The 1,153,433-nt window shown below is 40.1% G+C and overlaps 16 protein-coding genes, 2 long non-coding RNA genes, 4 other non-coding genes and 1 pseudogene across 48 annotated transcripts; 8 read left to right on the top strand and 15 right to left on the bottom strand.

Annotated features, from left to right (window-relative positions):
* Positions 1-13,423: 13,423 nt before the first annotated feature.
* Positions 13,424-166,121, bottom strand: nfasca (neurofascin homolog (chicken) a). Of its 15 annotated transcripts, XM_038696472.1 has the most exons (36): positions 108,382-108,450; positions 84,141-84,191; positions 74,834-74,998; positions 68,534-68,551; positions 66,638-66,743; positions 62,948-63,144; positions 62,483-62,605; positions 60,518-60,688; positions 60,101-60,148; positions 54,950-55,061; positions 53,946-54,130; positions 53,713-53,844; positions 52,834-52,977; positions 52,119-52,230; positions 51,763-51,929; positions 50,182-50,329; positions 49,350-49,474; positions 47,841-47,885; positions 47,037-47,138; positions 46,391-46,588; positions 45,531-45,601; positions 44,916-45,138; positions 44,574-44,689; positions 44,238-44,448; positions 43,830-43,952; positions 43,321-43,494; positions 41,412-41,438; positions 38,050-38,304; positions 37,252-37,374; positions 32,156-32,305; positions 30,087-30,215; positions 28,876-28,911; positions 27,324-27,393; positions 25,354-25,395; positions 14,674-18,622; positions 13,424-14,642 (listed from the first exon to the last, which is right to left on the bottom strand). In XM_038696472.1, exons 3-35 carry the CDS (start codon positions 74,922-74,924, stop codon positions 18,394-18,396), a joined length of 4,203 nt encoding a protein of 1,400 aa, XP_038552400.1. In that variant the 5' UTR covers positions 74,925-74,998; positions 84,141-84,191; positions 108,382-108,450; the 3' UTR covers positions 13,424-14,642; positions 14,674-18,393. The 15 variants fall into 15 exon arrangements, with proteins under 15 accessions (XP_038552400.1, XP_038552386.1, XP_038552387.1 ...); XM_038696458.1 differs by lacking the exons at positions 25,354-25,395; positions 108,382-108,450 and adding an exon at positions 165,943-166,121; XM_038696459.1 differs by lacking the exon at positions 25,354-25,395 and having other exon boundaries at positions 108,382-108,675.
* Positions 63,396-71,657, top strand: LOC119886020. Its single transcript, XR_005441414.1, has 2 exons — positions 63,396-63,709; positions 71,359-71,657. It is a non-coding gene; the product is annotated as an uncharacterized LOC119886020 (long non-coding RNA).
* Positions 166,122-171,632: 5,511 nt separating the features above from the next.
* On the bottom strand, positions 171,633-174,572 carry LOC119886017 (zinc finger protein 235-like). The gene is made up of 2 exons (XM_038696457.1): positions 174,332-174,572; positions 171,633-172,583 (listed from the first exon to the last, which is right to left on the bottom strand). Exons 1-2 carry the CDS (start codon positions 174,516-174,518, stop codon positions 171,778-171,780), a joined length of 993 nt encoding a protein of 330 aa, XP_038552385.1. The 5' UTR covers positions 174,519-174,572; the 3' UTR covers positions 171,633-171,777.
* A 2,385-nt stretch (positions 174,573-176,957) lies between these two features.
* zc3h11a (zinc finger CCCH-type containing 11A) lies at positions 176,958-187,291 on the bottom strand. Of its 3 annotated transcripts, XM_038696453.1 has the most exons (17): positions 187,172-187,291; positions 185,483-185,554; positions 185,099-185,246; positions 184,292-184,411; positions 183,611-183,734; positions 183,318-183,500; positions 183,154-183,219; positions 182,048-182,221; positions 181,726-181,803; positions 181,539-181,637; positions 181,270-181,332; positions 180,646-181,182; positions 180,422-180,489; positions 179,782-180,328; positions 179,312-179,487; positions 178,586-178,782; positions 176,958-178,280 (listed from the first exon to the last, which is right to left on the bottom strand). In XM_038696453.1, exons 3-17 carry the CDS (start codon positions 185,150-185,152, stop codon positions 178,058-178,060), a joined length of 2,709 nt encoding a protein of 902 aa, XP_038552381.1. In that variant the 5' UTR covers positions 185,153-185,246; positions 185,483-185,554; positions 187,172-187,291; the 3' UTR covers positions 176,958-178,057. The 3 variants fall into 3 exon arrangements, with proteins under 3 accessions (XP_038552381.1, XP_038552382.1, XP_038552383.1); XM_038696454.1 differs by having other exon boundaries at positions 180,422-180,486; positions 185,483-187,265; XM_038696455.1 differs by having other exon boundaries at positions 180,646-181,179; positions 185,483-187,265.
* Positions 187,292-188,493: 1,202 nt separating this feature from the next.
* sypl2a (synaptophysin-like 2a) lies at positions 188,494-205,935 on the top strand. Its single transcript, XM_038696456.1, has 6 exons — positions 188,494-188,678; positions 188,916-188,990; positions 199,486-199,607; positions 199,930-200,128; positions 201,805-201,978; positions 203,715-205,935. The coding sequence occupies exons 1-6, from the start codon at positions 188,664-188,666 to the stop codon at positions 203,838-203,840; spliced, it is 711 nt and encodes a 236-aa protein (XP_038552384.1). The 5' UTR covers positions 188,494-188,663; the 3' UTR covers positions 203,841-205,935.
* Positions 205,936-211,514: 5,579 nt separating this feature from the next.
* Positions 211,515-235,677, top strand: atxn7l2a (ataxin 7-like 2a). The gene is made up of 10 exons (XM_038695772.1): positions 211,515-211,671; positions 212,716-212,784; positions 214,183-214,522; positions 215,375-215,631; positions 220,047-220,129; positions 224,649-224,860; positions 226,720-226,900; positions 230,970-231,091; positions 232,872-233,832; positions 235,299-235,677. The coding sequence occupies exons 1-10, from the start codon at positions 211,542-211,544 to the stop codon at positions 235,314-235,316; spliced, it is 2,373 nt and encodes a 790-aa protein (XP_038551700.1). The 5' UTR covers positions 211,515-211,541; the 3' UTR covers positions 235,317-235,677.
* An 861-nt stretch (positions 235,678-236,538) lies between these two features.
* On the top strand, positions 236,539-243,388 carry LOC119885647 (cytochrome b561 domain-containing protein 1). Its single transcript, XM_038695773.1, has 3 exons — positions 236,539-237,500; positions 237,867-237,904; positions 240,461-243,388. Exons 1-3 carry the CDS (start codon positions 237,344-237,346, stop codon positions 240,965-240,967), a joined length of 702 nt encoding a protein of 233 aa, XP_038551701.1. The 5' UTR covers positions 236,539-237,343; the 3' UTR covers positions 240,968-243,388.
* Positions 243,389-243,815: 427 nt separating this feature from the next.
* zbtb40 (zinc finger and BTB domain containing 40) lies at positions 243,816-255,499 on the bottom strand. 2 transcript variants are annotated; one of them, XM_038695770.1, is made up of 12 exons: positions 255,381-255,499; positions 254,457-254,648; positions 253,437-253,870; positions 253,068-253,279; positions 251,774-251,987; positions 251,014-251,415; positions 248,885-249,091; positions 248,341-248,505; positions 247,186-247,400; positions 246,942-247,098; positions 245,498-245,736; positions 243,816-245,282 (listed from the first exon to the last, which is right to left on the bottom strand). In XM_038695770.1, exons 2-12 carry the CDS (start codon positions 254,606-254,608, stop codon positions 245,067-245,069), a joined length of 2,613 nt encoding a protein of 870 aa, XP_038551698.1. In that variant the 5' UTR covers positions 254,609-254,648; positions 255,381-255,499; the 3' UTR covers positions 243,816-245,066. The 2 variants fall into 2 exon arrangements, with proteins under 2 accessions (XP_038551698.1, XP_038551699.1); XM_038695771.1 differs by having other exon boundaries at positions 253,068-253,252.
* A 418-nt stretch (positions 255,500-255,917) lies between these two features.
* On the bottom strand, positions 255,918-275,076 carry usp48 (ubiquitin specific peptidase 48). Of its 3 annotated transcripts, none has more exons than XM_038696477.1 (28): positions 274,926-275,076; positions 274,304-274,441; positions 273,641-273,761; positions 273,343-273,484; positions 272,715-272,842; positions 272,180-272,304; positions 270,533-270,641; positions 268,777-268,910; positions 268,441-268,526; positions 267,906-268,085; positions 267,586-267,723; positions 267,219-267,368; positions 266,284-266,484; positions 265,513-265,624; positions 263,944-264,086; positions 263,473-263,547; positions 263,187-263,311; positions 262,004-262,126; positions 260,516-260,577; positions 260,089-260,199; positions 259,614-259,744; positions 259,415-259,521; positions 259,174-259,281; positions 258,435-258,617; positions 258,063-258,188; positions 257,196-257,244; positions 257,064-257,090; positions 255,918-256,671 (listed from the first exon to the last, which is right to left on the bottom strand). In XM_038696477.1, the coding sequence occupies exons 2-28, from the start codon at positions 274,435-274,437 to the stop codon at positions 256,649-256,651; spliced, it is 3,153 nt and encodes a 1,050-aa protein (XP_038552405.1). In that variant the 5' UTR covers positions 274,438-274,441; positions 274,926-275,076; the 3' UTR covers positions 255,918-256,648. The 3 variants fall into 3 exon arrangements, 2 of the variants coding, with proteins under 2 accessions (XP_038552405.1, XP_038552406.1); XM_038696478.1 differs by having other exon boundaries at positions 275,011-275,055; XR_005441415.1 differs by lacking the exons at positions 255,918-256,671; positions 257,064-257,090; positions 257,196-257,244; ... (1 more) ...; positions 258,435-258,617; positions 259,174-259,281 and having other exon boundaries at positions 259,614-259,739.
* A 4,048-nt stretch (positions 275,077-279,124) lies between these two features.
* On the top strand, positions 279,125-300,892 carry LOC119886713 (calcium/calmodulin-dependent protein kinase type 1D-like). Its single transcript, XM_038697624.1, has 12 exons — positions 279,125-279,235; positions 285,411-285,536; positions 287,118-287,192; positions 287,651-287,789; positions 288,223-288,346; positions 291,306-291,381; positions 291,651-291,763; positions 293,547-293,625; positions 293,734-293,821; positions 298,476-298,819; positions 299,854-299,949; positions 300,048-300,892. Exons 1-11 carry the CDS (start codon positions 279,150-279,152, stop codon positions 299,915-299,917), a joined length of 1,314 nt encoding a protein of 437 aa, XP_038553552.1. The 5' UTR covers positions 279,125-279,149; the 3' UTR covers positions 299,918-299,949; positions 300,048-300,892.
* A 194-nt stretch (positions 300,893-301,086) lies between these two features.
* LOC119886712 lies at positions 301,087-316,779 on the bottom strand (annotated as a pseudogene).
* A 13,422-nt stretch (positions 316,780-330,201) lies between these two features.
* On the top strand, positions 330,202-331,845 carry g0s2 (G0/G1 switch 2). Its single transcript, XM_038697064.1, has 2 exons — positions 330,202-330,359; positions 330,783-331,845. Exon 2 carries the CDS (start codon positions 330,840-330,842, stop codon positions 331,197-331,199), a length of 360 nt encoding a protein of 119 aa, XP_038552992.1. The 5' UTR covers positions 330,202-330,359; positions 330,783-330,839; the 3' UTR covers positions 331,200-331,845.
* A 5,111-nt stretch (positions 331,846-336,956) lies between these two features.
* ldlrad2 (low density lipoprotein receptor class A domain containing 2) lies at positions 336,957-349,767 on the bottom strand. 2 transcript variants are annotated; one of them, XM_038695550.1, is made up of 5 exons: positions 349,438-349,767; positions 345,856-346,341; positions 342,034-342,183; positions 341,703-341,840; positions 336,957-338,422 (listed from the first exon to the last, which is right to left on the bottom strand). In XM_038695550.1, exons 1-5 carry the CDS (start codon positions 349,526-349,528, stop codon positions 338,136-338,138), a joined length of 1,152 nt encoding a protein of 383 aa, XP_038551478.1. In that variant the 5' UTR covers positions 349,529-349,767; the 3' UTR covers positions 336,957-338,135. The 2 variants fall into 2 exon arrangements, with proteins under 2 accessions (XP_038551478.1, XP_038551477.1); XM_038695549.1 differs by having other exon boundaries at positions 341,703-341,843; positions 349,438-349,765.
* A 1,176-nt stretch (positions 349,768-350,943) lies between these two features.
* nampt2 (nicotinamide phosphoribosyltransferase 2) lies at positions 350,944-372,151 on the bottom strand. The gene is made up of 11 exons (XM_038696857.1): positions 371,883-372,151; positions 365,522-365,657; positions 365,070-365,173; positions 364,014-364,142; positions 362,473-362,631; positions 360,208-360,338; positions 359,741-359,966; positions 358,819-358,938; positions 358,026-358,166; positions 357,190-357,315; positions 350,944-355,150 (listed from the first exon to the last, which is right to left on the bottom strand). The coding sequence occupies exons 1-11, from the start codon at positions 371,928-371,930 to the stop codon at positions 354,989-354,991; spliced, it is 1,482 nt and encodes a 493-aa protein (XP_038552785.1). The 5' UTR covers positions 371,931-372,151; the 3' UTR covers positions 350,944-354,988.
* A 6,700-nt stretch (positions 372,152-378,851) lies between these two features.
* On the top strand, positions 378,852-581,292 carry cadpsa (Ca2+-dependent activator protein for secretion a). 5 transcript variants are annotated; one of them, XM_038697485.1, is made up of 30 exons: positions 378,852-379,691; positions 420,909-421,022; positions 429,158-429,490; positions 456,591-456,671; positions 457,048-457,284; positions 463,069-463,190; positions 468,616-468,727; positions 468,815-468,954; positions 473,947-474,013; positions 481,926-482,034; positions 482,603-482,815; positions 500,341-500,477; positions 501,193-501,380; positions 508,455-508,556; positions 508,629-508,692; positions 508,920-509,043; positions 513,833-513,901; positions 517,344-517,450; positions 524,589-524,597; positions 527,003-527,159; positions 530,888-531,029; positions 531,602-531,736; positions 534,680-534,835; positions 536,441-536,588; positions 540,046-540,120; positions 540,511-540,594; positions 541,405-541,437; positions 544,934-545,041; positions 576,022-576,126; positions 578,954-581,292. In XM_038697485.1, the coding sequence occupies exons 1-30, from the start codon at positions 379,347-379,349 to the stop codon at positions 579,122-579,124; spliced, it is 3,987 nt and encodes a 1,328-aa protein (XP_038553413.1). In that variant the 5' UTR covers positions 378,852-379,346; the 3' UTR covers positions 579,125-581,292. The 5 variants fall into 5 exon arrangements, with proteins under 5 accessions (XP_038553413.1, XP_038553409.1, XP_038553411.1 ...); XM_038697481.1 differs by lacking the exon at positions 531,602-531,736; XM_038697483.1 differs by lacking the exons at positions 513,833-513,901; positions 531,602-531,736.
* A 23,125-nt stretch (positions 581,293-604,417) lies between these two features.
* fezf2 (FEZ family zinc finger 2) lies at positions 604,418-609,084 on the top strand. Its single transcript, XM_038695533.1, has 4 exons — positions 604,418-605,528; positions 605,847-605,981; positions 606,105-606,237; positions 608,348-609,084. The coding sequence occupies exons 1-4, from the start codon at positions 604,764-604,766 to the stop codon at positions 608,596-608,598; spliced, it is 1,284 nt and encodes a 427-aa protein (XP_038551461.1). The 5' UTR covers positions 604,418-604,763; the 3' UTR covers positions 608,599-609,084.
* A 10,708-nt stretch (positions 609,085-619,792) lies between these two features.
* On the bottom strand, positions 619,793-626,440 carry cunh3orf14 (chromosome unknown C3orf14 homolog). Of its 2 annotated transcripts, none has more exons than XM_038697646.1 (4): positions 626,311-626,440; positions 625,658-625,781; positions 623,768-623,836; positions 619,793-621,765 (listed from the first exon to the last, which is right to left on the bottom strand). In XM_038697646.1, exons 1-4 carry the CDS (start codon positions 626,373-626,375, stop codon positions 621,589-621,591), a joined length of 435 nt encoding a protein of 144 aa, XP_038553574.1. In that variant the 5' UTR covers positions 626,376-626,440; the 3' UTR covers positions 619,793-621,588. The 2 variants fall into 2 exon arrangements, with proteins under 2 accessions (XP_038553574.1, XP_038553575.1); XM_038697647.1 differs by having other exon boundaries at positions 625,658-625,776; positions 626,311-626,414.
* An 8,828-nt stretch (positions 626,441-635,268) lies between these two features.
* Positions 635,269-1,102,265, bottom strand: ptprga (protein tyrosine phosphatase receptor type Ga). 2 transcript variants are annotated; one of them, XM_038695935.1, is made up of 31 exons: positions 1,102,193-1,102,261; positions 1,099,578-1,100,120; positions 988,289-988,405; positions 811,636-811,818; positions 799,101-799,249; positions 766,617-766,712; positions 745,739-745,805; positions 734,297-734,454; positions 717,036-717,228; positions 698,438-698,622; positions 686,631-686,739; positions 686,132-686,181; positions 683,532-684,294; positions 678,067-678,220; positions 674,336-674,374; positions 672,706-672,797; positions 662,416-662,507; positions 658,124-658,220; positions 657,168-657,250; positions 656,602-656,736; positions 655,267-655,401; positions 653,979-654,154; positions 651,632-651,767; positions 649,968-650,114; positions 648,486-648,579; positions 648,100-648,176; positions 646,951-647,079; positions 643,756-643,902; positions 642,806-642,948; positions 640,477-640,612; positions 635,269-636,657 (listed from the first exon to the last, which is right to left on the bottom strand). In XM_038695935.1, the coding sequence occupies exons 2-31, from the start codon at positions 1,099,669-1,099,671 to the stop codon at positions 636,508-636,510; spliced, it is 4,326 nt and encodes a 1,441-aa protein (XP_038551863.1). In that variant the 5' UTR covers positions 1,099,672-1,100,120; positions 1,102,193-1,102,261; the 3' UTR covers positions 635,269-636,507. The 2 variants fall into 2 exon arrangements, with proteins under 2 accessions (XP_038551863.1, XP_038551861.1); XM_038695933.1 differs by lacking the exons at positions 656,602-656,736; positions 674,336-674,374 and having other exon boundaries at positions 648,100-648,179; positions 1,102,193-1,102,265.
* LOC119885731 lies at positions 990,342-991,760 on the bottom strand. The gene is made up of 2 exons (XR_005441382.1): positions 991,513-991,760; positions 990,342-990,599 (listed from the first exon to the last, which is right to left on the bottom strand). It is a non-coding gene; the product is annotated as an uncharacterized LOC119885731 (long non-coding RNA).
* A 43,725-nt stretch (positions 1,102,266-1,145,990) lies between the features above and the next one.
* On the bottom strand, positions 1,145,991-1,146,062 carry trnaa-ugc. The gene has a single exon. It is a non-coding gene; the product is annotated as a tRNA-Ala (tRNA).
* Positions 1,146,063-1,146,695: 633 nt separating this feature from the next.
* On the bottom strand, positions 1,146,696-1,146,767 carry trnag-ucc. The gene has a single exon. It is a non-coding gene; the product is annotated as a tRNA-Gly (tRNA).
* A 4,853-nt stretch (positions 1,146,768-1,151,620) lies between these two features.
* On the bottom strand, positions 1,151,621-1,151,692 carry trnaa-ugc. Its single transcript has one exon. It is a non-coding gene; the product is annotated as a tRNA-Ala (tRNA).
* Positions 1,151,693-1,152,323: 631 nt separating this feature from the next.
* On the bottom strand, positions 1,152,324-1,152,395 carry trnag-ucc. The gene has a single exon. It is a non-coding gene; the product is annotated as a tRNA-Gly (tRNA).
* Between the last annotated feature and the right edge of the window lie 1,038 nt (positions 1,152,396-1,153,433).

Below are 1,153,433 nucleotides of genomic sequence, written 5' to 3'. Positions count from 1 at the left end.
GAACCACATGTTCAGTCAAGCCCAACAGTTCACTAACTGCTATTGTGGCACACCTAAGGTAGTGTGACCACATTTATGTGAAAACAAATTAACAATTATCAGGTTAATCATTATGGGTTATTGTATATATTTGTGTTTTAATTTAAGGAGGAAAATAATTGGTGTTGGACTAACATAGTGAGGTATACAGTTCCTTCTGTAGAGCAGTGAGGCGGAACGTTTGCGTTCACGCTAGTTGCTGTTGGATTGGTAAGCTAGCGGAACGAAACACAGGCGCATCGTATCTTCATTGCTCCTGTTTCACCTGCTTTCATACATGTTACATATCTGCTATTGAGGTACCTATCCCTGGGACCCGTAATACTATTTAAACTGTTGAATGTCAAATCAAATCTTTCTAAAACTCCTCCAGCTCAGTGTTCAAGAATCTACAGTAGTTAGGGCTCTCGGTCTGTGCTGCATGCCTGTTAATGACTCATACAGATCCTACTGTGAGACACACAAATGAACACACACATTCAGATGCACCTCATTACAGCCCAGCAGAATCCAGGTCTCTCAGTCTGTTGTCCCCCCATCAGTCTGCTTAGATTCACTGCAGATACTGTGAGCACTATTTCACATTAAAAACGAGCTCTCACCAGCTGAGACAAAAGCTGCTTTTTATGCTTCAACCCTTCATGCTGTTTTCAAAGTCATGAATAGCTCCAGTCTCGTGTAATAATTATTTTTGCATGAGACAAATGTGTGTTCTTATAAAGCATGAGATACAAACAAAACCAGGACCTCCTCATCAAAACAGTGGTCATTTGCAACCCTATAACATAATTCCACCTTTAACATTATTTACACTCATCATCCCCTGACTGTATCTGAGCAGTGTTTTCAGTGTGCAAAGACTCCCAGTGTTTTGGTTTTTTTCTCTCTGCATGTTACAAAAGAGTCACCAACAGACCTATAGGTCACTGTGGCACATGGTTGATTCTCCCTTGTCCTCACCTTATAGAATTTTGTTTTGAAAACACGTTGTGTAATTTTATATATATTGATTTTAGTGAAATGTGTATATATGTATTATCCAAACACCATGTCATGGAACTCTGTGTGGACTGGACTCAGCAATTGCACTTGTAGCAGAGAGAGTTAGGAGAGTGTCAGAGTGGGCCTTTTGCTTTTGTGGTTTGAGCAGGAGGAGATAAATTAGGCACCTTTAAGCTGGGGGAAGGGGAAGACAAACATTTCATGCATGGAAGAGAACAGAGGAGTGAGAAGAGACGCAGAAGTGTTGGAGAAGCAGTGGAACCAAGAACTGTCCAGACTTTGTGAACTTAAAAGAGCAACAAAGGACTCTGGGAAACTGTGCTGAACCCTGGAGTAGGTGTGGACAACCATGTTAACGTGCTCTTCAACTTGCTTGCTTGCAGCTTGGAGCTTCCTTGTCACGGTGGACCGGCAAAGCCTCTCCAGGCTGCTCTATCCTCCTGCCCAGCTATAGGCAGGACCTTACCTTCCGCCCCCCATTGAACTGAACTACACACACACACCTTCACACCCTTATTCCCCCTTCCATGGAACTCAATTGAACTGGACTACACCCACACACACACCTCCACTCATCCCTCTCACACCAGAACCCAAAGGAGCTAAACTGAACTGTTACATTTTGAGTTCAATGGACTTAACTGCCTGATTCCCCCTGAACACACACACCCTCCTCCTCAAGTTGGAGGACTAGTCTGTTTCTTTATCATAATTCTTTAATTTTGTATATGAAATATTTTAAAAGGTTCTTTATTGTTTAAATGAAAATGTAAGAGTTTGTGTTCTATGTGGATTATTGTTTGACTTTGAGTACAATCAACTTTATTTGTACTGATTGAATTAGTGTTTGGTGGTTTTCTTTTATCGGTGTATGTTTGCAGCGAAGGTAGCTAGTGATCGGGGTGATCTAATATCCTACTAATTGACCGTTTTAAGTGACAGGTTAGGATTAAGTTTATTCTCCTGTCTGGTACCCAACCTATTTTGGATATTTTGATAATCCTCCACTACAGAAATGGTATCACAGGTGACATATAAACAATTATGTCATCTAGATAGACTAAACAGATGTCAACCCTCAGGCCATCCAGAACTTTCTCCATTAGTCTTTGGAAGGTGGCTGGAGCGTTCTTGAGACCAAAAGACATGACATTGAAATGATGCAATCCGATGTGAGTGACGAAGGCAGTTTTTGCTTTTCTGTTCGGATCCACGGGCACTTGCCAGTATCCACTATTTAAGTCAACTGTGGAGAACAAGGCAGCACCAGAAAGGGATTCAAGAATTTCCTTGATGTTTGGGAGAAGATATGCATACGTTTCAGTGACGGCATTGACTTTCCGAAAATCTCCACAAAATCTGTGGCCTCCATCTTCAAGACAATGGCTTGTTTACCAGCTGACATACGATAAGGCCTTTGTTTGATGAGCACACAGTAAGTAGTGTAGATGCAACTTTAGTTTGTGACACACATGTAATCAGTTATTACCTCTTGTTGCCATATTTGCTTTGGTCAAAGGAGGCGCTCTTAGAGAAAATCAAAATTCTACTTCTAAAAAAAAATTTTCTTATGCAGAATTGCTGCATATAAATGTCATTAAGGCTGGTTTCACAACACTGATATGAGAATTTATTTAAGTTGCAGTGGACTTGACGGGTGATCTGCTCATACAACATATCTATGACATATATATTCTATGCATTGCCTGGTAGCACCTCCGAATAAATCAAGTGTCTCTGCAGGATTCGTACATGTCATTTGTCTTTGTAGAGACTGTCTGGCTGAAGGAAGTTGTTTGGCTTCCAGACAATGGCCTAAACATGATTTTCATCTCTCCACATAAAGTCCATTCAATCTAATGAAAATGGACAGTGTGGGATGCAAATGTTTGCCCAGCGGATGCATTTGCAAAATTTGCAGGTTGGGGCATAAATAATAGTTTGACAGGGAGATAAAGCATAGGATGAGATTTTTGTCAATGACCTCACCTCCTAACCCAATGACTCAAATGAGATTCTGTCTGAAAGGAAATTGGGGAGTCAACCTAAGCACTTCACCAGATTAAAGAGGTCCAACTGGCTGTGTATGCAAGTGTGTGCATGGTGCATGACAGGTAGCTGATTTGATTGGGTAACTGGCTTGAGGCTTGCATTGACTACAGAGCCTGGTTGATGGTTCTGCTAATGTTTGCCGGTGGCGATGCCAAAGCATCTGTGCTCAAACTCCGTGTTATATTACAAAACACCAGAAGTCCATTCATTCCTACGATGGACATCATTTTTGTGATTTCTCACCTTTACTGGATTACTATAAAGACAGAGATGGAAAAGATACAGATTGTGGGCTTCTGTCATACATGGCAAATCTCATTAGTATAAGGCTGGTGTACAATTCCAATGGAAAAAAAACAAACAACTATCCTATTAACAAGTATTGTGTCTATCCATAGCTTGATATATTTGTGCCATAGAGCTCCATTGTTGTCCAAAAACTTCATTACCATGAACACACACAGTGTAGTTTATTTTGACTCAGAAGTTGAAATAACCAGTTTAAGTATGGAGTTTCATTTATCTTCTGATGAAGAGAGACCCAAGTCCTCGCATGCTGCTTTGACCATGAGGGCAAGCCTTAGGTCTGATACAATGCCGTAGAGGGCTGAGATAATGGATCTGTTGATACAGGAGGGCTGAACAATTGAGAAAGCACAAAATGCCTTATAGATACCTGAGAAATGCATTAAGAAAAGGCACACTCTTACTGGGAGTGGCTCAGTTCAAACAAGTCCCAACAAAACAAGTAATCCATAGAATCCAAAAATGTGAAAATCCACATCAGGCAGGGCAGGCCTGCCATTAGGAATTATGGACAAGGGGACAACATTTTTCAAACTGGGCCCCTCATTGACACCCACTCCAGCACCAACTCCACACCCACCCACCCTGAGTGCTAATACAAACACAGGCAATTTCAAAGAAGCTCTTGGCCATTAGCTTTAGAGTGACACAGATGGAGTCCCTAACAACCATTTCCAAATTCAGTGTTGTATCACCCAGGCCATGCTCACATATATTCAATTAGTATGATTACAAAGCACAGAAGGTCACTACAGTTTTTTTTTTTTTTTTTTTTTAATCTCTCAAATTAGACTGTGACAGTTATGTTCCTCCTTTTAACTTAAAACAAGACGAGGAGAGAAAAAAATTCCCTTCAATGATTGAATGATTAGAGAAAAGTAAAATCAAACATCGAAGAAATTACTGCAAAGCATTAAATCATAAAATCGAATGAAAGTGAACAAATAAACATCCTATCAATTTCAATCTTGAGGACTTCATTAAAAGTAGCCTATTGGTCGAATTATGTGCAGAACTGAAATTCTGTATAGAGAATATGTCTTTGTCAGCTGAAATGATAATAATAATATAAACAGAGGCTTTGTATAGCTGTGTATAGCTTATTGTATAGGGAACTATATTTGCAGCTGTATCCTATGACCAGTGACGTGCTGCTGACTCGTGTTTACTGTAGGTCAATTTTCTTGAGGTTGCTACAGGGGAACTGGTGGGTGTTATTAATCTTTATTAATATAAAGGGAAACACAAAATTCAGGTGGCAGGTGAGGATTCAAAGCATAATAGAATATAATGCAGTAAAGCTCTCAGGCATTCTGTGTTGCTTTCAGATATGTTTTTCCTGTAGATAAACCTTTTACAAGGTAGTAGTTTATTTGTAATTTTACAACACAGGTTGTAGAACGAAACAAGGGTTTATATTCCCCTCATGCTAAACACACAGAACTTACAAGATTAAAATATTAATATTAGAATACACATTAAATAAAATAAAAATATTTTCTCATGTATAATCATCTCTGCTCAGTCAGCACATGTATGATTTAGTCTTCCTCTTTTGTCTTTGCACTTGTTTGGGGAAGTTACCTCTTTAAAAGACTGTGGCACCTTTTCTCTAAATGATAAATTAATTCTGCTCATGTTCAAAACTTCCTGCACATTCAGAATCTCTCCAACATATCTGTGTTCTCTAACATAAAAAAAGTCATATTACAATAATAATCGTCATCATTTAATGAGAATTCATAATATTTTTTAAAAGTCTACCTGCCCTACAATCTGCTGTTCATAAGCCAGAGTTGATGCTCTGCTGATTTGGCCCCCTTCAGACCGTCTGCAGACACAGAACCGTTTGGGACTGTACTACTGAGGGAGGAGGTGGATAAACGAAACGTACTCAAAACACATCAGGCAGAAATCTCACCACAAATGTTCACTCCATCATCTCAGATAAAGTGCAGCTCACAGTCCGAAACAGAGGAAATCTGCGCCACAGATTTTTATTTTGCAAAACACTTTCAGCGACACCGGTGTCGCTGGGTGGAGTTACTCATCCCGACCTGTTATCAGTTATACATTTGTTTTTCACTGCGTGATGAAAATTGATGTGGAGCGTGTGAAAATTGTCAATTGCTTGAGTCTGACGCGCAACGCCTGTTGGCAGGTCTGGTGTTACATTACTTAAAGGTTAAGCAAGCTAAAGCTTTGCTAGTCTGACTAACTGCTCCTCACCTCCTGTCATACATAGGCTACATAGTGCTTTTTAACACATTTTTCTTCTAGAAATTTGGCCATTGCATCCCTATCATTTAATTTCATCTGTACTCTTTGACCCCCCCTGACGGCGGGCTTGAGGTAGGGAACATTCAAGGAACAGGCAGGGAACAATCACACACAACAGAGCACTACACACTACAATGACCCAGCAGAGACTGAACAGAAACACAGACTAACAAGCAGGGAGGGAACACACAGCTGAGACAAATGAGGAGTAATCAAGACAGAACTAATCTAATGAACAGACAAAACACTCAACTACACAGAGGCCAACTAAAATGGAACAGATCAGAATAATGAATATATCAATAATCATAAACACAAGCAGACACACATGTAATCAAAAATACAATAAAGCAGGCAGAAGTAACGAACAATCGCCAGACAAGACTAAAGTAACCTAGACGGAACAGAGAACAAGAAACAGGCAGACTAAACACAAGACAAGAAACAAACAGGATTGAAACCCGAAACATAGAGCAGACAAGGCAAAACCAATTACAAGCACAGAACAACTCAGGCCAGGATTGTGACATTTTTGTCATCTAACTATGAGTTTTGTGATCCAGTGACTTTGTCTCTTGTGCCATTTGTGATTGAGAGTGAAATAACTATTGGTTTCACATGAAAATGCTAAATCTAAGGTCCCCTTAAGATGAATCATAATGACTTGACCCTCCTCTTGGTGAATTGGCGCAAACATTTGTGGTTCCCAGATTATGTATTTTAATGATTCTCGTGATCTTGTGACCTTTCCAGTGACCATTTTGTTGTGAAATATCTCTACTATTAAATCAATTGCACTAGGTTGTTCAGGGAAATACTGTGAGAGAGAAGTTCAAACACTGGCTACTGGCTCACCTCCACATTAGCTGGCCAGTAACAGCATGATGTGGGTGTGAGTGTTGTGGGTTTTGGAAAGTTACTGATACAGCTGGACATAGGCCCCCCAATTCTGACATTGGAGAGGGGGTTTCCAAAGCTATTTGACCATCCAACAGGCACTTCTGAAGAAGCATACTGGCCCTTGTCTTGTTTAATTAATGTTGGTCTGATGCATTTCTTCACCTTGTGTAAATGCCTTTGAATTGCGTCTGTGTTTGAAAGTTGTTACACAAATAAGGTTGCTCTGCCTTGCATTGATATAAGGACAATATATAAAATAGTTCCACTCTAAGGACAGATTTGTAACACTGTTTCTTTACAATCATAGCTGAGTGTGTTATGACAATGACATCTCTAATTTGGTATCTTTGTCAAATCTTCACGCAGCAGCAGATGCAGAGGATGGAAATGCGAGATGCTGAGTAATATTCTGGCCATTGAGGAGGTGATAACAAAATTCATATTTAACTCTGACATTTACTCTGAATTTGATTAAAGGAATGAGTATTGGCCATCTTAGTATTAAACCTGGAAATCAGAAGCGCACACAAACACACCCTTGTATGTATAGACACACAGACAACCCTGCTCCCCATTGTCAACTTTTAATTTATTTTTTCAATCCTTGGCTCCGTTGCTGCAGAAACTGAAACCGAAGAAGATGTAATAATTACCCAACACTTCCTCTGAGACGCTGGGTCACGGCTGCTTCAGTTTCCTATGCCAGTCCACATATTGGGTTGCTAATGGCTTTTACCCGCTGATGTACGAGACAGTGGGAACGGTCTTCTATGGAGGGCTGAGACATTAATATTTACCAGCCTTGAGGGGCCAAGCCGAAATGGATCAGGCCATCTTCAATAAAACATGTCACCACCAAAGTGACCGCTCCCTCATGCTCTGTCATACCCACATCTAGATTTACAGTCAGAGTGCATTTTATTAATCTTTGAGCTGGTTTTGTGCATGTCATCTGTGTAAAACAAGCTCAGCGGTCATGGCAGTTTAATAAGAATAGTGTAATACACTTTATCCCAGTGTAAAGGGGATAAATAAATGGGCCATAAAATTCAGGACTGGTTACTTTGTGGGCTGAAACATGACTGTAAAAAGTGATTGGTGTAGTGTCTAGGGGTGTAAAAGCTTTTAGTAAGAATACCTGTGCAAGATATCAAAGTTTTATAATGCAAGCTTTTAGTCATAACGAGGAAGGGTTACAAAGCAGTGAGCTCCTCAATTTGTAATACTTGGCACTAGACCAAATGTAATGTGCAGGTACTTCTGGTAGAGCAGATCATGGAGGTATTATCATTGATTTCTACTGGAGAAGATGTGGGCAGATTAGGCTAGTGAGAGCCAGACCCACAAAGCAGATAAAGAAGCATGCAGCAGGGGAGAGTTGGGACGACTGAAACACTTTTCAGATATAGGTCATTTTAAAAGATAATGTTACAGACAGAAATAATTTGTTTTTGTGATCAACAACTCACATGTGCGTTCTGTCAATACCAGCCAGGTGCTATCTTGTAAAAATGTGGAATGACTTCAGTATAATTTGACTTTGAACAAAAGGTGCGCATTGTTTCATTTGTCCCTAATGTACGGGACAGATAAAACAAAGGGGTTGGATGGAAGAAACACAACCTACTCTGTAATTACTACTGTAATTGCAAACATATCATGTTATTTTTCTTAATAAAAAATATAATAAATAACTTTTAGAACATCAAACAGCTAATGAGCATTTCGATTAGATCTCGGCTGCCCTTTTCATGTACTTCTGCAACCTGTTTTCCTGGTCCACTGTGAAGACCCTATTGTAAGAGTTAATGTAAGAGAAGTTAAGTTAATTCATATTTTTGAGGTAATTTACTAAAAATATCCTTTAACTCAGACAGACTATGATTCAGTGAAGGAGAGGCTTAGAGACGTTTTTGGGCCTCAATACTCCCTGCCATTCTTCCAGACACATGTGGATGCTCGCCCTCGTAAACCAGGTGAAATTTTGGATGTGTACAGTGCAGACATCACTTGCCTTGTGCTAGAAGCTTTTCCCAACTATGACCACAACGCTCTAGAAGGGGAGAAATGTTGCTGTTTTGTCGCAGGCTTAGATCTAACTTTACAGTCAAAAATCCATGAGATGGGTGCAGAGGACCTTGGGGACGCCGTGCGCATTGCCAGCCGCTGTGAGAGAGCACGTGCAGCACTACATCTGACCGCTGCGGGATCCACCCACACACAACCTTCAGAAAAGGTAGCCATGATTTGTCCTAAACCTACTGATGAAAAACATCTTCAAGCAGTTGAGCAGCTGACTCTTACTGTAAACAGTTTGAAATATGAAGTAGAGCAGTTACCTTGCTCAGCGTGTTGACTCCAGGACTGAAACAAACCTGTCACCTTCCCAAGTCCAGTCTCTGAAGTCGCTGCTTCAGAAACACTCAGAAGACAGAGGTCGCACAGGGATAATCAAGCATTGTATACGCACTGGTGATGCCACACCAATTAAACAGAGAGCCTACAGACTGACACCAGAACAGAGAGCTGAAATACAAACTCAAGTGGAAAACCTGTTGAAAGCAGATGTCATTGAAGAAAACTATAGTCCCTGGGCTGCACCTGTGGTTTTGGTGCGTAAGAAAAATGGCACATGGCGTTTTTGCCTAGACTATAGAAAACTGAATGTAGTGATAATCAAAGACTCCCACCCACTTCCAAGAGTCGATGACGCACTGGATGCTTTGTCTGGCTCTGCCTGGTTCTCCACCATGGACCTGCAACATGGCTATTGGCAAGTCAAGCTGGAAGAGGAAGACCGTGAAAAGACAGCATTTACAACAGGCAGTGGATTTTATCAGTTTAAAGTTATGCCAATGGGACTCACCAACGCTCCAGCCACATGCCAGCGCCAGATGGAAATGGTACTTCATGGCCTTCCATGGAAAACGTGCCTCGTGTATTTGGATAATGTCCTCATTTACAGCCACTCTTTCAGTGAGCATCTCCAGCACCTTGAAGAAATCCTCTTCAGATTCCAGTCAAGTGGCCTGAAGCTAAATCCATCAAAATGCTGTTTTGCCAGAGATCAGGTACAATTTCTGGGCCATGTTGTATCCAGAAACGGCATTCGGCCAGACCCACGCAATGTGGAAAGTGTTCAAGACTGGCCTACTCCATGGACAGTAACAGAAGTAAGAGCATTCCTTGGACTCTGTTCATATTATCACAAGTTCATCAGAAACTTTGCACATCACAGCGTCCCGCTACATGTACTCTCTGCAAAGAATGCTGCTTTCCAATGGACTTCTCAGTGTCAGGATGCATTCACTTACCTGAAGAATGCACTCACAAACCCTACTGTGGTTGCATTTCCTGACTTCACATCACCATTCTCCCTCTACACAGATGCGGCATGTTCTGCTATAGGTGCTGTACTGGCTCAGACACAGGGACATCAGGAAAAAGTGGTTGCATACGCTAGCCATGTTCTCACAAAAGCAGAAAGGAAGTGGTCAACTTAGGATAGAGAACTCTGGGCTATCGTCTGGGCGGTACAACATTTTCACCACTATCTATACAAGCAGCCCTTTTGTTATTATCACAGACCACAAACCTCTCCTGGGTGTCAGGAAAATACCCATTGACAATGACAGAACTGGTCGTCGTGCATGATGCGCTCTTGAACTTGATCCTTTTGAGTGGACTGTAATTCACATAGATGGCCACCGCCACCTCAATGCAGATGCTATGTCACGTCACCCGGCTGACACCAGACCAACAGAGCACCTCCTGTATGACTCCTGCCAGTTCACACCCTAATGAAAGACATTCAAGCCCTTTAAGTCCATCTTGTCTTGTCAGTTCTGTATATCATCACAGCCCCGGTGGTACTAATCCAAAACCAGTTTACTCTAACCAGACCACTCCACAGCGTCCAGGTCCAGACTTAAAGTGTGCACCCCAGTCGGTCTCCTACACATTTGTGCTTCAACTAACCTGAAGAGGACCTTAAAAAGGCAGAACAGCAAGATGCAACACTGTCCGAGGTTATCAATTGGAAAGCTAAAAGTCAGAAGCCTCCATACTGGTGCATGAAAAAATGCACACCTGGTGAAAAAGCACTTTGGCAAGAGTGTCACAGACTTATCTTTCATAATGGGTTTCTCTGTCGTAAAGTGTTTGATCCACACACTAAGTCAGCACTTTATCAGGTTGTTGTTCCTCATGCTCTTAAAGATACTGTCCTACAGCTGTTGCATGGAAATCCAGTAACTGGTCATCTGTCGGCAGACAAAGTCCTGAGACGGGCTCAACAACTGTGTTACTAGCCATTCATGTCACGTGATATTAAGATGTGGTGCAAGCAGTGTACCCCATGTGAGTCCCACACCTCATCAGAGAGCTCCAATGCAAACTATTGTTGCTACTGAGCCATTCCAAAAGGTTGCAGGAGACATACTTGAGCTCCCCATCACAAGCCGTGGCAACAGGTATGTGCCTGTATTACAGATATGTGCCTGTATCTTCAACCAAGTCCAGTTGCCCTTGATTTTAACCTTCGTTGGATAGGTATGTGCTTGTTGTTTAAGATTATTTTTCCAAGTATGTCAACCTCTATGCCATTTCAGACCAGCGCTCCACAACAGTTCAAATGTCTGTTTGAAAACTACATCTGTGAGCATGGGATTCCAGAAATGCCGCACACAGATGAAGGAAGGCAGTTTGACGCTGACGTAGTGTAGAAACTGTGTCAACTATTGGGTATGCAGAAAACATGAACCAGCCAATATCATCCTCAGTGTGACGGCATGGTTGAAAGGTTCAATAGGACACTTATTGATCAGTTAACCAAGTTACTTCTTCAACAGTCAGGTGAATTGGATGACTGTCTCAATCAAGTTGCTTTGGCCTACAATACCAGCCCTCTACTACAGGATTCATTCCGTTCTTCATCACACATGGGCATGAAGCTAGGATGCCTGCCTACGTACTGTTGCCTAACAACACACCGTCTTCATCTACTCCAGGTTCTCATTCTGTTGCACAGTTAACCCAGAAACTTCAGTCTGCCTTCAGTGCTGCTTTGCGGAACAGAGACTGTACCCACAATCACCAGAAACGCCAGTATGACAACAGTATCAAACATACTCCCTATGTGCCCGGAGATCTCGTGTGGTTAAATGACCCCACTACAGCAAAACAAAAACTTGCTCCACACTGGAGAAGGCCCCTTTTAAGTATTGGAGTGCCTTGGATCTGATGTGGATTCTCCGGGAGTGACATACAGGATTCATTACCTCCTGGATCAGTCTGGCAAGTCCCAGATAGTCCATTACAACCGCCTCAGACCTTACAATGCACCTGTGCCAGATCGTGGCCAGAGGACACCTGTTTGTGAGTCATTTTTTTCAACCTCAACTCCCTTTCTTGACTGCATTGTCGGGTGCTTTGCCCTTTACATTTTCAAGGTTTGCACCATCCAAGGGCATCAGCAGTCCGAGCTTCCTCCCTGACCCCTCAGATCCGCCAGCCACAGACCCACTCCCACTCTCCCTTGTCCCCTACTCCTGGGACTGTTCCCTCCTCAGGCAAGTTGCTGGTATGCTTGTATGACACGGTCCCCTCTGCCATTCCTGGGCAAGGCTTGGGTTCTTCAGTGCGCCCAAGACGATGTCAAGTTAGACCTCACAGCTACCTTATGGACTATGTTCTAAAGTAAGACTGTTGCCTTGTTCTTCTAATAGCAGTTGCTTGCTTCTCCGTATGTAATGTGAAACGGGGACATTTCTTTTCGGGGAGGTGGAAGAAATGTAAGAGTTAATGTAAGAGAAGTTAAGTTAATTCATATTTTTGAGGTAATTTACTAAAAATATATTTACAGTGTTTACTGTGGAGAGTAAAGTGCTGTGTAATAAAGTTATCCGGCTCCATCCTGTTGTTTCTTCTCAAAGAGTGTTCCACCCACCACACATCGAACCCCCCATGTTACACTATTATTTGGCTGTGAGTACCCTGGTGGTTTAGCCTGGAGCCTGCAGTATCTGAATAGGGTAGCAGAGCTATGTGACTCCTGACTTAAACTTCACTAGCTTCTAAACTGTAAAACTTTGACATTTAAAACTTAAAGATGTATTAAAGTAGTAACTAACCTGTCATGTGATCCTGACCATGGCACTTGAAACAATAAAAACACAACTTGTCATCTAAAAAAAGACCGCTTGAGTGAATTTTCTTTCAATGATTGAAAACAGCTTCTTATGTATAACTTGGTGAAAGTGTGAGACATCTACCTGATTTTTCACGGTTCTGGAAAGTGAGAAGTTTCAGAGTTTCATTTGTCCCGCATTTCAATCATCCCTCTCTGTCCCTCCCACCATAAGCAACTACAGATAGTGGATGGATGCTATTACTTCAAGGCAATTTAGCATTGGCTTCAGCAATTGGAAATAACAGTGGTTGCTTGGTGCAGTGTTGCAGACAGTGATGGTTGCACAATTAACTAAAGCTGATGTCTGAAGAACAGTCAGATGTATCTGTGATGAAATGTTCAGCTCCCCAAAACAGCACAAATTACACATCTGATGAATTCTGTTGAGAAGGAAGCTGTACACTAAGAAACATAATCAGCTGTTCACAGATGTTGCTAACCAACAGCTGATGACCTCCAAAGTAACTGCTAAAGGCTTAATTACATTACCTGAGGGACCTCTACTAAGTCTGCAGCTGTTCAGCTACACACAAGGTCAGAGAGAACACAAGGTTTGTTTGTCTTTGAAAGTATGACATGAAAACATTGCATCTGCTTTGAAAACATGGCAAAAGCTCAGAGATAAACAGAGAGACCAGCCGTCAGGAGGTAGAGAAAAGGAGATAGCTTTACTATAAAGAAGGCGTCGCTAGCAGAAGTTGCAACATCTCATCATACACGCATACATGGTGAATATATTTATGCCATTTTCTGTTGAGTATGTACCTTACAAAAGCTGTTTTGCGTGTCGAAGCAAGACTTTGACTGCTCTGATACACATGTTAAAAGAAGATGCTAAAATGAGAATTCATAAAAAAGCCGAACAGCATGTGATCTATCATTTAAAAATCCAGTTGCAAATCTCGTATGTGCACCAGTAAAATACTAGACTTTGCAGCATTTTGAAATGAAGAAAAACACAAAGCTGTAAAACTTCACATTGGCATTTTCTTTTCCCCAATGAAAGGTGAGCTGAGATAATGCAGACAGTAAAGAGAGACACTCGGCTCCGTGCACACCTCAAATCAACAAAAAAAGCACTGTATCAGCAAATATGCACAATACTTGTTTCTTTGTTATGTAGCCAGTTTACAACATTTCCCCACTGTGATCCGCTCGGGGCAGAAGAGACAGGTCAATGGGAAGGAGGTGTGTGTGTTTGGGTTCGTGCAGGTTTCCAGGCCAGATCATAAAAAAAAATGCTTCTGAGTCCAGGGAGAGAGATCTGACTTCCGTTCCAAACCAATCTCTCTGTGCTTTTTCTTCCTGTTTCCTTCTATTTCAGCATGTCTCCTGTTTTTGTCAAGATAAAACAAAGGGATCACAAAAAAAAACCAACTGAGCGGCCATTGCTTTGAGTTTCTGCAGAAAAACATACGGGAACAAGAGTTTTTGGAAGAGGAAATTACAGTAACAGAGATTTTTAGAGAATCCAACAGGGATGAGAAATACCAGGCCAGAACTGTTTTCAAAATGGCCGCCTGTCACCGGAACACATGTTCCACTTTAGGGGCCTCTTTCAAAAGTCTGCTGATTGAAAATGTCATAATGTATCAACAAGGTATATCCTAATACAAAGGCTCCTCTAAATTAGCCAAGAAGTGCAGCCTTCTATTGCCTACATTTGGTCCGCTGTTTGCAGGCTTCATCAAATGGTCATTTTTAATTGTGCATTTAGCCAATCCATGTTATATGTAATTAATATCAAATAAAGTTGACAACTGTAAAGCCACTGCAGGATATACATAGTGACTGCTGGGAATAAACTAAAATGCAAATGTAAAATAAAAGGGACAGATCAGAGATAGTTATATGCAGATATTTGCCTTTTTACCTGCCACACTGTTTGTTATTTGCCTTTTTACCTGCCACACTGTTTGTTAGTTGTCCGCCAGTAATCTTACCAGTATTTACCACTGGTATTTACCAAAGAATTAAAATGTAACGTGACATGTAGCTATCCGCCTTCTGTTCTGTTTTTGTTGCCGTTGTTCTGATACTAAATGGTGGTGCTGCTCAGGCCCACCATCCTGCAGTGAAAAAGAGCTCCATTATTTCATTTGACGGTAACTACTTAGTGGTTCAAGTTGACACAGAGGGTCTCAATGCAGAATTAAGGATCTGAATAGCCCACAATGGACATGCATGGACATTGGATAATTGGTTTACATGACATTGCCGTCTGCATTGTTGGACACAAACACACGTGTGAAGTTGGCGTATATGTTCCGAATAAATTTTAGGCTGCATGCAGACTCCTGTGGCCATGGGCTGATTTGTTTTTAAAAAATTTACGTTATGTGGATGATCACGGTGACAGAAACGGAAAGAATAGTCCGAGCTTTAGTTTTGGTCTGTTTGAGGCTTGACAGGAGTAGCAGACTCAACCTTCAGTCCTCTGAGGTGACCCCTGAAATGGGACTAGCTAAGCAACAATAGGCATGTTAGGTGGAAGGCATTATGGGAAGGAGTCAATGCAGTCTCAGAAAGATGACAAATGTGTAACAGTTTAAAGGAGGGGAGTTCCAATACCTTAGTGAGTGCATGTTTTTTAGGCTTACTAGCAGCTTGTGTGCTGCAATGCTACAAACGGTATATTGCCGGAGCACTTACATCTTATTTACATCATCAATGTTTTCCTCTTTCACAATATAGAATCCAAGCCATCATCAAACAAGTGACTGATAGACTTAGCCACAGTCAGTACCACATATCACAATGTCAAAGCAAATGGCAACAAAAAGTGGAGGATGATTCTTGTTACTTTTTCAGAGTGCAAATGTTAGTCAAAGCTACATTACAAAGGTGCATGACAGACTAAAGATGCACCTGTCGCATTTGCTTGGTGGATACAGATTTGTGACTTTGTTTCCTTTTCGGATAAAGCATTTTTCCGGGGAAATCAACTTTAAATATTTACAAGGATAAAGTATTTTTTCAGGACCTACATGTACAGAAAATACGTCAAATAAATAATAAGCAACAATATTGATTTTCTGCGTGGTGAAAAAGTTATGTTACATAAATCTGAATAACAACACAGAGTAACGGTAATACAACATGAGTAAGAGAAGAGCAGCACAATGGACAGATAAACATGACCTTTTTCATTTACTATGACATGTATTCTTTTGTTTTGTTTTGTTTACAGCAGAAAAGCCAGCTGCTATAAAAAATATCCTGAACATACTGTTGTGTTTGAAGCCTCTCAGGATGAACAATAACAAATTCAGGAGATATCTTTATTTTGGCTATTTTTGATGTGAAACAACAAAATAAGTTGGTCAAATATAACAATGATTAAATTAAGGACTAATATATTAATACTATCCACATAATGTAATAAATAGAAATATGAAATAAATATTTGAAATACAATGTGAACTCCAGTTGCTAACTGCAGTTAAGATCAATTTGATTTAGCATTGGAGGCTTTAATAGTGCTGTTAGTAGCAGGTAACTACTGTACAAAAATTGAGTGCCAAAATTATGTGGTGAAACCATTGAGCACTCATTTAGTGTAAAATAAAGAAACCAAAGCAATCTGACTGTCAGTCCATCAGTCTGCTAACAGACTACATGACAAACATGGTTGTAGGACAAGTGAAATACTGGTGCGTATATACTTATTCTGTATGGGGGAAAACATCTTTTTTCTTTCTTCCTCTGCAAGAACTAAAAAGTAAGCTGATACGTTTTATTTCAAAGGTGGCTGTGAATTTAATGTATATATTTTCATGCTGTAAATTGGTAATTTATTTCAAGTATTCTATGCATCCCTAACAAATTGAATGAGTTTATAAAATCTAGAGTGAAGGAAAGGTGTGACTAAACACGAAGAGAATTTTAGAGACAGTGTGATTGCATATAAAGTCGATGCAAAGACATGAGAGGATATTATATGCTATTCTGAGTCCTCATGACTCCAATTTATGAATATACAGAGACAAGAAACAAAGAAAAGAGGTCTGGACGAAAGTGATAGAAATAAGTGGAGGTTGGTGCATATGTTGCTAGCTAGCCAACAGCTAATGTCTGTAAATTGGTTGTTTGAGGCGCATAAACACAGACGGCTAAAACAATCCAGCGAAGAATTTTGTGGGAATAAAGCAAGACCAAAATTTAGTCTGATCACACCTTAAGGGTCCCAGCCTCTCATGCTGCATTTATGTCAACGCAGACATTTGCTTCAAACTTGAAAATACTATACGTCTCAGCTTACAGGTGCTAAAACCTTATTGGGAACTTTGGGGTTGAGACCCCAAACTTCGAGAATTCTGGTGTCACAATTGAGAATATAAGAAAACCAATTTTCACATCACAATAAGTCTTTTTGTGATCACCACGTTGGATTGACGTTGCAATGTTTGGTTTGGTATCAAAAGTAGGCTACTGCTCACTTATTCATGTTTGACAAATAAGGAACCAAAGTCAACATGAAAAATAGACTCATGGAAGCTGTACAGATCCAAAGAACAACAATTGTCAACATTTCACATGACAGCTGTTCCCATTTGACATGAATGTAGCATTAGCCTGCATGCTAATTAACTGGGTTGTTGTCTAATGGTGTTTCTCAAGCAAAACTAACTTTCCTCTCAGTTGCCTTCCCATTTGTCTTACACTAAGTTACTACCATGCTCCAAAATAATGTTGATCATCTTTTTTAAAAATGGGATTCATTAACAGCATACTGTAGCAGAAACAGCTTTTTTTTGTGGTGGCCATTTTGAACATCTGCACTACGACATTGGATTAGAGATAAGAAAAACATGTCTACCACATCGTTCCAAGGCAAAGTGAATAGAAGCGTATGATTTCGCCTGCAAGTGGTAAAAAAAGAAACCCAAAATGTGTACTTTTACTAACCAGATAAAACCCAAAATGGTATGAATGAGGTGACAGTGCATAGTTTTGCAGGGCACTAAAATGTGTGCCAGGATTATATACAGCACTCATTAAGATTCAATGACTTGTCTACCAGCTGTGGAAAAACTAAAATCTTTCATTGCGTAAATATCAATATGATAAACATATCTGCCGGCATCCTGTTGAGTTTGATGGTTAGAAGCTGATATGTTACAGGATGGGTCCAGAGGGTATGTAAAGGACCTCTTGTGTGTACTTTAATGGGATGCTACACAGAGGTATGACGGACATATCAGGAAGGAAAGCACTGACATTTTTTCGGAGCAGAAACAAAGAATAAATTCGAAAGAACGCTTGTTGATGCCTCCAAGTGCTGAAAGCTGCCCTGAAGGCACACTTCAAGTCTGTGTGGGTAAAGGGCAGGCAGAGCGTAGAGGAAAACGAGCACAGTCCACTTTGTCCAAACTTCACCTCCAAGGGGCCAATTTCTTAGAGCTGGAAACAAAACAAAGGCTTGTGGTCTAATTCCACTCCCGTGTTCCCCTGTTATTTTATCTGCAGAGGAAAGCCTACATAGTTTTCCAGACTGAAATGTGTTTCATATATTAATATATTTGTGTGTGTGTGTGTGTGTGTGTTTGTGTGTGGTGTTGTGGTTTGCTGTAAGGCCCTCAAATCAGAGGGTGCAACTGAGTCCCCAGTGTGCTACTGTGGCGCTATGCCAGTGAGTAGATGGCGTTTACAGGCGAGGTGGCCTCAGAGCTCTCGTTGCCCTCCGTCTCGTCCTTGTCCTTCTTCACAGTGTACTGGCCGATGAAAGAGCCATCCTCGTTGAACTGGCCATCACCGCCCTCGCCGTAGTCCACCAGGCTGTCATCGCTTTCCTTCACATTGCCATCCAGGGATGTCTGGCTGCCCTGCAGAGGCTTGTTGTCTTCATCGCTGCTGCAGAGGTAATTGAGAGGAGAGTTAAAGATTAAAATGGGAGCAGGATGGTGTTATACAGTGTCAGCAGGAGTTCGGGACCCTATTGTCCCCATCAGCACGGGTTAAGAGGGGAAAGTGAAAGATTATGAGGATTGCAGGTAAAGAAATTATGTTTTTACATATATTCAGCTTTTCTATTAACTTTTGGTGAAGTGACTTAATGTTTAGGTCACTCAGGCCTTGTCTAAACTAATTTTTTATTTTTTTTTTAGGATTAATTTCTTTTCCATATTTTCCTTAAAGGATAGGTTTGAATTTTATGTTAATACAGCACTCACATGTTATATGTCATATGTTAGTCAAGCTTTGATGGAATTGCATCATGACCAGCAGAGAGAAGAAAATATTACAACTCTCTATACATATGGCATGTGAATATTGTATCAAGGTAGATTTGAGAAAAGCCAAACCTATCATTTAAAAACATACCTGTAGTTGCATTTGCATTTTACACCAGATAAAAGTTGATTTTGCAGAGCACCATACAGAAATCACCTCTATGTTTTAAAAGAAACCCTGTCTCCTGAAAATAATGTTCATATAGAATTAATCTGCCCTAAATGTTTTCTAGGAAATACAATTATCCCCAGATTAAGAATTTAAGCACAACAATTTATGATAGTGAAAATATTCCAAACAGCAATTACATTCCCTCCAAAATGTATTTGGCAAAGCAAATAAGTAAACGTATGGTATTTTGTAGGAGACAGGGGTTATTAAAAGAGATACTGTCCTCAAAAATAAGACATTTGCATACACATGCTAAATGGTGGTCAGATTATGACATGAGATCTAAGCATGAAAACTCCATTGCACCTCATTTATGGAGCTGTGCTTGATCTCAATTCAGAGCATGACTGCATGTCTCTTTACTCTGATTTTAGGGGGAAGAAAGTGTCATGCACAGGGAAAAAGAGCTACAGACTAGCATTAGCTTTCTTGTTTCAGATCAGGCCAGTAGCATAACAGCAGGAAATGCATTTGAAGGATGCAAAAGTGACGTATTAACTGTGGGATTTATCTTCTCTGCTCATGTCTGTGCACTGCATTTCAAACATCATGGATTCAGAATCCCTAGAAGAGTAGTGAATCTACACTAAAACGTCTCAGAATCATCATGCTCCATGCTGAAAGGCTTTGGAAACCACACACATCACTTGATAGATTTTACAATTTTACCATACATGAACTATGTACAAAAAAGGGAAATTGAGACACCGTTCATCTAAAGTAAATGCTATATGGATCTAAAAAAATGGACTATGAAAATAAAGTTTTTCACGAGGAGTAAACCTAGTTGGAAAAGGTCAGCCATTCCTTTTAGTTTGTCCAATACTAGCTTCCTTTGGTATGAATGTAATAAAAGTACGGTGTACCCCGCCTTTCGACCGATGTCACCTGGGATTGGCTCCAGCCCCCCGCGACTATGTACGCAAGATAAGCGGTTGACAATGGATGGATGGATGGATGGATATTTTTGGTGGAGGGAGGGGTCATGTATTTCCCCCATTCGCTCAGGGAGACCCAAGGAAAAATATTTGTAGCTCCGGGGACCGGCAAGATTTTTAAAAAAGCGTTATCGATTCAGGTGTGGATGTCCTCATGACTCATCGGTACATCAGATACAGTGTGCAGTAAGGTGAGCAGCACATCAGCTGGCAGATAGAAAGTGGATCTGTGGTTTGATGCCTTTTGAGTGTGCCAGGAGTAAATCAGAAGGACATCTCTCTATACAACAGAGGCTCTGAAATGCTTCAAGATTACATCTCTAACAGCTAATGAAATAAATCTGGCCAAGAGGCAGAGTCCATTTTAAATGGCCTGCCCTGGTCGCATTTGCCAAGCTTGTTTTCATCTGTTGTCCGTACTGCACCAGCAACTTCTGTGAGCTGGTTGGCTTTAAGAGAGCATTTTATTTCAGTGACTTCAAAATGTCTTCAGAATGAAAGAGGGCAGAGTCGGGAACGATTCAATTATCTGATTAGGTGATTTTTTGATTAGAAGAGCAAAGTTGGGGGTAGAGGCTTAGGACTTGGGAGCAAGTTTTAGATAACTTTCCCGGCAAAACAAAACATAAACTTGCCCTCATCGGCAACATTCACAAAATCTCATGAAAATTACAACAATTAAGATGCCTTAATAGTCAGGAAGTCAACTCTTAACTCAACAGATTTGTATTGGGAACATTGCAAACCCCGACCGGATTTCAAACGGTGAGACGTCATGTTGGGAGGAAAGTGATAATCTCACAGACTGGAGCGCCTACTGCTGAACATCTGCAAAGCCAAGGAGCTGATCAATGATTATAGGAAAAACAACCTAAAGACACACACTTCGGTCTAGGTCAGCGGAGCTGAGGTGGAGCAGGTGAACAGTTTCAGGTTCCTGGGAATCTCAGAGAACCTGACATGGTCGTCTCACATCTCCACGCTGGAGAAGAAAGATTTAAAAATATGCCTGTATTTCTTAAGGAGGCTTTAGAAGACCACATTCCCGTGCCAAGTTCTTGTCAGCTTTTACAGAGGAGCAACAGAAAGTATCCTGACTGGAAACATCACTAACATGGGATGTGCACGGCCCAGGACCAGAGGGCTCTGCAGCGGGTGATTCAAACTGCTCAGAAGATCATTGGCACCATCTCCTGAGCATCAGTGATATCGGTGAGGTGCCTGCAGAGCCCAAAGGATACTAAAGGACAGTACCCACCCAGCCACAGCCTGGTCACCCTGCTGTCTTCTGGGAAGAGATATAGAAGTTTCTGCTGCCGCACCACCAGACTGCAGAGCAGCTTTTTCCCCCAAGCTATCAGACTTCAACTCAAATTCATCCTCAGCACTGCACCGTGTAATATAGTTTATTATTTCTATAACTATACTAGTGTATATAATTTTTTTGTATATAATGTTTGCTTTTGTGAATAGCATAAAGGACACTACAATTCAATCTCATTATACAACTGTGTATTGTAAAATGGTAAATAAATCTACATTGTACCTTCTATGTTTATTATTATCCAACATTGGATTAACACTGCTCTGAAATGCTTGTTTGATGGATAAAATTCATTAGGATGTGAATAAATTGGAATCGTTCTAACAGACTAATCAATTAAAATGCACTGCAAAGAATCAGAAAATTATGATTTTCTTAGAGCAGGATTAAGAGGTTGTGGAACAGGAGATTCTTCTCCTTTCATACCTTTCAACAGACCTTTGGAACAATGAGGAAAACAGCAAAAAGTGGGATAGGTAGAACAGAAAGACAGTCATGAGACAGATGGATAACCAGACATGTTAAATAGACAGATCCTGAAAAGGAGGTCTAACTATGACGGTGTAAAAAGATGAGGAACATTTACATATCTTTGCTGAGAGTGAATACATTTAAATCATCATAATCCTAATGACACAAAACAAATAAAGTCAAATATTTGTTATTTTTCCTTATTGATATGAGAAAAGGGCAGCATAGCATGTGTCAGGGCTTCTTACAACTTGGGTCTTGTTTTGTAGTTTTATCCATCACTTTTATTAGTAATAATGACTCTAGAGTTACCAATTGCTGAGATATGTGAACACAGGGACTTCACCACTTAGTTTTTACAGGGCAAGAAACACAGGCAGTCAGACAATCAGACAGATTGTAACAGCTAATTACTACACATTAGACAATTCCACGCCTCATGATTTACATCATACAATATCAACGTTCATGTCTGGTAGTAGATGAGCCGAACCGTTTATCCAGATTATTCTATATGGAGGTCCAACTGAATGTGAGCTCATCTGAAATGTCACTTATAATCCCTTCATTGCACAGGAAAACTGTGTGCACGGCTACTTTAAGTACAGCAGGTAGCTGTTGAAGCAGGAACTGGGTCTGTAAACTGTGATGGATATTTACAGTGGATATTTTGAGTAACATTTTTACTCTTCACCTTTTGTTTTCTCTTCTAAATAAATTTGGCTGACCCATAGGTTTGTTTACAGCCTGTATGATGGCTGTGACCCATCTGACTTAAGTGATGTTGCCGTGTTCCCAGATCTGAGCAATTAACTCGTACGTATTAACTAGTTTGTACAATGCTGATGACCAACTATGAAGATAGAAAATAAAAACCCATGTTGTAATAGATTGGATTTTATTAACTACATTATAAAATCCCATGCGTTTTTCATGTGGGATTAAAAGTATAGCTGTTTTTATTACGAGTTGTTTAATTCTTCCCTCTAAAACTCGACAGAATGCAAAACAAGATGGAGTAAACGGGAGAGGCTTTGCATCAAGGAAATTCCTGATGTTTTTACTATGAAGAATTTTTCTACCTTTGAGATTCATGGATCAAAGGTCATAGCTTTTTTTTGGGTGGATCTTTGAAGCGTTTGTTCAGTCTTTTGTCCTCCAAATGCTCTCCAGTTGTTTGTTGCCTAAATCAGTTACTTAAGGGTGTCAAATTGTGCCAAACATAGATCGTCCTGCCCCTCTGCCCTCACTACAAACCCAACTGATTTCCCTCATCTCTCGCCCCATGCACCTGGTGGCGGATGCTTTGTCAGCCCGCAGAGAAAAAACAATGCAATTAACCTCTAGAAGGGTGAAAAACATCTTAGTGCCTTAGCTGGGACAAAAAAAGAGCTCCCATATAGTTCACATGAACTGCTTTCTGGGATCACTACGTCTCCTTGTGGAACAGCTGATCCGTCGAGAGACTGATGTGGGTGACAGATGCTTCTTTGTCAGTTGATTACGCCAGCTCCACATCTGGCTACATAACTCCTTTTATGACAGTTTTGCTGCTTTTTTATATTGGGCTCTGTTTTAGACTAGATTGTTTCCACCCTTCACAGGTAGGCTCACACCTTTCATCGACCAACACTGTATTGACGTTGCACTACTTTAAGGCCCCCTGACCTGTAGTGATCCAACCCTGACTGTAACTCCTAGAGTTTATACAGTATTCCTGTTCAGATTATGCCTTGATTTAATACCCACTACCCTGTGCATTCTGTGTTTTCAACTGTGAGGTCAGGTAATTAGGTTACAGTCTGCTGTAGTTGTTCCAGCTGTTCCAACTCCCTTATTCCAGTTGTCTTTGCTCTTTTAAAGTTGTAGTCTATGTCAAATAAATGTTTCATTCTTAATGATCTAAATACATTCCATAACCTTAATTTCTTATTCCTTATTGAGACATGGCTTATGCCTGGGGAGTTTCTCACCTCTAGTGGAGTTCTGCCAGCCCAGTTATATTATATGGGGGTATTGCAGCTTTCAGTTTTGGTTCTTTTAACATTTTTGAAATCATAACTAATAATCAACTTTTCTCTCTACACGGCCCTCAGTCAAGCTGATCTAAATCTTTATAGTTGGTTTAAGCAGCCAGTTTACTGAAGTAGCCGGTGGTCCCACATTACCCCTGTTCTTGCATAGGTCCACTGGCTTCCTGTAAAATTCTGAATCTTCAAGACCCTGTTGTTGTTGTACATATAAAGCACTGGATGGCGTTGCATTTCCGTTGCAGATACATCAGTTAAGTTACATAAGTAAGTTAAGTTACATAATTTCTTACATAAGTTACACTTACGTATGTAAGTTAAAATAAATCGACGTTGATGACATTTTTTTCTCTGACATTCCTGTGTAAAATGACACAGCATCTCTGCAAAATATAAGTAAGTAGATATAAAAAAAAGAGTGCACAGTTTTCTGTGTACCAAGTATGCAAAAACAGAACATTTATCTCCAGGATATTTTGGGATTAATCTGTATGTATCAGTTTTGAGTCTAAAATATTAAAAGCCTGTTTGAAGATTTCCCCAGGACTGGCAACTAGCATAGTTACAATACACTTATTTGCCTTCTTTAAACTAGTGAGATGAGAAGATTGATATGGACCTCATGAAGTGCTTAGACTTGCTCAGCATAAATACTGGAGGCAGGAAGAAACAGATAAATCTAACAAATAAAGCTGAATGCTGACATTCCTGTACATAAACAGAAATTTTAAATTATCAATATGTGGTTTATCAAAACTTTTGCTAACCAACCGTATCTGGAAACCCTTGCTATAGCTTAAGACACAAAAGTACTTGAATGGATAAACTGTTGTTATAACAATAAATAGTTTCAATATGTTACTACCTAGCTTGCGATTTTTCTCTGGATTTTGTTTTGTAGCCACATACGTATTTGAATAAAATGTCTTTTGGAGGATTAGTTGCAAAAAACATATATACTAACAAATGCATGGCCCCATCCTTTACTGTATATCTGTGTGTGTCACTTGGATGTCATGTTACCATTATAGTACCAGAACGCTCCGGAGCCAGGGAGCCCCAGGTCTGCACATTGGTTGATTGGATTGACAGTTTGACACCCATAAAGGAACAGAAGTCTGGCACTGCATTCTGTCCATCTCTCTGCTAATCATATTTAACACCATGGTGTCAGCTACTTTCTGCGATGTCTCCTCTGTCAATCACTTTGTTCAAAAAGTGTTCCAATCGAACGCAGGTCAGAATGAAAACTCTACACCCTTTGCAGACTGACCAAAAATCAGGCAGATTGCCTTGTTTTCATCTCCCTCAAATAAGCTACACCTTCTACAACCTTGTTCTCCCAAGCTCAGGGGAGACATCTGTTCCCCCTGACATGCACAGGTCAAGAGGGATGCCGTGCCAAAACCAAAGTACCTGTTCTCATTTTCGTTCCTGTCAGGGACAGATGACCCATTTCAGCGTGGGGGAGAGAGAGGCACGAGAAGTGAGGAAAAAGAGGAAGGAAGTGTAGGGAAAGAAAGAAGAGGGAACGACAAGCTCCACATGATACATGCATGTAAATCCTTGCATACACGTCAACACAAACACACACACACACACACACACACACACACAGAGCTGAGTGGACACCAGGGATGGAGTCTGGGACAGAATAAGAGTAAAGCAATGACCTTGACTGTGAGAAAGGGGTTGGATATTAATGTTAGACAAAAAAATAAAATCAGGACCTCACACACTGGATCTGGATTAATCACACACGACAGCACAGCACCACTCAGGTGATAATAAATGCTGGTCTCACCTCTATTGCACATTCATATAGAGCAATCTCATGAATTTTAATGACATCAGATGTACTGCTGTGTCAGACTGCAATTTCACACTTTTAAAAGCATTTGACACTAAAGCAGAGCTACATAATGATGATACAGTATCTGTGTATGTAAATTCCATAGTGCTTTACATATGTGTAACGTAGATAGTCTGAATTCTAGAAAAGACAGGATCCTTGCTGTTCTGTGTTTTGATATGTAGATATGAATACTGTTGTCTTTTTATCAGTTGGATCCAAAGTCAGTAAAAACATTCAGAGGCTTTTTCTCCGAATACAGTTTCTACAATTACAGGTAAAAGTTTTAGCGCCACTCTCACGCAGCTGAGTTAGAACATGTAGATTTAGGATTTAAAAAGCAGGTTAAATTCCACATGTTTTAGTCAAAGTGGACAGATAGAGAAAAAGACAGACTCATTCTTCATAAAGAAGAATGCAGCCACAATCAGTGGGACCTGGAAGGAGCAAAAGACACATCATTTAACAAGACATACTGAACAGACACATTTTACATTATATACGATACATCCTCACATTACATTTCCAGTTATTCTGATAAAAGTCCAATGCAAAGTATGTGCCTACTTTACATGACAAAGATGGTGTTTGGATGGCAGTTTGAACACTGGATAGCAGAATGGCATTGTGCCTTCGTTGCTTGGTTGCCAATTCCACAATACAGGTGTTATAATAATATTTTTGTTTCTGTTTTCACACAACCCCACTGTTATAAAATAGTAAGCTGACTGCAGGTCATTAATGCTAACTAAGTAACAATGGTTCCTGGGCAGCTTTATGACATTAAGTCATTTGAGGTAGAAAACAATATCTTTAAGAGAAATATGTTTTCAAATATATCTATGTTAGTGTTGTAAATCTCTCTACAATTGTAAGCACACCTGTTGGACTAATCCATCGAGGCTGGCACCACTGTGCCTTAAAACACCTTTATAAGAAGTGTTTCAAAGATGAAAACCCTCCTCTGTGCTTGCATGACTTGCTTGTGACAATGCTGCATCTGGTACCAGTAATAGAGGGCTTTCTAAACATTGAGCGTTGAGAAACATTTGAGCAACCCGTGCCAGCGTGCAAAAGATCTTCTATCTGCTACAATAACCTGAAGGAAATGGTACCATCCCAGTTAGTCAACGGGGGCTCTAAGCTTTCCTAGACTGTCAATAAATAGCAGGTTGTTGTGATTTGGTTGTTGAAGGATATAATGTTTTACTGAATTGTTTCCTGTTTAGTCCCATAGTGAATATTTGCTTGTATGTTAAAGTAAGCCACATTATGTAACCTTTAGCGTGTCATTTTTTATTAAACCCCTTACATTACTATACTATATACATAACTGATTGAAATGTATTTTTATTTGCCACACACAGACTGCAGCTGTATCTCACAGCCTCTGCTACAGTAGCTAATACCATAGTCTTTATACAGTATTGACATGAGACGTGTTACAATATTCAATTTACCACTAATTCCTTCAACCACTAAAAACTTCATATTTACTTCAAATCATTTCAAGGGCCTGTTTGATTATACTTACTGGTAATCAAAGGATCCCTCCTGGTCTTTCTGATCTACTGGGTCCAAGGGAAGATCTTTTTTGTCACGGACTGAGGAGAGAAGCACAAAAGGAAAATTTTCAGCATCTTGCTGAGAACTCAACTGATGTCATGGTTAGATTTGATACACAAAACCATTCACACGTTGAGGTGTCCTTGGAGTTAGTTTTAACACGAAATCCTTCTGTTAGTCCTCATCTGTAAATTTAGTACCATTTATTTGTCTTCAGCCTTAATTTATTAAAATGTTAACTAACACTGTGTCCCAAGTCCATACTTATCCCTTAATACTATGTGCATAAACTGATACTATAAAGCAAAGAAATTGAAATATAACATGGCTAATTACAGAAATATTTGGAGTTCATTAACAGTCAAAACCTCTAAGACATATTTGAATGCAATGATATTTTCTTCTCTTCATTACTGCATGTCATGATAGTCTCAGGCAAACGACGACTGTCTTAAAACCTATTAGTTAATTCATAAACAAGGAAATCACAACAGTATCATCATAGTGATATACTTGTTAAATGTTATAACGGTAAGCCTTGACAACTGAATTTTGTAGTCAGATGTCTGTTAGTGCATAAGATAATCCATAATGCTGCTCCTCCACCGATTTTTATTCAGCTCCTCTCTGAGCAAATGAGCAGAGCCTCAAGGTCTGCTTCAAGGGGAGATTGTAGCATCTCTAAATGAGGCTGCGCCTTTGCACAATCTGCTTTAAAAAAGCTACATCTAGTCAACTCTTTGAGACGAATCTATTTTGTATGTTGATGTAAATACATTTAAAAAACTAAACAAGTAGTTGTCAACGGTTCCTGAGGAGGTTTCAGGGGGTCCCCAATAAAAAGGGAATAATTCATTTTCACTATAATTCCATCCATAAGCAACATGACAGAATGAGCGACTATTTTGGTAATAAAACATCTAACAGCAAATATCCTATCAGATAGGGGACTCTGAGACAAAATCAAATGGGGGCCCATGTTTTATTTGTGTCAGCTTAGAGGTCCTCGACGTGAAAAAGTTTGAAAACCACTGAACTAAACAAATGTGGACAGTGCACTACTTTAGCAGTTTGTGAAAGAAATGAATGTAGGATCTACAGATGTATCATTTGCACCAACAAGGATGCAGTACAAGATGCTTGCAGAAAGACATAAATTAAATATATGAACACTTAAAAATTTGAAAAATGTCTTTAATTTTAGACTTTCTTTTATGTTTTCTGAGTTGCTCCCCCAGTGATTCAAATATAATATAGTATGCATTTGGAACACAGTGCACTTTTTACTTACAAGACTTACAAGTTTTAGTTGCAGCTGTAACATTGGGTTGGGTTTGTAAGGTGTCAGTGCTTCAGTCAGTCCTGAAAACAAGTTTTACTGCCAGTTTATGTGTAAGAACTCCTCTCATTATTCTTTTTCTGTCTGTCACTGTTCTGTTTTCATCCTTTTCTGACAGGATTTTGAGTTCATCACTGGGTGTTAGTTCTTAACTTTCACAGCATCACAGTTCAGCACCTACCTAGATATTTTTCGAAACCAGTCATGCAACCACCACCTAGACATTACAGAAACTGCAAAACATTAACATAACACTAATTTCTTTTGTACCAAACCATTAAATTATCACATACTATAGATTAGCATCAATGACGCATGAAAAGTGTTTTCATTTTTGTCTGAACAAGACAAGATTTTTTTTAAATGCATAGGCCTAATTATTTAGGAGTAATAAATAAATTGACTGTGTAATTAGATAGCTTCCACAGTTAAAATAAGAACACTACCGACATTAAAATAATCCTAACTAATTGACCTAGAAGTTCATGAATTTTAACAACTTCTATCAGCAACCAAAGACCTGCAACAGCTTTCTGGAGCAGCTTACAGTGGCTTGTAATAGAGCAAAGTATGAAACAAACTGTACATCTAAAACCTAGATATCACACTAAATGTAACTGATCATATTTCTAAATTAGTACCATAACCACTTAGATACACCTGTGTACATGAGTTCAGGAGAGAAGACAGCTAAGAATCCCAGGCTGTGTCTGAATCCCTGCCTTTTTGCTGGCTTGCTACCACAATGCTGAAGTTTCAAATGTCTGGCATCTCAGTTTAGTAATCACAAACTACTGAGCTCGGAAACAGACATCTAATCAGAGAACTTCAACTTCTGTTGCAGTTTTGGTAACAGAGACTGTTAGAGTTAGAGTTTTGTTGATACTTTTTAACGAAATTCTGTAAATTTCAATCAATTCACTTTTGATTTTGAACAATTTTTTAAGTTTTGTTCCTGATTACAGTGATAAAGTGTTCTGACAATGCAAGCATTTTGAGGCATTTGACATACCAAACTGCCAAAAAAAGTAAATTTGAAATGCAGTATTTATATCCTGTGGCCCTAACATAAGCCATTAATCAACCAATCAATCAAGTTTTATTCTAAGTGCAAAATCACCAAATGGCATGGTCCCAATACACTTTACAAATGCACCAGAATAAAATACACTTAATTTTGTTGAATTATCCAGGATTATCCAGTTCTATCTTAAAAAACATTGAGTTTATTGTTAAAAGAAAGCTTTTAAATGTACAGTGGGAACATACAGTAGCTCCGTCCACTTTTGCTATTAAAGTTCCAATCCAAGCAAAGGCTGGTTAACCTTTGACAGACTGCTCTGTGGGGCTCGGTCCTCTAATGGTTATCAAAGCTGCAGTTTTAGGCCTTACCTGGGTATTTGCCCCCGCGACTCCTCTTGATGAAGCAGACGATGAGGAGGATCAGTATGATGAGGGCGATGGCACACATCAAGCCAATGAACCAGCCTTGAGTGGCTATGTCTACCTGGTCTATGTAGGCTGGTTACATATACAGAACAGACAGAGAGGGACAGGAGAAGAGAGAGAAGAGTGGAGTGTGAGTGTTGAGTGTTGATTTGGACCAAGATGAGTCAGAGCTTATACATTAGACAATCTGTTCTCAGCCCACAACACTCAGCAGAAATCAGCAACTTAGAACCAATATCTCATCGTTTGCTCCCAAGCTCATATCCAGGATGATGTTACATCCCTAACAATAAGATGTTTGTCTTCTATTTGTTTACACAGTGTGTAAATCTTAATCAGAAAAGTGTGGGATACAGAGGTTTGTGGTGTGAACATAAATGTTACTTTCAATACACCAGGATATATTTCAGTAGACCCTGAAAGAATACTAATTCTTTGACAAGTGCCAGAAATTTTAACTTTATAAATTTTACCACTTAATTTGAATAAATGATGACATCAACATTTCCAGTATTTAATTAAAGAGGTGGTATTATGCTTTTTAGAACAGTGTTATTCCTGCGTGTTAGGAATCAAATTTTAATCTCATTGTCCTAAAAGCCGGTTAACCAAAACACGGTTTTATCTCATGTCCATAGCTATCGAACAATACTACATATTGATACCTACTTGATTTGACTTTCAACATTGTTAATACAATGGGGGTTAATTGTGTAGTTCGGATCCATCTCAGTGTTTCCCACAGAATGATAGCATAACTGTGACGCGCGCAGGGAGGGGGGAGGTGGTAATGCAGTCGACATTGACTACCTGACTACCAGCTATATACAGCGCGCTAACCTTGACAACCCAGCTGTAATATTAACATAGCAATCATTATTAGCTAGACTCCTTACACGCTTGCTAGTAACTTTTTTAAGGTGGGTCTCCGACATTGACTGAGTTGTGTTGGGCTGATTTGTGAGGGGCAGCGAATTTACGGGCTAGGTGCAGCTCTGCAAACAAATACAATTTTGTTGTTAAAATTGAAAATCAATATGTGGCTCTCAGCGTTGATATTGTGACACCCTAAATTAATTACTATAAAATTTTAGGTTCTGGGGAATATTTTGGCTTACATGCTTCAACAGAAGACATGAAAATTGCTGTTAGAGTCATTATACTTATTCAATTAAAGTCTCTTACACCATAAATAGAGCTCTGTTTTGTGCTCAGTCAGTGTTTTGCCATTGTTGAACTTCCACAGCTAGCAAACTAGCCATGTCTGGTCAGATAATTAGCAGCACTTGTTGCTGCTTGTTAACACATCATATCTAACAATAGGTTGTGGGGAGCTAGTGTTTGCTTGCCACCTATTACCAAGGTAACAAAGGCTAACTGAAATAGAACCAGACAAGGTGTCAGTACAGTAAACTCACATTTACCATTATATACTGTAAGTGCTAGCAGGCACTGTAATGTTATGCTTTTTATAAAACTGAGTTTAGCAGGTCAAGTTACAATTATAGTTCACACTGGCCAAGTTGGCGGTGCAATAAGCAGTCTGTCACAAACACCAGAGTATACTGTGTGTCTCAAGATTATAAAGATCTTTAGCTGCACTACAGTATATAGCTTTTGGTTATTATTATATTCATTATGTCAATGCAAAGTAATCAAAGAATACCCTAGATGTACATTTTCTTGTCATGTGAACTACCTAAGAGTATTTACTTGTCAGTAAAGAACAAGTTATGTTGAAAGTCACAGGGAGTATGAATATTCACAAATTTCCATCTTCCCACCATAAATTAGATACTGCTCATAAAGCAAGTTGAAGTTTTATGACATCCAAATATAGTGGTGTGTCATATCCCGACTTACTTGAGTTTACCTTAGAAAGAATGCCCATATTGTTAAAGAACAAACCATAATAACTCACTCAGCTGTAGGTTCTGCTACTGACAGACTTGCACCCAGAGTATCCCACCTGGCTGGAACCTCTGGTTCCACCTGGCCAGGTGGGGTCTCACCTGCTTTGGTCTTAAAGGTGACAGATTTGCTGCTGACGCTGTTGAGCTCATGGGAGTAAACCCTCAGATGGTACTTGGTGCCTGCGATCAGATCCGCCACTGTAATTGGGGGCTGTTGTTTCACCGGTACAACTTTCACCGTCTTGTCACCTTGGAGACACAAGAAAGTGGCCAATCACACTCCAGGGGGTGTGGCCTTCGTTCCACAGTAACGGCTGTGCTTACTAGCAAAGGTCACGGCATCATGATACTTTGCAGGGAGAATGCTTTCTCTGAGTGATAGCAGGGTTACTGAAGTGAATTGAGACTGATAACAATGCAGTGCCCATCCCCATCATAAATATTCATTCACCTCTTTACAGTATAGAAGCATATGCACAATGCAATTTAATATTTCTAGCAATTATACCTAATATATGAGGTGCAACTCTTTGAAGCTCACTTCAGCTGACATTCTGGCTCATTTTCCTCTTTTATGGCTCTGAGACTACATTGGCATACAGAAAACTCATCTACAAATGGGGAGTGAGGAAGGAGGAGAGGGGCACAAGAAGTAGGTGTTTCTTCAGGTAACACCACGATACCGTAGACATCAAAGTCTCAAACAACTAAACTACCCCATGAATTGGCCACTGTGCATTATGTTTCCATCGGGTAGGACTGAAATTGACCATTGCAGAACTTTTTTAGTTCTTTGGTAACATTAGGGTCTTGGGTAACAAAGCATTGTTTGTCTCAATTATTCACAGGCCCACACTCATCTCCATGAGGTCAAAACAACAACAGTGACAACGACCTGCGCCTTTCTAGCTGAAAGACATGTCTGTCATGACATGGCCGAGCTATGAGCATGACTCTGAGGTTGCAGTGAGAGGCAGCAGAAGGTGGTGACATCATGCACCATGCTATCAGCTAGTGCACAAGGTTGATGTCATTAACAGAACTCATTCCAAAGCCATGCTTTTAATACCAGTCCTTAAACCAGCCGAACAAACGTAATGCAGAAACAAGAGACAACATGCCGGTCTTTCTTACATACTCAGCCACGGCTGATGTTCCTGCTCGACACCCTCTACTGCAACGACTATTGTTGCTAGTCCTATTGTTATTATTGTTGTTATAATCATTAACATTACGATGGTTACCATTAACACTATTATACATATCTGTACCATTTTTCATTTAGTTTATAGCAACATTACCTTCACTGTCTGTACCTCTGTGTGTATATTGTGTAGGCTGCCCCCCCCCCCTCTCTCTCTCTCACCCCAACCGGTCGAGGCAGATGGCCGCCCACCCTGAGCCATGGTTCTGCTCGAGGTTTCTGCCTCTTAAAAGGAAGTTTTTCCTTGCCTCTGTCGCCTAGTGCTTTGCTCTTGGTGGGAACTGTTGGGCTTCTGTAAATAACATCACAGAGTACGGTCTAGACCTGCTCTTTTATGAAAAGCGCTGTGAGATAACTGTTGTTGTGATTTGGCGCTATATAAATAAAATTGAATTGAATTGAATTGAATATGTTTTACTGTAGATCAAGCTATTGATATATAAATTGATGGGTGGTGGAAATGATAAAACAATGACATTTTAAATTCCATTTCAACATCCAGTTTACATAATTTGTAAAAAGACGATAGTGGTGGTTTAACAAGAAAGAAGCATTTAGCTAAAAAGCTAAACTTTAACTAATTTGACAGTCCACCTCCTTATGTTCCACTGCACTCCTTCATGTTTCAAGAAATCTAATGTCTCACCATTTTCTGGTGAGCAAATGGAGTTCTCAAAGAAGAACAGGGTAAATTCTTAAATAAAAGCTGGCATTCAAATAATAACAGAGGGCTGGAATTACCTGTACTCCAGTAGTCACATGATACATTCAGCATAATGTACATTCCCACAGCACTAATTCCAAATACTGTTCATTCAGTAATTAAGTTCACTTGCCTCTACACTGTTTTGATTTGTGTTAAGCCACTTTCCTACAAAGTGTTCATGCCATTTTTATGTGTATATCATGTGAAAAGACCGGCTCACTTTTACTGCATAATAAGTCTTGTGAGTAATTTTATTCTTATAAATATATAGCTGTGTGACCATGTAGAAATTGTAGTATTTATGGCCACATCCTAAAAATTACTACCATTTCCTTTACTTTTGCTGGGGGGCAGGAAGCAGGCGAAGGGAGGATGATGGGAGGTGGGGGAGTGTCAGGGGCTCCCTGCCACTTAGAGTCAAAGCTTTCAGATTTCACCTTGGAGAATGGGGGATGGGTGGAGACCATTAGATCAACATCATTCCCCCTCTCCTCCCTCCCCTTCTCTTTCTGTTCATATTCAGACATCATTAAGAATTAAAGCCACTGCCCAAATAGGCCACATGAAAAATACATCCTCCCTTCTTTTCATCCTTGATCAAAGATCACAGACTGTTGAATAGGTAGGAAGCAATAACAGAGAAAGTAGTGCTGAACTATACCATGTCAACCACCTCTGTGACTGGAAAAGTAGGGATGATGTGATTTATTAAAGCAGGCTTCAAGAGTGCAAAACACATAATCCAAAGCAAAAACAAGCGATTATGGAAGCGTGGATGGCCCAAAAAGTGACACATTCAAACAGCCATTCATAAAAAGCAAGCGAAACAGCCCATTCACAGTACTGGTCCAACACGAGCCATTTCAAGCCAGGCAGCGTGTTGAAAAGAAACCATTGTGATGGTTAGTATTGACATGATGATGATGATCAACATTTTCCAACAACAAGACCATAGAGAGATAGAAAGAGTCAGACAGACAGCGGTATGTTGTACCTTCTGCTTTTTTAACAAAGTTCAAATGAAAACATCCGCCATTAGGTACAAATATTACATCCTAACATAAAAAGGGTGATAAAAAAACAACAACAGAGCAGAAGCTGCTGCTGCAGTTGAAGTTATGTCTGGTGAATTTATTACACGCACACGCACACGCACACACACACACACACACCCATATACCTAAAAGAAGATATAATTTTTTACCTATGTCCTTGTGTTTCCTCTCCCTCTTATTTTTGTCCTGCCAGCCTTAGAGCTCTCCTTTAAGGTTGTTTTGAAAATCAATGAGGCCACAATTTACCAAAACCCTTGAGTAAGGAATGGTGGGTCTACAAAAACCTGCCATTGAGCTGTAAATGGTGATTATTTCTAGTATTTCCATTATGGAGGGCTTGTAATTGAAATGCATCTAATTAAGATGCAGGGGGGAAACCATGGAGATTTCTGTAAATAAAGACGAACCGAACAGTTATCACACACTGCAATTTAAGATAGTGGGCTAGAGTGCTGTTTTTAGATCAAGTTGTCTTTCACATTCAATCATTTCTCTAATCTTGATCTTTGTCAAACTTAGGAAAAGTTGCTTAATGTGGAAATATACACTCACCTAAAGGATTATTAGGAACACCATACTAATACTGTGTTTGACCCCCTTTCGCCTTCAGAACTGCCTTAATTCTCTACGTGGCATTGATTCAACAAGGTGCTGAAAGCATTCTTTAGAAATGTTGGCCCATATTGATGGATAGCATCTTGCAGTTGATGGAGATTTGTGGGATGCACATCCAGGGCACGAAGCTCCCGTTCCACCACATCCCAAAGATGCTCTATTGGGTTGAGATCTGGTGACTGTGGGGGCCATTTTAGTACAGTGAACTCATTGTCATGTTCAAGAAACCAATTTGAAATGATTGGAGCTTTGTGACATGGTGCATTATCCTGCTGGAAGTAGCCATCAGAGGATGGGTACATGGTGGCCATAAAGGGATGGACATGGTCAGAAACAATGCTCAGGTAGGCCGTGGCATTTAAACCATGCCCAATTGGCACTAAGGGGCCTAAAGTGTGCCAAGAAAACATCCCCCACACCATTACACCACCACCACCAGCCTGCACAGTGGTAACAAGGCATGATGGATCCATGTTCTCATTCTGTTTACGCCAAATTCTGACTCTACCATCTGAATGTCTCAACAGAAATCGAGACTCATCAGACCAGGCAACATTTTTCCAGTCTTCAACTGTCCAATTTTGGTGAGCTCTTGCAAATTGTAGCCTCTTTTTCCTATTTGTAGTGGAGATGAGTGGTACCCGGTGGGGTCTTCTGCTGTTGTAGCCCATCCGCCTCAAGGTTGTGCGTGTTGTGGCTTCACAAATGCTTTGCTGCATACCTCGGTTGTAACGAGTGGTTATTTCAGTCAAAGTTGCTCTTCTATCAGCTTGAATCAGTCGGCCCATTCTCCTCTGACCTCTAGCATCAACAAGGCATTTTCGCCCACAGGACTGCCGCATACTGGATGTTTTTCCCTTTTCACACCATTCTTTGTAAACCCTAGAAATGGTTTTGCGTGAAAATCCCAGTAACTGAGCAGATTGTGAAATACTCAGACCGGCCCGTCTGGCACCAACAACCATGCCACGCTCAAATTTGCTTAAATCACCTTTCTTTCCCATTCTGACATTCAGTTTGGAGTTCAGGAGATTGTCTTGACCAGGACCACACCCCTAAATGCATTGAAGCAACTGCCATGTGATTGGTTGATTAGATAATTGCATTAATAAGATCCTTCAGGTGAGTGTATATATCAGCTCCTTTAAAACTACCTGAGTCAGGGTGGCTTTTTTGCCACAAGGGGGCATGAACTCCACAACAAGCTAGAAATAACATACATTTGGCAAATTGTGGCCTTATAAAGTTGATAGGGCTAACACTGTGAGCTGAAAGATGCAGAAACGCTCCACAGCTGATGGGAACTACAGAGTTGGTGACGACTCTCTCTCTCGCCACAAACAATAAAACTACATCATACCTAGTTATTTGACCCATTGTTCTTATAAAAGATACTGATCAGGTACTGGTCAAGCCAAAATTGTAGAGTGAACTGGATTCTCATTCAACGTCCCAACAATTGAATCCATGTTAGATGTGTTTTGGCTGCTCTCTGAAATAATGCCCTACTCTTTGTACGTAGCATCATCTTCTGACCGTCTTACATTATTTTAATTAAGTCCAGATCTAGCTTTAGGTTTCAATAGCTCAACGTGGGCTTGGTCTGGTTTCTTACTGTCCAGTGTGAACTCTAGCACAAACTCGCTGCTGCCGGCCGGGAAGTTGTGTCTCCAGCTGACGTTAGCGTAGTTACTGTTAGGCTCCACCGTCAGATTCCAGATCTCCCGCCCAGGGGCCACTACACAAGGGTGGAGGGGTCAGGGGTAAAGGGTTAAAGGTCAGGGGCAAGGGGCAGAGAGGGCACAGTTACAACAACCAGACACAGGGCTCCATTTAGACCAATGCATGGTGCTAGCACTAAGGCGCTAAGGGAGTCTTCCAAAAAAAAAAATTGTTATCCTGATCACGGCCCGCTCAAAACCAGAAGTAAATTTAACATGTTCATGTACAGAAAATTCACCCATAAGAAAATCTGAGGATTTTTCGATTCATGAAACGCTTGGTTGTAGTGCTTACTTCTGGTTTAGAGTGGACTCCAATACGAACTGAACCTAAAAAACAACTCTGAAAATCCTCATTACCTGAAACAGGCGACCCTCAACACTCACAAACTGTTGATGGGTACTCTCTTCAAGAGCTTTACATTCTTGACATCCATTTATTTTTTTTTAAAAGTTTGGATTCTCACTTCCTGACCAGGAGGATAGTTGCTGGCTACATGCCAATATGCTGAAATAATTTCCCACTTTTTGTACAGCAGGTACAGCACAGCTTATCAGAATGCAGCCCGGATGTAGTTTCCTGTTTCGTCAGGTGGGAGAAAGCAATCGTCTTTTTATATCCATGAAGTGCCATTCATGGTCAACTAAAACACTAGAAAGACAGTAAAAACCACAATGGGAGCAACATGTACCAAACACGTTCTGATCTCTACGCTTGGTGGTGACCGGCACAGGAGGTGTGGTGGTAGTGGTCGCCTCAGTTGTAGTGGTTGTAGAAGGAGTAGTAGTAGTAATAGTAGTAGTAGGAGTAGTAGAGGTTGTAGTTGTAGGGGTGGTAGAAGTTGAGGTACTAATGGTTGTAGGAGTGATGGTAGTAGGAGGAAGAGGAGCAAGAGGAGGAGCAGTAGGAGTGAAAGCTGAACCCACAGAGGCATCGGTTAGCTCGACTACAAGGAGGTAGGAGAGAGCAAAGGGTTAAAGACAAGGCAGCAGGAACATCAAACAGGTAGAAAGTCAATGAGGCCCGGCGCTAAAACACAAGGAATTCCCCACAAGAAGCTCTCATCCTGAGTCAATAAATGATCCCAGTGTTCATCACACCTCATCTCTGTTGGGATCCTCACACTTCCCTGCATAGACTTAGATTCCAATGCCACCAAGAGGACAAATGCTGATATTACAACGTGACTGTTACATTGTGCTTCTTTGAAAAAGGATGGTAAATAATGTTTGTTATTTTAATTTCATCATGTTTTTTGGCTGCATTTAAAGAGACACTCCACTGGCTTTACAAATAAAGGTATTAGTGTCTAATACAGTGTTTTTTGAATTGACATGACTTTCTAAAGTTGTTGAAAACCCCCCAATGAGATCAGCATCATTACTGTGCTATAAGTTGCATTTTGGGAAAGTGCAGTATTTTCCCCCATACTGCGAACTAAAAAGCATGATATCTCAACCTCTGCTGCTTCCAAGTTTTTTTTTACTTTATGGAAGTTCAATACTACATTTCTGGAGTGCCCCATAAAGTAGTTTTCCTCTCTGGTATTGAGCTAAAAGTTAGGTTTTATTTCTTGAAGGACCTATTTACAGAGTCCTTCACACATTTACAGACACCTCTTTCACACACACCAGTGAGGGGAAAATGCAACACATTTTATGCACATTTCATTCAGCGTCTGTCATTTTAGTCAAAACTGCAATGACAGTCCTTGTATCTGCCTACTTTTCATTTTCTTTTTGACAAATACAGTCATCTGTTCTTCTTGAAGCCTAATCATCACTTGTGAGCCAAGCTTTAAATATGGGCTATTTAGAGGACTTGGCAGAAAAATCAGAGCAGTTGGTGTGGCATCAACCAACCAAAATGTGTCAGTAATGTATCACAAACAGTATCTAGTATCAAAGACTATCAAAACAAAGTCCTGTATGGTCGCATTAAATTCTTTTTCAGGTCATGTTTACCTGATTGACCGATTAGATAGTAAATGATTTAACTTACTTTTACACATTTTAGCCTGTTTTAGACCCAAAAATGGCTGTTTGAATTTAGACAACTGTAAACAATGATTTAAGAAATTTTGCTTCTTTTGTTAATGTTTATATTCCTCAAAGCAGGTGTCAAGAAAATGTTGGTATCTGTAGCAAATCTTAGGAATTAAACTGGCACTGGTATTGAAAAACTGCACCCAGCCCTGGTCTTTACTATTTCTACTTTTGTGACACTATGGTGCCCCCGTGTGGGGGTCAGGCCTCCCTCAGATTGGGAGCCAGCACATTCTTTTCCACTGATGTCCACTTGTTCACTCTTACTGTACCTTGAGCGTGAGGTAATCTCCAGCCAGTGAAGGGTCCCACTGCTGATGCACTCACCCCAGACATTTCCCTCATAAAACAACCCAAAACCCCAGCCAGCATGCTTGTATCACCAGGCTGAATGCCAAGCATACTCTCAACCCACCGTGCGAGGGAAAAAGAAAGAAGGATGGGATGATAGAAACATCAGCAGGTTCAGAAGCCATTACAGCCCAATGAGGTGCCTACCTCAGTTCAGCCCACAGCTTCAAGCCACCTTACCTGTAATCCCCAGTAGATTATGTGTAGCTGACCAGATGAACAGAAGCAATGGATAAAGATGGCAGAGTGACATGACTTTTGAATAAGCTCAGAAGCACGATGACCAAGCCAGTGAGTGAGTGTGCAAGCCAAATGCTGATGGAGTTTTTTATTTGTGATTTCCAGAAAACTCATCAAGTCACATCCTTCATCAAAATGTTTCCCCGTATTGACATTCTGATGCAAGGACAAGCATCTCCTCACGTTATCATGACATTGCATCCAGTGAAAATGACAAAAACGTTTTAGAAACAAGTTACAAGCTACACAATGCTGACTTGTGTCTCATGGCAGACGGGAGGAGGCAGTGATCCTGTGAGATTGTTTTGTAAAGGTGCGCCATCAGGGACTAGCTCAGAAATCAGAGTTTTAAGGTCAATATTAATACAAACGGCTTGAAGGAGGATACAACAGAAGCTGTCAGGGTGTGAGCCCGGATCATGAAGACCATCTGGTAGAAATGTAAACTGCGTGAAATATGTTAGTACGTGATATGTTACATTTTCATATAACTGGGCTGTATATTCCATTCACTAAATGTGTGAATCATAAAAGATACAAGTGTATTCAAAGCCAATGATGACCTGAGCATGTTGAGAGGGCCTCGTCAATCCCTGACAGCACACAACAGCAGACAAACTGCAGCTTTACACACAGGGAAGATGGAGAGATAAGGAGAGGCAGACGAGAGATGAGAAAAAAAAAGAAAAACAAACATAAACAGCAGTTCAGTCCAACAGCAAAAGACATAGACTGATGTGTTTTCATCTCATCATCATTACGAATGTGATGATTTGGGGATGTTTACAGTTGCTAAGACAGAGTAAGAAAAGCTTTCCTTATTGGCTGGGCACCTTGTAAAGGGCTTTGATGATTATTTATGACATTTTGAGATGAATCTACTGTCTGCTGTTAAATTAACTAACACAAATAAAAATTGGATCTTAATCCTCATCAGTCATTTTTTTCCCAGTAAACTATTAAAGCACTCTATTTGTTCATAACTTGCTCATTCTTTTACAAGCACAAAAGTTCATTCTTAAAGTGAAAATTAAAAAACCACCTCGAGGTCCAGCATTCCTCTGAGTTTCCAGCTGTATCACGCAGTCTTGTAATGGAAATGGATCCGACATGCAAGCCAAGCCATGACATAATATAATAATATATAGCATCACTGCTGATCTTGCATGTCAACAGACCCATCTGAGGAAATTTGTGCTAATCCAAATGGGGTTAAAACTAGTTTAGCAACTCCATCTCTGGCCTGCCAGTGTGAGCTGCATGGGGTGGTAGAACTGCGCTTTAGTGAACATAACAATGAAGGAGGACTGCACTGCTGCTTAGTGATAAGATGAACAGATAAAGAGAGAGAAAACATGGAGGATTGGGGTGGGGAAAGGCGACAGGCAGACACACTGTGCTTCTCATTCCCCATTACCTAGACCTGTAGCGTCAGTAAAGTTTTCTGCCAACAAAAGGAAAAAAAGAGAAGGGGAGTCAGGAGAGAGGGGAGAGGTGTAAGAAAGAGAAGGACAACAAGTACGAGAGTGGCTGGAAGGTCGGATATTCTCACTTACCACTAATGGTATCTAACAATGCGATCTGTCCAGGTTTTGAGATCTCTGCCTGTCAAACTATCCAATGGAAAATAGTCCAGATGTAAAGTGTTTACAGAGACGAATGTGGATTACCCAGTACACGGACACACACTGTTTGTGGAAAGAGATTTCACTGTTCAATTTTTCAAATACAATTTTGGTTGCGTGAGCAGCACAAACAAAATTCCATTCACCATTGTATTGTGGTGGACTCAGAAACTTGGACATAAAAAAATTAAACTGCATTGCTAGATACCACCAGAAGTTTTTCCAAATATTGGTGAAGCAACCCTTTAAAATAACCAGGTATACTTTCATTCTTTCATTTCTGACAGTAAAATATCAGCACATTGCTGTACCTTGAATTTATGCAAAAGTTGATAACATGAGTGGCTAGTGGTGGATTCTGATCTTCTGATCTGCTGTGTGTCAGTGTGTTTGTTTGTGTGTGTCACAATGTTGCTGCATTGATAATATCATCCATCAGAGAAAGACCAGTTCTTTCTCCATCTGATACCCTAACAAAGAGATCTGTGTTCGCAAAGGGCTACAACCTCTCTTACTTTCTATTTCTATGTCTCTCTGTCTCTCAGAAACACAGGTTCCAGTAATTCACAATGTAGACACACTATCGAACCAATCTAGTTCCCATCCAGAGACAAAAAGGCTGGAAAGGGTGTAATACATAGACACAAAACAGCAGAGTGAGGGTTCAGAGTCTTGTGTTAGGAAACAAAATGCTAGACACACTGTGTGTAAGGAAATTTTCCAGTAACTCTAATGACAAACTAGGACAGAAACAAATTTGTTGATGCTCTAAAAACTCTTTGAATATTTGTTTCAGGCAAGTTTCAAGTCTGCAAGTTGATTTGTGTTGTGAAATGTCTTAAAAGGATAAAACTAGTGTTACTCTGTATTATTCTTATCGTCCCTCAGTACTTTCCAACGTTCCTATTCTGTGGCAACCCCAAGCCAACTTGTTCCCATTGAAGATGTAAATCTTTAAAAACAGCTCACAAAAATGTAGTGCCATTTCTAAAAAAGGAACAAGATTAAATATTTATGTCAATAATATTTATGCCAATGGCATAAAAGGCACTGAATTCAACAAAGGAGCTTTACGACACAGATGAAGAAGATACAGTATATCAGGCTTTGGATACGCACATAATAAATGTAAATGCTCTGTATAGGACATTTCTAGTCTTTGCAACCACTACATCGCATTCACCATTCACACACTGAGCCTAAGTGCTCAAACAGAAACTAACATTCACTCATACACTGGCGGAACAGCCACCAGGGGCAATTCAGAGTTCAGTATCTTGCCCAAGGACACTTCGACATGCAGCCTGGAGGAGCCGGGGATTGAAGCGCAGACCTTCCGTTAAACCGGAAACCCGCTCTACCTCCTGAGCCACAGCCGTCCTTACTTCTCAAAAGTTTAAATTTATTGTTAGTTTGGGTCTTTTCATGGGATTTATTGACAATATATATAAAGACAAAAGTTATGGTTTGATTCTTTTTTTGGCTCTTTTGAACAAAAAACTAGTCAACTATTTCATTTCTTTCTTTTTTTAACTGAAGTGAAGTGGTTGCATTGAAAACCTTGGTTTCAATGGAGAGTTTTATTGTTTCAGATGCATCTTCAACAACAAGAGGGGCAAGCCTTAACAAGAATACTATTTCTTTGGAGGCACTGAAATTGAGTTTTTTGGCAAACAAATGGTCAAATGTAGAAACGCTCACCTTCATTGGCGAAGTGTGGGGACTCCTCAGCAAAGACCTCCCCTGCTCCCACCTGGGTGAGCGCTGACAGGTAGAATTTGTAGCGGGTAGATCGGTCAGGCAGGCGGAAGGTGAACTCTGTCACATTAGGAAGGAAAGTTTCCACCTGGAGACGACCAACCCTGGAGCCATTGACTACACACAAGCACATTCACAGAAGAATGACAGAGGACAGATGGGTTGGCTTGCTATCAGATTATTCACATATCACATGAAATGGAAATAGTGCTAGCCTTTTAACTATGAGCTTCCTCCTCACAGTTATTCCTTCTGACCAACAACATTTTACTAAACTTCTAGCTATTACCCAAACTTGAAATGATGAAACAAAGCTAATGTCTAAAGGCTCACCCACACTTATACAGCTCATACTGATGAAGCAAGTTAAAGAAAGCTTTCTGTCTGAAGGTTTGAAAGTTTGCATGTATGTGTGGGAATTATTAAGTTTTGGACAAATCAGAAAAGCTCACCTGTTTGGTACCTGAGCTGGTATCCAATCAGAATGCCATTGGGCTCAAGAGGTTTGTCCCATTCCAAGTGGATTGTGTCAAAATTTCTCCGGTTAATCCTGAAGAACCTTGGCGCATCCGGCACTGCCAACACACACACACACACAAAATCCCACAAACAGTAAGTAAAGTAAAGAGAAGAGAAGAGGATAAGGACAGAGGGGAAATCTCTACTTCCATAGTGCCAAAATATCTCTCAAAATGCAAAGTCAATGCTTTTTCCTGACAAGACATTATGGTCTCAAAAGCAAATTTTACTTTTAAAGTGCAATAATATGCTACCTTTGGCTCAGAACACTTTTGTGAAACTACATGCGATGTCAGCCTCTCTTGGATGTAATGTTTTAGATGTGAGGGCTGCGTCCTCACCTCCCTCCTTGGTGGTGAATTCCACCGTGTTGCTGGGTGGACTTTCAAAGCGGTTGTTGGCCACAACCATGAACATCTTGTATTTAGAGTAGGGCACCAGGTCACTGAGAATGCCAGACGGCTCGGCCATGGTGCTGTAGAAACCTGTGGTCTTCTTCTTTTTACTGACCACCAGACCCGGAACCAGACTGGACTCACGCCAGTAGTACAGCTGCGAGGTAGAAGGGGAAAGGAGAGGTAAAAAAAAGGGCGGAGGAGGGTGAGAAATTGAGAATTAGTCTATTTTTAGACCAACTCTTTAATCAGTTCTCATTAGAGAAATACAGCCAGGCTCACTCTGTACTCCTTGAACTCTCCCTGCAAAGAGTTTAGGTCCACAGGCTTCCAGTGGATGTTAGCCTTGGTGTTGTCAACCTTTGACACCCGCAGGTCAGTGGGAGCATCGGTGGGCTCTGAACACACAAAAAGGGGCACAGTATGTGTGAATAGTCGAAATACTTTGTTTTTGTTTATGCAGGAATTCCCTCAGAGATGCCCTTTTTGCTTTGCAGAAATTGCGCTAGTGACTTCAAAAAGTTTTTATCAGCCTGAAAAGCATCAACACAAAAGATCAACCTGCTTTAGTCCAAAAATCTATGGTGTCTTTGACAAGCTGATATCTAGTGTGTATCTACTTACTGTCCTCTCCAGAGTATCCAATGACCACGTTGGACTCAGGTCCTGGTCCAAACTCATTCCTGGCCTGGATTTTGATCTCATAAGGCACGTAGGTTTCTGTGTTGTGGATAACATGTTTAGACCCCACCGTGGTCATATTACTCCACTCCTCTCCCAAATCCTTCCGTCTCCACCACACGTTGTAGTGCAGGTTTGGGCCATTTCTTTCTAGATCAAGCAAAGGCTGGAAAAAACAAAAGTAAAGTATGTAAGATTCTTTTTATATATTTCATTTTGCCTGTTCAAATTTTTTTTGTGTATATGTAAGATGTGAAAACATATGAGAAGAAAACTCATATCATACCCAATTAGCCAAGGCCAAATTATTTGGCAAAAATTTAAGTAATAGTTTTTTTTCTCTGAAAAAACCTTTTTTATCTTACTCACATACTATACTACTGCTACTGTTACTACTGTCTTTAGGCTACTGGATTTTATTTTCACAGTTCCATTCATGATCATGATAAAGAGTACACACACTCTTTGTGTTATTGTCAGTCTTTATAATTGCATAACAGACAATAAATTCCACAGGAGTCTTACAAATTGTAATTTCCTGCTTCATACATGTCTTACCTCCCAGGTGATCTCCATATTGTCCTTCTTGGAGCCCCATCCTCGTAGACCTCTGGGAATGGCATCTGGGGCTTGTTTTAACATAACAAAATTCACTCAGATTGGGCAACATCAACTCCAACATACACCATGTCTGCAGCTTAAAACCGGAACCTGAGTCTGTACTAATTTTAAGTAAGGAACTACAAACTACACAGCCAACCCATGTGACTATTTCATAGGGGCTCCCCAAGTGTTTAGAGTAAGTGTGTAGTGTAAGTTTTTTTCAGTAGCCCGCGATTAAAATGTTTCATTTATTTATTTTTATATCCCCCCCAAGTGTTTATTTTAGAGTAACCAATTAATTTCCTAGCAAGGATGTATTATTAGAGCACAATAATTGTTACTTTATTTTACATCTACCATGGAGATTTTTTCCCCTGCATCCACGAGCAAGTGGCCCCAGCTGGGAGACAACAACCTGGTGTGAAGGAATATTCCTTCTTCAGCAGTAATGTCACACAGGATTTCCCCAAGGTCACATTAGGGGCATTTGCTGAGCAAGCCAAATGTGACAGCCTGTGGCTCTCCAAAACAACTCAATCTGTCTCTCCTCTCTGTCTGTTCTGTCCATCTCCTGGGTAACCCATGGTCAAGATTATCTTTATCAGACAGAAAGACATTCTGACACTTGCCCTACTTCAAAAAGGTCCAAACTGTTCCAAAAAAATGTAGGTAAGTAGTCGAAGCCCTTAGTCAGCTAAATCATAATTTTCATGTAAAGTACATGAAATGTTCCTAATTTGAAGGCAGGAAAAGTCACGCGTCTTCAAACACACAAAACCATATTATTTTGGACGAGCGTGTGTGGTGATTCTCACCAGCTCCACTGGTCTTGTATCGTGGCGAGGGGGCACTGGGCTGACTCTGACCCACTGCGTTAATGGCGATGACCCTGAACTGGTAGTTGACGAATGGGGCGAGCTGTAGAATGACTGAGTTGAGGTCTCCGGGGTAAGTGGACAGGTCCTGCCACCTGCCTGGCTCCCAGCGGTCCTCCTCAAACTGGACCAAGAATTCTGCAGAGACATATAACTGGCTTGAGAAAAAGGACGTCCACTTAGTGAAATGTGAAGGGGTTCAGTGGGTTTTCTAGGTTTTCTAGGTCTTCAGTAATTCCTGTATAATGTCATTTTAGCTCCTCATCTCCACTTTAGTTTGTTTAATGACCATATTGCATTAATTTTACAAACCTTCCTATAAATACAGATTATAAGATTAATAATTAGATTTTATGAGTAATAGGCACCCAAATCATATTTCTCTGATGGATTATAATTATTACTGAAGCAATTAGGTACATTTTAATGACTCTTTCTATTTCAGCATCCCTTCATTATCAGTTCTTTCCTGTGCTTGGCGACCCGAGACAAACTCTAACCCTTCACCTTTTAGCCTTTACTTTTCCAGGATATGTCCTGGAGAGGTGGGAGAATACAACCATGTGAAGAGTGCATCTATACTGACGTGTGATTGTGCTCCTGTGGTCGTTTCCGGGGATCCAGGTGAGGCGAACGCTGCGGGCTGCTGGGTCAGATAGGTCCAGATCCATGGGAGGGTCTGGACGGTCTGCAGAGAAACAGGGAATAACCTGACCTCAGATGTGGCAAACACACACTGTACTGGACATACAAGAATAGGCATGCTGAAACACACCTGTCACATATACTGTACAATGCCATTTATTGTCATAATCAGTCCTTCAAGCTTATGGTTAAAATATACTTTTTTTGTTATAACACCCCGCATCACCTCTACATCCCCTCCCAGTTCACTGCTGGTGCTTTGAAACAGTTCACAGTTGAATGTAAAAATCAACAGTTTCTCATGTTTCAGGAAATTGTAAATATATGGAGAAGAAAATGAGGAAAAATGAGAAAAACTACTCTACTAATTACAAAAACAAACAACTTGATGATGATGAGTAGCAAATATTGCAACAAACTGGACATTATGAATGATCTGGACAAACATTTTCAGACTTAGTATGAGATTAAATTACTTGACAGCATGAATTGTGGTGCATGCATATAAAAATCCATTCTGAATTTTAAAAGGTCTTTCCTCTCAAAAAGAATCTTTGTAATATAATAAAATAATATTCATTATAAAAGTATAATATAAATCTTATATTATAAAACAGGCACACGTTGATATAGAGGTAGAGAACAAGTAAAAAAGTAAAACAATAAAAAGACAAAATAAACAGGGAAGAAAACTATGACAGGAAAGAAAAGAAAAACAAAGATTTCCATCCGAGCCGTGTGTTACCTGGAGGCAAGGCACTAGAGACTGAGGGGTTGAGGGAGGCTTCCTCTGTGGGGCAGGGTCAAGGAGCAGGAAGTAGGTATAAAGGTTAGAGTTTGCAGGTTAGTCTACCAGCCAGTCGACAGCAAGCGAGAACAACTGTTAATTTGTCACTTTCTATTAACATCAAGTCAGCTTCACTAAGCTCCAGTTTGAGCCGCTCATGCAAGCATTGTTTTACAGATGAGACTTTGGCATTGATAAATGAGTCACAGATATTGAGCCAGTTTTCCTCAAAAAGTAAACTTTGGAGAACCCAGCAACTCAATTGAGAGTAATATTTTCTGAAGACATGTCAGCGACATGTCTGTTTTATGATGTTCACATTTTTTTTTTTTTTTTTACCAAACTTCCTTTGACTCACTGTCATTAATGCTAAAGTATCACATGTCAAAACAATGGTCACATAGGATGTCCAAACTGAGTGTACAGCTTCGCTACAGCACTTTCTTCACAGCACTACAGTGTCTCAATATGCTACATGCAAATAGCTGAATCAATGGGAGCAGAGTTACTGTAAAGTTAGCCAGCTAAGTATTTTAGTAAACTACAGTAAAACATGCGAGGTTTCCATTTGAAGGCATAGAGCTGAAAAATAGTACAGTGTCAAGACATTTGAAAAAGAAATCACCACCAACAAAAATAGTTTAAAATTAATAGTGAGTGTGGGCTTGTTTTACTATATTCGTGGAGTACAAAAAACAGGATTCCACTATACTTGTGGGGTCCGACAGCTTTGTGGGAACCAAAATGCTGGAGTTTCAAGGCTTTTTGAGGGTCAAGATTTGGTTTTAGGGTTCAGATTAGAATTAGGTTAAGGTCAGGGAAGTAGTTGTCATGGTTAAGGTTAGAGTAAGGGGCTAGGGAATGCATTATGTCAATGATGGGTCCCCATGAAGAGGTGCCACAAGGCTATATGTGTGTGTGTATGTGTTTAGTCTTAAGAAAAGAAGCTCTTGCAAACTGCTCTTGCTCAGCATTACAATTTATTTATCATATTAACGTTTCAGTCCCTTCATTAAGGCTGGTGTTTTAAACACAATAGGCTGGTGTTTTCATTCATCAGATTAGCAATTTAAGTAAATATTCTTGTAGATAGACTTTATTATGTCATATTGTCTCACATGTTCCTGTTTTTCTTTAAATTTTCTTATATGTTGAAAACAATGATTGTACATTGTGCATATGTCGCTGTCAATTACTGAGAGACACTCCAACAGGATAGCTCCTGCACCTGAGATAGTTGGTTGTGTGAATTTCTCCTTTGAAAAAAAGTCACAACATTTAACTGGCAGCTGTAGTTAATAGCTAAAGGTTTTACATACACAAATTGATACTGTGTGATAGATTAGTTAAAATTACAAAAAGATACAGTGACATATTAGGGTTTGGAGAACTTTTTATGCACAACTCTTTTGTATATTCAGTTTAAATATGTAATTTGTTCCAGCACTGTTCTGTATGCGAGGGTACCTAACACAGTGAGGCGGGCTGAGGCTGAGTCCTGGTCTATCTCAGATTTAACAGTGCAGGTGTACGTTCCCTCATCGCCCTCATTCACATTGGGAATGGTCAGCGAGTCCTCGTCTTTCCTCAGCCTGGGTGACAAACAGAAAGAAAGGATTGGTTGTTATACATTGAGCTACTGTATGTTCCTGTTGGATGCATTAACTCTTGGAGTTGACTTGTGATTACGTTGGTATTTCAATATTAATTTCCTTATTTCCAAATCAATATACCCCACCATGTATACAACATGAAATACTGGTATGTAAGGCAATCTTCCTTACAGTTGACTTTAAATATACTAATGTCTCACAAAAGGATGTGTTTATATGCCATCACTGGACTTGTGTTACCCATATTACCCTGCCATTCAGTATAGCCCACCATGTAACTGTACAACAAAAATTACATTTATTAATGCTATAGCTGTCTGAATTACAGCAGTAAATGAAAATGACTAAAAGGCAACTATAATTGTCAATGTAATTAAAAATAAAAAATCAACTTCACAGCTGTTTAGGTGTTTCTCTAGAAAACCCCATTTTTGGGTGGGGCAACTGTGACATGAGCCACGTTATAGAGGTAGTGTGGTGAGAAGGTTAAGTGAAAAAATAAAATCTCAATATTTCACTTAATCACAGACAAACCAGAGACTAATGCTCCATGAATATGCATTTTCTTAAATAAAGGGGTATGCAGTAAACAAACATTTACTCACGTTAAAATGATACCTTTGCTTAGAAGAGATTTTTTCTCTATTAAAACACTGATGTTTTAGGGTCAGTGTAGGTGCTGTTACCTCCATCCCAGGTAGAGAGGCTTGTCATCCTTTGTCCAGGCCACAGTAATGGGTAGGCTGGGATCTGACTTCACCTTACAGTCAAAGCGAGCCGTGGAGCCCCTGATGGCTGTCTGGTGCTCTGGGGCGCGGACTATTCCAGTTGGCTCTGAGTTGGAGTGAGGTGGAAGAGGAACCCATACACACACGCACATGCTACATGAACTTGCAAATTTAGATGAAAATCAGTGAAAGGTGAACATGTGTCTGATGACTGACACCGTAGAGTTGGATGTTACGCAATCATTTCCAAAAAGCTCTCTCACACCAATATACTATTTACTTACTTTATTTGCAATCATAGCTCCTAAAACTCTTTCTTTTATTGTTTAAGCAAGTGAACAAAATCTGCCCTGGGCAATCTCCTAAAAATAAATCCATACAGAATATATTTGTGCATTTACAAGTGCATTTTATATAAAATGGAATGGTACCAGTGTTAAAGTTTAGTCCTTTGTCCACTCCAACACCCCATCCTCCTCTGTACACCTTTAGTGCAGCATAAGAACAATTGGGGGGAGGGGCTAAAGATGATCATCTCTTTTTGCTATTTATCTTAAAATTAGCCATACCAATATAAACCGCGCTACTGCTGAATGACTGAAGCTAAGCATTTTTGGGCTTAGCCAGTAGCTGGATGGGAGACCTCCTGGGGAAACTAAGTTGTTGCAGGAAGAGGTGTTGGGGGGGCATTCTAGCCTCTGGTCCTAATAATAAAATCCCAGTGCAGTGATGGGGACACTGTGCTGTAGGAGCTGCCGTCCTTCAGCTGAGACGTTAAACTGAGGTCCTGACTCATTGTGGTCATTAAAGATCCCATGGCACTTGTCGCAAAGAGTAGGGGGTTACCCGGTGTCATGGCAAAATTCCCTACCTGTCTTTCACCATCTGGCCATCTAATCATCCCCTGTGGTAATTGGCTCAATGTTTCTCTCCCTCTCTGCCTCAAGCTGATGTGTGGTGAGCGTTCTGGCGCTAAATGGCTGCCGTGCATCACCCAGGTGGGTGCCACACATTGGTGGTGGTTGAGGTGAGCCACCCCCACTTCACTGTGAAGCGCTTTGAGTTTCCATGATAAAGCGCTATATAAATGTAATGCATCATAATTATTATTATTATTATTAAATGAAAAGTTACATCATCACCTTGGACCAGATTAGTTCACCTGTTTTAATTTTTTTCAGTTCAGTTCCACACTGAATGCTAGGATTGATCTTTTTGTAGTGCAATGTATTAAACAGAAGATAAGGCACTTTAATTAAAGGCACAAGAGATTTGAATATAATGTAACAGCACAATCTATTTGGCACAAGGAAAGAAAATCATATCATTTTTCACATATTTCATCTGACATGAAATGGGAATATAAACCCATGAACCCTGTTGGAAGTGGTTTTTGTACATGTAGACTGCACATCATACCTTGTGACTCCATATTAACACGTCACTGTGTGGTTGCAAGATGATTACTTAGTTTTTACATTTGTTGTGAGTTTGGATGCTGAGTAATAACAGGAGTGCAGCAGTGATGTAATGTCTGACCTTTGACCTCCAGGCGGACCTGGTTCTCTGCTGTGCCCAGGATGCTGTTGGCCACACAGGTGTAGGTGCCCTCGTCTTCTACTCTGGCCCGTTTGATCTCTAGAGTGCCGTTGATGTAAACACGGTACTGACCGCCGTCCAGCCCACTGCCCTGTCCATTCTTAAACCTGTACACATAGAAAAAACATATAGGCATGGCTAAAAAAAACTGAAACTATTAACTAGTAAATTCAACAACAGTATAGGTTTATGAAATCAGCTTCTTGCTCAATGACACATGGATGTAAGATTTCAGAGGATAATGCCCAAACCAGTATTTTTAAAATTAAGTAAATAAAGAAACATTAGATGCTCACCAGCGTAACTCTGGTAGGGGGGAACCAAAGAAAGGACAATCCAGGAAGGTGCGGTTGTTCTCGATGACTTTAATTAGCTGGTTTTTAGGGCCAAGCATCCTCGGAGGCATATCTGCAAAGACAGGGTGGATCACACCTTTGCCGCTTCTTCACTTATAACAACTGCACGTCAGGGAGTATTTTACATTTGTAAAGTGATGCAAAATCTAAGAGCGCAAGGCAAGTTTGACTTCACATTTCTACAGTATCTCACAAAAGTGAGTACACCCCTCACACTTTTGTAAATATTTATATCTTTTCACGTGACAACACTGAAGAAATGACACTGCTACAATGTAAAGTAGTGAGTGTACAGCTTGTATAACGGTGTAAATTTGCTGTCTCCTCAAAATAACACATCACACAGACATGAATGTCTTAACCTGCTGGCAAGAAAAGTGAGTACACCCCTAAGTGAACATGTCCAAATTGGGCCCAATTATCATGAAATCACTTTTTTTGAGATACTGTATGTAGAGAAAATGTCATTTGTACTTATTTCACACTGCAATCAAAACCTGAACAAACCAATTTTAGATTGTTACAATGAAAATTCAGGGCACCACCAGCTGGGGAAGAGCGAAGTTAAGGTATACAGAGAGATGTAACACTCCCAGCCAATGTTAGTTACTGCTCTTTTACATTTCAAAATCGACCTCTGCCCCCTCAGTCTCACCAAGGACGCTGACGAAGGCGTTGGCCAGCAGATAGCCATGCTGGTTGGAGGCGTTGCACTGGTAGACGGCGCTGCTTCCCATCTGCACCGAGCGAAAGATGATTGTGTCACCCAGCACTTGTCTGCTCAGGCTGGGGGGAGAGCCTTGCGGGGTGGGTTAGAAGAGAGACAGTGATGAAAATAAGACAAAAGAATAATAAAACTTAAATCATCAGTGATTAATTTTAGACTTTTAACTCGGTAAGTCTTGACAGATCACATTCACAGGCCCAACAATAGCTGTTTTTGTCAATGTTTATGGATCTACAGAATAAATTACTATTATAGATGTATAGTAAAGACATAATCCAAATTTGATTTGATTTAATTTATTTTGATGAGTTACATTTGCCTGTGCATAATAATCCACACTTTTGAATGAATTGCATATGCGGTATCCTATTTGAAAGACCCTGGGCCTTATGCAAGAACATTATTGTATTCTTTTAATAAAAATCCATCAACTGGAGGACGTAGTTCACACAGTCTGAGGAAAGTTGGACACCACCTGACGACATCTTCTCCTGGCTGAAAGCTGCAGTCATATGTGACTGAAGGTGTGAGCATCTAGATGTGTCTAGAGAACAAAATCTGCCAATAACATCACAAAATCTGAAAAACCTCTCAGTAAATTGGCAGACCATGAGTATGATGGCATGGCGTTATTTTGTAATGAATTATGGTCATATTTAAAAGTTGCATGATAAATGGCCATTACTGCCCTTAATGTTACCTATAACATCAAATAACTTATAATAGTTTTGAGTTTAACCCAAATGTGTTACTTTGTGTTACTTAGCAAACAAGAAAGAAAAGTTTAAAATGATTTGCTATACATACTGTCTATAGGTTGTCCATTGATCAGCCATTGGATGTTTGGTTTAGGGTTGCCATTGGCCCGACACACCAGGCGCCCATTCTCATCCGGGGCTAGTACCAGGTTTGTAGGCTTGTCCAGCCAATAAGGTGCCGCTGTGGAACACGGAGAGTCAGGTTAGCATGATGGGGCTCACTCACAAACACAAGCCAATTTATATATTTATATAAACACATAGACACTGTAACCTACTCACCTTTGACCTGAACGAAGATGGAGTGGCGTATGCTGCCTAAATGACTGTTGGCCATGCATACATATTCCCCAGCATCCTCCTCTGACACGTTGATAATCTTCAGGGTCTTGTTGTAGTTCTCAAACTTCACTTTCCTTCCGGGCAGGTCCCCACCCTTCTTAAACCACTTGATAGTAGGCGTTGGACTGTAGAGGAATGACATGAGACATCAACTCCACTCTTGTATGACTCAACAGCCTCATGGTAGTTTTGGAATTTATTTGCATTTAGATGCAAGATAAGCCGATTAAGCCACAATTAATTCATCATTAAAGAATTAAACATCTTTTACAAAGTTGTTTGTAAATGGGGAGGCCACCACATTAGAACCCATTTTTGACCTGTACTTTCCACCAGTCACAAATGTTGTATGGTTTTCTGTAGACCAGTCCCATATATATGTATATATTGTGTTTTTACATTTTCTCCTCTCGCACCGTGCGTACGCAGGGTTGGAGGCAGGTCCTATGGTTATGGAGATACTCTGTATATCTGTTGAGCTGAAACTTCGCAACAACACAGGAGGAGAACAAGGTAGAATGGTAGATAAGCAGCAGACTTTGTAGTAGTAATGAGATAGTTTGTTTGTCCCCCATCCGAGACATTGTTTTTATTGTCCCCACGACAGTGACATTAAATATCCGCCCTTGAGCAAATCCTTCCTATTTATTTGACTCTGTCAGCTTGTGCGTCATAATGGCTAGCAGAGCGGTCGTATGATTACTGATTTTTAAGAACACAGGTGAGGGAGGTGTGGTTGAGGGGAAGAATCCTCTACAGTTACTCTGTGATTCTCCAGAGACTCCGTGATTACTAGTCATGTCCACTTTTGAGCAAATAAATGCCCTGGCTGATTTGATCAAATCCTCATTTTCATTTTCCGTTTCACAGCTGTATCCCAGCTCTACTTACTAGAATTTATAGTTTGTGTGTGTTTAAGTGTGTGTGTGTGTGTGTGAGCTCACAGTCCTGCAGCGATACACTCCAGCAGCAGTTGCTCGTCTCGTAGCACCATTTTAGAGCTCTCACTCCCTGAAGGTGAGAGGAACGTCGGCGTGGTCTCAGCTACTTTACGGCCTGCAGAAAGGGAATGAGGAGGGGTTAATCCACACACCAACTCATTCAGAATCTCTTTCAGTAGCACTACAGTTTATCTTTGTTCCGTGACTCACTTCCTACAAGGAGCTAAACATCCTCTTTGTAGGCACTGCCACATGAATCTAACACTATTATTCTGATCATTTCCTTGTGGCTGTGTTCCATCTCCGCCAGGCTTTGGCTCTCTCTGCAGTCTGTTGTGAGGCCAAAGCAGCCTGTAAATGGGTTTAACACCCTCTGGCTTCTCTCACAGGAAGACATTAAGAAATGCAGAAACAACAACAGGGTCATTGATCTTGCTTTATGTTTGCCAAGGGAAAAGAGATGGCAAAGATTGCCATTAAAAGCTTAAATAAAGCAGCTGATAAAACCCAGTTTTTCTGCTGTGATGAGATTAGTTTAACATCAAACAAAGTATATTTAAGGTCATGTAATTGATGGCATTAGTTTTCAACCCCATGTTTTAACCTTCCCGTGGGGCTTGGCTAAAGCAATAACCCGCAGTAGCATTGTAACTGGTTGGCTTGCCAAAACTAGAGACTTTAGAACAGAACCCTGGTGGTCTTTGGAGTTGGCTTTAAGTTGTAAAGCCTTTTAGAATCCACACAGAGTACACTGACTGGGAGGGAGGAGGGATGATAAAGATCTATTTTAAACCCATACTAAATGTACTGGGGATTTTATACAATAAATGGGTAATAGTTCAGCATCTGCATTGCAGTTGGTTGGAATAAACGTTTGAACACAAATTGTGAATAAAACATTTGAGCATAAATCAGTCAGTTCAGTTTAGCAATCTGGGATGTGAGCAAACTGCCAAGTCTGCCTTTGTTTACATATTACAATACCCAAAAATATGTGACATAGTTGGGGGGCATAGTTGAGTGTAGACTCACTTGCCCTGTTTTATGCACAATAAAGAGTCAAACTTTCTTTCATTTCCTTTTCTTACTTACATATAAACTACAATAAGAGTAACTGACTAAGAGTGTCAAATATTATGATACTCATCTTATAATTGTTATACTTTTCAGGCTTTCCATGAAAGATATCCTTTTTAAAACTGATAGTATTGTTCAGGTTTAATCAAGTTAACTTAATTTAAATGCTAAAATCTTTTGCTTTTTAAATAAAATTTCAACTGCTTTCAATGACCGTCATTTTAACTATTGTCATGGCTTAAACACAACTGTCATTTCCACTGCTTTTACCTCCTTCTCTTCACAGAAACTACTTTAACTGTTCACATACATAGGTCAGGGCTTCAACTGGAAACTAATATTTCAACTGTACACTTTCAAGTGCTTCAACTTAAACTGCATCACGACATGCATCAGTTTAAGATATTTTCAGTCATTTTAAGCTGTAGACATTAATCGTGTTTGCCATTAAAAAGAAGAAGAGGTCAGATGTTGCAATGACTATATCATTGTCTGAATGCTCATGTTTCTTCTCGTATCAGACTTCATTTAGGCAATGCAATTTGAAATTTTATCAATTAGTTTGGAGAAAACAATGTTGTCATAACCAACAGAAGAAGCGATGGCCATAAAACAGAATAATCCTTTAAATCGTATTCTGGAATTCTACTTTAAATGACAATAGTTTGGAGTTAAGCTTTGATTTGGAGTTGTGAGGAGTGTGGGTTGACACTGACAAGTGTTCCAAAAAGACTCGTGCTGACCTTGTACTACATCCCATTGTATGCAACATTGTAAATGATAATTGACTGATCATTTCTAATTATTTGCAACTACACCTGAACCAATTCCAAAAAATATATGCTTTATAATTTTTTTATTATACAGAATAATTTGTCTGACAATTTGACCATTACTTAGAGTTTTAGACTGCACATTTCCACTGTGGACATCAGAGAGTTACAGCCTGCTGAGAAGTGTGTGGGATTAAATTAGCATTAGTGTCCTTTGTGATGCAGATCTGTATGGGATTAAAGCATCTGTTAGCGGTTAGCTTCTCCAGAAGCCAGCAAACTGACAGGAGGGGGAGAGGAGGCTCTGTTATTGTTAGTGACACAGGGAGGAGTAGAAGAATGACAAGAAACATACAGAAGAAGGTTAGTGGTAACAAATGCCAAAGTGCATATGTATGCAATCACTATAGCGGGAGCAGGCAGATACAGTGAGCCCATCCTGTAAACAGGGTTTACCAGGATGCACTGCAGCTTTAGACCCCTCCCACCCACCCACAAAAGAGACATAGTTGTGGTTTTTGCTTCTATGTGCGTTCATAAGTGATTAGTGCTAAAGTAGCTAGCATGAGAGTGTGTGTGTGTGTGTTTTTGAGTGGTCGCATGTAAGCATTTCGACAGCCTTTACAGTCCCCATCAATCCCCCACACTCACATAGAAATATGTTTGAGAGCAGAAGAGAACCTTATTTTCATACATATATGCCCATTAATGATTAGCCTACTGCATGAATACAGACTGAATATTCATCATGTGACCTAATCCTCCTTTTAGCCGGAGCCTCGTCTGTGTATTCAGTCCCACTGGGCCTCAGAGTCGGCAGCCCGGTGTGTCACTAGGAGCATCTTCTCCCTTAGGGACACACGCCATCTACCCCTAGGCTTCACTGTCCCCCTAGCTCAGCCCATTGCACATATGCTGCCACAGATTCAATTCTCTATGTGCAATATTCTTGAATTAAGGGTAATTTATGTGTTAATTGCTATATGTTTATTCATTACCTGTGATCATTTAACACTGATTGAAAGGTGGAATAAACTGATTATGGATTAAATGAGATGGATGCTTGTTTCTGTTGTGTCAGTGTATATTAAGGTCAGAGAGATGTCACATCTGGTCCAGTCTGTCATTCTCCTCTCATACATTGGAAATGATCTCATTTGATTTACTACACTGACTGATTAGGAGAAATTGTTTCTATTGTTGTCAGATATACTAGGACTTTCAGTGGAGAGTTGTCATGAGCCAAGATGCTCAAGATGGATATACATATTTTATTCTGATGCAAAGAGCAAAGAAACACATGCTCTGTGAGGTCAGACAATACCGGTATTCATTACAAATTTAAATCTAAAAACATCAACTACTGCAAGGTTCAATAAAACCAAGGGGAATGTTAAATGATGAAATGACTCAACAACTCTTGAAAGTCCTGGAACTCAATTCTTCAGACTAGAACTTCAGTACATAATGTAGTTCAAATTCAGCAATGTTTGCAGAGCAGCCACTATGTCTTTTTAGTTTGAAAATGGGATGGAAAAACCAACCAAAGTCCAATAACTGATACATTGGCTACATTAGGTGCCAGTTCATATCTAAGTGAACGATAAAACAGAAAATAATCTGTTATAGAGCCTACTTACAATAATGTTGTCATGACGTTAAAACAGATGTTTGTTAAGACCTTATTTCACTCAAAATACAAGCTAACCTTTCAGTTGTGAAATTCAAATGGAGAAAAACAAGTACTTTAAGCACGTTCTAATTTTGTAGCTCAAAAGTATATTGTCTTGTCTAGGTAATACACTCACCTAAAGGATTATTAGGAACACCATACTAATACTGTGTTTGACCCCCTTTTGCCTTTAGAACTGCCTTAATTCTACGTGGCATTGATTCAACAAGGTGCTGAAAGCATTCTTTAGAAATGTTGGCCCATATTGATGGACAGCATCTTGCAGTTGATGGAGATTTGTGGGATGCACATCCAGGGCACGAAGCTCCCGTTCCACCACATCCCAAAGATGCTCTATTGGGTTGAGATCTGGTGACTGTGGGGGCCATTTTAGTACAGTGAACTCATTGTCATGTTCAAGAAACCAATTTGAAATGATTGGAGCTTTGTGACATGGTGCATTATCCTGCTGGAAGTAGCCATCAGAGGATGGGTACATGGTGGCCATAAAGGGATGGACATGGTCAGAAACAATGCTCAGGTAGGCCGTGGCATTTAAACCATGCCCAATTGGCACTAAGGGGCCTAAAGTGTGCCAAGAAAACATCCCCCACACCATTACACCACCACCACCAGCCTGCACAGTGGTAACAAGGCATGATGGATCCATGTTCTCATTCTGTTTACGCCAAATTCTGACTCGACCATCTGAATGTCTCAACAGAAATCGAGACTCATCAGACCAGGCAACATTTTTCCAGTCTTCAACTGTCCAATTTTGGTGAGCTCTTGCAAATTGTAGCCTCTTTTTCCTATTTGTAGTGGAGATGAGTGGTACCCGGTGGGGTCTTCTGCTGTTGTAGCCCATCCGCCTCAAGGTTGTGCGTGATGTGGCTTTACAAATGCTTTGCTGCATACCTCGGTTGTAACGAGTGGTTATTTCAGTCAAAGTTGCTCTTCTATCAGCTTGAATCAGTCGGCCCATTCTCCTCTGACCTCTAGCATCAACGAGGCATTTTCGCCCACAGGACTGCCGCATACTGGATGTTTTTCCCTTTTCACACCATTCTTTGTAAACCCTAGAAATGGTTGTGCATGAAAATCCCAGTAACTGAGCAGATTGTGAAATACTCAGACCGGCCCGTCTGGCACCAACAACCATGCCACGCTCAAAATTGCTTAAATCACCTTTCTTTCCCATTCTGACATTCAGTTTGGAGTTCAGGAGTTGATTAGATAATTGCATTAATGAGAAACTGAACAGGTGTTCCTAATAATCCTTTAGGTGAGTGTATGTCGTTTTTTGAATGGTGGAATATGATTTCTGCCCAGACAACAGCTCCTATACTGAATAGGGATGTAGAATTTGGGATTTTTCTCTCCTAAAAAGGGTCCAATTTAACAATATTTAATATTGACAGCAAAGGTATTCTTTAAAGGAAACACAACACCCCATACTCACCTTCCCACATGAAACACAGTGAATTCTACACCTGTAAAGAGCAGTTAGGAGGTTCAGTTTGACTCTAAGGTCGGTCTGAGGTCAGTGGATTACTTGAGCTTCACTGAGCTAGCAGGTTAGTGTGCAAAGTCATGTCACTGTAGGACATGACTAAGGAGGCGGACACTCACCACCGTAGGGGTCAGTGGCATTGTAAGATGTGTCATTATACGGCTCCGCTGAAAACACAGGCAGACACAGTGGCTCATCAGTCCACACACAAACACACTCACAGAAACCTGTCAGCACACAGTTGTGTTGAGCAATAAACAAAGCTGAAAGAGAAACGTTCAGGTTATAAAATAATCCAGCATGTCAATGTCTTCTTTATTTTGCAGCAACCTGAGGAAACATCAATAAAGGTTATGATTTCATGCTTCTCATGTCATGTCATGATATCACCTCTAGATGGGGATATGTCATGGTGTGTGATCGAAACCCACGCAGCAGACATGGAGAGAGAACAAGACCACAGAGTTCATACACAGTTAGCGCAGTGGCTCCTGTTGAATAAATGACGGGTATCCGCAAGTGTGTGTGTCACTCACTGGTCAGAACTTTGAGGGTGAAGGGGTTCTTCTGCTGGATGGTGTGTGTGAAGAGGAAGCGAGCGTTGCAGCTGTAGTCAGTGTGAGCGTCTTTGGCCAAAACGTTGGAGAAGTACAGGTCCCCGTTCAGACCCATGGACACTCTCTTATCCTGAGGGATCGGATTCATCGCTGGAAGACAGAAGACAGAAGGAACAAATATTATTATTGTTGGACAAATAATAATTATGAGTCTGAAGTCACGTTAACATTTTAAATCAGGGGTCTGTGATTCCCTAATTGCTTCCTTGGAAGTTTCCTGGAGAGAACTGTGTATTAGCTGATGCCAATTAATGTAACAACTGAATGGTGTTAGTTGTATTCAGGTCTACGTTCTGAACAAGGACAGATTTACTCAGGGGTGGGTCTTTAACAGGCAAGCAGGGTCTAATGACAACATCGGTTGCAAATGTAGCACCCATTCTTTCTGGAGACTGAGCGATACTAGAGACTTAAAGACTGGATATCTTGGCCTCTACTGCTTTGATAGTCTATTGCAAGTCTCTCTCTATATATATAGTTCAATACCAAATTGAGGATCCCTTAAGGGTAACCCTTAAGTATGCTAATATCAACTAAGTCTTGTATTTAAGATATAGATATCTATGAAAGAGATAGTGTATCTTGATTTTAGCTGGCTGCCCTGCTTTGTCTGAAACAAACACATTTTTTTGTCAAGAAATCACCAACTGATCTCTGACATCTTGTATCAAAAAATAGATTGATTGTGGATTGTTTGATGCGTATATTTTTACGAATAACTCAGTTCAGCATCTGTTTAAGTTTGCTCTGGTAACCCTTCTGATGTGTTGCTACAAGCAAACATTATCTCGCATGACACCCACACAGACGTCAAGACAGACTGCCATCCACCCTCTGTAACTGCGCCAACTGATGTGAGCCGTATGGTGAGACAGTGCCCCAGGACCAATCGACAGCCAGGCCAGCAGTCCTAATCATGTTATGGTGAGTTACAGTGCTGGGCTACATGACACGCTGATATGATGCACAACGGTCGATCTGAGTGTGTGTTTAGTGTGTGTGCCATTTAGACTTTTCACTGAGTGGGTAGAGTTCACATAAGGTGAAAGGACCTCTATGTTTTTAACTGGTAAAGATATTTTCTGTAACGGAAATAGTTGAAATGTTCTTTACGAAGAGGTCCTTAATCCAGAATATTCAAATAAATGACTTGTTTTAATCAATGGTATGGTTGTTTAACAAAGATGTAAATTGGCTTCTAGCTGGACAAGATCTCTACATACGCGCAATGCAAAGGGTGCCAGAGTGGTTTGAGACAGAAAATTCTCACAGCTGAGAGAGAAACTGAAAGAGAAAAGAGCATGCGGGATAAAATACTAAATTAAAGCATTACACTCAGAGGTCACTGGAGACAAACTGCTATGAAAAGAGGGACATAGCCTGTCTCTAGCTAGCCTATCACAATGTAAAGGGACAAAAAATAAATAAAATGCATATCTCAGCACCTAGATTCTTTGGGCATGCTGATTGACATGATTTGAGGTGGTTGTATTCAAAACACAGCAACAGTGACAATGTCATCCCCGAGGATGATGCAGTCAGCCTCCGTGCTAATCAGGTGCTCAGGTTTAAGAGGCAAAATTGTAAGGACAATTGTAAAATTGAGGAATGTGAAAGCCAAACCGGTCATTATTCACCTCTATCCCCACCCTTCCTGTGAAAGCCAATAAACGTGCAGCTGCAGCCCACAGCTGCACCATCATAAAAATATTACTTATATGTCTCAGTCCACCTTAAGATGGTAAAACTGCACCTGATAATGGGTGAGAGTGTCACTTTTACTGGCTAATGCATTGACATCAGTGGGACATAGATAAAACACACTAGAGAAAGAGAAATAAATTCAGTGTACTGTGTGTATATTTGTGTGTAATTGCTGCTCACCGCTGTTCATCCAGAAGGTGAACGGAGGAGGCAGGCCTGGTGGGGGGTTGCAGGGTAGAATCAGCGGGGAGCCTTCAGTCACCACCACTGGCTCCAGCACCTCTTTAGGCCACAAAGGAGCCTCTGAAAGATGGGGGAGGGGAGGAAAAGATAAGGAGAAGAAGGAAAGGGATATATGACAAGAATTTCAGTCAGACGAGGGTGAGGGGACTGTTACTGCAATTTATAGATGACTGATTTTATTCGCAGCATGTGAAAAAATGTGGGGCATTTATTGGTGGTTACAATTGTGGTTTGCAACAAGCACACAAGAAAACTTATAATATAATAATCATATATTGCTGCGTTTTTTTCATCTTTTCTAATATAAGACGTGATGCTTCAGTTGAAATTATGATGATATTTCAAAGTGTGCATTATGTCCGAAGTTTGCGTAATAACGTGTGCTCTCATGTGTTTTCTTACTGGAGACCCGGAGCAGGATTTTGTTGGACAGAGCCACTCCAAAGTCATTGCTGGCAAAACACTGGTACTCTCCTTCATAGTCCTCTGGTCGTCCTCCACTACGGAAACCAATCTCCAGAGTTCCTGAGCGTTTTCGCATCGTCACCCTGGGATCTTTGGCGATGTTGAAAAACTTCCCGTTCCTTCGCCATGAGAACCTGAGCCAGAAGACAACAAATCAAAGATTTAGCATTTTAACATTGTTGATCATTGGAATAGAAAAGTTGCTCTACTATTGTCAGGGTTTGGTCTGTGTCTCTTTCCGTTTCCTGTTTTATTTTGAAGTTGTGGGTGTCGGGTGTTTGTGTCTGGCTTTGTCTCCTGCTTAGTTCTGATTTTCCCTAATGCGTTGCACCTGTTTGTCCTCCCTGCCTGCTCGTGTGTATCTGTTACTAGTTACTTATTACTCCTTAAAAAAGTAATAATATTACTTTACTTAACGAGTTACGTTACCCGTTACATTACTTGTTACGTTACTATAGTACTTTCACAACTGCCGCTGACCTGCAACACAGCTGGCCATTCACATCGAATACAAAAAAACGGCGTTCCAGTAACACAGTAACCAGTAATGGATTAGTAACTATAATAATATTACTGTTTTGGAAATAGTAAGCCGTTAAACTACTAGTTGCTAAAAGTAATAATATTACAGTAATGTGTTACTGCCCAACCCAACACTGGTTTGGACTGCCTCATGTTGAGTGCCTGGATTTACATTCTGTAAGTGACTCTTTATGTCTTTAAATGTTGTTGACTGTTGACTTACTGATGTAATTAAGCAGCAATACAACATGTATGTAGTTTTATGTGTATGGGCTTATATGTAAAGTAAACACTAGCACGTCCGTTAAAGAGGAGACAATTAAGGCAGGGAAAGCTTTGCAAAACTTATCTTGGCAGGAGCTATGCCCTCTGGGCTATCACCTTGTCAACATGGACTGTTTCAATATCTGGAAAATTTGAAAGTCCTTTGCTTGTCATGTGGTTGCCGTTTTACATTACTGACCTGGTACATGACAGTAGCACGAAAATCTACCACACCACACGCTCTCTGTGTGCATGTATCAGCACTGTAGCTTAATCCTGTTGTATGTGGTGTTTCCACAGTGCACCCTGATTAGTGAGGAACTCTGAATATGCTTACATAACCCGCCTCTATTTTTAGATGTGATGAGCGGATTTCTACAAGATGCTTCCTGTCATTTTTACAGCGTTTACAGCAAGTTACAGTTTAGATGCGCCTGTCTGAGGTGCAGCATAGCGCTGAGCCTGAACAATGGACCACTGTTGAAGCACTGGAGACCAGAGCTGTGTGTGCTGTGGTGTGTGTTGCGTAGTGAGAGACTGATGAGTGAATAAGTGAACGATCCCTTTCGCTGAATGTTTCATGAGCATGAATAGTCAACTGAGTGCATTATTGGAGCACAATGCCTGTCCTGGGAAGGGGAGAGCCAGTATGTGTGCATGGGAGAGTGGCCGTGAGTGCCTTATTGTGAGGTTGTGTAAGGATGTGTGTACACAAGAATCTGGGTGAATGTGCACACGTTTGTGTGTGTGGGTCTTACGTAAAGCCAATCTGTCTCCAAATAAACAATGCACCACTGTCATGAGCTGGTCATACCCCCAGTGATGTAACCACTGGAGACCCAGTGTGTGATTGTGCTGTCAACCTGACTTGTGTGTGAATAGATTTTTGTGTGAGTGTAGAAGAAGAAAAAAGGAGGAAATCTGGGGGGAAAAAATCTGTGAATGAGAACGATGAGAGCAAGAGAGGGAGAGAGATGAATCCAAAAGAAGACTATTGACTAATCCACCATCTGATGTATGCTCTAGCAATGAAGTCATTACTGCTGTGGCAATAAAAGCGAAAACAGTTTTACTGACTGTGAAAATATAGAGGGATTGATCAAAGTTTTCAATCACCCTTTCCTTCAATTGGCTTTGCGAGAAAAGAAGAAGAAGAAAAAAAAACACACCACGTTGACCTGACCTCTAAATGATAGACTCATAATTCAGAATTAGCTAGTTTGATTATAAAGTAATGCATGATATCATGCTTGTAATCAGATGACAAACGCCATTTAATAACACAACTATGAATTAACTACAGTTTTGGATGGATCATTTCACAGTGATACACTTGTCAAAATCTGAGCAGTTCTGACATCAAGTCGAAGATCAGCCCCAAGGAATACAGCTGTGCTGTGAAGCAATTGTGGCGTAGCGGCCGCACAGGGTATTGCAACTTCTATGTTCATCATGTGACACACACTGGCCCAAAAATCATTTTTACCCACACACAATCATTGGAAAAGCAGTGGAGTAAATGGATTATTCTGTGTTTTGGGGGAGTGTCACAACCCCCCCAAAATCTCCTTTCTTAGCAAAAGCTGTCTTTTGTAAAGCTTTTGCTAAGATATATGTACAGGAAAAAGTCGAATCCTTTCCACATGCTTTACTATAGTTTTCTTGTTTTGGTCTATAGCAGTACCAGTAGTGTACTGCTGATTAGTATGTACTATAGCAAAGGGGGCAGGGAGTTTATGGGCACATTGTTTTTCTAGAAAACAACCACAAATAAATAGAACACATCCCAAAACGAAATTATGGGAAGTCAGGGAGAGTTGAATGGGTTTATGTCAGCTGGAGCAGACAGCCAGACAGAGTGATGGAGGAAATGGAAGGTGATGTGGGTAGCAGAGAGAGAGAGAGAGAGCGAGAGAGCAGCAAAAAGCACAGCAGACCACTTGTCAGGTTAAGGCTGTGGGTGGCAGGCAGACAGGCGTCACACTGAGTTTACGGGGTTGTTAGAGGACAGGAAACAAGCTTTAGGGCAAATCACCATTCATTTGAAGGGGAAGGGGGTCACTGAAAAAGGAGGGGCCAGCAAAGGTGAAAGTGTGTTATTGTGTATGTGAGATAGAGAGAGACAGACAGATGGGGGGGGGACATCGGAGTGACATTGTCACTACTCATAACTTTCACTGCCAAAGAGAGACAGGGGCGAATGGAGAGAGGACATGGACATGGAGACATCAAGGACAGACAGATTAGGGGGACAAAATGAACGACAGGCAGTAAAGGAAAAGAGGAGGGAAAAAATTTTTAAGGGTTGATTAAAGGATTAAAGGGTTGATTTCCCCAAATTAAACAACAATAATAATTTCTTATCTTTTCTTAATGACCCCTGGTGGTACCCAGTCATGCAGAAAGATTTGGTTTTAATTACGGAGGTCCGCTTTACTCTGCATAATCCAGCACACACCCTGTCAACAGTTTATGTGGAAATTGAATGAAAACTGTCCGCCGTGATGTCTGTTTATTAACTGGGAACTGTTTTGGGATTTAATTCTACAAATTATTCTTCATTCACCACAAATGTTTTTGGGTGAGGGTGAGAAAAACCCTTCATGTTAAATATGAAATAAAAAGGCAGTTTTTATGCTCAGATTTTGCAGCCTTGCTAGAAAGAGAAAAAAAACTATTGTGGGCTGAACATTTGCTGGCTGGAGCTTTATTGTATAGCCCGTTAAACATATCATCTGTTTGTGTCTCTGCAATGGGATCCATTCCTTTAAACAGAGAGCAATGAGCAGAGGGCAGATCCGTGAGTGTGTTGTGAGGTGTGTTGTGTTCTGTTCCGCTTACGTTGGCCCTGGGTTGCCCTTGGCCTCACACTCGATGATGATGTTATCTCTAGGGTCCACAATGTAGTCCTTCACTGACTGTACGACTATAGTGGGGGGTTGCTTCACTGTGAGAAGAGGGGAGAGACAAAGACAAAGTTACACGAAGACGGTTGTGTACATTTAATGCATACACACATTCACACGCACACGAGTCCTGCATTGCATTCAAGATCAGTGCACTCTAGACAAGGTTTTCAATAGCTCAATATACTGATTTATTGTGTTACAATAATAAATCTCAATGGAGAGACAGTAGAAGGGAGGAAAAGAGGAAGGTGGTCCTCACATTAAGTGTTGCAGTGGATGTTTCCTAGGTTTAACTGGTTGTCAACAATTAGAATACATTTGGTCAACAATGCATTTGCTAAATTTAATTTGTTGTTATAAAGACCATCGTCAAACTCACAGATAACATCATTTTGAGCTGCCAAGCTGTGTTCAAAGAGTGAGCCTGAATTTCTAGTTTCCAATTCTACCAAATATGTAGGAGCCATAAAAACAGTTTGGGCTCAAATACATCTGACTGCTGAACTTGTCAACATTACAATTTTACCTAAAAAGCTACCTAATAGTCCCCCAGAATTCCTTACAAGGATGGAAAAGGTTCTGAAACTTTAAAGGATGAAGCTGGAGTTATTCTATATTTTCACGGTCAATAAATCATATAAAAATTTTAAAAAACGCTTAATGTGGTCCTCTAGTAAGTATTTGGGACAGCAGGACAGTGGATGTGGGATTGAGTCAAAATAAACTACAGTGTGTGTGTTCACCATGTCACCCTATGTTAGAGTGTGGATCATTAAAGTGTTCTTAATGGACAGCAAAGGAGGGGCACAGAGGAAGAACATACCGTATATCAGGCTTTGGATACATAAACAATGCTCTTTCTTTTCATGTGATTTGTTGATTATAGTACAATATAGAATATTGATTTACCTTTAAACCATTTCCAATGATTTGTCCTATTTTGGTCATTTTTGTTTTTTATTTTACCATAAGGCCATTATCAGCATCATTCATGAGTCAAAACCTGCTTTACATTCTAATAAAATGATTAAAATGATCATAGTTTCCACCTCCCCAGCTGTGGTGCGTCTCCTATACATATTTAATGACTCGCTTAAGCCAAACCCTTCAACAGTACAGACAAGCCACACAGCCAGCATCTTACTGCCCTTTTGCATTTCTAGCTCACTGAGCCCTGCAGGGCTTTGAATTTAACACTGTACACAAGTACACACACACACACACACACACATACTGTACACACAACACAAGATAACAAGCACTTCAGAGGGCCAGCCGCCTGCTAGATTAAAGGAGAAGCTTGATGCTCTAAAAGAGAGCTCTGTGATTGGACAATATGAATTAATTCCTGTCTAACAGTTTCCGTGTTGAAGCTATACCAGCTAATCTCCTCCACAACTGTAAAAGGACGGTATTATGCATATCCCTCAAGTTGCTATGGCAACCGTAAAAGTATTTTTATAGTATCCTTGGTTGTGATAAAAGCCAAGCTATATGAGATCATTGGTATGGAAATGACTCACATGACTTATCACATTATGTTAACAGGCTCTGAGTACTGTATTTCACATGCACATTAATTAGTTTCTTACAACCAATTATATGTTGGAATATACCAATCTATCATTCACTGTTGTTCGTTAAAGTGTGTGTCCCCTAAATCAGAAGGGGTTCTCCAAAGCACATAAATACCAGTGTGTAATGTCCTCTCTTTTTCACAGTCATATTAGTAAATGCTACTGCAACATTTCAAGCTCTGACCTATTAAGATACAAAATCAGTTGGGACAGAAACATTAGCAGTGACATGTTAAAAAAGAAGCACTTACAGTCTTGTTGGATCTTTGCTGTTAGTCCAGTATAATGCCAAAGAGAGACAGAGAAAAGGACAAACAAGTTGCAATGGGACTGTTTTTAATATTAGGGATGCGTTACGTTATAGTGGTTCCCAACTGGTGAGGTACATTTTCAGTGGATGTCGCAAATAGGACAGAATACAGAATATATAAATTTTTTGGTTTTGTATTCTTTGTTTTACTACACACAAACACAAAAAGAATGCAGTGAAGTACTGGTCTGGGATGAAATTTATCATTCTTACCACTGTGGTTGTATTGCCCTGTTTCTTTTCTCTGACCTATTCAATTTATACTGCAAAAATAGTTTTAGTAGTCTGAACAAGCCTGAATTAGTTATAACTGCTATGTTCCTCTAAATGTTGTTTTAAGCCTTGATTTTACTCTCTTGCCGTAGTCCTTCCCATATCATTGTGGTTTAAGCTCCAGTTGTAGTTGTTATTTTAGTTTTCATTTTGTGAAATCCAATTAAATAAGCAGCACAATGGTTAGCATTTTATCCTCACAGAAACAAGGTTTGTATCCAATGACAGGCGGAATGGATTGATGTTAGGTTGGTCTACAGTATGTGTAGACTGTGACCTGATGTTTGAAGGAAAATTTGAACCCTGAGGCTGGACCAGTTGAGAACCACTGTTATATCTTACGGTTATGTTGCATGGTGTTTAAGCAATATAAATACTGAATTAGTTGTTTGAGTGAACTGTGATCTAGAAAGTGAAACAGAAAAAGATGATTGAGGACTCACCTGTAAGGAGTTCCCGTATCAGGAAAAGATGAGCAGTAAGTGAGAGAAAGACAAGACAAGTTTTGCTTCAGATTGTACATCAAAGACTGTAACACAGTGTCATACTGTTTATTCCAATTGCAGAAAAATGATTAGTGATAGAAGGGCAGCCCGATCACATGCTTCACTGTATTTGGGAGGCCACCACATGAAGCTTTAAAAGGCCTGCATACTGTGCGTAGCTTTTAACCACAGTTTTTTTTATTGTTGTGAAAGGATTGGCTGGCATATTGGGAACTACAATAAAACAAAAGAATTATACCCTGAACTTAAGGCAGCACACTCATGTTCTCTAGTATGGTCAATCCATGAAATCCCTCACAAAATAAAATCTAGAGTGCGGGACTTTTATATGAATCAACATCTATTATATTAAGACTGTAGCGGAATTAAGTGAGAAGTATGCACTGAGGTGATATCTGTGGTGTCATTTTGTCCCATTTGGTATATAGGGCCTACAGGTGTGTTTTCCTGCATGTATTGTATATTTGATCCAGTTAATAATGATGACTCTGTTCTGTCAGCTACAGAAAAACTCCACCGACCGCTCTTTAGATATTATTATGTAGAGTGTTGAGTGTGTGTGTGTATGTGTGTGTGTGTGTGTGTGTGTGTGTCCTGTAGGGATGTGTGGAAGGCACTCATCAATAAAGGTCAAGAGGGCAGTATGCTGTGAAGCTGATGAGCAGACATAAGGAAAAGAGGGGGATGGGGCTTCTCATTGCATCTACTGAATTAAATCATCAAAATATTGAAGAGGATGTGGTGCCTTAGTTGGCTCTGACCAAAAGCTACAAGGGAAGAGTTATTTAGTATAATTGTACAATACAAAAACATCAGGACAGAACTAAATCTGATCAGAACACCTACCAAAAGGGCAATGGTGGTATTATTAATATAAATCTTGTGTCTAATGGTGCAAATGAAATAAACCTATTAAAAGTGTTCTTACAAGTACCATTGAGAGCTACTGGAATGCCTTGTACACGTAAACTTGGCCTATTTCAGATTCTGCTGCTTGTAAATGTTGACCAGAAATTTTGTTTTGGAAAATGTTAGTAAAACCGACTAAAGCCTTGTGTATAGGGGTTCTTAGCACATCAGCTGTTGGAACTTAAGACAGGACAAAGAGATGACATCTGGAGCACAAGGTTGGAAATATAGCTTGTTATAAGGTACAATAGTTAACACTTGTAAAAACAACACATTATTTAGCATAGAAGGGCCCTTGTAGATTTTTTTTTTTGTAGATTATTCTTCTTAAAAAACTCAACTTACGAGAAAAAAACTCTCACAGATGCTGGGCTCAAGCAAACTTTTTGGGTTCAATCCAAAGCCCTCTGGGTCAAACTAGCCATTATAATTTGTAGGCTATCCCCATTGGCCATATGGTGATTTCACCTTCCCCCAGGGCTTTTGCTGTGGCACTGTGGATTTTTGATGCCCTCTTTGACTTTTTCTCTCCCACTGACCTGCCGGAACATCAGCCTCTGTGTGTTCCAGGGTCTCCTGATTTACAAATTAAGCACTACCCTAATGTTGAACATGAGCTCCCCTTTCCTTTCTATAATCTAACCACAACAATTTACCCTCTGACCTAGCTTGTTAAATGGCTGGGCGTAATGTCAGAAAGAGTTTTTTTTTTGGGAAATTTAAACTTTAATCTCAGAAATTAAAAATGTCTTCTATAGTAACCCCGTACCCCAGCTCTGTATAAAATAATGTTTTACTTAGAATGGCCCTAATATGTCGTCGTGTGTTTTGCTTGGTGTCTGTCTCTCTGTGTTCTGCTCTCTTCCTCATGCTCTGGATGGCGCTGGTGGGCATGGTTCCCAGTACTACTACTCAGCACACCTGTTCAGCATCCTGCCATCACCACTCTCCATTTAAACCAGATCAAACTTCTGGTCCTCGCAGGATCATTGCACCATTCTGTATAATTACACGCCAGTCAGTGAGTATTTGCCTGCTTGTTCATTGCTAACTTATACCATCTCTCCGTCTACCCCAGACCCCCTGCTTAAAGCCCTGGACTCTCTGTTCTACCTGCCAGCCCCGGAGATTACCCGGAACCCAGAACCCACTTGCCTGCAAATCAGAACCATTCACTGCCCCTGGACAACAGATCACTGCCCCACTCGCCTGTCATCCCTTTGCCTATGTCTTGTGCTGTGTGTCTGAATTCTGGTCACCAGCCCTGACAGTTGCTATGTAAACATACCTCAAAGCTCATTGCGCACCGTTGTAAACCATTTTGAGGAAACCTGGAGGAAGTTTCCATTTTTATTGTTTATTAAAAAATATATACTGACAAATTTTATGATGCTGTTTTGATGATACTCATAGTCATAAAAAGTACATTATCTGTACAGGATAACCGTTTCAACCAAGAAATCGTTCAACCCTTAAATATTCAATTTCTGTGGTTTGTATTTATTTAAATTCTTGCATGCAATCTCACACATCAAATCATGCAGCAAACATGAACCCTTTGCCGTGTATCATACTCAACCATGAGCTGAATCTATCTAGAAGTGACCAATTGATAATATTTTTTTCAGAAATACATAAAGTCACTGCCTTTCAGTTCATTACATGTGGCAAATACATTAAGGTGAGGTCACTGGGTTATATGCGTATATTCAAATGGTCTCTGTTTAGCAGGGTGTGTGTGTGTGTGTGCTTCAGATCAATAGAGCATCATAAGCCCAGGGTTGAAAGGTCAGGCTTATAAAAAAAAGGGAGAGAGATGGCTCTAGGGGAACAAAGAAATAGAAGACAGAGCAGCTGACAGCTGACGGCTGCGTGTCTGTGTGAGTGTGTATGGAACATATAGGCCAGGTGTCCTTGGGGCTATCTCTGTATCAACTCATTTGTCATTGTACAATTGTGAAACATTCATCTTTTGCGTGAAAAAGGATTTTAACAGCAGGATCCAGTCACACTTTTATACTGGACAGAAATGAGAATAAGTGTGACTGTGTGTGGAAGTATATCTGTATAATATATTAATACGTGCATGTTGGAGTCAATGAAGACCTATTATCTTGAATTTGCAGTGAGGGATTCACTATTACCCAGGGACAGGAAGCAGTCTGTTCTCATGATAATCAAATGTTAATGTCATCACTGCAACAGCTCCAGCAACCTACGTACGGTTTCATATTTGAAAAATGAATTCTGCAATGCTTTGGAACCTGCATTAACGTCGCTGTTGAATTTCATCTTTTTCCCTCCGAACTCATGTCAATTAATTTTGTCTTTACTTTAAATTGAAAGGAAAAAATATTACTCTTTGAAAGAGGCCTTGCTTAGAGCAAATAGTTAATGCTATTTTAAAAAAAAGAATCATCAAAATAAATGCAGCTGAGAGCTAGATATTTTAACTTTAATCCCTAGTACAGGTCAAGCTCCAAAAACACTGGATCCTTTGATTCCCTAATGCAACTTGACAATATCTTTCCATGCCTGTAAAATGCACATGTCTTTGAAACTCAACAACCCCCAGTTTTGTAATCCAGGTTTTATGTTGTAAATGTGAAGTTACCAATGGCAAGCTCAGATGTTGATGAATGATGATGACGAGTTAGCTAACCTTCATGTGTAAAATCAGTGGAGTGCCCCCTTTAAAGGCTTAAAGCATCAGTGGAAAAAAGCCCATAAAGGGACAGTAAAAAAAATTTAAGTCAATACACTTTTTGTTAAATTCAACAAATATTTCCTCATTTTCCTACACAGCCCTGGCTCTGTAAATGGAAAACAAAGAAACTGGTGTGGATGTTCCCCACAATTATGCTCCAGTCAATCAGCAGAGGGAGCACTGAAGAAAGGGTTGTCTTTGTTTGGCAGTTCAAATCTCAACAATCTTTCTGCAGAATCGCTTACTATCCCTTTAACTGAAATTCGTCACCTCCTCCACTCCCACAAATCACAGCCAGAACCTGTGGTTTTTATGCTCACACTGTACAGATCAACTGAGTGACCACGACATGAAGCTCACACTGAACGTAAACAGAGAAATCCCGGCCGATTATAAGGCAACCATGTCCTCAACAAAAGACAGAAAGGCAGCATTATTTTGTGCAATTCTACTATGAATGAAAAGTTAGAGGAAATGCCGTATGGCGCTACAGATGTCTGGAAGATGCAGACAATATGATGTCTGTTCCGCAGTGATGTTCATTTCATATCACAGCACGCACAAGACTATAGTTTTAGTCACAAAATGTAAAATCTACTCTGATAATATCAAAGTACCCATGAGATAAATCAGACAGTGAAACTGATCAGAACTGCAAGACTGAAATCAAAACTGATCATCCAAAATACAGATTGTTGATCTTTCAGGTGATTAATCAGGCATCTTGATCCCATCTTGATATGGCAGAAATTTGTCCTGATCCTAAAATGGTGTTGGATTCATCAAACCATTCACCACTTGGCCTTGTCAGAATAAAGGTCAGAAAAAGTATTTGCAGGAATTGTCAAAAGTAGTGTCTGGGCATTCTAGCGGTCTAGTGGTGTATACCTTACACACACATTGTCCCCTGTTCAGGTCTGGCCTGTACCTTCACTGTAAGCTCACAATTCCAACACAAACTTTGTCTAATGGACTTGAAAAACACATCTCATGTAATACGTTCTAAAATTATCTGCCCTTTACTAAAAGGCTAGAAGCAACGGCTTTTAATTTGACGAGGCAAAGTGGAACAGTTTCCTTGTTCTCTATCAACTTGTGTCAGCAGTTTACAGTTTAAAGAATTTGTATAAAAAAAATATGAGCTAAAAACAGAAAAAAAAACCCAGAACCTGACATCAAATATATCTAATAACTACCCAAGTACTACCATTGTTGAAGGAAATTGGATTATTTGAATAACTAATGCATAACCTACACGTGTTTATCTTAACTTAAGAAAACATTTTACTTGCGTAACCTATGTGAAAAATATGAGTAGTTATAATCAGAAAGTCAGTACAGTCGAGCACACACATTGAAAAGAAAGGTCATTCTGCCCTGAAAATGCCAGATGACTTACATAGCCAGAGTTGTTTTTGTAAAACATCCCATAAGGAGGAGCTTCATATGAATTGATGTCAGAAGAAGTTTTAGATATTCTGCATTCTGAATCCAGACCCTTCCTATTCCAGATTTGTATTGTACTTTCCATAGAATAAATTACTTTGTACTGAAGAAGTTTCATTCTTCTGTATCTCGGTGATTGGTTCCTACAACCTGAAAGTGTTTATTTATTTAAAGTTATCAAAAACTGACCAAGAAGAAGAAAATCATCCGTAAACCCATCTTTGTTTGTCTAAAGTGCTGTTTTCCAGACAGTAAGTCAATGTGCCCTTGTGGAACACCAATTACAAACCTATCTGAGCCATCTATAACCAGATTAATTGTCATAGTTTTTGGTATGGCATTCACTATTTTCTGTAACATATTGTATTAAAGTGGATCTGATGAGTGCAGAGTGACTTACGGTCTTGTGGGACTTCAATGGGTGCTGCTTTGTGCCACAGCAGTAGCAATGACACGAGAGCCAGGGCCACATGCCCGCCCTGCCCCAACATTTCTTCCCCACCAATTGGACGGCGTCGCCCCACACCTCTCCTGATTGGTTGGATAGTTCTCCTGAGCCAAGGACCTGTGAATACAGACAAGAGACAGAGATAGAAGATTAGGATGAAGACAGCATAGTATACCATAAAGTATATCTACAGTATAAACTGTTTGTGAGTGTGGGTGAGTGTGTAGCTGTGTATGTATTCTGAGTGTGTGTGTGTCGACTCTGGCCTACATTTACAGCTGAGTCCCTGTGTGGCTCCCCAGAGAGAGCGGCCTAGAAACAAAGCCAAGGAGAAACTCTATGGCACTGATTCATAAATCTCCAATCACAAGCTGCTTCCCAGAAAATTTTGTAATGCATTAAATCATCTGCCCTGAAATTATGATGGAGAATTATTAGGAACACTTATTTCAGCATTCCATTATCTTTGCTACAATGTAGTGTATATTTTAATAATCTTTCAACTTGGGAGGTTTGCAGGCATTTATAGACTTTAGTGGATACTTCTATTATTACCACTTCTCATCTCACAATAGTGAAAAAATTATTTGTCACATCTCTACAAAAATTAACACATTTAATTTACTTATCTTACATTTTTAATTCTTGGAGTATCAATTTTATTGAAAAATACAAAAGGCAAATCTATTTCTACAAAAACAAATATAACCATTTGTGAAAATATAATAAACATGAATGTGTTTCCATCATTTGATGTTAAATATAGTCACCTGCATAAACAAGCTGTGTCACCCACTCTACTTGGTCATTGAACCTTACCAAAAAGCTCTCCTGCTTGTGTTTTTAAAGGTTTTTAAGGGTGTGCAAATTATTAAACTTTTGAGAAGCCCTGATATCTGTTTTCCAAGCATTGTCCCACCACAAGACAGTCCATATGAATCCAGGTCAGATTATAAAGTCAATTTCTCTGAATAAAGAAGAGGAGATATGTTTGTCAGTTGGCTGCTTAATGGACTAGTCACATTTAAATGCTGTCAGTGGTACATTCATATCCAGAAAGTTATTGTGGCTTGCAGCTGTACTATTAACTTATTGACTGAGCTTGTCAAATGACTATTATTATGTCAAACTAGAGGCCAAAGATTGTATCTAAAAAAATAAGGGGAAACGTTGTACCTGTAAACATTTTTTCAAATGCTACGTTGACTTCTTGCTGTTTGTGTCCTTATTTCAACCTCAAAAATGCTCAGTTAATGGTCATGGTAGCTTCTTGTTTGTGTTACCTCAACTCCACCCATACCAAGCTGCCTTTCCTTTTGTCCAAATTAGGACTTTCAGGTCTCAGAAACTGGCAAAGTGAGTGATAAACCAACACAAAATCTTTAGATTGACCCTGCAGGAACGTGTAGTCTGGTGACAACACTACAGCACTACTGTACATCAATGTTTTTCTACACTCATTGGTCTAAATTCTTCTTGCCACACTGTTCCATTATTCATCAGCCAGTCCACAAGCCAAAGATTTCTAATTTACTCCCCACCACCTCCACATGACAGCCAGGTCTGTGTACTGGCAACCATGCCAGGACCACCTGCCCACTGTTAATCCCTGTCCCCCATGCTGCTATCCCCCACCAGGATCAATCCTTCACTCTGCTTCAAATCACACTAGAGCTCAAAGCTATGACAACAGGATGATATTTTTAAAAACTATCAGGTGGGAGTGATTGCCATTTCAAATCCCAAGGAAAATGTAAAAAAGTGTAAAAGGTGCTGACAAAGACTTTGAATGCACTGGGCTCACTCAGTCAACTGTTATTGAGTCAACTGTATGTATACATTTAAAGGGGCTATATGTAGTTTTTTTTTTTTATGAAATTAATTAATTTTATTGCTTGTGTGTGAGGAGGTTGTAACCTCACATAAAAATGATCCACTTGCCGGGTTTTTCTGTTACCTCTGACAGCCAGTATGCCTAACCCTTTGTAAAGGTTGGATTTTCCCAGGAAATCCATTGGATGTGACTGTACGCGCACTCCCGAGCCTCTTGCCTATTGATTCTGTACTGTACATGCAGCAACAACATTGTAGCCAGCAACTAGCTACTTAAGCACTCTGCCGCAGTTTGCTTTTTACATTAACTTTAGATTGATTGTCGTTTAAGATACTCAGGTACAGAGCTTCTTCACTTCATTGCTGTAACTTACGTGACCCACGTAATATAGAATAATGCAACATAATGGTGCAGAACAACACCACAGCGGAAGACGCATTCACTACAGTATTTATTTAATTTTTTATTTTGCCTTTGTTTTACAGGGTAAGCAGATTGATAACAGATTCTCATTTACAATGGCAACCTTGTCAGGATGAAGAAAAGTCATGCAGTACAATATGTAATTTCACATAAAATACAAAAATTACAAATACGGTATACGGCTCCTGTAACAAAGTGGATTGCACTATGATATGCCACATCTAATTTCTTCAATAGAGAGTTAGAGGCATTTCTATATACCACATCACTGAAATCGAGAATCGTAAAATGGTCATTTTCACTACAGCATGTTTAGCAGTGCGGGTAAAGGAAGCCCTGTGACAGAATAGGAAGCCTATCCTGGATTTGATCTTAGACTGTAGATGTTTTTTGTGAGACTGGAAGGAAAGTGAGCTATCTATCCAGGCAACTAAATATTTGTAGGTGTCCACATTTTCCAGTTCAAATCCTTCCAGAGTGATAATGTTAGATAAATGTACAGGTGTCGGCAGCAATTGGTTTAGTTTTATCAGAGTTTAGTAAGAATTTTATGTCATGGAAGGAGCGCTGTATGGTGTTAAAGCTTTTCTGCAGGTTTGTTAATACAGTACTAACGAGGGGCTAGATGTATAAATAATGGTGTCGTCTGCGTTAAGGTGAATAAAAGAGTTACGAGCAGCTAGAGCAGAATCATGTTATAAAGTGTAGCAACAATCTCATTTGTAATATTCAGTCTTTCATTATCCAATACATTTAGCTGTGCTGACATTACTAAACCTCCGGTGAGAGATAAACAAACAGTTATTGAAAAGGGGCAGGGGAGCTAATGCAGATGTATCACGTCAGCTAAATGCAGACAGTGTAACATTATCATCATTATCAACTGCACCGGTAGTGGCCGCTGAAAAGTACATGTAGCCCCTTTAAAGAAATGTATTACAATTAAATAAATAAAGTAATATTCTTTGTTGTGAGAACTGGACTCTGATTCCTAATTTAAAATGTTAAATATAGTTACCACAGCTGTTATGATTCCATTAAGTACAATTCCAAAAATAATACATACATATTAGAAACTTTTGAAAGAAGAAACAATACATTATTTCTTTTACAAATAAAAAGTTTCATTCATAAGCAATAAAACATACCTTTTCTCAATTCAATACATTCAGGACGTTGTGCTGCTAGAGCCTTACTTGGTCCGGTATGACCAGTAGCTTATGGTGGCTAATGTTAGCTAATGTTAGCAAAAATCATCAGATTTTTCTATACTTGTGCCACTATTTTAGGGCCGTCTTTCTAACATCTGGCCAGCAGGTTGAAAATTTGCTTTCTAAGCTAACTCATTACTTAGTTTCTGTTTTCTGTTGATTAAGTTGTTCAGCAAAGGTTACAAAGGCTCCCTTAAAAAAACAAGGATGTCAGCACTGTTGATTTCCATTAGGATAAGTCTTATAATACTGTTTCCTATTAATTGTACAAACTGTTTTGGTTAAACGTGTATCCAAATGGTCAAAAAATTCTGCATCAACCTTTATCTCTATGAAAACTATGAGCTGTAAAATAACACACAGATTTCACAACAGAGGGGACACAACAGCTTTTTGGCCTGAGGGCAGTAATCAGATTTCACCCAAAACATGCAAACACCTACCACACACGTACACATACACACACACACACATTCATAAACCATCTGGTGGTATGTCAATCCAACACTATTCAACTAAATAGCTAATCTGCCCCTGGGGAGCTAATACCCCAGCAATGGCTGGCATAACGTACCAATCACACACACATGAACACGCAACATGCATGGATACAGACACATAGGGAGGTACACACCCAGACACACCCTCATTCCTTATATACATGCACAAACACACACATACATACATAAGTGCACATATATCTCTGCAGCCCAGCTGTTGTGAAACTTGACCCATCTCTGTTAATTACTGAACTCTTTTCAGCACACACAGGCACTTACACAGACACCAGAGAGGAAGAATGGTAGAGGGAAAGGATTAGGAAAAGACCAAGCCACACAGTCTAATATGATCTGCTTTGAATTGCAGATCTGTTCCCAGCAGAGAAGCCATGGAGAGAGAGAAATCAAGATAAAAAGGAAAGAAAAGGAGAGTGACATCATGGACAGAGAAAGGAGACACTGGCAGTGAAAGCACTGAAATAGGTCAGTGTTTCTTTCATGTGTGGAACCCTCTAAACACACGGCAGTGCATTATAAATGATAGCACACAGTGATACACTGAGACACGAGAAAAAGGGTCAGAGAACATCACATACTACAAACTCCACATTACCACACATGGTAGTGGAAAATAGCAGGTATACTGCAAGCTGCAGAAAGCTGGGGTCCATTTTTACAATAAAAATCAACTATTCAACTACGTTTACAGTCTGATCACAAATATTGGCAGACTCATGTTTCAAATGTTTATCACATGAAATTGCAAATACATTTTCAAGCCCTTGAGTTGTCCTTGAGAATGTAACCAAAGCATCCCACATTTTATAAATGTTGTCAAACTAGGTGATAAAAGCCAAATTCTTGCATCCTAGCCTTTCCACTGGGGTCTCAAAAGTCCTAGACTCAAAATCAGTTGTCTTCTACCATGCATATTTTCATTTCATATTAGCCATGTTTGACAAATCAGGCAATTATTGGGCTGATATCTTCCAGGTGTTAGACCTCCCAGCAGGCGCATGGTGAAAGTGGTTGATGGCTCTAAGTGTATTGGAGGAGACACATGGTTGTCTACACTCTGTTCAGGCCAAGAGCCATATACCACAGTGCCAAATCAGGGAGAATTTAGGTTAACTTGTTTGAAATCTAGCACAAGCTGCCATTGTTTCAGGGGCCCAGTCATAGGGCAGCAACAGAAGAACATAATTTTTACCTTGCTTGATGTCAGTCCAGAGGAGCTGGTGCACACCCGGTCATAGCAGTGGTTTTGAGAGTGCGTGGCTGGGTTTTACGGGTTTACAGGGTAGTCTGGGGGTCATGCACATGTCCTGCACCATGCTGGCAGGTTTGGTTGGGCAAGACTGCTCTGAAAGTGTGATAGTGTGCTCAACTCTAACTTGTTTCACATTTTGACCTAAGAGACTAACCAAAACACAACCAGGTCACAATTACCTTCGTTTAGCCCGAGGTCCACGACCTCAAGCATACATTATCATTGCACACACACAAATCTGAGCACTTCTCCCAACATTACATTAACAGGTACATCGTAGAAGCCATTAGGCAAATGGATGTGAGTTTTTCTGGCCCCCTCCCTTTTGCATCTCGTGCTACAGGCTCTAACACAAACAGACTGGACTGTTGCAGGCTATTTCTAAAATGAACATGTTAATTTGCATTATGTACATACTGTGTATTGTGTATTGTGAAACTACTTAGTGACCTTCCATTAGTTTTGCGTGCTCAGAGTGGAAAGATAAAAGAAACGAGGGAATTAGGATACATTTGCTAAATGAGAAGAAAATATATCTTTAAATATTATATGATTTCTTCCATTATTTAAGATGAGAGTGATTCTATAAGTCATTAATATACACTTAGACTATAGATATTTTTATCATAAATGCTCTGGTACCATAAAGTCTATTGAAGTTGCATTTCCCAGTGTTGTCAGTCCAAATGTAGAATGAATCAATTCCTCTTAAAACTTAATTTCTTATCGTAGCCCTCACAGGTTTTAGATTTCTTAATAGAGGCCACTTAAAATGCAAGAGCTAACCATCAAATGAACTGTGAAGGCAAGCACGATTAGCATAATTGAGGTTTGATTATTGAAGCTGCAAACACATGGCTGAATCAGGTCTTGAAGGTTTTAGAGATTTTTCAGGGAATTATCCAGTTATAACAACTGGTTTTACAATTAGATTTGGCCAAAAGGGATCTGCTCTTTAAAAGAGGATATAGTGCAGACACTACAGTACGTAATAAAATGTAAATTTCTTCAAACATAGATAGCTGTATATTCAGTTAGTCCCATCCCCAACCCAGTACCCACAAACACTCACACCTGCCACTATTCCATTGTTTCCAGCACTGGGAGATTTTAAAAGAGTCATTTTGGATGATGATGAGTGCTAATGGTGCTCTTCAGGGACAAATACAATGGAGGCAGGGCTAAGGAGATGAAATGACCGTGAGTTTGTCATGTAGATTTTGTGAGTAGTATTTTGTGTGGTTATGTGTGTGTGTGTGTGTGTGTAAACATGTCCCAAAACTGGAAAATCCCTCATTTCACACTTGAATGCCATTTAATGATTGTGTGCGTAATTATACATGTGGGGTGCATATGACAAACAAAGCAGGTCTGTATCTGTGTGTGTGCTTGTTGTATGAAATAAATACAAAGCAGAACAAGCACGCAACTAAATGCAGCTTTCTACTTTCCCTGAATTAAACACCTTGATTAAGTCACTTATTACAGTAAAAGCATTGCACCGAGTCAATTTCAAATTCCCATTTGTAACCTTACTAACTCAATGTGGGTAATTTAGTTATTGCATAAGGCAGTATAAATCAACTATGGTCACTATTATCACCAATGGGCAGATTTCAGTCCGTGAAAAATCTAATTCTTACTGTCTTGCTGAAAAAGATCATTCTAAATACAAACCCGTATATTTCTCTAGACAAATATTTTCTTTTTTTATCTATCTGGGACAGTGGCTAAGCTGGAAGCATTAACACATTAACTGCCCCCTCAATCATTTCTCTGACCTCCATACATACCCCGAACACAGCATAACCAATTGTGTTCTACAAACACCCCAAAAATAGCCCTCCATCCATCACACACAATTATCCTCAGCACCACAGTGCTCTCATGGCTACTGAGAGTACTGCGTGCACACACACATAAATAAATAAATACTGTAGCTACAGTAGTAGTAAGGTACAAGCAAGCAAGCAGTCAAAGTAAATTGCAAACTGGTAAATAAGCAACAGCAGGAATGGAATACACACCCACAATGACACCAGTGTTTTATGATGTTTCCTGTTAGTTGGTGGCCATTCCCTGCTGAAATTACAAGCACTTACACTAAAAATATGGATAAAGAAATGTGATTGGTCAGACTTCCACACTTTACAGTAATCGATCAAAGCAGCATGTTGAACAGTCAGAGGAAAACAACAGAAAACCAGGTTTCTCCTGTCAGGAAGTGTTGAAGGCAAAAGGCAGTCATCAACTAGACATGTCAACAACTTGTGAGGTTACTTTTAAGTTTAATATTCACCAGCTGGATGTTTTTAACCTGCAATTTTCGGGAAACAGGTGACTGATATTTTTGACTCCTATTATTTATTAGTCAAACTAATTATACTGATAGAAACTGATTTAAATACACAAAACCCTTCCTAAATGAAACATTGGGCTACTTTTCTGGGGCATGTTCTTAAAGGAGACCTATTATGCCATATTTTATGACTTATCTATAATATTAAACTGTTGGATGTTCATGTTAAACATGGCGAAAAAGAGACAGGGGCATCTACAGCTTGTTTCAGACAGAGGCTGAAATGAAGGCCTACATGAAGGGCCAGTTTAATGCCGCATTCAGACCAACTGCGAATTTTCGCCTCGCGACGCTTTCCTCGCGTGAGTACATTTGCTGCAAGTGTTCACACAACGCGAGAAGGCGATTTTAACGCAATAACGTGAATAAACACAACTCGCCTTTACTACAACTGTATGAACCCAAAGTAAACATTTTGCTGTGATTAAATAGCAATAAACAGATTAAACTGATGCTGAAATAACTACAATATGATGCAGATTTGTTAAACATATGAATTCATACTTTGTCAGGTCTGTCAGCAAGACAGCAGGACAACAACTTCTAAAATGTTTGTTTTCTGAATGGAGTTTGGATCAATCAGGGCTATGCTATTGCTATACTTGGTCACAGTAAAGTACAACAATAGCTGGAATAAAGTTACAGACACGTGTTTTCTGAACTCACCAGGTAGTTCACCCTCCTCGCTTTCTTTTCTCCCATCAATGTCCTGTTTTGTCCATTTTTTATATAAATATGAAGTCACAGTCCGACAAAGCTAACAATGCTAACAACAACACTGGAACCGGATGTGCATGGAATCTAGCTGCTGAGAAGCTCCAGCGAAGATAAATCAACGTTGAAATCCCAAAAACTAAAGTAAAAAGCTAATTTTATAAAAGCAGTTAACTCCGAGCTCCTCCCGCAAGTAAACGGCGTAGTTGTCAGAGCAGAATCCGACCAACTACGGGGGTTTATTTGTCCAATGGTTGCAGCGCTGCTCCCTACTCCTCTCCCCCACGTTTAGCAGCTCTCACCCGGACAGCAGATTTTCAATCCCCGCTCTGCCTGGCCCTCTCCACACATTGCTCTGAAGCCTCGGTGACGTACGGACAATCTCAACACTGGTAGACTATTGCGACTCAGCGTCATGCGACTTCTTCACTTGAGTTGAAAATATTCAACTCACGCGAATTCCTTCGCGTTGCCTTCGCGTCGCCGGCCCCGACAGGAAATTGCGGCTCTACATTGCATTGACTTTGTATGTAAACTCACCGCCCCGCTTGCTCGTTTCGCTTTTGGTTTGAAAGCACCATAAGATAGAAAATGATTTTGCTGCTATAAAGGAGTCACCGAACTATAGAATATAGGATGGAAATGCAGGATAACAGGTGTCCTTTAACTATAATTGGGCTACTTTTTCAGTCCAACACAAAAATTACAGACAGATTTTTTGTCCAGTTTGTAAGACTACAAATGATACAAAGCAACATTTACGTCATTCACATAAGGACATATGAAGAAGTATTTTGCCTCTTACATGAGCTTAAAGAACATGTAAAGAATCAGGGTTGCAGATGAGATCACTGTGAATGTACATTACTAACATAGTAGTCTACTAGTGGTCTACGCAGTCTATTCAGTCTAACGTGCAGTACTGATTTAACAGAAACACTGACTTACGTTCACTGATGTGGACAGTTATCGTCTGTCTGTCGTGACCACTTGGCAGACCTGATGAGACACAAAGAGAACGAATGTACAATATTACAACCTTTTGAGTCTTCACACCAAAGTTCAACAGATGGAACCAGATGCTATTTGAAACAAGAAATATCTGCGCTCATTGTGGGTCTCTCTGACTGGACCCCTTGACACATGGCGAATCACTGAAAAAGAAGTGAAGACTCCTGCCATATGATGCTCATTAGTCTTTGTTAGTCTGAGCGCAGAAGGAAGCAGAGGATACAGTAGAGCAGACACACACGCACACACGCCTCAAGACTGTCTGCAGCAGTGTTGTTTCTTCAACTATGTGTTTGAGCTTTCAAAGAGCACGTCTGCATGCCAGCCGCTGCCCTCAGGATCACAGGATGCTCTTTCCCTCTTTCTTTTTGTCCGTCTTGTCTGTGTTGCTGCTGATGCACACACTCACACATACGCAGAAACACACACTAACACAGTCTGCCCGGAGGAAAAGAAGAAAGCCTCTATGGGAATCTAAAACACACACAAAAACACACTACATCTCCAATACAGTGTTATGCTACAGTGACAAAACTGTTTCAGTCAACACAATAAAACCACACACCCACACACTCAGATGCAACAAAATGGTGCTTTCATACAAGTCCATTTCCAGCATGTACATTCTCTATTTTCTGCTGTTGTGTGTTAGGTGTTGTGGTGGGCTGCTTGTTAAATCTTCTGATGTAATTTTTATTGTATGTGTAGCCGGCTTGCTGGCTTTCATCATACATGCATTCTTCCTTGTCAAAACCTGGTGTCTGCATTACCCACAATGCAACTCAACCACCGACCGTTCAGTCCAAGGTTCGGATGTGTTATGCTAGGGCTACAGAGATCTGGTAGGCCTAATTTTCTTTCAAACTGCATACATATCCATACAAGATGTGTTTTTTTGGTGCAATGATTGATAATTGCAGTTGTTGACACTGAATCCACTACATTTTCTCAGGAGCAAACTTTGCATTCATTATTTTTTATGCATTTTCTATATATTTCAGCTAATTAGCTATTTGGGCCTATGCATTGTGGAATATTTTGGTTGTAATTTGTTTTCCATTGTAATCCCCTAACACGCCTTTCTTTGCTTTAAGTCATGAAAGCAAAACCTAAGCTGCTGTGAAAATGAACAGAGCACATTTCAGTCCGCGACACTGCACATCCACCAAATATGAGAAGACACAGAAATTCTTCTTACTGTTTGAATGAATTAAATCTATCTATTTATTCAGACGCCTTATAAAACTTTAATTGTGTTTAAACTTTCCAAATGTCACTATTGATAAGCTATTACATCATCCTTAACTCGATCTGTTTACGGAAGAGTTCATCCAATATGCGTTTACGCAGTACTCCTCTCTCTGACTACAGTATGGCACATATGGAACATCTGGGGGAGAAATGTTTAACTGGGTTAAGTGCATTACCAAAGGGCACACTAGATGTATGCCCTACTTAAGGAGAATGTGTATGTTAAATGAGGCTGTGCTGTTGTTTAATACTACTGATACACACATCAGAGACTGTCCTCGTCATCTTGTTTAGCAGCAGCACTGTCTTAGCTGTGCTTGGGAAAACGCCTGAACCTGACCCAATTTCACCCCAATAACATCCTCCAGCTATCAAATTATCTTGCAGTCGTACAGATTGTCTTACAATACTACAGTATACATTATTTGCAAGTATTGACATCCTGGACTGTCTATTTTACACTATTTAGTAATCTCAATTTAAAGACAACCAAAAGTCTTATTAGCAAATTAGAGAATTTTGACAGAGGTGAAGTTGATCGATCTTTCTAAATTAACAGTATAAACATGTGTCCAGCTGTAAACTAGGTGCGTTTCCACACAGACGGTACATATTTAAGACTGTACTGAATGTGCGAAGTGAATAAAGAAACGACTGATGTTGTCAATTCTCTCCATCAAACACGCCCTCTCTCTGACCTGTTTTCATCAGCCACATGGGACAGTAAGGAGTGCGTGCATGCGTGTGTGCGTGTGTGCGTGTGTGTGTGTGTGTGTGTGTGTGTGTTAATGTGTGCACTTTGATGTCCAGTCTATCACCTGCTATTCCCTGTTGATCCAAAACAGGTCTAGCACTCACCAATTCACTAATGAATGTCCCAGAGGTGTGTGTGTGTGTCTGTGTGTGTGTAGCCGTGTGTGTGTTATGTACACCTCGATACATGCATATTACCTCCCACCCCGCCATACATTCCCAACCTGCCCCTTCAGCAATGGCCTTTGAACCTAGTCCATTACTGTGCTCACACACACACACACACACACACACAGACTGAGAGGTCATGGCAATAAATAGCTCATCCACACACTAGAAGGTCACGGGTCACATGCTAAAGAGGGTGTGGGGGAAATGACACTGACATCATTTCCTTGGGATAGGATCTTTAAAGGGATTGCCATCACAGCCACTCATGAGCTGATGAGGTAATTGAGAAAAGAGTGGGAGGTGTTCGGTTTATGTTTGTGTGTAGCATCATAATATAAGTAGTATTTGTGAATCCAGATTTAATATTCTATAAAGCACAGAAATTATGTGATTATGATGTTTCTAAACTGGTTAACTATTATTTGCTTCGTTCTAGTTTGTCATCCTAAGAAGTATTTTAGCTTTGGGTTCCATCACCAGATAATTGTTCTCTTTTTTTTTCTGTTTTATTGCTACAAAAAAGATATTCTCTTCTTTATTATCCACATTTTCTAAAGCATACATCAGTGCTGTAGATTGTAGATGTTTCTCCTACCTAATGTAAACCATCAAGTTCAGTTAATTTCTGAAAATCAACATGCAAAACTTGCTTATGCTGGGTAATCCATCACAGCAAATATATGTGGTGATAACATCTGTGACCACATTATCTTTGTGTGATAATGCAGTTGCAAGCGTGAACCCTGACTTGTGATGCATTTATGTGCTGGTGAGATGCTCTGAAATTTAAGATGTGAGAGCTGGCTACTTAACAGCTCTGTGTTTATGAGTAGTAATGTAATCTAGAAGACCGACAATTCAGCTTTTTACGATCGCTTTGACAATCCTTTCAATACTTAAAACAATTTTCCTAAACTCTTAACACAGTTTGCACAACATCCCTCTGTGTAGGCTATACAATTAACACATTTCTTGTTGCTTTGATACAAAATGCATACAGTGACACAATTTTAAAATGATTGGAATTCTTTTACACACAAGCTCAACCAAGAACAAAACTGCCAAATTTACAAATGCTTTCACACTGTATGTCAGAACAGATAACATCATGTTCTAAACCGAACTTATAGGCTAAATTCAACGTGAACAGCTTTTCATATTGTGACTTGAAACACAAATATTTATTTTTAGGGCTCCTCCTGCCGGAAAGTGTAAATAATTTTGCCATGTATTCTAAAGAAACTGCAGTGCAAAGCATAATCTGTGATCAATACAATATACTGTCTACTGTATAAGGGCAGGCCTGACATATAAAATAATGCAGTTTCTGTAATTCCACCTGAAATTAGTGTTTTTATGACATTGTACTATGACTGACTAAATGTTCCTGTTGGAAGAGAACGTGTGTTAGTGTTTTGGAAGAATTATTTGATTTTAGGACATGTTTTCAGTGTTTTGGTAGATATAGTGTATTGAGTAAATGTATTATTGTATTTTGAAAATTAGTGTTGGAGTTTAGTTTACAATGTTTACAATGTGTGACTTTGAGTGTGAAGTTAACTGTTTTGCCAGTGGTGTGATTGATAAAAGTATTGTCATAAAGTGTTGTCATAGCAATAGTAAAAAACTGTAAGCAAACCATTAAAATGCTGCAGTTTGCTGTTCAACATGCCAACCCCAATTTTATGAGAATATAAAAGACAAAAAGAAGTGTCGGACTCACCAAACACTGAATTTGTAGTATGAAATATGCAGTATGTACTACAAATCTGCACTGAATGTGCATACTGTTCATCACAGTAGCGGGTGGTGATGGCGCATCCATAAAATGCTTGCCTTTGGTGTGGGAGACCTGGGTTTGATTCCACTGTGAGACATCTACCATTGTGTCCCTGAGCAAGACACTTAAGCCCTAGATGCTCCAGAGGTGTTATTTCCTCCTTGTACACCACTGATGAAGGGATGCTGCAGTTCTAGAGCATTGTGGTCCGATGCATACTGGAGTGTTTATTCCAAATCAGCACAACATCCGGGTGTTTTTGCCATTCTGCAGACTCTGCTTTTTGTTTGCATAGTTGTAGAAACAGTAATAGTAATTCATACTAGTATCATGGCATAAGTAGAATGAAAAGTCGTCACTGTCCCATAAGTATAAATGCTTGCCAAAAAGGTTAACTTGCTATCTTTTTCTGGAGCTCTCAACCGCATCTAACGATCATCATTTGAAAGCCATCCATTTAGGTAGACCTTGAGAACCAGCTGAAAGCTCAGGAAACTGCTGGTAAGTGGACCTTGGGACTTTTTTTGTATGTTTGTTTCCATGGTCTAAAATGAACATTCATGAGCAGTCTAAATGCTGTCGCTGAAGCTTTTCCTGAAGGTGAATTTAGCACAAAACATCAATGTAAGGCAATCAATTAATTAGTTAATTAATTAATTAAGATAATTAATGTAACCCTAATTTCACACATTGGTTCTCATTAGAACATTTAGTTAATATTCAGCATTGACTGTTACTAACCCCTCCACTGAACATCTACAGACATTATGTATGTTTTAGTGAAATTAACCCTACTTTCCACAACAAAGCTATGCTCAATTAACCCTCAGCCCCTCTATGGCAGCAGAACAGGGACAAAACAAAGCCGCCTCAGATTGCAAACCCAGCCCTGTGTACTCAGCACAACCTCCAGGGAAGGTAAGATGGCTGAAATGAGGATGGGGGATGGAGGAAGTGCAGGGTGAACATGTAGTTGCCAGGCGATACGTGTGTATATGTGGATGTCATGCTTGGTTGGCAGGAGCTGTAGCTCAATGTTGCAGAATGACCTACTTTTAATCGAAAGGGAAAGAAAGAGTGAATGGAAAGGGAGGGTGGATTAGAGCGGGAGAGGAGAGAAGATAAACTGGGGATACTGTAGGAAGATGAGCAGGTTTCTTGGTTTTATTTTATAGAAAGACCGAAAAGTAAAGAGCAGGAGGGAAAGACAGGGATGGACAGAGAGGAAGAAAGGTGATAAAAAAAATGTCTCAGAGAGTCAAGCAGGAAGGAAGAGATGAAAAGGAAGATGCTGAGAAAGGGGAAGTTGTAAAAACAAGAGAAGAGAGGATGCAAAGTTGATTATCTAGTCAAGTGTGTGTGTGTGTGTGTGTGTGTGTGTGTGTGTGTGTGTGTGTGTGTGTGTGTGTGTGTGTCTGTGTCTGTGTCTGTGTCTGTGTATGTTTTTCCAACCCTGAGGAGAAGCACCCTGCAGCTCCATCCAAGATAAATCAATCCCTGAGTGAAGCACTTCCTGTACACAGCCTTTTTATGAGACTTCTTAATAAATGATGACTGCCACCTGCAGCATTGGGAATACCTGTAAGACATGTTATCAGCACGACTTGACAGACATGAGGATGGAAGCCCGATCCATTTGGACTGAAGCTGATATTTTGTGCTTATAATCAAAACATCTTGATAGCAAAATAATACATAACAAATATTCTGTGTTTCCTACAGATATTTATTTCTGTTGGGGTGGAAAATGTGGAAAAACACTTAAACTGAAATTATGAAACCCAACAATGTTACTACTTCTACTGCTGTAGCACTACAACTAAAGTATCCAGGAATTCAAATGTTGAAATGGCCTGCATAGGGGCATCAAACAGAAATCTAAGCTTTCACGTAGCAGCTTTCTGATTGAACTAGACTTTTATTCCTTTCCAGCAACTTAATAACCCGTAACCCGGGACTTCCCCTAAACTGCACTAAGAACCATGCGTGGCTTTGGTGTAAGGATGTTGTTGTGTTTCCACTTTATGCAGAAGTAATATGGCAACTCTGTCTCCTAGACATTATGTTATATACAAAAAGATTTCAATAGCAAAAGTAATTATGCCCAGATGCGGATGTTTTGCATAACATAATGAGGAAATGTTGTTAATTGAAGGTATCAGCAGAACGTGGCAGCCCATTTTGGAGGACTTGTTGTAATTCAACCACTGGTTACATCTACTAGCTACTACTATTACTACTATTACCAGTGTTATTGAGTGTTATTACTAAAACATCTATTGTAACTACTATTGCTACACTAATTTCCTTTAGCCCTTAATTTATCCTGTCTTAATACAGGCTACATTTATAAATAATAAATATAAATATATATATTATAATATTATAATATAAATAAATATAAAATATATATATATATATGTTTATATATTTTCTGACATGCATACTATAATGACTACTACAACTACCATGCAGAGAAGGACAATCTTATTTCCCCTTGTCCGATTTCCATATTGAACTATGTATCAGTCCCTAATCAACAAAATTAATTTCCAGTGATGGTAACTGGGTGACCATATCCACAATAGCACTGTTGGTTTAGTAGTAGAGTATATTCACACAATAACACCTCACACAAGAAAAAACAAACAGAGCAGACAACAAGTGCACGTCAAGCCATCCAAAGCTTCTGCAGCTCTTCCAGAACTGTGAACCAAAGTCAGCTCATACTGTGTGAACAGGGAAAACAAGAGGCGGGGGGACCCCAATCAGTTCGTTACCCCTTGTCAGTTTCTACCCATCACATCTACAAAGACAGGATGGAGGCAGGCAGACAGAGAGGGAGGATGGTGGAAGACAGACAAGAGGGAAATAGGTTAAAGATGTAGACTGAAAAAGATCAGTACTCTGGTTGGTTATTCTGCTATTCTGTAGGAATTTAAATAACAGAATATCTTGAGTAAAGACCAAATTGGCTTCCTTCCAAAGCATGGCACTACCAACCACATTTTTACCCTGCACACCCTCAGTGAAAAAAATGTACATCAAACAAAAAATGGAAAAATATTTCCCTGTTTTGTTGACTTTAAAAAAGCATTTGATTCAATTTGGCATGATAGACTCTAATATAGAATCCTCTAAATTGGTATGGCAGGAAAGGTCTACAGCACGATCAAATCCATGTACATGAATTAAAATGACAAACACTCAGAGGAGAGGCGTTCGCTAAGGCTGTAATCTGAGTCCCACACTGTTTAACATCTACATAAAATAAGTAGCAGTGCAATTGGAGTCAAGTCTCTGTTTTATGCAGATGATCTGGTGCTTCTGTCACCTTCAAGAGGGACTACAGCAGCAGCTAGACCTCCTGGAACAATACTGCCAGAATTGGGCCCTGGCAGTAAACCCCCAAAAAACTCAAATCATCACTATAACAGACATCATTTCTCTCTAGGTAACACCACCCCAGATCATACAATAAACTACACCTACCTGGGCCTTCAAATCACAGCATCAGGGAACTTCTGTACGGCAGTGAAAGCACTAAAAGAAAAGGCTTGTTAATAGAACTTCTATAATTTAAGTATGCCAATTAAATGCCTTTGACAGTGTTATTAAGCAGATTGCGCTCTATGGAAGTGAAGTTTGGGGTCCACTCAGTAATCAGAACTACACCAGATGGGAGAAGAAACATCCTGAAAGTCTCCTACAAATGCGTGTGGGGCGGAATTAGTTTCCACTGATAATAGATACGCAAAAAAGAGCACTAAACTATCTGATGTACCTCTGATCAAGTCCCCAAGACTCCCTCCAATTCAAGGCTCTTAACTACACTAACAAATCCTGCAACATGTCACACACACCTTTCTCTAACCCTGCAAGGACTGCTGCAAGGGGGATCAAATGGTACAGATGACCCAGGCCCAACGCCCAGGGGGGGCCCATTGAAAAAATGGTGGACCCTTTAATGGGATCAAGTACAACACTTTAATTACTGTCTTATATCACTACCAAAACAATTCATACATGTATTTTCATGTATTGTTATCATTAAAACATATTTCATACTTGTCATCTGATAACCCACCCCCCGCTGTTATTGTAAAAATGGTATGGTCGAAACACTGAAGATGTGCATGACCCGCTAATGTATGCCATTCACTTTAAGCAACACTGCAGCCTGTCTGGGGCCCAGAAAAGAAAGCCAAATTACACAGAGAAAACTAAAATCATAGGGAGGCAATGGCCAAATTTCTGGCCAAAAGTGTTAAGAGGCATCACATATGTCTGACAGGCGAAGGCGAGGAGCTGACAGTTAGTCAGACTAGCAAATAAAGCTTTAGCTAGCTTAACCTATAAGTAATGATAACACCATAGCTCTCAGGCACTGAGCGTGGGACTCACGCAACTGACAGTTTTCACACGCTCTCACACTATACATCAATTTTCTCCCGCAGTGAAAAATAAATAAATAACTGATACACATTTAATGTGTATTCAAATATTAATATATTAATCTGTTACATTCTGTGTGTGTAGCATGAAGGGACTACAAACATTTATTTTGTTTTACAATCTTGTGCTGTATAATGACAAATAAAGATCAGGAGAAAACATATCTCAAAAAGCAACACAGAATGCCCGAGAGCTTTACTGCATTTTATTCTATTGTACTTTGAATCCTCAGCTGTCACCTGAATTTTGTGTTTCCTTTTATATTAATAAAGATTAATAACACCCACCAGTTCCCCTGCAGCAACCTCAAGAAAATGGACCTACAGTAAACACTAGTCAGCAGCACGACACTGGTCATAGGATACAGCTGCAAATATAGTTACTATACAATAAGCTATACATAACAAAGGCTCTGTTTATGTTATTATTATCATTTCAGCTGACACAGTCATATACTCTATACAGTATTTCAGTGTTGCATATAATTTGACCAATACTTTCATTAATCTAGCCCTCAAGATTGAAGTTGATAGATGAAGTATGCCTACATTTATTTTTTTACTCACAATTTCAATTTCTTTAATGTGCGATTTTACTTTTCTTTAATACTCAGTTTTTTTCCTTTAAGTTAAAAGTAGAAATATAACTGTCACAGTTTAATTTGAAAGATTTCAAAATAAATAAAACTCGACCTTTTGTCCTTTATTATCATATTGAGTAACTGAATATAAATGCGAGCATGGCCTGGATGAGTCTACACTGAATTTGGAAATGGTCGTTAGCGACTCCATCTGTGTCACTTCAAGGCTAATGGCCAAGAGCTTCTTTGAAATTGCCAGTATTTGTATTAGAACTAAAGGAGGGTGGGTGATGGTGGTATCGGAGTAGGTGTCGATGAGGGGCCCAATTTGGAAAATGTTGTCTCCCTGCCCATAATCCCTAATCACTGGCCTGAAACCTGCTTTACAAACACCAATTAGAGTAAACCAAATTATCACTCAAAGCAAATATATTTATTTGGAACATGGAAGGAAGAGACAAAAAACAACACAAACTAGAATGTTATCTGGACCTAAACAGAGATTATAAAATGGCTGGATATCTCGAGATATCAAGCAGAGGCAGCGTCTTACCAAGTACAGACTCAGTGACCACACCCTTGCAACTGAACAAGGGAGACAAAAAGTCCTGGTTACCTAAAGAACATAGAGTATGTGAGCACTGTACAACAGGTGAGGTGGAGACAGAGACACATTTGCTCCTGAAAGTGATAAATATAGAAGCATAAGAGAGCACTTTTTTAACAAATTCCATCTATTAATACCAGATTTTAAAGAACTTGGAAATAAGAATAAATTAAGAATAATCCTAGTAAAGTAAAGCAGTGAGTTGTGTTTAAAGTTTTGCAAAAAGTGTGTTGTAAAATTACAAACTGAATGTAAAGCAGAGAAAAAACTGTAACTGTTAGCAGTGATTTTCTACCTGAAAACCCCTTATTTGAACACAGGACATTCTGGCACGTGTTTGATGTCAGTGTCACTGCCTCTAACCACATTTTTATGTTAAAGAAAATGCATATTTGATAGAACGTAAACAAGGTTGTTTTGTGTGTCAGAGATTCTGTTTATCGACAGCTCAAAGGCATAAAAATCACTGGGACCCCGTTTGCAGCAAGGCTTCCTAACAGCTTTCTTATTTGGTGTATTTCTAAAGCAATTACCAAAGAACCCTCCTTCATACTTCATCTGAAATATTGAAGACCTCCTGCTGACATCCAAATCACACTAAAGACGTCCCCTCTCACCTTTGTCACAACATCACGTATTCATGACATACAAAGAGGCCATTTAGTCATCCCTCCAGGCACACTGTTCGCAGTCAAAAACCACACCCACCCACTGGGAGCTGGCAGCCACCCAAATATATTTACCAAAAGCTTTCCAATATAGTATAAAATAAGAACAAAAGGACCATGTTACAGTTTGTTTTTTTTTCAATTGCTAACCTGCATTAGTCAAAACTTGAAGTCCCATTGTCAAAACTGGACCAACCTTTGAATCAATTTTCATTGCTTTCACACAAAATGCATTTACCACTTTCTCCAAACCCCATGAACTCTTTTCTCATTACTACTTCACCACCTGCAAAATACTATGTCTGCAGCGCATTTTGTTCAAATGCTAACACCCTGTGTGCAAACTGTTAAAAACACATTCAAAACAGAATTATGCCAAATGTCCTGCATTTCTGCAGAAACCCGACAGAAATATATAGATATATCTATGTGCGTAGAGTTTAGTGTTTTGAATGTGGTTGTACTGTAAAACTGCAGTCTGGGTGTAAAGCAGGAAATGTGCTTGTATTTTCGCAGAATCAGTTCAGGGGGCTGGTACATGAATTACAGGTTGTGTGTCACAGGACCAGTGTTACTGTGGAAACAAGTGAAAAACTGTATTGCAGCACCACAATTTCAAGAATTATTTTTTGTTTCAACATTTCATATTTCAAGTCAATGATATGCAATAATATAGAAAAATACTGAAAAAATATTGAAGCAAATTTCTGCATTTCAGATTCAATCTTGTTACATATACTTTAGTACAGTCAATAAAGTTGTAAAGTACCAAATTGAATTTCCCCAGGTCTAATTCTACCCCTCTACGGCCTTTTTCTCCTTTTTTCTCTTACACAGACAATCTGTAAAATCACATTAAGTCCATTATGTCCGTGTGTGTGCTGGTAACGCAGACTGTGTGAAGAGTTTTGAAAAAGTGGCTTCAGTTTTGACCAATTCTTGTTAGCAATTGAAAAAAACGTCTACCACTCCATACTCATTTATACATGATTTAACCATTTGTTTCTATGATGTTGTAGTAACTCTTATTTCTGTGTTATTTTAAAATGAGCATGACCATATTTTTTTCCTATGCGATAATGCTCTTCACATTGTAAAGTATTTATCTTTCAACCCACAAGTCCAGGCGATCCGACTGTACTCGTAGTGAATCAGTGAGCATGCAGTGAAGCAGATGAGAGGGCTGCAGCCAGCTGGAGGTTAAATAAATGTTAGGCCAGCTCTGAGGGCTCAGCCAGAGGCTTATGACAGGACTACTGCAGCTCTGCTCAACTGGAAATGGCTTATTAAGGCAGAATCTTCACAGAAGCCTGCCTACCTGTGTGTGTGTGTGGGGGGGGGGTTGTTTGTTTGTCTCCATCCAGAGGTAATGTTCCTTTGTGCCAGCCAAAATAAATGAAAGGGTACAGTCTGCCCCCCACACACACACACTCACACTCCCCATCATGTTTTAAATTACCTCTCCCTTGCTCTTCCTTTATTCTCCTTCATCTCTGTCAATCTTTTGTTCTCTTTGCCAACATGATCTCATCATATTTGATTTTTTGTCTCCATCTAATGCAAAGTCGCTCATTTCTATCGCTCCTGCTCCATCTCCTTTCTACTAGGCTTATCTGTATCACCCCTTCCCCTCTTTCACTTATTCCTCTCTTCTCCACACTTTTTTCACCACCTCCCCCCCCCTCCATATTCTTCCTCCCCTCCCCCTCCATTCTGCCTTGTCCAATGAGAAAACTCCCCGGTCACCAGGGCTCCTTGGCAACAGTCCCACAAGGCGAAGGAGGGATGGAGGTGGGAGGAGGAAGGAGTAGTGAGATATAAGGGGGGGGGGGGGGGGGGTCTGGAGGCTAGAGGTGTGTTTGCCATTATCAAAGCTTTGCATCTGAGGAGAGTGTGTGTGTGTGTGTGTGTGTGTGTGTGTGTGTGTGTGTGTGTAGAGGAGAGAGAGAGGAAGAAAATACAGGCCTGAAAGGGATAGAGCCAAAATTCTAAACACTGTGTTTTATCTGTGTGTGTGTGTGTGTGTGTGTGTGTGTGTGTGTGTGCTTTAATGGAACAAAAGCTGAATCCACAGAACAAAAAGCCATACTGTAAATATAATCCAGAGGGCAACATTTCAAAGTGTGGCCACCAGCTGGATGGTGTGTGTGTGTGTGTGTGTTTTTGCATGCATCCTAGACCTGACTCAGGAACAAGGTGCACCCAGCAATAATAATGCCCCAAGGTCCTATTTCATTGCCTGACTAACCCTTACAGACTTCATCTCTCTGTACACACAAAAACAAATCCTTCTCAACTTCTCTACTTTATATTCTAATTAATAAAAATTTTAAAAACAACAGCCTAATAAAAAAAGTCAAAGATGGGTATGGAAATCAAGCAGTCTGCCTTGTAAGCTCCCAAGTGACTTATTGAAAGAGTGAATGAATAAACATGAATTAGATATTCTTCGAGAGCATGTGGTATAAATTTGTCATTTTATGCCTGAACATCAATTATCAACCTTAGCCTTTCGCTTAGATTGCAAAAATCTTCTTGGAAGACTCCTTAAAGTAATGTAAAGTCACTTACAGCTCAATAGTTCACATGTGAGGCATTCCACAAATCAGAATCTTTGATGGTCTGACTGTTCTTTTGGACCAAAGATAATTATATACTATCACGCTGTTGATAGTCAATGATTTGTTTTTGATGGTAACCAGCTATTATGGTATACAGCTGAAGTATCATCAGCTTCAGTTTGGACAACCATTTCCCTAAATTCTACACACAAATCCCTTCATTTGTCATTGCCTGCACCATGCGGTCATTAAGAAAGCACTAACATTCAATATTGTTTTAGCTCAATTAGCGCACAACTACCCAGGTGGAAACATAAAGAGTCATAATTAATAACACAACAATCAGAACCTTCAATAGGCAGATAAAAGGGCCGGAGTCAGTTCATTCAGCTTTGGAACAAGGAATCCAGAGAAATCTGAAGGAAGACATAGAGAAGAGAAGAACCACAAGCAACATTACTAACAACCAGTTTTTGTAGTATTTTTTTTGAATTTATCTCAACACCTGTACAAGAATTTGTTGTAGTGTGTGTTTCTGAGGGCTTGTGTGTGATGTCTGAGGGCAAAGTTTGGTTTTCAGCAAGATTGAATGGTTTTGAGTGGAGAGCTTCAGTCTGACCTGAAAATAGAGTGTTTGGGGAATAGGGTGAGAAGCTGTGGATTTGTGTTTAGTGTGTCACGAAGAAGAGGAATAATTTCAAGAAATGTGTTTAAGCAATCGAGAAAAACTGTAAAGCTTACCATAATGTAGCTTTGTAAAAACTGTGAGTAATGGGTTAGCTCGATTTTTCAGAGATCCTTTTATGTAGCGGAGTATCTTGGCACTCAAAATCTATTGACTGTGTTCTTCTATTGATTGGTGCCTAATTGTTTTGTGTTGACCATACTAAGATGAGGCTTCATCCTGCACCTTTTCAGTCTTTGGAATTTTGTATTGCTTCATTTGATATTTTGCTTTTGCTAATTTGACAGTGAACTCCCCACTATGCAGTGTATTCTGACATTGGTTATCAGGACATAAAGATTTACTTTTGTCTAATGTCAGTGGGGTTGTTTTGTGGCCTGTGTGTCTGAGCGTGTGCCGGTAAGCCTGGCTACAAGGCCTAATTTGCCAGCATGGGCCCATCTGCCTTGAGGTTACCACGGTGATTTAAGTCATTCTGCCATTGGCTAGTCTGTCCTGCAGCCTCTTGCTCACACACACACACACAAGCAGTTGTCCTTTCCAGTTTCTCCGGTATAATTATACTATTACCAAATTGAATTTCCCCAGGTCTCTTTCTACCCCTCTATGGCCTTTTTCTCCTTCTTTCTCTTGCACAGACAAACTGTAAAATGACATTAAGTCCATTATCGGATGTGTGTCCACCTTTAGGGACACAGTGAACAGAAACCTCCCTGTCCTCCATCTCCTTCTCTATTCATTCATTATGTAGGATGATATTACATCTATCTCTCCCATCTCTCCATCATCTCTTTCTATGGAAAACACAGCTGGTCTGAGTTCAGTCTCATATATTTTCATGCCATCTAGAATTCTGAACAGATTGATTTTCTGCCCTTTTCCTTTCTCATTTCTTGTCATGTTATTATGTCCTGTTTTTAGATAATGTTTGGTGCATAATATATAGATAATATACAGAATATCTCAACTTTACTGTAGTGAAGAACCCCGTGCCTTCTTTGTTTCAGCCGCTTTCAGCTCCTCATGTCTTTGTCTGGCTTTTTCTTGACACCACAGCTCAGTGTGTGTGTGTTGATGTGCTTGTGTATTTGTGAGATGAAGTGCATGCACGTTTGAGGAAAGGCTTCATTCATTCAAATTCAAATTCATCATGTGAAAAAAGACTGGCATGTCAGTGTGCAAGTGTGTGTGGTGATTACTGCTCTGGTGGAGTGGTTAAAAGGTGTGATAAAAAAGTGTGTCTTTGTGTGTATGTCTGTGAATGTGTGTGTATATGGACATGTGTTTAAAGGGATTAGGCTTGATGATGGTGTGTGTGTGTGTGTGTGTGTGTGTGTGTGTGTGTGTGTGTGTGCACGCACGCTTTTGTAGGGGTGGGTGGTTTTATTTTGTGTGTGTGGGTGCTTGTAAAGGGCTGGTGTGAGGGCTGGTTGAGTGTTTGGAGCTGCTGACAAATCTAATTAACACTTTGGAGATATCTATCAGGTACAAAATACACACACACACACACACACACACACACACACATACACATCCCTCCTTTGGAGGAGACAGTGGGCTGTTTTACAGAAATCATTTTATACACAAAGCGCTTAGTATTAAATACAGAATGAATTAAATAAATGACTACAGTTATAGTAACAATGAGCTCTAGGAACAGCTTGCTTCTCAGATTTTGAGAAAAGCTGTTTTAAAGTCAAAAAGCAACAACACATTTTAAGCCAGTCCGAAAGGTAACAAGTAGTCAGTGAAAAGAGGCTAAGACCATGTCCATACCCACTAGGCTTGGGCGGTATCAAGGTATTACAGAATACCAGGGTATTTAGAAATCCCAATGGTAAGACTTTCAGTACCATCAAAAATACAGACGCTCCTCTTTCTGTTATACAGAGATGGCGTATTGAGATGATGTGTTGCAGTGTGTGTCCTCAAAGTAAGCGGCCCGAGCTGCATGACATCATCGACAACGCCACAGCACAATAACCACCTTCACTTGTAATGCAGATGGTAAACCACACACACAGGAGCTTTAGCTGCAGCCTTTTATTCGCTGATAGTCTGTAACCTACACTGTACTTTTACTGCTAAACTTCTTTGCTCACCTTTTCCTCTGCTCCGCTGCACTCAGCTGCTTCTCTCTCACTCAGCCAAAACTGAGAAATGGAGATCAAGAAATTAAAACAAATCACTTAGGATGGGTGGATAGAGTAATGATGAGGCATATCTATCCATATATCAAATCTTGGTAACTGGCTAAATTCAGATTAGAGACACAGGCTATCCCAACAGCAGCATTGGCCACAAATTAAAGGAACCATTTCACGGCTGAGTGGAGCAATGGCCAATGGCAGGCTGAGCCCTGAAACCTAAGAGAGTCATTAAGTGGAATCATACATGGGAACAAGTCACCCCCAAATTGCATTTTTAGATTGAGGGCAGCCATCACCTCATTTACTATGACACAGTCAAAATAGGTCCATACATCTGTGCTGGTGGAGCTGATTTATGGTTTGATTACTGTTAGTAGTAATCTTCAAAGTCAGTATCAGTATGCCCTGATGCAGTGGTTCTCAGCCTTTTTTTGGGCCAATGCCCCCCTTATCCAGGTCCCTTACTATCCCCCATTAAATAATTAATGAATATTGTTGATTATAATAATTATTATTATTATTATTATTATTATTATTATTATTATTATTGTGTTTGTTGTTAATATTATTATACAACAGATTTATTACTATCCCAGGGAACAAAAAAAGCCATGTGAATAGAATGTTTCTCCCAGAAACTGTGTGTGAACCCAGAGACTGTTTTCTTGTATCCTATTAAATGTATCAATACTGGGGCCCTTTATAAGTGGGGGTCTGGAGGTCCTCCATCAGAATATTTTGAGCATTAAAGACTTAATTTCCTGCATTCTGGTGAATGTTTCTACTCAAATTTCTGCAACACTTTATGGTGGACATGTTTTAATTTATATAAAGGGAAACACAAAATTCAGGTGGCTGGTGACAATTCAAAATATAAAAATAGAATAGAATGTAGTGATGCTCTCATGCATTCTTTACTGCTTTTAAATATGTTTCTCCTGTAGATCAACTTTGCTCATGTAATATCATCTCTGCTGAGTCAACACACATGATTTAGTTTAATGAGAATTCATAATATTTTTTTTTGGTCTATCTGTTCTATACTCTGCATTGCGTTATTGCTCTGCTGGTAGTATCCCCTTCAGACCGTTTGACAGACACCAGAGATGCTCAGAAGTCTCTGAGCTAGAGTCCAAGTCAAGTCTCAAGTCTCTTGTTGTTATAATGGATGTTTTATCACCTGCTGAGTTCAATCCAGGCTGCTTATAAAACAACCATGTAATGTGCAATGCAATTAAGACAGCTTAAACTCCTGTAAGTCAACACATTCCCCAGACTCTCAAACCTAGGGTAACGTGAATTAAATAAAACTGTAACGTTGCATTATCAACAATAAACCTGTAACCTATTTGCAGCCGACGTTAATAATTAACATGATTTCAGCCAGCGGGATGTAAATGATTACGTTAACCACCACAAGTTTGGCAAGTAAACAAACGCTCATTCATCTTTTCATAACGAACGACAGTTGTAGTTACCCTTCGTAGGTCGTAGCTAACACAAGAAGCAAGCTAACGTTAGATGGCCAATGCTGAGCTAAACATGTTTACTCACCACAGGTTACTAACCTATTTGCGTTCAGCGCGTCTTTTTTTGTTTCTTGTTGTATGAAGTTTTAAAGCCAAAGTTTATGATGAATGGCTCAGCAACTGCCGGTGTATGTTGTCCTCTCTCACGTGCGGCCGCGCTCAGCTGATACTACATGTTATATAGGCAGGTTATAGGTTACGCAAGGAGGGAATAACAGCAAGCTCATTAGTTTCCTAAAAATAAACATTGTTCACGAGTCCCGCACCTTTAGTCCGAGTCAAGTCTGAAGTCTTTTGAGGACGAGTCTCAAGTCGAGTCTGAAGTCACTGTGTGTGCGACTTAAGTCGGACTCGAGTCCGAGTCTCTAACTCGATTCCCCATCTCTGACAGACACAGAACTGGATGAGACGAGGAGGTACTCAGGCGAAAAACTAATCTAACTGACAACACCTGTATTCAGGCAGAAATCACACCACAAATCCACACACATTAACTTCAGCACCTCCGAGAAAGTGCAGCTCACAGTCTCAAACAGAGCAAGGCTGCGCCTCAGTCAACATATTTTTATATTGCAAAACTCCACCAGTTACGTTACTGCTTGTTCACAAATTGGCTGCAACTCACAGCCCGAGGTGGGTCCACTTGATTACTCTCATGGCACTAGCTGGTGTCACACAAGGTGCTGGATGCTGGACGCTAAGTTGCTTTCAGGGGAGCATATTAATTGTGCACGTCAATAAATTAAATCCTAAGCAGTGTCACTCGTCTACCATTTGGAGCGATGTGTGTTTGCAGAATTTGATTGTAGCAAATAAAGCAAGACATGAGAGGCAAATAATGGAGACAGGAATAAAAACAGTGGACTGCAATGTTACTATGAGACAGGGTATGCGGTGTTGTCAGGGGGCACATTTACATACAGCAGCACAGCCCTGAACTGACAGGACTTACTCTTAAAAACACTCAGCACCATGGCGGTTTAAGAGCACTTGTGTTTTAGTGTTAATAACTGATAGTGTGTCAGTGTGACAGACAGACCTGTCCATGGGCGTTATATCATGCACATACACACACACACACACACACACACACAGATGGATGCCTGTGTGGTAATGTAGGTTAAGTGCCTGGCTCATGGGCACAACATCTGTATTCCCACCTGGAATCAGGCAAGTCTGGGTTTGACCTTCTTTAACATTTCCCTCCTCCTTCCACCTCTCACTCATCCAATTTATCGAATCATCTAACCCCTATTTTCTTCTCTTTTATAAGCGTTGAGATTTTTCTTCTGGGGGAATGCAGGTTTGTTAAAATCACCTTTTATAAGAGAGCCAGTGTAACACATGAAACGTGTCAGGAACATTACCATCCTGATCATCAAATCACACAAATCCTGTTCTCAAATGTTTCACTTTTTTTAACTCGGTGGTGCAACACATTGATAGTGATAACCTACTAGGTATAGATCTGTAATCCAAAGTGTTTACCATTTTGATCATATGAGATGGACCATCGGCGCGAATGATGATGTTCAGCTCTTTGGTTCCTGCTAAACTGCAAATATTTCATGACAGAAACCTGCATGCATGCAATGTTTTTTTTAATTTGAATATTCTGCTGATGAGGGCTTATCTGGCGCTATCTGGCTACACACTTTCGTGTGTGCGCGACACACAAACAAACACACACACACACACACACACACAAAGACACACTTTGAGCCAACAGATTAACTGGACATGGTAGAAGAGGAGTCATCTACATCTAAATCTCTACAGTTAAGAAAATATAACAATCCAAGAAGCAGCAATGGTGAAGAAATACAGAGGGAAAGCAGACTAATGAAAAAATATGTCTGTAATCCTGCTTTGTTTTTATTCTGTTTCCATACCTTACTGATTTAGTGCTTATGCTGATAAAAATGGGGGAAAAACTACTTGTGTCCCACTTGTCTTAGCTGTCTTCTGTCACTATTTTATGCTTTACTTAGACTTTAAAGAGTGCATATAATTTCATTTTAAAATAAGTAAAAAAGACCTAAATGAGTAAAAAAGAGTATAAATCATGTTCAATATTTGTGTGACAAACAGACTTTAAAATGCAACTGCGCATAGGTTAATGCAACATCTAATCAAATTGCTGAGATCACTTTAGGTGGCCTTAAATCACTTAATGATGGATACAATGAAGTCATAATGTAAATAACCATATAAAGCAAATAGCTCATGACAGACAAAGATTTACTGGCAGTAGACATAGTTGAAATGCAGTTATTTTTGTAACAACTTCATCACATTTATCAAATTTGGTTTGCACTTGAATTTTAATTTTACATTTGCTAATGTCTTTCAGGAACTTTTTGCAAATTTTTTCTTTGTGCAGATATAGCCTTATAATTCTAAGATAACACCATGTCAAACAAACAAACAACTGCCACATATATATTAATTAAACTCTCTCTGAGCCAGGCTGTAAAATTTATTTCAGCTCTAGCCCAACGACAAGGTTATAACTGCTATAACTTGCTAGTCACCAATATTAGCTTAAGAAATTAGCCTAACGGCTAGTAGAATTTTCCTTTACTCATAGCTTAACAATTTACATATTATTTATGCTTGTTTTACCTGGTCTGTGCTTGTAAAATATTCACCGTGCCCGTTAATAATAATTTGATTACTATTTCTTATTTCATTGCCTCTTTGGGATTTTTGGATAATGTATAATCATTTTTTAAATTTCAATAAATGCATGATGTTTCCTAAGTCAGTCAGTAATCAAGCGTCATCTCAATTATGATCAAAATAATTGTGATTATGATTTTTGACATACTTGAGCAGCCCTAGACAGCTACACTGCCGCTGTACTACTGTATAGCTGTATTCCGTGGAGAGTAATCCACTGTTACTAAGCATCTCTTTCGTTGTCAACTTCCGTTGTGGTTCACTTCTGTTGTGGCCTTTTGTATTTGTGTTGTGGCTTTTTGTATTTGTGTTGTGGCCTTTTGTATTTGTGTTGTGGCATTTGTATTTGTGTTGTGGCATTTGTATTTGTGTTGTGGTTTTGTAATTGTGTTGTGGCATTTGTATTTGTTTGTATTTGTATTAGGCCTGAAACCTACAGGCCACCGTAGAGGTCACTCCAGGACTTTTTTGGTTTTAGCGGACTCCATTTGGTTAGCTGTGGTATTGTCGCTGCGTGTAAAGTTTAGAATCAGTAGGCAAGAGGCTCAGGAGTGCGCATGCAGAAAATCAGACCCGATTTTCTTCACATAGGGCACAGCATAGTGGCTGTTCCAAGGGACTGAGAAAGCAGGCATTCATTTTTCATTGGATCATTTTTATGTGAGGTTACAACCCTTCACAAATAGGCAATAAAAAAGTGATTAATTTGTAAGTTATTTCATAAAAAAACTACATACACCCTTTAATGGATAATTGTGGTATTCTTAAACCAGGGCCCCATTTTTTATAAAATTTTGGTGTCAAAATGACTAGTAGCTAGGGCTGTACGCTAACCTATTTCCCAAGCATCACAAATAAAGTACCAGTGAAAAATATAGTAACTCAGAGTTTATTGATGAACAATTTATTATATGCATATTTATACTACATTTGTGTGCTTCTTCTCCCGTGTGCAATGTGTATGATGTGAAGACCAGTAGAGGACTATGGAAGTCAAGATCCTAGTATCTGGATACTCAGCATTGGACCTTAAATATCTCATATATTTTAATTTGACACATTGTAACCAGCTTTTAACACTGATCACCAATCACAAACACTAATCACAGAAAACTCTACTGTGCATTGTGGCTTGTGGCACACAGGACTTTTTTAAACAGGACGGATACCCACGCCACACTTAATGAGCTTTATGCAAAAAAAAAAAAACCCTCTTAGGGTAACATTCGGTTGAAAGGCTGTACGGCTTGTGGAGGCTGCACATCTGAAAATGTAATGCTTCTAAATCACTTGTAAAGGTTTTCTGACGTCAAAATGATCCACACGACAACTTTAAATCAAATTCACATCAGTTTCTCTGCTTCCCATCAACAACATGACTGGATGATACATGGCCTTGAGCATTGTTCTTTCTAGAAAAAAAGCCATGTAATGTGGATAAATAACAGAGTGACAATTTGCTCTAATCATTTTCCCTTTGGCCATGGGGGATGGTAACTATGAGACCTCTCGACCAAATATTTGCAGTGAAAGGCCTGTCGTTGTCCATTAGGGTCTCTCTCTCTCTCTCTTTTCCTTTCTGTTTTCTGGGTGCATTAACCTCCTCTTCCAAACGCCCAGGAACAAAGGAAGGACTGTACTTGTGTATGAGCAAGTGTGGGCATTCAGTGCTCCGGCACTCCCACTACTGTCCACTACCTGCATCCCTCAACAAACACTTATCCACATCACAACACAAACACACACCTGCAAATAAAAACACTTGAAATGTTTTAAAGCAATAATCCTCCCACTTGCATACAGCACACACAAAAAACACACGTATACACACATCTGTGAGAGCGCTGTCTGACAAATGTGTAATGTGCTCAGTGTTAAAAACCTCCTACGTAACAAACAAACAGCATGTTCAGACAGCCCTGTGTCACTACAGCCACTTAGGCCCCCCTCCCCTCACAAACACACACAACACACACACTGTTACACACAGTGCATACAGTATGGTTATACTCAAGTTATACTGGAGCAGAACATCCCTTTTTACAGTGGCCCTCATGGTGCCACTGTTGGCAAAGAGCAAGGTAAAGAGTCTCATTCTATCTGCAGCCAACCACTGATATCAAGATGCAGACATTCATACAGTAAAGTGATAAAGCTTACACCATACACTGATCATTAATGAATGATGTGTGACTTTTTAATGCCATTTTCTAAATATAGGCACAGAATTCATACTAAATTGTGCTGATATGCAACCCAAATCTTCACAGCTGCAGAATTGACGATTCTATGTTCTGTACTTGATCATCCTACTAGTTTTCACTGGATGTGACGAAGAGGGAATTATTATTATTGAATTATGTTTTCATAACTCCAGAACAACATGACAAACTACTTAAACTAGGGGTGAGTTCAATCTCAAAACGGTTTGCAACGTTTCCGGATTGAACGACATGTTTCCTTGCAATGTTATGCAACGTTCTGTAATGGGTTTCGAGGTACGTTTTCTTCTGTTTGGTGGGCGTGTCACAGGTGTGACCCAATCAGCCGCGACAAGTTGTAAACATAACGGTGTTAAAAAGGCAGGGTAATGCAGTGCGCTTGCTTACACAACAGGGTGTTCGAGGCACCGCTGTTTCCGCTGAATAAAATGTTTTGCTACGTTTTGTCGGCGCTGAACTCGCCAAGCAACAGTTCAGGAGAGGTTCGGCTGCCATGTTTTCCCAGTCCAGAAATTTGAAAATTACAGCCCAGTGTGTTCAAGCAATCAGGTATGGGAGGAGCACATTATTCATGTCTGAATAAAAGAGATTTGTTATCAATCTATTGTACAAAAGGCGAGAAAAGTGTCAGTCCTACGCTAATTTATTCATGACATGTCTATTAAGCCTTGCCAGATCAGTCAAATAGAAACTGTAGCCATTCATTCAGTAGTGGTACAGTGAATTAAACGTGAAAGATCTTGATCTGAAGTTGAAGTTTGAGAAGCAGTTAGTTGGGTCAAAATGAGCTAGCTAACTTGTCAGGCTAATTCAGCAAATAAACTTTATGTTAGACATGTTAGCTGTTGTCAGAAGACACTGGACACATTGTTGGGCATACAATTTCCTTAGTTTGGTACACCCTGTGACCCAAACAATTGCTGTCAAAATGGTCGATTTTTGATGACTACTCTCACAAGCGGAACAGAAATTCTACAGCACAATCTTTGCCCAAAGAGGTATGGTAGTGCGCTAGTTGCTGTCTATCAGCTGTAGCATGCTAGTCAGCTTAGCCAGGGTAGTTAAGCTCATGTAGAGTTGCTGCCTGTGAAATGGCAAACACAAATGGGAAACCAGAGTCCTTATATATTGTGTAAGATGTTTTTTATGCCGGAACTGAAGCTAACTCTGCTGTTGATCTAATTGTAGGTGTGAGAATGAGCTAGAAATCTAAACACATGTACATTTCAAATTGGGGAAATAAAAAAATTACAAAAAGAGCCAGAAATGAGTCACTTAAAGGCAGCTTAAAGAGTATATGTGGCCAATGAGGTAACATGCACACAAGACATAATCGATATTTTTCCAATCGACTGTGGCAGACAGACTAATCTGTGTGTGTTCATGTGTGTGCGTTTAATAGCCTGAACAATCACTGAAACAGCCGACATGGAGACATTTAAAAACAAAAAGGTGAAAATAATCCAGTTAACAGTAGATTAAATATTGGACATCATTGGACATTTCCAATCAATCATTTAAAATGATGAATCTGTCAAATAATGGAGCTACAGTATACAAACTCTACAATCCACAACATCAATAAGTCATCAACATTAACTACTAAAACACATGCCATGCTGAGTAATTCAAGAATTAATTAAAGCTATACAACTGCATTCACTCACACACAGAGAGCAGTATCAGCCTGAATTACATTTTCTAATAGATTTTGTGGTGGTTTCTGTTTTCAGGCTGTGAGCTCTGAAGACTTCTAGCCCACACTAAAGTAGAATACATTTAATTTTGTTTGATCCACATGGACAGTGCACTGCTGTCTTTGAAAATTAATTAGAGTGCTCCACAAAAAACATCTTTGTAAAGCTTTAAAGAACACAATCAGTTGTATCTGTTGTAATTTCACACGGTTGTTTTGGCTACTTTTTCTCAATGGTATGTAAAAATGGTGTTTACTGTGAATTTGACATTATAGTATTTAAAAAAGGGGGCTCTACTTCTGTACAGAAAACAAAAGTGGTAAACTGAAAGGAGGATGGTTTATTCTCTCCTTCATAAACACACACATTACACTAAGTGTACAGTACCTGTCAGTGCAGCTCTTGTGTCCAGGTGTACAGCAGTGCTAGGTGAGTGTGCTGTATCGCCATCCTCATCAATCCTTCCACAATCAAGAAACCAAAGAGAAACCAGCTAACACAAGACTGAGCGCCTGCCAGTCAAATCCACCACAGAGACACAAAGACAACGGATTTAACAACTGTACAAATGGAGGGCAACACTACACTCTATCCATCTCTTTCATTCAATCTATTTTCTTCTTCCTCACTCTCTATCCCTTTCTCTCTCTGTCTTTGCGCTGGCTGTGTCTCAGTCTGTACACTCTCTCTCCCTCTCACACACTGATTCTCCATCTGTCACCGCCCCCTCTCTTTCACCCCTCCCACCTCATAAATTATTAATGAGCCACAGACACACATGCTCCACTGCTGTCAAACACACTCACACGCACACACATTGCAAGCAATCCACAATTGTCACACACACACACAAATTAAATACTGTGGACAACCATTACATAGCCCACCGTGTCTGTATAAGATCACAGAGGCATGTTTCATCTTGATTTCAGGAGGAATATGTAGTTATTTGTTGGACAGGATGTCAACTAAACAAAACCATGACTAATAGTCCCTGCAGTTACCATAATCAAAACAACTTACAACCACAAATTGTTGAAAATGGTTTACAGACCGAAATCAATTTCACTGTCAATTTCAGTTACATCTGGAGAGATTTTATAGTAAAGATAAAGGAGGTGTGTTCGACAAGATCTGACTTTTTTAAAGGAAAACTACTTTAACTTTTCATTTATTTTAATTATGACAGTGGACATTGGTCAGAGAATAAACTATTTATTTTTTGACATTCTAAAGACTTTGAGCCCTTTTTTGTACCTAAAAAGTGATTGAATGGTTTGAAAATTCCTTTTAATATACCTTAACAAGTGGAGCTTTCCTCCCTTGTGGACAGGTCTTAGATTTTTAGTATTAAAGACTCAGACACACCAAAGACACTGATCTCAGCGGGTCTGTCTGATGACACACTCTCCCCACACATACATGTAACCCATAAAAGAACACACACGTCAGCCATGCATAAACACATTCACACGCAAAACACATGCAGGTCACGGAGAAGACAGGGCCGATCATGCATGAATGCAGAGCATGCATGCACACACACTAAAATCTCACACACACAAACACACGAAGATGTCCATGCAAGCATTCCAGGCGAGGAAGCCCCCCCCCCCCCCCCCCAGCTGGAGGCTATCTGAGTTTTCTCATGGATGAGACATGGCTGGAAGGCAGGTCAGTCAGAAAAAAATGTGTGTGTGGATGCAAATCTCAGACAGAAAATACAGGACAGATCCAGTAAACACTACCCTTTAAATACTGCTATCACACTATGTAAAGGAGCAGTCCAATATGTTGGCGAATACCCTTATTTGCTGTCTTGCCAAAGAAGATTTATATCTAGATATCAAACTGTTTGCCAATCCATTTAACAGTGAGTTGGGTTTTGTCTAGATTAAGGACAGAGTGCAAACCTGGTAACCCCACTATGAGGATAGGACCTTTAAGATCTTGTGTGCAGTCACTGCATGCAGCAGGTGATCAAGAAAATGCTCTAATAGCAATGCCATGAAGGCCTAGAGGCTTTGAATCTGGCAGTGGACCTTTGTTGTATGGGATTGAATACACAAAGATCTGCTGTGTATCTCTACATATACATACAGATGCACTGTGATATGTATGATGTATCTATATTTTTTCCTTTTACTTCGAGGCTTCGTGCAAAGCAAGGCTATTGATATTAATATTGTCTAACTCTTGATAAAACAGCAAAGTCCCTTTAAAGTAACAGCTATTTCAATTGTGGAACTTTCACAATAATAAAATAATTAAAGATACAAGTAGTTATACAACATCATTCTGTACAGGTGACCAAGAAATGTATCATCTTAATGTGGCTTGAATATAGTTTTCGATTTAGGTAGGTAGGTAGATTTTATTTTGTCACAATATAACAGGTTATAGAGTGAAACTGAGTTTAGAACCCCTTTCTGCAGACAATATACATTGAAAATGGTAAACAGAAATAAACTGCATTCAATGGAGCAGTGCTGAGGATGAATTTGAATTTAATTTAATTTAATTTAATTCTGGTGGTGCTGCAGCAGAAACTTCTATATCTCTCCCCAGAAGGCAGCAGGGTGACAGGCTGTGGCTGGGTGGGTACTGTCCTTTAGTATCCTTTGGGCTCTGCAGGCACCTCACTGATATCACTGATGCTCAGGAGATGGGTACCAATGATCTTCTGAACAGTTTTAATCACCCGCTGCAGAGCCCTCTGGTCCTGGGCCGTGCACATCCCATGTTAGTGATGTTTCCAGTCAGGATGCTTTCTGTTGCTCCTCTGTAAAAGCTGACAAGAACTTGGCACGGGAATTTGGACTTCTCCTCAAGAAATACAGGCGTTTCTGAGCTTTCTTCACCAGTGTGGAGATGTGAGACGACCATGTCAGGTTCTCTGAGATTCCCAGGAACCTGAAACTGTTGACCTGCTCCACCTCAGCTCCACTGATGTAGACAGGAGTGTGTGTCTTTATCTCCTTTTTTCCTGAAATCCACAGTCAGATCCTTAGTTTTTCTGACGTTGAGCAGGAGGTTGTTCTCTGAGCACCACTCAGGCAAGATTATGAATTTCCTCCCGGTATGAAGTCTCATCGTTGTTTGAAATCCGGCCGACCATGGTGGTGTCATCCACAAACTTCAACAGAGTTCTCTCCATGTCGGGGGATGCAGTCGTGGGTTGTAAAGGAGGGGGCTGAGCACACAGCCCTGGGGGTGTTGACCACTAGTGTGGAGGAGGTGAGTACACCAATCCAAACTGACTGGGGTCTGTTTGTGAGGAGGTCCAGTATCCAGTTGCAGAGTGTTGTATTTAAACCCAGAGTGCTGAGTTTGATGATCAGTTTCATGGGGAGATTGTGTTGAATGCTGAGCTGAAATCCACAAACAGCTTTCTGATGTAGGTGTTGTTTATAAATTTATTAACTGTAACTTAACTATGACGTGATGTGGCATTGGACGTCTGCTCAGAGTGGGTGGAGCCATACTTGGAATCATGTGAGGTCACCAAATGCCGTGCATAATAAGGATGATAGAGGTGTAAGCTTGGCTGCACAAACAGGTACAACAAAAAAAGCAGGTGAACACAGGAGATGTCAATCAAGCACAAGTCTGTTTATCAATATGCCAACATTTACACCTCAGTCAGTCATAATACTTCAGGAATAAAAACTTGTGATATTTTCATTAGGTTTTTTAATTAGCAAATACAAAATGTGGGATTGTACCTAATGGGAGAGAAGACGCAGAAAGATCAAGACATCTAGAAAGAAATCTAGAGAGGGAGAGAGAGAAGGTCAGTGGGAGGGGGGTTGGGTGGAGGATGTTGGATGCCCCCACCCACTCGCAGAGTTTAAACTGACCTGAGGCCTGTTTTCAGTTTTATGTATGTATTTGAAGGCTTGATCTCCTGACCTCAGCCAGCATTTTCAGCTCCCTTCTGTCTCCAAACCCCAAAACAATCAATAGCCCCCGCACCCGCCGCCGCTAGCTGTGACATGCAAATGACCCTCGCATATCATTAAAACAAATGCCCTGACAACAATAGGACACCTCAACCCCCCTCTGCTTTTCCTTAAGACGTCCACCAAGACATTCACACACACAAACACACACACACACACACTCAGAGTGCATAAACAAAAGCAAAGACAACATCAACTCGTGCCCAGATGGACTGTAGTCAGTTGACCTCTGTCTGTTTGCTTGTCTGCTGCAGATCTGACCAAACAGACATCGGGACAAGTGCACTTGAGCCTCACCATATCTCAAATCACACACCTCATCAATCATCCTCAAAACTGAAGCTTCCAACTTGGAGTTATGCCGAATCCAGTAACTTCCACTTGTTTAATGCAACATACTTAACACAGAATTTCAATTATACAGACTGAGGTTGGCATAGAAGGAAAAATCCATTAAATATGTGTTCACTGTCTTACGGCCCGGTCCGTGAAAGCTCTGTAGTGTGTGCAGAGTAAAATAGTATGCAACACGTTTGTCATGGTCGGTCATGAGTGATGTCAATCATATATTGGCTCTCAATATATATTGAGTTCTCATATATGACCATTAATGAATGATGATATATATTGGCCAGTATGAATCAAAAAAAGACAAACATATAATAATAAAACATGAGAATTATTATTTTTTATGATCAGTGGTCTTACTATTAGAAGATAACAGAGCTGTAGACCTGAGACTGAGACTTGAGTTATGTCAGAAGTGATTTACTTGAGACCTGACTCCCTAAAGATCGAACTTGACCTGAGACATATTCCATGTACCAGTATCTCAAATTTAACTACATCAAAGATTAGCGTTGAGGACTCTCCATCTTCCCCCTTATATACTATCATCATATAAATCATATAAATCATATAAATCATCAAACAACAAAAACAAAGACTGCAAAGGGCAAGCCTTGCAGTTGACTCACTGTATGTACGTGTTTGTAATTTACTGAACTGGCTTGCATATGTGTGTGTCAAATGAAAAAAAAAAGTTTATATTCAGCAAGATAAGGTATTTCTTTGGTATCTTAATGGAACTCGCACTAAAAAATTATTCCACAATCATGAGTGGTGAGTCAAGAATTAAGGGAAGGGGAAAGGAAGTAAAGGAGATAAGATATAAGGATATAAGAAATGAGGACAACTTCATAGCTAGACAATAACTGGAATTATTACAGTGTAAGCCACAGGGGGCTATGCGTTAATTAACTCTGTTGTTGACCCCTACACACACACACACACACACCCCTCCATGTCCTGTTGTTATTGAACCGGGTGTAGGGGGCAGATTTCACCCTAGGCACTGGGAGAGTTTGGTTTTCTAATCAAATGACAAGAAAATAGAGCAGACATACACACACACAATAACTAACCGTAGAACACACTGATGTATGACTCAGACAGACCAGTGTGGTTGGAGGGTCATACAAGTCATGTAGATGGAAAAACACTCATTAGTCACTAGACTATGTAAAATTTGTATCAGAGGGAGCTTCTGGTTGCATGAGTGTGTCTGTCCTCTACCTGCATACATCATGTTGAGAACAACACTATCTGTCACAATCTGAAATGTCACCCATCTCCACTTGTGACACTCTTAAATGTCAATTTCTTTTCCTTCAAATACAGAAAATTCCAGTACTTCCCATTCTCATGTCAGGATGTGTGTGTGTAAGTCCAGAGCTAATCCATGGTAAGCAGATACAGTACGTGGGCTACTATCAATAACGCTCTGTCCAGTGGACGGAGGATTGCAGATTGAGCCAAACAATATGGAGGAGGAACAGACTGCAACTGTTGTACACACAGGGACCTCCTCCTTTGCCTCTCAAATAACACACAGCAAAAACACACAGAAGCACTGGACCCACAAGGAACCCTCCTATGCATCACATCAATGCCCACAGACAAGGATTTCAGAGAGAAAAATGTGGTTGCAACAGACAGCTGTATTCACTCAGTTATTAACTCCTTTTTTACAAGCATATAGCATAATCTCCACATGTCTTGGCTAGTGGCATGTTGCATTTTGTTATTTACTAAGAAATGGCATAAATTGGCATATAAGCATTATTAAACAATAGGTGGTGTTGTTGAAAACCTTCTTTGTGAAAAGTTTTTAATGTATGTATGGCCACAGGTTTTCAACATACCACAAAAATGAATGGAACTTGAATGGTTGAAGGGGAGTGCCATTGCCAACGACATAAGAACCATGTTGATCAGATATTCTGAGCCATGTTCTGTCAGTAAATGTTCTGATAGTTAAAACAGTAAAAAAGTGGATTGGATTTTGTATCTGTTATTGTTCTTGTTTTTCCTATCAATGAATATGAAGCAAGATCGATGGCTTATCACACAATATAACAAGATACAGCACACCAATTTATCATGTTATAAGACAAAAGTGTCTTGCTTTAATTTTAAAGTAATAACAAGAAAGGTTTGTCAAGAAAAGTTTCTTGTTAATGTGGAATATGTATGAGAAAAATATGTAAAATGTTTGTTATAACATGAAAAGGATCTCATTAAAACATTTTCTCATTATAAGACAGCTTTTTTGTCATGGCTGCAATATGTTGCTGTAAAAATGTGTTGTTAGACAATGGATTTTTACTAGTTGTACGGTCATTTCTCCGCAATAAACCTTAATAAACACACACACACACACACGCTATCATGCACACACACACCTCGAGAGTCAGACATGAACAGTATCAGGTAACCCACTAATTGAGCTGTTTAAAAATTTACAGTGACAGAGACATAAAGGGAGAAAGGGCGGGAGAAGGAGGAGTATAGGAGCATTATATTAAAAATACTTGCGCGATTGAGTTTACTTTCTATTGTCATAGAATAGAAGGATCAGGGTCCAGCCTGGACAGCTCGTCCAGGTGAGATCTCTCTCTCTCTCTCTCTCTCTCTTGCCCATTGCCATGAATTTTAGGTTGCAATGTTGCCAGAGCACAAATTCACATGTATAAACAATATAAAATATATATAATTACTTAATAATGTGATAATAAAATTACTTTATAACAAACAACAATGGTTCTCCGTTTGTTGCATGAGGAAATACATTTAGCTGCAATGAGTAGGAGAGTTTGTGTGTGTCTGATTTAGCTCTCTCTCTCACACACACTGTTTGGAGCAGGATTTTAGTCTTTCTTCTATTGCTACTGTGGAATGAAGTTAGTTCAATATAAACTAGGCCAATGCTGTGTGTGTGTGTGTGTGTATATATATATATACACACACACATATATACAAAAATTAAAAGTAGCTTTGATGTAACTAAGCTACTTTGCTGTAGCTTCGCTTGCTACATTTCATTGAGGGGTAACTTCTGTGTAGTGAAGCTTCATTTAATGTAGAGTAGCTAGTAGCTTAGCTCACAACATTTTCCAAGTAGCTTGCCAAACACTGGCTGTTAGTATAAGAAAAGAACCATTCCACTATTTATCTCTATCTTATTACAAAAAACTCCAGCCCAATTATTAAAAAGCCATACTCAATGTCATTCAGTTGTCTCCCCTTGCACCACTGGTGGATATTACAGGGGAGAGAGGGGTCCGGAGCCCAACATATCATTGAAAAATAACTACATAACTGAGCTTTTTTTTGTCATGGCAGCAATAAGTTGTCATATAGTGGATTTTTATTTTATTTCTAACTAGTTGTATGGTCATTTATCCACAATAAACCTCAAAGTTACCAGGAGTTTGTGTATGATGTCTGTGTGTTTCTATTTGAGTTATGACTCAGGGGTGTGTGAATTTGTATGCCTATCATCTCAATCAGGTGAAAGGCATACAAACTGGACTTCATGGCTTTGGAAAAAGATTAAAGCAAAGTGATACAAATGCAGCATCAAAAGCCAACACACACAAACACACATAGCTGAAGCATTTTTGCCAGCGTATGTTCAGCATCAGCCCCTGGGACCCTTGACCTCAGGCAACCAAGGGTTTTGGTCAAGAGGCTAAGGCCAGGAGCTCCCTGTGTGTGGCAGTCAGAGTAGACATCTGGCCTCTCTGTTGGAGGTTGCATGGATGAAGCAGTCCATCACACTGAGCACTGGGAGAGCCAGCCAAAGGACACTTGAGTCACACACACACACACACTGGGAGGACAATCCCTTAAGGTAAGGTGACCCTTTACAAAGCAAAGGAAAGTCCTAAATTGTCTTTATCATTAAAAGTTTGAATAACTCGATTCAAGGTTTACTTGTCGGTAAGCTGAGAAAAGGAAGATTGAGAAATCAAATTCAGCAGTTTAATAGTTAATATTTTAAAGGTCTGTTTGTCCCCCTCATATCAACAACATCATGTTCTTCAACAAAATCTGCTAGATTGCGCATGTGTGTGTGTGTGTGTGTGTGTGTTTGTGAGAGAGAAAGAGAGAGATGGTCAACACACTTCTGACCAAGACCTGTCCCTGTCTGACAACAGAGAGTGCTCCCTAACAAAAACAAGACATTTGGAAAAGGACAGAATTGTAATTGAAAATTGTAAAGTACAAGTGAGCCAGCCAGGACGGAGTAGTCAACATGATCCATGTTTTGAACCTATAGAGGAACTGTGCTTATAAATTTGACTCTCTGGATTTGCCCTGGGAGTGAAGCTTCACCCTGGTAAAGCCTGTTTCCACCACAGGAACGTTTCCAAAAGCCCAGGAAGTACCTGTGTTTTGACCAGAGGAACCAAGGTCTTTAGCCATAATTCCTAATGCCAAAAAGTCCCTGCTTCATGATTGGTAATTTACGATGGCCCAAGAATTATTGGGGTGGGGTTTGTTGTGTTGAATATTGCTGATTGGTCTAATGCACAACTTGCTCCAAACTAGACAGTCTCCTTTTAATGATTTCCACTCATACATCAGAGTTGTGCCACAGTACATGCAAAGAACAGCATGACATTTTTCTATGGACTTTCGGAGTAAGAGTAGTTTTATACCACAAACAAATTTTGCTAGGAAAGTGAGATTATTTGTGTTGATTCATAACACTATAGGCGCCTGTGAACGTTAGCTTCTGTTTCAGCACTTAGGCTCAGTGTGTGAATGTGTGTGACTGGTGAATGCAGATGTAGTGTAAAAGCGCTTTGAGTGGTCGCAAAGACTAGAAAGGCGCTATACAAATACGGAGCATTTACATTTATACTAGGTAGCCTAACATTACCGGAGACGTTACCTTACTCTGCTCAGCTGTTTTAGAGTAACGGGGAAAATTATATATATTTATATCATTCTAATCTATATTCCACTTCAGCAAGCCTTTTTGCACTTTACACATAAACGAAAGTCACGTAGAAATAAAATATGAAATATGGTCCTTTCACTTTGAAAAAAGCTTGACTCCAACAGCCAGATATGGGTGTGTCCCATCCCATAAACCAATTTAGCCAAAAATATTTTTTGAGCAATTGGCTGGAGAAAAAAAATTGACTTACAGACTGATTAAAGCATGAATATTTTCTTGTGTCAGATACATAATTAGGACATCAAGACAGACATACAAAGAGAGAAACAGATAAAAATAGTGAGAAAAGGCAGACAGTGAAAGGGGGGAGAGTGAGAGACAGAGAGGAGAGGGCAGCTGTTGCAGACAGTGAGGAAGAGAGAGAGGCTTGATGTCTGGAGGTAAACAAGACACACACCGGTAATTGAGCAACTGTTGCCATGGCTACATTGATGCTGAATATCCGCCCACACCCAACCCAAACACAAAACTACAATACAACAACCCAGTGGCAGCAGCATTGGCACTGACAACAGCCTTCAAATTGATGAAGAGTTTATATCGGATGGACTATTTAAAATAGCCGCACCAGCTGGGGGGTCACCGCCTTGTCGTGGTGGTGCAGTTTGTGTTCCAATGACCCCTAGAGCTATGTCGGCTGGAGCTTTTAGGCTCCTGGTAGACGATGAGAATGGTTTTGAATTCACAGACATCACTGAAGAGATTGCGACTAACAAAATGTTATGGAATGTAAGAACTCTAGAGGAGTAACACTACTTTCCTTTGTAGGAAAAATACTTGGCAGGATAAATATCAAAACATAAGTTAAGAGCAGCAAGCAACAATGTATCTAGGCTTTAGAGAGAAAGCTTTTGATTCGATCCATCATGACAGTCTGTGGATACATATGACAAAATACAGTATGACGGCTTCGAGTGTGTTGTCATCGATCAAGGAGACACATGGGAGTTCTTCGACATCAAGACGGGAGATAAGCAGGGATGCAACATGTCAGGATTCTTGTTTTTGATTGCAATGGACCGGGTGATTAGAAGAACGGTTGTCAGCGGGGCAAATGGCATAAGGGTGGAAATTCACATCTAAACTTGATGATTTAGACTTTGCAGATGATATTGTGCTGCTGTCCTCCACTAAACAACAGACATGGGACAAGATGAATAAGCTGAATGAAAAAGCCAAAGGAATGGGACTGAGGCTCAACATAGAGAAGATGATGAACTCCAGGAACCAAGACAAAACAACCACTGAGGGACATCATATAGATGAGGTTGAAGAATACACTAACCTGGGAGCTCTAGTCTGTAAAGAAGGAGGTGGAGGCGGGTGATTGCAGCAGACAAGAAGAGATGGAGAGACTCTGTGGAGGCCTTATGTGCCACGAGGCACGGAGGAGACAGATGATTTAAAACAGTCAAGTGATCTTGCTGCAAAATTGTTGAATGTGAAAGCCATCATATCCATTACATTTATAGAAGTTCTACTGTAGCTGTATTTCATTACTCCTTGTAAGGTTATTTGAATATTGCAACACACTTTGATATTGGTGAATAATTCAAAAGGTTTTAATGAATGCTAATTAATGCTAATAAACAGAAAGGGACTGCTTTCCATACCTGGTGCCTTGAGTCTTCTTAGAAGCAATTTAGCTGGATCATTTAAATGGTAATGATGCTTTTCAGTATTTTGTATTTAATATATATTCTGTATATGTACCAGTATTGTTTGTCTGTATGAATTTACCAAAACACGGGTACTGCAATAAAGTGAGTACAAGTGTGAAGGATTTTTTTTAAAGCATGCAATGACCTAAAATCAATGACAATGATGACTGTTGATTTGGATTTGTTTGTTAGTTAGCAGGATATCTCAAAAAACAAATTTCAATAAAAGGCGGTAGAAAGTTAGCTTGTGATATGAATCCAGGTATTCACCTTGGCTTTATTTTTATAGCTCCGGCACAGCATATGAGAAGTTTTGAGAACTTTGTACTCAGCTAAGTAGTTGCCGAGTTACTGGAACAAGGACATCACTACAAATTGTATCAACGGGGAAACAAACACAGTCATTGAGATGATAAGACAGGTTGTAAATAGTTTGTGGAGATTATCTAAAGAACATTATTTGGAGGTCAAAAAGTAAGTGCACCTAAAATGTAGCTGATAATTCCTCATTGCACGCACAGGAGCGTGCACACAACTACAGTAAGTACAGGAGGTCAAAGATGATCCAGGTCTGCAAACAGTTGGTCTGCAGACTGTGATGGATGTTCATAATGGACAGTTTTGGTTTTCTCTTCCTTTTTAAAAAAGCAACTGATCATCTGACTTCTCGTGTTACTTGCTCTGTCTGCCTTTCTTGTAAGGATGTTGCCACATTCCAAGATTTCATTAGATACAGCCGATAGAAATGATGGCCACAACCACAAAAATAAAACCTCATCCTTAATAAAGCCTTTCCATTGACTGTGTATCACAATGTGTCCCAATGGAGATGTATATTACACATTTCAAAATATTTTCTATAATTAAAACAAAACCAGAAAAAACCTACTTTTGTACAGAGCCTGCAGGCTGCAGGGTGTCTTCTTTCTTGAATAAGCTAAAATAAATCATGTCTGTATCTCGTGCTGTGTGTATCTCGTGTCAAAGTGTTGGCGCTGGAATCCAGACAACATAGAAAGTAATGAAAAGGTTTGAAAAGTAAAACGACGAGGGGGCAGGGGACGACTGAGCCCACAGCAGACACTGCAACAGCAGGACATGGCAGCAGTGGTGTGAGTGTCACCAGGAGGCCTGAAAGACTCCTTCCTTGATTGTTAAGTCAAATAAATGTTGTCGCGCGCCAAGCCTATTGTCCATACACTGACCCCCACCACCCAAAAAACACTCCTGCCTAACCACCACGCTTCACCCCCCAAACACACACACACACACACACACAGACTTCCATCCCCCATGTTTTTGTCTCCAGCAACAGGAGGTGTGGTCGTTTTTCTACAGTTAATGAGTTGGTGGGGCCATGAGGGCCAAGCGGTGGCACGGGTCATTCATTCACTTAGCCCTTTAAGCCTCTGTAGCCCACTTCCCCCATACACACACACTCAGATTATAGGCGTCATAGCACAGTGATAAACTAATATTGCTACTGGTGAGGTGAAATCACAGATTTTACTCACACAAAAAAAACGCATCGCAACTTTATGAAAACAACACGCACACTCCAGCCGAAACTCTTTCTTAATCTTACACATCTATACACACTCACACACATACACACACACACACACACACACACTGCTATAGTCCTGGCGTCTGGTGGCACAATAGCTTCTGGTAGCAGCTGGTCAGCAGTAGCTACCGGAGTCACATACATACACACTCACACTTACACACACACACACACACACACTCACACTAACACACACACACACGCAATCATGCAACATGTACAAGGCCCTGCATGTCTAATGACGTGCCAAGACGACATAAGAACAAGAGAAGATGACTTGACTGGCCATCTGTGGCAGGGAGGCCATGTGGAACATCTGCGCCAATCAATAACACACTCACTCTTACACACACTTACACACATAGGCATGCATGAGTAAACACAAAAACCCATGCAGGCATGTATGTTGACGAAGGCACATACATCTGCTGTATGTGTATTCAAAACTAGGATTAATACACAATGGCATTTTTCAATTTGTTACATCTTTTTTCCAGTTTAATTTCACCTTGTGAATGAGGTTGAATTAAATAAAAAAAATTATAATTTCACCATCCTACAAACTCTTTAAATAACATGCGTTGTTCTTAGGCTGAAACATGGTCCACTCAAGTACGCAAACACGGATGATATTGCCTGGCCCAGCTGGCACACACACACGCGACCCTGGTGAACACACTCAATGTGTGCTCTTATGCACCAATGGCGGTAACGAGCCTTTTCACGGTTGCACTATTTGCGTTTTCAATTGCATTCCTGTCTGAATGAAGAAGAGACAAAGTATCATAAATATGCCTCCGCATTCAGATTGTCTTAATAAATTTATTATACAAAAATGTTGAGCTTCAAAATATAAAACAAAATGTTATTAATGTTAAACTTATTTCATAATAAAGTGAGTCATGATAAGAATGCATAGAGATTTCTTTCTGTTTTGACTTCTGATGCTATTCATATTTTTTCTGGTAGATCGTTGCATTGGGAGCCAAGGTGGAACCAGGACTTAATATATTCAATCAGCAATCACACACTTCCTAACATTTGGACAAGGTACCTGGAAATGTGCTGCTGCTTATAAAGACATCAGGATTTGGTGAAGAGGAATTGGAGAGCGCATATACACACACACTGGATAGGTACACAAGTGCGCACACACACACCCCCCCCCCTTCTAGGAAACACCTGCAGCCATGCTTGTTATTCTGGGAAAGAGAACACAGTTCACACATCCCTTAAGCAATTACACTAAAGACCACTCACACCCACCCACACACCCACACCCACACACCCACACACACACACACACACACACACACACACACACACACACACACCTCCTCTAAAACTGCTTATCTGCTTTAACAAAACAACATGCATCTAAACCTTAAGTCTCAAATCTCACTTTGCTCATTAGGACTTAATTAACAGATCGACCAGAGTCAGCTGAGAGACAGAGACGGTTAAGCTATAATGCAACTGGTTTAACTGGAAAATACTTCTACTGACACTTTAAGTGCATTGTAATGTGATTTATGATTATAATCCTGACATTAATCATAAAAGGGTTATCATTATCCATATGCTCTTAAAGTGAACATTTTAGATTCAATGTGTAAGCTGTAGTAAAATAACATTAGAGAAACTTCTATCTCAACCAGGCTTAAAGTTGAAAGACTCTGATCCCTATAGACGGCAGTTTTCAGTATCCCAACAATAAGAAATTATGGACAGAGACCTCTGATATTTAACCTGGAATCTGCTGTAGCCACTCTCCCAGTTTGGGGGTCACAGCCCCCAGTGCTCCGATTACCACAGGCACCACTGTTGCTCTTACTTTCCACATGTTTTCTAGCTCCTCTTTCAGCCCTTGGTATTTCTTCTTCTTGATATTGCTGTTGCTTGGGATTGCCACATCTATCACTGCAGCCTTCTTCTGCTGTTTGTCGATCAACACGATGTCTGGTTGGTTAGCCATCACCAGTTTGTCAGTCTGGATCTTGAAGTCCCACAGGATCTTAGCTCGGTCATTCTCAACTACCTTAGGAGGTGTCTTCCATTTTGACCTTGGGACTTCCAGCCCATACTCATAGCAGATGTTCCTGTACACTATGCCAGCTACCTGGTTATGGTGTTCCATGTACGCTGTTCCTGCCTGCATCTTGCACCATGCGACCACACTTTATTCTTTACACTTGTTAAAGCACTTTGTAACTTGTTTTTGAAAAGTGCTCTACAAATAAGGATTATTATTATTATTACTTGTCCAGTCCGAACAACATTCCAATTTCATTGCTGTAGATCCTGGAGTGTGGATCAGTGAGTCGATGTCTCGCTAATTACATGTCATCCATGTAGAGGAGGAGATTGATGGTTGTTCCACTTTGGAACTGGTATCTGTAGCCAGTCTTTGTGATCATCTGAATGAGAGGTACAGACCTATGCAGAACAGTAGCAGATATAGTGCATCACCATGGTATATGCTAATTTAAGGTTGACTTGTGCAGTTGGCTTTGTGTTGGCTTCCAGACTTGTTTTCCACAGCCCCATTGAGTTCTTGATGAAGGCTATTAGTGTCCTGTTGATCTTGTGCATTTCCAAGCATTCCAGTATCCATGTATGTGGCATTGAGTCATAGGCTTTCTTGTTGTCAATCCAGGCAGTGCACAGATTGGTCTGCCTGGTATTGCAGTCTTGAGTGAATCAACCAGTAGCTGGTGCTTGGCTCCCCTGGTATTACTGCACATTCCCTTCTGGGCCCTGTCCATGTATTGAGCCATGTGCCTATTTATCTTAGCCGCTATGATGCCTGACAGGAGCTTTCATGTTGTGCAGAGGAAGGTTATTGGCCAGTAGTTGGATGGGATTTTTCCCTTTTGGGCATCCTTCATGATCAGGACTGTCCGTCCTTGGGTTAACCATTCTGGGTGGGTCCCATCCATCAGCAGTTGATTCATTTGTGCTGCCAGGCAATCATGGAGTGCAGTTAATTTCTTCAGCCAGTAGGTGTGGATCATGTCAGGGCCTGGTGCAGTCCACCTCATCATACCTGCCACTCTTTTTTGGATGTCTGCCGTTGTAATGGTTACTGGATCTTGTTCTGGGAGATTGCTGTGATCTGTTCTTAGATCCACTAGCCACTCAGCATTGGTGTTGTGGGATGCCGCTTTCTCCCATATGTTCTTCCAGTACTGTTCAGTCTCAGCCCTGGGTGGATCTGATCTTGTGTTACCCTGCCACTGAGAGTACACTTTGGATGGTTCGGTGGAGAACATCCAGTTTATTCTCCTGGCTTCTGCTTCTCCCTTGTATCTCTTTAGGCGGGTAGCCAGAGTGGTAATTCTTTGTATGGCAGTCTCCAGAGCCTCAGGTATCCACAGCTTGTTGTATTTATTAGGTAGCCCTTGAACCTTTCTGTAGCTCTGACAGCTGACTAACCTCTCTTCGTGTTGCCTTGATCTAGCCTTCTCCTCCATGGGGGGTAATGCTCTTGTGGCTTGTGGTGTTCAACTTATAGCCAAGCATCTCTAGGATCACTGTTGCTGTGGCGTACATCAGCTCATTGTGCTCGGTTATGGCTTTAGTAAGGATAGTATGTAGTGCTGCATTCACATCTTCTAGCAGACTTTCAGAGGGTACTTTGTCACTTAGCCTTGGCAATCTTGGTCATTGTACTTGGGGGTCAAGCTTGGTTAAGATCTTCAATCGTAGGTCAGTCGCCCTTATGTTGAGTGATTCTGTACCGTAAGGGCTTGTTATTGGGGCTTGGGACCCAGTGAGTGTGGGGAGGATGATGATAACATCTCCCATATATATATATATATATATATATATATATATATAATTTTTTTATTTTTTTTTTCTCTACCAGGGGCAGAAGGTTAAACTTTTTTGCAACGGGCCCCACCGGGCCAGTGGGTTTGAAACTTACTTGCCCTCCTTCCAAGTTATTTATCAGGGTTACAACAAAACCAAAAACTTATATGTTATACTGTTAACATGTTTAATCAATTATTAAATACATCCTGGTTAAAATTTTACACAGAGCAGCGGATACAAGTCCCTCTATCCTGATTGACAGGTCGCCATCGGGTCACAGTTTTTGCCGAGCCCTGACTACAGATGTCACTTACAGGTAAGTGGTGAGGCTGACGAGGGTTGGAGATACACTGGAGATACAGGAGTGAAACATTAAACTTGAAACGATGAACAAGCAACAAACAAAAGGAAGACAACTGCAATACCCTCACCGGCCACTTTATTAGGTACACCTGTTCAATTGCTTGTTAACACAAATAGCTAATCAGCCAATCACATGGCAGCAACTCAATGCATTTAGGCATGTAGACGAGGTCAAGACAACTTGCTGAAGTTCAAAGCGAGCATCAGAATGGGGAAGAAAGGGGATTTAAGTGACTTTGAACGTGACATGGTTGTTGGTGCCAGACGGGCTGCTCTGAGTATTTCAGAAACTGCTGATCTACTGGGATTTTCACGCACAACCCTCTCTAGGGTTTACAGAGAATGGTCCGAAAAAGAGAAAATATCCGGTGAGCGGCAGTTGTGTGGACGAAAAGGTGATGTCAGAGTTCAGAGGAGAATGGGCAGACAGGTTCCAGATGACTGAAAGGCAACAGTAACTCAAATAACCACTCGTTACAACCAAGGTATGCAGAATACCATCTCTGAACGCATCAAACCTTGAAGCAGATGGGCTACAGCAGCAAAAGACCACACCAGGTGCCACTCCTGCCAGCTAAGAACAGGAAACTGAGGCTACACTTCACACACCAAAATTCACAGAAACGGGACAAAAGAAGACTGGAAAAACGTTGCCTAGTCTGATGAGGGTCAGAATTTTGATCGTGAACAACATGAATAATGGGAATAACAGGAAAGCGGATGGAACCAGGGACACAGGAGGCTAAAGCAACCCCGGGTCGAGGGTCTGCTGCAGCTCAGGGGGTTGCAGTTCAGGAAGTCGGCCGGGCTGCCGACTGGACCGCTGGGGCCATTCTTGGTTTAGTTCATTCTGTCTGGTTCCGGCTGAATATGGTAACAGTGGTCTCAGGTAGGACTGAACGATTTTGGAAAATAATCTAATTGCGATTTGTTTTTACCAATGTCATGATTGCGATTCACTATGCGATTCTTTTTTAATAACTGATGTGCTGTTCCTCTTTGACACTGAAATTTTTTTGTCTGTCACTTTGAAATTTTATCTGCCACTTTTGAAATGTATGCGCTAAATGAAGGGAAAACATTGAGCTTTCATTTAATATTAATAACGTAATTCAATTTTCAATATCTTTACACATAAACATATGCATGTTTACATGCAAAGAAGGACCTATGTCTTTCAAAACAAGACAATCAATCCACCTTACTTAACAACCAGGTATTTTATTTGAAGATGCATGATCAATCCATTATTATTACTGTAGATGTCAGCCATGATAAGAAGGAAGGAGGTTAGAAAGGGACTATAAAATGGGTGGCTTTATGAGCAATGATGGAGAAGAAGTAACAAATTATAATAATTTCAGAGAAAGATAGTTTGAGAGTCAAGTCATGGCATTAAATAATATCATATAATATCATCAGACAGACAACAAGAAAAACAAATTTCACCACAGTACTCAGTACCCAGACTGAGGTTCAATACAAAAGTTGGCCAATAAAAATAAAACCAAGTTGCACCTCTAGCGTCTAATAGACAAGCTAAGTAACACCCCCCCCACCCGTAGCCGACCAATGCAGCATACAGGCTGTAACTCAGGACAGACAGGACCTCTTTCCGACTGGTGAGTTTTGTTTTAATTTCATTCCCTGTTTCACGCTAAAGTTTCCTCAGTGTCAGGTTCTGTCGATCCTGAGGCCATTGTACAACAAGTCACAGTGAAACGTGCCAAGTTGATATTTCCTCTGCAGGCTGCTTTACTCTTTAAGAGAAGGCAGAAAGAGGAATAGAGATAGAAAAACATGGATACTACAACTGTGTGCAGGTGGTTGGTGACCTATATGTGTCAGTGCAGTGTGCAGGAGACCCCTGGGCTTAGGTTATATTTGGTCATCGCATGTTGACTCAACCAGCAAGGACACACTCACACACACCAGGGGTCAGCGGCATGATTTTTGCCATCATCTAAGAGCTCTGGTTTGTTGAGCTTGAATCCATCTGATGAAGTTAATCCTCGGCTAGTCCACTGCAGATCAGTCCAATAACAAGTGTTAGTGCTCTATCGACTGAGACTTTACTGTCACTTCAGGTGAGAATGGTCAATAATTTATTTTAATAAGTCTTTCAATGTGACATCAGATATCAGGTTTCCCTTAACTATTCACCAAATTCGATCTCTGAAGCAATTTGAGACAAGAACTAAGCCATTTACCGAAGTGCGCTTCATTTGATTATCTGTAATACCTAAATTAAATAGTTTTTAGTGGTCACCATGATGTATCCCACCCCGATAGTTCAGTGAAGGGCCAACTTGCATTTTGCAATTTATACAAGAATGCGCTATACAGATTTGACCCAAAAAAACCATACAGATTTAGTTAGTTAACTACAATAACTAAGTAATTATGCACAACAAGGTGTCCTAATTTAAGGGCCCCTTCACATCTAACTTGTTAATATATGTCATAATTTTTATTATTATAATTATCATTAGAGCGGGAAAGAGGAAAATAACCACACAAAACAAAATGAGCCATGGTAGCACAAGTAGAGAGAAGGAGACCGATTTTTTAATTATAATGATTATTAAAGTGGCACCGAAAAGAATATGTTAATTTTTCTCCATTCATTCAAACTCTTATGGCCTACGCCTGCATCAATCTACATCTACAAACGAATTAACTGCAAGTATAGGGAGATGCTGCCCACGAAGGTAATGATGACAGGACATAGTTATGCCTTTAGTGCACTTGCATAATTGCAATGTGAAACCAAAACTAACCAGATCAAATGTACAGTATAAAATGTAACACAAATGCAAACTTTGGTTTCAGACTGGTGTGAAAAGGCCCTGAGAAAAGAACTGACTTACCAAAGGAACAAAGAAAAGCTATTTAAACTATAATCCTTTTTTAAGTTAGTTTGTAGAAATGATTAACTGGTACAGTAGTGTAAAGCATCAGACTTCACCTAATTCAGAATGGTGGTTAAACTAGTTGTCCCTGCCGGCCACAGCATGTGTTATAGGACGATTACATATTAGATATTTCTTTCATGAAGGTTGCATGCAGGCTACTGTATTGTATTATCAGACATATTCCTTCTACACACTTGACTTCACCAGAAGTAAGCACATTTAATTTGACTGAGTGCTGCTCAACACAGAATTTCATTGCATTTGTTTCTCTGATGGCATTAGGTGAAGGATCAGTCTATTAGGGCTGACCTCCATCACTCACACGCTGTTAACCTGTCAACACAGGGCCATGGCTGTTTATGTGTGTGTGTTGAAGGTCACAAGCTGAACTGATTGTGTTTTCATTTAATGTCCTTGACTTCTCTCTAATCCCTACCTTGGCATTCGATTCTGACCTGCCATGCTCCATTGACCTCAGATTACTGCACAAACAGGCCCACAGCACTGTAAGCACACACATGCAATGAAGTTTGAAACAGATTAGCCTTGTCGGTACATTAGAGGTGTAGTCAAGCATGTACTATCTGCATGTATCTGTGGATGCAGTGTGCGTATATAGTAAAAAGAAACAATGTCAATGTACTCAGAGACATAGGACACAATTTGTTCAGTAATTTTTATTGGAGAATTTCTTAAAAGCTCAGATTGGTTCGTTTCCAGCAGTTACCACAGTTGTTCTGGCCTCTTAACCTTTCTCAGAAACTGTGTAGCCTGCTCCATCATTTACAGGAAAATCAACTACATCAACTGTAGTCATTAATTACTTCCATTCACTGGCTTCGCTACAAGCTTCACAGATTTGTATTGCAATTGCGTACGAAAATATCAAACTTCTCTGTCTTCTCTTCCTTTCTTTTTCTTTCTTTTTTCAAGATTCATATGTAAATGTGCCAATTGGTAAATCGTAAAATAGGTTCCATTACAGTTTTTCTCGACTGCTTAAACACTATAACCAGTCATTTAAAATAAAATTTCAAAACCATAACGCCATATATCAAAAAGCACACCCATTTCCCTAAACTATAAACATTATTCCCTGTTTTGACACATGATTCAGACTTGTTAAACTGCCACTGCAAAATTCTACACACAGATCCCTTCATTTCTCACCGCCTACACCATGTGGTCATTCAGAAAGCACTAACAATATTGTTCACTCAAGTCAGAACAGCTTGAGCTCAATTAGCACACAGCTACCCAGGTGGAAACACAAAGAGTCATAATTGATCACACACCAATCAGAAGATTCAATAGATAGATAAAAGGAGCAGAGTCAGTTCATTCAGGTTTGGAACAATGGATCTAGAGAGATGTGAAGGAAGAGGGAGAGGACACCAGAGAGGAGGAGGAGGTAGAAAGAGATTCTCTGGCCTGTCCCAGACCAAAGACGGGATGCCGGGGAAGAAGGATTTTTTGTTGTTGTTTGCTGTGTTGTACTGTACAGTACATTCAGGGATAAAAAAAAAATGGACACATTTGTTGTTTCTTTTGTTGTGTTCATCAAGTGAAAAGGTTTTTCAGGGAGAGAACCACAAGCAACATTACTTATAATCATTTTTTGTAGTATTGTTTTGAATTTATCTCACCTGTTTCTCAGACTGTGTTGGAGTGTGTGTGTTTTTAAGGTCTTGTGTGTCATGTCCAGTGTACAGTAACGCATTACTCAGTGACGTGTTACTGTAATAATGTTATTTTTCCCAGTAACTAGTCGTGTAACAGATTACTGTTTCCAAAACACTAATATTGTTACAGTTACTAATCCAAGTAACGCTGCGTTGCTGCGTTACTGAACACACCATCCTTGACGTGAATGCATGACAGCAGCACTGGATCATATGTTTCTGAAGTAGTGAAAGCAATTTAGTAACATAACAAGTAATTAGTTACTTTTATCACCCAGTAATAAGTAAAGTAATATTACTACTTTTTTACGAAGTAATAAGTAACTAGTAACTTATTATAATTTCTGAGTAACTTGTCCAACAATGGTTATGTCTGTGGGCAGGATTGAATGGTTTTGAGTGGAGAGCTTTATTTTGACCTGGAAATGGGAAGTTTGGGGAATTGGGTGAGAAGACGTGGATTTGTATTTAGAGTTTTGAGAAAAGGAGGTCTAATTTCAAGAAATGTGTTAAAGCAATCGAGAAAAACTGCTGTAGCGCTTTACAGTTTGCCTCTCATGCAACCATTCACTGTCACACACCAACACCAGTAACACCCTGGGAGCAATCATTAATCACTATAGGGATTCTATATCAATCTATGACTGAAAAGTACTGCACTGTAGTGTATATACAAACTGGTGATTAAATGTTTTTTATTTCGACAACATGGCAACGTTTATCTTTAATCCAGAGCTGCTGACCTTCATTATTATGGCCATGAACTTTAGAAAGGTTTACCACAATACAACTGTCAACCACGTGCTTATAAACAGCTACAATCACATATCAATCAGTGCGTTTGTGTCTTCATGCATGCTTTCACTCCAGCTCATCTTGTATCCATTACATCCATCTATGTTTAACATAAAAAGGGTACCCATTTTCCTCAGGAGTACGACCTTTGAGGTGATTGGCTGTCCACCCTGACTAGAGCCAGGGCCCTGTCCAATCAAATTAGTGGATGGCCCTGGCTGGCCTAATTAAGGGCACTGAGATAACAAGGTCCAGGGGATAATTGGAGATGAAAACTCATCTGCTTTCATCTCTCCTCTCTTCCTACATTCTTCTTTGTCTGTCTCTCTCTTCTTCCCTCTCTCCATCAGTTTATTCTGCCATTCATTTGTCACATTACATTTTTCAGCCTGTCTCCGTATATTGACAAAGCAAAAATAATTAAAGGGATAGTTTAGGATTTTGGAAGCAGGGCTGTATGCGCCTTTTTTTCTCCATAGTCAGTGTATTACCTGCAGTAGATGGTCAGTGTGTCCCCAGTTTGGAGAAGCAGAGAGTAGTACCGGCACCGAAGCAAAGCAATGTACTTCTGTGGACAAGGGTTGGCTTGTCAGTATAAGTAAGAAATCCAATAGTTTTAAATCTCCTGTTCTTCGTTTGTTACTGTTGTACTGCAATAGAGACTGTGTCTAACAAAGAGCGTCACATCCAGAAAAGTATACTAATACAGCACACCAAAACATTGTTTAATGCATAAATTGGTGACAAAATATATGTAAATAACACAAAGCAACAAGCTTTAAGCAGTAATGGAGAATAAAAAATTAAATCCAGAAGAACATGAGGATTACAAGCATGTTACCCAGAGTGCATTCACACAGACTGCCATGACCGCTCATTGCCCGAGGCCTTACTGAACGTCTGTCACTCACAGCACCGATACACTCCCTGTGCACATAATGAATACATAATGGAGCCTACATTACTGGGCAGGCGCTCCTCTACTCTGGGACACAGGGAACAAAGGAACTGATTATGTAATGCAAAACTAAATGTATGCCAATTGATATGTGTGATATGTTTAGTAAAAACTAAAGGAAAAGTATGAAGCTGGGATTTAATATGCTGATTTGGATGTAATATAACCTGAACATCACAGGATCTGTTTGCACATATCCACCAATCTGGAAAAGATACAGATATGTTGTTTGGACTCTTTTCATGAGGAATGTGAATGCACATATATGTGTCCCACCCATCCTTTCACCCTCCTATAGGAGATAATATGTATTGTAGTTATGTATTCTTATTCATGGCATATGCATATATATACAGTATAAATAGATATACTACATAAATATGAGTGGATTCACTTTATGTATTATCTCACTTGTCTTAATGGCAGACGTTGTGCATAATTATAACTCATCAACATTGATGGTTTCCCAGTCAGTCTATCATCAAAAGTAAAAAGCCTCAGTGTAACCCTGGACAACAACCTGTCCTTAAAATCCCACATAAAAACCATTACCCGGACAGCTTTTTTCCCCCACCTCTGCAATATCTCTGAGCCCCTCACACTCCAGCACGGAAACTCTCCTCATGCCTACTGCAACACTCTTCCGACCGGTCTCCCCACCAAACTCATCAACCAAACTCCAACTGGATAAGAATTCTGCAGCAACAATCCCCTGCTTGCACTTTACAGCCAAACTGCTCTTAACTATATGTGTAAATACATATGAATGCTATAGTTATGTTTTTGCTACATATAGTATATATAGAGTTTTTTTCTACGTGTACCTGAGCCTTATCAAAGTCAAATTTCCATTGCTTTCCGACAGACAATAAACTTTTTCTGATTCTGAAAACAACTAAGAGGACTTGGGCGCACAACCACATTGCAGTCCCTTGTGACTGACAACACAGCACCACTGACAGACCAGGCTAACAGATTAGTCATCAGATTAGATGTTGAATGAATGAATCAACCCCACTCCAAATTAGCTCAGTGGCCTCTTTCCATAATTGTGATCAAGGCCTAAAAGGGGATTAAGACCTTAATTAATAATAAAATCATTGTCTGGCCTCCATGTAGAACTTGGTGATTATGGCTATCTGGGGAACATTGTTGTTCTTGTGTTCAGTAGCAGTAATCCAAAAAAGAGCCTGGCTTGACTAGGCAGAGACTGAGATTAGTCCAGCCACAGTAATTAAAACTAATGAGAAATGCTTACATTAGAGCTCGTCTTATGCATAGCATTGGCTGATTCAATTCTTTAATAACCAAATCTGGGGAATCTTTATCATAATCCTTTGTTTATATTATGTGTTTATGTTTTAAAAATGTATGGGCTGATTTTTTGTGTTCATGCCGTTGAGGATTTTTTTTTTTTACTCATCACATCTCGTTTAGATATTCTAGTGTTGTGCTCAGTGATGGCTGTTTCACCCAGCTGGAGAAACAATCCACCAATCAGATCTACAGTATGTAGGCAGAGTTAAGAATGCGGATGTCATCTTCTTTTGCCAGAGCTGGAAAAACAGCTCTGGCCATTCTCACATATTTCTTAACTGTTAGCAACTGCACTACAAAAGCTTCCATGCCAACTGAAAATGACACTGGCAAGATGCTTTGATTGGTTCCAGAAGTAAATGTCTAATTTATTTTTCACATAGACAAAGTAATCTGATTCACCCACCATGATTGAAAGATTATGCTGTTGAGAAAACTGATTTTATAATCTGCAGCTTAAATCAGTTGACTTGGTTGATTTTGGGGTTAACATTGAGGATATTGTTGAAGGAAAAAATATGAAATGGGAATACAGAATGGAGAAAAACACCAGCTCTTCCTACTTCGCTACTCTGTCGAAAATGCTTAACATCAATGTGATGTCAAGCTAGGGCTGGACAATAAAACAATAACAATAATTATCACGTTATAATTTTTTTCAATAACAATATAACAAATGTTCAATAAATATTCAAAAAATGTTTGATTTTATTAACTTGAGTCAAACACGAATTAGGACTTTTTTTTAAAAAGATGTTTATTTTGTTGAGAGAAGGACTGAAAAAAGCTTTTACTTAATTTTTCTTGTGTATATTTGTTGACAAAGATTTTATCATAATTGTTTTGAATGTTCTACCTCAGATTTGTGAAGTGATCCACTGTTTGGTCTCAAGTGATGACCATAAAGAAAAGTTTAAACCACAATTAACCATCAGCTTTCACTCAGGAGCAGAAATCAGCCTTTAAATTTAAAAATTACGATTTGATACTTATCGTGATAATTATCGAATTATCTATTATCGAAAGACATTTTGACATTTTTGGCCATATCGTCCAGCCCTATGTCAATGAGAAAATAAAAAATATTTATAGGTTTACATGAATGATAAGTCGTATTTTTTACAAAAACTCCAACACAGGGTGTATTTTTGCTGACAGTGAGCAGCTTATAACACTTCCCTATCATTTTCACTGCTGTAGAACTAACTGGCACCTGTTTTAAAAGATAGCATAGAACGATTCTCCACAACTGAACAAAAACTAATCGGATGGGCATTCAAGCTTTCTTTCTGAAAAGCAACCTTGAAATTAGTTGCTAAACAGCTGCAAAGCAGGCTGACAAAATGCAGACAAATCAGTGATGCCATTTTCTGACCAGAAATGACATTGACTCCAATAATGGATAATTTATTCTTCAAATCAAAGCAGAGAAACGAGTCATTTGGTTTGGTTAAGTGCTCTATTATACAGCCATGGGATACACACACACACACACACACACACACACACACACACACTCAGCATATTCACACTGGTGCTAGAGTTCAATGAAAGGGAAATCAGGCAAACAAATCAGGTTGTAGTGAAAAGACATTCGGCCTAAAAAATACATCGAGAGCTAATGAGGATTGCGGATATGTGTGTCTGTGGTGAGTGCATACATGCGTTTGTTGACAGAAAACCATGAAGTGTGAGCAGCAGCAGGAAGCCAGGACTTACACTATCAGGCAGACAACTCTTATGTATCCCTAAAATGTCTAAATGCGGAAATCGGAACTATGAACTTCATATTCGTGTGTGTGTAACAGTTGCTCACCAGATGGAGCTTTGTTGAATTGGACAGGGTTTGTTTCCTTTAAAATGGGGATGAACTGCATCTGGGGATGACTGAACTCTTTTCTAGCATCTGTGGCCTGGACTAAGCCTGACAGGGGGGCAGTCTTAGGGAGTGACCTCATTTAGGATCCTGGTGGCCTAAGGGTAGAAGCTCTTCCTGAGCCTCTCAGTGATGGCCTGGTGTATCCAGTACCTCCTTCCTGACCGCAGCACCTTCATGTTTCTCCCAGCCATTATTGCTGTACAAAATAGGTATGATAAAGTTGTTTTTCGGTATCTGTCTTCCTTTTCACATTTGAGAAGTGGAAAAGGTAGCTTGTTTAGGCAGTGTTGTTCTCCATTCTGTATTTACATATAAATGTTTCCATTAAACAATATTCTAAATGTTGCTTAACATAGAAAGACAGTTAACACAGGCAGTTGTTAACAAGCGGCACGCCATAGATGAGAGCAGCACATACAGTCCCCTCCAAAAGTACTGGAACGGTAAGGCTTTGTTTTTGTTGTTGACTGAAGACATTTGGGTTTAAGATCAAAAGATGAGAAAAGAGTTCAGAATTTCAGCTTTCATTTCCTGGTATTCACATCTAGATTTGTTAAACAACTCAGGACATATCACGTTTGTATTAGACCACAGCATTCTTAGGTGAGCAAAAGTAATGGAACAACTAATCTTAAATAACATTTAATATTTGGTGGCATAACCCTTGCTTGCAATGACTGCCTCAAGCCTGCGACCCATCGACATCACCAAACTGTTGCATTCTTCATTTGTGATGCTATTCCAGGCTTTTACCGCAGCTTCTTTCAGTGCTTGTTTGTTTCGGGATGTTTCTCCCTTCAGTCTCCTCTTAAGGAGCTGAAATGCATGCTGGGTTAAGGTCAGGTGATTGACTTGGTCAGTCTGAAACCTTCCACTTTTCCCCCCCCTGATGAAGTCCTTTGTTTTGTTGGCAGTGTGCTTTGGCTCATTGTCCTGCTGCATGATAAACTTCCTCCCCATTAGTTTCAATGCATTTCTCTGTAAACTGGCAGACAAAATGTTTCTGTCCACTTCTGAAATCATTCTGCTGCGACCATCATCAGTTCCATCATCAATAAATATTAATGAGCCTGATCCAGAAGCAGCCATGCACGCCCAAGCCATGACATCACCTCCATGCTTCACAGATGAGCTTGGATGCTTCGGATCATCAGCAGTTCCTTTCTTTCTCCACACTTTGGCCTTTCCATCACTTTGCCAGAGATTAATCTTGGTCTCATCAGTCCATAAGATTGTGTTCCAGAAATTTTAATCTCTGTACTTCTATGCAAATTTCAATCTGGCCTTCCGATTCTTCCTGCTGATGAGTGGTTTGCATCTTGTGGTGTGGCCTCTATATTTCTGCTCTCTGAGTCTTCTTCCAACAGTGGATTGTGATACCTTCACCCTGCACTGTGGAGGTCGTTGCTGATGTCACTTACTGATGTTTTGGGGGTTTTCTTCACAGCTCTCACCATATTTCTGTCATCAACTGCTGTTGTTTTCCTTGGCCGACCTGTTGGGCGTCTGTTGCTCAGTACACCAGTAGTTTCTTTCTTTTTCAGGACATTCCAAATTGTTGTGCTTGCTATGCCCAATGTTTGTCCAATGGCTCTGCTCGATTTTCCTTCTTTTCTCAGCTTGACAATGGCTTGCTTTTCTCCCATAGACAGCTCTCTGGTCTTCATGTTGGTTTATCCTCTTTAACAGGAAATGCAGTCTTTATAGGTTTGAACCAAGGATGAAAACTTCGACTAGTCATGCAGAGCTATTTAATGTTTGGACAATCAACCTAAAAGGCAACACCTGGGCAACAACAAACATCTGTCAGTCACATGTTCCAATAGCTTTGCTCACTTGAAAAATGGGTGGGTTCAAACAAACGTTGATATGTCCTGAGTTGTTTAACACATCTAGATGTGAATACCAGGAAATAAAAGCTGAAATTCTGAACTCTTGTCTCATACTCATGTTTTGATCTTAAACCCAAACGTCATCAGCAAACAACAAAAACAAAGGAATTTTATAATACTTTTGGAGGGGACTGTACAGGTATTTTGCCTCTGTGACTGGCCTTAAATGCAAATTCCAAGGTCCAATTTAATAGCGTTAAATCAGAAAACCATATTGCTTTCATCATTCAGGTATACACTTACATTATGTTGTTGCCAATCAACAATGTATTTCTGACATTTCTCACTTTTTCTGTCATTAAAGGGGCATTAAGGAATTTTCAACAGCCACTAAGTGCAGTTCTAACATTGCAACCAGGAGTGTGCTCGTACGCGTGCTCGCCTGAACTTATGAGCCAGCATAATCCGTAACACAACCGCTTTCATACAGAGATCCCCCAATAAACGCGGCAACTGACATGTTCAGGCTCTGTTACGTCAACGTTCCCAGCTCAGAGGCAGATAAACACCTGCTCCGTACCCTTCATACAGCACAGCAAGTAATATTTTCATCAGCTTGAGATTGAACCAATCCAAGCATTTAGCCGTGACGTGCTACATCGGCATTAGCTCGTCTGTCCGCTACCTGTGTGTCTTTCACCAAAGGCTCAGCAATGTGAGCACAGCTACTGGATGATAAAGAAATGGTTAGTGAGCTAGACTGAATATTATAATAACATTGGTGCTATACTTTAAGACAGTTAGACCGCAGTATGTAAATTTACTGTAGTGTTAGTGGATGGCTCTGCCTCTGTGTTGTTGTCGCCGTTTTGTTGCAATATTGTATATTACGTGGGTCACGTTAGTTACAGCGACTGAGAGGTGGAGAAGCTGTGTACCTGAGTATCAGTAAAACCACATCTAAATTGAACATTACGAAGCAAACAGCGGCAGGTCTGAGCTAATTAGTATTAGCTGGCTGCCCTGCCTTGCATTGCAATAGGCTAGTAAACAAATCGCTCCTTTCTTGCAGGCTAAAATCAACTCTTTGACATAATACCGGTGGTACACAGGATAGCAACATGGGTCGCGTTAGCTGGCGGAGTAATGTGAAAAGTGATACAACTATGCACCGGATAACATTTTGCAACTGCTCTGCATTAGCTCACGTGACTCTCTCCGTGACTTTCTGATGTGACTATTTTCAACGACATCATTCGAATCTCCTTTAGTCTGACAGGCCTCATCACATAAACCTTTATTGTTGTTTCACACACTTACCCACCGCACGATCACCAAAAAAAGACTCAACCTTTTTGTTATTTAACACAACATCAAAATCAACTCTTAAAATGTTAATTCATGTTGAATAGGCCTACTCCTAATATTATCTGTTGGTATTGTTGGACCATTAAGGTTGTGCGAATTATATATTGTTCCATTTCAGTTAAGCCTCTTGAAATCCTGCTAAAATCACTAATATCCTTTTGTCAGAACATTACATACATTGCACAAGCACAAAAAATGTTAAAGCTTAAGATGGTAATGATAAAGCCAGCCATCAGGACCAGCCAGCCAACTTTACTATCACATTTTAATTTCCATAACAGGCTTTCCATGAGCTGTAAACTGTAATCATCCAGATTAATACAAAAAAGGCTTGAAATATTTCACTTTATGTGGTATGAATCTAGAAATATATTAGTCTCACTTCTTGAGTGAAATGACAAAGAAAATGTAGTTTTCCATGATTTCCAAATTTTCTGAGATGCACCTATATGTAAAGAGGTATTTAAAATGGCCAACACAGAACCATCCTCCTGATGTGTTAGCTAATGACTGATTTGTAGAGACATCACGTGCCGCTTTTCTACTTAACACCAGCTCCCTCCGTCGTTCCATTAGCTTCCCTCGGGTATCTCATCTCTCCCCCAATCTGTTTCTTTTTTACAAATCAGCCCCCCTCCCCTCCCCTCCCCCATCATCTCCCTGACTTGTATTCTTAAAATCAGACACCTCCTCCCCACCATCTTGATTTGGTCATTTTTCCTCTCTCTCATCAGTTTTTCTCTGTGTCTCTCGATCACTGCCCCCATCTTTCTCTGTCCTCGGCCCCTTCTGTCCGCTGCTGCTGTCTTTCGTAACCCACTTTCAAGGCGAAAACAATAGAAACAATGGGAGAGAGCCCCTGAGGCTGTGGGAGGGGATGTAGATCGCAGGGCCTGTACAAGTATCAAAAGACAGCTCCCCACCGAGAGAGAGACACAGAGAGAGCGAACACTACTGCCCATCTGCTAAGGTGCTGAAAGGAAAGAAGGGGGTTACAGACGATGGTGACAGACTACAGAGGCAGAGTGAGGAGATTGTGGGTGAATGTGTGTGTGTGTGTGTGTGTGTGTGTGTGTGTGTGTGTCACTCTGCAGAGTGATGCATCAGTGTGCATCTGCAGAGTGATGCAATAGAGTTGGGAAATGAGCAGAACAGCTGGTTCCAGAAGAACTTATTACTGCTATGCTGTGACACGTCCTCACACCTAAACAACAGAATAGGTCGTTGCCATGAGGTAGAAGAAGTGAAGCAGAAACGTGTATCAGAGCTAGAGGCCCAGAATAACTCTTTCAACCTTACAGCTCTGTTGCTGTTAGTTAACTTTGGTTTGCGGGTTGGATTTATACACATCAACCATATCACTATTTTATGCTTGTGCAGCTATCTAAAAAGGAAAAAAAAAACATCTCAATGGCAACACTTGTATTATGTGATCTGCTGTACTGAACTTGTAGAAGAAATAACAGCACTACCCTACCCCCCTGAGAACAAGCAGAGTGCCCAGCTATTTAGTCCAGTCCAGATGATGGTAATTATGTTTTATTTTTTTCTATTTTCCAAAAAATAATCAAAGGAAGGAAATGAGACAAAAAAGAAGAGATTCAAGATTTTCCTATATATATATATATATATATATATATATATATATTTATTTATTTCCTAATAAAGCCAAAGCTTTAAAAAAGACTGAGATGAAAATGAAGTGCTGACAAAGCTCTAATATGTAAACAACATTTTGGAATTTACCGCTCTAGTGTGGACGTGGTCTGCGTTTCTCTTTCACTTCCATGCCATTGTTAGTGACATATCACGCCAGTCTCTGTCAGCTGGACACACACATACAATGCATTCATTGCTCACTTTTCTCTACATTATGTGGTTCTTTCAAATCGCTGCATTCAACAGAAAGAAAGGACCACAGTACGTCTTCACGGTTCGGATGGATTGTGGGTATTATACTGTGAGTATATTTGCATCGTGTGTGTGTGTGTGTGTATTGAGAGTGTACTGTATGCATACTATAGCCTGTCAACACTGGATGTTAGTATGAATTTGTTTCATTCCATAATATTGCTTTAGGGTTAATGCCAATAAATAACACATCTAGGACACTCTACGTGGACAACAAATAATGGGTACAAATTAATGTCATATTACAAATAACATGCAATCAAAAACACTGATATGCAATATGTGAAATACTAAAAACCATTTACTTTCAACCGCCATGTTTCTGTGTAATATGACATCAACTCGGCAAGTCACTTACCAAAAGTCGCTGACTTTCCGAGTTGTTCTTTCGACTTGAGGGGCCACTGAAGTGGATTTTCCCAGTTAGGAACTTATTTTCAGATTATTCCAACACCACATGAGTGGTGGTATATTCAGGCTGTGCCCTATTGGGGGAGATCCTGCTGTATCATAATTAATGTGAAGTCCTTTTGGTGACATTCATATATGATAATAATAATAATTGTATTAATATTTTGATCTTTACAGAGCCTTTTAAGCAATAAAAAAAAGTATACAAAGAAACACATTTCAATAACACAAGGTACCAATAAAAACAGCACAATGAACCAAACTGGAAAGTTTGTCAGGTTTCCCTAGGTTATTAATGTCACAGCAAAATAGATGATACATACAGGAAATAAGAAAGCAGATAAATTTACATGTTAATCTCAAAAGAAAAAGGTGTAGAATATCTTTATAGCCTCTACACAGAGGTCTTGAATATGTATCTCCAAAAAAATCTCAATAGAAAACACTGTACATGGTATCTCTGCTACAGAATACCACATTTGAATTGTGCTTGGGCACATTTATGCTCAATTAAAACATATTCAACTAACAGTAATACCTGTTGCCTCTTCAAAAGGCGGCTACTGTTGGTAGGCTGATGGCAAAAGTGTTATTGTTCTCCTCGATTGTCTGCTTTATTTGTGATAGCCATGTATCATTCCTGTCCCTCACCATTTCCACCACTACAAACTCCTGCTGGTGGGTCAGCACACGGCCACCACTATGTGGTTTTCTGTTCATTCTAAGCATAGAAAGGAATATACTGTTGATAGATCATACTGTAAGACTATTGTAACAAGTTTGATGAATTTAAATTCATTACAATTTACAGTACTGTAAATCTAATGGTAAAGCCATAGAAGCCAAGGCCTCAGTTCACCACATGATCAACCATGATAGCCCGGACTTCATTAGAGAGAACAGTTCTGACCAAGGGGGTAAGCCACAGTTTAAACAGCGAAGCCGGCTAAAACCTGCATCAAAAACTTGTGACATCCCGTCGCACATGAGAGATGGAACCGTACTGCTTAGATTATAAACTCTCTGTGAATCTAAAAAACTATTCGGCCATTTGGCAGCTGAGCCTCATCGGCGGGCTGATTAATCAGTGACAATCTGAGTCAGACAAACACTTTTTGTTGGTGCAGCTATGCAGCTACCAGAATTATGGCGTTTCTGCCGTTGCTCGAACGTCATTAAACCACGGTTACGCAGCGCGGTCATGCTCAGTAGAGCAGTAGTAGTAGTATTATTGGTCCAAAACTGGCTTCACTGCTCTCCATTTAAATCAGTGGGGTGGCTTCGTCCAGTAATATACTGTCTATGGTTCTGCCTCCCTCCCTCTGACAACCAACCATTCGACGGGCCCTATCCCCACCTCTCTGTTGTTGCCCATGCCCACCTCTTCCTTGCTGTCTATATTGCTCCATGTTGAAAGAAATTGCCTGTGTTTTACACACTGCCTTTTATTGGGTGACAAAAAAAAGTTAATTCCAGGTAAAATAAAGCAGCAATAACGAGGATTCATGTGTTCGGTTAGGCTGCATGTAATTCAGATCTTCATACAAACACACATTTTTTGGCTGACGAAGCAATTTAAAATCAAGATGTTTACCAAACGCTTCAGTGATTAACAATTAAGAGCAGCTGGGTTAAGTGTTGGTCAGATGTATTTATGCAAATCAGAAGAGAAGCATATCTGAAGTATTGTGAGCATTGCATTGTGAAAGACATTTACTTCATATGCAAGGTATTTCTTTACTGTAATGACACATTGATTAGGCGTGGTAAAAAAAAAAGCTATTGTGTTATTTTGTGTACTCACTAATTCAACATGTGACATATCCGTAAGGTTTTAGCACAGTTTTGTTTTGCTGCAGCACCATAATTAAACGGAAGTATCTGCTACACAACACCTGCCAATTGGGTGTGTATGTATGTGTGTGTGTGTGTGTGTGTGTGACTTCTAGTTAGATTAATCACATGGTTTAACTATTAATGATGGCCTGCCTCTCTTTAGGAAAAGAGGTTTTACAGACACACACAAACACACACACCTGCTCCACGCTAACACGTGGCTCCCTAATAGAGAAGCAGATAACCTCTGACCTTATTCCATCAGTAGCCATTAACACTGCCTGCTAATGGCCTCATGCTACATGTACTACATGTAGTATGTAGCCCAACAGAACAAAGTAAACACACAAACACACATGTATTTTTAACCAATTCAGCCATGTGATTGTAGTGATGTAAAACAAGCTTTATAATCCAGCATCTTTTTATGCTATATGTCCTTTTATTCCCACTGTAATGCACTGAATTCTTAGTTGTGGAGTTGTAGTTCCTCCTTCTTACTGCATGTTGAGTAATGCAAATGTTTTTCTTCATTCGAACAAATCCCATGAAAAGACCAAAACCAAAAATGAACTGATAAAACTACATTATTAACTAATACCTATGTATTGTGTGTGTACCATCAGTATGCTGTATCTCATTGTTCTGTGCCATAGAGCTCCATTGTTAGCTCTAAAACTCTAAAACACATCAGTGAGCCACACTGCACTGAATGATTAATTTCCTCATTACACCATCCTGCTGCCAGAAATACTAATTGGACCACCAAATGTGCATTACTCCGCTGCTGAAAATAGTTCCTAAGAAATGCACTGTTTACTTCTGTTTGATTAGTGTTTGCTAAAAACTACAGTGATCAGCTGTTATTAGGAAATGACTGTGCTTTTTTAAACAAGACTAGATTGAAACTGAGTATATGGTCAATGTACTAAACGGTGGCCAAATTGTTACATCAGTCAGGGGTAGTGTCTATAAAGTGAAATCCTGGATATTTTATGTTTTTTCTGCAATTCTGTGGTGGTCTGTCTAGTGGCTGATGAGTTTAGGAGCAGTAATTTAAAAGAAAAATGAAGAGAAACCAAAAAGAAAAGCTGGCTAGAGATTTACAAAGATGCAAACATAAAAATCAGACTGTTATCTACCATTGCTATTATAATGGTGGATTGAATAGAACATTATTTAAAACATCAACTGATCGAATGAATGGCAGACTCACAGCAGAGAGGGGGGATAAGGACAGAAGTGTGGACATGATATAGAAACCATCTCTGATCATGATGTTATTCTACGGCTCTGTGGTTTATCAGTTAACAGACAGCTGTCACATTTATGAAACGTCCAGATCCCCACTGCACTGCGTTATTATAAACTATGATCAACCGGTCATTTGTCCTCTCTTACAGTGGTTTCTTTATTTTTTATTTTATTGCTGTTTAAGTGTGTTCTAACGATTTTTTCATTTTTAGAAAGGCAGTCATTTTTAAAACGTTTCTACTGTATGGGCGCAGTAAATTCATAGCAAATATTGTGGGGCATTTAAGCATCCATCACAATCATCACAAGGTCACAGTCATTGAGATTCTGCATTCTGCGTGTGTGTGTGTGTGTGTGTGTGTGCGTGTGTGTGTGTGTGTGTGTGTGTGTGTGACAAATCCCATCCTTTCACTGCAGCTCTAAGGTGTCAAAGCCAATCGTATCAGGTGGCACACTGGCAACAGTGTTATTGATCCAGCGATGGGTTAATCGTGATCAATATCGCTGTGACAGCTATTCAGAGAGCAGTGAGACAGCCCTGCAGGGTTACTGCAGCGAGCAGCTTGTTAACAAGTTTAGGTTGTTCAGCTTCATAATGAAGAAAGCCTTTTGTTTGGAGACAGTCCTCACCTGCCTGCCAGATGCAGTCAATCAGCTCTAGGAAGACACTCCTAGAGTGCAGTGACAGATGGGATATATGGTGGGAACAGCCCTTCAGGCATCCAGCTTTAGTTACACTCAGACAGGTTGGATCAGAGCTGGCTGTGTCAAGACGGACTGTTGCCTCAAACACTGCTTGTATAAATGACCAGCTATTAGTTCTATAAAAAAAAAACAGAAAATCTATAATTTAATGATAAAGAAGCCAATAAGTAACAGAACACAAGGATATGCAAGTAATATGAATATGAATGTAAACCTAGTACAAAAAATATACAATAGGCAATTAAAGACAAATACATCAACCCCACAAAACAGAAGTGGATAGATAAAGTTTGACAGTAGAGGAAAGACATTGTCATTAAATCAAAATGGTCCATCCATTGGGGAACATTTGCTTAGTGCATTGCATTTCTCTTGATCATGAACAAAATAAAATATATATATATATATATATATATATTAAGACATGCATTCGTTCCTGTAGGCTATAAGGTATGCAAACTAGTTAGACCGTGAATCATGACCCCCTGCAACAGGAATCACTGCACCTGTGGGCTTCCTGCAATGTCAAAATTTGTAGTTGCCGTGTACAGTCACGAAGTGAGCAAAAGAGAACAGAAATGGATTGATTAGCATGCAGTGGAAACGATTTACACTCAACTAAAGGTGATGCTTCGACTGAGTTAATGATTAACCATGCAGGCTTTTTAATGGGGCTCATTTCCTCTGCACAATGCCAACATCTGCTTCCTCTTTATATCCATAGCAGTCTACAAGGCCATACTGACAGTTCTTTTCTGCATCTCGCATATTAATGGACAATTAAGTTTTTTTGTAACCTCTGTCTTATTCTGGTAGTTTTGCCCATAGCAACCTGAAACAAATGTAAGGCACAATTCTTAGTTATAAAAGTATAAACGTTATTATTTATTGTTATTTTTCTCCGACTGGTGATTCTGAGTTTGGGTTGTACAGTGATATCAGTTACAGAGCTGATCCCTCTACCAAGGGCGCCAAGCAAAAGTATTTCTTATCTGATTACTCGATGAATCGATGTAATAATCTGTAGAGTACTCGATTAATAAAAATTAAATTAAAATAATTGATAGCTGCAGCCCTACTTCAGTAGCACTTACAGACACCAAACTTTCCAGTCTTCCTGACTATTTGCTGAAGCTTTTTACAGAGAGGTTTGTTCATATATCATCCATAGCCTGAACATTTTATTCCCAAAACATGGCGAAAATTTATTTTTTATTTTTTCTGATTCATGAAGTAATTAAAGACATTCCCTCTGTAAAAACATTTTAATGTAATACGTCACCAAAATAAATCATAAGTCATTTTGAACCAGACTTAATCCAGAGTTCAGATTTCAGTTCTTGAAATAGAGGCAAACTAACACATATTTTCATTTGATACTGCCTCATTTGCATATTTAAACATAACATTTCAGAAAACCTGTAATACACAGAAATATTGTCTTTATGTAAATTATAAACTATGAACGTTTCATGGTGATATCTAGTTAAATTCTTTACCCTATTCACCTGCTGTGTCTCACCTTAAAACATTTGGCCTAATAAATCCTTTTTACACAACAATCTAAAACATTTTAATCATAACCTGGATGATTAAATGATGAATTTCTAAGTAGAATATAAATAAATGCTGCAGAGCATTTAGTGTCTGAGCAGTGAATTACATTTACACAATCTGAGCACAGTATAAATAGACCTCCAGAATGTGGGATTTTCCCTTGTAGCCAAGTTCCTGAACTGTGACATGCCAGTTTGATTCCTGAGGTTAGGGACTGCTGCAATTCGGACAGAACATTCTAAGAGTATACAAGCAAGAAGTGTACAGTTTTACTAGCTTATTTAAACCAGTTCTTCAGAAGTGAAAACAAAGACGAATATCTATAAAGGACAAAGGAGCAACAAAACAAACGCCGTAGTAAAAAGCCAATTAATTCAGAGGACTCCTGTTCTGCATGCACGTCAAGTCATGTGGAAACTTATCAGAGGAGAGTTTCTCCAAGTTTTTGTCCTTATCACAGCTGAAAAGGCCATGTGTCACTTCTGCCCTTGATGCATATGCATGGCCTAATGTTGTAATGCTGCACACACACGCACAAAAATAAAGTGCCACATAACTGACAGAATTATACATAAACTTAACCATCATTCGCCAACTGCACATCCATTCGGCCTCTGGTTACAGCACAATCAACAGGAGTAGGAAGAGAGCAAAGGGAAGAAAAGTGATTGAAAATATGACAACCTATGTATTCATACCAGAAGAAGAAGATACTTTATTGTCAAATACATGTTGCAAAATTCATTTGCATTTAACAAGGGAGCAGCGGGCAGCTGCTGTACAACTCCAGATGTTTATCAGTGTCTGGTCAATAGCGCTGACTGGAGAATCTAACATGTTGTTTGATGATGGGGGAAACCAGACTACGCAGAGGAAACCCACACAGACAACACGCAAACTCCAGACAGAAAGGCCAGAACGACCAGGGTTTGAACCCACAACCTTCTTGCTGTGAGGCCACAGTGCTATCCACTGATCCAAAAGCCTGGTCCTCTCCAAGCAACACCCTTAAGCCGCCGGACAACATCTGGACAATCTTAACGCTGATAGGCTATCACAACACAGCGTCATCCAACTTTCTCGCTCTACTTTTAACAAGTTTTCAACTCGCGCGAGTCCCTTGGCGTTGTCGGTTTAGGTACCAGATCTGCTCTGGGTCCTGCGCCTGCCTATAACGTCACACTATGGCAACGACACTCGGACAAATTACATTGTGCCCATTTACAGATGTAGGTATGGATAAATATTTTTGCTTTTATTTTACATTTGCTTTGGTAATATGGCTACAACGTACACACAAACTTGATCAGTAGCTAACATTAGCGTCACCAAATCGTGGCTTTCTGCTCTCCAGGCTTTTACAGCTGATGGTCAGGCTGTGATAAGAACCATTTAATAAGTAGAGCTGTATTTCATTGTATAATTCTCCCAGAGCCTTTAAATCCGATTATTTAGCACATCTGGGACGAATTCAATCTCAAAACGTTTTGGAACGGTTTGCAACGTTTTCGGATTGAACAACATGTTTCCTTGCAATGTTGTGCAACGTCCCCAACAAGTTTGAGGTAAATTTTCTTCTGTTTGGTCAGATGATCAGCTGTGATAATTTTGTAAACACAACAGTGTTAAAAAAGCAGGAAAATGCAGTGCGCTTGCGTACACAACAGGGTGTTAGGGCACTACCATTTCCGTTGAAAAAAACATTTTGCTACGTTTTGTCGGCGCTGAACACCCCTGGTACCTACACCAGCAGCGGGTCGTCCGCACCACCCGACAGGATATCGTGTCTCTCTGTGTCTTTGCATTGACTATGTATGTAATCACGCCACCCCAACCCTGGTTTCGCATTCGGTCTGAATGCACAGTAACCCTACCTTTGAAGCACCAACCACATTTCAAGACACCTTATATACAGTGCCTGCACATGAAATCTATGAGTAGCCTGAGAGAGAAACCTAATATTTTAGAAAATAATAGCAATATGAGAGAAAGTGAGTGTATGCAATAAAGACAAGTGGAGAGAGGAGACAAACGAAGCAGGCCTAAACTTTAATTATCCTAACATCTGTCTAAATACCAGCTTTTACCCAATCAGACGGTTTGTCTCAGAGGATCAGATCTGCTGACTTTTTTTTAGTCTTATCATGGAACAGCTTCATTTGGAATGTAGCCTGTGGCAAAGCTGGACAAATATCAGTGTGCATCAACTGAGCAGAGTTATGACTTTTGTCTTCCATCAGGTTTTCCTCACCACGCCTGCCTCCGTCTCCTCCTGTGTTAAACTGAAATATGGGGCCAATACTGGAGTTTTTTAAAAGGCCGGATCTGGGGCCTCATTTATAAACGGTGCGTACATACAAAACAGGGCTGGAAACGTGCGTACGCCACTTCCCAAGCAAAGGTTGTGATCTATAAGAAACAAACTTGACGGGAGAATGTGCGGTCCTCCACGCAAACTCTGAACCATGCATACCCACATAAACTGGAGAAATGAGAAACGGCGACTCACATGGCAGAAGGATGAAACGTTTGAAATGGATACTGTTGTGTAAAATAAATCAAAATATAATTTAATATTAAGTGTTCATTTTCAAAACAGATGAAAGCCAGAGTCCCCCTTTCCATTATCCAGGGCCCTTACCGCCCCCCATCAAAAAAGATGATGGCTGTTTTCCCTGAATATTGTTGATTATTAGTATTGTGTTGTTACCATTGTTATTAAAAACATGAAAAAAGCACCTAAGTGAATAAAAAACAACAATTATTGTAATAATTTTAATTAATAAGTGAATGTTCCTCAGAAACTTTTTGTAAACACAGAGACCGTTTTCTTGGATGGTGAACTTAATAAGTTAGGGGTCTGGGAGTCCTCCTACAGAAGATTTTGAGCATTTAGGACTTAATTTCCTGCATTCTGGTTGGAAAAAATTGCACCAATTTATGGTGGAAATGTTTTTATTTATGTAAAGGGAAACACAAAATTCAGGTGGAAGGTGACAATTTAAAATATAAAAATATATCAGAATATAATGCAGTAGCTCTGAGGTATTCTTTATAGCTTTAATATGTTTCTCCTGTAGATCAACTTACTTAATATCATCCCTGCTCAGTCAGCACACATGATTTAGTCTTCCCTCCTCTTTCACCTTAATGATAAATTAATTCATTTTAATTCAGTTATTAACTCGTGGACTTTAATTGACTAGCTCCACTGTTTTAACATGTAAAACGGGATAACTGCGGGATAGAACGGTAAACGGTAGACAGGTAGCCCAAGCAACATTGTGATCAGGTAGAGATCTCACCACAAATCCACAAATGTTAACTTCGCAGCTCGGATAAAGCACAGCTCACAGTCCCAAACAGGGCAAGATGGCGTCTCAGTTTTTAACATTATATTTTTTAAACTTGAAACTCTATATGTCATGTTATCGCTTGGGCACAAACTCAATGCGATTCACAGCGTGAGGTGGGTCCGCTTGATTAATGTCACGGCACTCGCTGGTGTCGCATCAGGTGCTGGATACTAAGCTGCTTTCAGGGGAAGTCCGACAGCGGGAAAAAAAACCCTTGTGAATGTGTGAAGATGGCGATAGGAAGACGTTCACGGTGTATTCCTCAGAGAAATTAACACTTTTAAGAAAGACATTTTTCCATGGTAATATCAAGAAAGAGAGTGTCCATTTTACAGATGATGATACTACTAATTCCTGTTCCCAAGAAGGCAGCACGGAGCTGCGCACAAGAAGTTGAAGAAACACTGAAGAGAAGAGTAGTTAGGATTCACACCGTGTCATCCAGTCGCAGTGGAGTAAACAGGCATGTTTTAACGTTGCAGACCACAGTTTTTTGCAAGTAGTTTCAACTCGTTGTTGTGAATCTTTGGTGTAAACTCGCCTTAAAACTTTCACCTCAACAAACGCCTCGCAAAAGCAGCTCAGTGCCCCCTTTCCAAAATATTGCTTCCAGTGCCCCCCCATCAACTTCTGAACGCCCCCGTTGAGAAACACTAATATAGGATAATAAACACAGAGATATCTGCTTTTGCAAATGAACGCCTCAAATATGTTGTACAGTTTAATCAGGAAACATCTTAATTAACACATGATCATTTAATATTAACTTAACTTAATATTAATGACTTAATGCAGTGCCATTTATTCTCATAAATAAGGTGAACAGGAGGACAAACTACATTTAAATTGACGCCGTTTTCGATGCCTCAGTCGAGCAGATAGAGTGCATAGTTTCATGTATTTTTATCTCATTTTCGTTGCCTTACTATAGTATGAGCCAAATGCTGTGCGCCAGCGTGTGGACGCTTGTAAAAATCCGGTATGAAAAATATATAACAATATTTATTAGGTAGTTCTTTCAGTGTACCACTTACGTCACTAAAAACAAGTCCTATTTTTTTAAACTCATCGGCAGCCTCGTTAAGTGAGTGGACCGTTTGTGTAGCTTTTGGTTTACTCTCTTTTCAAAAAAGGGAATCCAAATTAGTACCTGGGTCATCCCCTCCACCACCGACACTACTCAGGAGGGGTGCACCCTCCTGCAGCTCGCTTATTAAGAGGGTTGAGCTCCAGTGCCCCCTTTCCTCCGGTGCACATACAGTGGGTACAGAAAGTATTCAGACCCCTTTAAATTTTTCACTCTTTGTTTCATTGCAGCCATTTTCCAAAAATCAAAAAAGTTCATTTTATTTCTCAGTAATGTACACTCAGCACCCCATCTTGACAGAAAAAAACAGAAATGTAGAAATTTTTGCAAATTTATTAAAAAAGAAAAACTAAAATATCACATGGTCATAAGTATTCAGACCCTTTGCTCAGTATTTAGTAGAAGCACCCTTTTGATCTAATACAGCCATGAGTCGTTTTGGGAAAGATGCAACAAGTTTTTCACATCTGGATTTGGGTATCCTCTGCCATTCCTCCTTGCAGATCCTCTCCAGTTCTGTCAGGTTGGATGGTAAACGTTGGTGGACAGCCATTTTCAGGTCTCTCCAGAGATGCTCAATTGGGTTTAAGTCAGGGCTCTGGCTGGGCCATTCAAGAACAGCCACGGAGTTGTTGTGAAGCCACTCCTTCGTTATTTTAGCGGTGTGCTTAGGGTCATTGTCTTGTTGGAAGGTAAACCTTCGGCCCAGTCTGAGGTCCAGAGCACTCTGGAAAAGGTTTTCGTCCAGGATATCCCTGTACTTGGCCGCATTCATCTTTCCCTCGATTGCAACCAGTCGTCCTGTCCCTGCAGCTGAAAAACACCCCCACAGCATGATGCTGCCACCACCATGCTTCACTGTTGAGACTGTATTGGACAGGTGATGAGCAGTGCCTGGTTTTCTCCACACATACAGCTTAGAATTAAGGCCAAAAAGTTCTATCTTGGTCTCATCAGACCAGAGGATCTTATTTATCACCATCTTGGAGTCCTTCAGGTGTTTTTTAGCAAACTCCATGCGGGCTTTCATGTGTCTTGCACTGAGGAGAGGCTTCCGTCGGGCCACTCTGCCATAAAGCCCCGACTGGTGGATTGCTGCAGTGATGGTTGACTTACTACAACTTTCTCCCATCTCCCGACTGCATCTCTGGAGCTCAGCCACAGTGACCTTTGGGTTCTTCTTTACCTCTCTCACCAAGGCTCTTCTCCCCCGATAGCTCAGTTTGGCCGGACGGCCAGCTCTAGGAAGGGTTCTTGTCGTCCCAAACGTCTTCCATTTGAGGATTATGGAGGCCACTGTGCTCTTAGGAACCTTAAGTGCAGCAGAAATTTTTTTGTAACCTTGGCCAGATCTGTGCCTTGCCACAATTCTGTCTCTGAGCTCTTCAGGCAGTTCCTTTGACCTCATGATTCTCATTTGCTCTGACATGCACTGTGAGCTGTAAGGTCTTATATAGACAGGTGTGTGGCTTTCCTAATCAAGTCCAATCAGTATAATCAAACACAGCTGGACTCAAATGAAGGTGTAGAACCATCTCAAGGATGATCAGAAGAAATAGACAGCACCTGAGTTAAATATGAGTGTCACGGCAAAGGGTCTGAATACTTATGACCATGTGATATTTCAGTTTTTCTTTTTTAATAAATTTGCAAAAATTTCTACATTTCTGTTTTTTTCTGTCAAGATGGGGTGCTGAGTGTACATTACTGAGAAATAAAATGAACTTTTTTGATTTTTGGAAAATGGCTGCAATGAAACAAAGAGTGAAAAATTTAAAGGGGTCTGAATACTTTCCGTACCCACTGTATATGTACTCGTTTTCCCCACCAAACAACATGCTTCAGCTTCACCAAAAAGAACACAAGTGTCACACTGAGTAAAATTTATTTTGTGGCTTTTCTGACAGAATTTGCCTCCTTTTCTTCATGCAGTCAGTACATATTAATATTAATGAGGGGCGTTTCACTGAGCATTTATAGGCAACTATGGGTGTTTAAAGGGTCGGGCAAGGAGCTCAAGCTTTTGTTATAGGACTCTTTTCATTTGGACTCTGTTCTCTGTGCCTGCAAGTAAGCCTGTGTTCCTCAGGTTGTTCTTGTGTTAAATAAATATCACTTACGGCATCTGCCTGCTCCTGTGTCCTGCATTTGGGTCCTCACCCGTTCCACACTTGACAGTAACCTGTCGAGCTTCAAACTGTTTAACACAGTTCAGTTGGCCAGTCAGAGTGAGACACAATCTAAACATTCACCAATCACAGCCAAAAACTTCTAAGGCTACATCCACACTAGCACCTCCCCTCCGGAGAAGTTTAAAACGCTACTGACACCCATTGTCTGCTCTACGAGGTCGGTGGTTAGTACAATGTGTGTACAGTGGTTTATTACTGATGTTTTTTTAATCTTATGGTATGTTGCTGATTGTGTTTAAAGAGGTCATATTATGCTTTTTGGCTTTTTCCCTCTCCAAACACTAGCTACCCTCCAGGCAGTCAGTGGACATAAAGTTGTTACTGTGATGTAGAGACAGAGCTCAGTTAAAACTTTATGGATGAAAGAGACTTTTGTTACAGATTAATAACTCACCACTCTGAAACTCTTGCTCCAGTCTATGTTGCCAAGCTGGTCGGCAACATGTACAGCTGAACCGAAGCTGTTTACCGGCTTCTCGCTGACCCGCCCTTCTCTGCTTCCGATTGGCTAGTAGTCCTTAAATAGGAACTGCACATGTGCAACTCCCAACAAAGATCATTTAAAGACAAGATGTATCACTTTGTAGCTAAAACGAAGCCTTCAACACAGGGTGAAAAGAGGAGCAGCAGCAATGTGCAGTATGACAAAAATATGGTGTTTTTTGAAAATTAAACCATGTAAACCTGTTCTGGTACAACCCCTAAATAGGATTATGAACCTGAAAATGAGCATAATACCACCTCTTTAATAAAAATTTTAAGCAGCATTAATCCAAAATATCAACACTGGAATCATATCGGTCAGACACACTCTGCTCCCTGTTCCATTTTCTATTTGCGGTCTCTCAGTGGAGACTGAGGCCTGGAGCAGAACCAGACTCCAGGATGCTTCCTTCCCTCCCTCACCCCTTAGTTCTCTCCATCCTCTATTTATCCTCTCCACCTGGCAGCCCGCCAGACAGCGCAGTGCCATCGGCCTTCACTGCAGACACTCACAATCCGTGTATTTCTATTTCTGTATCCTTTTCCCTCTCTTACTCCTTTCTTTCCCAAACATCTTCTTATCTCTCTCTTTCTCTCTCTGTCACTCCTCTCATCCCTCCCTGCCCTCTGGGGAAACTGCAGCTTCTTCTGTGAGGCATTTAAAAATAGAAGCTGCTGATGTGCAAAAAGTGATGGACACACAGCTCAGGTAACCTGAGAGGAACTGCAGACAGATGGGGATAGGGGAAAAAAGGTTTTCCATTAAAGGACGGCTGTAGGGTGGATGATGAACTGCATGCATAAGGGACGAGCCATAGCCACAGAGCTAAAGATACACCAGTCCTACTGTCAAGAGGGTCAATTTTTTTAATTTGAGAAATTAGAAAGCTTAAACTGTAAATTTCTATCATCTGCATCAGTTTTCTGTGCATAAAAGAAAGCCTCCTAGATGGTATTCACTAATTCTGAGGTTTCATTAGGGAAGACAAGTCAATTCGGAAGAAATGCACTTGAAACTTATAAGTTGTATTAATTTGCACTGTTTGGTTCAGGTTACAGGCGTGGTTACAGTGTAAAAACCAGTTACTGGGTGCAAAGGTGTTCTAACAGCACTTCAGCACAACAGTGCCAGAAATATGGCATTACAAAAAACAGATACACGTCAGTACACCTACAGAGTGTTAGATAATAAATGCTAAGATTTCCAGAGCTATCACACACTAACACACGTGAAGATAGTGCTGGAATCAGAAAATATAGTAAATGTTAACTAGCTAATGCAAAAATTGCATTTGTAGATGCATCACTTCCCTGCTTTGGAAATTGTAGAAGGTCCTACAGGAGTGTGAAGGTTCAGCACTGTATATCTATTCTTCAAATAAATGAATGTAATAAATGTATGCATCAGGTGTAATTTAACTTGGGAATAAAAGTTGATACCAGATACATACAGTAATACTAAAACTGTGTATGCACAAAGACAGAAATATGCATAATTATGCATTCTTTTTATAAAGCCACACATCCTCCTGGTTCTGCTTTATATAAAAAAAATAAATAGTGGAACTGGACACACATGCACAAGCCCAATTTCCACTTCCAGTTAAATGGAGAAGGTAGAAACTTCCTTAATCACACATTTGTATATCAATACTTGTGCCCATCGCACCACTCATTGGACCTGACGGCAAAGAGGAAGCACAATTTAAATTTTCAGTTCGCATTGGTGAGGTTCTCCAACAGCACCAGAACAGCAGTCATTACGCCATCCTCATGGTGATATCTAAATCATTATTATTCAGAAAGATGATCAGTGCTTAATTTATAGTGCTATATTGAAACATACTCAAACATACAAAGTGTTTACCAACTCGGGATAAAGTTAAAAGATCAATAACGCAGAGAATTGATGGCTCAGACATAATGTAAAAAGAATGTTAAAAATCTCCACTTATAAATAATTTGAAATTATTAATTTTATAAATGAGCCTTGAATTTGACATTAAACAGATCTCTGGGTAGACTGCAAAAATAAAAATAAAATCAGTGAAATTGACAAACTTTATACTTAAAATTTTAGATTTAATCTGCACCTTATTACCCAGTTATCTATAGCAAATGCGTGTATGTCTGGTCGGAAGTATGTATGAGGTGTGCATATTCTCACCACACATTCTTCATTTAAGAATACCAGATTATGTGAGTGAAATGGTGTATGCGTGTTATTTGTGCACTCGTTTTGTTTATACATCTGGTCCCTGAGGTCAAGATCAACAACAGTTTTTTAAAAGCAACTCCCATTCAATTTGTGAATGATATGTCATTCTAACTGTTTCTCCCATATCCGTGATCCATTATCATCATTATCCTTTATATCCACCGACACTTTTCTTTTGAAAAATGGCATTATGTTATGTTGTGGGGCTAGAATTTTAGTAATTTCTGTGATTACAAACGTCATTAAAGTTCTTTTGGAAAAAGAACCTGGAAGTTCCAGTTTCACTCAAAGCCCTGGATATACTTGCTTTTAATTACGTGTTCACGTACGCAAGATGGCTGCCACGCGTATCCTGCGTTCCTCTGGAGCGTAGTTTGAGCACGTCTCCAGAAATTAACGCTATGCGTCCGCGAGATGCAATTCAGCACATGAACGTGGGGGCAGTATGTCGATCTGTTCTACTACCAAGGTGGTGGCGGTATGCGGTTGGTTTGACAACTGCCATTAAACGTAAAAGAAGAAGGTCAGCAGCAGACTTTAAAAAAGGAGATTTATGGTGGGATGTTTACAATAAAACTCCTGGAGCTAGAGCGCAATTACCGAGATCGTTTTGATGTCTTGAACCTCCTTGAGTGTCGCTATGTTTGATTTGTTTTACAATGCAAATTCGGAGGTTGTCAAGGAAGATCATCCAGTGTCGGCGAGGGATGACCCGGCCCTGATCTGCATCCTCCAGGTACACACTAAGTACACAAGTATGTGAACGCCTGTCTACGCCTACACATTGTTAAAAAGCAAATATGTCGGGGGCTTAAAGATGCCTGATTTAAGAATCTCTCCTCAGATGGAAGCCCAGCTAGTGGGAGCAACACAAAGAGGAACTGAGAGAAGTCCACCTGGTTACACATGTAACATACAAAGTCTTTCAGCAACTGTGGATTCCATGAAAAGCCATCCAGATACTGTTGTCCCTCTGGCAGAGTCAGACTGGATGCTGGCCTGCAGTTCAGACTACATTTGATGCCAGGTGAAGTATTAAAACCCCACCATTGAACCCAGGAGGGCGGTTGTTTTAAATCCCATGCCAAGTGAGCAATACACACACATATCTAGACAGACACACCATGCCAGGTGATCCTAGTGATGCCAGCGGGCTTCCCTAATGCAGAATTAATTTACCCATCACTAGGCACCGCCCCATCTTACCCACAATCCACCTGGCCTGGCTAAGTCCCATCTGCACTGGCTGCTCCATTTAACTGAATGGGAGCCAGGAGAGGGGATCACAGGGAAAGCAGCCATACAACCTGCTGCTGCTGCTGCTGTGTACTATGTACTATGTTCTGATTACAGTTTTTTACAACTGCTTACACACAAAATCTTTTCATGTCACACGATTATTGAAACCACTCACTGAAAGAGCAAAACTACACACCAAACCTCCAAAACCATCATCTCTTTCTCAGCCTTTCACTGTCTTCAACTGCATAAAACACTACACGCAATTCTCTACCTAAGACAGTAAAATCTAACAGGAAGTGACATGCTTTCCTTTTCCAAACACAACCAATCAAAGTGCTACGCTTATTGCCCTGGTCACACACCCACTCCTCACATGTGCAAACACTAATTGCTCACTTTACAGTGGCGTCCATAATTGAACCTTCAGAAATGAGAACAGTTTTCAACTATCTAATGAATTATTTCAGCAGAACAGTATTGTACTGTCAAATGCGTATTACTGCATAGTATTGCATAAACATTTGTAGCTCTCTCAAATTTACTATTATGAAAAAAGTGCTTCATTTTGAGATGTGTTCATGCCATTTTGAATGCAGTGTTTAATTTTGAAAGAGATATAAGGCATTTGGCATTTTGTGAGTGCAGTTTTGGGAATTGTGTGTAGAGTTTTGGAAAAAAGGAGAAATAGTTTTATAAAGGTGTGTAAGCAGAAAAAAACTGTAATAAAGGTTTTTAAAGAAATTTGTTTTTGAGCCAACAGAATGTGTTTCTTGTGTTGATGTATTCAGTGTTTGTTCTTTCCTGGGTGCTGGCAGTAATATCAGTGTGACACTTCAGCATGTGGACAGAATCAAACTGCCAACCCTGTGATCAATGGAGGACCCACTCTTCTGCCCCATAGCATAACACTTGACACAAAATCTGAAGTAATACTTAGGATAATAATAATCATATTTTTACATGCATGATTGTGTGGAATCCGGCAACATATCCATATATCCACTTCAATGACCCTTAACTGGTTTTAGATGGGGAACTCTGTTATGTATTGTTCTTCATGTATTAGCAGCCCACAGAAAACATACTTTCCAGTCAAGAGGAATGAGCTTTCCTATTCCTCTTCCTTTTGGAAACATTTTATAGTGATGAACAATGCTATAAATATGAAATGACGTTATTCAAAAAGCACCAAATCATCTCCATGTAACAGAGTAAATGTTCCATCTGTGTGTATGCACACATGCTGCCATGTTTAAGGGAGAGCCATACACAGCAAAACACTTGAACAACCAAAGCAGCTTCACTATCCAGTTTTATGTGCATGGATGCCAAGTGTGCATCTGCGAGCATATGGAAGAAACATGTATTGTGTGTTAAACACTGCCATCTGCCGGCCAAAAACCTGAACTGCTGCATTGTTAAATTAAACCCCTTTTAGCAGGAGCTGAGGGTTTTCAGATAGAAACTTTAGGGGAAATTCTTACAGGATTATGGCTGCTTAGATATTTCACATCCACATGAACTCTTTCCTTTACTATGTTCTTTATCAAAGGATCCCAAACATTGTCATGTAAAAGACCATTAAATGGATATGTCTAGAGATGTATAGAAAGTGTACACATGTGAACCTGTAGCTGGGATGTGAATCTGAGCCACGGAAGGCTTCAGGCAGCTCAAAACGAAGTGCTTGTCTGATCACTTGTCAGAGGCTATGACAGCCTTTTGGAACAGTGTGGCTGTTCAGAACTAGGCATGGGCCCGTATGATATATTTTGAAAATATCACAGTATCATGGTATTGCAATTACAGATCTAAAAAATGTTATTGTTTTTAAATATCTTTGTAGAAATTTTTAAGCAACAACACATAGTCCTGCTGCTAAGAATAATATCAAATAAAACTATAAAGTCAATTATTGTTATTTCAGAGCTGATGCGTGTATATATAAGGAGAGAGACAGAGAGAGAGTGTGTGTCTCACACAGTCTCTCTCCGTACAACAGTGGAAAATGTCATGATTTTTAGATGTACACATTGGTTGAAGACTTGAACAAAAGTACAGACATGATACCGCTCTGTAAAGTAAGGTGAGGGGTGAAACCAGCTGATGTTAGCGAGTTAATCAGCCAGGTTATCTGCTGCGGTAGCAAGTATTTATTTCACCAGTGCTAAACACGCTAACTCTCTTCACTTCAAGATAGTGTTACCTTGAAGATAGCAAAGAGTGACGGGTGGTGCTCCCGCAGATGGGATATCAGATATATCATAAGGCAGACTTTGGCGAGACATAAATAACAGCTCATGTTGCGGCCACGGTATAACAAAACATTTATCATACCTTGAAACTGGTAACCGGCCCATGCCTATTCAAAACAAGAATAAACACTTTTGCCTTTAGACATATTCGGACAACACATCGTAGAACAAAGTTCTTCAGAAGCATACTCAAGCTTTAAGTGTCTGGCATAAGGTCATTTAGAAAGCCTGATATATTTGCTAGAGGGTATCCACAGAGTTCACACACCTCTCTGCTTTCTCTCCTGTCATTCATCTGAGGAAGTCAGTCTAACTGCTGACACCTGAGACCCCAGGGTCAGATTTCTCGGTTAAGGTACATAAAGCTACATCTGGATATGGGTTTGGCGCATTTTTAAGCGTGTTGTCTTACCAGTACCATCGTAACCAGCTACATCGCTTTCAGTACAGAATCCCACTGACCATGACACCACAGCTGACAGATAGCGCAAGCCCACTGGAGCCCACCAAACAAAGCTTGGTTCCAGGTCACAGTAACATGGAAGATGTTCTGACTGCCCTGACATCTTTAATTCATGGTGGAAAAAACATATTCCATTTAAAAGCAGGGCATGGTCTGGTAGCTAGAGCTGCAGCTACCAGGCCGCTGTGACCCAAATTCAGTATGGAAGCAGATAGCAGACAGTCAGGACGAAAAGGGGATTCATCTGACAATTTTAACACACTATATTTACAGTATGTCTACAGTATATAACAGCGTGTCATTTAGATATGAGGTGGTCATTTTTTTGTTTGGTTTTTCTTGACGATGTGTTGGTACATCTTCCTTGCCTGAATCTTCCCAGACTTTTTTATAAGTGGTTTTAAGTGTAGTTCAGTGATTTAATAAGGAACGGTGTGATGTAATAATAACATGCATCAACAAATCGCCTTCATCGCCAACCGGTTATCCTGCGTACAGGGTCACGGGGGGCTGGAGCCAATCCCTGGACAGGTCGCCAGTCCATCGCAGGGCCACACATAGACAAACAACCACTCACGCTCACACCTAAGGACAATTTTAGAGACACCAATTAACCCGTTTAATCCCACCGGTCACATTTGTGACCGTGTCTTTTATGTTATTTCTGAAGCTCTAAAAGTTGTATTGTTGGCTTTGGGCAAGAAATTCAACTTTTAAATGAAAATATTGATGAATATCATGTAACTAGTGTGAAAGGTCACATGACCAGAATAGTTTACTTCCTGCTATCACACCTGGAAGAAGATGTCTTCCTCAGACTACTACAAAAAGTAGTAAGTAAAACACCTTAATTAACAGATAGAATAGTCATATTTTGTACATATATTCGTAAGTGTCTACTACTGATATGTTTTGAAAATTATACTCCTGCATATATATTTTGCTCGTAAGAGGTTTAAATTTGTTAACAGTCACAACTGTGACCGGTAGTATAACACAGTGCTTCAATTGAAAACACAGGTTTTGGCTGTGATCCTAGTTGTCATTTGTTTATTTTCACACATTTTGAAACTATCAGATGTGTTGGACCTCCTAGACATACGAGACCCCCCAAGTGCTGTGTGCAGCATCATGGTCATTCCTACATTTGAAAAGTAAGAATTGAAAGTGACAGTGATGGCTCAGATAGGTAGACTACTGAATGGCAATATCTGGAGGAGGAGGCAGATGTTCATGAGAACCAATTGCTTTGAGATGTCAATAGAGGGGTGGCGACGGAGCAGTGGCTAAGGCACATGCCTTTGGTGTGAGATATTTACGCTATGATACATCCACCAATGTGTCGCTGAGCAAGACACTTAACCAGTGTCTAGTTGCTCCAGAGGCGTGTGACCTCTGACATATATGGCAATTGAAAATAGTTTTGGTTAGAAGTATCAGCTAATTAAATAAATATTATTAATTATGTCAAATACCTATATAGTGCAAACCAATCTGAACATGGATGAGTTGCTGAGCTTCTATAGGGTTCTTCTCACATCACTTGTCTTGGTCATGTGACTGTGATGTCTACAATGAAGCAAGGCCTACAGGTCTTTGAGGGGTGAAAGACTGATTGGTGTGTTTGATTGGTTTAGATTGGTAGATGTTTTATTACAGAAAGTGTATGAAACCATGACCCAAATAGTAATTATGTTACTTATGGATGGAATTATAGTGAAAAAAAACACTGTTACCCTTTTTGCTGAGGAACCCCTGGACCCACTTTGAGAACCACTGTTCTAAGGCACAGTTTATGTCTGCCTGCTCTGACATGCTTGTTTTTTATTGCTTTAACTTGCTTGGTCTAATTGAAGAACTTGTGTGAATTTTGACTATGCCGTTTCCCACCGGTCAGTATTGTGACCGAGTATAAAACCTAATATTTCACTAACTTAACCAACATAAAATCAAAAAGGGCATAACGTTTGTGTGTTAGGGAGGTCTAAGGAGTAAAATGCATGTACTCAAATTGCTAGGAAAAATTTGGGATTAAACGATTAACCTAACCAGCATGATTTTGGATGGTAGGAGGAAGCTGGAGCACCTGGAGAGAACCCACATGGAGACAGGGAGAACATGCAAACTCCACACAAAAAAGGTTATTCTACTTAACTTTAAAGATACAATGTGTTAAAATTGAGACTACCCTCCACCTATCAAATTCATACTCCAAAAAAATATGACATTTGATGACAGGGAATACAGTACTGAGGTGATTTACAGCGGCTCCGACCAGGACTCAGACTCAAGGGCCGACAAAAACACGGTGTATAAGGTGATAGACAGGAAAGGCGTCAAGTTGGAGAGGAGGGACAGAGAGGTCAGGTATCAGAGAGGCAGCGACAGCCTGTTTCTGTTGAGTCTGTGAAAGGGAGAAACTTGAATTCATAGGTGTAAGAATATTTCCTTTCTTGACATTTTGAGAGTTTATTTTCTTTATTTATTAGACTCAAAAAAGCTAAGAGAGATTGTGTAATGTAGCGAACTCAGTGCTCGCCCACATCTCCTAGCTAAAACTAGGGGGGGGAGCCCAGCTATGCTACAAGTAAATTGCCTCTTTAGGTACAAAGTGGTATTAGGAGATAGGACGGGCCGGGGCTAGCTGATTAGCATGCTAACTTCAGCATATATCTCTATAACGCAGGACATCTTTGACATAACTTTACATTACTTTTTACATTCTGTTGATAATTATTTCATTTAAAAAAATATTTTTAACAAGAATTATGGCCATATCTTACACATTGTAGGCTACATTTTATCAATCAAAAACATATTGTGTAAAATGTACATCTGTAACAGGAAGCCAGAATACACAATTTAAGCAATTTAGCTGACACCACAAGAATGACTTTAAGTCTAATCCTAACAGTAAAATATGCTTTAAAGTTGCATTATGTAGTTTTCAGCGGCCACTAGCGGAGTGGTTCTAAGATTGCAACCAGGCGTGTGCTCGTACGCGTGCTCGCTTGAACTCATGACCGAGCATAACCCGAAACACAACCACTTTCATACAGATCCCCAATAAACGCAGAAACACCAGCATGCAAGGCTGTAACTTTTCTCCAGACATGTTCTGGTTCTGTTTCTTCAATGTTCCCAGCTCAGAGGCAGATCAACACCGGCTCCGTACCTTTCAGAAGCAATGTGGAAAGCGATAAAACTTCGCATAGGATAACGTTAGCAATTGCTCGGCATTAGCCGGCAAGCGAACATGGCTCTGTCTGTTACTTTCTAGTCTGACTGTTTTTACCCAACATCATCTGAATCTCGTTTGGTCTGACAGGCTTCATCACATAAACCTTTACTGTTGTTTTTATCCTTACATGGCGTTTATGTTGGAGTCAATGTTTAATGGTGTTAGTGGACTGCATGTTGTTGCGGTGTTGTTGCTGTAGTCAGAGAGGCTCGGGAGCGCGCACAGGGCTGAATCTGACCCCGTGTCCTCACATTTATAGCAGAATAGTTGCTGATGCAAGCAACAGAGAAACAGGCGTGCTTCATTTCTAAGACATTTTGAGCCCATTGACAATAAGGCAATGAAAATTGTATTTATTAATAAGTAATTTCATTGAAAAACTTACATATAACCACTTTAATTCAAAGCAACTAAAGGCAACGTCATAATTGGAATCAGGGACCAGACGGGGAATCTCGGTGATGTAGTTTCTGCTGCTGCATTACAATTCATCAACACATTCATCAAGTAACAAACCCCAATCACACCTAGGAAAAATCAAACGATTAGTTAAATTCAAATGAATGCAAGACAACTAGTGAATGTCTGCTGCAGTTGATTTCACTGATCCGTATCAGTTCAGCAGAAAATATCAGACTTCCCTCCTCAGAAACGCACACATGTTTGTGACTTGCCCTGTTATGTGAATAATGTTGACCTGCCAATTCAACCTTTTCAGTCCTCTACAGCAGCAACCCCTGCTCTAGCTCACTGCCAAACTACTGCTCACATTAGCTCAAAAGCACCCTGACTACTCTACATAGCAACTTGGTTTGTGGTTAAGGCTCACTGCTTGACCAATTTCCACAAGAAAATAAGTCACTGAGTCAAAACTTGTGAAAATACTACTGGAAATTAAACGTAAACACAAATAAGGCAAATCTGCAAATTAGCTTCAGATTTGGACAGTGATAGTGGACAGCAGTGTTTAAACTATAGTGTGTTGCATTATACCTGGTACAGACTAGACAGTACAAGTGATTTTTAAAATCAAGTTTCACCCTATTGGGTGATAATCTTTTTATTAAAAAAAACATTTAGAGATATAGCGGCAAGCAGCAGTGATCGGTGTCCAAGCAGATTGTGAGAATTTGGCTGCTTGTGTGTTGTTATTTAATTGACAAGAACAAAACTTTTGATGTTCTTTAAGATAATTCATTGTGGTCATCACTATATGCTCTGTTGAGCAGAAACTTTTGATGTAGCTTGTGACCGTGTTTCACATTTACTTTAGAGGATGGTTACTCCATTTGTTGCTATTTTGATCAAAACTGATTGGCTTATATAATTGAAACATACTGGAAAACCAAATTTTGACCCAGTGGTTCCTGACGAGTTGCCGAAAATAGGATTTTGAGAAGAAGAAAGAATTATTTATGAAAAAATTGCACTAAAACATGATTGTTACAGCACCACCTTGAGGTCAATGAGTGTTATTATGTGTGCATGAGCTGTGTTACACACTTTTAGCAGTTAATCTCACAACAACAAAAAAAGCTTTAAATAAGGTCAAGTCATTATTTAAAACCCTTCTGATTAGTATTAGTGTTATGTTCTTACTAACAAAGAAACTAAAAACTGCTGTCACTGAGGCCAAGCTATAATTTCTCGAAAGCTTTGTGTGGTTATGAGTGTGTGGTCAATATTTTCATCCCTGTTTGAATTTTCATCTTTCCCTTTTTCCTTTTTCATAATATTAAATAAACCAAAAATTACTGTATCCTTGAAAAAATAATAACATGTAATATAGTTGCTTCTGTCGCCTGATGAACATCTGGCCTCTCTCTTTAAGTCCTGTGCACATGTGTGAGCTTGTGTGGGTCCAGATGCTACGCTATCCTGTCCTACTCTTATGTAAGACCATTAGACTGTTGGCCAAGGCTCAGGTCACACACACACACACACACACACACACACACAGATGTTCACATGCTGATACACAAGAATTGGCCGATATATGAAAATCAACACAACACAACTCAGATATACAGCTATATTGATAAATTATTAATTAATAAAATCACACATTCAAACAAGGTCAAGCTTCCTAATATATAAATTGCTTGGAGAGAATATTGCTTTTTTTTGCTACTGCCAGTCAAAACTCTAGTTGAAAGTGGAGGAGATGAGAGTTGACATGATTAAATCAATGTGACTGGGAAAAATACAACAAGAAATTTCAATAAATCTTAATAAAATAATGTTAATGTAAATTTTGTTGTCAGCCTTTTCTCCTTTTGCTGTCCTGTAGGCTTTATGTTCTAAACTCTTTGTTATTCAGCTAAGACACACACACACACACACACACACAAACAGACATATACTTTCCATGGGTGGGTACATGCAGCAGGCTCTCATTACACAAGTCAATAAGAAAACCTTTCTATACAGTTACACAGTCACAGCAAAACACATACAGCCCCAGTACCTATACAAGAACACTATAGGAATATCAAAGTCATATAACAACAGATTAAGAAACAAGTATAATAGGTCATTGAAACGCTTATTATCTTATCAAGCCATTCAAGGCCAAGCACTAAATTCAGTCTGATGACAAAAAAATTGTCCCAGAATTTATTATCATTCAGTGTACATGATGAAACTTCACAAATCAGTCAAATAGAAGAATCACCTTTTTGCTAAGTTTGCACAGCATCAGTGGTAGAAAGTAAATCTTCACTACTGTGTTTAATTACATTGTACTTTGGGTACTTATACTTTACGTTGTACTTTACCAAAATATTTTAGTGCTATCACCAACTCTAACTCTCTTCCACTTCATTATATTTTAGAGGGAATCATTTATTTGACAGCCACTTGTCATTAGCAGATTAGGATTTTATATACAAAGCATACAACATGGTGAGTTAATAAATCATAATGCATTGTAATAGCTTAAACTACCCACAAGTAGATAAAGTAGCTAAACTTAGCTCCAACACAACTAGCAAGAGCTTACATGTTAATGAATCAGTAATAATAATACAATAATATGAATAATAATAAAACACTCATTCTGCAAAATGATTAGCACTTTTGATACTTTGAGTACATTTTGCTGATTATACTTCTGTAGCCTGCTACGTAGTAAGTAAAATTGTGAATAAAGAACTTTTACCTGTAGTCTGTCATTGGTACCTAAAGGATATGAATACTTTTACTGTGATCCTTTTTGATAAGAAAAGCAATAAAAGTCCATTTAAAACTTAATTTGTAAAATTGAAGGGTTTGCAGACAAAGCACTGGCCAGTGCATGACACAGTAGCACACACACCACTGAATAATACACACTCAAAAGTACAACAGCAACTGAAATATTATTAAAGCAGTCAATAAAAATATTGGGCTACAAGAGAAGAAACACCACAAAGTAACATTCTTGAGGTCACTAAATGCTCACTATTGATGATAATCCCCTGTGGGAACATTCAGGGCTGCTGTTGACACACAATATGACCAATCCATATTAAGTGATTTAATAATGAAGGCTAAACTCGCCATTGAATGCAGTTGGACTGCAGGAATAGGCTAATACATAAATTCAAACATCACACAAGGAAGGCTAAAATAGGCCTACCATGAAGTACAACAAGGTCACCATGTAGCCTACTAGGCCTACTAGCACAGAAACGTATATAAGTCAGGAACAATATTTTTGTGACAAGTGTGTGTTGTTTGGAGGTGTGTGGTCCATTTGGTGACATGATGTAGGCCTAATCGACTATAAATGCTCGTCCCTTCTTTGAGTCGCCTCCCCCACATTCAGAGGTGCTCTGATTCCCTTCCAGCGCTGAGGGACAGACCTGACTCACCCTGTGTGCAGCAGCTCCGGGGCCTAACCCAACACCAAACTTGACAGCCCTTTAAATGTCTCGTCCTCTGCAGTGACACTTGTCCTCACACATCATCCTGTCTCTGTATGCAGACGGCGAAGCCGGGCCCGGTCATTTCCCCGGACTTCGGTGTACCTTTATTTGCGATTTGCGCAGAGCAGCAAAAATCCCATGAAACCGCAGCATCATCCAGAAGATGCGCAGAAAGAGGCGGGGGCCCGTGTGCACCGGTTGTCCGGAAAACACTGCAGATTGACGGGGCAATAGCACAAGACGGGAGCTGCAGCATTCCGTCCTACTGTCATTTTTCACATCCTCGGTTCTCATTATCACTCCGGTCCAACTCCGCCAGAACCGGGACACCACCCGATGCGTTAGTACGAGGGGAGCTAAAAGTACAGAGCATCATAGTATAAAGTAGAACGTGTCCGCTTACCTGTGTTGGTCCGCCGCTCCGCTGTCACCGTCAACTCCGCAGCGGCATCTGAAAACTATCCACCTATCTCCTGTGTGCTGTCGGCCTTACCGGAGCTCTGACTCCGTGTTCCCCGTCAATGCGGTGCAGATCGCGCTCTCTCTCTCTCTCTCTCTCTCTCTCTCTCTCGTGGACTCTGCACTCTTCCCCTCCTTCCGCTGTTCTCTCTTTGGTCCGCAAGCGCGCATCCCCGGTTGTGTCGCCGTCGCGCGCACGCTCCACACATAACCAGGGGTTTGCGGGCAGGTGGTGGAGGGAAGGATTCCTGTAGCCAAAATAGACTTTGTCAGTGGAGAGATATGACATCACATCGCATGTAAATATAAAGGAATAGCTCCGTACAAACCTTTTCAATACCAAATCCACTCTTTGTTGACTTGATAAAATGGCTCTGATAAATGTGTAACTCACCTTACTCTTTAATAGCAGTGATGACAGGTTGGATTCATGCTGTTAGGTTGTTAGAGGCCCGACATCACAAATTACGATTTGCCTCGGGGCTTCCATCATGGATCCCCTACTGGGATGAGGAAAAACTCCCCAAAAAATGGTAATGGGAGAAACGTCAGCTGCAGAGGAGGGATTTCCCAGGACAGATGGACATGCAAAGGGCCTACAGAATGGACCCTACAAAAGCGACCTGGTTTCATGGTGAAAAAGTATGAAAGCATCCATAGAAACATATCTCCATTCTCTCTATCCATTCAGATGCTCAGAATATTTCCAGTAGTCTTTTGTCTCCCCAAAATATGGCTGAATACATGGACTTTCTTTGTCAGCACTGCTGTTAACATCCTCTGCAAGCAAGCAACAGCATATAGGTTATAGAATATAATTTTGTGTTAGCATACACCTGTCATCACACAATGCGGGGTCTTGGGCTCCTGGGCAGGAGCTACAAGGAAAGTTAATGTAACAAACTAGCTAGCATTAGCCACCCTGATATTTGGCCATGGCACAGGTATGGTGGATCAGTGTGGGATCATGTCACATTTAAAAATGTAATAATTTCAGACACTGTTGGCATTTACATTTATTAAGTTATTGTTTTCCTGGGATGTTCATGTAGGGGGAATTAATGCTGACTGGGACAGTTTTAGAATTTTTTTAAGTTTTCTTGCAAGGCTGTAATTATAATATAGGCCTATATTTGGGGGTACACAAAAAAGGTGCTATACTACGATCAGGTAACCTCACACCACCATCTGCAGTCATGACGAAAACTAAAGTTAATCAATTGCCATTGTTATTATTAGCTACCGGTTCTAGTATTACTATATTATATATATACTATATTATTGTTGCCGTAACCCGGCAGAAGCTGTTGCTGACAGCTGTGGGTAGGTATAATAATGTCAAGGTTGGCACCTTTCCAATATATCAAAAAATGGGAAACTAGATTTTAATATGAGTGTTTCAAGGTACAAGGTATAAGGTACCAGATTTATCTGACATATTAGAACAGGTTGTAATGTGAAATTGAGTTTGCAACTCCCTTCTGCTACGCAGCAGACACTATACAGTGATATAAAAACAATAGTAAAAATGTTAAGTTAGTGTTTCCAGTCAGGATGCTTTCTATTGCTCCTCTGTAAAAGCTGACAAGAACTTGGGGTGGGAATTTTCCTTTCTTAAGCTTCCTTAATAAATACAAGTCATTTTTGAGCTTTCTTAAAAAGCACTTCATCAGTGTGGGCGTGAAAGGGCGGGAGTCGTTCAGAGTGAACACAGCAGGTACAGGGACGATGGTGGCTGTCTTGAAGCAGGTGGGAAGCCTCTCCTGAGACAGTCAGATGTTGATCTTTTCATCATTCATTCAGCAGCTGAGAACGAGTCAACTTAAGAAAAAGATTCATGCATGGAATTTTGACGAATATAAGGAAGCCAGAAAAAAATGCTTCTCAAAGCTGGGGAAGGCAATTTCTTTCATAAGATTTTATTTGTCATGGAATTCTTGTTGCATCCCAACTGCAATCAATAAATCAAATGCTCTGATGCAAAAGAAGAACAAAGTCAGTCCTAATTAAATGATTGGGCGGCCTACTTCCCTAACTATCTTCCTTCCAGTCTGTGGACATAATAACTGTACTAAGCACAACAAAGCACGGTCACCTTAAGTTTTTAACCTGGATCTGTGGACATCGAGGAGCATCTGACTGGATGACCTCAGTATTTTGACCGGAGTGTGTACAACCCATTTAAAATTTTAAAAACATGCAATAAAATCTTAAAATCAATCCTAAAGCGGACCGGAAGCAAGTGGAGCGAGGCTAAAACAGGGGTAATGTGCTCATGTTGCGCTTGTTAGTTCCTGTTCGTTGGGCTGCTGCATTCTGGACTAACTGTAACCGATGGAGAGACGACTGATCAGCTCCAAAATACAAAGAATTACAGTAGTCTAGACGAAACGTTATAAATGCACGTATTACTCTTTCAAAGTCTTTGAGTGGCAGGTAGGGATTGACTTTGGTCAACATTCTCAGCTGAAAGAAACTGGATTTTACTACAGAACTAATCTGTTTTTCAAACTTAAAAGCACTGTCGAAGATGACACCTAGATACTTGGTAAATGGATGACTATATGTTCCTAAAGTACCAAGAACATCTACACAAGCACTTAAATCCCCAGGTCGACTGAACACAACAACCTCACTCTTAATTTCATTCAGTTCTGATTCAACCATATTTTAAGATCTCTCAGGCAGTTGAGCAAGGACTGAGTTGCAGCTTTGTCATTAGATTTTACAGGTATATTATATAAACTTTATCAAATAAATGCACATCATCAATGAAGATGTTACTTTCACTGTATACAACTATTAGTGTGTCCTGTCATCTTGTGTCCCCCAAAATAAATAAAAAAATTATTAGGTACAATAATCAAAACGTTATACTGACTCAGTACCTCTCCAGATGTCACATGTGGAGGATTTCACTTGTGGAGTATTTGTTTGATGGTAGATGAGTTCCTATACTGCACATGTCTTAAGAGAGACAGTTAATTTATTTTCGTTTTCTAAGGCTGTTCTCTTTATTATATTCCTTATTTTCTAATTGGTAGTACCAGTAAATCTCCAGTACATGGCAGTGTTGCTACATGGATGACATGCATTGATCAAGAGTTTCAATGCTATTATCACACTTTTCAGGTGACTTATTCAATTTATGTATAGGTATTATAGTTATACCAGAGCCTAGGAGCTTGAACACCTAATTGTAAGATAGCCATTACTCATATTAAAACTGGGCTAGGCAACATTAGAGAAACTTGCAGGATACAGCTAGATTTTGAGAGTATCTTACTGAAAAGAAATCCCACCACCTTCCTTCAGAGACACCCAAAACACATTTTCATGTGCACAGGCAGAGCTTGCACAGGTAGGCATGTCCAAATGAAATAATTGGCCGTGCCTTTTCCAGTCCTGCTGCAGCCACAGATACTGGATTATTTTTTTGTGTGTGTGTCAGAGCATTTGATTTATTGATTGCTGTTGGTATATAAAGCGAATGAAAAACGTTGTGATTTTTAACAAAATACTGCTTCTGAAGTAAATGACCTACTCCACATTTAATGTAAGTAGTTACAGTTTTTGAGGTTATCTACACACCTTTGATCCCCCCACACAGGTGTTTTCACTTATTTTGCTATTTAGTCTCAAAACTGCATGAGATTGAGTGAGTACTGACTAGGCTTAATTGACATCTCCCTGATTGTAGGCTATTGGCCTCTTACTTTTGCACCTGTTTACACCTACACTATATTGCTAAAGGTTTTAGGCCACCCCTCCGAATCATTGAGTTCAGGTGTTCCAATCACTTTCATGGCCACAGGTGTATAAAATCAAGCACCTAGGCATGCAGACTGCTTCTACAAACATTTGTGAAAGAATGGGTCTCAGGAGCTCAGTGAATTCAATTACCTTGTGAAATAAGTCCATTTGTTAAATTTCCTCTATACTAAATATTCCACGTTCAACTGTAAGTGGTATTATAACAAAGTGGAAGTGATTGGGAACAACAGAACCTCAGCCACAAAGTGGTAGGCCACATAAAGCCACAGAGCGGGGTCAGCGCATGCTGAGGCGCACAGTGCGCAAAAGCCGTCAACTTTCTGCATAGTCAATAGCTACAGACCTCCAAATGTCATGTGGCCTTCAGATAAGCTCAAAAACGTGCGTAGAGAGCTTCATGGAATGGGTTTCCATGGCCAAGCAGCTGCTTCCAACCCTTACATAACCAAGTGCAATGCAAGACATGTTCTCTGGCGTTCTCTGTCTGGCAATCTGATGGACGAGTCTGGGTTTGGCAGTTGCCCTGAGGGCGGTACTTGCCTGACTGCACTGTGCCAAGTGTAAAGTTTGGTGGAGGGGGGGGTATGTTGTGGGGTTGTTTTTCAGGGGTTGGGTTTGGCCCCTTAGTTCCAGTGAAAGGAACTGTTAATGCTTTAGCATACCAGGACATTTAGGACAATTTCATGCTCCTAACTTTGCGGAAACAAAGGGGATGGCCCCTTCCTGTTCCGACAACTTCCTCAAAGCAAGGTCCATACAGAAATGGATGAGCGACTTTGGTGTGGAGAACTTGACTGGCCTGCACAGAGTCCTGACCCCCAAGCCGATAGAACACCTTGGGGATGAATTAAAGCGGAGACTGTGAGCCAGGCCTTCTCGTCCAACATCTGTGCCTGACCTCACAAATGCGCTTCTAGAAGAAGGGTCAAAAATTCCCATGAACACACTCCTAAACCTTGTGGACAGCCTTCCCAGAAGAGTTGAAGCTGTTATAGCTGCAAAGGGTGGGGCAACTCCATATTAAACCCTACGGATTAGGAATGTGATGTCATTAACCTTCAGGTGCATGTAAAGGCAGGCCACCCAAAGCTTTTGGCAAAACAGTGCATATGTATTCTTAATAGTTCAGTGCGATCATGTAATTACCGTCACAACCCCACCCAACGTCATCAGAGGTCTGATCAACCAGAATGAAAACACCTATGTTTACAGGGCCACCATCCCCCTCCTAATGATGGTTTCATTTATCACGCCTTTAATTTGAACCCAACTCAGTTCTAAAACTGCACACTGTACAGTAGAAAATATCTGCCCATACAGGACGTATCTCATTTTTACTTTTATTATATTTCCAGGATGGTGGTCGCCTACTAGAATTCCTGATAGCAGTGGCTCTGGCTTGGTCGTGCAAATGAACACAATAAACATTTCTCTCAGCACAGCAGACACATTGACTTGTATAACTAATACAAATATAATGGCTGTTTTCCATTTCGCTCAGCCATTTCCAGCTCTGGTACCGTGCATGCCGGCTCACTGTCATTACCCACTGGTACACCTTAATGCAAAAGAGCCATCTCTGTTGTCTGTGTCTGTGGGTGGGAAGCGAATGACGGCTCTCGTCCTTGTCGGACAGGGCACATGCGGTTTAGCAGTGCAGTGGACAAATTAAACAGTAATAGACATTTCAGGTGCGTTTGCTTTCATTTCCATTTCCAAATGACCAACAACCTGCGGAACGGCCTCTGGCAACGGCATGTCTGCACATCTTAGACGTGACACTGGTAGGTAAAATGTTGCACAAAATTGGCCTTTTAATTCCTTTGAGTGTGTTCAACAACACAATCAGTAGATCAGAAATCTTCATGTGACATACTTTATTGCACAACAGACAAGACACACACAGTCAAACATCATTATTGTACACTTTGAACCTGTAATTTGGCAAGTTAAAGTATTTCAAAGTTACAGATAGTCAGGTTAGTTCCCTGTTGTGAGTCTTTGTTCACTTGGAGTGTGGCGCTCTGCTCCAGCTGGCCCTCTCTCTGGTGTGGAGCCTGAAGTGGGTGTTGAGGTGCGCTGACTGGTTGAAGCACTTCCCACAGACATGGCAGCGGAAGGGCTTTTCCCCTGTGTGGATGCGGTGGTGTCTCTTCAGCATGCTGACCGTGGTGAAGCTCTTTCGGCACACTGCACAGCTGTACGGCTTCTCCTTGGTGTGCCAGCGCATGTGGACCTCCAGCTGGCAGGCAAAGCTGAAGCCCTTCCCGCACTCTTTACAGCTGTGCCACCTCTGAATGCTCTGGTTTGGGTGAGAGGAGCGAGGCGGAGGCAGCTTCAGGGCTCTCGCATTCTTCTGCAGTATGTGCGCGCTCTGTTTCCCATTTGAGCGGAGTAACCCTTTCACCTGCGGGTCTGTTTTGTGATTCCTGTGACTCTTTGCGGTGCTGGCACCAGAATCGCTCTGAGCCGCTCTGCAGTTTGAATGAACAGCCACGCAGGATGGTAAGATGTTGGCTGGCTGCTGTTTCCTGCTGTCCTCTCTGTCACTCTCTACCTTAATCTCCTGGGACGTTAGCGGAGGTGGGGAGACACTTTGTCTGCTACACACAGTCAGGGCTGGTGGAGGATGTGACCTTTGTAGTGGTTCGATATGACTACAGTTTCCTTCCTCAGAGTCTCTTGCTTCTTGCGAACAATCAGGTTGACCGTTTCCAAGTTTTGGTTCCTCTTTAATTTGGAGCTCCACGCTGCTTGTCCACTCAGACTCACATGGCTGACCGTCTTCTTGGGGCTGGACATTGTGAGGGTCTGGAAGGTTACAAACATCACAGTCATGCTGGGACCTTTGCATAAACATACTGTATCCCAAAAAAGATCAACAAAAAGTATTTTTATCTTTTAGAATGACATGCACAAAACTCCAATTTCACCTACAGCTGAAAATCTGCAGTTATATCCTTGCAGATAAGATACTATACAGACCGCCATTAGACTGTATGAAACTATTTCAGTGCTAAGTTTAACTGATAGCTTGTGCTGCAAAAATTAGCGATTTAGACTGTACTGCCAAATTTATTGTTGCCATCTATGTTCTGATAGTGGATTTCAAGAAACCCTGCATAACAGACACACTGCTGCACTGGGTGACATGTTCCTCCATTACAATAAACACACACACTGTAGTTTATTTTGACTTAATCCCACAAACACCATCCAGCTGTCCAAACACTACAGTGACCAGCTGTTTTAAGGAAATTATGGAACCTTTTTTAAAAAAAGAATTATATATTTTGAGCCGTTTTAAAAAATGTACATCTTCAGTAAGAACTAACTGACTTGAGGCTGAGTGCTTTCCTTTAGTTAATAAGAAGGAAGCAAAGGACCACCATCTCTTCACCATGCCCCACATTAACAGACCTAAAGTCAAAAATTAGCCAAGCTGGCTACACTGGCACATTTACAGAAATGTCTATTAATGAACCTGTAACTTTCAACTGTATAAAAAAAGGATTGTTCATTTCCTGCATTCTGGAGACATTTTCTGCTCCAATGCAGGGTGGAAATGTCTTCATTTATTAAAAGAGGAACAAAAACTTCAGCTGGCAGGTGATTCATTCAACAGAATATAATGCAGTAATCAGCAGCCTGTTACTTTTTTGGTCAGTGCACATTTGTTTCTTCTACGTTTAAATTGCTTTGCCTGTTTTCTTATTGTGCAAATAAACCTTTCTCAAAGCATTTTCATTTATTAATTAACATTTCTTAGTGCAAGCTATTTTTCAGAACATTTTAATAAATGCTTTCAAAAAGTCATGGGGAGAAAATATGGCATTTTAAAATGTGGTGGGGACATGTCCCCAGCGTCCACAGTGTAAATGACACCTCTGGGTGTTCTGCACTTTGACAGCTGCATAAGAAGCAACTGAATTATCAGTTATGGGGCAATAATAATAACAAAATCACTGTCACAATAAGTATCAGAGAATTATCAGAACATTGGTATTTGACATGATGTGCTACAATATTTAAGTATTAAGTCATCCTATAGGCTAATTGTCAAAAATCCACTCCAATGTTGGAACTTTTTACTGTTTGTCATTTATATACCGCATTTCCTTGTTTGAGATTCTCGCAACAGCTTTACATGGAGGGACTCACTGCTCAGCCCTCAACATTTTCATTTCCTAACATTTGTTTGAATTATTATTACAATAGTCTGTAAACAAACCCAGATTATTGGCTGTTTTCTTCCACTGATGCTTCATGGTCTCTGTTTAATTTAACTACTACTGGCGGTGTTGCTTTTATGCTCAGTTTCTGACACTGTACTGCCTGCTTTCATTCAGTAAAGGAAATGATGAAGATATGGCTAAATGTGACGCGGGCTGAGCGCCCTGCTGTAGTTGGCCACACAATGAGCGAGGCTCCATTCGAAAGTGACATATTTTGAATGAGATTTGGCGAGACATTAAGTACGTCGGCGAACAGAGCATATATATATAAATGTCACGCCTCACAGCAGCACCCACATCCTGTCACCAGTTGCTGGTCCTCACCTGGGTGCAGCAGCAGCCGCTGGACGGCTACATTGAGGAGCCGTTTGAGCCGCTCGTTCTCCTCTTTGGAGCGCAGGAGTTCGCTCTGATACTCCAGCACCGTGTTTTTAACGGCGCGAAAAATCTCTTCTGCGGCCGCCGTCAGCCTGTCGTTCAGAAACACGTTCAACAGCTCCAGCTTGGTCATGTTTTCCACTGCTATCTCCGGAGGCGGAACGTCCTTCTGTTTACATCCTCTAACCCGGAAGAAGAAGTCTACCGGCTGCGATTTTTTCCCCCTAGGGCGGCGAAGGCATGACCCGCCCTTCTCTGCCGCTGATTGGCTCACTGTGCCTCTGATTGGCTTATCGCCCTTATCCTGATGTTCTTAACCTCACCATCTGACTCATCTTTCCTAAACCTAAGCAAACACACCAACGAAGGCAATGAGCCAAAAAGGAGCAGAGTACCTACACACCCAGTGCTAGAGGCTATTCCTTCAGGGGCTGTAATATTGCTTTTCATGAATACAGTTAATGTTTCCACAGGTGCTGGTCATATAATTAGAATATCATCAAAAAGTTGATTTATTTCAGTCATTCCATTCAAAAAGTGAAACTTGTATAATGTATACATTCATTCCACACAGACTGATATATTTCAAGTGTTCATTCCTTTTAATTTTGATGATTATAACTGACAACTAATGAAAACCCCAAAATCAGTATCTCAGAAAATCAGAATATTGTGAAAAGGTTCAATATTGAAGACACCTGGTGCCTTTAAATGGTCTCTCAGTCTAGTTCTGTAGGCTACACAATCATGGGGAAACTGCTGACTTGACAGCTGTCCAAAAGACGACCATTGACACCTTGCACAAGGAGGGCAAGACACAAAAGGTCATTGCTAAAGAGGCTGGCTGTTCACAGAGCTCTGTGTCCAAGCACATTAATAGAGAGGCGAAGGGAAGGAAAAGATGTGGTAGGAAAAAGTGTACAAGCAATAGGGATAACCGCACCCTGGAGAGGATTGTGAAACAAGAGATTCACAAAGAGTGGACTGCAGCTGGAGTCAGTGCTTCAAGAACCACCACGCACAGACGTATGCAAGACATGGGTTTCAGCTGTCGCATTCCTTGTGTCAAGTCACTCTTGAACAAGACACAGCGTCAGAAGCGTCTCGCCTGGGCTAAAGACAAAAAGGACTGGACTGCTGCTGAGTGGTCCAAAGTTATGTTCTCTGATGAAAGTAAATTTTGCATTTCCTTTGGAAATCAAGGTCCCAGAGTCTGGAGGAAGAGAGGAGAGGCACAGAATCCATGTTGCTTGAAGTCCAGTGTAAAGTTTCCACAGTCAGTGATGGTTTGGGGTGCCATGTCATCTGCTGGTGTTGGTCCACTGTGTTTTCTGAGGTCCAAGGTCAACACAGCGTCTACCAGGAAGTTTTAGAGCACTTCATGCTTCCTGCTGCTGACCAACTTTATGGAGATGCAGGTTTCATTTTCCAACAGGACTTGGCACCTGCACACAGTGCCAAAGCTACCAGTACCTGGTTTAAGGACCATGGTATCCCTGTTCTTAATTGGCCAGCAAACTGGCCTGACCTTAACCCTATAGAAAATCTATGGGGTATTGTGAAGAGGAAGATGCGATACGCCAGACCCAACAATGCAGAAGAGCTGAAGGCCACTATCAGAGCAACCTGGGCTCTCATAACACCTGAGCAGTGCCACAGACTGATCGACTCCATGCCACGCCGCATTGCTGCAGTAATTCAGGCAAAAGGAGCCCCAAAGTATTGAGTGCTGTACATGCTCATACTTTTCATGTTCATACTTTTTAGTTGGCCAACATTTCTAAAAATCCTTTTTTGTTTTGGTCTTAAGTAATATTCTAATTTTCAGAGATATTGAATTTGGGATTTTCATTAGTTGTCAGTTTTAATCATCACAATTAAATGAAATAAAAATTTGAAATATATCAGTCTGTGTGTAATGAATGAATATAATATGCAAGTTTCACTTTTTGAATGGAATTACTGAAATAAATTTTTGATGATATTCTAATTATATGACCAGCACCTGTATATATGATTTTCCCTGGCTGGAACCACCATCACAAACAGGCAAAATATGTTTCATATACTGTAGGTGCAAGTGTTGTGTGCACTATTCCAACAGGAAACAATGTCTGTTTGTTGTGTTATTTTAACTGGAAAAAAAAATCTGGAAAAGGGTAGTTATTCCCCCACAAACCCACACTTAGTTGTCAGTTTAGTAGGAGCACCTAGCTAAAACTCATGCAGATGAGCCCTGCATTAAATGCTTTCTTCATGATTGTGACAATGTTCAGTTTTTGATCAATGTGTTGATAAACCTTGGTCATTTTGGAAGATGTGGTTTGTGCTCTTGACCTGTACTGCATTATGCATTAGTATTTTGTCCACTGCAGTTATATCATAGTTGCCTGCTTGTCATCTCATTCTAATTTACGTATCTTTAGCTGATTGTATATTTTGTGTGGAATGAAACAGATAAACAGTTTGAAAAATGAGATACAGATTGTACATTTCTTTTTTTGAAACATGACGCTGGTCTCCACCCTGGCATAAACTATTGCCTGAGTCACCAGTCAATTATTGATCCAGCTTGTCATTAAAAGCATTTTTTATTTACATAGTAATTGTACAAGTCACTTTGAAAAGCAGGTTTGTGGGAAAGGGCAGAGCAAACACATTAAGACCAAATAAGTTGATCTTTTCTCAGACAACACTGATGACCAATGCTAACGGATAAGAGAAAAACTAAAGACAGCATTGTTGAGTTGAAACACAGTGTTTGTCAATCATAGAAACATCAGAAACAGTCCCTGAGGTGTTCATCAACAAAGACAAGAGAGCACTTAACCCAGACTAGTTGTTTCAAAGTATGTCCACTAAATAAAAGAACTGGTTAAAAAATGCGCACAGTTCAGTCCAACATTATAAAAAACACTAAGGGACGAGCACAGGTTGAAGGTGCACTCCACAAGATCTGTGTGGAAAATCTATAAACCACATATACCTGACGGATAAAACGATCAGTACTACCAGTAACAACTGATGGAATTTAGAAATGTAATTGTAACTTTCTCTCAGGCTGTTGACAAGGTCATCTTTTAAGTATAACTGATAGATTTCACTGTCATAATCTGGGAAATAGCTGGACAACAACAGTTTAGTCTGCTCAGATATAAAATAAAACAAGTAGTTGGGGGCAGGCTACTGTAAGTGCAGCAGTATTCATTATTTCTATATTCAGCTTGCTCTTCCCTTCGCATACACAGTATACAGATATGATTTCTCTCTAAAATGACACGTTTGTCATTCACAACATTTATCTTCTAGGAATTCCTGACATACTAAGATGTTCTTCACACCACCTCCCTGCACCAGAGCTTTTTTCATTTTCTCTTTTCAGGACCAGGAAGGTTTTACAATGATCATGAACAGACATGACAAAAAAAAGTAAGCCCTGCAGAATTAAACTTGGGCCATCAGATGATCATATGGCAGGAAATGAAAAAGGAGAGAAGATGTCTAAGATGTAAAGAACAACAAATATGAACACGGAGCTTAATATATGTTGAACTTTGAAGAAAACAAAATGTTTTAAAACACTCCATAGTAGATAGTGGGTGATGGTCTTCACTTCTTTTAAATACAGTCACAAAACAAAGTCGTGGGTGGCGATTGTGCTCGATGGGGCCCTCAGCTGTCAATCATCTCTGAAAGTTCCTGCAACAGGTCCTCCTCTCCAATGCCAGGGTCCACGTCTTCTTCCAGATGGTCTTCGGTGAACTCATTGATCAACTCCTCAAAGTCGTCATCATCAGCAGAGGTGGAGGCAGCAGTGCTGGATGCGGAGGCAATGCGGGACGCAGCTACGCTCAGTCTCCGTGACTTGGGCTGAGTGGGAGTCTTGACGACTGGGCTGAAATGTAGAGAGGGTTGTATGTATTTAGTATCTGACAATGCTGCAAAAACATCAGTACAACAACCCTCAAGTTTCACTGAGATCGTCTCATTTTTCTACAAACACTAAAAATGGGCAAGGAGTTCACATTCTAGAGTCAACCAAACAATGCACATTTTTTCTTTGTGATCACAGATTATATATGCAGTTAAAAAAAAAAATAAACTACCTATACCTGCTTACAGGTATTTCCTTGGTAAAGTTTGACATCACCAAGAAGTTAATGTTCATTAAAACATTTAAGGCTCTCAGTGGACCTTTACCTTTGGGGGACCGTGCAGGCCTCTCTGGCAGCAGCAACACTGACAGTGGGCTTGGTTTCTTGGCTGAGACTCTGCTTGAAGACAGGGACTGTCTGGAGCTCCTCTCTCAGTGGGCTGGAGCAGGAGTCCAAGAGAGTGGTGGGACTGTGGGGAACAGCAGCGCTCAGCTGAGCATCTGCACTGGAAGACGGGAAAACCTGACAATGGAATAAAAGTCACTGGAGGTCAGTAAAAGCGCTAGATTGCTTAAAATCACCATTGTGAAGGACATTTTGGGGGTACTATGACACAGGTTTTCCCAGGTCACGATAGGGTCATTTGCTAAAGTGAAGTAAGCCAACTGTGACTCTCCAAATCAGTAGATCAGACTCTGTGTCTCTCCTTAGTCGACTGACTGACGCAACTGTCTCGATAAGGACGCACTGCTATCCATCTCCTAGGTAACCCAAGGTCAAGATTATCTTTATTTAATTTCATTACAGACAGACTGACTGGCTCTATGTAGAAAGTGTTGCATGTGGCTTAAATGCCAAACACCTTCACTTTTCAGTGCCTTGTTTTGAACCAATATCCAAAAGAATCTTCACACGTGTTGGGGGGCAAACGACGAGCTAATTGAATCTCTGTAGTTCTAGGAAGAATAAATATCCCCATAGAGATATGAAATGTGCTACATCAAATAAATTTAAGATACATTTGAAAAGGTCTTTCCACGTGCCAACCTACCTCCTGTCTTTCCCTGCATGTTGTCTCCTGCTGTGGCTCCTCCAGCACTGCGGAGGCGCTGTTCAGAGGTTTTACAGCAGCAACAGCAGATCGCTCTGCTCCCCTCCTCTTCTGGGCTGGCTTCACCTGCACTGCAGGCTTCATGACGGACGGCTTCACATTCAGTTTGGGCCTCACTGAAAAGGAGGCAAAGTTTTAGTGATTGATATGTAATGAAAGTGCTTCTCTCGTTTTGACCCGTTTCATTACACACGTGTATTTTTGTCCAATCAGGTTTCTCTAAATCCTTTACCCCAACTAATTAAAACTGGTTTCTAGTTTGTGTGGCGTTGAAGAAATCAGGACTCTGTAGAAACCAACAACAAGGTCACTTAAGTTCCCTGTCTATTCAAGTCTAAGGTGGGCTGCCTTATGCTCAAACAGAAACATGGGTTGCAAACTGCAGTATGTACGAGTTAAAGTTGCCGTACCTTTGGCATCTTTAGTGTGTTCTGGGGATTTCTTCTGATTATTGTTCAGTGTTTTAGCAGCCAGAGCAGTAGCCTGAGGAGCTGCTCTGGCCTGCTTGGCTGGTGAGAGTGTGGTGGCGTTCCTTGTGTCCTTGTCTGGGACCTCCCTGGAGCTGCTGGGGCTCTGTGAGCAGGGCTCAGCCTCCAGTGGAGAAGAGTTCTGCTTCACAGGGACTGAGGGGACGGCAGCACCTCTTGTACCAGCAGTAGCAGTGCTGTTCAGAGGTGCGGCAGCCTTAGATCTGAGGGGGATCATTTTACGAACAGGGAGCTTTTGGGTGGAGAGGGTAGTTTCAGGGGTCGTAGTGATTGAGGAAGGTGATGAAGAGCCTGGAGATGCAAGACTGATTTTAGCAGGAGCCTTCCTCTTCACAGTTCCTTCTGCGGTCGGTTTCTGAGAAGGCTCTGCTTCAGCCTGCTCTTCCATTTCCTGCTTGCGAAGGCGTTTCTCTCGCATGATCTCCTCGAAGGTCTTGACCTTGACATTGTTACCGTTGGCTGCACTGGCCTAGAAAGACACAGGAATATTAACATCACCTTGTGTACACAGAATAACAAGCAACCACAGCGAATACTTCAGTATCTTATTATCCAATTGTACCTCAGAAACAGCAGGATGAGTCATCAGTGGCGTCACTTTAGCACTCTTCTCCGTTGTGATGCTGTCTGCTGAATTCAACACAACATTCATGTTAGAAATTCACAAATATGTTATGTAGGATGAGCAAATTGAAGATGTAATTAATCTAATAGACATTTACAAATGTAGAATTAACAAGATTCTGCAAACATTCCAGAAAAAAGGCAAAACAAACGCTGTCTTACTTTGGGCAGCCAGTTTCTTGATGCACAGTAGGCGAGGCTTCTTTGCACTGTTCTCCTCAGTATCACAGGTCTTCCTGTTTTCTGCCTCCAGGGCCTGTTGAGCCTGAATCCTGGCTGCCTTCTCCCTGCGGATCTCCTCCAGGGTCTTTACTTTAACCCCCCCCACATTTGCAGCCTCAGGCCGAGGCTCAGCTGCGTCAGACTCCCCCTGGCTCTTGCCTGGAGCTTTCTCTTCAGTCTTCTTAGGGCTGGGGTTCTGCTTCTGCTTCTGCTCCTCCTCCTGCCTTTTCTTCTTGGCGCGAAGAATCTCAGAGAACGTTTTCACGTGGCTAATGGAGTCATCTTTGATGGTGATAGCTCGCTTGACCCCCTTGGTGGTTTCAGTAGTAATGGTTTTGGTTACGTTGCATTCTGGAGCCACGACTGAAGGCCCATTTGTCCGTCTCTGAGACTTTGCTAACTTCTCCTGTCTGATTTCCTCCAGAGTTTTGATACGGATCTCTTCAGGAGCTTTCTTTGACTCCGTGTTTGTCTCTGCTGTTGGGAAAACAATGTTTTCATCAAAGTGCATCATTAACATGTTTCCAGACAAAACAATGAAGTCACATTTTTCAGACTTCTCACCTGGCTGAGCGGATGCAACAGACCCAGCAGGCAATCCAAGTCTTTCCTTGATAGGCTTCAGAGCTGGAGAAGCAGAAGAAAGAATATTTAAATAGACATTCATTCCAGATTCCCATCAAAACAACAACCTGTATATCCACATTTCACACAATATTGCTCATTCCACCTAAGGATGCATCATCAATCATCCGTGTGATATGGAATAAAAGGCTCCAGGTGATGTTCAGTGAATATCAATTAGCTAGTTATTGTTGTGTCCTGATACTCACCTTTCTGAGTGGGCATTATTGGCTCTTCCTCATCCACAACTCTGCCCAGGCGCTCAGCCAGACTCCTTTTAAGTGTGATACCTTTCCCACCATTTCCATCTACAGCAAGGACAAGTCATTAGCTTCTAATCTGCACTATTAAAATTATTATTATTGGCACGAAATCTGTAAGGTAAAACAAACTTACCGGTGTTGGGCATCTTTCTTCCAAGCCTTTCAGTCACACTGCCTCTTGATCTCCCAGTTTTTTCAAAGGCAAGTGGGCCTAGTGTAAAAGAGGGACCATGTGCTTGAGAACAGGGTAATAAGGATTATACTTCTCTTTAGGACTAAAAGTAACAGTGACTATGCTATCTATTCATTCGATTTTTTCAAGTAAAATGGGGCTTTAAAGCTACCATGACCAGTATATTTCAATGGATTAGGCCTGAAACAGTGTGTGAAATCTGAAGAATGATGCAGAGCTGGATATCCATCTCCCTGAAATTCTGACAATCTCAAAGTTTTACCATCTCTCGTCTCGTAGAGGTCTGGTCGAAAAAATGACGTGGTGTAATCTTTCTCTCCGTTGGCCAAGGTATCAGCACTCTGGATGGGATAACCGGCTCTCTTCATGCTGGCCTTCAGGGCCTTCCTCAGCCGGATCTCCTCCAGGGTGCTCACTCCAAAGTTCAGTGAGTCATCTGACAAAACACAACATTAACCAATTATTAATTAACCAATAAAAATCTTCCACTACGCTTGACCCCTTGTTTGTCAGTTAGTCAATATACTCTTGTGCAATCAAATACTTATTGGTTGGACAATCGCTAGTGTTACTTTCATAAGAGAGAAAAGCACTTCTTGATCACGTATTTTAGGGGTGGAAGGGACATGTGGAGACCTGATGTATTTAATTTTTGAGTGACAGGCTATACTCTTTGTTAGAAAAAACACTGATTATAAATAAAATAGTATTCAAATACAGAGTCTTTTTCTTGAGACAAGACATGCACTAAAACATTGCCACTTGACTGAGTGAAGTTGCAGATGGGCACATTATTATTGTTTTCCATCTTGGATTAATTAAAGTAGTGTAACTTGCATACACGATCGCCCAATCATCACTGAACCACAACAGTCATGTGACACGCAGCTGGAAGACAATAAAATAAGTTTGTAATATTTACAAAATATAGGCCTACAGCTTACGCTAACTTTAACTACAGTTTGTTCTAAACACAGAGAGAAGTTATCTGGTATTACGTTACAAGACACATACACGGTGGAGATTTTACATTACGGAGCGACAGTCAACGCACCACTGCAGATGTCACTCAGTACTGAAAAATTTCAAGTTGCGCGATGGCGAGTTGCCCGCAATTTATCACAAGGATGCACACTTCGCAGCGCCCGGCAGGAAATCGGGTCCCTTCACGACTTTGAATGTAATTGCGCCGCCCCCAGCACTGGCATCATGTTGTGTGCGAAACCAGCAGAAGAGTAGGTGGAATTTCCATTGGCCAAGATTTCCATTGGTTGACTTCAGCCCTACATTGCACAACAGTCACAGGATCTGGGAGTACAAATATAATGAATTATGTTTTCAAAGTTTAGTCTCGGACTGCAGTCTTACCTGATTTGGGTAGTTTTCTAGGTGAAGGGCCAACCTTTCCATCCTCTCCCTCCTCTGAGAACTGGTCTGGAAACATACAGACACATGAGTAGTAAAGACCACAAGGAATATCTTCCTCTCTAGAAGAGATAAAAGAAGTAATTCTGAGATTAAATCCAGCTCACCATCTTCATCCTCGTCATCATCTGCTGGATTAATCACCACTGGTGGGTGGGTGGGGCTCGGTACTGCCTCCTGAGTTTCTGTCTTGATGACGCCTCTGAGCTGGGGATTGGTTGCAGTGGGGAGAGGGGCAGCTGGCGGGGCAGCTGGTTCCTCATGAGGCTGTTCCTCGTTCTTGCTTAGACCTGGGAGAATTACACTGATTGTCATTATCGTTATCCTTTCATCGGATGTAAAATAGTCTTAAACTCTCTACATTTCAGTTCTTAGCGTCTTTGCTTAAACGTCCACTCACTTTTATCAGGTGGGACAAACATGCCATCAATGTAGCGGGGCCTTTCATGGAAGAAGGCACAGTGAGACTTCTGGCAACCGGCTGGCTGGTTCTCCCAATAACAAGGAATCTCCTTTCGGTTTTTCTGTTTTGATTGAAGACATAAAACATGAAACAGCATCCACGGAGGATATGGGCTGATCACATCTCTCTATGTCCACAAAACATTCTGACATTTTCACCTCTGTACACTGATCATGTTATTGTTTCTCCAAGCAAAATGTCATGACACGTGGTACAGTCATGATTTTTGCACTGCAATGGTGGAGCCCATTACCTCTGATATTATGGAGGAGAGCCCATGTAACAATTAAATAAAAAAAATGTAGCTGGACGTGATCATACTGTAAATCACAGAGGAAGCTAACAATCTACAGAGATTTCTATTATTATTATTATTTGTATATTATTATTAATTGTTCATGTAAGTTATTATTTATACAAGTGTTTTAATGTAACGTAGAAACTGGAAAGCTTGTTCCTCCCAATAAGTCCAGAGGCAGGAATGGAACTCCTGGCCAAGGTTTACAGGGAGCCTTTTTCTACCCTTCGGTGATGGCCAATCAAGACACATACAGCCTCGAGTGGGCAAAGCTGAAGGAGACATTTCGGCACGTTCTTCAGTTTAAAACTAATTCTTACTGTGATCTCCATGTGGCGAAACTTGCAGACGGTACGGAAGCAGCGTCCCTCCTGCCAGAGGTTGCAGACGGTCTCGTTGCCCATAGCGGCCTCACAGTGTCTGAATGGGCAGCTGTCTCCCTGCACGATAAATGAAACACAATAAGACCCGACTCTTCCTTCGGTCATCAGTCACTTTCCAACTTGGTACACTACGTGTGTATATATGGACTATTGAAATACACTTTATATAGGCGTGAACCAAACTTCTCTTTCACGCCTACAGCTAGTCCAAAATGCTGCCGCTCGTTTATTAACAGGAACTCGGGAACATGAACACATTACTCCCATTTTGGCATCGCTTCACTTCCTATACATTTTAAATTTTTGATGCTTGTTTTTAAATCATTAAATGGACTAGCACCTCAGTACATTACTGAGCTTTTGCACATTTACACCTCGTCAAGGTTACTGAGGTCTGCGGATCATATGCGGCTAAATGTGCCAATAACTAGGAGGAAAACTAGGGGGCATCGTTCCTTTTCAGCTATTGCCCCCAAACTGTGGAATGATTTACCTACGCGTATTAAACTGGCACCCACCCTTCTTACTTTTAAATCTCACCTAAAAACACATTTGTACTCCTGGGATTTTAGTGTACCATAAAGAGTGGTTGTGGTCCTTGTTGTTGATAGTTTTGTTGAAGTCATGTTTGTATACTTTTATGCTGTGTTTTGTATTATACTGTAAAGCACTTTGGTAACCTTGCTGTTTTTTTTAAATAAAGTGGATTGGATATGTGAGCTTTATGCACAAAACATTGCTGACCTTAGTGCAGGTGGAGTAGTAAAAGAAGTAGCAGTCATCTCCATGGTTGGTCATAGTAATGCTGGTATGCGTCTTGAGTGACGGAGGTGATGAGGTTACGACCTTTAAACCCAGCAGCTGGTTGTCTTCAGGGCCAACAGGACTCTCCCTGACCACAGAGAGCAGAGTAACACATCAGAAACAAAAAACCTTCTCTATGACATCAAACTATGAGTTGACTAAAACATCTGCACATGTAAAGCCAACACCAAGAAGCGTACCCGTTTTATTCATACAAAATAAAATGACTTGTTTCAACTTGGAAATCTAACTGGAACTAAGTACAATATCATTTTTACTAAAAAGTCAATATTGATATTGTTTTTAGCATTGTGCCACCTGTACCTGAGGTGGCTGACAAGTTGTCCCCCTCTTGAGTGCACTGCTGGTAGGTTGTCTCCGTGGTGGGTTGGAGTCCTGAAGGAACACTTGATCCGTGAGATAAGAGGAAAGGGGGGATGGGTCGCCCAGAGACACTTGTCTTCCTACGACATCCCTTTTCTGAGACTCTCTGAGACATCTTTATCTCCGCCAGACAGCTAAACATTACTGATGCTGGATGCAATAGAGTCCTTTGGGGATTTTTTTTTTTTTTTTTTTATTAATTGGTGAAACCAATGAAATAGGGGTACATAAACGGCCAGAAAAAAAATTGATCCAAAAACGCTTAAATTGATGAGGGGAAAAAGGGGACAAACGTGTGATGATGGGTGTGGAAAAAAAATCCTCAGCTTCTTCTTGGGCTTGGAGGCATTTTGCACACATGGTGACATTTGGGTGATGGCAGTAGGGAAAAAATGGGCAGGATATTCAAGCTTCTACAGATTTTCAGCTGTTGATTACCAATGCTGAAGAGAGAAAAAAATCTTCTGCCAATGTATTCTCAGGGGGGGGCAAAAGCTATCCATATCCAGCGACTCCCACAAAAGGGCCAAGAGGATGGTTTTAAACCTACAAATCAATCAAAAACACTGCCCCGGGAACTGAAAAGGTGTTATTAAGAGACAGACATTTGTGCACAAATACAAAGGAGACAGTTTGACATTTCCACACAGAGGTACAGCATCATGAGACAAATACGCTCACAATAATGACTCAAGAGCAAACTGGAATTTGGAAATGTGAGTGGACAAACTGCACTACATGTTGATATAATTCAAGTATCTAAACTAGAATAACAAACTAGTACATTAGCAATTTTCGGGAGTATAAACGTTACTCTGGACATGGAGGCCTTAGTACCACACCGGTGATGAGCCTGAATAACAACTCCGGCTTCCATCTTAAGGAACAGGAAAAAATGCACTCTGAAGTCACAAAATAGTTAATTTGTTCATCACTATTTTTATCCCGTTATTTCAAAGTAAGTGCTCTCATTACAAGTAAAACAAATGCTTATCCTGAGGCCACAACGACATTATTCGTCAACGGGCAAAATATCAGACAGAAAGCACGCTTCTTGGCAAATATAACATGCGTTACAGGTCACCTTCATTGTTGGTTCGAGATATCCATGGCCAAAGCTTAATACTTCAAACTAACACAGTCAAGAAAACAATAACATGACGTTGGCTATTGTTGAATAATAGAAAACAGCCTAATGCTAGCTGGAAGGAACTACGAGCGATTCCCAGCAGTGATGGAAAACCCCTAACGTTACTGTAACGTTCCTGAGATCGGCAAGCATCGGAATAATGTTAGGTTACTTAAACAATAGAGACTTTCAGTTACACTGGCTTAGTACGGACTAACGTTTAACATACGGCAGCCTTATGTTAGCTGTAACGTTAATGTTATATTCTCAACGCTTGACTAATTGTATTCGTGTAGTTATGGGTTAGTTTATCGTATGCTACATGACAGAGGCCTACCTAAATCCCAAATTCCTCTCGACCTTATTATTAGCGTTAGCTAAATGTTAAGACCGCTGTTTATTTTTTATTACGTGGTACTCATGGTAATCACTTTCATATTTTAACACTACGATGTAACAGCCAAATATATTATGTAAACAAAGTATACAATGTTAATTACCAGTTTCAGACTTAAAAAGATTAAAAACTTTGTGTAGTGGAGGTACCCCGTCCCGGTTCGACGTCTGCCGCAGCCACACTAAGTAGACTAAAGCAAAATGGCGGCCACAAATACGAGGTGGGTCCATAGGGTGGGCCACGAATCCTTCTGAGGCGAAGGCATGACCCGCCCTACACTGCCTCTGATTGGCTTAGCCTCGCAATGACGTCTGTCACGTAGTCCTCCCTTAACTACAGTAAGTTGTTGCGGTTCTACTGTTTTCGGCAAAGTAACGGTAGCTCGATTAGTTGAGCCGTGATGATTTCTTTTAAATGCAGTCTCTTTGTTCACTCTGTTAGGTAGTAACCCAGTTGCGCAGGGTGAGAACAGAAACGTTAACGTTACGTTTTTTATTAGCTCAAGATTGTTAACCTAACAAGATGCCACTGAGATGCGGCAGTCAATTCAATGCAATTCAATTCAAATTAGCTTTATTGGCAGTCACTGGTAGATGAAAGAAATGTGAGGGCAGCTAGCAATCCAATCGCAGTGTAACCCTTGGTAACAATGAAATTGTAGTAAGTCATGACTCAACATAACAATAAGATCCTCTTTCAATAATCAATGGGTAGACTGTTTATAATGCATCTTTCATTACCGGTTTTGTTGTATTGTCAGAGTTTGCTGCTTCATTTAAGTAAACTAATTATGACCTATTATGAGCTAAACCGTTGCTAAAACCATTTACTGTGCAATAACTAATATTCCCACAAGGGAGCAGTGTAAGCTCGTTTTCATATGGCTGATGTGATGTGACGTGGAGTGCTTGCACCGGCAGCACATATAATACACTGGAATCGATTTAGAGAAGATTATCATGGCCCATGTTGTAGTTTACTTGTATGTAGAAGCCTTGTTGATGTCTAGAAAATAATTGTAAAATTTAAAATAAAAAATGATGGAGTCAAGTTTGGTTGGGCCAATTTGTTGTCCACTGAAAAATAGGATGCGAAAATGTTTAAATATTTGAATATAAATAAGAAGTAGTGTGGAATAGTGGATATTAGGTCAAATTATCTTTCTGGTTGCCATAAACAGATTTCACCGTAAAAAATCCGAATATTACAAAGGCAGTGCTTCCAACATTTTATAAATCACAATTCCCCGAAAATAAATGTATTTTGTAATTTGTAATTTATGTGTATGTAGTTGAATAATACTTATAGTGTGATGAAATGAATGTTCGCCTCGTGTTTATTATTTAAGTAACAACCGGAAGTGGTGTATATTTTATTTTGGTCAGATTGACAAAGGGTTTGTAATCACAGGACAGCAGGCTTATCAGTTGCTTTACTGGCTGCTACTCCGCCGCCTGCTGACAGTTAGTAGCGGTTGTATCGCCACCGTTTGAACCGAACTCATACGGACTAACTTTAAGTTAGCTTTAACTTACACCTAACCCGACATCTTTAGTAGTGAAAAACAAGCTGCTTTGTAGTTGTTGCACGCCTCCATGGACACTGTTCAGGTAAGTTAGGTGAATAAGCTGAATAACGTTGTCGTTAAGTTACCCAGGTTGACATCAGGTTGACATGGGTTAGCATTAGCATGTCGTTAGCAGGGGTTGGCTAACAAGGGCAGGGCCAGTAGCCGTAGAGTGACTAATAGGTTGTGTGGGTGCTAGTGTTTAGGTTTATTCGTTTACACCTGGTTAACTACATGTTTGTGTACCCGTGTTCGTCATTTTACACACCTTTATCTCCAGAAATTAGTGTCCGGATTTTCTCTGGACCTGGGACCACTGAAAGAACCTCTTGGATTTATTCGAGTCCTGGAATGGGTAAGTAAAGTCAAAAGTACTTAAACTGTCTCTAAATGAGATACTAAACCACTTTACGTTACAAGTTTACAAGTCATCGTTATTTGTTTTCAGCCACCATATATAGCGTTACGTTACTCAATATTACTCTCATTTGATCCTCGTGATGTTATAGTAGTCCATTCCACTGATTCCATGCAAGTTACCAGGCACCGTGCAAGAGTCTGCAGTTTGTTTGCAAGATATTTTAGTACACAGACTTAAGTGTAAAGGCTGAAAACACTTTAAAAAACTGTTGCACAGTCCTATAACCTTGGAGCCATAGCTTGTGGATTTACAATGCATTTAGCTACTGATTTCCCTAGTGAAATATTAACCTAAATGGGGACGTCAACCCTTGCTCTTTCCATATTAAACTTGATTATGTATAGCAGTGGACCACACTGGAAGCTGAAACAATTACCACAAAATTCCCAGATGTTGTGACTCCAGTTTGAAATGGTCTAGCTAAGATAATGGCTGTTGCGTTCTCAGGCACTTAAACATTGCTACACAGAACAGCAGTGTTGTTGTCATGTGGTGTTATCCATTCAAAGTAAGGCAGATGATTATGTAAGGTTGGCAAAATTGAAAGCAGAGCTATGAGTTGGTGCTCCTGATCAGATCATGGCTGTTGTAAGGAAGGCCAGCTGTTGAGAATTACATAGTTTACATAGGTGCTGGGGCTCAGTGGAACATGCTCTAAATATGACTGCACTGTGTGTCAAGGACTTCATCATGAGTAATCTAAATGGACTGTATACTTAAAAAAGAAAACAGTTCAGGAATGCCCCCTCATATGTGACTGCTAATGCTAGTGGTTGATGCAGACTACTGTGCTAACTGCTCCGCTCCAGCAGAAAGTGCTTTGTGTCTTTAAGGTGTGGGCTGGTGGAGGAGCCATGTCCTGTTGATAATTAACATATACACACAGGAAGTATTCTCTGCTACCCTACTGTTGAGCTTCACTCCATGAAAGACAAAAAGCCCAGGTTTTCTGTAGCACCACACTTTTTCCCTTGAGGCTGTATGTTAGGGCTGCACGACGACAAAAAAGTCATATTGCGATTCACATATAATGGAACAAATGGTGCAATGAGTCTACTTGCTTGATTATCAAGGTACATGCACAAAAACTAACATTTTGAAATTTGTATGTCTCAACTTGAACAAAGTTAAACAATATTTATAACAACAACTAGTAAAACAGATGTAAAACAACAAGGGGAGTGTGTTGGTCTACGTAGGAGGCTGTTAGAAGGAGCAATTATTGGCACACCAGCATCCTGGCTCTGGCTCAATCTACATCTGTTAACTAAAGAGACACTATCTAACTGCCCCGCGACTAGGGTTGGGAATCATTAGAGGCCCCACGATACGATATTATCATGATATTAATGTTGCGATTCGATTTTATTGCGATTTTAAATATATTGAGATATATTGCAATTTATTACCTTTTTCCAACTTCCAGTTAGGTCCCTAAAGTCAAACTTTGTCAACATCTGTTTATCTAAAAAGATACATTTCTCTGTTTGTTCATATCACTTTTTCAGTCCTCTATATGGTCCTGTCAAGTTTTCTAGTGGACTAAAAAAGCAATAGATTTTGTTATTCTAGTACCAAAAAGTTAAATCTCCCATCTGCAATTTAAATAATAAAATATTGATACTTGGCGTCCATGTATCGATACAGTATTGCCATGGCAAATATCACGATACTATGCTGTATCGATTTTTCTTCCCCACCCCTACCCGCTACAGTAGGCAGTGTTTGTGTCTGGAGGAGGAACTAGTATACATGAGTGTATTATTATAACATTAAATAAAGAGTATAATGTTCTGTTTATAGTATACTGTTAGTTTAATGTAGTATACTATTTTACCACTAGTTGAATCTTAAATCCAGTTACAGCTGTTTTATTTCTGTGGATTGTTTTTATTTATTTAATCGTTAATTAATTAATTAATTAATTAATTTAAAAGAGAGGCTCAACATTGGTCTCAAAATTGTTAATAATACTACCCACAAACTTGTCAGTAACTATATTGTTTAATGTCCCACCCCATCCAAGCTATGATTGGTTGACGAGAAGTGACTGACTGCACATCGGCTTTATGAAAAGTTGAACATGTTGAACGACAGCTACAGCTAACGTTAAATATCTAGTTCGCTAAACCCAAACCTTCTTTATCTTCTCCCTGTTTTCTTCTGTCTTACCGCTTCAGCTGTCGACTACGTCTCTCTGTGTCTGTCACAGAGCAACCGGAACACCGGCACCGGAACACCGGCATTTCTCCCGGTGCTCCGGTGGCAACAATTCCCAAAATACCGGTAAAAACAATTGTATTAACGGGTAACGAGATGAAGAATGCATATACAGTATGAAGATGTTTTAAAAATGCAGTAGCTAATTTAATTTACTTTTGTTTTCTACTGTCTTAATGTGTTAGCTGGTTATTTTTGCTGTTGGTACTTTCCCCATTCCCAAACACAAAAAAAATATGAAAAAAATAAACACGGTGGTGTCCATTTTGTTGTTAGTTGCCTAGTAACGGTGTTCCTATAACATAAAACACGTTCTAGCGTGAAAGCCAATATTATTAGGAATGTTCCCACACAAACTAACTGGCTTTTGCTACAGCTTTATGGGAACTACAGATGTGGCAAATGTGCACATTGTTCAAACACATTTGACACAAAAACATTTAATCATCCGCATTCAGGAAAGAAATATAAAAGAATTCATTCATTTTCTGTCTACCCATGTCTTCTATGTTATGTCCATGTGGCGTATGTGGATCAAACTAAACTGAATATCAAATTGAGAGTGGCTGAGCATACGGCTGCCGTTAGAAATGGGAACATGGATTACGCCATTGCTCGACATTATAAAGAGGAAAACCATGGGTCAGCTACTTCTCTTAAATGTATTAGTATTGAGCTGTGTTTTTCTCTGCTGTTGTTGCTGCAGCGGTGTGTGTGACGGTGGGAGCAGAGGGCTCTGTGAGTGGGCGGCTTGCCGGCCTCGCAAGCTCTACCCGCGGGTTGCTGCAGGTTTCCCCCGCCGCCACTTGCGGAGCTCCTCAACTCCAACAACTTTCAAGCACATTTTTGTTCCACCATCACTTCTCGTAAAACTGTTAATATTCGAAATCTACACAGCTGATTTCTCACCTCAAAACTTCTCCGAAGTAGATTTAGGGATGAAATAAGGCATGAAAATTGTAAAATATAAAACTTTCTGTTGCTGGCCTCTGTCTGGCACACGCAATGATGATGCAGTGAATAGTGACGATTCTCTCTGAGCAGTCAGCAGTCTGTCGTGTTTTCAAGTCACATTTTGGTGTTGCCTCAGCTCGCTTGGAACCTCGACGGAGGTGATACGAAAAAAAGCACCTGGAAGCAGGTACAGGTACAACTTTTCCACAATGGAAAACCAAAAAAAGATGAGTAGAGGCGAGTCGAGCTGGTACCATGCAGTGGAAAAGGGGCTATAGAGGGGGTGACCTGATTAACAAACTTTTAAGAAGCAAAGCTTTTTGGATTTGTGAATTGAACATGATTGAGTCTCATGGAATTAATGAAACACAGGATGATGATTAGACAGCTTTATCTGAGGTGTTTTTCACAGTTTTCGCAGTTGATTTTTTACAACTGCCATTAAACAAGAAGAGGGGGTCAGCAGCAGACTTTAAAAAAGGAGATTCATGGCGGGATGTGTACAAGAAAACTCCTGGAGCTAGTCCGCAGTTACCAAGATCGTTATGTCATTAAAATCACAACCTGCTCGAGTGTCGCTATGTTTGGTTTGTTTAAAATGTGCGAATTCGGAGGTTGTCAAGGAAGATAATCTGGTGTCGGTTAGGGATGATCCGGTCCTGGTCGGAACGCTAGTGGATTCAGGTTTAATCCTCCAGGTACGCAGGCAAGTATGTGGAAAAAAAACCATTTGCGTTGCCGATGCCAGTCTACGCCTACACATTGTTAAAAAGCAAGTATATCCAGGGCTTTGCTCGTTTTCTATTTCTTACTGTCGTTTTTCTTTTGGAGGTTTGCGACTCACCACTAAAGGAAAAAGCACTTCCGGATATCTTTCAGTTCTTCAAGATTTATTGATCAAAAGTTAACAAAATAATTCTACGCTGTTCACTTTCAACAGACTTATCAAAAATTTTACTTAAATTCGTTTTCCACAACTCACAGTGGTGACTATGCTATTTCACTCCTCCTCTCTTATGCAAATACAACGGAAAAAAACCTCCCAAGCTGTTGTCCTTCCTCTAATGATACCCAGAGGATGACCTGATTAGGATGAGGAACAATCTGACACTGTTTCCAATTTTATATACAAGTAAATAGATCACCTTGACCAAAACAACAATAAAAATAATACCAATCAACTACTATGGCTTAAACTACTGTTTTTGGTAGGTCTACTGCGATCGTAAACTTTTAAACAGTAGTTTAAAATAGTTCTAGTCGCATTTTGTGTAACATGTTGGTTTTTATAAAAAGGAAAAAATACTAATAGAAAAAATGGAGATGAGATTCCTGGTCATGTGACCTACACAGTGCCTATTTAGCACACCTGTGAGTGTTTTTTTTTGCAATTTCACTGTATTATCCCGAAGAAGCCACAGGCAAAACGAAAGTAATTTCAATATGTGGTAGTTTGTTTTTGATTATTATAGATGTGTTCTACTGATGGAAATATGACTTATCAATATAAGGGAAGTAATGGCATTATTAAAATAAAAAACTTACTTGAGGTCCTTGATGTTGGCGCCCTGCACCCTCATGGTGCTATACGGCTACTATTATACAGTATGTAGCTATTACAGTAAAAAGTATGGGCACACTGGTTTGTTTAATACCGTGCTTTTATTCCAAAAGTTGGAAATAAAGCAAGGGAAGTATACAATAAAACCATGGAGGGTAGAAGTGGATGAATCCGGTTAAAGAGTAGGGAATAGGGACCTATTAGAAGTAAAGTCGTAAAACTGTGGAAGTGAAGGAATACTGTACGTATGAAAATACATAATTACAAAGACCACAAACCCCAAAGGTGCGTATGTGACATCACTTTTTCTAAAGCTAACATCAAAAACTAGATGATTTGATGAAAGGACCAGGAGTTGTTTTATTAAACACATCAGGTGAGATACATTTGTACATGAAACATTGCTAAGTTACCTAGCCAGTAGCAACCAACCAACCAACATTAGCTAGCCTTACAGAGATAACATGTTGGTGGTGTATATTGTGCAAGAAGAGAGATGTAGTTCATTAAACAGTTTTCACAATATTTTATGATAAACTGCGGCGTTCTTGAAATACAAAATTATTTATTATATTTTTAAATTGACAAACTTCATATGTGTAATTCAGGGCACAATTGAAACGAGATCAAAATATTGGTTTTCTCTCACCATTGACTTCCATACATATTTTTTTCTGAAATAAGGTTCCATGGGGCGGAAGCGGAAGTGAGAGCGTGCAAGGAGAAGGGCTGGAGCGCAGGAAATCTGTGCAGCAACAATATATCTGAGTGCAGGCGTACAGTTTGAGCAGAAGCAGAGCAAGCAAGCAGGGGCTGTTTAAGTGCACAGAAGGTGTTCCACTGCAAATATTTGAATTTTAAAAAAGTACTTTGTGACAAATAAAAAAACCTGACAATGTGAAGCAATGGAGTTGTATATATTGTTCAAACAAATGACAACGTCTAGAAATGAGGCCCCTTTTCCTGTGAAATCTGCTTTTCTGACTACCCTGCTTTTACACCTACCTGCTGTCAATCTCACCTGTTGCTTCTGCCTTAGGTGGCTCTCTCACTGCAGCTTGTTGGCTGCTGTCCTCCTGCTCATCATACCTATCACTGAGCGAGCCAATGAGCTGCGCTGCTCTACATGAAATAAGATTTTACCCATTTTAGTAAAAAAGAAAATAGAATATCAATATGTGGCAAGCATTATTAACTGATTAAATAATTTTGTGGGAAACACTAGCTTAAAAAACTGAATTCTGAGCAACGGATGTGACAAGATCACAAGTCAATCAGGGCAGAAAAATCCATCCAGCGCAATCAAGTCACGGATATTATCACTGGAGTAGGTTAATGTACTGACTGAGTGAATCTAATTAACATTCTTAGTTTTCTAGTGCTGGGAGAAACTGTTTTCCTCCCTCCTCTACTGTAATGTGCTTTGAAGATGTTTATAATTGATATTACTGAATGTAAAAATGGTCTTTATGCCCAGTCTGTAAACAGTATCGACATTAACCGGTAACGGCAGTTTCTCACAGTATCAAGTCCCGACCCTGGGATGGTCGTTGCTTAGGGAGGCAGTGATCTGGTTATTTTTGTAATCATGACCTGCTGGGACTGTTTTTGGTTTACTTTTGCCTTATGTCCACATGATTATGCTATACACAAATAAAGGTTTTTGCTAATGCTAAATTGCTATCGGCAGAACCTTGTGACTGGTTGCTATTGTGTCTTATCTATCCTGCCGCTCCCTGATCAGGAGAGGGAGTGAGGAATGCTTCAGTTAGTCTGTGGGAGGCAGGGCCGGACACTGGACTCTGGATAGGGAACCCCGCCCTGTCTGGAGGGTTTATTTGGGGTGCTGTCAGATTGGCCTGGGTGGGTCAAACAGGGCTGAGATGAAAGCTGAGAAATGTTGACACCTGAAAGATGAAACCCATTCCTGAAAATCCTCGGTCGGGCTGAAGCTTGCTAAATACTGCGCTGCATTTCTCTGTGTGTGTCTCTGTTGTTTATCTAAGCTGTCTTTACACTATTGCACCCTGCAGGCTGTTGACCTCAGTGCTTGGCCCTGTGCTTTAGCCCATACGTACAACTGTTATGTAGCTGAAAAGTACCCTGATGATTTGGGAATGTGCTTTATTAGACGTGATTGTAAGTGAACAAAGGACATTATTCTTGAGGAAAATGCACGGAAGTAAGAATCACATGCCCTAATCAGAAGCTTTTTATTGGTGGAAGGATGTCCTGAGAGGCGGAAAGTGTTTGGAGGCGGGTGTTTCTAGGTACTAGAAGAATCAGAAGGAGCTTTAATGCCAAGGAGTGTTTTACACATACGAGGAATTTGCTGTGGTGATAAGGTGCTACACGTAGACAAACATACAGTCAACATAAATAAATGTAGAAATATATAAATATGGAATAGAAGAACAACGTTGCAGATATATACATGTGCATTATTCTGGGTCTGTGCCGTGCAGAAGTAACGCAACGGAAGAGAATATTTTGTACATATAAATATATAAACTGACAACATAAAAATATACATCAACAATCAACAACAAATATGTGCGACGTGCCAGGCCTGTGCCGAAGTGGTTATACATACAAACAGTTACTGCAGCACCCCTAGAGTTGGTCAAAATCTTCTATGTCGTTTTATATCATGGTAACAGAATCACGATACTGTAATGTTCTGTAAATTAAATAAAGAAATGGTTTAAAATAACCATACAAAAAGGCCCCAAAGGCACACAGCAAGAATATTTTTGAGGAGTACCACTGTTTCCCATACGTTGATTTATTTGTGGCGGCCCGCCACAATATCAATGCTGACAGCCACATATTGATTTTTGATATTTTTATCTAGGCTTATTTAAAATCGTATTTGATTGCAGTGCGCTGTAGCACATTCGCACAGCACATCTTCTCGCTCGTCCCCTCTCTCTCTCTGTCCCTCATGAACGCTGTCAATGTCGGAGACCCAGCTTAAAAAAAAGGTATTAGCAAGCATGTAAGGAGCCTAGCTAATAAGGAGTGCTAAGTTAATGTTAGAAAACACCTGGATTTTCGAGGCTAGCTCATAGTCAATATTGGCTTTCTCTTCTTCATACAGTATTTCCCATCAGTTTTGTGTGAAATTGTGTCCCAAATATAGGCAAGTTGAGTTAATTGATGGAAGCAAATAAAAGCCTGGGCTATTAATTTATGGTTAATTGTAAATAAAGATATAAGCCTACATTAAATGTATGTCTGTTTTGCATTCCTGTCACATTAAATAACTTAAAAATAAATAAGCAATTAGGTATAAAAAATAATAATATAGTAGGCTGCTGCAGCGTAATTGACCCTGTGGCGACCCCGTGGTGTATTTGCAGTTTTTCTGTCAGTTCATATTAAAGGTTAGAGGAAATGGTCTGGGTTAGCCTCTGCTTTCCATTCCTCCTGCTGTCAGCATAGAAGAAGATATCAGCTTGTTTTTTTCCCTTCAACTTTTTGCTGACATTCATTCTTATGAAATCTAAAAAACTACTTTGGCAGAGGAAAATATTCATTCATTGTAGTCGCAGTTAACTTGTCATTCCAGACATACAGGACAAAGGAAAGTTCCTGCTTTTTGGAGTGTGTTGGTTTTTTGTTTTTTTCCAACTTTTAAGTTCCTTTTTATAGGCAAGTTTATTTGTATTGCTCCTTGTGGCAATTCCAAGTACTATACATAAGGCAAAGGAATGCTTTAGAATAACATGGAAAAACTGAGTTAATAGAAATGTATGTGTATGCATAAATGTTATATTGCCAAAGGTTTTGGGTGGCCTGCCTTTACATACACATGAAGGTTAATGACATCCCATTCCTAATCTGTAGGGTTTAATATGGAGTTGCCCCACCCTTTGCAGCTATAACAGCTTCAACTCTTCTGGGAAGGCTGTCCACAAGGTTTAGGAGTGTGTTCATGGGAATTTTTGACCCTTCTTCTAGAAGCGCATTTGTGAGGTCAGGCACAGATGTTGGACGAGAAGGCCTGGCTCACAGTCTCCGCTTTAATTCATCCCCAAGGTGTTCATCGGGTTGGGGGTCAGGACAGTCAAGTTTTCACCAAACTTGCTCATTCATATCCATGGACCTTGCTTTGTGCACTGGTGCGCAGTCATGTTGGAAGAGGGAGGGGCCATCCCCAAACTGTTTCCACCAAAGGTTGGGAGCATGAAATTGTCCAAAATGTCTTGGTGTGCTGAAACATTAACAGTTTCTTTCACTGGAACTAAGGGGCCAAGCCCAACCTCTGAAAAACAACCCCACACCATACCCCCCCTCCACCAAACTTTACACTTGGCACAGTGCAGTCAGGCAAGTACCGCCCTCCGGGCAACTGCCAAACCCGGACTTGTCCGTCGGATTGCGAGACAGAGAGGCGTGATTGGTCACTCCAGAGAACACGTCTCCACTGCTCTAGTGTCCAGTGGCGGCGTGCTTTACACTACTGCATCAGACGCTTTGCATTGCACTTGGTTATGTAAGGCTTGGAAGCAGCTGCTTGGGCATGGAAACCCATGAATGGACTTATTACACAAGGTCGCAACCCTTTACAGTGCCACGCTTGAATTCACTGAGCTCCTGAGACCCATTCTTTCACAAATGTTTGTAGAAGCAGTCTGCATGCCTAGGTGCTTGATTTTATACACCTGAACTCAATGATTCGGAGGGGTGTCCCAATACCTTTGGTAATATAGTGTATTTATTGGAATATCTGACCCGATTTCTTCATATAAGAAGCAGCATAGAGGGGGAGTTACAGACAGTTGAGAAAGCCTGACCCCCCTGGACTCACACAGGCTGCGTGTGCCGCGGCTGCCAGAGCAAATCGCTGCCATTGTAGTCAATGCTTGTGATCACACCTGAAGCGTCACAGCGCGTCCCAGAAACGTCTCTCTGCTCTGCGAAGAATAGTCAGCCGGTCTATTTTGGATGGAAGAAGCGTCAAGCAGCACCGAGCAGATGAGCCGGGCAGGAAGTCAGACACAGAAAGAGCAAAGAGAATCCGGTCGATTTTCAAAAATAAAATACCTTGGAACCCCGATCGTTTATCAACAATAAACACCGTTAAAACAGATCAACAATTTAACTATGTCGCCTTCTTAACCACGGTGGAAGCACAAAACTCAAGGACAACTTACCAAATCTACTAAATCTAAACAATTCAGCAAAATCAGGCTGGCAAAATGGTTTTTTTCTGAAATGCTCCATGTGGGAATTTCGGCCCTGCAGGGAACTGGGGGGGGGGGGGGTTCACAGAGCGTTGTGATCAGTTGTAGAAGCACACAAAATGGCAAATAAAGTTTCCTGTGTGGAAAAGGATGTAACAACTGTAGAGAGAATAGTGATAGTGAAGTTAGTTCAGAGGTGAAAAACGTCACATCTGTTTCTTACTAGAACATAAAAGGCCTCATGGAATGTATTTTATATTGACTACCTGAAATGTGGAAGCTTACCACCGATCTTATAAGGCAGTAGACTTTGAATTTGTCTTAATTAAATTTTTATAAAAGGACAATTCATATTTTATTTGATTTATTGATTCATTCAGAATTACAGCAGCAGAATCGGGTTGGAATTCCTTTAAAACCAAAAGCGTGATTGCATGAGACACCTGGTCAGTCAAACAAACTTGCCTCTGTTTTAAAACCGCTAACCCTTTCTCTGCCTTTGCAGGTCTTCACCATTTTTGCCTTCGCCACCACTGGAGGTTACTCTGGGACATCCCACTTCACAGTCAAATGCCCAGGATCCCAGGACACGCACAATGTGAAGACTGAGTTTTTCTACCCATTCAGGTACTTAGGTCATAATGGCCTTTTTTTTTCAGATTGTTTTCTTAAAAGAAAATGTAAAATCCCAACCCCTGTAAAATTTCATTACCATGGAGCTAATCTGCGACCTTGCAGATGAGTAGAAGGTTCCGTTTAATTTGTGCACACAGTCTTTATAAAATCTAAAGTCTGGCTTAATCCTTACATATATTCTCTTCTTGCGTTCCTTGGATAGAAGCATGACCCAGGTGAGGACTTGTTTTCTTTTGAAATCACACAAGAGAGTAAAAGTCATCAAAAGAGCGACTGTTGAAAGTGCCTTCTCTGTCTCTCCACCTTCCATCAGGTTGCCAGCGAAACCATATGAGCTCCCGATATGTAACGGGACTCAATTCAATGTGACCTACCTGCAGGGCGACTTCTCCTCCTCGGCAGAGTTTTTTGTGTCTGTTGGTGTGTTTGGGTTCCTTTATTGCACCGCCACACTGATCCTCTATCTGGGCTACCAGAATGTCTACCGCCAGACCACCCGGGGTCCCATCATAGTGAGTACACATCCTCTGCTCAGAGATTCTTCAGACTTACTAACCCCCTTGTTCAACTTTTTTGCTGGAAAATACTGCGTTTTTTGGCCCCCTGCATTGGCAACCCTACTGTACTGTGTTTTTTGATGCGGAGCTAAAGTCTGTTCGAATGCAGCCTAACTACATCACAGTTCTCTAGGAGAAGACCGAGAATACTTCCACACTAAGATAATGTTTACATTAAGATATCTAAATGTTAAAACACTATTTTCATGTGAAAACTACAGAAAAGGGCCAAATTTCCCCTCCCTTTATTGTGAATGGAAATTCCAAATAGCAGTCTGGCGCTTGATCCAAGTATCTCCCGGCATCGTGATGTGGAGAAGATGAGATTTAATTTTACTTTACAACCTGTAGACAACCAATCAAAACGAAATATATTCATCAAAGACCGTTTTCCCTGACGAAAAAGACGAGACGGCGATAATGTCCTTAGATGCTATCTGTGGCGATATTAACTGTTGACTAAAAATGACGAGACTAAAATGTAATTCATAAAATAAACGTTAATAAAATCTCTTTCTTTTTGTCAGTATAATGAGGAGACAAAATATTACAGGCCATATTTTCACTTGAAACGTGTGTGTTCATTCAGCAGAATTTTTTTTCTTCCTGTGCTTTGAATGCTGGCCGATCGGAGCGACACCAGGTGCGCGAGGAAAATGTTACTGTGGAGGATGTGAACTCTGGTGACGAACACAACATGCTAAGGAGAAAGAGGTGTAAAAGCATGGTTTGTGATATTTCTGGGGTCTCAAAAATATTGACAGCGTGCTTTATTGCCATCAATCTCTATGGATCATGCGCAGCGTCCGACTTCATTCAGCCAGAGGGAACAATCACCTGACCGTACGCAGCGGTCCTGTCCGTGGTCCGCCCCACTCCGGTAACGGGTTGTGTCGCTAGTACGACCGATACGCTGTGAACGGATCGTATGTAGGCCTACTACTGCAGCTGGGGGCTCCCCCAGCGCCACACAACTTTCTAAATTCTTCCCTCTCATGGAGAAAAGAAAGGCCAGGTCTCAAACATAGCCGCAACTGTTGTGTGAAGCGTAATTGTAGTAAAAATGGCTACATATGATAATAAAAATTATTAGTATTAATAAGACAAACATGCCTGATACTTTCACAGCCCCAGGCTTACATGCTTGCAGCTATTAATGATTCAGCAGTAAGAATCACAGTCGAAAGCTATGTATAGTTCACACACTGATGTGGTTATAATATTTTTGGAAAAAACACTACGAACTGAAAGCGCAATATCAAGGCTAACCACCTGGGAATTGAGATCAGTTAATGTCTCCTTTCTATGGTAAAATAGCCAAAAACAGCACACCACATAAACATAAGCCAATACAGTTTGATTGTGAAATGATTAAAATATATTCATTATGAATTATTATTGGAGCCTTCACATGTGATGAAGGCTGTAGCCAAATCACAATCCGTGCATGTTTGAAATGGATTCTGGATTTTTGTTCTTGTATACTCATCTTTATGTAGTAGATAAGGATTTTATGCAACAGCGACTAAGAGCCTTCTGAATACTCATGTGATAAAATACTCATGTGTAATATGATAATGTGTATGCAATCATGTAAACATGCTCCGTATTTACTGTGTACTCCTTGCCAGGACCTGGTGGTGACTGCTGCCTTTGCCTTCCTGTGGCTTGTGTCCTCCTCAGCCTGGGGCAAAGGCCTGACTGATGTCAAATGGGCCACTAACCCCGAACACCTAGTGGACCAATGCAAGGACATCTGTGCACCAGGAGAGTTTCCTTCCATGGGCCGCCTCAATGCCTCTGTAGTAAGTCATGGTGAAGTAGTGCTGCTGCTGCTTTTTAACTCCCTAATAAGAGACCCAACATTCTCGGACTGGCCATATTGGTCCTATAAAGTAATTTACTTTTATTGTCTTAGAACAGCTGATCCTATCTGCTCCAGGATTTAGGAGAGCTGCAGAGTGCAGAGATGTCTTAAAGCTGGTGGGGAAAAAACAGGACCCCAGTGCTTGCACTTTCTAGTAGAACTGTTGATTGTAAATAAGAAGATCTCACAAATATACTGATCAGTTTCAAACATCATGGGACCAACTTTGTCCTAGATATTGTCACTCCATCCACTAAACTGTTGAAGGAAACAGCTGCAGAGTTTTAATTTACTTCCCTTAGAAATGTGTTGCTGATGGTGTGTGTTAGATGCTTCATAAATAACTGTGCCTCACCCATGCCCAAGATAGCATACACTCCGTCTGTTCATTAACTTGTAAATGTATTACAATTAGCATTTTGTAACAGATTAGCATCACTACCAACTTTTCCCTTACTGCTGCAGTATGACATAGTATTATTGTTGTTAATGAGCACTAGTGGCACAGTACATCCAGCGCCATCTGGTGTTCAAAATGAAAACATTCTCTTCCATTGCTGAGATGGCTTCACTATTTGCTGCTGCAGTGTAGAGTTAACTATGTGTAATACAATTTTGAATGCACTTTGTAAATTGAGTCTAAATAAATGCGTCAGTTGTTTATATTTAATTTCCTTGTATCTACATTTATTGACATCAGTGTAAGTGTTGATGTACTGTAAGGATGAGCATCGCTACTTGATACCTTTTTATGGTATCAACCAAAACAGCCCAGTATCGAGTAGAATCGAAACTTCACCAGTCAAACCAGTACTTCAGTCGATACTTTTTGTAACCAGATCGAGGCAAAAAATGACTATGATTTTGCTTGCAGCCAAACACACAAGCAACACACAAAAAGAAAGAAAAGAGCACGCCTTTTTTTTATAACGCGCCGAGTCCATGCGTGATTTTAACAGCCGCTCACCTTCGGCTGTGGTCTCAGGCATGTTCGTTGCTGTTGCAAGTTTATCACCACAAGCTTGGCTTTGGTTGGTTTCATCATCTGGTATCATTGAACACTTATCTGTACATTTTTATTTGCTGTTCACATCACTTGTCACTGATCGTTCACTGCGTTCCATCACAGCAATTAAACGCTTTTGTGGCGCAGCAGCGATCAGCTGATTTTACTCACAGAGCAATACTTTTATATAAATGTTATTTGAAGCAAGAAAAAATAAAATGGATAACCTTGCTTGTCCATAACAACAATAAAAATAAAAATAGGCTACCAACTACTATGGCTTCAACAGGTGGCATTTTAAAGATATCAAATGAAGTACTCTATTGGTATCGGTATAACTTTAAGGGTACTGATTTTGGTACTGGTATCTTAAAATTTTAAATGATACCCATCCCTAATGTACAGGTAAATCTTACTTTACAGTCACCAATATTCAAATTCCATTTTTTTTACTTGAAAACACTATAGTGTGTTTTATAGTTTTACCATGAGTGTTGGTGTTGAGCAGTGTATGAATCCCCAACAAACTGACCTCACAAATGACCAGTTAAATCTGCACCACTTAAACATGTTGTCAACAGAAACTGAACACTATACGCATCAAACATACATAGCAAACATTATTTGTTGTCACTAATCATCTTATCTGTTTTCTGGTCTTCCTGCAGATTTTTGGTTTTCTGAACTTGATCCTGTGGGCAGGTAACGTCTGGTTCATTTACAAGGAGACCCCTTTCCACAAGGATCCTAACCAACCGACCACCATGGAGGAAGGAGGGGCCCCTGGGCCCTAGCCACATCACTGAGGCCCTGTACCCACAACAGAAATGCTATGTGCTTAACACTGGTTTTGATGTTCACCTGCAGAAATGGAGACAAAAGGAAGGCAATTGTCCTAAAAATCCCACTATACCTCCTAATACTGTTTTTCAGTTACGGGTCTTTAAGTTTACCCAGTCCCCAATGACTGAGCAACACAAAGTACTTTGTTTTTACTTTATTTTTTTTAAATTCAATCATTAAATCCCAATTCCTATGTGCCTTGAAAACACTAAGTGCAAATATAAACACTAATTACACACTAATTACACTACAATAGAAGCTACTGTGAATGGAGCCTGAGTTTGGTCTTCAGAACTGCCGACCTGCAGTGCATTAGTTTCCACATTAGCACACGATCTCTGCCCTTCATGGAGCCACATAGTGATGAAATGGTGACGTAAAAACCCAGAATCTCTACAAGTCCTCAGCCAGGGAAAAAGCAAAGAATTAACAGAAGTTGAAATCAAACCCCCCTCATATTCAATTAAAAACAAGTTGCCATTAGAAACAACACCCAGAAACAAACTATTTAGGTGGGAGAAAATCCACACCTGGGGTTCTCTCTTGAGCAGGAGTCCAGTAAGGGTTTGCTCTTCTTCCATGGTGTAATCTGTAAGAGGACGTGCTACAGCACCGATTCCAAGTATTGTAATTCTAAACATGTCAGTCACTTCAGTTTCAGTAGATGAGTCATAGCCTGAAGGTCAGAAGATGTTGAATGCTCTTTTTTCCCCCCCAGTTAAAGCAACAGCTGATACCAAAGCCCTGTTATGTTATCAGACTAAAACATGTGTTTAGAGAATGCTGTCTTTTTTTTTTCTGAGCTCTGCCTCTAAGGCACCAGTCCATCTAACAACTAAATTAACAGCCATGCCAGTCCCCCACCAATGTTCTAATCTACTGCCACATACACTCAGATATACTCCATAATCACATGGATGTCAACACACTAATTTTCTTGATGGCAAAAGGATACACACTATGTAAAAAGAAAGACCATGCCCCAGTCTTCTGCACTTCTCTGTACTTCAAGTGGGTCAGCTGAGACTTTTATTTTGAAAGTGTCATTTTGAGTGAACATTCAGGTTGTGGGAGCGTTTGCCACACTCATGTTTATTTTCAGCCTGTATTCAGAACAAGGCTCTCTACATGTTTACTCCACTAGCTGTTGGACAAAGACCCCTGGCCTAACTGTTTAGTTCCTGTTTGATCCAAATGTTACATTTACACTACTCAATAACATTAAGAATCATCATTGTTTGACCTATCCTTTGTAAAAGGTGACTTAAAGCGACTTTATTTATATACAGTTCATATGTATTTTTATCTACATTAATTGGTTCATTGCATACTTCTTTTAAAACCAATGTTTTTTCTGTTTGTATCTCCCAGTGAAAAAGCATCCGTGTGCAGCTTCTCTTTGATTTTGTTTTTGTAACGTCAGATTTGCTGTTAAATTTGTTGTACCACAGAGTAGCCCTTATGCTTTAAGTTGTGATGGTAACTAGTTCAAGTAACAAAAGTGGATAAATGTTGCCAGATGTATGTAATCCTGCTGTATTTCTTTATGACTCCTGCCCATAGTTCTGCTCTACATGTAACCTGACAGCCAGCGCCATACATTAGAAGGTTTTGTATTGAAAGCCTGCAATTGCACTAAGGGATCTAATGATCTCTGTGAAGTAACTGTTTTGATTTGAGTAATTGGGCCATCTGTGCAGCTGTTGTATTTTATCATCATACCCTCTGTAGGGAATAAATCAGGGGCTGTAAGTAAAGTAATATATTTTTCACATTATATTGAAATTAGACATCAATTTTATCAAAAGTAAATCTTAGTTAATTAGAGCACAGTGAAGTGTAATTAATTATTAACACTGTTATTTTATGCCTTGTTTATGCAAAAGGAAACAATGGTTTATCTGTAATGACATGTAAAACAGAGCTGCAACTGTTGGATTCTGTCTCCTTTCTTAACTTTTCAAAATGAGTTTTTAAGTCTGTACTAGTTCTCCCACCTCAAGGTTTACAGACATTTAAAGCCACTATGTGCAGAATTTGAATGCATCTGTCATAGTCTGATAGCATGTTTTTTTGTTAAAGAAATGACACTGTCTGCTTAAAATGGATGCGTCTACATTATGTGAAGCTTCTAGCCCATTCATTCATAGTCTCGAGTCAGGCAGTACTGTCTGCCAAAGTCTCTTTATCATACTAACACTGGATGGTGCCAAATTGTAATTCTAAAATTCCATACCTAGCCTAGTGACTTAGATTTCCTGGATTGTGAATCAGTAAACGGTACTACTCAGCTAAATGTGTGAAGAGGTAAATGAAATCATCCAGCTGTTTGTTGTGTCGCTGGTTGGCATAAATGACAGTGTCAGTATCATCCTTCCATGCCGCATTCATCCCAGAGCATTGGCACTTCTCTTTTCCTCCCCTGCTACACCACCACTTCTCTCCAGCAAGAAACATGGAGGCCATGAGGGAAGGACAGTTAAGAATGGGATGCAACCGTAATAAACATGCTACAAATTAGCTAGTGTCCCCTTAAAATGAGACAAAGCCAACCATTATGAGCAGTTCGACCCGTGACTGATTTTTTCCTTCTCAGATTGGGCCTTTAAAAGGGACTCAGTATCCAGTATTTCACAAGCAAAAAGCCAAAAATAATAGAAAAGCCTGTATCCCTTACATGGTCTGGTGACACCTTTGGGACCACTTCTGCGGGGGAGTGGAATGGAATGGAATGGGAATAGTACATTTTAAGTGTTAGACTATCACATAGGCCATGGTTAACTACACTGTATGTGAAATGTGGTGGCAACAATCTAAATAATACTTTGCAGTGGTGGCAGAAGTACCTTTACAATACCTACTTAAGTAAAAGTACATAAGTATTATCAGCCAAATGTACTTGCAAATTACAAATGTAGTAAACGTAGTGGTTCTGCAGTAAAATGTCCCATGTGACTGATAATATTGTGACATTATTCGATTGTTAATGCATCGAAATGTAAGCTGCACTTCCCGCTGTCGTTGTTGGGGTTGAGGGTTCTTTAAACTACTTTAGAGTTTGTCCAGTGGTTCCCAACGTAGGGGTTGGGCCCCTCCAAGAGGTCACCAGATTAATCTGACACGACATGCTATGAGGAAAGAAGAAACGTTCTGATACAAATTGGTTAACATGTATGTTTAATCTAATATTAGTTTATTTTACCCGCATGGGACTCAAACAGTTGTATAAATGAAAGCTCCTTAGAAATTTAGAGAGGAAGTGTCTTTTTGGTGGTATTGCTAACAACTCATAGACATCTCAAATATGACAAAAGGCCCCAAAGAGACAATGTCTTTTGCAAGGTCCCCAAGCCAAATGGTTGGGAACCACTTCTGTAAAGCTTATAAAATACCGTTGTATTTTATAATTATAATATACTTATATAATATATATAATGTATATAATATATATACTAATTATATACTTTCTGTAAAATCTTAATCTGCAAAGTAACAAGTAAGCATATCTGTCAAATAAATGTAAAAAGTACCATTTAGTAAGTATAGAGTTACATAAAACGGATACACTCAAGTAAGTACCTCAAAATTTACCTTAAGTGCAGTAATTGAGAAATCTACTACCTTTGATACTTTGGCCAGTGCATGGCTCTGTCAGAAGTTAGTCAGCAGCCTCTTGTACCATGTGTTACTATCCCTTCACCACAGCTCAGCGAAGAACCACTGTGTAGGAAAACAGAAAGAGGGATTTAGCTGTTACTTTAAAGTTTCACATAAACTAAAGATTAACTTCACAGTGCATTTCTTTTTATACAGATCTGTGGGTCATGTACCCCTTCTTTTACTCTGGAATGACATTAGGAGGGCATATCATCTCCTCACAGTTGTGTGGTGGTTGAGACCAACATGGACAATTTTACTTTTAACCGTTGTGATGGAAAGGCAAGACCAGTCACCCCACCCGGATTCAAACCCAGGTCTACAGGGTACCAAACATGCAACTTGACCACAACACCAAAGAGCCAGGCTCGTTGGTAGGGCAGTCACAGCGCACACTCAACCGTGAACTGCTTCTTTAGCACTTCAAAAATAATCAGTTGAATATTATTTCACCAAGCTTTAAGTAGTGGACTTGCCATAAATACAGTATATGGAGAATAGAGACACCACTCCATTACCATATTCAAGAAGGGTCCACTTGGATTCATTTCCAATGACAGTGTATAACTATTTTGTATCCAATGCCATCTGTGTGTTAATATCAGCTAGATGATGCATTTCTGTATACATTGTATTAATGTGACTCAAGCACAATATCCAATCATCAGTACATATGTCCATCCTCTAGCCTCTTGGCCACTGAGCGTGTTTGTACAATTGTTCCTGTCTACTGTAAGTGATAGATACAGTTGGGCCGCCTGTTAAGACAGTATCCTACAGTGATTACGTGGCAAATTGCATTTTTAGCTAAAGCTCAGACATTGCTTAGAGTGACTGTCAAATAAATCTAAAAATACTGAATGCAATCTATTTCCAGATAGTGTAATTAGAAAAAAAATATTGTTCATCAACATTTTTAGGATGCACATCACAGACTCATCTTTTCCTGAGTCTGATGATTATATGATTTATGTACTGGCATGTGTACATATATATATATATAGACCCCAGACACATGCACAGTGTAGATATGTTATACAGTTCTATCATGTCTTCATTGTGTTCATGACTCTGACTAGCTGTGTGAAGCTTAAGCACTTACAGGGATTAATGAAGGGGAAGGTGTGTTCACATGTGTGACCCTGTGACATCTGAACACTTAACAACAATGCTCTCCCAGTGAACAGTAGTGTGTTTGTTCGGTGGAGAAAGTATACAGTGGGTACGGAAAGTATTCAGACCCCTTTAAATTTTTCACTCTTTTTTCCATTGCAGCCATTTTCCAAAAATCAAAAAAGTTCATTTTATTTCTCAGTAATGTACACTCAGCACCCCATCTTGACAGAAAAAAACAGAAATGTAGAAATTTTTGCAAATTTATTAAAAAAGAAAAACTGAAATATCACATGTTCATAAGTATTCAGACCCTTTGCCGTGACACTCATATTTAACTCAGGTGCTGTCTATTTCTTCTGATCATCCTTGAGATGGTCACCTTCATTTGAGTCCAGCTGTGTTTGATTATACTGATTGGACTTGATTAGGAAAGCCACACACCTGTCTATATAAGACCTTACAGCTCACAGTGCATGTCAGAGCAAATGAGAATCATGAGGTCAAAGGAACTGCCTGAAGAGCTCAGAGACAGAATCGTGGCAAGGCACAGATCTGGCCAAGGTTACAAAAAAATTTCTGCTGCACTTAAGGTTCCTAAGAGCACAGTGGCCTCCATAATCCTCAAATGGAAGACGTTTGGGACGACCAGAACCCTTCCTAGAGCTGGCCGTCCGGCCAAACTGAGCTATCGGGGGAGAAGAGCCTTGGTGAGAGAGGTAGAGATGCAGTCGGGAGATGGGAGAAAGTTGTAGTAAGTCAACCATCACTGCAGCAATCCACCAGTCGGGGCTTTATGGCAGAGTGGCCCGACGGAAGCCTCTCCTCAGTGCAAGACACATGAAAGCCCGCATGGAGTTTGCTAAAAAACACCTGAAGGACTCCAAGATGGTGATAAATAAGATCCTCTGGTCTGATGAGACCAAGATAGAACTTTTTGGCCTTAATTCTAAGCGGTATGTGTGGAGAAAACCAGGCACTGCTCATCACCTGTCCAATACAGTCTCAACAGTGAAGCATGGTGGTGGCAGCATCATGCTGTGGGGGTGTTTTTCAGCTGCAGGGACAGGACGACTGGTTGCAATCGAGGGAAAGATGAATGCGGCCGAGTACAGGGATATCCTGGACGAAAACCTTTTCCAGAGTGCTCTGGACCTCAGACTGGGCCGAAGGTTTACCTTCCAACAAGACAATGACCCTAAGCACACCGCTAAAATAACGAAGGAGTGGCTTCAAACAACTCCATGGCTGTTCTTGAATGGCCCAGCCAGAGCCCTGACTTAAACCCAATTGAGCATCTCTGGAGAGACCTGAAAATGGCTGTCCACCAACGTTTACCATCCAACCTGACAGAACTGGAGAGGATCTGCAAGGAGGAATGGCAGAGGATACCCAAATCCAGATGTGAAAAACTTGTTGCATCTTTCCCAAAACGACTCATGTCTGTATTAGATCAAAAGGGTGCTTCTACTAAATACTGAGCAAAGGGTCTGAATACTTATGACCATGTGATATTTCAGTTTGTCTTTTTTAATAAATTTGCAAAAATTTCTACATTTCTGTTTTTTTCTGTCAAGATGGGGTGCTGAGTGTACATTACTGAGAAATAAAATGAACTTTTTGGATTTTTGGAAAATGGCTGCAATGAAACAAAGAGTGAAAAATTTAAAGGGGTCTGAATACTTTCCGTACCCACTGTATGTACGAACTTACAAATATAGGCTGAACCACAGATAATGTGCCACCCCTCGGTAATATCACTGATGGTTGATGACATGAGTCACGCACAGATAAATATCAGTCCAGTGACTCACATCTGCTGTGTGCAGGAATGAACAGTAAGAAAGAGTCTGTCTGAACCAGGAAAGAAGTAAACATAGGAATGGATGGACCAAATAGTTCACGTACACTGTTGCTGTTGGCCTCTGGGGAGGAAGCCGATATGCTTCTATATACATGTATGGTTTACGATGGTTGCAGTTAGCGGAAATCTGTATTCACATAACAGAACTTTTATGTATAAGTGAACTTTATGGTCATTTTTGAGTCTGCAGTTGGTGGTAGTGTTAGCCTCAACATCACTTATAAAGACTGGATTATCAAGGGATGGGGATGTGAGTAACTTCCCTGTTTTATGTAAGGACCTAAACTGTTTTATTTTATATTATGCTTACATGGTTCAGACACCTAAATAAAGTTGTGTTTAATGAAATTGAAAAACTATGACCAGGTAGGATTCCAGGACAAGAATGCATGCTGTTTGCTGTGTCTCCGGGCACATCCTAAATCCACAATGTTTAGTCTGTGGAGTGCGTTGTGAGTACTGGGAACAAATATATACAGTATAGATGGAGGGGGTCCTCTAACACTGGTCATAAAAGGTGGAAAAGCTCTGTTAATTGAAAGGGACCCTGACGTCCATTTAGGATTATGTGTTTCTTCTGTCTCTGTTTCGGACTTCACCTTGCTTGTATTTGCTCACTCGCTATTAAAATTTTTCCTGTTTTGTTGTGTGCTCGATTGTCGCTCTACTGCACGTTGAATTGCCTCTGTGTTTGAAAGGTGCCTTACAAATGTACTTGTCTTGCGTTATAGGCTATTCATGTGTTGTCTGTCTCTGCCACACAGTTTGCATTTTGAATTGCTCCTCTCTGTTTTTCAAATATGTCAATAATAAAATTGGCTTCTCCTTGCATTTATTCTTCGCATTCTTGTTTTTCAGACTCAGCAGCAACAAAGTACTAACGTTTCAAAGTGGTTAGAAAATAAAAAATAAATACATAATTTAGATACTTTCTATAGGTGTCCCAAGAACGCGCACGCAGGAAGTTCCTATCCTGTCGAGAGCGCGAAATATGACGTAAGTTGCTTGCCGCGCAGTGATGATGGCGGTGCGTGAACGCGCAGTAAAAGTAATGGCTGCTCTGGATCGGCGGGTGCCTAGCCTCGATGATTTCGTGGGTCAAAGCTGGACTGCCTGGGCCGAGTGGACCGGTGTGACAGCGGCGGATGGTAAGGAAGCACATTGACGCAAACACTGGCAGCTACGAAGCAATTTAACCAAAGCGCGGGGGTTTATTTTCGTGGAAACGGAGGACAGAGCTAACCATGTTACCCAAACAAAGACCCTGCCGGGTCCTAGTGCTGGGTGGGTAACATGTTGCTCTCTCCCAGGTCCCACTGCATACGCTGTTTTCAAGAAAAAATAAGTGATAGTTTTCAAGATATAGCCATTATAGTTTGTGTTTTACGGCTGTAGCCATGAAACAGCCTGCCAGCTATTAATGGATGCGTTTCATTTGAGTGAAACCGGCTCGGCAGCGCTGGCATCAGAGCGGAAGGAGGCTAGTGTGGATGGCTGGGCGAGCAACTTCTTGCCGTGGAAAGCTAAGCTAGCTAGCAAGCGAGCCAGACTAGCCGTTGACGACGAGGCAGTTAGCGTTAGCATGCTAATGCTAGCAGCAGGAGGATTGAGTGTAGACACCGGGGACGGAGGAGGAGTCTGATGCTGTTGCCACCATGTAATGCTGGCCCAGCCTTTGATACAGGCTAACGTTACTCTGTGTTCTTTTCGCCTAACGTTCATTTTAGTGTCCCCCCTTTTATTGCCAGCGTCGCTGCCTCCATTTAAGAGATGTTAACATGTCTGTATGCGACAGAAAATCTCACATGTAACGTTATGACTTCTGCCCAAAAGTGCTCTTGCCCTTCCCAGCTTTAAGTATGTGCGCTTACTTATTGTCTGGCATCCCTCCAAGTGCTACTTTGTCCATAACTATCAAATAGAGTCGTTCTCCATCGCACAATACCTTTAGCTACTTAATGTTGTTAGCTGTGATACAAAAGACTAGAAAAAAAAATTGGCCAGCTGCAGTCAGTGGAGAAGCAGTTGACCTGCAAAACAGCCCTTTATATAACACAGCTTAAGGGCCTGTTTATGTGCAGAATTTGTGGAGTTAGGTTTTGCCTTTCTGATGAGTTTGACATATCACCTTTGGAAAACATATGACCTCCTAAGGGGCTTAGTGAACATGTATGTAATGTGTGGTCTTTCAGGGCCTGATGTAGACGACTGCAGCAAGAATGGCAAAAAGGCTGCAGAGGCCATGTCACTCAGTAAGGAGGGTAAGTTTGCACAATATCATTTATACATTTGCATTTATTCATTTAGTGGACACTTTTATCCAAAGCGACTTACAGTTGCTATATTTGTCAGAGGTCGCACGCCTCTGGAGCAACTAGGTGTTAAGTGGCTTGCTCACGGACACATTGGTGAATCTGTCACAGAAGGGGGATCGAAACCCGGGTCTTTCACACCAAAGGCATGTGTCTTTGATGCGCCATCGCCACCCCGTTTACATGACAAGTCTGTTGTTGTTATTTGGAACATCTGAAAACAAGAAAGCCTAAACTGATAATCTTACTTGTGTGTGCTGTCTGTGTATATTAACACTTAAAGTGTAAAGCCTAATGAACTGTGCCTCAGCATTCCTTTGGTCTCCAGCCTTGCCCAGAGACAGTGAGGAAAATGGAGGTTCTGGTTCAGGGACCAGGGCAAGTATTAAAGCTGGGTAACGTTGTGCTAAGGCACACATCCTGATAAATTATATGATAATATTGAAATGATTGATAGTATGTCTGTGTAAATATGTTCACCATAGAGAACTCTGTTGTGAAGTTTGCGGACGACACCACCACCGTCGGCTAGATTTCAAACAATGATGAGACTTCATATCAGGAAGAAATTATCTTGTAGAGTGGTGCTCAGAGAACAACCTACTGCTCAACATCAGCAAAACTAAGGAGCTGATTGTTAATTTCAGGAAAAAGGGGATAAAGACGCACACTCCTGTCTACATTAGTGGAGCAGGTGAACAGTTTCAGGTTCACAGAGATCCTGACATGGTCGTCTTGCATCTCCACGCTAGTGAAGAAAACTCAAACGACTGGATTTCTTGAGGAAGTTTAAGAAGACCAAATTCCCGTGCCAAGTTCTTGTCAGCTTTTACAGAGGAGCAATAGAAAACATCACTGACTGGAAACATCACTAACATGGGATGTGCACGGCCCAAGACCGGAGGGCTCTGCAGCGGGTGATTAAAACTGCTCAGAAGATCATTGGTACCCATCTCCTGAGCATCGGTGAGGTGAGGTACACAGAGCCCAAAGGATACTAAAGGACAGTAACCACCCTGCTGCCTTCTGGGAAGAGAGATAGAAGTTTCTGCTGCCGCACCACCAGACTGCAGAGAAGCTTTTTCGCCCCAAGCTATCAGACTTTTAAACTCAAATTCTTCCTCAGCACTGCTCCATTGAATATAGTTTATTTCTGTTTTCCATTATTTCATTTGCTTTTGTGTATATCGTCTGCTCTGTAGCAGAAGGGAGTTGCAAACTCAATTTCACTCTATAACCTGTTATATTGTGTCAAAATAAATCTACCTGCCTACCTCTTCTGCAGCCTGATATGTGTTCATAGTATTTTCTCTCCTCATAACTCCTCTTCCTCCCTTTTCCTCACAGATATGTCCATCTTTGGCCTCTACCCTGGCCATGATGACTTCTACCTGGTGGTGTGCAGCCATTGTGGCCAAGTAGTGAAGCCACAGGCATTTGAAAAGCACTGCGAGAGGAGACACGGCCCCCTGGCCAAGCTGTACGCCCGACTGCGCTCTCCCACCCCTGCACCCCAGCCCCAGCAGAGGCCCCACCACGGCCACTCTCCTTCCCATGGGACCAACGCTGCTTCTGCTTCATCCTGGGAGGGTCGTGGACAGGGGGTTGGGCAGCTAAGGGCAGCCCCACCTTCGCCTTCCACCCCACCGCAGTATAGACACTCCAAGAACTCCAAGGATGGACTACGGTAAGATAAGATTGGCTTAAGTTGGAGAGAAAGTTCGAACCAGAGCTCAGGGATCACAGAATATAACTTATCAAGAAAGTAGACAAAAGCTTTAAAGAATGGACTGTAGTCCTGTGTTTGTTTTGATGCCCTAATGAAATACTTGTGTTGAAGTGTAAAACGTGAAGAACAAAGGGCTAAACTTGGTTGGATTAAAGTAACAGTTAAACAATTTGGGAAAGATGCCTATTTATTTTCTTGCCTAAAGTTAGAGTAGATGAGAAAATCAATACTGCTCTCCGTGTCTGTTTGGTAAATATAAAGTTTCAGCCTTATTAGCCATTTAGCTTAGCTTAGCATAAATACTACAAACTGCACACCTGCCTCTTTCCAAATGTAACAAAGTCGGCATACCAGCATCTCTAAAGCTCAATGGTTACCAGAGACAACCACTAGGAACCTCAGAAACTTACAATCAAAAATTTTTTTTTTTATCCTAGCCAATTAAGCACCAGACATACATTACATTGTATGTCATGTTTTTTTGTTTTTTTTGGTTCATAATCCCCATTTCATGATTACAATATCAAAATGGTGATATAAAGCAGCTAAATTTAGGTGGCAGATTTTACTGCTTCTTATTTCAGTCGTCAAATCAAATCCAAACGATAACTCTAAACAGGCAAGTGACTTTTGCAGCTTTGGATAAAACTCTGTATGTACGGTATGTGATTATAATAATAATAATAATAATAATAAGAAAACTGGGATAACTTTGGTTTTAAAAAGTTTATTTAATTTTTTTTGCCAGTGTTTAAAAGTTAAGCCAAAAACAATCAACTTTGGTATCTCCTTTCTTCTTCTATCCCTTAGACATTCCCCGCTGGAGAAGTCCTTCCACAGCAGCCACACAGAGTCATCCGTATTCAAGCAGCCGCCGCCTCTGGAGCCTCCAATGAGCTCTCCAACTCCATCACTCAGAGATCCGCCCTGGCCACATGGAGGCACCCCGCCTGGTAGGCCTTTACCCAGTGACAGGCCCCCCACCCAGAGCCAGAGGAAGGACTCCCCTTTGGCCTCTGCAGTGCCAGGCCACCGGATCCCCAGACCCTACAACAAAGTGGCCTCCAGTGAGTACAGTTTGGATAATATGAACAGAGTGAGCGGTTGAAGGATGGATATTTATCATTAGGGCTGCACAATTAATCAAATATTGATCGCGATTACGATTTTAGCTTCCCACAATTAAATGAACATGATCAATGGCGATGTTGCCGTTTAAAAAGAGTGCGCCGCTGCATATCAAATCAAGTGCTTTCTAAACTTACAGCCAAGGGGGCGATTTGGCCTGCTGCTACATTCCAGAGTAGACAGCAAAGTCCACGAGTCCACATGTGTCTGCCGCGCCGCGGCTTCTGGAGCTGGTTGGGGCCTTCTAGTCAATGCTTGGGAGTCCATCAGGCGCTGCATGTCCCTGATGCAGCTCTTAGGTCGTCTCCGCGAAGAATACACAAGTCTATTTTTGACGGAAGCTGCGTAAAGCTGCAAAGAGCAGATCGAACGGGGCAGGAAGTTAGACACAGAACGGCATAGACTACTCTTTTTTTTTATTAATTTGTACCTTCGGCAATATTGTTTTTACTTTCATGCCAATAAAGCTAGACTCAGTTGAAATGCAGCCGTGAAGACAACCGAACAAAACCAGGTCGCAGATTGCCGTTGCTGGTAAGCAGAGTAGAAGCCCAAAAAGGGAACAACAACAAGGGAACAATGTGCTCAGCTCCTGAAATGCATCTGAGATGCTTCCAGTGTAAGATAGCGCTGTGAAGAGGACGGAACAAAACCATGGCGCAGCAGTACTTTCTGGACAAACTTGTATATATTTTGCTTCTAGGAGATCATCTTGCCTGCAAAGTAATCATGGTCATATTTCTTAGATCCGTGCTGGAAGTCTTTAAGAGGACGTTGCGCTGAGGAACTGTCCTCACCAGTGTTCTAAAATATACCTGGAAGTCTACTGGTTTAAACTGTTTCAGCTCAGAGTCAGCCACATAAAGTTTGTTTACTTTAATTATGTGTAGGGCTGCACAACTAATCTAATCACTAGTCGCGATGTCGTCATGTGAAATTACATAACCGCAGAAAGGGTGTGATTTAATAAAACAGAAAAAAAGTGTGACACCCTCTTCTGTGTGCGCTGCAGTCTGCTCATTATTAGCACACACCGGGCTCTCTTATGTGCCTCTAAAAACGGATAAGCCTAGTCCGATCAGTTTGTGCAAGTAAATTTATAGACAACAACCTACCGTAACCCCCCTCCCCGCCCGCTGCTAATCGTTCAAAACATTGTGGGACTGGCCACAGGAGCACCGGGAGACCGGCCGCTCTGCCAGAGACAGAGATGAGTCATCGACAGCTGAAGCAGTTAGACAGAAGAAAACAGGGAAAAGATAAGGAAGGTTTGTATTTGGCTAACTAGCCATCTAACGTTAGCTGTATCGGTGCCTTTTGTTATTCAACATGTTGAACTTTTCAAAAAGACAATGTGCTGGTCAGTGGCACTTTTTGTCAATTGACCAATCACAGCCTGGATGGGGCGGGACGTTAAAAAAAGTTTGACGTACTACAGTAAACTTGATGAACAATATGATTATTGACAAGTTAGTACTTGGTGTACCAATGTAGAGCATTTTGTTTGCACACACATTGAATAAATAAAAGATAATAAAACAGCTGTAACTGGATTTAATATTCAACTAGTGGTAGAATAGTATACTGTTTATATGAAATTATAATGACTATATTAAATATATTAACATTATACTAACAGTATACTTAAAACTGAACATTATACTTTTTATTTAATGTTATAATAATACGCTCATGTATATTAGTTCCTCCTCCAGGTTGTGGACTGTGCCTCTGCAGTAGACAGATGTAGATTTAGCCAGAGCCATGATGCTATTATGCTAATATGTGCTGCTTTTAGCTGCCTCCTCCGTAGAGCAACACGCTCCCAAATATGCTAAACCACTGCTAGGGTTGGGTATGATTTGAATTTTATAGATTCTGTTTCTGCTTATTAAGCCCGGGTCTATCGATTCCTAGTTTCAATTCCAATATGGTAAAAAAAACAACACATTTACAATACAAACATGTGATCTACATTCTATATTTTCTTGTAGATGCTGGAGTAATTGACACTCTTCAGTTTTCTCTTTGGTCATCTTTCCCTTTGTTTCCAAAGATACAAGTGTCTCACAGCTTGGTGTCCATGGCTCTAGTGCGAGTACTAGTGCTGGCTGATTACACACTCGGGCTAGGAAACCCAAAGACAACACTGAACGATTAATAGTGCCACTAAGAGGCCGATTGACACCAAATTTCATACAGCCCCTCGAGAAGGCGCACCACATAAGCTCCCCAAGTTTGGTGTACATCGGACATTCCTAACCTAAGATAAGACATTACTTCCTGTTTAGAGCGTTAGGTGTAAACATTTGTTAATTTATAAAATTTGAAGTGTTTCGCATATCAATCGGGGGACTAACTTTTATCAGCTTGGTCCAGAGATGGTCCGTGCCAAGTTTGGTGCCGGTTGGACTTGCAGTTTTGCAGGAGTTCATTTAAAATAGGTTTTTCAGGGTTTTTTTGCGACTTTACGAAATGAAAACATCATCGCACAAGGGCGTGTCCTAAACCATAGTATTTGGCATCATGCCCCAAACACGCAGCTATAAGGTTTATGAATGTGCGATGTACTGTCGCGTAGTTATGAGGCAAAATGTCCTTTGGTTGAAAATAAATAGGTTTTCTGACGGTATTTAAGCTTCGATATTAGTGCACCCTATAAGCCAAATTTCATCAAATGTTTCAGGTGTCAACAGGGGCCAATGGGGAACAACTGACCCAAATTTGGTGTCAATTGGAGTTGTGGTAATGGAGATATTTCTTTTTTTACATCTAACAGCGCCACCTATGGGCATATTAGGGTCAACTTTGGTCCCTGGAGTCAGGGGACCATCCTCAACAATTTGGCTCAAGTTTCAAGTCAATGTGACTTGTGACTATAGAGCAGGACTCGACCGGGGGCCAGTGAAAAGTATCATCGGGACAGTTGAACTAGCAACTCATTGGCCCGATTAGGCCAGTACAAAACCATTAGTATTAAAAAAATAAATAAATTGGAAACTCAACATCCTGCAGTTGCTTTGCAGCTCATGGCGCACACCGTCCAGAGATTTTCCGTGCCAAGTTTGGTGCCGATCAGACAGGTTTCAGAGGAGTTAATTAAAATAGTTTAGTTTGTTTTTTTGTGAAAAAAAAATTATAGATGGAAATGGGCATGGCCTATACCACGAGATTCACCTCGATGCCCCGAATGCGTGGATAAAAGGTTTTTGATATACACCTTCATATGCAGGAGTTAAAAGGCCGAACGCAATTATTAAAGCACCCCCTAGAGGTAGAAGTGTGTGAATTTTTGCACGTGACGTCATTGCGGTGACCTTGAGTTTCGCGTCGGTAGCACTTACCATCTAGGCCACAGTATCCGTTTTCTCTACGGAAGCAAAATAATAAAAATCTTTACGATTTCTATAGGGTTCCCAGCTCCGCTGGTACTGGGAACCAAGATGCCTTACATTTGCGTGTTCCCAGCCCCACTCGAGCTTGGAGCCCTAAAAATTCCCCACTGTCTCGACAATTGCAAAGTAAACAGTTGAATTACACTGTTTACATTTAATGGTTAATCTACCAGGAATGGGCATGCTCATGTAATTTATTGGCACAGAAGTTTAGTCGTGTTCAACTGACCTCACCCTGTAGTGTTTTTCACAGTCTGCTGGAGCCCTCTGCAGCATTAGTGTTATAAAGATTGTTTAGACGTCTGTTGATAAGCGGGGCTGTCATTTTATGAGCTACAGCTATGTATTTTGATAGATAGAAGCAGAACAGCAGAAGAAGGATAAATACCCAAGAAGTCCTGTCAATGACATGAGTGAGGGAAAATCTGATGGGGGAGAGATGAGTGCATGAGTGTGTAGGTCACTGTCTGTGTGTGCGTGTGTTAGAGAGAGAGAGAGCGCTCCATTTCTTTATTCTCATAGCGTAGGCTAACTAAAACAGCAAGTCAATATTACCAAAACTTTGTTTTTAGCTTTGTTACAGCTAGGCTGGTAGACCAAAGTGCAGGACTAAGAGACTGAGTTGGAAATCAAATGTGTACCCAACATTTGAATATCCGTGTCCAGCCATAGTGTTAAGTGCGATCTATGTACATGCAGCCTATGTAGCTAGCTGTACTGATTAAAATAGATGCGTGTTTTCGCCGAAAAACTACAGAAAGTCGAGGCTGCCTCCTGTGTGCACAGAGTGTCAGGTGGTCAAAAACACCTGGGTAGAACACATTCCAGTGAAAATGTAAAACATTTGTAAATGTTTGTTTTTTTAACTGACTTTTTAGCAGTATAGAGATGTTCAGATTTTTATTATTTTTTTTATTATTATTATTTTTTGTTGACTGAGATGCTTTCTGTGTCCTCAGAGAGGGAATGTGACTTGGACAAACACTGCGGCGTCCTTGACCCTGACAGGAAGAAAGTCTGCACTCGCCTCCTGACATGCAATGTAAGCTCCAAACACACTCGGCTTCACCAGACCAATGCCCTGCTTCTTGTGACTCAGACCATCTTGTCTTTGCAATTCTTTTTTCTCTTTTCTCTCTGTTTATTGTTTTCATTTCTTTTCTATTTTCTCTGTGTGGTTCAGTAAACGGTTCAGAGGCTTAATTTCACATCCAGTCCCCTTTGCTTTTGACCAGATCAGAGCAGGAAAGTAGGTTGTGAGTTTGTGGTGTCTTTGTGACGCTGCCAACAGCCATCAAGTCAGATAATGTTTGGCATTGTGCTTTTATCAGATAGTAGACAGCAAACAGAAATATGTCACTGGCAGAGAAGGGATAATGTGCGGTACATGCACTACACAATAAAGTGACACCGATAAAGCTTTTTTTAATACTACAAGTATTTATTCTAGGGACACACTGATTTTGTTTAATGAATATTTTCTCAAAGCAGCCAACAGTGGTGTTTGTTTTTGTAATAGTTTAGTATAAATCAGGATGTTTTGTTTTTTTAGTTTCTTACCAATTTCATAGTTGTATGAGGTGATGTACAAATTACAACACTGTGTGTTGTTGTACGACCATCTTCACTGCTCCTTTGAATTAGTGAGTGGAACTCTACTGGGGCGATGAACTGCAAAGTAATCCCCTCATTTGGGGTTTTGACGATGGTGGTGGAGAGTGCTGTTTAACACGCTGCACCAAAATCTCCCATAGGTGTCTGTATCATAATTTTCCTACTCATCAAACCACTGTCCAGTGAGACCTGGTGTCTTATATGGAAGCATCTGCGTTCATTATTTCTTTCTCTTTAAGTTTCCTTAATTTGTCATCCACCTGTATCTATAGACAGAAATTTATATCAAAATGTAATTTCAACAACTGATATTAACTTTTTTAAGCTCTAATTGATGATACCAGTAGTATGACAGTACTGTGTGTAGATCAATCCAAGCCAAATATTTGCATTTACTTACAATATTTACTTCCGCTCTTGGTCTAGCAACATAGATTAATAAATTTTGGGGCTGAAAAATATATAAAATAGACCTTTTTCAGTAATGTGGTGATGGAACAAGTTTAGTTTTGTTTTTATTTCTCTGTATGGTCACGCAATACTTATTTCACTATGTGAATTATTGTGAAGTGGAAGTGTATTGTTGAAGAACTGGATAACAATATAGTACTCCACCATAGATGCTTGTATTGTTTAGAGGTGTTTGCAGTTGGAGATATATACTTTTATTTATTTATTGAAGATGGAAGTCTTACGATGTACAATTAAAACAACATTTTCCTTCCATTTTCTTTTCTTCAACAAACATCCCTCCCCACCCTTCCCCTCCAGCCCTTGCCTTGGAGGTCTCTAAGGTACAAGTTCAACACAAAATGACATTGGTTCCACATGAAAAAATGAAGCAGCGTAGAAAATCTTGCCTTTTAATAAATAACCTTAAGTTTTCACCACCTTGTGTCTGTTCTCAAGAATGGATGGATAAAAGTCAAATAATAATTGTAATAAAATAGGAAATAAGGACAGAGGTGATAATAGAAAATACAACAAATGGGTAGAAATAATAGTTTTAAAAATATCTAAATAATAAAGACAACAGCATGTGGGAAGATAGAAAAGTTGACAGCCAACATAATGTACAATATGTTTCAATAGACATTAGATTGAATAATAAAATCTTCGTAGCTGTTGATTTAACAAACGGGTTGCCATGTTTTCAGGAAGATATTATCTCTGTTAGTAAGCTTATAGCTTATAGTCTCTCCAAATGAAGCACAGATCCCAGAGCCACTGCTGGAATAGAGAACTAACTAACCTGCCACTGTTGGAGGGTAAGGCGTTTGGCCAACAGTGTAAGAAGGGAAATGGCTTGCCCCTTACATTTATTAATGTCAGGATTAACTGATGCAAAGATAACAAGAGGATCTGGTGCGATAGTTTTATTAAAGCCCTCAGATATATAGTGATAAATCAACCCCCAACATTACAATGTTGAAAAAGGAGGTTCGTCATATAATTTCACAAATGTTGTTTGTACAGATTTTTACACCCACCATTGGGATCGCTAATTGTAAAGGAGTAGATGAAAAGAAAATTGCCACCCCCCTCACTGTAGTACTAAAATTTGCAGCCTGTTTATCGCCAATATCAAAGCTGCTAGAGTGTCTGTGTACTGGTCCCTAACGAGCCATCAGGGATGACAAGTTGATGTTGCACATTCTGGGTGGCCGTGGTGAGGACCTGGATGACACTAGCTCGCCCGTTGCTAGTGTAGAGTGTCTGGACAAGTTAGATCTATTACACGTGTTTCAAAAGTTCAGTGAAAGTTGTTATACCAGATTAGATGACCTGATAGTGGGTTACGGCTCAGTGAATCACAGGATCCTTGTGTTTTGCACATAAAGCTGTGTGATCCCATTGTTAGATAATCTTTAAACAATAAATAACATTGGAGAAAATAAAATTTTAAGTGCTAAATGGAAGAAAGAGTGATAACAATGTAGAGTAGGTGTTGTCAAATGGATGAAACTGCAGTCACTGCTCCTAGTTACTGATCAGCACTGATACTGAGATGTAAAAATGGCTCCCAGCACAGGAAGAGTCCATGTATGGTGGTGGTTGTGTGTGTGTGTGTGTGTGTGTGTGTGAAGGAGGAAGTGAGTGTGAGAGGCCACATCCAGCCGAGTAGAGACAGGATGACCTGATTACCAGGAAATGACAGGAGTGACAGGAAAGACACTTATACCTGCTCTATAGGTGAATAGATTCAGGATCTTCCACCTGCTGCTAGGAAGGAAATGTGTCATTTTAACTATTAACTTTCATAACTTGGAATGATTGAAATTAGATGTGTGATTTATAGGTAACACTGATGCATAAGTTTAATGAATATAGCAATAGTGCTACTTGATCAAGCCTCTTAACTGTGCTATTTAATACAAGAATGTACGTTGTAAGACACTTGAGGCTTTATGCCAAAACAATTGAATATCAATACATTGGCTTGCTCCAGCTTCTCCAGTGTTCTACTACTTTGGTCTGTTTGATTTAATTGCACATAAAATGTCTTCAGGTTTTTGGAAAATAGGCAACTTCAACACTTGTCACTAATTAATTAATGAGTTATTTTAAAAATAATTGATAAGTTAATTAATAATCAGGGATTTTACAAGCCAGTTTAGATCAGGCATAAGGGACAGCTAAAATGGCGAGACATCTCCTAACCTACAGAGCTGTAACCTGCAAGTGAACTATGGAGCTGACTCAATAAACAGCAGCCATCAGTTTTAATTAATCTAATGATATGATTTGCTTTTAAGCCACAGCAGAAATCCTAAATTAAAGCACATTAGATTCTTTTTAATGATTCGGATGGCCCAGCATCATTTTCCATTCTTTGGGAAGGCCCTGTACCTTGTGTGTGGTAAACTGGAAAGTTAAAAGTTTATTATTAAAAAATACAGATTCAATGACATCGTTTCTCCAGGACCAGGTTATAAAAACTAACAGAATGTAAAACAAAACAGAAGTGTCACTACATCGAAATGGGACCAGTTTACCCCTTTACCTTTTAGCAGTCAGCATATGCCCTAGAATAAGTGTCAAACTGGGGGCACAATTCACTAAAGCCAGCACCATAAGGGGCTTGTTGCACTGCCACAAATGAAAAGCCATAAAAGTTTCCTGAGATTATACTACTTCAGAAGTAAAGATATGTTGGGGGTGAAAAATCAAACTGGTCAGTTCTCTATTATCCCCACCATCCCACTGCTGCTGCCTGGAAACACTGGATTTAAACGGTTGGTAGGTCTTGGTGTCTTGCTACCTAGGTTCTTCTCATGCGCACCCACCACAATTACCTTTACCGTAGCCTTAACACTGAAACTTGACCCAACCCTCTCTAATCGGAAACTCAACATGTCCCATTTTGGCTTAAAGGTGCTTTTAGACATCCAGCGGTTCATTGTCCATTGTTTCCGACAAGGAGAGAGAGATCGGCTGCAGCTCTCTTCACCGCACACAACTGTTCGGTGCTGCTGTCGGAGTTGGTGATGGTTAGATTTTTTTCAACTTGCCATCACAGCCTGCAGTGTGACTATGGCAACCACAAAAAACCCACACTGAAGAAAATGATAAAATAGCGAATTTTAGTGCTCCAAGATCCTTGACTTGCACACCTGCAGATACATGAAGGGTTTTTGGAGAAACGTCAACCCCAAAGTTTGATTATATGGTTTAGGCCAATAAACATGTTTATGATATTAGTTAGCAAAACTTTGGAGATTAATATTTCTGTCCATTTCTCCTCTTTAACCTACAACCCACTATAGTTGGCTGTGTGATGAGATTTGAGTTGAATCTGTAGCCTGTGGTGCAGGTTGATAGTAGGATCTGAGGTAGCCGTGGGGGAGTTGCACCCTGCTGTAACCTGTTCTCAACATTTACTTGAAAGGAAGTCAGTCATAATGAAACCGTGACTAACTGTCGTTATCCTGTGTCCTGGTCCTCAGATCCACTCCATCCATCAGCGGAGGAAGGTGGTGGGCCGCAGCAAGAACTTTGACCAGCTAGTGGCTGAACTCAAGACCAAGGTTCGTGAGAAAGGGGCCCTATCTCTGGAGGGAGGCTCCTCCACTGGACGGTCACCCAGCCCAGAGGCCCCCAGGGAGCAGGCAGGGGCTCCACACTGCAGGAGACCTCTGGCCAGCCTCCCTGCTTTCAGGTTAGTGATATTTACTAAAGCTCGCTAGTGACGCCTTCACGAGTGTGCATGGTGGCAGCTAGGGCATTTTTATACTTTCATCTAAAAATGATTTAGATGTTGTTTTTTTAAGACAAAATATTTTGCTCTGTTGTGAGTAAAACATTAGCTTTTCTTCCGTTTTTCAAACAGCCACACTTTTTACTGCTTACTCACAGAGTGTGTAAACTTGGTTGATCAAACAAATAAATTAAATAGCCTGACACTTCTGACAAACATGGAGCTGTTTAAACAATATAAACTCCACAGTGGCTGCAGCCACAAACACACACTGCAAAGCAGAGACTGCACAGTTTTACACACTAGGGGTGTCAAATGATAGATTTTTAGATACATCGTGACGCGGACTTGGACGATTATAAATCGATTGACTCTATACTAATAACAGCAGCATCAGAAATAAAAATGGCAGTAGTAGAGGTCACTAATAATGCTGTAATAAGGTTATGCAGTGTTAGCTATATTTATATGAAGTAACATTAAATATCTGCGTTTCATTACTACCTACTTTGTTGGATTAGTGCAAATACTTTGCTTTAAAAGTACCAAGTAGTCACACAGTGAGAAAAAAAATACATCTTTATCCTTTTTGTTTTACAATCGCATCGTAATAATCATAATACTGATAATCTTAATGAGGATGCCTAAAAATTTCCACCCTTGAGATGATGCACCGAGATATCGAATCGTTGACCTGATAATCGTAATCAAATCATGAGACTAGGGAAGATGAACATCCCTAGCTCTATGTTGATGGGCAGCACGGTGGTTGCTGACGATCTCATCTGGAAAGTGAGTTACAGTTATCAGTGAGTTTATCGTTCTACTCACCTGTCTGAACGGCATTCTTTGAGCCTCGTGCACTGCGAAGTCCTCCACACTTTGCTGTAAGTTCAACTTCTCTGCTTGTTCATTCTCAAAAAATAATAAAACAAGTCTGCACAAGCCTTTCAAAAGGTTTTGAGCAGAATGAGCACAGTGTAGTCACATCAGGGATTATTCTCAAAAAGAGAGAGATCTCCTCTTGATGTGAAATTTAGCTAGTCTTGAACTGTATCAAAGTACTTAAGTGAAAGTAAAATGACAAAGTATACTCAAAGTACAAGTACATGAAAAACGGTAACCAGCCATGTCACCCCCCCCCCCCCCCCCCCCCCCCCCCATGTTCAGCTTGTCTGTCTAGGTTAAACTGTAACTGCCAGCATTCATAGGCTCCAGCCTGCAGTTCCCGTCACAGAAGTACATTAGAATTACATTACATAATGACCAAGTGTAGCTACTTTCACTTCTATGTGGTTCTCGCACACTCATTCATATCATCCTGTTCTCTGTATTTCTGTTGCATGTTTTTATTAATTTGTCCACCCCATGTTATATTAATGAGTAGGCTAAATAATACTTCTCTGTGCAATGCAAAGCAGTAAAACAGCGCTCAAACCGCAGCCTTAGACATTTTAAGCCACACTAAACATTTTCAGTAAAAACATGAAACCTTAATGAAGGTAGGGTTTATTGCAGTACATTTGGATTAGATTGCATTCGTTTTAGCTAGCAACTAAGTGTATGTCCTAATTAATATGCATGAAGTCAAACTGACGATGAGAAGCAACAAAAAACTCATTCTCAATTATATCTCAATTGCTTAGCCCTAATCTAGATCATGTTCCTGGATGCATGTGACGTAGCATCGCACATCCAATAATTGTGAGACAATGAGGGTTAGAGGCAGTGAGCATCAGTATATTACTGTATAATATAACTATATTCAATATATTTGAAAATCAGCTGGTTGAATTTGTTTTTTGTTGTTTTTTTTACAGTCGGTCTACGGCTGTGTCAGAGAGCACCCCAGAGGAGGAGAAGCAGCGGCAGGATGAGGGAAGTCTCAGAGTCCCCTCACCTCTCGTTCATGGACGAATCTCCAGTGATGAAAGTGAGGCCGAAGGACCCGAAGAGCCTGTTGAGTTCCCATCTTCTGCTGCACCTCCCAGACCCCTAGCGGTGAGCAGTTTGTTCTTGGATTTAACAGTGGGGAAAGAGAATGAGGGGATTCCTACCAAACGTATTTGATGTTTTTCTTGTACAGACACTATGTTTGAAAGCTGGGCCGAATCTTTATGACATTTCTCTTGCTCACTCTCATGGTTCCAAGCTTGGTTTAGCTCTTATCACAGCTCTCTTCCTGGGGCCACCGCACTGCTTGCTGTGGTGTTTGTTCCAGCAAGTTTGGCTAGGTGGTTGGAAGATGGAGTGGGCAGTGATTGTCTCAAGGTCCGTTGCACTTGCTCCAATCCCTGTGCTTCCCTTTCCTACGCTGATGAGTGTAAGGATGCCGTAGGCTGCGGATAGCACGCTGTGGGCGTATGTGCCGGGTGCCCCTGTGTATAACCAACGATTACTTCCTACTTAGCCAAGAGTGATGCAAGTCAGGGTGGCCAACTAGCTAACTGTGACATATGCTAAGCTGGGGTTGGTCCCACTGGCTGTGGCTTGGCTGCATAGTGTGGGTCTGGCGTTGGTTGATTCATGGCGTTGGTTGATTCATGGCGTTGGTTGATTCATGGCGTTGGTTGATTCATGGCGTTGGTTGATTCATGGCGTTGGTTGATTCATGGCGTTAGCTGATTGGGTTATCAGGGTTGCCATGCGTACTGGAAAACCTGGAACAGTTGACTGATTTTCCAGTCATGGAAACCACCTAGAAGAGAGGAAAAAGTTAAATGTCCTGGAAAATCTTGCGTTGTCTTGGAAAATTATTTTAACATTGTATTGCGGTTGCTCTGTTCTTACGGCAGCGTTACATGTAGCACATGGATGACATTAATTCAAGTGACTGAAACTCGTTTTTAAATGGTTGAATAATGATAAATTGGTTAACTTGTTTGGTTCAGTTACCCAGGTTGAAGTGCTTGCTAGTTCGATTTGCCTGCAAAGGTTTGTGTTTCAACTCTGGCTAGGAGAAAAGGTTTCATATGTGTTGGGTATTGTTGAAAAAGAATGAACAGGAAGCCGGTCAAAACAATGAAGGGGAGGCCAGATGTGCATCAAACACCCACTAAATACTGGCTAACAGCATTTTTTTCTTTTTTTCCCCCTTTTTTTTCCTTTGCTAGCATTTTCTCTTCAAACGCAATGCTACATTACGTACATACTGATTTATACCATGGCTTGTTTTAATTTGCTATTGTGACACGTTCTTTAGAAAAACAATTAACTTCTGATATTTGCACACCTATGAAGAAGTACCAGTTTTTGAAGGTATTACACTTGCATATCAATTCAGCAAGGTCATTGTGAAGTGTGGCGTGACAGTGGTCCGATGGACGTACATTTGGGCTAAGTCAGGCTAGAAAGCTAAGGTTCAACAGAATGCAGGGATTAGGTTGTAGGCAAAGTTGTAGTCTGTTATTTGTGTTGAGGCTGTTCAGTTATTGATGATCCAGCAGCAGTGGTTAAACTATAATTTATAAGAAAAGCACTTGTCAAGCATAGAACACAAAGGGCTTTCCAATAGAAACAAAAAAAGTACAATAGCAATATTATAAAAATAATGGCATTAAAACAAGGCACAATCAATTTGTCATAATTTCTACACATGTAATAAATGATTTCATAGAAATGTTATAGCTATAGACTGCACATCTTTAAAATCGGACTTCTGCAGAGAGGAACATATTTAGTGAATGACATGATCCCTGTCATACCAACTTGGTCATCAGTGGAAATGTCTTGTAAAAGTCCTGGAAAATGATCTCTAGAAAAGATTGGGAACCCTGGGTTATGTGTCAACAGCAAGCTAGTCAACATCATGACCAATATAGGAAAATTACATATGATAACGTCAGCGTTCAGTCTGGTATAGGTTAGGGCTGGGCGACATGGCCAAAAGGCATATCCCGGTACTGTTAGGCAGAATTCTGGTATAAAATATATATCGTATTTTCTGCTAAGCGGGCTGGGGAGGGGGGGCGGTTTTAGCAGACATGTTTTTACTCATTTTAGTAACTTAGCTTGTTTCTTATTTCACCGTCTTAATAATACTTCATTCTACATCTTGAGTATCACTCACTTATTAAATTCCCTCCTTCAGATCTCTTCCCACTCAACAGACCTCACGTCTCCGCTGCAAACACGTCAGCGTTCCCCGCTTCATATGCCGTTTTTCCATTACCAGCTCAACTCAACTCGGTTTGGCCGTGCTCCGTTTTCCATCGCAGATAGTAGCCCTCAATGTAGCTGGTCGTCATAGCGACGCCACACACAACTGCCGCGACGTAATATTCAATGCGACACACACACCAGGGACGCACAAACAGCTCTCTCTTGTTAGTTAAAACGTTTCAACATTACTCAGAATGTAAAGACGGATAAAACGGAGGTGATACGAAAAAAGTACCTGGTAGCAGGTACAAGTACAACTTTCACACAATGGAAAACCAAAAGAAGACGAGTAGAGCAGGTACCGTGCAGTGGAAAATGTGCTTTACCGTCTCTCTCTTCCTGTATGTCCGCTCCGGTGACTTTCTCCATCAGTAGGAGGCTAGGCTGTATAAAGTCTCAGTCAAAATTTGCCTCCCGTGACTCCGTTCACAGCAGCAGCTGAGCTGCATGTTGAGGAGGCGTGTTGACGACGTAGCCTATCAAAACAAAACCAACGTGGCTAATGAATAACATCTGACTGGTGTGTTCACTGTGGCTTTCCCTGGTCCGCTCTTGTTAAATATCCACAGTGTCGCGACTTCTAAAGTAATCACCATGTGTCTCTGATAAATGCTACAGTGTGTCGCCCAACCTGAGCGACCCGCCAAAGTAAAGTGTATGTGTGGGAAACACTGACTGAACCGTGCTTTTCTTTTTACAAGCCAGGTCTTCAACAGTGTCGACCAGCACTGTCTCCCTCCATCTTGTTGAGAGTTTGAGTAGACGGCTGCGTGCAGACGCAGAGGGGGGGGCGGGGCTGCACGGTGAGGGAGAGAGAGGAGAAAACGCTGGCAGGACTTTACGGAAACACATTAATTAACGCAACATCAAACTATATATATATATATATAAACGGTATTGTCTAATTTCATATCTCTTTTGAAGTTATATCGGTATACATTTTATAGCGATATACCGCCCAGCCCTAGTGTATGTCACGTCAGTGTTGTGACAATGCCCAAGATGATGATCGCTCACGTCTGCGGAGTGCACGCGCGAGCAACGGGATGCTGACTGCACTTCAATAAGTGGCCACAGGTGTCATTCATAACAAGAGTTTTATGAATGTTACACATAAAACCTTTAATTTAACACAACAAGCATACTAGGCTTTTCTCCAAAAGCAGTTTTGTGTCATCAGACTGCAGCAGTTTTGTTCCATAATAGCTTCTGGTTTATGAGTTTTATGTTGCATACAGAAGATATTGTCTCTTGTGATATCACAGGTAGCTTTTCCGTGTGAGGACTGATCATGGGAAGTCATGTTTGTGCTAGCAATGCTTATCAATGAACTGTCGCACCACTATTCCAGTTCCAGCTAAACCTGCCTTCAGGCCTTCAGCAGTAAAAAGGGGAAGTTAGCTTTCCACACCTGACGACTACTACTGACAGCTATAATAGGAATGGATCTTGGTCTTCCTGATTTTAGTACTTCTTCATTACTCTCGTATCATAATGAAGGTTTGGACAGTGAAAATTTCAAACTGGTTGACAGGTCGATCTGTTTACCTTTTTACAGCAGACCCGTCCTCAGTAGCTGTTTGTTTTCAGAGGTTCAGTCAGAGGATAAAAGTGTCAAATAATTGTGGCTTAACTAGAAGAATTTTACACACCACATGTATTGTTTTATAAAGTTGTAATTCAAGGGTAATTGTGCATTTCACTTTACAGAACTGTTTCATTTTCAAGTTGTTCCCTGCAGAGGTTGTGGTTTTGATCCTGTTTTACCCAGATATCCATGAAAACACAGAACCAAGACACCAATGAAATGTGTTTTATCTATTGGAGCTGTTTCTAAGCCACCACAGATACTGATTAGCACGAGGAGACCCTTTCCTGAAAAGACTTACAACAAGTCTTCTTTCTCTAGGTATGTTCGTTTGGCAGCCATGCGCTGGGTCACGGCATCTACACGTTTGACAGGAGACTTCATCACCTGAGGTCGGCTCTCAGCAGCATGCTGGAGCAGCACATCAGCGCCCATCTTTGGAAGTAAGAAACCTGAGCTCACATTCCTGCTTGGCCTTTTTCACTTGTTTTGCAAGGAAAAATAACTGGTTACTTTTTCTCACTGGCATTTATATAGCAAAAACTGATTCTATTTTCCTCTGCATGTCACTGAAAATAAGGCTGGGTGTTTTCAGATGGCTTTGATGGTGGTACCAATACAATACTGAGTGTCTGTACTCTTACCAAAACAGGGCATTTTCCAACTTTTCTTTGCTAAATAACAGAATATGTTCCTAAACAAACCTATTTATATATCGAACAAAATATGCCCAGAGTAATGGTAAAAGGTTACCAAAGTTTTTCACTGGGGTAGAATTGGTTCTGCCTCCTGTCCATCATATTGAACTGGTTCTAATCTCTGATAAAAATGAGCTGTCGGTGCCAGATGGGTGACATGCCCACACAACAAATATTCATCCCACTGATGCAAATTGGCTGCTACTTTCATGTTATAAGCTCTACCCACCATCCTGATCGCACAGTTGAAATTTGCCAATCCCTAGTGACGTGTATAAAAGTCTTTGTGCTGAATGATAATTGCTGAACTGTACCAGATCAAGTGTACCACTCTCTTTCTGGTAGTTTCTCGACCACTGTAAATGGATGAGGGCTAGTTGCATCAGATCCTGTGTATTGGTAACACTAGACAAACCTGAGTGTAACCCACTGCTTAGTCACTAGCAAATGAAGCAGATGGTGTTTTCTGCTGCCCAGAATAGCGTTGATGAAGAGTCTGTGAAGTTGGCAGTAAAGATGGAGACTGATCTCCCAGAAAATCAGCTGATATTGACTTCATTTACATTGTACATAAGAAAAAAAGCTCATTGGAAGAAAATGGGTTCTATTGCAGATGTAAACAGTCATACAAGAACTTGCTGTAAGCAATAACGCACAACAAGGTGTGATATATAAAAATAATGGACGATGCAAAGATAAAGTTTGTGATTCAGCTTTGTATCAGTGCATCCTATACTTCAGCTGAGTACTAAAAATTAGGGCTATAACGGTTCTGAAACCAAAACCAGTTCTGAGGGACAGAGCCGCTACACACACCGTTATTCTAGGTCATTTTCCACCTTATTTTAGTGTTTATTCCTTAACGTTTCTAGAATCTACTCCCTTTCTCTTCTCCCCACACTCGCACAGCCCTACACTTCTCTTTCACTGGCTTGCCCCACTTCTTCCTGTCTCTCTGTATGAGGCTCTGCTCACCTCATCTATCAGCAGCGATTCTGTTGTCATGTGGTACTGAGAAATTGGGTTTAATGTGTCCTATTTATACAATTTCAATGTACTCTTGTTAACCAATTTGGAAATGACATTTTACATAATGGATTTTAAACAGAAACATATTCTAATACTTATGATATAATAACTATTCAACTTTAAGGCATGATGAAAGACGGTATCTGATCAAAGACTGCGCCCTCCGTTCTGTACTTGCTGCTATGGACACACTTCAGTTGGTAGTCCAAAAGCATTGGCATGCCATGCTCAACTCTAAATAAGTAAATAGAAACTCTTGTAATCCTTTTTATATCAGTGTTGGCTTGAGATTTGTCAGATTTAAAGCATATCTGCTAAATATCATTATAAAATATTGGATTTCAGACGATGCAATTTAGATAATATAATACATATTTTGTTATAATAAAACATGTTATAATAATTATAAGAATTTAATAATAAAATGGTACTTTTTTATTCTGATCTAAAGTCTATTTAATTTATTGATTTATGGATTTCTTTTCTCCAAATCCAGGAAAATACCTCAAGCCACAGACCTTCAATCTTCCTCTCCCTCAGCCAAGACCATCAGGTCCTTGTCTCCCTCTTCCATAGCTGCCTCTTCCTCCTCTTCATTACATTCAAAGGTCCGCACAGGAAGTCATATCAGCTCCTCTCTCAAAACTGCACCCTCCTCCTCCTCTTCATCCAGTCATGGTCCAGGGAGACCCCCAACAGCCATACAATCAGAGAACTCCGGGGGCAGTGGCAGCAGCCTTGGTGGTGGCCATCTGGTGTCTCCGTGTAAGCCTGTGACGATGCGTCAGGCGGGTCCCGGACGAACCAAGAACCCTGTGGGACGTCCCAGCAAGCAGATGCTAAAGCTGCGAGAAGAGGCCGCTGCAGCCGCTGCCCTACGCAAACGCAAAGCCCCGTCACAGGAAGGGGAGCACTCAGGCCCAGACAGGAACTGCATAACGCTCCAAGACCGCGGCCGCCCCCCTTCTGCTGCCGCCGCCTCCTCATCTTCCTCTTGTAAACCCCCCACTCCACTGCCTCTCCCACATGGACAGACCAATGGCACGCTTTCCCCCAGCAGCAAACCTCGCCCCCACCCCTCCCCCTCAGAGTCCCACTCGCCAGCCGCCAAGGCAGTCTGGACCTACAGACGGACACACACTCCTCTGGGCCATTCATCATCCCCAGACCCCTCCTCTGCCACCAACAACTCCCACAGCTGGGGCAGTGTGGGGGACTCAGGACTGCACGGGCAGGGCAGCGGGAGAGGCTTTGAGCACCAGGGCCTGGTGAAGAAACGCAAGGGTGGCAGCATGGAGGAGCACTCACCCTCCTCCAAACCCTCAGCGCACCGCCTGCCCTCCTCCTCTTCCAGCTCTGCCACCTCCTCCTCTTCACGCTCTAACTTCTATCCCTGGAAGGACAGTAAAGGTGGGGGGCTGGCTGGGGGAGTAGAGAAGAAACTGGGCACACAGAAGGTGAGTTTGGAGGAGAGAAAAGCAAGGGACCGAGCAGCACAAAGGGTGACCGGGAAAATGATTTGGTAGTTAAATATGTAGCTTTACTCCTTTGAGGCAGGAGTGTATTGTTGGTGTCCTTGTTCCTAAGCGGTAAAATGTTCCCAGCAAAACACAGACGAGCTAACATTCACCTTTTTATACTGAAGGTAAACAAATTATGTCCAAATTATTCCATTATTTAGTTTTTAGAGATGAGTCCATAGACACGCCCCACTAGTACAGAAACTCCTTTCACATTAGCCACGAAGGGGAGGATGAGCGAGAAGGAAGTGGATGAAGAACGGGTTAGAATCAGAACAGAGATTCGATAAGAACCTGATTCGATAAGTAGAATCAGAATCGATAAAATTGAAACGATATCCAACCCCAGTGCACACTGCCAATCTGACAAAGAATACACTGACCTGATTGTTTATCCGTTTCATGACCTGTGGCTGCTTCCTTTTAAGAGCCTTATTAAAGAAACGACCAGCTAACTGCTTTCCATGCCCACATGATGCACCTTTTTATGATCCCAAAAGCCGATCAGATTCCAGGCAAACCAGGTGTGAACCAACACGGATCATGTAGAGGATGTTGGCCTGTCAATTTAAAGGATGAGCCACACAAGAGTCTTGTTTTGAGTACTCTCACTCAAGAACTCGCATTTTTGATGTGACGCTCGGTCGCCATTATAATTTGAATCCAAGCTCACTACAGCTGCTGTCCTTTGCAAAAAAGCAAGCTACACAATTACTGTATTTTATATATGTGAGAGAATAAACTCTGTTGTAACCAATTTACATGTCTAAAAATCAGAATCGCATAAAGTCAGTGCATCAAATTATGTCAACATGTGGTTAGTGCTCTGTGGTGTGGTTTTCTTTACTTAGTAAAATTGTGTTTATAGTTGAGCTAGAATTAGTTCTGCTCTCTAACTAATCTGGCACAGGTCAGCTGCAGAACTGTGTTTCCATGGCAACAACCAGTGACACCTGGTGGACCTGATAAGACGGAGGCTACAATAACCCCGTCTTGAGATATTTTTATCTTCTGATTTAAAAAAAGGCCTTGGAACTGTTCTTCCACAAGGCACAGTTAACTCTGTGGAAGTTTACCGAGGTAAGCAGCTTGTAGCTGAAGCCTAATCAGCACTGTATTTTAAACTGAAAGTGACCCTGAATACAGGGTGCCCTGATATTAGTACAGGCCCAGTAGCGCCACCAAATCCCCTAAATTGAAACGAGTCAGGTTTTAAACATCAGCTACACATAAATGAAGTGTCTTCTCCAGCTATCTGGTTCTTGTTCTCTTTTCTGATTCTGACTTTTCTGACACTGTGTATGTCTGTTTGTTTTATTCTACCCCATTATGAACAGTTCTGAAGGGAATATCAGTTGTCAAAATGAAAGTAACAATTTCAAATGTTTTCTTTTGTCCCACAGCCAAAACTGCACCATTAAGTGTGCCTGCCTTACAAGCCACTATGAGGGAGCCAGCTCTGCTCAGTCCAAGACTGAGGCAACAGGACCCGTGTGTGTGTGTGTGTGTGTGTGTGTGTCTGGCTGGCTGGCTTTCTGGCTTTTGTCTATTGAGCAAATGCTCAAGTATGAGTGCGTCAGGTTGTTTGTATGTGCAGAGTTAGTTCAGTATGGATGTGTTGGTGTGTGAATCTGTTGTCTGGATGAATGTCTGAGGGAGGAGTGGGAGGATGGAATGAAATTCAGAGTATGGATATAGAAATACCTCAAGACCATCCGGTTATGCTGCTAAATTAAATATCTTGGTTTATAAAAATGGATTAAAAATGTCCTTTACACTTGGTTTCTGTGACTTACTTTTTTAAAAGCTGTATGTGTTATATCTTTCTCTTCCCTTTCAGTAAACTCTCCACAGCGTCCCAGTAATGTTCTGTATGTGCTTGTTCCAACACTTCATTTAATCTATATGATGCTGGCAGTGAGTGAAATGTCTTGGGACATCATTGTATTCCAAATTTCCCCAAAATATTTGGTATCTTTTGGATCCTCAGCAGAACAAACAAATAAACAAATGTCCACTTAAGGTTTGGACTACCTGGGTGCACAGCATGATCATCGAATAATGGAGCCACTTTGGTTGATTTATTCCCAAAGATGTTAAGATAATTAAATTATCAGTACTGTTGTGGTGTTACAGCTAATTTTAGAGATTTTCAATTTGTAAATTAACTTGATTCTGCTGAAGTGTCCCACTTTTTGGCAGCATGGTGAACATCAGGATATGGTGTTTCTTAAACGAGACAATTAACTAATAACACAGGATATTTATTACAGAAATAATAACTGATCAATAAATCAATTCATCCTATATACGGTAACAATGTACCATAGATTGATGGGAATGTTTACTGTAGAGAGTGAAAGTGGCATCGACGGTTTTTTAATGATGCCCTTTAACGTATTAGAACAATGCAGACCTAACCGGCCTACGTTTTTATGTGCGTCAAACATGTTCTTAAATACAGAATTAAAAATGTGGCCAGATAAATCCACCTCTGGTTGATACGATTGCCTAGTTTGTGTCTCCCCTAATGTCAATACATGAAGATAGAATATGGACGGTACATTAAAACGCCGGGACGACCCTGAGCAGCAGGAAACGGAAGGGAGTCCTCTCGCCTGTCGCGCACTCTTCGGTGTCGACTTTAAAACGAGGAAGTGAAACCAAAATATGAGCCGCCAGCAGAGGAGGTGTGAGGTTTGCAGTCGGCCAGTTTGTTACCTGTCTGCGTGCATGGCAGCCGAGAAGAGACTGCACGGTTTCCCCTCCTGATTCAGTACGTACCAACAGTTGCTTCTGTCCACAGTCGGCCGCGGCTGCCTCGGAGGGAGAAACGTTACAGCGGCGGATTTATTTCTGATGTGGTCAAGCCAGAGAAAACTATCCACGACTACGACTGGCTTGTTAATTGGTTTTTCAACAACTGTCTTAAGACGCGTTGCACAATATCTGGGACATCTGGACGTTAAGATGTTTCGCGCAGAATAGAGGACTTTGGGAGACGAACGTCGCCACTGGACAGTGACAGGACCTCAGAAAGCACACCGCGAGGGATATACTGCAGTTAGTAGAGTAAAATAAAACAAACAATTGCGCAGTTGCACACAAACTCATGTTTAATAATAATGGTAATTATTTAATAATTTATTAAATTAGACCGATGTGTTCACACCAGTGAAAAAGAGAAAGAAACCACAAGTTGCTTTACTTGAACGCAATCTCAAAGAAACTACACACCGGAAGTACTAGGTGTTGTGGTGTCTAGCTTCACTAAGGTCATGTTCATCGGATTGTCTGTGTGTGCCGGAGCTGTGCGGATCTTCATCTTCTTAACTAAATAATAATGGAGCTCGTGCAACGTCCCTGCAGCACACGCGCCGCGTCTCTCCGTGTTAGCCCACCTTTTGCATCCGGCAGGTAGCCACCGGGCGGGTGGTGGCTCAGCGGCATGCGGTCTGATGTGGAGTACAGCCCGGTGGGAGAGGGGCCGAGTCCGCGGGACTTCTGGCTGTACGTGTGGCTGCGGAGGGCGGCGGTGATAGCGGCTCATGTCACCGGCCTGGGCCTGACCCTCATCATCTCCGTGCTGTCCAGACCCGGAACCAGTAAGTGCATATATGTCTGGATATACAACCATTCAGTAGATTTTATGACAGGGCTTTTACTCCTTTTATTATTACTCTGAAGACATGTAATTGTACTGCTATATGTGTGTTCTGTTTATCTCTATTAGTAGAAAATAATTATTACTAATAAATCTATGGCTTTTTCAAATGGAATAATCATTGGATAATCATTTTGGTCATCAGAAATTGGATAGAATCAAGGGTTACAGTGAGCCCTATAGAAGCCCTACTGCTTTTAAACCTGGAAACATGATTTGTTTTCTGATCACTCAACAGTTTTTCAGTAATGACCATGACTCTTCTTTTGGATTGTAAGAGGCTTACTGGTGTTTATTTGTTTTCCAGGTCTGTTTTCTTGGCATCCAATGTGCATGTCGGTTGCAGTAAGTTTTAAGTTCATGGCTTCTCCCTCTCTCTCTTACATGCTCACACACAGTAAAAAGTCTCTGAGTCATGATTTCAGTCTCTCTACACTTGTTGTGGGTTGTGTACTTATTTCTTTTCTTCACAAGTATTTAATATAATAAGTGTGCAGTTATACAAGATAAAATAATTAAGCATGTAAGTCTATTTCTTATTAGTTTGATTAGTTTTCTTTTTCATGATATATCCTTGCTGTACTTCGTAAACATTTAAGTACCAAACTGTACATACTACAGCCAGTGGATTATATTCACCAAAAATGTGGATATTTTCCTTTTAGGTGACTCAAAATGTATTTCAAAATCTAGTTTTAATCGGCTGATATTATGCTTACATTGTGCATATTCCAAAAATAGATATGTGTGTTATGTAATCACATCATCATCGACTATACTACTTGGGAAGGGGTTTAGGGGAATACGGCAGCCCTAGTGAGTTTATGTGGCCCCGCTCCTAATTATAATAAAATAACAAAATCTTTACTCTAATCATAATGTAATGATCTAGAAATTGCAAAAATCGTATCACATTCTATACAAACCCATAGTTTTCATCCCATACTTTTCAGATCTGGCTTAAATTTCCTCCTTACTTTGACGCTGTAGCACATCTCAGTGTCCTGTGTTTTCATTGTAGATGCATTGTCATTGTGAATGCTACAGCAGTGTTGTTAATCCATTAATGATTAACATTCTACAGACAGATCTTTCAGTAAGGATGCGTACAAAACACAGGGAAAAATGAGGTCGGAAAGTAATCAAGTGATATCTGGTTGTTCTGAGAAAACAAATCAAATGTAACGTAATAAAATACTGAGGTATATGACTTCACCACTATTTCTCTTTAGTTGAATAATAACTCCTGCAAGCACTTAACCTTCACGCCCTCTAGCCTTTGGGTCTCCATCTTCTTTCCACTGTGAATAATAGATAGGAGGGGTTGGGAGGAGGGAGTGTTAACACTAAAGACTGTGTTGCACCACTGCGTCAGCTCATTGTGTTACAAACTGACCTAGAATGTTAGAACAGGTTTGGATACTGAAATGGCCTGCAGGTTGATGTTGAGGTTTTCTCTTGTCATGGTTCATGGCAGTAGAGTAATTAATCGGTCGATATGCGTCATCACAGTACGTCAGCCACGACAACTTACTGCACAAACATCATGCCTCTCCTGTCAGAAACATATCTTCCCTTTGATTTAGGAGTCCATTTTGCCGTATTCACCGCATACACTCACACACACTGATCTCAGACTATCAGGGTAAAGTCTAGTCCGCAGCGTTCATTAAAATTTTTTTATTCAATAGCTTCCCTTTTTCATATCAAAATGCTTTTTGATTGCCATTCAAAGACTCACTCGCACACCGTCAACTGCGTATCCAGTGTACAGGGTTGTGGGGCATGGAGTTATGCAACAGCCAAATCTAAAACAGTGAAACCAGTTAAACAGACCTACTGTAAATGAAAGTAGTCATCACAGCTCAATGGAATGGTGCCTTGACAGTCTTATAGTGACATAGTGGTTACGGCCCCAACACCAAAAGAGGACATGTTGGAACAGAATATATTCAGACAGATCAAAATTGTTGATTTCTGATTGGCTGGCAGGTGTCTGATAAATGATGTATGTGGACACCTCATACTTGCAAATTCACACTGGCAAATTACCTAAGCACAATAAAATGTCCTAAACTAAGACAAACATTGACTATAAATATATATATATATATACTTTTAATATTTTTACAGAATATTTATATTTTTTATTATTATTGTATTTTTTATTAACGCACACAAACACAAATTGTACTGTTTTATTTACTTATTTAATGAAATGTATGGGGTTGATTGTTGTTGTTTGACAATATTGTTGTTATACATTCATGCCAATAAAGCTGATTTGAATTTGAATACTTGCTGCGGTTTAACCACTGTTCTAAATTACTGATCAAGCGTTGCTGTGCCGTTTCTGTGCGGAGGAAATGACCATATATGGAACACCGGCTCCGTCTGGCTCTGTATGTCATAGAGCGGAGCCGTTTGTAGAAAAAGCAGTTCAAACAGAGCGTTCAGAACAGGAGGAAATCTTGAGGATTTTGCTCACAGGGAATTCTTTTAAATACTTTAACCTCCTTATTTGAAGCTTTGGCCATGGTTAACATGAACATCCTACATTGTAACGTTGTAGATAAGTCATAAAATGTGGAAAAGCGTAATTAGGTCTCTTTTAAGTCGCAACATGGGAAAAATATAGAAAATCACCATTCTTCAATTTTCGTGCTGCATTACAATTAAAGGATAATTCTGACTTATTACAAACATTTTTCATAATATTGGCAAAGATTTCTATCAGAAATATTCTGCACATAAAAAAATAATGTACTTTGCCTCCAACTAATCCTTTATTTTCTTATATCAGAACACCTTGTTTTGTGTTCTCCTTACTCTTTGTGTTTTGCTAAAAATACTGAATGCACCTTTTATTAAGACATTTCTTTCTTTTCCCTCCATCTGCAGTACTGCCTGTGTATGACTGAAGGCATCCTTCTCTTCTCGGCTGAAGGATCTCCTTTCTGCTTCAAATCTCGGCAGGGTAAAGTTCGTCTCCACTGGTTCTGTCAGGCTCTGGTCCTGATAGCTGCGGCCACTGGGCTCGGCTTCATGGTGGCCAGCAAGAATGTGTCCGAGCTCCCCCACCTCGTCACCTGGCACAGTTTGCTTGGCGTTTGCACCCTGGCTGCCACCGTGCTTCAAGCGGCTTGCGGTATCTGTGCGGTCTTCCCTAAGCTACTGCGTCCCTCCTCCTCCCCACCGAGGCTGAAGCTGTACCACGCCACCTGCGGTCTGGTGGTCTACCTGTTGGCCACAGTGACCGTGGTGTCTGCCATGTTTTCCGATTGGTTTCAGGCTACGGTGAAAGGGTTGGCGTGGTGGGCCTTCCTCCTGCTGCCCATCTTCCCTGCCCTGGTGGTGATGAACCAGATCACTAATGCCTACCTGACTCGGAAGAAGGTCACCAGCTAGGAAGCATATAGCATAAGGCAGACTCGCTTTATCAACTCAGTGGCCATATTGGATTTATTTTGTTCTCACAGGCCCAGAGAATCCGGTGGAAGCAAGAGTCTTCCGCTAAAGCAGCATTTGAAGATAAAAGGGAGAGAGACCGACACAATATCTACACAGAAAAGCAAAGTTTAAAGCCTGGAATTTAGTTTTACTGCTTTCCAAGATCTCTGTCAGTTACAGGAGCCAGAAAATTCCAAAGGGGCAGAGCCCAGGTGAAGACGAGATTAGATATGCAATTTGCATTTGCGCTCACTAATGATCCTTTTCTACCCTCAAATTATTTATTTGTGCTCTCCACTTTCTCCACTTAAATGTGTGAAGTCATTGTGGCAGAAGGAACTGAAGCTACAGTTTGTTGTATCTAGTGCAAAAATGTTAGCGGCAGGCTAGCAGCTTTATTTTAGTGTGGGGGAGTTATCTGATTTATTCTGCCTAGAGTAATGAAAGAAGTAATAATACACATGTTGGGCATACGTTATTAATTGTATTGTGTGCACATATTTTAAAAAAATGTTACCCCTGATAGCTCCTGCACACTTCAATACAGAACTGCAGCTTAAAGTAACATAGGAGAAACCAAGAGACGGCTAGATTTTTAAAGTATCCAACTGGAAAAATCCAAACCCCCTCCCATCAGGACTCCCTCCAAAACCACTCCCACAAAACACATTTTAATTCTCAATGTATACACGCAGAGTGTGTGCAGGTAGACGGACAGGTAAGCAGGCCAATCATTTCATTCGAACGAAATGATTGGATGTGCTACTGTGTATATATGTTTCTTTTTTTTTAAAAAACATTTGACCATGTGATGAGAATTTCAACAGATATAACAACAAATGCTTTTTAAGTAAATTGCTGACTCCAGCTTTAAAGCACTCTGACATCTGTGGCTCCTAACATAAAGGAATTTTCAACAACACTATATGGTTTGGCTTGCCAAATGTAAACACACATGAAAGACAGGACAGCAGGGTACGGCTATCCTGACAAACCACTAGAGAGAATCCCATCATGCACTCTGTGCCTCTCTCGAGGAATATTTCTGTTACAAATGCAGCGAAAGTGCATGTACACTGGTTTCTGCAGGGATATGAAGCAGCTACTACTTGTCGTGTGATGACACAGCTTCAGCAATGGAAGTGTTGCGGATGACGACATACCCGCCCGTAAATTCTATTTATTTATCCATTTGTGATGTTTGTGTTGTGTTTCACAAAGCTTTACGAAGCTTCTTTTAGCTTGTTGTTTGGTTGTCTGGTACATCTACTCTTTAGTCTCACACCTATAATCAACCCAAGCAGAAAATCTCTGATAAACCCACTGTACACCACACGCGCTGCACCAAACAGCAGCCAGACATTTTGCTCAGCGCTCGGTGGACACCAGAGCTTAAAGGAGTAATGTTGGACTACTACTTGTCAGGTGAACACTACTCCTAAATGAATGCTAACGTGAAAGCATTGTCACTGCTGTCAGGGACTGGTTAGGTTACAAGAATGACAGCATTGAAGAGTGACACATGTAACCTGATTTATGAGCTACTGTTCACTTTTGTCACGGGGCTCCTTTCTGTCTTCTAAGCACTTCCTTGCTAGTCATGCTCTTTGTGCTCTATTTGCTTTTACAATCACAAGGGAAAAAGAACACGCACCAAAGGCACAAGCTTCCTCCCAGCAAAGATGCCATGGTCAGTCCCAACAGAAGAAGGCAAATGAAACCGCTCCAATCATGCTTGAGCTTTACGTTCTGTCCAGTCCACTCAAGACCTCTGCAAAACAGTCAGTTCAGCAATGCTATTACGAGCCAAGGTAAAAAAAACAACAAAAAAAAACAAATCAATACCATGTCTCAATAAACCAGCTTCCTTATAAAGGAATATCAAGGGCTTTGGTTCTTCTGGAGTTGTCTTCCTAGGCAGACAGGATGACAGTCTGCAGTATATTGCCCCAAACAAGTACCACCAATTCAAATCTCATCAAACTATGTAATTTTTACCTACGTATCTTCAGCCATTTTAGACCATCAGAGTAATTGTGTGATACTGTGCACAAAGCTTGTTGGGAAGGCTACACCGCATAGGAGCAAATACTGCCCGACAGGCTGAATTTAGGGCAAATAAAAGTCTGTCGGAGCTGGCGCAAACAGGTTGCTTTGTAGTTTTCCAGAAAAGCAGCAGGTTCTGTTTTTTTCAGGCCACAATAATCAGGCCGACGGCTCCCTGAGACCTGCGCGATGGATGAATGTGGAGTATTTTTAAATGGTGTGAGAGAACCTGATGCACAAAGACCTACTGGATGTACATGTACTGATCCTCCAGCACCTTGCCTCAATCTCTTTGTCTTATTCGCTACTAGGAGGCTTATGCAAATACAACATCAGCAATTTAGCTGTCCTTTAAAATCAGGGGTTCTACTTGAAGACGATCTTTTCTGAACTGTTTACAATCTGGTATCACTCCAGCCTGGATGAAAAGCACGTAATGCACCTGTACAAAAGTGGAAAATGTCATTGATGAAATAATGGATCTCAAAATTCCAGATTCAGTGTGTGAATTTTGAAACGTCTCTCTTACTTTTTTTAGAGACCCCCCTCGTTAAATGCTATTAATATCCAACTACATCCCTATAGAGGAAATCGAGCTCACACACATTTTCTTTGTTGAACTTTCTCCTCAGGACTTTGTCGTATGAGCCTGTTCAGTGTTTTTGATCAGAATGTAGGTTGTAGGTTTGTATTTGTCTGATTCTTGTCAGCAGGTTGCTGCCTGTGAACCGTCTGTAATAAACAAAGAAATACATTAGAATTTGTTTTATTTGATTTTATTCCTTCAACGTCACATTTCTACTGGTGATAAACTATTTCTGCACTTGTGTATATGTTTCGATGTTAATGTTCCTGGTAAACTGCACAAACAGATGTAGACAGCTACACATGGAGAGATGTGTCACAGGCCGCAGAGAGCTGTAGGTGTAAGAGGAGAAATAAGTTCACCGAGCTGTGATTTTCACTGATATTCAACAATCACACAAGTGATACCGGTTTCTATACCTACACTAGAAGAGAATAACCCAGAATGCAATGCGGCCACAGGTAACCTTTGTGTCTGGTCTAGCGTCGTCATTTTAAAGGTTAAGGTTCCCAATATTCTAGTTTTTTTCTTATTGTCAGCAAAATCCTATAGGTATCTTTTTTTTTGACCAGTTTTTCTGAAGTCTTAATCAACTTCCAGCTGACTCAGGTTGGTGGAAAACTGAGGCCTGTCTAGTGCAGACTACCACAGTTGGTACTGTGAGAATAATTATAAAGATCAGTGTCACATTAATCATTTATATGATCAAATCAGCTGCGCCCCACCCCACCCCGTAACTGCAGAAGTAGCCCTGGTAGGGAATCACTTATTTCATTAATAGCCCGGGTGTTGCAAATTAGCAACTGCTAAAAACACTATGGTACACACATTGGGGATTGCTGTTTTCTGTTTTTCTATGTTAAAATGTATCAGTCCCTAATAAAAAATAAACCATAAATAAATACTAAAGCACCAAATGTGGATGAATCCACAGCTATTAAATATCCTGTTGCAGTAACATTTTCCCAAAAATGTTTCCAAGGTCAGGAACTTCCACACTCGGCTGATGGCCTGACCTCCAGCTTTAACAAATAGTCCACATTCTGTCTCTAACGGGTTGTTTTCTGGGAAATGTAGTAACTGAAGTAGGAACAGACAAGGCTGCCTGAGGAAGGTCATGTTTGTGTTTAGTTTGTGTTTATGCTTTTGTGTTTGGTTTTGACTTTCCGTGCTCTTCTGGGGCGACTCTCATAAGCTGGGTTCCTGTACATAAACTAAAGTGAACCACACATTCACCACAGTTATTAGAACTGCAGAACTCTACCAGAGAGAATACTGTGGTGGACTAAACATGAGTCACAAACACAAAGAGTCCATGGCTTGTGAATTATGTCTGAATTAGCCCGTGTTGTCGGATTAATGATCAGAGGAGACAATAACCATAAAACTGTCCAGAGTGATCCGCCGAGGGTCAAAGTTAACCCTTTAGGAGTCAGGATGTGGCGGTTTGTCCTCACAGATGAAGGTGACTGAGCTGTTCAGCAGTTCAAACATGTTGACCTCCACCACCTCCGCTGATGATCCGCCCTCTCTTTCACCTGCCAGAGCCACAAACACCTGCTGGGCTGCTGCCAGCTGTGCCTGCTCCTCAGACATGATTGACTCCGCCCCTTCACTGCCTGTTGGATCTGCTGAAATCACCTGATTGGACAGAGAAGTTGTTTGTTAAATATGTAAATTTTATTAAAAAGTTATTAAAATAATTAGAATTTAGAAAAGAAAAGCAGGGGGTAAAAATAAGAAGCACATAAAGGAGTGTATATAGTATTTAACAGATGAAGGCTGAGTTGACATGCAGAACTCTTGCGTGTCCGATATTTCCCATCTGACTTTAGTGCGGCAGCAGAGCTCCTTACTGTGCGCGAGGTGGAGGCCTGCCCCTCTCCGGCCCCCTGCTCCTCCTGTGCCTCCATGTGGCAGGAGAGCAGGTGCTCCTGCAGCTCCAGCTGGGAAGAGCAGACCAGGGAGCAGAGGGAGCAGCTGCATGCTTCGCTGCTCTGGCTGATGTGCTGGCTGCTGATGTGCTCTTGCATCTCCTCCTCCCCGCCCAACACAGCCGGGCAGTAGGGACAATGCAACGTTGATGATGCCGAGCCTGGAGGACACACAGCATCAGTAAAGACAGCAGATGAAGCGCTGCTGTTATTTCTTTATTTTCCTTAAAGCTGGGAGTGGTAACACTGGAGAAACTAGCAAGAGACAGCTAGATCTGGAAAGTATCCAAGCGCATAAAATCCCACCCCCTCGCTCCAAAGCCACACCCCCAAAACACATTTTCATGCACAATGATTGCACGAGCAGAGTGCACGTGGGGTGGCAGGTAGGCAGGCCCGCTATCATTTCATTCGGACTGTGTGACTGCATTTGATTTACTGATTGCTGTCGGGATGTGAAGAAAATGCAACAATGAAGGCAAACCTTTGCAAATTATGTTAAAGGACAAAAATCATCCAATTCTCACATTTATTTAATTTGGATTAAAAGTGTCAGCATCACAACTGATTGATCATACTAATGTTTCGGTCGCTCTGGTGTACTTTTTAAAGTGATTCAAAGTATTAAAAATCTGGACTGCCTTGTTTGTAATCTTTCCGATAATCTGAAAACCATACGTTTCGTGTTACGTTTCTCTTTGTCTTTAGGTAGGTTGGGGGTCCACTATGGGTCAACTTTGGCCCTTCTTTCCTGAATGGTTGGTCATTCTGGTTACTGTGTAGGGGAAAAAAAGTGTTCAAATCGAAAGGGCTGAGGTCAGAAGTGATATCTGCTATACGTTCTGATTCATTTGAAAAGCCTGCACTGCGTGATGGCTCTGCAACAGTGACGTAACAAATGTAACAAAAATCACAGCAGACACACACACACGATTGGCCCCTGTGACGGATTACTGCATCCATATAATCTGTCTGCGATCTCCCTCTCTAATCTCTTTTGGACACACAGGGATTAAACGTGTGCTTGGATTAAAGAGATAGTGGTAAAGAGGTATTGTTTAATCACATTCTTGGTTTTATTGTTCCTCTGTTCTTTATCTCTTGTCAGATATTGTTTCAGCACCAGGAGAAGACAGTGAACAGTCGCTCACAGTGAAGAACAAGGCACTGGATTATTTTGTTCTTTCCACGGGTCTCTGATTATTACAAGTTAAACTGATACAGTAGATTTCTGAAACATACCTAGAGTTGAGATGTAGCAAAAGAATTCTCATATTTTCTCTGACAAATCATTTTCCTGGAGGCCCGTGTTTGCCGTTATGCCACCACTACCTTGTGACGTGAACCCGTATCGTGTCGTCCTCACCTTGGTGCTCAGCTGCCTGGTGTTTGGCCACACTGGCGGCGCTGGGAAAGAACTTGAAGCAGACGTCACACTGGACCAGGGTCTTGAGCTGCCGGGTGTGGCTAGCAAACACGTCAGGGTGGTTGGTCCTGTTATGATACCACAGGCCTGACAGTTGCTGTGGCAACAGAGAAAGACATGCATAAAATACGCTTAAAGACCGGCCATGGACTCAGAGCTGTGGAGGTGAACACCCTCGTCCTACCTGGTAAGACTTGTTGCAGAGGTCACAGCTGAAGGGCTTGGTTCCAGTGTGTGTGCCCTTGTGTTTGTCCAGCAGGACGGCGCTGGTGAACACCTTGTTGCAGGTGGGACACTTGTGGAACTCTTTTGGGTGGAACTCCTGGATGTGCTGGCGATGCTCCTCCAACGAGGAGAAGCTGAGACAACACTTCTGACAGTCGTGAGGCTCCGACAAATCTGCCATTAGGTTTTCGCATACAAGGAAAAGAAAAAGAAACGTCCTGCAAGTTGCAGTTACATTTGTGATATCAGGCCATTTAAAATAAAAATGATTTCACAAATTATTTCCCAGCTTGCAGTTGTGTATCATCTTTTGTGTGCATGTGAAAAAACTAGATATGTGCATGCAATTTTTTTTCACATACACACAAAAGGTGATTTAGCAGACTACAGACAGGGAAATTATTATTATAATATCATTTCAAAAGCTCAAAAAATCTATGACCCATATCTGCTTCCATATAGTCCAGTTGTTTAACCTCTCAACACCTTGCTAAACTTGTATTTTGCCTCTTTAAATCTTATCCAGTCCACACCAGCGTTTTAGCTGCGTTTCAGGGTTGATGCCGGTTGCCGGTGTAAATGTGAAGCAGGCTGACAATGAGGAGGAACTGTTACTGAAAGTAACACGGGAACACAAAGCCACTGTGGCGGCGGAAAACAGACAGAGTCGTCTAAACGCCACAGCCTTTGTGTACTAATACAGGATGTTGATGGCAAACTAAGGACAATAACTAGGAAACCCGGGTTTGTCCCCTCCACACACAGCGTAGAATTCAGGGAGGAGCATGGGCAGGATTCCCTCTCCTCCCGTTCTTCACTACATGGACAAAGGTGAGGGCAACTTTGACCAGAATTTCCAGTAATTGCATGGATGAGACGAGGAGAAAATCTAGTGGAGTTACTTCTCTTATGTTCGTAATCTCTTCTCTGGTCAGCACTGAATTTGGACACATAACACGACAAAACTGAGCGCACACAACATGTTGAGGCAGCCATGCAACTGTATAATGTCTAACTATCGAAGAAAACCATCTTTTCTATTTGATGCACCTGTAAATGACGCACACATAAACACTGCAGAAAGACCTGAATGTATGTGTGTGTTTGCTCTTACTGTGGAAGTTGTGCAGGTGGACGGTGAGCCCGCTGGCCTGGCTGTAGCCTTTGCCACATTCTCGACACACATAAGGCCGATCGCCGGTGTGTGTTCGCACGTGACGCGTCAGTTCAATGGACTGGGCAAAGATGGCCTTACAATACTGACACACATACATCTTCCCTAAAGACACACAAAAAAGACAAAAGTGAATGTGCACAGATTGGACTGACTGGACACGCAAATCATGAGGCTCAAGGCAAGGCTTATCGAAAGGGTTGAGCATTCAGACAAACTTTTCAGGCTGCCTCATCTCACAATACATGATAGGCCCAATTCCAGATTCATTTTATTAATCAGGATGGTGGATTGCAAGTCAGAAAATAAGAATTATTCAATATTATAATATACTTTTAGTGAAATAATGGTTTGAACAAAAAATCTAGCTAAGCTAACTAACTAAAATGACAGTCAGGGGCGGACTTCAACTTTCAAACTTCCAACAGACCTGTTAACAACAAGCTACTACCCCAGTGTATGTGCGACGTTGTGTGTGTGTTACCCTCAGAGTGTTTCTTCTTGGTGTGGTATGCGAGTGCAGCCGCCACACTGAAGCTCATGTCACAGTGTTTGCAACGGTACGGTTTCTCTCCCGTGTGCAGCCTCATGTGATTCTTCAGAGACGAGTTGGCGCCAAACTTGGCGCCGCAGTCCTCACACGCAAACGGTTTCTCTTCAAAGTGCTCGGTACGCTTATGGTAAATCATGCCTGAAGTGTGACAAGAGAAAGCAGACCGACGACACCGTTTAATCCCTTGAAGCATGCAAGAAGAAGAAGAATTTACTACACAAAGAATTCTTACAGAGAAGAACAATAGAAGCAGAACAAAAATATAAGTTAGATAAAAATAAATTAAGATGCAGTAAAGTTGATTATTACAGCAATTTACTTTTAATTTTACTAGTAGTGACGGAGTAGAAAGTAAGAAGTTATTTGTTGAAGAAACAATATTTATAAGAGGGACTGATGAAAAAGAACACTGATATTGTAAAAAATGACGAGTAAGAAGTCCACCGACTGCCATGATATTGATACTTATGTGCACAGTCAAAAACATTATTGAATCCATAGCAAGACCTCTAACCCATATTTGCAATCAGTCCCTACAAACTGGTGTCTTCCCAGATAAAATGAAAATAGCTAAAGTAATACCAATATATAAAACTGGAGACAAACATATACTCCACAAGTACAGACTCATCTCATTGCTTCCACAGTTCTAAGTGATGCAAACAATTTAAGTAGTTAAAATATATCACTGAAGTGGGGGTAGGACAAGAAAAGTTATTCGAACTTCTTCCTACCCCCTTTGAACATGACTTAGATCATCTGCTGATGGTCTTTTTTTGTTGATTGTTTGTTTTTATTTAGTTTTGGTTGTTGTATTTTAACATGTTCAATAAAGAGTTTAAAAAAAAAAATATAAAAATAAAAAAGCTTGTCCGACTCGCAAAAATCACGGGACTGTAGAACATTTGCAATTAAATTACAGAAGACCTGCAACGAACATGTTAATTTTGTAAAAAAAACAAAAAAAAACCCCAACTATAATATGATAGTAAAATAATTTTGGGACAGGATGATATTTAATTGCTACAATTGTAAAACAGGTGCATGTTTAACAAATTCACAAAATTTGAAATAAATTTCTCACATAAAACAGGTTTTTTTCCCCTGGAAACTACATATGAAAAGAGGAGGCTGTATTATATTCAAGAACTACACATTTACGCTTTAACTATAGCAGATATTCTCTTTGAATGGAGCGAGAATGATTCATATACCATTTGAATGTTACATCCACATAACAGAGTGTTGCATAATGGGCTGTTTGTGACCTTAAATTTGCTAGGCTAGTGAGTTTCTTCCAGTCTGCTCGCAGAACGTGTTTTAAAGGAAATACATTTCCAACAAGTATAAATAAGTCCAAAGCATCTCTTTACTGCTGAAATTAGGTGAGCAATGGATCACAAAACCCGTGTCTCTGATAATACCGTGGTTCTGATTCACAGAACGAATCATTTGTCGGTCCAGCAAAAAAGTTAGGCTTAAATAAATTTTAAAATGCGCTATTTTGTTGATGTAGCTGCCTCTCTGTGTCAGTAGTCCCCACTCTGTAATCTCCCTCAGTGTCCTGCCCACAGCAATATCTGATTTAACGTCAGAAGTAATAGCCTATCAACAAATCGGCCGCTCTCCCCTAACCCAGTCATCGCTCTTCAGAGTTCAACACTGCACGCATCTGTCTTTTCACTGCAGCTCTGCACTGCAATTTAAATAAGGTTTACTTTAAAAAGTTATTGTCTGATCAGAGTGTGTTAAAGAATAAGCTCAACATGACATTTGCTGTGCGTTTCTGAATATCTGACAGACGTCAGGTGTGACTAGTTACTGCGCTGATTTTCCCCAAACTGTCCACGAGACAATTCATTTATTTGAACTCTGCACTCCCTGCTTGTCTCTTTCCACCAGCTTTCCCATCGTGCTCCTCGTGAGGGATTCTCATACTAAATTAATGGGAGCTCGCAACTCACTGTGTGTCTTTGGCTCAAATCAGGTTCTAAAGGCCAGTCTGTACACCTGTATATGAATATGACATATTGATATTACTAGCCAGCTGGGATTCTCACCTGATGGGTGGGCGAAGGTCCGGCCACACAGGTCACAGGCCACCTTCTTCTTCACTCGTGTGGTGTTGCGGTGAGCCTCCGCCCGATGCCGCTGCAGGGCCCGCTGGTTGGCCAGCTTCTCGGGGCACTGTGGGCACTGCTGCTCACACTCCTGGGACATGGGGCAGCGCTTCGCGTGGGCCGACATCCGACACTTGAAGGAAAAGCCCTTCTTACACCAGCGACACGAGTAGGGCTTGGAGGGGGAGGAAGGGGAGGAGGAGGGAGGAGGAGGGGAGGAAGAGTCTGTGCATACAGTATTGTTAATGACTTTCTCGTCCTCTTCTGTCTCCTCCTTAATGTTTTCTTCCTCTCCCTCTTGCTGTTCTTCACTTCTGGTGCCGTTCTGTTTTCCTGAGTCAACTGTAAGAGATGGAATTAAGGTTAAAACCTGATGTGAATGATTAATATTAGGGCTGTAATGGTTCTGAAACCAAGACCTTAACCAGGACACTAAAGTCCAGGTCTCGTGAGGGACATGGGACATGTTGTACATATTACACCACAAACCTATTGTATTGTTTTCAACAAAACATGACTATTTTGGTTCAGTCACAACTGAGTGATCATGCCTGCAAGGTAGACTACTTTAAATAACCCAAGATGGAAAATAATAATAATATTGATGATAACAATAATAATGTAAATTAATAAAAAAAACATTTGGAGATTTTAAATGGACAGATATCCACTCACACAGGCATAAAGTGATCTTCTTTACCTCCAGTTTGGTTTCCTTCCGGCTCCTGTGTGTTCCCCTCCGTCTCCTCCACCAGAGACAGCAGTGGTGTCGGGAAGGAGGAAGGAGCTTTCTGTTGAACAGTCCGGAGAAGCCTGAGGAGCCCTCCCTCACTGAGCTGCCCCTCCTTCACCCTGCTCATCAGTTTCTCCAGCGCCGAGCTGGGATCTGCCTCCTCACAGCACTGACACACAACCTGGCAGGAGCACAAATGCACCTTCAGTGACCTCACCTCCAGAGATGAAATGCTTATATTAGAGCCCGGCTTTTATAGCAAATTGCACCCATTTAATAAGAATATTTCATCATACTTTGTACAGTTTGTTTCTGACCTGCTCTGTTTTAATTAGCCGCACTTCATTCATTTTTGTCGTCTTCATCTACAAATTCAGTATAGTGTGCATTACCACAGCATTCAGTACGACAGAGGCTCATGCCATACTCACCACTCTGCTGTTTCTCTTCTCTAACAGAAATACAGCTTAGATTAAAAGAAAAAAATTCAGTGGCTTTTAGGTTTCAGTTTCTTTAGTTCAGCGTTACGAAATTAAATGGCCAACTTCCTGAACAGATTTTTATAATTAGGCTTCGAGTAGCTTAAAAACTGTACAACCTTTTCCTGGTCAGAATTTTAATCTGAAACATCTGCAGAAGGTGGAAGCATATAGTACTGAATTCATTACGTACAGGTAATTCCAACCTGCTTTTATGGCCTTTACTCGTTAGATTGAATGCTGATTCAGCACTTTATTATTTTTCCGTATTGCGTATATGCCACACCGGAGCAGCGAACATTTTTGAGATCACTCACCAGAGCAGGATTTCTTTTGAATATAGGGCCACGCAGGATTTTGTATTCATTTTTGTCATGTACCCGTCATGTTTTTGTATCCACGACCCTTTTTCCACATTAATGTTATTTGTTTCCCTGCTTTCCTTACAACATTTATGCATTGCAACCATTATCTTTAGTTTTTCCTTTGATTCATATTTTGGTGCATTACACTTTATACCTAGTACTAACATATGCCACAATACATCTACTTACTGAATCTGCCATTGCCTAATAAACATGATTATTGTTTAAAGTAATTAGTGGACCTAAAGGATAGTAGGCAGCTGCAGGGAAATGCATAAATAGTTTAAAGTGTAAAAATGAATCTGAAGGAAACTAGAAAACGTAAAAAGGAAAAACATATTTGCAAAAAAACTATTAGTTGTTGAAGATATTCTAAGATTTAAGGCATTCAAGGTTCCACAGGGAGACCTGTTCTACCTGTCTCTCCTGTTCATCCAGGCTGCTCTGTGCTGCCTGGCTCAGCAGCTCCAGGACCGATGACATGTTGGAGAGGAGCTCCACAAGCTGAGAGGAATGCAGACCAATGGCAGGCCCATTGGATACCTTAGCTGCAGTCTTGTTTCCTTCCACTACGCTTTCTGCGGTTGTGGCTTCTTCAGGCTCTGTGACAGATGGGGTGCAGTCAGAACCTGTTCATACAGTAACACACTGTTGCTGTGTTGTTGTATTGGATTGCATTAGGTTGTACAACTGTGCCTAATAAACTGGTAACTCTGTATAATACCTTGAACCCATGTTGCAAAACCCCAAAACAGGCCTTTGACATGGTAAGCAGCTGAAACTGACCTGAGGACTCCGAGAGCTCCACGCAGGCTCTTTTACATGCTGGTTCCTCTGTGTCTTCACCTGCGCCCAGACAGTCTTGCTTCTTCAGCTCAGCCTGTAGCTCTGTCTTGTGTGAAATCGAGTCACCCTTGTTGGGTGAAGCTGAACCTCCAGGGTTCACAGCCTGAGCTTTGTTGATCACGGCGAGGCTTGCGGTCTGTGTAGAAAGGACTGGGACCGGGGGTTGCTGGTTTACAAGACTGGTGAGGACATTTTTGAAGCCGACAGCGACGTCGAACATCTGCAGGCTGTCTGCAGCGGCGGCAATGCGGCTGACGTTGTGTTTGCCTAGAGGCAGCTTGCCAGTGTAGACCATGTCCAGCAGACAGCCAAACTCCTGTGAGGAAACCAGGGCTGTATCGATGGAGATAGTGTCGGAGCCATCCAGGAGAGACCTGACAGAGATTAATATTCATTATCATTTTTATTCAAGTTCCCAAGTGACCATCCCATTATGAGTCATCTTTCCCTTTCTTAGTCATGTCTTTACAGCGCTGAATGATTATTATTAATCTGTTAAATGACCAAAAAAACACCATTGGATATATGGGGCGACTGCCTTCTGACAGGCATGTGCGTTCTGCCCACATACTGCCAGATATCAGGTAAATAACACTAGATGAGATACATGACAGACTGTGCCTTTTATTTTTTTCCCCGTCTGAAGCTGAATAAAGTTGTGATTCAAGTTCATCAATATAGGGACAATGTGGATGTCTACAACTCCAGATGAAAAGACTTGTTTAAAGAACACTGATATGAGACTTCACTTATCATCAAAGAGTTGAAACTGAGACTTTATACGTGCATTAATACATTTTAAGTTGACCAAGTCTTTCCCCAAAACACCTCTACCACAGAGAGCATGGAGATGGATTTGAAGTCTTGACTTTATAGCTGAAGTACAGATGCTAAACGCTTCATAAATCACTTGCAAACCGGTCTCTGCAGACCAGCTTTCAAATCCTATGCTCATGCTACCTGAAAAGCATGCTGGAGGCAGCCAGCACCAGTTTATGTGCACGGTGAGGGCTGTCTCCAACCAGGATGGTGCAGTCACAGAAGTGGCCCTCCTTCCTCAAGGCCCACAGCTGCTGCATCAGCTGGCTGCTGTAGTTGGGTAGCTCCATCATTTTCTTTGACGGTCTGGAGGTGCAGGATGTTTTGCTCTCTCTTGTATGGAGAGAACAAGTCATTTCAAACTCATTTCACAAAATTGGCAGTTTAAAAGAAATCACTCTCAGCAACCAGCAAACATATAAATTACAGCATTGAAAGTGGCCAGAATACTATAGTAACGTTACATCACTTTTATCTCCGGGTGGAAGAGCACGCACTTAACGCAGAGAAGGACGTACTGAATTTATTAGAAAGTTTTGTTTGAATTTGTTTACCATCCATATGAGTTGTTACCATTTTATCTGAATATTGGAACAGGAAGGACACGAGTGCATTAGTTGGAACTCTAATGTTGCTTATGTAATGTTATTGTGCACGTGCATTATGCATGCCAAATCAGCAAATGGATCATATTCTTAGGAAGTCTGAAGTAGCTAACGTAACGTCGCATTTACTTTCTATTTGAATGGAAGCTAACGTTACTGTGCCTTCGCAACATTACAAAGCAAATGCACATTTTATTAGCAGCCGGCTGGTTTAACGTTATTTAGGTTACAGGTTAAGGCTGCTAATGTTCACATGGTCTTCACTCAATATTTTCAAAACAGCCGAGCTAGCCGGTTCTAGCAAGTTGTCCGTCATTAGCTTTAGCCAGGGAAGCTAATGTAATCTAGAAAAGGTTTCTTATTAGGTCAGTGGACCTCATTGGGATTCAGGAGCACTTAAACTCTGAATAAACCACTGACGACCGTCCCACATGCAGCTTCCAGTCAATGGATGTTTTACCTTGAATGATTCAAACGATCCGTCTCTTTATTTAAACTTCTTTGCTGAACAACTCTGATGTGCGCAATAAAGCTTAGCCGTTTTGAAAATGGCGACAGGCGGTACGGCAACGAAATGGGGACAGTTCCGGTGTCCTGTCTGTTTAGGAAAAGCCCACCGTCAGATCAAGGACTTCACCTCTCAAGCAGCCTTAATATAAACCTGTCCGGGGAATTTTTTATTTTTTTTTAACATGAATGGGTTCAACCAACAACGAAGCTCCAGGTCAGGGAGCACGTAGCGATCAGATCAGATCAATATAATTGATCTCATCTTCCATGCAAATTCCCTTCAACAATTAAAAAAATAGCTGTAGGCAGTGACTTTTCGTGACTACACTAATCATTTTCAGTCACTGATATTGCATAAGGTGTTGGCTTTCACAGGACTGAAATTATCCCAAACCACTGATTTTCTCTAATAAGCATTGTGCCACAAATGACCCATTATATTTGGCAATTTCTTGAAACTCATAATTAAGAGTATGTGAGGACAGGGTGCTTTGAAAATAACTTTATTGCCCATAAGAAATAACAGTGAAAAGAACAGGACATATCACTGATGCATTCTGTTTCTCACTTCCAACTCTTGAGGTTTGCACTGCTGAAACCTGCAGGAATCAGCCTCTATACATACCGTGTAGCTATGTATCTCTAAACGCCACATGGAGTATATAGATATAGATTTGCTGTAGAGGTAATAAATGTTCTAACATTTAAGAGCAGTTATATGTATAATATTTAATACATAAGTATCTCGTGCATTCCTTTAACAAACCTGGAAACTGCAGTGAGAACACAAGCTTCCACATAATGAAAAGAAAGAACATTGTCTTGAATTTTTATTCTGCCATAATTTAAAAGAGTCAAAAACAAAGCTCATTTTCTTGAGTAACAGTAGAACTTAAGTGAAGCCAAGCCTCAGAATACACTGATCCCCTTAGCGTTCCCTCAACCTGTGTGTATTAGTCAGGCAGAAGCACTACCACAGTCCGAAGTCCTTCAGAATGATTAGGAAGTTTAAAGATCAAAGGCCAGCTAACCTTATATAGAGAAAAACAGCGGCTTTGCAACATAGTCACAGTTTTATTAAAGAAAGCCTACTCGAAACATAAAAAAAACAAATTAAAGCACTTATTTATATATGGACACTTGACAAATTCAAGCTTTTTTTTAAAAAAATCCATCGGTCATTGATCCAATTCAAGCATAGCTACAGCACAGCTTTCCTCAGTGCCCGAGAAGCCCAGTGCCTGCAGAGAGGGACAGAAATGATTACATCAAATCAGAACAAACACACACTTCCCACCAAAAAGACCCTAAATCAAACTGAAGAGTTGGCCACCCAATCCGAGATAAAATTAACACAACCCAAACTATTATTAGGCTTCAATACCAAGCCCTAAAATCCTTCACTAGAACAAAACGTTTGACTTGGAAATTCTATAACAAGTCAAGATCCATCTAAAAATCACTGCCCACATCTCACATGTTTTACAGCAATCCAAAAAGAATAATGAAGTGAATTCAGTCTGATTATCAGGGCATTCCCCTCCCATTAGTGTAGATAATAGAGATGTTAACTTCCTACTGGATGACGATAAGTAAATCCTTTTGAAATCCAATAATGAAGCAGCATGCTCACCTTTAAACCCCTCTTCAGGCATTCTCACTGTGAAAAAAGGAGATGACCACATATAAGAAAACAGTCTTCATAATTTAGCTTTTTTTTTTAATAAATCAAGCTAATCTATTTCCAACAGATGAAACCACTTACCCTGATAGACATCATCCATTGCTGCATAGTCTGCTATTGGCTCATCAGCCTGTGGGAAAACAATAAAGCATAAAGTCTGTAATCACCATCAAGATCATCAAGGGAATCAAGATTAAGGCTACATCCCCACTACTACGTTTTCATTTTAAAACAGACCTTTTGATATGTTTGCACCTCCCATCCAGACTAAAACGGCAAATCCAAAGACCCAAAACGGAGAAGTTTGAAAACACTGCCGACCCCCGTTTGTTTCGAAACTCTGGGATAGCGTTTTAATGCGGACAGGTGAAAACAGAGGACTTTAAAAACAGCTTTTTTGTGTGGGAGTATATAACAGTCTCAGTTTGTTACAAATTTAATAAAAAACTGGTTAAAGCCATCAAGTTCATAAACTAAATCCAGCAGAGAGAGAAAAAAAAATGCTGCACGCTGGCTGCTATTTCCGAGCGATACATTTAATGCCGATGTTTGATCTCAGGCCGACATCGGCGAGACTAGAGTGCTGACTATTGGGTTTGCAAACAAGGGTAGAAAAGAGAGGAGCAGTAGTAGAAAAACAGCCGACATGCTTGATTTAAAGCCAGTAGCCTCTAGTCGACCATTCAGAAATGACTACAAGGCAAGCCCCACCCCCCCACAGTACTGGTACTTTCGGAAAGTACTACCCCCGAGCAGGGACTTTTTGGGGGGTAACATAAAGACCCTAGAGCTACATTTAGACCCTGGTTCCTGCAGTGGAAACGCAGTGAGTTCCTCCACAGGTTCCTAGTTCCAGGGTTTAGTTCCTTTGTTGAAAACACGGCAATAATAGTGTGGATGATGCCTTAAGCAGCAGTCATTAAGATTTTTATGTAAAATTCACAGTACCTTTAGACAGATGATGCTTTCAGGGATGACGCCCAGACTGCCCAGCGTGGCTGAGTCGTCTGTCAGACTTTTCCCATCAATGGAGAGGTTCTGGTCGAACGGAGCCACGGAGAAGGCGTGCATAATCTACAGGATCCAAAGCACAGCAATGTTAGTTTTGTGAATACTCACTACTCACCTTTAGAGTACAGTAATCACAATACTCACAATACTGATATTACAATATCGTGTTACAGCATCAGCTCTGGTTAAGGGCTTCCAAATACATGTGTAGGATTACTGATTCTGTAACAACCAGTTTATGTGAACAAACTTTATTCTATCCATCCTCAAGATCTCTCATTTACCACTTTATGGTAATTTAAGCCTCACCTGTATTTTGAGCTCTTTAAGTGTCTGATTAGCTGAAACGATGAGCGCTTTCTCTCCTCGGAGTTTCCTGTGCCGGGTGCTTCTCCTTATTCCACCTAGTTTGGTCATGTTGGTCACAGGAACAGCAGCTGCTGATGCTGCGCCGCCGTCACTCATCTTTAGCCGCTTTGCGCCATCTTGTGACTGAAAGAAAGTAATGTGATTATTAGCTATCAGGGCTGGCAATAGAAGGTGCCTTTATTCCTCGTCTTTCCTAACAACAAAAAAGTAACTGTCAAGAGATTTCCTCAAACAGAAGTTGATCTGTGTGTACTGTTAATGGACTCCTGATACTCCTCATTCTACTCCCGGTTTAGCCCTCTGCTAACTTGAATGGGGGTAAAATTATAATCGTGCGGCTCTTGTAGACTTTCAAATGTTATCGACCGAACTGATCACACTATTGTGACAACCGCTGGATTGGCCGCTAGTAAAACTGACTTCCAAGCACGGAGCACTTCCTGTGGGCTTGGAGGACATGCGATGCTACCAAGCTGACCAATTACAGTTCTCGCTGTCCTCTTCGCCGCATCGAGTGGTTTTTTTTTCGGGGAGGTGCGCGTCAGGTACAGGGCTAGGGTGTAGATTCGACACAGAAGTATGAATCGGGCTCTATGTGTAGCTAGTTGCAGTGCTCTATTGCTGGTAGCAGTCAGCTGATACTATGTGTGCAATGTGGCAGAATCCTTCCTATAGTTACCTGGCTGAAGTCAGGATCTCTCTCTCCATCCACCTTTGGATGTTCTTCCTTCTCCTCCTCGGCCTCGGAGCTGCTGGCATTCAGTTCTGGAGCCGCCTCCTTTATCATCTATGCAGACGACAATGTGAAAACACAAAGTTAAAGACTCTGCATCAACAACGGAAAACCTTTTAAATCTCATTTTAGATATTGTGTGACAAAATCATGGTTTGGATGTCCTAAAATGCCCCCCTTTTCATACCCTCTTATCTTCAATGACTTTGCGGATATAGATGGTTGCTTGGGTATACTCTCTGAGGTCCCTCTGCTGCTGGAAAAGGAAGCTCTCTCTGCACTCCCAACACAGTTCTGAACAAAGAGACACACAATATCAAATGAACCAAGGATGCTGAACATTTTAATAATTGAGCTGTGAATGTGATGTGATTTTGCACTCTTACCGGGCTGAGTGGTGTACTGAATGGTGAGACCACTTGGTGTGGTCTGTTTGAAGCAGTGGATGGAGATCGGCTGGTCCACGATGAAGAGTCTGTTGATCACTTCCCACTCACTGGGCCAGAGCAGAGCTATACTGTGCAGGAGAAACAGCACGACATGAGACCACAGTAGTTCAGCACAGGGTTCTTCATATATTTTATTTGATCATTGTATTTTGTGAAGAATAAGGAACATTTGTTCATCAACAACAGCTGTGTTAACCTGGTTGTTCAGATCTGTGCAAGTCTTGTTCAAGAAATTAAATTAATTGACTGAGTTCATGCATGAAGTGTCAGGACCACCGCTGCCTCACTGGGTTCAGGGTTTAGCATTAGTATGAGTTATTATAGACAGTTTAATTCACAATGTATCTCTATGTTCTGTGGATTGTTTTGTGGAGAAAAGCAACTATTGGTCAGTTAAATAAGCAGAACTCACTGTTGTGCATCTCCGTTGATCAGGGACTCGTAGGTGAACATGAAGCCTCCGTGGGGACAGAGCAGCAGAGTGTTGCCAACATTAGAAACTGGAGAGGATTTAGTGGGCCTCCTATAAAATGCACACACAGATCAACAATTATCATTTAAAAAGGCTGATCTACAATTTTACTGCCAGTCATATTCAACATCATCAGGGACCTGCCAACTCAGAAATGAAAGGGTTAAGTTAAATGCAAACTGAATCAATTATAATTGGGTTTAGTCATCACTTGTGACACATCTGATAGTCATGCCAAACTATTCTTTTTACTAACTCATTTTATGGAAGGGTGGCCCTGTTCTTCAGTTCTTCAAGCATTAGTTTGACAATGTGACAACAAACAGTTTAATCAGTTTTGTTAATTTCAATGTTGAAACAAACATACCTGATGAATTTTCTCCACTCATCAACAAAAAACAGAGGGACTATGTATAGAACATCGGTGTCCTGGAGAGACAAACAGGAGAGGGTGTACTGTATTCAGCTGAGTCATACTTTATCAGCGACCATGATATTTGTACCATTTCAATGAATGTTGATCTTAAAACATTAATTTCAATACAACTAAACCACTTTAATCTTAAATGATTTCTGACAAAAACTACTAGATTCATGTTGCACTGTATATACACTTATCGGCCACTTTATTAGGTACAACTGATCAATTGCTTGTTATCCACAAATAGCTAATCAGCCAATCACATGGCAGCAACTCAATGCATTTAGGCATGTAGACGAGGTCAAGGCAACTTGCTGAAGTTGAAAGCGAGCATCAGAATGGGGAAGAAAGGGGATTTAAGGTTGTTGGTGCCAGACAATTTGCTCTGAGTATTTCAGAAACTGCTGATCCACTGGGATTTTCACGCACAACCATCTCTAGGGTTTACAGAGAAAAAGGTCCGGAAAAGAGAAAATATCCAGTGAGCGGCAGTTGTGTGGACGAAAATGTCTTGTTGATGTCAGAGGTTAGAGGAGAATGGGCAGACTGGTTTAAGATGACAGAAAAGCAACAGTGACTCAAATTACATTACATCACATTTATTCATTTAGCTCACGCTTTTATCCAAAGCGACTTAACAATGGCTATTTATGTGAGGGGTCGCACGCCTCTGGAGCAAGTGTCTTGCTCAGGGACACATTGGTGTCTCACAGTGGATTTGAACCCAGTCTTTACACATAGATATCCTTACAGTTAAATTATTTTTCAGTTTTCAGATAAGTCTGAAAAACTGGTAAATAAAGTACAGTGGTTACCATGGAGGAGTTGAGGTTAGTAAAGCAAGCTAGTTGCATTTTAAGCTAAGGAGAAACAGAATGCTAAGTACTTATACAAAAGAGAGGCGGTTCTCGTGTTGCCTTTTTTATTAGAATTTCTAGAGATAAATGTCAAAAGCTGTAAAATGAAGACACAAAAGCCAAACATGAACAATCATATCTATAATAACTGTTGTCATATTACCAGGATTTTTCAGCAGTTATAAGGTGGTGATTTCCAAAACTCTGCTCGGGTGCTGTGCCATGAATGTAAAAACATTGTGGAGGTTATCAAAACTAACTAACGTACTTTCCCCAGATAATGGTTATAGTTCCTTCCCAGTAGACGTCTTTAGCAGGTTTAGTCCTTAAGCTTTTTGGGTGTTTATTTAGTATCTGCTCTAGCTTTTCCAACTATTTGTTCTCAGAAAACCTCTGCATATTTGTCATTGGAAAATTTTACATTCTATGGACACTGCAATGTACTTTATGTCATTTCCACTTTGCAGCTGCAGAGTAGAAATTTTCATACAGGCATCATTCTCATTTTACCTCTTTTTCTACATAATTGTGTGAAGAGGTAACAGACTGACAATTTTGTGCTTTGCGTTGTGTCTACCTGAGGCCACTTGGTGAGTGTTGGCCGGTTTTTCTCGTGGAAGAGGTTGAGCAGTTGGTTCTTCTGGTCCAGGGCCATCATCTTACTGACCGCCTCATTGTCCTTTTCTTCTTGCTCTAGTGTCTGGACACACAAGAAGGAAATGTTTTTTTACGACTCACACAATAGTTCACTCTATTATTGGGGTGGAAAAAAAATAAAAAATAAAAAATCGATACAGCATAGTATCGTGATATTTGCCATGGCAAGTATCGTGATATTTGCCATGGCAATACTGTATCGATACACGGACGCCGAAGTATCAATATTTTATTATATAAATTGCAGATGGGAGTTTTAACTTTTTGGTACTAGAATAATAAAATCTATTGCTTTTTTAGTCCATTAGAAAACTTAACAGGACCATATAGAGGACTGAAAAAGTGATATGAACAGAGAAATGTATCTTCTTAGATAAACCGATGTTGACAAAGTTTGACTTTAGGGACCTAACTGGAAGTTGGAAAAAGGTAATAAATTGCAATATATCTCAATATATTTAAAATCGAAATAAAATCGAATCACAACATTAATATCGTGATAATATCGTATCGTGGGGCCTCTGGTGATTCCCACCCCTACTCTATTATGACACATCAGCCAGCTGTGCAGGACATGAATCATTCCTCTATGTGCCTGCTGTCTGACTATAGCTTTCTTCAATCTGGCTGATTTATAGTTTCACGATATGGCTGCAGTGTGTCAACAGAGGCTAAGCACATGCTGCTGTAGCTAACATACACCTCCTGAGAAATGTAACTACATATTAGGTGATAGATATAACACAAGAACTGTGATTGATCTGCTTGTTTCCTCCTACTATAAGTTTCTGATGCTGGTGGAGAAGCAAGTTGAAAACATCTCAGTGATCTTCTCCTTGTCAGTGTCACACACCTAGCAAAGCTTTCTCCACTGCAAACCTTCTGCTCACTGTGATCGCAGTGAATCAACTACACCAGAGGCACCTCCAGCAGGGCAGCTGTACACTGTACATAGGTCTACCTTTTAGACATCCAATTTGAATGCAGGCTTAGAGAAAATAATGCAGATGTAGAGGTATAAACAAAAAAAAAAGAAAGAATGAAAGCTGACAGTGAGTGATCATTGTGGTGCAACATTGGATGGTTTATTAATGTCTACCTACCAGGCACTGCTGACAGGACTCTTGGTTTTGAGGGAATTCTGGGGCTTTGGGGAAGTATGCCCTCAGCTTGGTCCAAACTTCAGAAGATACCAGCTTCCGTTCAGTCTCCAGAATACTCAGACCTCCTACAGCAGAAACAAAGATACACATTTAAGAGCAAACATATTAAAGATAGCAATAATAGCAATGAAAAAAGTATTTTATTTAAAAATTGTACAATGACATTGTTTAAAGTATTTTCTAAGATTATTCTAGATGCTAGTGATGGGACATCACCGTTCATTACCATGAGTGCAGACAATGTCTTCATTGAAAGTCTTCATCTCATCCTCGTTCCCCTCTGAGAGCTCTGGGCAGAACTCTACAATCAAACGATTCAACAAGATGTTGGTTGAATTTAATACTAAAATAAAAAGGAAGCCAGATAAATAAAGGACAGGCATAGATTAGCTATGCTATGCTAGCAGTGTGAGTTGTTGTTTCTTTTACCAATCCTTTCGTTTAGGACCAAATATGAAAACAAAACTAATGACGTTACCATCAGCCTCAGCTGTACTTGTATTTGGTGCCAAATGGCAAACGCACTAAAAAGATCATAGCACCACTGTACCAAAGTACATCCCCATATATCCGCTAGCATGCCTAACATGGCTGTTTATTTTACAGTTAGCATTGTGTATTGTGATGATTGTGATCATACCATGAAAATCAGTAAAGCTCTTGTGCACAATTTGGATATTATATCCACTCCTCCCACCTTTGCTGTTGTTGATGTGTGGTCCCTGTCCATTGGTCTGGTCGTTGCTGTGTTTGGTTTCATTTTCATCTTCCTCCAGCTGTTCCAAAGCCAACTGCCTCCAGCTACGCAGAGATGCTTTGCCCACCCAGTAGCCCTCACCACTGAGTGAGTGAGTGAGTGAGACAGACAGACAGACAGACAGACAGACACACACACACACACACACACACACACGATTACATTAAATAGCAATTGTGTTTCACCCACTTGAGGACTGGTTTTCTTTTATGGAGGAACCTGCAATTCATTAATTTTATCTCTACATTGCCGCCTTCATCTATCTGTTAAAGTAATGGCTTTTTTTCCCCCCATTCAGACAGAGGTGACTTTTACGTTAATGTTCCTTAATGCTTCATTCAGACATAACATCACATGTACAGAATGAGCTGCAAGGTTGCCTGATACCTGGTATGACAGGGAGACAGAGGCCACATTGAAGGACCACCTACTCACGTCAGGAAGGCTGAAAAACGACCACCACTGAATAAGATTCACAAGTTGAAGAGTCAAAATTGCACCAAAAAGATATACCAGAAGACAGATTTTCAAAAGTTATAAGGACAGATGAAATGAGATTGACTCTTGATTGACCACATGGATGGGATCGTGGCTGGATCACTGATGGATGCAGCACCACTTTTACTCAGTCACCTGCAAGGTGGTGGAGGGGTACTGTTATGGGCTGCTATCATTAAGGATGACATAGTTGGACCTTTTCGGGTTGAAGATGGCTTGAAACTCAACTCCCAAACCTACTGCCAGTTTCTGGAAGATACTTTCTTCAAGCAGTGATACAAAAACAAGTCCTCGCCATTCAAGGCTATGATCTTTATGCAGGACAATGCTCAATCACATGCCTTCAAGTACTCCACTGCTTGGCTAGCCAGCAAGGGCCTCAAAGATGCCCGAGTAATGACCCGGCCCCCATCCTCACCTGACTTGAATTCTATTGAGAACTATTATTTATATATTATTTTGGTAATTTAGCTGCCAAATAATTCTGTACACTTATATATTCTGCTGAGCAAGACAAAACTCACGTTTCCGTAGTTTAAACATTCAGGTTTGAGTTTCAGTTATATTTCGAGAGCATTGTTTGTTTAACGATAAAATTAATCCCGAGGTTTAAGTTGCCTAATAATTGTGCATGCGGTGTACAGTGGGAAAGGGTCCACTTCCACGGAGCCCGCCATGATGAACCAACATGTTTATACAGTAGCCCAGAATAGACAAACCAAACACCGTCTCTATATAAGGCCTTTTGTGAGGTATGTAGCCACCATAATTTCTCCTTCACACTTGCAATCTGTAAATTCACTGCTAGAAGCCACTAAATTCTACGCACTGCTCTTTTAAAAGTACAAAGGGGGCTTATTCAGACATGAGACCGGAATATTAAATTGTTGCCAGATTAACGAAAAGGGGTGCTTGACCGAAAGAGGCTACTGAAATATATATTGATATAAACTTAACTAGATGCACAACACTACAATCCGTTGAACTAATCCTTTTGCTGAGTGTGTTCACCTGAGCGTGCGTTTGACCAGGTTGGAGACTTCCTTGTAGTCTTCATTGAGCTGGTTCTTCAGCCGCAGCACTCTGCATCGCTGGCTAACACACTCTCTACACAGAGAGGAGCCTGAACAAACACACAAAAGTTGGATATGTAAAAATGTAGACGACTAACATTGTGGGTTTAGGAGCGACCAGGATATGTTTTTTTCCGAGTGAAATGACAGAACGACAAATTGCTTTTGTGATATTCCAGTCAACCATTGATGCTAATGATTTGTCAGAGGATTAATCGCAATTATTAATCTAATTGCTCAGTTTGCTGTGGCTGCTGCTTCTTTAACCATTCCTCCCTCTCAGTGTTATTCTTTGCACAACTTTGTTATACTGAACAGTCTGCAGTCCCTGACCACATAGATGCTCATATTATTACAACCCTGTAGGACTTCACCGCTGTCAGAAGATAGAGCATATTTCGTTTGTGATAACGGAATTTGGTGGGATTTATATTCCCTAAAGAAAAGCCTGCAAGTTCAAGCACAGTGTTTTATTATTTCAAAACAAACAAAGTGCTATAATACAGACTCACTCTTTAAGTCGCAAACATACCTCATACAACTATCAGGATGCTTAAAGCCACACACAGTGGAAAAGAGACATATCTGTTTTTTTTGTTTTGGAACGATACCTACTTCTGTGTAACTTTCGAAATGGAATTACTAAAATCTTTTCAATTTAGCAGAAGCTCATGATTTGAGAAAAGACTACGCCCTCTGTTTGACTGACCGTCCAGTCTCGGTCCTCCACCGTAGCGCTCATAGAGAAGCTGAGCAGCTTGCAGGGAAACCCTCTTGGAATCTCCCACTTTGTCTGGGTGCAGTTTGCCATGAGAACACAAGAAGAGGGAGTTTTCGATTTCTTTTGTGGCAGTGGAGTCCTCCAGCCACTTCTTCAACCAGTCAAGGGGGATGAACTCATACGGCTCGCCTGAGGAGGGAAAGTTGAGAAACACATCACACATAAAGAGACCTCTTATATGATTCCATAAATCCATGTGTATTTTGTGATAACAGCTGCCTTCATTACACTGTCTGTACTTATAGCAGTGTTTCCCACACAATTACAGACTCGGGCGGCGGCCAGGGTTATATTTTCCACCGTATTTTAGCATTTACTCACTAACTGAATGTGCTCTCTTTCCCTTCAGTTCTCGTCCCCCCACACTCACACACCTCTGCTGCAAACACTCAGCTTGCCCCGCCTCTTACTGTGTCTGTCTCCCTGTAGCCTATGTGTCCGCTCTATTCTTTTTCTCCATCAGCAGTAGGCGTATGTTTTATAAAGTCACCAAAAAGACACAGAACTCGTCTTCTGGATTTTTCCACCCACAGTTACGTTTTCAGCAACAGGTGCCGACACATGTAGGGGAGGCTTGTTAACAAGGTAACAAGTAACACATTACATCTGCACTGGTGTGTTCACTGTCGCTCTACGTAGTCCTTGCTTGTAAAATATCCACTGTGTCCGCGTCTTGTAACCTCATAGATTAATGATCTACAGTATCTGTGTTTCAGTGGGTCACCTAATATACCTGGGTGGCCCACCCAAGTAAAGTCTATGTGTGGAAAACACTGTACAGCGTGTAAGTCACAACAAACATACACTTGCTTTGGTGTTTCTGTTAAGTGGACTGTGGGTCATTAGGGAATGTTTTTACCGACCGTCTCTTGCGGGTAAAAGCTCGTAGAGCTCCTTCACCTCCTCATGCTTGGCTTTGCCCTTATCCACGCTCTGTTTTCTCATGTCGGCCATCTCACAGCACCACTCCTCAAATTTATGGTTGTCTTGGTCCACCAACCTCTGGAGGAAGGCTGGGAGCCAGGGCAGGAATAGGAAAACTATTAGTAAAGCGACATGGACCAGGCTGAAGGCTGTCAAACTACTTAACTCCTTTATGCAAACATAGATACAAACCACAAATTAGAGCTGCTTTCTTGTCTGGCTGCCATCTTTGTTTGTTTCAAGTCATAGTGACACATCACACACAAAAACAAGCAATGTGAAATTGGTTACAATTCTACTACTTACCTGGCACCTCGACATTGGTCCTGGACGGATCAGAGCACTCCTCTTCCTGGACTTTATACACCAGCATGTAGGCATTTCTGGAGCAGTGGTAGCCTTTACTGCACTTTGGCTTTCGTGCCTGGGACTTCACTGTCTCAGCTGGGGACCAAGAAGAAAGAGCAACATTGACAAACGCATCCATTTACAGACATGAAATTTAAACATTTCAGCAGGCTTGCAATATGATATGTTTTTTGTTTTTTTTAAACAAGTAAAGAACTTGATTCCACATTACAAAATAATACTGTGAAACTATACCGTGTCCATTTAGTACTACTCACCAATCTCCTCCTCTGTGCCAAGCTGCAGCTTCTTGCCTTCCATCTTCTCAATTTCCTCGTCATTGAATTTGTACCAGTCGCCCGTACGAGCGTCCTTCACGTGGGCAATGTAGTGGCCCGAGTAGGCACTGATTCCCCGATGGATCAACACAGCACTCAGTTCATAAACACACTTCTGGTCTGGAGAAACAGTGAGGACAAACACGCAAAAATGTCAACGTGCTTACCTTTCAATGAGCGATAAGCAAAAGATGACTGCTGTTGCTAGATGATAAAATGTAGCATAGTCGAGCAAGCAATGTATTGACTAGAAAATACTAGTACAGCTTTAGCAAGCAGTGAACTTGTGACAAAAATACATAACCCATATAATTGAAGACTATTGAAAATTGATCTTCAGTCCATTAAATTAAGAGAGAAAAAGTGCAGTATGTATTTGGTTTCTTCTGTATAGTTGACACATGTCAGTTTGCAATGACTGTGATGCGAAAGTGCAGAATCTGTGTGGTGTATCAGAGATTTATACAAGAAATACCTTCTTTTCCTTCCAAGAAAGGCCCCATGTCCAGCTGCTCTGGAAAACTGATAAAGGTGTTGAGCTTCTTCTTGTGGCCTGTTTGTCTGGAAAGACCATTACACTTATATTTACTTATCTGGCAGACACTCAGACCACATGGTTTAGTTTTTCTTTGTTCGCATACCAGTGGATAGTAAACACTAATAGCGTCAGTAGTTATTCCAGTAACTGAAGTAAAATCAGCAAAATAAAAATAAAATGAGAGAATGAATTGTCTTGCCCAAGTCATATAATCACTATGTATGTTTTATATGCTATGCCTTTTCACACAGTGCAGTACAAAGTGAGGCAGACCTATCAAAGACAAAGCGCATGAGCTGAAGGTTGAGGGTTGGAGGAATGCTGTGCAGTCTGATCCTTCGGGTGGCGCTCTGTTTAGTTTGACAGTTCTCACAGAAGTAGCGGTTCTCTCCATCCAGCTTCTCCTCCTGCAAGGTGGACGGCGAGGTGTAACCATTGTGAAAACAGCACACACAAATATATACACATCAAGACATTTTCAGACGCAGTCATTTGACTTTGGGACACACACAAAATCTAATTCTAAATCAAACTGGACAGATGAATTGAATTAATGGTATTGTGTTTTACTTTTTGTGAAGCACATTTTTAACATGCTGACCCATAGGGCTAAACAATTTACACAGGCAGCACACATGCCAAGCTAAATTTATCTTTTCTCCTCCACAAAATATATTTTTAGACGCTGTATTTTCCCATATATATTTCCACATTATATGCAAGTTTGCAATTATCTCTTTAAGTATATCATGTGCTAAGTACATAAAATATGATGGATCTAAAGTCAGAGGTTTAGTTGCGGACACAAAAGAAAGAAATAGCGTGTTGTGTCCTCTTGAGAACACCTTTGAATTTTTTTTCTTGTGCGTGTCCAGTTAAGATGGAAGACTGCTTTCATCATGTTGGCAAATAATTATTATATCATAATTATTAGCAAATATTTTTTTCTGCCTCCCAACTCCAGCAGGTAAATGCCTGCTTCAGTCGTTTCACAGTCTTTAAGCTCTGACTGCCTGTGATAAAGTCATTACTGATAAAAAACAAAACAAAAAAAAGGAACTGTTAGGGTCATCTATTCCACAGTTGAGTTTGATCATAAATCTGCTGTGGCCTCAAAATAGTATGTTTTTTGCATTTCTGCCTAGACAGCTGCTTGACATTTAACAAATGTTTATAACATCAGAGCAGGTAGCACAACATGATAAACAGTTGTGGGAGGGCACGGAGTGTCATTTGATTAGCAAAGTCTTAAGCCATATTTACATTTACTCATTTGGTCACTTACATTTGAGGAACAACATACAAGCCATATCTTTGGCTCTGGCCCTTTTTGTGACATTTCATGTGGTTTTAAAACATTTCCAGTGTAACTTTTGCTTGCAAGGTAACCTAGATGCTTTTGACGGTCATCGTCTTTGAATCCAGTTCCACACAGCAGACTGCGCAATTCTTTCATGGGGATGTACAAATGTATTTAGTCTTCCTCACCATCGCTGTGTTTCAGTAAATCTGACACATTATTAGTGTTCCTAAAAAGATTTTGCTTTCACAGCATTTTACTCCACTGTACTGCCCCCCTTTTCCTGTCACGTGGACTAACATACATAGAATAGCATAGGGAGGAAAAAGCGGTGCATCTGTTTTGATTTCTAATTAATACAAATACGGGAGAATTTTCGTCACATAAGCATGAGATTGCAGAAAACCCTGGATTGAAATTGTACTTCCATTAATCGTGCAGCTCTATGGATAACTTAGTGAAATAAGTTTTTAGCAAAAATCTCATTCTTTTCATATCAATGTTTTCCATCTATCCTAAACCCATTTTACTGTGGCATGCCTTCTACACAGACACTGACAAGTTCTAAATGTGTGTGTGGGCAATGTTTTATTTATCCTACGCTGCCATCTTCCCCTTTGTTGTGCTATTAATTGTTGATACACTCAAAATTACACAATACACTCATGCCAAATACGATTTATGGGAGTAGATGTTAAGACTGTCAGTGCGTCAGGGAATGAAAGCTACCTTCAGAAACTCTGTGACACACTCGGTGAGGTTCTTGTGGCCCTGGATGTTCAGCTCCAGCTCGTAGAATCGGGACGGCAGTGCAGATGATCGTCCACACTGGTTACAGCTGGAGAACAGCCAAGATAACAGATAACACAGCAGAAAACTGCTTCCCTGGCATAACACTTAATAATAATTTCTCTACTAATTTCACTTCTCATAAAAATCAAGTCAACCAGAAAATAGCTGCATGCGCCTCTGCAGGACTCTGGTCCCAATTCACATGATTACTTTCACTAAACCAAGCTTTACAGAAAGCGCAATGTTAAACTTAATCTCACCTCTGACTGGCACCACCTCTGATTAAAAAAAGTGTTATACAACAGATGTATGACTTCTGAGTAAGAAGAAAACTTCTCCTCAGCGAAACACTCCCTGTTCCCATGCTTAATATTATAGAATTCTCTCACATGACAAGTCAAATATATGACACAGTTAAAAAGGAACTTGTAACATATCCTAAAGTAAATGTTCTTTATCCAAAGAAATATTTTGACATAAAGCCAGCACATTTTATGCATCTGCAGCATATGTTGAGACCCACGTGTAAAGTTACAGACATTACATCACAAGAAAACAGAGGGTGATGGCAGAATGCTCAGAAACATCCTTCTGGAGTGGTGTGAGGTTCATGACAGATGATTCTTTCACCTGCCTGACAAGCCACTATTATGCTATCTCCTATGTAGTACAAATGTAAAATACTGGCCACCTTTTCATTTCCTTTCTACCTTGCAACTAAGCAAAATTTCCTCATATGCCAAAATTAGGGCTGCACTGAATAGTTTAAAGCTTCATTCATTGACGTTTGAATCAACATTCAAATGCTGCACAGATTTATTTATGTCTTTTCATTCTGTTTATACCCAGTATTTTTCACACATTTGCAGAAAAGATTAGGTTAAACTAATATTATTAGTATTATACTATTTATAAAATTAGATTCCAATGATGGCTGCATAACATTGTTTCCAACTCGTGTGATCCAAAATGCAATAACTGTAGAGCGTCCAGAAGTCAAAATTTGTTGCCCAAAACTAAAAACATATTTATATCTAACGAAATATTCTGCTTCAATCCATATTTGTTGGCATTTAGCCTTTCAAAAAGCATTTTCACTGCGGTCGCACAGAAAGGGAAGCAGGCAACTGTATTAACAAGGCAGTTTTGCAGCAGTCTAACAATTGCACTAAACTTCTGCACTGGACTGTTCAGATTTTGGAATTAGCCTGTTGCCTTCATGTATTTATGTTGACGAAACTGACTTAGTTACAGAGTTATCAAAGAGTTTAAAAAAGACAAACTCGTATAATCACTTTTTTCGGGGGTGATAACGACAGCCATTCAAAGCTTCATTCGAAAACCTCAAAAGAAACTTTAAAAAAGGATTACACTTGGTACAGCCCTAGACAAAACATAACAGTCTTTGTGACTTGGTCATAAATTATAAAATTCTGCTCATTTTGGCCTCTGGTTGCAATTGCACACAGTTAATGAAATTCAAATAGTGACATTTTCAGGAGGTTCTGATGTCCGACTTTGACATGTGACACTGTCTCATGTAAGTACAAGCTTGTGTCAGCTTTGAGTACTGAGTGGTCTTACACAGTAACGTAGGAGAACTGTCCACAGAACTGCCGCTGGATGACATTCTGCAGGTTGGGGTTCTTCTGCGTTGACAGCGTGTCCTCCAATAAAGACAAGAAAAGTTTGGAAAACTCCTGGGCATCCTGAAAATGAAAGGTTGGAATTCAATTCACAGTAAATAAGACAAGTTTAACCACTGATAAACATGCTGGCAGTGTTAATTCTGCTGTGTAATACTGAAACTAAGAGTTTCCAGTTATCAACAAAACGTTTTATAAATAATCAACTTTTGACAGTAAATTTTAATCACTTTGGGCTCTGGTCTTCTTCTCCTAGACATCATGTTATGGGTGATATTTTTGAGCATTTATGTACTGAGGCGGTATAATGCGCAGACAAGTGAGAAAAATCTGAACACAATTATCACAACGATGAAATAACAACAAAAATGGAGCCCTTGTGAAATAAACATCCACACTCATCTTCTAAACTGTGAAACCAGCCCTGTATTTTTAAGTTTTATTCATTTGCCAGAGTATATGTAGTGATTTACCTGCTGCTGTCCTGTGTCCAGGCCTAGTGCTTTGACCAGCCCTGAAGGGTCAATGTACTTTCTGTTGCTGTTCTGCAGTAGCGCAAACAGATACTGCAGATGCTCACAGATGGACTGAGGATCATAATCTGAAAAAGACAGATATGTCTGTCTGAGAGAATGACATGCCTTCATTCATTCAAAAGCTAAAAACCTAAAAAGCAATCAAAGCACGAGTTTGCAGTGTCATACTAGCCTCAGTAACGTACTAGGCAATATGTAAGTGGGCCTTCACCTGTCAAATTATTTTAAACAGTCATGTGAAATTATTTGACAAAAATGAGAAAGATTGCTAAAGAATGCCAATTCCCATGTGCAAACAAATCAGCAACATGGTAATAGTGATTTTGAGTTTCCTTATTACTTCTAACAACACAGTGGTTATAGCTCCGTTAAGTTCGGTCAGCAAATTTAATCAAGAATGGTACTGGTGGTGACAGTGAAACCCCAGGAAAATACTGGAAGCTGGTGGTAGATGCACTATTTGAAGTGTATACACAAGGCAGAGGAAATAGTTCACAAAATCTGGCTCAAACATTAAATGAATAAACATAAAGCAGCACCCCCAGTATTTAGTTTTCAATTATACCAGACTCAATATTGTGTTCCTGCGCTCGGGAATTGTGGCACTGATAGAGACTCCTACGCAGCTCCAGGTTGTGGAACCACACTTGCAGGAATGTGTTGACGTAACATGTTGCACCCAGGTTGGTCAGGCCAACAAATGTGTTCTGGAAGGGGGCAGAAACAGAGAGAGATCAACCGTGTCTTCATATATTCCTCTGGCCTTACAATAACTTCCCAAGACTTACAACACGTGTGATTTGAGGGGAAAAAACACAGGTGAGTAAGCAATTTGAGGTATGTCCAGCCTATTCAAGAATTACCTTGTCTCGACGCTCTGAATTTGGGTCATCAATATTGTGGAAAGCATTTTCATCAATCTCCCCAAGCCACGACTGCTCACCAATACCCACAAGACAGTTGGGATTCCCTTTGCAGTTCCTCCTGCAAAAGCATGACATGGTCATCAACCTTATTGGTCCAACACCTACTTTAGTAGTAAACATCTATCTGCATCTCTCTTTTATGTAAAGACAAAAGTCATCCACAAACCTGACAGTTTTGTGATGTTGCACATACAAAGCTACACACCCTTTCAAATGAACATTTTATATGCAGTTAGTCACAGAGCAAGATAAACTTCAGTAACATTTCAACTGTAGGAATTGGTGCTCGCTGTGATGCCCAGTGCCTACCAACCTGTATATTAGAGCTATTTTGATGTATACTGAATTGAAAAGTGTAGTGGATCTACATGACCTTACATATAAAGTCCACAGAGCTGCCCTGCATGCTATGAAGCTTGTCCACAAGCAAGTAACGTTAAACAAATCAGGCTTTTGATGCACATTAGCAACTTTCAGCGGAGCTGGCCATTAAGGCCTCATCTTTCAAATGAAATTTTACATCTGCAGTGTTAGTGCCATTTAGTTTTACTGGCACATACAAGCACAACAGAGACATGCTCAGAAATGTTAGTATTGTACCTGCAGGTTCCCCTCTTGCAGGCCGAGAGATTGACGCGATATGCTAGCTCGATGTGCTCCTGTCTGATTTCTTCTGGTTTCACCGTGTCCACCCAACGCCAAGCCGCTTTCTCCAGCTGTAAGCGGGGCGCCATAATCCTACGATGTAACGTTAACCACTCGGTCAGATATATAAGTCAAATAAAGCAACAATGCAGTGGCCTAAGTTTAGCCAAATAGTTAACATAGCCGGCTAACAGGAGCCAAGTAGGTTCTTGCAGGTCATTGCTCATCTCCCGCAGCAGCTCACTGTTAGCTATGTTGTGCTACTTAACCTAGCCAGGTAACGTTAGCATTCGCTTAGGATTTTTCTCAATACCCTGCTGAACTTAAAAGTGACCATACCACACTACACATCGCAATAATACACAGAGCATGAAAATACACAAAATTACGACAAACAGTATTTGAAGAGTTACGCCAGGGGTAAGGACTACCCTCGTGCTAATGTTAGCTAGCTATCTAGCTAACATTTAGCTAGCGCGACCGGCAGTGTTAGCAAGTCATTTTCCCTGCATTTTCCATTTAACGCTACCGTACGCTAACGTAACGTGTATTGTGTTAAGGTTAAATATTATCGAACCTTTCATGCGTGCGGCTGCTTCACCAAAATATTTTATGTATTTTCACATTTTATTCACGGTTTATTTTAGATTTAGCGCCCTTACGTCAGTTTATAAATAAATTATTTCTCCGCTCAAAATCAACACGACGTCACCATGTGACGTAGGCGACGTCTCTTTGTTGTGACTGGAGGGACGAACGGAAACATAGCGAGCCTTCAGGGGGCTCGTTCTTACGGTGCGTTCTGGCCCCAATAGTAACAGAAATGGCACTTTTATTCTGTGTGGATCAAATGCATAACTGTGTCACATGTGTTATACAATACATTTATTTCTTTTCATATACTTAAATTATGGAAAGTGTGTTTTCATTTTCTTAATGTCTTGTGATGTTAATAGCCTACCATCTATGATTGATACTTGACTGATTAGGGATTCAAAATAAATACAACATTTACATTTTTTTTTAAAAGTCTACGTTTGTATAGTTCAAAACAAAACTAGATAAGTCAAAGAACTTGATGCTCCTTTTAAGTTAGTGACTAAATATGTAGTGAATGACTCACGGTGTAACACAGATCTAGCCTGAGGGCTGCACATGAGCACATTAAAATGTGGCATTTCTTGGTTCTTTATTTTACTTAAAGTGTTTGTTTGATTGTTACATTTGTTATTTATTTAAACCACTTCTTAATAACAGAGAAGAAGGCTTTATAAATCCTTTTGCCTGCCCTCTTAACACACACCTTCTTCATATGATATATCCCAACATTGTCTATGTTGGAAGAAAAGCAATCTCGTGTCTTTGATGTTTGCATTCAGAAAATGTTTTGTTTAAGCCCTGGTCTTCTCTCACATGTTGTCTGTATAAATATTACTCTAATTATGACAACTAATGATACAGTTATATGGCCTGGGTATCTCCTTGTATTAGCTGTTGATATATATAGTCAGCTTAGTCAGTGAGGGACATGTCTCGTGCTGCGGCATTGCATATTTTCAGGCTGTAAAGACTGCTGAAGTGATGCATGACCCACTGTTGAAACAGTTTAAAAAGGTTTTAGGGGTAGGACAAACTGTTTGTGCAAAAGTGTAACTGCTTGCATATTTTAAGCTTGTGAGTTGACTGCAGACAAGACAGCATATGTGCAAAGATAGTAAACAACTGAACACTGGTGACAACTGCAGAAACCAAAGAACGTACTCATGCAAATAGTTTATTATTACACAACTCTATTTTAAGATTGGAGAGCTAATGGCCATAGGTGATGTAATCATTATAGCAGGTCTGCTGACTGTATACGTATGAGATAATCAAACGCAATGTAAATGTGCTGTGGCTGCTGCTGTTCACAGGTATTCAGCATGTGTGTTCTTGTGTAGCGTAAATTTGAATTGTGCTGACTACAGAGAAACAGAGCATTGATTTTAGGAAAAAGAAGGCAAAGACACACACCCCTCTACATCAGCAGAGCCGAGGTGGAGCAGGCGAACAGTTTCAGGTTCCTGGGAATTAGCATCACAGAGAACTCACACAGCTCCACCTAGGTTAGAAAATAAAAATCTCAGAAATGCTGGATTCTTTAGGCAAAATTACTGCCATGTGCTTGTTAACTTTAACAGAGGAGCAGCAGAAGGCATCCTCACTGGAAACATCACAAACTGGCGTCGGATGTGCACATGTACATACTGTCTGGATGCAATTGTGTATAGTTATAGTATAAATATGTAACTGTATATTTGATTTTATTTAATTCCTATTTATTCTAATTTAAATAATTGTATGTTTCGTGTGTGTGTGTGTGTGTGTGTGTGTGTGTGTGTGTGTGTGTAACATTAAGGGGCTACAGTTTACATTTCATTGTGCATTGTTCATGACAAATTTATAAAGCCTGAGAATTCATTATAGGAAATAGGTAAACAACAGGCCAAGTTATGATGGATAGTTTGAAGAGAAGTACAACACAATATATGCAATGTACGTGGAGTGAGACGCACAGTATGACCTGTTTCCAATTCATGGGGAAATAGTCCAAACAAGATGAAAATCATTGTGAATAAAGATGCCTTCACACTTCATGACCAGACGGATAGAAAAAGCTATTCCCTGACATATGTAGGCCTATTAATTTGCTGAATCAACAACCACTAAAGCAGCATCGATTCCAATGTAGTGAAGTATCTGACATGTAGCAGTCTCCAAGAGTCTTTGAATGTAGCACGTTGTCTGACTGCTGAGACTGAGATGAGAGGACGAGGCTCCGCCCACCCCCACCCCTCACCCCGAGCTCGTGAAGAGCGGCAGCGCACGCGAAACCGTCAGGTACTTTCACGGATACCTCAACTCAACCAGCACTACGCTGCTCCTCAGGTAAAAACCATCTATTACACTTTTACAACTAAAGAATTTCATTTTCTTACCATGTATAAGCTGTATGGATACTATTAGGTTGTTCAGAAATATTGCTCTCATAATGAGTTGTAGGCAATAGGCCTACTAATTAAAAAAATGTAGGCTATTTTCAGAGAACAGTATAGCTAATTCCACACAAATAAACCGAAAATAAACACTATTATAGCTAGCTGTCTTTATGCCAAACTCCATGTAAAAATGTATGGAAATTTAATTTAATATAAGGATATATTCATACATAAAACACACTAACATTAATCCGTTGGTTGTCAGTTTGCTACAGTGAAGTTTTTAGCCTGCGTTTGTTTTTACAAAATCAGAAAATAATCTCGAACTTCCTTATTTGGCATGTAGCTACATTTTAGGAGGTTCTACCTAATAATGGTGCATCTCGGGAAATAGTTCTGGAAGGTCAGAGTTCATTGGCCTTTCAAGGCCAGGATTATAAAACGACCCATTTTTTGTCCTGTCAGGGAATCAGCCTCTAATCTGTTCCCACAGCAGGCACAAGTAAGGTGTACAGGATTAATCAACCACTGCTATTTACCTCTAATCCTCTGCCTTTTTGAATCTTGTGTAACTGATCGGTACAAATGGGCTTTACCCAAGGAGGACTGACCTCAGCCATGCTATTTATGTAACAAGAATACAAAGGGAAGGTGGGGTGACAGGGAAGGGTTAGGGTCAGGGTAGGGACCCCCGCCATTCAATTGTATTTGATCATTTTCTGTACATTTCATGAGCTAAATAAATACATAAAAATAGTATAGTACTGACCCATAAATACTATATATATATGACTATGGTATATATATGCAGTGGTCAATCCAATATTCAATTACAGTGATATTAACCGAGAGATTTAGCAAATCCTAATATTTGAGAAGCTAAAAGAAGAATATTTTTGGTATTTTTACTGAACATTATAAAGGGATTATTAAACTATTAACAGTTAATTTCATAATTTGCTCACCTTCTAAGAAGTTTATTATTTCACAACAGATTTCTAAGTCATCATGTCTAAATAAAAAAGAGGTCACTGTCAGGTGAGTGTCTTCTGATTTGCCAACCCAATTGATGTGAAGCACCCTGCAATCTGGTTCAAAGGTGTTTAAGTCATAGAACCAATACTGCAGACAAAATAATAAATAAATAAATAAATACATTCTTTACATTCTCTACAAAGAGATGCAGCTCACAGTGTTTTATATTAATAAAGTGAAAAAAGCAGTTAAAATTAGACTGACAGGCAAGTTTATTGGGGCACATACTAACCACAGCACATGGATCATGTGTCTCAGAGGCTGAGAGCATCACAAAACAGGATTTAAACAAAAGAAACAAAATTGTTGCACTTGAACATGTACACTGAGGCTATCTTTCCTGAAAATGGCCACTGCGCTTAATGATTGTAAAAGTAAAAATGCTCTAATGATGATAAAATAAATTTCTGTTTGATTTATTGTGATACTTACAAAATGTATAAATATGGTTTATAAAAGATACGAAATTTATTCAGTTATAAGCCTTACAGCTAAATACTACACTTCACAGAATGAGAATAACTGAGGGCCAAATGTCATGTGGGGGGCAGAGGTGTGTTAAAGTGGGCGCACAGTACTCAGCACAGTACAATTAATGCTGTCAAAAAGAGACACATCATGTGATGCTGATCATATTAAAGTATTCCAGATTTCTAAAGAAACACTGGTGACTTTCCACTCATAACTTGATGCATGGTGTTGTCTCTCTTTTTTTTTTAACCCACAAGAAATGTAAATCATGTATGTTATCTGTGCTTCAGGAGTCTACGGTTAACGTCAGAGCCAAGATGGGGCGGAAGGAAATCATCTGCAGCTGGAAAAAAAGTACCAATAACATCAAGGATGTGTTTGCCTTCGAGGGGAAAATGGGATCGTAAGTACCTTTGTTGAAAATAGAAGGTAGACAAGAGAAAGAAATGGCAATTGCTATGTGTGTACTTCAAGAAGAGAGAGACTAGTTTCGTACACAAGTATCAACGTTCATTGACAGTTAACTGCACATGGCAAGTTATTTAGACAATCTAAGAACTTTGCAAATTGCAAAAAGTTACTCTTGAAGAGTATCAATTCACTAATAATGGGCATACAGAACAAATTAACAAAGAATGTCATTTGGAGAATCAGAGAAAAGTGGCTACCTCCATTTGCAAGCATGGCGGTGGGGCCAATGAGATGCACAGCAGATCCCCCCCCCCACCCCCGCCTAAGTCTGTGATATGCACCGGTACTCGTTTCGATGTCATGTCACGGTTTGGGTGGGATAGTCATCAGTCTAACCATTAAAGGCAATCACGACTCAAATACCATTTGGTGATGACTGCACAATGTCTTGTGGGAATGAATGGTTGTGTCAGGAAATCCTGCAGATGCAGGCTGCCGTAGCAGAAGCGGTGGGTGTGGTCAAAAGCAGGGTCAAAACAGTCCTGAACACAATGTGGACAGAACTGAAAACGGCAGCATCCTTTGGTCAGCGTTAACTGTTGACTCAGCGCTTCTTGAAAGTGGAGACAGAGAAATATTCGACTCTTATGTGTATAATGTGTAAATACTGTCAACCATCATCAGAGATGGGACATAAGTCTTTGTTGCAGCAGCTAACCTGATTTCAGCTACCATTTAGCCTAACTTCAGGGGGCTGTTAGTAGACTAGGTGGATGGAGAAGTCAAACTGCTGTCCATCTCCTTGTTACCAGGCTCAGATTGGCCTACAGGATGAGGATAATCCCTTTTATTACCTCCCCGAGTGCTTGTTTAATCAATGGAGCCTCTTACTTCGCCTCTTACACAGCTGACCCTGAAAGTCAGTCTGCTGCATTAATTCTGACCATTCTTTTTTGAATCTGTCCCGCAACTTTATGGAGGTGCAATGCTGAATCAATGGATTGTCCCTTTAACAAAAAAAGCCTTCAGATTCATTGATGTTGATGTCTTTGCAGCAAATTTAAATGAATTAAATACAGTAAAATAGTGATTTAAATCAGAAAATATGTAATCAAGAATATGAATCATCATGAACAATCATTTGGTGCAACCTAACTTTGAGGTTCCACACTCAGCCTTCTATATGATTAAGGATCCTAAAACTCGCAAAGGCACTATATGGTCCTTTGAATAGGTTTAGTTAGTGTTCAAGAAACAAAATGTATTTCTTTCCTGTCGTGCACAGAAAAAGTTTTTGCTTTATCTGCCTCATTTCCAGAAATTTAGCAAGACCGGGTTTGCTTCATCTCACTGACAATGACAATACAATGACCTGTTACAAGTGGTGAAGTTAACTGTAGGTATTGCTTCCTCAGAGCTGTCCTGCTGTCTCAAAGCAGCTTAAAGCGTTCCATCCTCGACTGGCTGTGAATGAGTGAGGCCTCTGTGTGTGTGTGTGTGTGTCTGAGGTTCCTAAGCAGTGACGTCAGAACAGCAGTATAGGAACATCCTAGCACCATTTCATTATAGGATTAAGAGTCTGACTGACTATACTGGTGTATGGGTGTACTGAATGTATGTTAATGGAGATGGTATAAGCACGTGCAGGTGTGTCTGTGCAAACATGAGACTGAAACGTGTCAACACATCTGTTTCTTTGCAAAGCCTTTTAGAGATGGACTAGATGCATTCACTTTTGTATGAAAGTTATGAACAAGATGATTTATTTTGCCATTTTAATATATTTATGGATTCTATTTCAAGTGAAAGGTTGTTTTTCTTTTAGAAATATGTTCTTGTTTTAAAGTAGAAAACACAGTGTAATCAGCATGTTCACAGGAAAGTCAAATTATGAAAGTTGCACTTAAATGTAGGATCAAATATGCTCCATTATGAAATTTTTGATCAGAAAGGGATAATTTCCTGCTATATAAAGTTGGAAAATAAAGGTTCAGATGTACCTTTTAATAAATGGCAAGTATCAGTATATGAGTCTAACCTTAATTCAGAACACAGTGCATGAAAAAATTAATAATAGAATAATATAATGGTTAATATCTGGAGTGGGTATTTGAGTCTCCCTTTTTGGGTCTGAGCTGCAATGTCACCTGTGCAGATGCTCGACTCATTGGCCACAAAGTAGGATTACACCCTGGCTGCCATCTGACTCTAAGCCTAAATAAAGAAGTGCCATGCTGATACGCAGCCTTTCTTGGTTACATGGGGTTGTCATGTCATCTGATGTCAAGGCAGCCTGGTCAGACATGTGTATTACAGGAAGAAAATATGATTGGATTTTGACCTAATAATACTAATAAATTGTTTATTTTGTATTATTGTTATTATATGTTGTTAAATAGGTGCACAATATGAGGGTGTAATATAAAAGGATTAAAAAGCCAGGACAGTGAATAAAATTGGCATTAAAAAAAAAACGGAACTGAAAAGGGAACAGCTGGCACTGAAGAGAGATATAGTTCATTAAACTGTTACTAAATAATATTAATACTTTATAGTATAATAATAATACTTTACTTAATGTTACTTTTCAGTTTTGCAACAATCTGCAACTTTATTAACGGACAAAATTATCTTTTAAATTGATAAACATCATATGTGTAATTCAGGGCACAATTCAAAGGGGATAAGAAAAATAAGTTGCCTCTCGCAGTTGACTACCGTACATGTTTTTTCCAAAATAAGGTCCCATTGGGTGGAAGAGGAAGCGAGGTACTTAGGTACTCTATAGCAGCTTATATGTTCATCCACAGTGACACTTCAACAAACCAGATCAATAATGTGTTATTACATTAAAGTGACGCCAGTGTACATTACGCTTAGTTAGTATGCTTATTGTTTGACTTTATAGGAATTTATTACTCCTGGCCTGTATTTGGGACTGGCCTTTATTTGTTTGTGCCAACCATACCCCTGGCCATTATTATTATTGACTGCTTATTTGAGATAATTTGGTATAGATATGGTTGCTAAGATACAAGTGTTTCTTTGTCGTTTTCGGACATTTCAAGCTCTGGTACCATAACTGCATCAACAGATGTACATCGAAATCCAAATGGCAACTGGCTTGACCGCTGTAATCCCAATGAGTTCACCTGTAACTCTCAAACCATAATTAAGTCTGTTTCTCGCTGCTGTTTTTTGTTCATTTAAGCTTAACATTAACTTGTTGTCACTATTAACTAACAGTAGCACTTGTTCCAGCAGACCTTAAAAGTTAACTTTTACCCAGTCTAGTTTTATGTGATAAAACAACAGCAGAGTGAAACAGACTGACTTGCTGTTTGAGAGTTACAGGTGAACTCGTGGAAGCCACTGCTGTCGGTTTGCGGTGATGCCAGAGGCTTTGGAGCGGATGAGATGGATGCTTAAGGAAGCGTGACGTTCTCTCATTATCCAACGAACGTTAAAATCAAGGGCAACTGGACTTGGTTGATACTGGAAGACGTTTCGTCCCTCATCCAAAGGACTTCTTCAGTTCTGACTGACCGGCAGGGAAACTCAGCTGTTTAACCTCAGTGGGGTCGTTTGCCAGGATCATCGATACCGCTGGTTCATTAGTGTTCCTGGTTGCTGTAACAACAGTCATTACGGTCGTTAGGACTACAGGTGGCCAAGACTGAACGACCATCATTGGTATCTTCACCTGAGGCCAATAGGTTACGTTTGTTGAGTTTCCTGGGAAGTGATGAAAGGACAGCATTGTAGGTGGGGGATAAGTGGTGGCGTAGACCCCCTCCCCTGTTCAATGACGGCTTCTCCACCCTGGTGTAGATGGCTTCCTTGACACCTCTTTCAAACCATCCATCTTCTCTGTCTAAAATGTGCACCTTTTTCAGTTCCGGTGTTGTTTCCAATGCAAAATTTTATTTTCGATGTTAAATTTTAACGTTACTCTCCTGGCTCCATAGGTATTAACATCAGACCTATACTTTTCTATATAAATGGCACACTCAAGCTCAATTATCAAAATCACTTAGTTAGGTAATTACATGTACATAGCACTAATTGTGATTACTGAGATTTTTTCATTTACTAAATATGAAAAGCATTGATAAATAATTGTAAATGACATGTGATTTCTGATGAATAGAAAATAATTGCTGAGGCTCCAGAATAATTATTCACATAGTTTAACCTCACAAAATCAGATAGATAAAAGAGATTACAGATGATATTAATCAAATGATGCCAAAAAATTATCAGATTAACAAGCAAGGTAATAAAACAACCCAAGCTTATTTAAACTGATGGTGATTGGAGTGAACATTTGCACCCATGGAAACTTTCAAAACTGAACCATCTTGTTCCTAACTCAGTCGGTGCTGCCACAAAAGTCTTGTTGGTGTTTTGTGTCTTCTATACATGTCATTTGAATAATTTTGAATAATCATGCTTCATCAGATGTTTCTCAATCATGAAAGTACCAGGGGCATATATTCACACTATATACTGGCACTGAAAAATCAAGTAGAGAATTTAATTATCATTTAATTATAGACTTTTTTGCACTCTGTAGGCATGGCCTGTAGGCTGTATCATCACTAGTCATATTTACAACAATGAGCAATTACTGTAGCACCACATATGGACAAATAATAACAACCACCACAGGAAATAATGTGTAGCACTAAATACTGGATAAATACAGTGTAATTAGTTAGCACCACATATGGAGACAAATTAGCTAAAGCAAAAACACCGCAGGAATGAACACTCAGCACTGAAGAAGGAGGCAAAATATAGTGAGGGAACACAAGCACTGTTCACAGTTCAGCAGTACTCAAAAATGTTCAAGTATTTCTGGGCAAACATAACTTGGAGAAGACAATGTAGGTGGCCTGTTAAAGATTAGCTTGCGTATATGGTGATTTTGTTTGTTAATGAAGCAGGAAGAAGTTCAAAAATACTGGAAAATTGTTTTTTATTTCTATATTTGATGTATACATTTAGGAGGAAGTATGAGTTAGACACATAATAACATAACATAATTCACTGCAATCAAACACTATTAGAATGTGTCACTTGGTTTAATTGAGCTAACATAAGTTAATTTTTTATAATATTTCCTTTTCACCAAACACTACAAGAAAAATATTTTGTGTAGATGTGTGGCTTTATTTTTATAAAGTTACCTTAATTTTGATTGAATTTGAATTTGAATTGAATTGAATTTCCACTCACTTGCAGGAGAGGTGGGAGCAGACACACACGAAGGCACATCTGCACCCTGAGAGTCATTGTGTCAGGCAGAGTGGCCGTTCAACTTACATTTTTTCTTATTGCAAGCTTTGATCAATTTCCTGGTTAGACATGTACACTTTACCTGCTTTAATTTATCTGTTTACATAATCTACTCACAAAGTCTAAATTAATTTCAATTCAGTAAAATTACACACACAGTATCTCATAAAGGTGAGTACACCCTCACATTTTTGTAAATGTTTGATTATATCTTTTCATGTGACAACACTGAAGAAATGACACTTGCTACAAAGTAATGAGTGTACAGCTTGTGTAACCTTCTAAATTTGCTGTCCCCTCAAAATAACACATCACACAGCCATTAATGTCTAAAAAGTTAGTACACCCCTAAGTATATATATATAAACTTTTGACTTTGAAACGGCTTTGACAACATTGTTTAAATTAAATATTCATGCAAATATAGCACACTGAACTGAACTGAACTGAACTAGCACCAATTTACAACAACAGTTATCTCATTGTGCTCTTCATATAGAGCAGGGCTAGATCGTACTCTTTGTGATATCATTTACAGAGACAATAATTCCCAAGAAGTCAGGTAGGTACTTTGCACGAATCCTGATCTGTGAAAGCAGGTCATATTATAACCCTGCCTTAGGTTCACCTTCAATTGGCTCTCAACATTCCTCTGCTCATCCTTGTGTGTCCTGCAATAGTGTGACTTGGGAAAGGAATATTAAACCAGAACAAAACTAGTGCTTTGAACCTTTATGATAATGAAGAAACAACTAACAAGGTTGTGTAATTTATAGTTTGTTATTTCCATAGACTAGATAGATAGAGTTCTCTCCATTAACACCCACTTCAATATTTGTGTCTCTGTCTTTACTGTTTTTGTGCAGGGGGTCTTTTTCAGAGGTTTTTATGGTGAGAGAGAAGAAAACAGGAAAACTGTATGCCCTGAAATGTCTGAAGAAAAAACACCTAGCTCATAGCAACCTGGAAAATGAAATCAATGTACTGAGAAGGTAAAACACACACATGCACAATCTATCTATCTATCTATCTATCTATCTATCTGTCTATTTATCTGTCTATCTGTCTATCTATCTATCTATCTGTTTATCTGTCTGTCTATCTGTCTATCTATCTATCTATCTGTCTATCTATCTATCTATCTATCTATCTGTTTATCTGTCTGTCTATCTGTCTATCTATCTATCTATCTGTCTATCTATCTATCTATCTATCTATCTATCTATCTGTCTATCTGTCTATCTGTCTATCTATCTGTCTATCTGTCTATCTGTCTATCTATCTATCTATCTGTTTATCTGTCTGTCTATCTGTCTATCTATCTATCTATCTATCTATCTATCTATCTGTCTGTCTATCTATCTATCTATCTATCTGTTTATCTGTCTGTCTATCTGTCTATCTATCTATCTGTCTATCTATCTATCTATCTATCTATCTGTCTATCTATCTGTCTATCTATCTATCTGTCTATCTATCTGTCTGTCTATCTATCTATCTATCTATCTGTTTATCTGTCTGTCTATCTGTCTATCTATCTATCTGTCTATCTATCTATCTATCTATCTATCTATCTGTCTATCTATCTGTCTATCTATCTATCTGTCTATCTGTCTATCTGTCTTTCTATCTATCTATCTATCTGTCTATCTATCTATCTATCTATCTATCTATCTATCTGTCTATCTATCTATCTTTCTGTCTATCTATCTATCTATCTATCTATCTGTCTGTCTATCTATCTATCTATCTATCTATCTATCTGTCTATCTATCTATCTATCTATCTATCTGTCTATCTATCTATCTATCTGTCTATCTATCTATCTATCTATCTATCTGTCTATTTATCTGTCTATCTGTCTATCTATCTGTCTATCTGTCTATCTATCTATCTGTCTATCTGTCTATCTGTCTATCTATCTGTCTATCTGTCTATCTATCTATCTATCTATCTGTCTATCTATCTATCTATCTATCTATCTGTCTATCTATCTATCTATCTGTCTATCTATCTGTCTATCTATCTATCTATCTGTCTATCTATCTATCTATCTGTCTATCTATCTGTCTATCTATCTGTCTATCTATCTATCTATCTATCTATCTGTCTGTCTATCTATCTATCTATCTATCTATCTATCTATCTGTCTATCTATCTATCTGTCTGTCTGTCTATCTATCTATCTATCTATCTGTCTATCTATCTATCTGTCTATCTATCTATCTATCTATCTGTCTATCTATCTGTCTATCTATCTATCTATCTATCTATCTGTCTATCTATCTATCTGTCTATCTATCTATCTATCTATCTATCTGTCTATCTATCTATCTGTCTATCTATCTATCTGTCTATCTATCTGTAACACATTTACATGATCAACATTTTTTCAGTTTCATTGCACAGTTATTTAAGATAACTTCATCCAGAAGTAACTAGTTACCTTAAACCTGTTCGAAGAACCAAATTAGCTGGATGAGAATAATAGCTGAAGTAGTTAAGTAGGTAAACATGTAGCATTTGCCACTGAGGGCAGCAGTAATGCCTCAACATCTTTCTTACGATTTCAGGATAAAGCACGAGAACGTGGTGGGACTGGAGGATTTCTATGAGAGTCGAACACACTATTACCTTGTCATGCAACTGTAAGTGGACTCCTTTTTATCACATTTTTCACAAACGATTACCTTGGTAGAAACAAATATTGACAATAACAACAATAGGTGGTAAGTATGCCTTTCACACAACTGAATCATACAGCTGTGTGTTGTGTGTCTGCTTATTCGATAATTCCATTATATCCCCTAACATGCAATTTTCCCTTTTCATTTTCCATATAGCTTCAAGGCTGGAAAAATGACCTTATTCCACTCTGTCTGACAGTGCAATAATTCTTGAGATTGTTGTTGTGTGGATCATTTTACACACATCTTCCCAAGATTCAACTTAACATGTTTGGCAACTGTGGGATCTTTGCTAAAGTTAAAAAAAGTTTTGACGATCAGAACTTTTTGTTGTACTGGCATGTCAACAGGGTTGAAGGGAGCAACAAGATCCCTAGAAAGATAGAAACATTCATGATTTCCTTTGTGGATGTGTACAGGGTGTCAGGTGGGGAGCTGTTTGATCGCATCTTAGACAAGGGGGTTTACACTGAGAGGGATGCCAGCACAGTCATCAAACAGGTGCTGCAGGCCGTCAGCTATCTGCATGAAAACAGCATTGTACACAGGGACCTTAAGGTAAACACACACACACAATAATTTCACCCAGAAGGAAAATGAAAAGCTAGTAATTACAATGACCAAAACACATTTCTACACATATTTAACCAATAAAACAAGTTTTAAACAGATATGTTTGGCAAATATTTTTAAGTATTTGAAATATTGTATGCTTTCATTACATTTTAGGTTTAAATCATCTTGAGATGACATATATAATGAGACTCTTTGCCAAAATAATCTTATTATAACACGTTAGATCGACACATACCTACTTAAACCAGGGTACATGTTAAATCAAGATGAGTTGTCATGGAAAATAAAATTAATTATGGATATTGTCTACACACCCACACCCACGCACAAACACATACACACACTTTGCTAACTTTATTTCTTTCCTTCTTTTTTACTTTTTACCTTTCTATCTCTCTCTATATGTCCTGAACAGCCTGAGAACCTGCTATACTATAACACAGATGAGAATGCTAAGATCATGGTCAGTGACTTTGGTCTGTCTAAGACGTTGGAGCATGGTGTGATGTCCACAGCCTGTGGAACACCAGGATATGTTGGTGAGTTATTGGGCATATTCATACATTTTGCAATGTTCCCTTGCTATCTATACCTGATATAAAATTTGTGGTGATGACACAAAGAAAATGAATTGTGAAAGAAATCAAGTAATGTTATACAGTGTGCATGCTAATGCAAAAGAGTAGTCAATCAGTTATCATAAAAGGACCCTGTTCCTCCTGGGTGGATAACCGAGTTATCCAGATCTGAATGTTGACTATTTGACACGAGTCTGGATGTTTTGGTTCTTCGAAGTTGGTTTGAAGTTCATCAGGATCGGTCATCAGAGTCCTTAAAGCAAAACCGGCAAAAGAGCAGGCTTATCGACAGTTAGCTGGATGCCATACATGAAATCATTTTGAAATACAAATGGCTCGCTTTCTGACATGATTTATTATTTTAGAAGAGAACGTGCAGGTCTTTGTAAAATCCCTGTTGGTATAATTAGTTTCTTGCATGTCCACTGGCACCCCTCATCAATTATGTCACAGTCTGACCATATTTACCGTTGATATCTGATCTTTAACAGTGATGAAGGTGTGGAAACAGTGGAGACATTGTAGAGCACAATGCAGAGCAAAATTACTGCCGTAACAATGTATAAACTTAAATAAAATGAGCTTAACTTTTTCTCAGTCGCTTTGGTGCATTTCTCGAATCATCCTTAACATTTGCAAAACAGTATTTGCATTTCTCAAAACAGGTAGTACAAACAGCACAACACAGTGGATTACCTGCAAAAGCCCATAACTTGCTCAAAATCCTTAGTCTATCTCTCAAGAGAAAATCTTTATGTCATTGAACTTGCCAGTGCCATCAGAACAACAAGTCCTTGTGTCTTGTTTATGAACAAGCAAGTCAAAATGTTTAGCCATCTGGTCAATATAACAGTGTGCTCTGTAAGTATTTTCTGATGTACACTTTGGCTAAGATTTTGATGACAATGATTGAAAATGCACAAGGCTGCACTTTTTTTGTCTGGCATATATCACTTTCACCAGTACAAAGTTATACATTGCAGGAGAGAGGACAGGAATCACAGCTTTTACTGTTGGTACCGTAATTTGTAGACAGAGCATGTCATTGTAAAACAGAAAAGAAAGAGACAGGACTGTTGCCTGTTGTATCACAGATTCTCTTCCATATCACAACAGATATCTTCATCAATTCAGGACACATTTACAAAAAAATTCTAATAAAAAACATTTTTACATTTTCTTGTGATTTTGAGATAACCATAATGGTAATTACAGTGAGGTTTGTTGTGTTGTTGGTTAGCTCACTTGGTAGAGCATAGGACTTTTAGGTTTAAGGTTGTGTGCTCAATTCTCACTGAAGACTAAATTGTTTTATTTATGTTTTATATTTTCATAATCCTCTTCAACAAAGTTCTTATGAAAAGACTGTTTCACATGCTCACATTACTGTAAAGCACGTGCTGGACTGTGCGTTCTTGGTCCACATCCATCAACCTATGGACTTTTCATTTCCCCATCATTCCCAGGCAGAGGAAATTCCTTCTCATTCAGGGGAATCCATGTAATGTTACACATTTCCTGACGGCTTTCGGAACCTTTGAAATAGCCGTAATGAAATGTGTAATTGGATTCCCCTCAATCTCTTCATAACAATTTTGCTGAAGAGGATAATACACACATAAGAAGAGAAAGACAGTCAACATGAACAGGAATCAAACTAATCAAACTGAGCCCTGTGCTCTACCAACTGAACTAACCAGTGACACTGGTAATTGCTTTGAAATTATCCTAAAGAAACGCTATGGTTTGTTATCTCGTGATCACGAGAAAATTAATTATCCCGTTGTCAGGTGAAAACAACATTCGTAATATTCATAATATTACTTCTCACTGTGTATTGTTACTGTTTACTGGTATTGAGTATTGGTCTGAGTGTTGCTATTTTGATGTTGTTGTTTTATATTCTTACTTTGTTTATGGTCCTTAAGAAACAACATTTCGTTTAGCTACAGTATATACTTGTAGGCAAAGGATAGTATAGAAAGTATTTTAACTTTGATTTTTGATAACGTGTTCAACCATTTTGCATGTAGTGACTAATGCAATGAACTTATGCCTAGATGTTTTGGGGGTAAGATTATTCAACAGAGACTGGTATAATTCATTGTGATCAGCAGGACATAAGCAATTGATAATGTAGGAAACAGCAGACAATTGGACATAACCATGTCCAAAGTCCAAAATGTAATATAGATCATTAATCTATTGCCCGAGCGCATGTTGGGAAGGTACCGAACACACCTATCTCATTTACCTGCAAGCCCATGATCAGGATCATAGAAATGATGAATTTGGTTTTAACACTCTACTTTTTTGCCATTATTTGAAAATAATAGACCCCAGTTGTTCAAATCAAATCAATCCTCAAACTGTTTTCAAAAAAAGACATTAACTTGATGAGAATAAAAGGATTATTTTAGCTTGATAACAGCATTAATCAAGCCCTATTCGAAGTACACGGCCAAGGCGTCCAGAGCCCATGTCTGTATAATCAGAGGGAATAGATCATACTAAATGTTCAAATGTATGAAATACTAAAATGTATTAGCAGCTAAAAAGTACACATTGTCATAATGACACATTGATGGTTTTGTCAGTCATATTTAAACGCTATTGGAACTGCAGTACTATAGGCGTTGTTTAGGTTGAAATGATTAGTAATATCATTTAGGATATTGAACATTTCCATGTGAAGAGATTAAATATTTAAGACTAAATCATCTAGTAGTTTACAGAAAATGTCAAACTTTATGGGATAATAGTGGCTTTGCAGCAGGCGGTCATAAATAGAGGTGATTATAGTGACATTTTAAATCCCAACAATGTAGAAAAGGATAGCCATGGTAAAAGTAATCCATTTCGAACAGCACTTCTTCTCGCTCTGATACCTGCATGATACCCACTGTGTGTCATTCTACAGCCCCTGAGGTTTTGGCTCAGAAACCCTACAGCAAAGCAGTGGACTGCTGGTCCATTGGAGTTATCACTTACATCCTGTGAGTACATTTCTGTTCTCTAATTTAATTTTGGCTTGTGGAATGTAACTATATACTACAGTGCCCATGAGCCTCAGCCAGTGTTAATGGACTGAGGCTCTAGATCTGTTATAGCATATTTAGTTAACACTCAGTTGCTGTAACCATGAACAAAACACTGCCCCATAGATGGTGTCATCTAAAATTGATCCAGAATTTAGATGTAAGGGATTTACAAAAGGTGGATGTCGAGGGATTAACTGAGTTAGCCTGTTGTTTCTGTGTTGCAGGCTCTGTGGCTACCCTCCCTTCTTTGAAGAGAACGATACTCGTCTGTTTTCAAAGATCATGAGAGCTGATTATGCCTTTCATTCACCCTTCTGGGATAACATCTCTGAGTCAGGTATGGAAACAGCACAAAACATTCCACATCTCAATCTTCAAAAATGCTTAGACATCTAAGACCCCTGCACTTCGTGTTCAATGGGTCAGCATTTTTTATTCCTTTTCAATCATTGACTTAAAGCAAACTTAAAACAAAATAATGTCTTCGGATTTGAATTAAAACTTGACTTGACTTGAAGTGTCTTGACTTACATAAGACTTGACAGCCATTATACTCGGCTTGAAGTGAGACATGAGGGCTTGAGAGAGGAGCTTTAAAAGTTTGCACATGTTACTGCCTTAAAGACTCCTTTTTCAAAATTCTGAGCACCTGCAGTTGTCTATGTAACACCTATGAGGTTAAAGTAGTTAGTAGCAGTGAAAATGCATTTCACTGTTACGATTATTAAAAGGAAGTGATGTAAGCAAGAAGTGTCATGTTATCGTACACGACAAGATCTTATATTGAAATATTCTTCTAACGTGTTAAGACTTGTTTTGTAATGGGCCTCAAAAGAGTTAAATCTAGCGCTGGTTGTTTCGTAAAATGTGACAAAGATAGTGCCATTACTCTGTGTTAGCTAAAGTACAGATCAGGATTTGTTTATATATCCCTAGCGCTTAACCTAATATAGACCAGCATACCTCCTGAGGACAGCTATGGTGGTTAGTATCGGTTTCGGATTAGGTAATATATGATTACTGTGGATGCTAAATGGGCAAGGACAGTTCTCTCCTGCCTGAGGGATTAAATTAGTTGGCATTAGGAGACATGCCAAACAGTCTCCCAACCTAAAGATATGACATAGAATTGAATTCTGTGAAGGACAGGCAGAACAAAAAATGCTAATGCTTAGATAGTGAAAAACGTGCTGATTTTGAAAAGTGCTGAAGAGATGTTAAAAGGCTGATGAAAATAAATCTTTTGAAAAAAACCTTACCAAAACATAAAAAGTAAAAGTAAATGCCATGCTAGCTGTGAAGAGGCAATTAAATGGAGTTGTGTTTCAAAGAGGGGACAATAAAAAGGTTATGTTTGTCTTGCCTTAGCATGATGGTCAGTGATTTATTGTATGAATTGAATTGTTCTTTTGTATTTTACTTGAAGCTTTGGCAATACTGTTACATTGACATTCATGCTAATAAACCGAATTTGAATTTGAATTTGACGGAGCATTGTGGTAGATGAATTGGTTTTGTAAGAACTTTAAACAGAAGAACGTATTACTGAATACAGAAGGTTATGTCATTTGCATGAAGGTCAAGGATAAGACACTTGTTTAACATTATGCTACTTTATACCAGCTGTTATCCAATGATCAACATCCCTTAAACACACAAGCATGAGATTTTCTGTTATTCTGCACAGCACTTTAGACTTTACATCAATGGTTCTCAAACTCTTTCACGTCTAGGACCCCAAAACTGGCAAAATTAGACCAAGGACCCCAATTTGATAAGCTTTTGTCCCAGGATTGCTGATCTAATAGGATTTTGCCTTTTTATTTTTACAGAAAGTGTATGAATCCCATGACCAAAATAGTCATACATTCTGTCAATGTGTTAGTTATGAATGAAATTATGGTGAAAAAATAATCATTCCCCTTTTTGCCACGTCGACGGGGCTGTATCTGTCTTCTGCTCTTATTTAAGCTCCTTTTAACTCAGTTGATAGATGAGTTATTGATTTATTAGCCTTTTATTTTGTTTGCTTAGGTGCAATTAAGTTTAAAGTTTGGTTAAAAAGTGTGTTATTGTAAGCTTGCAGTAGGTCAACAGCTGTCTCTGACATGTTTCAACAGCCAAAGACTTCATCAGGAATATGATGGAGAAAAATCCCTCAAAACGCTTCCTCACCGAACAGGCACTCCAACACCCCTGGTTAGTCGTTTTTCTTTGTCACAAACACACATACCCACATCCACAAACACACATAGCCACCGTGTTTTTTGTTTTCCAAATTAACTAAAGTCATCAACTTGATTGCAGGATAGCAGAAAACACAGCGAAAGACCTCGACATTTATGAGTCTGTCTGTGAACAGATGGAGAAAAACTTTGCCAAATCCAAATGGAAGGTAAGAGACACTTTTGGCTCATGAACTACTTTATATTACAGCTTCATTTGCTTTTGTTGGTTATAGGCAACCAACATAAGCTGAGCCACCCAGGAAAAATACAAAAAAAACTGTGTAAGTAGGTATTTTAGCAAAAATGAGGAACATAGTCAGCATGCTGACAAACAGTGGTGAAGCGGATTATGCTGCCAGAGTGGTTTATGTTATGACAGCTTTTATAACCATGATAATTTCACAGTGACCACAGCTGCTGTACTCGATAAAGAAAATAAAACTCCATTGTAAAATGCTCTCAACACTGTTATTGCATTTCACACTTACACATAATTATATCATTCCAAAGTTTCTTGAGGTTAAGTAAATTATTCATTATACAGCCAGAGAAAGAGGGGTAATTACAATCATGGGTTGTAACAACAACAACAACAACACCACGGTGTCCTTACCAATCGTTGACAAATGTGTCACGTGTCTGTGTCGTGTGATTTTTTTCCGGATTAATCAGGATTCAGGATTTTCTAACCTTCAAATGAGACTCACATGAATCATGCAGATCTGTGAAAAATATATTGTTATTTGGGAGGCACTGCTAAGTGTTTTTGGGGGAGTGGGAGGGACAAAACTGCTCACTTTTAATTATCTCAAGGATACTTTAATGGAAGCATGTCTTCTCAAGTGCGAAGTTGAATACATGGTTAAAAGAGATAGAAAATGATCAAGATGAACTATTAACATAAGAAAAAAATTGACTAGATAAGATGTAAGTTGTCCTTTTAATATAATAATAATCCTTATTTGTAGAGCACTTTTCAAAAACAAGTTACAAAGTGCTTTAACAAGTGTAAAGAATAATACAAAAAAAGATAAGAGCATGAAAATTTAATATAAAATTAGTAAAATACAATAAAATAAAAGGGATCAAATAAAGTCAAATAAGATCGGGAAAAGCTCTCCTATAAAAGTATGTTTTAAGAAGGGACTTAAAAGAGTTCACTGACTCAGCCGACCTGATTTCCTCGGGCAGGCTGTTCCAGAGCCTCGGGGCCCTGACAGCAAACGCTCTGTCCCCTTTAGTTTTCAGTCGAGACTCTGGAACAGACAACAGACCTCTGCCCGAGGATCTCAAGGTACGTGCTGGTGCGTATGGGACTAAAAGGTCAGAAATATAACAAGGCGAGAGGCCATGAAGAGTAATGTGGTCATATTTCTTTGTTCTGGTTAAAAGCCTGGCAGCTGAGTTCTGGACAGTCTGGAGTCGATCAATAGATTTTTGGGTTAAACAGGTGAAAAGGCTGTTGCAATAATCCAGGCGTGATGAGATGAAGGCGTGTAAAATGGTCTCGGTGTCCTTAAAAGTTAACATAGATCGAATTTTAGCTATATTTCTAAGTTGATAAAAACATGATTGAACAAGCTTTGTGGTGTGCTGCTCGAAATTTAAATTACTATCAAACCAAACACCAAGGTTCTTTGCCACAGGCTTAATGTGATTTACTAGGGAACCAGCAGATGGCAGTATTTGATTTGCCATCTGCTGAGACCCGATGACCAGGATTTCTTTTTTGTCTGAGTTCAGCTGGAGGAAATTATTTGACATCCATTTTTTAACTTCACAAAGGCAGTTGTTAAGTGAACTCAGCATTCCAGGGTCTGTGGATCTGACGGGCAAGTATATTTGTGTGTCATCAGCATAAATATGAAAAGAAATGCCATGTTTATGGATAATATGTCCAAGGGGAAGCAGATACAAGGAAAACAAAATGGGTCCTAAGACCGACCCCTGAGGCACACCATATTTAACTGGACAGAATGAAGAGACATAGTTGTTTACAGACACGCAAAACTTCCTATTTGACAGGTAGGATGAAAACCATTCTAGGGCAGTACCAGAGATCCCCACCCAGTGCCTCAGTCTGTCTAACATGATGTTGTGATCAATGGTGTCAAACGCAGCGCTAAGGTCCAGGAGTACAAGGACTGAGCACATACCTTCATCAGCAGACATTAAAAGGTCATTGGTGACTTTAAGCAGGGCAGTCTCAGTGCTGTGGTACTTCCTAAAACCAGACTGAAACTTTTCAAATAATTTGTTATTTTCCAGCACAGTGAGCAGCTGTTTGGACACAATTCTTTCTAGAATCTTTGCAGTAAAAGGCAGTTTTGAAATTGGTCTAAAATTATGTGGGAGGGAGGGATCTAAACCAGGTTTCTTTAAAAGTGGGTTCACGCAAGCCGTTTTAAAATAATCAGGGACACAACCAGTAGATAGGGAGCTGTTGAAAACAGAGATCAAATGGGGCCCAACAGAGTCTATTACCTTTAGTAAAAATTTTGTAGGTATTATATCAAGTGGGCCGGAGGACACTCTCATTTGTGATATTGTTTTTAAAAGCTCAGACAAGTCGATGGGATAAAACTGGTTAAAACTCTGTTGTTGCTGGTGAGGGACCTCTGAGTAAGAGGCCACGGGGGTAATAGAGGCTCTGATTGACACCACCTTATATGTAAAATAAGATAAAAACAATTCACAGTCATCATTACTTCCAGCTGAGGCACAAGGAGGGGTTGGGTTTACCAGCTGATCCACAGTCTTAAACAGAAACCTGGGATTGTGTTTATGTGTAGTAATGAGTTCAGAAAAATAGTGTGTTCTCGCATCCTTAACCATGTTATTGTATTTAATTAATAAATCCTTCAGACTGAGGTAATGGACTTGGAGATTGGATTTTTTCCATCTGCGCTCTGCTTTCCTGCATTCCCTTTTTAGGCTGCGAATGCTGTCATTTATCCAGGGTTGTTTACTAGCTTTAGACGTAGGCCTAACCTTTAGAGGAGCAGTAATATTTAGTGACGACAAGCAGATATGATTGAAGTGATCAACCAGATTGTTGGTGTTGGAATCAGACAGGTGTTGGCTTTGGCTCTGAAAGAATGCGCAAAACTTTGAAACACTTTGTTCATTAAAGATGCGACAACACACGGAGCTTGGTGAGGCGGCATGAGTAACAGGCAAATCGCAGCTAAAAACAATACATCTGTGGTCAGATATGGTCATGTCCACTAATTCCACAGAGGAAATGCTGTCACCCAGGGTAAAAACCAAGTCCAGTGTATGACCACGGTTATGTGTTTGCCCTTTGACATGTTGTTTGAAGTTAAAAGAAGTGGCCATATTTAAAAAGTCAGTTGCTTTAACATTGTTTGGGTCATCAACATGAATATTAAAATCGCCACAAAGAACAATTCTGTCATAATTTAAAACCAGAGTAGATAAAAATTCAGGAAGTTCTGATAATAATCCTCCAAGCGGTTTTGGGGGGCGATAAATTATAACAAATATGATAGGTTGCCGCCCTCCAACTTTAAGAGTGAGAACTTCAAAGGAGCTAAATTCATCACAGCGTACTTGATGACATTTAAAATTTTTCCTATACACGCTCACTAGCCCACCACCACGACCACTGACCCTCGGTTGACTAAAGCAATCATATTGAGGCGGACACAGTTCAGCTAGCTGCCTATAGTCATTCATTTGCAACCAGGATTCAGTTAAAAACATAAAATCTAGATTTGCAGACAAGATAAAATCATTTAAGATAAAAGTCTTACTTGAAAGTGATCTCACATTGAAGACAGCCATTTTAAATGAGTTTGTTCTGGGTGCTGGAGTTGGTGCAGTTGTCCTAATCCTTAAGAGATTACTATGATTTCTGTGTGGGATGTGCACATTTCGGTTTACTGGTCTATGCATGATGATGACAGGAATAGAAGTCTGTGGAACAGCGCTGGGAGCAGACGGCTTTACATGCCAGCAGGTGGAGACAGTTGTTTGTGGCAGTGAGGCAGAGATCTGTTCAGTGACTGGTGGTGTGTCCAGGTGTGCTGCATGAATGATTAGTCATTATTGTTGCTGTGAGTTTTTCCAGTGTCGAATGTTCAGTGAGAAGTTTGAACCAGTGTTGAATTGATATTTTGTTCTATCTTTCCAGTTTAAAAGGATGACCTTTTTAGCAAGTGTTAAGGATACAAAAAGGAAAGGTTTGTGTCTGAGTGAAATATGAATTGAAGACAAATCACCTAACAAAGCAACTAAGGGGCTGTCAGGGACGCTGAGGCCAAGCACGAGGGATAGAGTGGTCAGGACGTCCGACCAAAAGGAATGAATGAATGGACATGACCAGAGTTAATTCTGTGTTAATCCTGTTCAATGTTCTGAGATTGCTTACCTAAGATCTTAATGACTTTCGTCTTTGAGAAAATGGATTAGTGTTAGAATGCTGAGTTGACCGCCTAGCTAGCATAACAAAAAATCAATTAGAAAATAAGCAGTGAGCTTCAACTAGGTAACCAGAAAACCCATATTTCGTTACTAGAACCAATTTCAAACTATAAAATTACAATATCAATTCTCATTAACATTTCAAGTTGACATGCACTAACACTGTCACTATAGCAACCACACCAGCTAGACTCAAGTTATAGCTAAACTGGTGTGAGTTAACAGATTAATAGATTTAGAACTAACATTATAAAAATAAACATTTAAACAGGGAAACATCTCCATGCCGCTGCACCATGCTCTGCGCTCTGTGCATTTTCATGATTTTTGTCCTTTGCCAATCACGTGCCTGCTTTGTGTGCCCATTTCCAACAGCAAGCCTTCAACGCAGCCTCAGTAGTTCACCACATGACGAAACTGCAGTTGTCCCAGAGTGAGCCGTCCCACTCCTCCCTCTCCATGCCCCACATCATAGTACATTCCTCCTCCCAGAATGATCTGGAGATGCTGGGACCCTGCCACAATGAGGCTGATGACCTCGACCCAAACGGAAATCCCGTTCATGCTGCTAATCATCTACCCTGCAGTAATCCTGAGTCGGACAAAAGTCTCTGTCCACCACTGAGAGCCAGTCACAGTGGGCCTGGCAAAGCCCTCACTGTTGGAGAAATCAATAACTTTCATTCAGAAATCGACGCTCCGTTCAGGCCATCCAAGAGGTGAGAGCCACTGCCCTGTTTGAGATGCTAGAAAATTGGTCATGTCACATTTACCAGAAAAATAAGAAAAATGTTCAAGTGCAATATTGAAAATTAAAATCATGAGATTAATATTTTCTGCCAAAAATATGCCAACACTGTGTTTTGGTTATATGGATAATTTGTCAAGCAAGATTGAATAGCTATTGGTTCTGAAACCTTTTCAAGAAATATTCTAAGAGTATTTTTCATTAAGTGCAGTGGATAATATACCTACAGTGTGAGTTGTAATATAGTAAATATAGTAAAATTTCTGGTGATTAATTTTCCAGTCTGAGCTAAATTGTTCTCTCCTGTGTTAATGCCTTAAAAACAGGTGAAAAAAAATTTGTTAAATAAATTAGTTTTTTTTTCATCCGTGGAAATGGGGGGAAATGTTTTGGCAGGCTAAAATATGTTTTTTGTCAGAATCTTTGTGTTTGTTGTAGTAGTACTCATTTTGGAAATTCTGAAGTGCAGCACTAGCCCATTTTCTGAATAGGGCTCAAAGCACTCATGTTTAATTCCTTGTGAGTTTTAATTTCTCCATGGCAGATTAGCGCTGATTAAAATACAATTCTAGCCAAAAGAAAGACTTGACAGTAACTTTACATAACTTGTCAACACACAATATATGTACGTTGTCTTTCGAGTACATGGACAAATTAAAACTCACCTGAGGCCTGTACTACGATGCAGGATTTTAGGTTAGCGAGGTAAATTCAGGTTTAACCCTGGGTTTTCACTCCTACGACGGTGGTTCACTTCTTACCGGGGTACTTCAGTAACTTATGCTAAACGACTAACCTGCGCTGGAGCAGGTTGTTCGAGATAAGAGATCAACTCTATAAAAGCACCGCCTACTGACCAATCAGTTCTCTTGGAAAATTATGTCACCATTTGCAGAAGATCCAGTTTTTTCCATGTGGATAAGAAATACCACACCCAGGGAGAGTCATCATTTGTCTTCATCATTGAATTATTCTAATGAATCTTGTTTGTGTGATGTGTTGCAGCATGGAAGCTGTGGCTCAGAGGAAGGACCAGCCGCTTCAGTCCGGAGTGTGTTCTGTCATGTGATTGGCTGCTAGCCTGAGATAAATCTCACGCAGGTAGAGTCATCTCTCTCAATCAGAATTTTGATGTCAACTAAACAAATGACTGACTCAAACCAGCCTGTAATTAATAACACATTTTTGTCTTCTTTTAGTTTGTCTTTTGAGTTGACGGCAGTTGAGTTGAGCGTCATCCGTCTCAGAATGAAGGCGTTGATACTTCTGTTGCTCAGCTTTTTCATGTCACTGTTGCGGAGAACATGCTCCATCGACCGGGACTGCATCTATACTGTAAAAGACACTCTATCACGGAATAACTTTACGCAGTGAACACCACATTAAAGCAGACACAAGCAGGAATTCAAAGTCAGTTTCACTCTACAACCTGTGACAAATAAATCAACCTTGTACCTTGTATTCATCATTTATAAAATTATACATGCTGTTGACATTTATTTTCTCAAAACTGTTATTATCATTGTATATTACTCTACATATTACTCAATACCATTAAAATGAATTGGTTTTGAATAGATTTAGCTGACCTATGCAGTGTAAAAGCTCATTTCTGATTTGTTTTGAAGTTTTTACAAAGCTGAAAAGCTTTTTCAGACTTCAGAGTCTTGTCACTTGTATGCTCTGAATATCTTTATTAAGATACTTAACTTATCTTCAGTGTTCACACTATAACATTTTTGATGTATGCTGGATTACATGGATGGATTACAAGTCCAACTTCCACTGTACCCAAAGAGATGAATGGAAAATGTTCTTTATATTTATGAGATTAAACTTTATTTTCAGGTAGAGTCTTTGAAACACAGTCATTAAGTGCAAATACTGCTGTCTTGTTAAACAAGTGAATTTATCAAGTGCCACAAGGTGATGTAAATATGCTGTCAACACTAATGATGTCATGGATGATTCTGAATTCACAAATGTAGAGACATAAGTGTTTTTTGTATTCTCAATAAACATGCTTTTTCCTGTGTCGAATGAATAGCTGCAGTACCATGTTGGCCTCTCTCATGAAGCTTTAAGACTTAAATTGAAGTATCAACAGGCTTTCATTTAAATACTGTGGATTCAGCAGATGAAAAACAGACAAATAAATAATGTAACATTCATCCCATCTCCAGTTCGGACAAATACAATAATTGTGATGCAGTGTTCACAGTGGAGTGTATTGTGCTGATAAATATGGTTTGTGTTGGCTGTGGCCTTTTTCTAGATGCTAAATGATGACAATTATAAAGACAAACTCACAATATCACAATGTTTTGATATATAAAATATATAACATTTTTAAATAGTGATATGTGCCTATATAATGTGATACTATTGGTGCTTTCAAAAGGTTTTTACGCACAATGTGGATTTCTGATAATTAAATAGTGCACCCCCCTATATTGACAATGTTGCTTATCACTACACTTTGAAGTTATTTACAGTGACGAGCAGTCATTTACATCTTATCTCATTCAACCCCAGATAAGGATTTTGAACAATTCCCACAATTGTAGAGGATCAATGTTCTTGTTATTGCAAAATTCCAGAGTTAGGGAGGAATTCTCCAAACTGAAAACTTTTTGGCCAGTTGAAGGTGTGAATGGTGTAGACATGAGTTGTAGAGACAGCAGCAGCAGAAGCTGCTCAGAGGGCAGCTGGGTGGCTTTCAGCCCTGGCAGGTGCTGAGGTCGAGGGCTTTCTTTCGAAGTGCTGCCAAAAGGTCTTTCAGCTTAGCATCAAGTCCTTCAAGCTGTGTTGACTTTTGAAGGACCTCGTCCTGCAGCCCCCTGAGGGAATCTGCCTTTCCTGGAAAAAGATAAGAGGACTGGAAGTGACCTGGGATCTGATAAATAACACTCCAAATCTCCTCACAGGACCAGAGCTCCAACTGATGACACAAAGGTCACTTTTCAGAGAGTTCTGGGCGACCTGAGTCAATTTAGACACATCTACAACTGGATTTTACACATGATGCGGATTGTGCCTACTTTTAACCTCTGAGGCAGTAGGCAATTGTCAAGTCAGAAGCAGAGAGGAAAAGATTAGCTGTTTTATTAAGCATCTCAGGTTCACACCTAGAAGTTGTTCTTAAAGTTCTAAGATTGAACATCTTCTTTCCCCCGGAGGATTCAAGGACTTTTTTTTTAAGACAGTAACTGACATTAATTAAAAAAAATGTTTTTACAGAATTGTGGTTTTGTGTTTTTGATTTATTACCTTCCAAAGCATTCATCATGTTGTCAGTGGTGTTGACCAGGGCTACAGCATCCTGCTGCAGCTTCGCCAGTCGATCCTCCACGGGCCCAGCTTCATTATCGGACCCACCGGCTGCGGCCTCGTCTTTAAGACGATCCAGCTGCTTCTTTAAAGACAACAGGTCCTGCAAACACACACACACACACATACTTGTATTGGTACATTTATGAAGACGTGCCGTTGACTTACCCTATATGCAGACATTTGCAAATGAAATGCACTGCAAAAGGGCCATGACTTACCTTTCCTTACAATTATAAACATACCTCGCCAATGAAATGCTTCAGCTTATTTTCAGTGTTCTAGTATATTAATACTAGATTCAGAAGTGTTGACTAAGTTCTTCTGGCAACCCCCCACCCCCGCATCTCTTCAGTTTAAGACACTGAAGATTGTTAAAGTAAATATACATTTTTCAAAATAAAATAGCTACACTCTCACCTCGTTTGCAGCAGCTGCTTCATCCTCAGCTTTGTCTGCATCTTCCTGTGCATCCTGGGCCTGCTGGTCTCCATTCTCCAGCAGGTCTTTGAGCTCGTCCAGTTGAGGTTTCATTGGCTTTATCAGTGTCGAGACATCATCAAGAGCCTTCTCTGCTGGGCTCAGCTGGTTTTTGGCCTGCGTAAAGTGAACCACTCTAAAACTCTTGCCAAGCAGCTTTTATTGGAATAAATTATACCACAATACCATGTCATCCGTTGTTTGATGTATCCATGCTGCCTACCTCAGTTAGGTTGTAGTTCAAGTTGTCTATGAGATCCATGCTGTTCTGCAGCTTGTCCTCCAGGTCAGAGAGTAAGCCCTCCGCCGTGCCGAAGCCTGTCAGCAACCCGTCCACGTCGGCCTTTACGCCCAGTGCAGTGTCCCTGTGAATGTGCAATCAGAGAAAGGATCTTTCTAGATTCTATGCACAAGGCCTTGTTGTAAAAATGTGGATTTTGTGAATCTAGTAAGTACAATTCCAAGAAAAGCCAAGAAACTGTGAAAAATGGGTGCAAGAAAAAAATGCAGGATCTTGATAAAAACAGCATTCAGTGTTCTACTCTATGTGTTCTACTATGTCCATGCTTTTATTAAGTGTTTTAATATCCATCCTGGGATTAATAAAACACTATTATTGCCATAAGCATGTATCAGTAGCAGTAGTCTGGTCCTGGAGTGTGTATGCCCACCTGGCGTCCTGGGCTTCCTGCAGCAGTTTCCTGGCTTTGACAAGCTGCGGCTCAGCCTTGTTCAACACAGCCGTGCTGTCTGGGAGATTAGCCGCCAGATTCTTCAGCTCCTCCAGCTTCCTCTTCAGAGCAGCCAGGTTGGGAGGCAGTTTGGCTTTCAGGATCCAGTCGCTCACCTCCTGGATGTGGGTCAGGTTGGAGGACGGGTCTGTGCAGACAGAACAGTTGGAGGCAAAATGGCAAATGAGTGACTGACCTTAGCATCACCTTCAAAATCATTATTACAGAAACCAAGTGGACCTTCCTTCCGCATATCAGTCCACTCCTCCATCTACCCTCGGCACTAAAACAATCTTTACCTGACAGGAAATCTTTGAGCTCTTTTACAACGTCACGCGCCTCTTTTAGGTCCTCTTCCAGCTCGTCTCTGGTCTGCTTCATCTTATTGGACAGTTTCTCTGCAGACTGTCTCACCTGATTGGTTGTCTCCTGTGTTTTCTGGAGCTGTAAGGAATTGAAAATAACTTTAGAATCTGTATACTGTTTTAACAACTGGAGAATTATCTAAATTATCCTACATAAAAATCTAAAATTGCTCATGCTTTTGTAGTAGAGTTACAGAGATGTGCCGGTGGAGCTATCAGAAGTGAAATGTGTATACCTTCTCTGCAGCCTCTGTGATCTTCCCAGTGAGCTTATCCAGTCGCTCTTTCACATCCTTAGCATCAGCGTCAGCCCTCTTGCTCAGAGGCAGGGCACCCACACACTTTTCCCCCTTTTTACAAGGTGGGGTTCCCTTTGGTGGACACAACTCTCCGCCGTCACACTGGAGAGGGGTGCAGGGCTCTGTACGAACACTGCCACACACCTGAAAAGTAACAGATTGATGTGGATTTCAAGGGCAGATACGGGAGCTGTGGCCCGATTTAACAAAAATAGCCATTAGACTCACTTTTGGAACACACACAAGCAATCTAAATAATCGAACAGGCAGATTTCCATGAAAATGACTGAGTTTATCTAGGCTTCCCTCATGATTAATCCCTTTAGAACAAAAAGGGATAAGGAACATTCTGGATCATATTCATGCTCTGAAAGGCATACACCCTTTTTGAGTTTATGCCCCAATGGCCTTTCCTCTAGCGCCACCTTCAGGAGATAAATTGACATTTGAACAACTTGCATTTTCCAAGGAGAAGGAAAACAAAAGGTGGTGCAGATGAATGCAAAGATGTAAATATATAAACAACCTGAAAAGAAATTGATTTGGAAGTTGAAGACATGCTGGCTCAAGATTTAAAAAATGCTTCAGCTTCTTCCTGTGTTCATGTGTTAGATTTACACCAAATTCATTTTCATCATCCCACCAAACACACTGTGATCTTTCTCCCTGCTAAATGAAACGTCACAGCATCACGTTAATGAAATGAGGCCTGGTAGTTACCTGTTTGGCAGCAGGAGTGAGGTCAGGTCGGGAGGCCATGCTCTGGTTCAGTTTGTCCAGATCTCTGGTGTTGGCTGCTGTACTTCATTTTGAAGGTTTATAGTCTTTTCTCTAGCATTGGCTGACTCCTTCACTGTGTTTCCACTGTCATCCACTTTCTTTGCCGCATCTGTAGACTCATCATAGGCTTTCTTGATGGCAGAAAATCCTTCTGAATAAGACAAAAACACTCAACATGAGTTCATTTTATGCTGCTACCATATCAGAAAGTGAGAAACAAAAATGGTGGAGATGGTTTAGTCAGACATTCTGTTCAAACCGATATAAGTATGCGTCAAATTTAAATCTGCAATCAATGATCAATGACTATAGCGGTGACTGGTATATCTTTGTCTCTGACCTGCATTGCCAGAGTTCTCCGTTGCGTCTTTCTTGGCGTTGTACTGCACAGTGAGGCTGAGCAGCAGAGCTTGCAGTTTGTCCAGCTCTGAGTCCAGACCAGGGGTTTTCTTCAGGGGTGAAAGGTCATTGTTAACCATGTCCACCTGGTCCCTGTAAAACAAAACAGGAGTTGTTCAACTGGGCATCAGTGAGCTTTCATCCAAGAGTGAGAATAAGGTGAAGACATGACAGAGTAAGCTTTATAAAGAGATGATATCAAAACCATTAAAACAAAGATCTCCTCTGACTATCTCAGCAGTCCCCCACCTCAGCTTGTCAAGTTGGGACAGAGCGTCATCAATCTGTCTGGCAGTACTGAGTGGAAGGGTGATGGAGTCCCGGATCAGGTTCAGGCTGGCCTCAAGGGCGCGGATGCGGGGCCCGAAGTTTCCAAGATCACCATCACCTCCAGGACGAGAAGGGACGCTGGTAGACAGTCTCTCCAGAGCTAAGCTGAGGTTCTGTCTCTGGGCGTCCAGGGTGAAGAAGCAGGAGGGACATGTCTCGCAGGCAGGGAAGGAGTCACAGTGCCCTCGACTGCAGGAGTCACAGCGAGCCCCGGTGATTCCCGGCCGGCACAAACAGGCCCCTGTCTGCTTGTCGCAAACATCTGAAAGAGTTCCCTCAGCATCACACCGGCACGCTGCAGAGGAAGAGACAAGACGATCAGAAGACAAGAAAAACATTTTCAAGCACTTAAATGTTGATTTTTTAAAAGGTCTTACTGCTGCACCTAGTACCTCAGTCATGGACAATTAGTATGAAGTTAGAGAATTCTCAACAGCAAACTAAACTAAACAACCCAACACAGCAATTCTTCTTCTCCTCAGCAATAAATGGAGTAATCAAAGAGGTCCGACTCACGTTGGCAGCCTATGAGAGGGTTTCCGTATGTATTCTCTGGGCACTCAGTACACGTTCGGCCCCCAAAGCTTGGTCTGCAATGACACTGACCGGTCACCTGAAAAGAAGGAAACAGAATTCATTTTAGTGTAATTACTAGTGAGGACAAACACAAGCTGGATGGCTACAAAGTTTTTGTTACTAATTACTGATATGGAATTACTAAAATGTTTCATGTACCTGAACCATTTAATAGAATTTACAGAGCACTGAAATTTTATCGAGCCTTGTATTTGCCATTTTGTTGATGGAACACACCCACATTGCGGGAAATGCCATCCCTCCCAGAGCTATAGAGGTCATACCTGGTCACAAATATCACTGTATGACCTGGTGGGGTCACAGCCGCAAGGTTCGCAGCGTCCTGACAGGAATGGGTTCCAGTAGCCTTTTGAACACGCTTCACAGGTCTGGCCATGGAAGTGGGGACGACAGGGACACTGGCCGGTCACTGGGTCACAGATATCTGACAGTGACCCTTCTGGAGAACAGGAACATCCTGGACAGCAGGGGTAACATCAGTGTTTGATCAAGCTATGCGTTACCATAGTATTAGTGGAAGTAACAGTGCTAGTATAAAGAGAGTTTCAGTATGAAGCCACAAAAAAGATGATGTAAACATGTAATAGCTTGTTCATCAAATCCAAAGATCATGAAATGCGGTTAAGTTTGATTTATAGATTTAATGTAACAAATATTAGCATTAGCATTTATTTGCAAAAACACATACTGGTCAACTTTAATATAAACATTTCCACACACCTAAATACTTTTGGGATTAGGTGTAATTTTGTATTTAACATTCATTCCCTGCGACCAAGCTAAGCTGAAAACCGCCAGAGCTGAAAAAAGAAGACTGTGGTGTTAGAAAGAATGATGTGAAGGAGTTGGTTGACTCACTGGAGCAGCCCAGAGGGTTGGAGGCGCTCAGGCCATAGTAGCCTCTCTTACAGCGGTCACAGCGGGGACCTTCAACGTTCACTTTACACTGACACGAGCCTGTGCTGTCGTCACAGCGGCCCCCATTCACTGTCCCCTCAGAACTGCAGATACAGCCTAGCGGCAACACAAACTTGGTTATTTCTACGTGAAAATGTCGCTTTTTGAAGTTGAACTTCTTATCCTGCATGTCACAGTTCCTTTCATTTCACCAATGAACCACTTACGCGTGCAGGCATCCGGACGGTCCATGCGGCTGCTGGGGTTCGGCTGGTAACCTGGGGCACACTGATCACACTTGGGTCCTGTGGTGTGGTGCATGCAACCCTCACACACACCTCCACTCCTCCGCCCACTGGCCTCGTACAACGCCTGGTCAAAGTGACAGCGTTGGGCGTGGTTGTTGCACTCACAGCCTGAGGAGACAGCAAAGGGGTTAGTGCACAGTATACACCGTGTGGGTTACTCATTTAAAAAAGGGCATTTCACCTATCCCAAGGACACTTTACAGACAAAAAATAACAAAAGAAAAACTATGATATATAGGTTGGCCAGCACCGTGGGTCAATTTAACCTTTACTATAGTTGAGCTCTGACATGATTGAGGCATTAATAATTAATAGTCACTAGTTTTTTTTCCAGAAGAAGTTCAGTTTCAGCTTTACTACCACTTTTTGTAATGTGGGTATTTATTGGTGGCAAATTTTAGAGGCATTATTGCATTCATTAGATATTGTGGCTCACAGAGAAGTGTATTCTGGTATGTATTTTGTCCAAGTCTTTCACACTCAGCTTGGTGTTGCCTTCAGAAATCTGGGTTACACTAGAGGTCAACTTTATTTACTGAGTCTTACGTTTGCAGGTGTGAGTGTTGCCTTCCTCTGCAGGTCTCCAGGGCAGATCATTGTAGAGATCAGCGCAACGCTCACAGTTCACCCCTGCTGTGTTATGCTGGCAGTCACACTGAGGATTTACCTGAGGATTCACCTGCAAAGAGACACAGAAAAATCAGGCCCATGAAGGGATGTTTAATTAGATTAAAGACTAAGAAATGACTAGTCCAAAACGTTTTGGATTCCGTGGAGTAGGTGGCTTCAGCTGGCAGCAGCGAACCACCATTATGGAGACATCTGGTTAAAAACAGAGTATTATCGGGAGTCACTTGTGGATGTAATTTTGACAGGTGCAATTGCCCCAAAGAAATATGTTGCAGCTACTGCACGGATCCCAAATCATTTGGTACCTACTAGTCATTTCAATAATAAAATATGTGAAAATAGGGCTCAGGTTTAAAAATATAGAAATGATCCTTTAAAGATCAGAGGAAGGTCAAGAAACAAAACTGTTGCCACCAGTTTATTATCTCTCTCATGTTACCCTGGTGAAGGTTCTCTGCTGAATTTACAGTATCTTTTGAGCCAAATTTGAACATGCATGAGGATCAATGTCAGGGGCGGGTTTTTGGGGCCTTAAGCAGAAAAAGGGCCTCCTGGTCGCAGTGCGGAGGCAGAATAAAATGCTTATTTCAGTATATCGCATTCAGCACAATGTTGTTCAACAGACTGTCTGGTAAGTGTCAGTCTCATATCTGAGCGTCCAGTACAGAGACACTGTAGGTCCAGGATATGTTGAGCCTGGTTTAGGAAAAAACTGGAAGCAATAGGAAAAAAATCAAAATAAATCAAAAGTGCATACATACCTCTATGGTGTTGGACAGTGGGTTGTTGTAGACTTCTGGCAGGCATCGGTTGGCATGTCCATGGCACATACAGCTGCCCATTACTCTCATTTCTTTTAGGGCGAAAAACCTACTGAGAGCTCTGCCTGGTACATGTGGCACATCGCCGAGCTCAGTCAGCCTCACCCTCAGTCCCGTTAACCCAGACACTTCTGTGGATGAGACAGCCGTCAGTCAGCAGGCTGCAAACTTAAACCAGGTCTATACTGCATCTGTCATGATTTGGGAAGTTATTCACAGAGACGCACCTTCAATTTTTTGGCTGTTGGGAGCTGGGACATAAGCATACTGACGCAAAGGACTAAACTGGATCTGGAGAACAGAAATGTGCAAAATGTAAATATTTTTATACAGAAGATTTCATAATGTTTGTCTCCATCACAGCATGTTTTTCTCTTGCACAATACTGTTATCCACATAGTAGTTATCTACTTTCAAAGCTCTTTTTGATGCCACACAAGGCTTTAACAGGTTCGAACTGTCACGTGTGTTATGTGTGAGTCTTATACATTATGTCTGTGTTACCTTTAAAAATGACAACTGATAAATTAGAGAAAGAGAATTTTTTTAAGGTGCAAAAATGCAAAAATAATATAATAAATAATATTGTATAAAAAGTAAAGTTTAAGATCAGCTTAAACTGAGTTTGTTTTCTGCTGCACAAGAAATGTGGTCCTCTGGAGGACATTTCAGAATATGCTTCAGTTATAGAAGAGAAACAAAAAAAAGAGAAATAAAAAAGCAAATAGGCTGCTCATTGTTTCCTTTAAAGTAATTATAAGAAATACTTAAATAGTGTTACTGATGGTGTTTGTCCTGCAAATAGTACTTCATAATCAGGCAAAAAAAATGTAATCTAATAATTAGTCTTGACTGAAGACGAGGTAAAATAGTATCTGACAACAGATTGTTTGTCCTTACTATGTGATCTTGGTAGGGGTTTCCTCCAGTAGGGGGCAGTGTGTAGCAGTATGTTTCATCCAGGGAAAGAGGTGTACTGGTGGGAATGCCAGGAAAAGATCTTTGACAGTCTGTAGCCAAGTAGAGAGCAGGCTGCCACGTCCTGCCGTTATCCAGCGTCTTCTCTATAACAAAGACACTGGGGCGAGGACCCTGCAAAGCAGAAAAGATGAAAAAAGAAAATATTTCTGCTTTAAAATTATTATTGTGTGTGAGGAACATACAAATACAGTTTGTAAGAATGCAAATACACCATATAAGGACAAAACATTCATCAAACTTTAATCTGAAATGATGAGTGAACAGATTCATGGATACTCATGTGATCCAGACTGTATCATACCTTGAAGCTGAGCACTAGGTTGTCAAGCTGGAACAGGTTGTTGAGGTCCAACTGGAGAGTGACTGGATTCACCTCTATAGGACAAACCAGCAAAACAGTATTTCCATCAGGTACACTACATATGACTAAGGCTCGCTGTTTTTAACAGGTACAAAAACATACCTTGATTTGACTTCTATTAATTTGGATTTGAGAGATTTGATGTTGACTTGTTTTTAATACAATACAATCCTCTGCTGCTGAGGACAGCTCAGAATATGCCTCTACTGACTGAAAATGGAAGAGCAAATGGAAAGAGCTCGGATAGCTAAATAAATGGCTCTATAGCAAGGTTTACTTTCAAACGTACCAATTCACTCCTGCTTTGCTCTCTCTTTCACACTTTCACTCTCTCTTTCTCTCTTTGCCCACCTTTCCTGGACTGCCACCATCTATCTGGTCCAGAAGTGGACAACACATCCTGGACCGTGTGGGCCAGCTGACCGTTTGGGTTCCTGGAGTCACATGGACAACACTTCATTCTCCTCTAAGGAACAAAGAACACAAAACAAATCAGTAACACTGGACTTTCGTGCAGTTTGTTGCAGTGTAATCTTTGGTAAATGTATGTATGTGTTGTGATTTAAGGATTTTGGTCTTGTCTTCGTTCCGTGTCTTGTGTGTTGTATTGTTTTGCCTTGTTTATTGTTGTGAGGATTTTGTGTTTGGTTCTCATTCTGTTTTCTTGTCTTACTTCTCGGTCCTGCATTTCAGTTCTGTGACTTAGTTCTTGATTTATTTTGGATTTGTCTGGTGTTCTGTTTAATCTTAGTTTCAGGTGTCTTGCCCTGCCCTGTTATGTTGTGTTCACTCCCCCGCCTCTGGGTTCTAGTTCTGGGTTCTTGTTTAGGTTTTGTCTGTTATGCATGCATGCTGTGGTTTTGTGTTACTTCTGTCCTGGTCTTTTGTCGCATGCTTTACTTCCTGGTTTATTTTGTAGTATGTCTAGCTTGTCTGATGTGTCCCTCATGTCTTTCCCCTGTTGACTCCCTCCCTGCTCGTTAGCCCTATTATTTAATGGCTGTGCTCTGTTCAGTCTGTGTCGAATTCTTGTGGTTGTTGCGTGAAGCTGTCTTGCTCTGTCTTCCTGCGTTCCATGATCCTACCCTGTGTTTCTGCCTTCGTTTGGGTCTATGTACTCCGTGCCCTTTTTGTTTTTTTGTTCTGGCCACTGCCTGTAGGTGTGCTCGCTTTGTTTTAATAAATCACTGAACTCTGCCTGCTCAGCTCCGGTATCTTGTGTTCGGGTCCTCAACTTGCTCACGCACACTGCAGCCCCTTACATTATGGAACTGTGTCGAGTATTTGTCCCGGTAACTGACCCATGGACTTCTAAACTAACTTCTAAATTTGTCTCTGCCTCCCTGCTATACCAGGTAGATAAGCTGTGCCACTGAGCAGGTCACACATTCACCAGAGGGACAGAAAATCAATATGCCTCAGATGGGAAGCCTGATGACAGTTGTGTTTTGATTGAACTGGTCAACAACTGGGAGGGAAACTTTGCCCCAACGACAGATGGATGAGGAAGGAAACATGTGCTGCCCATGTTTAAACCTGACCATCTTTAGTAAAGTAACATGTCCTGACACCAGTGGAACTTGATCACAAGGAAAACAAATCCGTGAAATACAACCCTAATTTGTCCACCTGATAACAAAAGTTGGTCAAATTCAGACTCATTCAACAATTGTAGATGTTAAATATAACTTTAAAGATTCAAAATTGATCCAAAGAATGAGGTCTTTAGTGACTGTCTACTGACCCCTGACTCAGTCATAGCACTTGTCTTATGTATGCGCACAAACAAACTCACACCTTTTATCAGTGTATTGAATTATATAAAAGCGAGGAGATAATTCTCACATTTTAATTTTTAGGTGAAATTTAGCGTTAATGTTTACAGTAATAGATCTGTTATCCCACCTCTGATGAGCTACATGCTGTTTATGAAGTCACCCAGTATGTTTGTGAATGTATGTACTCGCATAATTCCCCACACAAGTGCTCAAATCACTGACAACTCGGCAGCTGCTTTCACCAGTCAATATTTATTAGCTCCCCCTCCACACAGGGTACTCTGGGCATGGCTGCCAGTCTGGCACACACACCATGTCTGCTTTCCCTGAAGGGAAAAGGGTTGCTGATTGTTACAACATAAAGGCCTTGATAATGTTTCTTCTCCAGCTATGTGTCTCAACATGCTCACCCACATCAGGATGCAAATTTACAACAGAAATTGTAACTGCACTATGGACAGGGCAGAGGTCAGGTCTTGGCTAAAAGGCCATATTACTCTGCAAAGTCCTGTTACAAACTAAAGTGAAGCACATCTTTAAACATGAAATTGTTTCCAGTTTCCTTTCATTTCGATAAAGTTGGGGGACTTCACAAAAGTGCTGGATCCTACAGTTTCAATAATTCACACCTACCTGCCACCTGCATGCAATCTGCCCGTGCACTCATGACTCGCATGAACGTGTGTTTTGGGGACCTGGCTTTAAAGGGAGTCCTGAATTGGATACTTTCAAAAGCTACCAGTCTTTTGACAGTTTCTCCAACATTGCCTGCCCTAGTCTAAATACCCAATATGCGCTTGTTAAACTGTTGACATTATCGCTCTGCAACAAAAAAGGAACAGCAAAGCTCCATTTTAAAACTGTTTCCACAAGCACAAGTGTAAACTGTTAAAATATGATGACTGCCATTAATGCCATGAATCATTCAGCAATGACCACATTAGCTCACTTCATCTTCAGTGCATTCCATTTTAAATGTGTTTATCTTTTTCTCATTGCAAAAGTCAATCTTATCTAATCTCACGGGACAAAGATTGAACCCACTCAAAAACTTGGGTGTGTTTATGTCAGTTTTACCACTACTTCACCTCAGTTACCCCAGTACAACACGAGATTCTTCTTTAGATTATAAGTGATTCAGTGTGGGAGCTTTTTTCTACAATGGTCAGGGGCTTCTGGCACTGTGGTGTGTCACTTCCAGCACACTTGCAAACACACCCCGATTGCATTTAGTCATTGCCAGCTGACATCAACTGAACATGTATTTCCTCCTCAGTCAGGATATACAGTCTGTAGTGGACATTATGATAAAATTAGTTAGTAGAAGTTACTATTTAAAGATTCAAGGACATGGTAACTCTAGACTGATCAACACTACAGCAGGTCTGCTAAAGAGGCTTAGATTATAATTTCTTCATTTGTTTTTTTCACTTACTTGTTACAGAATCTGACAATATGATGAAGCATACCCAACAAGATCTGATTTGTTCTCTACGATGGCTTTGACGGCTCTCGTCTTTGTTGGTAGTCATGCATGCGGTTGTGTTTGATTCTATGTGTCAGCTCTGAGATAAAGCTGACTGTTCCTGCCCCTCCCTGTCTGGACAAGGTGCGGCGCAGGTAAGAAATAAATAAATAAGGGAAAGCGTTGATCTCTGACAGCCTGAGGCAGATACAACACAGTGCACATATGCTGGAAGCTATGAAGGGAATGCAACATCAACCCACCCATGATCCTGTCTGTCTCCCAGTGCTCTTTTGGGTTAAATTGTCATTTGTTAGTTTTAGGTTATCTTATAGAAGACCACAATGAAAATCACTGAAAGTTGGAATACACCTTTTTTTTTTAAAGAGGACATTTTCCACTTGTTTCAGTGGATTTTATAAAAACTAGCTTCAGTATGATACCTGAAAATAGTTGATCTGTATTTCAAATACACACATTAGAGACACTTTTCTACCTTTCCTTAGCAAATAAAAAAATTGCAACATTACAGGCTTGACTCTTGCACACTACATGTCCTCTGCTCTGGACAGTTAATGTCTTGTTTCAAAATCAGCATTTGAATCAGACAAACGGGCTGCTGAGTCCAGACGTTGGTCAAAGAGTACAGTTGCAACATGATGCTCTGGCACTGAAATCAGACTGTTTCACAAAAGGACAGCAGGCAGTTTGGCCAAAATCAACACAGCTTCCATCCCGCACATTCGTCTGTTCACCATGACCTCGGCATCACTACCCTCCTGACGGTACAAAACCCACGTAGAGACCCATGCATGGCATAGGTGAACACAGATGTCTGAGGGAGTCACTGCGTATGGGTTTTTATAAGGCCAGTATCCATATTTTAGAATTAAAGCTGCTGCTTATGCTTTTGCTTTCTCTGCCTCACAAACTGTAGCTTGCATTTGAGTTTGTTATTTCCCCCCATATTTCCAACTGAACAGCTCATCCGACAAACTTTCATCTGCAGAGAAGTCTCCTTTGATCAAGATGATTTACTAAGATTTGATCACAGTGGTTTTCTAGAGGTTGATACTCAGATGCTGCGAAAGTGTGAAACACAAACTTGCATCTCAAAACATCTTTGATCTGCAGAGATGAAATGTCCTTTAAACACAGAACTGTTCCCTTACCTGTTGGTAGGGGGTACAGTAGACCTCGGAGCCTGTGAGACCGCAGGTTGAGGAGGCATGGAGCTGGTGAGCCCTCCCCAGGAGCAGGTCATTGATGGGTGGGTAACAAGCCCCCTGAGAGCAGTCCGTCTGGGCCTGTGATACTGCAGCTATGGCTGTTAGGAGGAAGGCAGCACAATATCAAATATAATGTCACAACGTGTTATAAGTATTTACTAAATAAGCATTTTCTAAAAATATATCCCAGTTCACATTCAACACTAACATTTGTCATTACATACAAGCGCAATCCAAAACAGGAAAGAAGGGCCAATTCTGTAATAATGGTCTGGAAAAGGGAAGTTCAGATCGAATTTTTCCAGCACTTGAACCACAGTGCATGCAAACATTTTTTCTTATGTTAGATGAACACAAAATGTGTGTTTCTGATGACATTTGTATAGCATGTTGTAAACCTAAAACACACAATGATATTTTTGAAATCTTGTGTATTCTAATTCAAATTAGCTAGCTAGTAACCAGATATAGGTAGATAGGTATATGTTAATGATCTCATGAGACCATCGAGCCAATACCACCTTAAAAATATGTGCAATATCAGAGTAAGAAATCAGTTGCTACTAAATCAGTAAAGCCCCATTCATCTAGTAAGTTTTGGCTCCTGCAGCTGAACTCCATAGTTAGAGAAATGTGAACACAGTGCTGTGATATAACTGTCCACTAACATGAATGTTTCTCTCCATCAGTGGGATGGAATTTGCCTTTTCACAAAATATTACAGTAACCATTGTCTAAATGTACTTGATAACACAATTAAACCATATGCTTCTTAAATATATCCTTCTTATATCCTTCTTAAAACATACTTTTATAGGAGAGCTTTTCCCCATCTTATTTGACTTTATTTTATCCCTTTTATTTTATTGTATTTTACTAATTTTATATTAATTTTTCATGCTCTTATCTTTTTTTTTCTTTTTTTTTTGTATTTTTTCTTTACACTTGTTAAAGCACTTTGTAACTTGTTGTTCTACAAATAAGGATTATTATTATTATTATTATTATTATTACTGACAACAGATGGGATTGTAATTAATGTTGATGATTCCAGTTTGTTAAAAGTAAACCTTGAGTATTTATGGACAGAGGCAGTTCCTCCCAGATTATTACGCTCACCTTAATCATATGAAACTTTTACTAAACCATCTTTAAACTTAACCTAAGCATAAACATGACAGTTTTTAATCTTTTGCCTAAACCCAATGTAGACTGATTAACCTTCATCCATCCATCCATCGTCAACCGCTTATGACATCGGGCTAAAGGCGGGGTACACCCTGGATAGGTTGCCAATCTGATTAACCTCTATCAGCTATGTATTTATAAGAGTTTTCCTCTAATCAAGCTCAAGTCTCATTGTTATATGACACCAGAAGAAGCCCAAAGATGGTAATCACAAAAGATGCCTCCTTGTGTTTTAGACAAAGTCCTAGCATCTACAATTTTTAGATATGTGATTTGAAAACTGATTAACACCCACTTAATATTTTGTTTATTTATATTAGTTTAAAAAATCCAAGTATTCAGTATTTTCCCTAAAGCTCTTATACGGGTGGAAGATCCCGAAGCAGACGCAGACTAGTGAAATCCTTTCAGGGTTAATAGCTCTTAAAACATGTGCCATCATGACTAGAAAGTATGCAGGTTTCTATTCCAACCAATCAGCAGCTCTTTTCCGGTAAGTTCCTGCTCTCCTGCTAGATAATGGAGCGGTCAGTGTAATCATCTGCTGTGTTCCGCTGGATTGAAAACCTGCATACTGTCAAATCCCAATGATTCATGAATGTAAACATCTGGTCTGAAAAAGTTTAAAGTGAAAGTTGCAGGACAAAAGCTGTGAAACCGAACGAGGACACAACATTTAAAAAATTAAAGCAAAAGACAAAAAGAAGGAAATCTTACCAGCTAGAAGTAAAAGTGTTCTCATGTCCTGTTCCTCTTATGAAAAAGTCTGGAACAGGTGAGAAAACAAAATACATCAGCAAGCAGAAACAATGAAACACAATCAAAGTCAGCTGAATGTATTTCTCAATGTGAAACTCACCTGGAGTCTGTTCTCTGTCAGCTCTGTTATCTGCTGCATTGAAGTGAGTGTGCTGCCAGACTGCGGCTTTATAAACACTGTCCCACCTGGATGGTATGATGCAGTGTGTGTCAGAGTCACACCCTTCACCTCCACTCCCTTCACTCCATGAATCAACACGCAGGCAGACACAGAGTCAACACAAAGACACCAAGGAGCCCCAAACAAACTTAAACAAAGACTGAACTAGTCGTAATAAAACATTTTTATGACCTCAAATAAAAAACTTAAACTGGGCTCAAATGATCCCATCATGTCATCAAGAACTAATTTAAAAAAACATCACCTGAAGATTTGTCTCTTGTTAATGTTCTGGCTAATATGTAACTCCATCATCAGGTCAAACTTTTTATTTGTCCAGTACTTTGGTTTATGATCAAATACCTGCAAAACTAATGACATTCCCATCAGCCTCAGCTGTATTTTGTGTTAATTACTAATTTGCAAATGTCAGCTTGCTAACATTTCAAACTATGGTTCAACATGGTTAACACTATAGCTGCTAAAAATCAGTATGTTAGCATTGGCATTGTGAACGTTTTAGCATTTTACCATTTAGCTCAAAGCCCCAATGTGACTGTGTGAAGTACAGCCTCGCAGAGCTGCTAGATTGACAAAGTAAAGTATACTCAAAGCAGACAGTAGGTATACTAAATGCAATCAATTTTTAAGTGTGCTGATGCACACAATTCTCCCACAATGCAAAGCACAAAGGAAATAATTGTGGGTGGTGGTGAAACAGCTCCAAAAATCTTTAAAAAAAAAACTAAAGTTTTAAATCTTAGGGGAAAACATTCTAAAATTTAATTGGCAGTAGCTTTCCAAAGCTGAAGTTTAATTGATTGATGTCACACATATTGTATCATTTTCAAATGGTAAAGCATATTTATATTGTTGTATACTAACTGCTAAAACAGTATATGACGAGTAGTATGTTGTACATAGTGTTTAGAATTGGTATGATGGATTTGGTAGCAGCTTTAGCCTTTTAAACTAAATGCTACATGCAATTTAAAAAAATGTAATTATTTGTGATTGTACTCATGGACAAAATACCTTTCGTGTGCACAAATAAAATAGCTGCCATGTACTTGTTTATACCTTTAAAAAGTACATGAAAAAAGTCCTACATACATTAGCTTGTTAACATGTAAAGCCTATAGGCTAAACCTATAAACATTTCCTATAGGCTTCTATAAGAAAGTTGCACCACTAACATAACCATTAAAACTAGAGTCAAATATTTAATGAAAGTTAAGCTAACAAAGTCACACTGAAAACAATGTCATAATTAAATAAATGGGGGGAAGGGGCTGATAAAATGCAACATCAGGCTTCACACATCTTGTGTCATTCACACAAAATAGCATAGTACATAAACAAATATTTTCATTTCTTGTGTACTGTGTGTGTAACTGTGAAAATCGACAACATATGTGCACAGTCCAAAATTGGACACAGTGTATGTTTGGTTGACAATCTTTCCACCGTAGCTGACAAAGACTGGAATTCCTTAAATCTCATCTTTAAAACAAACCTGTGTCGCTAAAGTCCAACCATGTCATATTATACATGTACAGTATGTCGAGACATAATGCAGAATTAAATTGATTGATCTGTAAATATTTCATTATTCATTTATTATAAAAATGCATTACGCAACACTATTTAGTGTTCTTTTCCAACCAGAAAATAACACAGCTCTGGGGTTGAAATATTGTCACACAGATATACTCACACTTTCCTCCCCAGCCACAATACCTGCCGGCAGCGTTTCAGCTTTGCCAAGCTGTGTGGTAACCGGGAAAGAGTCCTGCTGATGATCACCTGTGTGTAAGGAATTGTAGCCCGAGGGCCAGCTGAACACACACATTATGTTTTTCTCCATTCTCCGCAGACACACTGACTAAGTACAAGTACAGGGTGTGTCTTCTGACTCAACTAACACACACAGGCTACTGTGCACAGGCTACTGTGCACTTTGTGTACCTGTATGTAACTTCAGACATGTACCGTCACGCCATCACTGGCTCTCAATAGTAGCTGTAGCTGTGATTTATTTCTTGGTAACAGTCTGGGGTTTCTGGGGTTCTTTCAAACCTGGAACTTGGTCAGTGACATGAAGCAAAGACTGCTTTATTGGAGTAACTGGTGTCATGTTGGAAGGTGGTGAACATCACAGAAGAGCAAGATAAGAGAGAAACCCCACCTCGGCAGATCACTGTGCTGTTCATACTACACAACTTGCCGTCTTCTGACGGGGGTCTTGAAGTCCTTGTGGCGTTCACATTAAATGACTGATCGATGACAGGGGGTCACACACTACACGAGCTGACAGCGGCTGTGTCACCCGACGCTGGTCTCCAAACGACATTTTGTCAAGAGAGAGAAAAGTGGCACGGGAAATGACGCAAAACCACACAAGAAACAGCTGTTGTTTGTTATTATTACAGGTAGCAGGGATTGTCTGTGTTACAGAGAGAGCTGGAGCGGAGTAAAAAGTAGCTGTTTGCTCTCATTGGCTGGATGTTGCGTCAGCCGACTCCTCCAGATATTTGGCATGCTATCTGGCTGGCGTCAGCGATGCTTCGGGGAGCTATTTGATGCGTCGCTGAGTAGTTTACACATGATCGCTGATTTAGCTCAGCGACTGGCAAATTGGGCTTCAAATCATGTAGTATGAACTAGGTTTAAGACAGTGGTAAAAAGACGCTAATCCTTAAAGTAACCCTTTAAATTAACTTCTGCATGCCTTTAAGATGTCTGCATTAAAGGTTGTTAGTGTATAGTGGGTATAAGATACAGACTCAGTCAATTTAGATGCAGATATACATATAGATCGTTGATTTCAGGAAAAAGGAGATAAAGACACACACTCCTGTCCACATCAGTGGAGCTGAGGTGGAGCAGGTGAACAGTTTCAGGTTCCTGGGAATCTCAGAGAACCTGACATGGTCGTCTCACATCTCCACGCTGGAGAAGAAAGATTTAAAAATATGCCTTTATTTCTTAAGGAAGCTTTAGAAGACCAAATTCCCGTGCCAAGTTCTTATCAGCTTTTACAGAGGAGCAACAGAAAGCATCCTGACTGGAAACATCACTAACTGGCATGGGATGTGCAGGGCCCAGGACCGGAGGGCTCTGCAGCGGGTGATTCAAACTGCTCAGAAGATCATTGGTACCCATCTCCTGAGCATCAGTGATATCAGTGAGGTGCCTGCAGAGCCCAAAGGATACTAAAGGACAGTACCCACCCAGCCACAGCCTGTTCACCCTGCTGCCTTCTGGGAAGAGATATAGAAGTTTCTGCTGCAGCACCACCAGACTGCAGAGCAGCTTTCCCCCCCAAGCTACCAGACTTTTAAACTCAAATTCATCCTCAGCACTGCTCCATTGAATGTAGTTTATTTCTGTTTACCATTTTTATTTTTTTTTGTTTTTATATGAATGTATATTGTCTGCTCTGTAGCAGAAGGGATTTACAAACTCACTTTCACTCTATAACCTGTTGTATTGTGAGAAATAAAACAACCTTGTACCTTGATTAACTAAAATATGGATTGCAGACACACACACACATGCACGTTATTAATTGTATTAGGCACACCTGTGCAATGTAATGCATGCCTAGGCAAGATTGTTTCCAGGGACTGGTAGCATCTGGCAAGGTCAAAACAAATCAAACTTTTGGTGCTAGTAACCATTATAGATATCACAAACAACAAAGAAATTGTGTCATGTATATTCACCCTGAAATCATTACTTTGTGGTGTGTTTGATGCTGCTTCAGCTACTTCAACAGTTGAGGGCACACACTAGGCACTCACACCTAGACACAAACTGCAATGTACATTCAACAAAATGACTGGCAGAGTGCGAGAGCGAACAAGAGATGGGTTAGCTGGATATTTATGGAAGTAGGGGAGTGGCATGATTGGTGTGTGCTCCTGCTCCTGAAACTCTGCTGGTAGCTCCCTTAGTTACCAAGTAGGGGTGGGCGATAGGGCAAAAATATCATATCATGATTTATTTCAGGCAGGATCACGATTCATGATCTTATAATGATTAATTTCATGTTGGTTTTTAAGAAAAAGTTATTGGTTTGTTGGTTTAATAGATAAAAATAACACTACTTTATTGATTGTTTACAACGTTGACTAATGATTCATCCAAACAACAAAGAACTGATTCATTTTGTTCTTATAACATTGCTTGCTAGTCCCATTAACTGTTTCAGATTACATTATCCTCTGCAGAACAAATCTGACAACCTATTATTGTGTTGTCAATATCAACCAGTGTTGTTTTTGCATTTACTTTCTTAATGTGTGCCTGAAACACTTCCTGACTACAGACAAACAAACCTAGATTATAATCACATTACTTGCTTGCTTACTGCTTGCAGGTCTTTGTACTATGTGTGAGCAAGAGTGAATTTGCATTCCAGATAATGACCTAAGGTAAAGAACTTCTGACAAGGACTCTTATTGTAAACAAATAACAATACCACTTTTACCACAAACTCACACGCTCAGACCAAAGGCTTAAGGTGGCTTTTCTCTGCGTCTAGGGGCTCCCTCCAAAACGTCTTTCAAACAATAAGATTAAAATAAGGAGACTTACACATGCTTATTCACCACTTCTTGACCTAGTTGCACTTCCTTGTTTGAAAGAAAAGGCAGTTTTGTTTTTAGTGGCTAATACAAGAAATGACACAGTGATAAGAGGTGGGTGATAAACGTTACTGATTAAGAGCAACAGATGACACTAATGTAGGTAATGGCAATCCCTAAAAACTGCAGCCTACCTGAGACAGGAGTTTTGAAGCTAATACCAATATCTATATTATTATTTATTAGATAGTTAAAAATAAATCTGATGAAGACATATCAACCTGTGATTCCCCATATTTGGCAAATTTGGTGATAGGCTTATTGGCCTACAGGTTCTGACCTCATCACTGCTACAAGGACACACAAAGATCAGCAGAGCAGAGACTGAGGAGTAACAGCATAGACTCAGAGCATAGTTTCCATTCCAATAGGGTGGCGTTACTTTTGTTAACAAAAACTGTGATAAAACACATTTATCATCAACCTTTTTTTTCCAATGACAGGACATTGACTGGATGAAACTCAATTAAACAATAACTGTGTGACCAAAAAAACAGAGGTGACTGTTCAAAAATGAAAACCAAATCAAATCAAACAATCACTTAATCCAAATCTGTTTTCATTTGAGGGCTTCATATTTCTCTTCCTGCATCCCCGAGTCATCCTCCTTGTGGCTGTGCACACGAGCAGCACATTGCAAACAGTGCTATAGCCTGGAGCTAACTTTACCCTACAGCTGAAATTATATACAGTGGAGGGAAAGAAACATAAACGTGGTGACCAACTTCTTACAACTAGTGGAACCCATTTGAAATTTGTTCTTGATCTATTTTGTCAACTACAAAAAAACAAACAGACATTGGTTGAAGATAATATTAGTTAATCACAATACTATACACTATATCTGAGAACATGACTGCCACATATACATATAAAATATGCATTAACGTGATCATTGGCATTTTCTCCAATCATATAATTACTAGAACTTAAGTAAGCAGATTAGTAAAAGAATGGCAATGACTGCTGGATATGAAAAAGGAAAGTGTAGTTGAAACAGCCTACTAAAGTATTATGATAATAATAATTTAGTTCACAATAACAGGCTGAAGACACTTTGTGGCAGGAGCAAAACTAGAAAAATTATGACTTCTGATAAGGTTTGCTAATTTATTGAAACATAGAAGTACAGATTGATAGGCAGCATGTAAGATATTATTTATGAAGGATTTAAGTTGGAGAAGGGATTGAGAGCCATCAATTTTGTTTTGGATGTGAGGAAATTTATTTGATATTTGAATAGTTTTTAGTTACTCAAGTATGGATTCAGTCACTGAAATTAGTTATTTGTTAGTAAGCTCTGCTTTGATTATTTTTCATTTGAATAGCTCCTTGAGATTAAAGAAAAAAGTTTTTTAAATTAATTGTTTCATTCTAGTTTCTTGGTTGTATGGCCTGACATCTAACTGTCTTCTTCTTTTTCGAGGTGTCAAAGCCGTCCAAATTCTAAAGTGAGTGTGCAAAGTTAAGTGAAGAAGTTAAAGATAAAATAAAAGACGTCAGATAAGAGATGGAGAAAGCTCAGAATAAAGGGAAAATAGGGAGAAACAGTTAGACCAACTGGTAGATAATATTGACATACGATATAGTCGTTAGTGAGGGAAAAGTAGTCACTGAGACGGAATAATGAAAGAGCCCACCGTGTTAGATAAGGTCTAAATAGATATACCCCCAGATGAAGAAACGTATACAGCAAGTGGAAGAAAGATATAAGTAAGTGCATTTAAGGGCCAGTACAGGCAGAAGAAGAAGGAAAAAAAGAATTAGGGTCTTTCAATGGTTCAGTTAGGATAACAAGGAGAGATGGAAAAAGAGAGGCTATAATAGATAGGGAGGAGATGAGAGCTAGATTTGAATAGGAAAAAAACAACAACTCCCAAACAAAGAAGTGAAAAGTTAAAACAGGTGGCAGAAAGACAAAAGATCTGCCTATAGACCGAGGCACCTGCAGAGCACAACGAACCATGAGACATGACGACAGCGAGACAGAGCTACAATGGACAAGATGGCAGCGCTGAAGTTTCATGCTAGGAGAAGAGAGAGAGCAGCTTCGAAATGGACACAGCAGAATCTGACTGTGTGGAAGAGAGGGAGGGCCACAAACGAGCGGTGATACAGGAGGCGTTCCACAGAGAGGCGTGTCAACCTGATGCATCACAGGCCCAAGCCCACCTCCACTGACGTCAGCATCTTCCCAATGCTGAGGACACAGCCAGTCAGACCACATCTACCATCTACAGTTGAATCACAAAAAGGACAACACCACCTTGTGAACCTAACAGCACAAAGTTTAAAAAGGTCAAGAAGGCTTTACAGTGAAAATGAACTTTGGCCAAAATGCTCTCACATGAGACTGAGTGCTGACAGAGACACCACCAAAGAAGAGCTCTCTGTCTCACCATGATCAACATTACAAATAGTCAGACTGTCAGAGGCCTTGAAAACTGCAACATCTGCTGAAAAAGAACTGTTTGAAGACTGACCCCAAAAGATTTTGGGAGTAGGAGTGTTGATAATTTGTAGGAGAAGAAAAAATAGATAGGGGAAGAAAGAAGAAAATAGGGACTGATGTTAAATCCAAAAAAAGACAGACAAAGAATAAGGTTAGCTCAGGATCTATAAAATAGCAAGATATGTCATTAATAATTGATTCATTAACACAAATATACTGAGTTAATAACTTTGGTGTCCTACTCTCCTCCATCAGCCACTTGTTACTGAATTTCAGCAAACAGGGATCAGAACATCAAGCATTCCTTCTGTTTTTAAACAGAGTTTTAGGAAAAGGGGATCTAGTGGGATTATTTTATAATATAAATGTTTTGAGATCACTGTCTGCTCTGGATTTGTGCAGAGGAACAGCCAGCGCAGAGCTCCTCGGTGTAGCAGATACAATGACAGGCAGTAGGTAGTATTAGTAAACTAGTGTGGAAGAATTTTAGTGCACTAATGAATAATGTGTTATTTGAGAGTGTTATTTCAAGATTTACTATTTGCACGTCCAATAGCAATGTAATTCAATACACAGATAAACAGGAGGTTAGAAGGGTTAAACTGCAAGCAAATGGAATATCTAGGAAGCAAACTCATGTTGAAAAAGATATTTTCCTCACAGACAGAGACGATAGTTAAAGTTTCCAAACTACAAACAGTAGGATAAAGCTAGCTTATTGGTCATAGAAAGATACAGTTGCAAGCGAGGTAAATAATCCTTCACAGCCACTCAAAGACCAGAGGAGGCCACTCTCCTATGGTGCCTCGTGAGGCAGACGCAGCAGCAGGCAAAATCAAGCGCGACCTGCACCACCACAGAGACAACTTTGACTGTCACCAGGTATGAGTCCAAGTGAACCGGCAAAGGGAAGAACAAGACTGAAACTACAAATGACTGAGCGCCCTCAAATTGGTACCCAGTCTGTTCCCCAAGAAACCTGAATGCCAAAAAGAGTTCCACAGTACAACAGGCAACTTTCAAAATGGACATCATACATTTTATGTTTATCGGACATTTTGCACCATTCTGAAGTGTCACGTGAATGATTGTCAGACGTCTCGGGTTACACGTGTAGCCCTTGTTCCCCGAGAAGGGGAACGAGACACTGCGTCGGTGACGACACTATGGGAACGCCTCTGGGCGTGGCAGGGCTGAAATCATGAATGAAACTACTCCATTCCTATTGGAATTGCTAGAACGGTAGCGTGTGACGGCGTAACTGGAGGCGTATATAAGCACGCCGGCACGCAGGACACATTAGCTCTTTGCTATAAAGCAAGGCACTCCAGGAGGGGTGAGGTGTGGCGGACCGACGCAGTCTCTTGTTCCCCTTCTCGTGGAACAAGGGTTATGTAAGTAACCCGAGACGTTCCCCTTCGAGGGAAAGTGTTTCACAGTGATGGTGCGGCCTAGCTTCACTCTGGTCACTGAGGACAAAATGGACCCGACGTGTGCAGGAGACAGATGGGCCCGCGTCATCGTTGAGTCCCACACCACCCCTAGGAACGTAGTCTGTTGGGCGGGCGTCAGCACGCTCTTCTTCGCGTTGAGCCGCAGCTCCAAACGCTGAAGGTGGGCGAGGACAACATCTCAATGCCGAACCGCTAACTCTCGAGACTGAGCCAGAATGAGCCAGTCGTCAATGTAGTTCAGTATGCGGATGCCCTGGAGCCTCATCGGGGCCAGAGCTGCATCTATGCACTTGGTGAACGTGCGAGGGGAGAGTGCTAGGCCGAATGGCTGGAACGCCGCGCCCCCAATGGCGAACCTCAGGAACTTCCTGTGAGAGGGACGGATGGAGAAATATGCGTCTCGCAGACCTATCGTGACAAACCAATCCTCGGATTGGATGTGACTGACGATGGCGGGGATGGCGGGGATGGCGAGCATCTTGAACCCGAATTGGTTCAGGGACCGCAGATCTAAATCGGACGCACCCCTCCATCCTTTTTGGGAACTATGAAGTACCAGCTGTAGAACCCGGACTCCCTGACTGGCGGGGAAATAAGTTCTACGGCCCCCTTTTTCAGCAGAGAGTGAACTTCTTGTCCCAACACCTGGCTCTGCCCCGAGTGCACCGCAGTCCAGACCACCCCATTGAATCTGGGGGCCCCCTCGAGAGCTGCCTGGGCATGCGGCGGAGTTCCCTCAAAGGGGAACCCTATTACGGTGTGAGGAACACATATGAATAGCGCGTCAGTCAGTCAGTCAGTCAGTCAGTCAGTCAGTCAGTCAGTTTCCTGTCAATCAGTGGCAGCTCAAGAACTGAAAACGTTAAACTGTATTCCGTGGTGATATCAGCGAATTGTTGCCGCTTGTACCAATGGTTTACCTTTAATCCAACCTGACTGTACACCTATATTATTATAAAATTATACGGAGAACCAAACTTCCTGCCAGACACCTCCGATCACCGGCTGGTAAGATGCTGGTTGGCTCTGGCCAACATCACCTACATGCTACCTGGCGGCCCGCAGTTGCGTTCAGGGCCTGATAAAACGTGACTTTCTCAAATGGACAGATGACGAGAAGTCGGCCTGTCACAAAGTACTGTAATTAAGTTAACGTTTTGGCCCTTTCCAGGTTTCACACTGTTTTAGCTCAGATATTTGTTTAATGAACAAAATTGACATACAAAAGGTAAAAATCACAACTTACATCCCTGATCCTATAAACAAAAAGAAACCTGTAACTCACTCATCAGAAGTTCACTCTACGGGCCTTTTCCTAATAACGTCAAAACGATGCAAGAAATATGACGTGAGGATATCCAAGCACGTTATCATGCATGACAGGGAAAAGATCACTGGACAAACAGATTTCCCAATTCTGAGCAAGCCATGTTACTTTTTAGAATAAAACAACCAAAGCTGCAGGTAGAAATAATATTTAATTTGATAAAATGGTAATTTTTGGAACATTACAATTACAATAAAACACTAAATAATTATTATAAATGAAAATAGGGTAACCTTGAACATTAATTCATTCACTTCATTAATAATTTGTTTATTTTTCACAAGACAATAAATTGTTTCAATTCTTTTGGTGTTATTGGAATACATAACACTTCAAATAAATCTTCACACTAAGCTGTGATCTATCAGCATACAACAAACTAATAGAATGGAGAGTTATTAGATGAGGAGCCTACCATCAAAACTATGAAGTTACTCTTTAAGGCACTTTTTTCATAGTGATCAATTTTGAGACTTTGGTCTATTTTGCTTCCATGTCTTCTTTAACTCTAATGGAAATAAGAACAAGAATACACCTTTAGAAAGTGTTGGTTTTAAGCCTAATACCGTCTGTCTGTTTACATCTGTAGATTTCTTCTATATTAACCAAAACAAGCTAATCTGCATATTTACACAGCACATTTCCGAGGAAAATATGATGATGATGTAATTCATTAACTGGGGAAGTTCTGTGGTGATATGCTTTAGTTATTATCCCATTTACCTGCAGTGACTTGTCAAATGTGTGCAAACTGGCGTATTTTAATTAGTTAACGCCTAAGGCCTATTCATTTATTTAAAAAAAAAAAAAAAAGCATCCCAGAAAAAAAGGGCAGGTGCTGAAGCCCCTTTTGATGTCAATTCAATTCAAATTAGCTTTATTGGCATGAATGTAATAACAACATTGCCAAAGCATCATATATACACAACATAAGAACAATCAGCCCGATACATTTTATTAAACAATTAAAGCATAAAGTAATCAAAGTGTATGTGTGTTTAAAAAAAGAAAGAAGAGAAAATTAAAATAAATAAAACAATAAGCGTGTGTATGTTTAAAAAAATATTAAAAATAAAATAAATAAACAAAACAGTAAGCGTGTGTGTTAAAAAATAAAAATATATTAAGAATAAAATAAATAAATAAAATGTGTCTATGTGTGCACGTGCCTGACTGTCACCTGCTGTCATCTACAGTTTTTTTCTGATCCAGAGGACAATAGGTCAAGAATGTTCCTCAATTCTTGCCTGTGTGTGGACCCTATGGGCGAAAGGCTCACCTCACAAAGTGTGTTGTGCGCTCCTCAATCACGCTAATTAGGCTGTTACAGCTTTGCCATAGTGTGGGGGCGAATAAAGGGCGAATGGGGTGGAAAAACCTCTCTATGCATTGTATTGCAGATTCGATGGCAGATTGAACGCTGGATTATTATTTAATTCATGTTTTATGTTCTATATAAACATAAACATTATTAGTATTTGTTCAGTTTTCAACTTCTCCAAAGTGATCCAACTAGCAGCTTAAACTACAGTCTGTATGTGTGTGCATGCAGGTGAGTGATGGAGAAAGAGATCATAATTTCTTTAAAATCATAATCAGTGAAAGAACACATGAGTTAGTTAAATTCCTACTCAGTATCTGTGCTGGAAGGGTTTTTGCTTTTATTCATCTGTGAAATTCAATCAATGTAAATGGATAATTTATAATTCTACACTACTAACTTCGGTTCCTTCATGTTTTTTGTATCTCTGAATCTTATGTTGTGTCATTTATTTATCCTGGCTAAATGGTCAATATTGACATTTAAAATAGGTAAGTAGATGAACAGACTCACTGCAGTTCTGAATGAATAGAATTTAAAAAAAAAAATTTAATTGCCAATTAAGACCAGAAACATACAGGTTTGTCTTACTGTTGGTTAACTTTGATAATAACAATCAAATAATGATCAATAATCTAATAACACCTCCTTGTTATTTTTTTTACAACCCGTTCTCACTGCCTGACTCGTCACATATGGACGCATGGTGAAAACCCATCTGCGTTACTTTGTAACGCACTGAGGATCCTATAGTTCAACGCAGTGGGTGAAGCCCTGTAGCTCAGTTTATGACAGTAAAGGTAGGTATGATATTTAACAGAAAAGACTGAGTAAGGAGGTGGTTGGGGTGGATGATGGGTCAGAACCCCAACTTTGAACCAGGAGAGGGTGTTCATGTCCCGTGTGAAACAAAAAGTTACGCAAATTACGTAAATTATTCAAGTGACGTAAATTAACTTAGTGTTAACTGACGTACGTACGTAGTTATTTTAACCCAAACCATGATCTTTTCCTAACCTTAACCAAGTAGTTTTGTTGCATAATCCTAACCAAGTACTTTTTGTGCATAAACCTAACCAAACTGTAACGTTTCACAGCTTTAATAATGTGCCTTTTTAAGTAACCGGACGTTGCATAGTTGTTGTGGCTAAGCGTTGCTAACTTGACTGTGGAGCCTGACGGAAAAAGGGGGGACCCAGGGCGTTAAAAAAAAGGGCCTTGACCAAACGTCAATATGTGACGAGTCGGGAGTGAGAATGTGTTGTTTTTTAAAGACAGTTAATGTAATCATGTAATGTCTGCTCCTCTACGTGCATCACGTTTCCCCGTCTGGCACACAGAGAGAATAAGTGGACAGTGTTTCTCTGATGACAGCAGATGTTGTCATTCAGAACAAACATCTCTGCACATCCTGTGCTGCTCCACGTTAGTCAGCATCATGAGTATGTGTGGTACGTGTGATCGACTGTCTGTACTGTACAGCTCCACTCTGACCACAGTTCACAGTAGTAGAAATGCTGCAGGGTAACTTGGTTTACTCAACCTTTCCCCTGATTTGGTGGCTGATGATGTGGAATACTCACATGGAAAACCCCTGGTTGCTTTTAGTCTGCTTACTCTCATAGAAAGAACTTTAACACTATGGATATAATGCCATGGCATCTTAATACTTTCAGAGTATTGACCAGTACCAACAATGTCAAGTAGGCTACTGAATGCTTGTTTTCTGAAATCTTCTGATTAAATGATCATTTTGTTTATTTCACAGTTTTATTTAGGCAAAGCTATAAAGCAACATTAGGAGGCTTCGCTAATTATGTAAAACAAGAAATATTTTTGTAGATAAAATGTGTTGATATGGAGGTGAAGTACCTTTAGACTGATACAATACACAACAATTGAAGAAAACATCTTTGTTTTGTTCTTCAAAATGCAATATAGAAATGTGTTGTCCAGGTGCTAGAAATGCTTTCTTCATTTGCTTTATTTTTTGTATATTTGATTGTGGTTTCTTCTTGGTGTGATACTGTATATGGTATGGTACTGTATTGGCTGGTATTACCTTACCATAACTAACACCAGAACTTCCCTAGTTACACACACACAAGTAGTGCCACTTTAGAATTTAGCTCAAAGTACAGCACTCACTATAAACTCACCTTTGAATGCTACAGACATAAACATTAGTGACAGTACACAACTGGGTCAAAGTTTCTGGCTCAAAGCCTGTTTCATTTGGTTTCCAGAGACAAGCCCCCCCCTCCCATGCTTCATGAATATTCAGCTATCATTGTGTGGGAGGAGAGAAGGAGAGGCTATAAACAACCACAGTATCCAGTAAAGGTATGCCTTGACACAAACTGGAACTCATGAGTGTGGTGAACCTGTGATTAGAACCAACAACAAACTACATCTGAGTAAGTTATTATTTTTCTTTTAAAACATCAGGGATGTACAGGTCATGTATTAAATGTTGTAATGGGATATTAGTTTAGATATTTTCAAATAGCCCGGAGCTGCATATAGCCTACAGCAACATCTGACACTTTGCATCATGTGTAAATCTATGAAAGTGGTCAGTTTCTAATTCTGCTCTATTGTTAATGCAAATTTCAAAGAGCTGATTTGTGACCTGGTCCAATGGCTGCCACTACAATTACGTTCCCAGGACCAAAACTGATGTCTTAAATAGCTGTATTAGTCCGACCAACAGTTTAAATAGCCAGAGGTATTGCGTTTACAAATGTTATATCTGCACATCTGAAAACAGCTGGAACCATCTAATGTTTGCCAGCTTTACATGATCAATGCCTCCATTGTTTTTTGCTCATTTCTACTAGGTCTGCATAAAACTTTCAGCCCACCATTATATCTCAGCTGAAGCAAAGCCAGTGGAAATGGAAAGCATGCAGGAGTTGATCCCCTTCGCTAAAGAGATGCTGAGTCAGAAACCTAGCCGTGGTTTGGTGAAGGTCTACCTGCTGGGTTCGGTCTTTGCAGTGCTGGGGACGGTCATCGGCCTAGTCGAGACAGTGTGTCACCCCCCTTTCTTCTCCGCTGAGCCGACGGACGCAGAGATGGTCCTCATGTTGGCCCAAGAGCAAAGATCTCTTGAGCCCGAGATACAGCACAGTATGGGGGTCAGGGAGAAGGAGGAGCTGGCTCATGAAAACTCGGCTACAACCCAGAGCATGACACTCCACAAGACTCATAGATTCAGCCAGCGGAGCATGGCCAACCGGCTGCACGCTTCCTAAAGCAAGAAGGGTCAACCCCAAGTGACTTGAGATATTTATTAGGGAACTTCTCCTGCTACGCCACTGAGCTGTGCAACACCTACACAGTCTGAAACTTTACACACAAAAGTGCCTGAGCTGCCCGCCATTTTGTGCTGCTTAGTGATTCTGCCTTCTAGTGCTGTTGGAAATGTTTCTTATTACGTCTTCATGCATTGGGCACATGTGAAAGACCCCCAAACACCCCAGTGGCAGCCTACATGGACATACCATTGTGAGAGCATGGAAATAATATCAGTAATACCTTATATGATATAAGTGAAGTGTACATTTATTCATTTAGAACAATGCTGTTGTGGTTCCATGGTTTCCTCCAACTGGTTCCCCAGAGTCCAAAGCAAACGTAGGGTTTGCTAAATGACACAGTAATGTAGTTTTCTTCAGAACAGTCCTGCTGGAAAATATATAAATGCAACTGCACAACTGCGAGTTGTGGACTACATTTAAAAAGTAAAACTGACAAATCTCTCCCGTATTCATCCTTGGAGTGAGCCCTCTTTTCTGAAAAGTGGTCTGTAGGTTAACATGAATGTAGACAGGGTTACAGGAACCCATATGTCTTGTTTTTTTTGGATTTTTTATTTATTAAAAAAGTTGTTGGCAAGTTGTGGCATGCGCTGTAACTACTCGGCTACTAATGGGCTCCATGTAAGCTATCATTTTTCAATGACAAGTAAGAACTTCAGAGCTCAAAGTTAGGAGTTCATGAGGAGTACCTGAAGGCAGCAGGGTGTCTGAGGTGGTAAACTGCTGTGTAGCGCCGCCTGTTGTTTGATGGATGTATCTGATCCCCCCACAGACTGTGTTCAATGAGAGGAATGGTTTTGTAAATACTATACTATATGCAAGTAGTGTAAATATTTCAAACCAATAAAGTTGATTTTATTTATTACGTTCGGCTGCCTCTGGTTTGATTCCTTCAAATGTTTGCTGCACATTTTAGTAGCCAACACATGAGATTAGGCACAGATTCATTTATTGTAAAGAAAACAAAAATAGCAGTCTGATTCTGTCCGTTGATCACTACATGCATTGAGATTATTAGGGATTAGTTTGTATCAGTAGGGTAGTCCATCAGCAAATGTAATTAATCAGAACCCAAAGAATCACCACCCTGGAACTGCAATACCTGAATATAATACAGAAATGATTCATGTTATTGCTCCCGTGTTTCAGCCAAATGTCTACACTGTTAAAGGTAGGCTCTGTGATTCTAATCCAATACGTGTGTTTTTGTCAGCAAATGTCTCTTTAGGCCATCTTCAACCCTATCTACAATGGCACTTTAGAGCGTTGCTAGCTCTCCCTGCCGGCCTCATGTGTCATTGCCCTTCTCCCTGGGAATTCTAGGCACAGAGCCTTCTGTCCACACAGCATATCTAGAAGTGGGAGTAACAACAACATACATGTTTTCAGTGTTTTTCATCTAAGTTAGATCTTAAACTGCCATCATGTTCCTTTTGAAAGTTTTATTTCCTTTAAAGTTTTCTTGATCACGGGCCCTCCCACCTCTGAGTTTTCATCCATTGTTATACATAAATATGACGGGGTGCTTTTCCTTGGTGATTTTAATATTCATGTGCAGTATGTGGTCCTTCCCATTTCCAATCCTGTTGTTTAGACACTTTTAACCTCATTCAATCCGTTAAGGGCCACACCTCAGATCTGGTACTTAAATTTGGTTGCTGCTTCGAGTTTCTTAGTTTGGTAGATATGCATAACACTGACAATAAGGCCACAAGTTCCATTACAGCTCCCTACTCTTAGTTCCTGTCCTACAGCATGCTCTTGCATCGTCAGTGCTGGCCGGTGCAGATAAATTCAGTGATGCCTTAACGGGCAGTGCCTATCCATCCATTGTCATCATTTATGTGGGTTGTGTCTAACTATACTTGACATTGATTTGTTTGTAAACAGTTCCGCAAGTATCTTTGACAAAAATCAACGAATGAGAAATGAGCAGAAGCATAGCATTGCTACTATATTTTGATAAAGACGTAAACTCCCTGCAGCACCAACTTCAGGCTAGTTCAAATTCACCAAATAAACGTTCCTGTTGTGCTAACATTATATCTTAGGTTGCCCTCGCATTTAGCCACCTACATCAAAACTATAGTTTTACACAATGGGCATTAAATAAAACTCATGTTTATGTGCTATGGCTACGTACAGTAAGCTGGTCCTACACAATCTGTGTTAACCTGATCTACTCTGTTTGCCCTGAGCTCCTGGTGTTCTGATGGCTGACTGCAGGTTTTATAGGGTCACAGGACGTCTCAGCTGAGTCACTAACAGATGCAGCAGCATGGCTCACGGAGATAGCACAGCAACAATGGCCTGCCACATGAACACACATGAGTGGGAGGCCAGCATAACCCTGAGTCAACATGATACTCTTTGGTCTAAGAATAGTTTGAGTGATAGCCTACTTGAGGACCACAATGGATAGCCCTTAATCTCTGAACGCAGTTGACCTGAACTGACCCTCTACAATTATGTGCAACTATGTGTAAATCAGCACGTCCTTCAAAGAAGTGATGCAATGTAAATGGTCAATAATGTTAAACTATGACCTCTAGCTGATCACCATAAGAGTAGAAAAGATTTGAAGATTTGTAGACTTGTGTTCTCGCACACACACAATTTGATATAGACTCATGGTCCCTTTAATAATTTAATTTGCTGTTTTGCCTTACTCTAGAAGCTTAGGGGACCAGCCATGTAAATATACTTTAAACTAAATGGTTAACTCTTTAATCATTCAGGCAAACGCATACTGGGTAGCATAGGTATCATTTAGGACTTCATTGTTTTATGTTAAGGTGAGTATCAGTTGTTTTGTCCATGAAGGTTTCCTATCTCATACCTCACCCACATTTATTCTGATTTAATACAATTTAAGGGTTCTCTGTACTGCTGTATAGCTGTGATACATTTGTCACATTGATTAATAACAATATGCAGGAAGGTAAACTCTGTTGAAGACTATTCAGCAAATTAAAAGATCTGCAAACAGCTGAGTTAAAGTGCTTTAAATGTGCTCAAAAACGGCCATAAATTATTATCTGACAATAAAGCCTCGGCAGAAATGTGCCGTTTGACATAATTATGAAACCTTCAAGTTACCAATTTAACAAGGGGTCAAAAGGTCAATTACATAAAGTCAAACAAAGTGACAAAAGGGTTGGGAAAGATTTTTTTCTTTCACAGAAACAGAGATTTGACTTGAATGGTTGCCCGTGGATACAAGAGGCAACACACACAGTGTGAAGCTGTTGATGCGTTGCCAAGCCCTCCCCAGTGTCAACCAAGCAGTCTCTGAGTCAGATGAAGAACAGGCTGCACATACTGCAGACAAAGATGTGATTGCATCCTGGTTTGAATCCTGCACTTTGCTTTAAAACCACCATGCCCGGGACAGAGTCAATTGAGTTGTTTTTTAACCAGTTAAAAATGTATCTCTCTAACAGTTTAACAGGATTTAAAACTGACCTGAAAGTAGGACAAAAATTACAAACTAATGTGTGGACAAGATTTGTTAAAACTCACAGAACTTTGTTGTAAAGTTACTGTACTGTTTTTGATACGGTACATTGACCAATTAAAAAATCTTTTAAGCAGGTGTAGAAAATGTAGCCCATCGGGAAAATCTTGACATTAAGAAACAGCAATACATTTCTCTTGTGCAACATTATTATTATTATTAAACATTAGGCCTACTCTGTATTGAGACAACTGCACTGCTAAAACAGAGTAGCCAATAATCTCTTAGAATAGAAAATATTCTTTTTAATTTCTATAATAATTCAAGCAACTCTTCTTGTTCAATAAGTTTACAGTAAATGTGAGAAAAGTCTTGTTGGCAGGAACATCCAGCTGGAGCGCTGACCTTCTCCACAGAGTGACGCACGCACATGTCTGAGTGTGTGTGAATTAAGTGGATGTATATTACACTTGGTGTGTGTGTGTTGTCAGATGGGTGTAGAGATCCACGTGTATTCCTGTACAGTCTCAGCAGAAAGCAAGACAGATAATAAGTCTGCGTGCTTCAATGTTCTGCAGCCTGGTTACCTGGAGGTCAGAAACAAATTGTTTGTTTAAGCATATGGCCTTATGCCTTACCAGGGACACAAGTCAAAATCTCTGAAAAGACGGTACAGGGGGGCTCTGTGTAATTTAGTTACACAACACACAGTATGGCAATGGGAGGAAAGGTTATGGAGCTACTCCATCTAGAGGTTGCCACAAAGAAAGTTTGCCTGGTAGACACATGAACACAGGTTGCCCCTCATATGGAGCATAAATCGGTGTAAAAGGAGAAGACCGGGGAGTTGACTGTACTGTACTCTTTAGTGTGAATGAAGCCTGGGACAGAACTGAGGTGTCTGCTAGAAAGTCATCAACACCCACATTTTGAATCACTTCATTAAAAAAGATACGTAGTTATTTCACATCCTTATTTCCTTATTTCTTTTTTATGAACAAATTATTACACCAAAAATAATACTCTCCACATATGTATGTGTACTTTTTGTCTCAATCTGTGTTTCCTGGTTTTCCCCTTACTTCCAATGAAGTTAAATGCTGTTAATCCTAACCCTACATCAGTGGAGGGAGGATAAACAGCATGATTGCCCTTGCTTTTACTGTTCAGCAGTCACATATAGGTGCAATCTTCAGGTGTCCGCATACTTGAAATTGGCTAAGGTTAAATGATCTAAAACAAGCTTGAGAGTTAATTAAATTGATACTCTTACCCTTGAATTCTTACTTGTTTTTAGAGACAACATTAATGGTTTCCTAACTAAGGGCCCTTTTTAAATGATCTATAGTGCATTGTTTAAAGTGTGTGGGGCAAGTGCATTGTCCAACTCCACTGTTGCTAGTTAAATGGCACATAATCTGGGTCCAAAATAAGCCGCAAGGTGCAAAAGGGTTATAGTTAGTCTCTTAATTAATCAAAGGTGTGTTTTAGGCGTAACGTGAATTAAACCAATGAGAGTGACAGCTCCCATTCCCTTTAAAAGCCAGATGCGCCTAAATGTGCTGCATTATTACAAACTATGATGAACTGGTCGTGGGTCACATCTCTCTTCCAGGTGATTTCTTTATTGTGTGTTGCATTGATGCATGAGTGTTATCTTTAATGATATGCTAATGATTAGAGAGGCTGCTGTCAGCGTGTCCTGACTGATCCTGTCAGAGTGTCGGGGCATTTATATAGTGTTTTTTTTATAATATCATATTTTCAATGGGATAACTTTTGCTGTGAATTGGCGCTGTATAAACAAAACTGAATTGAAATATTTCAGTCTGAATCACAGTTGCTTGACCAACAAATCAACAAATTGACATCCATCCTTAGAGCCTTGCAGCTAGCACAGGCTTATTTTCTTAAAGACATCACCACTATATAAGAAAGCCAGACTTGGTATAATAGCCATATTGGAAAATAATGAGAAATGTGAGCAAATTTACCTTGCAACAAACTTTACACATTGGTGGAAAACAGACAAGCTGAAATACAGCCAAGATTTAAATAGTTCAGGAGATGACAACCATAGTCTACTGATGGTATTGATGGTACTGATAGTACTGATGGTACTGATGGTATGATGGTACTGATGGTACTGATGGTGCATTCATGTGGTGTCGGAAAAATATTTGTTCCTCCCTAAATCTTTATTGCAAAAAGAGAAATAAAGTTTACATGGGACATAAAGAAGTATACAGAACTTTGATTCATGCAAAATCACATTTCAAATATACATATTTTGCAAATATGTAATTTGTAATATGGTTATAATGGTAAGTTTGTTGTCCATTTAGATGTCTGTGTGCTGTTTATATGCTCTGATAAACCTAATCCAACAAATCTTTGTAGCAGCATTGATACTGATTCCACATTCTGACTTAAGAGCACATGAATACACAGTGAAGTCGGGAAATGGGACCATCAGAGGAGCACGTGAATGCATTGTGAGCCACTGTTTGCAATTCGTAACCCTCACCACTAGATGCCACTAAAACGTACAGACTGAACCTTTCATTAACAAGAATTTCTTTTTGTGCACACAATAGCATGTTAGAAATTCATAGTTAATTAAGGTTTTCCCTACAGAATGTCAACTGCTACACACTGGATGACTTGTGCTCTATTGTCCAAACTTCACTTTGGCTTATATTTGGAACAACAGTGGACTGCTGGGAGGAGAGTGGAAAGTTTGAAGGCATTTCTCAGAGGGAGAACAGCTGTTGTCACCAGGTGGGTGACTTAGTAGATTTGGGGCAGTTTCCTCAGCATGTGTTCATTGCAAACTTTTGGTCAAAGCTGTGTGGACTGGACGTTTCACTGCATAACTAAATTGTTGCATCTAAGACAGACCACATTTATAAGAAACAAACAAGTTTATGACGAAAAACTGTTCACACTAATAACATAACAGTCTTCATTGTCTCATCTGAAAACTGGGCAAGCATTGAAGGCTGGACAGGCTGGACTCAAACTTCGTAAGCAGCCTCTTAAACAGAATGTGCAGCCATCATAATATGTAAGAGATTACTTTAAAACAGACAAAGTGTGTTGTGAACAAAAATGTTTGCTAAACCTATCCTTTTATAAACATTCATACAATCCATAGTCATACTGCATACCCTGCTTTACCTTCTTGTAACACAAACACAGCAGTCTCATCACCTAAAACACATTTAAAGCACACAAACCACAGTTTAACCCAAACTGGTCATCAGTTCAACATTTACTAAAAAGATTCTTGGTCATGTTGTACTGCCTAACGCAGTAAATGTTCATATTCAGGACTGATCACAGCTCAGCATCACCATGCTGTACCCAGGTCTCTGTGTACCAGAACTAATCAACCGGACGGTCCCCCTGTTCTAAACAGCTGCTGTGGTAACATTGTCATCAGCACTGTTGGTGTTGGCCGCTGTGCCTGTCGCCGTCCCAGTGGCCGGTGTATGTGGAGTAACTTTTGCCAGTCGGTGCTCCTTGCTGTGGGAGCAGCTGTGGACGCAGAGCTGGCAGGAGCCACAGCAGGGTAAGAAGCGACAGATGCTGATGCGCCACAGGAACCAGCCAGGTGACCAGCAGCACCAGCAGAGCACCACGCCGCCGGCCACAACACCCAGGATGATGTAGATAACCAACAGGGAGGCAGGGGAGTCTGGGGACAAGAGGGGCAAAATGAAAAAATGAAATGAAAAGATGAAAAAAATATCCACTGGCCAAACATATTTCTTACCAGCCAAAATAATAAATTGCCTTTTTGTGTCATGTATACATTTGTTTCAGTCCTTTTATTTGAGATAAGAAGGTATTATGTCGAATACAAACTTAAAGAAGAGGCCAGAGTGAAATGTGAAGCAAAATTATATTATTGCTATTAAATGTTCTTAAGACATAACAGTAAATTGTTTTCTATACAACATGCTTATCAACAATTCATCTTAAATCTCATAGCGGCTCACGCTTAATCATGCTTTATCATTCAACTTAAACCTCCTCATCAGACTGCTCACTTTCTACAATCACCCTCTTTGCACCGTCCAGGAAGTCTGGCTTCCGGGTTCTGACAGAGTCCTGGTGCCACAGCATCACAGTTTTTGTGGGATAAATAATTTTTTCTACAGTCTATGGATTGTACTCCTTGATCTCTGGGGAGGACAGCTGGACCCGAAGAAGATCTGACAGTGTTTCAGACACTAGACTGGACCTCCCACTTCATTTTTTTATGTTCTGCTTCAGCCTCCTTTTTGTAGTTTTGTAGTTTTTTCATTTTGTTGGTACACCTGGTAAATGTCGCCACATTGTGGTGGTAGCTAGTTAGCTAAATGCTGAAAACACTCGCTGTACTGTATGAGAGATACGGAGCCGAAGAGGGGGGTCCGATTTGATTCTCCCCTGAGCCGTTAACGATGTTAGTAACAGAACAATGTCTGTGTGAAAAGCCACAGCCGGCATGCCTGTGTTGTATGGTATTGGACACGTAACTTTTTCTATGCCCTGATAAAGCCCGACCGCAATGTGAAAGCGCACGGGGTTGCGGGATTATGCTGCAAACGTTTGTTCAGCATGAATGAGCGAATGCGGCATATTGGCGGATATTCTTTCTGCATTTATTGTGGGATCTCTGTATGAAAGCGGCTACACTCTCCCGTCTTTCCTTCTGGACTCTTATCTCCCAATGCTCACCCCCTTACAAATCTACGCCAATCAAACACAAGTATCATGAAACAAAAATAAACAACAACCAAAGAACACTCCTAATCCGTGTTTTACACAATTTTAGATCACTGGATACAGCGGGGACCAATTTAAGTGCGACACACAACAAATAGGAATGCCGGGCTGCTGTTAGTTACCATCAAATTATAACTGATATCAATTATATGGCAAAATCATGCCGAATACATTAAATTTTTTGCCGAGTCAGCACACATGCAGGCATGATTTAGTCTTCCCTCCTTTTTGTGCCTTTTGTTTGGGGACGTAACCTCTTTAAATGTGCATGTGGCACCTTTTCATCTCAGTGAACATACAGTAATATAAAAGCAATTATAAAAATGGTTAACAGAAATAAACTGTATTCAATGGAGCAGTGCTGAGGATGAATTTGAGTTTAAAAGTTCCCCCAGCTTGGGGGAAAAAGCTGCTCTGCATTCTGGTGGTGCTGCAGCAGAAACTTCTATATCTCTTCCCAGAAGGCAGCAGGGTGAACAGGCTGTGACTGGGTGGGTACTGTCCTTTAGTATCCTTTGGGCTCTGCAGGCACCTCAGCGATATCACTGATGCTCAGGAAATGGGTACCAATGATCTTCTGAGCAGTTTAAATCACCCGCTGCAGAGACGCACAGTTAATTAGACAGGGCCTGAAAGCAGGCATAATATCTTTCAGCAAGGTGGTGAGGGATGTCATCTCATCGCTGACTTTACGCAGTAATGAGTTTTCAGCTAAACTGAAGGTGGTGATGACACTTCGTTTCTTTGCCACAGGACAAACGCAGCAATGCAGTGCTGATGATCTAGGGCCATCACAACCATCGATAAGCCGAAGTGTTATGGAAACAATTAACCTATGGCACTTACAGCTTCACTCATTGTCACGCGTTTCATCGACTTCCCAACGAAACCCCCCCAGTAATCCAACAGACACAAAAACAAGTCATGCAAAGAGCCAGCTTCACAGGAGTAGTAGGCCGCATTTGATGGCACTCATATAAAGATCAACTTTTCTATCTTTCATTTCCAATGTGTATATCATAATGTATTCTCTTGAAAATTCTTTATTGTCAAACGTGTGTTGAATGTAAACTCCTCTTAGGAATTTCACCATTCAATGTGAATTTATCTGAGAATATTAAATCCATTCTGTGATTGGTCCCTGCCTACATCATCATCCAAAATCCTGTTTGCAGCACAGCAAAGTTTCGTGAATCAGCACTAAGACTGACACTTAAGATTTAGTCCTACACTTCACTCAAATTAGGACCATGATGCTTGATAAAGCACAGCTTTGAGCCAAGATCTTTTTTTCTCTTAAGTCAATTCTTAGCAGTATTCTTATGAGTAATTCTGAGAAGCTTGATAAATACGGACCCTGATCTCCGTGAAGATGAGGGCATAGCAGTCTCTTCCATTTTATTCGACTGGACATTAGCCAGTAGGCTGGGGAGTGGGAAAGCCTTTGATCCAAACTGATTTGGTTTCACTCTTCTCGCCACTCGCTTTCCTCTCGTCCTTATCCGACACGTACTCCGGCTGGTCCGCTTGTTTTGTCGAGAGATGCTGTAACTGGTTATCGTTTCCGATGCTGTCCATACTCTGTAGAGGTTGTAATTTAAGCTACTTACTGTGCAATACATTAACCATACATACTGTAATTTGATATGCATGAATCCCACATACTGTTTATATTTTCAGTATAGTTCCCACTTAAGAAAATGAAACAAATTCTAACACAGCCAACAAACTGCTACTGGATCAGTATGTCTGTTCATCCAGCCTGTGCTCCCTTAATGTGGCAGACCAGCAAAATGGATCTCAGCTAATGAACAGATGGCAATTTGCACAGCAGCCGAATGTGAATCCCCTTTCTCCCACTCTCAGTTGAATAGTCACAACAGAACAATAGTTTTCTTAGGCCAGACTTGGTCAGACAGTACAGTAAAGACAGATCACTCAAAAGGCTGCTCTCTGCCGTGAGAAGCCATCACCATTTATTGGTTTACGAGTCTTTAGGTGAAATTAACAACTCAATGGTCACCTCCATTAGTTTTATGACACTTTGCATCCAAATGGCCACGTAGCTATTTAAAAAAAAAAAAAGTTTACCAAATGCCTGCAGGACATAAGAAGAGTGAATTACACATGGATTGACTCCTACTGGTGGAGAGTGTTTCTGTCAGTTATTAATGAATATCTATTATGTCACAGTGGTCACTCACCTGTTACCGACTCATGACTGGGAGTGCTGTCTGGCATGCCACAGTTCATCTGTGGAAGAATTGGAGCAGTGGGTGGATTCACAGAAGGCGGGGGTGGGGTTGCTATTGGTGGTGGAGGTTCAGGAGGTAAAAGCTGACCTGCTGATGAGGGAAAACTTCGGATCAACTATTATAAAGGGAGGAAATAACATTGTGTTGTACTCTAAAGACACCCCTTAAATGTGTTATAGTGCACCAAAAGTAACACTTTTTTCATTATGCTGTACTAAAATCGGGGACTGTGTTTTTAAATATCAGGTATGTGCAAGTGCCACCTCATCACCTAACTGACCTTTACAACCTGTAGTCAGGTTTTCCTCCAGGTCACTTCCATCCCCGCAGTTGTCAATGCCTTTATCATCACACACCAGACCAAGAGGGATACACTTCCCATTCCTGCAAGGGAAATAAGGCTCACTGCTGCACTCTGACTGGTTAAAACCTAAAGAGGAAGATGACAATTGAAGCATAGGGGTAAGACAGTAAGGATCGGAATCAGTCATGGAAACTTTACAGTTGTGAGTGAAGTTTAAGTATCCTAAAAGAAAATATGGCAGCTTATAGAGTTTTCTTGTGAACAAAAACAGTTACATGAAAAAATGCATTTCCGTCCTTATAAAAGCATTTTCAAAGCTCATTTGTTTGCATGAATGTTTTTTTTTTTGCTAAGTTTTGTGTGGAATACACCAAGCCATTGGCAGGAATATTGCAAACTCATCTACATGTGCATCTTCATGTCTGATGTTGCCTTGGTACTTACTAGTGTGGCACAATGCAATCGGTCCAAACCATACAGCTGCTCCATTAGTTTTATGCCCAGTTAGTCATCAGTCCACTTTCAATTAAAATTGGCACTGTTGTATATGAATGAAGCCAGTGGCAGACATGTTGTTTTGTCATTGACACGCCTATTGTAGTTTGCGTAATTTTGTGAATGACATTATATGCATAGTTCTGTTTGTAAAGAATATTTGTGTTAAGTGCTGTCAAAGCTAAATCAACGTGCATGTCCTGGCCAAAGGATGATGTTAATGCAAAATCTTTGTCACCTGAACCTGATTGTTGAAATGAGCATGAAAAAAGATCGCTTTCGTTTTTTAGTAAGATAGAAATCCTGTATTTCTTTGGAGACTAATAAAGAATTAAGATAAGATTGATATTTTATACATGCAGAATTAATCTTAATTGGAAGAATCAGACTTAGTATACAATGTGGTTTTCTGTTGATGATGTTTTTTCTTGCTGGTGCAATCAGCAGGAAGTAAGACTAAGGCTCAGCAATGGGATATCAGAGACTGCTGTGCCCTCATCTTTACCGCGACCTGGCTGCATAGCTGCGTACCACAGGAAGCTGTCACGCTTGATGGGAGGAGTTTATTCCGTGCAGACAGGACTCTGAAGTCCGGAAAGATGAGGGGAGGAGGACTGTGTATCTACATAAATGATGCTTGGTGCTCAAACGCAGCCAAAGTGGATGGACAATGTTTAATGACATGTAGAATTTTTAATGTTGAGATGTCGGCCATACTATCTGCCCAGAGAATTCTCCAGTGTTTTTGTTGTTGCTGTTTACATTCCTCCAGATGTAAGCTGAAAATAAATGCACTACAGGAGCTGTATGAGGTCATCAGCAATCACATGACAAAACAACCTGATGATGTTTTTATTGTTGCTGGAGATTTTAATCAAACAAATCTCGTGTTCAGAGAGGCCCCCGCCCAGGAGAGCCACATCAACCTTGAGGAATATACAACATCAGTGACATCATACATCAGCAAATGTGTTGATGATGTGGTGATCACTAAAATGATAAAATCATTCCCCAATCAGAAGGTCTGGATGAATGGAGAGCTGATGGGTCTGTCCAGGGCTTTTCGGTTAGGTGATAAAGAAGCTTACAGCACCGCCAGAGTGAGACTGAAAGCTGGAATCAAGGAGGCGAAGCGGAGACATCAGCAGAGACTGCAGAAAGACCTCAACACCAACAACACAAAAGATATGTGGCAGGCCATCAAAAACATCACAGGCTACAAAAGCAGGAGCTCCCCCATCATGTGGGAGGCCACATTACCTGATGAACTTAACACCTTTTATGCTCGCTTTGATTTTCTCAACAAGGAGTCAGCTGTAAAGTCTACTCCACTTCTAGAGGACCGGCCACTGTCAGTATCCACAGCTGATGTGAGGAGAGTCCTGCTGAGAGTGAATATGAGTAAAGCTGCTGGGCCTGATAACATCCCTGGCCGTGTACTAAAATCCTGTGCCAATCTCACTGTCTCAGAGAGGGTTCCCACCTGCTTCAAGACAGCCACCATCGTTCCTGTACCTAAAAAGTCTGCAGTGTCTGGTCTGAACGACTACCGCCCTGTGGCACTCACCCCCATTCTGATGAAGTGCTTTGAGAAACTGGTTCTTCAGCACATAAAGAACAACATCCCAGCCGGCCTGGACCCTCACCAGTTTGCTTTCAGGACCAACAGATCCACAGAGGACTCCATCTCCACTGCCCTCCACTCAGCCCTCACACAAATTGAGAAAAACAACACCTACATCAGAAAACTGTTTGTGGATTTCAGCTCAGCATTCAACACAATCTCCCCATGAAACTGATCAGCAAACTCAGCACTCTGGGTTTAAATACAACACTCTTGAAATGTAGAAAAAAAAACTGTCTACGGAAAGCGTAGTTACGTCAGTAGTTAACGTTATACATGGTTGTAATAAACAAGACGTAGGCCTATGGGTCTTAGAAAAATGGAGAGAGGTCCTGAGGATTGTGTTTCAAGCGGGCAAACTGCTACCAGCCATGTCACCGCAGATTATGGGAATATCCGGAGAGACGTCGACAGCTGAAACAGCTGATCAGACGTGAGTTGCCCTACATGTTCGCTACATTACACTTATTCTGCAAAAATGTTTCCATCTCTCAGTTAGCGCATTAACTCTTTTTCGACTATGGCAAAAACCACCTCAAGCGAGCATAAAAACTATTTTGCGAAATTAAAGATTTTTCAATCAACGTTTTCTAATACTTCAAAATGCGTATTAAAAAACCTTGATGGAAACACTGTTACGGAGATCCTGACACGGTCATTTCCCATCTCCACGCTGGTGAAGAAAGCTCAGAAACCAGTGGATTTCATGAGGAAGTTTAAGAAGGCCAAATTCCCGTGCCAAGTTCTTGTCAGCTTTTACAGAGGAGCAACAGAAAGCATCCTGACTGGAAACATCACTAACATGGGATGTGCACGGCCCAGGACCGGAGGGCTCTGCAGCGGGTGATTCAAACTGCTCAGAAGATCATTGGTACCCATCTCCTGAGCATCAGTGATATCAGTGAGGTGCCTGCAGAGCCCAAAGGATACTAAAGTACAGTACCCACCCAGCCACAGCCTGTTCACCCTGCTGCCTTCTGGGAAGAGATATAGAAGTTTCTGCTGCAGCACCACCAGACTGCAGAGCAGTTTTTCCCCCAAGCTATCAGACTTTTAAACTCAAATTCATCCTCAGCACTGCTCCATGGAATGTAGTTTATTTCTGTTTACCATTATTACAATTGTTTTTATATATTACTGTATATTGTCTGCTACGTAGCAGAAGGGAGTTAAAAACTCAATTTCGCTTCACAACCTGTTGTAATATGACAAAATAAATCTATCTTGTACCTTGCGCCTATTTAGTACACTCAAATTTTAGCCATTTCTTTCTAAACAAAGAAACACTACACCAGTTGACTCCTTAGTAATGTATTCTGTTGACTCCCTGTTCTTAGAGAAAATGATCTTATAGGTATGAAAAGTTGTCTTCACCATAGATTACACACCTTGTTCACACACATTACTGTGGTATACCTTGATGTAAACTTGTTGTCTGTTTTTAGCCTAATGTCTTTTTGTGTTAAGTAAATTTTGTTTACTAGCATCATAAAACATTTGATTCTGATTGGCAAGCATAAAACAAATACTGAATAGTTTTAATGAACAGACACCTAAAACATAACCCATGGTCAACATGAAACATACCTGTAGTTAAGTGGCTATTGTATGAGAATGCTAATTCACTCCAAGATGTCTGGTTATACAAAATAATTTTTACATGTTTGTGTTTTTCTTACCCAGTCTGAAGGAGGTGAAGTCCCCCACGAAGTCAACTCTGGGCTGAGTCCCCCGGGTCACCAGTCTCAGAGTCAGATAGTTTCCTGTGGACAGCACCGGCCGGGGCGGGCTCTTCCCACACAGAGGAGGCCCAAGGGGAGGCGAGCTCTTGTCCCGTCCATCATAAAACTGAATGTATGAGCCGGCATGACATGGGTCCCCTGAGCTTTCACCAGAGGTGGGTTCCAGCCTAGGGTTGAGAGGGGCGGAGCCACGAGGGGACTCTGGGAAGAGAGGAGCCGGGCTCAGAGGAGCCACTCGTAGCAAACTGTAGACCAGGAAGAAACGAAAGTGGAACTGGACCTTGTCTTTAGGAGAGCTGCCCTGCATGGTGAGGTGGCAGTCAGTCCCCATGGTCACAAAGTAGTACTTCTTAGATTCCTGGTGCGAGTTGACAATCATGCCGTCACCCTGGATCGTCTGGCCACAGAAGTCCACCACATTCACTGAAAAGGAAAAGACACTGTGTGTTTGGCTCTTTTTAATATATTATTTTACAGATCACAAAAAGGACACTTGTCTGTTTTAGAGTCTCCTCCATTCTAATTAAGAAATTTCTGATGTAATCAAGAGAAAATAGTATCTGATGTGTCAAGCTTACATTGAAATTAAATCATTATCTCAGGAAAGATGAATATCAGAATCTTGAGAAAATGGGCTAACCACTCTCAGCCTCGGCTCATATTTTACGGCCATTGTAGAGTGTTAGTGTATACATAAAACTATTGATTTGTATGAACTCTTACTACTACACCGACAGAGACAGCCATCTAGGCCTGGTTGCCTTGCTCTAAGGGACTTCAGCAGGAAATTATGCTGGCATCCACATCCCCATGTTCTGTGATTTACAATAAGCTTATTGGAAAAGTCTCCCGCCGTTTCATTGTTATGAAAAAGGGAGTTAGAGGATTTCTGTGAAGAATCTGATTGGAACATGGTTGAACATACATATGAATTTTAATATCTAGCGCAAAAACTTTTGAAGTTACTCATAGAGCATATACAGCCAATCAATCAGATTCCATAAAAAAATACAACTCATCTACATTTTTTCATGTACGTACTTTTAAAGCAACATTATGTAAGATGGTTTTTCTTGTGTCTTTTGAGTGTAATTCACTGCTGCCGTAAATAAGGACAGCGTAACATGTGTATATGGTATGATTTCATTACTTATTATCATAAATTAGCAAGTCATCAACTTTGTTAATACAGCCAAACTTCAAGCAAGCGCAACAACACAAGACACAGCAAGCCAGCTAGTATTACTAAGTTAGTCCAACAAAAAGAATGTCAGCTCTGTTTCTGTCTAGCAGCCTTTTATTTCCATGAAGCTCAATGTCTTGGAGCCTTTTCAGCTTCCTCTGCCAACATATTCTTTGGTCTCTTTGCCCGTTTGTGCTTGGGTGACAACTTTGTTGACATAGGCAAACATAAGCAAGCGCAACAACACGAAACACAGCAAGCCTGCTAATAAGTTAGTACTGACTAATCCAACAGCAAGAAGGCCATCTGTCCTGCATCCTTTCAGCTCTTTTAGCTCACGCCAACAAGTAAAAGCCAGTCTGATGTTGTCCGGTCTCTTGCTTGGTCACTCTCTCTTTTTCTCTTCCTCACTTCCTCAGACGTCTTCTTCGGTCTCTTTGCAGCCTCTGCTGTGATACATCCATTCTGAGAACACCGAGCTACCTTCTTCCAAAAGAACCTACATTGTGCGTTATACATTTGCTTCTTCTTATAGCTTGCTTGCTGAAGAGTTTTGTTGAGAATTCTCTATAATTCTAACTATTATCTGTGTCTCCTTGATGGTTATTCTCATATTAATCTTAAGTTGATTCATTAGTGTTATGTTCTAGTTTTGTGGCTGCTAAGAAAACACTCTTAAATTCCTGGATTAATCTTTGGTGCAGTTGTTTTGAATAAAAAACATTACTGGTATAGGAAACCTGGAATGCGTGACAACAAGTCTGAAGTGTTATATCTCAGAGGAACCAGACAGCATAGACTGTTGTCAAGGACAAAAATGTACTTGTGATCTGCATTAGTTTTGGTTGGCTGTACTCTTCCTCAAGGTCTCCTGCTTTCTTGCAAGACCTCGTTATGTTTGTTGGTATTGTGTGTTGCCGTTCTGTTTATGCTATCTGTTTCATTTTAATGTTAAAGGATGGGTGACTAACTTCAAGTCTGTCTTCAAATAAAAATTAGGTGTCTGTTTGAACACTGAAGCAGGTTTTGTTTGCTGTAATCATTCCTCATTTTTGTTCTAGCCAGTAAAAGAGTCCTTCCTAATTTGTCTACATGAGGCTTCACCAGTCTGACTTTCTTCCAAAGTTACAGTCTTTTCAATATACAACTCCAGCAAAAACAAAGAGGAAATTTAATACCTAAAGCAGGTGAGAGTCAATAATCTAAAGCTATTCCGGTTGCCATTGACTTAGCACTAGATATACCATGACCTGAATGATTGGGAATCTTTACAGACCCAAATGTGTGGTTAAAGAGAACATGTAAATAAAAGATTCCAGTGATGCTATTGAAGAAGCTGAGAGTTATTTTTGATAGTTATTAGGGTTTGTCTTCAACACACTGGTAGATGTACAAACTGACACACATCTGTGTAAAACTGGTCTGCTACATCAGCCATGTGCTGAGCGATGTGACTGTTTGAGCAGCAGCTCACTGCTCATCCACAGGCAGGGCCAGGACAGATGGGTGGGCAGATCCGGCTCCAGCGGCCCCCACCCAGCCACCCACCACCCCCTGCCTCTGGGCCACAGGCCAAATAATGAGAAAATTTATGATCACCCCTGGAGTTTATTAGCTCCGTTTCCCTGGGAGACAAGTAGATCCTCTTGCACTGACCTCCAGGAATGTCCCAAAGCCCGGGAGCCCCTGTTGGTGGGAAACAGCTCATCCCCTCTGCACCGCACAAGTAAATACAAAGCCTGTGGAATCACTGTCCAAAACATGGGTGACCAGAGGACACCAAGTCCCTAGTAAAGATTTTTTCAAAGGCTTTCTAAACAATATCATTGTAAATGGAGTCCAAATATAGAGGGCAGGTGAGGGCCAAGGCCCTGGGTGACAAAAAGTGAGAAATGTGTCTGAGACAGCATTGTGTGGAAAAGGGCAGCAGCCTTGCTGTCAATCCATGTATTATCCTGACACTGGTGACTCAACACAGGCTTCCATTCTATCACTCCACACATAAACTGATTCTGCCCTCCTGTGTGCCAAACAAAGTATATAACAGTACAGTGAATAAACCTGAATAAACTGGTGTAATTGGCTACAGCAAGGGTGAGCCAAACGAAAAAAAAAATTGTATCACATCATGTGCAATTTTATATGACAATATGGATTTCTATCATGATATGCAAACAAAAATTAAATCCAGTTTCGAACTTTAAACAGTACTGTTCATTCACTTGCAACATGGCCTCCATTTGATATTTATGTATTTTGTCCATTAGTTTCTATTCATTTTCGCATAAAATGAGAATATATGAACAAATCGGTGTATCTGGTGGTTGAAGTCATACCGGTCTCGATGGCCGAGCTGTGGAGAGTCATGAAGCAGAGCAGGAGGAGCAGCCTGAGCAGCCTCTGCCAGCAGCCCTCCACCTCCATCATCCAGGCTGAGAGGCAAGTGCGAGAAGGAGAGAGTCCGGTACAGTCCGCTCACAGAGGATATATCAGAGTCATTCCAAGCGCGCATCAAATTGTCATAGCTGCTCACAACTTTCGCTGGAATGTATATGAGACCACAGGACAGGAGCTGTGAGTTGAGATCGGATCAGCCGCTCTGCTCTCCATCATAAAAACTCTGCCTTTTATTCCGGCTGAACCTCCGCTCGGTCCCGTTTGAGCCATGGCAACACGCAGCCAATCAGCGGCCAAGCAGGCTACAAAAAAATAGTGTTTCCTCACCTGATGCAAACTTCTTAACATGTTAAAGTTCAGTTGTAGCTAGGAATGCTTCTCAAATGATGAAAACCCCAAACATGCGCCTACTTTATTTGTCAGTTTAACATTCAGATGAGAGCAGGTTGCACTCCAGCGCCCTTCCTTCAAGGATGACAGGCTGACCTATTGGTTTACAGTTACAGGTACAGTAGCTTTGGCAATATTGTTGCTATACATTCATGCCAATAAAGCTAATTTGAATTTTACTGGGAGGCTGTAATTGAGCTGTACCCCTAGTTGCAAAACACGTTTTGTTTTTGTTTTGCAACATGCTTCATTTGGCACTATTTACTATTATTATTACTATTATGTTTTATATGACATTACATTATTCACTGTAATACTGGAGTCTTAGCTGTGTCTACTTTTTATGTGCAATAAGCAAAATCAAGTACTCTGCATTGACTGGTAGGATTAGATAAATAGTTAGATGTTAGATTTTTCCAAATTTAAATAATGAGGCTGGTGTTATTCTGTTTTACAATTGGTTAACAAAAATCTATTAGAACCAAAAATTGGTTAACAAAAATCTATTAGAACCAAAACCAAAAGTGGGTTAGTCCATCTGTCAATACTTAATTTTCCTACCCTGTTTGTGGTTCTCCAGCCCATTAGTTTCTACATGGACTAATAGGCTGCAGTTTTTAGTTTGGTGGTGCATTTGTTTGGGACTATTTGCAGCAGGGGATTAATCCACATGTGGTGCTCTAGTGAGTTTCTGGGGCAGAAGGACAGTGTATGTGGGGCCGAGTCAAAATAAACTGGTGGTGGAACAGGTCACCCAGTGCAACACAATGTGTTGATTTTTATTAGTTTTAACTGGACTCAGTCAGTTCTCACTCGATACCCACTAATATCTAAAATCTCTGCACTTGTGAGATTTGACCTTGGTGATGCTACGGCCAACTGGCATTTTGGTCAGAGGGAAATCTACTGAATTATTTTCTGTAACAGAACAAGAAAAATTTTATTTGAACACAAATAAAGTTTGCCAACAATAGACTGCTGAAACACTAAACATGTTTATATATAATTTAATTTTTAATAAATGCAAGAATGGCACAGAATGAAAGCAAAGGATGTAGGTTATAAAATGTAGGTTTATTTTTCAACTTCAGTCAGACTGCATTCAGACAGTATTGATAAAGAGTGAGCGTTCAGACTGGGACCAGCAGATCACATCATCTCACCATATGTCCTTCTGTGTCTTTAGGGGGAAAAAAGCCACCAAGAGTGTGTGTGGTGATTTGATTAAACACATTCATTTAAAAATGTGCCACATATAAGCACCAAACTGAAATAATGAAGGTCTTCAAACTGCATTGACTCATGATGAATATACTTAAATTCATCAGTGGTCTCAGTGAACGGCTTTATTTCAATATAATATAAATATTAAAATATAAAATTTAAAACAAATGGCTACTTGAAAGTATCCAACATTTGTTAAAAAGAAGAGACCCAAAATGAAGGATGACAACTAGTGTTATATAATGATTGGATTTCAGGTAAAGTGTGAGTTGATGGAACAGCTGAAGTTAGAGTTAATTGATGGTAAATTGTACCTTATGTATACACTGAAAACCCCCTTTATTACCAAATCTTATTTTATCTGAAGCCTAGAGTAAGTGCAGTCGGATTCTCTGACCACCACGGTTGTCCTTATAAATTCTCCTTCACATCTGTCCTGTGATGTTTTTCTTCGAGGTCAAAGAAAAGTGGTCAGGAAAGCACCCAGGATGAAGAACTCGCTCCTGGATGTTTAGCTCATTCATGCTTAAATTGAAACAGTGTTAACCACTGTGCTCGCCATCCCTACTGCATGTTGAAAAAAAATGCAGGGATGGAGGGTTGTAGCAGAATCTGAAGGTGTACTTAGCATTCCAAGAACGAGTGTTTTGCCTCTGAGGCTGAGTTGCTCACCTCCAGTGTGTTAAAATACATGGGTTCTATTTTCTGGTCACTCAGTAAAATAACAGTTTATCTTTCTAGTGTTCCGGACAACTTGGCATGTTTTCAGTTTAGCAAAGTAACTCACCCCATGTGAAAGTGTTGAAGGTCATTTTTAATCTTACAAAAGGTCAGATTTTAAAACAAGCCCCAACCCAAAAAACCCCGATACAGAACATTTAAAAAGGAACAGATCAGTTAGAATGAAATCATTTTAAAATGAATATTTACAAAATATTATTATATACAGCATTAGTGCTGGTACTACACAAGAGGTAAACCATGTGTGGTCCAGTGTTGGTGGCAAACTGTGTCACAGTGTTGGCGGCAAACTGCGTCACTACTCTACTTCATTAATATCACTAATCCGTATAGACCAGCCATCAGCAATAAAATCAAATATAAACAGGCTTTGGCTTGCAGTCTGAAACTGAACACAACTGATTATTGTGGAATTTGTTGCTGAATATTAAAATAAGACCCTTATGTTAACAGAAAATAAAAGGGCATGAAAAGAGAGTAGGAAGGATCAACACTTACAATAAACAGCCAAAGAAAGCAGCAGTATTTTTGGAGTATGTGTTCGATGAATTAAAAAACAGCATTATAGCAGCTTTTCTCAAAAGATAGAATTCATCTAAAAACCAGGCCTATAGGTTATTTTAAAGTTCAACCCCTCAAAACATAAATGAGTACTTCTTCCTCTTTCATTTGTCAGCACCTTCTGTAGCTCACTTGCATCTGTTGTCACTGACAGAACTGACTTGTTGCTGAAAAAATAGGCAGCATTTTCTACGTTGCTACCGCCCCAATACAATAGCAAGGAGCACAGTGTTTGAATATTTTACATCACACAGTAGGTTGGTTAAGGCAGGTAATCAGATGACACATTTATACTCATTGCATCAGTCTGAATACTTGTCGAAAATGCAGTCTGCATGGAGATACATGGGTTTATTTATTTTTAATGGGTCTGCAAAACTATTTGCGCCTCTTTAATCTGAAGTAATAATGCTCCTAGTGTAGAAGCTGTTGACAGGCATTTTGGGAAATAAAATACTTCCAAGTCAAGTAGACAAGGCAAGTTAAGGAAACATTGGCATTTAAAGACTTAAACTTCATCATAAAATAACAGGAGAAATGCAGTGGACATCAGAGACTGACCGAATCTGTAGAATGTTTCGCTTCATGTCCATTAGTTCATTTGCCAACTGATCAAACCTGTTTACCCTACCAGCATGTATTTGTATTATTTCATCTAGGGATGACCCACAGAGGCGTTTCCCCAATCCAGTTTGCAAATATCAAATCATATCCAACATCCAGTATATTTTACTACATAAGGCAGTAAGTTCAGTAGTGCACAATAACAGGCCTAAATTAAACACTTTACACTAGTCACTTATCTAGATCATAATGTCATAACATGGAGAGACAATAAACAATTGTACTGAATTAATGTGCCACCTTTTTAAAAACAGACTGAAATCACAAGTGACAGATACGTCAATTCTGTGCAAGCAGATGAGAGTAGTGAAATGTGCCTTTACAGTGTGTCTTACAGCAGAGCCACTGAAACCAACCCAAAAGGTCAAAAAACACCTCCAGAGTGTGTTACTACTATCAATAACTGTCTTCAAAAACCTTTATGTCTCTACACATGAAAAGGACTCCCCCCAAAGTGTTAAATATTAAATATGTACTAAATAATATTTACTACGACCTAATTAAGTACTTATAAAATAAATTGTTATATGAACAAACTGTGTCAAATATATAATTTATAATTCGTGAAACATGACATTATTAATACTAATTTATTAATAATTATAAAGTAAATAAAGTATAAAGTAAAATAACTGCATCATTTTTATTTTCATAAAAAATGCCCTTGGCTTAAGTGTCTGTTTCTTTACAGCAGCAGTCTCTAGCTGTATGATACAGAATTGGCATTGTTGTTGCTCCAGCTAACAGGAGCTCCCTGGCTACATGTGGTAGCAGGTGTTGAGCTCGCTGGCTACATGTGGTAGCAGGCAGGGAGGTAGGTGATTGGCTGAAAGATAAAGGGCGGTGACTGTTGACAATGCCACTGTCATGGAAAGACATTACAAACTAAAAGCAGACTTTTGAAAAAGGGCATTTGAAATAAGAATGTCTACAATGAAATAAAAATGATATCCAATAAAATTCAGTTATGAAAATGAATGTCTGAATATTTGTGATTCAATGATTTTTTGGTTCATTATTATATCTTACACAATTTATTCTTATGATTATGTATTTCATTATGTCTTTTTTAAATGTACTTTATATTAAACACTTTGGGTTCCATAGAGTGTGCTTTGTGGACCAGTGAAACAGAACGGCTATGGCTTTGTTGACTTTGTTTTTATGTCCACACTGTGGCAGTGCAGCGCAGCCCTCTTCACTTATTTTGCACAGCTGGTCAGTGTTGTCATCTCTTTGTGTATTAACTGTACACCAAACTAAAGGGCAGAATGTTGGCCTGGCGAAAACACTCTTCTGCTGATATTTGAGGCTGACACTGACGTTAAATTAAATATTGTATATCAAGCACTCAGTGTCACCCATACCTGATGATGTAGCACTATTACTATCAGTAATACTGTTAAAAATAATAAAAGATAAAAATCAAGGGCAACAAGTCCAGTTGCCCTTGATTTTAACCTTTGTTGAATAACTATGACCTGGATAACTGAGAATCTTCTTAGACATTTGGAAGTTTTAGCACATTTTTGGCCTGAAAATTCTCAGAAACTGCATATTCTGAAAATATATTTAAAGATGCACATCTTAAATTTGTTGTAGCAGCCCCAAACTCAGGAAATGTATCTTTAAGTTTTTTCCTTTCCTTCATGGATTGACTTAGCTTATCATATTTGACCCTGAGCTTGAGTTCTGGCCATGGCTGTGACAGGGCAGTGTAGCTGTCTGCCCACACCGTTCACTGTGTGGAGTGTCTGGCCAGAGGAAAAAGGGAATGAAGTTGATCTACCTGAAAACAATGTTACCACTGATCTCCTTAGGATGAAGTGCAGGTGGGAGTGCTTGGTGGTGAGTGCTGTAAGACACAGCTTTTCACTCTCCACAGCAGTCTTCATTGCAGTACACCCTGTTAAACACTGAATTATCCTATGCATTATGAGAGGCTTTGACCTAATGAATCCCGTTGATAATGTGATTGTGCAGCAGCTCCTGTTCATGGTTGTGCGGGATGGTGTTCACCTCCTCGTCCCTTAGCCGAGCGTTCTTCCTGATCTCCTCCAGGGAGTAGTCCTTCACCAGGCTTCCATTCTCAAAGACAGTCACCAGCAGGTCCTAAAGAACGCAGAGCACAATGATCAAGTACAGGTAAGTACAGTAAATACATTCAAGCTGTATTTAATCTAAAAAAGCTAGACTTGTGGATGCAGAGGGACAGAAAAAAATCCTGCATTTGCATCTAGTTTGAAATGCGCCTCATAATTTCCTGTCTCTCTACAGTTTGAAGTTAGCGAACAGTGTTGGACAAGTTACTCAGAAATTGTAATATATTACTAGTTACTTATTACTCCTTAAAAACTAATATTATTAATTATTACTGGGTGATAAAAGTCACTTGTTACGTTACTAGTTACTTTCCAGTGTGTCCCACAGAATGACAGCGGGGAGAAGGGGGTTATTAACTAACTTTGGTACAGAGGTGTTCAGAAGAGAGAGAAAGAGGGAGCAAGCGAGCGAGGAGGTGCTGCACGAATATATGCTCCTTAATACAGCTCCTCAATCAAATATGAATTTAAATACGCCAAGTAAAAAAAATTTGAAAATCAATTTGTGGCAGTGTTGATAATTAATCAAATTATAGGCTTATTATGGGAAACACGGCTTTCAAATCCACCCCCCTTCACCCCAAACAAAGCAGTCTCTCCCGACTTTTTAACTAGTATCTTATTCATAACAGTAGCTTGGAGTATGGTGTTTACAAAGCATATAGCCTAAGTCCAACGTTTCCTAACACCACCGGCTGAAATAAAAAAATAAAGCAAGTGAATCCCGACTTTTGAACAGCTGTTTTTCTGCACACTTTGCCTGTTTATAAGAGCAGTTACAAAACGTTACGTTAACGCCACTCTCTCCCGACGAGTCCAAGCATCAGACAGCAGCAGCCTGAGTTTCTTCTTTAAGTTTCACGTTGCTCTGCTGCTTCAGCAGACGCTTCAATAAATCAGATGTAGAACTGTTGGCGGTTGAAAGCTTTTTGCTGATCGCGTTTACACTAGACGACAATGTTCTTTGCATCTTAGACAGTGAAACATAAATGACGGTAGCTACTTACAGCTGTGGAAAGAACACCTCTCTACCCCGTTCTCCATTTTCCTTTAGTGTTTGGCTATCAGCGGACATGAACAACAAAGTCCGGTGCCGCTGACCTGCAGTACAGTCGCGCATTCACGTCAGTAACGAGTAATACAACGTTACTTAGATTAGTAACTGTAATAATATTACTGTTTTAGAAAAGTAATTAGTTAAACTACTAGTTACTGGGAAAAGTAATATTATTATTACAGCCCAACACTGTTAGCATATATGTTTCAGAAGGACATCTTGTTATTATTAATTTGACATACATGTCTATAGATAATGAGAAAGACAACAGACAACATTTGTTTCATTTTGCATATACTGAGATCGAGCAGCTTTTAAGATAATTAGCAAAATAGAGCTTCATTGATTAGTTGATGATAACTCGTTTAGGTCATTTTACATGCAAAACAACAAAAACTCCTACAGATTCTCAAATGTGGGGATTTGCTATTTTTCTTTGTCACATCTAACAGTCAATTGAATATAATGTAAGCCTGTCACAGAATGTAGGTGCTCGAATGCTGTAGGTGTGTAGTAACAGCGCCGCACCGACACCAGCAGCAGGCAAGAACCCCATTGGCCAGGGCACGCCTCCCCCTGATCCGCCCCCCGCCAGGCAAGGCGGACACCTACCCCACAGCGCCACCGACATACAAGGGCAGGAAACGGGGCCAATGAGCCCCCCGCCACCATCAACACCCCCGCCCGCCTGCGTGTACGTACTGTTTTGTGTTGGATGCATGTAATGGTTTGTGAAGTGTGGTATGGTGGAGTGGAGATAAGGTGTGTAGTAACTCAGCTGCAGTTAAAATTTGGGGGGCCTGCCCCGCCCACCAACTGCCCCGCAGCATGCCCACCCCCCAGAGTCCTAAGAGTGTATGTAGTGAGACATACTGGAAGGGAAAGGTGGAGGATGAAGAGGTCATAGGGAGGCTAGGGAGGAATGTTTGATCCCCACTGATCATCTGAATTTAATGTCAGTCAAAGTTAATGAATGAAACGCTGGGACTAACCTCCTCAGGCTTGCCTGCCCCTCTCTCTATTGTCTCTAAGAAGCCATTAGAGTTTCTCCTCAGTGATAATCGACCCCTCTTTGACCCTTTGGATGGGTCGGTCACCGGCTGCTTGTACACGTCCATCTGGAAGAACACATACAAGCAAAACCAGTTATGTGAAAGCATCTCTGGAGTTTTTATTCTGAGATATTTTAAAAGCAAATACTTCAATGAAAAAGACCTGGCGGGTGTAATAGGTATGGGTGTGTTTTCACCCGACAGAGCTGACCTACACACATGCAATTAAGATGTAAATGGAGTAGCTGTACAGCTGAATATATAGTATTTTTTATGTTCCCTGGTTTTAACTTTGTACTTTTGCATCATTCCTATCAACTATGACAACATCTGAGGGCCAGAGTAACAAGAACAGTCGTCATCATCCAGACAGCTTGTGACCAAATGCAAAGTTAATGTAATTACTAAATCACTCATTTGGAAGTAAGGGTAACTGTGAATGTCTGCAATATATCTGCTACTGTCTTCCATTGCGTTACAGATTTGTGTTTGCACAGTAAGTGCGAAACTCTGCAAAGTCTACTTCCGTAAGTCTGACACAAGACCAAATCTCAAATCTACAAAAAGTCTTTAAAACTGCACATTTAGCTGGATGAAAGCTGCAATCAACATGAACAATCCATTCTACAACTGCATTAGCTGTATTCAAAAAATAGGTTCACATTTTTTCCAAGTCCATTTTAAATCTGTTGTTAATCAGTTGTCAGTAAATTATGTTTGAAAATCTCTTAAGCAAGGATCCAGCTTTCTAATCAAGTCAGGACCCTTCCACTCACCCCCTTGCCATTACTCTCCACATAGCTGCACTTGAAGGCACAGCTGAGTGTATCTCTGTTGAGTTTCTGAAGCAAAGCGCTGCCGCAACCAAAGAAGACGTTCTCAGCACTCCAGCCTTCATCACTCACCTTCTCAAGAATCTACGGAAAAAATAGAAAGGATGGATTCAAAACCAAACTTGTAAATATTTTGTAGGCAAGACAAGTGCAAAAATAAGGTTATTGTTACAAAATAAACAAATCATGATTTTACTTTTTGACCATGACAAACCCCTGCTAATATTTGGACAAAGAACTAATATTTGGACAAAAGCACAACGATGCAGACAAATTTAATGCATCTTTAAATGAAAATATGGTTCATATTGTCAGAGTCAGACATTAATTTTATGAGTTTATATGGAGTTATATTACTTTTGGGCTGAAATCTGCAGAAACACAGACTCAGTCAGTCACAGTTACACATTAAGTGAGCAGACAGGTTTAAACAAGTTCACAGTTTAACAAAATTATCTATGCCATATACTTGGGAATGAAAATAAACTTGTTCTTCTTGACTACAAAACTGTGGCCACCGGTGTCGCAGCACTACCAAATCTCAGTGATGAAACATGTGAGTACACTGTTCAGAAACAGGAAAACTATAAAAATAGGACCCAGGTTGCATCTTTAAGCATCTTTCTGAGAGCAAATCAGGAAAACTGAATTTGTAGTACAAAAATATAATTTATTAAATATGTTTAAAGAGGAGTTGAGATTAAACCAGACTAGTGCAACAACCAAACTTTCTCACCTCGTCTATTGAGTTGAGGTCAATGCCGTCTCCTTGAATAATTCGCAGGTAAGAGGGCAGAACCTTGTATCCCAGAGAATTCATCGAACAGCCAAAACAGTCCTCCAAAATCTTGATGACCTACAAGGCATTAGAATAATTTTGAATGAGTTTGATTCATGTAAGTATCAGCCATGTTAAGTAGCAGCAGTCTGAACATCTTACAACCTCAGTTAAATAAATAACTTGCTAGTAATCGATCCAAAAAAGCCAAGAAGAAGCGAAGTTCCAAAATCCAGGTAAAAAACACGATAACAGTTTCAGACAGATGCCAATAGTCTAAGATAAAATGACTAAACAGCAACCGCCTGTCTCTGTCTGTAGCCGCTACTCGCTCAGTGTCGTGCCCATGATTGGTTACATGTCACAAGTAATTGCCTATCAACACTTGCCAGACCTTAGCTGCTCCAGCAAGCTGTGTGTCAAGGGGAAGGCAGCACATATTACTGAAACAAGAATAAACATCATCGTATGATCTATTTCTATGGACAACAAGCAGCTCAGTGTCTCTGTTACACTACTGAAACGGACTACAATCCATTGCACCACATTGAATTTCCCCTTGTGGGATTAATAAAGTATGTCTTCTTCTCCTTCTTCTTCTAGGATATTAGACAGATGTCTGTCCAATATCACCCTGGTGCATGGCGCTGTTCCCTAACAAAAATATTACAGAAAAGTGTGGAATTTGCGACACAACAAAATCAACGATAGAGCATAACTGCAAACAATAGACGTTTTTCTATCGTTGATCAATATGTATATTCAACAAGTAGTAAAAATAAAACTTCCAGGCAGAAGTCACATTTATATGCCTGGATTTACTGAGTTTAGATATCTGTTTTTGTTGCCCAACAGTGACTAATCCAGCCCTAGTACTTACCTCAATAAGAGTCTCTGCTGGGTCCCCAGAGTCCGGCCGGATGACCAGGCATGAGTCCTGGCTGCGTTCCATGACTCGCTCTTTCAGCTTTTCTCCCCAGATGTGTTTACAGGCATTAAAGATGTCGTAGCTGTCACTGACCACTGACACCGGCCCTGAGGAGAACTGGTCCAGGAGTCGCTCAAATGCCTCCTTCTCCCTGCTCCTCCCCCAAGAGATGATGGTACTGGATAAGAGGGAGGAAGTAATGAACTATTAAGATATTAAAACTGGTTCTAATAATTGAAGATATAACCCCTGATGGCTTTACAGTTTCCTCACGGTTCATTAACAACTCAACTGTGCAGATTAGTGACATTTATTTTGAATTAAAAGCCAGAATAAATAAAACATTTCTAACCGATTATGTTGCCACAGATTTATTGTTGTAGACTGTCTAATTCAGGATTGATGCATGTGTATTATACCTGTGCTCTGCTGCTGGAATGGAGAAGCCAGCCATTGGGCAGCCATAGTATCGCTGAGCCATCAGCAGCCCAGCTACTGTGTCTGTACTGCAGAAATTAACCAGGTGAGCTGCACCACCTAATGCTGCAGACTGGAGAGCAGAGGTGGAGATTATGAATAACTGCTGTTTAAAATCATTTCACTGAATTCAGTTCAAAACTAGGCACAGTTTAAAACGGTAAATGATTCAGCAACCACCACCACAATAATAATAATAATACCACCCGGGTTATTTTACTTGATTATTGCTGTGGATTTTGTGGTTTGCCATTGAGCTTTTAAAGGGACAATTTGACATTTGTGTGGATGTCCAATAAGTGTTGATGATAAATGCAGTCGACTGAAGCAATACATTTCTCAATTCATGTAATGCCTTTAAGCTGACTTCTCCAGGTAGTACCGACTCTGATATTCAGACATATTTTTTAAAGCCAGAATAGAAATGCAGCAGAGAGAGTCCGAGGCTCCACTGCAGTCGCAGCCATGCAAGAGGATATGGCCAGCGGTTACCCTCCGGAACCTGAGCTGTTGAGAGCAAACACTGTCTGGCTCAAATTACCCTCCACCATTTTGGTACAATGAATTTCAGCGTGAGCAGTTTCTGTTGGGTGCCGTTGTTGCTGACACCCGAGTGTGCATTACTATGCACTGAAGACGTTTTACTCCTAACTTGGACAGAAGTGTGTAGAGACCTTTTTTATGATTCCTAAGATAAGACAACCAAGAACAGCAGGGTCGAGAGGGCAGAAGAACATTGAGTGATTATTTCTGCTGCTATCTTTTGGCCAACAGTGTACTAGGAAACATTATGACTAGGATTGTCATACTGAGGCAGAGTCAAGAGAACATTAAGCATCATTTAAAGCAAACTAAATACCTAGAGCATTAGGCTGGATGATTTTTTTAGTGGAACGTTACACTGCAGGGCTAGCTCAGATGGCGTTAGCTTTGTTGTTCTACAGAAGCCCGTTCTGTCTGGATGTGTGCTGCTGTATGAACATTTACTTGATAGACATGCTTTGACGGTAGCTATGGTAGCTAGCAATAGCTACGTGCGAAAAAAGAAAGGCTATTCTGCTTGGCAACAGCTAGCTTGCACAGAGTTGTTGTGGCCTGTGCGCAATGCATCCTGGTACACGTAGGCAGTGCCTGCATGGCTCCGCGAGCAGGAGAACTCTGCTTTCTCTGTCTATATAGCTCGCGCTGTGGAATTTATTTCTTCAGTGGACTACATATCCCATCAACACTGAGTAGACATTTTTTTAAAAAGTGTAGAATTATCCTTTTAAGCAGGTAGTAACATAGTGAATGTGACAACTGAACTTCATACTATGTATTGCAGTGTCTCTTAAGGTGGGAAAAAATAATGTTAGGTTGGTGTAAAGTGACAAAAACCATGATATACTATAATGACAGAGCAGGGGCGATTTACATTACAACCATGTAAAATCACAGGTCGGAGAAAACTGTTACTTGTTACACCAATGTTACTTTACACCAGCTCTAATGCAAAGCGCTACTAACTCTGTCAGTGACACTGATGATTCAGTACACTCAGATGAGATTGAGGAGTAAGTGTTAATGATTTGTTTAGTTATGCACTGAACAGCTCTACTATGAAGATGCACATAGACATTTTGTTAACACTGCATTGACACACGTCTGCCTTCATGTAATCATAATTACACTGCTGCTGCTGCTGCTGCTGCCTGGTTTAAAAATTTTGTAAGTAAGTGGGACCTATGAGAATTTAATTTTAGAATCCTCTTACAATGAAACACTTTCACCAGCTCAGTCATCCAAGATATTCAAGATACATGCTTGTTATGCAAGACTTTCCCGCTGACTTCTCATAATCTAACCTGCGTCTGTAATCAGTGAGGTGACTAGTACAATATCACAATAACATGATCATATCAGCATGAAGCAGCCGCATACTCAAAGTGGATATCACAAGTTCAACATTTGCATAGGCCATGTGCATCTGGATTTTCAGTGCAAATCCAAGCCAGTTACATGACACAGAATTTTAAAGAATTGATTCTGTTATCCTTAGCTAGGTCATAGTGCAAACACAGTGCCTGTTCATACAGTACAACATCAAGAGCAGTAAGGTGCAAGAGACAGAAGTAAAATGAGAAACTCTAGCTTTGCTTTCTAAGATTTACTCATCCTCAATGCTGGTTTCTCACTAAATAAAGACAAGGACAGAAAGTCTTCCTGACCTCCTGTGAGGAGACTCCTCTATAGCCAAAGTCATGCAGTTTCAGGTCCAGGCCTTCCAGGCTCCCCGAGGTGGCCTTCAGATGCTTGGCCAGAATCTTCTTAAATTCCCTGGATATGGTGGCTACGGTGATGGGATACCACATCTGCACCAGCATGGTCTACATCCAAAAGGGGAGTGTTAAAAAAAAAAAAACGGGTGTGGGGAGAAAAGGAACAGATGGTAAGTGATCAGTTAGTAAGAAAAAGAAAAGAGGCAGAAAAGAAGAGACGAGAGAGAAAAACTGAAGATTCAATGACAGTGGTGCAATATTGGTGTTCTGTCAGGTCAAAACTGCCACGCAACAGTTTCTAAAGACGTTTTACATGATAGAGACTACTCCCAGTTAAGATTGTAGCATTTCTGACCAGGCTGACTGACTCCAGTTTAATATATATAAAAAAAAAAAAAAAAGATTACCACATATTACAAGAGTATTGTGCAAAACTGACATCCTTGGTTAATATTAGGCCATTTTCTGTGAAAGCGGCATGTAAGAATGAAGGCACTGGAGGAATCCTGCCTGAACATTTAACAGATGCATGAAAACAATCAATTTAGACTCTTTAAGATGCACATAGTCATTTAACACTTTTTACTGTGCGGTCAATTTATAATACTTTCAATTGATTTTGTTTCCAGTCTTCAGTGTACTTTGCCTGTGACATTGCCTTGTAATTCACACCCCATGAAGTACAAGGCATGTTTTATAGAATTCATAGATTAAACAAATTACACCAATACCAGATTAAAAAAAACAACAAATGGCTGTCCCTCCTTCTGCTTCCTAACAGTGATATTTGTTCAATCAACGACTGCTAGCTCTGGAACTGAAAAACTCCACCCCTCTAGTTCCTGATCTTTTGGAAAGTACTACCCCCAAAGCAGGGATTTGCCACCTGGAGCTATTGTATAGGAATTAGTTTCTCTGGTCGAAACACAAGGAGTTACTCAAAACATTCTTGATGCCCCGGGAAGGTTCATGCAGTGAAACGCCCCATTAGCATAACATGGAGTTGTAATTAATGCTGTGGATTTGAATGAATCATTTTAACATGTGAAAGGGTTATCTTATAGCTAAAGCATGGAGTTAATTATTCTTTAAGAGAAGGTCAGTTTTTTGTGTCAGTAGCAGGTCATTCATGTACATGAAGCTAACAGACATAGGCAGCCCATAATAATGTTTTTAGTGTGTAAATTGAAATATTGTAATTATGCGAACATCACATTGATCTTTATATAGCTATTAACTTTTTTCATTGTTAGTGTGCAAAACTTTTTTGGTGATTCAATGGACACTCCAACCTCCGTAAATCCCGAAGGGCAGGACTGAGATCCCTTATCCTGTGCCAGTTAATCACTGACATTGACATTAACAACATGGCATCTCCTGGCATTTGTGGTGTCGCCCCTAAGTATAGAATATGTTATCTAACTAATCTGCTAGTTCAATCCTTTTATCATTTAAATAGTCCCACACTAAAAACACATTTCTAGGTTTACCTCGATGTAGTTGGTGAGCCAGTAGAAGTTGGGATCTGTGTTTTCCACAGTGAAGAGCACATTGCCTCTTGGTATGATCCTGCCCTCAGGGACGGCTTTGATCCGGATAGGAAGACGACCATCATGTTTCTGAGACAGTAACGGCACATTTACTTCAGGTTAGATATACTGTATAACGATAAATGCCTCTTTCTCTGTAAATCTTTTAGCCAGAGTGATAGTTGAAAATTACAGATGCACCGATTCCATTTTTCCTGCCCGATTCTGATTACCGATTTAAAAAAAAAAAAAAAAAAAAAAAAAAAAAAAAGGTATGACAAGCCAATTCTGATTATGGTCAATTCCAATTTTCTTTCTTTCTAAAAACTATAACTGACGGCTCCCGATGTCAGCTGGGATTGGCTCCAACCCCCCGCGACACTGTACGCAGGATAAGCGGTTGACGATGGATGGATGGAGGATCTCCATTAGCATTGGCTTTTCTGACTAGGGTCCATTCAACTGTATGTTCATCAACCATGACTATTAAATAACTTCTACATTTTCTCCCAAACTGCAGCAGGTTACAGGACCTCCTCTCACTCAGACCATCTCCAAATAAAAAGTACCACAGATTAGGACAGAGCATTTTGTACAAATAAAATCCAACTGAGAATAAACTGCAGTAACACAAGGCTCGGTGTTACCTACAGAATAACTGTATAGTACTATACTGTAGTGGTTATTTATAGTTTTTATTTGAAAGAAGACATTACCCTATTTCTACTTTAGTGTTTACTGAGTTGCTTTTCCTGGTCCCTGCTTGTAAAATATCGACCGTGTCTTCTAACGTGATACAAGTTTGCGTCTCTCACGTGTGTCTCTCAATTGCGAGGTTGTGTCTTCTTCACAACTATGGCTTGTTTTAGCATATGCATTTTATAATGTCTGTGCCGCTGTGCGCATAAGGTGAAACACCGTCCATGTGTGTAACATTTAGTGTGACCAGCAAAAAATAAAAAATAAACAATACGTCCGGTCATCAGGTGTATCCCTATTGAAAATCGTTTTTCATACCTCCAGGACTTTCCTCCAGCCTTCTTCATCAAACACAGCCTGTTTGAAGTGCATCTGGTAGAAGAGTTTGGCTTCCTGAATCTTCTCCTCTGTGACCACTTGGCCTTTAGAGAACAAACCAAACAAAAAGTTACTACAACCTCAGCAACAAGCAGAAAATACAAAGCCCTGACTCAACATCCAGAAACCTGCCAATCCTGCGCTACGATCAAATAGTTCCTCCAAATTTTTTGCTTATACAGTATGTTGCTATTAATTCACTGGGCTATTTTAATAATGCATGGAATTTCTCTCCGGTGTGTAAACAAGAATGCGGCTGGATGGCAGTTTTATTACAAGGAACTCTTTTCACTAATATTCTCTTTAACAGAGCACGCAATTTCTTTCTCTTTTCTTTCCTGTATGGTTCTGTCAATTCATTTCTTAGATCAGAGAAGATGACGTTAATGTACCTGTGAGGTACTTCTTCAGCAGATACTGAAGACCAAAGAACACCACTTCACTAAACTGGGAGCCTTTCTTGCGTCTGCATTCAAAGTAGGAGTAGATTTTGCTGACATCTGGAGGATACTGTTTGTAGTGTGTGATCTGAAAGACAAGAAAGAAGTCAAACAGAACCAGCTAGCAGGCACAGTTCCCAAAACAGATTGCAAGTAATTCTAATAATCACCCTTAGTGTGGGTAATGTTAATTTATCACCTTCTAATCGTAACACACTGATTTGTATTGTCAAACAACATAATATAAAACCCCATAAGCAAATTAATGATAAGCTGAAAACCGGACGACTGTCTGCTCGACGTAATGCTTGCGTGTACAGTAAACATGTGCCCTGGCTCAGTGTGGTAAGGAATGATGACAGCTTAAAGCATAAGTCTCTCTTTGTGCCTGCACCCAATTGAATAATCGGCAGCTACAGCTAGTCAGTAACTGGAAGAAAGAATCAAGATAAATTCATTAGACATTCTCCTCCCTTAAAGTCCCCTTCCCCCCTGTCTAACTTCAGGAGAACAAATGGAAAACTCAAGAACAGGGGCAGTCCTTCCTGGAAGCAATATTAAGAGATTAATTTACAAGAGTATTAGTAATAGGAGTATGTTTTACATTATTTACAGGCTTATTATAGCAGTATTATGAAACAAGCAAAAAACAACAACACAAAAAGTATTGCGCAATGTGAAGTAGTTTGCCTGTATGCTCACAATCTTCCAGAACCATCGTGATCGGATTGCTTTTGATACTTTTGGAAACATCTAAGTTCGATTAATCTAACAATTATTTTTTCGATTAGTCAATTAATCTAATGACAAATTTTGTTTATTCTTAACACAGAAAAGTTGCCTATTACTCAATTAACATTTTTAACATGCAATTTATCTAAAATAAATACATCAAATTATGCTACTTTATTTAAAACTTTCAATGTTTCTGACATGGATTCATTTCAATATTGAGTAATGCAGTATGATAATAAAATGTATTTCTGCATTAGTGAACACCTGAAAGGACTCAGACTGTACAGTCACAGATCGTCTGTACTGTTATTTTCAGCTGTTTTCTCACTCATACGTGGCCGTTAAACAGAAAATATGAAACGGCCGAACATTAGATGACACGCGGTGTAACGTTGCGTTACCATGACAGCAGCGGGACAGAAATTACTTTTAACATGAAGGCAATAAACATTTTAACGGACTATGTGTCCTCGTGCTGATAATGCGCCGTGCTTGTGTGGCGACAGAAAGTAAACAGGATTTGAGGTGCTGCCGTCTAGACAAAGTGCTCCGGGATACTTTCGTTTCACGTGTTCGTGCTGCTTCACGTATTCGTGGACAGCAGTTGTGCTGCGGTGAAGCTGTTTCCAGTTCACAGAGCTCACGGAGCAGCTCGTTGTTGAGTGTTTGTCTGAAATACTCCAAACTTTAGTCGGTTGAAGACGCGGTCTTGTAGCTGCAGCTTGTCCGGTAGAATCCAACAGCAGGATGCAGCGACACGTCGTCGACGAATCGCCCCAGCCCTAGAAACATCTAGCCTAAACATGATGGTTATAAGGCAAGATCGGAAGTTATAGTTAAGCTATAAAGAGAATTTGATTTTGTATGATATCTATTGCCATCACTGGAAAGAGTGAGTTATGTTGATTCCAGCTATTTGTGTCTGATGTCAGTGTGTTCTTGTTTGACTGAATTATGACTGAGGTTTGGTTTTATCCAAGAGAAAATATTTACATAAAATTGATAATAATGGGGGGCGGCACGGTGGTGCTGCGGTTAACACTGTCACAGCAAGAAGGTCGTGGGTTCGAATCCCGGCCTTTCTGTGTGGAGTTTGCATGTTCTCCCCGTGTCTGCGTGGGTTCTCTCCTCCCACCGTCCAAAAACATGCAGGCTAGGTTGATTGTGCGACCCTAAATTGTCCTTAGGTGTGAGTGTGAGCGTGAGTGGTTGTTTGTCTATGTGTGGCCCTGCGATGGACTGCCGATGGATGGATGGATGATAATAATGCTTAATGTTCATGTGAATAAGATAACTTTCGAGTAGATGTTCGCAAAATACGACACAATCAAAGCAACACATGACAATGTAAATGGTAATTAGGCAACTTTCAGATTTAGACCATTTTCAAAATCAGTGTTTGTCAAGACTATAGTGGATTATATGACAGCAATTGCAAAATAATATAAACTGGGGAACAATATTTAAAAGATGTACAAAATACACAACAGCGTAATGCAACTGTTTTGAAAATTTTAGCCACTTCCACACTTAAAACATGACAAAAATGCAGAACTCTTGAAAATTATGTAGCTTTAAATTACTGGATGTGATTGTGGTGTTAATGGACACTGCTACACATAACAGAGATGGAGTGTGAAATTCTCAAATTTTTAACTGGCAGAAGCATACCAACACCACAGTGTGATTGATGTCCATTGGTGCATTCCTTGCACAGTGAATACAGTACATATTGTATTCTCACTTTTAAAACACTGTGACTCACAAAAACAACACATACAGGTTGGTCTCTAGTCAGTTGGATATCCGAAGTGTTTACAGCTGTTCCTAATGGCCAGTCTAGGCTTGGGCGGTGTCAAGCATTAGAGCCTACCAGGTTATTTAGAAATCCGACTGTATGACTCAACTTTTGACTCACCGTCAAAAACACAGACACTCCTCTTATTATTCTTAAACTGATACGGAGATGCTGTATTGAGCTGATGTGTATGTGGTGTAGACAATGGCATACATAAACAACAGCTCAGCTTTTTAAAATAATTTCAAATTAAATATTCACAGCCGGAATCAGAAATCACATGAATAAATAAATGAATAAATAACAATATAATAAATGTTCAATATATCGTTAATACATTTTTGGTGTAATTAATTTGAATCACGGTCAAATTAGCACTTACTTTTTCCTATTAAAATATTTATTTTGTTGAGGAAAGTGGGATTGAAAAAACACTTACTAATCATATTTGAAATTATGATTTGATATATATCGTGATAAATATCGATATTGAATTATATGAAATGTTTTTATCGTGATAACATTTTTGGCCATATCGCCCAGCCCTGTACCCTGATCTGTCTTGGTATTGCACCAAAGCTGGCACTGTCACTGCTTCAACTTTCTTCCTCTGTCAGTAATTTTGGGGCACCTATGGAGGGGAGGGGTGGTGTGGGTAGGACCCTGGACACCTCACAGAGACAATACACTTGTTAAGCATAAAAGGGTAGCAAGCATTATGTGTGTTTGCACACACACACAGCATGATTATGGTATTAGCATGCTGTTAACAGACCAGTGTAGCAAAGTATTATGAGCTGCACGTGGCAGGGCAAGAGGACACATCAGGCCTCAGTGAATTCCTCAGAATCTGAAAGCTAAAGCCAAGTGCACTCAGACTGCTCAGTGCTGTGGGTGTGTGACGGATCACCGTCACTACAGTTGAGTATGTGCTCTGACTGCCATACCAATGAGCCTGGCCCTTTGGCGTTGCGGGAAACTTGCATGTTCTAATCCGGGTTCAAATCTGGGCCAAATACTGGTTTCCAACAATTTGTGTTTGACCTTTCCCTGTGTCAATATGACAATGCCAGCTCCATAAAGAAATAGTTTTCAGAGTTTGGTGTGAAAGAACTTGACTGGCCTGCACAGAGCCCTGACCTCAACCCTATCAAACACATTTGGGATGAACTAGAATGGAGACTGTAAGCCAGGCCCTCTTGTCCAACATCAGTTTCTGATCTCACACATGCTCTGCTGGATGAATGGGCAAAAATTCCCCCAAAGACGCATTGCAAAATCTTGTAGAAAGCCTTCCCAGAAGAGTGGAAGCTGCATGTTACACACATACAGTTTTACGAATATTTGGCCATAACCCAAAGTACAGGACAAAGTCTAATTCTGACCTAGTCACTAGATGAAAAGTAAGGGAATCAAAGTCAATATTTGTAGATTATTATAACAATCAACCAGTAGCCAAACTAAACCGATCGATCACACTGAATGTTTGCATGACAGTGTTGTTTTGTGCGCAATGTCTGTAAAACAGTTTTGCTGTGGAAACTGGCATCAGCAAGGACACACAGTCAGCGATGCACAGCACCAGCTTATTGATGCAGTGATGTGTTTAAGTGGAAAACCTCAACATAAACATGTACTGTAGAGGTTTGACTGAAATATTGGGCTCATTTAAATAAATATGTCTAGGAGTTAATGAAAAGCTTTCATTGTTCAAATCGAGGAAGCTGCTCTGTTTTCGATTTGAACAGTAGCAACACTGTGTTGTGTTGTAGTGTCTCATTTCTGTGACTAAACGTAATCATCAGTGCAAAACCTTGAAAAGTTAAAATGATGATCACATGGCAAGGATAATTGGTGGTATGTCCTGTTATGCTGCTGGGGCAGTAAAAAAAAAAAAACAGTCTCTCAGCATTTACTTTTTAAAAAATCATGTAAAGTAATGTGCTGTGACAGTAATCCCAGTGGACTTTTAGATGAGCTCATCACAATGTACCAAATCAGTTTCTATTATGTGATTGTGATGACAGACACATTGGAGGAATCCTCCTGGCTGTGCTGCTGCTTTGGACTTGTTTTCAGGGGTCATTGGAGCTATTAAAAAAAAGGCTGGTTGGTCGTCATCCAGACCTTTGCCATTTGGCTGCAGTGCAAACCTTTGAATGACATCTGACATTTAACTCTACTGCCTGCACAAGCTCACAACTGGATTTAGGTTAGAAATTGCCTGAAATGAAACTGAAAGCTACACAGTCAAGGAAAGGTTGGACTCTGGCATTACAATGCAATGAATAACACCATGACTTGCACCTTAGAACTTATGCCTTCGTACATCAAATGGAGTCCATGAAAAGTCTGTGTCATTCCAATAGCATGATTTATATCTTTCTTTCTTTCATTATCTTTAGCCTATCTATTTAAAACTTTTAAGTTATTCTACAGTTTCCTTTCACTTAGTATTTTTAGAAGTCTCAAGCTTTTTGATTATTATAGTGCATCTCCTGAATACTGTGTTCATGGGAAATTAGCCAACAGTTTGCTAAAGTTGGATCACAAACTTTGTCTGTTGGTTATACCACAACACTTACTTTTGGTAAAATGTTCAGTAAGTTCATTCTCATACAGTGTAGTGTTACCAAAATCACTTCAGCATGAATTAAACTCAATAGCTTGCTTTTTACGCTCTGGACCAACTCTGCTGCCAACAGTATAAGTAACTGCATTGAAGTTACATAAACAGGGACTTTTATTACTTTTCAGTGGCAGCAAACACAACACACAGCTTTCACTTTTAAACTGCAACCTGAGCTTATTTACACACTTTACGGCTGGCTAAAGTAACTACTCCTCAGCAACTTGAATATGACGCTATGGTTATCTGCAATCGCATATTCATTAATATATCGAATATATTCGATATATCGCCAATCCCTCACCTCCTCAGTTCAGCATACCCTGTCCCTGACCACTGAAAACTTGGTCGACTAAGACTCTTCTCATCGACCGATTTATTTGACAATTAAGTGAGAGCCCTAAATAAGCCCCTATGTGGTAAATCTGAAATGGCTCATTAGTATTAAAAACTGTACTTTATACTGTCATCAATTGAAGGTTGGCACCAAATACGTGGTCAAATGTTTAGTCTTGTTTATGAATTCTTCTAACAGATATGACTTAATTAAAACAAGTCTGTGTATTATTATTTTTTTTAACACTAACATGAAGCTTGGAACATTTGGTTTTTGGTTGTTTGTTTTTTACTTCAATATTAAATTTAAATGGGAGGTCTACAGTTAGATGTGAAGAACAGTTATGGTATAGGGATAACAAAACTCGGGCATTACGTTGTCATCATAAAAATGTCTACAGCTCCCCATTCCTTGCTAGGTCGTCTTCTCAGCCAAGGTTTCACGGTTAAATGTCATGTTGAAGCTGTGACTGTAACGTTATGGACTCTAACGTTACCCCCTGTGACCTCTGCTCCTGGTTATAACAAACTGTAGGACGCACTACCATGCTTTCAACAAAGTGTTAACTAATGTTATTGCTGATGCCTGACTTTCATTTTTCACTCACCTTCATCTAAAGTTACGAAGTTTCAACGTAGCAGCACAGTCAAAACGTTCACAGGACCCAAAATGCACACGTTTATGTGACGTTAGTGAAATGCTGAACGGGATATGTGCGTTAAATGTATCTTACACTGAATTTATTTGAATTTAATTGGAAAAACCCCAAAATAGCGTAGAAAGAGGGACAGGCAAGAAGAACTGTACCACTCACCTTGTAAGAATCCGTCGCAAGCAAGAAATTAAAATCCTGCGCTGCCATTGTTATGGATGAATGAATTAACGTAAATGTCACTTAAGTCTTCGAAGCAACTTAGCAAGATAGCCACCCAGAACCACAGGCCAGGTAGCAGATAAATAAGCCCTCAACGTCGAATTATTACTATTGTAACCGCTTTATTTCTCGTGTGAACTCAAACTCAGACGTTACAGCACTGGTAAAACAACCAACGCAGCACTCATTTTGTAGATTGGGGGTTGTTGTAAAGGGGGCGAATCACAGTACGCATGGCCACGCGCACGTCATCTTCCTGACGTGGTACGTCATGCTGCATTCAAGTACAAATGGGATGTTCTTTTGGAACGAAGTTAAAGCAAGGGTAGGCAATTTATTTCAGGAGCATTTTTGTTGGATTTGTTGAAATCGTTTATACACCCCAACAACAATCAATAAATAAAATGCTCTGACACAAGAAAAAAAAAAAAAATCCTGTATCTGTGGCTGCTGCAGCACAGTAATAAGCACCCGCCTGCATGTCTTCTTCTACCTGTGAGAACTTTCCCTGCCGAATATGCAAATCGAATTTGCATGATTTGAGAATTTCCCTCCCTCCTCCATGGGACCTTACTTAGAAAAACGTGGTAGTAAATGGTAAGAGACAACTTATTGTTTTTTTTAAATCTTGTTTGAACTGTACACTAAATTTCACACATAATGTTTGTCAATTTACAAAATAATCCTGCAAGTCAAGAAAGTCCCAGGCTGTTTTCGGGAACCGCCTACTACATACTACTGGCAACCGCAGTAGCATGTTGTATGAAACTGTTAAATTTATTTATTTTGCAGTGTGCTAGGCCAGGCTAAGCCAGTATCCAGTTTTCAAAATCGGAACAATTGAAATGTCAGTACTTTTTTTTTTTTAATCTTATGTAAGGAGAACACATTGCATAAATAAGAATTTGATCAAATAAATGCAAAGAAAAAGCAAGTACAATAACCACAACTGTAACATTACACTAACAATGTAATGTCTATTTAGAATAATGATAATAATAAAGCAAAAAAGATTCCTTTCAAACTACTTCTCTTGATTATCTCTTGTTTATTTTTATTTTTTATCACAATACTTACGTGTCCATCACGAGCCAGATGTCTCTTGATTTAAGTTATAACATGAAACATTACTCAGAATGTAAAGACAGAATGACAGAAGTACGAACATTTAAACTGTCTCACAGCTAACAGGTCTTTCCTCTCACATTGTTGCTGGACTGACTCAGCAGCGGTCTGTGTGGCTGTGGGCCAAGAGGGCTCCTTGAGCTCGTTAGCTCTCCCCGCCGCACTTATGGAGCTACTCAACTCCGAAAACGTTCAAGCCCATTTTCAATTCACCAAATATTTTCCTAAAACTGCTGATATTTGAAATGTATGCGTGACGCACACAAAATGTATGGTCACCTTTTTTGGGGGTTTAAGACCAACGGCAGCAAGTTTTCAGTGTTGTTCATTTCTCCACTTTTACAGGTCTGTAAATTTCACAAAAGCACAAAAACCCATAATTAGGCATAGTGAATTATTATCTCTTGTGTTTAAGTTGTTTTTGGTATTCACTGTTTTGTTTGATTGTAAGTTCCTTACAATCTGCTCTGTGGACGGCTGTTATGACACTAACGGTAAAACAAACACAAATGTTAGCTAGCACCCCAGGTGTCTGCCGAAAAACTGATGTTTGGTAGGCCTATGTCTAATATCTTTGTTTATATTTGGAAAACGGGCAGTAGCCTAATTAACATGACATACTGCCAACTTAGATATAAAATGAAGACAATTTTGCAATTATCCTTAAAACTCTGCATTACTTTACTTGCTGTGTAGGCCTACCAACCAATCCACTCTTTTTTACCTGTTAAAATACCTTTAAATGGCCAATAAAACTCATAAAATGCAGTATGTCACTTGCCAGAAAATGATTGAAGCCTTTTGTTATTGACTGAAAGATTATTTCTGCCCTGAAATTAGTTGATTTCATTCAGAAGAGTTATATTTGACAGATTATAGCTCACCTAGTACTTTTTACCTCTTAAAATACCTTTAAATGGCAAATACAACCCATAAAATGCAGTAGGCTATTTCACTTGCCAGAAAGTGATTGAAGAATGTGTTGATTAAAGGTCATCTGTATCAATTAAATGTCAGTATCCTGCCTGGAACGTTATAAACCGTTGGTAAATTGAGGACTGCAACGTCTTTGTCAGTTAGTACAGAACTATTGTGATAAACAGTTTATATAGCCTGTTGATATAAAAAAGAGAAATAGGAAAGGTTTATTTTCCCTGACAATATGTGATAGGTTCACATTCCCTTCTAATGGGTCGAAAGAGGTATGATGAGTAGGTGGAATATTTATCATATTTGTGTATGAGTTTTTTTTTTTATAGATATACATGTTAACTTTATGTAATTTAGTAACTTAGTTGAAAATGAGTGATGTGCAAAAAACTTTATTGATAGACTTAATTTACTGTATTTATTAAATAAATTCTGGTAAGACCGTCAAGACCAACGGTAGCAAGTTTCCAGTGTTGCTCATTTCTCCTGTTTTACAGGTTTAGTAGCCCTGTGCCTGGGGCATGTAACATACACAGTTGATTTCTCATCTCACAACTTGTTAGAAGTGGATTTAGTGATGAAATAGGTTAGAATAGAAGTGAGTTCTAGCGCTTTGCATCATGGCACACAGTATGTGAGGTAGACTGGTGCATACTGGAGATTTCTTTCAGAATCAGTGCGCTATCCGGGTATTTTGCTTTGATGTGCACACTACATACTACATTTAGGCCAAATCAGTACCTACTACTAGTATTGTAGGCGGTTTCAAATACCATCACAATTTGTCGTAAAACAGTAAAGTAACATTTGGTTTTGTGTGAAACCACTCAAGAGATGTTTGTTATAGGAACTGCTAGCAAGACATTATAAAGACATCCAACACAACAAACTCCTCTCTACAACTGTGACTCACTGTTGTCTTCCTGTCTCTCAGTGGCAAAAAGAAGCACTTTTTGAGGATGTAATTTTGACGGACACAATAGCCCCAAAGGAATAAGTTGCAGCCACTGCTGCTGGCTGGAGCCATCTACTACAAAAATACCAAAATGACCCTTTAGCTAAAATAGTTCAGAACACAGTAAAAATACAAACATACAGAATGAGTCAAGTGCTGTACTGTATGTAGCCTAAACATTCTCACAGCACTCAAATTGGTTTTTGTAATACTATGTGATCTTAACACCTAATATTTTTCACTGATAATATCCCCTTAATTTAGCTAAGAAGATGGTAAGCTAATGGGCAAGTTCAGACCAAGTAAACTCACTGGAGTTTTAAGCAGGAAAAACATGGTAAAAACACCAGTAATGGACAAATGTACATTATAGGCAAGTTACAGTCAATGTAATATAAAAACTGGTGGCTGTATTGAACCAACATACTGGATAGTTTTACTAGGCATATATTTAAAAGTATGTTGTTATAAAGACACATACTGTCTCTTTGTCATGTGATTGCTTTTTTAGAAACTACATTTTTAGTGTGTAGCACTTCTCATGTAAACAAAGGACTCTTTTGTGCTGTCTCAATCTCCTATTTTTTGTCCAGCGAGATGGTGTTGGAGCGGCAGCAGCAGGCTAAGGGTCGCACACCTGCGATGTTGAAGGCCCCGGTTCCTCTCATGGCACCATGCTGCAGAAAAAGGGAAGAGCACTTATTGTTTTGTTTTTATTCAGTTCACAGAATAGCCTGCCACCATGGCAATGAGTGTGTAGCAGCACACAAGAGAAATATGAAAAACTGTATATATCTCCTATACCTTAAATACTATTTGTTCTTGATGATTAGGTGGCTGTGGCTCATGGGGTAGAGCGGTCCACTAACCAGAAGGTCGGAAGGTTTGATCAAGACACTGAACCCCAAATTGCTCCCGGTGACTGTGCCATCGTTGTTTGAATGTTATTTCTCTTCTGATGTGCAGGTGCACCTTAGTCTCTGCCATCAGTGTATGAATAGGTGAATGTGACGTAGTGCGCTATACAAATACAGACCATTTCCATTTGATATTCTGTTTATCTGCCTACTGTTTTATGTAAACCAACTTGCCCTACCTTTCTTGCATTTCCATCAGCTGAATCATTGAACTGTCTGTTCCTTCCTTCATCCTGGTGATGCTTACTTCTGACTGTCCAAAGACATTAAAACACTTGAGACAACTATTTAGCAAGTGGTCCAACCCCAGAACAATCCAGTCAGTCGGCACATGTAGTCCTGCATTTAAGTCAACTTTGCCAGCAAAGTAAGTAAATGGCGTAGCACTCACCTGTGTTTGTGTGCTGCAATCTCACTTTATACTGCAACACAAAGGCTACCGCCACTTTTCGCAATCCTCACTGGTGCGCACAACCAGAGGGAATGACGCGTTGATCTGCTGCACTATATTCTGCCACGCCTGCCATGTGCTGTAACACTGGCATTTGGGAATTTTCCTTGTCAACTAACATTGTTCCTCTGTCCAGTTGGATTTTCCAGTTCTTTTACTTTAGATTTACATTACATCTACTTTTTACAGTAAATGCAAAAGTAAAAGTACTCATTCAGCAGAAAATGTGTTACTATATTACAAAATAAATTATATTATTTTAATACTGATGCATCAATGTGTAAGCAGCTTTTAACTGTTGAACCTGCCTCGCGCTTCCCTGTGTGGAACGCAAACAGCGGCTGAAGGTGAGTCAGTTTGGTGCCAGCTCTCGAGGGTGTGACGGCTTGATCCAAGCCGTGGGCCAACTAGGACAAGGAGGATGACCGCTGTGTTTTTGAAGAGGAAGACCCAGCTTCCCTCTTTAAAGACATGTGTGTGCTGGTCACAGTTATCCCCTTGATGACCTGTCTGGCCTTTTTGACTTTCGCCAGAGACATCACCCCAGGCCTCCACAGCCAGCCTTGCAGGAAACTTCGCCCATGTTCAGACTGTCCCTAAATTGGTACCCATTTGGTACTCAAGCTATTGCTTACGGGCCATATTCCATCCACCATAGAGGGTTGGGAGTGGAACAAAGAAGTGCCCTCCATTGAGGACGCAGTCAGGGTCTGCCTCATCCCCTCTGGCCCTGCCAAGGCAGGCCGTTGCTCCCATCTGAGAGAGACAGGGTGATGGCCAGGCTCCTTGACCACTGTTATGCCGGTGCCGCCCATGGGCTGGCAAACAACATGGCTTTTCTGCTGGGCTCCCTTAGTCATCTTACCCATTAGAGATCAGAGTAGTTACGATCGAAAAGCTGAAATGGCATTGGAGCAGGGGGCCTCTTCTCCATCACCAGCAGCCTCCCTCCCACCAGCAGCCACAGCAGCAATGCCAGCAGAAGGTCCACAGACGTCACTGCCACGTTGAGAGATCCACTGCCAGGGCCCCTGCAAGTGCCAGCCACCTCCACTGCAGCCAGGGGGAAATGAGTAAAGGGAAAGCAGTGTATTCTGTGCACCACCCAAGCTGGGTGTGCACAGCCCAGAGTTGCAGCTCATTCTGTGGTTTCCGCTGACAATGGCATCCAGACCCACAGTAAGGGGACAGCGTCGTCATGGAAACATAGCACCCAACCTCCGGTAACCCCCCATTTCGCCCTAGTGAGTAAGCAGCCCATGATTGACACGTTGCTGAACCCATCATGCTTACAGATCATTGCCCGGCGTGGGTGCATCCCTCTCTCCACCTGGCTAGACAGGATGATGTGAAAGTACTATGCATTGCAATTAGCTACACACTCCATGCTGATTAGTATTGGGGAAGATGTCGATCTTAGGAACGTTCTTAAAATCACAACAAAGTCGCTTGGCCCCGTGGGGTTCCTCTTTACTCCAGTGATCAGACAGGGAGACAGGGCTCCACGAGTAAACGGCAGGCGCTCTATGCAGAGTAACCATATCAACGGCTTCTGTGCGCTACACAGCTGTAGCCTATTTAACTTCAGTTAAAATTATAGGCAAACAGCTTTGGTTTTGTATTTGATTTGATTACATTAATGTTTAAGTTGAGATTTACTAGAAATATTTTATTTCTACTGTGTAAAGGGAATACTGCTGGTAAAAAAAGGCCTTATTAGTTTAGAATGTTTGCAAACCACCTTTTATTGAACTTTTGTGTACATTTAAATTAAAAGTGTGTAATGCACTACTTTAGAATTCATTATCCAATTTTGTGCATAACATAATTAATCGCAATTAAAAATTTTAATTGTTGCCCACTGTGATGCAGTGGTTAGCACTGTTGCCTCACAGTAAGAAGGTCGTGGGTTCAAACCCTGGTCGTCCCGGCCTTTCTGTGTGGAGTTTGCATGTTCTCGCTGTGTCTGTGTGGGTTCTCTCTGGGCATGCGGACTAGGTTAGTTGGTGACTCTAAATTGTCTGTAGGTGTGCCTGCTTGTTTGTCTATGTGTGGCCCTGCGATGGACAGGCCCCTGTACGCAGGATAAGCGGTTGACGATGGATGGATGGAGCATTGGATTCCACCTTGTTGTATTGTGTACAGCTAGGAAAGGAGGGCTTTGCATTGGGTGATTAAAACCACCCAGAACATCATTGGTACCCAATTACATGATAGGCTGAGGTGAGGTGCCAGCCACAGTCTGTTCACACTGCTGCCATCTGACAAGCAAAAGGCCTGCAGAAGTATAATGCTGCCTTACCACCAAACTACAGAGCAGCTTCCTTCCTCAGGCTGAGACTCCTCAACTCCACCTCATCATCTGATGGACAGATAGATATTTAGCTTTTAATTCCTGAAATTAATCATTCAGTCATAGTCATCATTCTTTGAATTAAAAAAAACCCAGTAGTAAACCTTTTATTGTGAAAACCAAACCGCTTTGATTCCGGTCTGTTGCTCTCTAAACCTGTCCTCTTTTTACTCAGCTGGATCATCAGGTGGCTGTTCATCTTTCTTACTCATAGCCTGATCAAACTGATCCCAGAGCAGCCGGGGATCGGGTTTCAGCACCGCGGTCAGCTCCGAGCCCAGCCTCTTCCTCCTCCAGGCAGCAGAGCATCAACACATCAACATTTCTCCTGTTTTCTCTCCCTGCGACCCCTCCCCCTTTGTATCTGCTCTCATGATAAATCCCTCCTATGTGCTACTGACTGGCAGACTCGAAAGGCTTGGAAATCACGCAACTACACTCAACCACACTTTCATTTTTCTTGCTAAGACTGACTTATCTGACGGCAGTTTTTTTTTTGAAAAGCAACAGTCTGAGCAGCTCATCAATCAGGTTTTGCGTCTCCATAGCGGCTTCCTCTGGATCTCTCCCTCTGTGGCTGAGACAGAAGGTGATCGACATCTTTTTTCCCCCTACTTTTGCAGTTTCACCTTTGCGGCAGGTAGGCTACAGTCTCCATCTAAGCCTCGGTAGCATGTTGGACCCGTCTTCCAGCGAGGAGGAAGGGGATGAGATCCTGGAGGTGGAGCGCAAAGAGGTGGCGGCCCCGAAGAGCCTCGGAGGAGCCCGGCTGTCACCGGGCCGAGCCGCCGACGGCGGCGGAGGGCTCCAGTCCCGGGGCCGCGGGAGCGGCGGTGGTCGACCCTCGAGCCCCAGCCCGTCGGTGGGCAGCGACAAGGAGAAAGAGGACCTGGAGAAGATGCAGAGAGAGGAGGAGGAGAAGAAAAAGAGACTCCAGCTGTATGTGTTTGTGATGCGCTGCATCGCCTATCCATTTAACGCAAAGCAACCAACTGATATGGCCAGGAGGCAGCAGAAGGTAAGATCAGAATGAAAATAAGATAAAACCCAGACCTAACTTCAAAGCTGTGTTTTAAATAGCCTACATCTTTCACTTCGAGAAGGCATCACTATGAAAGCCTATACACGACACCAACTGTTGCTTCAATAGTCGCACCATGCTGCTGGATGCTTTTTACAGCAGATGCATAAATGCCAAAATATAACTCAGTTTAATCAACCTTAGAGTCTGAAAATAATCTTCTTCACACATTGCACATCATAGGAGGATCCAAACATTAATAGTGTTGGTAGAAAAGCTAGTTGATTTGCTGTAATCGAGGAAGTGCAGCATGAGATGATAGTTAGTCTACACTACCTCATTACACATAAAGCATCTCCTAGGCAGCCTACATGGCAGTGGCTCCACATGAGCAGATGTCGAGTTGATATTGCTTTCTGATTGAACACATTTTATTTTCTCCCTCCACACAAAATCCTGGAATGATGATTACAAAGCTAAACTGTTTCAGAAAGCGTTAAACATGTTCCAGAAACAATGAAATGTGTCAATCCAAACTAAAGACAGTCATGGCTGGCAGTACAAGGGCAGGCTAAAGGATGAGGAGAGAGAGAGAGAGAGCATATGTACTCATGTTGTTCCCACCCATTATAGTAGCTCTTGCATTTATGCGAATTGCTTCTGGGCATAGAAGTATTAGTGCTGCCCCCCCTACCACAACCCCCCCTCTTATTAGAGCAATCTACTGTACAGGAGAAATAGCTCTTCTTCACCACTCACCAGTGCCACTAAATGACATCCTGTTTTCTGGGAGGAATGTGTCTTTATGGTCTATCAGCTGTGATGTGATCCATATGAAGAAAAGATCACTGTAGCCTACCTAACATAACCTGGGGTATATTAGACCAAGGCATTGGTTAGGTTGTAAAATAAAAGATAATAAAGATAATGGTACAGACAATCAAATACTCTTTCCTAGTGTTATAATGTTACACTCAGCAGTACACACAAAAAGTAATGGGAATAGATATGTAAAGTGACAGCATCACGTCAGCTGCAGTACCCCGTTCAGGTACGGTATTGCTGTGCAGTACTCCTAGAAGTTGACGGCACTCAGCCCAATACATTGTCACAGTAGTTATGTAGTATGTAAGTTGGAAAAAACTATGTGCACAACAATATGCAAAATGTGATCCATTACGAGGCTAGTATAGACAGCTGAAGCGTATTTGCTCCACCAAATGCACATGAGAAACACATCTGGTGTGTCCACTGGATGCGGTTACATTCAGCTCTGACTGCAGTGTGGCTCTATCACATTTCCTCTGCCATGTTACCAATGTGTACTGGCAGCATTTAACAAGCAGTTCTCCTTCATGCAGAATGAACCTCTGCTGAGAGATTTTGTGGTATTTTGTTCATTTTATTTATTTCATTCTTTAAATATGAGTTTTGCTTCACTCTCTCTCTCTCTCTCTCTCTCTCTCTCTCTCTTTCACTTTATAAGCATAGGTGTCCTCCTTCCCACCCCGATAAAAAACCAGGTTTCCTTCAGCAGGTTAACAGATTAAGAGAATCTCTGTTAGTGGAGTCTACTTTTGGCCATGAATTGTCCATATTCCCAAGACAATGATCCAAGACACATTTTAAAATGTGAGAAGTACGAAGGCACGTCTTCAGATTCACTACAAGAGAAATGTAAAATTAAAGCTGCATCACTCACTTTTTGGCAACATCAAAACATGGGATAGATAGTCACCATCAAGTCCTCTTCATAGAGTTTATAATGGCTAGTATGTGTCTGGCACACCGTTAATTGCTTTATAGGTTATAATTAGCAACATCTGTTTGTGAAAACATTTAGCTACTGTCTCCTCCATGTATTATTTTTTCAGTAATTATACTGGTTATATAATACCATGGTATAATAAACCGTGTTGTGTTGAAAATGCTACACAGACACTTGTAACGACCGAGAATGTCAAATACCAGCAGCTTAGACAAAAAATATGAGCAAAGACCCTCAAAAACATACAATAGTTAAACTAAAACAGCCGTACGATTACGTCCAACATTAAATCACTTCTAGTTTCTTTCCGCTAACAATTGAAGGCAAAAAATGTAACTAAAAATATTTTCCCTTTTTCAGTAGTGTGAGTTGGCTACTGGAACAAATCTCAAAATTACCATGCTTATCCATGATTTCAACGCAGTGACTGCTGGGAATCTTGACATCACTGTTAGGTTGCCAGGCAATCTGCCAAGATTCCAGGAAGTCACGATGACCGCTTGCCATCTGAAAAGACCTTTATGCAGGGGTGGCATGAAGTACGAACGCACTCACATCTGAATAGCACTGAATCTGAATAGCAATTTACAATTTGTCTCCACTACCAAAGTCGTCACTATCCATAAGCAAAATGTATACACAAACATCAGATTTGATGGGAATACAATGAAAAACAATATGCTTGACCATTAAAAATATGTATTTTGTGTGTGAGTAGGCTATAATGAAGAGAGACACGGTTCAAGTTCATAACAAATTTAATAACACACTGAATAAAGCCATCAAGTTGTTCAGCACATAGAAAGGAACAAAGAAACACAAACATAACAATGAAATTACATTAAAATGCTGTTCACATGCTGGAAACACATTTTTGGTTATAGCCAGCTGTAGCTATTGCTAAATTATATCTGATGTTAGCTGGTCAACATAGCTTTTTTAAGCATGGCACTTGGGGTCCAAGCAACAATCTATGGGCCAAAGAGACATTGTTTACATTTCAGATATTGACACCATGTATAACCAATAAAAACACACAGATATTTTTAGCTGTAGCAGCAGCAGCGGGAGCAGCAGTGCCCAGTGGATTTATCAGGCGTCTGACTGCAAGGTTGTCTGCGCTGCCTTATTCAGTGCCGGCCCGTGGCATAGGCAGTTGCCTAGGGCGCAAAATGTCAGGGGGCGCCGCAAGAGAAATCAACTCACGTGACACGGTGATAGTAATGAAGCGCACCTCGCGCTGTGAGTCAGACAGTTCTGACAGAGCAGTAACGCAGCTGGTAGAGTTTTGCAATATGAACATCTGGTAGAGTTTTGCAATATGAACATCTAAAAACTGAAGCGCGACCTTCCTCTGTTTGTTACCGTGAGCTGCACTTTATCGGAGCTGTTGAAGTTTAACATGTGTGGATTTGTGGTGAGATTTCTACTTGTTCACAAGCGTTTTAGTTAGTTTCGGGGGGGGGGGGGGGGTCGCCGAGAGCTCCAACACTGTCAGGGATCGTGGACTTGCTGCCTGTCATGACAGAAGGAGCAAATATCCAGCCTCAACCAATGAAGCGGGTTTGGGCCTTAATCACTAATGATCTGCGGTGTTGTCAACTCACAAATGGGGAAAAAGTTTCCAGAGACTGGATCACCTATTCCCCATCCACAGAAAACTCAATTTGTTGGTGTTTTTTCTGTCTGGAAACACATATTTTTGCTGAGCTGTTTTGTTTGTGCTTTTCAAACATGTTAAGTGCTGTATTATATTAACTGTATTTCGGCTTTTAGACTGTTAAACAGCATATAGCCAAGCAGCTAACTAAGTGACCTGTTGCCGAGAACGGCATGTTGCCAGAATGTTGTGTGAATTTCGATTGCACTTTGCTCACGAGACTGCTAATGTGTGTAATGAATTGTTAGCATGTTCCTGTGTTTATTTCTGAAGTAATGATAGAGAACAGATTAATAAAGAAGACAAATGTTTTATACGTTTTTGTTTACTTCTATTACACTTCGATTGATAATTCAGGATTCAATTTGTGGATTAATGGACCGTTTTAATAGACACTTACTGCTACATTTGACTTTAACCTGTTTAAAAAAGAAGAGAAAGATATTATACTTTGGGCTGTACATAACGATTATTTTTCAAGTTGATTACTTTTTCAATGAGTCGATTAATCTAATGACTAATTTTCTATTGAATACATTGAATTTCCTATTACTCAATTAACATACCAATTTATCCAAAATAAATATCAAAAACATGTCTAATCAATAAATCAATATTTTATTCAATCATCCTGATGAAGTACATTAGAATAATGACAATAGCAGCATATCTTAAAATGTGTTGTGCAGCCACTAAAAAACTGTCCAGCGTCACTAGACTGACTTTGGTAACTTGAACTTAAATGATAAAATGCTTGCTACTGTGTGCCGGCGGCCAGCAGTAAAATAATAATACTTTAATATTATACCTACCATAAAGGGCGGAATAGTGTCTCTCCTTGAGCAATAATCTTTGAACTGGCTATTGAAACTTAAACTTTGTTGCAAGATTGCAGACATCTGGGGCAAGTAGTGGACTGCTGTGTGTGTGTGTATTTGTGTGTTTCCTGGGGCGTGAGGCGTGATATGTATATGTTCATTATATCACTACTATGAACCAATCAGATTGCTTGATTTGAGCAACCCGTTTTATTAGCAGAAAATATGAAACGGCCGAACACACGGTGTAGCGTTACGTTACCATGACAGTAGCGACTAAGAAATACTTAGAAAATACATTTTAATGGACTACATGTGCTGATAACGTGCCATACTTGTGTGGAGACAGAAAGTGAACAGGATTTGCGGTGCTGCTGTCAGTGCTCCGGGATACTTTCGCTTCACGTGTTCACGCTGCTTCAGGTATTCATGGACAGCAGTTGTGCTGCAGTGAAGCTATTTCCAATTCACGGAACAGCACGTTGTTGAGTGTCTGTCTAAAATACTCCCAAACTTTAGAAGGTCAAAGGCGAGGTCTTGTAGCTGGAGCTTGTCCAGGGGAATCCCACAAACACCGGATGCAGCGACGCTTTGACGCACATAATGCGTATATATACGTAATCGATTATATCGACTACATCGAGGAATCGCCCCAGCCTTAATTATACTTGTTCACTTACCTGTTTGAGAAAAGCTAAAGAACGTGATAACTGTAGTGTGTTGAACTACAGATGGAGTTACCGTTTGTGTTTGCGTACTGTAGCCCTTACAAACTGTACTTGCCCTTTGTAAGTGTTGTCTGCCTGTCTATTTTTTATTATAACGTAGCTTTTGTGTACAGCATCTTGAGCACAACCGTGGCATATTGCTGCAAAATATACGTATATTGTCATGTTATAAACTTATTATATAACATAAACTTGAATGCTGCAGTATAACGTTTACTTGACTTGACCTGTCATTGTGTACCAAATGTGTGTTATTGTTAAAAAGGTTTACATTTACAAGAGCTTTTGTACTGATGGAAGTAGTCCTGCATATAACAAAGATTCTCAATGAAGCGGATTGAAAGGAGGCATCGTGTCCAAGAGTACTTTTCCAGGGTGTAACAATTGCAGATGTTAGAATTGCTTCGGCGCTCATCTGTCAGTGGGAATGCTAAACTAGTGCAACATCTGGAGGGAGAGAAGCGGTACTGGCGGGAGGGACTCAAGCGTGTTGTGGTGACGATGAAGCAGGCTAATTGGATCACCACACAATGGTAACTTTCTTGGCATTCTGGAAGTCATCTCTCAGTTTGATCCTTCCCTCGCTGAGCACATTAGCAAGTATGGACAGAAGAGCAGGGGCAGCAAAGACTGGTTACTTGTCATACATTTCAAAATAATGTCCCACCAAATAATGATCATTTGAGTAGGAAAATAGAGTGGTACCTTGGGTGGCCAATCAGATACCAGAGGTGGCACATACTACCCAATGTCAACCTTCTAAACACACCTGGTACAATCAATCAAATGACTCTGTAGTAGTCACGGGTATTTAGTGGCTCCAGATCCGATCGGCAGTAATGTAAACATGACACCCGGTTGGACACACTAACTTTTGACTCTTTCATCTGTTTCTGTCTGCAGATGTCCATAAACGTGCCATTTATATAGCATTAGCATGCTAGGCTAACAGTCTGTCAGCTGTGACTTTATATTTGTGCTGACATCTTTCAGAGCATACAAACAACGTAAACACACCTGTCAACTGCCTCACCTGAAACACCGCTACACCTTATTATTTTTTTTCAGTCTAAGGACTACAAACAGCAACCACTGTCAGCAAACATTGTCACTGGCCTCCATGCTATGAGGTGTGTTAGTAGTTTGAGTTGTGTGGTACTGTGGAGTAAGTGCATTTCCATCCACCTGTTTTTATGTATATTTTCAATTTGGGCATAGGAGAGGGAAAAAAGTGAGTATCTGAAGTGGAGGTATTAATATAAAAAATTAGATATTGCGCATCACCTTTTCCACATGTTTTTATTTAATTTGAGGTTTACTTGAGCTTCAGTCAATTAACCAACTTTTAATTTATCTTGTTGTACCGTCTTCTTCTGCACTGGTTTAATAGCACAGACTGCAGAATTAGCTTATTGTTTTCTTGATGTGACCTCCTTCTGTAAGTCCTAAAAGTTGCATAACAGAATGGAAACATGCATTTTCTTTTGCCGATTCTATAGAATTTTGGTTAAAACATTTGGATGGACCCTATCTGCTATTGAAGTTTGAGCTGCTTGTGTTTTCTCCTACAAGTTTCAGATGTTGGTGGAGATCATTGACAGTAAAGACAACATTGGTTAAAGAAAGGCTCAGTAACCTATCACTGTTCTCTGACACAGTGAATGAACGAATGTGAATGAACCATGGTGACTGTATGGCTGTAGACTCCTATTCAGTAATGTGACAAGGCAAAAATTACAACTGTACCATTCCATATCAGAAAGTGAAGAAAATAATATATATAGCATATTATGGTCTGTTCACACACGATACACACATCTAGCCTAGTATTGCAGTAGTTCTATTATAGAGGGAGGAGAGGAGTGAATGCTGTAGATGTTTTTAGACAGCAGAGAACTAAAAGGTTGAAAAAATTACTTTAGAAGAGCATGACGGTGGCTTCTGGGACAAACCATATATGGAAGTTCAACTTCCGTCAACTTCCGTCACGTTTGTCTGCAGGCTGCAGCTAGACCCTTCTCGAGTTTGGCCGATAGGGCGCCGCCATGTTGAGTTTTTGCAACCACCAGAACTGGACGTGACCATATTTGTGTGGTGTGGAGCTAGCTAGCTTGCTTAGCCAGGTGCATCTGTAATTGACGTTAACGTCATTTAACTACTCAGTTAACTACATGTCATTTTAACAGGGCTGACAATTTTGTCTAGCGAACAACAGTCTTAAAACTAAATGTATTCACCAGAGAAAGTTAACAGACAATTCCTAATACGCTTTTTCAACGGGCCTGGTTAAATTTACACAGTGTCGTCGGTACGAGTCACTCTAGCCTGGTTGACAGGTCGCCATGGTAATCACCTGTTAATCAGATAATCTTCCCCTGAAGCATACTCTGCTTTATAGAGAGCCTAAGTCACTCACTTCCACTTCAGGCTCATGGGACCCTAGTACGGTAGTCAATAGCGAGAGACAAGTTATCTTTTTATCCCGTTAGATTTGAACCCTGATTTACACATATGTTGGTCAATTTAAAATAGAATTTTGCAAGTCAAGAAAGTCGCATTTTGTTGTAAAACAGTAAAGTTACACATGTCGTGTGAAACCACTCAATAAACTACATCTCTTGTCTCACACAATATAATGTACGTCACCAACATGTTAGCGTGGTAAAGCTAGCTAACGTTCATTGCTTTCTAGCTACTAGCTAGATAATGTTCCACGCAGAAATATATCTCACCTGATGTGTGTAATCCAGCGACTCCTGGCTCTTTATCACATCATCCTCTCATCTAAGTTTTTTGATGTTAGCTTCAAAAGGTGTCGTTTTTCTAGCTTTTTTGTCTTTGCTGTATTTTTCCAAGATATGGTAAACGCTGTTCCTGGGGCAATTGTAATAATTACAATTGCTACTCAGAGAGGTTGAAAGGAGAAGTATGATTTATTCACATTCCAAAACCTAAAACAAATCCAGAAGGCTGTGGATTTTTCCTAATGTAATGTTAGTTAGCTAACGCTAGCTAACTTACTACTAAACGGTGGTTCCCTTTTACTGTAATCGGTAAGTTTAAGCTTCTATCTTTCATTTTTTTCATGTCAGTTTGACAGCCTGAATACAACCTTCGAATGTATAATGCAACTGCAAAACTGTCTGCTTCTTTCTGAGATCGCTTTTTCCAAAAATTAGACAATATTTTTTTGGGGACTGCAGTTATAGAGTGGTAGTGCTGTGATAAAAGTTTGACAGGTCCAACAGTTTGTCGGACTTAGCAACAGTAACTAAAGGGGGCATGGCTTAGCCAAGAGTCAATTATAGGTTTTTACAGGAAGCCTACTTACCGCTTTCAAAATGTGTTTCATATTTTTTATTTGCTGACAAGTCGGTTTCACACAGCCTGTTGCAGCTGTTAAAATAAATGGGTTTCATTTTTCTTATGTGAGGCTGAATATTATGAGCATAGGCCATAGTTTGGTAGGCCTATTAAAATGAAGTTTAACATGAATAAGTTTATTTTAGGTCAGTAGCAATCTTGTATTCTAGAGACTGGTCATGTAGCGCCCCACCTTTTGCGATGTGGGCGCAGGTAATGTGGGGGAGTTTTGAAGTGGCCTAAATGTTAAGATTCAGTCTTTCGAAAACTATTTGAGCACATTTAATGGCATGAATGAATTTTTCATTTCGTTGCTTTATGAAGTTATTGTTCATGTTTGCAATTGGTCATCTGCTCCTAACATCGCCTCTTTTATGTGAACGTGTGCATGTCTATATTAGGAAACCCTCGGTGGACTTATCATTGATAACCAGCTTTGTGTGACCACTTATCCCAATCCCGATTGTTAGGGTTAGTGAAGCCAGAAAACAAAAAGAAATCCTGGGTATGTTGAACTTGCTTTGTAGGACAGGTAGTGCTCACTCAAGGTCTTGTTATTTGCTCTCTGTGTCAACATGTTGTTTTGGTGTCATCATGTTACACTGTATCCATTTCCCTATGAGATTCTCCTCTCTGGGGAGGGGAGTGCATGATGAAAGACACTTTTTAAACAATCTATAGTACATCGTCTAAAGTGTGTGGCCTAAGTGCATTTAGTGTCCAACTCCACTGTTGCTAGTTAAACGGCACATAATTTAGGTGCAGAGTAAAGCGTAAGCCTCAAAGGGGTTGTAGTTTGCTGCAAACTACTTACTGCAAACTAGAGTCTTTCTGTGTCGGAAAAATTATCATTACAAAAGTATTGATGTGTGAGTGTTTTATTTAACCATTTAATTAAGTAAGTAGAGAGGCTGCTGACAGTGATCCTAAATGTTTCCATGTGTGCAGTAATGTCAGCAAATATTGTGGACAGTTAATGAGCAAAACTAAAGACTGTATTAACTATTATAACTTCACATGACAGAGGAAACTCCAGAGGTAACAGAATTAAACTTTTCAAGAGGGAACTGCAGACCTTCACTGTCAGGCCACTTCCGCTGCAGACCTCCACTGTCAGGCCGGTCAGGACAGGAAATACAGGCAAAAACTACAAAATAAAAGCGTGCGATTTGACAGGAAACACATTAAAAATTATAAAGTTTAATCACGTAGGCATAGGGGGAGGGCTTTTGTCGTTGATTTACATTTAATTATTTAGTCAACATTGTAATGGGAAACTAGCAGGCTAATTCCTCAAATATAGCATATTGATTTGAGCCTATTCTACTAGCAACAAAGCCCACTGTATATCGCTTCAATCATTCAACTAGTAACAGTATCTTTTTTAACAGCCACTATTTATTTATTCTGTCAAAATATGACGTTAATTCCGTCCATACAGCTAGCCACATCTATTTACAGAAATTCGTTGATTAAGAGTATGTTATCCAAAGGGAAAAAAAAGCTAATCCTGCTACTTGAGGAGCTAACGCTAGCCACCGTTTGCGTAGCCTAACGTTACCTATGTAGAACGACAAATAACCTAACTTACACACGTGTAACATTCTGTAGTTTGTGTGATTTAGATGTACAATATTGACAGCGGTAGCTATTGACGGCGAACACATACCAAGAGCAATGCATTCAGGCTTTACTCAATGTTTTGGATAATGCTAACCAGTCACCCACCGCTGTCGCGATGTGTAGAGTAGAGAAACCGAGAATGCATCATGTTACGTCCTGTTGGGACGTAAAAAACTGACCGGCCTTATAGTGGAGGTAGCCTGACAGAAGAGGTGGCCTGCAGTTGGACCCCTCTCAAACTTTTAGCTTGTAAAATAAATTTTTTGACAGCAATGATGGAATTCACTATTAATCAGGAAGACGGCTGCTTTATTCCAAATAGGGTTGGACCGACAGACGAAACCACCAAACTAGCGAACCAACATGGTACAGAATGACATCTGCACTTGTGTGTTTACTGTTGCTTTACCTGGTTAATGCTTGTAAAAAAACTCCACCGTGTTCGCCGCTTGTGACATAGTAACAGGTTTTTACCAAGTGAAGACTAACTGTGGGAAAAACATGCCTTATACCCTTACACAGTCTATGTTTCTACCTTGCAACTGCCCGCTCCGCCTGATGCCATCGTCCATCCTGATGTTTAATTGTAGACATCGTCCATCCCTAATTCCAAACAATATCACTGACCGAGCATGTCGGGAGATATAGATAATCAGGTAATGCTGTTGTGCCTCGTGCATAAATGCGCCCAGCATCTCTCTCAATAGGAAGATGCTTCAGCCTGTTTTACCCAATCTGCTATTAATCTGAATGTTCATTTGTATGACCCGCCCCACCCAACCTGTGGAACCGTGATCCGTGAAGGCTCATCTTACTATCTGAAAAACGCACCCTTTAACTAGCAGGAAAATACTGTGTAATTGACTGTAGACTAGGTTTTTGTTGGTCAACAGTGAAGTTGCTTTCTGCTGCATAATAACGCGCTTTCTGCTGTAGATAGTAACGCACCAACAATGTGCCTGCCCACACCTCATTTTAAAGAGCATATTCTGCTTTTGGGCTTTTCCCCTCTCATTAATTGAGTTATATACCTTTTTTGTGGAGAGCTCAGTTATTAACTTTATGGGCGACAGATACAATTGTTACAGATTAATAACTCACCACTGAGTCTATGTTGCTAAGCTGGTAAGGGCTGTGTTTACTGGCTTGTCAGGACCTGCCCTACTTTGCTTCTGATTGGCTAGTAGTCCTTACCTAGGTACTGTGCATGTGCAACTCCCAACAAAGATCTTTTTTAATTGAGATGCATCACTCTGTAGCTAAAATGGAGCGTTCGACACACAGGGGGAAAAGAGGGGCTGCAGCAATGTGCAGTATGACAAAAATATGGTGTTTTTTTGGAAATTAAACCATGTAAACCTGTTCTGGTACAACCCTTAAATAAGATTTTGACCCTGAAAATGAGCATAATATGACCACTTTAAGAACAACACTTCACAGATGAGTGCAAGTTCAGGTGCATCTCAGCAAATTAGAATATTGTGAAAAAGTTCATTTTTTTCTGAAATATAATTCAAAAGTGAAACTTTCATATATTCTAGATTCATTACACATAAAGTGAAATATTTCAGACCTTTTTTTGTTTTAATCTTGATGATTACGGCTTACAGCTCATGGAAATCAAAAATCCATATATCAAAATGTTAAAACATTAGAATAAAGAATGTATAATACAGAAAAATCGAGAAGACCGTTTAACCTCTCCGTCTGGTTCAGCACACACAACCACAATCATAGGAAAGACTTCTGACTTGACAGTTGTCCAGAGGACACGCTGACACCCTCCACAAGGAGGGTAAGCCACTGAAGGTCATTTCTGAAAGGGCTGGCTGTTCACAGAGTGCTGTATCAAAGCATATTTATGGAAAGTTGACTGGAAGAATAATGTGTGGTAGGAAAAGGTGCACAAACAACAGGGGCAGCCACAGCCTTGAGAGGATGATCAAGCAAAGAGATTCAAGAACTTGGGAAAGATCCAAAAGGAGTGGACAGAGTGCATAAAGAGGCCACCAGGTACAGCCTTGTCCAGGAAATGAGCTTTGCATTTAGAAATTAAGGTCCCAGAGTCTGGATGACAAGTGGAGAGGCACAGAATGGACTTAAAGTCCCATAGAGAATCTGTGTTGTATTGTCAAGAGGAAAGTAAGAGACACCAGACCAACAATACAGACGAGCTGAAGGCCATTATCAAAGCAACCTAGGCTTCCATAACACCTCAGCAGTGCTACAGGCTGATAGTCTCCATGACACACCACATCGATGGAGTAATCTGTGCAGAAGTACTGAGTGCATAAATTAACCCTTTTCGGAACTTTTCACCCATATATTCCTGAACTTTCATCCATAAGGGAAAAACCAAGGGACAATCCCATAATGCGTGCATGTATGTACTTTGTTCTATTTTACATTTGCAACATAGACCCATATTACTGAGTCTTGTTGGTGTGTAATACTATCTATGAAGTACTTTATATTTTATAAATTTGCCACTCACAACCTAAAGTTTTTGCAACGCTTGTCATTTACCCATTTTTATTTTGGGGTTGTACCATATGGATGCATATTTTTGATTATGAAAGATATTACATTTTTTATGTACTTCTTGCCAAACTATATTTGAATGTGCTAGAATGAGATTCATCATATTATTTCATTTATTTTTTAATGTCCTTTTTTAATTGTTAGTGCTAGAGCTTTAGTAGGTTTAAAAGGAGAGATGAGTTCCTGCTCTGTCCCAGTGTCTGGCAAGCTTAGCCATCTCAAAGAAATACATATAAAAATATTTGTTTGGTAATTATAGACCTCCTACCTTCTTGGCTGGCAGAGCTTCTCCATATGAATTCTAGGCTTTCTTCCATCCCAAAAAATGTGTTTATCATATTGCTATATCATAGTAGTAATTGTTGTGGAATACATACTGGTATCATTCCAGGTAGGAATTTATCCGTGGGACTACAACTGTCTATAGTGTCCACTTTCCCCCATAACGTCAAATGTAATTTACTCCAATTTTCTAGATCAACTCTAATTTCATTAAGTAGTTTTTCAATATTAGTGGTAATAATTTCACTTATATCTGGGTTCATTTTATCCCCAAATATTTCATACAAACCAAAATTAAGTGCAGATACTAGATTAGGGGAACAAGTTTGAGACACTGGCATAGCTTCTGATTTGTGCCAATTCATTTTGTAACCAGATGCTTTAGAATAGGCTTCAGTAACTTCTAACAGTACTGATACAGAGTGACTGGTTCTTGACTCAGTACCAAAATGTCATCAGCATAAATAAATCATCAGTGTTCCCTGCCGCCTCCAATAACTCTTTTTATTCCTGGCTCCTCTCTGATCAATGTGGCTAGTGGTTTGAGGAAAACTATTAGCAGAAGTGAACTGAGACTGATCTGGGGTGCGTTTCCCGAAAAACCATGGAAGGTAGCATTGAACTATGTTGAACGTCTGAAGTACGACCATTTCCCAAAACGGTACCACCGTGGTTTGGACTAACTTAGTTTGAACCAACATGGTTCGAACTAACATGTTTCCAGGTGTGTTCGTCTGACTTTCATGTTATAGTCGTACCGACAATAACAAGAAAATCAACAATAGTGTTAATGAAATCAACAATATAAATAATATATAACCTAATCATTTTATTTAGCCTAAATATAGGCTATAACTTAGAAGAAAAAATTAAGAACTCTTAGCGATTACAAGACTTTACAAGATTTAGTGAAATAGGTTTAATCAGCAAGTATCATCAGTTTAACAATTTAACACTATTATGATTCCCTTGGCTGCAAATGGTAGCAAGGTCTTAAGAATAGCTCAGTGCAGTAAGTGCCTAAGCACATGAATGTGCTCTGTTGAGACAGACACAGGTTTGAATCCCATGAGTTCTCTATTCCTCTTTGTTATAAGAGAACACCCATGGTCCTCAAAGGCCTGGAAATGTAAACATGAAGGTAATATTAAAAGTTTTGTCTTTACATTCTCCATTTTGTCCTTTAATCTTTCTCCTTTGTACTGGTGACTAGTATTAAATCAAGTTATTGTGAACAGATGGGTAATCTGTGAGAAAAACACCAACTGTTTGTAGATGGTCTACACTAAGATACTTAGTACTGAATCAATGCAACCCTACCCATGACCTGACAAATACATTTAAAAGTAGTTTTCTTTCTTTCTTTCTTTCTTTCTTTCCCTGCTTAAAACACATTAAATCCACCTCCTAACACTGCATTTTCTGCTATCTGTGACGTAGTCACTGTGAACTAAGCTTCAAACCACAGGTCAGGAGCTGTAGTTCGAACTATGCACCTTAACGACAGTTGGTGCGAACGTTCGTTGGAACTATGGTTTCAGGGAACACCTGTGTTGCTTAACGGTGGTTAGTACCACGTAAGTTTCCAACTTATTTACCTCCATAGTTCGAACTAGGGTTTTGGGAAGCAGTTGTGTCGCATCTGCATAGTTGTAGGAAGTTGCTACCGTGGTTAGCAACGATGCTTTTGGGAAACGCACCACTGGATAGTTGTCACAAAGTAATGTCCCAAGAACATGTGTGTTATTAAAATTTTGAATGTTGCCAATGAATGTAAATTGTGAGGTGCGGAAACATCCAATAGAGATGTTATTCTTAGGGATATTGGGCTGGTATTAGTAGGTGTTTAGCAGTGGTGGAAGAAGTATCAATACCACAGTGTAAAAATATACTGTTACAAGTATAAGTCCTGCATAAAAGTATGAAAGTATTATATCAAAATATACTTACATTACCAAAAGTAAAAGCAATCATTATGCAGTGTGGCCCATTTTGGAATAATGTATATAATATAAATATAATTATAACCATTGATAGATGTGACTTTAATGTTACAACTGTTCTAACTGTAATTACTTGAACTGCTGTGTGACTTAATTTACAGCAATATATCACATTTTATTTGTTGATGATATTTTGTATCTGAATCTGTAAAGTCAATAACAACTAAATGTATCAAATAAAAAAAATAGAATTTTGAAATTTGATACAGGATGTCCAGTTTGAGAAAATATATTTATGAGTTTCATGGTTTATCAGATCCCACTGCACAGCAGATGACAGTTGGGTACAGTTAATGCACTTTTTGTGAGTTATAGTATCATCAAGTGTAAAATGTGTCAATATTTGATTTCTAATAAACTATAAATATAAGAACCTTTTTTAAAATAAATTGTTCTCTCACTATTGTAATCAAAAACATTGCTCCGAAGCTCAATTCTAAGGCTGTTCTGTAAATAGTTTGATAATAAATATAACCCACACCAATTCCCGGTTAGTCTCGCCCATGTCCAAGGCATTCAATGCTATATCCTCCCCACAGCTACTTATATGTTACATCAGTCAATTTCTATTTCAGTTTCAGTTATGATGTTTGACTTCCAAACATAAAAGATGTCTCTTTTATCACCCCCCTCCAATTCCATTATGTGATCTTAACACAATCTCCCATTCCACTGTGATTTGTTTTCTTCATAATTCATAATTTTGCTCCCACACTGAACTTGCTCAGATGACAATAGTTTGAAAATATGACTTGTAACAAAGCTCACTAACTCACATAGAAATCATGACACAAATATTGCACATCAGTAGCTTTTGGATCATTAATTTCTAACAAAAAGGAAGCTGACTAACCTGATGACAAAAATGTGTTTGTCCTTCCATCTTCTCTTCCCTTCTAAAGTCAGGAGAAGACAACTGCTATGAGTGCAGAGAACACTTAAAAGGGTCTTGAATACAAGCCATTCAGAAACTCATCAGCATCATGGTTCAGACACAATGTCAGAATCAGTCTGTGTTGCGAGAGGATATTTAGAGGTAGACAGAATGAAAGTCTAATTCGACATTCTGTGTTTAGATCACACTCTGGAGCTCATACGCCTTCTCAAAGACATTTGCCAGTCAGCTGGGAAGTGGGTGGTGCTGCACTGGGCTGAAGATGCTGTGGGCTGAAAAGAGATGAAGCCATGGCTGTTCCTTGTTTCTTTAATGTTCAGACATGTCTTGTGAACACACAAATTGCAGTTGTTGGTCTTCAAACGTGTTGCTGTCATAATGTGAGAACTTTTGGACTCAAAGGCAGACTCGGTACAGCTCAAGGTGTAACAAAGGATTTTAGTGAGATGTGCAACAGAAGGCTAGGTGATATGTTTCAACAAGGCAGAATGGCGACTACGGAGGGGGGGTTTGTCCAGGCGGTGTGTGAGCAGAGCGGAGCGTGGCATTCAGCAGAGACTCCGGAGGAAGAGTGATCCTGAGCACAGAAAAATACAGGTTAATCCAGGGAGTACACAAAAAGTACAAAGAATCTCGCTTGAGTTGATAGTAGGCCTTGACACATGTACAACATGTGGTAAACTGACAATCTGGCAAAGAATGGTGAGGAGGACTGGGGTTGATATACTGCAGGAGCTTGATTAATGGGATGAGGATCAAGTGTGTAGCTGGGGCTTGGCTGTAGGAGCCAGAGAGTGTAGCCACGCCCAGACAAACACAGACAACACAGAGACAGACAAGAAACACAGGGAAGGGGGGTACAAAGAACACAAGGTAGTGGGGAAATACTGCAGTACCACAACAGCTGCAGGTTGTACTGCTTTGAAAAAAGAACACAAAAAGTAAATTTTGTACTAAAGTAGAATAGCAATACCACAGTGCACTAAGTTATAAATCCTGCAGTGAGTAAGAGTGCGCTAAAAGTATTAGCATGAAAATATACTTAAAGTACTCATTAAAGTACTCGCAGAATAGTATGGAAGCCCTAAGCGAACCATACATTCACACATTTATTTACTCTGTTTTCCCAGGATGCGTTTTTGAGAGATTTGTTCTCTTGAGAACTTTAGGTCATTATCTCTAAATAACAAATGTTATTTATAGAGATAACAGGATAATTCTTAAGTTAAAAAAATCACATCTACCTTTGCAGATTTCACTTATTTCTACAATTTCATTGCGTTGTCTTCTCAGTGTATTTTTAGAGAAACATCCAATTAGAAAATCTCCCGTTCCCATGAAATGGAAATCAATGTTTAGTGTGTGTCATTTCCTGGAAAACTATTTTTAAAATGTTGATGACTATTCCTGCACTTGGGGGCCTGTATTAATTATAACTAAGCTGCAGGCGACAGGCTGCACACTTTCACCTTCTCAGCCGGGTACCAGCTCCTTTCACTTTCACTGTTGGCAGACTCATGTCGTGTCCAGTATAAAGTCAGATCATGACTGCTCACATAATTATGGAAAAAGACCAATTATTGCCTGATAGTTTCTTCAGCTGCACCATACACACTGAATCAAAATAATTACTGAAATGAAAACATATTGTCTCTGTCAGTCATGTCAGCTATCTGCACTGGCTAGTGATCGATCATTTCTAGTCCCGTTTCTTTGCACCAAATGTTTGTATCTATGCCGCGAGCTAAGCTGGTGGATAATCTTGATGAAATATTATTATAGATTGAAGCTGGATTCAGTGCTTTTTGAAAAGATGGAAAGCGAGATGATATGCTTGGTCTTTACTGTGCTGTCTTAAGCCCTCTTTGGACAGGATTAACATTACAGGGGGAGGTTGGGAATGAAATATTCACTGTGTCGTCGAGCATTTAATCATTTCCTCCATTTACGCACAAACGTCAAAAACAAAAACAGTAACAGCACAAGCAGCTCTTTTCACGGAAAGTGTCATTGTGGCAGAAACAGAAGCAAGATTAAAGTTGCAAGCCGCAGTGACCGGGGTCCAAGCAGATTGCGAGCATTTTTCATATTTAAATGACAAGAACAAGAGTTTTGATTTTCTTTAAAATACTTCATCATGGTCACTAAAGGCTATGCTAATGCTCTGTTGAGATATATAAATCTACTTTAAGAAGCATTTGATGTAGCTTATGACCTTCAGTGAAGATGTGTTTCACAGAACTATATTTGTTTTGATCAAAATTGATTGGCTTGTATAACTGAAATGTACTGACATCTCAAACTTTCTTTAACAACTGATCCTGACTTTAGATTTGGGACAATATTAATTTTTTTTTTGGCAGAAGACCAGATGCAGATGACTTGAGAGATTAAAACGATGAAAGACCAAGCTGTGTTCAAGATAATTGCAAAAATGATTATTATTATTACAACGTTGCATTAGGGTAAATGAGACCTACTGACTGAGCCACTGGTAAGAACAGGTTTCCACACACCTTCTCACAAGTTGAGATAATGACATCACGTGCAGGGTATTTTTGTCTGTTTAAATGCTTATAACAGTCAAAATGGCAATAAAATTCAGAAAAAATGCACACATCATTCTGCTGGTTTCAACTGTAATGTTAAATATTTTGGTAGCATTTGAATGACTTGTGGACATATAGGCCTAGCTGTCAAATGATTTTGCATATTTTTTTAAACATACTTCTGAACTGTGGCAAACTTCAGTGGATGTGCTGACAAATGTAGAGGTAATACATTTTGTTGCTTTGAAGTTTAGAATGTCAAGAAATTAACATGTGGTGTTATATGCCACGACCACTTTAATCAATCATTAACAGTTTTTATGCATCAGCTGGGGAATGACCCTAGATCATGCAAACCAAGTTTTCTATGAATTAGGGATGAGTAAATACACCATTATCTGTATCTGTTCAACCAGCTTCATTATCTGTATCCATAGCTGTATTTGGAATGGGCGGTGCTTCAATCCAGACGTGGACATGTCACATGACTAACTGGAAGTTGTTCATTTAAACCTGAAATTAAAGTGGTCAAATTATTCTCATTTTCAGGTTCATCATTTTATATAAGGGTTGTACCAGAACAGGTTTACATGGTTTCGTTTTTAAAAAACACATATTTTTTAGCTATGGAGTGATGCATCTCACTTCTACAAGATCTTTGTTGGGAGCTGCACATGCGCAATCAGAAGCAGAGTAGGGCGGGTCCTGAAAAGCCGGTAAACACGGCTTTGGTTCAGCTGTATATGTTCCCCTTACCAACTTAGCAACATAGACTGGATCAAGAGTTTCAGAGTGGTGAGTTATTCACTTGTAACAGATGCATCTTTCATACATACGCAACAGTAACATCTTTATGTCCATTGACTGCCTGGAGAGTAGCTAGTGTTTGGAACGGAGAGGGGAAGCTGCGGAGATCTTGTTACTGTGTGCTGCAGCTCAGTGTGTTTTTCCACCAGTGTTTTTGAGGGCGTGATGGACTAGCTGCTAGGCGAGCGTTATAATGCATTTCTTCTTTTGACGTCACAAGAAAGCTGAAGTAAAGGCTGGACCACAAATGAGCCATTTTCAGGCAGTTCAGAGCAGAGATTTGAGTGACAGTCACTATTTACACAAGTGTTTTTTGTCCCTCTTCTTTATAAAGAATTTGTGAGAAGAGAACTTAATAACGAGAGCTTCAATAGCATTTTTTAATGTGTGACACAGCTAATATTATAGCGTCCTCCATTTTGGACTCTCTAGCTCTCTGTTCCATTAATGGTCAGCAGTCAAAAAGGGTTTCAATTGGTCAAACTTACTTTGCCTTTACAAGCCAATCCACTAGCAATTCCATTGATATAAATTAATTTCTGTTCTGAAATTTAAATGTTTTTTTTTTTACAGCTATTTTATAAATGGTATGACTGAACCCTCTTTACAAATCAGCTTTCTTTAAAACTCACTCACTATTGACAAGATCCTAAACAAAATAGACTACAAATATACAGCTAAAAGTAAACCAGAACTTCCAGGTTCTGTTTTAGAAAACAAAGTGACAAGAGGCGGTGGGAGGTTCTGTGGGCTGTTAAATACCCTGAGAAAGGATCAAAGGTTTTTAAGTGTGCATCAAAAAGCAATAGTGGACTTTGAGGAGTTCATCTTTGAGCTCCAGTAAAGCTATGTTGAAAGCTGAAGCTATGTAATTTATGTCTAATGAAAACATCTCCTTTAATCAAACATGGCTCTCTGTTCACCTTGTAATAAATTACCTCCAGCACTGCTGATTGTATTTACCATACCAATTATGTAAGACATGGGAACATGATGATGCTGATGCTTAAGGTAAACTGTATAACAATGAGTCATGCATAAACATATACACACAAAAAAATTATAATTAAAGCTCTAAATAACAGATTTTTGTATCTATAGGTAATTTCCACAATGCTTTAGTCAGCGGCATAGTATTAGTATTAGTATTAGTATTTTGGCTGCTATGTAACACCAGGTAAAGCAGTAACAAAGTAAACGTTAATGCTAGCTGTATGTCACTACTACTTACTTGTCCGGCGTTGAGAACATCAGGTACAAGTTAAACTGGTGTACAGCTCTGTCCTGCACACGTACTGTACATCCTGATACTAGTTAAATTATATTTCAGTTTTTAGAGGAGTCTGAAAACTGGTTATTAAAAGAGAAGAAGGTGGTGACCAGGAGGAGCTGTTGTTAGTAAAGCAAAGTAGTCCTTTAAAGCTAAGGAGATGTTTCTTTTAGGTTTTAATGTGCAAATTAAATGCATAGTAATTATCCAGAAATCATATAGAAAAAAAGATACATCACGTTGCATCGATAATCTTTTTATAATCGCATCGCAGCCCTCTGAATCATAATCGAATCATGAGGTGTCCACAGATTCCCACCCCTACATAGTATGCACACTACAGAATAAAGCGGGATTTTTCTGACATTACATACTCACATCCACACTACCTATTTTTTTTCTCGCTGAAGTCTGAGGAGTAATACCAGTTCTTAACTGGGCAAGATGTGTTGTTCGATGCTTTCTTTTTCTGTTTTGTTTTTATTTCTGTTGCCTTTCTCCAGGGGGGGCACTAGTATGCCCAGATGAGACACTTGACAAACTAACACAATCAGGCCATCTGTCTGCTTGTTTTCTGCACCACAATAGGGGCTCTGATGAATCCACTCTTCTTTCTTCTCCTGCTCTGCTGCTCGACATCTCATCTTCCCTCTCCTCTCATTCTGCTTTTGTTATTTTTCTAAATCAGCATGGCCTTAAAGGGAAAGTTCACCAGTTTTACACATCAAAGTCTTAGGGAGTCCTACATCATATTTTAAAAAGACCTCTGTAGCTGCTTTCGATAAGGCAGATGAAGACGTGGAATAAAAACGATGCTATCTTTGGTTCTGCTGCAATCGATTTTGATATTTTTGTAAATATATTTATATTTTAAATACAAATTAATAACCAAGTGCAACGTTTCTGCCTATACTTGAGATCTGGGGAGAGACATTTGGTTTTTGCAACACTGAACGATTTTATGCTACATTCTGTATTTCCTCTCATATCAAATTTTTCTGGAAAACTCTTCAGATCTTTTGGTGGGAGTAATTTATATCTGAAATCAATATAAACTGAAAGCAGTATTAAAAAAGATATCACTTCCTGTTGTCCACTTTTGTACAATACCTTTTTCAAACCCACTTTTAGTTACAGTGAGTTCCTTAGAAAAGAGAGATCATCTCAGACTGAAACTGAATCTTGTGGATTGAAATTGAAAGGAGCAAACCAAATGAATGAATTGAGAGAACTGAAAGTGAAAGTACATGAAGAGTTTCATTTGGATTGAAAGTACATGAAGAGTTTCATTTGGATTGAAAGTACATGAAGAGTTTCAGTTGGATTGAAAGTACATTAAGAGTTTCAGTTGGATTGAAAGTACATGAAGAGTTTCAGTTGGATTGAAAGTACATGAAGAGTTTCAGTTGGATTGAAAGTACATTAAGAGTTTCAGTTGGATTGAAAGTACATGAAGAGTTTCAGTTGGATTACATTCAGTTTCACGTTTATTGGAATTCAGTTTCAAACTAATACATTAAAATTAAGCTATTCAGATTTATTTTTTTAAAAAGCAATCAGCCTATTCAAGTTGAGCAATTTCAGCTTCTAAAGGGGAGCATGATAAAAAAAGTTTGAGAACCACTAGGGAGATAAACAGCCAAGAAAGAGCAGAGAGAATCACACAACTTTTCTTCTCATTAACTTTCAGATAGCTATGTGACATCTAAGACCACTTCAATGACAGATAGTTCACCCATGGAGGGCCAAATCAAGGGCAACTGGACTTGGTTGAAGATACTAGAAGACATGTAACCTCTCATCCAAGAGGCTTCTTCAGTTTTGACAGACTGGCAGGGAATCCCAGCTATTTAGCCTCTGTGGGGACATTGTCAAGATGATCAATACTGCTTGGTTTGTTAGTGCATTGGCATTCTCACATGGGGCCAAATGTGAGCCTTTGTGGTGTCACCAACCTCCTGCCATGTTGAGAGATGGTATATCCACTCTGGTGTAAATCAAGAGTGTCCTTTCTCCTTCAGATATAAGTAAACTGCTAAGGATTGACCTGAGGAGTTGGCCCTTCAGTGTTGGGCAATGTAGGGGAGGTGATCGTGCAATGGATAAGATGCCAGCCTTTGGTGTGAGAGACCTGGGTTTAATCCCCCACTGTGACCCATCCACTATTGTGTCCCTGAGCAAGACACTTAACCCCTAGTTGCTCTGATATGTAGCAATTGCAAGTTGCTTTGGATAAAAGCGTCAGCTAAATATGTAAATGTGTTTGTGTAGAGGTTGTCCCCAGTATACAGGACGAATTCATCACTGCACTGGACGGCATATGGTTGCTTTTCTTGTGTGCGGCCTTTCACGTGGACCAGTACCTAGAAAGCAGAGTGGGAGTCCAACTTATTTTTAAAAATATGTGTTTTATTAGAAAGCTTTTTAAGTAAATGAGAATACTTTTGTAACTCTGCAAATTGCATCCATTCCCATCCTAGGAAAAATGTCTGGGATATGTTTAAAGTGAACTAACTGGACAGTGACAGGAACAAAGGTTTCTTGTTTCACAAAATACACTATGTCCCTTTTTTAATTTTACAAACATCGAAAAGATACAACATGTCAGTCAATACATTTTGGGGCGGTTGGAAGGTGTACTATTCATTTTAACTTAGATAGGGTAGGGGTTTTCCCAGGCTTCAGTCTTTTTGCTAGGCTAGGCTAAACACGTCCTGGACCTAAGTCTGGAACTAGACTAAGATAGGAAAATGTCATTAATGTCAGACTCTGGGTAAGGCAACAAACAAAAGTATATAGTAAAAATTCCTTCAAACATGTTTGCATCCATGAATAGAGATAAGAACTGCCGGAAAACCTACTAAAAATGAAATGCAATGCAGGGCACCACATACAAAGGCTAAGTCCTTAATAGTTCGAATCAGATACGCGGCTCATTTTCTGTACGTTATCATCTCTTTCCTGCATTTCCTTTCTCTCTGGTTAAAAATTTAAATGACACGGTTTTGGCTGGATTTAGAAAAAGAACTTTTCCACATTATTATTTAAGAACTTGACTATCACCTCTCTCCAGTCACACAGAAAAGGGCACAGACAAGGAGCAAATCAAAAAACACACCTTAAACAATAAATATATCACGCCTGAACTCATGCTGTGGATAGACTTTTCCCCTAACTAAGTTTCACTGCTTTCAGTATCACTGTGCCTGGCAACACAAAACCAGGCAGTTCAAGAAGGGAAAACCTTTTAGAATTATGTCATCAAAGATTTACAGCACATTTGTGTGTGTGTGTGTGTGTGTGTGTGTGTGTGTTGTAGAAACAGATCAATAGTGTCTGCATAATTCACGAGGACAGTATGTAAGCTGCTAATGATGATGAAAGCCTTGTCAGTTGGCGGTGTTGTGTTCATGTACAAACATGCACCCACACAGCTATACACACCCATACACACACACACGAACACACGCACACAATACACACATAAACATAGACCACATGCTTCAGTAAACGGAGGTCCTTTGACACATCTACTTATATAAAAAATTAGTGCTGTGTAATTAGGCTCGGGGTGAGTCATCATACTGTAATCAACTTTTATTGTGAAATATTTTAAGGCTGCGTAACACTGCCACCATTTTTGTTTACCCAGTGTGGTCCGGTGTCAGAGGCAAAAGAATGGCACAACACAGATAGGAATAAGGTACAGATTATAACCTTTATTGAAAATACAAATTCATTAAAAAAAAGGAACACCCCAAGAACAGAGCCCTCACAAAGATCAACCCCTAACTGACACCGGAGCCACCCTACGACCCTACAACACAGCACTGCAAGGGAACGTTGCACACACCCTAAGAGAAACACTGCAAACTACTATCCAACGAAGGTTAAAGTCTTCAGTTCTGACTGACTGGCAGGGAAACTCAGCTATTTAACCTCAGTGGGGTCGTTGGCCCGGGTGTTCCTGGTTGCTGTGACGACAGTCGTTACAGTCGTTAAGACTACCTGTGGCCAAGACTGAACGACCATCGTTGGTATCTTCACCTGAGGCCAATAGGTTATGCAAATATTATCATCCGATAATATCTGCATAACAATATTAGCAGATATTATCGTCGGGATCTACTTACAGATAAATTGGCATTGGTGTTTATAACATTGGCATTTATAACCGCCGGTTCACGATGAAGGGATCAGTCGTATCCATCCCTCATATCATGAGTGTTATTACAATAGCAATGACATGAGAAATGATATATAGTATTATTATTAGTAGTATTGGTGGGAGAAGTAGTAAATTGGTATTTTTTAGTTTGTTTCGCTGGCCCCTGGCAGAAAATTGTTTCCTCTTATGTTTAATCTTTTATTTTCACGACAGCCCCCACAATGTATACACGATTTACTTTAATGTTCATTAGATGTAGTACTGTAAATTTACAACAAATCAGATATTATATACAGACTCTTATTTATCAAAGCAATATATTTTGTTGTACTTTTCAAAGTACTATTTCATTTAGCAATAAAAAAAGTTTATTTTGAAACTGTCATGGTATCTTGGTATGGTCTCAACACAACAAATGTTAGGGATAATCTTTGTTTATGTTATGTGTATACTGGCCGATATATATCAGCATATTGGATTTTTAAAATCCTCAAAAATCTGTATCGTTCTTAAAAATCCCAAAACTGCATTGGATTAACCGAACCAAAGACCATGAAGCAGGATGGTAAGGTGCCCAGAAAGCAGAAGACTAATGGACACAGAAACAGATTTTCAAGCTATCTCTGCCTCTGTTTACTGATGACTTGGCCTAATCCCTGATCTGTCAGTGCTAGATTAGTAGAATCTATCTAAATCGAAAGCTCTGCACTTTGACTATGCATTAGAAGCTCAAGAAAATAATCACAAAAGGTTCATTTCCTCACCGAGTGGCAGAAGTATATTTAGGAATAAATGTCTGTTGGCCATTGTGGAGAAGTTAGTTAATGCAGTTCAACTTTTGACATAATGATTTACCAGCAGCTGATCCCGTGCCAGTGATGAGTGGGTGGTATGTTTTGAAGCTGTCTGAATACAGCACCCATACACTCTCAATCACAATGTCACATGCTCTGAGAAGAGGTTGTGGACAGGTGTGGATATGTAGTGTCACTTGAAAGATTTAAAAGCATACTAGGTTGTCGGTTTTTCTTTATTTTGAATTTTCTTAAGCAGTGTTTAGGGCACAACAAGGGGGGGGGACATACAGTTGTATGTGTGTTTGTGTGTGCTGTAAGCTGTAAGCATTTGCCTCCCTGTATTCACGTGAAACCCTTGTGTGTGAGTGTGTGAATAGCAGCTCTTGCCTTGATAAACACTTTCTCAATCCTTTGTTGGTCTGCTGTGCAGTGTGTAATCTGGGATTACCCGTCCATTTGATGTTATGTCATCTGCAGGGAGCTTGACCATAGAGAAAGCGTTAATGTCAATACATATGTGAGACTGCTCATGGTTCATTGGATTTTTAATGTGCAGGTCATTGCGGATGCACGTGCTTTTGTTCAAGGTACATTTATTTGTCATTCTACAAGAAAGGGCTACACAATGAAATAAAACACCAAAAACATTAATTAAATACAAATATTTAAAAATGGAATAGAATACAACCTGGTCTGGTGTTATTTATTCACATCAATTTACGGTTTGGTGGTTGACAATTAAATTTAAGCATAATCATTGATTTTCTTTCAAATTCACTAACTATTAAATCCACTAAAATTGTGATGTCATATCCCCAAGGCCAACAACTGGAATGTTAGTGTTAGCAAATGTAGCTACATCCTGTGAGACAGCAGCACATGGTGAAATACACTGAGAGACATTAATACATTTCCTGTACTGTGCAAAAGGTGCAGGCAGGGGTGGGAAAATGCTGTAAAGTGAGAACGCTTTCAAAAAAATTGGTTATATTTATCAATTAACAAAATGCAAAGTGTCTAAACAGGGAAAACTAAATCAAGTCATTATTTGGTGTGACCACCCTTTGCATTCAAAACAGCGTTAGCCTAGTTCTTCTAGGTACACTTGCACAGTCAGGGATTTTTCAGGCATACAGTCACGCTTTTCTCTAATACTCCAGACGTGTATGGAATCACGATGTGTGTAGTAGAGAAACCATCTCTCAACGAGGGAGGAGACTTTTCAGCAGCATTAACTCGGTCACCTACAACATTGTCAAACACTGTTAGGGATGGGGATCGAGACTCGGTTCCAAAAGGACCCAGTTCCAAAATTTCTCAAAACCCGAAAATCAATAAGGTTCGAGCTTATCGATACTGCTATCGAGACTTGCGGGTCCTATGATGTAACATTATTTCTCGTTATTTATCTGATTTAATTTGAAACGCAATGGATAAGAAATACATATACACACACACACACACACACACACACACACACACACACACACACACACACACACACACACAGCAGCAGCAGCAGAGCGAGAGGCTGCTGCTCACTCTCTCATCAGACAAACCAGCTGCTCCTCCGTCTACCTGGTAACGTTACCTGCAGCCAGCGAGAGAGGAGGAGGGACTGATACAGACTGATGTTATTCTTTCTGAACGTCACTCACTACTTGTGATGTCAGATAAAGTTATTGAGTTACTTTGCTGTTGTAAACATTAATGTTGCTGCTCTAGAAACAACATTTAGCTGTATTTAAAATATTAAATTAAAAACAACCAGACAGTTAATATGTACACTTCAATATATGTTTATTTATTGCAAGTGATATGTCATCTCAATATATAACGTTATCGCACATAGAATATTTTCCTTGTGCCCGTTGGGTCTGGTCTTACCAAATAACCATCACCAAATAATAGTAAAGTATCAATAGTGGTATCTATAAATAATCAGATCGTTAAGCAGTCTCAATAAGGGTATCAATATCAATGAAAATTAATGATCCCCATCCCTACATACTGTCCTAACCCCCTTGGTTGGCAACACGCCTCACTACATCAAAAACTCCTTTGACTTTGTGAACAAAGTTTGAGGACTGAAACTGGACCCAGATGAAATCTTGGTGTCCTATGATGTGACTTCCTTGTTCACATGCATCTCCACCATGGAGGCAGTAGAAAATTGTAAGGACACGACTGCTACAAGCCAACACCCCGAACAACAGAACTAGCTTTAGCCCTGACCAGATCTGTAAACTACTGGACCTCTACCTAAACACCACCTATTTCCAGTACAATGGAGGATGCTACAGACAGAAGCATGGCTCACCAGTATCCCCTATTGTGACCAACATAGGGGTCACAGCAAATCCCTGACTGCCTTCAGAGGAGCAGCACCGAGCCACCATTACAAGTATGTGGATGACACGTGGGTCAAAATTAAAACCCAGGAAGTGCACGCCTTCACAGCACACATAAACTCTCTCAACACTCATAAACTAAAGTAAAGATGACTTTGACAAACAAACATCTTAGGTCCCATCCACACAGAACAGAACCATTTTTGTTACAAACCGAGAATTAAAACGAATACGATTTCCGTCCACACCAGCGTTTTAGCTTTTTGTTTTAGAGTTGATCTCTGCCTACATTAAAACATCTGAAAAGGCACATCTAGTGGCTGTTTACACACACTGGGTATGCATGTGCTGGTGTAAACATGAAACAGATGGTCTATTTGTAGTTACAGAAGATTTGGCAAAAGAATAAAGTAATGCAGACAAAGAATCTGACCAGATTTTTTTTTTGCATGGACCAATAACGAGCTGGGACTGTTACTGAATGTAACATGGGAGTGTGGAGGTGGAAAACAGACTGGGAGTCGTCGCAAAGGAAATGGCGACATGCACAGTACAAGTTTAGGCAGATAAGTGTTATTTGCACGGTACATAATATTTTAATAAAAATACTCTGTCAGCAGCACAGTGTGTCTGCTTTGCATGACATACAAGAGCCAAACGTGAGCATCTGTGTCATTGTTTCTAAAGTCCTCCGTTTTTGCTCATTTTCACTAAAACACCCTCTGGAGTTTCAAAACATAAAACAGAGTTGGCAGTGTTTCCAAACTTAATTGTTTTAGGTCTTTGTTTTCACCCTTTTAGTCTGGACGTGAGGTGCAAACGTAGCAAAAGGTCTCTGTTTTAGAACGAAAACGCGGTAGTATGGATGGGGCCTTAGGATTTAGGGTTGGCCCGAATGTCGAATGTGAGCTTCGAAGCTTTAATAGTGAATAACAGTGAATAAGTGAAGGTTTGGCGGCGGGGGGCTGTTGGGAGTGGGGCGCTCAATGGTCGCGTCACGCCGATTGTTTAAATGGCTGTTGATAAGCAGGCTGTAATTTTAAGAGCTACCGCTATGATAGAAGCAGAACTGCAGAAGAAGGATAAATACCCAAGAAGTTTTGTTAATGACATGAGAGAGGGAGAATCTGATGGGGGAGAGATGACGGCGGGCATGAGTGTGTAAGTCACTGTCTGTGTGTGCGTGTGTGTGAGAGAGAGAGAGTGAGTTACTATTACCAAAACTTTGTTACAGCTAGGCTAGTGGACCCAAGTGGAGCACTAAGAGAGGCAGGAGTTAGATAAAAGAGGAATATGGCTGATGTGCAGAGCAGGGGGAACTGAAGCTGAGAGTCCTGACTGTGTCCTGAGCCGAACAGGTCCAGAGCAGAATACGGGAATAGTTTAGCTGGGCAGTGGTGCAGGGAGAGCGGACGGGATGAACTTTAAAAAAACACTTTTATTATAGCCTACTAAATGTTCTTCTTCTACAATTAGCCCAACAGAATTATTTAAATGTGTTAATTATGTTGTTGTTTGTTTGTTGTAGCCTACTTAATGATTAACTTTAAAATGTAGGCTCTGTAACTAGGACTGTTGCAGTGAGGTAATTTACCCTTTGGTAATTTGTTGTGGCTCAACAGCGCAGTATGCGGTATTAATGCCATTTTTGATCAATAAAGCAATTTGGTGCCATATAGCACAGTAACAAGAGTGTCTGTGGATCTTACCTAACTGCACAGCGAGCCGCTAAAAGCAGATTTATGGTCGGAGCAAGCTAGCTGATGGGTGCTATTAAAAAGTTACACGACATTGCAAAGTTGTAGTTTAACTTTCTTACACGCGTAGCTATATCGTTACCTTCAGGGCATGTCTATCAAGTCAATTTACATACCGCAGCAACGCACACTCACACACACACCGGTGTGGAGCACAATGGGCTTCCATTCAACTTTAACAACCAACAGCTGTGCTGTAGAAACAGTTTAACTAAATTTCCACAGAAAGCAACATGAAAAACAGCTGCAGGCATCCAACATACTACGCTCCTTACTTAGTGAGCTTCAAATATGTTTACTGTTCATAGGTGTCATTTACACTGGGGATGCTGGGGACTTTTTGAAATGGCTGATTTTGTCCCCATCACTTTTGAAAGTGAAGAAAATCTTTAAATGTGCTTGCAAAAAGAAATGTTAAATAACAAATGAGAATGCTTTGAGAAAGGTTTATTTGCACAATAAGAAACATGCAATCCAATGTAAATATCTAAGAAATGAATGTACATTGTCCAAGAAAGTAACTTAAGCTAAAAAAACAAGTTGCTGATTACTACATTATATTACATTATATTTTCAGATTTTGTATTGTTACCTTACATCTGAATTTTGTGTTTCCCTTTATATAAATAAGACATTTCAACCACAAATTGGCCCGGAAAATGTCTCCAGAGCGCAGGAAATTATGTGTTTAATCCTCAAAATTTTCTTGGGGTAGGGCCCTTAGACCACCCAAATCATATATCACAGTAGTCAACATTTATTAGAATATCTTCTTGTTTTGTGACGCCCTTGTTACCGTTCAGTTTCTCTCAACCGTCCCTCAGTATCAACATTAGTCCAACATAGCTGAGCCTACTAGCCACATTAGCCATGCAATATGCTAACGCCAAGTTGGCTAAATAACAGTAAAACAACACAAAACACTTACAGCTTCCAAATTTTATGTCGGGTCACTTACAACCTATGGCCATCCGTCCTTGAACTGTTACAGAGCTTGTTATGCTTGTGGAATTTTTGAAGCACTAATTTATTAATTTAACACAAACTGAAGTGTAAAGTATGAACATTGTGGTTGTTGTGATGCTTGCCATCCTCTGCAGTTGGCAATTTTGCGACAGCCCTATCTGTAATGAAATTAACTATAATTGGCAAATTAATTCAAATTACCTTAAAACTTCAATTAATAGCCGAGTCCCAAATAGTCGCCTATCTCCTTTACTGGCCTGGTGTGGGAACACATTTTGACAAACAAAAGCCTGCCTTAATTAAACGCCTTGTCTGGTTTTTATAGAAGTTCTTAAACCCTGCGGGGTCGCCTGCTTTAGCTGCTTAGACCGTTTTATACAAATAATGTTTAAACATATGATCAATGTGTCATTTTGAACATGCTACACATCGTTAGATCGGTCTTTCAGTTCATTTAATGGAAACAACAAGCCCCAAAGTCTAATTCTTATAGATTTACCAGTGTAACCTGCCTGGTACAAGAGAGGAAAAGGGAAAAAAAAGTGCAGACTCCTGTTACCTTTGAAGCGCTCGTTAAGTCTGCTCGATAATTCCGCTCCTTAAGTCCGAATGTGTCCCGTTCCTTGATTCATTATCTTCCTTTAGTCTGTAAGGGTCCACAGATCAAAAGAATCAAAACAGCTTTTCATAAAATTTCATCCAAGTTGTGAATCCTGTCATGTGAAGTCCATCACTCTCTGCCTGCTAACTTCTGCCACACTTCTCTCAGCCTTCAAAATAAAAGCGCATAAGCTGTCTGTCGGAGCTAGATCCAATGAATGATGTGTATTTGATATTATTGGATAATTTTTATCCATATAATATTCTGTTTGAAACGGTTTCATAGTAGTTTCAATTTTGTGCAAAAGGAATTAAAGGCCTGTCTCATATGGACTCCTGTCCCAAATATAGGCAGGGTCAATTCAATGATTTTAGCAAATAAAAGGCCGGGCTATTATTCAAAGTTTTACGGTAATTAACCTCACAACTGCAACACTGCCATCGTCATCACTCAGTTTAAAGATCTTCCACACAGGTGAGGGCTTAAGACCACTTTTTGATGGCCTTGGTCTCGTTGTGGACTCGACCGCATTTGTAACTCGGTCTTGTCTCAGTCTCGGACATTGAGGACATGGGATTTTATTTCAAGACCATAACCTTCTGATTTATTTGTTAATATCTTAACTTTGATTGGATGTAAAACATATTGCTTCAAATGCAACCAATAACCCTAATTGGGAGTAACAACATGAAATAAATAATTGGTTGTGCTAAAATTGTCTTGTTAGTTTTCTGGTTAAGGGCATGAATAATATTATGTAAATGTTTTACCCAAAAACTGTGTTTTGTCTGCTGGACATGTTTTGTCACAGATCTCAAGAATCACTGTCCATTTATTGCAATTTGCAACACAGTCACAGCAAAACGTTTGTTTTGGCTTCATACAGCTGTAGGAATGGCTGGTTGTGTTTATTCGTGTTGTTGTGTTGGGTGTGTGAGTACACACACACACACACACACACACACACTGGTGGTGTCCTCAACTCTCACCAGACTCTGCTGATCTGCACTGCTGTCTACCTCTGTCAAGCTGGTTATGTTAAACGCACCGCTGTCCTAGTTATATGGGGCACTTTGGCTCTCTAAAATATGCATCTTTCACTCTTTAACTTTCAAGCTGCCTCACCTTTCCTATTCATATTTATCCTCTGTTCTCTATTACTTCCTGCACCCTAGTTCTTAACTTAGAAGGATGGGATATTTCACTCCTTCCCTTTTTCCTTTTCCCCTCTCTCCCCTCTCTTTTATCCAGGGAATGCTCCTGTCTTTACTCTTCTTCCCATCCTTTATTTTTTTCCTCCTCCTTTTTCTCTTTCTGTCACATTCTCCCTGGAGTGACAGCAGTAACAGAGCGTTACTTTATAACAGATGCCTCTTGACATTGGTTCTTCTGGGAAAAAACTACACTGCAAGCAACCATCTGTGCCATTATACTATTAAACATACTCTGTGTATGTTGATATTTTGTGGGCTGATTCTCTAAAAATATGATTATGTAGCTTTTCTGTTAAAAAGGAAAAAATGTATGTGTGTAATAATCAAAGAAAGCATTAGATGATTACTAATCCTTCATTTTGTGGTAATATCTTGTAACTTTCTGAACTGTGGAAAAAAGTGTGCTTCATGAGAATGAGTGGGTGGATTCTGAGTGTCAAAAGTTCTTAGCTCAGCCACTCACCCTCTGGACTCTCAGCAACGGTTCCCCCTGGTCTGTTCAGCAGCCACTAAACCGGTTCTGCAGCATCTAGTCTTCCAGTCTATATTGCTCAACCCCGGCTCAGTATCCGATCCATTCAACCCTGCAATAAAATAATTTTTTTAACTCCAGTCTCCTCCCTCTCTTAGGGTGTACTCACACTAGGCCCGATTGCCTTGTACCGTGCCCGAGCACGATTGTCCCCCCTCCCCACTCCCCCGTTGGCCTGCGCTCACACTGCAACGATCCCGAGCCGCAGCACGTTTACGTCATCACTCCAGTGTTTCCCAGACATTAATTATTTGTGGAGACCTGCCACAGTACCAATGCTAACCGCCACATATTGATTTTTTATTCCTAGGCCTATTTCAAATTGTATTTGATGACAGAGCGTGCAGAACACATATTTGCTCAGCACCTCGCTCGCTCCCTCTCTCTCTCATGAACACAGCTCCAAATAACAAAGCTGTAAATGTGGGGATCCAGCTTAAAAAAAGTTATTAGCAAGCATGTAAAGAGCCCAACTAATAAGGATATGTTAACATTAGATCACATATGGGTTGTCGAGGTTAGCATGAAACTTCGATTATTTGCTACATTATTTACTACAGGGTTTAAGACTTTTTAAGACCTTTTTAATACCACCTAGGATGAAATTTAATACCAACTTCACTGCCGCTTAATGGAAAATCTGTATTAATTTTAACCCAGAGAAAATTATTTATGAAGTTACATGAATTTAATAAAACATTTTGTTATAATACATACACATTTAACACACTATAGCTTGGGGTGTGTTTGTACTTTGATAAGATAAAATGAATCAAGGTTGTCACTTTGTGTTTAAAAGTGGTTCAGATTAGGGGCGTGACGATACACTTAGCTCACATGCACAATTCACAATATTGGGTTCATGAGAACAAGACAAGAAGATATTTTAACACTATTTGATGAAATATTCAATGCTGAAATATATTTAAATGGGGGTCTGGGGGTCCCCTAGAAATTCTTGAGCACTAGACACTTAATTTCCTGCATTCTGGAGACATTTTCTGCACCAATTTATGGTAGAATTATCTTTATTTAAATAAAGTGATTCAGATTTTTTTAGCTTAAACTTTTTTGAACAATGCACATTTGTTTCTTTTATCTTTAAATTGCATTGCATGTTTTCTTGTTGTGCAAATAAACCTTTCTCAAAGTATTTCCATAAATTTTTTTTAATATCTGAACATATTTAACAAATGCTTAAAAAAAAAGTGATGAGAGATGTTCACAGTATCCACAGTGTAAATGACAAATAAAATGAATACAATATTTGTGCACTAAGAACTCTTAAGGGGTGAAATCAAAAATACAAACAAACTGTGTGGAATAAGTTGTTGCAATTAGTTACACCTTGGCTAGATAAGATTAAATAAATATAATATGCCAACTGCTTCAGTGATTATTCATCCTATTCTGTTTTTCTAAATCATCTAAAGGCTGCTTTAAATATATAGTATTACATAATATTGGCTTGAAAGCTGCGAGGATAAGGAGTTGGGCTCTGCTTTGTTTTTCCCTCGTTCCTGTGATCGGCTCATCTGGGTGATGTAAGTTTAATGTGCGTTAGTTTGATGTTTCTATTCACATAACGTTAGCCTACAACAGCGGCGCAACGCCGACACACAGACACGGTCCCCGTCTCATATACACCTGTCTCTCTGTTGCTGTTGTGTCATTAACTGACCAGTAACCTTCAGCGGGTCTTCCAGCTCTGCTGTTCCTTTAGCGCTCGCCACAGCTTGTTGTGCTAACCTCAGCGCCACTGACCTCAGCCTCGTCCACCAACTTGTTCGTATCTCTGTCCTCATTGCTGCCGAGCTCAATGTCCTCACTGCTGAAAAGCTCTTCATCTTAATTGCTCACATAGGCATGTTTGGTGTAGCAGAGACAAAGCTGCACAGTGCTACAGAGACAGAGCTGCTCAGAAATCCAGAGACTCAGTTGGTGAGTGCCCCAGAGCCTCAGCTACAGAAACAGAAATTGATCCAGATGGGTTCTGCCCTCGTCGCCGGCCTTCTGCCTGCACCATGCCCCAGCTCGCCAGCTTCCAGAGGGGTTCCGCCTTCATTGCAACCCTTTACCGGCCTCCTTAGGCACCCAGTCCTATTCTGTGGGACTGTAGTCACAGAGTACTCAGAGGCACATAGAGCCAGTAGAGCACGTGGCCTATACCAAATGTTCTGAACAGACTCCTGAGGTCCAAAAGAGACCATACCTAAGAATGTACATCTGGGTCCTAATGGATTGCAGGCGCCAGATCCAACAGGGGAAGAATAATTATCTTATACATTAGCACATGTCTTCCTTTATTTGGATGTGTATATGAGTATATGGGTGCAACCTTAGGGATTCAACGTGTTCACTGAAAAATGCATCAAACAGTGATCATGGCAGACTGAACATAGCAGTGTGTGATCAGGATCCTGTGACATATGTGTCCTTGTGTCATTATATCACAGCTAGGCGCAGCCCTGATCAGAGACAGTACTCTGGGGTTCCACAGAGAATACTGAAAGAGCATACACCTCCACCACTTCACACTCGGCGGACTGGCCACTAACTTCCGACTCGGAGGAGCTCCAACTGGCCAGAGGCCAGGAGAGCTTCCTCTACCACCTCCACCCACATAGGTGCGACTCACTGTCAACAGTTCTCCTCATACTCCATCAGTATATAGGCCCTTGCCCATGGGACCCACCCCATACTGAACAGATCCTGGTGTAAACATAGGGTCCATACCCAGGTTATCTCTGCTTGAGAGTGAGGCCCCTAGGGCCCTGCCCTCACAAAAAGCAGGAGGATCTTTATCAGCACGGCTAACTACTGGGCTTACGCCACATGGTCAGGCCTGACCAGCTGCACCGCTGGTCGTGCCGTGCTCACAGATCTCGTTGTTTGTGGGCTCCAGATCAAATATCTAACTTAGGTGTAGGACCTCTGCTGACTCTGCATGAGCTAGACTTAATAAATTATACGGGTAATGACGTGGTCTGAGCCAAATACCCCCTCGCGTCTATTGTTTCATCGCCTGGGTCTATTAAGACTTACCGAATACAATTCTTTTCATAATACTTGTATGATATTCCAGGTTGTTCACAAGCTAAATGACCGATTGTGTGAACTTGTCCCAATCAGTCGACCCCAGCATACATATCACACAAGGGAAAAAGAGTTAATTACTGGTAAAATAAGATGTTTGAAATGTACGAGCCTGAGTGTAGTCTGTAGAGGTCCGCAGATTTGGAACAAGCTTGAGGAAAACCTTAAATTGGTGCATTCTGTCTCCGTTTTCAAAAAAAATCTGAAGGAAAATTTGCTCTTAACATATACTTTTTGATCATTTTGGAAGTGTTATATTTGTTCTGGGATCGATCTTTTGTTTGTTTGTAGTGCTTGTGTTTTGTTGTATTTATATTTAATTGTTTTTATGGCGTGAGTTTTTCTTGAATGTTATATGTTCTATGTAGATATTGGGCCCCCTCTTAAAAGCTTTAATAGCTTCTTTGGGGTTCCCCCTTTTCACACAATAACCTTCCTGTTACCATTGTAATTTGTCCTTAAAAATCATCTAAATAGTTTCTGTTGTATGCAGAATTAGAAGTCAACTGAAAAGTGTATGGAAGAATAATAATAAGTGAAACACGAGTTAATGACTTTCAGTTGTTTTCAGAATGTCTGCTCCTGTCTTCCCTTTCAACAAATAACTTTTAACTGCAGAACAATTAACAAACAATGAAAATAATAGTAATTAGAACATTTTACAGTACAGTTATTTAAAGGTTCAGTGTGTAAGTTCTAGTGATATCTAGTGGTAAGGGTTACCATTTGCACCCCCCCTCCCCTACCCAAGAAAGCAGTATAGCTAAGGTGCCTGAGACAGGACAAAGATGTCATCCATGAGATAAAAGACATTGCCAGTCAAGAAATGAGGTTTCTTTAGATAGATGCGTTAAGATATTATATAAATTATGTAAAATCATATATTTTTTTGAATATTATTGTTACTTTTTCATTAATAAATGAAGTGCTACATGATGTCTCATACTCCTGTAATACATTATTTTACATCTTGGGAGGGTTGGCTCATCTGGACTAACAAACCAAAGTAAATGAAGAAATTCTCAAACACTATCACATCTAGTGCATCAAGTATGACCACTGACATTGTAAGCCTCACTGTTTGCATCACAGTCCATTTTAAACCACATAATACATGAAGTTTACAAAGGCATTGGCTGGGGAGGATCAAGGCTCCTCTCACTTTGCTTAATTAGATGAGCAATCTGCAAATCTTACCAAAATGTATTTAGAATTTTTTGAAATACAACAGAAACATAAAGTAGTACTGACAGCCATAATTTCAGCTTGTGGTGAAACGGTGCAACGTTTTTAATGGGCATTTAGCATGTGAAAGTACAAATTACATATTTGTGTGCACAGTGGGGAAGCAACACCCAATAACATTTTTTAATGCAAATTCGGAAAGTATTCGTTATTGCTCACTTGATAGGCACACGATCTTGTTATATATCACCATTATCAGTAAAAAGAAATGCATGCAGTAAAATGTGAAGTGTAGCTGCTGATTTGAGCTTCCCTGCTGTTACCGTTTCATTACCAAAGATATTCATCAGCTGTTTGTCTCAGGAAGGTAAAGGCACATTTCTGTCCACGTAACAAAGCCATAACAGAGGCTGGAGAAGAACTATATGAAGTTACAATCCACCTACATATTTTTTCAAAATTTAGCTGGCTAATCTGAGCTTAGATTCTGGAAGCTGCTGTTTTATTGCCAATGTCTCATTCTAAGGTAATAAAAACATAATGGTTCATTATGTAAGGTCTTTATACACCACTGGAAATGTAGTTATGGATCTCATGAATTTGAATTCAGGGTATATTTGGGAAAGTGTTTTTCTCTTAGTGTTTTATATTTAGGGCATGAGGTTAGAAAGTGCAGCTCTGTCTCTACCTGTCCTGTGTCACACTGGGAGCAGAGGCTCTCCTCTTCTGGTACCCAGCTCTGTCTGTGGTGACCCTTTTCTATGGCCTGGCTCAGTCTGGATGTTGTAATTTTTTTGGTCGTTTCTCTCCAGTATGCGATATATTTTTCTTTTCGCTTGTTGATCATTTCCTTTGGTCAGCTTGAGTTGGTGTTGCTGTCCTGAGGTTGTTACTGCAGAGAGGCTCAGGACCAGCTGCCTGAGGGGAGTCTTCTCTGGTTTCAGCTTCTGGTATGTTAGGCTTTGTGATGGTATGCATTGGCTCTGCTCTGCACGGATTATTTTCTCTCTCTCTCTCTCTTGCTCAATTCAATTCATCCAAAGAAGGTTCAAATCAAGGGCAAATGGACTTGGTTGAAGATACTAGAAGACATTTCATCCCTCATCCAATAGACTTCTTTGTGCAGTATGACAAAAATTTGTTTTTTTGAAAATGAAACCATGTAAACCTATTCTGGTACAACCCCTAAATAAGGTTCTGAACCTGAACATTAGCATAATATGACCTCTTTGAAGTAAGTGTACTACAATTTAACATTGATCTTTTAACAGCTGCCATGTAGGGCTGTGCGATATGACAGAAAAATTCATATCCCGATACAGGTCATTTCATATCCCAATAACGATATATATCACAATATATAACATTTTTTGTAAATTCAATAAAATATCATGAGTTACTGTTACTAAGGTCATTTCCAACTCATGATATTTAGCTGCATCATAAAGGTGAATAACATGAATAATACCATGATATAAAGTGAACAACACAGCAAGTAGTTTTACTAACGTTAGCTAGGCGGTGGGTTAGCAAACTGTTGCTACTTACTGCTGCAAAGCTAACGAGAAGATGAGACGCGGAAATATTTCGGTTAAATGTGGAATTTTTGACGCTACCAAAATAAACGATACAGCATAATTGTTAACAATAGACATTTTTCTGATAGGTATCTTCATATTGCACAGCCCTACTTCCAGGAGAGAAATTGGACCAATTCAAGGCTTAAATCAGACTTAATCTGCCCAGCTTTAGTGATCCCAGACAGTACAGCAGTACTTTAACATCACACTTACCGTTACAGTGATGTAATTACTTACTGAAAGTGTTTAATTGGTGATGTGATAACTTAGCTTACCGTTGTAGGAAAAGTGCACTACATACAGTAAATTTGTAATTTAATTACCTCTTCGTGGTTAGCTCATGCTTAACTCTCCAGGGATTTACAATACAATGAATACAAAAACACTAAATACTGCAATCTCCTTGGTGTCTATACTTATTTTTCTGTCACTTAACTTAACATGTGCAGACAGTAAATTTTTTAATTTTATTGGACAGTTTACTGTAAAGAGGCATACAGGAAACAGAGAGGAGATATGACATGCAACAAAGGACCATGGCAGCAATTCTACTGACGAAGTTGCCATTTGTAACCATTTGACTACCAAGGCGCTAGATACTAACATTTCACTTTATATTGTCATGCTGCACAGTAGCACCTTAAAGATAACCAGTCATATACAGACACAGGAAAAAGTACTGTATGTGAAATAAAGTGAAATATTTTTTCTGTTTACCGTTTATGCCAGTAACAGTATCTTCTACTTAGTTAAAAAAACATCCCAAATAGTTAAAAACAGCCAAGTGTCTCTCATTTCAAGAGTCAATTGCACTTCCATAAGTAAGGAAACAGGAAAAAATATTCATCGTATGTGCACTTGTGGAATGTTTTACACATTTCCTCAGAGCTCTGACTGGACGTTTATCACCATGAACCTCTGGTAGCCTTTCATTTCTCACACAGCATGATTATGTTTTTTACAACATAGAATCAACTTCATGATTTGACATGGGGAGGGTGGCCCTGCTGGTATGTTTCTTCTTTAAACACATACCACATCCCTTGCTCATGAAGATATCTAATTTTACAGCATGTAGGTGCACTTTCCTCCCTGGCTTTTCTTCTTTTCATGCACTCCCTCTCAGCTCTACCTTTTCTCTTTCTCTCATTATCTCTTGCTCCTCCACTGTCCATTTTTTCTCTACAGTCATGAACTAACCGAATGTTGTGTTGATGTGTAGCCTATGTGCGTGCAACCAATCACGCGTAACAGATGTCATACAATCAGGTTAAAAGCAGACAGACTGATGTTCTACTGTTCTGAGAGTCTGTAGCTGCCCTTTTCACTTTGATTTACCCATTTCATTTAGCATTTTTAACACTGGCTTGACACTCCAGGCCAATCAGCTTGCCAGGCTACCGGGAAATCTTCCAGTGCTCCTGATGGCCAGACCAGGTCTGGATGACACCATATTTGGTATAACAGGGGAAGTGCATCGAAGGGACGGTGTTAAAGCTTGTCTAGTGGAGGTTATAACCAAAAATGATATAATGATATAAATGATCATGATTAATAAATCTTTAAAAACCCTTAAAACACCACCATAAATACTCATTAATTAAAAAGACCTCTTCGTGCCCTCAGGAACAAAACTTTTCAAAATATTCTCTCTTTTTTCTGAGAAAAGCTATATTACCGCCTGTTTTCGCTAGACTTCTATATCAATAAAAAAATATAGACGAAATGTAATGTTGCATTTAATTGAAAAGTGTCAACAGGACTGGGTACATTATTTTTTCTTTAATATGTAATCAATGGTTTACACACTACAGTGTAGCTGTAAGCAGATGTAAGTGTTTATTAATGTATTTGTCAATAATAATGCTTCCTGTGAGCAATTATAATTAGAAAGCTTTAATGGCGTGTGTTTGTGTACCCACAGAAGAAATTTTACTCAAGGTTTTCATTGTTCTTAATGTACCAAGTTCCAAGACTACATTACAGGAAAATATATAGCTAGAAACAAACAACAAGCTGAACAAAGTTAGGCAAATCTTTATCAGCTATAACTACAGGTGATAATGAAAAGTTTGTATCATAACAAGGTTTCCATCTGAAGCCATCAGTAGTGCACCTGTATCAGCTGTCACAAAGTTCTTCTCTAAACACATGTCAGACTTACCACCAAAGTATTGATTATAGAGCCTGTATTGCACTCCTCATTTACAAAACACACAGTAACTTTAAGCTGTCTTAACTTAAAAAGCCTTTCTTCCTCATACATTTCTGTGCAAAACCGTCCACCACAGGAAAAAAAACTAACCTTAGATATCCCTCATGTTTGCACTAATGTTGGCAGAACTGAGTTGGGTTACTATGCACTAAATTAGAAAATTAGAAATTAAATTAAAATCCAGAGGAGATTATTATCTGATGTTTTTTTTAAATTCTTGTTACTGATTTTACAAATTCCTTGTTATTGTATTATTTGTTGTTTCTGTTTTCTGATTGTGTTCTTGTGATTGTTTCTTGTTCTCATGTTGGTAAGAGATCCTAATCTGAATGAGACTGTCTGATTAAATAAAAAAATAAAATAAAAATTGCAATTTTTAAGTTTTACTTGGTTTTCATAAATCATAACAACCTCTTTGTCTCCTCCCTCTTAATATCTCCTTCAGATCAGTAAGCAGCACCTGCAAACAGTCAAAGAGCGTTTCCAGGCGTTCCTCAGTGGAGATACCCAGATTGTTGCAGATGAGGCTTTCATCAACGCTGTCCAGAGCTACTATGACGTGAGTCTTTATTATCTGTTACATGCATATTTAACTCAACCACCAGTATATTCACAAAACATACATTTAATGTTGTTTATAGTGTGAATTTGATTGCATATACATTTACTGTACATGTATTACTGCTGGGTTTGTAACTATATCTGACCTCTGCCCTCCCTGTGAAGGAACAAAAGAAAGCTTCTCTGTATAACCTTAATAATACTTTATGCTAATTCTTTATAATTATTTAGATATAGTCTAAATCTGTTTACCTTTTGCAAGCTGTTTAGTTACTGTTGCTAGCCTCCTCTTTTTTTTAATGGATCTGTCCTGACGGTAAAACCATGGAGTGAAAAGTATCCAAACCTCAGTGGAGAAAACTTGTCTTGGCACTGATAAATGATGCAGAGTGTGCACTGAGCTCATCAGGGTAATCTTAATAATATGCTCCCTAATGACCAGGATTCAGTGGGCTTGATCCGCCCAGAATAGAAGAGGGAAATAAAATGTGAAGAAAGAAGAGCGAGAGTCTTCTCTGCATCTCACATTTCTAAACAGTCTGAATTGCACTGTTCATTTGAAAACTTTCTCTCAGAGGATCTTTCTGGCACACTAGGTGAGTCGTCAGTTTCAGCCAATTTATAAAAGTAGTTTGTTGAACTTGTTCCTCTGTAGTAACATTTGACATACCGCTCAGTTTGTACATTTTCATCCCTTTTAACTTACTATAATGTTACTAAATGCATTCAACACAGATACTGGAAACTTTAAAAACTTTTTAATAATAATTACCTAAAAAGGCATATGAAAACAACCCCACTCATAGGTGTCATTTATACTGGGGACCCTGGGGACATGTCCCCACCACTTTTTGAATTGGCTGATTTTGTCCCCATCACTTTTTGAAAGCATTTGTGAAAAATGTTCTAAAAAAATAGCTTGCAACAAGAAATGTTAAATAACAAATGAAATTGCTTTTTTATTTGCAAAATAAGAAAACATTCAGTGCAGTTTAAATCTAGAAGAAACATGTGCGCATTGTCCAAGAAAGTTACTTAAGCAACCAAAAAAAGCTACTGATTACTGCATTATATTCCATTATATTTTAATATTTTGAATTGTCACCTGCCACCTGAATTTTGTTTCCCTTCATATAAAAAAAGACATTTAGACCATAAATTGGTGCAGAAAATGTCTCCACAATGCAGGAGGTTTAATGCTCAATATCTTCTGGGGAGGACACCCAGACCCCCCGCTCATATATTTCAGCATCAAATATTTGATCTAAATAGTGCTACAAATCGTCTTGTGCATCGTCACGTCTCATGACCCGCATGTATCATCACGTCCCTAATCTGAGCCCTTATGTCCGCACCACTTTTCAACACAAAGTGACGGCCTTGACCCCACTGCTCACTTTTTATAAGAACTCACATATTGTGCATTTTGCACAATTTTTCAGAAAAAATTAAAAAATTATTCTGAAAATTTTATTATTGTATTTTTAGTAAGAAAACATTTAGAAAGTAGTTTATGTCAAAATCTATTATGAAATACACTAGGACATGTAAAACAAAACAAAGCTCTTCTTTATATAAACAAATGTCTGCACATATAATATGCACGTTATTAGGTTCACCTAGCTAAAATGAATGCAGTCTAGTACACAGCCCACAGCTAAATCACGCTGGTTTTAATATTTAGTTTATGTTGAAACTGCCCCATATACATTACATCTGTTGCATCCATATGATATGCTTTCCACATGTCATGATGTTATCTGTATGGTCCCTGTTAAATAAACAAAATAAATATAGAAATATTATGTTTACTTATATACCCATACCAAGTAAAACAGAAAATGAAATGTTAAACTATTCATACAACCCTTTAAAAGTTACTTTTGACAAAAGGTTTCCCAGAAATGGACACATGCACAAGCAACATGTCAGATCTATCTAAGTTCTATGATTATTTTGTGTCTGTGACATTTAACAGATGAAGCTGGTGGCACAGGTTATCCAATTCAATTAAAAGCTAAAGCTCTCAGGTCGGCTTTAGCTTCAGGCTAAAACTGACTGAGACAGACAGAGAGAGATAGGGGCAGACAGAAATAGGAAGATAGGAAAAAACAGAGACAAAGAGTTACAGACAGCTTGGCAGTGTCGACAGCAGGAATTTACCACCCGCCAATCACAAGCTTGTATACACTTTCGAATATGAGTCAGCTTTCTGGCAATGCAAAAATGTTTGGTTTGTGATTCATCTTTGTTTCACTTAATTTGTAAAAATCAATAACAGGGAATATAAAAGGGGGTTTAACCTGTGATTGTGTAGGCCGGGCGTATAGGCAGGACCTTGATACCGCAACTCCAGCCCTGATCTATGAGGAGCCATACCGGCCATTACACATTGTAGCCCTCTGACACACAAACATTCTCCATTCACATACATGTGTTTTCACTCTCACATGAATTTATTTTCATTCTTACACCCAAATATTTTCATTCTCTTATGTACACATTTTAACACAAACATTCATACATTTTGCTCATGCACATGCAGTCAATGTTTACATTTAATATCAAATATATTATCTGCGTGTAAGAGAAAATACATGTATGTGTGAGCCAGAGTATAGTGGAGCAGGAGTCGTTTAAACGCATCAGGTGAGATACTTTTGTGCATGAAACATAACTAAGTTAACTAGCTAGTAGTAACCAAGCAATGAACGTTAGCTAGCATTACAGCATTAACATGTTGGTGATGAAAGTTGTGTGAGACGAAAGATGTAGTTCACTGAACGAGTTTCACACAAAACTAAATGTTACTTTTCTTCTTTACGACAAACTGCAATTTTCTTGAAGGACAAAATTATCTTTAAAATTGACTAACATCATATGTGTACTTCCGACAGTGGTAAATGGGGTAAAAAAAAAACTTCTCTCATGCCATTGACTACCATACATATTTTTTTTACAAAATCATCTCCCGTGGGGCGGAAACGTAAGTGAGGGACTTTCTTCATCTTCTCGTCCTTAGTGAACGAGAGGATGGCTGCTTCAGGAAAATTGACATTCTGTATGCAGATGTCAATCCTGCTCTCCTTGCTCCCTCCCCAATCACTGCATGATTCCATTTCCACTATACTCTGGCCCACACAAACTTACATTCTCCTCTTACATGCATATTTTATTATATGCGTACTGTATTACGATTCTATAAAAATGTGATGAGATTTCTCGTCAGGGTAAAAGCTGTCTCACGAGACTCACATTTTTCACCTGCTGTCAAGCCACACATTACTCTGCTCACGCAGGGTTAATCAAATGTAAAACTAAAAACGTAGGCTTGCGGAGCGAGTCAACTCCACCCAGCTGATGCGACACCGGCGTGTGCTGTGATAATAATCTAGTGAACCTCTCAGGTAACGTGTGGATTTGTGGTGGGATTTCTGCCTGATCACAAGTGTTGACAATTCCTTTCGGTTTTTATATGCAACATGCAGTCCAAACTGTATTGGTCAAACGGATACTAAAAACAAGAATAGGGCAGGTAGAATTCGCAGTAAAAAATTACATTATTCTTGTAACATTATGACTTCTTTCTCGACAAGTCAGAGAACACATGTGGGAGAGTGAGAAAGTTTTGAACATGAGCAGGAAACTGGCAGAAACACAGGAGCTATTAAAGTCCAGGGGTTTGTAACTGAATTAAAATAAATGAATTTATCATTGAGGTGAAAAGGTGCCACATGCAGATTTGAAACAGAGACACAAAAGAGGAGAGAAGACTAAATCAGCCTGCATGTGTGCTGACTGAGCAGGGATGATATTAATTCGAAAAGTTTATCTACAGGAGAAACAACACAGAATGCCTGAGAGCTTTACTGCTTTATATTCCATTATATTTTGAATTTTTTTAGATATATAAAATATTTCCATGGTAAATTGGTGCAGAAAAATTCAGCAGAGTGCAGGAAATTATTATGCTCAATTTTCATATAATTCAGCATTAAAGATTTCTTAAAAATAGTGTTAAAATCTTGTCTCATCTCGTGAACCCAATCTCCTGTTTGGTCTCGTCTCGTCACACCCCTATATATATATGATATTAAATGTATACATAGATTGCATGTTTGTGAGCAAAATGTATGAATGCGGTGTTAAAAAAAGGGTTGGGTATAGTTTAAAATGTTATGATACCAGTAGTGAAACCAGTACCCTTAGAGTGACACAGATAAGAGAATACTTCATTTGATACCTTGTGTAAAATGCCATCTGTTGAAGCCATAGTATAGCCATATTATATATTATATATATTATACTACATATAGCCATATTGGTATTATTATTTTTATGGTTATGGACGAGCAATGTGATCTATTTTATGAAATTACTGCTACTGTTGTAAATATTGGGAAATTGTATCAGATCTCTCCTTATCCTAATTAGGTCATCCACTCTTGTGGTATTTTCAGAGGAAGACCGAAAGCTTGGCTGATGTTTTTGTACAGTAAGAAGTAGAAAATGAGTAAGGAGGCGGCTTAAACAAGTCACTAACTTTCAATAAAATTTTCACCTGAGCCAGCCCTAACCTACACTAAACAGTCTAAAGAAGCAAACAAAAGAGAGTCTACACATCCAGCCGACCACATCAACTACAAAAATTGCGAGCAAAATGGTCACACTGTAGTGCCCTGGAGGGGTTTTTTGGAGGCAACATAAAGGTGTGGCTTCCCACTCTTCCCATTCTCAGGCAAGGCCAGAACACAGGAAATACAGTTTAGCAGTATTTATCTTCAGAGATGAGCAGTGCCCAAAACAACAACAAACAAAACACTCCAAGAAACCTACAACTTTCTTAATACAAAAACTAAAGAAAACACAAAGCTCTCAACTAGGCTTCTAATACCAAAAAACAGGAGAAAAGGGATGCAAACAAAAAGGGTTTCTCACTCCTACTAACTGCCAGTAGCTGACACAACAAAGAAAATTGATACATAGCAAACAAAATGGCTAAAACCAACAAAACAAAGTTGTCAAAGACATCAATCAGAGTTACAAAGTTAAGCCATTCAAAGTCTAATGTGTTCGCTACACAGGTTCACTCACAAAGTCTAGTTGACAACAGTTCTCTACTCTGCAAACAAACAGGACACAGGCTCAGTGGCCGGTACTGCGAAGCGGGGTAACTGGCTTATCCAGGTAACTTCAGGAGTAACTTTGTGACGTCTGGTGTAACTTCCTGATTAACCCATACTATGAAAGGTGGATAGGTGTTACCCGAGGTCTGTTGCCATGGCAATTTACGCCGCATCTCTTAACTGCTCCGAGCAGGTGTTGTTCTCAGTGTTAATGATGAGAAGTAGGATATTAATACACACCACTTATAAAATGTTTAGATTTCATCCTGATTTGTTCCACTGAGGTTGCAATGAAGTTCTGAACACAACAGCATTACATTCAGACAGCGAGCCCTGCAGCCTCTGTGATTTTAGAGAGGAATCTTAATTAATCAGTGGGATAGTTTCTTAGATGTAGCCCATCTGTAGTCTATAATTGAATTCTCCTGTTTGTGTTTTCACATATTTAGATAGATTATTTTATGTATCCAAAAAATAGGGAGCCAGGGTGAGGGTTAATAACCGAGAAAAAAAAAAGCTAAATGAAAGTGTGATTTTTTTATTTCAAGAGCAAAAATCGGAAATTCCCTGAAATTAAATCGAAAATCACTCTGTTATCTTCTGAATACGCCTAATCCAAGGCAAAGTCTCTAAGGTGCTTGGCAGTGATTATGGGCTAAACTCAGGAGTATTTCCTCACTGCTAAAGAAAGTTTAATACAACTTTTTAGTGCATGCATACTACACGGCAGACGTGTGTGTGTGTGTGTGTGTGTATGTGTGAGGTTGCAGCCTTGCAAAGTGAAGTTTCTCTCATAAATGTGTGACTATAATGTCAGTGAATATTCAAGTTTTTTACTTGTAGATTAATCTTGGAAATGAAATTCTGTCTCGGATTATTCCCCCTCTCCGCTGGCTCCTTTTTTTTTTACAATGAACCTTATGTGCAGTTGTACCTTTACATCTTAATCATATTACACATAAAAGAAGAGCCCATAAAATACATAATAGAGATTTAAACTACAATAAGAACACTGTGAAGATAATTAGGCTACAAATTTAGGCCTACTCAGTGTGATGCCAACAAGCCTCCCTGGCTTTGTCGGCCGCCACGATATTAGATTTAGCCGTTAACTTGTCTTTACATTCATAATTTCCTGACACCACCAATATGCATTCCGCTGGAGAAATACGGAGCATGCGCCGTTGCGAAAAAACTCTGCTTGCATGCCCGAACACACCCCTTTTATGTGAACATGCACCAACTCCAATTAAGTTAACACGGACTAACCAACATCTTATCCACCTTCGTAGTACCGTTTAACTCCAGTGTAGGCGGTCAGAGTTTGTCAACCCCGAATTAACTCTGAGTAGGCCGAACTCCCTTCGTAGTACAGGCCAAAGGTTGGGAATGGCAGAGAGAGAGAAGGGGCAGAGTGCCTGGCAAATGAGGCTTAAGATGGCTGCTGTCATCCAGGCAACCAATCAAGAGGCAGCAATCAACGTTGCAGGACCAATCCAGGGTGCCCACCTGTTCTCCATTACCTGTATGCACACACACACACACTCTAAGGGAGGAAACAGCTGACAGTGCAGAGTGAGAGATAAACAAATTACAAAATATGACCCCAGGGTCATAACAGTACATATAGAAATAAATGTAGAAAAATATACAGTCGCAGGAAAAAGTATGTTAACCCTTTGGAATTACCTGGATTTCTGCATAAATTGGTCATTGGTCAGTCTGCTTAAACTAACTCCACACAAACATGTTTTTAATGTTTTTACTGAACACATCGCGTAAACATTCACAGTGCAGGGTGGGAAAAGTATGCGAACCCTTGGATAATAATAAGTGGTTGCCCCTCCTTTGGTAGCAATAACCTCGACCAAACATTTCCTGTAGTTGCAGATCAGACCTGAACAACGGTCAGGAGGATTTTTGGACCATTCCTCTTTAAAAAACTGTTTCAGTACAGCAATATTCTTGGAATGTATGATGTGAATTGCTCTCTTGAGCTCTTACTGGGCCACTCCAGAAGGCGTAATTTCTTTTGCTGAAGCCATTCTGTTGTTGAATTACTTGTCCTTTTGCATCACCTATCGTCCTGTTGAATCACTCATCTTCTGTCGAGCTTCACTTGGCAGACAGATGGCCTTACCTTCAACCTCCTAAATTTCTTGATAAACTTTGGAATTCATTTTTCTGTTGATGATGGTAACCCTTTCGGGGCCTGAGGCAGAGAAGCAGGCCCAAACCATGATACCCCCTCCACCATACTTCAAAGTTGGGATGAGGTTTTGATATTGGTAAAATCATAAAATCATTCAATTCTTTGTGTGGTTAGTTAGTGTGCTTGCTTTTTGTTTGATAAATCTTAAGAACTGTACCTGCTCTGCTCCTGTGACAATCACATACATTTCCTGGGACTGTCTAAATGTATAAATAAATAAATAAAGGGAGACGCAAATAACGATGCAATGCATGAGAGTACAGAGTTCTGGTTTATATTCCACAAGCGATGAATAACTTCAGTAAGGTGTACCAGTGTTGCTACATCACAAATGTTTGAATTTCACTTAAATGAATAGAAATGAAAATAAATAGAAAATTTACTTGATGAAAATGTTTGAAATGTATTAAGGAGGGCATTGCACTATACGAGTAGGAGGAGTAGGAATTAGGAGTAGGAGACTGGGAGATAGAAAGTAGGAAAAGTAGAGTGAGTTTATTCTACATGATAGTAAGTGTCAGGAGAGGAGTTGGCAGGCTGATTGGCACTGTGGGGATGGAACTCGTTCAGTGGTATACTTTGGTGGTATCAGTCTTTGCTGAAGGTGTTCATCCAGAAAGGCATAAAGGGGGAGAGAAGTATTTGTCCGTGATGCTGTTGCGTTAGCAGCATCCTTCTCTCAAGATCCACCCCAGGATGGAACTGGCCCTCCCGATAAGTTTGTTATACAGTGTAGATATAAGTCAGATAAAAAAATAACAACAACTAATCTGTCAATACTCAAACTGATTGCAGGTTTTCCTGAAAAGTGACCGTGTCTCCCGGATGGTGCAGAGTGGCGGCTGCTCGGCCAGTGACTCTCGGGAGGTTTTTAAGAAGCACATAGAGAAGCGAGTGCGCAGCCTGCCTGAGATCGATGGCCTGAGCAAAGAGACCGTGCTGAGTTCCTGGATAGCCAAGTTTGACACAATCTACAGAGGTGAAGAGGACCCCAGGAAGCACCAGCAGAGAATGACAGCCAGTGCCGCCTCCGAGCTCATCCTCAGCAAGGACCAGCTGTACGAGATGTTCCAGCAGATCCTGGGTGTCAAGAAGTTTGAGCACCAGCTCCTCTATAATGCCTGCCAGGTCAGTTCTCATCTGTAGGGTGGAAATATTATATATCTAAAGGAAATTAGAAGTGTCCTTTGACTCAACCGCATGTTAAATCACAATATTCACATTAGTTTATCCCCTTCCCAGCACTCTTTAATTCTAACCAAAGCTATGAGAACCATTTCTCAACCACCATCTGGCTCTAAATCATGCCGTCTACGATACACTGACCTGCTGTTGAATGCATCTAATACTACATTACTGTCTACAGGGAGGGCTTGCAACTTTGAGATTTCATTTAACTATAACTATGTTTCACATTTTAAGGAGGAGCTAGATAACTTTGTTTGACAAGCCGTGTTAGAGTCTTGTTCAATTCAAATTTATTCTGGTTTAATCATTTCATGTGGAGTATACAGGAGGGGAAATACAGTTATTTTTATTTACTGATAAATTTAATTTATTTTCAAGCCCACTTGGTGTGGGGATGTGACCTGGAATGGTGCTAAAAAGCTTTTTGCTATTACGAAATCATTACTGCATGAATTATGACACTTTATTACTTCTAAAAACATGACCATTGACCAGAATTAACATCCTCTACTGACTGCCATAGTCTTGTTACATATACAGCAATTCCTTTCACTATGCTACCTGAAGGATTATTGACTGAATCTGCAAAGTATGATCTTTACAAAAACAATTCATGACTTTTTCTGCTGTTTCCTCTAAAATCTGAGTTTCATAAACTTAAATGTCAATAAAATACTTCTCTTTGCTTATGTAAAGTATTTTTAAATGTTTCTGTTTAAATATGCAATATAGATAAAGCTGGCTCGTCTTGCCATGCCTTAGTCATGGTAAAAAAAAGTTTATATGACAACGGTACAAACAGCGGTCTTCTGTATCAGAGTCAGAGACTTTGTCTCTCCCCAAGATGTTTTGCGTCACATTCCATATGTACTTCCATATTTGCTTTTGAAAAAGGACTGTTTTTACTCTCACCTCTGCGGCATCTCTGAAAGTGAAAACGCTGGTAAGAAGAAAAGAAGCCAACTTCATTTTAAAAACATGTCCAATTTCCTCACGTGCAGAATAAAAGTCAACCAGACGTGTGGAGGCTTTTACAGGCTTCGAGCCAGACTGAATGCAGAATAGCAGTCTGAGTATGGGGGAGGAACAATAAGACAGGCCTCTATACATAGATCATCCACTATTTAAGTGCCAAATATTGCATCAACGGAAAATGTGCAGCTGGATGGAAAATTTGTTATTAATATGGAGATGTGGTCGTCTGCAGCTGGCCTATAGGTACTCAGCCACTCTTTTGTCAGAGTGCAGTCGAGTCAGTGGAGAGGCTGTGAGTGGTGAATCCTGCCCACTGTCAGGGCTCCTTAATCTTGTCTATTCCTTTTACTGTTTCATTCCAGCATTGGTTATGGGAAGGCTGTCTTAGAGTACAATGTGCATTTTAAGCTGCAAACCAAGTATGGCAAAAAGAAAGTAACAGACACATTACAATTTGAGTTTGATTTATTTCATCAATAGATATTTCGTTATATACAAAAAGTAGTCCCACCAGGCTGCCGGTACATAGTGCATGATTGCTAAGGTTGGTTGCTAAGCAACATACATCAAATTTATATATATTTATTTGCACGTTGCCGTTTATTCACAGTTTTCACGTGACGTCCCATTCCAAGAAAAACACTCCCTTGGAGGGCAAAAAAGACATTTGCTGTGTCCGGAATCACCCACTACTCACTATATAATGCATTATATAGTGCATTATAATGCATTATATAGTGAGCTCGCCATTTTATAGTGCTGTCCGAATGTATGGTGAGAGTTATTATACCCTATATAGTCCACTCAATGTATTCCAGAATGCATTTTGAAAAGTAGTGTACAACTGATGGTCACTAACATACATACCATCATGCATTGCGCTGATAGAAAAAACTGATTGTCCGATGGCAATGACGTAATTAACGGCGCCGAAATAACGATCGGAGTAGTGTCTGTTTTAATAATCTTTGGGACACAGCAGTTATTTTCCACTGTTAGGCTATTTTGAGTTTGTTCCTTTTGGTTGTTGTGCTTTTGGATGCACTAAGCGATGAGGAGACAAGCCTGAGGTGTGTTAGGTGAGAGATTCCCTTCAAGGTAGATGTAAACATTACCACAGTCGAGCGCCGCCAGGGACCTGGCTTATTTTAACGGTGGAAATACGGCAGCATATATGCTGTATATGGATCACAAGTGCCCAACACTTGCAGTTTGTGTCCATCATCATCATCAATTTTTTTCTTGTGCTGAGAGGTGATCCAAATATAATTTAACGACTTTTGCGGCGTCTCTACCAGGGAGTCTGGTGTGAGCCGCTATCTTGATCTGTTGTTTTGCCCTCCAGGGCAAACTGTCTAGCGTTAGTAGATTGACTTTGGTAACTTGTACTTGACTTGTATTTTTTGTGAGGTGGAGTTGTGTGTGTTGCAGCGAGGATATTACTTCACTTTCTCCGGTACCCAACTTTCGGTTGCCATTAGCTCTGGAGAGAGCCTTTACACTTGTGTCCACTCACAGCCATAATCTGTCTCGTTTCAAGACCTTTGACCAAGCGTTTTTGAATTGTGGTACTGTGGAGGCAGTGGTTCTTTATCCTTGCCATGTCCCTGCTGGCAAGCATATTCTTGGCAACATTGCCAGGTAATTAACGCCCATTGGCTCTCAAGTGTACCTGTAATACACCAAATGCATTTTTAGATAATGTTTTAATCTAGTAATAACCTACAAAAAAAAGCCCAACTGTTATTTTACTTACCAAAGATAAAAAGCCAATGCATCCGGAGGAAGGTGGGAGATGTATTTCTCCAGAGATGACACAGGACAGAGTGGTTGCCAAGAGGTTCATACATAAATCCCCCTGTGCTCTCTTTATTCTTCCCCTGAGGGTCATTGTGATTCTTTGTGTGTTCGTCGAACGGTAGTGTGGCATATTTTAGTCCGTTTTCCTCTCTATTGTTGATGAATGATGTGGGTTTTAGCAGCCGATTGCCCTCATTTGCCCAGCACCCGAAGTGTAGCTCAACGTCAAACCATAGGCTAGTTGTTAATCTTGATGGCTTTTAAGTCATCTTCTGATATTGATGTGTGATGGACCGTAGTGTCTCTGTCTTCTCAGTGTTTTCACAACACCAGTGTACACTCTGTATCTCCACCAGGATAGACAACGCGTTCTCATCTCAGTGCGTCATCACCGACGCTTTCAGAGAGCGTGAGAAAGCGTAATTTACGCTAAAGGAACCCTTCAGCATCCATATAAAATGCCACCGTTTGCTACATCGCAGCAACACAAAGGTAAACATGCATAAATTCAGTGACTTAGGTTAAGGCACTAATATTTCTGATGGTTATGGTATGGGTAGGGGGCTTCGGGGGCCTGTAAAGCCGGTCTGTACTCCCCAGAGCGTCTCATACTGATGCATCCGGGAGCGTCTTATAGAGACACACCAGGAGCATCCCCCCCCGGTGGTTAAAGGGTACCTCTAGTGTCAAATAACTACGCTTCATCACTTTTTCTGAAAGCGTTGGTATTGGACGCCCTGAGATTAGAACGGTCTGGGACAGACTGAGTGACGGGTCGTTAATGTAACAACTGATGCCAGCACGTAGACATGTAGTTTGCCTTTACTGTTTCTGACAGTGGCATAGAAACCTCTTTTTTTGAAACGGTATTTTGAGGTTGGAAAGTCTGTTGCTACACCTTTATCATTCCACCACTTTTCCACTACTTTGTTTGCTTCAGTGTTCGGTTCAAACCGGTTCTCTTCGTGTTTGTCGACCTCCTCTTTAGTTAGCTCCGTATGTCTAACAGGAAGTTGAAGTTTACTAGTTTTTTACTTAGTTTCCAGCTAGCCAGTAATCTAACGCTATTTTCTAACGTTACTTTGTTGTGGAGTGGTACGGATATGTGCAAAGGAATTCAACGTCATAGCCGTTGTACGCGCTCATTATACCACTACTATGAACCAATCAGATCGCTTGATTTGAGCTTCCCGATTTATAAAAATTTATGCCATATTTATATACATGACAGCTAGACATCTCTAGTTTCTTGGATCCTGAAAATTCTGGGACCTGTACAGAGTTAACCTGGTCCATGAAGTACAAATCTTTTTATCAAAATCCTACTTGTTTAACATGATCATCTCTGAAAATTAACACATCTACCATATTTTTCTGATCGTATTAGAGCCACATGAGCAATAAATATAAAAGACAGACAGACAACTAATATTGTACAGCTTCAGCATTCAAGCTTGTTGTATAATTAATGTGACACAGCCAACTGTGCAATGTAGTAGGAAGGGAGCTTGTGGGAGGAAGAAAAATAGTAGAAATCTGGCAAGAGAGTCCAAGGCTTAAATAAATGCTTTCCTTTTAGGACTACAAACCGTTACACTCTAAATCCTACAATGCCAGATTTTCTTAAAGCGTTTGCTGTTGCTATCTTTACACTTCATTTGGATTTGTTCTCAAGGCATTTATAACTTTTAAATTTAGATTCAGTGGGAATGATCAGCAAGCCATTAGGAGGTGACCACCTGAAATGTTGTGAAATCCAAAAGTATTTCCTAAAAGTGAGTGAGTACTCTGTTCAGAGAAGGCAGGTGAGACAGCCTCTCCAGTTTTTGTAGATGTATCAGTCCTGCACAGTCTTACTGCAGATCACTGTACTGTTGAGAAAAACTTGACAGCATCTTCTCCTGTTTTAGCGCAGTGTGTACTTCCAGACTTCCCTGTGACGCTGCATGGTACTTTTGAAGTCCCCATGAGATCAAAGTAGATATTCAAGTGAATTTATATATCTTGCCATGGCTGCCATTAGGAATTATTGACAGGGGGACAACATTTTTCAAACTGGGCCCCTTATTGACACCTACTCCAGCACCACCTCCACCTTAGTTCATCCTTAGTTCATGTCTGCTTTTCTAATATAAACACGGCGATTTCAAAGAAGCTCTTGGCTATTAGCTTTTTAGTGGCACAGATGGAGTCCCTAACAACCATTTCCAAATTCAGTGTCTCATCTAGACAATGCTCGCATATACAGACCCCTCCAAAAGTATTGGAACAGTAAGGCAAATTCCTTTGTTTTTGTTGTTTGCTGAAGACATTTAAGATCAAAACATGAGTATGAGACAAGAGTTCAGAATTTCAGCTTTTATTTCCTGGTATTCACATCTAGATGTGTTAAACAACTCAGGACATATCAACGTTTGTTTGAACCCACCCATTTTTCAAGTGAGCTAAACTATATGAACATGTGACTGACAGATGTTTCTTGTTGCCCAGCTGTTGCCTTTTAGGTTGATTGTACGAACATTAAGTAGCTCTGCATGACTAGTCCAAGTTTTCATCCCTGGTTCAAACCTATAAAGACTGCATTTCCTTCACAAGACAAGGAGAGAAGAAAATGCCCTTCAGTGATTGAATAATTAGAGAAAAGTAAACATTGAAGAAATTACTGCAAAGCATTAAATCATAAAATTGAATGTAAGTGAACAAATAAACATCCTATCAATTTCAGTCTTGAGGACTTCATTAAAATTATTGGTCGAATTATGTGCAGAACTGAAATACTGTGTAGAGTATATGACTGTATCAGCTGAAATGATAATAATAACATAAACAGAGCCTTTGTATAGCTGTGTATAGCTTATTGTATAGTAACTATATTTGCAGCTGTATCCTATGACCAGTGACGTGCTGCTGACTCGTGTTTACTGTAGGTCCATTTTCTTGAGGTTGCTACAGGGGAACTGGTGGGTGTTATTAATCTTTATTAATATAAAGGGAAACACAAAATTCAGGTGGCAGGTGAGGATTCAAAGTATAGAGAATATAATGCAGTAAAGCTCTCAGGCATTCTGTGTTGCTTTTTGATCTCCAGTAGATAAACCTTGATAAACAAGATTCCAAGGTTGGTTATTTGTCATTATACAGCACAAGGTTGTTGTATTACAAAACAATTTTTTGTAGTCCTTTCATGCTGCATACATAGAAGTTAACAGATTAATATATTAATATTTTTATACACATTAAATGTGTATAAAAATATTTTCTCATGTAATATCATCTCTGCTGAGTCAGCACATGTATGATTTAGTCTTCCCTCCTCTTTTGTCTTTGCCTTTGTTTGGGGAAGTAAACTCTTTAAATATGACTATGGCACTATGACATTATCAATGATAAATTAATTAATTTTAATTCAGTGATAAACTCCTGGACTTTAATAGTTCCTGTCTTTCAGCAGATTTTATGCTCATGTTCAAAACTTTCATTCAGAAACTCTCCCACATAGACTATCTTTGTTCTCTGACATGTTGAGAAAAAAGTTGTAATATTACAAGAAAAACGTCATCTTTTAATGAGAATTCATAATACTTACTGAAAACACTTCTGATCAGGTAGAAATGTCACCACAAATCCACACAAATGTTCACTTCAGCACCTCAGATAACGTGCAGCTCACAGTCCCAAGCGTCACAGAGAAGATCTGCGCCTCAGATTTTAGATGTTTATTTTGCAAAACTCTGTTATTTACCTCGACTCACAGCGTGATACACCGGTGTCACATCAGCTGGGTGGAGTTCACTCACCCCGTGTCCATATTATCAGTTATACGTTTGTTTTTCATTGCGGGAGGAAATTGATGTGGAGCGCGACAGCGTGTGAAAATTGTCAATTGCTGAGTCTAACGCTCGATGCCTGAGAGTTGGCAGCTCTGGTGTTACATTACTTAAAGGCTAAGCAAGCTAAAGCTTTGCTAGTCTGCCCAATTGTTGGCTCCTCACCTTCGCCTGTCATACATTCATGGTGCTTCTTAACACTTTATTTGGCCAGAAATTTGGACATTGCGTTCCTATAATTTTATTTTTCTCTGTGTGTTTTGGCTTTTCTTTCTTTTCAGATGACAAGTATCAAATATGTTTAACGATAATAATGCATTTATTTATCATGTAAATACATCTATTCATATAATACAGTAAGTAACGTGTTATACTTGATCCCATTTAAGCGTCAACCATAGACCTTTGCATGGGTCCCCCCTGTACCCTTTGACGGCGGGCCTGTATCTTGTATAGCTGCCGTTATGTTGTTAGCTCAGTTAGCTGTGCAGATAGTGGTCATATGAGCTGACTCTGCCCAGACTACGGATTAGAACCTTGGAGCACCAGGGGAGTGTTTAGACCTTTGGAGGAGGTTTTCAGGCGTAGTCCAGGGGAACCCAGCGTGGGAATGCTGACCGGAATGGGCACCGCAAAGAGCAACGGAATTGGAACCGGGCTAGCAGGCAACGGAACCTTTACGCACTATATACAGCTACTGTGAACGGCAATCACAATTCATGACAAATCCTCCCCTAGCATAAAATAAATAAGCAAAAGCAAATAACACTCTGCTTACTTGTCAACATATTTATTTCCATGTCAACTTAGCAAGCTTCCTCCGCTGCTTGGGATTGAATTAAAGTAACGTTAATTAACTTATGTGTTAACTGACATGCGTAGTTATTTTAACCCTAACCAAGTACTTTTGGTGCCTAAACCTACCTATTTGCTGTTGTTGGTGCTCCTATTTGCGTAAACATATAGTTTATAGATGTACCAGAAATGGACTTAATCAAGCATACTGACATCATTGAGTATGCTTACTAGTCACATACGCAAAACCTAGTATGGAACAAAGCAAAGAAACTGCCTTCCCTGAAATGCTTTTTAATAGTGGTCAAAAATATAAATTTCTTCTCCTCTTCTTCTTCTCCCCGACCGCGTGCTGACACACACACCGCTGCAGTGCCCACACAGTCCCGCCTCCTGTCCCTCACAGCGCTTTCTTCTTGTCCCGTTCACTCCATTGGAATGAATTTTTTCCCCTGCAAGAATCATTGTGCACTGTGATACAATACAATAACAATAATTATCGCAATATAATTGTTTTCAATAACAATATAACAAATGTTCAGTAAATGTTCAGTAAATGTTTGACTTTATTCACTTGAATCACACACATTTTTACAAACAAGGAATAAAACATACAAAGCTTTTACTTAACTTTACTCGTGCATATTTGTTGATAATAATATATATAATAATTTATCACAATTTAAACCATAATTAACCATCAGGTTTCTTCAACTTTCACTCAGGAGCAGAAACCAGCCTTTAAACTCGAAAGAAATATAGATTTGATACTTATCATGATAATTATCGATATCGAAAGATATGAAACTTTTTATCGTGATAACACTTTTGGTCATATCTTCCAGCCCTATGTGATTGGCTATTACTCGTCACTTGTGATTGGATGCCGGCACATGATACAAACAAGCCCATATGTACAGGTGCAGAGCGGTGCTAATGAAAGAGCAAAGCACCTGCAGGACCGACACGCCGTCCTCTGTAAAGAACCTGAAGGTAGACCTGAGGTTGGAGACATCTCCCCTTTCAACATCACTAAGTATTAAAGAAGATATATTCAGTAATTTAATCAATGTTGTGTAAATTCTTCCCTGTGGTATCGAAAATGGTATTGAATATCGATATCTTTCAGGGTGTTGTACTGAAAATCCAGTATCGTGTCTACTTTTGCTCACTACTTTTTAATGAAACATCTGCAGGAAGTGTGAAGTTTAATCAAACACATTTTTTTGTTAATCACAGTGCTGAGTGCCACAGATGGGGCTAAGCAACAAATAACAACATCAGCTCCCACAGCTGGTTCAAACATATATGGTAGTGTGTTTAACACAGCTTGCTGGACTTTTGTAATTAAAGTAAAAAATGAATCTATCTCTAGAGAACACCAGCATAGGAGAGTTTTCATTTCTTCTTTTTGGTTATTACAGTTTTGAACAAATAAGTACAAAAGGAGCTTTTAATTATTTTCTTTGATAAAAGTCATTTTGATTTCAGTATGGTCTTCAATCATCTATGTTCAACAAATGCTGCATCTCAGTTATGGACTTAAAAAATGTAAATGCTCCGTATTTGTATAGCGTCTTTCTAGTCTTTTTGACCACTCAAAGCGTTTTTACACTACATCTGCATTCACCAGTCATACACTGAGTGCTCAAACATAAACTAACATTCACACACATTCATCCTCTGGTGGTGGAACAGCCACCAGAGGCAATCCGGGGTTCAGTATCTTGCTCAAGAATACTTCAACATGCAGCCTGGAGGACTTCAGTCTTATAAAGAGTTAAAATCAAAGGTGGAGTAACTGTATTATTGGGTTGAGTTCCCCTAAGCTCCCTGAATCTCTGTATGGTTTGTTCTTTCATTATTTCGTTTCAAAACTAAAAAACCAAGTCGTTTTATTTTTTTCAGTTTTAAAACCAAAACGGAAAAATAGAAAAACAGAAAACAAAAACAACAGACATCTGTTTTGTTTTCCTGTTTTAAACCCATAACGGAAAATAAAGGAGCTGCGTTTTGTTCTATCTTTGATGTTGATGTTCATCTTAATTACTTTTAATCAGGCACCACCATCACCCAAGTGTATCTGCTGCAGGTTTATCAAGTGTAACACACAAAGCTACAGAAATCGGACTCAATATCAAAATCACTATTTTTCTGTTCCAGTTTTAAAAACAAAAAACAAAAAACGATGTCTGTTTTTTTGTTTTCTGTTTATCTGTTTTCCCATTTTGGTTTTGAAACGGAAAAAAACAAAAAACGATTTGTTTTCTTGTTTTTTCTGATTTCGTTTTGAAATGAAATAATCAAAGAACGAACCATACACAGAGTCTGTTTTTTCTATTTATGTTTTTCCGTTTTGGTTTTAAAACAGAAAAACCAAAAAACAACTTCTTGTTTTGGTTTTTCCGATTCCATTTTTAAACAAAATAATCAAAGAACAAACCATACACGGATTTCCCTGCATGAGAGACGATACAAAATAGAAAGGAAAAAGACAATTGGGCTGTGAAAGGGAGTAAAATGGAAAGCGATGAGGGGGAGAGAGAACTGTTTAAAGAGGGGTGGTGATTAGAAGGAGGCAGACAGGAAGGGAGGCTCAGGCATTACAAGAAACAAAGAGATTTCCACAAAATGAGCCATTTGTTTTCCAGTTATCAGTGTTGAGAGTAAATATCAGCTTGTAGGTACGGAAGCTGCACTCTGTGGCTAATAACTGCCAATTAACCAAACAAGTACCAAGCCAAAATTAAATAATGAATCTCACACAGGCATATGATTACAATTTGTTCATTGGGGGTTAGAACAGCAATGGTTTTTGAGACTTCAGCAAGCTGCTTTTCCTAAATATAAATCCTTCTGAAAGTACTAAGAGATGGCTTGCTGAGTTAAAAGATTATATGAAGCTTAGTAACTTTAATACAAATATTTTTATGCGTGTCTAATACATGCACCTCATTTGAACAGGTTCTAAATCCAAACCCACAGCATAGTGTATGATATAATCCTTTAGTCCACATTGTGAAAGACCTCCACTTAACAAGATGTTGAAACATCCTTTGCCACACAAGCTTATGTCTTGATTTTGGTGCTACGCAGAAGGCTAATGCAGAGTGTGTGTAAACTGGAGATAACCCCAGTTGTAACCAGTTAAGCACAGATGCGGGTTATGGAAAGCTGGAATGGGATTTGTCCCCTGCTGTCATCTTTTGCCACCTGTGGGTTGGATCGGATGTTTTGGAGGAGACAGACAATGTTACCCCCATTAGCAATGTGTTTCATTAGTGGAGTAAATGCAGTGTGGCCCAACACAATGAGCCAGATGCTGAATGTCTTCATAACTCAACCGAAAAGACATGCAAATATGGCCTAAGCTTACTTTCCAACAGGCAGAAGCTACAAAAGTTTAATAAGTCATTTTTTTGTATTTTTGAGCCCATTTGTCAGTTATTGGAAACAAATGTCTTAAGCTGTGTGGGGTGAAATGTTTAATATTTCCTAATTTGTCAACCTTTTAAGCAAATCTGAATCAGTGTATGTTTTCTACTACTTTTGCCAAATATAGCAGTCCTCAACAGTAAACGACTAATTAGTCCCTTTGTCAGTGACTTCACGAATCACCTGTGTTATCTAGTGTCCCTAACAGCAGGACAACATTGTTTGCCTTCCAAAATGCATATGACCATTACAAAGAGGTTTAATGGGATTGTTTGGGGGTGCAATTATGCCTTTATTAGATACAATAGAGATATGACATAAAAAGAGACTTGCACCGGGAACGTTGCAGTTCATGGTTGGCATCTTACTCCCAGGCCACGAGGGTGCCTCTGGTTTCATATAGTTAATCTGTATGGTTATGGTTGGTTGTTGCTACACCAGTTAACATCTTTATAACACACAACTTTCAGGGGTGGAATTAACAAATTACATTTACTATATATTTATCATTTAAATAATCAAGCATCAGTAACTGCTGAATTTCATTGCTACCTTACTTGCTGGTGTTTTTTTTTATTATCAGACATTTGTTTTTATCATGTATGGTGCAATATGGAGCTGAACCTAGGATGTTGTGGTTACTTCAGCTTACATTTGTCTTTATTCTTTGTCCTTTCTGGTGGACTGGAGGCCAATAACAGTGAGTTGGTAGTAAGGCTGAAGATTCGATGCTTCGATGGGCGGAGCCTGATTTGACTGTCAATCTCACAGTCAAATCTTCGCAGCGAAACAAGGATCACGTCATTTTGGCTATACAGGGGTGCTCAAGGTCTGATTTTACATAGAACTACCAGTTTTCTCCCAATAAGTTAATATATAGGCTATTACAATATACATTTCAACGTTTAATGCTGTAAATAAACATGTAAAAGAATAAAACTTTCAATAAATATTTTAAAGTGCGTAAATAAATCCAAAATTGTAACCTTAACCCTGGGGCGTCAGTGCGCATGTGTAGGCGTAGCGTGTGTGTGTGCAGTGGCAAAAGAGGAACACTTGCTGAAGAGACGAGCAGAGCTCCGGCTTCACTGGTGTTGTGCCGAGTTGTCTGCACCTCACGGGACTTTCGGATCATTTATCACCATTGATGAACCGCTACTTGAAATAAACCCGCGGGGAACCGCAACATGCAAGCAGTGGTCGGCAGCACGGCATGCACGCAACACTCTGCACAAGACTGGTGAATTACAGGCAAGAGAGAGAGAAAAAGAGAGAGAGAGAGAAGGAAAAGGGTCTTCAAAAAGTCTCAGTTTAGCTGGAAATTTACAGTGTAAGTTGAATGAATAGTTACTGCAGCTCTGCAGCTTCTCAAGGTTAAAGTGGAGCTACCGTGTGTAACCCCCCCCCCCGGTCGCAATCACGCACACAAAAACACACATGATTCAACTATCAGTCGACTATAGGCAGGACTTTTTCTGATTTGACTATGTAAAACAGTCCTAGTTGGTAGAATTACATGAAACCTTTGTCTACAGCAGAGGAAGAAGAAGCATACTGCAACACCCAAAGACATTTCCATATCCTGCTAACTTTTCCACCTCACATGAAGCGCAAGGAGCTCATTAATTTTTTTGGTTGTCCTGAATACTGATAACAATTCAAAACCAGGTTTATTCTCATGACAACAAATCATTCAGCTGTTCTTTGTGTCATTGGTTAGTCACTGGAAGCTCAGGAAACTCAGAAAGAAATTATTGTTTATGTGTGTGTATCTACACTGCAGCTGGACTTCATCTGTAATGTTAAAGTAGTCATATTATGCTCATTTTCAGGTTCGAAATTTTATTTAGGGGTTGTACCAGAACAGGTTTACATGGTTTAATTTTCAAAAAACACCATATTTTTTTGTCATACTGCACATTGCTGTAGCTCCTCTTTTCAACCGGTGTGTTGAAGGCTTTGTTTTAAGAGTGAGGCATCTTACTTGTACTTGTCTTTGTTGGGAGTTGCGCATGCGCAGTTTCTAGTTGACTACTAGCCAATCAGAAGCAGAGTAGGATGGGTCCTAAGAAGCTGGTAAACGCGGCTTGGGTTCAGCTGTATGTTCTCCTTACCTGCTTAGCAATATACTGGAACAAGAGTGGTGAGTTATTAATTTGTAATGAATCTTTCATATGTAAAGTCATAACTGAGCTCTGTCTCTACATCACAGGAACAACTTTATGTCCACTGACTGCCTGGAGGGTAGCTAGTGTTTGGAAGGGAGAGGAGAGGCAGCAGGTGGATGTCTTGTCCCTGTGTGCGGCAGCTCAGTTTTTCCACTGTGTTTTTGAGGGCGTGCCTGACTAACCACTAGGCGAGCATTATTTTTTCTTGTGACGTCACAAGAACGTGGAAGAAAAGGCTGGACTACAAAAGAGCTGTGTTCAGGGTGCTTTCTGTGAGAGATGGGAACTCCCTTTGGGCTGAACTTTAGTCTTTTTCACTGTTCAAACCTATTACATGATATACAAAAAAGGTATATAACTCAATAAAGGAGAGGGAAAAAGCTAATAAGCAGAATATGACCTCTTTGATAAAAGTTTAATTTAGCTTAGAACATAGATTAATAGTAGCAATAACAGATAAAGATAAGATTTTAAAACAATGAAGTGTATGTTTGAGTAACCTTCAGACATCTTGCAGTCATGTTTGTTGTACCATTAGTTTAACCAGGGCAGTGAATGCCCCAGAGCAGCAAATGAGATGATTGTTCTCTTACAAACTGCACACATCATATAAAGAGCAGCAGGGTCAAAAAGCGAGGCACATCTCTTTTGACAAATGTGCCTTTGGCAGTAATGATAGCTGGAGCCGGGAGACAAATTGAATTGCTGGCCAATGCAGCGGATATGTAGTGAGGGAAGAAGAGAGTGGGCGTTCTTTCCTTTTTATCAGATGGGTTTTAGCCATTTGGGCTGCGGTAGAGTCAGCAGCCACTGAAAGCTGAAAGCTAACTATATAAAACAGACTACAGACAACACACTAGAAAGCATGAGTGCTGAAATAGTCCATCCATGAATCTATTGAAAAATAATCAATGATGATTTCAATAATAAATGAAATAGTGAGTTCACTCAAATTACAACTTCAGAAGCAACATCTCTTTTGAAAAATGTTTTTTCTATTACTCTGAATGATCAACAGTAAAGCATTTTCATTGAAAGTACTTCCTACTGAAGGAATAGTCCTATGAGCAGAGGTGGAAATAGTACTGAAATATTGTACTTAAGTAAAAGTACACATACGTGCATATGTTTTATTTATTTTATTTTTATTTATTTAAAAACCATAAACACACACACACACACACACACACACACACACACACACACACACACACACACACACACACACACACACACAATTACTGTTTTATGGATTAATTATTAATTCTTTTAATTAATTTTTATTAATTATTAATTTTTTACACACCAACACCACAAGGGAACCTGTTAGCATCAAAATTCTTTCGAAGCAGAATTTTTCTCTCTTCTACTGTGTGTGTGTGTGTCAGTGTTGTCACAGTACCAAAATTATGACATCAATAAGATACCTGGCAAAATATCTCGATACCCAAACGATACCATGGCAAAAATCTAAAACATCAGGAAAAGTAATGGAATAATAAATGTCACAACATGGAACTAAAAAAATCTACTACTGTAGATTGTAAACAACTTTACAACAGAGCCTGTTCTCGTTGTCATTTTAAAATCTATTTTGACTAAATAGAAAACTAGAAAATGTGATCAGTAGAGCTCAGACCTCCGCAGACGAGGTGTATGGAGTTATGTGTGTTCAGTCTACTTTAGTGCACTACTGTGGTGAGCAGGCTAATAAATTATTAGGTGAAACCCTGGATTATTAGTAATAACCTTTATCACCATGGCCACCAAGTGCCAGACTTAAAGTTAATGTCATTTATTTTTGTTATTTTCATGCTAAATAAAGTTCTGATGACATGTAGGTGTGTTTTTGAATATGAATGAGTACATTAATAATTGGATTACTGTAAATTAGTAGATCAATGTCATTGTTATTAAATCTTTCACATGGTATGCAGTAATCTGATGTCCCCTATATTTTATTTGATGTGATTTCTTTGATAGTTAACTTTATATTTCCACTTATTAAACAGCATCCTGACTCAATACACCTCCTTGGCGGAGGTCTGCACTCTAATGAGATCATCTGTTAATAGAAATAATGGACAAGAATGTCCATGTCATGATCCCCATTACCAGAACATTGTGTTTGCATATAGAGATGTTTGCCAAATTGGTAAGTTAGCTAAAAAGCTAATAACTCTCTTCAAACTCCGATGCTAAAAGTTTGCTTGTCACACAATCAATCACACTCGCTTGACTGATATTCGATGTTATTTTTCACATTCGCTAACCTGTCACTCTTTGAATACTTTGAACAAGTCTGCATGTCTGTTGGTGAGATGCTTTGCTAAGTTGGCTGTGTTGCCTCTCTCGGTCATGGGGGATTTGAAACATCTTTCACAGAGTGAATGTCCATGTAGCCATGTCTCTCCTTCTGTGCTCTGTCTCTCCCAGAGCTGCAGCGTAAGCCACGCCCACTTTCCAGCAGGGATGGGGAGCAGAGCGGCGCTGTGTGGGCACTATTGTTACTATGTAACAACATAAAATATAGCAGATCCATGCTGAAGGCTCTAGTTGATATTACAGCCTAATAATATGACGTCAGCATCTGTTTGCACTGTTCTGTCATGATTATAGCAACCGAATTGGTGTGATGCGGGGATCAGCTCTGACAATACCTAAATAATCATGTACGCATAAATCAGCCACCTGTCCCCCACTAATATAATATTTTTTGGCTTTGTTTTTAGCCTTTATTGATAGAACGGTGAATAGCAGAAATGGAAATGAGGGAGAAAAACGTAGTGGGCAAAACATAGCAAAGGGCCATAGGCTGGATTCAAACCCAGGCAGTAAAGACTAAGCCTTGTAAATGGGGCGGGCACTCTACCACCTGACCTAAATGTGCCCCCCAACTAATTATTTTCTCAGATTTACCCCACCTACCGGTCCTTGTAGCTTTCCAGGTGGTTTCTTTATTGTGTTTTTAGGGCAGTTGCCCAGTGAAATATCCACATAGAGACGTAAAACAATTTTGTGGTAGAGGTACAGGTATCAATGAAAATTAATAATAGTTCTAATGACGGTAGCAAACATTAATTCAGTTCTATTTTATTTATTTAGCACCAATTCCTAACAGAAGTTTTCTCATTGCACTTTTCATATCGGGTAGGTCTAGACCGTACTCTGTAATGTTATTAATAGGGCTGGGCAAGTTAGTGTTCATTTTAACGCATCAATTAACGCTGACAATTATTTTATCTCATGTGTACGCAGTTTTTATTTTGTTATTATTATTTTGAAAGTCTGTTGCTCACTGGCTCAGTGGGACGATGAAAATAATTGAGTGATATGGCAATGTACATTAGAAAGACATAATCATGTATCAAGTATGAAGACATTTCCTCCTGATACCTGAAGTAATAATGAAATAAAAGTAATAGGCAAATTTTAATCACTCTTCAATCACATCACATAAATATCAACCATGAAGTTTAAAACATGAGCACACAGTGGCACTTAACTGGGACTAAACCAAAACAGTGTGGTGGTGCTTCGGCCCCAGTCTTGAAGGGTTGCTAGAAGTTTTACAAGCCACCTACTGTCACTGCGAGTGAATGTTCTTCTGGTGGTCTAATATTCAATTCAGGGTATTAAAGACCCCATTTACTTTGCACTTTTGGGGATCCTTGATTTGCTATTATCTTTGCTAACACCACTCTGTTTCACCTGTCAATGAAAGTTTGTAGCTCATAACGTTGCAACACTGTTCCAACAAACTACACCCGTCAGCTGTGTAGTTATGATCAGTGTCAACAAATATCCCCACTGGCCAGTCAGTACACAGGATTTATGATAAATAATTATATAATTATATAAAACGGGACGATACAAGCCCTAGCTGCTTTGAAGGTCCCAGTGTGCACAGTGGCCTCCATCATCCGTAAACAGAAAAAGTTTGGAACCACCAGGATTCAGGGTTGTGACCCGAACTCTAACAAAGCTCCAGTGTGTCTCTGTGGAGAGGAGAAGCTTCCAGAAGAACAACCATCTCTGCAGCACTCCACCAGACAGAAGCAACTCCTCAGTAAAAGCCACATGACAGCCCACCTGGAGTTTGCCAAAAGGCACCTGAAGGACTCTAAGACCATGAAAAACAAAATTATCTGATCTGATGAAACAAAGGTTGAACTCTTTGGCGTGAATGGCAAGCGTCATGTCTGGAGGAAACCAGGCACCTGATACCACCTGATACCATCTGATACCATCCCTACAGTGAAGCTCGGTGGAGGCAGCATCAAGCTGTGGGCATGTTTTTCAGCGGCAAGAACTAGGAGACAAGTCAGGATCGAGGAGACAAGTCAGGATCGAGGGAAGTCTAGCCGGAGTCCAGACTTGAACCCGATTGAACATCTCTGGAGAGATCTGAAAATAGCCATGCACCGACGCTCCCCATCAAACCTGATGGAGCTTTGTTTGTAGAATGGGAGAAACTGCCCAAAAATAGGTGTGCCAAGCTTGTAGCATCATACTCAAGGTGCTTCAACAAATTATTGAGAAAAGGCTGTGAATACTTATTTAAATTATTTAAATGTGCTTTTTTATTTTTGATCAATTTGGAAAGATTTCAAACAAACTTCTTTCACATTGTCATTATGGGGTATTGTTTGTAGAGTAAATATAATGAATTTCATCCATTTTGGAATGAGGCTGAAACATAACAAAACTAGGAAAAAGTTAAGCGCTCTGCACTGTATATCATATCATAAATGGCCATCTGAGATGATGAGGCTTCAGTAGGCACAACAATATTTTGACACACTCTAATTTTGATAATGACGTAATTGTCAAAAGCCATTTTCCAAGCAGAAAGGATCTGGTTCCAGCTTCTCAAATGTGAATATTTAATTTTAGATCGACTAGACTATGCTCCCTACAAAAAAAAAAGAAACAATGACAGGAGCAGGAGAATTATGACCTAGGTTTAGTTTTACGTCTAGTTCTACTTTAGACACCAGAAATATTTTGTTTTCTATGCTTAGTTAAAATGATGTCATAACAACAGCCCCTAAAGGTGCTGGGCTGTGTGCAGCCACACTATTCACATAATGTGCAACAATTCCGAGGAGGGGACAGGGCTCTGTAAACTTCTGGTAAATTAAATTTAGAGTCAAGAAAGAATTGCAAAGGCTTTGCCCTTTTGTCCAGTAAAACAACATTTCTCATCTATCTGACTTTCACAAGATGCAACTGCAAACATGTGTGCCTTCCATTACCTGCAATTTTTCCCAGCTTTCTCATTCTGTCTCTGTGTGTAAATTCTGTCCCAGCTTGCTGTTCCTGAAAGGTTAACAAGAGTAGAATATGTAGTATGGTTGATAATCCAGTACAAGTGTGCAGTATTGCTGTGAAACCCTCGTATTCTCTGTGCATATTTGCTCTAACACAAATGACAGGAGAGACCAAATGACCCACAACTGTGCTTCATCAAAGAACTGCTGCTGTCCTGGTTAAACAGAGACCTTGGACAGTTTGAAGTACATCTCCATGGTAATGCTTGGCATTTGGCCTCAGCACTATGTGTGTCTGTATGTGTGTGTGTGTGTGTGCATGTGTGTAAGTGAGAGAGAGAGATATAAAATGTGTGCTCTTGATGATGTATAACTCAAAATAATTCCTGAAACATTTAAATGGTTGTATACTTGTGAACACTGCACAGACCCACACACACACACAAACATGCACAAACACTCCCCAGTGCCCTTTATTGTCTTTTATGTGATCACCATGGCAACTGTACACAGAGGTTACCGCTCATCCCCCTCCCCCATCACTTGCCATGCCAACCCTTGTCCCCTAATCTGAATTCACTGAGTGATTGCTTTTCTTTTAATCACTATCAGGGTTTGGGCCTGTTAATCTATCCAGAGGAGATAGCAATTTTGTGAAATCAGGGAGAGAGGAGAAGATTAGGAATAAGGGGGGTGGGGGGCTGTGGAAAGAAAGATAAGGAAGCAGTGAGGTTATATATCTAATGTTGTTGTTGCTGCTGCTGCTGATGGAGGTCTTTCAGTATTCTTGGTTAAATTATAAATTTCTTGGCTTAAGATTCCTTTCCACCCACCAAACTAGCACATTAGCTCGATGTTGATGGGGCAGGTCTCTGTAAAAATGTGGGCATAACAGTCTCTGATTTCCCATTTCTTGGCAGCCTGAGTCTCATTTCTTACAGACCGGACATAAGCCAGGAGCAGCCTTAAGTCCAAGCTGAGCCAGCATGGCTCCTATCCCAGCTCTCCTACCTCTCCTCTGGGCTGATCACAGCACCCGCTGTCGCTGTGGTTCCTGGTCCAGTTTGATCAATTACATAACACTAGCATATTGAGCAGTGGTACTATGTTAGTATAGGTAATGCCCAGTTCAGAGTGAAATTAAATAAGAAGAAAAGTATCGAGATGGAACACAAAAGTATTGCAGGAGAACGCAAAACATATTCTGAGGGAAAAATATTCAGTAGGATGTATTTTTTGATTATTATGAGAGATGTTTTATGTACTTATTGCCAAACTATCTTTGAATGTGCTTAGATGGGATTCATCATATCATTTTTGTGCCTGAGCCTCAGTAGGTTTAAAAGAAGAGTTGAGTTCCTGTTCAATCAGGATCCAATCTGATTCAGAATTTGTTCGATCCCAGTGTTTGGCTAGGCTCGCCATTTCAACATACTGTAATATTTTATCATTGGTAATGAAACTGTCATATCTTAGTTGTAATTATTGCAGAATACATATTGGTATCATTCCAGTTAGGTCATTTATCTGTGGGTCTAAAGCCAACCTTTCGGGAAAGCTTTTGGTAACTTCAAATTTTAGAAAGAAGTGTTCTTCAGAACAAGTTGTACATGTAGATCTATACAAGATAAATGTGTCATATTGTTTTACCAACTGTGTATCCAAGTTAACGATTTCCTTTTCCAGTAGTTGTACTTTCTCTTTGCATTCTTTTTTTCTTCCATGAACTGTAAGTTTGTGTGTTTTTTTTTTCATTTAACTGGTGTGCTGCAGCCATTTATGTTCCATGACAATATTTAAATATATCCATTACACAATGTATACTTGTGCATCTTTGAATGGTCACTAGTGGCCTGGAGCATATCTAAAGTGCAGGTCAAAGGTCACTAATAGGTGGACTGAGGTCTGGATCCGGACCCAGCCACTGTCCATCTCCGGCCCGCCGACCTACAGTAGATTTATTATTGAGACTTACTACCTCGTGACGGAGTGTTTCTATTTTAACCCGCACAGCATTTCTAGCATTTACTGTACTGGTTTAGCAGACCAGGAAACTCACAGACCAATCGCATGTGCTCCAATCGTCTCATGTGACACTGCTCAGCCAATCGAATCTGTGCATTCCGATGCTTGCGAGTCGAGTCCGCGAGATTCACCAGAGACGTTTTGGAAACACACACGAATTGAGGAGACGAAAGGTTAAAGAGATTTCACATGGCTTTTAATCAAGACTGTACAGATTCTTACATGTACATTCCTCCCACGGGCAGTTCAACACCAGAATATTTTCATAGATCTCCAATGCTGGCTGTCAGGGACAAGCTAGAGCTGTTGTTGAGCAAGAGAAAGTAGGAGTGGTAGCTCTGTAAGAGGGAGTGAAAGAGAAGAGGAGGCATTACAGCTGTTCATTTGTTATGATGTGTTGAGTGTTTATTATAAAATTGGCTAAGACTGCACTTCATCACTTCAAGCACTTTTTACTTCATTTTTTCTAAGAATTAGGCACTTCATTTTAGTTTACTTAAATTTTGAATTTATTAGAGTAGTTATTTATTATTATCCCTCCAGTTTGATGTGAAAACTGACTGAAATATTATTTGATCTGACAGTCCGTTGTTGACTAAAAACATATGTTGATACAACTATATGTTAAGGTACTGAATGATAACGCAAGTTGATGTTCTGGACCTTTGCTTCGGGAAATTTTCTCTAACTGGACCTCTTTGAATTCTAATTGAATACCCCTGCCTTAGGTCTTCCCCACATCACTCCCAGTTAGTTTTCTGATTTGACATAATATGTCTTTGCTTTCAAAAATACATCCGTTTTATGATTTGATAATGCTATTGCTAAGGTTTGGTTAGCCACAAACACGACTTTGGTAGGTTTTTTGGAAAGATCATGGTTTGAGTTAAAAAATATTATTTTAGGGGACCTCCACCATCATGGTTACTAAAATAAACATGCGGTGAAGGTTGGGGAATGACCAACCTCTTCCATGGCTCCGGTCGAAAAGTCAAAATAATTTCCTAATTACTTTTCACAAAGTCAGAGAAAGATGTGAAGGTTAATTCATAAGGACTTAGGAAAAGACATCTGTGGTGCTCAGAGAATCCGACTGCACTTACTCTAGGCTTTTAGACACATGGAAGATAAAGTACTGTGACAAATTCAATGATGCAAAAAGTGAGGTTTCCTGGGCAACACAGAATTACACCTCTTAAAAAATAATTTTTTCAATGTATGCATAGGGTACTTTTTTACTATCAATTAGGCTACTCTAGAAAGTAAAATAGATGGTTGTTAAAAATAAAATTAAAACAAATAGGATTGAAAGGTTGAAATTAATAACATAATAGGAAAAAAAATAATATACAAGTAGAGAAAGTTGAGGCATTTAAATAAAAATGAGGAATTGAGCAAGGGGCTAGAGATAATTATATTCAGACATAAATATATAGAGTTTCCTGGTATGAAGCCTTTGACTTTTTTTGTTATGATGATAGTATTGTTAACTAGAAATTCAAAATGCTTATTTTTCAAGATCCCTCCTAACTTTATGAATTTGACAGAGAAGAAATCAAGTTTTATGGTTTCAGAGCACAGCCAATTATGCCAGGATTTCCATACTTTGTTGGCTTGTGTCACAAACATACAATAGGTGCTCTGTTGTGTTCATTATTCTTATGGCCTCTAAAGGCCTTTGTCACTCGAACATATACCATTTAGTTAATGTTTGCAATAGGTTCACCTTTATTGTCAGTATAGAGTACAGGATTAAACAATGAAACAGGAGTGTCTGCCTGCAGATCTCCACTGTGGATCCAGGCTCCACTCTCAGGTCGACTCCACTGTCAGGGAAGGAAATAAACGCATAAAATACAAAATAAAATTGTGCAATTTGACAGGAAACAGGAAAAGCATGCAAATATTTTATATTAAACCGTGTATAGACTTTTAGTGGAGGCGATTTTGTGGTTGTTTTTTATTTATTTAATTTGCCAACACTGTAACGTGAAAACTATTAATTCCTTAAATGTGGTATGTGTGTATATATATATATATACACACATATCTATATCTAATAGGCCATATCTATATATATATATATATATATAGATTTGGCCTATTTTGTCTACCTAGCATATAACATTTGTATCTATGCCAGCAACATACTGTATATCGTAAACATAAAGCTTGTTGATTAAACATTTGGAGCTGGTCTTTCTCAAAAAACACACTTCTCTTTCATAAATTCCCTTTGAAGAATAATATACTACAGCATTTTACTGCAATCAGCTGCATTTAATATGAAAAAACTGACAACTGTGGAAACTTGATTACATGGACTATAGCTAGTTACTACAAAACTGTGTATTCACATAATGAAAAATATGTAAAAATGAGCATGCATGCAAAATATGTCGATAATTCTGTAAGTATCCTAAATATCCACTTTTAAAAAATGCAAGAGAGATGCATCCACTTTACTCTAAGTAAACTATACTGTAATAGTACTTTTTTACTATTTTACCCACTGTATACACCCACATTACACAGTTAGAAAAGGAGTTGGCAGTAGTGACTAATTTGCATTATTCAAAACATTGAAAAAAGTCTCAATGCATGAGTCTGGGCATATGTTAGACGTCAAAATCATGCCATAAGTATACGCCAATGGTGGCTAGCGTTAGCTCCTGAAGTTGTATGGTAGGATATGCTTTTTATCTTATCGCTGTGGCAACAGGCTAGGGCAGGGTATTTCAGACATCCCTCTCCTCAGCAACACCTTCAAGCTCCTCCTAGGGGATCCCAAGGCATTGATGAGATATGTAATCCTCCCAGCGAGATCTGAGTCAACCCTGGGGGTCTCCTCGTAGTTGGACGTGCCCAGAAGACCCCCAAAGGAATGCACCTCGGAGGCATCCTTATCAAATCCATTTTGTCACCGCTTGTGAACAAGACCTCGAAATACTCCTCCACTTGGGGCAGCATCTCACTCCCACTATTACAGGGAGCCAGGACTCATGCAAATTTCGTATAAAAGCGAGTGACTAACAACACAAAAGAAAGATAAACAGGAAAGGTTTGCATCACTTCTTTGGGGTTATTGTAGGTAAAGGACAGGCTGTAGCTTCCTGGAGAGACAAATCCAGACTCAGATTGTTTAATGGAGGTTGAGATTGGCAGTGAAATTCAGTATTTCACATACTGTAACTTTAATGTGAGAACAAAACCTTGCATTCCTGCAATCTGAGGCACCAGGTTCATTCTCTTTTGTTTGATGTGTGCACGCTGCTTTCTCTGTGAATATCATGGGGAGAGATTAACAACATGGGAGTGTATACACAGTATGGCGCTGCACACTTTTTGATGTGTGTATTCTGTGGTGCATATCAAAGTGTGTGTGTGCGTCGTGCATGCCTGGGAGACAGCCGTAATTCAAACGTGCTTCTCGGTGGGTGTTCTGGCAAGATGTTAATGCAGACAGTGGGAGAAAATCAATTGAGAGAGTGAGAGAGAGAGTAGAAGAGTTATAATTTACGTTATATCTGCATTTGTTGTTTTTGGTTTTTGTAATTTATAACTGCCAAAGTGAATGGTCTTTATTGGATTAACCTTGCTATGTCATATTCAAATGTAAACCTTTTTTTGATTTCATTGCCTTTATTAGACCTTTTTATTTTAGAAGACCTGCAGCAGCATTCTGCACCTTGTAAAACTATAAATACATACTGGTTTATTAAGAAAGTCTTAAGTCATGGTGGAAATAAATGTATCAAATACCTAATCCCTGATTTCAGTTCTTAAATTAACTCTTTCATGTTTACTTTTTCCAAACTCTATGACACTATCACAATTATGGAAATTGTTCCCACCACATTAACAACAGCATTTGTTGTTTGTTCAAGCAACCTATGTTTATGTTTTCCTGACTAGCAACGTGGTCATGTGAATAATGACTGTGGCTGTAACATGCTATCTCCTTTTAACCATGGCCACAGTGCATTCGCGGTGACAAACTTACAGAGAATTATCTGACTATTGATTTCCCTTCACATTTCTGGAGCCTCTTTCAGCTCTTTCTTTTGGTTTTTGGCTAGGGCTGCAACTAACCATTCATTTCTATAAATCTCAATAAATCTGCTGATTGGTTTATTTAATCTATTGAATATTAGAAAAGTGAGAATTATTTACAACTCAAGATGTGTTCATATTGCTTGTTTTGTTTGACCAACAGTCAAAATCCCCCAAAATACTCAGTTTACTGTTATATATGACAAAGAAAAGTAAAGAATCTTCACATTTGCAAAGCTGGAACCAGGGAATGTTTCAAAGTTTTGCTTGAAAAAGATTAAAATGATTATTGTTGATAGACTAATATCAATTTATTGACAAATCGTTTCAGCTCCATCTTCTGTCCACAAACTCTACTCCCATTCAGAGATGCTCACGTCTTTGAGCTAGAGTCCAAATCAAGTCTCAAGTCTCTTGTGGTTATTACGAATGTTGTATCACCTGTTGCGTTCAGTCCAGGTTGCTAATAAAACTGCATGGCTATAAGGAATTCTGTAACTGTAACCAGTTTTTCATTTACAGAGCACAGCCATGTAATGTGCAATGCAATTATTGACAGCTTAGTAAATACTGTAAGTCAACACACTCCAGAGACTCTTAAACCCAGTGTAACGTTAACTAAATAAAAGTGTGACGTTGCACAATCAACAATAAACCTGTAACCTGTTTTTAACTTACAGAGCACAACCATGTAGCCTAATGTACAATGTGTCTACAATTACTGACAGCTTCTAAACTACTGTAAGTTAATAAACCCTGTTGACTCTCAAACCCAATGTAATTTATAACTAAATAAAACTGTAACGTTACATGATCAACAATAAACCTGTAACTTCTTTCTAGCCAGTGGCAACAATAATTAAGGTGATGGCAGCCAGCGGGACGTAAATATTTACGTTTATCGACCACCACAAGTTTGGCACGTAAACAAACGCTCATTCATCTTTTCATAACGAACGACAGTCGGAGTTAACCTCACGTAGGTCGTAGCTGAAGCAAGAAGCAAGCTAACATTAGATGGCCAATGCTGAGCTAAACATGTTTACTCACCACAGGTTACTAACCTATTTGCGTTCAGCGCTTCTTTGTTTGGGTCTTGTTTTATGAATTTTTAAAGCCAAAATTTATGATGAATGGCTCAGCAGCCGGCAGTGTTTGTTGTCCTCTGTCACGTGCGGCCACGCGCAGCAGATGCTACGTGTTACGTAGGCAGGTTATAGGTAACAGAGGGAGGGAATAACAGCAAGCTCATCAGACGTTTCCTAAAAATAAACGTTGTTCACGAGTCCCGCGGTGCCCAGCACCAACACCAGCCAGGAGACTGACAGACAGCTGTGAAGCATTAAGCAGCAAAAGAAACCAACTCCCAAAGCCAAAAGGAGAGTGAGGTGGAACACACGTGTCTGCTGAATGTGTAAATAGGCAACATTCAGCTAACACATCAACCCCAACAACTTTATATAGTGATTATATGCTTTTCCATATATAGTTTTAGTTGCTTAAACTTATTTCATCATTGCATCTTAATTATAAAGGTGGCAGATCAGAGAATGCTTTAATAATCTTATTAAAAAAGGCTGTTTTAAGTTTTTCCCAATTTAAAATTAGTCTTTTAACTGAAAACTGATGGAGTTTTTCAATAATCCTATTGTCTCTGTAGACGTTGATGTCATGTCAAGCATTTTGCTAACAACTGCTAACCTACAGTACACCACATGTGTCTTGCTCTCTTGTGTGCATACATCACACAAACACACCTGTGTGCTTGTCTGCGGATGGCAGAGAACCCCGTCATGCTGCTGACTGACCACAACATGGTTGTGTGACACTGCCATTAGCCTTCTCAAGCTCCCCCTAATCAGCAGGCAGGGCTGCAGAGGGAGTATTGATCCTCAGGGCAAGAGCGACTTATGGAATTCAATCATGGTCATCAGATTGATTTCTGCTCTGTGTTTCGCTGGTCTCTGTAAGCAACAAGGCTTCTCTTGGCCAACTGGAAAGGGAAGGTATTGACAGAAGCAATAATATCCCCAAGAGGGCATTCTTCACTGTGATTATGGGCACAAGCAGGCTTGCTCGACAAGCCTTTTGAGAACCTTCAATTAACACTGTACTACACAAGGCTTCACACCCTCTATAAACATAAAATGGTTGGTGAAGGATCAGGCCCCAGACTGTTTAAGTTGTGTAGTTTGATTTGCAAGTGAAACAAGCATGCAGGTTATATGTTGCGTAACAGATCCTGATGACTCGAATCTTTTTTCTGCAGTAAGAAACAACATTAAGCAATGGGGGCACTCACAGCAGCAGCTCCATGATGGATGATGATGGAGTTTCTTCTGAGTCGGAGTCTTCTTTTTTTTCTTTCCTTTTTGTCATTCTAAATCAGTTTCAAGGAGGACATTTTTGGCACTGTTCACATTTTGGTTTTTGTTAAGTTGTTAGTCAGAAAGTACCAGTTCTCCATTTCAAGCACCGTGTAAATACATACTTCTCAAGAGAAACTAAAACTAAGAGGTGGATTCTTTTCAGTAACTTTAACCTTATCATCTACCCTTGATAACAGTTTCCTTTTTGTTTGTTTTCATTTTCCATTATTGTCATTTTACTAATTACTGTTGTTTAAAATTAAAAATTTTGTTCTGGGTCCATATGTGAAGTCAGATGGGTTTTCTGTCTGTTTCCCCAGCTGGACAACCCTGATGAGCAGGCAGCCCAGATCAGAAGAGAGCTGGATGGGCGACTGAATATGGCAGACCAGATTGCTCGGGTAAGGAACAAGGATGGATGGATGGATCACGATGAATGTACAAATGGATGAGTGAATGTATGGATGTATGGATGAATGAGGAGAGATGAATGGATAAGCAAATAGAAGGAACGGTTAACTTTATATCCTAACTATTGATAATTTCAAGGACTTAACCTGAATATTGTTTCAGGTCCTTGAAGTTTGAGATCTACAGTATTCAGATTTTACATTATTAACTGTTTTAATTTAATGTTTGACATGAGTTTAGAGTTCAGATCAAAACAGACTTTGTTTATGTTGCAACATTATTTACAACTGGTGCTGTTTAATGTTATTTTGTTCATTCACTGAATCACGCTCAATAATTAATTAGCCGCCTTCCTGTTTTGGTCAGTATGGTGGAAGGTTTCCCAGGTTTGCATCCAGAGAGATGGAGGCCATGTACATTGAGGAACTGCGATCCTCTGTAAACCTGCTGATGGCCAACCTGGAAAGCATGCCAGTGTCCAAGGGAGGAGAGTTCAAGCTGCAGAAGCTGAAACGAGGCCACAATGCCTCCATCATGGACATGGGCCAGGAGGATGAGAACACGCTGTCCAAATCTGACGTGGTGCTGTCCTTCACCCTGGAGGTTGGTGGACCTATTGATGATGTTGGTTTACTTATTCCACGGCATTCATTAAACAATGTAAGGACAGAGAGATAGTTGACATTAACAGCCATTATGTGATCTTTCAGGATAGAAGAAGGGAACTCCCTAATATATTGTGTTTGGAGTGGGTTTGCATTGTCCAAAATGAAAAGGGTAAATTCTCTGGGAAGCATAAAATGTATTTGAATATTTATTGTGGGCCTCACAGTTTCCCTGAAGGAAGCATTAGACAACATGACAAGCAAATAGGAATTTGTGCTAGGAAGTGAGAGAGCTTTGCAATTACTTGGTGGAGTTTGGCTTAAGAGACTCACATGATTGAAACATTTTATTATTGAGTAAATTTTAACATCTATATAAAAAGCTAAACATGGGAACGACCTGACCCGATATGGGGGGCGTAATCGATTTTCGCTGTTCTGACCGTCTGGCAGGCCGTCATCTTGCTGAGGTTGAAGGACAGCGATAAGATTAATTTCTACCTCAAATTCTGTCATAGAAGAAGAGCTTGTTTGGCAGAGGCGGCTTTTATCGGCCTCTGCTGGCGAACCGTAGGAGCCACTCATTCTCTTCGTCTCTTCAATACGAAGAGAAAGAACCCACCCACAGCCCTGTAGGATGTTCTGTTCTCAAGCTGTCGCCTGTAAAGCATGGGAGTGCTTTTGGTCATAAGAATATTGTTTTTATCAATATTTCAATGTTTTGGAAGCTTTATGTTATTTGGAACATGGTTGTATGGAGAGAAATAATGTTTTGAAGATAACTCCCAATAAAAGTGAACATATAAACAGTAAATATGGCCAAAACATGGACATTCACCTGGTATATTTTTGAAAGATTGTGTAATAACTGTTGTGTATCAGTTTCTTTTCATCAAATTTACTGTTATATACAGTTGTATATATTCAGGTGCATTATAATCTACCTTATGATGGTTTTGATGGTTTATTGCATTAAAATATAGCTATAGCTAAATATCATATTTTTTTCAGTTTTTTCATCTTCATGTAGTCTGTAATGGTAAAATAAATATGTTAATGATTTATATTCCTTAGCTTCTGACCTTTCAAAGGAGACCAGAATTATGCATCTAGGCCTAATGGTTGAGGAGATATTACTGATTTATTTTGGGTATGTTTTTTTTTTTTTTTAGGCGTTTTTCCTAGAAATAGTTGCCAGGGTCCACGTGGTTAAAACTATCACAAGAGCAATTAAATGATAAGCATATAGATACAACTCCAGTTCATGTCTGAGCAGATTACTTCTTTTTTAATATACAATTAGACAATAAGCATTATTTATTTTATATAACTAGATGTAGTTTCTCTATTTTTATGAAGGAATATCGCAACTGTTGCATTATCTTGGAAACAGTATGGATGTGTTTTAGGATTGGATTCATTTTTTCCCACATCCGACATAAGAGCCCATTCTTGAATGGAAACATGGTTTATGATCTCATAAGTTAGCGCAAGTTCCACTTACAGGCCTTACTGGTCACTCGACTGAAATGTCATACGTTGGTTATGTGATAATAACTGAGCCATCTCCATGACAACTGAGCAAACTCCCTCTGCCGATCTTTTGCTACTATTCCCAACGAAAATAAAGTGCATTGTAATCGCTCATTCTCTTTGGCTAATTAGAACGTCCAAGTGATCTGGAAGTTACAAATAAATTGCCAATTAAACTAAAGATAACAAGACTATGTCAAAACTATATAGTATATGACTGGAAACTGTATGTACTCTCAGTGGTAGTGTCTACTGTAGCTTTTTTCATTTTGTTGTGCCTGGCAATTTTTCCTCTATCTGCTGTGCTCAGGTCTCTTGCAAAAGAGATCTTGGTTAATATGCTTGCTTGGGAGCAATATCCAAACAGAATGGAGACCCACACATTTAAAACATTGCTCCATAGTGCTACTAGTCAAAAACCTCCACAGGGTAGCTTTAATGTCAGGCGTCTGCACTGTCTGGAGCAGTATTCTACTTTCTGCTTTGGTAGAAATGCATAACACATTTGTACATTCAATTAGTTTAGGGGGGCAGCGAGCGCCTTTCATGCACAGACACCATATACAGGCATGCCGTCGTGTTCTGTGGGTTGAGCAAGGATGAAAGTCTTATCTTTTCCTTTAGTGCATATCCAATTACTCTGCAATGGTAACCGAAATAGGTTTACTTACAATTTGATTCATATTCTTTAGCTTCTGATGTATCAAAGGAGACCAGAAATACCAGCCTAACAGCCTAGTTATACCGGATTCATTTTGGAAATGCTATTTTAGGTGTTTTTCCTGGGGATACAGCTCGGGTTTAAGTAACCAAGGAACTGGCTGTCAGTTTGGTCCAGGGAAGCTGAAAGGTTTAGACATAAAGAGACGTGTTCCTATATATTATTCCACCTCAGTGTCCCCCCCCCCCCCATAAACCACGGCTGGTTTTTCAGGGTTAGCATCTGGAGTAGCTAATGAGAAGAATTGTCTTTTTGAACCTTAATTGGTTGACAGGCAGGTCCATTTCTATGTTGAAAAGAGACAGAGTACAGTATCTCCTTACCCCTCAGATGATAAATTACCTGTCCAATAGCTGTGCCCAGCCTCGCGCCTACACGGGTGTTTATCCTCCACAAGGATCCATGAAGCATAACAGTCCCGCAGCATCATGATTATTTTACTGTCTCTGTTTCTAGCATCTCAGAGAAAAGAGACACTTTCCATCTTTTCTAGAGTATAAAGAATGTAATGAATACATTGTGGGTGAGGTGGGAGAAATAATATTTTTTGTACAATGAATGTTTTCTGTGGTCTAGCAACACCTGCCAGAATTTGTGCTTCTCTCATTGGGGTCTGACCAAGATAAAGAGACATTTACTCACGACAGTAATCAGTTTCAATTACTTCAATAGGCTTTGAAAATCCTCCACGCCCAGGCATCAACATAAACAATTCCCACACTGGACAAAATACATGGAAGCTCACTAATAACAAAACCATTGAGAGTGCAGACAACAAATTCAAGCTATTATCAATCTGCAAGAATTGAAAGTGAGCAGGTTGAGATTTACAAATGTAAATTAACATTTTTTTGTCTTGCAGAACATTGACTTTATGTTTGATCAATGCATTGTTTCTCTTGTGTGCAGGTGTTTTGGCAGATGATGAAGGTGCAGTCAAACAGGTTGACAGTGGAATTTACACGCGTACTGCCAAAACTGAGCTCTTAGCTTTGAATATATCAATCAAATAAGACCCTTGAGCTGACTTAAACCTAAAAAGTTAGTTTTGAGGCTCAAAATTACACTGAATACTCGCTTGCTCTCTACAATTGCTCTGTGTTTGCATAAATGCAGGACTATCTATAGCAATAATAATAATACATTTTATTTATATAGACTCAAGGTCACCTCACAAAACAACATAAAACAGTGCAGCAATAAATCAATAAAATTAACAACTATAATTCTAGTGCATAAAATCAGAGTACATAATATTGACAGCATGCTTTATTGCCATTCATTTGGGGGCAGCTCCTACTGCACAGTGTCCCCATCACTGCCCTGGGATCTTATTATTAGGACCAGAGGGAAGACTGCCCCCTACTGGACCTCCAACACCTCAGCCGACGCGCTCTAAATGGTTCGTAATCGTTCCGTCTTTTCTGGGTATTAAGCATGATCCATGCAGTACTGCTGCTGGGGGGCTGTCCGTAGCGCCACGCAACTTTTCAGAAGTCTTCCCTCATGGAGAAAAGAAAAGACAGATCACAAACAGCTGTTGTGTGAAATGTAATTGTAGCAAAATGGCCACATATGATAATATTAATAATTATATTTTTCTTATTATAATAATAAGACAAACATGCCTGATACTTTCACAGTCAGCCCAGGCGTACATGCTTGCAGCTATTAGACCAACAAGAAGAGAATTACAATGTTATCTGTTTTTTGTTCTTTTTTTTCCAACCTAAACACGGCCTTTGTGGATATTTTAACACATTTTAACACTAAAGTAAGTCTCTAAATCAGAGGTAAATAGGCCATTTTGCATTTACAACACCACAGTTTAAATGGCTGAGTGTTAAATGGCTCAATTTATTAGGACCTGAGCATGAAACATGCAAGGAAGTTGTTGTAACCTCAGTGTACATGCTCACATCTCTACTAACATTTACATGTATGATAACAGTATCATCCTGAACACATCCATATGCCAACATTCTCTCAAAGTCATAGCACCACCTACTGGCAACAGGAAGTGTCAGGTTTTACGCTGTGATGTACTACTCCTAGCAGGTTTTCCACACCCACCTCAAAACACTCTCAGAATAGCCTTTGATGACACAGAACATTGAAGTGAAGTGAAGATCGTGAGTTTTTGTGTAACGGCTTGTTCTTGGCACGGTGATGATGTTCGATGCTTCGTCATGAAACAGGAAGTTGTTGTAACTTCACTGTACATGCTTATATCTGTACTAAATTTCACAAGTTTGATAAGGGTCAGGCCTTAAACACATCTACAGGCCAATATTTACTCATACTCATAGCGCCACCAGCTGGCAGCAGGAAGTGACCTTTCAATGATGCAGCCCGCACCCTGTTTCACCTAGATGCACAGAACGTTTGTTACATGTATCATCCAGAGATGCACAAAAAAGTCTCTTGGGGCCATACCCAAAACCCAACAGGAAGTCAGCCATGTTCATTTGAATGTGCAGTGTCAGCCAATTTATGGTCTTTTACAGGGTCCGTACTTTAACAAACTCCTCCTGCAGACTTAATGGGATCCACTTCAAATTTTTGCTGTGCAATCTAAAGACATTGATGATGAAAAGTTGTGCTATCTGTGAGTGTTTGTGGAAGGGCGTGTCCGCGGCGTGGCCTCCAATATTGATGATTCGCCATGCAGGATGTTATTGTAACTTCCGTATACATGCTCACATCTGTATAAAAACATGTTTGATAAGAGTCTCGCCCTGAACACATCTATATGCCAATATTTGCTCATAATCATTGTGCCATCTACTGGCAACAGGCAGTGACTACTTTCATGCTATGAAGAAGTACTCCTTCTTTTTGGATTTGGCAAGTTCGCCAAATCCACTTCAAAACTGTCTTAGACAATTGTTGATGTTTTGTTCTGAAGCTTGTGAGCTTTAATGTCATGGCGTGTCAGCAAAGCTCCATGCTTCGCCATGAAACAAGAAGTCGTTGTAGCTTCACTGTACATGCTCAAATCTGTGCCAGACTTTACATGCTTGAAAACGGTCCATCCCCTAAACACATCTAAATGCCAGTATTCACTTATAGTCAAAGTGCCACCTACTGGCATCCGGAAGAAAGCCCTGTATTACAATCATCATTCGAATTAAATGACATTTTCACAGTATGGTCCAAAACATGTGGTAATTCACAGCTGCGTTTGCCGCGACAAGCCCCAGTGCTTGCAGCAGCTTTAATTCCAGTTGTTTTCATTAAGCCCCCAAGAACAGCGCAGCCATCACAATTATTGCTAGGGACAATTCAGTAGTCTAAATTTTACACCCTTGCACCCTTGTCATCTCAATGCACAAAGTTGTTATTAACAACAACTGCATCTGTTTGTTCAGATATATTGGTATACAAAATGGAAGAGACAATGTTGGCTTTATTTTTTCTTAGTTGCTGTGCAATTTGAGGCTTCCCCTTATCCCCCCTCTCTTTTTGTAAATGTGTATGTGTGTGCGTGTGTGTGTGTGTGTGTGTGTGTGTGTGTGTGTGTTGCAGGTAGTGATCATGGAGGTCCAGGGTTTGAAGTCGTTGGCTCCAAACAGGATTGTTTACTGTACCATGGAGGTTGAGGGAGGACATAAACTGCAGACGGACCAGGCTGAGGCCTCAAAACCCACGTATGTACCGCACATTCACACATACAACATACACACAGCGCAAAACAAAGCCTCCATCACCTTGATCTCACCCTTTTTGGTAGATTTATGACACAAGGCCTAGGTATCTAGCCTGCAGACTACTGTTTCTGTACATGATAAACATAGGTACATGATGTAGTGTGCTGTTAACCTAGTGCTTTCATAGGATTTGCCCTCTGTGATGGTAGACTCAAGTTTGGTGCCTTTTATGTCAATGGCTCATATGTTTTCATTAAATGGAGCATTATGGTTGTTCAGGCAGGTGTGAAAGTCAATGGTTACATGCTACATATACTCTATGTAATCATATATGTCCATATCCTATCAAATTTAACTTTGCAGTCCATATAATCATGGTGGTGCTCATTGTGCATACTATAACACTACTCCAAACTCCTCTCCTACTTGCTGCTTTGCAGTTTAACACCCTCATACTCCACCTCCACCAGCATTAGCATTTTAGTTTAGTTTCAGGTGATTTCCAGTTCAATAAAGTGTTGCTTTTATCAGGCTCTGACCAGGCGGTTTGTGAGCTCAGGGACAGACTGTTTTGTGTTTGCTCAGATTTGTTCCAGAGCATCACATGAGCAGAGCAAAAATGTATTGGTGACACATCAGAAAGACTATGGTTGTGTAAGTATAGGAATGTTGTTGTAAGAAAGTATGTTCTCAACAGTGTTTAGACTTAGGCAATCGATGTGGGCAGTGAATGACTCCCTCCTTAGTGGCCCCCCAGTAGTGTCAGTCTTGGCTTGGTCGAGATCTCCACCCTCACAATTCTTTTTATGAAATGCAAGATAGGTCTCCAGTATTGCTCTATTCAATATTCTGAATAGCTACTACTTACCTTAAGGAGCCCTGTGTATAAGGTTAAGCTGTAAGAGTGGAAGTGTCGACTGTTATAGGAGAATGATTAATCAGCTTCCATTCAGAGTCCTCAAAAACATAGTCAGTGTCCATTTCCCATTTCTTCCTCTTTCTTTCCTTTCTGTAATAAAGGATAGAAAACATTTAGAATTATGTTTTTCTTAAAATTCAGTTAGGGTATTTGGCCCAGGCCTCTTCTAAGGCATTCATTTCTATGTCTTGTATTTTTAAGGCAAATATAAAATTAAAAAGAAAAGAAAATAGAAACAAAAAACTCAAACTACCCTATACACCCCCTTTTACCCCACTTACTCTGTCAGACGTCTGTCAGTTGGTTTGGAGCCATTCTAGCTGCCATTTGACGGGGGTGCTGCTTTTCTCGTCTTTCCTTCTTATACCGTTATTCTTTTTCTGTGGCATAATGCTATTTTCAGTATTTTCACTTATGAAGGTAAATGTGGTACCAAATTATTTAAGTTAAGTTACTGAGTAGAGATTGGTACAAGACATCTATTCTCTATGCCTCCAGAAGTCCTTAAGTAGCACTGTTGAGGGAAGTATTTAGAAATCCAGAAAACCTATTATATAGAAATATATTTTGAACATGGGTGCGGGCACTATCAGGTAAAGACAGTACATAATGGAACTGGTTTATCATTGTAATATATATTCATTTATTTTATGTTAGTTATTTGCAGGAAAAAGAGCAGACAAACTACTGCTATAAACTGACTGATTAATCAGCTGACATAGTGCAGTGTATGTTTGTCTAATCTAAGGTCTCTTTTAAGCGAAATGTTGACTACTGTTGGCAGTCCCAATCAGAATCTGCTTTAACTGTTATTAAGTTACTATGTTACAAAGAAACAATGTTATTATACAGGGATTGTTTGTGGTACATCAGTGGTTGGTGTACTCACCTAGGACAAACCGACTGTTCTGTTTCTGTTGTTGGCTTTTTGGCAAATAGTCCCATGACAGTGCTGGGGGGTTTGTTTAAGTCAGGACAGCACTGTGATTGTGGAGCTTCTGAGAGCTGAAAGAGAGAAGGTGGAGAGGAACAGAGGAATCCTACACAGGTTGGTGGACACCACACTCTTTTTAGCCTGACAGAGGCTGGCTGGCCACAGAGAACATGCTGGACTGGGAGCCACTGACTCTAATGAGGGGGATTTCTTAGAGCTTGTGAAGTTGCTGGCTCATTATGACTCAGCAGCACCTGAGTAACCCGGTGATCCAAGTGACATATCTCAGTCCCAAAAAAGTTTATTGCAGCTAGAGACACAAAAACAATAGTCAAGCAGAATTGCTCAGACAAGGCATTTTATGGATGCTGGGTGTTGTTTGTGTAGCACAAAGACTTTTTTCGGTACACTTGAGACCTTGTACTACTTTTTAACTTCAAGGTTTTACATACTATAAGAGGAGCAGAATTACATGCAACTGGAAAGAACTGACACAAGATGAGCCTCCAGGAAGCAGGCCACCGAAGCAATACAGAGCCTCCCCGAAATTCTTAAAGCCTTGCACCGTATCCAACTCCACAACAACAGCACACCCAAGGAGGCCTCTGAAGCTGACGGTCTGCGCAGTGGACGAGTTTCGCTCTTTTCATGTATTATGTTCTGAGTTAGACATGAATCTTACCACCGATGCAGTCCTGCCATGCCTCACCAAACGCAGTTTCAGCCGTTTGCAGCTCATTAAGACCTAGTTGCGTTTGTGAATGGATGAGGCCAGACTGTCAAATCTCACTTTGCTGTCTGTAGAGCTGGACATAAATATTGACCAGAACAAAGTGGTTGGCAGGTTTGGCACCATAAAGGAGAGGAGGATGAAAATTAAATGATATGTATATAGTTTTGTTCGGATTATTTGTGGAGGATCGTTAAGTGGACCAAACCAGTGGACGGAGCAGGCCCTGCTCAGCAGGGACAACAATTGACCCGTCGCTAAACCAAGCCCCCCTTTGTTACTGTTGCTAAGTCCGACAAACTGTCGGACCTCGGATTTATCACGGCGCTGCCACTGTCTATAACTACACTCCCTGAAGAAATATTGCCAGATTTTTGGAAAAACAAAAAGAGTGATCTCAGAAAGGGGACAGAAATGTTTGCATTATACCATTATACATTTGAAGGTTATATTCAGGGTAGTGAACCACTGCATCACCTGACGACTGAGACAGAGGACAACAATATTAAGGATTAATACTGCTCCTGTAAAGCTGGGTAGGTCTCTATTCACTATTACAGCAAAAACAGTAGGGCTTTATAACTTTACATTCAGTAGTAAGTTAAGTTAGGTAACGTAGCATTAACTTACATTTTTCTGGATTTGTTTTAGCATGTAAAAATATTTAGCAAAAAATATGATTTGCTATTTTCCAATATAACTACGCTAAATTAACACAATTTCAAAAAACTTTTTTAAATATGACCTTTTGCAGTCTGTATCCACCCAAGAAACATTGACCATTTAGGGTATACATTTATAATTTCCGTTTTAATTTAAAAATTAAATGTGTCAACTTTTAAAACATTTTATAAACAAGTAGTTAGCTGCTGTCTTTCAAGTTTTAAAAAAGTGAAAAAAACGGAAGAATAGTCATTCACATGTATGTTTTGAATGCTGGAAACAAATCATATCTTACAAAGCTACTAAAATTTATAAACAAACATTTCTTTTTTTATACTACTTTTTTCCCTGTCCAGTTGGAAGCATTCTCACCAGTGACAATTCTAAGCTTCCAGTCTTTGAACATTGCTCCATTCAGGATTTGAGCAGCCACAGGTAGACTGGATGCAGTGTTGTGTGGGAGAGTTTGGGTAAGTTGAAGACCAGCCAAGCTGCTGCATTCTGGATGAGCTGAAGAGGATGGATGGCACGTCCAATTGGGAACACCAGAGTTCTCAATGGTAATGGATAGTTCCTGCACAGTAGAGGCCTTCCTTAAAAGAAAGAGCAGTTCGGCCTCACATTCAAAGGCATGGTCTCTAAAGACTTAAATTTTGCTTAGCATGATAGCTAGTTAAGTACCATGAAACTTCAATTAAAAGCCTTGTCCCAAGTAAATGCCCTTACTGGCCTGGTGTGGCTACACATTTTGACAAAAACTGTACCGTACATGCAGGTCTCAATTAGAAGCCTGGTCTGATTTTCTTTGGATGTAGGGGTCACCTGCTTGAGCTAGTTCTAAGCTGCTGAGATATGACATTAAAAAAAGAATGTTTAACTTTTGTCAATATGGACATGTTACACATCATACATTGGTTAGATTCTCCACAATTCTATCGTTCAGTTAATTTTACGGACAATTAACAATGAGCAACAGTGTGTTCTTGAGGCTACATATTTGTGCAAAAGGAAGTAACGGCCTGTCCCAAATAGACACTTGTCACAAATATGGGCAGGGTGAGTTCAATAACAAATAAAAGCGTGGGCTTTTTAATTGGTAATTTCCTTGAGTTTCCGAGTTCCCTGTTCAGTAGAGGATGTGAGTAATATCTGAGGTGTGGGTGGGATGTTAAATGGATTTCTCCACTGTAAACATTATTACTCTGCACAACCACCTGCCTCATATCAATATCTCTGCAAACACCAAGGAAATATGGCAGTGCTGTACATGAAAAGCACTGATACAAGTCCAGCACTTACTGCAACTGTTGCGCGTCCTATGTCCTGTCGTTTAGCCACAATGGGCCATCTTAACAAAGTATATAATGTCACCACTAGGATGTTCCTGAGACTCTCCTAACTTCTAAGCTTAAAAAAGCGCTTGGTTGACCCTTTTGCCATGGGTGACATCCTGTTTCTTTGGTTGACAAATGACTGATTGTGTTCTTAGCAGTCTAGTCCTTAGTGCAGTTCTTAGTGTTCCAGTCCTTTTTGAGAAGTTACAGGCAGTCCAAACATGAGAGCTGGTTAATGTGCTTAAATTCTTTGTGAAAATATATGGCATCAAAAAATCCAGGGTTTCCATAACACTGCAGCAGTGCTACAGGCCGATTGTCTCCATGTCATACCGCATAGATGCAGTAATCCATGCAAAAAGGAGCCCCGACCAAATGCTGAGTACATAAATTAACCTTTTTCAGAACTTTTCAACTTTTCAGAAGGTTGACACTTCTGTATTATAAATTCTTTATTCTAATATTTTGAGATTTGGATATAGGGAAATAAATGAACCTTTCCACGATATTCTACTTTTATGAGATGCACCTTTATAAATCTTGAGAAAAATCTCTAGCTGCTGAATGCTCCATTATGTTCACCAGCTACTCACTAACTGTGTCTGCTGTTTGGGGCTGATTGTGAACCCAAACAGTAAGGGTGACGGCTGTGAAATGACAAACAAGCTGAAATACATTAAAACTCTGCTTTTTAAACCCCTGCAAGTTCCGGTCTAGCTGGACCCGTAGCTTAGGTGGTCAGATGCAACAGCCGCAGAGGCATCATCATCACTAACACAGTGCTTTCTTTCTTGTGCTTGTACCTTGGTGTTTCTGTTTATGTGTGTGTGTGTGTGTGTGTGCAGTTGGGGTACCCAGGGTGACTTCACCACCACCCAGCCGTTACCTGCTGTGAAGGTAAAGCTGTTTACTGAGAGCACAGGAGTGTTGGCTCTGGAAGATAAAGAGCTGGGGAAGGTAAAAATTTAAATTGGTATAACCGTAATAGTATACAGTACAGAATATAGTGTTTAGCTCACATTATTATTATATGTCTGTTTCCAGGTTGTGCTCCACCCGACTCCCAACAGTCCCAAGCAGTCTGAGCTTCACAAGATGACAGTGTCTAAAGGCTGTCCAGACAATGACCTCAAGATCAAACTGGCTATTCGCATGGACAAACCACAGAACATGAAGCATTGTGGGTAAGTGGAAGTGAGATTCTGCATGCTGGTGGCCCCAGTAATTCTGAAATTAGATACCTATTCTGATTTATCAGATTTTCAGTTTAAGACATTATACAGTCGCTCCACCCTGATAAAAAAAAAACTCTTGGTGGTGGTAGCACCAATTGCAAACGTGGACAAGTCTACTGGTAGCAGAACGGCATATTTTACAAAGAGCAAACTGTGATATTAGATAAATATGAAGAAGTTAAACACATAATACTTGCTAAAAGCAACACAGTTGCAGCTGCCAAATGCAGGAAGACAGAAAATTGCAGACTGTGTGACTGTGTATGTTAACAGGCTTATAATATCACTGACCCCGTCAATAGATTATGTGAGTAGATCTGACTGTGATTGCATTTGTGTGTTCCATTAATGTGTTACTGAGATGGATTGTTATGGCGTGTATGAATTTTGGCTTTATTCTTTAAGCTGCAGCAGCTGTGTATCAGAATTTTGACATTAAAAGCTGCGGGCACGAGTTCCAACTCATGTTCAAGAACTTTTCGTCACTTTAAAAATCATATTAATTTATATAACACACTTATGTTCCAAATGTTCCAAACATTGTTCTAAATCAATTTCATAAAGCACTGAAATGAAAAAAAAAACATTCATGATATAAAAAGTGCTTAAATGGTCGATAGACTGGATCTCAACCATGACTTCAGTCCCCAGTTACTGAAAACTCACCCACGTTACCTGCACCCAAATAGGAAAAGGTGGGGCGCTACATCACCAGTCTCTATAATATAAGAAACAATGCAACTTTAATTTTAAATAAACAAATTCATATTAAACTTAATTTGAATTCCTAAATATATGTTTAGAATATTTAGCCTTACATAAAAAGAAAGATTAAACCATTTCTTTTAACGGCTATGGCAGACTGGGGAGCCAATAAAAATAAATATTAAAACATTTCAAAGCTGTAAGTACTACTTCTAATGCTTCTGTCGTATTCTCTGGTTCAGGAGTGGCTTGACACTAAGAATGCAACACCTTCTATTCATGGTGACTCTTGACGATTCCAGCCTCAGTCCACTCCTCGTGTAGCGCCGCCAAGTTCTTGAATTGGCTTTACGTGGCCATCCTCTCAAGGCTGCGGTCGTCCTTGTTGCTTGTGCACCTTCTCCTACCACACCTTTCTTTCTTTCTTAGTTCATGATCTCTGTATCAGTCTGGGAAAGCACCAAAAATATGCTATCAGGGTGTTAAACAACAGAAGTTGTTATCCTAACAGTGCAATAAAAGTCCTTGAACAAAACAAACATAACCTTTTGGCTTCCAACCAAATAGTATTTTTTAACATAGGTTGGTGTCAAGAGTTCACCAAAGAGAGGGGAAATCCCCAGGACTCAAGTGTTCCTGTTCTGTGGAACATTGAGTCCTTTATGTCTACATTACGTGAGTAGGCCTATGTCAGATAGAGGCTTTACAGGCAAATGTGAAAGTTTATTATTTACTCTGCGCTACACTATCACTGCATCTTTAATCAGCAACGTGCACTATGGAATAGGTGTTTTACTGAGGTTCTTTGCCCAAACGTAATGTTTTGCTTCCCTCTTGTGGTTATTATTTGTTACTACACAGACTTAATTTTCCAATGTACTAAAAGGCATGACAGGGAAATGTTTTTTAAGGATGGACCCACAGCAGACCAATACAAGGTCATGGAGCCCATTTGATAAGATTCTGAATTGTGTAACGGCATAGATGGAATTAATGACATTAAACTGGCTTGCCTTTTCTGCTCAGCATGTATCAGCTATCAGAGTCTTTCATCATAGATCTGCGGTAGAAGATTCAATTTGATGGATTACCTAGCTAGTGTACTGAAATTGAACCCAAGAACCCGACTGTTCCCAGCGGATCCTGGGATTCAAGCTGCATTTTACAGTCCTGTGTTAAATTCTGTCACCTTATTTCTCATTCCATGAAGGTTTACATTGAAACAAAAAACTGGCCCCAACACTGATGTTACTCGACTTTACTTCATAGAAACTTAATCACAACTCACAGGTCTGTTTGTTTTGTTGCTATAAACATCTGACAAACGGAGAGCGTCTGCTCTGGCACTGTTTTGAGTGTGTGAGGTGTACAAGCACTCAGAAGACAGGGAAACTGAGATCCGTGTGGGCACATGAGACCCTCGAAAAGAGGAGACACCGCTCGTAGTACCACCAGCTGGTGCAGGAGCTTCGTCTTAATGATGGTTGGTTTAAGGCTTATTTTAGGATGAGTCTGATTCAGATTCAGATTCATTCTTTATTTGTTTTCACAGTCTGTACAAAGAGCATCACTACGCATAGTACACACATATAAGGACATGTATGGACAATATACACATATCTACACATAACACAAAAGTGACACTATTAATTTGTCTGTAAGTTTAACGCTCTTATAGCACAGGGTGCAAAACTTTTTCCGAAGCGTGCCTTTTTGTAGAGCAGCTGTCTGTATCTACGGCCAGATGGGAGAAGGGTGAAGCATGAGTTGAGAGGGTGGCTGGGGTTTTGTACTATGGTAGTTGCTCTTCGAGCAGTGGCAGTATTAATGAGGGCTGGGAGGTTGGGAGTGGGAAGACCTATTATTTTGGAGGAGGTGTTAGTAATTTTAAGAAGCTTATTCTTATTGGTGAGAGAGAGAGCATGGTGAAGTAGCAGGCAGCACAGTACAAGAGGATGGGTTCAATGATACTACGGTACAGGAGAAGCAGTAGGTGTGGTTTGACTGATAGAGTCCTGAGTTTATGAATGACAAAAAGTCTTTGTTGAAAGTGTTTGTGGATGTCTGTGATGTGGTGTGGGACAGACTGTAAACTTCCGTCAGCACAACTGAGGGCCCGTCTCTCCATTCATTATATTGGACAATGGGAAAAAACGTGAATGACGTCGGGCAAGAGTTGAATTTTTTTCAACTCCATGCACTCATTCAAAAACGCAAGGTGCAGCAGGCAGGTGCATTAACAGCGCGTAGAACAGCCAAAAGAAAATATTTTCAACTTCAAAAAGGGGTCGGACTGCCAGAAAGGTTTAGAACCCCTGCATTAAAGCATACAATTCGACAGCAGTAAGTATCCACCACATGAGTGAATTCGATGACTGTATGCCTGCAGTGGCAGTGACAGTGTTTTATACACACTGGTGCACACACTTCCTGCCTCAAAGCATTGCTCTTCTGTCTTAGCTGCGAGGAGCTGCATGTCTGCCTTCCTCACTCCCTCCCCTCCATATGCTTCTTTGAGTGCCTTAGAGGAGCCTGCAGAGCTGCACTGTAAGATGCCCACACTGTCTTCCTATACCATGTTACCGGTCCCACTCTCTGCTCAGCACGCGGGCAGGGCCCTCATGTGTCACCTCATGGATGCTGGTTTATTTGGGACGACAGGCAGAAGCAGCTCTGGGAGGGACTGGGGGGAAAGGCACACTGAGGCAAACGGAGCAGGGCTAACCAGGCAGACCCACAGCGAGCCTGGGAGCACTAGAGACTAACCAAACTGGGGTCCTCACCCTCAGATGTTCTTTTATGACAAAAGCCCTTTCCCTGTCCTTTTCCTTCTGCATCATGTTTTCATGTCAAATCAAAAAGAAAACGCAACACAACAAGCCTTAGTACTTGCAGAATACACACTTGTATTTCTAAGAAGAAAAGAGTAGATATGGAAGCTGACTGCTATTTGGTCTTTATTGCTGAATGAAATAATTTAAGTAACAGGCACCGAGCTTTTGGAAAATAACACAAACAAAGTGTGTAGTTCTCTGTCGTTGTCACAAACTTCTTTTACGCTTGATATATTTGTTTGATCATTTGTTTTCAAATGTTAGTCTTTTACTGAATTCTGCACCTCGAAACTTTGGTTGTGACCTTTACTATAAATCAAAGTCTAGTCTAGATCTCTATGTCTCAAGAGATACCAAATATTAAATGCTGAATTTCATAGAAAAAAAACATCTAGATGGCAAATGATTTTCCATCTGATGCAGAATAATGCACCATAAAGATCGTGTTTTGGATTAGATAAACGTACATATCCGCAACTTCCAGTTGGAGATACAGAATATACTGTGTGGAACAGATGTACAGTGTAGAGAAAATACAGTGAAACACTTTAAAGGGGTGGATAAATGGAAACATGATTTAGCAGAGTGATTTGATTTGGGGGAGTTTCAGGCAAAATGACCAACCGTTTAACCCTAATTAGACAATGTGTCAGAATGATGACTCATGTCCGACCTCTTAGCACTATTATCTGTATTGCATGAAGACATTATAATGATGCTTATCATTATTAAGGTATTTCTTCAAAATTACAATAAATGATTTTTATAATATTGCCCAGTCCTAGTTATGAAAGTTAGGAATGTGTTAGTCACCTCTGTACTCCATGGATCCCTTTAAAAGCACATGTACACAGTTTTACGGGGGATGTACTTTTTGTTGTTATTGATTAATTAGTGTCAGTAATCTAACAGCCCTAATTTCAATTCACTCTACAGTGCATACAGGTGTTACTGGTCAAATTAAGGATGGCTGCTGTGTATTTTAGATGCCCCACTTCGAGTTATCTGTGCACGCTGCCTCACAGATGGCTTACACTTAAATGGAAAAGAGGCACTCTTAGTGTCATTAGTTGCAGTACTGTGCTTATCCTACTACAACAAATATCTGTGCAAAGGAAGGTTTGTCAGCTTAGACACAAAACACCAAATAAAGAACAGAACAATGAGATGAAAAATGTGAAGCGTCTGGTTGCAGTTATGGCGTTTTACCAGGAGAGGTCAGTCGATGCACAACTCTACCACTCTGTATGTATCCTTTCTGCAGATGCGGCCTGTCGCATCAGACTTCTGTCATATCAGTCAAGGCAATGCAGAAAGAAGTTCACAACAGCTGCATGAAGGCCACACTGAGAAATCTCTGTGTTTTTTTAGCTAAATATTAGCGTTTTGTTTCATCCCACAGGTACCTATGGGCCATTGGCAAAAACGTGTGGAAAAGATGGAAGAAAAGATTCTTTGTGCTGGTTCAGGTAAGCACAGATAATATAGTTGTGCTACAAGTCAAACTGTATGTGATAAAACAAGAACATACACAAAACATGGTACACTTCATACAGTGGGCGAGGTGTTTGAATGAGCAGTGGCATTACTAATATCTTTCAGTTGCCAGTTTTGCCAGTCACGAAAGGAAATGTTTTTCTAATGAACTTGCAGTCATTACACCTGTCTCAGCTGCAAGCCTTAGTGCACTCTGAAGCTCTCAGCCCGGGGCCTGGATCCCAAGTGGTGTCTCTTCCTATGCAGATGGGGGTGCCAGAGATTTATAAGACTGAGATTTATAGAATTTGTATATAGGTAGATGAAATAGTTTGAAATATAGCGTTATTTCTATGTAATCCATTCGCAACCATACTTGACCCAATACAACCTGCCATAGCACGCACCCCCTGCCTTTGTCAGCTCAGACATTTTGTAAAGACATACAGTTTGCAGAGATGATTTCTCAATTAATCAATTAGTCGAGTGACATAAAATTAATTGCATCTATTTTTATAATCAATTAAGTCGGATGATTCAGTAATGAAAAAACATTTAGTTGCTGTAGATGATAGACGGACACATTTTCATGCAGATCCTTCATTTTCCCAAAATCTACAGAACCCTGTTAAGAAATTAGGATGTCTAACAAAAGTATATATTCCATAGCATTATTAAAGTTCTTGAGAACTACAATAGAAATAAATCTTTGACTGTACAATTATTATATCTTGATCTATAAAAACTGGGGAATCACTGATGGACTGGTGAAGATATAAATTCATATTCCTAACAGGGAGAAAGCCATATAAACATGTTTTCTTGATCTTTGCTCTCTATCATACTTTCCACAAGATCAAATTTGGACTAAAGTGAATGTATGGTGAGCTCAAAAACCCAGTCACACCCAAGAGATAACCCTGAGCAGCCTTCAACATCAGCACCGCTTTGTGTCGATAATATTTTCACTGGCCACATGTGTGTGTGCAGCGAGGAAGCGAGATGCAGCCAAGCTGTCTTCCCTTGGCTGTCAGAGGAATGATGGAGAGGCCAAGCAGGCTTTTGTCAGGAGATGGGGAGATGGGGAGGTGGGGGTGTGGGCGATGGTAGCGGCCATTTCCTGGTGTTCCTCTGCATTGGGAGGTGGGTAGTAGGCGAAGAGTGTGGTGGTGGTGGTGGTGGGGGGGGGAGGGGGAGGGGGGTGGGGGGGTATGTCAGAGGATATGTCTCAGAGCTACAAGTTGACAGCAGATTGACAAAGTCGAGTGAACACTAGCTGGCCTAACACTCGCAGCTAGAAAAGCCTGAGCCCCGCCAACTTGAAGCCTCTCGGTGGCTCCCAGCTAAATATATAGCAAGTGACAAACACTGGTCAATAGACTGCGCACTCGTGTGTGTGTGTGTGTGTTTGTTTTTATGTCTGTCTGCAGATGTGCATGGATGTTTGTCTTGAGCAGCACAGACACTATCTGGTTATTGCCGTGTGTTTGAGTGCTCATGTACTTTTTGTCGCTGTTTTAGAGATGTTGCATTTTTTTTCTTTGCTCACTGTCTGTTTTTCTCATGAAAAGTGTTGTAAGTAAATACTCACTGTTGCCATTTTGTTACCCACGTCTCTCTTTACCACCTCACACTTGGATTTGAATCTATTTCCCTCAAACATATTTGTTAAGCTTGGCTCCTCCTTTTAGACACAAAAGCCTGAAGTTATACTATCATAAAACCTTCAGATATTCCAGCCTTTGCTGGTTCATGTTTTGATAGAGTACTCACATGCCGTATGTACGATAAAGGATTCGTTGGACTGTAATCATTCCTATTCTCCTGGCTGTGAAGTGATCACTTCCTAGTGCAACTCGAATGTAAGTGATGTTCAAAAATGCATTCTAAAGTCTCAGTCATAATACAGAGGATGTATAGTTACAGTTAACTAACAATGACTGTGGATTTTTTACCCCACCTCTTACATTAGAAGTACCTTAACTAGGTTACAGTAACAAAGAACTCTTTTAGTGTCCATATGGCAAGCGAAAATTGTTTTAATGCAGACTTAAAAAATGTCAACCTATCCTTTACACATAGTTTAGTATTATGGAACGTGTCTCTCACTGTGATGACTGTATCCACACTCGTTTGTACAATGTTTTTAGTCCTAGCTGTAAAACAGATCAAAAGAGCTGTTTTAAGAGTGAAGTTTCAAGATTAACATGTATGAGGAATACACACCACAAAAGTAGGTGTTTTTTTTTACAAGTTATAAGTAATTATTGGAATTGTAAAATTTTTTAAAGATTTCTTTGCCATAAGAAGTGCATTTGTACCCTCTCATTTAATGCCTGTTTGTTGTTTGACGTTTGTCAACAGTCAAAATCAGTGTCCACTCAAATCCAGTGTCATTTTTGTTAGAGATATCTGGATGAATGATTTCGTATATGGGAGCATAAAGCATAGTTGCATGCAGCGTTCCAATATCTCTGTACGCCCATACTTCATGCAAGGTATCATGGGGTTAGGAAAAACTGTTTAAGGAGCACTTCCTCGTTATGATATTGTATGTATTGTAAAATCATTGCAGCGCTGACCTCTCTGGGGCTTTAAAGTCTGCTGGACCTTTTACCATACCCAACATGTCAGCTGGGTGTTAGGTGTGGTGTGTTGTACTTGTGATCACATAGTGCGATGCTACATCACTCAGCACAGGGTGAGCAAAGAGCAAGAGGATTATGAGACTCGGTGCAGTTACTTTATAAAAACTCTTACCACACCCTGAGATATGCTGGAAGATCATCATATTAGAAGAGCTGTTCTATTTGTCAACAAATCCCATCCCAAGGAAGCAAAAAAGAGAAAAAAAGTCGTTGTGCCATGTGCTTAGAATACTTTATACTAGTTTGTATTTAGAGTGCTTTATCTACTATGTAAATGTACTATGGTTTACTATATGCTTTAAGGCCTTTTTTGATGTGTCAATTTGTCAAGCTCCTTATCCTTTTCCCAACTTGTTACACAAGCCTCTCTGCCAGTGTTGAGAGGCCTGCATACAGAAATAACCTATACAGCAAAGCTGCATTAAACAGAGCTGCAGCTCTGTCATATAGTTAAATGTACATCATGTTAGAAGTGAAGGTGCATAATATTTCTGGATTTAAAATGTTCAGATCAGTTTCATTGTACAACATACTCTGTACACGACGTATACTGTATCCTTATTAGTACAACCAACAGTTTGGACTGAATTAGGAATTGAAATCTGAGTATAAGACACGTACTACATCTCAGAAGTTACGCCTCTGTTCATCCACTCCCTCCCTCTGTCTCTTCTCAGTCCTGCTGTCTTTGTCCATATCCGTTTTCTTCCTCCACGTCTTCTACTTTGGACTCATTTTCTCCTCCTCCTCCTCTCTCTCTTCTCCCTGTCATCTATCACTTGCCTGTCATCTCTTCATTCCTCATCCTCCAGTCTTCCTCTTTGTCCTTAAATCACCCCCTCCTCTTTGTCCATCAGTTCATAATCAGTACAGTGGTTGTGGCCTCCTCAGAGCATTCAGGCAGATTACAGATCAGCTAAACCTTGTGTGCTCATGGTGGACCAAATTTCATTCTACATGTGCCCACCATCTGTCTTTCCATTCCCCTAAAATTGCTTCAATTCAATTCTCTTCCGTTTTGTTCAGTTCAGTGCACTTTAGTTCAGTTAATTATAGTCAAGTGATTTAAATTCACTTAAATTCAACTCAGTTCCCTGCACTTTATTTCAGTTGAATTAATTTCAGTTTGGTTAATTTCAGTACATTTGAATTCACATCAGTTCAGTTCATTTTGATTCAGTGCATTTCAATTCACTTAACTTCATTTCACTTTTATTCATTTCATTTTAATTCAGGTCACTTGATTTTGATTTACTTCAGCTCTTCTTAGTTCTTTTTTTTTCTCAGCATTTTTATTTATTTAAATTTTTTTCCCGTTCAATTGTGTTTAATACAACAAATCTGAATTCAGATAATTTAGCTTTATTTCACGATGTCAGTTTCATTCAATTTTAATTTTCTTTTGGTTGATTTATTTTAATCCAGCTCTATTTATTTCAGTTCAATTACTTTAATATCAGAAATAATATTAACCATGTCAGGGTTTGGATGTTTTTCCTTTTGGCTTCTGAAGTTTGTTTGTGAACACACATGCCACATCCAGCAAATCATCTGTATTCATGTCCATGTGTTTCCTGTAATGATGTGAATATAAAAGACTGTAGCAATCCTCTTCACTCTCTTCTTTTCTCATTCTTCATCACTGTCTGTTCCTCTGTCTCTCTTCGTGCTGACTGACAGCTGAGAGAGAGAGAGAGCGAGAGGAAGCTGGTGTTTTGGGGTATGGGTGGAGGGGGGGGGGGTCGGTAGTTTAGACTCTGATTTGCCTTTGTGGTGTCCTGGAGGCCAGGGAGCTGCTGGAGAGTCGGTCCGGTTCCCTCCATGCTTTAGTTGCCCTTAGGTCTCATCAGTGTTGTTGTGGGGAATCTCATTTGTCACACACACACACACACACACACACACACACACACACACACACACACACAGAGTTTGTCACTTTCAGGGACATTACATTGGCTTACATTCATTCCCTGGAGACTTAACCTAACTATAAACACTACTTACCTAAATGTAACCCTTACCCGAACCTTAACCTAAGCCTTAAATCACCCCAAAATGTTATGATTTACGTTATGAGGACTAAGGTTTTGTCCCCAAAAGGCAGATGAGTCCCCACAATGTGACTGTGAAACAGATTTATGTCCCCATAACATGAGCAATACACTCTAACACACACACACACACACACACACACACACACACACAGAATGCAGCTGCAGCTAGAAGTTGCCACTTGCAGTGGCAGAGGTGACAACGACAGCGGATTGGCCAGGCCTGGTGATTTGTGACGACAGGCTGGTATGACTGGCAGCTACAGTAGCAGCAGGCTAGCTCCAGCTAGCAACACAGTGTCACTACGCTTCCTGTTACCAACACAGGGAGCAGTGACAAGACTATGGCCACAATTATTCGATGAGGAATCTAATAACTGTCCATTCTGTTTTATGCTGATATATCTTTACATGATACAGGCAGCCCTCCCTCAAATGTGAAACTAAGTCCTTGTCACCATCAGTTATTGTGTGTGTGTGTGTGTGTGTGTGTAAGTGTAATTATAATAGCTATAATAGTAATGTATTTGGTCCACACATTCATGTGTTCAGGCAATTCAGTATTCTGTTGCTTGTCTGTGTGAAGCCAATGCCACAGTTTAGTGTGACGATTTGTTGATTTTGACAGTGTTATGTTTTCCAATAACACCAAAAGAATTAAAACGATTGATTGCCTTGTGCAAAATAAACAAATTGTGTCGCACAGTTTCCTTTGCTTTTGCCTGCTCTGGTAATAAACCGAAAAGTGAATACTAAAGAAGACGAGGGTCTCTGTATGAACTAAGAATCTGTTATACAGTATGAAACAAGTGCAAGTGTCTGACGGAATTACAGTAAATTGGTAAATAAGTCAGAGATGTGTTAGTATTTTTAACGTTTTGTTTAAAAAAACATTTTTTAAAATAAATAATTATGAGAAGTGCCCCTTTTTCCCCTTGAGCACCTGAACCCCAAAATTGCTGTGCACGTTCCTGTGGACATGTGAAATACGTACCCCTCCTCTCTCTCTTTCTCTGGTCCCTCTCTCTCCTCTCTGTGTGTCTTGCACGTGTATGTTTAAAATCATAGTTTTAGCTTTCTACTGGGCTGATGCTTCTCAGCTCAAAAGAATTATATAGGGTTAGCCCTCTTCTTAATCAAAAACAAGGAACACTCAGAGTGCCCAAACATTATGCCTGAACATCAGCATTTTAGCATTGTTATTGTGAGCATGTTAGCATGCTGATGTTTGCATGATTCTAGACTCTTAGGGCCCTATCTTGCACCCGGCGCAAAGCAGCGCACAGTGCAGCGCAAGTTTTGCATTGCTAGTTTCCAACTGATGTAGTTTACATTTTCACACCCAGCGCCCACATTGTGTAAGTAGCAAATGTACTTGCGCTCATCTGTGCACCCATGTGAGTGTTGGTCTTAAAATGAGGTGTGGTCACTTGCATTGTTGCTGCATTGCTATCTAGAGGCTGCAGAAACTGATTGCGCGATTGACCAACAAAAACCTGCTCTAAAGTCAATGACACAGTATATATCTATTTCAAGGGCGCATTATTCAGCTAGTAAGATGCGCCTGCATAGCCGGGTTCTAGTGATGTGCAGATCACATTTTTATCCGAAGATTGTTTGGGTCTGGTCATTAAAATGAACTTTCTGATTAATAGCAGGTGACTTGCATAGGGGTGAAATAGAGTGAATCGTCTCCCCATTAACAAAGACGCTGTGCACATTTATGCACGAGACGGCAACAGGATTGTAAATCATTAAAGACTGCAGTCTGCAGTGTAATTCATACACTTTACATAGAAACCTCACTCCCTCGCTCGTCCACATGAGCTCTCTCTCTCTCTGCATATTTTTATTTATTTATATTTTACAATAGTTTTTATAATGTGAAATTCATGGGCCATTTAAATAGCAATGCACCAAGGTAGAAGCGCTCCTAATTTTACAAAGAGAATGGGAGACAACACTTATTGACATTGTTTTACTGCATGTTACGCCCACAACACACCCATGACTAACTCACAGACTGAGCACGACCCTTTTGAACCACGTTCCTGGTGTGCCGACAATTTTTTTCCAACATTAAATAGCAAAAGATTCTGTCACGGCCTACATGCGCCTCCGCCATGCGCTTAGATCCTCAAAACAAGGCCCACAGTCTGCATAATTCAAATTTTACTTCAGAAAGAGCTCTTGATGCACGGGTGAATAATGTCAACAATAAAGGAGAATGAGGTTCCTTGAAAATCAAGGCTGGTTTGTTAAAGGTAAATAGATTAAAATAAACATTCATTAACATTGCTACATGACTCAAAAAAGACTTAAGTACTAACTGTACACTAATCTTACTTCACTACAGCACCTCATATTTAAGTTGATGCCTAATTACTCTAACATCCATACACATTGTAAGCACTCGACTCCAGCCCACCAGCCTGTAGCAACCATACACCACCTAACAACTGTTACAAACACATGAACATATTTAATATTCCTCACACTCCAAGCAGCTCAACTGCACATATGTTCATATTTCTCACAGGTGGCTGTCACGTTTAATTCAATAAATAAATAAGCAACAAGAATTAAACCTACCTACAGTACACGTTAATACTAAAGCTGAATGCATTTAAAACTTTTACTATCCTAATTTAAATATTTCCAGACTAGCCTTTGCAAATGGTATATGCTTAAACAAATGTAGCTATGCAAGATTTAAGGTGTTTCTGATTCAAATGTTTTGCTCTTTGGAATCTGAGTCAATGCTTCATCTGTTTGGTCCTGCCATGTTGTATCTGCCTCCTGGAGGGAGGTTGAAAAGATGTGACTTGACATGGAATTGTGACATCAGTTTGCATTTCTTTATGATACTGGAAAGTCTTTGAAAGATTGTAGATTTTCAAGTTTATTGTAGCAGAGGGTTAGTAAGGTTTTTGACATTTTCTTTAGGAAGAACTTCCCCTCCGAGGGACAGTGAAGTTTCAATTTCATAATGTGGTAATTTTTTACATGCTGTGTTTTTGTTATTGCCTGCTGCTAATGCTTTCCCCTGATCCTGATGTTGTCATGTGGTGATGTGTGCTTGTTTTTATGTTTAACTGATGTGAATTAAAACATACAAAACAAAAGGTTAACAGCTAACTTACCACCATATTAATGCACTGAGCCAGCTGATGAATGAACTTTTCCCCTCTCTGTGATTGGAGCAGGTGAGTCAGTACACCTTTGCCATGTGCAGCTACAGAGAGAAGAAGGCAGAGCCTGTAGAGCTTCTCCAACTGGATGGCTACACCGTGGACTACACCGACCCTCAACCAGGTAACAGAAACCACATGACACAGCTGCGCAGTGCATAACAACAAGCAACGCAGTGGAAGTGTCACAATTTGAAGTTCAATTTGTTGTTAACGTTCCTGTACACGCACAGTCCACCCACATAGGCGTTTGTTGCCTGATTATACCTGTTCTCAGGACTGTGGGGGGGTGTACAAACTGAACATGGATCCAACAAGGAAGTGATTAAAGGTGTCCTATAGATTTAAACAGACTTCTATATAACCATTTAAAAAAAACAGATAAATTGCCTTTCCATCCCTCGCTACTTCTAATGAATGTAATCCTGTTGATCTTAGCTTGAGTTTTAGGAGAGGTCTTGTGAGTGTTGGAGCAAGTGACCACAATAAGTTTTAAAACTGCTTGTGAATGTAACTCATGACATTCTGTGATAACCTCATAACAAACAATGTGCTGATGATGAGACTTTTTTTAAATAGTCATGTCATTTTTTTTGGTGTTTTATTCTGACGTATCTACACAAACAGGAATGCGTGATCCTGTTAACACATAAACATAAACAAAGCTTCCTCTTCCTCCGTCCATCCTTTAGGTCTAGATGGCGGTCGGACGTTCTTCAACGCTGTGAAAGAGGGCGACACTGTGATCTTTGCCAGTGATGATGAGCAGGATCGGATCCTATGGGTCCAAGCCATGTACCGAGCTACCGGCCAGTCCCATAAGCCAGTTCCTCCCACCCAGGTCCAGAAACTCAACTCGAGGGGGAGCACGACGCCACAGCTTGATGCACCCATCTCTCAGTTCTGTGAGTGTTCAACACTCAGATTCTGACTAGTCTTTTAGTTCTCATACCACACAAATGCTTCTCCTCAAACAGGATGCAACCATGTTGTTGTCTATAATTTTTTTATTTTCTAACTTGATGATGCAGCATCCATTTCGACATTTTTAGGAAAATATTTGGCCCTGCATTTCTATAATTGTTGCATTTCAAACAGTTAACTTGAAGGCCCCCTGTCAGGCCAGAAATTGGCAGCACAAGTGACATCGATTGATTGAACTCAATGTTAAAAAATGGGATACACTTGTCTGTTGCAGCCACATTTAATGCTTTATATTATTCCTATAGTAGCATTAGAAGCCCACTTACTGTATAGTAAGTGTATACTGTAGCAATCAGTGATCAATAAGTAGAATAAAAAGCAGTTTAGACCCTCCTTTTTATTACTCAGCTTCTTGTTCTCTCTTGTTCTTGATGTCCCACTCTGTCTCCTACTGCACAGTTGTCCTCACAACATTTATGACATATATGTTTCCAACTGTTACTGTTATTCTGTCTCCATTTGCTGCTTCGCTCTTTGTTGTAGAACTGCTGTAAGTGTTGGTGGCTTTGCTGTGTGTCTTTATGTTTCTCTGTATCTTCTTCCTTTTCTTCTTCTTCTTCTTCTAAACCCTGACCCCGCTATCTTGTAGCTGGATTAAAGGGTAAGTGCTTTCCTCCCCTTTCTTTCACTTTCCTCCTTTTGTTGTCCCATGCTCTTCCTCTTTTAAAAAACCTTTCTGTTGGTTATTTCTGTTTGAGGACAGAAAGACATACTAACTTCTATGTAATTTAACATGCATGCCGAAAGTATTTGCTTTGGCTGTGCGTCTGTCTGCATATTTGTCATCTGTAAAGGGACTGACTAGATCAGCCTACTAAAATGCTACAGTTCAGGGTTAACTTTCATAAAGGTTTTTTTTCCCATGAGGACTTCATCTTTGTGATTGCTGCAGAGCTATAGCATGTCTATTTTTAACGATCTGTGATGGTTGCTATATCACCTCCATTTAAAGAATCCTCACAAGCCGACCTCATTTAGGATCTGACTGTACCATTGTGCAAATGTGGTGTATTTTTATTCACAAGGAAGGTTTTCTTTGATGATGTACTCATTCAATTTGGGACAGAAGCCTTTCACAATTAGATCACTTTGAACATGTTTAATTGTTTTGAAACAGTTGAACTGCAAGTTGTTTCATATTTAGTTATTTTTTATTTCACATAAGTTGTAAACTCGGAAGAATTGCGTCCTAGGTAAATGGATGGAAATTACCACATGTCATCTAGCCAAGGTTCTTTGCTTCAAAATTGAATTGTACAAATTAATGAGGACTGAGAAAATAATATGGAAGAAAAGGTTCGCAGAATCTTAAGCGCTTCTTCACTGCTAAAGCTGAGCTCATTTGTTTTCAAACCCCTGTGCAGACAGAGAACACAGAGTCAGAAATGCAAATAATACCAAGGTTATTTCACAGGGTTCTTCTCAAGTCTCTTATTTGTCGTTTCCTCGATCCTCGCTTGAACCGGAAGTTGTTGCAGGCTGCCATCTGGCAGGCCGTCCCAAAGCTCTTATTTGCGCAAGGACCTAGGAGCGATCTCTGAGCGAGGATACATCAGTGCATCCTTCGTGGAAGTTTACTGACCGACACGCCCCCTTATTGCGTAGCTGTTATATTGATTGGACACTGTGGCTGATCGGACTGATCTGATTCATTACAACAGATAGTATTAAACTCAAGTGCATCACTGCAAAGAGTTGGTTTGTTTTATGATTCACTATCTAATTAAAATCTTCATAGTAGGTCTGAACAACAAAAGCCCCACACACAACTTTCTTCATTTAGGCCTATTAGAAAGGCCTATTTCTTTTTCTTTTATTTCTCCCATCAACTTTTATTATGGAGACAATTAAAGTCAGTCGGAGAGTCTGTTAGCAAGAAACATGTTTTACATCATTTCTCTCATTTCTTTTCAGTCACATGTGAGGCTGGTCATTCCTGTGTTTAGTCAAATAAACAACAATAGCCTAAATAGTAAACACTTAGCCTAAGGAGTTGGACTTCTAACTAAACTGCACTGAAGTCTTTAATGAAGCAAGCAAGGGAAAATAAAGCCAGCCAATCTCATCTACTGCATCTGATTGAAGCAGGTGGCGGCTCCGCAAGTAGCCTAAATTCAGCTGATGAAAGTATGAATGAAAACTTAGATTTATAATAATGGTGCGCAGTGATTGATAGGTGAGGAGTGACATGACTTGCAAATAAATTGTATTCTGTAGTGTTATCTGATGAGGAAATAAACGGAAAGCCTAAAACTGAGCGTCGACTTTGAGATGAGTTAGGCTACATCATTTAAATTTCCCTGAAACAGCCTAATTAATCCCAAGACAGCATGAACATATTCCAGGTTATTCAATAACGAATTCACAATCAGAATCAATAAATATAAATGCAGATAATTTAGCCTAAGCATTGTGCCTGTAGAAATGATCCTGTGCCTCTGAGCAGGACACAGGGCCTACAGTTGGCCTAACCTATAATATTATAATATAATTATTATTATTGATTTGCAGGTGTTTGGTAACAGCTACAGAGAGAATCATGCTGCTCTGCACTGATAACTGAGACTTTATTAATATCAGAAAAGTGCATGTGTGCAGACACAAACTTCATCAAAAGTGTGTAGGCGCTGATCAGCTGCCACCGTCATCAGAAACGGAGGTCGCTTCACGTGACGCTTCGGAGGAAAGGGCGTCTCATGTCTCTAAAAACATATTTCCTCATCCCTTCTCTCCTGGCTTGGTTTTCTTGCGTCTCTCCATGCATCCCCATGCAAGTGAGAGAAACGTGGATGCAATTAAGAGACTTGAGAAGCACCCACAAATGTTTCTGTGCAGGGAAGGGGCAGAGTCTGAGGTATTTGGGAGGGCAGAATCCAGAGTGGAGTTTTAAAGGGCTTCAGACTAGACAGCAAGGTCTGTTTTTCCAGGTGAGGCAGGAGTGGTGCAGGACAGGAGTCTACCAACACAGGAAATTGAGGTTAAAATTGACTAGGAAGTACTGTCTACAATCTGGCTATGAGTGGAAGTGAAGCGAAAATAAGTAGCAGAGGTGATTGGCTGATGACAAGCAGCTGGTCTTCTCTGGACTCCCATACACCTGACTCCAACTCCTGGGAGGAGGTAGAAACAAACACTGAGCAGCTCTATGCTACTCATGCTGCGTTCCAGACTGCTCGGAACTGAGTTTCAACCTCAGAGAGTTCCAGGTGCATGACTCCAAAAGTGAATGAAATACACTGCTGACCGTGACAAACTCTTTGTCAAGTGTACACCAAGTTGCACCCTCTGTCCTTGGTGTTAATTAAAATTCTGTCTGTTTTAATGAAGTAGGTAGGTAGCGGGGTTGATGCGTGTGTTCATTCGCACATGCTGCTTTCGTTTTACCTCGGAAGTCGGAGGTCGGAGCTGGGAATGACGTCACACCCGAGTTGACGGCATTCCAGGCAACAAGTCGGAAAACCTCGCCCGCCCAGCTGTTTGTTTACAATTAGCCAGGTTAGCTATTGATACGCCGGTTGATTAAAAAAACGCATTTTGCGGTATTTACTCACACTAAACACTGTAGCAACATGTCCACAGACAGCAGCTGGACAGCACTTTGTGTACGAACATTTATATGAGTCACAAGTATGCAGAAGTGCTAATAAACAGTATAAACTACAGCTTTCACTAACTGTCGATACCCCGACAGCCATCTTGGATCACAAAGTCGGGGTAGTGCGGTTGTCCCGACTTTCCGAGTCGGAAATCCAACTTCAGGGGGCGTTCCAGCTGAAAGTTCCAACTGGGAACTCGGAAATTCCGACTTCCCATGTCAAATGGAACGCACCAACAGACTTCACTCCGTTAAAAACTTGAAATGACGTTACAAGTCGCGGTGGATATTTTACAAGTACGGACCAGGTAACGTTAAAGCAACATTCAACACAGGACGAGACTATTAAATGTGGAGTAAGCGATTCTAATCCAAAATAAATATTTTTGTCAAATTTAGCAAGTATTTCCTCACGGTCCACTAGCTGTCCGTTCTGTGTGTGTGCACTGTCTCTGTAAATGGGAAACAAACAAAGTTGCTTGGACTGAGCCACACAACACTATTCCAGTCGTGATGTTTGGTGGATGTCTCCAGAATCGCTTACTGCATCTTTAAGGCACCCGAGAGATACAATCCAGGAAGTCCAGTAACAGATGAATGTATTTAAAGGCTTATTAGACTCCAAAATGCTGCACAGCGGTTTGAAGTACAAGGTTTTATCGAGGTAAAAACTGAATTACAACATTTGTTACAAAATAATTTTCCAGGAATGTTCGTGAATGTAACCATGTTTCATGTTAGGTAGACATCAACCTATGACATAACCTCATAAATGAAGGCATTACCAAATTGCTTCCTTTAGCCAGATAATTTAGTTAAAAAGATTACCAAAAAAGAAATAAAGTTTTCAAGAAAATGTCAACAGACTGTATCAACACAAAATGCACAAAACAGCATAACTAACCCAAGAGAGTGCAGACCAATGCACCCAATAAGTGATTAACTACTTCTTGTGTGCGTTGTGTAAGTGAATTTACTGAGCGAGCTGTTTTTACACATAACCACTGGTGTCCCACTGTGTCCCAGCAGCTGGTAATTACCAAGTTAAAAGTGCCACACCATGAATAATACAGTGTGGTTGCTGCACAATTAAATCAGGCAGCAATCAGTCAATGTTACCAAATAACTACTTGTCAGTTCACACCTGGATCAGCGAAATGAATAATATAACATCATGTCACCCCCTACCCAAATTAAAACAGACTGCTGTAAAACATTGTAACAGAGACAGATTTAAGTGAGTTATGTTTTTAGCAGCAGAGAGGTGAAATTGATCTTCACAGTTTACTCCTTTTCTTGTTCTGATGTTTAATTAGGTTTGACATATTTTTGTGTCATAAAACATTAAAATTATATTGTAGCTTGAGTGAGATTATAAAGTTTGAGAGGCTTTTTGTTCTGTCTAATATAGTTTACAAATTCTTTCATCTCTCTACTTCTATCTTCTTTTTAATGGCAAATATGTGCATATGAATGCTAATTCTTACAAGGGACGGATATTCTGAATCTCCTATAACTCTAAATGATTGCTAACACTGCTAACATATTTTATTAAATCTCCTGTACCATACTTCTGGCAACTAAAGCAGGTTTTTATGGTTCTGGTTAGACAACTCAGATTGCTTGGTTAAGGTTAGAGAAAGATGCTAGAGCTCTCGGAACAACACTGAAAAAATCACCATCTTACTTGAAGTACCACACAGAACTACAGCCTATGGAACCCTCAATCATCCAACTCTGCCTCTTAACAATGACTTTTTCCTACAGTAAAATACACCCCGAACACCCAGCAAGTTCTCCAACCTAAACGGCAACATAGCTTGTTTATCCATGCTGAGCCAGTGACCGACACAAATGAGCGTTTCTTAAATTGGTGCCATATCGGTGGCGTTTGTCCATTCCTCTCAAAATGACAAATATTAACTACCTTATGTAAGTCACATGACCTGAGGTTAATGTTGTTAAACAGTAGTTTGGTTAGGTTTAAGAAACAAAACATACTTGGTTAGGTTTAGGAAAACATTGTGGTTTGAGTTAAAGTAAGTAAATTATGGAAGTCACGTGACAAAGTCACCAGGTCATGTGGCGGTCACTAATGCTATTTAATGCGGTTAATGCTATTTGTCACTAATGCTATTTAACTTAAAACTCAAAATAACTGAACATTTACTTTGTTTCACATGGGACTTGAATAACGTTCTCCAGAGTCCAGGGTTTGACCCATCCAAACCTTGCACTTAACTTCTGCCTATTTATAATATGTAAACCTCCTTTGCTACCATTGTACGGCCACTAGAGGTTGCTGCCACCATCCATCCATCGTCAACCGCTTATCCTGCGTACAGGGTCGCGGGGGGCTGGAGCCAATCCCAGCTGACATCGGGCGAAAGGCGGGGTACACCCTGGACAGGTCGCCAGTCCATTGCAGGGCCACACATAGACAAACAACCACTCACGCTCACACTCACACCTCAATTAACCTAGTCTGCATGTCTTTGGATGGTGGGAGGAAGCCGGAGCACCCGGAGAGAACCCACGCAGACACGGGGAGAACATGCAAACTCCACACAGAAAGGCTGAGGCAACGGGGGTTTGAACTCGCGACCTTCTTACTGTGCCGCCCAGTTGCTGCCACAATAATGGTAAATATGGTAAATAAATAAGATAAAGATCAATAAGTCTTATGTTCCCTCTCCAAATTCCCAATGCTTTTTTACATCACAATCAGAATATTTATTTGCCAGGTATGTGTACACATACAAGGAATTTGACTCTGGGTTGTACATTGCTCACAATGTGCTTACTTATACAATATTCCAGTAATAGAATCAAACACAGGGTACAGTATAGAGAACACATATATACACACTATAACAAAAACAAAATAGACAGATTGAGACAATAGTGTAATAGTGCAATGAGCAGAATGCAAAGGATGCAGGAGTAAATTATTATTATGTACATGTCGGAGGTGGATGTGGTATACAGGTGCACATACACATACATGCATACATGTACACAGTGTGATGGAGCATAGTGCAAAGGATGCTGGAATAAATAAGTATTATGTCCAGGTGTTATGTACTTGAGGTTGGTGGATTTGGCATACAGTATATACAATATACAATATGAACAGTATGAACAGCTCTGAAGTAGAGAATGAGGAATAAATGTTAAGTGTTAACAAGTAAACAGGTGGCTGATTAGAGACAGAGTTGCTGGGTTATTGCACAGGAATTGTTCCTGACACTGTGAGTCAGAGTCAGCTGTTCATCAGAGTGATGGCTTGTGGGAAGAAACTGTTTCTAAGTCTGTTGGTTTTGGCGTACAGTGCTCTGTAGCGCCTACCAGGGGGGAGAAGCTGGAACAGGTTGTGTCCGGGGTGAGATGGATCTGCAGTGATGTTTCCTGGCTCCTGAATGGAGGGCAGGTTGGCACCGATGATCTTTTCTGCAGTCCTGACTGTCTGTTGTAGTCTGCTCCTGTCCTTTTTGTTGGCAGATCCAAACCACACAGTGATGGACGTGCAGGGAACTGACTGGATGATGGCTGTGTAAAGGTGGATCAGCAGCTCCTTTTGGAAGATTGAGCTTCCTGAGCTGGCGCAGGAAGTACATTCAGCAAACTTCAGGAGTTTGACAGATGGGTCTCCTGAGGTGCAGTTGTTGGTGTGGAGGGGGAAGAGCAGCGGATGTTTGTTGTGGAAGATGTCTGGGATGATGATGTTGAACGCCGAGCTGAAATCCACGAACAGGATTCTAGCATATGTCCCTGGAGAGTCGAGGTGTTGCAGGATGTAATGCAGTCCCAAGTTGACAGCATCATCCACTGACCTGTTAGCCCTGTAGGCAAACTGCAGGGGGTCCAGCATGGGGCCTGTAATGTCTTTCAGTGGACTTCATCACTACAGATGTCAGGGCGACAGGCCTGTAGTCATTTAATCCAGAGATGGAGGGTTTTTTGGGGACCGGGATGATTGTGGAGCGTTTGAGGCAGGAGGGAACTTCACACAGTTCCAGTGATCTGTTGAAGATCTATGTGAAGATGGGGGCCAGCTTGTTTGCACAGATTTTCAGACAGGATGGTGACACGCTGTCTGGGCCAGGAGCCTTCCTGATCTTCTGCTCTGGAAGAGCTGGCGCACATCCTCTTCACAAATCGTGAGTACAGGTGAGGGGTCAGAGAGAGGGGGTGAGAGAGTGGCAGTGGGGGAAGGTGATTGTTTGAAGATGGTGTTGGAGCGGGGGAGACTTGTGACTGTGGACTTCTCAAACCTAGAATAGAAACCATTCAGCTTGTCAGCCAGTTGTTGAGTACCAGCAGTGTTGAGGGATGGTCTCCTGTAGTTAGTGAGTGTCTGCAGGCCTCTCCACACTGACGCAGGGTCACTGGCTGTGAAGCTGTTTCCTAGCTTCTCAGCGTAGCCCCTCTTTGCTGCTTTGATCTCCTTAGTCAGAGTGTTCCTGGCCTGGTTGTACAGGACTCTGTCCCCACTTCTGAAGGCCTCCTCTTTGGTCTTGCTAAGCTGCCTGAGTGTCGCTGTGAACCAGGATTTTTGGTTGTTGTATGTGCAGAAGGTTTTAGTCTGCACACACATGTCCTCACAAAAACTGATGTAAGATGTGACAGTGTCAGTTAGCTCGTCCAGGTCAGTGGCTGCAGCCTCAAAAACACTCCAGTCAGTGCAGTCAAAACAGGCCTGTAATAGATTTCAGTCTCGGCCTGTATGTTGGGATAAGATGAACCAGACAGTGATCAGAGAGTCCTAAGGCTGCACAGGGAACAGAGCAATAGCCTTTCACCTTTGGCGTCTCTGGTAGATCCTGTACAGAGCTGCTGCTCCTCCAAATAATAACTCCGGGGAAGTTCCAGGTTCAATAAGGAGCGGTGGAATAGTGTGAACAGTTGAAAGTCCAGTGTTTAAGAGCTCTTCTCTGGTAAATGTTATCTGAGATCATAATCCGTGCCATCTTGAAACCCAACACATTGCATTTATTTATTTAGCTGACGCTTTTATCCAAAGCGACTTACAATTGCTATTTATGTCAAAAGTCACACGCCTCTGGAGCAAGTAGGGCTTAAATGTGTTGCTCAGGGACACATTGGTGGACATGTCACAGTGGTCTGTTCAAGTATTTTCAATTAATGCAGAGAATCGCTGCACTGCACTGGACATCTTGGCAGTGCCTGACTCCGCTAATCAGAAAATGGGCTAACAGGTGGTGTGGGTGGAGCAAGCAGAAAACTAGACTAGCTTTAGGACTTGGCCTCAAGTGGTCATTGATGAGAACCTCAGTTTTTGTCACTGGCTTTATTTTTCAGGACCCATGGTTGCTGCTTGACGTAGACATGTCTCATTTCTTGAGAAAATTACAAACATTTGACTACTGTGCCATGACTACGCCCTCTGTCCGTATGATGTCTCCGGTGTGTGTGTTATGGCATTTACTGCATGTAAACTAGGGATGCAATGATTACGATTATTAGATTTTGTTGGTACTGTTATTGTCATAGAAATAATCACGGTTTCATTTCAATTATATTTCTATAAAATAAGGGTAATTGTCATCTGTCATCAACTCTCATCCATACATATGTTTTAGCGAAAACGATAGAAAGAAATTGAGTGCAGTGTTAACTGAAATGCATTTCATTGGTAGCCTATAGTCCTGAAAGTCTATAACACGTTTATTTTTAATTCCCTACCAACTTGCTACGCTATTCAATATAATGTATTAGGCCTACCTTTACTTGGGCGTGCAAAGCTGGGTGGTGATCCCGCAGGTGCTGCATCAAGTTTAATGTAGTTATTCGCTCCTTTAGCAGGAACCCTTTAACGGCAAGTTTTTGAACAGGTGATCTGTCATCTTCAGTAACGCCTTGGTCAGTCTTGGTGTACCCTAGGTGCTCCCACATTGCCGACTTCAGCCGTTTCTTTGGTGGAACTAAAGCTTCACTGTTTGGTCCCTCTGCCATAGTTTAGCCAGTGTACAGTAGCCTCTGATAAGCACGACACTTACGCTGGTGCACCGCTCCTGTAACTTTGTTTTCGTTTTGTACAAGTTGCCACAGTTTCGTTCCGTGCAACAGAAACACTCTGTGTAGCGGTGCCTTTACGATTAATTAACCGTAACGTTTTAAAGCGCGGTTAATAGTGAAATCCGGTAATTGCTTCATCCCTAATGTAAACTGTTGCGACATATTTATTGTGTGTTGTTTAGGGTAAGATAATGGTTATAACGTATGCATGTGATCCTTCGAGTTAATTCCAAGTTAAGTAGACCTGAATAAGTCACTACTGTGCAGTAAAGGGTTTGCACCTAATAGAAACCAGATATTATTTTTTTCAGTATTTATGTGGGACTGACAGATGTTCTGTGCTGCTTCTGATGGAGACATTAATGAATACACATACTCCCAGCATATAGTCAGAGAGTTAAAGAGTTAAAGGTCTTTCCCCAGCTAAGAGCCCTGGATTTATGGTAATGTCTGTGCTAAGCTCAGACCACGTTCCTCTGCCTACAGCTCTGGGGATCTGGAGGCTCTGAGGAAATCCAAATATGACTTAAGGAAAGCCATCAAAGATGCAAAACGGGACTACAGGGACAGGTTGGAGTCCTCTGCACTGACTCTGAGCACCGGAGCCCCCCAAGGCTGCATACTCAGCCCATTCCTGTACTTCCTGTTCACGTATGACTGTGTGGCCCCACACAGCTCTAACGTCATTTTCAAGTTTGCAGACGACACCACCATCCTGGGTCTCATCTCTTACAAAAATAAGAAGGCTTACCGAGAGGGCAACAGGACAGCGACCTCTCTTTCAACGTCAGCAAAACTAAGGAGATGATCGTGGCCTTCAGGAAACTGAAGAGGGGAGGGCACGCCCCCAGACACATCGATGTTGGTAAAGTTCCTTGGTGTGTTCATCAAGGATGACCTTACATGGTCTAGGCAAGCAGAAGTGCCCAAAAGTTATTATACTTCTTGAGGATACTCAAGAAGTTTGGTATGTCTGCAAAAATTCTACAGTTGCACCATTAAGAGCATCTTCACAGGCTGCATCACTGTCTGGTATGGCAGCTGCTCTGCTACTGATCATAAGGCCCTCCAGAGGGTGGTGAAGACAGCAGTGTATAATCAGTTGCCATATTCCTTCTGTGCAAGGCATCTACAACACACAATGCCTTAGGTTAGCGTGTAACATCATAAAGGACCACAACCAGCCAGGCCATGGTCTGTTCATGCTGCCGTCTGGTCGACATTAACAGAGCATCAGGTCCACCAGACTCACAAACACGTCGCCATATGGCGTCTCAACCAGACTACTATGATCTGATCGCTGAAAGACACTTGACATGCTCAGTCACTTCCATGTAAATAAATGTATATTTGCACATTTAAATGAACCCTTTCATAGGCACTACCATACTATCATTAATATTTAATTTTTCAGCTTACAGTGACTGACCAAACTCTCCATCTGCAGTCAGTTTTTTATAGAATAATAATAATAATTTTTTCACCAAAACATAGAAAAAATATGAATGAGCAAATAATGTCACAATGGACCTTTGTGCTCTGAGCCTTAAAGTGACAGGAGTACCATTCAACTGCCCCAATGACTCCAATGTTACTGAGACCAGAATTTTCAGGAGGGAAGCTGAAAAAAGGGTTTCCTAACTTAGCTCTATAGCCCTCATTTTTGACACCACAAACACATTTTTCAAAACTATACATTCAGCAGAGTCTCCTCTTTCTAACAATATACACTCACTGGCCACTTTATTAGGAATACTTTGCTAGTACCGGGTCAGACCCCCTTTTGCCTTCAGAACTGCCTTAATTCTTCATGGCATACTTTCAACAAGGTGTTGAAAACATTCCTCAGATACTTTGGTCCATATTGCATCACGCAGTTGCTGCAAATTTGAACCGCTGATACAAGGCAGGATGGATCCATGCTTTCATGTTGTTTACGCCAAATTCTGACCCTACCATCTGAATGTTGCAGATGAAATCAGGACTCAGACAAGGCAACTTTTTTCCAATCTTCTGTTGTCCAATTTTGGTGGTGTGAACTGAACCCTCAGTTTCCTGTTCTTAGCTGGCAGGAGTGGTACCTGGTGTGGTCTCCTGCCGCTGTAGCCCTTCAGCTTCAAGGTTCAATGTGTTGTGCATTCAGAGATGGTATTCTGCATACCTTGGTTGTAACAAGTGGTTACTTGAGTTACTATTGCCTTTCTGTCATCTGGAACCAGTCTGCCCATTCCGTTCTGACCTCTGACATCAACAAGACAGGTTCATTACATTAACTCATTTAGCTGACGCTTTTATCCAAAGCGGCTTACAATTACTATATATGTCAGAGGTTGCACACCTCTGGAGCAACTAGGCATGTGTCTTATCCACTGCGTTATCGCCACCCCCCCAGGTTTGTCCACACAACTGCCGCTCACCAGATATGTTCTCTTTTTCGGACCATTCTCTGTAAACCCTAGAGATGGTTGTGTGTGAAAATCCCAGTAGATCAGCAGTTTCTGAAATACTCAGAGCACTGGTGTTGTTGGCACCAACAACCATGCCATGTTCCAAGTCACTTAAATCCCCTTTTTTCCCCATTCTGATGCTCGCTTTGAACTTCAGCAAGTCGTCTACAGGCCTAAATGCATTAAGTTCCTTCCATTTGATTGGTTGATTAGCTATTTGTGTTAACAAGCAATTGATCAGGTGTACCTAATAAAGTGGCTGGTGAGTGTATATACAGACATGGCCAAAAATGTGGACACCCCTTCATGTCTGTCACATAATATACTACTTATCCCAGAAAATTGTCACAATTACAAATGCTTTGGAACAACACACAAAAAAAGCAGAGAAAAAAGCCAAATCTGAGACATTCCACACAGTACTCCAAAAATGGACTGGACAGAATGATTGGCACCTTTTCAAATTCTTCAGAAATAATTGTATTTCAAACATGTGATACTCTTTTAATTTGTAATTAAACTCACCTGTAGCAATTCACAGCTGCTGACAATATATAAATCATATAAAACACACAACCAGTTAATATGGAGAAATGTTGACTCAGCCATTTGTTGTGTGTCTGTGTGTACCACACTGAGCATGGTCAAAAGAAAAAAAGACAATGGAGTTGTGTGAGGATTTGAGAACCAAAATCTATGAAAGCATGGACAATCTCAAGGCTACAAGTCCATCTCCAGAGATCTTAATGTTCCTGTGTCCACTGTGTGCAACATTGTCAAGACGTTTACAGCCTATGTCTTTAAAGCTAATCTTCCCGGACGTGGATGATAGAGAAAAAATTATGAAAGATTGCAATGAAGGATTGTTCAAATAGAGGATAAAGAACCTCGATCAACTTCCAAACCAATTCAGGCTGACCTGCAGACGCAGGGTACAACAGTGTCTGTTGCCATCTGAATGAAAAGAGACGCCATGGTAGGAGACCCAGCAGGACCCCGCTGCTGACATAGAAACAAACCTTTCCTGAGGAAGCCAAAATCCTTCTGGGAGAATGTCCTGTGGACAGATGAGACTAAAATTAAGCTTTTTGGTAAAGCACCTCATGATTCTGTTTTCAGAAAAAGAAATGAGGCCCTCAAAGAAAAGAACACGGCCCCTGCAGTCTACAGTACTGATGTTTTGGGGCTACTTCAAGCACCGGATGTCTTGACTATGTGCATAACATGATGAAATCTGAAGACAACCAAAGAATGCTGGGGTGCAATGTAGGGCCCAGTGACAGAAAGCTGGGTCCTTTTAAAGCATACTTCAAAAAGCAACCAAAAGTGGTTGAAGACAAACAGCTGGAGAGTTCTGAAGTGGCCAGCAGTGAGTCCAGAAATCAGTCTAAATCAGCAGTTGGGAGAAGCAACCCATCAAATCTCAAAGCTGGAGCACCCATCAAATCTCAAAGACCTGGAGCAGTTGGCCAATAATTTTGTCCAGTCCAGTATTTGAGGTCTGTGTGGAATATCTCAGATTTGCGTTTTTTTCTCAGCTTTTTTTTGTTGTTGTTTGCAAACAAAAGAAATAAACATGAGAATTCCAAATCATTTGTAATTACAACACTTTTCTGGGAGAAGTAGTGCATTATGTGACAGACATGCAGGGGTGTCCGTATTTTTGGCCAAGACAAACACAGACAAATCGAAAGCTCCCTGATGGTAACATGACCTCCACAGGAGGTCTGTGGAGTAGCCCGGATTTAAACCCAGAACATTAAGCTAGCAATGCAGTTTAGCTCCAAGCCATTTTTCAAGCAATGATTTTCAGCTCTTAGCTGTACATAAAGAAATGCACTCTAGCTTCCAGCATTTCTAGTAATGCAGTGACTCCCGGCTGTCCATCCATGAAGCTCAGCATCAATTTTTCAGCAGGCAGCAATCCCACCACAATTGCGTTAGGAAGTGTATCTTCATGATAAGGTATGCAGTGGTGTAGACTCGAATGGTTAGGTGTCAGGGCATCAGTGATCTTCACTAATGACAGAAACATCTAGATGTGTTTCATGGTCAGTCCACATAAAAAGAAAGCCATGTGCTAAATAGCCCCAAATGCTTTTGACCATCAAACCCAGGACCAGCAGTGTGTCTGCTGCCTCCCGGTTCCTCTCCTCTGGATCTATAAATGAATAGCAGCTATCAATCATTGTCAGGGCCGTCCTTCTTGAGCCCAGACGGACGGGGGTGACCAATGTCACTGCATGTTACTGTCCAGCCCTCCCGCCTCCACTCCCGCTCACTCACATCAAACAGACCTGACAGGCCACCAGCTACAGACCAAAGGGGCACTGCAATGTCACCTTTTTAGATATTTGGGGGAGGGTGGGGAAGGGTAGGGGGGGTTTGACTTGTTGAGGGGACAGAATCAGCTTCCAGCATCCTGCTCTTTGTTTTGTTTGTAGATTGACAGCTGGGGTGCTTTTGTTGGGCAGTGAAGAGGACGTTGGCTGACAAATCTCTTGATTGCTGTGTAGCTCGGTATAACCTTCATTCACATCTGTCCCAGGTTTGTCCTGACTGATGTCCACACTCCAATTTCACTATCAAAGTTTTATTTAATCTATGATGAGCCATGCAACATATAGAAATTATACCACATCCCTCAAGAAGTCAATGAGCATCTTTATTTATATTTTGGGAAACACACTCTGTCTATTGTTCAAATGTCTATTGTCCAAAATTATTTTGTCCAATTAATTGTGTCTCGTTCACTCATTCACAACTTTACTTACTTACTTTACTTGACTGTCAATAGTGTCAGTGACAGATTGGTGCAGCGTCACTCTGCAGTCATTTTTGCATCTGTAAAATGCGACAAAATTCATTGAGGGATTGCTAGCAGAAATTTAGTGTACATGCCATCAACACTTTTTGTTCCTTTGTGGAATTTACGTGTACGTATAGTGCTCTCTAAAGTATAGTGATTTCGGACACAGCATATCTTACATTGTGAGCTGGTTGTCTTGTAAGAGGTGAAACTAGTAGCATGATGACTAAGAGTGATGTGAATGCTACATCAGAGCTTGTGTGGGGTTATATGAAAATAATGATTGAGGTTATAATAATAATGAGGTTCAGTACTAGTGAACAAGGCTAGTTTACTAACTGACCAAAGTAAACCAATGCGTGAGGGCTCCCAGATCTCAAGAAGCCCTGAGTTTACTGTGGGTCAGTTGGTTTTTGTTAATGGGATTACTTGATCATTTGTTTTCGGAATTTGCACAATATCAACTAAATCCTGCATTATTACGCCATCTTGTGGCCTAATTTTCAATGATGCTTACATGGGACCAGATTTACTAACACCCCAAATAAAGAGTACTTAATTGCATGTGCATTCTAAAATATTGCACATGTAATTGTAGTACCTGTTATAGGTGATCAACTAAGAATCATTGCGTAGATGACAACAGGTGCAAACACAATGGAGGTGGCAGTATTTAAATGAGGGTTTTAATGGTTTCTGCCATGGAGAGTCGGGAGGCAAAGCAGCCACTGCGTAAAAACCTTGGTTTGTTTGGTTCAGTGCGTCCCGAGTATGTGGAAATTGTATGTACCTGCCCATCCTGCCTAAGATTGCACTAAGCACTTGGGAAACCCCCCATGAAAAACTGCTTTGGGAAACCCCAGCAGACACCGCTACAGTATGATGGAATGACCCAGATGTGAGGAAATACCAGCAGATCGCGCTTCATCCAGCCAGAGGGACCAATCACCGATCATCCGCAGCGGGCCCGGTTCTCCTGGCCATTTTTGAAAGACGTCCTTCTCCGTGCGCACCGTTAGTAGATCAGCTTACATGTTCATTTGCTGGTGATATCAAGTTTGCACACGTTTTTACTCACGCAAACCTTTAGTACAACTGTATAATTCATAATAAAGGTGGGTTTAATCAAATCAAAGCAACAAGGCGCAACACTGTCACAGTATATTAACATATCATTATATAGGATTTGTAAACATATTCACATGTAAATCCCAAATCCAAGAAAGTGGAAACATAGCAGGTGCCCCCTTCCCCTTTGTATCCCAGCAAAGCCTCCAGGTTTACATCTATTAAAGCCCCCAGCAACCCTGCAAAATGAAAAGAGTCATTCACCAATCCACCTGGAGCACCCTGTATGTATAACACACCATCAGGAAAGCAAGTGAAAATTTGTTAGAGTGGGGCAGATTAGAGTGGGGCTGTCACATCCACAGCTCATTCTGAGATGTTCAGAAAGCATTCTATTAGGGGCCACACCAGGGTCTGGGGCCACTGACACAGCAGTTAAATAGCATTAGAAATGGGAAGGGTTAATGGGTGTAGTGGGGCGACTGTTGGTTGGTATGACGGGTAACACAGTTCTGGACCTTGGTTACAATTGAATTGCAGATTTATTAAGGTGTGTGGCTTAACAAATAAATTGCCTATTAGCGGTCAATGCAATATCCTGTTTTATACACTAGTAGATTTGTCTAAAGCATAGAGTTTAGCTGTACAGCAACTCTACAGACTTGCTTTGAGTGGTTTCTAAAATGCCATTCACAAGGCTGAGCCCACTGGAAGAACAACTCAGTTAAGCTTTCACTACAGAGTCCACACATTTCTTGGAAGATTCTTTTTTAGTCTTGTAGTCTTGCACCTTGTTTACATACAGTGTAGTTTACATAAGTGTTTCAGCTCACTCACAATTGAACCTAAGAAGAGGGCTGCATAGATTCAGATTGGTGTGTACAGACATGAATGCATGACTATGCATGAACACAACATGAACATGACCCCAGACCTCAGAACTAACCTTCAGCCTCCAGAGTAGCCGTCACCTCCTGAAAGCTGACTGGAAACCTCTACTGTCCTTAACTTTCCCATGTCTGTTGAGTCAAAACTGGCAACCCTCCTGAAGGACCCAAAATGGAGTCAATGCTGGACACATAATGTAATAACTGACTAGCACTTTTTTTTGTTTGTTTTTTTTTTTTTTACATGTGATCACTTGTTTAGATAATAGGGTGCGCTTACATCAAAACTGACATTTATGAACAGCTTCACAAAACTTGTACCCATTGTAAATCGTGTGTTTTTAAATTTTGCAGAATTTAATATGTTTAAATAATTACAATTTATTATTTATTTAACGTAAACTTGCAGTTAACTTTGACCCTTGTTATAAAAGTGTGTAAAGCATTGCTTTATTGTTGCCACTTCATATTATCATTTGTTCCAATTACATTTTTGTGAGAGTCATGGCAAACTTTATTGTTGTTTTTCTGCCACGCTCTTATATTTGCCTTCTTTCTTTTTCTCTTTCTCCTCACTTGACGGGTAAATGGGTGTGTACAGATGCTGATCGAGCCCAGAAACACGGCATGGATGAGTTTATTTCAGCCAACCCCTGTAACTTCGACCACGGCTCACTGTTTGAGCTGGTGCAGCGCCTTACTCTAGACCACAGACTCAATGACTCCTACTCCTGCCTGGTAAGGAAAGGATTTATAACAATGTAATAGTCACTGTGTAACTGTCAATCCCGGTGGTGCACCTGGTTGTACACATGAGAAGAGACAGAAATATTTGTGTGAAGAATAAAAAAAAGGCTGCATACTCCTTCACCACCACACAGATGACCAATCGCTGCATAAAGAAGGGAGTTATTGGATTGTCATTTTAGAAAAGTGGTTGGATGCAGCCTGCTTCATTAGGGGTTTCAGCAACTTTCGACAATCTGTCAAGCACTTTGTTGGAAGCAGGCTGAGGACCGAATTCCCTGCTCAAACTTGGCTTTAGAATGTGCACATTTGTGAAGTTTAGCTCTAGTGTGAACACCAGGTCCATGCACGTTGAAATCGTTTCAACTTTAGCAGTCTGAGGTGTCACTCAAACACAGCACAGGTACACTCTCTGTCGTACATCTCTAACACAGCTGCTTCCAGTAAAGGCTGCACATCTGCTTTTTGTGGAGAAAACACAAATACTGCACAATAGTCCTGTGGCAAAGAATCACTTCATGTTCTGAACACACCTTAAGACAAACTGAGAACGCACTAAGGCGTCACTCACATTTAGAAGCGGTCAAAGACCCATATGGGTAAAGATATCGGTATTATGATGCAAACTGCACAGCTTGCAGTCTTGTATGACATCTGTTTGCCTCATCAGAGGAGTCACACTGAAGTGTTTGTGTGTCACCCACAGGGCTGGTTCAGTCCCGGTCAGGTGTTTGTCTTAGATGAGTATTGCGCTCGCTACGGCGTTCGAGGCTGCCATCGGCATTTATGTTACCTGAGTGATCTGCTGGAGAGGGCAGAGAACGGAGCTATGATCGACCCCACCCTGCTGCACTACAGCTACGCCTTCTGTGCCTCCCACGTCCATGGAAACAGGTACTAATCAAACCAATTTAAAATGATTGAAATAGAAAATATTTTTTTTCATTGTAAAAACTTGTTGGAGAAGGGAAATTATGACAAATGAATGACAAACAGCCCAGTCCTTATATACATGCACATGTGCAACGTGTGACCCCCCTCTGTTTTATATGCTTTATTCTTTATATGAGTTGTATGCTTCAGTTTGACTCCTCTTGCATGTCTATTGGTTTTTTACTTTGCATGTTGCTTGCAAGCTCACATTTCCTCTTTCTTTTGTCTTTTTATCCCTGTATAACATCTTAACCTTGTTCACTTTCACAAAATGACCTACCCTTCACTGTTCCCAAAACCTTGCACTTTCACACAACCACACCTAGTCAGCGTGTGTCTGAGTTGTTAAACTGGCCAGTATCTGAGGCCGAACTTGAACAAGCCCTTTTCCCCTCTACCCCTGAGCTCCCTGTCCAAACTGCTAAGAGAGAACTCAGAATCATTGAGTTCATGAAGAAAATGGACCCCAGGTCCCCAATTTTCTCAGGAATTAGAAGGTAAGTCATCTCATAGTCTGTGTTGTACGGTGTAACTAGGAGGGACTCCTAGTTAATGCGTGCCATCATTCCTATTGTTAACTGGACAAAATCACTGCTTAGATCTAGAAATGCAGCGACGTCGGCAGTCACAGTTTTCCAACATGAGCAGTCAGACTGTCAAACGTTTTGAAACAAATCGGGTTTAACCCAGTTATCAAAACCAATTAATGGAAGTTAAGCTAAAGTAAGCAATAAGTACAGAGTCACAGGAAGTAGCAAAAAAACTGAATGGCCTACACACTACACGTCTTGTGTATTAAGACGATTGAGTTTCTTCGATCATCATCTGTCATATGAAGTCATCTGATATGCATTCAGTTAAAGAAATAAAAAGTTTGCCCCCTGGTTCAGTAACAAAACCCTAAAGCCCTATGGAGCGCCTCTCCTGCTTGTGACAACGCTGTCAGCCCAAGTTGTTAGACCCAAAGGAGAATTAGTGTTAGTTTTGTCTGGTTTAGGAGTTTAGACTTTCGGCACCACAGTGCATGCATCAAGCTGCCGTCACTCTTCTATTTCCATTCAGTTCGGTTTGCAGGTTGGTAACTCAAGTTTATGTTTGTAAATTATAGCCTGCAATTCTTTTTTGCTCATTTTGCTCTGTGTACAAGGACGCAGTGAAAAAATGCAAATGCTTCAAATAACAACATGACGTTGATATTGTGGGCTTCTCAAATGATGATTGGAATAATCAACATTTAGGGTGTAGCCTAAAATATACCTTGTGCGTTGACTTAGAAAAACGGTTAGAATTTTGAGTACAACTATGTTTGAGATAGATGATTTTTACAGACAGCTGCCAAAGTGTTTCCTGTAGCTCTGGTATAAAACTAAATATGGTACAGTAGCATATTCTTAGACTTGCTTTTAGAGGAGCAGTTTTCAGTCACAGATAAAACGGAGTAATTTCCTGAAGGGTCTGTGGTTAGTGACACAGGAGTCATCTGGCCTTTATTCCAGTATGTACCCTGTTATCTAAGTTGTGGTATTTACCCCTTGTCTAATCTGCTGTGATGTGCTCGGACATCAAATCTGTCAACATCACAGTCGGTTGTCTGCGAATGAAGCGTAACAAAGATAGACGAGGGCCACTCTGGCGCTGAGGGCAAAGGTCAGAGAGGGCTGTCTGTCAGTGCCCCCCCCCCCCCCCCTCCCTCCAACTAACCCCATCCTCTTTCCATCTATCCGCCCATCCATCCTTCCCTTCTGTCCTGCTGACAAACAGTGACTGAGGACTGAGGCCTTTTCTGATCAGCATGGACAGATGGACAACACTTGCTCCAAGAGAAACAGAGAAAAAAAGGAAAGAGAGGGACAAATACTGTAGAAGATAAATATGAGATAAGGAGTTTGATTGAAATCTGTGGAGAGAGAAATGCGGAATATTATCAAACTTTTTTTCACAAAAAGAGGGTGAGCATACGCAAGCAGTAGTTTGGTTTAAACACGGCATCAAAAAGTTGTTTCCTGCTGCCAGAGGACAGAGTTCAGCACCTTTTATTATTTATATTCAAAATAAATACATAAACATGTAAATTCACAATTAAATGTAGATTTTTCTTTTCACAAAGTCCAAAAATAATGAGCCTTACATATCTACACATCCACACACATTAAACAGAGACCTGTGCTGCCCGTCCAGCCGGCTCGCCTGGAGGTCGAGGCATGACAGGTTGACAGGTTGTCATGTGTGACACCGGAATGTCTCCGCTGCCAACACGGCTGCGTGTGCCCCAGTGCACACACCTCCAGACCACCCCCCCACCCAAACAAACACACACAAACACCCCACCCCCACCCCTGCCTCCTAATAGCCTGCTGGCCCGGAGGTGTTGGTGCACCAAGTTCGACTCAATTGCCCGGTCGCCTGCTATAGTGTCAGGATTTGACTTCTGTCCAGCAAAATGTCGACTCCATTTAGATTGACTGTTTGTTAGGAAATGGCTTTAAAATAAACAAATAAAATATCAGCTGCTTTTTATTTGACATAAAATAGATCCATCCAATGCAATCCATGTATCATGTACTGTTGGAGTTGAATTAAATATTTTGTGTCAATCTAAAGACAATAGAAGACCATCCGTACACATGCAGGGGTGTGCAAACATGTTGTGATTTTTTAGGATTGATAAAGAAAATCCACAATAAGCTTATAGAAATGATCACTAAGTCAGTGTATAGAGCTCAATTTAAATGTTTTTCTTGTGGAAAATAACTTTTTAGCTCAAATATTTTTAGACTGATTTGCAGCCATTATTTTTATATATTTACTCTATAATTTATCAATATTTGACAACTATTATCTCAGCCTCAATCAGAGTCCAAGATGACATATTCAAATGTCATGTTTTGTCAACTAACAGTTCAAACCCCACATTCAGTTTAATGTTTAATAGGAAATAAAGACAGCCAGATATTCACATTTGAGAAAGTCAATTATCAAAATAGTTGATACATTTTCTGTCAATCAACTAATTGACTAATCAACTAATCCTTTCAGCTCTGGGTTGATTGAGGAGGATAGTAGTTTCCTACATATAATTAAAATTCAAATTGCAGGAGGATTTCTAAAGCAAACATGTTAAATGGTAATCTACCTTAAGGACTTGATGTGGTTCTCCACTGCATATAAAAGGAGATGTGAAAGTGTCACTGATGGCTCATTTGCTTGTTGTCGTCATTGGAGCTGTGAGGTCATGAGGCCAAGCAAACATGAGGAAGCTGCCAAGAAACAACGTGCGCTTGGAAGAAAATAAGAGAGAGAACCCTGCAGGACTTAATTAGTGTGAAATTTCCCTCTTTCATTTCTGTCACAATGTGAAAGGTGAGATGGCTTTTTTACTGTGCATTTCTCTAAAAATAATATCTCCAATTTTGGTGTCTATTGCGTATGATCACCAGCCACAAAAGAAAGGGTACAGCAAAACCAGCGGAAAGGCGTGTAAACTTATAAACTCAAGCTGCTGATTATCATACAAAAAATGTATTCAGGATCATTCATTATTATTTCATTAATACAAAGAACACCAGTTTGTTATCATTATTTATCAATTTTACATTCATTATTCGTAGTGTTTACACTGTTTATTGTCCTCTACAGACTGCTCTGATTTTCAAACATTAAAACTGGCACCTCTTACCATTTGTGCAACTCTTAAATTTAATACCATCCTGTAAGTACTGTGTCTACTTTACAAATAAAAAAAAATACAGTATTAATTTGCGTGATGAACTGCCAATCTAAAGAGTCAAAAACTTGAGCTCCATGCAGTGATCTCCTCCTCAGCTTCATTTCAGCAGCGGAGGCCTACAGGTGGCTGTGACACACTGACGGTGTCTGTGGAAATGTCCATGAAAAGTGAGGGGAGTCTGGATGAGATGATCGCTGATGCTGAGCAAACTAGTACCCCTTGAAATGAAACACAGCACTCATGGAGCAGTGCAGTATACACACACACACACACACACACACACACACACACACACACACTCTCACTGTCTGGTGAAATGACATGTCAAAGGGGGGAGGAGGAGTGTCATGTCTCCTGCTTCTCGTCATGCTGTCTTGGCCACCAGTCCAGCACCTCTTCTGTCACATGCACTCTGCTCACACTCCACCCAGACCCAACCATGTCACAAACGATAAACACATTGGAAACAAACACACCTCCTTGTAAAGCTGTAATTACTATGCCTTGACATAACAGGAAGAATATGACACAATAATGGCGTGAACCTCCTAATGTTCTGTGTAGGATGTCTTAATTACATGGATTAAAATTAGTGCTATTAAAGCCATATTATGTAAGATTTGGAGTGTAATATATTACCACAGCTGAACATGTGCATTTGTTTTGATTACATTACTTATGATCAAAAACTAACAAGTCAACAACTTTGCTAGCACAGCCAAACTTTAACAACAAGACAATAGCAATATTACTTAGTCCAACAGAAAGACTGCCAGCTTGGCGTCTGTCTTGCAGCCTTTTATTTTATAAAGCTCTGGCCTGCGTCCGGCAGCCTCTTGCTTGATCACTCTCTTTTCTCTTCTTTGCTTCCTCCGTAAACGTTCTCTTTGAAGAAAAGTTACATAATGTTGCACGAAACTTGGCTTGCATGCTAGCCAACAAAGCTAGACAGCAGCCGACGCAAGAGCACTTACGGTAACGTCACAAATGTCCGAGTGTGCTAATAAGTTACTAGTCTTACTAGTCCAACAGCAGGAAGGCCAGCTCAGCATCTGTCTTGCATCCTTTCAGCTCTTTTAGCTCACACCAACTAGCTAGCTACTTCTGATAGCTAGCTTGCTGAAGAGTCTTGTTGGTGTTTGATGTGGTGCGGTAAAGCTTTACCGTCGTTGTGATAAGTTTGTGACTCGATTTACTCGATTTATGCTTGGTTAAATAGGAGTAAGATACTTATAGCATATGTTTTGATGTGTAGCTCAGCGTGACACAAGAACGATGTTGCCTATCTGTTGTGATCAGGCCATATTTTAATTTTACAGTTTTTGCAGTTCACCTGTGAAGTCACTTGAGTGCCGGTGGACTATACGTGCACTTAAGTAATTGGAGTTAAATCCAGGTTATTTTTGTTTCACCATGTCTCATTACTAAATAGGAGACTGCTATAATTCCTGAATGCTTAGGCTTTATAGCTACTCCATAACCATAAATCTAATCTTAACCCTCACCCATGGTCACAAGTTTGGTCTCCTCCTGACTGCACCCCACCTCCTCCCTGATCTTTCTCAGAGAAGTCTGTGCGTCTCTGTGGTTATATCACAGTGTCTCAAAAAATTCATGTTATGTTAAATAACAGTCATTATAATTTTCATGCGTCCTGGTGCTGGGGGCACATGCTGTCATTTGCCTTGATTTGTGTGTTTTCTTATATCATGGTAAGAGTTTTGGGATGGTTAGGATTTCCAACTCTAAAGGCATGTTCACACTGGGGTATTTCTTTTGTACCAACCTGAGTTGGATTGCCCCCTATTACGTTCTATTGCTATGCCCTATTCGTGTAACTCTTTCCTCTACAGTGCAACTTTTTACTAGTGTTACCAGAAAATGAGATTGACTCAGATTTTTACATACACAGTAAAAGATTGAGAACGATTTCAGCATTGTGCAATTTTGTTTGTGGGATTAATATTGTTATGTATTGAAACATCAATGAGGCCTTTTATAGATTTACCACAGTGATCATCCATCCATCCATCCATCCATCCATCCATCCATCCATCCATCCATCCATCCATCGTCAACCGCTTATCCTGCATACAGGATGGCGGGGCTGGAGCCAATCCCAGCTGACATCAGGCGAAAGGCGGGGTACACCCTGGACAAGTCAACACAGTGATCAATGGCTGACAAGAATTCCATAAATTATTTTAGAATATTCCCCAAATGCTGTGGGGGTATGGATTGTTTTTCTGTGGAACCTAATTAAGATAATGCCATTGAGGTGGAATCAAGTCCAATTTGGTAAATATTGCCATAGGACCAGTGTTGGGCAGTAACGCGTTACTGAGTAACTCATTACTGTAATAATATTATTACACTGTAACTAATTACTTTTCTAAAACAGCAATATTGTTACAGTTACTAATCCAAGTAACTCTGCGTTACTCATTACTGAACGCATCATCCTTGACGTGAATGTCCGCCACCAGACTTTGTTGTTCATGTCCGCTGAAAGCCAAAACTAAAGGAAGAATGGAGGGAGGGAGAGAGGCGTTCTTTCCACAGCTGTAAATACTGCCATTACTGTGTCACAGTCTAAGATGCAAAGAACATTGTCGTCTACTGTAAACTCTGTGCGACCAGCAAAAAGGTTTCAACCGCCAACAGTTCTACATCTGATTTATTGAAGCATCTGCTGAAGCAGCAGAGCAACGTGAAAGTTACAGAAAGAAACTCTGGCCGCAACTGTCATGTTTGGACTCGTCAGGAGAGACGTTTTTATTCTGCCCAAAGTCAGAATATAACCCCCCTCCCCATTCCGCTGCCACCCTGTCATTCTGTTAAGCACTGGAAAGTAATACAGTAACGTAACAAGTAACGTAACTAGTTACTTTTATAACCCAGTAATAAGTAAAGTAATAATATTAGTTTTTAAAGGAGTAATAAGTAACTAGTAATATATTATAATTTCTGAGTAACTTGCCCAACACTGCCCAGGACTTGAAAGGATAAACTGAGGTCCTGAACGTGAACTACCCCTAACCTCATGGTGCTGAGATCTGACTGTTGAGCTCTGACTCAAGTCTTGTCTCCCGTCATGGTTTGTTGTTGAGATTCAGAGAGGTATGTGTGAACGTAATGTACATGTATGTGAAACATTGATGTGCACAATTAATCAACAATTTTGACGTGACATTTGAAAGTGTATCTTATGTCAGTTAGCGCTCTACTCAATTCCCCAGCACTGACACACAGGCTGCCTGGAGAGACTGCAAAACCTTTCATTGCTGGGGAACGCTGTTGTCTTTCAGGCCTGATGGTATTGGCACAGTTACTGTAGAAGAGAAAGAGCGCTTTGAGGAGATCAAGGAGAGGCTACGGGTACTTCTGGAAAACCAGATTACACACTTCAGGTAGGAACTGTGCACAACAACGATGAACAATGATGAGGGTTCAAATAAAAATCACATCTGTTGTTTCCACAGGTACTGCTTTCCATTTGGACGGCCAGAGGGAGCACTGAAAGCAACTCTGTCCTTGCTGGAAAGAGTAAGTAACTTTTGCTGCCGGACAGATGCATTCTGTCATCTATAACCATCTCTTCAATCACTTAATTTTATGCCTACCAGACAGTAAACGTGTTGTCACATATATGGTTATGATGTCTTCTACTGGTGGGCATACAACCTGTTGAAATTTATCATTATTTGTCTTATCATTTGTCATTATATGGTTTGCTGTACACTGAAAACTTTTGCTGTGTCTTTCCTTTTTAGGTTCTGATGAAAGATATTGTTACTCCAGTTCCACAAGAAGAAGTCAAAGCTGTGATCCGTAAGTGTCTGGAGCAGGCAGCTCTGGTCAACTACCAACGCCTGTCAGAATACGCCAAACTTGAAGGTAAATTACTGCTCCATCACCTTTGTTCCTACTTGCTGTTAATATAACAACTCTGCTGAGTATGTTAGAGTCACTGTGAGAGTTTCCTGTCACGCAAGGATTCAAATGTGAGAGATTCTAAATGCAGTGTTGAGGGGATTTCTGAACTCAGTGTGTCAGAACTTGCAAAATTTGGCTATATTATGGTGTTATTATTGATAAGCTTATAGAACATTATGGGATAACCAGTCAAAAGTAGTAAACATGTTCTCCAAGTCTGACTAACCAAGGATATTTTTAAATACTGTAACAAGTACTGTTTTTAACCAAGGTGTTGTCTTCCAGCTGTTGGAATGAACAGCTTAAATTAGCCGTTGATACTTTCATGTTACATACATGCAGTCAAATTATAATCTTCACAGCATTATCGTAAATTGTGCATGAAAAATGTGGATTGTCGATGGGAAACATAGAGTAAAGCAACTATACTGTCATATAGTATATTTGACGGCATTTTTGAATTTCAAATATGAATTTGAAAACAAAGTCTAACTCTTTTCTTCACAGCTGCAGAAATCTTTCACTATATATTTAATGACACGATACTTGTTTTAAGTGGCACATTTTGTTTATTTTGCTTTATCTTCAGCCTATTTTAGTATCAAATGTACAGTAAGTAAAAATGCATTCAATTCAAAAGCTGACTTCGTCCACCATGCCTCAGCTTTCTTTTTCAGCCGAGTCCTAAACTGCCTCTATCTTCCACTTTGGCCTGCCTGGTAGCTGAAGTGATACTTCTTATTTTTCCTTGCTCTGCCTTCCTCCTCCTTGCTCTCTGATGATTTCCATACTCACTCCTCTCTTTTACTTGTCTATTGGCTTTTGCTGCTTCTCATTTGCTGCTATTTGAAATCAGGAAGGCCAATAAACAAGTCATGATGGGACTGCCCTTTGTAGTAGGGGTGGGGGGAAAAAATCGATACAGCATAGTATCACGATATTTTCTGTGAAAATAATGTATTGATACACAGAGGTCAAGTATCGATCATTTATTATATAAATTGCACATGGGAATTTGACTTTTTGGTACTATAATGATAAAATCAGTTGCTTTTTCAATCCAATAGAAAAAATGTTTTCCTTTTGGGACACAATTTGAAGTCGGAAAAAAGGTAATAAATTGCAATTTATCGCTATATTGTTAAAATCGCAACAATATCATATCGTGACATAAGTATCGTGATAATATCGTATCGTGGGTCACCTCTGGTGATACCCAACCCTACTTTGTGGTAGTTTTTTTTATCTGTTGCATGGTCCAGGTTTTCTTTAGTAGGCATCATAAACATTTCGCAGACCTCTGAAACTTGCTATTCCAAGCTGAGTCAAAACAATCTGGGAACTAATTCAGTGCAGAATTTTCGGTTTGTATACATAAATGTGATACTTCATCAAAATATCTCTTTCACTTAGGCTACTGTCTCTGTGACTCTAAACCTCTACAGGAACACTGACATTTGGGAAATATGCATTTTGCTGTCTTTGCAGCTTCATCTCTATGTGTTCAGTACAGAGATAGGTCCTGGATGTATTGTATGATTTAGTCCAGTTTAGCACAATTGATCTTATTAATATGTTGTATCTTGTTAATTTGCAAGATAGTCATCAACCCACCAATGCAAGAGTCATCTGGCTTTTGTTCACAGAACAGAGGTCAAACCTGGCAACCTCATTATGAGGACTACAAACTTGTCTAGTTCTACATGTCCCAAATACACAAGATAAAACATATAAATGTGACACCTAAGAATTTGACAGAACTGTCTATTTGACAGCGCTTGACTTGCTATTTTCTCACTGCTTGCAGTCTCTGTGCTAATCTAGGGTAAACATGTACAGGACATACAGTATCTCTGTAATGGACACTAAGGAGGTAATAGCACTGGGAGCTCATTCCTTTTATACATGAGACGTGACACACTAGGAAGGTTTTATTGCATTTATATGAGATCCCTATCACTGGTTAATCCCTAAAAGTTATAGAATTCCACAGAATAAAATTAAAGAAGAATAATATACAGTCGCAGAAAAAGGTATGTGAACACTTTGGAATTAACTGGATTTCTGCATAAATTTGTCAAAAATGCTTAAACTAATACCACACAAACATTTATATGTTTTTATGTTTTTACTAAACACCGCGTAAACATTCACAGTGCAGGGTGGAAAAAAGTATGTGAAACCTTGGATTTAATAACTGGTTGACCCTCCTTTGGCGGCAATAACCTCAACCAAACATTTCCTGTAGTTGAACATCATACCTGGACAATGGTCAGGAGGATTTTTGGACCATTCCTCTTTACAAAAGTGTTTCAGTTCAGCAATTGTCTTGGGATATCTGATGTAAGTCACTTTCTTAAGGTCATGCCACAGCATCTCAGTTGGGTTGAGGTCAGGACTCCACTCCAGAAGGCGTATTATCTTGTGCTGAAGCCATTCTCTTGTTAATTCACTTCTGTGTTTTGGATCGTTGTCCTGTTGCTTCACCCATCTTCTGTTGAGCTTCACTTAGTGGACAGATGGCCTTACATTTTCCTGCTAAATTTTTTGATAAAGTTAGATAAAGGAATTCATTTTTCCGTTAATTATAGCAACACTTCCAGGCCCTGAGGCAGCCCCAAACCATGATTCCCCCTCCACCGTACTTACAGTAGGGATGAGGTTTTGATGTTGGTGTGCTGTGCCTTTTTTCCTCCACACATGGTTGTGTGTTCCTTTCAAACAATTTTGGTTTTGTCTGTCCAGGAGGGGACATCTAGGTGCTCATTTACAAACTTAAGACGTGCAGCAATGTTTTTTTTGGACAGCAGTGGCTTCCTCCATGGTGTCCTTCCATGAACTCCATAATTGTCCATAATTGAGTTTTACGTATCGTAAAGTCGTCAACAGAGATGTTAGCATATTCCAGAAATTTCTGTAAATCTTCAGCTGACACTCTAGGATTTTTCTTAACCTCATTGAGCATTCTGTTCTCTGCTCATTCAGTCAATTTCACAGGACTACCACTCCTAGGTAGAGTAGCAACAGTGCTGAACTTTCTCAATTTATTTAGACAATTTGTCTTTTCATGGACTGATGAACATCAAGAGATACTTTTGTAACCCTTTCCAGCTCATTCAAGTCAACAAAATCTTAGGTCTTCCGAGAGCTCTTTTGTTCGAGGCATGGCTCACATCAGGCAATGCTTCATGAGAATAGCAAAATTTAAATTGGTGTGTGTTTTTTTATAGCACAGGGCAGCTCTAACCAACACATCCAATCACGTCTTATATATTGGACTCCAATTAGCTTTTGGAGAAGTCATTAGCCTAGGTGTTTACATACGTAGGTTCCATCCTGCACTGTGAATAGAATAGACTAGATCAGATAATGCACATTGAAAGGAGTACAAGACAACCACATTTCCCAAATTGTTTTTGTTCAATTAACTGAACTACTTTGAATGGTCGATTTAAGACGATGTCTATAAAGAAACCATCACCTCCCTGAAGACACTAAGGAAGATGAACCTTAGTATCTCACTTGTGATTGCTGATTATCCCCAAAAACCCTGTCCATCATACTGGTGTGTTTCTTGACCTATGGGGAAATTCAGAATTTAAATTCTTTACCTCTGCTTGGCAGAACGAATGGTTAATCCAACGTAGACAGCCCATAATAGAGTTGAGGACATATTTCTAAGGAAGGTTCTCAAAGGTTCTGGTGCAGTTTAAGTGATTAATGAAATATTATAGCGTTACTCAATTCATATTGATACACCCCTATTATTATGGTAAACAAACTACATTATCTAGTAACATCTGTTAGTTTCTACCTGGCATTTTATGTAATGCTGGGTTATTTAAAGCTCAAAGGGAGAATAAATGTAATAACAACCATGACATATCAAAATTTGTTATAAATTCAATCCATCAAAATAGAATTTTGATATATTTCAAAATGTGCTATTTGATTTCAAACAAAACTACTACCTAAAAGTATCCAAAAATGTTTAAAATGAAGTCAATATAATTTGAGAATAATATGCATGTTTATAAAAACAAATCATTCTGTTTCTGTTAAAAGTTTTAGTGAGGAACAAAAAATTAGTGACAATGAGTGTGTAATGATTTACTTCCATTTCAATTTCAAAACATAAAATCTTTTCTCCATCCATGTTGTGACAAAATAAAAGTTAAAAACATTGTTACGAATTGAATTATCCAAAGAAACAAATGGCATAAACGTGACATAAATAAAATTGTTTGACGTAAACCATTATACTTGTAAGTATAGTAATAGATTTATATTAATTTTATCACAGTTCTGTTATAGATCATGACCAAATAAAATGTGAGTTTTCATTTCCTTTTTAATATTAGTACAAAATGCAGAAATCTAAAATAAAAGAAATAATTTGATTTGGAATAGTTCTTGCTGTTTTCCCAGTCCTCTTCAGTAAAACTAAAAAATACTGATGTGACGCAGAGCCTATGATACAATCAATGCTACATTGAGATTTCAAAATGATACATATTGCACCTTTGATACAATACATTTTAGATTTTAATTCACTGAATACTTAGCATATTGGCATAATACCAATATGCTTTTATGGCGTGACATTTGCGAAATGTAAGATACTAAATATCATCTTACACCAAAAATGCAAGTATGGACCTCGAAAACCACATATTGGTCAAACCTCTGTACTCGTCCTCTCTGACCCTGGCCTCTCGCATGCCTCGGTATCCTCCCCCTTTCTCTGTAGGGAAAAAGAGAGAGATGTATGAGCATCCTGTCTTCTGCTTGGCGTCTCAAGTGATGGATTTAACCATTCGTGAGTACCTTCCTCACTCCCCACCTCTGTACCCTTTTATTTTTCTCTTACAACCAGTATGCACCCCAGCCTCAACAAGTGACCTCACATTTATGTCATCCCTGACGTCCTTTGGTTTGTTTGTTGTTTTAACTTCTTATTACGTTTTCTTGATATGTTTCAAGCTTATTTGGTCTCTTAGCGACTCAAAATCCATTCTAATCTTTCCATGAGCTGGTTTTCTGTCCTGCCCAAACCACCTGTTCTTTGTCTGTCCGCGACTTGAATGCATTTTTACTTTGCTTGTGTGTAAATCCTCTTAAGTGTTTATTATCACAGTACATTCAACCAGGATACCCACATCCTGCAGTTATTTAAAGGGCATCTTATTCAGCTCTCAATCCTTTGAATGAAATATCTTTGGACCCAGGTTAGATGAGTTGTTAAAGGATAGGTCACACATTCCTTTTAAACATGCTTCTGTTCTTGAATGAAACCACTGATGGCATATATTACAATCATGTTAACAGTTTTTTTATGCTTTTTCAGATGGCCTATACTGGAATTTAGGTCAAAGTGAAGATTTGTTTTGTGTCCTTTTTTCTTGCTTCTTCTAAAATCTCCTATATCACAAAATGCATTTAAGCCCAGAGGCTGCAGATAGATGTCGAAAGCATTGCTATTTAATAGTCAGTCTAACCTTTACCTATATTTCTGACTCCTGTCTTCCATTGCCCCTTCTTATACTACCAGTATTGAATGATCTATTCTCTTTCACACTCTCCCTGAAACCTTACCACTTCTGCCTATCTTATGTCCATCCTTGCAACTTGTTCCTTTTGTATTTGTAAATTTCTTACTAAGTGGAGATCTCAGAAAAAACTGAAGGATCAAGGGGACAGTGTACTCTATGTGAGACCTCTGCTGTTAGCTTATTCCTACCTTAAACCATACCGCCATAGACCCTTCCAACTTGCTGATTAAGTTTGACAAAGCAAGAGTCTATAATAGGACAAAAGGTTATAGAAAATATAACTTTATAGAAAACTATTTGTCCGTAGTTTGCAAAACTACACTTCCAAACTCCGACATAATAGCTCTGACTTGACAGGCATCACTACATCCTGACAATCCCCCCTTTGAACCAGTACAGAAGTCCCATTCTGTGAAAGCTTTCAGCCTTGTTTGGATGACTTAAGCTCCAGCAGGCAGTCACCCATCACCCTGCTGCTTTTCCACAACATCACTGTGCCGCAAGAGCTCTGCCAGTACGTGGACTGGACACAGTCAAGACTGTGACATGGCCAATTCAACCCCTATAAAGCAGTGTGTATATGTGTGTGTGTGTGTGTGTTTGTTCTTATCCATTAAGATGATGGTACTGACACCAGAATGAGACAGCGTAAACCAAAGCGTAACTCACACACTTTGGTCTTTTTAAGACATGTATTGTTTTATTTCAACATTCTAAGATTTTTTGTCAGATGATTCATTGATCTGCTCCAACCAAATCGCATGCTGACCATTACTGAAGAGGTATGCTATAGAGTAGGAAGGTGTGTGGGTTGTAAAAGTATTTCCCCAATGTTAAATTAAATAAGTTAAAGTAAATAAGCTTATTTAAATCCTTTATTAATTAAGCCAAACTCACATGCAGAACCAACACCTCTGCCAAGACATTTGGTCTCTCCACACCCAACCTTGCAGTGCTAAACAATAACACCATTGCATGCATTGCAACCTCTATAACACAGGACATCGCACACCCAATCATCACCACCTTAACCTACTGCCCCCCAGTGCAGGTACAGAGCACAGAGGTGCAGAAGGGCTCACTTTGGGAAAAGCCTAATCCCTGCTACCATAGCCACCTTAAATAATAGGCCTCGGTGAATTGGTCTGAGTGTGAATTGTTGTCTGTCTGTGTATATTGTTGAAGTGTCCTGTTGTCGTCTGCTGTGTACAGTGCTGTGAAGATAGACAACTGAGAGCAAAAAATGATCATAATAATAAAACATTTTATTGGAAAATGTCAATTTAAAAAAACTGTTTTTTTAGATACTCTTGCAAACAGCATTTAATCAGTACATAGGACCTTGGACCAAGGATACCTTCAAAAGCAAAAATTACATTTCAGTTTAGAGGCTCAAATCGGTGTGATATGTCATTCTGAGTTCCTTCCAGAGTAAGAGTTGGAGCTGAAGTGGTGCACACACAGGATGAGGCAGGTGGACACAAGTTACATTAGTTGAGACGTGGCATGATAAAAGCATGAACAAATTCTCCTAAGATAGGAAGTTTACATTATGCATGCTCGCATATTTGGTGTCAAACGAGTGTGTGGGTTGTGAGTAATACAATAGCCTCTGCATTGGTCTAAAACTGATATAAAATCAAAAAGTGCATTGATTGTGCTGGATTTATCCACATTCTTCTTCAAAGTTAAACCTCTATCTTCACCCCACCACTTGTGAGACTTCAAATTGTTTGAATCTTGCTTTTTGGATGTTTCTTACTGCAGTGGTCTCTGGGCCTCATTTGAGGTCTTTTGTTGTTATGTAAAATGTCTTGTACCTTTGCATACAAGTTGAATTTCATCCATCCAAATGTAGGAAATGCTCCAACATCCAACGATATTACTTTTATTGGCATAATATGGAAGCCAAAATGATGATGCTACTTCACCACCCAAAACAATCAAAATGTAAACTAAGTCAGATGCTGTGCGGATAAGCACAGCATAACACCACATCACTGCATGATGAGTGTTCAATGTACATGCTGTTCACATCCCTCATCAGGTCATGTTTTTGGATGACATCATCACTGTGCGGTCACAATGACTCGTTTGCTACGTACCACAGGCCATAACTACTTTCAGCCACCCAACAGTGCTTTTAGATCTCAAGGGGGTAGTGTTTATAACAAAAATGCTTTAACAATATGTAGCAATGCTGAAATTACAGTATAACCAGGGCTGGGTAAAACATGTGTTGCCTCAAGAAAATATAGTATACAATCAATAGAATTAGATCATATTGTAGACCGGAATAGAAGTCTAGAGAAGTCTTTTGTCCGAAATTATTGAGGTCTGATATCCAGACCTAATTTTATCAAGTTCATATTTCATACTTGTATTTTTAATATGAGTGTGAGATTGTCCCAGTGGTTTAGGCTGAGGATCAAGACTGGACTAAGGATGGATCACTATTAAGGCAATATCTATCCAGAATTTGTGAGTGACTTAGTCCTTTAGCTCCAGTGTTTGGGGAGTAGGCAGGATAACATGCATGTTGTTTCCTTTTGTGCAATTGTACTAATGTATCAAAGACACTTTTATAACTCGGACCAGGGATGTTATTGTACGCAGTATTTATAGGAACAAGGGCCTTAGTTTAAGAAAGAATCGAAACTGATCCAACTCGGAGGCTGCCCACACTGACCCTTGACCTTTGTGCTCCAGAGAATGTAGGGCGGTTAGTCACCCCTGCCAAAAAACTGGAGGACACTATTCGCCTGGCCGAGCTGGTGATTGAGGTGCTCCAGCAGAATGAGGAACACCATGCTGAGGTTAGTGTGCTCATGCATCTGTGCTCACACACAAACACACACACAAATAAACACAGACAAGTAGTTTGATGGCAGTATGGGCTGGTGGCTGTCTCAAAGAACATTGATTGTATGTGCAAAACCAGTTATAACAAGACTGAAAAGATGGAGCTAAAAAAAATAAAACTGAATGGCAGCTAGGGTTGTCTCTCCACCGGCTATCTCAGCTACTGTTATTATGAACCTCATTACTATCTAACAGAACTTTACTGTAAGATGACCAGACTTCTGAAATGGTTTGGTGGTCAGTATGTCATTAAAAAATATAATGTTGTTATATATGAAATAAAAAGGGGGACGATTTTGGTTATAATCTGTCAAATATAACTCGTCTGAATGAAATCAAGTCATTTTGAGGCATTTTGCTGCAATCACTTTCTGGCAAGTATACTGCATTTTATGTGTTGTTTTGGCCATTTAATGGTATTTTAATTGGTAAAAAATAGGCTACTAGTTGAGTTCTGTAAAACGCATAGATGTCATTTATACTGGGAACGCTGGGGACATGTCCCCACAACTTTTTGAAACAGCTGATGTTGTCCCTATCACTTTTTGAAAGCATTTGTAAAAAAAACAACAACCAAATACTGAAAAACTGCTTGCAACAAGACATGTTAAATAACAAATGAAAATGCTTTAAGAAAGGTTTATTTGCACAACAAGAATTCAAAAAGAATGCAATGCAATGTAATATATAGAAGAAACAGATCTGCTCCACTATATTTTTATGTTTTGAATTGTCACCTGCCACCTGAATTTTGTGTTTCCCTCTTTATAAATAAAGACTTTTTCTACCATAAATGGTGCAGAAAATGTCTCAAGAATGCAGGAAATTAAGTGTTTGCTCAAAATCTTAATGACTATTTAATCTAAATGGATTTAATTTAAAATATATTCTTGTCATGTTCTTGTGACGCAAAGCTGTGCATCATTATGTCTCATGGCTTTTGTCCAACCTCTAATCTGTGCCCTTAAATGTCCCCACCACTTTTGAACACGCCACTTTTGAACACAAAATGGTAAAACGTAACCGTCATAAATTAAATCAGTTAATTTTGAGGCAGAATCTACCTTTCAGTCCATAAGTAGAAGCTGCAATCACTTTCTGGCAAGTAGTATACTGCATTACAGCAGTAAGTCATTTTAATTATAGGCTTCATTCCATGTTCCAAAGATAAACAAGAATAGTAGACATAGGCCTACCAAACGCATAATCCATCGGCAACAACACGCTTCTATTATTGCCTATGATCACACAATGCACGCTATAAACTGCAAACACTTATTTGGCCACAATTGTGATTATTCCGTTGAAAGAAATGGTCAAGTTTCACAAAGACATACCTTTGCTATTACCACAAACATAAAGTTCTGTCAGTTTGATCCAGATAAAAGCAGCTGTACTCGTAAAGAGACTGGGCGATCCCGGAAAACGGGGACATCTGGTCACCCTACTTTACTGAAATCCATCAACTTCCACACAACAGTACAGTATCATATTTAACTGTGGCCGTCTAAGGAAGCAAGCATTATGTCACTTTGACATTTAAGGGGCTCTATGTAGTTTTTCAGTTAAATCACTTAACAATACATACCGTAATCTGACATAAAAATTAACTACACACCTCTGTCCCACGGAACAGTCACTATTCTGCTTTTTATGTAAAGAAATCGGGTTGGATTTTCTGCAAAGCCTCTTGACAACTGATTCTGAACTGTAAACACAGCAGCAACACCACACAAGCTACTGAAACAGATTCCAACACAAACCCTACATAAGGATATAAAACAACAATAAAGTTTTATGTGCTGATAAGGGCCAAACAAGAATCTTATTGAAGCTGGGCCATAGACTGTATATAAGAAATGGAGGTAGTCATCGTGACGTCACCCGTTGGTTTGTGGACTGCCGTTTTGAAGTCTCAAGTTTGGCCGATAGGGCGCCGCCATGTCGAGTTTTTGCAACCAGGAAGTGCCGATAAGTGACGATACGGCAGAGCTAACGGCCATGTGCAGAGCTAGCTAGCTTGCTTAGCTAGGTGCAACTGTAACTCACGTTAACTGTCATTTTAACAGGGCCGATAACTTTGTCTAGCAAACAACAGTCTTAAAACTAAATGTACTCACCAGAGAAAGTAAACAGCCAACCCAGGTAAACTAATTAATGCAAAGCATGTGAAGGATTTTGTGCTTTAGTTGGCTCAAGTTAGATAATGTTAGCTAAAGCCAACCAGATGCTAATGTTATCCTGTACAAAATACTATAGTGTATGGCTTGCCACATTACTTCACCAGCTAATCCATATTACTACCCTGTGTACCACTGGTAGCTTATTATATCAAAGTGTTAATTCTTCAAGGAATTATGTAACGGTACAAAACAAATATGGAGCGATTTGTTTAGTATATAGTGATGCAAGGCAGGAGCAGCTAGCTACTTGAATACAGGAATTGAAAAATGCTCAGTCAGTGGTGTACAGGCCTTTTAATCAGAGGGATGTGTTACCACTTGCGTGAACTTATACATTTTTCCTCTTCAACAAATTAACTATGAAGAGACTATTTTACATACAATAAAGCATGTGCTTGAGTGTGTGCGTCCCGGCGATTGATCCACATCTAATCTCATTTGCTGCAAATCCAAACTGTTAGAAAACAGCATTGTGCTGCCCTTTCTCCACCTAGTGGTAGCTGTATTTTTAGGCCACTGGGAATATTGAGTTTGAGTTTCGACCCTTTCCTGTAGCTTGTCTGTGTGGAGTGTAGAAGCAGCAGAGTAGCAGATCAAGACAGTGAAGTTAGCAGATCTTTCTATTTCACACAAAACTCAGGAAACATATGTACTTTAAGTATTTGCAAAGTATGTCACACTGGATGTTAAGCAGGTGAAGCAAAATTAGTAGTTTATGTTAAGATTATATTTTCGCATTCGTGATGTTAATGTCCATTAGCACGTTATAGGAGATTTCCCATTATACGTTAGCATTGAGCTAATAGTCAAAGCGCTTTTTTATTCTTTTTTATGTATCGATATGATGGGCTGGAATATGGATACAGTATCATGGGTAATGCCCAGTGGGCCATCGCACTTTGGGGCCGGTGTGACGTAAATAATTTATTTATATAACTGTTTTTAAAAAATGGCGATTGGCTCATTGGGTAATTTTCTATACTGACATTGGGCTGGACCAATCACATCTCTTATTAGCCCTCACACCCTCTGCTCTCTGTTTCTTGTGTTGCGGGCATGGTTGCGGGCCAAAAAAAATATTCAGACAGCTGCCGCCAAATGCGCGAAAACAACCCATATATTTACTCCCGGGGCTGCAGTAGCTTCAACATCAGCTGCAGTACCCTGCGTAGTGCAGGCACAGGCACCTGAAGGAGTTAAAGAGCTGTGGTGGCCACTGCCAGGAAGAGGAGGAGTCGTGTTTTAGCGAAACAGAGGGACAAATTGACAGGGCTGAGGGACAGAGAGAACAGGAGGAGAGTGGAGGTGAAGCGGTAAGCATGTAGCTCAACCTGTAGGGAGGGAGCAGGGCGGTAGGGTCATTTACACTGTCCCCACCACTTTTTGAAAGCATTTGTTAAAAATGTTCTGAAAAATAGCTTGCACCAAGAAATGTTGATTAACAAATAAAAATACTATGAGAAGGTTTATTATTAGGTTTATTTGCACAATAAGAAAACCTAAATATAGAAGAAACCTCTGTGTTGACCAAAAAAAGTAACTTATGCAAAAAAGCTACTGATTACTGCATTATATTTTATTATATTTTTATATTGTGAATTGTCACCTGTCACCTGAATTTTGTGCTTCTCTTTTTCACTTTTTCACCATAAATTGGTGCAGAAAATGTCTCCAGAATGCAGGAAATTAAGAATCTTATATAAAATAAATGAAATAAAATCTTATGGGGGTGGACACCCTGACCCCCTATCAAACATTTCATCTATAAATATAAAATATAAATAAATAAATATAAATAGTAGGCTTTTAAATATATATTCTTGTCTTGTAGTCATGGACAGCAATCTTGTGCAAATGTTATGTCTCAGTGTTTCATCACAACGCTAATCTGAACCCCTAAATAGATCGATGGTGTATTTGTGAGGGGTGTCTGTGTATTTGGTGGGTCTGCAAAAAATGCCAGGGCTGATTTTTTGTCCCAGTCCAGCAGCCCACTATCAAACCAGTACATTACATTACTCTTTTAGCAGACGCTTTAATCCAAAGCAACTTACAATTGCTATACATGTCAGAGGTCGCACGCCTCTGGAGCAACAAGGGGCTAAGTGTCTTGCTCAGGGACACAGTGGTGGATGTCTCACAGTGGGAATTGAACCCAGGTCTCCCACACCAAAGACAAGCATCTTATCACCCTGGTGATGGCGAAATAATATACACTAATGAAATGCCTGCTCATATAAAAACATTTACATTCAACTTTAAAAGACTATTTAATCAAGGATTTGAAAAGTACTAGGAGATCCTCCTGTTGGAGGTTCTGGTACTTTTCAAATTCTTTGCAAGGAGTTTCAAGTTGATGGGGCACAGTATGAGAAGGCAGACTTCCCCAAAGTTGTCAAACAAATCATCCTGGGAACTATTAAAAGCAGCAGCCTGCTGGACTGGGTATGATGACTACTGACTGCAAAGCTAAGGAGGCTACTAATGTAATGTGGTAATTCGCAAATGAGTGCCTTATTGACAGAAATATATACCTTTAGGGAAATAAATATGGTAGGAAATGCAAATGAGGAATACAGACAAAAATATTATATTATTATATTATATATTTAAAAAACTAATTAATAAATAAAGTTGAATTTTATAAAGGACAATAAATAAATAAAGAAGGTAATTAATAAAAGGTGAATAAATAAAGAAACAATTCTAATTATTTAATTTAATTAATGCAACATTTATTATTTATTGGTGCATTTAATAGGTTGTTTATTTATTTATTGAGCATTTAATTTGTGTATTCAGTTTCGATTGTGTCAGAATCCACCCCCCATAAGTGATTGCTTCGTAAAATTGAATTTAGATTTATTGTCATTTTACTGATACTCAGGTACAGAGCTTCTTTACCCGTCTCAGTTGCTGTAACCCACATAATATACAATACTGCAACATAACGGCGCAGGACAACACAGGGGAGGACCCTGTTAGTATGCTACAGTAATGTTACTTACTACGCTCTAATTTTTATACTAAAGTATGGCAACAATCTCATCACAAAACTTGTAACTTTCTGGTGAAAGATACACAACTAGTCTTAAAAAGCTGGCAGGCGAGCTGACGCTGATGGATTATGTCTACTTTATGCAGTCAGTGGTGGTTGCAATCTGAAACCTCACCGCTAGTGGCCACAGAAAACTACATATGGCTCCTTCAAGGAAAAATGTATAAATGGGTAGGAGACACCATCAGCAAGTAAAGAATCATTTGAAAAATGAAAAACTACTTTGTTTGCTATAGTATTTCAAGCCAGGTCTAATATTCCTATAATATCCCTATAGCATCTTACATATAGGTTTATTGACTTTATGTGGACATGCTTGACATTCTTCTGTGTAATTCATCAACATAGACATTCTTCAATTTGTTTATAAAATAAAATAAAACTCACTCACATATTGCATTAATATTTCATGATTTTATCCAAATTTATCTTATTGTAACATATTTTTGTTTTGTTTTGTCAACAGTGAGCTATTTTTCTCATATGAAATCAGTATTACACTAGGGCCATACGCAATGTTATTGGCCAATAGCAGCAGTTTACAGCTGTGAAACTAGAGGCAGCATTCTGTATATTCCCCACAAAATGAATGTTCAGTACACACAGTAAGGAGCTTTAAGCAGTTCTGGAGAGAGGATAAGTTGACTAGTGTACTAATCTTATGGTATCAGCCACACATTGATGTTTAGTTGACAGGGTGACTCACTAGCTAGCCAACAAGTGGACATGTTTTTTTCTCACTGCCAATGTCAATAACAGCATATAATTATAATGGAACATTTTAATCATCATCATGGTCACCGAGTGCACTACATCACCTGCAAACCCTCTAGGACTTGACAGTATACTCCAATTGAAATCCAAATTTAGCTTAATAGCACCCAAGCCATATGGTTTCTCAAAATAAAACCCCGCTATCCTAAAACTACTTCAATTCTATGGAATTAAACCAAAAACATGTGGGCTACCACAACTAGTCTAGTGATATTTGTTGACTAGTTGGATATATGTAGGAGGGGCAGTGAAAAGTCTACAAGATGTTCTCCTTGCCAGCCTGTGCACTGCAATGAGAGCCTCATGCTGCACTTTTGCTACATTTTTATTTTGTTTGGAAGCCTGTGTAGATATGCCAAATCCCATTTAGAGTGGAGGATTTTGTCAGATATAAGGAGTGTTTTCAGGTGGTGTTTCACAATTTGTTAAATCAGATTTGTCACAGAGTTTGGTTTATGTTTATGTCAAATGACTTCAGAACTCCCATTTATATGTTTACCTTTGTCTCCTGTACAGATTTTATCATCAAAATACCTACAGGGGATCTCAGATAGATTGTGCAAGTTATTTTGTATTCCTTCTGACTGGGGCTCTCAAAGTTTTGTGTTGATTCAGATTCCAAATGGTGAATACACACCCTCACCAGTGACTGCATGCTACGTTGAATTATCATACTGTGTCTAATCTGCACATTCGGCCATGCCTGACACAAAATACTCACTCTAAAGTGGCAGGTTTGTAGTGGATATGGAGAATTATCAATCAGGTCAATCACAGCAGAGAAGCTTCTCTGTTTATCTGGCACTGAGCTGAAAAGATAGTGAAGGATGAGAACAAGGGAATGAAGTCAAAGGGAAAAGAGATGCACTAATGAAATGAAAACATGAATGTTGTTTTGATGTAAATATGCCTTGATCTATCCATTTTCATCCCTTTTACTGTAAATGCTTTGGTATTTACATCACTGTAAGTTGAATTATTTGTCACTCCGTTATTTAACCAAAACAAAATTGACTTATTCCCTCTCTGCTTTTTATTTCAATGAATGATTTGGTTTGCGGGGAAATGTTTGAACAGGGAAAAGAGGTATGTGCTTGTCTTAGTGCAATTTTCCCCGTCTCCTACCCTACCCTCACTCTAAGTCCTGTGCATGCACTTAATGATGGAGGATCATTACTGTTTCCCTTCTCAACAATGACCCAGAACCCCTTTGAGCTTGTGATCTCTGCTAATCAAGTGCTTGCGGCAGCGTGTGTTAGCTTCTAAGCTAGCAACAGTTTTGCCTTTGATGATGAAGAACAGAGACAAGCACTTAAGCAATGTGTTTTATTTGCCGAACTCATTAACCTATGCTCTGTGAAAATAATGTTTAGAGTTGTGACTTTTAATGCTGAATATGTATATTCTGTCTAAAAGAGTACAACTCTTTACCTTGTTTTCTAGGAGTCTAACCCAAATCATCCCTGAAAATGCTAATTGTTTCTGCTTTTAGCCTTGTGTCTTTTATTCTACTAAGTTCAGTAAGTAAGCTTGGGGAAGGTATTGTGGCACCCTTCCTTCCCTTAAAGAAACCCATTCCTCTCCATTGGATCCTTCTGTACACAAAGGAGGAAATGTGAGGCATGCTTTGTGTGGTCAGAGAGAACATCACTCCTCTTGCATTTCAATGAAATGCATTACGCTGCTGCTCAAATTATGTGATCACTGGTGAACCAGCCTAACCAGCGTTAGACTCCAACCCTGACGCAAACCGATATCAATTACATTTTTGTTTTGGTCAATTCACAATGAAAACACATTCAGTTATTATAATTCAGTGCCAACTAACTTTTATTAATTTACACTTGTATGACTCTAATGCTGGTTGCAGTTCATCCTATTTATTAGCCTCATTTTGTGACTCTCATGTAATCACCAATTTTAATTTCAAGATTTTGATGCCACATTCAACTTACAGAAATGATCCACTGTTTTGTAACAAACTAGTAAAACTGCAGCAGGTTGTTTTACAAAAAGAAAGACATGAAATCCTCTAGTTTCATATGGGGCATCTCATATGGCTACAGGAAAAGTGTCATATTGTTGGTGTCCCATTAATGCCACTAAAAGTTACTCAACTGTAGCATCTTAAGGTGAACTTTGTCAGGCATCTATAGTCTTGACCCATAATACACAAGAGCTCCCTGTCAAAAACGAATGTGTAACCATGTGTCTTTTTGATTGAGGTTGAGGCAATAGCATGAGTTTATCATCGTTTCTCAACCACCTTATTCCATCTTATTTAGTGAATTATCATCACCACAGGCCACTCATAACAAAAATTGGAACATCAAAGAGTCTCTTCTTGCCTCAAGTTGGTAAAACTCACCATCCTCTCATTGTCTCGCCAGGATTGTGGGAACCAATACTTTTTTCCCTTTCGCTAAGAAGCATTTTTAGGAAGTGTTTTTTTTTTGCCACACAAATGTTTCTCATTTTACAATAGGAATATTGAGTGGCTTTGACAGATGCTAGCAAAATTATTTTTCCAGTTTTATAGTTGCACAGCTCACAAGGTTTGTGGGATGTGAAAAACAGCTATTTCTTTCTAGACATATTTTAAGATACTTGGTAAGTTTAAAAAAAAAACATCCCGTTTGACATCTGTTTACTTTTGGTTCCTTTCTGTGACTTGAATATAAACATTATTGCGAAAAGTATCAAATGTAAAATTGATTATTACATGAGTGGCACTGATTCGATGTACTCTTGCCAACTATCCCACACCAACTATCCAATGTTAAGAGCTCCCATGGCAAATGCATGCCCCCACCCCCAGCACACATACACTACCACCACCACCTAGTAAGCCCATGGGTACATTCACATTACAGTGTTGACAGCTTGATGTGAATAAGCAAACACCATGGATCCTCAGGGGCCCCTCGTAAGAGGCCTGGCAAGAGTTTTTTTTGGTGTGCATGAGAGTAGCCCAGTTCCTAAAAGACACTCCACTGCATCTATTTTATGGGGAGATATGAGCGCAGCACAGCTCGCTAGCTCCTTTCTTCTGATTGACTCACTTAAAGAGCTGTGGGTGAGTGTTTAAGTAGCTCCCTGCCATGCCTGTCAAGGAGCTGCTGCTGTTTCCTCTGTGGGCCAACAGAAAAGCGTGTGATTTTCCGTGCTCAAGCACTGTTTTTTCTGGTTCTACTTGTGAAGAATCCTTCCCCGGAGATCTGTTTGCGAAGCCATTGAGGAAACAACTTAATTTCTTATGGTGAAAAGTGAGACAGATAGCCATAAGTCTTTCCAATAGATTGGTGGAGTTGCATTACATCTTTAGCGTTTATTGTTAATGAGATTCAAACTGTTAACTTAAAGACATGCCCATTGGGGAGCACTCATAGTCTAATTTGTCTCCCATCATTCACTCTCAACCTCTTGATTTTCTTTTGTGTCCTGTATTCTGTCTCTCTTGCTTCTCTCTTTCTCCTATATTCCATCTGTAGGCCTTCGCGTGGTGGTCAGACCTGATGGTGGAGCATGCCGAGACCTTCCTGTGTCTCTACTCGGCCGACATGGACGCAGCTCTCGAAGTTCAGCCACCAGACAGCTGGGACAGCTTTCCTCTCTTCCAGCTGCTCAATGACTTCCTGAGAATGGACTGTGAGTGAAGAGCTATTAAAAGAAAACATATTCAACTGTCATCATGGGAAGTGACGTAGATGAACATGCCTTGCAATTGGTCCAGCAGGTGCTGTAGAGCCTGATCAGTGAAAAAGTGATCTGACACTAGGGATGTAAGCCTGAAACCTGAAAGAGTAAAACTGAATGAAGGTCAGATTATCCACTTGCCCAGGTTAACATTAATCTCACAGTACACATCATATTAAAAAAGTACATGCATTAGACAAACTAAGCTATATTAAGAACAGGAAAACATTCAAGTTGAAAATCTCAATTTATTTGCGTGAATTTGACTACTTCAGTGTTTCACAGTCTGTCTCCATTTACCACTAACAGCTAATTCACCGACTGTAAATCCTGTAAATCTATTATGTGGTGCAGAAACAGTGACAGTGTTTCACACTCTTGGCTTATATTTTCCATGTTAACTGTCAGTGGCCAAGTCACAATACTGAATTTACTGAATAATTAAGTACAGTAAGTTTCACTTCTCATTTCACCTCATTTCTTGACTGGCTACTCTCTGCTATCTCAGAAGACGACACCTTTTGTCCTGTGTCAGCCACCGTAGCTGTCCTACACTCTATGAAGCAGCGGGGGACAAGACAATCTGCAGCCTCCACAACCTTCGAAAGTGCTTAACTAACGTTAGGGTGTCATGCAGGGCCGTTTCTCTGTGTTGAATGGATGTAATTGCTGTTGTTTGACTATGCACTTGCATAGTCTTCTATAAAACACTATTTGTGAGTAGACAAAGAGTTTTTTATAGAGTTACCGATATGCATCATCTGTTTCATGTCAGTAGCCAAGCACTGTTTGGCACGCTCTCATCCGCTGCATGACCAAACAGGGCTTTAAGTCGCCAAAGCATCTCCTCACCACTAAGGTTTATGCTGTTGATAGACAAGGTTTATCCATAGCAGCACTTTATGTTTCAGGTTATTTGTTCTGACTGAAATCATTCCTGTCGATGTGAGATGTCTGCTTTTGGCCTGGAGCGCTTTACATTCTGAACAGTGTGTGTGTGTGTGTGAACAGGATCAGATGTGTCTGACTGAAGGTAATAGTCAGGTCTTGATGCAGGTTGCTGCAGGCCAGCCATCTCTCTAATGAACTGCAAGCACTTGCCTGCAGGAACACCGTGGAGCTATCCACGGTCCTGTAAAGGAAACACTTCACTGTTCACAATGCAGGCTCAATCTGCGTGGCGCTAATTGTCCCTGGGGAATGCTTCCCCTTTTCAGTTTGTCAGTCGGGAGTCAAGGAGAAGGCAATGCATGGTCCACTCATTCAGCTGAACAGTGATGAATGCAAATGGCTCGTTATGCTCACTTGTTAGTGTCATCAAATTGGCCACCTTCTCATTTGCTACATATTGTCAATTGTGTGAAAATGGCAATTGGAGTGCATAGCACCACCCAGAACAACAGTGTGGTCCAGTGATCTGTGTTTAATAGTTTTTGGACAACAATGGAGCTCTATGGCACAGAGGAATAAAATCAGGCTTTGGATACACAGACAATGTAAATACTTAGTAGGGTACAGTTGACAGTTTGTTGACAGTAAGAAAATTGCTTGCATTATCCATTAATGTGGTCCTGTGTTCAATGTGATTTTCTTTTTTATAACACAGGATCAGAGCTACATGAATATGAAAGTATACATTATGTGCGCTCCATCCTAATGTTAAATGTTTATTTTTGTTTGTCACTGAGGCTTAAAAATCAATTTAACCCAAAAGAAATCTCACAGTTTTAGCTTATTTTTTAACCTGTTTGGGAAAAAAAGACTCTATTATCCAACATGGCTTGTTAAGATGTAAACTGTTTGCTGTGGGCAATTGTATAAAAAATAAATCAAAAACAAAACTAGAATACAAATTAATATGAATTAATAATACAGAGTGTACATTAATCAACATAACAGTTATTTACAGAATCCCAGGCAAGATTCAGCCTCCTTTCAAGACTTTGATATTTATTGCAATTCCATAAATAGGTTTATGTTTATTCCATATTTATATATTTCTACATTTATTTATGTCAACGTGGTTTGGTGGTCCTTATCACCAAAGCAAATTTCTTGTATGTGTAAAACACTACTTGGCAATAAAGCTCCTTCTGATTCTGATAAACTTTGAAATTGGGTACTTAGGAAAAGGGAAAGCAGCAGAGGTCGAGACATCCTGACTTTTAATCACTAGTGCGGGTCAATCTTCAAAACTACTGAACCCTATGCTTCCCGTAATGCACCACTGTTAAACCCTTACTGCTTTGGAAACATCAATGTGTTTTAACCTCCACCTCCGGTTTGTAACGCAGGTTTCTGTTGCATTTTCTCGAAACACAAGACTTGAAAAAGCTCCTCCAGACCTACAGAAGACATTATAAAATTACGACGAGCTGAGTAGTACTCCCTGTGACTGCCCTTATTTGTAATATCAGTGTAATTCCCCTTCGCCAATCAAAGTATCAGCCCACAGTGTTAATATGTAACACAGTAGCATCAGAGGGTCTTGCAGGACATCAGACACCAAACCATATTCAATACCAACCCAAGACCTAGCGGAGTGTAGCACTGCCCACACAGTGTAACAAGTGAACACTTTAGTAGAGCGTATCATCATGGGGACATCTTTTCCACAGAAGGTCATCTGCTGTGTTGCCCCACAGCAGTGCACTTATGTAGCAGTAAATAGCCTTAGCACTAGACAGGCGCCAAAGTTGGGCTGCCATTCCAGGAGTTAATGAGGTCTAATGCAGTGGTAGCTGGCCCACTGCAAGCCCTGCGAACACACTCCTGGACACAACACATCCAAGTGGACAGCAGCCGCTCAAGTGGCTAATTGGGAGAGTGGCAATCAGGGAACACAACAAACATTGCACCTACTGTGTATCATCGACCTTGACTCCAATGCCAACACACACAAACACACACATGCTCAGAGGGGGAGAGAAAAACAAAGAGAGAGAGAGAGGGAGAGGAAAGGCAGACACGCTGCATGGAGCCGTGAGGCATCACATTAGCACACACTGGCCTCCATTTTATCTCCTGTGGTCTTTGTCAGTGTTGCCTTTTTACCAGTTGGGAGCCGACGGAGACTGGGGGAAATGTGTTTGACGGGTTGGATTTAGAAATACCAGAGACTGTGACCTTTTGTTTAGAAAGATTGAAAACTGGGTATGATATGTCATACCTGCTAATGAAGAGCCAGTATTAGCCACGAACACTAACTTCTTCTGTCATTGTTTATCACCATCTAGGACAGGGTTTTTCTAGAATTTCTCTCACTATCTTTCAGATATATCTTGCAACCCCACATGCATATTATCATGTAGTTACATAAAAAGCCACTTCAGTGCATGAGTAATGCATGAGTGAAACGTGAGGTGTTACACTGCCTATGCTGGCATCTATTCAAGTCTGTTCAGTCAAATGCGTGCGAGACAAGGTTCACTGGGTTTTAGACCACTAGTAGCTCTATGGCGCTATTTTTCTACGAGTATTTGTCAGACCTGAAGGCCACAATGTGTGTTTTGGTGAGTAACACTGGATGTAAACTTAACTCCACAGGGCGCCTTAGACTCACACTAGATCAATCGACTGGCCTTGTATCATAAAACAGTTACTCAGTGTTGCCTGCTATGTGCTAAAGTTTGCTTTGTCACTTCCATGTCTTATTTCTTCGTTCCCATGCTCTACATCAGATAACCTGTGCAATGGGAAGTTCCATAAACACCTGCAGGACCTGTATGCCCCCTTGGTGGTGCGATATGTGGACCTGATGGAGTCCTCCATTGCTCAGTCCATTCACAGAGGCTTTGAAAGGGAATCCTGGGAACCTGTCAAGTAAGGATGCCTTTGTTTCCTTTACATTTGCCGATCCTCTTCACTTGCATAAGGGACATGTAGTGTATGATTAAGCCATTTTCAATTTGCAGATCTGTGTACAGGTTTAGCTTTGGTTTTGACTCGGCCAGTGGCCACTTTATTAAGCACACCTGCACTGAACTGGGGACATGCTTTGCACAATTTTGTCCACTCCTCTTTTTTCCACTCCGTGTTGCCTTGTGGGGCATTGTGTTCAGCGCCACACACAAAGGTCTAGTAATTTTGCTATTTCTGCTTGTATTTTTCTAGTGAACTACATATTACATGTGAACATACAGAATAAGTAAGTATATGCAATTAGGACTCTCTCACGGTTGGATGCAATTAGGACTCTCTCACGGTTGGATTTCATAACAGCAGTGAGCTGGGATAAAGTTTTGGATCTAGAGCTTATATGGGTGTATAACATAATCAAAGAGTGTATCTTTAACTGAAGTGTGACCCCTAACTTATAGTCAGTTTGTTGCTTTTTACAACTCATTTGCATCAGCTTTGACGTGGAATCTCTGTTATTCTGTTTCCCTCCACAGGAGTATAACAAGCACTCTGCCTAACGTCAACCTCCAAATGCCCAAAGTACCAAATTTAACAGTGCCAAGTGTTAACGTCCCACAATTGCCAGGCTTTTCAACACCCAACTGGATGACAGCTTATTATGAGTCAGAGTGTGTATCTGCTTTGTACAGCCTGAGACATGCGCACATGTCCTTGGCATGAACGTGGCATCTCAGTCAAATGACCCCAAAGCAGCAGGATTATGTTTATATATATCAAAAAAATTAAAAATACTGTACATTGCTTATATTGGACAATGCCGTAAAATTGTGTGTTTTAGGAATTGAAATCAATAATACCCTTTGACAAAGAACACAGTGTTTTAATTATGTGTCTTGTGCATATTTGTAGCTATTTATGCAAATGAACACAATGTTTGTACTCTAAATCAGTCAAATTAGTTTTGAATGTGCTCTTTTAATAATTACTTTTATTATCATTTTTTTCACATGAAAAGGGTATAGAAACTGTTTTCAGATTGAAAAGTTTGTTGTTTTGTTATAATGTAAATTCTTAAATTGGGAAACTAATTAAAGGTCTAGAGTAAGCACTGTAAGTAAACATTATATGTCATTTTCTAAAACAATACCTAAAATATTGCTTTAAAGACACTTTTACTCTATGATTTCAGGTAAATGTTAATAAAATTAGAATTTTAAAATCCTTTTCATGATCTGCACTATTTATGAGATTTGAGGAGGACTGTTCCAAAACTGAGTAGCCACATTTTTAAATAAATACACCTTTTCCTTTTAGTAAGCATTTAACATGATTTATTTGTTTGAACAATGTGTAATATAATAGCCCCTGGTTTCAGTGAGAGTTTTCTATTAATATGTATGCAATCTTGTGAGTGCAATCACCAAAAGCACTCTGCATATCTCAATAAACACTTTATCACATCATCTATAGCACTTTGAAAACTTAAGTGAAACGTTGTCTGCACCAACAACGTGGATCAAAGGTGTAAAAGCTCTTTCGTATCCTGCCGAGTGTGACGCTGTCGCCGTAGCACATCCATCCCTATTCCCTCATCTGGAATCTTGCGGATACACATTCAAAATTACCAGCCCTGAAGTTTCATTGTAAAAAAAAATATGTGAACTGCATTTCAGCCTTCACTTTATATTTACTAACCAAAGAAAAAATGCCAACAGAGATGGTAGACATGTTTCATTTGTGCTTTCCAAGATCACGAGAGTAGTAAGAAAAGCCTAAACATGGAGCCCCGTGGAGGCAGGTATATGAGTGCATAAATGAATACTAAAGCGCTTGCATAGCTTTGGTAGTGTGTTGGCAATGTAGGCTTTTGTGCAGCCCCAAAGCCACGTTCATGCTAACGTCATGGCATGGTGTGTGTGTGGAAGGATGCTAAGGCAGTGACTTATGGAATCCCAACATTTCTACTCCCACATATGTATTTTTATTTGGACTGGAGAGATGCAAAAACATAACAAGGAGACAGAAAATACAAAAGAAGGAAACCTCACATATTATTAACACTGAGGATTTGTTCTGCATGTTGCTTTCATAAGAAGAGATTACCATCTAGCAAGTGTGTGGTTTTACTATTTAATCATTTCTTTGTAATTTTCTCCTTATTTCATATTTATTCTGTTCATAAAACTTATTGGCTTAATAATAACACTTGATTCATATCATACATAGTACATCGTTTTTTTCTGTGTAAAAAAAACAAAACAGGTATTAACTGGACAAAAAATCTCCTGCCACAGCGGCAAATATATTCACCATGACAACATCTCCTAATTAGCACTAAACACAAAATACAGTTCAGGTTGATGGGAATGTCATTAATTATCACTGTCAAGCGTACGCCTGCAGGGTTAGGATCATACGTGACATGGGTCAAAATCATCTCAAAATCTATATTAATGTATTCAATTAAATGTTCTGATAATTTCTTTGGTAGCATGTTCCGACATCCAAATTTCCACTGAAATGAAAAGGTATTTATACAATGAAAATACAGACGTAACCTTAGTGTTAGCTACTGTCATGGTTATGAACTTGCATCTTTTCATGTCTGTCATTCCAAAGCCTTTCCCCCAGTTACCTGATATACATGTAGCAACCTGGTCCTGGCTTCCCTCTACTAGTTGAAGGTAGATGGATGAGGAGGCCCCTTGTGTCTGAATTTGTTCCTGCATTGTGATTCAGTCTGTTGGGACTGGGTGTTTGGAGCTGCTGAGGGGAGGAATGGTTTTAATAATGGTGTCAGTGGTAATACCGGCAGGTTAATCCTGGTCCTAGCAGTCCTCCACTTTATCCAAACATGTAACCCCGTTTCCGAGTTGACATTAATACACCTGACATCCTGTAAAATGTTGTTGTTTTAATGTGGAAATAAGTCTTGGCAAAAGAGTGACAAAATGTCCTGGAAAGAATGAACTTCTTATGTGCAGATATTAAAGTTTGGTATGCCTCTTGGATTTAAAAATGAGTGGAATCCATGAATCTATCTTGTTTCAGATTTTATTGGAAATGAAGAACACATTACAAAATGAATGCAATCTTCTTTTTTGTCTGTTTAATCATTGACGTAAACACAATGAACTTTGCTGGTTTGAGGCTCATAGGCAACATTTACAGCTTCTCTGGGCCCCGGGGCCACCAGGAAGCCCCTTAACCAACAAAAACAAATCAAAAAAACCTTTGGCTCATTTTTATCATTATGTTTCCTTAAGAAGAAAAAATGTGAATATTTTCAGTACTGTACATTGACAAGAGTGAAGTGATTCTTTGAAAGGTATCTACTAGTAAACCACAAATGATTTGGATGATGTTTGAATCTACGTAGTATCTAGTCAAACGTTTTGTTTGTGTTATCAGTGATTCCTCTTTAATGTAAATATTAGAACAGGTAATTCCTCATTATCAGATAAGTATCATCTCAGTAGGTTATATTAAAATAGTTATACATGAGGCAATCTAATCAACCTGATTTATGTATAAACTCAATCACTCAATTTGTTTTCCCTTTTCAAAGCTCTTGTCGTAAAAATGCTAAATTCTGACCTGTGGTCCTGCAGTAATGGCTCAGGGACGTCAGAGGATCTCTTCTGGAAGCTGGATGCTCTGCAGACCTTCATCAGAGATCTCCACTGGCCAGAGGAGGAGTTTGGCAAACACCTCGAGACCCGGCTGAAGCTGATGTCCAGTGACATGATTGAATCCTGTGTAAAACGGTAAATCATGTGAAGATTACACATTTTAGAGACCATCAACATAGCACACCTCGCAAGCGTTCATACCAAAAACAGCCCTCATTAAAACAACACCATGGTGAGGTGAGAAATGAAATATGAACCAGAAAGTCTAGTCTGAGTAACAAATCCAGAAATTTGAAGGCGTATCAGATGTCAAAACACTGCACAATGGTTTATAATAGATTTTTACAACTCCGGAATTTTTTTATCTTTCGTTGCAACAACTGAAAGGTAAACAGGAGAACTATGGTGCTCACATTAAAAGGTATTCCACCATGCATGCATTGCAGCAAAAGTTGAGCCAGGTAAAAAAAAGTTTGCCAGATGACCTTGTGTTTTTTTCTGGAGCCCTCTGTGATGGCACCTTGGCTGGTCTCATTCAAATAAACAAAGCAGCTGCGTTTTTTCACTCAGGGCTAAAGTAGGTCTATAGCACAGCTTTACTGTTAAGCTGAGACTGTTTTCACAGAGCCACAACACCTTGTAGTGAGGAGGTCAGGGTGGATGGACGAGTCAACGAAGCATGTGACTTTGACATAAGAGACCGCTGTTCGTTTCCCACCTCCTGCAGACAGTCCACATTGGTTTCTTCCACTGACGTGGTAGTTCTTCATTGGTTTCTTCCATGACCATGATCTTTCCTGGAGCAAGACTGACCCAGCAGATGTAATGGCTGACACGTACAAAGAAACTATAGTACAGAAATGACAAAGATCTGTTACTTAGAAACAGTGTCTCCATTACTGTGCATGGTTTGTCCACCAGATAGCACTGTTCATTAAAAGTTTATTTTTATATTGTAAAATGTTTCATTCAGTACGTATTTTGGTTACAATTTTTAAAAACATTTTTTGTTTTTGTAAATCTGCTGATGTAACACTATAAGATTTTCTATATTCTCTCATATAGTTTCTCAATACCCATATTGGTATCAGCCTCAAACATGTAACCTTTTAAATGTTTTAGTGTCTGAACCAAACCATAACCAGATGGCAGATGTGTCAGTCATATTAGTCTGTTTTTAATGGTCAAATAATTAATGGTAAATGTACTTAAAGTATCAAAAGTACTGTACTACAACTAGACACTTGTTTTTGTAAGGGGTCACAAGACAAAAAGGTGGGATACAGCTGGTTTCATTAATTGTAATATATTAGTATTATTTCAACATCTCGATCTGAAATGTAATGAAGGGGAAGTAGAATAAAATGGACATACTTTAAAATTGTACTAAAAAACAGTACTTGAGGTAATGCACATAGTTACTTTCCACACCTGGCCATAGCTACCATTGGACACACTGAGGCTGGTATTTCTTTTATTTGATTTTGACAGCCTGGGTGGGGTTACCTTTGACAACTTTAATCAATCAAATAAGGGGTTCAGTATTTCTCCACCAAAACTGTGTTCCTGACAGTGTGGAGAAGGCTTTGAAACTTCTCATGTGGAAATAGGATTTAGAGAAAGTATCTACTAACTTAACACTTTATATAGGGCAATTGCAGGTTTGGGGGACTATAGTACTCATGATCACAGTATTTCTATCCTGGCCTCAGCCCTGTACATTCCTTTCTTTCTCTTAAGGACACGGACAGCGTTCGAGGCCAAGCTTCAGAAGAGCAGCCGGGCCACAGACTTTCGCGTGCCGCAGTCCATCTGCACCATGTTCAACGTCATGGTGGATGCCAAAGCCCAGTCAGCCAAGCTGTGTGCCATGGACCTGGGGCAGGAGGTAGACAACACCCAATGTGTCTTGGAAACTCATTTTCTTTAAAAGAGTAGGAGCCCTGATTTGGGGCAAATCAGGCCGTAGACTCATAGACATCATACAGTTTCCTTGTTTAAATCGTTTAAAGGTCATCAAGTTTCGGAGCTGAATGAAAATAAATTGTGTGTGTGTGTGTAAATTCCCTTGACATATATCTTTTTTTGTTATTCTTTATTACTTGAATGCAGCTATCTTTCCCCCTTTGTTTCTTATTTCTTTTACAGTATTCACATAATTTTACATGTGCCACGTCACCTCCATCTTTCTGCTTTTTTTCTCTTCTGTCTTGTGAAAGTTTGTTAGAGGCTGGGTAAGTGTGGCTATGAATTCAATTGAAATCTCACCATCCAGTTCCCAAATGTATAATTAGTCATCACTTTTTCCTGTCTGTCTTCCTCCCCTTGAATTGTTTGGATTTCATTAGCATATGTGTAGATATGATTGAATATACATGGGGTAGAAGTGAGAGATCTCATGTTTCGCAGAATCTCGAGATTGATACCAATTAATGACGGTGAATTCATTATTGCGAAGTCCTTCACTGTTCTACAAGGCTAAACAAAAGGAGTCCTCAAAGTGATACTGCCTCTGAGTTTCCATGACAGCAGTTATTTAACAGAAATAATCATTCCAAAGTCCTTCGCTGGGCTCTGCTTTATGGGAAAACCTCAGGTGTCTTGAAAATGGTTATAAAGCACTTCATTAATTTACATACAACTAAAAACAAACAAACAAACAAATGCATCAATAAGAGAATGATTAAAAATCAAACAAAAATGTTTTAAAAGAAAAAACAAGAAATACATGATGGATTCATTCTTTATTCTGCATCTACATTTAGCAATTGCAATTTTACATTATAATAGTGTGTGTTTGTTCACCTAAATGTCTCTCCTTCAAACTCCCTAATCCTTACATCCTACAGCATATTGCTGAAATCCCAAAACCTAATATCTTTAATTCTGGTGTTTCATTTGGGATTCAGTTACTGTGGTCAAATGCTATTTGATTCATTACATACAGTATTTAAGTAGTGTACAATTGAAGAAGTGAACGCAGTTTATACTGTATGTACTAGGGCAGATTCTACTAATCTGACAGATTTTAATTTTTGACTGAAGGCTGTGGTCACTTCATTTCAAAATGTTTGGGGCTACAGAGTCCCTGAAGTGCCAAAAAAGTTTTAAATATTTTATAAGACAAAGATTTCAGCAAATGAAAAGCTATTATATTGTGGGTACAAGCCAATATAATGTGGTAACAAATCTACTGAAACCAGTGCCTCTGTTTAATCAAATTCCTTCTGTCACTGTTGTCTTTTATGTATCTATGTGCATGATGATATGCAAAATGTATAGTAAAGAAGAACATTAATATTTAGCACAGTATCTTGTGCATGCACTTACTTTGCCCCACAAGAAACAATTAAAGCTGCAACCATTAGGTGGTGCTATGAGTTTGAGTGAATACTGGCGAATGATCGATTTTCAACGCCATATCACAGACACGCCCATCGACAAAATATCACAACTTTTCATCGTCAATGCCTAAAGATTGAACAGTAAAATTTTTAAGTCAATCTGAAGAATTCCCTGTGAGGAGTTTGTTAAAGTACAGACCCTGTAAAAAATTACCATTAAATTCAAAATGGCCGACTTCCTTGAGGCTTTTTTGTAGGTCTGAACATGATATATCTGCCACAAAAATATTCTACTATTTGGTGAAACGTGGCCTGGGGGCTGGTTTTTAGGCGGCACTAGCGAGCCATTTTGCCACGCCCATGCACAACAACCATATGCTACGTAAAATTCCACCACGTTTGAATTTTGTGCAAAGTTTGGGGAATTTTTGCCATATTTAGGCAGCTTTGGATGGGCCCTTGAGCTGTGATGCACGCCAGAGGGTGACGCTTCAGAGGGTGACGCGGCTGCAGCGCTGTGGCCGGAGGTCGAGAGACCCTGATAGGAATTATCGCGCGTTTTGGACCAATCACGAAGAAGTTAATTGTTGCACTTCTTGTGTTGTGAAATGCAGTTTGGTTAGGTTTAGGCATAGAAAGTACTTGGTTGGATTTAGGCAACAAAATTAAGGTTAGGAAAAGATCATGGTTTGGGTTAAAATACGTACGCCAGTTAAGGCTTAAGTTAACTAACATCACTTACGTCAATTTACGTAACTTGCCTAAATTTAATGTTGACTTTTTTTTTTCACACTGGACACGAACCCCGGTCTCCTGGTTCAAAGTCCGGGCTCTGGCCCTCCATCCACCCCTACCACCTCCTTACTCAGTCTTTTCTGTTAATATATCTTATATTATATCATATACCTACCTTTACCGTCAAAAACTGGATTCCCAGTGAGTCAGAAACTGACGACCTTGGCTCTAGACCGTGCGTCTGACTTGTGACGACTTGGAAGTGAGAACGGGTATTATGTGAAGCTAGAGAACACCCGCTAATTATATATTGTGTACCAGTACATGTAGTGTGGATGACAGTGTGAAGATGCCATGTAAATTAATAAATTTTTGTCAGAAATGGCTTACTTCCTTTTGCCAGTAGGTGGCGTTATGACATTGAGTGAATATTGGCATCTAGATGTCTTCATGGCAAGACTATTATGAAACCTGTAAAGATTGGTACAGGTCTGAGCTTGTACGCTGATGTTAAGGCTGAACGATTTGGGGGAAAAAATCTAATTGATATTTTTTTGCCTGATATTGCGATTACGATTCAAGCTAAAGTTCAGTATTCACTGCCAATTTATTTTTTATGGAACCCGCATCAAACCAGACAGGAAGTCGAAGAGGGAACCATGGTGGAAGCACAAAAAGCAAGGACAACTGAACAAATCAACAAAATCAACACGTTTTAATTCTGAAATGCTTGTTGTGGATGTAGCTGAGCAGAGAATGGAGCGAAAGCAAAGCCAGCCGACAAAGCAACCTGCAAACGGCAAGCCGGCCAATCTACCAGCCAGATCAGCCCCGGGAATCTGGATGATTTAGCTGATGACTGACAGCTGACTAACTAGTGTTGCACACTGTTGCCATTGTACGTGAGCGAAAGCGAAGGCACTTGGGAGCGCGCATAAACGTCACATCCATTGGATTTTCCTGGAAAACAACCAGTCTTTTACATAGAAATCAGTCCACAGGATGTTTTAGGCAACCAAGAAAGTTGGGAAAGTCTCCTTTTTTAAGTTATTTTACAATCCGTTCACACATTGGCAATACAAGTTTATAAACTAATTTATTTATGGAGAGCTTCACATTCTTACATATGGTACCTTTAATCCAGTACAAATTAATATAAATTCAAATATGAAAAAACTGTCCATTGTTTGCCTTTAATGTCACTTCATGATGGGGTAATTATGTGTGAATGAAAAGAGTAACATGATTTTTTTTCTTCCTCTGTAGAGACAATACCATTCCCAAATTGACAATCTAATTGAAGAGACGGTGAAGGAGATGATTACTCTGCTGGTAGCTAAGGTAAAAAATAATGCAGTATAAATATACACCATGGATTGATTACAGGTCAAGGAACCCCTGGGCCTATATCTCATTTAAAATGATTGTTTCTCTTTTTGGAAAGTTAATCAAATGACCACAAAATGACATCAAAGAGACTCAAACCTACCACAAACACCCTCAAAATTACTGCAAAATAGATTACTGCTTACAGGTTAATGCATTCATAATTAAACACATTAATTTAACACTGTTCACAAATGTAATATTTTATTTTTTGCTATCAGAACTTTCCTTTTGATACTAAAGTACAGTTTACCGCTAACTCCTAACTTTTAAAAGACTTCTTGCTACAAGCAATGTAATCACACTGCTGCTTTCTTTTCTCTTTCTCTCTCTCCTCTTTCTCAGTTTGTGGTCATTCTAGAGAGTGTGTTAGCGAAGCTCTCCAGATATGACGAGGGAACACTCTTCTCTTCCTTCCTATCTTTCACAGTAAGTAGCACACATACTTCCATCCCCATCCAGTGGCGTCGCTCATATATGATATAATAATGCAATAGCCACAAAAAGGCTAACTAACACTAAAATAAGGGTGTCTGCATAGCGTGTTTCTCTGGCAGAAGAGCACTTGGGAGTGCTGGGATGAAGCACAATGCTTAAATTTAATGATAACTCAATCATGCTTCTTTTAAAAATACTTTTTACTTTATTTAATGCAGTGTGCTAAAGACATGGCACCATCATAACCATTACATGACACATGTCATGACCATGAACCATGGTCATTTGCTCAATTATGTCATTTTAAATGCAAAGTTTGTTACAATAACTTGACATTAATCAAGACAACATAACCTGTCATAATGTTAACGTATAAAAAAACGTAGTGTCTTTAAGTTTGATAATTGGCCCTGCTATGCTATGCATGTTCATGGCAGGAGTCATGTCATGGTTGTGATGTGTCATGTCAGTCTGCCCCACTTCCCTTAAAGATTTACCAAACCTGTTTGGTTTTTCACCTACATGCCAGTTTGAATGCAGTTTGACCTTTTTTGAATTCTTCCTAAGGACCAAATAGCTTAACACCTCAGCTGGTTCCCCACAGTATTACAAAAGCCCAAGTTATTGAATTTGTGAGTGCACTTTTGCAGCTGAAATCACCACATGAGTCACTGTTGCTGTTCAGCAGGCACTAAACTACAGGCTGTACAGTCTCACCACAGCAACATGTGTTCTGAAAAGTGGTGCCACAGCTGGAGTCCTGACTGTTTTTTCACCTACTTCTCTCTCCTTTGTGTCAAGGTGAAAGCTGCCTCAAAGTACGTGGATGTACCTGTAAGTGAGACTTTTTTTAATATGTGTTTTAAATGCCTTAATCATCTCATTAATAACATGTTCTACATCTGACGTGTGATTAGATTTTTTAAAACACTACTGAAAATATACATACTCATACGAGGGCTGTCCCCGACTAACGATTTACATAGTTGATTCAGAATTGTCAAGTCTTGCCTATAGTCGACCGATAGTCAAATGTGGAATGTGTGTTTGTGTGGCGGTAAAAAATTATCCTAGAGATGTCCACTAGCGGGAACTACCTCAGAAGCAGTTTTGAGTACTTGCCAGGTGTTTATATGTCTGTCTCTCTGTCTGTGGACACCTTAGCCAGCACTGCTAAATGTATTGGATCATAACAAAAACTGTTAGTGAGCTGGACTGAGAGACATAACAGTTAGACCACAGTAAGTAACATTACTGTAGTGAACGGGTCTTCCACTGTGGCGTTATGTTGCATTATTGCCTTGAATCACTATAGGCCAGTAAAAACAAGTATCTCCACACTTGCTTTGTACATCATGTCTTGCAGGCTAAATCAACACTTTGACATAACACCGGACACAGAATAGTAATATGGTTTGCGTTAGCTGGTGAAGTACCGGATAACGTTAGCAACTGCTGCGTTAGCCGGCAAGCTAACAGGATCTAACTTGAGCCAACTAAAACACAAAATCACAATATATTTCACATACTTTGCAGGAATGTTAGTTTATCTGGTCAATAGGATGAAAGCCAGCTCTGGGTTGGTTTTGTTGGATCCAAAACAAAGTGGAGGTCTCTCTATGAGTCAAGCCTTTGCGATGCTGAATGTGTTTTCACCCGAAGGCGATTTAATTCTCGTTGGGCCTGAAGTGCTTCAGCTTGTGTAGGAGTGTGTGTTGTGCTGGGAACCGGTTGTTTTAGTGGACTCTCATTAGCTGTGATGTTGTTGCAATGTGTACGGTGCAGAATCATAAGGCAAGAGACTCGGCATGCCCGATATATATCACAGCCAACAGATTTCCCGGAAAATCCGACCAAGAGTCAAAGGAATAGGCATGCTGGCCACCAGAGGTAACAGAAAAACCCTGGAAAGTGGATCGTTTTTATGTGAGGTTACAACCCCTTCACACACAGGCAATAAAAAAGTGATTCATGTCAGTAAAAACAAAAAATGCATATAGCCCCTTTAAATTACTCAAACATTTATATTTTTAAATTTTCTATACTGCACCTTCTTTTTATTTATTAACTGACTCCAATCCCAATATATCTGAGATAAGCTAATAATGGAAAATATATCAGTAATGTAAACATCAGTGTGTTTGTTTACAAGAAATCTTTACACGTTACCCTTTAATACCAGGTGTAAATGGGGTATGAATGTTCACAGATAAGTTGGAAAAGAATATTTTGTGTTGGCAGTGAGACGGTTTAAAGATCCCATCTATATAAATGCTTAAAATTGATTTTAAAATGGAATACTGGCAATTAAAACACAGATAGATACAAAATGTACTAATGCAAATTAGTTATATATGAAAATCATTTTGAGGAGACAGTTGCAATAAAATAAGCAATTGATCCTGTAAATTGGTGAATTTAATGGCTCGATTTTGATTTATTGTGCAAACTAAATATAATTTAAATTCACTTGTGCTCAAACCTCTTAATAATTCATGTGAAATTAAACAACAACAATAGCATTTTGTTTCCTAGTGATGTGTCAGTGTTTGTGTGTGTTTTTTGTGCATGTACAAATATTTGACCATGCTTTCACATGTAGTATCATAAACCAGATGGTATTGGTTGCTGTATTTCCACATGAAATATCCCCGTGTTTCCTCCCCCCCAAATGTCCATTCATATGCATGTGGCCAGACACTGACAAGCAGCCATGCCTCGTGCCTCTCTCTGTGCAGTACACATTGAGTCCATGTTGTACAACACATGACCATTCTGCTGTCAGGGTGGCGTCGGCGGCGGTGGTGTGTTTGTGTGTGTGTGGGTGTGTGTATGTGTGTGTGCGCATCAGATCTGTATTAGCTGCCAACACTTCGGCCGTAGCAACACGGCAAATTTCAAATTAATGCCTTGTCAGTGAATGTGACGAGGCACTGTGTACGCTGGCAGAGGTCGCAGTTTCCAGCCCACTACGCTAATTGTGTCCTTAAAGTACTAAATTAGAGTTTCACTGGTAAAAAAGACACTCATTTGCACATTCTAAGGGTCATTGCAGATGTGTTCACTAAGTTTAGTGGCGTTGAGTTCTTTGCATGACTTTTGGGATTTGTATTAGTTGGAGAAAAGATTCAGAAGCGAAGGCCGAAAGGTTTAAAGATTGTTATCTTGAAAATGGTAAGATATGTTGATGTAAGAACTAAGTTGCCATATACAAATGCATTATCCTCAGTGAATATTTTAGATGTCAGAATGGCAGGCCTCCTAACAATCTGCTCTCCTCATCAAAACCAACTCAGTGTCTCCAATGCCCCTGCACATGCCCAGACTGTGAAAGTTGTTTCTTGCCAAGCTCAACTCTCTGACGAGAGCTAACTGAAGAACATGAATGCCCTGTTAGTCCAGAGTCTGCATCATTCTCCAAATGATAACGGAAACATCTCAGTTTGAATGTTAATATAATTTCCATCAATTTGTCACCTGATGTTCCTAATATCAAGAGTAGAGTCACCAGCCATGCGGGCCACTCTATGAGGCTATACTTAGGCACAGCAGTGCTTTGAGTTAATTACTAACATCAGCATGCTAAAATGCACACAGTGACAATGCAAAGATGCAGATGTTAATTATTTTAGTCCATCTTACTTCTTTAGCTTGCTGGTGTACTTACAAATTCCATGGCAATCCATCTAATAGTTGTCAAAAACCTTAAATATCAACCTCAAGGTGGTGCCTAAATGAAAAGTCAGGGCATCTTTAAAGTCAGTAGGATTCACTCTCTGGGCAAATTTCATGCCAGTCCATTCAGTACTTGAGTCAAAAAGACAATAAGCTCAAAATATCTAAAGCAAAATTTCATCTACACGTCAGAAACATACTCATTGAATATATAATTATACTATACAGCATCTGAACAACAACACATGTGACAGTAATTCACAAAGCATTTTTGATAAGAATGAAACATGATATTTACCACTTAACCTCCACTTAAGTAGTTGGCTGGAAATAATCTTTTCTGACAGTATCTTATATATTCTGCATCAAATTATTCAACCCACTAATTTGGGTTTTTATGGCTGAACTATTTCATCAAATGAAAATATTCTACATATCTTATAGATAACATATTTGGTATCTTTGGAAAGTTTTGCATCTCTACAAGGATTTAAAAGGCTTTGAGCAATGTGTTCATACTGAATTGACTGACCAGTAATTGGGTTAACTTTATCCACTTTGAAGTGATTTACCATATGTTTTTTTTTTGGGGGGGGGGTTATTCTATCTTTCTATTTTTGTATGCATTTTCCATCTTTCTCTCTTTTCGTTGCAGAAGCCAGGGATGGATGTGGCTGACGGTTATGTGACATTTGTTCGCCATTCCCAGGACATGCTGCGGGAGAAGGTCAATGAAGAGGTGTACATAGAGAGATTATTTGATGTAAGTAAGCCACCTCCTCCTCCATCAAAGGGAGGCTTAACAATAACAGGGTTTTATTCACGCCACCTGTGATCATTTGTGAGATTTCTAAAAATCCATATGAGTAGAGTGAACAAAATTCAAATGCTCCGTATAGCGCCTTTCTAGTTTTTCACTCAAAGCTTTTACACTACATCCACACACACTAAGTGCTCAAACAGAAACTAACATTCAATATACTATAGCAGAACAGCCATCAGAGGCAATTTAGGATTCAGTATCTTGCCCAAGGACACTTTGACATGCAGCCTGGGGGAGTTGGGAACTGAACCACCAACCTGCTGATTAACTGCCAACCCGCTCTACCACCTGAGCCACAGCTTCCCCAAAGTGATAACAGTCATGTGATAACTGATGGACATTTTCTCTATATACATGTGAGCTTTAATCTGAATGGCGTGAAACAGCCAGAGTTCAGAGTACTTTTTGTCATTTTCAGTTCAGTTTTCAGACAGTTCTGAATATACTAATAATAATAATAATAATAATAATAATAATAATAATAATAATAATAATAATATGGTTATGGATATTTATGATTACTTTACATTTAACACTCCATAATAATAACTGATTTTCCAAACGCATGTACCATTATTGTTGACATTGGTAAATAGTTTGAACCAGATCTTGCAGGGTCACTCCCTGTCATTTTCAGCTGGCATAGAAAACAAATCAAAGGGTGTTCCACTCACTAGTTTCATGTAAAGGTAAATATGGTGTGTAAAACATTTAGGGAATAAGGGGGCAACAGCATGAGTCACTATGACATTGTCATTAGAATGTCCTCACCAGACAAATTACTGCATTGGTTGTTTGTGCAAATACCTAAACTATTTACATTTTCAGTGCTGGTTTCTTTTTATCAAGACCACAATCTTTCCATAACCTTAATCAAGTAGATTCACTTGTCTTAACCAGACGTTAACCATAGAGGTGGCAGATCAGAAAACAATCACATGGGTTGTTTTAGAAGACAATGACAAACTTTTATGCTCTTTAGTTAGGGGGACAAGGCCATTTCCAACACTTAATGTAAGTTACATCACAGTAACTACTAACAGTAAAATGAAATAATCCCAAAAAAGTTGTCCTGATTTTTTTTTTGACTGGTTCTGATAACCAAATGGAATATTGGAATATTAGATGGTGTTTGCATATTTTATAACTGAATTCTGCTGTATTTGGTATCTTTGGGAACCCTTTGCCACAATGCAAAATAAAATTGGGTTTGTTATGATTTTATTAGGACTCGCAGGTGAGTCTGGCAAGTTGAAACATGTTAATACTGCTTTTACTACCAAACTTATTAGTACATTCCTTCCCTACTTCTTGTGTCATCTCATGCAGAGTCATGTCTTTTTGGGCTCTTGCGAGTCACCTTGTGAAGCTGACTGTACTGACACATCAGTGTCCTTCTCCATAGCTGACAAACTGTAATCAACTCGAGCTGCAATCAACTTGAAAAACAGTCCCATGACACTGTTTGCCTCCATTACATGAGATGAGGTCAAGTAACACCAAAACAATCAGTAAATCTCTAAGCCTCGCTGCTGAGCCTCCTCTTAGGTCAAACTGGAGGATTTCTCCCCAAAATATGTTACACCAATCCCTGCAGCGGGATGAGTTACACATTGAGCTGCAGCTCCCTGCTTCTCTTTTCAAAGTTGGACATATTTCTACGCCGCCGTTTACTCCTTTGTCTCATGGTGTTTGTGTGCCGTTTGTGTTGATCTTGAGGAGGGATTATCCTAAGCGGTTCTCTCTGTCTGAATCAGCTAACAGTTACTCAATTGAAAAAGGGGCACAAAAGATCATTTTGTAAAGTCGCTTAGCTATCCACCACAAATTCTGTACACACTTTCTTTTCGAGGACTTACAGACAGCTCATCTCACCTGCTACTGTATTTTTAAAAGAATCGCTATAACTCTGTGGTTAGTGACTTGTGTATTCACTCAGTGAAAAGACAGAGCTGGTACAGTACATTTGAGGGATAACTAAATCTGTACGTCATAAGGTGGTAAAAGTGCAATTTACAAACCTTGCCAGGAATGTTTTTTTGTTTTTTGGAAACTTGATGCACATTGATCTAAATATGCAATCATATCTTGTAACAATCCACAAATCAGAGCTCACTGCTTCATTCTCTTGTCAGGCCTATCACTATTTTAGAAGTACAGGTCCCAGATTTCCTACAGTGTTTAGGCCACCATCTAGTATATAAACTGATCATGAAAGAGGATGCATCAGGATCTGTCTGGCTAACCCCCTCAACTAAGTAATTTCCTTGGGGACACCATGCTATGCGGTAAGGATACTGTCAGTACAGTAATCTGGAATCAAAGATTACTGAGTAATCTTAATCTATGTGACTAATTGGGATGATATTTTTTAATTGGTCAATATTGAATGAATGAACAATTTAAAAAAAATATTGTCTCAATTAGTCACATAAACACAAAAACATGGGAAAATGTGGTTCCAGCCATTGGTTTGGGCTGTTGTGAATATGCTTCAAGTTAATTGCTTTTATCTGGGAACATAGCACCATTGCTTAAAATAACTCAGATGCTTCAAGAAACGTGAATATCCAAATAAGATGGTTTAGATAATCGGGATAAACTGTTTGCTTGTTTAGAACATGTTATATTGTCAAACTTTGTTATGACGTCATCGTGTTGACAGATCTCAGCAATGAACTTGAATATGCACGATCAATAAAAATGAAGGCTATGAAAATAAGGCCTAGGTGGAATAAACCAGAATTTTCCTTTATTTGATTAATAAGATAATATCATAAATAATAGAGTGCTTAAACAATTAGCTGCAGTTTTAATGGTTTTAATTAAGGCTTAAAGGTTGATGAGCTGAAACGGACATGGAGAACATCCATGTAACTGTCACTCTCACTGTGTGAGCGTGTTCATGGTTGACTTTCTGCAGACTGAACAGTGTAGGCATGTATGCAGTTGCATCTATCTGCCCGTGCCATTGTGTTGAATTGAGGCCTTGAGGTGTAATCCGTCTCCTATCCTCTTCCTCTCTGTTTGTCCTGACAGGGGGTGACAGAGAGGTGCATAGTGCTGGATGTTTGCTGTTTGTTGCTACATCTTGACCCGCTGCTCTGCCATGTATCCTCTTTTCCTCTACAAGAGCATTTCTGCTGGGATTTGTCTCATCCGAGCTTTTCTTTGTTGTCATTCTGTATCAGTTCTCCCCGCGGCGTCACTGAGGCCGATGAAGGTGTCTCTAGCTGCTCTCTGAAGCTCTGATGTGCTTTTCTTGTCACTTCACCCTTTTTTTATCTACTCGTTTCTCTTTCTTGTCTATTTATCTGGTTAAGGATGGCAGCACGCAAGTTGGAACATTAGAGCTGGAGTATAAAAGATTTTTTTTTTGTTGTTTGTGGTGATTTTTTATTATTTATGTTTATATAAAACCAAGCTACAGTGTGCTAATTAGCACATAGTGTGATACACTATGTGCTAAGGAAGATTTTACAGTGCAAATATCCTACTACAAGGACACAAAAATGCTGACCCTAAGCTGGCCCCGGGCCAACAACATCTTATCATCATAGATAAGTCTCTCTCATCTACACGTAAACACTGGAAGGTAGGGCACAATGTCTCTCTAAAGGGGTATTCATAGGACCTCAAGTGTGCCGCTTTGACTCCCAGGGGGAGACTGGGACCCAAGTCACAAGTCAGAGGAGCACAGGTGGATGCCTTACCATCAGCTGAAGTGAAAAACTTCTGGATGGATAAATAAGAGTGACCCTGAGGCAAGCTGTTTTAGTGCTATGTTTCTTATAAAAGCCAGATTGGTATTTTGGTGGTTTTCCACCTACGCTCTGCTTGTCTACATTCTCTTTTCACAGAGCTAATGTCCTAATTTATCCAGGTAGATGTTCAATAAATGTTTGATTTTATTCACTTGAATCATACACAAATTAGCTTTCATTTAATTTTGCTCATGCATATTTGTTAACAAAGATTTTATCATAATTGTTTTGAATTTTGTACCTCGCATCTGTGAAGTGATCCACTGTTTGAAATCAAGTGTTGACCATAAAGAAGAGTTTAAACCACAATTAACCATTCACCATCTCTCAGGAGAAAAAATCAGCCTTTAAACTCGAAAGAAATGACGATTTGATACTTATCATGATAATTATCGATATTGAAAGATATGAAACTTTTTACCGTGGTAATATTTTTGGCCATATCATCCAGCCCTACCATGACATCAATATGTTGTGGTGACCCATTTTGATGTAGAACAGTTAAAGTGGAAGAAAATGTGGTTATAGACTGACTGTTGATGAAGCAAGATTTTATAGTGCTGTTGTGGATTAAAAAGGTAGGGTGTATCAAAGTATCAAACATAAAAAGTTTATGGTATGAGATTAAATTATTGAATTTTGGTCATCTACATGAAAATTAAAAACCACCAACCATAATCCCTTTGTCGTACTTCAACACATCACACATCAACACGTCCACATCAACAATAAAATCAGAGAGCTCAGATAAAAATGACTGTTCAGTTTTGGTGGACGATATATGGTAATGTAACATACAGGATCAGTAAAGCAGATATTACACATGAGGTCCTCAAAGCTGGTCATTCTTTTGACATTAGGAAAAGAGCATTTAAAATGTTTTTTTTAAAGTAGCGGCTAGGCCACCACCACGGTCACTCTGTGTACTCTCCTTTGCTCAGCCAGGTTTCAGTAAAGAAAAAGATTTAATTTCTGGGACAAAAATAAGTCATTTTAAGACAAACGTCTTATTAGATAGGGACCAAACATTTAATAGACCAAATCTGCGGAGTTTAATGTCAGGAATGTTGTTCGAGATTGGACCTATAACCAGATTACTATGTTTTACATACTGTAGTATAGCGTTTGTGTGGTCTGTTATGGATTACAATTGGGATGGTGGTGAGGCTCTCTGAATCGTCATGGGAATTATTTGGACTGCAGGGGTATCTAATGGCACAAACAGGATGTAAAGAGGTAAATGGATGCGAAGAAGAGTAAACCGTGACTGGTGTGACATCCAGAGCTGAGGTGGTCAGTCAGTGACATGAGGATGGGCTAACTGCATGAGAAATGTTTGCGGAAAGTGCCTATGTGCCATGGGAATGGGGTGGATGCCATCTCTGCTAAAAAAGGAAGCTTGGTTCCGAAAGATACACAAATATAAAGTTACAGAGCCGCAAATGAAGGACAAGGATAAAATAGAAAAAGGGACATAAAACCAGCATTAAAGTAGGAGCGTGTCAAGGCTCTTGAAACATTTGGGGCTTAGCCCAGCACGGAAATCTTTCATGTTTTAACTCCCCCCACTGAAAACTTTGAACACTTTTCTGCATTCTGGTGAATTTCTTCGCACCAATGAGGAGCAAATGTCTCGGGTGACAATTCTAAATAAGAATATAGTGTAATATAATGCAGTAAGGCTCTCAGATATGTTTCTCCTGTAGATCAACTTTTTCTCATTTAATTTAATCCCAGCTGAGTCTACAGACATGCAGGCATGCCTGATGTAGCCTGAAGTCTTTTCAGATGTGCATATGGCACCTTTTCACCTCAATGATAAATTAGCTTAATTAATCTGAATTCAGATTTTGAGCATTAAACACTTAATTTTCTGAATTCTGATGGCACTTTCTGCACCAGTTTATGGTGGAAATGTCTTTATTTTTATAAAGGGAAGGACAACATTTAGGTGGCAGGTGACAATTCAGAATATAAAAATATAACAGAATGTAATGCAGTAATCAGAAGCTTATTATTTTTTTAGCTCATATCTATATATCAGTTATTTTCGTGCATTTGGCGAATTACATTTATATTTAAATGTATTGATTACAATTTTGCTGGGGACAATTCAGAAGTTGCGGATAAGCCCTGAAACTGTGAGCAATGCACTCTCTCTCTCTCTCTCCTCTCGTGCTCACTCTAAACGCAGGCAGGCTAGTAACAGTCGTGGGTCACGTTATGTGAAAATTTAGCAATATTATTGCGAGTAGCCTCCGCTCTTTGAAGACCTCCGAGGGAGGCTGCATCATGAAGATTATTGCATATTAACATGGAAAATATTTTTGTTGCTGTTGTTTAGTTACATTCGGGGGTACGGTCAAAACAAAAATGACCTGGCGACGCCGATGCCTAGAAGTGCTTTATAAATATATACTAAGAGTGAATGTCTCTTCTAACTGACACATAGAGCCAATGTACATTTCTGTACAGGTCACAGGGATGAGTTTCTTCTGATATGAGTCTTACAGCGCTGTGATACAAAACATCTAGAGATCAAGATAGATGATGAGACAAAGGTTAGACAACAACACCTAGGTTAAGATTAGGCAGTTGATAGTTGTGGCTGGTATACTGACAGTATGATCAACAGTTAACTCATCAAAAGCTTTTTTTCGGGCTATGTACGATGTTAAGGGTTTCAGTGACGCAAATGAAGCTGCCACTTTAGCTGCTATTTAAGTTTGGCACACTGGCAAAGTTTGGTTTATGAAAGAACAGTCAACTATTTGCATGTATGATGAAACGCAATTCACATGTGTTGATAGAGCATGTTGATGAGTCTAAAGCTGATGATACACGGGGCAACATTTTGAGCAATGTTGCTGGGCAATCTTGCTAGTGGCAAATCTGACTATGTTTTGAACGGATAGCGGCGGTGCGGGACGGGTGGCTGAGTGGTGGGGGAAGGGGATTAAGGTAGTAATCTTTAGTCATTACCATTGACAGCAACGTTGCCCTGCACGATTGCTCTAAAAGTTGCTCCGTGTATCATCAGCTCTACCTGTCCACGTGTCACAAGATACTGAATTCCACCCTGGTCTCAATGCTTAGGGCAGGACCTTGCGTGATAGCTGGCTGCAGTTGGTGTGTGATTGTGTGCGACTAAATGGTTGCACTGAGTTGTAAAGTGCTTTGGATAAATAAATACAAAAACTCAATAGAAATGCTGCCATTTACTTTGCTAGTGTGGCTGATAAATCAACGAATTAAAAAGTCAACCCTGTTTGAAGGTGATTTTCTGGCTGACAGCAGTAGGGCCTTGAGGTTTTTTTATCAATGCTTGTTTACTAGAGTATGCATTTGTATTGTAGTCCTAAACAGCATGTCTAGCTATCCTGTAAGTCATATTAGTGATGGCTGTTCTGTAAATATGGTGACATGGTCACGAAAAACACATCCAGAAAATGCTATTCATCAGTCTGGTAGAAGGATGTAGGATGCAGCAGGGGCAGCATGTTGATTTAAAATAATTGAGTATTTCATAAATATCCTTTAAAATGAATAGAAATGTAACATGCAGAAAGGGCCTATTTTACATTGACTGTGATGCAGACAAAAAAATTTCATCTGACTGAAGGTTCCCTCAAAAGATTACGGGTTAGTGGAATTCTTGAAAAACAACAACAACAAAAACTCCCGTTGGATAATAAGCTTTGTATGTATGGTCATTATGAGGGGGATATTTACCTGATTTTTACCTGTAAGCAACATTAAGTTTTCACAGTATTTCATACTGTGATGCTATAGAAGACACTGAAGTTAACACTGAACATGATCAGTTAAAGCAAATGTTTATGAACCCTCACAAATTACAGTGTCACAGGCCACACAAGCCCCACTGTGTGTGTTTGTGTTGCGTTTGGGGGTTGTTGTCCTTAAAATAAGGTCAGGATGGACTCCCCTTAATCTTTGCTTTGTAAGGCGTCCCCTCCCCTCCCTTGATGAGCTGCTTTCTTCATTTATTTATCTGTTTGGTTCATTTCTCCAACCTGTGTCCCATACATGCTCATGGCGGCTTTGTACATAGAAATACTGTCTTATGGTTTATTGGTTTTCTCAGGTCCTTACCTAAAATGGTATTCCACCGTACATTTGTTTTAGACATGCTTTTAGAAAGAACCAGGGTTCACACTGTCTCCATCTTAACAAGGCACCTTGTTTATTATCTAATCTTACCAATCCTACAGAAGTTTGTAATTGAAGTGAGATTACCTCTTTCACCTGTTAAGAATTCAAATCAGTTTGTTTCAAGAATTTTATAGAATAAAAATGATGAAAAAATAATATGAAATAAATAACAATGAAAAGGTGTAAACAAGAATGAAAGAAAAAAATAAACAGCTGCAAAGGAAACAATGTGTTCAGGAAAAAAATCACCCATAGTTATATATTGAAATTGCTTTTTCAAGACTAGAAAGACATTTGATGATGTTTTGGTGACCCACCAGAGGACATTTTTTATGCTGGTTGACAAGATTAAAGTCTTTAAATCTTTCAGTGGGCCATAATGTGGAATAAAATAACTCCATCAACGCCACAACAGTTGACTGGGAAGAGATTACATTTCAAATCACATCAAGTCATTTGAGCATGTTTCATTTCACACATCCTTGCCAAATCTAAAGATGAACAGTTAAGTGTGTTGGTCTGACTACAGCCAGGTGAATATAATATAATATGATCCTGCCTTTATAAAATTGAGGTGAAAGGTAGACATGCAATTGAGTATAAGCCAAAGGTTATATGTCATTTTAATTGGGGGTCTGACATACATTTATCTCAAAATGCCTTCTAACATCAGCCAATGTAAGCAGATTATTTTACTATGGCCACATCATTTCTAAATACGCGTCTCACATTTGGTGTTGAGAGTGACAGCGGACAGGCCCATATGTGGTCTAATGCTGATAATGTTAAACAACAGCGTCTCATGAAATGAATTGTAATCTGAGACATATTAAAGTGCTAATACCCTTGTTCTGACATAGATTGGTGAGGAGGGGGGCTTGGCAGAGCAGGACATTTTTAATTGATATTTGACCTACTTCTCTGACTAATCTCGTGGGGAAAAACCAGTTGTTATTTTTGCTCCTTCAAAACATATAATGTGTTACTTTGTGGGGTTTAAATCAGATTTACTTTATGCTATTTTACAACCCACAATCCTGACCAGCAATCCAATCATAGAATGTTTAATATTATATTTTCTACGTTTGTGAAAATTGTTCTGAAGGCAGGTGTCTGTGGCTTCATGATTAAAAATGAAGAAGAAGTTGCTTTTATTTTCTGCCAGGTTTTCTGTTTCACTCTTGTCTTCCATTTTTGATCCTTCATATTTGAACTGCAACTGAGTATTCAAACTCAAAATTATCACCTTTTACATTCCATGTGCCTATGGCCATACAGAGCAACCTATTTAATATGTACATTTTTCATAAAAGTGTGATCATCCTTTGCCGTCAAAACATCACCAATACTTCAATTCTTTGCTCAGTCTTGCCATGGTGTATGACTTTTGACTGTAAACTGTCTTCAGCAACCTCGCCTTGTTAGCTGAGTTTGGCTGTTCTTACCCAGTTATATTCCTCCTACACAGCTGCTTCTGTATTAGATTATGATTGTTTTTCAGCTTACAATGATTATTAGCGCCTGTTTTGTATAATTGTTTAACCATACACCTGATGATATGCCTACAAAATCCGTGACTTTGTGCAAGTGTACCTCGAAGAATTGATGCTGTTTTGAAGGCAAAAGATGGTCACACCAAGGATTGATTTTATTTAGACTTTTCTTCTGGTTTTTTTTCCTTATCTGGCTAAACATTTGCAAAGTACTGCATAACTGGGTGTCACCTGCATACCAGCGTTATAGTATGTTGTATATATTATGGTTTTGCATTATATGTGGCTCAATATCAGCATCAAAATTGAGAAGAGGACTGGGCCCAGAATGAAACCTTATGATCCAAGGAGGATGAGGAGCTACCAAGCAGTACTGAGAATACTGAAAGTTCTAGATAAGATTTAAACCAGTTAAAAGCGGAACCTGAGATATCAAAGCCAATGATCTCTTATGTCGAAGGCCGTACTGCAATCAGAAATAACTAAAATAGAACAGAGCCATGTATCTGCATTTAAATGAAGGTCGTTAGTCAGTCTAAGGAGAGCTGTCTCTGTACTGTGTATAAAAAAAAATTAAAGACTGATTGGAATTCATTTACTTTTCTGTTGTCATTTATACAGGTACGTCAATTTATCGAACAGCTTTGATAAAAATGGCTGGATCATACAACGGCGTATTAGGGCCATAATGATTTCGGGATTAAAGAGAAAAAAACTTTTCTGAGATTCTAAAGTGATACATTTGCAAGAAATAGTTTTGTTAGTTAGTGGATGAATTGAACACAGATGCAGGGCTCAACCCAGTCCTACTAGTGCATAGCAACTTGAAGGCTATCGTCCTTGGCCATGCTGGAAGGGGACGGAGATTTTACCCTCCCCCCAAGGCTTAATTTGTTGGATCCAGTACCTCCTTTGTCACTATCAAAATCTGTAGAGCCCCACACATAGGCCTAATGGTAGCTGCACTGTATGCTGGCAAGTAGTTTAATGCTTTTTGGTGTCTAAATGTGTTGGCATATGGTTACTGTAAGCCCCACAGCTAAGTGGGGCTTGTTCTGTGATATGGTGAAATGAGTGTGGCAAAATTATGGGGTGTGTGTAGGTGCGGCACCGTTCACAGCACTGAAACGGAGCGGAGGAGATTCATCATAGCACGTCACTTAGTTCACTTTGCCTGTTTGCTTTTCATTGTTATAAAACTTAGGCCTAATTCCATTTCCCCCATTGTAGCTGCGATCCACAGACAGGACATGGCGGGAAAGTGAAGGGAATGATTATTGTGAATGCTCTGATGTGAATAAATAATTGGGTTTTTTTTGTGATGACAGTGTTGTTTAGTTTAGATTTAACAGCTAGTGCCTCATTGTTGGTTAATGTGCTCCAGCCACTCTGGGTTTTGGCTGCGTTCTGTGACTTTTTCTGTCTCACTGACCCATCAGGGCAGCAGCCTCCCTGTGTTCCAGGACCTCCTGATTTACAAATTAAGTGCCACAAGAATTCACTTCACCCTTAGACCTAGCTGGTTATACAGCTGGGCTGAATCTCAGAGAATTTCTGAGTTGTTTTTCTCGCAAATTTCTGAGTTTTATCTTGTATGTTTGACACTTAAATCTCAGAGAATATGCATTTGTTTTAGATTTTAGATTTTTTTTCTTGCATAAAAAAGCCATTCTTAACAGCTACAGGCACGCATTAGATTTTTAAAATTGTCAAGAGATGACAATGTTTCTATATTACTTTACTTACTGTATTTATTACTGTTGTCTTTATTTGCTGGGCATTTATTTATGCTGCATAGACAGTATTTTGTTAAATCACTATACACATTAGTTATAAATAGCCTAAAACTTGTACTGTACTTTGACCTTTTGTTAGGTATGATAAGATCTGTGTCTTTGTGTGTGTGAGTTTGGAGAATTGCGGGAAATTAATTTGGTCCTCTGCCCCCCCCTCCCCCCCTCCATGGTTTAGTTCTTGAAAGAGTGGCTGAAGAGGCCCAGATTAAGACAGATGTGCTTAAATGATACTGAAGGGGGGACTTAGTACGGCACAGGCTGGGGATCATTGATTAAAAAAAGTAATAGTAGCCTGAGCCAAATCCAGCCCTTCACTGATATACCACAGCTTCCTGCCCCATGGCACTCTCTCCTGTACAAAGGCCAGGCAACCAACATGCCCGCCAGGTTAGGGGGGGGGCAGGAAGAAAGAGGAAGACAGAGACTGGGCTGTAGAGCCAGTGAGTCTTGGAGCCGCCTCCCTCTTTCCCCATACACTCCCCCAGGGGCTGGAGCTGCAGATACTGGGATTACACAGGTCAATTATACACTTAATCTGCCTTTGCCCGGAGCGGATTAGGAGCGCGGCTCATTGATTGATTTGAAGTATTTCCGTTGACCTTGGGTAGTTATCAGATTCTCAAGCGTGGCAAAATTGCACTTCTGTGTGACAGAAGTTAAAGCGCTTTTTAATCGCTGCTGCTCCTCCTGTCTCGTTCTGCTTACCAAGTGTTGGACGGCTGTGACGGAGCGGGGAGCGAGGAGCGAGGGCAGGGGTCAGAGTGAGCTGCAGATTGGGGAATATAAAGATTGCCATCGCCTCCGCTGTACTTTGGTCACAGCGGGTGGGTTTGTGGACGTGTGTGTATGTGTGTATGTGTGTGTGTTTTGTAGTGGTGACAGAGAATGGTGATGAATCTGCCGTCATACCACTTGGCTGTCCGGGGACACTTCACCACTTTGCCGGCTCCGGTCATGAACTGCCGGCCCCACAGTCACGCTAAGTGAACAATTTAATCAACACTGAGTGCAGGGCAACACGCAAACTTAACTCCCTCAGCCTGTCAGATGTCTTATTCTTCTCAAATGACTTGTTTATGTGCGGACAGAATAAAAGAACAAGTTTAAGACAAATACAGAACTACCTATAAAATAGTTACGGGACAAAGCTCTTCACAAATGTAAAACAAAAACTTTAAACTGTTTGCTCAGAATCATGAATTTTGTAAAATGATAGAAAATATCACATTCATAGATGACAAATGATATTACCCTTCAACCATCTGATCTAATTATTTTCTCACTGTTTTTCTTGCTGATGCCTCTTAAGAAAATTGTAACCTATATCATCATTCTATATTCTTATTACATTATATTGTACAGATTAAACATCTTAGCTGCATTTTATCTCTGCAATGCTTTGCGTTAGGATTAGCTTTTTTGGGATCAATTTGTTTCTTTGAGACAATGACCAGATGTCCTTTACCTTCCCTCCACAACAATATGACTGCAATACTGCATTGATGCCCTCTTGTTGTTTTTCAGGCCAGCCAGTAATCTCTTTTAGGTTGAAGTAAAAGAACTGTAAAAGGATTACACAACCAATAGGGAGGGAAATAATGGTCATAGTCGTAGGTCACAATAATAAAAAATAGCCAGACAAGCAAGATAGGTAAGATTGACTGTGTGTTACTGTTCAAAACATGCTCTGAAAAGGTTTCAATTCCGTTTAATGAAGTCTGTAAGCAGCTTAGAGTCCTTAATAATTACTGAGACAGAGCATTTTGTTTCCCTTTGGGTCTAAATCCTCTGTGAGCATTCCCAGCGCAGTGTTGCCAGGAGGAAACAGCTAAGGACACCAAAGCCCTGATCATCCCGAGAGGAGGGAAATACAAGTTTAATGGAGACTTCTCCTTTGTCAGGTCCCGCTGGTTTATTGATGAGGGCCGGCAGGGTGAATTGATTGAGGACACACATGTCATCTCGCTAGTCTCTATCACCCTTTTGCACCCCCCCTTCCATCCCTCTTTCCATCCGCCTTGTTAAAAAGGGAGGTATGGTGGCATTTGTTTGATTAACTTGTCTGACAAAAGTGACAGCTGCTCACGGGCGTATGTGGATGAGTGGCCCAGCGCCGCTCCCTCTTTGTACATCTGTCAGAGCCGGAGCAGGGCGAGCAGGGTGAAAAGAGACAAATTGGACCCAAAAAGAAGGCCATTCACCTTCCCCAGACCCCCCTCTGGTGCTCCACCCTTCTATCCCATTCAGGTGCTCTGCGGGACCCTCAAGTGCTTGCTGGCTTATTCCATTTTCACTCCCCCTATAGAGTTCCCTGAGCCCACAAGTGTTTTAGCCCTCTTTTTCCTTCCCTCAATCCACCCCTAAGCGGCTCTTTGTAAGTAGAATGGCTCACTTTTCTCAGGGCCTGAAGCTGGCGGCTTTTTTTCTTTTTTATTGTCGACCACAGAGCTTTTCTGTCGCTCATTGTATGTTTACTCAATGACTGGTCGCTGACCGTAATTCCAACTGTTTAGTTCCTCACAACATGGCCCCCAACCCCCTCCACCCACCGCCCCAAATATACACACATCCCTTCTCCAAACCACTGTGTTTTTATAAAGTTGCTCCTTATTTACGCTCTCTTGTCCGTTGAACTGACACTTGCTGGATGAAGGAGACGGGTGTTTTGTAAGAGACCCAGATTGCTGGCCTGAAAAGAAACCCAGACCTGAGATAAACATTTACCTTTCTCCTGTGATGCTACGCCTGGGGTTGACTGCCATCCTGTTCCTCAGCACTCCTTTCTTAACCAGCTGCCTGGATGAGATGCCCACTGAGCCCATTTTGTTGATGTCCCAGCTGTGTTCAGACTGTGGTCAATGGTCAGCTGCGGTTCTCCTTTTGTGCCACCGGCACAATCAAAACAGTTTGAGACCTGTGAGCTTGTTGAGCCCAAAACTTTACTTTAGTCGCTCTGCTCCTTCCTTCTCCTCTAACATACCCACTTCTTTGAATGAAAAGAGATTGAGAAAGAGGGAGAGAGTCAGAGGATGACGATATCCAGTACAAAATGCTGAGCCCCATTGAGCTTCTGTGAAAAGCCCCTTTCTTGTCTGTCTACACTGAGGCGGATGCATTTGAAAACATGTTTATGTCATACGGAGTTTCCTTCATACCTGCATTTTCACATACATGTAGTACTTACACACCCATACAGTGTGTACATTGAAAGATTATTTATTTTCTTCCTTTCCATGCCAGCTATAATATGATTCCATCCTGAAGTGTTTTGAATCGTCTAACAATGTCTGAAAACCAATTTGACCAAAACGTTTTTTGTTGTGTGAAACAATGGTCCATTCTGTTCTCTGTTATATCTTTCTGTTACTTTTGTCAGACAACTGTTATAAATTTCTAATAAAATATAATTAGAAGAGAGAAATTAACAATTTCATCAATCATTAAATACTGTGAATGAATCAGTTTAAAGTTGTTGAGGAAATTCTTTGTTGGATCAGGATTTTACGACTCTTGGTGCACAGTAAAAGAAAAAACACTAATTAGACCATCGTTGTCCCTAAATTTATTAATTTATTAATCATTTTTTTCATCATCATTGTCTTTTTTAACTGAACTCGGGCGCTGCCAGATTGTAGACTGTAAAATAGACAGAATAATTCAATATTCAGTCTAATAAATGATAAGATTGATGTCATCTGAATGGAATTTACAGTGTTTATTTGATGGCTATTAAAGCCAATATTGAAGGTTTTATAAAAGAGCTTAATTTACAATTTTACCACGGATGCAACAAGAGGACATGTCAGTGATAACACCTGTAGTGTGTGATGTGCTATACTGGCATATAAAATGAGCAATCGCTGAACTGGATGCGACTCAAAGTTGGCACCTATAAACTAGCATCCAACACGGGACCTGAGTTTTTAAATGTATCCACCATGAAGCGATCTACGTACAAAGCTCTGGTTTGGGGGGTTTAAATGCCAGCTTAGTTTGAATAGAAGGTCAGATATTTCCAACTTTGTCCACAGTCGTGTAGAGGTGGCCTCAGGGATGACATCATCCAGTTCAAGATGGTGAGTCCCATTAGCCTCCTGTGAGCAGCTCCATTAAGTTCTCTGAGGGTCAAGCTTAGTCCTGCTGTTGGGTGACTAGGTGAGCATGGAACTTGGAGGGATGGGGGCTTGTTGGTCTTGGTACTGAGATTGGGGTTGGGGGAGACCTATTGTGTGAGTTACTATGGTAATTGAGTGTCGTCATCAATGGGCCCTCTCTGCTGAGCTGGTGAGAAGCACTAGAATAGGCCAGCGGTGGGCTCTGAAAGGCAGAGCAGGTAGGATTAGACAAGCCCTTTGTCCAAAGTGCATAATGTCTTGCAGTCAGATTTAAAGTCCCCCCCACCCACCCACACCAACCTTTTCCATATTTGTTTCCTTGTCTGTGTGTGTGTGTGTGTGTGTGTGTGTGTGTGTGTGTGTGTGTGTGTGTGTGCGCGCATATGTAAGCTATGTGTGTATACCAGTGTAAGCATGTGTGTTTGAAACAAAAAGTAGTGTTGCTTTATGGCACTCAGCGGCCTTCCTTCTCCTTCACAAGGAAGCCTGTCACTTGGCATTAGTGTTGCCGCACCAGCAATCATCATTCCATGCCTCCTGCTAATTGCAGGGTCTCAGCAGGACATGCTCTCTCTCTCTCTCTCTCTCTCTCTCTCTCTCTCTCTCTCTCTCTCTCTCACATGCGCGCACACACACACACACACACACACACTTAGCTTAAATACATGGCCTTATTGTAGCAATAGCAATACAGACTTTTAATCGGTTAGACAGCTAAATGAATCAATAGCCATTACTTCTGATTATCATTTTATAGTCATCAGTATTTCTGGTGTGAACGAAATAATGAATTTATTTGGAATATGGGCTAGGTTGGCATTTATTTGAACATTTACTTATCTTTACGGTGTGCAATCAAACAGCTCACTAAGGTGTTCAAGCGCTCTTTGTAGGTAGGAGTAGATCATACCTGGAGGTGACGAGATATCGGTTTCTTCTCTTACAAGGCGCAAGGTACAAGGCAGATGTATTTGTCATTTTACAACACAGGGTTGTGTAATGACATGAAGTTGTAGTTCCCTTTACAGCTGGATTCCACAGGGAATTGCGTTCAGGCTGCGACACGGCTGCCGGAGCTGATCGCGGCCATTGTTTTAGTGTGTTTCAGAAGCATCCCAGAAGCGTTCCTGAAGTGACTCACTACTCCACGGAGAATACGTGGCAAGTCTATTTTTGACACCGAGCAGACCGAACTGGACAGGAAGTCAGACACAGAACTACATAGAGGTCTTTTTCCAAATAAAACACCCCATGCAGACTCTCAGACAAAAAAGACACTATGGTAGAAGCACAAAAACCAAGGATTAATTACCAAATCAACAAAATCTGAGCAAGGCAGCAAAATCAAGCAGGCTAAACACTCTGCTTCTGAAATGCTCCCTGTGCAAAGGATGGAATCAAACCTGGTCGCAGAGAGCTGTGTCTGGTAGTAGAAGCACAAAAATAACACTCTACTCCTGAACCGCTTCCACAAATTTTTGTGTGGTATTTAGTTTTTAGTAGTTTAAGCAAATTGTGTTTGTCTATTGTTGTAACTTAGATGGAGATCAGATCACATTTATTTATCACAATTTATGCAGAAATCCAGGTAATTCAAAAGGGTTCACACACATTTTCCTCCAACTGTATATACACTCACCGGCCACTTTATTAGGTACAACTGATCAATTGCTTGTTAATACAAATAGCTAATCAGCCAATCACATGGCAGCAACTCAATGCATTTAGGCGTGTAGACGAGGTCAAGACAACTTGCTGAAGTTCAAAGCGAGCATCAGAATGGGGAAGAAAGGGGATTTAAGTGACTTTGAACGTGACATGGTTGTTGGTGCCAGACGGGCTGCTCTGAGTATTTCAGAAACTGCTGATCTACTGGGATTTTCACGCACAACCATCTCTAGGGTTTGAAGAGAATGGTCTGAAAAAGAGAACATATCCAGTGAGCGGCAGTTGTGTGGACAAAAATGCCCTGTGGATGTCAGAGTTCAGGGCTCTACCTCCTGAGCCACAGCCGCCCCACATGTGGGGGATATTTTCTTAGCACACTTTCGGACCAATTGAGCATTGTTTGTATGCGACAGCCTACCTGAGTATGAGAATTATCCATCCCTTTATGACCACAGTGTACCCATCTTCTGATGGCTACTTCCAGAGGAAGAATCCAATAGAGCACCTTTGGGAAGTGGTGGAGTGGGAGATTTGCATCATGGACGTGCAGCCAACGAATCTGCAGCAACGATGCTATCATGTCAATATGGACCAAAGTATCTGAGGAATGTTTCCAACACCTTGTTGAAAGTATGCCACGAAGAATAAAGGCATTTCTGAAGGCAAAAGGGGGTTCAACCTGGTACTAGCAAGATGTACTTAATAAAGTGGCCAGTGAATGTATATCACTGCATATCACTGCCAACAATCACTGATAAATGATAAATGCATGGAACTAATTCATGGTATGGGCACTTTCAATAGCCGCAGCCAAGCTCATGGGTCATGTGAAATGACAGCTGCTCTGGCATTGCTAGAGAACCTCACTGATGTGGCACAATTGGTAAAATGTCACTTCTTCCTTGCTGCTGTTTATATTGACAGGACAGGTTTATAAATCTAAACCAGGCATATATACGGGATTAAAGACTGCGTATGCATGTGTCTGAGTTTTAGTCGTGAATCATTTGCATCTCGTTCCAGGTCCAGTCAAGTTTGAGTGAAGATTAGGTCTCAAAGGGGAGAGACCAAGTCGCTGTGACCAAAGCAAGAGGAGACAAAACATTTTTAACTCCTGATGAGAAATAAATCGTTAAAGGTTGAGAGTAAAGTCTGAATAGATATGTAAATCTGTATCTGGAGAAATATCCTGTGAGTATCCAGATTGGTTGTATTTGGGAATCTCTGAGTTTTTTTAAAATGATGACAGTTGTTAGCTTGTGAGCATTTAGCAACTGTAGACAGACAGCACTGTTGAAATGCCAACTTTGTCAATGCTGTCTTCGAACATTTCTTGGTCTTGAGACCGGTCTTAAGACCACTTTTTGATGGTCTTGGTTTTGTCTTGGACTCATTTGTACTCGGTCTTGTCTCGGTCTCGGGCATAGAGGACTTGGGATTATATTTGAAGACCAGTCAAGACCATAGCTTTGGGAATATCAATAAATTGCTTGTGCATTGTCTGATTTATTTGTTAACATCCTAACTTTGATTCACCCCTCCCCGCGATGGAAAGGATGGAAAAGGAGTGTTGAAAAAAGATGCCTACGTTGATTTCAGCTCTTAGTGTTTGTATGTGGGTGTTTTAATGGGAATGAGGATCTTTCAGATCAATTTGAGAAGTACCTATGATCTCCTTCCACATTTTATTGTGTCATGTAATGTGGGAAACTGGTCTTGGTCTTGATACTGAAAAACCTGACAATTCTCAGCAAATTATTTACCATGGACATTGGACATCATGATATCCTCTGGAAGTGTAAGTCACATTGAATTATATCAATTTTGTTTCATATAATGAGTTGTGACTCTGTGGAGTGCAATTTTTGACTCAAGTTCACCTCACGCAGTGTCTTTACTTTACCTCTCTCCCTCTGCTCCTCCTGTTCTGTCCTGAGGTTCAAAACTCAGTACTTGATGGGCGTTTATCAGAGTGGGAGCAGAAAAACAGGTGTTTGCATGGATCCTCATCATTGAGGGCCTAGCCTGCTAAGGAGCCTAAAGTTAAGGTTTACTGTAGATCCAAAATTATTAACATCCTAAAGGGGGAGTTCATTATCCACTGCTGCTTTCTGAAAGTATTTTGACCAGCTACATAACAAATAATCAACAACCTGGTCCTTCACTTCTACAGTTCTGAACATGTGAAGACTTTCATTTGCTGTAATCACTTAACCTCAAAATGTAATCTTAACCCTTTCAACTACATGCTAAACATTAACCCTTTGCAAACCAAAACCTTGATCCTTTCTTATTAAAAATGTTCCACCATAAACCGCAGATAAGCACTTGTGTGGAGCAGCCAAATATCTCATTATGTTCTTTTTCATATTCTCTTCATAGAAAGGGCAATGTTTACATTTTTCAATACCGGCGCCCATATGATGTGTTATTTTTGTTCAATATCTTGCACTGTTAAGCACAAAAACTTACACTAACAACAACATTTGTTTAAGAAAATAAGCTTTTCTCAAGTCATTAATGTTAACAAAATAAACAAAGTTATAATTTGAATCTGTAAATATCTGAACAAACAATGTGAACAAGACAGGATTCTGACCGAGCATTCAATGTCATCTTTCAGTACTTGACAGTTTTCAACTCAATTCACTCAACAAGTATTGTTGTTTCTTACTCAGCCCTAAATTTTCAAAGCACACACACACACACCCACGCATACACACATAGGAGCAGCAGCAGAGGCAGAAAGAGGCAGAGTCCCAGGTTGCTTGTAATCCCTGTGTACCCCCTGTGGTGAGGCCCCTCCTCAGCTCCAACATTCCTGGCTCTCAGAAGCACAAAAGCTCCCGAGCGGCCCCACAAAAGAGGGCCTCTGACCTAACAAATCAGTTGGCTTTTTTGGGGTTTTGTGTGTGTGTGTGTGTGTAAAGATGCTTGTTTTATTAGCCCCTTTCAATCATATGCACTTCAATGGCGTCTATTTCCCACCTTCATCATTATTCATATATATATTTCAATTTTAGAACATAGTAGCCGTGATTGTATTGATATAAAATGTTTAATTCTCCCCTTTAAAACGCTGCTCTTACACTCAGATATAACCTGCTCATGCCCAGATTTGATCCACTGAGATATGCTCTTCCTTGTGCAAATTTCCTGTGCTCCTCCTTGAACCCTTCTCGTTGCTTTCAAGCTGATTCTGCACACTGAGGGACGCTTGTTTTTGACCTCTGCACAGCATGTTATTTCAGTATTTTCCACTTTCATTTGTGATTTATTTAAATAAAAAAGCTGTGGATTCCTGCATGAATTCGTCATATTTTGCAGTTTTAAACTCAACCTAGCAACTATTTTGTGACAGCAAAGGTCAAAAAGTTTACCTTTGTTCAGTGCCTCTACAGAGGACTGGACTTTATTAACAGGCCGTCAATGCCACAAAGTAAGCAAATTATGTAGTGTAGGTATAGGTCCTCTCAGCTGTAGGTAGGTCATGAGAGGAATCATATGAATGATGCACTGTTGTGGTATTTGAAAGTAAAAATTCCCTGACTGCTCTCAGTGCACAGTGCATTTTAAAACCTCTCGTCATAGTGAGTAATAGTGCTCTTCTAAAGCAGAAATAAATAACCATCAACAGCAGTGTTGCACAACAGTAATATCAAATAAAACAATACATTTGTGTTGTTTCCTTCTGGTTGATTAAGCAAGTCAAGTCTGTATATCTAGGCCTACATACCTTTTGTGAATTCATCCTTCTTGTGTGGGTACTCTTTTCCCATTGCCAGGCAATGGATAATGCTCCTGGTGCCACTTTAATATGCCACCGTATTTGCTTTGTGACGCCTCCCAATCTATCTTTTCCACGGATGTGACCACCTTACATTCGTGAGTTACTTTCAGTATAAGGTCCACCTCGCCATCAGTCCAAGCAAAGAAACCTCTGGTGTTACTTTTTGCCATTGCTGTTCTTTGTTCGTAGTATTTTCTGAAACTAAACAACCAATCTGCTTCACATTTAGATTGGAACACTCTTGCCCAGTGTACGTGAACAGTCATGTGATATGCGTTTTTAGGCGTCTTAGAATGGAGACTATTGCTAAAATGTGTAAGGTGTGTAAGGTGATCGTTCTTCTTTCAGAGCGCCATTTTAAAATGAAAACGTATTAGTGTGGATGTAGCCTTAAGGCTCGTGCAGACTACAAGACTTTCAGCGTCGGCCGATGGCTGTGCTGTTCAGACTACACAACTTGCCGTCTTGTGATGGGATCTTGAAGTCGTTGTGGCGTTCACACTACGTGACCAATCGGTGACAGGGGGTCACACACTACACGAGCTGACAGCGGCTGAGTAACCAGAAGCTGGTCTCCAAACCACGTTTTGTCAAGAAAACACTCGTGAAACGGGAAATGACACGAACCAACAAACGAAACAGCTGTTGTTTGTTATTATAAAGATAGCAATTATAAAGACAAAGAATCTGGGTGAAAGGATGGATTAGCACACGCAGGTAGCAGGGATTGTCTGAGCTACAGAGAGCTGGAGGGGAGTAAAAAGTAGCTGCCTGCTCTCATTGGCTGGATGTGGATGTCAGTCAGCCGACTCCTTCGGATATTTGGCATGCTAGATATCTGGCTGCCGTCTGCGATGTGTCAGGGAGACGTTGATGCGTTGTTGAGTAGTTCACACATAACGACTGCCGACCGGCGATCGTTTGCTGATTTACCCCTGATCGCCGAGCTCACCGACTGGCAAATCGGGCTTAAAATCCTGTAGTGTGAATTAGGCTTTAGATGTAGTGGAAAAGCTAAGTGGAATGTTCGAAAGGGACTTTTAGTTCTGACTTTAATTCCTGCTCTGTTGTAGCTGGAACTACATGTCAAAAAGGCTTGTTAGTATATAGTATGCACGTAGGGCTTGGCTATATTCTACCCACATCTAGGTCATGATTTTAGGTTAAAAAAGGCACATTTATCTATTTTGATGGACATTTTTACTTGTCGTTCTTGACAGTGCTTTCATAGTGAAGGGAAAGTTGTCTTCTGACATGGGCACGTTGTCACAAAGCCACAAGTTTTATGTGTTGCCCTAATCTAAAAGGTCAGCCTCCTCTCATTGCACTACACAGCAAGTATATGTAAAAGGGTCATGGAAAAGGTGAGTAGGTGGATGGGGAGGGGGAGAAGGAGAGGTGTGCCATTTTTTGCATCAAATCCTGCTGGTGGCAGCCCCCCGAGTCCACCCCCCGCCAAGCACCATGTGAAGACTTGGGTGTGAAAGCTGGCTTCCAGGCAAGGTTTGTGCGTGTATGTGGTGATGGGTGGGGGTTTTTGGTGGGATGGGTGGGTTGGTGTCAGATGGGGGCAGGAGGTCGTACTGTCTCCCAGCTCTCGCTTGAAGGGGGGATGGACCGGCAGATGTATATGTGTGTATGTGGTGTTGTGCAGGGCGTGCATGTCGCCTGTGTATAGGTAGGGGTTCATCAGCATGGCATGAGGTGACAAAACACACACACTAACACACAAATAACTCAGTTGAAGAAATGGAAGCCCTTCCTTCAGATGGAACTCGTTAGAATGTCACAGATTTGATCCCTGTCGGGTTATGGCATTATGTATTCAGAGCCATATTACGCTTGTTTTGGCTGTCATCAAGTGCTAGCCCCCTGCTGATCCCCATGCAGCCTAAAAAAGAGAGCTTGCGTGAATTTGTCTGTTCTGATTTTCTTGTGCTAGTTCTTGCCAAGAGGAACAAAGCAAGAGGGGCTATCACTGTTCATTTGACAAGCTAAACAAAGTGGCTTTCAACTTAATCAACATGTGGATGCCATAATGTCTCAATCCTGCCCTGAAGGAGTGTTACCTTGTCCAGGGGTTTTGAGTGAAACTGTGGCTTTTATGTGTAGCTATTTTGAGGAAGACAGAGTTGGTTTGGGGGGCTTAGATAGTTGCGTGGCAGTGCAAATGAAACGATCGTTCCAGAAATGGTGTAAAGAATACCATTTTAGAGGGAAGAGGGATAAAGTCACAGCAAATGTAACAATCCGGCATCGGAATGAAAGCAGATCAAGATAACAAACCTGGTAAAATGAGCAGAGAACACAAGAAATATCCAAAATGTTGAGTTAATAATGTACACTGTGGATGTTGGTGAATAAAGGAAATATAAAAAATCAAGCACCTATTTAAGCCTGTTAAATTGCTTGTAAGTGTCTGCTTATGGCTAAGAGTTTGTAATCCATTTGAGAGAAGGATGTGAGCAGATACAGTCATCCAAGCCACCTTCAACTGTTGCTTCAACCATGCACTCATGGCAAAAGGCTTCATGAGCAGCAGCAGCTGCTTTGGGAATCTTTCAGAATCATTATTCTTTCTTCTAACTTGGGCTGCATACAGGCTGCCTGCCATCATCATCGTCATCTCAATCATCCAGTCCCATCCCCAACCACCCGATTGGTGGAGATTATTGGAGGCTGAATTTAGCCTGGCAGGAAGCTCTGCAGCCTGCTGTAAAAAAGACATTCTCTCCTTTACATGTTTCGAAAAGAAAATACTTTAACGGACATACTCCTTCAGAGATGCTAGAATTAAACATCAATGTTAGGAGAAGAATAAAGCTTTTAGAGAAAACCAACTGCTGACAACCCACTCCTGCAGATGAATTCACAAGAGTATCAGGAGGATAGGTCCATTCCTCTTCCAGGAGTTGGCACAAGTTCTGGTCCAGGCTTTTGTCATCTTGTTCTGGCTGTTGTGCCTGCATGTGCCATCTGTCCTCTTCAGCTCATCCAGAATGCAGCAGCTTGGCCAGTCTTCTACCTACCCAAGTTCTACCACACTACACCACTTCTCCGTACCTTTAACTGGCTACTGGTGGCTGCTCAAATCTGATTCAAGACACTGGTACTTGCCTACCATGCTGCGATGAGCTAAGGCCCTTCCTACATCCAGGGCATGGTCAAACAATACACCTACTCCATCCACTGCGACCGCCTTTCGGCCTGCTGCTTCCTCACTATTGGAGGAAACTCTGCTCATCTTCTGTTGCAGACTGAAAACTCATCTGTTCAGACTGCACCTTTTTTTTTTTATCTTAATGTTTCTAAATGTAGAACTTGAATCAGATGTATTGGCATCATTCGTGCATTTTTTGTGCTGTATCCATATTGTGGATTGCACTTACTGTAAGTCACTTTGGATCCTCATAGTCACAGAAACTACAGTTAATAGTTTCCTAATTGTCCTGCATCTGCAAGCAAATATTTCAATAAAATTACGCATCACCAAATCCTCCTTCTTCTAGCTGAGATGAGCAACATAGTTTGTGAGCTATGAGTTAGCAGTCTAGCATTTGTTGTTTGTTGAAAAAAAGCTCATCTAAGTCAGCTTTTTTTTTTGTGGCAACTGTTGGTGTGTTGCACAAAGGGACAGGGCTGAATGCCTCACAAAGATGCCTCAGAAAAAAACTCAATGAAAAACCACTGAATGCTGCTGAAAAAATAAACTTGGCCCCCAGACATGACACACAAGCCCTTAAGAACACACACACACACTACAACACAGTTTTACAGACAGGGGAGATCATTTCAAAACAATACTACAACAAATGGTTATTGGTAATGTTGCTTGTGGTTCTTCACCTCAAAAACCTTTTCAGATGATGAACACAACAAAAGACACAACAAATGTACATTTGCAATTTTTTTTTTATTCCTTAGTGTATTATGCAGTTCAACACAAAAAAACAACAAAAAATCCTTCTTCCCCAGCATCCTGTCTTTGGCCTGCGACAAGCCAGAGAATCTCGTCCTCTACCTGCACCTCTTCCTCTTCCTTCTATCTATTCTCCTCCTCCACCTCCACCTCCACCTCCTCTCCTTGCTGCTCCTCCTCCTCCTCTCAGGTGTCCTCAACCTCCTCCTTCGCAATACATTTACATGTACTCATTTGGCAGACAAAGTGACTTACATTTGAGGAACAACACGCAAGCGTCAACAAAGCAACAATACAGTAAGAGATCTACAACTGATAATAGATACTAGTAAGAGCAGCAATAAATACAAGGAAGAGCTAATAGCACATATGGCAACAATGGGGTAAATACCTAAGGAAAGAAGAGTTAACAAAATAGTGCAATCAATACAAGAGAATTGTAAGGAAATAGAAGAAGAAGAGCACAGGAAGTGGATGTTAGAGGTGTTATAAGAGAAAGTGTTGTCAAAAGAGATGAGTTTTCATGAGCTTCTTGAAGTTAGAGTGGGACACCCCTGCTCTGATGACATGTGGTATCTCGTTCCACCATTGTAGTGTTACACGTCTCTGGATCCATTGTTCCAAAACTGAATGAACTGACTCGGGCCCTTTTATCTATCTATTGAAGGTTCTGATTAGTGTGTGATCAAGCTTTAAAAATGACCACATGGTGTAGGCAATGAGAAATGAAGGGATTTGTGTGTAGAGTTTAGGGAAATGGGTGTGCATTTTGAAAAATGGAGTTATGGTTTTGAAATTGTAGTTCGAAAGCTTGGTTGCAGTGTTTAATTGAGAGAAATTGTAAATTTGTAACAAACCTCATCGTGTGTCTCTTCATTATACTCCCACACAAAAAAGCTGTTTTTAATGGTCAAGCATAGCCTATAGTTTTTCGTTAGCAGTATGTCATGCAGTTCACTCCGTATGTCTTGATAATGATGGTGAAATAAAAGTTGAGTCAATTTTATCTATATACTCCAAAACCACAAATCACAAATTTGCGTAAAAGGGCTTTAAGATCTATACAGCATTAGATCAGACAACTCTTTTGAACACAGGGAATGTTTTATGCCTTAAATACAGTTTCAGCAGTCTTTGTGTCCTGTACTCTTGGTAATAATTTAAACTAGTCATGCAGAAATCTTCTGATGGACAGTCACTTTCATTTTTTTTCAATAATGAAACTGGTATTACATTCAAACTGGCATAACAAAAGATATTAAAGTTGATGAAAATCGCAGGCATGTGTGTACACAAGATGTCCCTGACAGACCTCCAAAATTCTAGTCATGGCAGCAAAAGTACTTTTTATATAAAGTGAAAAGGAGTAAAGCTGAACAGGGACACAAAATGCCTGCTGCAAAAATGGCTGTAGATGGGAGCTAAAGAAAAAGGAGGAGTGAAGGAGGATTGGATAATGGAAAGAAGGAGAGCAGCCAGTCAGTGGATCAGTCACTCCAGGCCTGGCCTCTCGGCAGGGGGTTGTGCTCGGGGCGAGATCACAGGCCTGCTGCCACGACGATGCCTTCACAGGCACACAGCGACAGATAGGAAGCTGCTGGCACCAGGTCGCTTCACTGATTCACCCCAGCACTGCCTCGGCACAGACATTTTCTCTTTCACCAATGTTCCACTAACGGAGCTTGACCTACATGTAGACCTACTCTCTCCCTCTTCTTATGGCCGCAGCGGGTCAGAAATAGTAGTGATCTTTGTGTCCCACTAAGTAGCTTTTGGTCTTTTGTGTTTGGTCTGGCAATTCCTAATTGGACAAAGAATATTCTGTTAGTAAAGATCAACATTTTATTACGCTGGTTAAGTAAGATGTCAAAGATGTATTCCACTAGTTCATATCTAGCACTGCAAAAATCTGATCTATCTATTTTGGCTATTGTTGTGACTTTTAGTCTAGTATTTCCATGTCAAGTCGGAATTTACGTACAAGATATTTGCACAAGAGCTAGCACGTAGTTAAATATATTATATTTATTTTATTATATTTACCAAAAGCCTGTGATGTTTTGTTGTTTCTTCCGACAATTTGTTGTCAAAATTGAGCGTTCAATGAAAACTGTGTATGTTTATGACGTTAAGTGCAAAGCTACAGTGTGAGTGATTAGTCATCATTACTTGGTGAATTATCTGTTATCTTATTTACCACAGGCAGTGTCTGTTACATCTCAGATGAGATTAGGGATGAGGGAAGTGACATAAAACCAATGTTCTCGGGTAATTAAGTGCAAAGCGTGGTGAAAATAAGTGTCCGGCCTGTATCAGGAAAGTCAGCTGTTTATTGGCTTAAGTGAAGAGATGCATTTTAGCTTTCTTCTAAAAATGTTTAGCCAGCTGGCATTCCCGATATCTATAGGTAGTGTGTTCCATAGCTTGCGGGCATAACTGACATAGGCTGCATCCGCAGTTTTCTTGCGCCTATTGTGCTGGGAACCACCAACAATCCAGCAGCAGACGATTGCAGTTTTGTAGAGGGCAAAAATTTCAAAAGGAAGAAACAATGTAGCTTGAACCTAGCCCATTAAGGCAGTAGTCTGCAATAGTTGGCCACGGGCCAGAACTGGCCCGCCAGCAATAATATCTGGCCAGATTGCTTTGATAGCAGAAAAATAAAAATAAAAAATTCAAAATAACAGCGCGAGAAAAGTTTTTGCAGCAATGCTTCATTCTGAGTTTTTTGAGAGCTTTTACTTTGAAAAATTCTGAAGGACATACAAAAGAGTCTCTGGCTTACTTGACACACCTCTGTAAAAGCCGTCAGTAAACGTGTGATTGAAATTTCGCAGGGAAATGAAAATTAGTGTTCATAGTTTTATTAATGCGGAGCACTGCAGCACATGCTTTATTGCGAGCATGTGAAAAAATGTCCTAATGGGCTAATCAATTAGTTTAACAAGGGAGAAAAAAAAAGTCAGCTGAATTTTGGGATCGATCAAAACTCCTCCTATGGGAGTCCTGCACTCTACAGACTGAGCTAAACGTGCACATGAGTATCCAAGGGTTTGAAATAATTTGACTGAAATAATGTTCTGGCCTGCCATGTAACGGCTGGAAACAAGTTTGCCCCGACGTCAGACTTATTTCCTGACCCCTGCATTAAGGGCTTTGTATATAAGGTGGAGGAAATGTACTACATGTACGAGAAGCCATTGCAAAGCACTTTTTTTTGGATTGGAAGCCACCCTTCTAACTAGTGTTGCCGTACAATCGGTACATACATTCGGTACATATAATGTAATATTAACTGAATCAAAAATCTTGCCTAGACTCAGTGCTGCCAAACGAGGGCCTCAGTTAGTTAACAATATTCACAACATGGAAGCTAACATTGAAAGGGTAACTGTCTAACTGTAACTGAGAGGCCGTCCAATCCGTGGAGCAGAACGCACAGTGCCATCCAATCCCAGGGAAGATGCAGTGCAGCGCTATCAGGAAAGCAAAGAACTGGACCGGGACCGACTCATATTATAAATACATCAAAGAAAACAACTAAATATAGGCTAACAATTAAAAACACTCCTCCCCATAAACCTCTGCATTTGCAATATAATTTGCTAAAACATTTTCAGAGCCCCTCTAATGCTTTAAATTTAGATTAAACTCCTGTACCAACATCGACTGATGCATGAGCCTTTTGTTATGGCTGTACATGAACAAAAAGAAGACAAGAGGTCTGTGGTTGCTGTACTGTGGGTGTAAGACAACTGGATCCAATGTACACTTCAAAAGGCTGTACAGACAACAGCAAAGCTACAGTCTCTTTTTCAATAGTATCTATAATATCTACTTTGGTGCTTATTAAACTTACGAGAGAAGTAGCTGATGGGTTGATTTACTCCATGTCTGTCTTGGATCAATGCTGCTCTGGCTCCCACTGTACTCCCGTCAACTTCCAGCTTGAAGGGCCAGTCAAACTCGAATATTGGGTCGTTACACAGAAGACTTTTTACGCTTTTATATGCGTGCTTACATTCTGGAGTCTATCTATATTCAACCTTGGGACTAAAGAGGTGGGTTAGATGGTGAATAAAAATTCCTACAGTAATAGAAATGCCCTACCAAGGCCTCAGTGCACGCCTGGTGGTGGACATGGGAAACTCTGTGATAGCAGTGACTTTGTATCCATGGGCGCACCTGACCCTGTCCAACTTCTTTTCCTAAAGACGTTACAGTAACTTTACCGAATTCACAGAAGAAGCAGAAGCAGATATTTTGGTTTTACTTGTTTGTTGATTTAGTTGCCTGGCTTTATAGACTGTCCGCGCTCTATTGTGTATTTGGTTTAGCTTGTCTTGTGCTTTGCCTTTACAAAATTACCTGAAAACACTGGTTTTATCTTACACCCAAGAGGAGTCTAGGGATGAGGGAAGCAAAATAGTACCAATGATCTCAGGTAATTAGACTGGACAGACAGATGTCATCTTTAAAACAGATTTTTGAGATGAATTTTTATTTATTAGCTATGAAGCACAGACTATAATACTTTTTATTCTGTCTTTAGTTCTTTAATATTTCTGGAGATCTACAAGTCTGTTACTACTGACAAACGGTTCAGCTAATATTTTGCAATTAGCAGGACATGCCTTTGACTTTCTACATTGTCAGATTTGATGGACAATAGAGCTCATAGTCAATCATTATGATAAAAGTTGTTTACTCTCAAGGATAAAATCTTGTACAACTTAGAAATTACCCCTTGGCATCTCAGTCCTCTTACACACTCACACACACATGCACACTGCTGGCCCCTTCCTTTCCATTTCTCTTCCCATTTTTCTCCCCCCCCCCCCGCTGTGACCCTGACTGTTGAAAGTCAGTCGGCTTCTATTAGTATCAGCCCAGGCTCATCATTATCCATCAATTAGACTGGCAACAGCCAGGGCCTACAGAGAAACATCTGCAGCCTTTCGGCCCTGTTTCTGCATAGTTGCCGTGCTCTGAGCTTGCTGTGCCTTGCAGAGGTCACTGTTTAGAAAAGGCTTGTCTAAATAGAGCAGTGGGGGAGTCATGGTGGAAGTTTGTAACACCTGTGTAGTAGTAATATGGGACCTCAGTACCCTATGAGCACTGACTGAATCCATTGCAAAGCAAAAACGGACTTGTGCTGAAAGTCAGCCTTGGGTGCTTTGACATATTCTTAGTCTTTAGGACTCCTCCATCAGATACAGTCGCAGGAAAAACTATGTGAACCCTTTGGAATTACACAGATTTCTGCATAAATGGGTCATAAAATGTGATCTGATCTTCATCTAAGTTACAACAAAAGACAAACAGAGTCTGCTTAAACTAATACCACACAAACAATTATATGTTTTCATGTTTTTATTGAACACACCTTGTAAACATTCACAATGCAGGGTTGAAAAACTAGAGTGGTCCAGTGTGAACAGGAGGGGGCTGAGCACACAGCCCGGGGGGACTACGGTGTCTGAGGTCTGTTTGTGAGGAAGCCCAATACCCAGTTGCAGAGTGTTGTATCTGCCCAGAGTGCTGAGTTTGCTGATCAGTTTCATGGGGAGATTGTGTTGAATGCTGAGCTGGAATCCACAAACAGCTTTCTGATGTAGGTGTTGTTTTTCTCAAGGTGTGTGAGGGCTGAGTGGAGGGCAGTGGAGATGGAGTCCTCTGTGGATCTGTTGGTTCTGAAAGCAAACTGGTGAGGGTCCAAGCCGGCTGGGATGTTGTTCTTTATGTGCTGAAGAACCAGTTTCTCAAAGCACTTCAATCAGAATTACAGACGTCTCATTGGCTGCTGGATCTTCCCTGAGTCCACGCTCTGACTTAAACAGATCCTAAGCCTACATTACTATCCAATGGTGCCCCACATGACAAGAGCAGAAGCTGTTTCCTAAATTTGGGTCCCATGGATGACTGCATGGGTATCCGACATGACATGACATCTTCTGATTAGAGACGTCTTTCTGCTGTGGATGTGTTTGTCAGCTTTGTTCCTCTGGCCTCTCCTCCCAGTAATCCACAAGGAAACTCTGGTTATGATTATACACTGCAAGGATGACATCACATGTTTTTTTCTGCCAAATAAACCAAACTGTTGCTTTATGATGTGTGTGTGTGATGTACGTGCCTTTATTTCATAAAGAATGGAGTATCAGATGATGATATGTACTGTGTGCTTGTGTGTCTGTTACAGCAATGGTACACCAGCACTATGAACCTTGTAGGAACATGGCTGACTGACCGGATGGACCTGCAGCTCCATCTTTATCAGTTGAAGATTCTCATCAGGATTGTCAAGGTGAGAACAGCTACATTTCTAAACCTCACATCTAAATGTAAGCAAATCATTTTAATCATTATTATCATATGAATGTTCTCAAGAATCAATGACAAAGTTATTAAATTAAGTGACTCTTTCATAACTCTGGTACATTGTAGATTTCACTGCTGCATCCCACGTAATTTGATATTTATTATGTTAAAAATGGATTTGTGTCCCCTATTCAAACACAGTGTTGTGTTTATGTCAGTTGCACTTTTATTTGACCTTTCTGGTAGAGCAGAGGCTTTTAACAGTGAGTGGCAGTAGTACACTGATTACAACCACTACAATGTAAACTACCTGACACAAAATGATTTTTTCAATTTTGGGCACCATGCCATTGGTACGCCATTCCACAAAAACTCACCATTTTTTCAACTTTTACTCCTCAGTGGGATTAGACTGCACAATGAGAACTTAAAGTTGATCTGACTAATTCTGTAGGAGGAGTTAGTTATAGTACAGAACCTGTAAATCACCAAAAATGACCATTAAATCCAAAATGGCTGACTTCCTGTTGGGTTAAGGGCATTACTCCAAGAGGATTTTTGTTATGTCTGGACATGATACATGTGCCACAGAAATTTCATACATGTAGGTAAAATGGGCAGCTTAGTTGAATGTCACTTCCTGTTGCCAGTAGGTGGCGCTATGACTATGTATAAATGTTGGCATGTACATGGGTTCAGGGCAGGACTCTTATCAAATGTGAAAATATTTGATACAGATCGGAGCATGTACAGTGAAGTTACAACAACATCATGGCAAAGTGTTTAACTTGGTACCACGCCACCCCGACGCCCTTAACATTTACATTTATTCATTTAGCTGACGCTTTTATCCAAAGTGACTTACAATTGCTATATATGTCAGAGGTCGCACGCCTCTGGAGCAACTAGGGGTTAAGTATATTGCTCAGGGACACATTGGTGGATACAGTGGGGAATTGAATACAGGTCTCTCATACCAAAGGCATGTGTCTTATCCACTGCACCATCACCAACTGAAAACTCACAAGTTTCACAACATGGCATCGTCAGTGTGTTAAGGGGTTTTCTGGGACTGTTTTGAAGTTGATATGGCCAAACTGCTAGGAGTAGTTCATCATAGCTTAAAATGTGATATTTGCTGTTGCCAGTAGGCGGCGCTCAGACTCTGAGTGAATATTGGCATATGGATGTGTTCTCGCCAGGACTGTTACGCATGTTAAATTTTGTCCAGATGTCAGCATGTACACTAATTGTCCATTTTTGACGCCATGCCATGGGCACGCTTATGAAAGAAAACTCACCGTTTGAACAACTTTCAATCGTCAATGGGTTTAGCCTGCACAGTGAAAATTTGAAGTCGATCAGATTAACTCCCTAGGAGGAGTTTGTTAAAGTACGAAGTACGTAATTCGCCAAAAATGACCATTAAATCCAAAATGGCTGACTTCCTGTAGGGTGTTGGGCATTGCTCCAAGAGGCTTTTTTGTACGTCTGGACATGATACACGTACCACAGAAATTTTGTTTATGTAGGTGTAACTTTAGGGGGTTCTAGAGAGCTGTGTGCGAGGCCATGTGCATCAGTAGTAATAATCCAATATAATGTTATATATTCTAATTAAGCACTGAGCGGTTAAAGCTATAATTCTTATATCCCATGCCTATTCAATAAGGTACTCTGAGCTAAAAGTAGGACGTGATCTACCGGCTGCCCATCCACAAACACCACCAAGTCAGGTCATTGGAATGCCTGGCTGATACGGACTCAGTATACTGAGCTGGTAGCGGAAACAAACATTTTATGCCCACATCAAACCCAGGACATCTCCACAGTGCTAACCACTGAGCTGATATTCCCAGCAAATCTGATGTTAATATATAGATTTTACTCATGGATAGGGACGTTAGGCTACTCTATGAATGAGCACTTTAGAGATATAATGATAGTAATTCTAATTATATATACATATATATGGCTGGTCTCGTTGTATACTCAGGAAAGATTGTGAAAATGGACGGATTTAGCCGGAGTAGTGGCGATTGCATATTATATATAATATATATTTCAACATATTTCTGTGTTTTTTACATGGTTTGAATTTGGTTGTGGCCCCATGGGGCTTTATAGAACGAACGTTATACTTTGTCAATTAAAGCAAACCAGGTAGCGTTCCGTGTTTGAGAACTGCGCTGTTTTTTTACATCGCCCACTAGAGGGCTGCAGCGCCGCAATAACCAGCCTAGTTCAAATGAACGAAATGACACAAAAAAAGAATTAGTTCATTTTAATGAACGGGATTTGAAGATTCCAGTCTGTCAAAAGAGTCACTTTTACCATCACTAGTGCATGCAATTGTCGGCGGGCATGCACGACTCGGCACAAGACCGGTGAACGGTAGGTGAGCAGAGCACAGAGAAAATTGTCAACAATAAGCCACAGTTCAGTCGTGTAAGTTACAGTGACTGCAGCTCTGCAGCTTCTCAAGATCAAAGCGGAGCTACCACGCTACTTCTCTAAAAAGGATTTCATCAACATTTAATGGGATATGATTTCCTGAAAATAAATCAGTAAAATATTGCTCCTGTTTTTGAGTACAAACTACTTCTCCTTAGTGACTTTCCTCTCCAAAACTTTCTTTTATAGAATAGTAAATTCCTATCAAATGTAGATTGTGCTTGCCTAAATCTATCTCTCAGTTGCTGTCTACTCATAGAATCATTAAAGGACTAACCCTCTCACAAAACCTGTAAAGCCATTTGTTGAATGCCTTTGCCAACTGTTTCTAATTCTTTTTCTTTGTTTGTTTGGGGTAGAAAAAGTACCGTGACTTCCGCCTTCAAGGAGTGCTGGACTCCACATTAAACAGTAAGATGTATGAAACCGTGAGAAATCGACTGACTTTGGAAGAAGCCACTGCCTCAGTGAGGGAAGGAGGGATGCAAGGCATTTCCATGAAGGACAGCGATGAAGAGGACGATAACTAGAAGAAGGCCTGAAAACTACAATGTCAAAGCTTTTCAGAGGGTGAGCAGTATACTGCCTGAGAACCCATGCAGCCTTTCCATGAGGTCAAAAAAGATTGATTGATTGAACAACCAACGTGTTCCCTCTGTTATTTGCTTAGTCAGTTTTTCATTCCTGTAATAGGTCCACTTCTCTGTCTGAATTAAATTAAATAAGATGTATTAAAAAATTCACAACAGCCAAGTACTTTAGGTTAATACATTAAATTAATTAATGGTTGATTTCTCCTGAAATGTGAGCAAATGAATGTCAGAATATTCAAGAGGCCAAAATAACAAATGTGACAACAAATACTCACCATTCAAAGCCTTATAAATAAGATGAAAAAGAAAGGCAGGTAATTGCATCTATACGGTGTTCATCTTTTGAAGGCATTAAAAATATTATGTTGTACCTTCATGTTGTGCAACCAAAAATGTCTGCAGTCTTTGTACGGAAGCTTTCCTGTTGCTTGTTGCTAAGATTTGTCTTTCACATTTTGAAAAGTACATATAGTATAGAGCACTCTCTTTACTTTAGGCTGTTCTGCTGGAAAATAACTTGTGAAACACTCAAGTGATCCAAGTGAAACAGAAATATTGGGGAGCACTTTACATTACAGCTCGGTAATAACATGGTAATAGTTTGATTGTATAGTTTGATAATAAAGAGGTAATAATTAAATAATACTATGTAATTAAAAGGTAATAACCAGATAATAGCTTGGTATTGAAAATGAGTATATCTCAGTAACATTTGTTACGCACATTCCAACACTGACCAAACACACCACAACAAAACACCTTTTAAGCAGCCAAATCCATGGGATTTATTAACATAAACAGACGTACAAAACAACCAAGACAATCAATCAAAAATCATAAAGTCAAAACACAATTTCCCGGGCTGAGAGGCAGCAAAACCAGCAGTCTCCTTTCCTGAAGCCCCTGCCTTCTTTTTCTGGCACATGAGCTTTTAAGCATCCCATTCCCAGGCCAGGTGCACCTCATTAATCAATGAGATGTAGCACGCCCAGGGCAGCACTAGACAAGGAAAAGGGACAAACAGCACAGAGAATACATACAGCTGTAATATATTAGACTTAAATTTATGTTCAATTTCAAATCACTTTTATTTATATAGCACCAGTTCACAACAACAGTTATTTTTGTGCTTATATGTAACAGGGTAATAAGGAGCCAAACTAAGGGGCAATAATAGGGAAACACATTTAATTATAGCAACAAGGCAAAACAATTTAGTAATAAGATTTGTTAATAATATGGTAACCTTCTAACAGTAAAAAGGTTCTATCAGTACAATATTTGGATTAAAAGAATGTTGACATTAATTGGGTAATTACTTGATAATAATGAGTTTTCACAACATCAACCTAAATTACCTCATTATTTTCTGGTTATTACCCCATTAATGTCACCATATTACCATTTTTAAGGTTATCTAATAAACATTTTATTGTTAGAAGGTAACCATATTGTTACCAAAATATGACAATAATGTTAGGGAATACTTGCCTTGTTACAGTCTTTAAATGTATTTTTTATATACAGTCTATGGTATTTCCCCATTACTACCATTTATTCTTGCCCCTTATTACATAAATTTCAGTCTAATTTTACTCAGATATAGCCATTGTTAATACCAATTACCTGGTTATTACTTTGGTAATTAGATGATATTTCTAATTACCGCTTTATTAAACTATTACCCCACTATTACCATGTTATCATTTATAAGATATTTCCAAAATTACTTGTTGAATGTTCTCAAAAAATATGAATGAATATTTTGTTCCTAAGTTTATGAACAACACTGCAAATTTCTTTCTGTTATGCTGACAAAATGTGCAGTGAGTGCAGCTAGTGTATGTTGCATTATTGTAAATTCTGTGAAAATGGTCTCATATTACTTTTTTTGTAATGAATCTGCATAATGTCCCAACCATAAAATCTTGACAAAATGTTTAAAAAGATGTGCTGTGATATGATGTAACAGTAACAGTTTTTGTTTTTGTCTGCCAGTTTTTCAGAACATGCCCGGTCGCAACTGTCTTACAGCAAATGTAATCCAAGGCATTGTCAGCAGTAAAGTTGATGGGTGCAAACATTTAATAAAATAGTGACGAAAATTGAGAACATCATTCAGCCTTCAAACATTTACATGTCAAGGGTGCATTCTGTCATTTTGAGAAGTCCCATTGTTTGCCCTCTTACCTGGTGTCATATGTGAGATATATACACATATATATATATATGAGATCTTTATCAATTTCATCTCGCCGAACCGTTTAGCAAAAATGTTCACTTTGGCTTTCTTTGATTTGATACTTCCTGTGAACCAAAATAGTTTCTGGCCCAATACAGTCTAAATAGGTCTAGGTGTTAGATTGCATTTTAGCTAAGTGTACCTAACAAACTGGCCAATGAATCTTAAAGAGGTGGTATTATGCTTTTTTGGCTTTTTCCCTCACCTTTTTTGAGTTATATATCTTTTTTGTACATGTTTTGTGTTGCTGTTCGGCAACATGTACAGCTGAAACAAAGCTGTGATTACCAGCTGCTCGCTGACCCGCCCTTCTCAGCTTCTGATTGGCTAGTAGTCCTTAACAGGAACTGCACATGTGCAACTCCCAACAGAGATCATTTAGAGACAAGTTGTATCACTCCGTAGCTAAAACGAAGCCTTCAACACAGGGTGAAAAGAGGAGCTGCAGCAATGTGTAGCATGAGAAAAATATGGTGTTTTTTGAAAATTAAACCATGTAAACCTGTTCTGATACAACCCCTAAATAGAATTATGAACCTGAACGTGAGCTAATACCAACTCTTTAATTAACAATAGGATAATATAAAATACAAAAAATTATCAATGCCCTGACAGCAGCCCATAGAGGCTGAAATGTTCATTATATTCACAAGACAAAAGTGTCTGTAGCAGTCTAAACATTTTGAATTTGTCCTTAGTGTGGTGAAAATGAAAAGGCCATGAAGTCAATACAATAAAAAAAAAGGAATCATCCTCTGGACAGCAGGAATGTCCATTGCAAATGTCACAGCAAACAGCTGTTAAAATATCTTGCTATTGTCAGCAATAGTAAGTGTTGTGCAGATGGATGCTGACATTGACATATCTAGGACTGGCATTAGCAGGACAAAACCTCATCTTCATTTAACAAATTATTAGCGTAATTAAGGAAGAAATCAGTTTGAAACTTGCACAAGGAGCTAAATGAAACACATCTATAAACAGGTGGATTATTTGCATGACATATGTAAAAGAAGAAAAGGGAAAAATGTCTAAAATATGTATAGGAAATGGTTCGTATTTTGTGCAGTGAAATTGCAAGAGAGTATTTTGAGTCAAAGAAAAATAGGAGGTCAGTCTCTTTTACAATACTATCCAAAGGCTTCAATATAATCACTTATGGCCTTGAACTATACATTTTACTCAACTACCACCATAAGTTCTTCCGTTAGAGAGTTAGAGCACTGCATCTATCATTTACAAAGACAGTGATACTGTGTAACTCATTTTAAAAATGGTGTCAAGTGGCCAGCACATAGACCTTCCAGTGACAACATAAGCTGTATCTTGCATTTGAAATAAACATCAACTGACTTTACTGACTTCACTTTGATTTCCGCATCAACCTAACACCTTCTTTCCTTTGGTTTAATAGATAAGTTAGCAAGGCAATACACTTTAGTTTTATCACACTGATAAAACCAAACAGGTCTATATCTGTTTTCAACATTTTTTCAACGTTTAAGCAAATGTTTTTATAATTAAAAATAATTTAAATAATAGAGTTTATTTGCCATCTTTGATATATGTTCTTGTATGTGCCTCTACTTCATTCCAGGATGAATGGGGCCAGGTCACATTTTTAAAAAGGATGATGGGACATGACGTGTGCTTGTACTTTTCCTCTGTCAACTGTTTTCTATAGAGATGTGTGTTGCCCTGTGAGTAAGTACTGCATGTCCCCAGTATTCACTTCTCAAAGTGTTTATGCTCCATGTGTGAAGTCACCGGTGGGTCCATCGTGATTCTTTCTTCTAGAAGAACCCACCAAGGCCAAGAATATTTAAATAAAGGTGAATGGCAATGTGTAAAGAACTTGTTGTTTCATTCACTGTGGTTGTTGTGAAATGACTGAATGTGAATTCAGCAGCTAAATCAGCTGAAGCTGATCATTTGTTCAAAAACAAATCTAAAATCCTAACACATGTCATTTCAACGCTTGATAATTACTTGTACTACTGTTTTGGACAAAGACGCTAACCACTTAAGAGTGGACAGAGATGTTGTGTCAGCAGACTGCAAGAAATACATATTTTTCATCCATGGCCATGACCTCCTTTCCCTCCCCCGCAGCAGCAATTTCTTAAGAAAGCGAGTCTTGAGATTAATGCTGTGGATTAAAGCATCAGTCATCTTGAGAGTTGATATTACCGTCGAGAAGGAGATTGAAAGAACTGCCAGAGATCAACGCAGCAATGACCAAAATTAAATAAAGAGCCCAAGATTGAAGCTAAGACTAAAGTCGGGAGGATTAGATATCATATAGTCCCAAATTAAAAGAAGACAGGATCTTTAATTATGTTATGGAAGGGGAGAAACAAATCCTTCTTAGAAGAATAGAGAAAACAAGATTTTGGAGGAAATAAAACTACTAGTGACATTTTACTTTCTCCCTGGATGAGAATGATGCTCGATGCATATGTATCATCCAGCCATATTTAGTTATTTGCCAAACATATTCGGACTTTTTTGCAACTGGACATGATTCAGACACTATGTTATGATTTAGCTTAATAATAACACACTTAGGATCCAATTATAGGGGTTTAGAGATTGTCATTTTAGTCTGTGGTGCATTTCTAGATTATACAAAGTGTTCAGGATTTAAAGGACTTTTAATAAGTTAATATACAGCCTTTTATGATATAAATATTAACATATACTGTTGCAAATAAACATGTGAAAAGAAAGAAGCCTTTCATAAATGTTTGAAAAGTGTGTGAATAAATCCAAAATTGTAACCCTATCCCGTAAGGTTGGAGGCGTCAGTGCGTGTGTTGCGCAGAGTTGTGTGTGAACTTTGAGGGACGTTCAAATCATTTATCACCACACAAACAGGGTAAACAGTAGAGCCGCAAGGAACCTCGACGTGCATGCAAGTCATGCTCAACTCTGCACAAGACAAGACAAATGGCAGGCGAGCAGAGCAGAGAGAAAACGGTCAACAATAGGCCGCAGTTTAGCTGTGGCAAGTGAATAGAGACTGCAGCTTCTCAAGATAAAGCATAGCTACCTGTCCGTGGCCTTTTTTCAAATTCACGCACTTCTCATTTTCACACACACGTGAAATGCTTGCACTGTATAGACTGTGAGAGCAGCCCTGCAACAAAAGCAGGCTGAGTTAGAAAAAACACAGACGAATGCCACAGAAGAATGGTCTTCATTTTAATCGACTTCATTTCATCCAGTACAATTTAGAAAAAGCGGTAGCTCCATCAGAAGTGAAACAAGACTAGGTCGAATCCTAGTATATATGGCTGGACTGTGTATGTTCAGTGTGCTATAGTGTGGTCAGTTAAATTGTTACAAACATAGTCAGCGACGGTGTCTATACTATGAATTCCTGGATGTTAAATGTTTATCTGCAATTTTCTGTTGTGGTCCCAGTAATATTTGTCCTTAAAGCGTACTGTATATAGAATACTGTATCACATGAGAACAGTTTCCACTCATATCTTAATTAACAATTCTAATTATCTATTAACTCCCCCTGCTCATTCATTCATTTTTCTATGACTCACACTATTGAGTGTTTTGTCAGTGATTGTTATTTGGGGTGCTTTAACTGTGTGCTCTCCCTCATTCCTCGCAGCACATGGAGAGCTGTTTTCTCTCCTACTCAGCTCTATGCTGGACTGTTTCAGTGTGCACCACCGTCTCTGCTTCTCACAGCAGTAGTTTCCATGCTGTTAGGCGCAGTGGGCTCATCCCTCGCTTTGCGCTGCACTGAAGACTTTAAGTCTATGCCCACTTACTGCATTGCCACCACTTTGGTCTCACTTTATGTATAAGTTGAGCTGAGACCAGACAATCTGCTCCCCAAAAACAGCTTTTCCTAAAACAGCCTATACTCATAGAATTAGAAGTTATGCTACATAACAAACGTTCGCACCTATTCATTTTGAAAGACCAACGGCCAATTGTGAAATATATATTGCATAGAACTGAAATGGAAGTTTTCTTTAAGCTCAACACATACATGCATAAAAAGATGATGGTATTGTTGGTATTTTACAATGGATGGAGCACAAAAAAACAGTCATGGACAAAAATACGGACACCCCTGCATGGCTGTCACATAACACACTACTTCTCCCAGAAAACTGTTGCAATTAAAAATGCTTTGGTATATGTTTATTTCTTTTGTTTGTGTTGGAACAACACACACAAAAAACAAACACAAAAAAAGCCAAATCTGAGACATTCAACACAGAATTCCAAAACCAGACTGGACAAAATGATTGACTTAATATTTGGCAGAACACACTTTGGAAAAAATAACTGAAATCAGTCTCCTCCTGTAACCATCAATGAGTTTCTTACACCACTGTACTGGAATTTTGGACCACTCTTCTTTTGCCAACGGCTCGAGGTCTTGATGGTCCAGGATTTGATGGGTTGCTTCTCCCAATTGCTGATTTCTGGACTCACTGCTGGCCACTTCAGAACTCTCCAGTGCTTTGTCTTCAACCACTTTTGGTTGCTTTTTGAAGTATGCTTTAAAAGGACCCAGCTTTCTGTCACTGGGCCCTACATTGCACCCCAGCATTCTTTGGTTGTCTTCAGATTTCATCATGTTATGCACATAGTCAAGACATCCGGTGCTTGAAGTAGCCCCAAAACATCAGTACTGTAGACTGCAGGGACTGTGTTCTTTTCTTTGAGGGCCTCATTTCGTTTTCTGAAAACAGAATCATGAGGTGCTTTACCAAAAAGCTTAATTTTAGTCTCATCTGTCCACAGGACATTCTCCCAGAAGGATTTTGGCTTCCTCAGGAAAGGTTTGTTTCTATGTCAGCAGCGGGGTCCTCCTGGGTCTCCTACCATGGCGTCTCTTTTCATTCAGATGGCAACAGACACTGTTGTACCCTGCGTCTGCAGGTCAGCCTGAATTGGTTTGGAAGTTGATCGAGGTTCTTTATCCTCTATTTGAACAATCTTTCATTGCAATCTTTCATATTTTTTTCTCTTTCATCCACGTCCGGGAAGATTAGCTTTAATGACATAGGCTGTAAACGTCTTGACAATGTTGCGCACAGTGGACACAGGAACATTAAGATCTCTGGAGATGGACTTGTAGCCTTGAGATTGTCCATGCTTTCAAAGATTTTGGTTCTCAAATCCTCACACAACTCTATTGTCTTTTTTTCTTTTGACCATGCTCAGTGTGGTACACACAGACACACAACAAAAGGCTGAGTCAACCTTTCTCCATATTAACTGGTTGTGTGTTTTATATGATTTATATATTGCCAGCAGCTGTGAATTGCTACAGGTGAGTTTAATTACAAATTAAAAGAGCACCACATGTTTGAAATACAATTATTTCTGAAGATTTTGAAAAAGCATTTGTAATTGTGACAAGAGAGACTGTATGTGTTTGGCATGTATTTACTATGTAAATACTAAATAGATTGGACCTCCAGATTATGACACGAACAGCATCCTTTACAGTCAAGAAATGACATTACATTACAGATTCAGGACTGTTCAATTTGTGGTTTAAAATGATGTTAATACCGGACAGGCTTTTTTTACATGGTAATGCAAATATTAAAAAACACTTTCAGTCACATTTATTTATACCAGAGATGATTACAGCGAGTGTCTATTTACATACATTTAGACATTTTTAATGGTTTCATTTGGAAGGACGTATTCTGTGGTTGATTAAAATGTATTTTAAATTTAAAACATATATTTCTAAGGCTGGTTCCACCGTATGTTGTTATTATTGAGTCAGTGCCCTGTCAAACTACCGTTCAATATCATATTTCTCATACCCAGTAATTTATCCTTAGCAATGAAGGCAACATTGTTGGAGGATGTGAAGCAGAATAGAAAACAGAGAGGGCTGTTTGAGTTAATGTAGCAGAGACTTCTCTGCCTCTACAGAAGATATTCCTTCACATCCTACATATATGAGAATAATCAACAGCAAACGCATAAAAGCAGACCGCCTGTTTTAATATCCAATCTGCAGAGTTGCTGAGCTGCCTCGGAATATCATTCATTTAATTTCCCCATGAATATCCAGACGATTGGGCAGTTCTGTGTGAGACACGACACTAGGACGGATTAATGGGCCTGGAGATTTATGCCGGCACGATCTGGGCTGCTTTGTCTTTTAAGCTCCAATCAAGTGGGGAAATGGGAAACAATAACTGTATCAAAATAAAAAGAATCTCCAACTGACCATCACAGTGAGAACTGGCCCCAAGTCTTAGCGCTGACAGGCTGCTGCTGTACTGCGGGGAGTCCTGCGGTGATACGGATGTGAGAACAAGCCGTTCCGACACATTGAGTCCATCAAGCCGTCTCCGACATGATACGTGTGGATAATGACAACAGGGAAATGAAAAGATGAAGAGAGAAATCAGCCCATGTGTAGACATTCAAGCTGCCAAATAAATTGGTCTGTGATTTGTTGTGAAGAGGCATTTCATTTACGATGCTTTTCACAGTGTCCTTTAAGGTAAACAGCATCAAAACAGAGTAGGCCTACAGCCCAGGAGACGTGGTTATTTTTGTATGGTTGCTTTGCGTGCCAGAAGTGTTAAAATTGCCTGCCATTTGAGAGGGCAGGTAGATGTCAGATCCTTTTAATAAAAGCGGCCCCCAAAGCCTCTTATATTTCCCTCCCCATGCACCAAAACGTTCTTATCGTGGCCTTAAGAGGGGACAACAAGCCCGTTGATTAATTTTAGATCTTTTCCATGAAAACAGTAGCTTACAGTTTAAAGCAATCTCACTCAATGGTAAGGCAAGACACGAGGGCAGATTGTGTTATACCCCAGGGATGAATATTACACAGGACTGTTTGACCTGTTTCATGGTCATATACAGTAAAAGCCCATATGGGGATTAATAGTATCACAGTCTTAAACTGGGACAGGCATATTTCATTGTGCACATTCTTTTTTTTTTTTTTTTACCAGATATTTTCCCACTTCAAAGTGTCTTTTTTTCACAGCTTTAAGCGGTGAGACAAGGAATAATATAAGACAATGGAATGAAGAGTAAATCATTTGTAACATTTAATAATCCACATCCAATTATTTCCCCATCAGTCAGGTACTGATTTAAGTGTTAGGATGTCAAATAGTAATTTGTCAAGCAAAAAGAAAGTATGAATGCCATTTTTTTCACATGGACCTTTCATGGATGGTAAATGGTGCCTTTCTAGTCTTCCAACTGCTCAAAGCACTTTTACACTACATAACATTCATTCATGCACTGAGCCTAACTGTTCAAACAGAAACTGAAATTCACACACATTCACTCTGCGATGGAACCGCCGATCTTCCCATTTACAGGCAACCTGCTCCACCTCCCGAGCCACAGCCACCCCTAGACTAAATAACAATAACCACTCGATCGAGAAAATAACAATACATGTGTGGAAATGATTGTTAGTTGCAGCCCAATGATACCATACGATATAAAGAACACTGAATGACAGGGGTTTTCAAAGTCTGACACTGGCACTTCAGTATCGCAATCTCAGTGTAATTGTAATTTCATCACCCATGGTCTCCGTGGTGTCATTCATCATCGCATCATGGTAAACATGATTGGCATTGGTAAAACTACTGCCAATTATACTATATAGCTACTGATAATTTTCTTTTCAGTGATGCATTTCTTTGTCTAATTCTATTATTTCTTGTTTCACTATAAATGCGCTGCTGCCTGGTAAGGTAAGTGTATTGTATGGATAATTAATATGATGTCTGTGAAGGTTCTCAGTCATCCAGGTCATAGTTATCCAACGAAGGTTGAGGTCAAGGGCAACTGGACTTGGTAGAAGATACTAGAAGACGTTTCGTCCCTCATCCAAGAGACTTCTTCAGTTCTGACTAATATGAATTTAACAATTTCCCTTGTTCGAGGGTGGTGCCTCTAAGAACTTTGTTATTAATTTAAGTTATTGCTTCTTATTCTGATGGATAATTCTGAGCCCAAGTTGAGTGATTGCACCGACACAAATTGGTACCTCTTTAAATCATTTTAATTCCCAACACTACTTTTCAGCTCCTCATTTTGAGGAAGTATTGTAAATAAACTCAAATCTATTCATAGACATGCTTTTGCCATTATACAATCCTTGTAAGTCAAGTATTTGGAACAACACATGTATTCTAATGAAAAGGTTGAATATCAAGTGAACAATTGGATGGCAAAGTATTATTTACTCAAATTTAGATTTTTAAGATCCCCTCTTGTTTTTGGAGCATTTAAAAATGAAATTGAATTGAAATCCCTGGCACACATTAATAGTAAAAATGAATCCATTACTTTATTTCTTAATTTAAGTTATTTGCTTTTATCAGTATTTGTGGAAGTCATGTTCTCAGTTGTATTGTAATGAACTAATGTCATGCCCTACAGATGCCTGTGAACTTTTGTATTCAACAAAGTCAGAGAAAAAAAAAAAAACAGGAAAAAATTGACACATCTGGAAATGAAAAGCCATGCATGCACAGTGGACGCCAAGTCTCAGAGTTGGAAGGTACACTACCACACAGCAGGTTCCAACCCAGTACTGTATACCTGGTGCCCTGAGATCATGTTCCATCATACTAGGATTCATTGATGAATTTAGCCATGACCCCTGTTAACTAAGTGGTTTTAGCTGAAGAACCTTTTTTTAACCATACTGCCACACACAAGTATAGAGGAAATGTCCGAACAGTGTTACAAAGACTTCAAATTGAGAAAATTGTACCCTTTCCACAACCATCAGAAATGTTAGTACCTAAACCTAAGTCACTGACTTTATGCATGTCGACCGGCTAACTCTACACCTGTGCAGCAGGTAGGATGAGCCTCCTTTGTGTTGCAGGGACGTAGCAAACGGTGGCGTTTCATACGGACGATGAAGGGTACCTTTAGCATGAAATACTTACGCTTTGTCACGCAGTCTGAAAGCGTCAGTTATGACGCATTGAGATGAGAACGTGTTTGGTGCAGTCCTCATCAGAGACAAACGATGCCGTCACTGTGGAAGCTCTAACATGCAAAACAATGTACACGAGTCTAACATAAAATTCACATTTGTGTAGTGTAACTGATGGTCACGGGAAAATGTGTATCAGCCTGTTTTTAGCTTTGCCTAATGTTACCGAAGCTGTTAGCACAGCTACCTGTTAACAGTTAGCTAGCCAGCTCGTTACTGAATCAAAGTAAATCATGCTAGCTTGATAGTGAGTACTAACAGCCGGGTTAGTTGTTTATTTTCATAATGATAAAGTTAGATGTTTTCTTACCCCTGATGTGAGCCGCTGCTCTCCGCTCGTTACACTGTCCTCGTCCTCCTGCGTTGGCGGTAACGCGTGTTCACATGCTTTGGGGGCTTGGCTTTGGTCGGAGCCCAGGAGGGAGGCGGTGGGAGTTTCTCTGTTAGATACTTTCAATACCTAGCAGTTTCTCAAACTTACTTAACCTGCTTTTAAGGCAGTGCTGGAAAATAATGGTGGCCACACAAAATATTGACACTTTGGGTCCAATTTAGACATTTTCACTTAGGGGTGTACTCACTTTTTTTGCCAGCGATTTAGACATTAATGGCTGTGTGATGTGTTATATTGAGGGGACAGCAAATTTACATTGTAAGACAAGCTGTACACTGACTACTTTATATTGTAGCAAAGTGTCATTTCTTCAGTGTTGTCACATGAAAGATATGATCAAATATTTACAAAAATGTGAGGGGTGTACTCACTTTTGTGGGATACTGTAACTGTAATTCTGTGATAATGTTACTTCTTAGAAAATTCCAATAATAGCCGGATGCTTCATTTAATAATACAATAATATCCAGGCACATATAAAGGAAACTATATTAGCTGTTGATGCAGAAAAGTCATTTGAATTACTGTAATGGAATTTTTATTGGTTTCCATTAAAACACATACGATTTGGAAAACAATTTTTAAACATGTAAATGCTGTGAAGTAAGAATGCTTTTTAAAATAGACTTACTAATAGATTATGTTTATCAATTAACAAAATACAAAGTGAGTGAACAGAATCAAAATCTAGGTAGTTATTCTGCATCAGCAAGGTCTCTCCCAGGCAGAAATTTCAAAGCAGACAAAGGTTTCCAGATGTGCAGCACAAGCTCGTTTGAAGAAGCACAAAGATAGGGCAACGCTGAGGACTGTATATGCAGTGGTTAGCCAAAGAAACTTACTGCAGCAGATGAAAGGCATCCGTTCGCAATTGGAATATATCTAGCAAAAAGCTACACCTCTGAAACAAGTGAACTGGGGTGCAGAAAAAAGGCAGCTGATGCTCTGGACTGATGAGAAATATTTGGCTGTAGCAGAAGGCAGCTTGTTCGCTGAAGGGCTGGAGAGTGGTACCAGAATGAGTGTCTGCAGGCAACAGTGAAGCATGGTGGAGGTTAAAACATTGAATTTCCCCTTGTGGGATTAATGAAGTAAATATTCTTTCTTGCAAGTCTGGGGCTCTATTTCTGCAAATGGATTTGGGGATTTGGTCAGACTTGGTGGTCTCCTCACTGCTGAGGAGGATCCACCATGCAGTACCATCGGGGAGGCATCTGATTGGCCCCAAATGTATTCATACAGTGAAAGTCACTAAGAACTGTCTTCAATGTAAAGGGTGCAGATCTTTTGTCTGGCTTTTACACTTTTACCTTCTTACCTTTTTAAACAATTAATAGCAGTGAATGGCACATCCCTCTACAAAGCTACAGAATGACTCCATGTAGGAACAACGATACCTTAACCCCTTAATGCTGATTGTCGCAAATTTGCGTCACACCTCTTCCTTTCAGACTGCAGCTGAGATAGCGTATGTATTCAATACATACCTGGGAACCTTTTGCAAGCACTGGTTTATGCCTGTTTTTGCTAATTTGCATCATACCTAATCTTTTAAATTTTTTTTATTGTAAATAAATTCTGGCATCAAGGGGTTAACAGAAAAACTCATCCTTAAGGGCATCAAAAAGGCCATGGTCGGTCTTGTTAATGGACCATAAAGTTTTGAGAAATTCAAATGAATTTGGACAAGCATGCATCATCTGCATATTCTCTGCCAAATATTACAAGTTCCTGATCCAGTTCTATACCTCCAGAAAGAATTTAAGTGAATTCAATCTCTGACTACAGGCCTTTACTCACTGATGCTCCAAAGATTCTCTCTGTCCCTCATGACTGCCCAAGGACTCCTGAGCAAGGTTTGTCTTCACCTGACTCACTACAGAGCCAGAGGCTACACACACACACACACACACACACACACACACTCATGTAGAGCTGCTTCCTTAACTGATGCAGAAATGAAAAAATGGGTCACAAACATAAACATTCAATAAAATGCCCTCCAGCATGAAATTCTCTCATTCTTGTTTGTTGACAGTTAACATGATCAGTTGCTCTGTGCATTGTACTGTTCACAGCACTGTAAAGGTGCATTTACACACATCCACAGTAGGTATGCTAGTTGAAACTTGAGTCAGGAAGTAGCTGTGAAAAATAAATTGCCATGGACCGTTAGGTAATGTTCGCCTTCATTTTACTTCAAGTCAGAGGATTAGAAAACATGGTTCAGTTGTAGACTTGGTTCAAACTTTTCTTGTGGCTTGCAATCACAGATCTTTGTTGTAAGGCTGTCCTCATGTCCTGTGTGTTAACTTTGAAGCACCAAGTAGTAAAATTATTCAGTGGAGTAAAGTACTATCATGAGTGGATAATATCTAAAACTCCAAAAAATATCAAGGCTTAAAAAAGTCGATATTTTACCTACTAGTTGGGGGTCTGGGGGTCCTGCCCGCAGAAAATTGGAGCATTAAACACTTAATTTCCTGCATTCTGGAGACATTTTCTGCTCCAGTTTATGGCGGAAATGTCTTTATTTATATAAAGGGAAACAAAATTCACCTGGCAGGTGACAATTCATCAATGTAAAAATATAACGGAACATAATGCAGTAATCAGCTGCTTGTTTTTAAGCTTAAGTTACTTTTTTTGGACAAGGCACATTTGTTTCTTCTAAATTGCATAGCATGTTTTCTTATTGTGCAAATAAACCTTTCTTAAAGCATTTTTATTTGTTAGTTAACATTTTTTGTCATTTTCATCATTTTTAACAGATGCTTTCAGAAAGTGGTGGGGACATGTCCCCAGTGACACCTATGGTAACTCCACAGAATCCCATAGAGAGCAGTAATGATGATGAAAAATGTACCCTGCTGAAATACAGTGAATTATCTATCCTTAAAATATGTTGAGCTTTAACTGTAATGTATAGGTGTAATGATCCTGACATGCAGGGATGTATTGTATTACTACACCTGGACTCATTTGCTTATTTTTGGCAGATATGGAACATTTACAGACACTACTGGAGGTCCTAGTGTTAAAACAATTAGGTCTGCCTACACTGAGTCAAACAAAAGCTGAAATAGAATACACCTTCTCTGTTAATGGACTGACATGAGCACAAAGTCTCACTTTGATTGATACTAATCAACAAACTCCTCAGTCACAAGAACCCTGGTCTAACTAAATACTCATCTTATAACGTTTGACATCACATCCTGTGTGCCACCTTGTGAAGTTGTCAGGGCAGCTTTGGATGTTTAGTTCTTTGTCTCTGGGCTGCATTCATCTCAACCCCCCCCCACACACACACACACACACACACACACCTCACTGAGCCGTGGGCCAGTCCTACTAACTCCTCAGAGGAAGAGAGGGGTTCACAAAAATAGATGTTTGGGGAGAATAAAAAAGGGTTGGAGTGTAAAAGTGGCCCAGGGGTGAATGTTGAAGGGGGCATTGGGGGGTTTAGAAATGTGTGCTGACAATCTGCTGCGGAAATAGAACACTGAAATGAACTGAGGGGAAGGTTGCTCAAGTGGTTGCTTCATTGAACCAGCATCTGTTATAGCCACTCTTTCACGCTGAGCAAAAGAAAGGGATTCTGCATACTCCTGCATTACGTCAAAAGTGTGCATGTGTGTGGTATTAAAAGTAAAAGTAGTCATTAGACAGAATAGCCCATTTCATGAATCACACATAGTATATTATTGGATAATAAAGTATAAGGTATGGTGGATTACTTTAAGCATCACCTCAATGTTGCCCAGCAGTTTCTGAAATACTCAGGCCAGCCCGTTTGGCAGCAACAACCATGCCACGTTCAAAGTCACTCAAATCCCCTTTCTTCCCCATTCTGATGCTCAGTTTGAACTTCAGCAAGGTGTTTTGACCACGTCTACGTGCCTAAATGCAATTGAACAGGTGTACCTAATAAAGTGGCTGGTGAGTGAGTATCTCACTGAAATTGTAAGGCTATTTAACTGCTATGTTTTCAAACATCATTTAATGTATAAACAAGCTTTTAACAGCATCAGGAGGAAACATCGATAACTTTATACATGGTCAAGAGGGTTCCTCAAGCAATTGTAGATCAGAGTGTTTTTGTAGTTCTAACAACACCAATAGAGATGCATCTTTTCTAGTAAAAAGATCTAATTTGTGTCACATCAATATCAGGAGTCCCATTCTCCCAGCTAAATTGTGATTCATATCATATCTAGAATTTAAGCTTATCCACTGAAAAGGTTTGAACCAGGACTTCAAGTATTTTGATTAAGCAAATTGTGAAAAATGCCAGTTATTTAGGCAACACCTGTTATTTCAACATGTCAGTAAACTGACAATCTTCAAATGCAATTCATTTAAATATTTTTACTCTGCATACTGAGCACCTTTGGCACAATTTTTTATAGGATGAATTTTGTTCTAAATGATCTCAATTTCATGGTTGTAGCTTGAATAACTGTGTTATTTTAGTAAATATACAGACTTTGTATCAGCAGATAACAAATCTTAAAGAACTTGGTTTGGGGCAAAAAAAACTTAATCGGCACATTTCAAAAGGAACATTTTGTATATCCGTGGCAATGAAAGTTCCTCACAAATATAATAAAACAAATATGTGTATGTGTGTGGTGGCAAAGGCGAGACAAGCAGTATGACAGGCCACATGGCAGCTGGCGGGTGGGGGGTGGGGTGTTTAGGCAGCCAGGTGAAGACATGACAGGCTGAAAAAACCTCCACAGTGCTTCAGGACGGAAACTCAGGCTGACAAAAAGACTCAAGCAAGAATGCAGTCAAACAGTCAGTTCTGCTGTTCGCAGCACAAACACGCCACATCGCCTTGACACACCAGGTTTTCCTCTTTGTTGGCACCCCTCGCCATAAACTTTTTCAGAACAGAAGGAAGTGAGCAGACATTGAGTGCCACGAAAACAGATGTAATTTCACTCTAGGTAACACCACCCTAGATAACATAATGCACTACACCTACCTGGGCCTTCAAATCACAGCGTCAGGGAATTTCTGTACGTTAGTGAATGCACTGAAAGAAAAGGTTTGGTTTGTAGAGTTCTCTGTGAAATTAAACAGAAATTTTACAAGTATCCCAATTAAAATCTGGTGTACAATATTTAACAGTATTATCAAGCTGATTGCGCTCTGTGGAAGGGAAGTTTGGGGTCCACTCAGTCATCAGAACTACACCAGATGGGAGAAGCTTCCTACTGAGAACCTACATGCAGAAGTCTGCAGAATCATCCTACACAATCAAAGAAAGTCTCCTACAAATGCGGTGGTTTCCACTGATAATAGATACCCAAAAAAGAGCGAGTTCCCATCTCCCACAGAAAACTCGCGTCATAATGCTCGCCTAGCGACTAGTCCGACACGCCCTCAAAAACGCTGGTAGAAAAACACTGAGCTGCAGCACGTCTGCCTGCTGCCTCTCCTCTCCCTTCCAAACACTAACTACCCTCCAGGCAGTCAGTGGACATAAAGTTGTTACTGTGATGTAGAGACAGAGCTCAGTTATAACTTTACGGAGGAAAGATACTTTTGTTACAGATTAATAACTCACCACTCTGAAACTCTTGCTCCAGTCTATGTTGCCAAGCTGGTCGGCAACATGTCCAGCTGAAACGAAGCCGTGATTACCAGCTTTTCAGGACCCGCCCGACTCTGCTTCTGATTGGCTAGTCGTCCTAATTGTTACGTCTTATTCAAATGTAAACTTTTGATTTTGAAAACGCTTTGGCAAAACTGTTTAAATAAAACATTCATGCCCATAAAGCACACAGAACTGAACTGAGTCCTGGACATTAAGTCAGCACTTAATACGATAGTTCTGATATTGATACCAATATAAAATTTTATAACTAAAGGTTTGATTTAATACCAGCATGCTAAATAAGTTCTAAGATTATCAACTCATTATTTGTCTGTAAAAAGTCATGAGTCACACTAAATTAGTCAAGCTAAATATCTGGTAAACTCAAAAGATTTGACACACAAAGGAAGTTTTTCTGTAATTGCAGTTAAAAGTGCTGAACAACAAAAACTCAAACTCAAATATAAAAAGGTAATGTGTCTATCACTGCATCAGGAAGGCAAAGGTTGATAACATCACATCCTGCCCTGGAAATCTCTAAGTCAGTGTCTTCAAGCCAAAACACAACATTACGGGCCCCATCTCTAATAAGGAGGTGTTAATGCAGCAGGTTCCAGATGAACAGACATAAATATCAGTCAAAAACCACAGTCATTCATAAGTTATTTTATTTATTTATTTTTTAGATGCTTTTGCAGCACTGTAGATATTACACATAGCTAGGACCAGAGTCTAGGTTCGGAGGAGCAGTTAATAACTAGACCTCAGCAATAACAGACCACAGACCAAGAAGTAAGTTTGAACTGCCGGCTTATTTATATAAGAGTTAGTAGTAGACACATACAATTTGGCACCAAATCACACACCTCATAAACACACCCACAAAGAAATATACACTAAATTTAAATACTTCTAAAATAATACCCAGATCTCAGGAAATGTGTATTTCTCTGTATTTCTCTCATTTTGGTTTGGGTTAAACGTAGTTGAGTTCAAAATAACTTCCTTTAGGATGTTATGTAGTTGGGGTGGTGATGGTACAGTGGGTAAGATGCATGCCATAGGTGTGAGAGACCCGGCTTTAATTCCCATCTGTGACACTGTGTCCACCAACGTGTCCCTGAGCAAGACACTTAACCCCTAGTTGCTCCAGAGGTGTGCGACCTCTGACCTAAATAGCAATTGTAAATCACTTTTGATAAAAGCGTCAGCTAAATGAATAAATGTAAATGTAAATGTAGTTTCTCATTGAGTTAACTCTGCTCTAAGTTCTCATTTTATCTCTCTCATTTAAACCTCAGCATGTTGTCTTGACCATGTCTACATGCCTAAATGCACTGAGGCGCTGCCATGTGATTGGCTGGTTAGCTATTCGTGTTAACAAGCAATTGAAGAGGTGTACCTAATAAAGTGGCCAGTGAGTGTCCTTAGATTCGGCATGAAACACAACCACACACGGCAGTGATGAACATTACAGATCACACACACATCTCTTTGTTCTTTAGTAAAATACATTGTACTTAAGTTTCATCTAGTGTGTTTTGCTTTTGTTATCTTTTAAATAAATGTTTGTGTATATTCATGCTAGTTTCTTTAATGTTGTATAAGAGGGGAAATATCGACAACCTCCTCTATGTTGAACCACAAAACTTTGGTTATAGCTATTAATTATCGATTATTCAGAGTTCTAAATTGATAGTTTAGTATATTTTATGATCCTAAATTACGTAATGGGATGTCAATGTTCTCTTGCTTGTACGCAAGACAAACTACAGAGCAAAATCACACTCTGACTGAACCAATCTACAGTGCAGTAACAGTAATTATTGTAATTAAACAGCATTCTTTGGACCTGCAACAATAGAGAGAGGAATTAGACATGGTTTTACGTTATCTAGGCCTGGGCAATATAACAATAATGATAATTATCGCAATATAATTTTCCCCGATAACAATATAACAAATGTTTAATAAAAATGCAATAAATGTTTAATTTAATTCATTTAAATTAAAGAACCACAATTAACCATCTGGTTTCTTCAACTTTCATTCAACAGCAAAAATCAGCCTTTAAACTTGAGAGAAATAATATATCAAATGATATGAAATTGTTTATCATGTCATATTGCCCAGCCCTAACTTTATCACACATGTACATGAAGAGACGGACTGCATTTAAATCATAGCCTACAGAAGAACTCAGCAGGAGCACAGTGTGGCCTAAGTAAATTCCCTCTATGCAGCATTGATGTCACTGAACGCTAACATTACAGTAACATTTGTTCAACAAAGGATAAATGGGAGGAGCGTTTTACCTGTTAACGTCTTGGCTTCTTCACTGGTTGTTAATCCAAGTTCTAATGTAGTAACCAAGATTTGAGTGCAAAGATTTTGCAAGCGCAAGTTACGCATATCCTGCAAGTTACGCATAACCTGGTGGCTAAGCCCCCCCCGGCTTTCAATCCTAGTGACGTCCCTGCTGTCTCATTTCCTCAGGTTTAACGTCAGTGAAAGTTGTCACCACGGGTGGAGAGTGTGAGGACAACTGTCTGTGATTTCCTGAACTGAGATGTGTGAGGCTATAGTTGGGCACATTATCAACATGCTATTTCATCAGCAGTAGGTTGACATGGAGACCTGTTCTACTTACTAGGGAATATCAAAGTAATGGATTTATCATTAACCAAACACAAGGGTGTACAATGAAATTATCCTTCATGCTATAGAACACAACAGATTAAGATTTATATTAAAGTAAGTTAACATGGATAACGGGTTCAATTCCCCACTGTGACACAGCCACCAATGTGTCCCTGGAGACACTTAACTCCTAATTGCTCCAGCGGCGTGTGACCTCTGACACACTTGGATAAAAGCATCAGCTAAATTAACAAATGTAAATATTAAACAATATATAATCTACAGTTATTTAAATAATGTTGTTTCAAGGTAGTGCAGAATTGACTGTCCCCAGTAATAAATTAAATAAATTTAATATAACAAATTTTTATACGTTGATATATATCCACTATGAGTCCACTGGTTTTAAGTTTTGAAAGATGATGTCCTCCCCCCTCATATGCCTCACAGTGGTTTCGTCCTTTTTCAGTGACAAATCTTCTGAGTTATTTAGACCATCAGCAGGAGAGTGAGAAATATACAAAAGTATCTGTTTATTCCCCCGCATTGTGCTCAGAGTAATTTCAGTCAGCAGCTCTTCTCTCAGTAGCACTGCGTCTCTCCCTCTCCCTAGGAGCGGGTTACTATGGTGACGGGGACGCTCTGTGTCTCTGTAGCTATGAAACTTTGAGACAACATGGGAGGACAACAGGGATGTAGACAACACCGGTGGAGAACAGCAAGGCAGACATTACAGGAGGAGAACAGGAAAGCAGAATATGAAATATCCACCGTTGTAAATATCTTATCATGGAAGTAAGCAAGACTACACATCTGACCATTAAAAAACTGTTTTGCTATGCTATGGGACATATTTCTGTGTTTATCCAAAAGGTATTGAGTTTTGATACCCAGGCCTAATAGAGTTTTCCAAATGGGGATACACGTCCAGGGGTACCTTGGAAAAATTGTGGAGTAGCACAGCTAGCTTGAAAAAATAGAAATTCTTGATTGACTAAAATATTTATCCACATATTTGTTTTTAGGAGAAAAGTAAACAGAAATAGGATTACAAATTGTGTGAGGTGGATCTTTGTTATTTTCAACATCCCTCAGAAACCATCAGCATGTCACCTGACTTGGTTTTAATTTTGTTATTTACCAAGTTAGCAAGAAAGCAGAGAAGCCAAACTAGGTAGTTATACATGTAAGTTTAGTTTAGTTAATGTTAAGGTGACATTCGGATCTCTCAAACACAATTTTCAGAGGGAAAGAGAGTCAGAGAGAGAAGTGTCTGCGTGCACACGCGAGGAGAGCAGGAGGGAGAGAAAACAGAGATACCACAGCAGTAAGTGTGACAAACACGTCAGACCAGAAAAGACACACTTTCCAACTCAAGCCAACGAGTAGGCTACTGTAATATATAATTCATTTTACTGTTCACAAAAACACACATCAAAACGATCTACCCTAATTGCAAAGTTTTGGAGCTTTTTACATAACTGTATTTTATTTCACATTATAATTATCTCAATAAATTTATCAAATTATCTTCCCTAATTGGAAAGTTTATTGCATTTTCTCTGTTAGTATATCTCTTTGTTCTTCTTTGTTTTTGTAATTGAGGCTGGTCACCCCTCAATGATATAAAGGATGAATGAAGGAATGAAAGAAAGAATATTTAATACTTTTATGTAATATTCTTGCCCACTGTGAGGTCATTGTGATGTATCTCAACCAGTGGCTTCGTTTGTTGCTGCTGTTATTTCTTTTATTTAATCACAATAATAATACACAACTTTTAAGTAGTCTACTGAGCAAGGTTTGTTTACAGTCAGCAATAAACCAAATGATGATACACAGAGGTCCTCACATTGTAGTCGTGATGTATTCTAGATATCTATGAACCAGTAAAGTCAGTTAGCCAATATGCACATTACCAGAGCTGGAACTGGGATACCTAAAGGGAATTACACCTGTGTGTTTTCTGCTATAACATGTCAAAATCTGTGAAAAGGCCCGTAAAAGGTGTAATCTGTTTCACCCTCACAAGTACAACAACAATAAACAAACGATCAGGTGAGTGGGGAAGATGTCAATCAAGCACAGTCTGTACATGACCACGCAGTCCTGTGAGGAGGCCTTCTAGAGCAAAATAAGGGAACCTTGACCTTGTAAATGGCAGCTTTACAAAAACTGGAACATAGGCAGGAGTATTGATCTCTGGATACAACCTATTATCACATGATTGAAATTCCATAATTAGGTCACAAATTAGCCATTTTGATGAGCAACTCCAGTTGGCCATCTCATGGCAGGCCATGAGGTGTGGCTGAAAGCTTTGGAAAAGTTGGACAGTGTGATGAGAATTATATTTTGCATGCTAGTTTAGTTTAGCTTTTACATTTTGAGAAGGGATGGTTAACATTTCCTACATCTAAAAAAGACTTATTTCCACTGTGGTCCTTGACATATATATTTAAATTACAGTAATGCATGCAATACACCTGTCCAAAATTTAGTACTCATTGTTTACTGTAACTACTGATTGCTTATTATTTAGGAGGTAGCGAATGTGTGACTGAGGGAGTGATTTCAGACATAGATTAAGTTTGAGGAATGGATTAAACTGAGTTCAGTGTTTAAGTGAACTACAATCAGGGTTTTCACAATAACACCATATTTAGATTCATTGTTTTAAAAAACGGTTTAGTAATGCTGACTACAGTGTTTTATAACCGGATCAAACTCATAAATGTTAAGAGGTATACCTCTAAATTATATTCTGACTTACTGCGAGGTTTTAAGAAATTGGTGGGTGGATAAAAGGAGGACTGAAACTGAGTGAGAGAAAGCCGGAGACTGTGGGTCTACTGTGGCCGGATCAATGAAGACTCTTGATTCAAACTGCTGTCTTCGCTTCTAAAATCTGTGATCAGCTCTGAATGTGGCATTTAAAAAAGTTATTGGATAATTGTTTGAGAAAAAACCCCCACAACATTGTGGGGAGAAGGTTTGCCACATCCAGCCAGTATGTGTGACCCTTGCATGCCTTCAGGCAAGAAGCGAGAAGAGTCCCTTAAATCTGTGCTTGAGCTAATTGCTGTTGGATATAGGATGTTTATTGTGTGGATGAGCTGGCAATTGTGCCTGAAAAAACTCAAATTAGAGTATTTTTGCCGTATTTACATATGAGTAGCCCCAAGACAACAGGCATTAATCCTCCCATGCTGAGATGCAGGTGTAAAGCAAAGCAGAATAGGGACGTTTTTTAAGGTTATTAACAGGAAAACTAGTGTTATAGGATGGCAACCTGCTGGGGGGCTAAGTATGGCACTAAGTCTAGAGGGCTTGAGGTAAATAATAACCTTCCTCCACCTACAGTATAACATGGACCATTGGTGATTAAAAAGAGTGGGTGGTTGAGCGGTGCTCCATTTCAGTCAAAACTTTGTGATGTCACCAACAAAAAATTACACTTTTTTATTCAGTATTTCTCTTAAAAAACAGATTCCGACTTCAGACCATTATCTAAATTTCTGATGGTGACTGCAAAGTTTAAAAATACCAGATATGTCAGGATGCGTGCAATATATAGAAGATTTCAATTTGATGGGAAGTCACAAAAAACATTAGGTCTCGGGTTGGATTAATTCACTCCAAAGTGTGATTTAACTAAAGGTTTGAAACAAGCAGATAGAGATTGCATTTAGTTAAGTGACAATTTATGTTGGAAATGAGAGTTTAAAAAATTTGAAAACCCCACAAAGAATAATTAAGGAAGCCATCAGTTACAACATACAGATCATTCATAAGGTTTAAGGGGCTAGTTGACAATGATGAGTAAGAACACGATTTGGGTTGCCAAAATGGAAAATCCTTTTGGCTGGTGTTGAGCCTTGCATTTGATCATGCAGTTATAAATGTTGATATTTTTTTAAGAGGACATCCAGTCTGTGATTGTAGAAATATTAATAATAGATTTAGGATTTGCTTTGCAACAGAAGGTCAGTGTTCAAACAGTTTACTGAAGGGGTCTTCCTGAGGAATTAAAGGGCCTGCTAAAAAGACAAAGTAAAAATAGTGTGGAAGCAGATAAACACCTGCCAGAAAGCAGTTATTTCTAATGGCTCATAAGTGGTCAGTAAAAAGGAATTGCTTTATTAACCATTGATTAAGCCATTAGTTACAGTTATTGGGTCCTTTATGGGGTTTATGCCTTAACAAAAAAGGTTAACGTGTAATTATATTATATTATATCACGACAGATCTACGGCTGAGGTACGGCTGTGATAATGATCAGAAATACATTTTCTTCATATCGCCCTTTTCTTCCCCGCCCTCCTTCGTCCTCGGCGTGTTACATGCGCTCCTCTCTCCCTCTGACTTGTCGGGAGTCCCTTTAGGTAGAACGGCCCCGCAAACACATGAATTCAACACGGCCCGTGTGGCGAAGAGAAGAGCGGCTGCTGCGCATTGTAACTCCCACAAACACTGTGGATTCCAGCAAACTTCTTGTGTGCCTCTTGGAGAAAAAACACTCTCTTTTCATTTGTCCTCTTAGCCCTTTTCCAAGCTAAGTCTTTTCTTTTTTTTCCCCTCGCTCCCTCTTAATCCGTCCCTCTATTTCAGGACGAAAAAAAAAAAACACAAAACCAGGTTCACGCAGTGCTTTAGTGGCTAAAAGTGAAAGAGCTTGTGTTTTTTTTCTCTTTCTTTTTTTCTCTCCATGCGCAGAGTTTGAGTCTGGAAAATTGCTTCTTTTGAATAGACGAACGGAGGAACAACATTTAATAGGATCCAAAGGGAGTCTCTGCTCATAAACAGGTGGACGTTGGACGTCCTCGAATTTATACAAATAGTAAGTAAGTATCCTATAGGCTACGCCCGGCGAGGAAAATGAGGGACCCCATCTCCAAGGATTAGCAGCTTTCTCCTGAAAAAAAAAAATCCCAAACAAAGAAAAAAAAAAAGGAAATAAGTTATGTTAACCAAATGAAAGCAGGGACGTCCAGTCCAATGCGTGTTTAATGAAGAAAACACAGTTTTGATAGGCTAATATTTCCCCCCATTTTCTTGAGGGAAGTGGTTTCATATTTGTGTGGTAGATGACATATGGTAGCCTGTGTGAGCCTTGCCACCCCCTCCATTAAGGGGGTGAGGGCGTGCAGGTTGACGAGGGCGTCTCCCTGTCACCTAGTTAAGAGTTTGGGTGCCCGCTGATGTCAGGAGACAGTGATCTGCGCTGAGGAGGGGCGGCGCTGCCAACATGTGACAGAGAGCAGTCGGCTGGTTTCTCCACACCCATCTGACCATTAAAGAGGTAAACTCCAACACAGACTAAACTTTATGCTTCGCATTCTCCCGGAGCTCAGACTACAACATTTTCCGTCTTTTATCCCTCTACACTTTTTCTTCTTCCTCTTCTCCCTAACTACCTCAGTAATGCCCTGGTAATTTTGTGTGCACTAGTTAATGAGCATTAATCCATCACCCCTGGATGCTATTGTTGCAGGGGGGGTGGCAATTTGAATGCAAATGCATGACACTGTGACAGCAAGGTGCTTATTAAACTGATGTGTCCTCCTGTCTTTTCTGCTGGGAGCTCAGGAGAGTGAAAAGACGCGGGGCAGCTGGAGGAGCTGGTCGGACTATACCGGGAGTTGCTCACACCAAGTCCTGTTCTGCTGCAAGCAAAACATCAACAACAAAATGGCAAGTTCTGCCTCTCTGGGGACGGTGATGTCCTGCGGTAGGACCGGACCGTCCGCGGCTCCTAAGACCCTGGCTTTCTCCATAGACCGGATCATGTCCAAGAGTTCGGAGCCGAAGGAGACCGTGGACGAGCGGTCAGAGGGGAAGAAGCTGCTGGGGCTCTGCTCCCCGATCCCCTGCATGATTCCGCTGCAGCCCTTCAGCTACGACCTCCAAGCCAAGGCGCTGATGAACTACTCGGAGTTGTGGAGAGCCAGTTTCAGGGGGACTTTTTGTGGATCCGCAGCCGCTCCCTGCAAAGGGAACTGCGGCGTGTGCGGCAAAGCGGAGCCGGGCTTGAAGCAGCCGCTGCTGACATCGGGGAGCAGGGTGGTGAAACCACAGGTCATCCACCAGGCCGTGGCCGTGCCCAGCGGCGGCTCGCTCTACTATCTCAACTACCTGGACTCTGCGTACCAGCAGTCGGAGCTGCTGGCCGGACACTGGTTCTCGAGCCCGCAGGTCCAGGCCTCTCTGTCGGCGCACCACAGACTTTTGCTTCTGGAGAACGCCAAGCTGGCCGGGGTCGGGGCCGACAAGCTACCCACACCTCAGTACCCGCACAAGGAACATCTGCCAGGGCAACTGGACCAGATAGTGAAAGAGAACAGCGGCCTGAGCGCCGAGAAGAACGGCATCAAGACGCACAGCAAACTCAGCAGCAGCGGCAGCAGCGCTGCTGACGGAAAACCCAAAAACTTCACATGTGAAGTGTGTGGAAAGGTAAGCTTATTTTTTTGAAGTGTGTAGTCTAGGCTAATGCATACACAAACACACACCTACTTTAGTTTACAATTAATGTAGCCTAGGCCTATTTTTTTTATTTTTTTATTTAGACTCAACATTTTTAAGTTAAATTAAAAGGATCAACCAAAAACTTTAAATAAACACTACAAAATAAACTATTCAGTTGCAGCCCATTAAATTCCATATTATCTAAAATACATCTATTTATGCAAGCAGATATCTGAGGCACTCTCAATCCAGATCGCCGGGGTCAAATTCTTAATGATGTCCTGGGTATTTTTGTATTATCCGCAGGTTTTTAACGCGCATTATAATCTGACCAGACACATGCCGGTGCACACCGGGGCCCGGCCCTTCGTTTGTAAAGTGTGCGGGAAAGGATTCCGGCAGGCCAGCACGCTGTGCAGGCACAAGATCATCCACACACAGGTGAGCTGCAGCGCACAGACGTCATTTTCTTGATCATTACCGGGCTTTTAAAATCCCACCTTTCATTTTATTTTGTTTTAACTGTGTTTTTTTCTCGTTATGTTTTTTTTTTCCCCCGTTCAGGAAAAGCCTCATAAATGCAACCAGTGTGGGAAGGCGTTTAACAGAAGCTCGACGCTCAACACTCACGTACGGATTCACGCAGGATACAAACCTTTCGTCTGTGAGTTCTGCGGGAAAGGTTTCCACCAGAAAGGTAAATAATCCACCGCGATGCCATCTTTAAAAGGCTCAATTACAATGGGCGTTATTAGTCCAAACACCTTTAGCAGTTGTTGTTTTTTTATATAGCCAGGCTGTTTCTGTTATCCTAAAGTGGTTGTAATACCCCGAAAATATTTCAGTGGTTAGTGCCTCTGCCCTAAACTGTACCAAAAAAAATCGAAGCTTGATCTTGTGCTTTATTGCATCTTAAAATGTTTTCTCAAAGCCAGAAATCTTGTTTCAAGAATCAAGTGTCTTTTTTTTTTTTTTACATGATCATCTTCCTGTTTCTGGTAGTGACCGTTTCTAGAAAATACCTGCACAGGGAACAAGTGAGATAATCTCACTTCTTTTAATGACAGAAAATTTTGAGGACTCCGCAAAAGATTTTTTTTCAAATGTTATGATACTCTTATCTATTCTTATAACGTAGCTGCTGGGTGATATTTTGTTTGTCTTGTGTTTTCAGTGTAGGGCTATTTTTTCCCTGCAAATTTTTCGACTTGAGGGGAAAAATAGTTTATTCGCCTATATGCAGTAATTTCACTGAATTTAATCTGGCATGAGGAAACAGGATTGTTTTCTAAAACAATGACAGTTTATAGGACACGCATATTCCTGTAGGGATGCAGCCATGCTATGATCTGACTTCAACTTTATGTGTGGACAAAATCCAGTGAATCCGCAGGGAATCAATATTTGCTGCTCCTGCCTGTAAGCGTAATGAGAGGAGAAGTAATTGCAGGCCCACCGATGAGCATGAAGCGATCAGTGGAAATAGGACATGTCACTTTACACGGACTAATTCTCCCTTCAAGACTGCAGCATTTGCTCTGGGTCAGCTGCTGGACCCCAGCAAATTTGTGAATCTGGGCTTTTCTTGTTGAGTTGTCGCCGCGCTTGATTTTGACAAAGTTTGACAATTTCTTGACTTCGACACACAAAGCCGTGATTAATGAAGGCTGGGCAGAGCTGAGCGGCCAAGGAGACTCTAACTTCACAATGAACTGCTAACCTTGGCGGGGGAACAAAAAGAGAAGAAAAAGAGGCCTGTTTCATCCTCACTTTCTTATAAGATCCCCAGTAAACGGCACAGTGACTCACTTTAATCTCCTGGGGGGGGTTTTCAGTGCCCTTTTAAAAATGATCCATTTCAACTGTGATCTCTCAGGGAAAAATCCACCAGGTGAAATCACTCCATTCAAATTTTGTGCAGCTTCATTTGTTGTTGTTTTTTTTTTTTTAGATCTTATTGAATGCAGTAGCATCATTTACTTTGTTTTTATTTATTATGGATTTAGAAAAAAGGCCCAAAACTCCAATACAGCTGGAATTAACCTTAAAAATCCAGATGCTTTCAATGATTTCAGGGAAAATAAGACTGGCTTTATATAATGCATATAGGCTTTATTTCTACTGATGATGTTTCTGAGGAATGATTTGTATTCTGTCCTCTTTTTTTATCCCATGGTGGTAAAGGCCTACTGAAGCTGCTTTCTGGTTTAGTGCGGAGTGCTTATTTTTTTGAATGCACGTAAAGACATGTTACAGGGAAAAGAAGTTGAGGTCATGTTCGGCCAACTAACATGTACATTCTGCGCTGTTTTCACACATGTTCGCACAGAATTTTCCTGATTTTCCTGACATTCCATGTTATGAAATGTCATTTACACTTGAAGTCACAGGAAGTTGCGCCGGTTTGATGTTATTCACACTCTTTTGCAAGAAAGTTCATGGTACATTTAGTGCTGAAAGGACGAGTTGTAAAAATACCTAACAGCTGGTTCTATTTTATGTAATCTGAGGATTTGCTGTCTTTTTGTCCATTTAATCCTTTTTTGAATTACTGGTCAGACTAAAAGTTAAAACTTGACTTGAGCCTCTGGTCTCTAATAATGAGATGAGATTTTGTAAAAAAATTGACATTTTATAGATTAAAAAAATACAAAAACGTATTATTATTAATTAAAAATAATAGTTGCAGGCTATAACTTGCACCTTTTGCTCCATTCAAAGACATTTCCTCAAATGATGTTTCTGTTTAATGATCCAATTCCTCTCATGCATGTGGTCATTATTGCTTTTTTTTTTTTACTTCCCAGGAAACTACAAGAACCACAAGCTGACTCACAGCGGAGAGAAGCAGTACAAGTGCTCCATCTGCAACAAAGCCTTCCATCAGATCTACAACCTGACCTTCCACATGCACACGCACAACGACAAGAAGCCGTTCACCTGCGCCACCTGCGGCAAGGGCTTCTGCCGCAACTTTGACCTGAAGAAGCACATCAGGAAGCTGCACGACAATGTCTTCTCGGCGGCCACAGAGGCCTCCAGAGAGCTGCAGAGCTGAGGCATACTGCTAATTCCCCCATTGTAATATTCCACCTCGGACTGTTAGGCCTCAAAAAAGACTGGCTTATGTCCTGCATTTGTTGCCACATTGAACAGTTTTTGAAGTCCAGAGAGAAGGTGCAGTCCAATAAAACTTGACACGATCCCTTGAAAAGAACTGTGCAATCCTATAAGTGTTAGGATCCTGCCCAAAATGTCCCAGCAGTGACACTGTACGGAATACACAACAGACCAGAAGGAACAACACCACCTTACACTAAACACTGGGTCCCATACTGTGGGAATGTTATAGGGATTTTTTTCTGCCGAGATCAGATTTCTTCCTGCTGTCCAGGCATCAAACAGGGGAGAAATCATCTGTCTCGATGACAGAACTGTAAATAATAGGTTATGAAAATAAAGATTGTTATTTAAAATGTGAATCATTGCCATTTTGTGTATTTCACAGGAAAAAAAATGTAAATGTGAATTAAAAAGTTCTAACTTATGATCAAACTTTGAGCCATGTTGTTTTATTCATTTTTTGAAGGTGTTTGAAAATAAAACTGAACAATATGTGTGTTGGTTGAGTGTAGCAACATTTTTAGGTGTGGGTTTTTGCTGACTGGTCCACGACTTGACAACATTTCAGAAAACACATGCACAAATTCAAAAACACAACACCTTTAAAAAAAAAACATGCATAGGCCTACAGCCTAAACATGGAACAGGAAACAAATTTTACAAAAAAACGAATCAAAACAGGAAACAGCAACATTTCAAGAACAACTTCAAACTATTATGATTTGCTGTTTTCTTATTTGTTCAGTTGATTTGTTTAATAGCATGTTGTTTTATTCTGTTGGATTTAGTTATTTTTTTTTTTTTTTAGAGTTGTTGCTGTGTTTTAAACCTCATTTATCCATTTGTTAACATGTCAGATGAGCTAACACCTTTAAGGTGACTTTTATTTAAATACATGACAGTAATGGGATGAATTCTAAATATGATGCCCTCAGTGTGGTGTGGACAACATTAAGGCATACATCACATCTATTACCGCGGAGGCATCAGTCTGCTAAAAGTTGTGGGTGTTTATTTTGAAGTGTTGTTAGAAACCCACATATAGACTCAGTCAGGCGGTACTGTATGCTCTGCAGCCACTTTGCTTCACCATTTATTGACAGACACGATCTTAATAATGCAGCATTTACACTTGACTGCGGCGTAATGGCGCAAATGATCAGAGATAACATGGGCCCTTGAAAGCGAATTACATTAACCAGCTAAACTGCTTGGGGAGGCTTGATTGAGGAAGGTGGGGGGGGTGGGGGGTACTGTCGCATCCGGAGCCGCTCATCAGAACAGGAGATAATGGAGCACTCAGGCCGCAGCTCCTCATCTGGGCCTCCGCGTTAATAGACCACAAGTTATTCTCCTCACGGCTCCTGGAACAATATTATCCCTGCACACATTCTGTCGAGAGGCAGATCCGTGTTCCCAAATGGCGCTCTTTCTATTAACAGCCAATTAGCGCTCAGCCGGGCCGGCCAGGCCTGCAGAAGCCTGGCAGGGCTAATATTGCCAGATTGAATGCCCTGCTCACCTATTTCATCAGTCTGCACCAGGGACACAGACACACAGACATTTGCACCGAACTGTAAACTTTAACAAAACAGACTAAAGGGCTCTTGTAGTTGGTTAAAAGAAAGAAAATAAGTTGGGCAGCCTACAGCGACAACGGACTTATCCTTTCTGTATCAGCCCAGGTTACTGTAGCATTCAAATTAAAATGATATCATCTAGGGTTTACAGAAGTCTAATTCCTCTTGGTCTAGTGGAATCCTTTAGGCTGAAGCTGCAACAAAGCTGAGTTCAACAATTTGGTATGGTTAAATTCCATCTGATGACCTTGTCATGTCATTCAAAATGCCAAAACACTTTCCTCTGCAGCAGATAATCCAGACATCTGCAGTTTCTGTGTGCATAGCCTATTTTATTTATTAAAATAACGTTCATGCCTTATGATTTCTAATGCTATCCACACAGCATTAAAAAAAACACAGAGGGAGCAATAAAAAAACACACGAAAACACACACACACACACACACACACACACACACACACTCCTTGTGCGTGTGTGCAGAGCCTCCAGACTGCCTGAACCACAATGTCGGAAGCCGTAAACAACCTAAAGGCGCGCAGGTTGTCCTTTTCTCTGCACTCTTTTTTTCTGCACCTCTCCCAACATCTGAGCAACCGCCTCAGTATCCACAAACACGTTAATTGACGAACGGGAGCTTTAATTAAGGCGCGCCCACGCCGAGGAGATTATAGAGGCAGGGTGCTGGAGGGAGCGCGAGAGCGGGAGCGCGCGCTAATCGGCTGTCAACAACATGAGGACATCTTTCTTTTGCTTCCTCCGCCGCCGGGGGATCACCGGGGATTCAGGCAATTTACGGGCCACAAAGGAGCTCGTTTGAGACAGGAAGAGAAGAAAAGAGAGAGGCGGACTTTTTGTCTGGCCGATTGAATTGATTGTAAATGGGAGATTAGCGGGGAAGCTTCAGCAGCGGCCCTAAGTGGCCGATCGAGGAGGAGGGAGAAAAAGGGACCAATTAAGTCTACCAAATGTTAACTTACATCAGTTTCCCCTTAGTTTAGCCCACATGAAATTCCAATTAAAGCGTCCCCGAGCTAGCAGCTTTTTATTCTTTAGAAGAGGGTGGAGGGGTGACAGTTTAACGTTCCCACAACATCTGATAACATTACCTACAGGCTCTGTGATGGGCCATTTGGATAGCAATGCAAACATTTTATGTAATTTAACAATAATACAAACACCCTGGCCTAGATATTAACAGTGTGAGAATATGGACAATTTAATTGATATCCTGCTGGCCTGTCTAAGAAAAAAGTAAATAAAAATGTCTTATGACAGGAACTGATCAGCATAACTTTATTAGGAAATAAATATGAATCAAATTAAATGTAAACACCAACAAAACAAGAATTTTGTGGGACATGCCATAAAGCAAAGAAAAAGCAGACTGACAGAGGAAACTGTCCACTGAGCTTCTGAATCTGCAATCAGCATAGGCTACAGACATAACAAATGAAAACATTATAAACCTAGTGTTTGTTAGGGGGACGGTTTGAGTTTTAATGTTCATAGGACATTTTGAGGATGTTTTGACTTGAACAGAACAGTTTGTGGCAAGATGTTCTGACAGTAAAACACAGATTTACAGAATCTCCCATTTTTATATTTGCACTTTTTAAGAAGGGCAAATAGAAATTGATATTTTCTGGATGGATCGTTTCTTTTCTCCCCAGTAGTTTTCATTTTATTTGATTGTTGTTCTGTTCTTAATATTGATGGTAGAGAAGCACCCGGCACCCAACCCCTACCCCACCCCACCCCGGCCCTCGTTAGGGAAGCACTGGCCCTTTGGCACAATGGGCCTCCGAGATTCATTGTAAAGTACTGAGGGGTTAATGAGCAGTGGCTTCTCTCCCCTCTTTGGCTATATTCTTGCTTTAAATGAGAGGCTGCTGAAAGGATGGAGGATGGAATGGGCCACAATGGAATTTAGAAATGTTGAGATGTTATGTTTCAAAACACACATCTGTTACATTTCTTACGGAGCAAGTTTGACATTGTCTTTGTTGATTAAAATGCTGGCATTGACCCTGTCTTAAAAACATACCCAGAAAGCCCTGAATGTACCCGGAATCCAGGGTGCGATGCATGGAAATGAGCCACTCAAGAAGCAGCCGAACACACAGATTAAATTGGAACAGCCACGGTATTCACTCGCACCTCATTTAGATTCTTTTACAAAGTCAACCCTGAGCCTTTCTCCACCAAAAACTCATCAGAATGTCTTAAAGACGGTGGCGAGCAGCTTGTCCCTGGGATGTGCCTGCCCGCCTGCCTTGGCATGTCAAGGGCACAGCGGGCCGGGAGTAGGTGCTTTGTGGCTGGGAGGGGAAGTGGTGGGCTGCTGGGAACTGAGCAGGGAGGGAGCTCTCATCGCTGATCTGTTGTCAGACTCCCCTCTCTGACCTCCATCCATCCAGCCATCCATCTGTCTATGTGGTCTGTAGTTCCAGGGTGAGGAACCCGAGGGGGAGCCTCCATCTCACTTAGGTGGAGGAGGACGACGTAGGTCTGACCCCGCCAGGTTTAGCTGTTTCTAAACAAACTAAAGAGGGCTGACAATTTCAATTATGTTTAATTACCCATTTCATGACCAAAAAACATCCCAAAACTAATACAGTATTCCCTGCTTTACTGCCACACCTGTTCTTGTAAGATGATTTTCCAATTAACTGTCTAGTCATTAAAAAAGCATAAACACCAAACATTCGCTAGTCTTCTCTCGAATATCTTTGGGTTGTTGACTGTTGGTCGAACACAACAAGCAGCTTCGAAGACATCTCCTTCTACTCTGGGACATTTGTTAAGGCCGTTTTTCATTTTGTTTTTAGCGTTTTATACACTAAAGAATTAAACAAAAACAACTGATGAAAAACAGTGACCGACTGAATAATAAAAAGAATCTTAAGTAGCAGAATAACACGTTTTCTTGCACCTGCTACAGAAATTTCACATGTAATCATTCCCATTAAAAGTATGGCAACATTAAAAGCATGGGTATGAGTAAAATAGGACTCCTTCCTAAATGCTTTCCAAAGTTACAGTGCATTACAGGTCATCAGAACACATCAGAGCATATAGCAAGTTGTGTTCTGAAATTTTTTGTTTGCACTTATATGATATAATTCTATCCCAGCTTACTGTGCATTTTACCACATTTAATTAATTCAGTTTTTGTGAGAAGTAATTTATAGTTAAATAATTTATATAGCGTTTTCTAAAGGATACATTTATTTTTTAAAAATCTATATTTTCACAGAACTATATTTGCATATTGGGAGACCCCACAGACAGTTGAGGAAATTCTAATTCTATCAAGTAAAACGTCTGCGCAGATTTACGCAGAAAAGGCCTTTATGGCTAACCACAGAGAATGTGTAAAAAAAAAAAATCACATAATTTGCTCGCCAGAAATTAATCTGCACCCTCTGCAGTCAGCAGCACCCTGTTTTTCTTTAAAGATCTTATGAATCGATCGGTTTGACCACATTTGTTGTTTTGATGTTTTTGCCACGCTGAAAGTCATACAAAACATACTTGCAAGAGTACAAAAGACAACAGCCACGCAAACATCTCCAAATGTACAAACTCCTGTGCATTTGCTGACGTGGAGATGGAAAAGCCTTGTTCTGACAAGAGGTGTGCAGCACATGTCGGCCTACAAATGAATCTACAAACTGAACTGACTATACTGAATCATGATCCGCTCAGCTGTGATTCATAGTCTGTTACTGTTTGGTTTGAAGCGTAGTTAAAGACAGCAAAAGCCACAGAAACAATCAGGATGTGAGAACTGTTGCAAATAGATGGATGCTGAGCCATTAACCTTATGTACAGTATTGCTTGGACTGTATAGGTCTACTTTGGTTCTGAAGTTAAACCAGCAGCTGACTGAACACAGTTGGCCCAGTACCCAATGTGAATCCCTGGGAACAATGTATGTGTATGCATGAAATCATATTCACCATGTCAGAGACTTATGACACTCGCTGGGGCAGCTATTTTGGCACTGGGAGACAATATTGGTTGTACTGGGTGCCATAACAAAATCAATAACTATTTTTGGGTGTGCTATTGGACACCAGAACTGTACGAAACACTAACAGTGTCCCATTTATCAATAAAAAACAACAACAGCATCTATTCAAATATGTCCCTCTTTGTCCAGCTAATTACAAGCAAATTAATTTGATCTTCTCCTTCTGCAAACCAATGAGCCATTTTCTCCATCACGCTCTGGCTGCACTCAGCCCTTTTCTAGTGGCATTAAAGCAGTGTGTCATTGTTAGGGAGGATCAGTTGATTCGGGGATGTCCGGTGCCACAGCTAATCCTTTTGACCTGACCTGGCCCTGCTGGGAAACGTCCTCTCCTCCTTCACTTTAGGCCACCTTGTTAATGATGAACCACTCTGCTGGCTTACACAATTAAAAGACCCCCCCCCCCAGACTGAATGAATCTCTACATGATGCTGGCCAACAAACAGAGGTCACACCAGGATGAGCATTCACTCTGAAAAACTAAACAAAAAAAACGTTTTAAATGCTTTTCCTTGAAACTGTTTAAATGTTGCTTAATACCAAGGGAAGACTGAGGTAAATTTTTTTAAACTTGAAACTAGAGTGTGGGGCTTTTTTTATTTTATTTAAATGAACGTCTGTTACATTCAAGCTCTTGCCAAACGAGTTCACACAATGCTGTTTAAGCCTATCCTATACATCATAAGCCTGTCAGCAGTGTTGTGTAAGTTCTCTTACTGTCAGAAGGGGGAGACAAAAGTTTCGCTCTGCAGGTGGGCTCGTGGTTGTGAGAATCAAAATGTGTAGTTTTGAGCTTTTGTAGATGTATTTAAAACTTTTTAGCTCACTGATTTCTTCTTTTGCTAGTACAATGAAAAAAAAGTGTCCCTCAGGGATCAACAGTTTAGTCTCGTCTCTTAATAAATTTTCATCATTTTCATCTGTGATTAGTTTGTTGTAAAACCCACATTTTTCCTGAGCCCAAGCTCTTGTAAAACACAGGAATTAACCATCTACTTTAAACTGATTACCCAGGATAACTGATGTTAGATTTAGTTTAGCCAGGTTAAGACAACAACAGCCTAACTAAGATGAATTCACTCAGTGAGACAGTGGATCTATGTCACACAAACATTAGCCAGATTCATCACTTTAAGCCTTAAGAAAGAATTGCACTATTATGTCTTGAAACATAAGTAAAATTCCTTGTATGTATACTTGGCCAATAAAGTTGATACTGATTCATTCTATGCTGTATTTTGCAAAAATAAGTTAAGAGGACAGCTGTGTTCATATATACTGTAAAGCTAAAATGTTTAGCCATCAATTACACATAAGTCATGCTAGGGCAACATATCAATACTTGCAGAGCAAGAAACACCTGAGACTAAATCTGCAGTTAGCATCCTTTTTCTTAATTAATCCGCTGATTAATAATTTCCACTCCATTAGGACAAATGTCCTTTTTAAGTTCCCAGTTCGCAAACAAATGTCTCCACTGCTTATTTAGTGTGATCGAATCACCCAAAAGCATTGAGTTTACAGTTATGTAAAAAAGCTGTAAATCTCCACATTTGTTTTTCTTATGGATTGTTTTTTTGTCAATCAACTAATTAAGTAACTGACAAATGACTTCAGCTTTACATGACAGTTTAAAATGAGAACAACCCCCCCCCCCAAAAAACATACATAACAGACCCAAAGCAAGAAGTAATGTATGGAGTCCACATCGCTTTAGCTGCTAATGTTTGTGTGTGAGACTGATTCTTGATATTAGATGATTCTGCATAAGCCTGTATTACATTCAATGATAATGTTTTTTATGTTAAAATCTAAAAGTGTATTTTCCGCAATATCTGTACAGGGAAACTATGCTATGGTTACAGTAAGGGGAAAATCATGGTTATGGGAAATAAGTGGTAAAAATCAAATGTTATTTGCACGTCTGTCATCGGTCACAAAAAATAGAATGTGACAACTTGCACTGAAAGGGCAACTGGCTGTGCAAGTATTTTCCCTACTTAACCACTTTAACTCTATATAATATGCACCTAAATATATGCTTGTGCCCAAATTTTATCTTCTTTAATTTAATGTGGGAAAGATATATTATATATTACCACCAAACAGGCACAAGTGGGAGAAGATGTTCCTCCCTGCCCTAAAAGTCAAAGATTTTTTTTTTTTACAGTGCACTGCAGCATAAAAACCCAAACAGTCAGAGAGCGATAACCTGTGTGCTTTTTCTTGGGGAACCAATGTCAGTGTTTTCTTTGACTAGTAAACTAATTAGAGCATGATAAAGGACTTCATTAAAAATCAAACACAACAAGGTGGTGCCAAGCCAAGCCAGAATCAATATCAACAAAAGGCACAAAACAAACACAAAATTCATACGTGTCCTTTCAGCTGCCCACTTAATCCATCAGTCGATATGAATAGCACTGCACATTCTGACTCTACCCGGTGACGGCAGAAAGACATCCGCGGAAGCACAATCAATACGGTGACTAACGTGGAATTCAGCGAGCACAATCCCCCCACTGGGCTTCTCTAAGAGCAATAATGCAACTTAAGTATGTTCAGCTGGGGAAGAATTTTCACAGTAGCTCCAGAAAGCTGGGTTCTGCCTAAGTGCACAACATTTGAAAAAGGCCTTTTCTGTTTTCTGAGCTATAGGAGAGCTGAAAGGTATGTGATTACAGTGACATGAGTGAAGTTGGGGGCTCTTAAAGAGGAAATGTTACACTCGTGCCTGTGCAGTTGACGTGGAGTGGTGCCAGGCTACCTTAAGGCCAGTGTTACTTCCTCTTAGTGTAAAACATAAAGCCTTCTATTTAATGTGAGACAACATGACAACATTCAAGGCCTCTGTGAGGGAAAAGAAAAAGAGACGGCAGCCTGGGCTCTTAAGTGGACGTGACATGTCATGATCAAAGGAGAGGCTCAGGACTTACAAGCTCGCACAGGGTCAGAGGGAAGCCTCAAACGACCCCACCAGGCACAACATTCAGCAGCCGCTCTGATCTGTGAAATCGGAATTCTGAGTGAAAATTAAAAAAAAATGACTCTTCAGCAACAATAGTATGTCATTTGCAATTTAAATAGCGTCAGCAGTTGATACAAATCTGTGATCTCTCCGGGCTCGAGATCCAAACAAATGCAACAGACTCAAAGTGTGAAATAACAGGCTGTAAAAACACAGCATGCCAAAATATTCTCCCTCCTCCATTCTTTCCCTCCCCTCCACTTGCCCCTGCTATACCAGCAGCATGTCACTGAATGAAATGCAGCGTGCAATTACCCATTATCCAATCAACTGGAGTCGACACTTAACCATTTGCACGGCTTTGGGCACAGCCAATTATCGGTCAGGCCTATCAGTGTGCTCTCAATACGCGTTGCATAATCGTATGGCACCGGATTCACGCCACACCACCAGAGACAGAGGAGGGCTGGAGGAGAGCTAGGCTGCTGTCTGAGGGGTCATTGTTGTCATCTGTGGCTGGCAGGATGAAACAAGGTCTGGTCAGTGACAACAGCAGCGACTCGGGTTCCCGCACCCTGGGGCCTTAGCCATTAGAATACATAATGCAGAGCTAGTCATTTGGAAGGGCTCCAGATCGTGCTCTTCAAAACCCTCATAGATAATTTGCTACATCGCATCATCCTCCCTCTCACTCTCCCACCAACCAATCCCCCCCCCACACACACACACCTTCCTTGAATCTCGGCCTTGACCTCACAGCACTTGCCCCCTATCCTGCGCTCTCACTAAATCAGCATCCCACCACCCAGCCCCTATAAATCCAGACTGGTCCAGTCAGTGAGTCAGTCAATGGTGGCCGGTGGCTAGTTGACCCCCCGAGGGCCTGCAAGCACTGGGGCCCCAGCTGAGGAGCTAGGGCAGCTGCCAACCACCGACCACTTCAACCCTGGCTGTCCGGATGATTGCGTTTGTCAAGCCGCCACTCCGCGTCAGCCCAGCGCAGGTCTGATCAGACAATTAGGGGTTAAAGAGAGGGAGGGGATGCCATCTCTGGTGGAGAGGAGTTATAATTGAGGTTGCGGGAAGGCGGGGGCGGGCTTCATCCACTCAGGCAGTGAAGAAGCAGGTTCCATGTTTTTTTTTGCATCTGGTGAGAAATCTGTGCGATGTCCCTCTCATCACTCCTCCGTGGCTGCAGCCCATGTCTCTGCTCCACACATCCACACACAGCTTCACTTATATCAGCCAGATTGAACACGTAATGTGTTGTTATTTTCACCCACTGTAACCCCATGAATGGAAGCAGCCACTCATTGTCAGAGTGAAACAGTCTGAGCAAATACAGATTTCACTGCTTTAAACATCTGTCTGATTATTTTAAATGTAATTTTGTATTGCCAAATCTTGATGTATATCAATATCAGAAAATATTGTAATTCATATCATATAAAGTGTATTTCCTCTGGGATCATTTTTGCTACTTTACTGTTTTTTCCGCTGTTATGTACAACAGTGGATAATTATAAAGTAACGTGGTTCCAAATTGTCCAATTTTTTTATTCAGCGATTCAAATATGATAATCAAATAACCAAACAGTAATTCAGCCTGATTATCAGGCTACTAGTTGAGCCCTGACAAGATGGAAAGAACTCAGTATGATAACAAAAGCATAGATACATGTGGATCCACACACTCACCCCACTGCCTCCAAAACCTCCTTAATACATCATATGCTGCATTAATATTTTGAAAAGCCTCCTTTGATAAATGTATTAGTTGACTCATTGCAACATGTGGTTTATTTTATAACTGTAAGACTATTTTGGTGTTGTTAAATGTCTTTATTCAGAAGGATGGCACGCAGTACACTGATCTGGACATGCCCCTGCCATCACAGGGAGAGACAAAGGGAGCTGGTTATCTGTAAATATATAAATCATGCTTGTTACAAACATACTGTGGACATTCCCCAAACCAACGGTTATTTTCTTATCTATGAAACTGGCTCCCTCTAGTGGTTTTGACGCTACACTGATCTACTCAGAAAAGTCAGTGTAAGATACTAGTCAGCAGCACTGGAGGTGAGCAGAACAAACAAGACAGCAAGCCCGTCTTACTGTCAGGGTGGACAGGTTATTCTGCATGACATTACTGCCCCCACAACACTGGAGTCACAACATCATTTTGTTTTCAAAACAAATACCATGGCATGAATTTCAACGATTTAGCTATATGGAAAGTTATTAGATTAATTTTCTTTTTAAAAATGAAGAATAATACTAAAAGGGATACATCAAATCAAATAAATGAACAGACTTAATTATGATATGCTATGATAATCCTTTCAGAGCACTTAATAAAGACCAAAAAATTTAATTAAAACGGGGCATTAATCAACATGTGATTTAAAAAAACTTAGATTTGCAAGCTTGTGAGTCATCACTCCTCTTTGTGCGTTGAAATGTAAAGATAGGTGACAAATTAAAGGAAGAAAACAACACATAGTGTCTTAGTATGGAGTCAGGCCACCATCAGAACAGCTTCAGTCTCCTGCAAAGTATACAACCTTTATTTAATCAGGTCATCTCATTGAGATCAAGCCAGACCTGAGAACAGCAGATAGGAAGAAACACAAACACCCCAGACTAAACAAAAAGACATGTAGCATCAAAGACATTCACAGACATTAATCACCTAATACTGTAAGTTTAGATCATTTGGTCTTGGTGGTAGAGAGCATTGTCTTACAAGCTGGTCCAAAATCTTCTACAAGTGTGAAACTGGGCTGAGATCTGGGGACTGCAAAGGTCATATCATTTTATTCACATTATTTTTTTCACTCACCAAACCACTGAGCGAGCCCTGGTGCACAGAGGCACTTGATACATTTCCTTCACTCTTTTATTCAGGTTTATCCTTTAATTTGTCCCATGTCTGTGTAACTATCAGCTAGATCAGCTATCAGCAGGTGCTGGCTGTAGAAAATATTAGATAAGAGTGGATTTAATGGACTAATTATAGAAATGCGTTGATTTGCAGAATGTGCATCGGTGTGTTGCAAAGAAGTGCTGCACCTGGTTAAAGCAGAGATTCCCCCAGAGAACTCTCTGCAGCTATAAATACCTGCCAACCACAATGTAAAGTTTGGGAGTATTTTAGAGCCAACAACGTGGTTAACGTTCCTCTGTAAACTCTCGTCAAGATTGCAGCAAATACTGTTTACTTTTTGTCCCCGCACAAGCTCAATATATTAGGGTGATCAACCCGAGGAGTGCGTTTCAGTTAGTTGTCAATTGAAATTAATTGTCTAAATGTTTAAAAGTACCTCCATGTTAAAAGTCATTTCTGCACCCCTAATGTCATGGTACCATTACATCAAGCGCCATCTAACGTTTTAGTTATTTTCTTTACCCCACACACTGATACAATACCAGGGATTATCTCAGTAAATAAATCAGGTCCAGTATTTTTCTGATCAGGCATCCGACACATAGGGTTTGTTTTTATTATTATCATCATAACACAGCAGGGACTTGGAAATTACACTCATTTTAAAATATGCTACTATTATCATTATTCTAATGTGATTTATGTGTCTCTTATTCAGGATGATTGAATACAATATTGAATTATTAATAAGACAAGTTTATATTTATTTTGGAAGCATTTATTGTTATATTAATATAGTAATATATTAAAATCAATAAATTAGTGATTAGATATTAAAAATAATGGTTAGGTTCAGCCCTATTTTATACACTTCAATGATAAACCACAGAATGACATCAAATAATTATCAAATAAATGTTTCACCTCTGTCAATATGCACTCTCCCTCTCTCTCTCGCTCGGCCCAACACATGCACACATTACTTCTCCCTCCCTTTCTCTTTCTTTCTTTCTTGTTGCCTTTCTCTCCTGTTCAGCTCAGTGCAGTGTGCTTTTTTGGCATGAAGGTTTCATTTCAACAATGTTGCCAAGGCAGTTTGCTACAAAATCAAAAAAGTTTACATTTAAATATGACATAACAAGATGAATCCAATCAAGAGCATTCAATGTATCAGTTATGAATTACAAAATCCAAAATTACAAATACAGATAGAACGTAAACTACAAATAACAGTGAAAAAAGTTCTCTCTCTCTCTTTTCAGTGAGTTGGTTAAATAGTGTTTAAATCTCGGTATCGATGAATCAATTTCCTGGAAGAAACAGGGAGAACGGTCATGAAGGAGGTTCTGAATGAGATATTTGAATCACAAGGTTTGTGATCATCAGTATGATGTGACCGTCAAAGATATCTTTCAGGCTACAGTGGCATCATCAGCATCACTGCTCAACTATGGAGCTGTCCTCAGTTTTGGGTGAGGAGGCAGGCCCTGGTCTTTCGCTGTGCTGGTTTTCTGTTTGGCTCTCCTGGTTGGCTGTCCTACACCATCAGTAGGGTGTGGGCCTTTACCCAGGAGGAAGTGCTCCCAAGCTGGTATAGACTCTTCCACAGATGCCCAATATCCTGTCTAGAAAAGAGAAACAATACAGTTGCAGGACAAAGTATGTGAACCATTTGGAATTACCTGGATTTCTACACAAATTGGTCATAAAATGTGATCTGATTTTGAAACTGTTTCAGTTCAGCAGTATTCTTGGGATATCTGGTATCCTGTCAGCACAGCGTGCCAGTGAAAAGCAGGAGCTGCGCATTGATATTATTGAGCATATTAACAGTACAAACCTTGTCAGTGAACTATGAGGGCAAAAAGCAAATACAAAACAATCGTTCATTATCGAGGTAAAATGTTCTATTAATCGTGATTTTAGGTCATATTGTAGAGCCCTAATAGAGAGCCCAAGTCCCTCCGCTTCCGGTGAACCTTAGTTTAGAAAAAATATGTACGGTAGTCAATGGCAAGAGTTTGAATTGTGCTCTGAATTACGATGATGGTCAATTTAAAATGTACATTTAAAAGTCAAGAAAGTTGCAGTTTAATGTAAATCTGTTGAGGTATAAGATTGTGAAAACACGTTATTACAAAGGCCACAAACCCAAAAGTTGCGTATGTGACGTAACTTTTTCTCTCAATGACTGAAGCTAACGTCACCGAACATATATGTGTAGATGACGTGATAAAAGGACAGAGTCGTTGGATAAACACATCAGGTAACATATATTTCGGTGTGGAACATAGCTAAGTTATCTAGCTAGCAGCAACCAAGCGGTGAATGTTAGCTAGCATTCCCGCGCTAACATGTTGGTGACATATATTGTGCGAGACGACAGATGTAGCTCATTGAACGGTTTTAACACAAAACAACATGTAACTTTACTGTTTTTCGACAAACTGCAACTTTCTTGACAGAAAAAATTATCTTTTAAATTGACAATCATCATAAGTGTAATTCAGAGCACAGTTCAAACAGGATAAAAAAAAAAAGGTTTTCTCTCACCATTGAGTACCATACATGTTTTTGTCGAAAAAAGTTCCCACGGTCTGGAAGCGGAAGCGAGGGACTGAAGTGCAATTTATACTTGTGCGTTGGTGTCTCTGTCGTTCTGCAATTACACCACCAAACTCTAGTTGGCAGTAGCACTACAGCGTCCACTGTGTTGACTTTTGCTGGCCGAGCAGGCTAACTTCCGGTTTAGCGCTCCGCTAACTTGAATGGGGGTAAAATTATATACATCGGCAGGTATAGACTTTTCAAATGTTATTGTATGAATGGATCGCATTCTGATAGTGAACCGAGTCATTTGGCCGCTAGTGACATTTACTTCAAAGCATGGAGCACTTCCTGTCGGCTCGGAGCCATTGCGGGGCTACCCAGCCGAACAATCACAGTTCTTATGGTCCACGTCGCCCCAACGTGTAGTTACATTTTTGAGGATGTGCACGTCAGGCCACGGCGTAGGGTACGGGGCTACTTGTAGGCTCTGCTGTCAATTTGACGCAGAAGTATAAATCCCAATTTAGGCTCTAGTGTGTCAGAGAGGTAGAGAGGTGTTAGAGAGGTAATGCCACAGCATCTCAATCGGGTTGAGGTCAGGACTCTTACTGGGCCACTCCAGAAAGAGTATTTTCTTCTGCTGAAGCTAGTCTGTTGTTGATTTACTTCAGTGCTTTGGGTTGTCCTGTTGCATTACCCATCTTCTGTTGAGCTTTAATTGGCGGACAGATGGCCTTACATTAAGGTTTGATATTTGTTTCAGTAGAATCCGAATTTGAATTGCTCAACTTGATAATTGCATTAAAAAACTGAACCTGAATAGCATAATTTGAAATTGAATTTATAAGTTTAAAACTTAATTCCAATAAACTGCAAATTGAATGTAATATCATGAAATTGTCTTCAGTTGCAACTGAAACTGTGTTTGTGTTCCTTCCTCATCATGTCAATTTTCTTTGACCAAGAGCTATAAGAGCTGTTAACAGACTAGCTACAAAAAAAAAGGAAACGTGAACCTGTGATGTAAGACACCATCAGAAAATTCACACACCGTTGTATGTATCAAAAACTTGTTACCTCCAGAGCCAGGAAATGTGGGCTTGGCAGCAGTTTTCCTCTGAGGCGATCTTCTATCTTCTGTAAATCCTGCATTAAAAAAAAGACACAGTCATCGACACACTCTTTAATCTTTGTGCAAATCTTATCCCTACAATTTCGTCAGTTAAAATCAATATTATCTAAATGTTGATAATATTACTTTATAAAGCACTACTTTGGATAGGTTACGGACACACTTAATAAATCGGCAGCGATTTTCAGAGGGTATGAGATTTTTATTTACTCGTTATCCTCGCTATGGCAACCTGAAAAGTATGTAAACTTGGCAAAAAATAAAACGTCCCTTTTTCAGGACCCTGTAAGATAATTCTGTAAAAATCCAAATGACTTCACAGATCTTTATTGTAAAGGGTGTAAACAATGTTTTTCATGCTTGTTCAGAGAACCATAAACAGTCAATGAACATGCACCTGTGGAATTGTGGTTTAGACCCTAACAGCATGCAGATGGTAGGCAATTAAGGTCACAGTTCTAAAAACTAAGAACACTTAAGAGACCTCTCTACTGACTCTGAAAACACCAAAAGAAAGATGCCCAGGGTCCCTGCTCATCTGCACAAACCTGCCTTAGGAAAACTGCAAGGAGGCATTAGGACTGCCGATGTTTCCAGGGCAATAAATTGCAATGTCTGTGCTGTGAGATGCCTAAGAAAGCTCTACAGGGAGACAGGAAGGACAGCTGATCGTCCTCGCAGTGTCAGACCATATGTGACAACACCTGCACAGGACCAAAGGGCCCCCCCAGATGCTGATAGTTACTTTTGATTTTGACCCCTTCTTTGTTCAGGGACACATTGTTCCATTTCTGTTAATCCCATGTCTGTGAAACTTTGTTCAGTTTATTTCTTAGTTGATGATTGTTTTGCTGAGTATAGATGCAGCAGCCAGTAGCTCCTTCAAACAGCGCTACACTTGTGTTTTTCATCTGTTTTTTCCAGCTGTATTGCCGAAACACGTATCACCTATGACAGAAATTCATCTGAAATGGAGGACAGAGTTTTAGGATTAAAGAGCAGCAGACCTTTAGATGATTCACCAGCTAAATCAACCACACCAGGTACCACGGCGGGTGCAGTGATTGCTCAGTAGAGAGAGGAAAGAGAACCGGCAAAGAAGCCATGTTGGCCCAGTTTTGACTAAAGGCTGCTCCCAAAGGTCCAGTCTGGACAAAATGGGACTCGTGTTGGCCAAGCAATGGAAATCAGAGACTGTTGTGCCCACCTGGTCAAAGAGACCTGCCCCATCACCATCCCTGATCAAGCACTCGGAAAGCTGACCATGTTCCCAGTTGTCCGGCCAGATGAGACGCTTGGTGCTCAAACTGTCAACATAGACACTGTTTCCCAAATGTCAGCCTTTTTTTATGATGAAAACCATTTTATCATCTTGTTGCCGCTCACCCAAGACAGACATGTAAAAATTTTTAACATTCTACCGAATGTTCTGTGTGCACACTGCAACAAGATGTACAACAGCGGCCACCTTTGATGATTTAATTTTAGATGAATCCACTGATTAGTTTTTGATTAGCTGTTTAGTCAATTACAATGTCAAAAAAAAAAACAACAGTAAATTAAAAACAACTTTAAATGTCTTGACATCTCTGAAAACCAGAGGAAGCTGCAATTCTTCACATGGCTATGATCACTTCAAAGACAATTCACTGATTATCAAAACTGCTGTTACTTACTACTGAATGAATCTGTCTAAGCACTAGTTGCAGAAAAGAAACAGGAGAGGACATGCCCACACAGTCCTGAGTAGACCTATAATCAGCTGTGTGGGTGGACCACATTCAATCAGTAATGTGATGGCTCTTCAGCAGAATGTAAAATCAAAGCCTTCCTACCTGCAGCAGTGTGGCGTTCCTGTGGCGAGCGGCCTCACTTTCCTTCACCTGCTGCTTCCTCTGGATCTTCAGCTGCTTCCCGCGATTCACCATCTGCTCCAGAAGCTCTGCTCTCTGGTCTAAACTGATGTCACACACAGTGTCAGGAGTAGAAAGCTTGCCACCATATTTCACTACTAATATGAACATTAGTCCAGTTCACACTGACTGGTGGCTGTTTTGCTCCTAAGCAAAGTTACGTCCTTGTTTAGATTGACAGTATTGTTGTTGTTTTTTTAAATTTCAAAACAATATGACGTGTCACTGTTTCTACTGACTGACTGAGCTGAAACTATCATGTTAAAGTTAGTGGATTAAACAATGTGTTGATCAACAGAAAATGAATCAGGTCTTAATTGCGTTATTATTTTTCCGTTTAACTTCAGTGCTGGAATAACGTTTCCCGCCACGAGTGTTTTTCACGCAGGCTTTTCATGTTGTTAAAATCAATAACAAACAGCAAATACACGCGTAGACTCACTTAAAGTCTGCATGTACTAACTGTGCAGACAGACAGGAGAGTCGCAGGTTAGCGTTATTCTTTATAGAAGAATCACAGTTGAAACTCAATCCAATGGACCAATAGTAGTTAGTATTGATGATGGTAAACTCACATTTCCTCGTGTCTCTCAATTAATTTAATTTCTTCAGGTACAGAAGCAGACATAGCTGGACGCATGAAGCCCTTCCTGTGATCCCCCGAAGTGTCCAAGCTAACCAGTGTGACGCAACCGGAACGGAAAAGATTTCCACTTCAAAATAAAAGCGCTATTTGTTTAGGGAGTGTAATAGCAATCTTGCCATCACAGGAGAAAATCGCGTTAGATCTTAGAAGACGTTTCGTCCCTCTAGTATCTTCAACCAAGTCCAGTTGCCCTTGACTTTAACCTTCTTTGGATAACTAGGACCTGGATGACTGAGAATTTTCACAGACGTTAGACCTTTAGTTTTTTTTTTTTTTAAAGTTATACTAATATAACGTATAAAATAATAACGCCTATGAGAATATGATTATCACTCTGTATTAAAATTCCAAACTTTAACTTCAAAAATATTTTGAAACTTTTGTTCGGAAGTTTCAATGCTTATTTTCGAAAACTTAACAGCTTATCCGAGGCGTTCAGTAACCATGGTAATCAAGACAGCAGGTACCCTCTGCTCCCTGTTGGTTATATTTCAGAAAGCAGTTGATGATGCAAATGGATTTTCCTGGTATTTCATTATTCAACGTAGAACTTTTTGTATCTGCTTTCTAAAGTCAGACTTTTTCTGGTAGATGTATGGAGTCAAATTTGGTTTTATCTTTAACATTCTCTCAATTCAAATCAGCTTTATTGGCATGAATGTAAAACAATATTGCCAAAGCTACAAATAACATTTCATTAAATAAGCAAACGAAAACAGTAAAAGTATGTGTGCGTGTTAAAAAAGTAACCGCAGTCCGACCACTCTAAAGAAAGCTCTGCTCCAGTTCTGTTCAGCTGTGTATCACTCAACTCACAAAACGCACAGGGTTATTAGCCGACTAATAAAAACAACAAACGCAGCAATATACATTTAAAGTTACAACCGCTGACTTACTTTTGTTGTTTTCGCTGTTTTCAGTCCAAAAACAGCTCGAGGTGCGGGACTCAAGTCTCTGAGCTAGAGTCCAATCAAGCCTCAAGTCTTTTGTGGTTTTAATGAATGTTGTATCACCTGCTGCGTTCAATCCAGGCTTTTTTTTTGAGTACATCTACAGGCTGACATGTGTAAAGTTTTCTTCCTTTCCAAGTATCAACAAGGATCTTTGTTTGCGTTCAGCTGCCCATTCCACACCTGCGCAGTGTGTACCACAGTCGCTCTCGCGCATCAGTGGAACGTAACGTGTTGGGCAGTAATACTGTAATATTAATTTCCCCAGTAAAGTGTGTAGTGTGACGGATTTCCAAAACAGTAATTACAGTCACATTAAGGCTGTCCGACTGAACGCTCCATCCCTGACGTGAATGAGCGACCGCGCTGCGGCTCAGCGGGACCGGACCGTATCAGCTATTAGCCAAAAAGGAAGACAGGAGAACAGGGAGGAGAGGGATTTGCAACAGCTGGAAGTAACGTTGTTGCCATTATTGTGTCACGGTCTAAGATACAAAGAACATTGTCGTCTGTTGTAAACTTTGCGCGACCAGCAAAAAGCTTTTAACCGCGAACAATTCTACAGTGACTTAGGCTAATTGAAGCATCAGCTAAAGCAACACAGCAACGTGAAACTCCGAAAGAAACTCTGACCGCTACTGCCAGTGATGCTTGGACTCATCGTGAGAGAGAGTGGCGTTATATCACCCAGTAATAAATAGGCTAGAGTAGCTAATATTACTTTTTTAAGGAGTAGCCTATATGCTAAGTAACTTAGGTAATAGCTATATTATTTCTGAGTAACTTGCCCAACACTGAGTTGACAATAAGCATCGGATAAATTGGGTATGATAATGTTTACTTTGACTTTGTTATCGATTGATCACTCATATAGCCTATATACACTTTGCTGTATGAGTGGTTACTTTTTACGTCTTTATGTCCTTATGTTAAAGGTTTTGGCAAGTTATAAAATAATTTCTTGTGAATGGTTGTGACGGGGTTTATAAAAGGCCTTTTCAGACGGCTTTGATCCGCGGGGTCGCTCTGCGCTCCTCATCAACAGACAGGCAAACAAGCGCTCCCTGTGGTAACCATGGCAACGGCTTCTGTGTAACTGACGCTATCCTGTGAAACTGTCGCGGTCGTTCTCGTCTCACGCACACGCCTGCCCGCTGCCCGAGTTGAAATGCCAAACATTTTCCTACAGTTTATCAATAGACAGAGACTGATCTGGCTGTTTGATCAGAGTTTCCTGAATAATTTAACTGTTTCTTTAACAGGCAACAAACTTTGCTGCTGTCTCTTATTCATTAAAAATGATCTATTAACTTCTACTAAACTAATTTGAAAGTTAGTTATATTAGTTGCATGTTGCACATTTAGCTGTTGAAGCTTGGTAAAAAATGAATACTAAATAATATTATTATAGAGAGGTGGCAAAGGCGCAGTGGATTAGAAACTTGTCACTGCAACACATCCACCAAATAAGTTATTGTCATGGGTCCCGCTTTACCATCCATATGCTATAATAGAGCCGCCGCCAGTTTTATCGGGGTGTGGGGGGGTCTCAGTATATTTTCCTGCTTTTTTGCCCTTTGCCAATCACATGCCTGAATTAATGACAGCTTATTAACTACTGTATGTCAACACACCCTGCTGACTCTCAAACCAGTGTAACGTTAACTAAATAAAACTTTAACATTAACATTACATTATCAACAATAAACCTGTGACCTGTTTTTCACTTACAAAGCACAACCATGTAATGCAATTAATTACAGCTTATTAACTAGCCTACTGTAAGTCAACAAACCCTGCAGACTCTCAAACTCAGTGTAACGTTAACTTAATAAAACTGTAACGTTACATGATCAACAAAAACCCTGTAACTTGTTTTTCACAGAGCACAACCATGTAATATTCAATGCAATCACTGACAGCTTATTAACTGCTGTATGTCAACACACCCTGCTGACTCTCAAACCAGTGTAACGTTAACTAAATAAAACTGTAACGTTGCATTATCAACAATAAACCTGTAACCTGTTTGCAACCGACATTAATAATTAACGTGATGGCAGCCAGCGGGATGTAAATGATTGTTATTAACCACCACAAGTTTGGCAAGCTAACAAACGCTCATTCATCTTTTCATAACATAGTTGGAGTTAACCTTCCGTAGGTTGTAGCTAAAGCACGTTAGATGTCAATACTTAGCTAAACATGCATGCAGCGCTTATTTGTTTGGGTCTTATTGTATGAAGTTTTAAAACCAAAGTTTATGATGAATGGCGGAGCAGCTGCCGGTGTTTGTTGTCCTCTCTCACGTGATGCTACGTATTACGTAGGCAGTATAGGTAACGGAGGGAGGGGAATAACAGCAAGCTTATCAGACGTTTCCTAAAAAATAAACATTGTTCAAGATTCCCTCACCTCGAGTCTGAGTCAAGTCTAAAGTCTTTTGAGGATGAGTCACAAACTCAAGTCCCCATCTCTGGTTCAAGGCGCCACCGTTTCTGTTGAAATAAATGTTTTGCTACGTTTTGTCGGTACTGAACTCAGCCTGGGTCACAGAGAGCTGTGAAGAAGGTAGTAGAAGCACAAAAAGGACAAACAACAAGTGTGTACACCTTTGTTTAATCTCACAGTATCTGCCAGTTTCCCGTGTCTTGCATTTAGGCCCTAACCTGTTTGCACTCGGCTAAACGTGAGCTACTCTCTTAAATTTAAGAGCATTTTAAAGCTAGGGTGGGCAATTTATTTCAGTTGAAAATAACTTTACATCCCAACAGCAATCAATAAATCAAATGCCCTGACACAAAAGAAACAAATCCTGTTTGTTGGCTGTCAAGGGGCTGTAAAAAGCACATTCAGGGCCGAATCAGGCCGAATGAAATGATTGGTTGGCCTACCTACCTGTCTACCTACCTACTTACCTTCGCGTACTCTGCCTTCACTCACTACACATGAAAATGTTTTTGGGGCAGTGGCTGTAGAGGGAGCTCTGAAAGGAGGAGGTACGATTTTTTCCAGTTAGATACTTTCTATATCTACAGTAGGTGTCTCTTGCTAGATTCTCCAGCTTTTCCCATCCCAGCTTTAAGTAAAACTAAATTTGATAAATAGCTTTTATTTATATATTTGTGAGAAGTATTTTTGCGTTTATCTTCCACATCCAAAATTTCCCTTTTAGCAAACATAAGAGTAGATTCCAAATGTGCATTCCCAATACTAAAGTATTAATGTCTTTGTTTGATCAGTAATGGAGGCTCACACATTTCAGTGAAATTAGAAACAAGTAGCTGGTAACAAAGTGGATACATTATGTGTGCTAAAGAGAGTAAGATATTTCTTTCGGGAGTTGGTGCATGCAACCTGATCTAAAACCCACTAAATACTGGACTTTCAACAACAGTAACAGAGCCTGTAGAAAAGAAACTACAAAACACAGAAAAGCACAAATATCATCATACAAATGATTTCGGAAAATTACATCAAAATTCATTTTTATTTTATGTATATCAATACCATTTACATATTAAACAACACTGTAGTATAATGCTTTAATATACCTTCCAACAAAACAAAAATAAATCTGTCTTTATGTCCTATTTCATGTTACAAAAGAGGAAGGAACACCCACCATTCCAGAATGGGTCAATGGAGACGAAAATATCTAGTGACTTGCAAGAGAGCTATTCTTGTCTGTTCATGTCTGACAACAGAATCATGGGCTCCAGACAAAAACCAGAAGCCAAAAAATAAAAAAAAGTGTGAATAATGTTATAAAATCATAATAACTGCCTGAATGTTAATGGAGGGTGTGACGCTGGAAACTGGAATGTGATGATGACTATTAGCTGGACGCATGACACCTGGCTTCCACAGGATCCACCACAAACAGCGATGCCATGAATGAGTTCAAATAAGGGAAAGCAGATTGAAAATATTTATAATTATAGACCAAACACCTGTGTCAGATTTGAAATCTTGCGGGAGATTTGTGGTACGTTCAGTCAAGAAATGGTGAAAGAATTCAATTTGGGTTTCAAAATCATCTTAGGACAAAAGAGAGAGACTGAAAATTTGTAATGATGGAATTTCAAATGTGATGAAATATTTCCTGTGACACAGTCGATACATGCACAGTCTCCAGAAAATGGCCGGATTACAGTAGCAACAAATATATGTACATGTCTTATTGACCCTACAGCTGCGTGTGCATTTCAAAGGCAACACTGATCACTTTACATTCTGAAAGATCACAATGATCAAAATCACTTGGAATGGGGACAGGAAAAATGGTAGTGACCATCTTAAAGGCCCTGTCACACCAGCGTTTTTAACAGCAAAATTTCAGAAATCAGTTAATTTCACTCAATCAATAAATTCGATGTGCAATTCTAAGATGTTAAGCACATGCATACTCGACATTGCTAACCTTTCAGTGATTGGAAATGCAGTATGGCCTGCAGTCAGTCATGATACAGATAGTGGATATATTTCTGAATATAACTTACTGTCCTATCAGCAACTAGTAGCAAGCCAACTAGTAAGGCAAGCTATGTAGACCGCCTAGCTCTAATTTAACTTATTGCGATAATGCGCAAATAAATGTAGTTGTGCCACTTTCTAGTGTTACCCAGTAAGGCACACAGATAAAGTGTGATGGGGGGTTGGGGGGAGAAAAATTGGCAAAAGAGAGAGAAAAGCTTGCCTAACATTTTTTTCTGTGAAGGAAGGATTCAAGTCTTTGGTAAAAGTTAAAAAAAAATCAAAATACATTTGTCCCTGCTGTCACATATTCATTCAAAATGCAAAACCACAGGTGTTCATTTCATGCCATCAATCACAGAGGTACAGAATACCATCAAAACGAGCTGCAAAATTAGAAATGTGTGTGTATAAGGGATTGCTGCAGCGAAAACAGGAAACATTTCAGACTCTACTCTGCTTGTAAGCCACAAAACCACTGAAAATGCATCTCTGGAGATAAGGGAGTGAGGAACAGAAGCTATGTACACAAGGCCTTTGGAGATTGGAGTGAGTGATCACACCACTGTCAGCGAGCACGGATGGTTTTCTCCAAAATGCAGTTTTTGCTCGTCATTTACTTTAATAATACATAATCCACATAAAGTGTTAAAGAGAGCACTTCTTTTCTAATTTGTAACACATCAAAAATATGCCTCTCCATGTACTATGGCAGCTAAATCACACCTGGTAAAAGACCTGGATTTTATGACATGGTAGAAGGTTTTGTCTACAAACTGGTGATAAACCTGTGTATGGTAAAACAGCATAAGTGTCTGTTTCTGTGTTTACGGCTGGTTCAACGACAAGAGTGAAAGTTTGCCAGGCTACATCGTCAAAGAGTAATGTGTAACTTGGAGACCGCTGCTGTTTTATTGTCAACTTAAGCCTTTTTTACACTTACTACTACTTACAGCTCCAAGTACAGGTGTGAATGCACCCAAGATGTATTGAGGACGCATTGAGGTCTGATCGCTAAGACCATTTTGAAAGGTGATCTGGACCACATACGGCCACATTCTTTTAGCAGTGTGTATGTGAATGTGTCCCGGGCCACAATTAAGGACCGCCTACTCAACTGACGTCCTCTGTGTGATATGAAGTTAAGTGCAAAATAGCGAGATTTTAGATTAGATGGATACCAGTTTCGCGTTAAGTTGTACTACTTCCCCCTACTCTGCCTTTGATTGGCTAACCGTAACCCCACCCAAACTAACAAACAAAGGCAACGGGTCCTAGCCAATCAGAGCAGAGTTGTCGAAAATCTGGTGAAAAAAATGAAGCTACAATAACAAAGGGCAAAATTGTTTCAAGTGGATGGAGCACGCACAAACACATGAAACACACTGGCTGATGTCCTGCAGCTGCTCTGCCTCATCTCTTTGTGAGTTTTCTGATCGAGAGATAGCTTTACTTGTTGCCGCTAGCTGCACAGCTAACTGTAGCTGTTAAACCGTGGAATTAGCGGCACAATTAACTCTAGCTAACTCTTTCCAGCCTATGACCTCAGAGCACCGGGGGAGTGTTTACACCGCTTGCACAGGAGCTGTGGACCGCCAGGAGGAGGAGGTTTAACTTAATAAAGCTAATACAATCTTTATTGAAGCTTTGAAGCTAAAAGGGCCACAAGCTGCTTGGCTGACTAGCTAACAGCAGCTAGCAGCAATTAGCACTTAATTTTGCAACAAGTAAAGCTATCGTTCCATCAGAAAACTCCATAAATCACAGAGAGTTGAGGCAGAGCAGCCAGAGGACATCTGAGGGAATACCAGAGAATATATTCTCCGTAAAAAATGATCCAGTTTCACCAAAATCAGTCAATGAAGTTGTGCTTTTGAACAGCAATCAGTGAGGCTGGCCCCCAGAAACACTCCACTCTGGCATTTATTTTTTTACCAGTGTGGTCTGATAAACAGTAAATTCCTCAAATTCAGGTTAAAAACAACAACGCATTTGGTGTTTGCAAACGGAAATGATGTAAGAGTTTATTTACATATAGAGCGGGGAAATAACATCCAATCACAAGTTGTCAATCGAGACATGTTAATGCCAGGTGTAACAGCCTCTTAATATCGTCCCCAAGTGCATTTTCTCCTGTATGAGTAACGTTTGCTAAAAACTACAGTGTCCAGATGTTTCCGGAAATTACTGAGCTAAGTCTTTTTAAAGTCAGTAGAAACCAGTGGGCTTGGGGCTGAGTGCCACAGACACTACGAATAAAGAGATTTAATATGGGGAAATATTTCTAGTCTGATTCTCCATTCTTACACCACTTTGTTATCAAATATGTACTATATACCATCTTAAGAACCTAAAGATTCTATAAAGCAGTTTCAGGTTTTACTCTGTTCAGATGACATTAGCGAATTAATAGATTAAAACAGAAAAAAAACCCCCACTGTGGTGAGACTAGTCAGGTGTGGGCTAAACTAACACTGAGAACCCAAAGCCTGTTTTAAACCCTGTTTCAGATTTCTAAAACCTAACCTACTTGTTGCATAGAGCTTGTTTTTGAGTCCCCTGCAGATCATACTGATTCAACCCTGTAATGACACACACAGGTGCATGTGAGTTAATGAGGGCTCCACATACAGGCCTCTGTGTTCTCAATCTGTGCTGGTCTGTCAGAATGAATATATGATCGGGTTTTTTTTGTTTCTTTTTTTTTTTTTTTTTTACATCATTTTCAAAAAGATGTGGAATGTCATGCTGTCATCATCCAGTGTTTCCCATTAATTAACGAGACTATGGCGGCCCACCACAGTATAGTTTGTTCCACCATAGTTTCAAAATGAACTCGAGACAACCACTTTTCTTTTGAGGCAAGTACGGTAACGTTAACTAAGGGTTTCAACAGCGTTGTGTTTCTGCTGTCTTTCGTCTGAGAACACAATCGTGCTAGTCGCTAGATTTGGAGTGCACAAGTATTAGAGCCTTTATGGTAAATGCAGTTAAAAGGAGCAGAGCAAGCTGAAAGGCAGGGTTAACAACTTTTCTCACTTGGGAACAAGTGTTAAGGGTGTGAGAGTCTTACCTGAAGAGAGGCTATTAAGTCTTAATTGTACGATACGAGCACAACATACAATATAATTTATCAAATTGCGTCGGACTTTGTGAATGTAGCGCGAGGATACACATGTGACTAAGTCCGGTTTTCAAAATAAGGTGTTAACACAACATATACAGTATATAAATAAGATTAATTGGATTATATTCACAGGAAGTATAAAACATATTACATGTGTCAATTTAATATAAAATAAAATGGAAATTACTTTGATTCTTTGATTTATTGTTGCTGGAAAAACATTAAATAAATTAGTTGACTTTTTTGCTGTTTCATCACCAAATATATCTATGCAGTTTGTTTATGATCAACTTGTTTACTAGGGTACAAAATTGTTAACAAGAGTGCAAAGTTCTTCATAGATCTAGCCTCTTTATTTTGCTTTTAAAGTGCATCAAATTAATACACATAATCTTAAAATGTACAAATCTTTCTTCCCGGGGGCATGCCCCCAGAACCCCCTAGAGGATCGATGTCCACCCACCATAGTCTCACAAAATCCTGTGGGAAACACTGCATCATCTGTGGTAGCTCACCAAACGTTTCAAATGTAAAATCACTCCTGGTGGTGTCTGTAATTGTATGTATGTGAGTTTAGATGACATAGCAGCATACAAGAACATAGAGGACTGAGGGAGTCACTTCCAGATAGCTGGGAATCAGCTGTAAGTCCTGGAGTGGTAAACTGTCAGACGCGGCGGAAATCAACCGGCCTGAGACTGGAGGCCACAAAGGACATGTACAAAAATCACAAAGTTATAATAAGGATATATTTATATATGTATACATACAGTATTTCCATATATTAAAAAGCATAATATGAATTATACAAAGAAATAATATTAACATTTCACAGTAGCAGTTGTTACACCACCTCAGGTATTCTAACATGGTTGTGATTCACTTAAAAGAGGGAGAGTGACAAGAAAATTTGGCAAAAAAAAGGTGAAAAGGACATTCATTTTAGAAAACAAGGTTCCAAGATCTTGGTTCTTGTGATTAATGAGTGGTAATATGAGTACTAGAAATGAGCAGGGTGGAGGAGGCCACGCTGAGCTAAAGTCAAAAAGCATTTTGTCACTGAGGCAGAGAGTTCATGTCTTTCTCCGTCCACTGTCTTAAATCAACTGGTAGAACAATGTTCTTCACAGAAGCAGTTGGTTTAATAAAGGCCAAAGCCATGGAATGTCAACATAAATCAGAGCTTGAGTGGAGAAAAGCCAAGTGAGTCAGCTTTAGTATAGGCAGTAACATTGACGTTATATAGTGCAAACAAGAAAAGACAGAAAAGTGTTTCTCGTTGCCTACTGAAGCTGTTGTGAAACTCAACACAGGTGCAAACCCTTCAGTAGGAGAACATTAAGACATAAAATGGCGAAAAAAATAAATATCAAAAACTTTTTATCATTGTAAAAAAGTAATTAGGGTATTCATTTTAACCAAGAGTCTGGCAAAAAGGCCTCAAAAAGTCTTGTCCACAATAGTTTCTTGACATTTTACAAAGTTAAGTGCCTCCTTTGTGGGCTCTGGGACCTCGCATGGTGTTTGGACCCATGGGATGCCCTCAGCTCAGCCGGCGGCCCCTGGTCCTCTCTCAGACCAGTGACTCCATGCTCTCTGCCTGTTCGGACTGATCAGACATGGACGCCATTGTCCCGTTAATGTCTCTGGCCAGAACACCTGAGCCGCTCTCCTTGGTGTTGACGAGGCTGAGCAGTGCTTTGTATAGGTACTGGTACTGGTCCTGTGGACCCATCAGCGACAGACAGCGAAAGCAAAGACAGAAAGGACAACAGGTCAGAACTAAATACTGTATGACCACCATGCTTTTTTGAAAAATAACAAACACAAGCCTTTCACCATGCATTATTTTTGCTAACTGCACAGCTTATCATGTAATATTGTTTTTCATATAACATGTACTTGACAGATGTTGCTAAATCCTTGTCAAGTTTACTAAATTTTTAGTTTTAACATTTTTGGGGTTTTCTGTAATCAAGACAGGGCCAAAATTATACATACAGGGTAAACATACAGTGGGTACGGAAAGTATTCAGACCCCTTTAAATTTTTCACTCTTTGTTTCATTGCAGCCATTTTCCAAAAATCAAAAAAGTTCATTTTATTTCTCAGTAATGTACACTCAGCACCCCATCTTGACAGAAAAAAACAGAAATGTAGAAATTTTTGCAAATTTATTAAAAAGAAAAACTGAAATATCACATGGTCATAAGTATTCAGACCCTTTGCCGTGACACTCATATTTAACTCAGGTGCTGTCTATTTCTTCTGATCATCCTTGAGATGGTTCTACACCTTCATTTGAGTCCAGCTGTGTTTGATTATACTGATTGGACTTGATTAGGAAAGCCACACACCTGTCTATATAAGACCTTACAGCTCACAGTGCATGTCAGAGCAAATGAGAATCATGAGGTCAAAGGAACTGCCTGAAGAGCTCAGAGACAGAATTGTGGCAAGGCACAGATCTGGCCAAGGTTACAAAACAATTTCTGCTGCACTTAAGGTTCCTAAGAGCACAGTGGCCTCCATAATCCTCAAATGGAAGACGTTTGGGACGACAAGAACCCTTCCTAGAGCTGGCCGTCCGGCCAAACTGAGCTATCGGGGGAGAAGAGCCTTGGTGAGAGAGGTAAAGAAGAACCCAAAGGTCACTGTGGCTGAGCTCCAGAGATGCAGTTGGGAGATGGGAGAAAGTTGTAGTAAGTCAACCATCACTGCAGCAATCCACCAGTCATGGCTTTATGGCAGAGTGGCCCGACGGAAGCCTCTCCTCAGTTCAAGACACATGAAAGCCCGCATGGAGTTTGCTAAAAAACACCTGAAGGACTCCAAGATGGTGATAAATAAGATCCTCTGGTCCGATGAGACCAAGATAGAACTTTTTGGCCTTAATTCTAAGCGGTATGTGTGGAGAAAACCAGGCACTGCTCATCACCTGTCCAATACAGTCTCAACAGTGAAGCATGGTGGTGGCAGCATCATGCTGTGGGGGTGTTTTTCAGCTGCAGGGACAGGACGACTGGTTGCAATCGAGGGAAAGATGAATGCGGCCAAGTACAGGGATATCCTGGACGAAAACCTTTTCCAGAGTGCTCTGGACCTCAGACTGGGCCGAAGGTTTACCTTCCAACAAGACAACGACCCTAAGCACACCGCTAAAATAACGAAGGAGTGGCTTCACAACAACTCCGTGGCTGTTCTTGAATGGCCCAGCCAGAGCCCTGACTTAAACCCAATTGAGCATCTCTGGAGAGACCTGAAAATGGCTGTCCACCAACGTTTACCATCCAACCTGACAGAACTGGAGAGGATCTGCAAGGAGGAATGGCAGAGGATACCCAAATCCAGATGTGAAAAACTTGTTGCATCTTTCCCACAACGACTCATGGCTGTATTAGATCAAAAGGGTGCTTCTACTAAATACTGAGCAAAGGGTCTGAATACTTATGACCATGTGATATTTCAGTTTTTCTTTTTTAATAAATTTGCAAAAATTTCTACATTTCTGTTTTTTTCTGTCAAGATGGGGTGCTGAGTTACATTACTGAGAAATAAAATGAACTTTTTTGATTTTTGGAAAATGGCTGCAATGAAACAAAGAGTGAAAAATTTAAAGGGGTCTGAATACTTTCCATACCCACTGTATACATAAAAACACATTATTAATTCAGTGGTGCTGAAAGTTTCAAAATGTCCTATAATTTGCCAAGCCCAAGGCCTCTTAACTTCCTGTTAGTGATCATGATTGACTACAGCTGGTAGCTTCTCTGTGAAAACATAAAAATTGTTTGTTTGACAGCACTCATTGGATTGACAGATACCCAGAACAATGGGAACGTCCAAGGAGCTCAGTGAAGATTTCAAAAACAAGATGGTAGATTTACAAATTCTTAATTGTCTCTTGGTGTTGTTAAGAATATATCTTAGGTGTCTTAGTTGTGTAACAGGGAAAGGTAAGACAGGTATAGCTTAGAGTATTTTAGCTGACCCCTAAGTGTTTATCCGACATTTATGACTTCAGGTAATTCTCACATGTTCTTGTCCTGGTCAAGATGACAACAACAGACTGATTAGTTAGAGACAGTAGCTCAGACGTCAGGCTAGCAGATATCAGTGTTCTCTGAGAATCTTACAAGGTTAAGTCCAACAAGAATGTTTACAAGAACACACTGGCTCCACAGATTAGAGTACAACTAAGGGATAGTGAGAGATTCCAATGTGGCGAAGCATTGGAATCTAAACATCAGATAGATTAGTTGTTCTAGGTGAAAGGTGACCTAATAGAGAAACCTACAGGCACGAGGGGGAAGACGGGAACAAAAGGGACAAAAAGATGTTATCCTTCAGATTTGGTGTTGGCATTGCTTGTGTTTACACGTTGGATGCTGACACTGTTTCTCCTTGGCCAAGTCTCATTATACTTTGCAGTGTAAAACTTTGTCAGTCTCCGAAAACGTTCTTCTCCACACCTGACAAGTGGCTCACAATGTTTCTCAATAGGTGTCATTTCTAAACAACTGCAGATTCCAAGGTCATCGGTTCCAACAATTGGACGTAACTACAAGTTATAGGGAGGTGTAGCCACTTTGACAAGGTCTGGAAGAAAACCCAAATTGTCACCCTCAGCTGAGAGGAAATTGGTTTGGATGTGAGGAAAAACCCAGGAACCACCAAGGCGCAGGCCTGCCATGAACTTGAAGCGGCTGCCATCCAAGAAAGAAGCCATTGCTCCAAAATCAACAGCTTCAATCCATATAAAGTTTGCAGCTGAGCCCATGGATAAAGGAAAAGCCTTCTTTTACAGTCAGATAAGACAAAGATTAAGTTGTTTGGCCACAATGGTAAGGCGTTCAACCCCAAGAACATGTACCAGCTGTTAATCGTGGTGGTGGTAGCATTATGCTCTGGAGCTGTTTTGCTGTCAGTGGAACTGGTACATTGCACAAAGTGGATGGAATAATGAAGGAGGAGGACTACCTTTAGAATTATTTAGCATGATCTCAACCCATCAGCCAGCCAATTGTGTCCAAGCAAGAAACTTGGACACAATTGGCTGTTGCGACAGGACAATAACCCCCAAACACACATTAAAGCTGCTTGTGGAATGGATAAAACAAGCTATCATTAAGCTTTTGGAATGGCCTTCCTAAAGTCAAGACCTCAACCAATCAGAAATTTGTGGACCGTGCTTTAAGGTTGAGTCAGGGCCAGGAAACCAACACAACTTGCTAAGGGACATTCTAAGCCGTGTTGATTAAAGAAAATCACCAATTAATTAAAACTTGTGAACCAAATCTATGTTTTTTTTCTATTAAATTTGTATGTTGTACAATCATCCGGCCCCAGAAAAAACAACAGTTCAAAGACATTATTGAAAGCACAATATCGCCATGTCTGTGATCAGTGTATGTAAACTTCTGACCGCAGCTGGCCACTCCTTTTGAACAATAAGCATGACCCTATAGCTAGGGCTTGTTAATGAAAACAGAATATCTCAGGGACGGCTGGGTATCATTTTAGTTGCAGTTGTCAGACTCACAATGTCTGTGAAGACTCCTGGCCTCATGAGGTTGATCATCTTGGCGACTTGATAGACATCAACGGCGCCCTCGCTCTCCAGCTGCTGAGACAGTGTGGTGAGGGCACACAGCATGCCGGCTGACACTGCTCCTAACCTGACAAACGCACACAGTCACGCTCTGGGGTTAGCATGCATCTCCACAATGATATCAGAAAAACTCTCTCTAGTAAGTTTCCCCTCCACTGGTTCGTCAACATGTCGTTAATTGCAAGTCAATGCGGAAACAGACATTGATATGAAGGAACTGAAGGATACAACATCACGTGATCTTTGCGCAAAAGGCTGCAGCATTTTATTGTTTCATTAATGTCTTAATGTAATCATAGTAAAGTTTGGAAGTTTGCTGCTTTGAGTACCTCTCTCTTTAGGCAGCAAGTGTGGTTGTTGAACTACAGTGAGACTTAGGATCTTTATATGGTTCTTGTTCTGATTGGGACCAGTGAGTTCAATGTTGTCAGACAGAGGTTGTTAAAGTTCACCAGGAGGCCATTGTAAGAGATGAGAGGCAGTTCAGCTGAGAAGGGCCAAAAATGCATTTGAAGATTTACTAGCTGTTGAATTAATGATGCGAGGGCGGGTGACGGCCAAGAGAGGTTGAGAAATTCTCATGCAAGTGCATAACTACAACAACAAACAGTATGAATATTAAATAATAAATAAACCAAGAATACAGACCCGGTCATAATTAAAAGCAGAGAGAGCAGATCTGAGAATTCAGAGATAAAAAGATGACGTGTCTTTCGGACAGCTGGGTGACTGTCTGAAAGAGGAATAGCCCTAAGCATAAGGCCACGGTTCACCACCAACCTGTTCATGTTTCTAACAAGTTCTCCCCACTCAGCGACAGAGAAACCAACTCTAATATTACAAAGAGTACAGTCTAAATCTAATCTATATGAAAAGTGCAATGAGATAGCTTTTGTTATGAATTGGCACTATGTAAATAAAATAGAACTGAACTGAAAGTAATGGTCTTTTTGATTATATATATCAAAATCTGATTCAGTTAAATGTCCGTTAGCATTTGAGATGTCCTTGACAGCAGCTCAGCCAGGGAGCGAACACCCTCACAGATCAGGAACGTCACAGCTGAGATTAATTAGCAAGTGAATCCACCTGAGGACAACAGCTCTGCCCTGGGTAGTAAAAATGTTGAAGAGAGAGGTCGGTGGCGGCCTTGATTTTTGTTTGTCATTTGTGGGTACACCCCCAATTTAACTGTTGTTCCCCCCTGTGCCCCCCACTTGAAAATAATCTGGATCCGCCCCTGTTTGTTGGCTCCCTATCAACGTCAGATCACACTGTAAGATGATACTAATTACTTGTTACTTGAATACCTTGTATTCCATCACGTGCTCTCCACTCTCAAAATACAGAATAATACACGCAAAATACACAGTATATCCCCAGAGTTAAAAAGGTCAGCAAACTTCTTAAAACTCATCTTTTCGCCTTAACCTACAGTTAGCTGCTCGTTTACCTTGTACCTGTTCCCATTATCCTTCCGGTGGGCTGGTCGGTCTCAGACTCAATAAATTTATAAAGCATTGTACTAGTCCATGTTTGTCTGGGCTAATGAGAATAATGTTTACTTTCTGAAAATCATTCCATCTCTATAACCCCCTGTTTGTGTCCCACAAGCGCAGCTGTGTGCCCATCTTCTATCTCTCCCTAGTTTCTGATCCTTGTCCTCTCTTTTCACTCAAGCTTCTCTGTGCTGGGACCATGGTGTGCTGAGAGTTTTGCATCTTGTGTGTTTGTGTAGTCTTTCCTCTTTCCAGTTCCATGTTGTGGAGTGGTAAGGCTCAGATCCACTCTGTTTGACGACACCTAAAATTGCTCGCCATCCTCCCAGATCTATTCTTTATATTATGTTCCTATCTGTTAATCTTGCAATTCTGTCATTTAATTAATTACATTTATTGTGTGTTTGCCCTCCTCTCCCTGAAGGTCCTCTATTTTTTCCCTCGTTAAAAGTTTCTTTTGTGTGGAGTATTTCCTCATTCGAATCGAGGGGTCTAAGGAAGGAGGGTGCCATATGCTGTACAGATTGTAACGCCCCATGACACAAATTTGTTATTTGTGATATTGGGGCGATTGAAATAAAATTGACTTGAGATGTAACAGAACATTACATTTCAAATTATATTCAATTATATTCCATGACTCCCCCCAAAGACAATTTTTCAGAAGACACGAGAATGCATAAAAGAGCCACAGAAAGTGTTACCACTACATCTATTGATGTGATGACAGAATATAACAATAAAAAAAATGTCCGACTGACTCATCATGGACGATGGTTGGTCCATCCCTGGTGGCCGCCTCCTCTTTAATGATGCTGATGAGCTCGAACGTGCTACTGATAGGTGCGTCAGGGTTCGGCCATTTGGGGCACTGAAAGTGACGAACTTCTAATACATAATCATCCTGGTAAACAGACAGAAAGACAGCAAGAGAGAGAGAGAGAGAGACCAAAACAATGAGATTGAGATAGTCGTCTAAAGTCCAGTAATTACTACAGTATTAATTTAAACTTTAAACTTTTAACTTGTTAATGGACTAAAAAGGTCGACAAGACAAATATAGATAAATATAATATACTGAGGATTGTTTACATGATCTAAAAGGGCGGGATATTAAATATGTAAACTTAATAAAGACACATTTGCGTCGGTCTGGGCATAATTCTGTTACACAGTAAAATCTGATGGATGTTACTTAGAAGGTTTTACATTCAGGTCAAGGAGTTTGTGTTGCGCGAAAGTGAAATTTTCACTCGAGGGACGCAAAACCTGAGAGCAAGCAGTTTTTTAGATAGTGGGCAGCGAAAGTCGTGTTTCTTGTTCAAATCTACAGACCCAGTTCCTCTGGAGGCTCAGAACATTGGTCACTCTCAGAACTCTGTTCTCAGATCGCACACTTCTGGAGCAACTAGAGGTTAAGTGTCTTGCTGAGGGACACAATGGTGGATGTGTCGCAGCGGGAATCGAACCCCGGTCTCTCATACTAAAGGCATGTGTCTTATCCACTGTGCCATGGCCACCCCAATCCGCTATCCCAACCATCTTGTCACTGTGTTATTGGGCAGTAAACAAAGAGGAGGTTACATTTGCTATTCTTCCTGTTCTTCAGACTTGACATGTGACACAAATTTGACAATGTTCTATAGCTCTCATTCTCTCTGTGTCTTACACACACCAACACACACACACACACACACACACACCGACTAACCTGTGTAGCCTCCAGGATGAAGTCGTGGATGCTGATCTGCTCCTCATTGCACAGACAGAGTCGGTCTTCACTGATGAGGGTGACAGTGAACGCCTCGCAGTTCATGGCCTCTTCCCGACTGGGCCAGTACACAAACTCATCCTCTGCCTTCAGAAGAGCACAGAGACTGTTTCACTACTGTGTTTATTCATTACCTTAATTTAACAATGTATCACAGGATACAGTATTACAGTAGTATATGTTCTGTTATTAAAAATATCTACCGGTGGTTGAAAAGGTTCATTGAAAGTAATATTTGTACCAGGGCTGGACTGGGACAAAAAATCGGGCCTAGCATTTTTGGCCGAGGCGGCCCACCAAAATCAGGGGTCAGATTAGGGATGTGATGAAACACTGAGACATGACATTGCACAAGATTGGTGTCCATAACTGCAAAACAAGAATATATTGTACTTTTTTAGCATTAAACTTTTTTACCATTTTCTGCACCAATTTATGGTAGAAATGTCTATATTTTTATAAAGGGAAGCACAAAATTCAGGTGGCAGACATTACATTGCAGGTTTTCTTAAGTACAAATAAACCTTTCTCATAGCATTTTTAAGCTATTTTTCAGAACATTTTTAACAAATGCTTTCAAAAAGTGGTGGGGACATGTCCCCAGCGTCCCCAGTGTAAATGACCCTCCCGCCCTGCTCCCTCCCTAAAGGTTGAGCTACATGCTTACCGCTTCACCTCCACTCTCCTCTGGCTCTCTCTGTCCCTCAGCCCTGTCACTTTGTCCCTCTGTTTTGCTAACACAGGCCTCCTCCTCTGCCTGGCAGTGGCCACCACAGCTCTCCTTAACTCTTTCAAGTTCCTGTGCCTGCGGGTTCTGCAGCTGATGCATTTGGCAGGGCTCCGTCTGAAGATTATCTTTTGGCCCACAACGCAAGAAACAGAGAGCAGAGGGGGTGGGGCCTAATAAGAGATGTGATTGGGCCAGCCCAATGTCAGTATAGAAAATTACCAAATGGGCTGCAGTCCGTTTTTAAAAGCAGTTATAAAAATAAATAATTTACGTTACACTGGCCCAAAGGTGCGTCGGCCTACCGGGCATTTGCCCAGTATGTCAGATTTCCAGACCAGCCCTGATTTGTACTGAAATGTCCACTTTGATTGTGTAACAATTGTCTTGCAGCCAGTTGCGAAATGACCTCTTGCTGCTCCACGTCTCTGGTGCATAACACATATGATTCTCTAAATGTGCAGAAATTGGATGTTTTTCCATTCCTGCAGAATTTCCCCATATGTTGCAATTGAGGAAATACCATGTACAAGATTTATAAGATGCACTGAAAAAGTTTAGCTGTGACCCAAGCTTTCAATTACAGGCTTGGTAAAGAAGACCCAACTAAGTAATGTTCCAGTAAGTTGCACCTACAGTATGACTGGCAATTTGCAAAGCCTCATTGCACAGGCTCTACTGCTGGGCTACAAATAATGAAAGCTTTGTCAAAATGTCTCTTTCTAACTCCACACACCCCGTGCATTTTAGTTTTCAAACTTGCACTCTTCATCTCTAAACGATGCTGGCTCAAGTAACATCACTTGAGGCAAAAATATCACCTAACTGGCTGAGTTAGGAGGAACTAAGGTGTATGTCAGTCCTAACTTAAGGATTCCTAAGTTTTTGCCGTGCTAAGTATATTTAATTCATGAAACCGGATGTAGAAACAGGGTCAACCCCACCCCTTCTCTTATCTTACTGTAAGAGATCTCTCAATCCCTGGTAAAATTTGCTCTCAGCATCTTTGTGAATAGGTCTCGAGAGGAAACTCTTAGGGTACATCTTCACTACTAGTTTTAAAACGAAAACGAGCTCCGTTTTAGTTGCATATCAAATGATTCATGCACACTGGGCATGCACGTGCCAGTATAAACAGGAAGAATATTGTCTCCTCCGCTGGTGCAGAAGATTTTGCGATAGAAGAAAGCACTACTACAGACGAAGAACCACACTAGAGATGTTTTTGCATGGACCGACAACGAGATGGAAGTATTACTGAAGGACAGTGGGAGTCCAGAGTGACTGTGGTGGCGGAAAACAGACTGGGAGTTGTCACAAAGCAAATAGAGCAACATGCACAGCACAAGGGATGAAGTGTTATTTTGCACAGTACAAGATATTTTGATAAAAATCCAGAAACAAATACAATGTAGATTTATGTATTAGCTATGCATGACTGATAAGAAAGCCAAATGTGAGTGTCTGTATCATCATTTTTAAAGTCCTCTGTTTTCACATTTCCTCACTAAAAGGCTACCCTGGAGTTTTACAATGAAAATGGGGTCAGCAGCGTTTTCAGACAGATTCGCCGTTTTATTCTGGACTTGAGTTGCAAAAGTAGGAACTGTGTTTTAAATTAAAACGTAGTAGTATAGATGTAGCATTAGCTAGGAACCTTTAGCGCCATTTAGGAGGACTCTTAGTGGTAAAATAAGATCCTTTGTGAATATGTCCCCAGATTTAGCACTGCTCCCTCTGGAGCCACAAAAGGCTTTATCCAACTTTTTAACAAATACAGTCCTACTTCTCAACTCCTGTAAAAACACTTTGGTTTATAAAATCAGTGCAGTTCCTCTTTAAAGTGCTATATCCTTCGGCATCCACTCAGTTGTGATCCTGCAATTTGGCTATGCACACATTTTCTGAAACTCATCATTGTTTCATGCTTAAATGACTGTGGCACATAAAACCACCGTGGAATAGCAGGAGATCAGTTCTGCCAACTTTTCTCCACTCCACAGGTTTTAAATATCCTCACAACACAATGTAACAATCCTGCTGTCCTATGGAAATCCTGCAGAACCCACAGGGCACAGGATCAGTGAGCAGATGTCAGCCTATAGTGTGTGCATATAAACATCGTCGGTGTTCTTCGAGGGATGCACATGAGTGTATGTGAAACTCCTGCCTCAAAAGTCAAGGAACTGTGAGACACACACAGGTGTTTGTGTTGGGGTGACTAACCACCATTACACATTACACTCATGGAGGCGTGTGTGTGATTCATAATACCTTAAACACAAGCTTAGGGAGGTAGAAAACGCACAGGCATACACATGCTTGCCAAAGTGGTAGGTTGCATTTATCACTCTCCAGTGTGTGTGTGTGTGTGTGTGTGTGTGTGTGTGTGTGTGTGTATTTCCTACCAGTCCATGGTTGGCAGGCAGCATAACAATAATTTGTGCATTGTGGTCCCAGATCATTCTCCAGAAGTCTTTTGTAGTGTGGGGCAGAGGATGCTGGGTAATGATGAACTCATTACTTCGGTAGTAACCCTGTAAAAAATGTAAGAAAAACAACGGGTCAGTGGGAGAGTTACTCCACACTGTTTTCCACCACGTTCATTTGGATTTGGGTTCCACTTAAAACACTGTAAACACATACTCTAGACATTACTGCAGGTGAAAGGAAAACGCTGAACTGCTGTTAGCTGAGCTATGACTTCACGCTTTCCTAGAACAACAAGGGAGTGACCTCACCTGACAACGAAGACCAGCTAACAGCACCTGGCAACTAAACTACCTGCTTTTTAAAGGCTTTTGGTTACTCTTAACTGCTTTGTTAATATTTAAAGGGGCACTCCAAAATCCTATACATCAAGGTCAGTTTACTAGTCATGGAGAGTACTACTCTTCAGAGTACTACAAAGTTGAAGGTTTTCTTCAGCTTTGAGAAAATGTCATAGTCAAATCATCAGCGGTATCTCAGCCAAGCTTAAGACTTGAAATTTTGAATAGACAGTTTGTGTTACAAACTGGGTCATGGAGTAGAGGTCTTTATGGTTAGTGAAAATATTATTCATGTTATTTGGGTTTGGGTAGGGTCCCATTTCATTGCTGTGGGTCTTAGATCTATATGACGATATGTCTAGCTTTTTGAGGAGGGACAGAGTATGACATTTGAAGTGCATTGTCTCTCAATTTGAACATGTTTGGACCAACCACACTCAGCCTTTCGCAAGTCCACCAACTTTATACAAGTGCAGCACAAAATTGCTGGAGTATTCCCTTAAAGGTAGAGTCCCTGATTTTGTTATACCAACCCTAAATGCCCGAAGTCCTTCCGCTTTACATGATGTTCTGAAACTTAACTATGAGCAGTGTTGAGTGAAAGTATCAACTCGAGCTTGGAAAGAATTTGGGCATCACTATGACAAAATCAGGGAGTGTATATTAAAGCACACAGCCAGTGATAGTGACTGAGTGTATTTTGACTTGCTTTAACCTGCTCTGAGTCAAAACATCAAGGAGAGAGTGGAAAGATCAATTACTGACAGAAGAAGTGAAAGTGCTAACCATGATGTAAGAGGCGTTAATGTAATCGGTGCCTTTGATGCCGGGCAAAGGTGCAAGGCCAACCCTGGCTCGCTCCGCTGCTTACAGATAGACAGAAGGGGGGGGGGGGGGGGAGAACAGCCAGTTACCAGTTTATTATAACCAACCATTTGTTCATTCATGCTTTTGCTGTGCTGTGTTTGACATGTATGATGGAAAAGATTTTGTTTAAAGGTTGGTGCTGGTTCAGTTATAGAAGTTGCATTGTTTCAAGAGCACAGGCCATATATACAAAACATACAAAAACAAAAATATAAACTTACAGTTTGTGGTCAAACTTAAATCTGTGTTAAATAGCGCAGAAATACTCTTTATGGTTCTCTACAGGTTCTTAGTGTTACACTTACAAGGCACCACGGAGGAATTTCGATTTTTCTCTTTGTTGCACTCCTTCTGAGCGTTGAAGCATTCCACGAATCTGGCATTACACTGTGTTACCAACTAAAACACAAAAGAAAAAGAGAGAGCGGGTGTGTCCACTTGATCAAACTTTCAAATGGCAGATCATCTCAGGTTTTATTTTATACAAACACAGATTTTGAGAAATATTTGTTTCCATCTTAAATTAAATCAGCAGGAAGGTATACAGTATGTCCCGTAGTGAGATAAGTCCAGTGTTTTGTATTTTCCCATTAATTATTTTTTTTTACTTGTCTGAACCTGAACCAGAACTAGTCATCTCCATGATGGCTAACCATAACCAAACCTAAACCCTGGCTCCAACGACAGAGAAGTTATTAAAAGGGTAAACAGATTCCTCCTGCCTCCAGTCTTTGTGCTAACATAGGCTAAACACCTTGTTGATGTTCTGTGTCCCTACCAGAAGTGGAAACTTTTTCAACAAAAAACAAAAATGTCTTGTTTACATGTTGTATCTTTGAAGTGTGGTGTAGAGGGATGCTTTTCAATAAAATAGCTTCGATGCATAAGATTTTTATTGTTCACCCCTACATGTGTGAAGAGTCTATGGTTTATTGGTTTAAATCAAGACACGTTGTATGTCCTTAAAACCAAGTTCACGTTCTACATAGTGCCAGTCAGTTTTTCTGATGTTTAGATTCCAAAGCTATGTCATGTTGGAATATATTACTATGCATGAGTTGCACTCTAATCTTGTAAGATTTCCAGAGAATACTGATATCTGCTAGCTTGACACGTGAGCTACTGTGTCTTATCAGTCGTACTGTTGTCGCCCTAAGGACGGTTACATGAGAGAAATTACTAGAGCTAGAAGGTCAGTGAACACACACTTGTAGGGTCAGCTAATGACTTTGAGCCAGACCTGTCTTACCTTTCCCTATTGCATCAAATAAGCCCCCCTAAGACATGTCTTTAACAATATCTTTAACACACCAAACCAAACTGGCTCACAGAAGTTGGGAAACAATCACAAAGACCAGAAGAAAAACCTACAAACGATGACTAAATTCAGCAGCAAACAATTCTAATCCTGTCATGAAGGCATAAAAGCATTACCATAACAAAGAAAGCTTTCATCTAGTCTAGACATTGGACTCGAACCAAATTGTGATGAAATAACAGTAATCGCAGTCCTGTTGTCGAGACTTTCAACCAACCCTAATCATTCCCACAACTACTACAAACCAGGGCTGGGTGAAAAGGAAATCTGAGAAATTGACTGAAGTATGAATAGATAACAAATAATATTGTATTATTATTTTAATTGATACCCTGACGTGTGCCACAGAGGATTAACACAGCATTAGTCTTGATGGATTCTCATAAAAATGTGTCATGGAAATGACACAAGGTTTATGCTAAATGGGATGAATGTGGAAATCATTCTAAATCTCATCTCGTCCCTTCACCTTGAACTGTTTCTCCAGATGCGTCCGGCCGCTGTGTCCTGATGTCATGATGCTGTTGAAGTAGCTGTGAAGCTGGCTGGCCGCCACTTCCGTCACCTTCCCAGAAATGGTTTCCACCAAGGCATCGTGGATGAAGATGTACTGCTCCTGGATCAGCCAAATGGTGACAACACACAAAAAGAGTGTTTAGCAGCTGGTATGGCAGATCATTGTATAGATGGACTGACATACTGTACATTCACATACAAATGGATTTTGTGTTTGGCATGCCTGAACCATAGATTCACATTGCAACTGTAATTTTGCAATAAGATTAAGGATCAGTTCTAACTGCATTTTGGGTTTTTCTTAAGACTTGAAAGTGATTATCCCTCCGTGCAAAGGGTTAAAAAAAGGCCAATTCAAGTTAAGACACACACACACACACACACTCACACACATACACACACACACACACACACACACACACACTCACAGTTAACATACACCTTTCTAAATAGGCAGTTTAGTTCGGGTGGGTGTGGTTTTGGAGTTAGGGTGGGTCATCCCTTGTCACTGGTTTGACAGTTCGATCCCAACCTTCTCTTGTCAACATGTTGAAGGGTTCTTGGGGCAAGACACTGAACCGGAAATTGCTCGTGATGGTTGCGTGAGTATATGCGTGAATGGGTGAATGAGCAGGAAAGCTTTTTGGATAAAAGATCTATATTAATGTAGCCATTTACAAAAAAAAATAAAAATGCCTAAACAGAATTCAGCACCCATGTTTAACACAGAACTTCACAGGGGCTGCTGCAAGAGGACACAGAGAACTCACATTTGACAGGGGATAAAATTAAAGTTATTGCAATCAAATCAAGTCAAAAATAGTGGAGATGTAGTTTTATTACAATTCAACTGTGCACTAAAATCCTCTACGTGTCCATAGTAGATTGTTTGATTTGGTTCTCTTTGCTAGCTTTAGCATACACTAAGGTATGTGACTTCACTTTTGTGAAATAACTATTCAGATGGTCGCTCAGTCCTTTCAGGCCAAAGCTGCCCCATGGCACTGTGGTTTATAACAAGATAGCTTGAAAATGAGCAACTCTTTCTACTGAATATTCGTGGTTCATCTGGCTACTGACCACATTTGCATAAAATTCACTCTCTGGAAGATGAATTCTACTATTTTGGTGACCGTGTAACCTTAACTCATTAGCCATCCTCAGGACAAAATACCTTTATTTGCCCTTTTACCTTTAATTAACCCTCAGTAACACAACATTTGCTCATGCTTTCCTGTCAGCTTTTTCCATTCCAGTCCATATGACCTCTCTTATGGTGCCTTAAAAAAGTTGTTAACTTTGTAACAAAGATACTGCCATGAATTTGGTATTTATATGGTCCCAAGTATAATCATGATGCCTTTACATACATCAAAACTTCCACTTGAACAAAAGAAATTACATTTGAGTATATTTTTCCCTCAGCAAACGTGAAACTATTTGGGTTTGGTAATTCCATGAGCCTATACCTATTAGGATGCAGGTTTGACCCATGTCACTGTGTTTGTCTAAATGGGGTAACAGTGTTTATGCTAAAGCCACCAGAGGAAACTGATGTACATGCATGTGTGCTATGAAAGTGTGTCCCAAACATCTGGTTCACACAGATATACAAACCTCAGTCTGGACTAGGTAGTTGCGCTGTGTGCGTATGTGTTTGAGGAAGCCAGGTACATTAACTGTGCTCTTGTCTGTGATCTGCTGCAGCATGCTGTCTATGACGATGTACGTCCCCGTCCGACCCACTCCAGCACTGCAACACAACACAGTAACATTGAGCAACAGCAGGGAAATCCAAAGAGGTGAAATAGAGAGAGAGAATGGTTTTTATATAGGAAATAAGCATTCAAATGAATATAAAATAATCATGTAGGACTGATGTGACAGCACAAGGTACTTCCTGTCAGTAAATGAGGGATTCAGACTTCAATCAGGGATATTGAAATTACATGGTCAGCACCTTAGATGCCTTTTCCCATCACGAGTTACGTAAAATTAATTAAATTGCCTTTTTAACAAACCACTACATGCAAATTCATTACTAGCACACTAATGTAGCAAAAAGAAAACACTTAAGTACACAGCAGCAATTTCATAGGCACACAACTTTTCATGGCAGGTAAAGGCAGAATTGTCTACTTGATGTCCTGCAGACATTCTCATTAAAGCTGTATGCCTCAGTTTGACTGCATGCATGTAATTATCTTGTCATGACAGGCTGTGACTGTATTTCAAAGTGCTTAGACATAACTGTGAATTAAATTTGACCAAGAAATTTTGACAGGTCCTTTACAGGCATGATAGTGATGTTAGCGTATGAACTCTCACAGTCAAAAGGAATTGTATTTCATAATTGGAATCTTCCCCCATTTTAGATTTTTTACTGTTTAGAACTGAGCAATTAAACTAGGAAAAGAAGAGCATAATTAAAAGAACAGCAGAGAAGTGTTGTTTCTTCAAGTTGACAGCATGGGCACTGATACAACAAACACCTATACTATACTTACAAATTCAGCACTTTAAAGTGGTCATATTATGCTCATTTTCATCATTTTATTTAGGGGTTTTACCAGAACAGGTTTACATGGTTCCATTTTCAGAAAACACCATATTTTTGTGTCATACTGTACATTGCTGCAGCTCCTCATTTCACCTTGTTGAAGGTTGAATGATACATCTTGCCTCTAGAAGATCTTCGCAGTTCCTAGTTAAGGACTATTAGCCAATCAGAAGCAGAGTAGGGCGGGTCCTGAAAAGCTGTATATCCCCTTACCAGCTTAGCAACTAGACTGGAGCAAGATTATCAGAGTGGTGAGTTATTAATTTGGAACAAATGTATCTTTCATCCATAAAGTTTTAACTGAGCTCTGTCTCTACATCACAGTAAAAACTTTATGTCCATTGACTGCCTGGAGGGTAGCTAGTGTTTGGAAGGGAGAGGAGAGGTTTGTGCTGCAGCTCATTATGATGCAAATTTTGCTGTGATGTCACAGGGATCAAAGGGAAAAGGCTGGACTACAAACAAGCTGTTTTCAGGCAGTTCAGAGCAGTTTTTCTGTGGGAGATGGGAACTCCCTTTGGGGTGGACTTTGGACTTTTTCACTCAAAAAAGAGATGTAACTCAATAAAGGAGAGGGGAAAAGCCAAAAAGCACAATATGACCTCTTTAAGTTTCCTGTTGCTTTATAGCAGCAGGGCATAAGGGTGAATGTGAGCGGGTCTTTGTCTGCTTGCTTCTTGCATAGTGAGTGGGAGTATGTCTCTGTGTGTATGTCCCAGTACAAAATGGTAGTAATGAGTAGTGTGTCTGCAGCTACTGCGGTGAGGCAGTGTGACAAGTTATTATCAACGTCCCAGTGCAGATGATAGTCGAGAGCTTTATACTCATTACCCTGGGGGCCACAGTAATATCCTTAAAAATAAGCTGGCCACTGTAACTGCAGGTTCAGTGATGTTACTCAAACATCCAGCTGTAGGTTAAGAAAAGCACAAAGGTTTATATTTTACATTCATAGCTAGAAGTTACGTGTAATATATAGGCCTAAAAGGTTAAGATTGTAGCATTTCTGCTACTGTTTGGGCAGCATAACAATTGCATTCTTCACAAACACACAAAGGATGAAATTGATGCATTTGTTTCACTATAATCCAAAGTGCGGACTCGGGCTATTTGAGGGGAAGGGGCAAAAGAAATAAGGACACCAGCAACATGAGGTGCCGTATATGGCACTGCATTGCGTTTTCTCCACTGGAAGGGCATCCTAGAGGGCACTTTATCATATTTTGTCCCCTGAAAGGGGGTAATCAATGACCTCACACATATTATCCACCACCTTGACCTGTTTAAATAATGCAAGATTCAGTGACATACGTGTGTAAAAAACAAAATAGTTTAAAGTCTACAATGACAACAGAGTCTAAGTAATCTAGTTATGGTGAAGTAAAAGCAATGTAGGGGCATTACCTGCAGTGGACAAGCATGGGTCCCATGTGAGGCATCTGGGCGGCTGAGGACCTGCGGACAAAGGTGAGGACAGGTAGGGCGTACTCGGGGACACCCATGTCTGGCCACTGGGTATAATGATACTGGAGCACTGTCCGTTCACTCTGGGCCCGCGCCTTACAGTTCCCTTTCCCACCCTGGATGGAAGAAAAGAAGATAAGGAGAGAAGGAAGAGATGTTTATTAGGTTGGAGAAAAATAAAAAAGACAAGTTGGTTTTGAAAGCATCAAGTCAGAGGTACAAAGAAAGCACAATTTCCATTAACGTACTAACCTCTATTATATGGCCAGGGCTTGAATTTACCTACAAACCAAGACCAACTTATTTATGAAAGTAAATAAAGTAAAGTAATAGCTCATGAAGAATCTGGTCAGTGTAATTAAATAATTGTTTCAGATTACTGTAGTAGCAGATTAATTGAATCCTGGATTGGATCCTGAAATCCACAAGACTCTTAGTTCATGAGACGAGACACGAAATGAGTTGGTTCATGAGATCGAGACCAGACCACATTTTAACACTATTTTTAAGACATCTTCAATGCTGAATTATATGAAAATTTTGAGCATTAACCAGTTAATTACCAACATTCTGCTGAATGTTTCTGAACCAATTTATGGGGGAAATGTTTTTATTTATGTAAAGGGAAACACAAAATTCAGTTGGCAGCTGACAATTCGAAATCTAAAACTACAACAGAATATAATGCTGTGAGGCTCTCAGGCATTCTGTATCTCACCTAAATCTCACCACAAATCCAGAAACATGCTAAATCCAGCTCCTCCCATAACGTGCAGCTCACAGTCCCAAATAGAGAAAGTTAGCACTTCAGTTTTTAGATTTTTATAATGCAACTATACCAGTTAGTTAGGACTGGTCACAACCGTCTGGACTCACTTGATTTCCATCACAGCGTACGCGGTGTCTCATCAGCTGGGCAGAGTTGATCCACGCCGTGGGTCGATTTTCTCAGTTTTACATTTGTTTTTCACTGCGTGAGAAAACTCACGTGTGGCGTGACAGCATGTAAAAATGTCAACTCCTGGAGTCTCCCGAGACAGCTCGTCAGGTTTTACTGTCTACTAAGAGCTGTGTTAAGTTACTGCTGATGCCTGGATTTGCCACAACTTTCCATAACTAAGTGATTACCATTATGACACTGGAAACCAGCTTTTTATAAAGAAAAACTTGAAGCTAGAATTCTTTCCTGTCCAGACAGAAAGTCCCACTTCCTCCCTCTCATTCTCACCTTTTTGACTTTATTGTTGCGCAATGTGAAGCAGCGAACCGTGTAGCAGGCATGAACTTTAGTGCTTTTCAGTGTGACTACCATGTTGCCGTACTCTTCACTGTTCTCTGTTGGCCAGTATTGGTCACATTTTCTCTGTAGGAGAAACACACACACACACACACACACACGAATCAGATGAAATTACTGTCAACAAATTGTGGACAGTGTTAGAGAATGTGCTGAACCAAACTTCAATCACATTAATTATTTTCCCCATGAAGAAGGTCAAACAAGGCTAAACACATTCAGAACGGTACCAATGTGAGATAAAGTTTATGAAATAAATCCTGTGACCTGATGTATAAACCACTTCAACCTTTCCATTTGAGTTATAGCATGAACAGGGGCATGTAAAGGCAACTGCTTTTCTGCACTCACTGTGAACCACTTACCAAGAATGGGCTAAAAGCATTTGAAAACAAATGATCATGATGTGCCACAGCACATTATATACCTCAAGCCTTATTATAAGGCTGCCCATATAAGTCCTAAGAGATCATATTTCTCCCGTTTTAGCTTCTCTGCACTGGCTCCATGTAAAAACCAGAATAGAATTGAAAATCCTTCTCACATGCAAAGCCTTTAATGGTCAAGCACCATTATATCTTAAAGAGCTCATTATGCCAATAGAACACTGCACTTCCACAATCTAGGGTTACTTGTGGTTTCTAGAGTCTCCAAAAGTAGACTAGGAGCCAGAGCGTTCAGCTATCAAGCTCCTCTCCTGTGGAACCAGGTTCCAGTTTGGGTTCAGGAGGCAGACACCATCTCCACATTTAAGAGGAGGCTTAAGACTTTCCTCTTTGATAAAGCTTATAGTTAGGGCTGGCTCAGGCGAGTCCTGAACCATCCCTTAGTTATGCTGCTATAGGCCTAGAGTGCCAGGGGACTTCCCATGATGCATCTGTATGCATTCTTTTCTCATTAACTCAACTTCTTTAATCTCCCATAGTTCAGTTTCTTCATGTGTTTCTGCCTCCGTAGCTGTGGAGTCTGGATCTGTGGTTGCAAGGCTGCTACAATTATTATTATTAGTCATATTATTATTATGACTTGTATTGCTATCATTATTATTTTCATTGATATCTATACCTAATGTTTTACATTTCTCTGCGGATATTACGTTGGGCTAATGTGGCAACTATTTTTTCCTAAGCCAATACTGTGTAGGGGGTCTTTTTTCTGGGCTCATTGAGTGTATATAACTGAGTTTAACAAGTTATGAAACATTTTAGAACCTTGCCTTAAACATCCAAAAATCTACACTGAGTTTTTGTGCATGTCAGAACATACCCGGCCCTTTTCCACTAAGTTGGTGATCATGACGATGATGCCTGTATTTTGCTCCCACACCATCCGCCAAAAGTCCTCAAAAGTGGACTTGAGAGGTCCCTGGGCTGCAATGTAAGCTTTAGGCTTATTATAACCCTAACAGATAAAAAGAGAAGAGACAGGCTATTTGGCAATGTGTAGCAAATAGTTTAAATAATTAAACTATTACAATCAAAATTCATCCACAACTGGAGAAAATGTCTAAGATATATCTCTGGACTTTACACCATCCGCCAAAAGTCCTCAAAAGTGGACTTGAGAGGTCCCTGGGCTGCAATGTAAGCTTTAGGCTTATTATAACCCTAACAGATAAAAAGAGAAGAGACAGGCTATTTGGCAATGTGTAGCAAATAGTTTAAATAATTAAACTATTACAATCAAAATTCATCCACAACTGGAGAAAATGTCTAAGATATATCTCTGGACTTTATTGTGTTTGTTCTTGCAGTCATCCTTTTTGACATGATTTTACTTACAAACACACAGACACAGATCAGTATTTGAGTTGTTCCAGAAGAAGCACTCACATCCACATAGTTGGCATTGATGTAGTCGGTGTGTTTGGATTCCTTCCCAGCTAGTGGCCTCAGCTTCACCCTGCTGTGGTCATCTGAGGAGGAAACACAGAGCATTAAAACTGTCAGTGTGTTTGTGTGACTGAAACCATGGCAAGAGCATACCTCATGTCTAACCCTAACACAGTGCTGTCCATGTAATGTTCTTGGTGATCTTGGTGACCAGCCAAAACACCAGCTCCCTACAAGGAAGCACATTAACCTTTATGGTTGAAACAATGGTCAAACTGGGTTGTGTTGTGTTGTACCTGCAGCTAAACATGCAGCCATAAACTGCGTGGCACCTGCCCTTTGCTTCTGGCGTATACTCTAATAAACACAAGACTAAGCTGCCTTTAGCCACAACCAATCAGCTGATTTTAATTATCAACTTATGACTAAACTTGTAACTGGAAGACATTTTTGATTAGTGGTTCAACTAAAGATACTTTAGATTTATCAAGTTGGTAATATGATTTTATTGAGTTCATAGAAAGAAGTTGAATAGAAATTGTCAAAAAAGAAACATTTTGCTAACTGAACCAAATCTGCTGAACAAACTGGCATTAAATAAAAAAACTGCCTCATAAAACATACAGTGTGGAATTAGCAGTGGTTGGGACATAGAGTATGCTATAACTTACTAAACAATATATTTGACAATAACAATACATATGCTTAATATGTATTAAAAAAGGTAGCAACCAACCATCAAAACACCTGGGAACAGAATTTGTGTTTGTAGAATATATTTAGACATGAACTGACTTGCGTATCAAATATTGTATGTGTCTTTACATGTCTTAATACATATAAAAAATATTTCCCCCACATTCACTGCAGCAGTTTAAATTACATATATTTTGTGTACTACGTAAAGAATACAGTACAGTGTATGCACTATAGTGTGCTATGAGGTGTGTACTCACAGGCCACTATGTTAATGTATCTGTTCTTGTGCTTGTTGTCAGGGTGGTTGGAGTGCTCTGACGTGATCTTCATATCAGCAGTGCACCGTTGAACCTCCTGCGTGAGGATACACAGACACACCCCTACGTCATTCTGACATGTCTGTACACTTTGATGTATGGCAAGGTAACTTGAAAATGACTGGTTACATTTCCAGAAATTTTATTGTGGATGTCCCCAGAGGATGAACCCTAATACATCAAAAGTTTTATGCAAGAAATGTCTTAATCTAACGGACAAATTGCTATGGAATTTACTTTACATACCACATGCCTCAGAGGATGACCCCTTTTTGGTTATGTGAGCTTTGTTGTAGCATTGCACTCAGGACAAAATTTCTAATGAAATTTACTGAACATATTCATGCTCTGCTGATCACCCCATGAACTTTCCTCTCGTGACACAAAACCTGCTCTCCCTTCTACCTGTTTGGGCTGCCTCATTCTCTCCCTCTTTCCCTTTTCATTCTTTCTCTTTGGCTATAGTAAAGGCCCCCCTCTTCATAGCTTGTGCTTAAATAAGCTACATCCCTAGCTTGGTATAATAATTTATTTTTTTGACCTGAGGGCATGGTACTGCGTGTTGGAAAGTAAATCAATTACAGGTTTCACCCTGGAGATCTTTTGTAGTTTACTTCCTTTTTTCTCTTCATAATAATTCTCCTATGTGGATCCTGCTGTCCTAAAAATTACATAGAGCAATTCTGGGCTTAGCAGCCTGTGAATATATGTCAGTGTTTAATGTCACGCTCCTGCCAAGCAAACAGCTGTTGGCTGCTAGCTCAGCATGCCCAGCAGTAAGGGCAGGAGCTGGATTTGGCTCTGACCCCTTGGCCTCACTTCCTCTGCAGCTTTATAGGCCAACCGCCTTGTTTTTGCACTATTAAACATATTGATGTCACAGACAGGTGATGTGATCAGCAGATGGTGCACAAACTGGCACATATACACACATATATGACACTTAAACTCAATGTGATGACACTGTGATGTACTTTCAAGCACAGTGAAACAACGGTGTTCTTCGTGTGTCATCTGACCTAGCTTCATGAACCTGCTTCCGAACATGCTGAAATGTGGCTTTGTGACTTTAGTATGAACGAGTGACCATGTTGACAGATTGGTGACAAATTAAACATCTTACTACCACAAAATTAAGTCTATGATTAAGGTGACGGTCCACCAAATTCAGCTCTACTGAAGGAATGTACATCCTTTTTCTAGAAGATATCCCTTAATTTGGCGTTTCACTGATGGTGGGGGAGAGGGTTGTTTTTCTCTGCTTCAGTTTTTTAGTTTGGCGTTTGATACGTGCAGCTGATGGATAAGATACTGCCGATCCACAGAGAAGCTGGGAATGCAGCAGTTTACGCAGGCTGCTCGAGTTTCACAAGCACTTGTGCAGCTGCGACCTAAAACTTTGTTTTTCAACACTTAAAGCTTTTTTTCAGCTACATGTTTAAACAATTAAATTAAACCAGTTTCCGACAAGGTGTTTGACTATTTTAACAAAACCAAACCAACAAAATACTACAGAATGCATTCATGGTTTCCATATTATCCTTGAACATATTTTACTTGCCATGTTTGCCATGTTGCTATAATCACAAGATTATAAAAAGTACAGTCTACTCTATTTGAAAAAAAAAATATGGCTATTTTTTGTCACTATATAAATGAAATATAATTGAATTAAAGCACAGACAAAAACACATTTTCACGTTTGGCTGATTGACAACAATGCCAGAGCAATGTGCAGAAGACTAAATAGTTGTGATTGATGGCCTCTGCCTCCCTGACTCCACTTTGTCAAAGGAGAAGAAACTGGGACAACAGGAATGGAAATGATATGGAAGGATGATAATTTCATTTGAGAAGGGGCTCCCTTTCTGAAGCACTTTCCAGTGTCCATCAAGCCCAAAGCAGGACATAGGGAAGAGGACACCTATGGAGAAGACAACGATTAATCTTTTTCAAATCAAAACTGTGATTTGAAAGAACGCGATTAGGTAATCATGAAGACCTCAATTAAATGTAGGTTTATTATACAGCTCCTTTATGAGACAGATCTGCTCGCTACTCACAAGCTCCATGCGCCTCCTGTTATGTTTCTACTCACCAATCAGAGCGGGCACAGTGTTTTGTCCTCTGCCCAGCGTCAACTCACACTGGAAGTGTTTCTGCGGCGGAGCGTTGAGCCTGTCCTACGTTGTTGATGTGTTGTTAACACATTTTGTGTGCTTCTACTACTAATAACAGCTCTTTGTGAAGCCGTTTTCATTCCGTTGTCTGCACGACTTTATATCCCACATGGAGCATTTCAGAGTAAGAGCGTTTTGCCTGCTTGATTTTGTTGACTTGATTTCCTCAGTGCTTCTACCATGGTTAAAAAGGCTACATAGTTCAGTTGTTTCTTTTTTGTCTGTTTTAAACGTGCTTATAATTGATATATGATCGGGAATCTGCACAGGGTGTTTTAGTTTGAAAATTGTGACCCATCACAGTTGTGATGGTGTCTCAAGGTGTAATACTCCATGACATGTATATTCTATTACACAGTGAATACTGCACTTTAACTAAACTTTGAAATGAAATCATAATCGCAATATCTGGCAGAAATATCACAGTTCCCCAAATTTTCCCCAAATCGTTCAGCCCTAGTGTGAGAGGCTCAGTTTTCCCAATTAAGTAAGTCATTCAATTGGTCCATTTCAGTTCACCCACTTTTCTCTTTCTAGGAAGGGCATGGACCAGGAATACAGAGAGACTGGAGCAAAAATGATGAGTGAGGATGATAAAAAGAAGAGAGCATAGTATTTTCACAGACCACAATTGCAGAGGGACTGTTGGCTGGTGAGATGAAGGATGCAATGGTTATAACTAAACTAAATTGCCCACCTCCAACACTTCCCTCTCATTTTCTCTGTGATAACCATAATCATTCAGTATACAGCCTTTTTCTTCATTATCTCTTACTGTAATGGCAGAAATTTGTTTCTCCTTACATCTAATCTTTTATGTATGTACTTCTATTACTACTATTATTTTTACTATTATAGCTTATACTCATAAAACCACATATGTAGGTTTTAAGTCAGAGCTGTGAGACTGTTTTATTGGTTTCCTCTCCTGCCGTTCCTCTTCTCACCTTGAATGTTTTTTCAAGGCCGGGAGAGGATCTCTGTTCCCCAAAACATAGAAACCCGTCTAAATGATTCTGCATCCCTTTGCTCGGGGCCAGACACTCGAAGCTACCCTAAGCGGCAGGTCTCTGGACCAGCTGATTTTCTGTTGTAGTACTTCTCTGTTAATCTATTTTAATAAGAAATTCTTCTAAGACAGCGGTTTGTTGTAACTCAATTATTTGCTCAAGCCCTAACCAGCAATATTCAATTTCCTATCTCTGCTTTCAAAATGTGTTTGGTGTACATTCTGATGTACTGTGTCGCCCCTCCCTCCAGACCTCCCTCTAAAGTCGCCCCCCACCCCCCCCCCACCTCAAAAAACCCCACCAACACATTTTAATGCACAACTAGTGCACGGGTACAGTGTGTGCAGGTAGGCAGGAAGGTAGGTGGACAGGCACGTAGCCTGAATGAATTGATTGCATGTGCTTATTACAACAGTGCGACAGCCAAAAATTTATTTCCTTTTTGTGTCAGAGCATTTGATTAACTCATTGCTGTCAGAATGCAAAGAGAATTTCAACAAATATAACAAAAATTGCTTCTGGAAATGAATTGTCTAGCCTAGCTTTTAAGTGGCTATAATCAACGTCTTTATATTATAAGAAGTTTCAAATAACAATGTGAGAGAAGTTACTCACAGTGATGAACCTACAGATACAGAATCTGCAGCTTCCCTTGACTTTGCAGAGCTTTATAGCGAGTTTCAGCTCACTGTTTAATCGTCCAGGCCCACAAGTTTATTGTTTGATTCACTCTCATCTCTCTCATAGTGTCGTTTATGGGCCGCGCATGTAAAAGCAAGTTAGTGATTAACTTGTGAACATAGTGAAGAATCTGACTTACATTCATCATGTGGACACAAACACTACTACAAATGAATGACAATGTTGCTCCGTAACTGCAGGATGTGTAAATATGCAAATATTTGCTAACAAGTTTGCCACGTCAACTACAAAGGTCAATGTTGTCTCAACTTGTATCTGCTGCCCAAAATAAATAAAAAAATTATGATGGCAGGTCTAAAATTTTCAGCATGGTTATATTATCCAAGAGTTTACTGCTCACCTCAAAATCCTCAGAGAATCCATGTTGGTTGTTTGAACAGAGTTCAGAGACATGTTTGATGAACTGCTTGACTGGAATGGCTTCCATGTCATCTGCATAGAAAAGACAAGATCAGGGTTAAACCAGCTTCACAGGAACAATAATTTACCCTGGAGCAAGAGTTAAAAAAGAAGATATTTGCAGATAAAACCTATTTTACTAAATGTTTTGTAATTGCAAAAAGTTCTTCATTTTTTGTTGGTGTATGGGAAACACACCCCTGGAGATTTCAATTCTATCAAACAATTTTCCTCAGTAAATGATACTACTTTCAATATCCCTTAATGTATTGTTTGGTCTACTGGAAATGACATCTGCCTTTACAGGGCAGTGTGGTGAATTCTGGATTAAAATTCAGATTTCAAAACTCTACTCAATATAAACTCGCTCCATGTGCGACAACCTCATCCTACAAATAAATACAATAAGAACAATTGTCTGCTGTTTCCTACATTATTGCTTGTGTCATGTCAATCACAATATATTATACTGGTTCTCTGTTGAATATTCTTACCCCCCCCCTCCAAAACATCTAGTTCATTGCATAAGTCATTACATGCAAAATGATTGAACACGCTGTCATAAGCTGTCTATTATACGTTTTTTTCTAAATGTGTGCATGGTGTGCCATGCAGTGCTGTGAAACAGTCACGACAACAGTCATGACAACAAATTATAGTACAAACATCAAAGGCACAAATGTGAATCCTTTCCAATCTCTTCCTATGTGTAACTTCCTAACTATGTGTACTGTTGAAATTTCTATATGCCATACAGAAAGAATGCAGCCTTGTGCGTTATCATTTGTCATCCGAACCTTAGTATACTGAGTACACTGTTATATTGACAACGTAGCTAAACATATTGACATGTTGTTTGTAAAAAAGGGCTTGTCCTTCTTCTGGATTCGAAACATGTTCCAAAGCGACTGAGAAAAAGTGTTGTTGATATTAAAGAACTCCAGCCCAGTGATGCTAAGAACTTGACCTGTCAGAGGATGGCGAACACAACAAGTTCCCGAGAATGCAATGGCCCACACATTTCAGCTTACACTAAAAGGTGCCATTAAACGCTCAAGCGTTCATTCAGTCATAATGAAAGCAAGAATGCTGGCACACGTTGTGAGGAAATTGTCAGTGGAAAATGAAGAATTGATCAAAAGATGTGGCAAAACTCTGGTCCGGGATTGTAGCACACGCTGGAACAACACTTTTGAAATGCTGAAAAGACTGCTGAAGACCAGATCTGAACTAAACCAGCTACTTGAGAATTTTGGCATGAACACACTTCTCACATGTGGGCTAAGCTGGAGTACCTTGTCAAGCTGCTTGAGCCCTTTGCTGTTCACACAGACTGGCTACAGAGTAACAGCCAGTCACTCTCACAAGTAATGCCATGTCTGCTCAACCTTGAGGCACACTCGCTGACAACTGCTGTTGGGAAGCAATCAGCTCAGGTGCTGCTGAAGTCCTTAAGAGAACGTTTCTCTGGCATTCATCCCGATTCCATACAGTTTGATGCTACACCAGCAGAAGCCTGCCTAATGGATCCAAGTGTTTTGCTGGTTCTTCTTCAATCACACAGTGCCACCGAGGAGGGCAGCACAGTCATTTGTGCAGAACCTGGCAGCTCAGTGTAACCCAGCTGCTTCTCAGTATGATGTTGCCACTGCAAGGGCCACTCAGACTCGACATAGGCCTATGTCTACTATCCTTGTTTATATTTGGAAAACGGAATGTAGCCTATAATTAACTTTACTTTCTGCTGAGTTATATATAAAATAAAGACATGATGCATTTGCAATCATCCTTATGACTCTACATTATTTAACTTGCTGTGTACCAGCCAATCCAGTCCTTTTTACCTATTGAAATACCTTTAAATGGACAATAAATTTCTTTATATTGATGCTTATTGTATGTGCCTGGAGGAGGTTAAATATGGACAAAGACAAAGTGCAATTGCCGATTTACATATTCATGTCTTTTCTAAGAACAGCAGCATTTAGTCTATGATGCTAACTAAATTAGCCAACTACTAAGCTGTGTGTGTGGTAACAAGTCTTTTTATCTAGTGTCTTCATTGCAGAGAATGAATGTTCAAGAACAGTCCAGTAACTGCACAGTTTTTCTAATATTATAATAATACGACTAATAATACGTCTCAACGGAGAATACTAGCCCGTGGTGCTTGTTCATAACACCGGAGAAACAGAACAACCACGTCTCTGGAGCCATGAGTTTTCCTCAAGATCAATGAGAAATTGTTGCTTGACTTCAGTACATCCATCTCTTTCTCACCCCCCACACACACACACCCACCCACTTGAAATCTTGAAAAGCAGCATTTGGAACAGCTGATTCATTCATAATGCAAGGGACTTAATTATTATTATTTGTACAATGTTGGACACGAGGCTATGTAATCTTAACATAGCAAAGCTGAGATGGAGCAGTATCTTGCCAGCTGTCTGGCTTTCATTGTACTACCAGGTACAGTACATGTGCAACTTAAATATTCAAATATTCACTGTATTAATGATGTCAAGTACAACATGTGAAGTATTGTTAAATAATTGCAATTAATTTACCATATTGCTGCGGCACCTGCATCTAGTGCTGCAGATTCCAAATCATTGATTAGCCTAGTTAATTTTGTAGTAACTCGATCCTCAAGTTTTTTTTATTTTTTCTATGATTTTTTTCACAGATTGAGCTCTCTGAGACTCCTGGCCCCCAAGCAATGTCATGTGTGGCTCATGAATGGGTTTAATACATGCCGTTCATGTATGTCTTCTTTATTCTGCTATTTCGATCTTTTCCGGCCACACTGCATCTCACCACAGAAGGAGAATTACACACATGTTCCAATCAAGGTTGCAGCAAAGCAGCCCCAAAACATCAGTGAACCTCCACCATGTTTGACTGCAGGGGCCATGTTCTTTTCTTTGAGGGCCTCATTTCTTTTTCTGAAAACAGAATCATGAGGTGCTTTACCAAAAAGCTTAATTTTAGTCTCATCTGTCCGCAGGACATTCTCCCAGAAGGATTTTGGCTTCCTCAGGAAAGGTTTGTTTCTATGTCAGCAGCGGGGTCCTCCTGGGTCTCCTACCATGGCGTCTCTTTTCATTCAGATGGCAACAGACACTGTTGTACCCTGCGTCTGCAGGTCAGTCTGAATTGGTTTGGAAGTTGATCGAGGTTCTTTATCCACTATTGATATGATATATGAACAATCTTTCATAATTTTTTCTCTATCATCCACGTCCGGGAAGATTAGCTTTAATGACATAGGCTGTAAACGTCTTGACAATGTTGCACACAGTGGACACAGGAACATTAAGATCTCTGGAGATGGACCTGTAGCCTTGAGATTGTCCATGCTTTCATAGATTTTGGTTCTCAAATCCTCACACAACTCTATTGTCTTTTTTTCTTTTGACCATGCTCAGTGTGGTACACACAGACACACAACAAAAGGCTGAGTCAACCTTTCTCCATTTCACATGCTTGAAATAAAATTATTTCTGGAGATTTTGAAAAGGTTTTGTCCAGTCAAATTTTTGGAGTTTTCTGTGGAATATCTCAGATCTGGCTTTTTGTCTCTGCCTTTTTGTTGTTGTTTGCAAACACAAGAAATAAACATTAGAATACCTGTCACGCTGTGTACCTGCCTGCCTTGTTTAGTTTATTCTCAGTTTTGTTATTTTAGGTTTTTCTGTATCTGTTATTTAGTCTGTCTTGGGTTTCAGCTTTGTCTTTAGTTTTGAGTTATCTGTTATTTAGTCTGTGTTTTGGTTCCATGTCTTTGTTCGCATTATTTTAGTTTAGTCTGCTCTGTATTCTGTGTTGTAGTTCTGTGTCCTCTGTGATGATCCCTGTGTTATAGTTGGTCGGTGTTTGTCTATTTACATGGGTTTCTGTTATTGTCTGAAGTTAGATTCTTGTCTGGTATTTTGTAACATGTGTTCTGTCTGTGTGGGTTGTTTATTTTGCCCCATGTCTGCCTGTCAAGTGTTCAGTCTGTTCCCCCAGTTATCACTCTGCCTGCCTCCCTGTTTTCCCCTGCTGTCGCTCTGTCTCGTTAGCCCTGATCACTCGCCAGGTCAGCTGTGTTGTTCCCGCCCTGCTCGTTAACCCTGTGTATATAAGTTTGCTGTTTCCGTTCAGTCTCTGTCTGGTCATTACAGTGTGTTGTGGTTTGTAGCCTGCCATGAGCTGTCGCCTGTGTAGTTTGTCAGCCTTGGATGTCTACCTGTAACATTGCCTGCCTGAACCTTGGCTCTGTGTTTACCCTGTGCCTCATTTTTTAGATTTATCATTGGACTCAGCCACTGCCTGTAAGTGGAAGCTGGAATGTTATTTTAGTCTTTTTGCTAAAAAAAGATGATTCCCAATTGATAATACAGACACACACAAAGAAATACTGAGTGCATTAAACCATCAGCCCTGTACTGTTAGTACTCCACCAATTTAGCACTGCACTTCTATAACTCTGTAAGACTCTCAAACTGGATGTGGTTTTAAATTCCATGCATTGTTTTCCCCTTGTCAAAACTGGAACCTACATTACCCACAATCCAACGGCTGACAGTTCAGTAAATTCAGGTGTGTAATGCTAGTAACACTTCTTGCTAGGCTCACTTCTTCCACTTATTCCACCATCCACAAAACTGAGACCTTTTGCTATATTTGCACCTCCAGTCCAGACTAAAATGGCAAAAACAAAGACCTAAAACGGAAAAGTTTGAAAACGCTACCAACCCTGTTTTTCTTCTAAGACTCTGGGTAGCGTTTTAGTGCGGACGGGCAAAAACAAAGGATTTTAGAAATGATGACGCAGACGCTCACATTTGGCTTCCTGATTGGGTCTGCCTACACTTTAAGCTACTGTGCATGTCGCCATTTACTTGTGAAGACTCCCAGTTTGTTTTCTGCCACCACAGTCGCTTTTAACTCCTGGGTTACATTCAGTAACGGTCCCATCTCATTAGTCCATGGGGGGGAAAATCTGGTCTGGTTCTGTCTGTAGTACTTTATTCTCTTGCCAAATCTTCTGTAGCTACAGAATAGACAATCTGCTTCCTGTTTACACCGGCACACGCATGCCCGGCGTACATGAACGGCCAGTAGATGTGTCAGCCGTTTTAACATGGAGATGAACTCTGATACGCAGCTACAATGCTGATGTGGACTGAGAAGATTGTATTCATTTTAAAACAAACTAAGTAGTGTGGATGAGGCCTTAATCATCAGCCTCAACAACACTGACTCAAGTGACATCACTTGAGGACACATCAGATTTCAACATATTGTTTACTAAGATATTGATCTTCCCGTCCTCATAAAGAAGCACGTGACACTAATGTAACTCGCTGTTTGTATGTGTGAGTGGTTCTGTAAAAGGTTGCTGCCTGCCAGTTTTAAAACGAACAGAAGGTCTTAAAGAGGATTATAGGATGCACAAGGCTGAGACAATTAACACAACTAACAAATGACCACACACCACATCCCTGTCTGCTGCACTCTGACGTCCACATAGTTAGTGTGGCCGTCATGTGAGCAGTGGGGCTTATTTGTTGATACTTTAACCTCAAAGTCTGTCAAGATACTCGACCATTCCAGTGGTTATTTAAAAAACATATCATACCAAGGTGATTTGAAATTTAAGGCTGTGTTCCGGCTGGGGGAAGAGAGAGATGCTCAATGGGAAAAAAACCCTTTGGTATGTGCTAGACTGCCATGCGGGACGCACTGGTCCTGGTGTGAATAGAGGCCTTTCGGAACTCAGCAAAGGCTCATTGTAAAGAGCACATCACAAGCTTTTTAACTGATTTGACGGGTTGTTACGGCTGTGTTTCCCTGCGCTGTGTCCATGTTTTCTGTCCTTTAGTTCTGCTCTGGGAGTGCTCCAGTTAATTACCAAATAAGCTCCACCTGGCCTTGGAACGCAGGCTTTAAAAGCTGCTGTGCAAGTGTCAGGAGAGGCTTCTTGATTTGGGACTGCTGGACTTGCTGCCTCTCAGCTCGGGCATTTTTGTGTTATGTTGTGTTTTTGCTGTTCTTAATTTATCGTCTTGTTATGTTAATAAATTCCCTTGATTTGGTTGTTTTAAAGGTGTTATCTGTGTTAAGTTTGGGTTAGTGTTGGGGTGTTCGCCCCATGTTGCTACCAAAGGGTGGGGCGTAACACGGGTTTTGATTCAAATCCTGGACCTGAGCTTCTAGAGAGCAGCTATCAAGCACTGGAGAGGTTTTTGTGTGTTCTGTAGATGGTGAACTAAGCACAGCCTCTTTATCGCACACAAATGCACACATAATCACTTAAGCCGTCTTACAGACACAACACAGGTTGTGCTGTGGCTGCCCAGCCACTCTACGAAAAGGTTTGAGGAATGGTTAATGTCCCCGCCGGAGATGGTACTCCACATAAAAAAGTTCTTAAGTGATTTTTAGCTGTATTGACAAATGTCAACAGGATGTGTGCGGTCAGCTCTCAGAGATGTACACCACCTGCGACACTGATGGTGACTCCAGGGCAAATACTTTAAACAGACCAGGCTGAGGAAAATGTTTTAGGTTTAGGCTAGGGTTGGGTATCGTATGATGTCTACAATGATCCATTGGGATGGATGATGTCATGGGGGGGGGGGGGGCAGCAGACGTCTTATGTGTATGTGTTCACTCTGTTTATATAAAAAAAAAATATAGTACTAGTTATATACTTAAGTTACGTTACAACTCGAGGCGGGTATTTTATGTACGGACCAGGTAAAGCAACGGTGAATAGAGTGCAGATGTTGGCTTCAGTTGTTTGTTAGGCTGGACTACCAGGATACTCACAGCTAAATAACAGGGTCTTCACAGTAGACCAGGAAAACGGGCTGCAGATGGAGGCTACATAAAAAGGGCAGCATAATCCAAATGTGCATTAGCTGTTGGATTCTTCAACGAAACAATGCGCACCTTTCGTTCAAAATGAAATTATACTTAAGTCGTTCCACATTTTGACAAGATAACGCCTGGTATTGATAGAGCACACAAGTAAGTCGTTGTTGACAACAATAAATGATTTCTGTCTGTAAAGTTATATTTTAAAATGACATATCTGAAAAGTGTTTCATTCGTCCCGGCTCTCCCTACTTAAACAATTATAGGAATGTTCGTGGTCGTTAAAACCTGCTTTCACAGGGTGGTATGATGTGGAAATGTGATTTATTTTGCTAGGGGTGGAGGGCTTTACAATCACAAAGCTGGTGTGATGTCTGTCAGCCATTGCCGATGGTCTCATTCGGACCGAATGCAATGATTGGCTGGCTGACTGTCACTCTCCCTCGCTGCCATGGCTACCAGCCGTGCTGCTGCAGGAGCTGCCACCATTTTGATGGTAATTTGTTACTTTCATCGCTAGCAAACGTAGCTACCTACTTAGCATACAGCTAACGGTTGCTACGAGGGCAGACTGGTGTTGGAGCCAGAGTAGAGACGATGGATTATATCTAGCTGTAGGTGAGCTGGAAAACAGCAGTGCGAGCTGTGTTCTCCAATGCAAATATAAGGTAAGACAATGTTGGTGTAGACTGCGCCGGTTTAGTTATTCACCATCTAGGTTTATTATACTACGTTTCCACCTTGTATCTAATCTGTTTGTGTAATGATCTTGTGTCTGCAGGCGTTGTTTGACTGGATATTACTCATTTACAAATGATGTAGCTGTGTGTTTGTAGTTATGAGAGACTTCAACGTTAGTGTACATAAACAATGATGGCTAAAGGTCCCCAAGTATCTGTGTTTCTGGTATATAAGCTACCTATAATATAGTTTGACATTGTTCATAGCTAAACCTACTGTGTGAAAACCTTTCACTGTAACTGGTGTTATGTCATTACTTATTTTACCAGAACTAAAAAAATCCTGTATGTTTTGTTTCTACTGCGCCCTCAGGTCACCTGCAGTCTTCCAACATCCTGTGCTTCTCACCAGTATACACTGATCGGACCATGCTGGCTGGCCTGGATTACAACCACTGTGTCCACAGACCAGCCAGGAGAAAAGCTGACACAGTTCAGTATGTTGCATTATGAGTACTCCTATGCATTTTACTAACTCACTTATAAGTGAGTCAAAAATATTAAACAGTATGAGGAATACAGATAGATGGTGCTGATTTATTATTGATTGCATTTTTTGTGGAAATGGTCTACTAATTACTCTATAAGAGAACAATGTCAGGTGTTAGAAACTTTTCACTAAGCTGATCCTCCTTTCTGTATTATCAGGTACAGCAAAGTGTACAACAAAGAGTCCAGGAAGTGGAGCTTGTACTCATTGAAGGTGGAAAAGGACTAAAGTTACATCGCAGAACTCCTAGAGTGCCAGCTGCCGCCTCCTCCTCCAGTTGTCTACTACTGAGATGCCTAGAAGCAGAACCAGGAGACCTGATGATCCCTGTCAACATGGGGTTCAGTCAGGTGTCCCTGTTGCTAGATACAGCAAAATATAAAACAAAGTAATATGGTTGGTTTTTGAAATGTGGTAATCATGTCAGAGAGGTGACTGTGATATATTTAATCATCTCCACAGCAGCGATACGATGCTACGAGTAAAGTCTGAACTGTCTTCATAATCAGTCAGGACACCTCTGGACATACCTTGTCTCTTCCTGTATACACTTATTTTTATTGATGTTTTAAAAATGATCTATTTGTGACATAGGTTGTAGTTTTAGTAGTATATAATAACAATAAACAAGTATTATACCACATTTGGATGTCATTATTGGAGACATAAGACAAATGTATTTATCACTTTCAATGTTTTATTTAAAAAAAAATATTATCCAGAACAGGGGAAAAATATACTTTGTATTTTCTCTACCCTCCTGGGCAGAAAAAGACAATGTACAGGTATTTATTCACACAGTGGAGGGAATTATTTGTGTAGCACTGTGTCAGTTAGTGATATTACATCTTACACCCTGCTAGGATTAAACCTCTGTATTGGCCTGGTGGATCAGGAGAACAGCTGCATATCTTCCAGAAACAGCAACTAAGTGCTCCACACTGCCACACGACAAACTGTCTGTCTGCTGCCTGACTGAACTGTCTGTTACTCTGTCCTGGGTCTGGAAGGTCAGCCATGTGTGGTGCATGGAAACACAGTAGTCTGGATGTTGTTGTCAGATTCTGGTCTGTAAAGGAATATATAGTTGTTAGAACCCCAAATTGGAAAGATTGGTGTAATAGGACAGAACAGTCATCAACATGATATTTTTATTGAACAGGGGTTTGTTGTTCTCTAACAGGACTTCTGTGTCCACATTACACACCAGGTCAATGTACATGACACAGATGAGCTGATGGCTGACAATAATGGTGTCACCGTGGAAGCTCTAACATGCAAAACAACGTACATGTTATGAGTATGAAATTCACATTCGTGTAGTGTAACTGATGGAAACGGGGAAAATATGTATCAGCCTGTTTTTAGCTTTGCCCAATGTTACACAAAACTCTGCCTTTTTAAAACCTATCCAATATTAACATGCTAGCTTGATAGTGAGTACTAACAGCCGGGTTAGTTGTTTATTTTCATAATGATAAAGTTAGATGTTTTCTTACCCCTGATGTGAGCCGCTGCTCTCCGCTTGTCACACTGTCCTCGTCCTCCTGCGGTGTCGGCAACGCGCGTTCACGTGTTTTGGGGCCTTGGCTTTTGAAGGAGCCCGGAAGGGAGGGGGTGGGAGTTTCTCTGTTGGATACTTTCAAAATCCAGCAGTTTCTGGCTAGTTTCTCAAACTTACCTACCCTGCCTTTAAATAAAAATATTTAATGTTGGCTTTTTGTTTCATACGGGACACAAAGTCCGGGTTCTGGCCCTCCATCCACACCAACCACCTCCTTATTCAGTCTTTTCTGTTAAATATCATTTACCTACCTTTACCGTCAAAAACTGACACTAGAGGGCTTCCCCTACTGTGTTGAACTTTGACGCTATAGGGATCCCCAGTATGTTACAAACTGACGCCGATGGGTCTTGAGCATGCGTCCATATGAGACAGTGTGGAGAACTGTGTGGAGAAACACACTGCACCAAGAAGCTTCAGGACTCCTCAAAAGCATATGTGAGCAGTGTTATTCATTCAGCAACAGTGGACAAACAAAAAGGCCTGAAAACTCTCTATACCAGCACACCAGGAAAGCCGTTTTGCATGGTGATTATATATATGAGAAGTGTTGTAGTTGATTGTTACCTGGTATGGGGATGACAGGGGTCGTCTCATTGGGTACCACCCTGGGCGAATTGCTGTCTTCCACATAGAAATGAGCTGTCTGGAAACAGCGCCTGACAGAAATAAAGAGAGATGACATTTTTAACAATGTCCAAGGAAGGTTAAAATCAAGGGCAACTGGACTTGGTTGAAGGTGCTCGAAGATGTTTCATCCCTCATGCGGAAACTCAGCTGTGTAACTGTGGGATGTCGTTGTCTGAATGATCGATACCACTGGTCCATCATTCATCGTTTGATAGCAAAAGGACTTGTCTAATTTCAAAGCAAACAGCTGACACCCCCCCCCCCCCCCCCCCCCCCCCCGCCCACATAGAGTCACATAGAAAGCAGATGTCGTACAGAGAAGCCTTCAGCAGTAGACACATCAGTAGGTGTTTCAAGTCTTTGACAGTGACTTTGGCAATTCACAAATGTTATGTTTCACGTCACACTGCTTTGAAATGGAAATCTGCATCAGGCATTTAGAGACAAGGTGGAGTTAAAATACAGCAGAAAGTAGAAGAGGTGTCATATGTCTTCTGTCTTAAACTCTCAAAGTAAAAACAATCTAGAGACAGAATGAAAGAGATGTAGACTCTGTTCACATCCAACTGTTATTAGAAGTCTACAAAATACAAAAAATATGCTGAATACAAAAATGTATTCCGAATTTATGGTATGTTTCTATTAACAATTAACAATTAACAATTAACAAGATTCCATTCTTTTAATATGATTAGAACTAAACAAGTTATCTGAGAACTGGACTGAGAGGAGATTGTAAGACTTTACTTGGGATTGAGCAAATCAGTGAGTGTGTCTTGAATTGTTCCTGCGGCCTTCTATATGGGTCAGTGTACTTCAGGATGATGATGATTCTATTTTGAATAAAATCCACTAGCCTTCCTTAGCTTACCAGATACTTCACTGAACACTACATGCGTCCACTGCAATAATACCTTATGTTTATTACATCTATTGGATGGTTGTTCTCAAAGCGTAATCCCAGCAGGATTAACATGAATGATGTTCTACTGGTACATCAAAACCCTGAATGGAAAAGCCAAAAGTAGTTTAAGTGTGCAAAGTGTCGGACACAAGAGGCAGTTTTTGCCATCCTATGAGCTACCAACAGTCATTGATGGTTTCTTTTCCCCATGAGGATAAGAACACACAGTGAGGAGAAAATGCCATTCATCACCATAACATAAATGGTAGTGAAACAGCAATGATTTCACTATTTACTGGAAATGCAGAGACCTTACTAATGCTCTTTTGTCATCCTGTGCCCTCTTGAGAAACACCAGTGGATGGAAGCATACACTCATTTGTATTTATGTTTGCACATTCAAAATAAAAACACCTACTGAGTTATAGCCTACCTATACACTTCATTCCTGTTAAAATATTTTAAAATGAAAGACTGCCATATGTCTTGGGTTACATTCAGTAACTAAATGAAACTAAACTTACTGTTTGTGCTACTATCTACACTTTTCAGTGTCCTTATCTCGCTCCTAAAACTTGACAGCAACAGTTACTCAACACCCAATACATCAGTGTGTGTGTGTGTGTGTGTGTGTGTGTGTGTGTGTGTGTGTGCCCTCCCTACCTGTATTTGATACAGAGCAAAGAGCAGAGAGCGTTCATCCTGGTGAACAAGCAGCGGAGACAGAGCAGATGGGCTGCTGCATGCTGCTACTGACACGAACTGAGAGCCAGTGCACAGAGAGGGAGGGACAGAAGGGGGGGGGGGGGCAGCTTTTCTAACAAGGCACGAAGGGGGTTGTTCTCCCTCTGTGACACCAAGATGCACACACAAACACAGGTCAGCAACTTCCTGGTGTGAGACAGCTGCTGTCATGATGCATTCAAGTCACATGGGACAAAGTTGACAGAATCACGCTGTGGGTCAAAGAAATTATTTACAAACTTATAGGAAGCCACAGTTCTTTAAATTGTTTGCTTCTCAACACTTTTTCACCCTTGGGATTTGGGACTTTGTATAATTTATTTATTGATGCGCTTGAGTTTTACAGAGCCAAACCAAACATGACCTGAAAATAAAATATAGAAAATAGATGCACTATATTCAGGCTCATTAAATTAACACTGCTCACTCAATGTTTGCATTTACATTCATAAATGGTTTTGTTGCCTTCAGTGTAACAACATACAAATGTGAATACTACCAAATTGTTGTAATAACATCATCCCACTGTCCTGCATCTATAGATATGACTTGAGCACTGCATAATGTTGTTTATCAAGTGAGGTCCAATGTGCTTCCTTTCATTTACAGTAAAAACTATTACAATATACTCTTATAAAGTAAGGTCAGTTTTTTTGGTGTGTGTTTTTTCTTAAGAAGCTCGTATTTACGTCTTTCCCGTAGGACCTGAATGCAGTAGAGCAACAGTTTGGGTAATGAGGGCGGCCCCAACAGCTGCTGGAAGACCAATAGGACTGCACCAGGGGTGGAGTCTGTGTGGAGCCAGCTTTGCTCCACAATAGGATTAAATACCCCAACAAACCTCCAGCATCTGCTGCCAGGCCTGTGTGTGTGTGTGTGTGTGCGTGAGGGAGAGAGAGAGAGAGAGAGAGAGGCATTGTGCACAATTTAACCCAACACTTGAGAGCAACAGCATACCAGTGTTCTCAATAAGAACTATATGATATTTAATTTAAATTTGCCAAATGTTTATTGTGTCAGTATTGCTTACTATTCCATTCTGTCTTTCTTTATATGCCACCATTGATTTGCTATGTATTTCAGATTTCATTAAAGGACCACCATCTGATGCTTTTTTCCACAATGCAATGATTATAACAGATATGTAAATCAAACAAGTGGCTATAAATAAAGGGTTCTTATTTTGGTATAACTTCTTTTTTAGACCACAAATACTAGGTAAAATACAGCCAATAAATGATTACAGATTATGAGACATGCATGCATGCTTGTGCAATATGCAATTTTGCGTCAAAACTATCTATTGTCAGAAGGAGAAAAACATTTCAACATCACTTAAACTTTAACACACACCATATGCCATACGTTTACAAGGACACCAAATTAAAAGCAATAATCATTTAAAGGCAACAATGAGCAGTGTTTCCTCTAAGCTGAGCATTTATCAATTCTAATAATGCGTAGGAAAATGTAATTCAACGGTGGAAGGAACATGGACCTGTCATGCTTTCGCCACAAAGCAACAATGTCTTTATTATCCTGTTCTCTGTTTTGTTCATACGCCCACTACTTTGTACTTTAATACACTGGTCCGGCCCTAAGATGTACGACTCGCTTCACAATATTGATGAATTGTCTTCCCCGCATTGTATTATGTGTAGGGTTTCCCCTGCTGCAACATAATAAACACACTTCTTCTGCTTAGGACGAGGCGGCTTCACTTTTCTACAACACATAATTCATCACAATGATTAAATGATCTCCTGGTCATATAGGGAGAATTGACTTATATAATTATAGATGCTGATTTGGACTTTTTTGTTACTAGTGCAGTGCCCGTTCACAAGGTCAAAATGTGCGTCTCACATTGGTTTCACCGACAGCATTGGTCGTCAAGAGGCAGCCCACGGGCCAAGTAAACAAATGCTTTGATAGCGGCTGGTGTTGAAACAGATCTCAGTCATGACAGCAACAGTTACTCTCACTTCCTCTGAAGTGACTGTGCCTACAAAATAAAAACCTGAGAAAGTTTTTTGCAGCAATGCTTTATTGTGAGTTGAAATGAAAGCTTTTACTTTGAAAAGTTTAAAGACAAAAAAAACTAAAGAGTCTATCAGAGAGAAATGATAATAAGCGTCCATAGGTTGATGGATGCACACGCTCCAGCACATACTTATTGTGAGCATGTGTAACAGTCTGTTCAAAGTTAATTTGTTAAAGAGAGAAAAAAATATATTGGGCGCAAGATGGGACCAAACACAAAACCTCGGAATGTAAGGCCTGAACGCTACTGACTGAACCCAACAATTGTTTTTAAATGGCGGAGATACTGCTCTTCCTTAGAACTTAACATTTAACTAAAACTCTTATTACTCTTACTCTAGTATATTTATTCATTCTGAACGTGTCGTGTGTTTAAATTGCACCCAACGTGACAACACAGCAACACAGGCCCTGCAGTGTCATCATACTGTATATTTGAAAAATATGTTTCCATCAGCCTTTTCTCTATCTAATTTTGTATAGTCACTATCAGTATGTCACCTTTTCACCTCATCAGGGAAAAAACATACAGTGAGGAAAATAAGTATTTGAACACCCTGCTATTTTGCAAGTTCTCCCACTTAGAAATCATGGAGGGGTCTGAAATTGTCATCGTAGGTGCATGTCCACTGTGAGAGACATAATCTAAAAAAAAAAAAAATCCAGAAATCACAATGTATGATTTTTTAACTATTTATTTGTATGATACAGTGGAAAGGCTAACTAAGATGGTTATTTTAATTTGTTTCTGTCGAGTTAGAATGAATCAAGGCAAAACAGAGAATTGAATTCAGATGGTGTGGTTGTATTTTTCAGTTTGATTAGGAGAATAGGTGAAATAAAATATCTTTTCTTGACATTTTTGTAGTTTTTATTTTTTCAGACTAAAAAAGCTAAGAGACCTTGTGTAACCTTTGCCATACTATCGGGCTATTGCAGCTTGAAGTACAAAGTGAGACTTTGAGACTGGACGGGCCAGGGCTAGCTCGTTAGCATGCTAACATGCTAGTATATTAGGGAGGAGTATAGTATTAGAGCAGGTATAGTAGATGACATGGATGGTCACACAAAGAACAACTTATTTCTTCCAGTTTAAGGTGACCATGCCACCTTTTCAGCCAGTCCTCTCACTTTAAATAGTCAGAACTATTATGTCCGACTTGGACCTTTTATATCTTCTCAATTTCTTTTATTGTTTTTCTGTTCAAGTTCAGCTCCTACATATACAATGTACATATCAATGCAGATGGTCAGGATAGTAACATTTGAACATTTCACTAATTGAACCAGTTTAGTGTAGGATTATTTTAACATTCAGCAATGAATAGTGATACTAAGTACCCAGGTCCCCAACATAGGGAGGGCCCTCAAAAAGTTTGGAATTTAAAATAGTATCTCCCTCCCTGAATGGTGCACATGGTTCAGTCCACTACCGCAGTAGGGTGGATAAAATAAGCTTGTCTCAAAACAAATGTTTAAATGTATAATGTTGTAAAAACCAAATGCAGCATCGATATGCAACCTTCCATTCATCCTTTCACTTTTCCAACCTCTTAGTTACCGCCAACTCAAAAGTAATTTATAAGTGATGGTGTTGTTGTACCTACCTCCAGTAGACGAGAACAGCCAGCAGGAGAACAAGGCAGAGGAAAGTCACAGCTGAAACCAGCACCAAAGGTACCAGCCACTCCACACGGCCCAGGCCCGCCCCAGACCCAGGCCTTGGCTGGTGGGTCAGATTGGTCACGGCACTGGGACGGTCTGGAACAAGAAGAACGGAGAAATATAAGGCAAAGAAATTAAGTCCACAGGCAGAGGCTATAGGGGGAGGGGCAGAATGGGTGGGTGAAAGAGTAAAATTGAGTCTTACTAGGAAACTGGGATTGGATTAGAGTGAAAATAATAAAGAAGCAGTAAGAAAGAAGAAGAGTTGAGAGAGTGAACAGGAATGATATAGTTAGTGTCAATAATAGCAACTTTGTCTTGGATCATTCATAATCAGTATTTCAGGCTTTCACATGTTCCTTCATATTACAGCTTTAGAGTTATTGGAAGGTGTTTTCTTTCTCTACTAATGGAGCTAGGCCAGTAGTTTCCAGTCTGCTTAAAGTCTTTAGCTGTGTCTAAACTCCATACTTAATACATAATAATATCGGACTTAGTTTTGAGTATGTTCATTTTGTTACATTTTGTTTATTCAGCCTGACTCTGTGTGTATTTTAGGTTTTGTTTTGCACATAACCAATCAGTTGTGTTATTTTAAGTCAACACAGAATATGTGGTATTGGTTGCCAGGGGCGTAGTAGTTTGGGGTTGAATAGCGTAACTAAGTACCCAGGGCCTCAACATGGGGAGGGCCCTCAAAAAGTTTGGAATTTAAAATAATATTTCCCTGGTGGTGCACATGGTTTAGTCCACTCCTGCAGTAAGGTAGATAAAAAAGCTTGTCTCAAAACAAATGTTATATAATGCTGTAAAAAACTGCCTGTCAAATCTGACGGTTGCTTTAGGAGCTTCACATGTCTTTACTTTACATGTGGATTGAAGAAATATGTCAAGTTAATAGTTATTTATGTAAATTGACTTCCAACAGGCTTTACAGCTGCATTAATCTCATCCAAGCGTCACTATTTGTTATGGATGTAACTCGCCATGTAGGAAGAAGACATCTTTATTCTTAATCCTTGCTGCAAAACGGAGAAAACAGACAGAACCATTTCAGAGTTTTATTGACGCCTGTTGGAGCATGTCTTGTTTCATTTCCTGTTCACATTCATGTTGCTGTTCAGTACACAGTGTATACTTTATTGGAATTTTTATTTATAACGTGGAATTGGGATGCAGCTTATTTACTGAGGCTCAACACGTCTTGTACCTACTGCATATCTGAGAAGAAATGGATCAATATCTCAAGCTGGGTAAGACGGCAAACAAAAATATTTCTATTCTACTACTACTACTACTACTACTACTACTACATCTAACTGAAAATCTGAGGGTGCTGCAGCAAATACAAACCAACAAATCTAATTGAATACTGCTCAATGCTGACTGCTAGGTCAGATCCCAGCTGACACCATCCCTGCCCTGAACCTTGCACACACTTTGAGAAAGTGAAGCCAAACAACTGCATCAAAACAACACACAGCTCTAGATAACATGAGTCATTTGTTAAATCCAGTTTGCTTTCAGGTCCCTTAATCATCACCATCACCACCACCTACCCAGTTCAGCTGCTGCAGCCGTGACGTTGCTGGAGCTGATGCCGGCCCCCATGGCCTTCAATCTGCAGCTTTGCCTGGAGTGGAACGTTACATCAGGCCGGGCCCCTGCACTGCACCACAGCTGGCTTGCGTTTCCACTACCTCTGCATTTCCCTCCTTACATCTACAGACACGCACACAGGCATGCACAATGCACACAGAAAAACCCAGAGATGCTGCCTCCCTATGTTCCCCGCTCCTTTCCTTCTGCTTTTCTGTTACGATTACAGCGGCCTGCCAGAAATAAATAAATAAACCCTTGCCAGCAGCACACAAACACAAACACACACACAGCCAGTCACTAATGTGCAGCAAGATGCATACTGTACACGCACGAACACACGAAACACACACCACACACAAACATGTAACTATAAATGGAGCAGAGGCTTTTTTTCTCTCCTGCAGCTGAGTCTAGCCTGCAAGCCTCCTCTCGCCATGTCTGAAAGTAGGCCAGCACTCAGATCAGAGCAAGAAGGGGGGAAGAGGCAGAGAGAGGGTGCATTGGAGGAGAAAGAGAGAGGGAGGGGGACAGTCAGTTCCACAGGCTGCTGTCACAGGGTCCCCCTGTGTGGCCCATGTAACTGTGTGTCTTCTTCTGTATTTCCATTATCATCCCACTTCTACAATGTTAGGAACAAGTTCCCAGTTTAATAGTGGTGGGAATTGTATTTAGAATAGTATTATCAGCAAAATGTATTTAAGTATCCAAAATAAAAACACTCATTATACAGAATTGCTCCCTTCAGAAAATAAGATGATTTCCATTATAATATTGAAATACTATTACAGATGAATTCATGTAATCAGAATTTTAATGTTTATAGTGACACAGAACTCATTTTGACTTTGTATGGGTTGTCGGGTCTAGCATGGCATTAATAAACTCATCATACCAGAGATGGGGACTCGAGTTTAAGAGTCCAACTTAAGTTGCACAGACAAAGACTTCAGACTCGACTCGGACTCGAGGTGCGGGACTCGTGAACAATGTTTATTTTTAGGAAACATCTGATGAGCATGCTGTTATTCCCTCCCTGCGTTACCTATAATCTACCTATGTAACACGTAGCATCAGCTGCTCGCAACAAACACCTGCAGCTGCTGTGTTACTTAGTTAATGTTACACTGGTTTGAGAGTCAGTGGGGTTTGTTGACTTACAGTAGGCTAGTTAATAAGCTGTCATTAATTGCATTGCACATTACTCAGTTGTGTTAAAAACAGGTTCCAGTTACAGAATTCCTTATAGCTAAGCAGTATTAGAAACAGCCTGGATTGAACGCAGCAGTTGATACAACATTCATTCATTTATGAGACTTGACTTGGACTCTAGCTCTTCTGTCTTCTATCTACTATCTTTGCTGACTCTTAATAAAGCTCAGTGTAGAGATTAAGATCAAGTTAAAAGTTATCGAATCAAAAGCGTAGGCTACCACATAATTTAATCAATAATTTATCCACCATAAAATTCACACAGTAATTACAGTATGTTGAGAAACTAATAACTAATTCTAAAATAACTTTTTTTTAACGAAATATATTTAGTTAGTACTCACATTCAGATAGAAAGCATGTAATCAGCATAAAACACTTCCTACATGCAACAACAGCAGCTCTGCACAGAATCTATATAGTTAATACTTTTACAAAGTTGTGCAAAAACTTTTAAGCTTATGCGCTCCGGCTCCAACTGAATAAAATTTGCCAAATGTACTTTGACAAAGAGATTAAGAAAGCCATTTCTAGGAAATATCAGAAGATTGCTTTTGTTCATAATAACGCCTGGACTTGCGCTTAGACTGTTTCACAGCACTTAAAATTGAATTGATGTCCCATTGTGTTGGCTTGGCTAATGCAGTGCCCTGCTAAACGTCTTAGCTGGGGGGATGAGGAGGGGAGGCAGGGAGGGGAAAAAGCATTAGGTCTGCTCTCAGCTCCTGCTGGAAGTCTGTTCACACTTTACTTGACTACATCACTGAAATTCATCCACTCTAAATCAGTGCAATTCATCGCCACTTACAACAGTATAAGACCTCTGGATATGCCATTACACAAAAGCGCAGTTCCACTTCTTTCCCTGCATACACCACACTCAGCTCTCTATTATCCAACTCTGTTTTGTATTTGCTCCAAAACCTTCGTCGTAACAGCTTAAACAGATAAACACTGTGAGCAGTTGACCTTTATTTGATACATTTTGTCAGTCATGGTAATTTCACTTAACTTATAGCCAATCCCCTTAATATTTTTTTTTATCATTTTGTAGAGAAACTTCCAAAATCCATTCAATAGAAAAGAAAATATTTGTCATGGTATTGGTTCGCAGTTTTAATGAAAGAAACTACAAGATTAAATTTGGACCCATTAAGGCTATCATATGCTAAGTTAAAAGAATGGCATAACTATTCATCTCACACCTCCAGGAGATAACAGTGGAGAGAGAAGGAAATTGTGATCAAGGCAGCCACTCTTCTACATCTTGCTACTACTTAGTTTTCACTGAAATGTCCCCTAAAGTCTCAAAAGGTGATTTTCTTTTTAAATCTTGTGAGCACGAGATAAAATAGATCAAATTACAGGACTTTAGGGGCTCTGTAGAAATGAAAGTGACATCTGAACAGTATCTTACTTTTGGAAACATTTCTGTGTGAGCAAAAAGAGAATGTTGTTCTTTGACACATCAGTGGATTATTACTTTATTTATTTGCACTCAAAAGACCCCAGGTATCACTTCCTTACCATATCGAGATATGATATGAAATCCCTAAGGAGCATACATAATTTCAATTCCAATATTTCTCTATGACCCGGGTCTCTCACACCAAAGGCACGCGTCTTAGCCACACATTTTTGATGTTATATTTTGTGGTTACAGTTGATCCGGCGGCAGAAACAGCAAAGAGAAAAAGGGAAAGTCGCAGAGCACAGGCAAAAACAGATGGACGTTTAATAGATAGACAGAAGAGCAGGATTTGAAAGGATTCAAAACAGATCCTGAATTGGTCCACTTCCTCCTAGACAGGTATGTAATATGTCTGTTTCATTTATGAAATACATTGCGAGGAGTGTAATGGAGGTATCGGCCCCGTTGGCCGTTACTTTAATACAACTGGCTTATAATGTAACATTTTATGTTGGCCTTGCTACCAAGCTATATCTTGCAGTTGGCTTATTATTATAAAGACGTAACTTACAAGGGAATGTTGATAACTTTAGCTTTCTCTTCAAAATTACTATAACTGAGCAACCAAATCTGCCCCAAACATATGCATTACCTCATTGCTATGCTTCCTGCAAACAGCTGTAACAGCAATTTTGTGTCTTTGTTTCCCTCACTTCCAAAACAAATGTCAGATCTTACAACACAAGAAAATGGAAATATTAATAATAGAAGTTCTTTGTAGTTGCTTTAAACATTTTGTATTTAATTTCTAAGGATTCATTCAAATAGTCTTCCTTGTTGGATCCTTGACTGGAGAGTGCTTGATAAAAGAAGTACCTTTTGGAGAGGCAAGTACTTTTGAACTGTATTAGTTATTGATTAGTTAACATATTTGATTTTTGGTTTATGTAAGAAGCTATTTGGGATTACTCATAATAATTGCGGACATTTTGAAGAAAAAAATACTTGGCTCAACTACAGCCAATGTCACCAAACGAGTTTTCTTGACAACTGATGACATTTGTACAAAAATGGAGAAAGTTGATAATTCTGCAGTTCTGCAATTTCATCTTTCTTGTTCTTGCTGTACAAAATCTCAAAGCTAATTGCTGTTTACATAAGGCTTTAAGACATTTGTTGACTCACCAGTATAGATGAAGAAAGGCCAGTGCTTCTTGTCCCCCCCTGTGCTGGGTATAAGTATCACTGCCGGGTCCTTGGGGGCAGGCAATGCTGCTGTTTCATTGGCTGTGTCTGTGGTGGTAGTGGGGTTAGAGTCAAGTGGATTATAGGTATGATCCTCCAGTTGGTCTTCTACATTAGGCTCGTTTGTTGGATCTGGTTCAGTCTGTTCTTTCTCCTTTGCTGTGGCATCCGGTGTCTTGCTGGGCGGCTCATTCGCCACTGTGCTGTTGTCCTTCCTCCCTCCCTTGCCTACCCCTCTTGATCCCTTCCTGTCCTTCTTCTTATCTTTCTCTTCTTTTTCCTCCTTTTCCTCCTTTTCATCCTTATCCTCTCCTTCTCTCTCTCCTTCCTCTCCTTGACCCTTGCTGTTCTCTCTTTCCTCACCCCCAGCTTCACTGTTATCTTTTGCTGCAACAACAGAGGCAGAGGTGGCAGCGTCGTTGTTTGGCTTGGTGGTCTGGCGTGTGGAGGTGGGATTATGGGTTGGCGCTCTGCTCGGCCAAACAGAACTTGGGAAGGAGGAGATGACGCCGCCACTGAAGCCCAGGCCGGCCAGTAAAGTACTGGTCACCACAGACGCCACTGTCGCCTGACTACCACTGGAGGATGGGCCGATTCCTGTCGCCATAGAGACAAAGGAGAAGGGGATGCCCGAAGAAGTCCAAGTAGATGAGCCAGAGGAGATGGGAGCCATGTCGGCTGAGGAGGCTGGAGACACCGTTGGCTGAGAAAGAAACAATTTACGGATTAGAATTTGAAATCATTTTTGGTTTTCCTCTTCAGTCAACTAGTCAACTTTGACATTGTTGACTAAGAGATTTAACCTTTTAAGATACATTTAAAGGTTCAGTACTCTAATTTTTACCAGATGATTAAAAATGTTGAAATGTGAACTTGAATGTGTTGCTTTTATCTCTTGAAACACTAGATAATTTTCCCTTTTTGGTGACAGAAAATACAATACAAACCATCGGAGAAGCTAAACTCACTACACTAAGGCCATACATTCTGATAAGGGTTCACAAGTGTAAACTACTTTATTTTAATGAAGTAATATCAATATGCTTCAGTCAAACTGCGTGTTGGATAGTCAAACAGTATCCAAAAGCTGTTTTGAGTTTCAGTGTGAAAATAGGCAGGTTTGAACATTTGTCTGAAGCTCTCTTCATTGATTCTTTCCACAACTACTTCTGTCGCCCTTCTTGTGAACGAGTGCAACACATGAATGTCTTCGAGGACAGACAGTAGGCTTTTTGCCACGCCTTTCAAGTGTGTCCATTCAGAACACCTTTAGCCTTTTGATGTAGTTGTACAACATGTCAAACAAACTAGTTTAACTAGTTTAAGCATAATGATACCTTAAGAGATCACATAGAATCCCGTGATTTCAAACCTTAAAGACGCTTTATAATTTCTACATTAATTTAACATGTGCATGGTATAAGATATAAAACAACAAAGTTTAATATTACAAGTGTTTATGCAGTATTATTAATTCATTTTAAGTAAATTTATGTAGTTTTTTGCGAAAGAAAAGGGAGATTAAAGAGGTGGTATTGTGCTCATTTTCAGGTTCAAAATCCTATTTAGGGGTTGTACCAGAACAGGTTTACATGGTTTCATTTTCAAAAAACACCATATATTTTGTCATACTGCACATTGCTGCAGCTCCTCTTTTCACCCTGTGTTGAAGGCTTCGTTTTAGCTATGGAGTGATACATCCTGTCTCTAAATGATCTTTGTTGGGAGTTGCACATGCGCAGTTCCTAGTTAAGGACTACTAGCCAATCAGAAGCAGAGAAGGGCGGGTCAGTGAGAAGCCGGTAAACAGCTTCGATTCAGCTGTAGGCTACATGTTGCCGACCAGCTTGGCTGGAGCCAGTGTTTCAGAGTGGTGAGTTATTAATCTGTAACAAAAGTATCTTTCATCCATAAAGTTTTAACTGAGCTCTGTCTCTACATCACAGGAACAACTTTATTGACTGCCTGGAGGGTAGCTAGTGTTTGGAAGGGAGATTTGTGCTGCAGCTAAGTGTTTTTCCACCGGAGTTTGTGAGGGCGTGTCGGGACTAGTTGCTCAGCGAGAATTATGACACATATTTTCATTAGGATGTCACAAGAAAGGGAAGTAAAAGCTGGACTACAAACAAGCTGTTTTCAGGCAGTTCAGAGAGTTTTCTGTGGGAGATGGGAACTCCCTTTGGGCTGGACTTTGGGATTTTTCACTTTGCAAACCCATTACATGCACAAAAAAGAGATAACTCAATAAAGGAGAGGGGAAAAAGCCAAAAAGCTTAATACCACCTCTTTAAGACATAAAATTATATAATTAAGCAAAATAAAGGACACAGAATTTATTATTTTATTGTAAATTGTGTGCGCGTAGACATTATTATGCCACCCTTTTACATGTGAACCACTATTTACTATTTAATCCTGATTTTAATTCCCTTTGAGACATTCCTGTCCACACAGAAAAGGATGATGCTAATATTGACACTGCTCTCTGCTGGATAAAAAGTGAATAGATAATAGTGGTGATAGACCTCTATTTCCCTTACCATTCCAGTTTTCACGATCCTGGTCCCCTCAAAGATCCTGGTAGTGTTTGCTGAAACACAGGAAAGATGAAAAATGGGATAATCCACAGGAGAAACAAACAGGCAACACTTCACTTGAGAGGTTGTTTATGAGACAACCATGAGTGCATTGTAAACACATTTATCACATTACAGAATGTAAATGCAAACCGCTGTACTGACTGTAGTCAAATGAATGCATCTCACTGCATTTCAGCTGTTTGCTCTTTATTTTTTTTCTTTCCTCTCCTCTGTTATTTTTCCTTTAGCCTGCAGCTGTTGATATGAGCTCATACAGCCTAAATTCTGTTAAAAAGAATCCTAACTGTCAGATGATATTGTTTGTACAATATGTATGGCATGTTGAGAGAGTGCTGTGTACAGATACGTGCTGGTACTCATATTGACATTTGTGATGACATTACAGATAATGTGGCAGTAATCGTGAGCACTTGAGGTCTACGAGGTGTATGTGTGTTACCTCTGAAGAGCATGCTCTGACTGAAGTCACTGCGCATGTCATTCATGCAGACAGCCTGGACTCGAAACAGGTACAGCACATCAGGGGAGACGGGAGAAATGACGGCCTCCTGGACAACATACACACAAACAAAGTCTTCCACGTTTATATCATAAGGTAATTCATCTTACAGTTTAGATTAACATTTTTAAGCATTTTAAACGATGTTTTTGGATCTAGGCAACAAAACTTCCTTCATTACAAACCTTAAAACCAATATCTACCTTTCAAATACTGAATCAGATAACGTATTACTCCCTTTCTCATCCAAAACAACAAGATCACTCCCACTTAACATTTTTACATGATGTACTTCTCTCACTTTTGTCATGTATCTATGTATTGTCTTGTATTTCATCTGTCTTGGAGTACTTGTGCATGCTCATCATCATATTAACCCCACAAAACCCCTCCTCCCCATTAACAGCGCTAGCATCCAGGATCTTGCTGACTTGCTTAGTATGGTGGGTCACAGCATGTCCTCCTCAAGCCCATCAGCTAAAATGATCCAGTTTCATAAAGTGTCCTCTCGTTGTGTAAAACGCCTCTGTCAAGCTATCCAAACCAGTTAATAGAAATGACTCATGCTGCTTTGGATCAGCAGAATAATAAAGATATCATCTTTGCCATCTATCTCTATCACATAAGGGGGTGAAAATATAAGACTAATCTTAAAACCACTAAACCTCCTCTACTGCCTCATTCTCTTTTGAGAATTTCATTACATTAGTAAAGTCGTATTTTTAATCAAGTCTAAGAAATTTATCGGCCAGACATTTCATAAGCAGTTTTATCACTGCAGATAATCAGAATTACACTGAGTTACAAAGGGCAAGGATTCAGAATAGGCCACTGGAAAATATCATACTCAGCTTCATGGTTTCAAGTGGCAGAATCAGTTCAGTCGCCAGTCAGTCAGGGGGAGGCACTGAAACATTACTATACAGACTACAGTATGTCAGCTACACCATCACCACTATCATATCACATCAGCTGTCTTTAATGTGGTAGCCTGTCTAACATTCAACAAATTCAGGACACATTTTAGAATGGATAATTCTATACATTGCTTCCTTATCCTTAACCCTCCATGCGGAAACTTGTTTTTTACTTTAAAGCTGCATTAATCAATATTTTTATAAACACAATGTTACTGTGGGTAATGTGAAAGGGGTTGCTTGTAGTGGCAAACCTATAGAGGTCATTGTTATGGTTTTACTGCCTACAACTTTACCATTTTGATTCAGTCTCAGTGATCTCATTAACCTGTTTCCAGCAGCAACAGGTAACTAATTTTAATGAAAAAGCTCTGATAAACCCATTGTACAAGAGGGGTGGGGTGGGGGGGATTGATACTGCATAGTATCATGATATTTTACATGGCAATATTGTATCGATACACGGATGCCGAGAATCAATCTTTTATTATATAAATTGTACATGAGAATTTTTACTTTTTGGTAGTATAATAATAAAATCAATTGTTTTTTCAGTCCTCTACAAAAAGAGTTTTCCTTTGGGGACACAATTCGAAGTTGTAGAAAAGGTAATAAATTGCAAAATATCACAATATGTTTAAAATCGCAATAATATCGTATCGTGACATAAGTATCGTGGTAATATCGTGGGGCTTCCGGTGATTCCCACCCCTATTGTACCATGGCGTTCCAGTGGACCAACAGTTGACAGACCAAGTTAAAAAGTAACTAGTGAATATGGTAGAGCATTTAGAAAGGAAATACTAATGTTTCCCTGTGTCAGCTAGAGGTATAAATCAACTTAAAAGGGCAAAAACCTGTAATGTTCAGTTTATAATGGAGTTCTGCCCCAAGGTTGCCAAAACACACACACACACACACACACACACGCACACAGATTAGTGGAGCTTTAAAGAATTTGGAGATTAAAGGACACTGTGGCAAACATCAAGCCCTCCTCCCCACAGATTTGACACTGAAATGAACGGTCTGAAAATAACACATACTATGTGTCAATTATTTTTATATATATATAATCAACACTATCACAATAATTTGAAACATACCAATCATCTATACATATAGTAGCCGCTTTGAACAGTCTGCTTTTTCCAGAAACTGTATGCTGGCACTGGCAAAGCAGCTCCCTATCCCTCATTTATGTCATATACCATAGTAGCTGTGTCCCAGTTCAGGCTACACTTCTTTTGAAGCCCGATCACCCTATAAATGTGTGATCTACCAAGGAATCAACTTTGTTTTGAGTTCCCACCCAAAGCCTGACATAGACTAAATCTGTATTTTTCGCCCTAATCTCTTGGAACCTTTGGAATGGAACGGTCTTGAAAATTGAACTGACAAGTCAGGAAATCTGTGCAACTGATAGATTTCATGAGAAGGCCGTGTACTGTGAGACTTGGGTGTTGCTGTTCACACTAATGCTGTGGAGAGCATGCTTCCTGCTGACTCCTGTTGGAGAAGATTGGGTAAATCCAAAGATTTCATGTAAACATCTCAGACCTTCAGTGTACTGTGGCATCAACAGCGGCGGACAGCAAACAGAATGTCAAATGCAAAGACCACAGACAGTAATACAGAAAGGATTTCTATACATTAAGATGAGGAAATATTACACTACACTAATATGAATCACTGTAATAATCTTCGTGCTTGGTGAGGCAGTGGTGGTGCCTGTGTAGATGCATCAATAAAGTTGAAAAGGTGCCTTTAGCTATTTTTGCTAAAAATAACATTTCACTTATTTTGGAGGCTGTATTTTGTGGTGCTGTTGAGTTGTATTGCATTATACTAAGAACTGTTTCTAATATTTGTCCACCATTTTTATTCCAATGAGTGTAAGCTAAATATAAGAAAACAGTACCACAGACTACATGCTCTAAAATCATCATCCATCATCAGCACATCTCTAAAACAGTTTCAACAAAATCTGAATATTATAACCTTCATTTTATGAAGGGAGAATTTATTGTAGGATTGTAGCATTTTAGCTAGGTAAACTTAGGTGTGCCTAATAAACTGGCAGCTGAGTGTAAATTATAATGTATGTAAGAACTTCAGATTTGGACACATGGGATAGGAGGCTTCCTGTGTAAGTCACAAACATTCTGTCTTGGAGTGTTAACACAATGCCAAACTTTACAGGAACATTTGGTAAAGAAGACTGATGTCATCAGTGGGTGTCCAGAATTATGACATAGGCCCATGAGCCAAGAGTCACATGGGGTTTCCTGACCATGAAGTTATTGGGCAGTTATCGGGACCAGATGATGCTGCATGGTTGCAGCATACAGTCACTGCATCCAGCTTATTATTATTTTCTCTGTGAAGGACTGAATGAAAGGGCCATTTACTCCAGATGGCTGGTGAATAGAAGATAATTATGATGAGCTTTTATCACATTAAACTAACATCTTAATTCATATGTCATCATTGTCCTCTATCTACCCCTGCACCCTGACTGACGCCAGTTCTGTCCTGTTGAATCCAGTGAGAAACCTGTTTCCCTCATTTATTCCCTTTTATTCACAAGCAGTATTGGCCATAACATAGTCCTGTCCAGAGTGTTTTATTACATGGGGAATCTCCATCGTTTGTGACAAAGGGGATCTGTGTGAGGGATTTGGGGGTCCCAAAGCTATGTACGTCCCTGTGGTGACCTATATAGAGGATATGAGGAATAAGAGCAGAACCAAAGGGCTGACAGGAAGAGGGAGGGAAGGGTGGTTGGGGATAGACTGCATGGGGAGGAAAAGTAGAGAGGGTTAGGGAGAGTGAAGTAAATTTCAGAGGGAGGGATAGTCTCTTGAGTTGATGATGGGAGGATAAAACACTTCCCACTTCTCTCTCTCTTGCTCTCATTATGGCAGATTCCCAGTTCTGAAAGCCAATGCTGCTTCCACAGCCAGGGGGCACTCTGATTCCTTTTTTGCAGCTATTCCTGTTTTTCACTGGCCCAAGGTCATGCTTTTGCACAGGCTGACAGCACTGCATCCCCTCTAGCTTAGCATTAGTATTCTGCTAGCCAACCGGCAGACCACAATGTAAGGGAATGAAACCTCCTGTCTGCTCCACAGCTTTCTCTCATAGTTCATTCAGGCTCCTGATGAGACTATTTGTAATGTAATTGATGGAGGATGTTGCTTGGTTTACGTGTGTGCTGGCATGTGTGTGTGTGTTTGTAATCAAACACTTTTGTCCCCCAGACATATTAACAACTACTTTATTAAAACCTCTACAGACCTATTTTCTCATAAGTTGTATTTTGCCAAAGCTGCATGTGTTTGTACCTTTGTTAAACAAAAAAACTCGTATTTTTAATGACGTGCTTATTTTATAAGGGTCAAAATTGTTTTGTTTCAAAACAAATCCTTTTTCAAGGCCCTCGCAGGCACATTTTTGATGATGTAAAATCCTCTGTTTTTCTGTAATAACACACAAATATGTACACACTACACATACACATGCTGCCTCCCAGTGCAATTGCATTTGACTGCTTCTTAGTCATAATTTACAAATGCAGCGAATAAACATCCATTTAGCTCTTTTCAAAACAGTTTCACTGTCACATCAGACATTCATCTTGAAAGTGATATCTGTACACATGGAAATATACTAGACTACTGAAATATGTTCTAATGTATCTCAGTGAGAAGGTTAAATAACCGTTCATTAAGCAATTTAAACAAATAAAGTATGGTATGTATGGGTGGTGTCTGGGGTGTGTATTTTGCAATGTATCAGCAGTGAGGGGATGAAGATTGGAAAAAGAAAAGTAGGGGAATGAAAATTAACGACATAAAGGAGGAACGGGAAGAAGGAAAGTAACAAAAGAGGATAAAAAGGGGCCAAAAAGGAAGTTGCAAATAGCAGCTATGGAGCTTTTTGTTATGTGAGTCGGTGTGTAGTTGGTGCTCAGGGAAATCATCTGATTATTGGCAGATGGGCAGATGATCAGTTGATGGTTGGCTGATCTGGAATCTGGATTTCTAGGTGACCCATTTGTTTTGTATGAAAGCTGCCAAATATTACCATTAACATCCACAGAGAGAGACTGGGAGGTAAGCACAATAGTTTAGCAATTGTATTTCAAAACACATTTAAATCATCATTAATACAAATTCATGAGTAATGGGCTGTTCATTATTTCAACAGAAGGCAGAACCAGACCTTTAGTTGACAGTCTAAGTTCTAATTCCTCCTGTTTTGTAAGAATATTTTATTATGTTTCTGTTTGAAGCCTCCTTGTTCTTTTGTGATCCAACATTTATCATGTTTGATTTGCTCACCACGTCCTCTATTTGCTTTCAAATTAAAATCCTGCCAGCAGTGCAGGAAATATAATTCTGTGGAAAGTTGTTTTAATGTAATGCATCTATATACAGAAACTATGGACATTTAAAAGCTATATTAAGGTTTTTCTTTAGTCTATCTTAATACAGCGTGCATATGTCATATGTACACTGAGATAGTTATCGGCTGCTGTGATCAATCCTCATTCGGGCCATCAAGCGATTTAAGCAGAGTCAGCCAAATTGAGTGGGTATCTCTGTCCTGGCTTTCACATGTAGGTTTGATACGCTGATACATTGCCCTGAAGTAGACGATAGGGAGGACCTGACTCCAGGTTGCTCCTTAGAAAAGTTTGTCAGCCACTTCAATGCCTTTTTGCACAGAACAACGATTGTGGATTTCAGTACAGTAGTCGTTCGACAAAGGTATTTGTGAATAGTCAGCATGAACAGAAGGAATTATTACAGCTAGGGTTGCACAATATGATAGTATTGTGAGACAATATGGATTTGTCAACCCTCAGATTTTATTTTATTTTACATACTATATCATATATTACCATTTCTAAACACTAGCTTTAATTTCTACAATATCAATGGATTTCAAGGAAAGAACCCCTATCCCCGACCCCTAATTAATTTCATACCAGTACCGGCTTCAATTTTAATTATTCACAAATCATTCATTATTCAGCCATGGTGGATGCTCCTTGATTTCATTGTTAAAAAGGGCAAGGACTGACATGGTTGGAAGCTGAAATAAACTCCACCGAAACTAACTTAACACATGGACTTCCTCACAAAGCCTAAAACACCAGTGGTGTGATGAGGCACAACTGTGGACATGAAATCTGAGCTGTGCGTGACGAAGAACTGAAAGCATTCATTGTTCTTCTACATCTCAGTGGAATACATGGCAGTACAAACATAGCTATCGACAGCTGAGAGTCAGAAAACTCTGAACAAAAAACTTTTTTTTTCCTCTAACACAAACCAGGCCAAGGAAGCACATCAGAGAAAGGCTTCAAAAGTGTGTGTGTGTGTGTGTGTGTGTGCGCGTGTTTGGAATGAGAGGAGAGATGAGTATGTATAAAAAGCACAGGATTTAAAGCACTGAGCTCATTATATATGCGCACATATTTGATGTTAAGCAAATCTGTCCATAGTGGTGATTTCCTAATTTGTAATACTGCCAGGTGTAAAAAGAAATGTCATGAGTTTGCAGCAGTGAATTTTTTAAACATTCAATTTTAGTTGCACATATTCAAATTTTCTTCCCATATACAGCATATTGATACATTTTATAAATATGAATGCAGACACATATTGCATTGCACTGTTTTATGACAAAGATGGAGTTTTATGAATCTGGGTTATTGTGGTGGATGCAAACATATTTGCATACTTAGTGTGGATTATTGGAATATCTGCTTGGCTGAAGAGGATTCAAGCTCTGCCTTGCTGTGTAAAGGCTATGATTATTCACAGATGTTTTTTGTATTGTATGTAATCTGCGATTGCAACCCTGTATTAAGGCCACTACTTAACTGTTGCACAACTCTTCTCCATCTCACCATGATTCATTCACCAAATATTTTTGGCTATCTTGCCTTCATCAGGTAGGTTTCATTATACACAGTCGACCAATTAGTCATGTAACTTATAGATCACCATATGTCCACCACACTGTCAAAATATTTTTAAATATTTTCTACCAGTATTTATTCATAATGGATACGGAAATGTTAAAGAGAAAAATAATCGTGTAGTAGGTTTTGGTTGTCAGGGATCGATATTATTGAAAAATGTCAGTAAATGTTTACAGACTTATTTAGTAGAAGACAGGATCAAATACTAATGCATTAAAATAATTGTTCTCTATTTAGCTATGTTAATAATGAACAATAACACAGTAATAACAGCAGCATTTTTTTATTAAGTGAGGACACGTAACAGGTGCATAAAAGACACAAGAGCATGAAAATAGTGAAAATACACAAAAAACAAAAACAAAACAAAAAACAAACAACTGTAAACAATTTGTCATGTTGGATATTAATTATGTGTTGAATGGCAATTTGTGTATATGTGTTTGTTCAGGAGATAGAAAATGGGGGGTGGTGTGGGGGAAACTGAATCGGGAAATGGAGGAGAGTAAATACTTTGAATAAAGCAAAGGATAAATGAAAAGAGGGGATTATAGAGAAGAAAAAACAACAGCAAGAAAATAATTAAATTAAGCAGAGTAAAAAATAAATAAAGAAAATAACACCTCTTTCTTTCTTCCTCCTCCCTCCTCAGTCCCTTCCCTCCTCTGATGCTGAAAATAATAAATAAATAAAAAACACTAATGCGAAATAAAATAAATTTATAAATAAATAACAGAATAAATTAATAAATTATGACTGGATAAGTGTATGAATAGTGTGTCCTTAGCACGTACATAATGGCCATGAGTTCTTGTTATAAAAATTCTCAGGTAGGTAGGAGCTAGTCCAAGAAGTGCCTAAAACACGGCCAATGAGTATACTTTCTTGCATAGAGAGAGGCCCACTGAACTTTATAGTAAAGGGTACAATGATGTGTCTTATAACTACAGCCAGTGAGAAATACACAACATCCAATTTCTGTAGGCATTTCCTTCAGAAGTAGAGACATTTGAAATAGTCACTTGTAGATCTCTTGAATTTGTGAATACCATTACTTTAGATTTTTTTTACATTTAGGACCAACTTAAGCAGTTTTAGATGGACCTGAACAATATTAAAAGCAGACAGCAAGAGATCAAGGGCCTGTGCAGCAGATGATGCAATAAAGTCAATAACAGTGTCATCAGCATAGAGATGGTACATAGCATTTGATAGATTATCACAGAGGTTGTTTACATAAATTGAAAACATTATGGGTCCAAGTACTGAGCCTTGAGGAACCCCCTTGAAGATGGGCAAAGAGGAAGAAGAGGAGCCAGCCATCTTAACTCTCTGGGTTCTACCTGACAGATAATTTGCAAACCATTCTACTGAATGCCTAGACATGCCAATGCTCAGGAGTCCATTTGCCAGAATGCTGTGGTCAACTGTATCAAAAGCTTTCAATAAATCTATGAACTATGCAGCGCATACTTTCTTGTTGTTCAGTGTTCCAACAATATCATTTATCACTTTAAATGCTGCAGATATGGCGATACGTTGTGTTCTAAAATTTGTTGGGATTTTTTCCCACAACAATAAATCATCTGCGTATTGTTGTGAGCAGGCATTCTGGATTCCATGGATGTAAAGCCAGATATTTATTTGCTATTTGTTACTCTATTGAAATTTTTCATATTTGAGTTGCTGGATAACCAACTGTGTGTGATACTTTCCATTTGGGTTTTAAGTTCAATTCATTTTATATGTATATATATAAATATATGTATATATTATATATGTAAGGCTCAATTCATTTTATATTTGCTCAGTATGGGTATTGGTATATTGGTTTGTTAGTGGTTTAATTTTAGCACTAAGGTATTTTCCGAATTCTTGATGTTGTTTTTTCTTGTATGATGAATATGATATGATTATACCTCTTAATACTGCTTGGCTGTTTCCCATAAGAGTGATGGTGAGATTTCTGGAGAATTGTTAATCTCCAGGAAGGATGATCACTCTCTTCTGATTAGTGAGCTGAAATCCAGATCTTCTAGAAGTGATGTGTTGATTTTGTAGAAGGCTTAAAATGGACTTGGGTGTTTATTATCAAAGGAATGGGAGCGTGATCATTTATCATAACTTGAACAAATAATATTTTCTCGAATGCGTTGGGTGAGTGAGTTAATTATGAGAAAGAGGTCAATTCTGGAGGAAGATTGATTATGGGTGGAAACATTTGAATATTCATTTAATAAAAGGGTTTCTCATTCTTCAACTGTCGCTAAGTCCATAATCATTCATATATTGCTTTATTATCTTGGTGGAATGTGGTGTTGATGACAGTATTATAATCTCCAGCTATTATAATATTTGTTTAGTGCCAGAGTAGGGAAAAAAATGAATGACGGGTCATTATTATTGGGTTCAGATGTTGGCAATTGTAAAATTTGTGTGGTTAATAGATGCATTGATGATAATAAATTGACCTGGATCAATGATCGATGTATTGTAAATAAAATAAATGTTTTTCTTTATTAAAATCAAAGCTCTTTAACTCTTTGTTAACTGTTAACTGCATGTGGATAAGAATATTTTGTCATATTCTTTAAATTGGAGATATTGTCGTTTTGAGTTTGTTATGTGTGTTTCTTGTAGAAAACATATATCAGCCTTTCATTTTATGAGATGTTTAATGTTTTTAATAATTTTATATTGAGTGTGAAAGCCACGTACATTCCATGTTACAAAGTTGAGCATTTGCCTGATTGTATGTTAAGCATGCCTTGCTGATTGTATGTTAAGCATGCCTGATTAGGAGAAGGAGGGGAAGAGAGAAGAAGTTTGCATGTTTGAAGCCATCAGCAGCGACTGAAAGACTTGATATACACATAACATAAACTAAAAAGTGTACACATGATACTGTAAAAAGGAATCTATGGTGGAAACATAAAACATGAAAAAACAAAACAAACACAAGCTGACCAAACACAGAGAGTGGCACTGGTCAGGGCTGTAGCAGGCTGTAGGCCTACAGAGTTTTTGGGAGTAAGTGATGCTGGGTAAGGTTATGAGGTTTTTAAGAGTGTAAATGGTTATATTGATTAGTCAGTTTGGTGTTTCAGTTCATTAAAGTCTGTTTAGAAGAGCCATGGGGTGATTTTTACTACTTGTCCATCGACAAGTACAGCATCGTTGTCCATCGATATACAGCATCATCAGTGAAGTGCGCTTGTTGTTTTTTCTGTTTTCCTTTAATATCGGATACAGTATTTTTCATCGTTAGTTTATTTCCCGTGGGAAGTGATCGTTCACTCTGAATGCAGTGCCTTTGAGTTCCTTTCCTTGGTGTTTAACCTGCTCTATTTGCTTGAAGTACAAATTTTGCACTCATGTGTCGTGGTGTTAGAAGAAAACAAAACAGCCCACATTTCCTTAGACCTGTAACTTAGACCACTACTGACCTGTAGACTACCACTAACCTCAGAATCAGCTGCCCTGCCAATCTCCTGCTCTTCTCTCTCTCTCCTGAAATATCTTCAATATCCACCTGGTCATTGACTCCAAGGTTATACAACAACATTAACAGGGACACTATGACATTTAGTTTTCACTTACAACAACATTCTATGCTGATATTGTTTTGAAATAGGCTACTAGAGATAGGCAATTTTAATGCCATTCACATTATCAACACTAGTGTTAGCCAACTAAAATATCCCCTTCCTTTACCTCAAGTAAACTTAGCTTAAGTTCTGCAAATAGCAGTCACTAACAACAACTTACAGTTTCACTCTGTATCACTCACTATGCTGAGTCAATCCTCCTTCACCATGTCTGTGTCCCTGTATGTCTCTCTCTGTGTGTTGTAATGGTGTAAAGGCAGCCTCCCTCAGGGTCCTAGTGCCCGATCACAGAAGGGATTTAAATGATGAAATATGTCTGCACTGTGAAAAATCTAAATTAAAAAAAATCTAATAATTATTTATTATTTGGGGGGGCTTAGGACCATGTTAGGGTGGCATCAGCAACCCTAAAATAGGCCTAACCATGTCCATGGTGTAGTTACTATTTACTGAATCCGGGTCCATGTTGTTTTGCTGGCTGTAATAGCTGTATATGAAAGCTTCCAAGTCCATTAAATCCCCCACTGTGAAATGTTCTGTTCGCATTGGTTGAAGCAGACTGGGGGGGGGGGGGTGAGATGTGTTTCAAGAGTAGTATTATTCCTTAAAATATACTTGAACTTTGTTTGTTTTGGTGTTGCTTCTCAGCAACAGGTGCCGCAATGCTGAATCTCACCTTGGTGTTCAACTCTTGCGGTAACCGTACTCACACTGCCATTCTCCTCCTACACTGCAATCCGTGTACACCTACAACAGCAACACCTTAATGTGTGTATAATTTGGACAGCATTCATGTTTGCTCGTTGTTTGATTTTGCCACAACAGAGCACATAAATACTGTTCAGCAGCAAACTCTCATATATCTCACATTTCAGACCCTCTCAGCACATGAAAGCAACAAAAGTCAGTGTTTGCCTTTTCAAACAAGTCTGCTCTTTCAGCTGCTTTGTCATGTAGCGAAAAGATCAGTCACAAATACTACACAATACATATGCACACACATATTTTCATTCACTATCACTGCAACCCAGCAATTTGAGCAGCAATCTCACCTCAAAGCCCCATCCAACCTGCTTGATTCCCATTACTGGGACCTATTGTGTGTTATATTTTGTGCCCTGAGTTTGGTTCAGTATTTGTTGGGCAGTAATCATAAGATTCAGTATCAACCTCTTGTATTAGGCTAACCGTCCCACTACAGGCTCCAGTCCCTCCCAGTCTCACCAGTTTGTGTTTGCCATCGGTGAGGTGTGTCTCCTCATAACTGTCGTCATGGGCCGTCCAGCTGTAAGACACCAGGAAGTGGAGGATAGGCGGGTGGTAGGTTACTTCTGGACGAGCCCAGCGTACCACCAGAGCGCTGCCATTCACATGCTGCACCTTCATGTTGACGGGAGCACTGCTGCATACTGGGAGGAGGAAGCAAATGAGACAAGACATTAGTAGAAGAGAACAGAAAAAGGAAAGAAAAAAATGTAAAATGGAGGGGTGGAAGAGGAAAATGACGGAGAGATGGAGGGGAGTAGATGAGCAAAGATGAAAGGATGAGCATGAAAGAAAGGAGTAAAGAAAGAAAAGAGATGATAAGGATAGAGGATGGAGGGGGAAGAAGAGGTAGGGAAGAAGACAAAGAGGAGATAAAAGAGTGGTATATAGACATAAAAAAGGAAAGCGAGGAGATGGTGGGAAGAAGGGAGAATTGTAGGAGAGAAGAAAAAAGTAGGAAAGTAGTAAGGACAAAATGTGAAATGAAAGAATGGAGAGAGGAATCAAAGCAATGAAAGGAAAGACAAAGATAAGGAAGGACAGCCAGATAAAAACATCAGGAAGGAGGGAGGGAAAAAAGCAACAGTCAAAGGAAGGACAGATGGGGAAATAAGAAAGACAGAAAGAAAGAAAGAAAGGAGAAGGATAGAGGATTGAGTAGAAAAAGAAAAAGAATGGATAGAAGGAGATAAGGAGAGAACAATTGGTGAGAAAGAAGAGAACATCAGAAAGAAAGGAAAGCAGTAAGGAAGAAATATAAAAGGGAGGAGTGGACATGGAAAATAATTGCAGGGAGAAACCCGGGAAGGAAAGAAAGTAAAGTAAGATGGAAAGAAAAGGGGAAGAACAAAATATAGGAAATGAAGAAAGGAAGTGAAGGATTGATGTGAAGGAAGAGTGAAGGAAACATTGAGAATTAAAGGGAGACAGAGACAAAGAGAGATAATTTAATGAGAAAGTACATTGACTGAGCTTATCTTTCAAACACACTCAGACAGGGAGAGAAAGAGAGACACTATTAGAGAGAGAATATTCCAGAATTCCAAGAGAAGCAGTCACAGCTAAGATGAGCTCCTAAAAATAATTCAAAGTTGGACTAAATAAGTGAGACAGAAAATGAAAATGCTATAGAAACGACTTTAAAGAAGTAAAGGACCTCTCCTAAAGATAACAAGCTGAAATCTGAAACAGATAATAACAAACAAAAGAAGTGGATATGTGGAAAGGCAATAACAGCTAGCTTACAAGCTAGCTACAACTGCCAGGAACCAGCTAAAGCTTCGGCCGTATTACAAAAACTTCCCAACCTGCAAGTCCCATCTTAACTGTTTGGTAACCCTGGTAATGGTTAGGACCTGATTTAGGAAAAACGCCATTACAGATTAACAGTAAATCAATGTTCCTCTCCTAACTTAAGTTAGGATTTCTTTCTGTAAAAACTATCTTAGACTCTCTTCATCTTAAATAAAGACTTAAGAATAGTCCGCCCCTGTGTGGGGCATGGCCTTTCAAAGTTTGCATTTAAGAGCCTTAATTACAGCGCCACCATGTGGACAAATTGGGGTCATTTTTCTATGAAAGCACATACACACCGTTTCCAGTTATTCACCCCAGTTTCCTGTTTTTAGCTCATTCCAGCTCATGGGAATTTAAGCTAGTGCGGCAGACAACAAATAATAATGATAATAATAATAATAAGAAGAAGAAGAAGACACAAAAACAATATGGTTTTACCGCCTCGCGATTTGGACCCTAATAATAATAATAGAAAACCAATGGAACAGAAACAAAATGAGAAATGGTTTGACCTTAAGTGAAAAACCATTACAAAGGAACTTAGAACGATGTTCAGTCAGAAACATTATCAACCTGAGGACCCAGGTTTGAAAGAAAAAAAAAGAAAGAAAAACAAGCTTACTAAACACTATAAGATATTGACTTTTCCTGACCAATTCTGGGACATGTGGAAAAAATAAAGCACAAGCAAACCACATGCAGACTCACCAAATCGGACACCACTAATAAAGACAACCTAAACCCACTTGATTTTCTAATCTCGAGTGACAGCATCAAATGAAACGATTACAAACAGCACTCCTGAACTGCAGTGGCAGTCATCATATTATTTAATAGTTTTAATATCTGGCTGCTTTCCTGCCACTTGGGGTCAAGGTCATATATATCCCATCCATAAGAGTTGAGATAAGTCTGACCCCAACAGCTACAGAGGGATCTTTGTGAGCAGTATGTCATCCTGGGCGGTTACATAACCGCAAAAGGGTGCGGTTTTATTAAACAAAAAAATTGTGCTGTGTGTGTGACTCTCGTCTCTGTGTACACTGCAGTCTGCTCATTATCTACACCCACACTGGGCTCTCGCATGTGCCCCTAAAAACACATAGGCCTATGTTTGAACCAGAAAAATGAGCAGTAACGTTTAAGACAACAACCTACCATAACCTCCTTCCCCTCCCCCACTAATCTTTCAAAACATAGTTGTACTCGCCACTGGAGCACTGAATGCTGGTGGGCCGGTCGCTCTGTGACAGAGAGAGAGATCCGTCTTCAGCAGCTGAAGTAGTAACACAGAAGAAAACAGGCAGAAAATAAGGAATGTTTGGGTTTGGCCTGCTGGCCATTTAACATTAGCTGTATCAGTCCCATTATTGTTCAACATGTTCAACTTGTCAGTCCCTTTATTCGTCAACTGACCAATCACAGCCTGGATGGAGCGGTACATTAAAAAAAGTTTGGTATACTACAGTAAACTTTCAAATGTTGAGCAATATTACTACTGACAAGTTAGATTAGACGATACAAATTAAAGACTGATGTAGAGCTTTTTTCTTGCACAAGGATTTAATGAATAAAAACAACGTACAGAAATGAAACAGCTGTAACTGGATTTAATATCAAACTAGTGGTAAAATACTATACTAATATGAAATTATAATGAATATAGTAATTAATGTAACATTATACTAACAGTATACTATTAACTGAACATTATACATTATACTTACTATTATACTAATACACTTTTATGTTGACTTTTATGTTTGACATTTTTATACCCAGCGGAGAGGCGTTCGGAAAGGCTGTAATCTGAGTCCCACGCTGTCTAACATCTACACAAACCAATTAGCAGTGCAATTGGACCAATCTACAGTGCCAGGACTCCAACTCCAAAATGGAGTGGTCAAGTCTCTATTTTGACCTGGTGCTGCTGTTACCCATAAAAAACGGACTATAGCTGCAGCTAGACCTATTGGAACAATACTGCCTGAATTGGGCCCTGGCAGTAAATCCCCCCAAAACTCAAAATGCCACGAAAACAGACATCATTTCACTAGTAACACCGCCCCAGATCACACAATGAACTACACCTACCTGGGTCTTCAAATCACAGCAAAACGGCCCACTAGCAATAATATCTGGCCCGATGCCAGATTATGATACTTTAAAATATATATAAATAATATAAATAAATAAATACTTTGATAGCGGTGCTGAAATACATCTCAGTCATGACAGCAACAGTTACTCACATAATCACTTCCTCTTTAGTGGTTTTGTCTACAAAATAAAAGCATGAGACGCATGTTTACTGTAAAGCAGTATTGGAGTTGAACTGAGCTTTTACTTTGAAAAATTCTGAACGACATTGAAAGAATCTGTAGCCTGCTTGACACACCTTTGAATGAGCCGTAAGAAAATGTGATTCCCCTAAATGTACTCTGCCTGGAGATACTGGGGAATTGCAAAGGCGTCCGTACGTTGATGGATGTGGATCAAACACAAAACAAAAACAGTGCTGCAAATGCCGTGATCTGAGAAACAGTTGCTGCAGAATCCATTTTTTGAAGAGAAAGAAGCTGTCCCAGTCCCAAGCTGGGATCAAACACTGAACCCTTGGGTTGTCAGTCCTGCACCTTACCAACTGAGCTAACCAAGTACCATGATGATGCCAGTCAATATTATGGCTTATGTTCTCATCCACCATCTGATGGTTGAAAATAATGCTCCAAATCAAAACTTATTTGCCTACTACCACTTCTTCTAACGTACGAATTCAACATAGTAATAAGTGTCTGCACTGCCTGAATTCTACCAGAAGTAGAACAAGAAGAATGCAGTGACAAAACACACTCTGTAGCGCTGTTTGTCCGTTTTCAGCTACGGTAGAAACATGGTGATGCAACGTGGCGACGTCCATGGAAGGGGGTGCCCGCGGTTATGGCGATATAAGTGGCTCATTCTAAGGTAATAAAAACATAATGGTTTATTATGTAAGGTCTTTATACACCACTGAAAACATAGTTATGGATCCTATATTGCATTTCTGTCGATAGCTCCTCAGAAATATTACACACTGAACCTTTAAAGAGAACTTCTATAAGTATCTCAAATTCAAATCTAGTGTAAAATATCTGAAAGCATAATTAAGCAGATTGTGCTCTATGGAAGTGAAGTTTGGGGTCCACTCAGTCATCAGAACTACAACAGATGGGAGAAGCTTCCTATTGAGACCCTACATGCAGAATTCTGCAGAAACATCCTACACATTCAAAGAAAGTCTCCTACAATTATTACAACTTGATTTATACTCTGCGTGCGTACCTACTCCATAGGCTATGCACATAGCCATGCATTTATACTTGTGCATAGGTGTCTCCGCCATTCTGCAATTACACCGTCCACTGTGTTGACTTTTGCCGGCTGAGCGGGCTAACTTCCGATTTAGCGCTCCACTAATGTGAATGGGGGTAAAATTGTATACGTGTGGCTGTTATAGCCTTTTCAAATGTTGTTGTGGATCCCATTCTGATAGCGAAACGAGTCATTTTGCTCGGGTTCTGACGGTCAAATATACTGATCCACCGTGTTACAGCCGCTAGTAAAAGTTACTTCAAAGCATGGGGCACTTCTGATGCACATCAAATCAAGTCCCAAAAACTCCCTCCAATTCAAGGCTCTGAAAACCCAAGAACCGAACCCTGAAGAGTCCCTTATGCCAGCTAACATGTCACACACACCTTTCTCAAGCCAGCACTGCTTTACAAACACCAATTAGATCAAACCAAATGATCACTCAAAGCACAAAAAACACTTTTTTGGAACATTGGGAGGAAGACACAAAAAAACAACACAAACTAGAATGTTGTGAAATGGCTGGATATATTCCTACTGTCAGACATATCAAGCGGAGGCAGCTTCTTACAAAGTACTTTCTCAGTGACCACACCTTTGCAATAGAAAAAGGGGGGAAAAAGTCCTAAAGAGTACAGAGTCTATGAGCACTGTACGACAGCTGAGGTGGAGACAGAGAGATATTATCTCCTAAAGGAAAAGGACATATGGAAAACTCTGCCACCAAGTATGTGTCCCTGTGTCACAACCTGAGAGACAGCAAGTGACTCAGCAACGTTTGCTACATGGCAGGTTACATCTTGTTCACTTTTATTTGTAGTTTACGTTCTATCTGTATTTATTGCATTTGTTTTTGTGATTTATAACTGATAAATGTAATGGTCTTGATTGGATTTATCTTGTTATGTCATTTTTAAATGTAACCCTTTTTTGATTTTGTTGCAAACTGCTTTGGCAACATTGTTTAAATGAAACATTCTTGCCAATAAAGCACTGAAGTGAACTGAGCTGAGAGAGAAAGAGAGAGAGAGAGAGAGAGAGAGAGTCATGTGAGCATGACATTAATGATGTGTTATTAATATTGCCTCTGAGTGATCCAGACACACGCACAGACAGACACACAGGTTATGTCTTAAGGGTCCAATAACACAGTTCATATATAGTCGCCTTCAGGCAAAATGCAGCCAACCTGCTCTCCCTCCAAATATCTGGCAGTGGTAGATATGAAGGAAAACACATACACATTGTATGTCTTAGAATGGATTTAACAACACACACTCTTGCATACTAAACCCCTATTTATTGTGAAAGGACCAGCCCTGCAATGGCTGCTACTGACCACTTGATGCCTCTGTTTGACCAGCAAGACTCTCTGCTCAGCTGGGAAATTCTATATGTGACTCAAGATGTTGAATATTTTTAAAATTAACGTTTTCTCATTTTCCCTGTATACATTTTCCAATCTGCTTGCTTTTGATGCTGTTCATGAAAACTTCATCCATGTTTAACTGACATCTTGATACAGTCAGGCGGGCCGGCCATGGCATAGGCAGCAAAGGCGGTTGCCTAGGGCACAAAAAGTCGGGGGTGCCGCAAGAGAACGTTTGCCGCAAATCAACCCAGCTGATGCCGTTATAGTATTCAAGTGCACCTTTTGCTGTGAGTCCAGACAGGTGAGACAAGTGGAAACGTAACTGGTAAAGTTGTGCAATATACACTTCTAAAAACTGAGGCGCAACGACGTTGCTCTGTTTGGGACTGTGAACAGCACTTTATCGGAAGTTAATGTGTGTAGTCAGATTTCAGTGAGTTTGTGTTATCAGTTGGATTCCGTTTCAAATGGAGCATGCAGTCCCAAACTGTGTTGGTCAAACAGTCTAAACGGGATAGCTGACTACCAACAGAGAAATAATATAATGCACAGCAGAGTATAGGGAAGGTAGGCTTAAAAATTCTTATGAAGTCTCATTAAATGATCACGTCAGTGTGACTTTTCTCTGGACATGTCAGAGAACACAGATATGTATGGTTATTTACTTTTCAATTTCTGCCTTACCTTCTCAAGCCCCCCTGATCGTTACCCCTGCCCTCACTCTCCCTCCTCTTACCAGGGAATAAAAAATAGAAAAATATATCTAGTAATAATAATAAAATAATTTAATCCGCTGGTCGTGGATGATGCCCCCTGGAGAAAGGGACAGAGGAGGGAAGTGAAGGAAGGCACAAAGAGACGTTTTATTCAATTACATTTTTTATTATTTTTAATATAATTATTAATAAAAATAATTCTGCTTCATTTAGTCATTTTTCTTTTTCTAGTTAATCCCCCCCCTTTTTTTCCTTTCCTTAAGTTCAAAGCATTTAATCTCTATACTTCCCATCTCAGTTTCCCCCACACCACCTCCCTTTTTCTACCTCTTGAACATACCCACACACAAACACACACACACCCCACACATACACAAATTGCCTTTAAACATCTTTATCCAACTTGCTGTTATGTCCAACTGTGCGCACTTTCTTCTTTCTTCTGTTTTTGTGTATTTGTGTATCACCAAGTACTGTTGTGTCTGTTATATATTTCACCTGTTACATGTTGTGTCATCTAATAAAAAAGAAAATTGTGCAGAAAGTTTTGAATATGAGCAGAAAACCAGCTGTTAAAGCAGAGGAGTATCATTGAGGTGAAAAGGTACCACATGCACATTTAAAGAGGTTACTTCTCCAAACAAAATATACAAAAGAGGAGGGAAGGCTAAGCATGTGTAGTAACTCAGCGGGGATTTTATTAAATTATAATTATAAAAGTTGATCTACTGGTGAAAACACATTTAAAAGCAATAGATACAGAATGCCTGAGAGCCTTACTGCATTATATTCTATTAAATTTTACAACATGCAAGTTTGTTTACTCCGGTCACGTTATCCCCACCATACTGTCTGATCAACGCCACACATGCAGTCTAGTAACTTGAGACCTCTAGTAGGTAGGTAGGTTTCTTTTGTTATAATATAACTCCCTTCTGCTGCATGGCAGACAATATACATTAATTTAGAAGCAATTATAAAAATGGTAAACAGAAATAAACTATATTCAGTGGAGACGTGCTCAGGATTAATTTGAGCTTAAAAGTCTGATGGTTTGGGGGAAAAAGCTGCTCTGCAGTCTGGTGGTGCAGCAGCATAAACTTTGTGGGCGCTTCTCAAGTCTCTTGTTTACTGTTTCCTTGCTCCTCGCTTGATCCGGAAGTTGTTCCACTCCGCCATCTTGCAGACCCAAAGCTTTTATTTGCGCTACGAGGATCAAGGATCGAGGAGCGATCTCTGAGGAGCTATGAGCGAGGATACACCGGTGCGGAAGACTGACCGACACGCCCCCTTATTGGGTGCTGATCAGTTTCATGGGGAGATTGTGTTGAATGCTGAGCTGAAATCCACAAACAACTTTCTGATGTAGGTGTTGTTTTTCTCAAGGTGTGTGAGTGCTGAGTGGAGGGCAGTGGAGATGGCATCCTCTGTGGATCTGTTGGTCCTGAAAGCAAACTGGTGAGGGTGCAGGCTGGATGGGATGTTGTTCTTTAGGTGCTGAAGAACCAGTTTCTCAAAGCACAGAATGGGGGTGAGAGCCACAGGGCGGTAGTCATGCAGACTTTTTAGGTACAGGAACGATGTGTTGACAGTGTCATTCCTCCCACCGCCTCTTGCTCAACACACACAAACAATACAGCTTCATTTATGCTGGAAAATGTCTGCTCTATTAACAATAAAGCACATCTCACCTATGACATCATTACAGAAAGGAAAATAGACTTTCTCTGATTAACTGAAACCAAAATTAAGAGAAACCACCCCGCCAGGCTATGTGTACACCCAGAAGCCCCACTTCAAGGGCTGGCTGTAGTACATTGAAAGGACTTCCTGGTCAAAGAGCCTTTCAGTACCCAATATCACCTCTCTGGAATGCCTTGCTTTCGGTCTAACTGGGTCGGCTCCACTTCAGACTGTTCTTATCTACCGTCCACCTCCTTCATGTCTGAGCTATCGGAGCTACTCATCTCTGTCTGCTCCAGGTCTCCTTCCACACTCCTCCTCTCTGACTTTAATATCTATGTGGACTCCACCAGCTGCACTCTGGCCACTGAATTTATATCTCTACTGGACTGCTTCAACTTCGCACAGCATGTCCAAGGTCCCACTCACACCAAAGATCACACATTGGACCTTGTAGTGGCAGCCCACTACAGCACTGCTCTGTCTCTCAGCCTTGATTCTCTTGCCCCCCTTAAAACCCGTTCTGTCTCCTTCACCCGTGCAGCTTCTTGGCACACCACCAAACTCCACTCCATGAAGGCCTCTGGTTGTCAACTGGAAAGAACTGGCCTCACCGTCCAACTGGAGGCCTACAAAGACCACATGAGCTATACAAGGAAGCCCTTTCCAAAGCCAAGATACATTATTACTCCACCCTTATTGGCAACCAGCAAAAGCACCACAGAACGCTGTTCTTAAACATCACTCACCATTATGCCATTTCTGTTTCCCATTATGGTGGATGTCATCAACTGCTCCTTGGAATCTGGCGTAGTTCCCTCCTACTTCAAAACGGCCTCAGTCACCCCTATCCTCGAGGCCAGGCTTGGATCCGGAGGATGCCAACAACCCAATCTCCAACCCTACTGTTCCTCAGTAAAGTTCTGGAAAAAGCAGTTGCCACCCTAGTCCACCAGCATATGTCCAACTATAATCTCTATGAACACTTTCAGTCAGGATTCGGACCGTTTCGGACTGTTAACACCACCCTCATCAAAATACACATACAACAATCTACTTACCGCTGTTTTCTCCAGACAAATCAGCATCCTCATCCTCCTTGACCTCTCCACATACCATTCTACAAGACTGCCTGTCCTATCAACTAACTGCACTGAAGATATTGAAGTATACAATGGTAGTTCAGACAATACTGTTCTTCTAACTTTGTGGTAACAGTTTGGGGAAGTCTTTCCTGTTTCAATATAACAATGCCCAAAGTCAAGTCCAGACATAAATGTTCTCTCAGTTTGCTGTGGAAGAACTTGACTGGCCTACACTGAGCCCTGACTTCAACCCATTACAACACCTTAGGATGAACAGGAAGGCCAACTCTGAGCCACACCTTATCACCCAACATCAGTGTTGGACCTCACTAATGCTCTTGTGGCAGAATTGTTGCAAATCAATGCAGCAAGGTTCCAAAATCTGGTGGAAAGTTTTCAAACAGGAGTGGAGACTATTATAGCAGGAGATTAGTGATAGAATAACAAATGATCACATATGGGCGGCATGTTCGGGTGTCCACATATTTAAGCCTTCGTCTATCTATATGTTAAACAATTCAGCAATTCATTACACTACTCACTGTTGGAAAAGAGGGAGAAGCATATTACCATAGAACAGTGCACACAATGATTATTCCAAACACTGCATCGTATTATGCAAATGTCTAAGATAATTTGATGATGAATATAGGCTGATTGAGAATAGGGCTCATGTTCCTGGTGGAACCAAATTGATTAGCTTGCGCATAAAGAGCTGCAGTGGAGTTTTTATATTCATAACCTGCAGTCGAGCCCCAAGTGGCTTAGCATTACTAAAACCATTAGTCACATGAACACAAAGCACACACGTTCCCAAAGCACACACATGCACACACACAGATATCATTTGGAAGTCAAGCAGTGAATGACCTCTATGCAGGGAAAACATATTTTACAGATTATATCAACCTGGGCCCAGTCAACCATGCCCTATGTGTGTGTCACAAGTTAGAAAATTAGTCTCGACTTTCACATTCATCACATGAGGGACTGTTCTGTCACAAACCCCCAATTGACTATATTATCAGAATGTGATACATTTAGCGCAATAATATTAGGGAAGTCTAGAAGAGATGTATGATTAAATGATCTTATCCAATTCGTGTGTGTGTGTGGGGGGGGGTTTCTCCACCAGTGACTGCAACATGTCCTTACCTTCTTTGTTGATAAGGTTACAGCTATTAGATCCTGTATTCATCCTGGCACGTGCCCACCAGACATTAGTTATCCATAACGACTACTACTATGATTTCCAAGCTTTCATCTTAAACGATTTGATTAGGAAGATGGGCCCCCCAGGGGAAGATTAGCCCCCTGGATATAATACCATCTTCCCTATTTTATAAAGTTTAAAAATAATTGGCCCAGCTGTTTTAGCTATCATTAACTGTTCTTTGTCCCTGTGTGTGTGCATGCTACTATCCAGCCTATATTAAAGAAAACCAACCTAGATCCTGCTTTTCCCTAAACTCCCACACACAATCTCCTTAATACCCATGGTGATTGAGCATTTGATGCTGCTGCACCTAAACTTGTGATTGCTCTGCAGTCTGCTGATCCTGTGGACGCTCACAAGGCAGCTAAAGACATACCTGTTTAGACAGGTGTTTGGATAACCGGGACGCACCAGGTCTGCATCTTATGTATTTATTTGTGTATTTTACTACATACTATGTATTTAAGGTGTGCTTTTACCATGTACTGATTGCGTATTTTATTACATACTGTGTAATCATTATGCATTTTTTTATTTTTTTATTTATTATTACACATATTGTATGTACAGTATTGGTCCAAATATAATGCAATCCTGATTATAAGACGACACCCTCTTTTTCATCACTCATTTTTGGAAAAATGTAATTAAATGAGACCATTTCATTTAAAAAGATATTGAAAATGGTATTTTATTTAAAAGATGCTAGAAACAACAACCTACTTTGGCATCATAACTCGTCCTCAGCTGTTCGTTAACTTGACCTACTTTTGAGCTACTTTGTTGGACACAATCGCTGTGTCTCTCCATGTTTCAGTGGGATGGTGACAGCTTCAGTCAGGACGGCAACATGTGCCTTGCCGATATTTGGTGCCATCTGTTGTTGTGTTTGTATATTGGTGTATTTTAACATTTAAAGTCCTAGACCCCAAAAATAAGACAAGGTGAGTTTCAAAGACAAATTTCCAGGAAAAACCCATCTTACATTCAAACCAATAATGTATTAAGTATTTTTATTATATGCTGTGTTTTTAGTTCACATGCTCTTCACTTGCATTCTTGTATATTAATCTTTTTGTAAAGCACTTCGCGACTCGTGTCTGTGAAAAGCACTATACAAATATAATGTATTGTTTCATTTGACTACATTTGCCATCAACACTGACTGGAGAAGGACTTTAATGCGTATAAAAATACGGAAGTGTGAGGAAGCCTGACCAACATGCATGCTAGGTCTGGCTGAATGCGAAAATGCTCATGCTGGATCCTCCAGCTGTGATTTCTGTGTTCACCGAGGAACTTCTACCTTCAGGGAGGCATTTCTGCTGTTTTTGACAATAATCCCTGACACTGTGATTCATTTAGCTCTCAGTGTTAAAAAACAAACAAACTTTGAGGAGTGCAGTGAGACAGAGAGGTTGAGTTGACTGGCTCTAGTACGCACTGAGAATGGTCAAGCAGAGAGAAGAACCTAGAGCAAATTGTGGAGGACTTTACCGTGCAACACTCACAAAAGTTTCTTCACACATGTGAGCAGGGTGCGATTTGCCAGGGGGGTTGTTTGTTGCCAAAAATGCACACATTCGACCCTAAAGCCAACAATGTAGGGTGGTTTACAGTAAAAGAAAACTGAATTACAAAAACAATGGATTTCACATTGTCTACTGTATGCAGGTAGAGCTGAAACATGAGAAGTAATGCAGTTTTTGTAATGCCATCAACTGTTTGTATTTAGAAAGTCGTTGCTATGAATGATTGATCTGTTGACAGAATGATTTGATTTTGATTTTAGAGTTACCGTATATAGTGAATGTTTTTTGTATTTTCAAATGTAGCATGGGGGGTACAGTGGTGAGGTGGTTAGCGCTGTTGCCTCACAGCAAGAAGGTTGAGGGTTCAAACCCCAGTTCCTCCCACCCTCCAAAGACATGAGGACTAGGTTAATTGGTGACCCTAAATTGTCCTTAGGTGTGATTGTGCCTGGTTGTTTGTCTATATGTGGCCCTGCAATGGCAACCTGTACAGGGGGTACCACACCTTTTGCCCGATGTCAGCTGGGATTGGCTCCAGACCCCCAACAACCCTGTACGCAGGATAAGCGGTTGACGATGGATGGATGGAAATGTAGAGTTGGTGCTTTGAGCAGAAAATGTGCTATTTGGCTAATTGTGGGAGGTAGGCGTGTTGTTGTGTTAAGAGTTTCGAAAAAAAAGTATCTTAAGTTTAGGTATATGCTTGTTACTAATTGAAAAGAAAATGCAAGTAATTAAGACATCTTCGGAGTTGTTAGTTGCACTTTAAAAGACCTAAGTTAGCCCTTTCCCCCTGCTTTTTGTGATAAGATGGTCTAAATATCCTGGACCTCTCTTTAGTGGAAGTATTTAGAATTGGTTTGATTATCAGGGACAGCGTACATTAATGAACATCGCTATAAATGCGCCAGAGTTAGCCAAAAGGCTATTTTTTAGACCCTGGACAGACATTATCAGCCTAAAAATACTAGGAATAATAAATAGATGTACAGGAATGAAGTTGACCATCTTAATCAGAATAAGATACCATCTTCAAAGTAGCATTTTGTGCTAATCTGAGATTAATTGCTTGTGTCTACATCAGCATACTGTGGGTTGAATTGTGATATTTTCCTAAATCTGGACAAATCCTTGGATAAAGCTGTTTTCATTCACACGGTCTTTTCAACTCCTTGTCAGGGGTAGGGTATCAGTACTGTATGTGTGGATATGTGTATGTAACTTTCTCTATGCACTACTTTTTTTGAAGAATTGTTACAACTGATATCCCTGTGTGGAACACCACTGAAAAGGTATTGTAGCCCTGTGTGTCTGGCAGGGTGATGAAGAGACCCTTTTACAGCTTTCATCAAAGATAAGCGGGCCATCACACACAGGCACACACAGGGGAGAGGTCTGGATGGCAGTGAGCGATGGAGACTAAGGCCCAGTCACACAGAACATGGGTAGAGGGGGTGTCTGACACAGGTAAAACCCATAGAGGACACCTCTCTCTCTCTCTCTCATAACTCTCCCACAAGTACTTGGGGGAGGAAAGGACATCTTTGGCCCTGCAGCATGTTGACCACAGTTGATTGATGACAGCGTCTTGATTATGGGTTGGTCTGAGGGGTTTTGCACTGGGAGAGAGTGGTGCAAAGAGTGGTCAAGCACAGAACTATACAAGGCTCGCTGCAGTTGGACATGCACCAGTAGTGAAAGGACTGGTGCGAAATCCTGCTTTACACTGTTATTAGTTAGACACAAAAACGCCAACTTTAACAAATATTAAGCACTGTGCAGGGCAGTCATCCAATAAAGAAAATGAGAAGGACATAAGAACAGAGGGGGGCATAGTTTACATACACCGGGGCTCATCTCACCACTCAGCGCACCTGTTCCACATCCCATCAGCTCTACCCATTTAAGCCAGACCAACTTTCCTGTCCCTGTTGGATCGTTGCATCACCTCGTATGAGTACACGCCAGCCAGCTAGTATTAGCTCTTTAATCTAGGACCTGCCTGTTGTATTGTCTTTTGTTAATTCGCTCTCTCTCTGTCTTTACCTCGGACCATCAGCCCAGAGTTATCCAGAGCACTGGAAGCTGGACCCTCTCACTTGTGTTGTGCTGAACTATCAACAAATATTTCCTTTGTCTGAACACCTCACTCTGGTCTGCATCTGAGTTCTGGTCCCCGGTCCTGACAGTGGGAGTTTTAGTGCAAACTAACTCGTTTTTATGTGGCAGGAAAAACTCTTCTGATATGAAAAATATGAATGCTGCTAAATGTGAAGTTTAAATTTATTCACTGTCCAACTCTCAGCACAGCTCATCTGGGTGCTGTGCATCTACACACTGTGTGCCATTGTTTTATAACAGGCAACCACTCGATAGCATGAAGGACTATAAATTGAGTAGCACTTACAGTGGCACTTGCATTGCTCAAACTACTTGATACAGTACTAGTGTCTTTTAGTAAAACTGTTATCGGTGCACTCTCGAGATATTATGCATTCTCATAATTCAGCTCTTGGACATCTTAACCCTGACTTATAACAAAATAGACCCAAAAAAGTGTGCAGAGAGGAGAAGAATAAGTACAAACCTAAATTACATATGAATATTTCACTTATTTATGAATACACTGAAAAATAATATATGACATTCTAATATATATACACATTATAGATCTACATTACATTTACATTTTCAGTACTTTTTCTTGAGCAAAACAAATAACAAGAATACAAGACCTGCCCCCCCCGCACAGTAGTGGAATGGAAATACTTAAGTAAAGTTAGTACCCCAGATTTGTAATTAAGGATACTACTTGAGTAAATGTAATTTTACTTGAGTAAAACACACGGTAGTTCAGCACACCATAGTTCTGCTGTTTAAAAACAATTTAATATTCTTTGTGTAAATCATCAACGGTGATAAATGATTCAAATGTCCTGCGGGGTATAAGCAGAACTGGGCACAACACCGGTGCAGCCCCCCCCCCCCCCCCCCCCCCCCCCCCCCCCACACACACACACACACACTCTCCGCCCATACATGCACACTGACCCCACCTTCCTTAAAGGTTAGGGTTACACTGTGTGGTTTATTCACACACTTTAAAAATATTCAATAGTCTTCATGACAGGCTAAGCTGACTGGTTGCTGGCTCCAGCTTCATAAGGTATTAGTAAAAAAAAAAAAAAAGCCCTGAGTACCATGCCTATGGATTTCATTATACTGTACAGTAGAGAATATACTAATCTAACGTATATAACGTATACATATATTTATGTCAATAAGCCATATCACCATTACATTGAATAGAAAAGAAAAAGAGCCATCAGTTTCTATAACCATATTCAAGGCATTATTGTTTAAGGGCACAGGCTTTAGAAGGCATCCATAAGGCATTATGACCATGCTCGGAAGAACTTGTAATGCTTACTGATGCATTTTATCACTTCTCATAAACAGTATAAAAGTAACGTACCATAAAATGTTAGTGCAAGCATATTATGAAGTTCAACTCTTACTTGACATGTTTTCTAAGATCAATAACTTGGCTTCTTCTCTGCTTATTTTTGGCTCCATTAGAGGTTGTGCAGCATGTCTTACATAATTTATGATGTATAATGTATTTATTTCGCTTAGATGACTTTACTAACTTGCTACTTGAACATCTGCTCTTAAAATACTTGAAAAATGCAAATAAGCTTACTTGTGGGATAGGTCAACAATTTCCACACGTTATTTCCTTATCAACATAACAGTCCTTTTCAGACCTCTAAATATCAGAGGTTGTGCAATTTCTGTTAGAGTCAAATATATATGGCATTAGATACTTGTGCATGTAAGTTTCTAATATACAATTTAGCAAAGAATGCACTTTTACAATGTCCTTGTTTCACTGCGCAGCTTCAACTGTGAGATTTGATCAAATCAGGCTCCACCCATTGAAGCATCGAATCTTCGACTATTGGGGGTCAGCCCTAGAAAATATATATCTAAACTGTGCTGCCTTCAAATGGGGTCGTGTTTCCCATGTTCACGAGAAGTCTATATGAACACACCCCTCTTGTGGTCCTCCGTGCTATTACTCTGAAGGAGTTGAGCACTTTGCTCTCCACTTCCTGTATAATAAAGTTGTAGCTGTTGTTTGTCACAGTTATTAGGACTTCTGGTCTGGTTAACTCCTGTTATGTTGTCTGAGTGCAGAGACAATAGAACAGCCTATCTAAACCAAAGCAAGCACCCGCTGTTGAATGCTAAGATCACTGCTGGTGGCTGTATGATTCACGCATTGGTAGAGTGAGAGTGAATATTAAACCGGCATTTTGATTCTTTAGACACCATTCTAAACCTGATCCGTGAACCACCCACATGGTCACATCCACCCCTTCTCTCACTCTCTCTCCCTCCTTTTTCTCACACACACGAACACACACCTGCCTGCTGATGTGGTATGTTTTGTACGCTTTGTTGTTTTAGCTTTATTTCCTTTTTGATTAGTATAGATAATAGTTGTTGATCATTGATCTCTGCTTAAGTTAAATAAATCCTATTATAATTTTAAGAAGTCTTTGCCTGTGATTATATTGTAATAACAGTTGGTTCCCATGGCCAGTGTTCAGATTCATTCTTCACTGTCCCTCCCTATTTATGTAATAGTCTTGTCTGACTATTGCCATCTATAGGTGGACAACCTTTTTAATTATCATGTTTGGTTCATATTTGGTTATTGGTCCCAGTTGATTCCAGGGTGGTACCCCGTATTTTTTTAATGATAATTAATCATTTTGAATATCAATACTTTTATTAATATTTCTAGAATGTCTTTGATATTCAGCTAATAACCAAACCTGACGCCATGTTGAATTCCACAACATGTCATTCAGCCTCACTAAATTAGTTAGTTAGGCTGCCAGTTCTTCAGGGAACAAAAAGTAAATTAAACATCATGGCTGATGGGAAACAATCACTAGCATGGAAGTTGTTCAGGCCTATAACCTCTCTCCACTGCCTCCACATGAACACTCACATACATGCACAGATTTCCATCCTTAGCCAAATCAGCTGTATCTGTATGGTTGCATGTTGCAGATGGTGTGTACGAGGCATGTTGTCTGTATGCCTCTTTGTTGTTTTTCAGCTCTAATTCTCCTCTTTGCCTTTCCCCCCAGCCCTCCTTCCTACTCCTCCTCCTCCAGTCCTGCATTTCCTCTGCCATCCTTATAGATCCGCCTGCAGCTGTCCCACTGCAGAGCTAAAGGACATACTGCACGAGTATGCAGCACTCTCTGCCAGGACAACACATACACATAAACAGTGTGTGAGTGGGTTTGTACATCTAAGTGATGCACTTCTTTTCAAGCTGACCACATGGAACTGTGCATGAAGGAGGGAAGGGGACAAATCCTGTTAGGCCAGTTGACACAGCAACTGTGTTATGCCACACACAAATACACAGAGAGAAAAACATGCACACTTGCATGCATACACACAGACACACAGCACAACATGCAGTGTTGTTTGAGTGGTAATGAGGCAGGAGTGGGAGGATGGCTGGTGTGCCTCCCACCGCCTTATGCTAGGGGAGTTGCCCAGCTCCCCAGTGAAATGATACAGAGCTATCCCAGACCACACACACACAGAGAGAAGATAATCCATTTCCTCTGGGAATATGAGCAACACTGACGGTCCCTCATTTATTAAGATTAAGAAATGTCACCATGCAGGAAGAATTTAAGAATATTGGACAAGAAAGAAGGGAAACTTTAATGATGCTATAGATCAGTGGGTAGAGATAGTGTCTTAGTGGATGACATTAAACATATGCTCAAATGTAAAAGAAATAAAGTGTACAGTTTGTGGTCTTAAAAGCAGCAGTGTACAACATGGCACTTTCTTTTGCAAATGATGAACCTTGATGCTGTTCCTTCTTTTAGAACTCAAAATATCAAATACATTTAGAGTTCAGATTAAGAACATAATTTCTCATTTATTTCCTTCAATTCAGCACCTAAACATTATCATCGGTCATTTTTTTCATTATCATAACATAATTTATTCAAGAACAAAATATTCAAAAACCTTCCTGAGTGTTATCTCATTCTATGGTGAGGTATTTAAAACTTAAAAAAAATATGAGCTAAAACTACTTTGTCAAGGAACTGTGAATAATATAGGTGGTGCAGGTTTGTCTTGTTTTGATCCAAGCGTAGAGGCTCTGTATTGACAGTGTTTTATGTAGTAATTATGATAGTCATTGTGATAGGGAAAAAGTCAACATATCCATCTGAAAGTCTCAGTACCCCTACCTTTGGAAGCCTCCGTGCCGTACGGCCCGCTGCTGCTGTCGGTCAGGTCAGGCAGCCAGGCATCTTTGACTGCTGACTTAAACACCTGCCTGTTGTCCAAGCTCTGAATGGGCCTGAAGTTGCTGCGCAGATACTCTACAGATTTAACATGGTCCTGCTGCTCCGTGGTGAAAATCGAGTAGAAAGCCTCCAACTGGTGCCGTCAGGGAGAGCGAGCATGGCAGAGGTACGGGAATGCAGGCAGAGAAGGAAAGACAAGATGAGTTAGTGCCACAACCTGTGGTGATTTTGAGTTGGTGATTTTTGCATCCAGATTGTATGCACTGTATACCTTCCAAAAAATACGCAATATGCGAATGCAACACAGACATCTCATTAAAATACAAGATAAGATCAGATGAAATTTTGATGATCCCCATGAGGAAATTGGGTCACTGCTGCAGCAAAGCAAAGGTTTTACATAAAAACAGAATTTAAAGGAGAATACTGGAAATACAGGACTGATAATCCCAATAAGAACAACAAGAACATATTCAATAAACAGTATATGCATGCATCAGTGAAAAATATGGATAATTAGTAAATACAGTAAAAAATATCACTGGGGCACTTTTCAAATAATATAAACACCATTAAAATTCCAAGATATTTTATTCAAGATAAAAGCAGTATGATGATCTTCAGCTTTCAGCACACTGGTTGGAACTTCCTCAGCTGCTATGACATGTGTAAAGTTGGCCTGATCCATGTCGAACTGTAGCTGCTCACAAAGCACTTTAATTCAAACGTCTAACTCGTCTCCATAGTTCAGAGTGCACATTTGTGCTCTTTCGGCGGCAGGTAGGGTCAAAGACAGATAAGGCGTGGAGCACAGGGCAGGCCTCCTTGAACCGATGGTCTAGGTTTATTACTGGCTCTCTGCTGTAGGTGTAGACCAATGTCCTAAGAAACCGCATGATCTAAGGAGTTCTAAAACTGAATATGGCCCATCTGAGGCAACATGGTGAGTCAACCTATCATTCATAAAGGCTGCAGTGCTTTGGGTATTCAAGCCGTTTCCAGACCTGTCTCAATGTCACTTCAACACAGTCATTGGTGTCAGCACATGCCAGTGTTAGATGGTAATAAATACAATGATTTTGGATCATAATCACAGATGTCTTCTTAAGGCTTTCTCCAAACCCTTATTTGGATCCTGTCGTCACACTTGCTCAATCAAAACCAAAACCACAGAGATTCTGAACTGGTATTCCACATACTCTCTCAACATAACCAAATAAAATGAGTTCTGCTCCATCACTACACAGTCTGACACTTCATCCACTAGCATACTTTAATACTTGGCATCCTTGACCTTTGAAATATAATTGTCTTTAATTAACTGGCCTAAAAGTTGTCTCATGTTTCTATGGCATCTTTGTTGATGTGAATTCTGAGAGCCCCAAATCTTTCCGATCTAGCAGAGCTACAAACTTGCCACTTCTTAGTTTTTTCTTATGCTGATTGACACTGAGCAGTCAGGGAGGAATCTCTTTTTGATGTAGCATTATCTTTTATTGCACTCAAGCAGGAACCCTACGGTTCTGAAAAGTGAAGCCAACGCTGTAGTACCTTAAATTGGCATTCTATCTAATTGCCAGCAGGGGACAACTCCACTGGTTGCAAAAAGAAGTCAGCTTGCACAGTCAAATCTATGACAAAATAACCCTCACCCAAGGGCGTCACTTTGTGTTGAAAAGTGGTGGGGACGTTTAAGGGCTCATATTAGGGGTGTAACGAAACACAGTCCACGAGATGTGAGAATGCACAATATTGGGTTCAAGACAAAAAGATACTCCAATGCTATTTAGAATCTTCATTAATGAAATATGCTATTCGATTTAGTGTCTGGGGGGTTCTCCCCCAGAAGACTTTGAGCATTAAATTTATGATGGAAATGTCTTTATTTATAAGAAGGGAAACAAAGTTCATGTGGCCGGTCAGAATATAAAAATATTATGTATGTAATGCAGTAATCAGCAGCTTGTTTCTGTTTCTTCTATATTTACATTGCATTTTGTGTTTTCCTATTGTGCAAGTAAACCTTTCTCATAGACTTTTTATTTGTTATTTAACATTTCTTGTTGCAAGCTAATTCTCAGAAAAAGTTTAGCAAATGCTTTCAAAAAGCACTGTAAATGACTCCTACACCCTCACCACTTGATTTATCATCCAGTAAACACTTCCCTAATGAATTTATGGTCTCAGTCGCTATTTCAAAATCTTCTTTGATGCATAATGCTCATTTTGTAAATTATGGTCCCATTTAGAGCGAAACACACGATAGAGCAGGGTATGGTTTAGTGCGTGGCTACCTTGTGATTGACAAGTCGCTACCACAGCGACCTGTCAGGCATAGCAATGCGTATCCCAAACTTCCAAAAGCCAATAGGCCAAACTTGAGGCTTCGAAGCGGTAGTCCGCAAACTAATAGGTGACGTCAGAGTGCCTACGTCCACGTCTTTTATATAGTCTATAATTGATCTGTTTGACATTTGTGGAGGCTGAGGGGTTGAAGGTGCTGTTTATCGAACGTAGCGGAGGTATTGTGTATTCTGCACAGCGAGCTGCATTCATTCCCTTTCCTTCAGTGTAGACCAACCACCACAGGTCTGTCTCCTCTGAATAAGAAATGTCCCTTTTAGTGAGCTAACTATGTTTGAAGCTGGTCTTGCCTTTTCCATCCTTAATTCTGGACTCCTCCGTATTTGAAAGGGCAGAGCACACACCTGAGCAAATAAGATGAGCGAGATGAGTGGAGAGTCTTATTCTTTATTGCTGAAAATACTCCAGCAGTAAGAGGGCTACTGATGGAGGGATAATGTTCTTTAATCTGCCTGGCTCTGTGAAACTGCCTGGGTCTGTCTAATTCATGTAGTAAATTATCTGGGATCTAAAACTAAATCACATCCTGCATCAGTAAACTAATAAACAATATTACACATATCTATTCAACATGCATCAGTTCCAAATTAAAATATTCTTCGCGACAATTAAAATTGAAATGGATTAAAAACTTAGCAATGTATTGATTTTTTTATTTACTTGATCAACTAACTAACAATTTTCTTCAATGTTCTTCCTCTCTCTCCACTACAGCTTCCTTTTGGGTGGCATCTTTCCTCTCCCTTTTCATCTGTTTATACACTCCACACCTATGCACAGTAAGTTGGTATGATTTAACAACGAACATTCACTTTGTTGCACACAAAGCATGAGAAAATGTTTACCTACAGAGACAACAGTACTGTTCATCGAGCACTTGTACTCTTTAGGAACCTGTGCCAGGGTTTTGCCAGTTTGCCAGTCTGTGGACTTCAGCTCACCCTTCAACATCCATCATCTTGGATCTGCTGCAGTATAAGCAAGTGGATCACATACTTCCTGCAGCGTGTGAAGGAACCCAGCCCTACCTGTCCCTATCACCCTGTGTGAATCCCCAATCGGCACGGTGGAGTCTTTCTGCTTTGCGGAAAACATGAACAGAATTGCGGGATTTGAAAAAACAAAATGTACTGTAAAACATGGAAAATTGTGGAATCTAAATGTGGATGCAATTAATAAAAATCTGGGTTTTCCCTAGCATTATAAGCATTTATGTCACAGCACTTTAAGTGGTCAAATTATGCTCATTTTCATGTTCATAATTTAACTTTGTACCAGAACAAGTTTATATAGTTTAACTTACAAAAAACACCACATTTTCGTCATACTGCACTCTTTTCACCCTGTGTTGACCGCTCCATTTTAGCTACCGAGTGAACCATCTCATTTCAATTTGATCTCTGTTTGGAGTTGCACATGCACAGTACCTAAGGTACTCTTAAGGACTACTTGCCAGCTGAGCATGTTCCCGAACCAGCTTCGCAACCTAGACTGGAGCAAGAGTTTCAGAGTGGTAACAAACTGATCTTTCTTACGTAACTTTTTAACGTTTACCTGTCTCTACATCACGGTAACAACTTCATGTCGATTGACTGCCTAACGTTTGGTAGGGAGGGCGGGGGTGAGGGGTGGCAGCGGCCGGATATCTTGTTACTGTGTGTGCAGCAGCTCAGTGTGTTTCTCCACCAGTGTTTTTGAGGGTGTGCCTGACTAGCCGCTAGGTGGCACGTATTACAGATAGTTTACAGAAGGAAAGGCTGGACTACAAGCGAGCTGTTTTCAGGCAGTTCAGAAGCAGTGTTTTCTGTGGGAGATGGGAACTCTCTTTGGGGTGGACTTTTTCACTTTGCAAACCTATTAAATGCACAAAAAAATACATTACACAATAAAGGAGAGAGAAAAAGCCAAAAAGCATAATATGATCTCTTTAAACTAAATGAACACAAAGAACTAAGCTGCTGTATTTTGGTGTCAATTTGGAGATGCTGCTCTGTCCTCTGTCTTCTGCGTCGGTTTCACTAAGGCGGGGCCCCTGCTTGTCTGCATGTTCACAGTTTGGATTTTTGTTCTGTGTTTCAGATTCTTGGCCTTTGTTTGGACTGGTTTGTACATGTAAGCTTGAGTATTTCTGTTTCTGTTTTTGGATTAAAACATTATTACCGCACCAGCGTTTCCAGTGTCCTGCATTTGGGTCCACTTGTCAGTTTTCTGCCTCGGCACTCGGCTATAGAGAGATAGCCGAGTCAGATGTATGTCAAATAAAGGAAGGTAGCAATCATATTCAACTAGTTGAGAAAGAAAACAAGAATTTAAAAAGCTTTACCATTTCAAATAATTCGGAAATTATCTCCTCAAACTTTCTAGCCAAGCTTTAAACCACACAATTAAATCACTAGAAAGATGAAAAGTCAACGCTCTTTGATAGGAAATGTCGTGTTAACCCCCCACCTTCCATCCCCAGACCTGTTGTGGAATTACTTAAAAAACATGAAAGTTCATTGAGTGTGGGTCCTTGTGGCTTGCATCTCTGAATTGCTCTCCAAGGGTATAATTGCGGTTTTGGAGCTCTGACTGCATATTCATGTTCTGCCAGTTTGTCTTTTAGGCTGTGTTTTGTGTGGCCAGTATAACAACCAGAGCAACCACACACACACTCCAAATGGCATGACAAAATCAGTGTTGAAGTTGTCTTTGAGATAGTCAGTATTTAGTGAACATGTTGAAATAAAGACTTCCAAGTTGTTGTTATTTTTCATAAACTGCATCTGAAAAAGCCCATGCCAAGGTAGCCAAAAAGCTTGGCCCATCAGCAGTCTAAATCCAGTAAATCTACTTGCAAACTCACGCCAGACACGTGATAAATGATGAATTAGAAATATCCAAAGTACAATGGTCTGATTTGGGCCCAAAGCTACTTCAAGTGCTGCTAAAAGGGGCTTGTTCTGAGACACAATTGGCCCAACTCCACAACGACCAAACCTCGGGAAGGAGAGATGTGGCTCCAAGAAGCAAATGAATATCAATATCATAGTCTGTGTCAGTGTTGACAACCTGCATACACAACATTAAAGCATAATAATTTTCATAGACAGTACACTAACCATATCTTGAAATCTTTTTTTATGGAGTATGTGTAAAAAGTCTGAATGAATAGATGGCAGGGAAGATTCTTCATCCGGTTGTCGTATATAAGCACATGTACATTATATGATAACTGTCAATTTTCCTCCCATGGCTTACTGGGTAACCGATACTACTGCAATCCTATGTCTGCTACAGCGACGCTGTTCCCAAAGTTGTTTTAATTTAGCTACAATGCTAGCAAGCTGTGAAGATTTTGTACTGCTTTGGGTTGATGCTGAAGTTGGCCTCTTCCTGCATGTTGCCATTTGTGAAACACGTGCTGGGTGGCAAGACGTGACACCAGACATGAATTTGCACTGTGTGATTGAAGTGTCATCTTTCTGTCTGTGTTGGCAGATGGATAGTCTGTGCAATGTGTTTGGAAGCAAGGCACACAGATGAACAGCTTGCGTGCAAGGGAGTGTTGGAAAGGGGAGAGGGTGCTGAGAGGCAGATTTAGTTTGATGAAGGTAAATGTCTCTGTGAGGGGATGTCTGAGGAGAGCAAATTCTTCCTGTGACTCTCTTTGTGCTGTACAACAATCGGGTGTTCTGGAATACCAAACTGAAACCTACCCCAGGCAAAATAAAGTGTCTTTCTAGAGCCTGAGTATTAATTGCTCTGGAACAAAGTGTGATGCTTGGATAAACCGACGATCATGTCCCTGCTTAGGCCCCACCTTTTGCGAGGGGAAAATAACAGCGGAAGAGGAAGTCAGCCCATGTTTTTCATATGAAGAATGTGATTACAGCAAACCCAAATCCCAACCGCCCCCCAAGCTGCTGTAAAACAAAAGTAAAACAACCATAAAACATCAGCCTGCCAGCGTTGGTGACCATCTGTGGGGGCGACTTTCTGTGATAATATGAAAGTCAAATCTGAGCATCAAAGCAAAGGATTAATAAAATTCCCCAGTCTGACTGCACGGTTTATCAAGTCGTAGTAAATCCTTCGGGTTTAGGCAGGACAAAGACTAGGTAATGCTGCACAATTAAAGTATACACACATATCTTTGCACAGCTCTTTAGCCTACTCCTTTGTGTTAGGTTTCACTGCTTTCTAGGAGCAACTATGTTCTGAACTGCTGATGTATGTTTTGATTGAGCCCATTACCTTCTCTGCTGCATCAACTACGCCCACTTTTCTGCAGGGAAGGGGAGCAATGTGGCGCTGTGTGTGCTGCTTTGAGATCGCTTCGCACACACATACTGCTCTGCTCGGAGCGGTTCTTCTTAACGTATCGGTACCAATAAAAGACAGTATTGTACATGTAAAGGCAGCATATTGCGTAACTTTGCTAGTATTGGTGTACCGTGAAACAACAGTCTTTTTAACTATGCATTTTAACCAAATGAAGGATTTTGGTTGATCATTTAATCATTTCTGAAATGTTGCGTATGGCCCTGTTAGTTAAAGCAGCTTTAAGGTTGGGAGAAATTCCTCCGCAATTGTCCTTAAAAAGTTAAAAAGTGCGAAATCATTAGTGAAATGTGTCTGCATGTGAGATTAAGAGCACGAGTCTGACAGCCTTCGACCTCTACATCTGGATAAAATGCAGACAGTACTGGCATACACCCCACAGTGCAACCTCACGCAAGGCCATGTTGTAACTCCGACCCCCTATAACCATACTGTCAGAGCATAAAGCCTTGGTCACAGCAGAAATTAGTAAAGAGACATTTCTTTGACAGAAAAGAAATGTTACCCAACAAGAATTGGTACCCACAATATTGCGTGATCACCAATGTGTGGCTAAATGCTGAATTGCTTATGTAGGATCCTGAAGCAGTGATTTCTGCAATCACTGAGGAACTTCTATTTTCAGTGCGGTGTGTGCGGCCTTTCTGCTGTTTTTGACAATAATTTCTGTCACAGTTATGACTACAGAGTCTCATTCAGCTCAAAATGTGTTTGAAAACTTTGAGGAGTGCAGTGGGTCAAAGAGGTTGAGTGGTCTCGGTGGACTTGAGTGTAATATGCTTTAAGAATGAATGTGCAAACAAGTTAAACCTTTGCAGTGCACAATGCTCACATGCCATACAGACAGGCACAGAACAATTACAACTCACTCGCTTTTTTAACGTTTACCTGTCTCTACATCACGATTATATGGAGGATTTTTTGGGTCAGAATTCAAAGTCCAAATAGAATGATGATGAAACCAAAGCCATAATTCTTTTCATTTTTGATTTGGACCCCATATAGATGAGTGTTGTGTGTGTGACAGAGTGCAAACATGGTGCAGTTTCTCGTTTGCTTATATGTATGTGAGACTGTGAGGTATACTGGCTGTGGAGTCTATATTGTTATATTATACATCTGTTTGTGTCATGATATTATAGATTTATGTGGCTTAATCATGCTTGTTGCGCCATCTGTCGTGTCCATAGACCATTTGTTTATCTTAGTTAATTGTTTACCTGTTTTAGTTTTGTCCTCTTTTTTACTTTATTCTAGTAAGGCTATACAGAGGAAGGTGGTTGTTGTTATGATTGATAATCAGTTGTATACACAGGCTTCAAAGTGAGTCTATATAAGGCTACGTTCACACAGCAGGCCTTAATGCACAATTCAGATTTATTGCCCAGATTCAATTTATTTGGATTGACAGTTCACATTATTGTTTAAATGTGGACTTTGTTTTATATGGGCCACATTTGTAAGAGGGTGAGTGTGAACTGGCCTTGGCCTGCAAGTGACCTGCATTTGCAGAAGACTAGTACGACGTTATACGCAGCATGCTATTGTACGGAAGTAAACAAGGAGGCCACAAAGGTTAACTCCGGTTAGCACATGCTTGCCCTCTCCCGGTTTCCTCCCAGGGTCACATTTCTCACAATTTATGATGAATGTTCACAACTTTCTGTCCTTTGCTTACTGTTTCTGACACTGTACAGTGCATATGCTCCACAGTCACATTAGCATGCGTGTGACTCAGCAGATAGCTTGTGACCCGGTGGATTTCAAGTGGAAGAAAGGGTATTTGTGAGCAGATGATAGCTAGGACGAGGAGAAAGAGAGCCACATGTAATTATGGCTTTTGTGGGGCTTTTTTGTTAACATAACATTCTGCAAATCCATTAACTGTATTTGCATTTCTAGATAAAATAGATTTCTAGATAAAACATTATTCATAAGGCCTGTGTCTGTCAGGGTTTCCATATATGCTGGAAAACCCGGAAAATGGTTGAACAATTTTCCAGTCATGGAAAACACATGGAAAATGAGAGAAAAAGTAAAATGTCTCAGAAAATCTTGTGTTGTTTTAACATTATGTTGCGGTCATTATGCAGCCCTGAGTCACGTCATATGGTAGCACAGGCTGGATGACATTAATTCAAGCGACCAAAACTCTGAGTAATGTAAGTTTCATTATCCTCCCAATGTAAATAGGGGCGGCCGATACTTGGGCAAGATACTGAACCCCGATTTGGCGGCCAGTGTATGAATGAGTGTGAATGTTAGTTTCTGTTTGAGCACTTAGGCTCAGTGTATGACTGGTGAATGCAGATGTAGTTTAAAAGCGCTTTGAGTGGTCGAAAAGACTAGAGAGGCGCTATACAAATATGGAGCATTTAAATATTAGTCACTGCTGGCTGGTAACTGTGATGGATTTTTTTTTCTCAACTTGTTTTAAATGGTTAAATAATGTTAAATGGTTAACATGTTTGGTTCAGTTGCTGAAGGTTTACTTTGGTAGAAAATGCAATGGTATGTTACGATGAAATGGACCATAACATGACATTAAATTGTTTAACCATAGCTCACAGTGGGTTGTGATTAGCTTTGTTAGTAAAGGGACAAACATGATGTGTGATAAACTGATGTTTATCATGGCTTGGTTTAATTTTCTATTGTGACATGTTTTTTAAAACATCAATTCACTTTTTTATATTATATTATTTTTTATATTATATTTGCACACTTGTGAACTAGCCCCAGTTTTTGACCATATTACACTTGCACCTCCATGAACTAGATCAGTTGCCCTTGAGTTTAACCTTCCTTGGATTAATGTGTAAATGCATATAAACATGCAAATCACCAAATAAGTGCTTACTATGGAGGTATTTTATAATCAAATAATACAAAATTTTGTAAAAGACCTTAAGGAAAAAAGAATCCCATATGCCTGCATCATATCTACTTTCTGGAAATGTTGGCACACTTTCAGACAATGCCAGATGGGAAATTACAAAAAAATTCCCACGTGTCCCACTTGGAATTGATACTAGAAGGCTGATCTCAACAGTACTTCCCAGTTGGCAGCTCATATTTAGGGTGAATGTGATGTGAGACCAGCATGGCACAAGCCATGTTAGGTTGGTAACGTCTGAGACACAGTTTTCATCTCTCCCTCCCTCACACTCACACGCACACACACGTCAGGCACACAAATACAAGTGTGGCAAGTCCACGTCTGTTTGAAAGGAAGGCATTTTAGGTGCGTTGTTGTGTAAGAGCCTGAGCATCGATCCACTCTAAAAGCAGGCCCAAAGCAACCACTGACACTCCCACTGACCCTCTTCAACTATCATCCAAAACAAAAAACTAGCAGAAAGAGAGAAGGGAAAGAAATATTGAAGAGAGAGACAATTACTAGAGTCACCATTGGTGTTAATCTTCTTTATAACCTCCTCCTTTATCTTTCTCCATGTTTTCTCTAGTTACACGGCAAAAAAAAGAGGGAAATGGCTTTTAAACTGTCACAATTCTATTTGTGTATCTTTTTTTAGAGAGGCTCAGCAATGTCAGCATAGCTGAATGAATTGGATGGTAACGAAACGGTTAGAGAACCAGGCTGAATATTATAAATTAGATTGTTGCCACACTTAGTAACATTACTGTGGTGAATTGGTCTTCCTCTGTGTTGTTGTCCTGCGCTGTTATGTTGCATTATTGTATATTATGTGGGTCACGTAAGTCACAGCTACTCTGACGGTAGAGAAGCTGTGTACCTAAGTATTGGTAAAATTACAATAAACAAAAACGTTACAAAGCAAACAGCAGTAGATCCGTGCTAATGTAACGTAGCTGCCTGGATGCATGGACGCATGGTCAAGAGCCATCGGTGTCAATTTGTAACGCACTGGGGATCCCTATAGTGTCATAGTTTAACACAGAGGGGGAAGACCTGTAGTGTCGGTTTTTGACGGTAAAGGTAGTTATATGATATCTAACAGAAAATACTGAGTAAGCATTTGGTTGGCGTGGATGGAGGCCCACAACCCTGATTTTGAAGCAGGAGACCAGGGTTTGTGTCCTGTGTGAAACAAAAAGTCAACATATTTTTATTTAAGTTAGGCAAGTTACATAAATTGACGTAAGTGACGTTAGTTAACTTACGTGTTAACTGACATACATAGTTATTTTAACCCAAACCCTTTTCCTAACCTTAACCATGTAGTTTTGTTGCCTAAACCCAACCAAGTAATTTTTGTGCCTAAACCTAACCAGACTGCAACGTTTCACAACGTTTAATGATGTGCCATTTCAAAATGGCGAGATTTTGAAATGCTTGTGTTTCATTTTGAAAGTCTAACTGGACGTTGCATATTTATTGTTGGTAACTTTACCAGAAGTTGTGTATTTGTTGTTGCTATGTGTTGCTAACTTGACCATGGATACCTTAAACGTTAAAAGCAAAACACCTTAAAAGGCGACGCCAAAGGGCCTTGACCAAGCGTCAATATGTGACAAGTCGGGAGGGAGAATGTGTTGGCCTTGCGTCACTGTAGGCTAATATATATATATATAAATATATAGATATAGTAATGTTAGTTACTACATATAACATTATATATATAACATTACTATATATAGTAATGTTAGTAGTTTACTTGTGCCATAGCATGAAAGCCAACTCTGTGTTTGTCGCTTCTAAAACAAAGGGGAGTTCTACTTTGTCTCTAAAGCTATCGCTATTGGGTTTACCCCTAGCACGCATGCACGGCAGTGAGAAAAGCTTGTATACGCCCACCCACGGTGTGGAACTCTCTTACGTCCTTGCCTTGTGTATACACAATGGTGAGACCTGGCCATTGGCTCCCATTTTTCTTCAGCACTGAGCTGTCTAAAGAGCAGAAGATCATACAGCAACAATGTCTTCCAGCAAGTCGGCCAGAGCGGGGCAAAGCCTATACGAAGTAGAATGATAGTTACGTACTGTAACTCCAGATTCTATGAGTACAGGCGCAGCCCTCTAAGTTGTGGTCCTCACTGGACCTGCAGTTAGTGCTGAAGAAAAGGCATTATGGGAGCCTATGGCCAGATCTCACTGCTGTATTTACAGTACACAAGGTGATGACACTTTTTTAATTGGGCCAATAGCATCTTGAACTTTATTGCCGGTGCACCAATGCAAATCATTCCATCCCTACTACACACACAATTCTATTATATCACAGTATATTAGTTAGACATCCCAAGAGGCTCTGTGTTTCTGTTTCTGTGCATCATCTATTCATTCAGTGATCTGGTTTGAGGTCACTTTGGCCATTTGGCCTAGTAAATCTGGTCTTACTTTTTTCCCCCTAAGGGCTGAGTCAAAACAGCCTTGGAATAGTGAATTTTTTAACCATAAAATGTCATATTGTTGCAATCAGTTGATTCACTTGTTGAGCTAATTAAATTTGTGTAGTGCATTCATGTGAAGTTCAACTTTGGTGAACTTGATACAAATAGCAGTCAGTTGGTCAGCAGCTGTTTTCACAGCACTGAAATGGAGGAAACCATTTATATTGGGTGCTTCCCATCACCCCATTAAATATAATCCCACAAATGAGATTTCCTCCTCACATCCATTTCACTACAGAACATAAAAAGCTACAACCAAAGGTAGCCACTGCATAAACCAAAAGTAGTCAGTACTTCACTAACCTTATGTATTGGTTTTTCCACTCATGGTCAAATTAAATCCAGGTTTTTCTTTTTTGGGTAAGGTTTTTTTCTGCATTACACATTACAAAATAATTAGAAAATATCATAGTACTGTCAGAACAGTACGCCTGCTGCTGACTCTCTGAACAGAACTAATTACTTTGCACAAACTTAATGGATGGTGAGGTGCAGTGATGGACAGCACTGTCAACAGTAATTTAAACATGGGAAAGAAAACAGCCTGAAGTCAGCATTCAGTATGTGCATACAAGCCTGTCATCCTGCCACTGAAGCTGGGTCATCACATGAAAAACAAACTGTTAAGACTTTCAATAAACTGAAAGATTGAATCAAATTGACAGGAACAAACTAAATAGATGCAAATGAGTGTACACTTCCAATATTTATATTATTTTATGCATTATTTTCTTACATGTTTGTGTGTTAATGTTTTATTTATGTATTCAGGTATAATATGATGAGAAAGTATCAAAACCACTAATGTCAAAGGCCCAGAACTTTCAGATATATCAGGACAAACCCCTTGAGGTATATTATCTTGTGTTGAAAGGTGTCCCAAAACAAACATTCACAAAAACAAAACAATACAGAACACAAGGAACAACACAACAACATGCAAAAGAAATACTCAATAACAAAAACAGAAAAGAGTTACAACCTTAAGAGAGACACTATCATAACAAAATGATCTATATTAACTAGTACTAAATAATCGTAGAGCAGCAGTAGTGATAGAATTACTGAAAACACATGCAATTTATTTTAAGAAAAGGGACAAAAACATATTTAAGGAAGCCAAATGTAGACAGAGAATGAATATGTATAGGAACATTATTCCAGTCTGAGGGTACCCTAAACAGAAAAGCTTTGTTTAACCAATTTACTTAGAGACAGGGGGACATAAAGGAGGAGCTGACCACATCATCTTAGCCAGTAATTTGAAGCATAAAAGACAAAGAATTGTTTAGGGCAACAAGGATACTTTTTGTATCAAGTGTGAGCAATCTGCTTCATAATTTCACTGCATCTTCACTGTATTACTCACTACGCTGAATCAATCTTCCTTCACCATGTCTGTGTGTTGCTGTGTGTGTGTGTAACGTTGCTCTGCAGCTCTGGATTGAACCAATCCACAGTGCAGTAACAGTAATTAATGTAATTGCATAGCATTCTTTGGACTTGCAACTTATCTAATAGAGAGAGGTATTACTCTAGTACACATTTACATCAGCAGCTGGGTAGCATTTACGTCACAGCCTACAGAAGAACTCAGTCTGGCCTAAGTGAATTCCCCCCATGCAGCGTTGATGCGTCTAAAAGCAAAAGCTCTTGCCTGCTGCACTGCCGCGACAAAGCGAGGTAAACAAAGCACTTTAAGATACCTGCTGCTCCGGCGTGTCTTTGTGCTCACATACTGTCTCTAAAAAAAGGGTCACTTTTTAATTAATTCTCCTGATGCTTTTAAAGACATCATGTAGTCTTTGTTGCAGCATTGACTTACCGTTATACTTACGCTATGTTGTTGACATTGTTGCTAGGCTACAGTAATGTTAACATTAATCAATGAGTCAGCAGCTCTGTTCAATCAGGGAAGCTAGCTGTGGTACCAGTGCCAAATCTGATTCAAAAATGGACTGGACAAAATTATTGTTTTTTCATCTGCATGTGTGTTGACTCAGCAGGGATGATGAACATTTCCACGAAAAATTGATGCAGGAAAGACTGAAATTGGTGCTGAAAAATTCACCAGAATGCAGGGGGGGGGGGCTCCCCCCGAATATTTTGAGCATTAAACTTAATATCTTTCAACTAACAGATTTCAGGATTCATGATACAGACTCTATTGTCACTGTATCCAAAAAACAACAAAAAGCAGTTTAGAGAAAACATTGAACTTAGCTTGATATATATATAGGTTATATATATAAAAACAATCCTGTAGGAGGACCCACCCACATATTTTTTGCTTCTGACGCCCATGTTAAGAACAGAGTATGTCTGTTGCTTTGTATCTGTTAACATCTAGGCTTCTTCACTGGTTGTTGACATAAGTTTTGTTCTAACACAGTAACAAAAGAAGCGAGTGCAAAGATTTTGCAACTGTAAGTTACGCATACCCTGGGGGCTAAGCCCCCTCTATTTTTCAGTCCTAATGATGTCCCTGCTCAGTGCACTTTGCTGCCCAGAGAAAGCTTCCTAATCCTGGAGAGCAGCAACAAGCACTGGTGACTGGAGTCCCGCTGCAGCTTGGGAGAAACTGGCTACATCCTAGCCTCATGCATAAAAAAAAATACAGCCAATGTCAATCCGTCTGAGCCCCTAAAGGTGATATTTTTATCTTGTATCTTGTGCAAGTTAATTATCTTTCAGGTAGTTTGTACTGTCTCTGAATGTCATAGTCCATAGCATCAAATTGCGTTCCGTGTAATACCAACCCTTTCATGCCATTTCAGTGTAGTTGAAAGTCGCCTGATAACTCTGATTGCAATCTCTGGGTTCTGGTGCTCTAACATGTTTTTGTAATACATAACCTGGTGCATTCACATGCTCCTTGGATGGTCCAATTTCTCAACTTGGGAAGTCGTTCTTCGGACTTTGGTTCAGCTATAACATCAGCAAGGATCTGCCGTTGTTTGCTTTTTAACGCTCAATTTAGATTTGTTGTTGTTTTACTGATACTCAGGTACACAGCTTCTCCACTGTCTCAGTTGCTGTAACTAACTTGACCCACATAATACACAAAAACAGACACGTGCAGAGGGGGGTGCAATGGGTGCTTGAGCAGCTGCCCTTTTGCCCTTTGCTGCCCAAAGTGCCCTTTTTTCAAACGCAAAATTTCCTTCATTTTATTTATTTTAAAAGTTGTAAAGGCCCTTTTGTGAAGGCCTGTCCGATCAAACTATCAGTAAAATGAATTAATAATAATTTCGCAGTAAATAAAATGACCCAATTGATGACCTTTCATCTGATGACCTCATCCGTGACGAGCCCTCCCGTTCAGGCACCGTTAGTGATTCAGCACCACTGCCTACAGGGCACCTGTGATTTCGCCAGTAATCCTGGGTACACACCAAAACATAATCTGGCCGACAATCCTAGCTATGTCCCGTTTATCTCGATGGTTCTACAGATTATCTTATCAGATTCTCCCTTGGTGTGAGGTGTGTTAAGAGTGTCCGAACCTGATCGGAAGAACGTCGGAGGCGCCCCGCCGACAGCTAACGTTACTTCTACACTATTAACAAAGGAGAAAAGCTTCACGGGCGTTGAGAGGTCTGATCTGTTCTACGTAATTTGACTAAAATCTTTGCACTTGAACTAGGATTATTAAAAAGTAACTTAATAAAAGCCTTGTGCTACAACAACATTGGAAAAATTCTAAGCCTATTCCTCCGACTTATAGCCTACTTCAAAAAAAATCATTTAATTCAGAACAGTATTAAATATATTTACATTTTGACAGCAACAGTAGTGTTTACAACAGCTCACCTACAATAAAAACTCAATAACTGGAAATACATTTAAAAATGTCAGTGCCAATGTAAAATAAATAATATTCCTGACATCAAAGTAAGAGTGCAGAAGAAATGTATGAATTGTTATATACATAATATATGATATATATTAGCTGATTTAACAAAAGATGTAGAGATTGTTGAGTGTTTGGGACTGGCTCACAGTGACTGACCTGCTGTAATACTGCAGCTACTACCAAGACTGACTGCTAGGGAGACGCTCACAGAGCTGCAGGTAGTATATATCCTATAGTTGTTTTAATATCTGTAGTCACAGATCACCTCCAGTAGTATCAGCAACAACACAACAGCAGCAGCAGCCGCATCCGTAGCAACCCCTCAACAGCAACTGTTCCCTGTAAGTTATGTCATCCCACAGTGTTTAAAAGCTAGAGTTGGGTATTCCCTGTTTCTTTTTGCGTCACCGCATTTGCTGATGTATCGATACAGAAGCATCTGTATATGTGTGTCAACAAGGAATACATAACGATATCTTTCTATGTCAATAGTATGAGAAGAGTCCTATTTAAATCCTTGTTCCATGTGCCCTTTTTATACTTTGAGCACGGCCCTGCACAAAAATGCAACATAAAGTGTCGGACAACACCACAGTACAAGACCCATGCACTAGAGTAAAGTTACTTAGTGCGGTCTAACTGTTATAAAGTGTAACAACAATCTCATTTATAATATTCAGTCTAGCTTACTAACCATTTTTGTTATCATCCAATACATTTAGCTATGCTGACATTGCTGAGCCTCCGGTGAAAGATACACAAATAGTTATCGAAAAGCAGGCAGGCGAGCTAACGCCGGCTAAATGCAGTCACTGCAATGATATTATGTAACCAGCATGAATTAGTTCAACCTCAGTCTGATAAAAATATTAATGTAACATTGCCGTGGGAGCTGAAATGAGTTTCCAGCATGTTGTGTGAAGCTGTCTCCCGATGTGTCATATTATTCTCGCTCATGTGTTCAAGCACGCATACAAGCACACACCAGGTTGCAATCTAAAACCACACGACTAGTGGCCGCTGGAAACTACATATGGCCGCTTTAAGATATTAAAACAAAAACACAGTTTAATTATCTAATCTAAATGATATTTCTGGGATACAGAGGAATATTTTGCACTGGCAAAAATGACTTCTAGGCAATCAGTATTTCAGGATGGACTTAATCTCAAGGTAATGACGTTTTTTCAGGTTCATGTAACAAGATGTTTCAGTTTTGTTCTTTAGATAACAGGCATAAATTGAGGTTCCATACTTGTCTACCAGAACAACCTTTTCTCACCTGTCTGTAGGACACATAGATAGGTCTGCTGAAGATGATCCACTCCACCACCTTACTGCAGGGCGGAGTGGTGAGAGAGCCCGTGTAGCGATAGTAACTTCCCAGCGAGGACGGCAGCATGTCCTTCAGAACAAATGGCTCCAGGACAGTCTCTTTTTCTATATGAGAGAGGACAGGACAAAGTGTTGAGATCAATACAACATGATCTACACAACAATCCTCATTTTACTGCAAACTACGGCGACCAGGCTTTCTGGAGCAGATCCAAGTGCTACTGTTTCCCAGTCTTTAAGTTTACCCCATTGATTTCATTTGCATTTTGCCTGCCTCGTTCAATGCCCCATTATTGACAGACATAATTGCACGGAACACCTATAATTATACCTCTCTAGGTGTTGGAAGGCATACACAATACAATCTATTATCTTTACAAACTTTACAACATCACATCCCCAAGCCCAAATGTTGACACAGTGGAATTATTCACTAACAATGTGTGCTCCAAACTTAAATATGACCTAACACACAATAAGGAGGAACAAAATAAGGCTGTTAATGAAATCATAAAGGATGCTTTAAGGAAGAAGTATTACTTTTCAAATCCAGTCCTGACCCCTCAGAATTTGGCATTTCAAACAAAACAATTAAGGTAATCTAACAAACACATTTACAGTGTAACTGTTTTAAATTTTTTTCTCTGAATGGTTGCCTGAAGAAGCTTTTGAAAACTCATCTCTTCCGAGAACACTTTCTCTTATAACACCTCTAACTCCTAACCTTCAACATGCACTTCCTGTGCTCTTCTTCTATTCCCTTACAATTTTCTTGTATTGATATGACTATTCGTTAACTGTTTCCTTTAGCCCATTGATGCCACACGTGCTAACAGCTGTTATTAGTATTTATTGCTGCTCTTACAAGGATCTATTGTCACTCGTAGATCTCTTACCATGTATTGATGCTTTATTGATACTTGTATGTTGTTCCTCAAAGTTGCTTTGAATAAAAGCATCTGACAAATGAGTAAATGTAAATGTAATCTGTGGGTGTGCGGAAATAGGGAAAGAGTGTAGACAATTAGTTGCATTAGCCTGGTCAGTAGTGAATGAAAATATATATTTAGCCCAACATCAACAGTTTATCTCAAAAAGTCTTGAGTCGAGTTCAGGTCTCAAATTTTGCTTTGGCAGTTGGTTTTCAGTTGGAATAGGTTTTAACTATGTGGATACAGACCCAGTCTGGGTCTCACTTTTAGGCCCATGTAGAACCCTAACAAGTGGAAATCATTGTTGTTGCTAAGCTATGCTAAAGTGGACAGTAACCTGCAAGCTATGTCTTTATTTAGCTTGCTAACAAAACAAGAAAAGATAAAATTGTCTCATACGCAACATCTAGAGCAGGGGTTGGCAAATAAGTCTGGCATCGGGCCAAAAATTTTTCAAGCCGTTACATGGCGGGCCAGAACAAAGTCAAATTATTTCAAATCCTTGTATACTCGTGTTCACACTTAGCTCAGTCGGTACTGGGTGGGTTTTCTCCCTTGTTAAAAAAAATGATTATAAGGACACTTTTGCACATGCTCACCATAAAGCATGTGCTGCAGTGTGTGTGCACATCTGACGGCTTTGTCAGAGGTGTGTCAAGCAAGCTAGAGTCTCTTGTGAATGCCCTTCAGAACTCTTCAAAGTAAAAGCTCTCAATAAACTCAGTATAAGTAGTGCGGTAATTCTTCAAGTTTCTGTAATGATAGAAAATGCCTTTCGTTATTTCCGTCATCACCATATCACTTATCTGCTTGAGACAAACACTTGAGGAAGGACAGAGCGTGACAGGAGCAGGGAGGAGTTGTCAACAGAGGAGAGAAGAAGAAGGAGGAGGAAGTGAATTGTGAGACAAAGGGAAAGGTAGGGAAGGGGGGGTTGAAGAATAAAAGTAAGAAGCCGGCAACAAAAGAGAGAGAAGAATTGTGATGAGAGGGAGGGGAGGAGGAGAAGGCATTCAATCTGCTGTTCCAAATAAAACATGTGAGGAAAGAGAATGACAGGAACAGAAAGAAAGGGTGAGGACATGTGTACAAGTGGCACCCTCTCGTCTTCCTCCCCCTTCCTCTTCTTCCTCTTCACCCGCTGACAACGCTTGTCTCCTACTGCCTCCCCAATGCCAAATTCAGAGATGTATTTTCAGCTCCATTGAATCCGCGCGACAGAGTGAGCCAGGGAAGGAGAATAGTCGGAGACAGGGTGGGGTAATAGCAATGGGGTGAGGGTTGGTGGGGTACACTTGGGGAATAGAGAATGACGAGACAGGCCTTCTCAAAGATTAATGCATCTAAATTAGTACTCTCAAGAACCGAACGCACACGGCATGTCTCGCTTTAAACACAAAGCTCAGGAAACATATAAAAACGCAAGAGACAAAATTTCTTGCTCTTGTATACATTCTACACCGCATGCAAGCAGCGCGTGGAAGAGGAAAAGGATGAAGATTTAGCATGGCAAAGCAGCTTGTGCAGTGACAGTCTTTGGATCCCACCCAGTGCTTGAAGTGGAAAAAAATGGTGTATAAAAGTATAATGTTAGTATCATATTAATAGATTTACACTTTATTTGGATAGTCTGCCTACAGATGGAGAATTTGTAATATTTAAACAGCCTTGTAGTTGAGATTCAACTGTTTCACAAACAAAACCATTTTCTGATATCTCACCCCTGTGGTTAAGGTTTGATTAGGGCTGATGTTAGTGTATTCATTATAATTTCAGATAACGCACCACTAGTAGGCTACAATTCCAGTGGAACAAAACAGTCGTTTCATATTTGTGTGTTGTTTTCATTCATTAAATTATCGTACAAGAAAAATGCTCCACATGGTAGTAAGTCTCTAGTCAAACGCAGATATTACGGATTTCAACACCTTGATTTCAATCTCCAATACCTTTATCTGCCTAATTAAATTAGTTTAAAGAGAGACAACATTTTGTTGTCGACTAAAACTAGACTAAAAGTATGAGGGGTAAAAATCACACTAAATGTGAAATAAAAAAAAGCAATTTTGTCTAAAGTCAAAGACTAAATCTAAAATAGATGCCAAAATAAAAGCATGTAGTCAAAAACAAGTTGATGCTGTGTCACACCTATGAGAGCTGGCATACAGGCCAGGGTGGAGATTGGTCTTTGTAGTACTTATACATCTGTGTATTTAGTGTATCTGAGTAGCCAGAATGGGAAATAACAGTGCATATGTTGTTGATAACATTGTATTCTTCCTTAAGAAGCTTAAACACATGGCAGTTTAAAGATTTCATGGGTTTCCAAAGCCCCTGCAACACAGGGGAAGGAAATTGAATTGGCAGACAGCTGAAGAAGATTGTTTTTTGAAGACAAATACAGATACAGCCAGTAAGCAGCCAACCTGAGGGCTTGCTTTTCTTGCAGAAAATGAATGTCATTTAGCATGTGTGGTAACATGATGACTTTTTTTGTCACAGTTTTATTGAATCTGTCTTATCTTGTGCCACACCTGGTTTGACAGCTTGAGATGGAGCAAAATAAGCACTGAGGTTACCAACACGGCTGGAGACTTACCCTGAAAGACAGATAAACTCTGACCAGCCATCAATTTCTGAATGTTGTTGTTTTAAAATGTTTAATAAGACCAAACTATTCTTCTTCTGAAAACCATTTCAAAGACCAAGATCAAGATTTGACGTGAGTGTTAGAAGCAACTGTACAGCTCAGTATCCTTGGATTATGTTCATATTGGGCGGTTCTGGAGGTCACTAAGACTAAGATGGTAAAACATGGTAAACCTAGTACTACATAGCATGTTAGCATTTGGCTGGTTTCCATCCAAAATTAGAAAAACGTTTTTTACCCTTGGCTGAGGTGGAAAAGTTGGTTAATTGATAAAAGCAAAATGTGGGAAAGTGCAATAGAAACAGACATAAAGCGTGTGACTTTAATGAATTGAAGCTGATGAGATGAAAGAGAAGAAAAATGAAAAAATTGAATGAGGAGACAGTAAGGTTCCTCAAATTAATACAGGAAACAAACATAAAGAGCATTATAGTTTTTCTATTTTACCTTTTTGTAAGGCATGACATTTTCATGTATGGCTGAAAATGAACAATATTCCATTTCTAACTGTATCTTTTAGCAGCCTAAAATAAGCGCCGGTGTCAGAATGAATTTGGTGGGGGGGGTTTTGCCTCTGGGTTACCATGAGCACACAATCATTAAGCCTCTATGATGAAAGAATGTAAATACAGTAGTGTCATAACTTCTTTTCTTTGAGTTCTGAATTTCTGTGGAGAAAATGGGTCTCGGAAAAGTCATGTAGGGACAGTGACGAGTGTTCTTTTAAAAAGCTGAGAGATTTCCGTTCTAAATCCCGGAGTGTTTGAGGGTAGTTTAAAGAATAAAAGAACCAGAGACTCATTAATCTGCACTGCAGTTAGATTGCTTCATTTGCACATTAAATTAGGTGGCATTTTATGCCTGGATGAGAACTTTGTATTTTGCCGTGATAAGTGGATTTTTACTGCAAAACACTAAGCTAGTGACTTCCTATCCAGTCTTCTAAACAGATGGTGTATGTTGGGAATTATTGTGTGGGTTTATTAGGATTTTACGTTGTGTTTTTATTGTTATTTTATTGCGTGTTCCTATTGTAAAGCCTCAGAAAATTCATTTGAGTGCTTTATGGTCATGAACGATTCCCAGCGTTTAGCCATGGCATTAGTTTTGCAGAAGGAGTTGTCTTTTTTCGTGTGAATTTCCTTTTTGACACTACACAGTAAGTACATCAGAACATTGTGTTGTACAAAATTGTTGTTGTGTGCAAAGATAGTCGAGATATTGAGGCATTTGAAATGTCTTTTCTTGTGTATGTGCATGTCTGAAATGTTAAAAAAAAAAAATATATATATATATATATATAAGGCATTCTATTCTGAGAGAGTGTAGGGACTGTAGAGCTGCTAACCCGGGGGCTCATATCTTGCTGGTAACGGGTGCCACGTAAATACTGAGTAGCGGGGACATTTAGATCGCCAGCCAAACAATTTAATCACTGCATCCATTGCTACACACTGTTTGGTGCATTTATTTTATTTAGTAGTGGTTTTAGTAACTTAAAGGACTAGTTTGACATTGGGGAATATGCTTATTTACTTCTTTGGTGAGAGTTAGATGATACATCACAATCTCCGGTTTTTGTTACATACAGAGCTGGAGCTGGGAGGCAATTAGCTTAGCTGTTCTGTCCAAGGAAAAAAAGGCACCTTTATTAAGTTTATCCATATTTTTGGGTTGTGTGTTTACATTAAGCGCTGCTGTACTATGATTGGCTGACAGCAATGTTAGAACGGGTGATATCCACCCAATACTTACTGTGCTCTCCTTCCTAAAGACCAAATCACGATTCTTTGCTGCTGCTCATTCAATCTTTGACCTGAGACAGGTCGCACCACAGGACTGTCTTAGTACGAAACTCCTTGTCTGTGAAAGTGTCTGACATCCAGTCTAGTGAACGAGAGAAGAGAAACACGAGCATGCGAAGTACAACACTGCATGTCGACAGCTTTTAGAGGATTATGGCCTAAGAAGTCTGTGTTTGGAGTATGTCCAGTACACAACAGTGCATGGAAGGACAGAGAGTGAAGCTTTTGGTGTGTTGTCATTGTTTGGGTGCTGTATATTTACACATCCCACTGTGTCAGCACCGTGTCATTTCCTCTGTTTATCTACTCAAGCGTCTGTGTTCCCGCTGATCTACTGTCACAGCGCTGAAACGAAGCCATTCCTCCTCGCCCGCAGAAATTACAAGTATATTAATTCACCATCTCACTCAGTGACTCAACACTCTGCGACCCTGATAGGCAATTAATTTTTTAAAGGGTGTACATGGCTTACGGTGGTTTCCCCTGATTTGAGGTACCGTGTCGACCCCGGGGCACTTACAAAGGAATTGGAAGAAGGGAAATGATGTGTTCATTTCCCTCTTTCTCTCTCTGCCTGTACTGTTGTACCAGTGTGTCTACCATTACTTTACTGATGGGGTTTTAATCCCAAAGCGCTCTCTTTCACATCAGATCTGATGTGGCTCCACTGCACAGTGCTTGCGTGTTAAGCTTCTTTTTCATCCTCTCCTCAATAGGATTTCCAGAAATTTGGGGCAGACACATCTTATTATCTGTCCTCCTTCTTTTATTGTGGAGTATTTTTGAGGATATTATTCACAGCCTCTATCTTGATTTCCGTGGATCCTCAAGGAGTTTTGGCATGCTGGTATTTAGTTATGCCAAGATTTCTTTTAAAGCCAATATTTTGCACTGGCTAGGCTTTTAAAGACAGCATTTATTTACACTTTTTGGTTTGGTCAGCACACCTTTCCTTCAGACGGGCACTGCACTGCATGTTAAAAATGCCTCTCCCTCCAGCTGTCATTATGTCAATGTCAGGATAACTCTTGATAGGCCTGCTGTTTAGGAAGGGCTTACATAAGATGAGAAAACTTTCTCTGCTCCAAAGAATGAATCTCATGTGCCTTCACTCTGAACACACTCCTCCTTTATTTCCCTTGTGTGTTTACTTTCTATATCTCAACAACTACTGAAATTTGGTATTGAAGTTATTGTTCATCAGAGGATGGCTGTCATGATTTTACATTCCTTACCACAGAGGAAGGGGAAGATGTGAAAGTACAAGGAAAAGGAAGATTTGTCAGTCAAATGTATACATCAGGCCTCAAAATGACTGCTTATTCAACAGTGATGGCTCAAGTTTTGCTATGAAGCACTTTGCATTTTGGAAACTGCCCTCATCAGAAAAAAGTTTTCCTAAAGGCATAATTCGAGCGTCTCCAAACATCCCCTTCCAGTTGAGTAATAAACCTTCACAGCAGTATACAATGTGAGGATTTTTATCTACTCTTTCTGAGAGTATTCCAAATGTTTGTTTGAACTTTTTCACTGTGATCGTGATGATCTTTGCAATAGTGATGAAGACATCACTAGATAATTTACAGAATTCACTATAAACAACATTAAAGTGGAAAGCATGAATGCACGAGGGAGCTTTCACCCTGCTCCTCCTACTCCTCGTCCCCACTTCTCATCTTTCCACCATTGCATCTGCCTCCAAAGCCCCTGCAAGGTGTAGACAGCGGGCTCCCCTCTTCTTCACCGAAGCCTTTCATGAGTCCGCTGTGCACGGCCTTTTAAATCAGCCTTTTTACCAAGCTGATTTTACAAGGATGGTGCGGAGCCATTCGCTGGCTAGCTAGTCAGAGAGCATTTGTTCCAGTGAGCTTTCATGTAACATGCAACAAGGCATGAGGTGTAAAGACTGAGGAGGTAGACCTGTAGTGCGTGTCCGCCAGACAAGCCCGACAACAAGGCAAGAGAGCTGTGAAAAATTTAACCACCCGCTGTAGCACTGGTGGAGACAGAGAAAATTAGCCAACCACCAGTGGGAAAGATGGGAGCGAGACCTTGATTGAACTTGAGTGGTCTTTGTGTTAGATGAATTATGGAGACAGAGTAGTTTTTCCAAGACAACTGAGCAGGAGATAAAGGGCAAGTATCATGGGGTGAGGTTTTATCAAAGTTTTATTTGTGTATGCCGAAGCTCTCAAAATTCACTCTGAAACAGTTCTGCTGTTGCAAGCCGAGCGGGGCCCTTTGAGAGGGACAGACAGAACATTGCTTTAGGATAAATGTTTTGATCATGACTGGGATGCACATCAGGACTGCGTGCAGGAGACAGTTGTGTTTGACTGAGGGCATACAGTGCTAACAAAAAACAATGAAAAATCTTCTAATTTGCTATGTGAGGGGAAAAAACACTGAATCTCCCCAAAATCCTGATTACTTTTGTGAATATATGGCATGTGAAGCACTAAATGATGCAAAGGCTAAGACTTTTTGATCAGGAGTACAATCAAAGAGTACCCTGTAGTTAAAGTTTGATAGAGAGTACAACACTGGCCACTTCTCTCCAAATGCATTATATGCTGTGCAGATTTACTTCCTCCAAAGTCCTGCCCATGTTGTGGACCTGGGCCCTCACTTTGCCTCCTGCAAGTGATGGTCGCCAGTCCAGATTGTCATTCATGGCAGCAGATGATTAGCCTTTATTTATCTGTTTTACAACTTCGGTCTCATTTCTATAGTTTTGTCCACCATTTCTATGTCATGACAACACTGCACTGACTAACATCAACTGATAAATATATGAAGACCATAGGTGGAAATCATGGGGGGGACAGAGGTGACAGGGCGGTCATGTCCCCCCCACTAGTAGAGGGGTATCCCCTTAAAAACCATTAAATAATATCATGATATATAGTTACAACAATTGTGTAAATAGTAAAACAATACAAACGCAAAGAGGGCAATTAAAGTGCTTTTTAAGTTTAGCAACATTTTGAGTCCCCCCTCCCTTTCCTCACAGTGGTTTGGTCCATTGCCTGCTTTCCCCCTCACAGCAGTCCGGTGGCAGAAAACCAGTTCAAATCTGTTAGTAGTTGAGGAGCTCCAGTAATGTTAAGTAGGTTGGCAGGGCTGTTTTATGCACTTTAAACATTGGATGAACTGATTCTTGTCTTTAATACAGATGATGCTGAGTCCTTAATAAATTAAACATGAAAAAAAGTTATGATAACCGATTATTTTTCCATGAGCCCACTCTGTTATTAAAACATTACCTAGCTTATTTGGTAGCTTGTTTAACAGCTTATTGGACTGGAACTCTTCTTCTACAGCTAGAGATGCACAGATTGATCAGCTGGGGCCTGAAATAGGCCGTTTAATTTCGCATACTTGGCTCTGACTGGTGACCGGGGCCGAGCAGTGTCAAATATTCAATATGCGCCATGTTTCGTGTGTGCGCAGACAGTAACCTCATGTCATAGTCACACACACACACAGGTTAAAACATGTCTTAGGTGTGTGGAAGTTATTCACAAGAGTGAATGAATGAATGAATGACAATTATCAACAAGCCTCCTCCACACACAAAAATGTTTGTGTATGCTGTCAGTTATAGATCTCAGAAAGAAATAAAATCGGAATCGGCCAAAATTAGAATCAGTAGATCAGACCTTTTAAAAAATCAGTAAGTGGAATCAGCCAGGAAAAATGTGATCTGTGCATCTCTTACTACAGCGATAATCCTGTGTGTGAACTGATATTAAGCTGATAACGTAGATCTACCGTTGTGTTGGGTTTTGAGCATTATGATGTTAAGTGGCAGAGCAGTTGGCCTGCTGCCGTTGAGATTGTCCATACTTCACCGAGGCTTCAGAGCGTTGTGTGGTGAGGGCCAGGCAGAGCGGGGGATTGAAAATCTGCTGGCCGGCTGAGAGCTGCTAAACTTGGGAGAGAGGAGCAGGGAGCAGCGCTGCAACCATTGGACAAATAAACAACCATATTCAGTCGGATTCTGCTCTGACAACTACGCCATTTACTTGCGGGAGGAGCTCGGAGTTAACGGCTTTTATTAAATTAGTTTTTTACTTTAGTTTTTGGGATTTCAACGTTGATTTACCTTCACTGGAGCTTCTCAGCAGCTAGGTTCCATGCACATCCGGTTCCAGTGGCGTTAGCGTCGTTAGCTCTGTCGGACTACGACTTGATATTTATATAAAAACCGGACAAAACTTGACATTACTTGTAGAAAACAAAGCGAGGAGCTTGAACTACCTGGTGAGTTCAGAAAACATGTGTCTGTAACTTTATTCCAGCTATCATTGTACTTTACCGCGACCAAGTTAGCATAGAATGGCCCTGCTCGATCCAAACTCCATTCAGAAAACAAACATTTTAGAAGTTGTTGTCCTGCTGTCTTGCTGACAGACCTGACAAAGTATGAATTCATATGTTTAACAAATCTGCATCATATTGTAGTTATTTCAGCATCAGTTTAATCTGTTTATTGCCATTTAATCACAGCAAAATGTTTACTTTGGGTTCATACAGTTGTAGTAAAGGCGAGTTGTGTTTATTCACCATATCGCGTTAAAATCGCCTTCTCACGTTGTGTGTGAACACTTGCAACGAATGCACTCACGCGAGGAAAGCGTCGCGAGGGGAAAAATCACGGTTGGTCTGAATGCAGCTTTAAGCAATGCAGACAATGGTTGCCAAAATTATGAAAATAAAACCCAAGTTGTAATGAACCTGAAATATGCTTTTATTTTTCTGTCCAAAAGTACTAATGCATAGTTATATTTTTGATTTGGGCACACATCTGTGCTTCTCTCTTTTCATTCCACTTCTTTATATTGGATTAATGTTGTTTTGTTGTTGTTTAATGACTTCACTTTACTTTCACATTACCTTAATGTTGCCTATCTTTTTCTTCAGTGTGTTGTAGCAGTGACAAAAAAAACATGATTTATTTCCCCTATAATGCCACCATAGCTCAGAGTGAAAGGGTCTTAGTGAGCATTGCTAATTTACCATGCTAATTCCACACCCTTCCTGAGTACAGTGAGGAAATTAGCAAAGCAAATTTACTATTCAAACATTATGCCCTATCAGTGTATAAAGCTGATCCGGACTCGGGTCTGGACTTGTTCAGTTTTCAATAATGTCATGGCTCACGAAAGGATTATTGTTCTGCTGCAATAGTTTAGAGATGAATGCAGCGGCATATTTAATTGAATTAGTTAAACTGACTGACTCTGAAGTCCTCACAATACTGGCCAACAGCAGCATTTTCTGACATGTACAGTAAATGAGGTGAACACTGTGAGTCAAGGCTTGCTAGTTCTGCTCCTGCAGACTTGCTTGTCTCAGTGTGTGTGTGTCCCAGTGAATACAGTTAAAAGAATTTTGGACTCATGAGGTACTCAAGTCCCCATCAAGCCAATCTACTATTGGCTGATGATTTGTGAACAATATTTGAGAGAAATAGGCCTTTTTTGTACATAGAGAAAGTCTTAGATCTTTGAGTTCAGCTCATGATGAATGGGGGCAAAAACAAAAGTGATACGCTTGTGATTTTGTTCAGTGTATATATTCTAGTATGATTTGGCATTGACTTTAAGGGAAGCAACCTTGAAGTTGATAAGAATCTTGCCTAACATCCAAAGAGTTTGTATTTTCATTATTATTTATGTGACAAATTTGCTGAGCAGCTCTGTGACTGAAAGTCAAAGGTGATTATTCCAGTATGATGGTCAATGGCCAGGGCTGGACATAACCAAAGTGTGTGTGGCAGTGCTTGAAGTGGAAAAAACATAAGTGCCAGTACAACGTTCCGGCCCACATCAAGCACTGATGTGTGGGCTGGAGAACCAAGACAATGACCTAAAAGAAGCTAAAAGCTTGGGCGATAACACACGGTTACTGTATATACATTTAGAGAAAGTCCAGGTTCTCTGATGATTAAATAGCTATCATTCCCTGCATGACTGGGCACTAGGACTGCCACTCACCATGATGGACCACACCCTTTAGGCCGTGGATTATGGGGTCAACAGCAGGATTGTCCTTCCCTCCCACCTGAGGAATACAAACAGATACAGGGATCAACACAGCGCATTGTTATTTAGAAAAAACATCACTGCATTATCTTTTAATGTATTTGTATATTGCTTATCTATCCTCGCAGCCACAAACTGTATAGGCATTTGTAGATTGTTTTTCTCAAAGTATGAATTTCATTATAAGGTAAATCATCATAAACAGTGTATCATTTACCTTTATCCATTTTTGTATGTTAATACCACCTATTGCATAGTGTACACTCTGCTGCTGCAGTGACTCAGTCTCTTGCAGGCAGTTTACATAATACACACATCAATGTGTAGGTATCTTCTAACTTTTTCACTGGCAGGCAAGTATTCTATGCCTGCCACTCAGAGTGTTATCAGCAGAAATATTATTATGGATGTGCTAAATGAAGGAATAACATTCAGCTCATTTAGGCATCATTTAATGTACACAAAAACATTACATGCAATTTTGCATGCATAAAGAACAGAGGTCTTTCAGTACTTGACAACCATGTATTCTAAAGGTACCAAGCGACGACATGAAACACTAAAATACAAGTTCACTGCACAGCAGGGATGTCACTAGGATTGAAACACAGGGGGGGCTTAGCCACCAGTGTATGTGTAACTTGCACTTGCAAAATCTTTTGTTATTGTATTAGAACACTTATATCAACGACCAGTAAAGAAGCCAAAATGTTAACATGTAAAAAGCAACATATTCTCTTCTCCCATTTCTCCTCTGTTTAACAAAAAGTTACTGTAATGTTAGCTTTTAGACACATCAAAGCTGCATGGGGGGAATTCACTTAGGTCAGACTGTGTTCCTGCTGAGTTCTTCTGTGGGCTAAGACTTAAATGCTAACCAGCTGCTCATTTAAATGTGTGATAAAGTAATACCATATCTAACTCCTCTATTAGATAGGTTGCAGGTCCAAAATATGCTATTTAATTATACTTTTTACCGTTACTGCACTGTAGATTCTCTGCAGTTTGGCTTACATATAAGCATAAACTAAATACTTTATCATGTACACTATTGAAAAGGATCCTATTTAAAATGGCTACTGTCTGAATTTAATAACCTGATGTCGGAAGGAATAAAAGGTTTGGAGTAACAATTACTGTATGCATATATGTATGATTGCTTTTAAATTTTTATATTTTATGTGTATATCTGTGGGCATATGCTCATGTATAGCTTAGCCTACATGTAGGCAACATCTACATATTTATTTAATGTATGACAGCCAAACACAAAGTTAAGTTGGTCAGAATATAGCTAATATAATAAATGAAAAAAAATTGTTTTAGGTTATGCCTTGGTGCCTAGACCAACTAATGCCTATTGTTAGAAGAAAACAACCAAGACAATTATTTTAAGTATTTATCAAAATTCTTCCTTTTCTTTGTTGAGTACATGCCTTTACTGTAAAAAAATAAATCTATACCTAATAATTATTTTTCTTATTATAATTTGAGGGGGATTAGGACCATGTTAGGGTAGCTTCAGCCCCCTTAAAATAGGCCTAACGACGTCCACGCTGCACATACGTTCCTATACGTTCATTTATTTGTGGCGGCCCATCACAATACCAACTCTGACAGCCACATATTGATTTAAATTTTTTTTACTAGGCCTATTTAAAAAAGTATTTAATTGCAGAGCGGCGTAGTGCATTTGCGCTGCACGTCCTCTAGCTCGTCGCCCTCTCTCTCTCTCTCGTTCACCCGTCCCTCTCTCTCTTGCTATCTCGGTCTCTCTCCCTCTTCCTCTTGAACACAGCTGCACAAATTTGTCCAACACAACACTGTCAATGTAGGAGACCAAGCTTAAAGGAGACCTATTATGCTTTCCCACATTTTATGACTTATGTTATAATGTTGGATGTTCATGTTAAACAAGGCCAAAGTTTCAAAAAATTAGGTTAAAGCATTTATAAGAAATCACTGTGAGCAAAAACCTCAGGTTTCCTCCTGCTTTGAACTTTTTTTTCCACCTGCGGCTCAGTTCTACCTAACACCGAGCCAGACGGAGCTGCTGTTCCATATATGGTCATGTGCTCCCACACTAACGGCACAGCAACGCTCAGTCTGCCTGTTTCGCCCAGCAACAACAGCCTGGTATGCTTCAGCTCTTGGCCAATGAGAAGACAGTTGGCTTTGAAAGGAGGGGCCTTAAAGAGACAGGAGCATCTACAGCTTGTTCAAACAGAGGCTGAAATGAAGGCCTACATGTAGAATAAGTATAAGAAAAAAACATGCAAAGCTGCCATACAGGAGTCACAGACCTACAATATAAGACTGGAAAAGCTGTATGATAGGGCTCCTTTAAAAAAAGTTATTAGCAAGCATGTAAGGAGCCTAGCTAATAAGGAGAGCTAAGTTAATGTTATAACTGTTAATGTATACAGCTGGGGGTTTGGGTTCTTATCTCAGATCAAATCTCCACAAGAATCCACTTTCGACAGACTGTGCCTCTTCAACTGGTAAGTTTGGTTTGAAACGCCACCATACAGTAGATATTTCCTGAGTTGACTGGTAGGTGTGTGACGCCATATTTAGGGATCCAAGCAGGGAAGCCTTCTTTCTTTCTTTTCTTGGATAAACGTTTTTGTGCAGCAAAAACAGCCAGACAAAAACTTCAACGTCAAAGTTCTTTCAACCTTTTAATATCTGGATTCATTTGCATCCTTGCTCTAATGGTCTTCTGCTCTAAAATGTCAAATTATGCAACTTTCTATCACTTTTCTCAAAAGTGTATTTTTGCGAACTTGTAAAACAACGTTTTAATCAACCCAAAACTTTGGCAGGATCCTCTACGGACTTTGCTGATTGATCTAAAGTTATCAAAAGAATTTTGATATGTCAATCTGTTTTTTTTAAAATACATTTTTGCTTTTGTGTATTTACGTGCAATTTTACAAGTTTTTTTTCGAGAATTTTATCACCAACATTTTGACTGTTCAAAGTGTTTTAAGTTTAAACTAACAACAATAAAATTTCAGTCTAAGAGAAGTGACTTTATTGCCTCAACTTGTGAGAAGGTTAAGAGTAACCTACACTTGGGATCCAATCAATTTCCAAGAATGGGTATGTTATGTAAGTTTTCCTTTTCTACTTGGATCCTTTGAAAATTTCTTCAGTATGTGTTTTAATTCACCTTCAGGAGAAAAAGAGAAAACTTGGTGCTAAATCAAGAGAAGGAATAGGACAATAAATGTGAGTTGAGAACATAGAGGAGATGCTAAAAACAAGTGCAGTGTAATTAGGAAGAACAAACAGCAGCAATCAACAGCCTCTCAAAGGCCCTCTCCATCTGAACTCAAAGACTGTGCAATGTTATAGTAACAGTTTTACTGTCTTCAATTAGAGCGTCATTGCTGTCATGGAGGCTGACAATCATTGAAACCAAAGCATAAAAACAATACCTAAACAGCAAAATACATGACCTATACGAGTGTTTTCTGATCTGCCACCTCTATAGTTAAGTGTAAGAAAAACTGTTTTGTTTCTTAGGTATAAGGAAATGTTACTCTGATTCAAGTCGCAATGTTCATTCTGTAGATCTGTCAGACTAATAAAGGTGGACCTGTTTTGTGGACACACGCCTGTTTTTACATGACAATATTTTGTATTCAAATGCATGTAAGAAACACCCACTTGTGCAAGGCCTTTACAAAAGCAGCTGGATCACTGTCATTAAGCACATTGTAGGATGACAAGTTAGAGGACTCAGCAGGGCACAGTATTCTGGTCAGCTTGCTTTTCACATATTAAACACAAAAGAACAAAACGCATAACAAGTCTGTGTCACTGTTTCCTGTAGAAAAGTGATTTTGTTTCTACATGTTCATCCATTTTCCAGTTTGTAAGTGGCTTCCACTGTCACTGTTCCACTGTATATATTTCACAGGAATCTATTTTCTACTGAGGGTTAGAACAAATCCTTTCACCTTCTTCCATTCACCTCCATTATACTTGGGGAATTTTGTGTGAAATTACCTTTTAAAGTACTCTCTATTTTAAAGGACAATTCTGGATGTAAAATTAGCACTGATGGTAAATGCAGTCCATTGAAGCAATAAATTCCTCAGTGTGTGCTATATTGACAGAGAAAGCTGAGTTCGCCAATTAGTTCTTCATGCATCCAGCACGGTCATTTCACATGACAGTAATATCACCAGGATTTTCTGGATGCCACTATCTTCGCTTGCATTGCAGACTGACTATGTTTCCAACAGCAAAAATGGCATCCCATATTGACGAGAATACATTTTAGTGTTTTGGCCGTCTTCCTGGAGCCATAGAAGACCAGCAGCAGAGACAGGTCTAGGCTGCCACTGCTGTTGCTGCCATGCAAGAGGATGTGGCCGGCAGAGACCCTCCAGAACCAGTATGGTGCAATATATTTTAGTTTGAGCAGTATTTGTTGGATGGTATTGCAGACGCCAACCCAGAGAGAGCCAGAGTGTGCGTTAGTATGAGTGAATGTTTTAATCCTCACTTGGACAGAGTTGTGCTGGAGTCTGAAGATAAACTGGAAAAGACAACCAAGACCAGCAGGGCTGAAAGGGCAGACTCTATACATTAGACAATGTAACTTACACTGTACAATTACAGCTAAACTGTTGGTGGCTCACCCCATTAAACTATCTGTTTGGAATTCTGATTAATAAAATTCACAAGGATACTGTGTGTGTGTGTGTGTGTCGGGTATGGAGGACGGATCCTGACACAATCGACAATGAATACAGAAATTAAAAAATGCTCAACAAATGCCCATTACATGCACCAAAATACATTAAACATACTAAATGTAGGCATTAAATAAATTATAAAATGAGATATAGATTAATACATACCTTTTAAGTTCCTTTTTTTTTAAATCCACCTTTGTATTAATTACTTTAATTAATTTGTTAATTACTTATCATTCTAAACCATGCAATTAAGCAGACAAAATTTATAATAAATCCCTAAAGAATGGTTGGCCTTCTGAAGGTGGGACAACATCATTTGTTTTTATTGAAATTAGTATATTGTTTTGGTAGCACATCACGATTGAGAAAAAAAGCATAACAAATTGATGGCTGCCACAGGATGTCTTTGTTTATTGTCAACCATTCAGCTCTGTGCACTGTAACCTGTAGGTACCCAGCATTTTAAGTTTAATACGTGCATCCTGCAAACCAAAAGGAGAGAACATAATCCAACAGTTGTTTTTGTTGAAATGTAAGTAGTTTTATTCATTTCGCATATTCAGGCCCACTGCCACTGCTTTTTCTTCTTGATTTGCTGTACCTAAAAAATTTGTATGTGACAGCTGTATCAGATGATTGTGAGTCAGTTTAATTTTCATTAACGCTAAAGTGGTTACCTTTACGTCCAAAGGTGTATTTGAGCGTGAAATGATAAGTGGCAACCCATCTGTTGATGATCACTGTGGAAGGTAATGGAGCAATGCCCGAAAACCAACAGGAAGTCGGCCATTTTGAATTTAATGGTAATTTTTGGAGATTAACACACTTCGTAATTTAAGAAACTTCTCCTAGATCAAACTTGCAGTGCAGTCTAAACCCGATTAAAAATTGTACCAACGTTGAGTTTTCGTCCACGAGCGTGCCCGTGGCTTGGCGTTAAAAATTTTTCAGTGTACATTCTCATATCTGTACTAGATCTGATATGTATAATAAGAGTCCCATCCTGAACACATCCATCTGACAATATTAACTCAAAGTCATAGCGCCACGTACTGGTAAGAGGAAATATATAATAATAATATAATAATATAATAATAATAATAATAATAATAACTACTCTTAGCAGGTTGGCCATATCAACTTCAAAACTGTCCCAGAAAACCCTTAACACATTGACGATGCCATGTTGTAAAACTTGTGAGTTTTCGGGTTAACAGCGTGGCGGTGGCGTGACAGCAAGGTTCCACGCTTCGCATTACACGTTTGAAGAGTCCCGCCCTGAACACATGTACATGTCACTATTCACCCATAGTCATAGCGCCACTTGCAACAGGAAGTGACCTACATCAAAGCGGTCCTCGCCACATGTTTTACCTACATGTACGAAATTTCTGACACATGCATCATGAAGTATCTAGATGTACCTCTTGGACCCATCACCTACACCCAATAGGAAGTCTGCCATATTGGATTTAATGCCCATTTTTGGCGATTTACAGGCTCCGTACTTTAACAAACTCTTCCTAGAAAATTAGTCCGCTCGACTTCAAATTTTTGCTGTGCAGTCTAAACCCACTGATGATTAAAAGTTTTACAAACAGTGAGTTTTCGTCGTGTCTGTGGCGTGGCGTCCAAAATCGATGATTCGCCATTAAACAAGAAGTTGTTGTAAATTGACATTTTCAAATCTTTACCAAACATTAGGTGCCCCCCCGAACACATCTACATGCCAAAATTCAGTTTCACTCGTAGCGCCATCTACTGGCAACAGGAAGTAAGCTCTGTGTGAATCTCATCATGCGTTTTAAATTAAAACATTTTTATGATATGTTCCACACTTGACGTACTAAAACTTAACATATAGTTATAGTGCAATGTAGCGCCACATAGGGGACACAGGAAGTGACATTTAAGTCCTTCGTGCAGTGTCCAAAGCATGTGGCAACTTCATGCTGGTAGAGCTGCAGAATCTGCTGTGCGGCAGCGGCACTCCCCGACGCGCTGCACGTACAAGGGCGCACCCAACGCTGCTTGCAGCTTTCATTTCAGAAATAAATCCACTTTACTGGAACAATAATTAACTTTAGAAGTCAATAACCAGCCAAACTGAAAACATTACATCCATCACCTGGTGATGCTATACTGACAATGATACTTTACATCAGGGGTATTCAATTAGAATTCAAAGAGGTCCAGTTAGAGAAAATTTCCCGAAGCAAAGGTCCAGAACATCAAAATGACTAACTTGCGTTATCATTCAGTACCGTAACATATAGTTGTATCAACATGTGTTTTTAGTCAACAACGGACTGTCAGATCAAATAATATTTCAGTCAGTTTTCACATCAAACTGGAGGGATAATAATAAATAACTACTCTAATAAATTCAAAATTTAAGTAAACTAAAATGAAGTGCCTAATTCTTAGAAAAAATGAAGTAAAAAGTGCTTGAAGTGATGAAGTGCAGTCTTAGCCAATTTTATAATAAACACTCAGCACATCATAACAAATGAACAGCTGTAATGCCTCCTCTTCTCTTTCACTCCCTCTTACAGAGCTACCACTCCTACTTTCTCTTGCTCAACAACAGCTCTAGCTTGTCTTGACAGCCAGCATTGGAGATCTATGAAATATTCTGGTGTTGAACTGCCCGTGGGAGGAATGTACATGTAAGAATCTGTACAGTCTTGATTAAAAGCCATGTGAAATCTCTTTTCCCTTTCGTCTCCTCAATTCGTGAGTGTTTCCAAAACGTCTCGCGGACTCGACTCGCAAGCATCGGAACGCATAGATTTGATTGGCTGAGCAGTGTCACATGAGACGATTGGAGCACATGTGATTGGTCTGTGAGTTTCCTGGTCGGCTAAACCAGTACAGTAAATGCTAGAAATATCCAATTCATAACAGCCAGGGCTGGGGAAAAAAATCGGCCCTGGCATTTTTGGCCCAGGCTGCCCACCAAAATCTGTCGGACACACCTCACCAATACACCATCCTTGTTAAGGGCTCAGATTAAGGGTGTGATGAAACACTTAGCCCATGATATGTAACATTGCAGAAAATTGGGGCCATGACAACAAGACAAGAATATATTTTAATAGGCTTACTATTTAGAAAAAAAATGTATTGGTGAAATAGTTGATAGGGGTGTCTGGGGGTCCTCCCCTAGAAGATTTTGACCATTAAACACTTAATTTCCTGCATTCTGGGGACATTTTCTGCACCAGGGAGGCACAAAATCCAGGTGGCAGGTGAAAATAGAATAGAATATAATGCAGTAATTGGTAGCTTTTTATTGTTTTTAGCCTAAGTTTTTTTGGACAACACAGAGTTTCTTCTTTTTTCAGGTTTCTTCTGTATTTACACTGCATTGCAAGCTTATTGTGCAAATAAACCTTTTTCATAGCATATTTATTTGTTAATTAACATTTCTTGGTGCAAGCTATTTTTTGGAACATTTTCAACAAATGCTTTCAAAAAGTGGTGGCTACATGTCTCCAGCGTCCCCAGAGTAAATGACCCTCCCTCCCTGCTCCCTCCCTACAGGCTGAGCTACTCCATGCTTAAAGCTTCACCTCTACTTTCCTCCTGCCCTCTCTCTCTCCCTTGTCAAACTTACTCACTTTGTCACTGTACTTCACTAACGCCTCCTCCTCTGCCCGTCAGTGGCCACGGCTCCTTTACTCCTTCATGTGCCTGTGCCTGCTCTACGTTGGGTACTGCGGGTGATGTTACATGTCGGTTGTTTTCGCGCATTTTGCGGCAGTCGTCTGAAGATTTTTTTTGGGGGGGGGGGGGGGGGGGGGGGGGGGGGGGCAAGTAAGAGATGTGATTGGGCCAGCCCAATGTCAGTATAGAAAATTACCCCATGGCTGGTCGCATGTTTACTTTGGACGCCAGTGTTCTTTGCGTCTTAGACACAATATTGCCAATACTTACAGCTGTGGAAAGAACGCCTCTCTCCCTTGTTTCCCGTTCTTCCTTTAGCTTTTAACAGCTGACTTGAACAGCATATGGCCCGGTGCTGCTGACCTGCCACACATTTGCACATTCACTTTAAGGATGGTGCGTTCAGTAATATAGTAACACAGCGTTACTTGGATTAGTAACTGTTATATTATTACTGTTTTGAAAATAGTAATCCCATACAAAAGTAATAATATTGCAGTAACGTGTTACTGAGTGATCGGCCCCTTAATTGGTGGAGAAAAATACATTTTTCATTCCATTTACTCTCATAGCTGTGGTGAATGATAATGTGAGACAAATGTTACTGTGTTTCATGAAGAGCTGATTATAGAGGCAGCTGCATCCTCTACAGGTGACAGGTCTTCTTGAACAAGAGCAACACATGTTAACTAAATGTAACCAAATTTATTATCTCTTTCCGAGATTGCTTTAATGCAATCTCCCATCGGTGGCTACTTGCCCATTCACTCTTGGTGGCTGTGCAGCTCACACACAAGGATAATCAGCTTCTTGGGTGAAGGTTTTGTGAACTGTTCCAGATTGTGAAATATTGCCAAAATAAATGGAACCAAAAAGAGTGCTGTGGCCGCTGTTAAATGCTCTACTGGCCTGATTAAGAGCATGTATCACTGCACTTACAGTACTATTGTATTTCTCCTTATTCTACTGTCTTTCCAACTATATTGCAGGTGCACAGCATGTGCCTGTCAAAAAGTTGTTTCATCCTATATGGCAGGCTCCTCTCAGCTTTTGTAACTAAATCTTTGTTTGGACACACACAAGCTGGTAGCTCAGAATGCAAACTGCGTGAGTTCTTTGTTGTAATTTGACTGACCCAGGGCTGACCTTTTGAACTGCATTTATATAAAATGGTGCTGCACACCCACACAAACATGCTCGCACACACGCACAAATTGCATAATCATTTCAAATAGCAGAGTAAGTTAATAACTGGAACTGCAATAAACTGCGCTTGTTTTTGGTACAAGGCAGAAAGTTGGTGAGGAAAAAAGTGTGTGTGTAAGAGAGAGGAGATTAAGAAAAATATAGGCGGCCATGGAGACACAGAGAGAAAATGACAGACAGAGAGACAGTGGGGAGGAGAGAAAGAAAGGAGGACAGAGGGAATTAGCATTTCATTATTAATGTTTGTCTCTGAAAGCCCACAGGCTTGTCCCCAGAGATCCTTAGCCACCAGGCCTCACATCACAACGTCCTACTCTCTCTCTCTCTACCCATCTACCCCTTTCTCTCTCTTCAAAATCCTGCATCTCTTGCTCTTTCTCAAGCTCCATCCCCCTCTTTCTCTCCAGGGACAGGCGACTGCAGTGACAAATCAGGAATAAAAGAAACTGTGGTACAACGTGACATGTCCTGATATTTCTCTCCTCCACCAATTTTCTCTCTCTCTCTCTCTCTTTTTTTCTCTCTCTCTCTCTCACTCTTATTGCCTGTCCCTTTCTCTCACTGTCATCCGTCCAAGATCTTTCACTGTGTATCCTCTTTCTCTAGACTTCCTTCACCTCCTTCCTTCTCCCCTTGCCTTTGGCAGCACTAGCTGCTGATGAATCAGTGGTGTAATGGATGTAATGGTTGAACCTCTTTCAAAGAAGACACAGTGGAATGCAGAGTTACTAATTAATTCAGTGACCAATATGTCAGTAGGTGGTAGAAGACAGCTAGAAAGTACGGACATGAAACTCTGTTGTTCTTTACCTGTTAGTTTTAAAACTGAAAAACAACCTGGCCTTGACATTTTTAGATTTAGACAAAGGGATTGTGGGCCTTTGTGTATTTCTATAGCGGGGAAAGAATAAAGGAGATTAGGCCTTCCAGTTATTGCTAGGACCAGATTAAGGAGCCTCCTTCTCATTCTTAGAAATATACTAAAGGGTATTGGGCTCTCTTCTCATTCTAAGCTCTTGACTAAAGGAGACTGTGCCTTCTGTTTATTCTCACACACATATTTTGGAACAGATGTCCTTCCATTTCAAACAATCCAGCTCTCCATACAGGGTGTGTAATGACCTGGAGCAGGATTTTTATGGTTTAGGCATGCTCAATTACTACATGACAATCACTCCACCTTACTTAACAACCAGGTATTTCCAAGGTACCACAGATGACAAGAAACACAAAGTGCATAAGAAGTTTACCACAGTGTTATACAGTTAGAACCCACAGTCCAACCACCAATGAATGAGTCCTTATCTCTGTGCTAATCTCCACAAGAGTCTATATCTCAACAAAAACCTCCTCTTCTGGATGAGCGAACAAGAAATACTCAGTTTGAGTTTAAATACAAAAGTTGTCCAACAAAAAGAACAAGTGATGCCTCTTGTGTCTAAAAGACAAGCTTAATGATTCTACAACAACACTGGAGTTGCCTCCCGTAGTCAAGCTGGTGCGCTGCTGACAAGCAGCTGTCACTCAGGACAGACTGTGCATCTTCCACTGGTGAGTTTGCCGCCAAATATAGTCGCTGAGCTTACTGGCAGATGTGTGTGTGTGTGTTGTGTACGACGCTATATTCAAGTTTATTTTGAAATTCACCATTGGCCATTTAAAATTGTGCAGTGGGCCATAGTTTGGCCACCCCTCGTCTAGACTTAAGGATATTCAGGTTCATTTCTAGGTCCAGGTTAATTGACCTTCTTGTCATTCTTAGAACCAGACCAGTCTTTCCCAAAGTTGCAACCCAAAATGTGTCACAGACCCATTTTTACTGGGTCACTGAGTAAAATGCATTGCTATGCAGTGCTTAATTTGTAAATCAGCAGGTCCCAGAAGCCATAGAGGGTGCTGTTCCAATGGGTCACGAACCAATCAAATCAAAAATCCACATAATCCGCACATTGGACAACGCCTAGGTGCTGGCTGTTAAGACTAAAACAAAGCATTATTTATTAATTAGAGCATTTAGCCTGGGAACCTGACAAATCTGCCTAGCTCATGTTTCATTTGCTCTGGCAGATGCATCTGCTCCCCCTCCTATTCAGAAAGATTTTCACCATAAACTTATTACTAAGTGGATCCAGTCTGGCCAATCACAAACGTTTATGTAATATGTGGCGGGTTTAAAACAATGTCACCGCATCCAATCTGCAGGTCCATCCAATGCAACACACCAGGCTCATGAAACTCACGGCAAACTGTGCAGTGCTGATCAAATATGAATCAAGATTCTGTTACAGCATACTGCCTCAAATGAAACACATGTTAGTTTATTCTTTAGCTATAATTAGAGAAGGTTTGGGACCGGGCTGCTTGAAAACGGACCAAGCATTACCCTAACTTTCATGTAACACTCAGCACTATAAGTTACGTTGTTCTAAAATGGTTGTGGGTCTATTCAACTGCATCTAAAGGCCATGGATAACCCCTTGGACAACTCTCTCTCTTTCTCTCACTTTCTCATTGACTGTCCCCTCACTTCCCTGTTGTTTTCCTTCCTTTTGTAGATTACTACATTGGGGGGGGGGGGGGGGGGGGGGGGGGTGGAGTTAGGGCCAAAAGCAAGGGTGTAGAATTAGGTAGGAACTGCAGAGACAACTGTAACAATTGTTTTAAAATTTTTAATATAACCACTGTCCATCATTGTCTAGTCAATGTATTTAGTACATAAGCGCTTAACAGCTTTTGTTCTCTACTACAAGTTCAACACGTTTTTCAGTTTTTTCAGTTTTACAATAATCATTACAAGAAAGAGGTGATGGAATATTTTGAGCTGGAAAACTACAATTAAATTACATTTCTTTGCAAAGAAAATGACCAGCATCTTCCACAGATTCAATATGTAGTTTCCATACTTTATAACAGTTAGTAGGTAACATAATTGTAGTGAATAGGTCTTCCACTGTCTTGTTGTCCTGCCAAGTTATGTTGCATTATTGTATATTATGTGGGTCACATAAGTTACAGCGATGAAGAACTGTGGAGTAGCTGTGTACCTGAGTATTGGTAAAACAACAATAAATCAAAAGTGAACTGATCTAATCGCTCCACATTTGCTTTGTACTGTTACCTCATTTCTCACACCGGATAACGTTAGCAACTGGTCGGTGTTAACTGGCTAGCTAAAGTTAGCTAAACTTCAAAATCACAATATATTTTACATGCTTTGCAGTAATGTTAGTTTGCCTATCAAAAAGGATGAAAGCCAACTCTGTGTAGGTTTTGTCAGTTTCAAAACAAAGTGGAAGTCTCTCTGTGACTCCATCTTTTCTGATGTTGACTGTGTTTTCACCCTAAGTCGATCTGGACTGACGGGAATCAGCTCCTAAAACTTTGTTGTTGGTTTTTATCCTTACATGGAGCTTGTGTTGGAGTCGTGTTGTGCCGGGAGACAGGCGTTTTTTGGTTTTAGAGGACTCCATCTTGTTAGCTGCAGTGTTGTTGCCGTGTGTACGGTTCGGAATTCAGAAGGCAAGACGATACAAGAAATGCCATTTACAATAAGAAATAAAAACTGTAAATGTAATTCTTATTTGCAATAAAACAGATGATGTATTCGTCATTAGTGATCAATGAAAGTGATTAATAAGGTATCAATTAAACATTTTGGTAATAATCACTGGACTGTCCCTGTGACATTTTCTGTCTGCAAAGATTCTGATTCATGAAGGAACAGCATTAGAGAGCAAAAAGAATTAGGAAATCCTGTCACTCCAAAATATTTAGCAGCCCATTTACTCAGAAGAGAATGACTTTTCTCACATGCAAACATATTTCTTTTGGACATAGACTATATGCCCTGATGCGACCCTTTGTCACCACAAACCTCGTGCAAGACCCCCAGGGATCACTTTTGTCTCCTAAGTACAGCAATCTGCGAGACCAAGTGTTTGCTCTTGTTGAAAATGCAACGGCCGTAAGTTTCACAACTGACATTTGGAACTTGGTGAGTATGGAGGCATGCCTGGCTGTCAGCCATCACTTTATAACTCTGGAGTGGGAACTTTCTGGTGTCGTTTTTGGAAACTAAAGTCATTGAGGTGAGCCATGTGGTAGTCAACAAAGCACAACAGCTTGGAGTCATGGCGGATGCCTCAGCAATTCCAAATTATAAGCGTGTAGCTGTTTATCACAACAATGCCAGCAATATGAAACTGTGTACTGAGACGCAGGAGAAACGGCAGTAATGGGGCAATGTTCAAGGGTTCTACTGATCAGGACGCACGCTACTGCTGTGCATGAATACAGCTCTAAAACAGGGCAGACTACGTCGTGCCCAGTAGTCAGCCTGTCAGCAACATGGAGAAGAGGAGAGTGTCACCACCACCAAGAAAAAGAAACAACAGGAGATTTCTATGCTGATGGAGTCAGAGTCCGATGACGAAGAGGAAGAAGAACACGGAGAAAGTGCAAAGAAAGTGATGGAGCAATATTTGAAAGACACAACTACAGTGCAGTCGGGCTCACTTGCATGGTGGAAGCACAACAGCGAATGCTACCCTAAACTGGCATTTGCAGCCAAACACCTCTTTTGCATTCCAGCCACTAAAACCTCATTGGAGCATATTTTCTCAAAAGCTGGTTAGTTCCTTAACGAGACCAGAAGTTCTCTTTTACCAGAAAATGTTGACAAACTGATCTTCCATATACACAACATGAAGAGAGTTTAGGTAGACTTATGGCTTAAATGAAGCTTGCAACCTAATTGTGATTTATTTGAAAGATTGTTAATTGTGCAATCTTCTTCTATTTATTACAGCTTGTTTTATTCTAGATAAGGCCATTCATTTTGTTGTATTTAAATTGCTCCATTGCTGAAATGTGTGGTGTGCTATTATTAAAATGCTCGTCTTTGGACATACTGTGTGGCACCATGGCAGTGTTAAAAGATAAATGGGTGGATGCAGAGCTGCCTAAAACTTGATCGATTATGTAAACGACTTTGTTTGTAACAGGTGGTATGGCAAGGGAAAATTTGGAAGTGTCCTAAAATAAAATGGAAAAGATCTATAATCATTGTATAGAATGATTTCATTTCACTTCCTTCTCACTTTCATGCATGTTGTGCTATTTCACACTGCTGTTTAAACGGCTGTACCTCTTAGACATCTATGTCATGCTTTATGCAATCAGTGCCAGACGTAATGTCGCCAAACAAACAGGGATACCTCCATACAAGTTAAGACAAATGAGACAACAGCTTGTCCAAGTTACAGAATGAATGTTTCTTCCATCCTGGTGTTACTAAATAACGCATATAAGTGATACTTGACCGATGTCATCATCAGTTTAGGCCACTTCTTGGATTTTGGTGCAAACGCTGGATAAAATGCATATAGGTCCTGTACAAATTTGAGAAAAGTATGAACATGTCCATTTGTTATGATTCCATTCATTATGATCAAAAACTAGCACGTTGATAACTTTGCTAACACAGCCAAAGTGCGATAACACAAGAACAAATATTTCACTAGGGGTTCCAAAAATTGCAATCAGTGGACAATGTTGCAAGTTAAGTACTGAGGATATAGTTTTATTAATCACAAACCAATAAGTATGTGGTTCCGGACATTGAAAAACTTAGATTGCAGGGAGTTTGAGTATTGTGTGAGTATGTGCAGGGGAAGTCTCAAGGAAATGTAATGCAAGCAAGTCAGTTAATGAGACTTTCTGTGTACAAGAGGAAAACAGAAACGCTGTGTTGTCAACCTAAAGTGATACTTTTGCATTTTGTGACCATGAGTCTCGCTTCAGTGCCATCATCTTTCCTGATGAACCCAAGCTGGTGATGTTTACTAAGTACCAGTGGTGGGCAGTAGTAATGCATTACTGTAATATTATCACTTTTCCCAGTAACTAGTAGTGTAACGGATTACTTTTCTAAAACAGTAATATTATTACAGTTACTGATCCAAATAACACTGCGTTACTGCATTACTGAACGCTCCATCCTTGACGTGAATGTGCGACTGTGCGGCAGGTCAGCGGCACAGAACTTTGTTGTTCATGTCCGCTTTTAGCCAAAACTAAAGGATGAATGGAGAACGAGGAAGAGAGGTGTTCTTTCCACAGCTGTAAGTAGCTACTGTCATTTATGTTTCACTGTCTAAGATGCAAAGAACATTGTCGTCTAGTGTAAGCTTTCAACCGCGAACATTTCTACATCTGATTTATTGAAGCGTCTGCTGAAGCAGCAGAGCAACGTGAAACTTACAGAAGGAAACTGAAGAAAGAAGCTGCTGTCACTGATGCTTGGACTCGTTGGGAGAGAGTGGCGTTAATGTAATGTTTTGTAAAAATACTGAATACTGAACACAGTCCTTGCTGCTGTTATGAATATGATATTAGTTAAAAAAACAGGAGAGACTGCTTTGTTTGGGTTGATTTTCAATTTTTACTAGGCGCATTTAAAAGCGTATTTGATTGAGGAGCATATATTCATGCAGCACCTCCTCTCGCTCGCTCTCTCTCTCTCATGAACACCACTGCACAAACCTGTGCAAAGTTAGAATATAGCTCTTAGCAAGTAAATGTGGATCACGTAATATTAAAAAATGACATGTGTTGCACCCGAATGAGTGTGACATCATTCTGCGCCCTGCTACACAAAGTCATCTAGTGAATTTCTCTTCAACATCTGGATATTCCTGAAACCCATTAACTGATTTGGAAAGAAGAGTCCTTTGCAATACCTTAAAGGAGCCCTATTATACTGCTTTTGCAGTCCTATATTGTAGTTCTGTGACTCCTGTATGGCAGCTTTGCATGATTCAGAGTTCAAAAGAATTATTTTCTGTCTTACACTGACTCTTCATGTAGGCCTTTATTTCAGCCTCTGTCTGAAACAAGCTCTAGATGCTCCTGTCTCTTTAAGCCCCCCCTCAAAGCCCACTGTCTTCTGATTAACCAAGACCTGAAGCATGTTACCAGGCTGCTGTTGTCGCTGAGAAGTACAGACAGACTAAGCGTTGCTGGGCCGTTGCTGTGTGGAGCAAATGACCATATATGGAATACCGTTCCATCTAGCTCTTTATGTCGTAGAACTGAGCCGTTGGTAGAAAAAGCAGTTCAAAACAGATCGTTCAGAACAGGAGGAAATCTGAGGATTTTGCTCACACAGGGATCTTTTAAATACTTAAACCTCATTATTTGAAGCTTTGACCATGTTTAACATGAACATCAAACATTGTAACATTGTAGATAAGTCATAAAATGTGGAAAAGTATAATAGGTCTCCTTTAAGTTCTACGAGTCTGAGTTGTGATGATGTGGTAATTTGCACTGTGTATATGGCCACCTCCTACCACATATTATTTCACTCCAATCCCAGCTCCTGTCCCCATTTAGTTTTAGCTTTATTTTACCACTATCTTTAAATCACACAATGGATTATATAAGAAAGATAAGAACTTAACATGATTAACCAGATTTCTAAGTAGTAATATCTGCAGTCTACAACAAAAAAGGAACATAAGTATGCGTTTAGTGGGATACTATAGGAGAGATGTGTTTCCTCTGACTGAACTGCTGAAGGCAAACGCAAAATTAGTTGGGTCATCTGAATATCAGTAAGCCTTTGATAATGTAAAGTCTCTGTAATGTTCTGCTCTTGTCCTGTTCTAACAGCTGTGGGCCAGCTAAGTGGGAGCAGGTGCCGGCTTGCTCCAGGGGGATGACCAGGGGGTGGTGAGGCCAGCTTCTTTTTGAAAAAGTTTAACCATCACGACTTTAATTACTCTGTTATAGAGAAAAAATCTTTGGCCTTGCAACAGTTTGAGGTATACGTAGGAACAGTATGATTGTCTCTAGTGGTTTACACAGATCACAACCCTCTGATGTTTTTACACTCTTAGATGTCCAAATCTTATCAAGACTAATAACTCTGTCTATGACTTTGACATTAGATATACCAAACTAAAAGATGTTATGTAAGTTTTGTTATTGGTTGCCCCTTAGCACTGTGCTTGCTATTATGATCATTGAGCCTACTGTTAATGCTGCCTTTTTGACATGTTTTTGCTGTGCCTGTTTTCTTAATTTGCTTCTCAGATGCTGGGATTGCTCATAATGGGTGGGGGTAAGCAGCAGCAGTAATATTTTTGTCTAATTATTTGAAGAATTGCTTAAAATTGTTGGTTTTCATGGTTTGAAAGATGAAAAGTGTAAGCAGATTGACTTTAAACAGACATGGTTGTTGCTGTTAGTGCATACCATAAAACTTTGAATAATAGCCCGGGCTTTTATTTGTTAAAATCACTGAATTGACCCTGCCTATATTTGGAACAAGCGTTCATATGCCCTTTTGCACAAAACTGAAACTACTATGAAACAGTTTATTTATTTCAAACAGAATAATACTTGTATAAAAATGATCAAATAATATCAAATACACATCATTCATTTGATCTAGCTCCGACAGACAGCTTATGCGCTTTAATTTTGAAGTAACATCACGACAACAACATGGTGCAGGATGAGAAGAAGACAGAGAGCGATGGACTTCACATCACAGGATTCACAACGTGGATTAATTTTTATGAAAAGCTTTGATTCTTTTGATCGGTGGACCCTTACAGACTAAAGGAAGATAAATAATCAAGGAACGGACACATTCAGACTTAACGAGCGCTTCAAAGGTAACGGCAGTCAGCACTTTTTTTCCTTTCCTCTCTTGTACCAGGCAAGACTTTGGGGGTTGTTGTTTCCCTTAAATTAACTGAACAATTTAATTGTGGAGAATCTTACCGATCTAACGATGTGTAGCATGTTCATACTGACATTGATCATATGTTTAAACATTAATATTTGTATTAATGATTTAAAGCAGGCGGGGTTTAAGAAGTTTTATACATTCAAAAAACTAGACCAGGCATTAAATTGAGGCAGGCGTTTATTTGTCAGAATGTGTTCCCTCACCAGGCCAGTAAACGGGGTGGGCGGCTATTAATTGAAGTTTTACAATATACTTTTTGTATTATGCAACCTTGAGATGTAGGGGTTTTAAACCACTACTCAAGAGTTATTTATTTCTACAGACACGCTTTAATGAAATGATGTGGCATTTCTTCTTGTTCCAATATACGGGTTCCTTGGTAGACTGTAATTATACCCACACAATGGTTTTTAACCCAGTTGTCAATTCTTCTGAACATGTTTTTATATGTCTTTCTTCTGAGTCTCCTTCAAAGATTTCTAAAGTTACATACATGGACATAATGCTCTTGCATTGTCCTCGTTGTCCCGGATAGAGAAATTGTTCAAATTCAAAATCAACATAAAGGGATACTTTTGTGAGAGAGCGAGACTAGTGACAGTCGATTCTTCAGTCTGAGTGATTGTGTGTAATAAATAGGGCAGTGGTCATGCAGGGAAGGGACAGCCAAGACAAAGCACACAGAAACTTTGCCTTTCAGCACCCGGTCACAGTGAAGAGCAAATACTTAACTGATTTACAACAGTAATGAGATATCTTCTGAAATTCCTGGAAAATTCATAAGTCCGACCGACGGCAAATTACATGTAATGGACTCTTTTTCGCTGCACAACTGCTGAGGGTAACGTCTGCTTGAGTGGTGTGCACTGTGCTGAATTGGAAGCAACTCAGTGGTGGTTTAGCAGTGTCAAGTCAGCTCGAGTCAAAAGGCTCAAGTCCAAGTGAAGTCACGAGTCATTGGTGTCAAAGTCAAAGTCGAGTTGCAAGTCCTCTTTGATTTTGTCAAATTGAGTCTAAAGTCATAATTTTTGTGACTCAAGTCTGACTCGAGTCCAAGTCATGTGACACGAGTCCACACCTCTGATCTTTAGTGAGCATATTCCCAGTGAGATAAACCATGTTTATTTTAATGATCACATGACCTTTCCTCAGATATATGCTATATATTTACATGTTGCTCATTCTGTTCATCACCCTACTGTGGGGGATTGATGACTATGTGTACCAGGAGTAGGATTTATTCAGTAAAACAAATCCAAAAACATGGAATTGTAGATCACTAAAGTTACAAAGGTTTAATTTGATGCATTGTGTGATGAGAGGGACATGACAAATGGCTGACAGAGAAATTTCAGTTTACAAAAATATCTATATTTATGCTGACAAATGTAAAAGGGATGGGCTTATACTACATTTATTGTAACATTTTATAGCTGAATTTAAGCAGACACTATCTGTATTATACAGTTACAGATAGAGGAAAGTAAGAAAGAAGTGGATTTCTGATTCAGCTGATAAACACGTCAATGCTTGCAGGTGTTTGTTTGTCATCACAAGTCATATACAGAGCCAGAGAGCAAGAGAGTGAAAGACAGACTAGAGACAGACCGAGAGAGTCTGATGTGAAATATTAACTGGGGGTTAATGGTCCAAGTAAAAGCCCACTTAGATAACCAATGACCTCAAATTAACTTTTTATTCCTGCCAATTGAGAGTGATAGAGTTGACAGTGATCCCAGGTCAGTTCCAGATCCACCCAACAGCCCAGATAGTACTTATTGGTTAGATCTTGAGCTGCAGGTTTTACAGTTCATGCTCACATGCCATGACACAGAAAATTAGGGTGTTTAGCTTCTGGAAAAAACAACAGCAAAAAGCAAACTGTGGAAAGGAAAAAGACATATACTACACATTCTGAGGGGAGGATACAACCACACACACTGAACTCCGACCTTAAACGTAATCTTCATCCTAATTCTGACTTTAGGACCTTTTTGATTATCCTACCAAACTTAGCGGTGTAAGTTCAAGATTTTGTAGAATCCATTAATAAATATTATAAACAGATGTTCCTCAGAATTCAGAAATTACTTGCTGAGGGAGAAAATACTCAATTGGTTTTCCGGTGTCCCCTAAGTGGTGCTAGAGAACACCCGCTAATAATGCGTCATGTTCCAGTATGTCGAGTGTGGGCCACACTGTGGAAATTTTACAATTTCAAGAAGATATCACACCGGGCTTGCTTTCTGTTTGCAGTAGGTGGCGCGGCTCAACAGGGTTCAATGAAAACTAAGTTTCATCATGAAGACCTTTTGATTGCACTGGGAAAATCGATCGGAATAATTCTCTTGGAGTTCTTTACAGGTCCTGTAAATGGCAAAACATGCCCTAAAATGTTTCTTTCAATTCAAAATGGCTGACTTCCTTCTGACCTTTTATGATTTCACATGCAGGCTTGAGGGTAAAAAAAGGTTCCTACCTGAATAAACACAGCCATGGCTGCGATGATCCTCTTCTCCCTGAGCGCTGCACTGAGGCTGTCGAAGTCATCTGAGTTGTACATGTAGATCTGCATCTGTGAGAGACAGACACAACAAGTTAAGGTGCGGAATACATAGAAGATCAAACTTCCACATCAAAGTCAATACATACACTACAACAGATTGAGCTAAAGTAGACTCAAATATCTCAAAATTCCCAGCAATTAAATACAAGCAAAACATAGATTCTAATTGCTCCTGATTATGTGAAAATTTCTATTTCACATAGACTAAGCTCCCTATCCCATGCAACCCTGGGTTCTTGGTGTGTAATTTCAGCTTCAATAAATATATTTGCATATAGTTGTTTATTCAGGTTTCCATCAGCCCAGGGTCTCTTAGATTGGACAATTTGTCTATGTTAAAAATGCGGAAGCTATTATTCATGCCTTTATCACATCCTCTGGCATTAATAGAAAATCATATATTAAAGAAAGTTACAAACCTGCAGAATATTATGAAACTGGGAGTAATGAGTTTAGTGGGGTCTGTTGTTATGGGTTGCTTGGAATCTTCAAATGAAGTACTGCTCTGTTTTAATAAGGTGAAACTAATGAAAATTCCCAACAGAAAGAAAAACCCATTATAGTTTTTCTGTGATTTTCTGAAAGTAATGTGAGCTAAACAAGCTGACAACATCTGGAATCAACAGCCCTTGGTTTCAAATAGTGTTGTAATGACTCAGCTGGAAATCCTAGAATGTACTGTTTATTCAGTGTTTGTGTAATTGCAAAAATGTATGACGAAAAACTAGAATTTATGGTTTATATGCAGCTGGTGAATGAGTGGTAAATAGCAGGCTAGATGGATGAACGATGACTTCTCGTCAAAGTACCGTGATCCACAAGTGCACAAGTAGGAGGGACATTTACATTTGACAGTGCACACAGAAGAAAGACTAAAGATGGAACCTCAGATTATCACATTTGGTCATTAAGACAATGCTGTGGTCAGCATAGACAGGATAGCAACACGCATCTTAAAAAAAAAACATGCAACAACTTCTAACTTTGTTCAACATTTGCAGCTTCACAAAAAACAGTAAATTGAGGCTAGTATTACCCTAATAAAAGCTAGACAACATTACAAGCTTGTAGTTTGCAAACATGAAATCAATGTGCACTTTGTGTCCGAGATTTGGTGTGGTTAAAGTGTTTTTCCCCTAAAATTAATAAACATTCTGCAATCTCCAATATTAGAAGTCACTGATGGCCAGCATTCAAGTAAGCCTAATGCTGATGCTGTTCCGGGGTTCCATTATGACTTGTTTACAGCTTAAAATACAACTTGGTGATAAACATGTCACCAAGGGCAACATGTGTGGCTAATTGGTGTGTTTTAATGGCACAAGGATTAAGTTTTTAAACAGATAAGGCATATAAAGCTAGTCTGGCCTGCCTAATCTGTAGCAAGATGTGGGGTATGTGTATCAGTATATGTATCAGGATGTCTGTTGGTTATCTCTGTGCCAATGAAATGCTTATGTGATTGTGCTGCAAGCTATCCAAATTCCCCTACGGGGACAAATAAAGGTTAATTGATTGATGACAGAGGCATACAATATATCAGACACACAATACTTGCTAGTAACAACAATTGATTGTTGGTGTTTGTCTTGAGATGGATTTTTGTTTTTATTAATCCTAATTTCCTAATAATCAATTAACTGGACAAACTAATTGGACTACTTCCATATTTAGAGATGTGATAAACACCCCGATGTCTGCAGTAAAAGTGATAAACAAAAAGTAAATTGTCAGTCAGCTGTTCGCCTTGAAGAGATAACCAGGTGGTAGCCTGAAGTCAATAATACTGTGAAATGGACTTTTCATGAGAACAAGGACACAGAGAGGGAGAAAATTGGTCAGGCGCTATTCGTTGTCATGGTGATATAAAGGCATGACGAATAATGTCACACAGCAAATGTGTGCACTGTGTGTGTTTGTAGCGGGAACACATTATTGCCCCTGTGTGTGTACATAGAAACTGTGTTCATATGCACATGTGTTTACATAATTTCTAGTGTCAGGGAACACATTCCTGCGTGCCAAAAGCAATTCTGAGAGTTTTTTTCAGCCAAGATCTACTCTGCCAAAATCACTTGTGTAGCATTTTCTCCAGTTTTCTAATCCCCACATAAAGAGTCTTGTGCATTGCTTTTGATCTCCTTGCGAAGTAAACAGTTATCAAGCAGCTGGATATAGAGTCTGTTTGGTGAATTTATAGCAGGGACTGCTCAACTGGAGCAACATATTCTTCAATATGTCATTTGTGCAATACATAGGCTATTTTGGTTGTGCAATATCTATTTGTGCAATGTAGGCCATATGGGCTGTGCAACATTTAATGTGGGCAATGCAGGCTGTATGGGTTGTGCCATCAGATGCGGCCATTGTGATAAGGCATTAATGTGTATTTTTATGTAGGTACCTGTCTTATGAATATAAGAGCATGTGCATCAGACTATGTGTGGAGAGATGCCCATTTTAATGTTATTTTTTTGTTTATTTTGCAAAGCTGCAGAACCGACAGTGGCCAAAACAAATTTCCCTTTGGGACAATAAAAGTATATCTTATCTTATCTTAGATAAAGTTGGGTGACATGGAGCAGAGTTTAAAATGTGTTACCATTTCAGGGGCACTTAGACAGACTGCTGGGTCCTCTAGCAGAATGACATGTGGGTTTTTTCAGTGTCATTTTGTTCATTAGAAATTTATTACAATACTAAATCAGCAACACTGATGAATAAATTCATCCTGTGATGTTTTTGAACATGTTTTTCACCAGTAAAGTGGTAAAAAATAAGAGAAAGGATAGACCCCCTACTCAATGCATATCAGCATCATACAGTACAAGTTATTTTATTGTTACAACACATAACATTTATCTGTAAATGATCCCAGCAGACTGCATGCACACCTGTCAACCCTCCCGTTTTTCCCGGGATTCTCCCGTATTTACCATTCTATCCCGCTGTTAACCAGTAGAGTTTTCTCCCAGAAGCCAAGGGAAGCCAGGATTCCCTTGTTTTTTATCAGACTCTATTTATCATTTTTTTTAAAAACACAATGTTTTTAGTTTCGATAAATCTGCTGTTGTTGTCATCTCTTCCCCATTTCTCACCATCTTACAATAAGTGAAACAGCGCCCCTTTGAATGCTATGCGTTGGATGTGTGGTGAAACGCTATATTGCACCACCGTAGACTGATGTGCAGTCGGACTACGCGGGGAGGCCACGCAGAGTTGGCATCCCTTTGTGAAAAAAAAATTAACGATTAACCAATCAGATGAGGCCACTGTCATGCCACTGCCTAACTGGGATTAGTCAGGATGATGCCATGGGAAGCCAGCCACTGTCTGGCTTCAACGGGAGCTGTTAGCAATTTTAGCTGGTGCAGTTATGGAGGGTGGAGATTTGGAGTTTTTAGTTATAAATAGTTTTACTAAACTAAAGCCGCAAATTAAGATTGAATCTGATGGAAGTTCAGCGCCAAAACTGGAGCTGCGCATGGAGAGGAAAAAGGGGTTTCGGACATTCAATGAGGAGAAATATATCGGTACAGCGTGGCCGGCTGGTACCGCCAAACTTGAATTTACTTCACCCCCACGACAGGAGAATGGCCTTCCTTTTCAAATAGGGGGAGTGAAATGTCACCTCCTTCTCTCTCTGAACTTAACTAAACTGCAGCTATGTGTGTGATTTTTGCGTGGTTACATTGTTTGTTTTTCTTTGCTTGACTGGATTTAGCTGCTGAATGAACAGTCTGCTGAACTAACCTTAATGTTTTTACTGCAGTTGTGTACACACAACACAGACAGAACCTGTCACAGGGCACTGGGCCAGGTTAGGCTATCTGAACAATTGTTTTTACTTAGTCTTCAGTGATGTTGTGTTATGAACATTTGGCTAAGCATTAAGAAGTATGTAGACCTATCTGATACATGCACCACTGCTACTATGCAAATGTCTTCAATCGTCTTCTGATTGAGCTTGTGAATGCTTCTTTTATTCTTAACCTGCACTATAAGCAGCGGGCTCTGTATGCTATTTGGGGTGAGATAGAGCGAGTGAGTAAGAAAGAGAGAGAGCGTACGTCTCTGTAAATGCATTCAGCGTGTGTATTGATAACAGATAGTGCGCATCTTTAAAGTATGATTCAACTCTGTGTAAAATCTTACCCTGCACTGTAATAGCACAAAACATTAGATAATTGCCCTCCAAAAAGGACATCCCATCTCACTTGTCTTCCCCAACCATTTACCCCACCCCACGCCACTGCTGTTAACCCATTTAAATATTTTATCGTAAATCTCGTTTCCCGTATTTCCAGCCTTTCTAAGAAAATAAATAAATAAATAAATGCCGTGCATATTTTAAATGTTTGCTACATTCCCCTCCGGTAAAGCAGGTGGCAGTATGTAGAACATTAGCTTTAACAGTGACAGAAAGTCAATGGCAGCACCAGCCAATAAAAAAAAACAGCAGTGAGAGGGGGCAGGATGGATGATGCATTCATTGCTCTACAGAGTATTTCACTCGCACATGCTCCTAAAATTATTTCTCTTATTTTTAAATTCCAATGTTGACAGGTATGACTCTATGTTATCTGTAAACTCAGAGCACAGTCTGTTGCCCCAACCTCCTTGTAGTGTTCCCCCAGCTTCTACTCCATGTTAACCATCTCCGACAAAAAGAAACTGCCAGCAACACACATACTGCTTCTAAAGTCATCTGCCTTCCCACACCCATCTCTCAGACAACAGAGCCATCACACGCCTAGCACTCACAATAGCAAATTACACTAATCACCCCCTCAAATCATAACTTCATATTACTGCCATCTGGATGGCGATGGCGAACACAGGACCTTAAAATGGAGGAGAGTTTGCTTCAGCAGAGTTGTGTCACATCTGCCATTGCAGCATTAAACAAACTGCGTCGCTGACTATGTTACTAGTGTGCTGGGATATAAGTATGGATTCCTATACTAAATAGAGTATTGTATATTCCTATACAATACTCTATGCATTGTCTTTATCCATTTATTGCTGTGTTTCAATTTTAACATTTCAATGAAAACAAATCTTTGTCTGGGACAAAAGTCTAAATATAATCTAATGTTCTAGTGGACATACCAAAGTTTGCAAAGATACCAAATATGTCAGGCTGAATTGTGGTGAAATTAATTTAAATTAGGCCCTAGACACTCACAATATTTAAATCAGATGGAATGGTGCAGCCATAACATGGCATCTTCAGTTTGAATGTTTGAATGTAACTCAGGGTAAGCATAATATACTATACGTTCAAAAAGGATTGGAACAAACAGATATTATACAGTAAAACAGGGTGGGAATCAATCTAAGACAAATTTGTCAATCAATAGCATTTCTGTTCCTCAGAGACTAAGCTGGTCAGCTGCCCAGAGACAGAGCTGCCCAGCTATCCAGCAATTTTGTTGCCTGGTACCTCAGAGACTAAGCTAGCCAGCTTTATAGAAAATTAATGTGAATGAAGAGACAAAGACAACAAAGTCTTAAAATATTTAGGCGGAGGTGAAAAACCTTCAGATGAGGTAAGCCGATCATAATGTGTGACTCCACCAGCTAAGTGTGCCAGATTGCGGACACTGCTGGGCAAATACATATGGATAGCAGGGTTGTTACATAGTTAAGTTATAAGATAAATTAAAGCTGCAAGCAACGCTGGGCGGGCCCTCGCTCCACGTGACCACGCAGCGCAGTAGCTGGAGGTTGCGAGATGCAGCTCTGACTTATTGATCGTTTTGGAACGGTTGCGCAGGAGTTAAATGTCACTTCCTGTGTCCCCTAGGTGGCGCTAGGCAACACCAGCTAATTATATGTTGTGGACTAGGACAAGGTGTGGACCTCGCTGTAAAAATGCCATTTAAATGAAATGATTTTTGTGGGAAATGGCTTTCTTTCTGTAGGTGGTGCTATGACATTAAGTGAATATTTGCATGTAGATGTTCAGGGCAGGACTCATCGATATTTTAGGCCAGGCCACCAAGGAAAACTGATACCACAACTTTTCACCTTCAGTGCCTTTGGATTGCAAAATCAAAATCTGAAGTCAATCTGATTAATTCTGTAGGAGGAGTTTGTTAAAGTAGGGACCATGTAAAAGGTAAACAATGGGCTGAAATTGCACTATGAAATCAAAATGGCTGACTTTTTTATGCATCCTGTGATGATACATGTGCCACAAAGGTTTCGTGAATCTAAGTAAAACAGGGTGTGGTGGCTGCATCGTTTAAGGGGCTACTTCCTGCTGCCAGTAGGTGGCGCTATGAGTATGAGTGAGTATTGGCCTGTAGATGTGTCTGAAATTGTAGCACACACAGTGAAGTTACAACAACTTACTGTTCCATAACAGTGTACAACTTTGTTGAAATTTTCACCACCCTTGTATTTTGTGCAAAGTTTGGTGAGTTTTTGAGCATGTTTAGGCTGCCAAAAATGCTATTATTTTGCCGGGAAAAAAATCCAATCAGACGTGATTGATGATCGCATGTTTTAGGCTCAGGCCCTAATTATATAACAGCTTTCTATCAAGCCCAATTTTTTTTTAAATGTCTTACAAAAAAAACTATACCAAAAAGGTGACAGTTCCAAAGCACTGTTCAGTAGTGATAACAGTCTGTAATCACTATGCTGCACTGCTCATTAATCCAGCCACAGGCAGACATTTATGTGGCTCAGGTCTGTAATTGACTCATAGTCAGATATAGTGAACTCTATCATATTGTAATGGTGGGAGTCACTACTTTGTTCTCACATTTGTCTTTGGAATGTCTTTGAACTGAGTTTCCGTGCATTTCAATATTCCCCACTGGCAACATAACGTCTATCAAATATTTGAGCGCTCTGCCTCACCTTCTTGTGATTGCTATGATCTACCAGGATATTGATAAAATCCCTTATCAATAGCAGGAGGCAAGAACAACTGTAATTTGTAGCAATAGAGTGAGGTGAAAAAAAGAGATGGAGAAAGAGATAGGTAAATGGTGCACTTGGAGGAACAGAGAGAGAGAGAAGGACGAGGAAGCCTGCCTACCTCTTGGCGATCAGCCTTAGGGGGCCTGTAACTGCGCCTCTCCTTTCCTGGAGTTCAAAAGCCTGAGTGGGAGGTAGAGACGCTGTTGAGCCTGGAGGCCAGCCATCTCAACACCAAACATCATATTTATTTTCTGCTCAAAAAACACCTTGTAGAGTAGAAGGGAACCCCCTGTTGCTCCCAGGGCAAGCAGGGTACACTTTCCTACTTTTACATCTTCAGGCCAGAAGACATCATCACCCACTAAGCTGCAACCTATAATCAGAGCTGGAGGAAGGCTGATGGCTAGGTAAAGGCCGTGGTTAAAGGTACCACCTCTACAGTCTGCTCTGTCTGCCCAGTGTAAACAGGAACACTGGGTGCCTTGTCTGGATCAACATTCATACAAGTGAAAAGAAAGTGACCCGGTCAGCTCATTAGAAGCAATTAGTGTCACTATTCATTTAGAGATGTGGAACAACAGTGTGAAGAAGAGGAAGGCATCACAAAGGAATCTCCTTTTAACGTCAAAGCTGACCTATTCTTTATTCTTTTACAATTAATGATGTAATGACTTGTCCTGTATTTCTACAAACAGTCTAAATAGGATGTTGTGGAATATATCTGTGTTCATTGCATCACAGTATAAATTAATTAATGATTTAGTCTGCGTTCAGACTGCAGGCCAAAGTGCAGCTGTGCAAGCAGTGTAAACAGCCCAAGTCACAGAATCTGAGCTTTTCCGGTTCAGATTTGCAAGCAATCTTGTGCGTTTCGTGCATGCGACTTGGAAACTGTAGAGAGAGAGTTGCAGGGCTAATATACGCTGTGCAGTGAAATCGGGGGAATTGTGACTCAGGGAGGAGAGGGCGAGGAAAAACGGGAGTCTCCTATAAAAACCGTGAGGGTTGGCAAATATGCTCTAACCTCTGTGGCCTCAATATTTACTTCCATATGATATATAAGTTGCGTTGTTCATTTGTGCATGAGGGTTATTTTTAGGCCCTGGCCAGTTCACACAGGAGTCTGAGATGGGCCACGTTTTAAAAAATAATGTGAACTGTCAATCAAACAAATCAGATCTGGGCAATAAATCAAAATTCAGCATTAAGGCCTGCAGTGTGAAAATAGCTTTGGAGACTTTAATCAGAGGAGCTTCGGATCAGTACTTTCTGAGAGGCCGAATTCTGAGTCCTGCTAGTGGGTTTGTGAGGCACTAAGTCTGGTGTGTACATGTGTGATCATCATCAAACACAGATGTGATGTAGTGTAATGTACTCAATGAAACATTAATATGTGGGAAGGTAAGCACAAGAGACAGACTCTTGCTATGAGCAGGCTGCAGTGATGAATCAGCCAGTCTGCACTGCTGACACCTTAATGCATCATTATTATAGATGTTCTAAGTGGTTTCTCAGGGAGGGGAGGATGAGCTGATTTAAAGCTAACAACCCACCTGAAAAATAAATGTACATGCATTCATTCTATGATGTTACAATATTTTATTATCTACCGCTGCAAACAACTCTCCTCAAGCTTGAACTCAGAGAACACAGCCTGCATCAGTCATGTCTTTGAGAACTGGCCAAGTCCACACACACACACACACACACACTGTCTTTAAAACGTGCTTTCTTGTCTTTTGGGAAGAGGATGTGATTTCAAATATATTTTAGAAGTTAAATATAAAATGCATGGGTTCAAACATCCTAAAAACACTGCAGACTACTGATTGGTCAGGGAGAATTTTCACTATTCACTGGTTCCTCGATGCATATCTGCTGGACGGGGTGTACTGAACAAACCCGCCATTTTTAATAGTTGCTATGACGACCAGCTACACTGAGGGTGTTTTGTTATATTATGCTGGAGTAGAGTTTACAGAATTAAGTTTTAGTTCACAAATCTAATACAATTGAATCCATGCCATCATAATCTGGGCTGGTCTAATTGCAACCACACCTCGATGATATGAAAAGTTTTAGTCTTGTGAGGAAATGTCATTATACTGATGATTAAGTGTTTCTAATGTACTTTGATATAGATCTGTTATTCTCCTCTCTTATTATCCCATTAAATGTTAATTTGAAATTGACACAAGCTCGTGCACATCAGGACTGAAACAAGTTTCAGACCTTCAGTATCGTCCACTTATCTCTGCTAGGAAGCTAACTTAAACTAGCTAGTCAGCAATGCATATTTGGCTAGTGTTCCAGCTATGGATTCACACACCTGAAACAACTCCTGCCTGTCCGTTCAGTGGCTGACGCTGATGACCCACTTTCTGTTGATGGTGGCAGAGGTTTACTCCTTGTGAAAAACTTTCCATAGTCCATAAGCTGGTTATCTAGCTAGCTAGCAAGCTCGCTCTCGGAGGTGACAAAAAATAAAAACGACAAACACATGACAACAACCCCCATGACAATGTTTGGGTTGGGCCACTCTCACAACATGTCACCCCCCAACTCAAGTCCGGTGACTGTTTAGTCTTGCTGCCTGCGTACTTTATAGCGGCATGGCATATGGCAACACTTAAAAACCCTGATAACCTGCAATTGTCTGATAACACTGTCTTATTATCAGGCTTCTCAAACCAGTCCTGTAAGACTCTTCAGTTGATCCAAGATGCTGCAACATGTGTACTGACAAGAACTAGGTAAAGAGATCTTTAATCTCCCATATTAGCACTGTGGTCGCTGTGGGAACTGTTAGGTCTCTGTTAGTAATATGAGTATTATTATTATTTGACTCTATATAAATGGAATTGGATTGGACTGCAGACAAAATGTATGATATTGATAGAATAGAAGAGAATCGTTGAGCAGTAGGTGAGCCTATAGGGAGGGCAGTTGTTGAAGGCCCCAGGCCCCTGCTGAGGTGGGGAGGTGGAGCGGAGTCACAGGGGTCGGTGTCAGAACTGTCTCATTGTCTTTCAAAGCGACAGTAGAACTTGTTCAGGTTGTGGGCCAGGCTGAAGTCTTTATTGGAGTGGAGGGGCACAGAAGCTGATGTACAACATCACAGCCTCTGCTAACTCATCCAGACTGTTGATGGCAGTCCGGAAAACATCCTAGTCAGTACAGGCAAAGCATGCCCATAGGTCCTCCATAGCTTTGATGTCCTCACCACAGGTTCACAGAGCTGTAATTTCAGCCTCTATGCGGGGATCAGGTGGATCATGACGTGGTCAGAGTGTCCCAGTGCAGCGCAGGGGGCACGGCTTACTGTAGTGTAACAGTGATCCAGTATATTCTCCTCTCTGGTCGGACTTAATAAACTGTATTTGGAGAACTCATGGCTAAGATTTCCTTTGTTAAAGTCTGTCACAGAGAACAATAACTAAGGAGTCTGGGTTTGTCCACTGCACACACAGCATGCGCTGTGCCTCCTGCACGTTGGCAATGTAAACACTGACCAGAGTGAATGAAACAAACTCTGGGGAGAGTAGAATGATTTACAGTTTATGAATAAATATTCCAGATCAGAAGAACAGTGCTGTTGAGCCACTGTCACATCGGTACACCAGCCACTGTTGATAAAAAAAACCTCCACATTTTGTTTTGCCGGACAGATCTGTTTCTCGATCGGATCTATAGAGTTGGACGCCTGCCACCTGCAGCGCGGAGTCCGGTATCGATCCACTCAGCCACATCTCCGTGAAGCATAAAACAGAAGATTTACAAAAGTCTCTGTTTTTCTCCACCAGTAGCTGAAGTTTAGCCATTTTGCACAGTGCACATCTTCAATAGTATTGGCTCTCCTGGGTGAGCTTTAGTAATGATGAGATCTTCAAGCGCTTGAGCGAACTGTGAGTATTCTATTTCCTAACTTGGAGAAAAGAGTGTACATTAGACAAACTGTAACCGTTTAGATGTTTAAGCTATGAAAGAGAAGAATTCTATCATTTTCATTCAGAAGTCTAAGTGGTTGATTTGTGAAAAAAAAGTTTGTATTTTGGCTGGGGGGGAGGGCTCGTTCATTTGTCTTTTAATAAACTGTACACAACTGAGAGCCGGGATGTTTTTCTTTTTTTTTTTTTTGGTTGTAAAAATTGCATACTAAAAAGCTTGTTCCGAAGCTCATAAAACTTGAATGACAAGTGAGCCCAGAGGGGAGCACAGTGCTGCTTTGTTAACTCAGATCACATCACAGGCTGTCTCTCCTGTTGCCAAGTTCAAAGTTTTCAATACACTGATCACTTGCATAAAACCTGTGGGACTTTCGACGCTGTTGATTGTGTTTGGCAGTGCTGTGGTTGGGGCTGTTGTGTTTTACATATAAATGAATTCCTAAGAGGAAGAAATTGGAAACTGGTCAAACACAGAGTGCCATCACAACAAGTGGGACAGGGCCTGCACAGTGGCCTGACTTCATTCCATTTTGTCTAGGACTCAGGTCGGCCAAGCAATGGAAATCAGAGACTGTTGTATCCACATCTTTAGAGACGCCTGCTCATTAACATCCCGAATCAAGCACTTGGCGGCGGACCATGTTCCGAGCTGTCAGAGTGCAGGACTCCAGGTGGATGAGAGGAGGCAGACTGTGTTTACATTGATGATGCTTGGTGCTGTAATACAGTCAGAATGGATGGAAACTGTTTCCCCAAACGTCACACTTGTGATGAAAACCATATTACCATCGTGTTGCTGCTGTTTACGTTCAGGGCCAATGCAAATTAGTCATTTGTCACAGCTAATGATGATGATATTGAAATAGCTAACATCACAACACTCACCACTAGAAACAGTCACTACTCTTACATGTTACAACAACAACCCATTGACACACACAATTAACACCTCTCACACACATATAGCAGTGGGCAGAGCAGGAGATTGTAACCCTCATACAGAGACAAAGATACAGACCCAAATCAATAACTGTTATCATCCAGTGGTGCTTCCCTCCTGTTCCCTGTGTTTGCTATTGTTTCCCCTGTCCTTATGTTCTGTACCTTTCAGTCCTTGTCTGTCTGGTTCCCGCGTCAGTTTAACGGTGTTCATCTGGGTGTGGCGATCCTCTGCTGCTCCTTCTGTAAATCTAATCTGCACACTTGCCTCTCATCCGGCAATCAGCACCCAGCAGTATATCAACCCAGAACTCCAGTATTCGCCAGATCCTCAGTTTGCCCATGTGGTACGAAGTTAATGATCCTAAATATTTATCAGATTTGCTTTTATCCTATGAACCTTCCAGAACCCTCCGATCCCCTGGTAGTGGCCTTTTAATTATCCCCAAAGTCTGGATAAAAACTCACTGTGAGTTATTTCTATAATTTTATTGTCATTTATCTTTATTTTACTTTTCTTTTAATACCTTACTCTGCCTCTAGTGTTCCTCATTGCAAATTTTAGTTTTTTGGTAGTGGCTGGTGGTCATTTATGGTAGTGTTTCCACACCTCGTGTTTGTCTTTTACTTCAAACCTGCCTGGCCTCCAGAGCAACCCCGCCTGTCGGTCTTGACCACAGGCAGTACGCCTGAGGTAAGCTTCTTAGCCTCTTCCCTTCCCCTAGGCCGCTGACCCGAGGTTTCCTGCTCTCTGCCATGTCCCCAGGCTGTCCGCCTAAGGTCTCCTGCACTGCCCCCATCCTTCAGTTCACAGGCCACTTGCCCCTTTATAAAATGTCAAAAAGTAAAGAGTAGACCAACCCTCACAAGTTCCCAAACATGATGTATATCTTGCCAAGGACAGATTCACTTTATATTGATGTAAAACAGAAAACAAAAGAAACTCCCGCCTTGCAGAAGCTGTGACCAGCTGAAGGCTGAAACATTTGATCCATCCCACATGGTTTTAAAAAAGCAATCATAAATTACATTCATCCATTGAGCTGACGCTTTCATCCAAAGCGACTTACAACTGACCCTTCGCTAAGCCCCGTCCCCCTTAGTTACTGTTGCTAAGTCCGACAAACTGTCGTCGCTGCCACTGTCTATTTCTGCACTCCCCGGAGAAAAAAGCTGGGGCTTAGCGAAAGGCTGGTGTAGCCTTTTCAAATGTTACCGACCGAATTAATCACATTCTGAGAGCGAAACGAGTCATTTCGCTCGGGTTGTGACGGTCAAATATATTGAGTCACTGTGTTACAGCCGCCGTTTTGGCCACTAGTAAATGTTACTTCAAAGCGCGTGGTACTTCCGGTCGGCTCGGAGGCATTGCGAGGCTACCCAGCCGACCAATCACAGAGCTTAAGGCCCGCGTCGACTCGACCTGTAGTTACATTTTTGAGGAGGTGCACGGCAGGCGACGGCGTAGCCTCTGCGTAGCCCCATAGCCTATGCCATCACCTACGCCGTCGATTTGACGTATGGTTAAAGAGCTCTTTCCTCATCTCACAAGGTTCTCATCCCAAATCTCCCACTATAGCCAACTCTAAGTATACAGTAAAATATATATTGTTTTGCACTGATCCACATAAAAATTTGTAAGGCTATAAATCCCAGCCAAATACTCAATTCCAGGACATTAATGTACTTGGTACTTATTTAAGTAGGTGGCTAATAAATCTCACTAAGTCACTAAGTAATTTTCTTTCAAAAAGAGAATTTAGCTGCCTCAGCAAAGGTATGTTTCTGAAACAAATATGTCACACGCTTAGCAGTCACAGAAGCACAACAAAAGATGTGTGAACATTTCTGAGGCAGGCCTCAGGAAATGTCATGTAAATATCTCCTCTGAGTCCCACCATAAGACAATGCCTCAAAAACATGTGTCCTGCCAGAAACCTCTGAGAACTCGCTTCATACTTTTCATCCACCTTCAAGTGTCTCATGGGACAGCTCTGTTGCCTCAGGATGGAAAAGTAAAGCAGGAAGTACGCAGGGGGCTGGCAGTGCTGCCATGACCGCCTGGGAGTGCTGCAAGACCGGGCATGGTGGCCTATGATCCCCCCCGAGGGACTGACAGATCCGAGGCGACATAAGCAAGGCTTTGTGTGAAAACAGACAACAGAATGCACAGCATGGAGTGCACGTCCTTGCTGAGAGGAGAGTGCGAGGACATCAAGAAGAAGGTTTAATGCAGTCTCTCTGTCAGTCTGAGCCACACTGTGGGGTTTTGAATTCCCCAGCCCCTTTAGCAGCTTGAGAAAGGGTGTCCATCAAAGAAGGTCATACGATGGTGCATTTCACGCCATTGATGCAACACACTCACTGCGTTTCATCTCCCTCACCGCTGCAGCTTTACAAAACAGAACAGAGATGCGGGCACCGGGCTATGCAATCTGGGTTATGAGATATGTATAGAGCACGCTGCGACCTCAATCTAGCTTTAAAAAAAACAAACAAAACAATTCAAATGCATTAAGTGAGAAATTGCCCTGAGATTCAGCTGTGGCCTTTTCAATTTTGTGTTACTTTTTTAATAAAAGCAAGGGGGAGGGGCAAAATATTGCTTTTGCGCAAAAAAAGAAGGAAATAAAACACACACACAAAAAGTGGCAGGGGGCCGCCCTATCAGCAAGCTAGGTTATTATAAATGGTGTGGCGCATGCTTGGCAACTGGGACAGCATCTATTTGCCTTCTAGGTAGCATTGGGCTTTTAAAGAATGACTTTGTTTTTGGTGTCACTGAGGACAGGCACGGGGAAATATAACATTATGTTTGGAATGGCATGTGTTCCCTATCCGGAGGGAAGGCCAATCATAAATAAAATAGAAATAAATATAAAAAAAAGAAGCGAGTGCAGCCTGGCAGTCATATGTTATCTTTGAAGGTTTAATGGAATGTAGCTCACTGAAAGAGAACAGCGTAAGAGAGGCTGAATATAACAACAAGACAGGAAAACCTCCAAGGATACCATTACTAATAAGATCAACAGCAAACAAAACAACCCCCATCACCATAATGTAGTTATGTACCGAGCTCCTCCATGTCTTTCCCTGTAACATTCAGCTGATTTCCTTACGTGTGTTGTGCTACAGGAGAAGAGAACAAATGCAGTATTTCATCAGCTTTGTCGGTCTGTCAGTGTAACAGCATATTCCCTCTGCATCCATCCATTCAGTATTCCTTCTCTCCTGTCTCGGACGTGCTGCTGCAACACTTCGGACAGCTGACTGATATAGAAATACGCTCTTCCCACACAGTCATTAATGCCTACCGGCACTCCATTCATAAATCCACACGATAATGACATTCTCACTTTTTACATTTGAGTGTTTTTCATTCATTTTATATTGTGTATGTTATGTGTAACTAAGTAAGTATTTTTTCTTCTGATTTACACATGTACATAAAATCTGTATTGGACGATGAGCGTTGCGAAAGACACTGTGGAGAGCAGGACCTCAGGTCAATGTATCCAGTGTAGGGACACCGATGAAGAACTGAAGTTGGTGCTGCACTGCTGACATGCTGCTTTCTCTATATGGCTAAGATGCGCCACCAAGAGTCAATGTTGGTTGCTTTAGCAAAGCATTACTGCTGAAAGCTAGTAAGCCGACCAACCATTAAGGTGGCATGCTGGACATTTTCTCAGTGGGCCCACACACATTAGCAACACTGTAACTTAGATTTTTTATTGATGATAATGATGATGATGACGACTGATGATTAAGTCAATTAATGACAATGATAATAAGATATGACAGCATAACTGTAACGCTATTATAAGCTGGTTCTCAGTCGGTCAGTTAATGCCAAATAGCATAGCAAAAGCTATTGTTTTGTAGCCTAGCATAGCTCCCTAATGCTGTCACAACTTTGGCTGACTATTCTAGCATTAGCATTGCCTAAGCAGTGAGTAATATAGGTCCATATTCCATTATTATATTATTAAAATTATTAGGCTAAGGGCTCCCTTGTTAAAGATGCGGAAAAAAGGCTGCAAATGATACTTGAAATACTTCTAGCAGAGCTTTTTCTTTAACAATTACTTGTCCTTCTACTTGAGCATGGATGTTGTGAACTCCACAGCCACCTTTGATCACCAGGGAGTCAGTCAAGAGCAAGTGAGTACACTGGTCCACTTGCACCGGTACACTTGTCCACAGCACTTACTCTTCAGCTTTGTAGTGATTTGGGGGAATAGTGCAGTGTGCATATTTAGGTGCTTGCAAGGATGGTGCTCTGCTGTGTCTCCAGGTTTACACACACACACACACACACACATACTGTGCAGCGCAAATGTTTTAGGCAGGTGTGTATAAAATAAACACGTTGAAAGATTAGATTTAACAATTAAAATGCAAAGTGACTGAAGAGAAGCCTTTGCCTTCAAACATTATTATTTCCTCTAGGAACACTTGAACAGAGCTTTTGAAGGAACTCAGCAAGTAGGTTGGCCCATCTTGGAGAACTACCCACAGTTCTTCTGTGGATTTAGGTTATCATGCACATGAACACAAATGAAGTCCACAAAGGATTAGATGCAAGGTAGATTATGTACACAATCTGAAATACGCACAAATCATTTTCGGTTAACAGTTATGTGTTTTGGAAGGCAATAATCCACAAGCTGCTACAAAAATGATTCCTTTTGCTGTCACTGAAGCACAACCTTAACCCAAACAAAGATGCCAACTGAAAGAGTAAACTGTGATCATTTTCAGTTGCCATCTTTATGTATGTCAGTAAATACTCCATTAGAAACAGGTTTTACTTCACTGTACACTCCATAAAGTGTATTCTGTTGTCTGTTTTTACCTGATACTTTGCTTATGTTGCTTCTGATATGTCAGGAGACACTTGTAGGTGGAGGGAAAGTACATAGGGGGTATTCCGCTGGGAAATGTTGTCTTATGGTTGGAAACAGAGGTGCAACGTAGAAGACATTTCCTGCAGACACGGGTCTGAGTATTCTACTTGAAAGCTGTCATCAACGCAAAAGTCTCAAAAAAACGTGACTATGTGAGGCTCAGACTGGAGTTAGTGTAGAGCGAGTGATACAAGCAACAGGTAACATCCATGGACGAGGTTTGCAGCACAAAGTATGCAGTAGCTCTTTGCCTGCTAATGAGCAGCTTTTTGTGCCCAAAAGCTGTTGGACAAGACAGCAAGTCCCTCCAGCTGTATGTGCTGGTACAATAACTGAACACAGAGTTTGACCATATTTGGCCAGCTCCTGCAATTAAGAAGAGAAGGGAATCATCGCTTTACTGTTGATCAAGTAAAAAGTATCCATTTGAGATTATTCATATGGATGCCGAGTCCCTTTCAGTGCCATACTCTTTGTGCATTTTATTTAGAGAGGTGGAAAGGAAGGATGTAGAGGACAGAGTGGTAAATGCATTTGACTTTCACGGAAGAGACCAGAGTATGCGTCTCTTTTATGTTAACCATGATCTCTTACCTTATCATACCCTACGCCAAGACATATATGGCGTTTGAAAAAGGGGGAAAAAAAACAACACAATCTTCTTCTTACAAATTAAAAGTTTTATTCCTAATCAATACAATGCACTTGCTCAGTTCAAGCAGACACAGAGCAACATTAGCATTCATTTGTGTCCAGCCATACTTCACCAGCTAGTCGATAACTTTGTCTGTCTGCAGTTTGGTGCTGAGCAGGGCAAGAGCTTTTTCACTGTCGAACAGTCGCCTGCAGCTGGAAACCAGGTGAGAGCAGTGAGACTGAACCAAAACAGTAAAGTTGCAGGCGGTACAACCAAAACAATGAGCTAAACGCTATCAAAACGGCCAGAGAGCTGAACTACAAAGTCAGGTGATAATTCTTTGTGAGTTCATCACTTTGAGTGACACCTTCTATAGTACATTACTCACAGGGCCCGATTTACTAAAGGTTTGCGTGCCTAAAAACGTGTGCAAACTTGATATCACCAGCAAATTAACATGTAAGCTGATCTACTAACGGTGTGCACGCAGAATGACGTCTTCCAAAAGCGCAAGATAGCACAAGTTGTTCATTGACTACTTTTGCCTCAATGAATATGCAGTTTGGGGCGTTTCAATTTTAGTGCAAAGTAATGGGAGGGTAACATGCTAATACATTTATTCACTACATGCAATGTGATCTAACAAGCTTAAAAGCAATTTCATGTGATTGTAACAGCATCTGTATTTAATATGTTGTAAAGAAAGTGCTGCGCAGAGATGGCTGCTGTTGTCGTTGCGAGAAGGAGACACAGCCGTAATGAAGACGTAGAGATTCTATATCCAACATATAGTAATACAATTATTTTATTTATTTAACTGTATGAATTGAATAGCTCTTGTATTTTCATTGAAGCTTTGGCAATACTGTTAAATTAACATTCATGCCAATAAAGCAAATTTGACTTGAATTGAAAAAGTTTTTTTTTTCATTTGTGTCAATATTTTTGGCATGACTGAGGAACAACAAACGTGCACATTTCGCCTCTCCAGCCGTGCCATATTGGAGCTGTTATCTGACCTAAGGGCTGATTTGGAGCCAGTTAGAAGGTGTCACACAACTTCCCAAGCTTCTTGCAACTCCTCACGTCTGGGTCATTCCAGCATACTGTATCTGTTTTTCAGGTGTGCTGTCCCAAGTAGTTTGTGCAATCTTAGGCAGGATGGGCATTGTACATACGATTTCCACATACTCGGGACGCACTAGAATGAAACAAACCAAAGTTTTTACACCGTACCTGCTTTCCCTCCCGACTTTCCATGGTGGAAACCATTAAAATATGCAAACACTCTCATTTAAATACTGCCACCTCCATTGCCACCTTCCTGTTGTCACTTACGCAAAAAATTCTTAGTTAATCACCCATAACAGGTACAAGTGCACCTGCAATATTTTAGAATGCACACAGAAGTTAGTACTCTTTATCTGGGGTGTTTGTAAATCCGGCCCATAGTCATTTTAACAATTGCTCATATAAAAATACTGATTAATGCAAAACAACAAACAAAATTGCATCAGAATAACTGACACACACCTGGGATCAGGTAGTTTTTCCAGCAAATCAATATCACATCAATAATATATCAATATCTCGACAAAAGGGGCCCAGGGCTTCTTTTGCCTAACTCGCATGATTACAACATGACTATGTTTCATAGATTGCAACTTTCTGTGTGGGGAAATGTAATCCACTTTTGGTTGCCATTCCATCTGTTGACTTCATATCTTCATGGGCCGCCCCACATCTCTGTTCATGTCTTTGTTGATGTAATCTGAGCTGATGGAATGAACGGCCGTGTGTTGCACAGCGACGACGGTTGTGAAAACCTCAGAGAGTACCAGCTCAGAGGTGTTCTTGATTATTGTTGACAAAATATGCCAAATATAAGTTTACGCTGTCAGTTTACTAGTTCAAATGATTAGTGATTCCAAAGCTGTTTATCTTGGAACTCACAGTCAGGAAATTACAGCCAGCGAGAACAAGTGATACCAAAAATAGAGTATGAATTGAGCTTTGTTAGTATCTTTCAGGACGTTGTGTCTTGTATTTCTCATTTGGTAAATAAAAGAAGTGGAAGCAACTTTTGAATTTTGTAATTTCTTTCTGTAATTCTGCCTCCATTCTGATGGTGGCCTATAGTGTAATTAAACAAGGTTTAAACATCTGCATTTGTTTTTTTTATGCGATGTAAGGGGGGAAAAACACTACAGGCACTGATAGAAACAAACACTTTGCGTACGGCACTTTGCAGAGAAATAGTGCGAAGAAATGAAAACTGCTACCCAGTGTTATCATTATTCATCTGATGATTTAGGGGCCGGGATGTGCTTTCCATTTCCCATGCAGCAAAGGTTGATGGGAAATAAAATCCCATTCATCAATGACACATCTTTATCTGTGATACCTGCGGCAAAGCAAAGAGAGGGAGTCTGTGTGGGTATATGTGCGTGAATAAGTGCACGAACCCCCCCGAATCCACACACACACACACACACACACACACACTCACACTCTGCCTGTGCTCTCAGCCCCCCTATCGCGTGTTAATTTACAGTGCTCTCTTATCTAGGCAGGTGGGTAAAAGCTGGCAGAGCAAGTTCTGGAGCCACACACACACCCGTCCCTTCCCCCTCCATCTTTTCATTCCTCGCTCCTCGTTTATCACATCTGGGCAGCTTGGGAGGGGGTGGAGATAAAAATGAGCCTTGGCAAGAGGCAGTCAGACAGAATGGATAGCTCAGTGCATCGGACACCTAGCCCTGATAGCATTCTCACCTGCTCTGGGGGGGTGGGGGTGGACAAGGGGAGGCACCATAGTGGGAGGTAGCCTTAGACAGATAATACTGGTTTGCTGATACACTGGGGCTGACATTTTAATAAATAACAGTGTAGTCGGTCTCTGATATAATGCAGGTGAATGTCTCCAGATTTCATTCCTGATTCCATATCGGTGGATGAGTACTCACTCTGGTTGCCTTTGTAAAATCCTTGATGTGAACACCATTTTAAAGTGGGATTTTAATGAGATTTCCACTGATGGAATTGATTTTTTGTTTCCATGCAGTGGTTACTATAATACGAATTTATCCAAAGCGACTTACAATTTCTATATATGTCAGAGGTCGCACGCCTCTGGAGCAACTAGGAGTGAGGTGTCTTGCTCAGGAAAACTTTGCTGGATGGATGTGTCGCAGTGGGAATCAAACCCAGGTCTCTCCTACCAAAAACATGTTTCTTATCCACTGCATCATCTCAACCCCTTAATTGTGTCTCCCCTTTTTTTATTGGCTGTTTCATTAGTCATTCTTCAGAATGTGAAGTCTCTGTAAGTCTCTGCTCAAGTTCAATCAGGAAGACAATATTTATGCTTCATTGATTCACAACTCTCTCACACACATTCTCTCTCTCTCTCTCTCTCTCTCTCTCTCTCTTTCTTCCTGCTTCTCTGATCAGCTGATTATGGGCATCCACTCTTTACAACCTCATCAGCCAAAAATCTCTTCTCCTCTCTGCTGCTGTGATTTCAGTGCAAAATCCTCCAGTCACTCATTCACCTCCAGTTCATCATATCCAGACCCAGGTAGTGCTCAACAGAATTCCACTTCTCATCACATCCAGATCTTCATCCCCTCACCGCCATCAGAAAAGGCCTACACTACCTCGTAACAGCTTCAACACCCCCTTTAAATGCCTTGACGTCACGATGGGTCTAATCGCCAAAGACTCCTCACATTTCCCATATTTATGGTGCGTGTGTCAATAAAAGAATCGTTCACTCACATTAAGTCTCTCCTGACTGAGCTAGAGTTAATGTATTTGGCTGTGTAAATTGGAAAATGTATGTACATGCAAAATTATGTAAAAAATAAAATAAAGAAATAAAGAAATAAGGCACTCAATATCCAGTGACAAAATTTGCTGTGTAATGGTATATCACTGAAGGAACTCAGCAGGTAGGTTGGCCCAACTGTTATTGTTATTTGTTGTTATAACTGAATGGAATTCGCTCACTTATCATGGAGATGATTCAGTTGTTATCATGTGATAACCTAAGTATGAAATATATGCTTACGTGGGTGAAAGCTGTGAAACATTTCCAATGACTGACACTGTGCTTTCATTAAATGTAGGGGTGTGAAGAGACCTCGTGCCACGAGATATCACGATATTGAAATGTTTCAAATGAAGGCTGTCTCACGATATCAGCACGACAGGGTGTCAGGGTGAAATTAGCAAGATGTTAGCGTATTTTGGTGATCGGTGCACGCGCCTGCGTCGCGCACAGCACACACGCACTCGCCAGTCAGGTCAAGCAATATCTGTCACAGCGTTTCAAACCAAACTCACCAGTGGAGGGCTGAGTGACAGCCTGTGCGCAGCACTGGCCAGACTAAGGAAACCCTGGTTGTCAGAGAATCGGTAAGCTTGTCAATTAGACACAAGAGGTGTCACTGAGTATTTTTTCTGTTTTCTTGCTGGGATCTAGGAGGAGGAGGTTCTTGTTAAGATATGGACTCAGAGGAGATTTGAACTGATTTAAGGACTCATTCATTAGTGGTTGAACTGTGGGTTTTGTATTGAGCACTGACTGTGTGAGAGTGTACCACAAGGCTAAAATGCTATGTAGAGCAGAGTTAGGTGACAACTTTCACCTTTTGTGACTGATGATACACTTGATCCTTTGATCAAATCTTGATATTTTAAAAAAAACAATGACTAAATTAAAGATCATGGGATGTTAGTTATATCTAATAACAACTGAACAGTAGGAATTCGGAAGTTCTATGTTTGACAGTTCCAAAGGAAATGGCTGTCTGGCGGCAAGGAAAGGCACCGAAAATATTAAACAAATAGCGTACACTGATATTGTTTTTTTCCCGCTGGGCCTTCTTTTAGGTGGCTAAAATATATACACTGCTGACCCTGTCCACAGCAGTATATTACTTAGCTTTGTGCGAGTACAACTATCTGCTTCTCCAAACAGATCCCGTAAAAAGAAAGACAAGATAGAAAGCACTAGTTGTTCCACTGAGCAAGAGCCAAATAACACACCTGCTAAAGATGGCACCTGCAAGCCATCCAACAGTGTTAGAGATGGTGAGAATTAAGTGCAAGAGGATGTGCTGGAGCTGGAGCTGGAGCTGGAGCCAGTGCTACAATCTGAGCAGGTAGATGCATATGTCAAAAGTTACACTGTGTCTAACGGTCCATGCTAATGTGATATGATATAGGCAGAACTTCTTTATTATTTATTTGGCTGATATTCAGCTTACACACTTGTATTTAGAATTTCTAAGGCCTATGCGCAAAAAACCAATAATGTTTTCATCTGTGTCACTGTGCACCATCATCAAAACAAATTCATATATGTTGAGGTACACTGTCAACAATTATTAACTAAACATTATTATTATGATTATTAATATTAATAATAATATTTGTGTTATTATTACTACTAGTGCAGTGCCCTTTCACAGGGGCCGATGTGACTCCTGCCAGCGCTTTTTTTGTTCAAAATGTGCGTCTCATTATCAGTTTCACCTACAGCAGTGGTCAGCAAGAGGCAGCTCGCTGGCCAAAATAAAACAAAATATGGTTTACTTTGTCAGCGGCTGGTGTTGAAAGAAATCTCAGTCATGAGAGCAACAGTTACTCACATAATCACTTCCTCTTAAGTGATTGTGCCTACAAAATAAAATGCTTTATTTCGAGTGGAATTAAGAGTGCAGGACTTTCCACTGCCTGAAGACGCTGGGGAAATGATAAGAAGCATCCATAGGTTGATGGATGTGGACCAATCGCTGGGATGCACACACTCCAGCACATGGTTTATCATGAGCATGTGAAAAAGTCTCCTCATAGTTAATTTGTTGAAGAGGGTAAAACCAAACACACAATACTCCAATTGTAAGGTCTGTGCTCTATTGACTGGATAACCGGGCAGCCAACAGTTATTTTTAAGTTATTATTTGTGTTCTGGCCTGCCATGTACTGGCTTTAGAAAAATTGCCAATGCCATACTTATTTGCCGACCCCTGACCTACAGCATTAATAACACTGAAACCACATGACAATGGCGGAGATCCTGCTAGATGTTTAGCGCTTCCTTTTAACATAAAAGTCTTACAAGCCCGTTTCAACACACATTAGTTTCTAACATATACTGCATCAAACCTGCGTGATTACTCTGAACGTATCGTGTGTTCAAATTGCACCAAACACGACACGGCACTCCCTCGGGTCCGCAGCAACACACCCGCCACCCTTTGAAGTCGATTGGTTGAACAATCCTTGAAATAATAAATACAAAATACAATACAAACCCACAGATTCCTTCCTTTATTAGAGAGATGTGACTTGCCTACTCATCCATCTTTATGCTAATAAATCAAAAAATTGTTTGCAGACCATTCAACTAACATTTCACATCAATGTCTAACATCAATTCAGAACAAATATTACACTTTTCTTCTTATAAGCAGGTCCCCAGGTGAAATCTTGTATCAGGATCACTTCAATAATGTACACATAGATATTTTGTGTGTCTCGCCCACAGCTACCCTATTTGTTCCGGAGGGGACTCCCTGTGATTTCTCAAACCTTTCTGCCAATGTCAACATCAACAATTCAAACCCCAGATTTAATTCACAGATGCATGGTTTCGACAGCCACTAGGCTTGTATGTACACTATAATCTATTTATTGTACTCAAGGGGTCAGCTGAGGTGATTAATTTACTTGAGGAGAGCAAGATAGGTGTTTCTAGTTTTGAAAATGCATTTTAATGGCTTGCATAAAATTCTCAAGAATTTAAGAATAAAGGTTTTCAAAGAGCCGGGAGTGGCCTGATTGTGCTAGCCTCTAAACAAAGACAGCTGGCTTGACAATGCATAATCGAACACACAATGTCCTGGTTGAGAATACCCTACGGGGAGAATTCATACATGTTTGACTTTTGATGCAAATCACACAACAGTTGAATGAGAATGTACAGGACACAGTGTGTGCATACACACACAGGATGAGTCACACTCTAGCTGAAAATGTGTGCTGTGCTGCCTGGCAGTGTTGTGCTTGGCATATTAACCAGAGCATTACTGTTTAAAACAGCAGGTAGGGGAGCAGCGGGTCCCTACTTCATCATGCTATTCAAGGGCCCTATTAGGCTACAATTACTATATGGCAAGGCTTGTAAATCATACATCATTCATGTGGAGCACTCGGAGATAGCACAAGAACACTCCAACACTGAGCTGCTGAGAGGTACTGGGTCGAGAGAAAAAGAAAGGAAATTAAATGGAAAGGCAAGGGTAGTGATTTAAAGGAAAAAGAAAGAAAGGGCAGAGGGCAAATGGTCAGAAAATGATTTGAGATTTAATTAGGCTTCCCAGAGGATGAACCTTATCTATTTTGCATCAGCTTTCATCTAGTGCCACGCTCAAGACAAAATGTGAACAACACAAGGTATCCCATGGCCGAAGAACAGAATGCAAATAAACTGTCCAAAAACATTGTGCCCCTAAGAAGATAAACTCTTATTTACATTTCTTCTGATTTGGTTTTGAAAGCATCAGCTTGTTCATTCGGTCTCAACCTTTCAATTCATGGGGTATAATTAGTATTGCAGCCTGTAGGGGATTACTATTTTATTATTATTCATGGTAGATCCATCCTCATATTCTGCATTGTATTAAAAAGAGAGACAGAGTCTACAGCCAAGATAACAGGTCTGTGAGGTTGTGCTTAGGCACAGTGGTGCTTTGAGTGGATAACAGAAGCATGGCAACATGCTAATGTCATACTAAAGTAGCTAAGCTATACAAGAGACCTCGTTGAAGAGGTGGTTCCGGTACTCTTTTTCAAACAAACTCTGGTGCGGTTCACGTGTGATGTGAAAGCAAACGAACCAATCAGAGGATTTTATGATGGCAGAGATGTGATCTGAGCATTATTTGTAAAGTTAAAAAACTAATAAATCCATCTGCTGACCGCATCATGTGTTCAGCTATCTTATAATTGATCTGTATAAGCCATGTTTAGTTTAAGAAAAATCATTTGGTAAAGTATACTTGGGATGACAATCGCCAAAGCTGTCCAATCAACAAGTTACCTGTACATCTGTGTAACGTCATGGTTACTTGTCTTGGTTCATTTGTAAAACTGCAGTGTGAACATGAACCGGACCAGGACTAAAATGCAACAGCGTATCGTTTTTTTCACTTGGTCCGGACCAAATGAACCGAACCACAAAGCACCCTTAGTGGTATTGGTATATAAGGAATACTTATATACTAGTACATGATTACTGGTGGGAAATGTTATTCAAATAGGGGCCCTACACAGGAATATTCATTTAGAAGTCTCTAACATGCCATGTTAGATTTATTTTAACATGACTTCATTGTCTTTGAACTCACATACAATCAAGAAAAAAAATGTATTAAAAAAATTTAATGACAAAAGCATCCTGACTGGAAACATCACTAACAGGCATGGGATGTGCATGGACTAAAGGATTCCCCCGTGATGATAGTAAAATGCAAATTTTTTTAACCTCCTACTTGGAGCTCTTGGATGTTTGCGTGTTAGGGTCTCAATAATCCCACATCTATCTCACCGCCTGCTAACTGCCTTCAAAATATGTTTTCAGTTTTGGGTTGCTGCCTTAAATCACGTTGCTCTGGATCAGCACACTCTTGGTCAAGCGCTTGTTCCTGCGACAGGGAACTGGGCCAAACTTGATAGGGTAATACCACTACATGAATAACATCCCAAACTTTAAAAACAATAAAATGCTATGCTTGCTGGATGTTTGATGTTTACTAAATATAGCATATAGGTAACACTGTCATGTCAGTATTCTTCATCAGTATAAAACACCACAACTGAAATAACACAAAATACCAACATCTAATGTAGTCTGTATCCCACGTCAGACGTTAGCACTATTTTGGACGTTGGATTTTGGTTATCTAACATTGCAACCTATATCCAACCAAATATCAACATCTGTGGACGGTTGCCCCCAGCTGGGCATGGTTGTCTAAGACCAAGATATTAACCAGGCATGATATTGTCATCAAGAGTAGCAGGTGGAAGAAAATCAAACAAATTTGGATGAAATACAGACAAACAAAGAAAACCAAAATATGATAGAAATTAAGATGAAAAGAACAGTTACCCCTCAGCACCAGCCCAAACGAAGTGCATAAACCCCAGGGCGAAATGCCCCTAATCTACTAGCTTGGGTCTCTAGCTAAACCTCAGCTAATCCACAGCTCAGCAGGCAACATGAGTGGTAAAAGCAGTGCAAAATCATTCGTTGTAAAAGCAGTGTGCACCATAATGAGTTTTGAAAGGGAAAGAGAGATAAAAAAAAATACACACTGTAAAAATATCCAAACATCCTGTCTTAACTTTCTTCTGAGCATAAACAAACCATGCCAAACCTCAAGGGATGACATCAAGGGAAATTAAGTGACAATTGCCCTGTTGACTGACATGAACCCTACAGGAATCAGAGCCTTTCTCTATGTAAACAAAAGTCCTATTTCTCTCAAACATCGGCATCTTGATATGCCACACCTGTGAGGTGGATGGATTATCTCGGCAAAGGAGAAGTGCTCACTGACACAGATTCTGACAGATTTGTGAATAATATTTGAGAGAAATAGGCCTTTTGTGTACATACAGAAAGTCTTAGATCTTTGAGTTCAGCTCACGATGAATGAGGGCAAAAACAAAAGTGTTGCGTTTATGTTCCTTGTCTGGGCTGCTTCTGGATGTATGTATGTGTCTTTGTCTGCCAGGATTTCATTAACAAAAATAAAAAGAGCAATGTCGGCTCTGCCAACATGCAATGGTTATTTTTGTCATTATTTCTGAGATTCTATGAACTTCATTATTGAAAGAAAGTCAACAGATGAATCAAGAGTGAATAATTAATCTTAACATGTTAACAGTCCATGCTCTCAACTGAAAAATGATGTGAAATAATGAATATTTTCCACCTTGGTAGTAAACATCTGCAAATAAAGCTGAATCTACTTGCATGTCTGAATTATACAGCTGTACATGGGACAATATGTTCTGTTGTGATTATACATGAGATGGAAACCCCTGTAGATTATGTGCTAACTGTGCCTACTGTTGCTGTGTGTACACACCTGTGTGTGTGTGCATGCATATATGTCTCTGTATATTTTTTTATTCTGTCACTGCAGAGATAACATTGCACAATATAGCAGGCAGGCAATCAAGCTGAAACAGGGACTAGACAGCAATCAAACCATGCTCCTATCTCTCTGCTGACGTTGTGGCTGTGTGAACCAGCATAAGAGACATAGAGTTGAGAAAGCTTTACAGTCTGATACTCCAGTCATTCATACATTGTAGAGAGCTTTCCCTCCGACCACAGACACACAAAAACAACCTGTAAAAACTCACATGGAATTGCTTTACATTTGATTTTTTATGTAAATGTAATGTAATGTCCCCCCGTTAACAAATATTCTGGTGGGTTACAATGTTTTGGAGAGTAATAGTGTCCAGATGATGTTTGTAAGAAAATCTATGACTATATATATAGAGAGAGAGATCACCGTAATCAACACTTTCTGAGAAATCCACTCCACCAACATTTTGACTTTCACTGCTTTGTTATATCTAGACATATATTGCTGCATTTACGTATTACCTGTGTAAGAGTTAATAAATATATTAATTTAATACAATGGAGAGTATTTTCTATAAATTATAGAGAAAACAGATGATGGACATTCATCTAACCCAAGTGAGCATTCATCTAGTATTTCTTTAGGATAGAGAGTGCATCATAGCACAGACACAGCACTGGTGAAAATTACAAATCATTCCCCTAATTGCGTCAGACAAAGGACTTGTCTCTGTACTTGTCTTGTTAGATCTTAGTGCTGCATTCAATATCAATGACATCACATCCTATTACAGAGACTTGAACATTTCATTGGCATTAAAGGAACCACTCTAAGCTGGTTCAAGTCATACTTATCAGATTGATTTCCCTTTGTACATGTTAACGATCAGTGGAGTAAGTACTAACGGTACAACCAGTGCAATGCACCGGTGCCCAGCTGATTGAAAGGGACCGCATCAATCGCCACATGGCATGGCATGGCATGACGTCATGCATTCATTCATGCCGTGTTGGCCTAATCACTCCAGTTGATCAAAATTCTGTCGCCAAGTGCTTGCTATTGGTGGGAATTGTTGGGGCTCTGTAATTAAACCTCACTAAAAGTGTACATGCGCCCAAAAGCTAAAAATGGCGTACGCCAAAAAATATTCAGACTTATTAAATGCGCGTATGCACACTTGTAAGCAAGTTCCCTTTATACATCACAATCAAATTTAAATGTAGCACATGTGATGGAGCTCCATGTCCGACCCTTCAAATGTCCATAGTTGCCTATAAATGGTCAGTGAAACACCCCTCATTAATATTAATACGTCCTGACTGCATGAAGAAAATGAGAAAAAAACGCACTTTCACGCAAGGCTTGTGCACCGGAGGAAAGGGGGCACCAGAGCTCCACTCTTTTATAACCGATCTGCAGGAAGGGACATCCCACTTGATTAGTGACGTCACTGGCTGGAGGGGGACACACACGCAAGACGGGATGACCCAGGTACTAATTTGGATTCCCCCATTTGAAAAGAGAGGAAATCAAACGCATTCCGCTTGTGTTTAAACATTTATTTAGGCTACACAAACAATCCACTCACTAAACAAGGCTGACAATGAGTTGAAATAAATATGACTTGTTGTAGATGACAATAAGATAGTGTTATTTTTTCCATAACGTGTTTTTACAAGCAGCGCTCAGCGTTTGGCTCTGTAAGGCAATGAACATCTGATAACAATAGGCAAAATTAAACTGTGCTTTCATATTTGCTCGACTGACGTATTGAAAACGGCATCAATTTAAATGTAATTTGTCCTCCTGTTCACCTTATTTATGAGAATAAATTGCACTGCATGCAAGTATTAATTAATATGATTCCAGATTAAACTGTACAGCATATCTGAGGCGTTCTTTTGCAGAAACAGATATCTCGTTTGTGTTTGTTATCCTAAATCTGGATATTTTTCTGTGTGCTGCAAATTATCTTAAATTGTGGGGGTTTTTGCGCACTTCAGGGAAAGTCAATCAAATGGGTGTATGTTTATTTAGAAAGGCTTTAAACCTATAATACTACTAATATTTCAATTTATTTTACACAATAGTAGGCCTATTCATTTCAAACCGTTTCATCCTTCTAACATGTGAGTTGCCATTTCTCATTTCTCCTCTATGTGCGTACGCATGGTTCAGTTTACTTACAGGACCGCGCATTCTCCCTTCAAGTTTGTTTTTTATAGATCACAACCTTTGCTTAGGAAGTGGCATACGCACATTTCCAGCCCTGTTGTGTACGTAAGCACCGTTCATAAATGAGAACCCTGCTCTATAAGTGCAATGAGGTTACTTCTATTCTAGATATTCTAGATATAATCTATTTTAAACAGACCTTATTATAAGTGATAAACTCTACAGTTATTCTGTTTGCACACAGTGAAGCTTCATAACATAACCATATTTGTTTTTTGGAAATAAAATCACCAAATGAGGCCAAAAATCAGCACAAAATCGAGTCTCTCAGCAGCTTAACTGTGGAAATATCAGTATCGGTTTTGGCCTTAAAGCACTCAACTCAGCTGAGCCATACTGCCAATATTGAATCTGGCATAAGGCGGTGTGTGAGTGTGTCTCTGGAGAAACAGTCTATTCTATACGTTATGACTGAGAGGGTCAACCATTATGAAAAAACAGGCATGATTTTCACTGGCACTTCATACATGTGCTACAAGTGGAAACTTTTCCTTGCTGAGGTTTCACTGCTAAATCAAATGTGACCGCATATAATAACTCTAGCAATTTTAAAACAGCAGCCCTGGAGAGCTTGCATTTATACAGGCTTCGTATTTTCAGCCGAATCTTTGAATTCTTCTCCAGCAGGCAGCAATATTACTAGTAGTGCAGACAAATGCATCATTTCCATACTAGGTTATCTCAACCACTGACACAAAGGCAGCTTTATGCAACTTTTTGGAAAGATTTGGGAGGACAAAAAGAGTTTGGAACAGAAGGAGAAGATTACAATATCACTGTCAGCATGCTGATCCACCAAATGTCAAACAATACATATTCATCTGTTTGGCCGGCCACAGCAAAGAGGCAGAGCTCCACGAGACGTCCAACCAGAGATGGCTGACATTTCAGCATTCAAGAGACTGACAGCTGCATATAAACAACACACAAACTTTTAGAAACACCCATACACACTCATATTTACTTTTAAGCTGGATGCTAAAAGAACATTTCTTAATGCCAGAAATAAAGTGTGAGAGGTGGGGCCTGAAGCACATTCAATTGTTTTTGGGTAATGCCACATGAATAATGTTTTTTTCTTGAACCTATCCACTGAACGTTAACGCTGAAAGTATCTTTAAAATGTTCTCTACCAACGTAATTGATTGACTGGTATATATTTAGAATGCTTTGCGTCTTTTTGATTTCAGAAGATGAAATAAATAGAAAGCTTGAAATTGAGTGCAGGCTTTGAAATGAGTTCATTATTTCAGTTTCCCCTGAAACATTTAACCTAATGAATTAAAAGACACCTTGATTAAATTCGTGGTTATTCAATAGGCCTAATTTATACACAATCACAACATCAATAATTACCATCCGGATAATCAATAAATAATATAAACGCATTCTGCCACTGATTATTAATGATACTGTGCCTCTGAGCAGGACACAGTAGGCCTACAATATAACAACACGTTCTCATCTTAGGGCAACAAATAGGCCAACTACACTTTGAGAAAGCCTGATAAAGCGTCGCTCTGGGTTGAGAACGGGCTCAGTATAAATACAGAATGCAGGGTGTTCATGTGTAGGTGATTGTTACAGACAGAAAACATGCTGCTCAGTGATAAGTGTGAGCCTTTATAAGCATCAGCACAGTGCACATGTGTAACCACAATTACACACTTACAATGTAATGTCTATATATAATAATAAAGCAACGACAGTCCCTCTTCTGTTGTTTATATTGTCCAAAGTGCTTCTAAGTTTCACAAGCCAAGAAGTTTCTGTACATCACGAGCCAGATGTCTCTTGATTTATGTTACAATTTGTGTTGTGTTCTACCATTGTTGGTGGAACCGGCTGCTACGCTGGCTGCAGTGGTCTCTATGACTGTGGGACTATAGGGGTCTGTGAACATGACTGGCCAGCTGGTTCGCTAGCTACCCCCGCCGGCGTGTAGAATGAAGCGAGTTTGCTGAAACCACAAAGTGGCTTGCCACCTGTGACAGCACCCACCTGATCTTACACAATGGCCTTAATGATCTTACAACTTTAAGCCTTAATATATTTGAAACGCGGAAGTTATATAAAAATTTCCACCCCAGTTTCTTATGAAGAGGGAAATTGGCTATAGAGACCAAAACCATATTTTGTTCCAGGCTGTTCCTCTTATGACCACTAGATGTTGGTTCTAGTGAAAACCCTCAATGTATTGACTGTATTGAGTAAAAAAATCTTTATTAAAATACAATCCCATTTTTTCCACAATAACAAGAGTTTACTAAGAATTTAACTTCTTGTAATGTCTATGGCTTCTTGACAATTTTGAAGGAGATTGTCCAGAAGAAGTTCTTAAACTCTAAAAATGGGTACATTTGAGGTATATTTGCCCAGATAGACAGGCATCTCAGCCTTTTACACTCAACCATGGGGGTTCATCCTATGACATCTCTACACAGATTCATCCCCCTGTGGCACATTTTAATTTTCTGGTTCCAATAACCGACAAGACTACCAGAGCTTCATTCAGAAGCTTTCTCATGAGGTGTCAATATCTACACCATAACAAAGAAAACTACAAGCTCTCAGACGGCTCTTCCTTGGTATGTTGAGGCTTAGTAGATTGTGCTTACCTCCACAGGGTAACGCCGGCTGTTGATGCTGTGTTCAGAGCCTTCAGATCCGTTGCTCGGACCCCAATGAAACTCCACTTTTTCTGCCTTAAACCTCCCTGGTAGGCCTGCTCCCCGAACAAAGTAATCGTCCTTCAAGATAATGGCCACTGACAGAAGGACAGAGAAAAACAGAGACAGCGTGAGAAATAGTGAGTGGTCATACAGAATATCTTGTTCAACATACTTAATAGTAATTAGTCCTCTCAAAAAATATACAACAGAAAAATGTCTCTTGTTGATATGAAAGCAAATATCAAAACATTTGAAAAGACAATCGAAACATGTGAGGACACAGCACGAAATCTCTTTAAGATCAGAAAAGACAGATACAGACAAAAGGGTGTATTTTGAGGTGCTACAGGTCTGTTTACACCATTTCTGGCATTTTCCATCAGCCTCTAAGGCAAGTTCTCAAATGAAGGGCTAATTTGGCAAGCAAATCGTTCTTTTCAGCCAGTGCAAACCGCCCTTTTTTTATTCCGTCACATCATGCTGAAATATAGAGAGCACTAAAAGGGGGCATTATTTTCACATCCAGAAATGTCTTTGAAAGATCCCTGTGTTCCATTAACCAATGCATCTGCCTCCTTCCCATACCTCATCAGACAGTTCTGTCTCATTTACAGAGGAAGCACCTGAGTAAAGAGAGTGACCCGGTTCATCATTTCATCAATGTGGCCAAAGTTACATACACCTGATAACATGCAAAGAGGCCCACTTTGCACACAGAACATGAAACTGCACAGGTAAAATAGTAACTGTGTTACCATACCTCAACATGAACTCTAAAGGATAGTATATTACGACTTAAAGGATATTTATTACAAATTGAGTATTCTTTTTATAGCATTGTTCAGCACTTTCTAAAAAATTAAGTTTGTTAGAGCAAGAAACATGAGCATTCAGATTTCTTTGCCACCGGATTTGCACTGACCTCGGGGTTTGTTTTTAACCAGTCTGATTGTTTGGCTGCTCATATTTGCTAAGTTTTAAATCTTAAATAATAAACCTCAATTAAGCAAGATGTTGGCAGTTTGAGAGAGAGAGGTCTTGTGGCTACATTTTTATCCCTATGCTTATGGAGATGAATCTGCACAACACAGCAATTTAGACATTTTTTTCTGATTTCCCAAAGCCTCTACTCACTCCAGGTAATCATGGGACACACAAATTAAAACTTTGAAAGATCAACATCTTTAGAGCACATGAAGCTTGAATGGAGTCTGTGGCTGCACATTCTGTATGTCAGAGCAGTGATCTTTTAAAGTTGAGTACTGTAGGCTGGAAGAAAGTTGAATCTACACTCCCAAATGAACTAATCCATCCATCCATCATCAAGCGCTTATCCTGCATACCTGACAACCTATAAAAAATAATATAGTATAGTATATAGTTATTTACATACACCCTGAACATTCTGCAGTGCATTTTTTGAAATTGTGTCTGGAGAGAATGTAAAAAGCAGCAACAAGATGATAAAATGTTTTCATCTTGTTTCATCTACAAAGTCTGTCCATCTTGACTGTGTTTGAGCACCAAGCATCATCGATGGAAACACAGAGTCCGCCTCATCTCATCTTGCTGGAGTCTCTAACAGTCCCACTTTGTCCAGACCGAACCTTTAGTAGCGTCATTAAGTACAAGTTGGGCCAATATAGCTCCTATCCCAGCTCTCTTTCTTCTCCTCTGTGCGATCACCGTACCCACCATGCTACCTGGTCCAGTTGATCTGGCTGGTGGATCGTCTACGGTCTGCTGCTCTTTTTTATAATTCACCTTGAAGGTTTGTATGTGATTGATGACCCTGCACAACCTGACTGCGATTTGGGACACAGATCAGCTAGTCATCTAAGTAAAAAAGGATCTTCAAGCCGGACATTTATAGGGGGGATAGAGCACCACCACCTTGGTAAAAACTTTCGGTGACAAGAAAGGCCAAATGGGAGGACCTTGAATTAATAGGCCTGCCCCTGAAAAGTGCTCTGCAGTCTGTGGTCTGGGCAGAAGACATGGAAGTATGTATCTTCTAAATCGAGGGAAGTGAACTATTCCCCTCTCTAGATGGATTCCAAAATTTATTTGGTGTTCAACATCTTGAAAGGCAGCATTTTTATTAAAGTGTTTAACATGTTTGTGTGCTTCACAATAAAATGTAAAACTGTACAACATAGTAAAATGCAATGCATAAGAAAAATTTAAATACATATGGAAAACAGAACAAAACCCATTAAAAACCCTTGTCTAACTAAAAGCCTGCTGGAATAGCAGCGTCTTCAGTTGCTTTTTAAAAGAATCGACAGAATTAAGACAATGTAGAAAGGGAGGCAATGCATTCCACAGGCTAGGTGCCAATGCTTGAAATGATCAATACCCCCTGGTTTTAAAATAAGTGTGGGGAACCACTAACAACTTCTGACCTGATGACCTCAGACTACGGGTTGGAGTATGAAGCTGTATCATGGAGACGGTTAAGCTCCAGGCTGAAATAAAAGCATGAATGATAATCTCCAACTCACCGTTTGACACCAGTGTTCTTAATTTGGAAATATTCCTCAGTTGGAAAAAACAGTTTCTGACTAATTGTTTAGTGTGGTACTCCAAGGACATTGCTGAATCAAAAACAACACCTAAGTTCCTAAGGCTCGGCTGGACAGACGAGCCTAAGTCACCAATATGCTGTTTAATCTGAGGGATTCTACTTTCAGAGGCGATAATTAGTGTTTCTGTATTCTCTGAGTTCAGAAGCAGGAAGTTGTCACATAACCACTGCTTGATACTAGTCAAGCACTTAATTAAAGAAGACAATTTAAGGAACTCAGTTTCCTTAAACGAGCAGAACAGTTGAATGTCATCAACATACAGATGGTAAAATATGTCAGTGAATTGAGTGATTATCTGTCCAAGAGGAAATATATACAAAAGGAACAGGATGGGTCCCAAGACAGAACACTGAGGTACCCCACACAACAACCCTGAGGTTTCAGACATGATCTGATTTACATAAACACTAAAACTTCCTACCAAAAAGGTAGGATGAGAACAATTTTATAACTGTTCCAGACATCCCAACCAGATCATGGAGTCTATTTATCATAATATTATGATCAACAGTATCAAAAGCGGATGAAAGGTCCAAGAGAACCAAAACTGTGTATTGCATAGAGTCAGCTGACTGAAGTGATGCAGTTTCTGTGGAATGCTTTTTACAGAAACCAGATTGGATCTGTCCTTCATCCCTACTTCCATAGCTCTCCTTAATAAACAAAACAAGCTGTCTTGAAGCACTTCTAGCATTTTATTGTTAGTATTATGAAATAAAGTTTAATATTGATTGTGATTGCTATTCCATAACAATCTTGATCTTAAATGAGTTATTATATTTTTAGAATTTGCGGCTGTAGTTATTTTATTGTTCGTTCTATTGTTCATTATTTTATGAGCTCAAGTGCAATTGGACAGAATCATTCAGTGGTTTTAGTATCATTCAGGTTTTACTTATTTAGTCATCAATTACTGATAGAGGTAGTGTCTCAGATGCTTGAGTAATAAACTGTAAATGTATGGTACAGGCTGTATGATGTGTATGATTGTGAAGTCCATATTTGTTACTTATTGTTATTTCAGCCTTGTGCAGCACTGATGCGCAAGACACATTTCCCTTAGGGGAAAATAAAATTGATCTTGATCTCGATATGAAGGCAGCCAATCATGGGAGTTGGGTCATGTAGCTCTGGGACTGTGCCAGACAGAACGCTGAGCCTTGATTTTACCCAATCTGTCTGACAGGCCGTCGGCATTTCTTGCTCTCTTTAGAGACGTGTCTGTCTTCCCTCAACTGGGCAGGTGGAGGAAGAGCTGCTATCGCATCACATGCAGATTTCTCCACCTCCTGGCTCAATGAATGGGCTCTTCCAGAGGGAGTTTAGTAACAGTACTGCATGGGTTTTCAATATCCTCCAAAAAATGTGCCACCCCCAGGCAGGGGGGCTTTCGTGATGGCCATCTCCATAGCTGCATGGCAAAAGCCACACACTTGGAAGGCCATTTTCCAACCAGGAACGAATAGCTGAACTGAGGAAACAGACTACCCTGCACCCAGCTGGCCACAATCTGCCAGTCAGTAATGATCAAGTAATGATCAATATATAGTTAAATTAAAGCATGCGATGAAGGGATAAGGACAACACAAATAGCACCACAATGGTGTTTCCAGTATAATAATACTTAATTGTCCAATATATTTAATGTCAGAAAAATATCCAATCAAATAATGAGACCTCACTTCTGAGGAAATGTAATGTCATAACTTTAATCATATACAGGTCCTTAAAATGACATCAAAACTCCCACTAACTGTGCGTGAACGCACAAGGTAAATTTCAAATAGAGCTGTCCTGAATAGTCTATAACCCAATGATATATTTCAGTTATTTTATTTTTAGATTGATGGAGTTGCAGATATTCTTCTTTACAGGCTGGTTGGTATAGTCATATTTCAGTACATGAAACTGCTGTAGTTGATGTTGGGTATGTACTGTATGCCAGGATCACAAAACGCATTTTTGCCAAAACCCATTTTGAACTTCTGTTGTTACCTCCACATTCAAAGTCAAGCAGTTAAAGTTACACACTGAAGAAAACTGCAGTGATGTCTTTGCAGGAGGTGGGGGGATTATCCAGCCCCGTCCTGCTTGCCTTCACAGCTCCATCACAGCATTTAGCAGCATCTCCACCAGGTGATCCCTCCACGGATCATTTGTCATTTAGAAACAGTGCAGAATCCATACATAATTTGTGGCAAAAATGCCCGGACATTTGTCTTACTTGCCATGCATTATGTAGCGGTGGAAGAGCAGAAGCTGAGCACCATTTTGTTTCACAGCTGTTGTTTTTGTTAGCATTTTTACACGGCTCTCTACATGCTGTGGTATCTCAAATTCATTTAAATTTGCTCTGCTGTGTTTCTTATTTTGCAGGTGGCCATCATCACCATCACTTATTTTTTTCTCTCCGAATAACCTGGGTGGCCTCAAGGGTTTTGAGTTCCTAAATCCCTGGAGACACTCTGCTCAAAGGCATCAGGGAATATTTCATATTGACTGCAATGATGACATCTTCTCTCGCTCTATCTGTGTCTCTCACTGTCATCTTGCTGTTTATGCTAGAGGGTGTCAGTGCTGGAGATCCTCTACCCGAAGGTCAGCTGGTTGGTCCACTCCCACAGGGGATGACAACACACAATGTGTTCGCCACGCCTGATTGAGCTACCTGCACTCAGACAAACGGATGCCTCACTTTTCAGCTACATGCTGCCACCCGCTCCTAATGCAGTGACTTAGAGGTGGACAGGACATTCGCTCCCAAAACTGACAACATAAATGGGTACAGCAACAAGACTGCTAAGGGAATTTGCAAGCACGGAGGGATACTTTCTTCTTCAACCCTTCTGAACTTTAATGGCCACACTGTGATAATGTTTACTATCAGAGCAACCATAAAGTCAGGGGTTGACTTGTTAAATGCTTTAAATGTTTAAGGATGCTAAAGCCAAATATGTCACTTTTCACTAGTTTTTAAAAAGAATAGTGATAAATTTACTCTAACTTCTAGAGTAGTAACATACTGTAGTTTTTCACTTCTGACAGACTGGAGTAGTTTCCCCATGGTTAATCTAATCTCTGAGATAACTGCTGTTGTGAATTGGCGCTATATAAATAAAATTGAATTGAACTGCAATCTGGGAAACCACATGTCCCATACAGCCCTTTTGTAAGTGATGGAATGGTCCTGGGCATCATCTCTCTCACTTTAAAATCACAAGGTTGTATACATTTTACTACCACAGTGTATTATTTTCAGTAGTGGAAGAAGTATCAACTGATCATGTGATTCGTATGTAAATACATTTCTGAAAAGCAACTATAGCTGGAAAATGTATATTGTGGAGTAAAGAGCACAATATTTCCCTCTAAAATGTAGAAGTAGAGTGGAGGTATAAAGTGTCATGAAATGGGAATACGCTTTTCCACCACTGATATTATGATTATTATCGGCATGTCAGATAGTCATAATCAGTGTAGGGCAAGTTAATCACAAATTGTAATATATTACTAGTTAGTTATTACTCCCTAAAAAAATAATAATCTTACTTATTACCATTATGTTACTATCTATATTATCATGTCCCCTTCTGTATTACTGGATTTATACTTTTCTCACTGTTAAGTAAGGTCTCCCAACGGAACACCATTTAATTCAACGTTACGTAATGTTTTTGATGAAGCTGTCAAGCTCTCATGATAATCAGTAAAATCAATAAGAATTTGTTTATAAAAAAATCAATCTGTGAATGTAATTCCCACCAATCCCAACCCAATTAAAGGGTTAAAAACACCAAAGTCACACAATAACACAAACTTACCAATCGAGGCAGCGGTAGACTACAGAGGTAAAATTACTATTTTTGTCACCCTCACTTCTCAACTAGAATGCAAATTAGCTCTTTGACACCACATGCCTTGAACCACAGGGAATCATAAACAGCTGCATGAGCCATAATTTTAATTTTGCTCACTGTTTCCTCTGTGGAACTGTTTTGACAGTTAGTTGACATTTGACTGTGATAACTGTATAAGACAGCCTGAGCGTTAAGGAACTACTAAATACAAGGCTTTATAAATAGCAAGCATTCTAGGGTGTTTTCCCAGAACATTTGGCATATAATATCCTATATATATAACGATGTGTAAGAAAGAAGGTATCAATGAGAATACAGATGAACACTACAGCTTTCGGATGGTCTGAGCAGAGGCATGATGTAGTTGGTGGTTAAATCATTAGGTTTGTGAATTTACTTCCCTGCCTCTGTGTCTACTTGTCTACTCTTTTTTCAGAGTCCCACTGTGGATGGAGTTCCAGAGCCACAATTTCACAAGTTTAATTTCTCCACTATTGGCCCTTCAAGGCAGATCCATTCACCCACAGTGGCAGCAAGGAAGAGCAGAGGGCAGGAGTCTCTTCAGACAGCATTTTTACAAGGCAAAGAAAGAAATAACCTACTCCAGAACAGCAGGGAGCAACCCAACAGTGCTACAGTCACCAGGTATGCATGTGCTACATGTAGTGACCAGATATAATGCTACATGTAGTGACCAGATGTGCTGGGGCTCTCACCAGAGCCTAACCGTTCAAAAAAGTAGTACCCAGTGCGTTCAAAAGTGACACCAAGGGGTCTTGACCAGGGGTCCGTATGGGACGTCTTCAGTGAGAACGTGTTGAGCCAGCAGCTAGCTTGCTCAGAGCTATAGTAGCTCACTGGGTGTATCATGGTGTCAGAAGCTTAGGCGCAATGCATCCTGGTACATGTAGGTACTGCCAGCATGGTTCTGCAAGCAGAATAACTCCACTTTCTCTATCAATATATCATGCACTAGGGGGAATTTTACCATCAACGCTCACTGGACATCCACATAAATGATGCAGAATGTTGTCTTTAACAATGTATCTGGCCACATGACTGCACATCATGCTGGGACATCAACCTAACACACATTGACACGAGCTACCACTATGCCATGATTTGCCACCAGCCACTGCCAGTCTGGTGCTGCTAGCCTCCCTTTCAGCATCGGGTTTTTTAAATTATTCAACATCCTTGCCTACATCTACTGCTTCTGTAAACCTAGTGAATCAGGTGGCCACAGTAACAACTCCTGACCGTACATCCCTGTTTTTACCAACTGCATCCACATTGTTGTTCTCATAAGCAAGCCACAGTCTGTTGTCTCCTGCTCTCAAACAACCAAAACAGCTTCAGCCAGTATCAGTAACAAATCAATGCAAAGTAGCATACACGGTATACCCATAGCCAGAGAACAAATAGTGATCAAGAAAAGCACTGCAACTCATTATTGGCCTACACTGTATGAATGAATGGATGACAGCATTTGATCGCGAGTAGATACCGGTCCTGGAGCTGGGTTGGGTACCGGGTCCCAGGGATTCCCCTAGGATTTTTTTCAGGGGTGTGGTCGACCTCTTGAAACCACCATTGTCGCTGAGCGCCCATCGTCATCAAGACAACGCACTAATTTTTGCCTGTTAATGTTCGTCACCTTCTCCGCTCCTCTTCGACATTTTTATTGCTAAAGTTCCTGCCTCCTCTTGGAGTAACAGTTATGCTACATTCACATAATGGGCGATGAAACCATGGAAAGGGCCCTATAAAATACAAAATTCTGTTTAATTTTTTGCCAGATTCTGTGTTTTCTGTTAAAATTTTTCGGAATTTTGTGTTTACATTTTGTCATCAGAAATAGTGTGTAATCATGTGATGGTGAATATGTTTTCAACAATTCAATAAGCAAATATTACAAATTGTATCATGAAAATACTATATATTCAAATGCATGTGCAATTATGTATGGGGACAGTTCACAATAAAGGTAGGCTGTAGGCTACTGCTACAGTAGGATGTTCAAACAGGCTACTATAATACTATTTGAGAGGGGACAATTCAGAATGAATGCATTGTTGCAGTACATGTATTGTGAATTGTCCCCTATCCAACAGGTTATTGCTTGACAGCCTCCATATGCAGCTGAACACACAGTATAAGTGGGTCTGACGACGCTACTCTCACATGGGCTAGCAGCAATACATTTTTTATTTTTATTTAAATCAATAATTTATAAAACAATTATTCATCAACATGATGAATCTGACTAGACATTTGATGCCAGCTTTAATGTATTTGACATTTTTTTATTTTTTAGAATTTAATATCTTACAATCAAGTGACTGATATCTTTCTTTCAAAATTTCGTTTGCCAAAATATACTACTCATCATAAACCCTATTGATACACTATACTCTTCTGGTAGCACAGTTCTCTGTCCTGTCATGAGAGCAGATTTAAAGTTGACATTGACAGTGAGACACACAGTGAGAACTTGAGAGGCCATGACAGTTAGCGAGGAGCTGCACTGTGTGTGACTGTTAAAGAATGTGCTGTAATGCAGCTCAGAAGCATTTGGAGATGACTGACAGCTTATTTCAGGATGAGCATGTCACACTGTTTCTTTCCTGTGCATTACGCTGGTGAAGACAAACACATTTTTCATGCATTTAATCAGTGTTTGATCCATCAACATGCAATAGCAATCGCAATGTAGCCAAGGACGGACTGGCCATCAGGAGTCTTCCTGAACGGTCGGTCCATTCCAGGCCAAACCAGCCGGTGTGTCATCTATGCTACCTGCAGTGAGTTTCTACATTAGCTTGTGTTTTGTGCATTTACAGCGCATTTCTGTATTTGGTTGTGTTTTATGTATTTGCAGCATGTTTCTGTATCCAGTTGTTTTTTGTGTATTTGCAGCACATTTCTGTATTTGGTTGTGTTTTATGTATTTGCAGCATGTTTCTGTATCCAGTTGTTTTTTGTGTATTTGCAGCACATTTCTGTATTTGGTTGTGTTTAGTGTATTTGCAGGGCATTTCTGTGTTAGCTTGTTTTTTGTATTCACAGCACATTTCTGTATTTGGTTGTGTTTTGTGTGTAATTGCACCACGTCTCGGTATTGGGTTGTGTGTTTCTGTATTTGGTTGTGTTTTGTGTATTTGCTGTGCATTTCAGTATTAGCTTAGCTTAAGTTTTGTGTATTTGAAGCACATTTCTGTATATGTTTGTGTTTAGTATATTTGCAGCGCATTACTGTGTTAGCTCGAGTTTTTTGTATTTGAAGCATGTTTCTGTATTTGGTTGTCTTTTGTGTATTTGTAGTGCTTTTCTGTTTTATTTTGTTTTTCGTATTCACAGCGCAGTTATGTATTTGGTTGTGTTTTCTGTATTTGCAGCACATTTCTGCATTTGGTTGTGTTTTCTGTATTTGCAGCACATTTCTGCATTTGGTTGTGTTTTCTGTATTTGCAGCACATTTCTGCATTTGGTTGTGTTTTCTGTATTTGCAGCACTTTTCCTCAATGTGTGTTGTGTTGTGACTGTGTTGTTAAATTGGGAAAGATATTTTCTTAATTTGTGTTTTGCCAATTATATGTGTTTTCTTAAGCTGCAGTGCATTGTGCTCCCGGGGGCACAGTACATTAAGGCTAATAGCATATAGTTTGCATAACAAAATCTGCTCAGTGAAACTACAGTAAACCTACACATTGGCAATGTGTCATCACATATGGCTCACACATCCTTGATTGAGCTAACTCTGTGATGTAAAACATTCTAGTACTGAACACACAGCTGTGCTCTGGGCTGCAGTCAAAGTGCTGTCAACAGCAATGCCAACCACCTGAGGCTTCTGCATCTCAAAAGCCTTTCAACTCCATTTCTCCACTGAGGGGAAAGGATCATCCATCTTAGTGACAACCTGGAATTGTGAAAAATACCTGTGGCTGACAAGAGGGTTCCTCAAGATGCCAAGAAAGCCGAATGCAGATGGCCCAGTGCTGAATCCTACAGGCAGTGACACCTGCCATGGCACTTGTACTAATACGGGTGCACCATGTCTGAATGAAAATGGGATGTGTAATTTTCATCATAAATGACTTGCTGCATATTGCACCTGTCTTGTTTTGTAATCACCAGTGGGGGAACAACTGCCAATATGAGCTGGGATTATTAGAGGTGTCACTCTTCAGCTTTTCACTTTCTTAGCACTATGGCCTGTCATGGGCAGCAATATATAGTTAAAAACTATAGTTACTGTCATAAACAACTGGCAAAATTTCTTTGAAAAACATGACATGACTGGCTGATTTGGAGTTTATGACCACATGTCAATATCTTAATTTTGGTAAATGTGATGCTCAATAACAAGTGAAACATGATTTAAAAAAGATCAATACAATAATTCAGGTTTATTACACCATGGATCTTTTTTTAAGTGTTTTCCCCGTCATTTCTATCATTTATGATAACATTGTACCAGGGTCTGAAAATAATTTTTTTTCACTGCCACTAATAAATTTTATCTGCCACTTTTAAAAATGTATGTGCTAAATCAAGGAATAACACTTAATTTACTGTAAATAAGGTTGTAATTCAATGTTCAGTTTATTTACACAAAAACTTTACATGCATGTTTACATGCAGAAAAGAACCGTTGTCTTTCAGTACAAGACTTACTTAACAACCGGGTATTTCAATTGAAGATGCACGATCAATATTATTATTATCACTGTAGCCTATATGTCAGACATGATAAGAAGGAAGCAGAGTGGAAAAATACAGAATTAAATGGGTTGCTTGATGAGCAGTGGAGGATATCATTTAATATCATTAGGTAGGCTGCCGACAGACGACAAGAAACACAATGTTCACCACGGTGTATTATAACAGTAGGTGTGCAATACAAAATCCATAGTTCAACCACCAACGACTGAGTCCTTATCTCAGTTCAGATCTCTGCAAGAGTTCATATCTCAACAAAAACCTCCTCTTCTGGATCCCAGCAAGCAAACAAAAAATACTCAGTTTCAATACAAAAGTTGGCCAACAAAAATAAAAGGTGTTCTAGGTGTTCTACAGAAGCCATAATCCTTCATTGCAGAAGGCAACTTTCAGCACACAACTATGGTAAGTTCAGTAAAATTGAGCCAGGGAGTACTTTTTAGTTATGCTGCCATGTTCCACATCTCAGCAATCTATGTACTATGTATGCCCTAAGTTTATGTTTACAGACTACTAAATAATTTTGACAAATGTGATTTGAAGGAAATGTTATTGCTGCGTTGATAATGTTCACTGGCAACATTTTCTACAGTCTAGGAAGCGTAGGATGTAACATGAGGTAAGTTGTAACAATTTTTCTGCCCTCTCCACAGGCGGAGAGCGAGTATGGAAAAGATCGAGTGCCGATGCACACGCCAACATGTGAACAACATGTGAATGGGAAGTACTGGTCACAGTGCAGACAAATGAATGCTAGTAATCCTGGAGTGCAAGTTTGGTGGGCCCAGACTGCAAAGGGCACTCTGTAAAATCTTAAAATCAAGAAAGTCCATAGTTGAATGTATAGCACTTTTTAAAGAAGTTTTACAACCCACCCCACCCCTGTCAGTCATTGTTTAGCTAGCTGTTTTAGCATAGCGGTTTGAAATTAGAAAGGAAAAAATGCATCACATGTTGCCTAAGAAACTACATTTCAATCTAATATAAGTCAAACAATTTTATCATTATTATTAAAAAAAGTACTTTCTGATCTCAAAATATTTTTTTTCTCTGTATATTCTGAATGTAACTGTTTGCAGACTTGATAACCACCATGCCTGATCGGATAGGAAGTAGGTAAATACTGAAATGATCACCTCCTTTCTTATTTCTAATTGGTGGAATTGGTGTTGTTACATGTTACATGTTACAACCATACCCAGTCACACGGGCATACAGACATACAGTACAACGACTCCACGATGATCAGCGCCACGGACTCACAGCCTGCCCTCAACGTCAGTACTTATGCGACTGTCTGAGTGGATTTACCTGTTTTGCCAGTGTTCTTCATAGATGTCTTATTAGAAGATTCCGTATCAAAGCCCTCCAGTGTCAGTTCCTGAAAGTCTGCGGATACTTTGGTATCCTGGTCCACAATGTTGATTGGTGACTGGTTTCTCTCTCTGCATTCTGTGTAGGCTGACGCCCAGCCCTCGTCGGGCCCATACATACCTGAGGAAGACAGGAAATGCAACAAGGTCTCATCAACAGAAAGATACAATTTGATGTGCAGCTAAATTTGCTTTAGAAGGATACCCCAGCGAAAATTTACATTTCAGAACAATCTCATGTCCTCTGAAAACAAATGATAGTGTGCACTGCCAAGTCATCTGAGTTTCAGTTGAACATTGCACACAGAATAAACATTATGAAAAAAAAGCAAAGCATTTCCATTTATGTGGTAAACAGAACATTCCAAAATGTCATTATGATGAAGCCAGGATGTGTCCCATGGTGCCTTTTGTGACATGCTACATAAAATAAAATCTTCTCATGCAGTGCGTTCAGTTTGTCTAGACAGGGAAGGTTTTTTGTAATATATGCAATATATTGTTAATTTAATATTTCTGCTTTGGGGGTTTATCACAATACACAATTCCCATAAAACATAGACAATCAAGGGTTAAACATCACCAGCTGGACAGAATGGGCTGAGTGTCAGTGAGTTGAGTCAAGTGGAGTTGCTGAGGCTAGTTCAGACGTGGCTGTAATACAAGTAGGACAGAGAGGAATGAACGGTGACGTTTTTAGACAGCAGAGATTAAAGCTAAACAATCAGGAAGTGAGCTGCAGTGATTTTTAGTCCCTTCATGTGACACAGTACAGTACAATATGATATGACAATATGTTATTTAAATGAAAGAGCTGTACAGTTTTGCAGGGATGTACAACATATTGATAGACAGTGGTGGAAGAAGCATCCTTAGCTATTATCAGTAAAATGTACTTAAAAGTCTTAAAAGGAAAAGTACTAATTGGGTTTAATGTTCGCTGTCACTATTATATATACAGTATATTATATATCAGGGTCTGTTTTTTTTGTTTTGGTCTGTGCGTCTGCCTGTTTCCTGTTTTAAGTTTGTCTGTGTCTGTAGTCTGTGTCTAGCTTTCTTTCCTGTTGTGCCCGATTTTCCTGAATGTGTTGCACCTGGAGATTCCCCCCTACCTGTTCGTTTGTGTCAGTATATAGAGCCCTCATGTCTGTTCAGTCTCTGTCTGATTGATCTTTAGTTGAGTGTTCTGTCCATGCTCTGTGTTTGGAACACAGGATTATCCTGCTGTGTTTCTGGATTTCTGTTACTTATATGGAATACTGCCTTCGGTTGGACTTTGTGGTTAAATAAACCTTGCAAACTGAATTTAACTCCCACTATTGCCCTGTATTTGGGTCCAATAACTGTTTTACAGTAGGCCAATCAATCCTTCAGTTTCTTAGAGACAAAATTACCTAATAGTAACTTAAAGAGGTGGTATTATGCTTTTTGGCTTTTTCCCTCTCCTTTATTGAGTTATATATCTTTTTTGTGCATGTAACAGGTTTGCAAAGTGAAAAAGCCCAAAGTCCAGCCCAAAGGGAGTTCCCATCTCCCACAGAAAACTCTGCTCTGAACTGCCTGAAAACAGCTCGTTTGTAGTCCTGTCACATTCTGCCTGTCGGCCATGTTTTAGTTGTTTTTGGTCAGTTGATAATCTGTTATTTTGGTTTGTTGTGTTTTGGGTTTCTGTCTTGTCTGTTGCCCTGTGTCCAATCTGTGTTTATTGTGAGCTCTGCTGTTTTTGTTGTCAGTTTGGTTATTATCATCCTGCGTTAATCTGTTTTTGTTCTGTTATCCTGTTATCTTGGCTCCCTTATCCACTCTGTGTTATTAGTTCGGTCCCTGTTTGTTTTGTTTGCTTATACCGTGCGTTAGATTCCCTGTTGCTGTCCTGTTTAGTTTAGACTTCAGTAGTTTAGTAGTTGGTCCATGTTTTCTCTTTTTTGGTTTGTTCCTTGTCTCGTGTTCTCTATTTAGCCTTGTTTGCTCCATGGTTCATTTGCATGTTCTGTTTTGCTCTCTTAGCATCTTTCCTGTCTTGTATCTTTGGTTTAGTTCTGTGTTTTAGTTTATGTCTGTTCCCCCAGTAATCACTCTGCCTGCCTCTCTGTTCCCCCCTGCTGTCTCCTGCCTCGTTAGCCTTGATCCTTTTCATCTGTGTTGCTCCCGCCCTGCTCGTTAGTCCCTGTGTATACATGAAAAAAAAAATGTACACACACACATATATATATATATGTTTTTCTGTTCAGTCCAGTCATTGTAGTGTGTTTACACTCAGTTATGTTGTTTAGAAGAGTGTTCTGTCTGCCTGTTGCTGTACAACCCTTCTGTCAATTTGGATGTTCCAGTCTACTGCCTGTAAGCCTAAGAACCTGGTATTTGTTTGGATTAAAATTCCCTGAACTGAATCTCTGCTCTGTGTCTTGCGTTTTGCCTCACCCCTGCTTTTTACTCATTCTGAAAACTGCGAAAAGTCCAGCTGTTTCCCTTTCATCCCTGTGAAGTCACAGGGATGAAAGCAAAACGTGCGTCATATAACGCTCGCCAAGCGGCTAGTCCGACACGCCCTCAAAAACACCGGTGGAAAAACACTGAGCCCCAGCACACACCTCTCCTCTCCCTTCCAAACACTAGCTACCCTCCAGGCAGTCAATAAAGTTTTTACTGTGATGTAGAGACAGAGCTCAGTTAAAACTTTATGGATGAAAGATACTTTTGTTACAGATTAATAACTCCCCACTCTGAAACTCTTGCTCCAGTCTATGTTGCCAAGCTGGTCGGCAACATGTACAGCTGAAACGATACCGGCTTCTCATTGGCCCGCCTTCTCTGTTTCTGATTGGCTAGTAGTCCTTAACTAGGAACTGCGCATGTGCAACTCCCAACATTTAAAGACAAGATGTATCACTCCATAGCTAAAACGAAGCCTTCACACACAGGGTGAAAAGAGGAGCTGCAGCAATGTGCAGTATGACAAAATATATGGTGTTTTTTGAAAATGAAACCATGTAAACCTGTTCTGGTACAACCCATAAATAGGAGTTTGAACCTGAAAATGAGCATATTACCACCTCTTTAACATTCAGACAAATATAGTGGAACAGAAAATTACGATTATCCTGTCAATCATGTCATCGATTTGATATCATGAAGCATCACCTCTAGGGGTGGGAATCTATGGGCACCTCATTACAATTATAAGGGCTATGATGCGATGGTAAAACGAATAGGATCAAGATGTATTTTTTCTCACTGTGTGAGTACTTTTAAAGCCAATTATTTGTAATGATCCCACCAAGTAGGTAAAAATGACATGCAGCTATTTAACGTTACTACCTATAAATGTAGCTAACTTGACATAGCAACATAACATAATTACTGAACTCTTGTTGTTATTTTCATTTCTGATGCTGCTGTTATTAGTATAAAGTCAGATACAGGTTGAACTATGCACTTTACAATGCTCCAGCCAAACCACATTAATAAATCTGCTCTTTTGTCTGGTCTTGTATAGTTACATGTTTGTGTCTTGTCTTGTAAGTTGATTATTGTAATCTTGTACTGAGCACCAGGCACTGTGAAAAATGGCATTTTTTATTAATTTGAGTACCTGTTGGCTTTCCTGTTCAGTTTCCAGACCGCAGTCTGCAACAACATTTTGTTATCAATTAACCTTTAGATAATCGATCATTGACATTTGTGAATCAATTCAGAATTGTCCAGGTCCGCATCTCTATGCATCTATGAATTAATTATTTTCCACACCCCTACATGAAATGGAAATACTCAAGTAAAGTACAAGTACATCAAATTTGTTCTTACACCAGTTTAAAAAGTCAAGCTCTTCTTTGTGCTGTCGTATTGTCACAAACGACTTGAAGCAAGTGTATTTTAGAGCAGTGTTATACAAATGTGAGTGTTTAACCCGATGCTACACTCCATCAGCCCTTGAATTTGCCAATGAAACTGAAATAAGGAGATGGTCAACCATTTATCAGTAACACTGAATATATGTAAATATAGTTGTGGATTCCATGGATTTTCTGTAGTAGGATAGTACTGGTGCATATGGACTTATATACAGCTACATTTATATTTTTGCTGTCTTGAGCTAGAAATAACCTAATTTGGGCTGAGAGGGTGGAGCGTTGGTTGAGCGGGAATGAGCAAGTGGCAACAACCACGACTCGGTGTGATAGGCTAAGGCACGTGTCAAGCAAATATTCTGCCAAACGGATATCTTTTCTATATATGCCAATCCTGATTGTCCAAACTTTGTAAATCTATGTTGGTCTATTCCATCCACATGACAGATAATGCATGTCTGTTGATCCTGGAAGAGGGATCCTTCCTCTGGATTTCTTCCTGAGGTCTAAGGATAGATGGTGTACTGTATAGACTGTAAAGGCCCTTGAGGCAAACGTGACTTGTGATATTGGCTATATATCTATATATATTGGCTATAAATAAAATTGACTTAACATGTCTTTTTATCCTCTCATTTTTGGCCTCTTGGGTGCAATAGAACATGCTGTGTACACGGCATTGACAAATGTTAGTTGCCTTGGAATATTCTCTTGCACTGAGGCATTGCGGCTTCACTTAAGTAAATGATCTCATTTCTACTACTCCTACCATTGAGCGTATACCACAGGTAATTAAACCAAATATTTCCACTAAAATGGCCCTAGCTTGTAGGAAAAATCTAGCATGATCTAGTGTACATTTCCACAGTACTGCAGTGTATTTCCATCAGAACAACAATGTACATTAACATCCTTGAGCACTGTTTAATTGATTCTTACTAATACTTTTTGCTGTGTTGTACTGCTGTTCATGAACTCAACACTACTGTTGCTGTCTTCTCATGAGATAATGCCCCTTCAACCACTGAAAGGATTTTAATGTAAAATAAGCGGAGGAACTGTTGCAGCAAACGGCAGCAAGAGCAAATGAAGACTGCAGATCTGTAAACAGGAAGGCTTTCAAGGTTTGTCATTCTAGAACGCAGGGCTGCACAACGATGTTAAAGTTGTAGTCACCCTTCATGCTACACACAGAACATAAATGCAAATATGTAAAATTAGAATAGAATAATCCTAAAAACTATATATAAAATAAGAGTTACAGTATTGTAGCATACCTACTTTACTTTTAATACAAATTATGAATATTAATATTCAAAATATTAATTCATAAATGCTCGTTAAGGGCACCACCGGAAATTCAGTTCGCCCATGGTCTCCGGACTCCCTAGGTAACATTATGGGTTTAATAATTACACAATTCATATTACATATTCCTAGTGATCAGTTAGTAGTAATTGCTTAATCATTTCTATAAAGTCAATGAGTCAATCTCATATCGAAGGCGTAAATCCTCCGTTACAGTGATCTGGAGTCAAACAATACACACACACACACAGTTCCTGTGATTACAGTGAAATTTATTAAATAACTAAAGGTGGATATAAAGTGAGATAAAGTAAATATAGTAGAGTAGAGTAGATATATAAAAGACATACAACAATAATGATTAAACAAACAGGATGTCATCAATGAAAATGGAGTTAAATGTGGATTTAGTGGTCTATTGTGGAAAAGATTACGAAGAGAACCAATAAACGCAAGTTATATGATAATAAATAGGTAGTAAGGAAACACGCTACATTCTGTGGTTGAGTTGATGTCCAATAGTCTTTTAATCCGTTAGTTTAATCCTAGCCAAATTTCAGAACTGATTCTGATTCTGAAATTTGGCTAGGATTAAACTAACGGATTAAAAGACTATTGGACATCAACTCAACCACAGAATGTAGGGTGTTTTAGCCTTACTGCTTGTTGTTTCTCCAGCCGGTTGGTGTTCGGCCGGCTTCACGCTGGCTGAGTTTCGTGCGTTCTCGGTTGAGATGGCCGTCGGCCGGTTGCTTTCTCTGCCAGGGAATTGCTCCGGAGGTCCGCCCTTCGGCTTGGTTTGAAGAAAACTTGCAGTGGTAGGCTGTTAGCTGGGTTTAGTTGTGGGTTTTGATGTCCTTTGGGTTACTGCTAGTGCAACGGAAGCACGTGGCTGGGTCCGAACTTTGGTGGGAGCAGTATAAGTTCACTCGACTACAATAAAGCTTAAAAGAACTTGGTCGTTCTTGAATTCAAAGTTGCGCGACTGAAATGGTCTGATAACTTTATCAAACAAAACAAAGAAAACATAAAGCAAGTAAGTTGCTGGAAACAAGGGAAAAGCAGAAGAAGAAGAAGCAGAAGAAATAAGTCGCGGCTCGCCGCGTGTGTGGCTTGAAAAGAACAAAGAAATATTCGCGGCAAGCAGGGCTGGACTTCTTAGGGCGTTGCTGGGAGACGGGGCACGCTCCGTAAGCATGTAGAGCAGAGAGCAAGAACAAAGAGACCAGAGAACAAGAGAGAGAACGCCGCGTGTGGCCCTGTTTTGTTGTCTAGGGTGTGTCTCAGGAGGAGGGCTTTGTTCCCCTGAGACTTTATTTCCGGTCTCCTGAGAGAGGCTGTCCCTGAGAGAGGCTGTCCCTTAATCGTACTGTCTAATTTAAAGTCTATTTGCGTGTACTTCACTTACTTCATGTACTTACAATCAAATACCTTCCCGCAATCAAACCTTAAATGCCATAAACAGTTATGCCGTTCTTAGTTTTAAGCATTTGATAAAAAGGAAACAGTTACTCAATCGTTGTAATGATTAGAACAGTTACCAGTTAAACACATTTTCAGGATTTCAGAATGAAAGAAACTTAACTCAACAATTTCTGGATAATATTGGCTGTTACACATTCTTACTTAGAGAATATAAGCAAGTTACACGAACATGGCATCATTTACACAATAAAATACAGAGTGATATATTAAACCGCGGGAGACGCATTACATATAATACTTCTATTGTCCTCTGGGAGGAGCTCTGGTCCTATGAGAGGAGACTGAGATAACTGATTATTTCTTTAAAACAATCATTTGCTCAGGAGCAGGGGAAATTAATTATTTAGCACTGGATAATATTTCTGTATCATATCATTTCTAAAGAAAGTGTCAGAAAGTGTTGGGGATAAAGCATTAATTAACAGTCTTAAGAACACGGTAATAGAACTACTCAAATTGAAGTGGCGAGAACTACTAAGTAACTTAACAAAGATTATTTAATTAAACAAGGTAATAGGCAAGTTATAAGGAGACAATATTCATTTGTCCACACAAAGGAATTCGGGACAGTGTCTTTCTCTAGTGTCTGGAGTTTCTCAGCAATTTCACAACTGGGTTTGAAGAGTGAGAGGGCATGTTAAGAGTCCAAATTAATGGCTCTTTGGTAGGGTAGAGAATCAAAACTGAGAAAGGGGATCTTTGATGTTTGGAATAATTAGCAAAGGGGGGCAAGGTTACCATGTCTACCCTGTGTCGGGGCAGTTAACGTCTCTTGACCTTTATTGAAAAGGGTTCTGATAGGCTGGTTCCAGCTGAAATTAGTCTCTGGGAAGTGTCAGGGTGACACCTTTATTGTCACTGAGGTCCTCACAGCCTGGCTCAGGTTGAAGTTAGTCTCTGTGTAATGTTAATATTGTCCATTTAACAATCATGCATAGACTCTGTAATCTCAACTTCACCGGAGAAGGTAGGTTTTATGGCTGAAACTACCCAAGCAGCACCTGGGAGTGGAACAAACCTTTCACCCCTCCTTTGGGGTACTTCTGGGCTTCTAGTGGAAATGTCTGGTGTCTGGTGGTATGCCAGCAGATCCTTCTGTATTGCTTGACTGACGGCAGCAGAGTGAGCAGGCTGTGGCTGGGGTGGGTGTTGTTTTTTAGTATCTTTTGAGCTCTGGGCAGACACCTCACTTCACCAATGTCACTGATGCTCAGTAGATGGGTACAATGTTTTTACTGACAAATATACTTCGTCTGTCTCTTAAAAAAAGCCTGGATCTCTCTTCAGCTGAGGTAATGATGTTGGGAGGAGGTTAAAAGGATCAGTTGATTAGATTCCAGAACTCCAAAACTGCATCATAGCTGGTGGGAGATTCTGGCATTTGAGACTTCCATATTGGCAGCTGAGCAGAGACACAGTCAGTTGCTATTTCGTTAGAAAATCTAATGCAACTTTGTCAGGAAATCTCCTACAAAAGACACTTGAAAAAATGCATATCCATAACAGTTTTATTTACTGATAAACAAAGGCACTACTGCAGAATTGTCCAAAATCTTTGGTTTGTCTCTTTGAGTGTGCTCTTGTTTCTATTGCATTTTTATAGGAATGTATACATAAATGCCATATCTTACATCCCACTCACTTTTATTCTGTCACTGAAACATCATGAATATCATTCCAAGTGTACAATATTCATAAATGTGTATATCTGACAACAACTGAATGACTACATCACACTTTTCTTTATGAAACTTGAACCCTTTTTGGACGTAGGCTACAGAATGTTATATGATGAAACATATAGCTATGGAAAATCACTACCAAGGCTGTGAGAGGAATATCATTAAAGAAAGAACATTAAAGGAGAGATGGAAAGATACATAGAGAGAGATAGAAAAAAGGGTGGATGAGGTCAATGCCATGGAAACAGTGACAGAGAAAACATTTATATATTTATATATATATATATATATATATATATATGTAAGAGTAAGTGTCATGTGTATGTGGGTGCATATAAATCTGTATCTTTGGCAGAAGCTCCCAGCACCTCTGCATGTGCGTCTTGGGTGATGGAATCACAAGTGGACAGCTGGTACAGGGGTGAATGTGCCTCAAATGCACTGAGGAAGCAGTGAGATCGGATCCCTCAGAACACATTCGGAGGTGGTCACATTATTTTAGCAGTGTGTAGGCAAATGTATCCTGGGCTGATTTCCTCTGCGTGAGTGGAAGTAAAGTGTGAAACAACAAGAAGCCACAATAGCAACAACAGGCAAAAAGGTTTCTCACGGATACAGTATACATCAAACTGACTGTCTGATGTCCTCCGGCTGCTCTGCTTCAACTCTAGGTGGTTTATGGAGATTCCTGATGGGCAGATAGCTTTACTTGTTGCTAAAGTAGCTGCTAGCCGTGGAGCGAGTGATGCTATTAACTCTAGCTGACTCTGTCCGGACTGAGAGCTTATTTCAGAGCCATCTGAATAGAAATCAAAATTGACTCCAATCAAAAGGTGCCTAAATATTCCCACCCCAGCCTCCAGAAACACTCCCCTCCAGTGATCATTTTTTCCAGTGTCTGATAAACAGTAAACTCGTCAAATTCAGGTACGCATTTCACCTTTGCAAACTGGAATGATGTATATGTTTATCTGCATACAGAGCGAGGAAGTGAGATCCAATCACAAGTGGTCTCTTGACACTCATGTGCAGACACATTCTAATGCCAAGTATAAACTGACATACTTACAGCTGTCCACTCGTGATCGGATCAACGAAGGCACATGTTAATGCCAGGTGTAAACTGACTCTAATCAACTTCCCAGATAAACATCTTTAAGCTTTTTTACACATGTGATGCCCATGTTGGGGTGCTTTCACACCTGGACCATTTTGCTATGCTTCAGAACACAGTATTTGTTCCAAATCACTTTCAATTTTTTGTCTTGTTGTTTTGTGTTCACACTGCATTACTGTAAAGTGGGCCAAATCACATACCCTTGCAGGGCTTTTCTCACGACCATTACGTCACTACTCCCTGCGTGCATGTCGCGCTTTGCATCGTGGGACAGCCCCATGACAACAACAATACAAAATGAGTCGCAGGTCGACTTGGTGCAGCAAGGAGATGAAATGCCTTATTGACATTTGGTCAGATCAACATATTTCCCAGATGTTGGACACCACACACAATAACAGTGAAATCTATTAAATAGTAATTGAACAAATAAAAAAGAGGGGCTATGAACGTTTGTTCCGGTTCTTGGATCGGTTGTGTTCTCACTGCAAACGACAGTAAGAGGGCCGCATAGCAGAATTTTGCTTAAGGCCCCAAGGTCACTGGCTCTGGCACCTAGTCTAAGTAACGTTACATTAACCTTACAATCATTTTAATAATTAATAAATTTTCTGATTTGAAATGGTTGTCCCCTTAGTAAAATATATTTGTTATAATATCTCCTCGTGTATTTCATTCACTTTAGAACTCCAGAAATAATAGTAATACTTTCACTTTGACACCAGCAGATACACTCACCAACATGTCAATAGGGGGAGTACTGGCACTTACTTTTTTCCACTTAAAGGTTAAGTGTTTAAGATTTAGTGGCATCTAGTGTTGAAGTTGTGATTTGCAACCAACTCTCCCATCTACCACTATTAATAATATCTGGCCCGTGGTCAGATTATGGTGCTTTGATAGCGGCAAAAAATATAAATAAATAAATACTTTGATAGCGGTGCTGAAATAGATCTCAGTCATGACAGCAACAGTTACTCACATAATCACTTCCTCTTTGTAGATTTGCCTGCAAAATAAAAGCGTGAGAAGCTTGTTTGCTGTGATGCTTTACTTGGAGTTGAATTGAACACACAGCCTTCAAGGTGAAGTTCAGCACCAACTGAGCTAACCAAACACCATAACAATGACTTCAAATATTACAGCTAATATTCTCACCCAAAAATTGCTCTGATGCAAAACTTATTTGCCAACCCTGGCCGTATGTTATTACTTCTTCTTCTACATCAAACGTACGTATTCAGCGTAGTGATGAGTGTCTACACTACCAGAATTCTATCAGAAGTAGAACAAGAAGAACATAGTGACAAAACACGCTCTGTAGCGCTCTTTGTCCGTTTTCAGTTACTGTAGAAACATGACAATGCAACGTGGTGACGTCCATGGAAGGGGGGACCCACGGTTATGTAGATAGAAATGAAATTTCTAACCTTAACCGTTATGTTATTATTACCTTAGAAACCATTCTAAGGTAATAATAACGGTTCATTATGTAAGGACTTAGATCCTCAGAAATATTACACACTGAACCTTTAAAGCACTAGTCTTACCTTGAAAGCATTCATAGTGTTGCACTTCAAGCACTGAATATGCTGCAATACTTTGGAACTGTACAGTAGATTATGCTAATTATACATTTTCAAATAAAAAACAATTACTCCAAAGTTGTACTTATGGTACAATGTAGATAGTTACGGTCTAGTTACAGTGTTTATGTTAATACTAGACTAATTATCAATAATAATAACAATTTTCCTGGCGTTTATTTGAGTTTAAGGTATTTAGAAACTGATCATCGTGATAAAATTGAGACTTTTCAAAACACTCAGTAAGGCACATACATTAATAAGCTGATAGTAATGACTTTTTATACTGCATGAGATATGAAAACACAGTTAAATCATTCCCTGCCATTTTCAAACATGCTTCAGCTTATAATAACTTTCAGAACCTTTCAGTTTGAAAATACATTAATTTTCCTTGCAGAAAAACACACATTTTCTTCAGGAAATGTTTTTCCAAACTCAAACATTTCTGAATAAACACAAGTTGTTATGGGAACTCATTTCTCTGTACTTGTAGAGTAGATCAGTTTGGCGTTAGGGCTCTGATGCCAGGGATTCATAAAGATATTGCCTCAAAGTAATGTGATGTATCTACCGTGAATGACTTTGAGTCATCTTTCATTAGTGTCCAAGTCTTTGTCTTTGTTGGTCTCTTTTTTAAACGTATTTTTGAGCAGCAGTTTGGATTCAATAAATATATAAAAAATAAATATATTTTATTTCAACATTTATTTTTTAGCCACTTCATTAGTAGTATCCTAAAGTACTTACTTTCCATTAGTTGGAAAACAACAACAGTTAGCCTCTTGTGGATGGATCATTGTCTGTATTTCAAAGTCAAGTATTAGTATTAATCAAGTATTAAACAGACTACTGCAGCTGTACTAAATGCCTGAAGAAGACCTTGACTATAAATTGCCACAATAACTAATCCAGGCTCTGTCTGAATCTCTCCTTCTCCTGCCTACTCACACTAACTCTCACTATATGCACCCCACTCGCTCTAAACTCTGCCCTTAATTGAAAGCAATACTGGGATCCTGGGCTCTAAAATGAATTTGTCCATGATTACTCATGCCCCGGCGCGGTGCGAGCACCGGGTAATGTCTATTTCATTCAATTAGGCGGCATCCTGTTCTCCTTCCCTTCTCTCCCATGTCCGTCCTTGCCCAGGGGCAGCTATTGATTGAGGTGGTCTACCTTTCATATCAGGCTAGCATTACCTATAGATCCAGACAGCCACGGACCAGCCGGCACATGCAGTGGAAGGGAAAACGTAAAGCATTTAGTCAGTGTCTTAATACAGCTAATTTCTGCTGAAAGCAGCAGGATGTGGTAGTGCAAAGGTAAAGGAGGAAAGAAAAGAGTAGACTAGGATGAAGGGTAGAGTGCTAACCTCAATTACACACCTGGCTAATGGCTAAGAGACTGAAATCTACTTCCTTCTTTACGTTTCCATTATGCTCCAGCATTGGCTGCATGTGTTGGGAGGTTGTTGAGACTGACCAAGTGCGATATAAAAGAGCTTGTACTATATATCATTTGTAACAGTTACGCAATGTTCATCATTTTTCAGTGACACGGTATACAGGATCTGATAGAAATCAAATCAATGACAGGCATGGATAACCCAGTCAATGAGCTGCTCTGTAACATTATTTTGCTTAGGGCCTCAAAAAGGCCAGCCCTGCTAGGACTCTAACAGCATGTTTGAAATAAAAGACCAGGTTGAAACCTAGTATATAGAAGGACCGTGTATGGATAATGTGCTAATTACATAATTGAGGACCATTCGTGCTTGCTGTAAAGCTTTGTTTGTGCTTTGTTTGTTCTTTACAGGGATTGTATGTCCTCCAAAATGAATAAAAGTTAACAATTAATTACAGTTCTATTGCACTGAGGAGCTGTATAGCAGAGTGTGCAGCCCTGGCGTTGTTGGAGAATACTGCAATGAACCTAAACATCTCTGTGCACGCTCATAGCTCTTGTGCAAGCATAAACAAAGGTTGAACACTTCCCGAAGATGTACTTCTTCGGGAAGTGTTACATCTTTGTACCTTTCATTTTGAAAGCGTAACAACCAATGGGCCAACTCTAACACTCACCGATGGTGTAACTTCATCACTCCCTCGTGATGTGAGTCAGGGACAGACATTTGCCTTTATAGGGCCGGCCCTGCTTTGCTGTGGTCCAGCCAAAATTACTATGTTATTGAGTTACTACTGAGTATTCTTTTTCCTCTGTTGTTTTCCATTGTCAATTGTTAAGGGAACACTGACATCTTATGAAATAGACTTGTTTGCTGTCTTTCCCAGACTCAGATAAAAAAAAAGTTAATATAGTTTCCATCTCCAGGTATCCAGAACAGAAATATGTCAATCTAGAAGCAGGGGTTAACCGTGAGCTTAACTCGATCAAAGGTAAAAAAAATAAAAAAATAATAACTTTTCAAAGACTGTGAAAATGTCTTATTTACATGCTGAACCTTTTAACTGGCAAGCAGGTCATGAAGAGTCAGCTGGATTTTGTTCAGAGTTAGGACAGACCTGGCAACCATGAGGACATGACATTTGAAATGATGCATGCAGCCACTGCAAGCCACCTTGATGCTTGTGTGTTATATTGACAGCTCTTACATGCATACATAAGTTTAACCTTCTTAACAGATCCACCACCAACCCTTTGCCAGTGTCTTAGGCTAGATTATTAACCCTGTCGCCAGACTAGAATGTCTATATTGGACAATCTTGTAAAACCTTCCCAAGTGAAAAAGAAATATACTTAAGTAGCACTTTTTTTGGATGCACTTATTATACTTTAATTGTACTATACTAAGTGTATATTAAATGTGTTATTTTGGAACAACTTAAAGTATGTTAAGTGTCATTTTAGAAATACTTAAAGTCAACTTCAAGATAATTGCAATATATTTTAATATACTTAGTAGTGTTAAAATGGACCTATTTTAAGTACCTTTACTGTAATTTAAATATACTTCTTTAAATTTAACTTAAAATACCCTTTTGTGCTATACTTGAAGAACAGTTTAAATATATTTTAAATGTGTTCCCTGAACATTTTTATTAGCCTTTCAGCATATTAGTAATTTATTACTAGTATACTTCAAGAGCCACTGTTAATATCTTGGGAAGCTGCTTTATGAAACCATTCAGTAAGAGAATAATGCATTATTAATGCATTAAAAATATCTTGCTAAATGCCCTTTTAGCATAATAATAAAAACCAGTAAAAAAAAGTATTTTACAACACACACATATACAGACAGCTAAAAAACTTTAATTTTGTGTACATTACAAATATAAATTCCTGTACATTAAAAGGTCCAGCAGCATGTATCACATCTTAAAAAAAAATAAAAAATAAAATCAGTAAAATGATGACATATGATCAGTATTACTGAAAAGTACACTATACACATCCCATCTTTAATGTTTCCATTGGGGGTCCCTCATACGGTTCGGACTCTGGGCACGGCTCAGATGACCTCATGGCAAGCCGTCCCACTTCTGACACCATATGCGGCCAAATGCCAGAGCAGTCAGTCTGCCCAGATTCAAACACAGGCCTACGGGGTACCAAACACGCAACTTTGACAGCAAGGCCAAAGAGCCAGGCTCGTTGGTATGGCAGTCCAAGTGCTTACTCAACTGTAGTGAAGGTACTCCGAAAAATGTCATAATCCTTATCCTTGGAGGGTCTGTATCTTTGACTCGTTGCATTGACACTATGGGATTTGGAAACTGCTTTATCACACAGCATCTGTGTCAAAGCAATATTACCTCTAATTAATTAACAACCACTGTCAGATTTTTATTTTGTTTAAAGTTGCTGAAACACAAAATGACATCATGTCTAACTGTTCTGATAATGTTGTTTAGGTTCAGGTGAAATGGTTTTCCACAAGGGACCCGTCCCAGTTAATGCTCAGTTTTTCCATTACAACATGATCAAAAACATTACATAAACACTACTGTACATTCAGCCAAGAAGCTGGATGTGATAAAATGTTATTAAACAGGTACAACAAATAACACAAACATTCAGATTTGCTTCACAACTGTGCTGTCTACATGTAATTTCATTATTAATTAACACAGCAGTCAATTTGTGAAGTACAAAAGCAGCCAATTACTTAATATTTTAAATTCACAAGAATATTTGTTTATTTAGTCTGACCGTGTTGACATGTAGTGAGAGCAAAAACAGTGTTGGTGTGCAGGAGCCAGACATACCTATGAGCACATTGAGTTTGTGAGGTTCCAGCTGGTCCTTTGAGATTTTCGTGGCCTCTAAGTCCTCTGAGTGAGGCGACGATCCCAGGAAGCTCTAACAGAAAAGAAATGCAGTTGTAAATGAGATATAATAAATGTTCAGTTAGGCCAGTACTTCCACCTAGTTTAGTTCTTCATTCGCGCATCATTATAAACACTGTAAATCTATTCTTATAGCAAATCTTTATTATTATTCTTTATTTCATTTTCTTGAGCGAAGGCAGGAAATTCCTACTCTGGGTTTAGCATTAAGTTGGTTAAAGTTGGCATGGGATAGGTTCAACTTTTAAAAGTTGAACACAGGATCTATGACCATACAAATGGACATAAAGTTGAGCAGTATTTTATTTAACATCACAAACTATTATATCGTGTGGTCAGGCATTGCAGGACACAAAAACATTAATTCAAGCGCGTCTTAAAACAATTCTCACATACCCGTGTACACGTTAACATTGCTGTTATGAGTTATTGGTCACTGTAATGATTACCCTCTCCATGGTTGTAGTGAAGTAAAATCTCTACAAAACAGTGTACCTTTAGAAGATATCCACTTTTGAAATTTTGTTAAAATCTCATGCATCAAATTCCAGCAACAAGGTTTGAGAGTGTATATTACAGAAAGTTTAGTAACATTAAAAACTGCCTTACAGCAAAAAGCAATACATTACTGTAACGTTTATTGCGTTTCTTTTGTAACGCGTTACTCCCAACACTGTTTAAGGCAGACGAAAGTTGCTGTCTCATTATGAAGCTATTCAAATGCTAACTAACGTTAGCTAACAAAATATTAATCCACGTGCTAGCATTAGCTAATGCACACCAGAGCTATCCACCAAGAAAAATATTTCCAAACCCAGAGTGAGCTCAACTTTAGTTAATAAACTTACCTTAGAAAGACCATTTTTGCTGGCAGTATCTGCGTCTGTCCTCTCCTGCTTGTACTTGCCAGGCACGCCTCTTTAGCTCTTTTCACATTTAACTTCTGCAGGGAGCATATTCTTCTCTTCTGTGTTCTTTTCTCATTATGTCTGTGGTTTCCACCTTCCAAGTCCGAGTCGGTAAAGTAAAACAAAGGAAACCTGAGAAACAAAATGATTTCTGGCCAGAAACAGCTTCCCTCTCCCAAGGACAGTACACACGTTAACTTTCGTGAAGCGGACTTTCACGATGTGTGATTGGGTCGTCGATTTGAAAACCTTGATTCTGATTGGTCAAATTGAATGTACTGCTAGTTGGCTGGGCGGGAGGACACACTTCGTCCCCGTGTACACATGTTTACTGTTTACACAAAGAAACAAGTACAATTACATCATGATTTGAAGTATGCTTATTTCTATATGTTGTTGTTTGTTAAGTTAACAACATGTGCTGCTTGCATGTGCCTTCTGGGCCAGGTTACCCTTATGAAAGAGGTCTCTGATCTCAACTAGCTATTTACCTGATAAAAAAAAATGAAAAGAAAGAAAAGCAATGAAAAAAATAATAATGTGCTATTGAAAAATACATTTTAATGTTAAAAAAATATGTTTTTAAAATCATACTTCTGGAAATCAGGCTGAAACATGTGGCATTTACATAAATAATTACAATATTTTGCAGAAGCCTACACAATGAAGCATATTTGGCATAAATATATTTTTAACCCACTAAAAGCGTACTTGTTTAACAATGTACTTCCACAAAGTACACCTAAATAGTATTTACTAAGAGTTAAAGAAATATATTTTTAATTAATAGACTAAAATGTTGTAAAAAATATACTTTTATTTAAGCATATTTATTAAAAGTTCAATTAAGTATATATTTATTACCAATTTATTCAAAGTATACTTTTGAGAAGTATGTTAAAGCTCAGGAGAATATATCTTTAATATACTTGTAGTAAGCATGTTAGAAGTATGAATGTACTATAAGCATACTATGTGAATTTCTAGTATATTTTCAGTGCCTTTAAGAGCACTTCTTTTTGACCTGGGTTGGACTACATTCAATTATGTTTTTGGCAGACCAATGCCAACATTTTCCAAATTCTCACTTTATACATGCATGGCAACTAAGTCAAAGGTTAGGGTAAGGTTAAATGTCAAATAATCTATGCTCTATGTTAACTGATTAAGGGAAGGAAAAAATCGGTGGTCAATAAAATGAACATGAAGTTTCAATCAGTGACCTCCCTCTGGAAAGTACAAGAAAGTGAATACAGAAGTAAGTTGAAAGCTTGACAGAAATCTGCATTTGCAAGATTGAAACAAAGTTTTGATGGCTTGCATAATGGTTTGATAGGCTGAAAACAATTCAAATATCTGCAAACATTTTTGTTTTTCAGTTGTCGTGCTTCACAACTGCAGCACTCTCTTTACAGTGTTTCTCCAACACGTTGTTTCAAATGTGTCACTGTTGCCCTGGTGTATTCGTTTTTTCCAGGTTTAATACGTGAGTTTTGAAAGGCCCAATCTTTATTTTGAAAGTTTTGCAGATGTACGTTTGCATTTGTATTGCAGACTGTACTTTCAGAGGTGAGTTGACAACGCTTACTTTTCAGAGATCTGCCCACACAGAGTTATTGTCTCGCTTGTCTGAAACTCTAAAACTCCGAAACAGATGGACAGAAAGAAAAGGGATCCTGGAGGTAGGAGCATTTGCTTTTAACCTACTGTTTGCTCTCTGCTGAAGTACAGCCTCATCTCATGTTGGATTCACCTGGTTAGGTGGGATTAGTACAGGATGAATCGATACTAATCCAGATGGAATCAGCGCAGGGAGAAAAGAAACACACCACACAGCTACCCGTCTCTCTCCTTCTCATTATTTTCACGCTTGAGGAGACCTTTTCTGAAGCGAGCAGTTAATTGTAGTAGATGGACATATGGCAAGAATGGGTCTTATTTCCTGGACAGAACATGAATTGCCATGAAAGATTGTTCTGTTTTTTTCCCCAGCCTCTCTCCTGTCCTTCATCTCATTAGGCACACCTTGATTTCACTGTTATTCTTGAGTTTTCTTCTGACAGCATATTTCTCCCTAAGGTGTCTTTTTGCCTTTGTTTAAAAATATTTTTTTTCTGTCTTTAGATGCAGTCCATAATTGTGATCTTTAGACAACTTTCCATATAGTCTTGAGTTTGTTTATGCTGCAAACTGGAACCGTGGCAGGCTTTGCTGTGAGAAGTGAGCGAAGTCACCGGCACAGCATCTGCTTCGGAAATAGCTCTTAATTGACTGAAATGCCGCAAACTCTCTCAAAGGTCAGAAGCGGTAGCCAGCTGTATTTACAAAGTAAATAATTGACGGAGATGAAGAGTGGGCTCTCTCTCCTGAGAGTTGCTGACTATCTGTGATGGAATTTGCATAAAATCAACAGGAATCTCAGATGAGAGAACAATGTCTTCCCCTCCCCTCCTCTGTCTCTTTACCTGAATGAACAGTTAATCTTGGCTAATGTTAGCTTTCCTCTCTGTGGCATCTTATCATTATGTTCAGCCTGACTGCCATCTCTCCATTTGGAGTGGTCAGTAGAGAGCAATCAGTCCTGCCAAAGGCTTGTTATTATTACTACTCTGTGTGATTTCTATTCTAGGATAAAGTCTATAGGATTGCAAAGGTCCCTTGCCAGGTTTCTTTTCTTCCTTTGACCTAACCCTATCAAAGTGTGCTGATAAATTATGACTGCTTCTCTATAACTTTTGTTAAAAACATATACTTTTAACACAAAGTTTTTTCCACTGATAGAACAATAGGACATTGTTCCAGGAGTGCTCAAACCCACTTTGAATTCCTAGGAACATCACTAGCTGTTATTTCAGCACCATGGACAGCACCGAGAGAGAGAGAGAGTGTTGAAAGCCGCAAACAGCTGTTTCTACCCCTCATTTTGACAGTGAATTGTTCATAATTTATTTTTTTCCAGCATAAAAACACTGCAAATGTTTGGGCACAGCTCATAATCCATTAAAACTCTGGAAGTATTCAAGCGAAATCAGTAAAAACCCACAAAGTGGACCTCATATTTGGTTAAACCATTCTGCCTGATTGAATCAAACACTGCCACTTTACACTCAGCTGTGTTGGGGAAAATCAGGTGGTGTGTGCGACACACACTATGGAGCTGACGGTTTCCTTAAGTGAAACAGGAAAAAACAAGGTGGATTATCGATCACTGAGACCTACAGGGTCAGGAAGTTGAGGGATGTTGATGTGTCGCCACAGGTGCTACAGGCTTTATGTTCCTATCACAAAGGGACACGACAAAGAAGAGATCTTTTAGCTCATAGCTAAGGTCTTAGGGCGATGATCTTTGACATTTTAATTTTGTTGTTCTATCAGGCTCAGTTGAAATTAGCAGCACATACGTGTAATGCATGAAGTCACGTGACTATACAATGAAAGTCTGCTAGCTGGGGCGGCAGTGTACGTGTTCTCTGGTAGGTCACCACTGTAGGAGACTGGCTTTTAGATTTGAAAACATTTCTGTGTGTGAATAATGGTTAATGCAGTTTGTTACTTTGCCTCATGGTCTGACTTGATCTGACATTAAGATCCTGAATTTTATTAATATGAGCATTAGATCATACATCATCAACAAGAAAACTAAACATTGTGCAACTGGTGCTAAGGAAGGTGATGCGTGAATCTGATACCTGAATTTTGTCTCTATGAAATCATCAGTAAACTATAATATCTGCCCAGATAAATGACCAATTAGGTCGTTTGATCAGCACGTTATTACGACCTATATTTACGTTTATTGTGGCAGTGACCTCCAGTGGCTGTACGAAGGTAGCAAAGGAGGACGTAGGGTGACATCGGGGTGGATGGATGGGCCGAACCAAGGACTTTCACACAGGAGAATGGCGTCCGAGTCCCATGTGAAACCAAGTAAATGATGAGTTATTTTGAGTGAAAATGAATTTGCATTACTGACTTCAATCACATGAGTCACATGACTTCTGTAACGTGGAATCACGTGATTTACGTCATGTGACTTACGTAATGGACTTATTTTAACCCAAACCCCGATGTTTTCCTAAACCTAATCAAGTAGTTTTGTTGCCTAAACCTTACCAAACTGTGACTTGTACCTCCTTGTCTATGTTTTTGTAACTGTAACGTTTTTTAATAATTATAGCTTAATTTGTTTATGCAAACCTCTGCTACTGCAACACAACAATTTCCCTTTGAGGATGAATAAATGATCTCTCGATGGAAATCTAATTTAAATGGTATATCGTTACTTAGCATCTTGTTCACTATCAGGTGAAAACCTCCAGTGTTGATGTCTTCTAAAGTAAAATAGTACAGTCTCCTCCACATCTTGGGCCCATTTCTCTACATTTCAGTTACCAAAAACCATGTGAATAATGCCAGAGGCCAACCAGCTAAAATAAGACTTCTAAGACGTCTTGTTCACATTTTGGAAAAATAGCAGTGATTTGATATTTATTTATCATATGCAATGCATTTGAAAACCCAAGCAGAGCTTCTCCGCCTGTCTCCATGGGGCGATGTACACTCAGTACACAGTAATAACAAATAAGGATGTGCACAAGACTGAAATCAATCACTGAAAAATTCCTATTGAAGCTCCTCCAGTTACAATGAGGACTGAAGCCAGGCATCATAGAGGAGGGAGGAAGACAGAAGCAACTCCAAATGGAAAGCAGAGCAGCAAAGGACGTACTGTAGAGGGTACATGTGCAGGTGCATTAAGCTCTCTGAACAAGGTTACCCAGAGTCATTCCATTACTTTACATTATTAGAGGACATAAGTCTAAATGCTTTGTTCCTTAATCCTTTAAGCCCCAGCATCGTGTGAGCATCATCATAGCAATCTGACACCAAAAAAAGTTTTTCTTTTATAGCTCTTTATCTTTCCGATGCCTCAGTGTTCAGCTTTGGAACACCAACTGAATCCACAAAAACAAGATCAGCAAATAAGATTAGTAAATAGAAATGACCAACATTCATTCCATATTCTTCATTTTCAATCAGTTGGTGACTAATATTCATGAATGTGTAACCTAGACTCAGCCCACTAAGAAATGCACCCAGTGATCTGCCCAGTGCAGCAGTTAATTGTGTCAACTGCTCAAAGTGTCTGTCAGCATTACGCTCAAAATGGCTGCCTCATTATCTCCTCCGAGACATCAGTTGTCACTCAGCGTGGCCAATTACTGCGCACACATGAAAGGAGCTGGGGAAATGTGCCCACTGGCCATAATAAGGCATGATCAGCGCCACACCTGTGTCAGAAAAATTACAACGGACCCCCCACAAGGCTAAAAAAAATGACTAGGCTTTGGGGATCATCATTGGTGATTGTAAACTATTAATGAAACAATTAGAGCTGCACTATTTCACAAGAGCCCTATTAAATGTAATGACGAAGAGTATGCAATCATTGGGGTTTAATGCCAGAGGGAAACTGGATTGTCAAAACTACGGAGCCCCTGGGGCATGGGCAAACAAAAATAAAAATCTTGTTTCTTGTGCACACCAGGGAGTATCTGGTTCCCGAGAAACTATTTGTTGCGCACAAGATACTTTCTGGTGTGCACAAGAAATCTTTTTTTTTGGCCCGTGTCCCTTTACCCCTAAAATCCACTGACTCCGGCTACGGCGCGTTGAGTCAGTGCTCATGAGTCCACCGGACAAGGCTGCAGCGCGTTCCAAAAGTGGCTCTCCGTTCCGCTCCGCTCTGCAGAGAACAGGTAGTAGGTCTATTTTTTCTGCAAGCCGTGTCAAGCTGCACAGAGCAGATCGATCCAGGCAGGAAGTCAGACACAGAAGAGTACAGAGAATCCGGTCAGTTTTCAAAATAAAACACCCTGTGGAGACTCTATAACAACAATAAACACGGTTAAAACAGACACAAAAACAAATCATTTAACTGCGTAGCCTACTTAATCACAGTAGAAGCACAAAATACAAAACACTGATTACCAAATCAACAGAATCTAAACATGTCAGCAAAATCAGGCAGGCAAAACGCTCTGATTCTGAAATGCCCCTTGTGGAAAATGCAGCCTGAAGTTGACGGAACAACGGGGTCACATAGAGCTGTGAAGAAGGTAGTAGACAAATTAATAACAAGTCAGTAACGTGGGGCAGGCTGCACGCTCCGCTGCTGACATGCTTTTGAGACGCTTCCACTGGAAGTGACGCCGGGCTATGCCGTAGCCAGAGTCAATGGATTCCGGGCAATAGAGGCTTCGTAGAAAACAGCAAACGATAATAATAAATAAGCTAATTTTGAATAATTCTGACCAAAAAGCAGAAACAAATAAATGATATGTATGGAAATATGAGATATGGCTAAATTAAATAAACAAAATATGAAGAATGAAATTTAAGAAGAAAATGGAAAATAAGAAAGCACAGAAAATTCATGATTTATTGAGTCAGTGGGAAAACATAGCCTCCTGTAGATGTGGGTGCTAGATATAGGCTGCCATGGGGGGCTGACTCCTGTCACCTTGAACACAAGAGCCATCAATTCAGCTCTGTGACCAATGGGAAGAAGCCCACCAGAGTACGCAGACACATGGGTGTAAAACTGCAGAAGCTGAAATGACACTCAGCCTTAATTAGATAAAGTAAAACTCTATACGTACTCGTATGTGTGTTGGTGTGTTAATGTGGTTGTGTGGACTGAGAGAAACAACTTGACAGAGATAGAAAGGGATAAAGAGAGAGTGTGTTGACAGAAGGCCACGGGGGCTCCTGGCTTGCCATGGGCAGTCAGTAAGTCTGGTTGAAGCCACTGTCACAGTCCATTTCACAGATGTCTAACATCACACCCACACACACACACACACGAGGACGCTACACACATGCTTAAACCTGCCACAGCAAAAAAATGTCACATCCCACTCTTCATCATTTATCTGGAATCTCAAACATGTCACACAGTTAAACCAAAACATGTGTTCAACTGACAATTCTAACCAATTACAATGAAAATCACAAAAAAAATGGGCAAGTTGGCAAAAAAAACAAAACCATCTGGCCTCAAAAGAAAATAACATTTTAAATTGTCAAAACAATTTTTTTTCAACACATAACTTTGAGAACAACACATTCAACAGATTCAGGCACACTAACCCAGTCAGTATTATTTTTTAATAGGGATTTCACTGCTTGACTGTGCTCTGTCTGCTGTGTTGGTTAACACACACATACCGGTAGTTCAATTATGTGTGGTTCTTGGGGTGTTAGTAGGTTTTAATCTGATTGCAAACTGCTCATGTGGTGTCAGTAGACTATAATCTAATTTAGTCTCCCGCTCTGGCCTTTTTGGTTTTATTAGATTTTAACATTGGTATTTGTAAATTGTGCTTTGTCACGTAACTATCAGCCTTCACCAACACTGAACCGTTAAGTAGGCCTAATAAAGTTAATTCATATTCTCTTGTCTAAGGAAACCTCCCTTTGCTCACTGGCAAAGCAGAAGCTGCGGAGCACTATATGAGAACACTCCCACCCCTGCAGCCTACTCCCCCACCCGCTGGCAGAGGGGGTGGCTGTAACTTTTTACAACCCAAATAAAGAATGAGGTTTTATTTTTGCTTCTGATAGCATAGCTTCCATGGTTTCTCAGCTTATTGGGGTTCTTTCGTCAGCAGTACAGTCTCTAACTTATATTTGATCAATCTATGTACTTTGACCAACATGTCAAACCCTTAACCCGAACATTTTTCTTTCATCTGTTGATGAGATGATCATTCATGCTTTTGTATCGTCCTGGTTAGACCACAGCAATTCCCTTTTCACCTGCCACAGCAAGTCGTCCCTGGGCCATCTGCAAATGGTCCAGAGGCTGTTGACCAGGTCTAGTAGGACAAGTCACATCATTTTCATTTCACATATAGAGCCCTGCATGGTCAGGCACCTAGGTACATCTCTGACTTGCTCCAAACTTATATCAGCAGTAAGGTCTTCTGACCAGAGCTTATTGGTCGTTTCTCGCGCTTGACTAAAAACAAAAGGTAGTCGTGCCTTTGAAGTGGTGGAAAGCTCTCCCTTCAGGCACATGTTCTGCAGTGTCCGTTGACTTTAAAAAGAAGCTGAAAATCTCTTTCAAGATCTCTTTAAATCACTTTTATCCAAACTGGCCTTTTCCTACCTTCTCACCTTTTATTGCTTGTTTTTTTTTTTTTTTTTTTACTGTTTTATGATGTTGCTTATGTTTTATTGTTGTTTTACTGTTCTGATGGTCTTATTTTAATATTTTACTCTTGTAAAGCACTTAGTGACCTTGATCTGTGAAAGGGGCTGTATTCATTTGCCTTCATTTAGTGGCATTAACACTACAATATCCAGTGTTGCTAAGCTACTAGTTACTCTACATTAAATGAAGCTTCACTACACAAAAGTTACCCCCCAGGGAAACGTAGCAAGCTAAGCTACAGCAACGTGGCAAAAGTAGTTGACTACATCTAAGCTACTTTGATTTTTTTAATATAATATATTTATAGTTACACATACACACACACACACACACACACATATATATTAGAGCTGAACCCGAATAGTCGAAGATTTGATGCTTCGATGGGCGGAGCCTGATTCGACTGTCAATCTCACAGTTGAAGCTTTGCAGCAAAAACAAGGATTATGCCATTTTGGCTAAATGGGGGTTCTCAATGTCGGATTTTACAGAGAACTACCAGTTTTCTCCCAATAAGTTAATATATAGGCTATTACAATATACATTTCAACATTTAATGCTGTAAATAAACTGTTGTAAAAAGAATAAAACTTTCAATAAATGTTTTTAAAGTGCGTAAATGAATCCAAAATTGTTACCGTAACCCTGAGGCATCAGTGCGCATGTGTAAGCGTAGCGTGTATGTGTGTAGTGGCAGAAGAGAAACACTTGCTGAAGAGGTGGAGCCCCAGGTGCACTGGTGTTGTGCCGAGTTGTCCGCACCTCGCGGGACTTTCGGATAATTTATCACTGTTGTTGAACCACACAAAGAATATTTTATCGTTTTTAAACAACCGGCTACTTGAAATAGACCGGCGAGGAACCGCAACGGTGACAGAGAGAAAATGGTCAACAATAAGCCTAAGTTTAGCTTCAGCTCGCAATCACCGCGCACAAAAACCTTTGAAAAATTTGTTTTTGGTTCATTTTTCCTCTTTCTTTAGTTTTTATAATGTAATTTCATTGTTTATAAATGATATATTTTTTATTGTTTTTGTGTGAATTTGTTCTCTGGCAACAATTCTTTCTCTAAACATTTATGGCAATAAGCCTGAGAGAAAGAGAGAGAGAGAGAGAGAGAGAGAGAGAGAGAAATCTCTCATCTCATCTCATGGAAACAAGTTTCTGCCGCTACACATACAGGTCCGTGTGTGGTGGTGGCGTCACTGACTGCCAGCTACTGACTGATGCTTGGGAAAATGTATCGTATGTGGAAGCTACTGCGCTACTCGGCCCATAAAAGAGCTTCACTACTGAAAAGCTATTTGATGCAGAACAGCGACCATGCTACTGAGAAATGTAGTTAAACTAGTAGCGCCACTACTGCCCAACACTGACGATATCCTACTCTCCCTGAACTCTCAGACCTCTCTCTTCTACACACACTGTACCTTACCATACCAACCTTTGCTCCCTGTCTTCCTTCTCTCCTGCCTCATCTGTCCTATCAGCTCTCCCCTTCACTGACTCCCCTCCTTCTCCCTTTGTCACGGACACACTGCTCCATACTTTGTCCTCTTCTCTGGACTGTCTCTGTCCTCTCACCTCTTGGCATGCTCACCTGACCCCTCTAGCTCTGTAGTTGTCTGACTTAATGAGTGCTGACAGAACCAACCCACAGACAGCTGAAAGAAAGTGGTGGCATTCTCTTCTTTCTCACCTCTCTATCTATAGCTAAAAGCTGATTCGTTCAATCCAAAATAAAATTTTCCTTCTCCAACCTCCAAACATTTTCTCTAGCCTTCCTGATCCCCTCACAACCCCACTGCCCCCTTCCCTCCTAGGGATCTACTTTGTCAACTACTTACTAAATGTAAATGGACTGTACGTATGTAGCATATTTTTAGTCTTCCAACCACTCAAAATGCTTTACAATACATGTTACATTCACATGCATTCATCCACTGATAGCAGTGGCTGCCATGCAAGTTGCCAACTGCACAACTGATTCAATATCTTGCTCAAGGAAACTTTGACATGCAGACTAGAGGAGCCGGGGATTGAACCACGAACCTTCTAATTAATGGACGCACCAAAGTTGATGATATGCACTCATCGACTCTCTTTCCACCTGCTGACACTATCTGTCCTATATCCAAGTCTTCATCTCCTAATCCTTCCTAACCCCGGTTACCTTCCTCAGCAGGAAATGCTGATCCACCAGATCCTTCTCTTCACCCTCCAAAAACTAGGAGTCTCAGGCCCTCTCAGGTTTTGGTCTATAGGCTCTTGTCATCTCGTGCCTAGACTGCTGCAACTCTCTCCTACCTCCACCTTGCACTGGCTACCGGTGGCTGCTTGAATCCGATTCAAGACACTGGTTCTTGCCTGCCATGCTGTGAATGGCTCCGGGCCAATCCTACATCCAGGACATAGTCAAACCACACACCCCAGCCCCTCCACTACACTCTGATATTCTATGAGTTTTTTTGCCATTAATAATACAAGAGTCATTGCAGACAAAAGGGCAGAGCTGGAGCTTTCAGACAGTTAGGGAGATATGAGGGACTGCAAAAAAAAAGCCACTTAAAAGCATGTGTCTTAGTCATTTATAAATGTCTAAAATGTTTTATGCTTTTAGTCTTTAAACAGAAGGAATTATCTCATAATAGGCTACTGGTTGGTTAAAGTAGCTTATATGTAATGGCTGTTGTTATTCACATCTGCATACCTTGCTTTTATTAGATTTCTAAGCCTGTAAATGAAACACAAAGTTGCTCCACAACTTTGTTCCAGCCCATGTTGTTCAATTTGGAAACTTTGGCAAACCAGTTCAGAACGTTTTGTGAAATCGAACGTGCCCCTGGCCTACTCCGCCCGCTCCTCACCTGCAACTCAAACTTACTGGCCATTCTAATTCTAAGTTGACTTCTTTTGTTCATTGCCAGTTCATCAAAGTTGTTATTTGCCTAGTTGCCATGTGCTCAGTTGCCTTGTTCTTTTGTGCTTTGTTTTAAATGGACCTATACCTGCCTACCCTCCTGTTACCTATTATGTTACCTAGACTGCCTGCCTATGGGTACGCCTCTCTGTACCTGCCAGTAAGTTCATTTATGCTGCAATAAATCATTGCACCAGTCAGTCTGTTTGCTCTGCGTTTGGGTCCAATCCCCATAGTTGACAATATGAAACAATGAACCATAAAACTCAATGAATCATGTTTTATTTCTGTCTTTACTACAAAAAGCTCTGTCTGTTATTGCATTATCTTTGATTGATGATCAGTCCTAGAGTTGTTTTAGGGAAAATTATCTGTAATTAAAAAAGGCAACAAAAAAAGTGTTGGATAATGTTTTTTAGCCCCATTGTCTGAAGTCTTCCTCACAACCTCCACCAAGACTATAAAGCATCAAATCACAGGGTACTGCTTGTAAATCTTAAATGATGTGAGCACACGGCAATAACTTGTCTGATCAACTCCAAGCTTCCATCTGGACTTTGACAGTAAGAGGACACGGTTTAGTGATCTTTCAGTCAATGAATCAAATCAAAACTGTGAAAGTGGGAGGGGCAACAATTGGATGAGTTAAACCATGCCCATCACTCATTCCAAGAAGAAATTATATACTCGTAACCTACTCGCTGTAGCTGTCGAGACTTAAGGTAGAGCGGGGTAAAATTCACTTTTTTTTTCTCAGCAAGAAATAAAAGAAGCCACAACTAAGTAAAATACTGCCACTGGTAATTTTGGATATTGTCTTTTAAAACCGAAAGTGAAAAGAATGCAGCTGAGCAAAACCAGAATGAAAATATAGTTTCTTAAACAGAAATGCTCCACACTTGGCCATGGCCATAAATTGTGCAAATACGTTGCACCAAATATCTATATTTGTATATATATATATATATATATATATATATATATATATATATATATATATATATATATATATATATATTATAAATAAGAAAGAGAAAAAAAAAATCTCAACACTCTGGGAGCTGAAGGCCCCTGGCTAACCAATTATTTGTACACAACTCGTTTATCATCACAAGCTACAGGGGGTGGTTCATCTCACGCCACTCTCCCCTTATCTGAATTTAAATGGATACTGTGGGACTGATATCTCTAAAGAGTGGAGCTATAACAGTTTGCAGTTTAAAAACAAAGGATGTAATATTAAAGCTGAATGTGAAACCTCTGTAAATAAAACAAGAAACTGCAGTAGAGATATCTCCATCCCCAGCAGTCAGGCTATTATGAACGCACGCTGGTTTCCCCGCTAAATTTATTCATGGCTGCTGAAGAGCTGCCGAGAAGCTGCACCCACGCTGCCGTACGTTTCCCTCTCGTTGCCTCTCACCTCGACACAACACACAGCAAATGAGTGCAGGATGAGTTTTGTTGGGAAAGTTAGTGATAAACGGCTGCGTGGGAAGAGTTGGAGGCGCTTTAACTTGAACAATCATCCACAGAGTCGATGTGCTGCTCTGACTGGCAGAAGCCAGCCTGTTACTGGCTTTAGGCCCTCCACTCCAAAATGTTTGTCCACAGTTCCTTTTAAAGGTGAAAAAGCAAACTTAAGATAAAGGCTGTACAGCGTCAGAGCTTTATCAAGTGATGTCATTCAAACTAAGACAGATCTTAAGCTGCTTTTCTTCTTCAAATCACAACCACACAGAGATGAGCATGAATCTACTGTTAAGCCAGTTCAAGTACAATTTTATTCTGTTTTTTCCCCTTTCAGATATATCTTTATATGTAGTTTCAAAAAGTTCTCATCCAAGGGCATCAAATACAGACACTTTGACAAAGAGTTGGTATTGAATGCACAAGGTAGCCTTCAGCCTTCATGAAATGCCTTTTAAGATGTGGTTTACATTGTGAAATTTTTGCAGTATGGTTAGTTTGAGGTACCAAAACTACTTGGTTAGGTTTAGGAAAACATCATGGTTTTGGTTGAATTAAATGACATCAGTCGTAGCGTGTCTGCTGAGGCCTCCCTCTGCTGCTTGTTTGGGTTGGTGATTTGCAGGTTTATCAACATCCAACCCCTCCTGTGGGCCTATGTGTATTCAGAGCCACTGCGCAAAGGACCTTCGAAATAATAATAATAAAAACTGCGTTAACGTGCAATAACATAATTGTTGGCGTTAATTAATTAATGCGTTTAATGTGATAATTACGCGTTAACATGCCCAGCCCTACTTAAAACTTCAATTAACTGAACTTTTACTATACTACATCACCTGCACCATTTGATGCCCTGGGATGAGAACTGGCTGGTATTTTTTTCTGTTTGATTTTGGTAGATTTTTCTACCATTGTATTGTTGTGAATATTTGGTGTAAACTTGTCTTAAAACTTTCACCTCAACAAACGCCTCCCAAGAGCAACTCAGTGCCCCCCGTCATCGTCTCAACCTCTGGTACCACCCTTGTTGGGAAACACTGTTCTAAGGTAATAAAAACATTCTCCTAAATATTACACACCGGACCTTTAATTGGTTTTTTTTTTGGCAAGGAAACTGTTAAATAAAGATAGCATTTTCTGTACAAATGCTACTTTTACTGTTTGTATTTTCTGTGTGGCTTTTGTGCTTGCTTTTTGTGTACTTTCGTGTGCGTGTGCATGTGTGTCAGAGAGCGAGAGATAGTCTGACTGTGAAGGAGTTGTAGAAAAAAGATAAAATATTGAATGGCCCTGTAAACAAAATGAAAAACAATTATGTTACTGATATTGATTTTCTAGAATTAAAGTGACACTGGCAGAGAAAATCTGAGATGATCAAAGCCATTCTCCATCAGCTGATACAGAGGAGGCAGGCACAGGGAGACGTTTTGGAAATGGGTCATAACAATCTAGTCAATTTGTTAATGCCCATATCTAATGAAAGGCGGCTTCCACGTTTATTATTCCATCATTCAGCTCATAAGGACACTTCGACTGCAATCCAAAATTACACAGAATGCCTTTTAGTAGGTTTCATAGGCAATATGGGGAAATAGCGTTAAAGGGCTAATTTTACCAGGTAGCTCTCTCTCTCTCGAGCTACCTGGTATAATTAGCCCTTTATATATACCAATCAGCCATAACATCATGACCACTTACAGGTGAAGTGAATTACACTGATAATCTCGTTGCCATGGCACCTGTCAGTGCTCCGGATATATTAGGCAGCCGGTGAACATTCTGTCCTCAAACTTGATGTGTTAGAAGCAGGAAACATGGGCAAGCTTAAGGATTTGAGGAACTTTATCAAGTTGCCAGATTGTGATGGCTTTACAACTGGGGTGGTTACAGCCAAGTTGTAACAGTGTTCCCGGTCTGCAGTAAAAGTGGTCCAAGGAAGAAAAAAGCGGAAAACCAGCAACAGGGTAATTGACAGCCAAGGCTCACTGATGCATGTGGGGAGGGAAGGCTGGCCTGTGTGGTCCGATCCAACAGACGAGCTACTGTAGGTCAAATTGCTGAAAAATGTTATGCTGGCACTGATAGAGAAGTGTCAGAACAAACTGCTGCGTACGTGGCCGCGTAGTTGCAGACGAGTCAGGGAGCCCATGCAGACCGCTGTCCAGAAACGGACCACAAATGAATGTTAGAAGGTAGTCTGGTCTGATGAATCACATTTTCTTTTACATCACGTGGATGGTCTGTGAAACTCATGGCACCAGGATGCACTATGGGAAGAAGGCAAGCTGGCAGAGGCAGTGTGATGCTTTGGGCAATGTCCTGCTGGGAAACCTTGGGTCCTGCCATTCATATGGATGTTACTTTGACATATAGCACTTACCTGAGCATTGTTGCAGACCATGTACACCCTTTACATGGAAACGGTATTCCCTGATGGCAGTGGCTTCTTTCGGCAGGATAATACTCCCTGCCACCAAGCAAAAATGGATCAGAATAGTCTGAGGAACGTACCGAGTGGTGTTGACTTGGCCTCCAAATTCCCCAGATCTCAATCCAATTGAGCATCTGTGGGATGTGCTGGACAAACAATTCCGATCCATGGATGCCCCTTAGATGACCCTTTAATCTACAGTTGTTAGAGGATCTGCTGCAAACACTTTTTTTGCCAGATACCACAGAACACCTTCAGAGGACTAGTGAAATCCATGCCTCGACGCAATATTACACAATATGGAGGTCATAATGTTATTGCTGATCAGTGTGTGTGCGCACTACCAGTCAAACCTCTTACAACACCCCAATTTTTATACTTTGTCTGTAAATATAAATAGTTAGTCCAGTGAAAAACCTTTAATGATATAAAAGTAACTGCCAAAGTAAGAAATGTCACAAAAACTTAATATAATAATAATTAAGGAGGTTTGTTTATTATTTCACTCTAGGATCAACAGATGACCAACTGGACTGTCTTCCTTCATTAATATTCTATATAATATATAGAAAATTGTACAAATAATGTTTTTGAGGGTGTATTAACACATTCTGTTCCAAGATATTTACAAAGGGGGACACCTGTAGAAATTTGTTTTTGCATCAACTTTCAAGGAAAAGAAAGTAACGACAATGTTTAGGTCAGCAAAACTGAGAAATGTCAATTATAGAGATATACAATTTTCAGGGATCAAGTAATGAGCTACAAAGGGAACCATCCAGTTATAATTATTTATAGGTCCAAAGTAGGCCTATTTCTGCACACTACACAATGACTTATTTACAGCTCCTGCAAGCTGTTGCAGATCCTGCCCTTAGGAGGGAACTGCCGATACGTGGTCCAGGTCTGAATCCAAATGTTCGGCCGATGGCCAGCTCCGATAGTTCTGGACCAGCTTTCCCCCCTCTAGTGATCAGCATCGCTCTTCTATGTTTGAAAAATAAATAAATAAATTGCCATCAGATAAAAAATTTTATCCACTTTTTTTTTTACTTCATCACACAGTGTTACTGGATTACAGTAATTTCATTCTACGCATCGGTTTTGTTTGCTGCCTTATATCCACTGCTGATGCTACTAAATATGATGGCTCATTTGTTGCTTACTTCTTGCAGCAGTACCTCCACTTCTGAACAAGCTTTTCTTTCTTTTGGAGTTGAGGGCTCCACTGTCTTTACAACTTTGTCTTGGCATTTCTCTATCTGTGTCTCTGTGTGCACACTGCCCTGCTGTCTCATGCCCTTTAACGGGGATTAATGGGACGTTTACCTATGCTAAACAGCACAAACGGGCAGGCGCTTTCAATTTACAGACAACGGGATTCATCATTCTAAGAAAACAGCTGCGAACAATTCTGCAATTTAAGAATACGCCATGAATCCTATTTTTTTTAGAAACATTCTAAGAACACATTTAGGAAAAAACTTGGAAGATCTTGGTGAATAAGGCACGATGTTTGGCCCTTTTCACTGCCATATGCAACAGTGCATACATGGACTACAGTGCCTTCTTATGCAATGTGCTCTGGCTACATTCCTGGGCCGTTTACAACTTAACCAACACATGCATTAATAATGAAAGAATGCATTTAACTACGGATAACCCCAGATTTACAAACATTAAAGCAGATTTTAAATAGTTCAATAATCTCGAATTAATACTAATTCCTCTACATTAGGGGTGTGACGATACACTTACACATTTTAACTCTATCTTTAAGAAATTTTCAATGACGAAATATATGACTATATATAAATAGTCTTGAAAAGTGGCTTGCAGGGTCTGATTATAATTTTTTTCACTTTTCAAGTTTTTTTGTTTTAGTTTTTTTCACTCAGAAATATTATTGGCCACTTGAGACATTAAGCTAATGTAGGCATAATTTAATGTTACAAATGTTGCCGTTCACCACAGTGTATTATACAGTCAGCGTTCAATATAAGACCCACAGTTCAAACAACAATAAATGGGTCCTTATCTCAGTTCAAATCTTAACAAAAAGCTCGTCTTCTGGATCCCAGCAAGCAAACGCAAAAATACTCAACACAAAAATAGGACAAGCTAATAATTCTCCGACAACACTGGAGTTAACTCCAGAGTGCCAGCCGGTGCAGGACACTTGGCAGCACCTTAGTTGAGCTGGTAAATATTTGGATTTTATGTCGCAATTGGGTTTGGGTGTGGCATGTTGTCTCTCTAGCAACCACCTAATTACTTTTACCCTTCAGAAGCATTTCGTATACTCATACACACATCAGAATCTGTCAGCGTTGCAAAAATATACAATGATTAGGTTAATGTGTGCTAAACACACATTAACATGTTGTGTGTTCTCTGGCACCACGTAGTGGGTGCATGGACACATAGGAGATTACAGCAAAAAGCTTTTCAAACAGCGCTGAAATCATAGAACATTAACTTAGTTGAGCCTAAGACTACTGGACTACTAAAAAGAGAAGAAAAAGGAGAAAGGATGACAAAAAAAGAAACGAAGAAGAAGAGGAAGAAGGGAGAGAAGACAAGCTGTGATCAAATTCCATACAACTGTAGATACTGATTGTATACAAACTGGGCTTTCTTTAATGTTATTTTTGCAGTTAGTTTCAGAGAAAAAACATACTTTACTGTTTTATACTGACAGGAAATGATGCAAGTGATGCTCATACTGCAACTTGGAATACCAATGTTAACTGCTAACAATGACAAAGGAAAATGTTTTTCCAAAGAAGTTATGTCTCATTACTTAAAGGGGTAATATGTAGTTGTCAGCGGCCACTAGCGGTGCGGTTTTAAGATTGCAACCAGGTTTGTGCTTGTACACGTGCTCCCTTGAACTCATGAGCGAGCATTATCCGAAACACAGCCGCTTTCATACAGAGATCCCGCAATAAATGCGGAAACACTGGCATGCAGCTGTGGCTTTTCAGACAGCGCAGCCAGCCGGCATATTAGCACAATCCTACCAGAAAAGAAGGCAGTGTGAAAGTGGCTATAGACACACTCAACGGGAGTAAGCTTCACACAATATGCTGGAAACTCTGGTTGACTCCCACTGCAATGTTCCAGTAACATTTACTGCAATTAGCCGACATGATACATCAGCGTTAGCTTGCCTGTTGCTTTTCAGTAGGCAAACTAACATTACTATTTGTGTATCTTTCACCGGAGGCTCAGCATGTGAGAAAAGCTAAATGTTTCAGATGATAGCAAAACGGTTAGCAAGCGAGACAGAATATTATAAATGAGATCGTTGCCACACTTTATAACAGTTAGGCTGCAGTAAGTAAGGTTACTGTAGTGAATAACGTTAGTTCTTTACTATGTTGTTGTGCTGTGCGTGTTGCATTATTGGATATTATGAGGGTCACGTAGGTTTCAGCGACTGATTTTGCACCGACTCTGTGCCTTCACATTAAAAGCAGAATAGTTGCTGTTCCAAGCAACAGAGAAAGGCTTCTGGTTCATTTCTAAGTGAGGCTACAGCCCACTGACAAAAAGGAAGAAAAAAAAAGTAATTTATTAATAAGTCATTACATTGAAAAACTATTTATAGCCCCTAGCAATTCATTTGCAGTGTTTTTTTTTTTAAATCTTTTTCTAGGTGTAAGCAGCTTATCCACTATCTTTGTGCACAGCATTGTGTGACAATAGTGTGCATCGGCAGCACAATAATACTGTGCAGAGAAGGCCTATACTTAATTTTGACACTTTTGCAGTGTGCATTTGCTACAGACTCAAAACCTGCTTAGAATTAGTGTGTAGAAAGGAATTGGGACACAGAAAAATATTCATGCAAGTCTCTGTGCAATGTGTAAATGTTAGAAATCGTTAGATCACCAGTACTGTAATACTGCTACTAATACAACTACTAAGAACAAGAAAGGCAAGGCAAGTTTATTTGTATAGCACATTTCAACAACAAGGTAATTCAAAGTGCTTTACATAAAACATAAAAGCAACAGGGAAATATAAAAAAGTTTTAAAAGTTAAATAGAAAATAAAAGCAGGCAGGTCTCCCACCTTTGCTTATTTTACTCCTTTAATTCCCCATCTCCCACTCTATCCCCCCTTTAGTTACTCTAACCCTTTAACACTTAGGGACTCTAACCCTCAGGGGACTCTAACCCTTTACACTTAGGGACTAGGGATGCTGGGACTCTAACCCTAAGGGGACTCTAACCCTTACGTATATACAGTCGTCACTGTAAATCCAGATTATCCATGCTACAAACTCTGGTAAAAGCGGTTGACAGCGGGCCCTGTCAACAAGGTAACAACGGACAAAACAGGGACTCTAATCCTTGTAATTCTACTCAGCTCTGTTAACTGAGGATCAGCCGTGAAGTGATCCGAGATGGTAGAATCAAAAGAGCACTCTAAGCTTTTTAAATAGTGTTAATATCTAAAAACAAAGAAAAAGAAAACAGGACAGTAAAGGTTACAGTGCAGTTATCAATCTACTAGTTAAAGGCAGTGGTAAAAAGAAAAATCTTTAGTCTTAATTTTAATTTGACAGTTTCAGCAGACCTGCAGTTATCTGGGGGTTTGTTCCAAATATACGGAGCATAATAACTGAACGCTGCTTCTCCTTGTTTAGTTTTGACTCTGGGCACAGAAAGCAGACCTGCCCCAGATGACCTGAGAGGTCTGGATGGTTCGTGACGAAGCAGAAGATCAGAAATGTATTTTGGCTCTAAACCATTTAGTGCTTTATAAACTAACAGCAGGATTTTGAAATCAATTCTCTGACAGACAGGAAGCCAATGTAAAGACCTCAGAACTGGAGTAATGTGATCCACCTTTTTGTTCTTAGTGAGGACTCGAGCAGCAGCGTTCTGAATCAGCTGCAGCTACAGGAGCAGTCAAGTCGACTGAAGATAAATGCATGGATAAGTTTTTACCAGGTCCTGCTGAGACACAAGTCCTTTAATCCTTGATATATTCTTCAGGTGATAGTAGGCTGACTTTGTAATTGTCTTAATGTGGCTGCTTAAATTCAGGTCTGAGTCCATGACTACAGCAAGATTTCTGGCTTGGTTTTGTGGTCCTTAACATTACAGATTGAGGCTGTGCACTGACTTTCAATCGTTCTTCCTTGGCTCCAAAAACAATAACTTCAGTTTTATCTTTGTTTAATAGGAGAAAATTCTGGCACATCCAACCGTTGACCTGCTCAATACAGTTACTCAGCACTTGTATGGGATCATAGTCCCCTGGAAAGAGAATAAGACTTGATCAACTGATTGTGGACTGTAAAGTGGCCAACATTTCTTCTTCTTTTTTTTTTTTTTTAAATTGCTGCTGTTGGTCTGAAATAAGAGTGAACAAATCCTGTATGTGGGTGTCAACTTGGACAGAGCCATGTTTATTGTTCATTGTTTATTTTGTGTCTACCACAACATATTCAGTGCGTGATAAAATGTGTGGGTTTGGTGTTGTCATATATTTCCTAAAGCCACAGCAAGTGTGGGCATCTTCTCCACAAGCCCTTGTGTGCACGCTCAGTACCATTGATTGTGCAAGTGATGTTAATAGAGTTGGTTTAGATTCAAGTAGTTCGACTTTTCCTGTCAATATTTTTTCCAGTCGGTTTCCCACCTCTCGATTTTATGTCCAGCGTTTTTCCAACCTGATGGTACCCAAATGGCACAGGCTCCCTTGCACTGATATTCCTGCATCGCATTTCTTCACCTGCGACCTCATTTATAAAACAGTGCGATTCATACTCAAACATCAAACATCAAACTACAAATTGACTCCGCAACCATCACTGCAACCAAGGTGGTGAGAAACTTGGGTGTCATGATTGATGACCAACTGTCCTTTTCAGACCATGTTGCTGCTGTCTCTCCGTCATGCCGCTTTGCTCTGTACAACATAAGGAAAATCAGGCCCTACCTCACTTAGTACGCCACCCAGCTTCTGGTAAAGGCCATGGTTATCTCTCGCATCGATTATTGCAATGCCCTCCTAGCAGGTCTTCCAGCTTGTGCGGTGAAACCCTTACAAATGGTTCAGAACGCAGCAGCGCGTCTGGTTTTTGATCAGCCCAAAAGGACTCAGTGACCTCCACTGGCTCCCCGTGGCCTCCAGAATCAGATTCAAGTCACTAATGCTGCATACAGAGTGACTACTGGGTCTGCACCATCTACCTAAACTCCATAATACAAACTTACGTTCCTTCTCAGCCGCTACGCTCCTCCACCTCTAACTCCTAACCTCTAACATGCACTTCCTGTGCTCTTCTTCTTCTATCCCCTACAATAATCTTGTATTGATTGCACTTTTTTTTAACTCTTACTTCCTTCCCTAGGTATCTACCCCATTGATGTGATATGTACTATGAGCGGTTACTAGTATTTATTGCTGCTCTTATTAGTATGTATTGTCAGTTGTAGATCTGTATTTGATGCTCTGTTGATGCTTGTATGTTGTTCCTCAAATGTAAGTCGCTTTGGATAAAAGCGTCTGCCAAATGAGTAAATGTAATGTAAATGTAAAAAGTGTATGTGCACACAAAAAACAAAAATGGGGTATGCCAGAAAAATTTAATCTGATTTATAAAACCATGTTGGGGATAAGCCCTTCAGTAGTTTGCCTCTTACCTCCAAGACCTCAGTTGGAATTGATAATGTGGCCTCTTCCTCAGCACCAATGTTCTGAGGCGTACCACAAAGCTCCTAATCAGTTGTCCGTATGCTTTCTCTGGGTACCCACTACATCTGGCTGAAACCTTGTGATTTATGCAGTGTCACCCATTTTTTAAATTTTTAGCTGGCAAAAAGCTTCCTTCAGCTAAACCACAATAAAACTCTGCCCACCAGACAACTCCTCATCCACAATCAAAGCCCCCAGTCTCTGTCTTTGAATATAAAGTTCCACGCAAAAAGTCTGTTATCTTCTATCTGTTATCTAATGAAAAGGCCCAGATGTCAGCACCAGCTTCTACCGTCTTAGATCTATTGCAAAACTAAAATCATTCGTGTCCTTTAAAGATTTTGATTCAGATTCAGCCCTATCTCGCCTGCAGCTGGTTCAAAATGCAGCAGCGAGCCTCCTCAACGGTACTAGGAAGAGATACATGGTGACCAATCACTGCTCTCCATCCAAAAAACCAAAGGAGATGGGCTTTTCCAGTCTGTTCCTAAATTGTGGAATGGTTTGCCACTAACAATTAGATCTTCCTCCTCCATTGGTACTTTTACAACCAGTCTAAAGACCCATCTCTGTTTTTTAGTCTCTTAATTATTATCGTGAAGACAGCCTTTCCAGTGCTGTTTTGTCATGATTTTATCAACTTATTCTATGCTTTTGTTAGTTGTTGTATTTTTGAATTTATGGATGTGTTTTTATCTTGATCATTCCTTGGTTTTTTATTTCATTATGCTTATGTTATTTTATCTCTTTGTTAAATACTTTGGTGTTTTAAATGTGTTCTATTAATAAACTTGACTTGACATGATTTTTACTTCAAATCACCACAGCATTGTCGGGCAGCTGCACCTGTGTCAGTCTTTATGGATCTACCGAGTCCATCATCACACAACCTTTTATTCCCCATGTTTTCCATTTTTATCTGTTCCACTGTAGTTATGATACGGCCAAGTAGCCAAGCATGCAAAGCCCTCCCTTTCCAATCCAGTTACACAAACACAAACAGACAACTAAACCATCTACTTATCTACTTATTCTAAGAGGGTTTATTATAGAACGTGAAAATGCAAGCGAAAGAACATAGTCACTCCATTAATTTGAATAAATAAAATTAGACTAAACCCATTTTCAAAATACAACTGAAACTGCAATCTGGTTATCCCATAATGGACAGAGGTGATACACTTTGTTATAATAAAATCTTTTTTCCGTAATATTTGAAAAGTGTCAGGTACTGTATATCATAGGGCTGCTTGAGTAACCACTAGCATAATAAGGCTTGTTACTCAGAAAGAAAGCACGTTTGAGACCATTCATCTCAGCCACCAAAGCAGTGGTTGAAAAAATATCAGTGTTTGGGATCATTTTGAAAACACACAAGAATGTAAGCAACAACAGAAGGTAATTTCAGTGTCATCTGGAAGTTCTGTTTGTATATTTGAACTGAAAGAGAAAAACTATGTCTCCCTATGCTACAAAGTGGGTTCATAACTTACTGTTCCCTATTAGGGATTTACATTCATTGTAAAGTTTCCATACCACGCAAGGAGTATTGCGACGTTCATCACACGGTTATCATATTGTTGTGCAAGGTACGAACAGAAGACGTGTTTTTCAGCGATTCTGGTAATCAGTGTTTTGAATATGTATGGCTCATGCTGCAGCAGTGACTGGAAAACGTTTTTATGGTTGTTTTGATCATTTCACAGAAATTCTGAATTATCACAGATGTTGTTAGTAAAACAAAAAGGTGCACAATGGCTTGACATTATGACTATTATTATAATATATTATTATTCACTGTTTTAAATCAGCAGTAGTGGTGCTGCATTCTAAGACTTGACCATGTACTTCGCTGAGTGTTAGAGAGAGAGAGTGCGTTTGAGATATGTATGACTGCTTTGGCTTACCCACACCCACTGACAGACGCAAAGGAGTTGGGAGTTATGGAGCAGTGAGGTCGACCGTTCAACACATCTTACCCCTCCTTCTCCACACACACACACACACACACAGGACAACAAAGCTGTGCTGAGAGGTCCCTGTGAGGATTTGTTCTTGAGTAAGGTGCCAGATTGTTAGATGATGAATGAGAGCAGGGAGTCAGGCCCTTCAAATGGCCCATAAGCTGCCTGCATTGATTTTTGGTTCCTTGTGAACAGTCTCTGGGGAAAACACGGCTTTCACCTACAGTTCCTGATGTACTTCCATTCAAAACTGACACTCTCACTCTAATGCACATAAAGTGGGCTACATGTGTGAGCTGACTAATGGTAATTTTACGGTCAACCTCTTGGTGCCTGGAAGCCAGCAGAGGGGTTTGTGAGCAGCTGTAACCTAATCAAAGTACTTACATTGAAAAGAAATTTAAGTAATTGGTCATTCCTTTGCAATATCAGCGCACAGCAGAGCTACGCCTCTGCCATTATGGACTGAAGGCGACCCGGCAACTCATTGCTCTCTACCACAGTATCAGCTATTCTGTTTCAACAAAATGTGCATGCACACTCAAATTCAACCGTGGTGTTGTGCTGGTAGATGCAGTGACTTAATCCAGCAGTTAAATTGTATAAATAATTCATGTAATTTGTTAAGCTATGTGAAGAGGAACAGTCTGCTAATTTATACAGTGTAAAATGCCATAAGCTTAAGATAATATAGGTGAGTAACAAAAAATAAACCTTGTCAGGTATGACTGAGCTGAATTTTGCTGGTTGGATGATAATGTTACATTGACTGCATTTAGCCAATATGCTACATTGGCATTAGCTCACCTGCCACTTTATAGTAACTATCTGCGTATCTTTCACTGGATGCTTAATAATGTGAGCACGGCTAAATTTATTGGATGATAACGAAAATGGTTAATGAGCAAGACTGAATATTATAATTGAGATTGTTGCCACACTTATAATAACTCTATTATTAGTGAACGGGTCATCCACTGTGGTGTTTTCCTGCAACTAATATTACATTATTGTATCCTACGTAGGTCATGTACAGCAACTGAGACCGGTGAGAAGCTTAGTATCAGTAAAACTACAATAAATCTAAATTAAAATCTAAATGTTACAAAACAACCATCGGTGGGCCTGTGCGAAGGTGGTTGGCTGCCCCTGCCTTGCATCACTATAGGCTAGTAAAAACAAATTGCTCCACATTTGCTTTGTATTATTATATAATTTCTTTGTAAGCTTAACATCAGCACTGACATAATATGGTAAACAGGATAGTTATATTAGCCAGGAGCCAGTCGTTTTATGGTCTGGACTCCATGTCGTTAGTTGCGGTGTTGTGTGTACATTACAAAATCAGCAGGCAAGAGGCTGGAGAGTGTGCATGCAGTCACAGCGAATGGATTTCTTGGAAAATCTTCACCTAGGAATAGGCATACTGGCCATTGGAGGTAACAGAAAACCCACCAGCGGTTTACTTTTATGTAAGGTTACAAACCCCTTCACAAACAGGCAATAAAAAAGTGATTCATTTTATTGAGAAAAACTACATATAGCCCCTTTAACCCCTTAACACCTGAATTTTTTTACAATCCAAAAATAAAAAAAATTATTTGTGTTTTCATTTGCTTTCAAGCTGATGTTAAGTAATTAAGTGAAGATAATTTAATTTGTTAATTTGTCTACAGAACATAGAAAAGATATAAATTCAGGTATGTGTACGTATGATGCAAATTAGCGACAACAGGCATAAACAAGAAACCAGGGCTTGCAAAAGGTTCCTAGGTATGTATCGAATATGCACCAACAGGCATTGGGGAAATCCATGTGCTATCTTGGCTTGCAGTCTGCTAGGAAGCGGTATGATGCAAATTCGCGACAATCAGCGTCAAAGGGTTAAGGTTCATAACCAGCACAAACAGACAGACAAAAACAAGCACACATATATAGAAGCCACAGACAGAGCAGACTAGGATAACTAAAACAGAACAATCATCATCAAAAAAATATCAAAACGGGCAGAGATCACACACTAACACTTAGCTAACACTAACTTAAAACTAACACTCCCTATTCCTTGCAGCCTTCCACTCACCAGTCTGACAATTTCAGGTTCACTCACTTTCAGTTTTAACACAGATTAAAATAAAAAGCATTTACTTTCCACTACAACGTTTCGGCGTAATATGATGTCAACTCAGCAAGTCGTTTACCAAAATTTTCGCAGACTTTCCTAGTTCGACTTCAGAGGGCATTTCACTTCAGTTGGCAACCAATTTATTTAATTATTCTGACACCACATGAATGCATGTGTAGGTTCTCTTTATATGCACAGGGCTGTGAGCTGCACCAGCATGCAACTTGTCTTGGAAAATATGGTGATATGAGGTACTGATTGTGATTGGTTTTTTAAAAAATGGTTGTAAAAATAAGATAATCAAGATACACTTGGACGGGCAGGTCTGCTGAGGTCCTCATTGATTACTGTACAAAAACACATGAGATGGACTGATAGCTTTAAAGTAACCTCTGAATGCTGCTAACTGTAACTTGCTAACTGCTGTTAGCTAGGTACCTGAGTTAACCGAAAAGCTAGCAGACTGAGGGAGTGGTGGTGTTTACACTGCTGGCACAGGAGCTTTGGACTGCTGAGAGGAGGCGGTTATCAGGTGCAGGCTCCGAGATCCCAGTCCAGGCAAAGTCAGCTAGCCTCTAGCTGCATGGCTAACTGAGCAAACTAGCTAATGGTAGCTACCTTTAGCAGTAGTTAACGGTTTCTTTAGCAACAAGTAAAGCCATGTGTCCATTAAAAAACAAACTAAATTTCCTTCACAACCAAAAAAAAAAGCACTTTACCTCCAACCTCCAAAATCCTGATCGCCATGAACAGAGTAGTCACGCATAGCCAGGCCTATCTCCACACTTTGGTTTAGCGCTGGAGAAAACACTATGAGCACAGCAATCGAATTACTGAGCCTGAGCGGATGGATAGTGGTGTACTTTGTGGGGGTGCCTGAAGTGGATTATGAGCAGATTACCATATAAGGACATCCCTGCCAAACTGACATCAATTTAGCACAAAAGGATGCAAAAACATTTGAAACCTAATAAACCCAGGAGGAACAACATACAAGCTCACATTACCTTTACATACATTTACCTCACTATTTGAAACTTTGGCCACATTTATTATGAACATCCAACACTGTAAATTAGAATTATTGTAAATTACATGAGACTACCTTGTTCTTGAGCTGAAAAATATAGAAATATTATTTTTAAGATTTAAAATGTTTTATACCTCAGTGTGCTTACATGTATGGATAAGAAAAAATCTGGATAATAGTCAAAAATTATATAAAAAATAAAACATGTGTTGCCATAAAGATTTTGCCCCAAAATCCTGATATTTTCAACCATGCAAGTGATATTTAAATATCATCACTGAAAACATTATTCATGTTATATCAGAAAACATTGAAAAAAAATTATGAAAATTGTCGTAAATGTTACTTTTAAACCTACAGTATGGAGCAAATATTTTGACAATCAGATTATGAGTTTGATTTAGGATTTAGTAAATGTTGTACATCTTAGTAATCATTTGGTGAACATTTGGTGACAGTCCTTCACTGGCAGCTGAAATGCTGCCTAACATATTGCCATTTGGAAATTCAATTTCTCCAGATGGAGATGCTATTCAGCATCCAACTGTGGTGTGATGCACTCCAGATCCACTTGCAAACAGTTCATGGGAGGTCTGGATTGGCTAACAGTGAGTGTATAGGAAAGATGGTCCTCTCTTGTGACAGCCAAATTGTTTCTCTACATAGAGTCAGTCTGTCTGTAATGAAACAGAATAAAGATCTCAACCTTGGGTTACCTTACAAATGTATGCATCCTCATAAACTCTAAAAGCTATGTCAGTCAGTCAACAAGCAGGCAGAGAGGAGAGAGTCTTACCTACAGTTTTGGAGAGTCCCTGACCATCACCTTTGGCTTACTTGTTTCTAATAAAGACCAGTTTTTAATGATGTCCCACTAACTCTGTCTTCTGTCCATAACATTAACCATGGGTTTAGCTTGCATATAGAGGATGACATACCAGAAAGAAAGAAAAAAGCCAAACATTGGGATGGAACATTCACAATTAATTCAGCAAGGGTTTTTTTGGTGTATATTCTCTCCCATGTATGGTGAGTAGTGAAGAGTCAATAAGTAAATTATATCTGTCATAGTCCTTGTATCTCCAATTTTGATGATTTTCATGCTTTCAAATATTTCAAAGAAAGAAATGCTTCTTTGAGGCTGGTGGAATTCCATTCCAACTCTTGTGCTGATCTATCAGTTAACCAATCTGTGTTATTTTCTGGAGATGTCTGTCTTTTTTGCCAAATTTGATAGGCACACATTATTTAGGAAAATGAAGAAGGAGATTATGGGGTTTTAGTCAAAATGAGAACTCCCAGTAAAATTTGACAGATGGGATTTAAAACAAAATCAGAAATAAAATATTGCTATGTGGGAAAGTAAAATGGGAACAAGGAAATATGGAATACAAAAATAATGAAATCCCCGCAACCCTGTATGCAGGATGAGCGGTTGACGATGGATGGATAGATGGAAAATAATGAAATATGGAAAATACACAATTAGTAGTGAGGAAAACCAACAGCAAGTGCATAAAAATGTTTTTTCAGGAGTTATTTTAAAATAAAGTGAATAATGAATAACTGCTTAAGTTCATCAAACATATTATTCTAGTTTGAGAGTACTGGCACTCAATCACGTTTAAGCCCTCCTTGGAGACTAAACTTCCTTGAGTAGCAGGAAGTGTCTCTGGAGGGGCACCTGCATATATGTGATAAAAATTACTGTGGAGCATCTTATTGTCTAGACAATCTGACTAACTCCTTCCCAGGGTGCCTCCCCTCCACAGACCGAATGTTTTATCACTGGCAGATGGCAGATCCTCAGAGAGGAAATTACTTACACGACGGCTAACCTGAGCTGGGTTAAGATGCAAAGACAATAGGATCCACCAGCTGGTTAACACACCGGAGACTCCACTAACAAAGTTTGCGTGCTAGCAGAGATTTCTAATTGATTTTTTTTCCCTCTGGCACACCAGCTGCTGGTGCCAGATTAGCTAAACTGAGTGTCAGCCTCCATCTGAGAAAGAAATCTCAAGATATTATGGTCAGCTGCTTTCCCAGAGCTACACAAAGGGATACTGTAAGGTCAGCCATGAACATTACAGCATAGTGCTGTGAGGAATTTTTAGGAAAGCAGGAAAAGCTCCAAAACGATTGAAAAATGTAAGGTTATTAAGTTCAGTCAGGAGAGACTTTCTGTTCACATTCTGAGTTAAGGTTTTTTTTTTCACGTGCACAATAAAGACTAAAAATGTGTTTGACCTTTTGTGATTTGACCCCACTGTGACGTCATCATATTTTAAGGTGTTGGTGAAGTTGTGTGTAGTATAGCACACCCCCTGCTGGAGTCTAGCCACTTGCGGTGGTGGTGATGGGATGAAGAGAATGCTTACGATAACTGGATGTGATGTGGAGTGGACTCTCACGAGCTCATGAATTGGAGGTGAATGGGGTGAGGAGGGTCCTTGTCACAATGAAATACTTATTTAGATCACAAATGGCCTGTAATGTCCAGAAGCATGTCATTTGCTGGCAGTGATCTGAATTAAGATGACCAGATACCATGAATGAAATACCAAGGTCGACTATGAGTGAAAATACAGGAAAAGAAAATCAGAACAGTGAGCAGTAGAAAACTGTGAAACTAAAACACTGCCACCAGTATATACATTATTAAACCATAGACATGGACTGTAGTGACTAGGTAGAAATGGCTTAGTTCCCCCCAAAACCCACTGAAACCTGCATCTGTGAGATCTTCGTGGCAGAAAAATATACCAATTCATCGTAGGAAAATTATCACAAAAACAGTTTGTGATTTCTGATTTTTTGAGACCTAAACATACTGAATGAGGTCAAATGACCATGACTAGCTTAATGAGGTCCCCAATTACTTTAACTGGTTGATGACTTACTGATGATGATTACTTTATTTTCATTTGTTATTGTTTCCAGAAGAGGACAGGACTTGACACAGATAACTGGGAAGAACCGTTCATATGTCTGGATTAGTCATCTGAATTCTATAGACATATTTCAGTTAAACTGAAACTGATAGGAAGTGTAGAATTTGTATTTCATAATGTGGTACAAGAACCGGGGAAATGTGAGAAGATGTAAAACGATAGGTGTCGTGCTAGATATAAGCAAATACCCTTATGAGACGGGGTTTTTTAATACAGACCTTTCTCTAACAAATATGCCTTTAAATAAATGCCCATTACCCTTGTAGTCAGAGGTGTAAGAATTACTCAGATATTTCACCAAAGTAATAGTAACAATAGCACGGTGTAGTAATCCTATATTATATACAAATTAAAGCCCCGCATTCAAGACTCACCCAAGCAAAAGTGCACAAGTACTAGCATCAAAATATACCATAAGTATCAAAAGAAAAAGCACTCTTCATGCAAAATGGCCCATTCAAAATTATAAATTATAACCACTGATGCATTCATCAGCTTATCACCTCAATGTTACAACAGGTGAATATGGAGCCAATCTAACCACCCTATATACTGTTGATTTATAATTATATATCATGTTTTAATTGTTGATAATACTTGTGTATTAATCAGAATCTACAAAGTAACTCGTAACTGGTTTCTAACAATTAGTCAAGTGGAGTAAAAAATACAATATTCCTCTCTGACGCAGAAGCACAAAGTACAAGTACAGTAGTTGCAACTGAAATTATATTTGAGCCTCACTAAAAATTCAAGTGTTTGTGTATTATCACTTTCAGTTCTCTCAATTTAGTTTCAGTCCACAAGAGTCACTTTTAAGGTCACAGACAGGTCAAGTTCCTTGAGGAAGAGCAATCGAATGCAGATGCACAGAGCGCTTTTTGGGCCAATCAGCACATTTGTTTTTGACCATTTCCTGTATTCCACACAGGCAGCCTGTTGCCCCAGCTGTATTATCTCCTAAAGCCCACACTAGAGGTTAAGTAACTACTAGTTTGTGTGTAAATAAATCAGCTACTATTATGGGTTGCACCACAATTACTTGTGCAGTCCTTCACTAGTTTAATTTAGGCTTAAAGTCGTAACTATGGCAAGTGGCAGTGTGCATTAGCTTAGACAGTTCAACAGCAATATCTACCTAGCTATAAATAGTTTGAAGTAGTCCTAATATATTACTCTGGAAACCTGTACTTCTGATTTGTGGCCCCTTACACAATATACCATTTGACATTTGCACTAAAGTGTATGTAAAAGTGTTTAATATTACTGTATGTGTTATTGAACTCCTCAAACATCACTAAACCAGGGTGGTGAGAAACTAGGGTGTCATGACTGATGACAAGCTGTTCTTTTCAGACCACGTTGCTACTGTCTCTCGGTGGTGCCGCTTTGCTCTGTACAACATCAGAAAAATCAGGCCCTACCACACTCAGTATGTCACCTAGCTTCTGGTACAGGCCATGGTTATCTCTCGCCTCGACTATTGCAATGCCCTCCTAGCAGGTCTTCCAGCTTGTGCAATGAAACCCTTACAAATGGTTCAGAACGCAGCAGCGCATCTGGTTTTTGATCAGCCCAAAAAGACTCATGTCACTCCATTACTCAGTGACCTCCACTGGTTCCCTGTGGCCTCCAGAATCAAATTCAAGTCACTAATGTTCGCATACATTTACATTTAGCTGACGCTTTTATCCAAAGCGACTTACAATTGCCACTACGCTCCTCCAACAAACGCCGCCTGGCTCTGCCATCCCTTCACACAAAGCAATCTCTGTCCCTGTTCTCATCTGTGACACCACGATGGTGGAACGAGCTGCCACACGCCATCAGAGCAGGGGCGTCCCTCTCTAACTTCAAGAAGCTCTTGAAAACTCATCTCTTCCGAGAACACTTCCTCACAACACCTCTAACTCCTAACCTCTAACATGCACTTCCTGTGCTCTTCTTCTATCCCCTTACAATTATCCTGTATTGATTGCACTTTTTGTTAACTCTTACTACTTTCCCTAGATATTTACCCCATTGATGCGATTTCTGCTATTAGCTTTTACTAGTATTTATTAGTGCTCTTGACAGCTGTATTTGATGCTTTGTTTATGCTATGTTTGTTGTTCCTCAAATGTAAGTCGCTTTGGATAAAAGCCAAATGCGTATATGTAAATGTAATGATAATGATGAGTGGAATTTATTTTAACTTACGGTAATGTATTGTTTTACAACTCATGGTTGAAAAATTGTGTTTTACTTGTGCTATACAGGACTCCCTTGTAAAAGAGACTGTGTTTAAACTTTTCCTGTTTAAATAAACATTTATATATATAATTGCAATGGTCAGTTCAATAGGATATAAGAGCATGTGAGACTAGCCGTGTTTCCATCTAACGTTTTTTTATGCGTATTTTGAAGTATCGCATTAGAAAATGTTGATGGAAACTCTTATTCTTAATTTCACAAAAAAAGTTTTTATGCTCGCTTGAGGTGGGTTTTGCTTTTGTCGAAAAAGAGTAAATTCGCTAAATGGGAGATTGAAACACTTTGTTCTGACATAGCAAACTTGTAACTCATGACTGATCAACTGTTTCTGCTGTCGGCGTCTTACCCGGTGGTGCAGAGTTCTGCATGCTTGCTGACCTCTCCATTTTTCTAAGATCAATGGCCATCAGGTTCATGTGACAGGTTTTGTTTCTGGTTTGGAACCCATACCTCATGTTTATTACAGCCATGTGTAACGTCAACTACTGACGTCAACTCATTACACAGTCCTTGACAGAGAGAATTAATTTCAGTTTTGCTATAGTCCTACTAACTTTGACTACAAAATTGATATATTTGTTAAATTTTAATGCTGAATCAAAGATAACACCTACATTTCTTGCAAAGGGTTGCACATTTGTGGACAAGCGGCCCAGATTTTTCATCCGCTACGGAGATTAGGCTTTGGTTTACGTAGTGTCTTGGCAAAGGTAGCACAACAATGCTAGCCTCTACTGCAGGGGTAGGCAAATAAGTCTGGCATCGGGCCAAATTCTGTTTAACTCATTAGATGAGCCAGGACATCATCAATTGACCATTTATATTATATATACATATATAATTATAGTTGGTAGTGCACAGGACTCCCATTCGGAGGATTGTGTGTTCAGTCCTTGCTTTCTGCTAGTATTTTTTTATTACGTTTAACTCCTAAAAAAGAAAAAAAAAACCCTGCTGGTCAGATTTGAAATACAATAACATTATATAAATCATATACTAACAGTAGGCCTATAGGCACCTATGAAATGACACAGAAAATGCCAAATAAAGAGCAAGTCAGCGCGGGGCAGGCTAAACACGCCGCTGCTTAAACGTTTCTGAGACGCTTCCAGTGTGACTTGACGCAGAGCTGAGGATGGATCCAAACCGCGGCCCACACGCCGCCTGCGAGTCCAGCATTTTGCTAAATTTGTATGTTGTTTGTCAAAATACTTATTACATTTTGTAAAGCTGTGTTGAAGGAGATGGACCTCGCAGCCTGAACTTGCCAAGAAGTGGGAGAATTTTAAAAAGTTATATCAAGTTTGGATTTATTGTCTTTAACTCAAGCCCCAGATAATGAAAGCATAGGTCAAAGATTGGCTACTGTTCTTTGAGTATTTTGCTTTTGTTGTGTTTAGCATTTGAAACGAACAATACACAAATTGTGCACTACAGATGTTTTATATAAATTGCAAGGTGTGCAAGAGCCCACCAACAGGGAGTCTAGGGGAGCCCACAGCTGAAACACAGCAGTTCTCCCAAATGGATGAGGCAATAGGTGGCAGGCCATCTATATAGCCTCCATGCCTCATTGCCTCAGCCTGGGGAGAGAACCCTTCTATGACCGTCCCCTGACTCAGTGCCATCTGAGCCAGAGAGTCAGGCAGAGCCAGGGAGTGTGTCAGGGGTAGAGGAGCCAGGGCCACCGCCTAAAAGGTAACAGCGTGACCCCATCCTGGAGCTGCTGGAGAGGGCAGAGGAGAGCATCAGGCAAGAGAGAGGCTTTTAAATCTTTTAGAGAAAATTGTGGAGAAGATGTAAAAACTAAAATTACAGAGACAAAAAAGAAATCTATGTCGTGTTTTATAATAAAAAAAAACACTTATGAAGACTGACGGAGGAAAATTTATATCTACAAAGCAACTTCTAACTTAAACTTTCCAATGGGTTTAACAACAAGTTAAATAACATTGTCATGGGTAAATTACTATATATTTAATAACTGATTAGTAATTTGGTTATGGAGAAATTACAGGCTATATATTTAAAAACTGATCAGTAATAATGTTATGGATAAATTACTATATATTTAATAACTAATTAGTAATAATATTATGGATAAATTACTATATATTTAATAACTGATTAGTAATAATGTTATGGATAAATAAATAAAGAGCAGCAGCAATGTGCCCACACAGCTGCCCATTACACTGCAGGACTGGCTGACCACCTCCATCATCTGGTCCCAGTGCCTCTTCCACAGACTCCAGCATGTCTCTATCTCTGAGGCAGAAAAAAGGCACAACTAGCAATGACTTTAACTGCAAAAGCAGGGTGCACTTCCAGAGCCTTCAAAAATTCATAATGCCAAATGCCCGTTCAGCCACAGGACAGGCTGTTGCATGGTGCCTGTTGAGCCTTGCTGCAACTGCATCCCTCACTGGCTTTACTGAATACTGAAGTATTGTTGATATATGAACTCAACTGCCAAACAAAGACACCCCTCCCATCAGTGCTCCCTCAAAAGCTCTGCCCCCCAACATTCAAATCTGGGAGATTTCTCCAGCTTTCACTCCTGCCTGGTCATATAACTTTATACTACAAACATTAACGGCACCTGTTGCTGATTGGCTGAAACAATGCCGGGTGGCAAGGTCTACACAATTTTCTTTGTTTTTCATTTACAGATCCAGGGCTGTGTAGGAACCCGAATGTTTTTTCAGAGCATGCAAAAAACGGAGAGCTAGCACCCATGAGGAACTATGGGCTGTATATAACAAAAAGTCTATTGGATTACAGTCACCTGCTATCTCTTTAAATATTCATTCATAACATTCAGTTCTGATATTGGTGTTAATTCATTGGCCAATATACCATGAGATCCTCCACTTCTACATGCAGTGATTTGCATTTTCATAACATATCACCTGCCAGATTCAGTGGAGGGAGCACCCAATTAAATTCCTCCTGGAGCCGGTGCCAAAAAAACTTATAACAGTTTTCAGTTGTTCCATCCACGGTACCTACATTTGATCTAGGTCTGTACCACTCGGATTTAAGACAGCTACTTTCTGTTCCCTTCAAAAGGAGGTGGATAAACAGCTAGTATGGTCTTGAACTTCGTCTTTTCCCTTCTACTGTGCCATAGTTAAAAACCCATCAACACACCACGCAGTTTCCTTCCCTAATGTGCCCACCTTTGGCCCTCCACACTATACGTACCATAAATCAACACTGGCAACAAATAACATTACAATCATTCAGTAATGGATTGCAGCTTTCACTGGGGGTATGCACAATCCATTAAAATTCAATTTAGCCTCCACACTTATTTCTCCAAACAAGTAAAAGTGCCAGTCATCATTTTGTGATGCAGGGAGGGACTCAGGCACTTCTGGGCTGGGGAGATTGATGAGAAGAGAGATGAACACTTCATTTTCAACGCCACTGGAGATAGCCAGACCATAATGAGATAAATGGACTGAAAAGAGAGTTTAAAGGAAAGAGAAATAGCAGAGAGTGCACAGACAGAGTGAGAAAATATAAAGATCGAGTTGAAGGGTGAAGAGTGCTTGAACACGAGGTATGTCTGGTCCTGGTAGAAGGCAGGTGGGGATGGATGAGGGAGAACATGGACATGAACATGAACATGGACTACTACTATTGTCTACAAAGCATGCAGGCTGACATTCAGCAAGGCCAACATTCACCCTGTCTACCTTTTACATTAAATATCACTATATCAATGCATAATTAAAATATTTAACTACAGAATAAAATGTGCAAAGGATATCAATATAATACATATAAATATCACATTTACCAGGTACCCACTTCAATTTCACAAAAATACATTATTTTATGTCTATGTAGAATGCTTATATTTGCATAAATTGCTTATATTTGCATAAATTGAGCCAAAACAACACCATACAACATATTATCACCTTATAATACTGTCACAGGGAACAACTTTAGCAAACAGTTGCCTATTAATGTGCCCATCAAACATTAGCAACATTAGCATTTCTTTGGAGTTTGTGTTCACCTGATGTATTTACGTTTAATTTTCACTCTCTTTTAGCTCTGCTTTGGTCTCCACCAGTTCCTGAGGAAAATATCTGGCCCTTTAGTTGTTTTGATGTTCTATAGATTACTAGCTAGTGGCTAACTTCGTCTGCTGTTTGATGCTGGCAGTGTACATTGAAATTATTAGAGGAAACTACAGAGTTGGGGAGGATTCTTTTTGGGTTTCTAATTACAAGTGACCCTTTTTCACATTTCATACAGTCTCATGATCCAATGTTTATATGAAATATTGATTTGTGCAGCTTTATAGCATTATAATCCGTAAGACCTAAATTACATCAACACCCATTTTTGATTGTGTTTATTAGTTGAATGTATTTATTTTCTGAAATAGGCTTTCTTTATAGTAGTTTTCATTGTCAGTGGTTAAGTCTGACTTTATGCAGAAGACAAAAGCCATTGCATGCACACATTTAATGTAATGGGAAATGTCAACCAACAGATGAGATGCCACTTTCCCCCTGATATATAGCCACTAGAATATGAGTCACATTCTCTGACCTTGGAGCATTCAAACTTTATGGGTGTAACACATCTTAATACCATTTGCTGAGTTTACATTGCTGAAATGATTTCCCTGCTGTATGCATTTGATTTTTGCAGTAAAGCAGTCCTCCAGCAGAGCACTTTAAAGCATTCTTGTGGTTGTTTCACTGATGTACACAGAGCCGCATTCTCGACTCGCATCTCAAATTGCAAAGCTATTAGCCACAGAGTGCCCAATGTTTATAGCATCAGCTTGTTAGGGCTCTGGCTCCCTTATGCTCCTTTATGCATTTTGTACAGCTTTTATCATCTTAAATTATTCATGTGTGTGTGTGTTGTTCTTCACTGTTTAATATGTAACATCTGCTATGTAGCTGGCTTGGCTTGGAAAAAAGAGATGTCCATCTAAATGCAGTTTAAGTAAAGGTTAAATGAAAGTAAAAGAAAAATATAAATACAACCATGGGTTACTCAACCCCCCACTGAGCCAGCTCAGTAGGAGTGTCGACACTCATACTCACCTCTTTCATCTAACTGCAATAGTGCATTAAAGTGTGTCTGCTTAATGCAGTATGCATCCTGCTGTTGTTGGTCAAAAACAATATACAATATAACATTAAATTAAGACAGCTTTACTTTTGAAAGAACTAGGCTAGCAGTTTCTCCCTGCTTCCACGCTTTGTGCTAAGCTACATCTACATGGAGTACATCTCTGTAGTGGACACAGAAAGATGAAACTAATATTGATAATATCCTCGGCCTCAGAGTTAGACAATACAGTAAAGTATTTCCCAAAATATTAGAGATTTCATTACATTGTCTCCTTGTCCCTCATTGAACACAAGGTGCATGTTCCACTCTGTGGCCCATAACCCCTTTCTGCTGGAGTCAGAGGAGTGTTAAATGGACTGTTCACTGTGTCTGTGCGATCCTGGCTGGAGATCCCATAGAAACAGTCTGACTCAGCTAACTGAACAGCAGACACCTTCATTATGGGCTGTCAGGAGCACACAGGCAGGAGTCATCCTCAGCCAGCTACACACACACACACACACAAACACACACACAGAAAAACAAACTATTGTAGCCTTAGTATTCTCCCATGGCAGCAGCCCCTTCCCTAAATAATATTGTTCTTGGTATTTCTCAAGTAGTGATCACTTGATGCCAAATACCACAAATACAAGCATCCTCACCACCCAGACACAAAGACTGTGGGACTGCAGGTCAGACTTGCACGGCCTCTGCAGGTCGCAGGGCACTGCTTCCGCCGGGGGGGCTTGGACCCCGATGATACCTGCTTGCAGGCCTAGTTTAGGGATCCAAGCAGCGAATCTGTTGTTTTTGTTCTCATTATTCTTTCTTTCTTTTATTTCTCTGCTTAAACAGTTTGTGCAGCAACAACTACTGGACGACAATTCATCAAAATTGGCAGGTGGATTGCAAATTTCACCCATTACTCAGGCTAAGAAAATGGCACTCAGACCTCATGGTGGCGCTATAACAATCAAGTTTATGTTTTTGTAAACTTTATCTCGAATACAGATTCATTTGAAGTTGAACTTCTTTCATCACTTTAATCTCTGGATTCATTTGCATCCTTTCTCCAGTGGTCTTCACTACTAGAGTCACTACTCAGTTGATCCATTTGATCTAATTTGGTAATGATGTGGCTTAATACAACAAATGTAAACTTTTCTCATTCCAAACTTCAAAAAAGTAAGTCACATACTCTAAGATCCCAAGGTTCAGGTCTAAAGTCACTAGTTGACCAAGATTCAAAGAACGAATGGGTACTCTACCATGGCTACCATGCAATAGATCCCATACCATTGCCAACTGAACACTCAGTTCAGTATGGGGTTCAGTATTGTGCCCGAGGACACTTTGACAAGCAGACAGAAGGAGCTGGTATGTATTATTATACATGTCACTGCTGCTAACTGTAAGTTGTGCTATTAACTAGTGGTCCCATTAGCAAACTGTACTGGACTGGGAGGACCAAACACAACCTCCAAGACCGACAAAGACAAGTTTGACACCACACCAAGGAGGTGACTTACAGTGGCTTCGACAAGGACTCTGAGCATCACCATACAAGACAGCATATTGTGACAAATTATGAACAACAGGGCTCACAGGTGACAGGCCAAGTGTAGTGCATTGTGTGTCAGCTAGCAATCAGGGAAACACTATGTCAGTAATTAAAATAAGTAACTAAAAATGACTAACACTGCAAGTCAACTCTGTAAAATGTAATATTCAAACAATTATTTATAGATACCATTTTCAAAGATAATTAATTATTTTTATTTTCATGTTCTCCCTTTCCTCTGACTATATTTACCCCTATACTGCTAGTAAAACTACAGCCCTTGTTTTGTTAAGAGTGTACTTTCATTTTCACCAATTCCTGTCTCTTACCGTACATTCACTTTAGGGACTCCTAACCTCCTTTTGGCAGGTAACCCAATTTAGTGCTCTCGAATCTCCTATTGACAGGTAACCCAGTTTAGTGCTCTTGAATCTCCTGTAAGTACTACATTTAAAACACATAAGAAAGGCTGAAATTCTGTGTATTTTATAGGATACAATCAGCTGTAGAAAAACAGCAGTGCATTGAGGAAGTTTTTTTTTTTAAGAAAGTATATTTTACAGAGCCAAATGTTTTAATTTTATTTTTTAACTTTAAAAAATATATATTTTATGAATTATACCAGGGGTTTTCAAAGTGTGAGGTGGGCTCCAAACAGTTTCAGGGAAGGCTCAGTGAATGGAAGTGAAACAATCTTACATAACTTATTGCCTTAGTTATCAAAAGGAGATCACATAGAATCAGAGTCAGAAACTAATAAATGCCTTATGACAGACCTTTCTTTAAAACTATTTGGTCACATGTTATGTCGAACAGCTTTATTAGAGTGTCTATGTGATCAAATAATATAATCATCATCCCATATGCATCCATGAATTGAGAAAAACTTACCAAGTAAACTGAAGATGTGGGGAGGAGGGGCGCCGTTTCCCAAGCTTTGTCTGAGGGGAGGCCTGCAGTCACAGACTTTGAAAACCCCTGAATTATCCTATTTGCTTACCTTTTTCTGCCTATCATCCCCATAGGTTTTTTCCCTTCATTTTTCTGGGAAGTTTACCTAAATAAATAAAAGACAGTGTATCTTCTTAGGAAAGATTACACAAAAAAAGTAGTGCAAGGGCATTTCTGTGTTACTGCAAGAACACAGAGACAGCTCATTATAACAGGCACATTGTGCTGTCATATCTGTAACAGTCATATTCATGTCTTGAGGGCGTTACACCAGTGCATCTGGTAAAATGTACAGCGCTTGTGCAGCATACAAGCTCTGGAACACTAAATCAAAGGGCAAGCAGAAACTGATTTGGACACGTCTTTGCTTCCTGAAAATAAAAGACCTCCTAATGTAACATGTTTACTGCCAGAGCCCTGCACAAAAAGTCCATTAGGAACCATGTAATGGATGGGGGTTATCGTGACACGCTGCCCACCCATAACAGCTGTTTGAATCTGACAATGTCACAGTGTTTCCACATAGGAAACAGAGGAGAAAAAAAGGGACTCTTTGCTGTGATAAGATGGCCTTGTCTGAAAACTGATGGCCAGACTTCTGTTTAATTAGTTGGATTTATTCATATGACGCCCATCTCTACAGCAGGAATCCTAATGACTTTTAGTGACCCTGACCTTTCTTGCAGCTGCACCATCAAGCATAGTCTTCCTCTTCTGTACACATGGAATATCAGAATCTTAGATTACCATTAAACTTGCAAAAGAACAGTCATTCTCCTCAGAGGATCTCTGTCAATTTGATTGACACCTGAGCTTTGCTTAAGCCATAATTAGATCAAATTTTCAGTTTTGCACACAAGATAACTAATTGGCAAATTCTTGAGCATTTACTGCACATGCTCATTGTCCCCAGAGGATTAACCCTTTTTGATTTTGGTAATCCTGTCCTTTCCCTTTAGCCCCAGTATCACTTTAAATTATGTTCATATTGGACAATTCCGCAATGCACAATCTATGTCCAATGCAAAGGTTCAGTGAAGTGGTGGATATGAATTTAACACATCCAACGTTCACACTGGAGACTGGAGGTTGTTTCCCATCTAAATCCAACAACAATTGTTTACTGTTTGTTTTACCATAACCATATGGCAGAAAAGAGATGGTTTAAAAAACATTGTTGAGTGTTTAAATCCATGAAGCAAGTTTTTGCAACATTGTCTTTAATCAGCGTTCTGGGTAGTAAGAGTTGTACTACACATTTTGTCAAATTCACAACATATTGTATATATCGATTGTTGACTACCTTGATGTTTGCTGAATAGAGTCATGTTTCCCAGAGGAACAATCCATTTTGAATGTCTTGATTCTGAATTACTAACAATCATTTCAGTCCTGATGTTACTTGCACTGTGGTAAATTAAACATTTGGCCATATATTCAGAAATAACTAAATACACCTTTTCCTTACTGTTCAATATCTCATCACAAATGCAGCATATAATGGAAATACACAGCTCCAGTAACCGCCTAACAATTCTTTAGAGCGGATCTCTCTCTGACCACCTGGATTAAATGTATGCTATCCAGCCAGCACTTTAGTGGGTAAAGAAATCTGGGTAGCCACTGGAGCCTTGTGTAACCCTTTGCTTGTTCATCTGAGAACAAGTACAAACTAGCTCATTTTACCAGAGGATGTTCTATATGCCTTGACCCTGACAGTATCATGGCCAATTAGGCCAGCTGATAATTTAACTTAATTAACCATGTATTGGTGCTCCAAGGAGCACTGCTGGACTAGAGAGCAAAAGTTGCAGAGTAGGACAGAGGAAAGAAAATAAGCATTCTTTACTATCAATACTTACAAAACCAACCCACTATATGTTACCTACATATTCATATCATCAATAATTTTAATTCAAATATTTAAACACAAATGGTTTCTGTAAACAATTAAAAAATTGCATGACTAAGGACACACTTGTAGGTATACTAAGTGACTATAGGCATTATGAATTGATGCTGAATAGAAAGAAATACACAGAGATCAAGGTATAGAGCCACTAGCAGACATACAGAATAGCCTAGCAGATGTAGCTGCTACAGCCTTTTACATCTAATCAATTGTTTTCATCTGGAAGGTAACCCTCTGATCTGAATCTACAGTAGCTCCCTAAATAGTTAGTCAAACTCATGCACAATACATTTGCAAAGACTGGCATTATCTGAAGCCCAACACACTGCATTTATTCAAGCTGTTAACCTTGTTCCCATGAAGCCTGCTTCGGATGCACCCCCTCACTGGTAATAGGGTATTGACTGAAATCAATTGTTGGCCCATTTACTTAATGAGCTTGACCAACATCTGTGTCAGTGTGGCCACTGTGCGCCACGCTTGAACGGGCAGTTTCTGACACTGGCTAAGGCTGGTGGTGATGGGATACAGAAACTTTTGAGCTACCATGTATTGTGCTCTATTTGGAGAGAAATGTCTGCTAACAGTATTTTCAGATTCAGTTGAATATCACACAGTTGAAGGTTATTCTGAGATTTAGCAGGTTGGGTTTCAAAGGCAATGCAAACTTGGCAACAAAGACAAAACACCATCATGACAACATTTGTTTGGGGAATTCATGATCATCAGGCAACACACCATATGTATGTAACTAATGAGTTTTATTGTCACTTGAAATTCTCAAATGAGTGGAAGGACAGAAATCTGCAGTCTCAGGTCATCGAACTGGACTTGGAGCTGTTCTGGTTTTCTTCTTTTTATACCTGTACCCTGTGGCAACATGCCTGCAACCCTACAATAGTAAGGCCACTGTAAGCCGCTTTCTACAGATACAAGCTTACTGGAATGTATTCACAAGGGCTAAGACAACCAGAACAAGATGTTCTTTCGCAAAATGCAAGATTTATTTTTCAGTGGTAAGTGAAATAACAGTTGAAAATTACTCCCAGTGCCACTGAAATGATGACTAAAACTTTGTATGAAAACGGGGTAAAAATAAAGAGCAAGACGAGGAAAAGGTAAGAAAGAGAGACAGAGCGAAAGAGACAGAGCGAAAGGGTGAGAAAGACAGAATGAAGGACTGACTAAGTGCTAAATGGTGTGAATAATTGAGCTAGAGGTGGAAACTTAATGAGGTGAGCAAGAGAGTGATCATGAAGAAGGCCAAGACTCCCAGTGTGGCCCTCCCAGCAGGACTGGCTAACACTGCCTGGCACATTCTAATAATGACAGAATTCACACATACACAAGCATGGAGCAAGTGTTACAAACACTGGAAGGAAAGGCTTTCTCAAATTGATTCTTTGAAGAAAAAAGTGCTGATGCAGAATTGGTCACACCGGAGGTACAGCTTTCACACTCAAGTAATATGCGAAAGTTTATTCACACATTATGTAAAGATCCTAATTTATGTTGTGTGCTGTGCTCACACACCTATGTATTTAAGTGAGGAGGACTGACTATATGCAAGAGAAGCAGTATCTAGAGTGTAAAACCTATAAGATTAGTTCAAAGAAAAGCCAATAATTGAATAAGGAGACAACAGGCATACTATATACTCACCCATGATTCTTTTAACAGCTTAGATGTGCTGCGTATGGATTGAAAGCAACCAAATGACATTTGCACTGGTGTGTTCACTGTTACACCGTGCTTGTAAAATATCCACCGTGTCCAAAACCGTGCCTCCAAATAACTAGGTTTGAACTAACTGTGGATGTGGATTTGAAGAATCGTTACACCCCTAATAGGTAGTAGGATGTAATGTGGTAGCGTAATGTTTGGTATAGCACCTACGCAACACTAGCCTCATGCGTAGTGCAGTATCTCAGCTGCTGGTTTCACATCAAAATACACTTTACCCCATTCACAGACATTCATAAAAACAGAAATAAACATTCATACACCTTCATAGACAGACGGCAAAGTCATCGGGAGCCATTTGGGGTTCAGTATCTTGCCCAATGGTATTTCAACATGCAAGACCGGGGGAGCCAGGGATCCAATCACGACTTACCTGCAGTTACTTGGAGTGGTCATTTTCAGGTTCATCGTTTTATATAGGGGTTGTACCAGAACAGGTTTACATGGTTTCATTTTCAAAAAACACCATATTTTTCTGTCATACTGCACATTGCTGCAGCTCCTCTTTTCACCCTGTGTGTTGAACGCTTCCTTTTAGCTATTGAGTGATACATCTTACCTCTACAAGATCTTGGTTGGGAGTTAGACATGCGCAGTAGCTAGTTAAAGACTACTAGCCAATTAGAAGCAGACTAGGGCGGGTCCTGAGAAGCTGTATATGTTCCCCTTACCAACTTAGCAACATGGACTGGATCAAGAGTTTCAGAGTGGTGAGTTATTCATTTGTAACAAATTTGTCTTTCATACATAAAGTTTTAACTGAGCTCTGTCTCTACATCACAGTAACAACTTTATGTCCACTGACTGCCTGGAGGGTAGCTAGTGTTTGGAAGGGTCTTGTCACTGTGTGCTGCAGCTCACTGTTTTTCCACCGGCGTTTTTGAGGGCGTGTCGGACTAGCTGCTAGGTGAGCGTTATGACGCATGTTTTCTTATGACGTCGGCACAAAGTGGAAGAAAGGGCTGGACTACAAATGAGCTGTTTTCAGGCATTTCAGAGCAGAGTTTTCTGTGGGACATGGGAACTCCCTTTGGGCTGGACTTTGGGCTTTTTCACTTTGCAAACCTGTTACATGCACAAAAATATATATAACTCAGTAAAAGAGAGGGAAAAGCCAAAAAGCATAATATGACCTCTTTAACACTACTCTTCAATCTACTTTGACATGGGTAAAACATCCTAAGCATGGCAGACATATAATGGGTATGAATGGATGTATCAGGTTAGACGATGGGTTTTACACATTCGACATTGTTATCTCCATGTAGTTCTTGATACTGTAGCTGTTGTATAGCATATGTAATGCTTTATGAAATGTTCTTCATCTTACAGTTGACAGTGCACTAAACTGGCTTTTGAAGACTGTGTTACAAAGATGACAGACAAAACATCTGTTACTATCAGAAAAGCTAAGAGCTCACCAAGTGGGAAGTTCTGGTCAGCAAACTGATTCGAACACGGAAGACCATTAAACTTGCATTTTATCCGATGGCCAGCAGGGGGCGACTCTCCTGGTTGGAAAAAGAAGTCCGGCTCTACTTCTCAGCTGATTTATTACCTCAGTAAACACTTTCCTAATGAGTTTATGGTCTCAATCACTAGTTTCATGTCTTCTTCAATACAACATGATGTGCATTTAGTACATTCTGGTCCCATTTAGAGGAAAATAGACCATAAAGCAGAGGTTGCTCCAGGGCGTGATTATCTATGATTGACAAGTCGTTACTATGGCGACACACGGCTGTTAGCTCCATCACAGTCCACAAGCCAACGGGTGACGTCACAATGAATACGTCCACTTCTTATATACAGTCTATGAGCTCAACACATGTCATGATATGGTTATGGTCCTTTAATGTTCTTGGCAGTCTACACCAAAGAAAGGCTGCAGAAAGGAGATTGCTGGGTTTTGCAATATTCAGTGAAAGTCAGAGTGAAATATCACTCAGGCTGACAAAGGCACTTAGTTGACGTTAAAGGCTAATTGGCTGCTCAGGCGCTGTGGCTACCAATGTATAAGTCTAGAAAGTCTAGTGACCAGAGAGGCAAACCAGAACTGAGAGTCAAGATAATGAAGCACAGGAACATTCTCTTTTTAATTTAAATACACACGGGAAAAAACAATAACCAGCCGACAGCAACTTGGCGTGGATTAGTGTGAGTGTGTTTGTAAAAGGTGTCAAGTGCTTTATTGAAATATACTCAGAAAAACAATAGCAAAGACAAACTACAAGAGCGAGATGGCAGAAGAGTGTAAGGACAAAATTTCTTCTTCCTTGGAATGGCGAGCTTCTACACTTTTGAAATTCAAATTAGATAGAAATAGAAAATGGAACTTGGGGAGTGGGAAAAACGTTATTAAGTCAAGGACCTTTGAAAGAGTAGCTAAATGTCTTGTCAAGTTCTGACAGCATTGTCATTGTCAATTTGCTTGTGAACAACATTCAGCAGAGGTGGCATCTGAGTCCATGACAAACTACTGTACAAGTTCCAGTAAGGGTCTGTGCTTATCAATGTAGACAGCTCTCCAGATGCCAAAAACATTCTGTGTGACATGAACACATCGTTCATTACTATTTTATTTTGACTAATCACTTCTAATTTTAATCCACTAACATTTTGGATGAGAGACACATGCCTATCACATTGTAAGTATTTAAACCAAGCAGAATCAGAACAAATTTCTCTGGAAGTAAAGGTAAATAAAGAAATTATTACTTCAGTCTTATCCTAATCAAACGGTAGACAAAGTAAATGCATAAAAACAATGGACACCATGGCTGAGTGCTACCACTTTTGGCCCAATTTTAAGGCCATCTACATGCATTGCACTGCTGCTTTCAATGTAAATATGTACAATCTGGCTTATGTCAATTGGACTAATGGGTCTTTGTGAAACTGTGAGTATGAGTAAACATTTTGCTAAGGCTGATTGCACTGGAAATTAAATCCAGAGGAATGTGGATAAAGTGTTTTGGAGTTTAGAGCAGCCCATTAAAGCTAGCTTCATATTCATACCGATGATCAAAGGTATATTAGTTTCAATTTAATATTTTGGCAAAAAACGTTTCAGGAAATTGCAGTAATTTCTTATTTTATGTTGGACAAATATTAAACCAAATATTGTTCTCAGATTTCTTCAGCTTTAAATGATCAATATGGGTGTCCTCAAAATTCCAATATTAATTGGAATAATAACTAATTAGTCATTTAGCTGATGCTTTTATCTTTTGTATCTGACTTACAATTACTATGTGTATCAGACGTTGCACGCCTGTGGAGTGTCTTGCTCAGGGACACATTGGAGGATGTGTCGCCACCCTGGTCTCCCACACAATGGCATGTGTCTTCTCCATTGCGCCAACATCACCCCATCTACATTCTTCTACTTGTACAGTTTGGGGTGTCTTGCTCCAGAGCATCTTAATGATGAAGTAGTTGAGAAATATTGTGATACTTGTCGACCCTACCCTTCCAGATGTTCCCTGCTGATCTAGTTTAAAACCTCAAGAAGAAAAAAATAAACAAAAAACCTGGCCAAAATATCAGGTAATGCAGCTTTAAAAACAGCTCACAGATATAAAAAGTGCCTGCACTGTTAGCCTTAAGATACGGCCAGTGACTGTTTACTGTTCAGCTCAACACATTCATCCATCCATCCATCGTCAACCGCTTATCCTGCGTACAGGGTCGTGAGGGGCTGGAGTCAATCCCAGCTGACATGGGGCGAAAGGTGGGGGACCACCTGGACAGGTCGCCAATCCATCGCAGGGCCACACATAGACAAACAACCAGGCACACGCACACCTAAGGACAATTTAGGGTCACCAATCAACCTAGGCCGCATGTCTTTGGATGGTGGCCTTCTTGCTGTGAGGTCACAGCGCTATCCACTGCACCACCGTGCCGCCCTCAACACATTCAGTCATACACAAATATATAGAAAACTGTATTACCTGGTGTGAAGACAGCATCACAGCACATGTAAGGAAAAAGAACAAAGGTAATGTCAAAACATGCACACTTTCTGTGGATATGCTGAATGAGTTTGCTGTTTGTTCATGTACAAGAGCAGAGGATTGAGAGAGATTGATTTGCACTTGATACACATCATTTCAGGTAACTGGCAACAGCATATTGGCAACAACATTTCTGACATGAGAATGGATCGGCTCATTTTAGGCGCGAGTGTCCCATGAATGCAAAAATGAAAGCTACAAGCAGCGATGAGCAGACCCTCACACCTCCTGCATGTGCCGCACTGATGTAGGTGTTGGCTGGTTTAACCTCTTGCACATCAGTGTGCGCTTCAGCCTGTTGTGTGAGTTGTGTCATTGCGGCAAGGGAGTTAAATACATTCTTCAATCAGTAGGCGGCGCTATTATTATGAGTGAACATTGGCATGTGGATGTTGAAACTCTTATCAAACGTGAAGTTTGGGGCCAGAGTCAGAGTTTTGAGTCTCCAGAATCCAGTAAATTATAAGTTTGATGCTCAAAATCATCTAGACCCCCCACTAATTTATTCCAGCAACATTGCCACGTTTGTGACCCAAATGTATCACCATGCTCCTAATCTGAGCCCTTATGTCCCCACCACTTTTCAACACAAAGTGACCTCCTTGGATCCTGACCAAATAATGACTCAGGGACCATTATCTAGCCAGAGAGAAAGGACGACGCGAGAAGTGCTGGCTGTGAACAGATGTAAGAGTCTGTGGTCACTGCACGACAGGTGAGGCAGAGACAAAGATTTACTTCCTCTTAAAATGTGACAAATACCGAAGTATCGGAGTGCAAGTCCTTAAGAAATTAGATTTTTTATTTCAAAAACTTCACAGAGGTAGATGACAGTGAAAAGAAACTAACTAAACTATTAGGAGGGCATGTAGCATACTTCACACAGACAAAGTTAATTACACTCACACATTTGGGCGTTTTCGCTGTTAAATACTTGGATGCGTTGGTTAAATTGTTTTCATTCATGCTAATAAAGCCACTGATTTGAAAAATGCATTGAAAAAAATAATGAGAGAGAGAGAGAGAAAGAGACCTAAATATCAAGATGCAGCAGTTTTATGCACCATATATCTGGAAATAAATACCACAAAACTGTGGCAGCAGATCTGCTGAAACTCTCAGTTCAAGTCAAGGCTCGAGACCACTGCCTTTTATTAAATCAAATCTGAGGCTTCTGATTAACATCTTACAGTGCACTGTAACTTTTACTCAAATGTTGCATCTTGTTTTTATTTTCTATTTAAATCTTCAATTTATATTTATCTTTTTATAACCTATATTGTTTTGTGTTTTACTTGTTGATGAAATGTGTCATACAATTGAACTGGCCTTACCTTTCCAGAGAGCATGGACTAATTGTGTGTGTCATGTTCAGGGCTTAAAGTTCAACGGCGCTATGCCGGTAATCCGGCATTGGGCATTTTATATTTGACAATATATAATTATGTCTATGGAAAATATTCTTGTATATTTTTTTTAACTATGCGTGTGTCTTCGTTTGTGCCAGTCATCAGCACAACTCATTGTAAACATCAGAAAAGGGGACTAAAACACTTGTGGACACTAATTGGCTATTGTAGGCTGTGGACTAGAGCTGCAACGATTAGTCAATTGATCGAATAGTCAATTGGAAAAAAAATTAATTGACAATTATTTTGATAATCGAATAATCTTTTCACTGCTTTTTTAAAGCAAAAATGTGAAACATCGCTGGTTTAATCTTCCTAAATGTGAGGAATTGCTGATATTCTTTGTCATTTATGACAGTAAACGAAGAGTATTTGGTTTTGGACTGTTGTTTGGACAAAAGAAGCAATCTGAAGATGAATTTCTTGAAATTTTTACAAAGTAAACAATCAGTCGATTAATCGTGAAAATAGCCTGCAGATTATAATGAAAATAATCGTTGGTTGCAGCCCTACTGTGGTCGGGGTATGGAAGTTTCTATTGGGTCGGTTGAGGTGATTCGGTGGGTATTCATTGATATAATAATGTGTTTTGGAAACACTTTCAACGGTATGTTGCGTAAGGCTGACAAATGAAGCCAACATGGAAGTGTCAAAAACTGCAGTTCCTTGAATGGCCACTTGAGGCTGGCTCCAAAAGTAAGTCATTCCAGACCGTTCTCATCTCAGGGCGTCCAACGCTTTCAGAAAAAGTGACAAAGCGTAGTTATTTGACGCTAAAGGTACCCTTCAACGTCTGTGTGAGACGCTCAGGGGCGTCTCGTTTTAACCAAACCTCAACAACAGAGGTGACCGATAAGAGAAAGTTCAATGAATAATTTTTCAACAGTTATATGGGCCACTTTGAAATGCATTGACACCAACCTATTTTGTGATTTAGGTTAGGGCTTGTTGATAATCTGACTGACTAAACAACAGACTACAATAGGCCCTTGTCATAGCTGGTTGAATATCCAAACAAATTATTGGAGTGGAACATTGTCCATTATCAGTAAGAATCCAAAGCCCTATTGAAGAAAATGAGCGTAGATAAGTTTAGGGTAGAGGAAGGACGATGTGATAGTGATGGATGTGGTGGTGGTGGTGGTGGGGGGGGGGATTGGGAGGGTTGAGACTGAAAAAGAATAATAATTAAAAAAAAAAGCTTCTATTAAGAGTGGGGAGGAAAGGCTTCTACACAGAGACATGGAGAGAGCTGAGGCAGGCACCGGGAATAGGTAATTAATGGTATTCAGGCCAGTCTGGGTGGGAGATAAGCCCAGTTCCTCTTATTGCACACTTTCCCCAGGCCTTCCCATTACCTGGACCAAACATAATGACTTTCTGAGCACCTTAACACACAGCTTAGCCACTGCTACAGCACTCAACCTCTCACTCTCTCTCTTTCTCTCAGGTGTAAGGCAAATGGATGAGAAAATGGCCATTGTCACCACTGTAGAGCATTTCAATGCTCTACAGTGGTGCTCATTATTTCCATGTCATGTTTGTCCTCTCTCATAATGGATGTCATACTTATTTTTAAATTGGGTAATAACAGCAGGGAGTTGATAAAGTGACCAGAGAAATATAAGTAAAAAATCTTTGAGGATCTTTCTTGCTGTAGTTTTTTTTCCCCCCATGTGTTCATGTTGCAACTTTCTGAGATGCTGGTTTTGCACATTACCATATCACTACCAATATATACTGTATCTATTGTTTTTATTTTTTAGTTTATTCTATTCTAATTTAAAATATTTGCTTATATACTTATATATGTGTGTAGCGTCAAGGGGGCTACATCTTCCATTTCGTTGTACATCCCTGTGTTATAGAGTGACAAATAAATGTACCTTGTACTACAAAATAATAGAAAAAACATTATTTGTGGAAGGTTTCTCTGCTGATCAAGAGTGCAGATTATAACATATTAGGATATGTATTTGCAACATGAGCAACATTGGTGGGTAAGCCTGTTGAAATCTTTGTCTAATTGTATTAAAGCTCCATATGATCATGTCCTCAGCCACTATGTTTCTTTCATTGTTCTGAATCACGTCTCAAAAGTGTTTTCACATTTACAACTTTAGTGTACTCACTCTGGGCTGCTTCTAACCATTCTCTTGCAAAGATTAGGGTTGCTCATTTTGTTCTCTACTGGAACACTGTATCCTTAGGTGAGCACTGAAACCATCAGTATCCTGTGAACCTTAAACCTCCACCCACCACCAGCACCACAGTATATTCCCAGAGGAAACAACACAATTGCTGTAATCAAGACAACACAACATTAAACCAAATGTTTTTCAGCCTCACACAGAGCTGACAGAACAGATGTGAAATTTCATTAGCACAGCCATGCAATACTTTGTATCACTATGCTTTACGCAAATAATCGAAACCAAACACAATTCTTCAGGCTTCAAGTACACTTGTAACAACACTGATTGTGTACTGGGCTGTGAGCACTGTCAAAATTCTCCTGAGGATACAGCAGTATAGTGACTGACTGCATCCAGTGTAAAAACTGACTTAAGACTGAAGCTGCTGCTGCTGCAGTCAAATCAGAATTGTCAGCGATTGCCTATAATCGACTGATAGTCTAAAACTGTGTGTGTGTCAGAAGGGGGGGGGTTAAACACGGTAGCTCCGTTTTAATCTTTAGAAGCTGCAGAGCTGCAATCCCTATTCTCTATTAGTCACTGTAACTTATACTAACTTACATTTCCAGCTAAACTGCGGCTTACTGTTGACTGTTTTCTCTCTGCTCGCCTGCCCGAGTTGTGCATGCCCCGCTAACTCGCCGAGAATCGCATGCACGTCGTGGTTCCTCGCGGGTCTGTAAAAACGATATAATATTCTTTGTGTGGTTTATCAATGGTGACAAATGATTTCAACGTCCCGCGAAGTTCACACACAACTCTGCACATCACCGGTGCTCCTCTGTCTCCCTATTCCACACACGCTACGCCACACATGCGCACTGACGCCTCCTACCTTAAAGGTTAGGGTTACAATATTGGATTTATTCACGCACTTTAAAAAATTTATGAAAAGCTTCTTTCTTTTCACATTTTTATTTACATATGTTGATATTTATATCATAAAAGGCTGTATATTAACTTATTGGGAGAAAACCGGTAGTTCTATTTAAAATTAGGCTGTTACTGTTCTTAGTCTAGGCTTCTTCTTTTCGCTTAAAATGAAATAGGAGCTTTTTTGTTACACATGTTTATTGTACAAAAAATAAGAGTGTTTTTGTCCCCAGCTGTGTTTGTATGTCACGTATTCTTGCCTGTGTGCGTGTGGGTGTGCCAGCATATGACTGCAGCTCTGGGTTTTGGGTCTCGCAGTGAATGTGCTTCCGTCCCCTGTGATGTGCGTATTTCAGAGATTTGGGTTTTTTTTGTGTGGTGTGTGTGCGTATACACGTGTGTAGGTGTGTGTGTGGGGGTGGCTGGCTGAGAGAAAATGGGTCATGGATGGAACAATAACAATTTACAGAAGAAAACAATGAATTTGACTGTGACAGTGGAGGAAAATACATGGTTTTGCTTTTAACAAACTCCACTGGGAAAAAATGGACTGAACCCCCCCCAAATAAAAAAACAAACACTGCCACAGCGGTGGGCTTTGTGATGACTCACTGCAGGGGGGCAGCGTTGTTTTCTGCCACCAGAACAGAGGGTAATAACTTAACTTAAAGTATAAAGGTTGCAGTTATAAATATTGTGTCAACGTACACAGATGAAGACTGGATGAAAACAAAGATGATTTGCTGATGTTCTTAATGCCTAGTTTTGACTATACAGCTAAATCCCAGCATCTAACCCTAATGTTCTGTTATTTAACAATTCAAAAAACATACAGTGTTTTACTGTGTTTACAGAATATTGTTTTATCACCTTGATATCTTATGACATTTACAAATTTTCTGAGAATTGATTATAAACATGACTTTAAGCTATATTTATGCTATATTTCAGACATCCGCTACAGAAAATGCCGCTTCTGTATGAGCTCTCAGAGTCAGTCCCAGCTGAACAGTGAAAACTGGTTAAATAATGCAGTAATGGATTGTTGTATGGTCTCCGTCTGTGATTGGTGCTGACTCTACCATTTAGCACTACTCTTACAAGCCGTAAATAAAAATATTTGGATTTTTATGATTTGAGTTTAAAACAGCTTGTTTAATAGTGTTACTTTCGGTCAGACTAAACGAAATATATTTGTCAACAACCTTTTTTTCCCTGACTAAAATGAGACGATGACGAGATGGCGATAATGTTCTTAGACGAAAAATGAGGAGACTAAAATGTAATTCATAAAATAAAAACGTTAATAAAATCTCTCGTATAATGAGGAGACAAAATATTGCAGGCCATATTTTCTCCCTCTAAATTTTCACTTGAACAGTGTGTTCATTCAGCAGAATTTTTTTCTTCCTGCTTTGAATGCTGGCAGTGAGGCAGACAAAAAAACATAATGTGCCTAATTATATCGGACGGCAAGCAATGTGGTTATAAGATTTTTGGAAAAAACAGCGGCATATCAAGGCATCAGACATTCAAACTTTACAAAACATTTTATCTATATATATGAAACGAGTGAAATAAAGACAAAAATGATAAATATCTCTATTTTGGTTCGAGCAGATTGACCAAAATGCTAATCAAAATTATACTAATGAGTTAGAAAAGACTAAAATGATGGTTAATGACTTAAACTAGACTAAAATACTTTGTTTTCTTTTGAATAAAATGAGACTAAAATACCCAGACTTTTAGTCAACTAAAACTTGGCTAAAAAAATAGTATACTGTGGACTAAATATGCCAAAAACTAACAAGGTGTAAGACTAAATTTTAAAATGGCTGACAATATTAACACTATTGTTTAACGCAATGGGAACGGACGTACCCGGTACCGGGGACGTAATCGATTTTCGCTGTTCTAGCCGTTTTCCGTCCACAGAGATCGTCTGGCGGGCCGCCATCTTGGTGAGGTCGGCTGCGGTCTTAAGTTTTGTTTGTGTCACGAGGTATGAGAGCAGAAGAAGAGTGTAATTTGTTTATAATAATAATGTTTTGAAGATAACTCCCAATAAAAGTGAACATAGAAACTGTAAATATGGCCAAAACATGGACATTCACCTGGTATATATTTTTTTTAAATTGTGTAATAACTGTTGCATATCAGTTTCTTTTCATCAAATTTACAGTTACAGTTGTATTCCAGGTATATTAGAAGATATTCAGGTGCATTATAATCTACCTTATGATGGTTTTGATGGTTTATTGCATTAAAATATAGCTTTTTTTACCAGGCGAGGATGAAAATATCATATTTTTTCGGTATTTCATATCCATGTAGTCTGTAATGTTTGTGTGTAATGTTTCTAATATGTTAATCTACAATGGATTTATATTCCTTAGCGTTTCAAAGGAGACCAGAATTATGCATCTAGGCCTAATGGTTGAGGAGATATTACGGATTTATTTTGGATATGTTATTTTAGGCGTTTTTCCTAGAAATAGTTGCCAGGTACCATGTTTAACAGGTTGTTTGACCTCTCAGGGGCATAGTGGACTCCAAACATAAATAACGTGTAAGATAACATACTGAGGTACATTATTTATCTGTGAATGACTTTTTGGCAGACAAAATGAATATTGATTATATTTCCTTAATATATTTCTTAATTTGGTCTAATAACAATGGTGCAAGCTTAGTTTGGATTTCAATAAAGTCTGAAGAATTTGAATTTGATACACTGAGGTCTGTGGGACCACAAACACTGAGGAAGTAAACCCAGTATCAACAGAACACAGGGACTAATACCATAAAGCATCCAGAGCACGCAATAAAAAAACAATTTCTGCAGACAACTGGGACAATGTTGCCTGATAAGATAAGCTTTAGGGGTGTTGTTTATTATCAGTGTATCTGTATTTCAATCAGGAGAGACTTGACTGAGTGAATAACAACAATTTCTTGACGTGACGCAATGAATATGAGAAAAGAGGAGAAAACGGATTTAAAGTTTGATAGTGACTACATAATTGGCTGTGCTGATCACAGTAAAAGGAAGCTAGAGAACGCCCTAAGTTAGCTGTTAGAGGGCAGGAAGATAGAAAGTGTGGGAGAGAGACAGAGCTGTGAATGAATGAAGTATAAAGATAATCTTCCTTATTGAACTTATGCTGAGCTTCATTAGAGGGAGTACTGGTCCCTTTAACTTGTACTCCCAGACTTTTAGATTTGGCCTGCAAATAGCTTTCTGATAACTATATAATGATTCTAACGAGATCTTTACTCTTCATTATTCTGTTAACCAGCACATCATTATGATGATAACATCATTATTATGAATGTGTAAATTAAAAAAAAAAGTGCTGTTTTCTGAAAGTTTGGCATGAAATGATTATTTTATAGCATTTTCTGTTTCACAGTGTGCTTCTCATTCACCCACACACACAAACACACTGAGCTATGGTATGAGACACCTAAGTATCCGCAGGCGAACAATGGACAAACCCGCTCACCGGACTGTTGAGCTCTCAGTAAGACAATGTGGCAGTGGCGGCAGTGCGGGGGGTGGAGTTAGCGGTGTGTACCGTATTTGTATTTCTAGTAGATTATTTCATTATTTCATCATTTTAATTCTACTTCACTCTCCACATTATTTTAGTGTTTACTCACTAATCTCTTTACTTCTATTTTGCTCACACCCCCCCCGTTCTCTCTCTGTCTCTCTATATGTATGTGTCGTGCTAAAATGTGCCGCCAAATCTATAAATTTAGCACAAGCTGATGGCCTGTACTTTGAAAGTATTACTGTAGGCCTATTGAATTGTGTTCCGACTGCGTGTGTCACGTGACCATTTTGGTCCAGTCCTGATTGAGTAATCATGCCTGCAAGTTAGACTAGTTTAATTAACCCAAGATGGATATTAATAATAACAAAAAAACAAAAATAATAATAATAATCATAATAATAGTCACGACACCCCCCAAAAAGAAAAATAAATAAATAAATAAATAAAAACGTGTATCAGACATTGAAGTCTGAACCAGACCGTGGATTTGGAGAATCATTACACCCCTACTAACTATTAGGAGTAACATCTTGCTAAAGGACCTGGGGTTGTTTAGATGGATACAGTATTTTGACAGCCATAACTGGTTACTCAGCTTGGTCTCAGCAGGATGTAGCTGTGTACTGTCTCCTCTGGCTGTATGTGTCTGTGTAACATAGGTGTTGTCAGTGACATTTCATTGTGTCTCTGCTGTCAGATGACTGCCCCAGTATAAAAGATTAGCTATAGTCACATCAGTGACAAAGACACCTGGAAGCAACAGAAGGTTGCTCCACTCTGAAGTGCTCAACTGTGTCTGTGGAAGTGTGACAATCATATCAATCTGGCATTTTCAAAAAACCTGTGCATGTGTTTTTGATTGTGGAAATCTTATGGTTGGAAAATGTAGCTAGCAAGAGAGACATATGTTTTTTACTTTATCCACATTTGCTTTTATTCTTAGCACATTTTTACATTAAACATAGAGCAGTAACATATTATTCATTTCCAGACAACCAATAAATAATTAATAACTTCAATTAGTTATTCCTCCTGCAATTGTTAGAAACTAATAAACGTGTGACCTGACATAGTTTTTATAGTTTCAGACATGAATTTTTATTTATTTACCAGGGACAATGCACATTAATCAACATTTCAGTATACACATCACTGTAAATGTGGCAGAGTTAGCTAATGAGCTAGCTAACTCTGCATAGTCCCTGGGCAGGTTATAGCAAATTAGTGCCTAATGTCATCAATGCAATGCTTCAAGAAGTACTACAAAACAACAAGTTTGGTTTGCTTCAAGCCATATCTTAAGTTTATGTTGAAAGGTTAGATAATTAATTACTGTTAAAAATTCAAGGTAGTGGGCGGCTCTGACAGAGAAGACTGTTTGCCCAAACTTGCTGTGTTGTACAACAGTGTCCCAGTTTGCTGTCTGCCCCTTTCTGTGACTCTTCAGACTCTACCATCCTCTAGCTCTCCACCAGATGCCCTCTGACTTTCCCTTTCATTATAACCTGACTGCAACACCTGTTCCCCACTTCCCTAATCAGCCCTAAACTTGGCCTACTCCACCCACTCCTCACCTGCAGCTAATTCCCTCATCAGCCACTCAGTACATATATCCCTTCACTTCTCTTTCTTATTGTTGGGTTCATCCTGTTTTGCTGTCTGGTTTTGCCAATGTTCCAAGACCCCCCTCACACAGTCCCCTTTGGTTGTCAATTGGCGCTTCCTTGTAAAACAATATACTATGTGGGAAAAGATTATAGTATGCACAAAGTGGTTGGCTGCCTCTGTTGTTAGGTATGGTCTTATATGCAAAAGATTCAACTTAAGAATTATTCCAAGGTTTTGATATGACCTTGACCTTCTCTCCTTTAAGAAAAGACATCCAGTGGGTGAGTGAGAATGAGTTTCAGTGAGAAATAACATTCAGGTGAAAACATGAATTGTTAAACCAATCAGATATATGGAGAAAGAATTGTGTCATCGGCATACATTTGTGTGTGTGTGTGTGTGTGTGTGTGTGTGTGTGTGTGTGTGTGTGTATATAAATAAGGAGGACATTAATAGTCAAAAATGTAATGCACCTGTTCTCAGTGTCTCCACTGGAAAGAAGATCAACAACAACTTTGTTTTAATCCATTATATCAATTCAAATAAGCTAACCAATTGAATTAAAGATCAGACGTTCTCATTAACTAGCCAAATCTGAGTCACAGGTAATTGTCAAAAAGCCTATCTACCTCCCCAAATATTTTTTACGTGCTGGACCAGCATTACTTACTGCACCTCTAATTTTCACTATTTGATTAAAAATGGACCCACATATTAAATATGGCAACTGGTTTGGCAGAGCTATGCTTCTTGTGTTCAGAGCAGCGTATGAAGATACTGTCCCACCATACAATAATACTGCTTGCTATAAAATGTTAACATACAGTACACTGAACAACAAAGTCATGAGTGAAGAGCACCTGGACACTAGTTGAAACTGGCCTTTGATAAAGAATGCTCATTTTGGTTTGTTGGTTTCTCAGAACAAATAGCAGATGGTAACGCACTAAGCTGCAGCTGCATAGAAGTCACTGTCAACACACATCCAAGCAAACCCCAAATTAATTTTAAAGCTCTCCTGAGTAAATATATTTTAACTCTGCACCTCTAACTCTGTGACATTTGGGTTTTAAAAAAGAATGGATGTTTTTTTAGATAATTGTATTTCCCCTAAATACTGTATATTATTATTATTATTATTATTTGACAAAACAGACCCTAAACTGGTGCATCACCAGACTGTTGAAGATCATTTTATTGATTAACAGTCACAGCTTTGGTTGCCGAACATAGTGTAATACACAATAGTGTAATAAATTAATAATAAAAGGCACTAAATGGCAAATTAAGCTTGTTTTTCCTGTATTTCCTCTGAGGACCTAATCCGGTTTTATTTCTGTTCAGTATTCTCTGTATACATGACATTATTACCACCTATCACCAGCAGCAGTAAGACCAGAAAGTTCATCCATTTGAATTTCAGGTATAATCAGTTCATCACGATTACAGTACCAAACAATTTAATTTCTTTGATGTTAATAACACAAGTGAAAAGTTTTTACTGCTCACATTGTGTGAAATGTTTGACAGATGCTCTTGTGCAGACCTGTTCATCAGAAAGCTGGATCAGATCTTTACGTGTCACAGTAGCCTGCTTCCTTCCAGAGTAGCCAGCTAGCATGTTCAGGTTTCTCACAACCAGGAAACAGGCTTTAACATGTAATATGGTGAAGACAATTTCAACTCAGAAAGTGTGTGCACCGAGGTTATTATAGTTTTGGATTTTTCACAAGTTTTTATTTTTATTTCGTTTTGACTTTTTGTTTTCAATTTCAGTTTAGTTTTAATTATTTTTTTACGTGGGTTTGCTAGTTTAGTTTTTATTTTTTTAAAATGTTTAGTTTAGTTTTATTAGTTTCAATGTTAGTTTTAGTCTTTGTTGCTGCAGGGTGCTAAGCTCAGTTGAGTTTCGTTCAGTCCAGTTTAGTTTTTTCACAAAACATTAAAATACAAGTACAATCAGAAATATTTGTGAAAAGGGACACCTTTTTTTTTTTGCAATCTGATGCTTGTAGATAGGGGCCCAAACACTAAGCAAATATATATATATTTGAAGACATTGTCTAAATAAATACTACAAATAAATGAAGCACATGCAATCTACAGTATAATTTCTACTCTACATACAGAAAACCCTAAGATCAAACTACCTTAATCCTACAGTGGTCCCAAGAAATTCATTACATCAGTCTCTAGCTCTATCATGCTTGGTTAAATAGTATCATAAATATTTTCAAAAAAGAGGTATTAAAACAATGTGAAGCACAAAGAGACAGGTTGGCTGAGATATCAGGGAGCTCCTAAAACACACACTAGCTGTCATGCAGTAAATATAATGCCCAGCAGACACGTTAACCTAGCGCAAGGGGAGCTCACAGTCAGTGGGCAAGTTTATCCCACACACAGGATGCTAAGCCAGACCATCAGAACTGAACAAAACAAGGAAAAGAAAACCACCAAGACAGTGACCCACTAAGTTACCTGCAACCCAAACTAAACAAAACACAACTCCATAAAGTTATTGCATTCATATTATTTTGTACAGATGTATGTATAAAAGATAATAGAAAACATGTTCAAATTGCACCAACTACAGACAGGCCTCCCTGACTACTTTAGCCTTCCCCTAACGTTACAACGCCGCCCTGACCCCGGGCTCTCTCGACAGACATGCGGCGTGCCAGCTCTTCACGCGGAGGACAAAAGCACAACACACCCACGGCTCACCAACAGTTGCCTATCGGCTAATCACCGAGTGCACCACTGAACTGCCGGTCCGGCCAGCCCAACTGCCCCGCAACGTCAGTTCCCCCCGCCTTCATATCCACACGAAATGTAGGCTTATGTAGGTCCTATGAAATAAACAAAAACTAGGGACATTTACTCTTTCATTTTAGTTAGTTTTAGTTAGTTTTGCAAACCTACAATACAGTTGTAGTTAGTTATCGTTTTTTTTGTAATGCCTCGGTTTTTTTTGTTTTATTTCAGTTAATGATGTTTTTTTTACATCTACTTTTCGTTATTTCGTTCATCTTCATAAACTATAACCTTGATGTGCACCTGTGTGGCACATCAGTGATTTTTTTAATGCAGTTCAAAACTTAAAGTGCAAGCCAGGTGTGATTTTCTCCTTTTTGTAGGGGTTGTTTCTTTTAAATCTCGACATCAACTGGTCTTGGCTAAATCTGTCAAATTAACATCACCTTAGTAAGTAAATTATATCACACTGACTCTTACTGCTTCTGTAAACAAAACATACATCACTTGATGTGCTAGAGAGGACTTTCTTTACTTTAAGTTAAAAAGTTGTTGTTAAAGTTGAAAGTAGAGTAAAAGTGCAAAACATTGATTTGATTACAGTTTATGGAAAATGATGGGTTATTCTTTTGAAACTAAAGTTTAGGGTCATTTTAAAATCCTCACAGTTGTCCAGCTGTGTGTAAGTTAATGGTTTCATACTGACCACATGAAACAATGACAGTATGTGTCAATCATTGTGGACAGCCGCTCCACAATGATTTCTAAATTGTATTTTTGTCACTTTCTCACCTCCACTGTCTTCCTTCATGACTCTGAAAACAGTGCAAAAGAAGAGCTCTGCCCCAACTGTCTTATTGCCTCCAAGAAGTGCAACGGCAACTGCACCTCATTGATTCCTTTATTGTTGCTCTTCTCATGATGACATTTCCCATTTTGTCAGTACAGCTATTTTCCTCCTACAGATTTCAATTGCTGATTATTCTGCATCAGTTGGCTCTGATTTGATGAGGGAGCCAACAGAGTTATTGCTTCCCTCATTCACAGTTATTGCTCTCCGCTCTCCCCTAGCCAGCCCCGGCTCAGGCTGCACGCAGAGCTGTAAATAATATCGACGGAGTACGCGACTGACATTTTGACACATCAACAGAAGGCTGGAACTGACAGAGGACAATATAACCATGCATGGATCTATGCGCGGGCACACACACACTATACAATATTCAACACATACTGTACCTTCACTACTGTATATTTGTAAACTAAATGAGTTCATACTCAAGCATGCAATGCTCTATTTTGTACCTGAATCGCTCATAATAATAATAGCATTTGTTTAATGCAATTACAAAAAAGATTGTGAGCTAAAGCAATGAAAGAAAACTGCAAACAAACTGTACGAAATTATTGTAGCCTACATGTGTACAATTATAGCCTATCATGTCTGATATGCTGTCACATCACAACAAAGCCACATGGCAAACCACTTTGTCTATTTGATCTTCTGACTGATATTCAATCTGACTGAATTTCTCAAATCATACATATAACGCACATTTTAGAAATCAACCAACAAATGGCTACAGATGCAACTAACTGGCCATGATCCCACCAGTTTTAAACAGATTCATTTGTGTTTGTATTTTATCATAAACTTTGGCAGGTTTCATTTCATAGTTCTGTTTCGGAAGAGATATAAGTTTGTGCACCTCTGAAGCAACATTTAACTCTGGTTTTATAACGCAATATGAACTGGGAGGAGTAAAGCAAATAAGGACCAGATGAGATATAACAAAAAACATCCTAATGTGGTATGGCATATTGCCAATGAAAACACACTCTGGACAGGGGGTGGTAGGTGTTGACATACAGCAGAACATACATACGGTACACAGTAATGTGCTGTACACACTCTCCTTGTTTTGTACCAGTGAACATTGGCAAAGAAATATGTGTGAGAAATCTATCTTGCCCTAAAACCTGCGATGACCCAACCACACTGTCTACATTTCCACTCAGAGTGAACTTGAAGAGAAGTGAAATAAAATAAATACAGGATCTATGAGAACGCCAAGGCGAACTGTCTATAAATATGAGTACATTTCACAGCTCAGAGTAAATATGACTTGCAATTAAATGAAGCTTGTTTTGGTACAAAAACGGCAGCAAATGAGTCTACAAATCCAGTCTCCCATTCATGAGTCATTATTGGAGCAGATCCAGGTTGTTCATCACAATGTCACCAAAGAGGGGAAGTTTGCCTTTCGTGCTTTGCAGGAGAAAGTTGTTACCTTTCTCAAATATAGATTTACCCTACCTAGGCAGAAGAATTTAGAAGTGGTGTGTCCCTTAAAGGATCAGCCACACATACATGTATCCATTTTCAATGCCAAATGTCAAGGATAGAAACTCAAAACTGCAAAGAAAATTCTGGAAGTGGGTAGTAATGAGTTACATTCGCTCTGTTACATGTACTCAAGTGACTTTTTGAGTAAATTGTACTTTTTTCTTTTTTTCCTAAGAAAAACTGTTACTTTTATTTATTCATTATTTTATGCATTCAGGTGGTCAGCTGGTCCCAGGTCTGCTGGTGCTCTGTTATCCTACCGCAGCCACATGACTCTGTTCAAAGCAGCATAATGGCACTAGCAGCTACAAGCATTTATAGATGAGTTAACAGTGCAGCGGGCTCCAGTTGTGAAGCTGTTCAGAAGTCAGTACATCAGAGAACCATGCTGAGCGATGGGAACAGCAACAGAAACTCAGCCACAAAGTGGTAGGCCACATAAAATCACAGAGCGGGGTCAGCGCATGTTGAGGTGCACTGTGCGCAGAAGTCGCCAACTTTCTGCACAGTCAATAGCTACAGACCTCTAAACAATGTGTAACCTTCGGATTAGCTCAGGAACAGTGTGTAGAGAGCTTCATGGAATGGGTTTCCATGGCCGAGCAGCTGCTTCCAACCCTTACATCACCAAGTGCAATGCAAAGCGTCGTTTGCAGTGGTGTAAAGCACGCCGCCACTGGACACTAGAGCAGTGGAGACGTGTTCTCTGGAGTGACCAATTACACTTCTCTGTCTGGCAATCCAACAGATGAGCCTGGGTTTGGCAGTTGCCCGGAGAACGGTACTTGCCTGACTGCATTGTGCCGAGTGTAAAGTTTGGTGTGGGGTTGTTTTTCAGGGGTTGGGCTTGGCCCCTTGGTTCCAGTGAAAGGAACTGTTAATGCTTCAGCATACCAAAACATTTTGGACAATTTCATGCTCCTGACTTTGCGGAAACAAAGGGGATGGGCCCTTCCTGTTGAAATTAGGAAAAATAGATTCTTCTCCAAACTTTCTAATGTGCTCAACAAACTCTAAAACAGCAACAGCACTTTATAGAGTGCACAATTGTTTTGTGTACTTTAAAATAAACCACACTATGCACACTGAAATTAGGTGCACTGGAATATATGTTGTGCTCATGAAAAAAGCTTCTTGTGAGCAAAACCTTTTAGTGCACAAAATAAATAGTTTGTCTGCCAAACTGCACATACATACCTCCAAAACACACAGAGACGCAAACACGCATACACTTAATTTAGCTCCTATGCAATTCAGGTGCCATGTCTGCAGGGGGTAGAACAGACAGGGTACAGTGTATTGTGTACTAAATCAGTGTAGCTGCATCCTCGCTATAATCCATTTAGCTTGTTTCCACCACAGTTCTGCTGGGAAGAGCTGAGACTCAGAAGAGTGAAGAGACAGGCTAGACTGCATGGAGTATAACGGAAACTCTGGGCTAAAAATACCATTTCCAACTTTTGTCTCTCCAACACCACAACTTTGTTGACGTGCCTTTCACATTCTCTGATTCCTCACAGTCATCTCACCTCACCACTCAGGCTGAATTCTCTCTTTCCCTGTCATTTTTAACGCTCTGAATGCCAAAATTTATAGCAAGGGGTTATTTTCCAGGTTAATTAATACCATGTTACTTTACAGCTAAATATAAACTATAAAACCTTATGGGGTGAGTAAATACACAGGAATGGTCTACTAACCTCTCCTGCTTTACAAACGTGCACACATTGTGCTAAAAATGCACATAACATAAGCATTCTGCCCAAAGTTTCTGAAAAGGGCACACTATACAGACATTAAATGGAAAAATAAAATCTCCCATTACTGTATTTAATGCACTTTATTAGTTTAATTTTTTCAGACTTTGTGAGTTCCTGTGAATGCCCAGTCATTTGCTGTAGGTACTGAATGGCATCCTATTGGCTGATGCCGCCGTCCTCCTGGCCTCTCTCATCAGCCCGGATGATAAACAACTCGGCTCCACGCCTCATTTGACATTGGCTCCGCAAATCATCAGTGAGACTAGCAGGACGGGGGATGCTGGCACCCTGGGTGTAAATACTGTATAAATCACACTGTGCCTTTCTGTTGGACTGCCTCACCCCCGTCACCTTTGCCCATGTACACACACAGCACATATACTAAAACACACATTCACACACAGCGCATGCAGTGCAGTAGTGTGGTTGTCTTTTGCCCCCCTCCTGTCATTTCACGCTGTGTGCACCTGCCAATTGAATCCCTGCACTCTGGGGACAGGGCTGAGGATGTGTGTGTGTGTGTGTGTGTGTATGTCTGTTTGTGCGTGTTTTTTATTTTATTTCATTATATCAGTTTATGTTCCATCCTTTCCATTTTATTTGTTTAAACTATGTTACAGAAATAAATCATACATGGCTCTCATTTTGTTATGCAGATGGCAGATGGCTCCAAATGCTAAGGAACCCATGTGCCTCAGCTGACTCAGGAGCCAGAAGACACTGTGCCACACTAGCTTAATTATTTAAAACTGACTCAGAATCCAAAGGTGAACTGACTTTAAACTGCTGAATGTTTTATCAGCAGTTTAAAATCAGTTCACGTTCTGATCTAGCGTGCCGGTTTCTACCCTTTGTAGAAACCATCATGCTAGATATCCTGTGACATTGAATGGATGATAGAGACGGGAAAGATTCCCACGTTTACTACTTACAAGCGTTCCCGTTATCAGACAACTCAAAATGATTGTATACAGAGTTTGTTACAAATACTGTGCATTGAAAATATAAACCTATATTACATTTTTCATTCCATTATTTTAATTTTAAAGCTTTCAGGTCTCAGTTACAACTGCGTTACACACGTGGAGGTACGGCTTTCTTCTCCCCTTTGTTTGAAGAGAAAAATCCTACATTTGATAAAGTGAAGGAGCTTTATCTCTCCTCCTCCGCTTCTCTTACCAATCACCATCATCTCTATCGTTTGTCCTGATACACACATTTGATTTTATCTTGCACTGAAGTATAGACAGCTCTATAATTAAAACGAGTACAGTTAAAATCTTCCCATATAGGTCCCTAGAGAGAGAAATGTTACCAGTCAAATTTAATGGAATGGAATGAAAATGTATGAGAAGCTCTAATGCAAGCAGCAGTCGTTTCTAAGAGGGTAGATGTTGCATGTGTGTGATGCGCATTACACCATCTTGCAGAAAATGCTCTGAGGACAGGATATGGGATGCTAAATCATGTAAATGGTGCTGTGAATTGACCGGGAAAGTACTAAACTAACACTTACGACGCCATTACTGATGAGAATGATGATTCTCATTTTTTTTTTTTTTTCATCAGACCTTTTATTCTTATGCTCTCTAGACGCTTCCCATCTAAAACATGAAAACAAAGACGACATAAAATAATGACGCTAGACTACAGTTTTTCACAACTGCTTGCACACAATCTTTACATTCCACATGATTTTTTAAATCTCTCACTCAAAGAGCAAAGCCTCACCTCAAATCTCCAAAACCATCGGCTCAGCGTTTGACTCAGTTTTTAATTACATAAAACACTTTTTTCAAAACACTACACAGAATTCTCTACAATGCTACAAAATGCTACACTTCTTCACCAGGTCACACACCCACTCCTCAAATGTGCAAACACTAACACTGACTAACTGATCACTAACCAATCACTGCTTTAGTATACAGTAGACCTATACATAGGTCAAAGGTCAGATTACCTGTTTGACAACAACAAGGTTCCAGGAGGTTTCCAGAGTTGGAAGAGGATGAGGGCAAAGAAGAGAGAGAGCCATATCTAATGAGATCAGGGGCACATTTATTATAATAATAATCTTTATTTCTAGAGCATTTTTCAAAAACAAATTACAAAGTGCTTCAACAAGTGCAAAGACAACAATACAAGCAAGAAAACATTGAAAAGACCAAAATACACGTTTAAGATAAATATAAAATAAGTAAAATTTAATAAAATAGAAGGGATAAAATAAAGTCAAATAACATCGGGAAAGGCTCTCCTATAAAAGTATGTTTTAAGAAGGGACTTAAAAGAGTTCACTGACTCAGCCGACCTGATTTCCTCGGGCAGGCTGTTCCAGAGCCTCGGGGCCCTGACAGCAAACGCTCTGTCCCCTTTAGTTTTCAGTCGAGACTCTGGAACAGACAATAGACCTCTGCCCGAGGATCTCAAGGTACGTGCTGGTGAGTATGGGACTAAAAGGTCAGAAATATAACAAGGCGAGAGGCCGTGAAGAGCTTTAAAAGTGATCAATAGAATTTTAAAGTCAATTCTAAAACATACTGGGAGCCAGTGTAATGAAGCTAAAATAGGAGTAATGTGGTCATATTTCTTTGTTCTGGTTAAAAGCCTGGCAGCTGAGTTCTGGACAGTCTGGAGTCGATCAATAGATTTTTGGGTTAAACAGGTGAAAAGGCTGTTGCAATAATCCAGCCGTGATGAGATGAAGGCGTGTAAAATGGTCTCGGTGTCCTTAAAAGTTAACATAGATCAAATTTTAGCTATATTTCTAAGTTGATAAAAACATGATTGAACAAGCTTTGTGGTGTGCTGCTCGAAATTTAAATTACTATCAAACCAAACACCAAGGTTCTTTGCCACAGGCTTAATGTGATTTACTAGGGAACCAGCAGATGGCAGTATTTGATTTGCCATCTGCTGGGACCCGATGACCAGGATTTCTGTTTTGTCTGAGTTCAGCTGGAGGAAATTATTTGACATCCATTTTTTAACTTCACAGTTACTGATCACGTGATCAACCACAGGTTGAGAATGAGAGAAGCTGGACTGAGAGTCCAGCCAAACTTGAGTCGCTTTACAGTGGCGTCCATAATTTGAACCTTCAGAAATTTGAACAGTTATGCAACAATCTAATGTTTTTTTTCAGAAATACAGTATTGTAAAATATGTAATGTAGTAATTATTAGCAATAAAAGTAAAAATGATACTTTCAGTTTATATATTTTTATGGTTTCCTTTTCTTGTATGCTGCTGGATACAACACTGTGCTACTGTTACAAATGTAATGTGTTGCCAAATAAATATTTTACAGTGTACTTTTCAACACCTCAGCAGATTACTTTAACTCTAGAACATTTTATGGAAATGTACACATAAGACTATGAAAGAAAGTGCTTTAGATTTAGAACAACAGTGTGTACATGGTATATCCAATAATTTACTATTATGAAAAATGTGTTTATGGCATTTGGAATGCAGTGTTTCATTCTGAAGGACATAGGAGGCATTTTGCATTTTTTGTGTGAGCAGTTATGGGAATTGTGCGTAGAGTTTTGAAATAAGGAAACATAGTTCTGAAAATGTGTTTAAGCAGTTGTAAAAAAAACTAATACTATTTAAATATTACCTTTGGTTAAAGTTTTTCTCGATTGCTTACAGTTTGCGCACATTTTCAAAAATATGTTTCAATTTTCAAACCTCTACACACAATTTCCAACTCACCAGTGCTACACTAAGCTTCATCCCACAATACTTTTTTTTGTCAAACTGTAAAAGGTATTTTACAATACTGAAATAGTTGCATACCTGTTCTCAATTCTGAAGGTTTAAACTATGGACGCCACAGTAAGGCGACGCAAGTTGGCCTGGACTCTCAGTCCAACTTCTCTCCTGGTTGATCACATTATCACTAAATGTGGCCCTGATCTATCAGATAAGGCTCTCCTTCCTTCTCTTCTTTGCCTATACTATACTATACTAAGGCAGTGATTGGTTAGTGATCAGTTAAGCAGTTAGTGTTTGCACATGTGAGGAGTGGGTGTGGGATCTGGTGAGTAAGCGTAGCATTTTGATTGGTTGTGTTTTGGAAATGGAAAGTGTTCTATGCAAGTTGAAAACAGTGAAAGGTTGAGAAACAGCTTGTGTTTTGGAGGTTTGGTGTGTAGTTTTGCTCTTTGAGTGAGAGGTTTCAAAAATTGTGTGACATGCTAAGATTTTGTGTGTAAGCAGTTGTAAAAAACTGTAAACACATTGCGTGAAATTATGCCTCATTTTTCTGAAAACTCTGAACACAAATCCATAACTTCTCACCCAATTCCCCAAACGTCCTATTTTCAGGTCAAAATGAAGCTCTCCACTCAAAACCATTCAATCTTGTTGAAAAACCAAACTTTTCCTTTAGACACACAATCCCTTAAAAACACACACACACACACACACACACACACACAACAACAGTCTTACACACTGGTGAGATAAATTCAAAACAATACTACAAAAACTGGTTATTAGTAATGCTGCTTGTGGTTCTCCCCCTCAGAAACCTTTCACATGATGAACACAACAAAAGAGACAACAAATGTGCACGTTTGTGATTCCTTGTTATGTATTGTACAGTACCATACACCAAACAACAAAAAATCCTTCTGCCCCAGCGTCCTGTCGTTGGTCTGGGACAGGACAGAGAATCTCTTTCTACCTCCTCCTTCACCACCTCCTCTCTAGTGTCCTCTCCCTCTTCCTTCACATCTCTCTGGATCCATTTTTCCAAACCTGAATGAACTGACTCTGGTCCTTTAATCTATCTATTGAATCTTCTGATTGGTGTGTGATCAATTATGACTCTTGGGTAGCTGTGTGCTAATAACGCTCAAGCTATTCTGACTTGAGTGAACAATACTGAATGTTAGTGCTTTCTGAATGACCACATGGTGTAGGCAGAGAGAAATGAAGGGATCTGCGTGTAGAGTTTTGCAGTGACAGTTCAACAAGTCTAAATCATGTGTCAAAACAGGGAATAATGTTTATAGTTTAGGGAAATGGGTGTGCTTTTAGTAATACAACAACCTGGTCATATTGCAGCTAACTTAAGTTTTAAAATGGATAATGCTATGAATTACCTATTTTATAGACTTCAGCAATTGAATTATTTTGACAAACCTAGGCTAGCAGTCTCCCCCTCTGTCTATCTTTAGACAGAAATGGGCTGGTTCCCACTGCTCCCATTTTTTGTGTTAACCTAGGCCGAACACATCTTAGGCTCAGTGTTGTGCATGTTCACACTTCACAAGAGCTCAAATTTCAGTTCACACCGAATAAAGTGAACTAGTTCACATTCATGTTGTCAGTTCACAGTCCCAACAAATTTAACTGGTTCAAGTTAATTTCTTTCGTTTCTTTTGTTTACAGAATGCTCAGAGTTTGACTTAGGAGGAGGAACTTTGTGGTTGTTGACTCGTGGTCTTCCCCTTTTTTACTGTCATTTCTTGGGGTCATCATTCCCAAGACTGCTGGGATGCTTCAACTCAATGTGTAATTTCAAATTTGTTGCAGATGTGGCTGACCTTCTGACTTATTTTTAAAAGTTTTTTTTTTTCAGTTGGAATCTGTACAGAACTCCTTAAATATTAATATGAACTGGCTGCAGCCGGGTTGAATAGACACTGATCATGCTGCCATGCCGGGTGTCGTAAAACACTGTGCGTTAACGATGCTCACGTTCAGGTTCATTAGTTGCAAACAGATACATCTAATTCCCCAAAAATATGAGCACGATCAGTGAACACGTTCTTTTAGCACTCCCTGGACTCTGCTTTGAATATACAGAAATTAAACTGATCAATTTGACTCGGGTGTGTACACATCAACACACGCACCTAACTGTGAGAGCAGGAGAGAGATTTCTATAGCTACTGCCTCTTTTTTCTCTTTCTCCTTGACACCGACATACCCTTCACAACAATTTATTACCCCTCCCACACTGGAGTTCCAATGTTGCGTAAGGTTCTTGGCTGAAGTGTGTAGGTGTGTTGAAGTTGAAAACTAAACGCCAAACACAATTAGTTTGTCTTTCTCGTGAAATAAAGAGATCTAACTGCTCGTGGATTGTTGTTGCCGGGGTGTTTACAGTTTACACCATTTCTGGCGCAACAAAAGCCATGGCAGTGGGCTGTTGGTGTGTGTATAATGTGTGAGTAAATGTGTGGATGTGTATCCAGGGGGAAGTGATGATTGTTCAGCTGTGAAATTCATGCAGTCCCCTTCAGACCCTCAAGGAGAAGCTGTAATGTATTCTCTATAGCACTACTGCTGCTAAGAACACAGTACATGCATACACACACATAAAGTATACACAACACACATATGTAGATCTGACTAACTGCAGCTCCATTGTACTGGATGGAAGAGCTTTTCTTTAACCAGGGTCTACATTCATTTGCGGCACAGGGTTCCCCGCCTCTTATCTCCAGGGGCCTCGGGGCTCTATCACAAGGACCCCTGCCCCCTTCTCCCTTTTGCCACCTACCCACAATGCATCTGTCTAGGGCTTCACCAACGCCTTGCAAAAAAACCCTGCATTGAATCATAGAATCACCATTGAAGATATTTCTGGTAAACAGCAGCACTTTAAAAAAAGAAATTCTCAAAAAAATGACAAAAAAAGAAGAAAAGATAACATTGCAGCATCTACATATGCATAAATTAACTAAAGCACATGTATGATGATGGGGGGACTATCAGTTTAAGTGTGGACTTTTTTAATGGAGGATGTCCTTTCTACTGCTAACTGGAGGAAACTGGGTTGAGTAAAGATAATAATAAATCTTAAATTGGAGGTGATTGTGATCTAATTTTAATTTTGACAGAAGAATTTCCCCTCAGGGATCAATAAAGTATTTCTAATTCTGATTCTGATTAAATAGTGAGTTAACTTAATCAAATCACAACCAGAGTCCGTTGGGGTGTTCATCGACAGGAGGTGAGGGCGGCATCGATACTTCAATTGGCATGACTGAGCCAGAGTGTGGGTTTTAAATGACAATGATTAACATTGTTTGTTGGGAAGACAAAGGGTTGAGTAATGAAAAGGGATGTCCCAATCACATTTACGGGCTCCTGATCCCAGTCCAACTCCTTAAGGTAGCGTTAACTTTTTATTTGCCCACTTAGAGACAGCAGAACAACCCTAAACACAACACTGACATATTATCACCTCACATAGTCCTCCACCTCACAAAGGCTTTTAAACACATTCGTGGTCATTTTTGCATGATTGCTGATCTCTTTCATACGGTATTAATTAAAAGACACACACATATTTGGATTGGAGGAGCGTTCATTTAGTCCACAGTCTACTGTGTTATCAACCTGCACTTAGTAACAGTGACGTTTCCTCAGCCTTTCCTCCACTTCACCGTTAGTGAGACCACTAAAGGTGCTGGGTAATTAGAGTAAGATTGGAAATGAAATAAATGTCACACACGCACACACCATGAGCATCTCGCTCAAATACTTTGGACAGTGACAACGACAGACATGAATACACACAAATTATTGAGTTGGTTAGAGCTGAAGAGACCGTCCCTCAACTTGAGGGACACCCAACTTGTTTAAGCATTCTTGAGTAAAACACCTAGAGGCTTTTCAAAATGTGAATCAGTGCTGCGTGATAACAGCAGCCACCATTCTGATCTATTATTGATGTGTATGTAAACTTACACATGAAAGAGCTTTATATAACTCAGTGGGGACTGTGTGGTTGCAACTGTGAAAGCCAGAAAAATGTCACTTAACACAACCACACTTGTCTACAATTAACCTACCTGATGCACACTATGAATTTGTCCATATAAAATACTTAATACAAACATTTAATGTGAAGCAGCTACAATCCCTACATTGAGCAATAAAAATAACAAAACATTTAAATGTGAATTTTAAGAAAATACAACATGCTACAGTACAACAAAATGTCATTTTTATCACTTTTTAAAACAATATTTTATTGGGTTATACATTTTAATTTGACATCTTATAACTTGCACATGAGAGGCATTTGTGTGTAGATTTTTTAAATTTTCTTAGTATTATATTTTTCCAAGGCTGGTACATGGTAGAATTTAAAGAAGAAGAAAAAACACAAGCAGCAGTAACAGTATTATGAACTGAACACAGGGTCTGTTGCCGGGAAGAACACATTTGAACTTTACAGGTTTATTTTATTTTCCATGTTTCTCTTTAATTTTCTTTTACATCCTGGCTTTTAGTCTTTTGAAACATATTTAAATTTCTTTATTTCCTGCTGATCCGGTGTTTACTCTTTCACATGCTTTGTACTTCACATTCTCTCTGTTTGGGTTTCACATTCCTTTGCCAAAACAACACGCCTAATTTGCTACAATATGGTTTTTGGGTTAATTAAATATTTTTAATTGTATTGCTATCAGAGGGTCTAATCAAGTTCACAACATTATGCATTAGAATTCATATTATGTAAATTATGTAACATGTTTCATTACTTCAACAGTATTATGCAGAGTCTGCATCACACTGCCACCTTGGTATTTTAGCTCCATAGAACAATCTCAAGTAGTAGATTCATAAGAACTTCAGACTTAATGCTCGAGATTCCATTGTTATACTAATTTATTGCTTTTATATAAATGTCTTTATTGCAAAGGCAGTGCGCATAAATCTTAATTTGTAAGGCAATTTTAAAAGGCACATTTAAAGAATTTGATTTCTTAAAGGAATTTGAAGGCTAAAAAGTAATTTAGTTAATTTTGTAAATGCAATACTGTTTCATTTTATTTCCCATTTATTACAACTTGGGTCTTAAATTTGTAGCTCTAGCCATTTGTTATTGTAAATCCAACCCAACTATCATGAGCAGTCAGACAATTAGGTTGTCATCAAGTTTACTCAGATTATCTAAAACACATAAATTGGAGTTCAAACTGAATGTGAACACACTTCAAATGTTCATTATAATCCCTTATTGAACAGAAAAACTGTATACACCACTACGGTGGGTACAGTAGGCAGAGAGCTGGTCTGTAAACTGTAATGGATGGATGGTTTTAGTAATCTCACAGTTTGTCCAGCCTGGGGTTTTATTTACAACCTGTCGTCACTGTTTTCAGATCTGTCTCATCACAGTTTACTTGGTGAGTATAATGTAATTATCAGCTATTTAAATGATAGGCCAAACTACAAAATTAAGATGTTCTAATAAACATCATGTATCCAATTGGATGGATCCCAGCAGGATTATGGGTACTGTGGATTGTCCAACAAACAAGATTGTTTTGGCATAGAGGTTTAAGCCTTCTAATGGTTTAGGGTTAGGATAAATTTGAAGGTGGTTCTGTTTAGATGAGGTTTATGTTAAGATTGTGGTCTGTCTCTGTCCAAAAATATGATGGGAATAAATTTGTTTGTTGGACAGAAATGTAAACCTTCACATTTGAAAAGCTGAAAGCTGGAGAATGTTTGGATGTTTGCTTGATAAATGATTTAGACAATGAATCAGTTTTAAATTGTTCTGTTAATACACTGATTGTCTGAACCGTTTCAGCACCGACTACGACATGAGAATAAAAGATAAAGAAATGAAACAAAGCATCTGTACACACAAGTGGTGTGACGAGATCCCGTGAGATTACGACGTGACGATAATTCTCATCAGGAGAAAAGGCGTCTCTCGGGAGTCACCCAAGAAACAGGTGACCTACTCTCAGTACTGTCCCTGAATGCATCCTGTGTCGGCACAGACAGAGCAATGAGCTGCTGCTGCTGCTTCTCTGCTAATGCGCTGCGTTTGCTACGTGGGCACTTGAGAAAAAGTCACATGCCTTCCGCCCAAATGTCCTCAATACCAGGTTTTTCTTCTTATTATTAATACTCCTTCCATTTGTTTTTGACGGACAAGAGCTGGTAGAAGTCATTGGCAAGTAATCACGAATATAGGGCAATTTGAGCCATTTCAACAGTCTCATAGAAGCTGTTTGGTATTTGACACTTCAGCAGTGAGACCCTGCATGCTGAGTCACATGGAGAGCTGCTCACATTCCTACTTCTCTCCTTCTACTGTAAGTCTCCTGGAAGGGTCATGAGATAATTAGGGCCGACTGAGGTCTGCTCATCCCTCCCCGTGTAGGTCCAGGATGTCAGCTGCGTTTTCCTGTCCGCCCTGCTGTCCTTCCGCTACTGCCCATCACTTAAGTTGGCTTAGTTTGGATCGAGCCTGACTGCACTCGCAAGAGGCAGAAGAGGGAGTGGTTGTTGGGTTGGAGATACCGTAAGTAGCGTCAGGATGAAGACATTTCATTAAGCAGGGCGCTAACCTAATCAGTCCTGCTTCCCCGCCGCACATATCTGCAATCTAATAAGTAATTAGCATCCAGCTTCTGCGTGGCGAGTGGAGAGAAACGGAGAGAGACAGAGAGAGGGAGAGACAGAGGGAATAAAAGAGGAAAACAGAGAAAGACCCCCTGGCTATTTTTCCTGCCTTCTTTGCCATCTTTCCCTTCCTTCACCAAATCTCGAATTTCTCCCCCTGCCTCTCTCTTTGGCTCTTCGCGTCCCTCGCTCTTACACCAAAACCCCTCTCCCCCTCTCTCTACATGTCTCTCTTACTCTTTCTCCCCCTTTTGCTCCCAGAAAGAGAACCAGGAAACCAAAGGCATAAGAGACGTTGTGTTCATTTTTCTTTCATGTACCAGAGGTTTCTGGGAAGACAAAAGGGAGGCAAAAGGTCCAACAAATCAGGAGCAACAGAGCCAATAGGGAGACAGAGAAAGAGAAAAATCTTCTACTTCTGTCCTAAAGAGATTCTTCATTGTGAGACTTTCAGACATATGTTGGTCACGATCTCTATTATAAGCAGCTGGTTTCAGAGGTTGTACCAAGGTTTAGGGATAAAATTAGAATCAGGACTGAATTTCAACCAAGCTAAAAAGGATGCTTGAAGGATCACAGCCCCATTTTGGAAAAACCTGCTTCTTTGCCATCTTACCCAGAGTCAGAAAAGAATCTGATGGTGGCACCCTATATGTCCAGTAAAGAGCCCGGGCCAAGGCGTGATTAACCTGGCTTATCACAAATATTTGAAGTAGCGGGGGAAACTGCTAGCCTGCATAAACCTTTGACATAATCGGTGTTAAGGCAACACATGGCAGGTCTTGCTGGTCAATTTTGAGATTTTGGGCTACTTTACTTCCTTAACAAGTCTTCTTTAAGAATATTGGGGGGGGGGGGACTAAATTATACATTAAGTAGTTTATTTTATTACAGTTTGTCTGTGTGCGTCTGTAGATTTCGCCTAAAAGTTAGCATTCTACCGCTGTCTGCACCATATGATACCTGGTACCGTTGGAAAGCTCTCTCTATCCTGCACTATGCTGCCGGATCCAAATATGGTCATTTCCTGTCTACCAGCAACCAATCATGAAAGTACAGAGGCGGATTTAAGCCAAGTGTGAAATCTGATCAATAATTTAAAAAAAAACATTTGAACCTGACTTAATCCAGTGTTAAGATTCCAGTTCTTCAAATAGATGCAAATTAGCGCATATTTCATTAGATACTGGTAAACCTGTAATACAAAAAGTGCAATCAGGAGCTGCTAGTGGCTAATGTGGAATAACTTTTCATGGTGGAAAATTACAAAATAAAAATAACAACAGCTCAAAAACTTGGGCTCAGGTGTGGCCCACAGCTCACTCGTTGACTCCAGGGCAACCATAGATGTAACATGAAAACAGGCTACTGGACCCAAGATGGCCTCCATTAATTCCCATGAAAGAAGCTCACCTCCACTGTGTCAAAAAGGTTTTATTGCTTCCGGGTTTACTTCTGCTAGACTCTGGGGAAAAATATAAAACCACGGATGAAAAATGCATTATACAATGACTAATAATTGAACCTTTTTCAGTTTCAGTTGGAGTTGTCTCCTTTATAATGGTGTTCTATGGAGAAAATGCTATTTGGGCAGGCAAGCGAAAACTAAATGTATGCCTCTCTGTACTGGTAAAATTTATTTTGATGCGGGTTTGGTGGCCAACAATGAAATTCCTCAAGTGCTGGACAGTTCCCTTAAGGTTAGTACTAGAGACTTGAGTCATTGCAGTCAGTTTAAAGTCCTCACAAATATAGCAGAAACATAGTTATGTGAGACATTGTTGTGTTTGTGGCGAGCGGTGTGATTGAGAGAGTGAGGGTCGAGAAAGAAACTCAGTAGGGGTTGAACATATAAATTCAGTTCTCATTGATACAGCAAGATGAAAGAATGCAATTTCTGCCTTGCAAAGGCTGCATGGCTGTTTTGTCATGAATCATTTTTGAAATCCACCACAATTACTGACTCAAATGAGAGACTGGAAAGGCATCTGGCAGATGAACCTCGCCGCATCCTAATAACACTGCAGTGTGCACACACGCTCTTCAAGCTTGTTTTTTTAAATCCATTTGGAGGAAAGAGTATGCCTATTATCTCAATGATCACTACCTGCTCTCTGCCCAAGGAACTCGCAAACGCAGGAACACAAACTGTGTCGCAAGATGCATTTATTAAATTTAGTGCACAAATGGGATATGAAGCACAGCAAGGTCTCAGTGGTTTTATATCATGTAGTGTTGAGGAACACTGTGAGGGGCATGAAAATGATAACTGATTCAGCTTGGTCAGACTGTGTACTAAAACAATTATTAAAGGGAAATTCTGGTTTAACGCAGTATCAGTCTCTTTTTTTTTTAGTTTGCGATCGGTTGTAATAACATTGTTCTCACCAAAGTTATTGCTTAGGTCTGGGAACTCTGACATTCCTACAACAATGTCCAATGAGAAAATAATCCCGAGCAGTCAGACAATCACACAAGGTTGTAAGCAAACCAGTAGTTTATCAAGATAAGAGAAACCACTTTAGTATGTGTTAAAACTGAAAGTGAACCTGAAATAGTCAGGACTGGTGAGTGGAAGGCTGCAAGGAATAGGAAGTGTTAGTTTTAGCTAAGTGTTAGCTAAGTGTTTGTTTGTGTTCTCTGCCCGTTTTGATGTTTTTTTGATTATGATTGTTCTGTTTTAGTTATCCTAGTCTGCTCCGTCTGTGCTTTCTATATCTGCGTGCTTGTTTGTGTCCGTTTGTCTATCTGTGCTGGTTAGGAACCTTAATATGTCATTCATGTAATTCATTTTTGCCTAACACTTTTATCCGAAATGACTTACAATTGCTATATATGTCAGAGGCCGCACGCCTCTGGAGCAACTAGGAGTTAAGTTTCTAGTTCAGGGACACAACAGTGTCTCACAGTGGATTCGAACCCTTGTCTCTCACACCAAAGGCATGTGTCTTATCCACTGCCCCATATATTTCCCTATATAGATATTTGGGCATCTGTGTTTTCAGTTTTCCTTTATTTAGACCTCATTGTGGTTGAATAAATCTGTTAATTTGGGGAGTTTTTAAAATGTTTTTTTTTTTTTAAACTATTACAATTTCAATTATTCAGAGGGGGTTTAAGGGTTAATCATAAGAGCTCATACTCCCCTAGGCGGAGGATGATCTTGCTGTTGACAGAGACCTTTAGGGCCTGGAAGTTTGTGCCTTTTCAAATGTAGATTTGTTTCACAAAGCCAAAAGCATAGGCCGTGTATGGCTGCTTCCATTAAATGTATTTATTGTACTCAAGGGCATGAGATACATGGCAACTTTGATGGTCTGGTGGAAGGCCTGGCAACTTCAGAGCAGACGAGGAAAGTGGGAACAGATGTGAAGATGGGTGGGGCAGTAAGGTGATGCATGGATGGACATTGACAATGAAGGGGCCAGGGGAATCTGAAGACAGACTGTGACAGAAATAGCTGTACTAATTCCTCATTGCACAGGAAAACTGCTGGCATAACCACGATAAGCGCAATAGGTCAAAGATCTGCCAGGCGCCTGATCTGTAAACTGTGATTTTTTTGTACAGGCCGGAGATATGTTCGAAATAAAAGTCACACATGTATTGACCACTGGAGGCGGCGAGCAATTATTTTTAACATATGTACAGTATGTTGATGTTGTTGTTCGTGGTCCTTTCCAAGAAAGTAAAAAAGTTTCTCGGACACCATGAAGAAATAGACTACAATGTATGACACATTAAAACACCAGTGCTTATTGTTGTGACATGCGTCAATTGGAGGTGGGTGTGCATGGGCATGTCAAGCAAGTATGCCATTGTTTTGTTTTTTTTTGCATCGGAATGCATCAATGTAGCAGACAAGCAGCAATTTTATGACATTGGCTGTCTTGATTGGCACATTCTTCTCTTGCTACAGGCTTCAAACGGCAGTCCATGTAAGTTGCCCTGAAGTGATACCTGTAACTGACGTATTCCAGCTAAATTCAGGCCAACAGTCTTTCAGTTAGATATGAAGATAGGAGGAATTTGTCGACTGAAAAGACTTGACTTTGCACATGATGAACACATCCGTCCAGCAACAGTGTTGAACAACGACACTTTAAGAGAGTTCATGTAACAACAAAATGGAAGAAAGCTTCTGAGGTTTACAAGAAAGTGTCACAAAGTGGAGAGGGATAGGTGCGAGGAAAGACATGGAGAGAAAGTGGCAGACTGAGGGATTGAGGTACACAGGGGAAAAAGGAAAACCAGTCTCACTTCTTTTCCACATGAAGTGAGACTCTAAATCTCTTGTGAGTCTCTGTGGCTCTCTCTGTGTCTCTGAACTCCTGTAAATGGAGCTTTCTAATGACTCGGTTCCAATGTACCATACTTTAGAGCACCCTGGTTATATAAGCAATGCCCGTGCCTGATAAGGGGCTTCCGCTTCTGCCTGCTTATGTAATATAGTTTCAAGAGCCTCACGCATACACAACTTCAGAGTTAACCGAGACCAAACATCCTCTTAACACACAGACAGCAAATAAACCAATGTCCTTTTTTTCAACCTCCTGTCCTTGCAGCAACATCGCATAAATCAGCCATCGCCTGTGTGGCCCACCCCGCATTTCACAGCATTTAAATGAATACTTCAGTGGCTCTGTTTCCTCTGCTACTTTCTGTGACGTGAAATCCGTTCACAAAGTGCTTTGCTCATAGTCAAAGTGCATGAAGAGACTAGGTTGTGTGATCAGAGATTCCAGCCTCCAGTCTATCTACTGTGGCCCTGAGCCTCCTGTCCCCATGAATTCACTTTCCTGTCAGTTCCTGCGGCTCATCAGCCCCTTTGATTGTCCAACTTAAGGGAGATCTTACGTCTTTTTGCGAATCACAGCAAGTAAAGTCTTCAAAAATGCACACCACAGCCGTTGTTTGATCTGACTACCTCTGCTCTGATTAAATTGATGGCGAAATGTTTGGGCTTTGGGTTGAACAGTGTAGGAGAGAGTAAAGAATGAGGTATACAAACTGGACTGGCAGTGTGAAATTTGACATGACTGTTGGAGGGTGATGTTTAGAGGACATGAAAAGCATTCAGCTGAAGTGCCATCCTGGTTTAATATCACAAAATGGGCAGAATCCTGTACTGAAGAATAAGCTATTTCCTCTGACAAAAACTAACAAGTCATATAATTGTAAGTGGCCACTGCATTTACTTCCCCCATTTGGTAAAAAAAACAAGGTCATAAAAAGAAGTTGCCTTGCATCAGATGATTAGAAATGCAGTCGTACAGTTGCTCCGAAAAAAACAAAAAACACATCACACAGCATCAGAGCACCACAGGACAGCGATACCAACTCAATTTATGCTCTGGAAGCAATGTTGTCAAGTAGCACTATCTCTCACACTGCAGCTGTGACAACCCATCATCTGTGATACACAAACTGCTACTTTTTGGGGCTGGGAAGGATATCAAGGCAATCCTCACCCAGCCAGTCGGTTTATCATGGCAGGGTGGCAGGGTGGGGGACTGCAGCAACACAACCTGCTGAGGGGGGATTAACTGGAAAAAAGATGGACAACCTGCTTAATTTTTCAAACATGGAAACTATATAATAAATGTTCTGTATACTGTATTAGGGTTGAGCAATGTCCATAAAAAACTTTTATTACCTTACAGCAGGGGTTCTTAACGCTTCTGTCAGTCCAACCCCTTTTTGAGGTTGAAAATATTTTGTGCCCCCCCCCCAGACAGAATGCATTTTTTGCCGTGAGAGGCGCCTTTTTTAAAATTGTATTCTATTGGCAGTGAGCGTTGTGCGCGCTGTTTATGCGCCCTGGGTGCCTCCCGTTTTGGCCGCCTGCTGCGTCTTGTGTTTTCAAAAGAGCACTCTGAGCTCACAGAGTTGAAAAAAAATTCAACTCTGGGCAGATAAAGTGTCCGACCTTATTCGCGTTTTTTTCCCATTGTCAATTATAACGAATGTACAGACGGGTCCTCAGTTGTGCTGACGGAAGTTTACAGTTGCTTGAATTGTCCAGAGACTGCAACAAACTGTCCCCGACTCATCCTAAAACAAGCCTTGAACCTACCATCATTAAGTTATTTTTTTTCTATTTTTGTGTGTCTATAGTAGCATTTACAGGATGCGGTGGACACAGTATTGGTCTAATGTGAAAAATTAAAGTTTTTTAATCCACAGCTCTCTATTTTTTGCCATAAATATAGTATTTCAAAATCCCTCATCAATCCCTACAGAATGTTGTTGTCAGTGAAAACTAAATGTCAGTGTTCCTGGTAATGCTGTCTATCCTTCAATTCATTGACCAAATGGATATTAAAGATATTTTAGAAGACAGTGAGAGAAGCCATCTTGATTATTGCACAATCCCAGGGAGCTATGCCTGTCTTCTCTTGCCTTTTTCTGCAGAGCAGGAGAAGTTCCGCTTTGGAACACACAGTCTTTTTCGCAGTCTGGTGGCCAACCCGTAGTAGCTACATAGACATCAAGGGTATCAAATGAAAGGTTTGCTCAATTGATTGCTCCCCCCCATCACTGTGGGATCTCAAGCTACACGCCTGTTAAGCATGGGTGGGCTTTTGGTGACAGGAATGTTGATGAATATTCACTGTTTTTATCAATATTTCAGTGTTATTTGGAACATGGCTGTATGGACAGAAATAGTGTTTTAAAGATAACTCCCAATAAAAGTCAACATTTAAACAGTAAATATTGCCAAAATATGGACATTCACCTGGTATATTTTGAAAATATTGTATGATAACTGTTGTTTTTTAGTTAATATTTATCAAATGTACAGTTAGAATTGCATTCCAGGTATTAGAGGATATTCAGTTGCATAATTCTCTTTATTGCATCTCCATTTAGTCTGTAATGGTAAAATAAATATGTTAATTTACAATGAATTTATATTCCTTAGCTTCTGACCATTCAAAGGAGACCAGCATTATGCATCTAGGCCAAATTATTGACGAGTTATTCCTGATTCACATTGGGTATGTTATTTTAGGTGTTTTTCCTGGAAATAGGGGAAAAAGCTGGCTGCTTCCAACAGGCACCAAAGCACAACCTAAATTAAATTATTTCATGATATTTATTATATATTGCATATTTTATATGTAACTTAACTTTCTGCATTCATTGGTTGTAATAAATTAAACATGTAGATGTTGCCTAAATTTAGACAAGGCTACACATGATCATTTACTCACAGATATACACATATGAAAATATAATAAAAACAAAGCAATCATACATACATACATACATACATGCATAGTAAAGGTATAACATCAAAAAGAATGCAAATCAAACTGAAGTTTAAATCAATCAACTGTGCACCCCTGCATTACACGAGACCAGTCTTCATATCATATATTAGCATTCAAACAAAAATGCCCATAAATTGATTATTAATACTACTACTACTATCCTCACTACTAGGTACTAATACTGCTCCTACTGCCATTAACACTACAACTACCACTGTTAGCCATACAATTTACACTACTGCTAATGCAGTAAACAGTACTTCAACTATAAAAACAATAGTACGAGTACTTCACAACTATCACTATATTCCCACACACATGTATATATTTACTATACTGTACAAACCCTCATCACCCATTCACTGTCTATTTTCCCTCCTGCCTTCAAAGTAGGAGGTACAGAAACATATGTGCGAGGTACAGCAGGATGCTGAACAGCTTCTTTCCACAAGCTGTCAGAATCATAAATGGACCGTGCCCCCTCCCACTAACATGCCCAAAATAAACCAGCACACCTTTTAACATCCATATCATCAGCAGCTGCACCTGAAAAATCAAACACTTTGCTTGCACTTTAATAAATCAGACTGATGAGCAGCTACATGTGACACGGAGCATGTGGTATGTGTTTTGTAACGTATTTGTTACTGTTTTTACTATTAATGTTTTTATTATTGCTATTGTTGTATTATTGATGTTATTATATTGATTCCTGGCACTTTAGGGAAACAGTATTTTCTTTTTTTTGTGTATGAAGGTACATAACACACGAATGACAATAAAAGGAATCTTGAATACTATATTCCCTTGTTTCCTGAAAAGGAGCTTAAAGGAAATTTTTTTTTGATCTGGTGAATCCTGCAAGGCAACAAGACCACATTAAGCATGCAGTGCAAGCTGTCATAGTAAACACACAACTTACGGGGGGGTGACAGAATATCAAACATATCACCATTTCCAGCATGTAGCTACAGTTCAGATTTTCAGTATTACTTTTAAAAAAATTCACAGCAGGTTACTAACACCATGGTCCATGTTTGGGATATAATGCAGTCAACATAGCATGTCCAACATGAAGATGGCATTAGAAATGGGCATAGTGGCTAGGTGTAATGGGATCCCTGACTCCATCACTGTGCAGACCTAACAGTAATAGTCAGGGGGAGAGACACTGGTATGAATCTAGAACATATACACACTTATAGCATTTCTGCACTTGTGAGCACTCTACCTGACTAAATAGTCTGAGTTTCTCAACTTCAAGGCCCTGACCCTGAATTTTAAAGTTGTTTGATATGGAGACTGTGTCTGAGATTTACCATCAGATTACACTCAAAATTTAACAACTTGATAACTCTTTACAGCTGGTGAAAATGATAAATAAAATTGTGATCTTGGGTCAGAAAATGTTTTTAAAAAACATCAACCATATGCACAACATGTGTAATCCCCACTCTTGCCCTATCATCTAATCCTAATTCTATTTTTTTTTCTTCAATTTTAAGTTAAACTCACAAACCCAATTTACCACTTGCAAAGATAAGTGAAGATGTCTTCACTCTCAACCTCTAAACACTGGAGCTCACAGAGATAGACAAACACACACATCACACACGATGATCACTGCATGCGCTGTGGTCTGACAAGACAAAATCATCAACTTTGTGTCCAGCAGAGAAAGAGATGGGAAGAGATGTGGGGTGAGAGATATTACTGCAGAGTGACTCTCTGTTGTATGAGCTGTGTGAGTTGCGGTTTAATTGTCAGTCAGGTGAATGGGTGTGTAAGTGTTTACATCTGTCCATTTTGTGTTGGATTTGTGAGAGTGGTAGCACTAGTGGTAGAAAGAGGAGAATGAGAATAGGACTAGCTGTCAAGTCAAATTTATTTGTGCAGGGTTTCTGAGAAAACAAGGAGAGAACTCCCCAAAACCCTTGGCTAAATAAAGAATCCTAATGGGTGACCACAATAATTAATAGATTTACACCAAACGATATGACTATAAATGGTCTGTACTAGGACTGTCGCGGTGAAGTAATTTCCCCTGCAGTAATATGTTGGGGCTCAACAGCGCAGTATGTGGTATTATCGCATTTTTGATCAAAAGGAGTAATTTGGTGCCATATAGCACAGTAACAAGAGTGTCTGTGGATCTCACCTCACTGCACAGCGAGCCGCTAACAGCAGCTTTATGGTCGGAGCAAGCTTGACCGTGTCTTTTTCACACGTAGCTATATCGTTACCTTCAGGGCATGTCTATCAAGTCAATTAACATACCCCAGCAACGTGCACACACACACACAAACACCGAAGCACCAGTGCGAAGCAGAATGGGCTGTCCACAACTAACCAATGTTAGCAAGGTTATAACTAAATTTCCACAGAAAGCAACTGGAAAAACAGCTGCAGGCATCCAACACACTGCGCTCCTGTCTCGCGGGATTATAACGTTAGTCCAACATTGCCAAATTAGCCGAGCAATATGCTTAACAACAAGTTAGCTAACCTTAAAATAAACAGCAAAACAACACACAACAGGGCAACACTTACAGCTTCCAAGTTTGAAGTCAGCCCATGGTGATCCGTCCTTGAACTGAAGTGTAAAGTATGAACATTGCGGGTGTTGCGTTGCTTGCCATCCTTCGTGATAGGATTGACCAACAGAGCTAGTCTGTACTTGTATAGTGCCTTACTAGTCTTCCGACCCCTCAAAGCGGTTTTACACTACGTCACATTCATACACTGATGGCAGAGGCTAAGGTGCCAACTGCTCATCACAAACAGAAATTAACATTCACACCGATGGAACAGCGGCCGGGGATCCTCTAACTAATGGGCAACCTTCCAGAGCCACAGCAAACTATAATAAATACAATACTGATAATGATAAGTCAAATTAAGCACCTACGTGCCAGGTACAATTAAAGACAAATTTACACCAAAAAAATACAATCTTAAGGCATCAAAAGACCTGTTTGGACCAACAATAGCTTTGTTTTCTATGCTGTACCCGAAACAAATTTAACTGACTCTGAAATGAAGGTCTCATGGGAAGGCTGAGTGCAATGGCAGGTAACAGAGGTGTGGACCCAAGTGCAGACAAAGGCAAGGAGGATGCAGTTCCAGTGAATTTATTCTAAACCAAAACTCAAAACTACAAGCAGTATGCATGCAAAGTCAGAATCGAGGTAGTAGTGCAAAATAAACCATAAACCAAAATCAGAACAGATTAGTCCAAAGCATGGCAAGGCGGGGTTATCCATAAAACGCACGACAGAACACTCAACATTAGACAAGGACGTAACAAAGACTGAACAGAACTGAAGGCTTCTATACACAGGCAAACGAGCAGGGAGAGAGTGCACAATTGACCGACATGAGGATCTAATTAGGTACAACGGACACAGTGAAAGAGGACAGAGTGAAAGAGTAGGGCAAACAGACAGGAAACTAAAACAGAATAAAGAATAAACCAAAATGACTAAAAACACAAGCAGACACAGATCCATAAATAAAAGTGCAAAACCCAGGTAGAGGTACTAACTAATCTCAAATAGACAAGACTAAAATAAACTAACAGAACAAGAACAAAGCTAAATGTGAACACCAGACACCGAAGATAACAATATAAAACAGGAAGTAAAGCATGCAACAATACTCAAGTATGGACAAGACATAAACAACTAAGGACAAGGAACGAAGGAAACAGAGAGACACATGAAACAATGGTAAACACAAGAAAGACAACTAAAACATAACCCAAAACTATGATAGACTAAACACAGAAAAACAAAATACAGAAATACAGAAAAATACTTGTTTACGATCATTAAAGACCAGTTTAGACAATCAAAGTTCAGCAGCACCATATCCCTGTGTTGGAAAATCGATCATTCCAGTAGTGTAAATATGATACCTGTTCTCATAGGGCTAAACATGCTGATCTGGGAAGAAAGAGGCTGCCATCTATTTTAAGCAGCAAATGCGGTGCGTGCAGCCTGAAGTGTGCCTCCATCTTAAGCTTGGCCCAACTATTTGAATGCATTACAATAATCCAAGCATTTCCCTACTCCAAACAGCCTGCATGCCTGCAGGCTTCAGATTAGCCAGGTGCTACTGCATTTTTAATGCTGTAAAAAACTCATATCTCATATAGCGCAGATCTGATTACAGCCCGGATGTGGAATGCATAATTGCAACCGACAATCTGGGTGGGGTTACGGCAGTTCACAGCAAGAATTAAACACAAAGCAAACAACAATAAAAACTCTCACTGCTAATAATGATAACGAGTGCAAAAAAATGGGTGAGGTTGACTTTGTTTACGACTGGTGTGACTTTTATAGGATATAACATTTATGACCATACCCAACTGGCAGTACACTCGTCAATTAAACTTTCTCATCAGCACATTTTCCAGCCCTTGACCACTTAGCACATGTGTTTCTTCTTCACTTTACATAAGCACATATTCAAACAGACTTTAGGGCTTATAAAAGATGCATAAACACACTATAGGAGAAAAGTGTGGATGGCCACTTTGATTTACTCTACTACTCACCAAGCCTAGAGACGGGGGAGGGGTGTGTGTGTGTGTGGAGGGGGGGGGGGGGGGTACCCAGCACAGCATCACATAAAAGACCAACTAGTGTACTGTTCTCATTCAGTGTCTGCTGAGACACATATGACCTTTTCTTGTTTTAAGGGAGGAGCTGTGAGCGATTCTTTGTTGTTGGTCTACAATAATAAGCAGAAGGTCCAGAGCAAGACAGTTTACTGCAAATGACTGGATGCAAGCATTTTCAGGAATCCCATTTTCAAGGATAAAAATTTGGCGTCAGGATTCCATTCCCCTATGTGTGAAATGAAACGCTAAAGGCAAAGTTCACCAAGGAAATCCATCATGTTCTGTTTAAAGACCCAGTTTCACCTCCTTAGTCCACAAGGCTACAGAGTTACGTGCAGTGTATACAAATATGAAGCCACGCTCTTTTTGTGAAAGAGATGACAAGATATTATTATACAGTTTTTAAATGCTTTGTTTGCAGTCTTTATAAATCTCAATGTATCACTCCTGAATCTTTACATTTACAGTATGTCACAGCACAAAGACAGAACTCTTAAAGAGCTTTTTCAAGTATGATACTTTTATTTCGCGTTGGCAGGTTTTGTTTATTCGATACAAGAAAGAAGTCATGTTACTGTGCAGCAGACAAAGAGAAACTTCCTGTGTTGCAAGCAGAATTCCTGGATGTTCCGTAAAGCCCTGACGCAGCCATATCGCTGGAGTTTACAGCATGTAGCATCATATAGCCTGTTAGTTCGATTTTGTAGGTCAAGCTGACTAATTTCCCTCTCAGGGAGACCAATTCCTACACTGCTTACTTTCTCCTTTTCGACATTAACGTACATTCAAGAGGAGCCATAATTAGTTACTTCCCACTGAGACAATGATGTCAGTCTTCAGGCTGTGTTTTCAAGGTGTGATCTTTTTAGAAGTTCTCTAATGAAGTGAAAGCTGAATTCTCTGGTGGAGAGGATTCAAACAAAGCTGCTTCATTTTTTAATTGACACTTTCAGATCAATTTCTAAGATGTAACACAATGTCGGAAAAAAAACAATATACTGGTTTCTCTGGAGGCTTCAGGAGACAAAAATAATAGTTTAACTTTTGGATTAACTGCATCTCAAAGCCTCCTGAAAGAGTTTACATCTACTTGATGGTGACCTAAAAAAGGTTATTAGTGAGACATCCTTGTCAGTCCTTTCATCATAGACATCTCAGTGTCGTAGACGTAGTGTGACCATGTTTCCTTCCCTCATTTATTAAGTGATGCTCATGTGGTCCGTTGTTGGACTGCAAATATTTTATGCACGTCTTCTTTTTTTTTTACACGAAACCTCTCCTTTTTTATATAAAACTATACGTACATACACATTAAATTAAAGATAAAAGCAATATTCATCCCTTTTTGGCCACTAAGGGGCAGAAGAACTGCAGAATTGCTGACAGACACACATCCCTAATATACTGTTAAAAACAGGAAATAAATCCAGTTAAATAGATTATGCCCTTTCTCAAAAATTTGCAGGCAATGTATAAAGTAAGTTGCTTACAGGGCAAAAATATCATCCCTGATATTAATAATATAATAATAATCAAAATCTCATACATGCATATAAAAACAGGGCTGGAAAGGTGTGTACGCCACTTCCCACTCAAAGGTTGTGCTCTATTAAAAACAAACTCTGAGCCATGCCTACGCACATAAACTAGAGAAATGAGAAAAGGCGACTCACATGGCAGAAGGATGAAACATTTGAAATTAATACTATTGCATAAAATAAATTGAAATATTACCTCTGAGTATTATAGGCCAATAAAACTTAATATTATTAGTTCATTTGCCAAACAGATGAAAGCCTTTCTGAATAAACAAACACCCGTTTGATTGATTTTCCCTGAAGCACGCAATAAAAAACATAATTTCAGATAATTTGCAGCACTGTGTGCCAGTGGGTGGATGTGAAAAATATAACACTATTTATTAAGTAGATCTTTCAGTGTTGTGTACATATGGCAGAAACTGACAATAAAGTTGACTTTGACTTTAGTTCCATATTTTTTCTCTTGGTCTCATAGATTATATTTACAATCAAAGTTGTTTATAAGTCATAAAGTGTCATAGTCCACAAATTCAAGGAATTTGACAGTATATATGCCATGCCAATGTTGACATTTTTAACATTCAACTTGTAAGACCATATGTCCTGGTAATTAACCAATATGCTTTGAGTCTAGGTGTGATGGCCACAGCCGTGGCCTCACAACCAGATGAAGAGCGGTAACCTCATGCACTGAGTTTGTTGTGTTCTTTAAGATTAGTTTATATACATTCAAACACATTACACATTTTGTTGTAAATATGTATTTGGTTACAAATAAACTTACAGGACACCTAGTTTATTTCACATACTTTATTTTAGTTGACTATACAGCAGCATCTTTTGGAACACACACCATTAGTTACTTTTGGATTTTCATTTTGTTATAATTCTTGTTTCTGAGCTTACCAGTGTTGGATGCCACACCCAGGAGAGATCCAGGAAGTCTACTGGCTTAAAGGGTTGGTGCTCGGAGCAGGAGCAGCTTTATAGGAGAGGTGGCCTGATTGGACACTACCACTGCTTGCTATGTCTGGGGGGTGGCTTTATTCTCTCCTTAAATATTTTGGGGTTTAGATTTATATTATATTTGAGTATTTTTGAGTTAAGGTTAAGTAAATGTACATTTCTTTTGGAATAAGTTTTTACATAAGTTTTGTTGTGTTTGCAGTTATGATGTAGTGTTGTTGTTGTTAGTCTTCCCCTGTGTGTCAAAACTGGTCTGATCAGCCAATATATAAGTTGTATTTTTGAGTCTCTTATGTTCAGAGCTTTAGTTATTGTTTGTTTATTTGACCTCTTTTATGGGCCCAAAACTTTATCGTTTGTTGTAATGATTTTTTTGGTAAATAAAACCCTTTTGCTTTAAATTTCCCTCTTGACTCCTCATGCCTAACTGCCTGGTCCCTCACACTAGGGCTGAACAATTTTGGAATATTATTTGCAATTGTTTTTACCAAGATTGCGATTTAATATGCGATTAATTTTTAAGCTCTTTACCTTCTGTATTATTCAAAACGGACAAGCAGTAAATCGGTGTATAGTATGACCAACACAATATTAGAAAAAATATACACTTTCTTGTGGATCAGGCCTGTGTCATAATGAAATTATAACACGCAGCCTCCGATGCTAGTAAGCAGCGCACTGGCTGTAACCAGTCTGTAACTTGGGCCTTTTTCGGACTTGTGCGTTTTGTTTGAAACGCCGTTTCACAAATATTTCCTGAGCTGACTGGTGGCTGTGTGTGTGACGCAGGCGGCAGTCGCCACAATACGCTTACCTTACTTTGCATGTCTTTCTGTTGTGCATTTTTCCTGTCCACCAAAGTGCCAAATGGCCCGACGATTTCAACCATCACCACCAATTTACCGGCGGGTGACGGGTGCTACTTTCATTCCCTATGTGACACTAAAGTTTCTGTAGTGTCAGCTTCTGACAAGCTTAGGGCCGTTATACAACAAGAAGTGAAAGTACAGCATAACGTGCAAAGTTGATGTTTCGTCTGCAGATTGCTTTACTCATGGGTGTCATGTGACCAGAGTGTAATCGCAGCCTTTGCGATTAGGAAATCTGGTTTTACAATATCGCAAATGCAATTAATCGTTTAGCCCTATTTGAGTCGCTGAAACACAAACATAAAAACATTTTTTCAAGAGGAAAACAACTTAAATATGGACCCACTGAAGCTTTTGCAGATGCATTCATTTAAAATGTTTCATTCATAGAAAAACATAATCCTGGCATCAGTATGTTTCTTTCAAAATGTATTTGCTGTTGGAAATGAGCTGTATATCTTACTAACGATAAAGGAAGGGATCGCTGTCTGCCATTAGCACATTTCAAGAACCGTTCATTCGATCGACTTTACACTTGGCAGACGTCTTGCTCAGGTCCCAGGGAGTGAAGTGTGGAGAGCGAGCTCTTGCAATTTATGGGACATATTTATTGATATATATATATATATATATATATAATACACACTGTGTTGCGTATTAATTTGGGGCCCCTAATAACTGCAGTATGTCGTGATAGGTACAGCTCGCTGTCACTCAAAAGAGAGACAGGAGATCCCATATTATTAAAGCAAAGTATTAGCTAAACTCAAACATTTCAACCAAATCAAAATTTCGCAGACATCAAACATTGCAAGCATCAATGATGCAACTTAATTACAGTAGATGCTGAAATGTGTCCCTGCCACTGCCATTTTGCAGCAGTGTTCTGACCAATTCAGAGATTAGAAAATGCCAGGCTTTTGGATGTTCTAATGAAAGAAATGCCAAAACCAAGCAACAGGGAATAACATTTCACGGGTTGTTTCACAATAACATGTTGAAGTTGAGAGATGTGCCATCTTGTAGCAGTTTATATACACTTTTTAAGCTATAGACAAAATCTTTCACATTTTATGGCTAACATTACAGCTCAGCCTCTCAAAATAGCATGACATTTAACACAAACCACATGTAAAGCAGGTTTTGCACTTTACTTATGGAACTTATGCCAATACACCCATTGTTGGCTCCTTCCTGGCAGCATCATCATGTGTTCTGAGTACCCCTTGCAACTAACATTGCTATCATTCCTGCCAACCAATAGTATGTAAATACACACTGCCATTCACAGGTCTTGTGCCGAGTTTTGCATGCATGCCGTGCGGCCGACAGCTGCATGTCTTAGGTCGTCATGTGTCTATTCCAAGTACTGTTTTAAAACGATATAATATTCTTTGGTTCATCAATGGCGATAAATGATCTGAACGTCCCGCGAGGTGTGGACAACTCCACACAACACCGGTGCAGCTGGTGTCTCTCTTCAGCAAGTGTTCCTCTTCTGCCACACATGCACACTGACACACCCTTCATTAAGGGTTAGGGTTGTAATCGATTAATTCACACACTTTAAAAAGGAAGTGTTAAAAATGTCTTTCTTTTCACATTTCTATTTACAGCATTGTATGTAGAAATTTATATAGTAATAGGCTTTATATGAGACTTACTGGGAGGAAAACGGTAGTTCTGTGAAAAATCTGACATTGAGCTGAAATGGTATGATCCTTGTTCTACAATGCTGTGAAGATTTGACGTTGAGATTGGCAGTCAAATCAGGCTCCGTCCATCAAAGCATCGAATCTTCGACTATTCGGGGTCAGCTGTACCAAATATCATGGGAAGCCTGACTACATAGCCTAAACATCACAGTAAAGTTCTTGGCCCGAACGGGCTTGCTTTCCGCCAGGGCACGCGCTCCCAATGTTCATGCCGCAGGCACTGCACTAGTAACCTGTAATTTCTAGAAGACAGGGTTGCATAGAAACTCAAAATGATCTTTTCATAAGCTTGTGACTGAAAAGTCCATTACAGCTTTTTTCATTACTAATCATCACTAATTTTAGTAGGTAGATATTATTTAGTCATAGTGCATGTGCGCACCTTCATCTTCATGTATGAATAGAAGATGACTTTGGAGAAAAATCATGGTAAGGGCTCACTAAATTACAACTGTAAGATACTATAGTGAAGCATGGTTGTAACTTGATAATTATTTCATTAAGTTCATGAAGTTATTTATGAGCTGCATTCTCATATGTGGAGAAATAAGTTAGGAGACATTGGAAGTAAGTTACAACATATCAAGAGTAACCATAGCTGCTGAAACGCTTCCAAAACAATAACATCAAGATAGGCAGAAATATCTACAGAGACACTTAGACTAATTTAGATTTACAGCACTGTGTTATGAATGCTCCAGAGTCCAAATGGGTACATTGTTACAGTAAATGTTTATATGGGTCTTAATGTACGCTGTTAAGACCGCTCACGATCAATAAAATCCATAAGGCGTGCCTTGTAAAAGACAAAAGCTGGCACCTAATGTCTTGGCAAAAAAACCCAACGTTAATACCATAATTGACCCATTGCTGAAATCAAGGTACAATAAGTGTCGTGTGCACACAAAGGAAGCAATAGCTTACAATATTGGTCATTCAGACTGCTTGCTAAAGTGGATCTCTTGAAAGATCTATACAGTTTCTAATTCCTTTACAAAGTTTATTTTAGGTTGATCATTGTCTGGTTTCTGACCTTTTCAACACTACTTCCTGGAGGGGATAAAAGACATACAGTGTGGTCAATGTTGCCAAATTGAATGTCTTTCAAAAACCAAGTGGAATGTTTATTTACAGCCTGTGAAGTGTCTGTACCTAATGGATTTTTTATTTAGCTGTAGCATTTGGCCGCTTCATGTTCTTGAGTTTGCCCTGGAGACAGAGATCACGCTGTTCCAGGCCACTGTTTCTGCTTCAAAGTCGAGCTGAAGCTGATTTTTCAGCCCTCTTGGAGGCAAAATGCAATCCAAACCCTGAGGGTGTTGCATCAAAGGAACTGTAATATCAAAGCAATATATGTGAACAGCTGCAGTGATTTTGCAGAAATCCTCAGTGCCCGTGATTTGCAGCTTCAACGCTCAGGTACACATCCTCGAGGCACAGCACAGAAACCTGGGAACTCTGGAGCTTCTCTCCCTGAAGGCAGCACGTACATGTGCACACATGCATGAATATGTGTGTCAACCAGAGAGCAACACCTTGAAGGTCAGAGTTAGCCTCATATGCTAATAGACATCCCTCATGAAAGAAGGGCACATAGCTCACTAGTGGTATTATAAAATCATATGATCATGATGTACTATAGGCATATGCAAAGCTCTTACAGTCACATGACAAAACAATCACAAAACTTTGTTTGGTGAGATTGAGTATTGCTTCTTGGCAAAACTGGATTTTCCCAAGGCAATAATAATTTTTTTTAAATTTTAGTACAAAACACAAATAATATACTCTCCAACAATCCACATGGTTAATTGATGCAATGTACTTTATGTCAGCGAAAACAACACACTTTGAACCGGCATCATTGCTGAGATTTATTTGATATTGTGATCTATATTTCAGCTCTACAGTCATATTCTTACATTGCTGTGTCATTTCCCATCTGTGACACATCCACCAATGTGTCCCTGAGCCAGACACCCCTAGTTGCCCCCAGAGGCGTGCGACCTCTGACGTATACTGTATAGCAAGTGTATGTAATGAATAAATGAAACTTTGAACCTTTATGCTTTTAAATGAACTGCCCCCTTTGTCATAATAATCTCTGCAATATTCACTTAATAACAGTTGATTTAAAATAATCACTCTGAAACTGCTATATTACTCATTCACTCACTCTAATAAAAAGGAAGGCAGGGGCCCATGTAATTAACACCAGATAAAGGCGACATTTAATATTGCACTGACCTTGACGAAAGGGCAGCTGAACTTCATTTAAACAACCTTAAATAGTTGGAACTGCTAATTTATAAAACGTAAAAACTGGAAGTTCATAGAAACACTAAAGCTGACCAAATGTTAAATATTAAATGGAAGAAAATGTGCATAATACATTTTTGCTTTGTTCATCTGTGATATGTATATACTGTATATAATGTATATATTTCTAAAATACATGTATTTCGAATATATATATTTAACATCTAACATGAGTTACCTGCATGTAATCCTTAAAATGAGCATTCTTAAAGAAATAACAAAGAGGAATGTAGTATACTACATCAGCAAAGATACTGATGATCATTAATTACCTTACTCTTGCCATACCACAGAGGAGAAGAATAATCCTACATGGAGACATCTGAGATTGAAATGCACTACTGTCACTACTTTGCTGTCACTGACTCCCATTTGAAATCCAATCCTAATTTTGCCTTCCAAAACTCAGCCTTCCTGACTTGCATTGCTGTTTGCGCAAAAATAGAACCACGTCCTATTTTTTATTTTATTTCTTGCTCTGATGTAGTTAGCCATTCAAAACAAGGTGAAGTTCTGTTATTTTAAATTCAGGTGAAATTAAATGAATGTTGAAAACTCTCACATGGTTTGCAGTGTGTTTCAGCTGTGTACGTCTGCATGTAATGTAAGACGGTTGAAGTCATGTTACAACGAGCCATTTCTCCCCCTCCACCCAACATAACCATCTGCCTACCTGGCACCCTCTTTCACCACATCTCTCATTGTTCTTTGTCATCATAAAACTCTGTATTCTCACTATGAAGTCTGTGGCCAGTCAGAAAGAAATGGTCACACAGAGAGAAAGTAGAGAAAAATACAGCTGTAACACTACATGTCGGATTCCTGATTCCTGATCTGATTTTAATTGTCTAATCAAAAAAGCTGCTGTTCATGACAATGAGTTCTCCTAAAGCAGGCAAGGTGTGAAACTCAACTTGTCTTTGAAGTGTGAAAATGAGCTAATATCAGCTGATTGCTGCTCCTGGCAGGCAAAGGAGGGGAAGGTGGCAGCGACATACCAGTAGTGTTCAGAATGAACAAAGAACAAGGGACGGAAAAAAGATGGAAGAACAGTGGACGTGAAATGAAAATCCAGTCAAGCCTGACTCCCTTTGGTCTCTGCTTCCTGTTTACAACGGTATCTTTTCTCTTACACTCCACGCTCAAGTCCATGAATATTGCAACAGCCAGCAGTTTACTGTAATGCCAAAGACATCTCTTTGCGCCCTGTATCACAATGATCATTTAATGGGGTGAAAGGAAAATGGAGCTAACAGTTAGTTGCTTCCTCAATGACCCCCACGGTGAGCACCACACACATTGAAACATAGTTAAAAGGTAAAGGGGACAGGAAGACAGAATGCTTGGCAGTGTAGAAGATGAGATGATTCATGAATAAGGGCTTCCACAACACAGTCTAAGCTCTGGGACATCCACAGCTGATGGCAAACACTTTCATCCTCTCAACAGTCCAGCACAAAGTGTGCGCTGTCAAGCTCCAATTGCGGGGTACGAGCTTTAGTGACCGTTTGGTAATATGGTAATACTCAGTTATTTTATTTTATATTTCTAAAGAGGTATCTTCCACTACTACTACACATAACAATGCAAGGGGCATTCCTCAAGGCATTGTACAACAAAAGTGTAATCCAAAATGTGTAAAACTGCTGTAGCATTATGGATTTCAGGTTGGGTTGTTGAAAACTACTACAGCTGCCAATTAATAAGTCAGTTCCAGTGTAATTTCTAATTCTTCATAATGCGATATTGGCCTATTTAAAAGTAATCTCTATAAACAGATATCTGCATACAAATGCAGAATCTGTAGGCAAGGGACAAGATTTTGGTATCAGAAGCGTTCTAATTTCCGTTTGTAGTGTGTTTGTATTGCGAGTAGTATTGGCCAATCACATCTGAGAGGGAGGGAGGTAGTCATCGTGATGTCACCCGCTGGTTTGTGGTCTGCCGTTTTGAAGCCTCGAGTTTGGCCGATAGGGCGCCGCCATGTTGATTTTTTGCAACCAGCAGAAGCGGACGTGACCTTATTTGGACGAGACAGTGGAGCCAACGGCTCCGTGTGGAGCTTCACTGAACAAAATTCTAAACACAACACTTTTGATTTTGCCCCCATTCATCATGAGATGAACTCAAAGATCTAAGATTTTCGAGTGGCCTTTTATTGTGGCCAGCCTTAGGCACACCTGTGCTGTCTGATCAGCATCTTGATATGCCACACCTGTGAGGTGGATGGATTATCTCGGCAAAGAAGAAGTGCTCACTGACACAGAATTTGACAGATTTGTGAACAATATTTGAGAGAGGGGCTTTTGTGTGCATAGAGAAAGTCTTAGATCTTTGAGTTCAGCTCATGATGAATGGGGACAAAAACAAAAGTGTTGCATTTATAATTTTGTTCAGTGTAGCTAGCTTGTTTGGCGAACAACAGGCTTAAAACTAAATGCACTCACCAGAGAAAGTGAACAGCTGAAGCAACCTCTGCTTTATGGTCTATTTTTCTCTAAATGGGACCAGAATGTACTAAATGAACATCATGTTGTATTGAAGAAGACTTGAAACTAGCGAATGAGACCATAAACTCATTAGTAAAGTGTTTACTGAGGTAATAAATCAGCTGAGAAGTAGAGTCATTTTACCATTATTTCTAATGGAACCGGACTTCTTTTTGCAACCAGGAGAGTCGTCCCCTGCTGGCCGTTCGATAGAATGCAGGTTTAAGGGACTTCCGTATTTGCCTCAGTTCTCTGACTGGAAGCTTCACGCTTGGGTTGCTTGGGGTGTTAAATGATAAACATTTTAGGGTAAATATATTAATAGTAGCAAAACTAATATTTATTTAAGTCATTGCAGCTTGCCTATACAGTAAATGTACACAGGTATTCTGTAAATATTTGGTTGTTTCAAGCACTCTGCTCTGAATTTGGTGCATGTAAACATATTGCCCCAAAAAACTGAATATGATGCTACTCAGACACTGAGTCACGTATACACCTTATTGTGTTTACTGTTATTTTTGTGGCCTGTTTCCATGGTAGCACCCTCAATACTGGGTTACAGAGATGCATATAAAACACATTCCAAATAAGACCTTAACAAGGATTATAAATCATCCACAACACTAGATCTAAATACATTCAGTAAGTAGCAGCCCAGCAGCAATAGCTCCTGATTTTGGACTGAAATGTATTGTCTAGCTATTGTTGTTTATTTTCTTAGCTTTTATTCATGTTCTTTTAGGGCTACATTACTGTGTCTGGCTGCAGAGCTTCGGTACAGCCCCAAGCAAGCAATCCAACTGCTCTCGTTTGGCCTAGGCAGAAAACACTGAAAGCAGTGAGCAACATGAAGCAACTGCTACAAATAAATTTTCTATGAGGAGAGGTAAATCACCTCTCACAAAACAGGATTATAGGCAGCCAGGGACAGTGTGTTACAGAGTGAAGAGTTCAAATCAGTGAGCTGTGACCTGGAAGAAGGTTTGATGGCAAGAAAACCATCCACACCTAGGAGTCTCCATGCATTAATTGTAAATACAGTACATGCAAACTATATTGCCAAAAGACACCCCTCCGAATCATTGAATTCAGGTGATCCAATCACTTCCATGGCCACAGGTGTAAAAAAATCAAGCACCTAGGCATGCAGACTGCTTCTACAAACATTTGTGAAAGAATGGGTCGCTCTCAGGAGCTCAGTGAATTCAAACGTGGTACCGAGATACACTGCCATCTGTGCAATTTGCCCATTTGTGAAATTTCCTCACTACAAAATATTCCACGGTCAACTGTAACAAAGTGGAAGCGATTGGTAACAACAGAAACTCAGCCACGAAGTGGTAGGCCACATAAAATCGCAGCGCAGGGTCAGCGCATGCTGAGGCGCACAGTGCGCAGAAGTCGTCAACTTTCTGCAGAGTCAATAACTCGTTTGCAGCTACTGGCTCTGCAGAAAGTTGGCCGAGCAGCTGCATCCAACCCTTACATCACCAAGTGCAATGCAAAGCGTCTGATGCGGAGGTGTAAAGCACACTGCCACTGGACACTAGAGCAGTGGAGACGTGTTCTCTGTCTGGCAATCCAACGGACGAGTCTGGGTTTGGCAGTTGCCAGGAGAACGGTACTTGCCTGACTTGCCAAGTGTAATGTTTGGTGGAGGGAGGATTATGGTGTGGAGATGTCCCTCATTTGTTGGGCTTGGCCCCTTAGTTCCAGTGAAAGGAATTGTTAATGCTTCAACATGCCAAGACATTTTGGACAATTTCACGCTCCTAACTTTGTGGAAGCAGTTTGGAGATGGCCCCTTCCTGTTCCAACATGGTTTGGAGAACTTGACTGGCCTGCACAGAGTCCTGATCCCAACCCGATAGAACACCTTGGGGATGAATTAAAGCGGAGACTGCGAGCCAGGCCTTCTCGTCCAACATCTGTGCCTGACCTCACAAATGCGCTTCTAGAAGAAGGGTCAAAAATTCCCATGAACACACTCCTAAACCTTGTAGACAGCCTTCCCAGAAGAGTTGAAGCTGTTATAGCTGCAAAGGGTGGGGCAACTCCATATTAAACCCTACGGATTAGGAATGTGATGTCATTAACCTTCAGGTGCATGTAAAGGCAGGCCACCCAAAACTTTTGGCAATATCTTGCATACTGAAACCTAGTTGCAGTCATAAAACCAAGATGTACACAGCATTAAGTTTGGCAAGATAATACGGGCTCACAAGTGCCAGCATATACTGGGAGATGTCTATGGGGTCTGTGACGTTGTACTGGCCAACAGTTTTGGGCCATTGTTGGGGTCAATCAGTCCCAGCTGTTTTAAGGACTAAGAGGAAATACTGCATGAAAGATTTCAATTATGGGCAAAATATTCCTCATTATGGTTTTGGTGAGAACAAAAATTAGTGTATTTCAACAAATGTACATCAAATGTGTATTTTCTTAACTTAGAACATTCACATTCTCATATTTGTGGTATAATTATTTGACCAAAAGTGTAACTCAGATGAAAACTGGATTTTGAGTACCTGCATTCAAAGGTACTGAAATTAGCTATGGAAACTACCCTCAGTGGATTAGGATTCATTGGCCATTAACTCAACTAATATAATGCTTCACCAGGCTAAAGTTAACATGGATTGAGCATGAGGGTTAATGGTTTTAGGCCGGCCCCTGAAGTGCGTAACATATGGTGATGCAGGTTTCTGGGCCAGGTCAGAGTAAGTGGCTGATGAAAAATAGCAGGCGGTGACATGGTCCTCAGCAGTAAAAAGGAAAAGGCCTGGACATGGTGTGACATTCTAGCCATCCATCATGTGGCAGGGCAGAAGGGAAGTCCTGACTACCCATAAATCATCTTTCTGGAACACAGAGGGCTGATGGTGACACAGCACTTTTCTGTTTTCACATGGTAAGCCCAACATCCAACCTCCCCGAACAATTTGACATGATTATGCACTGGTAGTTATTTAACACTTAAGTTTTACATTTAGCTGTCATGTTTATTGACAGCCACCTCTTTGCATAATATGAATAAGAAACAGCCATTCATACCTACAGACAGTCTGGTGGTGGAAATAAATCCACCTGCATGTCTTTAGACTGTGGGACAAAACCAGAGCACCTCGAGGAAACCCAATGTAGACACAACATGCGCATTCCTCAGAGAAGGGCCCCAGGAGGCTGCTGGGTTCTAACCAGGGCCTTCTAGTTGTGAGTCGACAGTGCTAACTATTAAGCCTGATCGCATGATTTTCTGAGATTAATCACGATTATTCACATTGTTATGCGCAAAATTGAATAAGGAATTCAAAAGTGGTGTTTTGCGCACTTTTAATTTAAATGTAATGCTATACACACAAAAGAGCAGTGACATGTGGTTTGCAAACACTAAACAAATAAGGTGCTTTTTACCAGCAGTTTTCCCATTACACAGTAGTAATAAAATATTTCTTGTAAATCTGAACTTAAACATTAATGTAGCCAAAGCTATTTGCCACTGCCAGGGCATTACCTTTTATCTAGCTTGTTACAACAAGTCAATCAATTTCTTATTTGTCCCAAATGGGCAATTTGTGCTGCAGCAGGCATATTAACACACAACAAATATCAAAGAGAATATGACATGGACACAGTGCTTGAAGTGGGGTGGTACGCTCTGGTATGCAGTACCGCCACTTCGACATTTTACTCTTTGGGGTACCGGGACTTCTCCCAAGCTGCCGGTACTCTCCTCTGCCCTCTCCATATCAAGTTCTCTGGGCGCTACGTGACGTGCTTGCCTGCCTGCTAATCTCTGTTGGCGCTGAGAGACGAGGGAGAAGAGAAGCTTGGGTGCCTTTCAAGCAGCCGTGTGCTGAATGTAGCTCATCAGTGTCACTTGTTGTGAACAGACTAATCACACCATGGATGGGGCGGGACATTTAAACGTATGGACAGATAGGTGTCATTTATTAATGCACTGGGGACGCTGGGACAGGTCAGAATCAGAATGTCACTTTTCACTTTTTGATAGTTTCCTTTAAAAACGTTCTGAACAGCATCAATAAATGTTAAATAAAAAATGAAACAATGGACAATAAGAAAACATGCAATGGAACTGAATTATAGAAGAAACAAATGTGCATTGTCCAAAAGCTGATTACTGCATTATATTCCATTTTATTTACATTATATTTTTATATTATGAATTGTCACCTGTCACCTTAATTTTGTTCTCCAAGGTCCTTACACCAATGCAACGGTGGTCATCCTAGCTTATCTGAAGCGGGCCATAAATGACCCCTATTGCTATCCAGGGCCTATAAATAATATAAAAAACACATTGACCCTTGTACTGAAAATATAAAAATTGCATTATATACATCACCACCACCATCAGAGTTACCATCAGAGTCCAGAGCCACAACCATAACATCATAACAAGCACCTTCTGAGCAACTGGTTAACAGATATACAGGCTTTTTTTTCTGATCCGGTATCAGCAGAAACATTTTTCTTTTATCAGGGAGCTGCAGAAACAGTCTATGTTCAGTCGCAAGTGTCCCTGTCAGAGTGAGGTGAAGTGGTCGCCTCACGCACACGCCTGCTGCCGAAGTTGAATTGTCTTGAACTTTTTGTACGTGATGCGCAGCACAAATCACTGGAAGAGAGACTGATCCTCGCTGTTTGTGAGTTTCCAGAATCTATTACTGTTCACTAAATAGGACATCAACAGGTGGGAATTGACATGGCAGAGCATCCCCGCAAAAGTAGATGAAAGCCTATCAGGTAAAGTTATGTAGCCTTTAATTTTTACTTAAGTTAAATAGGCTACAGCTGTGTAGCGCACAGAAGCCGTTGCCATGGTTACCTATATCTTATCTATAGAGCGCCTGCCGTACGCTGCATCCAGCATAGTCTGCCGAAGCCTCCCTACTCTGCTTATTAGGGTGGATGATTTACAGGCTGATCCACATCCTGTGTTCCATGGTTTGACTGTGTATTCAGAGCCAGTGAGCAACGGACTTTCAAAATAATAACGCATTAACTCCCCCCCATAAAGAAAAACTAAGTCATTTTGTACCTAAATTTAAACCACCACAGAGGTCGCAGTGTTGGACGTCACTTTAGAACATCTATTCCCAAAGTGTGGTGCGCGCTCCCCCGGGGGTGCGTGAGCTGCCTCTAGGGGGTGGGCAACAGGAAAAATGTAATGGTGGTGTAGTAGTGTAATAACAGCAACTGTTTTTGTGGAATTTTTCATGAAATAAAAACTTCAATTGAAAACTGTCCTTTGTAAGTTTAAATTAAAACTAAAAACATTATTAATAGTTAGCTCACAGGGAATGGCTACTCACACACCTCTTTCCTCATGTTGATCCTCTTTTAGTCCATGCTATCTGTTTATGAGGCTATAACAGGGTGCGATTTGTGAGAAAACAGCGGAGGGATGTTTTGAAACGTCATGAAAATACCCCCCACCTCCCTCTGCACAGTTTAGCACACCAGTGAACTGTGTATTGATTGCAAAGTTTTGCCATCACAGTGTGAGAAAAAGATTTATTGAAACTTTTACTTTTTAAAGTAGTATATATATATATAAACGTTACATCGCGATCAGTGAATAGACAGAGAAGACGGATGCATGCTGTGTTTAAGCGCAGTGAGTGGGCAGGTGGGAGAGCGAATGATTTAAAAGCCGTCACTTTCAAGAGTGTCACTGAGTGAAACCCCGTAGCTGTGACTTCGGGCATGTTCACTGGTGTAACAGGGTTAAAGGGCTTGTCATCATAGAAACAGATCTTCAGATTTTGATGTTTATTGCACCTTCAGTAATATCGGCTGCCATCTCTTCAACACACAGCTCCGCTGCTCGCGATGTGTAACCAATCAGATAGTGCTGTGGGCGTGACACTGAGCAAAAATAAAAATAAATACATATTAATAATAATTTTATATATGAATAAGCACACCTAGAGAGAGAAGGGGTTTGGGGGTGCAGCAACCTGGTCAAGAAGAAGGGGGTGCATTGCCTAAAAAGTTTGGTAACCGCTGCTTTAGGAGAACAAAGACAGAGGACTGCATGGAAAAGAAAAAGCCTGCCAGACAAAAGCCACAGACTTTGTTTTTCCTGAATACAGAACTAAACTTGCCAACCAAGGACACACTATTATTCTTTGTTCCCTTTTTGTTTTGTGTTACCAAACATATTTTTTGATCCAGAAGGAAGCCATTATGCACGACATAACAGATCTCACAACCTGCAGAAGAAGAACAAGCCGTTCTTTTACTGAGAGAAGGAAACCCTTTCTCAGTAAATCAAGTCGACTTCACTGTTCCCTCTTGCTGCCTTCGAAAGATCAGTTGCGCTGTTAAAATTGTGACAACAGGCTGGCGAATGTCAGAACCGAGCTGAGAGAAGACCCTGAGGGCTGATGCATTAAAATCACTACCAAGAGCGATTGTACCCGGCCACGGCAACCAGGATCCCATACAGCGTGCTTTGTGCTTTGTGTGCCTTTTTCTCTTGCTCCTTTCCTAAACTGACCAACAAACGCAGGACGGCAGTATGAGTATGTATCTGCCATTGTGAGCCAAACCACCAGTTTGGACTATGACGTGACCACCCACGTGATCCCCAATATCCTCACTCTTTCCCTTCCCCATTATCTGACACACACATGCTTGCTGATTTGTTGTATGCTTTTGTATTTTATATGCTGCATTCTAATTTTGCTCAGAATAGATGATAGTAATTTATATGTTAAATAAATCAATCCTATTATAATTCTAAGGAGTTATTGCCTGTGGTTATTTATGTATAATATTGTAGTAACAGTTGTCATGGCCAATAACCAAACCTAGCCCTATGTTGATCCCCAAGATTAGAAAATGTTCACACACATCATTTATCAAATGGCCATACATGTTTTGGAACTGACAAATCACGTGTCCTAACAATTTCATTTTTGAAAGCCTTTGTCATTTAGGTTAGAGGGCTTGTTCCACCACTAGGGAGAGAGAGAAGGGTGAAGAGCCACAAAGGTCACAGAGTGATGATTAGGTTATTTCAAGTTCTGTTCGAATCCCCCCCTTCACCATAAACAAACCCATTTAAGACACACTGTTTCTGGAGTTAGTACTCGAATGCAGCAGATGAATATGATTAGAATATGTATATTTGCAGACATGTACCATGCTGTAAATATGGGTTAAATTAATACACCAAGTTGGAGTAAAAGCTGTGAAGCCCTAAGAAAGCCACAACACTGATTCCACTGTCATCCTGTGAATGAAAGCAGAATGGTGCAATCAGCCATGAAGCAGTCCCAGTTCCCGATCCACGCGTTCTCACAATGGTAGTAATAAAGGTGACGACGAGAACCCACATTAACAAATGTGGGTCAGCGGCACTCCAATATTATGATTTATTTGCTTTTGTGAGCCTGAGGTCCTAATTTATCTGCCGCTGGCAGTTCCAGAGGGAATGTTATGCTGGCTAACTCGAATCTCTGCCGACACAATGTGCCTTTGAATCTGCTCTTGCAAACACAGACATAACCGCATGCTGAGCCATAATTGGCCTGGGTCATTTGCATTTGAATGGAGGAAATCCATGCATGGGAGGGCTCGGCGAGATACATATCTACATGTCTCACTGTAGCAAAGAATGTGAGGGGTAGAAAGAAGACTGGAAAAGGGAAGAAATTAAAGAGGGGAAGGTAGCACAGGAACTCAACAAAGTGTGGGAGAAAATCAAAACGGGGGTGGGGGGTAGAGCAGAAAAGTTAGGAAGGAAAGTTAGGTTGTAATGAAAGAATGAGCTAGAGAAGCTGCGATTTTAGGAAATAAGAAATGGAAGTCTGAAAGAGACAAAAAATAAATTGGACAGTCATCTCACAGCTTGCTGACACTGATGAGGAAGACTTTGGGTTGAACTTTGCAGCAGGACAAAAGTGAATAGGAAAACATTTATGTTTTTGGAATATAAATGCTTGTGATTATAACCCAACTAAAATGATTTCTTTTGTCAAAAATGATTACATTTTATTATTATTATTATTCATTAATAACAAAAGGTCAACCTGAAGAACAGATTGTTGTGCAGGACTGGTGCTGGTGGGAGCAGTACGGCACAATGTAAACAAACCTGTTCTGCTAACTAAAGTTTACAAGCCTAGATAGCATTTTGTTGTAATGGTTTCCAAGAAAAAAGACAACATCTTAACTGACTGATGTTGTCACGTGAAGGTAAGTTTCAAAGCTGTTCAACGAGCTACATAAGCTACTGACATTAGCATGCACTTTTCCTCCGATGGTGCCAAACTGCAGTAGAATTAGAAAGTCTATGTCAGTAGGTTGGGATTGAAAGGTGGCCAGTGATGGCAAGAAAGACAGAAAAATAGACATAACAGCACTCTATGTGAGCACAATTACTCACACAGGTACCTCCCACGGTGCCTTTGGCAAGCAGTTTAAAAGGTGTCCTTAGAGAACTCATCGTAACCCCTACCACCCTACCTTACTAGTGTCACCTGGCCCTGTCGCAGCCAATCAGAATGGCCATTAATCACGGCTCACGCAAATGCTATCACCCCTGCTACAGCTCCATCCTCTCCTCCCGTCTGGCTCTCTCACTCACCTTACCCCCCTTGTCTCACCAAGCATTCCTTGGATTCAGGAAATGTCTTTTTCTCACCCTTCGCTGCCGGCATTCCTCTCCTTGCCACCACTAATGGCCCATGAGCTACCACACTCAGATGAAAATATAGTCCTGCTTCAAGCTGCGTCAGCAAAGATTTCCTCTGACTTTCTTTCAAACAGGGCAAAGAGGTTTTAAAGGAGGAAACACGTGAATGGTGATGTGAAATGATGCAAAAATTTTAGACATTTCAGTATACACCACATAACAGAAAGCATGTGGATAATATATGTATAATCTATCTATATGTGATTTGCTCCTTTTCAGCCACAAGAGCATTAGTGGGGTCAGCTACTGATGTTAGGGAATTAGATTGGAGCGAATAGGTCTGTCTTTTAGTTTCCTTTGGGCTCTGTGCATGCACCTCACCGAACCAATATTACTGATGTTCGGTAGATGGGTACCAATCACTGCATGAAAAGTGGGACTTTCGGCAGTTAATTGTACATTGAATTGCAGTGGAAGTTCAGGTTAACAGCTGCTCAGGGGAACTTTTGGGCAGCACCAAAAACTGTCAGGAACTGTCGGGAATTGATGTGGGCTTTGTTTGTCAGTGTTGCCCCCATGACCACCTTCCACTAGGGCTACATCCACACAACTATGTTTTTGTTTAAAAACAGGGTTTTAAAATGAAAACGATCTCAACCCACACCCGCGTTTTAGCTGCGTATCAGAGTTGATCTCCTTCTATGTTAAAAGGACTGAAAATGCACATCTAGTGGCCGTTCTCGTACACTGGGCATGCACGTGCTGGTGTAAAGAGGAAGCAGATGGTCTACTCCACAGTTGCAGAAGATTTGGCGAAAAAATAAAGTAATACAGACAAAGAAACACACCAGATATTTTTTTTGCATGGACCAATAACGAGCTGGAGCTCTTACTGCAACTAATACAGGAATCCAAAGCGACAGAGGTGGCGGAAAACAGACTGGAAGTCGTTGCAAAGTAAATATGGCAATAAGTGATATAAGTGTTATTTGCACGGTACAAAATATTTCAATAAAAATACCAAGATTAAAACTCCGTCAGTAGTTTTGTGTTTCTGCTTTGCATAAGACAATCAGGAAGCGTCTGTGAGTGTCTGCGTCATTGTTTTTTAAAGTCCTTCATTTTCGCATGTCCACACTAAAAGGCTACCCCGGAGATTTAAAATAAAAATGGAGTCAGCAGCGTTTTCAATTTCTCCGTTTTAGGTGTTCGGATTCACTGTTTTAGTCTGGATGGGAGGTGCAAGCGTAGCAAAAGTTCTCTATTTAAAAACGAAAATGTAGTAGTGTGGATGGGGCGTAGGTCTTGGGGACGCTCTCACATGTAAATGATAATGCTGTGAGCTATACAAATACAAATCAGGTAAGGCAACACTGGTCAAAGGTGCAGTTAGCTTCAGTAAAACAGAAATGAGCAAGAGCAATACTAAACAGAGAATGAAGGAAAGGTGGCAAAAGTAATTGGAGGAAGAGAGGAAAGGACGGTGGTTTTCCAGAGTGCAGAGGATAGTTGGAGAAATGAGATGTGCAGGATGGAACAGGAGAAACCAAACAATCAAATCAATACTTAGATTTGGACACACTGGACTTGACGGCACATTATTCAGAATAGACAGACATAACTCAGGCTGCTGTGGATACTGTGGGCAAGAAACAGTAGAGCATGTTAAATTAAACTGTCAGAAGCATGAAAAGCAGTGAATGATCTTCTGAGCTGTTTTAAGCTAACCCACTGCAGAGCCCATGCCAGTCGGTGTATCAGCATATCAGTTTATCAGCCCTGAATAATTACAGAAAATATTATGGAAAACAGTACTATAGCAAACAATATAGTAGGAAACATTTCTGTTTCTACAGAGTCAAAATGTATGGAGTGAGGATGCAGCATAGAGTTCATTTAATACATAATATATGGCAACGAAGGTCACAGTAAGCAAGAGAATATATTTAATGCTTTTTATCATTACATACATTACAAACATACATTTTAGTATGTGTTCATTAATTACTTTAATTAATTTACTCATTCATAACTTAATCATTTTTTAACTTCCAGAGTTTGCTACAGGTTTAGGTTCCATTACTATAATTCTGCAATAAACTCAAACCATTAATTCATACTTCTTTTTGGTCCTCACCCTCATTTCCTAGGACTTTTTTACACCTGAAGGTCTAAACCAAGTTTACATCTTAAGACTGTTTTTATTTTCATGCACACTATTGTTTTAATGTCACTTTTTAGTTGTTTCATGACAGTATGAAAATCAGCTTTTAAGGCCTTGACACCTGCTTCAGTTATTCTTGTCAACGTTGAATTATTGTGGCATGGTAATGCTGCTAAAAGTGCTGATTAATTCGAAAAGTTTGAACTGTATTACCAGGCAGCACTAACCTTCACAAAAATAAAAGCAGACCTGGTACCCACTGTGATGGATTACTGGAGTTAAACAATGCCTGTCTGGCAGTCTGGAAAAACATAATCGGTTTCATCTAAAACACTGAGGCACACGCAGGAAAATCCTCTGGCAGTCTGATAAAATACACAAAATAATGTCAGAGGTTTATTTGAAGTCAGTAAGTAAGGTGGATTTATTCACTGGCTAATTATCAACTAAGGCAAACTCATGTCAATAACCTGGTCTTTGATGAATTCAGAAAGATCCTAAATGCCAACAGCAACTCTGTACCCTAATCAAAACAATTATATCAACTAATTTATCGGTATGATCACAAAATAAGATGCTATGATAATGAAAAATGCACTCAGCCGCAGATATTGTTACAAAAAATGTGAGGAAATCGGACACAGCAGACAGCTGCCAGCTGCTTTTACAGCAGTTCGGTTAATTTGGTCTGGACCAAGGGGAAGAAATATTAATAGTTGCAGTTTAGTTGTGGTCCAGTTCCTGTTCACACTGACTTTTTACAAATGAACCAAGAGGAGTAAACATGACGTTATACAGTCTGACAGGTAACTCATTGACTGGACAGTTTTGGTCGATTATCATTCTGCATCATCGGCATATCATCTTATTCCAGTGACTGAAATAATGTATATTTATGTTTTTTTGCGGCACAAAGAGCTCAAGAAGCAATAACACATTATAAGCATTATTAGTATTATTAGACTGTCATTTGGCTGCATGTTATGAATAATGACATACTGACACGACAAAAAGCAGGCTTCTTGTACAGTAATGATTCGGGGCTTATTACTGTGGAATTGCTGTCACACACTTTTTAATGGACATCATGAACTGACAAAGTTCACTGAGTAAAAGCACAGCATTTTTAACAGCGGTTGACAATTAACCAGGGAAAATGCATAATGCTGACATGCACACGTGTTACCATGGTTACCAAATGAATAGCATAAATACAGTATCTCACAAAAGTGAGTATACCCCTCACATTTTAGAAAATATTGGATTATATCTCTTTATGTGACAACACTGAAGAATTGACTCTTAGCTACAATGTAAAGTAGTGAGTGTACAGCTTGTATAACAGTGTAAATTTGCTGTCCCCACAAAATAACACATGACACAGCCATTAATGTCTAAACCACTGGCAACAAAAGTGAGTACACCCCTATGGGAAAATGTCCAAATTGGGTCGAAAGTGTTTTCTGTGGCCACCAGAGCTTCACAGGTTGCCACTGGAGTCCTCTTCCACTCCTCCATGAGGACGTCACAGAGCTGGTGGATGTTAGAGACCTTGCGCTTCTCCACCTTCCATGTGAGGACGCCCCACAGATGCTCAATAGGGTTTAGTTCTGGAGACATGCTTGGTCAGTCCATCACCTTTACCCTCAGCTTCTGTAGCAAGGCAGTGGTCAACTTGGAGGTGTGTTTGGGGTCGTTATGTTGGAATACTGCCCTGCGGCCCAGTCTCCAAAGGGAGGGGATCATGTTCTGCTTCAGTATGTCACACCACCATGCTTGACTGTAGGCAAGACACACCTGTCTTTGTACTCCTCACCTGGTTGCCACCACACACGCTTGACACCATCTGAACCAAACTCAGCAAACTGTTTGCAGGCTTTCTTGTGCATCATCTTTAGAAGAGGCTTCCTTCTGGGACAACAGCCATGCAGACCAATTTGATGCAGTGTGCGGCGTATGGTCTGAGCACTGACAGGCTGACCCCCACCCCTTCGACCTCTGCAACAATGCTGGCAGCACTCATATGTCTATTTCCCAAAGACAACCTCTGGATATGACACTGAGCACGTGCACTCAACTTCTTTGGTCGACCATGGCGAGGCCTGTTCTGAGTGGAACCTGTCCTGTTGAACCGCTGTATGGTCTTGGCCACCGTGCTGCAGCTCAGATTAAGGGTCTTGGCAATCTTGTTATAGTCTAGGCCATCTTTATCTAGAGCAACCTTTATTTTTTCAGATCCTCAGAGAGTTCCTTGTCATGAGATGCCATGTAGAACTTCAAGTGACCAGGATGAGGGAGTTTGAGAGTGATAACACCAAATTTAACACACCTGCTCCCCATTCACACCTGAGACCTTGTAACACTAACGAGTCACATGACACCGGGGAGGGAAAAGTGCTAATTGGGCCAATTTGGACATTTTCACTTAGGGGTGTACTCACTTTTGTTGCCAGCGGTTTAGACATTAATGGCTGTGTCATGTGTTATTTTGAGGGGACAGCAAATATACACTGTTATACAAGCTGTACACTCACTACTTTACATTGAAGCAAAGTGTCATTTCTTCATTGTTGTCACATCAAAAGATATAATCAAATCTTTACAACAATGTGAACTCACTTTTGTGAGATACTGTGTATATATACATATGTAATTATATTTATTAGGGCTGACCCAATAGTGGAAGATTTGATGATTCGATAGGAGGAGCCTGTCACCAATCTCACAGTCGAATCTTCGCAGAGGCATTACGAAACGAGGATCATACCATTTTGGCTATATGGGGGTGCTTCACGTCTGATTTTACATAGGACTAGCGATTTTCTCCCAATAAGTTAATAAACAGCCTATTATGATATAAATATCAACATATAATGTTGTAAATAAAAATGTGAACGTGCAAGCAATTGTTACAGTGACTAATAAATAGAGACTGCAGCTGTGCATCTTCTTAAAAAGACCTGACATAGGTGCTAATGTCAGGATGGTTACATAAACATTAGGCATCAACCTTTGGGGACCACCAGTATACCGTACAACTTACCAAATTTAATTGCAATATCACCAATGGTTGTCAACTCTTTTGATCTAAAACTAAGCGACTGCCCCTTCTGGATCATAATCCACCCAAATCCTTTTAACATTTGAACAGCTATTGCCAATGTAGCTGTGACATGTTTGTTATATGATGGTGTCATACCTGTGTATTTTGAATTCAGTAATAACCCAAGTAGCAAAATTATTAGTATAGTATGTACGTATAAATACACTGTGCTGAGACAGACCAAACTCTAATTAGACAGCCCTTCCCTACAGGAAGAGCTTCCAGAAAATAAAGGCTACATCCTGATGTGTGTGATGTAATTTCTCTTCCATCTGACCCCCCACCTCAGTGCAATGTTACAGTGTTAATTCAGTCAATATATATGCATACCGTCTACTGTATAAGTGTTTGAGTGCTATGTCAGCAGTGCATAGGGCTACCCAGGGAGCAGTAGAGGATAGGTTTGCTAGCTGCCAGACAAAAACACCAATTAAATCCACAGGCAGAAGTAGCTGGCCTTCACCAAATCCACACTGGATCGCTGTGGTGTACACATTGTCTAAACACACACACGCACATGCAGCTAAAGCCCAATCTACTGCGCCATTTTAACACATTTTTTTCAGCATCTTACTAATAAATGAATGCATGTCAAAACCATTTCATTTCATTTATTTCATTTATTTAAACCGAAATCACATACAGTGGCTATGAATGCATATTAAACAAATATGAGGATGGCAGATTCCGTATTCAATATCGAGGAGGAAATGAGACTGTGAGCTGTGTGAAGTCCTTCTCCAGCTGAGTGAAGACAGTAAATTGACTGGTAAACTCGCATATAAACGTGTCTGTGCTCTCGTGATCAAGATGTAGAGATTTGAGACCGGGGAGGTGGACTGGGTTGTGCTTGCATAGCTGCATCTCCCATAGAGACAATATAATTTGGAAAGCACGAACTCTATCAAAGTACTCTGTGACAAGTTTGTGGCAGCCCTGCATGTTAACATTAAACACATACAAGTGTTCTGTAATGTCCACCACCCTATTTCTGCCTCCTGTTACTGCATATAATAGAAGCCAATAGCACCCATGCAGCACGTAAGAGTTGGCCATTCGCACTTCCTGTTGTTCCTGTGTGTCTGGGACCTCTTTTCTCTTTTTTTGGTGGAATTTAAATTTAAATTCTAAAACTTGAAGGGGGAGATAAATTACTTGTGAGACACATTAGTGCAAGGAATAACAAAGGGATGGCAATGTTGGCCCACCACTTTGATCCTAAAATATCAGCACCTACTACATGGATTGGCATAAGATTTTGTACAAAAAGTTCATGGTTTCCAGGGGATGAATCCTCCTATGGTGATCTAGCGCCACCATGTGGTTTTCTGTGAAATCTCTCGCCATGGAATTTGAAGAGGAAATTTCCATTTTGCATCTTTCATCATCAGGTCAAAATTTTAATTTGTCCAATACTTTGGTTTTTGACCAAATACCTGCAAAATGATTGACATCCCAAAAGCACAATCTGTCCTTGTTCAGTGCAAATGAGCTAATATTAAGCATGTTTACAAGCTAAACTAAGATGGTTAGTGGCAAACATTATACCTGCTAAACATCAGCAGGTTAACATTGTCATAATGAACATGTTAGCATGTTGTTTTAAAGTGTTGTTTTGTGCATTTCTGCACCTTCATTACAAACAGTAGAGAAATGACAGGAAATGAGGGAGAGAGAAACACAACAAAGGTCCCCGGGTGGATGTGGGGATTCATGGCTATTTTAGTACTAACAATTATATTCATTATAGATTAATTGGCAGACTATTAGTAACATTTCAAAAATGATTTAGCAATTCCTTATCTAAATGTATAATTATATTGTAAACTTGAATTGTCTTTAGTTTTTCTGTGTTATTTGAAGCATAACTTCAAGAATTAATCTTGAATTTATCAGTTTATTTAAGTAGTTTTCTTATATATATATATATATATATATATATATATATATATAGGAGCATGTTAATTATAATGGCAGCAGAAACCCCTAATACCATGACCATCTACTTAAATGTAGCTACACACATGCAAGACTTCTTAGCCTCCTCAACTATTAGTTTGTTATATTCTTTTCTATGTGTGTTTTTTTTTTAAATCTACTGGTTATGTATCTGACCCGTTTTCTTCTTGTTCTTCTCAAGGCAAATTGGTGTGCATTCATCCCATTAATGCAACCTCATCCGAATAACGAATGTTACTAACTTGACTTCTTCCCTTTCCCGTAGTCTTGTGCTTTCTCGTCCCTCTCCTCTCTCCTCCTGTCACTTTCTGTAGGTGTTTCTGGCTCAGGAGCTGTGGAGTCTGGATCTGTGGTTGCGAGTCACCCTCTCAACACCCTTTGTCACAGTCCTATTGTTAGTATTATTATCATTAACAATACTATATTATATGTACCATTACTCATTTTCAGTCTGTGCAACCTTTACTGTCTGTATTTCTGTGTGGATATTGTGTTGGCTTCTCCCCCCCTACTCCACCCAGCCCTCTCTCGCTCTCTCTTTCTCCCTCTCTCCCTCAACCCCTCCCTGACAGCATGACTTTCCAGAGAGGTCTTTCCTTCCCAGGGGCACAAACCAGAGTAAATGTCACCGTTTTCATCTCCCTCTGCATTGATCTTACACTTGGCTGTTCAAACGGCCACCGGACCCCTTTATGCCCTTTATGAAATCAATGCATTCCACTGCCAGCTCATAAAAGTCCTACAAATGGAAAGAAGACTGGGCTCACAGACACACCCACTCACACAGGGGTCGCAGCTGACTTTTTTATATGGATCATTATCTTAATTAATTTGTCAGGCTATTTGCTGACCCAAGAGCTGGAAGCTGAAATTGACTCTCCCGGTTTCCTCACCCGACCTTTCGCTACACCTCTTCCCTTTTTCCTTCCTCTCTGTCTGTTGACTTTTTTGTTTTCTTTTATGGTTCCTCATCTCTCTCCCTCTGTCCTCCATTTAACGTTTCTTCTTATTTTTTCCATCACCTATGTCATTCCTCTATTTCCCTTACCTCTCAGAACTCTTCTTCCCCCTACCACAGTGATACTTGCAATACCTTTCTATCTATTCAGACACCACTAAGACTGAGGCCTTTTTATTGACTATTTAACTCCTATAACAGACCTATTGAACAACTTAAATAAAGAAATAAAAAGCTGGAAAAAGCTTTGCACATGAACACAACCAATGAATGTGCAGTATAAGAAAAGAAACACCTGTTCATGTAATTACAGTGTGCTTGGAAAAGCAGACAATTTTGTATTTTGTACAAATAGACCCACACTCATTACATGGTGGAAGAAAAATATTGCCATTAATATTTCTATAAATTGGTGTCTAACTTTTTTAAAGGCTTTAAATCTGCATTATTTATTTCATGAAGAGTTTTAGAGACCAACCGGTGCCATGGCTCTCCCTTCCATCTCTCTGTCCTGTTAAATTATGGTCTGTTTTGCTTCTTAATACAGCTCTCTCACCTTCCGTCACCTCCTCCCAAGTCCTTCCCTCCCATAACCTCAGGTCTCTATTTTACACCTCTTCTCTTCTCCTCCTGTAACAAGCTCTCTGAGGTTTGCCTGAGGTTTCACTGGCCTCCCTTCCACCCTTACAAACACACACACAAACACACACACACACACACACACACACACGTACACAGTGCAAAACCATATACTAGACTTCCAGACCTACACTTTACATCCAATGGGAGAAAAAGAAGTTGCACTGGGAAAAAAAAGCATCATTCTTAACTTTGTATCAAAAGAAAAGTAAGGCTAACCCCAATGTGGTTTTGGGATCAACCAGTTAAGCACAATTGAGCAAATTCTGTTTTACTAAAACTTAATCTCATGGTTTTAGTCATCATTTCTATCAGTAAAAAATAACACTGTACCTAATAAAGTAATCACTGAGCTCTACAACAAATCGAGTGTTGGTAATCCCTCTCTTACCTTTGTGATTCTTACCCCATTGGACTTCTTTTTAGCAATGTCGCCCAATTCCAAGTTCGTAGCAATTAACTTTATGAGCGTGACATTATTAGGAATAATGACTAAAACTATGAAAATAAGACAAAGCTAATATAAAACTGGCTATTTTGAAGGAATGCTGATGTTTTTTTATCTACTTTTCATTACAGCTACCCATTACTTTACACTGTAAAGTTTATAGCATATCATGTCTTTTTTTAATGGATTCCAGTATAGTTTGAAAATCAACCTACAGACAAACAAATAGTTAGTGTCTATCACAGTTATACTACCAATATTACTACTAGTTATACTACAATACAATACTTTTCTTAAACGTAAGTCATTTCCCTGGACATTTTTTTCCCTTTAGAGGAGTTTTAATGATATATATTTAATAATTTTATGTTCTTTTTTATTATTTTTTTTAAGCTTTAAGTTATTTTTGCTAATTTATTTAAAAAAATAACAATAACAAACTCACAATATTGCTCTAATTCTTAATCTAAACTTGAAGTGTGACTTCAGTTAGAAAGATATGGCAAATCTGGATTTCTCAGCTTAAGAATAGTTCTTTCTAAATTTCAAAATTTCAGGTTGACTCTTTTATCCAAGTCTCATTCACTTCTACAGCACATCAGACAAATGGAAAACCATTTGTCATGGCCTTCTTTATGATGTCTGAGCAAATATCCTTAGCTTAAACAACAGTGAGGGGGAATACATCCTGTGTCTGCATTGTATTATACTCTGCTCAACATGAATAAGTGCAATTATGCGTGAATGGGACAGTGAGTTAATCCGTGTCCTGGATTGTGTGAGTAATAGTGCAGTCCCACTGCTGCTGCTGTGTGGCTGAAGCTAAGAAAGTGACACCCTGGCTCCCACACAGTTTTCTCCTGTTGTGTGTTTGTGTGCCTTTACCTGAATGTATTTCAGTGCGTGTGTGTGCTCCGTGTTGAAAAATGTGTGCGACTCCGGGGTCACCTCTAGGTTACGGCGATGAGGAGGAGTGCTCTTGTGGTGATTTATGGCTCTCGCAGCACTGTCAGGCAGGCCCAGTTTTCCCAGAGGTCTTTGCAACTGGAGCCAAAAAACCGCTCCTTTTCCAATGCACCTCTCCCTTATTCCAACACCCTCCCCACCCTGCACCCCCATCTCCCTCTGCAGCTCCGTATTATCATCTTCCAGTCACTTATTTCCTTCTTTACACTCACCGATGTAGTTGAGGGTAAACCTGCCTACTCAGTTCGCTCACCTTTCTATTTGTGGAAAAGAGTTTGTCTGAACTGAAGTAAATCTGTATTGCCTAAACTCTTACAGTCTATGATTTTATGTAAAAGTGTTAGTAGTAGAGTTGAGTATTCAGGGATTTGAATCATGTGAATCATGCAGATCTGCCAGCTCAGTTCTGCTGTTTCATCTTAAATACACTACGTGTGTTACGTTTCCTACACGGTAGAAAGCCAAACGGGCACTGATGGCCAGACAGCAGCAAGGAGCGGGCCGTGGGAGAAACTGACAGCTAAGAGTGTCAAAGTTTGCAACTTTGAGAGGATAAAGAGGGACTATCCTTCTGGTCACAGGAAGAGAAAAAAAAGAGAATGAATAACAGCAATCAGGTAAACTTGTGTTCTCTTCTCTCAAAGTCTGATGTCAGCAGATAACAGTGACGTTAAATTAGCCTAATGTAGCTTGCAGTGAATCTAGTCTGTCTCTCTTGCAAATCTAGCCGGGCAGTGCACCTCTTGGTCTTTTGGTTGCTTCGCAGTTTTTGTGCCTGATCAATGTTAGTAAAATATATCCATTTATTACATTTCTTGAACGCCAATGGGCACTGGTGTTGATAGACTGCACTTCAGAAAAGATAACCATGCGCTCACATGCACCCCCTATACTCTGTAAAAAAGTCACCTGAATATCCTAAAGGGCACCCAAGGAACTAAAAAACTATATTTGAGGTGCTTCCAGAAACCCTTTGCATTTGATGAGGTTACTGAAATATCAATATAAATATAAAATCAACTTTTTTTCCAGGTCATAAAGGAAACCCAGTACAGGGCAGGCGCGTGGTTCAGGGAACTAAAGTCTTACAATAGCCATGCTTGTTTAAAGGGGTTCAGCGGCCTCTAGCAGTACGGTTTTAAGGTTTCAACCAGGTACAGTAATATCTATAATGTGCCAGATGGTCTGCATGGACAAGAGTGCTGATCTCTGTATATAGTCTGTCTGCATCTTTTGGACAACTCAGGTGTTCTTTAGACGAAGCATGCTTGTTCAGCCGCTTACTAGTCTCAGTTTCCAATCAGTGAATCCTTTCATGGAATGTTGTGTCTGAGGAATTGAATTTGCAACATGGGAAACAAAATGCTGCATCTGCTTTCAACGAGTAGTCAAGCCAATCCCTATCTATGTACTAATTGCAGCTAAAAGCTTTTTCAGGCCATACAGTTTCACAGGGCATTTGTCCAAAATCACCTGCTTAGGTTCAACAGTGCCAAGGTCACACACTGAGTCTGTGAATAATTCCTCTGGCCTGCTCGGTTTTACTGTCACAGGCTCACCAGACTGGCTAGCGCAAGAAAAACCATGGCTTGGTGCAGGAAAAGCTCCACCTTGACTATCGGCAGTCGTTGTAGCAGGTGTTTCTGGTGCCACAGGTGGAGGTCCAAATATATAAATATCCATATTTTCCACTTCCCAAATGAATTTAACTTAGCTAGCTAGCTTAGGCAAAACCGAGCACATGTAGTAGCCTATACCCAGATGCTTCTGGTAACAATCAGTCAAGGTTTCCACGTGTCATCAAATACCTTTGATAAGATTATGACTTCAAACATTACACTAAAATATGCATTAAAATGTATATATGAATATACGTTAAACATTTTTTTAAAAATTATTATGCAAACTCTTTGGGGGGGAGGGAGAGGGGCTACTGAAGCTCTGTAGGTGCCAGGTCTGTGTATAAAATCTGTGGAACTCCTTTGTACATGTAACTGCACTTATCTGTAAAAACACAAGGGGCTCTGTTTTAACGATCTAAGCACATGGCGTGAAGCTCGTGGCGCATTGCGTTTGGAGCGTGTCCAACTCCAGTTTTGCAGGGGGGGAAATGGTCAGTGCACCAGGCGCATGGTTCAAAGTGGTTGTCATGGGTGTGTTTTGGCAGTAACCTGCAATACGCCTATCAGAGTGTCATCTCCCATTCCCTTTAAAAACCAGGTGCACTTGTACCTTGGCGCATTGCCATTATAGAAGTGGATGAATGGCGCATTTTAAAAAACATCAACTGACTGATTGAATGGCAGACTCACAGCAGTGTCTACTCTATGAAACGTCTGGATCCTCACTGCGCTGCATTATTATAAACTGTGATGAACCGGTCGTGGGTCACATCTCTCCCCTACACTGTTTCTTTATTTTGTGTTTTATTTCTGTATGAGTGTTTTCTTTAACTATTTACTTTCATGATTAGAGAAGCTGCTGTCATTTTAAACATTTCCATGTGCGCAATAAATATTGTGGGGCATTTAAGCAGCAAAAAATAAATCATTTAGTTATAAACATGACATGACAGAGGACACAGAATTCAATTTGTAGCTTCTGAAATAATTTAGACGCTCTGATGGAGCTCAGAACTGATCAGGAGGATGTTTCACTGTATGAACCTGGACTGTGTGCGAGACCTAGATGTGTAGATGTACACATAACATGAATTAACATTAGATCCTGACCAATCCTGTCGGCATGTTGAGAGATTTAAAAAATCAAATGAAGTTATGCTGCTGTGCCTTGTGCATTAATGTCTCTCTTACCATCGGAGTAATGCACCGAATGTCAAAAGAGCCGGCTTCTGGAAAGGAACGGAGACATAAGATCCAGCTCCCTTGAAAGAGCTGTAATTCCCATCACTATTGTCTACTTCTCCAAACTGGGGGCGAGCTGACCACTGTGGGCGTAACCAAGTGTGTGTGTGTGTGTGTGTGTGTGTGTGTGTGAGTGTGTGTGAGTGTGTGTGTGGGGTGGGGGGTGGGGGGCGTGACAGAAACAATGAGAAATACTGAGTTAAATTATAAAACTCATACATTTCTCTGCTCGTCGTTTTCCACCTCTCTTTTCTTTCTCAGTCTCTTTCTGTCTCATCCTCTTGTCTTTGAGAGTCACTCACCAGGTTGCTAATGCTCTTCAAGGATCCTTCATATCAGCAGACTATTAAAAAGCCCTCGACTCAGCACCCTGGCATTACCTGTTGCAATCTCCTCATTTACTTTCAGCGGCAGTATCAACAGGAGGGGGACTGTAGGCCACTTGAAGGAAATGAATGGCAGAAGTAATAATTACCGTATATTATCTTGAGATGGATGATGAAAATGTAATAAAAACTTGCAAGAGAGATTTGAGTGAACCATTTCACAGAACCCCTTCCAAAAATTCCAACTAATCACCCAAAGCAAACAAACAAAATCATTTATTTTCCATTTTGACTCACATGTCTGATGTGTTACATTGACCCTAGCTAACTGTGGCCCCGTTTCGTGCTACTTGGCTAACTCCAGCTTTATTAATTACCTCATTAGCTAATGAGAGGAAGGATAATGGAAGGCTGTGTTTGCCAGACATGGCGACCAAGTGAGGCGGACGGAAAGCATGACGGTCAGCATCTGAAAGCACAGGCAGCATTAACCTTTGGATTTGTTCAGTGGAGGGAGAATTTAGACTCTGATGCTATACACATACAGATCAGGGAGTATCAGTGGCCACACTTAATGAGATAACATCAGGAAACGGTTTCCCTTCAGAGATGTAGCTATTGCTAAAACATAATTGATTTGCTTGTCTTTTCCTCAACAAATCAAAAGTATAATTAACAACTGTATAAAACCTATTTTGCACTATTTGCATTCTCAGAACTAACTGAATAATTTATAAATGTTCCAATTATAGGCTGCAAAAATATTTAAGTAGTTTTCATAGCTTCTTTGGAGACTTGGCTGTTGAATGAATTCATTTCATTTCATTTACATTCATTCATTTAGCTGACGCTTTTATCCAAAGCGACTTACAATTGCTAAGTATGTCAGATGTCGCACGCCTCTGGAGCAACGAGGGGTTAAGTGTCTTGCTCAGGGACACAATGGTGGATGGGTCACAGTGGGGGATTGAACCCGGGTCTCTCAGACCAATTGACACTGTCAACAGAAATCAAAACAATTTCAACTTCATGACTGTCAGTTTGTGTGTAGAAATTCATGAATGCACTAGTAATATTCTTACAAACCCCTCTTTAATAGCAAACAGCAAATGTTATTTGTTTTACATTACAAGGCTATTTCTAGATTTTAAAAAAGGATGGACATCCATTTCAGCAGACTATTTTAATTGAGTCCTGTTTGTCTAATGTTGATACCTAGTTCAGAGAGCTAAGCTCACTTTTTTACATAATAGGATAGACTCATTAATAGTGCAGAGCTTAACCCATATTCCAAATGTGATGGGTCCTGATAATTTGCTGATGAATGAGGCTTGTGGAATTATCTTGTATGTGGCATTTACTTCCATTAACTATATAGGCTACTGTAACTGCCATTGAGATAACTCAAAATGAGTCTTCTTCTACTGGCTAAAAGAAGAACTCCATTGTCAACCTGGATCGGATCATGACAATACTGTCAAAATGAATCTTAAAATCAACCCCTTAAGCACTCAAAACTAGTCTTTATCAGATACAGTTATGTGTGCGCTAAATTCATAGCTTAACTGTGATATGATTGCTTTCTCTATGCATTCAAGTGGTGCATGTGCACAGGCTGCAGTATTAAAAAAAATGTTGCTAAAGCCCAAATCAAAGCTATCATAAAACTCCTACAAGAAAGTGCTAAAGTAATGGCTAATTAGCATAAATTAAGTTAGAGCTAGTTAGAGTAATGGGCAGTCAAATAACCTACATTAGTACTAAAGCCTTCCATGCCACTCACTGTAAAGGCCTATATACAGTTGAAAATTCTGGACAAATGACTTCATGACTTGTTCTAGTGCAACTCTCCTCTGTGAGCACATTAATTACACAAAAACCACAAACCAAGGATTAGAATCTACCATATACCCACTGACACATCTGTCATGTCTGTTGTTTCTGTGAAAGTATTGATCCACCTAATCCTGCCTTGGCAAAATATTTGAACAAAAAATCCCTTTCAGAATAGGATTTTTTGCCATGCTGTTTTTACACAGACAAGGAATTTGTTTTGGCGACTAGGTGCGCAACAACAGTAAACATAAACCTATATAAATATAAAATATGAGTTTGACAGAATATATTCAAGTATTTATGTGCAATAGAAGAATCAGAATCAGATCTGACATGTTGTGCAAACATTTAACGGGGGAGGGGGGGGGCATGACAGTCAGAGTCAGCGGGGGATCAGGGCCTTGTTGATGAGGCCAGCTGCAGACGGGAAGAAACTGTTCATGTGGCGTGAGGTTTTGGTCCTGGGGCTGATCGGTGCGGTGATGGGGGATGGTGTCATGACTAACCAATTAACTCTTGAAGTGAGAGTAGAACTGGTTCAGCTCGTTGGCCAGGCGAGAGACGTTAACAGAGTGGGAGGCTTTAGGTTTACAGTTAGTGATCTGTCTGAAGCCCCTCCAGACAGAAGCCGAATCGTTTGCAGAGAATTTGTGCTGTGGTCTACAGCACAGTCGTTTAGCTTCTCACACCTCCTTGCTAAAACTGTACTTTAACGCCTTAAACCCAGCTGTGTACATGCTCCTTAATGCCTCCTTTTCCGGCCTTAGCTGTCGGAGCTTAGCTGGGAACTAGGGTTTGTCATTGTTATAACTCAGCCTGGTGCGTGATGGAATACAGCTGTCCTCGCAGAAACTGATGGAGGAGGTCACCGCATCTGTAAACTCATCCAGACTGTTGGTAGCAGTACTGAAAATATGCCGATCAGTATAGTCCAAACACACCTGAAGGTCCTCTATAGCTTCACCGGCCCACCGCTTTGACATCCTCACCGCAGGTTTAATTTCTGCCTCTATACAGGAATCAGGTGGACCATGACGTGGTCAGAGTGACCGACTGCAGCGCAGGGACAGCGTGATAGGCACTGCATACTGTGGTGTAACAGTGGGGAGCTTTTGGCTGAGATTTTCCTTATTAAAGTTATCAAGAACAATGACATGGGAGTTCAGGTTTGTCTGCTTGCCGAATTAGTGTCCGGTCGGCAAAGCATGCACTGTGCGTCCTGCAAGCTTGCCTGCAGTAAACACAGAGCAGAACGAATGTAACAAACTCACGGGGAGAGTAAAACGGTTTACAGTTCATGAGAAAATATTCCAGATCAGGGGAACAGTGCTGCACACCTCCACCTTTTGTTTTGCTGGAGAGTTCTGTGTCGCAGTTCGCTCTGTATAGTTGGAAGTCTCTGCTTTTCCCCAGCAGTTCATTCAGTTTGTTGAACAGTGAGCGCACATTGGAAAGAAATATTGCCCGAACAACAAATCCACTGGTGCTGTTCACCTGACTACTTAAATGTAATTGTAAAAATGCTCATTCCTATTTTTCATTAGCCATACAATTTATAGCTTTAAAAGACAAAAGTGTGGGTGGAATCAGTCAGTAAGCGAAAAATGGAAGTATTGTCCAGTTTCAAAATGAAAGGATTTTATGGTTGGAACGGTTCCTTCCTCAGTTCGAGGGTAACATCTAGGCTTACAAATCCACAAAATCAAACCAGATTTTAAGCGACAAAATGGTCAATTAAATGATTTCAGTTTAAACTGAAAGCGATTTCCATGCCCTGGCGCATTAATGAGATGGCACTGTGGAGGCATATAAAATGACCAGAGGACCTTACACTTCTCTAGAGCTCATTAGGTAATTGGGGTTGGTGGTTGGGGAATTCCACTGACACTGCTGTTTCTGATGGTATAAAATTCATTCAATCTTTCAACCTCCCCCGGTGATAGGAATATCACCCGAAAATGGCTCATTGTATGAAGGCCAACTGAGTGTTAGGAGAGACTTGACCCTTGAAGATAAAGTTATAAATACACATAGCAGTTACAGTAACTCACAAAAGTGAGTACACCACCCACACTTTTGTAAATATTTGATTATATCTTTTCATGTGACAATACTGAAAAAATGACACTTGTAAAGTAGTGAGTATACATTGTATTGTGTGCATCGTAACAGTGTAAATTGGCTGTCCCCTCAAAATAACATCACACAGCCATTAATGTCTAAACCGCTAGCAACAAAAGTGAGTACACCCCTAAGTGAAAATGTCCAAATTGGGTCCAAAGTGTCAATATTTTGTGTGGCCACCATTATTTTCCAGGCCATCTAGGCCATCTTTATGTAGTGCAACAATTCTTTTTTCAGATCCTCAGAGAGTTCTTTGTCATGAGGTACCATGTTGAACTTCCAGTGAGCAGTATGAGGGAGTGTGAGAGCAATAACAGCAAATTTAACACACCTGCTCCTCATTCATATTTGAGACCTTGTAACACTAACGAGTCACATGACACCAGGGAGGGAAAATGGCTAATTGGGCCCAGTTTAGACATTATTGGCTGTGTGATGTGTTTCTTTGAGGGGACAGCAAATTTACACTGTTATACAAGCTGTAGACTCACTACTTTACATTGTAACAAAGCGGCCATTTTTTCAATGTTGTCACATGAAAAGATATAATCAAATATTTACAAAAATGTGAGGGATATACTCACTTTTGTGAGATACTGTAGAGTAATTAAAAATATACTCATACAGTATGTAATGGATTTTTGGCTTCGCATATATCCACAAAGGCTGTAACAATACCATAATAATCTGACATGGAAGTTCTTTTTCTAATGATAATTAAAATTCTTTGCAGCATGGTGGTGGTCCAATCTTTGCACCGATGCTGTTTAAGTAAAAAAAAAGTGAAAAAAGGCTCAAATGTTGGTTAGAATGCGATTTACAGGGACTGTTATGGGATTATGTAAGTTCACTTGTCTCAACTTAAAAGCCATCACGGGGAGGCTTTAATCTTCTGTGCCAGTGGAAGTCAATGAGAAAAGGAGCAACCCTACAACAACATGGGGCTAATTTCACTACCAGAAGAACTGACGAGTTAACTCAATGGACAGTCAGGGACCTTATTACCTTAACGCCTCTCAGTAATGAAGCATGAAACTCATTCTGCACGTACACACACACACACACACACCCCTAACCTATACAGAGCAGTAATTACTGTCCCCTGCCCCTGCTTACCCCTGCTATTTGAATGTGTTAGCAGTCACCACAAATATTCAACAGATGCAGATGAGACGCCTGGCATATTCCTGAGGTCACAGCCCTGGCATTACATTTTAATGGACACACTTCTGCTTCTGTTAGACAATTTAAACTTTTCATTCCCTCCATCACTTCCTCCATCATGCTGCACTCTTGAGAGTAGCCTCTACCCCTTGCTTTATACTCTAAGCCCCTTCTTCGAGAGAAACCAAAGTTTAAGCATTATGAAGTAATTTTATCTTAAATTAACAGCTTCAAAATAATAAAGTTCTCACTGATCTCTTGGGACGCTTTTGCACACCCTCTGTGGCCCAATCGGCTGCTATATATATATATGCATCTCGGGGCCGTGCGGTAAATTCTAAATATGCCACACTCTTTGATCACGAAGGACTTCAAAGTCACTTCCTGTATCCCCTATGTGGTGCTACAGAGCACCCAGAAACTGTACGTTATGTCCCAGTACCTCAAGTGTGAAACAAATAGTGAATATTTTATTTAAATCGCATGAGTGTGACACAAAGCTTACTTCCTGTTGCCATTACGTGGCGCTACGAATAACTGTCTATTCGTGTAGGCCTCTGTCTGAAACAAGCTGTAGATGCTATTGTCTCTTTAAGGCCCCCTCTCAAAGCCCACTGTCTTGGGTTGGCCGAGACCTGATGTACATTACCAGGCGGTTGTTGCAGCTGAGCAGTACAGACAGACTGAGCAAAGAGGTGCAGAGCAAATGACCATATATGAAATACCGTCTCTGTAGAAAAAGCTGTTGAAAACAGAGCGCTCAGATGGTTTTTGCTCACAGGGATTTCTTTTAAATACTTGTAACTCATTATTTGACCATGTTTAACATGAACATCCAACATTTTAACATTGTAGATAAGTCATAAAAAATGGAAAAGCATAATAGGCCTCCTTTAAAGTACGAAATGTGTAAATTGCCATAAATGACCATTAAATCAAAAGTGGTCGGGCATCGCTCACACATTCCTCGTGCTCAGGACCTAAAAATATTCAGTCTAGCTCACAAACCATTTTCATCATCATCCAATAAATTGAGCTATGCTGACATTGCTGAGCCTCCAGTAAAAGACACACAAATAGCTGTTGAAAAGCTGGAAGATGAGCTAACGCAGTCAAATCTTGTCGGCTAAATGCAGTCAATGTAACATTGTCATGCAAGGAGCATGGATTAGTTCAACCTCAAGCTGATTAAAAAAAAGACTGTAACTGTGTCTCTTGGCTGCATGTAAGTGCTGTGTGCAATCTACGTTTTAGAAGGCATGAGGTAACCCCCTGACAAACTGGAAATCACATTTCCAAACGAGGAATATGTAAGGAATCTCAGCACATTTTGACTGAATTGAAATGGTTACAAATGACAGTAAATCCCAACATAAATTGTATTAGCAAGGTGTTGGTCCATCATGAGCCTCAAGATCAGACTAAGAGCTCCTTTTCATAGATTCTCCAAGTGTGTGGAGGGATGAACAACATTCTTCTAAATGATTTTCCCTCATTTGGTGAAGTTGGTGGGAGAGGTTGAGATCTGGTGAACGAGATCTGGTGACCATGACGGCGTATCACTCACAAAACGAGAAGGTCTCATGTATGGAAGTGCATGCATACATTGTTTCTGGACTCATTTATTCATGTTTTTTTCTTTAATTTGTCACATATGTACGTAGGGATGGGGATCGATATCCGGTTCTAAAAGGACCTGGTTCCAAAATTTCTCAAAACCCAAAAAATCAATAAGGTCCGAGCTTATTGATCCTGCTGTTGAAACTAGCGGGTCCTACAATGTAACGTTATGTCTTGAGCATCAAATGTCGGCTCTGTCGGCTCCTACATACACATAGCAGCAGCAGAGAGACACCTCGCCGTCGTGGTGGAGACGGCGAAGTTAAGTTAGCTCCAAACTACTGGAGTTGCCGACAGCTACGCTCAGTACTGTAGGTACAGGCAATAAAGTTTTTGCAAGAAAAAATACATTACTATATCAATACACCTGTGTGTAGGGTAAACATGTAGAAAGGGTTCATTTAAACTGCTCTGTCCTCACTCTCTCATCCTGTATGTTTTATACAAGCACAGCTAACGTTAGCTTGGCATTAGCCAAAGGTTACAAACAAGCTAAATAATGTAATGTTACCAGCAGAAAGGAGGAATTTATCGCAAGTCATATGTCATCACAGTATATAACAATTGCACTGGTGTGTTTTCATTGTCTTTTGGCTGGTTCTACACCACCACAGCACCATGTTACCATTAGATTTGAAGCATACACAATTATAGTGCACATTTCAGACCTACTTAGTTCAGTGTTACGCAAGAACTCAGATGTAACCTTTATTTCTGTATTTCAAAGGCAGATGATACCCTTTCACTTAAAGCCAAACTGAATTAATTGCTTCATATCCTCAGCAATTCAGTTGGATCTTCAGAGGAAGCCACTCAACGCGTATCTCTCTGAGAAAGAGATTGTATCTTTTTCTTCTTCCAGCTCAGCACCACTGTTTGGGACAATAATTGTTTCCACTGCCTGAGAGGACTTTTTTTCCTGCATGGTGATCAATTGCCTCAGTATTCCATTGACCAATAACCCAATAATAAACCAGAACCCTACCCCCTTTACCCGTGCACCCCACATTCTCAATTACACCCTGCTAAAAACGTGCGGCTACAAAGGAGCATCATCCATCACGGGCCAGCATCGAGATGAGGCTGATAATCCTCTCCAGTTGAAACACACGCACAGATAAAGAGTCTAGATATGCACGCGTGCATGTGATCTCTCATGTCTCCCTCTCACATATGCATGGACACACAGACAAAGACATTCACGCACATTTCTCTTTCTCTGTCTCTCTCACCCTCACCCTGCCTCCCTCTCAATCAATCAGAGAATCAGAGTTTGCACTGCTGTCTACAGTCTACATCTTACATCATTTTGTCTGTTAACGAGTCCTACAAATCTTTTCTTAAATAAAAGTTCAAACAAATCTGACACTTGAATGGGGATTATTTTAACCTTAACAAAAAAAATCTCATTCTTGTCGAGTTATTTCTGACAATATTTCAGTAGTAAAAACCTTATTATGAAGGTCTGAAGAATAATGTAACCTGTTTCCAATATGAATAAGCTTGTTTGAATTATTGTTAATTTTAGTGCAGCTATCTGGCTTAGTCTTTCTGATTTCAAGATCAATTTTAGTTTCAATTGTTGAAATGCCTTCTTGTCAACTAAGTCTGACTGAAGTCTGTGTTTGTTTCCAACCTGTATGATGATCTGACTACTGCTTCTTGCCCTATTGGACTTTACTCTCATATCACTGTATGAGCATGTGATTTATTTGGATTGCACATCTGTCACTCAGTCACTGATAGTAATTGTGTATGTGTCTGCTTTCTATGTGTACATAGCTGGTCAGACAGACTTCTATTAGACTACATTAGCCCTCTCAGCAGCTAATTTATATCTTTGATGTTCCCAGACTTCCGCTACTAACTTGATCAGTACATTATTAATACCTATAGGAATTGTGACTAAAATGATCAACCATCATGCCCTCTCTCTTCCCGCTTTCATTCCTCTCACCTTCTTTTTCATGTCTCCTCACTCCCTTCTCTCAGTGCTCTCCATCTGTCACTTTCACTCTCTCTTCCTCTAGTCATGATCTACTAGGTTCATTCACTATGTAAACACACACTGCCCGTCTCTGTCTCTTACTTCTAGCCCTTTTCTAACACACTCTGCCTCCGCTGTGTGTCCTTTGGCACTGTTTGTCCATGTCAGTGATAAGCTGCTTGTCTCAGGGTATAAACTCCATGCCGTCACATGGAGGCTGTGTCGGGCATATTAAACAGACTACGAGCCAATAAAGCTGGCCGGTGTGAATTTTAGAAACCACAATAATCTGCCTTGTGTCTGTGTTTATTTTCTTTCCTGTGAAATTGACATAGTAGAGTTTCTTGAGCTAATCTGCCACTTAATTTGTAATGTGTACAGGCGTGGGGTGTTGATTGATAGTTTCAGGTGTCTGCAGGTTTAATCAAGCTTCATTTACAGCCACAGTAGGCAGGATTTTTAAAAACTCTAGCTGTCTTACTAAACTAAATCAACAGAGAAGAGCATGCTATTGCAGCTGCACTGCAAATTTAATAGAGGCGTTTTTAAGGTCAGTTGTGACAATTGTTCTTCTCGTAGAAAGTGAGAAATTTATATAAGAGCGAAAGTGGTTTCAAAACAACACCGAGCTGGCACTCCAGGGAAGCTGGAGTCACCCACAATTACCAAAATCTAAATGTAGTTAAAAAATTTAAACCAACACTAGCTGTGTTTCCATCAACGTTTTTTATGCGCATTTTGAAGTATCGCATTAGAAAGGGTTGAAGGAAACAGCAAAATTTGGGGGGGAAAAATCCATAATTTGGCAAAAAGAAGCTTTTACTCACGCTTGAGGTAATTTTTTCCTTTGTTGAAAGACAGTGATTGTTAAAAAATAATTGATAAGGAATATTGGATGTAAGCATATTCATTTCTGCTCTCTCAGAGAGATCATCATTTATGAAACATTAAGAAAAAACAACGTGTGATACAATAAAAAAAAACAACGTGTGATACAATAAAAAAAAACAACATTTAACCAAATCACCATCAACACATGGCTATATCCACAGCACCAGCTGGCTTGGCAGACAGCTATAACAATAGCAACATTTTCCTAACAGGATCACAATCAGAGCAGGCAAACACATTTTGTAGTCTTCACTAGAATATTATTTACCCATGTGTCTTGTGTATCCATCACATATTGAGAATAAAAGTCATAATTGGCTCTACAATGACAAGAACCTCTTCTTTCAGTTCACCTTTTGAAGTTATTTGTTTTGTCAAACAGCAACCACTTTATTATTTACCTGATTGAAGTCCTTGTTAGGGTGTAATAGCATGTTCTAGTTTCCAAGTCACTCAGAATAATCAAAAGCAAAATCCTTTGACAGACCTCTGCTAGGACCACTCGCTAAGGTGCTCTGGCTTGGCTTAAAACACATCTGACTCTCATCAACACCAAGCCCAATTCTTACCAAATGAAAATGGCTCAGTGGTGTATCCGCTCTGTGAGCAGCAGTGCCATGTGTTATGTTTTTATGGTATTTCAATTTAACTGATCCCACTGATGCAGGCAGGATCAATTGAAGACAGACACCAGCGAAGAGCTTTGGATCGACTTTGATCACAAGAAACCATTAGCCCTAAGCAAAACCAATCCACTCCATCTGCTGATGCAATGGAATCAAATGCACTGGAGTGGAGTGTGGCATAGACTCTTGAGCACATCACAGCATGAACTGATCATAGTGGTTTCTCTGCTCTGATTCAAAGAGGACATACTAGGGTTTTTGCCCTTTTCCCTTTCCTTTATTGTGTTATATCCTTTTTGTGCATGTCATAGGTTTGCAACGTAAAAAACACCAAAGTCCACCCCAAAGGGAGTAACCATCTCCCACAGAAAACACTGCTTCTGAACTGCCTGAAAACAGCTTGATTGTAGTCCAGCCTTTACTTTCATAGTAAACAAAGTAGCTAGTGTATCACGCCCCTCAAAAACACTGGTGGAGAAACACACTGAGCTGCAAACTACCTTGCTTCTCACGACCCTACTCTGCTTCTGATTGGCTAGCAGTCCTTACCCAGGTACTGCACATGTGCAACTCCCACCAAAGATCAAAAAGAAGTGAGATGCCTCACTCGGTGGCTAAAACTGAGCATTCAACACACAGAGTGATAGGAGGAGTAGATGTGCAGTATGACAGAAATAAGGTGTTTTTTGAAAATTAAACCATGTAAACCTCTTCTGGTACCTGTGAATGAGCATAACAGGACCTCTTTAAAGCAGGATGAGACCACATGCTTACTAGAAAAAAAGTCGATGTTTAAAGTGAGAATCTGTAACATTTGAAAGAAAATTATGCTTTTCCTTACACAAATGAAGGTTGAATTAACTAGCAATAAACACGCCTTTGTTTTCCTGCAGCCTTACTTGGTCTTAGTATGACCTTGCTTATAGTGGCTACTGTTAGCTAATGTTAAACCTCAGACAGCGCATTGGGAAAGTTTAGGCAAAACACTTAAGTTGTGATTGCATCAGCCAACTGGTGTCACCTGCTTCATTCATGATTCACTCTCAGTGGTTCATTAAGTGACCAATGGGCGACCAGCTGACTTGCAACATCCATCAATATTCCGTTGTTCACTTTACTGAGAGCTAATGTCCATGTATGTGTGGGGGACATAGTTCTCCAACAGAATGCTCTGATCTCCCACAAACAGCAGATCATTTTCTGCCTAATCTAACTGTATAAACAGATGGAATATATATGGTTATTTCCTTGAAATAAGTTAAATTACTGATTTATGACTTCTCTACTTGTGCTACAGTTAAACTATGGTTATGCATTTACCTGTATTCTGTAATTACCACTGGTGGCCTGTTTACCCAGAGTTCAACAGCCTTACTTTAAAGTCTAAAGCCTCACTATCAACTTTCCAAAGGATACAATGAGTGTCCGTTTCCTTACCTCACATTACAAAATTATTTAGCCCAACGAGAAGATACAGACAATTTCGCTATTCTAGAGACTAGGGCGGAGAATTTAGAGCCATTTCAATGAGTTAACATGCATACAGTGTAACCTGGTGTTACAGCAGCACCACAGGGATAACCCTTTAGCATCTGTACGGAATCCTGTTCAGTAGAGATGAGAGGGCCAAAATCCTAATTCCATGGCGGATTAGCTATGTAGGGATGAAGTTAATTTGCTCTGCATGCAGAAGAGCTTCTGTGAGCTCAAAGGATGATCCAGGATACCATTCATTCTTCTATTATAAATTATTAGTAAATGTGCTCTGTCAATAAGCTGAGTGGGAAAACACAAACACACATCCACTCCCTGAGGTGTGTTTGGAGAAATGCGTGTGCATGACACCAACCCCCCTGTCCTTGCCTTACTCCTGAGTGTAATTACAGCTCTTAAAGATGAAGGATCACTCACTATTAATTAATCAATACACATCACCCAGGGGGGAAGAGAGGGAAAGCAAAGCAAGCAGTTGGTGCATTTCCAGAACGCAATACATCCATTTTGGGCAGGGAAAAATCATTATCTGATGTTCAGCACCCCGTATATATCTAAACCGTACAAGGTTAAAGTGGTATCATTCTGTCAGTCGAGGACACAAGTTACCCATTGTCCTATAAAAAGGTCTTCATTTTTATAGAACACTTCTGTCAGGTTTTGTGTGTGTGTGTGTGTGTGTGTAAGTAGGTGTGTTCCAGTCTTCCAGTCTTCATACTTTATAAAAATAGAACACAAAACCTGCATATTTTACATGGAAACCAATTAGGCGGGTGTTTGATCAGTTAGACGTAATATATTCATTATACTACATGAAATAAGAAACAAATACAAATTGGAAAGCTGGAAAGCTTTAGTCACCCTTCTAAATTGCATTTGATATTAAATTATTTGCAGACCTGAAGATAATAGAAAAAAATCTCAAGACTGGAGTCCTGTAAGGAGGAGCTGCTAAATAAGTATTTAGTAGAGTAGAAAACAGAATATTCCTTGCTCACATGTAGTGCAGTAAACGTAGTGTAAAAAAGGCTCCGTGTAAAAAAGGCTCCGTGTAAAAAAGGCTCCATGAGTATATAGTGGGACGATCTTCAGCTATGGATTATTATACATTTAGTACTCTAGTGAGTATCTACTCAGTAGCAGGATACTATATATGGGACTGACTTGTTCATCACCAGCCTATGTCAAATAAATGGAGTACTGAGTTAATGTAATTAGTGACTTTCCACCGCTGCCCATATTTAAGGTGTTTGAAGAATAACTGTGGATGGAATTCTTGAACCAAAGGCTCTACTACATGTCAGAGCAAAGGCCTATTAAAGCTATGGCTGCTTTCTTTTGATCAAAGAAGATCACTCAGTGCATGCGCGCGCACACACACACACACACACACACTATGAGTCCTGACATAAGGCTTATCAATAGCCCTTCAGTTACGCTCATTAGACCCTCAATTAGCACCAACTCCTTTGATTCCTGGCATGGTGTAGCAAAAGAAGACGTAGTCATGTGCTTCTAAAAGCAACACTTACTGAAGTTCATTAACAACACAGCTATTGAGGGAGCCCAAAACAAGATAATCCGCAAATTGCTATTAGACAGCAAGCAGGGACAGATTCATGTGAGCAGCACAAGTTTAGAGAGCGAGGAGGACACAGTGCTGAGAGTGATCGATGTTTTAAGCCTCCCGAGGAACTGGGTCTCTGGATTTGAGCGAGCAGAAGGGTTTAATTTGCTTTCTAGCTTCAAAGCAGCTCAATCTCAGTTTGGCAGTTTGTATCGCTCGCATGTAAACTCCAGCTGAGAGAAACTCCGTTGGATTTACCCTGAGAGCAAAGCATCACCCTGTTAGACTGCACCTTCAAACATCAGGGAGCTGAGCTTTGACTGTTTTTGAGTAATGGAGTTAATAGACAATAGTGTTATCTGACAGTTTTTGCCACGTCTTAACATACTTTTATAGAAATCATCCTAAAAACTGCAAAAAGAAAACCATAGTTCCCCCAACCTCACCCTGTTTGCCCCAATTGTGGGAACACGCTCTTCCTGTTTAAAGACTGTAAAATGAAATGTTAAAGAAAGAAAAAAAGCTTAAGATCTTTGGGTAAATTAGGGCTTTGGCTGAATTTGGTAAGCCATCATCATGTCAAGACTGCAAGGTTGGAGAGCCTTGAGGGGGTAAAATGTGCTATGAGATGGGACTTCAAACCTAGGTGTCATGGATTTAACCATTATTGATATTTTGAGCTTTAATCCATCTAAGAGTATTTTGCTAAATGTTTCTGCACGGAAATCATGAGGGGGGGGCATTTGTCAAGCTTCACTTTGTAAAATACTTAATTCATAAACTATTTCAATAAACAATACACTGATTTCTGGTGAAGTCTGCACCTAAAGCAGACTCTCGAAGTTGCAGAAAGTGCCCTTGAATTCTCCTGTGTATATCTACATATGTTGATATACTACTACTTTGAAACAGAAAATACATCTTTGCAAACTTGTAGGACTCCGGTGTTCTTTGCAAAATCCTTTGTATACCCACCTGCCCCAACAGAGGTACATGAATGCTGTTTATAGGAAAACTAGAGTTAATTAACTTGGGTTTGTTTACAACCTATCTGATTGACTGACATATCATGTTTTGCCCCATAGGACCCATTATTAGCAATGTTGTTTCATTCAGATTTCAGCAGAGATTTCAGCAATCCATTTGTTTACTCTGTAAAACTCTTTTGTCCAGTCCTGCATCAACATTTCCAATGTTTTTCAGTAATTATTAAATCACTATATGCTAACATAAATTAGATTTGCAGAATTTCAGCTGCCAGCTGTTGTTAGGACATAACAAAACAAAATCATGAGATCAACATGACTGGACTATTCTGTACTGCGTATTACAAATCTTTATATTAAAAACATTTCAGTCAATTCTAAATATTCTAGTCTATTCTTAATGTCTGGAAAGCTGCTTTAAAAAGTCCTTTGAGAAAAATGAGCGTCTTAAAAGATCAAAACACACACTCACTCTTCAAACACAAAAAAGCATCATGTTTTGGCAGCAACACAGCTGTCATCAATCAATGCTGAAACAAATCCTTCAATCCCTACCAATACAATATTATCCTAGCTATCGCAGCAAATACTAATTTATTTACATTGCTGATATTGATATTGACGTGTTTTTTCACCTTTAGCAAGTTGATAGATGGCTGCACGGGTGGAAGGAGGTGATTTGGTGATTTAGGGTCCAATTCTGGCCACTAAAATTGGTTTCTGCCAGAGTAATACATCAAAGGGAATTAAAAGGTGATTGCGGCGTGTGTGTGTGTGTGTGTGTGTTGCAATGAAAAGAGAGGGGAAATGGGTTGGTTTGATGGTGCCATGGTAACACAAAACAGATGGATTAGGATGTGGACAGAAGAAGAAATTGGATGGAAAGAATGGGGAAGAGATGGAGAGGACGGCTTCAAACTCTCATTGACCTTAGCCTGATTCAGGTTGCCCTAGCGTGCGCGCGTGCTCACACACACACACACACACACACACAAGCATACTCAAGTGCACACGCCCTCGGTTTTTCCACAGCACTAAACTGTGAGTGATAGGGCACTTGTCTCATCATCATGGCTGTCATGTCAGACAGAGACAGAGGATTAATGACATCTAGGAGAGCTGGCCACTTTGGCTCAGGTGGTGGAGAGAGAGGGCTCAGCCTGAAACTTTCCACACACCATAATGATAAAAAAAAGGGGAAAATACCTTTTCTTGACATTGTTGTCTCTATTCTTTCCCAAACTATTCCTGCTCTGAAATCTGAAAGAATAAACAAAGGTTCTATTGAAAGTGCAATGTTCATTTCAAAATACTTACTGACAATCTTGCTAGTCCCTATTCCCTCTCAAGTAATCAGCAGTAAGAGCTGTGCTCACCAAAGGGTGTAGTGCAGTTCTACATTAACAGCGTGCACCAGGTAGCTGGAATGTGCAGAAAAATTTGAAAAACACCACCACAAACCTTGCAATATCGACTTTAGTAGTACAGTGTCTTTGTCCAGCAACTCCAGCATTATTCATCTTTTTATGCGAGTCTCACAACTCTTTACTAAGGATTGGGAAAGACTGTGGTCTTGCTTAAATATTAAAAAAGTCACTTGAAACACGAAACAAGGCAAGCTTTCTTTATCAACATTACACCAAAATCACAAACTTTCTCTAACCCTAACCAGATTTTTTTTTTTTTTTTTTTGCATAATCCTATGTGATAGTCAGGATGCAAACCTCAGTCACACACTATCTACTCAACCACCTCCCTATAGCTTCCTTCATAAAAAAAAAATGGTGTTAGTTAACACCATTCTTTCAAGGAAGAAATTACGTTTCTCTGAAAAAGGTAATTGGCAAAAACAATTTGCACTATATAAATATAATTTCAGGGAGACTGGGTTGCGTGTAAAGGTGCCAATTAATTATTGGGGTGGCTGTGGCTCAGGAGGTAGCGCGGGTTGCCTATTAATCTGAAGGGCAGCGGTTCAATCCCCGAATTGTCCCTGGTGGCTGTTCCGCCAGTGTATGAATGTTACGTTCTGTTTGAGGTACAATAATGGCAAATCATCGATTTTTGATGCCTCATCCTCGCACGTTTCGAGCTCGAACCCTAATAATTCCTTCAGTTCCAATAAGGACCTCACACGTTTTAGTGCTCGGGCCCTAATTACATGTTGTATGAACTTGCTAGGCTATATGAGCCACGACATATATATATGCAATGATGGCAGAGTCATCACATTAAAAGATAGACGTACAGTAGGCTACACGTCAATAAAACATGCGCAGTGAATCACAAAGAGGTGTTTATTTTCAGTAACATAAAATAACTTTTCTCAGTTACACTGTAACGTGACAAGTTACTTTATATTTGGCAGGTATCTTGTACTGTACTTTTAAAAGTAACACTGGTCATCGAGTTGGAAGCATAAACAAAACTGTTTAAGTTCACTTTTTGGGCTGCAGGTGGCACTAGAGAAAAGCTAAAGAATGCCCGACGTGGAAAAGGTTTATCCTCTAGAGAGCATGGTTAATTTATTGGTGTAAACTCATTGAACATCTGTCAGTTATATTTTTGAGATAGGATTACAGAGCAATGTGTCGGTGATAAGGAAATTTTGTCTTATCTTAAATCACATATCTGTGTGCCCCAGGCATTCTCAGCAAACTCTGATTTCTAAGCCAAAGCACAGCTGATGTACTGTTTTTAAGTAGAGATATTCACTTCAGATCATACCAGGATACTCCAGTGGTCATGGTGCAATTTTATTTTTCCTAGTCTGTGAGAGTGGTGTGTTATTTAAGTGTGCAATAAGTACTAGACACAACACCTTTCTGTCTTAAGGGGGCATGGCAGGTAATATGATTTCCACGTTGTTGCTTAAACCCTGGACAGTTAGGATGGATCAATAAAACCTGCAGGGAGCAGAATTTTCACACAGGACTCAAACTCCTGCTCTTTGTACATGTCGGGTTTCTGACTCAGAATGACAAAATAACACCTATTCTGACTGAAACACAGATTTAAAATAAATATATATATAGACTAGTAATTGTCTTACACAACTAAACTAGCAGACAGGTAAAGCCGTCCCACACTTTGCTTTCTCTGTATTCTTGTTATGCCAAATGTCAACAGCATTGGTCGTTGTTTGAACACTTAACCCGACTTAAGCTACATCCACACTACTACGTTTTAGCTTTAAAATGCAGCAATTTTGCTGTTTACTGTTGCGGTCCAGACCAAAACGGCGAATCCAAACACCTAAAATCGAGTATCCAACAAAGGTTAAAGTCAAGATACTTCCAGTATCTTCAACCAAGTCCAGTTGCCCTTGACTTTAACCTTCGTTGGATAACTATGACCCGGATGACTGAGAATCTTCACTAAAATCGAGTAGTTTGTTTTCGTTTTAAAACTCTGGGGTTGCATATTAGTGCGGACAGGCAAAAAAGGAGGACTTTGAAAACGCTGACACAGATATTCACGTTGGGTTTTCTAATTGGGTCTTATCAGTCATGCAAAGCCAAAACAATGGTTTGGTATTTTTATAAAAATATTTTGTACTGTGAAAATAACACATACAGTACACTTCGCTTTGTACTCCTGTGTTACTTTCAGTAAAAGCTCCACCTCGGTGCCGGCCCATGCAAAATAATCTGTGGTGTGGGTCCTCGCCATTGCTATTCTTCATTCATCTCTTTTAGTACCGTCTTCTTTAGCTGAATCTACTGCAACTCTGGAGTGGACAAATAGACAATCTGCTTCCTGTTTACACCGGCACACACATGTCCAGTGTATGTGAACGGCCGCTTGACATGCATTATCAGTCGTTTAATATAGGCAGAGATCCGTTCTGATACGCAGCTTAAATGCTCGGGTGAATGGAGATCGTGTGGGTGTAGCCTTAAAATGGATGTGCTTTCCTGACTAACACCCTCTTGTGTGTCCTCTCACAGTGGCAAAGTTGAAAGTAGCGTGAGATTATACCTTTTAGGGAGGTGGTTGGAATCAACAAAGCAACTTTGATGACTGAGACAGCAGTTTGGTCGCCTATCAACAGTTAACTATTTATTTTACCCATTATTTCAATCCTAACCAAGACTGGTATTATTCTATATACTTCTTATTGTCCAAAGACCAAAACCAACAACTTTTTGACATACCATTCCTATCAGTGGCTGTCTGCCCCAAGCCCATTGTTTGCTACTCAAGCGTAAATCTTTAAAAATGGATCAAATACTTAGTTTCTGTTTTTTTTTAAGGCTCAGCAATTTGATAAGCTATTTCAAAAGGGATTTGTGATAAAACACTGGATTTAAATTCTTGTCAAAACCAGTCATCCTCCATGTGGAAAATGTAGTTTTACTTTGGCAGGGCCCCTTGTGATCTCTGTCATATCTCGCAACAAATTACCATCCATGGAGAATGCTCCACATGGCTGCCTGCACATTAAGGTGGATGCTTAATGTACCCACAAGCGCATCCAGACACACACACGCACACAGACACACACACACACACACACACACACAAGCCAGTAGCTACTTACTTATGCTACTTGTACTTCTACTACACTACCAACCACACTACACTTACAGTAGAGTATGTATGTAGGAATAAGTTGACAATTACTGAAGATGCATTATAAAAATCAATAATTTACATTCCGGCTTCTTTCAGAGCGAGAATCAGTGTCATCGTTGAAGACATGTACATAAAAGAGCAATGTATTGTTACTGTATTCATTGATTTATAGGTTGTATGGATCCATTATCAATGAGTCATACAATTTAAACTCAGCCTATGGCACTATAGGACTGCACTGTCATCTGCATGATGTTCCCAAATAGATCACTAAATTGAATAAAGATTACATTTTTAGAATATTAAGAAAAGGAAATTATGATGTTTCTGATACTGTGAATTTCCATTTTTACAGGATTCATTTGCTGTGGAAGTGATCCAGATGTGTGATACCTCAGTAATAAATAATCAATAAATCAATTTCTGTCTTTCTGTCTGCTTTAAGAATTGCTACAGCATTGAGCATGTCAAGGAGAAAGACAAGGTGTTCGTTTTCTACCTACAGCCAGCGATGCCTCAGATGAACTATGTTCTGCAGTAATATATCATTAATTAAATCAAATTCTGCTTATAATTTTAAAAAAGCCTGGCTCTGCATCTGAGATGACCTATATCTGATTGATATAGTTACTTGTACAATATATCAGTCAGTAGAAGATAAATGGACAAATGCAAATAATGATTTATTTGTTATGGGCAATGAAGTTGAAGGATAGTAATTATACACACATCACATAGGTGCAAGACTATCAGAAAATAGTATCGGTGAAAATGGGAAATCCTGCACACTTACACCACTACACAAAAGTTTAAACATAGCCACAAGCGGCGATTTGCATATTTCTTTTACGCCACACCGTTTTCAGAATAGTTTCAAACACGTGGTTCAACATCATTTGTAGTTTGTTAAAGTTTGAACATGCAGTTTCTAATTTATAACCTAATTTCTGTTATTCCACGCCCTGTTTTCCTCTGGTTTTGTTGCAAATACTTACATGGACATCTCCTGCACTTTTTAGGATGATTGGAGAGCTGATTTCTGATTTATTTTACACCACATCCCTGTGTTTTTTTAAACCAAAGAACACACTAAGGCCGATACTGGTCCACCATAAAGACAGCACACCCAAACACAAGAAAACGAATCTAGTCTATTTGCAGTCCAATGCAGTGATAAGTGCACAGAGCTGTATATTTGCGACAACCACTTCACAAACGCATGGCTCAACACAGAAGGGCCAACTCCTCAGGTCAAGAAAAGCAGTTTATTTACATCTGAAGGATAAAGGACACTTGTTTGAGGACAACCAGATGCACAATTTAGAAGGAGAGGACGGATGTTTTGAAAGCGCTGTCAAAGAAGCTATTTATACCCGGGTTGAGAAGCCGATCCTTAACAGGGGGAGGAGGCCTGTGACAACAGTATCCCCCACTTATAATGCTGTCCTTTTATCACCTCCCAGGAAACTAAACAAAAGTTCACTTTTGGCCTGGTGAGGGTACCAACAATGTTCGCTCAGACCTGGCCGCGGGTGACAACATCCAGGAGCACCAACAAACCAATGGTACCGATTATTTAGACAGCGACCCCACGGAGGTTAAATAGCTGAGGTTCCCTACTAGTCAGTCATGACTGAAGAAGTCATGACTGACTAGTAGGGATGAGGGACGAAACGTCTTCAGGTTCAGCCAAGTATAGTTGCCCTTGATTTTAACCTCCCTTGGATAACTATGACCTGGATGACTGAGAACCCTCACAGACATGATCACTGGCCCATTTATGTCCATTTAATTCCAGAGCCACACCACTTGATGATGATGATGATCCAGTGAAAATTTGATGCCAATCAGAGCAACGGTGTAGGTGGAAATGTCAAAAATGTAATGGCCTTTATGGAATGAACATCTTGATATTGTTTTCTATTTTAGTCCCAAACACACAATGGCCATTTACAACAAACGGTTATACAGTTGTATTTGGTGGAAAAGGCTCTGCTCTTTGAAGGCACTCAGGCACCAGGGCGCCTGGAGAAAACCCACATAGCCACAGAAGGAACCTGCAAACCTGGGTTTGAACCTCCTTGCTGCCCGAATCAGATAATGTGGTTTGGAAATCATTTGAAGGATCTTGAAGTACTTCCTAGGTGACAGGATTTTAGACACATTATCAGTCAAAAGGAAAAATCTGCTAATCAAAATACAGCCAAGAGGGAATCAAAAGAAAAGTATTCTGTAGTACACACACTCAATTTCTCACTCTCTGTCAAACATGCACACACACGCACCTTGTGTTTACAGGGATATAACACACTGCCTCCTGCTACCGCAATGTTGTCAAGGGCTTGCCAGATGATGTATGACAAGTCTTGGAAATCTTTAGCTGAGATGATCTGGTACAAATGAATTAATAATTCATGTTTGATGGAGTCTTTTTAATATTTCAAGCATAATTAATAAGCAGGGGCATCGCTTCCCCTCACCAGAGGAAATCACACTCAACATCAACAGCAGATAAATGAGACAGAGCGTTCTGTCCCAGCCCGCTACACACACACACACACACACACACACACGCACACACTCGTACACAAGGAGACACTTGGATGAATTAGACAGGAGGCCTAGGGCGTAGCCTGGCTTAGCGTACACAGTCACACACACATGGATGTAGTCGCACAGTATGGATGTGGAATAGAAAGAGACCGGGAGTAGGAGTGTACATCTAAGCCCCTATTAAGTTCAAATCCAACTCTCAGCTCATAGAAAATAAATTCACAAATGGGAGAGAATGACTCTCAGTCCCAATACACAGCAGCACTGGCCGACATGCACACACACAGCGCTGCGGGCGGAGGCATTAGATGAAATATAATACACGCTCGCTGTGTATGGTGGCTGGATATTATCGTGCATAGTGATGAAGAATGGTCTCAGATTAGACGCTGCTTGCTCTAAGTAAACCATAATAAGTTTCAGAAACACTGGTCTTTGCAGCTAATCCATCTGCCTCTACCTGCAGTGGTGGTTCTGCTTTTGGGATGGATAGTGGGAGGGAAGGAGGTACCGGTGCATGGGGGTGTGCTGGGTGAGCATCCGACTGGCTTGATTGCACCCACCTCCCCAGACAAAGAAATGTGCAAAGGGTCAGTGACGGAGGTCAGCAGAGGTGGAAAAGAAGAAAAAAAAGCACCAAACAACATAATCCAGTACTGATGGACCTGAACAACAGGTCAGTCAGGTCAAAGACCCCCTTCTCTCAGGCCCGTGTGCCATTTCACCTAACCTATCAACCACCACTACCAAGGTCTTACAGGCACTTAGGAAGCACTCTACCTAGGTGTAATTTTGTGTCCGAACAATATAAACCCTCTCCAAAATGATTGAACTGTCGCCACTATTTCAAGATAAAAAGTCTTTTTTTTTTTTTTTTTCCTCACAGATAAAGATCTTATGCCTCCTAACAACCACAGAACGAGGCAATTTCGATTCGGGGTACAAAATGGAAGGTTGATATACTATATGTGTATGTATTACATCAAGTCAAAAACTACTTTGTTTATTCGTAGCTCACTGCTACGACACCCACTAAGGTATCCTACACGCAATGAGAACATGAAAAAGAGGACAAAGACACAACAGGGGGGTTGTAAAAGAGATTAAAAAGTAAAAGAAAACATAATTGCCTACATGTCGAGGACAAAGCCTCCCTTTCTCCTTCAGTTTTGAGGGATAAATCTCCTCCTACACCTCCAATCTGGACAAACTTTATATTGCTAGAATTTTTGGTGAATAGAAAGCTGAAAAATACAAGATAAAAATGCTCTGTAACCATCTGGTAGTTCTTGAACTTCTAATGAAATATTGTTAAATTGCGTTATTGCTGCTTTTATTGCTGTTGTTTATTTAAGATAAGGATCTGAGTCGTCCTTCCACCACTGAGGACGGAAATAACTACACTTATTTCAGACATCAATGAAAACACACAGTGAGGAGGAAAATCGAACACTGGCTTGTTTGATTTTCAATTTTTCCAACCAACTTTGACTCTAACTGTTCTTAAAAACTTCCATGGGACATATCATTTCAACAAAAGAAACAAACTTCTACACCTATAAACTAAGTGTACTGCATGCATTTTGCAGTAAGGCCACGGTGCCTGTCTCTGTGGAGTGACCACGATGGCACCATGCTTTATTGAAAAGCAGGTGTATTCGATGGACACTAACTAACTATGACATCACTTCTAAAAAACATTTAACTTTTTTGTCCAAATTATTTCATTTCAGTTCGTGGGGAGCAATACTGTACGTTCTCTTCTTCTCTCTCTAGTAGGGCTGTCCCCGACTAAGGATTTACATGGTCGAATCAGAATCGTCAAGTCCTGCCACTCATCAACAGTGATAAATTATCCGAAAGTCCCACGAGGTGCGGAAAACTCGCCACAACACCAGTGAAGCTGGGGCTCAGTCTCTTCATCAAGTTTTCCTCTTCCACCACCACACACACGCTACGCCTACACATGCGCACTGACGACCCAGGGTTAGGGTTACAATTTTGGATTTATTTTCGCAGTTTAAAAACATTTATTGAAAGTTTTATACTTTTTACACGTTTATTTACAGCATTAAATGTTGAAATGTATATTTTAATAGGCGGTATATTAACTTATTGGGAAAAAACTGGTAGTTCTATGAAAAATCGGGCGTTGAGCACCCCCACATAGCCAAAATGGCATGATCCTTGTTTCGCTGCATTCGACTGTGAGATCGACAGTCGAATCAGGCTCCGCCCTTCGACTACTGGGGGTCAGCCCTACTCTCTAGCAAAGGTTAATGGCGTAAAACAAAGAGATCCCTTAGACAGGACATTTATCTGATGCTTTTATCCAAAGCGATGTCGCAGGTCTCTGGAGCAACTAGGGGTTAAGTGTCTTGCTCAGGGACACATTGGTGGATGGTCATAGTGGGGAGTTGAACCCAGATCTCTCACACTAAAGGCATCTGTCTTAGCCACTGCGCCGTCACCATCCGAGATATGTTTGATGTGTCTACATTTGATTACATTGGACGGAAACACAATTGGCTTTGTTGTTTTAAATTGTATTTTTTTTTTTCTTCCTTTGTCACATTTTCTTTTAAAGCAATAATCTTTAAGATTATCAAACCCCGACCTCCTGTTTATGGCAGCGTTTTTCAGCAATGCGAACCTGTTCACATTTTATTATGGCTTCCCAGTAGAGTCCATCTCTCTGATGGCTGTGTAGCCAAGCAATGATGTAAACAGCCTATATGTTTTATCTACACAATACGCCTTTTACTCACCTCTGATTCACACCCCTCTCTCTCTCTCTCTCTCTCTCTCTTTCCAGTAAGGGGTCACGGCATGAAACAAAGATATTACTCGAACAGGACAAAGTCATATTCAATTACAGCACAGGGATATTGGCTGTACAGTAAATTGAACAATTATGTGGCAGGGTTACAGTGGCAGATGGGCACGGAGCCCCATTTTAGTGGAGTGTGCTCGCAGAAGTGTCAGGTCATTCCATTACAGCTGCAAACAGGGAGGGAGCCCATCGCAGCATACTTATTAAACTACATACACACACACATACAGTCAAGAGACTGCTGGGAGACAGTGATAGAAAAAGAAAATGCGATACAAATTATAATCTAACAATCTCTACCAACCCCATGTGTCATTTATGTTATTTTCCCTTTAATTGATGGGCAGCCCTACAACAGTAACTCAAAACTAAATTCAAGTTTATTTTTTAAAAGTGCAGTACTTTTCCCTCTGCTTTTGAGTTAGTATTCACACAGTCTCTAAAAGAAGTGTTGGGGATGGGACCAGCATTCACGAGACCCTAAGCAGAGCTCGACATCCAACCCCCAATCACCCACATTATAACTCCTGCGTCAAAACACAACGTGAATTGTTACCATTAAGGTTTATTTGGTTTTCATATTTCTATGGATGCTTTACAGTACAGACCTGGGTTTCATGTATCAAAACATTTAAGGTAAAAAAAATAAATGAATAAAATAGAAAGATGTTAAGGTTGCATTACAGGTCAATGGTGTACATTTCTGATGTTGACCTCTTTCAGCTAAATGATACGACCAGGGATGTCTGCGCCACATAGTCAGACTTTTTTCCACCAAGCCAGACAAAGACTATGAAGCTGTAAATGTCGAATGACATGTTTTCAGGATGGTACATAGCAACACCACAAACATGCTTATTTTTTTTCTGAATGCTTAAACAGTAACAGTCATTCTTGAAGCGCTTTATCTGAAACCATTACCACTTGCAGCCAAGTCATTTACCAAGTGTGCCAAACTGAATGCACGATCTCTGCTTTACACTCAGTTTGCAATTCATTAACACACTTCTATCACAACTATAAACATTACTATATTTTGCTACACGATTTTGCCAATTGGCATTCAGCATTGACACGTGTGAAAACACTTTTTGATTTTTAGTTTGCATACCAATCAAAGCTTGAGCACTACACGCAAATAGGCCACAGGTATTGTAAGCCACTGGTTTGGCATACAATGGAGTCTTTAGAGGGATGAGCATCAGAGAAGGATGAGGAAGAGGATGATGAGGTGATGAAGTAAGAGGAGGAGAGGGCAGGATCAAGGTCAAGCAGCCTGTTTCCATCCAAGGGGTCAGTGTGGAGGGCGGAGGGATGCTGGGAAAGCAGGTTGAGGTTTAGCAGACGCCAACATCACATCAATACATTTCTATTAATACGATATGATTTTGGTCATTGCAGCTATTTATCATTACACTTCTGTTTATAATGTAGGCTATTATACTGTTAATTAATATAATTTATCATTACACTTCTGTTAATACTGCACATGTTATATATTATTAGATTTTTATGCTTTCTTAAGTTCTCTACTTACCTACTTGTACTAATATTTCTATTACTTTATGCAATGATGTACAAGCGAATATCTGTCCCAGAATTTCCCCCCTGGGGATCAATAACTTATTCTGATTCAATTCTATTTACACATTTCAATTAGGTAACCCATTTCTATTCAGATTAGCCTCATTGCAAAGTTATAGCCACACAGTCAGAGTTCAGAGAGTTGGTGATGAATAAAGTGCTTTTATAAGTGGTATCACAGCCAGACTTTCCAGTGATCATGGCAACGGTGATTGTAGCCAGGCGAAACAATAGCACATCACAGTACATCATACGCGTACAGATGGCACAGACAGCACAATACCTGATATTCACCACAGGGGAATAAAACTGGAAAACAACATGAAACCTACAGCTGTGAGAAGCGGAGACAATGGTTACGCACTGTACCAGTCCAGCATAGAGCAGAGTAGAGAAAACAGCTGTCCATGCAGTCAGAGGCATGAGGGAGAGCACACAGTTAAAGCACCCTAAATAAGAATCATTCTAATAAAACACTCGGTACAGAGTGAGTCATAGAAAAACAAGAATTCCCGCAGATAGAAATGAATGAAAAAGTAGATAATTGGAATATATCAGTTTTAAATCAAATGTTGCTTAACAATGTCATGTTTTATGCTACTTCTGTAAGAACAAATTTTACTGGGACCACTACAGAAAACTGCAGATAAACATTTAACAGACACAAAACAAGGGCAAATTGCACTCTTGAAATCCTGGAACTACTTTATCAGGAATTGATGGACACCCAGCAGCGAGTCAGAACCAAGTTTTCACCCAGAACATTGTGAATGTATTTATAACCAAGGACAATAACTTAAATTCTAGAAGAAAATAAATTCTAGAAGGTAGGTTGCCAGTTGAGTGTTTCAAGCAGTTGGCTAAGAGTTCAAAACCTTTCCAGAAAATTCTGAGTTTGCACCAGTACTCTTGTAATCGTTAAGAAGGGAATTAAGTCTTTCAGCATAAATCTGAGTTAACCACATACCTCGGAGAAAACGTTTGACTGATATTAAGCTATTTCTGTGACATAATTAACATGTAGGTCAGAGTCAAATGTTAGTCACAATTAAACTCATCACAATCAACTAAAAGATCCTCACTTGCCGTCAACATGCTTTCACCCCTTTCATTCTTATTTTCACATTGTCTTATTGGCGTTCACTCCCTGTCAGCTGTCCCACCCCATGTTCTCATCTAATGTTTCACTGTGGCTCACTGCCAGTGAATGTATTAGCACAAATGAAGGAAACAAAGATGAGACAGAGGGCGGGACTAAGAGAGAGAAGAAATAAAGTTATAATAAAGAGACACACATGTATGACGACAGTAAAGTTCAACAACATAGGTAATTAATTAATAATTAATTGTTCAATGTTGTGCTTTTTGGGAACCCCAAACCACTCTCTCTTTGAGGTCTACCCTACTACTCTACAGTGTTTCTTCTTGGAGCACACATATGAAGATGCAGCCACAGGACTCCAGCAACTAAACATTGCAATTTCAAGGGAAATGGTGGTGCCTTGAACACCCTGTTGTGTGTGCAAGCACACTGCACTTTACTGCCTTTTTACTACGGCAGTGTTTATATATAAACATCACTGCTGATTGGGTAACACATACATTAGCTTAAAGCCCGTTGCACACTGTTTCTAGGAAACATTTTGTTCAACCTGGAAACTTTAGCAAACCAGTGCAAAAAGTTTTGAGATTGAACATGCCCCAGATGACAATCACCTTGTTAGGCTGGACCAAGTGGTTGAGGAAGGGAATGGATAGAAGGTTTGTTTTTGGTATGTTTGTTAAATTTCTTCTGTATTTCTTTAATTTATCGTGCATTTTATTTAATCTTTAATAGGCAATAGTTATTTGTGTTTTGTGTATGGACACGTTTGTAAGGTTAACGTCACCACCTCAGCTTCTGGAATCTGCTACACCTATGAGGTTGTTTTTGTGTCATCAGCCTGCTACCTTTTGTGAGAGTTGTGTAACTTTTTTATGGACACTAGTAAAAATCTGATCTCTGGAAAAAATCCCAGTTGACTCAATACTGCTGGCTTTCATTTTGTTTTTAAGGGTTGTCTAAAATGTGCACCTGGTGGTCCTCAAACGAGTGTCCTCTGTCCTGTATATGTAAGGAAACTGCAGAGTCTTGACCTGAGGAGTTGGCCCTTCTGTGTTGAGCCATACACAACCGCATGGCTCAACACAGAAGGGCCAACTCCTCAGGTATTATTTTGTGATTTTTACCATGACACAATTTCTGGATGGTGTCTTCAAAAGTCAAACGGTTAAATTTGTTCATCATTCCTTTGTCACTCAGTCAACTGTTCCTCTACTCACACCTATGGGGTATCTCGGTGTCATTTATTTTTCTCATACCACACATTTTCTTTCCCATCCTCCTCCCTGCCTCTAAGCCTGAACACATTTCTGCACTTTATTTCCATCTGTGATGTTCCCATCACCGCTGAATTATGTCTCCCATCAAGGAAAATAATGCAAGTCAAAATACTTCACACAGGCTGAAAAGCCATTCGGCTCTGCTTTGACAAATAACATCCTGGAGATGCCTGGAGGTGCAAAGCAGGCCAACCCATTGAAGAGTACATTATGGGACATTACTGTCACAACTGATGTCCCTACACACTTAAAAAATCTCTCTGCTCTACTAAAGAGCATAGAGTTTTAAAGTGTGTGAGAAGTCGTGAGATGGCAGAAAAGCTTAACTTTCAATAAATTCTAGGTATTCATATTCCCATAAAGCTTTCTGTCTTTATGAAGAAGCTAATGACCTTCATGAAGCATTATTAAAATTACAGCTTTTTACAAGATTTTATTCATTTCCTTTTTATATATTGATTCCCCAATCTCCAATAGCTAAAGCAGCTTTTCCCTCTGTGCCTCTGAGTACAAGAGATTGCTGTGATTTTATGAGCTGGTACAGTCACCATTGACCTTGAACGCTTGCAGCTCTATGCAATGAATTCTATTCTGTTTGTAACTTTATTCATTTTCTTTTACTTATAAATTAAGAGTTTCAGTGTCTCAAAGCGGCATCTGAGTGCCATGGAGGCTGGACAGGACAGATCCTTGCAGCCAATATTAAAATCCCTAAAATGTGCTGTAATCTCCTCTCACATGTCAAATCTTACTAATGCAGTAAAACAGTAATCACAATGAACTGCGGTGTTGCCTGAGTGAAAGTGCCAAGACTCCCTTAAAGAAAATGTTTTATTGAGTTGTTGAGTTAGGGGAAGCTTTTGAAACTTGCAGTCTACGTCAAATTTTTTTGTTTCCTCATGTAAATTCAGCAAATGTAAAAGCACAAGTTATTTCTTTCTTTATTCAAATAACATTGTGTCAGTTTGTGTCAGTGTGATGCTGTACCAGCTTGTAGGCTAATCTTTGTCTCGATAAAAGATAGTCCTTGTGCTCTTGAACACAAAGTGTATGCCTCTCTGATCTACAGTTATCAAAGGAATTATGATATGTCAATACGTTTTGAAATAATACATTTTTACTTTTGTTTCTTTGAGTTAAATTTTACAATAATGCTTGGCTTAAGCTATTGTAACCAAACTTGTGTTCGGATGCACTGCTTCGCTGAGCATTCCTGAGATATTGTGCAACTAGGGGGCGCAATAAATGCAAAGAATTTCCTTCTCGTAATTGGCTGATGTGTGACAAACCTTTGCCTCACTGTACCATATGGTCAATTCAGAAGTCTGTTACTCTATATTTTTAAAAATATGCTTAATCAATTAACATATATATCTCTACAAATCTTCATTTCACTGATACCAAAATGGACACAGACAGACATTCGATGGCAGTGTGAGTGTTCAGATCAGTCAAACGGTGAGTCTGCAGTGTTATTCAATATCTTTTTGTAGTTTGTATTGTATGCACAACATATCCAACGAAGGTTAAAATGAAGGGCAACTGGACTTGGTTGAAGCTACTGGAAGACGTTTCGTCCCTTATCCAAAGGACTTCTTCAGTTCTGACTGACTGGCAGGGAAACTCAGCTATTTAACCTCAGTGGGGTCGTTATCCCGGGTCATCGATACCGCTGGTTCGTTAGTGTTCCTTGTTGCTGTGACGACAGTCGTTACAGTCGTTAAGACTACCTGTGGCCAAGACTGAATGACCATCGTTGGTATCTTCACCTGAGGCCAATAGGTTACGTTTGTTGAGTTTCCTGGGAAGTGATGAAAGGACAGCATTGTAAGTGGGGGATAAGTGGTGGCGTAGACCCCCTCCCCTGGCCACAGGTAGTCTTGACGACTGTAACGACTGTCTTCCAGTAGCTTCAACCAAGTCCAGTTGCCCTTCATTTTAACCTTCGTTGGATAACTATGACCTGGATGACTGAGAATCTTCATAGACAACTGTATGCACAACATTTTCTTTTTTGTTCATTGTTGGATCAAATGTCACCAAAATAACTGACAAAACACCCAAAACCAGCAGAATGATGTGTGATTTTTTTCTGTAATTTTATCACCAACATTATGCATTTTAAGTTTAAACTGACAGAAATACCCATCTGACACATGATGCCATGGCCTCAACTTGTGAGAAAGTGTGTGAAAGCCAAGCTTTATCAGTGGTTCAGTCACTTAATCTTGGCCTACGAAAATCCAGGGTTCAAATCGCCAGATGGCCAAGCCCTACTTGCTTACAATGGGGGAGTTTATCCCCAGTTATTTTCAACTGCTTGTTGAGGTCATAATAAGTCAAAGACTGCCAATTGTATGTGGATCCCGTGTGAATTTCTTATTATTTTTCTTTCTTTTTGTGCAGCAAACATCTTAAAACCTACAAAAGCAAAAAATTGGTAGGTGGGTTGCAAATACCACCCACTACTCAGACACATCTAATGAAACTCATTCACCTCAATGTGATGCTGTAAATCATGTAATTGCGTTTTCACAATTATCTCAATTGGCTTGTAAGGGTTCAAAATTATTTCACTTTATTCACTTAAGTCATCTGCATCTAGACTTCAAAACTGTCAAATTTTGTATTTTTTAGCAGCCTGCTTGAACCCCAATCACTGCAGCTTGCGTCTATATTTTGTAAATGTTTTCATTCTTCAATGCTTACAGACATTTTGTTTTTCCTTGTACCTGAATGAGAAAGTAGATTCATAATTATGTTGTGTCATGCAACCACCTAACAAACCAGAAAACCACCATCTGCTTCACAGGGTGTGCGGAATTGGGTTGCAAATGAAAGATTTACATGCAAGTTCACTATCTCAGTTTGTCTGTCTTGTGTTTTTGGGTCCAATGTGAGGTTGGTGATGCAGGAAATAGAAGACGCTGGTTTGAAATGTATCTGTTTCTACAGACATAACATAAAACTATGTAATATACAACTTCCCGTTACAAATTTATCTGAACTAGAAAGGCAAAAACACCATCATTAGTACCAAACCATGTAAAGCGATACAGCTGAAACTCTTCTACTGCTTGCTTCAAGGCATGTGATGTGATGACAATTTAATGAAGTGTAATGATTCTACATAGGTCTGTCAAGAGACTCAGAGCCACATGGTTCCAAAACTTTGCCAGTTTGGTATCAAAGTGTGCTAAGCTTTGTGTCTCCTCGCAGGAAACTGACAACTACTGTGGACAATGAATTGAACTGACTTGACTTTTGCTTCCAGCTGAATGACAAACCTATTTTTAGGTGCCTCATAACAGCAGAGCCAGCTTACCCGATATATTCACTTTATGAATATTATCTTCAATAGAAGCCATGGCTACTCAAGGACTACTCCAGAGGTTTAGAAATATTATGATGGTTGTGAGGGCATTAAATCGATGTGTTTTTCTAAGAGAGCTACTCAGCTTGATCCTGCATTACACACGCATCCACTGACACAATCACAGAGAGTACTTGTATAATGCATCACCCCTCACACCTCACACGGACAGCTCAATTGGTTGCTGCCATTCATTTAATCAACATAGACGCAAACATAGGACTGTGTGGACACAGTCTCGCAGTTAGCGTGTTTGTCCAAGGTGTGTTTGCCTTTCTGATTTAGCCATTATACGTTCGGAAAACAAAGATATATTCAAACAAATGCAATTTACTTAATCAATCACTGACCCCCTACATGAAACAACATGAACATTTACAATGGGTTCAATTTATCTTTGTTTGTGTGAGTGAACACACAGGTTAGTCTGAATCCTGAGCAAGGACCAAGGGAAGGCCTGTCAATGTCTTCCGCACCAAACTGGGGGATGAAATTCTTAATGAATCTTTTTTACTTTATGGGGGAATTGCGATGTTGACACACGAAAGAGCCTTCCTCACACTATTGTAGGATAAACATTGTCCCTAATTGGAACCAACCCCAAACTATAAATAAAATCAATCTCAGGACAAAATATGTTTGGCCATATAACGAATATTTATTTAACTGGGTGTCTGAGAATGGATCCTGAATAGTTTTCAACTAACAACCAAATTATGTCCATTTCAAGTATCACAAGCTGCGGATTGTCATCCAAAGCTGTGTCAGAGTTTATGCCATGTTCAGTCATTCTTTGATCATGTACTAACTGATTATAGCTGCTAGGACAGCTCTTATAAGGCCACGTGTATGAGCGTGTATTTCAGAAGTTTACCTTGCCCTTATACATAGGGAAATGCTGGTTTACCACACACACAGCTAATGCATGTTGAACCTATTCGTGAGATCACTGTCACAAGTTAATTACTGAATGTACAGTCTACAGTGTAGCACTCTTCGGCTAAATAATAGAATTACACATAATTTTATGATTATTAAATAAAGTTACATTTCAGTTTTACTTGGGTAAATTTTCCTCCCTTACAATGATGTCTGATCATCAAAGCCAGGTAGCGTCTGGCTCGCCATAAATTACAAATCAAAAAAGACAACAAGCATTGACCCATTCAAAACCAGATATACCACAGACAAAGATTTGACTTGCATTACCACGCTGCTCTGGATGTGGTATTAGTTACATAAATTTTAGCTTTAGCTTTAGTAAAGTTTTAAAATTAAGTTACTATCAAGCTTTTAACTACTATTCTTCAAGCAGTGCCTACCAAACTGCCACGAGAAGCTCTTACAGCCCACATGGACTTACAGTAATCTTCCATAGGGGTTTGTGTTATTGCACTTTACTTATACTTTTTACAATCCTGGCTGTACCCCTTTGTCCTGTACACAACTGTGACTATAAACACTTTTTTACAAAACCCTCCTCTGCCCATAACTGTAGTGTAATGTATATATTAGAAATACTGACATATATCTACTGAAAATGTATACAATGCTAATAAAACTATATATCACAATATTCATTTACATTTTTCTCCATTGCTTGAACACTATATAAGCAGGCTTTGAACTAAAATTCCACAACCAGAACTCCATTTTTCAAAAAGCCCACCAATTTCCCTAAACTCTACACACAAATCCCTTCATTTGTCATTGCCTACACCATGTGGTCATTAAGAAAGCACTAACATTCAATATTGTTCACTCAAGTACTGGTTGAGCTCAATTAGCACACAGCTACCCAGGTGGAAACACAAACAGTCAAAATTGATCACACACCAATCAGAACCTTCAATAGACAGATAATAGAACCTAAGTCAGTTCATTCAGTTCTGGAACAATGGATCCAGAGAGATGTGAAGGAAGAGGTACAAGACACCAGAGAGGAGGAGACGGTGAGGGAAAGAACATTAAACTATATTTAGCCAACTACTCCAAATCACAACTTAAATGGCCTTATAGATAAATACATGATTAATATCAAATAATAATAATGAAATATGTCTAATCTGTTGTTACTGTCAGCCACCATTAGCTGAAGTGTACTTACAGGTGCACCTTTAAGAATGAGTAGACCACAAAATGGTCATTCATTACAATAGGAACCCTCAGCACACATTACTATTGCTCCGTATGTTGGACTGAAAACACGTTTCCACCAGGGTGGAGCAGGGGACTGTACCGCAAAGAAGGAGAAGGTTGACACCTGGGTTTTCAGTCCTGCAACGGCCTATGCTAATCTGTTCAGGTTATGTTTGAGATAAGAGATCACCGCTATAAAAGCGCTGTCCCCTGACCAATCAATTATCTTGCATGCACTTTGGGGTTCCTTACAGGTCTATTCCAAGTACTTTTTTAAAATGATACAATACTCTTTGTGCTGTTCATTAATGGTGATAAAGGATTCGAACGTCCCGCGAGGTTTAAGCACAACTCAGCATAACACCTGCACACACACATGCTGCGCCACACATGCGAACTGACCTACCTAAAGGGTTAAGGTTACAATTTCGTCACAATTCACAAAGAATTATTAAAAACTTCTTTCTTTTCACATTTTTATTTACAGCATTATGTGTTGATATTTCTATAATAATAGCCTGTATATTAACTTACTGGGACAAAACCGGCAGGTTGTCACCAATAGTTAAAACGCTGACACACAGCTGCTGCACTTGAAAGAATACGGCTAAAATTGTCAGACATGCCATTAGAATACATCAAAGCAGTACATTAATTTAATGGAATACACAGATGTAATTATACTCAGATATTTCGCATTCACACAGTCTTTGATTTTCTGTCTTCCTGCATTTGGCAGCATCAAATGTGTTGCTTTTAGCCTGGTTTTGTATAATATTATAGTCTGCTCTTTGTTTGTAAAATTGGACGTTCTGCTGCCAGTTGACATGTTGAACTTGCTTTGTTGTGCAGGCCCCAGATTTTGTGCGGCTTACCAAAGCAAGGGCCACCAAGACAAACAACAGGCACTGCAAACCGGAGCAACAATATAGATTTTCAGTGCCCACTCCCTCTGTTATGGAGATGACTGATCAAGAGGCTATATGTGTGCACTAAACAGCCACGCATATGGATGGGCTGTAATGTGGAAAAGGTTTTGAATAGGCCATAATTTTAAACTTTGATAATACTAGTCTAAAAAGGTTATATTGTATCTCTGTCGCTACCCTGGCAAAAAGAGGAAAGAAAGGCACTCTAAGCACACAAAATAGTCTATTTGCCCGGTCACAGGTGCCGACGTGACGCCTCCCTGAGCTTTACAGTGCAGTGCTTGTTTAAAATGTGCGTCTCACGTTGGTTTCACCTACAGCATCGATAACACAGCACTAATCGCACTGAAACGACACAACAATGGCAGATATTCTGCTAGATAGTCAGCTTCCGTAGAACTTCATACAACTCTTACAACTCCATTTGAACACAATTGTTTCTAATGTATATCAAACCTGCGTGATGACCATAACTCTGTTTTCACAATTCACTACCGCGCGGAAGCATATGAGCCCCGTCCCCACGAGCATTTCCCGCCGTAGCTGATGCGCTGTTCTCTAGCATATTTATTCATTCTGAACGTGTCCAAATTGAACTGAACCCGACACTGCACTCCCTTGGGTCCGCAGCAAAACACCACAATTTTTGAAGTCGAGTGCATGACTGACATAATTGAAATAAAAAACACACACACACACACACACACACAAATTCCTTCCTTTATTAGAGAGACTAACAACCTGCACAGTGCTGGTATAAAAGATGTTAACGAACACAAGGTGGACCAGTTGATTTTCTTTCAATTTATTTTATCTGTGCAGCTAAAGCAGCATTTAAAATGATATAGTAATTAGGCAGTTCATTCAGGTTAGCCAATTCCAGAGGCTCGCCAGCATGTTTCAGTTGGAAGAATGACTTCACAACTCAGGAAATGGGACCACCCGAATGCACCATGAGCCGCAGGTTGCAATTCACAACCCTCACCGCTAGATGCCACTAAAACTTACATACCGAACCTTTAAGTATACAGCCTTTTATGCATCTTTATCAAGGCAACACTTGGACTACTAATGTTAAAGTTTTTCTCGATTGCTTACACACATTTCTTGAAATTATGCCTCCTTTTCTCAAATCCATAACTTCCCACTTAATTTCCCAAACTTCCTAATTTCAGGACAAAATGAAGCTTTCCACTCGAAACCATTCAGTCTTGCTGAAAAACCAAACTTTGCCTTCCAACACACACACACTACACGCTAGTGAGGATAAGGAGGAAGAGGAAAAAGAAGAGGACAAGGGCGAAGAGGAGAAGGAAGGAGAGCCATCTCTGATTGATCAGGGCCACATTTATTGATCATGTGATGAACCAGGAGAGGAGCTGGACCTAGAGTCCAGGACAACTTGTGTTGCTTTACAGTGGCGTCCATAATTTGAACCTTCAGAAATCAGTATCAGGTATGCAGCTATGTATTGACTGTTTCAGCAGTACAGTATTTAAAATGTGTTTTACTGTGGGATGTGGATGAAGTTTAGTGTAGCACTGGTGAAGCATTTGCATCAAATGACAAAGCTTATTTCCTGTTGCCATTAGGTGGCGCTACAAGTATAACTATAACAAGTATAAGTGTTTTGTCATGTAGATGCGTTTGGGCCGGGACCGTTATCAAGTATGTAAAGTTTGGAACAGATCTAAGCATGTATGTACAGGTTTTGAGAAGATTTTGAATCTGAAAATGAGCATAATACCACCTCTTTAAGCAATTAGTTGTTTGCACATGTGAGGAGTGAGTGTGTGACCAGGGCTTAGATCAGCACCGACAAAACATAGCAAAACATTTTCTACAGAAACGGTGGTGCCTTAATCACCCTGTTGTGATGCAAGCGCACTGCATTTTCACAGTTTTTCACTATTGCTAAGACACATTTTTTGAAACCTTCATCCATTTTCTCCAAACTTTAAACAAAAAAGCTAATCTTTAAACTACATTCACAAACCCCCTGACTCCTCTGGCAAAATCAAACAATCACCTCAAAACCATGTAATCTATGCTCTAAATCAAACAGCGCTTTCAAATTGTCTTTGTGCTGGGTCCAGACAGAGGACTTTGTCCACATCTCATGCAACCCAAGCAAAGGAGGAAAACCCTCGGGTGTGCTGGATGCAGCTTTATTGTAACAACACTCGACACATCTCTCACCACAGGCCAATTCCACTGGCTGTAAGAGATTTTCCCTAGTACATGAATTTCAGTCATAGACATTCCACCACCAGGCAGAGAAAAACTCCTTTATTGGATTGAGGTAAGGGCTGTATTTGAAGGTAAACATTTATGAATCACTGGTTGCTGGTTGATATTGAACCACTTGCTTAGCAGGACACCACAGTGAAAGCTGACATTGTCCCATAGACAGGATGCACTGCCGGCTGATGACCCTGCTGCTCACGCTCAAACACAAAATCCCAAATCCCACCCATAAAAGTCAGAAGATGTTCAGTGTTATATGGCCCCAAGGATGATGGACAGTAGAGAGACTTCCCCTTACTTATAGCTTAGTCAAGGATAAGATTGCCGCTATGCTGGCCAGAGACTTGACCACATTTTGGTTTGATCACATCATTAGGAAAAAGTGCGCAGAATTCTGAGTTACTGTGTGTAAAAGATGACAGCTGGGTTGTGGCTGTGTTTAACATTTGCCGCATGTATCACAGTGCAAAATGTGTTTTAGTGAGTGATAATGTATTTAGTGTTTTGCAAGAAGAGTGGATGAGATTTGCAAAAAGTGTCTTAACTACCTGAACTTGTTTAAGGTTTTGCCAAAAGAGGGACTGATTTGACAAATGGGTTTAGGCCACAGAGCTTTTGGTTCAGAGAACGGGGTTTAGTGTTTTAGCAATTGTGAAAATCTGTAACACGATTGTGTTTACATACTAGTTGCAACTGAAAACATTTTGAGATAGAACTCTCCCATGGTGAATAAGTGTGGCATTTTCATTGGTTGTGTTTGGAAAAGGAAAGCACGTCACTTCCTGTTAGATTTTTGTGTCTTAGGTAGAGAATCATCATTGGTTGAGAAAAAAAGTAAAACCCTTTGAATCTTCAAATATGTACATAAATTCATTTTTAAAATACTGTGACAAAGAAGGCAAGTCTCACATATATTTTAAACACCGACATGTGCCTCAAAACATGTTAGTACTGAACAAACTATGATTTGGTGTTTCTTTTTGTAAATTTAATCCTCTATTATGGCGACATTTTAATTTTCAGATGTGAAAAAAGACAGACAACACCACTTACTGTCAGGCTAATAAAATGCTCTCCCTCTTCAATAAAATGACTGTGCAACATATCATCAATTTCCATCTTCATACAGCCACTTCAAGGCTGCAGCATAAACGCCTGAGAGCTCTGTGGTGGTGACTGGTGTCGAACGTTAAACATCTCGACAAAGAACGCACAAATTAGGCTCGCCTCTCCCGCCCGGAGACTCATAGGAAGCCTCGACACTGTGCAGGTCAGAAAAAATTAATTTCCAGTCGTCTGTGTGAGTGTGTGTGTTTCAGTGGTATAAGGTGGGGGGGGGGGAGTTGTTTATACCAACACGGTTTATATTACATAAGAAAAGGCTTGGCCAATAAATGTACTATGAGTTTAATTTATTGTAAGCAGTTAAACTTTGAGACTCATAATACCTTCCAGTTAATATAATTAAAATTAACATTATAATTTTGGTCGGCTGGGATTGGCTCCAGCCCCCCGCGACCCTGTACGCAGAATAAGTGGTTGACGATGGATGGATGGATTACGATGCCATTTGACTGCTACATAACTTCAAATCAATAATTAGTGAATTATAGTATAGATAGTGCACCAATAAATCTTCATTAGAAGACAAAAAAGAAAAATCAGTGATGGAAAGCATTTAGGTCATCTGCAGTGCCTTATTGTAATTGCTGCGTATTTAATTTTCATGTAGCATTGTCAGACAATAGACTGTTGTTGACTAATGCAAAGTAGAAAGTACTGCTGGGTATGGAAGTATTTTTCTTCTCAACTGTACAACTACAGTTCAAAAATTTCCTGTAAAGGAATATCTCAGCATTTCAGGAAATACACTTATGTATAGCTAATCACGTCCTGACTCCAGCTCCGATTGATCATCTACTCATCTCACTGTCTGAAAGAAAGCAAATTGGTAATTCCTAAAATGTTCTAAGTTTGAACTATTCCTTTAACACACATGTTCCTTAATTTACTCAACTTAGTCAAGTCAAGAATTTTGTGTGACACCACATGAGCCTCAGCTGCTATTGCTATGGAGAAGGCATCACAGAGAGTTAGAGCAAATTCAGAACGCTTCATTGGTGCAACTGGTAACAAAGCACCATGCCATATTTGACAGGTTTATCCAAAATTGACCCAGAATCACAAAGTAAGTTAATTTAAACTGCTGAATGTTTTATCATTTTTATACTCGTGAAAGTGGTTGGATGTTTCTCCCTGAAATTCTCAGTCATAGTTGACATTGTTTTTGACAAAACAATTGGCCTTTTAAACATGGTCTTTTTTTGCTACAGGCTGTATAAAAATTTTTTTCTTAAACTGTCATATAATAATTTCCTAAAAAAACAAAATACCATCTTGGTACACAACCCTGCGACCCAGCAGTGATAGTGAAACTCAGGCACAGGGTGACTGTAAATTTTTCTGTCTCATTGTCTCTTATTCTGGAGGTATAGGGCCGTCCCAAGATAAGTTTTGATTTGTCAGCGTTGTGCCTTGTTTTAATCTGCCATTCTTATCAGGCAGAGGGCAGAACAGCCGGGGCCCGCTGCAGTCTTGATTGGACAGACCTCTGGAGGACGCGATTAGAACAAGCTAATTAGGACAGATGGAAGTTTAAAAACTCTGGAAAAGTCATGAAACTAGGGGGAGAAAGGATGTGTGTATGTGTGTCAGAGAAGACAATATCACTCAGAATTGTTTTTAATGGAAATGACTGCAGCAATGTAGAACTTTTCATCTATTACAGTAATTTTACATAATCTAGTTTTTAGAAACGACAAAAACACTGAAAAAATTACTTTAGAAACCAAAGCAAATAGCAAAGCATGAGTGACAATGTCAGCAAAACCTTTTGCTCACCTTCGTTCACCTCTTAATAACTGCATTTCATTGTTAAGTTAAGGTTAAGGTGAGGATTCTGTTATAAAACTTTTATAATTATAAAACATGTATGTTTTTTGTCCACTCAAGTACAGTCATGTGCTAATCTTACGCAATACTGGCCAACAAAACCCACGTTGGGGAAAAAACCCTGAATTTTCTGGTAACTTCTGCTCACTGTGGCTCTTACATTGACTCGCAAATAAAATATCCACCAGTATGTCAGCCTGCTGTCTCTCTATTGTTTTCCTCTCTTGCCTGGATCCTGCCCACCATTACATCAGCGTCTTATGTAAGAGCTGCGATCAAACACGTGCAGTGGGACAGCAGGAGAGCATCTGTATATCTTAGTATCAGCAGCAGCAACACTAAGTTTAACTGTCACCAGCTCTGTTTTTACCCACAAACTCCTGCGCTCTCACAGGCACGACGGGAAACCACAGAGGTTAACCAGTAGAAAAATTGAAATAAATAAACGAAAAGATAATTTGTGTCCCGGGGCTTGTGTTGCTTGCATGGTGAACATTACCCTCTGAAAAACTAAAGGCTGTAAAGGGACAGTGGATGTGGCTTTTTTCTCCACTGAAGCACTGGTGAAATTGACAAAATGGCCTGGAGGCATCTCCAGGCCGTAGGAGCACCAGGGAGAGATAAGAAGAAGAGTTGCTGAGAGAGAGTGAGAGAAAGAAGAGTGCTAACATTAACCACGACATAGTAGCCAGGAATTTTCTAAAGGCCAGTCACCCCATTGCTACTATGTCTTGTGTTGCTACAAAACTGATTGATCAATCAGTGGAAGACATATATATTACATATTATGACATATTATGTTCTATAATCCAAGTTCTAGTCCCTGTGCTCCCATTGGATGATGATTTGTGGGCCAGTGGTGACTCCATTCTTTTCATTGTCATAGGCTATACAATTACTGACATTGCTTTTGTGTTAACTGATGAGTCTTGACTAAAATGTATTCAGCGTTTCAATTTTTGCACATTTTTGGAGTTTTCCTCCTTGGAATGTGGATTGTTGATTCTTTTCCTGCTCTGAGGTTTTGAACCTACACACTTTTGACATAAGATGAATGGCCCTGAAATACACAACTACCTTGAGACATTTCTAAGATAGGAATTGCACTGCTGCATGCACCAGCTACCTAACCCAATGTGTATGTGACATGGGATGTGTTAGTAGCTTACAGCACTCTGGAGAGTTCTGAGCCTCCCTACAGCTTTCCATTTGAAGCACTTAACCCATTATTCATCTAATCTGTCCCTGAACACAGCCCTTTAAGCTGCTAGCTGGTATTTCTGATCTGAGTTTAAATAATTTGTCCAGATAATATGTAACTTTTCAAAAAAGTTTCAGGCTTATGAAATCGTCTGTTGCGTGTAGACACCTTCCTTGAACAAGTGAAGGCTGACCAGTCCCGTAGCCAGGATTTTAGCAATACTGGTGTTGGGTAGCAAGGCAGGGGCGTAAATAATTTATTGAAAATTTGGTAGTTGCTACACCAACCAAAAATGTCAGGTTCAATACAAGGGAAGAAAGAGGTGCTTGAAAACTTTCTTTCCAAAAAAGAAAATTACTAGATTTTCGAAAGATTCAAGGAAGTCATATTAAATTATTGAAAAGTTACATAAGCCTAATGTCTTTAAATTAAATATAAACCAATACATAATATGCCATTTAAAATAAGAAATAAAATACTGTAAATCTTATTCTTATTTGCAATAAAATAAAAAGAAGTATTTCTCTTGGACACACAACTGTCCATCTGTGCCTCATTTCCTGCACATTTCCTGTCCGCAAAGGTTCTGGTACATGAAGGCACAGCATTAGAGAGCAAAAGTAATTAGGAAATCATTTCACTCTAAAACCTGTAGCAGAACAATGACCCAGAGGGGAATTACTTCTCTCTCATACATGTAAACATATTTAGTTTGACATCGGCAATGTGCCCTGACGCAGCCCTCTTGTCCACGGAGTGACCACGACAGGACTGTCCTGTACATGTGTAACTTATTACATGTCTGTCAATTAATATCATGAGGTGCGTATGCAGATAACGCATGTTGAGCTCTGCTGGCTAAATGATGCCAACCTTTGTTCACAACACACCATACAAGTAAGTAGTTTTAACAATTTGTTACTTTAATTTAAGATTTTGAGAAATATATATAACATTTTGTTTAAAAAGAGCCAGAAAAAATACAAGGGCATGACCTCAATGTTCTCAGTGTTAGCTTCGGGGCCTGGGGCTAACCACAATTTCTCAATGAAAAGTCGGTTTCTCATAGAGAGGGAAGTAGACTGACACACACCTGAGTAGGCCCAGTAGGTCTCCTCGGTGGCAGCTCTCCGGTGTCGTGTCCCGACGGCTGTGGTCCTGCGCAGGCCTTGGATAGGGGCTTGGGACTCGGCTTGGCTTCCTGTCAGCGCTGCAGGGGAGGAGAACATGTGGACAGGCGGGTTAGCATAAACAGCAGCAGAGCTTCAGCAGCATTCTTGCTGCCCTGCCCGGATACCTGCTGGGCAGGATGACAGCCAACTGTGTCCTTAGCTGCCTTACCACGCAAGCTGCCTCATAATAACATTCACAGTAGGAACAAAGGTCAACAGCAAAGAATATCTACACTGTGGAACAGACTGTGCACAGACCCCGCCCTAACCCCCTTCATCCTTGCCAAACAAATCTTCCTCTTTGCATTCTCTCTTTCTCTTTCTTGCCTTTCACTTGGTAGCTTTACATCATTCTGTCTTTCATTCCTGCCTTCAGTAAGCTGCCTCCCCCCACCATAACCTGACCTCTCTAAAGCCTCTGAGTGTGTTGTCCTTCGATCATGTTATGACGGCCACAGCTTTCCTAAATTGCTCTGCAGCAGCATCAGCACACTGTAAAAACTCTTCATCTTAGCAAGTCCTTTAGCATGTTACAAAGTTGACTCAAGTTTATCCAACTTTAGCGATGCAAATGAAAACTGTTTGATAGCTTCAGCTAGAAGATGGGCATAATCACTGAGAGAAGTAACAATTTTCCCTTGTCAGTGTTGTAAAATATGTAACTGGATTGTAATTTCATGTACCGTTATTGTCCAACACTGTATTGTGGCGTTGCTAAGTGGACAGAAATGTGCCAGTTACATTTTATTTTTATTGTTTTTCATTTTTGGCAATAAAACTGTACAGCATGGGAAGCTCAGATCAGCCAGCTGCCCTGGTGGGTAACACTTGTTTATTTTTACTGCTAAAAGCATCATGCTAACAACATGTGGCTCTAAAGTGACCAATAATGCTTACTTTCAGAATTTGCATAAATAAAGTGTAACTTATTTGGTTGTATTGCTTCACAACTGTTCACACAAAGGTATAATTTGATAATTCACAGGGTAAAGGCCCTTTGCAAACAAGCTCAAATTATGGTTATCAGGACTACTTGTGTTTCTATTGTATTTCAAAAAATTAAAAAGCCATTTGAGCTAATTACCTATCTAATTGAACAAAGTGGAGAGGAGCCTTGATCCTCACCTGACTACACCTTTGTAAACTTCATCTATTCTGTGGTTTATAATGAATGAGGTGCAGAAATAGTGATGCAGCAATGTTCCACACTCTTACATTTATTGTTATCTGTCAGTGGCCAATTAGCACCAAATGTAATAGTTTTTAAGATGTTCTTCATTTACTTTGGTGTGTTAGTCCAAACGAGTCAACCCTTCAAAATTGTAACAAAATGTATGTACATTGGTGCCCTGGCACTTTTGTGATCAGGCCCTTTTGTTTTTGTTTTTTTTGCGGAGGGGGGGGGTTACAATCAAGATGGCATCATCTATCAGCCCAACCCTAATTTTCCCAAGATTCTCATAACATTTAAATTCTAAATTGAATGTGCCCTTTTAAGTGTGGGTAGTTTAGTTCAACAGAACCAAGTCATACAAAAAAAATATATATATGGTTAGGCTACACCTGAAAAAACTGGTGTAAATATAAGTGTAATAAATACAGACATTACATTTCTCAAAGTCTAGTTTCACTTACACATTGTAACTTGTTTGTAGCAAAACATCCAAAATATGGCCCAGCGGCAAACAAGAAAGCAGTTCATTCATGTGTTTGCAGAGTAATAAAATCATCTGGCACCTAGATGGATGTTGTCCTCATTCAGTGAGTGTTTAACACAGTGAGTGTGAATAATTTTGACATGGAGCTTTTTACTGTAAAATGTATTTGTGTTGTAAGCCTACCTCAAGGAAAATTAATCCAAAAATCATCATCCAAGTATTGGCTGTATGCTTACCAATTCCTTATGGTAAACAAAACACATTTGGGCATAGTTTCTGTGCAGTACAAACACACAAATGTAAAAAGGGCTTTCACTAAGGATCAGCAGAAATATTTATTAAAACAATCAACTATAACTTGTATTTATTGTAGTCACACCAAACAACAATACCAACAATTAAGCCATGTGCAAAAGAGGAAGTGGCCAAGGGTGAAGATTTCTGAACAGATTGATGTATTTCCTATCACCAAAAGTGGTTTTGAAGGTGGGAGGAGGCTTCTGTTGACTTGCTGCTGAATGACCTGTCTGGAAGCATGAGGCTGATGTGAGGTCCCACACCCAGAGGAGCCCATCTATAGGTGTTTGGAGAGACAAACGAATCAATTAAGGTTGAGCCAAATGCACCTATCATAAGGAACAATCCCCTTTTGGAGAATAAAATGCCCATTGACTTATAATGTGACATGCATTGTAAAACATTTGGCAATAAAACACATTTACATTCTTATTTCAGTATATTACCAGTGTTTCCCCTAGGGATTTTTTTGTCGAGGGGGCGGTGGACCCACCAAAACTACTAGTGTCGCAGAGCGGGCGTCATAAACCAGTGCACAATTTTTTGTCTGTTTAGGCTCGTCACCTTCTCCGTTCCTCTAAGACATTTTTATCGCTAAAGTTACTGCGTCCTGATAGTGCTTGCTACAGTTATGCTACATTCAAATATTGGGCAACGAGACCATCTTGGTTTTTATAAATCCCAATTTTTATAAATTGCATCAACACTTTGGGAGATTCCATGATATTCTGAGTTGTAAACTACAGTTAAATCCTCCATCCACCCCTAAAACAATGGTAGGTGAGAAGGTATGAGGTTAGTCTATCTTTATGACACTTACAGTAGCCACAGAAATATAACTGTTTTTATGTTTCCAAAAGCATGATATTAGCAATGACAACACGGTAGCCTACTGTAACTCAACCCCCAAACAAATGCCTGTTCGCTAATTTGTACTATGCAACGTCATGTTTCCAAAGTACTACAGCAGCCTACTTAAAGAAAGTTTTTTTTGTGTCGGCAAGCACATTATGATGTCAGGTCACTAGCTACTTAACAAAGAACTCAATGAAGCTAGCTCCTGTTAGCATGAACTAAGCATGCCCTCGTTTTTAGTAGGTGACATTTGATGTAGCTGGCTCGTCTGATATGTTGGTTGCCATTCCTATATAGTGTTACAAATGCTACATGTTAGACAAACGTATACTTACATCTGGACGTGAAAGCTGCGCTACCACTTGCTCCTTTCGTGAAATAGTCCACCATGGGTTTTTTTCTGTTCAGTTCAGGCTGGGACTCAAGGTTTGGAAATCCAAATCTGGTCATACACGGATCACAATGTGTTTTGCCTTGTTTGTGTTTGTATAGTCTGCACTCTTCAGGTCATGTGGCTCAGGCCCTATTTGTTTGAAAACAGTGAAATTATGTCCTGCCAGAGCCATATTTTTCATACAAGTTAATAATTTATCTATACATTTTTCATCCTGACTGCCTACACAGTAACTATTTTCTATTCTGCACCCATGACTTGCTTTTCAGAGCTTTTCTTTCGCATTCAAATTTAGGTCCAAGTGTAACATGGTTAATAATGCTTCCTCTTGCCAATTACCAGAAGTGTGTATTTGAAGTGCATATTTGTGTACTTTGGTTCAGTGTTCTACCACTTTAAATTAGGCGTGCGGCCGTTCTTAAGGGAATGAAGCACATCACGTTCTTCCCAGTTTAACTTACCCATGTAAGCCGGAGTCAGGTTCATCATACTGCACATTATTTTTTTAGAGATTGTTCATTTTTGTTCTTTATATTGATGTTCATTGTATGTGAAGGAGGAGGCTAAATATGGACGAAGAAAAAGTGCGATTGTCAATTTACATAAATATCCATCATGAGTGTCATTTAGGCAATGATGCTAGCTAAATAAGCCAACTGCTAAGCTCTGTGTGTGGTAACAAGTGTTTTTATATATCTTGTGTCATGTTCAAGTAGCCACAGTAACCACACTGTTTGTCTATTATCAGGCACACATTTATGCTGCAATAAATATTGTTAGTTACATACTTCTTCAAGTTTAACTTGCGCGTGTAAGTGTGTCATCATTGCTGAGTCCAGTAACCGCACTCTTTGTCTATTGTCTATCAAACAGAATAAAACAACTCAACTGGGAATACTAGCCTGTGGTGCTTGTTCATAACCCAACACAAAGGAGTTCTTGTTACATAAGCAAGCCCCGTGAAGACATTTTGTGATTCGTGATATTGGGCGATATAAATACAATTGACTTGACTTGACAGGCCGAGATGTCTCCACATGGACGCCAAGCAAACCTGAAAACGTCAATCATGTCGTAATGGAAACTCAAAGTCTCCAGCTTTTTGCAAGGCATTGTGGAGGAGATTTAAATGCTCGGGAGGAACAAAAGGTGAGTCTTTGTTTCAATGACAGACACCGCTACTCCCCTCCCCGTTTTAATTCTTTGATGTAAGTGTGGCTCATGTCTATGAATGCCAATGGGAGGCAGCTCTATGGCTTTTCTATGAATTACATTATTGATTTCCAATACTGCTCAGAACAGAAAATGTAATTATGCACAGACCCCGCCCTAACCCCCTTCATCCTCGCCAAATACTTCTTTCCCTTCCCTCTTTCTTGTCTTTCTCTTGGTAGCTTTACATCATTTTGTCTTTCCTTCCTGCCTCCAATAACCTGCCCCCTCCCCACCATCACCTGACCTCTCTAAAGCCTCTGAGTGTGTTGTCCTTGGATCATGTCATGTTGGCCACATCTTTCCTGAATTGCTCTGCAGCAGCATCAACAGCCTCACATTGTAAAAATTCTCCATCTTAGCAAGTTCTTTAGTGTGTTACAAAGTCCTAAATATTAATAGATAAATAGAAAATGAAAACATTGTTAAAGGGGCTATATGTAGTTTTCAGCGGCCACTAGTGGTGCGCATTTTAGAATGCAACCTGGTGTGTGCTCATACACATGCTTGAACTCATGAGTGAGCATAATCGGACACGCAGACATAGAAGCACCGGGAGACAGCTTCACACAACATGTTGGAAACTCGTGTAAACTCCCACTGTAACATTACAGTGGTATTTTTATCAGCTTGAAAATAATAAATCTAAACTCAACGTTAAGAAGCAAACAGCGGTGGAACCATGCTAACGTTGCTGCCTGCCCCTGGCCTTGCATCACTATAGGCTAGTATAAACGAATCGCTCCACATCTACTTTGTACATAATTTCTTGCAGGCTAAAATAAATACTTTGACATAATAGAGGTGGTACACAGGATAGTAATGTGGAAAGCCATACAACTGTAGTATTTTGCACCATAAAACTTTAGCAACTGCTAGGCATAAGCTGGGGAGCTAACATTATCTAACTAAAGCACAAAATCACAATATATTTCACATGCTTTGCAGTAAGTTACATGTCCATTATAATAAAAGCCAACTCTGTATCAGTTTTTTCAAAAGCCTTTCCAATGTTCACTGTGTTTTCACCATACCTCGATTTGATTCTTGTTTGCTTTTGTTTTTTATCCTCACTTGGAGTTTGTGTTAAAGTCTGTGTTGCTCTGGAAACAGGTTGTTTTTCGGTTTTAGCGGACTCCATCTTGTTAGCTGCGGTGTTGCTGCTGTGAGTAAGGTACAGAATCAGAGGGCAATGAGTCTTCACCTAGGATTAGGCATAATGGCAGTCAGAGATGACAGAAAAACTCTGCGGGTGGATCGTTTTTATGTGAGGTAATAAACCCTTTACACACAGGCAATAAAAAAGTGATTCATTTCATTTAAAAAACCTGGAAATCAGCTCCCATTTTGCAAGGTGAATCTAACATTGAGTTAACATGAATCTAACATAAGCTGGCATGAAGCTACCATGAGCCCATCATGAAGCTAACATGCGATCTGCCCCAGGATCATCCGATCCAGGGTGACCCTGTGTGACCACGTTTCCATGCCATTAGCTGCGGCTAACAACATCTAGCAACCGGATTGCTTGTTGCTAGTCCGACCCTCGTCGCTCAGGGTGCAACAACAGGTATGTTATGGATCGGGTCTGTAATAACCTTGTTGCTCTTTGTGTGCAAACTGTTTCTGAATAAACGCAGTCTATGCCTGCCTCAGTGAACAGCCACACCTGTCAAGCACACATTCCCTAGACTGTGTGTGTCGTTAGCCTGTCAGCTAACTTGCACCTCAAGCTCCCAGCAACAAGCAGTGCAATCTCTCTGTTCACAGTTAGAGGTCCCTTTTCACACACAACTCTTCGCACGGGGAAGCTGTCAGTGTCATGATAAGTCCACAAATGCGGTCATTATGCTTCGTGTGGACATAACACATGCACACATATCCCATGCCAGTTGTTCAGTTGTTCATTAAGAAAATCTGCCGGGAGATGTGTGATAGTGTTATCAGGTGTGCCGCTCTACACATTACGCACGTTCCCCCCAGGGAGTGCCCTGCTGTGGGTTCATGCGTAATCATGGCATAAGCAGCACATTCTCTCTGTCTGCACCCAGAGGTGTCCTTAACTAAAAAGGCTGTCATTACAGGACAGAGTGAAAGCTCTAACAGCCCTGCTCCGCCGCGTCAAACCACACACATTTGTAACAGCCCTGTTGGTCATGCAGCTATTCAGGATGATGTCAGTGGATCACATGGTCTTCCCGCCGGGTCACCTCAATACTTGTCGTTGTCATTCACCTGCCGTCAACCTTGTGTGTCAGGGGAGGTACACAATCTCCATTTCCCACTCTGTAAGTGTACATCTGGCTTAATGGAGGAATCCTCACACTCAAAAGTGTTCAAAAACACACCTCTGTCACGATGGGAGGATGTGTCTGTCACGGGTGGTGGGAAGTCTGTGGCCAGCCCACATGTTTCTCCACATAAACGAACTGGAACTGCTCACGCTGAGAGGCAGCGCTTAGAGGGCTAGGGTCTCTCGCAGAATGTGGTATGCACCATCCAGGTGGTTAGAGCTGCACCCACTCGGTCCTCATTGGGCTGCTTTCTAGCACTGGTGCATGGAACAGAGCCTGGACCCTGAACGTGCCCCCTCCCCTGTGGGCCCTTGTTCCTCCAGCTACTAGTGGACAAGGGTTTGGCTTTCAGCCCGGTGAAATCCTAGTCTGCCATTGTTTCATCCTGCCACAAAGGTTTGGTGACAGGACGATGTTCCCTCACCCGCTGCTGAAGTGCTTCCTTAGGAGTGTGCGCAGACACAAACCTGTGTCGCGCCCTGCTGCTCCTCAGTAGGACTTAGCCCTGGTTTTATGCGCTCTGTCTAAAGCCCCCTTCGAGTCCCTGGTAGCAATGGAGCTGAAATTTCTCTCTGCCAAAACCATCCTGTTTTTGGCATTGACATCTGCCAAGAGAGTCAGCGATCTGGCTGTCCTCTCTGTGGCTCCATCATGTCTTAGGCTACAGTCAGACTGCAGGCCTTAATGCTTAATTTCGATTTTTTTCCCCCCAGATCTGATTTTTTTGTTTGACAGTTCACATTATTGCTTAAATGTGGCCTATATCAGACTTTATTATGAACTGTCCGCAGCCTGAAAGTGTCCCGCAAGCGCAGAACAATAACACGACATCACACGCAGCTGTACGCTGTTGTACAGAAGTAAACAAGAAGCCACAGATGTTAGCTCCAGTTAGCTCCTACTTGCTAACCCTCCCAATTTTCATGGGAGGCTCCCGTATTTCATTGTCCTCTCAAGGGGTCACATTTCTCCCGAATTATGACAAGTGTTCACGACTTTCTGTACTTTTCATTACGATTTCTTGCATTGTACAACGCATCGCTCTCTCTTGTTCTACTGTGTCCACTTGGACAAGTAGCATGTATGTAACTCAGAAGAGAGCTCGTGGTCCGGTGGATTTCAGGTGGAAGAAAGGGAATTTGTTAGCAGAATCGGTGGCCGAGTCCCACCTCCTCTGCCATGTGCCTGCCCTATCCTGTTATGTTGCCTGCCTGGCACCATTCCCAGCGCCTGTTTGTGCAGTACAGAGATACGTCTCTGGCCTTACCCTGTCAGCACAGCGCCTGTCTCATTGGCTGTGTTAAGGCTTATCTGTCATCCAGTAGGGATACCCCAGCGGCCATTAGAGCGCACTCTATGAGAGGCATCTCCTCCTCTGTGGCACTGCCCTGAGGGGTGGATTATATCCAACGTGGCCTCTTGGTCCTCCCCCTCCTTTATCCATTTTTACCTGCGGGATGTGTCCCTCTTCTCCATGACTCACTCTGTACTGAGTGTTCTTTTAGAGTGACTATCTTCTGTGTACTTGTGGTATGCTCCCCCCTGTTGGATGGCGCAGGGAGAGTTACGGTTCATGTTAGCTCTGCTCTGTCTGCATTTGGTACTGTTACAATGAGTACTTCGTATGCGCTTCCACAGTGGCAGGGCCCTCCTCCTCTCTGTCCCCAACCTTCCTAAGTCATGGAGAATGTGTCATTTTATTATGCTGTGACATTGGGCATATGTGGAGTTCCATTGCGCATTGCACAATGTTGGGTGGGGACTGCTTTTTTAGTGCTCTGGGCAGGTGGTACCATACGGACTCTGAGGCATTGACTTATCCTGCTTCGCCTCTAACCCACTAATGATAGCCTTAGAGGGTGAAGCCTATATGAAATAGAACGATAGTTAGGTATTGTAACTCCAGATTCTATGAGCATAGGTACAGCCATCTAAGCTATGGGCATCACTGGCTCCCTGAATGACAAAAGAAAAGAGCTATTTGGGAGCCGATTGCCATGGGGTGAGACCGTGGTTGTGGCCAATCCTGCTGGTGGGCAAAGACAAAAGCTCTGCAGTGCTGCGCATTAGGGATGAACCCACTAGAGATAGTCTTAGAGGGCTGCGCCCATAGTCATAGAATCTGGAGTTACAATATGTAACTGCCGTTTTCTATTTACAGAGCCATGGCTGTGTAGGAAAACTAGACAAAACAGAGAGCTAGCAAACTGTGAGGAAATATTCACTGAATTTAAACAAACAAACAGAGTATTGGATTACAATACTTTATTACTTATTACTTAGATATTACTTACTATCCCTTTAACTAAACCAATCTGATATTTAAATGAAAACATGATTTGCTGCCCCTCCAAACTATAGATACACAGCGTAGCATAGCGTATAATTCAACATTTTTTGTGCGGGCCGTGGCACAAACTCTTAAGCTGCCATGAGAATATGCGGACCCTCCGCAAATGTTTGTCTGGCTCTGTCAGTAGACAAAGTACTGAAACTAATTGTTTTAAAATAATGTTTCCACTCCAGTTTCTGTGTTTATGTCTATGAAGCAGTCTATGAAAAACAAATACGTCCGCTGATACATCATAAGTGTGGTCATAGGCTATGTGGATGTTTAATATCAAAATAAAATTTATTTAACAAATAGATAATGATGCCTCTCACACATTTAATTTCACTTCATGTTATCACTTTATCATTTAAGCATTTAAACCAGTAGTGTTATTTTGCTCACGCCAGTGAGCCATAACTATTCCATGTTGCACCTTTCAATTGTAAAATATATAAGCCAAGTGGCCACTAAAATCTCCACCCCGGAGTGCAGAACAGAGACTGTTGGGGAGCCCATAAGCATCATAAAGCCAGTATAATGTCAGGTCTTAGACGTAAATTTAGCTTAGGAGTCCTTTTCAGACTTTAACTCGGCTAACTGGTGGAATTATCATCATTTTAAAAATCCGAGATAACCTCAAAGAGCATTAAAGAATTGCAGTACAGACGTCAGTAGTTTTTAATAACATCCTCTGTGCGTAAATCACCATTTAGTCTTCAGTTTAGTTTTTATGTATAAAATCGCTGCGGTGAACAGACTGTGCTGTCGGGCGCACAGAGACACCGAGGTGGTGCAACACAAACAGATCTGCCTTTTCACCTCGACTCACCCGGCACATCTTCACCACCTGCACGTATGGACTGTGTAAATGAACAAAGTCTGGAAAGAAATCCAGTGACAGCTCTCACACAATCGCAACACTCCATCCTCATCATCAGTCTCTCATCACAATGCAGGCCAGACATAACAAAACAACACATCTTCAAATGATTTCCCAGGGTGGGGGAGACCTCTGACTGAAGCCATCATTTTGGCAAGGTGTGAAGTACTCAGTGATTGCTGTAAACATATAAATACTGCGTAATTGGCTGCGCTATGGCGCTGCAGAGGGCAACGCCAAGGGAAGGCTTAGAGAGTGTCCATGAAGAGTTCCTGGCCCGTGATGATGACTGGCTAATACTTCGATTTAAATTCCCGAGAGTGGTGCTCTTGGATCTGTGTGCTGAACTTCAGCATTAGACAGACCAGCCTGATGGAACCGCACCGTCCCAGAACAACAAGTACGCTATAACCACTGTGGGGTTCCTGGCAGCGTGAATGAGCCAACAGGTGTGTGTTTGATGTGATCAACAATAGACAGTGTTTACCTTTCTGCCTAAAGCCTTCTTTTAGAAGAATATAATTCTGTTAGACTCAGACAATATCTGCTTTCGCACTTCCACCTCACAAACATAGATTTCTGTATCAGAGAAACTCTTTCCCGTCTTTTTTGACATGTCAGACTGTTTTCTTTATTTCAGCCAGTACGAGCCTCTGAGCTGGCTACTTTTCAAGATTTGTGAGTACGCCACTCCGTATGAAAGCTGCACAGTTTTTTATACATCATTGTCATAAATATATATTTTTTATTGCTAACAACCGGCCCATTGGTTCATTTTCTATAATGTCACTTGCCTGGCACACATATATTACACCCCTCCCTCTTTGTCTTCTCTGCATCTCATGTCGGATGCTGTGGCTTTGGCTCGGAGCCAAACCTCTACGGCGACAGCAGTAACAGCAAGAGGCGGAAGGAGCAGAGGTGGCTGGCCTCTTCTCACACCTGAGAAAAACAACACCTACATCAGGATGCTGTTTGTGTATTTCAGCTCAGCATTCAGCACAATCTCCCGCATGAAACTGATCAGCAAACTCAGCACTTTAAGCTTTTGTACCACACTCTGCAACTGGATATTGGACTTCCTCACAAACAAATTCCAGAGAGTTCAGATTGGTGGGCACACCTCCTCCACTCTAATGCTCAACCCCCCTCAAATTCATCCTCGGCACTGCTCCATGGAATATTGTTCATAGTTTGCTTCTGTTTGCCACTCTATGATTGTTTGTGTATACTGCAAATTGTCTGCTATGTAGCAGAAGGGAGTTACAAACCACATTTCATTTTGAAACTTTGTTGTAATGTGACCATTAAACCTTGTACCTTTTACCATGTGAGGATCGGACCTTTGACAGAGAGGAATAGAGTGAGCAGGAGGAGAGTGTGTTTGCAGCGGTAAGCAAATGGTGGCATGCAGGGAAATAGAGACTCTCAGTGAGGGCACAGGGAGTTAGCGTGTGTGCCATGCCATGATGATGATGACATATTTAATTAGGTTAATTAGGTTAATGACAACAATATTTAGATAACATAATTCTAACTCTATCAAAGTGAGGCCGTCAGCTACTGCTGGTGCTCAGTCAGTCAATGCCAAAAAGCGTGGCAACATTAGTGGCCTAGGTCCATACTGTGTCATAATATTATTAAAATGATTAGACTAAAGCTTCCTTATACCACGTGGACCCTGGCCCCTATTTAAACACCTAAAATAACATACCCAAAATAAATCAGTAATATCTCCTCAACCATTAGGCCTAGATGCATAATTTTGGTCTCCTTTGAAAGGTCAGAAGCGAAGGATTATGAATTCATTGTACATTAACATATTTATTTTACCATTACAGACCACATGAAGATGAAAAAACAGAAAAAATGTGATATTTTCATGCTCGCCTGGTAAAAAAAAACGCTATATTTTAATGCAATAAACCATCAAAACCATCATAAGGTAGATTATAATGCATCTGAATATCTTCTAATACACCTGGAATACAACTGTAACTGTAAATTTGATGAAAAGATACAACACAGTTATTGTTCCTCCTCTCTGAGCATAACAACATAATATAAAACCAAAATGTGATCTCTTAGTCAATAAACCCTTCATGCAATAGTCATCATCACTATTTGGATAATTGAAATCTGTATGGACTAAATGAAATAAGATGGAACAACTGCAATTTTTGGTCAAAATTTGGTCATAACCAGATGGTGTTGTTTAATTGTACAACTTTTTTCACATTGTCAGGGAAATCCAACAGTTCTGGATCTGAATTTAAAATCATTTTAACACCCTGCAAAATTAATTGTAATAATCTCTACCTCTCTCCCTATCTCATTGTCTAGTCAAGCCATGGTTGTTGAGGTAGCAGTGGAAGAAGCTGTAGACTACTTGAGAATGGATATCATATACTACACAGCTACCTCTGATCACCAGGGAGTCTGTCAATAGTGAGTACCCTGGTCCACGACACTTACTGCATAGCTTTATAGTGGTTTGGTGGAATAGAACAGATCGCATATTTAAATGGACTGCAAGGTGTACTGGTGGGGGAGAGCTGGACCGATTGTGGAAAAAATGCCAGTCTAGCCCTGCTCAACATTATTAAATTGTTAATCATATATTTATGTCTTTAATTTGTAGGAATACAAATAAGAGACATAAATATACTATTCACTCCCCTGTTCAGTTGGTGTCAGCATTGTGCACCTGCACAGCCTGTGTGTACACTTTGTGCTGTCCAGACTTGCGCTATGCGGTTGCCATTACCCGTCCCTACATCATAGAATTTACAGCCTGCTCCTGAATTGCTCTCTTTACAATAGAAAAAAAAATAAATCTTTTTTTCCAACTAACAAAATACAAGTTGCATAGTGGTTGTCTTCTGAAGAGATGACTCGAATCATCAACTTTTAGGGGGCAGCCCTACTCGTTGGAAGCTACAATGAGAGAGGAAAGAATCACTTTGCATGGATAGATATTTATCATCTCTAGAATATTAAAATTCATATTAAACATACATACCAGTCCAGTCCAACTCCAGGCGCACACAGTCAAATGTATTTGCATGATCATTTGAAAAAATCTTATTTGAATTGGTTGAACAGGTAGAATACATTTTCCCCACAAGCTGATTTTTTATTTTATCTTTTTTATTAAAAAGTACCTGAAATGGAGATTTATTTTACGGTGTATTGCCTCCTTTTCTCTTTCTCCATTTCCTCATCCTCTGTTTTCATTCCTCTCTGTACCCTGGGGAGCCCACACCCCAATCTCCAAACCCCCACCCCCCATCTTCATCTCATCTTGGTTGTGGCCATTCAGACGTGTCCGTCCATTTAACAGGCTTTATTTATCCAGAGCTGATGTCCCATTAAGGCGAGTGGACAGACTGAAACTGAATCCATTTCAGGGAGGGGGGCTCTCCTATGGGCTTTTATCACAAGAATAACAATGTCTAAGTCAGTGACAGTGAGAAGAGATTGAAAGCAGAGGTGAAGGACATTGAAGGGGATGAAGAAGGAGAGGAATGACAGATGAGACTGGGAGGGGGAGGAGGAGGATGGGGAAGGATATGACGGGTATAAAATAAGCAGAGAGATGGGCTTAAAGAGAATCAGAGAGGGGGGGGGATGAACGAGAAGCTGGGAAAAGAAGAATATGAAATGCATAAATAGGAGAGGAATTAAGCACCAATAATAAAATTTCACTACTCTCGTAGCAACAGTTGCTGGGTCACTGATGGACAGCCCTGCTGCATGGCAACCAGTCGGCAGCAGAAAATAAGAGAAGGAGATAAATAGAGGCCTACTGTTGAGTAGAAGGGGAAGAATAGGAGAAAATGAAGAGGAAGAGAGGGAGGGAGAAAAGCTGGAAGCGGTAAAAGGAAGAGAAAAAGCACTGAGGAGAGCGTCGGATGTTTGGTTTTCAGGATTCTCACACTGCCGTGTCAGTCTCACTAACGTTTGAGCTCTAAAAATAAGGGAACTAGAAGAAGGCAGAGCTGCTGTTATGACAGGGATGTTTGAGCGCTACAAGGTCTATGTTGCCAAAAGAAGAAAGCTTGCTCCTGATAAGGACAAGCTTTCATCATTATTCCACAGATAGTTATCACTTTAAGAGGAGACATGGATCGGAAAGACACAGATAAAGACAGAACAAGCTGTCCTATAAGGAACAACGAGACATCTTCAATGTCACTTTGCCTAACCAAAGCAGAGGATTCTCTGACATCTTCAGAGTAGACATAAATCCGACTTAGTGTCCACATACTGATGACAACCCCACATCTAATGTCTCAGAACAGCAAAAACTATATTTATGTCCGGCACTATGTGGTAATACTTTTAACAAGTAAAACATTTCAATTATAGCAAGGGGGCAAGTGATAAAACATACCATCTGTAGTTGTAAGTTTAACGCATTGGTTGGGTTAGTTTGTGGAAATGTGACAGTAAGAGGCAGTGTTATGGTTACCTACTACTTACTAGGAGTTCAATGGGCAATGATTTAGAATGTCTCAATGAATTGTTATCTGCAGAAGATTGCCAGGGATGGATCATGCAAAAAGATTCTTTCCCAGGTGGATTCCCAGACAGGACATAAGGTGTGATGTGAATGAGAACTTCAGGCCAATTGGACAATACAGGGGTGACAAGGAATGTTGGATTTCTATATCTGTAGATGTCCTATACATGTATGTATAGTGAGCAAAGTGTATTGCATTACTGGAATTACTTTCTTTTCATTTTGTGCACTTGGAATTACTCTGACCACAGTCTGTGATTCAGGTACCAACCCCCTGAACCAGCCCTGCTATAATACATGCACATTTCCTCATTTGCACTCATATTGCAGTTCTAAACCACTTTTCTGCACTTGGTACAATCTTCATGAATAAAATCTCTTGTGTTCACATGAAACACAGAGAGTACAACCAAACTGGAGCAGGTTCAAAGTAGCACCTGTTGTCCAAAAGGAAAATAGGTAAGAATTACAGTGTTGCATATCAATACAGTGATGAAAATGGTTACTGTAGTACAGTATTCCAAGTGGACTGTAGTACTGTAAACAGAAAGATTGGGAACTGTACCTACACAGTATTTACTATTATTCTGTTCTATTGTTTGTTCTGAATGATGAACACATTACAAATCCAACCGTGTACATTTACAGGTTTTTTCAGTTGCTAACCTGCATTGGTCAAAAATGAAGTCAAATTGTCAAAATTCTTCACACAGTCAGCGAAACAGAAGTGTATGTGGACCAAACTGTGAATCATTTTTCATTGCTTTCACACAAAATGCATTCACCACCATTGACCACTTTCTCCAAAATCAATGAACTCTTTTCTCATTACTATCCCTCCACCTGCAGAACACTTTATATTTGCAGCAATTTTTCAAATGCTAACGCCCTGTGTCCAAAGCTGTTAAAAACACATTCAAAACATAGAGACGGCAAATGTCCAGCGTTTCTCAGTAACCAGGCTGAAATTAATAGATGGATTTTTGTTTGTTGTTTTTCGTGTACATGTACATGGAGAACTGTGTGCAGTGTTTTGAAAAAGAATGTGGATTAGAACTTCAGGCTGAGTGTAAAGCAGGAAATGTGCTTGTATTTGAGCTTACTTGGTTCAGGGGGTTGGTACATGAAATACAGGTTGTGTGCACTGTGTCTAAATATCAGTGTTACTGTGGAAACAACTGAGAAAAACCGTAATGCAGGAAGAAAATCGTAGAAATGAGTTTTTTGTTTCAACTTTATATTTTTCACAAGTACGCATGTCACGGTCTTCAGTTTTATTGTGGTGTTTTTCTGTTATTTTATGTCATGTCCATTCCTGTGTTGCTCTTTGCCTCTGTGTTCTTGTTTAGGTTTGGTTAGTTGATCATTGGTTCCTTGTTCTCTGTTGTATTTGGTTTCACATCTCCTTGTGTATTGTCGCCAGCTGTACTTCCTGTTTTATTTTGTAGTGATCAGTTTCATGTGTTTGTCTAGCTTTGTTTCCCGTCTGCTTGATTGCTTGTCTCACCTGTGTTAATTTTCCTGCCTGCTTTTGTGTGTGTGTGTGTGTGTGTGTGTGTATTTATATATATATATATATATATATATATATATATATATATATATATATATATATATTGCCCTCAGTTCTGCTCAGTCCTTGTGGTGTCATCGTCTTATGTTGAGTGTTCTGCTTTGTGCCTCGTGTTTCCCTGTTTTCTGGATTATTCCCTGTGTTTTTGGATTACCTTGCCTTTGTTGGACTTTATCCGTGTTTGGACTCTTGCCTCATGTTCTCTTGCCTCACGTAAGCCTGTTTTTTGTTCAATTAATAAGTCACCATAAACTGCATCCTCCTTGTCAGAGTCTGCATTTTGAGTCCACATCTCTGTTCCCCTGCCGGTGCACTCAGCCCTCGTGATAACGCAATGATATAGAAAAAATAAAGGCTAATGAAGCAATTTTCTGCATTTCTGATGAATTCTTGTTACCCATACTTTAGTACAGTCAATAAGGTGAAAATATGTTATTCTTTTTCCGTAATGAAATACTCACCCTTTGTGAAAAATCATTTGCACTTCAAATATAAAAAGTTCATAATTTACGCATTATGCTCCACTCATCATAGTGTTTTCCACTGAGCACATCAGTGTTCAATTGGTTCATAGAAATGTCTGTTCATTTGTGTGTGTTTGTCATTTTTGGACAAAATGTCATTTTGAGAAGATGCAACATTGTTCTGAATGTGTTGTTTGCTTTGACAAGAAATGTGGAGGAGTTTTTGTATTTGTGTTTTATGAAAATGAGCCATGCCTTCAGAAATGTGTGTTAGCAATTGAGAGAAAAAAAAACAACTCTGTAATGCTACCTTTTGTTAGTGATTTTTATGATCATCATATAATAAGTGACAAAGTGTTACTGTTTGCAGACAAATGTCAGTGTTCGAGTAAAAGAGTTGATTCTGAATTAAATGTTTTTGGTTGCATTAGTGCGGATTTGCTGTTGAGCTGAACGGCATGTCGGTAAAGAGAATTGTGTCAAGAATTTTGGAAAAATAAACTCACACAGAGAAATGAGAGTTAGCAGCTGTAAAAACACAGCAATGCAAAACATGGCTGCACGCATTAAAATAAACTAGTAAATCAATTTTAATATTTTGCTACTTGTATACAAAAGCTGTAAATGGCCCTGCAACTCAGTATATAAAAGACATGCTTATTAGATACGAACCAGCAAGAACTCTCAGGTCCACAGGCAGAGTGATCTCTTAGCCATCCCTTATACTAAAGCAATGGAGGCTGCCATTTTTATTGGGTTTGTATATTTTGAGATTTGTATATTTCGTACTGATATATGTATATGAATATGAATATGTATATTCTGTAATTTTGCACTCGCACTTGTATGATTGTACTGTGTGTAAAGAGTCCAGATACTTTTGTTTTTCCTAACGAGAAGAAAAATAGACAGTATGGTTCCGGTCATCCATCACAGGGGGCCATTTAGGGGAATTGCAGAATGTTTGCTCAAGCCTCAATTAAAATGCACAGCCCATCACTGTGTTCCTGTGCTTAACCTTGGCTCGCCCACTTCTCACTTGCTCTCCCTTCACTTGACTTCAGAGAAAGCGAACATCAGGGTATTCAAATGCATGGGAAAACACACACACACACACACACACACACACACACATAGTGTATGTATGTCAGCGCTGGCCAAGTCAGTCCTTTCTCTGGTGATTCAATTCATTAGCATTCTTTACATCTCCCTCCAATGCTCTTAGTGCTGAAGGACATCTACCAAAAACACACACACAGACACACATAGATGCAAAGCTAGCCTTAACTCCAGTGTGCTTTATCGTAGCAGCTGTCGTTCTACAGCCGGCTGGCAGGGAGGCTGGCAGGGAGGTGGGCGGGCGGTACTGGTCTTTCTGCAGCCCTGCTGGTGGCTGACCAGATATCCTGGCACTGGAAACTGAGAGGAGAGGATGTGTTTCCATGTGTGAGGGTGTGGGGATGATGGGGTGAGAGTGTGCAAGTGCAATAACAAATGCACTTGCACCAGTCTGTGCGCCCATGGGAGTGTTGGTCTTAAAATGAGGTGTGGTCTTGGCAAACTGTTGGCGCATTGCTATCTTGTAGCAGCAGACAGCAATTGCGTTACTGACCAAGAAAAAACAGGTCTAAAGTCAATTTTGCTGTTGTTATGTTAGGGGTGCTTTACTCCAATATTAAGATGCTCTTACGTAAGAGAGAAGCTGTGCGCATTTATGTACAAGGCACAGCAGCGTCATTAATTATTAAAATCTCCCGACACCCCCACAGGATCAGTCAGGATCTAATGTTAAATTCATGTTCTGTCTTCTTCATATCTAAAAGGTCTCACACACAGTCCAAACAAAACAATTTGCAAATAAGTGAGTAATTCAGTAATTTGGGCTGTCAAGTGACTTATGGTTTTTTTCCCCTCAATCACTAACAAGCATTGGTCAAAACTGAAGTCAAATTGTCAAAACTCTTCACACAGTCGGCGAAACAGAAGTTTATGTGGCTCAAACTGTGAATCATTTTTCATTGCTTTCACACAAAATGCATTCAATGACCACTTTCTCCAAAATCCATGAACTCTTTTCTCATTCCTACTCCACCACCTGCAGAACACTTTATATATTTGCAGCACATTTTTCAAATGCTAACACACCGTCTCCAAACCTGTTAAAAACACATTCAAACAGAATGATGGCAAATGTCCTGAATTTCTACAGCAACCAGACATATATAGAACATCTGAGCAGAATACTTTTAATGTTCACCCCTAGAGAACTGTGTGTAGTATTTTGAAAAAAGTGTGAAATAGAACTGCAATCTGAGTGTAAAACAGGAAATGTGCTTGTATTGCTGCGTGTGGTTTACACTGGGGACCTTGGAGACCTGTCTCCAACACTTTTTGAATTGGCTGATTTTGTCCCCATCACTTTTGAAATGTGATTGTATTTTAGCAGAATTGGTTCAGGGGGTTGGTGCATCTATTACAGGTTGTGGTCATTATGTTACCGTGTAAACAACTGAGAATAATTGTATTGCCGCACTGAAATTTTAGGAATTTGTTTGTTTCAACTTTCTATTTTTTTTTACGAGTAAATTACTATTTGCAGTGATATAGAAAAAAGAGATACTGAGGCAAAATTCTGCATTTCTGATTAATTCTTGTTACATATACTTTAGTACAGTCAATAAAGTGAAAATGTGTTATTCTGATTCCGTAATGAAATACTAATTTATGTGAAAAATCATTTAAACTTCTAAGATTAGAGTTCATCATTGATGTACCCGCTACTGTTTGTGGTCAGTGTTCGCATTCTGAGTGAGAATTGTTGCCAGTGTTTGGTTGAATTAGTTTATTTTGAGACATGTATGATGTGTTTAGGTGGTCTGAGTGAGTTTTGGAGGTGATATTTACTGTTTGCTCAAGATGCAAGTTGGTAATGCAGACTGTATCAAGAGTTTTGAAAAAGTAGCTTCAGTTTGGACCGATGCTTGTTAGCAATTGAAAAAAAACCGCTGAACCCAATTATCATTTCAGAAGTGTGGTCACCGTATACAATTAAAAAGTATCAAAAGTACCAGGGTTATACTTACTCATCATTTTAATGTTGTAGCTGGTTGAATTAGAGCAGATTTTAACTCTGCTACAAATTTAAAATACTACGCATCATATTTTAACAATGAACTGTCGTAAAGACTGTAAAGTAATATACTCAAGTTAATATTACTGTATTTAAAGCAACAATACATTGTAATTGTATCTTAAAATAACAGCTTTATAATCATGTTGATGGTACAGTGATTTGTAATAGGGTGAATGGCGTGTCCACTACTGCTACTCCAGCTTGGAGCGCCTGCTACTGCACAGTGTAACAGTGGAATCCCAGGCAGGGGATTTTGACTACAACGGCGTAAGGCTTTACAGAACCAACACAACTGTAAAGCAAGCTAGCTATGAGAAGAAGCAAAGAGTACACAATGTACAATGTAAGTTATTTGGAAGAAGCTAGCTTGGTAGTCTCAGTATCGATATCATGGCAGAGGCTGTGATGAGACCAAAGAAGACCTTGTAGGAGGAAAGGAGGAAGAGAAAAAAGTGACTGAGCAAAAGCCTGTGACAAGAGTAAATATCACACTGGTTTTAACTCGTTGCCATGAACTAAAAGAGCTGCCGAGCTGGCCTTCTTTCTGTTGGAATAGTAAGTAATAACTTATTAGGTGGCTTGCTTCTTCTTGTCTTGTTGTGCTTGCTTGATGTTTGAAACAGGGCTCAGTAGCCTCTAAGGACATACAGTATACTCCTCTATGAAGGCCAAGAGACTGAAAAGGATGTCGACAGAGGAAGCTTTGAAGAGAAAAAGACAGTGACCAAGCAAGAGGTCCCTTTGCTAGTTTTTGATGATAAGTAATATAATTATAACAAATGCACGTGTACAGCTGTCCTTTCTTAAGACAGCGTTGAATTACACTCTGAAACACAATGTTGCTTTAAGAACATGAATAGAATATTTAGCTGGCCACAAACACCTAAGAACTTGTGGCCATGGCATTAATTATATTAATTTGAGGGCGCAAACACAAATTCAAAATAAATGAATAAATTCCTCCTCACACCTGCCTGACTCTGTTTAAACATTGGAAGGATTTTTCTGTTCTTTAGTAATGTATGCAACTGTAAAATTTCTTCTAAAGGTGGCCAAGAAGAAGGGATATGGGGGTCAGGAAAAGGGGGGCACGGTTGAGCTCACCTGGTAGACCTCACGCCGCCATGTACAAGGCTGAAATGCAATATAAATGTAGAAGAAACATGTGCGCATTGTCCAAGAAAGTAACTTAAGCAACCAAAAAAAGCTACTGATTACTGCATTATATTCCATTATATTTTTATATTTTGAATTGTCACCTGCCACCTGAATTTTGTTTCCCTTCATATAAATAAAGACATTTACACCATAAATTGGTGGGAAATTAAGAGTTTGATGCTCATCAAATATTTAATCTAAATAGTGCTAAAAATCTTCACGACCCATATGTATCATCACGCCCCTAATTTGACCCCTTATGTCCCCACCACTTTTCAACACAAAGTGACGCTCTCTCTCTCTCTCTTTCTCTCTCTCTCTCTCGCTCCCTGATGCTATCCACTGTCTTGTCTCTCCGATAAATATAAAAAAGTAAATATCTGGGGAAAAAATTGTGTTCTGGACTAAAGTTTTGGATGGATAGAGGGACAGCAAGACTAAAATGACTTACTGCGTGCAAGCCAAAAAAGGCAACAGATAAGAGTTTGGGTCAATGAAAGGAGAGAGAGAGAGAGAAAGGTTAATGGTATGAAGAAGGGGTTAGGACTATGAAGCAGGAGAAAGGAAGGTGAAAGCAAGAAATAAATAAATAGTATTTTGTTTGGTCGGGGAGGGAGTGAAAGGACAAGGGGGAAGGGGCTTATGTGGCTGGCTGGATTTCAATCAGAGCAAAGCAGAGAGAAATCACTCACTCATGGAGTCCACCCAGCATGACTTTATGTTTTCTGGAGCCTCAGCCAAGGGCAGTGAAAGACAGTAGCACACACGCATGCATGCACGCACGCACGCACGCACGCAGGAGCTAGGAAGCCCAACAAGGCACATCATCATCTGTGAAGCAGAAACATTGGGAGCAAAGCTATGTGAGGAGGATAGAGGAGAAAGAGGAAGCAAGACCACAACATATAACTCAAACATCTCTTTAATGTCATGGAAAATGCCTTTGCAGATAGGTCTCACCTCCAAAGCACAGTCCTCCTCACCTCCCTCCAGCTCATTGATTGTACAGCCAGACAGGCAGGCTGGCCGCAAATGGATGCCACTCACTGTCTTCACCTCCAGCCACCTACCTTAGCCATCACCCCCTCCCCCAGCAGCACACACACACACACACACACACACACACACACACACGCGGCTAATTAATAGCCACTGTTAAGTGACACAAGGTCATGCCGCCAGGGGGCTAAACACAATGCCACAAAGCTGACACCTCTGCGAGACACTAGACAGAGCTGTTAATGCACTCCTCCAGTGTCCTGTCCCACTGGAAGCTGTCCCTTGTCCCCACCTACCTACACGCCCAGATTTTTTTCAGTGTACATCAACAGTTTTTTCTCATGCAGTGAAGGTCATATCAGTAAGCAGTGTAACCATCTGCTGCCTGCATGTTATAGTACTCCCCCAGTATCTGTATGTTCCTACAACGTAATTTAAAGCACTATCCTCTTACAGTTATGTCTTGTCATGTTGTTACTATGTACTGATAGCAATGCATTTGGTGGTGTTTTGTCAAGGCAGATTTAGAAAATATAAGACAACTGGAAAAAGACAAAAAAGATAACTGAAAGAATCTGTTGGAATTTTTTCCATACACTATTATTTATGCATCAGTATACTCATGTGGCAGAAGAAGTATAATTAAAGCGAGCCAGTATAGCTTTTGTATGCAAGCCCTAAAGAATTTTTTACTCCGTTTTTCCATGATAATGGGATAATGGGATAATTATCTCGTGAGCTCGAGATAACAAAACACTAGTTTAACACAAGCGACGGCAGGAACGTTTCTTAATGATAATTTCTGTGTGGGGGTCGGAGTCACTGGTTAGCTCAGTTGGTAGAGCACAGGACTCATAATTGTAGGGTTGTGTGTTTGTTGAATGAAGAGACTGTTTCACATGCTCACAATAAAGCATGTGCATCCCGGCGATTGCTACACATCCATCAACCTATGGACTTTTCATTTCCCCATCATTTTCAGGCAGAGGAAATTCCTCCACTTTCCTGATGGCTATTACAAAGGTTCCGAAATAGCAGTCGGAAAATGTGTGATTGGGGAGTCAAACCCTTTGATTACAAGTCATGCAATCTACAAACTGAGCTGAAATTTTTTTAGAAATTATCGCAAAGAAATGCACCTGCCGACCCCGTATTTGGCTATGGTTTGTTATCAAGATCACAAGTAAATTATCCCGTTCTCACAGGAAAACAGAGAAAAAGAAATATTTTAAATCGATGGCTGCTTCAGTACTTTTGCCAAACAGCGTCCATTATGGCCAAACAGAGTAATGACAGAATAAAGGCACACAGAATGATGATGTCTTTCACCCATCTCTGCTTTCTGTACATGATGTTCCACTGAGTGCCACTGAAAAAGCTTCTAGCTTCAGGTGAAACTTAAATGGAAGCCTGATGGAGTGTGCGGGCCTGCTGAAATTAACCTAGAAGCCACCAGTCCTTCCCACAAGTATTCAGAGCAGGGAACTGTGGGTGATCTTTAGTAATGTTCCAGCTGATTGGTGTAGGATGGCAGGGGTGATTCGTCTTCCCATGGAAAAGGGAGAGGAAAAAAATCTCATTTTGTGCATTTACCAAGGATGAGGACAGAGGAAGGAGAGATGAGACGTGTTTCTTTATGGCTTTCCTTCTCTTTTCTAAGTAGGCTTGAAGGTCACTGCGTACGAAACAGTCCATAACAGATGCTTTGCAGAATCTGAGAGGAAACAAAAGGCATGTGCTGCTCTGTTGTGCTCTCTCAGAAATGGCCCTTTTCTCTTAATACCACCTCACTGAGTTCTCATGTGACATTTCAATATTCAGATACATGCTCATCCTGTAGGCTTTTTATTGTCCAGCAACAGCCTGTGCAAAATGTCAGTGCATTTGGCGCACTGACATGTTGTCAGGGCTGCACCCTAATAGTCATGTGGCCCATATCGCTGCTTTGCCCTCTTTATTTCACCATGCGGATATTGTATGCACACAGGACAGTTTTTTAGAAGTAGACACGCTATACCATCAGAAATACCAAAATGGTGTTAAAATGTGATGTACATTTAAAATGAGTGCTATTTCATGTTTTTGTGTTTTTTGTGATGGTCTCATAAAAAAAAAAAAAATACATGGTTGGCATAGTCAAATTTAAAGACCAATTCATTCCCCCATCTTACCTTAAACAAAAAAAAATGCAATCAAAGCCCAAACACACACTCTCCTCCCTCCCTGAGATTTACCCGCGAGCGCTGACACTCCGACCCCCTGACAGCTCTGACAGACTTTTTTTTAACCTTTTGTTAGTCTAAAAGTGAACTGTGAACTGACAATAAAACTAGTAAGGTCATGTAGAACGTAACTCCCTCAGGTTGGTAAAATGCTCATACTCATTCCAAACAAAATACTGCATACATGGCCTCAATGGCAGCTATGACCCTTGGTAGCTGGCATTAAAATAAAAACGTAATGCCAAATGTGCATTATGTTTTGGGGGTTGGCCTTGGGCACAGAAACAGTCAGAAACTGCCGTGGCACTATGTAGCCATTGTCCTCTGCAGCCTTGGACAGGTGTCTCTGCTTCAGAGAGATCTCTCAATAGAGAAATTTAGGCACATAAAAGCTGCATGAGCAAATACACTCTGGGCTGCATTAGAGAAACTGCCAATATGGTGGATGTTACACAAAGCCCAAGCTTTTCAGCACAGTGAATGTGCCATATTAGAAGTAGTAGTGTGTTCTTTTCAGAGCTCCTGTGGTTAAGTGGCTGATTTAATTAGGCAAACATTATTGTGCAGTCATTCAGTAGACACTGTTAAGTCAAACAACTTGGTTAAGCTTTCCACTAAGTACAAATGTGACTTAATTGGGAGTTTAAAGTCTGTCTGGTTTTCAGATCTAATCAGTATGCCTTTGAAAGGGCTTTCTGCTCAGAGCAGGCTATACATGTGTTTGTAATGTCTCAGCTTGACACCCGCTTGATCTAGAAGGCTGTTTTGGTTTGTTTTGGCTTGGTTGTAGCGTTGCTGCTGATTGTATAGCAAAGCCATATTACATTTTAGGCTGTTGTGAATTGATCAAATGCATCTATTAAAGAGCACAACAGTCCACAGACAGCCATGAGAGCAGCTATACAAGTCTAAATAAAGCCTCTAATTGGCTTAAATACAGTTGCTCAGCACTTGTAAATAGACTATATAACAGGACATAGAAAAATTTTGTATGGAAAATTATTTAAAAAGACTGCCATTCTACGTGACTGAGGTAAGATACACTTGTGAAGAAAAAGAGCAGCAGCCTTGACATTGGAAACACTTAAAAAAAAGTGAATGCAGCTGAAGTTATTCACTTAATGAATGAGTGAGTTTTTAAGTGACTTTATAAAACAGAAAAACGCAGCAACACTTCACCTTTGAAAAAGCCGGAAGCCATACATGCTTTACATTTCTTCTTGATAAATACAAACAATTCATAGATTACTAAAATTGATAATTAACTTAACAACTGATTACTAAATTCAGTATTACAGTTTTTAACAACTGCTTACACACAAAATCTTTACATGTGTTCACGATTTGTGAAAACTCTACACACAATTCCCAAAACTACACACCAAACCTCCAAAACATAAGCTATTTCTCAACCTTTGACTCACTTTTCCATTCAATAAAACACTTTTTTCAAAACACTTCACACAATTCGCTACCTAAGTCACAGAAAATCTAACAGGAAGTGACTTGCTCAAAATGCTATACTTCTTCACCAGGTCACACACCCACTCCTCACGTGCAAACACTAACTGCTTAACTTATCACTAACCAATCATTGCTTCAGTATAGGCCTATAAGTACTGTATGTCCATAAGTCCAAGGTCAGATCATCTGTTTTGAACAATGGATGCCAACCTTGGATGCAGTGAGCAGTTTTGGGAATTGTGTGTAGAGTTTTGAAAAAAGGAGACAGTTTTGAAAATGTGTGTAAGCAGTTGCAAAAAACTGTAAATGACTTCCCCGAACAGCTTTTTCTGAAAAGCAATGATGCATCTTAACGCAAGATGGGAGTCTCAACGTTTTTAGGTAGGTTCGACTGAATACATTTAGTACTTAAACCTGCAACAACAGCAACAACATTTTTTTGACCACTTAAGGCCAGCAAAACAAGTAATGAACACATTATTGACATATCACCTTCATAACTGATACGGCTAAACTTGTTAGCAAGCAGTTGCTTACACATCAGTAGCATGTTTCTGACCACCTGGCAAAAATCTAATATTTACTCTTTTTTCCCAGGGAAATATCTGGCTCTTAACTGATAAATACTGAATTATGTTCACCAGCTAGTAGATAACTGTGTTTGTCTGCTGATCGGGGCTGAGCAGGTAGTGTGCAGGGCTTTTTCGCTGAAAACACCTGCCCACTGCGACAGAAAACATAACCACGAGAGTGTTGACAATGAACCTAAACAGCAAAGTTGAGGTCTGGCCAGCTAAACAATGAGCTGAAATCACTATAAAGCTACGTAAATGCAAGGAGTGATAATTCTCTGTAGGACTGGCATTACAAGTGACCATTCCACATTGTCACAGTCATTTGATGCATTGTTACTATGAAAATACTGATTATAGCCTGATTAAATCCCCCATCTCTGAAATCTATTTTAAAAGTGAATGGTCCAAACAGTCCACTCCAGTGACCAAAAAGGTGACTTGTATAATCTAAGACAGGTCTATCAGACATCTGCCATTGGAGGAACTTGGTTTGCAAGCCACTTCTGGCATTTTTCACAAGACACAGGCACACTGGCGATGACTGATTGACGCTCTTCCTCCAACTAGTTTGTTTCACATCTTACCATGAACTGATTACAGAGCACTAAAGCACTGGCAACAAAAAGTGACTTGGTGGTAAGCGGGCAGGCTTATCGCAGTTCCAGAACAAAATGTAAAATATAACAACATACCTGGTACAATGCATCAGATTATATATCATAAAAAACATGTTACTGATGTCAAACATGTGTAAAATTGTGTGTGTGTGTGTGTGTGTGTGTTGAACAAAAAGCTGTTGATCAAACCCTACACGTTACTTTGTCCTTGCATCATCTGGGATGGTGAACGGATTAACACCTATTGCATCAAGCCGAGAAACCCTCCACTCGGCAATTATCACCTGTTCAATTGAAGGGTAGGAGTGAATATGAAGTTAAGTGGCTTAGTTTTTCCCAGTCAAACAAAAGGAATTGTCAGGCTGGACAAAGAGAGAGACAGGCGCCTTGTAGCACTATAAGACAGGCATTATAATAAAATGTGATGAAGAACAGAGCTGCCATTATCTGAACGTCCAAATTGACTGGGTTATTAAATGCCTAAAAAAAAGCTGAAAACACTTGAGGAGCTGGAGCTGAAAACACTTGAGGAAAAAAAAGAAATTGGGGCAAAGAAAAATCAAATGCATACTTGAGCTGGTGTCAGAGTGGGGGATAAGGACAGGCAAGCAGATGAGTGATTGTGAATCGATAGCCTTTGGACACGCTGCTCTCCTCTCGCTCCACAAAGAGACCTTGCGGGTCAGCTGATTCAATACGCCTCCTCTTCTAATATGCCTTTGAGCCCAGAGGCACACAAACCCCTTTAACAGTCCGGCATTAGTGACTCATTGCTTCTAGTCTCCACATTAGGCTCTGTGCAGTGTTTTGTATATACACATACCTGCATTTCACTATCTCCTGCCCTTCCCATTATGCATCTCCACTGAGACTAAGGATTGTTGTTTGAGTGCAAAACAGTCAAGCACAGTTCAACCAGTAGGTATTTAAAGCCTGAAGGCAATTTTATTTTCAGTTTAAGCTGTCGTTTAAGTTGAGTATTTCTCAGCATTTTCTTTTCTGATCTGTGGCCCCTCTTTTTTTAGAACCCAACCCTCAAGCAATCTCAATGTGCCATGTGGTCATGATCAAAGAATCAGTTTGAAATATATTATATTGAAATGATAATATCTCAAAGGTTTTTTAAAATATAAACACTTTAATATAAATACATATTCAATCCACTCACTAAAAATGGCCAAGGTTGAAAAGAAAAACATTGTGAGCCAATAATTCAAATCTTAAACAGTAAAAATATGTTGGTAAAATTATAGTAAATGAACACATGAAACCATCTTCACAATGATAAATAGCCTCTATTTTACAATGCTAGTGGGACCACATGTCACAAAAGCTGTGTCATTTCCTGTCCCTCACCCTTCCTGCTGGTGTCGTTAAATATTTTGAAAATTATTTTTTGTAATTGTCCTTTCACCCCTTCCACAATCCGTCACTGTGAGAAACTGTGAAATTATAATAAATCTGTATTGTTGGCAAGGAAAAAAAGGGAAATGTCAAGAAATCCTGAATGCTTGTTTGCTGTAAGAACAAAAAAGATCACGCTCAGTTTCATCTATCGGTGTCCAAGCCGATACCACGACAACCTGTCAATCAGTACAGAGGCAAAGCATATCTGCTGTACTGTGTACATTTAACTAGCTGTGAACTAGTTTTTGGTTGCTGTTGTTTTTTTATGTTTAAGAGCTCTGACCCTTTCACAGTGTGAGTTCAGTTTCTGAAGGTTAATTATAACATTTTGGTCACCTAAATACATCTTGGGTTAACCCTGAAGTTATCTCTATAAGCTCAAATCCTGCTTCGTGGTACAGGCCCCAGGTGAATATATGAATTGAAATCTGCAAACAATGTAAATCTGAAGGTCCATGTGTCTTTCAACAAAGGAAAGAATAAAAAACACTGAAATTGGTTGTCGTGACAATGTCCCAGTGTGAATCTAAATAATTAGTGCTAAAAAAAAGACGTGCATGAAAATAGTTACACTGACTTGTCCTAAATACCTAAAGAGGGCCTTATTATTGGTTGGTGTTTTCCATAGATGTCCTTATATACTCAAGTGCAGGTGCTGATCCACCTTAATTACTAAGAAATTATTGATCATCAGTTAGAGGCTAGTTGTCAAAGCACTTAATTATTTGAAATCTGGGAGGAAATTCTATATTCTATATCTATATTCATTTAGTATTAATTCTAAATGTCCTCTGTGAGGAATTTGTCTGCTTTTCTGGCCCAACAACTTATTATCATGAATATACAAGTAATAACCTAAGTCATTTTCTGGACTGTCCAGAATATTTTTCCAAGACACCGTGAAAACATCGGAAGTTTTAAAGATGTGAAAAAAACATACTTGCACCTGAAGTAAGGCACTGTAGCATGAAAAACAAAATTGTCTTTTCTTGCCTCCAGTGATGTGTCTTTCCATGACACGGCTCTTGGACAAGTCAGTGGTCCCTCATAGTCAGACTGGCTGGTGGAAATGCATAAATATTCTGTCAATTAGACATTTAGTGTCAACCTGCTCCCAGCAATTTGCGATAAGGTGTGGGAGTGGTGAAGTGAATCCAGCTAATAAATGACTAGAGTTGCTGGAGCCACTCCGTGGAACGACACCTAAAAAAAAAAGCTACCTGGCAAATGTATTTCTCTTGGGAGCAGCCCAATCTAATTATGAGGGGTGGAGGTGGCAAGGGAGGGCCTGGGACTGCGTGTGCGTGTGTACTACTTAAGAGGATAGCAAGATAAAAGCCCAAGGCCAAGCTAGCTGCCTCTAGTGCCCCACACCCTTGATTATGAAAGTGATGCATGAAATACAACAGAGTGGTGATTTAGCTATTCAAAGATATACTCTAGTAGTGGAGGTGAATTTGTGGGTTGGGTTAAATTAAAGGTTAATGGGGTCATTAAAGCCAGAAGGGCTCATCCTCTTGGGAACATGCCCAGCAGATTTCATACGAATCTGTTTTTAGGTTTTACGAAACCTTGTGTCCGAAGTTCACATTTTGGCCTGCAGATGACCAAGAGGAAATTTATTGTAAGCATGTCCAAAATGGAGAGTGTTCATCCTCTGCATCTAGCCAGAGTGGATTAGCAATTGCATTTCATTAGAATTTTCTTCAACAGGACATAGGACTGTGGTCGGTTTTCACTAAATTTGTAGCACTTCTGAAACAATTGAGCCCGAAAGGCATCATTATTTGGTCAAGTGTAGACAGGTAGTGCCACAGAATAACAAAGAACAGCATTACTGAATGAAAACTGTCATTTAAAAAAGGTAGCTGAGATCACAGCTGCCTTGCCTGTCACAATGTGAGGAACTGAAGTTTGGTGTTTCCAGTTTGATGATAGAACAGTTTTGTCAGTGATGAAATTCCACCTATCAGTCACTGAGTGAGCTGCTCCTCTGCTGTGTGTGTGTGTATGTAATCCTGTCTCATGGAATTAAACACCTCACATCTCACACTCAATGCCATAGCAGTGAAGAGACTGATTAGTGGCAAATTTCACACACACGCCACGTCTGTGCATGAAGGAAGAACTGACGGAGGCTTAAATTCCACTGTGCCCACAACAACAACAACACGGTGAAAACAATAAAGTGGAGAAAGAAGATTAAAGATTAAAAAGGTAAAAATTATTTTGACATTTCACAAAACAAATCTAGCTATTGCAACCACGGTTTATTAATCTAAGAATACTTAGCATAATTAAAAATTTGTTTGGTCCTACTGGTTTGAAACATTAAATTTATGGATGTCAAAACGGTATTTTGAGTCATAGAACATTAAAGTGAGTTAGCTCGTTGTAGGTGTTCTTTCGACAGCTCTAAGTATTGCCATTATTGTGTCACAGTCTAAGACACAAAGAACATTTATGTCCGTTGTAAACTTTGTGCAACCAGCAAAAAGTTTTCACTTTTATGAACTCAGTGCTACGCGAGTGCGGTCTTTCAATAGCACAAGCCGAATTAGCAACAAGATGGAACCTTTCTCCACAGACGAGTTCCACAAACTTTTGCAGAAGATTGCAGTGCTGGAAACCAAAATCCACTGGTTAGAAAAGTATGAAGTAAATGGAACTCGTGAGAATGACACTACTTTTCCATGGACCCAAACAGTGGACAAGAGCATGCTAACGCACAGATAATTAGCACCAACAAGACTACCAAGAAACAGGAGTCCTGTGTACTAGGTAATAAATTTAAAAGTGGTACTCCTTCCTGGAACACTCTGGGTGCAAAGCCTAAGAGTACATAATGTCCTTGGGAAATAGGAGGACGAGCAACAGGCAGAGCGCAGCGTCCTGAGATTTGTGCTGCGACTGGCGGGCCTGCATTATCATCCAGGCCGAGCGCCTCTTCAACCCCTGTTCTTAGTAGGACACGGGCATGGACAGCTGTGTAAGGGAGTGTTAGCAACAGGCCTCTACATCAACTGACTTCGGAAAGAATCCTGCATATCGTGGCTGCACATCCTACTGAAAAAACATCACACTGCACATGGGGACCAATGATTTTATGAGTAACAGTCTGAAGTGTTTCAAAAAGGACTTCAATCTGTTGAACACAGTCATCTCTGTGAATGCGGAGGTGTTAATCAGTGGCCCTCTACCACTAATTCAACAAGGAGTTGAGAGATTCAGCAGATTGTTGGCACTGAACACATGGTTCTCAACTGCGTACTGTCCATTCAGAGCATTTGATTGATTATTTCAACTTTTTCTGGGACCACAGAAATATTTTGAAGGCAGACAGGCTTTGCCTTAAAAAAATCAGGTTTAAAATTGTTCAGCTCCAACCAGTCAATTTTACTTCCCGTGTCACTCATCTGTTCCCTCTGCCTAGGACATGAGACAAGAGGAATCAAAAAAAGAACAAGACATAACAACACACCAGAAACCTTGAAGGAGAACTACAAACTACAAACTCATCCCGTGCCGCTTCCCTCGCCCTATTCCCATTTTCACCCCCCTAAATTTAAGTCTTTAGCCATGTCACATACACTGCGCCTGGCCCGTCCCCCCACTCTGCAATGGCGTCAAAATCACCCTCTCCCCATCCTTACAAAAGCACAGCACAAATTACAACAAGTGTACTGGTAGCTTTCTCAATTCCTGTCTTGATAGGTAATAGAAAAAGAATGGTGAAAATATTCTGCTAATGTAGCAAATTTAGCATCAATTCCTCTCAAGCCACAGCCTGTCACCAAAAGTGGGGCAGATAATGTTTTTAACACACTAAATTTAGCTTTATTAAAAGTCAGGTCTTTGGCATGAAAAACATTTTTAATCAATGATTTTATAATGCTATAACTGAAACTTGGTTAGACCAAGATAACAGTGCAGGTTGTGATGACTGATATTGCTCTCTCTGATCGTTCCTGTGTTTTCTATGAATTTGCTATCTCAGTGCACACAAATGTTCAAACAAAGGTAATCACAAAACGGCATTTCACTGAAAACATCAGTGAAATATTTATTGAGGCTTTCTCTTCCACACACACCCTTTTATGCGTCTCAGTCAATGAGTTTGTAGATCATTTCAATTCTAAAATTACAATTGTTATAGATCCCATTGAACCCCCTAAGGTGACGTTGGTCTCTGGTAAGAGAAGATCTTCATGGAGAAATGCCACACTGGTTAGAACTCAAAAAAGAGTGTCGAAAGGCTGAACACAGGTGGGGAAAACCAAATCTCCAGGTTCATTATGACATCTATATAGAGAGACTTTGTATAATTTATAACTGAGAAATGCAAGGTGGTCCTTCTGACATCACCAAAAACAATAATAATGCACGCACCTTGTTTGCTACTGTCGACAGGCTAACCAACCCTCCTGTGTCTGTAGCCTCTGAACTTCTATCCTCCAAGGCCTGCAATAAATTTGCCTCCTTCACGAACAAAATTCTAAAAATTAGACAAGCACTCAGTGCCTCCATGTCAGGCACAGGATATGTGTTGTCCCTGTGTCCACTTAAAATCAATTCAAATAACATGACACAATTCAATTCTATCAACCATAAAAACCTGGAGGACATAATACAACATCTGAAATCTTCCTGCTGCCTTGAAATTCTGCCAACAGGCTTTTTCAAAAATGTTTCAGATTGCATGGCCTCAGATCTACCACAAATTGTCAACATGTCTCTTCTGTCAGATTTCTTCATGTTTCTTCCCACAGGCTCTGTAAACTGCAGTCATCAAGCCACTCTTAAAAAAGAACAATTTAGACACATTGCTAATGAGCAATTGCAGGCCCATATCAAACCTTCCATTTTTAAGTAAAATCAATGAAAATGCAGTTATTCAACAGCTTAGTGGTTCATTGGCACTAATTAATTGTTTTGATGTCCAGTCAGGATTTCGACCACACCACAGCACTGAGACGGCTCTTGTTAAGGTCTTCAATGACCTCCATTTAAACACTGACCGTGGCAGAATTTCAGTCTTAGTATTATTGGATCTCAGTGCTGCAGTCGACACAGTTGCCCACAACTGTGGGACTTTCTGGCACAGCACTAAACTGGTCTGAATCCTACTTTATGGACTACTTTGTGTCTATAGTTAATCACACATCTGAGCTAACAAAAATGACTTGTGGAGTTCCCCAAGGCTTCATTCTGGGGCCTCTTCTGTTTAACTAACATCTACATGCTTCCACTGGATCAATTATGAAAAACAACAAAATAGAGACCTGGAAAAACTTGTCCATGAGTTTATCAGCAGTCGACTCGACTACTGTAACAGTGTCTTTACAGGGCTCCCTAAAAAATCCATCAGACAGCTGCAGCTGATTAAGAACACTGCTGCTGAAGTGTCACTAAGACCAAAAAAGTGGATCACATCACTCCAGTTCTAAGGCTTTTACATTGGCTTCTTGTCTGTTGGTTTAGAAAGCACTGAATGGTTTGAATGTTTATGAACCATTAGACCTCCTGCTTTCTGTCCCCAGAGTCAAAACTAAACATGGAGAAGCAGCGTTCAGTTTTTATGCACCATATTTCTGGAACAAACTCCCAGAAAACTGCAGGTCTGCTGAAACTGTCAGTTCTTTTAAATCAAGACTGAAGACTTTTCTTAAGAGTTAGGGGTTTTGTCCTTGCCATTGTTGCCAAGTTATTGTTTATGATGGTAATTGTTGTGTCTCTAAATAATATTATAAGAGTACGGTCTACACCTGATGTATCTGAAAAGTATAATGAGATAACTTCTGTTATTGGTGCTTTATATAAAAATTATTTGAATTTAATTACTACCTTTTTACAATGCTTTCAACCACATTTCATGGTGTTGATCAGAGGATGGAGTTTGCTCAGCAAGCAAACTGAGCCAATGAAAAAATGTTAAAAGGTCAGACAAAAACCTAATAAATGGAGCTTGATCTAAGATGTTTTTTTAATCTTTTTTCAAAATCGAAGCCAACAATCAATTTAGAAGATTCTAATTGCTTACAGCGTTTAAATCCACATGTAAAAGTCGACTGCAATATAATTCATGTAACACATTTTTGCTCTTCAAAGAAGAAACCCTTTAGACTGAAATGGCTCTCCTTTTATCTGTTATTAACAAACTAAGCCTATTTCACTTTAGTACTTTGCTTATTCAAGATTAAAGTATGTAACGGTAAGTTACCATAGGTAATAGTTACTGTATTTTATGTGAGGGAAAAATTCCATCGCAGGCTGTTTTCTCCGGTGGCAATCTATTATGACAAAAAACAATTACTGGGAAGAGAGGCTCACAACAGACAGTTCAATATGGCCAAAGGAGGAGGCCAAGTATTGTATGAAAGGCTGAGTTTGGCTTCATTTGAATATCATTGGGCTCACAACTGTCTTCATTTAGCTCCTTGCAGTTTTTTCCTCCTCATCTCTTTCTACATTTATAAATGGTTCACGCTCAAACACCTATCAGCTGCCATATCTCACTCTTTCTGTCTGCTGTGTATGGATAATGGAGAAAGGAGAATGATGTCTCTTTCCTGAGTTGGTCAGACTGACAGGAAGGCCATATTTCACTATAGGTACCCTACACACACACACACACACACCCACCCACCCACCCACCCACCCTGACCACTCTCTTCGTTGAGACTCGTTGTTAAAGGAGAGATAAAAATGAGGAGATGAGGACTTTACTGGAAGAGTGCTTTGTCCCCTGTTCTGTTCCCATCACCGTTGGCTGAACACAGGACAGGATGATAGATGTCCAACTCCTCCTCAACCCTCCATCCCCTCATCCCACAATCCTGCCAGTGCTTAATGGGGCATTCCAATAAACCTACATTCAATCTACACATTACTGGGACAGCTCCCACTTATTGACCCAGCCAGTTATTACTTTTTAATGGAGTCTGTGCCAATCTGAAAGTTAAATTTGAGATGGAATCAATAAGTGCAGGATGAATGACTTGGGGAATAAATCACAGACTTAACCTCCACTCATCCCTTTGACACTAAAAGAAAAGATGACGAACAAATGAACAGATTTGAGATATAAAAATGATTCCAGTAAGAGGCATTAGCAGCGAGCTGGTTTTATTTTTCCCAACTGACTCTGGGATTATTAAGGCTTATGGCTGCGTTATGACAGCGTAAGCCAGGGGTAATTCTTCTTCCAAACATGAAATCAAACTCTTTTTCATTGGAGTGCTGCTGAAGCAAATATAAATAGCCATTAGCATCAGTCATGAGAGAGAAAGGTCGATAGTGGCTCATACACAGCAGTCACAGAGAGATATAGGCCTATCTATTCAAAACAGCCCCAATCTGTTAACTAACGCTAAATTAGTATGAAATACTAACCGAAATACACACATGTAGATCAATAATACCATCCCAAGCCCTCCTTTACAGGTGACAACATATCATTTGGTCAGTGTGATGAATTAATACATCAACAAATTGTATGCTTAAGAGTTAATAGCAGCCCTCGTGGTGCATTCATGTGCTTCTTGGATGGTCCTATTTCTCAAGTTGCGAAGTCGTTCTTCTGACTTCAATGTGTTCATCTGATCTTAAGTCGGAATGTGGAATCAACATGGACGCTACCACAAAGATGTGTTGGATTAGCATAATCAGAGCATATAAACAACGCAGACAACTAGTTCACTCTGCATGGACAGCAAATTAACAGCCATATATTATTGCAAAATATGTACATACAATATGTAATTTTTGCATGAATTGAAGTTCTGTATGCTACTTTATGTCCAATGTACACTTTATTTCTATTTTTGTGTAATTAAGATTTAAAGAGGAGAAAATACAATTACACAAATGCACTGCTCACCCCTCGTTTGTCCATTTGGGCTACTGTAGAAATGGCTCATTCTAAGGTAATAAAAACATAACGATTCATAATATCTTACATAAACTATAAGCTGTTTTAAAAAAGAATGAGGTCCAACATGCTGGCACACTGAATTAACCGTTGTCTTTGCAAGTCTGAGACCCTATTTTCAATTGGTATCAAGATTTGTGTCTGTATGTGGACATGTTATCTGGGTAATGACATCTGATGTCTTTTCATTTACACCTGGATCTAACCAATGGCTGCATTTTTATGTATCCCTTTTATCCAAAGTGCAGTCTAATTTGCTTCTTATACTTTCATTCATGAACATACTTTCACTGCATGCAAGGTGATGTGCTGACCATCATGAGCAATTTGGGGTTCAGTGTCACACAGAAGGCCACTTGTGGACTGGGGATCGCATCGCCCACCCTGTGAAAGGTGGTTGACCCACTGCTGAGCATTCTCAGTTTTGCCTGCAGTCGTGATGCAGTCTCTCACCTTGTTCTGGTTTGGGGATTTTATTTGGTAGTTGCTGTTTTTATTTATTTTTTTATGTGGTTTCTTGTCTCCGTCTTGTGCTGTCATTTTCTCTACTTCCTGTTTTACGTTATTTTTCTTTCCTTGTTTCTTGTCGCTTCCGGCCCTGCTCTGATGTTTTTCCACTGGTTTGATTGCTTTACTCTTCTCCGATTATTTCTACCTGTAACTTGCTTATCACCTCCCTCATGTAAATTTAAGTCTGTGTCTTTTCTTTGTTGAGTGTTGATTGTCTTAGCATTCTTCCTCGTTCCTTGTTAACCTGTGTTTTTTGATATTTTTGTGGATTATGGACTTTGGATTTTTCGCCTATACCCTCTGGATTTGTTTTCTAGTGTTTAGCACTGCTTACTTGGTTTTGATCTTCGCCTGCCTCACAATCTTCTAAGCTTGTATACCCTCTTAATTTGTTTCTTAATAAACACTAGAAACTGCAATTGCTCTGCCTGTGTGTTCTGTGGTCCAAATCCCTTTATTCCTGTGTAAAAGACAGTCTTGATGGCTCCAAATGGCCAAATGGGCTCTACTCATTTTTCTTTGCAGAGAGAGGGCTCGTCTGTAGCTTAGTAACTAGCAGATTTATATTAGGTAGATATTTTTATTCTGAATGTAGACAAGCTGCACAGATGTCATTTACACTTGCTTGAGATCAGATCACAATATGAGCCAGACCATCTCTAGATATAGTTTGGGTGATAGATTGCATTCTGTATGCCATATCCAGAAACATAGTCCATATTAATACCAGGTAGAAAAAAAAATCAAACTGTTTTAAACCAAGTAGAAGTGCAATTATTAAAAAAGCTTAACCATTTAAAAACATGGTGAAACAAGGTGATGAGGAAAAACAAACAACAGTAAATAAAAAAGTGTTTTCCAGTGGGAGAGCATGAACATGACTGGTTAACAAGATGAACACACACACACACACAGCAAATCCATGATGCTGGGGGGTTTATTACTGCAACCGGGCAATGCAACCCATAAATTTGAATATACACAAACAGGTCCATACAAACACATTTTTCAGTTTTGCTTTGCAAAATAACAATGAGTCAGAGAGGGAAGAAAAGTTGAACTTCAAGGGCACAGAAAGTCTTCAGAGCAAGTGGAGGAGACAAAAAGCAAAATAAAAAAGAAGCAGCTGAAGGGCTAGTTAAAGCAAATCCCTCTCCTCACAACCTCTGACCCCCGACAGCTACAACGGAAAGCGAATCTCCAAGGGTCTTTCTCATTTCCCTAATTTGTGCCTCCTCGATCCTGGAGCCTGTGACGCGGAAATTGATCTGAGCGCGCCATCTTGAAGGACATCTCAATTCCCAAAATGCACCTTGAGAGCTAGGATCGAGGAGGTTTGCTGGAGGAGCTATAAGCAAGGATACACCGGTGTATCCTTTGCGGAAGTCTTTTCTGCAGCCGTGACGTTTAAAATAGGCGTGACATGCAGCTGGACAATACAACCAACCCATGGCCGGAGCAGGACTCGACAGTGTTCCTGCTGATTTCATAAACATTAGTTGTTTAAGATGATCAAATGCTCGACTTCACTTTGATATCACTGATGTTGTTATTGTTGAATGTGATGTGTAGATGGGCCGGCAGGATCATAAAAATGAACACTGAATAGCGGCTGGGTGAAATAGGGTGAAGAGTTTTCCCATTAAGAGAGACTATTACGCATGAGGCACAGCAACAGAAATTAGTATTTTAATCTCCCGACACGCCGACAGGACCTCTCAGGATCTAATGTTAATTAATTGTGTTTTTCTACACATCCAAAAGGTCTCACACACAGTCCAGGTTTATACAGTAAAACTGTTTGGAGTAAAGCAGCCGTCCTCCTGAAATATCCTGAACAAAATTATAAATGCTATCACTTTTGTTTTGACATACTGCACACATGGAAACGCTTAAATTACTGACAGCAGCCTCTCTATTCATCAAAGTCATTTGTTAAAGAAAACACTCGTACATCACTACAACACACAGCTACAGTGACCAGTGGAGGTGTGGTAAAATGTCCATGCGGGTGCTGGTCTCTGAATCTGAGAAAATATTTAGTTGGTGGGGGGCGGGATGATTTATGCGCAGCCTACAAAACCCTTAGTATTCAGATAATGTCCGAGACGATCCGCATCACACCAGTTCAGCTGCTATAATCGTGACAAAACGAGTACAATCAGGTGTTGACGTCAAATTATTGTAATATGAACCAAAGTATTCAGCACTAATCTGCTGTATTTCACAGTGCCCACTATGTAGTCTGCACGTCATTCCATCTGTAGAGTCCTGTGATGACAGGTGTAATGGGGACTATATGAGATAAATTTTACTGTGTCATTTCGAGGGGACTGATTGATGAAACACTCATCAAGCTGAGGGCTGAAATAATCTCCTGTTTGCAGGCAAAAGGCCGCCAAAAAGAAAGTTGCTGGATTTCTGTGTAGTGCATGATTAGGCTACTGTAATCTCTGACCATTTTCAACAGACGCTATAATGTTTATTGCAACCTCAAGATGTTTCTACATGTCATGCTGTTGCCATGCATATTTCTGGATTGTGAAGATACGATCTGTAGCCTTTATGTATTAGTGCTGACCGCTGGTCTGCTGCTCTGACAGAGATAACAGCGGCAGGGTGTAACAATGGACAGATGATGCAAAAAAGCATCTTGGAGCAATGCCCTAAACCCAACTGGAAGTCGGCCATTTTGAATTTTATGGTTATTTTTGGTCATTTACACGCTCCATACTTTAACAAACTCCTCCAACAAAATTAATCTGATCGACTTCAAATGTTCGCTGCGCAATGGAAAGATATTGGTAAAGAAAAGTTGCACAAACAGTGAGTGTTCATCGAAGGGCGTGTCTGTAGCGTAGAACTGATCATTCACCATGAAACAGGAAGTTCTTGTAAGTGTAATAAACATGCTCACCTCTGCACCAAACTTTAGATGTTTGAAGAGTCCCGTCCTGAACACCTGAGAATCACCTACTGGCAACAGGAAGTGACTACTTCCAAGCAGGTTGGGCATGTTGATAATTTTATGTTAAGTCTTGTGAGTTTTTGTACAACGGTATGTCCGTTGCATGGCTGCTCCTATTTTGATGGCTAACTGTTTCAAGATTAGTAGGCTGTGTTTGTTTGTGTAAACATAATATGATCTTCACTTGCAGACAAATCACACTGGATTCATTCAAATTCTGGTTTTCAAGGACAAGTCACTGATTTCTATTTGTGAATCATAAAGTTTGCGGATTTTTTTATCTATTTGTAGATGATGTTTTGTGTTGTAATATTCTTTTGTGACTCATAGTCGGTGCATTTTCAGTGATTATGGCATCGTTTTACTATCCTAACACATGGGCTAAATTTGGGCCCTCGACTTATTTCTGCCCTAGTGCCCTCTTGCAGGTTGATCTGTTCACAAACTGAGGCAGGAAGAACAAAGAGAAAAGCTGGATGATAATAACCAAAGTTTTGAGCTCAGTCAAAGTCTGTGCTGTGAAACATACAAAGGCACACAAATGGTTGGCATGAAGACTGGTAGCTAGCCACAACTGACATCTATGCAGTAGGTAATTGTTTGTTTGTGAAAAATGACTATGGACGGTAAAACACGCCAGCAAATACATTATTACATATGAAGCAAGGAAAAGGGAATTCAGTTCAAACTTTCAGGATTTGACTGGTTTCTATACTTGCTGATATGGATATAATTCAGTCAGTAGTCAAAGAGTAGCAAGGTTCCATCCCCAGCACTACATTTCATTTCTCTCTTTCTCCTCCACACATGTACCGGTACATATAGGCTTCATTCATTAGGCCTGTCTACCTGTGGTTCACACCAGTGTGTGATGCCAGACATTCTCTACGGGTTAGGATCTATTTGTAGCCTAGTCGAGGCGGAGGTGGTCTCCACAGGCTAATTACTCCATTTAGTGTTAAGGTGAGCTGCAGTTCAGGTAGAGCCAAGGAGGAGTAATTATGTCGACAAAAACAAGGCTACAGTTAGACCAAGTTGAAAAATAATAACAGCTTTTAAAGGTTTCCCGTGTCGACATTCAAGCCAAGCCAAGAAGTGAAAAAATAAAGAATAAGACAGTGACATGTCCAGAAAAAAGGGGTTTCATGTCAGTAGCATGCCCTGGTTTTTTTATGAATAATCCTTTTGAAGAATTGGAACATTGAACTCAGACAGGGTAACACGGAAAGCCATTAATCCATAGTAAATTGATGGAAGGTAAGTATGGCAGCTTAAATGTGGCAAATCATTTATCAAATGTGTATGGAGAGTTTTTACCTGTATGTAACATAGAAATTAAAGGAGTTTTTTTAGTTACCCCCGCCCCCCATGTGATTCATTACATATAAAGTGAAATATTTCAGGCCTTTTCCAGTTTTAATCTTGATGATTACGATTTACAGCTCATGGAAATCAAAAATCTGTTGTCTGTCTCAAAATATTAGAATAAAGAATGCATAATACAGAAATGTTGACCTTCTGAAAAGTTGAAAAGTTCTGAAAAAGGTTAATTAATGCACTTAGTACTTTTGCATGAATTAATTAATGCGTTGCATGAAGACAAGCCTGTGGCACTGCTGAGGAGTAATTGAAGCCCAGGTTGCAGTGACGGTCTTCAGCTCATCTGTATTACTGGGTCAGGTGTCACTCAGGGGTGGCTTGACACTAGGAATTCAACACTTGTAGCTCATTTCCAGCCTAAGTCCACCCCTTGGGAAGCTCCCCCAAGTTCTTGAATAGGCTTTGCTATCCTTGTGGAGGGTGTGAAAGTCACAAGTCTTTCCCATGATTGTGGTTGTGTGTACTGAACCAGACAGAGATTAAAAGCTCTTCTCAGGTCTACATTTTCTTCTTCTTCTTTATTATACTTTCTTTATTCTAATATGGTATAACCTCTAAATTTGCAAACTAAAGCAAACATCACAACCACTTGAAAGGAAATGGCATTCCACCAATCTGGAAGAATCATGTTTAATCTAGCGAGATAGTCTTAAAACAAATAGGCCCTCCGTAACACTAGAGTAGCCCCTTACTCATCAGTAATAGAGAAATATAAGAACCTCCACATGTTACTTTTCAGCACTGCATTCCTATAGCCCTCAGTTGTAATGCCTTCATGAGCTTCTTTAATTATGGAATTCTTATTATTAGAGACAAAATTGATCACCATCTCCCCTCAACCGGTAACAATTTATCTTCTAACTCAGGAACCTTAGAAACAGCTATAAAACCAGATATATATTGAATCTGCTTTTTCTCCCATCGATTTTCACCAGCTAACTTCAGTGTTTTCTTCATCTAAGCCATCAACCTGTCTCTTGAACCACATCCCAACTAGGCCGCATAAATACGTTTTACCCTTAGTTAGCAATTCATTACTAGACACGATTAGTATGTCTTTATTAACAGGCTATGCAGGGTGCGAAGTATGGGGGAGCCAGGGTGAGCTTAGCTCCCCTTAATAAGACATCAGCTCCCCTAAAAGCGTGATTTGTGATATTTTGGGGGGGTCTCTAAAATATTGACAGCATGCATTTGACATTAATCTCTATATTTCTCTATCATCATGGACCATGCGGAGCGTCAGACATCATCCAGCCAGAGGGAACGATCACCGACCGTCCGCAGCGGGCCAGTCGCTCCTTTCCCTGGTCCGCCCCACTCCCTCTCCGGTGCCGACACACTGAACGGTTCGTGTTCGTTCTCTCTGGCTGGATGAATTTTACGCAAGATCCATGCACTACTGCAGCTGGGGTCTCTCCGCAAGCGGCACGCAACTTTCTATAGTCTTCCCTCTCGTGGAGAAAAGAAAGGCCAGGTCGCAAACACAGCTGCAGCTGTTGTGTGAAGCGTAACTGTAGCAAAATGGCTGCATATGATAATAATAATTATTATTATTATAATAATAAGACAAACATGCCTGATACTTTCACAGTCAGCCCCAGGCCTTCATGCTTGCAGCTATTAATGATTCAGCAGTAAGAATCACAGTCTCCGAAACATGCTATCCAAAGATATATTTACTCTAGATGGCATTGCCCAGGCCTCCAGCACTACCATAAGGAATCTCTGAATTATCTTTGATCAGGATATGTCCTTTAACTCCCGCATAAAACAAACTTTAAGGACTGTCTTTTTCCACCTATGTAACATTGAAAATATGTGTTTTAAAATTTATTGTCATTCCGATTGGAAATACCAAAAAAATTAAGAAAATAAAAATCAGTATTTACCCCACACCTACAAAGCTAAAACAGGGGTACTGAGCAGCCTGGAAGGTTCAGTTTAGGGCAAAAGAGACAGATCACCAGCCAGATTTGGAGATCTTTGAGCACCTAATGAGAATGACACAGAAAAGGCTGCAGGTCTTCTGTGTACAGAACTCTGACACATAAGCAGTATCCAGAATATAAAGAACACTGACAGTGAATCATACTCCACACATATTTGGGGAGTAGGAGGCAAAAACAATGACATAAAAGAGAATCACAATAAATGCACAGCAAATTGAATGAGCTGATCTTCTAACAAATAGCATGAGACAAACCAGAGAACAACCACCGCAACACAGCAGCAGTTACAGTTTACCAACTTGGCTCATGATTCCCCAGCTGAAAATAAAGTGTATCCATCATGGTAATCAACGGGTATGCTGTGGTTAATTGAATGTGCTAAATAAAAAGGTGTTCAGACAAACACAGCCAGCCACCCTCTAAGCCATAAACAAAGCGCAGCAGTCCTGACTCTCTCCATGTATTCCCAGGTTCAAAAGCCTCACCTCAGTCATTTCAGCTGAAGGATGGCAAAACCTCAGCGTGATTTGAAGTGTAATACATTCTTTTTATTCCCCATATATTGTTCCTCAGATTCATTCAATTTCAAAAGCCTGTGTTGATTCATGCAGTCAGATACATTCAAAAAGGGCATATGAGTCAAAGTTATACACAAACACCACAATTTACTTTCAGTGTGACCGACAACTCAATCAAAGCCAAACCTTGATAAGGTACAAACCCTCAAAGATTTGACAAGCTTTGTTACCAAACTTTAATTTGGCTTTCATGTCAGCTCAGAAAGTAATCATCATAGCCCATTTCTGTCTACTCAGTGATAGATATACATAAATGCATGAATTTATTTTTTGATCTAAAGCAAAGGCTTCTATTTACTGCCACATATTATGCAAATGGAAAGCAAATGGTCATTAAAACAGAAGAGTGAGCCTGGGCTCACTGCTGTGCCACATTGTGTTGATGGCGCTTTCATGTCTAATCAAAGATGAAAAAGCCAAGTTACTATCAGTGATATCAAAGGCCTCTTCTGAAATAAAATATAATCTTGTATCTATCCCAATTATTGGACTCTCTTTCTTCCATAATAAAACCAACCAAGAGCTTCATTCAAAGAAGAAGAGAGATTGTACAGGCTGTTAGAGTGTGTGACACAGAAGCATCAGCATGCAACACACAAATAACGTGTACACAGACGAGTAAAGGCACTAATGTTTCTTGATTTCAGAACCTCATTGACAGTGGCTTTTGCCCCCATTCATCTTGAGCTGAACTCAAAAATCTAAGACTTTCTCTATGTACACAAAAGGCCTATTTCTCTCAAATATTGTTCACAAATCTGTCAAAATCTGTGTTAGTGAGGCACTCCTTTGCCTAGATAATGCATCCACCTCACAGGTGTGGCATATCAAGATGCTGATCAGACAGCATGGGGATTGCACAGGTGTGCCTAAGGCTGGCCACAATAAAAGGCCACCACACCTGTATTCTGTTCCATCCTGATGGCGGCGGCATAGAGGCGGCATGCATCACCTATCGGAGAAGATGAAAGAGCATAAGACATCAAAGACGCATATGGACAGCTGCCTAAAACTTTTGAATTTTGGAAGGATTAACATTCCCACACAATTGGACAAGTGTAACAGGACAGCTGTGCATCGTCACAACGATGAGGTGAGCAAGGACCGCCACATTCTAGCAAGTCTTATCGATTGTGTGAGGTTCTGTGGTGTGTTCGAGTTTGCCTTGTGAGGTAAAAATGAATGTGAGGGCTCCAGCAACCCAGGGGTTTTTCGGGTACTTGTCGACTCAGTGGTGTTGCTAGATCAGGTGTTTGAGGAGGTGACTTCCAGTTTGTCTTGCAGCTATTTCATTAAATCGTGCCTCACATTGATACCTGCAGTTGCAGAAGGACAGTGACAGTCTTTATCAAATGTACCCTCCAGACAAGCAGTGTGCTTGTAATAAATAATATTGTTCATATCTACTCAATATAGAACCTTGTCATAACCAAATGACAAGGTTCTATATTCTAAATGACAATAACCAAATCTCAATCAGAAAGATCTCTGCCTCCCAGGTAGCTTTTATACAGGTAACGGAGCTGAGATTAGGAGCACACTCTTAAAGGGAGTGCTCCTAATCACGTTTGTTACCTCTATAACAGACACCTGCCCACAGAAAAAGAAGTCAATCTCCCTCGGTCTGGGGCTCCATGCAAGATCTCAACTCGTGGAGTTGCAAAGATCATGAGAATGGTGAGGAATCAGTCCAGGACTACACGGGAGGATCTTGTCGATCTCAACGATCTCAAGGCAGCTGGGAACATAGGCACCAAGAAAACTGTAACACACTAAGCCGTGAAGGACTGACGTCCTGCAGCACCTGCAAGGTCCCCCTGCTCAAGAAAGCACATATACAGGCCCGTCTGAAGTTTGCCAGTTAACATCTGAACGATTCAGAGGAGAACTGGGTGAAAGTGTTGTGGTCAGATGAGACCAAAATCGAACTCAACTCACCGTGTTTGAAGAAGGAAGAATGCTGCCTGTGACTCCAAGAATACAGTCCCCACCGTCAAACATGGAGGTGGAAACATTATGCTTTGGGGCTGTTGTGCTAAGGGGACAGGACAACTTCACTGCATGAAAGGGACGATGGACGGGGCCATGTACCGTCAAATCTTGGTGGAGATCCTCCTTCAGCCAGGGCATTGAAAATGGATGGGTAATCCAGTAGGACAATGACCCAAAACACATGGCCACGGCAACAAAGGAATGGCTCAAGAAGAAGCACATTAAGGTCTTGGAGTGGCCAAGCCAGTCTCCAGACCTTAATCCCATAGAAAATCTGTGGAGGGAGCTGAAGGTTCGAGTAGCCAGACGTCGTCCTCGAAACCTTAATGACTTAAGAGAAGATCTGCAAAGAGGAGTGGGACAACATCCCTCCTGAGATGTGTGCAAACCTGGTGGCCAACTACAAGAAACATCTGACCTCTGTGATCGCCAACAATGGTTTTTCCACCAAGTACTAAGTCATGTTTTGCAGAGAGGTCAAATACTTATTTCACTCATTAAAATGCAATTTATTGATAACATTTTTGACATGCGTTATTCTGTGTCTCACTGTTCAAATAAACCTACCACTAAAATTATAGACTCATAATTTCTTTGTCAGTGGGCAAACGTAAAAAATCAGCAGGGGATCAAATAATTTTTTATTTTTTTTCCCCCACTGTAAAACAGTTCATATTATTTGTGGTTTTCTATGACAGGAACTGTACGGTATTTTCAAAGACATACTGTCTCGTCCATACACTAACAAACACTGTTGGTATGTTTTCCTTCAGGAACCAAAGCTCATCTCAAGAGCAGCAGCAAGCACCAAGAGATCATGGCATTTATTTCGGACCATTTAAGTAGGTCTGCTCAGGTGTTGGAACCCAGTGTTGGAAATGTTTTCCAACATCTAGCTGGACCCATCATACTCTCAAGAATGCACTCTGCATTTAAAACACAAACTTTGGGACAACTTTTACTTAAACTGGCCATATTATGCTCATTTTCAAGGTCATAATTTTATTTAGGGTTTGTACTAGAACATGCTTCCATGGTTTCATTTTCAACCACCATATTTTTGTCATACTGCACATTGCTGAAGCACCTCTTTTCATCCTGTGTGTTGACCGCCCTGTTTTAGCTACTGACCAGAACCCCTCTGCAAGATGGCAGGATAGACGCATTTCACAAGCCGGATGTATCTATCTATGGGCTGGGTGAGGCAACAAGGGGCTAGTCCAGTGGTATTTAAACTGTGGGACGGGCCCTCATTAGTCCACTTTCAGTGTAGTGGGAGAGCTTTTTCTCTTTTGTGTCAATCTGTGTGTAAAATTAATCAGGGCTTTACAGCAAATGCCATGTATTCAATAAGTATTCCATTGCTTAGGCCGTCAACTACAAACAAATCACAAAATGTGTTTATAAAGGGTGTGATTGGGAGGTTTTTTTTTGTCTTACAAAGGGAGGCATAGAGAACCACTGGGTGAGACAACCTGGATAGAAGCCACAGCAACAGCCAATGGGTATTAGCTCAAGTGGACAGAAAAACAAAATAAACTAGAGGAGATTCACTTCCCCATTTTCCTCCAAATTTCATGTATCTGTTAATTCCCAATGACTCACACAGTCCTCGTCTCTGCCAACTCCCTCTGCTGGCCTGAGAAGACCGGGTGAAAACCGCCATGTGTGTCCCTTAAAAACACATGGAGTCACCAGCTGCTTCTCTTCCACTGACAGCCTGGACAACTTAGTTAGTTTGAGTTTTAGGACAGAAGAGCAACTGATACATGAAAACTGGCCGTAGTGTCTGCATTGGTGGGCAGCTAAAACCTCCAATGATGCCATTCAAAGAGAAATATGTTCCGAACCAACTTCCAGGCTTCTTCATTTGACCAAATTTAGATTTTCTGTCTCCAGTAAGATAACAGTGATCCAACCAAAACTTGAGGATTGAAACCATCCCCTCAAACATGATAGACATGTTTTCTTTGGTCTGTACCGGATGTACAGCCTTACTATGTAAGATTTAATTTTGAACAGACTTGGGCCTTAGAGACTTTTATAAGACTACTTCCATATGAACACCTACCTTGACTGCCCATAATCTGCAAAGAACAGTCATGGTTTCCCTTCATGAAAGTGTTCTAGCCAAATGTCGCAAGACTTTCTGGCACTTAAAGAGGTGGTATTATGGTTTTTGGCTTTTCCCCTCTCCTTTATTGAGTTATCTCTTTTTTGTGCATGTAACAGGTTTGCAAAGTGAAAAATCCCAAAGTTCAGCCCAAAGGGAGTTCCCATCTCCCACAGAAAGCACTGCTCAGAACTGCTGGATAACAGCTCGTTTGTAGTCCAGCCCTTCACTTCCTTTACTTGTGACGTCACAATGAAAACGTGTCATAAAACTTGCCAAGCGGCTAGTGGGGTCAGGCACGCCCTCAAACCAAGCTACTACTTTTTTTTGTATCACCTCACCTCCGTCGAGGTTCCAAGCGAGCTGAGGGATACTAAAATGTAACGTGAAAACACGACAGACTGCTGATTGGTCAGAGAGAATCGTCACTATTCACTGCATCATCTTTGTGTGCACCAGACCGAGGCCAGCAACAGGAAGTTTTATATTTTACAGTTTTCGTATGGAATTTCATCACTAAATCCACTTCTGAGAAGTTTTGAGGTGAGAAATCAGCTGTGTAGATTTCGAATATTGACAGTTTTACGAGAAGTGAAGGCGGAACAAAAATGTGCTGCGGGGGAAGCCTGTGCCAACCCACGGGAGGAGTGTGCGAGGCCAGCCAGCCGCCTGCTCACAGAGCCCTCTGCTCCCGCCGTCACAAAGACCGCTGCAGCAACACCGGCAGAGGAAAACAGCTGGAAGGTTTTCATACCGCTTATCTGTCTTTACATTCTGAGTAACGTTGAAACGTTTTAACTTAGAAAAGAGAAAGCTGTGTGGATCGCTGGTGTGTGTGTCGCATTGAAGATTATGTCGCAGCAGTTGTGTGTGGTGTCGCTATTACGACAAGCTACGTACTATCTCTGGGTACTGTCTGCAATGGAAAACGGAGCAGGGCCGAGTAGAGTCGAGTCTATCGATTTGCGTTATGGTAGCATTTTTCGGCAAGGCAGCATAGATCGTCACAACACCGGCAACAGTTCCACGTTTAGTCCTGATGGTAAGATATGGAACAATGATGTTGCGTGGTTGTGGACTGGTAATAACTTATACCATCTGCTAGGTTACGGTCGCAGCTTGAAGTGGCTTTCATTAGGATCACACAACCTTGTTTCAACCCTTCTCTGCTTCTGATTGGCTAGTAGTCCTTACTTGGGAACTGCGTATGTGCAACTCCCAACAAAGATTTTGTACAAGTAAGATGCATCACTCTGTAGTTCAAGAGCGGAGCGTACAACACACAGGGTGAAAAGAGGAGCTGCAGCAATGTGCAGGATGACAAAAAAATTAAACCATGTAAACCTGTTCTGGTACAACCCCTAATTAAGATTTTGAACCTGAAAATGAGCATAATACCATCTGTTTAAAGCATACTCCATCAAATGTTCAGGACTAATAGAACAACAAGTTTCACTTGGACAGGATCCAGAATGACTCGTTCAGGAGGTTCCAACAAGATGGAATTCTATGCTAGAGATGGTCAAGCGAATCCAGCAAAAATAATCTCAATTTTTCTCTCTCTTCCTCTGTCTTCGGTGTGTGCTCTCTCTGTCACCTTGTGCATGTGTGTTCTCGCCCTCTCTCTCTCCCTGTATCTTCTGTTTCTGTGCACGTGTAGCATACTCACAGGAAGATAGTGAGTTTCATTCTCTGTGTAATAAATAACAATTTACTGGCATGTTTAAAACATTGTGCTTTCAATAGCAAATATGAAATTGAACTGCTCGGGGAAGAGTAGTATATCTAATGTTCAGTGGTGTTGCTAGCCCTGTACCACTTATTCAGAGTTAAGGAGCCCTTAACTCTAAAAAGTGAGCTTCAAGAAATTCTTTACCTCAGACCTAGCTAACCGGAAATACAGCACTAACCTCACATGGCTGAAGATCGCTACTGGACTTGACCCCAGGTCAAAGGACCTGAAGTGTCTTCTCAAAGCTGAAAGGAGTGTGGTGGGAGCATCAGTAAGCAACCTGGTGGTGGGAGAGAGGCCTGTACCACAACCATCTGCAGAGACAACGGAGAAACAGCCACCAAAGAGCAGCAGGATGTCTGTCTTCCTGCTGGGTTCTTCAGATATGGATACAGATGAAGAGGAAGAGTCCATAGAACAATGTGTGGACCGCTATAGCCCGAAATGGACATTGAAGGGTGTCCACTACATGGTGGTCAAAGAGAAAAGGAGCACATGCCAGGCCGGCACACATTGCACCCAAGTACCTGTCAGCCCCTTCAACCACAGCGATTAACCGCAATCAATCATAGCATATTTTTAATGGATTGACAGCCCTATCAAAATATATAAATTGTGCATCTGTGAGTGCAAATTATTATTTTTGATGATCAGAATGCAGAATGGCATCATGTGAAATGTCCTCAGTCTGAAGTAAAAAAATTCTACTAAAACTAAAATAAAATAAGGAAAGGAAAGATGCACAAATGCGCGCACACACACACCTGCATTTGCAACCGAGTTTGGATGCATGCTGTGTAGCCTGACCAGACACCAGCCTGTGATTTGTTTTGTCAAAAGAAGAAGCCTGTTCACTTCTTTTTCACTTCTCTTGTCTACTGTTGTCTGTACAGCTACTATATACAGCTCCATGAAAACCCAGGAGGGTGGAAGAACTATTTGTTACACTTTTATGGTTGATATAACAGTATCTCAGGGCACTGTCAGTGGCATCATGATCATCACCTCCTTTAAGTGCTACAATGCACACAGCACCCCTATGGATTGATACTAGTTCCTAATACTAGTGTTATGCCCTCCCCCCTTGTCTTTTGCCTTTTCTCACTCTCTGCTCTTCTCAGATGCTCCTGGTTTGGATCGTTAGCAGAGCGGTTCCTCCTCTCGATTTCAGGAAGGCTGGAGGACAAAGAAGGGTCTTTTTCTTTCTTTCTCGTTGAGTCAGAAGCAGCCCTGTGACCAGTGTGGTTTTTTTCCCCCATTTCTTTTTGTTGTCGCATTTATATTAAGGTTGGGGGACTGGTAGTTAATTTTTTCACGGTTTTGTTTTTGTTAGGTTGGACACAACCTTTTGATAGTGTAGAGAGTATACTGGGTCCTACAGCCCTTCGTGGGCTGTCCCAGTCTTCCTCCCTTCTTTTGTTCTTTTTCAACAGACCTCCAGACTTCCATAGTTTGATTAGATTTTTGGTCATTTTCTTTGTGAATAAATTAATTTGCTTACAATCAATCCTCGGGTATATTGTCCTTTTGATATGTTAATAGTCACACTTGAGTTTGACTTTCGTTGTTGCCTTAAGAACAGGTATCATATCATGGTGAGATAATCAGTTTCAAGCAGCACCAGGCTATTTTCCTATCAACTCTTTCTCTTTGGTTATTTACCTTGTACTGTGCATTATGGCCACAGTTTGTACAGAGTGTGTAGGGATTGGAGCTCTCCATGTTTACATGCATGGAGGAGTGTTTGTTCATTGTTAGCAGGGTAAATCCAAACAAGTAATCAAGCCCTGGAGGGTGACTTTTCTTATTTCATTGTTAGTATTCAGGCTGCAACTAACAATTGTTTTCTTTATTGATTGAACTAAAGATATTCAGTAATTTAGGAATAAATATAATATGAGCACAACATAAATTCAGGCACAGTGTGAACCTAGGGTTTGTGGGGCCCTTGGGGGTCTGGGGTCTTGGAACCACTTCCTACTTTGCCCAGTTGGTTATCCATCTTAAGGTTGGATGTCCTCAGATTATTAGTTTTGTCTGATCAATAGTCCAAAAGTAGACTGTCGTCCCCAAAAATATGGCCGTATAGGTCATCTGTGCAAGCAGAAGTGGGCTGGGAACCCGCGAATGCAAGGCATCACGGTTCCCAGTACTGGGAACCCTACTGTTTTCATTCTCGTTTATTTATTTTATTCTTCCGTGCATAAAACTCATACTGCGGCCTAGACGGTAACTGCTAGGGACGCGAAACTCCTAGGGTAGGTCCAGTTCACTGCACGTAACTCAGGCGCAAAAATCCGCACACTTCTACCTCTAGGGGGCGGTATAAACAAGGTCAGCGCGTTTGGGCTTGGAAAAAAAAACTTATATCCACGCGTCTGGGGGATCGAGCTGAATCTCGTGGTATAGGCCACGGCCATTTCCGCCTAGACTTTTTTTTTGCTACATTGCGAAAACTGAAAAACCTATTTTAATGAACTCCTCTGAAGCCGCAAGTCTGATCGACAACAAACTTGGCACGGATAATCTCTGGACCAAGCTCATGAAAGTTTGTAGAGGAAATTTTGATCCGACAAAAAATGTTGCAATTATATGCTAGCAAACGTTTTCGAAAAGCGCTACTAACAGGAAATTATCTTATATCTTCGCTTTGGAATGGCCGATCGACACCAAATTTGGAGCGTTAATCTGGGATGCCCTCCTGAGGGCCTGTGCAAAATTTCGTGCAACTCGCCCCTAGGTGGCACTATTTAATCCAACAAAATTGTTCCTCTATAACCACAAGTCACACTGACATGAAACCAGTGCCAAATTGTTCAGCACGGTCCCCTTACTACAGGCACCAAACTGCACCCAAATATGCCCATAAATGGCGCTGTTATTGCAGATTAAAGTCGTCAAAAAAAATCCCATTGATTTACATGCATTTTATATCTCCATAACCACAAGGTTTGATTGACACAAATTTGGGTCAATTGTTCCCCATGGGGCCCTGATGACACCTGAAAAATTTGGTGCCCTTCGTCCAAAAGGTGGCGCTATAATCAAACCTCAAATACCCCATTCATTTCATTAGGATTTTCAACCAAAGGACATTTTGCAGGATAACTACGGCTCACTACATCGCACATTCATAAACCTTACGTCTACGTGTTTGAGGGATGATGCCGATGGTATAGGACACCCCTCTGTGCGATGACGTTTTCATTTCGCGAAATCGCAAAAACCTATTTTAATTAACTCCTCCCATTGACTTACATGCATTTTACATCTCCACAACTCCAATTGATGACAATTTTGATGCAATTCGGCCAAAAGGTGGCGCTAAAATCTCCCGCTAAATCCCATACATCCTATGGCATTTTCAGGACGTTTTGCCTCTGTTTGGAACGGCCCATCAACACTTAACGTGGGGACCTTATGCGGCACAACGGCGGAGCGTCCGGACCGACTCGCACGCTGTCAGCGGGGCCGGGGGGGCGGCTTGTGCCGAGAGGCTTGGACCCCGCTTACAACTGCTTGCAGTTCTAGTTATGTTTATTGTTAGGCATCAACTTCTAGTGGCTGTATTAATTATGACAGGTGCAAGTAGGAGGTCAGCTTAGGTAGTATAAAGAGCAACAAAGTCCATCTAAGGATGAGGCTGCAGGAGACCACTGTTTGTGTCCCATGTGAAACCATAATGGTAAATGGACTGTACTAATTACTTTCTAGCCTTCCAACCAATCAAAGCGCTTTACAATACATGTCACATTAACCCCATTCACAACCCCATTCCACTAATTGCAGTGGCTGCCATGCAAGGTGCCAACTACATATCAGAAAGGAAATTATCTCTCCACCTAGTCATGAGTCTTCCCCAAGGCCTTGTCCCAGCTGGATGTGCCTGGAACATCTGCCTAGGGAGGCGCCCAGGGGGCATCCCTACCAGAGGCCTCAACCACCTCAACTGGCCCTTTCAACGCAAAGGGGCAGCAGCTCTACTCTAAGTTTCTCACAAGCCGTGTTTCTATCAATGTTTTGTTACGCGCATTTTTTAGTATCACATTAGAAAAAGTTGATGGAGACTGGAAAAAAAAAAAAAGTCCTTAATTAAAACTTTAGGTTTAACAATAACAAATAACATGTCAGTAAAAGAAATACAAATACAATACAATACAAATATTTCAGTGGAAACACCATGGTGGCACAAACAGATCTGCCTTCTCACCTCGACTCACATATCTTCACCACCTATACATTTGGATTGTGTAAATTAACAATGTCTGTAAATAATGCCAGTGACAGCAGTCCTATTGCATGATGTCTGCGCTATGGCACTGTAGAAGACAACGTGATTGGAAGGGTTATAGTGTCCAGTGATTTCCTGGCCCATGACGATGACTGGCTAATACGTCAATTTAGATTCCCTAGAGCTGTGCTCTTGGATCTCTGTGCTTAACATGGTCAAGCATTAGACAGACCAACCCGATGGCACTGCCCCATCCCAGTGCAATTACAAATACAAGTAGGCTATAACCTCTCTGGAGTTTGTGCCAACAAGCAGGGAATGAGCCGACAGGTGTGTCTTTGATGCGATTAACAATATGTTTTATCTTCCTACATAAAGCCCCTTTAAAAGGGGCTATATGTAAGTTTTTGATTTTAATAAATCAAATTTTCATTGCCTTATTGTCAATGGGTTCAAAACTCACTTACAAATGAAGCACACACCTGTTCTCTCTTGCTTGCATCAACCACTATTCTGCTTTTAATGTTAGGTCTCCGGGTCAGATTCAGCCCTGTACGCGCTCTCCAGTCTCTCTCTGACTACAGCTACAACACAGCAGCTAACGACATGCAGTCCACTAACACCATCAAACAAAATAAAGGTTTATGTGCTGAAGCCCATCAGACCAAACAGGTTCAGATGATGTCGAGTAAGAACAAAGCTGCAGAAACACAGAGAAAGTCACGTTAGCTCGCCGGCTAACGCCGAGCAGTTGCTGATGTTATCTGGTGCAAAGTTATATCGCTTTCTATATTACTTCACCAACTAACGCGACCCATCTTACTATCCTGTGTACCACTATTGATTTAGCCTGCAGAGAGGATGTAACGGTAAAAAGCAAATGTGGAGCGACTTGTTTACTAACGTTAGCCTATACTGATGCAGCCAGGACCAGCCAGCTAACGCTACAGTAGCTTGGACCTGCCGCTGTTTGCTTCGTAATGTTCAGTTTAGGTTTATTGTGGTTTTACCAATACTCAGGTACCCAGCTTCTCCACCTCTCAGTCGCTGTAACTAACGTGACCCACATAATATACAATACTGCAACTTCACAGTGACAACAGCCCAGAGGAAGAGCCATCCCCTAACACTACAGCAAAGTTACTTACTGCGGTCTTATTAACACAATCTCATTATAATATTCACTGCCCGTTTCGTTATCATCCAATACATTTAGCTGTGCTGACATTGCTGAGCCTCCGATGAAAGACACACACATAATAAAGATAGTTACTGAAAGCAGCAGACAAGCTAACGATGTAGCACGTCAGCTAAATGCAGTAAATGTAACGTTACGTTACCGTGATCATGTAACGAGCATGGATTAGTTCAAACTCAAGCTGATAAAACTATTACTGTAACGTTGCAGTGGAAGTTTACCTGAGTTTCCAGCTCTGTCTGTTCTCCCTGCCTGTCTGTAGCCGCTGCCACTCTGCCTTTTTCCCGGGAGGATTGTGCCGATATGCGGCTCACTGCGCTGAATGAAAGGTGCGCCGCCGGTGTTGATCTGCCTCTGAGACGGGAATGTTGAAGTAACAGAGCCTGAACATGTCTGAAGAAAAGCCACAGCATGCTGGTGTTTCTCTGAGACAGAAATCGTGGCGCTTGTGAGCACATTTTTTCATGCAGGGGGTTCACAAACAAAATAGAATGTAGCAACTTTAGAAAGGCAGACATTACATATTGTTGATCACATCAAACACACACTTTTCTGTGAATTCCTGCTGCTAACAGCCGGCTGAAAGTGGTTGTAGCCTAGACTACTTTGTATTTGTACTGAGATGGGGGTGTTCTGTTGGGTTGGTGGACCCTGTTCTGCACACAGATCCAAGAGTGCACAGCTCTAGGGAATCTAAATCTATGTATTAGCCAGCCATCATCAAGAACCAGGAAACCTTTGTGGTCCGTGAACACTCTTCTTTTGCATAGTCATCTGCAGTGCCATAGCGCAGCCACCATGCAGCATTATGCACAAGTTTCAGGTAGTATTTGTGTGTGCAGCAATCATACCGATTACTTCACACCTTGCCAAAATGATGTAGTGATTATTCAGTAAGTGATATCGCCCAACCTGAGTGATGGGATATCATTGGAGATGGAATTTTGACAAGTAAACACATTTTTTGAAATCTTGGTTTTGAAATGCTTAGCCTGCATTATGATGAGGACAGATAGTGAAGATGAAGTATAGCGATTGTGCAAGAGGTGTCACTGGTTTCTCTTTGTGGCCCCCGCAGTATCTCAGTGCGCTCTGTGTGTGCCTGACAGGGACGTGTGTTCACTGCAGCGATTTTACACACAAACTAAGATAAAATAAATATTGAGAATCCAGTGTGTGCATTCTTAATATTTATAATATCAATATATATCAGTTCAAAAAAATATTCTTATGCACATTTCACTGCAAGTATCATCATAGAAAAATTCTATACGGGGGAAAAAAATTTTGGTTTCCACACATCCTTTCACCCATGCTAGGGTACTAGGCTAGCTCTTTCAGTATGAAAGCTGTGGACTCTTTTATACATGGGCCCATTAACTTCCAGCACTAGATAAAATAAGTCACAAACATAATAGAAAAAAAGGACACAATTTGGATTAAATGCCGAGAACAGTGTCAACAATATGTGAGCAGTATATGCTGTTTGAACAGCCTCCGGTTGTCTGGTTTCAGGCTTTCCACCAGATTTTGGAAGCAGATTTGCTCCTATTCAGCCACAGGACCTCCAGGACTACAGCATTAGTGACAGGGTTCTGCCAATCAAAACCAGTGTTCAGTAAATGAAAATCTGAAAAACTTTGCTGCTTTTTGTTCTGCTACAAGAAATGTTTTCAATCAGAGAAAGATTAGGAAATTTACTTAACGACGGGAAAAAAAGCTGCACCTCTTTGTACAGCCCAGACTCTGCCAGACCACTGAAAGTCATTAGCACAAATTTGTGCTAATGACTGGTATTGACACCAAACACAAAGTATGAAAAAGTTAAGACATGTGGCGGAGTTCTGTTGCTTGTTCGTTGTCATTTTATTAATGCTGTCATCAAACATGACATACAGTTTCTCACTAGCTTTGATTGACAGCTGTCTTTTTAAGAGTCATGTGATGCCATATTTAGCAACATTGGCATTTTTGTCCTCACCACACGTAAACGTTTAAACACTTTCTTTGCTTCTTTAGTTTAGTTTAGTAGCTCTCTTGTTTTCTAGCAAATATTGCTCGTTAATTACCTCACCCGCTGATGAGATCCTCCATACAACTGTAACCATATGTACTTTCACACCGCAATTATGTTGTTATAAAAAGAAAGGGAAGAATAAGATTGCTTTTATGTTCCGATGTGGACTATATCCAATACTGACCTGCAATACAAATATTCATAACACACACACATTATATATATATATATATATATATATATATATATATATATATATATACACACATATATATATATATATATATATATATACACACATATACACACACACACACACATCTAAAGAAGACTGTAATCAATATCCTTTATATCAATTATCAAATTATAAAGATTTAGTGTTTCAAAAGGCTGTGAAACTGAATTTAGATCAGAGATGGGCAACAATGTGTGAGACACAGCCATGTGTCACAGCAGCTGATTTTACTGATTACCTTCCAACCAGAGAGGAGGTAAAAGTAATCAGTGAAATAAGCCTCTGTGGCATTAGCTTGAAATGAAAATCTGCAGAGCATGAGCACCCATCACTGATTTAACACGTCTGATGAGGGGGAAAAAACTGGTGACAACGATGTTTACTCCAAAAGAATGTCATAGAACAAGAGCGGTGCTCAGACCTAGTTTGGATCTTGCACTTTAATCCATCAACCACAGATAGATTACAGATCTATTATAAATAGACACTATTTTCTTGACAGATTATAACAAACATTTTCACATTCTGTCCATCCGCTCGTTGGTAGATCAGTGTTGAATCATCTCTGGTGGCACAGGAAAAAGTCTCAACAGAGTGACTTGTCTGTCTTTGTTCATTAGTGCGGCTGTAATGGTCTTCATAATGTCCTTAGTAGCAGAACAGGGAAAAGACACCCCTAGCAACTGTGATTCTCACCAGCTGTAGGATGGAAAGGAAGTTTACTTTAGATTGGCACACCAGAAAGAGGCTAATAAGTGGGACATCAGAGTCATCAATGCACTGGATTACCCAGATTAATTCTGACCTTTCTTCAAATCCTGATTACCTAGGTTAATAGACTAAATTACATATTGTAGACATCCAGCATTCATTTCTGAGTATGTGTACAAGGACTGCTCTGAAAATAAAAATGGCCTCAAATTCTGCTAAATATGGATGGGATTGAAGCAGCTCTACAGATTGAGTTGACTTGCAGAAATAACAACTCCAAGCAACCATTACTGAAAATGCTTTGAGTACTGATTGATCAGGACAAAACAAAACACAGCAACCCCTGCATGCACACCAACAGCAAATCAACTTTCACAAGCATGATGCAATGCTGAATGAAAAAGTCTGATATTTAGGCTACAACTCTCCCGAATGTAGGTAAAATTTATAATTGTTGGGCATTTTTGTATAAATACAAAGATGAAATTGAAAGTCTTAATCAACTAGTCATGCATTTCTTTACAAGAATCACTCCTACCTTCTGTATTGTTGTATGTATTCAGTGACGCACATTTAAAAAGGGCAGCAGATCTATGAGCTTTGCTACCATACTGAACATGATATGAATATTCTGATATAATTAGGCCCCTTATATATGCAGAGAACTGCAATTAGTCACTTCACACATTTACCCCATGAGCATTGACATGCTTGAATAGAAACTGCGTGTGTGTGTGTGTGTGTATAAACTCAGTTATGGGTAACAAACTATTGATTGAGATGAAAATGATTTAATTCATAGTTTGCAGTGACGTGACATGCGTGGTGACCTGGAGGGCAAAACAACCAACCAACACTGCTACTCCCCCATGGAGACCGCCGCAAAAGCGTAATTTTACACGCCCATTTGTTATGACCTGGCTCAAAAGGCCACAACAAAAGGGAGACACACCATGGGAGAAGTTTAACAAAATATGTTTATTTAAACCAAAATTTGCCAAATTAAGGCTAGTGCCAAAGTAAAGACAGGGAGGTCTGTCCTCAGCCCAGCAGCGACCTCCTGCAGAATGAGACAGAGTTACAAATAGCCTACAGGGCAATTAGCCCAGGTGCCCAGAGTTACCACAATCAGCTTTTCCTCTACAAGGAGGAGAGAAATAGGCCACACTCACACATGACCCCACGGGGGACCCGAAAAGGGGAACCCCGAACCTGCAAGTACACAACAAAACATTACAGAACTAACACTCTGGCTGACCAAGTAAACCAGAGATAAAATTACACACGCTTTTGTAAACGGTGTGTTTTTTTTATTTTTTTATTACAACTGATTTCCTCAGACATTATTCTTTTCTTAAATGATATTTATGCTTTTATTTATTTTTTCAGTGCTGTATTTATATTGCTGACAGCAAGGCAGTGAGGAGGCGAGCAAAGTAAATGAGAGAGCCTGTTACTTAAGTGAGTCTGGACTGCAAATATGCTAACCTCACCAAAAGGAATAAATTGGAAATCACTAGAGTCCTTTTAAAATCAGAGGCAACCTGAAGAGCAGATAATTAGTTGGCAAAAGAATAAAAATTAACAAGCACCAGGCTCATACCTTTACACATTCGGATGTGTAACTGTAAAAAGAAAAAGAAAAAAACGTGTTAAAAAGTGTGTGCAAATAAGGTGCAAAGGCACAGTGTTTCATCTAAGCTGGTAGTTGGTACAGTGAGACAGACTAAATGAGTAGTCACCATGGAGATGGTTAATAAGGCCATCAGTAGTCCTCCTACCACTATCCTCATTGTGAAGTAAAGATAGGTTTGTGAATGCCTCAGATCTCTGGTGAGATACGGCTTATGTACAGGTCACGTTCTGGGTCACTCCTGACTTTCCAGCCATAGTTCTTCTCCCTGAGCCTCCGCCTCACTCCTTGTTAGTGCGACGACAGCTGGCTGATAGGAATACGCTATAGTTCAGGCATGAGACTAGCAGATATCAGTGTTCTCTGAGAATCTTACATGTTTAGAGACCTCACTGTCCCCACAGATCAGAGTATAAATCATTGAAACTATGAGATTTGTTGGCGAACGTGGCGTAGGTAACAGATTTAGAAACACAAACAGCATGGTCGGATTGGTCTTGGTGTTACATTGTGTCTGTACGCTGTATGCTTTTACCATTCTCCCCAGCTAGGCTCAATAAACAATGCGGTGTAATTTATCTCCAGTCTCCGAACTTCTTCATGACACCTCAATACCTGGCTCACTTTATTTTTTATTTTTACTTTACTTTAACAACTATCATGATGTTCCCAGTGCTGTATCAAATGTGTGTTATAAGGTCACAGTGTTGCATTCTCTCAGGGTCCAAAATTCTGGATTCAATCTAAAACTAATCCATGAAAAAAAAAATTCCTGACCCAAGGAAAATCAACTTCAATCAAAAAGAAATATGCGGTCCAAAATACAAATACCTACATTAAGAGAGAACATTCAACACACATCAGCAGCATGATGCTCCACCAATTTGGCCACACCTATGATCAAAATGAGAAGCAATACATTGATGCTCTCCTTCTAGTGTCAAAAACTATTTTTAACACTAACACTTTTCTGCTGCAATGATTATGATTCACCATCCAACCTCCCTTCGCTCGCTCAAATCCTTGAGCGAGTTGTTAACTTTAATCCCACCTTGACTCCAATAACCTCTATCAACCTTTCCAATCACACTCCGCTCCAAACACAGCACAGAAACTGCCCTACTGAAAATCACCAACGACATATCCTCCTCGACCTCAGTGCTGCCACTAACACCATCAACCATTCCATCCTTCTCACATGGCTTCAGTACTCCCTCAGCGTTACCGGCACCACCCTCTCCTGGCTCAACTCTTATCTCCCTGACAGACCCCAATGCATCTCCTTTAACAACTGCAAATCCTCCACCACCCCAGACACCCATGGTGTCCCTCAGGGCTCAGTACGTGGTCCCCTCCTCTTCATCCTGTACATCCCTCCTCTTGGACAGATTCTCTGTCGTCATGGCCTCCGTTTCCACTGCTACGCTGATGACACTCAAATTTACCTCTGCTCCAAAACCAGCACCTCAACCACCCACATGACGTAAAATGGATGCAACAGAACTTTCTCAAACTCAACTACAATAAATCTTAAATCCTCATCATCAGACCAAACTCCTACACCCGCTTCACCGATACCTTTTCACTCAATATCGATGGCTCCATCGTCACCCCCTCAACCCAGGTCTGCAATCTTGGAATCATCCTTGAACCATCCACCCTCTCCTTCCTACCCCATGTCAACCACGTCACAAAAACTGCCTTCTTCCACCTGTAGAACATTGCCCGCCTCTGGACCTCCCTGTCCTTTGCCACTGTCCATGTCCTCATTACTTCCAGACTCGATTACTGCAACAGTATCTTCCACAGTTCCCCTAACAAAATCCTTCAATACTCCAATGGGTCCTAGTTAAATACAGGTTTCATTTTAAATCACCACTCACTATCTGCAAAGCCATAAATAATCTGGCCCCTCTCTACCTCTCTGACAGGGCCTTTTCAGTTGCCGCACCCTCCTTCTCGAACACCCTCCCCATCCGACAGGCAAAGACCCTTCCATTATTTCAACAGACCTACCAAACCCACCTTTTCAAGCTTTCATTCCCCAGTTAACCTCCTTCCCTTATCTCCCCTCCAATTTTAACTACTTTCTTTTTCTGACTCTCTGTAAGCGCTTTACAAGTTTACTGTTGTAGTGAACCAGCCAGTGTTGGTTTAATTATTTTAGAATCCAGTATCTCTCTTTGTCTCTCCCTGAGAGACAAGAAGGGGGTTGAGATATTAACCCTCAACAGACAGCTGAAGTACCCCAAAGGATGGGGTGAAAGGTTTGCTCCACTCCCAAGTGCTGTTTGGGCAGTTTCGAACAAAAAAAACTACCACCTCCGGTGAAGTTGAGATAACAGACTCTATGCATGACTGTTAAAATGACAATATTAACCTTGTCCAAAGACTAACTTCAACCTGAACTAGGCTGTGAGGACCTCCGCGGCCATAAACTAAAACAAACTGACTGCATCTCACACACACACAAAGGCTGCCCTCTCCCTTTTCACGCCGATATGTGAATCTGATAAGAAAAGCCAGATGCCAGGAAGAACAGACCCAAATTCCTTTGTGTGAACAAGAATGTTGTGTCCTTATCAACTTGCCTTGTTACCTTGTTTGAATTAAATAATCTTTAAGTTACTTAGTGGCCTGCCACTTCAATTTGAGTAGTTTTATCACCATGTTGTACTATGTTGGAAAGAAGGAACCATAAAGTAAGTTTATTTTGCATTGCTTCATCAATGCTCACGACATTCCGGCATTTAATTTATGTTGTAACTATGTAACTATTATGTTGTTCCAAGCACCTTTATATACTTTCTTTATAAATTATATGGTACAGAAATATTGTCATGTGTTAAATAACCAACTTTCCCAGCTCTTGACCCAAGGATCGAGTTAACTATGAGTAGACAGAAGATTCCCACGTCCTCTCATGGAACCCTCAGAGGACAAATTAAGTATTACATGTCATTGTTAATTCTTCTACTTCTGTGTAATGTATCACTCTGTATTTTATTGTTTGGAATCTGAAGCCATGTTCTTATAACTTCCTTATATATTTGCTAAGCGTGTTTAACAGTCAATATTCTCCTGGAAGTTAGATTTAGTCAAGATAACCTTTCATCTGCTCTGATCCCTATGAAATGTTTTAACTATTCTAAATGTTTAACAATCGACAATAACTTCCTTTCCTGTTTATCAAATGCTTAAAACTAAGAACTGTACAATTGTTTAGGACATTTAAGAGTTGATTGTGGAAAGGCGTGCATACGTGCAAATAGACTTTAAGAACATATTAAAGTTAAGACACAGAAGTCTCGGGGGAAACAAAGCCCTCCCCCTGGGAACACGCCTCAAGCAACAAAGCACAGCGCCACATGCGCTCTTGCTCTTTCTCTTCTCTGGACTCTTACGCTCAGCACCGGAGCGTGCTCCTGTGTCCAAGCAACGGCAACGCCCTAAGACTTCGGCCCGACATTGTCCGTGAAATTTTCTTTGTCTTCCAGCAACGTATCCACGCAAACCTTTGTTGAATTTACTTACTGTTTTGTTTGTTAAAGTTATCAGACCGTTTCAGTCACGCTGTCTATCACTGCAAGCGTTTCTTCATCACCAGTTGAAGCGGGCGGACCCCCGGAATAATCCCTGGCAGAGCCGAGCCGTACGGCGTACCAAGCCGCCGTGAACGCAACAACCAGCAGCCAGCGTGGGGCCGCCTGATTACAGGGCGTCTGACAAACTCAATAAGCAGTAAGGCAAAACAAACCCTGTACTCTGTGATCAAGTGATGTCCTCTAGCTTTTAAACCCTTTTGCTTTAATCCATTAGCCTAAACTCCTAGCCAAATTTAACTTAGTTAAGATCATAACTTGCGTCTATTCGTCTGTTATTTCCTTAGAATCAAATTCTTTCCCACAATAGACCTACCAAATTCACCTTGAACTCTATCAATCTCATTTATTGCATCCTGGTTATTTAATCATCATTGTTATTATGTCTTTGATATATTTAACCTCACTTTGTATTCACTTTAGTAATTTCACCTTAACCACAGGAAGCGTACTGTGTGTGTGTACAGTTTAAATCCAGGTCACTGGATGGAGGATTCACGACTTTGATATGAGACTGACTGATTAAAGTGATTCAAAATGATTAGCGATTATTAACTAACTGATTACTAGGGAATAATTGTTTAACACCAATGCCCCCGGTACCGTTGGCAGCACGCAATTTCCGCACAAAATGCAAATGGGAAATCAGTGCATGATCAGATTATTTTGTCACCCTATTCATGCTACACACCTCTGTGAAGCTAGGAGGCTCAGCTATAAGCTCAAACCAACTGATTTTATCCACATCAAACATCCATCAAACACCAAGCATATAAATAAGCCTATATCACAACAGAAATCGCTCTGTAATCACTGTACATGGCTGAAGCTATAAGCATCCAGTTATGGCTAATCTCAATGTATCCTCGTGTCCAACCTCTCAAACCAAAGCTAATCTCCCCCTAAGATCAGCTGCAGAGCTCACATCACTCAAATCACCAACATTACAGTCTAATTAGCTGGATAAAAGTAACAACAAATGAGCCAATATACAATCACAACCTACAAATTACAGTTTTCGCCGTATCCAGTCAAAAAATATCTAATTTGTTGACAAAAATAATCGCCCTTTTGGATATTGCACAATACTTGGGAGCTGCGTGCCTGCATTCTCTCAGAGAGGAAAAGTCTTGCTCAGTCTTTTTTGCGGTTTAGTAGGCAACTCGTAGGAGCTACATAGACATCCAGGGTATCAAATAAAAGGTCTGCTCAAGCCAGATCAATTGATACCCATCACTGTTCTATAACTATTGTATGTTTGTTTATTTTCATCAAATTTACAGTTACAATTGCATTCTAGGTGTATTAGAAGATATTCAGTTGCTTTATAATCTTCCTTATGATGGTTTATTGCATTAAAATATATCTTTTTCTGAAAATATCTTTTTTTCTTTATTGCATCTCCATGTAGTCCTGTAATGGTAATATAAATATGTTAATGTATAATGGATTTATATTCCTTAGCTTCTGACCTTTCAAAGGAGACCAGAATTATGCATCTAGGCCAAATGTTGAGGAGATATTCCAGATTCATTTTGGGTATCTCTTCCATGAGATGTTTGCCAGTACAGTAGTATTCATGTATCCGTCCCTTTTTCTTGATATCTACACGTTTTTAATATCATCTTTCATCATCTTTTTAGCTTTTATTTCTGCTGTATATAAAAACATCAATGCTGTCCGTCCCTTCCTGTCCATTCTCGTAGCTCACCACTCGACTGGTGTAGTGACAATGACCTGACAGTGTTGGGCTTATTGGAAATGGTGTTCTATTCAACAGTGAATCCAATGCCATACAGCTGGATTTTTACCTGAACAAAGTCTGTTTGTATGTTTTGTTAATTGTAAAAAAAAAGACATGCAGGTTAGTTTAGCTGTGGACTTGCTCATAGCTGTGAATATGTTGTCTGCCTATACTATGTGTCAGTCCTGTGACTGTCCAGGGTGTGTTCTCAGTGCCTCTTGCACAGTGCATGCTAGAAAAGGATCCTAACCACTGTGACCTTTTAACAAATTTGCAACATGCAAGTTGTGGTTTGTAACAAGACAGCAATTACCTCATTTTGACATATTTCACAAATGAAAACAAATGTTATACTTGTGACCCGTCCATGAACATGCATGAGACCTATAGGACTTGCAAATGTATCTGCAATTCACAATCATATGTGAAACGTGGTGCTGCAACTATTTGTGATATACATGTAAGGAGTGGTTTTGAGAAACAGGTCTATAGATAATAATTCTACTGTGATAATAAGAGCTGAATACATGACCTAACTAAGAAAGACACCCATACATACACTAAACTTCATCAACATTGAAAAATGTTGACAAAAAATGTCTTTTTGATTGACGAATGATCTCAGGGAGCAAAAACACCACAGCAAAGCATTGACAACCACAGACAGTTTGAATTCTGATCCAGGACCTGTCAGGCCTTTGCATATCAAATGTTTACAGCTCTTGACAAATAAGGTTAAGCGAGTTTAGCTGAGGATGTAAAGTGAATCTCTGAGTCACGGTGGAAGGCCAGTCTGCTGCCAGCAAGAAAATTCCCTGGGATCTGGACCTAGTCATCATCAGCCTACAAATGAAGCTGCTAATACTGGAAACAGATGTGCTGCTAATCCACACACACACACACACACACACACACACACACACACACCAAGCTCATAGCAGAGTTTCAGGAAAGACATGAACAGAGAGAGAATGGAGTTCACATCAAGGTCAAACTCTTTTCCAGCTTCTCCAGGAACTTTGTCCTATCTCGTTAGGACACGCCACATACTTAGTCTCCATAGAATCTACCGATAATTCCACTGTTATCTATTTCCATGTGTTTAAGCCTTTGTGGGTTAGGTAACCTTGGCTGGAGGAGTAGATGGCTGCCACAATTCTGCTCAGATGAGACAAGAGCAGCATTTCCTTGGGGATATTTCCCTTTTCTGCTCCACTGTGGCACCAGACGGCAGGAGGTAGAAGGGAGTCAACAGTGGGAACCCCTGGGACTGTAATTAAAATGGTGCCAGAAATCCCTGCCACTAGCTGTTCATACATTAAAGGGGCTATATATAGTATTTCAATGAAATAACTTATCTATAAGTCACTGTTTACTGCCTATTTGTCAATGGGCTGTAACCTCACTTAAAAATGAACCATATGGCTGTTTTCTCTCTTGCTTGGATCAGCCACTATGTGGAGCGATTTCTTTTTACTATCCTACGGTGAAGCAAGACAGGGGCAATACATCCAATACATTTAACTGTGCTGACATTGAACGTTAAACAAATAATGTTAGTTACTGAAAAGCAGGCAAGCAAGCTAACGCTTATGTATCACATCTGCTAAATGCAGTCAATGTAACGTTATTATATAACCAGTATGGATTACTCAAGCTGATGAAAACATCACTGTAACGTTGCAGTGAGAGTTTCATTGAGTTTCCAGCATGCTGCGTGAAGCTGTCTCTTGGGGAGTCTTTCTATGCGTATCGGATTTTGCTCGTTCATGAGTTTGAGCATGTGAACAAGCACACACATGGTTACAATCTAAAAAAGGCACCGCTACTGGGCGCTGAAAACTACATATTGCCCCTTTAATAGGGCTGCAAAATTCCAAAATTACACAATGCCTCTAATTTAGTTATCAGCTTTTAAATAAAACTCAAGGTTGTTTTGGGCATGTGCTAATTAACAGTCAAGACAATAAAATGAATACTGCTTTTAAAAATACATCTTTTAATTAACGATTTTGCTGCAGCAACAGAAAGTTCCGCTGAAATCAAGTCCTGATCTGCTGTCTAGTGACAAACTAACACTATATTATATATATACACAAAGAAAGGAACAACGTCATTCATTACATTTGCCAAATTTACAAGAGGGGACCAATAATAAAGATTTTGTAGCAGACAGTGTTTCACAACATTTATATAGTTTTCCCCTAACTCACAAAATTCCTGTTTTTTTTCTTTAGAAAGTATGAAATTGTCCGGTTTTGTCTAATCTTGCGCACTCGGCAGCAACACATTCTCCAGCAGTCACCATGACCGTGGAAAACTGTATAAAAAGTTACAGCTCATACCATGAAGCAGGGCTGTACTGCTAATCTGGCATACCGGGCAAACGAAACGATCGGCCCATAAAACATGGACAGCAGCCCATTGGGTAATTTTGTATACTGACACTGTGCTGGCCCAATCACATCTCTTACTAGCCCCCACCCCCTCTGCTTCTTGCGTTTCGCCAAATGTGCGAAAACAGTTGATATGTTTGCTACCAGGGCTGCAATAGCTTCAACAACCCGACATAGAGCAGGCACAGGCACTTAAAGGAGTAAAGGAGAGGTGTGGCCACTGACGGGCAGAGGAGGAGGCTTGAGTCAGCGGAGCAAAGTGACAGGGCCTAGGGAGAGAGAGAGCGGGAGGACAGTGGAGGTGAAGCTTTAAGCATGGAGTAGCTCAGCCTGTAGGGAGGGAGGGTCATTTACACTTGGGACGCTGGGGACATGTGGCCACCGCTTTTTGAAAGCATTTGTTGAAAATGTTCTGAAAAATAGCTTGCACAAAGAAATGTTAATTAAAAAATACTAATGCTATGAAAAAGGTTTATTTGCACAATAGGCTTACAATGCAAATATAGAAAAAGACGGTGTTGTCCAAAAAAAGTAACATAGGCGAAAAACAATAATAAGCAACTGATTACTGCATTATCTTCTATTATATTTTCATATTATGAATTGTCACCTGCCACCTGAAGTTTGTGCTTCCCTGGTGCAGAAAATGTCTCCAGAAAATGTCCCCAGAATGCAGGATATTAACTGTTTAATGCTCAAAATCTTCTAGGGGAGGACCCCCAGACGCCCCTATCAACTATTTCATCAATACATTTTTTTTCTAAATCGGAGGCCTATTAAAATATATTCTTGTCTTGTTGTCATGGCTCGATTCTTGTGCATTGTTACACCTCATGGGTTAGGGTTAAGTGTTTCATCACACCCTTAATCTGAGCCCTTAAATTCAAGGATGGTGTATTAGTGAATTGGCGAATTATTAAATTCGCTGGCAACAAATTTAATAATCAATTTTCGTTGACTACATCAATTAGTTTAACAAACAGTATATTATGGAAATAACTTTTGATATATACAGTGTATATGCATGACATCATGCACCTTTAGGTGATGGCAGGTAAATGCGTTTTATATCCACACCACCAGATTAAGACAAGAAATAATATAATGCTTGTACATGTGCTGCTTTAGAGTTCTCTAGAAGCATGCAGCTGGTCAGTAATCATATTCCACATTATATACGGTGATAGAAAAAGGAATCAAATACCTTAAGGAGTAAAAACACAAAGTAGCAATACCGCTGTATTTTTTCATACGAACCTCTGATGCCACTGGCTGATCATGAAGATGACATGAAGCAGGCTTAAGACAGGTTTAGTCATCTGCTCCATTTCATTGACACCCAGTGGCGTTTTCACCCACAGGCCAAGGGAAGACAGGCTTCCCCTGTTTTTATCAGACTCTATTTATCATTTTAATAGAAACACAATGTTTTTAGTTTCGATAAATCTGCTGTTGTTGTCATCTCTTCCCCATTTCTCACCATCTTACAATAAGTGAAACAGCGCCCCTTTGAATGCTATGCGTTGGATGTGTGGTGAAACGCTATATTGCACCACCGTAGACTGATGTGCAGTCGGACTACGCGGGGAGGCCAGGCAGAGTTGGCATCCCTTTGTGAAAAAAAAATAAACGATTAACCAATCAGATGAGGCCACTCTCATGCCACTGCCTAACTGGGATTAGTCAGGATGATGCCATAGGAAGCCAGCCGCTGTCTGGCTTCACGCCAATCAAATCGCAGCATGCAATCAGCGTCATTCAGATGAAATAACGGGAGCTGTTAGCAACTTTAGCTGGTGCAGTAATGGAGGGTGGAGATTTGGAGTTTTTAGTTATAAATAGTTGTACTAAACTACAGCCGCAACTTAAGATTGAATCTGATGGAAGTTCAGCGCCAAAACTGGAGCTGCGCATGGAGAGGAAAAAGGGGTTTCTGACATTCAATGAACAAAACTGTATCGTTACAGAGTGGCTAGCTGGTAGCGCCAAACTTCAATTTACTGTTGCGAAGGATCTAAAAGCCAGAGTAAATGTGTATAACTTGGTTATTGACCATTTCATCACCATGACAGACAGGAGAATGGCCTTCCTTTTCAAATAGGGGGAGTGAAATGTCAACTCCTTCTCTCTCTGAACTGCAGCTATGTGTGCGATTTTTGATTCGGTTATATTGTCTGTTTTTCTTCGCTTGCCTGGAATTAGCTGCAAATGAATAGTCCGTTGAAGTAACCTTTTTGTTTTTACTGTGGTTGTGTACACATGGATAATGAGCACCACGGACAGCATCTGTCACAGGGCACTGGGCCAGTTTAGGCTACCTGAATAATTGTTTTTACTTGGTCTGGTACTCGGGTGTTAGTCTTGAGAGATGTTGTTATGATGATGTGTTATGAACATTTGGCCAACCATTAAATCAGAAGTATGTAGGCCTATTAGATACATACACCACTGCAAATGTCTTCAAAACATCTTCTGATTGAGCTTGTGAATGCTTCTTTTATTCTTAACCGTAGCCTATTATAAATCTGTAGGGGGAGTGAAAGAGCAGCACTTCATCATTGGTTAGATTTCAAACAACTATGAGAACTTATAGCTCAAAGAAATTAATTATCTCTGGTGCGCAGAGAACACTGTCTACATCAGCGGAGGTGGTGAACAGTTTTAGGTTCCTGGGAATCAGCATGACAGAGAACCTGTCATGGTTATCACAAATCTACTCTCTGGTTAGAAACGGCTGTGTTTCTTAGAAACATCAGAACAGATTTGTAGGCAAGGAGGTCCTCAGAGCGCTTGGATTTCTGCCATTTTATTTCAACTGCCAGTGTGTCAGTGTGGTTCTGTCAGCAAGCACTGAGTCAGACAACCACGGAGCTGGGTGGGCGGGTCAGGCAAGCCTCTAGATGATTTATTTTAGATATTTATTTATTTTGAAATGCACTTTTTAGAGACACTGGCTCACTGCTACAGTGCTGAATCATCTGTATGGCCTTCAATTTAACACACACACACACACACACACACACACCTCATGTTACCGGGGTTACTACGTATCTCATGCAGCCATCAGAACAATCCCCATACACTAATGGGCCTATTAGTTTTGGCATTGGCAATGGGAGAAGGTCCTGCAGTCATGACCAGAGAAGTGACTATCTAGCTGGGTGACCGTGGTGTCAGACCTGTCACATGCAGAAGGCTTCCATAGCATCAGCATTTGAGTCCATTTGTCAAAAATCGTGAATGCCTTTATTTACAGCTCATGATCAGCGCCAGCCTGTGAGATGGTGGGGAGTTTAAAAGAGCATGCATTAAAGGCGCGGTATGCAATTCCAGAAAAATCTAATACCATGACAAGTATGATGTAGAGGGAATCCAGCAAGTAATGTAACTAATGTAGCTAAGTTGTGGGTTAGAAAACTGTCGTTATAGTTGCTGCTGCAAAGTTAACATGCAGTGCGGATGGGACGGTTTCCCAGAACTAGCAACCCATCTCCAGACAGCTACTACTACCACTACTCCAACTCCTCTCCTGCTATTATAGCTAACATCAACAGCATATCTTGGCAAACTACAAAGAAAGCTGAATGTGCATGGGGATGTAAGTTAACATTACCTGACAGACAAATTATAGCTTGGATGTCTGCAATAGCATTCATTGTGTGTGTCAGGAAGGCTGAGTTCAACGGTTTGCAGGTTTATTTAACAAACAGTCACTTACAGAAATGTCCAAACGAAAGGCAAGGTAATCCAAACACAGGGTATAAGTCCAACTAAGGCAGAGTAATCCAAGAACAAAGGAACAATCCGGGAATCCAGTCAACATTAGACTACAACACAAAAAAGACTGAACAAAACTGAGGGCAAATTACTGGGGCACACGACACACACACAAGCAGGCAGGGCAATTAGTCACAGGTGAGACACATCAAATCAAGGCAGACAGGAAACAAAGCTCGACAAGAACATCAAACAGCAATGATTACGGGAAGTAAAGCTACTAACAATCCACAAGGAAATGTGAAACCAAATACAACAGAGAACAAGGAACCAATGATCAACTAACCAAACCTAAACAAGAACACAGAGGCAAAGAATAAAAAAGGAATGGACATTACCAAAATAACCGCGCTAGAACCCAAGAGCATGACAGTGTGGATCATCACTGATAAACTGTGTTTCCCAGTCACAGAGCCTGGGCTGTGTACAAACACCCAGAGCCCACACACAGAACAGACAGCTAGTGGACCATGAGGAGATATCCTCTTCATGCCAGCCACAGCTGGGGAATCACATACCCCAGCTGGCACAGAAACAAACTGTCAATCAGTATCAGTTTTTGATTCTGGATCATTTTCTGGCAAAGCGCACTCAAGGACGTAGGTTTTGTTTCAACATGCAAGAGGACAGTGGTGAATTTCTCCCTTTTCTGCATGAATTTATGGTGGAAATGTTTTATTTATGTAAAGGGAAACGAAAAATTCAGCTGGATATTCAAAATGTCAATTTGAAATATAAAAATATGATTGAATGGTCTGCGGTAAGGCATTCTGTTTTCTTTCAAATATGTATTCCACTGTGCCGTAAATCAACCAGAGGTGGAAAGTGATGAAGTATGTAGTCAAATTACTTTTTTCTAGATTTGTACTTTACTTGAATATTTGTAGTTGTTGCAACTTTTATTTTTGTTACATGTCTAAGCCAAATAACGACTTTGTGCTCTGAGGCCTTCTGCACAAGACATCGTCACCAAAGAAAGAGAGAAAAGCATGCAGCGTTCCTGAGTGGAACAGCATTTCAAAACAAATGTATATCTGATAATGTCAACTCGGCGCCAATCAACTTCGCCCAGCTGATGCAACGCCAGCATTTGCTATGAAAGTAATCAAGTCACTCTCGCGCAGAGCCGGAGGAGGGTTCCACCTCATTCTTGTGTCAAAGGTGAAAGCTAGCGCTAATGTTTACAATTTTGATGAGAGGATAAAGAGAAATCTATGCTTCTGGGCATGAGATGAGATGATAACTCAGTGAGAGTGAACAGCAGTCAGGTAAACTTGTGTTCTCTCCTCTCAAAGTCTGATGTCCGCACAAAACAGTGATGTTAGGTTAATGTGCAGCGGCAGACCGCCACGTCATTTTATATGGTCTGTGAAAGCTTAAAAGGCAAATGATCTTAAAATAGAAGTTTATGCTGCTTTAAAGCATACATGGACCATAAAGCGCATGCCAATTTTGTGACGCCATCCTGCCACTAGATGGCAGTGTTTTCATATAATTTAACTAAGGTGAATTTCCAACAAGAAGAGAAAAATGTATGCAGAAGGAAGTACAGAGCTGCACTGGGATTGGGATCCTGTGGGACCCAACACAAATGGCGCGGGAGGGAGGTTAAAAACTATACTGTGGGTCCCGCAGTAGCGCTGATAAGATGTAGTCAACAAACAAAGTTAAAAAGAAGATTAAAGTGAGTGCATGCGGTTGCTCCCGAGAATGGGCCTGACTCGAACCGGCGACCTCGGGTACGGGAGGTGGACTCGCTGATGAGGCAGCACATATACAGCGCATCTATCCATTTTTACATGAGGCATGAAGGCGGATTTCTCTGTCACTGAGGGACTCTTGGATGTAGCTGCCATGCACGGGACAACAACGTTGACGGACATTTTTGACTAACCATTTAAACTACTAACTGCAGATGGTGCACATGCAATGTGTGGAGAAAAAAACATGCTTGATTGAATTAATAAAGGAGAAAATGTACAATAGTAACTGCCACACACCCCTGATAAGGTATCATTGAATTATCCATCAAGAACCTCTGTGTGGAAAGGTTCTGGAATTGGATGATGAAAATAGTGAACTTCATTCGGCCCCATGGCCTGAATCACCGTCAGTTCCAGTTGTTTTTGCATGGAGACGTGAAATACCATACAGAAATAAGGTGGCTGAGTAGGAGCGCAGTCCTCAAAATATTCTTTGAGCTTAGGGAAGAAATTGCTCTTTTCATGCAAAGTAAAGGATAACCCTTTCTGAACAGTCAGATTCAAACTGGTTGTGTGCTTTTTCTTGGTTGTGTGACATAACTGAGCATCTAGCCCAACTGAATCAGAGGCTGCAGTGATCATCACTCAGATCTCTGACATGATCACAGCTTTCCAGCACCTACGAAAGTCCCAACTGGAACAGGACAGTCTTGCTCACTATCTTGTTTGTCAGAGCATCGTAGCTTCAGTTCCCGGTTATTTTTCACGCACTCGGTTGGCTACCAAAGTGAGCCAGCTAATTAATGAGTATGATGGGAGCTTCTCTGACTTTAGAACACGGCACTCAGGCTTTGCCATCTTTGCCAATCCTTTCACCGCCAGCGTCAACAGTGCACCCCATCACCTTCAGATGGAGTTAATAGATCTTCAAAGCGATAGTGGCCTGAGAGCAAAGTTCCAGTATGCCGTGATCGAGGTGTCATGCAGCCACAAGTTTACTGTTATCAAACCATCTCTCATCGGATGCATGCCCTTTGCAAGGCTGTGTGCAGCCATTTGTTTTTGTAAAATGCCACATCTGTCACACGTGTTCTTAGCAGCACACAGTTAACCATAGTTCTGCCCCTCTGAACTGTGAAAAAGTTAATGTGATAGCTTTTTTTTGATGATATTTGTGTTTGTCATTTCAAGAATTTATTATATATTATTATTATATTATTATAACAACAAAGAGCAATGTGCTTAGATATATTTTTACATCTGTGCAAATGCATATACAACATTTTTTACATAAATAAATAATTAAATACAGAGACATGTATTTAACAATATGTTGAGGAGTAGTTTTTATGATTTATGCAGTCTTACAATTAAAACTGGCCCTTTGAGGGCAACCATAATGCTGATGCGGCTCTTGGTGAAAATGTATTTGCTCTAGTCTGTCTGTCTTGCTAACCCAGCTGGGCAGCGCATCTTGGCCTGTCTGAGTCTGGGTTGCTTGCCAGACTTTGTGCCTGACCACTGTTGTAAAATACAATTATTTATTCCGTTTGATAAATGCTGACAGGCAGTGGGGTTTATAAACTGCAGCTCAGAAAAGATAAGCGTGTCGCGCATGAACATGCGTTCATATGTATTTATACATGTGCGCGTGCACAAATGAAACTCACACATTTGAGCAGCAACATTAGTGGCACCAGTTCGGATAGATGTGATGCAGGCCCGCCAACCCACCAAATGCAGGTGGATTTCAGCCGTGGCGAGTAACACAGTCACTCCCACTAGCCACTTTGCCGTGCTGAAAATGTGTAGTCTTTTCAAAAGGCATCTGAAATAACAAACGAATTGCAATTTAACTCCCATGAGTACTACCTGCACATAGTGTTTGCTCATTGGTCCAATAGTGAAGCTTATTGTCTTGCACGCTAGTGTCCGACAACACTATTAATTAAACTATGCTGATTAAACTCGCGGACTGGCCGTCGGACTGAGGGCTGTTTTAGTTTGCTGTTAATTATCAACTTAAGCAGTGGCAGCGATGATATAGCGATCTTTTTTAATAGCAGGAGATCCAGACCACAGGCGCGTCTCACTCTCTCCTGCAGTGCCGCCACATGAGGTGCGTCAAATAAGACATCCAGACTTTTGTCAAACGAGAACATAAAAGTTGAATCTGTCACAGGGCAGCCGCAGTCCCTTAGACCTGTAGACTGGCAGCCTCCTGTCTGCTTTTAACCTGATGGTATGATCTCTGTCATCACACGCGTCGCATCAACACAGCGTTCAGTCAGTGTGTGAGTGGCCGAGCAGTGTGGAGAAGAAATGCACAGAACGAGAGAAAGAGAAAAGGCCGAGCTGAGACAGATAAAAGGCAGGAGGAAAGTGCCGTTAAATGCTGTAAAATTACAGATATTTTCATGATTATGACATGGTGTTACTACCAGCAGGGGCGCCCTTACGTCCCATCATATCGTCATATCACAACTACCTTTCCAGAGTTAATTCTATTTTTTAATAAAGGGACTCATCCAATGTAGGAAATCAGGAGATGCGTTTGTATGGGAATAATCTGGAAAGTAAAGACCTGTGTACTCGTTTCAGGTGGAAGTATCTCTAGTTACTCAGAGCGACCAGAGCTTCATGATGATAAACATAAATCCAGTCGGAGACTTTTTACTTTTCAAACATACATTCATTTTACTTGTGTAAAAAAACTTTTACCTAAGTAGGAAAATTGGATACTTTTTTCACTACTAAGGAGGCTTTTCTCATTTAATGCCTGCTGAGTCAACCCATTAGGCATGATTTTGTCTCCCCTCCTCTTTTGTGTAACTTCTATAAATGTGCATGTGGCACATATTCATGTAGATGATAAATTAACTCATTTTAATTCCTTTATAAACCCATGGACTTATTATTTTTTAAAGTTTAGAGAAAAAAATTAATTAAAAACTAAAGACTAAACTAATACAAACAAAAAACATGTAATTTACCTGTGTTGCAGCAATTTGGTTACTCAGGTTAAAAGCTTTCTGCACTATTCAACGGTAGAACGGGCGCCCCATGTACACACGAAACTTTGCTGTGGCAGTCCATATGTGGAGTACTGGCTCATTTGCGCTCCAGAACAAGAACAAGCCAAGCAGAACATTGATGCAGAACATTGCTGCCCTTCTAGGTCATGTAACACATGACCCAGAAGTCAATTACGCTAAATGTTGTACACATGTGCTTGTTAGGGCTGGGCAGTATATCCTGGTATGGGCTTTCCCTAACTTGGCCAGCCTTAGGGTCATGTTCTTGCCAGCGCCACAGAACATGGTGGCAGACTTCCTCTCCCGCCAGGCAAATCCCTCACACAAAGGTAGTGGAGGAGATGTGGTGCAACTTTGGTACAGCAGAATCAGAATCAAATTTTGATGACGTGGGCTTATTTAAGCTATTCCCTGTGTCATCCCAGGTCACGTGACTTTGTTAATACGAAATACATGACCTGTGCGTGCGCGAGTTGGATAACATCTAATGTTAAGCACTGCCTCTGGCAGTCATCCGCAATTCATAGTAGCTTAGTTACAGTCGTAACTCTTGTTTTAAGCCACATTTTTAGGATCCACTTTTTAGATCTTGGTCATTTTAAACTATATATTTTAACTGGATCATTGGATTTCTGGAACTTAAGTTAGCAGAGAAACAAGCTGAGCAAGTGTTAGCGCTACAGAGTCAGAGAAAACTGATTTTGAACATAAAACTGCTTAATTCAATGTTTTTACCGGTTTTATTCACCTGATTTATTTGTTTTAGGGAAGAGGAGACCTCTGCACATAATTCAATTCCTGGTTAAAAAAACCCTGACTGATGAACAGAAAACCTGTTGGTGGTAAAGACAACAACTCCCGTGAGGCCACGTTAATCCACGTCATCACACTTCATCTTTTATTTTAATGTGGGAGACCCCTAGTGGCAGAAAGTGACATACTGTGTATTTAAAAATAAAATAAAAAGGTTTCACCCTTTGGCAGCTCAGAAATGTCAGGGCAATATGCCCTTTCTATTATGAAATATCTTCTGGGTAAATCCAATTTTTATGGAAGCCCTGAGAGAAAAGTGAAAATTCATATGGTCTTTTTCTTAATTTCCCTTATGCTCAGTAGCAGCAGTATTTAAGCAAGAATGGGCTTTGTTAGTAATGCAATGAGACTAATCCACTAAATATCGCTGTTCAGTGCTGACACAAATTAGCTTTGTTTTGCCTCCAATATTGCCTCTCATTTTTCTTCCCTCCCCTCCTCTTCAGGTTCTGACACCCATCTTCGTCCACTTACTTTTCACTGTTGGATCAATATTCCCCTTAAATGTTAATGTCTTCCTAGAAGCATATTCCACATTTAAGTTCACTTCACATAGTAGTGACTACAACTCAATCTCCAGAGTACTGATGCTTGGTGAAATTTCGTACTGGTCCTCTAATGTGGGCGAACATCTGTGTGTGTGTGTCAAAGTGAGTTTTAAATTCATGAAATATACATCCTGTTTTTCCCGGGATCCTGAGTTTACCCTCGTCTAAATGTCAGTGGTATGTGGACAGTGGTTGGGATGGTGAGACAGCACGGGGCAGAGTTCCTGAAAATGTCCCTTATTTTCAAATATTTGATTGATTGGTATGGATTAGATCTCTATAATCTTCACATTCTATTTAGATTTTTGTACCACATGAGCTTAAATTACCATTTCAGCCATGTGGTAAATGGTACACACTTTTTCTTTCTTATACTGAACAAAATTATAAACGTAACACTTTTGTTTTTGCCCCCATTCATCATGAGCTGAACTCAAAGATCTAAGCCTTTCTCTATGTACACAAAAGGCCTATTTCTCTCAAATTTTGTTCATAAATCTGTCAAAATCTGTGTTAGTGAGCACTTCTCCTTTGCCGAGATAATCCATTCACCTCACAGGTGTGCCATTATGAAGATGCTGATCAGACAGCATGGGTATTGCACAGGTGTGTCTCAGGCTGGCCACAATAAAAGGCCACTCAAAAATGTGTAGTTCTGTTTAGAGTAGGCTTCACCCTCTAAGGCCATTGCTATTGGGTTTACCCTCTACTGCGCGGCACTGATAAATTTTGTCTACCCCCACCCACAGCGTGGGCCTCTCCTACGTCTGCACCTTGTATATATACACAATGGTGAGACCCAGCCGTCACCTGCCATTTTTCTTCAGTACTGAGCTGTCTAAAGAATAGAAGATTTCCAGTCGGGAAAAAAGAAGAACGATGTCTTCTGCGCCCTTCTCTCCCCCAAAGAGTGGCAGCGCCGGGCGGATAGCTTTGCCGTTCAGGACGAGGAGCTGTGGTGCTCCACCCACTCTCTGGACGAAGCCCTCGATGTGCTGTTGCTGGAAGAGTGGGAGTTGGGTGTCTCCACTCTTCCTGTACACGGGTCTCTGAGCGGCTCCTCGCTTCCCCTGTTCCAACCTCTGATGACGCCGGCCTCGATGTTGGCTAGGTTGCCGTGGCGAGGCAAGCTAACCTTGAGCTAGAAGGGAGCTGACGTTAAGCTAATAGATAGCTAACGTGATGCTCACATACAGTCTGCCCCTGGATCAGCCGTCCAGGGAGACCCCGTGTGCCCACGTCGCTCCACATCAGCTGCAGCTAATGACATCTAGCAACCGGATTGCTCGCTGCTGGCCGACCCTCGTCGCTCAGAGCAGACGACTGGTAAGCTATAGGTTGGGACTGTGTGTTATACCTTGTTGCTCTTTTTTGTGGAAGTTGTTGAAAAGACGCTGTCTGTGCCTGCCTCAGCCAAATCAGCCACAACAAGCACGCATTTTCCACACTTGCTTTGAGCTCAAAGCAACAAGCAGGACACTCTTTGTTCACAGACAGAGGTCCACTCATACACTCCTCCTCAAAGAAATTGTGTATGAGCCACACGAAAGCATACGCTTCGTGTGGACAGCACACATAACCTGTACAGATACTCTTCCCTGACACAGTCCTTCTGTGCGTCCAGGGGTACCCCTTTGTTCACAGAAGGCAGGCTGTGTCATTACGCTTCGTGTGGACGGGGTACACACACACTAAACTTTGTGTGTGGTGTTGTCCTATTGCCGCTCCCCGGCGAGACCGCCAAGGTTGGTCCGAGACGCAGACGCAGCTCCCTACGCCATCCCCTGGCCTCCTACCTTGCTGGCTCAGCTCACGCTCCCAAGGCGCCTGGTGTGGCCCGCTCATGGTCTAACTCCCCTGTGCAGCCACGGCTTTCCCGGAAGCGGCAGTGACATTTTGGGAGTGATTGTTGTTCACGGTTCATGTTGTGCCCGCGCCTTCTCTGTTGAGACAAATGTGTGCCCTAAGAGCATGTTCTCTGGCCCGCTGCTGCCTCAGCTGAGTCAGCGGCCGCCGTTAAATACATTCCCCCCACACTGTACGGACCGGCTGCAGCTGGCTGGGCAGCCTTCATGCAGCCTGGCTCCGACGTCACAAGCAGTTCATTTTTGCCAACCCCTACCTCTTTCCCCTCACTGGGGGAGCGGCAGGATTATAATTCACGAGTGCGGCCTCGTGTGGACCCCCCGGCAGCGGCATCTCCCCCCGCCCCTCCCCTCTTTGGGAGTGAGGTGAGGCGGCGGACCCAACAACACACAGGAGGGCATTCCTATCCTCCTTAACTGTGTGTGGAAGGCTGTCAGGGGGCAGACTGCCCCACAAGGTGTTACATGGCCGGCCCAGCTGCAGTGAGCATCAGTTGGTTCCTTGCGGTGACCACGCCTCGGCGTCAGATTAACTCACGCATGCTCGCCACGTAGGGAGGCGCTCCTTCCTGCCTGGCAACGCATGACAGTGCCCACAATCCTTCCAAGGTTCTGCAGCAGAGGGGCGAAGTGTCCTCACCTCCCTTGGCAGAGCCACATGGCGGAGCATCTCTGTCAGAGCGTCCACGCGCTCCTGGGAGTGCTGCGCTCTCAGGAGGGAGGAATCCAGCACCACGACCAGGTAGGTAGGTGTCTGGGAGGGAAAGGAAGTGCTTTTTCCCCCACAGTTAATCGTCTGCTTCTCTAGGAGCTCCTGGAGTGAGACCAGTATACTGGTGCTCACAGCTTTATTTACTAGTATCATTGTTATCATGAGTTTATAATTCATACTCATTTTGTATCATCATATCCAGGCAGTCTACAGTCTTGCTCCGATATATCAACAGTGTGATGGATTCAAAGCTGTTCCACACATTGAAAATAATAGCAGGATAAAAGTAGTGGGGCAGGGTTGTCCCACAAACCCAAAAATAGAAAATGGGGGGAAATATTGATAAATTTACAAATCATTATCATTATTAGAGGTTTTACTTCATCACTGATTCCAGAAAAAACATTCTTAGTGCTATTTTGATGAGATACAATTTCTTTTACTAGAGTACAGGAACAACACAATATCATTTTTACAATTACAGGGAATGGAAAGCTAAACCAAACATAGAGGACACTCTAAACTACTAGAAACCGAGGATGAGTAGATTTTTACAAAGTACAATTTTTTCACAAAGGCACATAAAGGGTCCTCATGACAGCGTTGTCTAACTTTTGATCCACCATTAATATACAGTGTAGCTTCAGATAGTTTCAGGGATAAGTTTGAACCTTACGTTATCAGATCTGCTTTTCAAGCTATAGAACATAGAAAAGATATAAATTCAGGTATGTGTATGTATGATGCAAATTAGCGTCAACGGGCATAAACGAGAAATCAGGGCTTGCAAAAGGTTCCTAGGTACATATCGAATATGCACCAACAGGCATTGGGGGAATCCATGTGCTATCTTGGCTTGCAGTCTGCAAGGAAGAAGTATGATGCGAATTCGCAACAATCGGTGTCAAGGGGTTAAGCAGCCTGGATGGTGCAGGGGAAAGGCACTATCCCACATAGTGTTTGTTACTGGCTTAGTTCCATTGTAAATAGCTGTCAAAGTTGACAGCTGGGAAGCCAGTGATGGATCATGTCCTTGTTACAGCACTAGTGACTCTAACTGGTTGATCTAGCAATAATGCCAATAAAATTTAAACTGAATGGATGACCTAAGAAAAACATAAACATAAGAAGCATCCCAGAAAAGTTTCTGATGCTCCAGATAAAAAAGAAAGTGATCAACGGTGAGGACAAACATGGATAACTGCTGTTGTAGCTTTTCCTCATTGGAGAGCGCTGAGTGAAGGGACCTATTAACGTCACCAGTGTTTGTGTAGTTACTCTCACTGCCAGACGGGAAGACACACGTTTCACGCTGCAGGTTTAAGGAACTAAAACTACTTGATAAAGAACAATGAAAGATGTCTACGCCTAAATTATTCCTGCTGGTTCAGGGTTCACACCATTGACCTTTCTGCTGCAATCTCAGATGCTTTTTAAAGGTTTAGTGTGTAATATTTCTGAGGATCTATCGACAGAAATGTAATACAGTGTGTAAAGACCTTGCATAATGAACCATTATGTTTTTATTACCTTAGAAGGAGAACCGCGGGCACCCCCTGCTGTGGAGTTCACCGTATTGTGTCATAATGTTTCTATCATAGCCGACAACGAACAAACAGTGCTATAGAGCGTGTTTCCTCATTACAGCGTTCTTCTTCTGCTTGTATAATTCCAGTAGTGTAGACGCCCGTCACTACATTAAATACGTACATAGAAGAAGAAGAGGAGAGAGAGAGAATAATAATAATAATAAAAATATACAGTCTCTGAGTAGTCTTCTGGTTTATTAGAAGTAAGAAGAGAAGTGACATTTGGACAAATGAACGAGCACAGTGTTATTTAGTACGAGCCGACAGCCTGTGGATCTTATACCATGAAGCCAGACGGAGTCGCAGCAGATACAGAGAGCTGACGGCTGAAATCACAGATGTTGTGGATTTTCCCAGATGGAAGGATAATGTGGGACAGATGTTTTCAAAGCAGTGCTGAAGTTGTCTGTTTTCTGCTGGACAGGTAATTAACTTAAGTTTGTCAGCCTTTAGCAATGCAAATGAAAACTGTTGTTTGATAGCTTTAACGTTAGCTAGAAGCTGGCCATAATCATAGAAAGCCGTGTTTCCCCTGTCAGTGGTGTAAAATATGTAGTTGGATTAATTTAGTGTTGCCTACTTATTCTCCAGCGTGTGGGTTGGCTTTGCCGGTTACATTAGCGAGACAATCAGCTGATCAGTAACATTAATTGCCAATAAAACGGTAATATTAGCTTAGAGCATGGAAGCATCAGCCAGCTAAATTTTTACTGCCCCGGAAGAAAAAACATGTAGGTGGATTAATTTCATGTCGCCTATTTATTCTCCAGCCTGTGGTTTGGCATTGCCTTTGTTAAGACAATCAGCAGATCAGTAACGTTAATCGGCAATAAAAAACGGCAAAGTTAGCTTAGAGCATGGAAGCTCAGATCAGCCAGCTAAAATTTTACTTCCCTGGTAGAAAAAAATGTAAGTTGGATTGGTTTATTCTCCAGCATTGTGCTTTGGCTTATGGTGTAAAATATGTAACGTTAGTTGGATTCATTTCATGTAATTACTCTCTCTCTCCAGCACTCTGTTTTGGTTGTTACTTTCGTGAGACAATCAGCTGATTGGCAATAAAACGGTTTCAGCATCGAAGCTCAGATCAACCAACTAAACCTTTAATGCGCTGGAAGAAAAAATATGTAGGAGTATTTCTTTTTACTGCAAATGGTGATATATAACAAGACCGTATGCCTATCAAGTGACCAATAACGAATACTTTCCGAATTTGCATTAAAAAAAACGTTTTTGGATGTTGCTTCGCCACTGTGCACACAAATGTGTAATTTGTACTTGCTACATGCTAAATACTCTTTAAAAACCATCCATCCATCCATCCATCGTCAACCGCTTATCCTGCGTACAGGGTCGCGGGTGGGCTGGAGCCAATCCCAGCTGACATCGGGCGCAAGGCGGGGTACCCCCTGGAAAGGTCGCCAGTCCATCACAGGATGCTCTTTAAAAACGTTGCACTGTTTTACCACCGGCTGAAATTATGGCTCTCAGTACTACTTTGTGTATTTTAAAAAAACTAAAAAAGACATCTTGGTAATATTTGCAGATTGCTTATTTAATTAAGCAAAGTGAGAGGAGCCTTGATCCTCCCCAGCCAATGCCTTCGTAAACTTGTATTATGTGGTTTATAATGGATTGTGATGCAGAAACAGTAAGGCTTATTGTCCTGTTATCTCTCAGTGGTCATACTTGATGCACTAGATGTGATAGTTTTTGAGATGTTCTTCATTTTCTGTGGTATGTTAGTCCAGATGAGCCAACCCTCCCAAGTTGTAAAATACTGTATTACAGGAGTTTGAGACATCATGTAGCACTTCATTTCTTGATGTGGCTGTTGTTTATTAATGAAAAAGTAACAAAAATATTCAAAAAAACAAATGGTTTTACTGAATAATTAAGTAAATATAATTTCTTAATATATCTATCTAAAGAAACCTAATTTCTTTACAGGCAAACTCTTCTGTCTCATAGATGACCACTAGATGTCACTAGAACTTACACACTTAACCTTTTGAGTTCAGTAAGTAAGAACAATTAAAGCTGCAATTGCGTTGGACGGGCCCTCACATGTGAAGCATGTGAGGGTGCCGCGGCCCCCTGTATGCCGCAGCTCTGCTGAAGTGGCTCTGAATTGTCGCGCGCTTTGGACGCTGGACGAAGGACTTTAATGTCACGTTCTTTTTCCCTATGAGCATATAACTATATGTGTCCCAGTACATCAAGTGCGAACACATTGTGAAACTTTCATGTAAATTGTTGCCGCATCTAGGGCTGTCACAATAACCACAAAATTGGGATACCACGCTATTGCGTTGCCTGTTCATACTTTATAAAAATATATAAGTGCTTTGAAACCGTAACGAGCTCTGTAACAGTTAAAGAACGAGTCGCCATGGGCTGCACATGAGGTGACTTCAAACTTGTTTACTACTCCAGCAGTAGTAGTAGCATCAGGGGTGTCGTTGAGGTGAGGTGCCTACGCAGAGCCCAAAGGATACTAAAGGACAGTACCCACTAGAGACCTGGAATGTTTTCTTGATCCCCTTCAGCTGAATCATTTAAAGATGATGTGCTCCTTGTCTTAACTGTGGGGTGATCAGCTGGTTTAACTTGTGGTTAAATGTCAGTGGTACTATGTTGCTTTTTTGCCTGCGTGTTCACAGGTTTTCAACACACCACAAATATTTGTATATGATTAAACAACGTCAGTGTTCCAGCGATAGAAAAACCATATTGATGAGAAATTCTGAGCCTAATTATTGAGCCTAACAAAATAGAACGAGAAATGCACTGGCTACAGGTATTTTTGCACTGTAATCACACATTCACAGACAATTACAGGATAATTTTTATAGAGAAGAAAACGTCCAATCATGATTATAAAGGAAGATCTTAAGTCATAAGAGCAGGGCCGGCCCATGACACAGGCAACATAGGCGGCTGCCTAGGGTGCATCATATCTGTGTGATATGATGATGTGATGATATCATATCTGTGTATATGCGTGGGTTTTCTCCTGGGCGCTCCAGTGTCCTCCCACCATCCAAAGACATGCAGGTAGGTTAATTGTGGATCTAAATCTAAATTGCCCGCCTCTCGCCCAGTGTCAGCTGGGATTGACTCCAACCCTGGATGGATAAGTGGTTATAGATAATGGATGGATGGGTGTATAAGGCATCTGTGTGTTCTGGTTTGACTGACTTATGGCACTCAATTTTGTGTAATTTTTAACATTAATGCATCAGAGAATAATATTGTTAATAATTCGATATATTGAATTTATTGCACAACCTTTACCCAAAGTATTAGGTTCCATACTCAACCCTAATGAAAAACCAAATGATTTTTGTCCTCCTTCAAGATGGCCATTCTCTCACCAGGGGGGGAAGGAGAGGGAGGGAGGTGCTGGCTAACGCAGATGAGGCCTAATTAGAGATTAGAAGTGGAGGGAGTGACTCACACCACTATAGCAGCTCTGACCTAACTGCTAATGTTTTCCACCTAGCCCATTTAATCCAATTCACATCCATTATCTTTAGCCTCTTTGTGCTTGCTCCACCTCCATCTCGCAACTTACTGCTGAATGTCATCGTCTGTTTTTTTTGTTTTTCCCTTTCATATCTTTGGACGAAGAACAGAATCACTGCAGATGTGACTGAAGTATGGTGAAAGCTCTGGCCTTTCACTCTGCCTCATGTGTCATCTAATTCATGCTTTTATCAAGGGCAAACTAAACCAATGAGATTTAATGGTATAAGCAGCCTGAAAAATGTCTTCAGCCAAGTTATCACATTTAGCTGACAGCTGATTTTGCATGAACTTGGCGATACTTCAACACACACTTGGGTGAGCAGTCCAGTCAAATGACCAATAAAACTACATAATGGGAGGAAACTATAGAATCAATCATCTATAGAATCATGGAATCTGAATCCTTTTGAGACCCATATCAAATTTATTAGGTTTATCTTTGAACTTTTGCTGTTAAGTACAATTATTAATATCTGTAATATTCGATTTAGATTTGTTTGTAGACATTTTATTTTGAATCTCTAAACTGCCCTTAGGTGTGGATGTGAGTGTGACCCTGCGATGGACTGGCGACCTGTCCAGGGTGTACCCTGCCTTTTGCCCAATGTCAGCTGGGATAGGCTCCCACGACCCTGTACGCAGGCTAAGCGGTTGACGATGGATTATGTGATGTTCCCTTCTCTCCATTTGTTAAGTACAGCTGCCTCCTATAGTGTTTTTGTGGGGATCAGGACATTGTCACTATCTGGGGATTGTGGGCTTCTGTATGTCATGGACTCTCCAAATGGATTTCATTATATATTGTTGAGAGAAAAAAGCATCACAGAAAAGAACAGAGCTACAATGAGATAATGGAGAAATTAAGTATTGCTTCAAATGTTACCATTTTGACTACAATGTATACACAAGATTACCACTTGGTATGTGTCGGTTTGGGGGATTTGTATTTCATGTTTCCTGTGCTTCCTGTTTTGAAGATGGTCTGTCTCTGGTGTTCTTGTCTTGCTTTGATTTCTGTCTGTCCTCACTGCCTAATGTGTCTCACCCTGCTTGCTTGTGTGTCTGTGTATATATTTATTATGTTATTTTAGTAATTGTTCCTTTATTTATTTATTTATTTATTTAAAACTCACATTTGATCCTGATTTTTGTTTATTAATACACACACACATTTACAGTTTTATTGGTTTATTTTATTTTAATATTTAATTTTTATTTTTTAACACACACCACACACACACTTTTACTGTTTTATTTACTTTACTTTTAATATATATATTTTTATTATTATTTATATGATAAGAGATCAACTGTAAACTCCGCCTACTGACCAAAAGATCCCATAGACTGTTTAATAGGCAGCTTTTAACTTTTGAAGCGATTGAAATAGGCTGCTAAAGGCTTGTAGGTCTGTTTCCTACAGCCTGTCCTAGTCATTAAAAATAAATGGGCTTTATTTGTCTTATGTAAGGCTGAAAATATGAGCATAATTTGGTAGGCCAATTGAAATTAAGTAAAATATGAATGTGTTTATGTTAGTACTATAGAGACTAATCATGTAGCGTCCCATCTTTTGCTATGTGGGCGCAGGTAATGTGGGAGAGTTTTCAGTAAATGTTGAGATTCAGTTTTTTGAGCACCTTTTATGGAACAAATGGATTGTTCGTTTCGTTGCTTACAGGCTTTAATTTAGAACAAGGTTTGGAACACTTTAGTCAAAGAAATTAATCAAATTTTGATGTGAAGAGAAGTTCTTAAATGTGAGGTGGAACAACCAGTTATTCAGTGACAGAGACACAGCTTTTAATGTGGAAATGCATTCATATTATAGGCTATTCTTGTTCATTTAGGCATTCGCGCTGTCTGCGATTTTCTGTCTTCCTGCATGTGTCAGCTGTAGCTAGTTACTGTGACTAGCCTATTTGTCTAATATTACAGTTTGCTCTTTATTTTTACAAGATAGCGCTCTGCTGCCAGTGGATAACCAGCTTTGTGTGACCGCTTATCCCGGTCACGATAGTAAGGGTCCACAGGGACCACTTTCTTGCCTCAACTCTGTGTAAGCTTGATCACCTTTTGATTTACCACTTAAATAAACACTTACTGAAAAAAAAAAAACATTCTTAACAGTTTTAAATACTGAAAAATGCATGATGTGCAAGTTATGTATGTATGTTAGGTATTTTGTTTGTACAATAGCTGACAAAATTATTGGCTTTTCAATTGCCAAAGGATTGCAATCCTTTGTGGGAGTAAAAGTCTAAGTCAATTCAAATATAGTATCTTGCATTGTATAAGGGGCGTGAAGTCTTGACATGACACTAACTCTCAATCTCTCTCTCTTAGGTGATCTTTTTTTTTTATGCAAGGGACAGAGTATCAGCAGTCACCACTCGCCTCTATCATTAACAGCTCAGACTAGCTTCAGTCCAACATCAGAGAAGGCCCTTTCAAAGTGCTTCCAAAGGCTCTGTAGCACCAGGCTGCTCTGGCAGGCGGCGGAAGTTGGGTCAACCTGATAAGGCGTTCAGGCTTACTCCCTGGCTGAGCTGAGTCTGGAGTGTGCAGAACGTTACGCGTTTGATTTTCTGCAAAAGCCCACCTCCTGTTTGCAATAGGAGCTCAAATCCAGTCCATCTAAGATCAAATAGATGATTTCACGGACATATGTGAGCACAAAGTACATGCACTCTGAGACACACAAATACAAAAACACTGTTTCAAATGAACCCCAATAATGAAAAATCTGCACTTTTAAGTCAAAAGAGACTCTGGGGTAGCTCAGGATTAGGGAAAAATATGAATAAAAGAAGCACATCATCCTTGTCACAGTCAAAAAGGCAATGCCTAAAATCTGAGCACTGGAATTTCTACTGCAGTTTGCATATAAACTGCACAACACAGGAGCTAAATCCTTTGCACTTAATCCTCTAAATAAAATGCACGAAAGCAAATCCACCGATCATGAATAACATGACTGTACCTGAAGTAGCAGCCAGTAAAAATGTATTTAGCAATATTGTTTTTGTATGTAGTGAGATATATGAAAACCATATATAGTGCTGTACCTCTCCTTGTGGTTCACGGTCATCATTATTTTGTACAGGGGTCTGTTGTAGGGGTGAAATGTTTAAGAGGCTATATCCAGTGTTGGGCAGTAACTGTAATATTATTACTTTTATTATTACTCCAGTTACTAGTAGTGTAAAGGATTTATATTTCCAAAACAGTAATAATATTACAGTTACTAATCCAAGTAACGCTGTGTTACTACGTTACTGAACGCACCATCCTTGACGTGAATACGCGACTGCGTGGCAGGTCAACTGCATCGGACCTTGTGTTGTTCAAGTCAGGTGTTACCAAAAAAACTAAAGGAAGAATGGAGAACGAAGGAGACAGGCTTTCTCTTGACAGCCGTCTTGCCATTAATGAGTCACAGTCTAAGATGCTAAGAACATTGTCATTGTAAACTCTTTCAAGGCTTTCAACTGCAAACAATTCTACATCCAATTTATTGAAGCATCTTCTAAAGCAGCACAGCAACGTGAAACTGACAGAAAGAGCTGCTACTGCCACTGATGCATGCGCTCGTTGGGAGAGAGGGGCGTTAAGCAACGTTTTATGTGTTGTAAAAATACTAAATACTGCTCTTATAAATGTGCTGAATAACATTAGTTCAAAAGTCGGGATTTACTTAATTTCTTATTTTATTTCAGCTGGTGACATTAAGAAACATGTTTTGTAAAAAACCATACTCCTTGCTGCTGTTGCCACTGAAACGGCCTAGAGCGAGCTGACAGGCAGGTTAGCGACTTTATCTTGTGAGTTTCTCTCTTTACAAAGACAAGTCTTGCAGCATGAGAGTCCTACCTGAAGAGAGGCTGTGAAGTCTTCATGTTACACATACAATATAATTTATTAAATTGGTTCATACTTGATGAATTTAGTGCGAGGATACACAAAATAAGGTGTCTATGCAGGATGGAAATAAGATTAATTGGATTACATTCCCAGAAAGTATAAAACATATTACATGTGTCCATTAAAAGTAAATGTACACATGTAATTTACTTTGCCGGACCCTCTCGGGCTTCGGACCCCCCCCAACATAGTTATTGAAAAGGGGCAGGGGAGCTAACTCCGATGTGTCGACTGAATGCAAGCAATGTAACTTTATCATGTAACGAGCATGGTTTAGGTCAACCTCAAGCTGATCAAATATTACTGTAAGGTTGCAGTGGGAGTTCACAGCACTTTGTGTGAAACTAATGAGGGGATACAAATAATGCTTGCTCATTACTTAAGCATATGTTTCATTAAGTGTGAGTTCTGCATATTCCAGCACTACTGTTTATATTTCAGTCATGCTAGAAAAAAATGGGTGCACATTTTAGGCAAACTTGGTCAATCAGATTACAGGTCAGCAGGGACACATTATTGTAATAATAAATATCACAGTACAAATTCAGATTCCATTTTCATCGTTTAAAGTTAATTATCTTTTCATATTTAAATCATGAACTTAAAGAACGTATTCACACACCTCTGAGAGGTACATTGGATGTAAGTTTGCATGTATTCTGCTGGTGACTGGGAGGATAACTGGAAAAGGCTGAATCAAGCTTGACACCGTGTCTCTGAAGTTCAGAAGTGGGTCTCAGAGAGAACACAGAAGTCATTAATTTCACTGTTATTATTCCAACAATTGAAAATCCCATATCACTGCACCTATAAACAATGACTTTCTCTGCTGGCGGAGGAGGGGATCAAGGGGGTTTTAAACAGAGGATAATAACTTTTGGTAGACACCACACCCACCTGTGCCCTCTTTGACTCTTCTCCCTGTGGTGTACAGTGGTGCTGAATCTGAACAAAGCTGCTTTAGGTGCAAATTTTAAATGTTTTCATTGCCACCACTGCTACATAGGTTGAAGCCTCCAGCTGTAGAGATACAGTGTGTTCATTTTATAAATACAGTATTACATTTGAGTTCGGTACAAATTATTTTTTTGTGTTGCATGTGCTCTTGTGCAATAGAGTTCAAACTCTTCAGGAAACATGAAAAACATTGTTATCTCAGCTGGATGCCTTTCTGACATTCAAATGATTTAAAAATGGAGATTTTGGGGGGTGGCAGTTAGCTTATCACTAAAGTGTGCACTCCATGAAGAGTCCTTACAAGTCCATTTAAAAAAAAAAGTTGTTGTTCCACTGACTTGCTGACAGACCCAACAAAGCATGAATTCAAATGTTAAATGAATCAGCATAATGTAGTTATTTCAGCATCAGTTTGATCCGTTTATTGCAATAAAATCACAGCAAAATGTTTACTTTGGATTCATACAGCTGTGGTAATCGCAGAGTTGTGTTTATTCACATTATTGCGTTGTGTGTGAACACTTGGACTTCCAGCGATAAACCCCCCCCCAAGGATTAAATTTGCGTTTGGTCTGAATGCACAGTTACTGCAGTTACCCCCTTCTCTCTCACACATTTCCTGTCTTTCTTAACTGTCATAAATAAAGGCAAAAAAGCGTAAAAGGCAAGCTAACCCTAGCATGAAGTTCCATACCTGAGCTAAGGCTCAGCTCTGAGACAGTGTAGTGCACCAAAACATATCAGTTCCTCTGGTTCCAGCTTCTAAAATTTGATAATTTATAGACTAAATGATCAATCACTTAAGTAATTGGGAGATTAATTGATAATGCATGCTCAATAGTGATCTAAATACAAATGCTTCCTCCCTAACTGCTGTTGTTTTGAAATGAACCTTGGTTAATTAAATCAGTATATGGCAAGTGTGCCTGATTTATTGTAAAAGTGGGGGGCCAAACAGTGTACAAAACTGGAACAAAATACAGCTGGTGTCAAGAAATGTAACAGCCCACTCAATAATAACCACCATCTTCTAAACAGATATATTACAAACACAATACACTCATATCATTTACATAATTTATAATAGATTATCAGTGTGTTTACTTGCCAGAATCGCGTGTGCCGTGCTGTTGCAATATAATGGTGTTTGCAGGGATAAAGTGATTTACCAATGGTGCCTTGGACCCCATTACTTCCAGTCTATGGTAAACATCCTAAAAACTCTAACCTGCCAAAGAGTCATTGTTATATTGGTTAGAGAGTTTAAGAGATATTACACCAACATTCAAAAAAGTAGGCAAGTTTTACAATTTATGATGACTGTGAAACACCTAAACATATTCAGCTAAAAGTGTGTGTTCTATCACTGAGCTGCCCGCACAAATGGCAAACATGATGATGATGATATGTTACCTGCAATCCAAAATGCATCTTCTCATCTTCACTCTCATCTTCACCCATCCATCATACAGCTCAAAACCAGGTGGGATCAAAGCATGACATATGACATAATGGACAAACTGTGGATCACTTTCAACAGGTATATAGGATTCATCTAGGTGAGACAACATCAACTCCCTGCACCAAAGATATTGATTTTTTCACAAAGTGAGAAAGATTTGGGAGGAAGGAGGCCTTTGACAAGGACTGGAATATTTGTGACTGAAAAGCCTGCAAGCGAGACCAAATGTCTGTGTTTAATATGTATGTGTGCTAATTTTGGCTAATAGGCAGGGGAATGATGTTGCTGGCCAAGTCATGGCTCTCTGGTTTAATGGTAATTTAATTTTGCTGGGCTTACCCCACGCATGTCAACATAATGTCACAGCCAGAGGGGTAGAACTGCCCAAAACTGCACTCAAGTTAAAGTAGTGTTACTTTGCAAAAACAAGTACTTAAGTATAAGTGGTCAATAAAATACCTACTTGAGCAAGAGTACAAAAGTATAATAGTTTTCTTGAGTAACTTAGTGACTGACTTAAAAAAAAATGGATGAGACTGGAATTATTTCAGATGGTCTTCCCCAGGTAAAGAAGTGAACATAAACTATTTATGTGTGATGAAATGACAAGTCATCATCTCCTGATTAGATGACCTGCCACATTTACACCAGGACAATATTCCCAGTGTGTATCATTTCAAAATGGCGATGTTTTTCTAAACGCTAGCATTTTATTTCGAAAGTGTTGCTAACTCGACCGCGGAGCTAAAGGGGTACCCAGGGCGTCAAAAGCAACGCCAAAGGGCCTTGACCAAGCATCAATATGGGGGGCGGCTGAATTGCACTAGAGTTCATTTTTCCCCTTGGTGCGGTTCGTTTGGGCAGGTGCAGCAATCGCACTCAGGTGTGCACCAAAAGTGGACCTAACAAGCGTACCGAGACCTCCTTGAAGAGGTGGTCTCGGTATGCTTTCAAACGAACTCTGGTGTGGTTCACGTGTGATGTGAAAGTAAACGAACCAACCACCGGATTTTACGATAACAGAGATGTGATCTCAGCATTATTTATTATCTGCTGACCACAAAATGTGTTCAGCTATCTTATAATTGATCTGTATAAGCCATGTATAGTTTATGAAAAATCATTTGGTAAAGTATACTTGCCATCACGAGTATTTACCCTGATTAAAGGGTCAAAATCTGTTAAAAAAGGAGGGCAAGTAGCACTCTGTTTACCCTGTCAGGTCATTAAGTCCATAAAATATTGTGACAGCGATACCACAGCATACTAGTAATTCAGGAAGTATGCATTCTGCTATGAGCTTCATGCTAATTAATGCCGCCAATCCAGATTATTTGGTCATTCCTACAAGGTTGCTTATATTCAGAGGTGTCTCTAAGACACTCTTCAGTTAGTAAATCACAGCACAGTGAATTATATAACAGGCTCTTATTAGCCAACTGATTAAATGAACATTCTGACACTGATGACTTAATGAGCTGCAATTTCAAAGCAGAACATGATAATGATGTCAGTTTGATCTAGAGATGTTTAACCATACTAAATCACCCGTAAAGCAAAGAGCATGCGCCACAGAATGGAGGAAATTCAAAACATCAAAAGTTTCAAATATTTTTTGGATTATTCACATTTTTGCTAATGAGAGACCAGTTTGGGGACAGGCCAGTGAGTAAAGATTCTCATGACACTGAAGTGAAACAAGTTAAAATATTGCAAAGGAAGGGAAACAGATCATGTCACAGAACTAACAAAACAAACCATCAAGGTCACAGGGCCACACACAGAGAGGAATTTCCCAGGATGCATTGGATGAAGGTAGGGTACACCCTGGACAGGTAGGACTAACACATGGAGACAAATCCGTCATGCTAACGTAGGCAATTCAAAATGTTTGCCTGGAGGAGAAATCCCACATGATCAGAAAAGCAGAATTCAAACCAGGACTGAGGCAGTGGGCCACCCACATCAGGGTTTTCTTCAGCTAACACAGACAGACATCACTGGTTGTCTGATGATGTGGAAAGTAAAATGGCACTAGTTTCTTTAATACCAATAACACAGAATTATGCGCACTTAAACATTTTTTGTTCCTGCACAATCATCAGTGCATACGGATATCATATCCACTTCTCTTTTAGGATCACATCTAATCCACATGCATGTTAGGAGTAGAGCAACTACTCTGTCTCTCATTGAAATGATGAGTTTCCAGAAAGCTGAAAAAACAAACATGAATGGTCGCCCCATTGTGGAAGCAAACACAAATGGCTCCGACAGATAATTCTTTGCCCAAACACTATTCATGAGCACTTAGCAGTGGAGAGAGGACATGTAACGCTTTTGTTGTTGTAATCCATAAAGGCCCTAAATGCAGCAACATCAACAGACAAAAACAGGCTAAACACTGGTTTATCTTTTTATGTCAGTATTATAACCGTATAATTATTCTACATCGTTGCATGATTGGTTTCCAGCGTCTGTTTTTTTAAATTATTAGCAAAGTGATGAGTGGGGAGGAACTGCCTCAGACCCCCAGTCCCCCAGGGGTGCCTTTCTTCTGAATGCCCTCAGTTCAGTGTTTGTCAGTTGGTCTTTTCCAACTTCTCGAATAGGTATCACTAAATTACAGTAGTAACTTTGGAGGGACCCTGAGGCAATATCTCCACCAAGTGATCAGTAAATCAGTAAATAGACTTTGATGTGTAAAATTGGCAGAGATATTCTTTTTTTTAGCTAATATTGTCCTTATAGGTGCATTTCCTTTTTTTCCACAGCAAACCTGTGACAGGTAGAACTGGATATTTACTCTCTCTACAGGAAATTATATGTTGCCATGTGTCATCTGCAGTTAGCACTTAGTGGGTGGAGGGGAAGTTGTACATACACAATGCACAGTAATTGAGAGGAAGAGGGTGTCAATAGGTCCATTGGTGTAAAGTAGGGGGGGGAAAGGCAGAAATCCTATTACGCCTAAACAATTAATCAAATAATCGATAAGTTCATTGATCATCTGAGTCATTTATCAACCTGGTTCCATGTTTTAATGTTGTTTCCTATCATTAAATATTGAATCCCTTTAGGTCTTTGACCTGTTGTTGTAACTCTGGTAACTTGTGATTGGCATTTGCCATTGTTTTTTGAAATTTTATTGACTACACAATGAGTTACTTTAAATAAAGCATTGTTAATTGGAGCTCTGAATGAAAACAGAACTGAGAGATGACATATTCTTGGTTCAAGACCCAAATTAAAATGATTCACAAACGTTGACCAACAGACTTAAGCTTAAAAAAATATCTGGAACATACAATAAGAATTTATCTCTGGAAAAGGAACAGATTACAACATGCACTGAATTAGCAGCAAAGCTGTTTTCTATCCGCCGCTATACACACACTGAATTACTTTGCTGCACTATTTGCTCTTCCTCTCAGTGTGGTACCTAGAAAGTACCTCGGGAGCGTCAGGCTTGGCTGGTTTCCATTTGATTTCCCCTGTGGGTCATCCATTGGCCTGGGGATGCAGTGAGCCAGAGTACCCAGCCCCGAGGTGATTAACGGAAGAAAGATGGCTGCAATTCGCAGCGTAAATCCAAAGGCGTTTCAGGTGGAACACGGGTGCTTGTCTAGAAGTGAGAAATGGGGTAAGGCTTCAGCACTGAAAACCTGTGTCCCTTTCTGTCTTCACTGCAATTTCTCCAAACGTTTTAAAAGAGAGAAGAGTCCCAACAAAAAGGGGGAAAGGGAAGATGGAGAGGGGAAGTTAAAAAGGAAGATATTTTTGAGAAAACCACAAAATAGAAGGGAATGCAAGATAGAAAGCTACATTCAGAGTGAACAGTGACAGGGGCTGATAAAGCTAGAGTGGAAACCTGTGCACCCCGGGGTGATATTAGTGAACCCCATCTGTTGAACATCTGGCATAAGGAGCCAAACGCAGAGTGGTGGCCTCCTCAGGAAAACTTAAATTTAGCAGCCATGCACACACAGAGTGCAAGACAAGCCTCAAACTGATGGAGACAACAGCCAGGTAAACTTTCCATTAATCATCCACCTCAATCATTTAACCTTTACAATGTCAAAAATACTTACAAACGCCCATCTTAAGGTCAGGATAGAGCTCAAAATAATCTCTTGAAGATTATTCTGACAAAAAACAAAGCTGCAAACATTTCTCAATTTCTAAGTGTTAATCACTGTACGATCACAATTGCAGTTTTTTAAAGTCACTATGTATACAATGAAAACATTTCCGACTTTGTTTGGAGGGATAATATCATCCAACCAGTTGTGAAACGCAATATGCAGAATCCACTCAGGCTTCCTGCAAACAACTGTACACACTATAACAAATTTGACTATCTCACTATCTACCTTTTTGGGACTCAATAGTCCACGACTCTGCCCTCCACAATGTTCGTGCTGTATACCACCTGGCTGACACCTCCATTCCTTGATTCATTAATTTGTTGATTGATGCATTTGATGATTTATCTGCAAGAATCAAATCACAAGTCCGACTGAGGGTTTAATTGTTTTGCACAAACCAGTTAACTTGAATTAAGAGTATAATGACTCCTCTTAGCTGATTGTTCAGTGGCAGCAGTCATTGACAATTTGTCAAATTGCTACGTTCCAGTAACCCACATTAAATGCCCAAATTGCCCAAAGCAATATTTTTGGTCAATTAAAATCTGAACTCTACCTGAATTAAAAGACTGATTTTTAATTCACAAATTGCCGCAATTTAAGTAATTACATAAGTCATTGATAACTGGAGTGTGACTGCATTATAGGAAAACTAAAAGTTGCTATTATAACTTCAAAGCTTGTTCATTAGTGCCACCATAACTGACGAGGTTCATGTCTGACCTCACCTCAGCTGTCTTTCTCCAGACCCTTTTTACTTCATAATCGTATGATACACCGTTTGAAAGCTAAAATCCTCGTGATTCGACCAATGCAAACCATTTCAAGATACAATCACCACAGCGGGTACAATCAGTGCTTCTGTCAGACCAGCCAGTACAATCAAAATTGACGCGACTCACCTATGAAGCCTCATAGTAATCCACCGATCGATTATATTTCAACAAAAATGGTCTTGCTACGTTGTCAAAGGTCCAGACAAAAATATTTAGCACTAAACACATTATTCCATCAATAAATCCCGAGGGACTGCTGCCGCATTGTTTTTCGTATTTGCCGGCAGACATGGCTCGTATGTCATTATAACCGTAATAACGCCGATTTGAATATAAACAAATACGATATCTTGTATTCAAATTAGCCGCTGAACTCTAACCTTTCGAGTGACACCAAATCCCTTTCACGGCCTTCAATAGCAAACGAGAGCCCGCGCTGTAAGGAAGGCCAGCCCCTGTTATTTCGTGGGTGGGCCGAGCCAATTGCAAGCAATTGTGCCAATGACTGGCACTTCGTGTAGCCAATAAAATTCTGAAAATAACAATATCCAGCTTTAAGTAGGAAGTTCATGATCTACCAGCAAAAAAACACAACTGCGTCGAGCTACCGGCTAATTCGGAGTGCTGCAGCAGCAGCCGCCTGCCGCCACATGGCGCTGCTGTTTTAGAAAAAATATGCTAAGACAGACACATAGAAACACCTGTGTAAAATAGTAATTTTTCATGGTATTGATATGAAATTTAAACTTGGTCTAGCTACGGCTTTATCCTGTGGTCCTACAGTGTTTTCCAGCAAATAAGTCCCAGCTATACAGTAGTTGTCTGCATGCATTTGTTAGAAAGCGCGGAAATGTGTTTAAACTTATATTAATCAATTCCAGTAGCACTTCAACAATCACTTCCACAATCATACTGACTTTTGGATTAGACACTCCAGAGTATTATCTTTCAGAGAAGCCCAAAACCATGTATATACTCCAAATGGTTCAAGAACTACATTCAATTTACTTTGGATATGCCTTGAATAGGCGTTTTGCATGAATTTTACTGCAATGTTAAGAGGTTAATAAACATCACGTATTGAGTCATTTACATTTGAAAATGTAGCAGAAGTGGCCCTGATGGAGCTGATAACATTAATATCAAGCAAGTATTGTTATCTATAAATTACAGGTGCTATGCTGAAGTTTGTCAGTAGATGCTGAATCATCAGCCAATACCAGCACAAACTCCAGCCTCAGGCAGTACAAGCACAGACCCAGTACAGACCTCTTTAGCAGGTCCCACAGACCCAGGTGAAATACAGGTAGGCTTGGCCAGTAGCCTACTAGCACAACTATAGATGTACAGCATAGGTGTCATTTACACTGGGGACGCTGGGGACATGTCCCCACCACTTTTTGAAATGGCTGATATTGTCCCCATAACTTTTTGAAACGTATTTGTTAAAATGGTTCAGATAAATTGCTTGAAACAAGAAATGTTAAATGACAAATGCTTTGACAGAGGTTTATTTGCACAATAAGAAACATGCAATGTAAATATCTAAGAAATGTGCATTGTTCAAGAAAGTAACTTAAGCTAAAAAAGTTGCTGATTACTACATTATATTACATATTTTTATATTTTGAATTGTCACCTTACACCTAAATTCTGTGTTTCCCTTTATATATAAAAATAAAAAAGACATTTCAACCATAAATTGGTCAGGAAAATCTCTATAGAACACAGGAAATTAAGTGTTTAATGTTCAGAATCTTCTGGGGGAGGACCCCCAACCCCCAGAATCATTTATCACAGTAGTAAATATTTATTCTAATATAAATATATGTTGAAGATACTGGAAGACGTTTCATCCCTCATCCAAAGGACTTCTTCAGTTCCCTTGACTTTAACCTTCGTTGGATAACTATGACATGGATGACTGAGAATCTTCATAGACATTCTAATATCTTCGTGTTTTGTTCACGTTTCAGGAGCAAGTGTATCACTGCACCCCTAATCTGAGCCCTTAAATGTCCCCACCACTCTCCAGCCCAAAGTGATGCCCTTGACGTACAGCCAGCATCAGGTACAAGGAGCTCAGACCCTAATGGAACAGTAGATTGGCCCCAGTCTTAAGAGACTTTATGAGGACTGAACTAGTGCGCAGAGGTCCATTCAAACTAGCACTGGATTTTTCTAGAAGAGTTTTCCATTCAGACTTATTACAGAGACAGAGTGTTTTAAAGGAGGGAGGACTGCAGTGAGAGTACTGCTGTGTCAGGTGTGACTGTGCAGATATGGCAAATTGTTTACATGGCTCACGAGTCAGGTAGCAGAATTTCTTTTAGGTCCCAGGGAGGTCAGGACCGGCTCTGGGGGTGACGTAGTTATGTGTGCTTATGATCCAGTCAAAGCCCTTTCTGACATGGCAGTGCCAATAATAACGGGATAAGTAAGGGAAGCTTGTAAAGCACATTTTATCATTTTCAAAAATTTATGAGGGCCTGCGTCCCAGTAGAGCTTTATGTCTAGCAACGCCCCTGATCTCAACTCTTCTCTCGCTTCCTTTTGCAAGACGCTCAACCATTTCTTTGTGTCAAATGAAGTGTGTGGCTAGATGGCAAGGAAGATAGATGTGTCGGTTTCCGCTGTTCCACAGAGGAAGAACACTAATGACTTCCTCTTGAGTCATCAGTTAAAGATACTACCTGCTTCTGTTACAATTCTTGATAGTTCCCAAAAGCACCCCATGTTCCTGATGTTTGAAATCAAGAGTGAGCCAAGAAGAATTTTAGTAGTTTAAGGAGAGGGCACTGCTTTTTAAAACCACCTCCTGTGGAACTAAGTCAAACTGGGCTATGCTCACATCTTGGTTGCCCCCTAAGTCCCTATCTCTCTGCAGAGGAAGCCAGCATATCCCAAGCATTGAAGAGGAAAAACAATGCCACTGCAAAAATTTAATGATGAGGGTTCTGCACTGTTCTCCGCTCAGTGTGTGACACACTTCTTGGCATTTAGTGTTTTTCTAGCTTTCTCTCTCCTTTTTCACTGCCTTTATTCCCATTGCCTACACTGGAGGAATAGAGTAGAAATCCAAGATTAAAACCAGTGCAGGCCCACTCAGTCCTCAGTGTTAGGATGCAAAAATACCATGCTTCCCCTCAGAATGTGTGAATTACAAAAATCTAATAAACATCTCCACATTTAAGAGTAGGCTTAAGACTTTCCTCTTTGATAAAGCTTGTAGTTAGGGCTGGCTCAGGTGTCCTGAACCATCCCTTAGTTATGCTGCTATAGGCTTACACTGCCGGTGGGCTTCCCATGACGCAATGAATCAGAGACATTCTTCTGAATCAGAGGAGACACGCCACTCAATCACATTCTCAATACAACTCTATGGAGAAAGCCCGTAACGGCAAAGATGGCAGTTATCCCCCCCACTCCTCCTCTCTCTGTCCATCTACTGTATATGCAACCTTATGAATGCATGTTACTAGCTTGACTTCCTCTCCTATCTCCTCCCATCACTTTCTGCAGAACCTAATCTTTACAATGTAATGAATTATTGTGGCCAATTGTTGAATGAAGTACGGTCTAGAGGGAGACCTGTGCATCATGTATAAGGACTGTTTTATCCACCCATATTTGCGCTCTCCCTATGCTTCCCCCAAATGATTGTTCCTGAAGAAATAACTACTATTGAGTGAAAGCCAAGATCAGTTTCATCTTGACATTCTATTTCATGAATTCACCACCTGGCATCACTATAAAACATATAGCAACCAATGTGAAATAAATTTCCATCAAAGGAAAAGCCATGATCTGTGCAATTCTTTAGTAGACCAACCAAACCTCACATTTAAGCCTGATTTAAACATTTTTTTGCATCTGCCAAGCTCAATATTGCACATGCTGCCCAGCCCCCCTCATCACACATGCACTCATTCAGTTAAGCTCAATACTTCACAGCTTAAAATAACAAAAAGGTATCAATTTAAAAAAAGTTGATTACTGGCCCAACGCATACTAAAGTAAGGAGTAAAAGTACAGTTCCTCAAAAAAAAATTTGGCATGGCATATGCACAGCCCATGACAGAAAGGCTCGACAGTAAGTGATTAAAACACCCCAGAACATCATTGGTACCAACTTATTAAGGAGAATGTCTAATACAGAAATTTTAACCTGAGAGGACCATTTAATCTCTCCATCTGGGTCAGTACACACAACCACAATCATGACTTCTGACTTGACAGTTGTTCAGAAGAGACACATTGACCCCCTCCGCAATGATGGTAAGCTACAAAATAAGAATAAGAAAATAAAATAAGTACACATTTTGGGCAAAGTAGAAAGAGTAAAATTATTATAAAAACTGAAAAAAGTAAAACTAGATCTGCAAGCAGGTTTCATCAAGGTCCAAGCCCCCAGCACAAGCCGAGCCCAGTGACCCACGGAGACCATGCAAGTCAAACCTGCAGTACCACAGGTATGGCGCTGGTCGCATGCCGAGAGCAGCACCGGAGGTGTTGAACTGAATCACATGACTTGGACTCGAGTCAGACTCAAAACAAAATTTGGCAGGTGGGTAGAACATTCCACCCACCAGTCAGGTACATATGATGACACACTCTGACCTCAAGGTGATACTTCATCTCTTAAATGAGCTGCAAAAGGTCTCCTCTGAAAATGTCAAATGTTACACTTTTCCAACCTGTGTTGATATTATGACTTTTGCAATTTGGACTCATAATAATGGATCGATGGGAACAGAAAGAAGTTAGAGAAGAAGAAAAACAGTGAAAGTAGAAAATATAGAAGGAAGGAAATATTTCAAAGGAAAGAAGAGAAAAGGGAAGCGCAAAAATAATAAATAATAATAAAATTGTTGGAAGAGTAGAAAGAGAAGAAGAAAAGGAACTGAAGGTGTGAGCACTGTGTACAAGACTAAAGCCCTTTGCTGCATGTCATCTCCTACTTCTCTCTTTAGCTATTCTATCAAATGAAAGGCAAAAGCCCCCCCAAAAAATAAAAAGAGAAACTGAGTGAAAAGCTCACTAAACTGATAAGTAAAACATGAGGACTGTTGTCCAACTGACACACCAAATATCATAGTAAGATGGTGACATTTCTTTCACCTTTCCCTGGGAGAAAGCAGCTTCCATTTGACTGTCAGCAGGAATGACTGATCTCGTGTGAAGTGCATTTCACCATTCAAAATGAGAAAGCATTCTGGGAAATGGCTAGAACACCCATCTACACCTTTCACCAGTGTATCGGAGAGCTGTCACAGCTCCTGAGTGAATGGCCACCTATCGAGCCTGACAAAAGAACACAAAGCGATTGAAAGTCCTGACATGTGCCAGGCTGGGGGAGGAGGGGGAGGAGGGCCCATGGCCAAAAGAAGCACCACCTGGCAACAGTCAGCTGCCTCACTGTCAGGAATAACCCATCAAATTGCATCTTACAGCTTCCAAAACAACAATCTAGGAGGCAGGTGGAGTGCGAACTCTCTCTTTTTGTTTTGTGGTGTCCATTTGTTTTCCCATCTCATCTCCTACTCCCCTCACCTCCTGGTGTTTGTTTAGTGTCACCGTTGGTTAGGATCGTCAGCTTCCATGACGGCCGACAGTCTGTCAGTCTAAGCTCCTTTTAACACTCAGCAGCCCTGCACAGTGACACAGAAGCTCCCCTGGCATCTCGCTTAGCAAAATGGAAAAAAAGGGCTTGGCTGCATACACCTCTCCACTCTCATCAGCATCTCATGCTTTCTGTATGTCGTTCTCTTTTCTCTTTGTTTTCCCCCTCTCCGTGTTGCGTTTCTGCCTTCACACAAGCCCTGCCTGCCATGATGTCTTGCAGCATTTACTGGTTTACTAAGAGGGAATAGACAAAAAAGAGAGAAGTGTGCAAGCTTTGTGCATGTACTCTCCTCTGTTCCTGTTGCCGGTAGGGCTGGGCAGCACCTGATTTTTTCTTTATACAAGTGCCAATATTGTTGTAGAATGTTTCTACCAATACCAAAACTATACGGTTTAGTCTGAGAAATAGAAACTTAAAAAAATAAAAATAAAAACAGCTTTCCAGCAGCAGAGAACAATTTCTATTTCAGTGAGAAAGTCCAGGTAAACCCACTGTACACTACCTGCCCAACAACACCAAACAGCAGGCAGCCAAAGTTAGCCACCAGCTGGTAAACACGGTGGAGAATTTAGCAGCTGAAAGAAGCTATATTTTTTTCTCAGACGTTGATGGAGAACAAAACACAACTAAAAGTAGATAAATATTGAACATTCTTCTTCTGGACAGAAATAAACTCCAAAGGACGTAATGTTTCCCCATGTCTGCTGAATGTGTCTTTAGGCACTTATTTGCATAATAACTTAAGATACTGTAAGATAACAACGTGTCACATGTGTGTTATTCAGCTTACTGTGGATTTACTCTGCCCACAAGTGGCCAAAAACTCTGAAGCTTTAACAGTAAATAAAGCTTTAATAAAGTCAAATTTCTCTGTTGTTTTCCTCAACTTTGCCTGACTAAAATTGCTGAAACTGCCAAAATTATTATTTAAGTCAGCACTTTCTGAAAGGACAAGAAAAACAAGATCACTAATCTAATCAGACACTAATTTTCAGCGTTCAGTGCGCTTTACAGGCTGGACCCAGATATTTGAATATTATAATATTTGATCATTGGGAACCTATTAAATTTTCAATTTTGAGATTCAAATACTGAATTTTTTTCCCCGCAAGCCTGACCTCTACTTACAGCAGTGAACGTAATGCTCCAGTTCACATCAAAGGGAAAACAAAATGCTGAAGACCTCAGCTGTGTGGGAGCATAACTGCAGTGTGGCAGTTATGGGGGTTTATTCATTTTACAATTGCTTAATTTCATTACACAGGGTTCCCGCAGCTCCTTAAAAAATCTTAAGAGGTCCTAAATTAAAATCAAGGAAATTAAGGTCATAAATGGTCTTAAATTGACCCTAAATTTAGTTAAATGTAGTTATTAAGTTCACAATGTCACGCACTGTGGCCAACCATAAAACATCTAATTAGCGTGTATGTGTTAGATTAACTTAGTGTTAGACACTGCAAGACCCCGCCATTAATATAAGTTTTGTGTTATGTTTAAGTTAGCTGCAGGGGTAGACATCTGGCTGTATCATATTTTGTTATCGTCAGTGGTGTTAAACCTGTATCTCCCCAGATGGGGAGATAGTCAAATAGCCTCCATTTTCAAGTTAACCAGTAAACTGTAGGCTACAACAAAGAAACAAACAACAACATAATGAACTCATTTAAATAATTATATTTTGGCCTATTGTAGGAGAAGAACATTTAGTAGGCTACAGATTTAAAAAAATTTCTACTACTGGAAATCGTGCTCATCCTGTCTGCTCTCCCTATCTATCAAACACATAGCAGAAGCTCGTGAAATTACCCTGCTTCTCACCAGACGTCTAAACAATCTGCATAACGCGTTCACAAGCAGCGTAGCGTGTTCTACAACATTTTTTCTTTATAGACAATGCAACTGGAGCTATAGTGGATTCCTGGATCTAGGCTTTTTCCCAGAGCATTAGTCAGACGTATCAATGAAAAGCCTGCCTCAGAGGCATGATGGTGATAATAGCAAGGGGAAGCAGAACATATGGCAGCTAACATAAAACCCTGGCGTAAGCAAACAAGGGAGAATGAACAGAGTGAGAAAAGTGGAGAGAGGTGGGTCAATGATGCTGTCACAAAAAAAGCTCTGACAGGCCTGACTGAGCAAAAAGTCTGGAGGAACCTTGCAGAAAATGATAGGGGAACAACCCCCTCCTCTTCTCCACATTATCTGGCAGTGGACTTGATTAAGACAATGAAGTGGAACAATGGAGAGGGAGAGGAATGAGCGAAGCCTGGTGGTGGTTGAAGAGCAAGCCTTATTTTCAGCAGCCCATTAAGTCTGAGAGCAACGGGGCCTGGCAAGAGAAGATGGCCAGACTGCTCTGCCTTTCCCGGTATTCTCCATTTACAAGCTGCACTGTGGGGCCATGGAGCATATGAGGTGCAAACAAAAAAAAAATGAAAAAACAGATAAGAAACAGACTAAACATTTGATTGAAAAACAATTGCTCTATGTCTATTTCATTAGCAACTCTGCGCTTAATCTCATCATTGCTCTTCTTATCATTATCATCTCTATTTATCTTTAGTTTCCCCCTTTGAGCAATAAAACAACATCATTTCCTGCTGAAATCAATAAAACAATAAAAGAGATGTTTCTTTTTTCTCCATTTATCTGATCCCTTTCTACCACAAGCAGCTACCTCCTAATGACAAGGCAACAGATACCAGCATCCTACATGGGTGCCTGATGCCACCCCTCACACCCAGGGACGTAGCACAGAATTCAGGACCCTTCATCATGTGTGGGCCCCTCCCAGCATCCACAGCTATTCATTCTAATATCTTTGTGGGCCCTCCTCACATAAGGGCCCTGCATATTCAGCGCCCCCCCCCCCCCCCACACACACAATTCCTCCCACCACCCCACTGCATCTCACATACACACACACACACACACACACACACAACCATGACACGGTAACTTTTAATCAATCCATTAAGGAAAGTTGGGGAGGCGTTCACAGGCCCTGCGCTGACTGATAAAGTGACCTGCGAGCTGACATGCAAACGTTTTTCTGGTCACAGCGGACGCCAGATAATAGCTTCGTGAGGACTGAGATGATGGTGATGATGATAATGTTGGCAACCAGGGGCCACAAAGCATATCCAATCCCTTTCCTAAATGTCAACCTTCCCCCCGTATTGCTGCGACTAAAAGGCTCAGAGAAAAGGTTTGTGACACGGAGGCCTGCTTGGAATTGTTAACAAACCCACTTGTCTCATTTGTCCCTGGATTTGAAAGAAGCAGAAAAGGTTTAAGTGGATGCACATCCACACTCTAACAGCAGAGAAAAGGAAGGTGAATTAAAAAATAGGGAAGGAAAGAGACAGAGATCGATAAAAGGAGGGCGATTGTGTGGGTTTGTGTTTGTGGTGGTGAAAACACCAGACTACGACCAAATTTTGCGACCATTTTTTGAGAGTGCGATTTTTTTATTTCACGTTGAAAAACGTGGAGGGGGCGAGTCTGCACCGTGTGTTTTTCCCCGACGGCCTGTGGGCCGTTTTGGCCTGCCGGTAACTGTCAACTTGAACAGCAACAGCGATAATATAGCAAGTTTTATTTTTAGTTAAAATGTCTGTTAAGAACTTCCAACTGTATTTACTTTATATGCTAGAAAATTTAAATTATGCTGATTAAAATATGTCTAATAGAAATAATTGAAAGATGTATTTATTTTTGTGCTGTTTGCCTTCTGGACACCAGTGAGTGAACACTGTAGTCAATAGGGGTTTTTTTGGAAGGCTGTCGGAGTGCTTTTTGGACTTTTGCATTAAAAGGTGTTGGCTAGAAATTGTAGGCTAGTAGTTTTTTGTGTCTTGCCTTGTACATTTGTATGTCCTAAGATTGGTGTATGCTATTTCTCTTGAGTTTCTGAGGGTGCATCCATACTCTGTTCAGATAGGTAACTTTAATGTTCAGTCCTAAATATTTTATATTTTGTAACATGGATAATTTTCTTTCAAGATGAAAATAGTACCCTTTACATTAACAAATAGGGTTAGTATACAAAATTAGCGCATGGGTGGTCTGCGTAAACAGGGTCGCCCGAGTCAAATTCCTGGCCTGAATTATTGGGCCAGTCCACCCCTGGCTGAGGGAGTTTACATGGCTTAGATTTAGTAAAAACACCAACACCATTGACTATATTTACTGCTTTATGTGTTCCACAACATGCGGGCAGAACTAAGTTTGCTGAGGCAACTGGCACTGCACAGTTTAAACACGACACCTAATACAGCACAACAGCATCCTAAAACATTAAATATGTCGAGACAGATACACAAATGATTGCATCTTCCAGTATGTGCATTGAAAAATTGCTTTGCAAGTCGATTTAAGATATGCGTTCCTAAACTTTCGGCCTGTGCCCCTAAAATCTTCAGATAGGGGCTGCAGTGCTCCAAGTAAAAAAATTTAGTCTGGAGCCCTGTAAGATTACAAGTCTGTTCTCTTTTTCCTCCCAGCCAGGAGCGACAGGGCCCATTCATTTTTCACAGCAGAAAATGACAGCTTGAAGGCCAAACATCTCTTTATTTCCACGTCTCCTCTGTCACACGCCTTTTCTCTCTCTTTCTTTCTTTCTTTCTTTCTCTCTCTCTCTCTCTCTCGTGTGTTTGGCTAACCCAGGGCTGGTGTAGTGCAGTGACAAGGGCATGATGCCTCAACACTTACTCAGCAGACGTAAGGTTCTATCATTTCTCTGGTGCGGAAAATACGCAGAGAATTGCAAAATTTTCTAAAAATGACAACTGCAAAACGCGGAATATCTTGGAATCTGACAAAATGTGGATGCAATTTATAAAAGTCTGGGTTATACTTAGCATTATGAGTGCCCCCCCCGCAGAAGATTTTTAGAAATAAATTGTCAGTAATCAAGTAATAACCTATTTAATAGGATACAATACGTGTATTGCAACAATGCATTCATTGTGAATTGTCCCCTATTAAACAGTATTATAGTATTGTAAACCCTACTGCTGCAATACATTTATTATGAAGTGTCCCCATGAATTATTTCAGATACATTTTAATAATTCTATATTTGCATGATACATCGAATTCATTGATAGTGATTACATTTTTTATATTTTCTTATCGAATTGTGGAAATGTATGTATTAATCCACCACATGATTACACACTCTTTCTGATGACAAAATGTGCTTAGAGGTTAAGTGTGTACGATTTAGTGGCATTTAGCCGTTACCGCATCTAGCCGTTTAGTCTACCACTCCTCTCCTTGGCCACTGACAGATAACATGGAAAATCTAAGCCAAGAGTGTGAAACACTGTTTCTTCACCACAGTCCATTATAAACCATATAATAGAGAAAGTTTATATAAACATTGACAAGGGAAACACATTAATTTGCTCTGTGATTATGGACCCTCGCCAAAACTGCCCTCCAGAAATAATATCTGGTCCGCTGCCAGATTATGGTGCTTTGATAGCGGCAAAAAATATAAGTAAATAAATACTTTGATAGCAGTGCTGAAATAGATCTCAGTAATGGCAGCAACAGTTACTCACATAATCACTTATTCTTTAGTGGTTTTGCCTGCAAAATAAAAGAGTCGAATTGAGAGCTTTTACTTTGAAAAATTCTGAACGACATTAAAAGAGTCTCTGAAAGAGCTGTCAGAAAACGTGATTCCCCTAAATGTCCTCTGCCTGGAGATCCTGGGGAAATGAAAAAACGTCCGTAGGTTGATGGATGCGGATCAAACACAACAGGGCAACAGGGGGCGTGTTTGGAAAGCAGCCAGGTCACTTGTGTGACACAAGAGCACAGCGTAAATGTCCTGTATTTCTAGTGGCGCTTGGTTAAATCAATGCTGGTGCTATGCAGCGAGGTATGACATTTTTCAGACTCCAGAGTAAATAATGCACTCTACTCTTCAAAATCTCCGAGGATATAGCGCTTGCCCATGCGCTCTCAACAATGCAGATTGGAGCTAAGGCAGTAATTGCAGGCGTCATAGCCTCCCAGCTGAGGAAATCACTGGGAGCTGCTTCAAAGATGAGCAGTATGCTTTAGGAATCAGCAGGCAAATACAAAACCACATATACATGAAGTGAGATCAACCTCAGGCAGCTTCTGTTTGCTTTTCCTTGAGCTTTTTGCAATGGTTTGTTAATCTGAGAATCTTTAGTACATTTCACTCAGGTGGGTCAAATTAACAAACCATATGAAACTAAACTCTTAAATCGTAGGGTGTTATTTAAAAGACATGCATAAAATGTGGTTTAACAGACATACTGTATTTTAACCCTACTGAAGAAGAGCCTCAATCTCATCAGACACAAATGTGAATCTGATGATCACCACATTCTTTAAGCTAAAGACATTCAGTAAACCAGAACTAAAAAAAAATATCATGCAATGTCATTTCAGCAAAGTCTATAGTAAGGGTTAAGATTGTTTTTTCAATTTATCTTCATTTAGATTCATACCTGTAATTCTATGTTATCTTATATTTATATATAAATGTTGTCACAATACTGGCAAAGATAAATATCCCAGACTGCAGAATGAATTAACATATATGAGAAACCTGTTGCCCGTACTTCAACACTTTCAATAAAATACAGCTGAGAATCAACGAGTGTGAACCTTTTCAGAACCACTATCATCTTGGTATTAAGGTACGGCCAGTAAATCAGTAAAATGCTAAAAATTAATTCAACACCACTATGTTTTAGCTGATTAAACATCTTGCCTTTCCCTGTGCTTTACCAGCTCATCTCCTGGCTAAGAGTCTTATTAATAGAAAAGAGGAGAGGACTGTAAGTAAGGAGGGCAGCACTGAGAGCTCGCAGAAGATGATGATACCCAGCAGGAGAGACGCACACTCATCTCTGTTTCTACACCATCTACCAGCCATTAACGCGAACCAACCACTTTGGGCTTGCTCAAATACAGGACCATAACAGCATGCAGTCAAGCCTGAGGGGAGAGAGAGAGGAGTGAAAGAGAAGGTCAAGTAGAGAGAGAGAGACATTATCATTGTTCGATGAAATGTGGAGTTTCCCTTTATTGAAAATGCCCCCTTCTCTAGATATTGGTCATGTCAATAAAGCATCACAAACTGGCAATTGAATATCCGTCCACCTGCCTTTTTAGCTTATATTTCATTCAAATGGATTTTCCACAAACCATCCGGATGTTTTCAGATCTTTCTATTGATTTGTTGTCTTTCAAAAGACAGGGTGACATGCAACTGATTTTGACATGTGCCATTTTTCTCTGCTTGTTACATTCTCCCATTTCCCCTCAAAACAGGTGGTGATTTTAATTTAATAACACTGTCCAGAGTTTGACCCATCCAGCACACCATCCGTACTTCTTTATACGGACTTTCTGCCTATTTATAATACATCACCTGACTTCTGCCTTTGGTACGATTGTACGACCACTAGAGGCCACTGGCATAATAATTGCCAATATGGTTCGTAATAATTTTTCTGGTCAGGACAGTCTAGTTGGATGTGTCATGTTTCCTTTCAATAAACTGAAACCAGACCGTTTTTTCCTGCTAATGAGCCTGTTACTAAAATGATTTGATATTATTTGATTCATCTTGAAATCAAAAACAAGTGGTTTAATTTTCAACACTACAAACAATCCTCGTTTTTTCATGGACCACTACAAATAAATTCTTATTCTTTTCATTTTTTATATGTTTCCCTCCATCCAGTTATAAGAACCACCCTCGACTCACAGCAGCTCTCTCTTTTACTTCTCAGCTTATTTGACTGAATTTCTCTCCAGATATGTGATTTGATGGAATGCAAGATCAAAAATACAGGGGATGAAGGGGCACAGCATAAAAACCCTAAATGTCAAACAGGAGGTACAAAATCAAATGCCAGTGTATGAATCCTAACAGTACATTCATACTGGTATAGATTTGTTAAAACACTGTGTTCATTGGTCAGTAGTGAAGCATTATCTTTTGTTCTCTGACTATCTCTCATTCTGCAAGTGTGTGTGTTTGTGTGTGTGTTTCATGACATCTCTCAAGACTCCCTAAAAGTGGCTCCTCAGACTGGGGGTCTGGGGGGCCACTGAGAATCCATAATGCGATTTAGGGTTCAGTGGTCATTAATGCACTCCTCAGATTTCTATAGACTTATTGAAGTCTGTTTTGTTCACACTACACAGCGATTTGAGAGCAGAGCTGGTTTATATATCAGTATACAATAAAGTGGTATATAAAAGGGTTCCATTTAAAATTTCTCATTTAGTAGTTTTACAGGCTTAATTACATTTCTGAGCTAATCTGACTACTCTTACAGATGCATCATTCTCTTTGACATATTCTTTATTTTGTGTAAATACCTTCTGAAAGCACTATTAGTCATTCCCAAGAGGTCCTCTGATATAGGTATAAAGGTATTTGGTTAGAAATATCGGGAAATTAACCATTTTGTCCAAATTGTCCAACCTCTACTGAATATTATCCAGTACTATTTTTGATTCATATCAGAATATCAACATGATCCTTTCTAAAATATAATCACATCTGCATATAATATGAATCTATTTTCAGGCGGGGTGGGTGATGGAACATCAAGGGAATTTAACACATAAAGCTCTTGGGTGTTGAACAGCCTGTTAAAGTGTCTAAGAGACATTTCTAGGATCTTCCACAGCTGGAGGAATGCATTGTATATGGACTCCCTGGTCAAGGTCAAATTTCATTTGTTGTTCTTATTTTCCAATATGACACAACATATTACCTCTTACAGTCGGAGAGTAAAAGCAACAGCAAAGGTGTTGTTCCTCTTCGTGTATTGGCTCATGAGGGTTAAACGCTGGAGGCTTTGTACTTTACAAACAGCGGTCCGGGGTCTTTCATTTTGCTATAATTAAAGCAGAGGCTTCTCTTTGCAAAATGATTTTGGAAAATGTTCAGTTATATTATATAATAGCTGGAGATCAGTTCAATTAGATAGCATTTGCATTTATGGAAGTATTTTTACCACTCAAACACGACAAAGTATTCTGCTATGCGTTACACAGCCATGTGGGTAAAGTCAGATGTTTGTGGATACCCTCCAGCGGTCTACATGACAACTCCAAACACAGAAAAAAGATACTGTCCTCTCCACACACATTAGAGCCTGAACTGTAATTTGTGAGTTGTGTGCAGTGTGTGAAGCGGCTTCACAGCCCGGATGTCTTGCTTCAGGCAGTAAGAGAAGGGCTTTGGCGGTGGCTGACAAGGTATCAGGACATTTTATCTACCCATATCCCTGACCCAACTACAGAGCCTGCCTATTCCTCCTTTAATGCCATCCCTGCCCATTGCCTCTCTTTTCCCAGTTTTCTTCTTTTCCCAGTTTTCTTGCTATTTAAGAAGAAAAATGGTGGTATTGAGCCTCAGACATCCACCTGAAGGAAGGAGGCAGGGGAAAATACGCTTCTGTGACAAAGTAGGTGCTTTGAATTGGCATGAGATGATTTAAAGAGGTCACTCAGCGGCATAAAAATAATTTCACCAACTGCTTTAAGCGTCTCTGACAGTTTCCAGGGACGCGCGCCAAACCAAAAGGCACGGAATATTCCCAGCCAGTGACCAGTTCCAGGATATTTAATGAGGTAACTTGACTTAGCCTATTAGAGATGCGCCGGGTTCTGTCAATGCCACAGTGATAACCACATTCCTGACATGAACAACATAAAGGCTCATTTTGACTTGTAGGGGTACGAAACTTACCAGGATGACACTCGGCCCAGATGAGCACGAAGGCTGGCAAAATGAGAGAGAAAATCCACCAGCAGCAACAACACGATTGCGATAGCCTCCACATGGTAGTGACATGCACGTCGACATGCAAACAATAAGCAGCAACAACTGTTGAGTTTCTCCCCTTTGCGAGCAGATCAGCGACGCCTTCGCTGCGTAAAAAGAAGCACCCGAGACGCAGCTCAGACTGAGCACGGTGGAGGGCGGAGATTTTTTTAGTGAAGAGTCTTTTTGTTCCAAAATCCCCCCCGATATTGTCGGATATTAGAATACCATGCTGATGGTTATGGAGGGGGGTGTATATGCAGCAACGGGAAAGCGGGTTAGGGGAGACTAGCAGCGACGGTCCATTCAGCGCGTCCTCGCTCCTGCGGCGGTGGAGGAAGCGCTCGTCGGGCAAACAGAGAGGGCAGAGTCGGTGTTTGCGGTCGGGAGACGCCGAAAGCTTTCCATCCCTCCGTCCATCCAGGAAGTAACGTGTGAGCCCAAGTCTGGCAGAGACTTTAAAAATGTCTTGAGAGGAGAGCGAGAGAGAGAGAGAGAGAGCGCGAGAGATGTTATTCTTCTGGATCCTAGCGCCGGCTAGAGAATGCACTGTCGCTCAGGCCTGTTATAGCATGTACATGTCACATAATAATAATAGATCTCTTCTCTGCAGGGGGTTCTCGTGCATTTTGTTCACATTAATAACCACAAACCATTCCATTTCCCTGCCTGAAAGGACTAGCTGTATTAGCCACATTGAATCAGTCATTAAACACAATGCAAGGTGTAGTAGCCTCCTCATAACTTATCCTAAATAACGGTGTGATTATGCATTAAGGCCTATTGTTACGTCCAGCTACTGAGCTGAATGCAGGAAACGGGCCCAAACCCCGAGACAGAACAGGTATGCTTACAGGTGATAGGGTGTGAGCAGTCTAAAAACAACATAAAGACCCCTCCAGCCAGTTTTAACTTTTTGGTTTTTGGTTAACGTTCTTTCTTAAACTGACCGCTTGATTCTGAGTGTAAGCTAACAATGTGCTGTGTTACCATAACAAAACTGTAAAGTTTGCTAATAGGTATCTGGCTACAACAAAACTATTGGTTGTCTAATACTGCCAGGAGTACTTACCCATAATATAAACTGTTATCAGTCATACAGTCTATCACATGATAACTCCCAGTAGTACATTTCATGGTGCTGAGTCATTCCACGAAACAGGAACGATTTGGACTTCCACATTCTTAGATTTTTTGCCAAAATGTATTACTTTTCTGAACACCCCACAGCATTAATGACATATTTAACTTTCAGAAAAACAGGTTCCCCTTCAGGCAACAAATCCCTAATATTAATGGTCATTATTTTGTGGTATGGGGACTATTACTCTTCAACCCTATTCTGGACACTATGGAGCTTGTCTGAATATGAATATAAAATGCATTCGTAATGAAATCAACATTTTCCTGTCAATCCGATGTTCCTATAATTCAATAATCAGATGACCCAGACCCAAGGCCCGGGGGGGGGGGGGGGGGGCATTCAAAGGTCTATGGTTGACCCTTAAATGGGATCAAGTAGAACACTTAACTTACTGTCTTACATGAATAACAAAACTTTTTAGATGGATTTAAATGATAAATAAATGTATTTTTATCATTACAACATGTTTCATACTTGTCATCTGATAACAAACCCACTTAAATGGTATGATCGAAACATTTGGCCATTCAGATGTGCAGGACCGGCAAATGTAAAGCCAGTCGCTCTAAGCGAACACTGCAGCCTGTCAGGGGTCCAAAAAAGAAAAGCCAATACACACAGACTAGCAAAGCTTTAGCTTGCTTAGCCTTTAAGTAATGTAACACCAGAGCTGCCAACTCTCAGGCATCGAGCGTTAGACTCAGCAATTGACAATTTTCACACGCTGTCACGCTCCACATCAATTTTCTCAAGCAATGAAAAACAAAAGTATAACTGATAATATGGACACGGGGTGAGTGAACTCCACCCAGCTGATGTGACACCGGTGTGTCGCGCTGTGAGTAGAGGTAAATAACCGAAAGAGTTTTGCAAAGTAACCATCTAGAATCTGAGGCACAAACATTTTGGTAGCATTATTGAGGTGCTGTGTCTGCAGACGGTCTGAAAGGAACCAATCAGCAGAGCGTCAACGCAAGCTCATGCACAGCACAGGGCAGGTAAACTGTTAGGAATTCTCATTAAATGATGACGTTATTCTTGTAATCTTACGACTTTTTTTCTCAACATGTCAGAGAACAAAGATAGTCTATGTGGGACAGATTCTGAATGAAAGTTTTGAACATAAGCAGAAAATCTGCTGAAACACAGTAACTATTAAAGTCCAGGAGTTTATCACTGAATTAAAATTAATTAATTTATCATTGAGGTGAGAAAAGGTGACGTAATCGTAGTAGAGCTTCTTTGAAATCGCCATGTTTGTATTAGAACTAAGGTGGAGTGGGTGTTGATGATGGGCTTAGTGTGAAAAATGGTGTCCCCCTGTCTATAATTCCTGATGGCAGGCCTGTGTACTGGTAAGCTTTGTGGTTTATTGCACAAAAATGGTGAAACTTACAGTGCAGGTGAAAACAAAGTCCAAAAATCCAAATGAAATGTAATCCACAAGAAACATGAACATGAGACAAAACTAGAAACACACAGTGTCTCCTGTAGAAACAAAGAACTGGCCACAACTGAAAGACAGACAACCACCTAAATACATGGGGGTGGGGGAGAAACTAATTGCACACAGATGACACTACTCAGACAATCAGACAAGCACAGGAAGTAAAACATGACAAGAGACACTACAAATTAAAACAGAATGTAAAGTTAATTGAAACACACAAGGAACAATGACACAAAATGAAAAATAAACAACAAAAGTAAAGAACACAGAGACAGCAAAACAAGTCTAGAAACACTGATGAACTCCTAACAAGGAAACCTGACGAATAAACAAATGACCAAAGTAACACATACACATACTACAGACAAGAGCAAACACAAGGGCAGGGAATAAACACAGAAAACAAATACAAAACACATCCCACAAACTCAAACCCCTCACAGAGAGATCAACAAACATTAAATTACTTTTTCATAAACTTTAAAAAATAATTAATAAAGATGTTGAAGGGACATATACATTTTAAAATTTTAATTGTTTTTTACTCAAACTCACTGTAAGATTTTCTGTAAACATTGTATTATTTTACCATTTTAGAAAGACAATAGATATAAATTGCAATTGAACTGAATTTTATTAACTCAACAGCAGGAAAAAGAACACAGAATACAGTAGAACATTATAAACTCTTTTAAAAATTTCCACATGGCGCTTTGTCACAGGCAGAATAATCGGTTTGGTCCAACACGATGCATAGATTTCATTTGGACATGTGTTTCATCTGTGTTAAGGATGATGCCTGGATAGAGCTCTTGATCATATCTGAGCACGCACCACTTCCCAACCAACTCCCCACTGGATTTCCCTTTCTGTGGCTGTGGATGCCCTTCACTGGCTGGCTGTGGCACAGCAATTTGTATCTTCTGGCCAACTGAAACACTGTGTGTTAAAGCACTAGCAGTTCAAGTGTTTCTGTGTTGCGCACAGGCAACTGACATCTCAGTGTATCAGTTCTTCTAGAGCCAGAGTAATCACCTGGTGGAATCTCATTGTTCCCGGCACTGCTGGTATCTGCTTTGGCATTTTTGGCCAAAGCAGATACCAGCTCACAAAGAACAGTTTCACTGTTGTGTTTGTCTGGGTCAACGCTTTAAACAGCTCGTGTGCATCCAGGATATCACGGCTCTTCGCCACCATCATGTGAGCTCTTTTTTAAAGGTCCCCTGACACCATCCAGTGCTCCTTTACCGTGACTACCCTCAAAGAAATTCCAAGAGCCAGACTTCAATTCAGTGCTGAAAAGGAAGGAGTGGCCTCATTGGGCCATCGCTGAAAAAGTGCAGCACAGACACTTGTGGATGTGTGGCCTGAAGGTAATCCAGCACTGGATTGAGGTGTTGCCTAATTGCTGGAGGCCCTTTATGTCTGCAGGAGATGGTGCTAAGGCACACAGGCTCTGGTTTTCCACCAACATACAACATCCCTATATGCAGAGTGGCCTGCTGGTGTGAAGCCACAAAGTGGACTGCTTGGATCTGGGAGCCGTATTTGCAACAGTAATTTTCTGAAAAGTCAATATTTTTCAATGCCTCCTCCCCTGACATGTTCTTCTTCAGCTCGCGGCAGAAGGCATACTGCTGCTTGATATTGAACTGATGCTGTTTGAACTGCTGTAGGTAGGTGTGGAACACCTCAGTCAGGTTCTCCTGTATACCCCTCGACAGATTTCTTGATGGCGACCTTGACAGTTGACCTCTCTTCTCCCTATTTCTTTTAATCCATCTCCTTATGTTCTGTAACCCACTGGGTGAAATATACTTTTGTTGTACTCATATGTACTGGAGATTGGGACACTCTTATCTTTGCAGTGTTCACACTCTCTGTACATGCAGCCCTTGTTGGATGAGTTGCAGAACAACTTCTCTACCAACTTTTTGAGACTGGCAGTCTCAATAAGTTTCAGCTAATTGAGCTTCTCAGCCACAAAGGACAGATTATTAATGCAATTTACACATGCATGTGTCTCGTTCTGAGATTGTTGGATTAACAACCCAAAAAGAGAACAGAGAATATGAAATCTTTTCATCTTCTGTGAAGATTTTTCTGTGAAGATTTTTCCGGGTATCCAATAGGAAACTTGTCTGCATCTTCACTTTGTTCCTTATGAGTGTTTGGTCCCTGTTGTGATCCTACTGACATCATCTCTTACACAGAACATCTTCACTGCTAATTCATCAGTGAACCTGTTAGTCTTCTTCCTTTCAAAGTTAAGACTTTCCTTACGTTGCCAATGCTTACTCGAAAAGCAGAGGGGATCCTCAGCAAATCTCTGTAACCTATATTTTTTGACAACTCTCCCTGTTGTCACTTTTGCAATTAGTTGCATTTCTCGTTCTTCTGTGGTCTGCTGATATTTATTTTGTTTTTTTTATTACATGAGTTTTGATCAAAGCCTAATTAAACATATAGGCCTACTTATTGTTGTATAGTTCTCTTGCTCCAGCAGGGGTTGCAGGTTATCTGTACATTGTGTCAACAGCGTTGTTTTAGCCACAAAGTAACACTCGTCAGGCTCTTTTCCCCTTTTTGTTTTCTTTTGGTTAGTGGAATTTAGCTTCAGGCAGCCACGGCACGGCGGAGAGATCTAACACGCGAGTTGCGCAGGCAGATGTGACACTGTACTGATGACATGCATAAAATAAATATAAAAATTAAGTAAAAGATCATGATTTACCTACATATCCACAGTTAAGTTGTATTGTATTTTCACGTGTGTTAATGTTCATTGACACTCAATGTACTGGTAGCCACGTCCCCTCCCCCGTCCCAAATTTCATCCATTCTCATCTGGTCACCCAAGGGGAAACTGAGTTAAAGAGAAGAAGGAATAGAAAAACAGCAAGAAAAACGTCTCTTCCTGCCTCCCTCCTTCGTCCCCTTCGTCCCCTACGGAGCTGCCCTTGAGCAGCTGGCTGCTCAAGGGCATCACCCGCTGGTCGTCCCGACAATGGAACAACCACCAGACCCAGTCGGAGTGGATCTGTTCCTGTGCTGAATGTTTATTTGTTAGTCAATCTTATTATTTTTATTTTGTATTTATTATTATTATTTGTTTTGTTTTTTTTGTTACTAATGTCTCTAATCAGTGATTGATGATACAGCAGCGTCTTCCTGATTCTGGGGTTTACGGGGCAATTTGCTTTTAGCTCATTCACCTTAGACCGTGGTGAATCAGAATGCTTCTTCAAACATTGGAATCTCTTGATGTATTTTTCTTTCAGTTTTCTTTGTTTGTCCAGTCTTGCCTGAAGTTGTTCTATTTTCTTCTTCAGCCTATTTCTTTCTTTTCTTCTTGTTTTCTTCCATTCCACATGTTGCCTATAAACATAATCAATAAATTAGACTATGATGAAAAATGGATATGATGGACTCACGGGGAAAAGGATGAAAGAATACAGGGCCCTGTAAAAAGTCTTGAAACAAGGAATCTAATCTGCCAAACCTTCAAGCAGCCATCAGTCACATTCAACCTCAACATCTAATAGTACTTGTTCTCTATAGTGTACTACACTTTTCATTTTCTAACTCTTCTAACACTCTTAACTGCTCATTGCTCTACCTTGAAGATCCTAGCCATGGATACTGCTCTGGTGCATGATGTGGACTTTGTGAAGGAGTGGTTAAGTTCCCCAGTGCTCCTCTCTTCTCCTTGCTTCTTTTGTAAGCTGCTCTCCACTTTCTGTGCTTCTGCCGCTGTTCTTTTACTTAACTCAGTGATTCCCTTTTTTTGCCCTTTCTCTACATTTTTTCTCCATCTCTGGCGTTCAGTTTGCAGGTATTTCTCCCTTCTCTCAGGCCTAGTCCACTCGGACACGGGTATTTTTATAACCAGAGTTTTTCCTCCTTTGTTCAAAAAAAAAAATCTCCGTCCACATGAAAACGCAAACACACGTTATCAAGCGCAGTCAAGCGGCGGCGATATGGCCCTAACCGTAAAGCCACGTTGGCCAATCAGAGCCTAATAAAATTGTAAACCTAGCAGGCAGTGCCGCACAATCTGACATCAGACACAGAGGATGACGGCGCACACTCTGACGTTGCAAGGCGAAACCCCCATTTTACTGTCCACACGACAGCACTGCAACCGGCGTTTCGGAATATCCTCACTCTGGCAGGGGTTTTCAAAAATGTTTGGTTTCAGTGACCCGAACTGCGTAAAATTATGAAAATATGATGATGAAAATACCCATGTTCATGTAGACAGGGCTTTCAGGTGTGCCTTTCTGCTGCTGTTGTTGGTGCCATCACAGACTCAGATGTCTGTAGAGAAAATGATATCATTAAATCAAACATTATTTCATAGCAATTTACTTATCACTGAGATATGAAATTCTAGATAGAACACACATGTGCAGACACACACAGCTTTAACATGGACATTAATACATTAACATGCATGTCGTATAAGACGGTTGATCAAATATAATAAGTAATTTAAATTATTGGATAACTTTACAACCAAAGTGGTAAAAACACAACCACGTCACAATCTCACAACTCCGTTATGATCAGTGTGTCGGGGTTGTGATTTTTTGCTCAAGATGGCCACTGCTCTACATGTGGTGACTAACAGGAGAGCACATGGTATGCATGATATTAAGAAGTCATATATCTTGTTGAAATACCAGATCATTTTCACAAATAATCGTTTTTAATCTTTATTTCATCTAACAGGGTTGAGTCGTTACACTTGAAGACCACATCACAATGTAAATGGAAGGAAAAAAAGAAATATAGTTGGAAAAGAAGTTGGTAACTTGCCTGTGTCTGCAAGATATTGTTCAGAACATCTATGATGTCACTTCCTGTTGTTGATGTCACATAAGGATCAGTTAATTATTTTTATGGGAGAAAAGATTTGTGTAATGGGGTTGTGGGGTTACTGGGGTACGGAACTAAATAATGTGATTTAAATGAATAATCATGAATTTATTATTATTTTTTAAAAACATTACCGGCAAGTTCAAGTGTATGGCAAAATGTATGGTTAGTATTTCACTAATTTTATTAGTCATATACCAAGGACACCATCAGATAATGGCATGAGGGACATAGCTGGTGTCAACTAAAAAACATCATTTCAAAAAATCATTTTCATTATAAAGATAAAATGTATGTAATGTTTTTTTTTGTTTTTTTTTAGACTTTATTGATGGGGGTATTTCAATTGATATAAAAAGCTTTTGAAAATAGATTTTGGCGACCCAATAGTTAAAATATGCTTAAAAATGTCAGAGGGACTCAAATCGTACTGGCTTTGTGGAATGGCCCCTCTAACTTAACAGGGGGGGTTGGGGGGTCTATGACTATGCTGAACTGTGCTATTTTGTCTGCAGTTAGAATAAAATTGTTTGGCCTACTTAATCTTATACATGTAAAGTTGGCTTACAATGAACTTTAATATGAAAATAAATATTCAAACTGAATCTGTGTTATTTCTGTATTACAAAAACATCCATTTTTACATCACACTGACAATGATGATCTTTTCATCAGGTTTATATGTAGATATTGTGTCCCTATCCCCAGGCATGACACCATACAGCTTTCAGGCAGGTTGTCTCCTGGGCAGACACATTAGGAAGTCCTTACTCTCATATGTTGTGTCCAGAAGAATGGGGTATTTACACATTTTATACGGCCTAATTTGGTTGACAATCAATAAAATGAATCACATTTTATGCAGCTGAAATCATATGTACAGACTCTATTAACGGTTAAATATTTCTCACATAAAACTAATTATTAAGGGGAGCCCGGGTGTGATTAAAACATGGGGAGAGCTGTGACAACATCAATTCCACCAATAAGAGATAGGACTCATAAGATAATTTCAGTATTTACCTACTTTCTCCCTGATTAGGCATGGTGGTTGTAAAGGCTGGAAAAAGGCACATGCAGAATATACAGTATAGAGAAAAAAAAACTGTTTTTGGAGGTAAGAAAGTAACTTTTTTGACCAAGACTATATTTTGTTTAGTATCTATACTATTGCAGATAAAATTCTATGACTTATTAGATTAAATTGTAGTTTCTTGAGCAACATGTGATGCATTTTAGCTAATTTTAGAGGATTGAATCGATGCCATTTGTAGTAAACAAATGTTGGCACTTTGTATAAACGTTTGAGAACTAAAACATTCAGCGAGTTATAGTTGTTGAAGCAAGAAGTGTTACAACCATACCCGGTCTTCCCTAGTCTAATATTTATAAATTGCAATTAAGACAGTAAGACACAAAAATTACAAATGTAAAACACCAATCCACCAAAACAAAATATGTATGTGGATGTAGCAAATGTGTATGGTCAAAAAAAAAAAGAGAAAAGGCCCATTTGAAAACTAGAAAACACGAGAGCAACTCAAAGCTGTAAAATTCTCAAGATTTTATTAATAGAAAATATTTTAAATTCTCATCAAGTGGCTCCGCATGAAAATACGCACAGAACATTTTAACTGAGTACAGTGACAATTTTCAAAATATTATTTGACCTATTTGTTGACCAGATATCATCTAATTCTCTTAGAGATATTTCACAAATAGACAAATGTAACTGAGTTTGTCTTTGGCCGTCGATAATATTAATTTGTAGGACTAATCTGGCTTTTTGATTTATAAAGATCTCAACCCGAAAAGACATCTGTGCTGGTTCCACATTTATGTCCTGTTGTAGCGGAGGTTTATCAAAATATCCAAAATAGGTTGGACGCCAGACAGGAGAATAACCGTAATCCTATCCTGTCACTGAAAACGGTCAATTAGTAGGATTATTAGATAGCACTGATAAATAACTACCTTCGCTATAAACATACACCAATAAAAGAAAACCACCAAACACTATTTCAGTTACTCCAAATAAAGCTGGTTATTGTCATGGGTTGGCTGAGTGAAGGCTGAAGTGTGGAACCAAATGCAGACCAAAAGGCGAGGATGCAGTTCAAAAGGATTTATTAACTCACAAAAACCAAGCTTGCGTGGAAACACAAGGGTAAGTCCAAACTGAGGTAAATCCAACAAACACAAGGCAATCCAAAAACAAGGGAATATTCCAGGGAACAGGGAAAATGGAGCACAAGGCCGAACACTCAACAAAGACGACAAGGACGTGCCCAAGACTGAAGACATAAGCAGGCATATTTACACAGGGAGTAACGAGCAGGACGGGAGCAATACAGGTGAGGGGGATCAGGACTAATGAGACACAGGCAGACAGCAGGGGAAAACAGACAGACACCAATAGGGCCATAGGGAAACTAATAATAACCAGGAAGAAACAGAATAATATAAATAAGTGAGTGGCATGTGTGAATGTGTGTGTTATGGGGAAATAGCGGGCATGTTTTTAATATTTTTAGTAATTTTGCTTTTTTCTTAATTCACCGTTTTAATTATAATTAATTCTCCATCTTAAGTATCACTCACTTATTGAATTCGCCTCCTTCAGTTCTCTGCACACTAACAGACCTGACGTACCTCTGCTGCAAACAGCCATTAGCAGAACCAGCTCAACTCGCCCCGACTCTACTCGACTCGGTTTGGCCGTCCTCCGTTTTCCATTGCAGATGGAAAGGATGCAGAGAGTGCGCCCCTCAATGTAGCTGGTCGTCAATGCGACACACACACCAGCGGCCCACATACAGCGGTCCCTTGATTTAAGTTAAAAAGTTTCAACATTATTCAGAATGTAAAGACAGATAAGACGGAGGTGAAACAAAAAGAAGTACCTGGTAGCAGGTACAAGTACAACTTTCACACAAAGGAAATACAAAAAAGGCGAGTTGAGCTGGTACCGTGCAGTGGAAAGGGGCTTTACCGTCGCTCTCTCCCTGTATGTCTGCTCTGGTGACTTTCTCCATCAGTAGTAGGCCAGGCTGTATAAAGCACCCGAAAAAAAAGACCTAGTCTTCTGGACTTTTCCTCCCGTGACTCCGTTCACAGCAGCAGCTGAGCTGCATGTTGAGGAGGCGTGTTGACGACGTAGCCTATCAAAACAAAACCAACTTGGCTAATGAATAACATCTGACTGGTGTGTTCACTGTCGCTTTCCGTGGTCCGCTCTTGTTAAATATCCACAGTGTCGCGACTTCTAAAGTAATCACCATGTGTCTCTGATAAATGCTACAGTGTGTCGCCCAACCTGAGCGACCCGCCAAAGTAAAGTGAATGTGTGGGAAACACTGACTGAACCGTGCTTTTCTTTTTACAAGCCAGGTCTTTAACAGTGTCGACCAGCATTGTGTTCCCTCCATCTTGTTGAGAGTTTGTGAGTAGACGGCTGCTTGCAGACGCAGAGGGGGGGGCGGGGCTGCGCGGTGAGGGAGAGAGAGGAGAAAACGCTGGCAGGACTTTACGGAAACACATTAATTAACTCAACATCAAACTTTATTGGTATAAACGGTATTGTCTAATTTTAAAAATATATCAGTATACTTATATACCGCCCAGCCCTACACTCCAGGGTTCAGCACAGTTTCCCACAGTCCTTTGTCGCTCATTTAAGTTCACGAAGTCTGCTTGTTAATCGGAAGGTCGGCGGTTCAATCCCCGGCTCCTCCAGGCTGCATGTCGAAGTGCCAGTGTATGAATGTGTGTGAATGGTGAATACAGATGTAGTGTAAAAGCGCTTTGAGTGGTCAAAAAGACTAGGAAGGCGCTATACAAATACGGAGCATTTACATTTAGGTCTGTGTCTTTGTTGTTAAAAACATCTGCTTTAAAAAAATAGACAAATGGAGGGCACCTGCGCTGGCACTCATTGAGTGTGAGGGGTGTACAAACAGGGAAAGGGACATCCGTGTGGGCACATGAGACCCTCAGAAAGAGGAGACACTGCTGGTAGTACCACCAGTTGGTACAAGGGCTTCGTCTTAATGATGGTAATTAAGGCTTATTTAGGATGAGTTGGGGACTGTTGCAGTCTCTGGACAATCCAAGCAACTGTAAACTTCCTTCAGCACAACTGAGGACCCTTCTCTCCATTCATTAGATTCATTAGATTGGACGATGGAAAAAAAGATTTTTGGAAAAAAAAATAAGGTCGGGCACTTTTCTGCCCAGAAAAAAACTTAATTTTTTTCGAAAACGCAAGGCACAGCAGGCGGCCAAAATGCGAACAATTTTACTTGGATCGACTACTTAGTTTGCTAGTCAATAAATCATTTGACACATTTCACAGTGCACAACACAGTGTATAAGCAACGCTGATGGCATCGCTCCTCAGCTTCAGCCTCTGAAACCATTTTCTCTGTCGTTGCATCATTAATAGCTGCAAGCATGTAGGCCTGGGGCTGACTGTCAAAGTATCAGGCATGTTATAATAATAATAATTATTATTATTATCATATGTAGCCATTTTGCTACAATTACTCCTCACACATCGGCTGCGGCTGTGTTTCTGACCTGACCTTTCTTTTCTCTGTGAGAGGGAAGAATTTAGAAAATTGCGTGACGCTGCGGGGAGCCCACAGCTGCATTAGTACATGGATCATGCGCAATATTCATCCAGCCAGAGGGAACGATCACAAACCGTTCACAGCGTGCTGGTTGTACTAGCGATACAACCCAGCATACAGAAGCATACAGGGCCAGGGACAGGAGATTGCGGGGCGACCTGCCCGTTGGGGAAGGTCGGTGATTGTTCCATCTGGCTGGATGAAGTCTGACGCTCCTGATTTTACGCATTGATCCATGATGAAAGAGAAATATAGAAATTAATGGCAATAAAGCATGCTGTTAATATATTAGAGACACCTCAAAATATCACAAATCATGCTTTTAGTGGAGCTAAACTCTCCCTGGCTCCTCCATACGTTACCACCCCGTTTTAGCAACTAAACAACTTTTGCAACTTTCAGAGAAATGTCAAAATACACTGGACTTTAATGCGATTCTGCAGAGTTTGTTGATACTTGATACAAACACACCCCTCCCCTCATTGCTCCTACTGAAGCTCTTCAATCAAGCAATTTATGGACTGCAGTGCCATGGTAACCAGTGCTACTCTGCTGAAATATGTCAGAATCCATGGTCTGCTGGCCAAGGGAACGTTAGCCTCAATAAGGCAGCATGTTTCTGAAGTACTGTGTGTAAGTGTGAAAACAAGCCTGTCAATATTTAAAAATGTTTTGAAGCAAAATACCTTTCTAAGCCAAAGTCTAAGCCACATCTAGGTTATTTATCAGCAGGATTACCACAGGTAACTTAAACAGTAACTAATAGTAAACAAGCATCAACAAACAACATGCAAGCACACAAACACAGCATTCAAAACACAATGGAGTAAAAGACTAGAGAGTTACTGAAATATTTTTTACAAACAGTGAGTGATGAGAGTCGTGAAACACCATAGACTGTATGTGAAAATGGATGTAGCGTCTGTGACGTCACCCGTCAGTTTCTGAAAAGCCATTTTGAAGCTAATTTTTTCGTGGAGCTGGCCGTCGCCATCTTGGCGCTGCGTCACCGCATGTCACTCCCGGATAACCAAAAATGGGCAAAGAGGCAGGTCGTGGGTGGAGCCGAGATGACTGGTTGCTGAAACCTAGCTCGACACGATCGAGTTAGCTAAGGCTAAGATGCTAATGCTATATGACATTATTCTACACAAGGTTTAAAATGCTTCAGCAATTTTTAATATATAAATGTGGTGATGTTAATTTGTAAAACTAGTTTTTGTTGAGACTAACGTTAACAGTTAAGTTAACGTACCATGAATCAGCTAGCATGTATTAAAAATGATTTATGCTAAAATTCTAATGTTTTGAGATGTATGAGTTTTGAATTCTATAAGCTGTAAACTATAATCAAGATGAAAACAAAAAAAAGGATTCTATTTTTTTTTAAAGACTGATCTGTATAGTTAAATTTTTATTTTTCATTACCTGAAGTATTTATTACATATTTCCTCTGATAGTCACAGTGTGAATCAGATGTCCCACCTGGCACCCACAAAGTTGCAGAAAGCTGGGATGCATTCTCAGGGTGCTTGACATCTGTTCGGGTGGAGTGACGTGGAAAAGCCTTCTCTCCTTCTGGACCGTTTAAAAAATATATGGGCTATGGTTTACATTGCAATAAATTATATATATGTAACGTATGTACAAACACATTTTGTCTTGTAATTATTATCACCCTAATGTCTAACAGTTCTCTCATACATGCTGACTTCTTTGTGACTCTTTCGAAACTGCGGTTAGCACACACTTCCATTAACTTAACAAGCTATGTATGTCAGATATCTGCAAATTATTGCATCACATAAATAAAATACAAGAATTTCACTCACCAACTGAAGTAGAGGCTTCCTCTAGGATCTCTGTCTGACCATTAACAGCACAGCCTGCCATTATTCGTCCAGTATTAGCATAAAGAAAAATCCAAATGGCTCCAACTGGCAGAGCTGAAGAGCTCTGTGACTGTAGAAGCTAACTCCCCTGTAGTTCCAGCTGGTCAGTATAGTCACAAGGAAGCTGGCTAGCTCAATCTCAAGGGCACTCATCCCCTGACTCTCTGGAAGGCTGAGCAGACGCTGACGAAACCTCTGCAGCACTGGGCAGTGGCAAGGACGACGAGCTGGGCGATGATGTGTTCGATGAGCTTGGCAGCAAAGAGGAGGAAAGCTGATGTCTACGATGTCTACAATGAAACATCGGGATGGATGATGTCATCGGGTCACGGGTGTCTTATGTGCAGTCGTCTTATGTGCATGTGTTCTTGCACAGACTTCACTCGGTAAAAAAAAATTGTAGACTATTACGTTACAAGTCGCGGTGGATATTTTACGCACAGACCAAAGCAACAGTGAACACACAGGGTGCAGATGTTGGTTTCATTAGTTTGATAGGCTGCGTCATTAATAAGCCAATGTGTGGCTCACCTGCTGCCGTGATAAGGGATCGCGAGTGGAAATATACAGAACAAAACGAGTTCTCAAGTCTTTTGGGCGACTTTATGAAATATACTGCTGATGGAGAAAATGGAGGGGGGAGAGAGAAAGAGAGAGGCGGGCCAAGCCGGGGTGTTTACCTGAGGTCCAGGTGTGTGAGTGTGTCAGAGTGTGGGGAGAAGAGAATTTCGGCACAACCCTAGAGCAGCGCTGCAGATTTTGGACAAATAAACACCCATAGTCGGACAGTATTATGCTCTGACAACTACGCCGTTTGCTTGCGGGAGGAGCTCGGAGTAAACTGCTTTTATTAAATTAGCTTTTTACTTTAGTTTTTGGGATTACAATGTTGATTTATCTTCACTCAAGGTTCTCAGCTGCTAGCTTCCATGCACATTCTCCCAAGCTTCTTGTGGATCTTTGGTTCTAAATGGATTTCTTGTTTTTTGTTGGACCTGTTGTATCTGCCACCGTTTTCGTGAGTACGCCTTCAGTTGAATAAATGTTGAACTGAACCTGCTCAGCTCTGGTGTCCTGCGTTTGGGTCCTCAACCTTGTTTACACACTGCAAAACCCTGACAGAAAACAAGTGTATGTAATGTTATTCCAGCTATCGTTGTACTTTACTGTGACCAAGTTAGCATAGCATAGCCTGTTCATAACTCCATTCAGAAAACAAACATTTTAGAAGTTGGCGTCCTGCTGTCTTAGTGACAGACCTGACAAAGCATAAATTCATGTTAAACAACCCTGCATCATATTGTAGTTATTTCGGCATCAGTTTTATCCGTTTATTGCTATTTAACTACAGCTAAATGTTTACTTTGGCTTCATACAGCTTTGGTAATGGCGAGTTGCGTTCATTCACGTTATCGTGTTGTGTGTGAACACTCAGCAGTTGTCCAGCGATAAAACCCCAGCGAGGAAAGCGTTAAGTGGATTAAATTCGCGTTTGGTCAGAATGCCACATTAGGCTAGCAGGCCGTGAAGCAGGCAAGCGGCTAACTGCTGGAGCCTGAGAAGCAGTAGGCTGAAGCTTAGCTGTTTCAGGCATCGAGTAAAAGACCTCTCATGAAACAAAATTCAGCCATGTAAACGGCAAAATGAGTGTGTCTACTGGGGTAATTTTTGGGCATTTTCATTCTATTATGTCTATTATGTATTACGTTCAGTTAGTGATCTGAAGGTAACATTTATGTCACTATACAGGCATAAGCGGAGATAGTGTGGATGCTTGAGGGCAGCCGACACACTGGGTAGTGGCCCCCCTACGTGGGACGTGAAGTTTAACTCAGATGCTTTTAGACATGGCCAAACGGAAACGCTGCATGCAATTTCCCTTTTCAATTATTATTATTCAGCAGCTCTTATCAAATGAAACAGTCCCTTCCCTCCTGGTTTCAATGGTAACCACCAGAAGAATGACAATTACTGACAAAAACACTATATTCTAAGGAGACACGTTTTAATAAACATGAATCATAAAGTTATATTTATATTTTAAACAAATGGCAAACTTATTAGCCAATTTTAACAAAACTCCCTTCACCCTCATACATCATGGGAATTCTGAGGGCGGGTGTTATGCCGAGTTTTGCATGCTTGCCGAGAATTGCATGCACACCCAAATACTGCTTTTAAACCTATGTTTAAACGCTATATTATCCTTCGTGGGGTTCATCAGTGGTGATAAATGATTTGAAGTATATATTTTGAATGTTTAGAGTCGTTAATATTTTATGACAGTTAGTAGAAGTAGCATTCATTGAGATTCAGCAATAAGATGTAGTAATAACTTAGTTTAATCAATGTGCACAGCAAAGTGTCTGAAAAGGACCTTAAGAGGTGGATGCATTATTCGGCAGAACAGATGTTGGAGTCTACCTGCCGAGATCTTCATCCACCTCTTTTCTCAGTATAAATGAGCCTTACCAGCCGCGAGATGCATGCAATTCTCGGCAGGCGTGCACAATTTGGCACAAAACCTGACATAGGCTACTATGCATAACCCTGGACTCTGCATGCGCGGTTTACAGGTGCTGGTCATATAATTAGAATATGATCAAAATGTTGATTTATTTCAGTAATTCCATTCAAAAAGTGAAACTTGTATAATGTATACATTCATTCCACACAGACTGATATATTTCAAGTGTTCATTCTTTTTTTTCTTTTTTTTTTAAACCTGTCCTGCCCAGCAGCCTGGTATAGAGTATGATGACCTGGATACCATATTGTGCCAGACAGATTTTACTTTAACAAGACAGTATTAATATACTCTGTTTTATTATTTATTTAAATATGTATTGATTTGTCACCGGGCCGGACAGGGGGGCAGACACGGGGATGGGGGGGCACAAACAGACAGCACAGAGAAAGGACAAGACCTGTAAGAGAAGGGGGAAAGGGGGATGGAAGGTGGGGACAACAGGGAAAAGCAGTGGGAAACACCAATTGCAGAAAGCAACGAAACCTGCAATAGAACAGAGAGGGGGGCTTGGGGAGGAGAAAAACAACAACAAACAAACACAAACAAAAACAAACAATAAAAATAATAATAATAGTGAAAGACAACCAGCCGAACAGCAGCAATAAACAGCTGACATAGTAAGACAACTAAGAGAAAAATGAAAACAAGAAACAGTCCAGCACACTAAATAAGCAACACAGCACAGCCACGAGAGCTGGAATAATAACAATTAATTTAAATAAGTAACTGAAAGAAAAGCATCAGGAATAATTCTACCAGGGACAACCTAAATTTGTTTGTGTCTATGTGTGAGACTGATTGTGTCTGTGTGCGCGTGGGTGAATGTGTCTGTATGTGTGTGTGTACATGTGTGTGCGCATAAGCCTGTTAAAGAATGTAGTTGTCAGTGAGAGTGGGACGCCACGACTGTGCCACACCTACCCCAGCAACAGGCAGGCAAGAACCCCAGTAGCCAATAGGGGTGGGAGAAAGAATCAAAAAACAAAGACTCCCAGATGCACCGCGATGCAAACGGGGAAGACCCCGACCCAAATTCCAGTTGACAACGTAATGCCGACGGAACGCAAGAAGCGTAACCCGCGGAAGAGCAGCGCCCGGACTGACCGTGGCGCGCACACAACATAGACCAGTGCCCCCCCCCCCACCCAGCACCCCACCGCCGCGCAGCGAACAACAAAAATGCCCAAATGCCACGCAATCATCAACACCAATGCACAAGTGACGAGCCCAACGCACACACTGCACGAGCACGGCGACACCCAATGCCCAGCAACCCCCTGCGAATCCCGCGTGCGAGGTCGGGCAAACGAGAGAGAGCAAGCAGAACAACACGACAGCAAAAGCCAGCGGAGAGAAACACCAGCAGCAAGTCCCAGCCCGGCAGCAAACGCGCCGCACAGGTCACCGTGCACCCGCCAATAAAAGTCCGCCGTCCCCCCAACCGCCGGAAAAAACTAAGGTCGCCACCAACCCACCCACCCGTCAAGGGCCGAGAACTCCAGACACAAACCCAGAACAAACCGGAGCACAGCCCTGCCCCGCACCCACACTGCACATCCCGAAAACTAACTATATACCTCTGTATCCAGAGGGGTCCATCAACTGGCCGACAGAGAAATGGGGAAGCATGGATCCGAGGCCAACGAAGCAAAACAGCGATGCAAACTGGTCCCTCCAAGCCAACGAGGAAATGCCTCCCCCGGACTCCAATGCACAAACTAAACGCCCAGCAGCCATTCAGAGACCCTGCCCAGGGAAAAACCCCACCCCTAGAACTTTTTCATTCTGTGTTCATTCTTTTTAAGTTTGATGATTATAACTAACAACTAATGAAAACCCCAAAATCAGTATCTCAGAAAATTAGAGTATTGTGAAAAGGTTCAATATTGAAGACACCTGGTGCCACACTCTAATCAGCTAATTAACTCAAAACACCTGCAAAGGCCTTTAAATGGTCTCTCAGTCTAGTTCTGTAGGCTACACAATCATGGGGAAGACTGCTGACTTGACAGCTGTCCAAAAGACGACCATTGACACCTTGCACGAGGAGGGCAAGACACAAAAGTTCATTGCTAAAGAGGCTGGCTGTTCACAGAGCTCTGTGTCCAAGCACATTAATAGAGAGGCGAAGGGAAGGAAAAGATGTGGTAGAAAAAAGTGTACAAGCAATAGGGATAACCGCACCCTGGAGAGGATTGTGAAACAAAACCCATTCAAAAATGTAGGGGAGATTCACAAAGAGTGGACTGCACCTGGAGTCAGTGCTTCAAGAACCACCACGCACAGACGTATGCAAGACATGGGTTTCAGCTGTCGCATTCCTTGTGTCAAGTCACTCTTGAACAAGACACAGCGTCAGAAGCAAATTTATGTTCTTTGATTAAAGTAAATTTTGCATTTCCTTTGGAAATCAAGGTCCCAGAGTCTGGAGGAAGAGAGGAGAGGCACAGAATCCACGTTGCTTGAAGTCCAGTGTAAAGTTTCCACAGTCAGTGATGGCTTGGGGTGCCATGTCATCTTCTGGTGTTGGTCCACTCTGTTTTCTGAGGTCCAAGGTCAACGCAGCCGTCTACCAGGAAGTTTTAGCAGCTTCCTGCTGCTGACCAACTTTATGGAGATGCAGATTTCATTTTCCAACAGCACCTGCACACAGTGCCAAAGCTACCAGTACCTGGTTTAAGGACCATGTAATCCCTGTTCTTAATTGGCCGGCAAACACGCCTGACCTTAACCCTATAGAAAATCTATGGGGTATTGTGAAGAGGAAGATGTGATACGCCAGACCCAACAATGCAGAAGAGCTGAAGGCCACTATAAGAGCAACCTGGGCTCTCATAACACCTGAGCAGTGCCACAGACTGATGGACTCCATGCCACGCCGCATTGCTGCAGTAATTCAGGCAAAAGGAGCCCCAACTACCCAGATAGCAGCTGACTCTGGGCCGAATCCGCCTCCAAACCGGCAACAGTCACGCCCGTTTTACTGCCCTGTTCCAGATACGGCCCGCATGTAGTCTGTGTACACTCAGGAGTGGGCGTGAGCATCCATCAGTCGGCGGAATCATAATAGTTGTGGCCCGGACTCCTCGTAACGAGCGCGCGAATTGTTTCTTTTTGTCTCTTTTGAACCGGTTCATATCGCACCAGAAGTCAGTCGGCGGAATCGTAGTTGTTCTGGCCCGGGGCCATCGTAACGAGCGCGCAAACTGTTTGCCTTTCTTTGGATCAGTTCGGACTGGAAGCTTTGTGGAAAGAGTTTATAACAGTAAGTTGAACGATGTTGCAGTCAAAAAGTTTAGTGTGATTGTTTTTAATAGTGGTGTAATGCTTGTTAACATCATCACATCGGAATGTTTTGACCGGGTTTTAACTTCTTAAAATGGCTAAAACTGTTGAAGAGGCATTGGCTAACGTTAGCTTTTTAGCTGGGTTAGCTAAATTAACTGAATGAACGGATAGCTAAGCTAGCTAGCATTAATAAACAACTTTGTGTGCAGCTAGCATAAAACATTAATGCTGTTTAACGTTAACGTTAGTTAACTTACAACGATGTTGTAACGTTAGTTTCCAACAGCACCAGCGTTTTCCGAGGGATATAGTGTGCTATGTTAAGCTTACCAAGTGTTTACCCTCAGATTTCTGTCAGGAGCTGTAAGAAATGTTATTTGTTTTGTCTAGAGGCTGATGGTTCTCAGTAATTCATCAAATTTTACAGCTAAAAATTACAATAAGGTTCATGATATCAGTACACTGAGATGGCTGGCAGTGGTACAGTCAGCATTACTCATTCTTTTTAATTTGCCTCACATGTTTTTGTTGCTGGCTTTGTACATAACGTTACTACCACTGGGGCATTGTTCCAAAATCACAATGCAGTGCAAACCTGTAAAATTAGCAGAGCTGAGCTCCTGGGGTCATTTGTCATCCAGGGTAACGTTACCCACTGGGTCTTAAAATAATTTAAAAACTCATTGAATTTAATATTCTCAAAATAAGTCTCTTACATTTATTTACAAAGGTCTTAATTTTTTTGTTGTCCTTTTCATATGATTATATAGATACAGGTAACTGTACACATAACTGTCAAATGTATAAAATGTTTTGTGTGTTTTGACTACTTTTTACATTTTGTCTGACTTCCGGTCAGCTCTGCTGTACTAGTAACTTCACCACTGATCTGCATACAGTGCTCTTTCATCCTTATTTTAGCAACTTTCACAGATAACATTCTGTTAATAGTATTTACTGTTCAATCTTGGAATATACATTCAATGGTTTTCTCAAACACAGTGGCCAAACAGATTAATTGGAAAGGAGTAAAGGGAAAAGAAATATTTTAAAGAAATGCTGACAAGAACTTACTGTTGATAAGTAAGTATTTTAGTATACGTATTATATGTGGAGGTGACTAGTAGATGAACTAGGAGGGCAAAAAAATCTAAATAATCATTCTTTAGTTGTAATCGCGGTAAAATGTTCACTTAATTGGGATTTTGATTTTAGGTCAAATCTTCCAGCCCTAGTCTAGTCCAGCCCCCTTTAAAATTACTAATCTCTGTGGATTTTATGTAATTTGTGATTGCCATTATCAGTTGAATCACCCATTCTTTTATCCTTTGCAGAAATGAACACATCGGCCATCCCCCACTCCACTCCACTACTGATGATTTGTTGGGTGTCATGCGAGGGTTATGGCATTCCCACTTCTCCACTTGCCTTTGGCAGTTGGATATTGTATTTTGGCTATAAAATCTTTGTTATTTATACCATGGTCATGGAAAATGGTTAAAATCTAAATGGCTGGCAGTAATCATCTATCAAGACAAACTTATCGCTTGTCGCTAATTAAAACGTTATCTTTTGTGTTTAGGCCATAGAATCTCGTGTGTCTCCTGGCTTTAGCTTTATATGTAGAGTATGGTATCATGAGCAAATCTTACTTTCTTACTATCATCATTACTAATGGTACACTACACTATGCAAGACTGATGCAATGTCAGTGTATTGAGCTTTTTAACTAAGCCACACTGTTGCTATTATTAGAGTTTAATACTTCTGCATTCATTTAAAAATAACACCTGTGCCATAGGTGTGTGGTTACTGTACGGTTACTAGAAACTAATCACCTGCACCTGCAAGTCAACTGGAGTGAAGTTTCTTGTTCCTACAGTTGTTAAAGACAGAAATGAGCTGTAAAATGTGTTAGACCAGTGCCGGCCCAGATGTGAAAACCGGATCCGAACCAGCATTGGCCCGTTGTGCTAAAGGACACCGGCCCGGGTCTGTTTTACAGATCTGGCCCAGATCCTTCATAAGTTCTGGGCCGCATGATTTTTGCTATCTGGGTAAGTATTGAGTGCTGTACATGCTCATACTTTTCATGTTCATACTTTTCAGTTGGCCAGCATTTCTAAAAATCCTTTTTTTGTATTGATCTTAAGTAATATTCTAATTTTCATAGATACTGAATTTGGGATTTTCATTAGTTGTCAGTTTTAATCATCACAATAAAATTAAATAAACATTTGAAATATATCAGTTTGTGTGTAATGAATGAATATAATATCCAAGTTTCACTTTTTGAATGGAATTACTGAAATAAATCAACTTTTTGATGATATTCTAATTAAATGACCAGCACCTGTAGTTCCGGTGTTCTGTCGATTTATGCTACCTATCGAGATGTGCTACTTAGGGGTTCTGCGCATGCGTGTGATCCACAAGCGTGGTTTGTTTCCATGGCCATAAATCTGTGCAACCTTGCTGTTGGGAATGCTGTCGAGAAAGTGGCTGATCGTCAGTAACATCAAAAAAACAAAACCATTATTGGTCTATCAGAATACGCTACCCCTGATATCTTAAATAAAGATGACATAATATAGTATTTCAACATGCTCCCCATCTCCGTACAGTGCACATGGAGTGAGTAGTGGTACAATGTAAAATGATTCTGTGGTGGGAGTATTATTTGATAGGGGATATTAGAATATGCTACCCCTGAAATGATGTTATAATATAATCAAAAAACAGAATATGTCATAATACTATGATAGTTATAACTTTATGGGATTAGAAAAGGGAACACATAAGGTAGCATTTCGATAGGGCAGAGCGACTCGATAGACTCTGCTGTCAATTTGTGCTACGGTAGCATTTTTCGAGTAAGGCAGCAAAGTCAACTCACACTGGAAGCCTCTCAAAAGTGTTTCAGCAGCGGAGCGTGTAGCCTGCCCCACAATAATGACTTGTTTTTAATATATCCTTTTTGTGCTTCTAGTACTTTATTCACAGCTCTCTGTAGGCCGCTTTCGTTCCTCGTCTTGACGGGGAGCATTTCAGAATAGAATGGGCAGTTTTGCCTGCCGGATTTTGCTGACATGTTTAGATTTTGTTGATTTGGTAATTAGTGCTTGCTTTTTGTGCTTCTACTGTGATTAATTAGTCTTTTTGTCTGTACAGGTTATTTTATTTTGAAAATTGACTGGATTCTCTGCCATTTCTGTGTCTGGTTTGAGCAGTGAGCACAAAGGCCCAATCCCAATGTCCCCCCTAAGCCCTAAGCCCTGAAACCTCACAGACTTTACTGACGTCACTTGGAAAGTGATTGAGTGCAAGAGGCTGCAAGGGCTCAAAATGCTGTAAACAATGCTGTAAACAATGCTGTAAACAGGAACGGGACAGCACTTTGCCACTTTATCATGTTACCTCGATGACGCTGAAACACGTTTCACACTTTTTTTTGCCTGATTTTTAAGTCCTGCAGGCTCTCGCCCTACAGAGTGGAGGAGAGGTAAATGTCAATATGTATTTGTCAATAATCAATACACTATTGTTGGTCAAAACAGCATCATTAAGCAAAAATTAAAATAAATAGTTGAATAAACTCATATGTAATAAGGTGGTTGCTTTCCTCTGATTTCATGTGTTGCTATGTACAATCTTAAATTAAGAAAAATTCTAACAATGTTAACATCAGCGTTGGTGTTAATGCTTGTTTGTTTACTGTTTTTCTTATTCTCTTATAACGCGGATTTGCTGAGATTTTTGTGGACATTGGGATTGGGCCACACTGACTAAATTGGCTAGAATGGCTGTGATCAGCTGCGGTCCGGGGTCATGTAAACTTGGTTTAAATAACTTGGTAGCAGGTGGGCCCTGTGATAAAGCCCCGCCCCCACTGTGCTGAGAGTCTAGCTCCACCCCCATATAAAGGCAAGCAAAGTTAAAAGAAAAAAATAATAAAATGTAGTCACAAATCAGAATTTGACCATGGCCATCCTTCTCACCCTCTCCTCCTATGTCAGTTTATGAAATGCACCAAAACACCCACAGCCAGTGTTTTATGTTTAATCTTTAATAGATGACAGCAGATGAGTTATGGAGGTAAATAAGAAAGGATCAACTTTAAGCGTCAGAAGGTATTGGCCTACATTCACAGCCATTCATCATGGAATCGTTCAGACCCATCCATCCATCCACTGTCAACCGCTTATCCTGCGTACAGGGTTGCGGGGGGCTGGAGCCGATCCCAGCTGACATCGGGCGAAAGGCGGGGTACACCCTGGACAGGGACACAAATATAAACAATTTGTCAAATAATCTCATGATGACTCTTGTGGACTCAAAGAGGCAAAGAGGGAAACAGAAGGACTGAAGAAAGCTGGTGAAAGTGCAGGCACAGGTGACTTAGAGGAGGTGACTGAGAATAATGTGATGTATTAACATTTATCATTTTGATCTTAACCTTTCGTGTAACATTATTGAAACGTACAATAAGGACTTTTTAACTGGTTATGAAACAGTTTCAATTTAATACTGATCCCTCCATATGACCTACATAAGAAAATGAGACCATCAAGGGCCATAGCCAGGTTTTCATAAATAGTGAGGTCCTAGTCCTGTTCGGGGAGGAGCAGACTCATGGAAACCTAATATGTCTTTTAAGTAAATATATACAAATGTATACTACGCCCTTTAAAATTAGAAATAAAATACTGCAATTCTTATTTGCAATAAAATAAAAAGAAGAGGTATTTCTCATTATTGATCAATGAATTATAGTAATTAAAAAGGAGTCACTGAAATATATTGGTAATATTCACTGGAAACACAACTGTGCCCCATTTCCTGTTGATACATGAAGATGCAGCATTAGAGAGCAAAAAGAATTGTTGTCATTCCAAAATCTTCAGCAGCACAATGACCCAGAAGAGACTGATTTCTCTCTCATCCATGCGAACATATTTATCTTGGACATAAGCTATTTGCCCTGATCTTTCATCATCATCAACCTCATGTAAGGCCCTGCATGATCTGTAGCGAGGTAGACTAATTGTTTATTCAATGCTGCTGCCATGCAGCGCTATTTTATTACAGTGTATTGGCCTAGTTCCCACTGAATATTTTTGCAACTGAAAATGTCAGCATTCTTTCTGTGTGCAAAAGTTTGGACATTTTGAAAGATGATATTTGTTGATAGTGTGTAAGCTCAGATCTTGCTCCAAAAAAGTAGGCTATATAACCGGAGTGCCCCTCCTTATTATAGCCATTCTATACTGTTCTTGAATCAGGGCCCGAGCATGAAACATGCCAGGACTCTACTGAAACTGAAGGAATTTTTCTTCTCCTTCTTTTTCTTTGTTCTGCAAAGTAATCACATTTTTGATAGCTTTGACATGCTCAAAAACGCAGCAAAGTTTGTACAAAAATTCAAGGCTGGCGAGAATTTACGTGTCATGTGGTTACATTGCAACCCCAGGTTTCACCGATTGGTGCGAAAACCATATGACATAAATTTTCGCCCCATCCTTGAATTTTCTGCAAAGTTTGGTGAGTTTTTTCAGCATGTTAAGGCCTCTATAATAAAAAATTAAAGCTGCAAGCAGCTTTGGGAGGGCCCTCACGCCGTGACGCACATTGGGGCTTGTTGCAGCCGCGGTGGTTTACAGGTTAAAAATACAACAATATTATTACAAAGTAAAAGTACAGCAATATGAATAATACTGTATAAGATATATAAAGATGTTAAAATCGCCAAGGATGATAACTGTCTTAACACGAGGAAATGCCAAAGAAAAGAGATGTGTTTTTAACAGTGATTGAAAGTGTTGGAGAGTTGAGGCTGTTCTGATATGGACTGGCAGGTTGTTCCACAGGTTAGGGGCAGCTACACCAAAGGTTCATTCGCCTCTGGTTTTGAGCCTGCTTCTGGGTACCTCCAGGAGGAGGAGATTGGCAGATCTCAGCACGCTGGCTGGAGTGTGTTATTTGGCAGTAGTCTTCCTGTTTCTCATTTGATCAGAGGCCATCTCCACCTGCACAATATCTAGCATTTCCTCATGTTCCACCATTCCTCATAAACAAACTCAGCTGGGCTTGGTGACTGACCTGTTTTGTAACAGCCATTGCTGCCAAACTAAAAAACACAAAACCCTGTGTGACAAAGTTTTGTCAGCCAATACCTGATCAACCACCACTTTTTCACTGAGATATAAATTAACCTATTAATGCATTCTTCACTAGGGGCACGCGACCTGGTCACAGCAATACCTTTGCAGAGTACAGAAATGGAAATGTGACACCCAGAGCTCTTTCAAACCCTTACATGAATGCACATTAGGGCCACACGACTGGAAACTGGGACAGGACATGTCAGCCTGCCAATTTTCATTGTTCCTTTTTGTTTGATTCCGTCTCTTTACATCCTGTATGTGTTGTTATTCTGTTATACAGTCTGTGTCTGTAACAAGAAGCACCCATCATCATCAGTCGTGCATCAACCACAATGCCATTCATTTCACCTCCTCTTGTGGATTTTTCTTTTTTCTGCTATCAACATTGGACTGAATTACACATTTGGAAGGGACTCTAAAATGTACATTAGGATTGAGAGGGGAAGGAAATGACCCAGTAGGTGAGATTTTATGCATTACAGGTCATTATACGAGTGGCCTGAGAGCCACTCAGCCACCATTAACCAAGATGAGGGACCAACAGGACCACTTCCTGCCAGGATGTAATGAGAGAAATGTGGAGTGTATGTTTAGAGCTAATGGTTTCAGATGTTCCATATCTGGAAAGGCCACAGTCTGGACTGTGGAACAGAATCCATTTTTAATTCATTGCCCACAAGTAATTTACTGTATAGCAAAATGTTCTTTTCTGACACCTTAAGTGGAACTTGACTTACATAATGTGCTACATTGTTCCATCAGGGTCACTGCATATGCAAGACATTCATCATCAACCCTGAAATAGAATTTAAGTATCTGGGGGGGGGGGGGGGGGGGGACCAAATATCTAAATATTTGAAAATTTCCTAAATTAAAAAATGATTGTAGACGCTAATAATAAAAATAAATCAAGCATAGCATCCTGAGTATTACTAAGCACAGGGACTGGTCCCACACATAAAATAATAAAAACATTTTTTCAGGATGAGAATAATTCAAGTATTTGAGTTCCCAGCCATCAAACACATCATGACACAGATGTCGATAGGTCATTTATTAACTTCAAAGTAATGCTTTTATCTTAAAGGTGTCTGGGTTGAAAGTGAATTTCATTGCCCCATTGGAGGAGCTCCAGCATTTTTCCAAACACAGTCAAAACTCCTATTGTGAAGCCTCTCTTAAAAAATTAATTACAGACCTATTTCAAATCTACCTTTCATTGGAAAAATCATTGAGTGCCCTGCCCCATGTAAAAGGCTGAGTGCTTATCACAGCGGCCAGGGATCAAATCCACCCCACAGCCCTTTGATGCATGTAATACCCTCTTTTTCCCTCCCTCATTTCCTGTCTCTCTCCACCTGTTCAATCATAAATAAAGGCAAAAAGCCAAAAAATGTGTTTAAAAAACTCAATCATCATCAATAAACATCTTCAAGCAACTTCAGTTGATTCAAAAAATTAGCTGCCAAAGTTCTCACTAGAAGTAAAAGACTTGGCTTATCCACAGTTTCTGTGAGGGGAGTGTGTTAAGGGACCTCTTGTGAACAGAGAGTGTACTGCTTGTTGCTTTGAGCTCAAGCTGTAGATTAGCCACCTGGCTAACGGCAGCTGGCTCACAGTTTGGGAAATGCGTGCTTGGTGTGGCTGATTCCACTGAGACAGGCACAGACAGCATTTGTTCAACAACTTCCACAAAAGAAGCAACAATATTTCAACACACAACCTCTTCCTACCCATTGTCGGCAACATAGCAAACATGGAGGCCAGAATGGTTGGAATGGGGGAAGCGGGGAGCCGCTAGGAGACCTGCGGGTTTGTCGAGAGAGTGGGTGGACCACCACATCTCCCCGTCCTGAATGGCAAAATTATCCGCCAAGCACTGTCTCTCTTCGGGGGAGAGAAGGGCGCAGAATGGACAACGTGAGCCGGGGGTGAATACTCGCCTGGATGGATGTAGCAGCGTCCTGCCCCGTTCTGGCCGACATGCTAGAAGACTTCTGTCTTCTGACTTACATCTTCTCTTCTAGCTGGTAATCATCTGTCTCTGTCTCAGCTCAGTGCTGAAGAAAAATGGGAGCTGATGGCAAGGTCTCACCGTTGTGTATACACAAGGTGAGGACGCAAAAGAGGCCCACACCATGGGTGGGTGTAGAAAAGCTTTTCTCAGTGCCACGCATGCGCACGTAGGGGTGAACCCAATAGCGAGAGCCTTAGAGGGCAAAGCCTATACAAAGTAGAAAAATGCTGTTGTGGTTTTGTGAGTAACTCATTCCATCTGCTAGATTAGGGTCGCAGTCACAGTCTTTCACGTTGCTGACGTACTGCGGTAAACGTGTCAACTCATTTCCATTTCCAGTGCTTGTGTGTTGGTAGCGTGTTGTGCTGCTCTCGCTAAATACCAGTTACATTTGTTAGATTACAGTGGCCAACTGTCCACTAAACACTTATTCTTACAGTAATTTTGCCTAAGCACTCACAGTTCTTTCCATCTTTTAGTGACTGCTGTTCAATCTCATAGTTGTTCAAAAGTTGTAGCTAACGCTACAGTACTTTAGCTTAGCCGTTAGCGACATTAGCTCAGCAGCTAGCGATAGCTTTTCCTTCTCCCTCTCGCTCTCCTACTTTCTCCTGCTCGGTGTGTCAGATGTTCTGTTACTCCTCTGCCTCCTTTAGCAATAATGGTATGTGTAATAGGTGTAGTTTATTTTTAGACATGGAGGCGAGGCTCAGTGATTTAGAAGTCCGGCTCCGCACCTTGGTAGATCAGTCTTTAGCTACTGTTGCTAGCCAGTCCCCGATAGTCGGTGCGGAATGGCCTGAGTTAGCCTGTGGTAGCCGTCCCCTGGCATCCCCTGTGCAGCCAGGAAGGGGGGGTTGGGTGATTTCCACCACTCAGCGACACACCCGCTGAGAAACCAACTCTGATCATTGGCAACTCCATTTTGAGAAACGTGAAGTTAGCGATGCCAGCGGCCATAGTTAAGTGCATCCCTGGGGCCAGAGCAGGCGGCATTGAGTCTTATTTGAAACTGCTGGCTAAGGATAAATGTAAATACAGTAAGATTGTTATTCACGTCGGCGGTAATGACTACCGCCAATCAGAGGTCACTAAGATTAATGTTGAGTCGGTGTGTACATATGCAAAAACAGTGTCGGACACCATAGTTTTCTCTGGACCCCTGCCAAATCTGACCAGTGATGACATGTATAGCCGCATGTCGTCATTCCACCGCTGGTTGTCGAGGTGGTGTCCAGCAAACGATGTGGGCTTTGTTGATCATTGGCAGACTTTCTGGGGAAGACCTGGTCTGATCCGGAGAGACGGCATCCATCCCACTTGGGAAGGAGCAGCTCTCATTTCTAGAAATCTGGCCAAGTTTATTAGTGGACCAAATCCATGACAACCCAGAGTTGAGACCAGGAGGCAGAGTCGCAGTCTAACACACTTCTCTGCTCCTCCATTTCAGGAGTTACTTGAAAACCCCATAGTGATGGTGTCTGCCCCCCGACCATCAAAATTATTTAAATCAAAGGTAAACAGAAGAGGACCTGTGCATAAAAATCTCATAAAAATTAAAACCACAAGAGCAATAGTGCAAAACAATAGGAAAATTAAATGTGGGCTCTTAAACATCAGATCTCTCTCTTCTAAAGGTGTACTAGTAAATGTAATATCAGATTATGATATTGATTTATTTTGTCTTGCTGAAACCTGGCTGGGTGATGGAGAATATGTTAGTCTAAATGAATCCACCCCTCCCAGTCATCTTATCTGAATTTGGAGAGTTTTTGTCAACTTTAGTCCTTAAAACGGACAATTATAATTACTATTATTGTAGCAGATTTTAATATTCATGTGGACGTTGAGAATGACAGCTTTAGTACTGCGTTTATCTCTCTGTTAGATTCCATTGGCTTCTCTCAGAGTGTTCATGAACCGACTCTTTTTTCTCTCTGTTTTAACCACACCCTCGACGATGTTTTGGTATACGGTATTGAAATTGAACATTTAATAGTGTTCCCACAGAATCCCTCTTTATCTGACCACTGTTTGATAACTTTTGAGTTTGTATTGCTGAACTACACGCCATTGGGCAAAAATTTCTATACAAGACGTCTGTCTGATAGTGCTGTAGCTAAATTTAAGGATGCGATTCCATCAGCTCTAAATTCATTATCAAGTCACAAAGTAACAGAGGACTCCCATGCTAATTTCAGTCCCTCCCAAATCGATCATCTTGTTGATAGTGCTGCAGGCTCGCTACGAATGACACTTGACTCTGTTGCCCCTCTAAAAAAGAAAATAATAAAACAAAGACGGTTAGCCCCATGGTATAATACTGAAACTCGCAAATTAAAGCAAATATCGCGGAAACTTGAGAGGAATTGGCGTTCCACCAAACTGGAAAATTTTCGTTTAATTTGGCAAGATAGTCTTAAAACTTATAGGAAGGTCCTCCGTAATGCCAGAACAGCGTACTACTCGTTGTTAATAGAGGAAAATAGGAACAACCCCAGGTTTCTTTTCAGCACTGTAGCCAGGCTGACAGAGTCACAGCTCTATTGAGCCAAGTATTCTCATAGCTCTCAGTAGTTACGACTTCATGAGCTTCTTTAATGATAAAATTCTAACTATTAGAAACAAAATTCACCAAGACCTGCCCTCAACTGGCACCGACTTATCTCTAAACTCAGCAACCTTAGAAACAGCTGTAGAACCAGATATATGTTTAGACTGTTTTGCGTCCCTCATTCTTTACCAGCTAACTTCAATAATTTCTTCATCTAAACCATCAACCTGCCTCTTAGACCCCATCCCGACTAGGCTGCTTAATGAAGTTTTACCCTTAGTTAGCACTTCTATACTAGATATGATCAATCTATCTTTATCAACAGGCTATGTACCACAGTACTTTAAAGTAGCTGTAATTAAACCTCTTCTGAAAAAGCCCAAACTTGATCCAGATGTTTTAGCCAACTAAAGACCTATATCTAACCTTCCATTTCTCTGTAAGATCCTGGAGAAAGCTGTTAATAAACAGCTGTGTGACTTTCTACAGAGCAATAGTTTATTTGAGGATTTTCAGTCAGGATTTAGAGTTCATCATAGCACAGAGACAGCACTGGTGAAAATTACGACCTCCTTATTGCATCAGACAAAGGACTTGTCTCTGTACTGGTTTTATTAGATCTTAGTGCTGCATTTGATACCATTGACCATCAGATCCTATTACTGAGACTGGAACATTTCATTGGCATTAAAGGAACCGCTCTAAGCTGGTTTAAGTCCTATTTATCAGACCGATTTCAGTTTGTACATGTTAACGATGAGTCGTCCATGCCCGCCAAAGTTAGTCCACAAGGATCTGTCCTCGGACCAATCCTCTTCACTTTATATATGTTTCCCTTAGGCAATATTATCAGGAAATATTCCATAAACTTTCATTGTTATGCAGATGATACTCAGTTATATCTATCGATCAAGCCAGATGAAACTCATCAGTTAGCTAAACTTCAAATGTGCCTTCAGGATGTTAAAACCTGGATGACTTGTAATTTTCTAATGTTAACTCAGATAAAACTGAAGTTATTGTTCTGGGGCCTAAGCACCTCCGTGACGCATTATCTAAAGATATAGTTTCTCTTGATGGCATCGCCCTGGCCTCCAGCACCACTGTGAGGAATCTTGGAGTTATCTTTGATCAGGACATGTCGTTTAAGTCTCACATTAAGCAAATTTCAAAGACAGCCGTTTTTCATCTACGTAATATTGCGAAAATCAGGAATATTCTGTCTAAAAATGATGCAGAAAAACTAGTCCATGCATTTGTTACTTCTAGGCTAGATTACTGCAATTCTTTATTATCAGGCTGCTCGAAAAGGTCCTTTAAGACTCTTCAGCTGATCCAGAATGCTGCAGCACGTGTTCTGACAGGAACCAGAATTTAAAATCATTCTTCTTACCTACAAAGCTCTTAATGGTCAGGCACCATCTTATCTTAAAGAGCTCATAGTACCTTACTACCCCACCAGAGCACTGCGCTCCCAGAATGCAGGGTTACTTGTGGTTCCTAGAGTCTCCAAAAGTAGACTAGGAGCCAGAGCGTTCAGCTATCAAGCTCCTCTCCTGTGGAACCAGGTTCCAGTTTGGGATCAGGAGGCAGACACCATCTCCACATTTAAGAGTAGGCTTAAGACTTTCCTCTTTGATAAAGCTTATAGTTAGGGCTGGCTTAGGTGAGTCCTGAACCATCCCTTAGTTATGCTGCTATAGACCTAGACTGCCGGGGGATTTCCTATGATGCACTGAGCTCCTCTCTTCTCTACTTTCTCGCCCTCTCTATGCAACCTCATCCCATTATTGCAAGTTACTAACACAACTTCTGCCCTTTCCGGTAGTCTTGTGCTTTCTCGTCCCTCTCCTCTCTCCTCCTATCACTTCCTGCAGGTGTTTCTGGCTCTGGAGCTGTGGAGTCTGGATCTGTGACTGCAGGTCACCTGCTGCCCCCGTGTTCCTGCTCGACACCCTCTCCTACATCAACTATTGTTACTAGTCCTATTGCCATTATAAGCATTAACATTACAATTATTATCATTAACACTACTATAAATATCTATACAATTTTTTCATTTAGTCTATAGCAACATCACCTTTACTGTCTATACCGCTGTGTGTATATTATGTAGGCTGCCTCCCTCCCCTCTCTCTCCTACCATCCCTCTCTATTTCTTTCTGTTCCTCTCCTGCCCTCCTCCTCTCTGTTCCTCTCTCTCTCTCTCTCTCTCTCCCTCTCTCCTTCACCCCCAAACGGTCGAGGCAGATGACTGCCCACCCTGAGCCATGGTTCTGCTCGAGGTTTCTGCCTCTTAAAAGGAAGTTTTTCCTTGCCTCTGTCGCCTAGTGCTTGCTCTTGGTGGGAATTGTTGGGCTTCTGTAAATAACATCACAGAGTACGGTCTAGACCTGCTCTTTTATGAAAAGCGCTGTGAGATAACTGTTGTTGTGATTTGGCGCTATATAAATAAAATTGAATAGAATCAATGAAAATGTAGCCCTCTGCTAACTTTGTAGCTACGGTGTTTGAATGGTTTTGCGCAGAAGCTTTTTTCCCGTAAGTAACTTATGTACTATGTATGACTGTATGTAACAAAATCGATCGCTTTTTCGATTAAAATATGTTGTATGTTGTATGTGTGTCCAAGTGTGCATGTGAATGTAGGTTTAGAAAGTTAGCACTACGTTGTAAGTTGCGATGTAAGTACACCAAACCACTGTAGGCCTCAGCTAATTTGGTAGCTTTAGCTAACGTTATTGTATTGTAAGTACATACGTAATATGTATACGACAAAGGTCTTTTGATCGTAAGATGTAGAAATGTGGTACAAGTGTGGAGGTGAATTTAATGTTATTATTACAAGCTGTAATGTTAGGTCAGCAATCCACTTATGTTTGGTTGACTTTGGCTGGCTAAATTGCAAAAACAATTTTACTGCCCCTTTACCTTTTACTAAGCCGTTGTTCTTTCATGGTACTGTCAAAAATAATCCCTGCAAAAGATGGATAAAGTACATCTACAATGTCCTTTAAGTTGCTTAAGGAAGTGTTTGTTGAGGTGCTGAAGACGATGTTGTAACTGCAGTGTACATGCTCACATCTGCAACAAACTTTACATGTTTGATAGCTGTACTGAACACATCCATATGCTAACATTAACTCAAAGTCATAGCACCTACTGGCAGCAGGAGGTGTCAGATTTCATGCTGTCATGTAGTACTTCTAAAAGGTTGGCCACACCCACCGCAAAAAAGTTTCAGATGAACCTTAACACACTGATGATGCTATATAGTGAACGGCATGTCTGTGGTCGAAATTTGATGCTTCGACATGAAACAGGAAGTTGTTGTAACTTCACTGTACATTCACTGTCAGATTTGTACCTCATTTCACACATTTTATGAGGGTCACGCCCTGAACACATCTACAGGCCAATAATTACTTATACTCCACCTTCTGGTAACAGGCCTTGAATATCGATGATTCGCCATGAAAGAGGAAGTTGTTCTAACTTCAGTGTACATGTTCAGATCTATATCGAACCGTACAAGTTTGAGAAGGGTCCTGCCCTGAACACATCTACATGCAAATATTTGCTCAATCTCATACCACTACCTTCTGGAAACTGGAAGTTTAAAAAAATCTGTTTATAGGGGGTCACGTGATGCAGCTACGTAGACATTACCCCAGGGGCTCCACATACAAATTAATTTTATAACCTTTAAAAACACCCAAACCCTTGTCTACTTGGTCGCACAGTGTCAGTATGGACCTGAGACCCAGGGACAAACAACTAAATTCAGCTGGTAAGCAACTCCCGACATGTGCACATAAAACTACTCCCATCATTTGTGATCAAAAAGTTTGTGTAATGGCGGCAGAGGCGGCACATGAACACATGATTCTTCAAGAAATAAGAAATGGTAATCAAGCTCTCTCCAGTAAACTCTAAAACCGCAGAAATGAATCAGTTTGTCTACAGACTGAAAACTATGCTGGATAAGCTGAGCTCCCATGTAGCCGAAGTTGAGGAACGGCACAGCGGAGGACCAATTGGTGCAGCTGGACTCCCGTGTTCTTAACAAATTCTTAATGGAAAAAGTCAACCAACTGGAAAATCACCTCAGACAACATATGTGTCATTAATCTTCCGAAAAACTGTGAGGGAAACAACCCTGTTCACTTTTTTGTTAACTGGATTCCGGCAACCCTGGGGCGAGAGCTTTTCATGGAACCTCTGATGATTAAACAAGCACATCGGGATCTTACACCCTGTCCACATGTCGTGATATGCCTGCTGAAATTCCTGTGACTTCGCTCCGGGTGGTGCGGAAGATGCGTTTGTTGCGACATTCGCTGCTTTGCTCGAATTCAAATTTTGTAATTTGAGCAAGAAATTTGCTTGACGCTATGTTGCGAAAGCCTGTCAGCGGTGAGATTGTCCGGACATCACAGACGGCTTCAGAGCGTTGTTTGGAGAGGACCAGGGAGAACGGGCTAATGACGTGCCGCTGCCCGACAGAAAGCTGCCAAAGAACGGGGAAGTGTAGGAGAAAGAGCCAGGAGCAGCGCTGCAGCTTTTGGACAAATAAACACCCATAGTCGGTCTGGATTATGCTCTGACAACTACTGCCATTTACTCGGAGTGAACTGTTTTTATTAAATTAGCTTTTTACTTTAGTTTTTGGGATTGCAACGTTGTTTTATTTTCACTTGTGCTTCTCAGCAGCTAGCTTTTGTGCACATCTGGTTACTGTTGTTAGCGTAGGTTGGCACCCGAAGCTTTGTTGGACCACTACTTCATATTTATATGAAAACCGGACAAAAATGGACATTGCTTGGAGAAAAGATAAAACCTGCACAAGGAAAGCGCTGCGAGGATTAAATCTAAGTGTTATGTGAACACAGCATAATACAACAAAACCATGTGTGTAAATTAGCTTTTCGTCGCTGCTCGTTTCAGCACTCTGGACAGCGCCATGCCTGCAGAAAATGTTGGGATGAGGTAGTATGAGTTACTACCTCGTGGCCACGAGGTGATTAAAATATGGGGATGAGTTACAACCTTTCCACATTTTAATTTTAATTTTTAATTTTCTCTGAGTGATCCTTCAGGGACTCTGTAAATTTGCGTGGTAGACCTAACAATTTTTTAATGGGCATTTTCAATAATTTCATGTTTCACTTCAAACTGGTTGATTTTTTATGGTAATTCATGTTCTGAGAGAGAGACCTGGGTTGGAAAGGATATTTAGGAGTCAGCTAGGCATTTCATGTTTGATAATAATACTGTCTGTCTGCTGTATTGTTTGTTATTTTACTACAGGAGACACATTCTGGCTTGCACAGTGACTTCACAAAGAGATCATGATACTTTGATAGATGTCAAGAATTATTGATGAACAGGGTAGTCAAATTTGTTAGTTTTAATGTGAACGGGACCAGTTTAAAAGTCTTGTCATACCTGAAAAAGCTGCAAATTGACATTGCTTTTATATAAAAACCTGTATCACTGCACAGAGCATAAAAACTGTAAAAACACTCGATTAGGGACTATGATTATGAATTTTTTATTTAGGATATCTTTCTCAAGGTATCAGGGGGGGATGACAAAATATCGTCGTAGGGGGTGACTTAAATTTTTGCCTGGATTCTACTCTGGATATGCTGAGGCAAATGCACCCTCAAACCAGAGACTACTTATATTAGGACTGACCTTTTTCTGTTGTCAACACAGCAATTCATAGGACATTAGAAACTGAACACTGATCATTCACCTCTGACCCTGTCTATCTTGAAGCCAGACATGCATGGGGGGGGGGGTTAATGGCTCACATATATAAGTTATAATGTTACAATTTCATCTGCCCGTTATACTTTACTGTTCGTTATGGGCACCGTTAAATTACGTCTATGTTGTAGTTAACGGTTTTACCACTTGATGTCACTGTGAGACTAGCTGTCTAACTTATTAAGGATTCATAGTTTTCACCTAATCATAATTATTTGTCCTTGTATACGCACCTTTTTGTTGGTGTTTTGTTGCTATTTTTAACCTTTAGCCTCTTCATTATTGCAAACGTTGAAAGAGAGAGAGACAAACAGATGACAAACCCGTAATAAACTTGGCCATGGGATGCTTAAACGTTATTTTCTGCGACACTGTTTTGATTAGTATGGACTTTACGCCAGATTAGCTAAGATGAACCTTACGTCTCGGTGGTGCAACCAAACAACGACACAACTTAAGTCTCAAACTAACTAGTTTCAACGTATTGTTTAGTGTGGACTTTGCACCCTAACTTAAGGTAGAACTTATGTATTGCTGGTGCAACAGGCTGCTGATAGTGCTGTTTTGGAAGACAAACTGTGCCTCCTCTCCAAATATTTTTATATTATAGAACACACTAAAAGCTTATCTAAGGGGACAAATACTCTTGTATACAAACAGTATTAAAAAGAAATACATGACAGAAAAAGAGTACAATACAGTACACACTTATAGAACTGAAAAGGCCATTTTACGAACTAAGCAAAGATATTATGAATTGGGAGAGAAGGCACATGTCCTGGCTAACAGGCTTAGCCAATATTTGCCACAATTAATAAATCCAGACTAGAGTGGCTTTTGCTTGAAACGAACGTCAGCGTACAATTTAGGCAGGCTCTTTCCTATTATCTACCTCACTAAATTTAAGACTGAGCCTAGTGTAGCAACAGCTTTGGATGCTGAAAAGACCTTTGACAGGCTGGAGTGGCCATATTTATTCAAAGTTTGGGTTTGGCCAGCTGTTTATAAATTGGGCAAAAACCCTTTATCATAAACCCCGGGCCAAAATTGCCACTAATGTACAGATCTCATTAGCATTTCCCTTGAGTAGGGCAGGGAACGGGGATGGTTGATAACCGTAGGCACATTGGAGTGGAGTCAAATCCTTGGAGGCACAGGACAGTGTTGTGCGCGTATTCCACCCAAATTAGCTGTTTACTCCAGCTGGAGGGGTTCTGGGAAGCCATACAGCGCAGGCCTGTCTCCAACTCTTGACTGAGCTGCTCAGTTTGACCGTTAGTTTGGGGGTGGTATCCTGAGGACAGATAATATCTGCTGTCTCTTTGGTAGACAGGAGTTTAGCCAGCAGAATGAAATGTACTCTCTTGGAGAATCTGTCAATGACAATCAGGATGCTTGAGTTACCTTTAGAGGGGGGAAGCCTCGTAACGAAGTCCAGGGAGATGTCAGAGCAGGGCCGAGATGAAACAGGGAGGGGCCTAAAGAGTCCAGCTGGTGCTTGACGGGGCACCTTGCTTTGTGCACACACAGCACAGGCCGCAACATATTCTCTCACCCCCACCTCCATGGAAGGCCACCAAAACTGCTGTTTAACTGCGAACAAAGTCCTCTAGGCTCCAGGGTAGTGTTACTTTCGTCAGACGAAACTAAACTAAATATATTTGTCAACAACCTTTTTTCCCCTGACTAAAATAAGACAATGACGAGACGACGACAATGCACTTCAACGCTGACTGTGACTATGATAACATGCAATATTGTTGAGGCAAACATTACTGTACTGGAAGATGCAAACTCTGTTGATGCACACAACATGCTAGGGAATAAGAGGCAGTTAGATATTTGGTCCCGTTTCAAATACAATGAGACGGAGAAAAAAACAGAGTGCCTAATTTTGGATGGCAAGCAATGTGGTTATAAGATTTATGAAGAAAACACTACAAACTTGGAGCGGCATATTATCTAGACTAACCACCCGGAAATTGAGGTAAGTTAATGTCTGCTTTGCAATAAAAATTTGAAATAAGATGACATTTACAATTCCCTAACCGATCGGCCAACAAGATCACTATGTTGTTAAGCCTATATTGTGCAGGATGTGCTTTATAGGCAAACTGGGCAGATTATCTTAGCTAGCAGGTTGTGAAAGAGATGCAAATTAACGTTTCAATGAACATAGAACTGAACTAAGTTGCTAGCATTATTTTGGCTAGCGCGTAGGCTATACATGCAACACTGCTAACATTAAAGAGCTATCATGGTTATGATGACCATTTTTATATTTTAGTGGGTAACTTAGCTCACATTTTTAGCCTTCCCAATGCAGCAAAACAGCGTTTTTATGTAAATGTAATGTAAATAAATAAAAAAAATAGGCTATGTAAATAGCCTACATAAATGTGAGGCTAACTAAGGTGTTATGAGTGCTAGCAGGTCTGTTGGTACTTGCGAGGCAAGTAACGTTACAAATTAGATTGCAAGCAGGGGACACAGAGTGGTAACCTATAGGCCAGTGGTCGGCCAGTGGTCGGCAATAGGCGACCCGAAGGCCAAAGCTGGCCCGCCAGCAATGATATCTGGCCCGTGGCCAGATTACTTTGATAAAAAAAAAAAATAATAATAATTATAGCGGCTGGTGCTTAAACAGATCTCAGTCATGACAGCAAAAGTTGCTCACCTAATCACTTCCTCTTAAGTGATTGTGCCTACAAAATGAAAGCACAAGAACATATTTGCAGCAGTACTTTATGTTATGTTTAAGTAAGAGCTTTTACTGTGAAAAGTTATGAAGGAAATTCAAAAGAGTCTCTAGCTTGCTTCACACACCTCTGAAAAAAATGTCAGAAAACGTGAGATCGGAGGTTCACAATACCTTCCTACATAATAGCACCCATCTTTACATACGTTTGTGGGAGTGAGCAATACTTAAATTCTTCAAATATTTTGCCCGATGCCTGACTAATTTGTCGACCCCTGCTATAGGCTAATTTTGATGTTATGGTAGCATACCTGAATATATGTTTACATCAGCAGAGAAAAGCTTTATTAGAAATACAGTAGAACAAAGTAGGCTATTAATGCAAATAATGAGGCAGTACTTTAGATATGGTAATGTACAGATATTTTAAACAATAAAGATCTTAAGATTTAAACCTAAATGATAGACGATGAAAAAGTGTGACATTATGTGAGATGTGGGGGAAAAGCTCCAAAGAATATGTAATAACCTTGCCTTCATGTTCAAAAATAATTAAAGCTGTCTTCAGTAAGACACAGGCATAACATGGCATAATGTAGGCAAATTACTCTGTGATTAAACTAAACTAAGTGGTGTTATAGATTTTGTTATCAAGTAAGAATATCTTTTTCACTTAAGTTACACTTGAATGCCTGATGTTGCATGTTGCTAAGCATCATTTGTTTTCTTCATGGATTCCATTCATTCATTCAGCTGACGCTTTTATCCAAAGTGCTCTGGAGCAACTAGGAGTCTTGCTCAGGGACACATTGGTGTCTCACAGTGGATTTGAACCTGGGTCTCTCACACCAACTGCATGTGTCTTATCCACTGCTCCATCACCACCCCTATTGCAGATGTTGTAAAGCAACCACCCAGGAAAGAGGAAGTGCCATCCATCTCAGGCGCATTCCTTTCTGACACAAAGTACAAACTTGACTCACAGGAGCAACGTAACAAAGAGGAGGCAATAGCTCAAAGGATAGGCCGAACAGCCCTCCATCCATGGATAGTGGAAGATCAGAATTTCATCAGAATGATGGAGACATTTGATAAAAGACATACCATGCCGAAAGAAAAAAAAATTACAAACTTAGTGGATCAAATGTACCAGTCTGAAAAGGTCAAATTCAAACAAAGACTGGCCATGGCCCGCAAAGTAAGCATTGGCTTGGACTTATGGACTAAAAAAGGGCTCACAGCTTCCTTTCATGCTGTCAGTGCTTGTTATTTTAACACCAAGGATAATAAAGCTGAACCCATACTCCTGAACCTAAAGCAAATGGTTCACCCACACACTGCTCAGTCTATCGCTGTCATTGTGGATGAGTGTACAGAAGAATGGGGGATCCCAAAAAAGAAGATTCTCACCATTATCACTGAAAATGAAAGTAACATGGTTGCTGCCGTTCATTGTGAATGTGAAGAAGAGGACAGCACTTCTGAGGAGAATACTTCCAAGGTAAGTGATGGAGAGGAAGAAACAGATGAAAGGTCAGTCTGAGTGATGTGTATCATTTATGTATAGAATGCTTCACTGTTTTAGATATTCAATATTTAATCTTGATTCAAGCATGTTTGATATTTATTGTGGTGATTATGTGCGATTGTGTAAAATTATTAGTTTCTGGAATATTCATTAAAAATATGGGTGAATTTTGTGTTCCATTTTCATTAGGTATGGAGTCTTGGAGAGGACCCCATGTGTGGTCCATACCCTTCAGCTTGTGGTTAACATGATCTAGGAGGAACACACAATCAAACGCCTGCTTGACAAAGTCCGGCATCTGGTAAAACGAAAATAATCTGTTGCCACAGAGAGATTGCTGCAACAGTGTGGACTCATCCTCATCAAAGGCTGTCTAACCAGATGGTCCAGTACTTATGATACTGATGTTGTCTCGCTTGCTTGAAGTGAAGGACCATCTTCCATCAGTAGCTTACATCACGGGCTGGGACTGCCTGCTGCCAAGTGAGTGGCAGAAGGTGACGGTCCTCAGAGACTTGCTCCTTCCTTTTGCAGAACACACGAAGGTGCTTGAAAGTGACACCAGTTACCTATCCCTTGTTGTGCCTGCACTGCTGGACTTGAAAAGCCACCTGTCTGAGTTCTCCCTAGCTCATGCCAGGAGCTACAGGGACATGGCTACACTGGCACAGAAGATGAGCATAAACATGGACCGACGCTTCAGCTGTTTTTTTGATGTCACAAAGGACAAGTTCTCTCCTCTAGCTGCGACTGCATGTCTTGTTGATTCTAGTGTATCAGCTGATCGAAAATGATGACGACGACATTAGGGTTGGGCCGATAGACGATGTCATCGTCCATGCAATGGCTGAAAGAAATCACAACGTTGAGCTGGCATCGTGATTGTAAAACCCCTGCCCCCCTCTCAAATTTTCACATTATACCACCCTGTGAAAGTTTTTAAGTATGCTTTGCACCTGCCTCGGAAATCTCTTCTCCCCACACTCACACACACCTATACCTCAGGTAAACACCCCGGCTTGCCCCGCCTCTCACTCTTCCACAGAAAATGCCATCAAGACAATACATCAGCACCATCTATCTGTATTTCTCATACTGTTTAATCTTTTTTGACTTATCACTTATAAATGGATTGAGTAAAATAAACAAAGTAAATTGTGTCATCAGCTTTTGTCCTGGCTGGTCTGTGTACTTTGTTGAAATCAAGGCCAGCCAGCATGGTCTGAACAGCAAACAAACAACTGATGACAAACCAAAAAAAAAAAAAGAAGAAAAAAACGGGTGAAAAAGTGATAAGTATATGGTTATGTGTGACAATATAAGACTTAACATGGGGCTTTAGATTAGGGGGCCTTCGATTGCCCAGTTTTCAGAAGTAATACTTGGCAGCTCAAATGCAATGATTTCAACCTTTTTTGAGGGCGATGGTGTCCCCTCCTGGTTACAAATTGGACTGCACCCCCTGAAAGAGGAGGTATTCAGTGACTTTCTTTGTGAGTGGAATACAGGAAATATATCAGGACAGACAATACTATATTAAAGCATTAATCAAAATATGGTGTGAGACTCATAGACGTCTCTGAATATAGGACTGTCACCAAAAACACTTCTAAGACAAAATGAAGTCATACCCATGACTCTAAACAACAAGATTCTGGAGACTTGGTATCAGAAAGGGATCCAGCATTTGGGAGCTGAACTATGAAAGAGGATTTCTCATGTCCTTTGAACAATTAATGAGGAAATATGACTTATCCAGCAAGACATTCTTCTATTATCTTGAGTTAAGATCTTTTCTCTGAGTTAACCTGGGCCTTGGAATGACCTTACCTGAACTTAATAATGTAGAAAAACTGCTTCTTGAGGAAAATTTATACAAATTTATTTCTAAGATGTACTCCTTACTCCTGAACGGGGGCTCAAAGCAAGATGGGGATCAGATCTGAACATTCTACTCTCCTACTCTACATTCAACTGATTCCCTTCTCCTCATTGATAGGTGCATTCCTCTTGAAAAGATCACATAAAGTCTCACAAAAGATACAACCCTTTTCTGAAAATCTGGCAACCTTACCTAGAGTATATTAATGTATCACTGATGCCACCGCAGGAATGTGATCATTTCTGGTCAGCCAGAAGTCCTCTTGAAAGGACAGGATGCTGTGCTGGGGAAGTGTGTATGTGTGTTATTCTGTGCACTGACCTTTCTTTTTGTCTTTTTTTTTTTTTATTTTTTTTTGTTATGTTTGTTTCTCTAACTGGGTATGTGAGGGGCTCCTTATGTGTTTTGTGTTCCGTAATCTATTTTGAATGAATCTGAAAATAAAATATTCTAAAAAAGAAAAAGAAAAAATCAATTGATTTTTATGGCATTTTCACAACAATTCAGAGCTGCGTCAGCAGAGCTGCGGCATCTTCAGTGCAGCCCCCTGCATGCTTCACGTGCGATGGCCCGTCCAGCGTTGCTTGCAGCTTTAATTTTTATAACTTTTGCAAACTATGGGTCTGTAAGACTATGATATTAGTTGCAGTGAGTTAGGAAGTGCAGCTCTGTCTCAACTGTGCCCTTGAGAACACAACCTCTCCTCTCTGGATAGTGTCTGTCTGTGCCATCCTACCTCCACTTCCAGGTTTTTCTTTTTGTTGAGTTCACTCTTATGCACTTAGCCTGAGTGGTTAACGGTTTACACAGCCTCAGGACAGTAGGCAGAGGGCACTCCTTTGTGGGCTCATCTACCGGCAGCCCGACACACTGATTTTTGGCCCATCAATATATATGAGATAAGTTCTCATATGACAGTAACCTTTTTTTTCTTTTATAAATTATGTTCATTTGCAGACAGTCAATTTTAACAAGTTGCAGTTGCAGGAAACTGTGTCATTCATACCACAAAGCAGAGTGTGGAAGTTGTCCTTTATTGTATTTGTAAGTCTAATTTCTGCTGACACCATACTTTTAACAAAACAATTTAGTTTAACCAGCCTTTTGATTTACTTAATGTGGTTGTAAAGGACATCAAACTTAAACGTAGTGTAAAGGTCAAACAGTGAGTTAATAGAAAGGCCTCTGCACCTGTATGAGCCATGTCAGATGTCCCGACTCACATGCCCACTCCACTGATGGTGCACAACATGGCTGTTTTGGGGCACCAGAGGAAAGCTGAGAGGGAAGAAGATGGGAGGAGGGCTGGAGAAGAAATAATTGCAACTGTCATCACAAACAAGAACCATCTGTCTCATTTGTGTAACTTGTTTTCTTTTAATATGAAAAGTATGCTGAAGAGATCTGGGAGTTTGAGAGATGCCTGGAAGGGCTAGGCTCTGGGCTAAAGCCAGCCTTCTCTTGGGTTCTATGAGCAGGGGCATTATTATCCGGCCAACCTGCACTGTTAACCCTTCGCACTCACACACAGACGGAGAAAGAGTGACAGCATTAGACATTTTTAAAGCAAAACGTTGGCATTTCTTGAACTAGCTTTTTATTATTACAATGTGCATAGTAAATGCAAATGTTTAACTTCCTTCCATGTTGCCTGCCAACTCTAGGGTAATTGAATTTTCACATATTTTGTAAACCCGCCTCCACAGCATGGCAGCTCCTCACCATTCCAAAATCAAGTGGCTAGAACAACTACTGGAAGAACATGGCAGAAGGCATGTTCTTGTAGATATGGAAGAAAACAATTTTAATAGTGTAATCACTGATATTTTGGGGGAACTTATGTCAGCCAGAATACTGTGCAGAAGAATTATGGAGGAAAGTCAAGCACCAACAACTGGTGAGGACAGAGGCAAAGAACGACCCCGTGCAACAGACATCTGGTGCTCCAGCAAATTTCCCAGAGGCCAATTTCTTTTGGATGAAGCTGCTCAATCTAGGAGGGGCACAAGCATGTGTAATGTTACACCAACGCTTTGGGCCACATATGGACAGGGGAGTGTTTGAGATGAAAAGACAAAACAAAGCCAGCGGGGCGAAATGGACATCTGAGCACAGAGTAAGAGCAATTTTTACAGTGAAATATACATGTTGTTTTCAACACTAGCTTAGCAAATACACTGCCCCAGTTTGTTACTCAGTGGTGCTATCACTGTCTAGCCAAACACTAGAAGCTGTGATCGTTGTTTGTAGTAGTATACAGTTCTGCAATAGTAGCGTCTTGGGAGTGGCCTTGGAAAGCAATGGTCCAGTGCATTCATGTTGTTCTAGGTGTTATACCTTCTGAGCAAAAGGAAATACCACAGCCATTTTTTTCTGGTCATGTAGCACCAATTTCAAAATCATTGTTGTACTGCATAGACAGGCCTGTTTTAAAAAAAATACCAACTTTCCAGCCGCTTTAACCTGAGGTATGCAGAGATTGAACTATTTGTTGAAGAATATGCTGTAAGGTAGTTACTAAAATTATTAATTAAGATGAATAACTACAGAGCACCATCCTGGGGTCAGTGACTAATTATCAAAATGTGAAAACACTCACACTTTACATATTTGTGAACAGTATTTGAGAGAAATAGGCCTTTTGTGTACTTTGAGAAAGTCTTAGATATTTGAGTTCAGCTCATGGGCAAGCAACGAGTTCCAGCTGTTTGTTTTTTTGTGTTTTTTGAGACAGCCCAGAGTCCTGCACGGTGATGGTCAGCAGTAAAACACAATTCAGATGCACTGGATTGAACCGGGACCTCATACATGCAAAATCATTGCATTACTAACTGTCCATGAAATCCTATGTATGTAACGAATTCTTTAGGCGTATCCTCAGTCTGTTTTTGTCCTGTCCTGTCTCTTTAAGGCCCCCTACTCTGCAGCTGATTGGCTAACCCTAACCCTAACTGGGTCCATCACGTCATGCACCCTGGCCCAAAAAGCCCTACACTGTGAAAGAAAGGGCTGTGAAACTGTGGATAATTTGTATTTCAGAGTCACAAGCCAGGTGACATGACTTGTTTCACTGTTAGAATTCGATCTATTTGTTACCGTAACATTTGAAATGTCTAGAAGAGCCACACGATCAAATCATTTTAACTTTATCAGTGCTGCATGACTTGTGTGGGACGAAAGAGCTCAAGAGTGATGGGAAACGCCACCTGAGTGCATGATTTTTTCCAAGACGTTCTTACAGAACATCCAGAAGCCAAGGACTGAACTGTGTATGACATCATCCTATGAAATGAATTGTTTGGTCAGATATTCACTACATGGCCGTGGAATGGAAACGGAAATACATGCAAAATCATTGCATTACTAACTGTCCATGAAATCGTATGTATGTAACGAATTCTTTAGGCATATCCTCACTCTGTTTTTGTGCTTTGTGTGATACTTGCGCAATACTACAGTCCTGTCTCTTTAAGGCCCCCTACCGTGCAGCTGAATGGCTAACCATAACCCTGACCGGGTCCATCACGTCATGCACCCTGGCCCAAAAAGCCCTTCTGTTACCGTAACATTTGAAATGTGTAGAAGAGCCACACGATTAAATCATTTTAACTTTATCAGTGCTGCATGACTTGTGTGGGACGAAAGAGCTCAAGAGTGATGGGGAACGCCACCTGAGTGCATGATTTTTTCCAAGACGTTCTTACAGAACATCAGGAAGCCAAGGACTGAACTGTGGATGACATCATCTTATGAAATGGTCAGATATTCACTACATGGCCGTGGAATGGAAACGGGCCCATGTCGAAGATACTGAACGCCATACTGCTCCCAATGGCGATAGGGAGACACTTTGACTGGTGAGAAAGGCACTATCCAAGTGGAGATAGTTTTCCATAAATGCTGCTGGAGATGCCGGGGATTGAACCCGGGGCCTCATACATGCAAAGCATGCGCTCTACCACTGAGCTACAACCCCACGGCCAAAAAGGCAGGAGACAGCGCAAAGCATCTATTTCTGACCGCCTAATCTTCAACAAGCAAAGTCTAACTTTTTTGGCTTCATGCGCCCCTGAGCAACTTTCATAGTTATATCCAGTTCTCTTTATTCATCTATGCTGTAACCTAAGTTGTCTTCATGCACAGCCGAGCAACTAGATCAGCAATGAATCACCATAAAGACGGTTGTTGACCGGCATCTCCATCCATCCATCGTCAACCGCTTATGCTGCGTACAGGGTTGCGGGGGCTGGAGCCAATCCCAGCTGACATGGGGCGAAAGGCGGGGTACCCCCTGGACAGGTCGCCTGTCCATCGCAGGGCCACACATAGACAAAGAAGCAGGCACACGCAAACCTATGGACAATTTAGAGTCAGCAACTAACCTAGTCCGCATGTCTTTGGAGGGTGGGAGGAAGCCGGAGCACCCGGAGAGAACCCACGCAGACACGGCGAGAACATGCAAACTCCTCACAGAAAGGCCGTGACGACCGGGGCTCGAACCCACGACCTTCTCATGACCAGCATCTGCACCGGTTAAAAGGCAGCTCCCGAGAGTCTTCAGAGTGACATCGCTGGACAGAGGTGAAGCGTTGCACAAGAAGAAACGACCTGCGATGGCCGGGAATCGAACCCTGGTCAACTGCTTGGAAGGCAGCTATGCTCACCACTATACCACCATCGCTGCAGGTAAGCAAGGAGTTCCAGCTGTTTGTTTTTTTGTGGTTTTTGAGACAGCCCAGAGTCCTGCACGGTGATGGTCAGCAGTAAAACACAATTCAGATGCACTGGATTGAACCGGGACCTCATACATGCAAAATCATTGCATTACTAACTGTCCATGAAATCCTATGTATGTAGCGAATTCTTTAGGCGTATCCTCAGTCTGTTTTTGTCCTGTCCTGTCTCTTTAAGGCCCCCTACTCTGCAGCTGATTGGCTAACCCTAACCCTAACTGGGTCCATCACGTCATGCACCCTGGCCCAAAAAGCCCTACACTGTGAAAGAAAGGGCTGTGAAACTGTGGATAATTTGTATTTCAGAGTCACAAGCCAGGTGACATGACTTGTTTCACTGTTAGAATTCGATCTATTTGTTACCGTAACATTTGAAATGTCTAGAAGAGCCACACGATCAAATCATTTTAACTTTATCAGTGCTCCATGACTTGTGTGGGACGAAAGAGCTCAAGAGTGATGGGAAACGCCACCTGAGTGCATGATTTTTTCCAAGACGTTCTTACAGAACATCCAGAAGCCAAGGACTGAACTGTGTATGACATCATCCTATGAAATGAATTGTTTGGTCAGATATTCACTACATGGCCGTGGAATGGAAACGGAAATACATGCAAAATCATTGCATTACTAACTGTCCATGAAATCGTATGTATGTAACGAATTCTTTAGGCATATCCTCACTCTGTTTTTGTGCTTTGTGTGATACTTGCGCAATACTACAGTCCTGTCTCTTTAAGGCCCCCTACCGTGCAGCTGACTGGCTAACCATAACCCTGACCGGGTCCATCACGTCATGCACCCTGGCCCAAAAAGCCCTTCTGTTACCGTAACATTTGAAATGTGTAGAAGAGCCACACGATTAAATCATTTTAACTTTATCAGTGCTACATCGCTGGACAGAGGTGAAGCGTTGCACAAGAAGTAACAACCTGCGATGGCCGGGAATCGACCTCGGGTAAAACTGCTTGGAATGCAGCTATGCTCACCACTATACCACCATCGCTGCAGGCAAGCAAGGAGTTCCAGCTGTTTGTTTTTTTGTGGTTTTTGAGACAGCCCAGAGTCCTGCACGGTGATGGTCAGCAGTAAAACACAATTCAGATGCACTGGATTGAACCGGGACCTCATACATGCAAAATCATTGCATTACTAACTGTCCATGAAATCCTATGTATGTAACGAATTCTTTAGGCGTATCCTCAGTCTGTTTTTGTCCTGTCCTGTCTCTTTAAGGCCCCCTACTCTGCAGCTGATTGGCTAACCCTAACCCTAACTGGGTCCATCACGTCATGCACCCTGGCCCAAAAAGCCCTACACTGTGAAAGAAACGGCTGTGAAACTGTGGATAATTTGTATTTCAGAGTCACAAGCCAGGTGACATGACTTGTTTCACTGTTAGAATTCGATTTATTTGTTACCGTAACATTTGAAATGTCTAGAAGAGCCACACGATTAAATCATTTTAACTTTATCAGTGCTGCATGACTTGTGTGGGATGAAAGAGCTCAAGAGTGATGGGAAACGCCACCTGAGTGCATGATTTTTTCCAAGACGTTCTTACAGAACACCCAGAAGCCAAGGACTGAACTGTGTATGACATCATCCTATGAAATGAATTGTTTGGTCAGATATTCACTACATGGCCGTGGAATGGAAACGGAAATACATGCAAAATCATTGCATTACTAACTGTCCATGAAATCGTATGTATGTAACGAATTCTTTAGGCATATCCTCACTCTGTTTTTGTGCTTTGTGTGATACTTGCGCAATACTACAGTCCTGTCTCTTTAAGGCCCCCTACCGTGCAGCTGACTGGCTAACCATAACCCTGACCGGGTCCATCACGTCGTGCACCCTGGCCCAAAAAGCCCTTCTGTTACCGTAACATTTGAAATGTGTAGAAGAGCCACACGATTAAATCATTTTAACTTTATCAGTGCTACATCGCTGGACAGAGGTGAAGCGTTGCACAAGAAGTAACAACCTGCGATGGCCGGGAATCGACCTCGGGTAAAACTGCTTGGAATGCAGCTATGCTCACCACTATACCACCATCGCTGCAGGCAAGCAAGGAGTTCCAGCTGTTTGTTTTTTTGTGGTTTTTGAGACAGCCCAGAGTCCTGCACGGTGATGGTCAGCAGTAAAACACAATTCAGATGCACTGGATTGAACCGGGACCTCATACATGCAAAATCATTGCATTACTAACTGTCCATGAAATCCTATGTATGTAACGAATTCTTTAGGCGTATCCTCAGTCTGTTTTTGTCCTGTCCTGTCTCTTTAAGGCCCCCTACTCTGCAGCTGATTGGCTAACCCTAACCCTAACTGGGTCCATCACGTCATGCACCCTGGCCCAAAAAGCCCTACACTGTGAAAGAAACGGCTGTGAAACTGTGGATAATTTGTATTTCAGAGTCACAAGCCAGGTGACATGACTTGTTTCACTGTTAGAATTCGATTTATTTGTTACCGTAACATTTGAAATGTCTAGAAGAGCCACACGATTAAATCATTTTAACTTTATCAGTGCTGCATGACTTGTGTGGGATGAAAGAGCTCAAGAGTGATGGGAAACGCCACCTGAGTGCATGATTTTTTCCAAGACGTTCTTACAGAACACCCAGAAGCCAAGGACTGAACTGTGTATGACATCATCCTATGAAATGAATTGTTTGGTCAGATATTCACTACATGGCCGTGGAATGGAAACGGAAATACATGCAAAATCATTGCATTACTAACTGTCCATGAAATCGTATGTATGTAACGAATTCTTTAGGCATATCCTCACTCTGTTTTTGTGCTTTGTGTGATACTTGCGCAATACTACAGTCCTGTCTCTTTAAGGCCCCCTACCGTGCAGCTGACTGGCTAACCATAACCCTGACCGGGTCCATCACGTCGTGCACCCTGGCCCAAAAAGCCCTTCTGTTACCGTAACATTTGAAATGTGTAGAAGAGCCACACGATTAAATCATTTTAACTTTATCAGTGCTACATCGCTGGACAGAGGTGAAGCGTTGCACAAGAAGTAACAACCTGCGATGGCCGGGAATCGACCTCGGGTAAAACTGCTTGGAATGCAGCTATGCTCACCACTATACCACCATCGCTGCAGGCAAGCAAGGAGTTCCAGCTGTTTGTTTTTTTGTGGTTTTTGAGACAGCCCAGAGTCCTGCACGGTGATGGTCAGCAGTAAAACACAATTCAGATGCACTGGATTGAACCGGGACCTCATACATGCAAAATCATTGCATTACTAACTGTCCATGAAATCCTATGTATGTAACGAATTCTTTAGGCGTATCCTCAGTCTGTTTTTGTCCTGTCCTGTCTCTTTAAGGCCCCCTACTCTGCAGCTGATTGGCTAACCCTAACCCTAACTGGGTCCATCACGTCATGCACCCTGGCCCAAAAAGCCCTACACTGTGAAAGAAACGGCTGTGAAACTGTGGATAATTTGTATTTCAGAGTCACAAGCCAGGTGACATGACTTGTTTCACTGTTAGAATTCGATTTATTTGTTACCGTAACATTTGAAATGTCTAGAAGAGCCACACGATTAAATCATTTTAACTTTATCAGTGCTGCATGACTTGTGTGGGATGAAAGAGCTCAAGAGTGATGGGAAACGCCACCTGAGTGCATGATTTTTTCCAAGACGTTCTTACAGAACACCCAGAAGCCAAGGACTGAACTGTGTATGACATCATCCTATGAAATGAATTGTTTGGTCAGATATTCACTACATGGCCGTGGAATGGAAACGGAAATACATGCAAAATCATTGCATTACTAACTGTCCATGAAATCGTATGTATGTAACGAATTCTTTAGGCATATCCTCACTCTGTTTTTGTGCTTTGTGTGATACTTGCGCAATACTACAGTCCTGTCTCTTTAAGGCCCCCTACCGTGCAGCTGACTGGCTAACCATAACGTCGTGCACCCTGGCCCAAAAAGCCCTTCTGTTACCGTAACATTTGAAATGTAGAAGAGCCACACGATCAAATCATTTTAACTTTATCAGTGCTGCATGACTTGTGTGGACGAAAGAGCTCAAGAGTGATGGGAAACGCCACCTGAGTGCATGATTTTTTCCAAGACGTTCTTACAGAACATCCAGAAGCCAAGGACTGAACTGTGTATGACATCATCCTATGAAATGAATTGTTTGGTCAGATATTCACTACATGGCCGTGGAATGGAAACGGAAATACATGCAAAATCATTGCATTACTAACTGTCCATGAAATCGTATGTATGTAACGAATTCTTTAGGCATATCCTCACTCTGTTTTTGTGCTTTGTGTGATACTTGCGCAATACTACAGTCCTGTCTCTTTAAGGCCCCCTACCGTGCAGCTGACTGGCTAACCATAACCCTGACCGGGTCCATCACGTCATGCACCCTGGCCCAAAAAGCCCTTCTGTTACCGTAACATTTGAAATGTGTAGAAGAGCCACACGATTAAATCATTTTAACTTTATCAGTGCTGCATGACTTGTGTGGGACGAAAGAGCTCAAGAGTGATGGGGAACGCCGCCTGAGAGCATCGATTTTTTCCAAGACGTTCTTACAGAACATCAGGAAGCCAAGGACTGAACTGTGGATGACATCATCTTATGAAATGGTCAGATATTCACTACATGGCCGTGGAAACGGACCCATGTCGAAGATAGTGAACGCCATACTGCTCCCAATGGCGTTAGGGAGACGCGATGCAGTGCAAAGCACTTTGAATGGTGAGAAAGCACTATCCAAGTGGAGATAGTTTTCCATAAATGCTGCTGGAGATGCCGGGGATTGAACCCGGGGCCTCATACATGCAAAGCATGCGCTCTACCACTGAGCTACATCCCCACGGCCAAAAAGGCAGGAGACAGCGCAAAGCATCTATTTCTGACCGCCTAATCTTCAACAAGCAAAGTCTAACTTTTTTGGCTTCATGCGCCCCTGAGCAACTTTCATAGTTATATCCAGTTCTCTTTATCATCTATGCTGTAACCTAAGTTGTCTTCATGCACAGCCGAGCAACTAGATCAGCAATGAATCACCATAAAGACGGTTGTTGACCGGCATCTCCATCCATCCATCGTCAACCGCTTATGCTGCGTACAGGGTTGCGGGGGCTGGAGCCAATCCCAGCTGACATGGGGCGAAAGGCGGGGTACCCCCTGGACAGGTCGCCTGTCCATCGCAGGGCCACACATAGACAAAGAAGCAGGCACACGCAAACCTATGGACAATTTAAGTCAGCAACTAACCTAGTCCGCATGTCTTTGGAGGGTGGGAGGAAGCCGGAGCACCCGGAGAGAACCCACGCAGACACGGCGAGAACATGCAAACTCCTCACAGAAAGGCCGTGACGACCGGGGCTCGAACCCACGACCTTCTCATGACCAGCATCTGCACCGGTTAAAAGGCAGCTCCCGAGAGTCTTCAGAGTGACATCGCTGGACAGAGGTGAAGCGTTGCACAAGAAGTAACGACCTGCGATGGCCGGGAATCGAACCCGGGTCAACTGCTTGGAAGGCAGCTATGCTCACCACTATACCACCATCGCTGCAGGCAAGCAAGGAGTTCCAGCTGTTTGTTTTTTTGTGGTTTTTGAGACAGCCCAGAGTCCTGCACGGTGATGGTCAGCAGTAAAACACAATTCAGATGCACTGGATTGAACCGGGACCTCATACATGCAAAATCATTGCATTACTAACTGTCCATGAAATCCTATGTATGTAACGAATTCTTTAGGCGTATCCTCAGTCTGTTTTTGTCCTGTCCTGTCTCTTTAAGGCCCCCTACTCTGCAGCTGATTGGCTAACCCTAACCCTAACTGGGTCCATCACGTCATGCACCCTGGCCCAAAAAGCCCTACACTGTGAAAGAAAGGGCTGTGAAACTGTGGATAATTTGTATTTCAGAGTCACAAGCCAGGTGACATGACTTGTTTCACTGTTAGAATTCGATCTATTTGTTACCGTAACATTTGAAATGTCTAGAAGAGCCACACGATTAAATCATTTTAACTTTATCAGTGCTGCATGACTTGTGTGGGACGAAAGAGCTCAAGAGTGATGGGAAACTCCACCTGAGTGCATGATTTTTTCCAAGACGTTCTTACAGAACATCCAGAAGCCAAGGACTGAACTGTGTATGACATCATCCTATGAAATGAATTGTTTGGTCAGATATTCACTACATGGCCGTGGAATGGAAACGGAAATACATGCAAAATCATTGCATTACTAACTGTCCATGAAATCGTATGTATGTAACGAATTCTTTAGGCATATCCTCACTCTGTTTTTGTGCTTTGTGTGATACTTGCGCAATACTACAGTCCTGTCTCTTTAAGGCCCCCTACCGTGCAGCTGACTGGCTAACCATAACCCTGACCGGGTCCATCACGTCATGCACCCTGGCCCAAAAAGCCCTTCTGTTACCGTAACATTTGAAATGTGTAGAAGAGCCACACGATTAAATCATTTTAACTTTATCAGTGCTACATCGCTGGACAGAGGTGAAGCGTTGCACAAGAAGTAACAACCTGCGATGGCCGGGAATCGACCTCGGGTAAAACTGCTTGGAATGCAGCTATGCT

Source organism: Micropterus salmoides, unplaced genomic scaffold (assembly GCF_014851395.1).
Source record: "Micropterus salmoides isolate LMB-PRFRI ecotype aquatic unplaced genomic scaffold, ASM1485139v1 Ms_hic_scaffold_4, whole genome shotgun sequence".
NCBI lineage: Eukaryota > Metazoa > Chordata > Actinopteri > Centrarchiformes > Centrarchidae > Micropterus > Micropterus salmoides.
The sequence above is the reverse complement of the archived record's forward strand: the minus strand, read 5'-3'. Positions and strand labels throughout refer to the sequence as shown.

Excerpts from the sequence above, each read along its gene's own strand:
- nfasca (XM_038696472.1), bottom strand. The coding sequence starts at position 74,924 with ATGTTGGGGCAGGGCGGGCATGTGGCCCTGGCTCTCGTGTCATTGCTA. Across the intron at positions 52,231-52,833 it reads CGCCTTCGTCAGCGTCCTTG|ATATGCCTCCGAGGATGCTT; the intron begins GTGAGACTGAGG and ends CTGTCTTTGCAG. Across the intron at positions 30,216-32,155 it reads CACCTTTAAGACCAAAGCAG|CCTACATAGACCAGGTAGAC; the intron begins GTGAGACCCCAC and ends ATATGTAACCAG.
- LOC119886017 (XM_038696457.1), bottom strand. The coding sequence starts at position 174,518 with ATGACCAAGCTGGAGCTGTTGAACGTGTTTCTGAACGACAGGCTGACG. Across the intron at positions 172,584-174,331 it reads GCGGCTGCTGCTGCACCCAG|ACCCTCACAATGTCCAGCCC; the intron begins GTGAGGACCAGC and ends GTAACCTTCCAG.
- zc3h11a (XM_038696453.1), bottom strand. The coding sequence starts at position 185,152 with ATGACCAACCATGGAGATGACTGCTACTTCTTTTACTACTCCACCTGC. Across the intron at positions 182,222-183,153 it reads TAGAAAACTACCCAAATCAG|ATGACTCACTGAACTTTGGA; the intron begins GTAAGACTGCAG and ends GTGTTTTGTCAG. Across the intron at positions 181,638-181,725 it reads AAGAAAGATGCCCAACACCG|ATGGAAATGGTGGGAAAGGT; the intron begins GTAAGTTTGTTT and ends TCCTTGCTGTAG.
- sypl2a (XM_038696456.1), top strand. Across the intron at positions 188,991-199,485 it reads TTATTCGAGTCCTGGAATGG|GTCTTCACCATTTTTGCCTT; the intron begins GTAAGTAAAGTC and ends CTGCCTTTGCAG. Across the intron at positions 200,129-201,804 it reads CCACCCGGGGTCCCATCATA|GACCTGGTGGTGACTGCTGC; the intron begins GTGAGTACACAT and ends ACTCCTTGCCAG.
- atxn7l2a (XM_038695772.1), top strand. The coding sequence starts at position 211,542 with ATGATGGCGGTGCGTGAACGCGCAGTAAAAGTAATGGCTGCTCTGGAT. Across the intron at positions 215,632-220,046 it reads CTACAACAAAGTGGCCTCCA|AGAGGGAATGTGACTTGGAC; the intron begins GTGAGTACAGTT and ends CTGTGTCCTCAG. Across the intron at positions 226,901-230,969 it reads CACCTCCCAGACCCCTAGCG|GTATGTTCGTTTGGCAGCCA; the intron begins GTGAGCAGTTTG and ends TTCTTTCTCTAG.
- LOC119885647 (XM_038695773.1), top strand. The coding sequence starts at position 237,344 with ATGCGGTCTGATGTGGAGTACAGCCCGGTGGGAGAGGGGCCGAGTCCG. Across the intron at positions 237,501-237,866 it reads GCTGTCCAGACCCGGAACCA|GTCTGTTTTCTTGGCATCCA; the intron begins GTAAGTGCATAT and ends TTTGTTTTCCAG. Across the intron at positions 237,905-240,460 it reads CAATGTGCATGTCGGTTGCA|TACTGCCTGTGTATGACTGA; the intron begins GTAAGTTTTAAG and ends CTCCATCTGCAG.
- zbtb40 (XM_038695770.1), bottom strand. The coding sequence starts at position 254,608 with ATGATGGAGCTACCCAACTACAGCAGCCAGCTGATGCAGCAGCTGTGG. Across the intron at positions 253,871-254,456 it reads GCCTCCAGCATGCTTTTCAG|GTCTCTCCTGGATGGCTCCG; the intron begins GTAGCATGAGCA and ends AATCTCTGTCAG. Across the intron at positions 245,737-246,941 it reads CCAGGCAGCTGAGCACCAAG|GCTCGGCATCATCAACGTTG; the intron begins GTGAGGACGACA and ends TGTGTCCTCCAG.
- usp48 (XM_038696477.1), bottom strand. The coding sequence starts at position 274,437 with ATGGCGCCCCGCTTACAGCTGGAGAAAGCGGCTTGGCGTTGGGTGGAC. Across the intron at positions 272,843-273,342 it reads GGAACACAATATTGAGTCTG|ATTATGATCCTCAGTCCATC; the intron begins GTATAATTGAAA and ends TGTCTTTTTCAG. Across the intron at positions 260,578-262,003 it reads CACTCACCAAGTGGCCTCAG|GACACCGATGTTCTATACAT; the intron begins GTAGACACAACG and ends TTGTCTCTCCAG.
- LOC119886713 (XM_038697624.1), top strand. The coding sequence starts at position 279,150 with ATGGGGCGGAAGGAAATCATCTGCAGCTGGAAAAAAAGTACCAATAAC. Across the intron at positions 279,236-285,410 it reads TTCGAGGGGAAAATGGGATC|GGGGTCTTTTTCAGAGGTTT; the intron begins GTAAGTACCTTT and ends GTTTTTGTGCAG. Across the intron at positions 287,193-287,650 it reads TATTACCTTGTCATGCAACT|GGTGTCAGGTGGGGAGCTGT; the intron begins GTAAGTGGACTC and ends GGATGTGTACAG.
- g0s2 (XM_038697064.1), top strand. The coding sequence starts at position 330,840 with ATGGAAAGCATGCAGGAGTTGATCCCCTTCGCTAAAGAGATGCTGAGT.
- ldlrad2 (XM_038695549.1), bottom strand. The coding sequence starts at position 349,528 with ATGATGGAGGTGGAGGGCTGCTGGCAGAGGCTGCTCAGGCTGCTCCTC. Across the intron at positions 341,844-342,033 it reads CCTGACTACAGGTTGTAAAG|CAGGTCAGCTTTTACCTCCT; the intron begins GTCAGTTAGGTG and ends TTCCCTCATCAG. Across the intron at positions 338,423-341,702 it reads CAGTCATGAGTCGGTAACAG|ACTCCCCTGCCTCCCTGTTG; the intron begins GTGAGTGACCAC and ends TCTTGTCCCCAG.
- nampt2 (XM_038696857.1), bottom strand. The coding sequence starts at position 371,930 with ATGGCAGCGCAGGATTTTAATTTCTTGCTTGCGACGGATTCTTACAAG. Across the intron at positions 364,143-365,069 it reads GCTGGAGGAAAGTCCTGGAG|AAACATGATGGTCGTCTTCC; the intron begins GTATGAAAAACG and ends TTACTGTCTCAG. Across the intron at positions 358,939-359,740 it reads CAGCAGAGACTCTTATTGAG|GTCATCAAGATTTTGGAGGA; the intron begins GTAAGTACTAGG and ends AATGCCTTGTAG.
- cadpsa (XM_038697485.1), top strand. The coding sequence starts at position 379,347 with ATGTTGGACCCGTCTTCCAGCGAGGAGGAAGGGGATGAGATCCTGGAG. Across the intron at positions 513,902-517,343 it reads AGTGATGGATTTAACCATTC|AGAATGTAGGGCGGTTAGTC; the intron begins GTGAGTACCTTC and ends TTTGTGCTCCAG. Across the intron at positions 541,438-544,933 it reads CAAAGTACGTGGATGTACCT|AAGCCAGGGATGGATGTGGC; the intron begins GTAAGTGAGACT and ends TTTTCGTTGCAG.
- fezf2 (XM_038695533.1), top strand. The coding sequence starts at position 604,764 with ATGGCAAGTTCTGCCTCTCTGGGGACGGTGATGTCCTGCGGTAGGACC. Across the intron at positions 605,529-605,846 it reads CATGTGAAGTGTGTGGAAAG|GTTTTTAACGCGCATTATAA; the intron begins GTAAGCTTATTT and ends TATTATCCGCAG. Across the intron at positions 606,238-608,347 it reads GAAAGGTTTCCACCAGAAAG|GAAACTACAAGAACCACAAG; the intron begins GTAAATAATCCA and ends TTTACTTCCCAG.
- cunh3orf14 (XM_038697646.1), bottom strand. The coding sequence starts at position 626,375 with ATGCGTCCAGCTATGTCTGCTTCTGTACCTGAAGAAATTAAATTAATT. Across the intron at positions 625,782-626,310 it reads ATTGAGAGACACGAGGAAAT|TTTAGACCAGAGAGCAGAGC; the intron begins GTGAGTTTACCA and ends GTGTGACATCAG. Across the intron at positions 621,766-623,767 it reads CACATTTCCTGGCTCTGGAG|ACAGGATATTGGGCATCTGT; the intron begins GTAACAAGTTTT and ends TCTCTTTTCTAG.
- ptprga (XM_038695935.1), bottom strand. The coding sequence starts at position 1,099,671 with ATGTGGAGGCTATCGCAATCGTGTTGTTGCTGCTGGTGGATTTTCTCT. Across the intron at positions 684,295-686,131 it reads GGATCGTGAAAACTGGAATG|CCAACGGTGTCTCCAGCCTC; the intron begins GTAAGGGAAATA and ends TTTCTTTCTCAG. Across the intron at positions 678,221-683,531 it reads GCCTTTCTTCATCTATACTG|ACCGTCCCAGTGCCGTGACC; the intron begins GTGAGTCAACAA and ends TTCTTGTTCCAG.